Source organism: Lissotriton helveticus (genome assembly GCF_964261635.1).
Source record: "Lissotriton helveticus chromosome 1_1 unlocalized genomic scaffold, aLisHel1.1 SUPER_1_unloc_35, whole genome shotgun sequence".
Classification (NCBI taxonomy): Eukaryota; Metazoa; Chordata; class Amphibia; order Caudata; family Salamandridae; genus Lissotriton; species Lissotriton helveticus.
This window is the reverse complement of record NW_027611676.1, coordinates 22,469-1,152,118: the sequence shown is the minus strand read 5'-3', so window position 1 is coordinate 1,152,118 and position 1,129,650 is coordinate 22,469. Positions and strand designations below refer to the sequence as shown.

At 47.4% G+C, this 1,129,650-nt stretch overlaps 5 protein-coding genes, 2 long non-coding RNA genes and 1 pseudogene across 13 annotated transcripts; 5 read left to right on the top strand and 3 right to left on the bottom strand.

Moving 5' to 3' along the window:
* Positions 1-254,379: 254,379 nt before the first annotated feature.
* On the bottom strand, positions 254,380-347,733 carry LOC144805956 (uncharacterized). Its single transcript, XM_078672423.1, has 5 exons — positions 347,692-347,733; positions 345,937-346,006; positions 333,441-333,491; positions 331,501-331,619; positions 254,380-261,216 (listed from the first exon to the last, which is right to left on the bottom strand). Exon 5 carries the CDS (start codon positions 257,030-257,032, stop codon positions 255,998-256,000), a length of 1,035 nt encoding a protein of 344 aa, XP_078528549.1. The 5' UTR covers positions 257,033-261,216; positions 331,501-331,619; positions 333,441-333,491; positions 345,937-346,006; positions 347,692-347,733; the 3' UTR covers positions 254,380-255,997.
* Positions 347,734-348,388: 655 nt separating this feature from the next.
* On the top strand, positions 348,389-978,695 carry LOC144805953 (uncharacterized). Its single transcript, XM_078672414.1, has 9 exons — positions 348,389-348,428; positions 358,376-358,426; positions 359,581-359,699; positions 442,413-443,724; positions 443,803-444,409; positions 551,428-551,439; positions 599,124-599,938; positions 684,454-684,461; positions 976,881-978,695. The coding sequence occupies exons 4-9, from the start codon at positions 443,332-443,334 to the stop codon at positions 978,115-978,117; spliced, it is 3,072 nt and encodes a 1,023-aa protein (XP_078528540.1). The 5' UTR covers positions 348,389-348,428; positions 358,376-358,426; positions 359,581-359,699; positions 442,413-443,331; the 3' UTR covers positions 978,118-978,695.
* On the top strand, positions 461,999-462,064 carry LOC144805959 (U4 spliceosomal RNA; annotated as a pseudogene).
* LOC144805955 (uncharacterized) lies at positions 676,802-799,519 on the bottom strand. 3 transcript variants are annotated; one of them, XM_078672422.1, is made up of 3 exons: positions 799,126-799,519; positions 796,338-796,402; positions 676,802-680,648 (listed from the first exon to the last, which is right to left on the bottom strand). In XM_078672422.1, the coding sequence occupies exon 3, from the start codon at positions 679,728-679,730 to the stop codon at positions 678,324-678,326; it is 1,407 nt and encodes a 468-aa protein (XP_078528548.1). In that variant the 5' UTR covers positions 679,731-680,648; positions 796,338-796,402; positions 799,126-799,519; the 3' UTR covers positions 676,802-678,323. The 3 variants fall into 3 exon arrangements, with proteins under 3 accessions (XP_078528548.1, XP_078528545.1, XP_078528546.1); XM_078672419.1 differs by lacking the exons at positions 796,338-796,402; positions 799,126-799,519 and adding an exon at positions 738,802-738,915; XM_078672420.1 differs by lacking the exons at positions 796,338-796,402; positions 799,126-799,519 and adding an exon at positions 723,349-723,430.
* Positions 816,716-825,841, top strand: LOC144805958 (uncharacterized). Its single transcript, XR_013605641.1, has 2 exons — positions 816,716-816,825; positions 825,117-825,841. It is a non-coding gene; the product is annotated as an uncharacterized LOC144805958 (long non-coding RNA).
* Positions 825,979-831,896, top strand: LOC144805957 (uncharacterized). The gene has a single exon (XM_078672424.1). The coding sequence runs from the start codon at positions 826,367-826,369 to the stop codon at positions 827,222-827,224; it is 858 nt and encodes a 285-aa protein (XP_078528550.1). The 5' UTR covers positions 825,979-826,366; the 3' UTR covers positions 827,225-831,896.
* A 45,849-nt stretch (positions 978,696-1,024,544) lies between the features above and the next one.
* Positions 1,024,545-1,078,409, bottom strand: LOC144805954 (uncharacterized). 4 transcript variants are annotated; one of them, XM_078672417.1, is made up of 5 exons: positions 1,078,284-1,078,409; positions 1,061,099-1,061,148; positions 1,058,262-1,058,380; positions 1,038,796-1,038,952; positions 1,024,545-1,038,617 (listed from the first exon to the last, which is right to left on the bottom strand). In XM_078672417.1, exon 5 carries the CDS (start codon positions 1,028,763-1,028,765, stop codon positions 1,027,131-1,027,133), a length of 1,635 nt encoding a protein of 544 aa, XP_078528543.1. In that variant the 5' UTR covers positions 1,028,766-1,038,617; positions 1,038,796-1,038,952; positions 1,058,262-1,058,380; positions 1,061,099-1,061,148; positions 1,078,284-1,078,409; the 3' UTR covers positions 1,024,545-1,027,130. The 4 variants fall into 4 exon arrangements, with proteins under 4 accessions (XP_078528543.1, XP_078528541.1, XP_078528542.1 ...); XM_078672415.1 differs by having other exon boundaries at positions 1,024,545-1,038,952; XM_078672418.1 differs by having other exon boundaries at positions 1,033,314-1,038,952.
* A 169-nt stretch (positions 1,078,410-1,078,578) lies between these two features.
* LOC144805950 (uncharacterized) lies at positions 1,078,579-1,126,417 on the top strand. 2 transcript variants are annotated; one of them, XR_013605639.1, is made up of 4 exons: positions 1,078,579-1,078,812; positions 1,096,171-1,096,240; positions 1,109,683-1,109,752; positions 1,125,178-1,126,417. It is a non-coding gene; the product is annotated as an uncharacterized LOC144805950 (long non-coding RNA). The 2 variants fall into 2 exon arrangements; XR_013605638.1 differs by lacking the exon at positions 1,078,579-1,078,812 and adding an exon at positions 1,079,152-1,079,272.
* The last annotated feature ends 3,233 nt before the right edge of the window (positions 1,126,418-1,129,650 follow it).

Here is a 1,129,650-nt window from a genome sequence, read left to right as displayed (position 1 = left end):
TTGTTTTCACATGACTCTAGAGATACACTCTTATTCTGAGGGAGCATAGTTGTCATGTTATATGGTTGTCAGAAGCTAATCCCTTCTTGTCTAAGTCCGGAGAGTTAACTCTTTCCTGAACATTCGAGAAAGTTTCTAGTGACCTCTGAGCTAGCTGGCGAAACTAATTAAGTCTAATATAGTCAGTAGAGACCTAGTCGACCTCAGTCCTACGTCTACACTGCTGTTTATATGATTCCAATGCGCAGAGCCTATTGGGAATATAGGAACTACACTACATGGCGCCCAACGTTTGGTAAGGCGATAATCTAACGCAAGACACTAGAGTAACTCAGTCGTGCTTTTTCACACAGAACCCTTTTACCGTAAAAACTCCAAAAGACGTCTGGAGTGGGTAAAAGGTTCAAATCCGCCGGAACTTAGTAGGAAGAGATTCCTATCTATTAGTTTCTGGTTTAGTCAACGTTAAAGGATACACTGTTCCAAAATATTGTGCACCTAATCTTTGTTTCCTTGAAACTTGATCTGCAACAAAAGCTTTCTGTTAGTAAAAATGACGGTAAGTGAAGACGAAACAGAGAGAGCTAGACTAGCAGCTCAGCTCGTAGTGGATGACACAACTATCCAACAGAATGACCCGGATGCTATATTCATCCCGGTAAATGTAAGAAGAACTATAACTAAAAATCTTATAGAAAAAGGAGTATCACCTGAACTATGGTTCAGGTGACTAAAACTGCCTTCTTTACAGATAAAATCAGAGCAGCTGAAAACTCACCTAAGGAATTATTTAAAACAGTTAATTCACTTTTATCCTTAGGTAATAAAAATGTAGCAACTCCCAAAACAGATACTACGCTAACTCGGGTATCTGGATAAGATAAATTATTTGCAACTGCATTTGTGGTGAAATACCTTTGATGTGTCTTTGCAACTCGCAGTTAAGCAGGCGATGCTCCTTTCACTCATCCGCCAAATTACACATTGCAATGAATCGCTGACACCATATTGTATGTTGGAAAACCTTAAAAGACATTATTTATGGCTGCAAAATTCACACTCTTGAGCTTATGCTACTTTATTTGACTGTGGACAAGGTTTAAGCTAAGCTCAAACCATAATCATTTGTAATCAAATAGGCATCTGTAAAGCTGAGCTGTGAGTGGCATGTGGCCGAGGATATGTATTCTTACCCCTTAATTGTACATTTGAGCACAGAACATTCCTTGGAAAATTGTGATCAATTAAGGGCAATACCTCTGTGTGCTAAGAAAATGCATTAAGAATAACGGAATGTTAATTATCCTATTTAATACCTTCTCATTGTAGTTTTTTTTCCAGAAGAGAAGTCTGTTAATTCTACCAGATTTGTGACACCATTAGAAATAAGAAAATAATGTATCTTTACCAGATACGTTTATCAGTAAATTACGTTAAATTATTGGACATAAAATGTTGCATGTATAACTTCTAGGAGAGAAATGAAAATGTTGGGTTTCTTGGACATAATTTGAACTTTTTTAAAGATGAAATAAGCGCTATAATAGTTTTTTGTAAATGAACCCCAATGTGTATCTCTACAATAACATCTCTCTTAAATCAAAACTGCGCTTGTTTTAGGGAGAAAGCTAAATGATCTAGCAGATCAGTATTTTTATTAGGAAGCTTCAAGTTAAAGAGTGAAAACTCTTTTTTAGAGTTCCCTAAAATTTGTGATAGTTATTTCAATATGTTTGAAAAAAAGAATAGGTATATTTCATGACAATATTGAAATGGGAACGAAAATAACAGGAGCAAATATTTACATCATAGTACAAAAATATTGGAGACTAAGGGCCTGTCACCCAAAATATAAATTCCTTTTTGTTCTATGGCATTTATATTTTGGCGGAAGGGATATCCGTCACCAGTGTGATGGAGTAAACCATTCTCTCATACCTAAATCAGGCCCTAAATCTCAGAAATATAAAATATATTAAACCTCCATCAAAAATAATACATTTGGTAAAAGTGGTTCCTTTTGGGGTCAGCAGACTACTGTTTCTGTGATAGCTTTTAGATAAAGGAATCTTTCAATTTTTTAAATGCAGCCCATTTTCCTTTCACATTCACAAAGGTCCCCTTGGGGACTCCTTCCCGTTTGCTACTGGATTACCGACTCCTAATAATGTTTTGCTACCTACGTTTGGTCGTAAAACTTAATACATACCGCAAGGATGTATTAAAGTTTCAGAAGGGTATCCCCCTTCCAAATTCTAAATCCTTAAATGGGCTTAGTATATTTCAAAAAGGGTTTTACAATTGCAAACCATGGGATTTACCGAATCAGGCGTTCGTGAACGGTAAAACCCGATGTTTCTAAATTGTCTCCAAATTAAGGTTGCTAATACCATTAGTTGAGTTAGTAACCTGTACACCTACCTATGTAATATTAGTATTGCTTGAGATCAAATGAAAACCATCTCGCTTCACTCTGACACAATACTTATTTAAAGACAGAATTTCTGACATCAAGCTTTAATGTTTTGTTAAATATGTTTCTAAATGTTGTCACAAACAGAAAAGTAGCTAAAGCTGTCTCTGGGCCTTCAACATAAGATATGACGTAATCATAATTTTTAGATGCATTTTCTGAGTATCAGGAACAATGTGTGTTTCTTGGTTTTCTCAAAACCACTATAATAAACATATTTAACCCTTTTAGATGTTATCTGTTTGTTCTGGCGTCTGTTGCAGATAATAATCTAGATTTAGACCAAGGATCAATTCCACCCATGGTTTCTAAAAGCTGTTTATCATTGATCTCAATTACTATTATCAGAAATAAAACTGTAAATGAACTGATCTGAGAGATGGACCTTCAAGCATTATGCTCAGTTAATTTATGGAACAAAGTATGGAGTTAAAACCTGAATTGATTAGATACACAAACATGGCCTGACCACTGTATTTTACATCAATAGATTATTTATCAGCACATATTCTCTAACTACAATTGACTCATCTTCTAATTGATACTGGTCTTGTGATGGGTCTGCTGGAACTATTTCCATATGACATTTAAATTCCCAAAAGATAAGGACTTATGGTTTCAGGGCTGGTCAAACCTTAATGAATGTTACACCTAGAAATGCCCTGTTGTGCAGCATGATTTAGACGTGGTATGTTTTTCCTTTCGAAGGTAAAATTGTAAAAATATTTATTGTTGTTGCAACCTAAAACATTATCAGTAATCGGGAAAATAACAATAAGTGGTCCTGTGATGCTTGTTGGAAAGAGAAGTGTTTAACCACAAAGTGGATCGAATTCAAGTTTATAACTTAATTGCTAATGTAGAAAAAGATATGATTTTGAACTCTATGAGGCGGTTCTTTTCCAGAAAGTATTCATGTCCGTATCATAAGTCATAAGTCAAATAACGCTGATGAAGTCAAAAAGCCTCCTTGAACATTCAAATTGAATTTGAATTACAATATAAAATGATCATTGTTCACAATATGATTATCGTTCACAATATTTCTCTTAGTATTTTAATTTTTGTACTTATTTGTGTAAAAAAATTATTTGTATTTGTTTTTCTATATGTTGGAAGCATTACATTAATGAAATCTCTTTATCCCACCTTCTTTCTTTTCTTTCCTTTCTTCATGAACATTTCCATTGTTTAACTTTTTAGGTTACTCAACAAAAGGAGCACAGAGGGAAAAGGAAACCTGGTCGCCCTCCACTCAAAAAGTCAATTCAACACAAGTGACCAGGTCCTAAATAGGCCTTTATATTCTTTCAAAAAGTATACATATAATCAAATATGATCCTTTATTTTATCTCCCCGCACTTAAATGCTAGTAGGGGTAGAAAGCACACTCTTTATAGGCCAATTTAAAAGAATTCACCAGCATCCCATATTGACAGTCAAACAAAGAATAAACAATAGTGTTCTTACTGTGCCTAAAAAAAGTGTGAAGAGGCGAGATGACCCCTCACGGGCGCACCACCATCGGAATATCTGGTTGGTACTCACCAGAATTGCCCTGTTCTCATCATCGGCGGTCATCAAGCCTCAAAAGAAAGTGTCCAAACATAAATGTAATGTGAATGCAAGTGCAGTGAAGAAGGGAGAAAAGAGAAGAAAACCAAGAAAAATTGTCTTATAAAGTTAGGAATGCACATAACTGGTCACTTTATTCTTTAAACTTAGTGCAGCCTAACTGGTTAAAAGAAGTAGGGGAATAGGTTGCTAATCATACAGCCCAAACCCACAAACCAACATGTTTCATTGCCTTTTACCACTTGAGGCAATTTCATCAGGGCGTATATTTCCTTGCCACTGCATCATTGCTGGACACCACATTTACACAAGACTGTCAAAAAAAAGAATAAGGGGGGGGGGGCGTGGCCAAGATGGCGGCCTGAGCGGACGCGACACGAAGAGGCTCCTCGTCCCAAACCCCCAACACAATATAACTGCACATTATTTCACCCCCTAATTGCTCTACAAGTAGCCTACTTCAGGCGGAATACCTGTCGGGGCCCCTGGCGCGACCGCACACGCCGGTTCCCGAGGCGCGCATCCAGTGGAGCCGAAGGACGCTGCACCAGGCCGGGGGAGGAGATCGCAGCGACCCCGGCCAGTGGGGTGACGACGGCTGACGGAGCTCGTCACTGCGGATTGGCAGACGTCGCACCAAGATACAGCTGGCCCTCCACTCGCGATACCGGGGACGTGAGACACGGAGCGGAGATCGGGCCGGCGGCAGCCGGGCGGGTCGCCCGTGAGGTGAGAAGCGGTGCCAGGCGGCGAGACACGCCACCTGAGGCCCCGGCTTGGGCCTACTCGGCGGAGGAAGTCGCGGTCGCCGCTGGAATTGGGCGACTACCCGCACGGGGGTGCAGAGCAACCCGTAGGGGCTCCCAAGGCCTGGAGTTCAAGGGGTGTGCAGTTGACCCCCCAGAGTGAGGGCCTGTCTGGGGCCCAGCGGGAAAGGCCCCCCCGACACACAGTTGCCGCGGGCCACGACACGTGGCACGCCTCCCCCGGGGTGGCTGACTGGGGCTCTCCCCACGGAATGACCAGCATCGCACCGCATCACGGCTAACCCCATCTCGAGAGGAAGGTGTGGCGGGGGCCGGAGATCTGGCCAGCGGTTGCCGTGTGGAGAGCACATAGAGCCGGGAGCAGAGCCGGACGGAGAGACGCACTACCCGGGGCCCCGGCCTGGCGATCTCCAGCACGGAGGCGAGGAGTGAGCGGGGGGGCTCGCGAGGGCCTGGAAATTAGGACCCCTTGGTATACAGTTGCAGCGGGCCACGCCACGTGGCGCGTTTGTGGCACTGCGGCTGCTGGGCGGCCGTGGGCCCCCCGCGGGTCGGAAGAGAGTATCACCAGGGGGCGAGCGAGGGGAGCAGACGCCGGGGCCAAGAGTGAAGACTCGAGGGGCACTCATCAAGCCTTCGGCGATTAGTGGCAGCTCCCCAGATTCAGCACAGAGACGGAACATATCGGGCTCCAACCGTAGAGCGGGCCGCACCATTCCAGAAATACTGGCTAAAGGCGCAACTAAGAGGGAAAAGATCCCAAATAAACAGACGACTTCGCCTCCCCTTAAAGAGAAGGACCGAGACGAGGGGGAGGCCCCTGCAACTAAGTCGTTCATGGAGGCCCTATTCACTTCACTACGAGAGGACATTCAAACTCTCAAACAGGAAATGGCGGGAGGTTACAAGGAACTGCGCCGCGACATCGACGAGCTTGGAGAACGGGTGGCGGAGGTCGAGAACACCGGGCAAGCCAGAAGCGAAGAGGTGTAACTCCTACAGCAAGAAATTATCGGGCTGCATGACCAGCACACGGACCTGCAGGCACACACGGAGGATCTCGAAAACTGCTCGAGACGCAACAACATACGGGTCCGACATGTGCCTTCTAAAGCAGAGGGGGAGAATATCACGGCCTATCTGCAGAGTCTGTTCACAGACATACTAGGGGAGACTGGGGACTTTGAGATCCGCATCGACAGGGCCCACAGGGTGGGTCTTGCACGCCGAGCGCCGGCTCCCCCTCCAGATATCCTGGCCTTCCTGCCCGACTACCCACTCAAGGAGCGCATTTTGAAGGTGGCACGTCAAAAACGTCCCATTTGCTTCCAGGGCCACACAATCGAACTCTTTCAAGATTTATCGGCAATCACACTACAGAAGAGACGGACATTCAAAGTGGCCACCGCCTTTCTGCGCGACCACGGGATCCCGTACTCCTGGGGACACCCTTTCAGGCTCATTTTCAAATGGAAAGGGGCCCTCCATCAGCTTCGGTCCCTGCGAGACACCTGCAACCTGCTAGGCATCCCCCACGAAGAGGACACATCAGCGGCCGACTCTGACCTACGGTCATCCCAGCTGAAGCCCCCACTGACACTAAGAGATGGCTGGCAAAAGGTGAGACGTAGACGCTCACCCAAGATGGGTCTTAAGCTGGCCCCGAGACCGTGGCGCAGGAACACGCAGCGGCGATCGAGGAGGTCTCCAAGGACACGAACGCCGGATCCTGAATGGACACCAACAGGGGGTGTTATTTTACACAACCACAACGCCTTGTTGGGGGGCAGGACAGGGGGCCTCGGGCCGCCATTGCCAATTTTTCCCTTCACTCAAGACTTTACCACAGGCCTGGACTGGAGCTGCATAGGCCTGGGACAATGTTCACCAGTTGGGGACTCACAGTTGGGGATTGGGAGGGGGGAGGGGCGGGGGAGTACGGTACGGGGGTTGCATGTAGGGGTACACCAAGTTGGGGTTCAGGGGGCTGGGGGGTGTTCGGGGGGGCTCTGGTGGGTTCGGTTCAAACAGGCGGCAGGCACTGAGGCGCGGGGTAGCTATGGACCTCGTCACAGAAGGTCGGGATGCACATCCACTCATGGCTGATGAGACCATCCAGGTTCTTACCCTAAATGTTAAAGGGCTCAACAACACAATGAAGAGACGGGCAGTCCTTTCCTATTTAGAAAACTCCTGGGCGGCTATATGCCTTCTCCAAGAGACGCATTTGCTGGCCAAAGATTGGCATCGCATGAAGTCTAGGGCTTTCCCGACTCAATTCTACTCCTCCACCACAGAGAAAAAAGCGGGGGTGGCCCTTCTAATCGCCAGACACTTTAAAGGGCGGGTGGGTGATAAAATAACGGAAATCAAAGGCAGACTCTTGGCCTACACGGTCCTGGTTGGAAACATGTCAATCATAGTAGGGTCTATCTACGTTCCCAACACCAAACAGGAGGCCTTCCTTAAGGGGGCGCTGTCGGAGGTTCTGAGCACTGAGTCGAGGCACATTATTATTGGCGGGGACTTTAATCTGGTTATGGACAATGAGAGAGATAGGTCGGGCAGGAGGTTCGGAGACTCAGGGGTACTCTCCACTGAAGGGAAACGCTGGCTCACCACTAGGGGGTTCCTGGACACATGGAGGGAGATACACCAAACATCCCCGGGGTATACCTTTTACTCACACCTGCATCGCACATATGCCAGAATAGATCATTTTCTAGGCTCTACGGACTTGGCCCCCTTGGTTCGAGACATGGAGGTCGCCCCGCCGGCTCTCTCGGACCATGAAGCGGTGGTGCTTCACCTGGAGGTCCCGCATATACGGTCTACTAGGGGTAAATGGCGCCTTAGAGAGAACTTGCTTTCTCGCAAGGGGGTCACGCAGCAACTTTCACAAAGCATCAAGGAATATATACGCCAAAACGATACGAGTGAGGTGGCTATGCCGGCCGTCTGGGGGGCGCTTAAAGCGGTCGTTAGAGGGGAACACATAGCGATCTCGGCAGCGGACAATAGGGAACGGAAGGAACGCCGATGGGAGTTGGCGGAACAAGTGCTAGAGCTTGAAAGAGTTCACTGCCGGACGGGGGTCCCCAGAATCTGGCACAAGTTGAAGGCAGCCAGAGCGCAGCTTGCGAGCCTCGATTTAGATCGAGCAGAATACGCAGCATTGCGCCTCCGTCACACTTACTATGTGGGAGGGATAAGACCGGCCGCCTCCTGGCTAGTAAACTTAAAGCCAAAATTGTCCGCTCCAAGATCCCGGTCATCCGCGAGGGAGACGGCAGGGAGCTCTGCGAAGACGACCACATAGCGGAAGCGTTCCGGGCTTTCTATGCCAAGCTTTACACGGCTGATCCTGCCGTGGATGTCGAAGCAGGGACGGCCTACTTGGCTGAAGCAAATGTAACGGCCCTTAACGAGGCAAACACCCTGGCATTAGATGCCCCCATACGTCCAGACGAAGTGATTTCCGCAATAGCACATCTTAAACCGCTGAAGGCGCCGGGCCCGGACGGCTTTTCCGCGGGCTTTTATAGAACATTCTGCCCACTACTGGCCCCAATTCTAACAAAATTATTCAATTCCTTTCAGGGCCCGGGCTCGATCCCGCAGGAGATGCTTGAAGCAGTCATTATAGTCCTGCCGAAACCGGGCAAGGACGCGTCCCTCTGTGCGGCACACAGACCAATCTCGCTCCTCAACCTCGACGTAAAGCTCGTTACGGGCATTCTGGCCGCGAGACTGGGCCCCTGTCTTCCAGGTATAATTGAACCAGACCAGGCGGGCTTCATCCCTTCCCGTCAAAGTGCAGATAACACCAAGCGCCTGATGCATGTAATTGATAAAGCACATTTTAACGTCACTGACGCAGCCCTTTTATCCGTCGACGCTAAAAAAGCGTTCGACAGGGTGGACTGGACACATCTAGACAGGACGCTGGCGAGATTTGGCATGGGAGACAGATTCTGGGCCTGAGTGGCTAGCTGTTATGCGTCACCCCGGGCAACGATCAAGGTGAACGGGATAAGCTCCAAACAATTTGACATCCGGCGCGGCACGAGGCAGGGCTGCCCGCTCTCGCCGCTGCTGTTCACCCTCTATATTGAGCCATTCGCCCCACACATACGGGACAACCAAGCCCTCACAGGTATCAAATTTGGGGGAGAGGAGCAAACGATCAACCTCTACGCGGACGACATTCTTGTCGTTGTGGACAACCCTAGGGCGTCGATACCGGCATTTTTGGAGGAAATGGAGCGGTTCGGGAGGGTGTCGGGCTTTAAAATGAACGTCGGGAAGTCTGTGATTCTACCTCTGGGGAGCAACACCCGCCAGGCCCACAGAGGTTCGCTGACTATAGGGGGGTTGACTACACAAATGGCGCTGCCGTACCTGGGGATCGACCTGACGCCCACAACGGCCCAGACGCTCGAGCTCAATTACTCTAAACTCCTAACGAGCATTCAGGGGGATATCCAGCGATGGAGACAGATGCCGCTCTCTTGGCTTGGACGGGTGGCTGCAGTAAAAATGTCTCTACTACCGAAGGTCCTCTATCTCTTCCAGACCATCCCAGTCACCCCCCCTATCGGCATGATTAAAAAGCTGCAAGACACCATACCTTTAGAAAAAGAAGAAAGTACCCACACTTCCAATTGTTTAATCACAACTCACTTAGAATAAGAAATGAACCAACTTCATCATGTTCATCTCGGCAATTACTTATGCCTTTTATTCGTTTTTTTAGAAAAAAGCGATGTTTTTTAGAAAGAGAAAAAGGAGTTCTCCACAAACATAGCCACACGTTTTAGTGATCTGACTTATACAACAACATATGTGCACATTAGAGAAAAAGGAGTTCTCCACAAACATAGCCACACGTTTTAGTGATCTGACTTATACAACAACATATGTGCACATATGTTGTTGTATAAGTCAGATCACTAAAACGTGTGGCTATGTTTGTGGAGAACTCCTTTTTCTCTTTCTAAAAAACATCGCTTTTTTCTAAAAAAACTAATAAAAGGCATAAGTAATTGCCGAGATGAACATGATGAAGTTGGTTCATTTCTTGTTCTAAGTGAGTTGTGATGAAACAATTGGAAGTGTGGGTACTTTCTTCTTTTTCTAAAGATATATTGGGCCCAACCCCACTTCTGTCCACAGGGCCATACCCCCAAGTTTCCAAAGCAAGACACCATACAGCATTACATCTGGGCCGGTAAAAGCCCTCGGCTGAGGCGCGACCTAGTCATGCGCGTACCAGCGGAGGGAGGGCTCGGCGTGCCTGACATGCAGCGATACTTCCAGGCATCACAACTGCGATACCTCTTGCAATGGTCCCGGCCAACCTCCGAGAAACGCTGGTTATTCCAAGATACAGCCATGGCGGGCATGCCACTTGGGAGAGTCCCCTTTCTGGCGCGCCCAGACAGGCCGGCCTACATCAAAAAGTCACCCATCACTAGAACACTCCTCCAGGTGTGGGACACAGTGGCGGTCCCGAGGGGCCCACGACCTTTCCGTCGCCGATGACGCCCCTGCTAGATAACCCGGCGTTCCCTCTGGGGATGACCCCTGGCTCCTTCCCACAATGGCGTCAGACGGAGTGTGACTCAGCTGGGCAACTATTTGATTTACAGGGTTTCATGACTTTGGACATAATAAAGGAAAAGTATGTGATTGACAAGTTCAAGTTCAAAAATTTGTATAGCGCACTCTTAGTAGATTCCCGCGTTTGTAGGAGTATTTAAACGGCGGGTTTGTACCTCGGCGGTTCACAAAAGGTGAAGGTTACCGACACACGGAACGACGGCATTCTAATTAATCTCGGTAAGCATGTGTGCGTTCTTTGCGGCTACAGTATTGTATTCTTGAGCCTTTGGTTTATTCTTAACTTTTATTATTCATACTTTTCATTGTTTACCGTAGGCGCTATCGAGGTGATATCCGAAAGCATTTAATAGTGGAACCACGAGTGCACAGCAACTTTTTGTTTATGCACTTCTGACTGACGGAGGACGTTGCTGGGTCATTAGCTCCTCGTTCGTACCGTGTGTCCCTTGAGTGCCTCAAAATCTTAACAAATGTAAGTGAAAAGGTAGACACGTTCTCTCCTTTCTTTCTTTGAAAGCGTGATAAATTAGATATTCATAGCCATTTCCTGTATTTGTCGTTCCTTAGGTTTACTGTGTATACCATGCTCTATATCGGCGGCTAATTAGAGCACAGCGAGAGACTGTCCTACCTTACCTTTTGTTTAAGCAGCTATAAAGGTTGGTCGCTAACTCCGGGAATCATTTTTTTGAAATCTTTTAAGGCTCTAACGTAGGTGACTAGTAAATAGATATTCTCTACCTTTGTTTCTCGTGAACAGATTTTTGAGCCTGAGGGGTTTTTTAACTCATTTGGCGAGATAAGATGTTCCATTAACGTAGGAACCATTGATTAGAAGCCGATAAGGTTTGAGAGTTTCAAGGTACGTGATTATAGACCATTTAATAGTATTTGGTTGTTGTTGCTGCTCTCTCCTTTGATCTTTCCCAGGAGGTACCTATTTATCACTCTCCAATGGGTCCATTAGTCACTGAGTAGGAGTGAGGTTTATACCCGCTTTTGCCCATGTTGTTAATATGTGAGAATTATTTATCATGAGGGTTTACCCATAAATTAGCAGAAATATAAAATGAAAGGAGGCACTGCCTATACCAGATGTTTTACATTTCTTGAATGAAGGTTTATCTCAATGTGTCACATGATGTTTATCAATTGGCTGGGTAGAATGGTATGAAGTTTTTTTGTATATCTTGCCGTGATAAAACGTAATAAAATGTGATAAAATGTAATGAAATGATAATGAAATGTGATGTAATGGTTTTGTTATATAGTCTTATGTGTGGTTTGTTTATAATGTTTATTGGTATAATGTTTATTGGTGTATAGTTCGGAGGCATTACAATGAGGTCATTGTGAGATATGTTGTGCAAAAATATTTTTAACTGTAATTGATAGAGCTAAAACTCTTTTTATTCTTTTAAAAAAAAACTGGTTATTACCAACAATGCATTCTCAAAACTGATTTTTCTCGTTTTTAGAACATTTTGGGGAAGAAACTATGTACAAACCTGATGAAGGTGGTCTAACCATTTGATCCACCGAAACGCGTCGCATGATATAAGGAGGATTGTGTATTATAATGCTTAGAAAATAATTCTGACGTTTTCGCTGAATTGAATTTTCTGTTTATACCTCCTTTTTATGAAATAGGAATCTAATGTTTTCTTAATTTATGCTCTTCCCCGTTATTTTAATTGGTGTTTAATTATGCTTTAACTTTGCATTGTATAATAAATTGTTCAGGACATAATTTCGTTCTTGTCTTGCCTCATGAGTATAGTTTTATGTTAATGTTATTTGTTTTTATTATTTGTTGAACGTTGTGTCACTACAAAAGGTGTCCCAAAGGGATTTCTTGCTTGACCTAATAGTCAATTTGGTACCCCATCCCTTTGGTTGCGGGGTCCCTCTCTCTTTTATTAGACCTATATGGTACGGCCTCTTTTGGCTGGAGAGTTTGTCTCTTTATTCAAATATCATTAGTTGCAGATGGCACTGGATCAGATTAGGACCTTTGCGTTCAGCGAAGACCAGCTAAATCGCATAATCAATACCAAAAGTGGCAACAGAATTACTGTGGCCTCAGGGAAAGGAGAAAACTGGGGCAAACTGTTAAATCTTAAAAAGAAGCTTATTCGGACTGAAGTGCATGCAGATTTCCTAGTTGAATATGTGAAATCCTGCACCATCCCTATTGGCCTTCAGGTCCGTAATGAACCGGGCCTTTTTGTGGATAACAAGAAAGTCTTGGAAACATGGGCTCTGATTTCCAACCGCTGTAGCAGAGATTGGAAGTTGTTAATAATTGAAACTGCTCAACATCTGATCATTATACAAAAAGATGCTATTGACCAGTTGGAGATTGAACTAAAAAACTGAGGTGCCGGGTTTTTAGGAACCCAGTGGTGCCAGGGGATAACACCCACAGACCTCTGAGTTCTCCCTGTTCCGGACCACAGAAACACAGAGTCTTCTAGGTGAAGTCAGAGATCGAGTTTTATTGGCTGCAACCAAGTAACAAGCGTCCTAGAAGTACAACAGCACGGGTCGTAAGTTCTAAGGAGACTGTTCGTTTTTACAGAACCAGCCTTCTCTCTTTATACAAAAATAACAGCTGCAGGCAAGAATTCTTGAGTTTACAATACGGTCATATATATATTTCTACAATAAGGCAAAGAGCGAAGTCATGTCGGCCAACCCATATTTTAGATGTCCAGATCGTGATGGATGACCCAGCCCGGCCCCGAACTACCATCAGATATCGATGAAACCCCAATAAAATCGGGCACCTCCTCATCGTAAAACTGGCCATAAACAAGAAACATGGACAGGTGTATGTGTGTGGATGACATGGTTTGCACGTAGTGAATGGTTTATGGCATGTTGTGCCTTGATGCTGTCTTACTCGGCCACTGGGCGAGGGACTGCCCGAACAGGTTTGGCTGGAGGCAGTGGAGTCAGCTCGTCCAGGTCATGGGGAAGTCAGCTAAGGTGGACGTGTCCTTTCAGATCAAGCTTGGCCTTAATCAATTGGCTTATATGAGGGCAAGCCATAAGATGGATGCCGTTCACAAAATGGAGTCCGAGGGTTCGGAACGGAAACCACGATTTAAGGGTGTTAGCATCACTCAATCACGACGCAAATGCATAGGGATGATGCCCTAATCATTACCGGTCTGTCGATACCAAATTCGTCATGGTACGATGATATTTTGCGACACGAGTGTTGGACCTCGGCACCATATTATAGCAAGGTCCAGAATTTCAGAACCACAGACCCTCCTTTTGCCCTCATATTAGGCAATAACTCATGCTAATCTGAGTCCAAATCTGTATTCATGAAGTCATGGAGATGCTGCTGTAGCATCATTCTGTTACTCAATTCGTCCCTTGACACAGGCTTCCTAACACATGATGTAGCACAGAGGCCACATATTGCAGGAGCGCACTGCACAAACAGGCAGAACAGGAACAGAATGGCTAAGATCATCCCAACGAATATCAGTGTTTTCCATCCCCAGGCAGAGATCAGTTCCCAGAACCACCCTAGCAAGGACCAATCCCCTTTCTCCACGTGAAGGGAATCAGAGATTTTGTGTAGCTTGGAGATGGCCTGGTACACTGTTGGAGCATTATCAGGGATGAAAATGCAGCAACTGGATTGGATCACTCTACATACACCACCACGGTCTGCAAGTATGACATCTAGGGCAACCCGGTTCTGAAGGGTCATGAGTCGGTCCGACTGGAGCTCAGCTGTCAAGTTACTAAGGGCACCGGCTGTTTCGGTCACGGCGGATTCAACTACCCTCGTTAACTGGCGAATGTTCCTGCTGTTCACCATAGGCCCCCAAAACGGCAGAAAACCCTTTGCGAAGTCTCCAAACTCTTGACTCGCAGTGTCGTCTTGACTCACGACACCCCTAACTGTCCTTGTCCGATGGTAATCTGCCCCGGCCGTGTAGGTGGGTGGCAGCAGAAACGAGATATAACATGTGCCCGAGAAGTCAGGGGGCAACCATGTATATGCTTTGTCATGGCAGACGAAGTAGGTACCCTTAGCCGCTAAGAATGGAGGGGAAGTTCGCGATGCAAACACATATGTTTCCGTGCATACGCGCTTCCCCAACTGTGCATTGGGATCCCTGCCAATACCTTGCAGACATAGGTGACCTTGGTGGGGTACTATCCAAACCGGGGAGGATTTCTTTGTTTTCTGGCTCTCACTCAAGGAAATCCCATACTTAGTAATGTTCCATCTACTGTACGGGGTAAACTCATCCTTGGGAATCGTCCGATACGTGTCGATATCCCTGCTCATATTTCTTATTCCTGCCACTAGTGCCTTGTCGCTGGAATTGCTCCCTGTGGGACGCGGGGGATATGGTTCTATGGCAAACAGGAACATTGTCTGGAAAGCCCACAGAGAACCATAGTAACTGAATGGCAGGACAAAGTAAGGGATGCCCTTATCGGTTGTGTGCGGCATGAGTCCACATATCCAACAATTCGATGTGTTCATTATAGATTGGTGCTGGTGTAGGAGTTGGATGAATGAGTTATTTACAAATTCTAGTCTTCTGGCAGACTCTTGTTCTGGTAGGGGGTGAAAGGAGTGCGAGAAAACAGTAGGAGGAGGTGTGGGCTGAGTGTTATGTACAAAGGTAACTCGAAATGTGAATAAACTATAGCCAATCAAGAACATCATTATGCTACACAACATTAAAATACATATTATCAAGAATCTTTTTCTGGCCATCACAGTGCATATTTTCTTTTTAAAGTTCGTGGGTCTAGCAGGTCTCTCTACCCTAGGAAACTCCATCCTCTAGTTGCTGCCCGCGGTGGGAGATTGATTCTGCCAAGGAGTGCTTTCCGTTCAGCCCGGGGTAATTCCCTCAGACCGACCAGAACCGTTGACCTAAACGTCCCCAGCTGCACTCCCCAGACTATCAACCGCGACCCTAGCAGCAGAACCGGATGGTGGTTCGAAAATCAAAAATGAGCAAGTTCCCTGGGCGAGAGAGCTGTAAAATCAAAAATAGTTCTTGGGGGGAAAGGGAAAATCGCATTAATTTGCTTTTATTATTTCCTTTTTCTTGACCTCAGATTATATCGTTGTTTCCCAGGTACGGTGTGGTCTTCAAACAATGTTTCAGGTTCTGTTGTGTCCAACTGCATTGACGGTGGCACAAATCCTTGCAAAATACGATCACTCTCCTTATCGGTACCAGTTCCTTTTAATCGTGCATCGCTGAAGGGGCAAAGCGTGGTACAGACTCGGTCTCAGAGTCAGCAATTCCCTCCTGGACCCACCGGTCATATGGAAGAGGCAGAGGGACCCGTTTACAATGGGTCCCGTGGATCCAGTTCTTCTTTCCTTCCACCCGAACGGCTGATCTTGTGGAAAGAAGGACGAGGTACGGGCCGGTCCACCTGGGCTGTTCGTTGTTTGTGCGCTAAAAATTCCGCACCAGCTACTGGCCACTTCAAATGCGGTCAGTGCAAAGCATGTGATAGTTGCATACAGACAAAAGAATTCGTGCACAACTCGAAGAAAATCCGATTGAAGACTCTAACCAATTGCAACACATCAACTGTGATCTATGCGATTGTTTGCCCCTGTAATTTGATCTATATTGGGCAAACCCAACAGAAAATCAAACAGCGGGTCCTACAACATATGAGCCGCATTAGATGTGAAGTGTTGGGTGCACCACTAGTTGAACACTTTAGATCAGCTCAACACCCACCTGAGAGTCTCAACTGGACCGTGATTGAGAAAATCAATCTTGGTCCCAGGGGGGGAAATATTTCCAACATACTGAATGTCAGGGAATTAAAGTGGATGTTTTACTTTGATTCCATCCAATCAGGGTTGAACGAACATGATAGTTCATTCTCACAACTTGCCACCTTACTGTAATTAGCACCACTAAATTCTGTATCATGCTTAGTGACCCGTTAGCATAATCATCAATGGTGAGATTATTTACTGACCCTGTAATGTACGCATCCATTGTATTATGTTTCCTTTTTCTAACATATGACTCTAGTTCGATACACACACAGTGGGTAACCGCCTATACCGTCGTGTGACAGGTACGCGGTATGATGTTGAAGAATAGAATGACTCCTAATGACATAGTTGGGAGCACACTTATAGGTCTTTGACAACTGTTTACGCAACATGTCTTTTTATATTGATTATCAAATATTGACACTAACTGCCTTACCATCATGTGATAGGTACGCAGTATGGCAAACATCATAATACGTGACTGTTGATTTACCACCCGACTAGTTGCTCGCTAAATTTTTTTCACGTAAATATTGTGCAATGATAATATGATTATACTACCAATGTTATTTCCCAAGTATGACTCAATTGGTCATTATCGAGCGTACCGGGTAGTCACCTCTACTGTTTTATGTGCCCCTCTAATCACTACGGACTTTATTTAACTTACTCTCTATGGGACCAGACATTAATAATTTCTTTGATAATGTTGCTGCCCCTTAACAAACAATCTCAGTTTTTTAATTCGCCTTTAACGGGTCACATCGCAGTATTTTGTGTTTCCTGACGACAGCTTTCCGGTTACCTAGGTAACGGATCAACCCCGTGAGTCTGTTTTCCAGGTCTACCACACGTGACCTTGGTTGCCATGACTTCTAGAATACCAGGAAGTTCCTCGGCCGCCTCGAGGATTCCAGATTAAGACGCCGAGCATTTTGCCGACTGGTAAGCGCGCTGACCCAAATGTCCGTAACTTTGTGAGGCAAAATCCACCGCCTCAATACGATTAACGGTAATGACGCAGTTGTTTGTCTATTTACCCCATAGACACTTCACCTGATATATTCAGCGTTTCTTCACCATTTCGAGCGGACTTCATACCCACTCGGTAAGTCCCGCTTTCACCTAACTCTGCACTCGAGCCCTGGCTCCTAGCGGCCTGTATCTAAATGATGTTCCCTCTCTGATAGATTGTTCGAGCGGCCCCCGTCCAGCAAATGGATCTAATACGGGAATTCCGGATTTCACTTCATCAGTAGGTCCCTGATTATATCCTTACAATATGCTGGATTTGATCATTATTGTACTATTCTAATGGTTATTCATATGATTCCTTCTTAAGGTAATTGAACTCGTGTCACCGACCTTCATTGGGATTAATTTCATCCCCATACTGATGTACTCAGGTACGTCCTTTTTGTCTACCCTACCCACTTAAACCAGATCGAGATTTGTCCATTATATAATTAACTTACCCCTCCCCTTTTTAACAATAGGTTGGCTGCCCCTACCTTATTGCCCGTCCTGAAGAAGACCCACTCGCAAGGAATCCTATTTATCCTGCCTATTAGGGTCGAAACGTCGACGCCCGTCCCCCCGACAGCCCCGTTCAACCCACCATTCGTTTTCATGATGGACATGGGGGCATGTTTCTTTAAACTTTGTCATTAAGTAATTATTTGCTTTGTATATTGTTTAACATTTGTATTCCAATATTACTGGATAAATATCGTGTTTTTTATTGTCACAAAAGAACCCTCCTCACCTTACCTTCACTACATCACTTCCCCTCCTTCCCCCTGGGGCACCTGTACCATCACAATTGTATATATTTCCTGAATACTCAATAATGCTCGTTTTCCTATAATGTGAATAAAACATTATAGAGGTATTTTTGTTTATGAGATTTACTTGATTGTTTTTCTAATTAATTTGCTCTCCCTCACTGGGACCCCTCTATTCATAACCAAAAATTCCGCACCAGCACCCAGGTGCCGGGTTCAATGGAGTGACCTGGATCATCAGAGGCTGGCGGAGAGGAACTGTGAACCTGTTGGTGTAAAACACGCAATTTAGTTGTCAATTCGCACAAATAGTCAAGCAGTACAGGGTGCTCTATCTCACTTAGTTTCTTGGACCTTGGCACTCCCCATATGTTTGCTGGGCGCCCAAACACAATTTCGTGGGGGCTAAGTCCCAGTCTAGAATGGACAGTCGTTCTGGTAGATAGGAGTGCTAAAGGCAAGGCGTCAGGCCACTTAAGACCTGTGCTGGCTTGGATCTTGGCTAATTTCAACTTTAACGTGCCGTTGTAGCACTCTACTAATCCTGCCGATTGGGGGTGATTTGCAGCGTGGAACTTCTGGTGTATGCCTAGACATTCGCACACTCTCCTCATCACTCGTCCCATGAATTCACTTCCATTATCGCTCCAGACCATTCTAGGCATACCGAATCTAGGGAAGAATTCCTTGACAAGGGCTTTGGCAGTTGACAAGGCAGTGTTGTCTTTAAGGGGATACGCTTCCACCCACCTGGAGAAGGCGCAAACAACAACAAGCACGTATTTCAGATTGTTGCACCTTTCCATGTGGATGAAATCGAGCTGCAAAACCTCGAACGGATACGTTGGAGGCGCAAAATGACCAGCTGGAGTTGGGGTTCCCCTACCTGGATTGTATTTCAAACACACCATACAGTTCCTGACCAAATTCTCTGCACATTTTGGGATACCACTATTCTGCCATACTGGGGCCAACAACTTACATATTCCTTTCGCACTAATGTGAGCCATTCCATGGGCCATTGTCAACACTGCAAGCACATATGCATCGGGTAACAGCCATCGCTGATGTTCTGACAATTCGACCCAACAACCATTCGCATCCAATCTACCCTTGCTTTCTCTCCATTCATTCACCTCTTTTTCAGTGGCATCAGATTGTATGGATTTCACACTTTCAATAGTGTCCTCACACATACCCACATCGGCAATCCATCTCGCAGGACCTACAACGTACATTCGACTCATTGTGTTCCTTGCAGTTTCTTTCGCAACTTCATCTGCAAATGCATTCCCCCGACCAACATCATCTTGAATCTTTCTGTGTGCACTGCATTTCACAATCGCAACTTGTAGTGGCAGGGTCAGTGACTCGAGAAGCTCGTTCACTAGCTGACCATGTTGGATTCTTGCACCGTGTGACGTCAGGAACCCACGTTCACGCCACAATCTTCCAAAACTGTGAGCCACGCCGAAGGCGTATTGGCTATCAGTATACACATTCACTCGCTTTCCTTTTGCCAACACACACGCTCTTGTAAGTGCGATTAACTCTGCTGCTTGCGCAGAATTATGGGCAATGCGCGCTGTCTCTACAATCGTGTGCAATGTTGTCACCGCATATGCTCCAGTCGTATCACCATTTGGCAACTTGAAGCATGAACCATCCACCCATAAAGCATCATTACATTCAGGAAGGGGAGTGTCCACTAAGTCTACTCTCCCTTTTGTCTCTTCTTCTGTCCTAAAACAGCAATCATGCATTTTGACCTCATCTGTCTCTGTTGGAATGGGCAATAACGTGGCGGGGTTGAGTGTATCGCACCTTTTTATGTGAATGTGACTCGCTAATAGTGTCAGTTCATAGCTGGACAGTCGAGCACTAGTTAAGTGCTGTGTCTTCGTTCTGTTTAGTAAAATGTCTACTGCATGTGGGACCATAACGGTCAGAGTGTTATTCATCACTAACCCAGCAGACTGTCGAATACAGACAGCTGCTGCAGCAGTGGCCCTCAAGCAACTTGGTAATGCCTTAGCTACAGGATCTAGAGTCGCTGAGAAATACGCGCATGGGCGCTGTTTGTCCCCAAAGTATTGTGTCAGGACTGATAACGCGCAACCTTCCTTCTCGTGGACATATAATGTAAAAGGCTTACTGTAATCGGGATTGCCCAACACAGGAGCCGAACACAATGCGTCACGCAACTCGTGGAAACTTGTCTGACAATCTTCAGACCAAGGCATAGGATCGGGTGTGTCTTTACGGATTAGTGCCAGCAAAGGTTTAGCCAATAGTGAGAAATTCGGTATCCATTGTCTACAGTACGATGTAATGCCCAAGAAAGCACGCACTTCTCTTTGTGTCCTTGGGACACTCAATTCTGCAATTGCCTGTATTCTCTCTGGGGTCAGTCTCCTTCCCTCCTTCGATAAGATGTGACCTAAGTAGGTCACTTCTTGTCGACAAAATTGTAGTTTTGAAAGAGAGACTTTGTGCTTCATGTCACATAAATGACGCAACAACGACAATGTGGCTTCCTTGCAAATCTCTTCAGTATCTGCAGCGATCAGCAGATCGTCTACATACTGAATCAGAGTCGCACCATCATGTAGAACAATCGTGTCAAGTTGTGATTTCAGAGCTTGACTGAATATAGATGGACTTTCACAGTAGCCCTGAGGAGCGCGTTTGAAGCGGAAGCTTCGTCCTCCTAGATTGAAGCCAAAAATATCTCTGCTCTCCTCGGCAATCGGGATGCTGAAGAAAGCATTCTTCAAATCAATCACCGAAAACCAAGTGGCTGAAGCTGGAACCATTGTCAATAAGGCAGTAATGTCAGGGACAACTGGAAACTGTGGTACAACAATTTTATTCACCTCTCTAAGATCAATCACAAATCTGTACACAGGTGGCTACGAAGGATCAGCACGTTTTAAGACTGGCAAAATAGGACTGTTACAAATGTTGCCTGTTGTCTCTTCAATGACATCTTTCTCAATCAGATCGTAAATGATCGCTAACAACGCCTTTTCACATTCGCTAGAGATCTTGTATTGGGGAATACGTGGCAACCTGACATTGGCTCGCAACTTTATGACATATGGCGCTATCTCCAAAAGACCCACATCATTAGAACCAGTAGCCCAAAGTACATCTGGAAGACACGACAATTCAGTTGGAACACTCTCCTTTGACAAATACATTGGAGAAATAACTTTCCTACCTAGGGTAAGCTCTACTCCCGAAGGAGAACAGTACAAAGTTGCATATAATCTCTTTAACAAATCCAAACCTAACAAGTTTTTGCCACAACCTGTTGTAAGTATGAGGGGTGCTTCTAATTCACATGGGCCAACAGAAAGGGGCATAGGACTAGAAATCGGGTTCCTAACGGGGGCGCCGGAAAAACCTACTGAAACATTTATTTCGCCAGACAAAGGTGCGCCAGGAAGTTTTGAGTGCATAATCAAACTTTTTGTAGCACCAGTATCCAGCAGAAATTGCTCTGACACTCCTGATGTTATCACCTCGACATAAGGTCCATTCTGATCTTCTGGAACTGAAACAACTCCCTCTCTTTGTCCATGGCTGTCCTAGCAATAATTACCCTCATTTTCGTTTTCTGCGTAATAGTCATCAGCGTAGTACTGAGCTGACCTAGAAGACGCATTATTCTGTTGGTCAAAGCTATTCATAGAATTCTGAGGCGAAAAAGAAGTGGTATTCTGGGGGAAATTTCCACGGCCCCTACCTCTAGGAGCCTGTTGGACACATCTACCTCTTGAACCAGAGACGCCATTCAAATGTCGCGATAAAGCTGGACAATTATTCTTGAAGTGACCCTCTTCTTTGCAATATGCACATTGATTCGGACCATACGGTAGACGCTGATGAGAAAACTTGTTTCCTTGCGAGTTTCTCGAATACTGCTGTGATTGCTGATAATTGGGCTGACTAGGAGTGCGAGGCGGATAGGCTTGCTGGAGAAGGACCTTAGTTTTTAAATCTTTAGTCTTTTTGTCTGCCTTATCTAGCTCGTCTTTACGCCTATTTTCGTAGTACTGGGCTGTGGCTAAAATCTGCGCTGACGTGGAAACAGCCCAGGCACTCTCTGAATCTTTTAATTTATTACACAGTTCAGGGAGAAGATTATGTACGAATTTGTCTACGAACAATCTTTGGCCACCCTCGGTAGCCATATCCTGACCACTGTGGTCGACAAAAGTTTCTTCAAATCTTGTGAAAAAGTCAGACACATTCTCATCTTTCTTCTGCTTGCACGCAGACAACTTGTCCCAATTAACACGCAATTCAGGCATTAAGGTCTTCATGTACGTGATAATTCTACCAGGAAGTTCAGCTATTAGAGGCTCAGGTTTGGAACCACCAACTTGTCTAGGATCTGCAGCAGTAATATTCACCCATGTGTCACCCAATTCTTGATCATGGTCTGTATGACGAATTTTACTCCATAAAATCAGTGGAACAACATTCCCAAACAACATCTCTACATCTTCTAAATTCATTATACATGAGCTTGCAGTCTGTGATAACTCCTTATAATACCCTGCAGGATTTTTACGGGGATCAGGTAATGTCTGCTTGAGTGCTAAAACTTCAGATCTTTTCCAGGGGACATGTACCCATACACGCTGGAAATGTGGCAGAATTGGTGGATTTACATTCGCATCACCTTCCCTCCAAACTGGAGGAACCTCTCTCATGGGGTACTGTCGTGGCTTCTTCCTACCTAATATTTCATCCTCATACAGTGACCTAGAAACGTTTCCCTTACTCCTATAAGATAACAATAAATCTATTGCTCTTTCAACATCGGCACCTACAATCATGCCTTCATAGAATTTAAAACGCATACGGAATAATTCCTGCATCTTGCGTTTGGGATCATTCGTCTCCAAATCTTCGCAAAGATATACACACATCTCTTCGAATGCGTATCTCTGAGTGGGTGCATCCCATTGACGGAAAACTTCCATAACAGACTGAACATCATATCTTGCGGTATCAGTAACCCATTTGCGTGCCAACTCATTCAGCACTTCTCGTTCCTCATAATCAGGCAGTTGACTACGCAACTGTCTATGTCCTGTTTTAGGGGTCGTTTTAGGCGACCCAAAGAAAGGTGAGACCAGACCAGTGACAGTACTTGCCACTCTCTGTCGAACAGAAGGAGAAGCTTGCGGAGAGGCGGATGTGCCGGAAAAGACAGGATGATGAGAAGAGGAAGTCGAGGCCATAGCGGAAGAAGTCGAGGCAGTGGCAGAAGTAGTATCAGGATAAATAGTTGGAGCAGTAGGCAAAGTTGTAGAAGAAGTAGATGGAGTATGTAGCGAAGGCGGCGGCCCTTGAGAAGGCTGCGCCGGAGAAGTAGGAACCAGCTGAAGAGGAGCTGGTGCTTGTGCAAGAGCTGCATTCCGCGCGCCGGGGCGCGGTATAACAAAATGCTTCGGGGGTGCAGTAATACTCGATGTATATGGGGGTGGTGAATTCAATAAATGGGACATTAATGGATCTTTCTCGGATGTTCCCTTTGAATCTTGTCCTTCATGGGGCAACATCGGGTAGCGTTTATCAACTGCTAATTTCTTGCTTCTTATCATTTGTTCACTCTCTTGCTCTTCCTCATTATCCCTGTATGCAACGGCGGCTTGCACCATTGACATACCTCTTTTATTCTTCTTCGCTAATTTCATTTCTTTCTGTTTGGCTTCTTTGCGCCATAAGCGAAAAGAGTCAAACATCGCCGGCCGGGCTTTCTTCTTGAACAATTTGACCTTGAGGTTATCTAAAATTTCTGGGTCAAAGCTACCATATTGGGGCCATTTTAAAACACCATCTTTACGGGTGTACTTTATCCACACTTCATTATATGTGATAGGGCCTACTCCGTGCTTTATATATAACTCATATGTTGGAGTTCCAATCGGAGGAACCGGACACAAATCCTCTAATCGGGAGTCCCTACTAGAACCAAGACAAAACAAGTTTCCAAGTCTGCTAAGACCAGGCATCTTTGCTCACTGGTCTAGCTTCAAACTTCAAGGGATAATTGAATACGATATTTTCGTGAATACACGAATCCCTCGGTTTTGGCGCTTGCAAGTTCCAAACAAGGTGTATCTCAGGGATACCAAAACTAAGAACCAAACTAAGGACTGGGAGACGCTCCACTTATACTTAACTGAAGTATTGAAGATCGATGACGTCACTAGAAGACTCGTCTATCGTTTCGCTCTACCAAGGATCACTGGGTCCAAAACAGGGCGATAGTCAGGGCAGCAGTCCTTCGTAGCCGTCAGGACGCGGGGAACCTCGCAGCAAAGACCTTCGGAACCACGTCGACATACAGGGGTCGCTGAAGTGGCTGGCCGTCCTCCGGGATTTTCACATGAAGCTCCTCACGAACATCTGGCTTGGACCGATACCGCTTGATACCGCCCCGAGTTGGGCGCCAACTGAGGTGCCGGGTTTTTAGGAACCCGGTGGTGCCAGGGGATAACACCCACAGACCTCTGAGTTCTCCCTGTTCCGGACCACAGAAACACAGAGTCTTCTAGGTGAAGTCAGAGATCGAGTTTTATTGGCTGCAACCAAGTAACAAGCGTCCTAGAAGTACAACAGCACGGGTCGTAAGTTCTAAGGAGACTGTTCGTTTTTACAGAACCAGCCTTCTCTCTTTATACAAAAATAACAGCTGCAGGCAAGAATTCTTGAGTTTACAATACGGTCATATACATATTTCTACAATAAGGCAAAGAGCGAAGTCATGTCGGCCAACCCATATTTTAGATGTCCAGATCGTGATGGATGACCCAGCCCGGCCCTGAACTACCATCAGATATCGATGAAACCCCAATAAAATCGGGCACCTCCTCATCATAAAACTGGCCATAAACAAGAAACATGGACAGGTGTATGTGTGTGGATAACATGGTTTGCACATAGTGAATGGTTTATGGCATGTTGTGCCTTGATGCTATCTTACTCGGCCACTGGGCGAGGGACTGCCCGAACAGGTTTGGCTGGAGGCAGTGGAGTCAGCTCGGCCAGGTCATGGGGAAGTCAGCTAAGTTGGACGTGTCCTTTCAGATCAAGCTCGGCCTTAATCAATTGACTTATATGAGGGCAAGCCATAAGATGGATGGCGTTCACAAAATGGAGTCCGAGGGTTCGGAACGGAAACCACGATTTAAGGGTGTTAGCATCACTCAATCACGACGCAAATGCATAGGGATGATGCCCTAATCATTACCGGTCTGTCGATACCAAATTCGTCATGGTACGATGATATTTTGCGACACGAGTGTTGGACCTCGGTACCATATTATAGCAGGGTCCAGAATTTCAGAACCACAAAACTGCCCGGCCCTAGAAGAAGCAAAGAGAAAACTCGATGAAATTAATAAAGATGTCGAAGGATATAGTGACTATCTATTAAATAAAAAAACTAACAAACTAAAGAAGGACATTGAACACTACTCTGAAGAAAGAGTATATCCCTACCTGAATGAAAATTATTATCAGTTGAGAAATGAGGGTTCCTGGGATAGACCACAAAATAAACAAATCTACTCAAGGGGAGGTAATAAACAAGTCACCTTCTCTGAATCATCAGGGTCAAGTAGAGAAGATGAAGGTGGACAGACTAGTGAAAATCCTGGAAGAAACATACGTGACCAAGGACATTTTTTAGCGTCACGCCCGAGGAGGGCCCGGGGTTTCAATGGGAACCGAGGGAGGGGTCAATACAATCGTGGCCACCAACAGCAATACAACCGGGCACCTCCTCAGCAGGAATATATCAGCACCCGGAGCAAACGATATTGGCGTCCGGCAGATTACCAGTAATCAATCTATCCACCAAAGACTTGAGTGAGGTTGAATTGGGAATTCTTAGCAGAGGATTTAGCTTTGTTCCGTCCACTAATTTGGATAAATTTCAATTGGAGAAAGATATGCGCTCCTTTTTTAGGAAAATCAGACTACGCAGATTTTTTGAAAATAGAGAGAGTAGTGACCGGGAAAACATTTCAGGCTTGAAACCAAAATCTACCTTTACACCCACCTTGGGAATGGTGGGTAAAAATGTGGAGGCATTTGAACTGGCTGTAGAGAGCGGAATCCATAAATTGTTGGGTACCAAAAAGAAACCCTATAATTTTAATATTAGCAAAGAGGAAAGAATAGCTATTAATGACTTGAGCAATGATGTCTCACTAACAATAAAACCCGCTGACAAAGGCGGTGGTGTAGTTGTCTTTGACACCAAAGACTATGAGGATAGAATGTATGAATTACTGAATGTGAAAGAACATTACAAACGGGTGAATGCTACCTGCATTGCTCAAATAGCAAAAGACTGTCTAGATCTTCTCACTGAAGCCAGAGATGCAGGGTTCATTTGTGAGCAAGAATTCAAATTTCTCAATAACTTGTAACCAAAGACCCCTGCTATTTACGGCCTACCTAAGGTGCATAAACATAAGCTGAATCCACCGATGAGGCCGATTGTTAGCAGCATTGACTCTTTGTTGGAACCAGTCAGCAAATATGTGGATAATTTTTTAAGACCACTTGTATGCAACCTCAAGTCATATGTAAGAGACTCTGCACATATTATCTCACTGGTTGAAGGACTCCCGTTCTGTGAAGAGACTCAGTGTCTGGTCACCCTAGACATTGAGTCTCTTTATACGAACATTCCACAATCCGATACAGTGGAAGTTATTGATATGCTCCTGACTAATGCTGACCTGGGTGGTGCCAACAAAGAATTTATTGTGGACTGTGTAAGATTAATTCTTACGAATAATGTCTTTCTGTTTAAGACTGAGTACTTTAAACAACTCAAAAGGGACCAGCATGGGGGCCACCTGTGCCCCGAGTCTGGCCTGTCTATATGTGGGAGATTTTGAGGCAAAACACATATACAATGATGTGGCCCCTATCTTTGAAAATGTAGTGGGCTGGTACCGCTACATTGATGACATCTTTTTTATTTGGGAGGGAACAACTACACTCCTTGAAGAATTTCTGAGTTGGATCAACTTGGGAGACCCTAATCTAAGATTCACATCGTCCTACAACAACAAAAAAGTTGATTTTTTGGATATCTCGATTGGTAATGCGAATGGCGTTTTGGCGGTTGAATTATACACCAAACCTATGGCCAAAAATACTCTCCTTCATTATTCAAGCTTTCATCCTAGCTCACAGAAGGAGAGTATTCTGTTTAGCCAGTTTCTTCGATTACGGAGAAATTGTACTGATATTAATGATTTTTATAAACACGCTGAAACATTAAAAAACAAATTTAAAGATCGTGGATATCCAAGAAAACTGCTATCTCATTCACTTAAAAGGGCTAGATTCTATGACCGGGGGGCATTGATCCATACTACAAAGAAAGACAAGGGCCCTTTGAATAAAATTGTATTTGTCACCAAATTCTCTGGTTTCAGTAATCAGATAAAAAACGTGGTCAATAAGAATTGGCACATTTTGAATCATGACGAGGAAGTACCCCTTGAGAGACCCCTATATGCATTTAAGAAGAATAAAAACTTGCGTGACTTACTGGTTCACACTTATAGGGACAATGTTATTGATTCACAAAGAACATTGGACAACACCAAAGTAATTGGGAACTCGAGATGTGGTTCATGCAATATATGCCCCCAATGTGTAGTCGCTTCAGAGTTCACTACTAATGGAATGACTATGAAATGCAGAACGCATAACAACTGCAGAAGTAAAAACATTATCTATCTTCTCCAGTGCCCATGTGGTCTGTGCTATATTGGAGAGACAGGTAGAGAAGCACGTATTCGCTTCCAAGAGCAGCGATCAGCGATAAAAACCAAAAAAATTACAGCTCCCATTGTGACACATTTTTTAGAGAAGAACCATGGAGAGAGTGATTTTAGGTGGTTCATCCTGGAGAGGGTGAAAATTGGTAAGAGGGGTGGTAACAGCACCACTGTTCGTAAACAAAGGGAGCAATGGTATATCTCTTTTTTCAATACTGTCAGAAATGGTCTGAACTCAAGAGAGGAATGGGACAGAATTATTGGGGCCCTCTAGTTGCATTGTGGGCATTCTCGTTCCTTTTTTCCACCTGTTATATTCTGTGTGCTCGAAATGTATTTTGGGCAATATGATCACAATTGTTTCAGTAGCCAGCTGTATAATTATAGATTTTTTCGATGGAACTATTAGTAAATAAAGCCCTCTCTATGAGACTAGGGTAACATTTTTTCTAATAAAGTTCAAATGCAGTAATGTAACTCTGCATGCACGTATTTGGTATACTGGCCTGATGTCCAAGTTTAAAGACGGGCGGTGTCTGATGACGGATCGACTATTGTCAATCTTAGATATGGTAACGTGGCAGTTGCGTTATATAAATATTCGTTGGCTGCTCCCGAAGTGAGAGACATACAGTGTCTCATTTTCCATCATTAGATTCCAAAACTTATTGAGGTTTATTTTTACACCTCATTTGATATCTATTAGGATTAGGATCCTTATTTTGGATGGAGTAGTCATTAATATGCATGCGTGGCATTTACGGACGAGTAAGGGTGCGATCTACTACTATTATCGGCATTTGAATTTAGTTTAAGAAATAGTTTGTGCGTGGGTTCAAGCTTTACCAAATAATGAACTGGCAACTTACAACTATTTCGGCCATATTGGATGGAACCAAGGACCTACATAAACAAAGGTCTTGTGTAAAAGATGGTCCTTCTTTGCTGTTCATGCCTGTTGTAGTTCGGGTCATTGAACAGTTGACACAGCTGCTGTATCTTAGTAGATTCCCGCGTTTGTAGGGGTATTTAAACGGCGGGTTAGTACCTCGGCGGTTCACAAAAGGTGAAGGTTACCGACACACGGAACAACATCATTCTAATTAATCTCGGTAAGCATGTACGCGTTCTTTGCGGCTACAGTATTGTATTCTTGAGCCTTTGGTTTATTCTTAACTTTTATTATTCATACTTTTCATTGTTTACCGTAGGCGCTATCTAGGTGGTATCCGAAAGCATTTAATAGTGGAACCACGAGTGCACGGCAACTTTTTGTTTATGCACTTCTGACTGACGGAGGACGTTGCTGGGTCATTAGCTCCTTGTTCGTACCGTGTGTCCCTTGAGTGCCTCAAAATCTTAACAAATGTAAGTGAAAAGGTAGACACGTTCTCTCCTTTCTTTCTTTGAAAGCGTGATAAATTAGATATTCATAGGCATTTCCTGTATTTATCGTTCCTTAGGTTTACTGTGTATACCATGCTCTATATCGGCGGCTGATCAGAGCACAGCGAGAGACTGTCCTACCTTACCTTATGTTTAAGCAGCTATAAAGGTTGGTTGCTAACTCCGGGAATCATTTTTTTGAAATCTTTTAAGGCTCTAACGTAGGTGACTAGTAAATAGATATTCTCTACCTTTGTTTCTCGTAAACAGATTATTGAGCCTGAGAGGTTTTTGAACTCATTTGGCGAGATAAGATGTTCCATTAACGTAGGAACCATTCATTAGAAGCCGATAAGGTTTGAGAGTTTCAAGGTCATGATTATAGACCATTTAATAGTATTTGGTTATTGTTGCTGCTCTCTCATTTGATCTTTCCCAGGAGGTACCTATTTATCACTCTCCAATGGGTCCATTAGTCACTGAGTAGGAGTGAGGTTTATACCCGCTTTTGCCCATGTTGTTAATATGTGAGAATTATTTATCATGAGGGTTTACCCATAAATTAGCAGGAATATAAAATGAAAGGATGCACTGCTTATACCCGATGTTATACATTTCTTGAATGAAGGTTTATCTCAATGTGTCACATGATGTTTATCAATTGGCTGGGTAGAATGGTATGAAGTTTTTTTGTATATCTTGCCGTGATAAAACGTAATAAAATGTGATAAAATGTAATGAAATGATAATGAAATGTGATGTAATGGTTTTATTATATAGTCTTATGTGTGGTTTGTTTATAATGTTTATTGGTATAATGTTTATTGGTGTATAGTTCGGAGGCATTACAATGAGGTCATTGTGAGATATGTTGTGCAAAAATATTTTTTACTGTAATTGATAGAGATAAAACTCTTTTTATTCTTTTTAAAAAACACTGGTTATTACCAACAATGCATTCTCAAAACTGATTTTTTTCGTTTTTAGAACATTTTGGGGAAGAAACTATGTACAAACCTGATGAAGGTGGTCTAACCATTTGATCCACCGAAACGCGTTGCATGATATAAGGAGGATTGTGTATTATAATGCTTAGAAAATAATTCTGACGTTTTCGCTGAATTGAATTTTCTGTTTATACCTCGTTTTTATGAAATAGGAATCTAATGTTTCCTTAATTTATGCTCTTCCCCGTTATTTTAATTGGTGTTTAATTATGTTTTAACTTTGCATTGTATAATAAATTGTTCAGGACTTTTTCATAATTTCATTCTTGTCTTGCCTCATGAGTATAGTTTTATGTTAATGTTGTTTGTTTTTATTATTTGTTGATCGTTGTGTCACTACAAAAGGTGTCCCAAAGGGATTTCTTGCTTGACCTAATAGTCAATTTGGTACCCCATCCCTGTGGTTGCGGGGTCCCTCTCTCTTTTATTAGAGTAGCGCACTACTCACCCAGAGGGTCTCAAGGCGCTTGAGGGAGGGGGGATGCTTTACTTATCGAATATCCAAGTTTGTAGTTGTTTTCTGAAGGAGAGGTGGTTCTGTGTAAGGCGGAGACCCACACACCTACCAATATTTTCAGCTACGACACTGGCTTACACATAAAGACACTATTCCTCACGTGGGCCGCCTGCTTACGCCATAAGAGAAATGGCTCCTTACCAAATCCACAAACAAGCGGGCGATCACGGAACTGTACAAACTACTGACCCCCCCGCCCGTGTCTAGGTCAGCAGGTCAGAAATGATGGGAGCGCGAGCTGGGGCGCACGCTCTCCGACAGGGAATGGCAGGACATCTACTTTCGGGCGCACCACACACCCCGAAGCATGGCTAGCCGAGAATCGGCGGTCAAGGTAGCCTATTACTGGCACCTGATCCCGGAGCGGCTCCACCAAGGTAACCCTAGACGAGATTCCCGGTGCTGGAGGGGATGCGGGCACACAGGGACCATGCTTCACCTGCTATGGGAATACACAGAAGTACAGGAATACTGAGAGGTGGTGCTCCGAGACATAGACCAGTATTTTGAGACGGAGATCCACCGCTTCCCTGCCTACACAATCCTGGGCCTCCCTAACAAACTCACGTTCCCACTCAAATCCTTACGGGGGAGGCAGATGGGGCTGGCAATGGGGGCGGCGACACAACACATCCTCTCACTATGGGGCACCACACGGAAACCCACACATACGGGGTGGCTCTACCGGTTATGGTACATAATGGGGATGGAAAGGATTCAAGCCTCCCTCACACAAACATCTGACACCTTTAGGGAAACGTGGTTGCCATTGCTTTCTTTGCTAACCCAGGAATTTAATGAGCTTACTTGCCCAAAATAGCTAAAGGTCCTTAGACTAGCGGATGAGTTCCACAAGACTCCGGGAGATGAGCGAGACACAGTGTAAATCAGGTCCATTGAACAACTCTGCGGCCACTCCGCGGACTACACCAGAGAGGGGGGGGAGGTTTTGGGGGGGTTCTCGGGGGCCGGGGGCAGTTGGGGTTAGGGTGGGCTTTGAGGGGGGGTTGGGCGTAAGAGTTCCGATCTGCACCACCTTGACGGGTATTACCCGCACCAGCATCCATGGACACAGGACATCCGTCCCTAGAGACCAGAGCTCTATTGCGGGCGCCGGAGAGGGGATGGAATTGCGCCTACTACGTTGTGTTTGTCCAATAGTTACAATGCTCTGTCTTAACAAAATAAAAATAAATTTGATTAAAAAAAAAGAAGAAGAGAAAGACCGGCTTCATAATATGTTCATCTATCCATTTTGTCCCGTGAAGGGATACGGAGGACGGCTCACAGGAGGGGTCATTCCTCACTTTTATCTAACTAACCCATGCAGCCTGTAGGAGTCACCATGGCTCAGCAGGGGTAAATATGAACTGTTGTGTGTGTTTTGTGGTGTATACATAACATGTCTATAGACAAAATGGATAGACGAGCATATTATGAAGCCGGTCTTTCCCTTCATCTTTTTTAGACAGTCTTGTGTAAATGTGGTGTCCAGCATTGATGCGGTGGCAAGAGAATATACGCCCTGATGAAATTGCCTCAAATGGTAAAAGGCAATGAAACATGTTGGCTTGTGGGTTTGGGCTGTATGATTAGCAACCTATTCCCCTACTTCTTTTAACCAGTTAGGCTGCACTAAGTTTAAAGACTAAAGTGACCAGTTATGTGCATTCCTAACTTTATAAGACACTTTTTCTTGGTTTTCTTCTCTTTTCTCCCTTCTTCACTGCACTTGCATTCACATTACATTTATGTTTGGACACTTTCTTTTGAGGCTTTATGACCGCCGATGATGAGAACAGGGCAATTCTGGTGAGTACCAACCAGATATCCCGATGGTGGTGCGTCTGTGAGGGATAATCTCGCCGCTTCACACTTTTTTTAGGCACATTAAGAACACTATTGTTTATTCTTTGTCTGACTGTCAATATGGGATGCTGGTGAATTCTTTTAAATTGGCCTATAAAGAGTGTACTTTCTACCCCAACTAGCATTTAAGTGCGGGGAGATAAAATAAAGGATCATATTTGATTATATCCACAGCAGGATCCCTCACTCCACAGAGAAAGAAACCAGAGGGACACAACGGGGAGCCAAGGAGAAGTTTCTTTAATGCAGCGTGGTAGGCATGACGCGTTTTGTCATCACTGACTTTATCAAATGCCAAACGCCCGAGACTGACACCCGCCGGCATTCAAACGATCCATTTAACTCCCATTGGTGGGGGCCCAGCAGAGTCAACCAATAGCATGAACAACTCTTTGTAGACCCTCTGTACGGACTCCAACTCCCAGCATGCACCATCTCGGCATACAGGTAAGTGTTTCTGGCTGTTGACTCCGTGTAACTTGTAGTGAGTGCTGGCGATCTGTGACATGTTGAGTGTGGGTGCAGATTAAAATAACACGTGTCCTCGCAGCACTGAGACCTCTCCCGGGCCCCCTTTGACGTCTCACCGCATACATGAAGGTCCAGCCAAATCCGGAGACACAGCAACAGTGTGTTGGCCTCTACGTGCAGTCACAAACTGGTATTTCAGCAGTCTGAGCACTGTTCCTTTGTGCAGGGGCCAGGGCATTCCAATACCTTGGAGTCCAAAAAACGCTGTGAAACTTGTGCCCTATTAGCTCCGGCCACAAAACGAGACGGGTCCCCTTAGCGCGCTCCGGGCATTGCGCGCATAATATCCACAGCAGGATCCCTCACTCCACAGACAAAGAAACCAGAGGGACACAACGTATTTGATTATATGTATACTTTTTGAAAGAATATAAAGGCCTATTTAGGACCTGGTCACTTGTGTTGAATTAACTTTTTAGGTGGCCCGATATGAAGAATTTTGCTCCACATAACTATGCTGTGTTACAGCATGCTATGTTACAGTATGTTGAGTTTTATGTACCACTTTTGTCTATTATATGTATGCCAGCTCATGTTTAGTTATGCTTTATTAATTATATTATGTTTATTAGGTTTTATTATTCAATAAAATGTTTCAAACATAAAAAATTAGAAATGCTATGTGTTTACAACTGCACCATTTTATTGTACGGGTAATCTCAAACATGTTCCCAGGGGCCAAAAGGATAATGTTACTTGCCCAGTAAGCATCTGTTCTTGGCATGTAGAACTGTAGATTCACATGCTCTGTATGCTCCTGCCATCTAGAGTTGGGTCTGGATGTTTGCAAGTTGTTTTTCTTTAAAGAAGTCTTTCCAGTCACGAGGTAGGTGACTCCTCCTTTCGGTGATAGTGCTCATGGGCATCAACTCCATTGTTAGATTGTTTTCCAGCAGAGGGTGAGAATGGAGTTAGTAAAGGTAGAATAGAGATGTCCATGCATTTGTATGTAAGTAAGAAGAACTGCAACAGGTGTAGGTACCTGGGGAGGCGGGTGGGCGCATGTGAATCTACAGCTCTATATGCCAAGAACAGACGGTTTCTGGGTAAGTACCATTATCCGTTCGAGGCATGTGAGCTGTAGATCACATGCTTTGCATAGACTATACAGCAGTAACTCCCAAAGCGGTGGCTAACCTGTAGTTGTCGCCGTTGTTTGAAAAAGTGTTTTATTTACTGCCTGGCCTACATTAGCCTATTGCCTCGCTAACACATCTACAAAGTAAGGTTTGGTGAATGTGTGCGGTGTAGACCATGTTGCTGCCTTACAAATGTCAGCTAAGAGAATATTCCCTAAGAAGGCCATAGTCGCCCCTATTTTGCAGGTGGAATGCGCACTAGGCGGTATTGTCAAGGTTATTTTCGCTTTCACATAACATGTTTTGATACATTTGACAATCCATCGTGCAATGCCTGATTTAGATATAATATTGCCTGTGTGTGGTGGCAAAAAAACAACAAAGAGCTGTTTTGTCTTGCGAAAATCTTTTGTTCTTTCCACATAATAAAGAAGAGCTCTTCTAACATCTAATGTGTGTAGAACTCGTTCTGCTACAGAATCAGGTTGAGGAAAGAACACGGGTAACTCGACTGACAGATTGATGTGAAAAGCAGAAACCACTTTAGGTAGAAATTTGGAATTGGTTCATAGAACCACTTTGTCTTTATGAAGTTGAAAGTAAGGTTCTTGTGTAGTTAGCGCCTGGAGTTCACCAAATCTCCTTAACCACATGAATGCTGCAGCAATTCATCCTCTGTGCTGCAGATCCATTACTCCCATTGTTCATGACAAGCTCAGCTCGTCATGAGCACACAAGCAGTGTACTACATGACGAGCTGAGCTCATCATGAGCATGGAAGGGGTTAAAGAAATGATTGTGAAAAGCAACCTTCCCGGAGAGAAATTGTAATGGACACCTGTGCATTGGTTCAAAAGGTGGCCCCATCAGCCTCGTAAGGACTATGTTCAATTTCCATGTTGGTGCAGGTGGGACTCTTGGTGGTATTACTCTTTTTAATCCTACCATAAAGGCTTTAATAACTGGTACTCTGAATAGAGAAAAGTGTTGTCTATTTTGTAAGTATGCAGCTACTGCTGCTAAATGCAAGCAAATGGATGTGTAGGCTAGTCCAGATTGCTATAAGTGTAAGAGGCAACAGATGAAGTTTTGCCCTGAGGCATCAAGGGGATTGATATTGTTATTTGTACAATAGATAACAAATTGTTTCCATTTTGCTGCATAACATGCCCTAGTAGTAGGTCTCCTAGCCTCCTTTAGGATATTCATAAAGTTGGGTGGTAATTGTAAATAACCAAACTCCATGACCTCAGTAGCCAAATCGCTAGGTTGAGTTTGTTGGGATTTGGATGTCTGATTTCTCCATGGCTCTGAGTGAGGAGACTGGAGTTGAGATGCAGCTTTTGATGTGGAACTACTGAGAGCTCTGGCAGGGTGGTGAACCAAGGTTGACGTGCCCATGAGGGAGCTATGAGAATCAGTTTGAGGGATGTTTGTCTGAGCTTCCGAACTACCAGCGGAATGAGTGGGAGAGATGGAAAAGCGTAAGCAAATATCCCTGACCAGTTCATCCATATGGCATTGCCTTTGGAGAGCAGGTGTGGGAACCGGGAGGCAAAGCTTTGGCATTTAGTGTTTTAGAGCTGTGGCCAACAGGTCTATGTGTGGAAATCCCCATTCCTGAAAGTAGGAAAGGAGAACCTTAGGATGAAGTTCCCACTCGTGAATTTGCTGCCTCTGTCTGCAATCTGATTGTTCACTCCTGGAAGATATTCTGCTAGGAGATACATTTTTTGATGTATGGCCCATTTTGAAATTGCTTGTGCTAGGCGTGACAGTTGCAGATAGTGTCTTTCCCCCCCTGTTTTTGTATGTAATATATAGCTAGCATGTTTTCTCTGCATACTAGGACAGTTTTGCCTGTAAGGTGAGGTAGGAAGGCTTTGAGCACTTGAAATACTGCTAGTAGCTCCAGGTGATTGATATGGAGGCTCTTGTATTTTAGAGTCCACAACCCTTGGACTGTGTGAGTCTGTATGTAAGCACCCAAATCAGTGAGCAATGCGTCTGCTGTTAGCCCTGTCTGTGGAACAGGGTCGATAAAGGGCTGCCCTTTGGATACATTTTGTGGGTTCCACCACTGCAGAGAGCGATGGGTGCGACCATCAATCAACACTAGAACGGTCAACTGACCCTGCGACATTAATACTCTTGCTGGCAATGCCTGGTTGGGCTGACATTGAGCGAGAAGGAACTGAATGTTGTGAATCCTGGCTGTATTGGGAGAGGCTAGAGCTTTGTGAGCGTCTATTGTGGCCCCCAGATAAGTTTGCACATTGGAAGGCTGTAAGTGAGGCTTCAACGCATTTACTGTGAATCCTAGTTGGTGAAGTAAATGAATAGTGGTTTCAGTGTGTTGAAGACACCCTTGGTAATTGCTTGATTTGATGAGCCAGTCGTCCAGGTATGGGAAGACATGGATGTGTTCTCTCCTGAGATGTGCTGTGACTAGTGCAAGGCATTTGGTAAATACCCTGGGAGCAGGGGTGACTCCAAACAGTAGTACCTTGATTCTGAGGTATTTGCGATGAGCGGGGTGAATTGGAATGTGGAAATATGCGTCTTTGAAATCTAGGTTAGACAATAAAGCGCCCTCCTTTAGAAGAGGGAGCAATTGTTGCAGTATCACCATGTGTAAATGCTCTGAAAGTATGTAAAGGGTTAATTCTCTGAGGTCTAGAAAGGGTCTCAATGAGCCGTCTTTTTCGGGAATAGAAAATACAAGGAGTACGCCCTTTGGAGAGGAGAGACTGTACTTCTTGTTGAAGTGTAAATGTAAGTGTAATGTTCTGGCGACATTTTGTGAGAACCTGGTGGTATGTTTGGAGGAATGTTGGTAAGTTCCAGGCAATAACCATATTGGATAATTCCTAGCACCCATTTGTCCGTAGTGATAGATTGCCAAATGTGGAGGAATTGTAGAAGAAGTCCCCCAATAGGTGTAAAATGGTCGGGGGAAGGATGAGCAAGTCACTGTTTGTTGGGAGAGTGGGAATTACGCAGTACTGAACCCTTGCCTCGACCTTCGTTGTTGTTACCTCTATATCCTCCTCCAAAGAAACCTCTCGTAGAGGAAGATTAGTTGTTACCTTTGTAAGAGGTGGCAGTGTTGTCTGAAGACATGGTCTTAGACCCTCCTGGTAGAAAGAGCAATGAAAGGAGCCACGGTTAGAAGGAGACTGTAGAGCTCCGATAGATTTGGCTACCGCTGTATCTTTTTTCATCTTCTCCAAGGACTTATCTACTTCGGGGTCAAAGAGATGCTCCTTGTCAAAAGGATATTTAAAGTAGACTGCTGGACTTCAAGAAATCCTTAGCCAAACTTGCCTTCTAAGTAACACACTCATGTTACCCCCCAGCTGCTGTGTCTGCAGCATCTAAAGCGCATCTTATTGAGGAATTGGATATGAGATTTCCCTCCTGAACTAAATCTTGGGCCTTTGCTTAACATTCATCTGGGAGATGTTGCAGCAACTGCTCCATTTCAACCCAGTGTGCCCTGTCAAAACTGGCTAGCAGGGCCTGGGTGTTGGCAAAGCGCCAGTGGTTTGCTGCTTAAGCAGCAACTCTCTTACCAGAGGCATCTAATAGTTTTGACTCCTTAACTGGAGGGGGCGCATCCCCCGTGGTCTGTGAATTGGTCCTTTTACGGGCATTAGAGACTACCAAAGAGTCTAGTGGTAGCTGACCTTTAATAAAGACTGGATCTCAAGGAGCAACCTTATAATTTTCAATTCTGGGGGTTAGAATGCGGGCCCGCAGTGGATCTTTGAAAATGTTGTCCGCATGTCTCGTCATGCCTCTAAGAATAGGCAGAGTGTGGCTAGCCCTATGTGTGGTGGTGAGGGTTAGGAAATCTTCCTCTAGAGATTCCTTGTGTAACTGCACCCCATGATATTCTGCAACTCTAGTGAGCAGCGCTAGGTGTCCTACATTGTCATCAGGAGGAGAAGGCTTTGAGGGTAAATATCTTGGTGAATCTGTGTGATAGTCTCTCCAGGGATCTATCTGTAGAAGAGTCTCCCCCCCATTCTTATCATCATCCTGGAGAGTTTGTGGGTGTGATTAACAAATGACGTAAAGGTGGAGAAGTTGGTGTTGAAAGTGTGGGAAGGGAGTAGGGTTAGTATCCACATTCTTCTTCTTGAAAGCAATAAAGTAAGGTTCTTTCTTGTGACTCAGGTTTACGTTTATGAGGTGACTTAGTAAGAACACATCTTGTATCAGGATTTATGTATAGTTCATTTTGTTTTAGGTCCAATTTGGATGTTGGAACGTCGAAATCTGGACCCTGCTGCTTTGGAGGCACAGTTTTGGGTTTCGGTGCCGAAGATTTTGGTGCTGGGGTGGAATCTCCTTTTGACAGCAAAGGTTTCGGTGCCAAAGGAGGCTTTGTCTTAGGCATCAAGGATTTCAGCTCCAAGCGGATTTCGGCTTCGAGTCTGAATGCTTCGGCTCGGTGCCAGTCTTTGGCTGACTCAAACCCGAGCCAGAAGGTTTAGAGACGTGTTTTGTGCTGAGCCAGAGTGTAGGGCATCGGAAACATGTTGTTGGTGCTGACCGTGGCCTGAAGGCGGGGGTGGGACTGAAGCCTTTTGTTTTGGTTGACTTGGGTTTTGGGTTAAGGGGCTTTCGGTACTCACGGTACATTGACCTTGCGGCAAGTCTTCTTCCGCGTCTGAGTTTGATTCAGGGATTTTTTTTTTTTTACAGAGTTTTATATAGCTCGAACTTGACTCAAACCGAATCTGCCCCTTGTGAGTTGAATTCCCGTTCGAAATATTTGCCATAGATATCCGGCATGTAGTCTACGTTTTGAGTTTGCATCTCGTGACGTCAAGCCCGACTATCATGGATCGTTTTCTTCGATCAGAACTATTTACACACGTCACAGTTCTCTTCGTTGTGCTCCAGAGACAAGCACAAGTTGCAAACTTTGTGCAGATCAGTGCACGTATACTTAGTGCTGCACCAAGGGCACAATTTAAATGGGGTCCATTCCATCGACTGCGAAGTGGACCGAAGAGGGTAGGCTGGACGTCCTTTCTAAGACCTCTGATCGAAGTAGATGTTTTTCTTCGACTGACACGATACGTGGAGAAATGGAATACGTGTTTGAAAAAAGTACCGACGTGGGTAATGTGGATTGCGCATCGGGGGGAACCCGAAGCAACGGTTTTGAAGCGGAGTGCAGCAATAGACGTCCGAACCTGATGGCGAAAAAAAAAATCTAACAATGGAGTCGATGCTCATCCGCACTATCACCGAAAGGAGGAATCACCTACCTCGTGACTGGAAAGACTTCTTCGAAGAACAACTTGAAAACATCCAGACCCAACACTAGATGACAGGAGTATGCAAAGCATGTGATCCACAGCTCACATGCCTCAAACATATGGTCTGCTGGGTGACAGAGGGCCACATTGGCATCAGCAGGGATAGGGTCTAGCAGGGGATTTGGGGGGGATGTAAGGTTGTAAATAGGGGAAACAAAGCCTGTACATTGTATGGACTATGTCTCATGGGGTTATTGAGGGCATACCACACTGCCTTCTAAATTAATCCCCTAGTGTTTACAAGAGACATAGATTTGACAGTTCTGTCTTGTGATGTATTTTAGTTGCTATCCGTGTACTGGACCATGAAGCAAACCTTCTCTGCCTGCTATTGCTACGTTTGGTCAATCAAGTTTACACAGGAGGTAACTAGATTATGTAATTGGAATGAAATACACTCTTAGGCCTCACAATCTACTTATGCTTTTAATCTCTTATCTGTAAACATTTGAAGAGCTTAGAAACAGGGTCATTTAAAGTAGCAAATGCTTTTAGAAATCCTTGTGAAACTCCCCAACAAGGTGTGTTGGCAGCCACAATCCTCACTGTCATTTACTCCTGGCTTGACATCTTGGCCAAAATACCAAACAATGACTATCACAATGAGAAACAAGAAAACCTGTTATCAGTCCCGGCTTACCCACTTGAGCAAACAATGACCATCACAATGAGAAACAAGAAAACCTGGGATCAGTCCCGGCTTACCCACTCGACCACATGAGGTGATTCTGGCAAATTGTTTTATTTCTAAATTCCCCAAGGAGCCTGAGGGGTCCTATATAAGCCAGGTCAGCCCCCACTCACTGAAGTAAAACACAATAGAGACCTGGCCTCAATGCTAGAACAGATGCACGTGGACCTAATAGCTGTCAATAGCTGCCACAATATCGTGTCCTGCTTGAGCAGTGAATCCTACACTGTCTTTCTCTATAGGTCCCTGTTCTATGTATAAAAATGTTCCCAAACAGTGTAACCCAGTGCTTAGTATAATAGATACAATCCTTATAACGCAAGTGAGTGCCAATAAAGTGACAAACGTACAAAAATGTGAAGGGGTATAGGGTGCCTCACGGAAGTAACACCTTGGGAGTCCACTGGTTGGTTCTCACCAGTGGACTCAGGTTCTCATCATCAGCAGACCCGTACGCTAAAGGAAACAGTAAAGACAAATGAATAATGGTGATGGTGAAGTGCACATATGTTAAGTGTGCAGTGAAACCAGTCGTGAACTTACTGGTTATATGTACTAAAGTGTTGCTCTAAGTACTAAAAAACTGACCCCATAAAGTAGATCCTAGCATTTAGGCACCACTTTATCTTTTAAAAACGAGCTATAACCAACACTAGCTTATCACCTTTACACTATGCTGTGGGTTTGCTCACATTAAAAGGACACTCTGCTGCCTCTTTTCATCATAGAGAGCCAACATGTTTCATTGCCTATTGATTTGGAGGCAATATCTTCAGGGCACGGGTCAGTACCACCACTCTTCTTTCCTTTCACAAATGAATGTATTCCTAGGGAACAATTAAAAATACAGACAACACATAATTTAGCAACACAGAGGCACATCTCCCGCGGAACAGTTACTTCACTGAGCCATTAGCCTTTCGACCACGCCATCCCATAGTTACCGCTTAGGTGCTCAGTCTGAGCATACCGGTGACCTCCTTTTTAGGTCTCGCTATGCAGTGCGTAAGCACTGCTTAGAGGGACCTCTTGGAATCAGTCAGCACTTTACTTGAAACTCGTGCATGTTTTGCACAGCTTCCTATGAGTGCTCATGCATGCATGGCGATTCCCAAGCGGGAGCAGCGCCATCTGTTAGCAATTATCGGGCCTGCGCTGCTGGCTCCCGTAAAGGAAACGCTGTACAGGCACAAGTTTAACTTTCGCGGCCACAAGACCACGCTTGTCTTTCAGCGCTTCTCTTCTTTGTGCTTCGTGTATGTATGAGCTGCGCAAAGGTTGAAGAAGCGCTTGGTGAGTGAGAGGGGGACCCTCTAGCATAGCTGCCAAGGTTTCTGATAGCTATGTGTGACATTTTCATAATTTAAGTGTAATTATGAGTGACATTTCAACGACTATGAGTGACACTTTATCGCAAGCAAAATCAAGCCGCGAAGACCAGGGAAACATATATTAATCAGAAATTACACACATTTGAGCAACAAGAAACTCTAAGGGGATCTTAAAATTGCTGTAAAGCACCAGAAATAAAAAAAAAGTGGCCTTGAAACCTGATTGGACAGTAGTCACTGACATTCTGCATCAGGTAAGCATCAGGAGAGTGAGGCTGAAACACACATAGGTTACAGCCAGCTAGGGCAAGACTAAGGAATGTGCACGAGGAAGATTATGCAATACAGTTTCATTCGTGTAAATAGTAAGCTACAGCCCTAAAATACCAAAAGCAAAAAGTACTTGTAAAATGTAACTAGCACCGATGTCTGGAACGAAAGGAGAATAGCCATGGGTGTGGACTGTGGGGAGTTTTAAAACACAGACACTTCACAATATCACAAAAAAAAACGGAAGCCAACTGTCAACGTAATTCCGGATAAGGCAGTTGAGTTCAGTGGAAATGCACACAAACATAGACACCATGTTGGAACGCAAATGTTTTCAGTTCTGTTCTGTTAACATTAACCTAAATCAAATGTTGAGCGAAGCGCTTTCCATAATAGAATCAGCACTTCAATGAGATAAATGTGTTATTTGAAGTAGCGTTCGGGGTAAGGCAAAGCATGAATGCACATACTTAGAAAGCAATATACCGCTTCCTGGTCAAAATTACAAGTAAACAAAAGCACCCTATAGTAACGTGTTTAGTTTAATAGGTTTCCTTGATTTTTCTGAAACACGTAACAGGTACAACAGAACATGAGTATTTCCAGCAATCCTTGCATCTTTTAGCACTGCTGCTGAAAGTAACGGACAGTTAGAGCTGTTGTCTGGCCGAGGGTGAAGTGAAAACGTACGGCGGCTGACAGCAGCATGCGCCCCGGGGCATGTTGGGCAAGGCAGCCTCATGCTCTGGGAGGCAGCACACTTGGTCGCGGTCCACCGGCAGCCTCGAGCCTGCAGCCGTGCCCAGGGCAGAGCTTCACCAACACTACAAGCAGCTGATAACGCGCTGCCACTTGACTTACACAAAAAACACATATTGAAGGTAGCATTAGTTGCGCCTGCCGCTTACACAGAAAAACTAGTGCTGACCTGCACAGTCGTTCCTAAGCGCGCCATACTTGCCGGGGAGTGCACTCACTTTACCAGAGCCGCATTCCCCGGCAGCACTGCACATGTGCTGCCCTGCTGCAGGTGAGACGTTTCTGGTGAGATAAGATGAGGATTCGCCTGGGGAGATCATCGAGGTACGGAGGGAACCCAGTCCATTGCGTGCAAGTGTCCGTCCAGGAGAAAATGGGCGATTGGCAGTACGCTTTCACTCCTTCTAAGTGCTAATTATGTCTCGAACTTTCTCAGAGGCGGAAAGTCACCCTGCCTCGGGCCTCAGGACTGGGGCTCCGAGAGGCACTTATCTGTCAGCAGTACAGCATTCCACGGCGTGGGGAGGACTCCTGTCTCGATTTGAGTCCCCCGCCGTGGCTCACTACTTCCGTTCTTGCAGAGGCCGCCGCACCCCCCGAAGGCGGGGAGGCTCAGGGGCCGGCGCCATAACCCGCGTCGTGCCCCAAGTGGAAAACTGGTTCTGGGCGCTTTAAAGCGCCCAGAAGCCAAGGGGAGATTTGCGCTTCGCGCCACCTGCCAAAAAGACGGAGAGTGCCCAGTGGCACCAAAAGAGCGGCCAATGGGCAGGGAGCTCTATGTTTGAACCCCCAATCAGGGGGCTCCACCGGAGCGCCAAGGTGAGAGGATGGCGAATATAAGTCGCCGCTCGCCCAGGTAGCTCTCAACTTCGTCGAGGAGCAGGGAGAGCGGCGCACCTGACGAACTTCTGCAGACGAGGCGAAGCTCTGTCGGAGGGACCAGCTGACTACAGACCATCGCTGAACTGAAGGGACCATCGGTGTACTAGCGGGACTGGCGGACGACGGACCATCGCTGGACTTAAAGGAGCATAGGTGCGCCGGCAAGGCTCTCTGTGGCGGAGCAGGTATTCACCCAGACGCTCCCACGAATCCGGGACCGGCACTTGGCTAGGCCACCACAAGCCCGGTAGAGCCCGCGGCTTCTCGCTTCACCGTTTTCAGCGCGCATTGTGGTAATCTAGGTAAACAAAAATGTATAACATTAGAGTACAAAAAATGTACCAAAACCATCTAGACCAGCTTCCAAGACCGGTAGCTGACAAGAAGGCGGATGTCTGGAGCAGGCCCAGGGCGACCAGTACTCAGTGTTCGCGGAGGATTGGCGGTAAACGTAGGAGGGGAATACAGCAAGGTAAAACAGCTGTACCAGTGAGTTGGGTAACAATAAACAGCTGCGATTCAGTGCTAGGATCACTTGGGCGTAAGGGCACTTTACAAACAAGTAGGTTATGTCCTCGGCAGTGCCTGCTCTGGACTCCCCCCTCCCAAGAATAAGCAACAAGTTACGAGGAAGATGTTACTAAAGCAGTGCATTTGATTGGGGCGTGCTTACGAAATTTGCCCAATTTTCAGAAGCGAAATTTGGATAAGAGGGAAAAGTCTTATGGTGACCCTGTTATTGTTATATAGAGTTTTATTAAGCGCTCAGCTACTCGGACCGAGTGTCCCGGCGCTGTCAGACCCAACACAACACAACCATCACGGCTGAGAGGAGTTAATTGCAGAACAACCATGTCTTCAGCTCCTTCCTAAAAGACCAAAGGGTCACACATTTCCTAAGTGACAGTGGCAGTGCATTCCAGGCTCGGGGTGCAAGGTATCCAAAAGAGCGGCCCCCGATGCGAGCGCGCCTGACTGCCGGGATAGTGGCCAGTGAAAGGGACGCAGAGCGAAGTGTTCTGGATGGAATGTGAAATCCCAACTGCTTCCTTAGGTAACCTGCATCAGAGCCATGGAGTGCCTTAAATGCCAAGGTCAGCGTTTTGAACTTGATGCGTTTCCTTATCGGAAGCCAGTGGAGGGATTTCAGCAGGCCCGCAGCGTGAGACCTCCGACCCTATTAAGAATATAGGAAAACATTTGTAAAGTATCGCATATGAGTAGGACGCGCTTACGAACCCTAAGCTAACAATTTGCAAAGGCAAATCCTGATAAAAGGGGCGGAGTCACTGCGACTCTATTAAGAATATACGAAGTTTGTGAAAACATTGCATATCATTGGGGGCGAATACGAAGTTTAAGATAAAAAAGTCCAATACAAAATTTTGGAAGAAGGAAGGGTTAGCGGTATACCTGTTTAGCATACAAATGCAACTTTCCGTTAATATCACGTTCCAGGGGGACAACTTGGGTACTGGTTTTGCAAAGGTGCTTACCAGGAGAACAAGTGAAGGAGAGGATGGTATTTATGAATGTTAAGTGTATCACATATCCACACGTGGTATCTGACAATCGCCCAATTTTTGTTTGGATTTCATGTGTAACCCATGGCGAGAGAATACAGTGCCATAAGACTCCGAACAGGACGCAAGCATACCACTGCATGAAGGCAAGGGCGGAGCAGAGCACACCATGGGGTGCCTGTGGTAGATTGCCGTCAGACCTGACCTGACATCAGACTCCCTTGAGACACAGCTAGAGGCAGGTTTCCTAGCGCTCAAGTGGTTGACGAACAGAACAGGCATTACTGCGGGGGGGGTCAGTCACTTTGGGATGCCGCTCGGCAGGGTGAGCAGCAGGCAGGGCAACCTTGGGATGCCGCACGGCAGGGTGTCCGAAGTCCCCCCTACACAACACCCCCAGACGGCAGACAATGGATCCGGTGCGCAGCAGACCACCTTATTCGGCCAATTTTTCTTTCGGCAGGGAGTCGCCCACAGCTGATGGATAGTGGGTCATTCCTTCGTGCTGATTCACCCAGGACGCCCAGAATTGTATGGTCCAGACGGGGTCCATCTCTCCGGCATAGGGAGGAGAGTCTGTTGGGACAACTTGTGGGGCGCAATGGCTCTCACAGGTTGCAAAAAAACCCCCACAAAAAACGTCTTTTATGGTGGGGGGGGAGCCGCAGAAAGACGTTAGCCTCCCTGCGGCGTGGCGGAAATTGGTACAATGGTTGGCTAAGGAAACACACCGGCGGGCGGTGTGTAGGAGGAGGGCCACTCACTTTTGGATGCCACACAGCAGAGTGAGGTGGCCGCACCGAGGAGGGGAGTAGCAAGAGGAGACGGCACTCGCGGCCCAGACCCGGCCGGATGGCAGGGCGCAAAAGGTAGCGAGCCCGGGGCCTAACTCCAGAGAGAAAAGCTACCCTCCACTACACGCAGAAGGCGTGGGTGACCAACCAATGGTGATCCCGGAAATAACCAACAAAGAGGACCACCAAGGACTGACAAAAAAAAATGGTTTTTTGGGGTGCCATTTACGAACTGATGTGTAACACAAAAGTACCGGCCCAGAGTCGGCCCAAGATGTTTTCTATGTTTTCTGACATGTATGACTTATGACCAACATACGGCAGTTCACAAATGAGAAATGTATAACCAGCATGTGTGTAATACTAATAAAACTGCGGCCAACAACGACCACAACATGGACACGCATTGTTGGCTATCTTTACTGTAAGGAGGGTAGGCGGGCGGGGGTGTCAGAGACATGTTTCCACGGAATGGGCACGGTGCGAGGGTTAATCTGACCTCATACTCCGGAGGTGACGGCAAGTGCGGTATTTCACATCCGGATAATTAGCTCATCAGGGTGCCCCTGGTGAGTGCCTGGCTGCAGAGCAGTTATATCATCGTGTTCACAGGGCGGCCCGCCTCCTCTTAATTGGCAGCAACTGTGTCAAAGTACTTAATCCGCTTGGCGCGGCAGGAATAATTGCAGCGCCAGCCTGGAGCCACTTGTTACATTGTAAATGTAGCCGCCTAGCGCTGCCGCGCTCTCACTGACTCAGCCATTATTAACTATTTATGAACGAAGAGCCGTTCCTGGCACTGGCAGCACGTCTCTCACAGCAGGAGCAGTGCAGAGGCACTGCTGGTGGCGTGACCTGGCGAGTCTCGAATACGTGACAACACATTTCAGTGAGGTGATACGGAACACCGCACTGAAATGCGTGAGTGTCACACCCGATGCGTGATACTTGACAGGACTGCTCTAGCGCTCGGCCTGACCCACCCCACCCCGCTCTGTGGGAGAGCTGACAGGACCCCTAGGTGCACCATGGATGACCGCATCCTTCACCTCTCGCACCGCCGTCCGGTCACAGAAAGTTCAGCACTTTCCAGAGTCAGCCAACGCCGGGGCAGTAGCAGGGTCATTGGGTCCCTCCTGGGCAGAAACATGTCCCGCCGCCGGGGCAGCCACGTGCCCCACCTGGGGACATTTTGGGAGATCAGTTCCCCCGGGCCCGATCAAGCCACAGCCGGGCCGACTATGCCTGTTATCGTTTCAGGGGGGCCATGGGAGGTCCGAAGAGGAGAGCCGGCGGGCGCGGCAGTCTAGATCCGAGTTACTGATGATCGATAATTATAAGGCAGCGGTGCAGGTCATTCCGCCGTGACCGCAGGAGCACTGATATCAAAATGTCAGTTTTTATCATGCATAATTAATGAATACACCACAATAAAACATGGAACACCAGGGATTTATTGAAACCTGCGTACACACTGCAGGCAAAATGTTGCAGGGCATGATTGAGCCATTCCTTTTTCAGAAGCGGATGGCATGTGTTCGACGGCTGAAGTGACTGGCCTCTTTTTTGGAGACGGCGAAGTGTGTGCGTTTTTACACTTTAAACAGAACTTATTGACGGACGTAGGTAATTAAGTGGCGTTTACTAGGGGTTGAGAGCAAATAACAAACATCGCTGGGGTGCAATTAATGCCCTGTCATGGGTCGCCTCACTGTGTGTCCCGTGGACGGGCCTCGCTGCTTTTATTGCCCACTTCCTCTCGACGGCTCCTCAGGCCTGGAGCGGCCCTGTGGCAGTGCTGACGAGAGCTGTGGGGGCGGGGGCTCCATGTCCTTCAGGGGGCCCTGGATGGCGAGCACCGACAGCCTGCAACCAGCAGTGAACTGACGAGTTCCGCATGCGATATACAGGTGTAGTATGTACACGTGCGTGCACGTGGATCAGGGAGGATTGTACATACCATGAAGCAGTGTGGATGCCGTGGGCTGGCGCGTTCACACGACAATCGGCCCTCGAGCCAATGAGGGCTGGAGTTGTGATTGGTATCAGAACCCCTGTTACTGGGCCACAATACACAGTGTATGTATTGTTTATTTTACAGCTAGGCCCATGAAAGTCCTCCAGCCTACCCTATATACTGTCAACACTGTCAACAAGCTTCCCTAGCCCCCTACAGTATGGATGCGCCCCCCCTCTGCCCGAAGCTTGAAGCGGTAACAAGTTATGAAGATTTTAGGGGTGGAGTGATACTTAACGCCATAAGGGTGCCCTGCCGCAGGGTTTGCATTTTGGGAGGGTGCGGGAGTATCCTTCAGTGTCGTTTCACTGTAGCGCTTTAAATCACGGTGCGCCTGGTGAAGGGCTGAAAGATGCGCGGCTCTTTGTACTCCCAGCACTCCAATGGCAGGGGTTGGGGGAGGCACTCTCCAGTGGAATCAACAGACAACTGTACCCCCACATGGTTCCCTTTGACGCATGTGTGTCCTCCAGCGGGGGCGGACATGTAACACTTCAAAATGCAGATTATGTTCGTCCCTATCGCCCCTCCAGACCTCCTGACTCCCGGTTCAACCATCAGTCCTATTAAAAGGGGGCGCCCCAGGAGGGACGGGCTGCAACTCTCTCCTTGTGAAGAAAAACAAAGGGGCAGAACAATGGGGCCGTCCGTCCGAGGCATATGTCCAAAATAAACCCCCTCCCCCATTCACTTCACTAGAAAGGTCCAGCTTTCGTGTGTTTTTTTTAGGTCTCGACTATTATATCCCACAGGGATTAATAGGAGAGTATATAGTAGGCGAAACAAACTCTTGACCAAGCTTGGATTACATGCAGTTCATGTGAACTAGTTTTGTGAGACGCGCGTGCACATCAAACCCATCAGCCTCGCACCAAACACCATCTGGCTCGTATCCGACTTCAGAAGAATCCGCTCTCAAGCCTCTCCTGCCCCTGCCATCAGACTTCAAAGAAAAGCGCTCCAGCTCCCCCGCCCCCTCCCCCAGCAATGCAGACAATGTTTACATTTAACTTGTTGCCTTCCCTCCGCTGTCATACTCCTAGCTGTCCTCCAAATGGCGTGCTGTATTTCTAACACACACAGTTTAGTAACTAAAGCACTGCCAAGTAAAAACAATTCTGCTTCTCACAGGACTTACAAAGATTCAATTGCTCAGCGCCCAAACACGTAGTTTAGCGATGTTGCAATAGCATGCTGAAGTCTCCATGTCTGTTTCCGTAACATTAACTTAACTGAATCACAAGACGTGAGCAATTAAACTATGGACTTCCAGAGATCAATTTTTTTTTTGCTGGCAGTTTTATTTAGAGTGATCTCGACCTGAAGGTATCAGCTTGCTGTACATTGAGCACCTGTTGCATTACAGACGGACATATTCCTTTTTTTAGGCACGGGTAGATTAAGTGGTTTGCGCAAAATCACATGATGTTGAACGTCACTGCCCAGACTCGAACTGAAGCATTCATTGTGTATAAGGCCTGTTCTTTAAGTAAATTAGTGCTTGCCTCACTGACTTTGACATGACAGTCATGCTCCATTCCTTCTTGTATCCCTTTATCCACACACTCTGGTTTTGTCAAATAAATTGCCCTGTCCAATTCCTCATCTCCCTGGATGAAGGCTTCTTTCTTGTTTGTATTCTTTTTACCTGAGTTTTGGTGCTTTTTGTACCATGTGAGCACAACCATGCACATTCCGTGCGCGCGCTCCGCGTTCCGCCTCTGCTGCCACTTCAGCTCACCAGGCTGCACACCCCCTCGCTCGCCAATGTCCCTCCCACCCTTCCTTTGATCTTGCAGCGAGTTCTCTCAGTCTAATGGCCCTCGCCCTCCCCATCACAGAGCGTGCATCGCTTATCTGTTTTTATTGTGTGTTCCTTCTTTGATCTTTCCCCTTCCTTATTTTCCTCTCTTCCCTTTGCATTTCCCTTTTGTTTGTTTCCCATTCTCCTTTATCTCTAATTTCTCCTCCATTCCATATTTCATCTTTTCCGATTTTGCAGATAGTTTTTGGCAGATACTGGCCGGGTGCAAAACTCATGGTAAATTATCATCAGTTACCGAAGCGATATGCTTTGCTATGGTGTAAAAAAAGAGATGCATAGGCAGCCTCCAATTCATGATCATTTTTGGGTTTTTCATTGTTACCCAGACTTCAGATTAACCGCATGCGCGCTAGCGGGTTTTCCCGCTGCGCGCTGACATTTAAAAAACGAGCCTTACGTGACAAAGCCAGATCGTCATGCGCGCAGCGCAGGTAATGCCCATGACGAGCTGGCTTTGTCACCAGCATCGAAGGGGTTAAAGGCTTTCCTGTTGTTCTTGTTTACCATGTGCCACGACAAGATGACAACCTATTAGGCAGATTCACAAAAGTCTTAACAAAATATAGAGTTTGTTCTTTGAAACCATGGTCAATCTTTCTACTGATGTGTTCTGTGTGTTTTGTTGTATTTTTTACCTGATTTTCTGGTGCTTTTTCGCTAGCATGTCATCATATATTTGACTTCACGCTTCACAGTGACCCAAGTACTCTGAACTCATACGTTGCAAGTATCAATTTGTTGCTAGCAGACTCTTATACAAATACATTTGTCATGCTTTTATAAGTATAGTTTGTTTCACCGTTGTTTTATTTTTGACATGCCTGATCCCCCAGTTTCAGAATCCCAACCACAACAGGAGCTACTACAGCAAGTACCAGACTAACGGTGGCGCGTTTCTGCTCCTATCACTGGTTATTTCAGCAGGGTTACAGACATTAAATAAGATAGATAGATATTGGACTGCAGCCAGGCTGCACAGCTCTCCAGCCCCATTTCTAAAGTGCACCTGGGAGGCCTGCTTAATATTCAAGTCCAGATCCCTGTGCATGTTGAATAACGCAGTCTTGCTTTTCTAATTTCTGCCCTAGTTTGGTTATGTTTCATCGTGCACTAGAGTAGCAGAATGAAAATCTGGACAGGACCATAACCGGTACTAAGGACTACATTTGCACTTAGTACTTGGAAACTTGCTGACTCTGTTGAGGATCTGAAACTCTCGCCATCCCACAAAGCAAGCCAAGAACATCAAAGTGACCAGCCACTTTGAGTCCATTTGCCACCATCCACTTCACACGCGCCGCAGGTCATAAACAGGACCATCTGCTCGTGAATCGGGATGCACCGCCCCCCCCCCCCAGCGCTGCCTTTCCTCTGCCGGCTACTTTTCACCCTTTTCTTTTAGTGCTGACCTGCTGCCAAATGCTAATCCGGGTTAAAGGTTCGTGATTTAGATGCTGTGAAATGATGTTTAATCAGCTTTATTTACTTAAGTAACACACATTTTTCTCTACCCCCTTCCCCTCTCTGTACCTGCTCGCTCTCTCGCCTCTATTTCTCTCCCTCTCTCCTACTTCCTTGTGCCCTGTTTCCCCACCTTCTTGCTCGATTGGCCCCTCCTCTCTTCCTCTCTCATCCTCATTTTCTCTAAACGTCTCCACTCCTCCCTGTTTCTCTATCTTGTCACTCTGCTCTCTTTCTATCCATTCTCTCACTTTATTCATGCATTTGTTTCTCCTCTGTCCACACTGTCTTCCCTTATCTGTTATCTCTGCTCCTATTTCCTTTCTCGCTTCTCCCTTCCCTGCTTTCCCTCCCTCTACCTGCCCTTTTCTGTTGCAGAAGAGGACGCGTCGTCCTTCCAGGTGAGTTGCTGACCGATACCCAGAGTGTGTCTGCAGTGCCTGACCCCTGACCCGCTGTTCCTGGATGGAAGCTTCCGGTTCGGCGCCCGTATATGTTCCACGGTTCTGCTCTGATTTTACATGTGATAAGAGTTTCCCAGTTCACAAGCGCCCTGTGTCTGTGAAGGAGGGTGGTGCTACTGCTGGCACACACTACTGTCCCGTCTCGTCTCTGGCTCTCAGGGGCAGGTGCACTTTCCACAATAAAAGCTTCACTGTGACCTCACAAGCATTGTCCCCCATTCACCAAACTGCTGGTGGTGGCAGAGGTGATATTACGCACCCTTTGACCTTTTCTGAAATCAGTTGGACCCATCCTCCCACAGCTTCTCTCAATGCCACAGCATCACTCAATGCCACAGCATCACTCAACGCCACAGCATTACTCAGCACCACTCAACGCCACAGCACCACTCATCGCCACAGCATCCCTCAACGCCACAGCATTACTCAATGCCTCAGCATCACTCAACGCCACAGCATTACTCAACGCCACAGCATCACTCAGCTCCACAAAACGCCACAGCAGGCCACAGCATTACTCAGCACCACTGAAGGCCACAGCATCACTCTGTGCAACCATTCAACAACTGGTTCTAATATGTTCTCTCAATGTTTCAAGCTTTATTACAAATGTCACAAAAAGATGTTAATATTTCACTTCTGTTCTTAGATTTTCATCACAATAAAATACACTGAACATAATCTTCCCAAAAGTTATTTACAAAAGTTTAAGCTATTGCCATTATAAATTACAATAACTTTTATTTAAGTATTAATTATTAAAAAAAATAAAAGCCATTGTTATTTGTAATATTGATACATCTAAGTCATGTAAATACAACACATATTGCATTACAAATGCTATAGGTGTCACGTTTGCGAAAGTTAAAACTATTGGCATTGTAAATGACAAAGCTATTAATTTTGCTATTTTCAAAACCAACACATAAATAAAAAATGTGTAATTTACAAGACCAATAGCTCAAACTTTACTAATGCGAGACGTATTGCATTGCAAATGCTTGTTTTAAATATAACTTGTGATAGAAAAATATTTTTAAACCGATGTGTTATATCTATTTTGTGGCGCAATCCATAATGGCCTTGTTTAAGCAAAGGGATTTTTAGGGTAAGCAGTATTTGATGCTGTCTTTGGAAATCAATGTGCAGTTGTTTATTGCCACCATTGTAAAGCTGATGTTTTTGGGGAACACTGGGCTATTGATATAGTGTGCGATCAGTGTACATTGAGGCTGCTCTGTATGCATAGAGTACATTGATTGAGGCCACAACAGCTGGAAAGGCTTGGGATGAATGACTCAGTCCATCTAAGTTGTTCAAACGTAAGAGCGGGCGTGCTGGTGTTTTGTGCTAAGGCGGGTGCTGTGTGATTGTTTGCAGGCTTCTGATTACAGTCTTCAGCAGTTTGTAGAAAATGAATCTCTGGCTGTTTTGTGTCCGTTGAAAATGCCCTTTGTATAATGTGCTACAGGTGGTTTGATTGAAGTTTTTCTGAAGTTTCCACTTACTATGCTATGCAGCTGTATGCCACACCTGGCCGGGTGAAGCCCCTCCCCCCGAGTGCTTCCAATGGCTCTGCAGGGCAAGGTGTGGCCACAGCTTCTAGCTGGGTTACACCATTTTAGATGCTGACTTGTGGTGCTCGGGAACTAAAAGGGCTAAAAGAAAATCCAAAGTAAAGCCCTCTGCATTGAAAAGCTGCACTGATAAATGGACCTTACGCCGGGCAGGGCAGGGAGGCACTAATTCCCAAAGTAAAGGTCACTCAGGAGGTTTCTGGACCAGGGTCAGCGGACTCGATAATTCTCTCGCCTCGGTGCCCACTCTGATCAGCGTTCACACTCGGCAACTCTGGGCATTAGCTTGCCTCATCTTCACTAACGGCCCCACCAGACCGCCGGGGATGCCTGGTCTCACCCTGGAGATACCCATTAAGGGACCATCTCTCAGGGAAGCCAGGAAGGGTTTCGCAGCGGTCGAAGCGCCTTGGGACCCTCCGGGTAAGTAGTGCGCTATATAAATGCCTATACATACATACATACATACAAGGCTACTGTCATCTTAGCTGAGCTAGACTTACAACTCCAAGGTTCTTAACTAATGCGAAGGCGGTTGGTGGCAGTCAATTTCCTTGAGGCAACACGATAACAAGCATTGAAAATGCAATAGGTTTCGCCTTTTATTAAGTTAAAGCCATTTGCTTTTCTAATGGTATTGTATAGCAAAGCAAGTAGCTTTAAGTTAATTAAAGGCGAGACCTATTGCATTTTTAATGCTTGTTTGGTAGGCTGTAGGTTCCTAGATCCGTCCCCAAAGCTGTTCCGCGGTGCCAGGCAGCAGCAGAGGCCTCGATGGGCAGAGCACACAGCTCCTGGGCTTGGCTCCTTCACGCCTCACCCTTATCAGTTGACACAAGTATTTAAGACCTGGTAATGAAGGGCCTCTCTCTCCCCAAGAAAGGTTTAAAAAGCCAAACTGCGCAGCAATGACATAGGGCTCGCTGAGAGGCGTGATGGGGCTGCCTCTTAATTGTGGCCTTTGGGAACCCACTTCCTCCAACCCCTCAGAGCAGATAATCAGGTAGTCAGCCCTGCGAGAGTCAGGTATGAGGAGGGCGGTTCACCACTCGACAGCGTCACCAAGGCGCCGGAGAGCAGGTTCTCTAAGCACTAGTAGGCGCTGCAGGGCCGGTCCTAGAACTCCTGGGGCCCCTGGCGAAAGAGAAGATGTGAGGCCCCTCTAATTTGCATATATCTTCCAGTCGCAGCCGGCATGACTCGCGGGTGGAGGATCTCGCGGGAGTTCGGAAGGGGGGGGGGTGGAGAACAGGAAGCAGGCAGCCTCCCTCCCCTCCCCTAAGCCAATTATAATGCTGCAATGGCAGCGTTGTGATTGATCAGGACGCCGACCAGCCAGGCGCCTATGGGAGGCCATTTTCCCCATGTAGGCTGTATTGCAGCCTACATAGAGAAAGGCCAGAGTGCGCATGACTGGTTTGGCCGAACAGTCAGCGTCCTTAGCAGTTGGCAAGGGAATCCTCTCCTGCCCTAAAACAGACCCGCCCGCCCTCAACGAAACACTTCTGCTTTCTCGCAGTGCTAGAAGCAGAAACATAAAATGGTTGTTTTAGCATTTTGTGTTTCTGCTTTTGCGAGAAAGTAGTGGGGCATTGCTCCTCCGCCCTAGTGAAGGAGCCGCTCTTGGTAACATCACAAGAAGTGACATCATAGAAAGTGACATCCCAGGACTATTGATCTTATTTGGCATCCCTGAAGAGACCTAACGTGGATATCAGTAACATGGACAAAAAGATAAATATACAAATGAAATAAGTCCATATATTTTAAAACTGTTAAATGGATTACATTTGTCTCATTAGATGGAAAAGCTAGGTGCAGGTCTCACAAAAGATGTATATTATTGATCACCGGAGTTTCATGACATTTTTGTTGTTGCCGAAAATTCCTGGAGACCAGGAAGGAGGCAGCAAGTGCTTTTAGAAACATAATATATTTGCAAACATGGCCCAAAGTCAGCGCTCAATGCGATCTCACCGTTTGTACCGCCCTAGAGCCTCCCTGCTCAAGGGTCCTATGACCTCAATGACAGAGTCACTGTTGCTCTAGGGTGTGCTGCTTCGTAGGCCTGCCCAAAAGACTTGCAGTGGGCTTCAATAGGGATTGTGGTAGATAGGCCTTCAAGGTTAACCCACACTTGCCACTGCTAGGGTTCACCTGCTGGTACTAAGACACCAGGGCTTCTAAGGTCGTGCGGGTCCTTCCAAGGTCTAGCATGGAAATGTGCTCCCTCAGGGAGATTGGTCTGGTGGACTGGTTATGAAGGCTGAACCTGGCTCCCCAGTTCCAAATTCGGCAGCTCTGACCATAGTGCCACATCCTCTCTCCACTGAACACCATACTACCCCACTGAGAGAAACTCGCACTGCAACTACAACCCAATTATGCCCCGCTACTAACACCTAGAGGCGACTCATTTCAAATTACGCACTAGACAAGAGCAATATGCTGCCTAAAAAAAAGTGACAACATTCTGGAAAAAGCAAACACTCATAAGTAATGTAAGATTAATTAAAGCATGTGAAATGTAAGCAGGAACAACATGGTGACCTTAACGCTTTAGCACTTATTCAGAAATGAATGAGTGCTTTTGCATGAAAAGTTAAGGCCATGACTACAGGGCCGGAATGGACCTGCTTCAATGCCCATTTTATATATCCTTACAAAACAAAAGCAATATGGTTTAAAAAGACCACATTTGTGAATACAGAGCAGCGGTGTGCATTTTATTTTCCAGTCCGCCCATGAAGGAGGTATTGCAGTACATCCAGAAATGATGCACTTCCCCACCTGGGAAAAAACAATGCTGTTTAGAGAAAGGCAAGAAAACAAAAGTAGCGCTTCACTGGTAAACTCTGTGTAGTGGCACTAATGAGATTTGGGTGTGAATAAAATCAATCTGGCCCCTTCTCGACCCACTCTGTCTTGCTTTAGTTATTTTTTACAGTTTGAATTTTTTATTTCTCTCTTTTTCAAGGCTGCACTTTGGAAGTGAAAAATGTCACAAAAAAGATGACCTTTCCAGCAAAAAAGTTTTTCTTTTCTGGATTCATTTCACAGGGGAACAAATAAAGGAAAGGAAAAGAAAGAGGGAGTAGTGGCTACAAGGCGCTGGGAAGGGGGCCCCCACACCCTGACCTAGCAGATTTCTATAGTGCTTAGAGGCCCAGGGAAAGGGGGCCCCACACCTGGACCTTGCAGCTTGCTCTAGTGCTTCGAGGCCCAGGGAAAGGGGGCCCCCTCCCCTGGGCCTGAAGCAGTAACAAGGCCTTTCTTAAAACACTGCCCCAGCACCAGTTGATCTGGCTGCTCCCTCCTCCCCTCACCCACTGCTCCTAACCTGTGTCCGGCTGGTCCTGGAAACAAAGGGGCCTTCTGTCACCTAGCAACAAAATGCAGACAGGGAATGGCTGGTGCTTAAGAGAGGTGTTGCCTCGCCCCTGACACTCTGAGCGCTAATTGCTGGCCCTGCTGCTTTGACTTCCCCACTCGGTTTGTCCCTCCCCCCCACCCCTGCACCCCCAGGAATGCCACCACGCGGTCGTCACCAGACATCTCTGATGAGTATTGTAATGTGTGGGGAGGGGGCCCTGGTGGAGCAGGGGGGCCCCCTGCCTCTCACCTGAGCGCGAGGCCCTGGGCGGCTGCCCATACTGCCCATGCCTAGCGCCGGCCCTGAGGCGCTGCTGCACACCCCGTGTTTTGGTGAGTAAAGCAGCAAGCAGTGTCCGTGGCCAGCAGTTTTAGTGTTTGTGTAGTGTAAACATTCATCTCGAGATTCGATTGTTACGCTAACAAGCAGAAGCTTCACCATTTCATTCTGCTCTCCCACACAGAACAGCAGCCGGTCAGGCAACAGTAGCACGAGCTTCACACACACACACACACACACACTGGCAGGCACCCCCTGGTAGAAGCAGTGCTGCACATACATGTGCTTTCACAAGCATACAGAAACACACACACACACACACACATGACTGGCAGGCACCCTCTGGCAGAAGCAGTGCTGCACATACATGTGCTTTCACAAGCATACAGAAACACACACACACACACACATGACTGGCAGGCACCCTCTGGCAGAAGCAGTGCTGCACATACATGTGCTTTCACAAGCATACAGAAACACACACACACACATGACTGGCAGGCACCCTCTGGCAGAAGCAGTGCTGCACATACATGTGCTTTCACAAGCATACAGAAACACACACACACACACACATGACTGGCAGGCACCCTCTGGCAGAAGCAGTGCTGCACATACATGTGCTTTCACAAGCATACAGAAACACACACACACACACACTGGCAGGCACCCTCTGGCAGAAGCAGTGCTGCACATACATGTGCTTTCACAAGCATACAGAAACACACACACACATCAGTATCAGAAAAAGCTTCACTCGCTCTCTCGCTCACTTACATATGACATGTACAGTCAGGCAGCAACAGCACAAGCTTTACACACACATAGCAGGTACAGTACAGCAGCTCATGCTTCATACACACTACATGTACACACAATCACAATTACATATACACATTATAAAAGGTACATTTGTGCACGCAGGTCGGTCAGTTTAAGGAGGCAGTTGCTAGAACTTTTTTAATTTGTGACCCCATGTCTAATTGCATGGAAAATAATTGTGTATTAAAGTGCACTCTTTTTAAACATTTTCACAGAGGGGACAACCCCCAAATCCCCTTTTGTTGATCAGGCTTGCTTGCTTTGCTTGGTTCCGATATAACACTCAGCCCCAACGTTTACACCCCACTACTTTCAAAAGTCACAAGCCGCCACTGCAATGCACCCCATTATGTTTAGGAATATGTGGTTCGTACGGCCATCAGTGGCATAACTAATTAAAAACCTGATACTTTAGAAATCTCTTCCAATGATACGCATCCAAACACAGCCCGTGGATAGAAATCCAAAGGCCTTCAAAAAAGAATGACATTAATAAGAACGTATTTTGGTGCAATTGTAAAGCTAGAAAATGTTAGATAGATGCTGTTAAGATAACGTATGGTACAAATAGACAACCAGCATGCGAGCAATGCGCTTGGCTGACATTACAATGGCCAGGCCGGAAGCTGATTCTGATCCTTTGGATCACGCACATGCACGTTCTTTCCCGGCGTGTAGGGACCAGAAAGAGCACTCCTGGTGTGTCCAGCCTGCTGCAGAGGAGGAAGGAGCCCTGTCTGGTGGGCAGTTACCGCCATCTACAGACCCTCACAGACCCCTCTCTCAGACCCCAGACCTGCTGCTCCCTCCCAGACCCCAGATCTGTCCCGGCGCCCCCCCTCAGACCCCAGATCTGCCCCTGCTCCCCCTTCAGACTGCCCCCCTCAGACCCCAGATCTTGCCACCCCCCCCCCCCCCCCCCCCGGCTCCACAGGAGGAGGAGAGAGCCTGGACACGTCTGCACAGGTCTCTGCTCAGGTAGGAGATTGTCAGCACCTTCTGCTGTGTTTGTAGAAATAGACTGAATACTCCTGGAGGGAATCTCTGCAGGAGCCGGGCTGAGCTGGGCTCTTCTATCTGGGGCCCCTGGGGCTGAGCCGGGCTCTTCTATCCGGGGCACCTGGGGCTGAGCTGGGCTCTTCTATCCGGGGGCCCCTGGGGCTGAGCTGGGCTCTTCTATCCGGGGCACCTGGGCTGAGCTGAGCTCTTCCATCCGGGGGCCCCTGGGCTGAGCTTGGCTCTTCTATCCAAGGGCCCCTGGGGAGCTGAGCTGGGCTCTTCTATCTGGGGGCCCCTGGGCTGAGCTGGGCTCTTCTATCTGGGGGCCTGTGAGGCTGAGCTTGGCTCTTCTATCCTGGGCCCCTGGGACTGAGCTGGGCCCTTCTATACGGGGCCCCTGGGGCTGAGCTGGGCTCTTTTATCTGGGGGCCTGGGACTGAGCTGGGCTCTTCTATCTGGGGGCCCCTGGGCTGAGCTGGGCTCTTCTATCCGGGGCCCCTGTGGCTGAGCTGGGCTCTTCTATCCGGGGGCCCTGACGCTGAGCTGGGTTCTTCTATCCGGGGGCCCCCTGGGGCTGAGCTGGGCTCTTCTATCCGGGGCCCCTGGGCTGAGCTGGGTTCTTCTATCCGGGGCCCCTGGGCTGAGCTGGGCTCTTCTATCCAGGGCCCCTGGGGCTGAGCTGGGCTCTTCTATCCAGGGGCCCCTGGGGAGCTGAGCTGGGCTCTTCTATCCTGGGCCCCTGGGCTGAGCTGAGCTCTTCCTTCCGTCTGGGGGCCCCTTGGCTGAGCTTGGCTCTTCTATCCAGGGGCCCCTGGGGAGCTGAGCTTTGCTCTTCTATCCTGGGCCCCTGGGCTGAGCTGGGCTCTTCTATCCGGGGCCCTTGGGCTGAGCTGGGCTCTTCTATCCGGGGCCCCTGGGCTGAGCTGAGCTCTTCCATCCGGGGGCCCCTGGGCTGAGCTTGGCTCTTCTATCCAAGGGCCCCTGGGGAGCTGAGCTGGGCTCTTCTATCCGGGGGCCCCTGGGACTGAGCTGGGCTCTTCTATCCGGGGGCCCCTGGGCTCTGCTGGGCTCTTCTATCTGGGGGCCCTGGGGGCTGAGCTGGGCTCTTCTATCTGGGGGCCCTGGGGCTGAGATGGGCTCTTCTATCTGGGGGCCCTGGGGCTGAGCTGGGCTCTTCTATCTGGGGGCCGCTGGGGCTGTGCTGGGCTCTTCTATCTTGGGGCCCCTGGGGCTGAGCTGGGCTCTTCTATCTAGGGCCCCATCTTGCCTGTGCTTTACTGCACTTTTATAAGTGTGCCTTAGTACTCTAATGAGGTTAAGATCTCTAGGGGAAGCTGATAGGGAAGCTCTGAGTTCTCTGTTAGCCCTGGAGCAAATGTTATCAATCCACCTAGGGTCGGGTATAGGTGTAGCTGCGGGTCTGGAGATTAGCTCTTTAATACCTGCGCATAGTAAGATAAAAGCAGAGACTGCCTCTGGGTTAGGGTTAGCCAGTGTGAGACAAGTCTCACAGAGCGATGGATAGTTTTATACCATCTTTTGGAACACCTTTGTGCAGTCCATGCCCTTCCATTTAACTCTTAGGTTATCAAGTCAAGTCAAGTCAAGTCAGAGAATTTATATAGCGCACTACATACCCTGAGGGTCTCAAGGCGCTTAGGAAGGGGGGGAGGATTACTTGTCAAATATCCACGTTTTAAGTTGCTTTCTGAATGCTAGGTGGTTCTGGGTAAGGCGAAGGTAGGCGGGGAGTGAGTTCCACGTTTTAGCAGCCAGGTATGAGAAGGATCTGCCTCCCATGGTGGTCTTGTTGATGCGAGGTACAGTGGCGAGGGCTTGGCTGGAAGAACGTAGTTGGCGGGAGGGGGTGTAGAAGGACAGTCGTGAGTTGAGGCATTCTGGTCCGATGTCGTAGAGTGATTTGTGTGCGTGGGTTAGCAGTCGGAAAGTGATCCTCTTATTGACGGGTAGCCAGTGGAGGTCTTTAAGGTGACCAGAGATGTGTTCGTTGCACGGGATGTCTAATATGATCCTGGCTGAGGCGTTTTGGATTCGTTGGAGTTTCTTCTGGAGTTTAGCGGTAGTGCCTGCGTAGAGGGTGTTTCCGTAGTCCAGTCGGCTCGTGACCAGAGCATGGGTGACTGTTTTCCTTGTTTCGGTGGGGATCCAGCGAAATGTTTTTCTGAGCATGCGAAGAATGTTGAAGCAGGAAGAGGATACGGCGCTGACTTGTCTGTTCATTGAGAGTGAAGAATCCAGGATGACGCCTAGGTTCCGTGCGTGGTCTGTCGGGATGGGTGCTTTTCCGAGGGCTTCCGGCCACCAGGAGTCGTCCCATGCAGAGGGGGATGTACCTAAGATGAGGACTTCAGTTTTGTCTGAGTTCAGTTTCAGACGGCTTTGTTTCATCCATTCGGCAACTTCTTTCATTCCTTCGTGTAGGTTAGTTTTGGCGGTGCTGGGGTCATTGGTGAGAGAAAGGATTAGTTGAGTGTCATCCGCGTAAGAGATGATGTTGAGGTTGTGTTGGCGGGCGATGGCCGTGAGGGGGCTCATGTATACGTTGAAGAGGGTGGGGCTGAGTGAGGATCCTTGTGGTACGCCACAGATGACTTCAGTGGCCTCGGATTTGAATGGTGGAAGGCGGACTCTCTGGGTTCTTCCGGTGAGGAACGAGGTGATCCATTCAAGTGCTTTTCCTTGGATTCCGATGTTATTGAGGCGTTGTAAAAGAGTGCTGTGGCAGACTGTGTCGAATGCTGCAGAGAGGTCGAGGAGGATGAGGGCGACTGTGTCTCCATTGTCCAGTAGAGTTCGAATGTCGTCTGTTGCTGCGATGAGGGCGGTCTCAGTGCTGTGTTTTGCTCGGAAGCCAGATTGTGAGGAGTCGAGGGATTTGTTGGCTTCGAGGAAGGCGGCGAGCTGGTTGTTAACAGCTTTCTCGATGACCTTGGCCGGGAATGGAAGGAGCGAGATGGGGCGGTAGTTTTTGAGTTCGGTGGGGTCCGCTGTGGGTTTTTTCAGAAGGGCGGTGAGTTCAGCGTGTTTCCAGTCTTCCGGGAAGGTGGCGGAGTTGAAGGAGCAGTTGATGACGTCTCGGAGGTGCGGTGCTATGACGGAGTCTGCTTTGTTGAAGATGTGGTGAGGACATGGGTCTGTGGGGGATCCTGAGTGGATGGAATTCATTAGGCGGATGGTGTCCTCAGTGGAGATTGGGTTCCAGTCGTTAAGGGTGTTCACGGGGGGAGAATGTTCAGCAAATGGTAGGGTGGGTTGGTTTCCGGGTTGGTTGTCGAAGCTGTTGTGGATGTCTGCAATCTTGTTGTGGAAGAATGAGGCTAGGGAGTCGCAGAGGGCTTGAGAGGGGGTGATGTCGTTGGAGTTAGCCGAGGGATTGGAAAATTCCTTGACGATGTTGAAAAGTTCCTTGCTGTTGTGGGCGTTGTTGTCAAGTCGATCCTTGAATGCTGTTTTCTTGGCCTTTCGGATTAGTTGGTGGTGAGTGCGGGTGGCGTTTTTGAAGGCGTCCTTGGTGCTAGTGGTTGGGTCTTTTTTCCAGGCCTTTTCAAGGGAGCGGCATAGTTTCTTGGACTTCTTGAGATCGTCGTTGAACCATGAGGCCTTTTTGCTGCCAGGTTTGTTTTGACGTTTCTTCAGTGGTGCTAAGGTGTCGGCGGTGTTGGATAACCATAGGGTGAGGTTGGCGGCGGCTTCGTTTGCGTTAGAAGAGTGGGCTGGGGTGTTTAGAAGGAGCGATGCGGAGATTTGGTCCGTGGTGATTTTGTTCCAGTTTCTTTGCAGAGTTGGTTGGATGTGGTTGGTGGGTTTTGGTTTGTTGTAGGTGAAGTGAACGCAACTGTGGTCAGTCCAGAGGAGATCCGTAGTGTGGCTGAAGGAGACATGATTGCTGGAGGTGAAGATGGGGTCGAGTGTGTGACCTGCGATGTGGGTGGGGGAAGTGACCAGTTGTTTAAGTCCGAGGTTGGCGAGGTTGTCCAAGAGGGTGGTGGTGTTGCGGTCGTTGATCTTTTCAAGGTGAAAGTTGAGGTCTCCCAGAAGGATGTAGTCTTTGGAGGGGAGCGCGTGAGGAGTGATGAAGTCCGTGATGTCTTCACTGAATTTTGCGCGGGGTCCTGGTGGTCTGTAGAGGAGGGTGCCTCTGAGAGTGGTCTTGGGGTCGATGTGGATCTGGAAGTGAAGGTGTTCGGAGTTAGCGAGGTTGGCGTCAGAGCTGGTTGAGATGTGGATTGATTTCTTATGGACGATAGCGATTCCTCCTCCTGTGTGGTCGGTGCGGTCCTTGCGTGTGATCTTATAGTCTTCAGGGATGGCAATGGTGATGTCTGGGGCGGAGGAAGCGTTCATCCAAGTTTCTGTTAGGAAGGCGACGTCTGGAGAGATGGTGTCTAGTAGATTCCATAGGTCAATGGCGTGTCTGTGGACTGATCGAGTGTTGAGAAGGATGCACTGTAGGTGGTTGGGGTCAGGAATCTGCGTTGTGGTCGTAGCGGAGATGTTGTCGCTGCCGATGAATTTGCAGGAGTAGCAAGAGAAAGGTCCATGGGTGTGTCCAGGAGCGGCTTGGACGCAGTTGGGGGAGCGGCCGGGGTTAAGGGCTAGGAGGGTGGCGGCATCGTAGGTAATGCGGGGGGGCAGGGAGGGACGGGGGCCAGGGGGTATGGCGCTGGGCGCGGTCCAGGCGCGGACGGGCGTAGACGGGCTTACCTTTGGCGCACCTTCGGCGCGAATGGGGCGCGAACGCTGCGCGTGAACGCTGCGCGCATGAGCTTCTGTCATTAATGGATGGTGGAGGGGGAGGGGCGAGGGCGGCTCAGCTGGGAGGCGGGGCGGGCTCAGGGAGTACAACAACAACAACACCGGAGACAAAATGGAGGGGGGAGCAGAGCAGGGCGCCGGGGGATATCGCGCAAATAATGCTAATGCAGGCACAAATGTTCCAACCTAGCGATAATAAAACAAATACGCTTTCAGGTAAAATTGCAATGGTACAGTTACTTGCTATGCAGCGCTGATCACCAATACCGCGTTTCGGCAGACAGGCAGACCAGGGAGCGACCACTCGGGGCAGGAGCGACGAGGAGTCACAGCGCTACGAGGTCAGGGGGCGCTGAAATAGGTAGTGGGAGGGCGGCTCAGCTGGGAGGCGGGGCGGGCTCAGGGAGTACAACAACAACAACACCGGAGACAAAATGGAGGGGGGAGCAGAGCAGGGCGCCGGGGGGATATCGCGCAAATAATGCTAATGCAGGCACAAATGTTCCAACCTAGCGATAATAAAACAAATACGCTTTCAGGTAAAATTGCAATGGTACAGTTACTTGCTATGCAGCGCTGATCACCAATACCGCGTTTCGGCAGACAGGCAGACCAGGGAGCGACCACTCGGGGCAGGAGCGACGAGGAGGCGGGTGCATCCTAATTGGGGGCACGGTTCCTCCGCCCTTGTGGTGGACGGTACCTGCCCCAGACAGGATGGCGGACGGACTTTGTCCGTTCGCCATCCTAATCGACCCCTTAATATTTTAACAGGCCATTGTCCTCTTAAACCAGAAACTCTACACCTAATTTGGGCCACAATTTCAATCTTGTTCGGAGATGTAAAACCATATTAAATATAAGGAATTTCCCACAGACATAGGAAAACGCGCAAGCTTTCCTTAAAATGTTTGCTCTGACACATAAGCTATGCCACACACTTTATTTGATCTAGTGCATAAAACTGTGTGGTATTTTTCTCTGTTTGCTTTGCTATGAACCACGCTGTGCAAAACCTGATAAAGTTCTTAAAAATTGCACCACTGACCAATATTCTCTTTTATTCCATGAAATGCAATCTGTCACTTACAGTTGTCAACTTTCTGTAAATACTTTTAGTTCTCGATATCAGGTTTTGGGAGATGCTCATGTGAAGTGAAGCTATAAATACTTTTCTACAGCAGCAACCAAGTGTGAGGCCTGCACTTGAATGAGCGTATCCTGAAAACATCCACAGAGCTGCCAAGTTTTCAGATCACTATGTGAGACATTTTCATAATTTCAGTGTAATAATGAGTGACATTTCAATGATTATGAGTGACACTTTTTCGCAAGGAAAATCGAGCAATGAAACATATAGGGAACATAAATATCAGAAATGACACCCATTTGAGCAACGAGAAACTCAAAGAAGTCACTGAAGACACAACATTCATCTCATATTTTTTCATGCCTGTTTCATTCACTCTTTGTGGGTGGAACAAGTTAACCTACATGCATAACATTTGTGTCTGTTTCAAATGAGTGAGCTATAAATTAGGAAAACTATGCCTATGTCTCATTTGGTGTAAACTAATTGGAATTACGGCCTACGACTGTTAAAACATCTGCCTGCTGCGGTCAGAGAGAACTTCAGTACAGACTCAGGGCCCGATTCACAAAGGTAAACTGAGACGAAAGTCTAATTTTACGACTTTCGGTATTCACAAAGGGCATTTACGAGTAGTAAAGTTAGACTTTTTCTCAGTTTAACTTAAGTTTGCACTCAGTTAGACTTAAGACCAAAACTTAAATTAAACTGAGACAAAAGTCTAACTTTACTACACGCAAATGCCCTTTGTGAATACCAAAAGTTGCAAAGTTAGACTTTCGTCTCAGTTTACATTTGTAAATCGGGCCCTTAGTGCGGGCCACCCCCAGGCTGCCAGTTCACAAGTGCCTGGGCGAGTGTGTCTGCCCATCTGAGCGCTTCACAGGTGACGTGGCAGTGGTGCTTGTGCTGAGGCCCAGGCTCAGGGCTGCTGTAAGTCCACCTGCATGAGAGTCTACTGGCTGCAGACATGAAGTCGTCTGAGTTGTCACTCTGATATCTGGCGCTAGGATGCAGCAGACCGAATGCTCTCTTGACCTGACTATGGCAGGCTCGAGCACACCAGGAAAGATTACATTCACTGCTGTTGCCTGCTGCAGAGCTTGTGGGCCTTTGGGGAGGTGCTGGAATGTCTGCCTCACTGCAATTATGAGTAAGCGTGGCAAACCTTGCCAGAACATATCAACAGGCAAGGCGCAGCCTCATGGATCCACGTGTGCCTCGCGCTGTCTGCAGGTGATGGCAGTCATGTTATCAACAATTGAGGAGCAGCCACACTCGCCGATAAGACACGGTCTGACTCCGTACTAATATTGATTAAGGACTTTTTTTGCCTGCGCCAGACCCGAGTAAAATGACAACATAATGCAAGTGCCCCCCACCCCAGGATTGGGGCTGTAGGACATAAATAACCAATGTGGCAGGCACTATTGTGACGGAGCAAGCCACGGCCCGACTGGAAACTGAACCGGCCCTGGCAAACAGCTCAGCATTGGGCAAATCATTGCAATCTCACGTGACAGATCGGAGTATAGTGCCTGAATGTAGCTAAACCAGAACCCCTAAACGTGCGCTGCCAGCTTTGCTCAGTTTGACTTCTAATTATTTTAGCAGCGCTCCCGAACGTTACAGTTCAGAAAGCAATAAAAATGTGTGACTTTGCATTTCGGTACGGTGATGCGGACCACCACATTGAAATGCGTTGGTCTAACCCGTGATGCGAGGTAATTGGCAGGCCTGCTCCCCTCAACGCAGGCACCCTTGCGCTGCCTGCATTGGTGCTCAGCAGCTACATTTACCACAAGCACAAGAAGAAACGTAGGGCTGCACCGTATTCTTGTAAATACGGTGTAGCCCTGCATTTCCGAAGTGGAGAGCGCAGCGTTAAGCCAAGGAGGCCAACACCGTGCTCCACCACTTCCTTGTAAATATGCCCCTTAATGACAACAGCCTGACCCATTTTATCAAGAGGCAGAAAATCCTCTCATTTAAGAAGATGAACCGCCTTGAAGGGATTGGATGAGTCTGGTACTACATGCCAGCGGGATCCAGAAAACACTTACACACCAATCTACTCCTTTGGAACAGAGGGAGAGTGGGTTGTCCATCTTATTTCACAATTCCCTGAGGGTTTGCACACTGCGGACATGGAGGAACCCCCTGGGCAGATATATTTTTGCCAAGGTTCAGATTCTCAATGAGTCTTTGTGTGTGGGCTCTATCTATGCCCCGGCGGCTGACCAAACTCCTGCTCTCCTTTGGACAGCCAGGGTATTCATGGGGGGGTGCTGGAATATGGCACCTTGACAAGTCCAGAAACCATACGACCAGGCATCCCCCCCAAATCAGATCATTCTCTCTGACATTATTGATGATCATGCCTTGATGGATCCATGGTGATTGACGCACCTGAGGGACATGGACTATACCTTCACCTCCTGCATCCATTGTAAACATTTATGCCTTTATCCTCCAAACAGTACCTCTGATCATGATCCTGTGCTACTCCACCATGACCTTCGACGGTTGAAAACCCCTCAGGCCCGTTGGGGTATGCATATAGCATGGTATAAAGCCCCTGAAGACAAGCACAGATGGTGCCAATATCTGAGCCAGTACTTGGAGGAGAACGCTGGGTCCACGTCCTCTGCACAGGTGCTGTGAGCGGGCAGGATGGTCTTCAAGAGGTAATTCGATGAACGATTTGGATGCCTATAAGTGCCACTGTGAGGCATAACAGCATTGGTTGACTGACCTCTTGCTGTTTGGACATGAATGGTGCCTGGTGGGTGCTGATGGAGTGACTGTCTTGACACCTTTTTTGGTAACCCATGAGGCGGATTCTGTGACCTTCTTACTTGTTGCTGCCTTATTACTTTCCGCTCCTGTGGTGGGCGTAGTTGCTGTAGCTGTTGCTGCAAGAGTGGCTGTGACTGTGACTGTCGCTGTGGCTTCAGCCCTCACTTTGGGCCGCAGTTCTCTGTTTTTGGACCTTGACCCTGCTTGGTTCACTCCCTCTGGTGTGGTTCCTGTTGTGGTTTCTAGTTCTCCTGGCACTCCTGCCGAGCTGGTGCTATGTTCTTTAATTGGCGCCGGGGAACCCGCCTTTTCCTCCCCCTGTGTCGGGTGGAGTAGCGTTTTCTTTCCCCCTTTTTCTCCTCCTCTCGTCCTCTTTGACATCATTCTGGGATGTTTTCCTGCTACGGGACCGGGATAGAGATGAGCTGTTGGCTGTGTACTAATCAAACTATTTGCAGTTGCAGTTGATCTATGTTTGGGACTGAAAGCTTGATGGAGAACAGCAGGCCTGGAGTTTCCAGGAGTCGAGAGAGTGGGAGATTGAGGGCTGGGCTCTCCTGGGCACTTCACTCCACTGCCTGCCACTTGGGGGCCACACTCCCTCTCGCACTCTCCCGCTCACTCTCTTCCTCACCGGCTTGCCTGTTTGCTTTCGCCACATCTTGCTGTGTTTTATTTTTGTCAAAGTAAGCACTCCTCCTCTCTGTCTTCAGCTCGGTCTTTATCTCGTGCCCTGAATCGGGTGGGCTGTCCTGCACGATTCACTTATCTGACCCACGCAGGTAGTGCAGCCAGCCAACTTCCAACTCCTAACATAGTCATAAGTGCCGGCTCAAAGTTGCTTTTTCTGGCTTGGGGTTGCACTGTTGAGCCTCTTTGCCCTCTGCCTCTCTGCCCTGCTGCTGTGGGGCTATGGGGCTGTGCCTTTCAGCCTCTCTGCCGCTCTGCCACACGCCCCCGCAGCCCCCGACCGGCAGCTGTTCAATACATTGCGAGTGGAGCTGAACAAAGCTTGCTCCCTGCTCAGCCCCCTCTCGGTCCAAATAGAAGTGATTAGGGATGCTTTGCAGGCGATTTGCGGCTTGGAATGTGGGACTGGCGAGATCAGCCACGGGCCTCGGGCGGTGAACGGGAACTCCCGCGGAGGCCCGTTCAAGTGAAGTCCGTGGCACCTGGGGCTGAGGGGCTATGGGGGCTGGCGGTAAGGCCGGCAGCGGGAGGCAGCGGGAGGCGTCCTTGTTCCTCGCTCCTCGCTTAGTTTGTTGCGGGATCAAATCATCTAGAGTAAGTTTATTGACTTTTACCGTATCTGCCAGTTTCTTGTGGTCCGCTTGTAAGAGATTGAGGCTAGTAGAGAGTGACCCTATTTGCGTTTCAATCGCTGTACTTGAATTGATTTCTTTTAGTATTAAGTCTAGCTTATCAGTGTGTTGTTCAGCTCCTATGTGCGGTACCACAGCAGTATTGAAGCCATGCTCCTGATCTCCACTCATTGTAGTATGTGTGTCATCAGCTGTAGGGGGGTCGGCCTGTCTGACCCTGGTGCGACCCATGATGTAGAGGAGCGGCGACCCCACACAATAACTCCCTCCGGAACCACAAGCGGGGAAACCCGCCCTCGTTCCACTTACTGTAGCTTGGAGTCTGGCAGCAGCACTGACCATCCAAGCCTGACTGCACTGGAATGTATGCAGGCCAGGGGGTCACTATCCCAGCTATGTTCTAGGACACTGCATCAGGGAGGCATCAGATAACTTATGGACGCACACACAGGAGCCACACCAAGTCCCTGTAGATACATCCGTGTGTTGGAGACAGTCTTGCCGTATTGTGGAGGTGCGGTGGCGTGCGCTCGCAGGGCAACAGCGCAGTGAGACCTCATCGATACAAACTGGTGTACCCGGTCCCCAGTACTGTTTGCTGTTGGCCGCCTCGTCAGATCTTGAAGGGGATATTAGCAGCTAGTTGTTGCACAGTAGCGATGCAGGGACATTTACTCTTTGTATCACCATTGCGGGGGCGCCTGCAGTGTGTTTCCGACAGTCACCTCACCGCACCGAATCTCACGGCCACCAATGACACAGCCCTACTCTTTGACGCCACTGCAGCGTGACCCTCCAGCCACTATGTAGTGCCCCAGCGCAGCGGCAACACCTACATTTACCTTAATTTCGGGGTGTTGGTCTTCGGGGTAATCGAACGCCCTCCACGCAGGGTGAGTGTCCGGTACCCAGGCAATAAGTCCGCAAGGTATCACCGATAGGCCGCGAGTTTTGTGTTTCCGCAGCAGGAGCACAAGGCTATGGTGCAGTAGGATATCCCCAGCAGTAGTCTACCCTGGTCTACCTTGGGTGTGCTATATAGTCCAGTTAGCCTAGGCGAGGGTCTCTGCACAAGACCAGCAGCTCCCCAGTAGCCAATTGTGAATCGCCGCTCTCACTCGCTGCCGACTATCATTTTGTCTCTTTCTCGCCCAGCGGACGGTTTTATCGCCCTGCTGAGTTCTGGGTAGCGCATACAGAGGCAGTGTGGGTCATTCAATCCAGCCAGCGGTTAACTCAAACAGGTCAGGAGTCACTCCCTGTCTTCAAATCATTCCCATATTCCCAGCACCCACCAGCACTCCATTCAAGTTCACTCCGCCAGCTCGCTGCTTTCAAGAGCAGCGGCGCAGGAATGCCGGAAATCGGTGTCCTGAACCTCTGTGTCAGATCTGCCGGTGCCTCAGGTGTTCCGCCGCACCATGCATTGATTTGTGACTCCAACGGCCCGCAATCTTACAGGATTCCTGGCAAAGTGTTGGGGCTCGGCACGGAGCTCTTCAGCTCACGTCCTCCATGCTCGGCAGTTGGCCACACCCCGTGCTAATCCGCTATAATCTTCGACTGTTGCAAACCCCTCAGGTCCTTTGACGTATGTACATAGCATGGTATAAAGCCCCTGAAGACAACACATATGGTGCCAATATCTGAGCCAATACTTGGAGGAGAATGTTGGCTCCATCTCCTCTGCACAGGTGCTGTGAGAGGGCAGGATGGCCTTTGAGAGGTAATTCTATAGGTGCCACTGTGAAGCATAACAGTGTTGGTTGACTGACCTCACGCTTCACCTGGCTCAGACGTATAACGCATTGCTGACACCTGCTCTTCTCAAGGAGCTGCTTGGGGCCAAGTATGATCTGAACTCCGATTACACAGTGGAGGACCAGAGGGATACGCTCTGTGGACGATATAGTAAGGGACGTGGGTTGGCCCCCTTTGCTACTCTCATGCGTGATTATGGGCTGCCGCAATCGCGTCTCTGACAGTACGGACAGCTCATGCAGAGGGTGCGACACATGCTGGGTGCTCCCCCTTATGATCTTGAGACTGTCCCAATGTTGGATTATATCCTGATGTGGAAAGGATACAAGGACACTATGTATGTTACAGCTGCGGACAACCTTTTTTCAAGCACCACTGCCCACAATTTATGCTGTTTGTGGGAGCAGAGGCTGAGCCACTCACTCTCTGAGCAGGACGGACACGGCCTTTGGAAAGACCATGGAAATTTCCTCCAGGAGTAAATCAAAATATGTTTTCCACACTTATTGTCCATGCAACTCTCAATTGTTGCCACCAAAACAAAAGTTCAAATGATTGAAGACGTCATCTTCTTTTAATGACAATTTTCTCTCTGGTATTTTCTTCTTGGAGTACATTACATCATGTACATGAATTCATCTCAACATCATCTTCCTGTCAATCCCAATGCATTTCGGTATCGATATACCTTCATCAGGGGAATGCTAGAAATGAACATAAACGATAATCAAAACTCTGAATTTGGGTAGTTATGTAACCCACCTCGTGTTCATGCAAAACCTAGTGCAATTTTGTCATAACAAGTACCAACTTTAGAATCATGCGAGTGCGATAGTGTCTCTATAATCCTATCTGTGTGTAACCACCACCATGCCAACTACCATGTGTTGTTCTTCGACCACATGCTGGTCAATGACAAATTTTCATCCCTGTGGTGGTGAATCGGTAACTAGCCTCTCTGTTGGATATGTCGAGTTTCAAACGGTAAAAATAAAGTCTAGTCACTGCCTGCTGACAATATACCTGGTAGCCTTTTAAATCTCCGATTATAACGAGCCGCCTACCTTAGGAGTCTCTGTCTTGAAATGTCACTTTGCCTTGGTCTCTACGTAGATCCTGCAGCTTTCTTTCAGTTCTATGGGTGAAGAAACTGTGTTACTAGCTGTTCTAACACGCCCTGTTTGACAAAGGTGACATTTCAAGACAGAGACTCCTAAGGTAGGCGGCTCGTTATAATCGGAGATTTAAAAGGCTACCAGGTATATTGTCAGCAGGCAGTGACTAGACTTTATTTTTACAGTTTGAAACTCGACATATCCAACAGAGAGGCTAGTTACCGATTCACCACCACAGGTATGAAAATTTGTCATTGACCAGCATGTGGTCGTAGAACAACACATGGTAGTTGGCATGGTGGTGGTTACACACATATAGGATTATAGAGACACTATCGCACTCGCATGATTCTAGAGTTGGTACTTGTTATGACAAAATTGCACTAGGTTTTGCATGAACACGAGGTGGGTTTCATAACTCCCCAAATTCAGAATTTCTAGCATTCCCCTGATGAAGGTATTTCGATACCGAAATGCATTGGGATTGACAGGAAGACGATGTTGAGATTAATTCATGTACATGATGTAATGTACTCCAAGAAGAAAATACCAGAGAGAAAATTGTCATTAAAAAAAGATGACGTCTTCAATCATTTGAACTTTTGTTTTGGTGGCAACAATTGAGAGTTGCATGGACAATAAGTGTGGAAAACATATTTTGATTTACAAAGGTGTATATACACATTGAATAGAGTAAAAATTGTGTTATACTAGAGGCATCCTTCGGGGGCTTGTGAATAGTGCGCCGCTCCCAAACAGTCTCTGTTTGTTTATTTTGTGTTTAGTACTGACGTGAGCCAGTCAGTTTGAGCGGTAGCACCACGCAAACATTTGGATTAAAATGAAACAGTGGGTTTATTGTACATAAGATTTCAGGTGTGCAGAGGGTCAAAATCTTTTTCAATTTCCTCCAGGAGGTCAGGATAAAATTAAATTATTTCAAGTTCCTACATGACTGGCACTGGACGTTGGAGTGGATCTATAAAGCACATACAGCAGAGGATTCCAAGTGCTGGAAGTGCTGACGTTGTGGCGCAGTCGCCCGTGACATTTTGCATTTGTTGCGGACTGTACAGTACTTTGTGCTGCTACGGCTCCATTTGGGATACCTTGATGACCAACCTAGGGGTAGAACCCCAATTAATGGCCCGTCTGACCTTGCCTCACAAAATGTCAATATTTTAGGATTTAACACACCACTGTAAGAGTTTTCTGTCTACGGCCTTCGTAGTGGGAGTTGGCTTTTTGGGGGGAGACCATGGGGCCTGGCCCCGTGACTTATCTCTCCTGTTCCCACATCCCTTTCCCTCGTGTTCCCCCTCGTCCTATTTCCTTGATAATCTGCAGGATCTTCTTGGCCACATCACCTCTATCTGGACGGGTTATCTTATTTATTGTTTTTCCTGTTATCAATGTCTTCCCACAAATTCTAGTTTATACAGTATATTGGACTCTGCTGAATCGTTAAACTTTCCTACACGTTATATGCTCATTGTGTATGAAAAATCAATAGAGAATTGAGGTATTAAAAAAAGACACAGGGAGCGGTGTCACTAAACTTTTGACTTTGACAATACCAAAGGAAGAGACATTACTGAATTTGTAGATACGATCAGAACAAATGTAAAGTGATAAAATTAACAACCAAGTCTCACTAAAACAGCCATTCAATTTAACATTCTACTGAACTGTGTGCAGTACTCATGGTGAAATATGAGAAAGGTTTTGCCAACAAAATTTGGGACAGAGGGTCTGCTCTATGCCCAATAGTCATGTGTGAAGTTCTAGTCAATCCACATAGTCTTGAAGAATGGGCCAGGTTTGAGTGAGACTTCAGACCGACCTCCAAATGTGTTAGTGTCACTCGTGATGAGTGAGGTTTGAGGGCTCTGATGTATGCACGTCCAAACTAATGTTACTGTTGAGGCACTCAAGGCTGCTTGTATGACAATGCTACATAGAGTTGACACACTCACTAATCAACGGTGTATTGATGACGAGTGTACTGTGATATAGGGGCCTATGTGAAGGAGTACAATATTTTAGAGCAATGAAATGCCCCTCCGCTGTTCTTTAGACCAGTAATACCCACTCATTTTTATGAAACAATGCGAACTGCGTGAGAAATTTCTGGTTCATACTTGATATCACTATCTTAGGAATTAATTGTATCAATTGCTTTATTTTTTGTCAGTGAATTTTTGTTGAGAGCGGGAGGTGGTTACTATAAGCAAAACAACAAAGCCTGGAAGAGGCCGCTATCTTAATATTTTAGGAGACAGTTGTGCTCTTAAATAAGAAACTCAAAACCTAATTAGGGTCTAAATTTCAGTCTGGTTTGAGGATATAAAACTGTATCAAATATAAGGAATAAGCCACAGACGCAGGAAAATTAGAAATAAGCGGTTCCTTTAATTGTCGCTTTGCCACATGATCTATGACACATTCTATTTGATCCGGTGTTTAAAACTCCATGGTATTTTCTTCTGTTTACTTTCCTATGTGCCACACTGTGGATTTGGAAAACCTGCAAATAAATGATTATAAAAAATAAATAAGCTGCCCAGTTTAATTGCATAAATGACCGAAATACTCATATATTCATTGAAATCCAGATATATTCATTGAAATACAGACTGTCACTTCCAGTTATCACCTTTCTGTAAATACTTTTTAGTCCAGCCAAGTGTGAGGCCCTGTACTTGAACTGTCTGACCCTTAAAACATTTATGTCTGTAACATCTGAAATCCCAGGTCTTTACAGCTATAAGTGCTTGTTTGTGTGAAATGTATTCACTGCTGGAGCCTGGAGTCGGCGGTTCTGTCAGCGGCTACCAGAGGGCGCTTCTCGCCTGCTGATGAAACCCACTGAGCTGCTCATCTGATGAAAGTAAGAAGGGTTTCCTCTCCCGGGTCAGCGGTGGCAGAGACAGCACCAGCAGCGGTGCTGACATCACTTCCTCAATCTGCTCTGTATCCAGCCTGCTGCAGAGGAGGAAGGAGCCCTGTCTGGTGTGCAGTTACCTTCATCTTCAGATCCACACAGACCTCAGATCTGCGACCCACAGGAGGAGGAGAGAGCCTGGACAGGTTTCTGCTCAGGTAGGAGAGCTGCTAACTCACTTGCCTGCAATTTATGAATCCATGGATCAGATTCCCCACCCCCCTTGCCCCCTCCCCCCCCCATTCATGGTGACGTCAGGAGAGCTCAGCTCTTCCTGCTGATGAGCTTGAGTGAGGAGAGGAGGAGGTGAGGCCTGTCCAGGGGTGCAAAGGAGGTGAGGCCTGTCCAGGGGTGCAGAGGAGGAGAGGCCTGTCCAGGGGTGCAGAGGAGGTGAGGCCTGTCCAGGGGTGCAGAGGAGGGGAGGCCTGTCCAGGGGTGCAGAGGAGGTGAGGCCTGTCCAGGGGTGCAGAGGAGGGGAGGCCTGTCCAAGGGTGCAGAGGAGGTGAGGCCTGTCCAGGGGTGCAGAGGAGGTGAGGCCCGTCCAGGGGCAGAGGAGGTGAGGCCTGTCCAGGGGTGCAGAGGAGGTGAGGTCTGTCCAGGGATACAGAGGAGGAGAGGCTTGCCCAGGGGTGCAGAGGAGGAGAGCCCTGTCCAGGGGGCACAGAGGAGGTGAGGCCTGTCCAGGGGTGCAGAGGAGGAGAGCCCTGTCCAGGGGGCACAGAGGAGGTGAGGCCTGTCCAGAGGTGCAGAGGAGGTGAGGCCTGCCCAGAGGGGTGCTGAAGAGGCAAGGCCTGTTCAAGGGTGTACAGAGGAGGTGAGGCCTGTCCAGGGGTGCAGAGGAGGTGAGGCCTGTCCCGGAGTGCAGAGGAGGAGAGGCCTGTCCAGAAGTGCAGAGTAGTTGAAGCCTGTCCAGGGGTGCAGAGGAGGAGAGGTCTGTCCAGGGAGCAGAGGAGGTGAGGCCCGTCCAGCTGTGCAGAGGAGGAGAGGCCTGTCCAGGGGCAGAGGAGGAGAGGCCTGTCCAGGGAGCAGAGGAGGTGAGGAATTTCCAGGGGGCAGAGGAGGAGAGGCCTGTTCAGGGGACAGAGGAGGTGAGGCATGTCCAGGGGGCAGAGGAGGTGAGGCCTTTTCAGGGGGCAGAGGAGCAGAGGCCTGTCCTGGGGGGCAGAGGAGAGGAGGCCTGTCCAGGGACAGAGGCAGTGAGGCTTGTCCAGGGGGTGCAGAGAAGGTGAGGCCTGTCTAGGGGTGCAGAGGAGGGGAGGCCTGTCCAGGGGTGCAGAGGAGGTGAGGCCTGTCCAGGGGGCAGAGGAGGTGAAGCATGTCCAGGGATGCAGAGGAGGTGAGTGTGAGAAGTTAGCCTGGCATATGCTGTCCACTAGTTATAGTGGGAACCATGCACTAGTCCAAACAACCCTTATTGATGATAGATTAAAGAAAACCTTTATTGAAAACTGTCCTAGTGGTAGCTATGGAAAGCAGCCTTCAGGCTAAGTCTTGAAGGAATTTAATGTTAAAAGGAACAAGGGAACCCAAAAGTAGCAATCGGTCTGGGACCTTTGGGAGTGTATAATGTTTCTAAAGACAATGGTCCCAAACATTAGCAAAAATAGGAGAAACCAAATGAATATAGACCAAGATTGAAATCTATATTTGCTGTCCAGCCGGACAGATTTTAATAGCATAAATAGTTATATGTATCCAAGTTGTTAAGGAATTACCAAGCGGGACACAACCTGTGTCCAACTATCACATATGTGAAAACATATGACATACATATAAGTGAAAGGCAAGGGAGGGCAGTCTGTGAGTACTTCAAAATTACAACAGGCAATTAGTATAAAAATACCCTTTTTGTGATTTTTGCAATACAGTATATAAATCATCAAGTGTATACTGTCGACGACGTTTCGATCCCTATTTAATATGGGATCATCATCAGGACTTATAAATACATGCCTCGATGTTAAGCAAGAAGACAAGGTCGTCTAAGAGTACATGGCACAGAAGCTTTTTCATATAAAGACCACTAAAGCGTTACGAAGATAAGGAACACATCAAGAGCAGTCCCGCATTCCGGTCTGTGGCCGGTCGGGGTAACTGATGTTTAAGGAAAGTTTACCGTCTGCCCTCACGGAATGAGTATTGACTCGCCCGTCGTTGCAGACTCCCATTGCGGTGGACTTCTGTTGTACTGCCTGTACCATCAGTAGAAGCTAACGGCGCTTGCGGCTGTGTTCCCACACTGCACGCGTCCCCTGTGTCACTACCTTGGATGGTTCCGAAGGGGCCCAGTGATTCTACAGGCTATAGGCCTTGCGTCTAGTCAAGTTGTGGTTCTTATATCACTTTTTTAGAATATGGTTTGGTCCCTCCCTGGGGCCTATTGTGCTATTTACTGTAGTATTTGACGTGTAACTTGTGTACTTCGACTTCTAGCCTCATAAAGAGACTAGGGGGTGTGTTTTAGAATAAATACATATATTTTATATATATATACCTGGTGTGGTTCTCCTTTGATTTGGTCATTCATGAGATTATAGACTGGTAAAAAAAAGCTGCTTTACATTCCTTCAAGACTTAGCCTGAAGGCTGCTCTCCATAGCTATCATTAATATGGGTTGTTTGGACTGGTCCAAGGTGCCCATTATAACTAGTGGACAGCATATACCAGGCCAACTTCTCAATTTGCCCATGTGGGGGCAAACGAGATGAGGCATGTCCTGCAAGGGTTGGGGGTGCAGAGGAGATGAGGTCTGTCCTGAGGGGGTGCAGAGGAGGTGAGGCCTGTCCAGGGGTGCAGAGGAGGTGAGGCCTGTCCAGGTGTGCAGAGGAGGTGAGGCCTGTTCAGGGGGCAGAGGAGTAGAGGCCTGTCCAGGGGTGCAGAGGAGGTGACGCCTGTCCATGGGTGCATAGAAGGTGATGCTTTTCTGGTGGGGGGTTGCAGAAGAGGCCTGTTCTGTGGTGTGGTACCGTGCCGAGGAGGTGAGGCCTGTCAGGGAAGGGGGTTGCTGCAGGCAAGGCCTGTCCAAGGTAGTGCAGAGGAGGTGAGGCCTGTCCAGAGCTGGGGGGTGCAGAGGAAGTGAGGACTGTCTAGTGGGGTGCAGAGGAGGTTAGGAATGTCCAAGGGGTGCAAAGGAGGTGAGGTCTGTCCCAGGGTGCAGTGGAGGGGAGGCCTGTCCAGGGGGGTGCAGTGGAGGGGATGTCTGTCCAGGGGTGCAGAGGAGGTGAGGCCTGTCCAGGGGTGCAGATGAGGGGAGGACCGTCCATGGGATGTAGAGGAGGGTGAGGCCTGTTTGGAGGTAGGTGCAGAGGAGGCGAGACTTGTCGGGGGGGATGTAGAGGAAGCAAGGCCTGTCCAGGGTAGTCAGAGGTGGTGAATGAGGCCTGTCCAGGGGGGTCTAGAGGAGGTGAGGCCTGTCCTGTGTTTGGGTGGTTCAAAGGAGGTGGGGCCTCTCCAGGAGGGATGCAGTGGAGATGAGGCCTGTTCGTCCAGACAGGGTGGTTAAGAGCTGAGTTTAAGTTTGTTAATTGTTGTCCCAAGAGATTTGTGGAATGAGTGTAAGTTGCTTGTAAACTGGACAATTGAAGAGCCACGTAGTGAAGCGCCTCAAAATATTTTATTTTATAGTACAAGAGATTAATGCAGAGTTGCAGACAATATTGCAAAGATAAAGACCGGGTAAAAGAGGGCGCATATTTTAGCTTTGTATCCAGAGGTTAGTTCACATATCCAGCAAAATGTGAGGGGCTGCAGACTACCATTCCGGAAGAGATTTTGTTTTACGCAAAGTTCTGTAGTGAGAATTTTGTTACTAAGCAGACAAATAACAAAGAAAAAATAATGAGCGCTCAGACAAAAATGTTCCAAACGGATGACAAAAGTGGTTCTCATGGATTGTATTCTCGTTTTGATTCTGGGTTTGTTGCTGGTGTGAACTTGCATATGCACGGCGTTGGTGTGCAGAGTAATGATGTTCAGTATGTGCAAGGAGGAAATGTTGTTTCTCTGGGTCAGGGCCAGACCTGGAACCCAAACCAGGCCTGACAATTTTGACGGACCAGCCCCCGCCTCTTTTGTTGCTGGGGGTGATATAGCAGCACTACAGCAAAACCAGCCCCCAGTAACAAATACGTTTCCCAGCACTGAAGAATCAGCCCCCACTCTTCCAGCCCCCCGGGGAAACACCTGAAGCCCATTACGGCCAGTCCGGCTCTGCTCACGGTGTAGATTTTACTGACAGTGGCAATTTAAATACCTCAAACACTAATAGTGTGCATAATAAGACAAGCTCCTTGCGATGTTTGCAGGAACCTGGGAAATTGGAACATGAATCAGATGGCCAGAATGGGAAGTCACAGTCAATGGTCCCAGCCCAACTGGCCTCTGTGCCGAGCATGCAGATTCAAAGGCAAATATATTGGAACATGCCTTCAGTCCCGATGGTCCCACAGCCCAGTGCAAAATAGAACGCCAAATTCTCAACAAATTCAGTATTTCAACAAAATCCTTCAGTGATTAATAAGGATTTTCCACAACTTCCTCTTGCACTAGTAGTTTCTACTGGACTGAATCATACACAATGACTGTGCCTGAGATGGGAGAAGGGTTGCATGCTAGGTGCAGTCCTATAGGTCACCCAGAGCGGCCCTTTTGTAGAAGAAGTAAATGGGAATCCAGCATCTCTTTAATCAATACATGTGCCTCCCGTTCCACAGTCAGACTGACGGGAGCGCCCAACCCACCCCTCTTGGGAAAGGAGTCCAAGTTGTAGGCATTTCTAATAAATAACTAATAAGCTATCAGCAAATATTCCCGTACAAATTGGGCCATAAATGAATGGCCAGAAACTCACACTGGGATTAAGATCCAGTTATTATGTTAGGGACATACCTTGGAAAATGACTTGTGGCTGTTAGGTGAAGAGTCACAATTAATTATTAATTTTGTAAGTGTGGTTTATTAAATTACATTTTGTTGTGCCTGTTTTCATGAACATTTATTGATTGCTGTCATTTTTATCTCATCATGAACCATGTCAATAATGTGGTCTCTCTGTCTGAAAACTTATAAAATTTACTGTTTTGGGATATTTGCTGGAATTGTTTTATTTTACACTTTTCCTAAAGGCAGACTGCATGTGAGTCATCTTACTGATTTTGTACATTAGAACTTTTCCTTGATTTTTAATTAAGCAGATTCTATGTCAGTTTGCTATTTGATAATATAGAGAAAAAAACGTATTTCTTGGCACACATTTTTTGTGGTGGATTTATTTCTGATTCTGGCTTTTGATATACTTTAGAGGCTACCTTTATGAGATCCTCCTGCAAATATTATAATATTTTTTTCTCAGACTTAGTAACCATATTTATGTCTTCAGTAATTATTTGAAACCTTTAATATAGCTTTGAAGCTTGTTGTAGCTCCAAAGGCAAGGGCCGTTACCAAGGGAGCGGTCTTTTAATGGGCAGTATTTACTGCTATGGCTGACTATAAGGTCATTACACTGTTTGCCCCGTGAGGCCAGCATAAGTTAATTGATAAAACAACAGTGTCCCAGAGACCGAGGGAGGTTGAAACACCTCCGGTACTCCGAAATCTTTGTTTCACAGATTTTGCTGTGAATGTTCAACAGTTAACAGTAGCATGCAGGACCATGGTGGTTAATTGTTGAACATTCTCAGCAATAGCTGTTAAAGGAGGCTGAAGTCAGCCCTTGGCTCTCCCTGGGCTTGGCTAAACTGCTTTTCATCATTCAGGTGAGCCGAGGAGATGCAGGAGATAAGCAGAACCCCCCCTCCTTCCGAGACGCCTGTGACACTGCGAGCTATGGGAGGAGGAAGGGGGGGCGGCTCCTGTGTGCCATGCTGCAGGCTCTATCCTTTGCTTTCTCCTGCTCAAATCCATATATTTTTGAGAGGCAGAGGCTGTGTATTAGGACATTGTAATGTTGAGAGCAGCGGGCCTATATCAGGTTGTAAAGGCTGCTGCTGCTCCGTTGTCTTCAATGGATCTCAACATTTCAATGTTCAAATCTTTGTCTCGTGAAGGATTTATTCCAAATTCTAGCCCTTGGGTCACCATCCTATATGGCTCATAAGACACGGACCCTCCACATCATCCCTTTAGATAATTTATCGATAAAAAGCACCAACACATTGATGCTTTGTTGCTTCCATTGCTCAGCATTCAAATTCTGCATCAGCTTGAGCTTGAATTGCTGTTGTTCAGAGAGCATGGTTTGTATTAATCTAAGAGTCTGGTTGACTGATTTATGAAGTTTGGGCAGAATTATGTACAAGGACATTAACATACCTTTGCAAACCAGATTGCTTTAATTTGCAAGTTTCATGGTCTGTAAATGGAAAGATGGGGGTTATGAATAAGTGGACTGGGTTGTTAGGGTTATATTCACAGAGACCTTTTCCAGCAAGGGATCATGGTTCTTGGTGAACCAAAAAAGTATTTATCCATACCCATATTTGCTTCACAATGGCCTCTAGAGAAAAAGAGATTCTTTTGTTTTGTTATTTCATGTCTTTTTTTATAAAATGTGATGAAGTGTGATAGTCGTCTGATGCAAAACCATTTCTTTACTTCCTTTCAAGATATTCTGAGATGACCAGGCAGTGCAGCGTGGCTGCCTCCATTGGAGGAACAAAATATAATATAACTGTCAGGTAAGGATTCCTATAACTCTTAAGTTTCCCTTTCCCCTGTTTCTTCTTTCTCTATTCCCTTTCTTGATCTCTGTTTTATTTTTGTCTCTTTAGCTCCAACATTTGACTCCCTCTCTGCACTATTCGTGTTGTTATCAAACTTCTGATAATAATATGATGGAGCCTCATTCCTCCTGGAAATGTTGGGGGTGTAGTGCAGGTCCAGTTCCTTTTTAGGTCAGTTTTGCCCAGCAGTTCCTTAACTATTATCACATTTGTCTCCTCCTCTACACCACATGATACTATCCTCCCTCTGTCCGTTCTTTTGGCATCTTTTCTCTCTGGATCTGACTTCCATCTCTTTACGTCGTCCTAAACTATCCTTTTCTGTCTTATCTACTACAAGCAAAAGACACAGTATATGTGTGTGGACATACACGCACACAAGGCTTGCTTTAGGGTGGTGCAACTGGTGGAGCCGCACCTGGTGCTGACCTTGGGGGCACTGTGTTTAAAAGTAACTTATGGGTTCACACACATCTGCCTCAGAGTTTCCTGTGCTGGAACATGTGGTGAGAGTGGAAGATAGCCTTTTTTCTCTTTCTTCTGTTTTATGTTTTTCTTTTCTAGACCCTTTTTTTTTCCTTTACTGTTGTGCTGTTTTTGTCTCTTTTTCAGGTGTTGCAGTGCCTGGGTCCTGTCGGAGGAGTGTGATGAGTTCTGGGCCACAAAGTATGTCCTTATCATCCGCACAATTTGAAATAGTGAATTCCACTGAGCTAACTGGACACAGCGTCAGTCTACAGTGGAATTTAAAGCAGTGATTACAACAAGGCAAATTCCTTCGTTCAATAAAATGTCCTTTCCTAGATCACTGGAAACAGGAATAGATTAACAGTCTAGGTGGGCAGGGGAGTAAATAACATCTGATAATTCATTAAAAGTATTACAAATATATCATTGTGATGCCAGCCTTTGCCACAGAAATTGAAAATTGATAGTGTTGGCTGCTTCTGAGAATCTGTGTCGCAATATATGTGCAACTTGTGTTTCTTTCTTAAATATTAATTAAGTTTTCTCTCACATCCATGAGCTCCAGTAATCCGAAGCTCCCGATCTACAGTGTCCCGAGCTGTTTCACCACTATCAGAAAAAATGATACTCAACTGATTTCCTAGCTTGTTTTTGTCCATACTTTCTTTGTGCAAAGTATAAGGTCACAAATATATTTTCTTTGTGTTCATTTCAAATTTTTGACTCCATTTCTACAGGTGACTGAAGCATGAACAGAAAAAAGAAGGTTTAAATTTAGTGAAACAGAACGAAAAGGATTATTTCAAGGAAAGTTAAAACATTCTCGAGCTCTAGAGAAGAAACACATTCTATGTGCCAGGAATGGTGAGGATGTTGGTGCGGAAGAAACTGGTGAATGTGAAAGTTGTCAAATCCCTAAAGAAAAATGACCATAAATGTTTACCAAGTGTTAGTAACTGAAATTGAGGAGAACATTGGCCACAATTGATGCCCACGCAGTGCACTTGAGAAAACTCAGTGCTGTAAATTCTGTTTGATGGTTTATGAAAAATGCTTTGGAGACCCAAACCCTCCCCAACAAATCAGTATACGTGTTGTGATGTGACAGAACTTTCAAAAAGACTAATACCCTTGGTGTACAAGTGCAAGCTTTTATATCCTGGAGAGGAGAGGAGAGAAAAGGTTGTTTAAAAGAAACTCATTGTAAATACTCTGTCTCAGAAGTCGTTACAGCAAAGATGCTGGATTAACATTTCCAATGTAGGAAGATTTTCCCCTACCAGCTCTGTCTCTTGGGTTTGATCCGAGTGGTTTCAAAGGGTCCTGTAACCTCCAAAATGTATCATGTACTTGTCTTAGCCACTGAGCAAAAAAGCATAGACTGCTACAGAAAGTATAAAAGGGGCCAGTGTTACGCTATTGATAATTCATAAACCACCCTGGCATGCCCTAATCATCTGTCATTACTTGTATGAACAAACATACCTAACAGGCAAACACTAAAGCCTAAAGACCTTATCAGTACTTTTAAAACTCCTAAATCAAATGTGATAAACTAGAATCACTAAATGAGACTTATTAAACTTGAGAGAATTCACCCGGGCATAACTTGGAGAAAATGAATCCATGTGAGGCCTCTTAATCAATACAAGGGGCTCCTCAGTGAAAGTTAATAAGACAAGTTAGATCGGTGCCTTTAAAGGTAGGAAAATGATCTCCAGGTAAAAACTATCATTAGTTAAATACATATGTTAAGAAGAGCATCTGAAATGTATTTTAGAAGTTAATGCTGAGTTGTAACATAAACAAGTACACAATCAGAAATCAAATTTAGTCCTATGATGACAGGTATCCAGGAACAAACCCAACTTGGAGAAACAAACAACTCAAATAAGCGCAATGAATGTGAGAACAGATTTAGTCATGAATCCTACCTCACTAAACATGAGAAAACTAGCGCTGGACGAAAACCGTATCAGTGTCCTGAATGCCAGAAAGGCTTCAATCACAAATCCAGCCTTACTGTGCATGAAAGAAACCACACTGGGCATAAACCGTATCAGTGTTCTGAATGCCAAAAAGGTTTCAATCACAAATTCGGTTTAACTCTACATGAGAGAATCCATACTGGGCTCAAACAGTATCAGTGCTCTGAATGCCAGAAAAGCTTCAGTCAGAAAAACACTCTCACTTGCCATGAGAGAACTCACACTGGGCAAAAACCTTATCAGTGCTCTGAATGCTTTAAAAGCTTCAGTCATAAATCCAGCCTTACTGCACATGAAAGGACCCACACTGGACAAAAACCTTATCAGTGCTCTGAATGCTGTAAAAGCTTCAGTCAGAAATACAACCTTACTGTACATGAAACAACCCACACTGGGCATAAACGGTATCAGTGTTCTGAATGCCAAAAAGATTTCTATCACAAATCCGGTTTAACTCTACATGAGAGAATACATACCCGGCTCAAACAGTATCAGTGCTCTGAATGCCAGAAAAGCTTCAGTCAGAAAATAAATCTCATTACACATGAGAGAACTCACACTGGACAAAAACCTTATCAGTGCTCTGAATGCTGTAAAAGCTTCAGTCAGAAATCCAGCCTCACTGTACATGAAAGAACCCACACTGGGCATAAACCGTATCAGTGCTCTGAATGCCAGAAAAGCTTTGGATGTAAACAAACTCTCACCAGTCATGAAAGAACTCACACTGGGCTCAACCCGTATCAGTGCTCTGAATGCCACAAAAGCTTCAGATTGAAAAAGACTCTCATTCAACATGAGAGAACTCACACTGGGGAACAACCTTCTTAGCTCTCTGAATGCTGAAAAAGTTTCAGTCGGAAATCTGGTCTCACTCAACCTGCGAGAACTTACCCGGAAGAAACCTCGTCATTGTTCTAAATGCCACGGAAGTGCCTGCTGGTGATTCAGTTTCATTCAACAAGAGAGAACCCACAACGTGAAAGAAAATGACCCGTGCTCTCAATGTCCCAAAAACTTCAGTTGTAAATGTAACCTTTCTACATAAGCAAGACAATGTGGGAGAATAAAAGGTGCTCACTGTCAACTCTGAGGAGGAGCTTTCAGCATCACAAAACATTTATATGAAGCAGCCACAAAGACACCACTGTATTGACTGTCCAACAAACTGTCTATGGAGAAAAGCAAACAGTGTGGGATGGAAATGCTTGAATTAACCTCATTCTTTTGTAACTATTTGTGGCCTCATTCCATTCAGTGTGTTGTGTTCGCTGAGTGTTTATAAGCTGTGGCTATGACCCACAAAGTCCATTTGATCCTGAACTTTGAGGCCACACCCCCAAGGATCTGGAATGCGTGTAACCTCGAACTGTTTCCAGCCTTAATGAGCCTCCCCAGGGGCTGCAGCAGGAGTCCCTTTGTCATAGCTCTCTATGGAACCAACATGTGTTCATGTCTGTACCACGTAGGGCTGATCATTGAGAAAAACTAAAGGTGATGGATGGACTGGTAGTTAATCTCGGCACCATCCCGCCACATCATTCTCTAGTCTTTGTGTAAATACAGACGTGGCCAGCCATATGCAAACCATTCTTGACCCCATCCTAAATAGTCCTAATGACTTCTGTTCCATAAGGACACAGCCTCGTTGTTAGACGGACCGGGAGGGTCGGCCGAGGATAAGGGGAGAGGTCTCCGGGGAGAGCCGTCTCCGACGATCGTACAGACAAGTAACTTCCCCCCCCACAGACAGACACCACACAAGGGTAAAGTTCAACGATACTTTATAGGCAATTCTTTAAGTACGATGAATGGTACAAGGAGGTCTGGACTCAGGGGTCCCCTCGGTTCTGGTCTCTGGTTTGGGAAAAGGGTAGCGGGACAGTCTTGTTACCAAAAGATGGGAATAGCTCTCAATCCTCGAGCTCGGCGTTCTAGATGATCGGGCCGCGGCGGAGCCAGGCAGGTCCCGAGATGGACGAAGGAAGCGACGGTCCGCGGCGGAGCCAGCAGGTCCCGGTGAAGATGGTAGTTACAAACGGTCCGCGGCCACGCCAGCAGGTCCCGACGACGATGAAGGTTTACGAAGGTTACGAAGGTTGTGGCAGCGCCAGCAGGCAGGACGATGATGCGCAAGGCAGAGCTACGGCAGCGCCAGTAGTCCGTCAAGGATGAGTTCTTCTCTGCGTCTCTCGACTCCAGGATACAACTGCCTTCCTGCTCTGGAGCTGCCCCAGTTATAGGGCTGGTGCCCTTTGATGTCCGGACCCTCGCACTTGGAGGTCGGGAGGTCCGGGATGAGGGAGTCCAGACACCCAGCAGGGGGGTGGAGCCAGCGCCCGGGGAGGCGATGGGCGAGCGGCACCTGGCGGGGGAGAGCCATCGACGCCTCTTTCTCCCATTGACTTGCCAAGTAGCTCGCTCACCTCCTGGGTGGATGGTGGTGCCGGGATGTCTGAGGCCTGGCTAGGCCCAGGGTTGAGGTCGATCGGGGGCCAGGCGGCCTCGTGGTGGAGTGTCCAAGATGGCGCCCAGGCTGGGCGCGCGGGCCAGTAGTGGATCGGGCCCACGAGGTCGATGTGTTCAGGGGCCGGGGTCCCGGAGGGGACGGAAGACGAGCAGTGGTGGTGTGTGGCACTTGTGTGACCGGGCTCGGGCCTGGTCGGGCCGAGGGGGGAGCGGCCCTTCATGTGGCCTGTCCAACATGCGTCCCCCCCAGCTGAAGGCGGGGAGAGTCACCCATCCTCTTGGGGACTCTCCTCGTCGAGGCGGAAAAACCGGGACAGGCCATCCGCGTTGGCGTGATCCGGCCCAGGCCGGTGCTCCACAGTGAAGTCCATCCCTTGTAGGGAGATGGACCAACGTAGTAGTTTCGGGTTTTCCCCCCGCATCTGCATCAGCCACTGCAGGGGTCGATGGTCGGTCTGTACCCGAAAGTGCGTGCCAAAGAGGTAGGGCCGGAGCTTTTTGAGGGCCCATACCACAGCGAAGGCCTCCCTCTCTATGGTGCTCCAGCGTTGTTCTCGGGGTAGGAGTCGCCTGCTGATGAAGGCCACTGGCTGATCAAGGCCTTCGGTGTTCACTTGAGACAGGACTGCCCCAATGCCATGGTCGGAGGCATCCGTCTGGACGACGAACTCCCGGCTGTAGTCGGGGGCCTGGAGCACAGGGGCGGAGCACATGGCGGCCTTCAATTGTTCGAAGGCTGTTTGACAATCCGGGGTCCAGTTGACTTTCTTGGGTTGATTTTTGGACGTAAGTTCTGTGAGGGGCCCCACTATGGTACCATAGTCTTTCACGAACCTTCGGTAATAGCCTGTGAGGCCCAGGAAGGCGCGTACCTCGGTCTGGGTGATGGGGGGCTGCCAGGACTGGATGGCGGCAATCTTGAGCTGCAGAGGGGCCACCAGACCGCTTCCCACCTGGTGTCCGAGGTAGGTTACGGACCCCTGACCAATTTGGCATTTACTGGCCTTAATCGTGAGGCCAGCCCGCTGGAGGGCCTGTAGCACCGCTTGGAGGTGGTGGAGGTGCTCGGGCCAATGGTGGCTGTATACAGCGATGTCGTCTAGGTAGGCGGCGCTGAATCCTTCGAGCCCTGCCAGGACCTGGTTGACGAGCCGCTGAAATGTTGCTGGAGCATTCTTCATGCCAAAGGGCATGACCTTGAAATGGTAATGGCCATCAGGGGTGGAAAAGGCAGAACGTTCTTGGGCCCGGGGTGTGAGGCCGATCTGCCAGTAGCCCGCCGTCAGGTCGAAAATACTGAGGTAGCGGGCAGCTCCCATGCGGTCGATTAGTTCGTCTGCCCGGGGGATGGGATGTGCGTCTGTTCGGGTGACCGCATTCAAGCCCCGGTAGTCGACGCAGAACCGGAGTTCTGGTGTGGTGCCGGGAGCGGCTGCTTTGGGGACCAGGACTACAGGGCTGGCCCAGGGGCTGTCTGAGGGCTCGATGACCCCGAGCGTGAGCATTCTGGTCACTTCTTCCTGGATGCAGGCCCGTACCCGATCTGGCACGCGGTAGGCCCGGTGGCGGATAGGGGCGTTGTCCCCCGTGTCCACGTCGTGCACACACCAGGAAGTGACACCTGGGGTGAGGGAAAACAGGCTGGCGAACTGCAACAGAAGGTCTCGACACTCCTGGCGTTGCTCCCGGGTGAGGGCCTCCGAGAGTCGGACCCCATCCACGGAGCCGTCTTTCTCCCGAGTCCGTAGGAGGTCAGGAAGGGGCTCGGAGTCTTCTTCGGCCCCATTGTCTGTGGCCATCAGGAGGCTGAGTTCTGAACGCACAAAGTGGGGTTTCAGTCTATTAGCGTGGAGGACCCGGAGGGGGTTCCGGGCAGATTCCATGTCGATGAGATAGGTGGCAGGGCCCTTGCGCTCGACTACTTTGAAGGGCCCCGTCCATTTGTCTTGCAGGGCGCAGGGTTCGGTGGGGGACATCACCCATACCTGTTGCCCAGGTTCAAATTCGATGGAGGAGGCATTCCGGTCATACCACTTTTTCATGTCCTCTTGACTGGCCTCTAGGTTGGCTTTTGCCAGCTCTCGGAATCGGCGGGTCTGGTTTCGGAGGGTTAGGAGGTATCGAAAAACATCTGGGGGGTTCTTTAGGGGGGCATCTCCCAGCCTTCCTTGACTAGGCTGAGTGGCCCCCGTACTGGATGTCCATACAGCAGTTCGAACGGGCTGAAGCCGAGGGACTTCTGGGGGACCTCCCGATAGGCGAAGAGGAGGCACGGCAGCAGCACATCCCACTGGCGACGGAGGGGCTCTTCCAACCCCCCAATCATCCCTTTGAGCGTGCGGTTGAACCGCTCAACGAGTCCGTTTCCTTGAGGGTGATAGGGGGTCGTGAATCGGGAGGTAACCCCACATTGTTGCCAGAGGGACTTCATATATTTGGAAATAAAGTTCGTGCCTCTGTCGCTGACGACTTCTCGGGGGAAGCCCACACGGGAGAAGATTCCCATCAGAGCCCGGCCGACTACCGGGGCTGTCACAGTCCGCAGGGGAACAGCCTCGGGGTAGCGGGTGGCGTGGTCCACTAGCACCAGGATGAACCGATGGCCTTGTTTTGTACGCGGGTCCAGGGGCCCCACAATGTCTATTCCGACCCTCTCGAACGGGGTGGTGACCACGGGAAAAGGTTGCAGGGGGGCTTTTAGTTTGCGGCCGCTCTTTCCACTGGCTTGGCACGTGGGGCAAGATCGGCAATGCTGGTGTACATCGTCCCTCATTTTGGGCCAGAAGAAGTGGGTCACCAGGCGGCTGTAGGTTTTATCTTGACCCAGGTGTCCAGCCAGGGGGACATCGTGGGCCAGGTTTAGCAGAAAGTCTCTAAAACGGAGGGGCACCACTAGCACTCGGCTGGCCCCCAACTCCGCGATCCTTTGTTCACTGTATAGCAGGTCATTGTCCCAGTAGATCCAATGTTTTCCGGAGGTATCCCCTGCGCTTTGGGCGAGGGCTTGTTGGCGGAGTCCCTCGAGGGAGGGACAGGTCTTCTGTTCTTGGCGAAACTGTTCTTGCGTGGGCCCCCCCTCTTGAGGCCACTGGTCGAGGTTAGCGAGGTCTGGAGGTTGAGCTGGTTCTGGGGGGACGTCACGGTCGGTGGTTTCGGCTGGCGCGACCGGAGGCGGAGGTGCCGGCCATTCGGGTTCCTCGGGTCGGGGTTTGGCACGGGCGGCCATGGACCGGGTGGTGACGCATGCCCAGTCCGGGATGCCTAACATCCCCAGGTGTTCTCGTCGTTCTACGGCTGCCCACGGAGAGCTTTCCAGGTCATTCCCCAGGAGGCAGTCTACGGGGGCATCATCCCGGACCGTCACCTTCAACATGCCGGAGACCCCTCCCCATTCGAAAGGGACGCAGGCCATCCGACACAGACTCTCCGAGTTATCGGCTGAACGGACAGGGCAGAGAATGTTTGGTAGGAACTGTTCTGGGGCCACCAGGTGACAGCGGACGGCTGTCACACTGGCCCCGGTGTCACGGAGGGCTTCGGCCCGGCGTCCATTGATGCTCACCCATTGGCTGTACTTCTGGGTGTTAGCGGGTAGGGGGACCCGCGGGACCATGTCTTTCCCCCCTAAGCAGGCTAGAGCCATGGCGGCTGGCTCCCATTCTTGATGCTCTTGCTCATATTCTTCTTGTTCCTCGGAGATCTGTTCCTCCCCCAGAGCAGCAGCGGCTACTTGGCGGGGTCTTGGGCTCTGATACTGGGGGCAGTTTGGGTCGTTTGCATAGTGGCCGACTCGTTGGCATCGATGGCACGTAATATTGGCTCGATATCCCGGTCGCGCCGGGGTGCTGCCCCGGTTGGCCGGGGGGGTGGTGCTGCTAGCGGGGGCGACCGGAGCGTTGTCTCTTCCACGTCCTTGGCCTCCTCCTCCTCCTCGGGGACGGTGCTGACCGTTGTTGTTCCGGTTCTGTTCATAGGCCCCATTCCGGCCCACTCTGGTGATTTCCCACCGGTCAGCTTCGGCTGCGAGCTGCCGGGGATCGGTCAATTTGCTATCGAGGAGGTGCTGGCGGAGCTCAATGAAGCAATTGTTCGATAGATGCTCCCATACCATGAGGTTGAAGAGTTGTTCGTAAGTTGTGACCTTGCTTCCTTTGATCCAGCCCTCGAAGGCTCGGCTAAAATAGTTTACATAGTCCACCCAAGTTGTACCCGGGATGCGGGTGCAGTCTCGGAACCTCTGACGGTACATCTCGGGGGTGAGGCCATAGCGGGTGAGGAGTGCAGCTTTCATATGGTCATAGGAGGTCATCTGGTGGTCCGGGAGCTGTAGCAGGGCGTCGCGGCCCTCGTTGAGGAATCTCCCCCATAGACCGGCTCCCCAGTCGCTTCTATCGATCCGGTGGGCTGTCATAGCGATTTCGTAGGCCTTAAACCATTGCTGGATGTCGTCCTCTCGGAAGTACTCTCGAACGACATCCTTGGGGATGTGTACCTTTTTCTCTGTTGCCCCTGGGGTGTGGGGTTGCTCGGGCACCCCTACTTCCTTATTCTGCTTGCGTAGGTCGATCTCCGCTAATTTTCGCTCGTGTTCATATGCCAATTTCTTCTCCTCGAGCTCCCTTTGTCTCTGTTTTTCCTCTCTTTCTTCTCGGAGACGCAGGTGCTCTAAGTTTATTTTTTGTTCGGCCAACTTAAGTTCGACATCCATTTTGAGCCGGGCCATTTCCAGCTCGTGTAGTCGGGTTTTTTCTCGTTCCTGGATCTCGTCTTGCGAGAGACCCGTTCTTCGCTCTTCAGGGGCTGTGGTTTGTTTTTCTATTGCTGCGATGTTTTGATCGGGGGTTCCGGCAGCCCCGGTTTCTGCCCAAGACTCTAGGGCATGCTTGAAATCGTCCTTGGTACTTAGACCGGTGGTAGCGATACCTAGTTCGATGCAGAATTGTTTTAATTCACGATGGCTGTACTCGTCCAATTTCTCCATTTGAAATTTCTCGGTGGATCCGCTTTCTTTGTTTGACATCGTGATTTCGTCGTGGGGTGAGCTACTCTCTGTACGATAATGCGGTGATTCGGATCGCGCCGCTGGCCACCAATGTTAGACGGACCGGGAGGGTCGGCCGAGGATAAGGGGAGAGGTCTCCGGGGAGAGCCGTCTCCGACGATCGTACAGACAAGTAACTTCCCCCCCACAGACAGACACCACACAAGGGTAAAGTTCAACGATACTTTATAGGCAATTCTTTAAGTACGATGAATGGTACAAGGAGGTCTGGACTCAGGGGTCCCCTCGGTTCTGGTCTCTGGTTTGGGAAAAGGGTAGCGGGACAGTCTTGTTACCAAAAGATGGGAATAGCTCTCAATCCTCGAGCTCGGCGTTCTAGATGATCGGGCCGCGGCGGAGCCAGGCAGGTCCCGAGATGGACGAAGGAAGCGACGGTCCGCGGCGGAGCCAGCAGGTCCCGGTGAAGATGGTAGTTACAAACGGTCCGCGGCCACGCCAGCAGGTCCCGACGACGATGAAGGTTTACGAAGGTTACGAAGGTTGCGGCAGCGCCAGCAGGCAGGACGATGATGCGCAAGGCAGAGCTACGGCAGCGCCAGTAGTCCGTCAAGGATGAGTTCTTCTCTGCGTCTCTCGACTCCAGGATACAACTGCCTTCCTGCTCTGGAGCTGCCCCAGTTATAGGGCTGGTGCCCTTTGATGTCCGGACCCTCGCACTTGGGGGTCGGGAGGTCCGGGATGAGGGAGTCCAGACACCCAGCAGGGGGGTGGAGCCAGCGCCCGGGGAGGCGATGGGCGAGCGGCACCTGGCGGGGGAGAGCCATCGACGCCTCTTTCTCCCATTGACTTGCCAAGTAGCTCGCTCACCTCCTGGGTGGATGGTGGTGCCGGGATGTCTGAGGCCTGGCTAGGCCCAGGGTTGAGGTCGATCGGGGGCCAGGCGGCCTCGTGGTGGAGTGTCCAAGATGGCGCCCAGGCTGGGCGCGCGGGCCAGTAGTGGATCGGGCCCACGAGGTCGATGTGTTCAGGGGCCGGGGTCCCGGAGGGGACGGAAGACGAGCAGTGGTGGTGTGTGGCACTTGTGTGACCGGGCTCGGGCCTGGTCGGGCCGAGGGGGGAGCGGCCCTTCATGTGGCCTGTCCAACACTCGTATTACAAAGATCCACACAAGTGGCCTCTTTCCATCTTTTTGTTTCAAATGGAACCTGCTATCCCCTTAACCATGCCTCAGGCCTGCCACGTTCCATGCTTTTCAGAAAAGGGGGTGGTGATGAACAGAGTGTCTGAATTAAACAGACCACTCTTACCCAGTCCAAAGATCAGGGTTTGATCCATCACCGTTATTTATCTCACTGCCCCATCCCAGCTCAGAACCTGGCTATATGCAAATCAGTCTGTCCCTGGCCCAGTGCATCATGGGAACAGGGCAGACTAAACTACCAAGCCAATTCTTCACCAGAAAGGAGACAAGCTACCGGGGACCGGTTTCTGGCATTTCAGCCGTCTTCGGCCCGGCTTGCTTGAATCCTGATGGAGCAGTGAGAAAGGGACTCATGTCTGAGTATACCCTGCCACACCTATAGTGGCCAAAAACGATTCAGAAAAGGGGGTGGTGATGAACAGAGTGTCCGAATTAAACAGACCACTCTTACCCAGTCCAAAGATCAGGGTTTGATCCATCACCGTTATTTATCTCACTGCCCCATCCCAGCTCAGAACCTGGCTATATGCAAATCAGTCTGTCCCTGGCCCAGTGCATCATGGGAACAGGGCAGACTAAACTACCAAGCCAATTCTTCACCAGAAAGGAGACAAGCTACCGGGGACCGGTTTCTGGCATTTCAGCCGTCTTCGGCCCGGCTTGCTTGAATCCTGATGGAGCAGTGAGAAAGGGACTCATGTCTGAGTATACCCTGCCACACCTATAGTGGCCAAAAACGATTCAGAAAAGGGGGTGGTGATGAACAGAGTGTCTGAATTAAACAGACCACTCTTACCCAGTCCAAAGATCAGGGTTTGATCCATCACCGTTATTTATCTCACTGCCCCATCCCAGCTCAGAACCTGGCTATATGCAAATCAGTCTGTCCCTGGCCCAGTGCACGTTCCATGCTTTGGCTCTTATCATCAACCTTGAACCATCTCCATAACTTGGAAGCTCCGAAGACTTCGCAGCTGTTGTAACTGCTTGAAGTTTCACACATTTTGATGGCCGTGGATTCAGGTTCAACTTGATGACCTAACTCTACTCTGTGGGAATTTTGCACTTCAAGCCACTTCTGTGCAGCTCGTCACCTTCTGAGACTGATTCAGCCAAAAACCTTGCATCAAATTCCAGTGTTAATCATCACCAGAGTCTAAACTTATCTTTGTCCTCTCAAGCATAGCTACCAAAGTCAGCTACAGTTTTGTAGGTGACTTCCTGATTGATTCAGTGGAACTGCTTGTTTTTTATTCATTTACCTTTTTGTTTGGCTTTGACAGTTGTTTTTGCTAATTAATAATCCTTAAATCACAGCCCACCTTTAGATTTTGCTTCTGAATAATTATTAAATATTTTTTTTGATCTAAACTTGGTTTGAATCTTAAAGTTCCTTGTCTATTTTGAATAAACTGTATTGAAATGTGTGACTTCCACTGTTTTGCTTTAACTTCGAGCGCGCCTTAGGCCATACTGCTCAAGCCACGTTACCAAAAGTGAGCTAAGAACACTTTAGTAGAAGACACATTTACCTTTGCTGACCAAAGTTTTGGAAAAGAGAAGCAGGCTGACTCCAGAAAGCACACTCCCTAGCTGGAAAGGTTACTCTCTTAGGTGGCATCTGCACCACCTTTAGATGCAAAAATCAAAGATTGAGGGAAGCTGTTGGTATCTGTGCCCCCAGAATTTTAGACTGCCACCCTCTCTCAAACAGTTGATAGAGCTAAAGATGCACCCATCAGAGATTCATGTCTCAGCAACTAAGACTGCTTGCTCCTGTCATACACTACTCACACTGTTACCTGAATCACACTCCCTGTGCAATGTACGTACTTTTTTATAAACAAATTGTGTTGTGCATAGTGAACAGGCTTTCACTCCCCTTTATATGTAAATGAGATTCTGTGATCAGACACCCCAGGCCCCCATTTCTTCTAGTGCGGGTGATAATGTGAGAACTGTAACAAGATCACAAACAAGGGCTGTATTGAGAAATAATCGTCTTCTGAGTCACACAGTAGTTTGTAATTCTTTATTAGTCTTTTAAATGTACATCCCCCATCCCGTTCCAAGGTATAGTATGGACCACTCCCCAGATTAAGTCCATAAGAACAGAAACAGAGTCCAATTTTCTGAAGAAGCGCAGAGGCAGGTAAACGAGAGGGGTTGAGAAGCAGTATAAATGTATTAACAGCATTTTTGCAACTTCCACTCTACCCATGGGTTGATAGTTGCAGAGAGCCCCAAAGCAACAGGGAACTGCAAACCTTGGACATCACCTAAGTTGCCCTCTATACGTTCTTTGTTGGTGTGGTAAGTTCATCGCTTAATACCTAAAGATATCAGGGTGCCACCCCGGTGCTAATTGGGGCAGCACTTCCTGGTCTAAGTAGTGAGTTGGCGCATGGGATATAAGCTGGATTTTGTCCAATTTAGCCTTAGTCTAGAAGCCCTACCAAAATCGTCTAGAACATCCATCACCTGTGGTAGATATGAATGCACGCTCCTGAGGTACACAAATGCATCATCAGCATACAGTGATATGGCCTCTCAATTCGGCTCACTCGGTATACTGATTGCTGGGTCCTGTGAACGAAACAGGGCAGTGAACAGATCCATGGCTAGGGCAACAGTAATCGACAGCGGGCATCTTTGCTGCATTTGATGGAGCGAGATAGAAAACAAAATTTTGTTTAAACTCGCAAAGTCACATTTCCATAACATGAATAAAATTATTAATGATTTGTGATATGTCGTGCTAATACAACCTAGATTAAACTTTACACGTGGGGGGACTAACATGTGTGCTCATAAACGTGCATATTTGTTGCATCTTTTTGTTCGTGCAAAATAATAAAATAATTTATTGTTTTCGTTTTTTTGTCATTACTAACTGCTGCAAACTTAAATAAGCATGTGCTTGTTTTGCTTTTCCTTGTCTGTGTGATGTCATTTCTACTATTCTAGGTGCATATGGGTCTCATAGAAAAACGGAGACTGGTAAATATAAACGCTGCTTTATTTGTTTGCAATGGCTAGGTAACATTTTGATTAATCGGGTGGGTTAATTAATTAGTAAACCATGGGGTGGATACAGAATATACTTTATTTCTTACATTAATACTTTTCTTGTGTTTGTTTTATACTAGAAATCATAAGTTGCCTGCTTTTGAGGCCTAACTATTTGAGCCGCACAAAAAGAGCTAATTCATATTTCTGCAGAAAGTCACGAGACGCCCATTCTGAATTAAAACGTTTATTGAAGCTGCATTCACAAAGCAAAAACTGATGAGCTGACATCATTCTGTCGGACATGGCCAAGGTCGAAAGTGAACTTTTTGTCAGTCCTTAACTTGGCATCCGCGGAAGTTGCTCTGAAAAGCTATGGAAGCTGCGAGGATGACTTAAAACAAAGTTGCAATCGCAGGAAGCCTCTGGCTTCACGTGGAAGAGACAATGGTCTTTGTAAGACATGATTTTGTGGAACTTTTTAAGAATCGGGTGACATGTCACTTGTCACTCTCAGCCAATGGGACGTCGAGTATTTCTGAAAACTTTCCTTTGCTAGTTTAGTTAGCGTAGAAAGGTATAAAAAGTCATGCCCTTAGGGTTGGGCTGGCTGCTGCTTTCTGACTTTCCGATGAGGGTGATGTGCTGCTGGACTTTGCGTGGAGCACGTAAGAATCCTCAAAGATCTTTACTTTAATTTCTGTCTATTTAGCTCAGTTAGGGAATTAGGTTTTAGAAATGCTAAACTTTATATAATTCTTTGAAGTTAATTCAATTGCTTAAATTGTAATTTTCTTATTTCTTACCATCATGCTTGCTTTAATGCTGATAAAATTTCATTTATAAAACTTACAACTTATATACCATAATCTAGAAAATAAAATCTTACTTTTGACAAACAAGCTGGTCTTGGTTATTTAGAAGTATAGGTTACCTTTAGCTAGATCACGTCGCCTATGGTGGTCGTTTAAATGGTTGGGTTTTATTCTAATGACAATATTCTTTCTGCAAATGTATAAATATGTTTATAGTTTGTAAATAATGTGTATATAGATTTATTTGACCACCTGATTCAGTAGGCCCAAAAATATATCAGGTTCATAAATGGGTCCATGTATAGTTTAGAATTTTGTTTATAGGTTATGAAATTGGGTAGCGTAGTTTATGATATATTTTCTATAGCCCGCTGGATCAATTATCTGGTAGCAGAAATTGATGGTTGCTAAGGAGTAACCAAGGTAACATGTTGGTTGCTAAGGATTGCGTCATGGTATGCAAATAGGATTAATGTTTTAACACTTGTTAAGTTCGTTTTTCGTGCCTATCTGTAAGCTATACCGGTATAGATTGTGTGGCGAGAAATTAGTCACGCAAGCCATCTGTTCGTTTGTAGTGATATCGCCGAGTATCACAAGAGGTATCGCCGTGTACCATAGTGTTGTCGCCGAGCAGCACAGTTTTAGGGCTAGGTCTGAATCTTGTATAGTGAGGGTTTTCTAAGAAATTAAAGCAGCATGAGAATAGGGACAAAGCGCCTTCCATAAAACTCACTGTGATGAGAGTATTAGTTATATCCAAGCTTGAGTGAAGGGTAAAATTTAACGTCGGTGCATGATTATCTATAAACAGGTTAGAGTCCTGTACGGGTACATGTTTCATATCTATAAACAGGTGAGAGCCCTGTACGGATAACGTCGTTATTTTGCTAACGGTGCATGATTTCTATAAACAGGTGAGAGTCCTGTACGGATTTCGTGTGTGTTTGAAATTAGGGAATTTTCCGTGTAAAAGTGCGAGTTTGAATTGTATTTTATGTTCAAGTGGAACTCTTAGAACTTTCACTTCGCGGTGGGTTCAGAGCAAAGCGAGTTCATAATTATACTTGCTAGAAGGGTGGGGTAAGGTTACTCTACTAACAATTGAATATTATCCTTAGTGTGAATAGCGCCGTCTATTCCGAAGTGTGGATACTTGAATGTATGTAAACTATCCTAATTAGTGAAACGAACAGATGTTGTCTTTATAAGTGATTGTTAAGAATTAATTTACACCGAAAAGTGTTCTTAAAATGGCGCTGTGAAAAGATTTTGTGAAGGAGGGGTAAGCGCCAGGAGTGAGAAACGAGAAACCGCAGCTGCTGTGTACGTCACAGAGCCGCGCTGGGATTGGGTGACCTACGTCACAAGCTGTATTCTGATTGGCTCCTGAGTCTCTGACGGCCTGTGAGCTGATTGGTCCTTAGGAAAATCTCCAAAATTATTGGTCGAGCTGAAAAGTGACGCAGCTCAACTGCCATTGGCTTGTTAGTGTATTTCGCGCACGGATTGGTTGTTTTGCGGAACATCCCGGAAATATTTTACGAACGATTTTGTGAATTAAATTTTACTTTTGAAAATGAGTTATCATTTTAAACATGTTGAGAAAAAGACAACATTATTTCAGAAATTTAAGAATTTATTTTCACCTGACAAGAAAATCGAAACGCGAGGTGGTAAACTACTTCATAAGTATAAAACACCTGCAGCGTACATGGAAGGTGAATATGGATATCATACTGTCTTATGGTTCGACAGTTGGAAACGTTATACTAAAAACGATGGTGTTTTGACTTGGCCTGATGATGGTTCATTTAATGTAAGAGTTTTAAGAAACTTACGAGAGAAAATGAATGCTCTTGTTCCAAAACCGAGACCAACTCAATTTGAAGCTTTAGTTGAGTGGGAAGATGAGATGTATCAGTTACAAAGAGAAGCTAGTGGAATTAAAAGACCTTCTAAAAATCCATCATGGAAAAGAGAAACTCATGAAGATAGATTACGAATGTGGAGACAGGGAAACATGAGTGAAGGATTGTATTTAATTCATGAAATGGTAATGGGTTCTCCTACAGGAAAATCTATGGAAAGTGAATCTGAGGATGCAATTATGGAAGAAATATATACAACTGCTAAAAATAAACAGCCTAATCAGCCTTTGAGATCTCCTAGATCATGGTCTACTCCAGTGGTTTCTACTGAAACTTCACCGAGTGCACCTCCAATTAATGAAGCTCCTAAACTTTATCCAAATAATTGTGAAATCACTGAAACTCCTAGAAGACCAGAATTTGAGAATGCTCGAAATGAAGGTAGACATTTTTCAATGACTCCAAGAGCAAGGGAACCTCCAAAAGAATATACAAGAGAGACAAGAAATGTTGAGGATGATGATTATAATGAATACTTAAGGTCTAAAGAAGAATTAATCAAAAGAATGACAAAAGGCATGGAAGCTGTCACAGTTCCAGTAACAATAGGTCCTGTTCAGCCTGTATTTGATCAAAGAAATACAAACAAAACTGGATTAACTATTCCTTTAAATACAGAAATTCAAAAGCCTGCTGAAAAATTTTATTCAGATTTGACAGAATTAAACACTTCTAGATCGAGAATGCCTGATTTAACTTTCAATGAGGATTTATCTCCAAAAACACCAATGGGTGCTATGTCAGATGTAGGAAGTCCTGAAGTCAGGGTAACTACACCAAAGCTTGATGTGGCCAAATTAAAAGCAAATATAGAAGAATTAATAATTGGAACAATTGGCCCAGATAGTTTAAATTACTATCGGGATGATGAACTACTATTCATTTGCAAAAGTATTCAGTGGAAAACGAAAAATAAATATGATCAATTAGAGGATCTAGCTGCAGAACTTGAAATCGATGTGAGTAAACAAAAGAATTTTGCAAAACATTATAGATTAGATTTCTCAGAAAGCGACATTGAGAGTTTGAACTCAATGGGAAGAATAGTTCACATTAAAGATTTAATTGTCTATATCAAAAAGCTAGGAGAACTGAACAAATGGAGAGTGAAATGGACTAAAAGGAAGGAAGATGAAAGGTTAGAAAGAATGTCAAAACAATTTCCAATGAGAGAAGTTGCAGGTGGAGGATATGTTCATGTCCCATGGTCGAGACAGGACATTCTGTTATTCACAAATGACTTTCCAAAATTAAGAGAGAAACCTGTTGAGTGGTACAGGCAAGTCGATAGATTTATCAAAGTGTCAAAAGTTCTGTGGATTGATTTGGATGGATTTTTTGACATTGTTGTTCCATCTGATCTTTGGACAGAATGTAAAATATCTATTAGTTGGCCAAAAACAGAACCTGAGCGAATTAAAGAAACAGGTGCCCCAAATCCACTTGTAATGGATTTTTATGAGAAAGTAATTGTTTGGATGAAAAACAAAATTCCACCCAAAGAAGTTGATTGGGTTAAAATAGAAAGAACAGAGCAGGAAACAAAAGAATCAGTTCATTCTTTTTATGAAAGACTACTGTTAATCTTTAAACAATACAGTGGTTATGAAAAATTAGATGAGAAAGACATGAGTCATTTTATCTATAGATTTGTTTATGGACTAAAACCTGAAATTGGAGAAATGATCAGAACTAGTATTGTCGGATGGCAAGCACTATCTATTGATGATATTCTGAGAAAGGCAAAATATTGTAGCGATGAATTAGAAGTAAAACAGAAGAAGCTAAAAGAGAAAGCCATGTGGGCACAGGTAAAGGTGGCTGAGCAACAGATTGCCAGCATGGGAAATAAGAACACTAATTTTGTACAAACTGGAAATACGAACCAAATACAAGGAAAGTTTAAAGGTAATAATTTCCAAAAGAAATTTAGCCCAAAAATAGAAGAGCTGAAACAAAGATTACCTTGTTTTAATTGTGGCGAAATTGGACATTGGAGGGACGAGTGTCCTCATCCTCCTAGAAACTTAAAGAATCCCTTATTGAATCCACAGATGCAGAATGGTGTTAACGTGCAGCAACAGCTACAGATGCAACAGGGGTTAAATGAATTTAATATTCAGCGACAATTACAACAACAGCAACAACAACAGGTGAATAATCGACAGGACCAGTTGCCACAACCACCTTTTCCGAATTGTGGGGGAGTTCAAAAATATAATCCAAAAGTGGGATTTCAGGGATGTGAACAGGTAATAAAACCACAAAAACAGCAAAAGCAGCAAAGGGTTCAAATGCAAAATGCTTCACAACAATTTTTATTAACAGAAAGCCAAGACAGTGATTCTGATGATTATTGCTGACGGTGCCCGAGAGAGGAGGAAGAGTGTGTTGTTGGAGCCACTCTTGAGGTTGACCAGTCCGGTCCTTATGTAAACGGGAAAGTTAATGATGTAGACATCACTTTTCTAGTGGACACTGGTGCTACTCGTTCTACTGTTAGATCAGTGGAAATTGAAAACCTACCTCTCTCTGGGGATACCATCCAAGTTGTCGGAGTAAGTAATCAGCAAATTAAAACAGACTTAACTGATCCAGTACCAGTTGAAATTGGAAATTACAGAGACAAACACAGATTTGTGGTTTGTAATAGTAGTCCAGTTAATCTATTAGGTAGGGACATCCTATGTAAAATGAATTGCAGAATATATTGTTCTCCTGAAGGAGTTGAATTACAAACAATGGAAGAAGATGGTTTGTACAGAATGACAATGATGATGATGGAAGCAGAAGAAACAAAATTGTTTCCTGCATTTGAAGAAAAAGATTTACCTGAAGAGCTAAAAGAAACAGTGAAATCTGAAATATGGGATTTTACTGGGAATGAGATGGGTCTGATGAAAAACGTAGATCCTGTAAAAATTGCATTGAAACAGGGAATAGAATTTCCAAACACTCCACAATATAAAATGAAAACAGAGACAATTGAAGGTATTACACCTGTAATTGAAAAATTAATCAAGCAAGGTGTATTGAAAGAAATGAAGAGTAGCTCTTGTAATTCACCAATTATGGGAGTTAAAAAGGCTAACGGAACATTTAGGATCGTACAAGATTTGAGAAAGGTTAATCAAATTGTTATTCCATGTTGTCCTGTGGTTCCAAATCCAGCAGTAATTCTATTTCAGATTCCATATGATGCTGAATGGTACACAGTCATTGACCTTTGCAATGCATTCTTTACTGTTCCTCTACACCCAGACAGTTATGAAATCTTTGCTTTCAGATTCCAAGGTAAGACCCTTGGATGGACAAGAATCCCTCAGGGCTATACAGAAAGTCCTTCAATCTTTAACGAACTGTTAAAAAGATCACTAGAAGATTTAGACTTACCAGGTAGGTCTACGTTGGTGCAGTATATTGATGATTTGTTAATAGCTGCTAAGACAAGAGAAAATTGTGTAACAGACACAATAATTCTGTTAAATCGCCTTGCAGAAGAAGGACATAAAGTGTCCCCAGCAAAACTACAGTTTTGCAAACAGGAAGTGAAATATCTTGGTCACAGAATTGCAAAAGGAAAAAGACAAGTAACAATAGAGAGAATAAAAATGATTCAAGCAATGTTACCACCAAGAACACAAAGACAGGTCAGAATGTTCCTGGGAATGGTAGGTTACTGTCGACAATGGATAAGTGGATTTTCGGTAATTGCGAAACCACTACAAAGACTGACCAAATCAGATGTAAAAGATCCAATTATTCTCAATGATGTTGAGATGGAATCTTTTGAAAACTTGAAAAAGAGCTTATGCCAAGCTCCTGCTTTGGGTATGCCAAATTATGAGAAAGATTTTGAACTGTATTGCAGTGAGAGAGAAGGATGTGCATTATCTGTGTTAATTCAGAGACATGGAAACCTAAAGAAACCTATTGCATATTTCTCTGCAGTTCTTGATCCAATTGCAAAAGCATTACCAGGTTGTTTAAAAGCAGTTGCAGCTACAAGTATCAGTCTTGAACAAAGTGAAGGAATCATTATGGGATTTCCTGTAAAAGTTTTTGTGCCTCATTCAGTTGAAATATTACTGACAAGAGGTAAGACTCAACATTTAACAAGTAGCAGATTGACAAAGTATGAGAAAATCATACTAGGAGCAGATAATGTTTCGATTTCAAGATGTTTAAATCTGAATCCTTCTACATTACTGCCTGATTCTGAAATTGTTGATGACATCGAGACAGAACATGAATGTTTAGATGTCATGGAATTCTGCACAAAACCAAGAAAAGACATCAAAGACAGACCTTTGCCTGAATCGGATTTTGTCTACTTTGTAGATGGCTCATGCTTAAGATCCGAAGGTGGTGTCTTGAAAGCTTCATACTCAGTTTGTACAGTCGAAGATGTTGAAGAGGCATCATGTCTTGAAGGAGTTCGTTCAGCACAAGTGGCTGAATTGATTGCTTTAATTCGTGCATGTGAAATATCAAAAGATATAAGAGTTACCATCATTACTGATAGTCAGTATGGGTACGGAGTTGTGCATGATTATGGACAACTCTGGTCACAGAGAGGATACATGACATCAACAGGATCACCAATTAAAAATGCAGTTTTCATTAGAAGATTAATTGAAGCAATACAATTGCCAAAAGAAATTGCCATAGTCAAGTGTGCAGCACACACTAGAGGGACTGATTATATTTCCAAAGGAAATGCCTTCGCAGATGAAACAGCAAAGTACTGCGCAAGGAAAAATTATTCTTACAATCGGAATAGAAATACAGAAACTGATTCAAATTCATTAATGCTAACAACTATTGTAGAAACATGGAATGAGATTAGAGATTTACAAAACGAAGCAGATGATGAAGAAAAAGACCAGTGGTTAAGATCAGATTGTAGACAACGTGATGAAGATGGAGTGTGGGTTTACAAAGATGGGAGAGTAGTTTTACCAAATTGCATGATTTCTGACATGGCCAGATTATATCATGGTCCTGCACATTTAGGAAGAGATTCTATGGTCAGACTGTTTAAAGAAACATGGTTCAATACCAAATTTAGAACCATTGCAGAATCTTTTTGTCAAAGGTGTTTATCATGCCAACAAATGAATCCAAACAGAAAATCAGTGGTGGGGACAGGAATAATTGGTCGAGAGGGTGGTCCCTTTACCAGGTTACAAATAGATTTCATTGAAATGCCCTTACACAACTGTTTGAAATATGTACTTGTAATTGTATGCTTGTTCTCAAGGTGGGTAGAGGCTTTTCCTACAAGACATTGTGATTCAATTACAGTAGCAAAACTAATGCTCAGAGAAATCATCCCAAGGTACGGTTTTCCAGTCACTATTGAGAGTGATGGAGGAAGTCATTTTGATAACAAACTGTTGAAATTAATTTGCGAAGCTATGAGTATTGAGCAGAAAATACACTGTGCATACAGACCAGAGGCATCAGGTGTAGTTGAACAAATAAATGGAACTATCAAAAACAGAATTGGGAAAATGTGTCTAGAGACAGGAGTGAAGTGGACTGATGCTCTTCCACTTGTTTTGATGTCAATAAGAAGTACACCAGATAAAAAGACAGGTTTGAGTCCTCATGAAATTTTGATGGGAAGAGTTATGAGGCAAGCTTTTGTACCTGTAGGTAAACTGTTGAGCATAAATGACAGTGCAATTTTGGATTACTGTAAAAGGTTATCTGATATGGTAACTTCTGTATCTAATCAGGTGGGAACTGAAGCACAATCAAATGACAAAGTTTTGACACATGATCTGAGACCTGGAGACTGGGTCAGAACGAAAGTACATCGGAGGAGGAATTGTCTATCTCCTAGATGGCAGAAACCTAGGCAGGTAATCTTGATCACTACTAATGCTGTAAAGTGCAGAGGATTGAAGCGTTGGATTCATCCAAGTCATACTATTCCAATACCAACTCCTGAGAATTCTGATGTTGAAAGTGATACCACAGATGACTCTGATTCTGAAGCAGAAGACAGAACAGAAGGTGAAGTAATTCCAGATTCTGAAGATCGACAAGAAAGTCGACATCTGGAAACTGTGCCGGTGAATGGAAATCTGGCAAGAAAAGACTTAGAAATAATTGAAATAGATTCTGAAGGTGAAGAGAATCTGTTAAAAGGAAAGATAACTGAGGATTCGGTTGTCTATATTGAAGACAAAGAAGCTGAACCAAAAGAAGTTTCAGACCAGGAGAGTATCGAAAGGCAGAGAACAAGCTCTGAAGTAAGGAACAAAAATCCGAAATCTGGGAAGCTAAAGGTAATTGAGGAAGAGGAGGAGAACGAATTACCGAGTACCAGTGATGGAAGACAAAGTGAAGTTCCTGAAGGAGTGAAATTGCCATATAGAGAAGTTCCTGAGTCAATTGAAATTTCAGACTACGAAACTGAAGAAAGTGACGTGGAAGGTGGAAGTGAAAACGGAAAGAAAAGGACTTGGAAGTCAGAATCAAATAATTCTGAACCAAAGAAGAAGTACGTGAGAAAAGCAGACTACTGGCCTGGTGGAAGATTGAGAGTGAGATTGATTAAAAAGCCAATAGAACAAGTTGAAGAAATAAGTAGTCAAAAGAGTCCAGGAAAAGAAGTTGGAGTTGGAAGAAAAATAGAAGTGATATCAAGAAAAGGGAAGAGAATAATTAGACCAAACCAGAAATACAAGTCTCCTGAGTGGACTTACTTAGTAATTCCACCTGTTATAGACATATATGATAGTAGTGAAGAAGAAAACGAAATCCAAGAAATTAGTGACAATGATTGAAGTACAAAATTATTAAATTGGCATAAGGCTGAAGAAATCCTGTTAGTTGACACAAGGTCGAAGAAAAACTGTCTAGTAGAAGAAAAACTTATGTATGACATAAGGTCGAAGAAATCTTGTTTAGGGTTATAAAAAGAAAAATATTTTAAAAGGGGGGTGTATATAAATTTTAAAATTTATTTTTATTTTTATTTTTAATTTTATTTTTGAGGCTAAAACTAACCTAAAAATGCCTTACATTAAGGAGAGCACTTCAAAATGCTCTGTTTTTAAAAGATGCTGTAAGATGACTCTGGTGTGTCTGCTCATTTTAGTTCTGCTCTGGTTGATACTAGCTGTGATTATACCTTTAGAAATGAATAGAGAATTACACAAAGTTAACTTAACAAGCAAAGCTCTAGTTAGCCAAACTAAACATAGTGCATCTGCTAAAGTAATTGATCATCAACCTAACATTCATCAAGATAAATCAATAGGTGATTTTTCAAGCAATACATTCACAAAGCTTTTGAGTGAATATGTAAAGGTAATGGATGCAAAGGATTGTTATGTGTGCGTTAAGTTACCCGCTTCTGTTTCTGAGGGAGTAACATATAATATGCTTCCTCTCACTTATGCTGTAACATGTAGTGTATTAACTAGTTTATTTTATCAAACTGGTCGTTTAGAATATTACTATTCAAATTATGATGAGATTTTTGCTAATATCAAGATTGATAATGCTTTAAATAAGCATAAGAAAGCTAAACAATTGAGAGAATATTTCCTTGTTACTAATGAACTCACTTATGAGTATGCTTACAAGAATAATCTAACATGTAAATTAAGTGCTGAAGGTAAGAAATTTCTGAATATGGTTGAGGAGAGAAGAGCAATTTATAAGAGAAATGAATTAGTCAAGCAGACTAAGTCATCCTTCTGGCAAAAAGAGGATGAGAAACTAAATGGTAAAATGCTTGAAAATATTGCAATTCACATAGACAAACCTGTTAGTGGAAAGCTTTGCATTAGAAGAGATAACACACTTTTTGATAATTATTTTGTAGGTGCAAGCAACTGTGAAGATACTTATCAAATTATGGGAGGTTGGGGATTTAAAGGTGGAAAAGATCCTATCTTTCCTGGAATTTATTTTGTCTGTGGTGACAAAGCCTACTACAACCTTCCAGACCATTGGTATGGAACTTGTTATGTGGGAATTGTTTTTCCTAAAGTGTTTCATGTTGACAGAGATTCAGAAGGATTATTTAAAATCCATAATTATGTAAATAGAGCTAAAAGAGAAACTTTTACTGAAGTTCTGGGAGATATTTTTCAAGCTGTAATACCTTTTGTTGGTATAACCCTAAATGCAGGGAGAATCAGAAAATTGTCCACTATAGTTGATAGATTATCAACTGACACTGCTGATGGATTTCAATTAGTGAATGTTGAAGTTATTGCAATTAGATCCATGGTAATTCAAGACCGTCTTGCTTTAGACATACTCTTAGCAAAAGAGGGAGGAGTCTGTGGCATTTTACATGTCCAACATTGCTGTACATATATACCGGATGAAAGTAAAAATACTGAAATGTATATTAAGAATATTACACAAATGCATTCTGAAATAATTCCTTTAGAAGAAGAAGATTTTACTGGGAAACTTTCAAATAGGTTTCAAGCAATTAAAAACTGGTTTCATAATATCGGAAGTTCAATTCTTGGCAAGATTCTGGCACCTTTGATTATAATTATATTCATTTTTATTTTGACTAAAGTAGGTTGTTTGTTGCATAAAAGAAAGAAGCATTTGAGAGAAAAGAAAAGAATCTATAAACTCAGAAAAGAAGAGGAAAGGGAGATTGAGTTGCAGGAGTTACATAGAGAGCGTCATGTTAATTGTAAGGATTATGCTGAAACAGACTTTTAGGTTTACTAATACAATGAATTTGAATCGATTTCTTATAAATTTAATTTTACCAAAATTTTGAGTGCTGGTGTGGTGATTTGTTAATCACCAGATGAGGGAGTTGATGGAGCGAGATAGAAAACAAAATTTTGTTTAAACTCGCAAAGTCACATTTCCATAACATGAATAAAATTATTAATGATTTGTGATATGTCGTGCTAATACAACCTAGATTAAACTTTACACGTGGGGGGACTAACATGTGTGCTCATAAACGTGCATATTTGTTGCATCTTTTTGTTCGTGCAAAATAATAAAATAATTTATTGTTTTCGTTTTTTTGTCATTACTAACTGCTGCAAACTTAAATAAGCATGTGCTTGTTTTGCTTTTCCTTGTCTGTGTGATGTCATTTCTACTATTCTAGGTGCATATGGGTCTCATAGAAAAACGGAGACTGGTAAATATAAACGCTGCTTTATTTGTTTGCAATGGCTAGGTAACATTTTGATTAATCGGGTGGGTTAATTAATTAGTAAACCATGGGGTGGATACAGAATATACTTTATTTCTTACATTAATACTTTTCTTGTGTTTGTTTTATACTAGAAATCATAAGTTGCCTGCTTTTGAGGCCTAACTATTTGAGCCGCACAAAAAGAGCTAATTCATATTTCTGCAGAAAGTCACGAGACGCCCATTCTGAATTAAAACGTTTATTGAAGCTGCATTCACAAAGCAAAAACTGATGAGCTGACATCATTCTGTCGGACATGGCCAAGGTCGAAAGTGAACTTTTTGTCAGTCCTTAACTTGGCATCCGCGGAAGTTGCTCTGAAAAGCTATGGAAGCTGCGAGGATGACTTAAAACAAAGTTGCAATCGCAGGAAGCCTCTGGCTTCACGTGGAAGAGACAATGGTCTTTGTAAGACATGATTTTGTGGAACTTTTTAAGAATCGGGTGACATGTCACTTGTCACTCTCAGCCAATGGGACGTCGAGTATTTCTGAAAACTTTCCTTTGCTAGTTTAGTTAGCGTAGAAAGGTATAAAAAGTCATGCCCTTAGGGTTGGGCTGGCTGCTGCTTTCTGACTTTCCGATGAGGGTGATGTGCTGCTGGACTTTGCGTGGAGCACGTAAGAATCCTCAAAGATCTTTACTTTAATTTCTGTCTATTTAGCTCAGTTAGGGAATTAGGTTTTAGAAATGCTAAACTTTATATAATTCTTTGAAGTTAATTCAATTGCTTAAATTGTAATTTTCTTATTTCTTACCATCATGCTTGCTTTAATGCTGATAAAATTTCATTTATAAAACTTACAACTTATATACCATAATCTAGAAAATAAAATCTTACTTTTGACAAACAAGCTGGTCTTGGTTATTTAGAAGTATAGGTTACCTTTAGCTAGATCACGTCGCCTATGGTGGTCGTTTAAATGGTTGGGTTTTATTCTAATGACAATATTCTTTCTGCAAATGTATAAATATGTTTATAGTTTGTAAATAATGTGTATATAGATTTATTTGACCACCTGATTCAGTAGGCCCAAAAATATATCAGGTTCATAAATGGGTCCATGTATAGTTTAGAATTTTGTTTATAGGTTATGAAATTGGGTAGCGTAGTTTATGATATATTTTCTATAGCCCGCTGGATCACATTCTTCAAAAGAAACTGAAATCTCTGCCTGTCCGGATGCTGGCCAGGGGGGTTAGTGTAGAGAAGATTTATCCAGTGCAGTATTTCTGCACCTAGTTTCATGCACATCAGCACTTTCGTTAAGTAAAACTACACAAGGGTGGCGAAGGCCTTCTCTATATCTAGTGAGAGGGCTGTTTATGGAGGCAATTCTTGAAGATTCTTTTCTATCAGCTGTAGAGGCGTCATAGGTTTAGACACGTTTTTCTCCCAGGTACAAAACCATTCTGGCCTTGGTGCCAATGTAGAGAGACAGGGGAGCAACCTGTTTGCAAGGACCTTCCTGCAAATCTTGTGGTCTGTGTACAGTGGCCAGTAGGAGCGTAGCTCCAGGGGGTCCCTGTTGGGCTTAGGCAGGACCAATATCATAGCTTCTCTTAGAAGGCGGTTCTGACACTTTGGGCCGCCTGGATTTTTCGCTTTTTTAGCACCTATTTGTAGAGCTTTTACTGTGGGAGAGCCTCATGAGTTGGGACTCACCCACAGTGAACCTGTTTGCAAGGACCTTCCTGCAAATCTTGTGGTCGGTGTACAGTGGCCAGTAGGAGCGTAGCTCCAGGGGGTCCCTGTTGGGCTTAGGCAGGACCAATATCATAGCTACTGTTAGAAGGCGGTTCTGACACTTTGGGCCGCCCAGATTTTTCGCTTTTTTAGCACCTATTTGTAGAGCTTTTACTGTGGGAGAGCCTCATAAGTTGGGACTCACCCACAGTGAACTCATGATGAAAGAAACTGCATGTGGGTTTTACTGGTGTCTCCCTAGCTTGGCCAGGCCGCTGTGCAGCAGCGGGAGTAAGGGGCACCAGGCTGCTTACATGCAGACACAAGTGTACTTGCTTGTGCACACGTTTACGGGCTGCGCAGGGGAGACTCCTGGCGTGCGCAGCCCAGGAGCAGCTACAATGTGAATGGTGTGGCAGGACTTATGCAGAATTGGGTGGTGACATGGACTAGGCTTTATACTCTGGGAAGAAACATGCCAGGGAAAGTCAGTGTGTTTTACTGTTTTCACTTCATTACTCTGCTATGGGAATGTGGAGCCCATGGGCTAGTGACACTTTCCTAAGGCCTACAAATTCCAGACACGCACTAAAGTCCACTGTAACTTGTGTGAGAAGTATAGTATTCTGCAGAGTCCAAGTCATATTTGTACTGCTTCTGTGTCATCCAGAAATGTTATATTTCTCTGAGTCAGCTCATAACCAGGGCCTGGCTAGGGGCTAACTCTGCCAGACTGATTTAATGGCCTTCCTCTTCAAGCCGTGGCCTCAGAGGCCCAGTCCAGCAAAAGCATTCCAAGGGCGAGGGCCTCCACCCCAAGAAAAGAAGATGGGTGGAGCTACAGGTTCCTCCATCAATAGTTGACACCTGGTGCCAGGCACCAGGCCCCTCCGGAGGGAAGGCAGCCTGGGGGGAAGGGGCGCTCAGAGACCAAGTGGCAGGAGACAGCGGACAACGCCATTTTGAACAAACTCCGAGACCTGGGCAGGAAGGAGGGAGCAGGGGCAGAGAAGTGATGTGTTGCTGTGTGATAAGGCAAACAGAGACTTCCTGCCAGCCCCCTCCACAATTCTTTAAAAGTGTTTGCACAGGAAGAGAAGCTCTCTCTGGGGTGTGGTCTGCTGAGGCAGAGGGTGCTGTAGCCAGGCACAATGAGCAGTTGGAAGAAGGAACCCACTGACTGTCCCAGGATCCTGAACAGTGCCAGGAGAAGAGACCAGGACAAATGCGCAGAAGCAGATGCCTCTGCGCAGGGAGAAGAGAGGCCTAGGAGGAGAGCCAGGCAAAAGGCTGGCGCAGGGGGCCAGAGAAGACAGCTCCCTGTTGAATCCATCCTCTTGGAGACCAGCATGGTGAAGGAAAGTGCTCCCAGTGGCTGGGGTGAGCCACCAGGCGCAAGAAGGGGCCAAGATTACCAAGATCTCGCGAACAACGACACCAACTCCACCACCCTGATCGCCAACCTCTCCAACCTCTGACTCACACAGCTCGTCACAACGCCCACCCACTCCGCCGGCCACACGCTCAACCCCATCTTCACCACAAGCTCCCAAGTCACCTTCAGCCACACCACCGAACTCCACTGGACCGACCATCGCTGCATCCACTTCACCTTCAGGAAACCCACCATGCACCACCGCACTCAGCAGATCCCCTGTCGCCGAAGATCAGCTAAACACCACCCTCGTCCGAAACCCACCCGCCGACCCCACCGACACGGCCGCCCGCAACCTCAGGAGATGGATCGACTACTGCGCCAACACTCTCACCCGATCAAGAAACCCTCCAGCAGACGCACCAACAAGAAAGCCAGCTGGTTCTCCGCGGACCTCCAGGTCTCCAAGACAACCCTGCCAAAAACTAGAGAAGAAATGGCACAGCAAACAGACACCGGACAGCTACATGGCCCACAAGAACGCCATCCGCAGACACCATCACCTCATCAGATCCGCCAAAGGGCCTCTTTCAAGGACCGCCCGACAACAATGTGCACAACAGAAAAGAGCTCTTCAACATCATGAATGAACTCTCCAACCCCAGCTCCAATACCAATGACATCCCACCATCGCAAGACCTGTGCAACTCCCTTTCCACCTTCTTCCATCGCAAGATCACAGACATCCACGACAGCTTCAACAACCTGACTGCCCCGACAGCCGCCGACACCTCAGACCCCATGGCCACCACCCACATCGATTCCCTGCTCACTTGGACCAACATAAACAACGACAACACCATCAAAATCATGAACACCATCCACTCCAGCTCTCTGTCAGACCCATGCCCATACCACATCTTCAACAAAGCTAGCGCCACCATCGTACCCCATCTCCGCAAGGCCATTAACATCTCCTTCAAGACTGCGACTTTCCTGGAGAGCCTGGAAGCACGCCGAGATCAACGCCTTACTTAAGAAACCCAAGGCGGATCCGAGGGGGTCTCAAGAACTTCTGGCCCATCTCCCTGCTCCCGTTTCCAGCGAAGGTCATCGAGTAGACTGTCAACAGACAACTGACCCACTACCTCAAGGAGAACAACATCTTGGACCCATCCCAGTCCGGGTTCCGCAGCAACCACAGTACCGAAACGGCCCTCATCGCCGCCACCAATGACATCAGGGTCTTGCTGGGCAACCCTGAAACTGTGGCCCTCATCCTCCTGGACCTATCAGCCAACTTTGACACTGTCTGTCACCGCACCCTATGCACAAGCCTCCACAACGCAGGGATCCGAGACAAGGCTCTAGAATGGACCACCTCCTTCCTCTCCGGCAGAATCCAGAGCATCTGCCTTCCCCCTTTCCGTTCCCGTGCCTCTAACATCCTCTGTGGCGTACCCCAAGGATCATCCCTCAGCCCAACATTGTTCAACATCTACTTGTCACCGCTCGCCCACGTCGCCCAACTGCACGACCTCAACATCATCTCCTATGCCAACGACATCCAGCTGATCGTCTCCCTCACCAAGGACCCACTCACCGCCAAAACCAACCTCCCTGAAGGAATGAAGGCCGTCGCTGAGTGGATGAAGAACAGCCGTATGAACCTGAACTCGGACAAGACGGAGGTCCTCATCCTCGGATCCACCCCCTCCGCCTGGGACGACTGATGGTGGCCGACTGCACAGGGAGCAGCACCGTCACCCATGCACGCAACCTGGGGTTTATCCTCGACTCAACACTCTCCATGACCAAGCACGTCAACGGCGTCTCGGCCTCCTGCTTCAACACCCTCTGCATGCTCTACTAGATCTACAGGTGGATTCCCACCAAAACAAGAAGAAGGGTCACCCAGGCCCTCATCAGCAGCAGGCTGGACTACGGAAACGCCCTCTACACTGGAGCCTTGGCCAAACTCCTGAAACGACTACAACGCATATAAAACACCTCTGCACCCCTGATCCTCAACATCCCTCGCCACAGCCACATCACACCCCACCTGAGAGACCTGCACTGGCTTCCCGTCAACAAGAGGATCACCTTCAGGCTCCTCACCCATGCACTCAAGGCACTCCACAACACCAGACCGGCATACTTAAACAGACGACTCACCTTCTACACCCCGAACCGCCAGCTCCGCTCTGCCGACCTCACCCTCGCCACCATCTCCCGCATCTGAAGAGCGACCACCCGCGGTAGATCATTCTCTCACCTCGCCGCCAAGACCTGGAACACCCTCCCCATCCTCCTACAGCAGACCCAGGACCTACTAACCTTCAGGAGGCTACTCAAGACCTGGCTATTCGAGAAGTAGCAGCACCCCTCCCCCCCACCGCCTTTCGACCCTCATGGGTGAGTAGTGCACTCTACAAATGTTCTGATTGATTTATTGATTGACGATCGGACCCCTGGTTGCTGAGATATGCCCCCCAGAAGGTAGGCGACCTTTGACCTCTGCCATTAGTGATGACGAAGCGTGTGGGGCTACGCCGCCTGTCCAGAAGATGCCCCAGGGAGGGTCAGTTCCCGTGGGCTGCCCCCCAAAGAAGTGAAATCAGGGTGAGCCGTCGCACACCCCGTGAAGGTACCCCCACAGGGTGCCAGGTGCCCATCATGGCCCCCGCCAAATGTGAAGCCGGGAAGCGCTATTGCGCTCCCCCTGAAGATGTGTGAGGGGGAGGGGCACGGGATCCCAACTACGGATCCCATGTGTGGAGGATTAGGCGGGGGAGCACCGTCTCACAAAAATCAAAGTCGGGGAACGCCGTCGTACTTCCTATGAAAATGTGCCCAGGGGCCCGGGACCCCATCCCCGGACCCCGGAGAGAAGGAAGTGGTGCTCGCGGGGTGCCAGGAGCCCCCTGGCCCCCACAGAAGAGGCAAGTTGGGGAGCGCCGGCGCACTCCCCATAAAGCTGGTTTGGGGCCCTGAAGCAAAGCAGGGGGTGCCATTGCGCCCCCGTGAAGATGGCCCAGGGGCCCGGGACCCTATCCCCGAGCCCAGGAGAGAAGGAGGAGGCCGGGGAGGGGAGCCGCACTCCCCAAGGACTGACCAGGCCAGCGCGAGTCTTCGGGTCTGCCCGCCGGAGCGGGCATACCAGAAATGTGGTGCCGGCTCCCACGGCAGCACGTGAGGGTGCTGGCCATGTGGGGGGCGGTGGGGGCAGCCGGGGGTGGGCTCCCCGGGCTGCCCTCAAACATGAAAGCATGCAGGAGTCCTAGATGGAACCGGGACTCCGAACGGAGTAAGAGGTGTGCAAGCAGCCCGGGTGGGACCGGGCCCCCCAAAATGCGCAGAACGACCGGGAGTGGCTACCCGAGCAGTAACACTCACCTGGGGGTCTGGGTGGGACCGGACCCTCCAAACTAGCACGGAAGCGGCCAGAGGCCCATATCACGGCTCTCCCCGGAGCAGCTGGAGAGCCGCTACTATGATATTCAAGAGTGCCCATAATGCCTTGCAGGCCAGGACAAGCCTGCAAGGGCAAACCGCGTTTCCTCTACTTGTGGTGGCCCCAGAAAGACGGGGTCATTACCTGTGCGCAAAGGTGCAGGGGGAGCTGTTGGAGAAGCGCAGTTTCCCTCCAGGACGAAGAGACGTCCCACCCCAAGTCTCATGGGGATTAAGAAGAATAACCCCTCAAGGGCTCAGCAAGGAGTCATGTGAATCCCCATGGCTGGAACTTTTGTTCTTCAGCTGAGGGAGCTTTAGGGACTGCCTCAAGGAGTGAAATGCTGAGTGGGGGGATATTGGAGAAGGGCATCCTCTGGAGGTGAAGAGGTGTAATTGCACCTGTAGTACATTTACTAACGTTAGTTATTTCTTTCAGAGGGACCGCAGGTCACATGTATAATGTCAAGTACCTGTGTAAGGTGATGTCATAAGCAAAGTGGGGTTATGTTGCCAGGCATTCCTGTTAGGGTGTCTGGCTGTATATGCTTAAACCTGTGATTTCATCTGTGATGTCTTTAGGGGCTGTAATTGCAACACATTCTAACGTCCAACAAATGTGATGAGTACTGTCATTCTAAAGTGATGCTTAAACATGTGTTCTTGCTGCTATGCTTAGGTGAAGAACCCAGACTTTTAGCCCTTAAGATGTAGAGGTGCATACTTCATGGTCAGTTGGAAATGCTCGTCAGGGTTGAGTGTTTCACCAGGGCAGGTGTACCTATTTTAAATGCTTTTTGAGCTAACAGGGTGGGTCTCCGCTGGGATGATACCAGTGCGCAGGGCCCTCGCTCCAGGTTAAGTGCAACTAACTGCATTTGGGGGCAAGTTGATGTGTATACATGGGAGTGGTGGTACTATACCCCACCCCCTTGCGAGAGTAGACCCCACCCCCTTGCGAGAGGGGTGGAGATGTTACGCTATGTCACAAAGACATTTCAACAGCTTATGTATAATTGTAAATTGGTGCATAGTATTGAGTAGTGTGTGTGTTTAGTAAATGTTCTCTTAATTTTATAAAGCAAAGTACAGACTGGACAATCTATTATTGACTGTTATTTCTGCGCACTTGCCAATGGTGATTACTAGCCCACACCACCTCCCTTGAGTAAGCCTCAGACTGCTCTGCAACGCGACCCTCTGAGAGTCAGGCGCTACAATTGGGTGTTTGGTTCCCAGTGAAGGACAAATGTAGTCATGTTATTTGTGCAGGCCTCACAGATACTGCCTTGTTTTTCAACAGCCTTTCATAGGGATCCCAGCAATGTGCCCTCCTGTCGGGAGTGTTGGTACATTTGGAGTAGTTTTGGAGTGAGGGTTGCTCTGTAGGTGAAGTAAAAGTCTACCGGGAACCCGTCCATCCAAGGAGTTTTGTTGCGTGCGATCCAGTCAATCATGAAGCCAATTTCCTCAGTGGTCAGGGTTTCATCTGGTGTATGTCCCTCAAGGGGGTTAAGTCTGGGAATTAACAGTCTATTCAAATACTCATCTAATTGGGGAGCTCCCACTCCCTCCTCGGCCCGGTAGACAGATGTGCGGTACTACAGGAAAGCCTGGTCTATACCTGCTTGTACATTCAATATCTCTCCCACCGGGGATCTACTGTCATTTCTGGGGGTCTTTGGGGTCAACGACCTTAGTAGCTATGCTACTATCTGATAGTGTAGTGTTCCTAGTCTGACCGCCGCCTCTCTTTACTCCTTTCGGAGAGGGGTGATTGTGTTCTTGTTTCATGCAGCTACCCCAGATATATTTCTGCTGTTCGTATCTTTTGTTCAAGGGAGAGATTCTGGGTTTGCAAGACATGTTTTTCGCTGTGCTACATCTTGATGCACAGGCCTTATGTGACTTTCTTGGAAAACGTTTTGCACCGGGCATAGTGCCAAATATACAATTTGTAGTGCTTACACCATGAATCTAATTTTTTGTTTACATAACACAAACTTCATGTTTTTTATTAAGAAACTATATATCTTTTTATTTCATTATTACTTTTCAATTTTATATTATTTTATATGATGATTATTGCACATTTATTATCAAAGTTCTTTTACATTATAAAAACAACAAACAAACATATTCATTACAATCATTTCCGTGTCTCTATCTTTCCCTGTCTCTTTTAGAAAACCACAGTTCTTAGATGGTATGTAGTAGCCTAAGGAACTAGAAAACTTCTTTTATGGATGAAGATAGTGTAAAAAATTTGTGTTAGATTAAGGATCAACAAGGCCTTTCATGCTGTTATTTTGTATACATTTGAACAGACCAAATTGTTGGTTACTTTATCACCGAATATAAATCCAGTTAAGTCAAAATACTGATTTTTGAAGATGTTGAATTGCACCAACGCGTTTCGGCGACAGCCTTCCTCAGGGTATTCACACCAAAGTTTGGCTAAAAATAAAGGAAAAAGTTAACATTAGTACAATATATTTAATCAGACTAATGGTGTAAGACTAACTTATACACTATTGGCTCTAAATGGTCACAAAAAGACTCCTACTATATGATATAATTGGTTTTTTTAAGTTGGGGCAATTTATTTCAAAGCACTGTTGCTTATATATTCAGAATCAATAAAAACATTGTGTGGGCACAACCAGCAACAACTGTACATGGCAAATGAGGAAGATGTCTAAACTATAGTTTCTCAGTAATACCTGGCTTATTAATAACTTTCTGTATTTGACTATATTTATAATTCGATTCTCATATAGGAAACAATTGATGATCAGTACCGAAACGGCCCTCATCGCCGCCACCAATGACATCAGGGTCTTGCTGGGCAACCCTGAAACTGTGGCCCTCATCCTCCTGGACCTATCAGCCAACTTTGACACTGTCTGTCACCGCACCCTATGCACAAGCCTCCACAACGCAGGGATCCGAGACAAGGCTCTAGAATGGACCACCTCCTTCCTCTCCGGCAGAATCCAGAGCATCTGCCTTCCCCCTTTCCGTTCCCGTGCCTCTAACATCCTCTGTGGCGTACCCCAAGGATCATCCCTCAGCCCAACATTGTTCAACATCTACTTGTCACCGCTCGCCCACGTCGCCCAACTGCACGACCTCAACATCATCTCCTATGCCAACGACATCCAGCTGATCGTCTCCCTCACCAAGGACCCACTCACCGCCAAAACCAACCTCCCTGAAGGAATGAAGGCCGTCGCTGAGTGGATGAAGAACAGCCGTATGAACCTGAACTCGGACAAGACGGAGGTCCTCATCCTCGGATCCACCCCCTCCGCCTGGGACGACTGATGGTGGCCGACTGCACAGGGAGCAGCACCGTCACCCATGCACGCAACCTGGGGTTTATCCTCGACTCAACACTCTCCATGACCAAGCACGTCAACGGCGTCTCGGCCTCCTGCTTCAACACCCTCTGCATGCTCTACTAGATCTACAGGTGGATTCCCACCAAAACAAGAAGAAGGGTCACCCAGGCCCTCATCAGCAGCAGGCTGGACTACGGAAACGCCCTCTACACTGGAGCCTTGGCCAAACTCCTGAAACGACTACAACGCATATAAAACACCTCTGCACCCCTGATCCTCAACATCCCTCGCCACAGCCACATCACACCCCACCTGAGAGACCTGCACTGGCTTCCCGTCAACAAGAGGATCACCTTCAGGCTCCTCACCCATGCACTCAAGGCACTCCACAACACCAGACCGGCATACTTAAACAGACGACTCACCTTCTACACCCCGAACCGCCAGCTCCGCTCTGCCGACCTCACCCTCGCCACCATCTCCCGCATCTGAAGAGTGACCACCCGCGGTAGATCATTCTCTCACCTCGCCGCCAAGACCTGGAACACCCTCCCCATCCTCCTACAGCAGACCCAGGACCTACTAACCTTCAGGAGGCTACTCAAGACCTGGCTATTCGAGAAGTAGCAGCACCCCTCCCCCCCACCGCCTTTCGACCCTCATGGGTGAGTAGTGCACTCTACAAATGTTCTGATTGATTTATTGATTGACGATCGGACCCCTGGTTGCTGAGATATGCCCCCCAGAAGGTAGGCGACCTTTGACCTCTGCCATTAGTGATGACGAAGCGTGTGGGGCTACGCCGCCTGTCCAGAAGATGCCCCAGGGAGGGTCAGTTCCCGTGGGCTGCCCCCCAAAGAAGTGAAATCAGGGTGAGCCGTCGCACACCCCGTGAAGGTACCCCCACAGGGTGCCAGGTGCCCATCATGGCCCCCGCCAAATGTGAAGCCGGGAAGCGCTATTGCGCTCCCCCTGAAGATGTGTGAGGGGGAGGGGCACGGGATCCCAACTACGGATCCCATGTGTGGAGGATTAGGCGGGGGAGCACCGTCTCACAAAAATCAAAGTCGGGGAACGCCGTCGTACTTCCTATGAAAATGTGCCCAGGGGCCCGGGACCCCATCCCCGGACCCCGGAGAGAAGGAAGTGGTGCTCGCGGGGTGCCAGGAGCCCCCTGGCCCCCACAGAAGAGGCAAGTTGGGGAGCGCCGGCGCACTCCCCATAAAGCTGGTTTGGGGCCCTGAAGCAAAGCAGGGGGTGCCATTGCGCCCCCGTGAAGATGGCCCAGGGGCCCGGGACCCTATCCCCGAGCCCAGGAGAGAAGGAGGAGGCCGGGGAGGGGAGCCGCACTCCCCAAGGACTGACCAGGCCAGCGCGAGTCTTCGGGTCTGCCCGCCGGAGCGGGCATACCAGAAATGTGGTGCCGGCTCCCACGGCAGCACGTGAGGGTGCTGGCCATGTGGGGGGCGGTGGGGGCAGCCGGGGGTGGGCTCCCCGGGCTGCCCTCAAACATGAAAGCATGCAGGAGTCCTAGATGGAACCGGGACTCCGAACGGAGTAAGAGGTGTGCAAGCAGCCCGGGTGGGACCGGGCCCCCCAAAATGCGCAGAACGACCGGGAGTGGCTACCCGAGCAGTAACACTCACCTGGGGGTCTGGGTGGGACCGGACCCTCCAAACTAGCACGGAAGCGGCCAGAGGCCCATATCACGGCTCTCCCCGGAGCAGCTGGAGAGCCGCTACTATGATATTCAAGAGTGCCCATAATGCCTTGCAGGCCAGGACAAGCCTGCAAGGGCAAACCGCGTTTCCTCTACTTGTGGTGGCCCCAGAAAGACGGGGTCATTACCTGTGCGCAAAGGTGCAGGGGGAGCTGTTGGAGAAGCGCAGTTTCCCTCCAGGACGAAGAGACGTCCCACCCCAAGTCTCATGGGGATTAAGAAGAATAACCCCTCAAGGGCTCAGCAAGGAGTCATGTGAATCCCCATGGCTGGAACTTTTGTTCTTCAGCTGAGGGAGCTTTAGGGACTGCCTCAAGGAGTGAAATGCTGAGTGGGGGGATATTGGAGAAGGGCATCCTCTGGAGGTGAAGAGGTGTAATTGCACCTGTAGTACATTTACTAACGTTAGTTATTTCTTTCAGAGGGACCGCAGGTCACATGTATAATGTCAAGTACCTGTGTAAGGTGATGTCATAAGCAAAGTGGGGTTATGTTGCCAGGCATTCCTGTTAGGGTGTCTGGCTGTATATGCTTAAACCTGTGATTTCATCTGTGATGTCTTTAGGGGCTGTAATTGCAACACATTCTAACGTCCAACAAATGTGATGAGTACTGTCATTCTAAAGTGATGCTTAAACATGTGTTCTTGCTGCTATGCTTAGGTGAAGAACCCAGACTTTTAGCCCTTAAGATGTAGAGGTGCATACTTCATGGTCAGTTGGAAATGCTCGTCAGGGTTGAGTGTTTCACCAGGGCAGGTGTACCTATTTTAAATGCTTTTTGAGCTAACAGGGTGGGTCTCCGCTGGGATGATACCAGTGCGCAGGGCCCTCGCTCCAGGTTAAGTGCAACTAACTGCATTTGGGGGCAAGTTGATGTGTATACATGGGAGTGGTGGTACTATACCCCACCCCCTTGCGAGAGTAGACCCCACCCCCTTGCGAGAGGGGTGGAGATGTTACGCTATGTCACAAAGACATTTCAACAGCTTATGTATATTTGTAAATTGGTGCATAGTATTGAGTAGTGTGTGTGTTTAGTAAATGTTCTCTTAATTTTATAAAGCAAAGTACAGACTGGACAATCTATTATTGACTGTTATTTCTGCGCACTTGCCAATGGTGATTACTAGCCCACACCACCTCCCTTGAGTAAGCCTCAGACTGCTCTGCAACGCGACCCTCTGAGAGTCAGGCGCTACAATTGGGTGTTTGGTTCCCAGTGAAGGACAAATGTAGTCATGTTATTTGTGCAGGCCTCACAGATACTGCCTTGTTTTTCAACAGCCTTTCATAGGGATCCCAGCAATGTGCCCTCCTGTCGGGAGTGTTGGTACATTTGGAGTAGTTTTGGAGTGAGGGTTGCTCTGTAGGTGAAGTAAAAGTCTACCGGGAACCCGTCCATCCAAGGAGTTTTGTTGCGTGCGATCCAGTCAATCATGAAGCCAATTTCCTCAGTGGTCAGGGTTTCATCTGGTGTATGTCCCTCAAGGGGGTTAAGTCTGGGAATTAACAGTCTATTCAAATACTCATCTAATTGGGGAGCTCCCACTCCCTCCTCGGCCCGGTAGACAGATGTGCGGTACTACAGGAAAGCCTGGTCTATACCTGCTTGTACATTCAATATCTCTCCCACCGGGGATCTACTGTCATTTCTGGGGGTCTTTGGGGTCAACGACCTTAGTAGCTATGCTACTATCTGATAGTGTAGTGTTCCTAGTCTGACCGCCGCCTCTCTTTACTCCTTTCGGAGAGGGGTGATTGTGTTCTTGTTTCATGCAGCTACCCCAGATATATTTCTGCTGTTCGTATCTTTTGTTCAAGGGAGAGATTCTGGGTTTGCAAGACATGTTTTTCGCTGTGCTACATCTTGATGCACAGGCCTTATGTGACTTTCTTGGAAAACGTTTTGCACCGGGCATAGTGCCAAATATACAATTTGTAGTGCTTACACCATGAATCTAATTTTTTGTTTACATAACACAAACTTCATGTTTTTTATTAAGAAACTATATATCTTTTTATTTCATTATTACTTTTCAATTTTATATTATTTTATATGATGATTATTGCACATTTATTATCAAAGTTCTTTTACATTATAAAAACAACAAACAAACATATTCATTACAATCATTTCCGTGTCTCTATCTTTCCCTGTCTCTTTTAGAAAACCACAGTTCTTAGATGGTATGTAGTAGCCTAAGGAACTAGAAAACTTCTTTTATGGATGAAGATAGTGTAAAAAATTTGTGTTAGATTAAGGATCAACAAGGCCTTTCATGCTGTTATTTTGTATACATTTGAACAGACCAAATTGTTGGTTACTTTATCACCGAATATAAATCCAGTTAAGTCAAAATACTGATTTTTGAAGATGTTGAATTGCACCAACGCGTTTCGGCGACAGCCTTCCTCAGGGTATTCACACCAAAGTTTGGCTAAAAATAAAGGAAAAAGTTAACATTAGTACAATATATTTAATCAGACTAATGGTGTAAGACTAACTTATACACTATTGGCTCTAAATGGTCACAAAAAGACTCCTACTATATGATATAATTGGTTTTTTTAAGTTGGGGCAATTTATTTCAAAGCACTGTTGCTTATATATTCAGAATCAATAAAAACATTGTGTGGGCACAACCAGCAACAACTGTACATGGCAAATGAGGAAGATGTCTAAACTATAGTTTCTCAGTAATACCTGGCTTATTAATAACTTTCTGTATTTGACTATATTTATAATTCGATTCTCATATAGGAAACAATTGATGATTGTTATCAGACGGTGCTTAACAGCAAGAACCATTCTATGAGAATTAGCGATAAAGAAAAACTGAAGTTATACTAATGTTTAGATTCTATGGAGTAACTAGAGTATATTTACTTATTGCTTACCTCAGCTATTCTATGGCTCTATGTAGGTATATAAACTCTTCTTAGGTTGACGATAAATCGTTCACATATATTTCTCAGGTCTGAATAAGCTGAAAAAATTATGAACACATGCACCTTATTATATCTTTATATGCAAAAGAGTGATGACAAACCTAACCTATCATTTCTCCTCGAGCGGGGTTTGTTAGATGCATTAGTGTCTCGCTTACCAAGCTTGTCTTAGGAAAGTTCATAAGTCAATGCAATAATCAGCTGAGGTCCTATGGGTTTCTTAGAGGGTATAAAAATGTCGATCTGTAATCACTTCTTAAGATTCTGGTAGTTTTAGAGATAATTCTGTAAAAATAGATGTAATTACATTAGTTATAAAGATCAAAATTACAGTCCATTGATATCAGTTAACTATGTATCATAAGGTGCTACATTTATTCTTATTTGAAGATGCCTCTAAATAGCATATCGTTACCCTATGTATTTGTTCTTATTTTAGGATACAGGTTGAATACTGACCTTTTGATATTCTCGAAGTATCTTGCTTATTTTTACTTGCCCTTTTAGTCTTTGCAGTTATTTGGGCCTTTGGTGAGGGCAAATGAAGATGACATCCTGGGGCCCAAATAAATGAGAGCAGATGGAGGGAGGAAAAAAGAATGTTAATATAAGGATCAATGGTGCTTGTTTCTGATAGATTATATAAACAGGCTCTATTTTTCCCAAACTTAGTGTCTTTTAATACTCTTCAGTTTGCATGTGGAATATATTCATGAAGATATTTTGATTAAAAGATAGGAAACCAATCAAACTATATATATATATATATATATATATATATATATATATATATATATATATATATATATATATATATATATATATATATATATATATATATATATATATTTGTGACCCATCCATATTTATTATTAATATCTTGTCTGCCTAAAGAACTACTTGATGTCAAGGATTGTATGGCCTAGATCTAAACGGAGCAAGGGAACTTATAGTTTTATCTTTCCCACAAGAGTGGCCATTTCTTTAATTGGTCACATCTAGTCCAAACATGTAATTTATATTTATGTTTTACATGTTCCTGGATATATACATTAAGATTATCCTGTTATTATCTTGCCTATTAACAATAATACAGGCTGTCTAAAGATCTATCCATTGTAGCACATAAACTGGCCACAAGAGTCATAACCATTTCTTTAGTTGGTTACTTTTAGTCAAATCATGTGAGTTGTATTACTATTGTACAAGTTCCTATGTACATATATTTGTAGGTTAACCGGTTAATATCTTGCCCATTTACAATGCCGTTTGTCTTGAGATCTACCCATTATGGCACAAAAACTAACTTTTTTTGTTCTGAAGCACTTACCTTTTAAATGGACAAAAGACTTGCGGCGCTCTGTGGACCCTATACGAAACGCGGAACGTATTTTGCTCGGCTTTTAAAGCATGTTACTAATGATTACGCACGCCGCGTGAATGCAGATTACATAACCAAGTTCCTTCTTCCGCCAGAAACTCATGTTTCTGATGTTTAAGAGGCGGCCATCTTAAAACATGCAATTTGCATGTATATCCACTTTAATTGTTAAGCATTAAGTTGAAAGATGGAACACATGTATTAAACCTTCTATATGTTATGTTCACGTTTACAATTGTCCAACTTGTTAGGATTACGGACAACTCATGCTTTTTAATATGGACGGCTCTACCCGTACATTTTTTATGTTTATACGGCGGTCATCTTAGATTCAGTTATTTTTATTTTTATTTTTTATTTTTTTTTTGGTCCTCATTTGCCTTACCCCCTGCTTAGGAAATGCCAACCACCTTACGTGTCCCCGACCAAGAGAGGGAACCAAGAATGTGATACCCATCTCTGGAACTGGACTCCGAGATATTTTACTGGTGGCAGAGAAGTCCCAAGAAGAAGGGGATTTTAAGTTCTTACGCTGACTCCATCTAGGTATGTCTCAACCTGCAGGACCAAAAAACCGTATCGAGGCCAGACCCGGTCCAAGGAGTGTTGGTGGCATAATCATAGGACCCGGGGGAAAAAAAAAAAAAAAAAAAAAACCCCGGAACACTATCTCCACTGTATCAACAGATCCCAAAAGGCCAAATTACGGTTATTGCAAGCTCTAGCCATATCCACCTTTGATGTTTCATATAAAGACGTGAGCCAGTCCGAATATATTGGAGCAGTTTTTTCCACCCACCGTATGCAAATCTGCCTTCTAGCCAACAGAATGGCATAAAACAGAGCCCCTTCGGCTAGGCTGCTGATTAATGAGATTTTGACAGAACCCTTTAAGATTACTAGAGGTACGAGGCAGGGTTGTCCGCTCTCTCCCCTCCTTTTTAATTTATACATTGAGCCGTTTGCCCAGGCTTTGCGAGCAGACGATAATATACCATCATTCAAGTTTAAGGAGTGGGAGAGGCGGACGGCATTATATGCCGATGATATCTTAATCTTTACCTCGGATCCGGTGTTGTCCTTCCCTGCCGTGATTCAGAAGGCCGTAGAGTTCGGCAAGATCTCGGGCTACAATATCAATTCAAGTAAGACCGAGGTCATGGTGTGGAATATTCCGGACCCACGGTTAGGCATAAACATCACCACCTCTATGCGCTATCTCGGGATCCGAATCACCCAAGACATCGGAACCATTGCCCAAACTAACTTACATCTTAGATTCAGTTATACATGTGTAGACACTACTCACTTGAATATTGGTAAAGATAAGGTGCTTTACATGATTTTCAGCAACTACAATTGCTATATGATTCAAAGTTGTGTCGACTTCTATGTTTAAATAAGAGATCAATAAGGGTGACCCAAACTTGTAGTGAGGGTATATGCCGGTTATCGTGGTCAAAATGACATGCATATGAACACTAACTTGTGGACATATTCAAAGACATAAAAAAGATATCAATGTGTTATAGATTAACATACATTCTTTCGGAATTTTATCGATATTTATTTTTGCTTTCTGGGCTACTTATTATAGGCCAGCATGATGTAGCCCTAAATTACAATTATGTTTCAACTATTGGGGTATTCATGCATTTATTGTAAGTAATATGTATGCGGTATCTTAGTGTCTGAATCTTGGTATTTTACATCAAAGCGCCCTACTTCCCCCTGAATATAAAGAAACCCATTTACTAGGTATATTGATGGCTTGTATGATGGTACTCTTACTGCAATAATAATGACAATTAATTAGTCAAATCAATCTTTGATGTCTGTTGTGTCTAGTGTACTTAAATTAGGTTAAGTTGTTGTTAACACTCTAAAATCAAAAACATGCGTCTAGGTACATTGATGGCTTATGAGAATGCACTCTCACTGCAATACTATAATGCTACTATATTAATTTATTCTCTCCTTGAAATATGTCAGGCCTAATGTACTTTTGTTTAGGCTAATTACTATGTATACTTTAAACTCAAACAGCCCTAAATTCTAGGTAATCAATTATATAAACATTAGTGATTTGGAAGTAAATCTTGTGGTCAATCAATTTGGCGATTTGTACAGAATTACTTTTATTGGTGGAAAGAGCCATATTGACCAATCTGTATACTATTGATGATAAGAGTATATGTCAAACCTTTCTATTGGATCGCTTGATCCCATGGTATTTCTTGATTGAGACCATTCTGTACTGTATTAAGGATAAAAATCCGATAGACCTCTCTTACTTTTCGGATAGCCTCCATAGATATTCCTTCCTTGTGTAAAATTCGCTCTAGTATGAACCAGTGCATTTCTTCAGGTTTGTGATTTTTTTCTAGGTAATGGTTCACAATGGGTGCTGACGTTTTTTTTGTCCTTATGGCGGACCTATGTTCAGTTAGTCTTACATTGAGGGCCCTTCCTGTTTCCCTCACATAGCCTAAACCACATGGGCAAATTATTAAATAAACAACATTTGTTGTCTTGCAGTTGTTTAAGTCACTGGCTATTATTGTTTGGCCATTGAATTGTAAAGTAGACGACCTAATTGCTGCCTCACAGGACTTGCAGTTCGTGCATTTAAAATTGCCTGTCACTGGTTGCATGCCTGTGATACTCATTTGTTTAAACGTGCTTCCCAAGTTCATGCGCGAGTGTACTACATGGTCTTTGATGTTTTTATTGCGTTTATACGCAAACGTGGGCTTGACTAGTGTGTCTTTAGAAGGTGCATCTGCATTTAGAATCTGCCAGGTGGAATATACTGATTGTTTAATTCGTTCATTTAACATTGAATGACGCATATTGAAAATCAAAGCAGGGTCTTTTTTGATGTAATTTTGATGTAGAAGATGTTGTCGATCGTAAAATCAGGCCTTATGTGACACCCTTAAAGGTATCCCACTCTGTACAAGAAAGAACCCACACTGGATATAAACTGTATTAGTGTTCTGAATGCCAAAAAAGTTTCTATCACAAATCCGGTTTAACTCTACATCAGGGAATCTATACTGGACAAAAATCTCATCAGTGCTCTGAATGTCGGAAAAGCTTCAGTCATAAATCCAGGTTTACTGTACATGAACGGACCCACACGGGGGTCAAACCGTATCAGTGTTCTAAATGCCAGAAAAGCTTCAGTCAGAAACTAACTCTCACTAGACATGAGAGAATTCACACTAGGCAAAAACCTTATTAGCTCTATGAATTCTGGAAAAGTTTCAGCTTGAAATAATTTCATTCCTCGGTAACTATTTGTGGCCTCATTCCATTCAGTGTGTTTTCTTTCCCCTGAGTGTTTATAAGCAGTGGCTCCAACCCACAAAGTCCATTTGATCCTGAACTTGAGCCACGCCCCTAGGATCTAGATTCCAGGTAACTTCAAACTGTTTCCATCCTTAATGAGCCTCCCCAGGGGGCTGCAGCAGGAGTCCCTTTGTCATAGGTCTCTATGAGACCAACGTCTGTTCATGTCTGTGCCACGTAGAGTCGATCATTGAGAAAAACTAAAGGTGATGGATGGACTGGTAGTTGATCTCAGTAACATCCCACCACATCTTTCTCTAGTCTTTGAACCACTACAAACAAGGCCAACCATATGGAAACCATTTTTGGCTCCACCCTAGATATTCCTAATGACTTCTGTTACGAGGGGACACAGCCTCGTATTACAAATATCCACACGATTGACCTCTTTCCATGTACTTTTTGCTACAAATGGAACCTGCTTCTCATCTGCTGAGGACAGTTTCACCAGCTTTACAATCTCATCAGATACACCCAAGAGAGTCGCACAGACAAACTTGTGTTCTAAATTCGCTGACGCCTTCATACGGCCCTTAATACAAGGCACCAGTACATATCTGCAGGACATGAAAGCAGTCCTCTTTCTTCTCCAAGACTTACTTTTTGACCCCACAACCGATATCCTAATAGGCTTAGACGTGGAAAGCCTTTATAATAGTCTACCGCATATAGAACCATTTGAGATTCTTGAGGAAATACTATTCCAAGAACCATGGAAGTACTACACACCAAAACATGTAGTTCTCGAATGCTGCCGCTGGCTCTAACTGAGAATTACTTTAAGTTTGAAAATACACTGTTCCGCTAAAAACACTGTACCAGCATGGGCAGCACATTTGTGCCGAGTGCAGCAGGACTCTATGTCCTTCACCTAGAGAAACAAAAAATATTACACAACTCCAATCCACACATCAAACATCTCCAAGTATGGTAACACTACATCGATGATGTGCTATTGATCTGGAAAGGGAATGAGTCAGAAGCTACAGCCTTCATCAACTGGTTGAACCTCCAAGACCCATTCCTGAAATTTACCTTCACTATGAGTAGATCTCAACTGGTCTTCCTGGATTTGAATATCAAAGCCAACATTGGCACTCTAATAACCACCACCCATTTCAAACCTACAGCCAGAAACTGCCTCCTAATCTGCAACAGTTTTCACCCGAGACAACTGAAAGAGAATCTTCCCTTCGGACAATTCTTGCGATTGAGACGAAATTGCACTGAGAGGGAAGACTATAACACTCAAGCAAAAGACCTATCGGAAAAACTAATAGCAAGAAACTATCCGAAGCAACTAGTATCAAAAGTCCCAAAAAGATCCTCTAATAACCATAGAGAAGCGTAACTTGAACCCTGACAACCAACAGCACAAGAAAAAAGACTGATTTGCATAACTAATTTCAACATTTCATCAAACAAAGTGACCAAAATAGTCAAAAACATTAGTGCACACTCAACAGTGGAAATTTAGACATACCTAAGCCCATGTTTAGCCACAGAAAAGGAAAAAAATGGAGAAATTACTTTGTCCGCACATGCCCTAAAGATACAGATAAAATAGGTGGGCCGCAAGGGATACTACAACCATTACCTGGTGGACATTATCCTGGCAGTAATTGCAGCGTTTGCCATTTAACTACAGCCACCAAGAAAGTAGTATTGAATAACCGAATGACCTGGGAACTACGCAACTTCACCAATTGGAACACCACTGGTGTCGTATACCTGATCACCTGCACTTGCAACCTTCACTATGTCGGGATGACTACAAGAAAAGTTGGCACCCGATTAGTTAAACACCGTGGTACCATAAGGTGTCAGAGGGCAACCACAAAAATTACATCACACTACATAGAAACTAAACATGCACCAAATTATATGAAGTGGGTGGCTTTGGCACACATCAAAAACTGTGAGATTCTACAAAATAGACTTCATGAAAAAGAGCAACGCTGGGTTTTTTAAATTACGGTCCGACAGCCAAGGTCTAAATGATAATATCCCGTGGGGCCAATTTACAAAATGATAACCAAGATGGCTCAGCCTCCTCTAGAGCTCAATTAACTACTGAAACTACAACATAAGCAGCTTATATACTACTAATTGCTAGTTGTCATACATTTGTGCAATGCACATGGAAAACTATCACTACATAAATCTTCCTAATGATAAGAAACATCGACACTCAATACCTATTGGGTCATATAATCACAATATATCATGAGCACCTTAAACGCTCTTAGCCAATACCAGATGAGGGCCACATGAAACCGCAATACATGATGAGCACCTTAAACGCTCTTAGCCAATACCACATAAGGGCTTTGTAAATAGCTGTTGCGTCAGAAGTGATGACCATTTTTTACATACACTTCATTATTCATCGCCGTTATTATAAATACATTGCGTAATACAATCGCCCAAAACACAAGTTTCACTGTTTCCTGTGAATCCTGGTTCAGTCTCACTGTATGTGTCTTTTCGCATGAGTGTAATTCTTGTCATCTATCAAGCATGTTAGACTCAAATTACTATTGACTACACTAAGAAGGTGAGTCCATTAGCACATAACACAGCGGCCATTTTGTGAAGGTTAATGATGCAGTCCTCCTACCATGACTGAGCGGAAACACTTTCTTAAAATCCAGCCCCCGACAGAGACATACCAATGTGCGGTCTCGAGGGACAGAATACAGGTTCACTGACCGAGAGGAAGATTACCAAGTAAGTCACTTACTGTTGCAGGAAACAAATGAAAATCGAGTGGACTGCGATAGGTTTTCCCACAGCGCTACCGGTTACTCTTCTCACCCCACAAGGATCTCCTTTGAAAAACGGCAATTAACCACGTTTTTTTCTGTCTTTACAGAGTTCCAGTCGGAACCCTCTCACCCCTCTAAAGACCATGACGCACATTATTGTTTAGCAAATCAAAAGGGAGAGAGAGGACTGGATAAGCCAGTCCGGATCCCCTGGTTAATATGTAATTATCAATAAAGGACTAGCTTCGTTGTGTTTTTAGGGAGACTCAGTACGTACGTATGACGGCAAACCACTTGGTTTGGTTGTTAAGCCCTCACCCACTAACCTAGTTGGTGGCATGCTTCATCATCGGGCCCACCACAGTGACACCGAATGTGTCCCGGGTGTGCTTCGACTCCAGATTACTGAGGAGCTGGTATACTTCTCTGAGTGTGCTGTGAGGGGGGGGTGTAAGAAAGTGATTTAAAAGCTGTGCAGTGGGTCCCAGTTCCCGAGGGTAAATAGGTAACTTTAATATCTGGGCCCACGCTAGCGAATAAAAAGGCAGTCGGACGCAGTGGAGTGAGTTATGAGCTCCCACGTCCTATGTGGTCTACATGTTTCAGCCAGGCCTTTTATATTTACATCTGGCTTTCCTCAGGACAAATGAGTGTGTGGTGGGTGAAAAAACTATAAATTATATAAAGTGATATGTGTTGTTAAAAAGTGTCGCACACGCTAAGGTGCTATACGTGTATGGAGGGGGATTCCCTCCGCTTTACTGTACACATAACATAAAGACACAAACAGACGTACAGGGTAGAGCCAATAAGTATGGTATACTTAATAACACAACTTAGTGCCTGCAGTTTAAGGTGTGTGGACGACCTTTATCGGCAGGTGGAACATGACCATGAGAGTTGCATGGCGGTTGTGACTATAAGGCGGTTTAAAAACGGGGTGTAAGTGGTGGGCTAAACAGCGAGATAGACAGAGAGTGAGAAACAGGCAAGAAAATATCTTTTTCCTCACACTTGCTATTTGCTGTTAAAGCCTCCTGGGTCACCTGGCAGGGGGAGAGGACCCTAGGTATTGTAGAAGGCAACGATTAGAGCCGATCCTGTTAGGAGAAAAAGCTGCTGCTTACCTAGGCAGTCGCGGTGAGCGTGTCTCTATACTCACGAAATTGTCGGTCTGCGAGCTCCATGAACCTGTAGTCCTGCTGCGGTGTCCCGAGTGACTGAGTGGTTAATACGGTCGGGTATTTATAGCCCTTCGGAGTAGCAGCACCTGTGGAGGGGTGTGGAGCAGTGGGCGCGGCCAAATAGAATGCGCCTATTCGTTTAGTCTACTGCACATGTGTGCGTGGTCAGAGAAAGTACAGTGTCACATTGTGCGCGGTGTGTTTCTGAAAAGAGCATGCGCATTAGTGCTGGTAGCGCATTATGGTTTCGCAAGCTGTTTTCTAATTTACAGGTTTAAAATAAAGAATTAAAATATGAAGCCATAGCACTAATGGGAGGTACAGACTGGGATCAGGCCACGAGTCCAAACGGGGGAAGGGATTCAAGCGAAAGGAGATCAGTTTTTTTGTTGACTAGATAGTCAGTGAGTTCCATGGTATGGAATCGTTGAGTCCCGTTAAGTGAGTGGAAAGGCGGTAAATCCACCGTTGTTCCCTTGTGAGAAGGGTTTTCTCATCACAATTTTCGAATTGTTCAATCACAGTCCATGTGAAATCGTTAGGAGTGTAATTGTGGGTCAGAAAGTGTTCTGTCAGTTTACTTATGTTTTTGCCACATCGCATGGTGCTCCTGTGTTCGGTCATTCTAGTTCTTACTTTCCTGGTGGTCATGCCGATATATCTGAGGCCGCAACGGCATGTGATCAAATATACCAAGTTGGAGGAGTTACAATTTGTAAACTAACGTTGTGTCCAGGTCTTTCCATTTTCCAGATTCAGTGTCTTTGAGGGGGAGGTAAGATGGCAGACACTGCAATTGTTGCATGGTTGGTGTCCAGTGAGTTTAGGTTTAGGTAGACCCCATGCGTTAAGAATAGTATTGTCTGTGGGTCGAGGGTTTGTTCTTGGCCTTGTAGACACTAGCTGATCTTTCAAGTTTCACCTGATTAGAAGCAGTGTTATAAGTTGTTACACAAGTCATAGTGGGTGACTCAGAAGGAATTGCAGTAAGATCCAGGACTACAAATCACAGTCGAAAGCTCTGGTTCACAAGCTCGAGGAGCGCGGTTATCCAACCAGAATCATCTCCAAGACCTGCAAAAGGGCACGCAATCAGAACAGAGAGGCACTCCTTGACACCATTACAAAACCATCTGAGTCACCCACTATGACTTGTGTAACAACTTATAACACTGCTTCTAATCAGGTGTCCAACATAATCAGAAAAAACTGGAAGATTATCAATTCAGGATCGAGAAAGTGGGAGCTTCCACGTTTTGCCTACAAGAGAGCAAAAAACTTGAAAGATCAGCTAGTGTCTACAAGGCCAAGAACAAACCCTCGACCCACAGACAATACTATTCTTAACGCATGGGGTCTACCTAAACTCACTGGACACCAACCATGCAACAATTGCAGTGTCTGCCATCTTACCTCCCCCTCAAAGACACTGAATCTGGAAAATGGAAAGACCTGGACACAACGCCAGTTTACAAATTGTAACTCCTCCAACTTGGTATATTTGATCACATGCCGTTGCGGCCTCAGATATATCGGCATGACCACCAGGAAAGTAAGAACTAGAATGACCGAACACAGGAGCACCATGCGATGTGGCAAAAACATAAGTAAACTGACAGAACACTTTCTGACCCACAATCACACTCCTAACGATTTCACATGGACTGTGATTGAACAATTCGAAAATTGTGATGAGAAAACCCTTCTCACAAGGGAACAACGGTGGATTTACCGCCTTTCCACTCACTTAACGGGACTCAACGATTCCATACCATGGAACTCACTGACTATCTAGTCAACAAAAAAAACTGATCTCCTTTCGCTTGAATCCCTTCCCCCGTTTGGACTCGTGGCCTGATCCCAGTCTGTACCTCCCATTAGTGCTATGGCTTCATATTTTAATTCTTTATTTTAAACCTGTAAATTAGAAAACAGCTTGCGAAACCATAATGCGCTACCAGCACTAATGCGCATGCTCTTTTCAGAAACACACCGCGCACAATGTGACACTGTACTTTCTCTGACCACGCACACATGCGCAGTAGACTAAACGAATAGGCGCATTCTATTTGGCCGCGCCCACTGCTCCACACCCCTCCACAGGTGCTGCTACTCCGAAGGGCTATAAATACCCGACCGTGATAACTACTCAGTCACTTGGGACACCGCAGCAGGACTACAGGTTCATGGAGCTCGCAGACCGACAATTTCGTGAGTATAGAGACACGCTCACCGCGACTGCCTAGGTAAGCAGCAGCTTTTTCTCCTAACAGGATCGGCTCTAACCGTTGCCTTCTACAATACCTAGGGTCCTCTCCCCCTGCCAGGTGACCCAGGAGGCTTTAACAGCAAATAGCAAGTGTGAGGAAAAAGATATTTTCTTGCCTGTTTCTTACCCTCTGTCTATCTCGCTGTTTAGCCCACCAATTACACCCCCTTTTTAAACCGCCTTATAGTCACAACCGCCATGCAACTCTCATGGTCACGTTCCACCTGCCGATAAAGGTCGTCCACACACCTTAAACTGCCGGCACTATGTTGTGTTATTAAGTATACCATACTTATTGACTCTACCCTGTACGTCTGTTTGTGTCTTTATGTTATGTGTACAGTAAAGCGGAGGGAATCCCCCTCCATACACGTATAGCACCTTAGCGTGTGCGACACTTTTTAACAACACATATCACTTTATATAATTTATAGTTTTTTCACCACACACTCATTGGTCCTGAGGAAAGCCAGATGTAAATATAAAAGGCCTGGCTGAAACATGTAGACCACATAGGACGTGGGAGCTCATAATTCACTCCACTGCGTCCGACTGCCTTTTTATTCGCTAGCGTGGGCCCAGATATTAAAGTTACCTATTTACCCTCAGGAACTGGGACCCACTGCATAGCTTTTAAATCACTTTCTTACACACCCCCCTCACAGCACACTCAGAGAAGTATACCAGCTCCTCAGTAATCTGGAGTCGAAGCACACCCGGGACACATTCGGTGTCACTGTGGTGGGCCCGATGATGAAGCATGCCACCAACTAGGTTGGTGGGTGATGGCTTAACAACCAAACCAAGTGGTTTGCCGTCATACGTACATACTGAGTCTCCCTAAAAACACAACGAAGCTAGTCCTTTATTGATAATTGCACATTATTGTTTCACAGGAATGCTACATATCATTGTAGATATATTGCATTCCTGTGCTCTGAAATTGCTGCAGCGTGGCGCAGCCAAAGGGCTTACGGTGCCACGCTGCGGCACTTTCTGTAGATCTGCCCCTAGATGTTTTTGCATTTGACTCGTGAGGGACATCTAGTAACGACTAGTTGAACTGCAGCTCTTTGTAGAATTATTTTGATATTGGATACTATAATATTCACTGCCCACTGCTAATCTCATCCCATTATGCTTTGCAGGGCCTTTGGTTGGGATTGTATTTTTGCCAATAACTGTGCTTGGGGTGGTCCTAAGAGGATGGGACCACCACCAAATTGTTCACGAAGATGTGCTTTTTGTTTTCAATGCATCTGCTTGGTTCTCTCCCTAGGTTGGGGAGGATCCCAAAATCATCACCTCTCTCACTGCTTGCTCATTTATCATTTTCACTTTTGTGAAAGGACTATATGCATTTTAGCATATAAAGACAGATATATATATATATATATAACTTGCACTGTGCAAGATGCTGTTTGCAATTATTGCTCAGAGCAGACAAGCACACAGTGCTAACAGCTATGCACTACGTAGCTGAGCGTAGTTCAAAGTATACTTTGCGTAGCTACGTGTAGTGCTACTACGCAAACTACGGCCAGGGTTAATCCCAAGGTATTAGTCTGCACTGAGAAAGAGAGCAACAATTTGTATTCACCAGCTATGCTATGGGAAAGCATCGTGCCCAGCCTTCCGTGCCTGTTCTAATGATCAGGTCCTCTGTTTCACATAATAGCCCCCTAGGGCCAAGGGAGGGTGGTGCACCCTGTTGTGGTGGTGGCCGGGGACGACCTGCTCGACATGTATCCTAGGCCTGGATCCTGTGATCAAACAGAGTGCCTCTTGCCTGTGCCCTTCTCTTAGTGGGAATCTCCTGCTGGTCGTGCCTGACCAGTGTTATCTAGAGCAGCAGCCCTCCAGGCATGTCTCTGCGCTATCTCCCCCTCTATCTCTGCCCACCAGCCCGGGCCTCAGGTGCCCAGAGCAATCCATGGGAGACCACAGCTCCAGATGCATGCAGTCCACTGCTCTCTGTTGGGGTGGGTCATGGCACACAGGAGAGTCTCACAATAGTGGGGACACTCCGGTTGCACTTCCGCAGCATCAGTGTGGTCCCTGATGTGAGTCGGTGCCTTTTATGTGTGTAGGGAGCTGTCAGGATGATGTCAGATGGGCTCTCCTCAAGAAGCTTCTTCACTCCACGCCCTGCTCAGTCGCCATCTAAGCTAGATCAGAGCTCAGTCCTAAGGTCATGGAACGCAGAGGAGACTTGAAATATCCTTTTAATGCACAGCAAAGAGTATTTTCTAATTTATGACTCATTGGCTGGACAGATCAATGTGCTTTAGTATGGGTCGGAAAGCGTAGTCAAGTGATGCTTTCAAAGTTAAAACTCCAAGGATGAAAGTGTCACAGTCTTGCTTCACCCTCCCATGACTTGCAAGTGTTGAATTTCCAGCACCCTGGTGCACGGACTCAGTTCAGTGCACCAATACAAATTGGAAACCACATTGAACTGTCTTTATACACCACCCACTGAGCAGTGCTGTGCAGGACGTGTTTTCTGGTTGTTATCATTCCCACTAGGTGATTCAGGGACAAAGTGAAACTCTGAAACCTCTTTCATAAGTGAATAACACACTCAAAATTGCATTAAGAAGCAGGGTATATGCTTTAAAATATGAACTTATAAAGCCTAATTGTAGTCATAAAATATGAACGGTAACCACACAGAATGCCAAAATAAATGTAGTAGTGCAAGACATGGTCAGGGAAAATAACATGAACATTTCTAATATGGTAGGAAAGTTCTATCATCCTACCACCCTTGATCTACTTCCAAGCTCTATGCTAAAACGTAGCATAAGCAGTACATAGAAACCCTGTGAATCGAGTTTCTTGAGATTGTTCGCACGACGTACCTTCTCTCCGTGTTTAGCTATTCTCTATCACAGCTTTGCCCAGGTATGATATTAATCAATCAATCAATCAATCAATCCATCAATCAATCAATCAATCAATCAGTAATCTTATAAAGCATGACTACTCACAAGTCAGGGTCTCAAGCACTGAGTGTGTGTGGGGGGTCGGTCTGCAATTCAGTCGAAGAGCCAAGTCTTGAGGACATTCCTGATTTGCGGCAGCGATGGTGATTGCCTGATGAGCAGAGGCAGAGAGCTCCAGGTCTTCGCAGCGAGGTAGGAGAAGGATTTTACTTCAGCCGTGGTCTTGCGGATCCGTGGAATGGTTGCCAGGGCCACTTGGGCATAGCGTAGATGTCTAGAGAGAGCGTAGAAGGAGGAGCAGTGGTTGAGGTATGCAGGTCTGGTGTTGTGGAGGGCTTTGTAGGCATGCGTGAGAAGCTTGAAGGTGATTCTTTTATTGACAGGTAGCCAGTGAAGGACTCACAGGTGGCCGGTGATGTGGTTGCAGCATGGGATGTTCAGGATGAGTCTGGCGGCGGCGTTCTGGGAGGTTTGCAGTTTTTTGGGGAGTTTCTGGGTGGTACCGGCGAAGAATGTGTTGCCGTAATCTAGTCTGCTGCTGATGAGCTCATGAGTGAACATTTTCCTGGACTCAGTGGGGATCCACTTGAAGATCAAATGAAGGAGGAGGAGAGTGTGGAAGCAGGAGGATGAAACAGCGTTGATTTTGTGGTTCATTTAAAGCGAGGAGTCCAGGATGATGCTGGGGTTTTGTGCGTGGTCCGTGGGTGCGGGGGCATTCCGAGAGCTGCGGGCCACCAAGGTCCATCCCAGGTGAAGGGAGAGCGGCCCAGGATTAGGACTTCTGTCTTGTCTGAGTTACGTTTAAGGCAGCTGTCCTTCATCCAGGTGGCGACTGCATTCACCCCGTTGTGGAAGTTGCTCTTGGCGGCTGTGGGTTCATCTGTGAGGGAGAGAATCGGCTGGATGTCGTCGGCGTTGGAGACGATAGTGTCTGTGGCTTCTGACGATGGCTGCAAGCAGAGCCATGTAGATATTGAAGAGGTGGATCCCTGAGGCACTTCACAGCTGATCCCTGTTGGTTCTTCTGAGTCAAACGGCGGAAGTCTGACTCGTTCAGCCGGTAAGGAAGAAGGGGATCCATTCTAGGACTTTGGTGCTGATTCTGGTGTATTGGAGTCGTGCGCAGAGGTTGTGGTGGGAGATGGTGTCAAAGGCGGCCAAGAGGTTTAGGAGGATGAGGGCAGCAGTCTTGCCTTAGTTGAAGTGTATGGATGCCGTCTGTAGTGGTGAGGAGAGTGTTCTTGGTGCTGTGGTTGCTTCTGAAGCCTGATTGGGTGAGTTCCAGGATGTTGTTCATTTTGATAAACTCTGAGAGTTGGGCGTTGATGGCTTTCTCAATGACTTTGGCTGGGAAGGGGAGCAGAGAGTTAGTTATGTAGTTATTGAAGTCCGTTGGGTCAGCAGAGGTTTTCTTCAGCAGGGGGTTGAGCAGGAGGGTTGATCTCTGCATGTTTCCAGTCTTCAGGGAAGGTGGCAGACTCAAAGGAGCAGTTGATGGTGTGGCAGCGTTTGTGTGCGATGGAGGTGCAGTCTCTGTTGAAGATGTGGTGAGGGCAGGGATCTGAGGGGGCTCTGGAGTGGATGCTCTTCATGATCCTTAGGGTGTCTTCATAGGTGATGGTACTCCGGGTGGTCAAACTCTCTTGGGGGCTGGAACCATTGGGTGCACTGGTTGCGGGTGAGTCTTGGGCTTTGTAGGGTTTTGCATTGGAGGATTGCGCCTGTTGCTGCCTTGTTTATATGCCTGCATATATACACTGTTTTAGAGCTATACCTACTATTTACTATTTTGGTGCTTGTAATCACCTTCGCTCTGTGTTTGGCTATTCTCTATCACAGCTTTGCCTGGGTATGATAAACAGGGCAAGAATGAAGGCACTTTTCGGCACTACTTCTGGAGCCTGTCTCCGACTGATTGTCACTGCAAACTGAGGTGACTTCTGGCATGATCGCTCCATTGTGAAGCTCGTCCAGTATTGGGGGGGGCACATGGTGTGTCCATTCTGAGCCTCAACCCGTATAGGAGTAAGTAGCACAACAAGAGTATTGCCACCTTAAGAGGTAACAAGTTGTGTCTACTCTCACCCTCACCTCATAGTAGTGTATATGACACAACAGGGTATTGCCACCTTATGAGGGAGTGCAAGTTGTATCTAGTCTGATCCTCACCCGATACAGGAGTAAAGGGAGCCATATATAATATAACACCTTATGTTACGTTCCTGGAATAGGACCATGTAGCGAAGCTGCTCATTGCTTACATTGTCCACTTTTTTCACAATAACATTTCCGTCAAGAACTTTTCCAAATATTTGCATACAAGACAAAGTTGGATTAGCGTCTATGAAACAATTTTTTTTACACATCTATCTTTGCACTACATTATCCCGATGCCTCGTACATCATGTACAAGGCCTCTTTACTTATTATGTACAAATGTGATTCTATCTTCATCCACGGGGCGACAGAGCTATCTACATATTCATAACATTGTTAATCTACAACATACATAGCAAGGCTGATTTCTATTATAAATACTTAGCATCCCAATAGATTAGCAGGGAACGCACTTCATCTGACATCGAGGGTCCCTGCATGTTGAGACTTCATCTGCTCAGCAGCCTGACATCTCGTAAGGGGTTTCCAGATAATGAACAAGATGGGGTCCTTCACTCTCTCCCTCCAGGTAATGGGGTTGGATCGTTCCTTGGGAAGATTCTTGGCTCTACACCTACATGCACTCTAGGTACACTTAGAGTAGGGTTTTGCACAAGAGGATTGCACCTGATTACTGCCTTGTTTATATGCCTGCATATATACACTGTTTTAGCACCATGGTAGAGCTGTACCTACTATTTACTATTTTGGTGCTTGTAATCACTTCCAACTGATTTTGTAGCACATGTATTCCATACAAGAATAACGTTCGTTCAATAAATATATTGAAAACGTCCCACTGTGTATTCTGTATATTTCTCTGAGCACGAGTAAGCACGAGTAATTGAGTGAAATGTTCTGATCTGTTTCCACAATCCCTGAGGGGTCAGGGTTGTCACGTTCAGGGGTTGCCAGAAACTATTCACTCCCAGGTAAGGTTTGGGGGCTAATGGTGGCACTGTGAGCTAGCTGGTCTCTAGACCAACACATCGTGCGGGGATGCCTGGAATCAGTCTAGGCACCTCGCTCAAAATTCATGTTGTCCAAACAAATGTGCAGGTACTACGGATTAGTGGGAACTGCACGACATGGTACCACCAATGTTGGTTGGGCTCTTATTTAACAGTCTATCTGTGTAGTTTAGTTGTGCTTTTCTCGGTGAATACTACTCACCTCCAAACCGGAGGCATACATGGTGATAAGGAAAATCTGCCTCAGCTGAGCAGGTATACCCTATTTATTGATTGTAGCTTATTCAAGCTTGTAGGATAAAATGTTCCCACATTGTGCAAACACTATCTCCGTAAATTCCTCTCCATAAAATTCTACTCTCTTCACACAATGTCTGTAAATAGAGGAGGAATCCACTGACACAAAATACAATCTGAGAAACTGTGATAACATTAAAAAACCTGACAGGTATCAGGATACTGATACACAATCCTCTCGTTCCTTTCGGGAATCATCGGATAGAGGTTCGGAGAGAGGTGGACGGTCAGAGCGCAGATCAGAAGAGCATGTGAAGCCAAAAAGGGGAACGCAACACACAAAAGACTAAAAAATCTCCATTCAAAACGTAGAAGACTACTGATGACTCTGCTCCTAAATGGGGAGTGAGAAGTGACAATGCTGGACAGCGCAGCAGAAGTCGCAATAGGTCGCTGTAACCTGATGGATTTTCTGATGATAGTAACACTGAATGAGCATATCACGGTGGAAACGCCTGATACAAGGGTAAATATCCCACATCGTTTATACAAAATATAGCTCCAAATGGAGGGGGACATACCGAGGACGATCAAGGCTCTCTTTTGGGAGAACCCACTACAGGGCTATGACTTTCTTTTGTTTGAAAGGATTGGCCTCTTGAGTTCGTAATGGAATGCCCAGTGGGAGAAAAGGTTATTTTACCTGCCTTCTCCGACTTCGTTCCAGAATCAGTTAAACAGTCATACGTGCAGGAGTGGGCATTTTGGCTAGCTCCTGCATTTTACCACTTTTGTGTTTGGTGGGATGATGAGTCTCCTCATCACAAAATACCATTAAAATCTGGTCCTCAACTGCAGAGACAATACCCAATAAAACATGAAGCTAAAATCCAAGTTAGGGAAATCCTAGAACAACTTGAGTATCAGGGTGGATTGAAAATTAAACCTCCCTCATGAATAATCTTCCTTTGCTTTCCCTGCAGTATCGAAAGACTGTCGTCCAGGCGCTAGTTGGGTCTCGGTTAGACTATGCTAATGCGCTATATGCAGGACTGCCCAAGTATCTACTGGCTAGACTGCAAATTGTACAAAACTTGGCGGCTAGAGCCATATTTGGCCTGCCAAGGAGAGCCAGTGCCTCATTGCTTCTAAATAGGTTGCATTGGCTACCTATTTCTAGAAGAATTATGTTTAAAATCCTTACGCTGGCTTTCAAAGCCCTTCACGCTGTTGGTCCAAATTACATCAGAAAGCGTGTGGCTTTCTATGTGCCGCGGAGGATGTTGCGGTCAGCCGATTTGGCCAAAATGGATGTGCCGTCTATTAGACGTGTGCGGATGGGAGGACGGTCTTTCCAATATGTGGCGGCTCGCCGTTGGAATGAGCTCCCTCTCTCCCTTCGTAAAGCCAATAGCCTCCTAGCTTTCAGGAAGGAGCTTAAGACCACGCTCTTTTCTGTTTAATCCTGAGATCGTAGCGTTTTAGCAGCCTTTGTGTTTCTGGGTTTTCAGGCCTCTTTGTCAAAGCGCCGGCAAACCCTTTGGGGTAGCCGTGCGCTCTAAAAGAATGGCGTAACATAACATAATCCCTTGTTTCCCATAATGAAACTGGACAATTCATATTGTCTAGTCTATAGACATTTGAACACTTCCACACGCACATTTACAGTACAAAATGCACATAGTGCCATGCTAAGAATAACATTATGCGGAATAAATACAAAACAACCCTAGATATCTCAAATTTATTTTTCTGCCAGAATATAATACTTGAAAGCAGATATTTGACCACATTTTCAGTGCAAGTTTCACAGCATCAATTTTGTTGTTTACCTCAATTGTATAGGAACAACCCTGGGCTGTTTCAGCCAGGGTAATTGAGTTACTTCAAAATTTAGATGAGGAAGCATTGTCCTATGTACAGGATATTTATCTGACGGACGATGAGCTAATGGAACACTTGGCTAGAGTGAACCACATAACCCTTGAGTTCGCTCACCTGGGTTACAAATTTCATTTAAAAAGATCTAAAATTGCCCACCTCAATCTCTTGTTTCTGGGAAATGAGTTGTCAAGTGAAGCCAAAAGCCTGATAGCACATTTTTCTGAAAAATGTGCACTGCTTCAACCTCCAACAACTAAGAAAAATTACAATCCATTTTAGGATTTTTTTAAATTTGGGCAGAGCATACATTTTGGATTACGCAGAACGAGTAAAACCATTCTATGACCTAATTAGACCTGATTTTTCAATCAACCATTGTACATAGGACCATACAAACATTTTACGTTCCGTACAAGCTGATATGACAGCTTCCAAACATTTGCACACAAACACAACTAACCTGTTGATCCGCATAGTCGCTGGACCCACTGGGTACACATATATAACTTGCAATGAAGGTTATACCGTACAGATTGTATACAAATCACGTTTGTACACCAACGCTGAATTGCTTTTTGCACATTCTGAGGAAATCCTCACCGTGGTACAGACTGCTGCACTGGCTCAGGATAATTGTAATCGTTGACCCAGTACCGACCTTATAGGCCGTTACCAAAGCAAGCATTTAAGATGCCAAAGCATTAATCCTTGATGGATACAATGGCCTAACTCTCTCACTGCAACAGATGTAGATTACAGATTTAATTCTACATTACAAACACAAGCATTCCTGCAGAATGAACAATGATATCCTCTGCTGATTGAAAGAATGCATCTATATCGCTTTATATATATCATTTATACCAATGGCCCAGCCTTCCGTAGTTACACAATAGCAATATTCTGCGGCATGTGCAATCGTAAAGGGGCACATGCATGACGGAAAGTTGCGTCCTGAAAAAACACACACTCAGTCCCTAGGGGACTGTACAGCGCAGCTTTCAGAACTAAAAGCTCTGATTATGGCACTACAAACTACGGATCATGGACTCCCCACACTTATAGTGTGTGATTCATTCTACTGTGTCCAGTCCTATAATTAATAACTTCACTATTGGGGCCAGAATGGATTTTGAGATTCCAAAGGTTGTACTATCAAGCTCAAGCTGCTTTGGGAACAGGTCGCAATGCTGAAAGACGTCCTGCCACGGGCTAATTGTATTCATACATTGAGTCATCAATGTGTTTGGCTTTCACGTTGCAGGGAATTCCATGGCTGATGAAGCTGCTAAAGCAGCAGTTTGCACTACTGCCGTTGCTGAAATCACTGGTTCGAGTACGAGAATAGACAGAGACATCTTCGTGGCTGTCAATGCTGCTCGCAATGACACTTGCCGAAAGGCTTTCCACTCAAGTACTCCTATAAGTTAGATGCACCAAACATTCTGAATATTGAAATTCCAGGACTGGGGGATAGAGTAATACCAAACATTGCTCGTATATTGGGTTTAATACTAGCTGCTCACGAGGGTCTGGGGTCAGCACACACACGGGTCGCGGATACAGTTTGTTTACTGAAGTATCGCTATTGGTGGCCTAGTCTTACAAAAGGACTTCATCCTCAAAAGTGACATCTGCCAGCAGATGAAAGGCTCAACCATAGCAAGTCCACCACAAAAACCTCTATTGATATCAGACAAGCCTTTAGCGGTTGTTTGTTTGGATCACTGTGGCCCCTTATACTAGGATGGGGTTTACAAGTACATCTTTGTGGCAGTAGATCCATGATCGAGATTCCTGTAGGTTTGGCCACTGCTCTTGGCTGATGATTGAACTGTTATAAAGGATATGCGAGTCTTCATTGGGACATACACAATTGGCACACTAGATTCTGATCAGGGCCCAGTGTTTAGCTCACTGGCTTACAAAGAAGCCATGGGAAATATGGGTGTGGCCTTGCTGTACTCCTCCACCTACCATCCTGAGGGAAATTCTGTAGTTGAGAGGAAAAACTGTGACTTAAAGCAGTCCTTAACAGCAAGTGTATTAGGCTCAGGTGGTAGATGGCTCCATTACATATATGGTGTCTAGAGGGCACTCAATAACATGGCCATAAAATATCTAAGGGGTCGTACTTCTTACGAACTCCTGTTCGGTGTGAGAATGTGGGTACCAGACCGCGATAACATCAGCACCGCGGTAGTGGGAACACCAAATGACATCAATGAACGTTTGGCTGTTTTACAGGAACTCAATGAATTCCAGGGTGCACAAAGCAACATCAAGAAAAATGCACCGCCAATGGAGAAGTGAAGATTGTACCGGCAAGACCAGCCTGGATCCCAAAGACTAAAGACCTAATCAGAGAGAACATTTTGGACAAGAAAGAAATTGGGCCATCTTACAGAGCGCCTGTACCTGTCCTGGCTGTCGAAGGTACTAGAACTGTACTTCTTCGTCCACTTGCCATTGCAGGAACAAAAGGTTTGTCTCATTGATCTGACCAAACAACACTATGCGGCCGATTCTCAATAATAGGCTGCATGGGCTCCTGGGTAGCCAACACACTCCTCTCAATACCATTCAGGAAGTTCACATGGAAGCTTAAATAACTACAGAATATTCCCCTCTGCAAAGAGTAGCTGTACACAAAGATAACATAATACTTCTTCCAGTTGAAACAACTGAAAATGTACAGTCGACGTGTACTGAAATCTCAATTCCCAAAATTGACGACGTCTATGTGAATATGCCACAGATTGAGTCATCTCCCAATTCTACAAAACCTGCTGAGCTTCCAAAAATTGTCAGAGCGGCATATTGCTACTTCGTGCATTATGGCGAATTCTCGTCGGATTCTAATGAACCTGAACTGCTACCACTGCCTCTCCCTTTCAAGCTACGAGTATATACTCTCTATCTGTGGCTCAAAAAGACATACTTTGTTGTTCCATGGATACATCTCTGGATAACAATCAGTTCACTGTTTCTGGTCCTCTGGATTGGTTTGGTGACTGTCTTTTTCCTGCTCCTGAGCGGACACCATCTCCCAGAAAGCTCTGCAGTACAACTTGTGAACTTGGGGCCATATTTAGGAAGGCTATTACTGGTCGGTAACGGCCGAAATTAACGAATTTCGGCTGTTACCGACAGGTAATAGGGTTTTGTGATGTAGGGGCCGAAATTAAGGATTCAGTAATTTACTGAATCGGTAATTTAAGGAATCGGTAAATTACCGATTTATTAAATACCGATTCAGTAAATTACCAAATTCCCAATGTAGGGAGCACCTAAATGAGTGCTTATCCCATGTTAGGATTCGTTATTTACCACCAACTACAAGTTGGTGGTAAATAACAAAATAAAACAAAAAGCAATTTTATGCAAATTGCTTCAGTGTCATGTTGCAGACATACATGCCATTAAGGCATGTATGTCTGCAACATGTGCAGACATGCACAATTGAGGGGTGCAACAGGGTGTCAAAGTGACACCTTGCCACCCTTCAATGTTTTTCCCCTATTACCAAATCAGTATTTACCGATTCGGTAATTGACATTCATTCCTATGGGCCTCCAGACCCATAGGAATGAATGGCAATTACCAAATCGATAAATACCGATTCGGTAAATACCGAATCTTACAGATTCAGTCATTTTTACCGAATATTTGTCTACATCCCATTTACCTATTCTTAAATACCGAATCGGTAAAATTCGGTATTTAAGAATAGGTAAATTGGAATTACCTACACCTGGCCCATGGTTCTCAAACCACATGCATCATCACACTGTGAACTAAGAGACCTGCCCCTGGTGATGATTACAGCAGTTCCAGGAGGAATATTTTGGGACAGGGTATCATATGATGTATATGGTCCGAATGAGCTTTTTAAAATTCCATATTTGTTTAAAATTTCCTTAAATTAGATCATCACCTCTATTAATTTCTCTGATGACATTGACACTGTGCATAATTTGTTTGCAGATCTAGAGCAATAGCTGAATTTTCTAATGATGAATTGTATAATGGTACATCTAATTATGGAGACATGTTCTATTAACAACATTATGTTCACCATTTCTTACATAAAGCTAGTGTCCCATGCACTGTTTATAATTACACTCAATGGGAACATTGCCCAACACCGCCAAAGGGTAGTTCAAAAACGTTTGCACAAACGTTTGCTTATTTTTCTTGTTCTTTTAAAAAAAACATATTTTATTGAGTTTGTGAAAGTCAATACAGGGTTTCCATACGATGATAGACATATAAATCATATATAGAAGGGAAATCTTATGTATCGTATGATCACACACATAAAACAAAAACAACTGCTTCACACAGGTCATAACTCTGCACCTGTTGTAAATCAATCTAGGACCCTATTGTAATTTTCCCGATTCATGCCCTTATATAGGTATATAATATTCGATCCTTATATAGACATAGAAATCATTACCATATTTAGACTGAGCCTATGCAGACCAAATACGGCATGGCTACTTCCACTAAGTTCCAAGAATCAACAACGATTTCTTAGAAAAACCTGCCTTCAGCAACTCGGGACTTCCCCTTGCCTGTATGCTAATTTCTATAGGAAATCAAGGAGTTTTCTAGGAATTGAGTCCTTATATGACGTTGTTAAGTCCAATCACACGTCAAACTCGGCACCTTCATAGTATAAACATGCCCTGATTTGTCCAGACAAACACACGGTGGTTTGGAGCAGATCGACTTACTACTTACCTGAAGCCCAGCAATAGCGAGTGCCGAAGGAAGCCGACCCTCCAGCTGACGCACTGAGAGACTCTGCCTTTTCTCACGCCGAGAAATCCAGCTCCAGTGTTCCCGATTTACCCTTGCGGGTTGCTGAGAGATCGAGTTCCGAGAGAGAGATACAAGACCTCCTTCATTCTAAAACCAAGGTACGGAGCTGATTAAACCCGTAGAGAATTCTTGGATAGACTCTTGGCAGAGAATTACTGAACTTAAGCTACTCCTCACTTACTTCTTCCCTCGTACTAGACTTAGGTTAGGTACATCGGGGTAGGTGTATTTTAGAAGCACCAGTTGAGTACTTTTAGCCATCTTTTATCATTGTATGTATTTTATATGTTTTAAGGCAATTTATGGCTTAGAAACCATATAATGCTTTTACAGTTCTACTTTATAATACTGTTCGTATTATATACATTGTACTTCTTAACAAGTATTACGATTGTAGCAGTTAATTTCGTATGCTCGAGAGATAAGACTGTTCAATAAATACTTTTATTGAAAACGCCCGTCTTTTCATTTCTCAGCATTTCTGGTGAAACAAAGCATGCACGAATGACTGAGTAAAATAGCTATCTATTGTTTCTGCGACTCTAGAGATACGTTTCATTCTGGGGAAACAAAGTTGTCCTGTTATATGGTTGTCAGAAACGAATCCCTTCTTGTTTATTCGAGAATGTTTCTAGTGACCTCTGATCTAGCTGGCACTCACTATTAAGTTTAATAGATTCGGTAGAGACCTGGTTGACTTCAGTCCTACGTCTAAATCTACAGGATTTATTATTCCAATGCGCAGAGCCTATTGGGAATATAGAAACTACACTAGTCTAGTCTCATGCATTCTGTACTTGGTTACTCGCGTCTCTGATACAGGTGTGTGGTATTGGGATACACCCTCCATCTTTGTTGGAATGCTATAACTTCATTCATTAATTGGCGATCCTCTGTGTTGTGCGTCTCCAAGGGAATGTTTCTATATGTGGCCCACCGTTTCCATATGTTGGTGTGCTTCCTTGGGCATCCACGGGCTATGAATACAGGTGGTTCTAACTCCATAGCATAATATGCGCCTCCCTTCCTTGTCGATACATGAGGAGGGGTATTGCCTTTGGCAATATCCCATTTTGCAAGGGTCAGGCCCAAAATTATAAATGTCTTTTGTAATGATTACCCCGAATTTCGTCTGTGCAATTGAGGAGCGTGAGTTTGGGAGACGGGAATGTCCCAAGCTAATACTGCAGATAGGCTTTGAATCACCCCTCACAAAATCGATCGAGAGTGGGGCACGTTCAAACTGTGTGTAGGAAGGTGGCAATCTTAGAGTGACAGTGGAGCACTGAGGAGAGGCGATCAGTCCAGCCCGCCATAATCTATGTTGTGTGTAGTACACCCTATGCAGGTATTTAAATTGAATATAGCTTGGGCGGGTGGAGATTGCAGCTCCACATGGGGTTTGAAGTGCCTCGGTCCAGTCGTCGTCTAAAGGTCCTATATCCATGTCCTATGAGGCCCGTAGGATAACAAGGGTCGTGGGGCTGTTCGTCACTATTGTTGATAGATTTTGGAGATTTAATGGTCCCTAAGGTCCCCCATCAGGAGCTTGCCCTCTAGTGGACTGAACTCAGGTAAGACTGTCAGATCCTTAATGTAAGTTTGGAAGGCATGACATAACTGTAATGATTTGTAGAATTGAGAGTGGGGCATGGGGTACTCCCTTGGAGGTCATGAAAGAACCTTAGGGTGTGGCCCCTCATGACATCCCCAAGAGTTGATACTCCAATGCAATCCCAGCCACTGAACCCCTGTAGGTCGGCTACCTGAGGGAGTAGGCAGTTTCGCCACAGCGGGATCTCCCGCGTAAGCCGACCCCACCAACCCATGCTGTGCAACGTCTGTCGATAGAACATGATTACCAACTGTGTTATGGGGTGAGGCCCTTAGGGGCTGATCTGCTGTACAGGAGTGGGTATAGGGATGGTTTTCCCATATCCACCCTTCGATCTTATATGCAGGTTCATCCCTATGCCCATACCACCATTTGTTCAAGACCTTTAGTTGTGGTGCTGCATAGTAGGAGTTTACATATCCAGTGGCGATGCCGCGGCAGTACGTAGATTGCATACATGTGCGCAAGGCAACTCCAGCCGTGCTACCCCCCCACATAAATTGACCCAATGCTGCATTAATTTGCCGAAATAGGGTTATAGGAATCGGATAAGGATGAGATTGTAATTGATATAGTAATTCCGGCAAAGAGACCATCTTGAAGATGGCCGACCTTCCATAGAGTGAGAGGGGGAGTGAGGCCCATGTTTTCATCTCAGCTTTGACTTTGGTTGTAGTTACTCCAGATTTTCCCTCCAGGAAAGTGTTTGACTATCTGATTCAAATATTCCCAAGTATGTAAAGCCTTGTGTTACAAGCTTTAGACCATCGGCCCATCTCCCGCTCCCCAGAGACCCTCTGAGTGGCTATATTTGAGACTTAATAGAGTTCACGTGTAGTCCCGAAGTCTCTCCTAAGATGGCAATGACCTGGAGTATTCGGGCCCTGTCCGTTGGAGATTGGTCAAGAAGAATAGGATGTTGTCTACATATAAAGCTATAGGATCCGATAAGTCCGAAGTCCACTCAAACCCACAATAGAGTGCATCGCATCATACACAGGCTGCTAGTGGATCGATGGCAAGGGAAAATAATAGAGGTGAAAGGGGGCACCCTCTGACGGATGCCACGGTTGATAGGAAAATGGACTGATGTAGTTTCGGCCAACCGCACAGATACCGAAAGGTCTGTACATAACCATCTAATCAATGCAAAGAGACGGGGACCCATGTTTAAATGCCTGAATAAGATGAACATATAAGTCCAACTCACCAAATCGAATGCCTTGTCCATGTATACCAAGAGAGGGCAGCTGGTCTGTTTAGACGATCAATAGTAGCAATGGCATTATGGAGTCTACCGATGTTGTGTCGGGTCGATCTTTGACGCATGAATCCGGCCTGCTATGGATGGATCTATTCCGTGATGTGCGGGATCAGTATGTTTGCCAGTACTTTGGCTAAAAGCTGTGCTTCAATATTTAGCAAAGATATTGGCCTATAGGATGAATAGAGGTCTATTTTTCTTGTTTTGACACAACAGAGCCAGCCTCATATTATTATAGGGTTGCACCCACACAAGCGAAAAAAAATATGCTAACAAACACCAAGCTGATATACTCTGCCTCCGTTATTTCCCAACTGTCTGTTCAGGGTTTCGACTTTTGGAAGGACACCATAGACACAGAATCTGTCTGGGGGACAAAATATTGGCAGGTTCGTGGAACTGAGGCTTTATTCAGAGCATGCCTCATACCACATCAAATAATTTTCCTGAATAAAACAGTGCAACAAACTTCCTGTCTTGGGCTAGCCAAGATCAAGGATTCGAACAAACCTCGTATTCCTGTATTCTTACGTTTTGAGATGGCAGCACTTAACACACAACAGTGAGGATACACGAGACACCATGATACGTAATAGTTCTTTTAATTCATCAGATCCCAATAGGAAGTGGAGGTTGGTTTGGCCTGTGGACACAAACGGGTGTCAATCTAGAATCCTGGGTAACATCGAAGGATTTAGGATCAATTGGCCTGACCAGCGATATGTACACACAGAACAACCTGTGGTGGTGACATCATATAGTGTTGGGAAGTTGTGCCTTGATTGGCTAAAAACCTCAACACTCTCTCAGGTGAAGCAACACATGTTCTTTCTTTCTGATTACACAGATCTCAGGGATTCTTTCTTAGGTCCTCAGACCCCACATGAAAAGCGCTTCTTGTAACATCACAGAAGAAAAGAATTAGAAGAAGCTAAGCATTTCAGGAACAGTGAAAACAACAGGGAAAACTTGTAACATCTTATCACAATTTGTAGCCCAAACACCCTCACTGTGCTATCTCTACGCACTATGCGGGTTCTAGTAGAATCATTAAATAATCTATCTATTTCTCAAAGTTTTGTGGTGATGCCCGTACCTGGAACCAGTGGCAACTGGTGCATAGGGGCAAAAGGGGAGTTGCCCAACTAGACTCGGACGAGGATCTGGGAATGGAGACAAGAGAGAGACACCACCACTAGCAATGCAGCAGCCTCAAATGAAGTGTTCAAACAAATCAGATTCTATTTTGTGTGACTATTTTCCCAGGAAGGGAGGAGGTCACAGCCAGGTCAGAGACACCTCCTGCGCATGTGCTGGCCGGGGCGAGGAATAGTTTTTGCTCGCCCTCACATGCAAGAGGAGTGATGTCATCCTGAAGGGAGGGGCCAGAAAAAGCGGAAAATGGCTGTTTTCAAATGGGGCGCCTAAGCTGCGCCCCAGGCGACTTTAGAAGCGCGCCACAGTATTGAATGGCCACGGGCCGGGCCGGCGCCCCTCAAGACTGCGGCTGCCCGAGGCCACCCTGTGGCCATCAGGAGGGCGGGCCCTTAGTCCCAGAGGACTGCCCCCGCCCCTCCCCCCCCATACTTGGGTCTGCCACTCCTCCCCGGGCAGGTGGTGCCCGGTTGGAGCGTGGGCGGGCTAGTGACGCACGTCCGGGGCGGCAGGCAGGCGAGGGGTTTATATTTTCCCCTCGCAATTTTATCAGCCTCTTTGCCACTCCGGACGTCGCGCGTCGGCTCACGGGACACTCTTTTCTATCGAGTGCTGCAGTGCGTGCGTTGCCCGTCGCTGTCGGATCGCCGAATTGTAAGGTAGGTGTGCCTCTCTCTCGCCTCCCCCCGGCCCCGTCCCTGGTATGGATCCAGGTGGTACAGGGGCCCTGTGGTAGGAGACCACGGAGAGCAGTGGGTTGCAACAACCCAAAGCAGAGCACTCCCTTGCCTTTGCTTCACGCTATTCCCAGATCTCCTGATTAGACAATGGGAGGGAGCTGAGGGAGTGGGCTGTGGAAGAGCCCGCCGGCCGCCGCGCAGCTCTGAAACAGTACTGATCCCCATTGCAGTGCCCGAACAATCCTGGGGCTGAAGAACTACAGGAACCCACGTCCTTCGTGAACACTGTGGTCCAGTGTCTGAGGCTGAGCAATACCGACCTGCTGTCCAAGTACCAGGGGCTGGGGGAGACTACCAATCCCAGCTGGACCGCGCCGGGGACAAGCAGGGAACAACCCCGCCAGGAAAAGGCAGATGACCCAGCAGCTGGCCTCTGTCGGGGCCCTGTGGACTCTGGACTTTCAGTCAGTGGAGTTCAAGTCTGCATTCGAGGGCCATCAGCTGTTTGCAGAGCCTGCCCTGCGCACTCTGCCTCATGCATTAAGAGCCTGTGGCATTTGTTTTTACTGCACTAATTCTGCGGGGTTAACGTGCTCGCGCCTGTCTGTGGACAGAGATGCAGGTGAAGAGTCGGAAATGGAATGTACTGGGAGTCCATAAACCGAAGGTTAAGCCTGAGCCCATCTACTTTGTATTTGTTTCACTCCTTCCTTCAAACATTTTCAGGGGGAGAAGAACCCTCCCGAGCCCCACCCCCTCCCACACACAGGCACTCATCCCGGACCTCCACGCCCCACCATCTTCAAATGTCACCAGCCACACCTGCCTGGGACAACAAAGTTTGTTTGTCTGGAAATGCTTTCCAGGTGTTTCAAGGGCAAAGACTTTGGGGCACATGCATCATTGTAGGAATTTGCATTTCCTAAATTGCGAAAATTAAGGAATCGTAATTTAGGAATTGCAAAATCCTATGCATCAAGAAATCCTAAAATTTTTTAGGATTTCTTAATTTTCGGAATTTGCGATGCTTGCATTTTTTTTTTAGGACATCGCAATTTGTTGATTCATTGCAAGGGTGCAGAGGGGGGTCCAAAGGACCGCCCCCTGCACCCCTGAAATGTATTTTAAAGTGCATGTTTCACACACACATGTCCTAAGGACATGTGTCTGTAACATGACACTTTTCAAAATGCATTTTAGTGCTTTTTGAAACAATTTTGCAAATTAACACGAGGGTCAACCTCGTGTTAATTTGCACTCCCTATTTCAAAATTCGCATTTTTTAAAAAAAATGATGCATTGCATTTAAGGAATCGCACAAATGCGATTCCTTAAATGCATTCTCATTTTTAGGAAATGCAAAAAAAAACGATTTTTGAAAAAATGTTTCATGCATCCCAAAAACGTATTTAGGAAGCGCAAACGGACGAATTTACTGATTCGCACTGTTTGCACTTCCTAAATAGGTTGATGCATGTGCCCCTTTGTGTTTATTCAGAGGCAACCATTGCCCGGGTGCCATTCAGTACAGCCTGAGTGTCGGAGGAGTCTCGTCTCTTGTTTCTTCGTTTAAGGTGAAATCTGGTGCCAGGCCATCTGGATCTGCGACCCGCATGGGCCTCTGTAGGGGGGGGCAAGGAGGGGCACTTGCCCCCCTCCTTGCCCCCCCTGCGGACACCCATGCTTTTACGGACGTATTTTGTCAGTAATTCTGGGCCCTGCAGGGAGCAGAACTGTTCCCTGCCAGAGACCTCAGCTCCCTGATGGGGCGCCTTGCACGACTATCACATACAGAATGACAATGGCCAATTTGAGCTACTAAAGCATACATCCCACCCTGAACCAAGGAGGCAGCTCAGCGGGTTGGGTATGTGCTGCCGAGACCAGCGGACACAGAGCAGTGTTGTGTGTGCCATGATCGAGTTTTTCTCCCTAAGGCCATGAAATGGAACAGGCTCTGCCTCGAGTGCTAATTGGCATCACCACTGCTAGAGGTGGTACGGAAATAAACCCGCCCCCTTCAAACTTGTGATCAATGGCATTCTGGTTCGTGCAATCCTTTCCTTAATAAGCCATAGGTGAAAGTGCAGGCTGCATACTAAGGGGAAGTGGCAAACTAGGTCTGGACACCAAGACCTCCTTTTAACACTGGGTAGCCTGAGAGCAAGGGGTCTTCTGAATGAGGTTCGGGGGTTGGGGGGTTGGGGGGGGGTATCGATGCATTATCCTCCCAAGTCAAAAATTGAGGTTGCAGCATAGCCCGGATTTCAGATCTCACTAAAACGTACACAGTCTTGTGTCAATAACATATCTATCTGCCAGTATGCACCCTATCATGTCCGGCAGGACGTCCCGACCCTGTGTTACACTGCCTTATATCCCTCTGTACCCCACTCACCGCGCTCACTGCCTAAAATCCCTCTATACCCCACACCTCTCACTCACTGCCTTATATTCCTCTGGACCCCACACCTTGCGCTCACTGCCTTATATTCCTCTGTACCCCACACCTCGCGCTCACTGCCACAACACATCCCTCTGTACCCCACACCTCGTGCTCACTGCCACAACACATCTCTCTGTACCCCACACCTCGCGCTCACTACCACAACATATCCCTCTGTACCCCACACCTCGCGCTCACTGCCACAACATATCCCTCTGTACCCCACACCCCACGCTCACTGCCACAACATATCCCTCTGTACCCCACACCTCACGCTCACTGCCACAACATATCCCTCTGTACCCCACACCTCGCGCTCAATGCCACAACACATCCCTCTGTACCCCACACCTCGTGCTCACTGCCACAACATATCCCTCTGTACCCCACACCTCGTGCTCACTGCCACAACATATCCCTCTGTACCCCACACCTCATGCTCACTGCCACAACATATCCCTCTGTACCCCACACCTCACGCTCACTGCCACAACATATCCCTCTGTACCCCACACCTCACGCTCACTGCCACAACATATCCCTCTGTACCCCACACCTCGTGCTCACTGCCACAACATATCCCTCTGTACCCCACACCTCGTGCTCACTGCCACAACATATCCCTCTGTACCCCACACCTCACGCTCACTGCCACAACATATCCCTCTGTACCCCACACCTCGCGCTCACTGCCACAACATATCCCTCTGTACCCCACACCTCGCGCTCACTGCCACAACATATCCCTCTGTACCCCACACCTCGTGCTCACTGCCACAACATATCCCTCTGTACCCCACACCTCCTGCTCACTGCCACAACATATCCCTCTGTACCCCACACCTCGAGCTCACTGCCACAATATATCCCTCTGTACCCCACACCTCGCGCTCACTACCACAACATATCCCTCTGTACCCCACACCTCGTGCTCACTGCCACAACATATCCCTCTGTACCCCACAGCTCGCGCTCACTGCCACAACATATCCCTCTGTACCCCACACCTCGCGCTCAATGCCACAACATATCCCTCTGTACCCCACACCTCACGCTCACTGCCACAACATATCCCTCTGTACCCCACACCTCACGCTCACTGCCACAATATATCCCTCTGTACCCCACACCTCATGCTCACTGCCACAACATATCCCTCTGTACCCCACACCTCATGCTCACTGCCACAACATATCCCTCTGTACCCCACACCTCGCGCTCACTGCCACAACATATCCCTCTGTACCCCACACCTCGTGCTCACTGCCACATATCCCTCTGTATCACACTCACTGCCTCATCGCTCACTTTACCCTGCCATTCATCTTCTACCTGTTCTCTCCCCTTCCACTCGTTCTACCTCTGGTCACCCCCTTACTTCTTTTAGTACCTTACTCCTTTCTCAATACCTTTACTTCTTTTCCTCTTCAGTAACATCTCTCTGACACATCTCTGCACTTCCTTTGTATCAACGCACCCCTCTAATTCACCTGTCTACCTCAGTCGTTATTATTCCCTCTTCCTCAGCTGTCTCTACCTGTCTCTGACATACCTCTCCCTCTCTCTACCTGGCCCGCTCACATTCTACGACTGCGTTATTCTCCCCTCTCCATCTTTGATTTACCTCTCTCTGCTCCTGAATCTTTTTCTTCTACACCTCAATTCTTTGTGTAGCCTCCACCCCTCGCTACCCTTCTGTTTGCCTCACTACGATCTTTACCCAACCCACCTTTCAGTGCCTCTTTCCATTTCGCCTCCCTCCTTCACAGCACTCTCCTAGCATGCATCTGTTTCTCCCCTAACCACCATGCCTGCCTCTACCCCTACATACCTTTCTAACCAGCCTAACTTTCTACCTTCCTGTTATTCTGGTAGTGAACCTTTGATTTCACGCCTCCGGTTGTATTACCTACGCATTCAAATTGAGTAGGTCATTGCTGTGCTCCCAACTCGGCATCGAGTCCCAGTCCCCTAGCCGTTCAACATGCCCAGATATAACAACAAGCATTGGCACAGCCAATAGGTCTCGCCTTTGGGACCTGCTGCATAACTAAATACTTATGAGGTTCCAAAGGCGAGACCTATTGGCTATGCCAATGCTTGTTTGACAAGCTTCTGTCCCTCTTTCTGTGCTCAGGTCCTGCCTCGTTCTCTCATTTATTCCCCTCTTTTGACCCCACCCCATGCGTCATGCGTCTCCGGCTCTGTGTGAATGTGACTGCACCACACTGCTTGTAAAGGTTGTAAAGATGAAATACCTTTCTTACTGGACACCAATGAAGTGGTGTGATTCTCCCCTCGGCCGGCAGCCACGGAGCAACTGCCTCGAGTAGAATCCCGCACCGACAATATTCCGACATGACATGGGATGATGACCTAATGAAGCCCACGAACTCCGAGCACTACACATCCCCCTCCCGTCAACGACAGACCCAAAAACAAACGAAAATGATTTTGCATACAAAAGAAGAGAAAGATACATAGGAGAAAATAGAACAAGATCCTCAAATAAGCCAATACATTAGGCAAAGAAGAGAAAAGAGACAAAGTAAATTGCAACTGGGAATATGCATCCCATACAACACAAGCAATAAAGCCCCCACCCACTATGAACACCCAAAATCATGAACGCCATCAGACTGTTTCAGATACCGTGGGGGCCTGCGAGGCATGGAGGAGGGAGTTTCTCTGGCTCCATCATGAGAAACAGTGTCATCGTCATTGGGAGGATGAGCATCATCCCCCCTACATTCTCTGCAGTCACCCCTGGTATAGTCTCTCCTGCTGGCCAGCTCATCATCACTCATCAACATGAACCTATTCAAGACCCCATGCAGCCTGGAAGAGTCCACCCCCTTTCTGTCCACAGGTCTGCCTTTCTGGTATAAACATACAATGCCACTCTATGTTTTCCCACTGGTCACCATTGGTCAAGACCACACAACTATCAAATACTTGTTTGTATTTAAACAGGCCACAAAACTTAGACGACCTTTTGCAGAACCTGCCATGCATAATTTTGACCAAGTCCCAAACACACACACTCTAGCCACCGACAACGCTCTCCTCCCCATCAATCTTCTCATGACACGAGCCTGTTAGCCACGCAGGGTTTTACTTTGTGCCTGGCTTCCTCCCACCCATTTTCTTGAAAGTAGAAACACCAGTCACACCATGCTGTGTGGTGCAATGCGCCCAAACCATTTTATTCACCATTACTTTGACATCCTTCCCACTTTAAAGGCCATGGAAATGGTACCCTTGCCCAAACATTTGGCCCGCTCCACCATGCCATTGGCTTGGAGGTTGTTAAGTGCCGTGCAATGCTGGGTGATGCCACAATTATCCAGAAAATATTTAATTTCATGTGAAATGAGTTGAGTTCCATTATCAGTGAAAAGGAAACAAGCCAACCCCTCCTCCAGAAACACCTCCTTCAACACCTCCACTGTACTTCTGGTAGTCACATCCTGCATATATTTGGCCACCAACCATTTTGAGCGCACATCCACCAAAAACATGGTATTCTCCATTCTCTCATCCAACATTTGCATTGGCCCTATAAAATCTTAGTCCAGGGTGCATGATGGACCTAGATATGTCTTGTGCTGTAAGGACCAGTCTTAAGTTTTTTACACTTTACTTACACACTTCACAATTCACAACCCATGCCGTGATTTGATCATCTATACAGGGCCACCAAAAATTCTCCCTCGCCCTGTTTTTGGCATAGCTTGCCCTAAGTGGCCCTAAGTGGCCCTCAAGGGCTAACTTAATGATTATGCACCTCAAAATCTCAGGTGGTACAAACTTGTTGTTTCTCATAAGAACGTTTGTGTCTCTTAGGGTTAATTCATCCAGAATCTTAACGAATGGTCTCACTGAAGGACCAACTGTGCTCGCCATATGTTTTGCATGCGCCACCATTTGTTCAACACTCTTCAATAGCGCAACACGATCCATGCGCAAACGCCATTCATCTGCCGAGAATGAGCCACTGCTATAGTCTTCTACATCGCACAATGAGGCACAGCCCCTTCCTGATCCTAGGCAGACCCACTGTGACCATTTTCCCCAGGACACTCCAACGACATGGGGGAAAGGCTTGTGCGTTCTCCCGTCCTGGTGTGTGGGCAACATTGTACAGATACCCCTGAAGTCTGAAAGATAATCTAGCCAGCCTAGCTGAGCCCTTACCAGTACAACAAGAACTCAAAATGTTCACCAAGGGTGTGTGCGTATGCAAAAATTCAAACCCCATAAGAAGGTCTGAAAATGCTCAACAGACCAGGCAGCTGCTAGAGCCTTGCGTTCTATAACAGAATACTTACTTTCACATTCTGTCAACAAGCGCAAGGCAGAATCCTGCACCTGCCATTACACTGCCCCAAACCATGCACACTGACATCCACCATTAGAAATGTTTTAAGTTGAGCGTCAAAAGGTGCAAGAATTTCCGCATCACAAATATCCCTCCTTACAAGATCAAAGGCCCTTTGCTGAGCCTCACCCCACATGAAAGTATGCCTCTTCTGCAATAACAGTCTAAGTTCCTCTTGTTTGCAAAGTTGGGAACACACTTCGCATAGTATTCAATCAAGCCCACAAATGACAGTAAATGGTAATTAATGGCTACAAACTTGATAGCTTCCAACAAGTCAATTTTGGGTTGGAAGGATTTTTTGCTGTCCAAAGCTGCTCTTGTTTTTTTTTACTCTGGCATTGGACGATAAGTTGGTCCCTGATCAACTCGTCGGTCATTTGACTGAATTTACATTTTATAGAAAGTTCACGTAAGCCTGATACAAAGTCATCCAGTGACTTGTTCGTTTTTAATGTCTGGTATAAAACTTGTAACATGACATTACAATATTTGACTTCTTAGCAAACCTTTTTTCCTGATGCGGTTTGGCTTCCTCGTCAACCAAACCGGAGGAGGCATCGCCATCATCCACAAAAACACCATCCGCATCACAACCAACTTCGACGACACCTCCACTGCCGCCGAGCACCTCCACTTCCAGATACACACCGACCCTAAGACCACCCTCAGAGGTACCCTCATCTACAGACCCGCGGGACCACGCACACAATTCAGCGAAGCCATCGCAGACTTCATCAGCCCGCTTGCCCTCACCTCCTTAGACTAGATCCTCCTAGGGGACCTCAACTTCCACCTGGAAAACAACAATGACAACAACACCACCACCCTGCTGGACAACCTCGCCAACCTCGGACTCAAGCAACTGGTGAACACCCTTACCTACTACGCCGGCCACACGCTTGACACAGTCTTCTCCTCCAGCGACCACATCTCCTTCAGCCACTCCACCGAACTACACTGGACAGATCACAGCTGCGTCCACTTCAACTTCAGGAAAACCACGACTCACCACCACCTGCAACAGGCTCCCCGAAAATGCTGGAGTAAGATCACCGCCGACCAGCTCACCACCTCCCTGAGCCAGAACCCCCCACCAACACTACGGACACCAACGAAGCAGCCCGAAACCTCACACAGTGGCTCACCAACTGCGCCAATGCTCTTGCACCACTGAAGTTTCCTCCCAGCAGATCCGGCAGCAAGAAAGTCTTGTGGTTCACCAACGACCTCAAAAACTCCAAGAAATCCTGCCGTACCCTCGAGAAAACCTGGTGCCATGACCAGTCAACAGGAAACATGACAGCCCTCAAGAACGCCATCCGCTAACACCACCAGCTGATCCGCACCACCAAAAAGACAGCATTCAGAGAACGACTGGACAACAACACCCACAACAGCAAGGAACTCTTCAGCATCGTTAAAGAGCTCTCCAACCCCAGCGCCAGCAACAACGACATCACACCCTAGCAAGACCTCTGCGACTCACTCGCCTCGTTCTTCCACCACATCACCGACATACACAACAGCTTCGGCGCCCAGACCACGCACCCAACCACCGAACCAACACCTCCCACCACCACCCTCTGCACCTGGACCTCCGTCAACACTGAAGACACCACCCACGTGATGAACACCATCCACTACGGCTCCCCAGCCGACCCCTGCCCACACCGCATCTTTAACAAAGCCGATTCCATCATCGCACCCCAACTCCGGAACATCATCAGCAGCTCCTTCGCATCTGCCACCTTTCCGGAGATCTGGAAACATGCAGAGATCAGCGTCCTCCTGAAGAAACCCACCGCGGACCACACAGACCTCAAGAACTTCCGCCCCATCTCGCTTCTCCCTTTCCCCGCCAAAGTCATCGAGAAGACCGTCAACAAACAGCTAACCGCCTTCCTCGAGACTAACGGCTCCCTCGACCCATCGCAGTCCGGTTTCTGAGCAAACCACAGCACCGAGACCGCCCTCATCGCAGCCACCAACGACATCAGGTCCCTGCTCAACAACGGGGAAACTGCTGCCCTCATCCTCCTCGACCTATCAGCCCCATTCGACACAGTCTGCCACCGCACCCTAACATCCCGCCTCCACCACGACGGGCTCCAAGGAAAAGCTCTAGAACGGATCACCTCCTTCCTCTCCGACAGAACTAAGAGAGTCCGCCTCCCCCCCTTCCGCTCTGCGGCCACCAAGATCATCTGCGGCGTTCCTCAAGACTACTCACTCAGCCCCACCCTCTTCAACGTCTACATGAGCCCCTCATAGCCATCGCACGCCAACACAACCTAAACATTATCTCCTATGCTGACAACACCCAGTTGATCCTCTCCCTCACCAACGACTCCGCCACCGCCAGAGCCAGCCTCCAGGAAGGAATGAAAGACGTCGCGGAATAGATGAAGCTCAGCCGTCTGAAACTGAACTCTAACAAGATGGAAGTCCTCATCCTCGGAGCGTCCCCCTCCGCCTGGGATGACTCCTGGTGGCCCTCCGCACTGGGCACCGCCCTTAAGCCCACGGACCACGCGCGCAACCTGGGCTTCATCCTGGACTCCCCCCTCACGATGACCAAGCAAGTCAACGCCGTCTCGTCATCTTGTTACAACACCCTACGCATGCTCTGGAAGATCTTCCGGTGGATCCCCACCGTAACCAGAAAGACGGTCACCCAGGCCCTCGTCACCAGCCGTCTGGACTACGGGAACACCCTCTACGCTGGGACCACAGCCAAACTTCAGAAAAGACTCCAGTGCATACAGAACGCCTCTGCACGACTCATCCTGGATATCCCCCGCCACACCTCTGCCCACCTGAGAGACCTGCACTGGCTCCCCATGAGCAAGAGGATCATGTTCAGGCTCCTCACCCACGCACACAAGACATGGACCCCAAATACCTCAACAACCACCTCACGTTCTACACACCCGCCCGCCAGCTCTGCTCCGCCAGCCTCGCCCTCGCCACTGTCCCACGGATCCGCAGAACCACCACCGGAGGAAGATTCTTCTCCTACCTGGCGGCCAAGGCATGGAACTCCCTCCCCACCCACCTACGGCTGACCCAGGACCTTCGCTCCTTCAGGAAGCAACTCAAGACCTGGCTCTTCGAGCAGTAGCAGCACTCCCCCCACCCCCCCCCCCCTCCTCCCAGCGCCTTGAGACCCTTGCGGGTAAGTAGCGCGCTCTACAAATGTGCTTGATTGATTGATTGATCAACAGGCTGATTGCCACCGCCCTGCATCTGAAGTAAATATTTAAAAATATGGTGAGCCTCCTTGCCAATAGTACCTAACAACAACAATGCTTTCTTCCATTCAGGAGCGAATTCCAGTCCATGCAGTGCAGTGATATAATTATCAAACAGATCTATTTATTCCTCCCATTGAATGGAAGGATGACCTTGTTCTGCCAGAAAAGAGGGTGGAATCACGATTGAGGAATTTGCCATAATTAAAAGTCAGTGGAGCTCTGACTGGGTTAATATCTTGCTGGAATGTGCTCGCTGAGGTGCTCTCCTCTAATGAAACCACACAGTCTAATCAGAAGGAACACACTTTCAAAGGGCCTTTCCTCTAAATCATCACATGGACAGTGATTTTACAGCCGAGCATCTTGACAAATGCAGGCTCCACATGCTATGGGACCGGTTGTGGGATGAACTGAGACCTGGTACTCCGGGCAGACACCGAAAGTTAGTGTGCCTGTTACTCACTTCGGCCTGCCTTGGCCAATCTTGGCAGGAACTGCTGACACCCGACTCCTTTTACAGCGCAGCCTCCGCCAAGAATATCCTTCAGGTCCGTCTGTTACCCAGGACCATAGAAGGCTCCGCAGTCTGGTGTCGCAAACATAACATGGGGCTGGCGATCATCGCCAACATGTCAAAGTGACTGCCCCCAGGTACTTCATGCAAGCTGCAGCGAGCATGCGCAGGTAGGAGAGGAACTCTTTGGCCCAGCATCGCTGAGGCAGATTCCCATTTCATTCACATTCTTTTGTGCTGTGCATTTGTTTTATCTTCTCTGTGACTTATTTTAAACCTTTTGGGACTGTTTAATTTTACGGCGGTACCGTGCACTGATTGACCTGTTTCCTTCAATCAGAGGCATGCCTGGGAGGAGCCAGTTGTGCCCCCCAGGTAAATCATGCCCGCTGCAGCGCGGACGTGCCGCGGGTGCATCAAAGATAAGCCCGTCTGCGCCCATCCGTGCCTGGACATCGCCAGGAGCCAGGCAATATGCCTATTTGCCCGCCTCCATAGGTTAGTTTATCTGCGTGAGACCCTGCCTGCTGTGCAAAGGAGCCCCCCGGTGTAGGATCCATAGCGGATCTTGAACTGCTGGTTCCCTACATTGCAGCCAGTGCAAGTCCAGGATCAACTACTGCTCACGCCTCCTCTCACGCACAAAGGAGTTCAAAAGCAGCAGTCTAAACTTCCGTACTTTAGCCAAGCACCATGTAGAAGTATTTTACCTATGAGCCGAATAGTCTCTTGATATTTTATTCTTGAGCCTTGGCTCTCTCAAGCCTCTGCCGCTATCCTTACCCTGGCTATTCCTTCAGGTTATACCATGAGAAATGTGAATAGAGGAACGGGGAGAGTCAGGGGCATTGCAGTGATTTATAACACTATTTATACATGTAGTTTTACTCAGGAACCCCTTCCGGACTGAGAAAGCACTATTTTTAAATGTCTCTAACCAACAATTTCACGCTTTTAGGAGTACTTATTTACCATCCTCCAGGTCCGTCCAAGTCCTTTACAGAAGCAGTAGTTAATGCTACCACCACACTGGCGGATTAAACAGCTAATTTCACCATCATCGGAGATTTGAATCTCCACCTGGAGCCCCAAATCCACCCTGACATCCACAACTTCCTAGGTGACATGACAACGTGCCAACTATTACAGTTGGTTCCAAGGCCCACACACGACGCTGGCCATCTCCTTGACCCTGTTTTTTTTCAACATCCCATTCCTAGAGGATCCATCCCCATTACCCATGGCTTGGACCAACCGCACCCTCGTCCATTTCTCGATACACCTAGAAGATCATAATTGCCAGCCCTACTGCAACCCTCTCTACCAACGCCCATGGCGCAAATTAGTTCACACTACCCTCCGAGACACTCTTGGCACGCTAAACCAACATTGCCCGCTAACATTGAGACAGCCAATGACTGCTTCAGGGGGTGGGTCAATCAGGCACTAGACAAATGAATCCCGGCCAAATTGGCTTACCCCAAGAAAGCACGGACCAATGTCTGATTTGACAATTCACTCATAGCAACCAGGAAGAACTGTAAAGTTTTGGAACGCGCCTGGAGAAGTTTAGATGATTCCACTACAAAATGTCAATATAGATCTGCTATTGTTGCCCAGGGCCGGCTTTAGCGCTGGTGGCGCCCTGTGAGACAGTGTCTGTTGGCGCCCCCCCCAAGACCACCTCTGCCACGGATTCCCTCACTAGCACCCTTTAACAGTGCCTCTCAAGTCTCCAAAACCACTGTCTCTCAGATTAATTTAGTTTCATAGCGTCACTCATACCAGTGTAAGGTGTCAGAGCACTTTACACCACACACACATTGCACAGAGACAATCATATGTGTGTAAATCAGTGTATAGGAAATGTTACATCAGACTGGACTACAAGGTCTAATGTAGGAGTGACGTCATCGATACTGGTAGGCAATATAGTTTAAGTTCTTATTCAGGAAAAGCACAAATTCAGAATTTAAAAGGTAACATCATTGTTAGGGGTTCTCTTTCATAATAAGAATTGTTTCTACCCAAATGAACCCTTTTCACAAGATTAGGCTAATGAAAGACAGGGCACAAAAACATTTAGCGCTAACATATACCTTACAGTTTGCAAGCAGCACTAGGATGACAGTTAATAGCTCAATGTTCTACATTAGGATTTGGACTTATAAACTCCAAGTAACAAAAGGAGCTGTCTTACAGAAGCAGTAACCCACTGACCTATTAACACTATATGCACCTCCTTATCTGCATTGTACACGTTCTTAGCAGCAGGCATTTTAACCCTCTGCACTACCTTAGGATGAGTCAAAACTTCCACTAGACAAACCTCCGGTCCTTTTCCAGGAAGACGATTGATCACCAGACTTCTCTTGACGTTTGAATTGATGTCTGAAAGTTGCTGGAGGCCAGGAACGAGGCAGCGGGAGCTTTTTAAGTGTTTTTTTAAATGAAATGACACACCCACCCCAAGTCAACACCCAGTGCGGTCGCACCGATCGTACCGCCCTAGAACCGGCCCCGTTAAAGCCTACCATGCACTTGTCCAGAAGCCAAGTGCGACCTATTTTGCCAATAAAATCAATACCAGCAATGACCCCTCTAAAACAATTGTTTCTCTTTTAAAGGATATGGTGAAATCCCCTCTGCCCCTGAAAACACCATAATGTCCAATGCCCAATGTGAGGTACTGGCTACCTACTTCAGTACAGAGGTTGAAGGTATATCCGGCAGCTTTGGCCCTAAGAGTACAGCTCTGGACCCCCTGGAAGGTTCCCTAACAGGCTCTGAGACTCACTCCCTTCCAGCCTTCCCCTTGACTACCATCGAAGGCCAGGCCTTGCTTACTATCTCCAGGCGACCCTCTTAAACCGGACCTCTTCATTAAGGTCCAAGACTCCCTCGCACCCGCTGCCTGGAACTCATTCATCGATCCTTAACCTCGGCAGCTCCCACCAATCCTGGAAACATGCAAAAGTCACCCCCTATTGAAAAAGCTGTCTCTAGATGCCTCCAGACCAGAGAATTACCACCGATCTCTCTGCTCCCTTTTCTAGCCAAAATCACAGATTCACATTTGAATCCTGCTCCATATCAGATCCCTCTCAAAACGGCTTTAGGCCCCGTCATAGTTACAGAGCTCCTCAGAGCCTCCCTGGATGAGGGCAAAACTTCGGCACTGATTCTACTAGATCCCAGGGCTGCCTTCAATACAAACTCCCATAACATCCTGCTTTTTCGGCTGCAGGAGATCGGTAACTCTGATAAAGCCCTCGCCTGCTTACCATTGTTTCTGACTAACAGGACCTTTCAAGTCATTGCTTCCCCTTTCCTCTCCCATACTCATTCCCTACGCTGCGGCGTCCCCCAGGGTTCAGCATTGAGTCCCTCCCTGTTCAATGTTTACATCTGGCTGCAGGCCCTGCTGGCCAGAGCCCGTAATATCTCCCTGGTGTCATACCCGGATATCAAGCAGCTGGTACTTTCCTTTACCTATGACCCCAGTCAGGATGCCACCAAATTTCAGGAGGACCTGACCGCCATCTCTGCCTGGTGGAGGATAATTGTCTTCAACTGACCTCCACTGAATCTGAGATCCTCCTACTAGGTAGAGACTTCCATCTCGGGGGCAGCAATTGGTGGCCCCAGAAGCTCGGTACAACCCCTCTGACGAAAACGGTTGTAAAAAATCTAGGCTTCGGGGTCAATAGTTCCCTAACCTTTAAAGATCATGCCACGTCGGTTACAGGAACCTGTTTCAGCTTGCTGCGGGCCTCAAACCCATAATGGTTTTTTTCTTACCCCCACACTCACCAGCGGATTGTTCAAGCCACTGCCTTGGCTGGCTGGACTATTGCAATGGACTGCTCCTTTGCACCAAGTCTGTGACCCTTAATGCTGCAGCATGCCTGCTGTTTGCACTTCCTAAGCACTGCTTGGTTTCTGGTCTTCTGCGCTGACTTCACTGGCTGCCTGTAGAAAAGAGAATTCAATTTAAAGCGATTTGCCTCATAAGATTCTCTCAGGCTAGGGTCTAGCGATTTAAAGCAATCTATGCCTTCCCTACATCATGACACGTGATCTACGCTCGGCCGACCTCCATCTGGCAAGAGTTCCTTGGTTTCACAGAACCAGAGCCGGAGGTTGCTCATTCAAGGTGTTTGCGCCAGCCCTCTGGAATTCTTTGCCTCTTTCCATCAGAAGCATTCCCAACTTTCTGACCTACAGAAAGTCGGTGAAGACCTGGCTCTCGCTGACCATTAGTTTCCTCTCCCGACCTTCTTTCTCTGCTTCTAGCACTGGGACGCCCCTTTGCCGGGACAGCCATGCGCTCTACAAATTATATAACATAACATAACACTGTTTGTAAAGATGAAATACCTTTATTAACAGACACAAATAAAGTGGCATGATTCTCTCCTCGCCAGCCACGGTGCAACTGACTCGGGTAGATTTCCGCACCCTCAACATTCCAACATGACATAGGATGATGACCGAATCAAGCCCAAGAACTCTGAGAACTACCCTCTACCAATCATCCTTTTAACAGTCTCCATTCCTCGCTCTCTGTCATGCTTCTGCATCCCATTGCCAGCCAGTGCCAGACAGGCCTGTAAGGCAATCAGACCATGCCAGATGGACAGGTCTGACATGTCTGTATGAATGCTGTTTTTAGGTCTCGGCCTAATCCATTCCGCAAGGAATGAATAGGACGAGTCTATTGGGGTGAAACTAAGAGCTAAACTAAGCTCTCACGAGTGCATGTGTTCTCGTGACCGCGCTTTTATCCGAGCCGCCTGCCTCCAAGAACTTCACATCAAAGCCATCAGTTGCTTCCCCAGCGCACTTGGCCTCACTTCTCCTCCCCCTAATTAACATCCTTGTTTATGCGGCTCGTCAAGCACCGCCCTTTAACACACGGGCCTTTACTTTTGCTCGGCGATGTGCAACTCTGTCGGTTGCTTTCCATTCCCCAGTTTGCCACCACACTGTAGCAGGGCTCCGTATCTCTCCACTTTGGATGGGTGGACTTTCACAGCCATGTGCAACCTAACGTGCAATTCATGATATAATTCACAGTGCTGTATGTACATCAGAGTGCACTGCACACTCTTTATTTTACAACACTTAATTTCATGTACGTCACTAGTATTTCTGGGTATTCCCCCTCCCGCTTCACATTTGGAGCCCTTCCCCTACCCTCCAAGAACAAACGCAGCATTGCCCTCCCCCACCCCCTCCTTTTCCGTGTGCTTCGAGTGATGCAGAAAGAGGCACGGCCCCCCGCTCAGACCCATTGCTTTCACAGCACTCAGCCGCCTACTGAGATGAGCTTCTTGGCCTCTCTTGTTTGTATTAATGTTTGGTGGGTGCGTGCGTGTTTGTTTGAATAGTTAGTAATTAGGGTTGTGAATGGATGTGTGTGTGTGTGTGTGTACGCATGCATGAATGCATGGTTGTGAGTGTGTATGTGTGTCGGTTGCTTTACATTCCACAGTTTGCCACCACACTGTAGCAGGGCTCCGTATCTCTCCACTTTGGATGGGTGGACTTTAACAGCCCTGTGCAACCTAACGTGCAATTCATGATATAATTCACTGTGCTGTATGTACATCAGAGTGCACTGCACACTCTTTATTTTACAACACTTAATTTCATGTACGCCCCCCGCTCAGACCCGTTGCTTTCACAGCACTACTGAGATGAGCTTCTTGGCCTCTCTTGTTTGTATTAATGTTTGGTGGGTGCTTGCGTGTTTGTTTGAATAGTTAGTCATTCAAAATTTGCAAACATTCGTGACAAGAATTTTCAATTCTATTAAGGACAAGGAGGCGAGGATTATGCTTTCTCATTTCTTTAATGAAATGCTCAGCAGCCAATCAAAAAACAAAACTACAAATCCCATGAACACTTGGGAATGACCCCAGAGGAAACACTATATAAGGTCCATAAATCAGTCTTTCTTCCTCTTTCTTTGGGTAAGCAGTTCGACATCAAAAAACAATCCAAGGTAAAGCAACAGCACCAGCTCCAAGCAAGCCGCCGAAATCCACAGGATCTTGTAAACGAAGGTGGAAGTATCCGGGATCCGTGCGCAAGGAGACAGAGGAGACTCATGAGGTATATCAACCATATCACTTCTGGTCAGAACCTGAAACAGAGACAGAGCCGTAATATCCCAAAATCGAGAAAATAAGATATACAGGGGAGGGAAAAATCAGAAAATTCCACAACTGTAACAGTATGCAATTTTATACAGTACATGACTATACTAAAAAATTACAATCCGGGTGGGATAATCCTCGCCTCCTTGTCCTTAATAGAATTGAAAATTCTTGTCACGAATGTTTGCAAATTTTGAATTCTATGTCAGGACAGGAGGCTCCGATTATGCTTGTTTAAAGCTAGTCCACCACAACAGAGGCAACACTAACAATTGGTTTATAATAGAATTGCTTGAAAACAGAGTCCGAAGACCAGTCTGCAGCTTTCATGATGTCAAACAAAGTAACACCCATGGAAAAGGCTTTTGAGGCCATTGCCCCCCTAGCAGAATGCGCCCCAAACACAGAAACATCAATGCCTGCCTCGGACATGAGCCAGCGCACCCAGCGACAGGACGGAAAGGCTTTTGCAAAGCGATCAACAGTTGACCTTGCATATCAGCGTGCAAAGAAGCGGTACTCACCTCGTAATCCTTCAAACATTGTACAACACACAGATTGGGGTGATCCGGGAAGGAAGGATACGTTATGGATGAGGTGTTGGTTTTAGTCCTTCTAGAGAGAGTGAAAGTAACACCTTCGGGAGTGAAGGAGCGGCCCGCTAGGTCTAAAGCCCGAATATCCGAAACACGTTTGCAAGAAACTAAACACAGTAACATTGTTAGTTTTGCAGACAACTGTTTCCGGGACAAAAGAAGATTAGAAGGCCAGGCCTCCAAGTATCTCAGGACAATCGAAACATCCCACAAAGACACGTACTTCGGTGTGGGAGGTTTCGCAAGGCGAATTCCTTTCAACAGTTTGGAAATCAAATGATGTTCCCCAACGGGCTTACCATCAACGTGGACATGGCCCGCCGAAATGGCCGATCGAAAACCATTAACAGTCCGATATGCAAGACCGGACGTGGCCAAGGAAGTCAAGAAATTTATGACTAGACTGATATCCGCTGAAACGGGATCAACTTTCCGTTGAACACACCAATCACTCCAGCGTTTCCATGCTCCTCGATACCGCTTGTGGGTATTGGGAGACCAGGCGTTACTGATGAAGTTGGCAGCTTCGCTAGAAATGCCTGGGATCGACCAACGATCCCCGAAATTCGCCACGCTAGTAACTGGAGAGTGCCGGCTAGAATGAGGGGATGCGGATATCCGAGAGGATCCTGCAACAGATTCCGCTTCGGGGGAAGAAGGAGAGGAGGCGCGCAGCACATTTCCAAGAGAACCGGGAACCACGCCTGAGCTTTCCACAAGGGAGCAATCAGAATCAGCTCCGCCCGAAAGCGTTTGGTGTAAGCAAGGACTCTGGGAAGCATCATAAATGGGGGAAATGCATAGCAAAGAGTCGATGGCCACTGTTGGAGAAAAGCATCCGTGGCCAGAGCTGAGGGGTCCGGTCTCCAGCTGTAAAACTGGGGAAGCTGCGTATTGAGGCGAGATGCAAAAAGGTCCAGGTGACACTGGCCCCAATGACGAAGAATGGCGCGGAAGACTCGAGGGTGAAGTCTCCAGTCGCTGAAGTCCCGAAGATGACGGGAGTGCCAATCCGCAACCTGATTGTTGCGGCCCGGAAGATACTCTGCAATAACCGTGATCTTCCGGTGGAGGCAAAAATGCCAAAAATCCTTGGCAATCTCCGCTAAAATCTTGGACCGTGTCCCGCCCAGTTTGTTCACATAGCGGACTGCCGACACGTTGTCCATCCGAAGAAGAATGCAACAATTCGCATGTAGTGGGGAAAAACACCGAATCGCAAAGGAACCCGCCAGGAGTTCCAGGCAATTGATATGGAGAGATAATTCCTGGGGTGACCAACGACCCCCCGTCGAGATGGACCCGCAACGGGCTCCCCAGCCCCATTGACTGGCATCCGATTCGATCACCAGTTCCGGAGACGACCCGAACAGGGCTCGACCGTTCCAGGCCTCCATGTGGTCTAGCCACCATTGCATCTCCATCCGCACTTCCTCCGAAAGAGGAATTTGATCTGAATATCGGAGACCTTTCCAGAGATGCTGAATTTTCAAGCGTTGCATCGCCCGGTAATGTAAGGGACCCGGGAAGATCGCCTGAATGGAGGACGCTAGAAGACCCACTACACGTGCCAACGACCTCAACGACACAGTCCGTCTGGAAATAACAGACGTCAATTCTCTCCTGATGTAACGGAGTTTCTGGTTGGGTAAGAGTAGTTGGCAAGTCAACGAATCTATCCGAAAACCCAGAAAATCGATAGACTGAGCGGGAACTAAAACCGATTTGGGAACATTGACTAGAAAACCCAGAGACTGTAAGAGGGTGATGGACCACTCCAGATGCTGCAGAAGCTTGAGAGGACAATCTGCCATGAAAAGAATGTCGTCCAGGTAAATAATCAGTCTGACCCCCTTGGAACGAAGATGCTCTACAACTGGCCTCAGCAATTTCGTGAAGCACCATGGTGCTGACGAAAGGCCGAACGGGAGAACTTGATATTCGTACCATTGATCCAGCCATTGAAACTGGAGGAACCTGCGATGGGGACTGTAAATCGGGATGGACAAATAAGCATCTTTCAGGTCCAGACGGACCATCCAATCCCCTTCCCGAAGGAGATCCCGCAGAAGATGGATGCCCTCCATCTTGAAGTGCCTGTACACAACTCCGCTGTTGAAGTCTTTCAGGTTGAGAACCAGGCGAGATCCGCCTCCTTTTTTCTCGACCAGAAAGACTGAGCTGACAAAGCCCTGAGGATGGCGCACCGTTGGAACAATCGCCCCCTTGCTGAGGAGCACCTTTATTTCCTCCGACAGACAAGCCTGAGAGTGACTGGAAAAAAGCATAGGGGTCGGCAGACGGGTTTGATGTATTGGGTGATAGAACTCGATCTTGAACCCTTGAACGGTTTCCAGCACCCAAGCATCGCTGGAGATTAAGCGCCAATTGTTCAGAAAAAACTGTATTCTGCCCCCCAGCATCACATCGCATGCTTGAATTAGGCTCACCTGTAGCTCCGGAATCTTGATATTGGCCTTGGTGACCACCAGATCTTCCTTTGCCGTATTGGCCTTTTCCTTTCCGGGAAGGATAGAAGTTTGCGCGGGTGGAGTAACCGGAGTCGTACTGACCACCGCGCTGCTGTGAAGAACCCCTGTGGGACTGTTGCTGCGACTCGCGGCCGAACGACCGTCCCCGTCGTCCGGCCTTGCTGAAAACCGGACGCATGGCGCGGCGCAAGGATGCCTGCGCTTTATCAATCCCGCTGAAGGCGGATACAAATTTAGTCAATTCCTTGAGGAAGGGTTGACCGAAGAGAAGGCCCTGCGCCTCCGGACCGGCCTCTGATGTCGCTAATTCGGCCAACTTCGGATCCAGTTTGAGCAGAATGGATCGTCGCCTTTCAGCAGAAATGGCGCAGTTCACATTGTCAAACATGCAAACAGCTCTCTGAGCCCATTCAATGAGCTCATCTGGATTGACGGTCGCTGAAGCCTCCTTTGCCTTGAAGCCCAGATCCAGGATCTTTGAGAGGGGGCCCAACATGTCCATTAATTTATCTTGGCAAGACCGCCAAGAGCGGTCGAGGCCTTTCTTAGGGTCCTTGGAGTACTTCTTGAGGTAGGTCACCATCATGGGGTCCACCTCCGGAGTTTCAGCAATGTGGTCCGCAAGGTCAGGTCTCGGACACTCAGAGCGCAGTCGAGCTCTGACCGGCGCCTCAAAGGGATGGCGAACATGCGCCTCAAGATAAGCGGCCACTGCCGGAGCTGGCAACCAGGACGTGGAATTAGGGTGGATGATATCCTCCGGTTCAAAATTCAAAAGCAGGGGACGCTCAGGAGCGTCAACGAAACGCTCCTTGCGGAGACGCTTCTTAGGAGGCGAAGAGTCGTGATCGGAAGAGGCCTGAGCCTGGTCCGACTCTTCCACAGAATGTGACGCAGAAGTCTTGGGCTTGTCGGAAGACAAAGCCCTTGCCAGTCTTTGAAAGTCCGATTTGTGAGGGTTATGAGGAGATTTAGCGGCCTTTTGAGAAGGCGGCAACCACCCCTGCTGAACAGCATATTCATTTAAATGATGTTTAAGAGGGTTTATAGCTCTAACCAGTGCCTTGTTCACCGAAAGCTGAACACCCTTGTCCAGTTCTTCGACCAGGTTGTACTCCATAGAGTCATCCTCCTCTTCGTCATAATAGCAGTCATCATCTGCGTCGTAATAATCAGCCATTGCACCAAGGTACAAAATTTAATGCCCACTAGATGACTGACCAAATATTGAGTATCAGCGATACCAGTAAGGGGGAGTGATAACCCCAAAGCAGGCCAAGGAGAGGTCAGAGAAACCAAACTCAAGAAAAAACTTTTTTAGAATGTGGAGGGAGATAGCCTGCCAACAAAAAACCACTCTAGGCAGAGCCTATGCAACAATTATCAGCCAAAACACTTTCCTGTGCTCCGGCGTAGACGGGGTCGAAAGTTCAGGGCTGTGGGCGTGAGCGCTGGTGAGAAGCGTTCCTTCACTCGACCGGCGTGAGGCGAACAGCCAGAAACCGGAACAAAGCAACGCGCATGCGCGACGTCGCTGCCGCTGAAACACCGGCTCGAGAGCGCTCGCGCTCTCCCAAGAAGCCGACGACCCCTGCTCCCACTCCACCAAAGCAACCGGGCACAAGGAAGCGGCCAGGCGCAGGGAGGTGAACACACGCTCCCAGGAAGACACGTCGCTAACGGACGCAGAAAATATCGGCAACGAAGCCGAGCAAGAGTACACAAGCGACGCGCACAAAAGTACAAGCAGCGCAATATAAGGCAAGTGTACACAACCAAAGCAGAGCAATTACAAGTAAAGCAATGCAAGTAAGGTAAAAGTGACTTAACTGGCTGCGGAGCAGCAAAGAAAGAGGAAGAAAGACTGATTTATGGACCTTATATAGTGTTTCCTCTGGGGTCATTCCCAAGTGTTCATGGGATTTGTAGTTTTGTTTTTTGATTGGCTGCTGAGCATTTCATTAAAGAAATGAGAAAGCATAATCGGAGCCTCCTGTCCTGACATAGAATTAGGGTTGTGAATGGATGTGTGTGTGTGTACGCATTCATGAATGCATGGTTGTGAGTGTGTATGTGTATCCCATCAGCCCCTTCCCTGCTAAATTACCAGCCACCACAGCTGAACAATGTCAAACAACGTGATTTGTAATTATTAAAGATGGCTGCAGTAATAGTCTTAAAGAATTCTTGGACCAATCGCTAAATAACCTTTATCTTGAAAACCTCTGAGCATTGCCATCTTCATATAATGTCTTTAAAAATCTAGTGAACTCCGCAACGGCTAAAATCTCTTTCTTAAAGGACACAGAAGAGTTCGCCAAAAAAAAGTTCGCCAAAAAAAAGTCAAGCATGGGCGGTCATCAACAGCTGCTCCAAATTGTCACGGGGATCGTAACTAGCCTACACCTACCAGCACCAACTGAAACTTAAACTACTGCAGCGTCGCCTGGGCTGCCGCCATCCTTAGCGGAAAAACCAGGATGGAAATACACCGGGAATGGAGGGTGCCACTTATTCGGGGGAAGCAAAGAGAATCTTCTACACTTAACCTGCATTTGCTCCGAGTTGGCTATAGAGAGGAGGCGTCTCCTCAAGCCTTTATTTCAAAGCAAAGGAATCTGCACATGTAGGCATGCCATGATACTCTGTTGAGGCCCAGACGACCGCACATCATCCTGTCACTATATGAAATTCTTAAACAAATTTGAACAAAAACTGCCCAAGCAGGTAAATCACTGGATCATGGACCAGTGATTCTATCGATTAAATGAGTCCTTGCTACCTCCTCACTCTCGCTTAAATCATGGACGTTTTTGAAGCCTCGTGAACATATCCTTATTTTCCAAACTTTCATCCTGTTTGGTGTCTCCCGGGTCTCCGGGAAAGCTCTAATAAAAGCATGAAAGCCAGGCTGCTAGCAGGATTATCAGCCTAATTTCAATCTCCATGCTATCCTGGGCGTGGACTATTGGCCCCCAGGGCAAAGTGGCAGCTGGTTCCTATCAACAGTGTCATAACGTCTTTATCTGCTGAATCTTAGCCTCCCTCCCACAGGCTTCCCCAGCGTGCGCAGTGCGCGCTGGCCTCACTTCTCCTCCCCCTAATTGCGTTTTTTCACGGCCGTGACCTACATCAAAGGGTTTGTCTCCCCGCCCCCTGCTTCACGGACGCTTCTCAGGCCACCAGCCTGCCCAATATATATATTTTTTTAAGATAGCCTCCTCTGGGTCTCGTTTAAACTTGTTAATAAATTCAATTCTTCACTTTCACACTCACTACACGGTCTCTATGTTTTCCATTTTCTGTAGTGCGGTTAATTGTAATTGTGCTGCCACTCCAATCTCTTTTTCACACTCAAGACATACAATAGCGAGGCAACCCGGGAGTGCTGCGCATATCTGGTGGAGTGAGGGACCATCTGGCAGAGAATAAATGTGTTGATCTAAGCTGTCAAAAAACCACATCGTCGGACCAGTCTGGGGGACTTCCAATGACACAATCCCACAGCAAGGGCTTAATCTACCTCTATTCTCCCTGCAGTAGGTCTTGATCACTAGTGCACGAAAGCCAGTACTTCCCTTTCTGTAGCACCCAATACATGTTCCTGTAGTGGATTACGTCGTCAATTTAGTGTACGCGATTATTTTATCTCTTGGTTGAGGAAGCATCACGCCCCAGCCGGCTTTGCTTTGCATACTCGGCTATGACAGCCACGCTCATTAGCACGACTACTTCCTGTAGGTGACTAAATCCTGTTCACCTGATAAGCTCCGACCTCTGGCCCATCCGATGTCACCAATGACATAAATAAAATAATTGTCATTTACAAGACAAATAGCTCAAACTTTCCTAATGCGAGACCTATTGCATTGCAAATGCTTGTTTAGCTGTTTTTGTGGTCTGCTTGGCCGTTTTTACACTGTTGAATAAAACTAAATTGCCCGCAGCAATCTCCAATCCATGCAGTCTTCCATACCTTGCAAACCACTTATACAGTGTGTCTTTACGAATTCAAGACTGCCCAAATTTGGGGGTGTGGCTGAGCGGCAACTGAGATGGCGGCGCTCGAGCAGAGCTCTGCATCCCATCGGCTTAAAAACCCAAAGTAAATCCGTTAAAATATCCTGAACAACCCCAGGATTGTTGTACTCTGTGCTCTCCGAGACCCTGAGACACCCTGAGCAGGAAGCAGTTATCCGGCGGCTACTCGGTGTGCAAAATTGGCACAGAAACAATGCCGGCGGAGAGAGAGGCCCAGGAAGCGGGGACCTCGAGTGAGTCTGCGCTGCGGAAAGACCTAAGGAGTCGTCATACCAGGCATGACTGGGAGGCGCATGCGGCGTTCTCTGTGCAGCCACCCCTCAATAGAGACTGGTGGGGGTACGGGGGGTCCCCGGGGACCTCGGGGACAGAGAAGACTGTGACGTACAGATCAAGGAGGCCGCTGCTGGCTCATGCAGCGCCATTACTCTTCAAGCGTGGCCTACGCACTACGCTGCCTGATGTACCTCTCCTCCCCTCTATTCTCCTGAATTGCCTCCATATGACAGTAGAGAGGGTGCTGGCACTTCCTCTGAGGAAATAGGCGAGAGGCCTTATTTATCGTCCTTCCCCGAGGTCGGCACACTGTGATGGGTGCTTTTGCAGGCTGTATTGCTGGTGAAGTGCTATTGTTAAACTTGGCCCTCTTGGCAGGGTCATCCCTGAACTTTTTGCCTTCCTCAATATTCTCTCTGACCTGTTTTTGTTGGTTTAATGACTCTGGGCACTTTACCACTGCTGTCCAGTGCTAAAGTGCATATGATCTCCCAATGTAAAGTGTAACTGTGATTGATTTCCATGATTGGTTCATTGGATTTACTGTCAGTCCCCAGTAAAGTGCACCAGGGGTGCCAGGGCTTGTAAATGCCAATACTGCTAGTGGGCCTGCAGCGCTGGTTGCGCCACCCACAGAAGCAGCCCTTTAAAATGTGTCTAGGGTCTGCCATTGCAGAACCTGCGTGCAGTCTGGTACTGTCATGCTGGCTGGGCAAGTGCACACACTTGCCAGCCTCAAAACCTTCCCTTTGCTTCATATTAGTCATGCCTATGGTAGGCCCTAGGGCAGGGTGCATTGTAAGTGTAAGGTAGGACAAGCCCTGATGTGTGTGGCATGTCCTAATAGTGAATTACAGCCAAATTCGTTTTTCACTATGGTAAGGCTACCTGTTCTCTTAGACCAAGATGGGCTGTTGGACTTATTACACCCTATAATCCCAGCAGGCTCAGGGAACATGGTAGAGAGTCAAGTTTAGTATGCCTGAACTCAGAATAATAAAATACATCTTTTAGTAAATTTTATTTTAATATCCTGTGTTTGCAAATGCTACTTTTAGAAAGCTAGCCTTTGCTTGCCTAACCATTTCAGCCCACCTCTGCTAGGATGTGTATCTGAATGTCTGGGATATGTGAGTGACAGGGCTGGGGGATGACAGGTGATGAATGCCAGTATTACATCTTGGTGGGGGGTGGGAGTGCCCCTGGACTCTGAATAGGGCTGTGCTCTGCCACCGCAATGCTGGCTCCGCCCCCTGGGGAGCGACTGATGACTCAGCCGACACCTGGCCCAGGAAGGGCGAAGCACAGTCAACAATGTACTCCTGGCTGCCCCTGTCCACACAATGCCAGCTCCACCTCCTGTGGAGCGTCTGATGTGCCTGCCCCTCACACTGAAAGCAGAAGCCAGAGTACACCCCACAAAGTGCTCAGAGACTGAATGAAGTTATGCAAAGGCCCCCCTGGCCTGTAAGAAAAAAGAAAATGCTGTATAAAAGTAGGAGCCCTGCTCCTTGTAAATTAGAATCCTGTTTCCCACAACGAACCTCTGCCCAACTAGAAGGAGAAGAAGGCGCTGGAAGGACTGGCATGCTGATTGCCTTGCTGTGGAAGGAGAGGAAAAGACTTGAAAAGACTTTGCTGATTTGTGCTTTGAAACATTCTCCAAGGGCTTGTCTGAGCTTGCCCCCTGTTCTGAACCCCAGGACTAGTGGGTTCTTGGTGCCTTTGCTCGTCTTTGAACCTCGAGCCGTGTGTGCTCCCCGCCGGAGTAAGACTGCGCCCCTCATCGCCCCCTCCTAGGGCTGTGGCACTCGGGAGCTTGCCTGCCTTTTCACCCGTGAGAGCCTCGCTCCGTTCGGAGTCGCTCTCTGCCCCCGGGCTAGGCTGCCTGCTCCTCTGCCCCCCCCTGTCTTTAGGAGCGCGCTGAAGCGCTCTCACCCCTCCCGCCGGAATTCCTTTGGAGATCGTGATCTACACCGGAACCCGCAGCCCACACGGACCGTGCCCTACTGTCCCCGCTTCATTGTCCCAGAGTGTTTGCAGGCGCGCCACCCCCTTTGTGGAGACCCCCGTACCGTTGTACTGGGGGTCGAGGGCCGCGCCTGCCTGTGTGCCCGCATACGCTGACGTCAAAGATCCAACGTCACCCCTGAACTGAACGATTCGCACTGTCCGTGCACGACTCGTCCACACCCCGAAGGAAACAAAGCCGTCAGAAAGATCCACACCGGGATAGGGGCCCGCAACGTTTGATTTCCCCTTTTCGCACCATCCGCTTCCGCTTTGGCAACCTTTAGTAGACTGAGCGCTCCCACCCTGGTACGCCGGCCCTCCCAGTAACCCGCCTCCCTGCTGGAAGCGCACTGCAGGTGAGAGAGTGACCGGGGTACTGCTCAAGAGAGACCTGTGCGCCTCGTGCCCGAGTCTCACAGCGGTACGCTCCTCTTCTCTCCGGCTGAAGTGTACGCCGCATACGGTTGCTCACGCCGGATGCGTGAGCTGTGATAGAGTGTCCCCAGTTCACCCGCGCTGAATGCACGGAAGCGCTGCGAAGCGCTCAGCAGGCCAAAGACGGGCCATGAGCCCCTAAAGAGCAAAAAGGGAGCACTGTTGAGTGGAGTATCGCGTAGTAACAGTAACAGATACTAAGAAGAAACATGTGAATTGAACAAAACAAGAAACCCTTTTATTTTTGAACTGTGACTAAGAGAAGCTTGCCCAATTGCAATCTTGTGGCCATATAAAAATGTTATTGGTCTTGTGATAAGTCTGATCTGCAAATATATATATTTTTACATAAAAGGAACGTATTTTTATATATCTACAGCCTAGTGTCCATTTGTGGGGGGATTGGTGTATTTACTGTGTGTGTGACTACAAATGCTTAACCCAGAAACGCCTGAAGAATAGCCTTGGCTGCTCACGCCACGCACCTAGAGGGTGAGCAAGGGTAATTCTCAGGGGTCATCCTGCGCCCTGACTTAGAGGAGAGGGTTCCTGCTTGTCTCAAGTGAATACTTGCGCCAACCAGAGACCCCCCAATTCTAACAGCTATGCTGGACTCATGGACTTGTGGGGTGATGCTGTGCCAGGGGATGCCTGCCTGTGCCTGACTGGAGACCCTTGACCAGCACTGGATGTGGAGTTTGAGGGGAGCTTTTATTCGTGTTGTCTCCCACGCAGCAGTAATTTTTGGCCCTGGTGATTTTTTACCACCTTCTTTTGCCCTGCTGATGCCCCTCTTGGAGCCTGTTTACGGAGCGGGCCCACTCTACTGGTCCTATACCCCCTGGTATCACGGGGGCCCACAGTGCTTTTTGAACAACACATGTGGAAGAGGGGGAGCCATCCTCATAGGTGAAAAACAGCTGCAACCTACATACTAGTTGCGGCCTGACCCGAGGCAGCCCATGATGATCTTGCGTGAAGCCAGTAACAAAGACATCGCTATGGCGGCGGCCAAGGGATCATGGCAGTCGCATCAAACAAAGCTTGATACTTTCACGCTATCCACGGCGGAGTGCCTGGAGGACCAGAATGTGGAGCCAGGCGGATGGAGATTCCGCTACCCTCCAAGACATCATGGAAGCCATACAGGGAGGTCCGCACGGCCTTGAAATTTAAAATAGATTCCATTACTTCGGAGGCGACCCTAATGCACGCAGATCTATGGTCGTTGGGAGAAAGGATAAAAACTGCCAAAAACTCTGACGGACCTACAATCCTCCACAAAAGGTTTGGAGCGAGAAGTCAAGAAACTTCAAGTCGCAACGAGAGAGATGGAAGCCCAGCTGGAGGATCAAGAGGAGAGAACCAATGTCTGCATCCTGGTGGTGCTGGAATGGGTGGAGAGCCTGGCGGCGGACCTTTTTGTTGAAGATCTGATTCTGAACCACCTGCAGCCACGCTCGCTCTTTTGCTATTATTTCTGTGGAAAGGGCCCATAGGGTGCCAGGTGGTCCACCTCAACCCGGTGCTCACCGCACCCAAGCTAGAATTTTCAACTATAGGGACTTGACGTAATCCTGCAAGCTGCACGCTCCTCCCCCCCCTATGAAGTTTGAAAATTCTACAATTACTTTCTGCTTCGACTTTACAGTTATGGTCCAGAAACTGAGGAGATCCTTTTTGGAGGTTAAGAGAGCACTGAAAAGAACATTAAGTATGCAATGCTCTTGCCGGAAAAACTTAGAGTGACAATGGGAGGGGAGGTCTGGTTCTTCTCGTCTCCGGAGGACACCTGGGACTGGTTTGAACAGTGGCAGGCACGTGGTCCCTCGCAGCAGGATTTAAGGCGGATGGAGCGAGAGCAGGATGGTCTGCGTGAGGCACCTAATTCTGGTGAGGGCCCCCCCATGGAACCACTGTTGCGCTCATATGTCTGCTTTTATGGTGTCCTCCTTGTCGATTGTTATTTCCCAAGGCCGTGATGGGGTGCTGTTTGAGACCGTCTGCCACTCGGAGATGATACTGTCTTTTATCAAGTAACTTTGTTCTAAAAAAGGGTGGTGCGTTGTTGACTGTTGAGTACGTGTATATTCCGGCTTCTATTATGTTACAGCTTAATGTCTTTCACCACGAGACCCGGACCGCTTCTGGGAGTGGGGGTTTGCAAGTTATCCTCTATGGGAATTCTGGTCAGAACTGGGGCGGTATAAGACCTTAGGCTGGGGTATGCTTTCCACTCTGCTCATCTTGACATGGGCTCTGAATTAGGTGGCCAAAGAAGATTGCCGCAGGCTGATGTTAAAACCTGCGGTGCTCATGATGTGTCTTTAATGAATTGTCCAATGTGCACTCTTCACCGCTCTGGACTAGGCCTCTGTCCAGACTTCACCGGAAACAATATGAGCAACTACTAAGTAGTTTCTCCTTTTCATTAGTAGAATTCTAGTAATTCCACAGAGAGCGCCTTCTGAAGGAACTGTCATCTTTTCCTGCTGTTGTAACAATAATTGTGCACAGCAACGCACCATGAGTCACAATCAAACACTGATGACACAGTCGCTGAAATAATTAATGACTGCGATCTCCTGTTTAACTATATCCTGTTGCCCAAGCCAAAATGGCTGACACAGAAGATCAAATTCAATGACGTCAGTGAAGTTAAGAGCTTCATACACACCAGGGCTAGAGGATGGAGGTTTGCACATCCTGGATTGTTTATAGCGCCAAGCTTTTAAAAGAAAACAGCACAATGGTGCTCACCCCCAGCCATTCAAAATCAGCATTGATCTTCAGTCTGCACACACAGACTCCTCCTTAGGGGTGCTTGGCTCCTCTTGGAAATATACTCACACTCAGTAGATCCAAGTGAGTCTGTGACCCCTGAAGAGCCAGCACAGACCATGTCCTTCCAGGGATGGAAGATGGAATGCATGTGCTCAGCATTCCACTCCATGGCATGGGCCTGCAGCAAATGCTCTACCTCTGCCCCTCATTCAGCCCCTGCCACTCACAGGGACCCTGCTCCTTTGCTTCATTCCCTCCCTCCCACTGATTCTCTGTCCTGCTCTCACCACATCCCTGTTCCCACTCATTCACAATACTAAATATCTGAACTTAAATCCCCTTCAGTCCCTTGTACTTCATTCCTCATCCCTTCAGTCACTTCACCCATTACATGCATGTGCATGCCCCTGTATCTGCCGAGGCCATGCCCATACTTCCCTGCCCTGCATCACCCCATTCCATGGCACTCCCTATTTGCTCACCCCCTGTTTCCACCCTATCTCTTTTCCTATCAGTTCTTCTTCAGACCCTTTTGCTCCTGTTTTGCCCAGTTCCTTACACTTACTAAATGCGCCGCTCCTGCCTTGGTTAGTTGTAACTGAAACCCAGGCTAGTGAATCGTCTGGTCCCAGCCTGGTGGGCGCCATCCCCCCGGGTCTCACAAACTTAGACATGACAGGATAGGCAGATCAGGGTGCTGGTTGGCCGTTACTCACAAAACAAAGTATACATGTCTCATGGAACCTCTTTAGATTTCGAACCCTTGCAAAGCGTTATACTTCTCTAAAAAATATACACCAAGGGAAGAGGCGTGGCGCAACGGCCAGAGCAGCGGACTTCAGAACCCGAGGGCTCACGGTTCGATCCCCGGCTTCGGCGCAGCTCATCTCAGCACCATGTGACTCTGGGCAATAGCTCGCTTAATCTTCCCGACGGCCCCCAGCACCTTGACACCCCCGGGTAATCGTTTGCGCTTTACAAAACTGGACATTTACATTTTCCCTCCCAGCTCATTTGCTGGGGTCCTAGTTTAAGAATCTGCCTTCACATCAGAGTTTGCACATCTAACGAAACCTAGGAAAACATAATATCGTGCTCCTGGGTGAATTTAATTTCCATTTGGAAAAGGATATGTGCAATGACTCTCTTGCCGCTTGTCATTGGACTCTGCTTGGGACTCTGGTGTAAGCGTGAGGGGATTACAAGGCCCAGGAACCCCGCAACCTGTAACACCTGTGCCGGGCTGTCTGCCCGCCCACAAGCACTACTTAACTTCTCGCGGCCCCCGCTACGCAGGACGCGTACGGGGTGTGCGCTGGGCAAAGCCCGGGCCAAGGGCTGGCCCGTCTGAGCCAGTCCGAGACAGGCCGAGGCTGGGCTGGGCCATATCCCTTGGTTGTCACACTGAATTACTTATTTCGGATGGCTGTAGACACTGTGAGTAGCCGTTATGATTAGACTTGTCTAGATTAACTTAGTCTATTCATCAGTAGGCAAACACAGATATCAACCCAGGCTACGACAGAGTTCGATTGATTGCGTTACCAATTTTTGTTATTTTTAATGGTTTTAATCATTCAATAAGCTTTGATATGGTGGTAATGTCAATAGTATATTCATGCCCATTTTAAATTTTCTTTCTCCTTGCACTGTATTTTTTGCACTATTATTTGGAAACAAAGTATGATTCTTTGGCTGTTTTAAAGTACAGTTCAAAGTAATACCTATATCTTTACACATGGGTTCCTGAGTTCATCTTGCCGATATTAGCACTAGTAGTATTTTGCCACACATAACATGTCGAAACGTAAAGGAAATGAAATATAGCTGAACACACGGGTTCAACCATTGATTCGTACCTTGTGAAGGCGGTTAGCGTCATTAGTGTCGAAATAAATAGGGCAGAACGCCGACTTTCATTAGGATTAGGCAGCCTGCCGGACCCTGCAAGCTCGATAGATTCCCATGTGGAGCCAAACATTATTATTAATCAAGATATTACTCCTATTGTGGACTTTGTAAACCCAGACCCTAATCTGAATTCCTCGGAACTTAGAGAAGTCCAATGTTTGCCGTTAACTAATGAGGCACCTACACCAAGATAGAAAAGGAGTTGTAGGAAGCCACAGCCAAGACAGGGGACAACAAGAAAAGGTTCCAAAACGATACCCCCCGTTTGTACAGGGGAGCATCCCTCTAGTATTGTTGTAATACTTTATTCGATAAATATATATCATAAAAGTACAGACATAAAAAAATACATAGGACTATTTACCAAGCATTACTACAATTTCATTTAAAATCAACAGTGCAAACAATTTAAAAGAGAAATAGAAGGGGGTCTACACAGAATTAAAAATACATTCTTAGAGTGGATCTTGTCAGACATTGGATAGCAGCCTTGACCGAATAAACCAAGCGCTAGCCAAATACTTAGCGACCCCACAAACAATGTACATAGAGGTAGTATTGGTTAAAATGATGCGCAGAGCTGATCTATAATCCCTAACTCCCAACTCCCTACACACTGGTTTCAACCATTTTGCTCTAACCTGCTTGTAGGCGTTGCATGCAAACAAAAAATGGCCAAGGGATTCTTGCAGACATGAACAACCTGACAACCTGGGCAATTTAAATCTTGCACCCTCCTGATCTTCCACCCTTCCATACATTTTTTTGAGGGGGAGGGTACCATATCTTAGTTTCAGGAACAATGTTCTGTCTCGAGGAGTCTGGATGAAGTCCAGGAATGGTTCTAACTTCCTGGTGGGTTTATGTTCAAGAAAGTTGTTCGTCAAGGGTCCCCAGCTTGTGTTCCTGAAGTCCTTGGCCTCTACCCAATCCCAGTATACATTTTTAACAATTTGTTTAGTGGGAGGGGACTGTGAGGCCCAAGACTCAGCCAAACCTATAGACTCCGCCAGCTTCTTTAGATTATTAAGCCACTTTACTTTGTTGGATACATTTAAAATAATTAGCTCGTCCAACACTAAAGCATATTTTGCTAGTTCAGGGGTCCTTCTTAGGCGCACCCAGAATAGCAAAGGGTGAAGTTGAACTATTTCTGAAATTGATCTTTTACCCATGTCTAGGAATAGTGGTTTCAGAGGGGTCGAGGGAGGAAGCGAGACTAAGTCTCTCATAAACTTGTTCTCTGCGGTTGCTAATGCCTTGGTATTCTCGACACCCCATAGTTCAGAGCCATAAACTGCCGAGGCTAAAGCTTTCCCCTCGAAAACTACCAGGGCAGGGGCTACTGGTCTACTGATAGAGAGACACTGGTTCTTTAATATGGCTCCTGAGACCCTTTTAAGATTTAGGACCATTTTTGATATATGCGAGTCCCATCTCATGTTATTACAGAGCCTCACCCCAAGGTAGTCAAATTCGTCCACCACCTCTAGGGAGTTCCCATTCAAGGAGAGATGGGCTTTCCTAAGATTTCTCTTGGCGGATAATACCATCAGCTTCGTTTTCGTGGTGTTAACCATTAACCCACAGGCTTTACAGAAAACGCTGAAGCGTTCGAGCTATTTTTGGAGACCCTTGGGGGTCTTGGACATCAGGAGGGATCATCCGCAAAGAGGAGTGTGGGGGTTTTCTCCCCGGCAAGGACAGGGGCATCCGAAGGGTCCTCCCGCAAATGGTCCACCACCCCATTTATAAACAGGGAGAACAATGTCGGAGCCATCACACATCCCTGCCGCACCCCTCTATTTACTGGTACCCTCCCTGTCAATTGGCCCTGGCTCCCCCACCGAATTTTAGCATAATTATCTTCGTGGAGATTGATGACAAATTGCAACAAATAACTAGGGAAGCCCATGTCCAATAGGACCTCCCAGAGTTTGGCACGTGGGATAACATCAAATGCTGTTTTCAAGTCTATGAAAGCCAAGTACAGGCTACCCTTAATGATGGACACTGACTTCCAATAGACTGCACAAAACCGAAACACCTGATCCATCGCACCAACATTACGCCTAAACCCCGCCTGGAGGTGAGTCAAAATGCTATCATCTATTAGCCATGTCTCTATTCGATTAATAATGACCCTGCCAACTACCTTTTGAATGGTATCGATTAAACTTATTGGTCTGTTGTTGGCAGGGTCCTCTCTATCACCTTTCTTGTATATAGTGATAACCTCAGCGCCCTTCCAGGATTCTGGACAGGGTGGCCGTGCTGGATTAGGTTCATTAAACAGGCTATACGATCTGCCTATATTTTGGGGTCATGCAGTAATAGATCCCCGGCAGGCCATCTGGGCCGGCCGCCTTCCCTGGTAATATTTTTAAAATAGCTTCTTGGACTTCCCGCGGGGAGAATGGCTCTTCCTTGCTTCCTATCTCCATGCTAGGCTCGATCTGATTTTCCATAGCTGGTGATATTAATTGACTTCCCGCGGGGAGAATGGCTCTTCCTTGCTTCCTATCTCCATGCTAGGCTCGATCTGATTTTCCATAGCTGGTGATATTAATTGACTTCCCGCGGGGAGAATGGCTCTTCCTTGCTTCCTATCTCCATGCTAGGCTCGATCTGATTTTCCATAGCTGGTGATATTAATTGACTTCCCGCGGGGAGAATGGCTCTTCCTTGCTTCCTATCTCCATACTAGGCTCGGTCTGAGTTTCCATAGCTGGTGATATTAATTGACTTCCCGCGGGGAGAATGGCTCTTCCTTGCTTCCTATCTCCATGCTAGGCTCGATCTGATTTTCCATAGCTGGTGATATTAATTGACTTCCCGCGGGGAGAATGGCTCTTCCTTGCTTCCTATCTCCATGCTAGGCTCGATCTGATTTTCCATAGCTGGTGATATTAATTGACCTTGGACACTATCCTCGCAGTACAGTTTTAAGAAATGGGAATACCATTGGTGTTCATTTCTGTGATTTAAAATCGGCTCTGACCCCCTTCTATCAAGGGCATTAATCAATTTCCAGAACAAAATAGAGTTTTTCCCACAGGCTGCAGCCTTGAGCTGCTGCCAGTGCTCCTCCTACCAATCCTTCTTGGCTGAGGTTATGCTTCTGTGATACTCCTTTCTAGCTAATCTCACTGCTATGGGGTCCTTGCTTTTTATAGCTAGCGTAATGGCCTTCCTCTTTCCTCTACAATTTGCCGTATACCAGGGGTTACCTTTAAGGGGTTTTTGTTTGGACGTGGAGGTCCCCTGTGACCTCTTAAGGAAGCACTCTCCTATTTTGTCCGTTAGGTTCTTGTACAAGACTGGCACATTTGATACGGGAGGATTAGGTGCTGCTAAAGCAACGGCTGCAAGGCCACAAGTTTCAGCTAAAACTAACTCTTTGATACTATTAAGTTTCCCCTCATCACACCTAACCACATTCCATTTTAGCTTCCGATTACAATTGGAAGGAAAGACCTCTTTAGTAATCATCTCTATACCTCCACTCTTGGCAATCCCATTTACCCAGAGGATTTCGATACATAATGGGTTGTGATCACTGTCCGATGATTGCCTGACCTCTATGTCAATTAGACTGGCCCAAGATGGAATGTCCAGGAAAATATAATCAATTCGAGACGGGCATCCTATCCTATTGTAAGTCATTGCCCCGTCACGATCTGAGACAGTCCGCCCGTTAAGAGCCCGTAAATTATGTTCTAGGACCAGAGCTTTCAACTGGATGGCTCTGGCTGTCCATTTCTTAATAGGAGCAAGAGCTAAGTACTTTAGACCTAGTTGGAAGATCTGATAACCACACATCTTTTGGGTGAGATTAAGCCACCCTGCAAGCCTCTTGCATAGACACAAAAGAGTTCGAAAATGATACCCCCAGAAGGGTTTTTTAGGGAGATATGCAAAATGTCGTTTGGAGTGGGCTTTGTGGGTGATAACAACACAGTTCAGGTCCACCTTGACCCAAATATGCAGGCCACCTGAGGGGCGACCTTTGCCCACCGTAACAGCTGGAATAAAATAGGTGGAGTACCCATTTTTATATTGCGGGGTCAGGCACCAGGTTTCTTGGAACATACATATGTGAAATGTATTAATAAAGTCGTTCCAATCAGGGTTAGAAAGATTTTTATTTAGCCCAGCTATATTCCAGGACAGAATGTTGATGTAGGTATGAGCTACAGATAATTCCTTGATTATAGCTGGAGTACTAAGTTCCTTTTTTTCCTAGGCTAGGACTAATAATTCCCAAACTGGCTGTGTCATCCCTATCAATTTCAATTCTATCCCCTTGGGCAGCTACCACCTCCCTCTTTCCAATTTGCCTGAGTGACTTAAGAGTCAGTCGACTGTTTCCAATCCACTATAACGGTGGTAGCAGGGGATTATGGGATAATTGAGCTGTGGACCATGCCATTCCCCATTAAACTGGTTGCCACCTGGAATAAACCTCCCTGCTCTTCTACGTACTATGTTCCAACCTCCCTCATCGTCCCCACCCCAGTTGAGTGTATTCTGCACCCTCATAGCCTCGCACCTCATCCCCCCCTCACATGATTGGAGGCCCTCAACCAACTCCACCTATTGTCATGGTGTTCAGTAGGCATGTAAAATTATGACAGGGGTTTAGCCATAATCGTGGAGTTGTTATCACATGGGGGCCCAGAGCAAATGGGCTCCACCAGTCGCGGGTCCTCAAATGTGACCACAACACAGTCCCCCTTTAGGCTTTTCTTATTCTCACCCACCCACGGTGCTCTCTCCACCATTAGTATTTTGCTGTTAATATTAGGGGGAGGAGGAATATTTCTGTTTAACCAATGACACACTTTATTTTTGAGTGCCCAGAAGGATTCAAGTATTGCAGGGGCAAGCTCAAGGACACCTGTTAAAACTAACACATAGGGACAGGCGTCAGGAGGTAGGCTGATGTTCCAACGTATCTAAGATTCCTCGGGATGGGGAAAAGAGGTTTTGGAGACTAGAGTAATAGGACCAGCTACTTTCTGTGGTTTAATGTGCGCGTTAGTGGTTGGCTGCTTTGCTCAGACTTTATTACCCTTAGGAGTAGGAATTTTAGGGGGGCGGGTCTTAGGGGAAGGGATTATCCCTACAGATTGATTCTTGGTCGTGGGCGGGAGGCTACGAGCAGGAGCCGGTACATTAGGTACCCTTTGGACGTGGTTACTATTTAGGGAGCCTGGAGCTGCTGTTCTATACCCTGGAGTCTAGTCTCCGAGGGCGAAAGTAGAGACTTGATGAGATCAGATAAAGTACTTATGAGTGAGCTAGTCTTATCCTCTAGATCCTCTGAAGTTTCATCAAGACTACTATCATCAAGAATACTAACTAAACTGCTAATCGAGGCTGTGTCATCTGGAATACCCATTGGTAAAGGGTGGGATACATGCTGTGCCTCTTCTCTCCCTGTGTTGTCACCCAAATGGTTCTTCCCCTCCTCAGTACTACTACTGGTGCTAGCCATATCACTAGGGCATCCTACCGTATCTTGTTTGGCTGTATTGTCAACATTGATCTTGGTGGTTATTCGTTTAGATTTGGGAATTGCACCTTCCTATACCCCTTTGGGTATAGGTGTTATCATTGTGGACAACAGCTGGTAGGAATGCTAAATTATTATCCGAGGTGGTCGATATTGAAGAGGTCGAGGGGGGTGGGTCCAAGAGAACTGAATGGGTACTGGAAGTAGTGTGAATCACAGCATTGACCTGCGTAGGATAGGATTCAGGAATGCTTGAAGTTTTAATTGGGGTGCGCGCAGAGGCTATATTACCCAATGACGACCTTTTAGCTTGCGCGAGACCCTGAGACACCCTTCTCTCCATAAGTACTATTCCCTGGTCGATTAGGGACTTAGTACGGAGGATAAAATTATCCAGTGTACCTGTTAATTTTAAGGCACCCGCCGCAGCCTTGCTTCGGGTCTCACGAGTAGACATGGCCTTTACCAGAGAGTGACAGGCTAGCAGTAAGTTGCAAAATCAGATAACCAACAGAAAAGGGTACAGGTAAACAAGGCGCTCGACGTAACTTGGACCCGCAATAAGTATCAATTACCATAGATTAGGAGAAACTAAAAAGAAAGCCAGTATTATAGAATCAATAATAGGGCACAACAATAGGGAAATACTTGCTATACAGAAGTCTTTAGACTCAAGGTGAATCAAGGGTCCTTGCCCAGTCCAGTCTCTACAGGCCTCGGAGGGCCACAGAGGGCCCGCCCTTTGCCCGTGCTTAGCTCCGCGCTCAGTCCCGAGCGCGTACCGCGTGCGCGTAGCCCAGGGCGATTAAGTAGTAGAGGAGGTGGGGGCGGGAAGAGGACCAGCTGTGGCAGATTAACAACGCACTGCCCGCTGGTCCTCGCAGTCCCGCTGGGGTCCGGTGTAATTCTCCTCCTCCTCCCCACGATCAGCTGTAAGGTCTCTCTCTCACGAGCGGCTCCCGCGGAGCGGGGGCCGCGAGAAGCAGGCAAAATCCAGGAGTCGAAATCAGCAGGCTGAACACACCCGCAAGACGAGAGCAGCAACACCCCTCTGCTAAAACGGCAATTCCGATCTGGTCAGTTCCCACGGAGAGTTTATGGAGCCGGGAGGTGGGGGCGGGAAGAGGACCAGCTGTGGCAGATTAACAACGCACTGCCCGCTGGTCCTCGCAGTCCCGCTGGGGTCCGGTGTAATTCTCCTCCTCCTCCCCACAATCAGCTGTAAGGTCTCTCCCTCACGAGCGGCTCCCGCGGAGGGGGGGCCGCGAGAAGCAGGCAAAATCCAGGAGTCGAAATCAGCAGGCTGAACACACCCGCAAGACGAGAGCAGCAACACCCCTCTGCTAAAACGGCAATTCCGATCTGGTCAGTTCTCACGGAGAGTTTATGGAGCCGGGAGGTGGGGGCGGGCAAAATCCAGGGGTCGAAATCAGCAGGCTGAACACACCCGCAAGACGAGAGCAACAACACCCCTCTGCTAAAACGGCAATTCCGATCTGGTCAGTTCCCACAGCGAGTTTATGGAGCCGGGAGGTGGGGGCGGGAAGAGGACCAGCTGTGGCAGATTAACAAAGCACTGCCCGCTGGTCCTCGCAGTCCCGCTGGGGTCCGGTGTAATTCTCCTCCTCCTCCCCACGATCAGCTGTAAGGTCTCTCCCTCACGAGCGGCACCCGTGGAGCGGGGGCCACGAGAAGCAGGCAAAATCCAGGGGTCGAAATCAGCAGGCTGAACACACCCGCAAGATGAGAGCAGCAACACCCCTCTGCTAAAACGGCATTGTAAATTACTTGGGGGGCCCTCTGCGGAACTCCCTCTGTTTACCCTTGTCCCCCCCACTCTTCTGCTGGGGACCCTGCCCACACTTGGCGGAGTCTCAAACATGACCCTTGTGGACCTTGGTACTGACCCATCGGCCCGCCTCCTCAGCAAGCTTCCTAGGGTTAGTCAGCTTGCTATCAATCAGGTGCTCGCGCAGCTCTGGAAAACAATTATCAGACAAGTGCTCCCATGCAATCAAATCCAAGAGACCTTGAAAATCATTAACTTTGCTGTCCATCACCCAACCATCCAATGCTCTGCAAAAGAAAGTGACATACTCTACCCAGGTACTATTTTCTATCTTCTTGCACTCCCTAAACCTCTGCCTATAGAGTTCGGGGTCAAACCATACCTAGTCATGAGTGCCTCTTTCATGTGGCTATAGGAGTTATGGACTTCAGAAGGCAAGTCCAACAGTGTGTCCTGCCCCTCACTAAGGAACCTTCCCCACAACCCCGCTCCCCAATCTCTCTCAGGGACCCGGTGGGAAGACATGGCTACCTCATAGGCTCTGAACCACTGCCCAGTATCATCATTCTTTAAAAAACTCCTTTACCACATCTTTGGGGATGTACACTCTACCTTCCCCAGGTGCTGACTGTGTGCTGCTTCCAGAGGGAGTAATCTCCCGGCTCCTGGCTGTCAGATCCAATTCCCTCAAAACTTTGTCATGCTCCAATTGCAATCTCTTCTCCTCCAGAGCCATCTTCTTGCTTTCTAGCTCCCCCTCTGGAACCATTTTCTTGCGTTCTAGCTCCAGTTGCCCATTCAATTTGAGCTTTGCCATCTCCATTTCATGCATCCTGTTTTCTTTCTTGTCTGCCAACTCTTCTGGGGACAGACCTCAGGCAGAAACACTGATACCCACTGGGGAGGGTGCACCCCTCTTCTCAGGACCCAGTGGCCCACCAAGCTGCTGCTCTGCATCCTCGTAATCCACTAAATCACCAGGGGCATTCCTTGCCGCCGTCCAGGTCCTCAGCGCCTTGTGGTTGTGCTCCTTCCTGGTGATTCCAGTCAGGGGAATTTTAAACTCTTTACAGAAGCTCTTGAGCTGCTTGTTGGTGTAGCTTTCTAGTTTCTCTTCCTCCCAATCACAGCCAACAGATGCAACGGAGGCTGTCTCCTCCACGATGACTGAATCAGGCATGATTTAAAAAATGGAGATCTCTGGGAAAAATAATTATCAGAAGTACGTGGTTGTGTTATGGTCTGCACTCACTAAGTAGTGTTCACCAATCACTACATGAGTCACAAATGCGAATTCGGAATCCTTTCCGCTGACTACCAATGTTAGAATTGGGGGTCTCTGGTTGGCACAGGTAGGTAATTGTGACAAATAGGGACCCTCTCCTCTAGTCAGGGTAAGAGGGTACCACTCCTAAAATAACCCTTGCTCACCCCCTTGGTAGCGTGGCACGAGCAGCAAGGTTTTATCTCAGAGGCGTTGTAAGTTAAGCATTTGTGACCACATACAGTAACCCAGTGACAACACTACAAATGGACACCACACAAGGTTTATATAAAAAATAAGTATATTTTCTATAGAGTTACCACAAGACCAATAAACAACAAAAAGAATCCCCCATACTATTAGGTTTTATTAGATCTTGTTAAAAAGGCTTAAATCAAGGTTCTGTGTGAGTCGGTAGCCTGGTCAGGCTACAGCGTTGTTCAAAATAACACAGAGTCTAGCAAATTTATTTATTTATTTAAGACACTTATTAAGTGCACTGTCACCTTGCAGGCATCCTGGCGCTGACTAGTTCAGAAAGAAGCGGAAGTGGCCGAGGGGAGCGTGAGCTTTCAGGCAGTTACCCTGGGAATAACCAGGTTTTAATCCTTCTCCGGAACGGGAGAAGTTCCGTAATTTGCCTAATCTCGACCAGGAGCGTATTCCAGAGTTTGGCAGCTGCCACCTCAAAGGATCTGCCTCCGGCTCTGACTTTCCTGAATCTGGGTACCACTACCAGCTGGGCCGCAGAAGATCGAAGCTGCCTAGTTGGAATATACCAGGCAAATTTCGATTGTAAGGAGGCCGGGCCAGTTCCAAGGAGAGCCCTAAAGACTATGCATAGGGCCTTAAATAGTATCCTCTGTCTCACCGGCAACCAATGCAGTTTGCCCAGAGAGGAAGGCCCGTGTGATCTTCTCGGAAGCCCCAAGGCCAGCTTAGCAGCCGCTGATTGGACCCTTTGAAGCCTATCCAGCAGGAAACCAGGGGACCCTAGCAAAAGGGCATTACAATAGTCTAACCTGTTGAGGATAGTACACCTTACCACTTGGGCACGAGCATGAGTTGGTAAAAGAGGCAGGACTTTCCTCAAGGAGCGTAGGATGGCAAAACAGCAGGCAGTCGTCTTTTGTACCTGCGTCTCCATACTGAGCCTTTGATCTAACATGACCCCTAGGTTGCGGACTGATTCCACAGGCTGTACTTTGGTCCCTGTTTCCGGGGGCCAAAGTTGTCTGGAAACGGCCGGGAGATCTTAGTCCCAGCGCTGAAGAGCACCTCCGTCTTCCCCGCATTAAACTGGAGGGAGTTGTCATTTAGCCACCGAGACGTATCACGCAGACAGTTGTGGAGAACCTCCACAGTTGTTGAATCCTCTCCCTCCAAGGAGAGGATCATCTGCGTGTCGTCAGCATAGTTGACAGTCCTGATATTAAAGCTTTTAATGAGTGAAATCAGAGGTCTAAGATACAGATTAAAAAGTATTGGGCAAATTGCTGAGCCCTGAGGAACCCCATGCGATATCAGAGTGAAAGCTGACTGAAAAGGGGGCGTGGACACCGCCTGCTGCCTATCCTGCAATAATGATTGGAACCACAGCAGAGCAGTACCTCTCACCCCCGCCTCAAATAGCCGCTTCAGCAAGATCTTATGATTCACCGTATCAAAGGCGGCAGACATATCCAGCAGGATCAGGAACACTGCCTGCCTCCTGTCTGCACGCCTCTGAAGCTCGTCCATAGCGGTGATTAGGGCTGTTTCGGTTCCATGGGCAGGCTGGAAGCCAAATTGATCAACATCTAGTAATTTGTGACATTCCAGATGATTGGAAAGAGTGTTACTAACCAAACTCTCGACAATCTTGGCTGGGAAAGGTAGCAGGGAGATGGGTCTATAGTTTTTTGAACAATCCGGATCCAGAGAGGGCTTTTTCAGCAGAGGAGAAACGAACACCCGTTTCCATTGAGCTGGGACAGTACCAGTCACTAGAGATTGGTTACATATTAGGTGGAGTGAAGGAAATAGTTCTTCCTCATATTCCTTCCAAATTTTGTGAGGCGCAGGGTCTAGAGGAGACCCAGAGGAAATCCCTCTGGCTAGCTTCCTGAAAGCCTCGTACGTAAGAAGTGGGAACTCAAGTAAAAGTTCTTTCAGAGCCAAGGCTGGCACAGCCATCCGGTCCACTGGAGACCCAAGTCTTAATTCAGAGGGAGGAACAAATCCCGGAGAAACTTCCAAATCCCTAATGATGTGTTAAATTTTTTCCTTAAAAAATTCAGCAAGGTTCTCGCAGAGTTCTTGGGATGGGACAATAGCGTTCTTGGAACACTCAGGGTTAGTAACCCTATTCAATATATTAAAATTGCTCCTGGAATTGTTGGTGGAGTTACAAATCAAAGAGGAATAATATTCTGCCTTGGATTTCTTAATCAGGTTCTTATATTCTAGAACCTTGTTTTTCCACACCTCCTTAAAGGTTTCCTTATAGTCACGCCTCCACCTTCTCTCAGCTTTTTTGCATCCCTGCTTCAGGTTTTTCAAACAAGGGTTAAACCAGGGGGCAGAGTAATTACCCTTACAGCTACGTGTTTTATGAGGAGCATGAGCATCTAGGACAGCTGCAATTCCAGTGCATAGTGAGGCGTAATTTTCCTCTACTTGCTTTTCCCCATTAAAGAGCTGCTCCACATGGAACACCTCACCTAAGGAATGCAAACGTGCAAGAGCCCTCCAGTCTCTGCACCTAAATTCCCTAGTCGTCACAGGAGCCTTGTGATGGCCACCATTTATGCGTATAAAAAATTTAACAAGTGAATGATCTGTCCACTCCATAGGTAAGGTTTCCCCCATAACCACCAGGTCACGAGCCGCGAACACCAAATCTAAAAGGTGTCCTGCCTTGTGAGTTGCCCCCTTGACCAGCTGGGGAAGGCCGAAACTTTCGCAAGATTGGAGTATATTGCAAAGACCCGAGTCAAGGGAGCAATTGCGCCATAAATTGAAGCCACCAAGAATAATCAGCTTGTGATCCAAATCCAGCAGACCGCGTCTGTACTGGCCCACTCAAATGTTGCCAGACTCAGTCACAGTACCTTTTACTTGATGCGGCCGGCACGGACGTGCGAGCTGGTCCCGGTGTTCGTCGCGGTGCAGAAGAGAAAGCGTTGCAGAACGCATTGTCCCTCGATGGGGTGCAGGCAGCAGCCCGTTGACAGAGTCGATGGATCCAAGGTGTGCATTGCAGGGTAAGGCGGTGCTTTGTTGCGGTGCTTCCAGCTTGCGGTGCGGCGACCGAGCCGGAGTTCGGGAAGTGGTGTCGATCAGTCCGGACAGCGGTGTGAGTCGGGCGGTGCGTCGCGAATTGTGCGAGGCGGTGCCCAACTCCGGTGCGTTCACAGGACTCGAAGTCAGTGACTGCATCGGTCAGACCAGCACGAGTCGGTGTAGCGAGGCGTTGCACGTCGCGGTGTCCTTCCAGTCGTGTTGCAGGCCACGGCTCGGTGACGGCGTCGAGACGGGGTCGGTGAGGTCAGAGCTTGCGTTGTTCGACGCGTACGTTGATTGATGCGGTGCCTACAGGACACCGGGCCAGTTGTGAGAGTCAGTCACAGCTCCCTGACTCTGTAGCCACTGAAACAGCGTTTCCAGCAGCAATTCACAAAGGCTGGTGAAGTCCACTGGTCCTGGGACTTCGGTGAGGGGGCAAGCTCTCTTCCAGGCCCTTGGAGATCTTTTGCACAAGTTGAAAATAAAGTTCACATAGTTCTTTCTCCTCTCTTTGGCAGTCAGGCAACCACTGCAGGTCAATCCCCCAAGCAGCACTTCAGCTTGAGAATAGTCTCTCCTCAGTTTCTTCAGGTTCCTCTACTCAGCAGAGGTTTCGTCTTGTAAGTCCAGAAGGGATATAATTTCATGTGATCAAGGTCCCAATATTTATACCCCAAAATCCTTTAGTCTCTGAGGGGAGAGAAGTCTGTGCCTAGTCCAAACCAGTTCTGAAGCACTCTGTTTACCAGCCTTCTCCCTTCCTTTCACAGTGCAGGGGAGAAACATCAGGCGCCCCACAGGAGGTGGAGCCAGCATTGTGGAAGGGAATTACAGTCCTGGAGCACTTTGTTAACAGTCTTCCTTCTCTTCTTTCAGTGTGCAGGGCAGAGACATCAGACGCACCACAGGAGGTGGACACGGCATTGTAGAGGAAAGGCCCAGCCGTAGTCAGGTCCCAGGAGCAATTCCTCCCTCCCATCTAGATGAAGATCTCTCTATTCACCACTGGGCTGCCCCAGCCTGTCTCCTGGAATCCCCCAGCCCTGTCACTCACAAACCCAGACAAAGGAATACACAACCTAGCAGAGGCAGGCTCAAATGGTTAGGCAAACAAATACCTACTTTCTAAAAGTGGTATTTGCAAACACAGATTATTAAAATAAACTTCACTAAAGGATGTATTTTATATGGTGTAGGCATACCAAACTCGAATTTCTACCATGTTCTCTGAGTCTGCTAGGATTATAAACATGTAATAATCTAACAGCCCATTCTGGCCTATTGAGAACAGGTAGTCTTGCAATAGTGAAATACAGAAATGGCTGTAATTTACTAGTAGAACATGCCAGGTGATAATGGTTGTCTGATACCAGTGTTTTTTTTGTACAATATTTATTAACCAATTGATGCTTACATATTGGACAAACTCATCTTTAAAAAGCATTATATTTAATTTGTTCATTCATTTTTGTCTTTTTTAGTGGCCGTATTTATTTAGGTATTAATTTGTATTTGTCTAGAAAGATTGAATTTGATTCATATTTAACTGATCATGATTTGATATAGGAAAAAAAGTTTTTAACACACTGTTTTATCACTTTTTGTCAATTGTGTAGAAAAAAGAGAAAAATATATAAATATATATCATCAATTTAAAAAAAAGAAAAAATATATAAGATAAAATAAAGAAATATTTTTGACAACAAACATGTGTGGTGTATATTAAGCTAGTAATAGTGTTGTGATACAATTGTAGCACAAAATTAACAGTAGCACCGTAACCCAGTGCGTGTTCTCCTTTTCCCTCTCTGCTAGGATTATAAACATGTAATAACCTAGCAACCCATTCTGGCCTATGAAGAACAGGTAGCCTTGCAATAGTGAAAAACGAAAATGGCTGTAATTCACTATTAAGACATGCCACACACATCAGGGCTTGTTCTACCTTATACTTACAATGCACCCTGCCCTTGGGCCTACCATAGGGGTGACTGATATGAAGAAAAGGGAAGGTTTAAGGACTGGCAAGTGGTGTGCACTTGCCCAGTCAGCATGACAGTTCCAGACAGGTGAAGTAGTGTGGCTCACTGGTTAGAGGCGGCAGACCCGAGAGCAGAGGACGGCCGGGACCAGGGTTCGATTCCCGGCGCGGCAGGTTTCTGGACCAGGGTCAGCGGACTCGATAATTCTCTCGCCTCGGTGCCCACTCTGATCAGCGTTCACACTCGGCAACTCTGGGCATTAGCTTGCCTCATCTTCACTAACGGCCCCACCAGACCGCCGGGGATGCCTGGTCTCACCCTGGAGATACCCATTAAGGGACCATCTCTCAGGGAAGCCAGGAAGGGTTTCGCAGCGGTCGAAGCGCCTTGGGACCCTACGGGTAAGTAGTGCGCTATATAAATGCCTATACATTTACATTTACTGCACGCAGGCTCTGCAATGCCAGACCTTAGACACGTTTTACAAGGCTGCTTCTGTGGGTGACACAACCAGTGCTGCAAGCCCATTAGCGGCATTTGGATTTACACGCCCTAGGCATACTCAGTGCACTGTACTGGGGTCTGACAAGTAAACCAAATATCCAATCATGAAACCACTAATCAATACATCAATTTATAGTAGGGAGCACTCGCACTGTGGCACTGGACTGCAGTGGCACAGTGCCCAAAGCATCTAACACCAGCAAAAACACGAGGCAACAGTAAAAGAGAGGGGAGAGAAATTAGGGGAGAGGAGGTTAGGGTTCTCAAACTCGGACCTGTGGATCTGGGTTCGAGTCACGATAATGATGCCAAACTTCCTGTGATTCTGGGCAAATCACTTAATCTCCCTGTGCCTAACAAAAAATGAATGTGTGTCCTCATGTAACGAAACTGGTGCTATGTAAAGCGCTCTGATACCCGATCCAGTTCGGGTATAGTTCGCGCTATATAAAACTCTGTAAAATAAAATTACAAAAAGTAAATGGAAGGGAGACCCACGCCAATGGTGCCAGGTCTAACAGGCATTGACTTTGTCTCCCATAGGATACGGAAGTGGGTTGTGGCTCTACAGTTCTAACAGACTGTTTTCCAAGAATCGGGGGTGAGGAGTGTGAAATGACAGATGATGTTGAGGAGTTTGGAGGTGAAGAACTGGAGGAAGGAATTAATGTGTGTGTGATTAGTGAAGGGTTGATTTCCGAGAGAGAGTGGAGGGTACAACATCGATTTAGACTTGCGGATAGTCCTAACCATGGTCACAGGTGGTTGATGTGAGAAGAAGGACCGTGAAGAGGTCTTCGAAGGCTTTTGGCGAGTTAGGGAAGATCTGACGGTAGAGGATGGTCTCCTCATGTGTGGTAGTAAGTTGGTTGCACCCCTTGTACTAAGGGATAAGCTAGTAAAGACTGCTCACACCTCGCACATAGGCATTGCCATGACAAAGGAAAGGATCAAGTAAGCATATTGGTGGCCTGCCATGTATGTACATGTAGAGAGGTTGGTGCGTGAATGTGCTGAATGTGCTGGATGTGAGTGATTGAGTCTCTAGAAGAGTTATTTGAATACAAGGGTTTCCGAGTTATCACTCTTGTCAGACAATAGTGTTCAGTTCACAACCTTAGTCATGAAAGAGTTTCTGAGTTGCAGGGTGATCAAGCATAAGAAGGCTCCCTGTACCATCCACAAAGCAATGGTGTGGTGGAAAGGTTTGTCAAGTTTGTTATAGAGGCTCTGCAACAAGCTGTTGCCTGTGGTGAAAGTTGGGAGTTGGCCATGAGGAAGAAGGTTAGCGAGTATAGGTTCACTTCTTGTTTGTCTACTGGTGAAACTCCCTTTTGTTTATTTAAAGGAAGGGTCCCCAACATGGAGGTCACACCGTTGTGGGTAACGGCCAAAAGAACATTAGTAGATGAAAAGGTGGGTTTTACAACGGGGGTCTCTAGTTGGCAATGGCTTGCACCTTTGTCCAAATGGGGACCCTTGCTTCTATTCAGAGGAAGGGGGCTACCCTCCTAAAATAACCCCTGCTCAACCCTGTGGTAGCTTGGCACGAAATGAAATGAAATGAAATACCAGTATTTGTAAAGTTCACAGCTACCTTCGAAGTGGTGTACCGGCACTGGGGGTCCTCTGGAAGATTAAGTGAGCTATTGCCCAGAGTCACATGGTGCTTGCCTAACCTACCTCCGGCGCCTGGGATCGAACCGTGAACCCCGTAGACCGGAGTTAGGCACCCTGTGAGAAGTTGGCCTGATATATGATGTTTCCAATTCTGGAACCACCTTGTATCAGTCCAAACAATCCCTTATGGTGTCTGGTTGTAAGTCAACCTTGTTAGACAAGCTATCCTAGGGGTAGCATGGACTAAGCAGCCTAAAGGCTAAACTTAAGAGGTCGTGTTAAGCGAGCTGTTTTACCACATACAATCCTGTAATATCAAATGAAAGGACACCACACAAGTATATATTATAAAAATATATGTGTTTATTTCAAAAATAATCCCCAGTACTCTTTATGAGCAAAGGGGCACAAGCGTTAAATCAAAAGCACAGTATAACATACAAAGTTGCACAATTATGGATGAGGGCGGGTGGCCACTCAAACCATATATTAAGAAAGTGGTATAAGAGATACCAATAGAACAGTGGTTAGGCCTAGGGCAGAGGGAATCGCTGGGAGCAGTCTGGACTAGCAATGTTGAAGTCGGGAAAAGCCCGCGGGATTCGGGTGCAGCACGTGAAGTGCGGCTTGCACCAATGCAATGTCAATGGTGCGTAAAAGTTACACAGTTAGAGTTTAAAGATACTTCCGCTGAACCTAGAGGAACAAAACTTAAGACACAGACCCTAGAGGTGTGTACCAGTGTGTAAACACCGGCGTTGCAATGTTACCTCACCCATAGGAAGCGGGTGCATAGGGTCGAAGTGGCGTCGGGTTTTGACACGCATGCTCTTGGTGCTTGAAGCTGAAGATGCTGCAGGCGATGTGAAGGAGAAGTGTCCGGTGAATCCAAGGGTGGATCTGAAGTGGTGAAGACCTGAAAGCAGAGGGGACAATGTTCAAAGTCACTGACCAGTGACCACCCTGGAACCAGATTGGAACCAGGCAAAGTCGGGTGCAAACAGGTGATGAGGTGTTGCTTCACTCTGGAGCCACGTGGATAAGAAGAGGTCAAGGATGTCCAGGAGTCGATCACGAGCTGTCCCACAAAGGCTCTAGCTGATGGCGGTGTCGGCAACTCAATTGAAGCAAACAAGCCTTGGCAATGCAAGCCACGCAGAAAGTGAAAAGGGCTTATTACTCAGACCAGCAAGGTCAGAGCGGGTACTCCTTTCTACAGGAGCGAGGGCAGGTCTGGAGCAACTAGACCCGCAGTGTAAACTGTAGGTTTCGTCGCCAAGATGGCCGCTGATCACGTGGCAAGTGGCCGGGATGGCGAGTCAAGTGGCACAAAGCAAAAGGGCTCCACACAGATCATGGAGATGCTGGAGGGCTGATCTTTGATGCAAATGCTGCTCTGTTGTGGGGCTTCTCAAACCCCAAAGCACAGAGTCGAGGGTGCCTCGGGTGCTGCGCAGTCAGCGTCTCGGGGTCTTCCAAGATGTCCGGTCCCACGTCTCTCGGTGCCTCCACGGGTCCCTTCTTTTTGCAGGGACTGTGGATCGAGTAGTGAGAAGTCTGGGAGGCTGGGTCTTGTCAGGCTCTGCACTCGGGCTCCGGCAGGAGGCGGCGGCAAAGCAGACGTCGAGTTGCTGGATGGTGCCTGTGTTCACAGGGTGGCCCCTCCTAGGCCACAAGGGAGATGCTCTTCAGTCTTCTATTCATCAGAATGTCGAAGTCCAGTCGTCTTCTTAGTTTAAAGTTGATTCAGGATGATCTGAGTTGCATTGGCACTGCTCCCACTCTTATTCCAATCTTGGGGCTGGACATCCTGCTAGGTCCCCTCCTATGGGTGGGACCCAGGAAGGGGGTGGTTACACCCCTTTCCCTTTGTCCAGGTCGCACTGGAGCTGGGGCTATTGTGCCCCAGAACCAGTTTGACCGGATTATGCAAGGGGAAGCCTTGTGCTCCCCAGGCACTGTCTGGTTTCATGAAACCTCCCTGCTACAATCCACTATCTCCTGTCTGGGGTGGTGTGACACCTCCCTGTGACAGGAAAGCCTTTGTCCAGGCCTCCTCTGCTGAGTTTCGGTCAGCAGCAGGAGGTCAGACACGTGTCTGTGGCAGAAGCATCCATTTTGTGGATCTGAGGCTCTTTTAAAAATCAACCGCGTTTTAGCAAAAGTAACATGTCGTCCCCTCTAGAGGGGTGGAATGCTACCCCCGTCGCCAGGACTGGCGAGGGGGTAGTATTCCAATTCGTATGACACCTTACACGACATGTTTTGATAAAGCCAAACCAAAGTTGACATATAACTGTGAGGATTATAATGCACTTAATAGTATATGGTTTGGCATTATCCCGGAACAGCTAAGGGAATTGGTCCCGACAGCTGCAGACAGGCTCAGCTCATGCTAGAGCACCATCTCACATTAAACCACGCACTCTGCCTTCAGGATTGTTAAGGCCTGCCATAGGAGTGGCTCACAGGTTTATATGTGTCCAGATGGGTTTAGATATAGGCATACTATATCTAAACAAGGGGTGATTACACCACCTTGCCCCAGCTGAGTGATCAGCCAGTTGTGTCAATTTTAGATAGCCAGCCAGGGGTGGCAAAAGATATGCTGCAGCCCCTGGGAGGCCTTGGATGCACCTATGCCCTGGGCACCTATAGTGGTCTGTACAGGGGCTGATAAGGTGACCCAAGCCAATCTAGTTATGTACCTAGGGTGCATGGAATCCATTTTACAGAGAGAGCAGATAGCCTGGGGCCCAATTTAGCAGGGAACCAGGCCAACTAAGTCGAAAACCAGCTAAACACAAGGCAAAAAATCTGGGGTAACCATAGTCAGGTAGCCACCTTCCTACACACCCTGACCGCTGCACCACACCACTTCCACAGCAGGAAGGTTTATTTCAGAGGCAGTGTGTAAAGCATTTGTGAACACATACAGTAATACAGTGAAAACACTACAAATGGACATCACACAGGTTTTATAAAAACAAGTATTTTTTATATAGACTTAACACAAGACTCAAACGACAAAAATCCACAATACCCTAATCAGAAATAAGATAGTAGAAGTAGCTCAAAAATAAGTTATTCACTAAAACACAGTTTTTAGCAACAGATAACCCCAACTGAAGTTATCACATCGTTGAGGTCAAAGAAATCCCAAAGTACGGCATTGACCACGAGGTGCACGGCTTTGGGTGCAGACTCAAAACAGACCCACAAAGAACAGTACCATGGAAAAGTGAAAACAAAGACAGCTCGCGGCGTCGAGGAGATGCGCCGTCGTTGGCACTGTGCGGCATCAAAGAAGATGTTCCCCAGTTTATGGAGAGCCTGGACTTTCGTAAAATCCCACAGTTAGCACCATAAGAGCAGGCCACCCGTGCATTTGTCTTGAATGTGTCAGTGCTAGTTTTATTGGTCTCTCGCTGCTTGAGTTAGCAAAATGTAGAATTGTGGCATCATGTGTTTCCGACTTCGCCACATGAGCTTTCCAATATAAATGGTCTTTCATTCGTATGCCGAGGTAGTCATGTTTTAAGTCGCTTAGTTGGTTTACCATAAATCCTGAATGTCAACAATAACTTTGATTTAGGAATAATTATCATATATTTTTCTCTTTATTGATTATTAACTTCTGTACCTTACAGAATATCTCAAAGCCTTCCAAAAGTTGATGCATTGATTTTTCAGTACGCGCTAATATTACTGCATCATCTACAACCAGCGGGATCGGAATATTCTCCTTCTCCAATATCGGAACATGGAGACCAAGATTCATGAGAGAATTAGTTCCATTGATGTGAATGTTGAATAAAGTTGGGGCAAGTATGCAACCCTGCACAACGCCAATGTTTATTTCAAACTTCTCTGTGCATTCTCCTTTTACACTGAGTCTTACTCTGGAATGTTTTCCGCGGGACAGATCATTTCGGATACTCAAATAGTTGCTTGGGAACCTCCTTCCTCCAGAAGACTCCGAAGGACTGAGCGGTGACAGAATAGAATCCTGTTTTTAGGTCTCTGAAGACCAAGAAGAGCGGGGAGTTTCCAGGGACACAAACTTCATACAGATCATGTACAACCTCAGAGCCTGGTCGATTCTACTTTGGCCTTTTCAGGATCCAGCCTGAAGGTAAGAGAGAATATTGTTTTCCTCTTTCAGGTCTCGAATCGTGACTGTAAGAGTTTCCCAAAGAATTTCCCAATGTTGTCTAATTGGGAAAATAGCCGATAGTTGGAGGGGTCATCTCTCCCCCCTTTCTTGTGAATCACCACAGTTATGGAAGACTTCCATGATTCTGGAATCGCACCAAGAGTCATACGGTGTAAAATAACGCTGTTAAAGACCCTGAAGCACTGAACGTCTGAACTGGCCCTCCCTCTTCTCCTCTGAATCCATGCAATAACACCTCGCGAAGGTGTGGAGGGGGAAGCCCATGTCATTGCACAGTACATTTGAGCCACAGGAACACCCCTGACAAGTGCTGATGCAGAGTACTCTGCTCTGGGGGACTGAGCGCAGATTTCCTCAGTCAGTTCCTTTGTGATGCACAAGATGATGCAATGAGATAAGGTCCTCTTCTGGGTAGAGGTGCTCTTCTTGCAGCCTCTACAGTCCACACCTAGGGTCAATATAAAAATATACTTTCTTTTGGGGCTCTTACTGATATGATCTCACCTCCTTTGGGGGTAGAAGGTGCGAAGGGTGACAGATAGCCTCAGATGGAAAGAGGTCACCACCTTGGGATGGAGAGGCGATGTAGTTCTGAGGAATAATTCCTTCAAGAAGAATAATGTGAATGGCGGCCGCACGCTAAGTAACTCACTGATGTACCTCAACAAAGTGATACTATTAAGACAACAAACAACCAACAAGAAAAATGCCAATACTGATCCACGATTTAGATTATTTCAACCAAAGGTGCAAGAACCATAAAACAATACACCCGAAAGCTCATTAGTAGCTTTTGTTTCAATAGCACAAAATCTTTTCATTTGTTTACTCCAAAAGAGAAAACATGACTCAATGTGATGAACAGAAATACATTGTGGGTAAAATTCAACACAAAAACTAATAATAAATACACTTGCATTCACACACTTGCAAAACACATTCACTCAATACAACACCATACACATTCAACCTACTTGGTGCAAAAAAGGGTGGGACAAATACTCCACCTAGAAAGCACCTAACATGCCAAACAAAACTGTGGTTGACTTACAAGAAGATTTTTTCTATATATGTACCCTGTACAATATTTACACTAATATACAACCAATGGAATATTTACATTAATTGGGCACAACACAAACAAGCCTAATCTACAAAACCACTGTTTGGCAAAAATCGTGGTCTACGCGTTTCAAATCCCTTTATTCTTGGGATTCTCTTCAGGACCAGAAACCACTGCAAAACAATAAAGATATATATGACAGTTGCCTATTCATATCAAAAGAACGCTCGCATCTCATATATCACCTCAGTGCCTTCTTACCTATTCTGAAAAAGCCACATGGTCCGTTTTCAAAGGAGTAAAGGTGTCAAAAGTCTCTGTAGTGCAATAAGGAGGATACTGGGAGGAATGAGAAAGGGGGAGAGACGCACGTGTTTGTTATATCATGAATGGATCAGTCAACCACCTAAGAAAGATTCCAAGTGTTGTTTACACTTACTTGATAAATGCCCTCTCTAGCAGTTCATGACTGGCTTGACTCAATATTCAAATAATGGATGATGACGGCATCCTGTTCATGGACAGAAAACAAACCCACAGGCTTAACTCCCTTTGTAATTTCTGAAAAGCACACCCTTCTCCATCTTCCCAAATGCTAGACAATATTCACACGCCCCCAGTGCCAGCCGGCGCTTGGACAAATCTTGCTTCTTATAATCCTTTCTCAAGTGTAGCTTCAACAAAGTTTTGAGAGGTTCGTTCACTTATGGCTCTCCAGTCCCAAGCCATTAAACGCGACAATTCCGCCTACCGTGAATGAAGCAAAGTTCCCTTTCCCAACGATCGTGAAACTCGATTTCACCGGCGTTTAGACGCCAGCCAAGCCCTTGAGCGTAAATACGTCCAATCGTACCTGCCCTATCTGGGATTGTAGCACCTTGAGGTCAATACGTCCAATCGTACCTTCCCTATCTGGGATTGTAGCTCCTTGAGGTCAATACGTCCAATCGTACCTGCCCTATCTGGAATTGTAGCTCCTTGAGGTCAATACGTCCAATCGTACCTGCCCTATCTGGGATTGTAGCTCCTGAGGTCAATAAGTCCAATCGTACCTGCCCTCTCTGGGATTGTAGCTCCTTGAGGTCAATACGTCCAATCGTACCTGCCTTATCTGGGATTGTAGCTCCTTGAGGTCAATACGTCCAATCGTACCTGCCCTATCTGGGATTGTAGCTCCTTGAGGTCAATACGTCCAATCGTGCCTGCCCTATCTGGGATTGTAGCTCCTTGAGGTCAATACGTCCAATCGTACCTGCCCTATCTGGGATTGTAGTTCCTTGAGGTCACGGAGCAGACATGTAGGAGGAACCAGGAGGGACCCGTGTTGTAGATGGTCTCTTGACACTGAGTTGTGTGTTATTAATAAAAATTCAATAGATAAAAATCCACGGGACTTAACTGCTAGAGTCTGTTACCATGGAATCCAAAATATTGTAGTTCCTTAGGCATTCTGGGAGTGGAAGTCCATCCCAAAGTATAAACTCCCAATCTGCCATATCTGGATGTTTGCAATTCTTTGAGAACACGGAACAGACTCGAGGAATGAAGGCGGCCAGGTGCCGTGTTATAGCTAGTCTCATGGCATTGAACTATGTACTTGGACAGGTATATAATAAAAATGAACGGGTCTTTACTGCTCCAACTGTTTGCCCACTGGACAAAAAGTTGTATAATTAAATGAGCATTCTGGAAATGGAAGTCCTCTGGCCATATTGGTTGTCAAAGCATGGTGATGAAATATTAAACGTAGCACCCCGGGGGGGGGGGGGGGGGTTTAAAAAGCTGAACGATGACCTCCTTCATTGGAGCCATACACTTTATTGTTAGACACATAAAGACAACAAAGCTATGCCCAAAGTGATAGACCAGGAACTTGATGAAACAGCAGATAACAAGCAACAACTCTTCACTGTAGAGTGATTTCAGAAAAATACTAACTCGATGACTGTGTGGATGTCGCCGCTCTCGGGCCATTTACTAGAAATGTACAAATTTTAACATTTACTATTTTGACTTGGACAATTCTGAAAATACAGTTGAAAAGCAACGATGTAACAATCACACTTGATTCAATCTATTCACAGAATTTAGCAAAGAAGATCAGCAATAATCATGATATAAAGTGCGCAAGAAGTGAACAGCTGCTCATGTGAATAAAGAAGCGAGAGGTGCATCGAGACAAAGTGAAGACGCATGAATCGACTCCTCGAGTGACTTACAGGCGCTACAGACACTCCATTTTATTCTATGTTTTGTAAACTGTCTTAGTTCAGAATAGGTCTACAGCAAAGCATTGTTGTTTGCTGTATATCATCAAAATAATGGCAACAAAAAACAGTTTACAATATCAGTGACCAAAGCTGGTCCCTCTTCACTGCCGGTCTGAGTGGTCGCTCCCCAGTCTCACTGCCGAGACCTGGTATCGTTGTGCTGCCTTTGTAATTTTATTTGCCAGAAGCTTATTTGCCTTGTGCTGCCCTGCTCGCTGCTCCGCTTTACTTGCGCTGAACTTTCCACATTTACTTTTACTTTCATAGCGCGATAACCCCCGGCGCTGTTCTCTGCCCTCCCCTCCGCTGCCATTTTGGTTGTTGTTGTTGTGCTCGGTCAGCGTCCTCGTGAGCCCGCCCCGCCTCCCAGCTGAGCCGCTCTCGCCCCTCCTCCTTCCTACCATCCATATATGACAGAAGCCCATGCGCGCAGCGTCCACGCACAGCGTTCGCGCCCCAGTCGCGCCGAAGGTGCGCCAAAGGTAAGCCCGTCTACGCCCGTCCGCGCCTGGACTGCGCCCAGCGCCAGACCCCCTGGCCCTCGCAATGCCCAGCCCTCCCGCATTACTTATGACGCCTCCACCCTCCTAGCTCTTAACCCCGGACGACTCTCCAACTGCTCCCAAGCCGCCCCTGGACACACCCATGGACCCTTCTCCTGCAATTCTTGCAAGTTCGATGGCACCAAGACCAACTCCTCATCCTCGAACACCAAACAGAGCTCCGACACTAACCACCTTAAATGCTTCCTGCTCAACACCCGATCGGTCCACAGACACGCCATCGACCTCTGGAATCTACTAGACACCATCTCCCCGGACGTCGCCTTCCTTACAGAAACATGGATGAACGCCTCCTCAGCCCCAGACATCACCATTGCCATCCCAGAAGGTTACAAGATCATTCATAAGGACCGCGTCAAGCACACAGGAGGAGGCATTGCCATCGTCCATAAGAATTCCATCCGCATCTCTACCAGCTCAGACATCAACCTCGCTAGCGCCGAACACCTTCATTTCTAGATCCACACCGACCCCAAGACTACACTCAGAGGCACCCTCCTCTACCGACCTCCAGGATCCCGCGCTCAATTCAGTGACGACATCACCGACTTTATCACCCCTCACGCTCTCCCCTCCAAGGAATACATTCTACTTGGAGACCTCAACTTCCACCTGGATAAGAGCTTCAACTGCAACACCACCACCCTTCTGGACAATCTCGCCAACCTCGGACTCAAACAAATTGTTAATACCCCCACCCACATCGCAGGTCACACACTGGACCCCATCTTCACCTCCATCAAACATATCTCCTTCAGTCACACCACAACTCTACACTGGACGGACCACAGCTGCGTTCACTTCACCTACAATAAGTCCACAACTCACAACCTCCCTCAACCCACTCTACGAAGAAACTGGAACAAAATCACCATCGACCAGATCTCCTCATCGCTGCTTCAAAACCCCCTTGTCCACACCTCAAACCCCAACCAAGCAGCTATTAACTTCACCCAATGGCTATCCAACAGCGCCGACATCCTAGCACCGTTGAAAAAACGTCAAACCAAACTAGGCAGCAAAAACGCCTCCTGGTTCCACGATGATCTTAAAAAATCTAAGAAGCTCTGTCGCTCCCTCGAGAAAGCCTGGAAAAAAGACCCAAACACCAGCACCAGGGACGCATTCAAAAACGCCACCCGCACACACCACCAACTGATCCGGACAGCCAAGAAAGCCGCATTCAAAGACAGACTAGATAACAACGCCCACAACAGCAAGGAATTATTCAACATCGTCAAAGAATTTACCAACCCCTCCGCCAACTCCAACGACATCACTCCCTCGCAAACCCTTTGCGACTCCCTAGCTTCGTTCTTCCACGACAAAATCGCAGACATCCACAACAGCTTCGACAACCAACCTGGAGACCAACCCACCCAACCTTCTGCCGTACCCTCACCCCCCTTGAACATCCTCAATGACTGGAACCCTATCTCCACTGAGGACACCATTCGCCTGATGAATTCCATTCACTCAGGATCCCCAACAGACCCATGCCCTCACCACCTCTTCAACAAAGCAGACTCCATCATAGCGCCACACCTCCGAGACGTCATCAACTGCTCCCTCAACTCCGGCACCTTCCCGGAAAGCTGGAAACACGCCGAACTCAGAACCCTTCTGAAAAAACCCACAGCTGACCCCACCGAACTCAAAAACTACCGACCCATCTCGCTCCTACCATTCCCGGCCAAAGTTATCGAGAAAGCTGTCAACAACCAGCTCGCCGCCTTCCTCGAAACCAACAAATCCCTCAACACTTCACAGTCCGGCTTCCGAGCCAAACACAGCACGGAGACCGCCCTCATCGCCGCAACAGACGACATTCGAACTCTACTGGACAATGGAGACACAGTCGCCCTCATCCTCCTCGACCTCACTGCAGCCTTCGACACAGTCTGCCATAGCATCCTTCTACAGCGCCTCAGAAACATCGGAATCCAAGGAAAAGCACTGGAATGGATCACTTCGTTCCTCACCGGAAGAACCCAGAGAGTCCGCCTCCCACCATTCAAGTCAGAGGCCACTGAAGTCATCTGTGGCGTGCCACAAGGATCCTCACTCAGCCCCACCCTCTTCAACGTATACATGAGTCCCCTCGCGACCATCGCACGCCAACACAACCTCAACATCATCTCCTACGCAGATGACACCCAACTGATCCTCTCACTCACCAAAGACCCTAATACCGCCAAAACCAACCTTCATGAAGGAATGAAAGAAGTAGCTGAATGGATGAAGCATAGCCGTCTAAAACTTAACTCAGATAAAACAGAAGTCCTTATCTTAGGAACCTCCCCCTCCGCCTGGGATGACTCCTGGTGGCCAGAGGCTCTTGGAAAAGCACCCATCCCGACGGATCACGCACGGAACCTGGGCATCATTTTAGACTCCTCACTCTCGATGTCCAGGCAAGTCAACGCCGTCTCATCATCTTGCTTCAACATTCTTCGCACGCTCAAAAAAACATTTTGCTGGATCCCCACCGAAACCAGAAAAACGGTCACCCATGCACTGGTTACAAGCCGCCTGGACTACAGAAACACCCTATATGCCGGCACCACCGCAAAACTCCAGAAAAAACTCCAACGCATCCAGAACGCATCAGCCAGACTAATACTCGACATCCCACGTAAAGACCACATCTCCAGTCACCTGAAAAGACTCCACTGGCTCCCCGTCAATAAGAGGATCACTTTCCGCCTCCTTACCCACGCACACAAATCACTTTACGAACTCGGACCCGATTGCCTCAACACTCGACTTTCCTTCTACACCCCCCCGCCAGCTACGTTCCTCCTGCCAAGCCCTTGCTACCGTGCCTCGCATCAATAAAACCACCATGGGAGGTAGATCCTTCTCCTACCTGGCCGCTAAAACCTGGAACTCACTCCCCACTCACCTTCGTCTCACTCAGAACCATCCAGCATTCAGAAAGCAACTTAAAACTTGGATATTCGACAAGTAATCCCCCCACCCTTCCTCAAGCGCCTTGAGACCCTCTGGGTATGTAGCGCGCTATATAAATTCTTTTGACTTGACTTGACTTGACTTGACTTGACTTGTAATTGTGGAGGGGCTCAGAAATATTAGAACAAGTCTGTTAGAAATGGGATTTCTGGTTTGCTAGGGCTTGTGCCTAAGCCAGGCAGAAACCACCACTCTAGTCAGTATTTTGCTGGTTGTGTTCTACGTTTACTATTTGTGCTTTTTGATGGTTCTGGAAGTGGCCCAATTGGCCCTGTCATGTGTACATAATCACCTGTAAGCATTTCATAGTGCCAGTTGGCACAGTGTATATGATTTGATTACTATTCTAATGTGTTTTGGATAATACAAAGGCTATTTTAATATACATTTCCCTTGATGGTGCCCAGGCCAACTCACTCACGGCTTTCCATACCTGTATTGCAGAAATGACACTCTGGCTAAACCAGAACTCACTACAATTTAATAGTGATAAAACGGAAATAATGCAATGCGCAGTTGGCAGAATTACCAGAAGTCTACCCACCGATTTCTGGCCCTTGGACTCGGGGGAGTCATTAGCCCCAGTGAAATCAGTGAAGAATCTCGGAGTCAGCTTTAACGACTGTCTGAGCTTAGAGACCAATGTCAACAAGCAGATGAGTAGCTGCTTTGCTTTAATGAGAGGACTGCGAAAGCTGCTACCCCTCTTACCAGCGCAGGTCAGAACCACCATAGTTAGGAGCACCATTCTCAGCCGCCTGGATTACTGTAATGCTCTGCTTCTGGAATCCCCGGCCTATTTGATCTCCAGATTGCAAAGCATCCAGGCGGCAGCAGCGAAGCTGGCACTCTCCCGAGAGCGAAGATCCTCTACCACCCTCGCTCTAGCCGATCTTCACTGGCTACCTGTACATCAAAGGATCTGCTTTAAATCCCTCTGCATTGTCTTTAGGGCAGTACACGGAATGGGCCCCCGACCACTTCAAAAGAAATTCAAATGGTATATACCCACACGGTCCCTCCGTTCCTCATCTTCCAACCTGATAAGCATACCCAGGATCAGGAAAGCCACATATGGTGGCAGAGCTTTCAGCATAGCCGCAGCCCATCTGTGGAACAAATTGCCTATCGACATCAGGAAAACAGACGAACTGATGGCTTTCCGTAAAAAGGTGAAAACATGGCTCTTCCCCAAAGTTTAATCTCACCAGAACTTTATACTATCCCCCTCCTCTGATGCACAGTATTTTCAGCAATATGTACACAGCGCCAGGATGCCCGTAGGGTTGCAGAAGCGCTCTACAAATGCTATAAATAAATAAATAAATAAATATATAACCTTGTGTGGAGTTTCTTTTGTGGTGTGCCTAGTATGTTGTTGCTGTGAGTGTGTTGCGCAAACACTTTTCATATTGCCTCTGGGATAAGCCTGACTGCTCATGCCAAGCTACCAAGGGGGTGAGCAGGGGTTATCTGCTGTGTGTAACTCTCTTGCCCTGACAACAATGTTTGCTGTAGACTTATTCTGAACTAAGACAGTTTACAAACCATAGAACAAAATGGAGTGTCTATAGAGAATGGAAGGCCCTCGAGGAGTCAAGTCATATGTCTTCACTTTGTCTTGATGCACCGCTCGCTTTTTTAGGCGATTACTTGCAAAATACTGTACTCAGCATTATATCCTGCAACATAAACCACATTGTGCAATAAGCATCACATTCGGCGTAAAACACAATATGCACCAACCTCATAAGCATAAACACAGTATGCCCTAATCTCGGGGCATATCACTCTAAAAATTACCCCCAGGCCAACTGGCCTTTCACGGGGGCTCAATAGGCCCTTTGTCAAGAATGTTAGTGTTTAGCTGCAAAGGCAGAGAAATCAAAGTGTGCAATTGCGTTGGGGCGTGGCAGGAGTGTATCTCACTCCTGTCTCCAAAATGCCCCCAAAGAAATGATGGCTTGACTCCTCGCACTACTGGGCCTCCTGGGACCCCACTGGGATTTGGCAAAACAAATGTGCCCCAGGTTGCAGCTGCCGGCGCTCTCGCAGGGCAGCTGGGGAATTAAGCTTGGTACCACTGTGTCTTCTGAGCCCCTACTGGGACTCAGAAACAATTGTGCCCAAGAGGGAAATAAGCACTGGCACTCTCCATGCCTCATGAGCACCACTCTGGGACTCTGTAAAAATAAAAGTGCCCCCCTTGGTGCAGCTGCCCGCAACGGCGGTGCAGCTGTGGGAAATAGAGGCACAGGCACAACAGTGCCTTAGGAGCGACCACAGGTGGAGGGCACCGACAATGTGCCCCGACACACTCCCCCTCCGGACTCTCAACTCGGCCCCACTAACCGGGCTCTCTCTCGAACCGGGCTCTCTCTCGGGACTTCACTTGGTTTGGGGACGGGCACTAGCAGTGTGCTGGGATCGGCCCTACTCTCGGGGCCTCTTTTCCCAGTCTCCTCTCACTGGCGCAGGCTTGGAGGCTCCATCTCCGCTCGGGGCTCCTCTCCTCCTGCTGATGGGACCTCTAGCGATCGGCTCCAGAAGGCGGGGTGGGCTCTCGCCAGACTGACGCCACCACCGATGTCTCTGGAAGACACCGCCCTGACCAGGCAAGTTGCCTGGCTTCCAGGCCATGGCGGTTCTGGTCTTCTCTCGGCCAAGTGCAGGGTGGGCACCCGCTTCAGATAAAGCCATTGGGGGTGGTCACCCGCTCTTCCCTTGAAAACTGGGATGGGCTCCCGCAGTAAATAATAAAGGTAATTGCGAGGTGTGCCCCCGCTCTAATGGCACTGATGCAGGGTGGGCTCACAGTTTTTAAGCATAAATCAGCTGGGTAGGCTCCGGTAAACAGCATAAAGGTGGGGTGGGCTCCCGCCTCAAGACACACACAAACTCGGGGTGGGCTCCCACTCTCTTCCTGCAGGCAGCCCAGCACTGCCTGCAACCAAAGTTTCTCCTATCCTGGGAGAATGAAGGAGATGGCCACATCGCTCACAAGGCGCTTAAGCCCCCACAAAGATTTCCTCAAGGGACAAAGCAGTTCCCCCACAGGCCAGGACACAGGGCCCTCCAGCAGGGAGGCAGTCCCTTGTGGCGGTTCCACCTGGGGCCCAGCAGCAACAGGTCCCAAAGAAGCACAAAAAGCACAACTTTTCATGGGGTCACAGCCCCTATATTTATACTACACATCTCTTTGTCTGCAAAGCACAGGGCTTGGGGGGACCAGCAAGAACTGGTTCTGGAGCACTCTGTTTACAGTGCTCACACCCTTCTTTGGGAGATGGGGCCTCGGCCATCAGACACACCAACGGCGGGCCGAGCCAGCATTCACTAGGGCAGGCACAATCCTATTCATGGTCAGGGGACTACTCCAAATGCTGATGTCCTATTGAGCCCAACGCTGACTCACCCTGCCCCTCCTGGATCCACACACACCTCCCAGCCCCTGTCACTCAACTGACATGCAATTCATATCAGGAAGGCAGACACATAGCTCCTAGAAATGGCAACTTATAAAAGTGGCATTTCTAAAATAGTTATAATAAATCTGGCCACACCATTGCGTAGCATTTGTTATCCCTATTCCAAATATATCAAACTTGACCACGCTGCTCCTCTCATATCAGGAATTACCACTGAAACACTTATCAGGGAATCCCCAATGCATTCTTATGGGAGGGCAACCTCACAGTAGTGAGAAACAAAATGGCTGTTTGTCACTACCAGGGCATGTCACACACTTAAGGTACATGTCCTACCTTTTACCTATAATGCACCCTGCACATAGGGCTAGCTAGGGCCTACCTTTGGGGTGAATGACATGTAGTAAAAGGAATGTCACAGACATGGTACACATTATAGGTGCTACGTCACAGCAGCAGTAACACTGCATGCACAGGCCCTGCAACGGCAAAGGCCTGAGATAGGTTTGAAAGGCTACTTTGGTGGGTGGCGCAATCAGCGCTGCAAGCCCACCAGTAGCATTTAATTTACCAGCCCTGGGTATATGAGATACCACTTCACAAGGGACTGACAGGTAAATTAAATAGGTCACATAGGTGTAGACCAATGTTACCATATTTAACACAGAAAAAAAAAATATAGAATACTTTATTGTGCATGGTTATTTAAAACCTTTACAATATAAATCAAAAAGGATTCAGTAAAACATAAATCAAATTTTAGCATGTTAAAACAGATTCTGTCCTTAAGACAAGACACAAGATTCCATAGTGAGATAGCAGCAGCAGAATTAAAAGAAGCTTAACATCATGTTAGACAGCCTATTTATCCTAAAAACAGAAAAATAAAATAAAAAATAAAAAGTTAAGGAATAAATATTTAACACAGAAGGCACACGCACTTTACACTGGACAGCAGTGCTAAAGTGCCCAGAGTCCTAAAACCACCAACACCATGTCAGAAAAAGGCTAGGAGAAAGGCAAAAAGGTTAGGGATGACCCTGCAAAAAGGGCCAAGTCCAACAAAGACTATTACGCATGAGAAAGGGAATAGGTGCAAAGATATGTGCCAGTCCCTTCAAAAATCAGGATATGAATGGAGATTGTATGAGGCATCCTGGACAGGGCAGCAATGTATACTTCATCTAATGCTGAACTCATCAGGAGCAGCGACAGAGCACAATGGAAACCTTCTGAAAGGAGAGCCTTCGAAGTGTCCACTTAATGATCAACACTCCAGATGATGTTTTTATCTTCCAGAATAGGCTGACTAGGTGGAGGGGCAACAAGCTGAAAAAATTCCATCGATCACCTCCGTTAGCAGCTGGAAGGAGCTCTGATGACCCTCTCAATCTCTAGAAATTAAGGTGGAGGCTCTGCAAGGCGAGGTGCGGGTCCTGCCCCTCTCAACCTACAGACATGAAGGTGGAGGCTCTGCAGGGTGAGTTGTGGGTGCCGCTACTCTCAATCTCCAGACATGAAGGTGGAGGCTCTGCAGGGTGAGTTGTAGGTGCCGCTCCTCTCAATCTCCAGACATGAAGGTGGAGGCTCTGCAGGGTGAGTTGTAGGTGCCGCTCCTCTCAAACTCCAGACATGAAGGTGGAAGCTCTGCAGAGTGAGTTGTGGGCGCAGCTCCTCTCAATCTCCAGACATGAACGTGGAGGCTCTGCAGGGTGAGTTGTGGGTGCCGCTCCTCTCAAACTCCAGACATGAAGGTGGAGGCTCTGCAGGGTGAGTTGTGGGTGCCGCTCCTCTCAATCTCCAGACATGAAGGTGGAGGCTCTGCAGGGTGAGTTGTGGGTGCCGCTCCTCTCAAACTCCAGACATGAACGTGGAGGCTCTGCAGGGTGAGTTGTGGGTGCCGCTCCTCTCAAACTCCAGACATGAAGGTGGAGGCTCTGCAGGGTGAGTTGTGGGTGCCGCTCCTCTCATACTCCAGACATGAAGGTGGAGGCTCTGCAGAGTGAGTTGTCGGTGCTGCTCCTCTCAATCTCCAGACATGAATGTGGAGGCTCTGCAGGGTGAGTTGTGGGTGCTGCTCCTCTCAAACTCCAGACATGAAGGTGGAGGCTCTGCAGGGTGAGTTGTGGGTGCCGCTCCTGTCAATCTCCAGACATGAAGGTGGAGGCTCTGCAGGGTGAGTTGTGGGTGCCGCTCCTCTCAATCTCCAGACGTGAAGGTGGAGGCTCTGCAGGGTGAGTTGTGGGTGCCGCTCCTCTCAAACTCCAGACATGAAGGTGGAGGCTCTGCAGGGTGAGTTGTGGGTGCTGCTCCTCTCAATCTCCAGACGGGTGAGTTGTGGGTGCCGCTCCTCTCAAACTCCAGACATGAAGGTGGAGGCTCTGCAGGGTGAGTTGTGGGTGCTGCTCCTGTCAATCACCAGACATGAAGGTGGAGGCTCTGCAGGGTGAGTTGTGGGTGCCGCTCCTCTCAATCTCCAGACGTGAAGGTGGAGGCTCTGCAGGGTGAGTTGTGGGTGCCGCTCCTCTGAAACTCCAGACATGAAGGTGGAGGCTCTGCAGGGTGAGTTGTGGGTGCTGCTCCTCTCAATCTCCAGACGTGAAGGTGGAGGCTCTGCAGGGTGAGTTGTGGGTGCCGCTCCTCTCATACTCCAGACATGAAGGTGGAGGCTCTGCAGAGTGAGTTGTCGGTGCTGCTCCTCTCAATCTCCAGACATGAATGTGGAGGCTCTGCAGGGTGAGTTGTGGGTGCCGCTCCTCTCAAACTCCAGACATGAAGGTGGAGGCTCTGCAGGGTGAATTGTGGGTGCCGCTCATGTCAATCTCCAGACATGAAGGTGGAGGCTCTGCAGGGTGAGTTGTGGGTGCTGCTCCTCTCAATCTCCAGACATGAAGATGGAGGCTCTGCAGGGTGAGTTGTGGGTGCCGCTCCTCTCAATCTCCAGACATGAAGGTGGAGGCTCTGCAGAGTGAGTTGTGGGCGCAGCTCCTCCCAATCTCCAGACATGAACGTGGAGGCTCTGCAGGGTGAGTTGTGGGTGCCGCTCCTCTCAAACTCCAGACATGAAGGTGGAGGCTCTGCAGGGTGAGTTGTGGGTGCCGCTCCACTCAAACTCCAGACATGAAGGTGGAGGCTCTGCAGGGTGAGTTGTGGGTGCAGCTCCTCTCAAACTCCAGACATGAAGGTGGAGGCTCTGCAAGGCGAGGTGCGGGTCCTGCCCCTCTCAACCTACAGACATGAAGGTGAAGGCTCTGCAGGGTGAGTTGTGGGTGCCGCTACTCTCAATCTCCAGACATGAAGGTGGAGGCTCTGCTGGGTGAGTTGTGGATGACGCTCCTCTCAATCTCCAGACATGAAGGTGGAGGCTCTGCAGGGTGAGTTGTGGGTGCCGCTACTATCAAACTCCAGACATGAAGGTGGAGGCTCTGCAGGGTATGTTGTGGGTGCTGCTCCTCTCAATCTCCAGACATGAAGGTGTAGGCTTTGCAGAGTGAGTTGTGGGTGCAGCTCCTCTCAAACTCCAGACATGAACGTGGAGGCTCTGCAGGGTGAGTTGTGGGTGCCGCTCCTCTCAAACTCCAGACATGAAGGTGGAGGCTCTACAGGGTGAGTTGTGGGTGCCGCTCCTCTCAAACTCCAGATGTGAAGGTGGAGGCTCTGCAGGGTGAGTTGTGGGTGCAGCTCCTCTCAAACTCCAGACATGAAGGTGGAGGCTCTGCAGGGTGAGTTGTGGGTGCTCCTCTCAATCTTCAAACATGAAGGTGGAGGCTCTGCAGGGTGAGTTGTGGGTGCCGCTCCTCTCAAACTCCAGACATGAAGGTGGAAGCTCTGCAGGGTGAGTTGTGGGTGCTGCTCCTCTCAATCTCCAGACATGAAGGTGGAGGCTCTGCAGGGTGAGTTGTGGGTGCCGCTCCTCTCAATCTCCAGACATGAAGGTGGAGGCTCTGCAGGGTGAGTTGTGGGTGCCGCTCCTGTCAATCTCCAGACATGAAGGTGGAGGCTCTGCAGGGTGAGTTGTGGGTGCCGCTCCTCTCAATCTCCAGACATAAAGGTGGAGGCTCTGCAGGGTGAGTTGTGGGTGCTGCTCCTCTCAATCTCCAGACATGAAGGTGGAGGCTCTGCAGGGTGAGTTGTGGGTGCCGCTCCTCTCAATCTCCAGACATGAAGGTGGAGGCTCTGCAGAGTGAGTTGTGGGCGCAGCTCCTCTCAATCTCCAGACATGAACGTGGAGGCTCTGCAGGGTGAGTTGTTGGTGCCGCTCCTCTGAAGCTCCAGACATGAAGGTGGAGGCTCTGCAGGGTGAGTTGTGGGTGCCGCTCCACTCAAACTCCAGACATGAAGGTGGAGGCTCTGCAGGGTGAGTTGTGGGTGCAGCTCCTCTCAAACTCCAGACATGAAGGTGGAGGCTCTGCAGGGTGAATTGTGGGTACTGCTCCTCTCAATCGCCAGACATGAAGGTGGAGGCTCTGCAGGGTGAGTTGTGGGTGCCGCTCCTCTCAAACTCCAGACATGAAGGTGGAAGCTCTGCAGGGTGAGTTGTGGGTGCTGCTCCTCTCAATCTCCAGACATGAAGGTGGAGGCTCTGCAGGGTGAGTTGTGGGTGCCGCTCCTCTCAATCTCCAGACATGAAGGTGGAGGCTCTGCAGGGTGAGTTGTGGGTGCCGCTCCTCTCAATCTCCAGACATGAAGGTGGAGGCTCTGCAGGGTGAGTTGTGGGTGCCGCTCCTCTCAATCTCCAGACATGAAGGTGGAGGCTCTGCAGGGTGAGTTCTGGGTGTTGCTCCTCTCAATCTCCAGACATGAAGGTGGAGGCTCTGCAGGGTAAGGTGCGGGTCCTGCCCCGCTCAATCTCCAAATATGAAGGTGGAGGCTCTCGAGATTGAGATACATGTCCTACCTCATGAGAGCTCCAGAAATTAAGGTTGAGGCTCTAGAGGGTGAGGTGCGAGTCTTGCCCCTCTCAATCACCGGACAGAAAGGTGGAGGCTCAGCAGGGGGTGGAGTGGACGCCCCCCTCAATCTCCAGATGTTGGACTTGGCCCTTTTGGCAAACTTTTTGCCTTGTATGTGACCTAATATTAGTAGTCTTTGGCCTCTGCGCACTTTAGCACTGTGGCCCAGTGTAAAGTGCGCACTCTGAGTGCGTGTGGTGAGCTTGGCCTACCCTCCCATAGGAATGCATGGGGGATATGTGTGTCCATGGTAATTCCTGGTATGAGAACAGTGCAGGGGCGAGTTTGGTATGCGCGAACGCATGAGAATAAATGCTGTGCAATGGTGTGCGCAGATTTATTGTGACTGGTGGAGAAGTGCCACTTTTAGAAGTTGGCCTTTCTGTGTGCTGTGTGTCTCCCTGCCTGATGTGAATTGCATGTCTGGCTTGTGATTGACAGGGGCTGGATAGTGTGCTTGGCTCCAGGAGCCAGGATGGGTCTGCCCAGTGGTGAAAAGGGAGATCTGCATGTAGATGGGAGGGAGGAGTTGCACCTGGGACCTGAATAGGGCTGTGCCTTTCCTCCACAATGCTGGCTCTGAGCACCTAGCCCCCACCTGACACAGGAGGATGGAGCTGAGCACGACAAAGTACTCCAAACTCCCCCAAACCAGTTGCATCTGGTTTTCCCCCAGCCCTGTGTTGTATGACAAAGGGAAAAGTGGTATAAATGAAGGGGCTGTGACCCCATGAAAAGTGGTTGTGCTGTTCTAATTTGAGGGGGGCCTGCTGCTGGGCTCCAGGAGGAACCCCAACTAGGGACTGCCTCCCTGCTGGAGGGCCCTGTAAGCTTGCCTGCCTGGGCCCAGCCCTTGCCCCCTCCCTCTTAAAGAACTTTTCCCTGGACTTTGGAGGACTGTCAATCCTAGCACCTTGAAAGCGCTTCATGTTTGGTACAGAGCGCTTTTCTTGTCCCAGGAGCGTGTGGGCTCTGCAGCCCTGAGCTGCCTCCTCTACCGAGGGAATCCCGATGTAGGGATTCCCCCGCAAGTGCCGTTTATCCAGCAGGTGCCCACCCTGCATCTGTGCACTGTGAAATCTGAGTGGGAGCCTACCCCGCAACATTACCTTGGAAGCCGGTGCCCACCCAGCATATTTGCCGTTTTAAATACCCATAGCGGGTGCCCACCCCACCAGGGACTTTATGTGGAAATAACGGGAGCCTACCCCATACTGCGGCCAGAAGGAGCCACTGAACCCTGAGGGAGGCCGCGCTGCCCGCGGTGACCCGGAAGCTGAACTCTGCAATCCTTGACTGTGGGCGGGGCTTGGGAGCAGCCCGGAAGAGAAGAGCCAGTCAGAACACCAGCGGAGCTGTGCCGGTGTTCCTGGAAACCAGAAAACCCAGGTGGGAGCCTACCCCACACTGGGACGTGCTGCAGGGAAGGTATGGAGCCTCGGAAGCTCCACGGAGAAGCCACAGCCATCTGGAAGTAACACAGAGGGGGCACGAGGCACATTGTTGGTACCTGCCCCCGCTGCATGTCAGCCCCGCGCAAGCCGACACTAGGAAGAGAGGAGACCGGGAGGGAGTCCCAGATGAGTGGGACGTCCCCCCATGTCCGGTTCCTGTTCTCCTTGAACAGTCCTGCAGGACAGTGGACCGCTCCAATGTTGGGAGACATTTTTTGTGGCTTAAACTTGAGTCCCTGGAGTGGGGCTCACAGACACAGTTGTGCCCGTTCTCCCTATGCTTATTGAGCGGTCCCGCAGGGCAGCGGACTGCTCCAACGTTGTGGGGGCATTTTGTCCCTAAGAGTCCCCCGAGAGGGGCTCCCAGGCACGGTTGTGCCAATTCTGACTTAAGGCTCACAGCGGCGCCGCAGTTGCAGGCCACTGCAAAGTTGGAGCCAAAGTGCGGAGCCTTGCTGGTGCCCCTCAAGTACTGTGGGTGTCGGTGTCTTACTTTACTAAAGACAGTGTACGTGAAAAAAAACCTCTGTGACAATGAACACAATACTTTTATCAATTTGACAAATGTGGTAGATAGACATCACCTACATCACTCTACTTATGTGGCAATGATCAGCATGAAAAAATGTGCTCTCAATTGACAATTGATGGCATCCCTTTAGGGCACACATAAAGCGTGGGGTATTTACCTCCTTGTAAAGTTTAAAGAAACAATCTTTGCCGCTTGTATCAAGTTCAAGTGTGATTTTAATCCATTATGGGCATTAGATTAGGTTTATCCACATACTTAACGTGATGAGTACAGTTTTGAATTTTCATCATCTACGATTAAATCGTCAAACTCCTGTTTCCAACATCAACAATTAAATCCTTAGCTCCAATGCATTTCGGGCCGTTGCCCTTCTTCTGGGAGCATCTACAAAATGACATATAAAGCATGCATGTAATGTCTTCTTATTGATCAAAATAAAACAAAACAAAACTGTTCGCTGTATTGTCTTACTTGGTGGGGTGATCGTGATGTGTTGGTAAACATGTTATCTTTCAACGTGAAGGTAATCTTATAAAGGCCTGTGCACGAAAAAAGGTGTAAAAGCATGCTGTTAGTATATGTCGTGTTGAGGTTCAATCCGAAATAACTAATTAAACAAATGGTGTTGGATGGGCGGTTACGCATTGCATTATTGAGTTCAGAAAAGATTTGGTGCCTTGACGATTAGCGGGAAGAGTTTATACGCGCATAAAGCTTCCGTGATGTTCAGCGCGGTAACGGATATAGATTTACTTAGGATTTTGTTTTAAGTTTGACTTAAAATCCTAAACGTACTACTTTTGGTCTTGAGTCAAACTTAAAACAAAATCCTAACTTTACTACTACTAAATGTGTTCTGTGAATACCAAAAGAAGTAAGTTTAGGATTTTGTTTTGAGTTAGTTCTGTGAATCGGGCCCAGAGTGCTGTACAGGGAAGGCTTAAAAAACATATATAACACACAACAGCCCCTCTGTCACAATATCAGAAAAAGTCACTATCTGTACCACACAGCCATTGGCTCATTCACCGTATGTGTCCCTTTTTTTGTTTTTGACAGCCGCTTATTGATTTGTATATACATAAAATACCAAGTAAAGGAACTTAGTTGTTTTGACAGAAATTGTTTCTTCTCTTGGTGTGTTACATCATTATATGACTAAAAGCATATTATTTTCAAAGGATTAAGTACCGATCACACATCAGTTGATATCCCCGACAGAACCACTGTTTTTCTTTAAAAAGAAGGGAGGGGCAGTGACATTTTGCATGATGTACATACTATGTTTAGCCCTAGTTACTACTTAAGGGTGAACTTCAGTGATCTGCTTACAGTGCATAATATCCACAAACCTTATAAGATGTGCGTATCAGTGAAACTTCAGCAATTAAAATTTAGGCCAATGCACGTAATCCCAGAAACTTAATTTGCTGTGTGCATCAGCGGAACCATCAGCCCGACTACTGATGGCACATATTTATATAGGGAGGAGTCACTTTAGTCTGGTGCTCAATTACATGTGTAGATGTGAGTCTAGTGGTTCCTGATAACTGAAAGGCACATATTTGTTTACATACAATTTCATATATGTCTGATTTATTATTCCTATTACAGCGCCTTCTACCTTTAGAAGGACTATCCTAGACCAGTGTGTGGACAAAACACATGCCGACAAATCGAGGACAAAGGGATTGGGACATGGTCTAGGAACAACAAATCCTACATCAAATCGCACGATTAATTGATAGAGAGCAAAGAGCGATATACTGAGAAAAAGTAACCTGGGGAATTGCTGCAAATTAAAGTACATTAAAAAATAATAATAAAGAACCACATATTCACCGCTGTGTGACCTGGAAGCCGATTATTTCTCAATATAGCCTTTGTTTGTGATTACATTACAGTGATCACATTATCATCCGCGCTGGAAGAGATGGGAGCCTGGGGTGTTTAGTCATTGAAGCTCATTTACATCCAAACAGGGGTGACAGCCTGTTCACAACGCACAGCACAAGTTATGTACGTAAAACACTTGTACACATAACAGGGTAAAGTGATTCAGGTAACAGTGTGAGTTTTGTATGACAGGAGCAGGCAGTCTTAGTTTTTGAGACCTGATTGTCTGAAGGGTGCATCTTTAGCTCTTTTAACTGTTTGAGAGAGGGTGGCAGTCTCAAATTCTGGGGACACAGCTGCCAACAACACTCCTCATGGTTTTTACTTTTTGCATCTACAGTGGGTGCAGATTCCACCTAAGACCATAACCTTTTCAGCTCGGTGGTCTGCTTCCTGGAGTCCGCTTGCTTTGCTTCTCTCATACTTCTGTCAGCAAAGGTAAAAGTGTCATCTACTAAAGTGCCCTTAACTCACTTTTGGTAACGTGGCTTGAGTAGTACAGTCTAAGGCACACTCAAAGGTAAAGCAACACCGTGGAATTCACACATTTCAATACAGTGTAGTAAAAAGAGACAAGGAACTTTAAGATGAAAACCAAGGTTAGAAAAACAAGAATATTTAATAACTATTCAGAAGCAAAATCAAAAGGTCTCTGATTTAAGGATTAATAATTAGCAAAAACAACTGTCCTAAAGGAAATAACAGATACTGTTAGTCATGTACTCTAAACCAAACAAAAAGGTAAATGAATACAAAAAAATGCAGATCCACTGAATCAGTGTTTAAGGTGCACACAAAATAGTACCTGAACTCACTAGAAATGCTCGAGGGGGCAAAGGTAAGTTCAGTCTCCGGTGATGATTAACACTGGAATTTGATGTTAGGTTTTTCGCTGAATCACTCTCAGAAGGTGACAAGATGCACAGAAGTGACTTGTAGTGAAAAGTGCCCACAATGTAGTTAGGTGCCGCTCTACTCTCTGCGGACAGAGCTGCATCCCAATCTACTCTCTGCGGACAGAGCTGCGTACCACTCTACTCTATGTTTACAGAGCGGTATCCCATTCTACTCTCTGTTGACAGAGCTGCACTCCACTCTACTGTCTGTGGACAGAGCTGTGTCCCACTCTACTCTCTGCCGACGGAGCTGTGTCCCACTCTACTCTCTGCAGACCAAGCTGTGTAGCACTCTACTTTCTGCAGATAGAGCTGCATCCCACTCTACACTCTACAGACAGAGCTGCATCCCGCTCTACTCTCTGCGGACAGAGCTATGTCCCACTCTACTCTCTGCGGACGGAGCTGCATCCCACTATACTGTCTGTGAACAGAGCTGTGTACAACTCTACTCTCTGCGGATAGAGCAGCCACTCCTACTCTCTGCTGACAGAGTTGTGTCCCACTCTACTGTCTGTGGAGAGAGCTGTGTACCACTCTTCTCTCTGCAGAGAGAGCTGTGTCCCACTTTACTGTCTTCGGAGAGAGCTGTGTCCCACTCTACTCTCTTAGTACTGAGCTGTGTCCCACGGGAAGGAATATGCTACTTACCAGTATGCATCTGTTCTTGGCATGTAGAGCTGCAGAGTTGTACACTTAGCAATAGATCGCCACCTGGTGTTGGGCTCGGATGATTGCAGGTTGTTGTCTTCTTGGAAGAAGTCTTTGTAGTCACGAGATAGGTGACTCCTCACTTAGACAATACTGCTCATGGTCATCGACCCCATCCTCAGATTGTTTTTCGCCATGATGGGAAAGGATGGAGTTAGTAGAAGTAAAGAGAAAAGGATGTCCATGCGTGTGCATCTAAGTAAGATGAGTACTGGAACGGATACAAGTCCCGGGGAGGTGGGAGGACGTGTACAACTCTGCAGCTCTACATGCCAAGAACAGATGCATACTGGTAAGTAGCATATTCCGTTCGAGGCATATGAGCTGCAGATTGTACACTTAGCAACGATTGTGCAGCAGTGTCTCCCCTAGCGGTGGTCGCTTGTATCCGTTGCAGCATACTGTAATAGTGTTTTAAGGACAGTTTGGCCTACTGCAGCTTGCTGCTTGGCTTGCACATCAACACAATAGTGTTTAGTGAAGGTGTGTATTGTAGACCAGTTGCTGCCTTGCATATGTCCTCTAATGGTATGTTTCCTAAGAAAGCCAAAGAGGCTCCTAGTTTGCGAGTGGAGTGCGCTCTAGGAGGAACCGTTAGTGTACGTTTAGCTTTTTGATAGCATATTTGAATACACTTTACAATCCATCTGGAAATTCCTCCTTTAGAGATGGGATTGCCTTTGTGTGGGGGAGAGAAAGATACAAATAGTTGTTTTGTCTTTCTGATGGATTTAGTCCTGTCTGTGTAGTATAGTAGAGCTCTTCTAACATCTAAGGTGTGTAAAGCCCTAACTGCAACAGAGTCCGGTTTTCGAAAAAACACTGGTAACTCTACTGATTGGTTAAGGTGAAAAGGAGTAATAACTTTTGGCAGGAATTTTGGATTGGGTCTAAGAACCACTTTGTTAGGGTGTATTTGAAAAAATGGTTCTTCTATTGTGAATGCTTGTATTTCAGTAACTCTTCTGAGAGAGGTGATGGCAACAAGGAAGGCAGTTTTCCATGTTAGGAATTACAGTTCACACTTGTGTAAAGGCTCAAAAGGGGGGCCCATAAGTCTTGTAAGGCCCACGTTTAGGTTCCATACTGGTGCAGGTGGTAACCTAGGTGGGATTATTCGTTTTAATCCTTCCATAAATGCTTTTATTGCAGGTACTCTAAAGAGAGATAGATGCTGTCTATTTTGTAAATAGGTTGCAATTGCTGGTAGATGCAGGCGTATGGAAGAATAAGCCAAATTGGACCTTTGTAGGTGTAGAAGGTAGCAAGGAATATGCTACTTACCAGTATGCATCTGTTCTTGGCATGTAGGGCTGCTGACATTCATATCTGTGCATAGATCGCTGCCTAGTGTTGGGTCCGGATGATTGCACATTGTTGTCCTGGAAGAGTCTTCGAAGTATCACGAGAAAGGTGGCTCCTCCCTCGGACTACAGTGCGCATGGGCATCCTCTCCATCCCCAGATTGTTTTTCGCCATTGTGGCAGAGATGGAGTATAGTACAGTAAGAGATGTCCATGCAAAGAGTGAATGCTACAGCTGCGACAGGCACCGGGGATATGAATGTCAGCAGACCTACATGCCAAGAACAGATGCATACTGGTAAGTAGCATATTCCGTTCGAGGCATGTGGGCTGCTGAATTCATATCTGTGCATAGAATGTATAGCAGTATCTCCCCTGGCGGTGGTTGCCTGTGCCAGCTGCAGCAGTCTGAAAAAGAGTCTTGAGAACAGCCTGTCCTACAGCAGCTTGCTGTTTGGAATGTACATCTACACAATAGTATTTTGTAAATGTATGTGTGGTTGACCATGTGGCTGCTCTACAAATCTCGTGTAAAGGAATGTTTCCCATGAAAGCATGGATGCCCCTAGCTTGCGTGTGGAATGTGCCCTAGGGGGGACTGTTAAGGTGCATTTTGCTTTTAAATAACATATCTGGATGCACTTAACTATCCATCTGGCTATACCTGATTTTAAAATAGGGTTACCCTTGTGTTGTGGTGAGAAGGCAAAAAACAATTGTTTTGTTTTCCGAAATGTCTTAGTTCTGTCTATGTAATATAGCAGAGCTCTCTTGACATCTAGGGTATGCAAGGCCCTCTCGGCTACTGTCTGTGGGTTCTGAAAGAACACTGGCAGTTCTATAGTTTGATTTATATGGAAATGGGATACCATCCTTTGGCATGAATTTGGGGTTTGTTCTAAGAACTACTCTATTTGCATGTACTTGAATGAATGGCTCTTGAATAGTTAGGGCTTGCAGCTCACTAACTCTTCGAAGCGAAGTAATGGCAATGAGGAAAGCCACCTTCCAAGTAAGAAATTGTATTTCGCATGAGTGTAGTGGTTCAAAAGGTGGTCCCATTAGTCTGGTTAAAACAACGTTTAGATTCCAGACTGGTGAAGGTGGGTGCCTTGGAGGAATTACGCGTTTAAGTCCTTCCATAAACGCTTTAATTGCTGGCACCCTAAATAGTGGAAGGTGTTGCCTATTTTGCAAATATGCTGCTAACGCAGCTAGATGTATCCTGATGGATGAATAGGCTAAATTGCAACGTTGTAGGTGCAATAGGTAGCGAATGATGTTTTGAGTGGAAGCATCAAGTGGGTTAATGTCATTGTTATTACAGTAAATGACGAAACGTTTCCACTTTGCTGCATAACATGCTCTGGTAGTGGGTTTTCTTGCCTCTTTGATAATATTCATGCAATCGGGAGGCAAGTTAAGGTATCCAAACTCTAGGATTTCAGGAGCTAGATCGCCAGGTTCAGCTGTTGCGGATCTGGGTGTTGGATTTCTCCATGGTTCTGAGTGAGAAGACTGGGTGTGAGTCGCAGTCTTTGATGAGGCACCACTGACAGTTCTAGGAACGTTGTGTACCATGGTTGCCTCGGCCACGTGGGAGCAACTAGGATTAGCATCAGAGAATGTTGGCGCATTTTGCCTGCCACTAGCGGTATTAATGGAGCTGGGGGAAAAGCATACGCAAATTTGCCTGACCAGTTCATCCATATCGCATTGCCCTGTGACTGCGGATGTGGGAACCTGGCGGCGAAGTACTGGTATTTTGCGTTTTCGCTTGTGGCAAACAGGTCTATCTCCAGGTGTCCCCACTTCCGGAAGAATGGTTGGAGCACTTTGGGGTGAATTTCCCATTCGTGCATCTGTTGGCTGTGCCTGCTTAGCAGGTCGGCAACTTGATTGTCATTGCCTGGGAGGTGTTCTGCCATGAGAAAAATGTTTTTCTGAATGGCCCATTTCCACATTGCTTGAGCTAGGTGCGACAGCTGTGGTGAGTGTGTTCCTCGCTGTTTTTGAATGTAATACATAGCTGTCATGTTATCCGTCTGGATCAACACAGCTTTGTTGCATAAGTGTGTCATGAAAGCTTTTAGGGCTAGAAAGATGGCCATCAACTCCAGAAGGTTGATATGCGTTTTCTTTTGCTGTACAGTCCAGAGTCCCTGTACTGTGTAGTGTAGGACATGGGCTCCCCATCCTACTAGGGATGCGTCTGCAGTCAGGACTATTTGTGGGACAGGCTCTTGGAACAGTCGTCCTTTGCAAACGTTTTGTGGATTCCACCAATGCAGAGAGTTGTATGCCCGACTGGTCACCAACACTAGGTCCTTCAATTGCCCTTGAGCTTGGTTCCACTGCCTTGCTAGGCATTCTTGTAGCAGACGCATATGTAGTCTGGCATGAGGGACTATGAATATGCACGAGGCCATCATGCCTATTAGTTGCATAAACACTCGAGCTGGTAATGAGTGTTGGGGTCTGAACTTTTGTATCAACATTTGCATTCCCTCGACCCGTGTTGTGTTCGGATATGCTTTTGCTGCCAGTGTATCTATTGTTGCTCCCAGGTACTGTTGGACGTGGGAGGGTTGTAGATGTGATCTTGGGTAGTTTAGTGAGAATCCTAAACTGTGTAGGAGATGTTTGGTCTTTGACATGTGGTCGGCACATTGCTGGGCTGTTGGCGCGTGTGTTAGCCAGTCGTCCAGATAAGGGTACACATGGATGTGTTGCCTTCTGAGATGTGCTGCCACTGTAGCTAGACATTTGGTGAACACTCTTGGAGCTGTTGTCACCTCAAATGGTAGGACCTTGAACTGGTAGTGTTGTCCTTGAATGGTGAAATGCAAAAACTTTCTGTGAGTAGGGTGTATTGGTATATGAAAGTATGCATCTTTGAGGTACAAGGTCGCTAGGAAGTCTCCCTGGCGAAGCAATGGTAGGACTTGCTGGAGAGTGAGCATGTGGAAATGCTCCGACAAAATGTACAGGTTGAGGGGCCTGAGGTCCAATATTGGCCTGAGAGACCTGTCCTTTTTTGGAATAAGGAAGTATAGGGAGTATACTCCTGTTCCTTGATGGTGTAGTGGGACTGGTTTTATGGCCCCTTTTTGCAGCATACTGATGACCTCTTGCTGTAGTAGCGTTATATGTTCCTGTGACAGTGGACGGTGCACGGGTGGTATGTTGGTTGGTGTGGAGGTGAGTTCGAGGCAATAGCCATGTTGGATAATTTGCCTGACCCACTTGTCTGTAGTGATATTTAGCCAGACTGGCAGAAATTGTTGTATTCTTCCCCCGACTGGTGTTATGTGGTCTGGGGTAAGTGCCAAGAAGTCACTGCTTGGTGATAGTGGAGGATCTATTTGCATTGCCTCCACGACCTCTTCCTGTAGTATTGTTTCCTCGATATCCACCCCTGCTGGTGTTTTTGGTATATGTGGATTGTGTGTTACTTTTGTAGTTGGAGGATTGCTGTGATGTCCCTCGCGCTCCTCCTCTATAATTGGAGCGACGAAAGGAGCCCCGGTGTTCTTGGGACAGAAGAGCTCCCATAGACTTTGTAGTTTCTGCATCCTTTTTTATTTTGTCCAGAATTGAATCAACTGCTGGACCAAATAAAATGTCTGGGTTGATTTGCTGATTAAGAATTGTTGATTGGACTTCATTTTTAAAGCCTGATATGCAAAGCCATGCATGTCGCCTTAGCAGCACGCTTGTATTGATGGATCTGGCAGCTGTGTCTGCCGCGCCTAGGGCACATTTAATTGAGGCATTGGTGATGAGCTTTCCCTCTTGTATAAGTTCATCTGCCTGCTGTTTGTAGGGATCAGGTAAGTGTTGGAGAATTTCTTCCAAACTGTGGTAGTGCGCCCTATCACATCTGGCCAGCAAGGCCTGTGTATTGGCTATTCTCCCTGAGTTTGCTGCCTGAGCCGCCACTCTCTTGCCTGATGCCTCAAAGATTTTAGACTCCTTGTCTGGTGGAGCGGTTTCTCCAGTAGTCTGGGAGTTTGCACGCTTACATGCGTTGGAGACCACTAAGGAATCTATGGGTAGCTGCCCTTTGATGTATGTAGGATCTATAGGTGCAGCCCTATATTTTTTCTCAATTCTAGGGTTTATGACCCGTGCTCTAGCAGTGTCCTTAAAAATATCACTTGCATGTTTTAACACCCCTTTTAGCATTGGGAGTGTTTTAACGTGTCTCTCAGATGTTGTAAGAGTATCAAAGAGGAAGTCTTCCTCAATAGCATCAGAGTGCATATCTACATTGTGATAGGTTGCTGCTCTATCCAGTAGTGAATTAAATGCTACTGTATCCTCTGTGGGTGATGGCTTAGTGGGGTATACTGCAGGGTCTGTAATGGGCAGAGTCCCTTCAGTGTCTGGTTCTCCTCCTCCACCCCATGGCTGTGTGTTTGGCTCTGCAAGTGGGTTTTGTGGAAAACCAAACCCTACACCTGCGTCCTGATCTTCATCTGGGTTGTAGTCAGAGCGTGCAGGTGAGGTTGGGGCATAAGGAGTAGTAGGCATAACTGGACTGATAGGTTCAAAGAATATGGGAGAGGTAGCACAGTCTTCTTTTTCTTTAGGGGGATTCTGGAAAGGTCTTCAGTTGGCAGAGGTCTTTTCTTTTTGGTATAAACAGTCACTTTACCAGTCTTTGGGTCAATATAGAGTTTTGACTGGTCTTCTGTGGAGGGATCTGGGTGAATAAGCTCCTCTTCCACAGTCCTTGGTTTTGGTGCTGTAACCTTTGGTTTTTGTCTCTTTGGGTCGATGCTTTTTGTGGCTTCGACCGGTTTTGGTGGTTGGATCGGTTTAGGCTGTTTTTCGACAGGTTTTTTCGGTTGAACGTCTTTGGCTGGCTTCACCACCTGTTTCGGACCGAGCGGTTTTGTCGGTTCGACTGTGTCTTTAGATTTTATTGGAGCCTGCGGTTTTGGCTCAACACCTTTTTTCGGTTCGATTGGCTTCGGATCGACGATTTTCTTTCGTCCACCTTTGGTTTCGCTTTCGGTTCGACGGTAGCTTTGGGCATAGGCCTTGTGCTCTCGGCGGCTGTTTTTTTCCCCCTTGTCGATACCTGAGGCTGTTTTGCTCGATTCGATGTGCTTCTTGGGGGTCGATTCGACGTGCTTTTGTTTTTGTGTTGAATCGACGTGTTTTGGCTTCGAGGTTGACTCGACGGCCTTAGACTTCGAGCTCGACTCGACTGCTTTGGTCTTCGATGTCGACTCGGCGGTCTTTGGTTTCGAAGGTTGGACGCCTTTCGGCTTAGTTACCTTCGGTTCGACGTAATTCGGTCCGAAGACTGTATTGTCGACTAGTTTCGGTTTCGATGGAACCGATGTCGTATGTTGTGTCTCAGAGGGCTCTTTTGGTATGTTCTTAGCCGGGCGGTATAGCGGGCTGTAGAATGAGGATATTGATCTAGGCTAAGGCCTGCTGGCGATGGCTCGACCTGAGTCTCTGATAGAGGTGTAGTGTCTATATGGGGCGGTGTACTCACAGTTCACCCCTCGCCGTCATCGGAGTTGTCTTCAACTGCAACGATGTCCTGATCATATTCCTCGAGATTGACGATTAGTTCTCCCTCTTCGAGGTAATATTCGGAGTCGGGCTCCGAGTATTGTCTTTCGTCTTGATCTGAGTCTTCGGCGCTCGCTAGTTCTTCCTCATCGTCGAAGATGTTATCGGGCTCAGGCACCGATCGTTGCATTTCTTGCCTCGCCGCCCGTCGATTCTGAATAGTCTTTTTCAAACGGAACTGGGCACAGGCTAGGCAACTATCTTCATTGTGATCTGGAGATTGGCATTTATTGCACACTGGATGCTTGTCTGTGTGCAGGAACTTCGAGTTGCACTGCGGGCAGTACCTGAATGGACTTCGTTCCATCGACGGTCGGTCCAAGAGGTGTCGAGAAGGCCTCACGGCCCGATTCGACGACCGGAGTGCAACAAAGTTGTAAAAAGTGTATCGGCACTGAGCGCTGAACAATACCGGCGGATCCGAAGGCCTTTTGGCCTTTTCAAAAGTTTTTTTTAAAAATTTTTGAAAACCTTTATTGTGCATCAAGAAAAGAACAAATACGGGCCCACAACCATCAGGCCGGCCAAAAATACTCATAAAGCACCATTGCATACAATATGGCGACACAGTAATACGTCATTACAGTCAGCAAGTATTTAAGAGTTACACTGTAAAGCGCCGTGATACCATGCCCCAGGATCAATGAAGGTTAATTTTAAATTTTCCTTGCAACTATTAAGATTCAATTTGTACGTTTTCTTAATCATGAAAGAGAAATAAAAAGCTAAGAAGGCAGAGTCCGTGCAGGTGGAACATGACATTAGCTACAATTCGATGCGTAATCAAGAGAGAGAGGTAGGACCAGAAAGCTAGTCCATGTCCCCGGTTAATATATGATTAAATCAAAAAGAGACTAGCTCAAGTTACTTTTAGGGGAGGGGGAAGACTCTGATATGTTTTGTCACGGAGTGTGAACACCCAGCAGGTGTGTTCAAAAAGCCCTCACCCACCAACCTGGTTGGTGGCATGCTTCATCATCGGGCCCACCCAGTGGCACCTAGCGTGCCCCGGGTGTGCTTCAACGCCTGACTACAGCGGAGCTGGTATTTTACTGAGTGTGCGGTGAAGATAGTTAAGGAAGTGATGTTAAAACGGCTGAACGGTGGTCCCAGTACCCGAAGGTAAAATTAGACTTTAATACCTGGGCCTCCGTTAGCGGTTAAAAATAAGGCAAGGGGATGTAAGAGGCGAGTTACGACCTCTCACATCCAGTGGGTCAACATGTTTCAGCCAGTGCCTTATGACTAAACTGGCTTTCTTCAGGACCTAAAATAAGTGAGTGCAAATTACCTAATGGGGGTGTAGGGGAGACTATGTGTCTACACGCCCTAAAGTGTATCTACGTGTGAGAGGGGGATTCCCTTCTCAAGACCACCTGTACACATAACATGGAAGGACAAAACAAAACACACATGGAGAAGGTAGAGTCATTAGGATGTACAGTTTTACGCACATCTGATGCCGTCACTATAGCGGGTGCTGGTGGGCTATAGGCGGCTATGGTGTGATGGTATTGGTGGTACCATCACAGTGGGAATCGCACTGATAACTCGAAAGTGAGGTGTTTTAAGAGACGGAGTAAAACAGGGTGCATTAGTGAAAATGCGGCGCAAGGAGGGATTCTTACGCAAGTTATTTGCTCAGTCTGACCTCGAGGTTGGGAGGTGGCAAAGGCTTGACCCTGGGGGGACAAACATTTACCATACTGATTAGGGAGACCTGTTAGGAAAGAAAATAGCGCTTACCAGGAGTCGTGATGGTGGTTTCTCATACTCACAGTACTTCTGGGTTGAGCCTGCTCTGGACCTGTAGTGCCTCCTTCGCATACCGGTGGGGAATGAGTGTTTTCCCAGGTCTTAAGTAGTCTTGTTAATTGGTCTAATTAGGTGCACCTGTGATGGAGGGCAATGGTGAAAAGACTCACAGGCCTGAGTCATGCTGCCTGGAGTAAGTATGGGCGCCTTAGGTGCGCGCGCGCTTTAACGCCCTGTCGCGCTGGGAGGCATCGTTATGGGCCACTGGGGAACCACCCAGGCGCTCGCGTCTGTAGTTAGCGCATGCGCGATAGGTCCAAGTGCAAGCTCCTCAGGGGAACGCCCTGGAGGGTAGTGTTAGTTGTACGCGCATGCGCATTAGGACCGGGCTGGTCTGCGCATGTGCGGCGTATGCCGGATGATCTCCCGCGCATGCGCGGTGTATTATTCACTGGGCTCATTTTATTTCGTCCATTGAGTGGACCTGGGGTTTATAAATAATTTCGTTTCGTCCATTTCATGGATGTCGGGCATATAAAAACATGTAAACCAGTGTATTGTGAATAAATGGGGGACAATCTTTAGCAATTTTCAGGAGAAAGACTGCTTAGAGGACGTGGTCGTTTCAGTGATACTGCGCCCAAACATGTATAGTTTGATGTGGGTAGTGTGATCACTGGCGGGTCAAGGAATTCCACGGGATGGCATCATTCAATCCCTGGGTGGATGTGGAAAGGCGGTAGATCCACCGTTGTTCAGCCTGCAGTAGTTTTTGGTCATTGTCCATAGCGCCAGAGGTGATCTGCTCTATCACCGTCCATGATAGGTCATTTGGTGTGTGGCCTTCGGTGATGAAATGGTTGGTCATCTTGCTTATGTTCTTTTTGCATCTGATGGTACTGCGGTGTTCAGTTATGCGGGTTTTTATTTTCCGTGTGGTCATCCCAATGTATCGGAGTCCACATCTACATATAATTAAGTAGATGACATTGCGGGAGTTGCAGTTAGTGTGGCTACGTTGGGTCCACATCTTGTTAGGTTCCAGATCCAAGGTTTTGGTGTGGGAGGTAAGGTGGCACACGCTGCAGTCATTGCACGGATAGTGCCCGCTGACATTGGGGAGGCCCCATATGTTGCGAAGGTTGTTGGTGGCAGGTGGGGGTGGTGGTCTGGGACGGGTATTGACAAGGCGGTCTTTTAGATTGGAGTTTCGCTTGTATGCGAATCTTGGAAGGTCCCATTTCCTCTGTCCTGAAGTGATGATTTTCCAATGTTTTTTTATAATTTTTGACACCTCATTCGATGCTGTGTTATAGGTCGTAACGCAGGTGATGGGTGGGTTATCTTGGACTCTGGTGACAGTCTCGAGGAGGGCCTCCCGATTTTGGTTTCTTGCTCTTTTCTGTGTTTTGTTGATGATTGGTCTTGGATAGCCCCGTTGTGACAGCTTGTTGGTCAAGTCCATAGCCTGTTTTTTATAATCAGAGATGTTCGTGCAGTTCCTGCGTATACGCAAGAACTGTCCATAGGGCAGGTTCTCTCTGAGGGGGCGTGGGTGGAAACTGGTAAAGTCAAGTAATGAGTTCCTTGCTGTCGGTTTGTAGTACGTGGTAGTGGTCAGAGTGCCATCTTTGGCTCTGATATCCAGGTCTAGGAAGGGGAGATGGCTGTTGCTGGCCGTGCTGGTGAACTTGAGGTAGGGGTCCCTGTTGTTAAGCCATGTCATGAATTCGTCCAGGTCGGAGTGGGAACCTTGCCAGACCATCAGAATATCATCTATATACCTGCGCCAACTCAGGATGTGGTTAATGTAGGGGTTGGTGTCTGTAGTTATATGGCACTCTTCAAAGTGGTGGACGTATAGTCCCGCCACGCTTGGAGCGAAGACACTGCCCATCGATGTCCCGTTGGTCTGTAAGTAGAGAGTGCCGTCACCAGAGTCCAAGATAACCCACCCATCACCTGCGTTACGACCTATAACACAGCATCGAATGAGGTGTCAAAAATTATAAAAAAACATTGGAAAATCATCACTTCAGGACAGAGGAAATGGGACCTTCCAAGATTCGCATACAAGCGAAACTCCAATCTAAAAGACCGCCTTGTCAATACCCGTCCCAGACCACCACCCCCACCTGCCACCAACAACCTTCGCAACATATGGGGCCTCCCCAATGTCAGCGGGCACTATCCGTGCAATGACTGCAGCGTGTGCCACCTTACCTCCCACACCAAAACCTTGGATCTGGAACCTAACAAGATGTGGACCCAACGTAGCCACACTAACTGCAACTCCCGCAATGTCATCTACTTAATTATATGTAGATGTGGACTCCGATACATTGGGATGACCACACGGAAAATAAAAACCCGCATAACTGAACACCGCAGTACCATCAGATGCAAAAAGAACATAAGCAAGATGACCAACCATTTCATCACCGAAGGCCACACACCAAATGACCTATCATGGACGGTGATAGAGCAGATCACCTCTGGCGCTATGGACAATGACCAAAAACTACTGCAGGCTGAACAACGGTGGATCTACCGCCTTTCCACATCCACCCAGGGATTGAATGATGCCATCCCGTGGAATTCCTTGACCCGCCAGTGATCACACTACCCACATCAAACTATACATGTTTGGGCGCAGTATCACTGAAACGACCACGTCCTCTAAGCAGTCTTTCTCCTGAAAATTGCTAAAGATTGTCCCCCATTTATTCACAATACACTGGTTTACATGTTTTTATATGCCCGACATCCATGAAATGGACGAAACGAAATTATTTATAAACCCCAGGTCCACTCAATGGACGAAATAAAATGAGCCCAGTGAATAATACACCGCGCATGCGCGGGAGATCATCCGGCATACGCCGCACATGCGCAGACCAGCCCGGTCCTAATGCGCATGCGCGTACAACTAACACTACCCTCCAGGGCGTTCCCCTGAGGAGCTTGCACTTGGACCTATCGCGCATGCGCTAACTACAGACGCGAGCGCCTGGGTGGTTCCCCAGTGGCCCATAACGATGCCTCCCAGCGCGACAGGGCGTTAAAGCGCGCGCGCACCTAAGGCGCCCATACTTACTCCAGGCAGCATGACTCAGGCCTGTGAGTCTTTTCACCATTGCCCTCCATCACAGGTGCACCTAATTAGACCAATTAACAAGACTACTTAAGACCTGGGAAAACACTCATTCCCCACCGGTATGCGAAGGAGGCACTACAGGTCCAGAGCAGGCTCAACCCAGAAGTACTGTGAGTATGAGAAACCACCATCACGACTCCTGGTAAGCGCTATTTTCTTTCCTAACAGGTCTCCCTAATCAGTATGGTAAATGTTTGTCCCCCCAGGGTCAAGCCTTTGCCACCTCCCAACCTCGAGGTCAGACTGAGCAAATAACTTGCGTAAGAATCCCTCCTTGCGCCGCATTTTCACTAATGCACCCTGTTTTACTCCGTCTCTTAAAACACCTCACTTTCGAGTTATCAGTGCGATTCCCACTGTGATGGTACCACCAATACCATCACACCATAGCCGCCTATAGCCCACCAGCACCCGCTATAGTGACGGCATCAGATGTGCGTAAAACTGTACATCCTAATGACTCTACCTTCTCCATGTGTGTTTTGTTTTGTCCTTCCATGTTATGTGTACAGGTGGTCTTGAGAAGGGAATCCCCCTCTCACACGTAGATACACTTTAGGGCGTGTAGACACATAGTCTCCCCTACACCCCCATTAGGTAATTTGCACTCACTTATTTTAGGTCCTGAAGAAAGCCAGTTTAGTCATAAGGCACTGGCTGAAACATGTTGACCCACTGGATGTGAGAGGTCGTAACTCGCCTCTTACATCCCCTTGCCTTATTTTTAACCGCTAACGGAGGCCCAGGTATTAAAGTCTAATTTTACCTTCGGGTACTGGGACCACCGTTCAGCCGTTTTAACATCACTTCCTTAACTATCTTCACCGCACACTCAGTAAAATACCAGCTCCGCTGTAGTCAGGCGTTGAAGCACACCCGGGGCACGCTAGGTGCCACTGGGTGGGCCCGATGATGAAGCATGCCACCAACCAGGTTGGTGGGTGAGGGCTTTTTGAACACACCTGCTGGGTGTTCACACTCCGTGACAAAACATATCAGAGTCTTCCCCCTCCCCTAAAAGTAACTTGAGCTAGTCTCTTTTTGATTTAATCATATATTAACCGGGGACATGGACTAGCTTTCTGGTCCTACCTCTCTCTCTTGATTACGCATCATACGGCAGCGCGCAGCTGCGAGAGTCACCCCTACACCATGGCAGAAAACCATGGGTTGACATACCATGAAAGCGATGTGGCCGATATACTATCCGACCCATCGTTCCAAGCTGACTTTAACATCTCCAGCACCATCGCACAAACAACTGATTGGGACAGCCTTACGGAAAAGAAGCGCAACAGGATACGCACTATCCTTCACGGGACAATCTTGACACAATACCTCAGAACTAACACTGCACCAAGAGGACTCCTAGTAACCAATGCCCCCAGGATCTTCCTAGATGACGTTACCTTTAGGAAGGACTGGGCCCAGATCGCCTGGCACTGCACCAGGGACTGGATGATCCTTATCATCAAGACTGCAAAACGCCTTTCAGAAGCCTTTCTGATAGAAATCCAAGCAACAGAAAGTCACTTTAAAGCCACAATAACCGCCTACAAAAAGAAATTGGAGGACCAGAATAAAGACATAAACGAATATAAAGAATACTTGACTCAGGCAAAAATAAAGAAATTCGACAAGGATTTGAAGAAATTCAATTACGCCAAAGTCTACCCATACTCAGAGGATGACTATACCCCTCAGAACAAAAACACCAGTATGTCCAACACCTCCGGAGATGATAGCTCCGTGTCCAGCGATTCCAGCACTGGCTCGGCGAGACGTGGAGGACGCGGCAGACGTGGACAGCGTTGGCAGAACAACTGGCAAGGTGGTCAACCTGGACAATTCCACGGTTTCCCACCTAATTATGGCCCGATGCAAAACCCCTACTTTGGATTCCCGCCCATGTACCCTCCTGGACCAATGCCCTTATTTACAGGCCACCAGGGACAACACATTCCTTTTTTAGGACAGGGCAGAAGAACACGGGGCAGAAGAAGAACAAACCCACAACAACCACAAGTACACTGGGGCGGAGAGGAGAACCCAGTCAGCGCGAACACACGCCAGAAGGCGAAAGAGGGAACAGCGGGAACCAGCAAACAATGATTCCTCACAAACAACAAGACTCATTGGTTTTCAACTTGTCCAGTACACCCCTGACCCCCAAAGAACAGTCGGTACTTGAGAAGGGCTTATCATTTGTTCCGACAACAAGACTCGACAAGTTCAAATTACATGTGGAACTGGCGCAATTCTTCCGGAAACTGAAACTAAAGTCGTTTTTCGAGAAACCAATCCCAGAAATAGAACCAGCCCACGGCAATCCCAACATCACTGGTCTGCGACCAAAATCCACGTTTGTACCACCTCCCTCTGCCATTCCCCCCGAAATCGTGACGTTTGAACAGGCCGTGTACAACGATATTGAGAGATTAAAACCTACCAACCATTTCAACAACCTATCTTGGGAGGATAGGAGGACTCTACAACGGTTGCAAGACAACCCCCTGATCGTTATCAAACCGGCGGACAAAGGAGGAGGCATTGTCCTCCAAAACAAGCAGGACTATGACACTGAGTGCCGCAGATTACTAAGCGACAACAGGAACTATCGCCGGCTGGCACAAGACCCCACCGACGAACTGAGGACCACGATCCACGCACTGGTCAAAAGGGCAGCGGACGCTGAGCACATATCCAAACAGGAAGCAGATTACCTATGCCCACAGAACACCAGAACCCCATATTTCTATACTGTGCCTAAAGTTCACAAGGGGGTCACTCCCCCTCCTGGAAGACCCATAGTATCAGGGATCAACTCCCTATTGGAACCACTGTCACGCTACTGCGACTTTTTCCTAAACCCCCTGGTACAGGCGACCCCGACATACATCAAGGACACCAAGCATCTCTTACAAGTCCTCAACAACAAGGAATTCAACCCTACCACACAACTGCTGGTGGGTCTAGACGTGGAGAGCCTCTACACCAGCCTCCCACAAGATGCCACTCTCCAAGTACTCCATGACATCCTTATGGCTGCTAACTGGGAACACCACACGCCAAGAGCCTTTATACTGTCATGCGCAACCTTGGCACTCAAAGAAAACTTCTTTGAGTACGACGGCACTCTCTACTTACAGACCAACGGGACATCGATGGGCAGTGTCTTCGCTCCAAGCGTGGCGGGACTATACGTCCACCACTTTGAAGAGTGCCATATAACTACAGACACCAACCCCTACATTAACCACATCCTGAGTTGGCGCAGGTATATAGATGATATTCTGATGGTCTGGCAAGGTTCCCACTCCGACCTGGACGAATTCATGACATGGCTTAACAACAGGGACCCCTACCTCAAGTTCACCAGCACGGCCAGCAACAGCCATCTCCCCTTCCTAGACCTGGATATCAGAGCCAAAGATGGCACTCTGACCACTACCACGTACTACAAACCGACAGCAAGGAACTCATTACTTGACTTTACCAGTTTCCACCCACGCCCCCTCAGAGAGAACCTGCCCTATGGACAGTTCTTGCGTATACGCAGGAACTGCACGAACATCTCTGATTATAAAAAACAGGCTATGGACTTGACCAACAAGCTGTCACAACGGGGCTATCCAAGACCAATCATCAACAAAACACAGAAAAGAGCAAGAAACCAAAATCGGGAGGCCCTCCTCGAGACTGTCACCAGAGTCCAAGATAACCCACCCATCACCTGCGTTACGACCTATAACACAGCATCGAATGAGGTGTCAAAAATTATAAAAAAACATTGGAAAATCATCACTTCAGGACAGAGGAAATGGGACCTTCCAAGATTCGCATACAAGCGAAACTCCAATCTAAAAGACCGCCTTGTCAATACCCGTCCCAGACCACCACCCCCACCTGCCACCAACAACCTTCGCAACATATGGGGCCTCCCCAATGTCAGCGGGCACTATCCGTGCAATGACTGCAGCGTGTGCCACCTTACCTCCCACACCAAAACCTTGGATCTGGAACCTAACAAGATGTGGACCCAACGTAGCCACACTAACTGCAACTCCCGCAATGTCATCTACTTAATTATATGTAGATGTGGACTCCGATACATTGGGATGACCACACGGAAAATAAAAACCCGCATAACTGAACACCGCAGTACCATCAGATGCAAAAAGAACATAAGCAAGATGACCAACCATTTCATCACCGAAGGCCACACACCAAATGACCTATCATGGACGGTGATAGAGCAGATCACCTCTGGCGCTATGGACAATGACCAAAAACTACTGCAGGCTGAACAACGGTGGATCTACCGCCTTTCCACATCCACCCAGGGATTGAATGATGCCATCCCGTGGAATTCCTTGACCCGCCAGTGATCACACTACCCACATCAAACTATACATGTTTGGGCGCAGTATCACTGAAACGACCACGTCCTCTAAGCAGTCTTTCTCCTGAAAATTGCTAAAGATTGTCCCCCATTTATTCACAATACACTGGTTTACATGTTTTTATATGCCCGACATCCATGAAATGGACGAAACGAAATTATTTATAAACCCCAGGTCCACTCAATGGACGAAATAAAATGAGCCCAGTGAATAATACACCGCGCATGCGCGGGAGATCATCCGGCATACGCCGCACATGCGCAGACCAGCCCGGTCCTAATGCGCATGCGCGTACAACTAACACTACCCTCCAGGGCGTTCCCCTGAGGAGCTTGCACTTGGACCTATCGCGCATGCGCTAACTACAGACGCGAGCGCCTGGGTGGTTCCCCAGTGGCCCATAACGATGCCTCCCAGCGCGACAGGGCGTTAAAGCGCGCGCGCACCTAAGGCGCCCATACTTACTCCAGGCAGCATGACTCAGGCCTGTGAGTCTTTTCACCATTGCCCTCCATCACAGGTGCACCTAATTAGACCAATTAACAAGACTACTTAAGACCTGGGAAAACACTCATTCCCCACCGGTATGCGAAGGAGGCACTACAGGTCCAGAGCAGGCTCAACCCAGAAGTACTGTGAGTATGAGAAACCACCATCACGACTCCTGGTAAGCGCTATTTTCTTTCCTAACAGGTCTCCCTAATCAGTATGGTAAATGTTTGTCCCCCCAGGGTCAAGCCTTTGCCACCTCCCAACCTCGAGGTCAGACTGAGCAAATAACTTGCGTAAGAATCCCTCCTTGCGCCGCATTTTCACTAATGCACCCTGTTTTACTCCGTCTCTTAAAACACCTCACTTTCGAGTTATCAGTGCGATTCCCACTGTGATGGTACCACCAATACCATCACACCATAGCCGCCTATAGCCCACCAGCACCCGCTATAGTGACGGCATCAGATGTGCGTAAAACTGTACATCCTAATGACTCTACCTTCTCCATGTGTGTTTTGTTTTGTCCTTCCATGTTATGTGTACAGGTGGTCTTGAGAAGGGAATCCCCCTCTCACACGTAGATACACTTTAGGGCGTGTAGACACATAGTCTCCCCTACACCCCCATTAGGTAATTTGCACTCACTTATTTTAGGTCCTGAAGAAAGCCAGTTTAGTCATAAGGCACTGGCTGAAACATGTTGACCCACTGGATGTGAGAGGTCGTAACTCGCCTCTTACATCCCCTTGCCTTATTTTTAACCGCTAACGGAGGCCCAGGTATTAAAGTCTAATTTTACCTTCGGGTACTGGGACCACCGTTCAGCCGTTTTAACATCACTTCCTTAACTATCTTCACCGCACACTCAGTAAAATACCAGCTCCGCTGTAGTCAGGCGTTGAAGCACACCCGGGGCACGCTAGGTGCCACTGGGTGGGCCCGATGATGAAGCATGCCACCAACCAGGTTGGTGGGTGAGGGCTTTTTGAACACACCTGCTGGGTGTTCACACTCCGTGACAAAACATATCAGAGTCTTCCCCCTCCCCTAAAAGTAACTTGAGCTAGTCTCTTTTTGATTTAATCATATATTAACCGGGGACATGGACTAGCTTTCTGGTCCTACCTCTCTCTCTTGATTACGCATCATACGGCAGCGCGCAGCTGCGAGAGTCACCCCTACACCATGGCAGAAAACCATGGGTTGACATACCATGAAAGCGATGTGGCCGATATACTATCCGACCCATCGTTCCAAGCTGACTTTAACATCTCCAGCACCATCGCACAAACAACTGATTGGGACAGCCTTACGGAAAAGAAGCGCAACAGGATACGCACTATCCTTCACGGGACAATCTTGACACAATACCTCAGAACTAACACTGCACCAAGAGGACTCCTAGTAACCAATGCCCCCAGGATCTTCCTAGATGACGTTACCTTTAGGAAGGACTGGGCCCAGATCGCCTGGCACTGCACCAGGGACTGGATGATCCTTATCATCAAGACTGCAAAACGCCTTTCAGAAGCCTTTCTGATAGAAATCCAAGCAACAGAAAGTCACTTTAAAGCCACAATAACCGCCTACAAAAAGAAATTGGAGGACCAGAATAAAGACATAAACGAATATAAAGAATACTTGACTCAGGCAAAAATAAAGAAATTCGACAAGGATTTGAAGAAATTCAATTACGCCAAAGTCTACCCATACTCAGAGGATGACTATACCCCTCAGAACAAAAACACCAGTATGTCCAACACCTCCGGAGATGATAGCTCCGTGTCCAGCGATTCCAGCACTGGCTCGGCGAGACGTGGAGGACGCGGCAGACGTGGACAGCGTTGGCAGAACAACTGGCAAGGTGGTCAACCTGGACAATTCCACGGTTTCCCACCTAATTATGGCCCGATGCAAAACCCCTACTTTGGATTCCCGCCCATGTACCCTCCTGGACCAATGCCCTTATTTACAGGCCACCAGGGACAACACATTCCTTTTTTAGGACAGGGCAGAAGAACACGGGGCAGAAGAAGAACAAACCCACAACAACCACAAGTACACTGGGGCGGAGAGGAGAACCCAGTCAGCGCGAACACACGCCAGAAGGCGAAAGAGGGAACAGCGGGAACCAGCAAACAATGATTCCTCACAAACAACAAGACTCATTGGTTTTCAACTTGTCCAGTACACCCCTGACCCCCAAAGAACAGTCGGTACTTGAGAAGGGCTTATCATTTGTTCCGACAACAAGACTCGACAAGTTCAAATTACATGTGGAACTGGCGCAATTCTTCCGGAAACTGAAACTAAAGTCGTTTTTCGAGAAACCAATCCCAGAAATAGAACCAGCCCACGGCAATCCCAACATCACTGGTCTGCGACCAAAATCCACGTTTGTACCACCTCCCTCTGCCATTCCCCCCGAAATCGTGACGTTTGAACAGGCCGTGTACAACGATATTGAGAGATTAAAACCTACCAACCATTTCAACAACCTATCTTGGGAGGATAGGAGGACTCTACAACGGTTGCAAGACAACCCCCTGATCGTTATCAAACCGGCGGACAAAGGAGGAGGCATTGTCCTCCAAAACAAGCAGGACTATGACACTGAGTGCCGCAGATTACTAAGCGACAACAGGAACTATCGCCGGCTGGCACAAGACCCCACCGACGAACTGAGGACCACGATCCACGCACTGGTCAAAAGGGCAGCGGACGCTGAGCACATATCCAAACAGGAAGCAGATTACCTATGCCCACAGAACACCAGAACCCCATATTTCTATACTGTGCCTAAAGTTCACAAGGGGGTCACTCCCCCTCCTGGAAGACCCATAGTATCAGGGATCAACTCCCTATTGGAACCACTGTCACGCTACTGCGACTTTTTCCTAAACCCCCTGGTACAGGCGACCCCGACATACATCAAGGACACCAAGCATCTCTTACAAGTCCTCAACAACAAGGAATTCAACCCTACCACACAACTGCTGGTGGGTCTAGACGTGGAGAGCCTATACACCAGCCTCCCACAAGATGCCACTCTCCAAGTACTCCATGACATCCTTATGGCTGCTAACTGGGAACACCACACGCCAAGAGCCTTTATACTGTCATGCGCAACCTTGGCACTCAAAGAAAACTTCTTTGAGTACGACGGCACTCTCTACTTACAGACCAACGGGACATCGATGGGCAGTGTCTTCGCTCCAAGCGTGGCGGGACTATACGTCCACCACTTTGAAGAGTGCCATATAACTACAGACACCAACCCCTACATTAACCACATCCTGAGTTGGCGCAGGTATATAGATGATATTCTGATGGTCTGGCAAGGTTCCCACTCCGACCTGGACGAATTCATGACATGGCTTAACAACAGGGACCCCTACCTCAAGTTCACCAGCACGGCCAGCAACAGCCATCTCCCCTTCCTAGACCTGGATATCAGAGCCAAAGATGGCACTCTGACCACTACCACGTACTACAAACCGACAGCAAGGAACTCATTACTTGACTTTACCAGTTTCCACCCACGCCCCCTCAGAGAGAACCTGCCCTATGGACAGTTCTTGCGTATACGCAGGAACTGCACGAACATCTCTGATTATAAAAAACAGGCTATGGACTTGACCAACAAGCTGTCACAACGGGGCTATCCAAGACCAATCATCAACAAAACACAGAAAAGAGCAAGAAACCAAAATCGGGAGGCCCTCCTCGAGACTGTCACCAGAGTCCAAGATAACCCACCCATCACCTGCGTTACGACCTATAACACAGCATCGAATGAGGTGTCAAAAATTATAAAAAAACATTGGAAAATCATCACTTCAGGACAGAGGAAATGGGACCTTCCAAGATTCGCATACAAGCGAAACTCCAATCTAAAAGACCGCCTTGTCAATACCCGTCCCAGACCACCACCCCCACCTGCCACCAACAACCTTCGCAACATATGGGGCCTCCCCAATGTCAGCGGGCACTATCCGTGCAATGACTGCAGCGTGTGCCACCTTACCTCCCACACCAAAACCTTGGATCTGGAACCTAACAAGATGTGGACCCAACGTAGCCACACTAACTGCAACTCCCGCAATGTCATCTACTTAATTATATGTAGATGTGGACTCCGATACATTGGGATGACCACACGGAAAATAAAAACCCGCATAACTGAACACCGCAGTACCATCAGATGCAAAAAGAACATAAGCAAGATGACCAACCATTTCATCACCGAAGGCCACACACCAAATGACCTATCATGGACGGTGATAGAGCAGATCACCTCTGGCGCTATGGACAATGACCAAAAACTACTGCAGGCTGAACAACGGTGGATCTACCGCCTTTCCACATCCACCCAGGGATTGAATGATGCCATCCTGTGGAATTCCTTGACCCGCCAGTGATCACACTACCCACATCAAACTATACATGTTTGGGCGCAGTATCACTGAAACGACCACGTCCTCTAAGCAGTCTTTCTCCTGAAAATTGCTAAAGATTGTCCCCCATTTATTCACAATACACTGGTTTACATGTTTTTATATGCCCGACATCCATGAAATGGACGAAACGAAATTATTTATAAACCCCAGGTCCACTCAATGGACGAAATAAAATGAGCCCAGTGAATAATACACCGCGCATGCGCGGGAGATCATCCGGCATACGCCGCACATGCGCAGACCAGCCCGGTCCTAATGCGCATGCGCGTACAACTAACACTACCCTCCAGGGCGTTCCCCTGAGGAGCTTGCACTTGGACCTATCGCGCATGCGCTAACTACAGACGCGAGCGCCTGGGTGGTTCCCCAGTGGCCCATAACGATGCCTCCCAGCGCGACAGGGCGTTAAAGCGCGCGCGCACCTAAGGCGCCCATACTTACTCCAGGCAGCATGACTCAGGCCTGTGAGTCTTTTCACCATTGCCCTCCATCACAGGTGCACCTAATTAGACCAATTAACAAGACTACTTAAGACCTGGGAAAACACTCATTCCCCACCGGTATGCGAAGGAGGCACTACAGGTCCAGAGCAGGCTCAACCCAGAAGTACTGTGAGTATGAGAAACCACCATCACGACTCCTGGTAAGCGCTATTTTCTTTCCTAACAGGTCTCCCTAATCAGTATGGTAAATGTTTGTCCCCCCAGGGTCAAGCCTTTGCCACCTCCCAACCTCGAGGTCAGACTGAGCAAATAACTTGCGTAAGAATCCCTCCTTGCGCCGCATTTTCACTAATGCACCCTGTTTTACTCCGTCTCTTAAAACACCTCACTTTCGAGTTATCAGTGCGATTCCCACTGTGATGGTACCACCAATACCATCACACCATAGCCGCCTATAGCCCACCAGCACCCGCTATAGTGACGGCATCAGATGTGCGTAAAACTGTACATCCTAATGACTCTACCTTCTCCATGTGTGTTTTGTTTTGTCCTTCCATGTTATGTGTACAGGTGGTCTTGAGAAGGGAATCCCCCTCTCACACGTAGATACACTTTAGGGCGTGTAGACACATAGTCTCCCCTACACCCCCATTAGGTAATTTGCACTCACTTATTTTAGGTCCTGAAGAAAGCCAGTTTAGTCATAAGGCACTGGCTGAAACATGTTGACCCACTGGATGTGAGAGGTCGTAACTCGCCTCTTACATCCCCTTGCCTTATTTTTAACCGCTAACGGAGGCCCAGGTATTAAAGTCTAATTTTACCTTCGGGTACTGGGACCACCGTTCAGCCGTTTTAACATCACTTCCTTAACTATCTTCACCGCACACTCAGTAAAATACCAGCTCCGCTGTAGTCAGGCGTTGAAGCACACCCGGGGCACGCTAGGTGCCACTGGGTGGGCCCGATGATGAAGCATGCCACCAACCAGGTTGGTGGGTGAGGGCTTTTTGAACACACCTGCTGGGTGTTCACACTCCGTGACAAAACATATCAGAGTCTTCCCCCTCCCCTAAAAGTAACTTGAGCTAGTCTCTTTTTGATTTAATCATCATTAGCTACAATTCACCACGCAATCTGACAACCCAACAATCAAGTCCCCCCCCAGGCGGCATGGCAGCTAGAAATATATGCAACAAGGGTATCAGTCCTAACATCCCACCCAATGTCCACCGCCACCCATCCCCTAGTAGACCTAGACACGGACCAAGACAGAAGAAGAGGAAAAACAAAAGTGAAAGGAAAAAATAAGGCACCATAGAAACTGAAACTAGAAACTAAAATTCTAACCCCCCACCCTACACGCATGCAGAGGCTACGGCCTGCCCCCCCCCCCCAGCAGTGTGTCTGTCGCCCAATAAACCCGAAATATAGCAAGAAGAAAGGTAAGAAAAGAAAAGAAAAACAAAAGAGTACTATAATATCCAAAATATAGAGAGTGAGAAAAGAACATCCTAATCTCCAACTCTCAGAAAAGGCGGGAGGAGGTAAGTTCAACATACTCCCGGTCACCACCGGCCCCGTAAGCATCCCCCACCCCAATTACCATCAGCACGACAGAAGTAGCAAGCAGAACTGCAGGTGGGGAGAGTCATTTCTAAATGTGCGAGTAAATCAGACAAAAAGCAGTCCCAACCTAGTCCCCGCCCGTCAATGAGTCCATTCCACTAAAGAAATCACCTAGCCCTGGCCCGATCTTGGATGTCCCCACGTATCCACTCCCCGTGAGAAGCCACCACCGTCGGAGAAAAAGAGAAAGCCCGCCCCAGTGAGAACAAAGAGGCAAAATGGCCGCACTCGATAATGAAGAAATGTCCAGGGACAAAATGGACGTCGCCAGTCCCAAACAGAGCCGACACATAGAAGGAGCTGCATTTTCAATACAATAACACTCTGCAGTGCAGAAGGAGTCGATGTCTCCATTGAATAGGCACAGTCTAACAGGATAGTCAGATGTTGTAGCAGCAGCCCCGTGGACTCCGTGGGCGAGGTTGTGTGTTGCACCGGGGAGAGAGACATTGTAGCAGCGCCAGGGCGGTCAGATCGCAGCTCACACTCTGTATCATCGCGAAGTTGCTGTTTAGTCACACACTCCCGCGGCAACAATGTATCACTGACAGGGATCAGCGGAGGCTGATCGACATAGCGAGGAGAGAAAACGGGCAAAGTATAGCCCGATCCAGTCACAAACCCATCCAGTTTCTCCCCCAACAGTCTCGAGTTTGCACGCCACTCATCCCGCAGTTGAGTAAGAGCACGAAGCACAGAAGCGCGGGTAAATGTCTGTTGATCATTCATTACCTCCGTGTTACGAGGCGCAGTAGACAGGTCCGCTTCCCAATCGGGTACAAGCTGGGTACACCGGGCAGGAGCCGAGGCGCCGTCCGCCATAGCTGTTGGGGAGCCAGCCGTCTTGATCCTGCCTCCAGGGACAACAAAGGATTACCGGCGAGGTCAGCGCTATGGTGCGATAATCAACCCCTTCGGGACAGGACAAGTCCGCAATCGTGGACGGCTTATAGCGAGGAGTCCCACTCCGCTCGGCACAGGCGAGGCAAGGAAGGAGCCCCGGCAGCCGGGGCACCTCCGGCACTGGAGGAAACAAAGCGCGGCTCACCTTCAGAGTCCCACAGATGAGGCGGTAAAGTAGACTCCCAGCTGGCCAGCATTACCCTCCACACAAGCGCCCGGCGTAAACGACCACAGAGCCAACCGACCAACACAGGATGTCAGCGCCGTTCCAGATCGATCAGCCCCCGCAGCTGCAGCAGACACAGGCGGCGCGCTGTATCGCGGGTCCCGGGTCCAGGGCTAGGATAGGCGTCGGCGTGTATCTCGACGAAACCTCAGGTTAGCAGACAGGTAGGGACATCGGAGGAACACCAGTAGAGTCAGAAAACGTTTCCAAACATCCCGCTGGTACGCAATAGCAGGATAGTGGACAGGATGGCTGTGCGGGAAACAAAGGCTCCGGGAGCCGGGAGACTACACGTCCGTCTCCGCGGCCATCTTGGCTCCTCCTCCTCAAAAGTTTTTCTTGATTCCAAACTTGGAGAGTAGGAAAGTACATCCGAACCCAATGGCAGAGAAAAACAATCTGGGGATGGAGAGGATGCCCATGCGTACTGTAGTCCGAGGGAGGAGCCACCTATCTCGTGATACTTCGAAGACTCTTCCAGGACAACAATGTGCAATCATCCGGACCCAACACCAGGCGGCGATCTATGCACAGATATGAATTCAGCAGCCCATATGCCTCGAACATAATATTTTGGATGGAAACATCCAGTAGATCAATGTGATTGTGTTACAGTATATTGCAAATCTTTTCCACTTAGCAGCATAACATGCTCTGGTAGTGGGTCTTCTAGCTTCTTTCATTATGTTCATGCAGTCTGGTGGTAAGTTTAAGTAGCCAAACTCTAAGACCTCAGGAGCCAGATCGCCAAATTCAGTTGGTTTGGTTCTGGGTGGCTTATTTCTCCATGGTTCTGTGTTAACAGGGATGGCGTGAGCCGTAATTTCTGATGTGGAACCAGTGAGAGATCTAGTAGCGTGGTGAACCACGGCTGACGTGCCCATGTAGGGGCCACTAGTATTAGTTTGAGAGACTGTTGTCTGAGCTTGCGTACTACTAGTCGAATGAGTGGGAGAGGTGGAAAAGTGTACGCAAATCTGCCTGACCAGTTCATCCATATCGCATTTCCATCCGATTGTGGGTGTGGAAACCTGGCAGCGAAGGTTGGGCATTTTGCGTTTTCGTGGGTGGCAAACAGATCTATCTGTGGATGCCCCCACTTTTGGAAGAATGGTTGTAGAACTTGTGGGTGCAGCTCCCATTTGTGAATCTGTTGTGACTGATGACTCAACAGATCTGCTATCTGATTGTGAATTCCTGGAAGGTGTTCTACTGTCATGTGTATGTTTTGATGGATGGCCCATCTCCAAATGTTCAGTGCAAGCTGGGACAGTTGCAAAGTGTGTGTCCCCCCCTGTTTTTGTACATAATTCATGGCTGTCATATTGTCCATCCGGATTAGAACAGCTTTGTTTTGTACTTGTACTTGAAAAGTTTTGAGTGCTAGGAAAATTGCTAGCAACTCTAAATGGTTGATGTGGAACTGTTTCTGTTGGTTGTTCCATTGGCCTTGTGTGGTATAATGCAAGAGATGGGCTCCCCATCCTGTGAGGGATGCATCTGTTGTGAGCACTATTTGTGGGACAGGGTCTAGGAACGGCCGTCCCTTTGTCAAGTTTTTGGTGTTCCACCATTGCAGAGAGCGATATGTACGGCTGTCCACCACCACCAGGTCTGTGAGCTGACCTTGAGCCTGATTCCACTGTTGTGCTAGACATTCTTGTAGTGGGCGCATTTGCAGTTTTGTGTGAGGAACTATGAAGATGCAAGACGCCATCATGCCTATAAGTTTCATGAACACTCTGGCTTGAAGAGAGTGTTGGTATTAAAAAAGGCAGACTTAGTTCTGAATGCTTTGAATCCTGGCTTGACTGGGATACGCTAGAGCTACCGATGTGTCTAAGGTAGCTCCTAGATATTGATGAATGTGCAAAGGGTCTAGGTACGACTTGGTGTAGTTTATTGTAAACCCTAAGTCGTGTAATGTTTGAATCGTTTGTTTTGTGTGTTGTACACACTGGTTGAATGATCTTGCTTTATGAGCCAGTCGTCGAGGTAAGGGAAGACATGTATCTGTTGTCTTCTGAAATGTGCTGCTACTACTGCTAAGCACTTTGTAAACACTTGTGGTGCTGTTGTGACCCGAAATGGAAGGACTTTGAACTGATAGTGTTGTCCTTGTATAACAAATCTTAGATACTTCCTGTGCGCAGGATGTATAGGAACATGAAAATAGGCGTCCTTTAGGTCTAGTGTTAAAAGAAAATCTCCCTGTTCTACTAATAGGAGTACTTGTTGTAAAGTGATCATGTGAAAATGATCTGATTGTATGTAGTGGTTGAGGGGCCCGAGGTCGACAATTGGTCTCAGTGATCCCTTCCTTCTTGGGGATTAGAAAGTACAGGGAGTAGACTCCTGTTCTTTGTTCCTGTAAAGGGACCACTTTGAATAGCATCTTTTTCTAGAAGTGCTAGAACTTCCTGTTGAAGCAGTTATGTGTTCTGCGGACATTGGACGCTGCCTGGGTGGTATGTTTGGGGGGGTTGCTGTGAGTAATGTTTGAATCGTTTGTTTTGTGTGTTGTACACACTGGTTGAATGATCTTGCTTTATGAGCCAGTCGTCGAGGTAAGGGAAGACATGTATCTGTTGTCTTCTGAAATGTGCTGCTACTACTGCTAAGCACTTTGTAAACACTTGTGGTGCTGTTGTGACCCCAAATGGAAGGACTTTGAACTGATAGTGTTGTCCTTGTATAACAAATCTTAGATACTTCCTGTGCGCAGGATGTATAGGAACATGAAAATAGGCGTCCTTTAGGTCTCGTGTTGAAAGAAAATCTCCCTGTTCTACTAATAGGAGTACTTGTTGTAAAGTGATCATGTGAAAATGATCTGATTGTATGTAGTGGTTGAGGGGCCCGAGGTCGACAATTGGTCTCAGTGATCCCTTCCTTCTTGGGGATTAGAAAGTACAGGGAGTAGACTCCTGTTCTTTGTTCCTGTAAAGGGACCACTTTGAATAGCATCTTTTTCTAGAAGTGCTAGAACTTCCTGTTGAAGCAGTTATGTGTTCTGCGGACATTGGACGCTGCCTGGGTGGTATGTTTGGGGGGGTTGCTGTGAGTTCTGGGCAGTAGCCATGTTGGATAATCTGTCTTACCCACTTGTCTGTTGTGATGGAAATCCAGACAGGTAGGAACTGTGATAGTCTGACCCCACAGGAGTGGAATGCTGGAGGGGAGGCAGAGGGAAGTCACTGTTTGGGAGTGGGAGAGGAGCGGTTGTTGGTATTACCTCTACCTCTTCCCTTATTGTTGTTGCCTCTGTATCCTCCTCTAAAGTAGCGTTTATTACAGGAGGTTTGTGTGTGTGTCTTAAAAGATGATGTGGTATCTGTGCCGGTCTACTTGGAGCCTCCTCTATAAGAGGAGCGGCGAAAAGAACTTCTAGTCTGGGTGGATTGTAATGCACTCACAGACTTAGCAGTCTCTGTGTCTTTCTTCATCTTTTCTAGTATGTTGTCTACTTCCGGCCCGAACAACTGGTTCTGATTGAAGGGCTGGTTCAGGATGGTAGTTTGTACTTCTGGTTTGAAACCTGAAATGCGTAACCATGCATGACGTCTGAGATTAACACTAGTATTAACTGCTCTGGATGCTGTGTCAGCTACATCTAGTGCACATTTAATTGAGGCATTAGATATTAATTTGCCTTCTTGTAAGAGCTCTTCTGCCTGATCTTTGTATTGATCTGGTAGGTGTTCCATTAATTTTTCTAGTTGGTGGTAGTGAGCCCTGTTGTAGCGTGAGAGTAAGGCTTGTGTGTTTGCTATGCGCCATATGTTCGTTGCTTGCGCAGCAATCCGTTTCCCTGACGCATCAATAATTTTAGATTCTTTGTCAGGTGGGGGTGTGTCACCAGAAGTTTGGGAATTGGCTCTTTTACGTGCATTTGACACTACCAAAGAGTCTAGTGGCAGATGTCCCTTAATGTAGACTGGATAAGCTGGTGCTGGTTTATACTTTTTCTCTATGCTGGGATTTAGCACCCAACACCGTACTGGATCTTTAAAAATGTCTGGAGCATGTTTAATGACTCCTTTGATTATGGGTAATATTTGAGTAGACCTTTGTGACTGTTCAAAAGTGTCTAATAAGAAATCGTCCTCAATGGCATCAGAGTGCATTGAAACTCCATGGTAAAGGGCAGCTCTGTTTAATAGATGATTAAATCCAATACTATCCTCTGGAGGGGAAGGTTTTGTTGGGTAGTATTGAGGATCAGGGATGTCTGGTGCATTGTTTGGTGGAAAATTATATGCATCGTCATCTTTGGGATATTCTGGATTGACATCCTCATCTAAAGGGTATGTATGTGGCTCTGGTACGCCATTCCCCCCACCTAAATCATACTCCTCGTCAGTGTGGTATGATGATGCAGGAGATTGAACAGGAGTAGTTATAGGTTCAATATATGGAGTAATAGGAGAGGAAGAAGGTGAAGGAGAGGAAGGGTGCATTGGAGAAGTTGCACTATCCTTTTTGGCAGGAACCACAGGTGGAAGTGGTGTGTCTGCTGGTCTTTTTTTTATAAGGAATTGCTTCCACATGTCCAGTTTTTTGATTAATAAGGACTTTTTTCTGTCTAGGATCTGGTCTAAACAGATCTTCCTCTTCTATAATCTTCTTCGGCGTCGATTTTTTCGGTGCAGATAGGGGTTGCTTAGTGTGTTTTGCCTTAGGAGGAGTGATTGAGTACTGTGGAAATTTTTTCGGTGCCGAAGGTGGTTTAGGCTTGTCTGGAGTCTTTGGTACCGATATTGAAGATTTTGGCGTGGAGACAGGTTTTGTTGGGCCTGCAGTGCCGGAATATAGCTTCCCTTCCTTATTTTTGGAACCGGAGGTTTTCGGAGTCGAAGCTTTCGGGTCCGGTACGGTTCCTGGCTTCGGCACCGATGTGTCTTTTGGTTCGGGTGCCGAAGAGTGTTTGGGCACCGAAGGGCGTTTTGGCTTCGGTGTCGAAGAGTCCTTCGATGTCGAAGGATGTTTCGGTGCCAATGGAGGAGGTGGAATTGGCACATGTGGTTTTTTCGGTGCCGAGGCACCGGAAGGCGTAGTCTTTTTCCTCGGAGCCCAGCCCGAAGGCGGGGCGTCGGAGGGTAAATTTCAGTCTCGACTGGGCCCCATGGGCCGAGTGCTGACCGTTGCCTTTTGTTTGGGTAGTGTCTGTTGTGCAGGGGCAGAGGTACTCACAGGTTGTCGAGATGGAATCGAATCGTCCGAGTCCTCTGCTCCCGATATGATCTGAAGATCAGGCGAGTCTTCCTCGGCGGCGGGTGGAGCCTCGTACTCAGAGATATCTTCGAATGGGTTCTCGTCCTCGGAGACGTCTTCTTCGACGATCTGCTCCTCAAAGATGGCCTCGGGTGCTGGTGCTGATCTCCTCATCTCGTGTCGACGGGCCCTCTGATCCCGAATGGTCTTCTTCGATCGGAAGGAGGCACAGGCTGTGCAGGTCGACTCGTCGTGTTCTGGCGAGAGACAGAGGTTGCAAACCTTGTGATGGTCACTATGAGGGAATTTTGCTCGACATACCGGGCATCTTTTGAATGGAGTGCTGTCCATGAGGCGTAGGCCGTACGGCGCCGATAGGTCCAACGGCCCTCGTCGACGCACCGGGATGTAGCTGGTGATGTCGAAAAGTCTATTCGATGTCGAAAAAGTTGAACTAAAGTTTTACGCTTCGAAAATGCAGAAAAAGTGTTTTCTAGCCAGAGCGGAAAACTTTCATCCGAACCCAGTGGCGGAAAAAAACAATCTGAGGATGGAGTCGATGACCATGCGCAGTATTGTCCAAGGGAGGAGTCACCTATCTCGTGACTACAAAGACTTCTTCCAAGAAGACAACAACCTGCAATCATCTGAGCCCAACACCAGGTGGTGATCTATTGCTAATTGTACAATCTGCAGCTCATATGCCTCGAACACAATGTTTACTACGGAACAGACACAATGCATTACTTTACAACGTGGTCTTTACAACAACCATTTTGTTACCAGGCTTGCAACACCAGGGAATGTGTTGGATTTTAAATCTAATGCCTTCCCTGCTGTTGGGCAAACTGGAGTAGGAACAGTAATTAATACTATTCCTAAGTCCAGCGCGCCCCCCTAGAGCAATGACTTGTGTTTTAATGACACATGAGGTTAAAACTGGTCGTTGTAACAACCACGTTGTAAAGTACTGCTTTGTAAAGGCACGCATTGTAACATGCTATATTCGTGTCCCACTCTACTGTCAGTGGAGAGAGCTGGATACCACTCTACTCTCTGCGGAGAGAGCTGTGTACCACTCTGCTGTCAACGGACAGAGCTGTGCCCCACTCTGCTCTCTGCGGATAGAGTTCTGTCCATTCACCTCTGTGAAAAGTCCCTTTTACTGCAGCATATTGCATAATTATATGTTATTGCGTTCCTTCCATATTCTGTATGTTTCCTGTGTTAATAATCACACCCTAATACACAGGTTGTTGTCAGTGCTTAATTTGAGTCAGTGGTTACAGGTGAGGCACATCACACTAATTTTTGTTGGAACTAAACTTGTTTTCCTCATTATAGTCTGCTCCACATCAAAACGGTGAAAGACACACAGGAGATAGAAAGAAAAAAAAAACAAGAGAAAAACCCAGGAAATATGAGGTAGAAAGCAGAAACCTGCTAGAGTAGGATAAAGAGGCAAAGAGTGTCTGGTGGTGAATTAAAGAGGCATCAGGTGGAATCAAGACTACACTGCATTGGTATTCAGCGCCCGATACTCAGTAGTGTCGGCTGCACCCCTTTTACAAAGTAAGCACTGGTTCTTATTAACGAAAGCCAGGTGATTATCAAGCCTGCTTCTTATATAACCATGCCCTCTTTTTTCTCTCTGCTTTTCATTCAACCTTCTCCCACAGCGCTCCCTCGCGTTTCTCTCCCTTGCTACTTCCTCCTTGTGACGTGTCTCTTTTTTTCATTTTCTTTAATATATCCTGCACCTCGCTCTCTTCTTCTTTCTCTCATTTCAGTTTATAAATTACTCAAATTCACTATCGCTTTATCAGCACGGCACAAGTTGGGGGTCGACACAGTTTGATGGGGTCCCTCCACTATTATCTAGAAAAGGGACTCAGTTCCACCTAGCTCCTTAGCCTGCGACTGGGATTACTTACTTTGTGCCTCAGCACTGCAGACACAGGCCTCAGAGTGTTTGTAACTATCCATCCCACTAGCAGCGCCCCCTTTATTTATTTGTGTGAGTGGCGCAAGAGAGGGACAGAAACTTTACAAAATTAGCCATTCTATTGCTGTAAATGTGAAACACTTTGGGGCTTAGGGGCTAAATAAAGAATAATGTCAGGAAACAAACGCAAATTAAAAGCAAATTTTATTTATCTGCTGAAAACTGTTCAAAAATGTAATTTTCAAGTTCCCCATATCTGTTTAAAAATATTTACACTTTGAGTAATTTCTGAGTTTAGTTACAAACTGATAGTGGGAAAAAACATGATGTATAAAAACTGAATCCAAAAACTTCTTCTTACATTATTTTATGTTTATTGTTTTTAAAACAGGCCATCGACCTTTCATGTGAAAATTATTATAAGGGCCTGACATCACTTCTTGTGACGTCACTACATGTGACGTCCTTGTGATTTGCATATTATAATGGGCTCCTTTAGTATTTTCCTTACTTGTGCCCTGTTATTGGCATGACATTGGTCTATAGCTACTAAAAATAAATATTTAAATTCACAGGTGTTCAGCCCATTTCGCTGGTGATGTCATACATTGACATGTATTCGGCTGCTTCTTCTATTTTTAGGTAAATATAGATCACCTGCCGTTCCCCCTCCTTCCATTTCTCTTTCTTTTTCTCCCCCTTTCTTTGTCTCTCTCGCTCTCTTTATCTCTCCTCCTCTCCATCTCCCACACACTCCTGTTAGCTTTAGCTTCATGAATGTCACTGCCACTTCAGGCATTCATACGACAAATCCTTCAGCACATTTGAGAACAAGGGACAATCAGTGTGGAAGACGAGTTGCTGAGAGTGCAACGGATTGTCCTGGTACATATATGCTTTTGATGTGGGATTTCACTATTTCACCACATTCTTAAACCAGTGTCTGCTGCTTACAGTTGCTCAATTATGGTAAAAAGAAGAGTTTAGCAAGTCACAAAATGAATAGGGAGAGCCAAGTCGGGGAGGAGCCACGGGTCACACTTAGTTATAAGGTCCGAGCTGATCCATCAACAGTTTGTAAAAGATTCAGCAAATGTTACTTAAAAACAAGGTATATTTTTGTATTTATAAAGTTTTATATGCTCTTTTATATCTAAAAATAGGTTATTTCTTGAACACCTGTGTTTCGCTTTAGTTCATACATATACTGCAGTGGCATTTGTTAACAGTAATACATACATTTTACCAATGAAGCTTCCATCTCCAGAGCCCTGACATGTCCACTCTGGGTGGGTTGGGTTTATAGGTTTTATCACTAATCCCACAAGTTAGCTGAAAATACCAGTGTTAGTCCCAGTATTGCTCAGTGTTGCTTTTTACAGGAAGTGTGATCAGGTGCGATTTCATTTTTTTCTTTGTATCTCTTCTTCACCAAATAAAAATCAAGAATGTTTCTTTTCTTTTAATCCACATTGTGCTCGCCTCCAACTGTGTATCCTGGTGCATCATGATGCTTTGCTTTGTGTACGCAAGTGAGCAATCTCTGGAAACAAACACTTTTCTAACTTTGAAAATACTGTTATCTGTTTTTCTTCTTTACTGCTAGTCGGGTCTTCTATCAAAAGTCCTTCACACTTTCAGCGCCCTTCTATGTTTTCTCCCTGTGTGTTTGCTGATGACTTTGTAGCTCTGATAATCAATTAAAGTTCTTCCCACATTCATTGCACTTGAATGATTTTTCTCCTGTGTGAGTTCGTTGATGATACCTTAATGCTGAAGAGAAGCGAAAACTACTGTCACATTCACTACACTAATAGGGTTTTTTCCCCCGTGTGTGCTTGCTGATGACTCTGAAGTTGTAATAACCAACTAAAGCACTTTGCACATTCACTGCACTTGAATGGTTTTTCTCCTGTGTGAGTTCGCTGATGGCACCTTAATGCTGAAGAGCTGCGAAAACTACTGTCACATTCACTACAATGATAGGGTCTTTCCCCCGTGTGTGTACGCTGATGAATTTGTAGGGATGATAATTGACTATAGCTCTTCACACATTCACTGCATTTAAATGGCTTTTCCCCCGTGTGTGTTCGCTGATGGCTTTGAAGCACTGATAATCGACTAAATCTCTTTAAACATTCACTGCATTTAAATGGCTTTTCCCCCGTGTGTGTTCGCAGATGGCTTTGAAGCAATGATAATCGACTAAAGCTCTTCCCACATTCATTGCACTTGAATCGTTTTTCTCCTGTGTGAGTTTGCTGATGATTCCCTAATGCTGAAGAGTTACGAAAACTACTGTCACATTCACTACAATGATAGGGTTTGTCCCCCGTGTGGGTTCGCTGATGAATTTGTAGGGATGATAATTGACTATAGCTCTTCACACATTCACTGCATTTAAATGGCTTTTCTCCCGTGTGTGTTCGCTGATGTCTTCGAAGGCTTGATAACTCACTAAAGCACTTTGCACATTCAGTGCACTTGAATGGTTTTTCCCCTGTGTGTGTTCGCTGATGGCTTTGAAGCACTGATAATCGACTAAAGCTCTTTAAACATTCACTGCATTTAAATGGCTTTTCCCCTGTGTGTGTTCGTTGATGTCTTCGTAGGCTTGATAACTGACTAAAGCTCTTCACACATTCACTGCACTTGAATGGCTTTTCCCCTGTGTGTGTTCGCTGGTGTCTTTGTAGTTCTGATAAGTGTTGTACATGGACTTTGACTCTTTTCCCTAGCCTTGTAATTCCTTGATACTCACTTGATGTCACAGTATGTTTACCTGATGACATCATAGAATGTTGGGGGTTTTGCCTTGGCCTACAGACAGTTGGAGGCATGCTGAGTGACAGGGCGGTCACTCCTGGTGGGGTCTGTTAATTACCATCATAAGAACTGGACCTGTAACTACCTTGAATAAAGCAACATGAAATATATACCATGACTCTAGAACATCTTTTATGTACAACATTTTGGCGACTTCTGGACGAGATTTTTAAAGAATCTACAGCGTGCAAAAGAAAATTAAAGAACCTACAGCGTGCAAAAGAAAATTAAAGAACCAAAGATAATTAAGAAATAAATAAGGAATCTACAGGATACAGAAATCAATTCTTCATAAAGAAAAGGAACCTCGACTACAAAAGAAATCAACCTCACAACCATCAAGTAAGCCTCTGTTTTATTTCCAATTTAAACCTCTCATAGACAATTATCTTATTTATTATAACAATGGAAACACCTTGCCAGACCCCACCAGTGTCCGTCAATATCCGGACAGCCTGTTCCCTAAGGTGTCATTGTTAAAATACTGAGAGGAAAAGCATATTTATGGACTGCTGTTTGAGCTACTATTTGAATAACAGAGCATTACTGAAACCGAGTGACATTTCCCAACTCGAAATTCAATTTAAAATAATTACTGCAGTTGAACACTAAGTTAATAAACAGCCAGGTGTCTAAAAACATAAGACTGTTACTGAAATGCAAATAACATTCTAATGTGGAAGACTTGAGCTACTGCGTGTAAAAGAGATTGCCAGCGCACGTTTTTCACTTTAATTTATGTCATATATTTAGAGCGACCCTCGTTAATTTCCACTGCATCAAATGTGAAAGACATGAACTGATAAGCTTAAGAAAAGTTTACAGAACGATTATCCACTTTAAATGAAAACATGTGTTTCAAGGAGCGCACGTTATTTTACACTCCAAGGTCAACATGAAAGACATGAGCTGCTGAGTTTAAAAGAGTTTGACCGTACAATTAATGTTTTTCCACATTAATTGAAAATATATGTTTAAAGCAGCACACGTTATTTTACACTGCAAGTTCAACATGAAAAACATGAGCTAACCATTTAAAATAATACCCGAGTTATTCTACAACGACTAGTTTGTGAACTATGGAATTTAAGCTTGCCTTTCCTTACCGTTTTTCTTCAACCGTTTTTCTGCCTCTGCGCCGACCTGCTCTCCATCATGCCACTTTTGAAAGTGATGACGTGATGGATTCTCCTTGAGACTCGGCGAAGAAACAGCCTGCTCCAAAACATGATTGCGTGCGCATCCAGCCTCATCCCAGCATTCTGAAGAAGTCAGCCTGTCATCACGCAGGGAGAGACGTCACAACGCGACGTAAGCTTCTCCACAGAAGTCAATGCGGGCGTTTCTCTCGATAGTAACAGATCTACGGAGGCACTACGAAATTAAAATCACATGCTTCATATATTTAACGTTTCCTCGTGTGTGAGAAGCGAAATTTAACTGGATGTCTACATGAAAGACTAATATCACGGTGCCATCTACTGGAAGTTAGTGGAACTTTTATTTTCCTTCATTTTCGTTTTGAAGTGGTTTTATACACTTCGTCAAACCTAATTGAGACTATGGCTTCAAGGAGTAACCTGTTTTAACTGTGCTATTTTTTCACAATAGTCAAAGAGGAGACAATATTTATTTGAACTGATTAACACGATTTCACTCTTCAAGGCTTTTTCACCATAATTCAATTTTATATATCATCGTATCTGTACTCCATTGGCAGAGACTACGGTGACTACGTTTTTTATTTTAATTTATTCTTTTGTTCTTCATAAGGAGAGACTACGGTGACTACGTTTTTTTATTTTAATTTATTCTTTTGTTCTCTACATGCTATTTCTGTGATTAACTATTTAACATTAACATCATTTATGTTATCTCTATGCTTTGATATTTAGTCATGTAGAGTCAAATATTTTTCAAAAGTTTACATATTATTATAAGTTTCAGGTTATAATTTGACTTTATTCAGCATTGCTTTACGACTTGCATGTTATTTATAGTATTCATATTCATGCATTTTAAGTTAGTGCACATGATTTATTCACATGATACACAGATTTCTATGCAAGCCTTTATAGTGATAACACTTATGGTTATGATATATTCAATTTTCACGGGTTTAAGTATTTCTTGTAATCCCTGTTACATTCTAGTGCATGAAATTCACGGGTTAAGTATTTCTTGTAAACCCCGTTACGTTACAGTTGCATTCCTGGGTGAGCGTATCCCAGCAACTTGTTCTAGGGTGAGTGTATCCCTTGACATGATATTTATGAAGGGTAGGTGTATCCCTTTTTATACTTTAAGGGTGAGAACGTTCCCAATATGATGTGTATGTAAGATTATTACATCCTTTTCATACAAATTCTACACGTGTAATTCCTGCAGGTCGTTTACGTGTTACGGTATTTGCATTTAGTGTTGAGTAATTGATGAATGGGTTTATATCTTTTTACTGTTATTAAGTGTGACTTAATGTATTATTCAATTTCTTCTTGAACTTCCTAATTTTGTGTATTTTGGTGTTTAGACTCTTGCCGTTACTCTTCGTGCTGGTTCACTTGTGTTTTGGCAGACTCTTTCTCACTATACTTAAGGTGCCGGAGACGTCTGGTATTCTTTCTCTCTTGTGTAATTTTCATAACTTCCTGTATGTTTCTTGCTTTCGACCTTTATTAGGAAGAGGGTGGTGGTGTGCGTTGGTGTCTTCCTTGTTCTTCCGCTTCTCTTTCTTTCTTATAGCTTCTTACATGTTTGTATCTTCTTATTTGGCGCCATAGTTTAGTTGTAAATTTAACAAAGTTATTAGTATATATCATTTTGTTCTTTTCCCTAAAGAAAGGAGATATGTTGTACATGGACTTTGACTCTTTTCCCTAGCCTTGTAATTCCTTGATACTCACTTGATGTCACAGTATGTTTACCTGATGACATCATAGAATGTTGGGGGTTTTGCCTTGGCCTACAGACAGTTGGAGGCATGCTGAGTGACAGGGCGGTCACTCCTGGTGGGGTCTGTTAATTACCATCATAAGAACTGGACCTGTAACTACCTTGAATAAAGCAACATGAAATATATACCATGACTCTAGAACATCTTTTATGTACAACAATAAGTTACTAAAGTACTTTGCACATTCAGTGCACTTGAACGGGTTTTCCCCCATGTGTGTTCACAGATGACTTTGAAGCACTGACAATGCCCTAAAGCTCTTTACACATTCACTGCACTTGAATGGTTTTTCTCCTGTGTGTGTTCACTTTTGAATTTGGACGTTTGATAAGTGACTAAAGCTCTTTACACATTCACTGCACTTGAAAGGTTTTTGTCCTGTGTTCGTGTGCTGATGAAGCTTGAGTATTGATGACAAACTAAAGCTCTTGGTGCATGTGTATGAGTCTTCTTTCTTGGTTAGTGTTTGTGGGGCGGGGTATATATTTGTCTATATCGCTTGACTGTATTTCCTGATGGGCCAATATGGCTGATAAAGCACTTGTGTTTTTCTCACACACTTTATATGTGTGCGGTATTTTACACATTTGATTTCTGTTTTAACAATGAAATGCAATAGCCACCAAACATTTGCCACACTCCTAATACGTAGAAGGTGTCTTTGTAGGTGATTGTGCCTTTAGATTGGATTATGGCTATGCACGCTTGCGGGTAAAGATGTATCTTCCTTTTGGCCAGTGCAAATTGCGATAGTCTGTTGTATTGTAGATACAAGAACTCCTCTTTCCTTTACCCGTCAATTGTCTGGCTCCGCTCTGCTGTGCTTTTCTCTGGCTGTTGTGAGTTACCCAGAAAGAGCTTACAATTCACCTAGAGTACTAAATGATGGCTTGTCATTATATTAGAACACAGAGCTCTGCCGTAATCACATCATAATGATCCCACAATCAAAGCTGGTGTTGGACTCTTGTTTATACAGGAGGTTGTTGGTTATTGTTGTTGCCTTAATTTTGTAGTGGTCATTTCTTCGTCTCGTGGCATGGAGGTGCACAGCTCAGCCTCTTACAATCACTGAACTGCCCTTGATGTTTCATCCGGGATCTGTCTGTTTGTGTGGAGGTTCCTCTGTCGCTGACTGTACTGATGTTTTGCTGAATACTGTAGCTCATTATTTCTGCTATTATTGAAGACTTACAACATTATCTTCATTATAGATGGTCATTCCATACATTCAAGGATGGTTTTCTGTTGGGTGTAAAGATATTTAAAATTACTACCATCCAATGAGAGTGGAAGAAAAGAATAATAAGTGACACGTACTGCACAGAAGTGTAAATAAATCTACCATTATCATTCCATGTACCATTGTCCTACTGATGATGTTTCCACATGGATGTTTTGCCGTCTATCAAAGCAGCTTCTTCGTTGAAAATCTTACTCAACAGTTTGTTTTCCATCATACCTACTTACCTATTTACTGTTTCTGACCTTACAATATCTCTGGCAGACATGCTGTGCTGTCTGTTGCTACATAAATAGGAAGTAGATTCAAACTGCAGGAAGAGTGCAGTGTTCCTTGCAGTCAGAGGCAAGGCACGAGGACAATCTGGCGCAAACAATGCAATAGCACGAGGAGAATCTGATGCAAACAAAGCAATAACACAGGTCATGCACTAGAAGGATTTTATGCAAACAATGCAATGCAACAATTCCATACAATGGAGAAAGGAGTTGGCCTAATGGCTAGCGCGGTCGACCTCAAATCTGTGGAACCAGGTTCGCGTCTCAGCAAGGATGCGCAACATCCTGTGATTCTAGGCAAATCACTTAATCTCCCCGTGCCTAACAGAAATTAATGTGTCCTCATGTAATGCAACTGGTGCTCGTGTAAAGCGCTCTGATACCCGATACCTTTGGGTCAAGTTTGCGCTATATAAAACTCTGCTAAAAAAAAAATGCAATAACATAGGCCAGGGACTTGAAGAATCTGACGCAAACAATGCAATAAAATGGGCCAAGCACTAGAATAAACTGATGCAAAAAATGCAATAACACACGCCAGGCACTAGGAGAATCGTATGCAAACAATGCAAGAACACAGGCCAGGCACTAAGGAATCTGATGTAAACAATTCAATGACACAGCAGGCACTAGGAGAATATGATGACAACAATGCATGAACATAGGCAAGGCATTAGGAGAATCTGATGCAAACAATGCAAGAACACAGGTCAGGCACTAGGAGAATCTTATGCAAACAACGCAATAACATAGGCCAGGCACTAGGATTGATGTAAACAATGCAATAACACGGACCAGGCACTAGAAGGATCTGATGCAAAAAATTTAATAACACAGGCCAGGTACTAGGAAAATCTTATGCAAACAATGCAATAACACAGGCCAGGCACTAGGGTTGAAGCAAACAATGCAATAACACAGGCCAGGTACTAGGAGAATCTTATGCAAGCAATGCAATAACACAGGCCAGGCACTAGTGCTGATGCAAACAATGCAATAACACGGGCCAGGCACTAGGAAAACGTAACACAAACAATGCAATAACACAGGCCAGGCACTAGGAACACATGGCGCAAACAATGCAATAACACAGGCCATGCACTAGAATAGTCTGATGAAACAATGCAACAACACAGGCCAGGCACTAGGATTGAGGCAAACAATGCAATAACACAGGTAAGGCACTAGGACAGTCTGATGCAGACAATGCAATAACACAGGCCAGGCACAAGGAGAATCTGATGCACACAATGCAATAACACAGGCCAGGCACTAGGGTTGATGCAAACAATGCAATAACACAGGCCAGGCACTAGGGTTGGTGGAAACAATTCAATAACACAGGCCAGGCACTAGGATTGATGCAAACAATGCAATAACACAGGCCAGGCTCGTGGAGAATCTGATGCAAACAATGCAATAACACAGGCCAAGCACTAGGATTGATGCATGCAATGCAATAACACAGGCCAGGCACGTGGAGAATCTGATACAAACAATGCAATAACATAGGCCAGGCACGTGGAGAATCTAATGCAAGCAATGCAATAACACAGGCCAGGCACCAATAGGATTGCACCCAGTGGAGTTACTAACAGAAAGTGTTCCGTGTCCACCAGCAAGAAAACTTCTATTCTATCTGTAAGTTCTCTTGAGAGGTGAGCATGTAATAGCTGGCGAGATCCAGGGTACTGTGTGGACTAGAGGGTGGGAGGGCAAAGACTAGTTTTATATGGACTGAAGCATGGGTAAAATGAGCAATATTTTAGGGAAGTATCACCATATAGTAAATCATACAGAGTCTGTTTTTTTTGGCCCAGGTATGGGTTATTACGTACCAAGTGGTGTCAGAGAGATTATAATCTTCCCTATAAGTGGCATCTGCTTTACAAAGAATTTCAATACAAGGAGTGACTCTAAAAAGCAGCGGCAGGGCATGCAGTGAGAGGAGAGAATGCACATTGTCACTAACGTTATGGAACAGCACACAACTTTAGAGGCTACATAGATACAAGGGAGACACCTGAAATGGGCTCTGCACCTCACATGAATCCAGAACACGAAAGCGCCTTTACACAGAGACCAAACATCGTTGGTGGGTCCAAGGGGAGAAGGAGGGGCTCAGAACACAAACATAGAAGGAAGAGCTAGTAGGTGTTCAGGGACATGTTACTGGAAACTGACTACTCTAGTCAGTAGTTTCATGGACTGGTTGTGGGGACGATAGTCCCCAACAACAAGCAGCTTTTGCTCCACAGCTAAAAGAAAGGACTCAACCTTCTTACTATTCATTGAATCTTTATTTCGACATTTTTTCAGTCATAAAAGATTACAGTAAAAACAGTGTACATGAGCAAAAAACATAAAATTATCATTTGATAATAGCAGATTATCAAGCAAATTATGCAATCACTATGTAGATTCAACCCTGGGTACCGCTCTGATGAGGGAACATCTTATGGACCACATTGCTAAAAGGAACTTTTAGAGTGCAAACACTATATGAGGTGATGTGTCAGTCTTAAACACTCTCATTGCAACAGAGCATTTATCAAATCCCATATTCTTACATAGGGGTACCAGCCAATGCTTTTTGGCCTTTCTGTAAGCGGGGCAGAAGAAGAGCATGTGCAGTTCATCCTACTTGGTCGTGCCGCATCCAGGACAGGATTTGCTCGTGGAAGTCGACCACTTGCCTACAAATGCCCCTAGTGGCAGTGTTCCATGCCTCCATTGGATGTAAAGCTTCCTTGCTCCTACTGGATAGATAACATTCAAAAACTCCTCAAAGGCATAAGAGTGTTTGATTGTTAAAAAGGTTGTTATCAAAGAGCCAGCTTTGGAGTCATGCAGCCATATATTCTGTTTGTGATCCATGAAGGAATTCGCAAGCATTTTGCCTGAAACCCCCCTGCATGCCCATTCTGGATCATACCAGGGGTCCGATAGTCCCATTTTCCCTAGTTCGTTTTTCACGAATGCAAGCCAGGGGATTTTTGCTGCTCTACCATGACACAGCACATCCTTTAGTTCAAGCCTATAATTGGACAGTTCTGGGGTTATCCATAGCATGCGCCAAAACCTTAAAGGTTTCAGAGCTTGCTCATCCTGGATAAAACTCAGTCCTGAGGTTCCGTGACGATTTGAACCCGTGTTTTCAATATTGTCGGAAATACATAATTTTGGTATCAGTGAACCGCAAATGATCCATTTAGCATATCCTGGTGTTTTTGCTATGCTACGAGCAAGAGTACTCCTGTTACAAACACATTTCCGATCTACCCATGGCATCCATCTTAGATCATGGCAGCCATTTTGTATTTCTTGCCCTCACATAGACAATGGACACGCAATGACCTCTGATTTCTCCATTTCGATTAAGGACACGTAGGCTTAGCCGGAGATTCACCTCTCTAGTGACACGTGCACCTTAGAACAGAACACGCTGTGGCTGCATGACTCGACAAAGGCTGCCTCCTCTGCCCGAGGCCAGTCCTGCTATACTGGTTCTCGTGTTCGTTGGCCTGATCATGATTAGGTGGCCGAAGCCGGTAGCCTTGCCCATTTACGACCCACAAACATCTCTTATCCTGCTTTTCTATCTTCCGCACCTGGCTCCGCTCCTTTCTTTCTGAATCTTTATTAGGGGGAGGTAACGAAATTTACGATGAGGCGGTCCGGCTCTTGAATGTAATGTTGACAAGGGATTGTGATGGACTAGTGGGAACCCCTCTTCGTAATGTTTGACATCAGATATAATCGACGATTCTTGTGCAACGCCAAATATTTATTGTATAGGACACAAAGGTTTTGGGAATGTACCAACATGTGAAGAATTCGCCTGAAGGCCAATATTTCGTATATAAGGAGCAACCCTCTTTGTACAAATGGAACAGGCTCCTAGATTCTGCCCGTGTGTAGTTTCTGTGATTTCTGTGTCCCTGCAGTAATAAACCTTTGGTCTTTGACGCCACCATCGAGAAGCCCGTGTTTCTGTTTATTTGTGCACCGAGACAGGTAGAACTCCGGGGTCTTTGGGTGTTGTCCCCTGACACCTCTGGACAGAACCAAAAAGTCCAGAACTCCAATTGGCGCCCAACGTGGGGCGACGTCATTCGGTACCGGTCCAAAAGCCTGAAGAGTTCGAGAAGCTTCGTGTGAAGATTCCTGAGGGAGGCGCCCCACTTCATCGATCCCGGCATATCGCAAAAGTGGCCCGAAGTTCTCTTCCACGAGGGTTCCCGTTCAAGACGGCTGCAGTGGTCCGTTGCCTTGACCGTCGCCATGTCTTGGACCCGAGGTGCAGTCCTTAGTACGGCGAGACAAGACGGGTTTCTCCTTGGTGACGTCTTCAGTACCTCAGTTAAGTATTTAGTGGTTGCTAGTTGGTTACTTCGTGAGGGTTTTTTAAATCCTTTTGGTTCTTGGTTTGGTTTGGTTTCGTAAGATTATCACTAGTTGGTTCTGGTTACGATAATCTATTGGTTTAGTTTGGGTATCGATACATTAGTTCGCTTTTGGTAGGCCTAAGTTCTTGGTTCGAGTGCACATATCTGTTTGTGTTTTGTTCGTTCTGTGTTCCGGATTGCAAAATGGTAAGTCGGAAAAATTGTATGTTGTCGTGTTTTGGTTGCAACAGTGATTCACGATTGGAGGACTCATGTCTGGTTCCTCCGATTGGGACTCCTCTATATGATCTTTATTGTAAGTTTGGTGTGGGTCCTATATCTTATAATGAGGTGTGGGTCCGCTATACAGAAAAGGACGGTGTCCTTAGTTGGCCACTGCATGGTAGTTTTGAACCCGAAATCCTTGATAATTTAGAAGCGAAATTGTTTAAGAAGAAAGCCCGGCCGGCAATGTTTGATTCTTTCCGTTATTGGCGAAAAGAATCTAAACAGAGAGAAATTAAAAGGTTGAAGAAAGAACAGAAAGAGCAAGAGTTGACTTTAGAACAGGCTGCTAAGCAGCTGCAAGTCAACGAGTCTGAGAAGGCCATAGAGGTGGCTATTAGAGAGCGTAATTTAGCGATCGACAAGTGCTATCCTGCCTTGCCATCGAGTACAACTAAGATAGTAGAGGACCCCGAAAACGATCCTCTGTTGTATTACTTGTTATAGTCACCCCCACCGTATGCACAGGGTGCTACGGCTCCGCCTGCACCGAATGTTCAATTGCCGGTTGCTGGACAACCTGGTGTTCCTGCTCCTGTCCCTCAGAATCAAGCTCCTGTACCTCCTGTGGTTAATGTGAATGTTCCTTCGGCACCCCCTCTTCCTGGGTTGCCGGCTTCTTTGCCTATACCTGTATCGCTTACACCTACTGTTTCACAAGCTACCTTATCTGATACTCCTACTGTTCCTGGTCTATTTGTTCCTACTGCTACTGTGTTCTCTACATCTGCTAGTATTATGACTCCGCTTTCTGTTCGTCGAAGAATCACTGATTCTGTCACTAATATTCTGTCTCCCTTTTATAAAACTTTAATTAAAACTCCTGCCTCTGAGTCTGTACAGAGACGTAGTCAGCTTCCAAGTACTGAGGAACGGGGAATCTTAGATTCCACGGCTCTCAGATGGATTTCGAAGAGTAGGAGATATAGTACGAGAGATGTACTAGATACATTTATGCAGTGGAATGAACCAACGCAACGATATGCGTTTGACGAGATGTGCTCTCTTTTACGTGAGGAACTAGAAGAAGATGACTCTGAATCGAATTTAGAAGACTTAATTAAAGTTCAGAAAGAGTTTGCTGCAGGAATGATAGTAGGCCCAAATATAAAAGAAGCGATGGAACTGATTTTAAGTTATAGAAATGATCCATCTCTTCGCTCACCGAGAGATTTAGAAAGACAGAGTACGAAGCAGAATCGCCAATATCCAATGAGGGAGGTTCCTCCAATTTGGCGCGAAGCTGTACAAGCTGATGCAATAAATGGTGTTGTTGCCGCTCCGGCGCAATTCCAGAGAGTGTGGATACACATTCCGTGGAAGCGAGCCGAAGTGTTAGCAGTGAAGCAGGCCTTGCCAGATCCGCGTAAGAATCCTGCTGGGTACTATAAGGAGTTAGCACAGACAGTTGAGGCTTGTGTTATGAATCTAGCGGACATCGACATGTTATTTGGGAATGTAGTTCCGCAACCAATTTGGGCTAAGATACGTAAAGAGAATCATCCAGTTGCCCTAGGTGGTGATTGGGCAGCTATCATAGCGGCGGATGGTCAGCAAATAGGTGGTTCAAAACCCGAACCTCTAATTGCTAATCTTCCAGGTAGGATAATTGACTTAATGAAGACTCTGATGCCAGCACTGCGCGTTAACTGGGACAAGTTGTCCGCATGCAGGCAGAAGAAAGACGAAAGTGTCTCTGACTTTTTCACGAGGTTTGAAGAGACTTTTGTAGATCACAGTGGTCAGGATATGAGCACAGAAGGAGGACAGAGATTGTTCGTCGATAAATTTGTACACAATTTGCTACCAGAGCTCTGTAATAAATTGAAAGATTCCGAGAGTGCGTGGGCTGTCTCTACAACTGCGCAAATACTTGCAACTGCACAGTATTATGAAAATAGGGATAAAGAGGAGAAAGAGAAATCAGATAAGAAAACGAAAGACTTAAAGACTAAAGTTCTTTTGCAACAGGCATATCCGCCTCGCATGAATCAGACTAATACGCAGCAAGGGTCATATCAAAGGACAGATTATAGTTCACCGAGGCCGCAATATCAGTGGAACCAGTGTGCGTACTGTAAGAAAGAGGGTCATTATAAGAATGACTGTCCGATCTTAGCGCAAAATAATGCTGCAGCAGCTCAGAGAGGTCGTGGTGGTTCTATTCAAAATTCTAGAGGTCGAGGACGAGGTGCTATGCCTCCACAGACGAATGATCGTCCTTCTAATCACTTTGATCAGCGAAATGGACAGTCTGCCCAACAAAATAGATCTCAACAGTATCATGTTGAGGATTATTGTGAAGTGGATGAGGGATTTCAACAGACTGGGTACTAGGACAGCCGTGGACAAAGAGAGGGAGTAGTATCAGTTCCAGTGGATCAGAGTGGGCCTTATGTCGCAGTAGCAACATCAGGCGTAGTCGAACCGTTTCTGTTGGATACTGGTGCCGCAAAAAGTTCTATCATTCATGCGAAACTCCCTGGCGCACCTTTGTCCGGCTTAACAAATGTTTCTGTAGGTTTTTCAGGCGCCCCTGTTTACAATCCCGTATCTGGTCCTTTGTCTATTTCTGTTGGACCGTGTCAATTGAAAGCACCCCTGATTTTGACGACAGGTTGTAATGAAAATCTGCTTGGTTTAGACTTGTTAAGACGCCTATATGCGACATTGTACTGTTCTCCGTCAGGAGTTCAGCTTACATTGGGTAAAAGAATCACCTCTCCGATGTACTTGTCAATGGATGCACTCCCGCCAGAGCTGCGTTCACTCCCTGATACTCTTTGGGCGACTGGTCCTAACGATGTAGGCCTTTTGGAAATACCACCATATGTGGTAACTTTGAAAGCAAATGTCAAATTTCCACGAATTCCTCAATACAAGATTTCTAGTGAAGGTGAACGTGCACTTTTATTGATTGTACAAGATTTAATTAAGAAAGGTGTGGTTGAAGAAACTAGAGGAAATGTCTGTAACAGTCCTGTATTACCGATTTTGAACGTACTGATCCTTCAAAGCCTCCAGTTTATAGGTTTGTTATAGATCTCAGAGAGGTTAATAAGATTGTGGTTCCGCAGTTTCCTGTGGTTCCAGACATTACTGCCTTGTTAACGTTGATTCCTGCTACAGCCACATGGTTTTCAGTTATCGACTTGAAGAATGCCTTTTTAAGCATTCCGATAGCCGAAGAAAGCAGAGATATTTTCGGTTTCTGTCTAGGAGGTCGAAGTTTCAGGTTTAAACGCGCTCCACAAGGCTATTGTGAGAGTCCGTCCATTTACAGTCAGGCATTAAAAAGTCAGTTAGATTCCTTTGTACTTCCTCCTGGTTCTGCTTTAGTACAGTATGTAGATGATCTTCTGGTGGCTGCCGATGACAAGGAAACTTGCAAAGCAGCTACAATTTCGTTATTGCATCATTTATCTAATTTGAATCATAAGGTGTCACCTTCGAAAATGCAATACTGCTGCCAAGAAGTGACCTACCTAGGTCATCTCTTGTCAAAGGAGGGAAGGAAGTTGACCCCAGAGAGAATAAAAGCAATTACGCAGATGAGTGTTCCCCGCACACAGACAGAAGTGCGTGCCTTTTTAGGTATTACCTCGTACTGTAGGCAGTGGATCCCAAATTTTTCTCTTTTAGCAAAACCATTGGTAGCTTTGACTGGGAAAGGTGTTCCGAGTCCGGTGCCATGGTCTGCTGATTGTCAGGAGAGTTTTTCTGAGTTACGAAAAGCATTATGTTCAGCTCCTGTATTGGGTACACCCGATTACAGTAAGCCATTCACGCTCTATGTTCACGAAAGAGAAGGTTGCGCGTTGAGTGTTCTGACACAGAGATTTGGTGATAAACAACGCCCTTGTGCGTATTTTTCATCAACATTAGATCCGGTAGCTAGAGCATTACCTAGTTGTTTGAGAGCTACAGCGGCAGCTGCGGCTTCCATTCGACAATCTGCTGGTTTGGTGATGAACAACATGCTAGTGGTCATGGTTCCTCATGCTGTGGATACACTCATGAACCGAACTAAGACGCAACATCTTACCAGCGCTAGATTATCAGGTTATGAGCTGACATTGCTAGCTAGTCATATTCAAATCAAAAGATGCAATGTATTGAATCCAGCAACATTGTTGCCGACTAATCAAGAGTCGAGTGATTCCGAGCCCCATGATTGTTGTTTCAGAACCGAGGAAGAGACAAAAGGACGAATTGATTTAAAAGACACTCCGTTGTCAGATCCAGATGGCACGTTGTATGTTGATGGGTCATGTTTTAAATTGGAGAATGGTGATGTGACTGCTGCTTACACAGTAACGACTTTGAGGACGATTGTGGAGACTGCAAGAGTGAGTCAGAATTCTGCCCAAGCTGCAGAGTTAATCGCTCTAACAAGAGCGTGTGTTTTAGCTAAGGGAAGGAGAGTGAATGTGTTCACAGATAGTCAGTACGCGTTTGGTGTGGCCCATAGTTTTGGCCGTTTGTGGAAAGAAAGAGGTTTCATTACGTCCCATGGGACTAAGATTCAACATGGTCAGCTAGTTAACAACTTGTTGGAATCTCTAACCTTGCCGACTGAAGTTGCGATTGTGAAATGCAGTGCTCATAAAGCAATCACGGATGATGTTGGTTGGGGGAATGCTTTTGCTGATGAGACCGCTAAACAGACAGCTAGAGATATGATGAGTAGAATGTATGTTGCAACGTCTGCAAGATGGATTTCCGAGTCTGGAATGTGTGAAGACACAGTGGAAAGTGTGAAAGAAATTCAGAAAGAAGCGACTGAGGAGGAAAAGCTTGCATGGAAAGAGAGTACGGGTAAATTGGACTCGAACGGATGTTGGATTGATCTGTCGGAGCAACAGCGTTGGATGTTGCCTGATGCGTACGTGCTTGCAGTGGTGACGATGGCACATGGAACAGCACACATTAGTTCTAAAGGGATTTGTAAGATGTTAGCTCCAGTCTGGAAGAATGATGGGATTAGTAAGTGTGCTGAGATAGTGGTGAAAAATTGTATGGTATGCCTGATGCATAATCCTGGCAAGGGAGTCCCAACACCTGCTGGTCACTTCGCTCCTCCTTCCTGCCCCTTTGAAGTGATTCAGTTAGATTTCATACACATGGATCGTTGTAATAACCTAAAATACGTCCTGGTGGTAGTCTGTGCTTTTTCCAGATGGATCGAAGCATATCCACTGAAGGACAATACTGCCTTATCAACTGCTAAAATTTTTCTCAAGGAATATTTCCCTAGGTACGGAATGCCACGGATTGTATGGTCAGATAACGGAAGTGAGTTTGTAGGGAAAGTTATGCAGAGTGCGTGTGCCGGTTTAGGAATAAAGCAAAAATTCCACAGTGCAAACCATCCCCAGTCTGCTGGTTTAGTTGAGGGTTACAACGGCACCCTCAAACTAAAACTCGCTAAAATACAGGCATCCACGGGTTTATCCTGGCCAGATGCACTACCCTTGGCTTTATTATCAACGAGAGCGACTGTACATTCTAGAGTAGGGCTTAGTCCCTACGAGATAGTTTTCGGTCGTCCCGCTAACGTTTGGGGAGTGCCTAGGCCGAAGGAATTTTGTTCTCTGGAATATCCAATGTTGATTGATTACCTTTACGATTTGACTGCTAAATTTAGTCTTATTCACCAACAGGTTTTCGATGCATTGCCAAAGCCACCGGAGAGTCCAGGTCATCAGCGGAAACCAGGTGACCACGTTGTGGTGCGGAACTTCGCCAGGACGAAGAACCTTCAGCCCAGATTTACCGGCCCCTATCAAGTACTGCTAGCGACGAGAACTGCTGTTCGTGTGGCCGGACGCAAGCACTGGATACATACGACGCATGTCAAACGTGTGCCCCTGCCACTTCCTTATGACAACTGGGTTAAGAAGGGAATTGGTGCCTCTGAGTTCGAACAGACACCCAGGTTCATCCCTTTCAGCGATGCCGAATTGATAACTGACACATCGAACTCTGACTCTCCTCCTGAAACTACTCCTTTGAACTCTGAACATTTGTCCTCTGCATCAGAAGAAACTCTGCCATCTGCGAACTTGAACATTGCAACATCTACTAATGATACACTGTTTCCGGATCAGACAGTTCCTGCAAAACTAAGATACAATTTACGGTCTCGTAATATGGACAAATAAAGCAGGAAACTGCCTATTGTAATATTTGAATTTTGAACTATTGCCCTCAGCCAGGAAGTTTGCTATTGTTTTATTATTTTTAAATTGCCTTGCCGTCTGGGTAGCCGTAGGGTCGTGGCTGTGTGCCTAGTTGAATCTGCGGGGGTCAGACACAAGGTCGATCTTTCTGTTAGTTCTGGGAACTCCCAGGGCTGATAGAGGCATTTTCATCTACGTACACATCATCAGTGGTCGCGAGCGGATTGTAGAAGATGGAGCTTCCTGCGCTGCAACGAGAAAATGTGATCTATGTTCGCAGAAACAGACTTTACAGAATTCTCCACAGCAAATGTTTTCTGATGCAATGTGCTATTACATTTTTAATTGTTTTGATAACGTTGGTGGGTGGAATCGTCTTTGGTGTGAATTTGATTTTTATGCCAGTAACTACAGTACCTCCCCTTGATCCTGCTACTTCTACTGTTTCTTCTATGCACTCTTTTCACCCGTTTCCCGAACATGAGCAAGCTCGACGCTCAGAATTCATCAATAACACTTTCGTACAACTCCTGCACCAACACCAACTGGTAGTTAACACTACAGACTGCTGGGTGTGTGGCTTGATACCCCACACTATGGATAAAGGTATTCCCTATCTGGTGTTGCCTTTTAGCTATAATGGATCATTTCAGGCCCTTCAGACCATTTTTGCTTATGCCCTTGAAACCTATCCTCCGCGTCCACCACGTTCCACTAAATATAACTCTGCCAACAAAGCTTTAGTCCAGGGAATTATTGACATGATCAAGGATGTCAATAATACTCCATCTTACCCTAGAGATGAATTACGAGTATATTTGAGTTGGAATTCTTCAGAGTATCGCCTTAGTTTGGGAGAAAGCAAGCGTAAAAGCTCAACTCCAATCTGGGTCGTGCCTCACCGAGGTCAGGTCTGTTTGCAAGGAAATGGGAGAAATCCGAGAGCTCAGCTAGGGAGGAGTGAGTGCGTTGAGACTTGCGTGTTTCCGTCTAACTCTTCCCCTGCTTTTCTTACTGCTAGGGGTACCTACTTCATCTGTCAAGACAGAGCGTATACATGGTTGCCTGCTGACTTTTCAGGGTCATGTTATATTGCTCGATTGTTGCCTCCGACATACACTGCTTCATCTGATTATCACAAGACCAGAGTAGCAAGAGGTGTCTTCAGCAAGGAAGATACCGCTGGTCAGGAAGCCGGAGACTTCTTCAAAGGTTTCCTTCCGTTCTGGGGGCCTATGGCCAATAGTAGAAACATACGTCAGCTAACACGGGTAGTTGAATCTACTATTACCGAAACTGCTGGTGCCCTTAGCAACTTGACAGCTGAGCTTCAGGCGGATAGACTCATGACGTTGCAGAACCGTATGGTTCTAGACGTAATACTTGCAGATCGAGGTGGGGTATGCAGAATGATCCAATCGAGCTGCTGTGTTTTTATTCCCAATAATGCTCCAACTGTCTATGAGGCGATCTCTAAGCTACACAAGATTTCCGACTCTACACACGTAGACAAGGGAAACTGGTCCTTCATGGAGTGGTTTTGGACTCTGATATCAGCGTGGGGATGGAAGGTTCTGATGGTCATTGGTGTCATCTTAGTATTCCTGTTCTCGTGTTGCCTGATTATCCAGTGTGGTCCAGCTCTGTGTAGTCTTTGTGCTGCAACCTGTTTTAGAAAACCACCTGCGTTTGGAGAAAAGGCGCGAGAAAGGATGATGATACAACAGCATGTCACTGACCTGATGAGCATAGAACTAGATTCTGACATAGACTGAGTAATTGCCTATGTAAGGGCAAAAGGAGGGTCTGAGGTTCCGTGACGATTTGAACCCGTGTTTTCAATATTGTCGGCAATACATAATTTTGGTATCAGTGAACCGCAAATGATCCATTTAGCATATCCTGGTGTTTTCGCTATGCTACGAGCAAGAGTACTCCTGTTACAAACACATTTCCGATCTACCCATGGCATCCATCTTAGATCATGGCAGCCATTTTGTATTTCTTGCCCTCACATAGACAATGGACACGCAATGACCTCTGATTTCTCCATTTCCAGTACACGAAAGCGCCTTTACACAGAGACCAAACATCGTTGGTGGGTCCAAGGGGAGAAGGAGGGGCTCAGAACACAAACATAGAAGGAAGAGCTAGTAGGTGTTCAGGGACATGTTACTGGAAACTGACTACTCTAGTCAGTAGTTTCATGGACTGGTTGTGGGGACGATAGTCCCCAACAACAAGCAGCTTTTGCTCCACAGCTAAAAGAAAGGACTCAACCTTCTTACTATTCATTGAATCTTTATTTCGACATTTTTTCAGTCATAAAAGATTACAGTAAAAACAGTGTACATGAGCAAAAAACATAAAATTATCATTTGATAATAGCAGATTATCAAGCAAATTATGCAATCACTATGTAGATTCAACCCTGGGTACCGCTCTGATGAGGGAACATCTTATGGACCACATTGCTAAAAGGAACTTTTAGAGTGCAAACACTATATGAGGTGATGTGTCAGTCTTAAACACTCTCATTGCAACAGAGCATTTATCAAATCCCATATTCTTACATAGGGGTACCAGCCAATGCTTTTTGGCCTTTCTGTAAGCGGGGCAGAAGAAGAGCATGTGCAGTTCATCCTACTTGGTCGTGCCGCATCCAGGACAGGATTTGCTCGTGGAAGTCGACCACTTGCCTACAAATGCCCCTAGTGGCAGTGTTCCATGCCTCCATTGGATGTAAAGCTTCCTTGCTCCTACTGGATAGATAACATTCAAAAACTCCTCAAAGGCATAAGAGTGTTTGATTGTTAAAAAGGTTGTTATCAAAGAGCCAGCTTTGGAGTCATGCAGCCATATATTCTGTTCGTGATCCATGAAGGAATTCGCAAGCATTTTGCCTGAAACCCCCCTGCATGCCCGTTCTGGATCATACCAGAGGTCCGATAGTCCCATTTTCCCTAGTTCGTTTTTCACGAATGCAAGCCAGGGGATTTTTGCTGCTCTACCATGACACAGCACATCCTTTAGTTCAAGCCTATAATTGGACAGTTCTGGGGTTATCCATAGCATGCGCCAAAACCTTAAAGGTTTCAGAGCTTGCTCATCCTGGATAAAACTCAGTCCTGAGGTTCCGTGACGATTTGAACCCGTGTTTTCAATATTGTCGGAAATACATAATTTTGGTATCAGTGAACCGCAAATGATCCATTTAGCATATCCTGGTGTTTTTGCTATGCTACGAGCAAGAGTACTCCTGTTACAAACACATTTCCGATCTACCCATGGCATCCATCTTAGATCATGGCAGCCATTTTGTATTTCTTGCCCTCACATAGACAATGGACACGCAATGACCTCTGATTTCTCCATTTCGATTAAGGACACGTAGGCTTAGCCGGAGATTCACCTCTCTAGTGACACGTGCACCTTAGAACAGAACACGCTGTGGCTGCATGACTCGACAAAGGCTGCCTCCTCTGCCCGAGGCCAGTCCTGCTATACTGGTTCTCGTGTTCGTTGGCCTGATCATGATTAGGTGGCCGAAGCCGGTAGCCTTGCCCATTTACGACCCACAAACATCTCTTATCCTGCTTTTCTATCTTCCGCACCTGGCTCCGCTCCTTTCTTTCTGAATCTTTATTAGGGGGAGGTAACGAAATTTACGATGGGGCGGTCCGGCTCTTGAATGTAATGTTGACAAGGGATTGTGATGGACTAGTGGGAACCCCTCTTCGTAATGTTTGACATCAGATATTATCGACGATTCTTGTGCAACGCCAAATATTTATTGTATAGGACACAAAGGTTTTGGGAATGTACCAACATGTGAAGAATTCGCCTGAAGGCCAATATTTCGTATATAAGGAGCAACCCTCTTTGTACAAATGGAACAGGCTCCTAGATTCTGCTCGTGTGTAGTTTCTGTGACTTCTGTGTCCCTGCAGTAATAAACCTTTGGTCTTTGACGCCACCATCGAGAAGCCCGTGTTTCTGTTTATTTGTGCACCGAGACAGGTAGAACTCCGGGGTCTTTGGGTGTTGTCCCCTGACACCTCTGGACGGAACCAAAAAGTCCAGAACTCCAGTCCTAAGTCTAATCTCAGTGGGAGGAGAGGAGTGCTTTGTGGGAGTGCAAGTAACTGCCTCAAACTTATTCTCCACATTAACAATTCCCGGCCTACAGGAGTGCCCCCAAAGTTCTCTACCATAAAGGGCCAATGCCCTCGCCTTAACCTTGTAGATCTCCAAGGCGGGGCTCACTGGCTTGAATGTAGACATATTTGTCATTTTAAGGATGCCACCCACTAGTTGGGAAAGTTTGAGTTGAGATTTCACCTGTTGGAGACCCCAGGAAAGATTTTCATTGATCGTCACCCCCAGGTATTGAAAAGTCTGTACCCTCTCCAATCTAACCATGCCCAGGAGCGGAGTTGGGCGGGTGAGGGCCGGAGGACTGAAAATGATGAATTTAGTCTTATCGGTGTTGACTTCCAGTCCACGGCAACTGCAAAAGTGGATAAATCCATCCAGGACACGCTGTATCCCCATGGGGGACTTGGAAAGCAGGAGGGTGTCATTGGCAAACATTATCGCTGGCACCCTCCTGCCTGCCAATTTGGGTGCGTCGTTGTTGGGAACTGCATCCAAGAGCGATATGACACCATTCACATGAAGGCAGAACAGGGTTGGTACCAGGACGCACCCCTGCCCGACCCCCCTCGGAACTGGAAACCGGGACGACAACACCCCATCCCTCCCACATTTAACCTGTGCATAGTTTTGTGTATGCAGCCTCATCAGTACCACCAGTATTGCGTTTGGAACTCCCATGTCCAAGAGCACCACCCACAGTTTGCCCCTAGGTACTAGGTCGAACGCGGACCGGAGGTCCACGAAGACCATATAGAGGCTGCCACCCTCCAGTATGTCCGTCTTCCAGAATAGCATTATGAGGCGGAAAATCTGGTCCACATTAGATGTTTGTTTCCTAAATACGGCCTGATAGGGACTGAGGATATCATGCTCCTCAATCCACTCTTGTAAACGATCCAGAATTAGTCGGAAGAAGATTTTTTGAGGCACGTTTATGAGGCTAATGGGCCTGTAATTGGTTGGGAGCAGAGGAGAGCCCTTCTTAAAGATTGGGACAACCAAGTATCTGGTATCTCCATACCTCCCAAAATCGGGTTGAAAAGGGCACAGAGGTAAGGGGCCCACATCAACGGTTGATCCCTGAATAAGTCCCCGGGGAGCCTGTCTAGGCCAGGGGCCTTACCCATGGCCAAATTCCCTATGGCAGTAAAGTCTTCTTCGACTGAGAATTCATGCTCATCGCCTTCCCCCAGTCTAGATGTATGTACCAATGGACTTTCTAGATCTGCAACGACTGCGTATAGGGACTTAAAATGGAGCTCCCAAACCCCCGCCTCTATATTGGGTTCAATTGCGGATCTAGGCTCTTCTGACCCTGTACTGACTATAGCCCAGAATCTACGTGCATCTCTAGCATCTAATGAGGAGGAGAGATTAGACCATTTGTCCATATCCCACTCCTTCCTAGCATGGTTCATTATTTCTTTGTATTGTGATCTTAGGGAGCGAATAATTGTTTTATCTCTCCCATCTTTAAGGGCCCCGATAAGCACTGATTTTACCTTCCTACAAGAGGCGCTTACCACGTAGAAACAGGCACCCTACACCTCTTGTTGGAGCCCGGGGGAATAAGAAATTCTGTTAGGCAGGCTACTAGATCCTGGTGCACGCACTGCATGTTATCGTTAAAGTCTGGTACCACGGGATAAGAAATTAAAGAACCCACCTTCTCGAAGAAAGGTACAACTGCACTATATAGTTTAGGTAGTGCATCTCGTGATACGACCAGTCTATCCCACTTAACTCTGCGCCTGTTGTTGGTTATGGCCAACCCTTCTACCGCATCCAGGCCTGTTTCCTTTCTATTTGCCTTGGGCCATGGGCACTCTATCCTCAAGCTCAGTGCATTGTGATCACTGTCCACCCTAAACAATACCTCGAAGTCAACGACCTTCCGCCATAAACATGCCTCCACCATAATGTAGTCCAGTCTTGACTCATGGCCCCTTTTGTAGAGGGTACACTTGGACGGAATGTCAGATGGCATGCGACCGTTGCAAGCCCTGATAGAATTATTCAGAGTTAGGGTTGTGATCTGAATGGCCAGCGGGGACCAGGACGTGAGGACTGGCAAGGTGGAATTCCCCAGTGTTCATCCTCGCCCGTCAAGGGCTCCCTCATTTAGACCAAAAGTGGCTCATAGTGGCAATTCAGGTCCCCGGCCACCAAGTAGTGTATGTCCCTACCAAGGGAGCCAAGGAAGAATGATATCTCTTCAATGGTTTTAGACTCGCTTGCCACACTTGTTGGGCGTGAGTAGACGTTTACGATGGCATGTTTGTAGAGGTTTTGCCAGGACAGGAGAACACACTGAATATCATCGGAGTGGGTCAGGATAATCTCGCCCGAGCAGCCCAAGTGTAGGCCAACCCAAATGGTGAGACCCCCGATGGGCGTCCCTTGCCTCCACACCGTGCGGGAATATTATATGCTGCAAAACCCACTCTGTATTGGTCCTCCCTAGCCCAGGTTTCTTGGAATACACATATATCGCTGCCGTCCACAAAGGTGCCCCACTCTGGGCAGGCCAATTTTTGAGTTCCCTATGCTGGACCGTGTGCAATCCATTGTGATATTAACTCTCCCATTAAATTATCAACTCCGATGGTGGGAGGAGACAATATTGGTGAGTAATCATCGACCGCCCTATCCAAAACATGCATGTTACTACTCCTGGGGGTCCCTATTGGGGGATACTGGGCTCCTGGCAACTCACATACCTGGTCTCTCTCCACCAGAATCTGGCCATCCTCAACAACCACACAGTTAGTCTGGGCCTCATCCTGTATATCCTGGTTGACCCTAGTGAGTCAGTCGACCTGGTCCAGGCCACTAAACCTATTGTAGCATGAAATCTGATTCTGGACAAGTGGTTGGTGGCCATCCCAGTTCTTCCCTCCCCTCGCCGCTCGACGATGAGATACAAGGGTCCAACCCACATCTGGGTTTCTCAGTTGTTTACTAGGATAAAAATAGGAGAGAGGTCTGACTTCTATCTTTGTGCCTACACTAGCTGATTTCCAATTACATATATAGTCTATAATATGTGGGTCTCTGAAGTTGACCAATATACAATCGCCAGTTAGAGTGAGGGAGGGGTCTATACGCATTAAGCCAATGAATAACTTTATTTTTTGAGGTTGAAAATGAATCAACATTTGGCGTTCTAATTTCTGGCACCCCTGTGAGAATAATTAAATAGGGACTGACTTCAGGTGGCAAGTCCACTTGGGGGTTCATTTTGAATTCTCCTACTTATACCTGCATCCAAAGTGGCACGCCCATCGTAAGAAGTAGTGTCAATCTGTACTCCGCCTACACTACTGGACACTGTGTGCTTGTCAGCCCTAAACCCCCCACCCAATATATTTGGCAATGCATTTGCTCCCCCTGTGGGTTCAGTGGGATTAACGACAACCTGTTTTTCTCACAGAAGAGGCAAGATTTTCGTGCGTCGCAACCCCTCCCACTTCAATTGACACATTCCTGTTGGCCTGAACTAATGCATTGTTAACCAAACTATTTAGGGTGGCCACTGTTACTTGTTCAAAGTTAAATAGTTGGCTTTCAATACTGGCAAGTCTCTCTTCCAGTGGACGTAGTATGGCACTCAAATGTGCAGTAATTTTCGTGCATAGGCAGTCCTCCCATGTCGATAGTTCTTCCCTGGAAGGGCCTATGCCTGACAGTATTACCGTCTAAATTTCCCAACTGCATAGGTGAGTCGAGTACTACAGTTAAACTTTGCGTCCCAGCGTCTTTTGGGCTTGATGGAGTTACGTGTTTTCTGTGGCTTTTAACTGATCTAGCTCCAGTCTTTTTTACAATGGGCTGCTTTTTCTTAGGAATTGCACCTGTGTGGTTACCATGATACTGGCGGGTAATCGGTCTCTCCGGGGTTTTTCCCAGGGTGGATGTGTCCAATCGCACTGAAAAGTCCTGTTGGATCGTTTGGGTATGTGGGGGAGTTTGGACCGGATCCTGTCTAGGTGAATCAGTTTGGGCAATGGTTTAATCAATGACCATGTGTGCATTATCCATATTTTGATCCTTGGGGACCTCTGGTGTTCGAGCGTTCGCAAGGTGCCCCAAGGAGGATCTTTTGGCCATAGCAAGATCCTGCGACACCCTGCGTTCCAATTGCTTAATACCCTGGTCGATTGCTAGATTAATTCTTATTATAAAATCATCTAGTGTTCCTGTAAGTTTATTGTTAAGCCCTTTGCTTCTGGACTCCCGTCCAGCCATGTTACAAATGTGTGCTTCAGTTTAAATAGGAAAACGTCCCCTCCACAAAAGGTACTTACAGGTATCTGGCTGCAGTGGTTCCGGGGAAGTGCTCGAACGGGCTACAACGGGCCCGCCATTGGCCTGGGCTTCGCCCGGCGACCGCCCATGCGCGTCCTGTGGAATGGGTGTGTCTAAAAAGGCAGGGGAGGAAGTGGGAAGAGGCCCCAGCTGCGGCAGGTGACGAGCCGCTGAGCAAGCTGGTCCTCGCAGTCCCGCGTCGGATTAGGTGGCAGCAAGCTAAATCTGAGCCCCAATTCGGAAGCAGTCCCCCTTCTCCGTTGAAGTCCGTGAAATCCCAGGTAGGTTACAAGAACTGAAATTGCTCAAAGTCTCCGCCTGCGAGCGGCTCCCGCGAAGCGGGGGCCGCGAGGCGTTATATGCACCAGAAGGGAGGAGCGGGTAGAGGCCCCAGCTGCGGCAGGTGACGAGCCGCTGAGCAAGCTGGTCCTCGTAGTCCTGCGTCGGATTAAGTGGCAGCAAGCTAAATCTGAGCCCCAATTCGGCAGCAGTCCCCCTTCTCCGTTGAAGTCCGTGAAATCCCAGGTAGGTTACAAGAACTGAAACTGTCCAAAGTCTCCGCCTGCGAGCGGCACCCTTCTTTAATGAAAATATTGGTGGGAAGGCGCTTATAAATATGCTCAATACATCTAGCAAATGATGTAAAAAAACCTTTGCAAAACCCTTAACGAGGTGGGCAATTCACTGTTGGCGATGAACGTTTATTTTTTTAAGCCCAGCTGCTGTGTTTGCATGAAGGAGATAGAATATGTTACTTACCAGTATGCATCTGTTCTTGGCATGTAGGGCTGCTGACATTCATATCTGTGCATAGATTGCCGACTAGTGTTGGGTCCGGATAATTGCACATTGTTGTCGTGGAAGAGTCTTCGAAGTATCACGAGATAGGTGGCTCCTCCCCTGGACTACACCCTCTCCATCCCCAGATTGTTTTTCGCCATTGTGGCAGAGATGGAGTATAGTACAGTAAGAGATGTCCATGCAAAGAGTGAATGCTACCGCTGCGACAGGCACCGGGGAGGCGGGTGGGCTATATGAATGTCAGCAGCCCTACATGCCAAGAACAGATGCATACTGGTAAGTAGCATAGTCCGTTCGAGGCATGTGGGCTGCTGAATTCATATCTGTGCATAGAATGTATAGCAGTATCTCCCCTAGCGGTGGCTGCCTGTGTCAGCTGCAGCAGTCTGAAAAAGAGTCTTGAGAACAGCCTGTCCTACAGCAGCTTGCTGTTTGGAATTTTCATCTACACAATAGTGTTTGGTAAATGTATGTGTGGTTGACCATGTGGCTGCTCTACAGATTTCGTGTAAAGGAATGTTACTCAGGAAAGCCATGGATGCCCCTAGCTTGCGTGTGGAATGCGCCCTAGGGGGAACTGTTAAGGTGCGTTTTACTTTTAAATAACATATCTGAATGCACTTAACGATCCATCTGGCTATACCTGATTTTGAAATAGGGTTACCCTTGTGTTGCGGTGAGAAGGCAACAAACAATTGTTTTGTTTTCCGAAATGTCTTAGTTCTGTCTATGTAATATAGCAGAGCTCTCTTGACGGCATCTTGAATAGTTAGGGCTTGCAGCTCACTGACTCTTCGAAGCGAAGTAATGGCAATAAGGAAAGCCACCTTCCAAGTAAGAAATTGTATTTCGCATGAGTGTAGTGGCTCAAAAGGTGGTCCCATTAGTCTGGTTAAAACGATGTTTAGATTCCAGACTGGTGAAGGTGGGTGCGTTGTAGGAATGATTCCTTTAAGTCCTTCCATAAATGCTTTAATTGCTGGCACTCTAAACAGTGAAAGGTGTTGCCTGTTTTGGAGATAAGCTGCTAGCGCCGCTAAGTGTATCCTGATGGATAAGTATGCTAAATTGCAGCGTTGTAGGTGCAAGCGATAGCAAATGATGTTTTGTGTAGAAGCATCTAATGGGTTTATGTCATTGTTTCTGCAGTAAATGACGAAGTGTTTCCATTTTGCTGCATAACATTCCCTTGTAGTGGGTTTTCTTGCCTCTTTGGTAATATTCATACAGTCTGGAGGCAAGTTTAGGTATCCAAACTCTAGGATTTCAGGAGCCAGATCGCCAGGTTCATCTGTTGTGGATCTGGGTGTTGGATTTCTCCACGGCTCTGAGTTAGAAGACTGGGTGTGAGTTGCAGTCTTTGATGAGGCGCCACTGACAATTCTAGGAACGTTATGTACCATGGTTGCCTTGCCCATGTGGGAGCAACTAGGATTAGTGTCAGCGAATGTTGGCGCATTTTGCGTGCCACTAGCGGTATTAGTGGAGCTGGGGGAAAAGCGTACGCAAATCTGCCTGACCAGTTCATCCATATCGCATTGCCCTGCGACTGTGGATGTGGGAACCTGGCGGCAAAGGACTGGCATTTTGCGTTTTCGCTTATGGCAAATAGATCTATCTCCGGGTGTCCCCACTTCCGGAAGAATGGTTGGAGCACATTGGGGTGAATCTTCCATTCGTGCATCTGTTGACTGTGCCTGCTGAGCAGGTCGGCTATTTGATTGTCTTTGCCTGGGAGGTGTTCCGCCATGAGGAACATGTTCCTTTGAATGGCCCATTTCCACACACTTTGAGCTAGATGCGATAGCTGTGGGGAATGTGTTCCTCCCTGTTTCTGAATGTAATACATAGCCGTCATGTTGTCCGTCCGGATCAACACAGTCTTGTTGCATACGTGTTTTTTGAAGGCTTTTAGTGCTAGAAAGACCGCCATCAGCTCTAGTAGATTGATGTGCATCTTCTTTTGTTGTATTGTCCAAAGACCCTGGCTCTCTAATGCAGGACATGGGCTCCCCATCCTAGCAGGGATGCGTCCGCCGTCATTACGATTTGTGGGATAGGCTCCTGGAACAGTCGTCCTTTGCAAAGGTTTTGTGGATTCCACCAGAGCAGAGAGCTCTATGTCCGACTGGTCACCAACACTAGGCCTTTTAATTGTCCCTGAGACTGGTTCCACTGCCGTGCTAGGCACTCCTGTAGCGGACGCATGTGTAGTCTGGCATGAGGGACTATGAATATGTATGAGTCCATCATGCCTATTAGTTGCATAAACACTCGAGCTGGCAACGAGTGTTGTGGTTTGAACCTTTGGATTAACATTTGCATTCCGTTGATCTGTGCTGCATGTGGGTATGCCTTTGCTGCTAGTGTATCTATTGTTGCTCCCAGGTACTGTTGGACGTGGGAGGGTTGTAGGTGTGACTTTGGGTAGTTTGGCGAGAAGCCTAGACTGTGCAGGAGATGAATGGTCTTTGACATGTGGCTGGCACATTGCTGGGCCGATGGTGCGTGTATTAGCCAATCGTCCAGCTATGGGTACACATGAATGTGTTGTCTCCTGAGATGCGCCGACACTGTTGCTAGGCACTCCTGTATCGGACGCATGTAAAGTCTGGCATGAGGGACTATGAATATGCATGAGGCCATCATGCCTATTAGCTGCATAAACACTCGAGCTGGCAACGAGTGTTGTGGTTTGAACCTTTGGATTAATGTTTGCATTCCGTTGATCTGTGCTGCATTTGGGTATGCCTTTGCTGCTAGTGTATCTATTGTTGCTCCCAGGTACTGTTGGACGTGGGAGGGTTGTAGGTGTGACTTTGGGTAGTTTAGCGAGAAGCCTAGACTGTGCAGGAGATGAATGGTCTTTGACATGTGGCTGGCACATTGCTGGGCCGATGGCGCGTGTATTAGCCAATCATCCAGCTATGGGTACACATGAATGTGTTGTCTCCTGAGATGCGCCGACACTGTTACTAGGCACTCCTGTAGCGGACGCGTGTGTAGTCTGGCATGAGGGACTATGAATATGCATGAGGCCATCATGCCTATTAGCTGCATAAACACTCGAGCGGGCAACGAGTGTTGTGGTTTGAACCTTTGGATTAATGTTTGCATTCCGTTGATCTGTGCTGCATTTGGGTATGCCTTTGCTGCTAGTGTATCTATTGTTGCTCCCAGGTAGTGTTGGACGTGGGAGGGTTGTAGGTGTGACTTTGGTTAGTTTAGCGAGAAGCCTAGACTGTGCAGGAGATGAATCGTCTTTGACATGTGGCTGGCACATTGCTGGGCCGATGGTGCATGTATTAGCCAATCATCCAGCTATGGGTACACATGAATGTGTTGTCTCCTGAGATGCGCCGACACTGTTACTAGGCACTCCTGTAGCGGACGCGTGTGTAGTCTGGCATGAGGGACTATGAATATGCATGAGGCCATCATGCCTATTAGCTGCATAAACACTCGAGCTGGCAACGAGTGTTGTGGTTTGAACCTTTGGATTAATGTTTGCATTCTGTTGATCCGTGCTGTGTTTGGATATGCCTTTGCTGCTAGTGTATCTATTGTAGCTCCCAGGTACTGTTGTACATTGGAGGGTTGTAGGTGTGACTTTGGGTAGTTCAACGAGAAACCTAGACTGTGCAGGAGATGAATGGTCCTTGACATGTGGGTGGCACATTGCTGGGCCGATGGCGCCTGTATTAGCCAATCGTCCAGATATGGGTACACATGAATGTGTTGTCTCCTGAGATGTGCCGCCACTATTGCTAGGCATTTGGTGAACACCCGTGGAGCTGTTGTTACTCCGAATAGTAGGACTTTGAACTGGTAGTGCTGTCCTTGAATGGTAAACCTCAGATACTTTCTGTGAGTAGGGTGTATTGGTATATGAAAGTATGCGTCTTTGAGGTCTACAGTTGCTAGGAAGTCTACCTGGCGCAGCAGTGGTAAGACTTGTTGCAGAGTGAGCTTGTGAAAATGCTCTGATAAAATGTACAGGTTAAGGGGCCTGAGGTCCAATATTGGTCTGAGAGTGCCGTCCTTTTTTGGAATGAGGAAGTATAGTGAGTATACTCCTGTTCCTTGATGTTCGAGTGGGAATAGTTCTATGGCCCCCTTGTGCAGCATACTGATGACCTCTTGCTGCGGTAATGTTATATGTTCCTTTGACATTGGACGGTGCACGGGTGGTATGTTGGGTGGTGTTGAGGTGAGTTCTAGGCAATAGCCATGTTGGATAATTTGCCTGACCCACTTGTCTGTAGTGCTGTCTAACCACACTGGCAGGAACTGTTGTAGTCTTTGTAGTCTTGCCCCGACCGGTGGTATATGGTCTGGGGGTAGTGCCAAGAAGTCACTGTTTGGTGTTAGTGGAGGATCTATTGGCATTGCCTCCAAGACCTCTGCCCTTGTTATTATTTCCTCTGTATCCACCCCTGTTTGTATTTTTATTGTATGTGGATTGCGTATTACTTTTGTATGTGGAGGATTGCTGCAATGTGTTACCTGGCGCTCCTCCTCTATAGTTGGAGCGACAAAAGGAGCCTATGTGTTGTTGGGACTGAAGAGCTCCCATGGACTTTGCAGTTTCCGTGCCCTTTTTAATTTTGTCCAGAATTGTGTCAACTGCTGGACCAAACAAAAAATCTCTTAAATCCAGATATGCGAAGCCATGCGTGCCACCTAAGCAGTACGCTTGTGTTGATAGATCTGGCAGCTGTATCTGCCGTGTCTAGAGCACACTTAATGGAGGCATTGGTAATGAGCTTTCCCTCCTGTATAAGTTCATGCGCCTGCTCTTTGAAAGGCTCAGGTAAGTGTTGGAGAAGTCCTTCTAAACTGTCATAGTGCGCCCTGTCATATCTGGCCAGCAAGGCCTGAGTATTGGCTATTCTCCATGAGTTTGCTGCTTGAGCTGCCAGTCTCTTGCCTGATGCTTCTAAAATCTTAGACTCCTTGTCAGGAGGAGGAGCCTCTCCAGTAGTTTGTGAATTAGCACGCTTTCATGAGTTGGAGACCACCAATGAGTCTAAGGGCAGTTGTCCCCTGATGTAAGTAGGGTCTACTGGTGCAGCCCTGTACTTCTTCTCAATTCTAGGGTTGATGACACGTGCCCTAGCAGTGTCTTTGAATATGTCATTTGCGTGCTTTTGGACGCCCTTTAAAATGGGGAGTGTTTTGACACTTCTTTCTGATGTCGCTAGCGTATCAAACAGAAAGTTTTCTTCTATAGCATCTGAATGCATGTCTACATTATGGTAGAGTGCTGCTCTATCTATTAAAGAGTTAAAAGCCACTTGTCTTCTGTGGGTGATGGCTTAGCTGGGTATACAGTTGGGTCTGTAATGTGTAGAGCCCCCTCAGTGTATGCACCCCCCAATTACTGTGAATTGGGGTCTACATATAGGTTATGTGGATATCCAAAACCCACATCTGCGTCCTGATCTTCATCTGGGTTGTAGTCAGAGCGTGCAGGTGAGTATGGTGCATATGGAGTAGTAGGCATAGCTGGAGAGATAGGTTGGAAAAGAATAGGAGAGGTTGCACAGTCTCTCTTCTTTTTGAGTGGAATTCTAGAAAAGTCTTCAGCATGCACTGGTCTTTTCTTTTTTGTATAAACAGTCACTTTCCCAGTATATGGGTCAGTATATAGCTTGGACTGATCTTCTGTGGAGGGGTCTGGATGGATGATCTCCTCTTCCACAGCCTTGCGCCGTAGTTTTAGGTTTGACCTTTTTCGGTTCGATGCCTTTAATCTGTTCGACTGCTTTTGGTGCCTGGATCGGTTTTTGAGGCTTTCCGACAGGTTTTGTCGGTCCGACGTCTTTTACAGGTTGCGCCACTTTTTTCGGACCGATCGGTTTTGTCGGTTCGGCAACTTTTTTCGGCTGTAGCGGTGTCCTCGGAGCCTGCGGCTTTGGCTCGATGCCCTTCTTTGGATCGATGGGCTTTGGCTCGACCGCTTTCGGTTGGTCTACCTTAGGTTTCGCTTTCGGTTCGACGTCCGCTTTGGGCGTAGCCCTTTTGCCTTCGTCGACAGCCTTTTTTACTTTTTTGGCACTCGAACTCGATTTGGTCGATTCGACGGCCTTTGGCTTTGAAGGTTTATATGGAACGGTGCCTTCGGCTCGACGCCCTTTGGGTTTATCACCTTCGGTTCGACGACGTTTGGTCCGAAGACAGTTGTGTCGATGAGTTTCGGTTTCGATTGAACCGGCCTTGGATTACGTGTCTCAGAAGGCTCTTTTTGTATGTTCTTAGCCGGGCGGTATGGCGGGGCTATAGAAGGAATATGCTACTTACCAGTATGCATCTATTCTTGGCATGTAGGGCTGCTGACATTCATATCTGTGCATAGATCGCCGCCTAGTGTTGGGTCCGGATGATTGCACATTGTCCTGGAAGAGTCTTCGAAGTATCACAAGATAGGTGGCTCCTCTCTCGGACTACAGTGCGCATGGGCATCATCTCCATCCTCAGATTGTTTTTCGCCATTGTGGCAGAGATGGAGTATAGTACAGTAAGAGATGTCCATGCAAAGAGTGAATGCTACAGCTGCGACAGGCACTGGGGAGGCGGGTGGGCGATATGAATGTCAGCAGCCCTACATGCCAAGAACAGATGCATACTGGTAAGTAGCATATTCCGTTCGAGGCATGTGGGCTGCTGAATTCATATCTGTGCAAAGAATGTATAGCAGTATTTCCCCTAGCGGTGGCTACCTGTGTCAGCTACAGCAGTCTGAAAAAGAGTCTTGAGAACAGCCTGTCCTACAGCAGCTTGCTGTTTGGAATGTACATCTACACAATAGTGTTTGGTAAATGTATGTGTGGTTGACCATGTGGCTGCTCTACAAATCTCGTGTAAAGGAATGTTTCCCAGGAAAGCATGGATGCCCCTAGCTTGCGTGTAGAATGCGCCCTAGGGGGAACTGTTAAGGTGCGTTTTGCCTTTAAATTACATATCTGGATGCACTTAACGATCCATCTGGCTATACCTGATTTTGAAATAGGATTGCCTTTGTGTTGTGGTGAGAAAGCAACAAACAACTGTTTTGTCTTTCGAAATGCCTTAGTTCTATCTATAAGATATAGCAGAGCTCTCTTGACATCTAGAGTATGCAAGGAACTTTCAGCTACTGTTTGTGGGTTTTGAAAGAACACTGGCAGTTCTATGGTTCGAATTATATGGAGATGGGATACCACCTTTGGCATGAATTTAGGGTTTGTTCTGAGAACTACTCTATTTGCATGTATTTGAATGAATGGTTCTTGAATAGTTAGGGCTTGCAGCTCGCTAACTCTTCGAAGTGAAGTAATGGCAATGAGGAAAGCCACCTTCCAAGTAAGAAATTGTATTTCGCATGAGTGTAGTGGCTCAAAAGGTGGTCCCATAAGTCTGGTTAAAACAATGTTCAGATTCCAGACTGGTGAAGGTGGGTGTCTTGGAGGAATTACGCGTTTAAGTCCTTCCATAAACGCTTTAATTGCTGGCACCCTAAATAGTGAAAGGTGTTGCCTGTTTTGAAGATATGCTGCTAACGCAGCTAAATGTATCCTGATGGATGAGCAGGCTAAATTGCAACGTTTTAGGTGCAAGAGATAGCAAATGATGTCTTGAGTAGAAGCATCAAGTGGGTTTATATCGTTGTTACTACAGTAAATGACTAAACGTTTCCACTTAGCTGCATAACATGCTCTGGTAGTGGGTTTTCTTGCCTCATTGATAATATTCATGCAGTCTGGGGGCAAGTTTAGGTTTTCAGGAGCCAGATCGCCAGGTTCAGCTGTTGAGGGTCAGGGTGTTGGATTTCTCCATGGCTCTGAGTTAGAAGATTGGATGTGAGTCGCAGTCTTTGATGAGGTACCACCGACAGTTCTAGGAACGTTGTGTACCATGGTTGCCTCGCCCATGTGGGAGCAACTAGGATCAGCGTCAGCGAATGTTGGCGCATTTTGCGTGCCACTAGCGGTATTAATGGAGCTGGGGGAAAAGCGTACGCAAATTTGCCTGACCAGTTCATCCATACCGCATTGCCCTGCGACTGCGGATGTGGAAACCTGGCGGCAAAGTACTGGCATTTTGCGTTTTCGCTTGTTATGTTATGTTATGTTAGGTGGTGTTTTATATAGCGCTCACCTACTCCAGGGAGTGTCCCGGCGCTTCTGACCTAAGCCAAACACAGACAGGAAAAAAAGAGAGGGGGCAGGCACAACTGAACAAACAACGAGGATTTCAACTCCTTCATGGAGGTCAACAAGTTTGTGCTCTTTCTCAAAGACACAGGCACAGTGTTCCATAGTTGAGGCGCCAGACATCTAAACGACCGCCCTCCAATCCGCGCTCTCCTGATAATAGGGACCAAGACCAAAGCTAGTGATGCTGACCTGAGTGACCTAGGAGGCAGATAGAAGGCCAGCCGCCATTGGATGTATTTGGCACCCATAGCATGGAGAGCTTTGAAGGCCAGAGTAAGCGCCTTAAAAATGATTCGCTTACGGATGGGGAGCCAGTGAAGAGTCTTCAAAAATTCAGAGATTCTGGCTCTCCGATGGAGGCCAAAAACGGCTCTAGCAGCAGAGTTTTGGACTATCTGCAGGCGTTGGAGAAGATACTCCGGCAACCCAAAATACAGGACATTAGCATAATCAAGGCGAGACCCGATTAGAGCCTGCACTGTTATTTTCCTGTGTGCCTGCGAGAGTAGAGGGAGAAATTTTCGGAGCAATTTAAGAAGGCCGAAACATTTCCCAACTAGGCCAAGAATCTGGGGCTTCAACGAAAGAGTATTGTCAATTTGTACTCCGAGGTTCTTGGCCACCGCCGAAGCAACCGAAGGCGGAAACATATCCACGGGCCACCAAGAATGCCACACAGGATCGGACCGACATCCAAAAAAGAGCACTTCGGATTTGTCCGAGTTGCACTTAAGGCTGTTCTGCCGAAACCACTGAAATACAGCCCCTAAGCAACCTCTGATGCTCTCCTTGTCAAAGTCTGCCCCCTTCTCACACGTGAAAAGGAGCTGGGTGTCGTCGGCGTACGACACAATCTGGGCACCAAACTACTCCGCTAGTGCCGCCAGGTGGGCCATAAAGATGTTAAAAAGAGTTGGGCTCAAGATAGAGCCCTGAGGAACTCCTACCTTCAATGGCGGCACCACTGCAGAGAACGGAGGGGCCCAGACCGTTTGGCGCCGGCCCGCTAGAAAGGACTTGAATCAGCTGAACACCGTCCCCCGCAAACCAATCTCACTGAGTCTCGAAAGGAGACCGGCATGGGGGACGGTATCAAATGCCGCCGACAGGTCGAGCATGACCAGCATAGCCTTGCCCCCCGCATCCAATGCCTCCTTTATTGCCTCCGTTACTTCAAGCAACGCTGTCTCCGTGCTCATGTTGGTGCGAAAGCCGGATTGAGTGCAATGCAGAATGCTGTTGGTTTCAAGGAAGTTGGAGAGAGTAGAATGTACATATTTCTCCACAACTTTTGCAAGGGCTGGCAGAAGGGAGATTGGCCTATAATTGGAGTGTTCAGCCGGATCCAAATTGGGCTTCTTGAGAAGCGGGATGACCAGAGCCTGCTTCCAGGCAGGAGGGACCACTCCAGTGCTGAGAGAAAGATTAAGCACCGGGTTTATCAGGGGATTTAACACTTCCGCCATTCTACCTAAAAATTTGGCTGGACAAGGGTCTAGAGGGGAACCAGATTTATGTTTAGTGATCAGATTCAATGAAGTTACACAGGAAAGCGGCGGGAATTCTTAAATAGTAGAGGCCTCATCACTCAGGGAGGATAAAAATGGAGGGGTCATATCAGAAACTGCCACCACCCCAGACCGCGCAAAGGAATCCTGGATAGTCTTAATTTTATTGGTAACAAATTCCGCCAATGACATAACCCAGGATGCCGAATGAGCACACGGCGCTGAGCTCGACTTAGGAGAGGTAAATTCCTTCACTATTGAAAAAATTTCCTTATAGGTACTTGAGGCAGCCTCAATTCTTTTTGAGAAGTATGCTTTATTCTCTAACAATTTATCGCAGTGATATGCATTGATGGATACCCTATACGCCATTTTGGCAGCAATGTCATAATGGCGGCGCCATGCCCTTTCTTCCATCTTACATTGCCGTCGCTTCAAGGACAAAGCTTCGGTGAACCAAGGAGCCGAGACCCGACAAGCGGGTCTACGGGACGATGTAACAGGGGCAAATTCCTCCAGGGAGCCTTACAAAGGGCACGGATGGGATAAAAGAGCCTGAGCTAGCATCTCAGGGGTGATACGATGAAAAGCACGTGAGGCCTGAAGAGGACGATTGGACATGTTGTGCCAAGGTTTGTCCAAATGAAGGATTCGAAAATTGACCAAACAGTGGTCCGACCAAAGGACTGGTGTAGGGGTGGCAATATCAATCGGCAGTGTGGAAAAAACTTGGTCTAGCGTTTGGCCTTTGATGTGAGTGGGGGTGGACAAGTAAGGGGAAAGTCCCAAAGGGTGAGTAGTGTCAGAAATCTTAATGGCATCAGCATCAGTCCCGATGTCCATGTGGATATTAAAATCCCCCAATACCACGCAATGCTCAGATTTTAGGCAGAGAGCCGAAACCACACTATACAGTTCTTCGTGAAAGGCGCCGGTGGGACCCAGTGGCCTATAAACCAGGAACCCTGTGCAAGATTGATACGGGGATACTAGCGCATGCAGGCTACACAACGGACTCCAGGGGGCTGCGATTCTCATAAACAAAGCAGTGCCATTCACGGTTACACGCACCTGGCTAGACCCGCAGGGCACATATGTGGGGGTTCAGGGGATGTGGCACAGACGTAGATACACAATACTGTCAGTGTATGCCCCACCCAAGCTACAGCCACACACACTAAAGGCAGTCTCCACTATCTTGTTGGACACGGCTGACACCACGCAAGTAGTGGGGGGGATTTTAATGATGTGATGTGCACCATGCAAGATAGGTCGGGGTCACCGCACGCAGGGGGACACACAACAGCCTTGACACGGCTCATGACTACCATAGGCCTCACTGATGTGTGGAGATGGCTTCATCCTACACAAGAAGCATATTCATTTTACTCCGGGGCACACAAGGTTTTCTCCAGGTTAGACTATGTTTTCGTATCCCGACAGGAGATCGCGGCGGGGGACCTAGCGGAATACAAGGCGAGAGGGATCTCTGATCACTCCCCGCTATATGTCCACTTGGGGCAGGTGAAGGGAGTCAGGAGGGCGCAATGGGGATTAACGGCGTGGGACATTCAAACGCCGGAAATACTCGGGGGCGTGCGGGCGGACATCCGGGTCTACATGGCTGAAAATGAGGGTTCAGTGGACTCCGGAGCTACCCTCTGGGAGGCGATGAAACCAGTGCTCCGTGACCGCATCCAGAGTAGGCTGGGAGAGGCCAGGCGGGCACAACAGGGCAAGATAGTGAGTGAAGAGGCGAATGTCCTGACCTTGGAAACGGAGTACCTCCAGCAGAAAGAGGAGGTGCGCCTTAGAAGGCTGCTTGACACGCAGAGACACTATAGGGAATTGGCCACAGACGAGGCACGCACCCAGGCTCTAGCGACACTACACAGGCTATACGATGTAGGCGATAAGTCGGGTAAACTTTTAGCTTGGCTGACCAGGAAGGAGCGGGCGTCGCGGTGGGTGGATCAGGTCCAGTTAGCGGGGGACAAGAGGGTGACCACTGATGAGGGCATAGCGGAAGCCTTTGCGTCCTACTATAAGGACTTCTACAGGGCCAGGGACCTGGGCGACAGTGGGGACGCCCAACAATACCTGGGCCACATGGAGGTGCCTACCCTATCCACAGAAGCTAGTGTGGCCTTGGAGGCGGACTTAACCCTGGAGGAGTTGTCGGAGGCCATAGCGGCGCTGAAGCCAGGGAAGGCTCCGGGGCCGAATGGCTTCCCGGCGGAATTCTTTAAACGAACTGCGGACTTACTGCAGCAGCACATGAAGGCCCTATTTACAGAATCATACCGGGCGGGGAGTCTTCCTCCTGACCTAGACCTGGCCATCATTGTGCCAATTTACAAAGAGGGGAAACCTAGAGATGACTGCTCCTCCTACCGCCCAATCTCATTGCTAAATATAGAGACAAAAATTCTGGCCACAGTCCTGGCTCGTCGCATGCGACAGGTCATCACTGAGTTAGTGCATATGGACCAATCTGGCTTTCTTCCTGATAGGGCGACTAAACTAAACCTCCGTCGCACCCACAACTGGCTGCAAGAGGTCTCTAAGAGAAGTGAACCCCACTGGTTCCTCTCCCTGGATGCGGAGAAGGCATTTGACGCAGTCCACTGGCCTTTCCTGATGGAGACCCTCCGACGGTTTGGGTTTGGACCCAAGTACTTGAAATGGGTACAACTCCTCTACTCAGACCCGAGAGCGAGGGTGCAGGTTCATGGGAGGCTGTCCCGCGAGTTCCCTATCGGGCGGGGCACGCGACAGGGCTATCCACTGTCCCCCCTCCTATTCACCCTCACCATCGAGATTCTAGCGATCAGAATCAGGCAGAACCAGACAGTCAAAGGTTTTACATGGGGGGACTCAGTTGCCACACAGGAAAAAATATCCCTATATGCCGACGACGTACTATTGTTCGTGACAGACCCAGACACGACTATCCCAGCACTGTTCAGAGAGCTCGACGACTTTGGGGCGCGAGCAGGACACACAATAAATTGGCACAAATCAATCCTCTACGATCCACAAGGCAAGGAGAAGGGAGCCTGCCTGCCGGAGTCACTTATACACACTAAAGACGGATTCCAATACTTAGGAATTTTTATAACACTAGACAGGACACGCTCTTTCACTACCAACTTAGCCCGCATAATGCTGGAGGCCACGGCTGAGATGGACAGGTGGAGACAGCTCCCGCTCACCATACTGGGGCGTGCTGCACTATATAAAATGGTCATCCTCCCTAAGTTTCTATATGCACTCCAGAACGAGTACTATCCTTTGCCAAATAAGACCCTGGATACAATCCACGCTGACCTGCGCGCCTTCCTGTGGCTGGGGAAACAGCCGAGAGTGGCGCTCTCCACCCTACAGCGCCATCAGTACAGTGGGGGGATTTCGCTCCCCAACCTAGAGGCATACTACTGGGCGGAACATCTCGCCCCAATTAACGAATGGCTGCACACGGCAGCCGACCACCCTACCTATGCCCTGGAAAGGTCTAAATGGTCGAGTAAAACTATACTGCACTATCTTTATGGGGAAACGGTGGGACAGCAGTTCCTCCCTGCCACCAGGATTACGTTAACGGCTTGGTATAGGGCGTCCAAAAGAATGGGCTGGGAAAAAAGGCCCACTAGACAGACACCACTTTGGTGCTGCAAATGGTTGGGAGAGCTTCATAAACTGAAAGGCTTTAGAAGGTGGGACGACATTGGCATCTCCACAGTGGGGGACTTGATAGCAAGGGAAGACCTGAAAACATTCCAAGCACTCCAAGACGAATTTGGCCTGCTCAACACACAATATTACAAATACGCTCAACTGAAACACGCATGGAGGGCACAAAACATTACACTCTCGGACCTTCCAGAATATGCTCCATTAGAGGGTAGACTGCTGCAGGAACAGATAGGGAGGGGGGCGGTGTCCCTCACATATAAAACCTTGACCAACAACATGCTAGGGGATCTGCAGGGCCTACGAGTCAAATGGGAGGCAGATGTGGGTAACATGGAGGATCTAGACTGGGAGCTCGCCCTCATGCATCCACGGGAGGTGGCAATCAAGTCGAGACTCCGTCTCATTCAATTTAAGGTGCTGCACAGATCATACTTTGACAGGGTGAGACTCTTTAGAATGGGCAGAGTACCTGACACGACATGCCTTAGATGCCGCCAGCAGAGTGCTGATTTCTTCCACATAATCTGGGGATGTGCAGTCATCCAAGAATACTGGGAGGGTGTGTTCCTGGAACTAGGGGAGGTACTGGGGGCGGACCTTCCGCGAGACCCTAGATTAGCACTGTTGGGCACGACAACAGAAGTAGACCTACCCCGCCCCTTGATCATCTTTCTGGTATTAGCGCTAGTAGTGGCAAAACGAGATATCGCACGGCGCTGGGGGGCGTCTGAAAAACCAGACTTGGAGGAATGGAGGCGTGGACTGGATCTGTACATGGCGGCGGAGAGAGTGACCTACAAAGCCAGGGGATGCCCCAAAAAGTTTCGGAGGGTGTGGGCTAAGTGGAGGCAATACCACGGACTAGAATGAGACATTGTGAACTGGTAACGTGAGGCCTATGGAACCCTGGTCAGGATAGACTAGACGACGGGATTGCATGCTTGATAACTGTATACCTTACTGCCTAGTTCCTACGCTAGGGACTGACAGGAACACTTGAGCAGGGGGGAGTGGGGACCGGGAAGGGGGCGGTGTGAGGGAGAGGGTAGAGACCTGCTGTTTTACGGGACGTTTCTGGTTTATTGTTTTCTCTTTCTGTGGCTTGTTCAAAAGCAAGAGTTCTATTGAGGGGTATTATGTCCCACAACATCAGAAAAGTTGCGTGACTGACGGCTAGAGCGGAATGTTGACGCTCTACCATGTGCTGATCCTGTGCATGTGTGATCGTTCTGATGCGACAATAAAAAGAATTTATTGAAAAAAAAAAAGATTGATACGGGGATAGGGACAGAGAAAACCCTAAAGACTCGCACTCATAAATCTCATCGGTTTGGATAGTAAAGCAGGTAAAACGCTTGTCCACCTCCAATGCCACACCCCCACCTCTGCCATTTAACCTATCTTTCCTAAAGATAACGTAATTAGGGGAAATTGCAATGGCAATATCTGGATTCAAACAGTCCCCTAACCATGTTTCAGTGAGAAACAAACAGATCGGCTTTGCCTCGACCAACAGTTTGTATATATCAAGGGCGTGCTTGCTAAGGGATCTAGTATTAAGGATCAAACATAAGCTCTTTTTAGGAGAGACAGAAGGGGTAGAGGCCAAGGTGTTGCCCAGGAGCCAACCGCAACCGGGACAATGCCTCTTACCTCTGAACCGACCCAGAAAAACCATACGACAACAACCCGCCTTTCCCCTGAGAGAGATAAGGTCGGCAGCTGTGTAGGCCAACAAAATGCAAAAATCAATGGGAGTTAAGATTTATAGCCCAGCTTGGCCACACCCGGCCGCCTCCGAGACGCTGACGGGCGCAGCCGTGTAGGCCAACAAAATGCAAAAATCAATGGGAGTTAAGATTTATAGCCCAGCTTGGCCACACTCGGCTGCCTCCGAGACTCTGACGGGTGCAGATGGGCTTTCCTTAGGCGCTCCTTTGGGCGCTAAGGGGGCGCACCCGCAATGCGCGACCGCTGCGCGGAGAAGAGAGGCTCTAAATGTATGCCGTCTCCTTCGAGAGCAAGCGCACCACTAGTCCGCCGACCAGCGTGCCTGGCTCCCCCCAAAATGGCCGCTCCCCAAACACTCCTCCTACATGTACCATAAACCCCCACGGCGCCTAATAGGCTGATAGGGTGAGGGACAGCGATGAATTCTCCTGCGCGGCACCACACGTGCAAGCAGGCAGCAAAGGAGGACTGCGGAGGGTTAGGAGAGGAGAAGGCTAGAACGAGATGTTACCCTGCAACCGCCTCATGTAACGAAAAAGGAAATTAGATTAGGGCAAAGTACACAATAAAAACAGCAGTGCAGCTAAAAAGTGCTGCGCTAGCAATCAGAGCGCAACACGCATACTTTATATAAAAGGCAGTTGAGGAATGAGGCTCGTAATCAGCAGCGCTATTACCCACTCGCTCACACCAAGCGTTCGCCTTAGGCAAAGCGAAGTAGGGTCAAAGGTGGCAAACAGATCTATCTCCGGGTGTCCCCACTTTCGGAAGAATGGTTGGAGCACTTTGGGGTGAATTACCCATTCGTGCATCTGCTGGCTGTGCCTGCTGAGCAGGTCGGCTACTTGATTGTCGTTGCCGGGGAGGTGCTCTGCCATGAGAAACATGTTCCTCTGAGTGGCCCATTTCCACATTGTTTGAGCTAGGTGCGACAGCTGTGGTGAGTTTGTTCCTCCCTGTTTTTTAATGTAATACATAGTTGTCATGTTGTCCGTCCGGATCAAAACAGCTTTGTTGAGGGGCGTGGCTAGCAGCATGGCCGGGTGAGTCACACACTGCGCCAGCTCCGGCTAGCCGACTTCATCCGACTTCACTGACTACATTCACCGGCTTTTAAATGACCACATATTGGGCTAAATTCCTAGCGGAGCACGGCGGCTACCTCCGCCCTCAATCCTGTGCAGCGGGGACGCTGAAATCACCTCAAGACGGCACCCTGATCCGGAGCCGAAGCCGATTCCAAGATGGCGGCGGCCGCGTCGGATTGCCAATGGGTCCGGGGCTCTGGCCTGGGCGCCGCCTGTTGGCTGTGGAGGTGCGGTCCGGTGGCGCTGAACCTCCTTGGGGCCTGAAGCTGCCCCAGAGCTATCCTTTACCTCATCGGGACCTGCCCGGACTTTGCCGCAGCGAGGAGCCGGAGTGGTGAGTCGCCCGCTTGCCCCTCCCCCCCGAGCGGTGCTGAGGCCTGGGGAGAGGGGTGCCCCGGACGGTAGCGGGGGGACCCATTGCGACCCGCCCCAGTGCAGTCCCCGCTGCCCCGACGGCGTGAAGAGCCGCTCCGCTCTCCAGACACACAGAGCCGCGGCACGTCCCTGAAGAGAGGAGGCTGACCCTGCTGTGGCCCTGAGATTGGTGAGAGACAGCAGGTTTGGAGGCGTGCGGAGAGGGGTTCCTGTTCTGTGGCTGCACGTCCCGTTCCCTCTGCCCAGGGCCCATAATCTCCAGAGGGCAGGTCCAGGCAAGGTGAGTGCTTGGGAGCGGGCGTGTACTGCTAATGCATAGTTGAGGACGACGTGCCTCTGGGATGAGAGATAACCCACCAGACCCGACCTAGCCGGTCTCCCCGGCTCCACCGCTACCCCGGCTCACCGCGCACCGACACCAATAAATGCGGATTGACGCCCCCGTCCACTGGGTCCCCTCTCCTTGTGACTGTTGGCGCTCCTCCCCGGGTGCCCTACTGGGCCCCCACTCTGCAACCCCGGTGGAGGGAAGAAGTGGCCTGCGGACGCATACTCGCTCCTTGGACTCTACCCTCCCCCTCCCGTGACAGAGGAGTCAATCCGCCATGGGGAAGAAGGAGGCGGTCGCGAAGGCGCAGAAGCAAGGCCTCATAGACAAATTCACAGTGGCTCCTTCAAATGGTGGCAGAGACGCAACGGGATCGAACTCGGACACTGCTCTTCTAATGAATACGATCCAGGCCTCCAGAGCAGATATCCAGGCATCCAGAGCGGCCCTAGAGGTGAAGATCGGAGAGGTGGGGGTGGAGGTTAACCTACTGCGGCAGGACTTCCAAAACCTTACAGAGAGGGTCACCACGGCGGAGGCGCGGCTGGGGGAAGCTGAAGATGTCATACACGGCCTCCAGAAGGACGTTAAAGACTTACAGGCAGCCCACAAACAGCTCCTATGGAAGGTGGACGATGCAGAAAATAGGGCTAGGCGGAACAACCTCCGTTTTGTGGGTTTTAGAGAAGGAATTGAAGGCACTGATATGGCAGCATTTCTGCGCACGTGGCTGCTGGGGACCCTGCCTCAGGCGCGCTTCTCTAATTGCTTCATCATTGAAAGGGCGCACAGGTCGCTCCTGGCCAAGCCGCTGGCGGGGGGGCGACCCAGACCGATCATTGCGAGGTTCTTGAACTTTGCGGACAGAGACCTGATTCTTCGAGAAGCCAGGAAATTGGGAGAGATTCCATTTGAGAACTCAAAAATAATGATTTTGCCCGATTACAGCCAAGAGGTCCAGAAAGCCTGACGCTCCTTTGACACTGTAAAGGCTAAACACAGATAACTAAAGATACAATACATGCTCCTCTTCCCGGCGAAGTTACGGGGGTAATATATAAGGACAAAACATACTTTTTCGTCCATCCGGATGATGCATGGCAGTGGTTGGAGGAACGCCCGCCCCTCCGCAGGCGAGAGGGGAATGAGACGACCATGTCAAGGACAGACCCAGTGGTTGGGAACCTGTGGGAGCGAGTGCAGGTGCGAAGAAGACAAGGATCACGGGGAGTGAGGAGGACGCAATCGACACTGTATCCGTCGCAGAATGGGCCCCCAAGGACGAAGAGAGACTCGGGCTCCCCCCGGCTCGATGGCCCATCAGGATCTAGGTTCAGCGCTCTGGCTGTAGAGGAGCATATAGCGATGGAGAGCGAAACGGGTGGTGACATGTCCGGGGCTGAGGAAGGAGAGGATCAGTCGCTTCACCCGCTAGTAATGGCAATCCAGGAACTCGAGAATGGGCCGGCCACGGGTGGACCAGACCCGCCGGATGAGACTGTTCCCTGAGGCACTTGACTTGGCAGGAAGGTGGATGAACAAGATATCGGCTAGACCATATGGAAGCACGCAAGTGACTCACATGCACCCCTATCTCTTGGGTTTAACACTGTTTTTCCTTTTTGATTGTTTCTTATTGATTTATCTTCTTCCTATAGAGAACTGATATCCAACGTTGTGAACTTTGGACTACCTGGTCGCTTTGACCATTGTATGATTAACGAGTTGGGGTAGATCTACAGGGGAGGGAGATAATTGGGAGGACGACAGATCTTTTCCTGCCAATACCGCCTATCGCACTGGGTGGTAGAAGATGGGCATGTTTGGGGAGCAAGGTAGGGTGGGGGGAGAGAGGGAATGTTGGGGAATGTTGTTGCATCGAAGTAAACACAAAGAGGATGACACATGGGGGGAGGGTGAGGGCGTTGGGGGGGAGGAAGGCGGGGGTTTCGCACCACAAAAAATGCATACACTAGTCAGGCAGACACATACACAGAGCGCCGAACTCATCCGCAATCAGTCAGCGGGTTTCCGATATCACCTAGCACACTCTACCAGACGTCGGCTTGCAACCTGCGCCGACTCCCCCCGTGGGCTATTTGGGCCCTTAGTCACTCACCGCCAATATGATTGTGGAGAGCCCTGAAGGGGAAACTGGACATAGTGGGGGCATTAAGGTGTTGACGTGGAATGTAAACGGCCTGGGTTGCAGGATCAAGAGAGGTCTAGTCAATAATTATGTCAAACGGTCAGGGGCAGATGTGGTATTCCTTCAAGATACGCACCTGCTAGGCACTAAGTGCGCATTCCTGGCAAGGGGCCAGTATAAGGTTCTAGCACACGCAGTGTTTACATCGGGTTCAGGGGAGTGGCAATACTGATTAAAAAAAAAACCCCAATGAAAGTAGCACAGATCTGGAGTGACTGCCAGGGTACATATGTAGGAGTGAGAGGGACATGGGGCAGGAGAGAATACACTCTTATCTCGGCCTACGCTCCGCCTAAACTGCAGGCGGCAACTTTGCAGGGAGTGTCAGACATCATCCTCAACACCTCAGACACGACTCAAATCATTGGGGGAGATTTTAACGATGTAATGAATACGGCTACTGACAGGACGGGTGACCGTGACAGACCCCATATTACGACCCCGCTAGCCAAAGTTATAGTGACACTGGGCCTACTAGATGTGTGGCGATGGCTAAACCCAGACACGCAGGCATACTCCTTCTTCTCGGGGGCGCACATAGTCTACTCCGGCCTGGACTACATCTTTATGGCGAGACAGGCGCTGCAGGTTACAGACTCAGCAGAGTATTGTGCCCGAGGGATATCTGACCACTCACCCCTGGCGGTACAAATTGGTAGGTGAAAGAAGGAAGGCCCCGCAATTCTTAGACTCTCCGCTTGGGACTTGCAGGACCCGGACATTATAAAGGGGCTGAGAGCTGACGTGAAGGTATACCTAGCTGAAAACGTAGGGACCGTGGACCCCCGGGTGGTGCTATGCGAGGCGCTTAAAGTAGTGCTTAGGGATAGGGCTCAATGTAGACTGGCAGAGGCTAGGAAACAGAGACAGTCAGAGATCCAGACCTTGGAAGCCTTAATATTGCAACTAGAGACCGAACACTTACGCAAGAAGGACACGAGGACCCAGCGACACTTACGGATACACAGGCCCAGTACAGACAGCTGGTGACGAGGGAGGCTAAGACGCAGGCACTAGCCACTCTCCATCGCATTTACGATGTGGGAGATAAAACTGGCAAACTTTTGGCATGGCTTAGCAGGAAAGAGAGAGATGAACGCTGGGTGGACAGGTTACGTATGGGTCACGCCGATTGGATATCTACTGATGCCGGGATAGCTGACGCATTTGCTGACTACTACGAAACCCTATATAAGGCCCATGATGTGGGATCCAAACTGGACGCATTGCAATACATGTCAGACATCACACTTCCAACTCTCGAAGACACTGACCGGATAGACATTGAATCCGATATCACCGAGGAAGAAGTCAGGGTGGCGCTAACGAAACTTCGAGTGGGGAAAGCCCCGGGCCCCAATAGATTCCCGGCAGAGTTTTTCAAGAAGATGGCTGACCTCCTGACCAGACACCTACAGGGCATCTTCCGAGATGCGGAGAAGGAAGGACGGTTCCCGCTGGACCTCAGGCAGGCCACGATCGTCCCAATTCATAAACCAGGGAAACCGGCGGCGGACTGCGCATCTTATCGCCCCATCTCATTGTTGAACGTGGAAGCGAAGGTATATGCCACGATACTGGCTCTTCGTATGAGAAAGGTCCTCCCAGGATTGATCCATCAAGACCAGACGGGGTTTATCCCGGAAAGGGCGACGAGGTACAACCTCTGAAGAACACACAACTGGCTCCGGGAGGTGGAAGGCAGAATAGAGCCACATTGGTTCTCGTCATTAGACGCAGAAAAGGCATTTGATGCTGTCCATTGGCCTTTTTTGGAGGGAGTGCTGGAACGTATGGGCTTCGGACCCAAATAAAGGCGCAAAATTGGAATACTCTATGTAGACCCTGGTGCCCGAGTAAGAGTTAACGGAATGATGTCGAGGGCTTTTCCTATCCATCCGTCAGGGGTGTCCCCTATCGCCCCTGCTCTTTGCCTTGACTATCGAGGTGCTGGCTTGCGCTGTAAGACAAAATGAGAGGATTACAGGGTTCCGGGTGGGACCGGCAGATGCACAGGGCGAAAAGTTATCAATGTATGCGGATGATGTGCTGCTGTACGTCACGCAACCACAGACCACACTACCGCGCTATTTGATGAGCTGGCAAGGTATGGCGCTAAGTCAGGATATCAGATCAAATGGCACAAATCGACGCTCTATGACCCCCGAGGTCGGACGGACTGGCTCCAGCTACCACAGAGACTACAGACGACTGACGACGGATTCCAGTACCTAGGGATATTTCTCACAACAGACAGTGCCCTCTCTTATGACCGTATTGTTAACCGTGTCATACGTGACTTTAAGCTTGACGCCAATAGGTAGCAAACGCTCCCCCTGACAATACTTGGGCGGGCAGCTATGTTCCAAATGATCTCACTCCCAAAATTCCTCTATGCCTTCCAGAATGAATACTCCCTAGTCCCACCTGAGACCTTTCGGGATATTCAGGCAGAGCTCCGGTCCTACCTCTGGTTGGGAAAGCACCCTAGAGTGGCATTGGCAACATTGCAGTGGCACCAGTATGATGGCGGAATCTCCCTTCCTGACCTTGAGGCTTACCACTGGGCAGAACACCTCACCCCCATTAATGATTGGATACACGCGCCTGCCACACACCCCACATATGCTTTGGAAAGGTACACCATGGGTGCACATTCATGCCTACACTACATATATGGGGGAAGGGTCAGACCAGACTACTACCGCCTACGAAGATCTACTTACAAGACCATTCTTCGGAAGTTAAGGTTAGTATTGGACAAGGTTCAGTTCAGAACCCACAGTGCACCACTAGCGGCACAGGGGCGCCCGGGTGCAGGTGCAAGTTCAAGGTTGGAAATCCAATCCAAATTAAGAGGGAATGGGGCAATCGGACAGAGGCTGCTTACAGGTAAGTACCAGCGGCTTGGGGGAACTAGTCTCTGGGGGTTGAGGCCAACACTGGACATGGCCCGAGGCAGCACCATGACTACACCACACCACCAGCGGCACAGGGACACAGGGTGCAAGATGCCAACACAGCATCAAAGACAGGCCAAATTGGAAAAGGTCTGCAGGCTCAGGCCAGGAGGCCGGTCGAAGGAAACCAAAAGCTGTCATGGTAAGTTTTGATTCTCTGGAACATAGCAACACCCTTTGTCCTCTTCACAGAAGCCCAGGACTGATGGTTGCAAGAGTGCCTTTTGGTGTCAGAAAAGGCATACCAGAGCACGTCAAGGTTGAGGGGTCTCCTTGCAGAGGCTGCAGGTAACGTCGAGGAGTCCAGATGAGGTCAGCTCATGTTGGACTCTCGCTCTAGACTGACTGGGAGCGATCCTCTAGAATGGAGCTAATCTAACTAAGGGCTGAGCTCTGAATGCCACTCCTCCTTGACATGGTCCAATAAGATCCCATGGTCAACCCTGTCAAAGGCGGGCGAGAGATCCAACAGCACCAGGGCCTGAGCGCTCTCTCGCAGGGAGTCCAATACCGCCAGTATTACGGTCTCCATTGAGTGGGCAGGCCGAAAACCAGCTTAGTGTGAGTCGAGATAGTTGGATTGGACAGGCACTTCACCACATGAGCTTCCAGTACCTTTGCAGGTACGGGAGCAAAGAGATGGGCGGTAATTCAACAGGATCTGGGGGTCTGCCCCTGATTTCTTCAGAAGGGAAACAACAATTGCTTCTTTAAATGCCTTAGGGACACAACCCTGGACTAGGGACTCATTCAGAAGAGAGAGGGCTGGACCTGGGAGGGCGGTGAAGGCTTCTTTTAGGACGTGTGGTGGGCAGCAGTCCGTAGGGGATCCAGATTTTACTTTAGACAATAGGTCCTGGAACACCTGAGTACAGTAGTTCTCTGTAATCATCTCTTATGGTGCAGATCGGTAGAGCCCGGCTCTTCTTAGGTCATCCGGAACTGAAGTTCAGACACTGGGGATGCCACCTAAAAACTAGATTTAAGGGCGTTACAAGGGAGTGACAGGTGGTGTCCAATGGGCCCTTTGCCTGGGGTGTCTACGCCCTCTAACATGCCCACCTTCTGTGAGAGGAGGACACAGTCCTAGCCCTAACTGGATAAGTCCAATCATCTTCAAGATGGTGGGTACTGAAAAGTGTACTTGACCTAGCCTCCAGCACCCGAGGGGTGTAGTTGGCAGAGGGGGGCACATCTGCTCTTCTAACATGGGTTCCCGGCCTGTCCTGCTGCCAAAAAGGGGGTGAGGACAGGATGGAGGCCAGCTCCTTCGAACAGGAGAGGCTGGGGTTGCATTACAAAGGAGGCAAGGCCGCTGAAGCTTCCCACCACGGATGGCTCTTCCTGTGCAGGGGGAGACGTGAACACCTCCACCCAGGAAAGGCATTGTTCTAAACCTCAAAGTGGGCAGGCACTCTCCCCTGAGGTCAGAACACACTCTGGTGGTAACAGGCTGGCTCGGGCCAGTCAATGATCACACTAAGGATTGGTAGGTTTCAGGGGACCCCTCTAAGGGGCCCTCTGTATGCAATTTTCAATAAAATTGACACTGGAATCAGCACAAGTTTATTATGTTGAGATGCTTGGTGCCAAACATCACATATTTCAGTGAAGCCATCATGGAGCTGCGAACTCATAATGACGAGTGTCCAGCCTATGTACGTACTATGACTTCCCTGGTCACTTACAATATCCAGGAATCAACTAGGATATTGCAAGGGCATCAGGGGCATTTCATGCAGATATGCCCTCACAGGGGGGAGGGGATGTGGTGCAGCAGCCAGAGCTGACGACTCGGGAACTGGGGATCCGGGTTCAAGTTTCTGCTTCAGCGCAACATCCTGTGATTCTGGGCAAATCACTGTATCTCCTGGTGCCCATAGACAGCGTCTGTAAACCCTCACAGGTGATGAGCTGCAATATATAAATCTGCGAACTTTAACTCACTGCCTGAGATATGGGTAAGACATCCCTCTAGCAGTGTTCATGGGAATGGCACACAGGGATGTGTGCCAGGTCGGCTCTTCAGTTTTGTCAGTAGGTGACGGAGTCTGAATTTAATAATTGTCCCACTCAGTGAGGAGGTATCTATCACCCACTCCCCTTCTTCTCTGTTGTCGTCAGTTGTGTGCGCGTCCTCTGGTTGATGAGACATCGATGCCACCGGAGGGGGAGGCCTGATGATCGATGAAGGTAGAGGAAGAGGCTTCTGTGGGACAGATGCCGAGGGAGGAAATCGCGATAGTAGTCATCAAGCACATTGTAGCATGATGTGGAGGAAAGGGCAAGAGGCGGGTTTTAGTAACAGTGGGTTTTATTTGGCTGTACAGAAAGTCAGTACAAGTCTTTCTCCCGGGGAACCTTCGCGGGGATATACTCCTTATCGTGCTCCTCCTGGGGTACGGGCCGTCTTCTTCCCTTGTACGCCGTCGGGGACTCCGGTGGGAAGGAGGCGCTTCCAGCTCCGTGGTGACTCCAGGACAGCTGGCAGGAAGGAAAGAAAGAACAGGTATCAGGCTAATGTCCCGAGGACACAGTACTTCCAGGGAAAGGGAGTGCGGGAACAACACCAGTGTTACTTGTACAGGTTACGGTCACGGTGAGGGGAAGGAGGTGTAAGGGGAGGGGTAAGGGGATACTCGGGTCAGGGGACGGTTCTACCCCTCCTCTCCACCCAGCCCGCAATACGGCTCCGTACCTCTGTGAGCCACACACCTCCTGGCGTGCGGCTGGGCGGCTCGTGATGCCGATGGCCTCCTGGCTCCGGTGCCGAAAACGGGTCTCTCCTCTTCTATGCCGGGGATGTTTCAACGACTCTTCCGGTCTTCTCTGCTTCTCTCCCTTCTCCCTTCGTCTCCTCACTCAACTCCGTTCCAATCGCCTCTCCTGTCCAGCTCCTCCTACGCCTCCGGTGAACAAGCACACCTGCGTGCTGTCTGCTGCCATACTTGACGTTGGTGTAGGCTCCTCCCCTTCGTCTGGTAGGTGCCAGTTAAAGGGACCGCCATCCTCATAGTCCTTGTCCCGGGAACAGTCTGGCTCCGGTGTATACACCCAATCATTCGTCTGTGGAGACAAGAGGGGGGTCATATGATGAATCCCCACAAGGGGATGATGATCTCGTGGGCCGCAGGGGTGACGGCCTCTCCTCGCTACACACATGTTGCAAATTTGAGATGAGCGACATGGGTATCTGCACAGTTGGATTCTCAAGTGGTGCTTGAGTATTAGGCTCACGGTAATAATCATATCCTTGGTCATCATCAATATCTTGCCATTTGATGAGAAGCTCGGAAGGAGTACGAGCAGCACGGAACCGGTCATCCTCTTCCGAAACCTCCTCATTAGCCCCATAGTCAAAAAGCTCCACAGAAAGATTTGGAGATGGTTGAACTGGCAATAAATCCAATAAAGAGTTCCTACGTTGAAGTAGGGAAACATCCGTCGTTCCTGAAGGTGGCAAAAGTGTTGCTGAAGATTTCAATGGGACTAGAGACATCAAAGCTGAAGGTGGAACCAAGGATGCTGCTGCCGACTCAGCGGTCGACGATGAAGAACGTAGTTGAAGTTCCGTAAGGAAAGGCTTTTGTGCTGTCGACAAGGCAACCGTCGACAAAGCAGGTAGAGCCTTGAGAGCCATCGACCGTCTCGTCAGCGAGGAGGCATCCGTCAATGACTGACCGGAGATAGATCTCTTTTTTGTCAACGACGAAGTGAGGGAGGTGGCAGACGAGCGAGGATTCACCGACACCATGACAAACGTCGACGGTGAGGACGCTGACGACATAATCATTGTAGGTTGAGGAGCAGAGAAGGTGGAAGTCGTTGTTGTAGCAGTGGCGACGGAAGTCATCGTTGACAAGGAACCCATTTTTTTAGGCAAATTTGTCTCAGGAAGAGACTTAGACGCCTGAGACTTAGAGGCAGATCTCAGAGACGTAGAGGTAATAAGTAGTCCCTTAGAAGGAGCAGGAGCCCTTTTTAAGGAAGAAGTCTGACCTTCATGAGTAGAGGTGTGGTCTTTCTTGAGCATCTTAACCTTAGCAGATACCGTCTCCGCCTCACTAGCCCTCTTCTTAGAGATGACAGTCCTGAGAGAGGAATCACTCTCAACATCTGATAAGGGATTATCCTTGGTCTTGAGTTTCTGTAACCACAGAAGTAGACGTCCCTCTCTGTCTCATAAAGTCTTTTGAAGAAAAGTCCTGCAGATTTTACAATCTCTCACCTGATGTTCAGGGTGGAGGCAGTAGATACACTTTTTGTGGGGGTCTTCGGAATGACGCCGGAATTTTCCACAAGACTCACAGTGTCTGATGAGTGGCCTCTTTGTAGTAGACAAAGCAGTGGAGATATTCTGAAGAGTTTCTGAAGGGAAAAGGTAGTTGTACTGAGCAGAGCTCAGGGAGACTCCCTTCACACGACGTGCGGTAAAAAATCTGAGAGCCTGAGCCTCTGAGGAGAAGGTTCCAGAGGGTGCTGTCGCCTGATTGGCTGGAGTTTGGACCATATCTAATGACTTGGACAAGTTATTAAAGTGACAAGTTTTTTCCTATTAACGTCCATGTTGCAATACTTCCTATTGCTCTTTTAGCTATGCTTTCGCTATGCTATTGCTATATTGCTATTCTATGTACCGTGGGAATCACACTTCAACGACGGGGAATGATTCAAGCATGTGAATCCATGAAAGATACCCCATTACTGGGGAACAGCAGATTTCTCACTACTGAAGCTCTTACCCAAGTTGCTTTAGCCTTAGCCATCTCTCACATTGACTACACTAACTCTTTACTTTGGCATTCCGGCATATCAATCTAAAAGACTGCAACTAGTGCCAAACCAGGCTGCTAGATTAATCTATCGCCAGCCAAGAATGCAGTATGTCACCCCTCTTATGAAAAAGTTACATTGGCTTCTGGTAGTCGAAAGCAGTGCATTCAAGTTGGGATGCCTCCTCTTTAAAGCGCTTCATGGCAACTGCCCAGTGTCTGTATCTACTCGGGTACAAAGACATATCCACATTCAGGATCTTAGGTCTTCCCATTTGAATCCCCTAGCTACTCCGTCCTTTAAACGCTAGAAATTGGGGGGGGGGACTAAGATTTGCGGGCCTGGCCCCTCAAATTTTGAATTCTCTTCCTCAGGACATTAGATTGATGTTATCATATTCTCAATTTTGGAAACTCTTAAAGACATGGCTCTTTCGCCAGGCTTATGAATGAATCACTTAGCGGCAGGGCTCCCTTGTCCGCAGCGCCCTGAAACCTTGTGGTGTGCGCGCGCTTCATAAGTATTTTTAACATAACATAGCATTTACCATCGTCTAAATGGGACAACCTGGAAAGTCCATCTGCATTGGCAGATCCAGGTCTCTGTTTCACTTCAAAGTCTATTCCCTGTAGGGAGATGGACTACTTTAGCCATGAGGGATTTTCACCTTTCATTTGCATGAACCATCGGAGAGGCCTGTGGTCTGTTTGAACTAGGAAGTGAGAGCCACACAGGTTTGACCTAAACTTCTCAAGGGACTAAACCACAGCAAAGTCGGCCATCTAAATGGCAGTTCAATGCCGCTCCCTGGGGATTAGCCTTCTACTGATGAAAGCCAGAGTCTGATCTTGACCTTGGTCATGTTTTTGGGATAGCACTGCTCCTATACCATGATCAGAGGCATCAGTCTTTACAATGAATTGCTTGACATAATCTGCAGCTTTCAGAACAGCTGCAGAGCACATCGCTTCCTTCAGCGTGTCAAGAGCCTTTAGACAGCTCACAGTCAAGTTCACTATTTGTGGCATTCTTTTGGAAGTTTGTTCTGTGAGGGGTGCCACAATGGTGCCATAATCCCTCACAAACCTCCTATGGTCGAAGGGAAACCAAGGAAGGCCCTCACTTGAGGCTGAGTAGTTGGAGCCACCCAGTCCAGAATGGGCTAGATCGTTGGGTTGTAAGGGTTGAACCTGGTCTCCACTCACAAGGTGACCCAAGTATGCAACCTTTCCCTGCCCTATCTGGCACTTGAATGCCTTGATAACGAGGCCGGCACTTCTCAGAGCCTCCAGTACTTTCCTAAGGTGGGTCAGGTGATCCTGTCAGGTGGACCCAAAGACAGCAATATTGTGTAGATATGCTGCACTCAAGGATTCCAATTCAGCAAGGGCTTAGTTCACCAACCTGTGAAAAGTGGCAGATGCATTTTTCAAACCAAAGGGCATTACAGTGAACTGATAATACCCATCTGGGGTTGAAAATGCAGATATTTATTTTGCTCCTGGAGTCGTCAGTCCTATCTGCCAGTTTTCTGATGTGAGATCAAACATACTCAGATACTTGGCTGCTCCCAACCTGTCCTGTCAATAAGTTCATCTGCCCATGGAGTTTGGTATGCATCGCTTTTGATCACAGCATTCATGCCCCAATAGTCCACACAAAACCTCATTTCTTTCTTACCATCCTGGTTATGAGGCTTGGGGATTAAGACAACTGGGCAGGTCCAGGGGCTCTCAGAAGGCTTTTGAACTCCCAATTCCAGCATCATGCTTACTTCAGCTTTGATGCTCTCTTTCACATGTTCAGTCTGCCTGTATGTTTTATTCTCGACCGGTAGTCTTTCATCAGCATCTACATCATGGACACACCAGCTAGTCTGGCGAGAGGTCAAAAAGAAGAGCTCTGCAAAGTGGTTTAGGACTTGCCTGCAATCAGTCTCCTGATGAGCAGGTAGGGTGTCTGACAAGACCACACCTTCCACTGACCCATCTTTTGGATTGCTGTACAGGTCAGGGACAGGTTCGCTCTTTGCTTCCTGATCCTCATCTGTAACCATGAGCATGGTCACATCTGCCATGTCATAGTTGGGTGTAAGGCGGTTGACATGGACGACCCTCTTATGATTTCTGTCAGAGCCAGGGTCTACCAGGTAGGTGACCGCTCCTTTTCTTTCTAGGACAGGGTAGGGTCCACTCCACTTAACTTGCCCTAGGAGCCACAGGACCCAAAACCCACACCATCTGCCCTGGCTGGAACTCAACCATAGCAGCCTTTTGGCATTACCAGAGATTCTGCAGCTAGGCTGTCCTCAATGTTTTTGCTTGCTATTTCTATGTACTTATACATCCTGGGGCAAAAGCCAAGCACATAGTCCACTATATCTGCTAAGGTTCAACAAGAGGTTTCTCCAATCCCTCCTTCACATGGCACAGTGGTCCCGACAGGAAACCCAAACAGAAGCTAAAATAAGGAGGACCCCACTCCTATCTGTGGCCCTTCCCAATAGGCAAAAAGCAGGCATGGATGTAAGACATCCCATCTTCTTTTGAGTTTTTCAGGAAGTCCACCAATCATGCCCTTCATGGTCTTGTTAAATCTTTCAACAAGGCCATTACACATAGTAGAGTGGCTTTGGCCACACTGACCAGGACGTATGCAGCGGGGGGTTGGAGGTCCCACATTTCGACCCCTAATATTATGCCGTTCGATTGCAACATGCAGCTCAATCGCTCAACACAGGCCCTAGTTGGGAAATGCGGCTCTCGGCAGGAATGGTGGAAGCTGGTTGTCTTCCAGAGCTGTTAATGGAGGAATCAGGTACACCGAGAGATACTCCATATATTGTGCGACAAACGGCAAGAGTATGGCATTGGTTTGTAGTGAGAGTACTTAAACGCGCACCATTCCATAGGGAGCTCCCAATCTGGATATTAAAACCAATCAGCCAGATGGCACTCAGTATGTCCTTCCAGGCATGGAGGAAGGGGGCTGCGAGCAATAGGGTGAATTGTACCCAGATGAGACTTATCGCCTTAAACATGCCCGCAAAGAGTTTGGTCTAAGCCATTTTTACAACATGCGAGCTTGCCTGACGAAACTAAGCACACCTGGCCATGCTATTCGACAGCTCCGCCGCATACTCAAACACTTGAGATACTGCTAACCTATGGAGCGTGTAGACACCTAATTATGCATCTTTACAAAACAATGCGATCAGATACAGTAGGCACTACACACGGGCCCGAGAGTCCTGGAATTTAGACTTTGACATTCCAATGGAAGATCAAGACTGGCAGCGGGCCTGTGAACTAACATGCATAATTTCTAGTAATGCCCATTTTCGACTGATACATCATAATTTTCTGCGAAGAACCTACTTAACGCCACAAGAACTTAATCGAATGGTCGGGTCTTGCCCAGATATATGCCTGTGCTGCAACACTGTGGGGGCCGATTTCTTACATTAACCATGGTCCTGCGATGCAATACACTCCTTCTGGCAACTAGCTGTCGAAGAAATGGTGCATGCCACACAACTAAGTATTGAGCTGACACCCAAATGCTGCTTATTAGGCCTGTTTAGATGTCAGAAGGGCGCAAAATAACATACACATTTGGTCAGTTTCTATGGTACTGGCATGGCGTAGAATTGCAATCACATGGCTGCCCCCAGCATGCACCACCGATTGCGCTCTGGCATAGAGCTGGGCCTCTTCTACGGCGGCCGCTTCTGTTATGTTATGTTATGTTATGTTATGTTATGTTAGGGAGTATTTATATAGCGCCTATCACCGCCGGTCTCTAAGCGCTTACCAGAACAGAAACATAACACACTAATGCTCCTAGAACCTCAGTTGTTCCACCTCCTATAATGCCATGAAAGCCCTTCTGAAAAGATAAGTTTTTAATTTCTTTCTGAAGGGTAGAAGCTGCGATTCCTCTTTCAAGGTGGGCGGGAGCTCATTCCACAACTGTGGGAGAAGCACAGACAAGGCCCTACCCCCTTTGGTCTTTAATTTGAACCTAGGTTGAGTCAGGTTGGAGGTTGTTCCTGAGCGCAAAGATCTCCCAGGAATGTATCTCTTCAGACGCTGTTTAATGTACTCTGGGGCTTTCCCAAAAAGTGCCTTATGGGCCACACAGAGACATTTAAACTGGACTCGGAATTTCACTGGAAGCCAGTGCAGCTTCTGAAGAAGGGGGGATGCGTGCGAGTTTCTAGGCACAGAATGGATAAGCCTAGCTGCGCCGTTCTGTATTACCTGCAGCTTCCTCAACAGCTTGTGTGGTAAGCCCAGGTATAAGGCGTTGCCATAGTCGAGTCTCGAGATGACTGTGGCGGATACGATCGATTGCAGGGTGGAGGCAGATAAGATGGGAACTAGCTTGCGCAATTGCCTCAACACACCAATGCAAGAACCGACGACAGCAGAGACTTGGGGGGCCATTGAGAGGTCTGCATCAATCCTTAGCCCCAAGCTTTTTACTACGGTGCCAGGAGACGGGGTGGTTCCCAGCTCAGGGGGCCAATACAGGTCACTCCAGGGATCCTCTTTGTTGCTGACCACCAGCACCTCAGTTTTGTCAGCATTCACTTTCAGCAGATTGTTAGTCATCCAGTTGAATGTGAATGAGAGCAAGTTCCTCACTGATTCCTGGGCCTCAATGGTGTTGTCTAGCCGGACTAAGAGCTGTGTATCATCTGCGTAATTAAAAACCTCGCAGTTCATACTCATAAGCTCCTCCACTAGAGGTTGTAGATAGATATTGAAAAGCAGGGGGGATAAAGCCGACCCCTGAGGCACCCCCCAGGTCACTTCGCGGGTCTCAGACAGTTGGTGTCCTAGCTGCACTCTCTGGGTACGGCCTGACAGGAAGGATTCTAGCCACTTTAGCACCTGGCCTGTGATCCCCAACTTCGCGACGCGGTCCAGCAGAATAGTATGGCAGACCGTGTCGAAGGCCGCCGATAAGTCTAATAGAATCAGGGCACACGGCTGCTTGTTATCGGCCCTGACTCTCAGCTCATCGGCGACCGAGGCCATGACCAGTTCTGTGCTGTGTTGGGGCCGGAACCCAGCCTGCCTGGTGTGGAGAAGATGATATTCTTCCAGATGGCCGGCTAGGGTGCTGAGAACGTGCTTTTCTAAGATCTTACTAAGAAAAGGCAACTGCGAGATGGGCCTGTAATTATTTAAGGCCGTCGTGTCCGTTCCAGCTTTCTTTAAGAGTGGGGAGACCCTGGCTTCTTTCATCTGGGTAGGCAAGTAACCTGATTTAAGTGAGTTGTTCAATAAATTCAATACCTGAGGCTGAATGCCTGGCAGGGCCATTTTAAAAATTTTAGGGGGCATGGGTCTATATTGGAACCTGATTTAATTTGACCGGCCAGCTCCAATAGGCAATTGTCATCGATAGGGGGGAAGCTATTTAGGGTCATGGATGGTACCTGAGCCGTTTGACTGGGCGGCAAAGTTATAGTTGGCCGTGCTTTGATGTCTAAGATGATGTCCTGTACCTTCTGAAGGAAGAAAGTTTGAAAGGAGTCACAATCAGGTTGATCTTCCACCGGAATTTTCCCTTCTCGTTGTGTGAGTTCCCTAAGAATCATAAAGGTTTCTCGCTGAATATTGGTTGCCTCTCTTATTCTTCCCTCATAGAAGGCAGCCTTTTTTTCTAGAATGTCTGCCTTATATTTTGAAAGCAGAGTTTTGAAAGTTTCGGCCTCTGATTGATTATAATGAAGTCTCCACCTTCTCTCTGCCTTACGGAGGGCTTGTTTCTTCTGTTTCAAGGAGGCGTCAAACCATGGCGCTCCTTTCCCTTTAGGTCCGGTGCTCTCCATCTGCTCAGGGACAAGTTTGTCCAGTGTGGTGAGCAACCAGGTTTCTAACATCCTGACATCATTATCTAGGTCTATGCCATTCATATTAGGAGGGGTAGAAGAGAGCAGGGTCGTAATTAGAAGGTTGGCTTCCACCTTACTCCAGGATCGAATTTTTCTCCGGGCTTTATTGAAGACAGCCCTCACCGGATCACCTGGAATCCAGCATTTTATGAGAAAATGATCTGACCAAATACACGGACTGATCTCCGTTATTTCTATATTAGGCAGAGAGGACCAGACAAGGTCCAGTGTATGGCCTTTCACATGAGTTGGACCTATCACTAGCTGTTGCAAATTGAGCAACGAGAGATTGGCTTCAAATTCGGTCTCTGTAGTGGCTCTAGGTACCTTGTCCCAATGGTAATTGAAGTCACCTACCACCAGGAGGGACTTATATCTCGTGGCCAAGTCCGTTAATAGTTCAAAAAGGACATCATTGAAGTCAGGGGAATTCTGGGGCGGACGATAGACCACCAGTATTACTATACAAGACGATTTGAATGAGACTTTTATCCCTAGCAGCTCTGCACTGGCACAATTTTGTGCTACGATCTCTTTCACTACGAGGCATTTTTTATATAAAAAGGCTACGCCCCCCCCTTTGCAATCGTTTGGACGATTATACCAAAATGCGTCATAGTCTGGGGGAAGGGCAGCCAAAATGTCAGGCATAGAGGCAGAGCCTAGCCATGTCTCTGAAAGTGCAAGGATATCAATGTCCCCATCAAGCAGTAGGGAAAAGACTTCTAGATGGTGCTTTTGTAGAGAGCGCGTATTAAGTGTCGCTAATAGAAGGCCATGTGACTGCCGATCAGTCAGAGTGGGGGGGGACCTGGGGCTAATATCTGTGGTTTGCAGCAGGGCCTCAGCTTGCAGGAAGGCCAAAGTAACTCGTCTTGGTCAGATTCTTCCCCAAAGATATCCAGAGTTTGTTGAATGCTTTGACGCTGCCTCTCTCGTCATCGAGCCTGATGATCGGGTAGAGTCCTCTTGGACCGGAACGACTTACAAGCGTCGCAGTCTTCCTCCTTGTGCCCCGGTGAGAGGCACAAATTACAAACTTGATGTAGGTCGGCGCGAGGATACTTGGCGTGGCACCCAGGACAGAAACAGAATGGAGTCCGGTCCATTTGCAGATGGCTGGCCCTACGCAGCAAGGCCTGACTGTTGCCCACGAGGTTTTCTATCGAAAATGGAAAGTTTATCGATCGATTGGAAAAGAGGAAAACAGGGAAACGCGTACTGAAACAATACTGGTGAGGGTAGAGTGGACTGCGCACTGAGGGGAACCCGAAGAGCGGTTTCAGAGTGCAGTAATACATATCCGAACCCGTTTGGGGTAAAACAACAATCTGAGAATGGAGTCGATGCCCATGCGCACTATCACCGAAAGGAGGAGTCACCTTACCTCGTGGCTGGAAAGACTTCTTCAAAGAAAAACAACTTGCAAACATCCAGACCCAACACAAAATGGCAGGAGTATGCAAAGCAGGTGCATCTACAGGGTACATGCCTCGAACAGAGGCTTAATGGCCCCCAAATCCCTGCTGTGGTATCTTGTCATGTTGTGGCTGAGTGTGCCTTGTGATGTGGCAGGATATAGTGCTTGGTGTGATTTGGTCATTTTTGATAAGGTAGAGTGCTGAATGGTTAGGCAATTTTTGATTTTCTTTGTTTTTGGGATCGTGTGATATGGTGCGGTACCTACCGTATGATGTAAGCAAATAAATTACATTGCTATTATACGGTAAGGATGTGGGGGTGAGTGTATTTAGGGCAGAAGCCTTGCCGATTATATGCAGAATAACAGGTCCGGGAAGTCTCTGCTGACTAGGGCAGGTTAGCCGCTGCACAGGCCTAGGGCATTGATCCTTTTGAGGATAATATGTGAAGGGCCACTGGTGACTGGAGCTGGCTAGCAACAACGCTGGCCTCTGGTATTCAATACAGGCAGGGTAATAATGCATGTCAATATTGACTGGAACTGGTTGGCAGTAGAGTTAACCTCTGGTTTTGAATATTTGCAGGATTTAAGGTACAGGGGTCACCACTGACTGGGAGTGACCAGAGTTGGCTAGAAGCATTGACGACCTTTGGTATTGATTAAGTGCAGGATTATAGGTCACAGGTGGCACTGCTGAATACAGCTGGATAGCAGCGTTGATGGCTTCTTTAATACCGATAAGTGTTTACACATGAATGCCACAATGTGTAATAATATACTACATTACCAAATTACAATATTCGTATTTTAATTTGATGTGTTTGTTAGCCTTAATATGCCTGCAAAGTAACATGATTAACATGGGCGGTAAGAGTTGGTGGCAGCTACTCCCCGCTGGGCGCTGAGCACCGAATTCATTTGAACGCAGCCCGTGTTCAGAGGCTGGGAATTATTTTAATGCACTTTGCGCAGTGTACTTGAGCAGAAGCTCTAATTTTAAAAATTGCTAGAACTGTTGGTAGAATTTGTAGGATGTTTTTAATAGCACTCTGTTAAAAACGAGCACTCACTTGCACTCACCTGTGACCCTAATTGTGTCCCGTGAACTGTTTTCCGCCTAGTTCTAAGGCAACCGGCACTCTAGCCAATCGCGGTTGTCGAGGGCGGGACAGGGGCGGCACCTCACGGAGCGTCGAGCGGTTAGCGTTCTAGACCTCCGCTTCTTGAGGGTATTTAGGTTGCGAGGAGGCAGACGTTCCACGCGGTAAGAGTTGGTGGCAGCTACTCCCCGCTGGGCGCTGAGCACCGAATTCATTTGAACGCAGCCCGTGTTCAGAGGCTGGGAATTATTTTAATGCACTTTGCGCAGTGTACTTGAGCAGAAGCTCTAATTTTAAAAATTGCTAGAACTGTTGGTAGAATTTGTAGGATGTTTTTAATAGCACTCTGTTAAAAACGAGCACTCACTTGCACTCACCTGTGACCCTAATTGTGTCCCGTGAACTGTTTTCCGCCTAGTTCTAAGGCAACCGGCACTCTAGCCAATCGCGGTTGTCGAGGGCGGGACAGGGGCGGCACCTCACGGAGCGTCGAGCGGTTAGCGCTCTAGACCTCCGCTTCTTGAGGGTATTTAGGTTGCGAGGAGGCAGACGTTCCACGCGGTAAGAGTTGGTGGCAGCTACTCCCCGCTGGGCGCTGAGCACCGAATTCATTTGAACGCAGCCCGTGTTCAGAGGCTGGGAATTATTTTAATGCACTTTGCGCAGTGTACTTGAGCAGAAGCTCTAATTTTAAAAATTGCTAGAACTGTTGGTAGAATTTGTAGGATGTTTTTAATAGCACTCTGTTAAAAACGAGCACTCACTTGCACTCACCTGTGACCCTAATTGTGTCCCGTGAACTGTTTTCCGCCTAGTTCTAAGGCAACCGGCACTCTAGCCAATCGCGGTTGTCGAGGGCGGGACAGGGGCGGCACCTCACGGAGCGTCGAGCGGTTAGCGCTCTAGACCTCCGCTTCTTGAGGGTATTTAGGTTGCGAGGAGGCAGACGTTCCACGCGGTAAGAGTTGGTGGCAGCTACTCCCCGCTGGGCGCTGAGCACCGAATTCATTTGAACGCAGCCCGTGTTCAGAGGCTGGGAATTATTTTAATGCACTTTGCGCAGTGTACTTGAGCAGAAGCTCTAATTTTAAAAATTGCTAGAACTGTTGGTAGAATTTGTAGGATGTTTTTAATAGCACTCTGTTAAAAACGAGCACTCACTTGCACTCACCTGTGACCCTAATTGTGTCCCGTGAACTGTTTTCCGCCTAGTTCTAAGGCAACCGGCACTCTAGCCAATCGCGGTTGTCGAGGGCGGGACAGGGGCGGCACCTCACGGAGCGTCGAGCGGTTAGTGCTCTAGACCTCCGCTTCTTGAGGGTATTTAGCTACTCGTCAGCCCCAGCGCGCAGCGATGGCGCGCAGGGTAGGCGCCATCGACTGCGCCGAAGACGAGCCAAAGACCAGCCCGTCTGTGCCCGTCCGGGCCAGGTCGGGGCATGGGGCAGGAAACGCTGTCAGAGGTACGCTCTCGGCGGGCCAACTAAAGGCTCTGCGCCCTTGTACAAATAGTAAATGTTCTATTTTAATCCCTGTATTAGCGGGCTCCCAAAGCTGTCATCATTGTGCTTTTGCTTTATCTAATTTTCAGCCCTACCCAGATGTGACACACAAACGTAGGATACCTACTCCAACCGTGGCTCAAAACACTCGTTCCTTTACATTCTTTACTGTTAATTGCAGATCACTGCCTCAACATAAAGCAGACATTTATCATCTTTTAATAGAAGAAAAACCATGTGCGGTTTTCCTTACAGAGACATGGTTGCATGATGGTGCTGGTCCCGATGTAGCGGCCGCACTACCCTCTAATTATGCTATCGCTAGAGTTGATAGGGAAAGACAGGTTGGAGGGGGGATTGCTGTGATTTTTAATAGGGAATTCAATTGTGATTTCCAAGCGGTTAATATCCCAGGATGCGAAGCAGCATTTTTTAAAATTGCACTGAGCCCTAATTTTACCTTCTCTGGTTTTTTAATTTATCGCCCTCCTGGAGGCTGTAACGTCTGGGCTGCGAATTTGGCCAACGTCATTTCACCTTACTTTCTGAATGCCCAAAATCTGACCATACTGGGTGATTTAAATCTCCATTTGGAGGACACATCAAATAGCACGGTTGTCAACCTTCTGGAAGATTTGAATACTCTTAACATGACACTGCGGAATGAGGGTCCCACTCACCAAGCTGGCCATTTGCTGGACCCCATAATATCCAACTTACAGGAACTAAAATGGTTGAAAACCGACCCCATCTGTTGGTCGGATCACTTTTTAACCCTTCTTAGCATTACCCCTACTGACCCTAAGCCGTCACTTTCTGCTCGGCCCCCAATTCTTATGAGAAATTGGAAAAGGTTAGATCTGTCCGAATTGCAGAGTGCACTAAAGATTCACCCCCCCGTCTTGGGCACCGATATGGAAACGATTGCGCGTGAAGCCCATACTTGGCTGGAGAGAGCAGTCGACATCTGTTTGCCCGCTACTAAGTGCAGAGGCAATGTTCATCGCCCTCCAGCACCTTGGTACAATGATGAATTACAACTAGAAAAAAACAAGTGTAAGGTATTAGAGCGGAAGTGGCGTAAACATTACGATCCTTTAACAAAGGAAATTTATCGTAGTGCCAGAAACCTCTACCACAGAGCCTGCACTAGAGCTAAGGCTTGTTACATAACTGAGACTATCAACACAGCCGCAAACAAAGCACGGACTCTCTTTAACACTGTTAAGGAACTGGCTGGAGCAAATTCTATGGCTGCCGCACCTCCCCTGACCCCTCAAAAATGTCAAAATCTTGCCACGTATTTTGTGGAAAAGATAGAGAAGATTATGGCCAATATTAATCCTCTGATGAGGGACGATGGGGAAGTTCCGTCCCCACATTTGGCAAATCAAATAGGACCACGGCTTGACTCCTGGCCACTTATTTCCCTGGACATTCTGAAATCCTTAGTTGCGTCCATTAAATCAGGCTCTCCCTGTGATCCTCTCCCCATCAACATCCTGAGGCGGCTGGATGACCCAGCTCTGGGGATTATTGCTGATACATTAAATGCCTCCATCCATCTGGCAATTGTTCCAGCGGCTTGGAAGCATGCCATGGTCAGCCCTCTATTGAAAAAGCCGGCGGCTGATCCTGAGGTGCTGGCCAACTACCGCCCAATTTCCCTGTTACCTGCGTTCTCTAAGATCTTAGAGAAGCACATTCACGGTGTACTCTCAATGTACACGGAGAACAATAATCTACTCCATTTTACTCAGTCAGGTTTTAGGGCAGGCCATTCCACCGAGTCCGCCCTCTTGGGAGTCACCGAAAAGATTAGGGGACTTTTGGATGAGGGGCAAACGGTTGCTCTTGTCTTACTTGATCTTAGTGCGGCCTTCGACACCATCTCACACAACAGACTACTTGCTAGGCTGAGTGATGATGGTGTCGGAGGGAAAGCGCTTGATTGGATCGCGTCCTACTTGAGCAACCGGACGTTTCAGATCTCGTCCTCGCAAGCTCAGTCAGACACCTTTCTGTCTCCACATGGTGTGCCTCAGGGCTCAATCCTGAGCCCGTTGTTTTTTAATCTGTATCTCCGCCCACTCGCTGATCTAGCTGAGCGAGTTGGCCTAGAACTTATGTCTTACGCGGATGATTCGCAGATTATTTTTTCCCTTACCAACGCACAGCCTTCATCCCCCTCTGCGTTGAAAACAGGCCTTCAGGAAGTCTTCAGCTGGATGTCAACTAATCAGCTGAAGCTTAACGGGGAGAAGACGGAGATTCTTCTCCTAGGGAAAAAGAGAGATCTATGGCAGGATACCCATTGGCCGCCCTCCTTGGGTGCTTTTCCCTGCCCGGCCACTCAAGTCAGAAACTTAGGGGTATGCATTGATGACTCTTTATCAATGAAACAGCAGGTAAACAAAGTAGCTGGTACGTGCTTCACCATCCTGAAATGGTTACGGAAGATCATTTGGATGCTGCCTATGGATACCCAGAAGACCGTAGTCAATGCACTGATTACATCTAGGCTTGACTACGGTAACATCTTATACCTGGGCTCCAATTTAGCTGTGATCAGGCGGCTCCAATTGGTCCAAAATTCCGCCGCCAGGCTGCTTTGTAAGATCCCCAGGACAGCTAGGATATCAAAGCACCTAAAGGATCTTCACTGGCTTAGGGTTGAGAACCGGGTCCGGTTCAAAGCATTGACCTACATGTTTAGGATCAAGGCAGGGACTGCTCCAAAGTACCTGCAGAATCTGGTTAGGCCCTACGTTCCTGAACGAAACCTCCGTTCTTCAAATGGAGCCAACTTTGTGGTTCCTAGATTTAAACTGGCCCGTATGGGGGGAAAGTCTTTCTCCCATCTGGGACCAGTTCTTTGGAACTCTTTGCCTCTAGCCCTGCGTAAGGAGGTAAATCTCGCCAGTTTCAAGAAAGGTGTAAAAACCTGGCTTTTTGATAAATAATTGGAGGCTTCTAATGGGTTGTTTTCTGCGCTTTCGGTGTTTTTTCAGCTTTCACATCTGTTGCACCGGGAAACCCTTTGTGGGTATCTGTGCGCATTATAAGTGCAAAAAATAAATAATAATAAATAAATAAATGATTCTATTAGGGCCCAGAACCATTTAATTTAGTGATGTCCAACTGCACACTTTCCTACATCTTGTAGTAAATAGAATATTGAAACAAGCATTTACAATGCAATAGGTCTCGCAGCATTAAAGTTTGAGTTATTGGCATTGTGTATGACAATGCGTTGCATAACATTTTTAGCAAACTTTGAATTGGTGAGCAGTGAGAGTGTGTGCAAGAGTATGCTGTTGCTCACAGCTGTGATTATTCACACAGCTCTGATGATGCACCTCACGCACGGGGCTGACGCAGTAATTATTCACACAGCTCTGATGATGCACCTCAGGCACGGGCTCACAGCTGTTATTATTCACACAGCTCTGATGATGCACCTCACGCACGGGGCTGACACAGTAATTATTCACACAGCTCTGATGATGCACCTCAGGCACGGGCTCACAGCTGTTATTATTCACACAGCTCTGATGATGCACCTCAGCACGGGGCTGACGCAGTAATTATTCACACAGCTCTGATGATGCACCTCAGGCCGGGCTCACAGCTGTTATTATTCACACAGCTCTGATAATGCACCTCACACACTGGGCTGACGCAGTTATTATTCACACAGCTCTGATGATGCACCTCAGGCACGGGCTCACAGCTGTTATTATTCACACAGCTCTGATGATGCACCTCAGCACGGGGCTGACGCAGTTATTATTCACACAGCTCAGATGATGCACCTCAGCACGGGGCTGACGCAGTTATTATTCACACAGCTCTGATGATGCACCTCAGCACGGGGCTGCCGGCAGTTATTATTCATACAGCTCTGATGATGCACCTCAGGCACGGGACTCACAGCTGTTATTATTCACACAGCTCTGATGATGCACCTCAGCACGGGGCTGCCGGCAGTTATTATTCACACAGCTCTTATGATGCACCTCACGCACGGGGCTGACGCCTCATGAAAGTGCCTGTATTTCTGAGCCTCCCTTGAAACTTGAAAGAGAGGCAAATAAGTTCCCTAAATATTATAGGAGAGGATAAATTACTATTCTACCATTATTCCTTGTTTGCTTCAACAAAGTGTTTGTGGGAGAGGCGCTAGGGGGCGCACAGCGGAATGGATGGCTACCTTCTCAGCTCCGCCTGACAGCCATTAGCGCTACGGGATTTCGACAACTAAATGCCCATCAACTGATCTTTGGAACATGAAATATCAAATGGGAATGTGTTGAGGGCTCGGCGCGCTGCCTTTCCTCTGCCGAGCCTACCGACATCGCGAGTTTGCAGCGGACTGCCCCTGCCGGAGGCCGCCAGTCTCCTAAGATGGCGGCGACCTAACGGTTGCACGGACCACTGCTGTGTCGGGGAGCGTACGGTGAGAGTGCCTGCATGATCGGACTATGACGCCCCGATCGCACTGAACCCACAGCTATCAGCTCGGCACTACGCCTTTAATAAATGCAGAGGTCCGATCATAAACGCAACATAACGGCGAGCCTAGACGCTCTCCGAGATAGTCTTACAAGATGGCGGCGCCCTGACTGCCGATAACGCGGACGTGTAAACAAACACCGATGTTGATTCCGCAGTCTGAGACTAACACATGCAACATTGCTCTTTCTTGCTCCTGCACATGTGTCTGATGCTGCGCTTTTACTGATGACCAGCGCGACTTCCAGTGCCGCCGAGCCCACACTACAACGCAAGGTTCTGCAGAGTGGCGCAGCCTTAGCATGCAGTGTTCTCTGATGAAGGCTGGACGAGAGACGGTCTGCTGACCTGCCGCTGCTCTCCGACACACGGCGCCAAAGTTCACTACCATCGATTAGCCTCAATACTCCAAACCAGAGTTAGTGTGTCGCTGACAGGTTGGGAGTGGCGCATCACCGCACAACAACACGGGGACCACGCCACACCTGACCTACTACCACATGCAGTTCCCCTGCAGGCGCTACCACTGGGGTGAGTAGTGGCGGCACTTCAGCGTAGCAGATTGCCAGAGCTGCACAGAGTGGACACTTAGATCCATCATTCACTGTAACTGCACCAGCCGCGCCATCTTTCAGGACTTTGCCAGGTTGCGGTGAAGTACCATCCTTTGGCAAAATACTTACGGTAAAAAGTCACCAAATATCTGCAATACCAGTGCCAATACCGCACTTGCCAGATCTGTGTCAGACATCTTGGCAACAATGGTACGCCCGGACAGGCAACAGCAGAAACTAACTTTTGAAAACAAAAAAGCGCCCAAAAACGCAGACGAAATGGCGGCTGCTTCCACCGTCACTGAGCAACCACCGGGCAACAATATGGAAAAGATACTACTAGCGATCCAATCGAATTTGCAAGACATTAATGGAAAGTTGGACCACCTGACGTGTCGCATGGATAACATGGCGGCTAAGCTCGAGAAACATGGCGAAAGATTGGAAGAAGCCGAGACGTGCATTTCCGCAGTCGAGGACGAGTCCCACACTACCACAAGCAGATGTGCGGGCATGGAACGAGTACTGGATGTCATAAAGGCCAAGGCAGAGGAGTTAGAAGCGCGCTCCAGGCGCAATAACGTACGCATCGCGGGATTACCGGAAACAACAAATACTGGCCGCATGGAATTGTACGTAGAGCAATTGTGCAAAGAAATATTTGGAGCAGAGGCACTGTCGCCTATATTCGTCGTAGAACGAGCTCATCGCTCACTTGCACGTCCGCCAATAGGCGCCCCGCCACGACCCATAATCGCCAGGCTATTGAATTATCGTGACCGTGATACTCTACTGCGCCTGGCACGTGAAAAAGGCACGATCAATCATCAAGAAAACAACCTTGAGTTCTACCCGGACCACACTGTAGCCGTCCAGCAAGCGCGAAGGGAATTTTCGACGGTGAAGGGGAAACTTCGCGACCTACACATAACTTACTCCATGCTATACCCAGCCAGGCTCCGGGTGATGTGGGAGGGGAAGGCGGTCATACTGCCGAACCCAAAAGCAGCGCAAGAGTTCGTTAAAAAAGTGGGAAACGGCGCGCAGAGAAGAACAACAAGACTCTGAATAAACATGAGAAGTTGATCTAGCGATGTTATCGTCTTAACAGCGGTAAGGCCTTCCCTTCTTTTATATCTGTATCCTGCTCGGATTAGTTGCTGAAGCGTGACACTATCCCAGTTTGAGGACGCTCTGACTATCCGCACCATGACACACAGGTTGATGAACGTTTTTCTTTAACGGCAGAGTGTATAATTTTGTCACGTCGTCGCTTGTCAGCACCGGACAGAAGTGCGATATACCGAAGCAGAGACTCATTCCCGAACTTGATGTATGTCATTGGCATGCTTGTGCTGTATAGCCATAAACTATGTTATGGGAGCCGGTGAACACAATATGTCCCCACCATGTTCTACACAATTATACCTGTTCCTATATTGCTGGTATAAAACGAGTTCGTTCTGTAGCGAGCATGCAGCACATAATGCCACCGTTAGTTACGATACATCAGTCGTTACCTTAAAAAGTTACTAGTTGATCTCATAATCTGCTCGACCCTATGTGCCGCCTTTAAGTATATCTTCATTGACGCTTGATAATGCTAACTGCAGTCTGGGTAGCATGTTTCAGAGACAGTTCAACACGAGTATTGAGATAGTATGTGAATGTTGGTTATCCCTGCGAAACACGATCAGAGCTGTCCACATCCATTCAGTTGGATGGTGAGATGTGCCCCAGGCGGTCCTCCACAGGGTGATCCCCAAACTCGTTATGTTATTGAAAGTTGTTCTGATGGGTAATAGGCTTCGGCAAGATTGGGTTGCTGAAGTGGGTGGGAATGGGAGGGGGCAAGGGAATGTTCAAATTCAAAGGCCAAGTTCATTTAATTATGTGATCCAACTGCCAAATGTAACTGAAACTGTACTGATATCACATGTGACAGAATGCTGTGACAAGTCCTGTAGTTTTGTTCCTGACTGCTACACACTAGTGTTTTTATACATCTATCCTTTCCACAACACAAATGACATGCAAAACCGATAGATCTCATATAAACCTCCTCACATGGAATGTTAGAGGCTTCATGCAACCTAACAAGATTAGACAGGTGTTTGCCTACCTGAATAGGTGGGACCTAGACATAGTATTTCTACAAGAAATGCACATTGCTCCTGGCACACATCAAATGGTAGGCAGGCGCTGGGCGGAATCTACATACGCCGCCAACTACTCCTCTTATTCAAGAGGAGTGATGACGCTAATCCGTAAGGGCACGAATTTCACATCGCATCAGGTAACAGTGAACCCCACTGAGAGATACGTTATAGTGACGGGCATACTACGCGGCCAGAAAATAACGCTGTACAAAAGGGGGTGGTGATGGACGGAGCATCTGAACCAATCAAACACTCCCACCCAGTCAAAAGATCTGGGTTTAAAAATAACACTGGCTAAAGTTTACGGTCCCAATATGGACGCCCCAGAATTTTTTCAGGAAATATGGGAACACATGCACACATTGGTAGGCACACAGATCATATGGGGAGGTGACTGGAACGTAACACTAGAAGATAAGAAAGACCGCTCCTCAAATTCCGCTGAACCGCACAGAAAAGCTAGGTCTAAACTCACGCACATATTGACTGCTGTATCCCTGACAGATCTGTGGTGACATAAACATCCCGATGTACCGGGTGCGACACATATTAACGGCACGCACAACAGTTGGTCACGTATTGATTACTGGTTAGGCACAAACAACATTGCACTATGGCTATCTGACATGAGTGTTCTTCCCAGGACACTCTCGGACCACAACCCGGTCCTGTTGAAGCTCAGGATTCCGAATTACACACTAGCCCCTTTTCACTGGAGATTCAACTCGGGTGCACTAACAGAAGCAACCTATGCGGACACTATTCTTAAAGCGATCAGGGAATACTTTCAGATCAATGCATCAGGGACGGATGACCCATGCATTCTGTTGGAAGCATTCAAAGCCACGATCCGGGGAGTGTGCATGAGCACCACAATAGGTGTCTTGAGGGACATTAGACAGCAAATAAAGAAACGCGAAAAACGCATGCAGGATCTAGAGGCAGCCTTTGCACTCACTCAGGATGTTTCAATACTGGGCGACTTAAGACAAATACATACAGAATATCAAACCTTTGTAGAGGATGAGATAAAATACCGTAACAAACCTCACGTGGCCAGATCTTTTGGGGAGGGTGGCAGGCCAAAATATGCGAGGGTAAAAGCCAGACAGCCATCCTACGAGTTAAATCGGGAGATGGCACACTACATACACTGACGCATACAGCGCCTTATATAGATCGCAAGAGATGGCTACGACGGAAGAGACTTTTTCCTACCTAGATGATGTGGCGATCGCATGGTTGTCGGATGGACAGAGGGAAAACCTAGCCTCCCCTATTACGGTAGAGGAAGTCACCGATGTGATAAAAACCCTACCCAACGGTAAAGCACCCGGCCCAGAAAGATACACCAACAAATTTTATAAACAATATGTAGACGTTCTAGCCCCTTATCTAGTCGCAATGTATGGCGCAGCGTTTGAACAGGAAGAGCTACCCCCGACGCTTAGGGAAGTAGTGATAATAGCCCTCTTAAAACCCTCCAAGGACCCAGAAGCGTGCGACTCATATAGACCACTATCACTTATCAATGTAGATTCCAAAATCCTAGCAAAAATACTAGCGATAAGACTGAACCCATTAATGACAAATCTAGTGCTCCCCGATCAGGCAGGCTTTATCCCAACACGATACACATCACACAACACTAGGACCCTATTTGCCCTATCCCATTATCTCACACCCACAACGAAGGCTGTGGCGGTGATGTTGGACGCCTCTAAGGCGTTCAATTCTATAGAATGGCGATACTTAATTACTATACTGCATAGGATGGGCTTTCCCAAGCGCTTTGTACAGTGGGTCTCCTTGATCTAAACTAATAAACGTGCCAGAGTCAGAATCAATGGGTACGTCTCGCACGCTTTCAGCATTGAACGGGGTACCAGACAAGGATGCCCACTGTCGCCCCTGTTATTCGCTTTTGCCTTGGAACCACTAGCATGTTGGATCCGACAGAAGTACAAATCATCCGCACTACAGTTCCCATCACGACCTCTTCACATCTCCTCATATGCAGATGATATGTTATTGTATGTTAGGGACCCTGCTGAACACCTGAAACCATTGCTGAGAGAATATATTAAATTTGGAGGGCACTCTGGCCTCACCATAAACTGGTCTAAATCATCCATCATTCCTCTTACCGACTCGACTACCCCACATGACACTGACTATCCCTTAGAGTGGCAAACGGATCCTGTACGCTATCTGGGAGTCTGGTATCACAGGGACCCGGAAGTAGTGCTCCGGTCAAATTATGGATGCACGATCTCTAAATTAGAGGACAAAGTGAAGCGCTGGACGACGCAACTGCCATTGTCACTTGCGGATCGCATAGCGATAGTCAAAATGAACATCTTACCTAAATTTCTTTATCTCTTTAACAACATACCTATTCATCCTCCTGGGCCGTCTTCAATCGCATCAAATCATTGGTGCTACAGCTCATATGGGCAGGTAAACGGGCACGCATAGACCTCAGAACACTAACTCTCCCATATGACAGAGGGGGCTACGCAGTGCCAGACTTCCTATTATATTATCTATGCGCCCAGGCACAATACGCAGCCTATTGGTACCATAAGATACCGTACCTAACCCACGCTGCTGTAGAAGAAGGGGATGCGAGCCCTATCCCACTGTGGGCCATTTTAACATATGTAAGACAACAACTACATGCGCAGGACATAAACACGATGGACACCAAAGCGAAAGCAAGGCGCAAGTAAGGACAATTGGCAAATAAACTGCCGCTATACGCACCAGAAATGCCGCAGCACCATCATCAAGCGTTATCGGTCACAAGCGAAAATGTAGGAATGTCGCTACTGCGCAGTATAGGCATGGCAAGAATGGGGGACCTATTTCACGACGGGAAATTCAGGGACGTCCAGGATTTAGAATATATACAGAACAAGACACAACTATTTCACTTTACTTATTATAGGCTGAAGCGGGCCTTGAAGGAACTCTTTCCCACATTCCCCAACTAATCAGACTGTCTAAATACGCTACAACTCATAATCAAAACCCAAGATTTATCTCATTTAGTGTCAAGGATGTATGCTACGGCGCAAGCAGATATACCATTCACCACAGACAAGGCTAAGACACGATGGGACACGGCACTAACACATGTGCTTATAAGTGCATTAGAATGTATGATCTAGAAATGAAAACCGCTCTCAAAACGCCACACAGCTGGTGGGCTGCTTCACTAGACATCATACTCAGATTAACGACCTTGCAGCTGAGACCTATTGAATACTGTCCTATTAGACTCTGCTGTGATAATAAAAGGCTTTGTTTCCACCAAAATAAGTATATGGTTTGACAAAGCATTTATTGTGGTTGTTGTTTGAAAGTTGAGTTCTGAGATCTTGCCCCCGACCCCAACACCATCATCCAGACAAAACAGTTGACCACTGAAAGCTGCTACCCCAAGAGTCAATTGCAGAAAGGGTGTTTATGGACCAGTTTGGAGCCATAGCAGAACAAACCCCAGGACACAAGTTGCAAATGACCTCAACCACCAGAGTTGGGGCCCAGTAGCCTGTCTGCCCTGCAGCCCCCAAATGTACCCTACACACTGAACAACAGCTCCTAGTCCTTGACTCATCATCACCGTTAGGTACAAAGTAAAACCAGTATGAGAAGTCTGGCAACAAATACAAAAGCTGAAATTACCATGAACATGGTCTTGGCTTTACACTAATAACGAGTTAGGTTTTCCAACATCTGTTGGAGACGTGCTGCTGGGCATTCTCTTAAGAACTGTTTGGACACAGTTACACAAATCGGAAAAGGGAATTTGAGGGGGAAAAGATAATCCTCAGTTAACATTACAATTAGTAAAAATGCTAGTAAGAAAAGCAGAGCATTGGGCGAATCTTAAATGTAGACCTCCAAGGATGTCATAGCGAAAACAAATTATTCTTACAAGTCCAAAACAAAGTTAAAACAACACAAGCATTCAACTTGTGCGCACATTTAGCTGTAGCAAAAAAAAAACAAGCAAACTCACCGCCACAGCCCGGCTTCAACAGGAAGCCAGGCAACCTGTGTTGGGATGGGGGCGGGGCCGGACAAATACATGAAGCAGACAGGAGTCTACCCCGCTCGTGGAGAGCCCCGCGGCCCCCGCCTGTTGCCCAGAATGACCCGTTGGCTGCCGAGGGACACGCAAGAAGAACCTGGTGAGTGGGGTGTGAGGGGGATGTGTGCGCGCGTGTGTATGTGTGCGACGGCGGGGGTGGGAGGGGTTCTCTGTATGTATGTATGTGTGCGTGCGTGCATGGGCGCTCGTGTGTGTGTCTCTGTGTATGCGCATGCGTGTGTGGTGTGTGGTGTTGGAGCTTCCCAGGAGACAGCAGCTGGCCACAGCGAGCGCGTTTGCGTGCACCTGGCCTTCTCCGATCGCCTTCTCAGAGAGGAAATGTGCGCGGCCAGGTGCTGTCTCCTGGAAAGTAGAGTCGCTCACAGTAGGTCTCTGGCGAGCAGCGCTTTGCGCTGTAATCGCCACGAGACCTAAAACGGAAGTGTTATTGCCAGAAACAGTGAATTCTGCAGCTTGTGTATGTTTTATCTGCACCTCACGGGCTCCTCACATTCCTCTCGAGAGAAGATTCTGCCTCCTACTCATGAGTGTCGTTTCAGTAACTGTTTCTGTCACGTGTTCATATTTCTTGTATTAGGAGAAAAGTGTATAAAAATACTTTGTGTAGCATTAGCATTATATACTCCAACTTGCTTTAAGGTGGATGCTCTCGTCCATTGCAAAGACAATTGTCACTTGTTAGTTTACCTGGCCTTTTGCTATTTTTGCATTAAATGTATTATAGATGTGTTGGCCTCCCGGTGTGAGATGACAAGGAAAATGACAGTCCAGTATACACTTTCTTCATATAAATCAACTAACAGTATACTGTTCTGGAGGTTCGGTCCCACAGACATTATCTCTACCTGAACGCAGACACCCTAGGAAGCATGTGCTTTTCAAACCATTTGCCCTCTGATGGGCGTCCTCGCTATTGGATAAGTCAGTATGTCCTGAATTTTAGGAGGGTTACCGTATCTAGTGCACCCTGTTAGACAGCGCTCACCTGTGGTAGTAAGATGTTAATAGGCACCTTATCACCTATGCACGGTGCAGGGCTTTGAGCTACAGAGTTCCTCACGATGTGGAGAAGATTAGGTCACATTTACCCATTTTCCCATATTTGGTCCTGATGAAATGCCAATAGATTGCTCCATGAGTACACAAGGCATGAAAGTATAGACCCCAGCTTACAAGCAGGTCCATAGGTGATCAACACTTTCACACAGTGATAGGGGCCATTAGTTCCTCAATTTCTCTGCCACTGTTTTTAATCTCAACATGGACTAGGAAGATCACATTAACTATATTGTAGCAACTGGTCGATAGTTGATCTTATATTCAGACTTTCACCAATCTCACATCCTATGACACAACATCCTCTGTCCTACTATGCTCATCTGGCGTACTTAATAAAAGATCTTTGACAAAATGCCCTCTTGTGGTGCCCGCCAGGCATTGTAGCGCCGGCCTGGTGAGGAGTATAGCCCAATGATGAAGCATGTCACCTTCAGGTGAGTGAACGCAACTTGTCTTAAATGCACATGCTTCCTAGGGTGTCTGCGTTCAGTTACAGATAATGTCTCTGGGACTGAACCTCCGGAACAGTGTACTGTGGTTTGATTATGTTTTATTTTAACAAGTGTACATAGCAGATATTGGCGCTTGCTTGTTTCACAAAAATTATCGGATACCTGCTTCGGTGCGCACTTCTTACAGACGAGTATGGGGTTATCATGTTGCTGCTACAAGCTCCTTACCTGTGCGAGTTATCGGGAACGATGCAGGAGCAGACCCAAACCAGCCACACGTGGAGATCAATGACAAATACTGAAGAATTAACAGAGCTTCCAAGCTGGTGACCATTACTTAATTGACCCTGAAAATAAAAGACACGTTTTAGTATTCTGGTGACTCATGACCATAAAAAATAAAGATTATAAATTCAATATTGTGTCAAATACTTAAAAAATTGAACTGGATGTGCTGAATCGGATGTTGCCCCAGGTCATGCGTGACACCTTCCACCACTATTGCTTATGGGACTGGTAGTTTTGTTTTTCTCATTAAAAGGATGGGCTCTAAAGTCCCAGTGTTCTAAGGGATGCTGGTAAAAATCAGAGGCCTGACGGAGGGTGAAGCATGACATGGCTCTTCTTAGCAGTGAGAGGACTGGCAGTTCCCCAGCCCTTCCATTCTTTGACCTACAGAGGCTTTTCAGCCGTTCATATTTTTTTGCAACGACTAAGAAACTTTTATTGCAGCTTCTGTCAACTGAAGAGATAAAACGCCTGGGCGTGTTTCATTAACTACTGACAAACATGAACAATCAAGAACATGAGTTTCTGGAAAACTATCAAGCACCCAATCAGAATCAGCCACTCTTCACACCCAGGAATTGCATGTGGTATAAGAGGAACACTACATCGAATCAAAGCTCACTTCTCAGGGATGTACTGAACTGCCTGCCTCATGGCACACTTAGCCAGCTCTTCACCTCCTCCTCCTCAAACTGTTGACCAGCTATCAGGGCAAATGAGCCTGCAGCAAAGCATCGCTGACTTGATTCCACACCGGGACAGGCAAGGTGGTCAACTCCATACTCCTCCAAGTCAGCAAGCACTCTGGTCGAGCCAGTCCTAACCCCACATGAATGTTCCCCATCACAACTATTTTAATAGTACTAAGTTATGTTTCTGCCAAATGTACGAGTCAAAAAATTAAAGGCTTTACATGAAGTGCTGAAAGAGAAATCATTAAGTTTTTCAATATTTCTGAGTCTGCCACAGTACACAGGAGCATTATTTCTCTACAGCAGCAAATCATGTATGCGCCTTGTAGAAAGCACGTTTGAATGAAACATATAAGGCATTGCAGCCAAAGATCTGTGGCGCAACATCATAGCAGAGTACAAGATAACTTGTGTTATTATTCCAGCAGAAAGAAATGCCATTCCTAATGTGTACGTCATTTTAAAGACAGTGCCAGGAAAATGTATGGTCAGTGTTTTTCTTATGCCAGTTAAAAGACTATCTCCATTAATGTGTCAGGAAATAAAATACTATGAAAAATCCTACTCTATGGCAGGGTGCTTCATGCCAGTATATTGCAGGTTACTTCCAGCATAATCTGATTTATACATACATACTCCAGGGTTCTGCCAGCTATCGGGTCTGCACACAGCAGTCTGGAGCCACTCTGGAAGGAGGTAAGCTGTTCATTTCATCTTAAGCCCTTAGGTTACATTCACAACCTGAAAGACCCGGAGAACTTTATCCTCGCTCGAACTGCACCGAGCAGATAGACGTAGCCCATCATAGGCAGTGTTGTGTGCTGGGTGATGCCTGGTATCTTATTATCGTTGGCGGGAGGATGTAGCTCTGATAGGAGCTGCTACAAGAAGAGCAGAGAAACAGGGCCACAGATCGCCACAGAGCGACAACTGCCCAGAACTGAAGAAAGAACTCTGGAACAGCAAACCTCCTACACCCTGGAGATTTTCCAGGATAAGAAAATGATGGTAATGAAATGCAAACTGCAGCATTAAGGTCACACACTACAACATCATTCCCTTTAAACCAAAGGTAACAGCCTACAAGAAAAAACTAAACAAAAAGCAACAAAACTATAAAATGCATTTCCAAATGCTGCAAAAGAGAAACAGTTAATACAAATGAAAAATATTAAACTTTGTTGGTACCTTAGTAATGTGCTTACTTCTAAGCTTCACTCCATCTGCAGCAATAACGCTCTGAAAGGAGAAATTACTGCTGTGAGTCTCAGAGTCTTCAGTATTCCTGGTCTCAGTCACGAAGAATGTGGTGTCGGAAGATAACTTTCTCTTATTTCGCTTTATAGTTCCACCAGTCACGCCATTGCTTTTAGCAGACACGCTACTGTCGGCAGCATCACAACTTCAGGCAGATCAGCAATGCGGATCTCACCACTCACATTGGGTGAATATTCAACAAGTACGGTCTCGGCTTACCAAGCAGAACAAAAGAATCGAGTCTCATAACCATACCCAGAGCCACAGGTAGCTTGCCGCCACTTGAGTGCACCCAAACACCTCAGCACTTACGCACCAGTCCCAGGGGAGACCATCTGTGAAGTCTGTGTTAACTTGCACCACTCCTGGGTCAGCAGAAGCAGCATCATGGACAGCGTCTAACACCGCTACCACAAACATTCATGAACATCCAAATCCTGGTCCCCCAAACTACCCAAAAATGTCTTTCTGGATAGGCAGCCAGCCCTGTAGTTTCTGCCTCTGTGTACTAATTTGATGCCAAAGTTGTAATTTTAAAAACACTCTTAGCAACATTACAGAGCACTTTCTGACACTATTAGCATTAAGGTTTCAAAGCAAAGGGCTGTGTTCTGTGAACTTTAAAAGATGAATGGCCCCAGACCTCTTCTGGACAATAACAAGCATTTATTTGCAATGCAATGGGTCTCGCGATTGCGAGATTTAGAGCTATTGGCATTGTAAATGACAAGGCCTTTTATTTACGTTTTAAAAACAAAAACATAAATAAAAGCAATAGTCATTTACAATGCCAATAGCTCAACCTCGTGTAAATGCGAGACCCCTTGCATTGCAAATGCTTGTATGTTGTGAGCCCTGCTGGATGCTCCGCGTTTCATTCATGCAGGGGCAGGGTTCACTTCACACCTCACGCGAGTTCAAGCATCTGTAATTATCGTGCAGATGCGGTGATTAGGATAAGGGAAAGAGTTGCCAGCAAAGGAAAGCTGATCAAGGCCACAAACCCTGCCCTGCTCAGTCTGCCACAACTCAAAGGGATACGGGGGTCATATTTCCTCTTCAGCCCATGGCCACGCCTCTGACTTGAGCTGCACCATGGTTGCACACCCCGAGGGAGTGCGTTTCCCACCTGTAAGTGGTACAATGGCACATTTTCAAAAGGATGATGGCCTCCTGGGGGGGCCAGTCGTAGTTAGAAGGCTGCGAAGCCCTGGGCAGCTGCCCACGCCTAGCGCCGGCCCTGCCAGGGTTCCTGCACGGTGGATATCTTGCCCCTTCATCTCTTATGTTACCTCTCACGTGGACTCAACTGGCATTCAAAATACCCCTGGCCCTCATTCACGTGAGGGGTCTCGCCTGAGTATGACACCACCTTTAGACAGCTGGTCTCCCGCCTCCTAGCCAGGGCGCCCCCTAGAGCTGACCTACCCCTGCTGGCCACAGAGGCACATAATCCTCTGAACCTAGTGTCCCCTTGCAACTCTGTCCTCTTGAGCTGTGTACCTGCTGTGTTATAATTTGTAATTGCTGGCAGTCTTGCTGCATTGCTTGCCATCTTTTTGTCATCTTAGCCCTGATTTATGTTTTGCTTTGCCGCTCTTCCGTTCCTTGTATTCTTACTCTCTTATTGTACTTTGCATTTACCAAAATAAAACCCTTCATTTAAAAGAAGAGAAAAGACTATCAACTCGGGACAAACATAAGGGTATATTATATTTTCAAAGAGGTAGAAATGTTGAGTAATGCCGTCACACTGGAGAATGATCCAATGTGACATGAACAACGCGTTGCTATAGTGGCGGTCGGAGTGTGGCTGGATTGGAGGACACTGAAAGAAGAATAGAGAGTTTGAACAAGTGAGCGCACAGAATCACAGCGCTCCTCAGCAGAGTACACTGAATGTCTTCTTACACCCTATTCTCCCATGAGATATTCGATCAGCCTCGCAGAGATTGGGAGTTAATTTTAAACAAAGCGTTTTTTTTTTTGGTACAACCTAATTTCAGACACTTGTGTAGCTCAGAGCAAGTGAATGCACTTGGCAGACTCATTAGCAGAGGCTCAGAGTTGTAAGCGCCACCTGCAGTGTAGCATCCCGCCCCAAACCACGCCTACTATTAAAGTATGCAAATCTATAATAAATGGCGAAACTGCGCTGCAATTTTATCTGTGGAGCACCACTAAACAAGCATTGGCATAGCCAATAGGTCTCGCCTTTGGGAACTTATAAGTGTTTAGCCAGAGATATTGACTTTACCTATGTCTTTAAACTGGAGTCAAGCTATCCAGGCTGAAGAAAGCTGATAGCCAGAAACCGGTCCTTGGATGCTTGATTCCGGTCTAGGAAAGACATGGCTTGGTAGTTCGGGCTGGACTGTTCCCATGAGGTACAGGGTCAAGGCTGATTTGTATATGGCCATGCCTGACCTGGGGTGGTGTGGAGTGTATAAAAAACGATGGATTTAGGCCCAGATCTTTGTACTGGGGTGAATGTAAGACATTTTTCTACATTCTGTCCATCAACTGTGGTTTGTACAGAAGTTTGCAGCATGCTGAAAAGTTATAATAAAGAAGCATCAGAAGCATTTTTGTTACCTTAGATATGACCAAAAAAGCATTATGTACAGCTAAACAACCATATTATAAAAGTATTAAAAATAATGTCTTGAGTTTGTGTCGTCCTTTCAATGCTGGCAACTTGTATCTGCCTGTCCCAATGGTTACTTGCTGTGTTTTTATTTGTTATGGGGGCATAAATAACAGGAGGGTGAAGGTCAGTCAGTCAGTCAGTGCGAGTGAGTGAGAGAGTGAGTCAGTCAGTGAGAGTGAGAGAGTTATTCAGTCAGTGAGAGGGTGAGAGTCAGTAAGAGAGTCAGTCAGAGTCAGTAAGAGTGAATCAGTCAGTGAGAGTGAATGAGAGTGAGTCAGTGAGAGTGAGTGAAAGAGTGAATCAGTCAGTGAGAGTGAATGAGAGTGAGTCAGTCAGTGAGTGAAAGAGAGTGAGTCAGTCAGTGAGTGAAAGAGAGTGTGTCAGTAAAATAGTCAGTCAGTGAGAGTGAGTCTGTCTTTAAGCAAGAGTCAATCTTTATGCGAGAGTCAGTCTTTTAGTGAGTCAGTCTTGGGAACCATACACGGCTGTGCTCGGTCAGCTGGGAAGCGCTGGAAAGGAGGCAGATGGTGGCTGCGCGCGTGCACGCTCGCGTGAACGCAAGCGTTAGGACTCAAATATGCAAATGGCAGGTCAATACACATGTCCAGCGCTTACAAGGGCGTGAGCACACATCTTCCTCGGGGTTGGGGCAATGCATCAGTGAGGAAAGACCAGGTAGAATGTATTATTTTTCACAGTTCTCCCATTAGAATCTAAATAATGTTGATGAGTGTAAGCATCTTGTAGAGTTAAGCACTTAAAGGAAATAGGACCCAGAGCTGTGAACACTGTCACAACTAATGTGCTTGCACCATTTGCTTTGTGGAAACATCGAGCTATTTTATAAAACGACTTTCTGTAAGAAATAACACTAGAATCAGTTCCTATTGTAAACATTGTGTTACATTTAGCAGAAAAAATGAGAAGACAGAATGCACTCAACTGTACCTGGAACAAGAAGCCAGGTGCTTTGAAATTCCGTTTAACAGTATCCACTCTTAAAACACCCGCCTAGGGGCACCCTGAGTAACTAGAAACTTACACACCTGGTCCCAGACCCACCTGGACACCCAGTGGTCTGTAAATGGTGCCTGTGTGAAACAACCTAACTAGGAAATTGTAGCTTGCCGATCATCATCGGGGCCCTGTCAAGGTTGGAGAGACTGAAATGCTCTGTCACGTACTCTCGACGAACCATAACTATAAGCGGATGTTGGCAATGTCCAACCCGGTGGCCCATACTCCATGGTCTACACATGGCCACATTGTGGAGGGGTTTCTGTGCCATTGCGGCCTGGTAAAGGCACCAATCTCCATTTAGTGGAGCGTCTTAAGGAAATGTTTAGTCCATCATTGACTGCGTCTACTCAAAAAGGGGAAAATAAGAGCATAAGTATGGGTGAGTGCTTGCAATGTTCAACGCTCCGTCCATCATCCCCTTTGGTTTTGCTTTGTTTGCCCTAAGTTGGCAGGGTATGCCCAGACGTGGGTCCCTTGCTAGACATTGCTACCTGCGCCTGATAATAGTATTTATGAAAAGTACGCCCAATTTATGAGAAAAAAACCTTTAACATCACAAATTCCTTCAATGCAGCCTTTCTTCTCAGTCCACTTTACTTTCTCTCCAAACATGTCTCTCACGAATGTGGTCCCTCTTCTATCCTTTTCAGCCTCTCATTCCCTCACTCAAGTGGACCTTCATGGTCTTACTTTATCTCTTACTTTCTCTTTCTAGCTTCTCACTTTCTTTTTCCCGTATTATCTCACTGTTTTCTTTTAACTCTCTTCCTCTTTTTCAACACCCTTTTTTTCTTTCAATCTTGTTTTTTTCTCACTTTTTTTCTTGCTTTTACTTTTTATGTCTCACTGTCTGTTGTATTTTCGCTCTCTTGATCTTGTTCTCTTCTAGCTCTGCTGCTCTTTTTATCCCTCTGTTCTTCTCTCATCCTCATCTTTGTCTCCTTTTATCTCTCTCTTTATTTTTGCCTTATTTGCTCTTCTTCTCAACCATTATCTGCATCACCCTATTTCTTTCCTCTTTTTCACTCTGTTCTCTGATACCTTTGGGTTTCCTCTTGCTCTCCATTCTCATTTTTCTCTATCTCCACCCTACTTGCAGAGTGTGCACCTTTAAGCACTCTGAATAAGGGGGACATCATATCTGACAATCTCTGGCTGATATCCATCATCTCACAAATTCTAAATGCTAACCTTTGACTTTTTCACTCTATTCTATAATTCCCTTGATTTTGCAGTCACTTTCATGTTAATTTGTTTCTCTTTTGCTCGGGTTCTTACCCTATTTCATTCTCTCATGCTATTTCTCATCTAAATGGTACATTGACGGCTCCCTTCTCACTTTCACGCGGAATGAGACAGGGCGGCCCGTTGTCGCCTCTGTTGTTCATTTTAGCCACGGACCCACTAATACGGCACTTCCAAGAGAAACACCTTCATAGGTGTTTACACTTCACCACCGGCCCATTGTTAGTATCATTTTATGCAGATGACACGATTTTATATGTATGCAACCCCCAGACTAATTTGGATCCCCTGGGAGACCGACTTGGGTATTCCGATCACAGACAAACAGTGGGCTGCCTGCTGTGCAGTTACGAAAAATGTCTCCCTTAATAGCCGACACAAACTAATACACTTTAAGTTTCTTCGTAGGATATACATTACCCCCTCCAGACTCCACAGGATAGACCCTGCCAGACTGCACCATTGTGCAAGATGCAACGCTCCAAATGCAGACTTCGCCCACCTTGCCTGGACCTGTCCACGCAAACACTCATACTGGGTAGGAATACATAAGATAGTGAGTGGCTTGGTTAAGGTACCGATGACCCCCTTGCCCGAGATTGCTCTGTTGGGATATGTAAAGCAGTTCCCACCGGCAATTCGCAGGTTTGTTGCTATAAGCTTACTACTGGCCAAAAGGGAGGTATCCATTCATTGGGGTGGCAGAACAGCACCATCGATGAAGGGATGTCTGAAGAGCATGGCGTCCTGTTCCACAAACAGCGACCTATACGCAATAACGGTCCCCCCCACCTCCAGGCCCAAAGATATCTGGGGACCTTTCAGAACATACCTAGAGGCACAGCGACAAGACCCCCTACCCAGAAAGAACAGGGCATAGTCCCAACAGGGGTGGGTTAGACTGTCCCGAGATACATGTCAATAATCAACTACACCGGATGCTAAACTCCTTTTTTGATGTCGGTACAGTTGATGTATCCCTATGTCAGGTTTGTAAACACCGTTTATGTGAATTAGAGTCAAGAACGATTGTAACAGAAAATATGTTAGCAGCCGAGGGACTTGCTTTATGTAACATGTGATCACTCTGCGGCATTGATTGAACCCTTGACAGTGTGTATTATGTCTACCTGTACTTGCCAAAGGATTTTACTTGTCCTAGTGTACTTCTTTACTCACACCTAAACGCAAAATAAAGTTTAAAAAAAAATAAGGGGTAAGAGCTCACTGAAGCCTACCCTACGCCCACACAGGAGCAGCAATCATTAGTGAAGCAGGTGCAAGGAAGCTCACCAAGGCGCAATTTCTGTAATCAGATGTAGGATAGATATATAGCCAATCACCGCTGCATGCAAGACCGTCTGTCTATCAGATCGGATAGATGGCTTTGCATACCCGACGAGACTACATGCTAGGACTTATCAAAGGCAATAATCCTTTCATGATTTTATCTGACTGGATGCGATGGTGATTACCAGCTTATTGATATTGCATCTCTTAATAAGAATAAGCGACTTGGTGTTCTTCAATAAAACTATTTCAATATGGACCGAAGGAATTAAATCAATCATGAATGATACGGTGATTGCCTATATATCTATACTACATCTGATTACAGAAATAGCACCTTGGTGAGCTTCTATAAAAGACTATTCCAACCCTGATGAAGTCCATGTTGGACGAAACACGTTGGCTGGGCTGATGCATTGGAGTACAAATAAAGAATACATTGAAAAAAAGAAATCTCAAGACTCTGCGCTGTATTTTCTGATTTGGTGGAACTTATAATATTTTGTATAGTTTGCAAAGGAAATGAGGTTTAATTACATGCTTGAGCATAATTGATTTAGGAATCTAGTAATAACTGTATGCTCCTTTTCAGAATTTGACAATCCTAGTCAGTATAAGGCACAAGCAAACCCCATATTTAAACTGTGGTCAACCCCCTGGTAGCTTGGCACAGAGCAGTCAGGCTTAATTTAGAGGCAATGTGTAAATATTTGTGCAACACTTCAAACAGTAAAACAGCGTAAACAGCACACAAAATCAACACCAGGTTAGAAAAATAGAGCTCAATTTAATCAACAAATCGAAACCCAAAGACAAAAATCCAATCAGTATAACCGGAGATATGAATTTTTAAAGTATAAACTTCTATACAGCACCTAAAAACATAAAGCGTCAACCGAGGCAATCTGGTCATGCTGGACCAGGTTAAAGTAAAAAGTTCAAGCTAATCATGATGGAGCGCGAATTAGATAGAGCCCCAGATTAGTTCAGCTGAAGGTTTTACCCTCTCAAGTTTTGAGCCAAGAGCCCCGTTCGCATTGGAGAGGGTTGCAGGGAGTAAGGAGAGAGTTGATGGCGGTGGTGGACATGGCACAAAGAGCAGGCCAGGTGTCGCAGAAGGTCGGGCTGGAGCTTTACGTTGTTGGTCTTCCAGATCGATTGATGCTTTCCGTGCAAGGGGATAGGCGGCAGGGGCTTGTGCTGAAGTTCCGTGCGAGCAGTGGGATTCCGGTGCGAATGGGCTCATTTCCACTCATGAAGAGTTCAAAAGCTTGATTTAGGAGCCCACTGAACCAAAAGATGCTCATGTGGACACACTTGTGTCAAAAACTTATTTTATAGATGCGGTCAGCAAGTGGGTAAAGTCTGTGGTTGCGGTGGCTCAGGAGAAAGGTAAGAATGTGCAACTTGAGATTCGCGGACTACGGCGGCATTCAGAATCATGCCTGAAGCCTCCAAAAGCAGCGCGCCGGAGCCTGAGGAATTGCCAGTTCTGAGTTGCAAGCTGCAACAGTCTTTAGTCTACAGACCTGAGGACATGTGACTGGGAGCCCCAAGGCCACGACGAGCCTCCAACAGCCTGGTCGCAGGGCATTGGATTTATTTAGGCATTTTTTATAGCGCATACTTTACCCAGCGGAGTCAGAGCGCTTTACAATAGAGCGAAGTATATAGGATTAGATATTATGGTAACATATTTACAGAGTATAAATCCACCAAAAATTACACAATACAAACTAAAGTTGGAGCGATTAGGGTCCCAAAAAAACACATTCCAGAGTTGAAGCGTAAGGACAAACTAGTCTCCAGTGAGGAACACGAAACAGTCAATGCCTCCAGGCTGTGTAGGTGTATTGTTTTGACCCCGCCCCCCAGCCACTGACCACGCCCACGTGCCCCGCCCCCAATGCACAGACCCCCGCCCCCACTGCCACAGGCCCCGCCCCCACACACACCGCACACACAAGCCCCGCCCCCACATTCACTGCCCCCGCCCGAGTAGGAGCATTCACAACCACAGGCCCCGCCCCCACATTCACTGACCCCGCCCCCGGCAGAGGAGGAGCATCCACACCCACAGGCCCCGCCCCCACAGGCCCCGCCTTGACACCCACAGGCCCCGCCCCCTCTCAGGAATCATACGTTAATGCTCTTCCACCACTGCCTCGAGTCCTTGTCTCCCCTTACCTCTCTTGTGGTTTCGAGGGGGCAGTGTCGGCCTGGTGGAGGGGACACACCGAGGGCCCCAAGTGACAACAAAGCGCGCGCTGGACAAGGGCCGCCATGATGATTTGTAGCTGCGCATGCGCAGGACACTCAGTTTGTCACAAGTGCGCATGCGCAGGATGTCTGCTCGTTGTGGCCGCGCATGCGCTGAGAATAGCGGAGCCCATGAAACATAAAGAGTGTGTAATTGAGCAGCCCGCAGGGAAGCACGGCCTGGAGAGTCCAACCGAGAGGGGACGCAACTGGGAACGTCCACACTGTCTTCCATTCAGAAAAACTGAAAACCCCAGGACTTAACTAAGAGCGCGGGTTAAAGAGGCCGTGATGGGTTAACAACTGCGCATGCGCTGGTGACAGACACTGCGTCCCTCAGCGGAGCGCGAGCTAAGAAGGGCCTTAGATTAACAACTGCGCATGCGCTGAGGACAGACACCTTCAAGAGGGCCTTGTATTAACAGCTGCGCATGCGCTGAGGACAGACACTGCTCCCGGGCCTTGGATTACCATGAGCTCCTCACTGCCATGCCAGGGACACTGCAGCAGCAGCTCCAAGCAGCAGGTAGAGGGAGCACAGAGGGGTGAGACTCTGAGACACACATGCAAACAATCAATCAATAAAATCTGTATTCGATCTCTTAAGTACAGATCATAAAAGCACAATTTAAATCAGTGATCAACCACCAGCCCCAGTTCATAACAAGTTAAAATCCTAGAGCAAGTAGAATTATCTAAAAAGAACATCAGATAATTTTTACAGGACATTTTATCCCATAAAGTGCATCATGTGCCTCATAGACCGAATCCAGTTAGTTTACATCAAATTACTCATTTCTGCATATAATTATTAGTTAAAACCAACCTCGCGCCTTTCTACTTTTCATACAGGCCCACAAAAAGGTGGCTACCACAGACAAAGGGACCAGGCAGAGATTTAAAGAAGTAACGTGCCACCTGGCATTGTTTAAAATTGTGGCGCTTTAAAATCGAAAGGATAAATTCTTCTCTTCCTGTATTATAAAACACACAGAACAAGACTAGGTACAGGTCACATTGGGGGGAATGGTTGTGGGTGGGCACCGGCCTCCAGCAACAAAGCGCTCCCAGCGCTAGAGGTAAAATAAAGCGCTCCCAGCGCTATAACCAGAAAATAAAGCGCGTCCAGGCGCAAATAACGCGCTTCCAAGCGCTAGGAGGCAATTCCAGCGCTCCCAGCGCTAGAGGACAGCACAAGTCCAGAGAAAGTCCTTGGAATGCAGCAAGATGGGGGGGCAAGGCTGGGCCAGGGCCCAGCTCACTGGGCCCTCCAGGCAGGAAGGCAGTCCCAAGTGGCAGTTCCTCCTGGTCCCAGCAGCAGCAGCAGCCCCCCTCAGTAAGATCAGGAAAGAACAACTTGCAAGGGGACACAGACCCTTTTTATACTAATAAATCCTTTGTCTGTGTGCAGGGTGGGGGAAGAACCAGTCGCAGCTGGTCTGGGAGCACCCTTGATGTGCTCAGCCCCTCACTCCATTCACTAGGCAGGCTAGGGTCGTTAGACGCACCACAGGGGGCGGAGCCAGCATTGTGTGGGGAAAGCCCAGCCCTATTCAGGACCCAGGTGCACTCCTCCCCAGCCATCAGCACGCTAATCTCCACACTCACCACCGGGCAGACCCATCATGACTCATGGAGCCTGGCATCCCAGCCAGCTCCAGCCAATCACACGCCAACACCTTTACAGCACACACACAGCCATGTCTAGAAGTGGCACTTCCACACTAGACACATACACGCCGCATACATCATTTCGCAGCATTGAATCACACGAGTCCGCACATACCAGACTCGAGCCTGTACACCCCACGCATCAGGAACTACCAGGGACACATACATTCCCCATGCATTCCTATGGGAGGGCAGGCCAACCTTACTCCACGCACTCAGAGTGCGCACGCACTTTCCACTGGGACACAGTGAAAGTGCGCAGAACACAAAAATCACCATCACTAGGTCACCATTAAAAGCAAAAAGTTTAGGGGTGAACCTGCTAGAAGGGCCAAGTCCAACACTAACCATGAAGAAAATGCTAACCACCGAAGGGAAAGAATGGGACATGTTGTTGCCACTCGCCCTCTTTGTTATTTGAAGCCAGGTTCGGAGAAGCTCGGTTGTTCTCCCTTTGAACTTCTTTACGGGAGACAGCCACAAACCTTGCTAGAAATAACAAGAGAAGCGTGGGAACAAGAGAAACAAGAAGAGACACAACACCATCTAGAATACACCCAAAGCCTAAGAAACCGCATACAGAAATTGCGAGTTTTTGCTCACAAAAACCTAGAAAAAGCTCAAAGAAGCCAGCAGATGTCTTACAATAAAGGAAAGAGGTGACAACAGTTACAGGTCCATGACTGGGTGCTCCTACTCCTACCTTCCTCTATACGCCAAAAACGGGCAGAATGGAAGGGACCATATGTAGTTGTTGAAAGGATAGGCCTCACTACTTACCGGTTGCGCCTTTCCTCAACCAAAACCCAGATATACCACATAAATCTACTAAAGAAATGGTTGGGACCCCTCCCCAAAGACACCCATTACGTTTTGTCTGACTCAAAACCCATTCCTTCAACATTTAATAAATTGCCCATAAACGAACATCTAACAGAGGAACAAAAAGTGTCTCTTCAGACCCTCTTAGAGTCCTTCTCCTCCATCTTTTCCGACCTCCTGGGAAAATCAACAATACTCGAGCATGCCATTGTTACCCCACCAAATAAAGTAATAAAACAAAACCCCTACAGAATACCAGGCGTTAGGCGGGACCCAGTTCCTGACGAAATAGAGAGCATGTTACAACTAGGAGTCATAAAACCTTCCAGCAGTAACTGGTCTCCCCCAAACGTCCGAGCAGTCAATGCCATCTCGAAATTTCACTCATACCCGTCGATGAATCGAGAAATTAGGCTTAGCCCAATATATAACCACATTCGATCTTACAAAAGACTATTAGCAGGTACCACTTAAACAGGAAGACCAAGAAAAAAACGCCTTTAGCACCTCTAATGGGCTATACGAGTTTACTGCACTGCCTTTTGGGTTACACAGAGCACCAGCGACGTTCCAAAGACTTATGAACAAAGTTTGCTCCCAACATCAAGAGTACTCCTTAGCCTTCACAGACGATATCATAATATTTAGCCCTAACTTGGAACTACATCTCGTCCATTGTGGGAAGATATTCCAAGCACTTAGGACTGCAGGGCTCCACGTGAACTCCAAAAAGACCAGGATAAACTTCACCAAAGTCAAATATTTGGGCTATTTATTGGGAGATGGGGCTATCGCTCTGCAACAAGAGAAATTGAGAGCAGTCTTAGACACCCCCTTCCCTCCCACCAAAAAAGGCATTAGATCCTTTTTGGGCTTACAAGGCTACTACCGCTGGTTTAAACCCAATTATTCTGAAATAGCAGCACCACTAACCGACCTACTGAAGCAAGAGAAAAGGAACTAAGACTTGGTAAATCCTCCCCAAGCTGCCAGAAAGGCATTCCACGAGCTCAAGTGAGCCATAACCTAAGGCGGAGAAACCAGCAGGGAAGACCGGAAAAACGGAGAACACCGAACAGCCTTCCGAGAGAGAGAACTGGAGCCTTGGGGAGGTCACAGCTTGTTGGCGAGGAGGGAAAGTCGAAACAGAAGGAGACCAGACCTCACTGAAGGACGTGGAGTTACCACGCCATGGCCCCGGAGTGACGTGGCTCTTACATGTGAGTGGGCGTCTACGGGGCTTTTGGAAAGGGGCTGAGTCAGAGAGGGATGGGAGGGGAGGCCGAGGGGTGAAAGGGACTCAGGGAAAAGGAAATAAGTGAGACGGAAACAAAGACAAGAGCAGAAATCATTGGCTACTCTTTTTCTTTTGGTTACTCCAACCTCTACCCCCTTCCTTCACATTTATGCATAGCTATTATTTATCCCTCATATCCTCCCTTGACTAAACCATAAAGCAAAAACACTTACCTGAGCCTTTTCCTTCTGTCTGAGGGACGACGGCGGCTGAGGCTCACCTAAGGGACTGAAGTGGAAGACCCTGTGGGAAAGAAGAATACAAAAGAGACAATCAATCATTGTGATTTCCTGTAATAATAATAAAAAGTGCATACCAAGAAATTATTCAATGCAGTGTGCTCCTTCTTGACTGACTCTTCTACAACGGGGAGCTACATACTCTCCCTACAGGGAATGGGAGACAGACACACAGAGACCAACAGACACACACAGACAGACACACACACACAGACAGACACACAGACACACACACACACAGAGACCAACAGACACACACAAACAGACACACACAGACAGACACAGACACACACAGACACCAACAGACACAGACAGACAGACACACACACAGACAGACACAGACAGACACAGACAGACACACACAGACAGACACACACACACACACAGACAGACAGACACACACAGACAGACACACACACACAGACACACAGAGACCAACAGACACACACAGACACACACAGACACACACACAGACACACACACACACACACACAGACAGACACACAGAGACCAACAGACACACACACACACAGACACACACACACAGACAGACACACACAGACCAACAGACACACACACACACAGACACACACACAGACAGACACACACACACACACAGAGACCAACAGACACACACACAGACACACACACACAGACACACACAGAGACCAACAGACACACACACACAGACATACTGAGACCAACAGAGACACACACACACAGACACACAGAGACCAACAGACACACACACACACACAGACAGACACACACAGACACACACACACAGAGACCAACAGACACACAGACAGACACACACAGACACCAACAGACAGACACACACAGACACACACACACACAGACCAACAGACACACAGACAGACACACACAGACACACAGAGACCAACAGACACACAGACAGACACACACAGACACCAACAGACAGACACACACAGACACACACACACACAGACCAACAGACACACAGACAGACACACACAGACACACAGAGACCAACAGACACACAGACAGACACACACAGACACCAACAGACAGACACACACAGACACACACACACACAGACCAACAGACACACAGACAGACACACACAGACACCAACAGACAGACACACACAGACACACAGAGACCAACAGACACACAGAGACCAACAGACACACACACAGACACACAGACAGACACACACAGACACAGAGACCAACAGACACACAGACAGACACACACAGACACACACAGACACCAACAGACAGACACACACAGACACACACACACACAGACCAACAGACACACAGACAGACACACACAGACACCAACAGACAGACACACACAGACACACAGAGACCAACAGACACACAGAGACCAACAGACACACACACAGACACACAGACAGACACACACACACAGACACAGAGACCAACAGACACACACACACAGACACACGGGAAAGCATTGTAGGAAAACGCTACATACAGTTGTTCTATGCTCGCATATGTACATTGTTTTATAAAGATGGTGGAACTATTGAATGCACTTTCTTTTCTTAAGTCACACATGTATGAAGCAGTTCAGAGTCTGGAGAGCCCTGCAGAGCCCAGTGCCCTGAGTGTGGACTCTCAGTGTCCTGAAGATGCCCCCGCGCTCGTGCGTCACCCCGGGGTCAGAGGCCTCCCTCACCTCTGCTCGAGACCCGGGGGCACGGCTGCCTGTGGGGAGTGGGGTCCGGTGTGTTATTCCCCCTCCGAGTGACGCGCGCGCTCAACACAACAAAACATGGCGTCTCACTGCTGGGCACGCGCAGGACCGCGCGTCACAGCTGCGCATGTGCGGAGCGAAGACACGACGTCCTATCGCCGAGTTAGGACCTAGCACGGGGTACGGACTGTGAACCGCCCTGCACAGAGAACACTCAGCCGCACTACGCATGCGCAGAGGAAAGACATTCCGAGAGGAGCGGACCGAGGAGCTTTGCATTTACATACCTCTCACCCTATGCTGTGGCGCGAGGCGCCTCGTGCTCTGCGGCGGGAGGCAGTTATATCTCATTCATTGTGTCCCCGCGCGGACACTGGAATTCTTGTGCTTCTTTGAGTCCCACCTGTGCTGGCTCTGAGCTGTCGCCCTTTACTGCGCTCCGTGCTGTGAACTAAATGAAATCTTTCTTGCATCGACTTCTGGAGTTGGATTGTAGTAACATCGGCGTCTGTCCGCCGCGCATGCGCAGTTGTTAATCTAAGGCCCTCTTTATCCCTCGCTCGGTACGTCTGTACTCCGCGCATGCGCACATAATCCAATGCCTCTTAAGCCCGCGCTGTGGGAAGCTGTGTCTGTCCTTGGCTCATGCGCAGTTGTTTATCCAAGGCCCTCTGTTAACCCGACCCACAACAGAGAGCAGCACCCACATAAAGCCCCAGGTGAGGTCATTTATTTAATGCATTCTTATAAAGCGCGGACTTTACCCGAAGGTGTCACAGCACCGTACAATAGAACCAATAGAACCAGTGACGTTACATGAGAGAACTGTTACAGAATGCAACAAATAAAAATAGCAGCCATAGAATCAAAACAACGCAGGCAAAAGGCACACAATCCCAAGCACAGCAAGCACAGACTGTACAAGAACGTAGACATTGGGAGGACTCTGGTTGGGAAGACTTGCTAGCCGCAGCAAGGGCAGGAGATCAATTGTTGCAAACGGCAATAAGTCGAGCAAGCCAGCCCAGGACTACCATCTAGATCCTAAAACATGGTTCAGAAACTTTGCACATTTATATGCATGTCCGGGTTCCCCTTCAAGCGAGAACGTATGCATAATTAAAGAGCTGACAATGTCCAAGGAGTTTGAACCACTGTATTTTAGTATCTTAGATACTAAGTAGGCTATAGTCGCCATTAAGCCGTCCAAAGAGCCAGCCCCAGATATTATCCCGGGAGACCTCTTTAGACATGACCCAGAGGTATGGGCACTGTATATCAACTTACTGTGCAATGCAATTAGCAGAGGGAAGCCTATCCCTATATCATGGAAGGGCGCGGAGATCGTCCCTATATACAAAAAGGGCAGTAGGGACGATCCCGCTAATTATAGACCTATCAGCTTGATAGACATTACCCAAAAGGTCTATTCAAAGCAGATACTGAACAGGCTAAACAACTGGCTAGTTGACAACAACATATTATCCCCATGCCAGGCAGGGTTCAGAAAAAGAATCAGCACCATAGATCAGGTGTTTAGGCTGCTAACCATTTCCTGGAAGTATACTAAACTAAGATCCGGCAATTTGTATATGGCCTTTATTGACCTAAAGGCTGCTTTCGTTTCAATTCCAAGAGATCTGCTGTGGATAAATCTGCTAAATCAAGGGGTCCCAAAAACCATACTGGTGCAACTCATAAAATTACATGAAGATAATTTTGCAAAAGTGCGCTGAGGTATGGGCGGGGAGTTGACAGAGGAGATACCGGTGAGGAGAGGGTCCGCCAGGGCTGTGTCCTGGCGCCTACCCTGTTTCTCTTCTATGTTAATGATATGGTGGATTTCCTATTGGACACAAACCACGATTCCCCAAAGTTAGGTGGCTCTCATGTATGTGCTCTGACATTTGCGGATGATACCATCCTCCTCTCACAGACCCCAATGGGACTGCAAAATCTTCTGAATAAGTTGGTGGTGTACTGTAAACAAAAAGGATTGGAAATAAACCCATCAAAAACAAAATACATGTCCATCAGGCCACACAAAAGTTTTAAGAAAAAGATGTTGCTGAATGGCGTAGTGATAGAATGGGTTCACACTTTTGTTTACTTAGGGGTGACCCTAGATTCTAAGCTCTCATGGTGCCCGCATGTCGGAAAATCTGGGACCATTTTCATGCAAAATTCAGTGCCCATCTTGAAAAAGCTCAATGCTATTGGTACCAAGTCCATCACCCCAGCAATGGAGGTATACGAATCCCGGGCCTAAACCGCTTCTCTCTATGGCTCGGAGCTGTGGAGCGGAGAGCAAATATCCACCTTAACCGTGAGAGAAAACAGGGTTTTAAGAGCGATGGTCCCCCTCCCCCAAAATACACCGGTGATCCCCTACATGTACGATCTGGGGTTAAAACGCATCGAGCATAGGGCTGTGTGGATGACTTTGTCATATTGGTTTAGGTTATGGGCCACTGATGAACTCCATATCTACAGGCAGGCACTAAGTGAACTTATCGCACTAGATACCCATGTTGCTTTCCCATGGCTGGCTAATATACGTAGATGGCTTTTGACCTTGGGGCTTAGTGAGTTCCGGCACCACCCAGAAAGGTTGACCGCAGAATCAAAAAGGGAACTCAGAAGGGTGTATTGGAACTTCACTGTGCACAAAGTTTTACAAAATTGTGGAGTTGGCTCACTCACAAACAATATTCTGATGGTTAAACCAACACCCCGCTTTGAGGCATTTTTAGACCAAATCGAACCCCAATTGGCGAAAATATTGTACTTGAAATTCAGGTATGGGACCCTCCGTGTTAAGTCCTTTACAACCAAATGGGAAAATTGCCGAAATGGGGGGGAAGATAGTGAGTGTAAAATGTGCCAGCTGGGAATGCAGGAAAATATCGCACATGTTTTGTTCTTCTGCCCCACTTACCTGAGAGCTAGACAAAAATGGATTGTGCCGTTGGGCAGGAATATGGGTGTCAGGAGATATAATGATATGTTACGCATTTTAAAAACAGATAACACCCAGCTTACTGTATTTGGAGTTTCTAGATTTTTATTGGCTATCAACTATATAAAAATGAAGAAGGGTTTGAAATTTTAACTAGGATTCTGCAATAGAGGATAAAAGAACATTAATTGAGTATTGCAGGACTGAATCGCCGAAACGTTTTATTGTATATAGTATTTAATATTTTACAATGTATTTTGTTTGTAGTAGTTCTTATTATTTCCTTTTTTAATTGTTACTGAGATAAACATATAAGGGGCACAAGTACCTTTGGGAATACAACTATGATACATATGCACTGTACTTTACTATTTTAATTGTCTATTGCACCGAGAACCTAATGGCCATGTTATTTGCACTGATTCTACTAACTGCACCTTATCTTGGAATTGCGTATTTGCACAAATTTAATGATACCCAAAAATCTGCAATTTACTTTCTCAAGGATTATGGCATTGGACGGAAATGATGTATCTATAAATATTGCATTGTTTTTCTTTTATGATTCCACAAATCGAATAAAGATGTTTTGAATGAAATAGATAGCAATTTCCAATCCATAATGTAGCAAAATACAGTAAACCTAGGTAAAGTGCATATTGTGAATAGTACAATACAAATGACTTCATAGATTGCACATAGATTTCCGTGCACCCGTAGCTACTCTCAAAAAGGTGCCAATGCTCAAGATCAATTCAACATTGTCCAATTTAAATTTGCAGTCAAGAGCATCTGTTAAATTAATAGGTGACAATTTTTTAAAATACAGAATTAGCAACCATTGTGCATATTTCATATAGTATCTACTAAAGAATAAAAAGTGTAAAAGTGTTTGACCGCTGTGACCATCATATGGACATGGCAGGGAGTCACGTTTTGCGTTATAGCTATAGGGAAAACAAAGCAAATATCTTACTGTCCCAGCTCTTAGACGGAATAGGAGGCCTCTCTCCCATCGGGACATGGGTAGTGCAATATAACTTGGTAGACAATGCTCAGGGTACGCAATGGATATACATTTTGCAACAGTTTGTCTATTCAATTCCCTTTCTAGTCTTTCCGCGCTATAAAGTGCGTACAGTGCTGTCTTTAAAACTTTTTTGTCCATTGTTACAGCTGTGTTCGAATTGGCAAACAGTCTACCAAGGTTAACACTTTCCAGACTCATGACTACCCCAGGAAGCCATGGAATATCCATCCCTTTCTCACAGGGAAGACTATCATCTATTATGTCCCTTGTGAGAGAAGACTCGGGATTCTTCATTATGGATAGCCAAAATAGTGTGGGGCGGGCTCTTATGATGTCTTCAATATATTCTAATTTCAGTTCGCCTTCGCCTTGACATATGTACAGAGAGGTGGAGATTGGAGCGCCAAGAGTTTTCTACAAAATGTATTTTCCTCTGATTGGACGTAAGAGCATTTGGCAACACTCCATACCTCTGCCCCATAGGTAGCTATTGGTACACTCTGGATCTTAAAAATCTTTAAAAAGGCTGGAATTGTTCCCGATCTTTTAGGGCAGAGGAGACTGAGGATTGAGTTAAAATCCCTCGAGAACTTACTTTTACAATATGCCAAGTGTTCACACCAGGTGCAGTACGCAGCAAAGACCATTCCCAGATAAGGTAAAGTAGCAGTGCAAGTTCATTTTTGGTCACCCACAGAGATAAAATTTAAAGGACATTTCCTTGGCCCACAAGGCATTATAAAAGATTTCTTAAAATTTGTGCATAAATCTAAGCCGGACATAAAATCTGTGAAACCTCAAACTAAAGTGCGTAGTGCATTTGGTGTGCGACCAATTAAAACCGCCTCATCTGTGTATAAAAGGAATGGGAGAGGTTTGCCTTGAATTCTGGGAATATCATTAGTTAGTGTGATCAGTGATTTATGTAAATTGTTTATATATATGATAAATAGAAAAGGGGCCAGAACACACGTGTGACCACTCTGTCTACACTGATGTAAGTGGAAACCTCTCCCCCACCAACAATCCTGACCCACGCTTTCAGGTCCCTATGGAGATAGGCCAAAAAATGAACAAGGGCCTCATCCAGTCCATATTCTAAAAGGATGGACCATAGACGGGACCTATTGACAAAATCAAAAGCTGAGGACAGGTCCATAAAAGCTAAGTAAAGTGGCGAGTGCTGTGCAATAGTGTACTTCCCTATGATCAAATTAAGATTAGGACTTTGCTCATTTGTGCCAACTTTACCCCTGAAGCCTAGTTGGCATTGTTCTAAAATCTGATTGTCCTCTGTCCAGGTTAAAATGTTTGTATATAAAACTCTGCTAAAATTTTAAGGGTGTTATCTATGAGGGAGCTCGGTCTACAGCAACAAGGTTGTGTTCAATCGCCCTTTTTTAAAAAAAATAGGAACGATCGTGCTAGTACACCATGTCTTAGGCAGTGGGGCATTGGTTAGAATATTAAAAATATTTAACAACAGTGGGGCCAACAAATCTGGTTTATATTTAATAAGATCGATGGGCAACCCATCAGGGCCTGGAGTTGTATTGCCCGCACTCTGACGTATAGCTTCCTCAACCTCGTTTATTGATAATGAGACACCAGGTGGCACCCTTTTCATAAAAGGGTCGGATTCAAAAGAAGGCTCTTGGTAAATAGTGGAAAAGTGACTTTCCCAGGTAGCGCTCATTATGTTGCAGCTGATGGGAGTTAACGGTTGTCCCATTGATCTTAACTCTTTAATGGTAGTCCAAAATATATTCACATTATTTAAGCTGGCAGCATTAATGAGCGCATCCCAGTGCTCACCTAATAATTGTTCCTTCCTATTAGCAATAGCCTGCCTATATGTCAACCTTAAGGACTTGACCAAATCATTACACCTAGGGCTTTGAGATAGGGCCTTGCGGAGCTTCCTGTTGACAATTGAGCACTCCTGATTGAACCATCTAGGTTCGCGCAGTACTGTACAAATGGGGTTAGACAGCAAGGATTTAATGGCTGCACTGAATTCGGTAAAGGCGCTGATAGCCACTGGGTGTGGAACAGGGCCTCTAAACAGATGTTACTAAGATTCATGTTTCCCCTAACCATACAACTGAATCGGTCTGCGCTATTAATGCCTCGCCATACCAGCCTGCGGTTATCTGTGGATGGTGATAGATCTCCAGCACCACATTCTGTCTGAGGCGTTGGAACTGGAGACATCCGTAACATTATTTATATTGGGTTATGGTCCCCAAAGATTGTGGCCATAATTCCGGCTTTAAGCAAGCTTGCTTCTAAAGCGGGGGGTGGGGATAAAAAACATTATCAATTGTAGATGAGCAGCCCCTCCCTCTGAATGTCGGTTAATGGGGAGCATTATCTTTTGTAGTTGCATCAATTTCCATAACATTAATTAAGTTAAAGGTGTTCAAATGGTCCATTAGCTCTCTACCCCTAATGCATGTTTGTCTGCTGCTATGTGAATATTCGCTTGACCATGAGTAAGTTAGCTTAGCATTAAAATCGCCCCCCAGACAGATTCCTACTGACTTAAAAGAGTCTTTGGATTTTTCAATAGATGCATTAAAATTAATCACATTTATAAAATGCATATTTGGAACAGAATGAAAATAATTGTTATAAAAATAAATTATCCAAAAGGAAATTACCCTATTAAATAATATGCCTAGAAAATTATTGTTATCCGTATGTACAGTTTTTATGCATCTCCCTGTCTTAATATTGACCCAGATTAATAAAGTCCCCCCCCCTGCTTGGGGGTTGTTGCTAGGATATTATGGCATTCAAACCCCTCAATATGCAATTCTTGTGTGGCCCATGTTTCCTAACACAACAGGATATCTTGGTCTTTAATAAGTTGTACCCAATCTGTCTGGTGAAGTTTAGAGTACAACCTTGCAACAGTCCAGCTTAAGATACGGATGTCTGAACTTGCTGAGGCCTTCGTTTGCATAGGGGGGATAAGTGGGTTGTGGGAATAGTACACTCAGTTACTGGCAGGGCATGAGGTAACCTAATAGCAGGATCAGTATTTTCCCCAAAAGTTCATAGTCAGTCTTGTGTCTCTAATCCAGACAAGGTCTGGAACCTATTAGAGGTAGTAATTCAAGAGAAATTGTTGGTGAAAGGAGCATGACTTGGTTTGAGGAAATAACCAAGGGGTAGTGCGCATATGTTAGTGCTATTAGGTGTTATGAATTTGCAACCCCTTAGTAGGTGTCTCACCAAAGAAGGTCTGCGAAAGTTAATTAGAATACTGTCCCCTTCGATATTTTTTTGTAGATGCACTGACTCACCCAACTCTGCGTGCCATAATAATATCCTTTAATTCGGATACATGGAAGCTTCTATGCCTTGATAGCCAGTCCGCACATTTCATGCGTAGCTGGCTCCATGACTCATGCTGATCCCTCTTTAAAGTGGGTACCCCTGCCAGTACCAACACATAGGGCAAGCAGCGGGCGGCAGACTCAGGACATCCTGATTATCCATTCATACTTGGGGCGGCAGGAACATTAATGCACGAGGTACTAGACAACCTGTTCTGATTCGAGCCCCTGGGCCTGTTTAACCTATTAGCACCATCCCTGGTGGGGTTGGTATTTGAAATGGTTATTGGTATAGGGGGTTGGGGGGAGGACCCGTTTCTATCTATAGGCAATTGACGCAGCCCCTGGATTGATCGTATATCGGGTGAAGGGTGATTGCAGAAGCAGTATCTGCCAGTTTGCGACACAATTTCGGCATCTAAAATACTCATACCAACACCTACGCTATCGATGGCCCTGCTCCCATCAACCTCTTTGATTTCGGCCACCTTTTCCCCCACTGTCCCCTTAAAACGCTTGGCTACTAAAATTGCCACCCGCCTTCTTATCCAGGGTAGATGAAAAGAACTGCTGGGGAAAGAGTCGTGACCTCATTCTATGCCAATCTTTGGAGAGGAGCTGTGTCTCCTGGAGGAGGCACACATCTGCCTCCATGTTATCCCGGTAGGAAAGGATGGACCTCCTTTTATTGGGATTGTTGAGACCTCTCGCGTTGAGAGTGAGAATTTTCAGTGTGGGCTGGGAAATAGCGTGTCATAGTGAGTGCACCAGCTTTGGCCTGTATTTGGGTCCCTGTGATCCCTTTTCCCCCTGAGCCCCCAACGTCTGCCCGGCCTTCATTGCCCTTTGATCCTCTCTTCAACGTCTTTAACCTGCATACCAGTTCTCCACCCTCCCCTCCCTAACTCCAACTTAGAAACCCATTAACCTCAAATTGTCCAGGGCCCGCCTTTCGTGCGTGCGCGTCCTTGGAAGTCGGAATAGTTGGGAACGTGTGTTTCCTGTTCCCCATGTCTCTACACTCCCCGTGTCTCTACGCTCCCAGCAGATTTGTTCGCCGCCCACCCAGCCTTGCAAATGTCACTTATCTGTCCCTCAGTCGTTCACGGTGTCATCATAGGGGAATGTCTCTTTCGCCAATGTCTCCAGCACTGCCAGAATTTCTCGTGGCATGGTCTTGGGGTTCGGTCTCGTTGCTCGCTCTGTGCTACGCCTCCCGTAGACCTTATGCCATCTTTCTCGAGGAGTTTTGGTCTGTGGGCCCTCTGTCTCCTCCTGGATTGGATTCTCAATGCCCAGCACCTGGCAAGTGTCCTGCATGGATCTGAGCTGGAGGAGTATGCCCTGCCATATGAAAATCAGCCAGAAAGGGTGACCCAAAGAATACGGTATTCCTTGATTTCGAAGACGCAGAGTTGCCACTCGGAACTCTCTACACTTTTGAAGGGGTATAAGAGCCAGGTCATGGTGCAAAGCTATGGAGTGGTCCTGATATCTTAGTGGTTGCTTGTCCCTGGCAGCACGTAGCATACACTCATTTAGTTGAAAGTCTGAAATGTAAGCCAAAATATCCGGTGGGGCGCCCAGTATGCTCCTGAAGAGACCCTGCAGGTATTGTGTGATGTCTGGCCCTTCTTCTTTAGGTGGAACTCCCTTAACACGGATGTTGTTTTGCCGAGACCGATTCTCCAGGTCTTCTCTGTGTGTCTGGAGATCGATCTGTTGAGCCTTGAGCCGGACTATCTCTTGCTCTAGATGCTCCACCTCCTTTTCCTGGGCTTGCTCCTGATCCTCGATGGAGGCCATACGGTCCCCAACGGTATCGACGTCCCGCCTTATCAAAAGGCGGGACGTTGATGCCGTTTGGGAACGTGTGGCCTCCATCGGTTATCTCCTTCATCTCCCCGCTATTTCCCTTTTCAGCGTCTGCAAGTCGCCTTGTAATGCACCGAATAGAGACTCTAAAAAGGCGTTGGTAACTGGGGCTTCAGAGGTGTCCACATCTTGATTGATTTGTGTCGTTGGGGAGAGCCTCCCTTCTCCGCTGCTGTCATCGGGAGCTTGGTCAGCATCTTTTTTAGATTCTGATCCTTCTTGCTTCTCGCTGAGGACATGGCTGCTATATCTCTTACCACATCACCAGACCGGCATGCCTTGTCGTGGGGGTCCCAGCCCCAGTGGGTGGCAGTCACCGGGTTGTCCTCCCGCTGAGGTCCACTACGCTGTTGCTTGATGGTGAGGGCCCTAGGTGTCACTCCCTTTCAGTCTCGTCCGGGCCATGCTGTCTTCGACCGTCTGCTATTGCCCTGCTGGGCATCTGCTGCTTGTTCTCAATACTCTAAGCAATTTGCGCCCGAACCTGCTGTGAATCCCCCTGTAGGCCAGCAGCCCTATCTGAGCCTGGAGCACTAGATGTCTTCTAGTACCACTGCGGCTAATTCCTGCATTATGTGCTTGCAGGCCGTGGCCTCCGGTTTCCTCTGGCTTGGCAGTCAGCTCCAGAGAGACTAATCCATGCCCAGGCCTCTCACCCATTGGCACCTTGTGATTTTTACAGAGTTACAGTTTATATCTCATTCCCCTTATTGGATTTTGTCATTTTAGTGTCATGTTGTTCAATACACTTTACTTTATTTTTCTATTTGTTTTTTTGTTTTTTTTGTTTTGCATTTTGACTTTTACTTTTTTGGTTTCTGCATACATATTTTTCATATTACCTTAAGTTAAGCCTGCCTGTTCGGTGATTAGGTACCAGGGGGTTGATCCTAGGTTAATTGAATGGCTTTGAAAGTTCACTCTGACAACGGTTGTGATTGTTCCACATCTACCGCAAATAATAATTCAGTTTCTTACAGAAACTATCTAACATTATCTGCAAAACAGGCAGTTGATAACCTACCAGGGTTGAAGCACCATGTGGACAGATTGAAATATGGGATGAGTATTGTGTGGCAATAGAATCTCTAAAAAACCTCAGTTTGCAGACGAACCAAGAATTACGCTTGAATGTCATAACTTTTTAAAACAAGGTAGTCAGGAAAGTGTGGCGAATATATGGCAGCATTTTGACAGCCCCAAGCAAATTTGAGAACAGAGTTGATGTATGTTGCAGAGACGAGTTTGTTCACCCAATGTGAATTGTGATATCCGCTTTGCTGATCTGCCTGAAGTTATGATGCTGCTGACAGTAGCGTGTCTGCTAAAAGCGATGGCGTGACTGGTGGAACTATAAAGCCAAATAAGAGAAAGTTATCTTCCGACACCGCAGTCTTCGTGACTGAGACCAGTAACACTGAAGACTCTGAGACTCACAGCAGTAATTTCTCCTTTCAGACGGTTATTGCTGCAGATGGAGCGAAGCCAAGAAGTAAGCACATTACTAAGGTACCAACAAAGTTTAATATTATCAATTTGTATTAACTTTTTCTCTTTTACAGCATTTGGAAATCCATTTTCTAATTGTGTTGCTTTTTGGTTAGTTTTTTTATTGTAGGCTATTATCTTCGTTTTAAAGGGAAGGATCTTGTAGTGTGTGACCTTAATGCTGCAGTTTGCATTTCATTACCATCATTTGCTTACCCAGGAGAATCTCCAGGGTGGAGGAGGTTTGCTGTTCCAGAGTTCTTTCTTCAGCTTCTGGGCAGTTGTCGCTCTGTGGCGATCTGTGGCGATCTGTGGTCCTGTTTCTCTGCTTTCCTTGTAGTAGCTCTTATCAGAGATTCATCCATCCGCCAACGATAATAAGATGCCAGGCATCACCCAGCACACAACACAGACTATGATGTGCTACGTCTATCTGCTCGGCGCAGTTAAAGCGCGGATAAAGTTCTCCGGACCCATCAGGCTGTGAATGTAACCTAAGGGCTTAAGATGAAATGAAGAGCTTACCTCCTTCCTGAGTGGCTCCAGACTGCTGTGTGCAGACCCGATAGCTGGCAGCACCCTGGAGTATGTATGTATAAATCAGATTATGTTGGAAGTAACCTGCAATATATTGTGGCAGGCAGCACCCTGCCATAGAGTAGGATTTCCTGGGTGTGAAGGGCGGCTGATTCCGATTGGTTGCTTGATAGTTTTCCAGAAACTCATGTTCTTGATTGTTCATGTAGTTAATGAAACATGCCTAGGCGTTTTATCGCTTCAGTTGACAGAAGCTGCAATAAAAGTTTCTTTGTCGTTGCAAAAAAATATGAACGGCCGACGAGCCTCTGTCTGTCAAAGAATGGAAGGGCTGGGGAACTGTCAGTCATCTCACTGCTAAGCAGAGCAGTGTCATGCTTCATCCTCCGTCAGGCCTCTGATTTTGACCAACATCGCTTAGAACACTGGGACTTTAGAGCCCATCCTTTTAATGAGAAAAACAAAACTACAAGTCCCATAAGCAATAGTGGTGGAGGGTGTCACACATGACCTGGCGCAACATCCGATTCAGCATATCCAGTTTCATTTTATAAGTATTTGACACAATATTGAAATTTATAACCTTTGTTTTTATGGTCATGAGTCACCAGAATACTAAAAAGTGTCTTATTTTGAAGGTCAATTAAGTAATGGTCACCAGCTTGGAAGCTCTGTTAATTCTTCAGTATTTATCATTGATCTCCACATGTGGATGGTTTGGGTCTGCCTCCTGCATCGTTCCCGATAACTCACACAGGTAAGGAGCTTGTAGCAGCAACATGATAACCCTGTACTCGTCTGTAGGAAGTGCGCTCCGAGGCAGGTATCCGATCATTTTTGTGAAACAAGCAAGCGCCAATATCTGCTATGTACATTTGTTAAAATAAAACCGTCAAATCACAGTATACTGTTCCGGAGGTTCAGTCCCAGAGTCATTAGCTGTAACTGAACGCAGACACCCTAGGTAGCATGTGCTTTTAAGACAAGTTGCGTTCACTCACCTAAAGGTGACATGCTTCATCATTGGGCTATACTCCTCACCAGGCCGGCGCTACAATGCCTGGCGGACACCACAAGAGGCCACTTCGTCGGAGATCTTTTAATAAGTACTCCGGATGAGCATAGTATGACAGAGGATGTTGTGTCATAAGATGTGACATTGTTGAAAGTCTGAATATAGTTCATGTGATCATCCTAGTCCATGTTGAGATTAAAAACAGTGGCAGAGAAATTGAGGAACTAATGGCCCCTATCACTGTGTGAAAGTGTCGATCACCTGTGGACCTGCTGGTAAGCTGGGGTCTATACATCAGGTCAGCCTTTTTCATGCCATGTATAGTCATGGAGCAATCTGTTGGCATTTCATCGGGACCAAATATGCGAAAATGGGTAAATGTGACCTAATCTTCTCCACAGCGTGAGGAGCTCTGTAACTCAAAACCCTGCACTGTGCATAGGTGATAAGGTGCCTATTAACATCTTACTGCCACAGGTGAGCGCTGTCTAACAGGGTGCACTAGATACAGTAACCCTCCTAAAATTCAGGACATACTGACTTATCCAATAGCGAGGACGCCCCATCAGAGGGCAACTGGTTTGAAAAGCACATGCTTCCTAGGGTGTTCAGTTAGAGATAATGTCTGTAGGACTGAACCTCCAGAACAGTATACTGTGAGTTGATTTATATGAAGTATGTGTATACCGGACTGTCATTTTCCTCGTCATCTCTTATGATATGTAAAATAAAACACAACACACTGGGAGGCCAACAAATCTATCATACATGTAATGCAAAAATAGCAAAAGGCCAAGCAAACTAACAAGTGACAATTGTCTTTGCAATGGACGAGACCATCCACCCTAAAGCAAGTTGGAGTATGTAATGCTACAATGTATTTTTATACACTTTTCTCCTAATACAAGTCAATGAAACATGAACACGTGATAGAAGCAGTTACTGACACAACACTAATGAGTAGGAGGCAGGATCTTCTCTTGAGAGGAATGTGAGGAGTCCGTGAGGTGCAGATAAAAGATACACAGAGAAGCTGCAGAATTCACTGTTTCTGGAAATAACACTTCTGTTTGTCAATATTCAATTTACTACAAGATGCAGGAAAGTGTGCAGATGGACATCACTAAATAAAATGGTTCTGTGCCCTAATTGAATCATGTAACTTTGCAGGCATATTAAGGCGAACAGTCACAACAAATTAATATAAGAATATTGTAATTTGGTAATGTAATATATCAATGCACGTTGTGGCATTCATGTGTAACCAATTATCGGTGTTAAAGAAACCAGTACCCACGCACCGTGCCGGCCATATATTGGACCTAATTTTCTCCAACGTGTTGGATTCTACTACCCTTCCTCCCTTACCCCTGGTATGGACGGACCATTTTTTAATTCCCTTCTCTATCTCCCTTCCTTCCTATTCCCAGAAAACAGGCAAACGTTCCTACATACGTAGAAATTTGGATAAACTATCTGCTGACACCCTATGTTCTGCTCTTGCTGCTACCCGCCCCACACTGACATCGGAGGTGAATTTCGATGCAGTGCTGCTAAACCGCTGGATAGGCAACACAGTGGAATCCATCGCCCCTGCCAAAACTGCAACCTCTCGCAGAGAATCCTCTACCGCCCCTTGGTTTTCTGCAGAATTGATGGAGAAAAAAAGTAATTGTAAAAAGTTGGAGCGCCTTTGGAGGGCAAACTATTGTGAAGCAGCAAAAAACTGCTACAAAAAAGCCCTACGAGGTTTACACCAATCTATAAAAAGAGCCAAAAAATTATTCTTTGCAACCTCCATTCAACAAGCTGAGCAATCTAGTAAAGAAGTCTTTAAGATTGTTCAATCCTTTTTTAAACCAAGAGCGATTGACACTGAGATAACCCCATCAGAGAGACTTTGCGAAGACATCTCGGATTTTTTTGATAAAAAAATTATCCAGGTCTATGAGACCTTTTCAAACCCCACGCCCACTGTAATGGCGGACTTTGACATAAAAGATTCGCCCCCTCCTCCCTTAGCCCAATTCCATCACATCTCCCGTGATGAGGCCATGAGTGAGCTAAATAAATGCAAATCTGGAGGTCCAGACGCCCTTGCCCACCAAAACTCTGGAAAATGATGTTGTCAGCTATTGTTGCACCTCTCCTTCATATCTGGAACACATCCATTGAAACTGGCACGTTCCCTGACTGCTGGAAACATGCCACCCTCCTCCCTCTAAAAAAAAAGCCCAATGGTGCCCCTGACGACTTGACCAATCTGCGCCCCATTTGCCTGCTAGCAGCCCCCGGAAAAATGCTCGAGAAACTGATTCAACGCCAACTGAACAGTTTTATAGAGAAAAACGGAATCCTTCATGAAACACAGTCGGGTTTCAGGACTGGCTTCAGCACCGAGACGGCCCTTATTGAGTTCGCTGAGTCAATCAGATGGTCTTTAGACGCAGGGGCATCAGCTATGCTGGTGCTCCTGGATCTATCGGCCGCATTTGATTCAGTGGACCATGGAAGATTGATGTTAAGGTTAAGAGACACAGGTCTGGAGGATAAAGCACTGAACTGGCTTCAATCCTACTTAACAGATCGCTCCCAGAAAGTTGCATTGGGCACTTTTTCCTCCAAACCAAAACGTCTCTGGTGTGGTGTCCCCCAGGGGTCTGCACTCAGCCCGTTACTTTTTAATATCTACTTGGCCCCACTCTTTACCTTGATCACCAAATGGGGGGTCAAGGCAATCTCATATGCCGATGATACTCAATTGGTTTTTCCCTTTGATGAAGTATCTGAGGTTGCTTTCAGCAAAATTAAGGGCTGCCTTCAAGACATAGCCAACTGGATGAACACTAACAAACTTAAGCTGAATGCATCCAAAACGGAAGTGTTATTCTTTGGAAAAAATACGCTTTCTTCTCCAGACCTATGGTGGACCCCCGAAATGGGACCAGCTCCAGTCCCTGGAACCAATGCGAAGAACTTGGGAGTAAAATGGGACGTAAACCTCTCTTTCTCCTCTCATGTTCAGCAGGTCTCCACAGGTTGCCTTCACAAACTCAGGAACCTTCGCAAATTTCTGTCTCTCCTACCTGCTGAGTGCCGCAAAACGGTAGTCCACGCAACAGTTACCTCTAGACTGGACTACTCGAACGGCCTCTACCTTGGTCTTCCCAAGTATCTGGTGCAGCGCCTGCAGATCGTGCAGAATGCGGCTGCGAGACTCATAAAATCGATTCCTTTTAAACATCATGTCTCTCCGCACCTGCGCGAACTGCACTGGCTCCCAGTAGCGAGCAGAATTAAATTTAAAGTTCTTACCCTGGCGTTTAGAGCATTAAAAGGCACCTGTCCTAATTATTTAAAACTCAGACTCACCCGCTACCATCAGGATAGACATTTACGTTCCAACTCCTTGCTTCAGCTAACTATACCTAGAGTTAGGAAGGCCAGACTTGGGGGCAGATCCTTTTCTGCCGGTACGGCGAAACTTTGGAACGCCCTCCCTCTGGCCATTCAATCCACCTCGACAGAAGCAAGTTTTAAGAAACTCCTGAAGACCTGGCTTTTCATGCAAGAAACCTAAGCATTCGACCTAGTTTCTGTCTCAAGCTGTAAGCTCTCTACTAGCGCCGGGACACCTCCTTGTGAGGTAGCTGTTTGCGCTTTACAAGCATCAGTATTATTATTATTATTATATCCAGTTATGCTTTCTCAATTCCTTCTTCCTAGAGGCCACCACTGCTGCTATCCAGCTGTATTCAGCAGTGCCATGTGTGACCTATAATCCTGCACTAATCAATACCAACGGTTGTCAATGCTTCTAGCCAACTCTGGTCACTGGTGCCACTGGCACCCCTCGCACCCCCACCACCCTTGGGCCTGTTATTCTTTTAGCTAGCTCCAGTCAGTAGTGGCCCCTTGGGCCTGTATGTAAGCCTACTAGCCAGCTCCAGTCAGTAGTGGCCCCTTGGGCCTGTATGTAAGCCTACTAGCCAGCTCCTGTTAGTACTGCCCCCTGGGACCTGTTATCATTCTAGCCAGCTTGAGTCATTAGTAGCACCTTGGGACTAGTGATCATACTAACCAGCTTCAGTCAGTATTGACTTCCTGAGACCTATTATCCTGCTAAGTAACTCCAGTCAGTAGTGACCCCTGTACCTTACTACCGACACCGAAAACGTTTCATTTTTTTAAAAATGCATCCCGTTTTCCTTTAAGAAAAACGGGCTGCATTTAAAAAAAAGAAAGGGAAAAAAAATCTGCTTCATTAAAAAGCAGTCCCAGACATGGTGGTCTGCTGAGCCCAGCAGGCCACCATCCCTGGTAGGGCTGGCATTCCCAATGGGCTCACAAATTGTGGGAGGCTCATTAATACTAATGAGCCTCGCAATTTGCGACCCCGACCTAGTGTTGGTAGACAGCGGCAACCATCGCTCGCTGCAGTGGTGGAACCCTCAAAACTTAGCAAAAGGGCGGCCTTTCATAGACCCGATTCCACAGTAACCGGTTGGGGTGCCCATGTTCAACATTACAAAGTCCAGGGGCTGCGTTCAGACAAACACAAACGTCTCCACATCAACTACCTGGAACTTCTAGCAGTGTTCATAGCACTCAGCTTTTCTCACCCAACTTGTAGGCAAGACTCTTAGTTTGCACGGACAACATGACAGCAATGTACTACCTACAGAAATAGGGAGGGACTCACTCTCTCCAGCTGTCGCACCTTGCACAAAGCATTTGGGATTGGGCGATTCGCCAGAAAATCTATCTCCTAGCAGTACACCTCCCAGGAGTAGACCATCAGATTGCAGACCTGCTCAACAGACACAGGTAGCAAATACACAAGTGGGAACTTCATCCCCAAGTTCTTCTTCCCTACGTTCAAAACAGGTTTTCCACAGATAGATCTGTTTGCCACAGTGCACAACGCAAAATGCCCAAACTCTGCATCCAGGTTCCCACACCCAGCATCCGAAGGCAATGCCCTATGGATGATTTGGTCAGGGATATTTGCTTATGCTTTTCCGCCTCTCCTGCTAATTCCATTACTAGTTCGGAAGCTCAGACAAATGTCCCTCTCTGATCTTAATAGCCCCCACATGTTCTCGTCAACCGTGCTACTCTCATCCTTGGAACTCTCTGTGGTTCCACATCAAAAGCTACATCTCACACCTTGTCTCCTCACTCAGAGCCATTGAGAAATCAGACATCCAATTCACAGAGAACTCAACCTAGCGATTTGGCTCCTAAAGTCATAGAGTTTGGTTATTTACAACTACCACCACACTATATGAATATTTTCAAGGAAGCTAGAAAGCCTACTACAAATGGAAACTTTAGCATTGTCAGAGCCCATTCTCCATTCTTGAGTTGTGTCCTCAGAATCCTCGGCATCTTTCACCCTCAGGCTTGCTACCTTCTTTTTTTCAAATTTTTAATTTTTTACTTGGTAGAGCAGGTTCCTTGTCTTTGGACTTCACGTGCTCTTCTTTATGGTCTGAAAGGATCGAGAGGAACGTGTATCAGTATCTTGATATCTGTCAGGTTTTTTCAAATTATCTCTATTTCTAAGATTGTATCTTTTCTCAGAGCGCTCCCTTTGGGGAGATCTATCTACCCGTTCTGGAGATCTATTTCTCCTCTGGGGTGACCTTCCTCTGACTTTGAACTGTTTCTCCTTGGGGCTTGTATCTTTGTTACCTTCCCATTTCTTTTTAGGAGTATTTATATTAATTTTTATAAAGGGTTTCCCTGCATTATCAGGTAGTTGTGGTTTCAGTGGTTTACCACCTAGACTATCTCTACCTAATTCTTCATAGCATTTTTCCATTATTCTGGCAAGTTCAGAAGGCTGATCTTCGATAGGTGTTTCCCTTAATTTTTGGCGGATCGCCACAGATGCTGCTTCTCCCCGTACATTGGCTAATAGTATACCTGAGACCTGCTTAAAATCTTTCAGTAATTTCATACCTAGATTTAAAGCAGGTTCTGGACCGTATTAATTTTGAATCTGTCTTAGTACGTCTGTTATTACCGCAATAGACGGAACACCATGTGTTTTTGTATAGATTGAAGCAAAGACTGTACCCCAAGTGTCACAGTCCTCCACATGTGGTGCGATCCCCATTGGTAAACATATTGTCAGAATCCTGTGTTTATCATTAGGTGTACTATCTGGGAATACTGCCTCTATTTGAGTGATCTTTTGAGCCAACCAAAATGGAATCTGTTCTCGTTTGGCTGGTAATTTACCAATTACTGACTGTATAGTCTGTGGTGTTATTTTGTTTGTGTTCGCCTGATGAGGGGTGTATTGGGGAACTCTTACTGTCTGTTGGATTGTTAGAGTCCTCATGACATATTGGACTAATTGTCTGTGTATTTTAATCAGTTCTTTCAGCTGGGCCAAAAGTTCATCATGTCCCATTTTCTCCCTGTCAGGATGGGGTGTGTAACCGGCTAATATTGGCCAGGTTGCTCCTGGTCTGCCAAGTGGACCGAGCCTACTGATGTGATTACTGTGTTGTAGGGCGCCATTAAACCACAGCTCGTGCTGTTGGTAGGTTAGTGGAATTTCTATTTCCTCATAGGGAGTATATTCCTCTGGAGTTTCACCTGGTTCATAGTAGTGGAACTCATTTGTTATAGTATCTGCTGCTGGGAATTTTATCCATGAATAGAATACTTCTGTCTGTCGATACTCATGTGCCTCTATTACAAACACACCTGTACCACCTGTAGCTGGTAATCCGTTGTTTATTAGTTTTAAAGTTAGATTTCCTCTTATATTTACCGGAATGAGCCTCGCATTTTTGTTAGTTAATAAGGGATGAAGTAAGTGAGAAGTACCTTAAGTTGAATCGTTTTGCTAAAAGTTTAAAACCAAGAATTCTCTTAGAGTCTAATCAGCTCCGTACCTTGTTTAGAATGCGGGAGGGCTTGTATCTCTCTCTCTCAGAACTCGATCTCCCGGCAACCCGCAAGGGCGGCAGGGGAACACTGGAGCTGGATTTCTCGGCTGGAGAAAAGACAGCGTCTTTCTCAGTGCCTCGGACGGGAGGGTCGGCTTCCTTCAGGATTTTCAGACAGCAGGGCGTCGGGCGAGAAGTCAGTCAATCTGCTCCAAACCACCGTGTGTCTGACTAGGCAAACCTGGGCATATTTATACTAAAAAGTTGCCTGGTTTGACGTCAAGGGTGGACATATTAACGTCACTAGAAGCATGAAGTGCGTAACTCACTCCAAGGGTCGGGTACAAATCAATACTGGAGGCACGGGTAATTTCCCCCGGGACTTCAGTGGCGGATTCTGTTTCAGAGCCTGTTGTACTTTTCTAGGGGCTTAGTGGCAGAGGAAACGCCATGTTAGGATTGCGTTGATCCATATTTGGGCATGAATCAGGAAATTAATACTAGGGTCCTAGATACTTCACAACACCTGCTTCCGAGGACGCCAAGTCACCCAGCTTTGGATCCAACTTGATAAGCAGGGAGCGCCGACGCTCCGTGGACAGGGCGCAGTTGGCATTACCCAAAAAGGCTATCGCCCTCTGCGCCCAGTTAGACAAAACATCAAGTGAGATGACTGATCCTGTTGCCTTCGCCTCCTCCGCCATGTCTAAAAAGAATTTCATTGGCCCAATGGCGTCCAGGAGCTTATCCTTGCACGAACGCCAGGAACGGTCTATCTCCTTACGCGGATCCTTAATGTATTTTGCAAGGAAAGTCGTCATTTTAGCGTCCAACTCTGGAGTCAGTGCCACCTTCCCCTCCTACGTGGGGCGTGGACACTCCGCCCTAAGACGCCCGAGCTTCCTTTTCCAGAGGCTTGCGGAGGCCCCCGCCACAAACTTGGCCACCTTGTCCCCAGGAGCCTAGGCCGCCGACCGTGGATGTATGATTTCATCTGGGTCCAGCATGCCAGAGACTTGGCCAGAAAGGCTGTTTTCAGGCGTTCAAAGGCATCCTTGTCCACCCCCTGTGCCTCCCCTACGGAGCCTTCTCCACAAACCTTCTTGGGTGGTGGGGGATCCTCCCCCAGGGTGGGTAGGGGTGCAGGAGCCGGGGTGCCCCCGTAGGCCTGGGCCAATCTTGCGCATTCCGCCGCCAGCGAGGTCAAATCAATGCCAGAATACGGACCCCCAATGGGCGTCAATGCTGCAGAAAGGGTGACAAATACAGACCCCGCAGGGCGTAACGGTTTGGCGGCTTGGGGACAGGCTCCGGCAGACTCGTTACTCCCTCAGCGCGGCTCCTCTATGAAGACGCCGTGCTGTGGGAGCAACGAGACGCGCGAGTGCTCCCTGGTGGCCCCGCAGAGCACCGCAACTGGACTGCCGCGAAAGGAGTAGGAAGCACTCCCGCGGCCATACATCGAGGGAACCTGTGAAGGGAAGGTCAACCCCAAACATATAATGTATTCCGGAATCCCTTCATCGACGTTCCCTCCCCGCAATAAGAAAAGAACACAGTTAACACACAAATGCACAGAGAGCAAAAAAGGGTACTTAACTAGCTGCGCAGCAGCGAAGAAAGACGAAGTCTGCGTAAGGTGGTGGAGCTTTCTAGGAGTTGGAGACCGTGAGGAAGGACTACGTGGCAGGCTACCTCTTGGACTTATGGGATTTGATGTTCATGGACTGAGTTTTACTTTTTCTTATAAGAGCAAATGACGTTTTTTCTCTGTATGTTACAAGAAAAAATCTTTTTATTGCTTTTCTGGCTGCTGTGTTTATGATTTTGGATTAAAGCGGAGAAAGAAAAGCATAATCAGAGCCTCCGGTCCTGACATAGAATTAACTTGCAATGCAATCTAATCCTACATATACATAAATTAATAGTTTACTGCATGTCCTGGTAGAGCCTAACCGCAAGTCTGTGTTTGTGTTATACCAGGGTCTTCATCTTTTCGATAGTGAGAGCTACTTCTGATCGAGGAGAATCATCCTGATCTACAGCCGATATTACGTGGCTTAGCTAAGGGTAGATAAATGCCAAGCAGCTTAATTGCGCCCCTAGAGCGCTCAGTCCTGCTGCACTGAGGACATAGCATTTGTAGCACTGGGTTAGGAAAGGTTTACCTGTAGGGCCCCTAAGCCTTTGTAGCACTGTTAGGTTTACCTGTGGGACCCCAAGCATTTATAGTACTGGTAGGAACGGTGTATCTGTGGGGTCCCCAGGGACCTGTTATGTTCATTTTATTAACAAATCCCATCTGAGAGGTGAGTGTTTCACTGAGGGTTTTGCCCTCAAAGTCATGCAATACATGGGATGGCATTGTTCTCTCTGAGTGAGTGTGAAGACAGAAGACTTCTATTATCTGGTGAGTTGCCCTCCTGTTCATTGGCTCCTGTCCAGATGCTGGCCCTGCTTTAACAGTTCAAGATTAATGTTCAGTAGTGGCAGTCACAGTATAAGGACTGTGAGCAAGACCTGCTGTAGAGTTGTCGCTGTCCTAGGAAAAATGTCTCAATGTAGGAAAGGGCCTGTTTTGGACATGGTTAGCCTTCACTTTTTACCTGGAAAATGTAGTATTTACTGGACGTACACAGGGTCCCTGCCAACCAGGTCCCCTGAGCCCGATCTCCTTCCCTTAAGTGTACCTGTCGTTTCCACGGTTGTCACCCCATTACCTCACTTATAAGCCCCTAGTAAAAGATACCTCTGGTACCAAGGGCCTTGTTGTTTAAGAGGGTCTCTAAAGGCTGCAGCACAAATTATGCCTCCCTAAGGGACCCCTCACCACGCACATACATTCATACACACATACACACACATACATACATACATACATACACACACACACATACATACATACTGCCACTGCAGCTGTGTGTCTTGGTGCAGGCAAAACTGAAGAGTCGACATGCCACACATCCCTGTATGCGATGCCCATAGGGACTGTCTGAGATATAGGTGGGGGGAGACCAAAAGAAAGAGGCCAGAAAGCGACCCTAGGGAAATGGGGTAACCCGAAAAAGAAAGATTCTACTTCAGGGCCCCAAAAACCTGTTCAATGGAGTGGGCCCAGAGACTCTTGACAGCCAAAGGGTGGGTACCAGGGTAAGAACTGGGATCCTAAGATGGGCTTGGTGCCATGGCAGTAGGTCACTTGGGCACTTTCCTTGAGACTCTAGCTGTAAAAACAAAAACTATACCTCTGGCCCACCTGCAGTACCTGCAGCTGCCAATCTCCAGAAAGGATCTCAGGAGAGCAATGGCCATGCCAATGAGCTCTCTTAGCCGACTCAAGTAGGGATGTGGCCTTAGCCACCTTAGCTGCCTGGCCCACTAACATGCACATGGGGTTAGGGTGGAGGTCTTGAGAGACACTGGTGCCAGCATCACCATGGTGACTGAGCAGATAGTTTCCTTAGAACAGTATCTGCCTGGGAGGACCTTTCCAGTCATCAATGCTGAAAATGTGACAAAACCCATCCCGCAGGCGAGGGTGTCTGTTGATTTAGGAGGAGTTGCTGGCAACGAAGAGGTAGCAGTCTCTTCATCCATACTAGTTGATTGTTTTCTTGGCAATGATTTGGAACCCTTAGCCTGGGCTGAGGCAGAACTGAGGATCCATGCAGAAATGCTTGGAACCTCTCACTGGGTGTGTGTGGGAAAACCATAGCACAGAGCAGAGCCCGGGTGTAAAAGAGGTGCTGAAGTCTGGAATAATGGCCCAGTCCTCCAAGAGAAAAGGCAGGAAAACTGGAGAACCAGTTTCCAGTCAGACACCAGACCGTTCTCCTCAGGAGGAAGAAGGTTCAGCCTCAGAGACAACTGAGCCTCAGGAGCTGACGTTTTACCAGGATGAGCTTTTGGCCCTGGGGCGACCCTCTAGGGAAGATCTGTGCCAGGGACAGAAAACCTGTCCCAGTCTTGAAAACCTGTGACGGCAAGCTGCAGCACAGGAAGGAGGTGATGGCAGTGGTGTCCACAGGACATATTGGGAGGAGGAAATCCTTTACACTGAGGGCAAAGACCCCAAACCTGGTGCCACTATGAGAGTGGTAGAGCCTCGGGCGTTTGGGGGAGTTCCTGCGCCTCCATTTGTGCATTATCAGCAGCCACATATACAACTTATTCTGTCCAGACTATTTAAGATTATCAAAGAACGGACTGTTCTTCTCTGCTTTCCATGATAGAACTTCGGGTCAGAGTTGTATATGACGTATTGTTTGGCGTCTGTGCAGCCACATCTTCTTTAAGATCAGTGAAAGCAGCCACGAAGCATATCTGGATGAGAGTCTTGAAGGTAAGTAACTCTCAGAAGCTCCTGTTAAGCTATCTTCCCTTCAGTGGGGCAAACTTGTTTGTATCTTTCCTAGAGGACCTGGTTGTGGCATCCCCGTAGCTGGACACCTTGACCAGACCAGAACTAAAGGCCAGGGATGCACCTGAAGGTGAAGGAGATTTGTAACTCCTGTCCCATCTGTCAAGCCAGTGGCACGACAGGTGGGAACCCAAAGGCCCTCTTAATCCCGCTTCCAGTTGTAGGCGTTCTCTTTGAAAAGGCAATGGTTGACATTGTTGGTCCCCTTGACCCCCTACAGCATCAGGGAACAGTTCCGTTGGTAGTAGATCATGCCAAAGGTATTCCGAGGCTATTCCCCTCTGGACTACCACTGCCTCTGCAGTGGCTAGGGCCCTCATTAGCATCTTTACCAGGGTGGGCTTCCCTAAGGAGGTGGTGTCATACAGAGGTACTGTGAGAAGTTGGCCTGGGCTTTGCAGGGACTGTGGATCGGGCTGTTAGAAGGCAGGCAGGCTTGATCTCGTCGATCTCAGTCGCTCGAGTTCCGGCGGGAACTGCAACTAAGTAGACGTCGAGGGCTGGATGGTGCCTGCTGCTGCAGGGTGGTCACTCCTTGACCACAAGGGAGATTCTTCGGGCTTCCACGTTGAGATGGAGGGCGAAGGGTCCAGAATTTCGTTTCAAATGTTTCTTCCAGGAAATCTGATGTGCATTGGCACTGCTCCCACTCTTATTCGAATCTGGGGGGCGTGATTACCTGCTAGGTCCCCTCCTATGGGTGGGACCCAGGAAGTGGGTGGATACACCCCCTTCCTTTGATCCAGGCCGCCCTGGCACGAGGGCTGGAGTGCCCCAGAACCGGTTTGGCCGGATTATGCAAGGGGCAGCCTTGTGCGCCCCAAGCAGTGTCTGGTTTCTTTCAAACCTCCCTGCTACAATACACTATCTCCTGTCTGGAGGGCGGTGACACCCTCCTGTGACAGGAAACCCTTTGTCCAGGACCCATTTGGTCGAGTTTCAGTCAACTGCAGGGGTCCAGACATTTGTCTGTGGCAGAGGCATCCATTTTGTGGATCTTAAGGTCTTTGGAGAAATCAACCGCATTAAAGTAAAGTAACATGTCTTACCCCTCTAGAGGGGTGGAATGCCATCCCCGTCGCCAGAACTGGCGAGGGGATGGTATTCCAAATCGTATGACACCTTACACGACATGTTTTGATAAAGCCAAACCAAAGTTGCTAAATAACCGCGAGGATTATAAGGCACTTAATAGTATATGGTATGGCATTATCCTGAAACAGCTTAGGGATTTGTTCCCGACGGCTGCAGACAGGCTCAGCTCATGCTAGAGCTCCATCTCACATAAAACCACGCACTCAGCCTCCAGGATTGATGAGGCCTGACTATAGGAGTGGCTCACAGGTTTACATGTGTCCAGATATAGGTTTAGATATAGATATACTATACCTAAGCAAGGGGTGTTTACACCACCTTACCCCAGCTGAGTGAACAGCCAGTTGTGTCAATTTAAGAACCAGCCAGGGGTGGCAAAAGATATGCTGCAGCCCCTGGTAGGCCTTGGTGGCCCCTATGCCCTGTGCACCTATAGTGCATTATACAGGGGCTGACAAGGAGTCCATTTCCAATTGTGGTATGTACCTAGGGTACATGGAATCCATTTTACAGAGAGAGCAGATGGCCTGGGGCCCTGATTAGCAGGGAACCAGGTCAACTAAGTCAAAAAACCAGCTAAACACAGGCAAAAAATCTGGGGTAACCATAGTCAGGTAGCCACCTTCCTACATAACCCCCCCCCCCCCAAACGAAAGGAGATAAGGCTATCCTTGGCCAGGTAAGCCTATATTGCCTGAGTGGCCATATAAGGAAGTACCTGCACTAGCATGGGTACCCCCTGTCTCATGGTCCACTAAGCAGTCCCTCACCCTTTGGGTATTAGAGGGTCTCCACCATAGGGAATCACTACCTTGGGTGTGTTTATGCAAAGTTAAAGGCTGGTTTGGATATGGAGTATTGAAGCGAGGCTCTACTAATTTAGGGCTTAGCTTCCTCCAATTATCTTCCACCATGTGTGCCTTTCTCTCTTTAACTGAGTTGCACTGTGCTCTCAGGGTCAACCTCTGGCTACCTAAAGCTGGAGGCTGGGTCCCTCTGTTTGGCTTGCTGGAGGGACAGTTCAGGTTTGGGCCCCTTGGGTCCCAGGTTTGGCTGTGCCCAACAGAATCCATCTGTGGGAGGTCCCTAACTGTCTTTAAGGGGGCTCCCTCAGGAGTTTTTAAAGTTTTCACCTTACTAGGGCTACTAGTTTTGGTGCACCTAATCTTTTGATGGGGGTGCTTTATTTGACAGGGGGCCCTCTGGGTCTCACTGTCCTTCTTGTCCTCTGCAGCCCTGGGCTGGCTAAGGCAAGGTAGAGAGGGGCAGGTTACCTGCACCAGACTGGGTCCCACCTGAGAAGGGTCCACTGATATCAGAGGTTCTGTCAGGCTAGGCCCAACCACCTCTGGGGCAGCTCCTTCATCAGGGGTAAGATCAGTTCCCTGAGGAGGCTGATCCTGTCCTAAAGTCTGGTGAGGGGGAGATTTCTCTTCCTCCTCCATGCTCTCAGTTTGTGTGGAGTTATCCATCATTTCAGGTTTCACAACACACATGTCAGTTTGAGTTTGGGCTGAGGCCATCACAGCCCCACCAACCTTTTCAGGAGGAGACTCAGTTTGGGTTTCTGCTGTTATCATAACAGCTTTGCTATTCTGTTCAGGAAGAGCTTTTACTAAAGATGGGGCAGAGAGTTTCTCAGCCCTACCAACCTTTTCAGGAAGGACATCTTGGATTGGGGCTGTAGCCAGTACAGCCTCACTAACCTTTCCATGGGAATTCACCATTCTAGAATGGGTTTCCTGTTCAACCTCAGCCCAGGCTGAGATTTCTAAATCATTACCCAGTAGACAGTCCACAGGCAAGTTTGGTGACACTGCCACTCTCTTTGGGCCAGTGACACCTCCCCAGCTGAGACTTACTACTGCCATGGGATGATTTGTTTGGATGCCATCAATGTTTATTACCTGGTATGTGGCACCAGGTAAAAGTTGCTTAGAGGGGACTATGCCATCAGCCACCATGGTGATGCTAGCCCCTGTGTCTCTAAAAGCTTCAACTTTCAAACCATTGATGATGGGTTCTTGTCTATACTTGCTCAAAGTATTTGGGCAAGCAGAGAAGTTGGCAAACCCCATGCCAGTCTCATAAACAAGATCATTGGGTGATGGGGACCTGGATAGGCCAGGGTCCACCTGAGCTCCAACAGTAAACCCACCCAGATTCCTGGGTGTGCTTCCACTTCCTGGGGGATTACTGCTGACAGTAACAGGAGGTGTGGAAGCTGGCTTGGGAGGTATATTTTCTTTATTGTTATTCTTGGGACAACAGTTGTCTGTTTTGTAATGCCCAACCTGTTTACAGGGATAACAATAAGGCTTTTTCTCAGTTGAAGAAGTGTCTTGGGACCCACCCCCATCCTTGGAGTTTTGGGGCCCTGGGGAAGTCTTTTCTTTACTTTTATCCCCCCCCCCTTATCTTGAGGCTTGGTAGACTCCTTCTTCTGGTTACTGTCCTGATTCTTAGGCCTAATCCTGGTTCTGACCCATTTGTCTGCCTTCTTTCCCAATTCTTCGGGAGAGGTCAGATCAGAGTCTACCAGGTGCTGGTGTAAGAGCTGGTTCTGACAATTACTTAGGATCTGCTCCCTCATAATCAAATTATACAATCCTGTAAAGTCATGTACTTTGCTGCCATGTAGCCAACCCTCCAGAGCCTTAGTTGCACAATCAACAAAATCAGTCCAGTCCTGAGTCTGTGTCTTCTGGGTGTCTCTGAACTTCAACCTGTACTGTTCAGTGGTTAAGCCAAACCCATCTATCAGAACACTCTTCAGGACTTTGTAATTGTTTGCATCCTCATGTCTAACAGTGAGAAGCTTATCTCTCCCTTTCTCTGAAAAGGAGTACCATAAGATTGCTGCCCACTGTTCCTCAGGAACCTGCTGTACCATGCAGGCTCTCTCAAGAGCAGTTATCCACTTGTGGATGTCATCCCCTTCCTTGTAGGGGGGCACAATCTTTGTCAGGTTTCTACTATCATAGGACCTGGGTTTCTCTTTAGGAATATTGCTGCCACCAGTGGCATCTAAGCCACACAAATTCTGCTCTCTTGCCAAGGCAAGTTTAGCTTGAGCTAAGGTAAGTCTAGCTTGACTCAGGGCTACCTCCTCTCTCTCTATCTGGAGTTTGACAGCCCTCATTCTAGCCCTATGCTCAGCTTTCTGAGAAGCAGTCATGCCTCTCTCTGATTCTCTGGAGGCACTAGAAATATGAGAGTCCCCTGAGGGAGATCTCACTCTTCTGTTGCCTGGGAGAATCACATGTTGGGTTCTGGGGAGGTGCTGGCCCTCTCCATTCCCCAGTAGGTCCAAGTTGGCCTGGCTAAGCCTGCCAACTGGAACCTGGCTACCCTGATCCTGTACTTCTAAGTCCTCAACATCTGAGTCCTCATCTAAGTCATCATCATCCTCCTCTTCAGGGGGATCAGTTACATGGGGGTTCCCTCCATTTCCTGTGTCTAGGGAAGCTTGCTTCGCCTTTTCTAAGTCATCCTGTTCTAGGATTTCTACCAGGATTAGGCAGGTGGGGCTTCTGCCCCTTTTTAACCCTCTTGCTTTGCACAAGGCAATCAAGTCTCTGCGGGTTAACTTGTCATATCCAAAAGTTGCCTGGGTAAGGTCAACTGTCACAGGAGTAGACCCTGAGGCTTTTCCTGTGTCAGACATGGTTACTAGTGAGGTGTAAGTGGTGCACTTACCTACACTAAGTGTTTTCCTACTGTACCTTGCTAGTGAGTTGTAGTCAGGGTGTGCTAATCCCTTTAATCTACAACTACTAAGTTCAGTAGAACTTAATATGCTAAGCTTTTGATTTATATGTACCTAGAGGTACTTGATGTGATCTTTCAATTTGATATAAAGATTGAAATGGTAAAACAACAGCAAGCTCAAATCCGCACCGCTGCTCACCAATGTGAGAAGTTGGCCTGGTAGGGGATGTTTCAAATTCTGGAACCACCTACTACCTGACCAAACAATCCCTTATGGTGTCTGGTTGTAAGTCAACCTTATTAGACAAGCTATCCTAGGGGTAGCATGGACTAAGCAGCCTAAAGGCTTAACTTAAGAGGTCGTGTTAAGAGAGCTGTTTTACCACATACAATCCTGTAATACCAAATGAAAGGACACCACACAAGTATAAATTATAAAAATATATGTGTTTATTACTAAAAACAATCCCCAGTATTCTTTATGAATAAAGGGGCACAACGTTAAATCAAAAGCACTGTTTAAACATACAAAGTTGCACAATTATGGATGAGGGCAGGGGGCCACTCAAACCATATACTAAACAAGTGGTATAAGAGATGCCACTCGAGCAGTGGTTAGGCCTAGGGCCTAGGGAATCGCTGGGAGCAGTCAGGACAAGCAATGCTGAAGTCGGGAATGGCCCTCGGGATTCGGGAGATGTGCGGAAAGCGCACGCACGCACCAATGTTAACCAATGGTGCGTAAAAGTTGTAGAGTTAAAGTTAAAGGACACTTCCACTGAACCTAGAGGAACAAAACTTAACACACAGACCCTAGAGGTGTGCACCAGTGTGGGAACACCGGCGGAGCAAAGTTACCTCACCCACAGGAAGTGGGTGCACAGGGTCGAAGTGGCGTCGGGTTCTGACTCGCAGGCTCTTGGTGCTTGAAGCTGAAAGGGCTGCAGGCGGGTTAAAGATGAAGTGTCCGGTGGAGTCCAAGGGTGGACTCAAGTTGTAGAGTACCTGAAAGCAGAGGGGACAGAGTCTGGGTCACTCAGCAGTGACCAGGGTGGAACCAGGACGGAACCAGGCAATGTCGGGCGCAATCAGGTGGTCGTCGAGGAGCTTCTCTCCGCTGTCACGTGGGCTCTGGGGCATCTGCGATGTCCAGGAGCAGGTCACGATCTGTCCCACGCAGGCTCTCACCGTCGGTGCAGTCGGCTTCAAGTTTGGAGCAAACAAGCCTTGGCAAGAGCAATCCACGCGGGATCGGAAGATTGCTTCTCACTCGGACCAGGAAGGTCAGAGTCGGGGCTCCTTTTCAGGGGAGCTGGTGTGGATCTGGAGCAACCAGATTCACGAGTCTTCTTAGTTAGTTCGTCGGCACAGGGACCACTAGCCAGCTGGCAAGTGACCGGGCCAACGCGTTGAGCCAAATAGAGCCAAAGGGCCCCACGCAGCACTCGTCGAGTGTGGAGGGCTGAACTTCGGCTCAGGAGCAGCTCAGGGTGGGGGCTTCTCAAACCCCGGTGCACAGCTTCGAGGATCACTCGTGGGCTGCACGGTCAGTGTCTCGTGGTCAATTCAAGATGGCGTGCCCCACGCTTCCGGTCGCCTCCACGGGTCTCAGCTTTGCAGGGACTGTGGATCGGGCTGTTAGAAGGCAGGCAGGCTTGATCTCGTCGATCTCAGTCGCTCGAGTTCCGGCGGGAACTGCAACTAAGTAGACGTCGAGGGCTGGATGGTGCCTGCTGCTCCAGGGTGGTCACTCCTTGACCACAAGGGAGATTCTTCGGGCTTCCACGTTGAGATGGAGGGCGAAGGGTCCAGAATTTCGTTTCAAATGTTTCTTCCAGGAAATCTGATGTGCATTGGCACTGCTCCCACTCTTATTCGAATCTGGGGGGCGTGATTACCTGCTAGGTCCCCTCCTATGGGTGGGACCCAGGAAGTGGGTGGATACACCCCCTTCCTTTGATCCAGGCTGCCCTGGCACGAGGGCTGGAGTGCCCCAGAACCGGTTTGGCCGGATTATGCAAGGGGCAGCCTTGTGCGCCCCAAGCAGTGTCTGGTTTCTTTCAAACCTCCCTGCTACAATACACTATCTCCTGTCTGGAGGGCGGTGACACCCTCCTGTGACAGGAAACCCTTTGTCCAGGACCCATTTGGTCGAGTTTCAGTCAACTGCAGGGGTCCAGACATTTGTCTGTGGCAGAGGCATCCATTTTGTGGATCTTAAGGTCTTTGGAGAAATCAACCGCATTAAAGTAAAGTAACATGTCTTACCCCTCTAGAGGGGTGGAATGCCATCCCCGTCGCCAGAACTGGCGAGGGGATGGTATTCCAAATCGTATGACACCTTACACGACATGTTTTGATAAAGCCAAACCAAAGTTGCTAAATAACCGCGAGGATTATAAGGCACTTAATAGTATATGGTATGGCATTATCCTGAAACAGCTTAGGGATTTGTTCCCGACGGCTGCAGACAGGCTCAGCTCATGCTAGAGCTCCATCTCACATAAAACCACGCACTCAGCCTCCAGGATTGATGAGGCCTGACTATAGGAGTGGCTCACAGGTTTACATGTGTCCAGATATAGGTTTAGATATAGATATACTATACCTAAGCAAGGGGTGTTTACACCACCTTACCCCAACTGAGTGAACAGCCAGTTGTGTCAATTTAAGAACCAGCCAGGGGTGGCAAAAGATATGCTGCAGCCCCTGGTAGGCCTTGGTGGCCCCTATGCCCTGTGCACCTACAGTGCATTATACAGGGGCTGACAAGGAGTCCATTTCCAATTGTGGTATGTACCTAGGGTACATGGAATCCATTTTACAGAGAGAGCAGATGGCCTGGGGCCCTGATTAGCAGGGAACCAGGTCAACTAAGTCAAAAAAACAGCTAAACACAGGCAAAAAATCTGGGGTAACCATAGTCAGGTAGCCACCTTCCTACAGGTACCAACTTCATGACTGGCTACTTGAAACACATGTCGAAGGAGTGTGGCGTGAGTTACCGGTTCACTACCCTCTACCACCCACAATGTAATGGCTTTGTTTTTTTTTTTTAGAACTGTGTTTTAAATTGTTTTTTTTTTCAAAGTAACTTTTTGTTGATTTCAAAGACAGAGGAAAAAACAATCAAACATAGCGACAAAGCAGTAATTCCCACAAGGGGGGACTCCGGGAACGCCCACCCAACAGAGCACAGTAATGCGAAAGGGCCAAGCTGCCCAGGGACTACAAAGCCAGTGTTCAGTCGCTAGGATGGCATACATCAGAACACCATCGGGTGCAGCAATCAATAGTCCAAGCTACCATCCAGGTAGGCCTCAGCTCCGGAGTCCTCCATAGTCCGTTCCAAGCACTGGAAGTCGCGTAAACCAGTAAAGACAACAGACCCCAACCCAAACCCCCCCCCCCACCACCCCCCCGTGGCGGCGACTCATCCCACATTCATACCTGACACATACATCCCTACATTCAGATCTGAAACAGGTGAAGTGCACGCAGTGCTGGCGGACATACTGCTGACGGAAGACCTCGGGAGAGAAACCTGACTAATGGACCCCAGGTAAATATGAAATTCTTAAAGTTGCCCAGAAATATATCGGACATCCTCTCCAGACTCAGTAATCGCCACAGCCTCGCATGCCACAGTGAGGTCGCCGGGGCCGTCGGCTTCTTCCACGCCGCCAGTGTCATCTTAGCCGCACCCAAGCACAGCCAGACAATCCGTTTGTCAGGTCTAGTCTGGTGCGCCAGCATCGGATCCCGAAGCCCCAACAGGACAAAGTCCATGGATTCCGGGATCGGGTATCCAACCACCTCTTTAATGTGCGCCAATATCTCTGACCAGAAAGGCTTGATAGTCGGGCAATCCCACCATATATGGCGGAAATCTCCTAGGAAGCCACATCCCCTCCAGCACCTGTCAGAGGTCGATGGAAAAATGCGGTGCAGCTTGGACGGGTAGAGGTACCAGTCATACATAACTTTCAAATGAGCCTCCCGAAGTCCAATCGAATGGTTATGGGCCTTAACATCTCTCCACAACCCTTCCCACTCGGTTCTTGAGATGTCCCGCCCCAGACAAGTCTCCCAGTGCTCCATATATCGAGGTCTTGGGAATATCACTGTGTCAAGTAGTAGTTTATATATGAATGAGATCGTCCCCTTCATACCGGAAGTACGGTTGATAAACGCCTCGAAGGGCGTCAGTTGTCTCGTGGCCGCATCTCGCACCTCCGGAGCAGTAGCCCAGTGCAGGAGTTGAACATGATGAAACCGTTCAGCGGGAGGGACCCCGTAGTCCCTCATGCAGTTGTGAAAGGAAAGGGGGTTCGACCCATGGAACAGGTGAGTAAGCGCTCTACAGCCCCCCTCACTCCACAACGTGAACGGCCCATCGCGCTCTGCCGGCGGAAAGGACGGATTCCTATGGATAGGGGTAAACGGGGACGGAAAGGTGGTCCAACGATCATCCCCAGTGACCGTGTCCCATACCTTCAGGACAGTACTAGTAGGAGTGCATATATAGGCATTCTTGGGTCGGTCCGCCTTAGGTTTCCAGGCCAGATCCCAGATGGATCTCCCAGCCACACTACGCTCCATATGTAGCCAGTGCTTCTCCGAAAGGAGTTGCGACCATTCCACCAACACCCTCAACTGCGCTGCCTTATAGTATAATTGCATGTCGGCTCTATGCTGAGTGCGAAGAGGAGCGGGGAAAGTGGGCACCCCTGCCGCGTACCGCGGGAATGGGGGAAGCAAGCCGACCGATGTCCGTTAACCAGTACCCTAGATACTGGTCGATCATAATTAGCCCGAACCATTCGAACAAAGTGGGGGGAGAATCCAAAGGCTTCCAGCGTTAAGTTCAGAAACCCCCAATCAACACGGTCAAATGCCTTTTCCGCATCTAGACCCACTAATACTGCAGGTAAGCGAAATCGGTCGGCCTTCTCGATCAGATGCGCTACCCGACGTAAATTGTCATGGGTTTGCCTCCCTTTGATGAATCCAGACTGGTCCGGATGGATAATGGCCGGCATAAGATCCTGGAGCCGTCTAGCAAGAATCGAGGAATACAGTTTGGCGTCCAGGTTAAGGAGTGCTATCGGACGGTAGGAGGTGCAGTGGGTGGGGTCCTTCCCTGGCTTGGGGAGAATGGTGACTAAGGCCTCTGCCATCGATCCCGAGGTCCGCCCCTCCGTCGCCATGGAGTTGAAGAGAGTAACTAAAAAATCACAGAGTTCACCCGCGAATGTCTTGTAAAACGTGGCCGTGTACCCGTCAGGACCAGGGGCCTTGTGGAGTTTAAGAGCTTTTATAGCATCCATCACTTCTTCCCCCGAGATAGGGGCCGAGAGAAGTTCATTCCACTCCCCGGAGACTTGGGGAATAGGGAGGCTAGCTAGAAAGGCGGATTGAGCTGCCCGATCCAGGTCCTCCCCACCATACAGAGCCGCATAGAAACGGCTAAAGATAGCAGCCTTGTCCCCGTCCTTGTGCTGGTCCCGTCCCGCCTCATCTTTAATCCCCCCTACATATTCCCGCTCCCGTTTATCTCGAAGCTGCCTCGCCAGGTGCCTCCCCACCTTGTTCCCCATGGAATAGGAAGTCCTCCGCAGCCGCAGTAGCGTAAATTCCGCTCTGTTATTATAGTGGGCCCGGAGCTTCCCCCGGACCGCCGTCAAAGGCCGCAGGGTCGTTCGAGATGGATTGGCTTTATGGGCCTGTTCCAGCGCCTCCAATTCAGACTCAAGAGACTCACGTTCCTTCCTCCTCCGCTTATTGAGATTTGCATTGAGACTAAGGCAGGTACCCCGCAGTGAGGCCTTACAGGCATCCCAAGTGGTATACACCGAGGTGTCCGAAGGCGGGTTGAGTTCCAGGAAATCCCGAATGGCCCCCCTCATCTCCTTACAGGCAACCTCATCACGTGTCAATGCTTCGGGGAAGTACCATTTCTTCCATCCGTCCCCCCCCATCGACCACCGCAACCCAAGCACAACCAAGCTGTGATCCGACACTGAGAGTGGGAAGATGCTGGATACCTGGAGGTCCCCCCTTAATGCTTGACTTACGAAGATGTGATCAATTCGTGAATAGGACAAATGCACATGGGAAAAATAGGTGTAATCCCTAGACTGGGGATAAAGGAAACGCCAACCATCAACCAATCCTAGGTCCCCCACCCGCCGCTGCGTCTCAGCGGTAAAGACCCCCGCCCCGGACCTCTGTGCGCCTGAGCTATCCAGGACATTATCCCAGACCATGTTGAAGTCTCCCATCAGGAACAGCTGGCCCTCCACGAACCCCCCCACCCTCTCCAACAGTGTCTGCAAAAAGCCATTCTGGGAAGCATTAGGCCCATACACCACTACAAATGTGCACATACGTCCATACAACACCCCCTTCACCATCAGCCACCTCCCTTCCTTATCTCCACACACTCCCTCAGGTTGGAAGTGGAGGGACGCTCGAAACATCAGGGCCACCCCCCTATGTTTAGTGGTAGCAGATGCCCTGTATATAAGTGGAAAGAGCCGATGGCGAAGCCTGTGCTCGTCCCTCCTGGCTAAGTGAGTTTCTTGAAGACCAACCACATCCAGGTGGTGGTCTATTAGGTACTTCCACACCTTCTGCCGCTTCTGCGGGGAGTTGAGTCCCTTCAAGCAACACCCTTGTGCCATGTCCCCGACCTTGGAGGGAGATTCCATCACACCTCTCCACCCCGCCACCGACTCCCTGCCCGTACCCAACCACCCAGCATAACCCTCTCCCCCCCGCCAGCCCGTCCCCCATTGCGAAATGCAAGCCAAATATGACTCCCAAAATCTGAAAACCAAGAATGAGCTGTAGAACACACGTCCCCCCCCATGCAGCAATCCACACATACCACACACAGCCGCCACCACTGACCCCCCAACCCCCCCATGTCCCACCCCCCCCAACGTTCCCCCCCGTCCCCACACTCCCCCCCTCCCCCCAAAAACAAGAAACAACAGAATGCAACTCAAGGCACTGAACCTGAACCTCGCAGTCAGCAGTTCCAGCAGGTCATGGTTCGGAAGTCCCCCACTGGACTGGAATCGGGGCAGGGGTGTCAACCTGGTGACCCCCAGGTCCAAGGTCCGGGGTGTCTTCTCCAAAAGTACCATCATACCCCGGGGACCTCAGGCCCAGAGCCCCTCCGACGCCATTCAATGAGGTCGGGGTCACGCTGCTCCAGAACTCGCCTGGGAATCCGCCATGGTGGCGGAGGCCACTGAAGCCACAGCAGCTCCTCTCTCCTGTTCACTAGCCGTAGGATCTGGTCTTCGCCGCTCCGGGGATGGGCCCACCCTGTGTCAGGATGAAGAGCGACGCCGCCTCCGGGATGGCGAGCCGCGTGCCTCCTGCGAAGGTTCCGTGTCCTCGATGCCCAGGAGAACTATCGCCGCCTGAAGGGAATTGATCTGCCTCAGCCTAGTCTCCCAGCGAAATATAATCCGGAAGGGATGGCCCCACGAGTAGGAGACCCCGCGCTCGCGGAGGAAGGCGGTCACAGGACGGAAATCCCTCCGCTTCTGCAATGTCGTCGCTGCCAGATCCTGATACAACTGCGGGCGGTGTCCTCTAAACTGCAGGGAAGAGATGGTTCTGGCTTTTCTCAATATCCTCTCCTTCAGCTGAAAATCATGCACACAAACGAGGATATCCGGAGGCGGACCCCCCCCTCGTCTGGGCAACCCCACTCTGTGCACTCTGTCCATCTGAATGTCTCGCACCTCTTCGTCCTCCAGAATCTGCAGAAACAGGGCCAGGACGTATCCCCGCAGGTCCCCCGCCTCACCGTCCCCCGGCACCGCTTTGATGCGAATGTTATTCCTCCTAGAACGGTTCTCCAAATCCTCCGCGTGGGTTTGTAGATCCAAGTTCTGCTCAGTTAGGCGGATAACGTCCTGTTGAAGCTGGTGCACGTCCTCCGCCATACTTAGGTCGTGGTCCTCCAACGTCGCCACCCTTTCACCAATCCCATCCACGTCCCTCCTCACCTCTCGTAGATCAGATGTTAACTGCGTGCGGAGTTCAGCGATGTCATCTTTAATGGAGGCAAAGAGCTCCACCATGAACGCTTTAGTGGCGGGCGCTTCGTCATCCGAATGCCTCGAGGATCCACTGGCACCTGGCGAGGCCGGCTGCTGCGACGATTTGGAGGCGCCATCCTTCAACACCTTTCTACGCTGCGAAGAGGTCATGGCGGCCGTGCTCGAGCCCTAGAAGCACCTCACCCCGGTCCACGGCTCCGAAGGATCCCCGCCGGGAGGCAACCCACCAGGGACGGCGGCTCCAGGAAGAAGCAGGGTCGGACCGCCGAGCTCCACGAAGAAGTCTCCTTCAAAAAAGGCCGTGTGTAGCGCAGCCAACCCAGCCTCCGTGCCTCCCCCGAGCCAATCCGCCGCCACACAGACGTCAATGTCCGGATCCAGAGAGGCAGGGCAGCCCACAAAGGCCCTCGGGGGGCGCAGGCCAATACGGCAGCAACTCTAGGGCATGCCCGCCCCCAGGACAGGCCAGCACAGGCCGTGGCCCACTCCACCGCCACTGCAGGGTCCGCTCTCTGCCCTACCTTTCCGGCTGCAGGGTCCGCTCTCTGCCCTACCTTTCCGGCTCTCTCTGCGACCGGCAGCTCGGGAACTGAGCCCCCACCGGCTCCCAGTCAATATGGCCCCTCTTGGCCCGGTCCGCACGTGCTCCGGTATTCCCAGCAGTCTCGGCCGGCCCGGTCTCCCTCAGTCAGATGCCCCAGTCGGCACCCCTCGCCGGCCGGCCGTCCGTCCTCTAGACCGAACCCGGCTCCAAACCTTCAGGGCTTCCGCTGCCAAGGCTCGGCCCAGCTCCCTTCCGATTGATTCCGGGGGCTCCCAGGTGCCCCTGACCAGTGCTGCTAATAGCTCCACCTGAGCCCTCCCGTCAGCGCCGACGTGGCCCGTCCTCCGCCTCCGCTGGGCGCAGCGCACGGGCCCGGGCACCCGCGAAATCCTCCGGGACCGGCCGTCTCGGTCCGGCCGTCTCGGTCCGGCTCCGCAGCTACGCAAGTCCGCGGCTGCACAGGCCGCAATCCGGCTCCTCTGAGACGGCCGCCACAGACCTCGGAACTCTCCGCTGATGGCACCGGAGCACTCCGCAAGATATCTGCGGTCTCTGCCGTCGCTGAACCTCCGGGCAGCGCCCCCGGGACCCCGCTATCCGTTGCTTTGCTGATCAGGCGTCGGAGAGGCTCGAAGAAGCGTCCTACTCCGACGCCATCTTGGCCACGCCCCTGTGTTTTAATTTTAACAACATGCAACCTGGCAGTCAGAGTATACAGAGACATATAATACCAATATATTCTACGTAAGTAGGTTAATCAAGAAGCAGTCAATAATTACACATGCATTAATCTCCTTGCTCCTCCCCATTGTCGTAGTGTTTTGCCTCGTCAGTTTCAGAGCCAGAGTCTGTGTCTGTTGTCACTCAGGAAGCAGGAGCTAGGAATTATCTGTATGAGCACGGCAAGTGTTTAGTGTATCCTCAAATATGTCATCCTTTCTACTAAGGCGCATATGTGTCTCCTCAGCTAGGGCCCAGTCGAGCACATCTCTATGCCAGAGCGCAATCGTTGGGGCATGCTGGGACAGCCATGTGATTGCATTTTTACGTCATGCCAGTACCATAGGCGACTGACCAAATTTATAGGTTATCTTGCGCCCTTCTGGCATCTAATGAGGCTTAATAATAAGCATTTCGGTGTCGGATCAATACTTAGTTGTGTGGCATGCACCATTTCTTCGACAGCTTGTTGCCAGAAGGAGTGTATTGCATCGCAGGGCCATCGTTAATGTAAGAAATCAGCCCCCACAGTGTTGCAGCGCAGGCATATATCTGGGCAAGACACGACCATTCGATAAAGGTCTTGTGGTGGTCTTGTGGCGTTAAGTAGGTTCTTCACAGAAATTTATAATGTATCATTCGAAAATGGGCATTACTAGAAACCATGTTTGTTAGTTCACAGGACCGCTGCCAGTCTTGATCTTCCTTTGGAATGTCAAAGTCTAAATTCCAGGCCTCTTGAGTCCGTGTGTAGTGTGAAGTGTCTACTGTACAGTTTAAAATGCAGCCCTTTGGGGGTGCGAGGGGTCGTGGCTCCTCCTCTCCCTTTCGGGGATGTTACAACCAATATCAGCAGTACCGTCCCTATCCGGGCCAACCGCGTTACTCCTCCTCCCTGCAACAGCAGTCGTTTCGACAGCTGCAGGCTGCCTCTTACAAGCAGTACAGAGGGAAATCCTCCTGCTGAGGTAGAGATTCCTCAAAAAAGCGCTGCCAACTGCCAACTGTCAACTGTCAACCGCTCTTCCCATCAATCCGACCAAAGTTGGAGGGCGGATCTCCCATTTCTTCTCCAATTGGTCTGTAATAACTACAGATCGATGGGTTTTGGACATAGTGTCCAGAGACTACAATCTGGAATTTGTGAAATTCCATCAAAAATCTCCCCCCAGAGGTCCTACTCCTGCCCGTCTGATGGAACTCATATGCCAAATCCATCTCATGTTAAGGAAAGGAACGATCAAAGTGTACCGAATCTTCAAGGGGATGCAGGCTTCTATTCAAGATTCTTCCAAATCAAGGAACAATCGGGGGAGTGGCGCCCCATTCTAGACCTTCGTTCCCTCAAAAAGTTCCTCAAGAAGCAAACTTTCCGGATGTTGTCTCTCCTAGAAGTGCTTCAATTAATGCGTCAAGGGGATTACAAGCCAACACTGGACCTTCAAGATGCCTATTTTCATGTCCCTATCCTACCCAGACACAGAAACTTCCTGCGCTTTAGAGTAGCTGGCAGAGATTTCCAATTCCAAGTCCTTCCATCTGGCCTTCGCTCTGCACCTGAATGTTCACTAAAGTCTTGGCACCGGTGGCAGCATATCTTGGTCAAGCTGATGTCCAAATATTTCGCTACCTCGACGACTGCCTTATAAAGGCCTAGTCGTTCGCAGTCGCAAGCAGACACACTCAGTCATGCCTGTCTCTGTGTCTTTCCATCACTCTGGAGAAGTCTCAGTTCACCCCCTCTCAAGTGAGGACCTTCTTGGGGGCCATCATAGACACACAGCAAACAAGGGCTTTTGTCTCCAATGAAAGACAACATCAGATTTCCAAACTGGCAACTCTCCTGTGCACATAAAAGTATGTTTTTGTTCGACAGTTCAAATCGCTTCTGGGGATGCTGTCTTCCGGTATTCCCCTAATTCCCAACTGTCGCCTCAAAATAGAACTCCGACTGGAGAACTCGACAACCAATTGCAACAAGTCTCAGGGTCCTTCGACAATGTCATCAACATCACGTCTCAGATATGAAGAGCATTGCTATGGTGGACTTGCATACCAAACATCTCTGCAGTTCGTTTGTAGTGGACACTTCAAGTTTCATCCTCACGACAGATGCCTCCCTCGAATGGTGGGAAAGTCATCTTCAAGCCCTCACAGTCAAGGGGAAATGGGACAACCACCTATGAACTTGGCACATAAACCTTTTGGAGTTACTAGCAATATTTCCGGCTCTGAAGTCCTTTTGCACCCTCATTCAAGGAGCTTCAGTGTTGATCCGAATGGACAACACAACAACCTGACCCCAGGCCACCCCCCATGCCGCACGGCTCCTCCGCTGTGACCGCGTCTTTGACCCTGGCGCCGCAGGTTCGCCCCTGACCTCGGTGTCCCCCTGCTGCTACCTTCTTCTTTCTGCTGCTGCCCTCACTTGTGAATTGTGCTTTTTTTTCAGGACTTCTGCATTTTTCTGTATTTTTCGTAGTTGCTGTTGTATCCCTGCACTCTGTGTGTGCCCCCCCGCTCCCCGCTTCCCGCCGCAGCTCCCCCGCGGCCCGCCCCTTTTCTTTTATACCCCCTGCTCATTGGCCGCCCCGCTCCCAGCTGCTCCTCCCTCCCACTTCGTCTCATTTGGAGGCCGCAAGGCGGCCGCGCGCAGAAGGCATGCCAAAGGCAAGCCCGTCTGCGCCTGGACCACGCCCACCGCCAGGACCCCTGGCCCTCAATGATGCCTGCCCACCCGACGGACTTACGACGCCGCCACCATCCACACACTCAACGCCGGCCGGAACCCCGCCTGCTACGGAGCCATCCCGAAACGCACCCACGGACCCTTCACCTGCCAAGCCTGCAAATTCACCTGCCTCCAAACTTGAACAGCACCGGCCAAGTCAGCTACCAGCAACAATCACCTCAAGTGCATCCTGCTCAACACCCGCTCCGTCCACAGGCACACAGTCGAACTCTGGAACTCTGGAACCTCCTGGACACATCACCAGACGTTGCCTTCCTCACAGAAACCTGGATGAACGCCTTCTCAGCCCCCGACATCGCCATAGCCATCCCGGATGGCTACAAAATCACCCGGAGGGACCGCGTCAACCAAACCAGAGGAGGCATCGCCATCGTCCACAGAAACACCATCCAAATCACGACCAACTCCGACGACACCCTCACTGCCGCCGAGCACCTTCACTTCCAGATACACACCGACCCCAAGACCACCCTCAGGGGCACTCTCATCTACAGACCCCCGGGACCACGCACACAATTCAGCGAAGCCATCGCAGACTTCGTCAGCCCGCACGCCCTAACCTCCTCAGACTACATCCTCCTAGGGAACCTCAACTTCCACCTGGAGAACAACAATGATAGCAACACCGCCGCCCTGCTGGACAACCTCACCAACCTCGGACTCAAGCAACTGGTGAACACCCCAACCCACTACGCCGGCCACACGCTTGACCCCATCTTCTCCTCCAGCAAGCACATCTCCTTCAGCCATTCCACCGGACTACTCTGGACAGATCACAGCTGCGTCCACTTCAACTTCAGGAGAACCACGACCCACCACCACCCGCAATAGGTTCCTCGCAGAAGCTGGCGTAAGATCACCACTGACCAGCTCACCACCTCCCTCAGCCAGAACTCTCCCACCAACACGACGGACCCCAACGAAGCAGCCCGCAACCTCGCACAGTGGCTTACCAACTGCGCCGATGAACTCGCACTATTGAAGAACCCACCCAGCAGACCCGGCAGCAAGAAAGCCTTGTGGTTTACCAACGACCTCAAAAACTCCAAGAAAACCTTCCGCACCCTCGAGATAGCCTGGCGCCACAACCAGACAACAGAAAACATGACAGCCCTCAAGTACGCCACCCGCAAACACCACTAGCTGATCCGCACCACCAAAAGGACAACATTCAAAGAACGACTGGACAACAACACCCACAACAGCAAGGAACTCTTCAGCATCGTTAAAGAGCTATCCAACCCCAGCACCTGCAACAACAACATTAAACCATCGCAAGACCTCTGCGACTCACTCGCCTCGTTCTTTCACCGCAAGATCGCCGACATACAAAACAGCTTCGGCGCACAGACCAGGCACCCTACCACCGAACCATCGCCCCCCGCCACCACCACCCTATGCACCTGGACCTCGGTTAGCACCGAAGATACCACCCGAACGATTAACACCATCCACTCCGGCTCCCCAACCGACCCCTGGCCACACCACATCTTCAAGAAAGCCGACTCCATCTTCGCACCCCAACTCCGGGACATCATCAACAGCTCCTTCGCATCCGCCACCTTCCCGGAGAGCTGGAAACATGCCGAGCTCAGCGCCCTCCTGAAGAAACCCACCGCGGACCCCACGGACCTCAAGAACTTTCGCCCCATCTCGCTCCTCCCGTTTCCGGCCAAAGTCATCGAGAAGATCGTCAACAAACAACTCTCCGCCTTCCTCGAGACAAACGGATCATTCGACCTCTCGCAGTCCGGTTTCCGAGCAAACCACAGCACCGAGACCGCCCTAATCGCAGCTACCGATGACATCAGGTCCTTGCTCGACAATAGGGAAACAGCTGCCCTCATCCTCCTGGACCTCTCAGCAGCCTTCGACACTGTGTGCCACCGCACCCTAATACAGCGCCTCAGCAACACCGGAATCCAAGGAAAGGCCTTGGAGTGGATCATCTCGTTCCTCGCCGGAAAAACCCAGAGAGTCCGCCTCCCCCCGTTCCGATCCGCGTCCACCGAAGTCATCTGCGGCGTACCGCAAGGATCCTCGCTCAGCCCCACCCTCTTCAACGTCTACATGAGCCCCCTCGCAGCCATCGCACATCAACACAACCTAAACATCATCTACGCTGACGACACCCAGCTGATCCTCTCCCTCACCAACGACCCCGCCACCGCCAAAGCCAGCCTCCAGGAAGGAATGAAAGACGTCGCGGAATGGATGGAGCTCAGCCGTCTGAAACTGAACTCAGACAAGACGGAAGTCTTCATCCTGGGACCATCCCCCTCTGCCTGGGACGATTCCTGTTGGCCCCCTGCCCTGGGCACCGCCCCTAAGCCAAAGGACCATGCACGCAATCTGGGCTTCTTCTTGGACTCCTCCCTCAAGATGACCAAGCAAGTCAACGCCGTCTCGTCATCCTGTTGCAACACCCTGCGCATGCTTCGAAAAATCTTCCGGTGTATCCCCACCGAAACCAGGAGGACGGTCACCCAGGCCCTCGTCACCAGCCGACTGGACTACGGGAACACCCTCTACGCTGGAACCACAGCCAAACTCCAGAAAAGACTCCAGCGCATACAGAACGCCTCTGCACGACTCATCCTGGACATCCCCCGTCACAGCCACATCTCTCCCCATCTGAAAGACCTGCACTGGCTCCCCGTCAACAAGAGGATCACATTTAGACTCCTCACCCACGCACACAAGGCTCTTGTTGGAAGGGGGAGTCTCTGGTTGGCGCAGTGCAACACTGGCGACAAGCAGCGACCCTCTCTTCCTCGTCAGGGCTAAGGGTTACCTTCAAGAACAACCTCTGCTTACCCTCTAGGTAGTGTGGCGCAAGCAGTCTAGGCTAATCTCTGGGGCACATAGGGTTAAACATTTGCAATATCATACCATCACCACCAACCCACCACACAATGACACCAAACTGTATTTTGTAAAAATATATTCTCTTTATATATCGTTAAAAGCAGGCTTGTAAATACAGTCTTGGATTACTTTGAAAATGCAGGTTCCAGTTATTCTTGGTAAAAAGTCACAGTTCTTAAGCAAATGCACTCTTTTGGGCCTTCTGCCCAGGTTTGGAAAGGTTCAGTGCTTTACAGCGCCTCAATGCGCTTTCCGCTGCCTCCGCTCGCTTCCTCGGAGAAAATCGGGCCCGGCCTGCCAAAGCTCATGCTTCCCGCGTGAGCCGCGAAAGGCACGACCGGGTCCGCTCTGGAAATGAGTCACCCTTCGGGGCTCGACTCGAGGAGAGGGGGCCGCGGGCCACAGGGAGCGTCAGGCGGGGCCTCGGGGGCCAGGAGCAGTGCAAGCCTCTGTCTCAGGGGCGGCTCGCGCTGTGAGGCAGACAGCAGCTGCGAGGCTCCCGGGGCGCCTGAGGTCACACAGCGCGGTGCGAGCTCAGCTGGCAGGACGCTCGCACCGCGAGGGGCAAAGACACAGTACCTTAAGATTCTTGTGGAGCGGACGGCTGGAAGGGGGGGCCTGTCTTCGGGCAAAGTTTCTTCTGTAGCACAAACAGGATCTAATTTACAAGGAGCAGGGCTCCTACTTTTATACCCAGATTCTTTTGTTCTAGCAGGCCAGGGGGGCCTCTGCATAACTGCTCCAGTCTCTGAGCACTTGTTGTGGGTACTTCTGGCTTCTGCATGCAGTGTGAGGGCAGGCACATCAGCCGCTCCCCAGGGGGGCGGAGCCGGCATTGTGAGGACAGGGGCAGCCTGAGCATTTTGTTGACAAGCTTCGGTCCTTCCTGGGCCAGGTGCAGGCTGAGCCATCAGTCGCTCCCCAGGAGGGCGGAGCCAGCATTGTGGAGGCAGAGCACAGCCTGATGCATCATTCAGGGGAAACTCCCACCACCCACTAAGGTGTCATCCTGCTATTCACTACCTGTCAACTCCCAGCCCTGTCACTCACACACACCAGACAGTCAGATCCACATCCAAGCAGAGGCGGGCTGAAATGGTTAGGCCAGCAAATGCTAACTTTCTAAAAGTAGCATTTGCAAACCCAGGATATTAAAATAAACTTTACTAAAAGAAGTATTTTATTATTCTGAGTTCAGGCATACTAAACATTAATTTCTACCATGTTCCCTGAGCCTGCTGGGATTATAGAGTGTAATAATTCCAGCAGCCCATCTGGCCTAGAGGGGAACTGGTAGCCTTACAATAGTGAAAAACGAATTTGGCAGTAATTCACTATTAGAACATGCCACACACACCAGAGCATGTCCTACCTTACACTTACAATGCACCCTGCCCTCAGGCCTACCATAGGGGTGACTAATATGAAGTTAAGGGAAGGTTTAGGGGCTGGCAAGTGTGTGCACTTGCCCAGCCAGCATGACAGTACCAGACTGCACGCAGGTTCTGCAGTGGCAGACCCTAGACACATTTTAAGGCTGCTTCTGTGGGTGGCGCAACCAGCGCTGCAGGCCCACTAGCAGTATTGGCATTCACAAGCCCTGGCACTCCTGGTGCACTTTACTGGGGACTAACAGTAAATCCAATGAACCAATCATGGACATCAATCATATGTACACTTTACAGTAGGGAGAGCATATGCACTTTGGCACTGGTCAGCAGTGGCAAAGTGCCCAGAGTCATTAAACCAACAAAAACAGGTCAGAGAGAGTATTGGAGGAAGGCAAAAAGTTTAGGGATGACCCTGCCAAGAGGCCCAGGTCCAACACAACCCCCTTCCAGCCAAAACGCAGGGTAGACCAATCACCACTGTGATGGGCTTCACTGCTTAGGGCGATAGAACATGGACCTGGCCCGCAACAGCAGGGGCACACTCCAGTTCTATGCCAATCTGAACCTATTTCAAATCCTCTGTCCATACTCTCAGGGTCCACCCAGCTAATCCATGGGGCACCCTTCTCTTCCTCTGTGGACACCACCTGTGCAGCCTCTAACCTTAACTTGCTCACAGGTGTGTCCCAACAGACAGACATCAAATCACAGTGGCCACTGACAGTAGTCAGGGCTGAGACCCAGGCCTCATGCCTCTCAGGGCTCTCAAACCTCTGTGGCCTCAGAGAGCGGGGGGCGGTAGCCCCAGGTGCTTGGCACCCTTTGTCCACTCTCCCTCCTGTCAGGTCAGGTATGACATCCTGGCACTGACCCACCAGCCCCAGGCCTGTACCTGGCGGCTGGACCAAAGACTGGGGTGGGCTCTCCCACACCCGGTCCTCCACCTCGGGGCTCTGTACCCTCCTACCTGGAGTGTTACCCCCTTCCAGAATTGTCAGGGCACCTGTGGCAGGTGACCTGCACAATTCGCCCACCAGTTCAGGGGTGCTATCCTGCAACTGGGGCACCAGGTCAGGGGGGACACCCTGCACCTGGCCCTTAAACCTAGGGTCTAAACCCTCAAACTGTACCGGGGTCAGAGGCAAGGACTCCCTCCCTCTGCACCCCCTTCCAGAGTACTGCCCACTCCCAACTGGAGTGGTACCCCTAGAAGAGACATGGGTCAGGACACTGATTACAGTGGTCCCACCCTCCAGGTCAGACAACACCTGAACCTGGCTCTCCAACTCAGGGACCCAACCCTGCAGTTGAACACTTGCCTGGCGCACCAGGACTTTCCGGGGGGCACGCCTGCCCCCCCTGAGGGTGGCACATAGCTCATGTGCCGTGCGACAGTCTGCCTGGCGCAGATCTCCCAACCCCTGTCCCTCTGACAGTGTGGGAAGATCCCCCAGGACAGAAGTGGTGTCCCCCTGGTCATTCACTGGGGACGCAGCCCTGCTGGCTGGCCCCTGACCCACTGCTTCTTCCACTGGGGACTCTTTCCCCATCTCGCCCCTCTTTCTGGACTTCTGTACCCTCCCAACTGGAGCGGTACTGCCAGACACCAGAACTACTGGAGCCCTGTTTACAGAGCCTCCACGTTCTCTAGCCACTGGGGGATCCCCCTCAGCGGGTGACTCATCCGGACAGCCTAGGCTCCCCACCTGGTGTTCCCTCAGAGAACCATCCAGGCTCTGAGACTGAGGTTGGGCACTACCGGGACAAAACCTATTCTCACTCCTTCCCCTTAAGGACAGGACGTGAGGCCCTACACCCCTCTCACTACTACAGGACCTAGCTGGGCTACTCTGCGCCACTTCCACCACTCTGGGCTGGAAGATACCTGAGCCACTCCCCACAGGATCACACCCCAATGCCTCTCCAGAACCTCTGGAATCCACCACAAGGTCTGCCTCCAACGTGAGCTCCCTGGGGTCAGAGAACTCACTCTCAAACAGGTGTTGGCATAGCTCTGGAAAACTGGGACTTAAAGTATGCTCTTCCACAATTGGATTACACAGCCCCCTAGCAGGGTTAACCAAACCATCCTTCACCTCTCCATCCAGTGCCTCACACACATACTCCACACCATTCTTCTGAGACTGGCCAGACAGTAGCGAACTGTCTCTGTCACACAACCCACACTCTTCTGGGCGGTCCTTACACTCACCCACCAGGACCTCAACCATGGGGGAATCCCTCCCACCACTAGGACCATGAACTCCTACGCCAGCAACCCTATTCCCTTCAGGGACGCTGCGCACTACTGGAGCTACCTCATGCCCTTGAACCTCCTGGTGTATGTTAACCCCTTCCAAGTCAGGTGCCATACCTCTAGGTGCGCGCGCTATGCTGTCAGCACTAGATACCTTAATGTTGCTGCCACCATCTGAGCTGGACTCCACCTCCAACTCAGCAAAGCTCAATCTCTGAGCTACACACATTTCTTGTTGCTGGGCTGACGCCCTCCTGGCCTCACGCCCCTCGAGCTCCAAGTCAAGTTTCCTCATTCTTAAGTCATGCGCAAGCTCCATTTTCATTTCTTCCAGGGCTAACTTCCTAGATTCTAACTCCAGTTGGCAATTCAATTTCAGCTCCGCCAACTTCATTTCATGTATTCTGGCCTCCTTCCTGTCCGTCAACTCCTCTGGCGACAGGGCTCTACCAAAATCCATGATGCTTCCTGCTGATCCAGGCATGACTTCACAACAAATGGGGATTCTCTCAGTAAAACATAAAAAAAAAGTCTGTGGCTTAGTTACTGGACTGTCATCACTGTGCAATGGTCAATAGTAAATGTATGAACACTGCAAATGTAAATTTGCGATCCTCACCGCTGCGTCCAATGTTGGAAGGGGGAGTCTCTGGTTGGCGCAGTGCAACACTGGCGACAAGCAGCGACCCTCTCTTCCTCGTCAGGGCTAAGGGTTACCTTCAAGAACAACCTCTGCTTACCCTCTAGGTAGTGTGGCGCAAGCAGTCTAGGCTAATCTCTGGGGCACATAGGGTTAAACATTTGCAATATCATACCATCACCACCAACCCACCACACAATGACACCAAACTGTATTTTGTAAAAATATATTCTCTTTATATATCGTTAAAAGCAGGCTTGTAAATACAGTCTTGGATTACTTTGAAAATGCAGGTTCCAGTTATTCTTGGTAAAAAGTCACAGTTCTTAAGCAAATGCACTCTTTTGGGCCTTCTGCCCAGGTTTGGAAAGGTTCAGTGCTTTACAGCGCCTCAATGCGCTTTCCGCTGTCTCCGCTCGCTTCCTCGGAGAAAATCGGGCCCGGCCTGCCAAAGCTCACGCTTCCCGCGTGAGCCGCGAAAGGCACGACCGGGTCCGCTCTGGAAATGAGTCACCCTTCGGGGCTCGACTCGAGGAGAGGGGGCCGCGGGCCACAGGGAGCGTCAGGCGGGGCCTCGGGGGCCAGGAGCAGTGCGAGCCTCTGTCTCAGGGGCGGCTCGCGCTGTGAGGCAGACAGCAGCTGCGAGGCTCCCGGGGCGCCCGAGGTCACACAGCGCGGTGCGAGCTCAGCTGGCAGGACGCTCGCACCGCGAGGGGCAAAGACACAGTACCTTAAGATTCTTGTGGAGCGGACGGCTGGAAGGGGGGGCCTGTCCCACGTCGCGTTGCTTCTCTGCGGTCGATGCGCGCTGCGGCTCTCAGCCGGGCAGGTCACGGGTCACCCGGGGCGGCAGTGCTTGGTGGCGGCAGGGTCCTTCCTTTGGAGTTTGCTCCGACCCTGAAGGCGGCGGCTGTGTGGTGGCGGCAAGTGGCAGTACGGTCCCCAAGTGCGGGACGTACCCAGCCAAAGTGCCGGTTGCAGCTGTGCGCTCACAGCTGAGCTGTCGGGCAGGATGCCGACCAGAGGGGGGTTATCACAGGGCGGCAGTCCGTCTTTGCAGAGGGGTTGACGGCGCGAGGCGCAGTCAACTCGGGCGCTTGGACCGGACGCGTCCTCCTTCACGTTGCTCTCGGGGCTCCCAGGCAGAGGCAGTCACGGTGCTCGGGCCAGCGGCGGCTGGGCCTCACGTTGCTCTTGCTGTCGCTTTGGGCCCCTGTCACGGTGCTTGGGGGGATATCGATGCCCTGGATCACGGGGAGCGTGGCAGGGATGCACAACGCTCCCAGACTCCTCAGTCAGCGCTGCAGCGATAAGCAGCACACACAATAGCTTTCTTCAGGGGGATAGCGCCCACTGTTCCTGGGGCGCTGGTCAGGGGGCAAGTTCACAGGCAAGCCCTTGGAGATCTTTCAGCAGAGTTTGGCACAAAGTTCAATAAAGCAAAAGTCTCTTGTAGTCTTTTCTTTCCTCTCCTTCTGAAGCAAGGCACCAGACACAGGCCAGAGACAGCACTCCTCCTTGAAGTCTTCTTCCAGGTCCTTCTCTTCGGGCAGAGTTTCTTCTGTAGCACAAACAGGATCTAATTTACAAGGAGCAGGGCTCCTACTTTTATACCCAGATTCTTTTGTTCTAGCAGGCCAGGGGGGCCTCTGCATAACTGCTCCAGTCTCTGAGCACTTGTTGTGGGTACTTCTGGCTTCTGCATGCAGTGTGAGGGCAGGCACATCAGCCGCTCCCCAGGGGGGCGGAGCCGGCATTGTGAGGACAGGGGCAGCCTGAGCACTTTGTTGACAAGCTTCGGTCCTTCCTGGGCCAGGTGCAGGCTGAGTCATCAGTCGCTCCCCAGGAGGGCGGAGCCAGCATTGTGGAGGCAGAGCACAGCCTGATGCATCATTCAGGGGAAACTCCCACCACCCACTAAGGTGTCATCCTGCTATTCACTACCTGTCAACTCCCAGCCCTGTCACTCACACACACCAGACAGTCAGATCCACATCCAAGCAGAGGCGGGCTGAAATGGTTAGGCCAGCAAATGCTAACTTTCTAAAAGTAGCATTTGCAAACCCAGGATATTAAAATAAACTTTACTAAAAGAAGTATTTTATTATTCTGAGTTCAGGCATACTAAACATTAATTTCTACCATGTTCCCTGAGCCTGCTGGGATTATAGAGTGTAATAATTCCAGCAGCCCATCTGGCCTAGAGGGGAACTGGTAGCCTTACAATAGTGAAAAACGAATTTGGCAGTAATTCACTATTAGAACATGCCACACACACCAGAGCATGTCCTACCTTACACTTACAATGCACCCTGCCCTCAGGCCTACCATAGGGGTGACTAATATGAAGTTAAGGGAAGGTTTAGGGGCTGGCAAGTGTGTGCACTTGCCCAGCCAGCATGACAGTACCAGACTGCACGCAGGTTCTGCAGTGGCAGACCCTAGACACATTTTAAGGCTGCTTCTGTGGGTGGCGCAACCAGCGCTGCAGGCCCACTAGCAGTATTGGCATTCACAAGCCCTGGCACTCCTGGTGCACTTTACTGGGGACTAACAGTAAATCCAATGAACCAATCATGGACATCAATCATATGTACACTTTACAGTAGGGAGAGCATATGCACTTTGGCACTGGTCAGCAGTGGCAAAGTGCCCAGAGTCATTAAACCAACAAAAACAGGTCAGAGAGAGTATTGGAGGAAGGCAAAAAGTTTAGGGATGACCCTGCCAAGAGGCCCAGGTCCAACACAACCCCCTTCCAGCCAAAACGCAGGGTAGACCAATCACCACTGTGATGGGCTTCACTGCTTAGGGCGATAGAACATGGACCTGGCCCGCAACAGCAGGGGCACACTCCAGTTCTATGCCAATCTGAACCTATTTCAAATCCTCTGTCCATACTCTCAGGGTCCACCCAGCTAATCCATGGGGCACCCTTCTCTTCCTCTGTGGACACCACCTGTGCAGCCTCTAACCTTAACTTGCTCACAGGTGTGTCCCAACAGACAGACATCAAATCACAGTGGCCACTGACAGTAGTCAGGGCTGAGACCCAGGCCTCATGCCTCTCAGGGCTCTCAAACCTCTGTGGCCTCAGAGAGCGGGGGGCGGTAGCCCCAGGTGCTTGGCACCCTTTGTCCACTCTCCCTCCTGTCAGGTCAGGTATGACATCCTGGCACTGACCCACCAGCCCCAGGCCTGTACCTGGCGGCTGGACCAAAGACTGGGGTGGGCTCTCCCACACCCGGTCCTCCACCTCGGGGCTCTGTACCCTCCTACCTGGAGTGTTACCCCCTTCCAGAATTGTCAGGGCACCTGTGGCAGGTGACCTGCACAATTCGCCCACCAGTTCAGGGGTGCTATCCTGCAACTGGGGCACCAGGTCAGGGGGGACACCCTGCACCTGGCCCTTAAACCTAGGGTCTAAACCCTCAAACTGTACCGGGGTCAGAGGCAAGGACTCCCTCCCTGTGCACCCCCTTCCAGAGTACTGCCCACTCCCAACTGGAGTGGTACCCCTAGAAGAGACATGGGTCAGGACACTGATTACAGTGGTCCCACCCTCCAGGTCAGACAACACCTGAACCTGGCTCTCCAACTCAGGGACCCAAACCTGCAGTTGAACACTTGCCTGGCGCACCAGGACTTTCCGGGGGGCACGCCTGCCCCCCCTGAGGGTGGCACATAGCTCATGTGCCGTGCGACAGTCTGCCTGGCGCAGATCTCCCAACCCCTGTCCCTCTGACAGTGTGGGAAGATCCCCCAGGACAGAAGTGGTGTCCCCCTGGTCATTCACTGGGGACGCAGCCCTGCTGGCTGGCCCCTGACCCACTGGTTCTTCCACTGGGGACTCTTTCCCCCTCTCGCCCCTCTTTCTGGACTTCTGTACCCTCCCAACTGGAGCGGTACTGCCAGACACCAGAACTACTGGAGCCCTGTTTACAGAGCCTCCACGTTCTCTAGCCACTGGGGGATCCCCCTCAGCGGGTGACTCATCCGGACAGCCTAGGCTCCCCACCTGGTGTTCCCTCAGAGAACCATCCAGGCTCTGAGACTGAGGTTGGGCACTACCGGGACAAAACCTATTCTCACTCCTTCCCCTTAAGGACAGGACGTGAGGCCCTACACCCCTCTCACTACTACAGGACCTAGCTGGGCTACTCTGCGCCACTTCCACCACTCTGGGCTGGAAGATACCTGAGCCACTCCCCACAGGATCACACCCCAATGCCTCTCCAGAACCTCTGGAATCCACCACAAGGTCTGCCTCCAACGTGAGCTCCCTGGGGTCAGAGAACTCACTCTCAAACAGGTGTTGGCATAGCTCTGGAAAACTGGGACTTAAAGTATGCTCTTCCACAATTGGATTACACAGCCCCCTAGCAGGGTTAACCAAACCATCCTTCACCTCTCCATCCAGTGCCTCACACACATACTCCACACCATTCTTCTGAGACTGGCCAGACAGTAGCGAACTGTCTCTGTCACACAACCCACACTCTTCTGGGCGGTCCTTACACTCACCCACCAGGACCTCAACCATGGGGGAATCCCTCCCACCACTAGGACCATGAACTCCTACGCCAGCAACCCTATTCCCTTCAGGGACGCTGCGCACTACTGGAGCTACCTCATGCCCTTGAACCTCCTGGTGTATGTTAACCCCTTCCAAGTCAGGTGCCATACCTCTAGGTGCGCGCGCTATGCTGTCAGCACTAGATACCATAATGTTGCTGCCACCATCTGAGCTGGACTCCACCTCCAACTCAGCAAAGCTCAATCTCTGAGCTACACACATTTCTTGTTGCTGGGCTGACGCCCTCCTGGCCTCACGCCCCTCGAGCTCCAAGTCAAGTTTCCTCATTCTTAAGTCATGCGCAAGCTCCATTTTCATTTCTTCCAGGGCTAACTTCCTAGATTCTAACTCCAGTTGGCAATTCAATTTCAGCTCCGCCAACTTCATTTCATGTATTCTGGCCTCCTTCCTGTCCGTCAACTCCTCTGGCGACAGGGCTCTACCAAAATCCATGATGCTTCCTGCTGATCCAGGCATGACTTCACAACAAATGGGGATTCTCTCAGTAAAACATAAAAAAAAAGTCTGTGGCTTAGTTACTGGACTGTCATCACTGTGCAATGGTCAATAGTAAATGTATGAACACTGCAAATGTAAATTTGCGATCCTCACCGCTGCGTCCAATGTTGGAAGGGGGAGTCTCTGGTTGGCGCAGTGCAACACTGGCGACAAGCAGCGACCCTCTCTTCCTCGTCAGGGCTAAGGGTTACCTTCAAGAACAACCTCTGCTTACCCTCTAGGTAGTGTGGCGCAAGCAGTCTAGGCTAATCTCTGGGGCACATAGGGTTAAACATTTGCAATATCATACCATCACCACCAACCCACCACACAATGACACCAAACTGTATTTTGTAAAAATATATTCTCTTTATATATCGTTAAAAGCAGGCTTGTAAATACAGTCTTGGATTACTTTGAAAATGCAGGTTCCAGTTATTCTTGGTAAAAAGTCACAGTTCTTAAGCAAATGCACTCTTTTGGGCCTTTTGGAAAGGTTCAGTGCTTTACAGCGCCTCAATGCGCTTTCCGCTGTCTCCGCTCGCTTCCTCGGAGAAAATCGGGCCCGGCCTGCCAAAGCTCACGCTTCCCGCGTGAGCCGCGAAAGGCACGACCGGGTCCGCTCTGGAAATGAGTCACCCTTCGGGGCTCGACTCGGGGAGAGGGGGCCGCGGGCCACAGGGAGCGTCAGGCGGGGCCTCGGGGGCCAGGAGCAGTGCGAGCCTCTGTCTCAGGGGCGGCTCGCGCTGTGAGGCAGACAGCAGCTGCGAGGCTCCCGGGGCGCCCGAGGTCACACAGCGCGGTGCGAGCTCAGCTGGCAGGACGCTCGCACCGCGAGGGGCAAAGACACAGTACCTTAAGATTCTTGTGGAGCGGACGGCTGGAAGGGGGGGCCTGTCCCACGTCGCGTTGCTTCTCTGGGGTCGATGCGCGCTGCGGCTCTCAGCCGGGCAGGTCACGGGTCACCCGGGGCGGCAGTGCTTGGTGGCGGCAGGGTCCTTCCTTTGGAGTTTGCTCCGACCCTGAAGGCGGCGGCTGTGTGGTGGCGGCAAGTGGCAGTACGGTCCCCAAGTGCGGGACGTACCCAGCCAAAGTGCCGGTTGCAGCTGTGCGCTCACAGCTGAGCTGTCGGGCAGGATGCCGACCAGAGGGGGGTTATCACAGGGCGGCAGTCCGTCTTTGCAGAGGGGTTGACGGCGCGAGGCGCAGTCAACTCGGGCGCTTGGACCGGACGCGTCCTCCTTCACGTTGCTCTCGGGGCTCCCAGGCAGAGGCAGTCACGGTGCTCGGGCCAGCGGCGGCTGGGCCTCACGTTGCTCTTGCTGTCGCTTTGGGCCCCTGTCACGGTGCTTGGGGGGATATCGATGCCCTGGATCACGGGGAGCGTGGCAGGGATGCACAACGCTCCCAGACTCCTCAGTCAGCGCTGCAGCGATAAGCAGCACACACAATAGCTTTCTTCAGGGTGTGGAAAAGTAAATTTTGCCATGTTCTGTGTCCCTACGTGTCATCCATCATATGTTATGTGTGCATGATTAAATATGCATATGTATTCCCCATGTCCGATTAATGACGCAATTATAGTTGTGTCCACCTCTAGTATGCCAGTTTCCAGTCCTCGTGAATACTACGAATATCAGGCCTATGTAAAGTTATGTTGCCACGTTTCTCAGTGTGCACGTTATTCTATTATAAAGTCCCCGTTTCTAGGCCTCAAAAGGGCCCGGACACCAGATTCAGCTCCTGTCTCCTGAAGCCTCGTTGAGGAGCGATACAGCCCCCACCTGTATCCTCGACCCTTCACTTACTTCCTGCCTCGCAGTGCCCGGTGCAGCTTGGCTCTGCCTCTGAGTCTGCCAAGACTATGTTATGATTCCAGCTATCAGTTTAGTCCTCCTTCTCTGCATTCCCAAGCTACTGAACTGCATCAATAGTTTCCGTCATTGTCTAGCCTATTCGGCCCCATGTTAAGAGAAATACTGTATTTAATGGTCATTTAATATTCTTCATCACGCACTACATGTAGAATAAATGCATGCTCTAGCCTTAGAGTCTGTTAGCTTTTCCCCTCATGACTTCTAGTTTATATCAACATGTTCCCTAAACATTAGATACCAGATAGGGTTTAGGTACATGTCGCTCCGACCCTCCAGACTTTAGTCTCTGCTCCTAGCACAGAGTTCATAGCCCCCAGCTTTTCCTAGTAACACGTCATCGCCAGTTTGCGCGCACCATCAGGTTAGAGGTCCCGGCTCCTCAGGTAGCCCCCTCCATGGTTTCCGCCCATTCATGACATATTCTGTTACATTTGCATCACATGTCTATGTGCACACCCAGTTACACCCTCTTTAGCCCTTATCTTTCGCGACTGCTACGCGTCACACCTTCTGCTCCACCCACTGCTACGCCTACTGCAATGTAATGCTATGTGTTTGCGTTATGTATATATGCTCATGTATTGTTATTAAAAGTCAGCGCGCTCATCCCAGATCCAGCCCCAGCAGCTGCTGGGCCCTGCCATCCTATTCCTATGCAGGTTGTCCTGTTCCTGTCCTTATGCTGTATTAAACCTGCAAAAACTCCTACTACCTCGAATCTTGACTCTTATTTATTGAGCTATCTGTTATGATATATGTCTAGTCAAAAATAGGGTATTATTTATTTATTTACCACATAATGGCGCCCGAATAGGGACTTGCCCTTTCCCCACGCGTCGGTGAAGCCACGCCGACCCCCTGACCCTCTGCAGTCGTGACGGAACTCTTCTGCGCAGTGGCAGATATTTCTGCTCAAGTATCCCTCAGGCCCACGGAGGAGACGGAGGAGGCGGTCCAGCATCCAGACGAGACGGTGGAGGAACGCGGCGAGTCCCGACCAGAGCCCAAGCCAAGAGTACAAGGTCCGAGGTATCCGGAGGTCCACCCGTAACTGAAGTCCGAAGTCCGAAGTTCGTCGTCCGTCGTCGTAGCAGTCCAGTCCAGTCTGAGGCCTTCCGTTCTTGCTGCCCGGTGAGTACCGTTACTGGGGTGGTATCTAGACAGGGTCAATTTAATTGACTCTGGTCTGTGGGTTGGTGGTACACAGTCCCACAAACGAAGTTTCCACTTCGGTGGATGCGGGTCCTGACGTGTCTCTTTACGAGACCGGTAAGTTTCGTACTGTTTCAGCAGTGCATCTAGTTTCTGTTCTAGTCAGTTTCTGTTCTCGAGAAAATTTACGTGTTCTGTTCTCAGTATTTCCAGGTAGTATTCTGTTCGAACTGTTATTTTAAATGTTTTTCATGTATTTTAATGTCGTGGTATGAATGGGGTATAAGTATCGTGTTCATTGTGTATTATATTGTGTCTAGATTACAGTTCAGTCATGCCCATATTTTCCAAGTTACGTCAGTTGAAAACTAGAAAGGGTCTGCTGGAAGCAGCAGTTCCCGTCCCGCCCAGGGACAGTCCAGGTCACTTTATGTATCAGAAACATGGCATAAGTGCCATATTGTATCTAGATTTATGGGTAGAGTATACCAAACAGTTAGAAGAAAAGTATAGATGGCCCGTATCGGGTACATGGGATGCCGAATGCATCATGCGAGTAGAAGAGGCATTATGGAAAAAGAAAGCCAGACAATCACAGAAAGATGCCATCGAGCTATGGCGCAAAGAAGCTCATAAAAGAACCGAAAAAGAAATCAGAAAGTCAGAACTAAGTAGAGAATCCCAAGAACGAGCCCAAGAAAGGGAATTAATCGAGATAGGTGAACGAGTTAGAACTGAGCAATCAGACAGACAGAGGAATGCCCTTATTAAGGGTATGTACCCTCTTCTTGCCGAGGGCTTGCCAAAAGCGACCCCGGAGGCATCCAGTAATTTCCCGCCACCATTAGTTCCGACCAAGCTACGTCACAAACAGACCGCAGCTGATATTTTCATTTCGTCCTATCTGGACGACACAGTCCCCGAATATGCAAATCCTGTTCGCGCTCCGCCAGTCCCTGTAAATCAGGCACATCCTGCTTCTCCAGACACCGGGGCACCCCATGCAGTACCTGCTACGGTACCCCCGGTCCAGCCAGCATTTCAATTTCCCGCTCCGCCACGAAGAATATCAGTCGACGATTCTAGTCTAGGGGCCGCAGGAGGAGGTCCTCCTCAAACCCCGCCGCCACTCAAGCGTTTATCAGCACTCGAATTACATGCTCAAGCATCACAGCGTACTCCTAAAAGTAATAAGTCTGTTGCAGAGATCAGGCAAACCCTTGGCGAATGTGTCTATGACCCAGTTCCAGGCGAGTTTAATATGGTTTTATATTCCGTACGCGTAAGGAGAGTGACCGAGTATCTAGTCACCCTGCCGAATATGAAAGAAGATCTAGATAGAATATATCGTTTCATCCGTACAGGGGATGATCCAGAAAGTATTAGTGATGCCATGTCTCAAAGGAAAGCCGAGATTCAGCGCATGATATTAAAGTTCTTAATTAACTGTCTAATAAGAGAACAAGATTACCCGTCTAAAGATCCGGCCGAAATGAAAACCCTGACAAAGTGGAGTGATAATATAGCCGAGGGTAAGCACAATACCATTAGTGCCATGGAGAGTATGTACAAGAAAATCCGTAGAGAGATAATAAAGATACACGAACAGCGTAAAGCAGCACAAGTAAGCGAGAAAGAAAGTACCTCTGATCCTGAAGAAGAAGACGATGAGAATACCGCCAGAATAGCGTATGTAGGAAAACCTAGATTTCCAGATCGCCATTTACGTCTAGAACACAAGCCAATTTCCCATCATTCAGCACCAGAACAAGGTTCCCTAGAACAAGTATTCCAAGCTACCGATCACATTCTGAAATCACGAATCGGTTACAGTGAGTTAAGTACCATGCATGAACAAGAACTAGTTCGGTCAGCAGTCCGATGGATTACTGATTCTACCACTTTTCCAGACGAAATAGTGGCACAAATGTTTCTGAAATTGCCCCCAGCCGAGCAGCGACTGGTGGGTATGTATATGATCCAGCACCTCATTACTCTGTATGAGGGTCAGCACTCTGATCCAGGTCCGTTACACGATATCCTGAACGAGTTACTCCAGTATAGATGGAGAGGTCTAGGTACCGATTTAATTAGTGTCATTCTAGAACAGCGCCATAAATATAGAACGTTTTTGAACCCGCATTTTGTTCATGTCTCACCCCCAGAAAGTAAACCATTTTACATGGAAAGACAGAACCCGTTACGAGAAGTGCATCCAGTTAAGACAGAGGACGGTGAAATGCAACGAGTGTTTGTTTACACCCCGATTACAAAGATGGAACTCCTCGAAATGAAGAAATTAATTCCCTGTCATGACAAAGATCCAGCAGGGTTCCATAGAGAATTAAAAGACATGCTCCGTATGGGAGAATACACTTACCCAGATATCATTAAAATGTTAAAGGTCCTGTTGCCCGCAGGGGTGTATGAAAAGCTAAAGGAAAAAGAATGGGAGGTGGGAGAGAAAAAGATAGATTGGACAGTTTTAGAAGCTGAAGATAAGTCACGTGTACCAGGTACCGGTCTAGGAGATAAATGTAAAGAATTGCCAGAATTATTGATTCAAGTTTTACCTAGATTATTGACAACTAGAAAAGAAGACTGGGATGCAATCTCAGCCTGTAAACAGAAGCAAGAGGAAGATATTAGTGATTTTTATTCTAGGTTTGAAAAGTGCTTTAGCATCAATAGTGGTCTCAAGACAAGTAGTGAGTCGTACCCTCACCTTTTCGTTACTAAATTAGTCGAGAATTCAAGTCCACCAATTAAAAACCGAGTTCTGAAAGTCGAAAGTACCTGGCAAGCTAATACTCCGTCCCAGATGCTCCAGATGCTCCAGTACCACCAGAATAGAATCAGGGAAGAGCAAGAACACGAGAGAAAACGTATGAAAGACACGAAAATGAAAGTGCTAGTTGCACAATCTGTTCCTCACGACAGTCAGAAGAGGGGTCCGAATCAAGCCAGTCATCCTGCAGCTCCCGTTAAAGGGAACTGCAATTATTGTAAACAGCCAGGTCATTTTATAAACGAGTGTGCAGTTCTGAAACACAACATAGCTACTGGTAAGACTAAAGAAAGACCACGTCCGCCTAGACAAGAACAAGTTTCACAGACTCCTCAGTCACAGAATGCACCACAGACAGTTACAGCACCGCAGCCTATCGCTGCAACACAGCATGTTACATCGCAGATGTACCAGTATGCACAGTCTGAGTATCCAGAGTACCAGCAGTATTCATGAAACAGCCTAGAGAGGGAGGTAGGCTTGCCTCTCATCGAGATACCTGTAGATCAAGAAGGTCCCTATGTTCACAGTCAAGTATTAGGGAAAGACAGAAAGTTTTTGATTGATACAGGGGCAAGTAGGACCACAATTAGTCACGCCGAAGTTCCAGGGGCTCCGCTCTCAGGCTCAAGAAATGTTTCCCTTGGATTTTCAGGAAAACCTATCGTAAATGAGATTTCAAAGCCAGTTACTCTAGAAGTAGGTCCATTGTCCCGCACTACTGATCTGTTACTTACTAAGTCATGTCCAGAAAACCTATTAGGCATTAAAACACTGAAAGAGTTAGGTGCAGTCATATGTTGTTCCCCCGAGGGAATACGATTGTTCCTACGTGACTTTAAGGGTCACTATGTATTACGAGATTTTGATTCAAGACTGTCTAATGTTCCACAGCATTTATGGGCGCAAGGTCCAACTGATGTAGGTTACATGCAAATCACACCCCATCGTGTGACTCTCAAACCAGGTGTAGTGTTACCACGAATCAGGCAGTATAGATTGCCACCCGAGGCTGTAGCAGCCTTATCCAAAATTATTGACGAGCTCATCGCTCAAGGAGTAGTTGTAGAAACTGACTCCAATGTATGTAACTCTCCGATCATTCCAGTCATGAAACGTACTGATCCAAATGCACCCCCAGTATATCGATTAGTGATCGACCTACGAGAGCTTAACAAATGTATTATTCCTCAGTACCCAGTTGTCCCAGACATCTCTTCCCTATTGACAGCCATTGATTCCGAAGCCACGTTCTTCACTGTCATAGACCTCAAGAACGCATTTTTCAGTGTTCCTATTCATCCAGACAGCCAGTTCCTTTTCGGATTCTGTTTAAATGGAAGGAGCTATATGTTCACACGAGCTCCTCAAGGTTTCACAGAAAGTCCTAGTATTTATAGTCAAGCACTTAAGAGACAACTAGACAACATTCACATGCCAACTGACACTACCCTGCTCCAGTATGTCGATGATCTATTGATCACAGCCCGTTCTGAACGTGCTTGCGAGCGGGCATCCCTTACAGTCTTGTATTTCCTAGCCGAGATGGGGCACAAGGTGTCCCCTTCGAAGCTTCAATTCTGTGTCCAGCAAGTGGTTTACTTAGGACACTTGCTGTCCAAGAGGGGTAGGCAGTTGACACCCGATCGCATCCAGTTGATAGCGAGTCTTCCTCAGCCCAGGACCCAGAAGGAGGTACGTGCCTTTATTGGCCTTACTTCTTACTGCAGACAATGGATTCCTCAGTATGCATTTCTAGCTAAGCCACTGATACAGTTAACGACACAGGAGGCAGCCGCATCGACTGTCCTCCCTTGGACATCTGAACATACACTTAGTTTCAACGAGTTAAAGAAAGCTTTATGCCAAGCTCCAGTTCTAGCTACACCGAACTACAGTAAGCCTTTTACACTTTTCGTTACTGAACGTGAAGGTACAGCATTATCTGTTCTCACACAAGATCAAGCAGGACAAAACAAGCCCTGTGCTTATTTTTCGAGCACATTAGATCCAGTCGCCCAGGCTCTGCCTGCGTGCCTTAAGTCAGTTGCAGCCACAGCACTAGCTATCAGACAAAGTGATTCCATAGTCTTAGGACACTCCTTGACAGTACAAGTCCCACACTCCGTGGAAGTTCTTCTGAACAGAACACAAACACAGCACTTGACAATTGCACGTTTAACAGGTTATGAATTGACACTGTTCCAGCCACACATAGAAATCAGACGCTGCAACATTTTGAACCCTGCTACACTGTTACCATCAGTTAATTCAAATTCTGCCGCACACAATTGTGTGGAAGTAGTCAACATTACGACAAAGCCAAGACAAGACCTGACAGACATTCCGTTATTAGATCCCGACCTGACACTTTATGTGGATGGGTCATGTATGAGAACTAGTACAGGAGATTTAGTTGCCGCGTATGCAGTGACTACTGACACTGAAGTTATTGAGACACACCGCATTGACACTCTGTCCGCTCAAGCAGCAGAGCTAGTTGCTCTGACACAAGCTTGTATACACGCCAAGGAAAAGAAAGTTAATATTTACACAGATTCACGCTACGCATTTGGAGTCGTACACGACTTTGGAGTGCTCTGGCAGGAGAGAGGTTTCATGACTTCTCATGGAACCAAAATTCAGCATGGTTTCCTTATCCAAGCTCTGTTAGATGCAATACATTTACCGACATCCATTGCTATTATGAAATGCAAAGCACATACGAAAGTTACTGACATTATTTCCCAAGGTAACGATCTAGCAGATCGCACAGCCAAGCTTACAGCCCAGACTCCAGACATTCCAGTTAACATGACACATACTCCAGATCCGACTACATGCATGACAGTTAAGGACCCCACCCAGGATGTCATAGATATCCAGTTACATGCTACTCCCGATGAAATCAAGAAATGGTCCGAACAAGGAGGGGTCCAGACAGATCAAGGATGGTTAACAAAGGGTAGAGCCACATGGTTTCTCCCCGACTCTATGGTTCAAGTCATTATTAATACCGCACATAGTCCAGCACATTTAGGGGAAAAAGCTATGTTAGACAGTATCCAGAACATTTGGTTCAACAAGCATTTACGAGCTGCAGCTAAGCAGAAAGTCCGTACCTGTATGATATGTTGTCAGTTTAATCCAGGTAAAAGTGTCCCGGTGGAACAAGGGGGATTCCAGCCTCCTGACCACCCTTTTGAGGTCCTCCAGATGGATTATATTCAGATGGAGCGATGTCGAGGTTTCAAGTATGTTCTTGTAGTTGTATGCGCTTTGTCCAGATGGACAGAAGCATATCCAGTCCCAGATTACACAGCCGCGACCACTGCCAAGCAGTTGGTTCGTGAGTTTTTCCCTCGATATGGACTCCCTAGAGTCGTATATTCTGATAACGGTCAGCCATTCTCATCTGAACTCATGAAGCATGTTTCCCTGTTGTTAGGGTACCAGTGGAAGTTCCATTGTGTACGCCATCCTGAAGCAGCCGGTCTGGTCGAGAGACATAATCAGACTCTGAAAATCCGAGTCGCCAAAGTCTGTCAAGAGAAAGGTGTGGACTGGCTAGTAGCTCTGCCAGTTGCTTTGTTTTACATGCGCATAGTCGCACATTCCAGATCAGGTCTGTCCCCGTATGAGGTCGTATTCGACCGCCCCCCAAATATGTGGGGTACTCCTAGACCCCGAAGTATTACCGATGTTTCAAGTAATATGCTGACAGATTACCTAGCTTCCTTGATGTCTGCCCTCAACTCATGTCGTTCACAGGTTGCCGCCGCATTTCCAGACAATACCGAGGTGGCCCCGCATGAAATCGTTCCAGGTTCAATGGTCCTCGTACGTAACTTCGACAGATCAAGTCCGCTGGAGCCACGTTGGAAGGAGCCCCGTCAGGTCCTCCTCACCACCCGTACAGCCGTGAAATTGGAAGGACGCCGCGGCTGGGTACACCTTTCGCACGTCAAGAAATTCTACGGATTAAAGCCGGTCTCCAAGAACATTTCCCAGGATTTAAAAACTTGTCAAAACATTGTTCCTAAGGACTGTCCCGCAAATGACATTGGCACAACCCCTCCCCTGTTAGAGAAAACTCTGCAGCAGGAGTATAAGCAAAAGCTACGGTCTAGTAAAATAAGTCAGTCAGTTTGATTGTCTAAGTCCTCCCCTAGGTGAAACGGTTAGACTGTTTCTGACATGTATAAAATAGAACCCCATAGTGAGAGAGTTAGTCAAAACTCAATCCGATGTATCGTTTTTCTATGTTTCATATTGTTTTCCAGCCTTATGATTTCCTGCACCAGTTATGCATTTTTCCTATGTTTCCCAGTTTCACATGTAAATAAGTCTGCTAATGCTACAGTAGAGCACACGTTTAGTGATCTGCCCCCTCATGAACTGTCCTACCGCCTCGCTATGCGTAATAACTCCTTTATCCGCATGTTACATTACTCACACCAGACCAGCAATGCCACTAATTGTTGGGTATGTGGTCGACTCCCCCCTTTCCAGACGTCAAAGGGAGTTCTGCCACTTTTTCCTTATCCATTTTCACATAATGGTTCGTGTGGAGCATGGTCCACGTTAACGTCATCCTCAACAGATATGTCTTTTCTTAACAGCACATGTTTCCCAGACAAGCATGGTCCCCCCCACAGAACAGGTTTAGATCTAGAAAATGAAGTGTATAATTTAGGTAATTATTCTTCGAATTTCATGGTCTTGAATGTTCAGTCTGATACTACTCCAGTCTTAACTGCTATTTCAGTACTACCAGTCAAAGGTGAATTATGTGTCCGAAATAATGGTTCCATACATGTAGGACATAGTGATTGTACTACTATTGTCAAGTATAGTGACAGTGGGAAATCTATTTTCAAAGCTTCACGTCATTCTTATTTTGTTTGTGGTCAAACTGCATATGTTCGTCTGCCCCTCGATTGGGAGGGAACCTGTTACATTGCCTTCCTACTGCCACCTGTTTTTCTAGCCCCACCTGACTACCATAGGAATTCCTACCTAGTACATACTAGACACAAGAGAAATCTCCCGATTGTCGACTATACTGAAACTGCTGCAGAGCAATTCATTGATATTGATAAAGGTGTTTTCCCTTATTTAGGTACAGTTGTAAATAGTAAGCTAATCCGTAGGTTAACAAGAACCCTTGAAGCTGTAGTAGATGAGACTGCCTCCGCTCTAGGTAACTTAACCGAAGAGCAATCTGCTATGAGATTTGTCGTTTTGCAAAATCGTCTCGTCCTTGACGTCATACTGGCCGATAGGGGCGGGGCCTGTAGAGTCATCGGATCTAGTTGCTGCATTTTCATTCCAAATAACGCGCCGTCTGTTTATTCAGCTATAACCAGACTCCATAAAATTGCCCATCTGTTACACCAAGATCCAGGCACCTGGACATGGTCCGGTTGGTTCTGGAATATAATTTCTGCATGGGGATGGAAAGTCTTGTCCTTTCTAGGTATTGCAGTAGCGATCATATTCAGCTGCTGCCTCTGTATACAATGTGGCCCTGCGATTTGCGGCATGTGTGCTACCTCTTGTATTCCTAGTCCCAAGCCCCGTTCTAAATCTCGTTCCAGGATAATTCGAGACGAGCAAATGATACTGTATGAAATGATAGACGGTATTATGAAAATTGATGTTTCCTGATGGAAACGTAGTGACAAGGAGGGAATGTGGAAAAGTAAATTTTGCCATGTTCTGTGTCCCTACGTGTCATCCATCATATGTTATGTGTGCATGATTAAATATGCATATGTATTCCCCATGTCCGATTAATGACGCAATTATAGTTGTGTCCACCTCTAGTATGCCAGTTTCCAGTCCTCGTGAATACTACGAATATCAGGCCTATGTAAAGTTATGTTGCCACGTTTCTCAGTGTGCACGTTATTCTATTATAAAGTCCCCGTTTCTAGGCCTCAAAAGGGCCCGGACACCAGATTCAGCTCCTGTCTCCTGAAGCCTCGTTGAGGAGCGATACAGCCCCCACCTGTATCCTCGACCCTTCACTTACTTCCTGCCTCGCAGTGCCCGGTGCAGCTTGGCTCTGCCTCTGAGTCTGCCAAGACTATGTTATGATTCCAGCTATCAGTTTAGTCCTCCTTCTCTGCATTCCCAAGCTACTGAACTGCATCAATAGTTTCCGTCATTGTCTAGCCTATTCGGCCCCATGTTAAGAGAAATACTGTATTTAATGGTCATTTAATATTCTTCATCACGCACTACATGTAGAATAAATGCATGCTCTAGCCTTAGAGTCTGTTAGCTTTTCCCCTCATGACTTCTAGTTTATATCAACATGTTCCCTAAACATTAGATACCAGATAGGGTTTAGGTACATGTCGCTCCGACCCTCCAGACTTTAGTCTCTGCTCCTAGCACAGAGTTCATAGCCCCCAGCTTTTCCTAGTAACACGTCATCGCCAGTTTGCGCGCACCATCAGGTTAGAGGTCCCGGCTCCTCAGGTAGCCCCCTCCATGGTTTCCGCCCATTCATGACATATTCTGTTACATTTGCATCACATGTCTATGTGCACACCCAGTTACACCCTCTTTAGCCCTTATCCTTCGCGACTGCTACGCGTCACACCTTCTGCTCCACCCACTGCTACGCCTACTGCAATGTAATGCTATGTGTTTGCGTTATGTATATATGCTCATGTATTGTTATTAAAAGTCAGCGCGCTCATCCCAGATCCAGCCCCAGCAGCTGCTGGGCCCTGCCATCCTATTCCTATGCAGGTTGTCCTGTTCCTGTCCTTATGCTGTATTAAACCTGCAAAAACTCCTACTACCTCGAATCTTGACTCTTATTTATTGAGCTATCTGTTATGATATATGTCTAGTCAAAAATAGGGTATTATTTATTTATTTACCACAAGGGGGATAGCGCCCACTGTTCCTGGGGCGCTGGTCAGGGGGCAAGTTCACAGGCAAGCCCTTGGAGATCTTTCAGCAGAGTTTGGCACAAAGTTCAATAAAGCAAAAGTCTCTTGTAGTCTTTTCTTTCCTCTCCTTCTGAAGCAAGGCACCAGACACAGGCCAGAGACAGCACTCCTCCTTGAAGTCTTCTTCCAGGTCCTTCTCTTCGGGCAGAGTTTCTTCTGTAGCACAAACAGGATCTAATTTACAAGGAGCAGGGCTCCTACTTTTATACCCAGATTCTTTTGTTCTAGCAGGCCAGGGGGGCCTCTGCATAACTGCTCCAGTCTCTGAGCACTTGTTGTGGGTACTTCTGGCTTCTGCATGCAGTGTGAGGGCAGGCACATCAGCCGCTCCCCAGGGGGGCGGAGCCGGCATTGTGAGGACAGGGGCAGCCTGAGCACTTTGTTGACAAGCTTCGGTCCTTCCTGGGCCAGGTGCAGGCTGAGTCATCAGTCGCTCCCCAGGAGGGCGGAGCCAGCATTGTGGAGGCAGAGCACAGCCTGATGCATCATTCAGGGGAAACTCCCACCACCCACTAAGGTGTCATCCTGCTATTCACTACCTGTCAACTCCCAGCCCTGTCACTCACACACACCAGACAGTCAGATCCACATCCAAGCAGAGGCGGGCTGAAATGGTTAGGCCAGCAAATGCTAACTTTCTAAAAGTAGCATTTGCAAACCCAGGATATTAAAATAAACTTTACTAAAAGAAGTATTTTATTATTCTGAGTTCAGGCATACTAAACATAAATTTTTACCATGTTCCCTGAGCCTGCTGGGATTATAGAGTGTAATAATTCCAGCAGCCCATCTGGCCTAGAGGGAACTGGTAGCCTTACAATAGTGAAAAACGAATTTGGCAGTAATTCACTATTAGAACATGCCACACACATCAGGGCATGGTCTACCTTATACTTACAATGCACCCTGCCCTCAGGCCTACCATAGGGGTGACTAATATGAAGTTAAGGGAAGGTTTAGGGGCTGGCAAGTGTGTGCATTTGCCCAGCCAGCATGACAGTACCAGACTGCACGCAGGTTCTGCAGTGGCAGACCCTAGACACATTTTAAGGCTGCTTCTGTGGGTGGCGCAACCAGCGCTGCAGGCCCACTAGCAGTATTGGCATTCACAAGCCCTGGCAACTAGTGCCTGGCTTGTGTTATTGCATTGTTTGCATAAGATTCTTCTGGTGCCTGGCCTATGTTATTGCATTGTTTCCCTCAGATTCTCCTAGCGCCTGGCCTTTGTTATTGCATTGTTTGTGTCAGATTCTCCTCGTGCTTGGCCTGCGTTATTGCATTGTTTGCATCAGATTCTCCTAGTGCCTGGCTTGTGTTATTGCATTACATGCATCAGGTTTTTCTGGTGCCTGGCCTGTGTTATTTCATTGTTTGCATCAGATTCTCCTAGTGCCTGGCTTGTGTTATTGCATTGTTTGCATCAGATTCTTCTAGTGCCTGGCTTGTGTTATTGCATTGCATGCATCAGATTCTTCTGGTGCCTGGCCTGTGTTATTGCATTGTTGCATCAGATTCTCCTAGTGCCTGGCCTGTGTTATTGCATTGTTTGCATTAGATTCTTCTGGTGCCTGGCCTGTGTTACTGCATTGTTTGCATCATTCCTAGTGCTTGGCCTGTGTTATTGCATTGTTTGCATCAGATTCTTCTGGTGCCTGGCCTGTGTTATTGCATTGTTTGCATCAGATTCTTCTGGTGCCTGGACTGTGTTATTGCATTGTTTGCATCAGATTCTCGTAGTGCCTGGCCTGTGTTATGGCATTGTTTGTGTCAGATTCCTCAGTACCTGGTCTCTGTTTTTGCATTGTTCGCATGAAATTCTCCCAGTGCTTGGCCTGTGTTATTGCATTGTTTGCATCAGATTCTTCTATGACACGGCCTGTCTTATTGCATTTGTAGGACCTAGTACCAATGGCGTGGGTCTCCCATCCACTTTTTGATGGATTGCCCCCTCTGTTTTTGATGTTTGCTGGTTTAGACGCTTTGGGCACCTCGCCACTGCCAATCAGTGCCGCAGTGCAAGTACTCATTGGATTAAAATGGTGTTTAATTCGAGATTCCATGATTGCCGTATTTGATTTACTGTCAGGCCTGTCAGGCCTTAGTATTGTTCACAGGGGTGCCCAGGGCTTGTAAATCAAATGCTGCTGGTGGGCTTGCAGCACCAATTGTGCCACTCGCCGGAGCAGCTCGTAAAGTATGACTTGGGCCTGCCACCGCAGAGCGCCGTATGCAGCCTGGGGCTGCTGTGTGACTCAATAAGTGCAACCACTTGCCGGTCTGTGAACCTTCCCTTTACTGCCTGTTGGTCACCCCTACAGAAGGCCCTGCGGGCAGGTTGTGTTGTATGTGGGAGGCTGATCATGCCCTGGAGTGTGAGGCATGACCTGGTACTGAATCAACCCAGAGCGCATTTTTCACTATTGTAAGGCAGCCTGTTCCCCCTTAGGCCAGAATGAGCAGTTTGGTTATAGCATCCTATAATCCTACCTGACTCAGGGAACCAGGTAGAGAGTCGAGTTTATTATGCCTGAACTCAGAATGATAAGATGCTTCTTTTAGTAAAGTTTGTTTTACCATTCTGTGTTTGGAAATACCACTTTTCGAAAGACAGTATTTTCTTGCCTGACCATCCAGCCTGCTTCTGCTAGCGTGTGTATTGTGTGTCTGAGTTTGCGAATGACAGGGCTGGAGGGACTCCAGGAGGTTGGGCGTGACGGCACTAGGCTGATAGTCCTGAGAGTGATGGGAGGAGTAGGCACCTGGGTCTGCATAGAGATTTTCGACTTATCTCACAAGACAGCAGACGCCACGCCGATGCGGTTATCACCACGCTCAGCTTCCCACAGATATCCAAATTGCATTTTTATGCTTTTATCGGCTCGATAACATATGAGGCCTCCACTGCCTCATATCAGATTCGTTTTATTCCACGAGGCAGTAGACGCCACACCGCTACAGCAATTACAACGCTAAGCTGCCCACAGGTATCCAACCTGGGTTTTTATGGTTTTATCATCTGATTTTTCATCAATATATGAAGCACTACATATGCCATATCAGCAACTGAGGATTTCTGAAGCCCCGGCCTTCTTAATCAACAGCTATCCACTGACCTTATTCACCTGCACAGTACAGTGCCTGCCGTTTGGGAACGCAAGATCACTTCCACCAAGCCATCGAGTTTTCGTCAACTTTTTACTTTATTCGCCGCAACTCATGCTGTCATGACTTTTCGGCTGGATTTATACCTCCCTTGTTTTTTCTTTCAACATCCTAAAGCACCTTTATATGCTACAAGATGGTAGCGTCCTGAGGAAGACACTTTCCATGTGTTGAAACACGTAGACGAAAACCATCTTCCATTCAGATCATTGGAAATATCTGTATACACAACAATTTATATATATCGAATTTCTAACGAAAGAATTTTTTACTGTTATTGTTTAGTTATCCTCATGACATCTTTTATCAATTTTATTAAACCAAATCCGTAAATGCTAATTTTGTGCCTGATTATCTCTTACTAAAAAAATGTTTTTGCTACTTGAACCGCGCCAGTATTTTGTTTTGCCTGGGTGTGTTATTTTCTCATAAAATCTGCATAGAGCTGGGCCATCTCCCACAACATCGGCTCCACTCCCTGTAGTGAGTCTGAAGACACTGGCCTACCCCGACAAAGGAAGAAAACACACACTGGTAGAATGCACCAAAAACTGGGTTTGACCAGGCAAATACCCTCTGCCTTCAGAGAACAACGGATTTATAGGTATAAATACTGGGGCCCAGACCCCAGATCTTTGGAATCACTCTGGAACGAACAAGACGTCCCTCTGCCGAGGAAGATCACCTGGAGACAGGAGGAGTTGTACTGCCCCTCTGCCAGAGCGCTGTAGTGGGTTGGCCTGTGGTGGTGTCTCTCGTGCCAAGGAGAGGTAGAAAGGACCAAGGAAGATACTTTCATCATCCTGCCGATTATTCCCCGAGGGCTAGAGTTGTGCTAGTCTCCTGTTTGAAGGCGCAGGTGTTTGAAGGCGCAGGGCTACCAACAGCTTCACCTCTTCTGTTTGAGCAAAGCTGGAAGTGCTGTTTCAGCCACTACAGAGGAACTCTGCAACTCAAGCCAGCTAACTTCGCCACCATCTGCCACGAGACCGTGAGTGCTGCTCTGACTCGCACCGTAGACCAACACCTGCCGCTGGGCTGCAACCGGCTCCGAGATCGCCATCATCGACCAGAGTGAGCAAGCACTCACTGACTCAATGACATCAGCAATGACCTGTTGCGCCAGCGCTGCCGTATCGCCACCTCCTCTCCCATAAGGACCGAAGCCACCTCCTGCCTGCATCCCCAGCTGGGGTACCGCCACATCGCTTTCCCCCAAAGCAAGGAACCGACGCAACCAACATGCCACACAACCTCACAGCTCCCTGACGCTGAGAACAGCCTTTGTTTGTTTTCTTAATGGTACTGTCCCTTGAGAGTCTAGTTGTGACTCTGGGCCCGACGCTGTGCTCCTCGCAGGCAGACTGTCCCCTGAGAACTCTTTTGTGCGTTGAAACGATAACTTCCGTTGGGATTATCTGTTGCCAGAGACACTTGAAACTAAGAACCTATTTTTGAGTAAACGCTTAACACACTGCATCTGAGATATGCCTGTCTGCTCATGCCAAGCTACCAACCGGGTGAGCAGGGGTTATCTACAGCATGTAACTCCCTTGCCCTGATGTAGACAAAGGGTCCCTACTTGACAAAGGTCCATACTGTTGCCAATTAGAGACTCCGGGTTCTAACAGCATTGTTTGCATCACAGTCTCCAAGTGCCTGACCCTTGTTATTGCACTGACCCCCCAGCCCCCGGACCCTGCCCCCAGTTCAGGGACTCCATCGCCGACTTCATCAGCACGCACCCCCTGACCTCCACCGACTACATCCTCCTTGGAGACCTGAACTTTCACCTTGAGAACAACAACGACAACAATTACACAACCCTGATCAATTACCTCACCAACCTCTGACTGAGACATCTCATCACAAAGCCCACCCACTCCGCCGGCAACACGGTCGAGCCCGTCTTCTCCTCAAGACCGCACGTCTCCGTCAGCCACACCACCGAACACCTCTGGACCGACCAAAGCTGCATCCACTTCACCTTCCAGAAACCCACCACACACCACCGTACCCAACAGATCCCCCACCGCCGCTGGAGCAAAATCACCGAAGACCAACTACATGCAAACCTCACTCTCAGCCCACCCACCAAACCCTCCAACACCAATGCCGCTGCACACAACCTCAGACGCTGGATCGAGGACTGTGCCAACACCCTCGCCCGCTGAAGTAACCTCCCCACAGAGAAACCAGCAAGAGGGCCAGCTGGTTCACTCCAGAACTCCTAGCCTCCAAGCAAGCCTGCCGGAAACTAAAGAAGAAATGGCACAGTGAACAAACTCCAGACAGCCACTCAGCACACAAGGAAGCCGTCGGCAACCACCACCACCTCATCAGGGCTGCCAAGAAGACATCCTTCAAAGACCGCCTCAACAACAATGCACACAACAGCAAGGAGCTCTTCAATATCCTGAAGGAACTCTCCAACCCCAGCTCCAACACCAACGACATCCCGCTGTCGCAAGCCCTGTGCGAATCCCTCGCCACCTCCTTCCACCGCAAGATAGCAGACATCCACGACAGCTTCAACACCCAGACAGCCCCAACAGACACTCCGCACACCATCGAACACGTCCCCTTGCTAGCCTGGACCAGCGTGAGCGTCGATGACACCATCATGACCATGAGCACAGTCCACTCCGGCTCTCCGTCAGACCGAGTCCCGTACCACGTCTTCAACAAAGCAAGCAGCTCCATCGCACCTCACCTGAGCAACGTCATCAATCTCTCCCTCGAGACCGCGACCATCCCAGAGAGCTGCAAACACGCCGAGATCAACACCCTACTCAAAAAACCCAAGGCAGACCCAAGAGACCTCAAGAACGTCCGGCCCATCTCTGTGCTCCCCTTCCCGGCCAAGGTCTTTGAGAAAATCATTTACAGACAGCTAACCCGATACCTCGAAGGAACAGAATCCTGGACCCTTCCCAGTCAGGGTTCCGCAGCAACCACAGCACCAAGACCGCCCTCTTCGCCGCCACCGAAGACATCAGGACCCTGCTAAACAACGGGAAGATCGCGGCACTCATCCTCATATACCTCTCCGCCGCCTTTGACTGCGTCTGCCACCGCACACTACATGCACGCCTCCACACCGCAGGGATTCGAGACAAGGTTCTGGTATGGACCACCTCCTTCCTCTCCAGCAGAACCCAGAGCATCCGCCTCCCCACATTCTGTTCCAAAGCCTCCGAGATCATCTGCGGCGTACCCCAGGGATCCTCCCTCAGCCCGTCACTGTTCAACATTTACATGACCCCGCTCGCACACATTGACCGACAGTACGACCTCAACATAATCTCCTACGCCGACAACACTCAACTGATCCTCTCCCTCACCAAGGACCCCATCACCGCCAAAGCCAACCTCCATGAAGGAATGAAGGCCGTGGCAGACTGGATGAAGAACAGCCATCTAAAGCTGAACTCGGAAAAGACAGAGGTCCTCATCCTCGGCTCCAACCTGTCAGCCTGCGACGAGTCCTGGTGGCCAACGGTACTGGGATCACCCCAGACCCACACCGACCACACACGCAACCTGGGAATCATCCTCGACTCAATGCTCTCAATGACCAAGCAAGTCAACGCCGTCTCCTCCTCCTGCTTCAACACCCTCCGCATGCTCCGCAAGATCTACAGATGGATCCCGACAGATACAAGAAAGACAATCACCCAGGCCCTCGTCAGCAGCAGACTTGACTACGGAAACACCCTCTACGCGGGCACCCCAACCAAGCTCATCAATCGACTAGAACGTATCCAAAACGCCTGCCACAACTGATCCTCGATGTACCATGACACGGCCACATCACCCCCCACCTGAGAAACCTGCACTGGTTCCCTGGCAACGAGAGGATATCCTTCAAGCTTCTCATCCACGCACACACGGCACTCAACAAGACCGGCCCAGCCCACCTCAACAGACAGCTCTTCTTCTACACTCCCAAACACCAGCAACGCTCCGCTGACCTCTCATTCGCCACCGTCCCGCGCATCCGAAGAACAACCACCAGAGGGAGATCCTTCTCCCACCTCGCCGCCAAGACATGGAACACCCTCCCACTGAACCTACGACAGACCCAAGACCTGCTGATCTTCAGGAGGATACTGAAGACCTGGCTGTTCGATCAGTAACGGCCCCTCCCCCCCCAGCGCCTTGAGCCCCTCCCGGGTATCTAATGTGCTTAACAAATGTCTGATTGATTGATTGCATTGTTTGCATCAGATTCTCCTACTGCATGACCTGTGTTACTGCATGGTATACATCAGATTCTCCTAGTGCCTGGCCTGTATTATTGCATTGTTTGCTTCACATTCTCCTAGTGCCTGGCCTGTGTTATTGCATTGTTTGCATCAATCCTAGTGCCTGGCCTGTGCTTTAGATTCTCCTTGTGTGTGACCTGTATTATTGCATTATTTGCATCAGATTCTCCTAGTACCTGGTCTGTGTTGTTGCACTGTGTGCTCTGCATTGGTTATGTTATTATTCTAGAAGTTGCAGCTTTTCTAACAAAGTACCTTTAGTCCCAATAAAGTGTATCTTAGTGCACGCTTCCTGCAGCAGTAATCCATTAACTATTTACGTAGATAAAGGCAGCACAACATTTCTTCCAGAGATTTCTTTAGGTCAGAAATAGTAAACAGCTAGGTAGGTATGATGTAAAACAAACTGGTGAGTGAAGTTTTAAATGAAGGACAGCAACACGTCCATGTTGAAACAACAGAAGTAAGACAATGGTACATGTTATGAAAAAATGGTTGATTAATATACAGTTCTGTGCGGTGTGTCATTATTTGTTCTTGTCTTCCAGTCTATTGTGATTTTACGAACTAACTTTGCGCGTGGAGCTTCCACGAATCTCAGAGACAGGCAGTTCCAAAGATGGTAACAGAGAATGTTGAAAGATTGGATTCTGGATGCTGGTAGATGGTTTTAAAGATTGGAGTCTGGATTGGGCTACCAAGTGCTGGTGGATCGATTGGTAGCTCCCGGAGAGTGTTTAGTTGGTCTGTGTGTTGGCACAGCTGTCCAGGAGGCCTAAGACAATGTCAGCAATTTACAAAGGGCTTGCTGAGGACTAAGACCGCCCAGCTTCATGCAATATGGACTTGAAGGTGTGTGTTTGGGCAAGATTAATTGGATTCTGATAGCAAAATGTATGACCTTGTACAAAGAGCATTGATGTGACCAAGGATCACCATCTTCTGTTACAACAGATAGAAAAGATCAATGTACCTCGAGGTTCTTGAAAAGCTCTCTGCACTGTGCTGGTACAGTGGGTATGTTCACTAGTTGCCATTTTCAAGGGGATGTTTAGTAAGAGTAGTTGAATTCATCCTTGGAATTGTATTTCTAGCTTCAGCTCTTGGAGTCTTGCAGTATGTGGTGGATGCGGTAGAACTGTCTCAATTTTCCACGGAGCTTAGAAAATCCAGATTGTCCTTCATCTCACAGCTTGACACCTGTGACTTGACCAGTAGAATTGCAATAAAGAAGTTGACCTAGACCAGTTGTACCGCACCCGACCTTTGAACTGATCATTGAGGAAAGAAGCCCCTGCCTGGAAGGAAGATCTGCACAAGGCACCGCTGACAGAAGACCCAGCTGGCGGTGGCCTCAAAGCAGTGAGTGAACCACAAACCACACGATCCTTCAAGCCCAGCTGGCCACAGTAAGCAAAGCAACAGGAAGCTTGATCCGGGGCCCTGGAGCTGTAGTAACACGTTACCAGCAGAGCGTATCTTTGCCACAGTGGTCAGGGGCCTGGGGGACCAAAAATTGACTGATAGGATTATAACAGGCAGACAAAGTCCAAGCTAACAGAACATCACATCAGCGGAATAAGTATGTTGTCAAGTCGTTCCTGAAGCCACTATGACTTTACTGAGGGAAGGGTTGAGTCGAGGAACAAAAAGAAGAATTTCAGTTTGTGATACCTGCACTCACTGAAGGTCCTCCACCCTCATCCAGCCCTCTGGAAGCGAGGGCAGTAGGTAATGCCTCAGGTCACTGAAGGTCCTCCACCCTCATCCAACCCTCTGTAAGCGAGGGCAATATGTAATGCCTCAGTTCACTGAAGGTTTCCACCCCTATCTAGCCCTCTGGAAGTGAGGAATGTGATTTAGGACCCAGGCGATGGGTCTTAGAAGTCATGTAGGAGTAGTGTGCGGGCACTAACACGTCAGGCCAGGAGGTTGGACCACCTTTGTACTTTGTAAGACGTCTGATGAATGAGACAGAGGAGTTTGAAGCTGACCTGTTTTTCATCAACGGTGATGGATTAAACCCAGATCTTTTGACTGGGTGTGAATGTTTGATTGATTCAGATGCTCCGTCCATCACCACCCCCTTTTGTACCGCTGTTTTTCATCAAGGCGGCAGTGAAAGCACATGATGATAGTTCTGCACTCTAACTCTATCATTTTCAGCATATTCAGATCAGCATATTGTGAAAGTGTAGCTGTCTTCCCCGTGCAGCCTTCCACAAGTTGAGGTAGATAGTCCAGCCAAAAGAGAAAAATAAGCTCTTACCCCCTCAACTCTGTTAGGAGAGGTTAGTAGTTTTGTTGAATCATTCCAGTAATCCTGTTGTAAAACTCAAGAAGACCAAACGTTTTTGAATTTGAGGAAGAAATCAGACATCGCGGGCAAATGAACTTCCAATGTTTTTAACCTATTCAGGCTCAGCTTGTGTGGGACAAAGCTCTGGCTTTCCTGTGAGAGTCCTCTAGCTATGAGAAGAACTTCAGTTTGAACTCTATTCATATTTATACATTTAGTAGTCATCAGGAAGTAAATGGCTGTCAAGCACACCCTCAGACCGCTGATGGAATTGTCAGAATCCCTGTCCAGCCTAAGGATCAGCTGTTTGTCACCATCAAAGGATAATACTTTCAGACCAAAGGAGTGGACTAACCTCTCAGTGGTGCCACATCCGGATTACGGAGAAAGGGTGAGATATCACATCCATTGGGTTCCTCCATAAACTATTGCCACCATTGCTGAGCAGACGAGCAGAAGAACAACAGTGTTGGAACGCCCACGCTGAAGAAGCAGAACGATTGTAGAGCTGCCCTTGGTGCCTCCCACCGAAGGACATTCAAAACGAGAAGTAATTGTTCAACAGTGTCTAAAGTGGCCATCGGCTCTAGAAGGTTTAGGCCGGCCTGAAGGTTATCATCTTGGCTCATTTGAAGCTCCTCCCGGAAGGGTAACAGAACTGTTCCTGTGCAGGGGCCGGGCTGGAATCCTGGGTGTTACCCAAACAAGAGCATAGTCCACTAGACTTTTATGACATGATTTAGAGTTTGGGTACTCCTTTGCAAACACAAAAGAATAAACTGCCTGGATGGCCGACCTTAAGGGTTTCAAGCTTCCTCTGACAGCCAATAGAGTAGGGATCGTCAAAGGAGGGGCATTACACTGCCCACTTTATTTAGGGTGGGTGATGTACTGTCCTTTTTAGGTCTCGCCTAGCGATGCAGCGCATTTGTTGCTCACTTGGCAAGATCTATTGTCGTCGAGGTACAGGAGATATGCATGCGCCCGGACAGGACATGTGCACGCGTATGGTGTGTCGGCATGGCGCGCCTACGTCAGCTGCTTCCATTTACCAGCTTGTGAACGGGCAGCATTCCATTTGTCGCTGCTTGTTGTAGTGTGGCGTGGTTAGGATTATAGCTCCTTCCCCACGCCGCTGCTCGTAGCTTCCAGTTTACAGCTGAAGCTACATGTTGGTATCCTGCCCTCCTGCCCACTAATGCTGGTACACAGGACATTTGCAGAACAAACAAAACCGATGCAGTTTTTTAAAAACTGATTTAGGACTGACTTAGATGCGAGGCAGCGCCTTAAAAGGGAAGAACACGGTGCAGTTAAAAACTGGTACAAAACTAATCTAATAGTGAAAGTAACACCATATTATGTGCCTACTGAGGACGCAGTAAGTGTATTGGGTGCAGATGTTTGTCTTCTTTTGATTACTTCCCCTGCCCCTGGGAGAGGACTTGCTCTCATGTTCCCTGTCTCGAACCTAGGATTTCCTTTGCTAAAAGAAGTGTTGTGCAGGACAGAAGGTCATAATACCAGTAAAACTTAAAACAATAAAAGCATATATAACAAGAAACCCAAACGACGCAATGTTGAACACGGAGTAAACTGTGCAACACAGATGTGTGTGTGGTACACAGTGTGTGTTTAGTGCTGCAGAACAGGCACCTCACCCCCAGGTAGAAGCAGGTACACAGAAGGATGCAGACAGGCAGTCACCAGCCAGCAGTGTTCTGAACAGGAATGCCCGCTTTATCACCCTTGCCCTCCCGGTATTCTATAATAGATTAGTAGAGTGCATACATATATTCATTTGTTTAATTTTATTGTGTACATTTGAGTATATATACATGCATATACCATCTGTAGGTATGTTTAACATGTGGTGGTTAATTATGATATATGACTTGTGTGTGCCACACCTCTCATTCACTTTTTCACATTCTTTCGTAGTAGCGGCCACGCCTTCCTTTTCTGCACACCGCTTCATATTGAAGTTAGCGGCCATGTTTTTTTTTTATCCTGCCGGGCTCGCCACAAAGAGCTTTTCTCACCTACCTCCCGGTCACAAACGCTATCTTACAGGAAGAACAGCGGTCGGTAAAGACAAAGTAACTGGCACAGGATCATCTGATAACATATTATAATATATTCACTTTGGACTTGTTCCTTATCTTACATGTGCTTAATAGTTAAATACCTTTTGATTCTATTTTCATTTAACATTTACTTTTTATTTTACCTTAAATAAGCTCAAGTTTACATGTATTATTTTTTAAAACACATAATCAAACCAAACCTCACATTTTATAGTTAGGTAAAATACTTTGCTATTTGCAATGCGCATAGCTCTAACTCTTGAAAATGCGAGACCTATTGCATTGCAAATGCTTGTTTTTGTTAGTCACCTCCAGGTAAAACCTGGTAGCGATGGACAGAAAAGAAAATAATGATCCATACTTCCCGTGAAAAAGCTCCCAGTGTGTTTTTCTGAAACAACATTTGGTGGATTGACATCAAAATTGAATGTGGGCGTCCACCACATTTTTATGCTCTGAAAAGAACCCCTGTCAATGTACAAAGGTGACGACTGAGTCAACAGTTTTCTACAAATTTAAATTTGAAGTTTCAACTGGACTAGTCAGGCCTTTTGTTCGGTGGTGAACCAAATACCAAAACTGCCTCAGCACTAAAAGAAGCGTAAGTGCTACTGGAAGCTTTCAAGACACTGGTAGCAAAGGCCCTTTGAAGTGGACTCCGTAGACGGCATTGACTCAGTTTAGGTCCATGTCCCATTGAGTACCATGACGCTATGAGACCAATTGGGGTCTTAATTAGTCTAATCTGCACTATCTCTTGATGTGATACTAAACCCTAGGCCTTGATAAACTGGACATAGAGTGAAATAGCATTTACAATGCACCATTTATCATGCATGCCTTTTCCACGCATGCCTTTACAACAAAATGCCAAGTATATATATCCGATGTGTGTGTATATATCACCTACAGGCGGTTGCCAATAGGTAGTAGAAGCAATTCTCTCTCAGCACACAAGTTTGCAAGATTTATTGGGAACCCTATCAGCGTGCAGCACGGAGACCTCAGCAAAGCTTACTGAGGGCCCAATTGGTATGACAGTGCAGAGATATTTTATAGATACAAGCCCTAGAGGATGGGCATCACAAAATACACTCACTGAGAAAAAGCGAAACAGGATACGCACTATTTTGCATGGCGTTATCCTCGCACAATACCTGAGGACCAACACAGCGCCTAAAGGCTTACTGGTCACCAACGCTCCCAGAATATTCCTTGATGATGTCACCTTTAGGAAAGACTGGGCTCAGATAGCCTGGCACTGCACCAGGGACTGGCTCATCTTGATAATAAAAACTGCCAAACGCCTTTCAGACGCAGTTATAATAGAGATCCAGGCAACTGAGACCCACTTCAAAACCACTCTGACAGGATACAAAAAGAAATTGGAAGATCAAAATCGGGAGATGAACGATTACAAAGAATACCTAACCCAAACCAAGATAAAGAAATTCGAGAAGGATCTAAAAAACTTCAGCTATCTAAAAACTTATCCCTATGCTGACGACACGTATACTGCACCCACAAGAGGCCAGAACACGGACAGCTCAGGAGATACTAGTTCCATTTCCAGTGGCTCCAGTAATGGATCCCACAAAGCCAGAGGGAGAGGCCGTGGAGGGAAACAACAAGCACAACCTTGGCAAGGCCCCCCGCAATTCCAGAACTTCGGCCCTCCTCCATTTGGCCCAATGCCTCCTTATTATGGATATCCACCTTTATATCCGCCTGGCCAGGTACCATACTACCAGAACAACCCAAATCAACGATATCCTTTTTTAGGCCAAGGCCGCAGACCCCGTGGCAAGAGAAGGAATCCACCACAGCAAGTGCAGTGGGCGCCTCAACCAGCACAGTGGTCCACAGAAGAGGATCCGGTCAGTGCCAACACGAGGAACAAAGCCAAAGAGCAAGCGGGCCCCAGCAAATAGCTGAACCAACCAATACCGGCACCCTGGTATTCAACCTCTCCGACGTACCCCTCACCAATGAAGAAACCAATGTCCTGAACAAAGGACTGTCATTTGTCCCGACCATCAGACTAGATACTTTCAAACTCCATGTCGAACTGGCCGAGTTTTTTAGAAAACTCAAGCTAAAAGCGTTTTTCGAAAACAAGGAGAAACCTCTTGACTCAGAAACCACTAATGAGACTGGGTTGAAACTCAAATCCAACTTCACTCCACCACCTGCCACCGTGCCAGTGGAGATCAGTACCTTCGAGTTGGCAGTATACTCAGAAGTCGAGAAATTGCAACCCCAAAACCATTTCAACAATCTGTCTTTTCAAGATAGGGAGATCATCAAAAAACTCCAAAATGACCCTACCCGCATCATCAAACCAGCAGATAAAGGTGGAGGGATAGTCATCATGAACAAAATCGACTACGACACCGAATGCCGCAGACTATTAAGCGACACTCGTAACTATAGAAAATTACTGAGAGACCCATCCAAAGATCTACAAAAAAAGATCACAGAACTAGTACAGGAGGCTTCTGACGCAGAATACATCTCAAAGCAAGAAGCTGAGTATCTCAACACACGTGATGCAAAAGTACCCTACTTTTACATCATGCCCAAGGTGCATAAAGGGGTCACCCCACCACCGGGCAGACCCATAGTGTCAGGGATAAAGTCCCTCCTAGAACCGTTATCACGGTTCTGCGATCACTACCTCAACCCATTGGTTCAGAAAACTCCATCCTACGTCAAAGACACGAAGCACCTCCTTAACATCATCAAGGATGTCAGTTTCGATAGAGACAAACACCTCCTGGTGGGATTGGACGTGGAGAGCCTATATACGAGCCTCCCTCAGGATGCCACACTGAAGGTACTCCATGATGTCTTGATGGAGATTGACTGGCAACATCGTACACCCCGTCACTTCATCTTGGATTGCGCCACGCTGGCATTAAAAGAGAACTATTTCCAATACGAAGATACATTCTTCTTACAAACGAATGGTACCTCGATGGGCAGTGTCTTTGCGCCGAGCGTGGCGGGGCTATATGTCCACCACTTTGAGCAGACAAATATCGAAGCCCCCACGAACCCCTACTCAGCAAATATAACAATTTGGCGTCGATATATTGACGATATCCTCATTGTCTGGGAAGGCAATGAGGAGACATTGAAAGATTTTCTCACCTGGATCAATAGCCTTGATCCCTTTCTAAAGTTCACCTGCACTAGCAGTTCTACTGAACTGGCGTTTCTGGACCTCAACATAAAAGCTGATCAGGGGGGTCTGACCACAACGACTCATTACAAACCGACTTCCAGGAACTCGTTGTTGCGCTTTGATAGTTTCCACCCCAGACCTTTGAGAGAGAACCTGCCATTTGGACAGTTCCTGCGCATTCGCCGGAACTGCAGCAACCTCCATGACTTCAAACACCAGTCCAAAGCCTTGGTCCACAAGTTGGGAGACCGTGGCTACCCATCCAGAATCATCACAAAATCCTGTAAACGAGCACGCAACCAAAACAGGGAGGCCCTTCTTGAGACCGTGGTCAGACCACCAGAAACACCCATCATGACGTGTGTCACCACCTATAACACCGCCTCCAATCAGGTCTCCAGCATAATTCGCAAAAATTGGAAGATCATCAATTCAGGCGCGAGGAACTGGGACCTCCCCCGCTTTGCTTACAAAAGAGCACAAAATCTGAAGGATCAGCTGGTAACCACGAGACCCAGAAAAACACAGCAAACCGGCCATACAATTTTAAACACTTGGGGCCTACCAGAACTAACAGGCCACCAACCATGTTACAACTGTAGCGTCTGCCACCTGACTACCCCTTCCAAAACATTGTCGTTGGAAGATGGTAAAACCTGGACACAACGACAATTCACGAACTGTAATTCATCTAACCTAGTATACCTAATCACCTGTCGCTGTGGCTTGAGATACATAGGCATGACGACCAGGAAGGTTAGAACCAGGATGACTGAACACAGGAGCACCATGCGCTGTGGTAAAAACATCAGCAAACTGACCCAGCACTTCATCGTGCAAAATCACACCCCGAATGATTTCACCTGGACGGTCATCGAACAATTCGCACTTTCAGCTTGTGATGAGAAGACTCTGCTCACCAAAGAGCAACGCTGGATTTATCGCCTTTCTACCCATATAGAGGGGCTCAATGATTCCATCCCGTGGAATGCTCTGGCGAGATAAACACTCCTATGTAAAGTATTGGTCAGTATCCCTGTCTGCGCTCAGACTCGTGATCTGTCCCTACTCTGTAATTGCCTTCTTTGCCTATATACCTTGCAATCGCTGTTGTTGCTTTTTAAACCTTAAAAGACCCACACGGGCTTCTTTTCCTTTTTTTGCCCCAGTTGCGCACGCACTCGCGCGCACATGCCACTACCAATGCTAACCTAGTCCTGGTACCATGGCGCATGCGCGAATGGATAGCGCTCGCACACACCTCTACCACGCATGCGCTGGAAACCTCACATCGCGCATGCGCAACGCGCAGACCGCTAGCTCCCAGCGCCCGCGCTCTAAAAAGGAAACGCGACCGCGCCCTCTCCCCTCTCCAGGTGATAACAATCAAACCGGCTATTTAAGCCCATACCTGACTCTGGCAAAGCTCATTCGGGACACTGGAGCAGGACGATAGGTCGCAGGAACCGCTGATCGGAAATACCGTGAGTAAGCTTGATCTCTGCACAACGCTCTGGGTAAGCAACAATTTCTCTCCACAGGTACTATCCTAACTGTAATCCTCTACAAACATTTAGGATCTTCTTTCCCTCCCTGCCAAGTGACCCATGAGGCTTTAACAGCAAGTAGCAAGTGTGAGGAATTATGTACCATACTTACCTGTACCTCACGCTATGCCTGTTTCGCTGTGTAGCCCACCACTGCCACTGCGTTTAATATTTAACCGCCATAGTTCACCTTAGCCATGGCACACTCATGGCATTGTTACTTGCCGCTCTAGGTCGCTCACGCACACCAGAAGCCGGCTATTTGTTGTGTTTTGGTTAATACCATTCTCAATGACTCTTTTTGTATGTCTGTACTGTCTTTGTGTTTTATGTACAGTAAAGAAGAGGGAATCCCCCTCTTACACGTACGGCACCTTAGCGAGTGCAACACTTTTTTACCACACACTTTCACTTAATATAGTTTATTTTCACCCACACATACTCATTTGGTCCTGAGGAAAGCCAGTTTTAATCAAAAGGCCTGGCTGAAACATGTAGACCACAAGGACGTAGGAGCCCCTAATATACTCCACATCGTCCACAGCCTTTTTATCTTGCTAACAGGGGCCCAGGTATTAAATTTACCTCTTACCCTCGGGAACTGGGACCACCTGTATAGCTTTTAAAACCTTTCATCTTCATTCTCACCAACACTGCACACTCAGTAAGAATACCAGCTCCTCAGTAATCTGGAGTCGCAGCACACCCGGGACACATTCGGTGTCACTGTGGTGGGCCCGATGATGAAGCATGACACCAACTAGGTTGGTGTGTGAGGGCTTCATGACCAAACCTAAGGGTTTGCCTACAGATATACCTTCTGAGTTTCCTCTAACACAACATAGCTAGTCCTATATTGATATCTCTACATATAACCAGGGGACCCGGACTGGCTTACCTAGTCCTCTCTCTCCCTTTTGATTTGCTGATCACAAAATACATAACACAGATCAGATTATGTCCTGCTGGACCAATCAGTGAAGGCTAATACTGGTGTGATACCTTCTAATGACCGAAATACGTCTACGATCTAGTGTTGCTGCCCACGTGTCATCGGCAAAAGCGGATTTGGGATATTTCCATAGAGGTGAAATATGTGTTTCTGATATATGTGGGAATGGCACGGGCGTGACCGGTCAGGTCACGTTGACACAGATAGGAAATGTGCTGTTTCTGCAATAGCTAGCTGGAAGCTGGCACGCGTATTTATCGGAAAGCCTTGCATTGCTTTGCACGTTGCAGCTAGCTGACACAGAAAATGAAACGCGTGACCATTTTGTGCATTCTTGCTGGTGTCAATTTTAAGTAGATTAAAGAAAGCTACAGGCCTTAAAGCAAAAGGCATTTGGTATCATAAAATATCAGCTACATCATTGCCACATCTGATACCAAATCACATGCTAATCAGAAATCAGCTTTGTTCATCATCTCTTGTCCCTCATGCTGATGGGTGTGGTGGTATGTAATACCATCCCTGGATATGCAGCGGGCACAGGAGTTGGAAATGACTGTACAACAGGCCGGGCAGATTTTGACCAGGAGGCATAGTGTCAAAAGGACTGCTACCACTATTATAATGGCCTGTAGTATCCAAGAACCCCAGTCTGCAAACCAGTTCATCATGTCTTCCCACAGGCCCCCTGTGTGTATACCATGAGCCTCATCTCTAATTTCCTTGATCTTATCTATTGCTATATTTATATTCCCACTGTTATCTATGAATATGCAGCACTGAGAAGGTAATTGATGAATGATGTTGCAGACTCCGCCTTCTTTGGCCAGAATGATGTCTAGAGTAATCCTATTCTGGATTATTACAGTCCTCATGGAGGTGAGTTCTTCTGTTATATTCCCTAAGGCGCCAGTGGTAGAGTCCGCTAGATCCTCAATCATTCTGGATAACTGGTGTATCCTTACTGAGGTATAGGCACCGCCTACCACTGGGATCATCGCCCCAAAACCTGTTAATATGTTGTCTACCCATGCTGCCGTTCTCTCTGCCCTAACCAGCGCCAACACTTGCTTTTCTGCTGGAACTAACTTGGTGAAGTGGGTCATCTGCGGAATGATGGATGCTCGGTAGCAACTTGCATACCATCCTGGAGGCAGATAGAAGTATGCCCATGGGCTACAGACAAAGAAAAGGCCCCTGTAACCTACCAGACCTGGAGATGACTTGTCACGGCTCCTGACTCGTGTCAGTCTCATGGTGTGGTTACAGCTGCTGGTGCCCATATATATCTGTTGAACTGTCTTTGCTGGTTGTATACCTTTTATCCTGTTTATCCTGTCTTCACAGTCGAACAATCCCTGATGACCCTGAGCCAGTCGGCTGCATATTTGTGCAAGGGACCCTTTTAGGTATGAGAGGAGAGTCTGTTGCTTGCTTGCTATCGCTAGGAGGGGCCAGTACTTCAAATACAGTCACACCTACCGACACCTACACAGACATGCTGTGTTGGCTTAGTAGCATGTCGCGCATTAAGACACAGCCTACATACTTGGATACTGGCTGTACGTGGTACTTTAAACTATGTGTGGCATCTGTGGGCAGATGTGTGCAAACATAGCAATCAGATATATTTAAAATTGTTACATATGGCTTTAGCATTTCAATGTATTGATTTCCTTCATATGTTTCCCACAATCCTCCTTGATCCCCTTTATTCACATCCACCCCCATTTCAGCATTCTTTGTGGTCATAGTCAGTCATATTCAGTTCATAATCCTTTGGGGATTTCGTTGGTTCATTTCCCACTCTTCCATTAAGATGCGGTATCTCAAGATCTGCAGAATAGACTATAATCATCGTTGTCACTAGTATTGCTGGTGCCGGTAATAATATTGCAAGGACCACTGCTTTCCAGTTACATGTGTGTGGTTCAGTGGATGGCATGGCTCCAGAACAAACCTGTCCCTTCCCTATGCTTTTTAATCTTCTTGTGAAGGAGCCCTAAGTTTATTCAATGGTCCACTCGGGCTGGTGAATAGGCCCTAATTTTGTTCTTCTTCCTCTTGGCGCTATGCTAACTAACCCTTAGAGCCAGGTATTTTACCCACTGTTTTCCTGTTCTATTCAATGTCTCGGATAGGTCTAGGACCAATGTTCTCTATTGCAAAAATGGCACAATGGGGAATGTTCCAGGTCTTGGATAAGGCTAGAACCAGTGTCCTCCATAGCAAAAATGGCAGAAAGTTGAAAGTCAAAACGTACATTTGTTAATTCTTGCTCAGGTACTTGTGCCAAACGCGTTGGAGAGGAAATGTCATGAAAAATCAGTCTTATTAGTTCACTGAGCAACAGGGGATCTGGCATAAGTAATGTCAGTGTGGCAAAGAGTTACTGCCGGCCAGGAATCCTGCTGAAACTTGCCGTCACCAGCCAGGGAATGTCTGAGACCTGGGCCAGACCCTCCAGGACAAGAAAAAAATTGTACGTGAGAAAAGGCAGCGGACAGTAGGCAGCAATGACAAAGGTGAACACACGCCCGTGGCGCAGAATCGAAGAAAAGTCAATATTACAGAAAGCGAGATAAATGGCTAAACAGTATTGACTTCCTGGGCCTTGTGATGGCAGAAGCAAAAATAGACCATGAGAACCAATAACAGGAGAACGAAGAACGTGACCATAAAAGGGACCATGAAAGACATGGAGTCGGGAAAACAAGCAGTGTAAATATCCCCAGGACATAAACACACTGGCCCAGACATAGGAAGCCAAGAACAAGAGGCAGAAACAACACAAGCGTGCTGAGAGGGAAAAGAGCAGAATCACCCCAAAGACAACAGAGAGGCAACAACGAGAGCATCCACCGGTATCGACGCTCCAGCAACCAGAGAGATCGGAGAGAGATAAATAAACAGAACGTTATCACCTCAAATCCCCTCTCTCAGAGGGTGCAGAAGAGGCCAAGCACCAGTGTCCGTCAATGGAGCCAGTCAGTTGTGATGGGACCGCATTCTTCACCAAATGTTGAAGCTGAAATAATAAAGGATAATAAAATGACACAGAAATAATTCTCTCTCAGCACACACGTTTGCAAGATTTATTTGGAACCCAATCAGAATGCAAAATAAACATGCAGCACGGAGACCTCAGCAAAGCTTACTGAGTGCCCAATTGGTATGACAGTGCAGAGACATTTTATAGATACAAGCCCTCGAGGATGGGCATCACAAAATACGTAACACCGATCAGACTAGGTCCTGCTGGACCAATCAGTGAAGGCTAATTCTGGTGTGATACCTTCTAAGGACCGAAATACGTCTATGATCTGGTGTTGCTGCCCTCGTGTCATCGGCACGTGTCATCAACAAAAGCAGATTTGGGGTATTTCCATAGAGGTGAAATATCTGTTTCTGGTATATGTGGGCATGGCACGGACGTGACCGGTCAGGTCACGTTGACACAGATAGGAAATGTGCTGTTTCTGCAATAGCTGGCTGGAAGCTGGCACACGTATTTCTCGGAAAGCCTTGTGTTGCTTGCACGTTGCAGCTGGCTGACACAGAATATAGAACGTGTGACCTTTTATGCATTCTTGCTGGTGTCAATTTTAAGTAGATTAAAGAAAGCTACAGGCCTTAAAGCAAAAGGCTTTTGGTAACATAAAATATCAGCTACATCAGTTTTAGTTAGGATGTAGTTTACATAGGAAGAGCGTTTTTTCATTTGCCAATAACTTTGGTGTCATTTGACGAATACTCGTGAAATTTCTAAAAGTAGTTTGCAACTCACTTTAGCTGCTGTCTTTTTTCGGGGTGATCTGTCTTAGAAAAAAGGGGGGTCCCAAAACGCTTTTTCCCCATGTTAATTTCCATAGGAAATGTTGGCATGTCTACAGCCCTGACCTGCTTAACAGAATGACACCAGATTTGTCAGGAAAATGGATGTTGATTCTGGGAAGTGCCTTTTTGTGATTTCTTTAAATCTGTACAGTAGTTGCAGAGTTATTTACAGAAATACCTTGGGACACGGAGCACCCGCAACCCCTCCCAATCTCATACCTTGATCCGATTGGCTACCAACACTTCAAACGAGGAAGTGTTGGAAGCCGTCTTGTGACTCTGTTTGAATCAACTCACAGAAAAAACCATTAAAAAAAGAAAAGGGGGTTGGGTAGAAACACCCTGACCCCACTGGGTCTCTTCGGGGGAGTCCCACAAAGACCTCGCATGGCCAAAAAAAGCATTAAAAAAATAATTTCGGCAGGATTCGATGCCTGCCAACTTTTTTGTTGTTAAACCTAGCGTGGTCTCCTGTGTTGGCCCCAAGTGGGCCAGGTCCTGAGGGCATTTCTAAAAATAATAGAGTGAGGCGAACACAGGTCCCCCCCATGAAGCTGAATATTGCCCTAGGGGCCATCACCTACCCGGGGCTTCTTTAAAAATGAAAGTGGGAGAGGCTCGCACAGCAGGGCTCGAAAAATCTGAAAAGTTGTACTAGTCCTGCAGATCTAGTACCTTGGAAAATCCCCTCGACCTAACTTTAACCTACTTGACCTCCCTCTCTGAAAACAGAGCAAAAGTGACAAGATAACAAGATTTAAAGTCATCTTTATTGCTCATTCCCTTTGTCAGCAATAAAAATGCCTTTAAATCATGTTATCTTGGCACTTTTGCTCCGTTTTCAAAGACAGAGTACAAAAGTTAGTTTGTCTTCCTACTCGCCAGAAAGGGAGAGTGGGACCTAAAAATAGCTTGTCCTAATCAATTCTCCCTCGCAAATGCGAGCAGGCGAGTGAATTTGTCGAGCCCTGTACAGCCTCTTCCACTGCCCAGGAATCACCACCTCCCCGGTGCTTATTTAATTATAATTGGGGGGGCTCTTTGACTCCCCACGTGCCCGGTGTCCGCCACCTCCCTGGGGCTTTCTCTTTACACAAAGCATGGGTTGCGCGGACCCCCCTTCCTCCACCCTGTGGGCTGCCACCTTCTCAGGGCTTTAATTTTAAATAATGCGGGGGCACAAAAAACCCCTGCGACCCCGGGGAATGCCAACTCCCTCGGCCTTTTGTCAATTTGGAAGGGGGGGCCTGCATGATCTTCCCGGAGACACAGGGACCACCTCTCCATTGATGTGTGGGGGCCACACAGACCCCCCTGCACCCCTAGGGACTGCCACCTCTTTTTTGTTAAATGTATTGCGGGGGTCACATGGCCCCTCCGCAGCCCTGGGGAAAATATGAAGACCCTTCAGCCAATAATGGCCCTGGGCACCCCTAGGGCAGACCCCTGCTATTTCCCTGGCCACCCGTGGGACATAGCTGTTTGTTGTGGCTTGGCGGGAGCTATACCGCTCCGGCCAAGCCACAGAAAACTGTGTTCCAGTTCTAGCAAGCGAGAGCAGAAAAAAATGCTCTTGCTTGCCGAAAGCGGCGCATTCTGGGGCAAGATTCTAGAGTTTAGTGAATATTATTGTATTAGCTCTCAGCTGAGCCGGAGAGCCTACCCCTGAGGAGGGTTTTGCTATTGGATACTATAATAATCACTGCACTCTAGAATTTCGTCCCATAATGCTTTGCAGGGCCTTTGGTTGGGATTGTATTTTTGCCCATACCTGTGCTTGGGGTGGTCCTAGGAGGATGGGACCACCACCAAATCATGTCAGCATTGTGTGCTGTTTGTGTTCAAGGATTCTTCTTGGTCCTTTCCCTAGGTTAGGAAGGACCCCAGAATCATCACGTCTCTCACTGCTTGCTGTATTTTTATTTTCACTTTTGTTAGATGATTATATGCATTTTAGCATGTGATAATGTTACTTGTCGTTTTCCCAAGGGTATGTGAGGATTCTGTTTTCTTAATTGTGGTGAGATGGAATGGAGTTGCGGAGCAGAATTCACAGAGTTTTTGATCAATTCCACAGAATTCGGTATAGTGGTACTTATCTGTGTGTTCATATTTTGTGTGTGTGTTTGTTATGTTATGTTATGTTAATTTCGATTTATATAGCGCCAAATCACCGACAGGTCTCTTAGCGCTTGCTTTGGGAACCCGTCCTGGCTTTCCCTGCGAGATAACCCCTACTGGGCATCCCCAAGGTGAAGACCAGGCATCCCATCGCACTGGGGCCTTAGTGGAGATTAAGCAAGCTATTGCCCAGAGTTGCAGAGTGTGAACCCATGATTCGAGTAGGCACTGAGGCGAGAATTATCGAGTCCGTGGATATTTTGAGCTCAAGACCCTGCCGCATCGGGAATTGAACCCTGGTCCCGGGTCCGACCTCTGCATCAGGGTCTGCCTCCTCTAACCAGTGAGCCACACTTCTCCACCTTTGTATGTGTATTTCTTTGTAGGTACACCCTTTTCTGCCGTAGAAGAATGAAAGCCTCTTTTAATGAGGTATTCCACAAGCCTGCCTTACAATTTAAAAAACATATTAAATGACATGAGCACACCCGCAATTTTCTATGTAATGACATTTATCCCAAACACGGATTGTTTTTCCTCCATTCCTACTTTCAAACTAGAGGCGTAGCTTCCATTTGCGCAGCAGGCGCAGTGGCACCAGGGCCCACTGAACTCCTAATTATTGCTGTATTTCACAGTTTCACATGGGTCAAAGAGGGAATGTCTTTCTTGGACTAGAGCCCCTGACACACTGGCTACTGCTGTAACCTAGCCTTGCTGGAGAACAAATGTTATTTGCGAGAGGGATGCTGTATGAAAGAGTGACGACTCGTTGGATATTGTTCTATTCGTGAAATACATCTGCTTTAGAGTTGGAAATGATTATCAGCCCGTCAGTGGCGGGAAGTTCCATCGGGGAGCATGGCAGTGCCTAACAGGGCTGAATGTGAACACAGCTAAGTACGGGAAGCTGCCCAGCGCATTACCTTTGCTTGTGTTCTAGGCCTTGTCATAAAGTTTGGCCAACTTAATTAGATATGGTGATCTCCTGTATGTGCTGCAAGCAAGTACACCATCCCACCGAGATATTAAGGTGTTAAGAGCCCTGTTCGTTGGGGAACGTTACTTGCGAACCACAGAGAATTGAAGGTGGAGCAGCCATAAAGACAAGCCCCAGGACAGTCTGGAGGTCAGCCAGCGTGTAAGCCTCATTACGTATAATCTCTTTAGTTCAAATGGGGCTGGTAAAAGCAGATATCTGCCCCACCATAAATATGAAATCTGGAAATATAGAGAATCTTTTTACTTTAACACTGAAAACTGCCAACATTTCTGTGTGACAATGTGGGCGAAATGAGGAATTAGAAGGGGAATTGGAGCAGTATATCACTAAACGTGTAATAGGTGATTAGGTGGAGACCGTAAATGTGTAGTGTTCATGTGATGTTTGTTTTAATAACACTGTGGTTGTGGTACACTGGGTTGCTCGGTTGAAGGCGTGAGCCGAAATGCGTAGGCATCATGTGTTGGGTTTTGCTGCATTATAGAATGAATAAAACAGTAGTGAGCACTTGGACAATGATTTGTCGTCTTCGTGGCACACCGAGTGAGAGTACGGCTGATCGTCCTTTGGATAAAGTCATTTTGAGGTGGTTTATGGCAGGGCCATTGTTGTAAATCATTATGCGTGGTCAAGGCATATGCATGGTAAAGACTTGCGTGGTAAAGGTGTTACGTGGTTAAGGCATATGCATGGTAAAGACTTGCGTGGTAAAGGTGTTACGTGGTAAAGGCATACGTGGTAAAGGCATTTGTTGGAATGTATGACATTATAATTAGTCTAATCCTGCACTATCTCTTGACTTGAAACTAGACCCTGAGCCTTGATAAACTGGACACAGAGAGCCCAAAAAAAGTGTAAAAGCACGTGTATTGGGAAGGTCATGCCACATTGTCATCACATGCCATTTTCCCAGTGCCTTGTACCATTTCCCCAGTTTTTCTCGCATAAATGGTGCAATGTACCGTATAGCACTACTCGCCACCACTTTTAGAGGGTGATCCATTTCTCTGCCTACCCTGGATGGAGAGTTACTGCAGCATTTTGTTGAAGTGAAACTCTAAGTGTCAGAAAGAGTCAGATTGGCGTCTGTGAATTTTCACTTACTCACAAGTTAGGGTTCATTCACAAACTGACGAGGAGAAGCATGCGTGCGCTGCATTTACTAGTGTGTGATTCTACACATGCAAAACATGTACACCTGGTGGCGATCATCTGACTAGTTTTGTTTTCAAACATTGTTGAAAGAGCTGCTTAGTCCTAAAAGCTCCAACTCTTTGAGCATAAATAAGATAAGCTGCAAAACAACTCATCTGGGGACACAGACAAGCCCACTGACACCAAGATAGAAACAGTAAAGATGGTTATTCACAGGCCCTGGAAAACCCCCTAGTCCTGCTCATCATACAGACCCATCTCCCTCCTAAACGCTCATGCTTAACTATTCACAGGCATTCTGGCACACATCTTAGGCCATTCATAATGGCCTTATGACTGCGAGTCACAGCAGTGGTGAGATAATACTGTGCCGTTGATGCAATGCATTCTTTCCAACACTGAGAAGACACTGGACACAATGTCTGCCAAGGGCCCGATTTATATTCAGGTGGATGGTTTATTCTGTCATAAATGAGGCAGGTGTCCTGTCTACCCTATTAAAAATGCATTATATTCTGTGGCAATTGTAATAAAGCGATCATGATCTGTCATGTTTGAGGCAATAACCTGTCGGATAAACTCTAAATCAGGCCCCTTGTCTGCAGCAAGTGTTGTAAAAGGAGCAGGAGCCAGCGTTATAGGAAGAGGGTCTAGAAGCAGACATAGTCCCAGAGTCACTGAAGCACCTACCTGGTCACTTCCTCTGTTTATACCTCATTAGCACCTTCCTGTGCACCTGCTCTGTTTGTACCTCATAGGTACCTATATGTGCACCTCATCTGTTTATACCTCATAAGCACCTATATGTGTACCTCATCTGTTTATACCTCACTAGCACCCACCTGTGCACTCTCTCTGTTTATAGCTAATAGGCCCCTTCCTGTGCACCTCCTCAGTTAGTACCTCCCAGGTGAGCTTCTTAAATGAAGCTTGTGATCAGTGTACTGACAACCACGGCCTCTTCACTATCAGGCCATTATCTCCATCTGCTGTGTGCATGCTTCAAGCGTGCCCCCCTGCCACAGCTAACAAGGAACCCTGAAGAGTGAGTACACAGACCGAGGGGAGTAGGGGAGCTGAAGGACATGGAATGAGGTAAACCTGGATAAAAGAAATATGGGAATGGAGGAATGTGACTTCACCTGTGAACAATCGACATCCCCTTTCGCTCTACCAAAGCCCTGTTGAGTTTCAAAGTAGCATCCTGGCCTTCAGACAGACCACAATAAGTCAAATATCATGGAAAACAGGAACATGGAAAGCAATTATTAATATGCACACATCTGTTGGATGCTTGATATTTCAGATAATTTATTGGTTGTGATGGATTCTATATAAGGATTAAATGACTGATATCGTTGAATAATAAATGTCATGATTTAATGTTTGTTTGCCATATCTGTGTGCGCAATATAAAGACGGGCCATTAGAATTAACCCCTCATTCTGTTTCACAGAAAGCTCTGGAAGGAGCTGCTGATTGAAATACAACAGGATCTTAACTTTATCTACTTTAGGAAGAACTAAAGACTAATTTTTTAAGTTGTCTTTCAGGGCAGAATCAGTCAATAGTTCAAGGGAGATGGATATATATTACGCTGATAGAAAATCCACCTCAACTCGGGATAATGCTCCAGTCTTCCAGGTTAGAAGGATCCAGAAATGCTTGAGCCCGGAGGGCTGTAAAATGTGTTGAAGGTGACGTAGGGCTTTATTACGAGTGTGGCGGTCTTCCAATGGGACTACCACAGCGGAGGTACCAGGCAGACTGCCAAGCCCATTGAGAGCCCGCCGCCGGATTATGACCTAATCCATGGTGGGTGGGCGGTGCAGCAGCGGTCTCGCGGCGGCTGTATTAGGCTCATTTGAGAGCCTTAACAGCATACCACCACCTTAAAAGTGCCTGCAGTACGTTCCTGTACCATGTCATGCATGCCACACTGTGCAGGAACAAGGGTGCCATTCCATGGGATGGCACAGCATGTGCCCCCTGCATGCAACCCCAGGAGCAGAATCGGCCAGGGCCCTGTGAGGGCCCCCTTACCTGCATGTCCTTTATCCTTTTCATGGTAGAGTCCCCGCCATGAAAAGGGCGGTGGATATGCAGACTGTAATATGCTCGGCGATGACGGCATCGGCACTGCCAACATATTCAGGGTGTTTGCAGACCGCCTCCACAGCGGGATCCTTGATCCTGGTGGGGGGGGGGGCGGTCTCACCACCACACTCATAATACGGCGGTCAGTCCGCCTGGATGGTGGCAGTTTGACCGCAACCGTGAGTACGGCGATCATGAGGGCAGTCGCACTCATAGAAAGACTCTTAATAAGCTGCAAGGTAAAGGCGGGAGTTGGCATTTGAACTGATCCAGTGTGAACAGGAAAGCATTGTGGAAAAAGGTGTCTGGAGTTACCTTTGTCATATATACTTCCTAAAGAGCTACCTTTGTCATGTATACTTCCTGAAGAGTTACCTTTGCTATACACTTCCTGAAGAGTTACCTTTGTTATTCACTTCCTGAAGAGTTACCTTGGTTAAATACTTCCTGAAGAGTTACCTTTGTTGTACACTTCCTGAAGAGTTACCTTGTTTAAATAATTCCTGAAGAGTTACCTTTGTTATACACTTCCTGAAGAGTTACCTTTGTTGTACACTTCCTGAAGAGTTACCTTGGTTAAATAATTCCTGAAGAGTTACCTTTGTCATGTATACTTCCTGAAGAGTTACCTTTGCTATACACTTCCTGAAGAGTTACCTTTGTTATACACTTCCTGAAGAGTTACCTTGGTTAAATAATTCCTGAAGAGTTACCTTTGTTATACACTTCCTGAAGAGTTACCTTGGTTAAATAATTCCTGAAGAGTTACCTTTGTCATGTATACTTCCTGAAGAGTTACCTTTGCTATACACTTCCTGAAGAGTTACCTTTGTTATTCACTTCCTGAAGAGTTACCTTGGTTAAATACTTCCTGAAGAGTTACCTTTGTTGTACACTTCCTGAAGAGTTACCTTGGTTAAATAATTCCTGAAGAGTTACCTTTGTTATACACTTCCTGAAGAGTTACCTTTGTTGTACACTTCCTGAAGAGTTACCTTGGTTAAATAATTCCTGAAGAGTTACCTTTGTCATGTATACTTCCTGAAGAGTTACCTTTGCTATACACTTCCTGAAGAGTTACCTTTGTTATACACTTCCTGAAGAGCTACCTAAGGTAGATACTTCCTGAAACTGAATTAACGGCAGCGCTTCCTGATTCCTCTCTTTTTCCACAATCTGTTCTGTTTAAATGCAATCTTGTCCATGTATATCTGCCTAAAACTCTACCTGTAGCACGAGTGCTCTGTGGCTGCCCTTTCTTTAGTAAGTTACTCAGTGAATAATGGTAAATCACTATCTTTTCAGAAGTAAATACAATGTGACATGTTCAACCACAGTTTTAATGAAATATCCATGTATGGTAAAATGTTCCTCACTAAATTTCAAATATGGTAGAGAAGAGATGTCTTATCCAGCTGGTTAAATATTGTGTATTCACATTCTATTACATTTGCATTTAGTAATATTACATTTCTTTACATCCAACAGAGAATAAGCCTTAAATGCAAGGATTGATTATGAATAATGAAGATAACACATCAAACCTGCAAAAATTATCAAAAATAAGGAGCTCCAAAAACATCAGTGCAATCAGAGGCAGAGGACAGATCCAGGAAGACGAAGTCAAAGGCAATTCAGTGAGTGTCCGAGTCTGAGATCTGCACCTCGACACCCCAAGACGAAGAAATGACCACAACAAAACCAAGACAACAAAACTGACAAACCACCTGCTGTATAAACAAGCGTCCAACACCAGCTTTGATCATGAGGCCGGTATGAGAGTTGGAGGAAGGTCTTGTGTCTATTTGGGATCCATAGCTTGGAACAAACTCCCTCCTCAGCTTTGAGCTGTTAGTATCATGATAATGTTTAAAAAAGGTTGAAATCTTGGCTTTTTGTCCATGTTTGAAACAAACTGATTTACTTTCTTTTCTGACCTGTGCTTTGCCGCGGGACACTCTTTGGAGTAGCTGTACACATTACGAGTCGCTTCACCATCATGATATGGCTAGAGCAGTGCTTCGCTATCTAAATTGGCAACAGACCACCATTCAGTGCTCTAGGTGTATTGTTAACTCTTTCTAGCCAAACCTCAGGCACCAGGGAAAAGCACAACGAAGTGGAGCCTAACCACTGAAGGCTAAAGGAAAGCGGAGTTCTCCTCTCTGAAGTACAGAGTATTGTCCCAATTTGCACCTACCGGAAGGAAGATTAGGCTTTACCCGCAAGCATGCAAAGCCATTATCCAATCTAAAGATGCAATCACCCTCAAGGAAGCCTTACTGATATTATGAATGTGGCAGGTATTTAGTGAGTCTTGTATTTTTATTTTTAAATCGGAAATCACGCGTCCAAAATATAACACGCATACAGGGAATGTGAAAATAACGCAAGTAGTTTATGAACTATGCTGACCCTTCAGGAAACACGGTCAGGAGAAAAATCGTGCAATTCCACTGAATATGTCAAGAACTTTAGCCAATTAGAAACCATAAAAGAGCATCAGCAAATACACACAGGGGAAAAACCATACCATTGCAATGAATGTGTGCAGAGCTTCAGTTGGTTATCACTCCTCCAAAGACATCAAAGAATACACACAGGGGAAAAACCATACCATTGCACTGAATGTGTAAAGAGCTTCAGTCATCTATCAGACCTCCATAGACATCAGAAAATACACACAGGGGAAAAACCATACCATTGCAAGAAATGTGTGAAGAGTTTCAGTCAATTATCAAACCTCCATAGACATCAGAAAATACACACAGGGGAAAAACCATATCATTGCAAGAAATGTGTGAAGAGTTTCAGTATGTTAGCAGAACTCCAAACACATCAGAGAATACACACAGGGGAAAAACCATACCATTGCAAGGGATGTGTGAAGAGTTTCAGTACGCTAGCAAAACTCCAAACACATCAGCGAACACACAGAGGGGAAAAACCATACCATTGCAGTGAATGTGTGAAGAGCTTCAGTCAAATTACATGTCTCCGCACACATCAGAGAATACACACAGGGGAAAAACCATACCAGTGCAGTGAATGTGTAAAGAGCTTCAGTCAATTATCAAACCTCCAGATACATCAGCGAATACACACTGGGGAAAAACCATACCATTGCAGTGAATGTGTGAAGAGCTTCATTCAATTATCAAGCCTCCATACACATCAGCGCACACACACGGGAGAAAAACCATACCATTGTAAGGAATGTGTAAAGAGCTTCAGTCAATTATCAAGCCTCCATACACATCAGCGCACACACACGGGAGAAAAACCATACCATTGTAAGGAATGTGTAAAGAGCTTCAATCAAATTTCACAGCTCCACAGACATCAGAGAATACACACAGGGGGAAAACTATACCATTGCAGTGAATGTGTGAAGAGTTTCAGTACGTTAGCAGAACTCCAATCACATCAGCGAACACACACAGGGGAAAAACCATACCAGTGCGGTGAATGTGTAAAGAGCTTCAGTCTGTTAACAGGCCTCCGGAGACATCAGCGAATACACACTGGGGAAAAACCATACCATTGCAGTGAATGTGTGCAGAGCTTCAGTCGGTTAGCACATCTCCAAACACATCAGCGAACACACACAGGGGAAAAACCATACCATTGCAGTGAATGTGTAAAGAGCTTCAGTCAGTTAACAAGCCTCCGGAGACATCAGCGAACACACACAGGGGAAAAACCATACAATTGCAGTGAATGTGGAAGTAGTTTTACTTACTCTTCAGCATTAAGAAATCATCAGCGAGCTCACAAAGGGGAAACAAATCGTTTAAATGCCATGAATGCTTGAAAAGCTGAAGTCCATTATCAATCCTAAACAGGCATCAGCGAACACACGCAGAAGAAAAGCCTTCAAGTGCAATAAATGTGTGAACAAATGTAGTCAATTGTCAAGCCTATGTAGACATCAGCTTGCACTCACTCTGTAAATACCGTACGACTGTAGTGAGTGTAGAAGTACCTTTAGTGCATCTTCCGCACTAAGGATTCATCAGTTAATGCTCACAGAGAAAAATCCATTCAGGTGCAGCGAATGTGTGAATATCTTCTGTCAGTTATTAAACCTACGGATACATCAACTAACATACACAGAGTAAAAAAGAGCATTGCAATGAATGTCAGAAGTGATTTTGTCAATTGCAAACACACCTGGGGTAAACCTTACAATTGCTCTAAAAGTGTGACGAGCTTTTGTCAATTTCTGATCCTACATAGCCTCAGCGTAAACACACCTTCATTTAACTCACTTAGAAATAATCCCAGAGATGCAGTGAATTCAAAAAGAACTTAAGAACATTAACAATAATATTGACTCATCTGAGGACATAGACAGGGGCAGAACAGTGCAGTTATTGTGAGATGAAGGAATTACAGGAACAAGTATATAATTATGTTAGGTATTCAAATACCAGATGAATGAAGACTCGACTAGAAGAAATGAAGAAAACCAAAGATTTGTAGAATATTGAAAGTGTCTGTTCCCAGTGATTGTTCACTTCGGTACACATAGAAAAAACAACGTGATATAACAGGAAATCCACTGGGAGACTAGCACAATGAGGAATAAAAGAAAAGAAACCCTGGTAGTTTTTATTTGGCAATGAAGAGTTACAAAGAAAAACATCCAAGTGTTCCAGTTCATGCCACCTATGAAAGTGTAGGGATGAATATGATGTAGTGTAGTTCCTATTATCCCAATAGGCTCTGCGCATTGGAATAATACCTTCAATAGTATAGGCCTAGACCAGACGTTAACTAGGTCTACTACTGTCGATATTAGACTTAAAGTTTTGGGTTTGCCAGCTAGCTCAGAGTTCACTAGAAACTTTCTCGAATAGGCAAGGAGGAGTTGAACCTCCCTGGATAGACAAGAAGGGATTTAGTTTCTGACAACCATAGCACATGACAACTTTGCTCTCCCCTAATCAAGAGTGTATCTCTAGAGTCGTGTGAACAAAAGGCAATTTATTTTACTCAGTCAGTACGTGCATTCTTAGTCTCACCAGATTGTAGAGAAAAGGAAGAGACGGGCGTGTTCAATAAAAGATGTTATTTATTGATCAGTCTCTTTTCTCATACAAGAGAAATGGATCGATATTATTGCAATACTTATGGTTAAGTAAAGTGCATACATTAAAAGCAGAAGTATAAAATAATACTGTAAAAACATTGATATGGTTTCTGAGCCATATGAAGGTTTAAAATGAATAAAATGAATACATACACATATACATTTGACTAATCGTACTCAACTGGTGTTTCTAACTACGCCTACCCCGTGTACCTGACCTAAGCCTAATACGTGGGCGGGAATAGAAAGTTACAGTTTAAGTTAAGTTTGTTTTGCCAAGTGACTGACTAAAGAATTCTCTGCAAGGGGTTATTCAGTTCTGTACCTGGAATCTAGGATGAATGAGGGATGGTATCTCTCGTCTCTGGTCTCGATATTCCAGGCTGCCTGCGAGGGCTACCCGGAAGCGCCAGAGCTCAATCAATCAATCAATCAAGACATTTCTAGAGCGCACTACTCACCCGTAGGGTCTCAAGGAGCTGGATTTCTCGGCAGGAGAAAAGGCAGCTTCTCGTTCTCAGCGCGTCAGGAAGGCGGGGCTGCGCCAGCGGGGTCTGCTCTGCTCTGGGCTTCGGCAAGTCTGGCTGCTCCGATCTCGTCACCACCGCGTGTGTTTGCATAGGGCAATATCGGTAATATTTATACCTTTAAGGTGCCGAGATTGACGTAAGGATGGACATAGATACGTCAATAAGGATGTCATACGACCTGGTCGTTAGCACATTCTTTTGCTGAAGTTCTCGGTGAAATCAAAACAATGGCCGCAGGGTTTTTCCCAGGTCTGTCATAGGTTTGATTTGTTTTGAGAACTCCGTATGCCTTATCAGGGGCTGGAGGAATATCGCTTGTCTAATTAGATGGCAAGCGTTATGACCTAATCAGAAAACACGTTCCTGTGCCGTAGTGTGGCTTTATCAGATAACGGTTCCTGCATCATGGGGGTTTTCTGCCTCATGGGATGGCTGCTAGTTAACTTGTTAACCAGAATAGGGTCAGGAATAGGGGGATCGATACAGAACCTATAGGAATACATCACAATGATTCTGCCTGCACATATTGCTATATTAGCATAAGTGAGTTAGTTGTGAAAACGCCATTTTGCTGCTTTTGCACATGACACAACATCTCTGTTTTTATAAAGACAAACTGCTTGCTTTTCCTTCACATGAGAACGGTCTGTTTTTCATATCTCTAGACTCACACTGCGACCTCAAGTCTACACAAAGTGTTCAAGGTTAAAATAACAATGTATGCTGTTGATGCAGGTTGATCGGCCCACGCTCTAGACACAACACAAACACAGCTGCTCATTTCTAAAACTCAGGTGCTTTTAATATTGCACTGCATGCATGAGTCTAGCACTTGGAAAAAACCTTTCAATCGACAAAGAGCTGTGCTGATCTGGGATGTGATTCACTTCACCTGACTTTGGAGGTATGGGTTTCCCGGTTTTAACCTAGAGATCTTCTATTATTATAATACCTAGCTCCTATCAAGGGGAGGGTGGTACACAAGGCGCTATAGACCATTATAATATGATTTCTCCCTTTGTATTTTATGGAATTGTAACAATGTTGATTGTATTGATTTTATGCATCTTTTTACTTATGTTAGCAAAGATACTGCATCTTAGAGCACGTAGTTGAAATAAACATTTTAAACTATACAGTGTCTCTGATTGCTCACGTTGTGGACATTTATGAGAATAAAAACAAAAGAGTGTTCTTGATTCCCACTATTCCTGAGAGGTCCCAAAGTCGCTTGTTCATTGGTAGCTTCACTTTAGTACGGAGAATGAATGAGACACTGTTGCTAGTCGGATAGGGGTTCTGGGCACTGAGGTGCATTTTTGGTACACCACAATACACTGAAGTCCTGGTTTCCTGCGCATAGTTCTGTGCATGAGCTGAATTCCCGTAACATGGCACCCAAAGTCTTGATTAGTGCTCGTATCTGTCCCCAATACCCTCAACACCTTTTCCGGTTAACAGGCATGACGGATTAACCTACCTATACGAATGTGTTATAGGTTAATTCAAGCATAAGATTTATAAAAAGGTACACATTTTGAATTACTACCCTTTGTTGTACTGCAATTTATATAAATTGTTTTTCTTCTCTATGTCCTCATGGGTGATATTGACATAGCTCAGCATAGTTGGGCAGCGCTCCGGCGTCATCAGACGCAGTTTGGAGTACCAGACGATGATATGTCTGTAATATTTGTAGTGAGTGCTGATTCGGCGTTCCCCTTTGAGCTTTTCTACTATTGGGTCACGTTTCCTGCAATAAATGTGGATGAGGATACGTTTCATACATACACTCACACTGCGATTCCTGTGAACTATACTCCATATAGGACACAAGAGATTCCAATTTCGGCATGGCAGCATCGTGTTTGGTTTAATGGCACCCTGCCCCACACAGTAACTCCGGTTCGGTTAGGTCCCTTGTCAATTCCTGGGGCCACTTGGCCAGTCTTAGCCGGGTTCACACCATATCCACGTTATCTCAATGCCCCGATTGATGACTTGTGTCAACTTTATACCTCTTTTGTTGGGGTACATAGGGCTTTAGTTCAATATGTTTCTTGCAGCGGAACAAGTTGGACCGGCCGGGATGTAGATTGGTCCAGTCATGGTTAGTACGGTTAATTTAGTAATGGGCAAGCACCCTCAAACTAAGTACGATATGCCTTATTGGCTTGCCGAGAAATTTGACCCACTGGAAGCAGTGTTTCCTAATAACACTCCTGTGGAAAAACACAGGATTCTCTCAATTAGTTTGCAGAAAGACCTATTGCCAGAGGTAATAGATTGTGAGATTTGGGGTAAAGTATTTGCAGCAGAATATGCGAAGTGTTTCTGCACGCCGTCTATAAATGTCTTGCCCTCTGTGATCAAGCATGTTCCGGATGAGCACAGTGCGGAGGCGGCTGTCGAGTTGAGAATGAGGCTCGTTGGAGTGTTTGACGTAGTTGCTGATCTCATCTTTTGTAATGTAAAGGGAGATGCGGTTAACTTTCAGGTGTCGAATGCTTTGCGCCTTGTCCAAGACGTTGACAAACCCGAGCGTTACCTTGAATTATTGCGGAGGCTTATAAGACCATTGGCCGCAATAGTTTGGGTGTTAAGCCTTTTGCTAAAACCGCAACTCAACCGCAGACTCAGATAGCAAAGTCTACTAAAGAGGATCATCCAAATTTTCCAAAACAGAATTGGAAGAATAAAATCAGGGGAAGCAGCAATAGAAACAGGGGTCGCGTCCGGCGTCGCCGATACCAGCGTCTACTGAGCGCATTTATGATTTGTGCAACCACGCAAGAATTAGGGCTCCTGATAGATTACAGGTTCCTCAGCAACGTTCTCCTTGTTCTTCACAGGAAACATCGCGCACAAGCTGGTGGAGGAGAACACGGCAGGGGTCAAGGTGCCCCACAAGGACGTGAGCAGCCCCGCCCGTCTGATGGTAAAGGCAAGCAGGAAGACTTGCCACGTTAACGCCCTCATTTTCAGAAAAAGAAAGTTGCTGCGTTAACCGTAAGGTATGCCACGGATAGTGAGAACACAGGTTTGGATCCTGACATGGGCATTAACGCTGCTCGACAGCGCAGCGGAGGTTACAATAGTGCGGCAAGCACTGCGTCCATATCTGAAGGCGACAGCAACTGACACTTTTATCACAATGGAAACTGCTGCCAGTAGGGTGGCTCCCCCTGACAGACTATATGATATAGTTCTTTTAATAGAAGGTGACATCCAACGTGTAATAAAAGGGATTTTTTGGGAACATCTGACCTCTACATCTGACATTCTGTTAGGTTAGTTGAGTCAGACTGGGCCCTGCTTTTCATTTTTGCCGCTCCAAGAGGGGAGGAGGTCACCCTCCCCAGCTTTCCGCACACCGTGCCCAAGGAGCAGTCCGCAGAACTTTGCAGAAGAGTGTGCTCTGGTGCTTGCACCTGTGTTGTACCATACTCAAGTCGGTGGGATAAAATTTCTCCCAGACACGAGATTCCATTGCGGTTTATGCCACAGCCACCACCCCGCTATCTCATGCGGCGATTGGCTAAAGCCCCCGTTGCGGAAATCCTTGAACAATTAGAATATCAAGGTGTGATTGAGACATGTGTGTCACCCATAAATAATCCTCATTTCACTGTTACCAAACCTGATGGGTCGTACTGCCTGGTTTTGGATTATCTTTGTGAAACAAAGGAGTTAGGTCAATGTAGAGTATGGGGTAGACTGGGTCATAATAAACTAGAAAACACAAGAATATGTCTACACCCAATTAATTTCCAAAAACTTATTTCAGATCATAGGAGAAACACAAATGTATTGAGTTTGACCCAGTATTTTCATTTATACCTGTCTATTTTGAAAAAAAAATCATTCTTCTTTTGAACGTTTCGCAAAAAAGGAGAAAACTGTACATCCAACACATTTAAATTCCAACGTCTAACTATTTACAAACAAAATATTTACAATTCATATACACAATTATCATACATTCCACAAAAAATTCACTATACAAACACAAACAATTGAAATTTTCAATGAAGTTAATCTGAATTCATATAGAATGAAGAGACAAAGTCAAAAGGAAGGAGCACGTCCTAAAATAAGGATGACTTTTACAACCAGCCAGAGCTAGTTCAAACACTTAGTGATATTGATTGCTCCCTCAGATGTGCTGACGCGTTTCTAGTCCGAGGAAACCAGTTCCCAGATAGTCATCAGGGCTTTGTCACTTTTCTGTGTAAAATGCAGAAAAACAATAAAGTTTTAATTATCTAGCTTGAAGCCTCTATTCTTTCTGGTATTGCACTAAACTATCTATAATATGTACCTGTTGGTCTCTGATGTCTTACTCATTCCGACTACAAATGTCGCTTTATTTACAAATTGCATCAAAACACGTATTAGGAACGGCCCCTTCAGTTGCTAGAAACTACGTGTCCCATAACCCCCAGCCTAATAAAAAAAGAGTTTGAAGTGCAGACGTTTCCAAGATGGCCACCGGTCAAGCGCAATAGAGAGAGCACCCGTCCTGCTCACACATTGACAAAGGTACGTTATATAGCAAACTGGTGGGTACACAAGATTATGGGTCCAATATTGTTACAATTTCTTTTATCAGAACCTGCTTTTGAAAACCGAAGCACAGGCGAACCACTTGCCGCTATTAAGACTCTGACCCTGAAACAAAGGTAGGAATGAGTAAGATTGTATCTTCTTCCTCCTCCCCGCTTCGTGTACATAAATGAGTGGAGAAACTCTGACTTTTTCCTTCTATCACAGGCAGTCAACATAAAATGTCCTGTTTCACAGCTTGAGCCACTTCCTTGAATACAAAGATTCATAAAAAGGTTTTCCCTGAGCCTGACGATACCGTGAGAGGCCAGGACATCAGAGACACACAGGTACATATTTTAGATCATTTAGTACAATACCAGAAAGAATAGAGGCTTCAAGCTAGATAATTAAAACTTTATTGTTTTTCTGCATTTTACACAGAAAAGTGACAAAGCCCTGATGACAGTCTGGGAAGTGTTTACCTTGGACTAGAAACATGTCGGCACATCTGAGGGAGCAATCAATATCACTAAGCGTTTGAACTAGCTCTGGCTGGTTGTAAAAGTCATCCTTATTTTAGGACGTGCTCCTTCCTTTTGACTTTGTCTCTTCATTCTTTATGAATTCAGATTAACTTTTTTGAAAATTTCAATTGTTTGTGTTTGTATAGTGAATTTTTTGTGGAATGTATGGTAATTGTGTATATGAATTGTAAATATTTTGTTTGTAAATAGTTAGATGTTGCAATTTAAATGTATTGAATGTTCAGTGTTTTCCTTTTTTGCGAAACTTTCAAAAGAAGAATGACTTTTTTCCCCGAAATAGACAGGTATAAATAAAAATACCGGGTCAAACTCAATAAGTTTTTGTTTCTCCTATGATCTGAAATAGGTTTTTGGAAATTAATTGGGTGTAGACATATTCTTGTGTTTTCTGGTTTTGGATTATCGACATTTAAATTCACATTGTCGTACATGTGCGGTACAGAACACCCACAGTTCAGCTCAGCTCTCATTAACAGTCTGATGCGAAAAAGATTTAAGGTCACACGAGATATTTCAAATGGCATTTTTAGTCATAACCTGTCCTCCGTTAGTAGTCAATGGACAGCGTTCACTTGTGGCGGCAAACAAAAACAATTTAAAAGATTGGCCATGGGCTATAAAAACAGCCCAGGTGTCTTTGCTGCACGTGTCGTCTCTTTCTTAGATGGCATTGATCCTGATGCGTACTCGTACATTGATGATATTTATCTAATGGACGACGAATTATGGCCACATCTTTGACCGCATTATAGTTATGTTTGCGGACTTCGGTTATACATTTATCTTTGCAAAGTCAAACATTGCGGAGTTCACAGTGTTGTTCCTGGGCTCAACAATGAAGGTAGAGGTCTTGCACCTCACTTCCTGGAGAAATGCGCATGTTTATGGTCTCCTACAACTCTGAAAAAACTACAATCCTTGCTGGGATTTTTGAATTTCGGGCGTACTTATATTCCCTATTATGCCCAGCGTATCAAACCTCTTTATGCTTTGATACAACCAACTTTTACCAAGTCATGCTGGCTGCCTGAACGTTCAGCTATTCTGCAATTCTTGAATCTAAGTACTTATTGACTCATGATGACCACACTAACCTGGTAATAAGAATTGTGCCTGGTGCCGTGGGTTTCATGTACTTGACGTTTAATGAAAGAGACACAGTGCCTATCGCTTACAAGTCACACTTGTACACTTCGGCTGAAAAGCGATTTTCTTCTGTCGAGAAAGTCTTGACAGCTGTACATATGGCAATTCTAAAAGAGAGAGCGCAGTCACAAGGAAAACACATGTTTGTTGTTACACCTTACACTGCATTTGAAGCAGTGATGAAAGCCAGTGTGCCAAATTCTAAAGTTTTATATCCTAATCGGATACAATGGGCAACTTCGTTGACATCTCCGGATGTCACATTTATCTTTGACCCCTCATTGCAAACTCAGGAGTTCTTACAGTATGAGTTTGTTCATACTGCTCCTCTGTTCATGCGCACGCTTGAGAATTAGCATTGTATCTATAACACTGACGGTTCGGCGCAACCGGCGATAGGATCTAAGCATTCTTATTCAGTGGTCTGCCCAATCGTGGCTGGTACCATGGTGAATGGAGAATTCAAGTCCGATGTCGTGCACACGCAGATATTAGGTGACTGTACCGCCCAGTTGGCAGAGCTACGTGCTCTAGTGCTTGGGTTAGTGAGAATGAGGGGTAAAAGGTCTGAGTCCCTTACTAGCCGTTTATTGAGCAATGGTCCCTCTTTTTTGTCAAGCTTACCCTCGGCATGGGGAAACCCCTAACCCCCTATTATAGCAAAGTTTGAGAAAGGTGTGTCAGGGCAAGCTTTGTTTTTTATAGTCTATTATGGAAAAATTCCAATCGCACGAGACGACTCGTACCAGCATTACACCAAAATCAGGGAATCTCTATTTATCCACAGAAAAGAACGACCAGATATACTTCTTCAACCTGATTCGTAAAGCCCTGAGGAAGCCCCAGGCCGGATGGCCATGTAAGGGGTGAAACAAGTGTTGGCTGTTCTCCTACGTACTATCACGAATATAGTAACACCTTTATTAAAACCAAAAAATTAACCATCGTGTGATTGGAATTTTTCCATAATAGACTATAAAAAACAAAGCTTGCCCTGTCACACCTTTCTCAAACTAAGCTCTAGTGTTTGCATTGAAGTTTGCTGACCCTCGTGTGACTACTTTAATTGGGAGTGACTCTTATTACTGTGTTCAGTCCTTCAATGAAAATGTATTCTTTTGGACTCAGAATGACTATCGTGATTCCAAAGGTGGCACAATTAAGCACAAGATACTATGGGTTTGAGTCGCAGAAATAAAGAACGTCTGCCTCTCGTAAATGTAATTCATACCCTTGGTCACCAGCATGTAGGAGTACACGCTGTTGGCAACAGTCTTGCTGGTGAAGCAGCAAAGACCGCAGTCGCAACATATGTAGTAGCAGCAGTTACAAGGTCCAACAGTAAGAATGATGATGACATCTTGGCAGCTATAGCTGCTACAGAGATCGGTGATATTTACCCTAAGGGTTTCCCTTCTAAATACTTTTATCATTTAAGTCCTGATAAAGTTCCCTATGTGAGAATTAACAACGTTGGTGACAGGCTGATTTCCGACTCGGACCGCAGGCTACCCTTGATAACAGTCGCTCACTAAGGCATAGCCTCGGTTCATGCTGACGTTTCAGCGTATGTCTCGATCTTACAGCAGCGTTACTGGCGGCGTGGATTGTGTAAATAAACTTGTGAATATGTCTTGTTATGTATGTCAGCAGATTAAACCTTCAACTGCTGCACGGCCGCCACAAACTCAGCTGTACATATCTAATAGACCACTTGGTTGTGTTTATTTAGATCACTGCTGACCTTTTTCTGCTGATACTGCGTATAAATATATCTTAGTTGCAGTGGATTCATGCACACGTTTTCTCTGCGTTTGGCCACAAAGGAGTGCTGATGCTCGAACTGTCATCACAGATTTGCATGTCTTTGTGGGAATTTTTGTATGTGGCACCTTCCATTCTGATCAGGTCCAGCGTTCACCTCTAAGGTGTACAAGAAAGCCATGGGGTCTTTGGGGGTGCAGGTAAAAATGTTGTCTCCATACCAGCCTGAGGGCAATTCTGTTGTGGAGTGAATGAACCGTGACTTAAAGCGATCTTTGACAGCTAGGGTTTTAGGTACTACGTGCACTAAATAAGCTTCCTAGAAGATCTCTGGGTGGGCAGACCCCTTACGAAATGCTCTTTGGCATAAAAATGTTTGTCCTGGACCTTGATGGTCTAGACATGGCGGCGACAGCCGTACCCTATGACTTAGATAATCATTCTGCTGTGTTACAGAACCTACAAGAGACTCGAGACAGTCTTGCAAAGGAACACTTGCCCTCCACATATGGAGCTGAAGCTGCTCTACAGATTCCGGTAGATTCCTGTAGTTAGCTGGCTACCCCGAGTCAGTGACCTGGTCTGTGAGAAGGTGGAGAACAAGAAGGAGTTCAGCCGCTCGTATCATGCACCCATTCCAGTGCTTGGCATGCAGGGCACAAGAACAGTCATTTTACCACCACTTCCGATTCGCAAGGGAAACAGGTACGACTCCATTGACAATGTCAAACTACAACGAGCGGCCGATTCTTCTTAGTATGACTCCTGCTGTCTCTTGTCCAGTACTGCTGAGAAATTCTGTTTTGGCCTCTGCTGACACCAACATCCCTGACCTTGCTATAGAGATGCCCACAGTCACTAATCCATTATTAAATTCGCCAGCTGGCGATCCACATGAAGTTACTGAGTATACATATCCCACGGATGTGTCATTGCCTGATGTGTAAACAAGTCTAGCTGACCAGTCACATTTTTCCTTTGACTCTGACTCTATAACATCGAGTGTACCATTGAAGTTTTCTATTTTTGTTACTTGGTTTAAAATAAATTTTTGGGTTCCCCCTTGGACTTACATCTGGTTGGTTCTCATCTCCATTTTTTTGTTCATGTCGATTGGATTTGTGATGGTATTTTTTCGTCTGGTAAATGGACACTATATAACTGAACGATCAAAAATCTGATTCATTGATGGAACTTTGGCCCCACACTCCTCATCACACATCATGAAAAGAGACCAGACTTTTGTCAACATCACAGCCTAGCCCGTGCTAGATGTTATTGTATGAGATGCTGTAAAATTTCAAACTCATGGACCCACAGAGGTGATTAATGTTCCTAATGTACTTTGTGTTTCAATGGGAGATGTTGTGAAACAAAACATACAATCTGATGATTGGGATGTCCAAGCCATTGAATCTCTCTTTTCTGATTTGAAATATTATGCTACCTTTCATGCTGAGGATTTATATTTAGATTCAGCAAACTACGCTGACTTGTTCTGTTACCAACACTATGGCTATCACTTTCTGCATAATGCTAATACATTTAGAAATGTGGTTAATTACACCCAATGGGAGGGGCGTGGCCGAGAGCCGAGCATGGCGGACGCTTGCTGAATTAGCTCCGTCCTCTGCCCGGTAATACAAGCTTAATATCCTGCTACCCTGATGGCCCCGACGACCCGCCCGGGTCTGCATGAGACGGAGGTGTCGGTGGGCAGCCTGGTCGGGGTCCAGCACCCGGCACAACAACTTACAAGGCGCCGAAGCACCCGAGGCGGAAGAGGCCTGCTACCAGCCCAGAAGCCGCGGCCTCGAGTGAACTGTGGGGCCGCAGAGTGAGCGACCTGCCGGAAACACTGAGCGGACGATAGGCGGAGCTGTCGGGACATCGGCGGCAGAGGTGGGGTGGTGACACTGCTTTTACCCCGGACCCTGTCAGGACACTTGGAGTGCACTCCCTGCGCAATCAGCCGGAGAGACACTTGCAGAGCGCGGAGCCGCCCTGCCGGGCAGAGCCTGGTGGAGACGGGGAGGCGACGGCCTTGACTGCTGTGCGACGGATTGGGAAGTGCCTAGTCGGAGACGGCGAGCGGAGGAGCATCGGAGCATAGCGGAGGCCACGACTTCTGGGACCCGCTCTTTTCACAGCTCCCCGACGGCTCACGGCGGTTCAGGAGGTGAGGACTGCGGGCCGATGCGGGGGTGCGCACTTACGCCGGTGAACCATGATGGCGGACTAGAGGAGCTGCCGGGGCAAGCAGAACAGGACGTTCCTAGACGCACATAAGGGGCAGGTCTGCCATAGAGGATAAGACACTACGACGTTGGAGGAGGGCCCGGTTCTTGCGGAGGTGAGGGGCGGAGAGGCGGCCGTGCTGTTCACTGCCTGGAGACCGGCTTGGAGACATAGCGTCTGGGAGAACACCCCCCCGCCACCTGGTTGATACTAGCGGTACCGGAGGCCGAGCGGCTGCGACCGCTGACATACATTGGGACTGGTGGAGTAGAGGAGGCTTTCATCGCACCTGCGGAGCACTGCAGGGTCTGTGGGAGGAGAGGACACGCCACCACGGGATCTCCCGGGGAGCCGGACGGAGGGACATTGGCTTTCCTGCTTGTGAGGGGTGGACCCCATTGAAGTGCAGTGGTCACACACGATTACGTGCATTGAGGTGCCGGTGGGGAGGCGTGTGGCCGGCCGATTTTGCCCCGGACGGCGCCAGGACAAGGGATCAGTACTTGTGTGCCACTCTCGCCTGGCCGCGGTGCGATCAACCACCACTGGGACGCAGGCCAGGCCTATTGTTATAGGCTTAATACCACCGTAGGCGCGCCACGTGAGCGACTTGTCGATACCACACCACTCCGCCAGCACACGGAACACTGGCGGTAGAAGAGTCGGGAACGGCGCAGGTGGGACGCCTGAGGCACGACCTGCTGTCCGCTGGAACGCTGCCCCCCGGGGGCGCACACGCCGCCATCCAGTTGCTGAGAAACATGGTCAGGAACAGGGCCAAGATGCCTGAGAGGGGCGCTGATCTAACGCAACAGTCTACTGGCTCAGAAGATCCACTGGCCTCGTCTAATGTAGAGATGGTGCCTCCAACGGGCCAGACATCGCAGGAGGCCAAACTGGACCTTATCCTGTCAGAGATACGGGCTTCCAGGGAAGCGATGGAAACGCGCATGGACCAAATGGCGACTGGCATGTCCCTACTACGCGCTGATCACAACAAGCTGGCGGAGAGGGTCACGGAACATAAACTGGCCCTGGACGATCTGATCCCGCAACAGACGGAGCATTCCACGAAAATGGAAAACATGGAGAAGCAGCTGAAACTAATATGGGCGAGGATGGACGATGCGGAAGGGCGGGCGCGCCGCAACAATGTGCGAATACTAGGAATTCCGGAGCGGAGTGAGGGGAGGAACCCGACGCAGTTCGTAGAGGATTGGTTGAGGAACCTTGCAGGGCCGCAGGTGCTTACGCCCCTATACAGCGTGGAGAGGGCGCATAGGATACCAGGTAAACCGCCAAGGCCGGGTGCGGCACCTCGTCCTTTAATAGCTCGCCTGCTCAACTACAAGGATAGGGATATAGTCCTGCGAGTGGCAAGAGAGAAGGCGCCTATACGCTTTGAGGACAAGACTATCTCGATTTACCCAGACTTCACCCCCAGGTGCAAAGGGCCAGGTCTACGTTCCTGCATGTGAAGAGACGCTTGCGGGACAAGAACCTGAAATATGCCTTACTGTTCCCAGCCCGCCTGAAAATAATTCACAACAACAAATCACTTTTCTTTGACACGGCTGAGGAGGCGGCGGAGTGGATGGAGGTGACGCTGACGCCGCCCAGCTCGCAAGACCCTCTTGCGGAGGGACAGCTGAGGGACGACCCGCCGCGCGGGAGGGAGGAGAGGCCTGAAGAGGGTGCAGCACACGAGGAGGTGGAGATAACGAGCGGACCAGACGGCCTGACGGGACTGAGGGGGACACAGGAGAGGGCTCGGCTGACGGAGGCCGCACTGGCTGCACACAACGTGGGCGACGCGGTGGTCCTAGATAGCGCCTCTGATGCCAGGACGGAGGTATCTGGTTCTGCGGACAGCCTGCAACTTTTTCCGAAAATAACTGCACAAGAGGCGAATGAACTTTAACGGGACTTCGGAAGACACCGCTTGGTAATGTATAGCCTGCATGAAAGACCTTGGGCGGGCTAACCGGGGTCGGGGGTACGGACACTCGCTGGGGCACGCCGTAAGGACTCCGGCGAGGCCCAGGCGAGGGAGAGCGGGACCACACCCCCAGGCGCAGCAATGGTACTGTTTGCTTGTCACCCCAGTTGGGTGCTAGTGTTTGGACCTCATAGTTCTTTGAATGGGGACCTTGATGTTTTGGGGTTGTTAGTAACTGGGGCACACACGGCAGCAATTACTGGGAAGTTGGTAACATGGTTGGATACACTGAACCTAATTGTCGCAAACGGCCATGGGGTCACTTAGCGAATACAAAATGTGCACCTGGAATGTGAGAGGTATGAGCTCAATCCATAAAAGGTATAGGGTGCTTGCGCAACTGAATAGGAGACGTATTGCAGTGGCATACTTACAGGAAACACATCTGAATAGGGATGAAGGTGCGAAACTGCTCAAGAAGTGGAAGGGGCAACTATTTGCTACTACTTATTCTGTGTTCTCCCGGGGAGCGGCGATATGGATTAGGAACTCAGTCCCCTTCAAGGTGATGGAGGAGAGGTTAGACCCTGAGGGCCGGTATGTGCTTGTCAGGGGATTGTTGGATGGCTCCCCTGTTGTGCTTGGCTGTGTGTATGCACCGAATGTGGGACAGGGGGGTTTCTTGACCTCGCTTAACAGAGTGATAGCTGACTGGTCGGAGAATGTGTGGATTATTGGAGGGGACTTTAATGCAGTCCTGGACATATCGCTGGACAGGTCCCACCCGCCACTGCAGGCTACTGAAAGCAGGCGACAGGCGGAAGCGCTTTCTCAGTGGGCGGCGGGTTGGGGGCTAGCAGATATTTGGAGATGCATGCATTTGACGGACAGAGAGTATACCTTCTTTCCCCCCCCCCCATGGCCTACACACGAGAATAGACCACATGTTTTGCAACATGACATTACTGGGGGAGATGGTAGGCTCAGAACACATGGGTAAGACCTTCTCGGACCACAATCCAGTCGAGGTCACGCTGAGATGGGGCAAGATACCCACGCCGATACCGACGTGGCGTATGTCCCCGGACCTGCTCGAGGACACCGTTTTTAAAGCTACCATGGCGGAACACATCGCACAACATTTACACATAAATGATGGCTCGGCTAGTACACGCCAAATAGAGTGGGATGCCTTCAAGGTGTATATAAGAGGGGAGGCATTGAACACACGAACAGGTATGAGGCGTATGGTCATGGAGAAGCTTAGTGATGTGGAGGGCCGACTGGCCATGCTGGAGAGGGAGGCTGCGGGCACGAACTTGCCTTTTACGCCATTGCAGGAGGCACACATTCAACACGCCGAGCTGTTGGAGGAACTGCGTGTCCTGGATTACAGGGAATATACATGTAGACAACATGCCCACGCAGACAAATCCGGACCTCTATTGGCCCGGATATTGCGAGATGCCCCGGACCCTACTCCTGTGTTGGAGGTTATGGATCAATCTGGGAGGCTGGTGGCGACACAGTTCGGTGTAAACGTTGCCTTTCGTGAATACTATGAGTCGTTGTACGGCCCACATCGAAGTATGTCTGATGAGGCATTTGAAGAGTTCATGTCGGGAATCGAGCTGCCGCGCCTAGGTAGGACCCAGAGTGACGACTTGGCACGACCTATATCGGTCGCGGAAATACGACAGGCAATAAAAGCACTCCCAAGGAACAAGACCCCGGGAACCGATGGCCTCCCGGCTGAGTTTTATGGGGCGTATGTAGATTTGCTGGCCCCGCGACTACACGAGGTGTTCAACGAAGCGAAGAAAGCGGGTGGGTTACCGCAGTCTACGCTGCAGGCCCTGATTGTTTCATTGCCTAAGCCGGGTAGGGACAGTTTACGTTTAGCTAACTATAGACCGTTGTCCTTGTTGAACACCGATCACAAGGTACTGAGCAAGGTGTTGGCGACAAGACTGGCGCAATATGTCCCGGGCCTGATCCACCCGGACCAATGTGGTTTCGTGCCTGGCAGAAGCACGGCGATGAACCTGCGGAGGCTTAGCCAACTCATGCTTCACGAGCATTCACCCGTGACAACTGAGGGCTGTATATCGTTGGACCTGCGGCAGGCATTTGATTCCCTTCGTTGGGATTATATGTTTGCGGCGTTGGAACGGTTCGGGGTCCCGGCTGACTTCATTGCTTGGATCCGATTACTATACACCCGCCCCACTGCTAGGGTCCGCACGAACAGATGTATCTCACCTCAATTGGCAATAGCGAGGGGCACGAGGCAAGGTTGCCCACTATCCCCGCTGTTGTTTATTATGGCACTGGAACCGCTCCTGTGTAAACTCCGGCTTCAAGCACGGTACAGAGGTATCAAGAGGGGAGGTGTAACACATGTGGTGTCGGCATACGCCAATGACATCATCCTTTACTTGAGGGACTTAAAGGGGGGACTGGATCCCATCCCCGAGCTTTTTGAAGACTTTAGTGCACTCTCGGGCCTTACGATCAGCGAGTCTAAATCCCATGGATACTGTTTTGCTGCTCTGGAGGCAAGTGATCCCTTGTTTTTCCCACCTCACAGCTTCCAAATGGCGGAGACTACTTTCCGCTATCTGGGGATACAGATTTACAGAGGGGCGACAAATATGCTTGAGGGCAATCTGGGTCGGGCTGTGGACCGCACTACCATTGTCAGTGGCGGGCAGGGTGGCCGTCTCTAAGATGGTAGTCCTCCCGAGGCTCCTTTACTACTTTACGAACTTGCCCTTTATGGTCCCAGCTGCGGTATTTCGAACCTTGAATACCATACTAACGGAGCTGGTCTGGGGACGGGGCACACGCCGCATAAGTTTGGCGAAGCTACAGCTACCCACGGCGGCTGGAGGGATGGGAGTTCCTGACTTACTGGCGTATTACTATGCGTGCCAATTACAGTAGCTGGCTATTGGCTAGCGGGACGCAACCTGCACGAAATAGGCATGTCTGAAGAAGACAGGAGAAGGGGTGCCGTCCACACACTGTTGCTGCCCAACGCGGCGATCTGTGGGCAAGCTCCTCCCTTACTCAAGATGGCCATCTCCTGCTGGAGGAGAGCTGTGCGATACACGTCCCCCACCTCCTCCTACGCTCCCACAATACCATTACTGGGGATCCCATTGGGGACGGGAATTTTGTCTACACGGGCGCTCACCACATGGACGGATGCCGGGGTGTCGCAAGTGGGCGATTTTTTCAATGATGGACACATGATGACATTCGATAGCTTTGCGCAGTGGCAGTATCATAGCCAATGAGGTCTAACCGAGGCGCGATTATTGCTTATTGATGATGACATTCAATGACTTTTGCACAGCACACCACACGCCTGGGGGAATGTTCTTACTCCACGGAGGGGTGCGCGGCTACATCACACGGAATTGGGCACCGGCAGGCGACGAACCACTTGTCAACCCATTACACACGATGCTATACCTGATGGGTTCAGGGAGCCATTTAACGAAATGGATTGCGAGTGGTATTCGTGCGGGGAGGGCGATTTCGCTGCAGCCGCTGCGTGAAGTGTGGGGGAGGGATGCAGGCCGAGCGTTTCAAGATAAGGAATGGGAGCATGTTCTTAAATTCCCCAAGAGAGTCTCGAGAAACCCGAATTTAAATTTATACAACTTATGATCTTACACCGCGCGTACCTCACGCCTCACCGCCTGCATTTAATGTTTCCCACCGCGCCAGATTCCTGCCCTCGGTGTGGACTGGCGGATGCAAGGTTAATACACATGCTATGGGATTGCCCGAAATTGGGATATTTTTGGGCTACAATACACACTGCACTACACAGAGTGTCCCCCACCAGACAGTACAACACTATATCCTTTAGCTTGCTGGGACTAGGGACCGCTGAACGTAAAAGAAGTGTGGTCACGAGGTTCATTGACCTCGCACTACTAATGGCCAAGCGTGCTATTACCATGAGGTGGAAATCGAGCAGGCCACCTGACCCAGACGTATGGAAAGCAGAAGTAGTGAGGTGGGGTAAGGCTGAGGGTATGGCATTACAGACCGAAGAGCGCAAAGGCTTGAGAAGGGTTCCTATATCTCTTGAGTGGAATGCTGTGATGATATCCTTTGAAACGGCTGAAGTGGACTCTACCACCGGGAGTGCGTCTGTGGATGACTGAAATGGGTAGAATGCCATGGGAATAACGCTTCCTTGGACTCACGTGCGCTTCTGTATGGCAAGGGACAGTAGCTCATACACAGACACAGGTGCACGAAAGAAGAAAAGAGTAGACATTTGGCCATGGCTGCGTTGTGGCTTATGGGACACAGAGGGCATTGCGACAAACCTTTGGAGAAACTAAGAGACGGATTCGGATTGTACCACCATGGATAGTTGACACAATATGCTTACTTTGATGTGCCTGGGGAGGGATGCTGGGTGGGGGGAGTTGGGCGGGAAAAGTTGGGGTTGGGTGGAAATTTGAAAAGAAGAAAAGGTGATTGGAGCTAATACAGTATACCTGGAATGTGTGCCTTCTTGAGCTGAACTGTACTGTGATGTTTTTGCAATGATATCCTGCAAATAAAAAGAATTTTAAAAAAAAATGACACCCAATGGGAACATTGTCCTATTCCCATAAAAGGCAGCTCAAATACCCTTTTGAATAAATTCACATATTTTACTGACTTTGATCGGTCTAACCCGAGCTCATTTTATTTTAAATTAAATTACAAATCGAATTAGAAAGTGAGACTTACTCAATCAAAAGGGATGGCTAAGAGGTTTACTTAAAAGGGGAGGAGTGCACTTCCACACCTGATCATTCACTCGTATGCAAGAATGCTTAATTGCACGACACGTATAATGTGGAGGCTCCGAATTTAGCTTGCATTATGAATGGAATTCCTGTGCCAGCTATCGTACCAACATTCACACTAATAGCTAACGGTAGCTATTTGCTTTTAAATAATGAAGCTTGCTGCGGGATGTTGGCTGGAATTCCGTACATTGTCACTGTTTCACAGCGAGTAGGGAGGCTTGATATCTCGATTTGGCCTTTCATTCCGCCCCTGAAAGCAGAGTTCAACAAGTTGATCAGAATAAGAGCTTTATTGTCTCAAAAAGAAGTCGCTCTCACTTCTTCTCATGAAACATTTGTTCTTCATGTTACTAAAACGCGTACAGAAGTACACTTGCTTTTAAATATGGATCTCCCACTTCATTTTGGTGCTTTAATCCACACTATCTTTAATGCCTCAACCACTACAGGCCTGGCCCACTTTTTTAAAACTGTTAGCTCCAGCCTTGTGACCTCATTCCAAACTATATTTGGTGTGATACCGGCATTTTTTCATACTATTTTTTCCAGCGTCTTTGGCGGCTTCCCTCTAATTCTCACCTTGGCTGACAGTGTGCTGCTATTGATTTGCTTGCTCCAAAATGGCTGCACTGTCTGTGTCAAGAGACAGCCGACCCAAGCTCACGCAGCTTCATAATCGAAAGCTTGAACACTATGGAGTACTGCCATTGGGCATATTGGGCGTGGTATATGGATTATCATTTCGCTTTTCATACTTTACTTGTGCTGAAAATGCCAGAATGCTGGCTTTGCGCTGCCTTTGTCTTGGTCAGCTTCGTACAGCCCTGTGCCGTGAATGCTTCAGCACTGGCAGCAGGCTCCTGCTCACCTCTCCCATCCTACACTGGCACCACCAGCCTCTATGTCCTGTGAAGAGGTGGTGACTAAGAATAGTACAAAACAAATAAGCACATTTTCCAAAATGCTTTATTATCACTAAAATCAAATTTAATGTTGCCAGGTAGCACCCAAACAAACTGTTTTCTTGTGGAAAATGGCTTTGTTTAGCTTATATAACACTGTTATTTATCGCTGAAACATCAAGTTACCGTTTGATGAGATTAGGAACAGGAATGACTGCCTTGCACGGAGGAAACATCTGGACCATAACAATAAACTAAATAAGTAGAAACGGGTGCCCTGCTGAAACATGAAGCGCTGGGCCCGTGTGGAGAAAAGTAATACGGTGTGGATATAAAAGCAGTAGTCCCCAAAGGAGCATATATACAACTACAGCGTAACCAAACTGTAGTTGGCCGGTCCTCCTGAGAGAAAACCGCAAGTGATGTTACAGGAGTGCCAACCAATCAGAAGCCATCAAAGAAGAATGATGGAGGAGTAAACCAATGGCAAGAAGCCAGGTGGGATCACACTCCTTGTAAAGATTACAGCAGGTCTTGCAGACAGTGCATGTGCTGATGCTCAACCTATAAAATATTTAAGGGACAGAGTGGGCACACCCAAAAGGAACTCCCCTATACAGGCTGGCCACAACATGGACACCATGCCGTGGCAGCCGTTACAGGACTCTTGGACATGGAGCCAATTGAAATGAAAAGATGATAACAGTTCCTTATGACAAAACTATGGCACACCTGAAGCCATCTTGATTGAATCAAACTGATAAACCTAAAAATATTTCATTTAAAAAGGAACAAAAAGAGGCAGTCCATTTTGTAATAGACATTATGGTTAGTGCCGTAGAAAGCAAAATTAGAAAACCTTTTAAATGAGTTCTCAAATATCTTCTTCTATTTCATTAAAACGTTTTGGCATGCAGACTGAAACATGCACTTTCAACGCCAGCAGCAGATTGCCAGTTAACTCCCTGGTGATCAGCAGCTGTACCACAGTGTTCTAATGAGCAACTAGAGTACTAACTTTCTGAAATTATTCCAAAAGTGTGGCACAGCTGAAATTCACCTTGATGGAATTGAAGTGGAAAACTGAAAGTACTTTCTACTGAGGATACCTCAGTAAGTTATACATTTGCTAGCTAAAGAAAAGCAAAGTTTCGATTCTATTAAGGACAAAGAGGCAACAAATATTCATATTTTTAATCACTTTATTAATCCAGCAGCATTCAAAGAACATCTTAATGAAAAACAGCATTTACTACATTTTCCATTAACCATAAGCGAATCCAAGAAATGCATCGAGCTGCGCAGAGGAAGCAGGGAATCCTAGGAGCAGCATTGAGCAGCGCAGAGGGAGTGGGAAATCCAAGGACTGTAATCAAGCAGCGCAGAGGGGTGAAGGAATTTACCCGTTTAGCACCTCAAGCCTTGAACACAAAATGAAGAGTCGGTCAGACATTAGAGAATACAAACCAATAACTGTTTATTCAAAGTACACTCAGAGCGGAGCCTGGTCTGCCCAGTCGCTAGGAGTGCTGCAGAAGGACTGACATCATCCAGCATAAAGATACATTATGTACATTTCAGAACCAATGAAGGCACGCCCATCATTGAATTTTCCAAGCAGATGTAGCTAAACAGTGAAATACAAGAAGTAAGTTTCAATTCTGAGAGCGGGCACACATTATCTGCTATTCAAGGTCGTTCTGCCCGTCCCTGCCACTAGACAAGTGGGAGAAGGCCTCTATATGGTGTGAAAGGTATGCGCTAATAAGAGCAGCTCCTCATCCATGCACACAAAGCCCTCCACGACACCGGCCCTGCGCACCTCAACAGACGACTCAGCTTCTACACCCCCACCCGCAAGCACCGCTCTGCCGACCTCGCCCACGCCACGGTCTCCCGCATCTGAAGAATGACAGCGGAGGCAGATCCTTCTCCCACCTCGCAGCCAAGACCTGGAACACCCTCCCCACCAACCTCCGGCAGACCCAAGACCCACTGGCCTTCAGAAGACTACTCAAGACGTGGTTATTTAATCAGTAGCAACTCCCCCCCCCCCAGCGCCTTGAGACCCTCACGGGTATGAAGTGCGCTTCACAAGTGTCCTGATTGATTGATTGATTAGTGAAGCAAAACTCAACCCTGGAGCAATGCAACTCAGAAAAGGACATTTCTCAGAAATAGCAAAGAATTAGTTTCAATCATGATTCTTCAAAATGGTGCCCAAGTAGAAAATGGCCACAAATGCTAACTTACATATAATAATACATAAACAAAATCATTTCTATTGTAACAGGGGGTTGGGTATCCAAGGAGGGGCATGGAGTAGTGCAGAGGGAGTAGGGAATCCAAAGAGCTGCTCGAGTAGAAAATCCAAGGAGTGGCATCGAGCAGGGCAGAGGGTGTAGGGGATCCAAGGAGCTGCATCGAGCAGCGCAGAGGGAGTAGGAATTCCATTAGTTATTGTTGGAGTGCACCTCGCTTGCAGCACTCCACACTGTTCACACTTTACTATTGCACGTTGTACCAAATTCTGTCTCATGGCTGGTGGCTTTGACTGTGCCTTGCCATACAACAATAATAGTAATGAACAATAAGAAAATAAAATTCCCACTGTGCAACTTTAGTTAGATATTATAGCTCTCCTGCGTCTCAACGATATCTTCATGTATACTGCAACAAATAGACAAAAGATAGTGATTAAAATCAAATATGTATCTACATATTTCAAATAAAAAAGATGTCCACCTAATAACTATTTCAATCCTTCTGTCAGTAATGATTAACCAAGATGTACCGCTAGTTCTTCATCAAGGTTAAGGCCTGTCGGATGAAGGGTGTTGTACCTGATAATCAATTTTGATTCTAATCTTCTTAGTTCTAATATTCTGTTGCCGCCCCATCCTCGAATTGGAACACTATCAAGCACACTGGATTTCAGCAGGTTACAAATCTGGTTAGGGAAGTTTTTCAAATGTCTGGCAATGGGGTATTGTTGATCTTCATTGTGAATAGCTTGCATATGTTCTAATACTCTTTTTTGGCCTCATGGACAGTACTCCTGATATAGAATTAATTGCACGGACATTTGAGAGCATATATTGCAAATTCTGTATTGCAAGTAAAATGTTTTAGGATTTTGTGTGCTGCTAGTTTTTCGGATAGTTTAATGGTCTTGCAATTATCACTAAACTTATATGCCTTGCATTTTCTACAACTGAAAAATCCTTTGATGTCAGTCTTATCCCTTTCCAGATTAAGTAAACAGTGACTCAACATGTCTTTTAGGAATCTCACTTTTTTTAAAGTGATGGCTGGCTTGTCTCCAACAGGTTTTACTAAATCTGGGTCTGTTTTTAAAACTTCCCAGTATTTTCTTAAACTATGTTTCACCTGCCAGGCGTGGTTGTTAAAAGATGGAATGAATCTATTTTGCTTGTCCTTATCCTCATCTGTCTTTTTCTTTGGTACTAGCAATTCATTATGTTTGAGTTTTTCAACCTTCTTACTGGCTTGTCTAATGGTTTTCTTAGCATACCCTCTCTCAGCAAATCTTTGCATCATATGCACCTTTTCTTTCTGAAATCCCTAGTCAGTGCTACAGTTTTTTTTCGAATGTAATAGCTCTCCGTAAGGGATGCTTTGGATTAGAAAGATAGGGTGGCAGCTGTCCGTGTGCAGTAGACTATTGCCTGCTGTTTCTTTTCCTACCTCCTCCAATTTCAGAACTAGAAATTTTGTTGATGTTGCTACTAAATGATAGGTTTAGGGACTTATCATTGAGTATGTTGACAAATTCGTAAGCTTGATTCTGGGTACCCTTCCAGATAAAAAAGATGTCATCTATGTATCTGACCCAGAGGACGACGTGGTCTTCAAAGTGTCTGATGTTACTGACAACTTGCTTCTCCCATCAGCCCAGGTACAACCCAGCAAAGCTGAGGGCAAAGCAAGTTCCCATCACCGTTCCCTGGGTTTGTCTGTACAGTATTTTATTGAAAATGAAGAAATTGTTTATTAGTCAAATGTGTATCATATCTAAAATCATCTCAGTATGCAGCAGATATGAGAACGATCTTCCCTCAAGGAAGTATCGACAAGGCTCGGGCTGAGCAAATTGGAAAAGATGGTATACAATATAGATGTATCTAAACCTTGGTCCTGAACAAGGTGGAGATGTAAATTGAAGATGTCCGTCAAAACGTGGATTGACGTTTTTTAAATTGTCCATTGTTGCCTGACTTCACAGGACAAATGTAAACAATGTATAATGTCTTGTACTCAAAGAAGAGTTTTTGTCTTTTTGTGTGAGATTTAATTTTGAAGCTCCTTTTTGAGTGCTGTGATAGATATTTATGTACACAGATGTACAACCTTAATTGAAAATGTGGATTGTTTTGAGATTGATTAAAGAAAAACCTTTTTGCAGTCTCAGAGGTGACAAGTGTGGTATTGATTATTTACACATCGTGCAATATGATTGTACTAATGTGGAACAGAAACAGCATTCATGTTCATTCGTACCTATATATAAGGTGTTGAGTTTTTGTGTATTTTTTGAGTATTCATTGGCACTCTGTTACCTAACCTTTCTCACTCCCTCTTTGGTTAACTTCAAGCAAACCCTTGGACTGTCCTCTGTCACACTTAGTAAAGAGTCTGTCCTCCTTGGGTCTCCGAAGTCATGCCCTGAGTGCAGTTTGTCTTGTCCCTGACATACTTCATGTAGAGCCCGGCCTCTTCTTTCTACACCGGTCTCAGAGCCTGGCATCTCTCATGTGCCACTGGGCGTGTGCAGTCCGTCTTGTCCCTTACATACTTCATGTAGAGCCCGGCCTCTTCTTTCTACACCGGTCTCAGAGCCTGGCATCTCTCATGTGCAACTGGGCGTGTGCAGCCGCTGTCACATGTAGAGCCCGGCCTCTTCTTTCCACACAGGGCTCAGAGCCTGGCATCTCTCATGTGCCACTGGGCGTGTGCAGCCGCTGTCACATTTGGAGCCCGGCCTCTTCTTTCCACACAGGGCTCAGAGCCTGGCATCTCTCATGTGCCACTGGGCGTATGCAGCCGCTGTCACATTTGGAGCCCGGCCTCTTCTTTCCCCACAGGGCTCAGGGCCTGGCATGTCTCATGTGCCACTGGGCGTGTGCAGCCGCTGTCACATTTGGAGCCCGGCCTCTTCTTTCCACACAGGGCTCAGGGCCTGGCATCTCTCATGTGCCACTGGGCGTATGCAGCCGCTGTCACATTTGGAGCCCGGCCTCTTCTTTCCACACAGGGCTCAGGGCCTGGCATCTCTCATGTGCCACTGGGCGTATGCAGCCGCTGTCACATTTGGAGCCCGGCCTCTTCTTTCCACACAGGGCTCAGGGCCTGGCATCTCTCATGTGCCACTGGGTGTGTGCAGCCGCTGTCACATTTGGAGCCCGGCCTCTTCTTTCCACACAGGGCTCAGAGCCTGGCATCTCTCATGTGCCACTGGGCGTATGCAGCCGCTGTCACATTTGAAGCCCGGCCTCTTCTTTCCACACAGGGCTCGGAGCCTGGCGTCTCTCATGTGCCACTGGGCATGTGCAGCAGCTGTCACATTTGGAGCCCGGCCTCTTCTTTCCACACAGGGCTCGGAGCCTGGCATCTCTCATGTGCCACTGGGCGTGTGCAGTCTGTCTCGTCCCTGACATACTTCATGTAGAGCCCGCCTCTTCTTTCCACACAGGGCTCAGAGCCTGGCATCTCTCATGTGCCACCGGGCGTGTGCAGTTTGTCTTGTCCCAGACATGCTTCATGTAGAGCCTGGCCTCTTCTTTCCACACAGGGCTCGGAGCCTGGCATCTCTCATGTGCCACTGGGTGTGTGCAGCAGCTGTCGCATTTGGTGCAGGGCCTGTTCTCTCTCACAGGGCTCAGAGCCTGGCATCTCTCATGTGCCACTGGGTGTGTGCAGCAGCTGTCGCATTTGGTGCAGGGCCTGTTCTCTCTCACAGGCTTGTTTATGAGAGCCCTGCGTCACTTTTGCACCACGTAACGGGGTACATGCATGACGCAGTGCTCTCAATCGACTTAAGAAGCCACACAAAGCCTCCCTGCGTAGTTTTAAGTGACCTCAGAAATCATGAGTAACGCAATGCAGTGCAGATCACTATGCCGCCTTAATCTGTGCCCGAGAGGCTTTTTTTGGTTGTTGCGGTGGGTTTTCCCACGTAACACGCACAGAATTTGACGCTGCCCCAGATTAACAAAATCATGTAAACCTGGGGAGCTGCCAAGTGTGTACGCCTCCTAAGGTGAGGCGTACTGAAAAGACATTCTGCAGGAGACATACAAAGAGAAAAACACCTCTTAGCATTGTTTGTGTTCAGGAAAGTGCCCCTGCACAAAAACAACCTTGCGTGCAGCGGAGGTACCCATGCGTTGGGGCTGGGCTGCCAAAACGGCGCCAGTGCAGGAAGAAAAGACATGAATGCACCGTATTGCCTTGCTGCACTGCCCTATGCCAAAATCCCATAAATGAGCCCCTGGTTGTCGGACCTGTCACACTGAGTTCAAATCCTCACTTCTCTGGGTTCCCTGTCACACTTAATGACGTCTCCTGGCTTCCACTTCTGTTTGCGTTGATCTGTTTCCATAACCATGCTTGTCCCTCATTAACAAGGACTGTATTCCACTCACAGCAGTAACCTCCCTGGAATTCTTACACGTGCAATCCTGAGTGGCTACGTATCTTGAATTACTAGCCCCGCAAAATCTTGACCCACTAATTACGGGTCTGAAAACCCCAGACGTGAGTCCCGTGCTCTCCATGCCACTGGAATCAAGCTATCCTGGCTGAAGAGGGGTGAAACCCGAAACCGGTTCTAGGATGCCTGTTTCCAGTCTAGGGAGGATCTGGCTTGGCAGTTCGCGCTGGACTGTTCCCATTGGGTGAAGGGTCAAGACTGATTTGCATATGGCTGGGTCCAAACTGGAATGGCATGGTGACCAAAAAAACAGAGGATTTAGGACCCAGATCTCTGTACTGGGGTGAATGTATGACATTGTTCTGCATTCTGCCCATCAATAGTTCTTTTTGCAGGTACAGCTGGAGCAGAGGAAGCGGAGCTGGAGTACACAGAGCAGGGACCCCCAATATTGGGTTTGAGCCCCACCACTATTCAGGAGGGTCGTGGCCTCCTCCCGCAGGTTAAACAAACATAGAAAAGAGTCAGCTAGGGTTGAGCTTAGGAGAAGCCACCTGAAAAAGTTTATGAGCAATGGGTGGAGGGTTCAAGGTGCAATAAAGAAGCAAATGAGGGGAAACATAGCGAAATATAAAGTATGTTCTTGTAAAGGACCGATCTGGGAGCATGAATAATTCTTAGCTATCCTGCGAGATCGACGAATGGAGACAACACTACTGCGACATTTACGCCCGCCATTTAGAGCACCCGAAAGGACCCTAATGATCCAGACAATCTACTTTCCCAATACCCTATAATATGCCCCGATGAAGCCCCAGGCTGGATGGCCGTGTAAGGGGTGAACGACGTGTTGGCTGTCAGTTTTGTTCTCTAACTCACTCTCACGGATAGAGTGACAACACTCATGGCATCAGCCGAGAAGAATTTAAGAGAGCTTCTTCGAATGGTGCACTTGCCTTTGTTAAGTGTCCGCTTGGCACCTTGCAAAGCTTGGCAGACTTTAAGAAGGGGGCAGCATCAAGATCTTGAGAGGTGAAAAGAACTGCTACATAGTACCAGAACACAGCTTTTACCTGTCTGCAGCAAGGCACACATGTCTGCACTAAGCCCCTGCGTAGGTCCTCCTCCTGCAGGCAGTGATGGGAGTACAACTGAATACACCTGGTATGCTGATCTCCTGTCAAGTGCCATACTGGCTGCAGCACACTCCCTCTAACACCTCACAACATGCACATGCCACTTAACGCACCCTTACATCTCTAGACGCATGGGTGCGCAAAGCTCATGGCATGAGAAGGACATTCTTGCATCTCTGAATCAGATGACAAGAGGTAAAATTAATCACTCGCAGTAAAGGAAGCCAATGGCTGGAGTGGGCTGACCCACTGCCCGATGCTGAAGCAAAATGTGAATGACACAACAACAGACCAATGGATGAAACCCCTTGAATAGTATAAGGAAGGCAGCTTTTTGTATGGTCACCCCCAGGATTTTTTGACCGATGGTTTTTAGACTCTAAGAGAGAACTGAGGCCTGCTAGCCAGACCTCCGCGTCAGTGCCGTGACCTCAAAACTTGTACGTTACATTGGCTTTACCCACTTGGTGTCGGCTACCTTACCTATCAGTCCCTTGTATGTGGTACACTGGTAACAGGGCATGTAAGTTAGAAGGTCACCCCAAGTACTGCAGCACTGGTTGCACCACCCTGGGTGTGATAAATGTCAAAGGAGTCTCCCAGCTACTCACTGCAGACTGGAAGAGCAGTTTCAAACTGCTTGCCCGATGTTCCCATTTAAAGCCATGGCAAAGTCAAGTGTGCCCTTGAAACATGCGTAAGTTACCCCTATAGCAGGTCTATCGAGCCCTAAGGCAGGGCGCAGCATATTTTACATGTTCTTCAAGGAAAAATCTGCAACTGTTGTTTTTATTGTGGAAAGACTTGGCCGCCCCATTGGCGAGTACAGGGTTACATGCTGACACCTCAGCTGTGCTAAATCCTGAATGGTGTAACCAAAGTTGATACAACAAAGTATCAAACAACTCTTGCATTAAGCCCCACTTGATTCTGAAGCTTAAATAAATGTAATAATTTACAGTGTACAACAAGTCTAAAGTTGCCACTTTGTAACCTTCTGTCTGCTATGCCTTTAGCAGTTAGCTTGCGTCTGAGACAGTTTTCTGCCCTCCCGGGGAGCCATGTTAACGACCTCCAAGAAAGGAGACAATAGGGTCCTGCACTGGAGAGAGGTGTTACCTCCCTCCTACAGGAAGCCATGCGGGATTTGACCCAAAATGTGACCTTCAAAGCTGAAGCTGCCTTTGAAGAGCAAAGGGGAACACTTGGCAGAGGGCCAGCTCGATTGTTTAGGCAGAATAGCTGACACCCGGAAGGAGAGGGGAAAACGGTTGTAATTTTTCAGGACATGTAGCCCCCTCATTAGCCACTCCTCTGGGTTTGGGGCTAGAGAGCTTTGGAGACTGAGAGAGGGGGTTCTGCTATCTTTGGAGCATGCGGAATCCTGGGATGCCCACATGCCACACTTCCCAATAAGTGGTTATCAGGAAAGAGGGTACCTGGTAGCCCAATGGCTACAAGCTGCACCATACCCTGAGGGCACTTTTCTGTACATAAATAGAGCCCACCTGGCACCCAGATCTCATCTGGACTGAAGGAAGGACCGAAGAAGGACTGCCGTGCTGCACCGTGGAAACGACAAAGAGAGACTGCACTAAAATGGGGTGCACATACTGAACCTGGTGGCAGGCGAAGGAAAGGGACTGTACCTGCTGTTTCCAGAGGCCAGCCAAAACCAAGAGACTCCAAGGGGCAGGTAGCTGTCCTCCTGTTCACAGAGCAGGGCTACAGCAACTGAGAAGCCTGCTAGGGGAATCCATATTTAAGGGTCTTTGGACCCGAAGTAAAAGGAGCAAGGAAAACAGCCTTAGATCTGTCCTCAAGATATGATTTAAGCCAGGACAGAGCTTTCCCTTGAGTTCTAATCTTCAACAGCTGTAGGCTAGAATACGAGACTGTGTCAAACGCTGATGACAAATCCAATTCTACAACCGTAGCCGATGCACCCTGAACCAGATTAGACTTGATAATTTCAGAGATCTCCAGTAAGGCCAACTCTGTACTGTACCCTGTACACTGCGTTTCATGGAAAAGGGAGTTTGATTCCATAAAAAGGGAAAGCTGTCTATTAGCCACCTTTTCCAGCATTTTGGCTACTGTGGGAAGAATTGAAATAGGTCTGAATTTGCTAAGAGTTTTGGGGTCAGCATTAGTTTTGTTAACAGTGGTACCTGGAGGGACTGTTTTCACCCCTTCAGAACAAACAGCAGACTTCTGTGAGGCGTTCAGCAGTTTGTTCAAAATGTGGTTAACAAACAGCAAAGCTGATTTCAGGATTTCAGGGAGGATTTCAGGGAGGCAACTGTCTCGGGGCAAGCCAAACTTGCAGATGGAAGAACATATAGGTCTAGATTTTTCATATATTACTTAATCAGGTTGTCACCCTATTTAGGGACTCACATTTCTGACAGAAGAGTGACACAGGGCCCGATTCACAGAACGAACTTAATTCTGGGAGTTTTTAAGGACCAGTTAAAGGTGAATTGCTAAATTACCTTTCTTGCTGATTATGGACCACACATGTGTCCTAACCACATCTGTTAGATTGATCCAAATCTTTTAAGAGAGGAAAGCGCTTTAATCCTGTGGGCTCGATTCACAGAACTAACTTAAGACAAAATCCTAAACTTACTACTTTTGGTATTCACAGAACGTACTTACTACTTTTGGTGGGATAGAGCCATGTCTTCAACTTCTTCCTGAGCTGCAGCAAGTTCTCCATCTGCCTGAGTTCAGTTGGGAGTTTATTCCAGGCCAGTGCCGCTGCAATACTAAAGGCCCTTCCTCCTGATTTAGCTCTTTTAAATCTAGACACTCTTACCAGCTTAGCTGATGAGGAGCGGAAGATGCGCTAGGCAGCGTACTTTAAAACGGCTGCTTAGAAACATGTTGTGTTTGGTGTCAAACACCTTGGAATCCTACCTCCCGCGGGAAGGCATGATTCCTCCCTTCTAGAGGGACTTATGTGAAACACCGGTACACCCGATACCCGCTTTTTCGACCTGGGCATCACAAAATAGATGATGCCAGGCACAGACACAAGTCTGACCTCCTGCTGCTGAGCCAAGCCTGACAATAGGTTTCCTGTCACGGGCGGTGTGACCACCTCCCAGAGAGACCTTAGTGTATTGGGGCTGAGTGGATGCACTCTTAGAGTGCCAGAAAGTCTGCACTGGGGGCACATTTGGTGTCCCTGTGCATAGTCCAGCTCAAACCGGTTGCAGGAGCCATTTGCTCCTGCACTGGTGTGAAACTGGACAAAGGACATGGGTGTAGCCACCCCTCTGTCCTTACCCTCCCCTAGGAGGGTCCCTAGAGTTAGTTCAATGCCTTCCCTGGGTATAAAGTGGGAAACCTGACTACAGGACTTTGGATTTTACCTGGACTAAACTCTGCAAGCAGAAACCAAGTATTTCAATGGTCTACACTTCGCTGGAAGATAGAAGAAACTCCCTTGGAGTAAAGGAGTTACCCCCCTGCATCAGCAGGCACCTAAAAGCATCTGACTGGTTTGCATCTCCCGAGCTCCTGAGCACTCCGCAGATTTCTGCAACACAGGAGGTGGGTTCCCGAGCATCTCTGAGGTCGATCTGCTCTCAAAAACAAATGAAACAAGGCCCAAAATCCATTATATAGTACAATTAGCATAAAAGCCAATGTACCATGTCAAAAGTCTTCTATACATATAGCAAAAGTAGGGCAGTTGGGCTGTGGAAATCGTGCATATGTGAGAGTATAATGTGGAGGTTCCGGAGACAATTATGAGCGCTCTTATTAGGCTTAAAGCCATTTTGATCATCATGCAGTAGTGTTCGGACGACATTATGTAATCTCAAGGCTATTACGTTTGTACAGGCTTTAGTTTCGATATTATTAATTACTGAAATTGAATTATAGAAGGCACCGAGTTGTGGGCACTTATGCGGCTTCAGAGTAACTGAAATAACCGCCCCTCACAAGAAGCCAGAAAGCATGCAATTCACAAAGACTCTTTGAAACATCAACTTTAAATGCAGAATAACCAGAAAGGCACATTTCTTGAAAAATTTAATAGTACACCCCTTGGGACCTGGGTCCTCCCTTGACAGTGCCCACACTGAAAGATCTCTTATGATGGGATTTTGAAGTTTAGCAGGAGGGGGATGTTAAAAAAATATAATATTTCGAAGTAATGGGTGAATGCCTCTGTAAAATCTGTACTTGACCCTCAGTGGATACAATCAAAGGGACAATTCTTGACATATGGCCTTTGTTTGAAAGCCAGTACAAACATTCCCAGCCTGGTCACCCACTTCATACTATGTGAATATAACTAACCTGTCCATCCAGTAATATTAATCTTCTGCTTTAGTGTGGTTCTCGGATGTTAAAGGAGTTGAACTGCTTTGGTATGGTTTGGATTCACCTCCCTCTTTTCTACCTGAATAATTTGGTCTTCTAGGTCAGTATTCTCCCTCTTCGAATTTTCGAGCTTACGCGTAAACTGAGCCATGGTATTTACTCTAGTCACTACCTTGAATGCTTCCCAAGCTGTAACTGCTGCGGAGACTGAACCCGCAATAATGTAAAAATAATCTATGATCTTATCCCGCAGATGTTTCACAAGAGTATCATCTAACATTCAAACACCATTTACCCTGCAACTCCCATTGTCAATGTCAGGAGGTTTATAGGACCGGTGAATGATCGGAGAACCCACTGGAGAGAATGACATGTTTACCTTTGTCGTCTACATGAACTATCTGTACTGAAAATGGGAAGGACCTACAGAGGCAAATGGAGAATGGCGACCCCTGTGGACTACTGAGTAAATCCTGGATGATTGACATGGGTGTATACATCCTACCCAAGAATCAATAAAAAAAGAAGGTTTCCCTTTTCCTGGTTGTAGGTGATAGGTCAGACTGTTGTGGGCAGTCCTACTATCAAGATTTAATTTATGATACAGCTGGGAGTATGATCAGGTATGAGGCACCCCACACAGTAACACATTTACACATATGAACTAGTGAATTTAAGTGATATAATTTCACAAAATTGTAGGACGAATATCAAGGTTACAGAGTTAACTAAGTGGTAAAACAAGAGGTAAAGTGATCAAATACTAGAGGTTCTGTTGATTAAAATTATTACATTTATTGTATTTGTTATAGCAGAAAATGATATTTTACATTCATTAACATTTTGTTAAAAAGCACATTATCACATACATTTTATTAAAAACATCATAAACAATTAATTTTTTTTAAACAAAAGAAGCACAGTCCTACCCAAGAACACACACTTTGTACCTAGTAAATGAGTCTCTTGAAGTAGCAGGATATCAGGGGTGTGTTCTAAACTAAAATCCGTCCCCCTAACACCCCCACCCTATATTTCCATCCTAAAAGCATCAGTCTCCCCAAATCATATGTAATAATCACATGTGAAACTCAATGGCAAAAAGTGAAAATAGAAACAAGCAAGCAAAAGGATTGATGCACTTGGAATGAAGAGTCCCTTTTCTTTTCTCTTTCAGGGGCTTTGTATTGTGCAGAAAAGCTCAACATGAAGTCAGTCCTTTCATAATGGTCTCTGTTGCCACATGCGTGTTATTCCCCCTGAACCCCTGGGTATGGTGAAGACGGTCTGCAGCAGGAGCAACTTCTACCCCCAATGACTTAAGGTGTGCTAGATTCTTTGATGCCTCCTCAGTTTTCATAGTGTTCTTTGCGGGATGAAGATATTTCATCAGGCGCCCTTTCAATCCCCCGGATGTGTCCGCTGAAAACATTTCAAAGGAAATATCTTGACCCAGCACCGTGGAGCAGAGGTCATATCCTTCACGCCCATTTGTAACACTAAGAGCATCTGTGAAAGAGCCTCGTTTGACATGGTTATCCCCTGTTTTTTGCTGCTTGGTTATGATGTGGTTTCAATTGTAGTGCACAGGGTCTCCTGTGCCAGTGCTTTTTCCCAAAACATATCCACAATTGGTATGTCTGCCCCCTGTAAGTCCCTAGTAAATGGTACCCTGGGTACCCAGGGCCTGGGAGCTGAAGAGGGTCCCCTCGTACCCTCCTCCGTGGGACCATGCCACTGCCCTTGCAGCTTGCCATGCCCCAGTGAGAGCGAAAACAACAAGGTTGACAGGGCACTCTACCTGGGTGCCGTGCCAGACAACACTGCCTGAAGGTATAGGTAAGTCACTGCTCTAGTAGATCTCACAGCCCTAAGGCAGGGTGACCTATACCACGGGTGAGGACATATCTGCATGAGCAGATACGCCCCTACAATATTAGGGTCCATTCTGTAATATTGTAAGTGCCAGTGAAGCCAAACAGGGTACATGGGCTGGAAACTCGACAGCTCGATTTCCACAGCACCATGATTGCTTCCCTGAACACAGGGGTGTTTGGTACCAAACTACTCCTTTCAATATATCCACACCAATGCCACTGTGAAATTTATTATACCATGTACTCAGAGGGCACCTCAGAGGTGCCCCCTGAAAACCTACCATTCCTGGTGTGGTTTCTGACCGGCTGTAGGCATTTAGCCACCACCAGACATGTTTCTGGACGCCTGGGTGGAGAGCCCCTTCTCTCTTGGACCAGAAACAATGCACATCCTGGGGCAACGTGTCACACCTCCTCCCCCAGGATGGGCCGGTGCTCAAAGGGGAAGCTTCAAAGGACTGCCGCCTTTGTAATATGCATCCTGTGCCTCTGCTGCTAACAGAAGATGGCAGCCTCCGGTTTACACCCCCACTTCATATGGGAAAACTGGTGGAAAACTTAGGAGAATAAGGGATGTGCCCACCTCTGCCAATCCACCCCTCAGGTGGGGGAGGCAAGGTGAAGCACATCTTTCAGTTCTCACCATCTTGAAGATGGGTAGACCCGCCTATCAGGGCTAGGTCTGTGCACACTCCCACAGGAGGGTGGCATAATAGATGGTGTAGTCAACCCAGGTAAGGTGCCAATTGGCCCTACCTGGTATTCCCCTAAAATTCCCCTAAATTTGTTATTTAGGTGGCTCTACCAGTCCTGGAAATTGGATCTGCGATGACTTAAGAAGAAAGAAGAGGTCCCTGCAGAGAAGACTGAATACGATGACTGCCTTGGCCCCATCCCTACTAGCCTGTCTCCAGCTTCTGCGAACCTGCAACCTGTCTTGCAGCAAGTGACATCTGAAAACCCTGGGAGGACTGCTGCCTTTGAAAAAGACTCCAATCTCCCGTGGAGAGTGGACCTGTCCAGAAGAAAACAACTCCAAGGGCTCCGGATCCAGCTGGAACCGCGATCCCTGCACCCGACGCCCACGGCCCGAGTCTGAGTGGCCCACCTGCCCAGTGAAGTCTCCCCAGTCATTCAGACCTCGAATCCAGTGTTCGCTGACCGCTCCCTCCTGACCTCCATGACGATGCCTCTAGACTGAATCCAGAGGCTCTGCCTGACTGTGACTGGCTCAGGTAAGAAGACTTGGAAGTTGAAAGGCACCCCTGCACCCAGAGCCCCTGGGCCTTGTTGAGCTGAACCAATTGTGCCCCTACCACACCCTGCCTCTCTACTTACCCCTCCTGTAGTTGGTCTCCCTCTTGCAACCTCCAGTGAGATGCCTGCAGCCTTTTTGTCAAAAGCTCCAAACTCCATTCAAAAGCATTGGGCACCCAACGCTGATGTAGCATCCAGCTGCCCCTCTGCCCCTGGTGGTGTATGCTTGGTGCTGCTTGGGGCCCCCCTGTGCTTGTGCTAACCCCCAAAGCTGAGCCTCTGCAACTGATCCACTTACCTGCAAGCAGTGTGGCTCCAGGCACCCCCAGTCTCTATTGAAAAGCATTGGGCCGAACTCTGACTCTGACCTCTGCACTCGGCCGCCCCTGTGCTGCTAGTGGTGCAGTTGTGGTACTCACCTAACCCGTGCTCCTTGCTGACCTCTGCACTCAGCCGCCCCTGTGCTGCTCGTGGTGCAGTTTTGGTACTCACCTAACCCGTGCTCCTTGCTGACCTTTGGGCCTGAATACTGGATTTGTAAGTGTGGAACTTACCTGTTAAACTGCATTATTGTTTTCACCAGAGGGAACATTGAACCGCTTCAAACATATTCTAAATGCCAACTTTTAAAAGCGAAAGTATTTTTATTTAAAAATGTACTTACCTTTTTGCAAAGATCTTGGTCTTAAAATAAAATACAAACAATGTATATTTTTCCAAAAGTGGCGTGGATCTCCTTATCGAGCCGTGTGTCCATTATTGGTCAATGTTGTGCAATAAATGTCTTCCACTCCTCTGTGTGAGGCCTAAGGCTGCTCGCCCGCACTCCCACTAATAGAGCACCTTGGGTTTTACACCAAACAAGTGCCCATTGCACACAACCAGAGAGTAAATATTATTCAATATCTCTAAAACATATCAAACATGAGCAGGAAGTAAGCAAATAATTGTAAAATAAGCTGTCAGAGAAAACATAGTATTAAAGACAATCTTCTTTAATTTCTTGTGTATCCAGACTACACGTGTTTCCTCGCATAGCAATGCGACTCATCAGGGCTGGGGAAGATACAAAATAGAACATAGTGGCGCATTTGTGTTTTCGTAGTTGAATTCACAGCGTATTAATCAAATAACGTGACTTGGTAATAGTGAGAACAACCAATTTTCAGCGTACAGAGTGAAGCATTGTGTATTCATACAAATTAGTTCGATTTAAGACGTGACACAAGTGTCTAGTTCTATCAGTATTATTCCGCTGACCATTAGAGAAGATTGAGAACCGTGGAAACCAACGTATGTCGTCCTACAAGTGAGATTGTGAGTATTGTGATTTCAAGAATTCGAGTGAGCGAGGGACGTATTGCAATGTGGAAATTAAAAAGCCAAAGATAGTGATGGTGTCGAGACTGTTTGTTCTAAGATGAACAGATGTGATAGTACGAAGTGGTCTTGAGAAACCAGTCTGGTTAATAGCCACTGTATCTTTGTGACAAATATTTATGTAAGTGACTCTTCACTCCATGCTGCTAATTTCGAGTGATAGCTAGTGCGTGATTTAAAAAAAAATATTTCAATCATACCTGTAACCTTCGAGTGAGTGAAAGGAAGGTCTAAAATAGAAATAGAAAAGAAAAGGACAAAGAACAGGAAAACAAGATGTAAAGTGCTATAACAACGGTAAGGTGAGTAAACGAGCATCGTATGTCTATGTGAAAGACAGCGGGCTATAAAAAATAGATATAAAGAGAGAGAGGCTCACCGCTTAGCCGGTGATATTTCCAACCCGGCCGGGCTCAGGACCAAGGAAGTGTAGATAAACTTTGATTCTGGTGTGTAGCTAAATGATACAAGGGGAGGGGTAAGAGGGGTAGTTAGCGTCTGAAAAAAGAGCTGTGAGAATAGAGTGGAGTGTCGAAACCTACTAAAAAGCCAGCTCACCACGTAGCAAAAAGCCTGGATAGGTAGTTGCAGATCTGATCCGGACTGTGGGTATGACCGGATAATGTTGTTGAAAGCTGGCTTGGGAAGGAGCTCAGATAAAGCTGAGGGTATAAAGGGAAGACAAGGAAACAAAGGCATCAGAGAGAGGTAGGCTTGGAGGAAATCCAGAGAGCTGTGTGAAAACAAAATGTCAGGCACCAGTTACCCGGCATGCCTGACACAGTGTAAGGGAAGGGTTTACCTCGTGCTAAGAATGTAAAGCCAGAGGGATCCGCCGGAGGTCAGTGTGAGGGTGGGTAGAGCGGGTATGCTCTCATCAGAGATTTGTTCCTGAAAAGGATTTCAAAAGAGCATTTCTGTTCATGCTAAGCAGGTGTCGTCAAATACAACAATCACCATAAAGATCGGGGCGTAATGGATCTAATGCCCGTACGAGCTCTTACCAGCTGTTTAGCGTAGAGAAGCGTAGGAGTAGAACCGCTTCCGAGTAAGGCGAGATCCCGTGTTCCTGGAAGGACACGTGATCTCAACCCGGAAACATATTTCAGGAGTATGTGACCGTGGACCCGTATGTAAAGGGCTCGAAGGTGAAACCCTCTAGCACGGGTGCGTTCCAGGGCAGAACCCATGGTTGCAAGAGCCCGCCTACTGTGTCGTCAAAGCAAAGAACAGCTAGAGAGTACGAAATAACCCATGTGCATAATTGGAAAGCCCGTAAGCGGCATTGTGAGTGGATGCTCATAAAAGGAATCTAATTATGTGGAAAGAAAGTGAAAGTATATATGAGTAATAAAAGTGGGCTAGAAGAGAGGGAAATAAAGGGAGAAGAGAGGTGAGTGATATGGGTATTGCCAAATAAGGAACGGAACGTGAGATAAGAAGACGAGGTGCTTGCTGTGTACCATATCCAATGGTATAATTGTGTAGTGGCATGCCGAGAAACCCATGCAATCGAAATTGTTAAATATACTCATATGACTGGTACATATTATTTAGTGCCTTTTACATAGTAGGTAAAAAGAAATCGCTTCTGTAATTGAAGCTAGCCACAGAGTATAGCAACATTAACAATAATTGAATAAAATGCATCAAAGAGATATACATGCCTAATTCAATGTATCTACAGATTAAACAGCGAAGTATAACACAACGTTGAAGAATAATGAAAATGAAATAAGTGACCATTCAGAATACGGAATGGCGAAATTAATGGATAAACACTAATTAGTGTTTGTGTGTCATGCATGGATCATGAGATATGCTCTGCTTAATGATTATGGTATTGGGCAGAGCTGACGACATACCTCTTTACCTTATCTTAATTACATAAGTAGAGATATATTTTTGACCATTGGTGTGACAGTTGTGTCAATGCAGTCAGTTAATACTAGTTTAAAACGTAGGTCGGATACAACCATTACAAAAACATATGTGTCATATATGTAAACATTGTCAGCATGAAAAGATAAAAGGGAAATGGGGCAAAACATGTGCCTGGTAGTTGACAACGATACTAGATGAAGGTTAAGGCACTGGCAGAACATTGTAAAACCAAAACAATTCACATATTCAGATGGATGGCTTATTACAAGTGAATGGGTATCAGAATATTCTATTGAATACGATCTAGTCTCCTAGAAAGTATTGTAACTCCTGATCAAAATTGAGACCGTGTTCTACTGTACGAAGACGTAGAATCCATGTGGCTTCTAAACGTCTCAACCTGAGTTCCCCGCACACAGTAGAAGTGCGAGCAAAGTAACATATGGAGTACTAGGACCCTCTCCCGTCTCCCAGTGATAAGATTCAGCAAGGTGTGAGGGAGACTTCAGCACAACCTCTAAATGTGTGAGTGTCACTCATGATGAGTGAGACTTGAAGGCTCTGATGTGTGCATGTCGCATCTGATGTCACTGCCCAGGCAACAAATGCAACTTGCCTGACGGTGCTACGAAGCTCTCCTTCAACCGCACATTGATGGTGCGTGGACGAGGAGTGACTCATGCTAGGAGAGAGGGTTACCACCTGACCAGTCTTTTATAGGAATGGCATGGTCAGTATTTTCTTGTCCCGTCCAGTACAAAGCTAGGAAGATTACTTAAAGCTGGCATTTTTCCTCTAATCAGTGCAAACTTATAATATCAAATATAAGCAGAAATCACTTTAAAATGTGTTCTAGTGCTGCCTTAACGAATCCTGACTGAGAGTTGAAGTAAATAAAGACAACAAAGCCATGTTAAAAATGAATACAAACACTTTTATTCAAAGTCTTATTGAAGAATAATATCCGGGCCGTTGCAAAATCTTAAAACATGACCAAAAGGCAGGTGGTACCTCTAATAAGAGCCTGTATGAAGGAGTCTGGCATTTGTTAGTGCTGGAATACCATCTCATCCTCAGACCCGGCACCGGTCACTCACTGCCATGACACCATCCACTGAGGGAGAAATCTGTGAGAGTCAAACCCGATTGTTCTGTCTCATGAATGTATTGAGACTGCAATCTACTTTATTTTGTTTTATAAGTGAAACTTTGGGGGGAGTGAGTGGGTAAAAAATGCAGAGAAATGCAAAACTTAATTTGGGGCAAATCGTTGGAAATTTGTTTGAATACACACAGCCCTATCAAATATAAAGAATTACTCACAGAAACAGGAAAAATAGACAAACAGAAAAACGTTGACTAGTTTAATTCTAGCAGTTTTCTTACATTTTTATGTATTTAATGAAATTCAGGCTGTCATTTCCAATTCACTTTTGAAGACTGGAGGCGGCGGTTCCGTCAGGGGCCACCAGAGGGCGCACATCGCCTGCTGATGAAACCCACTGAGCCCCACATTGGATGAAAGGGAGAAGGGTTTCCTTTTCCGGGTCAGCGGCGGCAGAGACAGCACCAGCAGCTGCGGTGACATCACTTCCGGCCTCTCCTGGTGTTTGCAGCCTGCAGCAGAGGAGGAAGGAGCCCTGTCTGTCTGTGCAGTTACCTTCATCTACAGAGCCCCCTCAGACCCCAGATTTACCACCCCCAGACCCCAGACCTGCCGCCCCCTTCCCCCCAGCCCCCCTGGAGGAGGAGAGAGCCTGGATTTGTCTGCACAGGTCTCTGCTCAGGTAGGAGATTGTCAGCACATTCTGCTGTGTTTGTAGAAATAGACTGAATATCCTGGAGGGAATCTCTGCAGGAGCCGGGCTGAGCTGGGCTCTTCTATCCGGGGGCCCCTAGGGCTGAGCTGGGCTCTTCTATCCGGGGGCCCCTGGGGCTGAGCTGGACTGTGAGGCGCCTTGATGCCCATTATGCTGAGTTTAGCGCGTAATAAATCCATTTTCATTCATTCATTCATTCATTCATTCATTCATTCATTCTATCCGGGGGCCCTGGGGCTGAGTTGGGGCCTTCTATATGGGGCCCCTGGGGCTGAGCTGGTCTCTTCTATCTGGGGCCCCTGTGGCTGAGCTGGGCTCTTCTATCCGGGGGTCCTGGGGCTGAGTTGGGCTCTTCTATCCGGGGGCCCTGAGGCTGATGTAAGAAACTCTTACTGGGCTCTTCTATCCAGGGGTCCTGGGGCTGAGCTGGGCCCTTCTATCTGGGGCCCCTGGGGCTGAGCTGGGCTCTTCTATCTGGGGCCCCTGTGGCTGAGCTGGGCTCTTCTATCGGGGGTCCTGGGGCTGAGTTGGGCTCTTCTATCCGGGGGCCCTGAGGCTGATGTAAGAAACTCTTACTGGGCTCTTCTATCCAGGGGCCCCTGGGGCTGAGCTGGGCTCTTCTATCCGGGGGCCCTGGGGCTGAGCTGGGCCCTTCTAGGGGAGCCCCTGGGGCTGAGCTGGGCTCTTCTATCTGGGACCCCTGGGGCTGAGCTGGGCTCTTCTATCCGGGGGCCCTGGGGCTGAGCTGGGCTCTTCTATCTAGGGGCCTCTGGGGCTGAACTGGGCTCTTCTATCTGGGGGCCCCTGGGGCTGAGCTGGGCTCTTCTATCTGGAGCCCCTGGGGCTGAGTTGGGCTTTTGTATCCGGAGGCCCTGGAGCTGAGCTGGGTTCTTCTATGCAGAGGCCTGTGCGGCTGAGCTGGGCTCTTCTATCCAATGGTCCTGTGGCTGAGCTGGGCTCTTCTATCCGGGGCCCCTGGGGCTGAGCTGGGCTCTTCTATCCAGGGGCCCCTGGGGCTGAGCTGGGCTCTTCTATCTGGGGCCCCTGAGGCTGAGCTAGGCTCTTCTATCCGGGGGCCCTGGGGCTGAGCTTGGCTCTTCTATCCGTGGGCCCTGGGGCTGAGCTGGGCTCTTCTATCCGGGGCCCCTGGGGCTGAGCTGGGCTCTTCTATCCAGGGGCCCCTGGGGCTGAGCTGGGCTCTTCTATCTGGGGCCCCTGAGGCTGAGCTAGGCTCTTCTATCCGGGGGCCCTGGGGCTGAGCTTGGCTCTTCTATCCGTGGGCCCTGGGGCTGAGCTGTGCTCTTCTATCCGGGGCCCCCGGGGCTGAGCTGGGCTCTTCTATCTGGGGGCCCTTTGGGGCTGAGCTGGGCTCTTCTATCTGGGGGCCCTAGGGGCTGAGCTGGGCTCTTCTATCCGGTGGCCCCTGGGCTGAGCTGGGCTCCTCTATCCATGGGATCCTGGGGCTAAGCTGGGCTCTTCTGTCCGGGGGCCCTAGGGGCTGAGCTTAAAACTTAATTTGGTGCAGAGTCAGAAAGTTGTTTGAATATAGACAGTCCTACCAAATATAAACAATTACCCACAGAAACAGGAAAAATAGAAAACATTGCCTGGACTTGTCTGCACAGGTCTCTGCTCAGAAAGGAGATTGTCAGCACCTTCTGCTGTGTTTGTAGAAATAGACTGAATAATCCTGGAGGGAATCTCTGCAGGAGCCGGGCTGAGCTGGGCTCTTCTATCCGGGGGCCCTTGGGGCTGAGATGGGCTCTTCTATCCGTGGGCCCCGGGGGCTGAGCTGGGCTCTTCTATCCAGGGACCCCTGGGGCTGAGCTGGGCACTTCTATCCAGGGGCCCCTGGGGCTGAGCTGGACTCTTCTATCCGGAGCCCCTGGAGCTGAGCTGGGCTCTTCTATCCAGGGGGCCCTGGGGCTGAGCTGTGCTCTTCTATCCGGGGTCCCCTGGGGCTGAGCTGGACTCTTCTATCCGGGTTCCCCTGGGGCTGAGCTGGACTCTTCTATCCGGGGGCCCTGGGGCTGAGCTGGGGCCTTCTATCTGGGGCCCCTGGGGCTGAGCTGGTCTCTTCTATCTGGGGCCCCTGTGGCTGAGCTGGGCTCTTCTATCCGGGGGTCCTGGGGCTGAGTTGGGCTCTTCTATCCGGGGGCTTCTGGGGGGCTGGGCTCTTCTATCCGAGGCCCCTGGGGCTGTGCTATGCTCTTCTATCCGGGGGGGCCTGGGGCTGAGCTGGGCTCTTCTATCCGGGGCCCCTGGGGCTGAGCTAGGCTCCTCTATCCAGGGGCCCCTGGGGCTGAGCTGGGCCCCTCTATCCAGTGGCCCCTGGGGCTGAGCTGTGCTCTTCTATCCGGGGCCCCTGGGGTGAAGCATGGCTCCTCTATCCAGGGGCCCCTGGGGCTGAGCTGGGCTCATCTATCTGGGGGCCCCTGGAGCTGAGCTGGGCTCCTCTATTCAGGGGCCTCTGAGGCTGAGCTGTGCTCTTCTATCCGGGGCCCCTGGGGCTGAACTGGGCTCTTCTATCCGGGGGCCCTTTGGGGCTGAGCTGGGCTCTTCTATCCGGGGGCCCTAGGGGCTGAGCTGGGCTCTTCTATCGGGGGCCTCTGGGCCTGATCTGGGCTCTTCTATCTGGGGGCCCCTGGGGCGGAGCTGGGCTCCTCTATCCAGGGGCCCCTGGGGCTGAGCTGGGCTCTTCTATCCGGGGGCCCCTAGAGCTGAGCTGGGCTCTTCTATCTTGGGGCCCCTGGGGCGGAGCTGGGCTCTTCTATCCACGGGCCCCAGGGGGGGCTGAGCTGGGCTCTTCTATCAGGGGCACTGGACCTGAGCTGGGCTCTTCTATCCAGGGGCTCCTGGGACTGAGCTGGGCCCTTCTATCCAGGGGGCCCTAGGGCTGAGCTGGACTCTTCTATCCGAGGCCCTGGGGCTGAGCTGGGCTCTTTTATCCGGGGGCCCCTGGGGCTGAGCTGGGCTCTTCTATCTGGTGGCCCCCGGGGATGAGCTGGGCCCTTCTATCCAGGGGCCCCAGGGGCGGAGCTGTGCCCTTCTATCCGGGGGCAACTGGGGCTGAGCTGGGCTCTCCTATCCGGGGCCTCTGGGGAGCTGAGCTGGGCTCTTCTATCTGGGGCCCATGGGGCTGAGCTGGGCTCTTCTATCCGGGGCCCCTGGGGCTGAGCTGGGCTTTTCTATCCGGGGGGCCTCTGGGGGGCTGAGCTAGGCTCTTCTATCCGGGGCCCCTGGGGCTGAGCTAGGCTCTTCTAACCGGGGGCCTCTGGGGGCTGAGCTGGGCTCTTCTATCCGGGGCCTCTGGGGAGCTGAGCTGGGCTCTTCTATCTGGGGCCCATGGGGCTGAGCTGGGCTCTTCTATCCGGGGCCCCTGGGGCTGAGCTGGGCTTTTCTATCCGGGGGGCCTCTGGGGGGCTGAGCTAGGCTCTTCTATCCGGGGCCCCTGGGGCTGAGCTGGGCTCTTCTAACCGGGGGCCTCTGGGGGCTGAGCTGGGCTCTACTATCCGGGGCCCCTAGGGCTGAGCTGGGCTCTTCTATCCGGGGTCCCTGGGGCTGAGTTTGGCTCTTCTATCTGTGGCCCCTAGGGCTGAGCTGGGCTCTTCTATCCGGGGGCCCTGGGGGGCTTTCCTTCTGGCCCTGGGGGTGTTTGTGGGAATCATGTGTGTTAAAGAGGGGATCTGTGCACTGCATCTTATTGCACTATTAGAGGTCTGTGCGCTGCATCTTAATGCACTGTTAGGAATCTGTGCACTGTGGTCCATCTTGCTGCACTGTGGGAAATCTGTGCACAGCACTGCATCTTGCTGCACTGTGAGGGATCTGTGCACTGTGGTGCATCTTGCTGCACTGTGAGGGATCTGTGCACCGTGGTGCATCTTGCTGCAATGTGAGGGATCTGTGCACTGTGGTGCATTCTTACTGCACTGTGAGGGATCTGTGCACTGTGGTGCATCTTACTGCACTGTGATGAATCTGTCCACTGTGGTGCATCTTGCTGCACTGTGAAGGATCTGTGCACTGTGGTGCATCTTGCTGCACTGTGAGGGATCTGTGCACTGTTGTGCATCTTGCTGCACTGTGAGGGATCTGTGCACTGTGGTGCATTCTTACTGCACTGTGAGGGATCTGTGCACTGTGGTGCATCTTACTGCACTGTGAGGAATCTGTGCACTGTGGTGCATCTTGCTGCACTGTGAGGGATCTGTGCACTGTGGCGCATCTTGCTGCACTGTGAGGGATCTGTGCACTGTGGTGCATCTTGCTGAACTGTGAGGGATCTGTGCACTGCGGTGCATTCTTACTGCACTGTGAGGGATCTGTGCACTGTGGCGCATCTTGCTGCACTGTGAGGGATCTATGCACTGTGGTGCATCTTACTGCATTGTGAGGGATCTGTGCACTGTGGTGCATCTTGCTGCTCTGTGAGGGATCTATGCACTGTGGTGCATCTTACTGCATTGTGAGGGATCTATGCACTGTGGAGCATCTTACTGCATTGTGAGGGATCTGTGCACTGTGGTGCATCTTGCTGCATTGTGAGGGATCTGTGCACTGTGGTGCATCTTACTGCATTGTGAGGAATCTGTGGACTGTTCACTCATTGTCATGACACCATCCACTGAGGGAGAAATGTGTGACAGTCAAACCTGATTGTTCTGTCTTATGAAGTTATTGAGACTGTAATCTACTTGTTTGTTTATTTTATAAGTGAACCTTTGAAGGGAGTGGGCGGGTAAACAAAGGAGACAAATGTAAAACCTAATTTGGTGCGGAGTCGGAAAGTTGTTTGAATACACACAGTCCTACCAAATATAAAAAATTACCCTCAGAAACAGGAAAAATAGAAAACATTGTCCAGTTTAATTCTAGCAGTTTCTTATATATAATTAATGAAATTCAGGCTATTTCCAATACACTCCTAAAGACTGGAGGCGGCGGTTCCGTCAGCGGCCAACAGAGGGCGCTCCTCGCCTGTTGATGAAACCCACTGAGCTGCACATTGGATGAAAGGGATAAGGGTTTCCTCTTCCGGGTCAGCGGCGGCAGAGACAGCACCAGCAGCTGCGGTGACATCACTTCCGGCCTCTCCTGGTGTTTGCAGCCTGCAGCAGAGGAGGAAAGAACCATTGTCTCTCTGTGCAGTTACCTCCATCTGCAGACCCCCCTCAGACCCCAGATCTGCACCTCCCACCCCCAGACCCCAGGGGGAGGAGAGAGCCTTGACATGTCTAAACAAGTCTCTGCTCAGGTAGGAGATTGTCAGCACGGTCTGCTGTGTTTGTAGAAATAGACTGAATAACCCTGGAGGGAATCTCTGCAGGAGCTGGGCTGAGCTGGGCTCTTCTATCCAGGGCCCCTGGGGCTGAGCTGGGCCCTTCTAGGGGAGCCCCTGTGGCTGAGCAGGGCTCTTCTATCCGGGGGCCCCTGGGGCTGAGCTGGGTGCTTCTATCCGGGGCCCCTGGGGGCTGAGCTGGGCTCTTCTATCTGGGCTGACCTGGGGCCTTCTATCCGGTGGCCTCTGGGGCTGAGCTGGGCTCTTCTATCCAGGGGCCCCTGGGGCCGAGCTTTGCTCTTCCATCTGGGGCCCCTGGGGCTGAGCTGGGCTCTTCTATCCAGGGGCCCCTGGGGCTGAGATAGGTTCTTCTATCCCGGGGCTCCTGGGGGGCTGAGCTGGGCTCTTCACTATGGGTCCTTGGGGCTGAGCTTGGCTCTTCCATCTGGGGCCCCTGGGGCTGAGCTGGGCTCTTCTATCTGGGGGCCTCTGCGGCTGAGCTGGGCTCTTCTATCCAGAGGCCCCTGGGACTGAGCTGGGCTCTTCTATCCGGGGCCCCTGGGCTGAGATGGGCTCTTCTATCCAGTGCTCCTGGTGCTGAGCTGGGCTCTTCTATCCGGGTGCCCCTGGGGCTGAGCTGGGCTCTTCTATCCGGGGGCCCCTGGGGCTGAGCAGGGCTCTTCTATCCGGGGCCCCTGGGCTGAGCTGGGCTCTTCTATCCGGGGCTACAGGACTGAGCTGGGCTCTTCTATCCGGGGGCCGCTGTGGCTGAGCTGGGCTCTTCTATCCCGGGGCCCCTGGGGCTGAGCTGGGCGCTTCTATCTGGGGGCCCCTGGTGCTGAGCTGGGCTCTTCCGTCCGGGGGCCCCTGGGGCTGAGCTGGGCTCTTTTATCCTGGGGCCCCTGGGGCTGAGCTGGCTCTTCTATCCAGGGCCCCTGGGGCTGAGCTGGGCTCTTCTATCTGGGGGCCATGGGGCTGAACTGGGCTCTTCTATCCGGGGCCCCTGTGGCTGACTGGGCTATTCTATCTTGGGCCTCTGGGGCTGAGCTGTGCTCTTTTATCCGGGGCCCCTGGGGCACAGCTGGGCTCTTCTATCCGGGGGCTGAGTGGGGCTCCTCTATGCGGGCCCCTGGGGCTGAGCTGAGCTCTTCTATCCGGGGCCCCTGTGGCTGAGCTGGGCTCTACTATCCGGGGCCCCTGTGGCTGAGCTGGGCTCTTCTATCCGGGGGCCTCTGGGGCTGAGCTGGGCTCTTCTATCCGGGGCCCCCTGGGGCTGAGCTGGGCTCTTCTATCCGGGAGCCTCTGGGGCTGAGCTGGGCTCTTCAATCCAGGGCCCCTGGGGCTGAGCTGGGCTCTTCTATATGGGGCCCCTGGGGCTGAGCTGGGCTCATCTATCTGGGGGACCCTGGGGCTGAGCTGGGTGCTTCTATCTGGGGCCCCTGGGGGCTGAGCTAGGCTCTTCTATCTAGGGGCCCCTGGGGGGCTGAGCTGGGCTCTTCACTATGGGCCCCTGGGGCTGAGCTGGGCTCTTCTGTCTAGGGACCCCTGGGTCTGAGCTGGGCTCTTCTATCCAGGGGCCCCTGGGGCTGAGCTGGGCTCTTCTATCCTGGGCCACTGGGGCTGAGCTGAGGTCTTCTATCCGGGGGCCTCTGAGGCTGAGTGGGCTCTTCTATCCGGGGCCCCTGGGGCTGAGCTGGGCGCTTCTATCCGCGGCCCCTGGGGCTGAGATGTGCTTTTCCATCTGGGGCCCAGGGGCTGAGCTGGGCTCTTCTATCTGGGGGCCCTGGGGCTGAGCTGGGTTATTCTTTCCGGGGCACTGGGGCTGAGCTGGGATCTTCTATCCGGGGGCCCCTGGGGCTGAGCTCGGCTCTTCTATCTGGGGCCCCTGGGACTGAGATGGGCGCTTCTATCCGGGGCCCCTGGGGCTGAGCTGGGCGCTTCTATCCGGAGCCCCTGGGACTGAGCTGGGCTCCTCTATCCGTGGCCCTGGGGCTGAGCTTGGCGCTTCTATTTGAGGCCCCTGGGACTGAGCTGGGCTCTTCCATCCGTGGCCCTGGGGCTGAGCTTTGCTCTTCTATCCGGGGCCCCTGGGGCTGAGCTGGGTTCTTCTATCCGGGGGCCTCTGGGGCTGAGCTTGGCTCTTCTATCAGGGGCCCCTGGGGCTGAGCTGCGCTCATCTATCCGTGGGGCCCTGGGGCTGAGCTGTGTTCTTCTATCCAGGGCCCCTGGGGGCTGAGCTGGGCTCCTCTATCTGGGGGCCCCTGGGGCTGAGCTGGGTTCTTCTATTTGGGGGCCATGGGGCTGAGCTGGGTTCTTCCATCTGGGGCCTCTGGGGCTGAGCTGGGCTCTTTTATCCGGGGCCCCTGGGGCACAGCTCGGCTCTTCTATCCGGGGGCTGAGCGGGGCTCTTCTACCTGGGCCCCTGAGTCTGAGCTGGGCTCTTCTATCCGGGGCCCCTGGGGCTGAGCTGGGCTCTTCTATCCGGGGACTCCTGGGGCTAAGCTGGGCTCTTCTATCCGGGGGTTCCTGGGGCTGAGCTGGGCTCTTCTATCTGGGGGGCCTAGAGGGCTGAGCTAGGCTCTTCTATCCAGGGGCCTCCAGGGGGCCGGGCTGAGCTGGGCTCTTCTATCCGGGGGCCCCTGGGGCTGAGCTGGGCTCTTCTAATCGGGGGCCTCTGGGGCTGAGCTAGGCTCTTCTATCCGGGGGCCTCTGGGGCTGAGCTGGGCTCTTCTATCCGGGGCCCCCTGGGGCTGAGCTGGGCTCTTCTATCCGGGAGCCTCTGGGGCTGAGCTGGGCTCTTCAATCCAGGGCCCCTGGGGCTGAGCTGGGCTCTTCTATCTGGGGCCCCTGGGGCTGAGCTGGGCTCATCTATCTGGGGGACCCTGGGGCTGAGCTGGGCTCTTCTATCTGGGGCCCCTGGGACTGAGATGGGCGCTTCTATCCGGGGCCCCTGGGGCTGAGATGGGCTCTTCCATCCGGGGCCCTGTGGCTGAGCTGGGCGCTTCTATCCGGAGCCCCTGGGACTGAGCTGGGCTCTTCACTATGGGTCCCTGGGGCTGAGCTTGGCTCTTCCATCTGGGGCCCCTGGGGCTGAGCTGGGCTTTTCTATCTGGGGGCCTCTGGGGCTGAGCTGGGGTCTTCTATCCAGGGGCCCCTGGGGCTGAGCTGGGCTCTTCTATCCGGGGCTCCTGGGCTGAGCTAGGGCCTTCTATCCGGCGTCCCCTGGGGCTGAGCTGGGCTCTTCTATCTGGGAGCCCCAGGGGCTGAGTTTGGCTCTTCTATCCGGGGGCCCCTGGGACTGAGCTGGGCTCTTCTATCCAGGGGCCCCTGGGGCTGAGATGGGCTCTTCTATCCCGGGACTCCTGGGGGGCTGAGCTGGGCTCTTCTATCCAGGGGCCCCTGGGGCTGAGATGGGCTCTTCTATCCCGGGACTCCTGGGGGACTGAGCTGGGCTCTTCACTATGGCCCCTGGGGCTGAGCTTGGCTCTTCCATCTGGGGCCCCTGGGGCTGAGCTGGGCTCTTCTATCTGGGGGCCTCTGGGGCTGAGCTGGGCTCTTCTATCCAGGGGCCCCTGGGGCTGAGCTGGGCTCTTCTATCCAGGGCTCCTGGTGCTGAGCTGGGCTCTCCTATCCGGGTGCTCCTGGGGCTGAGCTGGACTCTTCTATCTGGGGTCCCTGGGCCTGAGCTGGGCTCTTCTATCAGGGGGTCCCTGGGGCAGAGCTGGCTCCTCTATCTGGGGCCCCTGGGGCTGAGCTGGGCTCTTCTATCCGGGGCCACAGGACTGAGCTGGGCTCTTCTATCCGGGGGCCCCTGGGGCTGAGATGGGCTCTTCTATCCGGGGGCCCCTGTTGCTGAGCAGGGCTCTTCTATCCAGGGGCCCCTGGGGCTGAGCTGGGCTCTTCTATCTGGGGGCCTCTGGGGGGCTGAGCTAGGCTCTTCTATCCGGGGCCCCTGGGGCTGAGCTGGTCTCTACTAACCGGGGGCCTCTGGGGGCTGAGCTGGGCTCTTCTATCCGGGGCCCCTGGGGCTGAGCTGGGCTCTTCTATCTGTGGCCCCTAGGGCTAAGCTGGGCTCTTCTATCCGGGGGCCCCTGGGGCTGAGCTGGGCTCTTCTATCCGGGGGCCCTGGGGGGCTTTCCTTCTGGCCCTGGGGTGTTTGTGAGAATCATGTGAGAATTCTGTCACCCTTGATGTTCAATGCATATCTGCAGCCCCTCATCTCATCATTGAATCAGATGGACTGCAGTATATACAACTACGCTGATGACACTCAGATCATCATTCAAATTGGTAACACTCCAACAGCAGATCAAAAACTGCAAAACATCTTAAAATTTACCGTCAATTGGATGACGGCAAATTCTTTAAAAATTAATCCTGATAAGACTGAGGTGCTTGCAATTACGACATCATCCAGCCCTTGGAGTGACCTCCTATGGCCCACTGAATTAGGAAACCCCCCAGTACCGGCAGAAACAGTTAAAAGCCTAGGCATAGTTGTAGATGCCAACCTCACCATGTCAGCCCAGGTCTCAGCTGTAGTGGGCACTTGCGTGGGCCTAATGAGACAACTGCGCAAACTGTCGCCCATCCTGACGGCGGACACTCTCAGGAGAGCAGTATCAGCATTAATCCTGGCACGGCTGGACTACGGCAATGTCATGTATGTCGGTACTCCAAAAAAACTAATGAACAGACTTCAGATTGTCATGAATGACGCGGCCAGACTCATTTTTAACAAACCTAGAAGGACCCATGCCACCCCCCTTCTTCGCAAACTTCATTGGCTGCCAATGAATCAACGGGCCACGTTTAAGGGCCTATGCATCATGCATAAAGCCTTATATGGGCAAGCCCCTAAATACATTAAGGAACGTCGTGTCCCGTATGCCCCTAGCAGAAACTTACGATCAGCAGAGGCCGCACGACTGATCTGCCCACGGTTCAAACTGTCCTCTTTAGGAGGACGCACATTCTCCTACACAATTCCCAGTGCATGGAATAAACTGCCTGAGAACCTGCGCAAAGAAACAAGTCTGTTGTCCTTCAGAAAAAAGCTAAAAACCGTGCTGTGGAGTTCTGGACTTTTTGGTTCCGTCCAGAGGTGTCAGGGAAAACACCCGAAGACCCCGGAGTTCAACCTGTCTCGGTGCACAAACAAACAGAAACACGGGCTTCTCGATGGTGGCATCAAAGACCAAAGGTTTATTACTGCAGGGACACAGAAGTCACAGAAACTGCACACGGGCAGTGTCTAGGAGCCTGTTCCATTTGTACAAAGAGGGTTGTTCCTTATATACTAAATATTCTGCTCGGGGCAAATTCTTTACATGTTACCACAGTTCTAAACATTCGTGTCTTAAACAATAAATATTTGGCGTTGCACAGGAATCGTCAACAGTATCTGATGTCAAAACATTACGAATGAGGGGTTCCCACTAGTCCATCATAATCCCATGTCAATTCTTCATTCAAGACCCGGACCGCCTCATCGTAAATTTCGTTACCTCCCCCTAATAAAGGCCCAGAAGGAAAGGAGCAGAGCCAGGTGTGGAAGATAGAAAAACAGGATAAGAGATGTTTGTGGGTCGTAAATGGGCACGGTTACCAGCTTCGGCCGCCTAATCATGATCAGGCCAACGGACACAAGAACCAGTATAGCAGGACTGGCCTCAGGCTGGGGAGGCAGCTCTTGCCGAGTCATGCTGCCACAGCGTTGCTGGCCTAAGGTGCACGTGTCACTCGCAAGGTGAATCGCCGGTTAAAGCCTACGTGTCCTTAAATGAAAAGAGGTCATTGCGTGTCCATTGACTATGTGAGGGCAAGGAATACAAAATGGCTTCCGTGTCTAAGATGGATGCCATGGGTAGAACAGAAATGTGTTTGTAACAGGAGTGCTCTTGCTCGTAGCATAGCGAAAACACCAGGATATACTAAATGGATCATTTGCGGTTCACTGATACCAAAATTATGTATTTACGACAATGTTACAAACACGAGTAAAATCGTCACGGAACCTCAGACCCTCCTTTAGCCCTTACATAGGCAATTACTCAGTCTATATCAGAGTCAGAGTCTAATTCTATGCTCATTAGGTCAGTGACATGTTGTTGTATCATCATCCTGTCTCGTGCCTTTTCTCCTAATGCAGGTGGTTTTCTGAAACAGGTTGCAACACAGAGACTACACAGAGCGGGACCACATTGGATAATAAGACAGCACGAGAACAGAAATACTAGGATGACACCAATGACCATCAGAACCTTCCATCCCCACGCTGATACCAGAGTCCAAAACCACTCCATGAAGGACCAGTTTCCCTTATCTACGTGTATAGAGTCGGAAATCTTGTGTAGCTTAGAGATCGCTTCATAGACTGTTGGAGCATTATTTGGAATAAAGACACAGCAGCTCGATTGGATCATTCTGCATACCCCACCTCGATCTGCAAGTATTACGTCTAGAACCATACGGTTCTGCAACGTCATGAGACGATCCGCCTGAAGCTCAGCTGTTAAGTTACTAAGGGCACCAGCAGTTTCTGTAATAGTAGATTCAACTACCCGTGTTAGTTGACGTAGATTTCTACTATTGGCCATAGGCCCCCAAAACGGAAGGAAACCTTTGAAAAAGTCTCCAGCTTCTTGACCAGCGGTATCTTCCTTGCTGAAGACACCTCTTGCTACTCTGGTCTTGTGATAATCTGAAGAAGCAGTGTATGTCGGAGGTAACAATCGAGCAATATAACATGAACCTGAAAAGTCAGCAGGCAGCCATGTATATGCTCTGTCCTGACAGATGAAGTAGGTACCCCTAGCAGTCAGGAAGGCAGGGGAGGAGTTAGACGGAAATACGTAAGTCTCAACGCACTCACTCCTCCCTAGCTGAGCTCTCAGATTTCTTCCATTTCCTTGCAAACAGACCTGACCTCGGTGAGGCACGACCCAAACTGAAGTGGAGCTTTTACGCTTGCTTTCTCCCAAACTAAGGCGATACTCTGTAGAGTTCCAACTCAAATACACCCGTAATTCATCTCTAGGGTAAGATGGAGTATTATTGACGTCTTTAATCATGTCAATAATTCCCTGGACTAAAGCTTTGTTGGCTGAGTTGTATTTAGTGGACCGTGGTGGACGCGGAGGATAGGTCTCAAGGGCATATGAAAAAATGGTCTGAAAGGCCTGAAATGATCCATTGTAGCTAAAAGGCAAGACTAGATAGGGAATGCCTTTATCCATAGTGTGAGGTATCAAGCCACACACCCAGCAGTCTGTAGTATTAACTACCAGTTGGTGTTGATGCAAGAGCTGTACAAATGTATTGTTAATAAATTCTGAGCGTCGAGCTTGTTCGTGTTCAGGAAATGAGTGAAAAGAATGCATAGAAGAAACCGTAGAAGTAGTAGGATCAAGGGGAGGTACTGTAGTTACTGGCATAAAAATCAAATGTACACCAAAGACGATTCCACCCACCAACGTTATCAAAACAATTAAAAATGTAACTGCACATTGCATTAGAAAGCATTTGCTGTGAAGTATCCTGTACAGTCTATTTCTGCGAACATAAATTACATTTTCTCGTTGCAGCTCAGGAAGCTCCATCTTCTACGACCGTTCGCGACCACTGATGATGTGTACGTAGATGAAAATGCCTCTATCAGCCCTGGGAGTTCCCAGAACTAACAGAAAGATCGACCTTGTGTCTGACCCCCGCAGATTCAACTAGGCACACAGCCACGACCCTACGGCTACCCAGACGGCAAGGCAATTTTTAAAACAAAAAGAAACAATACAAAGTTTTAGCAAACTTCCTGGTTGGAGGCAATGTATAGGAAATTCAAATCTGAAAATAGGCAGTTTCCTGCTTTATTTGTCCATATTGCGAGAACGTAAGTTGTATCTCAGTTTTGCAGGAGCTGTCTGGTCTGGAAACAATGTATTTTCAGCCGACGTTGTAATGTTCACGTTTTCAGATGACAAATGTTCTTTTGGTGCAGATGGCAAATGTTCGTTGGGTGTGGATGACAAATGTTCAGGGTTCAAAAGAGCAGTTTCAAGAGGAGAGTCAGAATTTGGTGAATCAGTGATCAGTTCTGCATCGCTGAAAGGTATGAACCTGGGGACTTGTTCCGTTTCAGAGGCACCGATTCCTTTCTTTACCCAGTTGTCGTAAGGAAGTGGCAAAGGCACACGTTTGACATGTGTCGTATGGATCCAGTTCTTCCTTCCGGCCACACGAATAGCAGTTCTCGTTGCTAGTAGGACTTGGAAAGGGCCAATGAATCTGGGCTGAAGATTTTTCGTTCTTGCAAAATTTCTAATGACCACCTGATCACCCGGTTTCAGCTGATGGCCTGGACTCTCCGGTGGCTTTGGCAATGCATCGAAAACCTGTTGGTGAATAAGACTCAATTTAGCAGTCAAGTCGAAAAGGTAATCAATTAACATTGGGTATTCCAGCTGCTTGAATTCTTTTGGTCTAGGTACCCCCCAAACATTTGCAGGACGACCAAAAACTATTTCATAAGGACTAAGCCCTACTCTAGAATGTACAGTTGCTCTTGTTGATAGCAAAGCCAAAGGCAATGCGTCTGGCCAGGACAAACCCGTGGATGCTTGTATCTTAGCAAGTTTCAGTTTAAGGGTGCCATTGTAACCCTCGACTAAACCCGCGGGATGGTTCGCACTATGAAACTTCTGTCTAATCCCTAGACCGGCACACACACTCTGCATAACTTTCCCTACGAACTCACTTCCGTTATCTGACCATACAATCCGTGGCATTCCGTATCTGGGGAAGTATTCTTTAAGAAGAATTTTGGCAGTGGATAAGGCAGTATTGTCCTTTAGCGGGTATGCTTCGATCCATCTGGAGAAAGCACAAACTACCACTAGGACGTACTTTAGATTATTACAACGATCCATGTGAATGAAGTCTAGCTGGATCACTTCAAAGGGGCAGGAAGGAGGAGCGAAGTGACCTGCAGGTGTGGGGATTCCCTTGCCAGGATTATGCACCAAGCATACCATACAATTTCTCACCACTCACTCTGCACACTTACTAATCCCATCATTCTTCCAGACCGGAGCCAACATCTTACAAATCCCTTTTGAACTGATGTGTGCTGTTCCATGTGCCATCGTTACTACTGCAAGCACATACGCATCAGGCAACATCCAATGCTGTTGTTCCGACAAGTCAATCCAACACCCACTCGAGTCCAATTTACCCGTGCTCTCTCTCCATGCAAGTTTTTCCTCCTCAGTCGCCTCTTTCTGAATTTCCTTCACGCTTTCCACTGTGTCCTCACACATTCCAGACTCAGAAATCCATCTTGCAGACGTTGCAACATACATTCTACTCATCATATTTCTAGCTGTCTGTTTTGCAGTCTCATCGGCAAAAGCATTCCCACGACCAACATCATCCGTGATTGCTTTATGAGCACTGCATTTCACAATCGCAACTTCAGTCGGCAAGGTTAGAGATTCCAACAAGTCATTAACTAGCTGACCATGTTGAATCTTAGTCCCATGGGACGTAATGAAACCTCTCTCTTTCCACAAACGGCCAAAACTATGGGCCACGCCGAACGCGTACTGACTATCTGTGAACACATTCACTCTCTTTCCCTTAGCTAAGACGCACGCTCTTGTTAGCGCGATCAATTCTGCAGCCTGGGCAGAATTCTGACTCACTCTTGCAGTCTCCACAATCGTACTCAAGGTCGTTACTGCATAAGCAGCAGTCACATCACCATTCTCCAATTTGAAGCAAGACCCATCAACATACAGCGTGCCATCTGGATCTGACAACGGAGTGTCTTTTAGATCAATTCGTCCTTTTGTTTCTTCCTCAGTTTTGAAATAACAGTCGTGTGGTTCGGAATCACTCGACTCTTGGCTAGTCGGCAACAATGTTGCTGGATTCAATACATTGCATCTTTTGATCTGAATATGACTAGCTAACAGTGTCAGTTCATAACCTGATAATCTAGCACTGGTAAGGTGTTGCGTCTTGGTTCGGTTCATGAGTGTATCCACCGCATGAGGAACCATAACCACTAGCATATTGTTCATTACTAAACCAGCAGATTGTCGAATGGAAGCTGCAGCTGCGGCTGTAGCTCTCAAGCAACTAGGCAACGCTCTAGCTACTGGATCTAATGTTGATGAAAAATACGCACAAGGGCGTTGTTTATCACCAAATTTCTGCGTCAAAACACTCAATGCACAACCTTCTCTCTCGTGGACATAGAGCGTGAATGGCTTACTGTAGTCGGGTGTACCCAATACAGGTGCTGAACACAGTGCATTTCGTAACTCAGAAAAACTCTGCTGACATTCAGCAGACCATGGTACCGGGCTCGGAACACCTTTCCCAGTCAAGGCTACCAATGGTTTTGCCAAAAGAGAAAAATTTGGGATCCATTGCCTACAATATGAGGTAATACCTAACAAGGCACGTACTTCTCTCTGCGTGCTAGGAACATTCATCTGTGTAATTGCTTTTATTCTTTCTGGGGTCAACTTCCTTCCCTCCTTTGACAAGAGATGACCTAGGTAGGTCACTTCTTGGCAGCAGTATTGCATTTTTGAAGGTGACACCTTGTGATTCAAATTTGACAAATGATGCAATAAAGAAATCGTAGCTGTTTTGCAAGTTTCCTTGTCATCACCAGCCACTAGAAGATCATCAACATATTGTATTAAAGCAGAACCAGGAGGAAGTACGAAGGAATCTAACTGGCTTTTTAATGCTTGACTGTAAATGGATGGGCTTTCACAATAGCCTTGTGGAGCGCGTTTAAACCTGAAGCTTCGTCCTCCTAGAGAGAAACCGAAGATATCTCTGCTTTCTTCGGCTATCGGAATGCTGAAAAAGGCATTTTTCAAATCGACAACCGAAAACCATGCTGCTGTGGCAGGAATCAACGTTAACAATGCAGTAATGTCTGGAACCACAGGAAACTGTGGAATCACAATTTTATTAACCTCTCTGAGATCAATTACAAACCTATATACTGGAGGTTTTGTAGGGTCAGTTCGTTTCAAAATAGGCAGTACAGGACTATTACAGACATTACCTCTAGTTTCTTCTATAACGTCTTTCTCAATCAGATCATGCACTATCAGTAGGAGCGCACGCTCACCTTCACTAGAGATTCTGTATTGTGGAATTCGTGGAAGTTTGACATTTGCTTTCAAAGTTACTACATAGGGTGGAATTTCCAATAGACCTACATCATTAGGACCAGTCGCCCAAAGAGTATCAGGGAGTGAACGCAGCTCTGGTGGGAGCGCATCCATCGACAAGTACATCGGAGAGATTATTCTTTTACCCAACGTAAGCTGTACTCCTGCTGGAGAACAGTACAATGTCGCGTACAGGCGTTTTAACAAGTCTAAACCAAGCAGATTTTCATTACAACCTGTCGTCAAAATCAGGGGTGCTTTCAATTGACAGGGTCCAACAGAAATAGACAAAGGACCAGAAACAGGGTTATGAACAGGGGCGCCCGAAAAACCTACTGAAACGTTTGTTGAGCCAGACAAAGGTGCGCCAGGGAGTTTCGCATGTATGATAGAACTTTTTGCTGCACCAGTATCCAACAGAAACGGTTCGACTATACCTGATGTTGCTACTGCGACATAAGGCCCACTCTGATCTACTGGAACTGATACTACTCCCTCTCTTTGTCCATGGCTGTCCTAGTACTCACTTTGCTGAACTTCCTCACTAGCTTCATAATAGTCTTCAACATGATATTGTGGAGACCTATTCTGTTGGGCAGATTGTCCATTTCGCTGGTCGAAATAATTAGAAGGGCGATCACTCGTCTGCGGAGGCATTGCACCTCGTCCTCGACCTCTAGAGTTTTGCATGGAACTACCACGACCTCTCTGAGCTGCCGCAGCATTATTTTGTGCCTGAACTGGACACTCATTTTTGTAATGACCTTCCACTTTGCAATAAGCACATTGATTCCATTGGTATTGTGGCCTTTGAAAATTATAATCCGTTCTTTGATATGACCCTTGCTGCATATTAGTCTGATTCGTGCGAGGCGGATAAGCTTGCTGTAAAAGTACTTTAGTTTTTTAAATCTTTCGTCTTTTTATCTGATTTTTCCTTCTCTTCTTTATCCCTATTTTCATAGTACTGGGCAGTCGCAAGTATTTGCGCAGTCGTAGAGACAGCCCACGCACTTTCAGAATTCTTTAATTTACCACTAAGTTCTGGCAACAGATTGTGCACAAATTTATCAACAAATAATCTCTGGCCTCCTTCTGTGCTCATATCCTGACCACTATGATCCACGAAAGTCTCCTCGAATCTTGTGAAAAAGTCGGAGACGCTTTCGTCTTTCTTCTGTTTGCACGCGGACAATTTGTCCCAGTTAACGCGTAATGCTGGCATCAAAGTTTTCATTAAATCGATTATCCTACCAGGCAAATTAGCAATTAAGGGTTCTGGTTTGGAACCACCTATTTGTTGACCATCTGCTGCAATTATAGCCGCCCAGTCACCACCTAGGGCAACTGGATGGTTCTCTTTACGAATTTTAGCCCAAATTGGTTGCGGTACTACATTACCAAATAGCAGATCTATGTCAGCAAGATTCAATACACAAGCGTCAACTGTTTGAGCCAACTCTTTGTAGTACCCTGCAGGATTTTTACGCGGATCTGGCAAGGCCTGTTTCACTGCTAATACTTCAGCTCGCTTCCATGGAATATGTATCCATACTCTCTGGAATTGGGCCGGAGCGGCTGCAATACCAAGGTTTGCATTAGCTTGCACAGCTTCACGCCAAATTGGTGGAACCTCTCTCATTGGGTATTGACGATTTTGTTTCGTACTGCGTTTCTCTAACTCTCTCGGTGAACGAAGGGATGAGTCGGTCCTATAACTTAGAACCAGTTCCATCGCTTCTTTTATATTTTGACCGACTATCATACCTGCAGCAAACTCTTTCTGAACATTAATTAATTTTCCTAGATTTGATTCAGGGTCATCCTCTTCCAATTCCTCACGTAGAAGGAAACACATTTCATCGAACACATATCGTTGTGTCGGTTCATTCCATTGCATAAATGTATCTAATACATCTTGTACATTATATCTTCCAACTTTCGAAACCCATCTAAGAGCAGTGGAATCTAATATTCCTCTTTCTTCAGTACTGGGAAGCTGACTACGCCTCTGTACAGAGTCAGAGGTAGGAGTCTTAATCAGAGTTTTATAGAAGGGAGATAGAATATTGGAGACAGAATCAGTGATTCTCCGACGAACAGAAAGCGGAGTCATAATATTAGCAGAAGCAGTAAATAGAGTAGCAGTTGGAACAGATAGATTAGGAACAGTAGGAGTAGCAGGAAAAATAGCTTGTGAACTAGCAGGTGTGAGCGACACAGGCATAGGTAAAGAAGCCGGCAACCCTAGAAGAGGGGTTGTCGAAGGAACATTAATATTGACCACAGGAGGTACAGGAACTTGATTCAGGGGAGCGGGAACAGGGACACCGGGTTGTCCAGCAACCGGTAATTGAACATTCGGTATAGGTGGAGCCGTAGCACCCTGTGCATACGGTGGGGGTGATCGTAACAAGTAAGACAACAGGGGATCCTTTTCAGGGTCCTCTACTATCTTAGCCGTACTCGATGGTAAAGCAGGATAGCACTTGTCTATCGCTAAATTACGCTCTCTATTGGCCACCTCCATCGCTTTCTCAGACTCGTTGAGTTGCAGCTGCCTAGCAGACTGTTCTAAAGTCAACTCTTGCTCTTTCTGTTCTATCTTCAACTTTTTAATTTCTCTCTGTTTAGATTCTTTTCGCCAATAACGGAAAGAATCAAACATTGCCGGCCGGGCTTTCTTCTTAAACAACCTTCTTTCTAGATTATCGAGAACTTCAGGTTCAAAACTACCATGTAGTGGCCAACTAAGGACACCATCTTTCTCTGTGAAGCGGATCCATACCTCGTTATAAGAGATAGGGCCCACACCAAATTTGCAATATAGATCATAAAGGGGAGTTCCAATCGGAGGAACCGAACACGAGTCCTCCAACTGGGAATCACTGTTGCAACTAAAACAAGACAACATACAATTTTTCCGACTTACCATTTTATAATCCGGAACACAAAACAAACAAGACACAAACAGAAAAGATGCGCACTCGAACCAAGAACTTAGGCCTACCAGAACTGACAAATGTATCGATACCTGAACTGAACAGAATGATTATCGTAACCAGAATAACCAGTGATAATCTTACAGAACTGAACTGAACTGAGAACTAAAAGGATTATCCAAACAGGAGCAACCCTCACAAAATACTTAACTGAGGTACTGAAGACGTCACCAAGGAGAAACCCGTCACGTCTCGCCGTACTAAGGACTGCACCTCGGGTCCAAGACAGGGCGACGGTCAAGGCAACGGACCACTGCAGCCGTCTGAACGGGAACCCTCGCGGAAGAGAACGTCGGGGCCACTTTTGCGATATGCCGGGATCGATGAAGTGGGGCGCCTCCCTCTGAAATCTTCACACGGAGCTCCTCGAACTCTTCAGGCTTTTGGACCGGTACCGAATGACGTCGCCCCACGTTGGGCGCCAATTGGAGTTCTGGACTTTTTGGTTCCGTCCAGAGGTGTCAGGGAAAACACCCGAAGACCCCGGAGTTCAACCTGTCTCGGTGCACAAACAAACAGAAACACGGGCTTCTCGATGGTGGCATCAAAGACCAAAGGTTTATTACTGCAGGGACACAGAAGTCACAGAAACTGCACACGGGCAGTGTCTAGGAGCCTGTTCCATTTGTACAAAGAGGGTTGTTCCTTATATACTAAATATTCTGCTCGGGGCAAATTCTTTACATGTTACCACAGTTCTAAACATTCGTGTCTTAAACAATAAATATTTGGCGTTGCACAGGAATCGTCAACAGTATCTGATGTCAAAACATTACGAATGAGGGGTTCCCACTAGTCCATCATAATCCCATGTCAATTCTTCATTCAAGACCCGGACCGCCTCATCGTAAATTTCGTTACCTCCCCCTAATAAAGGCCCAGAAGGAAAGGAGCAGAGCCAGGTGTGGAAGATAGAAAGACAGGATAAGAGATGTTTGTGGGTCGTAAATGGGCACGGTTACCAGCTTCGGCCGCCTAATCATGATCAGGCCAACGGACACAAGAACCAGTATAGCAGGACTGGCCTCAGGCTGGGGAGGCAGCTCTTGCCGAGTCATGCTGCCACAGCGTTGCTGGCCTAAGGTGCACGTGTCACTCGCAAGGTGAATCGCCGGTTAAAGCCTACGTGTCCTTAAATGAAAAGAGGTCATTGCGTGTCCATTGACTATGTGAGGGCAAGGAATACAAAATGGCTTCCGTGTCTAAGATGGATGCCATGGGTAGAACAGAAATGTGTTTGTAACAGGAGTGCTCTTGCTCGTAGCATAGCGAAAACACCAGGATATACTAAATGGATCATTTGCGGTTCACTGATACCAAAATTATGTATTTACGACAATGTTACAAACACGAGTAAAATCGTCACGGAACCTCAGCTGTTCCAGGAGGCATGGGGTACCATCTAGCTTGCTCCCCTAACAACTTTGTGTCCACTCTCCGCTAAGCGCTTAGAGACCCCTGGGTGATAAGGCGCTCTACAAATCAAAAATACAAATACAAATACAATTGCAAAGAGGGGATCTGTGCACTGCATCTTATTGCACTATTAGAGGTCTGTGCGCTGCATCTTAATGCACTGTTAGGAATATGTGCACTGCGGTGCATTCTTACTGCACTTTGAGGGATCTGTGCACTGTGGTGCATCTTGCTGCACTGTGGGAAATCTGTGCACTGCACTGCATCTTGCTGCACTGTGAGGGATCTGTGCACTGTGGTGCATCTTGCTGCACTGTGAGGGATCTGTGCACTGTGGTGCATCTTGCTGGACTGTGAGGGATCTGTGCACTGTGGTGCATCTTGCTGCACGGTGAGGGATCTGTGCACTGTGGTGCATCTTACTGCATTGTGAGGAATCTGTGGACTGTTCACTCATTGTCATGACACCATCCACTGAGGGAGAAATCAGTGACAGTCAAATCTGATTGTTCTGTCTTATGAAGTTATTGAGACTGTAATCTACTTGTTTGTTTATTTTATAAGTGAACCTTTGAAGGGAGTGGGCGGCTAAACAAAGGAGACAAATGTAAAACCTAATTTGGTGCGGAGTCGGAAAGTTGTTTGAATACACACAGTCCTACCAAATATAAAAAATTACCCTCAGAAACAGGAAAAATAGAAAACATTGTCCAGTTTAATTCTAGCAGTTTCTTACATATAATTAATGAAATTCAGGCTATTTCCAATTCACTCCTAAAGACTGGAGGCGGCGGTTCCGTCAGCGGCCAACAGAGGGCGCTCCTCGCCTGTTGATGAAACCCACTGAGCTGCACATTGGATGAAAGGGATAAGGGTTTCCTCTTCCGGGTCAGCGGCGGCAGAGACAGCACCAGCAGCTGCGGTGACATCACTTCCGGCCTCTCCTGGTGTTTGCAGCCTGCAGCAGAGGAGGAAGGAACCATTGTCTCTTTGTGCAGTTACCTCCATCTGCAGACCCCCCTCAGACCCCAGATCTGCACCTCCCACCCCCAGACCCCAGGGGGAGGAGAGAGCCTGGACATGTCTACACAAGTCTCTGCTCAGGTAGGAGATTGTCAGCACCGTCTGCTGTGTTTGTAGAAATAGACTGAATAACCCTGGAGGGAATCTCTGCAGGAGCCGGGCTGAGCTGGGCTCTTCTATCCAGGGCCCCTGGGGCTGAGCTGGGCCCTTCTAGGGGAGCCCTTGTGGCTGAGCTGGGCTCTTCTATCCGGGGCCCCTGGGGCTGAGCTGGGTGCTTCTATCCGGGGCCCCTGGGGGCTGAGCTGGGCTCTTCTATCTGGGCTGACCTGGGGCCTTCTATCCGGGGGCCTCTGGGGCTGAGCTGGGCTCTTCTATCCAGGGGCCCCTGGGGCTGAGCTGGGCTCTTCTATCCAGGGGCCCCTGGGGCTGAGATGGGCTCTTCTATCCCGGGGCTCCTGGGGGGCTGAGTTGGGCTCTTCACTATGGGCCCTTGGGGCTGAGCTTGGCTCTTCCATCTGGGGCCCCTGGGGCTGAGCTGGGCTCTTCTATCTGGGGGCCTCTGCGGCTGAGCTGGGCTCTTCTATCCAGAGGCCCCTGGGACTGGGCTGGGCTCTTCTATCAGGGGGTCCATGGGGCTGAGCTTGCTCTTCTATCTGGGGCCCCTGGGGATGAGCTGGGCTCTTCTATCCGGGGCTACAGGACTGAGCTGGGCTCTTCTATCCGGGGGCCCCTGTGGCTGAGCTGGGCTCTTCTATCCCGGGGCCCCTGGGGCTGAGCTGGGCGCTTCTATCTGGGGGCCCCTGGTGCTGAGCTGGGCTTTTCCGTCCGGGGGCCCCTGGGGCTGAGCTGGGCTCTTTTATCCAGGGGCAACTGGGGCTGAGCTGGCTCTTTAATCCAGGGCCCCTGGGGCTGAGCTGGGCTCTTCTATCTGGGGGCCATGGGGCTGAACTGGGCTCTTCTATCCGGGGCCCCTGTGGCTGAGCTGGGCTCTTCTATCTTGGGCCTCTGGGGCTGAGCTGTGCTCTTTTATCCGGGGCCCCTGGGGCACAGCTGGGCTGTTCTATCCGGGGGCTGAGTGGGGCTCCTCTATGCGGGCCCCTAGGGCTGAGCTGGGCTCTTCTATCCGGGGCCCCTGTGGCTGAGCTGGGCTCTTCTATCCTGGGCCCCTGGGGCTGAGCGGGTCTCTTCTATCCGGGGAGTCTTGGGGCTAAGCTAGGCTCTTCTATCCAGGGCCGCTGGGGCTGAGCTGTGTTCTTCTATCTGGGGGCCATGGGGCTGAGCTGGGTTCTTCCATCTGGGGCCTCTGGGGCTGAGCTGGGCTCTTTTATCCGGGGCCCCGGGGCACAGCTCGGCTCTTCTATCCGGGGGCTGAGCGGGGCTCTTCTATCTGGGCCCCTGGGGCTGAGCTGGGCTCTTCTATCCGGGGCCCCTGGGGCTGATCTGGGCTCTTCTATCCGGGGACTCCTGGGGCTAAGCTGGGCTCTTCTATCCGGGGGCCCCTGGGGCTGAGCTGGGCTCTTCTATCTGGGGACCCTAGAGGGCTGAGCTTGGCTCTTCTATCCAGGGGCCTCCAGGGGGCCGGGCTGAGATGGGCTCTTCTATCCGGGGCCCCCTGGGGCTGAGCTGGGCTCTTCTAATCGGGGGCCTCTGGGGCTGAGCTGGGCTCTTCTATCCGGGGGCCTCTGGGGCTGAGCTGGGCTCTTCTATCCGGGGCCCCTGGGGCTGAGCTGGGCTCTTCTATCCGGGAGCCTCTGGGGCTGAGCTGGGCTCTTCAATCCAGGGCCCCTGGGGCTGAGCTGGGCTCTTCTATCTGGGGCCCCTGGGGCTGAGCTGGGCTCATCTATCTGGGGGACCCTGGGGCTGAGCTGGGTGCTTCTATCTGGGGCCCCTGGGGGCTGAGCTAGGCTCTTCTATCTAGGGGCCCCTGGGGGCTGAGCTCGGCTCTTCACTATGGGCCCCTGGGGCTGAGCTGGGCTCTTCTATCTGGGGACCCCTGGGGCTGAGCTGGGCTCTTCTATCCAGGGGCACCTGGGGCTGAGCTGGGCTCTTCTATCCTGGGCCACTGGGGCTGAGCTGAGCTCTTCTATCCGGGGCCTCTGAGGCTGAGTGGGCTCTTCTATCCGGGGCCCCTGAGGCTGAGCTGGGCGCTTCTATCCGCGGCCCCTGGGGCTGAGATGGGCTTTTCCATCCGGGGCCCAGGGGCTGAGCTGGGCTCTTCTATCCGGGGGCCCTGGGGCTGAGCTGGGCTCTTCTATCTGGGGGCCCTGGGGCTGAGCTGGGTTATTCTTTCCGGGGCACTGGGGCTGAGCTGGGATCTTCTATCCGGGGGCCCCTGGGGCTGAGCTGTGTTCTTTTATCTGGGGGCCATGGGGCTGAGCTGGGTTCTTTCATCTGGGGCCTCTGGGGCTGATCTGGGCTCTTTTACCCGGGGCCCCTGGGGCACAGCTAGGCTCTTCTATCCGGGGGCTGAGCGGGGCTCTTCTATCTGGGCCCCTGGGGCTGAGCTGGGCTCTTCTATCCGGGGCCCCTGGGGCTGAGCTGGGCTCTTCTATCTGGGGACTCCTGGGGCTAAGCTGGGCTCTTCTATCCGGGGGCCCCTGGGGCTGAGCTGAGCTCTTCTATCTGGGGGCCCTAGAGGGCTGAGCTAGGCTCTTCTATCCAGGGGCCTCCAGGGAGCCGGCCTGACCTGGGCTCTTCTATCCGGGGGCCCTGGGGCTGAGCTGAGCTCTTCTATCCGGGGGCCCCCGGGGCTGAGCTGGGCTCTTCTATTGGGGCTCCTGGGGCCGAACTGGGCTCTTCTATCCAGGGCCCCTGGGGCTGAGCTGGGCCCTTCTATCTGGGGCCCCTGGGGCTAAGCTGGGCTCTTCTATCCGGGGGCCTCGGGGGCTGAGCTGAGCTCTTCTATCCGGGGCCCCTTTGGCTGAGCTATACTCTTCTATCCGGGGCCCCTGGGGCTGAGCTGTGCTCTTCTATCCAGGGGCCCTAGGGGCTGAGCTGGGCTCTTCTATCCGCGGGCCTCTGGGGGGGCTGAGCTCTTCTATCTGGGGCCCCTGGGGCTGTGCTATACTCTTCTATCCGGGGGCACTTGGGTCCGAGCTGGGCTCTTCTATCCGGGGACCCTGGAGCTGAGCTGGGCTCTTCTATCTGGGGGCCCTGGTACTGAGCTGGGCTCTTCTATCTGGGGGCCTCTGGGGCTGAGCTGTGCTCTTCTATCCGGGGGCCCCTTGGGCTGAGCTATTCTATTCTATCCGGGGGCCCCTGGGGAGAGCTGCGCTCTTATATCCGGGGCCCCTTGTGCTGAGCTAGTCTATTCTATCTGGGGGCCCTGGAGCTGAGCTGGGCCCTTCTATCCGGGGGCCTCAGGGGCTGAGCAGGGCTTTTCTATATGGGGCCTCTGGGGCTGAGCGGGGCTCTTTTATCTGGGTGACATTGGGGCTGAGCTGGGCTCTTCTATCCGCGGGCCCCTAGGGCTGAGCTGGGCTCCTATATCTGGAGGCCCTGGTGCTGAGCTGGGCTCTTCTATCCAGGGGCATCTGGGGCTGAGCTGGGCTCTTCTATCCGGGGGCCCCTGGGGCTGAGCTGGGCTCTTTTTTCTGGGGCCCCTGGGGCTAAGCTGGGCTTTTCTATCGGGGGCCCTGGGGCTGAGCTGGGCTCTTCTATCCGGGTGCGCTTGGGGCTGAACTGGGCTCTTCTCTCCTGTGGCCCCTGGGGCTGAGCTGGGCTCTTCTTTCCGGGGCCCTGAGGCTGAGCTGGGATTTTCTATCCGGGCCCCTGGGGCTGAGCTGGGCGCTTCTATCCGGGGCCCCTGGGGCTGAGCTGGGCTCTTCTATCCTGGGCCACTGGGGCTGAGCTGAGGTCTTCTATCCGGGGGCCTCTGAGGCTGAGTGGGCTCTTCTATCCGGGGCCCCTGGGGCTGAGCTGGGCGCTTCTATCCGCGGCCCCTGGGGCTGAGATGTGCTTTTCCATCCGGGGCCCAGGGGCTGAGCTGGGCTCTTCTATCTGGGGGCCCTGGGGCTGAGCTGGGTTATTCTTTCCGGGGCACTGGGGCTGAGCTGGGATCTTCTATCCGGGGGCCCCTGGGGCTGAGCTGGGCTCTTCTATCTGGGGCCCCTGGGACTGAGATGGGCGCTTCTATCCGGGGCCCCTGGGGCTGAGCTGGGCTCTTCCATCCGGGGCCCTGTGGCTGAGCTGGGCGCTTCTATCCGGAGCCCCTGGGACTGAGCTGGGCTCCTCTATCCGTGGCCCTGGGGCTGAGCTTGGCGCTTCTATTTGAGGCCCCTGGGACTGAGCTGGGCTCTTCCATCCGTGGCCCTGGGGCTGAGCTTTGCTCTTCTATCCGGGGCCCCTGGGGCTGAGCTGGGTTCTTCTATCCGGGGGCCTCTGGGGCTGAGCTTGGCTCTTCTATCAGGGGCCCCTGGGGCTGAGCTGCGCTCATCTATCCATGGGGCCCTGGGGCTGAGCTGTGTTCTTCTATCCAGGGCCCCTGGGGGCTGAGCTGGGCTCTTCTATCTGGGGGCCCCTGGGGCTGAGCTGGGTTCTTCTATCTGGGGGCCATGGGGCTGAGCTGGGTTCTTCCATCTGGGGCCTCTGGGGCTGAGCTGGGCTCTTTTATCCGGGGCCCCTGGGGCACAGCTCGGCTCTTCTATCCGGGGGCTGAGCGGGGCTCTTCTACCTGGGCCCCTGAGTCTGAGCTGGGCTCTTCTATCCGGGGCCCCTGGGGCTGAGCTGGGCTCTTCTATCCGGGGACTCCTGGGGCTAAGCTGGGCTCTTCTATCCGGGGGTTCCTGGGGCTGAGCTGGGCTCTTCTATCTGGGGGCCCTAGAGGGCTGAGCTAGGCTCTTCTATCCAGGGGCCTCCAGGGGGCCGGGCTGAGCTGGGCTCTTCTATCCGGGGGCCCCTGGGGCTGAGCTGGGCTCTTCTAATCGGGGGCCTCTGGGGCTGAGCTAGGCTCTTCTATCCGGGGGCCTCTGGGGCTGAGCTGGGCTCTTCTATCCGGGGCCCCCTGGGGCTGAGCTGGGCTCTTCTATCCGGGAGCCTCTGGGGCTGAGCTGGGCTCTTCAATCCAGGGCCCCTGGGGCTGAGCTGGGCTCTTCTATCTGGGGCCCCTGGGGCTGAGCTGGGCTCATCTATCTGGGGGACCCTGGGGCTGAGCTGGGCTCTTCTATCTGGGGCCCCTGGGACTGAGATGGGCGCTTCTATCCGGGGCCCCTGGGGCTGAGATGGGCTCTTCCATCCGGGGCCCTGTGGCTGAGCTGGGCGCTTCTATCCGGAGCCCCTGGGACTGAGCTGGGCTCTTCCATCCGTGGCCCTGGGGCTGAGCTGTGCGCTTCTATTTGAGGCCCCTGGGACTGAGCTGGGCTCTTCCATCCGTGGCCCTGGGGCTGAGCTTTGCTCTTCTATCCGGGGCCCCTGGGGCTGAGCTGGGTTCTTCTATCCGGGGCCACTGGGGCTGAGCTGGGTTCTTCTATCCGGGGGCCTCTGGGGCTGAGCTGGGCTCTTCTATCAGGGGCCCCTGGGGCTGAGCTGCGCTCATCTACCCGGGGGCCCATGGGGCTGAGCTGTGTTCTTCTATCTGGGAGCCCCAGGGGCTGAGTTTGGCTCTTCTATCCGGGGGCCCCTGGGGCTGAGCTGGGCTCTTCTATCCAGGGGCCCCTGGGGCTGAGATGGGCTCTTCTATCCCGGGACTCCTGGGGGGCTGAGCTGGGCTCTTCTATCCAGGGGCCCCTGGGGCTGAGATGGGCTCTTCTATCCCGGGACTCCTGGGGGACTGAGCTGGGCTCTTCACTATGGGCCCCTGGGGCTGAGCTTGGCTCTTCCATCTGGGGCCCCTGGGGCTGAGCTGGGCTCTTCTATCTGGGGGCCTCTGGGGCTGAGCTGGTGTCTTCTATCCAGGGGCCCCTGGGGCTGAGCTGGGCTCTTCTATCCGGGGCTCCTGGGCTGAGCTAGGGCCTTCTATCCGGCGTCCCCTGGGGCTGAGCTGGGCTCTTCTATCTGGGAGCCCCAGGGGCTGAGTTTGGCTCTTCTATCCGGGGGCCCCTGGGACTGAGCTGGGCTCTTCTATCCAGGGGCCCCTGGGGCTGAGATGGGCTCTTCTATCCCGGGACTCCTGGGGGGCTGAGCTGGGCTCTTCTATCCAGGGGCCCCTGGGGCTGAGATGGGCTCTTCTATCCCGGGACTCCTGGGGGACTGAGCAGGGCTCTTCACTATGGGCCCCTGGGGCTGAGCTTGGCTCTTCCATCTGGGGCCCCTGGGGCTGAGCTGGGCTCTTCTATCTGGGGGCCTCTGGGGCTGAGCTGGGCTCTTCTATCCAGGGGCGCCCTGGGGCTGAGCTGGGCTCTTCTATCCGGGGCTCCTGGTGCTGAGCTGGGCTCTCCTATCCGGGTGCTCCTGGGGCTGAGCTGGACTCTTCTATCTGGGGTCCCTGGGCCTGAGCTGGGCTCTTCTATCAGGGGGTCCCTGGGGCAGAGCTGGCTCCTCTATCTGGGGCCCCTGGGGCTGAGCTGGGCTCTTCTATCCGGGGCCACAGGACTGAGCTGGGCTCTTCTATCCGGGGGCCCCTGGGGCTGAGATGGGCTCTTCTATCCGGGGGCCCCTGTGGCTGAGCAGGGCTCTTCTATCCAGGGGCCCCTGGGGCTGAGCTGGGCTCTTCTATCTGGGGGCCTCTGGGGGGCTGAGCTAGGCTCTTCTATCCGGGGCCCCTGGGGCTGAGCTGGGCTCTTCTAACCGGGGGCCTCTGGGGGCTGAGCTGGGCTCTTCTATCCGGGGCCCCTGGGGCTGAGCTGGGCTCTTCTATCTGTGGCCCCTAGGGCTAAGCTGGGCTCTTCTATCCGGGGGCCCCTGGGGCTGAGCTGGGCTCTTCTATCCGGGGGCCCTGGGGGGCTTTCCTTCTGGCCCTGGGGTGTTTGTGAGAATCATGTGAGAATTCTGTCACCCTTGATGTTCAATGCATATCTGCAGCCCCTCATCTCATCATTGAATTAGATGGGCTGCAGTATATACAACTACGCTGATGACACTCAGATCATCATTCAAATTGGTAACACTCCAACAGCAGATCAAAAACTGCAAAACATCTTAAAATTTACCGTCAATTGGATGACGGCAAATTCTTTAAAAATTAATCCTGATAAGACTGAGGTGCTTGCAATTACGACATCATCCAGCCCTTGGAGTGACCTCCTATGGCCCACTGAATTAGGAAATTAGGAAACCCCCCAGTACCGGCAGAAACAGTTAAAAGCCTAGGCATAGTTGTAGATGCCAACCTCACCATGTCAGCCCAGGTCTCAGCTGTAGTGGGCACTTGCGTGGGCCTAATGAGACAACTGCGCAAACTGTCGCCCATCCTGACGGCGGACACTCTCAGGAGAGCAGTATCAGCATTAATCCTGGCACGGCTGGACTACGGCAATGTCATGTATGTCGGTACTCCAAAAAAACTAATGAACAGACTTCAGATTGTCATGAATGACGCGGCCAGACTCATTTTTAACAAACCTAGAAGGACCCATGCCACCCCCCTTCTTCGCAAACTTCATTGGCTGCCAATGAATCAACGGGCCACGTTTAAGGGCCTATGCATCATGCATAAAGCCTTATATGGGCAAGCCCCTAAATACATTAAGGAACGTCGTGTCCCGTATGCCCCTAGCAGAAACTTACGATCAGCAGAGGCCGCACGACTGATCTGCCCACGGTTCAAACTGTCCTCTTTAGGAGGACGCACATTCTCCTACACAATTCCCAGTGCATGGAATAAACTGCCTGAGAACCTGCGCAAAGAAACAAGTCTGTTGTCCTTCAGAAAAAAGCTAAGAACCGTGCTGTTCCAGGAGGCATGGGGTACCATCTAGCTTGCTCCCCTAACAACTTTGTGTCCACTCTCCGCTAAGCGCTTAGAGACCCCTGGGTGATAAGGCGCTCTACAAATCAAAAATACAAATACAAATACAATTGCAAAGAGGGGATCTGTGCACTGCATCTTATTGCACTATTAGAGGTCTGTGCGCTGCATCTTAATGCACTGTTAGGAATATGTGCACTGCGGTGCATTCTTACTGCACTTTGAGGGATCTGTGCACTGTGGTGCATCTTGCTGCACTGTGAGGGATCTGTGCACTGTGGCGCATCTTGCTGCACTGTGAGGGATCTGTGCACTGTGGTGCATCTTGCTGCACTGTGGGAAATCTGTGCACTGCACTGCATCTTGCTGCACTGTGAGGGATCTGTGCACTGTGGTGCATCTTGCTGCACTGTGAGGGATCTGTGCACTGTGGTGCATCTTGCTGGACTGTGAGGGATCTGTGCACTGTGGTGCATCTTGCTGCACGGTGAGGGATCTGTGCACTGTGGTGCATCTTACTGCATTGTGAGGAATCTGTGGACTGTTCACTCATTGTCATGACACCATCCACTGAGGGAGAAATCAGTGACAGTCAAATCTGATTGTTCTGTCTTATGAAGTTATTGAGACTGTAATCTACTTGTTTGTTTATTTTATAAGTGAACCTTTGAAGGGAGTGGGCGGCTAAACAAAGGAGACAAATGTAAAACCTAATTTGGTGCGGAGTCGGAAAGTTGTTTGAATACACACAGTCCTACCAAATATAAAAAATTACCCTCAGAAACAGGAAAAATAGAAAACATTGTCCAGTTTAATTCTAGCAGTTTCTTACATATAATTAATGAAATTCAGGCTATTTCCAATTCACTCCTAAAGACTGGAGGCGGCGGTTCCGTCAGCGGCCAACAGAGGGCGCTCCTTGCCTGTTGATGAAACCCACTGAGCTGCACATTGGATGAAAGGGATAAGGGTTTCCTCTTCCGGGTCAGCGGCGGCAGAGACAGCACCAGCAGCTGCGTTGACATCACTTCCGGCCTCTCCTGGTGTTTGCAGCCTGCAGCAGAGGAGGAAGGAACCATTGTCTCTTTGTGCAGTGACCTCCATCTGCAGACCCCCCTCAGACCCCAGATCTGCACCTCCCACCCCCAGACCCCAGGGGGAGGAGAGAGCCTGGACATGTCTACACAAGTCTCTGCTCAGGTAGGAGATTGTCAGCACCGTCTGCTGTGTTTGTAGAAATAGACTGAATAACCCTGGAGGGAATCTCTGCAGGAGCCGGGCTGAGCTGGGCTCTTCTATCCAGGGCCCCTGGGGCTGAGCTGGGCCCTTCTAGGGGAGCCCCTGTGGCTGAGCTGGGCTCTTCTATCCGGGGGCCCCTGGGGCTGAGCTGGGTGCTTCTATCCGGGGCCCCTGGGGGCTGAGCTGGGCTCTTCTATCTGGGCTGACCTGGGGCCTTCTATCCGGGGGCCTCTGGGGCTGAGCTGGGCTCTTCTATCCAGGGGCCCCTGGGGCCGAGCTTTGCTCTTCCATCTGGGGCCCCTGGGGCTGAGCTGGGCTCTTCTATCCAGGGGCTCCTGGGGCTGAGATGGGCTCTTCTATCCCGGGGCTCCTGGGGGGCTGAGTTGGGCTCTTCACTATGGGCCCTTGGGGCTGAGCTTGGCTCTTCCATCTGGGGCCCCTGGGGCTGAGCTGGGCTCTTCTATCTGGGGGCCTCTGCGGCTGAGCTGGGCTCTTCTATCCAGAGGCCCCTGGGACTGAGCTGGGCTCTTCTATCAGGGGGTCCATGGGGCTGAGCTGGCTCTTCTATCTGGGGCCCCTGGGGATGAGCTGGGCTCTTCTATCCGGGGCTACAGGACTGAGCTGGGCTCTTCTATCCGGGGGCCCCTGTGGCTGAGCTGGGCTCTTCTATCCCGGGGCCCCTGGGGCTGAGCTGGGCGCTTCTATCTGGGGGCCCCTGGTGCTGAGCTGGGCTTTTCCGTCCGGGGGCCCCTGGGGCTGAGCTGGGCTCTTTTATCCGGGGGGCCCTGGGGCTGAGCTGGCTCTTCTATCCAGGGCCCCTGGGGCTGAGCTGGGCTCTTCTATCTGGGGGCCATGGGGCTGAACTGGGCTCTTCTATCCGGGGCCCCTGTGGCTGAGCTGGGCTCTTCTATCTTGGGCCTCTGGGGCTGAGCTGTGCTCTTTTATCCGGGGCCCCTGGGGCACAGCTGGGCTGTTCTATCCGGGGGCTGAGTGGGGCTCCTCTATGCGGGCCCCTAGGGCTGAGCTGGGCTCTTCTATCCGGGGCCCCTGTGGCTGAGCTGGGCTCTTCTATCCTGGGCCCCTGGGGCTGAGCGGGTCTCTTCTATCCGGGGAGTCTTGGGGCTAAGCTAGGCTCTTCTATCCAGGGCCGCTGGGGCTGAGCTGTGTTCTTCGATCTGGGGGCCATGGGGCTGAGCTGGGTTCTTCCATCTGGGGCCTCTGGGGCTGAGCTGGGCTCTTTTATCCGGGGCCCCGGGGCACAGCTCGGCTCTTCTATCCGGGGGCTGAGCGGGGCTCTTCTATCTGGGCCCCTGGGGCTGAGCTGGGCTCTTCTATCCGGGGCCCCTGGGGCTGAGCTGGGCTCTTCTATCCGGGGACTCCTGGGGCTAAGCTGGGCTCTTCTATCCGGGGGCCCCTGGGGCTGAGCTGGGCTCTTCTATCTGGGGACCCTAGAGGGCTGAGCATGGCTCTTCTATCCAGGGGCCTCCAGGGGGCCGGGCTGAGATGGGCTCCTCTATCCGGGGCCCCCTGGGGCTGAGCTGGGCTCTTCTAATCGGGGGCCTCTGGGGCTGAGCTGGGCTCTTCTATCCGGGGGCCTCTGGGGCTGAGCTGGGCTCTTCTATCCGGGGCCCCTGGGGCTGAGCTGGGCTCTTCTATCCGGGAGCCTCTGGGGCTGAGCTGGGCTCTTCAATCCAGGGCCCCTGGGGCTGAGCTGGGCTCTTCTATCTGGGGCCCCTGGGGCTGAGCTGGGCTCATCTATCTGGGGGACCCTGGGGCTGAGCTGGGTGCTTCTATCTGGGGCCCCTGGGGGCTGAGCTAGGCTCTTCTATCTAGGGGCCCCTGGGGGCTGAGCTGGGCTCTTCACTATGGGCCCCTGGGGCTGAGCTGGGCTCTTCTATCTGGGGACCCCTGGGGCTGAGCTGGGCTCTTCTATCCAGGGGCACCTGGGGCTGAGCTGGGCTCTTCTATCCTGGGCCACTGGGGCTGAGCTGAGCTCTTCTATCCGGGGCCTCTGAGGCTGAGTGGGCTCTTCTATCCGGGGCCCCTGGGGCTGAGCTGGGCGCTTCTATCCGCGGCCCCTGGGGCTGAGATGGGCTTTTCCATCCGGGGCCCAGGGGCTGAGCTGGGCTCTTCTATTCGGGGGGCCCTGGGGCTGAGCTGGGCTCTTCTATCTGGGGGCCCTGGGGCTGAGCTGGGTTATTCTTTCCGGGGCACTGGGGCTGAGCTGGGATCTTCTATCCGGGGGCCCCTGGGGCTGAGCTGGGCTCTTCTATCTGGGGCCCCTGGGACTGAGATGGGCGCTTCTATCCGGGGCCCCTGGGGCTGAGCTGGGCTCTTCCATCCGGGACCCTGTTGCTGAGCTGGGCGCTTCTATCCGGAGCCCCTGGGACTGAGCTGGGCTCTTCCATCCGTGGCCCTGGGACTGAGCTGGGCTCTTCCATCCGTGGCCCTGGGGCTGAGCTTTTCTCTTCTATCCGGGGCCCCTGCTGCTGAGCTGGGTTCTTCTATCCGGGGGCCTCTGGGGCTGAGTTGGGCTCTTCTATCAGGGGCCCCTGGGGCTGAGCTGCGCTCATCTGTCCGGGGGCCCCTGGGGCTGAGCTGTGTTCTTCTATCCAGGGCCCCTGGGGGCTGAGCTGGGCTCTTCTATCTGGGGGCCCTGGGGCTGAGCTGTGTTCTTTTATCTGGGGGCCATGGGGCTGAGCTGGGTTCTTTCATCTGGGGCCTCTGGGGCTGAGCTGGGCTCTTTTACCCGGGGCCCCTGGGGCACAGCTCGGCTCTTCTATCCGGGGGCTGAGCAGGGCTCTTCTATCTGGGCCCCTGGGGCTGAGCTGGGCTCTTCTATCCGGGGCCCCTGGGGCTGAGCTGGGCTCTTCTATCCGGGGACTCCTGGGGCTAAGCTGGGCTCTTCTATCCGGGGGCCCCTGGGGCTGAGCTGGGCTCTTCTATCTGGGGGCCCTAGAGTGCTGAGCTAGGCTCTTCTATCCAGGGGCCTCCAGGGGGCCGGGCTGAGCTGGGCTCTTCTATCCGGGGGCCCTGGGGCTGAGCTGAGCTCTTCTATCCGGGGGCCCCTGGGGCTGAGCTGGGCTCTTCTATTGGGGCTCCTGGGGCCGAACTGGGCTCTTCTATCCAGGGCCCCTGGGGCTGAGCTGGGCCCTTCTATCCGGGGCCCCTGGGGCTGAGCTGGGCCCTTCTATCTGGGGCCCCTGGGGCTAAGCTGGGCTCTTCTATCCGGGGGCCTCGGGGGCTGAGCTGAGCTCTTCTATCCGGGGCCCCTTTGGCTGAGCTATACTCTTCTATCCGGGGCCCCTGGGGCTGAGCTGTGCTCTTCTATCCAGGGGCCCTAGGGGCTGAGCTGGGCTCTTCTATCCGCGGGCCTCTGGGGGGGCTGAGCTCTTCTATCTGGGGCCCCTGGGGCTGTGCTATACTCTTCTATCCGGGGGCACTTGGGTCCGAGCTGGGCTCTTCTATCCGGGGACCCTGGAGCTGAGCTGGGCTCTTCTATCTGGGGGCCCTGGTACTGAGCTGGGCTCTTCTATCTGGGGGCCTCTGGGGCTGAGCTGTGCTCTTCTATCCGGGGGCCCCTTGGGCTGAGCTATTCTATTCTATCCGGGGGCCCCTGGGGAGAGCTGCGCTCTTATATCCGTGGCCCCTTGTGCTGAGCTAGTCTATTCTATCTGGGGGCCCTGGAGCTGAGTTGGGCCCTTCTATCCGGGGGCCTCAGGGGCTGAGCAGGGCTTTTCTATATGGGGCCTCTGGGGCTGAGCGGGGCTCTTTTATCTGGGTGACATTGGGGCTGAGCTGGGCTCTTCTATCCGCGGGCCCCTAGGGCTGAGCTGGGCTCCTATATCTGGGGGCCCTGGTGCTGAGCTGGGCTCTTCTATCCAGGGGCATCTGGGGCTGAGCTGGGCTCTTCTATCCGGGGGCCCCTGGGGCTGAGCTGGGCTCTTTTTTCTGGGGCCCCTGGGGCTAAGCTGGGCTTTTCTATCGGGGGCCCTGGGGCTGAGCTGGGCTCTTCTATCCGGGTGCGCTTGGGGCTGAACTGGGCTCTTCTCTCCTGTGGCTCCTGGGGCTGAGCTGGGCTCTCCTTTCCGGGGCCCTGGGGCTGAGCTGGGATTTTCTATCCGGGGCCCCTGGGGCTGAGCTGGGCGCTTCTATCCGGGGCCCCTGGGGCTGAGCTGGGCTCTTCCATCCGGGGCCCTGGGGCTGAGCTGGGCTCTGCTATCCGGGGGCCCCCGGGGCTTCGCTGGGCTCTTCTATACGGAGCCCCTGGGGTTGAGCTGGGCTCTTCTATCCGGAGCCCCTGGGGTTGAGCTGGGCTCTTCTATCCAGGGGCCCCTGGGGCTGAGCTGGGCTCTTCTATCTGGGGGCCTCTGGGGTTGGTTTGGGCTCTTTTATCTGGGGCCCCTTGGGCTGAGCTGGGCTCTTCTATCCGTGGGCCCCTGGGGGTGAGCTGGGCTCTTCTATCCGGGGCCCTTGGGGCTGAGCTGGGCTCTTCTATCCGGGGGCCCTGAGGCTGAGCTGGGCTCTTCTATCCGGGGGCCCCTGTGGCTGAGCTGGGCTCTTCTATCCCGGGGCCCCTGGGGCTGAGCTGGGCGCTTCTATCTGGGGGCCCCTGGTGCTGAGCTGGGCTTTTCCGTCCGGGGGCCCCTGGGGCTGAGCTGGGCTCTTTTATCCGGGGGGCCCTGGGGCTGAGCTGGCTCTTCTATCCAGGGCCCCTGGGGCTGAGCTGGGCTCTTCTATCTGGGGGCCATGGGGCTGAACTGGGCTCTTCTATCCGGGGCCCCTGTGGCTGAGCTGGGCTCTTCTATCTTGGGCCTCTGGGGCTGAGCTGTGCTCTTTTATCCGGGGCCCCTGGGGCACAGCTGGGCTGTTCTATCCGGGGGCTGAGTGGGGCTCCTCTATGCGGGCCCCTAGGGCTGAGCTGGGCTCTTCTATCCGGGGCCCCTGTGGCTGAGCTGGGCTCTTCTATCCTGGGCCCCTGGGGCTGAGCGGGTCTCTTCTATCCGGGGAGTCTTGGGGCTAAGCTAGGCTCTTCTATCCAGGGCCGCTGGGGCTGAGCTGTGTTCTTCGATCTGGGGGCCATGGGGCTGAGCTGGGTTCTTCCATCTGGGGCCTCTGGGGCTGAGCTGGGCTCTTTTATCCGGGGCCCCGGGGCACAGCTCGGCTCTTCTATCCGGGGGCTGAGCGGGGCTCTTCTATCTGGGCCCCTGGGGCTGAGCTGGGCTCTTCTATCCGGGGCCCCTGGGGCTGAGCTGGGCTCTTCTATCCGGGGACTCCTGGGGCTAAGCTGGGCTCTTCTATCCGGGGGCCCCTGGGGCTGAGCTGGGCTCTTCTATCTGGGGACCCTAGAGGGCTGAGCTTGGCTCTTCTATCCAGGGGCCTCCAGGGGGCCGGGCTGAGATGGGCTCCTCTATCCGGGGCCCCCTGGGGCTGAGCTGGGCTCTTCTAATCGGGGGCCTCTGGGGCTGAGCTGGGCTCTTCTATCCGGGGGCCTCTGGGGCTGAGCTGGGCTCTTCTATCCGGGGCCCCTGGGGCTGAGCTGGGCTCTTCTATCCGGGAGCCTCTGGGGCTGAGCTGGGCTCTTCAATCCAGGGCCCCTGGGGCTGAGCTGGGCTCTTCTATCTGGGGCCCCTGGGGCTGAGCTGGGCTCATCTATCTGGGGGACCCTGGGGCTGAGCTGGGTGCTTCTATCTGGGGCCCCTGGGGGCTGAGCTAGGCTCTTCTATCTAGGGGCCCCTGGGGGCTGAGCTGGGCTCTTCACTATGGGCCCCTGGGGCTGAGCTGGGCTCTTCTATCTGGGGACCCCTGGGGCTGAGCTGGGCTCTTCTATCCAGGGGCACCTGGGGCTGAGCTGGGCTCTTCTATCCTGGGCCACTGGGGCTGAGCTGAGCTCTTCTATCCGGGGCCTCTGAGGCTGAGTGGGCTCTTCTATCCGGGGCCCCTGGGGCTGAGCTGGGCGCTTCTATCCGCGGCCCCTGGGGCTGAGATGGGCTTTTCCATCCGGGGCCCAGGGGCTGAGCTGGGCTCTTCTATTCGGGGGGCCCTGGGGCTGAGCTGGGCTCTTCTATCTGGGGGCCCTGGGGCTGAGCTGGGTTATTCTTTCCGGGGCACTGGGGCTGAGCTGGGATCTTCTATCCGGGGGCCCCTGGGGCTGAGCTGGGCTCTTCTATCTGGGGCCCCTGGGACTGAGATGGGCGCTTCTATCCGGGGCCCCTGGGGCTGAGCTGGGCTCTTCCATCCGGGACCCTGTTGCTGAGCTGGGCGCTTCTATCCGGAGCCCCTGGGACTGAGCTGGGCTCTTCCATCCGTGGCCCTGGGGCTGAGCTGGGCGCTTCTATTTGAGGCCCCTGGGACTGAGCTGGGCTCTTCCATCCGTGGCCCTGGGGCTGAGCTTTTCTCTTCTATCCGGGGCCCCTGCTGCTGAGCTGGGTTCTTCTATCCGGGGGCCTCTGGGGCTGAGTTGGGCTCTTCTATCAGGGGCCCCTGGGGCTGAGCTGCGCTCATCTGTCCGGGGGCCCCTGGGGCTGAGCTGTGTTCTTCTATCCAGGGCCCCTGGGGGCTGAGCTGGGCTCTTCTATCTGGGGGCCCTGGGGCTGAGCTGTGTTCTTTTATCTGGGGGCCATGGGGCTGAGCTGGGTTCTTTCATCTGGGGCCTCTGGGGCTGAGCTGGGCTCTTTTACCCGGGGCCCCTGGGGCACAGCTCGGCTCTTCTATCCGGGGGCTGAGCAGGGCTCTTCTATCTGGGCCCCTGGGGCTGAGCTGGGCTCTTCTATCCGGGGCCCCTGGGGCTGAGCTGGGCTCTTCTATCCGGGGACTCCTGGGGCTAAGCTGGGCTCTTCTATCCGGGGGCCCCTGGGGCTGAGCTGGGCTCTTCTATCTGGGGGCCCTAGAGTGCTGAGCTAGGCTCTTCTATCCAGGGGCCTCCAGGGGGCCGGGCTGAGCTGGGCTCTTCTATCCGGGGGCCCTGGGGCTGAGCTGAGCTCTTCTATCCGGGGGCCCCTGGGGCTGAGCTGGGCTCTTCTATTGGGGCTCCTGGGGCCGAACTGGGCTCTTCTATCCAGGGCCCCTGGGGCTGAGCTGGGCCCTTCTATCCGGGGCCCCTGGGGCTGAGCTGGGCCCTTCTATCTGGGGCCCCTGGGGCTAAGCTGGGCTCTTCTATCCGGGGGCCTCGGGGGCTGAGCTGAGCTCTTCTATCCGGGGCCCCTTTGGCTGAGCTATACTCTTCTATCCGGGGCCCCTGGGGCTGAGCTGTGCTCTTCTATCCAGGGGCCCTAGGGGCTGAGCTGGGCTCTTCTATCCGCGGGCCTCTGGGGGGGCTGAGCTCTTCTATCTGGGGCCCCTGGGGCTGTGCTATACTCTTCTATCCGGGGGCACTTGGGTCCGAGCTGGGCTCTTCTATCCGGGGACCCTGGAGCTGAGCTGGGCTCTTCTATCTGGGGGCCCTGGTACTGAGCTGGGCTCTTCTATCTGGGGGCCTCTGGGGCTGAGCTGTGCTCTTCTATCCGGGGGCCCCTTGGGCTGAGCTATTCTATTCTATCCGGGGGCCCCTGGGGAGAGCTGCGCTCTTATATCCGTGGCCCCTTGTGCTGAGCTAGTCTATTCTATCTGGGGGCCCTGGAGCTGAGCTGGGCCCTTCTATCCGGGGGCCTCAGGGGCTGAGCAGGGCTTTTCTATATGGGGCCTCTGGGGCTGAGCGGGGCTCTTTTATCTGGGTGACATTGGGGCTGAGCTGGGCTCTTCTATCCGCGGGCCCCTAGGGCTGAGCTGGGCTCCTATATCTGGGGGCCCTGGTGCTGAGCTGGGCTCTTCTATCCAGGGGCATCTGGGGCTGAGCTGGGCTCTTCTATCCGGGGGCCCCTGGGGCTGAGCTGGGCTCTTTTTTCTGGGGCCCCTGGGGCTAAGCTGGGCTTTTCTATCGGGGGCCCTGGGGCTGAGCTGGGCTCTTCTATCCGGGTGCGCTTGGGGCTGAACTGGGCTCTTCTCTCCTGTGGCTCCTGGGGCTGAGCTGGGCTCTCCTTTCCGGGGCCCTGGGGCTGAGCTGGGATTTTCTATCCGGGGCCCCTGGGGCTGAGCTGGGCGCTTCTATCCGGGGCCCCTGCGGCTGAGCTGGGCTCTTCCATCCGGGGCCCTGGGGCTGAGCTGGGCTCTGCTATCCGGGGGCCCCCGGGGCTTTGCTGGGCTCTTCTATACGGAGCCCCTGGGGTTGAGCTGGGCTCTTCTATCCGGAGCCCCTGGGGTTGAGCTGGGCTCTTCTATCCAGGGGCCCCTGGGGCTGAGCTGGGCTCTTCTATCTGGGGGCCTCTGGGGTTGGTTTGGGCTCTTTTATCTGGGGCCCCTTGGGCTGAGCTGGGCTCTTCTATCCGTGGGCCCCTGGGGGTGAGCTGGGCTCTTCTATCCGGGGCCCTTGGGGCTGAGCTGGGCTCTTCTATCCGGGGGCCCTGAGGCTGAGCTGGGCTCTTCTATCCGGGGCCCTTGGGACTAAGCTGGGCTCTTCTGTGCTCGCTGCACTGCATCTGACGGCACTATGAGTAATCTCTGCACAACATCCCTCTGCACAATGGAAATCACTGCATGCTGCACTGCATTTTACTGCATGAGGAAAATGTGCTACTGCACTGCATGTTTAGAACACTGTGAAGAATCTTTGCACTCTACACTGCATCTTACTGTAATGTGAGAAATCTGTCCACACAGCCCTGCATCATACAGCACTGTGTGAAATCTGTGCACGCTGCACTGTATATACTGCCCTATGAGCAGTCTGTACATGCTGCACTGCACCTTACTGCACTATGAATAATCTATGCACACTGCCTTGTTTCTTACTGTACTGTGAGGATTATATGCGCACTGCCCTGCATCCTACTACACTGTGAGAAATATGTGCCCACTGCATCTTACTACTATAAGAAATCTGTGCACACGTCACTGCATCTTACAGCACTATGAGGAAATTGTGCACACTGTACTGCATCTTACAGCACTACGAGAGTCTGTGCCACTGCACTGTGAGACATCTGTGCACACTGCACTGCATTGTACTGCAATGAGTAATCTATGCACACTGCACTTCAGTTTAGTGTTCTATGAGAAATCTGTGCACACTGTGCTGCGTCTTATTCCACTCTGAGAAGTCTGTTCACACTGCACTGTAACGTAGTACACTCTGAGAAACCTGTGAACGCTTCACCGCCTCTTACTGCACTATGAGGAATCCGTGCACACCACAGTGCACCTTACAGCACTATGAGGAATTTGGAGTACTGCAATGCTATTTACTGCACTGTGAGAAATCTGTGCACACTGCACTGCATCTGATTGCATTATGAGGAGTCTGTGCAGTGCACTGCATCTTATTGCACTATGACCAGTCTATGTCAGTGCACTGCACTGTATCTAACTCCACTGTGTGAAATCTGTGCACACTGCACTGCACCTTGCTGCACTATAAGGAATCGGTGTCACTGCACTTCGTCTTACCCCACTACGAGAAATCACTGAATGGGGTGGACTGAGCTGGGTTCTTCTACCTGGGGACCTCTGGGAGGGTGAAGGGGCTTTCCTTCAGGCACTTGTGACTTTTGTGGTCCTTATGTGTGTTTAAGGGTGAATTTATACACAATGCACTGCATCTTACTGCACTATGAGAAACCTGTCACACTGAACTGCATCTTACTGCACTATGAGAAACCTGTCACACTGCACTGCATCATTCTGCACTATGAGAAATCTGTGCACACTGCCCTTCATCTTACTGTACTATAAGAAACCTGTCACACTGCACTTCATCTTACTGCACTATGAGAAACCTGTCACACTGCACTGCATCTTACTGCACTATGAGAAACCTGTCACACTGCACTTCATCTTACTGCACTATGAGAAACCTGTCACACTGCACTGCATCATACTCCACTATGAGAAATCTGTGCACACTGCCCTTCATCTTACTGTACTATAAGACACCTGTCACACTGCACTGCATCTTACAGCACTATAAGAAACCTGTCACACTGCACTGCATCTTACTGCACTATGAGAAACCTGTCACACTGCAATGAATCAAACTCCACAATGAGAAATCTGTGCACACTGCACTGCATCTTACTGCACTATGAGAAACCTGTCACACTGCACTGCATCTTACTGCACTATAAGAAACCTGTCACACTGCACTGCATCTTACTGCACTATGAGAAACCTGTCACACTGCCCTGTATCGTACTGCACTGTGTGGAATCAGTGCATGCTGCACGGCTATTTGCACTATGAGCGATCTGTGCACACTGCACTGCATCGTACTGCACTGTGTGGAATCAGTGCATGCAGCACGGCTATTTGCACTATGAGCGATCTGTGCACACTGCACTGCATCGTACTGCACTGTGTGGAATCAGTGCATGCAGCACGGCTATTTGCACTATGAGCGATCTGTGCATGCGGCCATGCATTGTACTGCACTATGAGTAGTCTGTGCCCCCTGCACTGTGAGAAATCGGTGCACATTGCTCTGCTTTTTACTGCACTTTGAAGAAGAGGATGTCTGTGAAAACGGCACCGCTTTTTGCTACTTTGTGCGATATTTGTGCTCAGCTTACTAATAATCTCTGAGAACCGAGAAAATCTGTATATTGCATTGCTTTTCCTTGCTCTATGAGGGCTGTTGACAGGAAAGCTAATGTGCACACCCTGCACTGCTTTTTATTACACTGTGAGGGGAATTTAAAATAAAAGAGGACATCTGTGCAGAGTCCTCTGCCTTTGACTATTCTGTGCAGGGTGTTTAGAGCCCATCTGCGGTCTGCAAATAGAATCCCTTTTTACTACAGTCCGAGGGGCGATTAAAAAAGAGAAAATCTAGGCGCGCTGCACCGCTCTTTACTCTTCAGTGAGAAAAATCTTTCCATACTGCACTTCCTTCTGCTACACTTAGGGGCACACAGTGCAGCCCAGCAAGCCACCTATCTGCGCTGCGTGATAGGGAAAGGGCAGGAATGTGCTGTATCTATCTGAGTGAGTGGATTTGTGAGTGGCTCTTTGGATGAGTCACTAGTTGTGTGAGTGCTGGTATGGGTCTGTGACTGGGTATGTGAGGGGTTATGTGGTGTTGGGATTGGGTGTATGAGAGGTTCTATGTGGTAGGAGTGGGTGTGTGTCTGTCTGTATGTATATGCGGGTGGTTGTATTGGTGAGTGAGTGGGTGCATGAGTGGCTGTATGGGTGACTTAGTGGGTGTGTAAGTGGCTGTCTGAGTGAGTGGATTTGTGAGTGGCTCTTTGGATGAGTCACTGGTTGTGTGAGTGCTGGTATGGGTCTGTGAATGGTTATGTGAGGGGTTATGTGGGGTTGGGATTGGGTGTATGAGAGGTTCTATGGGATAGGAGTGGGTGTGTGTCTGTCTATATGTATATGCGGGTGGTTGTATTGGTGAGTGAGTGGGTGCATGAGTGGCTGTATGGGTGACTTAGTGGGTATGTAAGTGGCTGTGTGAGTGAGTGGATTTGTGAGTGGCTCTTTGGATGAGTCACTGGTTGTGTGAGTGCTGGTATGGGTCTGTGAATGGTTATGTGAGGGGTTATGTGGGGTTGGGATTGGGTGTATGAGAGGTTCTATGGGATAGGAGTGGGTGTGTGTCTGTCTATATGTATATGCGGGTGGTTGTATTGGTGAGTGAGTGGGTGCATGAGTGGCTGTATGGGTGACTTAGTGGGTATGTAAGTGGCTGTGTGAGTGAGTGGATTTGTGAGTGGCTCTTTGGACGAGTCACTGGTTGTGTGAGTACTGGTATGGGTCTGTGAATGGGTATGTGAGGGGTTATGTGGGGTTGGGATTGGGTGTATGAGAGGGTCTATGTGGTAGGAGTGGGTGTGTGTCTGTCTGTTTGTATATGCGGGTGGTTGTATTGGTGAGTGAGTGGGTGCATGAGTGGCTGTATGGGTGACTTAGTGGGTGTGTAAGTGGCTGTGTGAGTGAGTGGATTTGTGAGTGGCTCTTTGGATGAGTCATTGGTTGTGTGATTGCTGGTATGGGTCTGTGAATGGGTATGTGAGGGGTTATGTGGGGTTGGGATTGGGTGTATGAGAGGTTCTATGGGGTAGGAGTGGGTGTGTGAGTGGTTCTGTGTATGTTGTCATTAGTGATGGCACTGACCATGTCATGAGTGATGCAATATGTGAGGTCATAAGCAGTGCATTGCAGAGGCATAAGTTATAGTTAGCTCAGGTAACTGTTCCAGCTGAATTTCTATGTTTTGACCCAGTGAAATCTGACCTAATTCTAACGTCCCTGTAACCTGTAGTTTTTTCAGTGAATATATATATGTATACTCCACATGTATTCTGCGTTGCCTGTCACTCCTGAGAAAGCAGCCGCACCAATGCAGTAGTATTTTATCACTGGTATTTATTTGTTAAACGAAACTGGCGCGTTTCGATCTAACAAACTTTTTCACATAACCCGTTTTTCTCTATGTTCTTTGCATTTATACAATGTGCAAAAATGCGTTCAAGTAAACATAAACAAAATACTTCACATTCTGTCATTCCTCCTCAACTCTTTGTCAACAAAAAATTTATCAATGACGAACAAAAGCTGTTAATTAGTAAACTAAGTTTTACCAATAATATTGACTTTAGCCACCATATATTAGGTATAGTACAGTTTCTATGACAGTTGTTCAGCTATGTTTGGCTTATTTCTGAATTATATTTTTATTTTGATAAACAATTTCTTGTTATAGTCTAGTGCACTAATTCAAAACTGACAAACAAATGCTGCTGTGCTTAAGGGCATAGTACCCAAATGAAACTACATCTTACTTCCACCTCAGTGAAAAAAAAAAGGTGTTGCCACATCGGGGTCGCCTTCTATAGTCTCCTTAACGCTACCAGCAGATGTGCATGGAAGCTTCCAAATATTTATAAGTGAGAAAAAGAACAATTTAGTACACCAGCGTAACATAAGTACAACCTAAGTACAGTCTTCTTTGTGTTGCATCTTGGAAAACCATTGTAAGAGGAGAAAATAATATCGATGATGAATGTGATATGTCTACAGAAAGAAATATATACATTTGTGACAATTTATATCATGAAAAGAAACGAAAAATGAGTTACACATAGGAGCTTCTAATTTAAAAGTGTGTGTAAAGCTCTTCGCCCTGGTTCATACCATGTGGAGTGAGACTTCCTGCTTCTAATATGTACCTAGATTCCATTCTGCGAAATGCAGTAGTTCTGTTGCCACCCCTAGGGTGTTTCACAACAGTATCAATGCCTAACAATCTGGCTTTGGTCCAGTCTCCATTACGGTGTTCCATGAAGTGTTGTGCTGTAGCTCATGTCTGCATTTGTGATGGCATGCCAATGTTCGAGTATACGCTTTTGTATGGGAAAGGTAGTCAACCCTATATTTCATCTGTCACATGGACAGATGATTACATATAGTACATAGTTTGTTTAGCATGTGATTGGTTTAGTGATACAGTGTTTCTTCCTAATCCTGTCTAGGGTAATCTCATAGACGCTAGTGCTGAATTTGCACGCCTTGCAGTTACCGCATTTTCTGAAACCTCGACTCTGTTGCATCCAAGTTTGTCTGTTACTTGTGAGATGTGTGTGTATTAACATGTCTTTTATGGAAAGATTTCTCTTAAAAGTGATGTTGGGTGTATTTGCCTATCTCCGTTCTCAAAGTGGTATCATGTGTTAGTATTGCCCATCTACTCTTTAAGATCTTGCATAAGTTGTTTGTTTGACATGTAAACTTGGTGATAACTCGTATCAGTTCTTTGTCAGGTTCCCTTGAAATGTCTGGTTTTCCTTGTAAAAGTTCATCTCTCGATATTTCATCAGCCCTTATGCTAGATTTTATTAGGCTTTTCATAGGATACTTTCTGGCACTTAAGCGATCTAGCATGTCCTGTTTGGTTCTCCTATAGCCTTCTTTGGTGCTACTGTTTCTTTTGGCTCTGAGAAACTAGCTATAGGGGATACTCGAGCACTAGCTTGGTGGATGATAGATCCGCAAGGAGCATCGAGTTGCCAGCAGTGTTCTTCCTGTAGAGATCAGTCTGTAATTCATGGTGAATTGATTGATGTTGTTTTATTGAAGACGTCATCAATATAACTGAGCCACACACTGATTTGACCAATGAATCTATTCTGATCTCGATTCCATAGGACGTGCTCCTCCCACCAGCCCACCAAAAGATTGGAATAGCTGGGGGCGAAGCATGTCCCCCTTGCTGTTCCTTGTATTTGCTTATACAATGTATTTTCAAAGAGGAAAATGTTCTTCTTTAGACAAGTTTTGATCATTTCCATGATCATCTGTTTGTGTTGTAGTACTGTTAGTCCTGTCCTCCTTGGCGTGGGCCTTCTTACCTCCTGGGCCCCGACCGTCCCCTGTGCGCGGCCACCCCCAGCATAGCCCTGTCCTCTGTCCTCCCTACATCCCTCCCTGATCCAAGAAGAATCGTAGCCACCCCGACATAGCACCCCCAGTTCCCCCTAGTAGCAGGAAGCCTGGTGCCCAGGCCCAACGATAGAAACCGGGGTCCTCCCCCATATGGTCCCAACCTCGGAGAACCCCCCTTCGCCCCCCTGCCCAGCTGTGGGTAGCGATCCTTTTCCCAGTGGAATGGGGCAGAGGAGTTTCGTTCGCACCTCCTGACCGAAACGGCCCACTCCCTGCCGGGCAGATGTACAGGCAGCTATTCAGGGATTGCAAGAAGCTACCTGGTACCACCTGGGTAGAATATGTCAACTTTTACAGTAGAGCCTTGGAAGGGTGGATCAAGGGCAGCAAGGTCACCATGTTTGAAGAGTTATTTGATCTGATAGCCTGGGAACACCTATCATTAAACTGCTTTGTGGAACGGCGGCAGCATCTCCTGGACAGCAAGCTTACTAACCCCAGAAGGCTCGCCGTGGAGGCAGACCGCTGGGTGAACACCCGGGTCCCCAGGGGCCCAGTAGGTGACTATGCAAGAAATGAGAAGGGCCCCCGACAGCGAGGGGGGGGGCCAAGGTAGGCCGCGGGAGTTCCCTCCAGGGCCCCAACGTAGCCCCCAAGGAAACCAGCAGCCAGGATCACCGTCTCCCCCTGTAACAAGCCCTGGGGTCCCCCAGGCAGACCGGGGTAAAGGAACGCCACCTCTTGTTACAAATGGCAACAACCAGGCCACTATGCCAGTGACGTCCAGTGTCCCCTCTACAAAAAGCCCACCATCTCTGGCAACCCCCCCGTCACCTGACCGCAGTCACCCTCGAGGAGGAGTTAGAAGCTCCCGAGGAGTGGGAACCCGTAGCGATGTCCCTGGTTTCCCTAGGGGATGGAAAAATGGTCCCCGGAACCCCGCTATCACCCAACACTACGAAGTACGCGCAGTGGGTGACCGTCAACGGACACCGGGTAGAGTCCCTCCGCGACACCGGTGCCAGAGTCACGGCTGTCCGCTGTCACTTGGTATCAAAAGAGCAGATTGTCCCTCGCGTCCTCTGTCCCATCATTGCGGCCGACAATTCTGAGAGCCTCTGCAAAATGGCCCAAATTCCCTTTGAATGGGGGGAGTATCTGGCACCCTGCAGGTAGCGGTCCGACCCACCATGCCAGTCGATTGTTTACTAGGCAACAACCTGGAGACTTCTCCGTGGACACAGGTGGAACGAAAGGCTCATCTGAGAATGATGGGCCTACCAGAGTGGGTGTGCCCCACCACTCGGGCCATGGCCACACGGATGAGTGCTCCAGAGGAAGTGGGACCAGAAAGAGGGGCCCAGAGCCCCGCCTTAGAGGGAGGAGAAAGGGAGTGCGGACAACCTGACCCCTCCAGTTCCGACACCCAAGGGGAATCCAACCCTGAAGAAGAAGAAGCCCGGGGCCCTACCGGAGAGCAGATTGCAGAGCTGGGGGACCTCCCTGGATTGGCCAAGTGGCGACAAGAGGGGGGACCTTCCCGGGAAGAGTTCTGCTGAGAACTGACCACCTGCCCCACCCTTCTAGGCGTGTGGCAGCAGGCCGTGGCACAGGCGGCCGGCAACCAGTCCGGGTCCCACTGGATCTACTGGGAGAATGGTCTCTTCTACAGCGAGCCTAAGTCTGCTGAGCTAGTGTCAGCCCGGAGGCTGGTGGTACCCCTATGCTTCAGAGACTTCCTGCTGGGCCTGGCTCACGACGTGCCTCTAGCCGGACACTTGGGACAAGATAAGACATACCACCGACTGGTCACCCATTTCTATTGGCCCAAGATGCGCCAAATCGTAGCGACCCACTGCCAGTCCTGCCAGACCTGCCAGGCCAGTGGGAAGAGTGGAGGAAGGCGCAAAGCCCCTCTCCAGCCCTTCCCGGTGTTCAGTACCCCCTTTGAGCGGGTGGGAATCGATATTGTGGGACCTCTGGACCCCGGACCGCCATGGGACACAGATTCATCCTAGTCCTGGTGGACCATGCCACCAGGTACCCCGAGGCCATCCCCCTCTGAACAGTGATGGCCCCCGTGGTGGGGCGGGCCCTGATGGAAATATTCTCGCGGGTGGGATTCCCCCGGGAGGTGGTGAGTGACAGGGGGACCAACTTAATTTCAAAATACATGAAGTCCCTGTGGCAGGAGTCTGGGGTGACTTACAAATTCACCACCCCGTACCACCCCCAAGGCAATGGTCTGGTTGAGAGGTTCAACCGGACCCTCAAGGGAATGATCATGGGCCTGGAGGAGCCCCTGAGGCGTAAGTGGGACGTCCTCCTACCCTGCCTCATGTTTGCGTACCGGGAGTCCCCCAGAAGTCCCTGGGGTTCAGCCCTTTTGAACTACTGTAGGAGAGTAGGGTCTGCTATCCTATGGTCACCCCAAATTTTTGCTTTTTGCTTCACTGGTTTTCGACTACTGAGGCTGTGGGCCTGCTAATCAGACCCCCAGCCCGCTGTTCTCTCACTAAATTAATGACACATGTGCTATAGGCACATACCAATTGGAAATGGACTCCTTGTCAGCCCCTGTAGAATGCACTATAGGTGCACAGGGCATAGGAGCCACTAAGGCCTACCAGGGGCTGCAGCATATCTTTTGCCACCCCTGGCTGGTTCTTAAATTGACACAACTGGCTGATCACTCAGCTGGGGTAAGGTGGTGTACACACCCCTTGCTTAGATATAGTATACCTATGTCTAAACCTATATCTGGACACATGTAAACCTGTGAGCCACTCCTATAGTCAGGCCTCACCAATCCTGGAGGCTGGGTGCATGGTTTTATGTGAGATGGAGCTCTAGCATGAGCTGAGCCTGTCTGCAGCCGTCGGGAACAAATCCCTAAGCTGTTTCAGGAAAATGCCATACCATATACTATTAAGTGCCTTATAATCCTCGCGGTTATTTAGCAACTTTGGTTTGGCTTTATCAAAACATGTCGTGTAAGGTGTCATACGCTTTGGAATACCATCCCCTCGCCAGTTCTGGCGACGGGGATGGCATTCCACCCCTCTAGAGGGGTAAGACATGTTCCTTTACTAAATGCGGTTAATTTCTCCAAAGACCTTAAGATCCACAAAATGGATGCCTCTGCCACAGACAAATGTCTGGACCCCTGCAGTTGACCGAAACTCGACCAAATGGGTCCTGGACAAAGGGTTTCCTGTCACAGGAGGGTGTCACCGCCCTCCAGACAGGAGATAGTGTATTGTAGCAGGGAGGTTTGAAAGAAACCAGACACTGCTTGGGGCGCACAAGGCTGCCCCTTGCATAATCCGGCCAAACCGGTTCTGGGGCACTCCAGCCCTCGTGCCAGGGCGGCCTGGATCAAAGGAAGGGGGTGTATCCACCCACTTCCTGGGTCCCACCCATAGGAGGGGACCTAGCAGGTAATCACGCCCCCCAGATTCGAATAAGAGTGGGAGCAGTGCCAAGGCACATCAGATTTCCTGGAAGAAACATTTGAAACACAATTCTGGACCCTTCGCCCTCCATCTCATCGTGGAAGCCCGAAGAATCTCCCTTGTGGTCAAGGAGTGACCACCCTGCAGCAGCAGGCACCATCCAGCCCTCGACGTCTACTTAGTTGCAGTTCCCGCCGGAACTCGAGCGACTGAGATCGACAAGATCAAGCTTGCCTGCCTTCCAACAGCCCGATCCACAGTCCCTGCAGAGCTGAGACCCGTGGAGGCGACCGGAAGCGTGGGGCACGCCATCTTGAATTGACCACGAGACGCTGACCGTGCAGCCCACGAGTGACCCTCGAAGCTGTGCACCGGGGTTTGAGAAGCCCCCACCCTGAGCTGCTCCTGAGCCGAAGTTCAGCCCTCCACACTCGACGAGTGCTGCGTGGGGCCCTTTGGCTCTATTTGGCTCAATGCGTTGGCCCGGTCACTTGCCAGCTGGCTAGTGGTCCCTGTGCCGACGAACTACCTAAGAAGACTCGTGAATCTGGTTGCTCCAGATCCACACCAGCTCCCCTGAAAAGGAGCCCCGACTCTGACCTTCCTGGTCCGAGTGAGAAGCAATCTTCCGATCCCGCGTGGATTGCTCTTACCAAGGCTTGTTTGCTCCAAACTTGAAGCCGACTGCACCGACGGTGAAAGCCTGCGTGGGACAGATCGTGACCTGCTCCTGGACGTCGCAGATGCCCCAGAGCCCACGTGACAGCGGAGAGAAGCTCCTCGACGACCACCTGATTGCGCCCGACATTGCCTGGTTCCGTCCTGGTTCCACCCTGGTCACTGCTGAGTGACCCAGACTCTGTCCCCTCTGCTTTCAGGTACTCTACAACTTGAGTCCACCCTTGGACTCCACCGGACACTTCATCTTCAACCTGCCTGCAGCCCTTTCAGCTCCAAGCACCAAGAGCCTGCGTGTCAAAACCCGACGCCACTTCGACCCTGTGCACCCACTTCCTGTGGGTGAGGTAACTTTGCTCCGCCGGTGTTCCCACACTGGTGCACACCTCTAGGGTCTGTGTGTTAAGTTTTGTTCCTCTAGGTTCAGCGGAAGTGTCCTTAAACTTTAACTCTACGACTTTTACGCACCATTGGTTAACATTGGTGCATGCGTGCGCTTTCCGCACATCTCCCGAATCCCGAGGGCCATTCCCGACTTCAGCATTGCTTGTCCTGACTGCTCCCAGCGATTCCCTAGGCCCTAGGCCTAACCACTGTTCGAGTGGCCTCTCTTATACCACTTGTTTAGTATATGGTTTGAGTGGCCACACGCCCTCATCCATAATTGTGCAACTTGTATGTTTAAACAGTGCTTTTGATTTAACGCTTGTGCCCCTTTATTCATAAAGAATACTGGGGATTGTTTTTAGTAATAAACACATATATTTTTATAATATATACTTGTGTGGTGTCCTTTCATTTGGTATTACAGGATTGTATGTGGTAAAACAGCTCGCTTAACACGACCTCTTAAGTTAAGCCTTTAGGCTGCTTAGTCCATGCTACCCCTAGGATAGCTTGTCTAATAAGGTTGACTTACAACCAGACACCATAAGGGATTGTTTGGTCAGGTAGTAGGTGGTTCCAGAATTGGAAACATCCCCTACCAGGCCAACTTCTCACATTGGTGAGCAGCGGTGCGGATTTGAGCTTGCTGTTGTTTTACCATTGCAATCTTTGTATCAAATTGAAAGATCACATCAAGTACCTCTAGGTACATATAAAATCAAAAGCTTAGCATATTAAGTTCTACTGAACTTAGTAGTTGTAGGTTAAAGGGATTAGCACACCCTGACTACAACTCACTAGCAAGGTACAGTAGGAAAACACTTAGTGTAGGTAAGTGCACCACTTACACCTCACTAGTAACCATGTCTGACACAGGAAAAGCCTCAGGGTCTACTCCTGTGACAGTTGACCCTACCCAGGCAACTTTTGGATATGACAAACTAACCCGCAGAGACTTGATTGCCTTGTGCAAAGCAAGAGGGTTAAAAAGGGGCAGAAGCCCCACCTGCCTAATCCTGGTAGAAATCCTAGAACAGGATGACTTAGAGAAGGCAAAAGCAGCTTCCCTAGACACAGGAAATGGAGGGAACCCCCCTGTAGTTGATCCCCCTGAAGAGGAGGATGATGATGACTTGGATGAGGACTCAGATGTTGAGGACTTAGAAGTACAGGATCAGGGTAGCCAGGTTCCAGTTGGTAGGCTTAGCCAGGCCAACTTGGACCTACTGGGGAATGGAGAGGGCCAGCACCTCCCCAGAACCCAACATGTGATTCTCCCAGGCAACAGAAGAGTGAGATCTCCCTCAGGGGACTCTCATATTTCTAGTGCCTCCAGAGAATCAGAGAGAGGCATGAGTGCTTCTCAGAAAGCTGAGCATAGGGCTAGAATGAGGGCTGTCAGACTCCAGATAGAGAGAGAGGAGGTAGCCCTGAGTCAAGCTAAACTTACCTTAGCTCAAGCTAAACTTGCCTTGGCAAGAGAGCAGAAATTAAGTGGCTTAGATGTCACTGGTGGCAGCAATTTTCCAAGAGAAAAAGACAGGGCCTATGACAATAGAAACCTGACCAAAATTGTGCCCCCCTTTAAAGAAGGGGATGACATCCACAAATGGATGACTGCTCTTGAGAGAGCCTGCATGGTACAGCAGGTTCCTGAGAATCAGTGGGCTGCAATTTTGTGGTACTCCTTTTCTGAGAAAGGGAGAGACAGGCTCCTCACAGTTAGACCTGAGGATGCCAAAAACTACTCTGTTTTGAAGAGTGCTCTTATTGAAGGGTATGGCCTAACCACTGAGCAATACAGGTTGTTGTTCAGAGACACCCAGAAAGCACAGACTCAAGACTGGACTGATTTCGTTGAGTGTGCCACTAAGGCTTTGGAGGGTTGGTTGCAGGGAAGTAAAGTTTCAGACTATACAGGATTGTACAATCTTATGATGAGAGAACAGATCCTTAATAACTGTACAAACCAGCTGTTGCATCAATACCTTATTGACTCTGATCTGACCTCTCCCCAAGAATTGGGAAAGAAGGCAGACAAATGGGTCAGAACAAGGATTAAGCAGAAACCCCAGAACCAAGGTGGTGACCAGAAGAAAACAGACCAGAAGGGTGGTAATCAGAATCAGAAAGATAAAGAAAAAGACCAGAAGTCTTCAGGCCCCCAAACTAATAGTAAGGAGGGTGGTTCCCAAAATGGTAACAAGAAGAAGAAGAACAAAGGTCCAAAGACACCTTGGTGTAATACCTGCAAATCAGTTTCACACTGGGGCAGTGAGTGCACCAAGGCAAATCCAGTTCCCACCACTACAGCTCCTAAAGCAACTGCAACCCCAAGTACAGTAAGCAGTGGTGGAACACAGTCCAAGGGTGTAGCTGGGTTGACCCTGGGTATTGAAGTAGGATCTGGCCTAGTCAGAGTCCCTATACAGGCAGTTCTCCTGTATGATGTGGACATTGAGTTGCCCACTGCAGTAAGCCCCACTAACCTGGGCAAATACAGGCAGACTCCCTTAATTAATGAGAAACTGGCTCAAGCATACAGGGACACATGTGCCAGTGTCACCATGGTGACACCTGACTTTGTGGACCCTGGACAGATTGTACTAGGAGAGAGCTACCTAGTAACCAACGCCAGCAACTCCACTACCTCCCATAGTGTGGCAGTTGTGAACTTCTCCTGGGGAGGGGTTGATGGCCTAAAGAAAGTTGTGGTGAGTGCAGACCTACCAGTAGACTGTCTGTTAGGCAATGACCTTGAAAGCTCAGCATGGTCAGAAGTGGAGTACAGGACTCATGCAGAAATGCTAGGGATTTCAGAGCATGTCCTTGCCATGACAAGGGCTCAGGCTAAGAAGTGCCTTCCTGAACCAGTGGTGGATCTTGAAACAATAGACCAGCCACAACCCAAGAGAAGGAGCAAGAGAGGAAAGGCCCAGCCTTCCACCTTGCCCCAGGTTGAGGATCAAGTTTCAGAGGAAACTGATTCTGCAGTCCAAGAGGAGACTGTCTCAGAGGAGCTTGAACCTGACCAGGTTGAGTTTCTGGGGACAGGGGGACCCTCAAGGGCAGACCTGAGGCAGGCTCAATTAGATTGCCCTTCCCTTGAACCCCTCAGACAGCAGGCTGCTGCTGAGGCTGCTGGGGATGCCAAAGGTACCCATACTGTGTATTGGGATGAGGGACTCCTTTACTCAGAGGCTAGAGACCCCAAGCCTGGCATGACCAGGAGGTTGGTCATACCTCTGCAGTTTAGGGGGTTCCTTCTTACCTTGGCCCATGATATTCCCCTTGCAGGACACTTAGGCCAGAACAAGACGTGGGACAGGCTTGTTCCACACTTTCACTGGCCTCACATGTCAGAGGATGTCAAGGAGTTTTGTCGCTCCTGTGTCACTTGCCAAGCCAGTGGTAAGTCAGGTGGCACAACAAAGGCCCCCCTTATACCACTACCTGTGGTGGGGGTCCCCTTTGAGAGAGTTGGAATTGATATTGTGGGTCCAATGGACCCCCAAACAGCATCTGGGAACAGATTCATACTGGTGGTAGTGGATCATGCCACCAGGTATCCAGAGGCTATTCCCCTAAGGACCACCACAGCACCTGTGGTGGCAAAAGCCCTCATTGCAGTTTTCTCAAGAGTGGGCTTTCCTAAGGAGGTACTATCAGATAGAGGGACGAATTTTATGTCCAGCTATCTGAAAGCAATGTGGAAGGAATGTGGAGTAAACTATAAGTTTACCACCCCATATCATCCACAATGCAATGGGCTTGTGGAGAGATTTAACAAGACCCTTAAAGGCATGATAAAAGGATTACCAGAGAAGCTCAGGCGGAAATGGGACATTCTTTTACCCTGCCTGCTCTTTGCTTACAGAGAGGTCCCACAGAAGGGGGTTGGCTACAGCCCTTTTGAACTTTTGTTTGGCCACCCTGTGAGAGGTCCATTGTGTTTGGTGAAGGAAGGATGGGAGTTACCTCTCAAAAAGCCCAAACTAGACATAGTGGACTATGTACTTGGTCTCCGCTCCAGGATGGCTGAGTACATGGAAAGAGCATCCAAAAACCTGGAGGCCAGCCAAGAATTACAGAAAGCTTGGCATGACCAAAAGACTGTGCTGGTAGAGTTCCAACCAGGACAGAAGGTATGGGTACTGGAGCCAGTAGCTCCAGCAGCACTCCAAGACAAATGGAGTGGACCCTATCCTATTATTGAGAAGAAGGGGGAAGTCACCTACTTGGTAGACTTTGGAACACCCAGGAGCCCTCACAGGGTAATCCATGTGAATCGCTTGAAAGCATTTGTGGACAGGGAGGACATGAGCTTGCTCATGGCCACAGATGGGGAACAGGAGGAAGAGAGTGACCCTCTCCCAGACCTGCTTTCTCAGAACCCTGATGATGGTTCAGTTGATGGAGTAGCCTTGGCAGGCAGCCTCACTGAACAGCAACAGAGGGACTGCAGACAAGTTTTGCAGGCTCACAGGCAAATGTTTTCACTCACACCCAGCCAGACTGACTGGTGTACCCATGTTGTGGACACTGGTGACAGTCTGCCTGTCAAGAATAAGATCTACAGGCAACCTGATCATGTCAGGGATTGCATCAAGGCTGAGGTGCAAAAGATGTTGGAGCTTGGAGTGATTGAGCCATCAGAGAGCCCATGGGCCAGCCCAGTAGTCCTGGTGCCAAAACCTCATACCCAAGATGGAAAGAGAGAAATTAGGTTTTGCGTGGATTACAGGGGTCTCAATGCTGTCACTAGGACAGATGCTCACCCCATTCCAAGAGCAGATGAGCTCATTGACAGATTGGCTTCTGCCAAGTTTCTGAGCACATTTGATCTGACAGCTGGCTACTGGCAAATCAGACTAGCTGAGGAGTCAAAAGCCAAAACAGCATTCTCTACCCCTAGTGGACATTATCAGTTTGTGGTAATGCCCTTTGGTTTGAAGAATGCACCTGCCACTTTCCAAAGGTTGGTGAACCAAATCCTTACTGGGTTGGATGACTTTTGTGCAGCTTATCTAGATGATATTGCTGTCTTTAGCTCCACCTGGGAGGATCACCTGATCCACCTGAAGAAAGTTTTGGAGGCCCTGCAAAAGGCAGGCCTAACTATCAAGGCCACAAAGTGCCAGATAGGGCAGAGTAAGGTTGTATACCTGGGCCACCTAGTAGGTGGAGGCCAGGTTCAGCCACTGGAAAGCAAAATCCAGGCCATACAGGACTGGGCTCCTCCAGTTACCCAGACACAAGTCAGAGCCTTCTTGGGCCTGACTGGGTATTACAGAAAGTTTGTGAAAAACTATGGGTCTATAGTGACACCATTAAATGACTTGACATCCAAGAAGATGCCAAAAAAGGTTCAGTGGACAGTTAGCTGTCAGAAGGCATTTGAAGACCTGAAGAAGGCCATGTGCTCTGCACCTATCCTAAAGAGTCCTGACTACTCCAAACAGTTCATTGTTCAGACAGATGCTTCTGAGTTGGGGGTGGGAGCTGTGCTCTCACAACTTAATCAAGATGGTCAAGACCAGCCTATTGCTTTCATTAGCAGGAGGCTGACTCCCAGAGAGAAACGTTGGTCAGCCATTGAGAGGGAGGCCTTTGCTGTGGTTTGGGCATTAAAGAAGTTGAGGTCCTACTTGTTTGGAACTCACTTCCTGGTGCAGACAGACCATAAGCCCCTCTTATGGCTTAATCAGATGAAGGGTGAAAATCCCAAACTGCTCAGGTGGTCCATTTCCCTACAGGGGATGGACTTTACAGTGGAGCACCGCCCAGGGACTGACCATGGTAATGCAGATGGTCTCTCCAGGTACTTCCACTTAGAACATGAAGACTTATCTGGTCAAGGTTAGTTTAATGTCCCTGCGTTTGGGGGGGGGGGTTGTGTAGGAGAGTAGGGTCTGCTATCCTATGGTCACCCCAAATTTTTGCTTTTTGCTTCACTGGTTTTCGACTACTGAGGCTGTGGGCCTGCTAATCAGACCCCCAGCCTGCTGTTCTCTCACTAAATTAATGACACATGTGCTATAGGCACATACCAATTGGAAATGGACTCCTTGTCAGCCCCTGTAGAATGCACTATAGGTGCACAGGGCATAGGAGCCACTAAGGCCTACCAGGGGCTGCAGCATATCTTTTGCCACCCCTGGCTGGTTCTTAAATTGACACAACTGGCTGATCACTCAGCTGGGGTAAGGTGGTGTACACACCCCTTGCTTAGATATAGTATACCTATGTCTAAACCTATATCTGGACACATGTAAACCTGTGAGCCACTCCTATAGTCAGGCCTCACCAATCCTGGAGGCTGGGTGCATGGTTTTATGTGAGATGGAGCTCTAGCATGAGCTGAGCCTGTCTGCAGCCGTCGGGAACAAATCCCTAAGCTGTTTCAGGATAATGCCATACCATATACTATTAAGTGCCTTATAATCCTCGCGGTTATTTAGCAACTTTGGTTTGGCTTTATCAAAACATGTCGTGTAAGGTGTCATACGATTTGGAATACCATCCCCTCGCCAGTTCTGGCGACGGGGATGGCATTCCACCCCTCTAGAGGGGTAAGACATGTTCCTTTACTAAATGCGGTTAATTTCTCCAAAGACCTTAAGATCCACAAAATGGATGCCTCTGCCACAGACAAATGTCTGGACCCCTGCAGTTGACCGAAACTCGACCAAATGGGTCCTGGACAAAGGGTTTCCTGTCACAGGAGGGTGTCACCGCCCTCCAGACAGGAGATAGTGTATTGTAGCAGGGAGGTTTGAAAGAAACCAGACACTGCTTGGGGCGCACAAGGCTGCCCCTTGCATAATCCGGCCAAACCGGTTCTGGGGCACTCCAGCCCTCGTGCCAGGGCGGCCTGGATCAAAGGAAGGGGGTGTATCCACCCACTTCCTGGGTCCCACCCATAGGAGGGGACCTAGCAGGTAATCACGCCCCCCAGATTCGAATAAGAGTGGGAGCAGTGCCAAGGCACATCAGATTTCCTGGAAGAAACATTTGAAACGCAATTCTGGACCCTTCGCCCTCCATCTCATCGTGGAAGCCCGAAGAATCTCCCTTGTGGTCAAGGAGTTACCACCCTGCAGCAGCAGGCACCATCCAGCCCTCGACGTCTACTTAGTTGCAGTTCCCGCCGGAACTCGAGCGACTGAGATCGACGAGATCAAGCTTGCCTGCCTTCCAATAGCCCGATCCACAGTCCCTGCAGAGCTGAGACCCGTGGAGGCGACCGGAAGCGTGGGGCACGCCATCTTGAATTGACCACGAGACGCTGACCGTGCAGCCCACGAGAGACCCTCGAAGCTGTGCACCGGGGTTTGAGAAGCCCCCACCCTGAGCTGCTCCTGAGCCGAAGTTCAGCCCTCCACACTCGACGAGTGCTGCGTGGGGCCCTTTGGCTCTATTTGGCTCAACGCGTTGGCCCGGTCACTTGCCAGCTGGCTAGTGGTCCCTGTGCCGACGAACTACCTAAGAAGACTCGTGAATCTGGTTGCTCCAGATCCACACCAGCTCCCCTGAAAAGGAGCCCCGACTCTGACCTTCCTGGTCCGAGTGAGAAGCAATCTTCCGATCCCGCGTGGATTGCTCTTACCAAGGCTTGTTTGCTCCAAACTTGAAGCCGACTGCACCGACGGTGAGAGCCTTCGTGGGACAGATCGTGACCTGCTCCTGGACGTCGCAGATGCCCCAGAGCCCACGTGACAGCGGAGAGAAGCTCCTCGACGACCACCTGATTGCGCCCGACATTGCCTGGTTCAGTCCTGGTTCCACCCTGGTCACTGCTGAGTGACCCAGACTCTGTCCCCTCTGCTTTCAGGTACTCTACAACTTGAGTCCACCCTTGGACTCCACCGGACACTTCATCTTCAACCTGCCTGCAGCCCTTTCAGCTCCAAGCACCAAGAGCCTGCGTGTCAAAACCCGACGCCACTTCGACCCTGTGCACCCACTTCCTGTGGGTGAGGTAACTTTGCTCCGCCAGTGTTCCCACACTGGTGCACACCTCTAGGGTCTGTGTGTTAAGTTTTGTTCCTCTAGGTTCAGCGGAAGTGTCCTTAAACTTTAACTCTACGACTTTTACGCACCATTGGTTAACATTGGTGCATGCGTGCGCTTTCCGCACATCTCCCGAATCCCGAGGGCCATTCCCGACTTCAGCATTGCTTGTCCTGACTGCTCCCAGCGATTCCCTAGGCCCTAGGCCTAACCACTGTTCGAGTGGCCTCTCTTATACCACTTGTTTAGTATATGGTTTGAGTGGCCACCCGCCCTCATCCATAATTGTGCAACTTGTATGTTTAAACAGTGCTTTTGATTTAACGCTTGTGCCCCTTTATTCATAAAGAATACTGGGGATTGTTTTTAGTAATAAACACATATATTTTTATAATATATACTTGTGTGGTGTCCTTTCATTTGGTATTACAGGATTGTATGTGGTAAAACAGCTCGCTTAACACGACCTCTTAAGTTAAGCCTTTAGGCTGCTTAGTCCATGCTACCCCTAGGATAGCTTGTCTAATAAGGTTGACTTACAACCAGACACCATAAGGGATTGTTTGGTCAGGTAGTAGGTGGTTCCAGAATTGGAAACATCCCCTACCAGGCCAACTTCTCACAACTACTCTATGGTCACCCCGTCCGAGGACCGCTAAGCCTAGTCAAGGAGGGCTAGGAGACAGCCCTCCCAAACCCTCCCCAGGATGTATTCCGATACATCCTGGCCCTAAGGAACCAGACTCGGAAATTCAGAGAACTCACAGAGAACAACCTCGAGACTAACCAGGAAGCAATGAAACGCTGGTATGACCAGAATGCCACTCTGGTAGAGTTTCAGCCTGGTCAGCAGGTGTGGGTGATGGCCCCGGTGGAACCTTGCACCCTCCAGGACAAATGGACCGGTCCCTTCAAATTAGTGGAGCGCAAGAGCCAGGTCACCTACCTGGTAGATGTACAGTCCCCAAGGAACCCTTTGAAGGTCCTCCACGTGACCCGCCTCAAACCTCACTTAGAGCGATCTGAGGTGAGCATGCTCCTAGCCACCGATGATGGGGCGGAGGAGGAGACCAAGCCCCTGCCAGATCTCCTATGTGCTAAGGACAAGGTTGGCTCTGTGGAGGGAGTGATTCTCTCCCCGTCCCTGACCCCGGAACAGCACAAAGACTGTCGCCAGCTATTGAGACAGTTCTCGGACCTGTTTTCCCTGGTCCCCAGTGTCACAGATTGGTGTGTCCACGATGTAGACACTGGGGACAGCACCCCTGTACGGCACAAAGCCTACCGTGTCCCAGACCGAATCCGGTCCTGCATTAAGGAGGAGCTCTCCAAAATGCTTACCCTGGGGATAGTGGAATCCTCTGACAGCTCGTGGGCCAGCCCCATGGTCCTAGTCCTGAAAGCGGCCGCCCCAGGTACCACGCCCGAACTAAGGTTCTGCGTGAATTACCATGGACTCAATGCCGTCACGAGAACGGATGCACACCCCATTCCCCGGGCAGACGAACTCATTGACCGTCTGGGAGCGGCACATTACCTCAGTACTTTCGACCTGACCTCAGGATACTGGCAAATTGCCCTCACCGAAGGAGTAAAAGAGAGATCCGCCTTCTCCACCCCCGATGGGCACTACCAATTCCGGGTGATGCCATTCGGAATGAAGAACGCCCTGGCCACCTTCCAGGGACTGGTCCACCGGGTACTGGCGGGGCTGGAGGAATTCAGCGCTGCATACCTGGATGATATTGCAGTGTTCCGCACAGACTGGGGAGAACACTTGCGACACCTCTGGGAGGTGTTGTCGGCCCTGCGCCGGGCCGGTCTCACCATCAAGGCCAGTAAGTGCCAGATTGGGCAAGGGTCAGTGGTCTACCTCGGGCACCAGGTAGGGAGCGGCCAGGTGGCGCCACTCCAACCGAAAATCAACGCCATCCTAGCTTGGGAACCCCCCACGGCCTCACCGGCTACTACCGGAGATTCAACAAGGGGTATGGCAGCATAGTGGGGCCCCTGACAGAATTGACCTCTAAGAGACAGCCTAAGAAGGTGCAATGGACCCCCACCTGTCAGAAGGCTTTTGATGCCTTGAAGACAGCCATGTGCACCGCCCCAGTACTCCAGGCCCCTGACTACTCCCGGGAGTTTGTTGTCCAGACCGACCCCTCCGAGCTTAGCATAGGGGTAGTTCTGTCCCAGCTAAATGAAAAGGGCCAAGACCAGCCAGTCACCTTCATCAGTAGGAGATTACTACCCAGGGAGCAAAGGTGGAGCACCATCAAGCGGGAGGCCTTTGTGGTGGTTTGGGCCTTGAAGAAACTGAGGCCCTACCTGTTCGGAACTCACTTCCGGGTCCAAACCGACCACCGGCCCCTCAGGTGGCTAATGCAGATGAGATGAGAGAATCCCAAACTGTTTCGGTGGGCCATTTCCCTCCAAGGGATGGACTTCACCGTCGAACACCATCCGGGTACTGACCACGCCAATGCGGATGGTCTATCCTGGTTTTTCCACATCAGTGAGGAAAACTCCCAAGGGGATGAGTAGTTCTCCCTGCCTTTCAGCTGGGGGGGATGTGTGTTAGACCTGTCCTCCTTGGCGTGGGCCTTCTTACCTCCCGGGCCCCGGCCGTCCCCTGTGCACGGCCACCCCCAGCGTAGCCCTGTCCTCTGTCCTCCCTACATCCCCCCCTGATCCCAGAAGAAACGTAGCCATCCCGACATAGCACCCCCAGTTCCCCCCAGTAGCAGGAAGCCTAGTGCCCAGGCCCAACGATAGAAACCGGGGTCCGCCAGCACCCTCCCCCACAGGGTCCCAGCCTCAGAGAAACCTGAACCCCCCATTGCCCCCCTGTACAGCTCCTTTTCCCAGTGGAATGGGGCAGAGGAGTTTCGTTCGCACCTCCTGCCCGATACGGCCACGCTCCCTGCCGGGCGGCGGAAAAGCCCCACCTCCAAACTTCAAAGGAGACGAGTGCCAGAGGGCCGGAGGCACCAACAATCAGCCCCAGGCCCGAGGAGCCATCTGGGAGGGCTAGAACTTGAAAGGAAAAAGGAGAGATATAACGGTGGCCACCTCGGGAGTGGAGTTAGTAGAATCTTGAAACAAGAGGGCCCTGATGACGTGGTCGCCGCCCATCCTGGAGAAGAAGAACGTCACGCTCCCACCAAAGACCCTCTGAACCCTGCTGACTAGATCGAGGCTCCCCTGACCCCATGAGGACGCTTCGTTGCACCCGACTCGAGCCCTGCAGACTTTGTCGTGGCTCGAGCCTTGTACCTGGCCTACATCAGTCCGTCCCGTACCTGCAAGCGCTTGAGAACCTGTGCGCTCCAGAGTACGCACCACAGCTACATCTGTCCGCCCCGTACCTGGAAGTGCTTGAGGACCTGTGCGCACCTGAGTACGCACCGCAGCTACATCTGTCCATCCCGTACCTGGAAGCCCTTCGCGCTCCAAAGTACGAGCGGCACTGGCCTGGCACCGCCAGGAGGGGCGACCCGACCTACGGCACTCAGAAGTATGAGTCGTACCCGGAGCCTAGGGTGTGTGGAACATCAAGTGAACGAATCGTGGTTGAGGGTACGAGTTGTCCACAGACCCGCCGCTCTAGACCCCATCGGTATCACGCGACTCGAGGATTGTGAGTCGTACGCCCGATACCTCTAAATTTTAGCCCTCCGTATCCCGCGGCTCGAGGATTGAGAGCTGTACACCGGATACGTGGCCGCCACCACCCGTGCCAGGAGCGCAGAATCCCACAGCCCTCCCGAGCCGACCGGACTAGAGACTAACCCGGTGAGACTGTGAGTACCTCGAGAATTCCCCCAAAGTCTCCTGCATATCCCCTCCATGAGTCCGGGCCATTCAAGAAGCAAAGCTGGCCCCTAGCCCAAGTGTACATAATCCCTGATCTGATGAGAAGCCATATATAAAGAACTTGTTTTGCCTATAACCCATTTGTGTGGTGTCCCTTTGTAGTGTGGTGGTGTCTCCGTGTACATGAACATAAATGCCTAACCCTCCCCTCTGGAGGGTCTGACTCTAGTGCTCGGTAATGTTCCTGGATGAGAGGGGTCCCGGGGTGGTCAGGAGTACTTACCTCTGTCCCCCAGAGACCTCCCCCCTCTAACAAGTACCTTAGCATCTCTCATTCCGAGAAAGTATTTACAGGCATTCATTCCATCTTGATGCCTAATACTAGTGTACAGACTTTCCACGTCTAAGCACTCTAGCCAACATTCCTTGTCCCAACCCAGATTATTGGATTTTTGGATGAAGTCTTGCAGATCTCTAAAGTAGGAATCCAAATTCTGTGCATATGGTGCCGGAAAACGATCAACATATATTGAGGTATTCTCAAAAATATTATTTTTTGAGGAAACAATGGGACGACCTGGTGGGTTTAGTGCAACCTTATGCACCTTTGGTAACAGGTAGTGTGTGGGGATGGTAGGTGTTTCATTTTTAGGAACTGTAGTTCATCCCAACTGAGTAGTTGGTGTTCATGCCACTCCAGTAGTCTTTCCTTATGGTGTGAAATTAAATGTTGTAAATATTCCCTGTTGGACTTGGCCCTTCTGGTAGATTCACCCCTAAACTTTTTGCTTTTAATTGTGACTTGTTGTTAGTGATTTTTGGTTTCTGTGCACTTTACCACTGTATCCCAGTGTAAAGTGCGTGCGTGTTGTGAGGTTGGCCTGCCCTCCCATAGGAACGCATGGGAAATGTATGTGTCCCTGGTAGTTCCTGATGCATGGGGAGTGAATGGGTGAGTTTGGTATGTGCGAACTCATGAGATTGAATGCTGTGCGATGATGTGTGTGGCGTTATTGTGCCTAGTGTGGAAGTGCCACTTCAAAAAGTTGGCCTGTCTGTGTACAAAAGGTAAATTAGCTGTCTGGCTAGTGATTGGTTGAGACTGGCTGGTGTGCCTGGCTCCATGAGTCAGAATGGGTCTGCCCCGGTGGTGAATGGGAGATCTGCATGTTAATGTGAGGGAGGGGTGCACCTGGGACCTTAATAGGGCTGGGCTTTCCCCACACAATGCTGGCTCCGCCCCTGTGGTGCGACTGATGACCCTAACCTGGCCAGTGAATGAGAAGAGGGGCTGAGCACATCAGAGTGCTCCAAAACCAGCTGTGACTGGTTTTCCCCACACCCTGCAGACACAGACAAAGGAAGTAGGTGTAAAAAATGGGCTGTGACCCCATGAATGTTGCTCTCTTGTTCTTGACCTGAAGAGGGTGGCCTGCTGCTGCTGCTGCTGGGCGCCAGGAGGACCACCACTGGGGACTGCCTCCCTGCCTGGAGGGCCCTGTGAGCTGGCCCCTGGGCTCAGCCTTTGCCCCCTGCCTTTCCAAAGACTTTGCCCTGGACTTTGGGGATTCCTGCCTGCCAGCCCTAGGGAGCGCTGGCCTCCCCCCCTCTAAAAACAGTGCATTGCACCGCTGGAGCGGCGATCCCTTTTCTCGAGGGAATCGCCGGCGTGGGGATCCCCCTTTGTGCTTATCATTGGCGCGGGAGCCTATCCACCCCGCCAGGGACCTTGTGCCAGGGTGTATTCTTACATTTGCGGCCTAGCGGGTGCTCACCCCGCTTTATATTTAAATTAAAAAGGGAGCCTACCCCTAATCAGCCCCGCATCACCGCTGCAGCCCGGACAACAGAAAATCAACGCTGCGGCCCCCGGAAGTCAGGCAGCCCTTGCTGAGACGAGGGCGGTGCCCGGCCAAGGAGCAGGAAGTCCTGCCGTAGGAGGAGACAGGAAGCAGGGTTCCCGCATCGGCGGTGTGAGCCCTGCGTGTGTCTCCCACCAGAGAGCCCCGCAGCCCCCGGCAGAGAGGAGCACCGGCCGCCAGAGCAGCGAGGCTCCCTGAGTGAAAGGAGAGCCCCGCAGCCCAAGAGGAGCCTCGCCCTACCCTGCGCAGACCGGAGGAGTGCTGCAGAAGACCTCCAGTGAGTGAAGCGGGACTCCGACGTTGGGGGCACAATATTGTAGCAGTCCCAGAGCGGGATACCAACGGGGGCATTTGCTGATTCAAGCCCTGAGAGGTTCCCGGGCACCAGTGCATTCAGAGCCCACGAGGGGCCCCATGGGCCATTATTGATAGAGGGGGTGTCGGGGCACATTGCCGGTGCCCGCCCCCTCCTGCTAAGTGCTGCCTTCGTTTTGGGCCATAATTGTTTGTCGAGTCCCCCGAGCGGGACTCCAACAACTTGGGGGCATTATTGTTTGAGCTCGAGAGGCTCCACCAGTTTGGGGGCATTTCGGGAGGTAGAGCGGCCCCGGCTGGCAGCGGGCCGCTCCCCCCACAGTGGGCAGCATTTTCTCTCGAGCCCACAAGGCTCCCACGTTGCTTTGGCCCTATTGTGTTTATTTAGAACCCAGAGGAGGTCTGTACATCAACTGTTGTTTTGCATTTGTCACCCGGAGTGGGCTGGGTATGCTCAGACGTGAGTCCCATGCTCTCCACACCACTGGGGTCAAGCTATCCTGGCTGAAGACGGCTGATAGCCAGAAACCGGTCCTAGGATGCTTGATTCCGGTCCAGGAAAGACATGGCTTGGCAGTTCGGGCTGGACTGTTCCCATGAGGCACAGCGTCAAGGCTGATTTGTATATGGTCATGTCCGAACCGGGGTGGTGTGGAGTGCAAAAAAACGATGGATTTGGGCCCAGATCTCTGTACTGGGGTGAATGTATGACATTGTTCTGCATTCTGTCCATCAACTGTTGTTTTACATTTGCCCCCCCCCCACAGTGGGCAGCATTTTCTCTCGAGCCCACGAGGCTCCCACGTAGTTTTGGCCCTATTTTGTTTATTTAGAACCCAGAGGAGGTCTCCAGCTGCCCAGCACTTATTGGGCAGCTGCTTCATTTAGGCCCCCCAAGGAACCCTTGCGCCATCTTCTTTGGCTGCCTGAGCAGTCTTCCCTGACATTGTGGACACCGGGCATTTCAGCCTCTGAGAGGCCAGTTGGCCTGGGGGATAGTTCTGGTGTTGTGCCCTTGCATGGGGTACCTGATTCTGGCCCTATGTGATCTTTGCGCAATTTGTGATTACCTGCCTACTGTGTAATGCCTTCTTACCTACACCTCTGAATGTGTTTTCATGCATCATGTGCCAAGCTTCTTGCCTATACCCCTAAATGTATTTTTATGCTTAGGTGGTTGTTTTTCCTAGTATAGTTATGCTAGTGAGTTCATGGTTCTCTGCATGATATTTGCCTAAGGTGCTTAGGATCGCGTAGGTGGTACTTACCTTTTACCAGTGATTACTGTTTGTGTGCTACATTTACTATTTGATGGTACAGTTATGATATGTTCTATGTGCTAAGCGCTCCTCCTACAAGTATTCTATTTCTACAAAGTGCTAGTTCTACCAAGTGCTTATTCCTGACATTGGTTCATGTGGCCCTGTCCCATGTATATAATCCCCTGTAAATTCTGCCCGTGCATCTGGCACATTGTAAACGGTGTGTTTATTATCTAATGTGTTTGGTATAATACAAAGGCTATATTTATATATAACCTTGTGTGGAGTTTCCTTTGTGGTGGACCTTGGGTGTTTTTGCTGAGTGCGTGCGCAAATACTTAACCTACATTGCCTCCGGGATTAGCCTTACTGCTCGTGTCATGTTACCTAGAGGATGAGCAGGGGTTATCCTTGGCGTGTAACTTCCTTGCCCTGACTAGAGTGGTGGTTTCTGCCTGGCTTTGGCGCAAGCCTTAGCCAACCGGAAATCCCATTTCTAACATTCCCTGTCACTTCTAACGTAACAGGTGCTATTGCTCACCTGTCTGAGTCCCTCCTTTACGTAGTTCTCTCTACAAATTATCACTATGTTGCCCCCCTTGTCGGAGGGTTTAGTGATTATTGTCTTATCTTTCTATAACTCAGTTAATGTGTTCCATTGTCTCTTGTTCAAGTTACTCTGTTTCAATTGTTCTCTACTTAGTTTCAACATTTCTTCTGTAACTGTGTCCGAGAATACGTCAATATTGTATTTGGGTAATTGGGGTATGGATCTAGATGGCATTTTAAAATTCGTCATTTCCCCCTGTCGATACCAAGGATGTTGTTAATATTAGTGGGATCTACAGAGTCATTGGAATTACTAGATATGATTGTGGTCTCTTCCATTCCTTCTAAACTGTGTAGTGTTTGTAATATCTCAAGGTCTCTTATTGTAAGGGCAGTCTGGAGAGAAGTGGTTGTTGTTGTCACATCAATTGTTTTCCTGTTTGGACGGAATTCATGTATTTTGTATAATTTCAACTTCCTAACAAACTTAAATAAATTGATCCTTAATTGTGCATAATTTACTTGTGATGTAGGACAAAAGGATAATCCAAGTTTAAAAGTCCAAATGTCCTCATGTGTGAATTGTGTTTTAGAGAGGTTTAATACCGTTACTTTCTTCGATTGTACTGCCATTACTTGTTTTTTCCTTGCTGGCCCCGTATTCCCATGCGGCTGTTTGTTTGTTTTCCTTCGTAGCCCGCTTCTCTGGCTCTCACTTTTGTGCCCCTTCCTCTGCCTCTTTGTTTTGACTGAAATGAGTGTTCGTTTTCTTTTTGGAGCATCCGAAGTTCCTCGGAAAAATAAATCTTTAGTGCCATCTTGTTTCTCAGGTCTTCCAACGATCCGAGATCAGAGCTCTGGTCCGTGCCTGATTCTGATACTTTTGCAGCGTGAATCTTTGCCATTGTGGGGATTATAACGTTTCTCAGGCCTCTCGTTATTCTGTTTACATCCAGGTAATTTTGAAGTGATGTGGCTTCCCACCATTGACTGATTTCCCTTTTCCTCATTTTTTCCAGTGTAATTCCTCGTTATTTCAAAGTGCCGGTTGGGCCATCGGCATCACTTACATCGGCACGCCGTCTCGTTTCACAGCTGACTTAGATTGAAAGATTCTATGAGCCGATGCTTCGCGTTTCTTTAACGCAGTATACGCCATGTGTATTGCATAAACTGCGTGGCGTAGGTGTAAATACCTAACGCACCTTAGTCACTGCAGGTTAGATCCCTTTTATGTGTCGCCGGACCCCCCGTGTGCGAGACAATGCGCGCAATGTATGTATATATAAAACACTAGCCGTCACCAGTAGGTAGTTATAGTTAGGACCTAGGTTCCGTAGAATTTTTTTTTGTTTTGCCAATAACTTTGGCTCCATTTGACGAGTCTACAAAATTTTCAAAGCTAGTTTACTATTCAATTCAGCTGCTGTCTGGAAAGCTTTGGGGGTAATTCATCAGTAGAGGCCGAGAAAAAGGGTGGTCCCAAAATGCCTTTTCCCCATGCAATTTCCCATAGGGTTTTAGACATGACTACAGCCTGGACGGCTGAACAACATTACACCAAATTTGACAGCAAGCTAGAGCTTGTTCCAGAAAGTTCTCATTTTGTAATTTGGTGCAAATCCATTGATTAGTCTTTAAATAATTAAAAAGAAAAAGATTTGAATAGCTTTATTTCGATATATTTGTCATATCATAAAAGCATTGCAATACAAAAACAGGTAAAAATATAATACAATTTAACAATTCATCCCTCTGAACACTTTATACAATGTACAGTAGTATATAGTCCTCGGTAAAATGATATAGGAAGGAATTCATAGCATAAGATGGTTAAAACGAGTTGGATCAATGCGGATAGCCTTACTAGAGAAGCAATTTCCTCACAGATCTTATCCTCCATACCCAACCCAGAAATTTTGCCAGGCAGCATGCGAACAGAGGACGAGCATCCGATTTTAGGATGTGTAGGGCCTCCTAGTATGATCGAGTGCCTAGACTCATGCAAAGTGGTTTCAGCCATCTACGTCGAGCTGCTACATAAGCTGGGCACTCAAACATTAGATGGGCAATGGACTCATCCCTGTTAACACAAAAAGGACAAGACGGTATGGTTTGCCGAGGTGGTTTCCAGCTTGCTGTCCACTGCCCTAAAGGCAGAACTCCCACCCTAAATTTAAAATACAATGACCTATCCATCGGGTTGGAGATCAAGTCCAGATAAGGTTCTCTACAGGGGAGGTCCTTAGTGAGCAGGAACTCAACAGCAGATCTGCATAGTTTAGAATTACTCACTCTCTCATTTGCCACCCAAGACCAGTATATTTTCTTTAGCATCTGTTTGGGTGGGGCTGTTCTATTAGCCCAAGCGTCTCCAAGGCCCAGTTCACAAAGAAGCCGCTTTACTTCCGTGAGCCAACCAACCTTGTGCCAGCCCGGGGTTAAGAGGAGTTCACTCAGGGCTTCTGCATAACTTGACAGTTCTGGTACATTCCATATTCGAGCCCACAATAGAAGGGGACGTAGCTTTGCTTGCTCGGATATAGGACGTGTACCTGCATCTAATAAAAGAGGGAGCGTGGGAGTGCTGTGTGGTAGCCTCATTAGCTCTTTATGAAATTTATTCTCAAGATGGGTCAAGGTATCAACTTTCTGCGTACCCCACAGTTCTGCCCCATACAGCGCCGCACTCACCACCTTTGCCCTATAGATATCTAGTATCACCCCAATGGGTTTAAGAGGTGAGGCACGATGTTCTTTTAGCAATGCCCCTGTAACCCTCTTATGAGTCAGAAGGATTTTTTGATGGTGAGCCTTCCAACTCATAGAGTCACAGAGTCGGATGCCTAGGTAGTCAAATTCCCTTACCCTTTCAAGTGGGACTGTGTCTAGGGTTGGGGGATTGACTGTCTTCCTAGGGGGGTTTAAGACCAGGAATTTGGTTTTGCTTATGTTGATGGCTAAGCCCCTAGAATCACAAAAGTCCTTGAACCTAGAAAGCAACGTTTGGAGGCCTACCGGGGTTTTTGAAATCAGGAGGGTATCATCTCCAAATAGGAGAGTAGGTATTTTCCTGCCCGCCAGGGAGGGTGCGTCTGTTGGGTGTTTAAGAAGGTGCTCCACCACTCCGTTAAGGTAAAGTGAAAACAGAGTGGGGGCTAACACACACCCCTGGCGGACACCCCTATCTACAGAGATGCGAGATGTTTTTTGGCCCTGTTCGCCCCATCTGATTTGTGCAAAGTTGCTTTCGTGAAACTTAATAAGTAAAGCCAGCAAATACGGGGGGATACCCAAACCCTCTAAGACATCCCACAATTGGTCACGTGGGACCAGGTCAAAGGCAGTCCGTAAGTCTATAAATGCGAGACTGCCTTTGCCCAGTACGACCACTTTCCAATAGAGCATTAAAAAGTGGAATGTCTGTTCGATAGTGCCAGTTCCTGATCTAAAACCGGCCTGGAAGTCAGACAGAACCTGATTTTCTTCGGCCCAATGCAAAATCCTTCCTAAGACTACTTTGCCTGCTACCTTCTGGGTGGAATCGAGCAGGCTAATAGGCCGGTAGTTAGCAGGGTCGTCCCTACAGCCTTTCTTAAAAATCGGGACGACCTCCGCACCCTTCCAGGAGTCCGGGAGGCATCCACCCATCATGGCCTCGTTCAGAAGTAAGGCAATGAGTATGCTCCACACCTCTATATTGACCCGCAACAAATCACCCGGGACGCCATCTGGGCCTGCAGCCTTGTTGGCAACGAGGCACCTAATTGCCCCTTCAACTTCTTTAGCAGCAAAGGGGTGGTCATTGTTTGTGTTAGCGACCGACACTCTATGCATGAAACCCCTGTTCTGTCCTAGTACCCCTGGTGGAATGGAGTAGAGCTTGGAAAAATGTGCAAACCAAGCCTCCCCTGTGATATTGCAAGTCAGTTGTGTGTCGACGGGCCTATCCCTGCCTCTGAGCAAATCCCAGAAACCCTTTGTGTCCTTTTTGGTGCTAGCGTCCATTAGGTCTCTCCAAAAATTGGTTTCATGTGCTTCCCTTGCCACAGCTTGGATTTTTTTGTAACTTTTCCTAGCAAGTCTGATTTGAACTGGACCTTTAATTTCTACAGCTAGGATAAGTTCACTTTTGGCAACACGACAAGCAGAGGAGTACCATTTATCTCTACCCTTGGTTGCAGTTCTCCTAGAAGCCCTTGACCTACCCTGTGGGACTATGAACAAGTCACTCAAGGCTGAGACAGTTTCTGTGAAAGCCGTAAGGACATCATGGTTAGTAAAATCCGATGTGTCTAGACGGTGCTTCACACTTGTCATTATGATCCTAGCTTGTGCCATTCTCCCCTCGTCCGCAGCAACTTTAGCCCATTTTAGTCGCCTACCGCAGTTTGAGGGAACAACTTCGTGGGAAGATTTCCAGATGGATAAAAACGAAGTTGGATTCCCATCTTGCCACGGGAGGGTAAGGGTTAGGGCCAAGGGATTGTGGTCGCTGTCGGATGTCGGTAGGACTTCCATGTCACAGAAGTACGGCCATAGGTTATGGTTCAGCAGTATATAATCAATTCTAGAGGTGTGTCCCACCCTGTTATAGGTGTGCACTCCCTAGAATCTGACTTCGATCGACCATTGGTGGCTCTAAGATCGTATTCTAGACTGAGTGAGTTGAGATCTATGGCACTCTGGGTCCATTTTTTAATCGGATCCAGAGCGAGCAGAGGAATACCTTAGTATCGTCTTCCCAGGTGTCCAGGATGTCCTCGCTGGCTAACGGTTCAAAACAACAGTTGAGGTCTCCAGCCAGTACAACGAGGGAGTCAATTTTGCAGGCTCTAAGCTCCTCTTCTACTCCGGTTGAGGATAGCAATGAGTTCCCCCCCCTGCCCCCCTTAAGTAGAGGTTAAGCACTTCTAACTTCCTACCCCCAGGACACTGTATTGTGAGTCTCAAAAGGTCAGGAGATTGGGTGTTTATGTGCCTTATGGTTAATCCCAGTGCAATACTGACCCAAATAAGAAGGCCACCCGATGGGCGGCCTTTGCTGCCCTGTGGTTTGGATGCTGGCACAGAGTAGGTTGTATACCCTACCCTGTGAAGGGGCTCCAAGCACCAGGTTTCTTGCAGGAGACAGATCCCGAAGGGGTCAATGAAGGAGTTCCAATCTGGGCTGTCAACATTTCGTGCAAGCCCTGCCACATTCCAACTTAAGATCTTCAGCTGGGGATTTCCTATGGAGCTCTGGCAGGTCGAAGGGGCAAGAGCAGAGGGGTCAATGTTAGAGCCGGCAGGCAGGGACAGCTGGAGGGGAATTGTAAGAATCGTCGGTAATGCAACTGTCTCATGCACAATTGCATTGTCACCATAGGTATTGGAAGTGTGCAGCGCTCCCTGTACTGTCAGGGCCTGTGCCCTTGGTTGGACGAGAGGGGCAGAGCTAGTCCCAGCAGGGGTAGTCAACAAGGGAAGAGAACCAAATTCCCCATGGGGTGAGGAAATCGTTGGAGGTAATGCAAGATCAGGGGGCTTGAGCAGTCAATCTACGTCTTCGAGACAGTTGTACCTGTTCGAGGTTGTTATCCCGAACCAGCTTCTAGTTGGAATTTGCTCTTTAGTATGATACCCCCTCCCGGGCTGGTGGTGAACCATAGACCAGTTGCCCCCGTATGTGTCTGCATCTCGAGGTGGGTAAAAGAAAGTCAAAGGCCTCGGTGCAATGGATGAGCCCTCACCCTCAGCAGCCCATGAACAGATATAATTGGCCGTGTGTGGATCTTCAAACGTCACAACTATGCAATCGCCAGGTATAGATTTCCGTGAAGGACCCACCCAGGGAACTCTACGCACCATTTTGACTCTACTTGTCCGGCCATTTGGAATCGGTCTATGCATATTGAGCCAGTGCATGACCTTGTTCTTTAAAGACCAATGATTTTCATGATGGCCGTTCCCAGCCTCCGGCACACCCGTCAATACCACCGCATAGTCATTGGCCTCTGGAGGGAGATCAATGTACCCCCCTCGAAAATTACTCTTGTTGTGTGAGCCCTGAGTGGGCTGGTAGGTAGTGTTGTTTTGTGAGCCCTGAGTGGGACGGTGGGTAGTATTGCTAGCATTCTGCCTCGCAGGAACAGCCACATTAGTACGTGTGTGGGTTTGTGGGGTGGGTACCTTTGGATTATGCGCCCTGGTCAGGGGTACAGGGTTTTTATGATCGACTCCCTTGGTACGAGGTTTGGGGATCGGCTGTGTTATGCCTAGTGCTGTAGGGTGAGGAATTATAATCTGCGGGGCTGTAGGGGAAGGGATTGGAGTCTGTGGAGCTATATTATTCTCTAGGAGACCTTGGTTTTCAGGACCTCACAAGCCAAGAGTGGCCAAGGCTATAATACTCTTTTCCATCTCTAATAGATGGTTCTCAATGCGAGAGAGTCTTAAATCCAGGGGAGATAGGAGTTTTTTTAGGGTTTCCCAAACTACTCCAATAAACTCCCCTTCCCTCCCTTCCTGATCCTTTGAATAGGGGTCAGCTTCCTCTTTAATTATGTTGTCTTTAGTGGCTACAGGGGCTGTGCCATCGCTATCTGTACCCCGAGAAACCTGTAACGGGGTATCATGCCCTCCTATACCGCTATTCACAGGGATGTTAACAACATTGAATAGGTGTGCCCCAACAAGTTTAGCCTTCTTGCGTGAGTAAGCCGACCTTGGGGTACGTTTCCTTTTGTACAAATTGCCCTTAGTACTATTGCATGTGCTATAGCATGTGGACACATCGGAAATATCTGGGGAATGGGGAATGGTGGTAAGTTGATGGTCAGGGATAACCACGGGTAGGGACGGACTTACGGACAGAGGTAAGGGACACAGGGGTAATGGTGAGATAGGCAGAACCGGAGTGTCATGGACATCCGCCAGCGTTGTTACACAGCGTTGATTGTCCAGACGCTTCGGAGTAATGGCAGATGCTATGTGACCCAGGGAGGATTTTTTAGAATTAGCAAATTCTAGCGACAATTTCCTAGCAGCTGCCAAGTCTAAGGAAACTCGAGTTTGTAGTTTGGTAATCTCTTTGTCTATGGCAATGTTTGTGCGTGTAATAAAGTCATCCATGGGACCATTATGTACCAACCCCCCCTTAGCAGCCCTGCTGCGGCTAGCTCGTGTGCACATGTGTAGAAATATAGACAACCAGCAATAACAGTGGGTTGGAACAATATGGACTGAGCTAATGGGAGAGCTAGGGCGAAAGAGAAGGGGCCCAGACCAGACCACTAAGACCTCGAACGGCCTCAAACGGCCCGCTCTTTGCCCAGTCTTCGCCCCGGTCGCTCCCGCGCGCTACCGCGCAGCGATTGCTCCACCCTCTTAAATAAACAGGAAATGTCAGGGGGCGTGGCCGGCAGGGAGATATTCCCGCTGGATAGCGGGAAAGGTGCAGCTTTAACCAAAGTCCAGTGTCAGGGGGCGTGGCCGGCAGGGAGAGCGTCCACAGGTGGAACACGCAGGGACTCCTGGGCAATGGAGTCCCTGCTAGACTGCTCGCAGCCCTGCCGGTGCACTAGGGGTACGAAGATGACCTGTCTGCTTCCCAATGCCCCACGGAGGCTGCAGACGCAGCGGGACCCGCGCAGCGGGTCCGGCAAGCTGTAGGTTTCTCCAGCGACGACGAGCAGCAAGGGTAAGGATGCCTCCAACCAGGTTCCCTTTAAACAAAGATTCCCGCTGGATAGCGGGAAAGGTGCAGCTTTAACCAAAGTCCAGTGTCAGTGGGCGTGGCTGGCAGGGAGAGCGTCCACAGGTGGAACACGCAGGGACTCCTGGGCAATGGAGTCCCTGCTAGACTGCTCGCAGCCCTGCCGGTGCACTAGGGGTACGAAGATGACCTGTCCGCCTCCCAATGCCCCACGGAGGCTGCAGACGCAGCGGGACCCGCGCAGCGGGTCCGGCAAGCTGTAGGTTTCTCCAGCGACGACGAGCAGCAAGGGTAAGGATGCCTCCAACCAGGTTCCCTTTAAACAAAGATTTAGCAGCATGACCATCTCGCAGAAGCACCTTGCAGCGCTCTCCTCCATGCACAGCCGCGCTTCAGCCATGCTTCAGCCCCTGGGCCCCCTCTACATGCTGAGCTGCATGGGAGTCCCCAGGTAATTGTTGCACTTTGCATCTGGGTCTGCACGTGCTTATGGCAGAGCATAAACAGGGCACTGGGGCTGGCACTCTCAATTACCATGTGCTTACTGGGAAGTACTTGTTTGTGGTGCATGTGATCAGAGGTGAAAGGTGCTTGCTGCTTTTAGGGCTTGCAGTGACCTCTCTGCTCTGTTAGATCCGCTGTCCGAGTGCAAAGTAAATCCCTGCGTGGACAGGGTCAGTGAACTGACAGGAGCGCAGTGTACGCTTTCTAGCAACCGAACTGACAACGTGGGCCAGACAGCCGTGTATGCACATCCCACAAACACAGAGGTTAGCATCCCACACCTAATCTTTGTGCTGAGACACACAGGAACAAATTGAAGTACTGAGCAGTACATGTTTCCTAGGCACCTAGGATCTAGGTAGTCACACACGGTTGGCTGTGACACTTCTGCTATAACCAGCAGTAGCTACATAATCATGCATGCATTACTAAACCATGTATTCGCTCAATATTTGTTTGATTATTTGTTATAAAAGTCAAGCTCATTTCATTTACTGTACCCATGTGCACACTGCAGTACCTTGCATGCTCACTGTACTTTGCTGTAGTACACACTGCTGAGCAATACATGGTTCCTTGAGTGCAATTTAGCGCCGTGGCGAGCCATGCATCCCTAAACACCACTATAGTAACCCCTCTGCTGAGCATTGCATGCTTCCAGTCAGACGCTCACGGCTGAACTTGCATACTTCTACGCACTGTAATGGGGCAATCACTGCTGAGCCAAACATGCTTCGTATATTGGGTAGTTGTGCACACTGGTGAACCACGCGTGTTTCATCTTCATTTCAGTTGTGCCCACACTGATGAGCCGTGAATAATTTCTATATGTCACAATTGTGCACGCCCTCTGCTGCGCCTTTCTTAACCTGGCATGTTTATGATACTGTGCAGTTGTGCACACTGCTGAGCTGTGCCCTCAATGCATCCTATAGCCAACCGTGCAGCAATCTCTCTTGCCTGGCAAGCTTCATTTAAGGTGCAGTTGTGCATAGTGTTAGATCTTAAATGCTTAGTGTGAAAATAATTTTTGTATACTGCTGAGCCATGCTTTCTTTTTACACAGTACAATTGTACGCACACTTTAGTACCATACATGCTTTATATAGTGTGCTGTGCAGCGGGGTATAAACAGTTACGCCTCGCATGCTTCCTGTGTGGTGCAGTTCTGCACACTATTAACTCCTACTTGGTTTGCTGTACAGTGCAGTTGTGCACTACAATACAGTACAATTGTGCACTCTGTTGCGCCATCCTGCTTTCAACCCATGTGCTAGTCACACACACACACACACACCACACCCCCACATATATCTTGTATGGATCCAGTACAGCGCAGTTGTGCACAAGACTGTTAAACTATGCTTGCTATGTTTGTATCTTCTATAGCGCAGTTGTGCGCACACAGACGAGCCGTGCACGTCCTTTGCCCAGCATACGTGTGTGCATGCACGGCCAGAAATCGCCTCTTATTCTTCCTACATAGAGTATATTTGTGATGCTAGAGTCCTCTTGCCTGCATGCGTCGCAACAGTGTGATAGTGGACACTGCTGAGCCATGCATTCTTCAGATTTATTTCTGCTCTGATTGCTGAGTCTTGCATGCCTCTTAAGGGTTTTTTCAGACAGACTGCTGAGCCATGCATTGTTCAGATATATGTGTGCTCTGATTGCTGAGTCATGCATGCCTCTTAAGGGTTGTTGCAGACAGACTGCTGAGCCATGCATTCTTCAGATATATTGGTGCTCTGATTGCTGAGTCATGCATGCCTCTTAAGGGTTTTTGCAGACAGACTGCTGAGCCATGCATTCTTCAGATATATTGGTGCTCTGATTGCTGAGTCATGAATGCCTCTTAAGGGTTTTTGCAGACAGACTGCTGAGCCATGCATCCTTCAGATATATTTGTGCTCTGATTGCTGAGTCATGCTTGCCTCTTCAGGGTTTTTGCAGACAGACTGTTGAGCCATGCATTCTTCAGTCCCTGCAAGATACTGTATAGCTCAAGCATTATCCAGTGCTTTCACACAACGGGTGCAATCCGGGCCAAGTGTGGCAGCGGCGCGTGTACTGATTTGACAAAGACATTCATCCACTCACAATGGGTCTACAATCACCTCTTAGCTAGGATGGTGCTTGCATTGCTTTTGTTGCAGTTTATCCACGGGTACTGATCACAACGGGGCATCAGACTGAGCATGGTTTGTTGTGTGCTCCTGGAAGCCTTCAGTGGTTTCCAGGAGGAGAGGCTAACATTGACTGGTTTCACTTGGAAATTCTTCTAAGTGTGGAGTTTTGCAACTTTAAAATATTCACCTAAAATCATCCGAACAACAAATTCCGATTTACTCACCTGTTATCAGGCGATAACCCAGTGCTGCATCTTTTAGCCCAGCACTGACCCTGAAAAGTAATTCTAACCATACTTACCAGTAACTTGTATTTCCTTCCATAGGAATCCATTGTCTGGTTTTCACCAGAAAAGTTTCAAAGTGTCTATTTTCACAAACTAAAAATATTCCTCAAAAATCGCCTGTATGACAAACGCATTCTTTCAACTGTTTACACGAGATGCACCAGTGCTGGATCCAGGATCCACCACTGAGTAAGAAAAAGTAAGGATAACACTACTTACCTGCTAAGTGAATTTCCTTCCAAAGGGTAACATTGAGGGGTTTTACTTGGAAATTTTTCTAAGTGTGGAGTTTTGGAACTTTAAAATATTCTTATAAAATCAGCAGAACTACGAATTCTGATTTACTCACCTGTTGTTAGGAGAGAACTCAGTGCTGCATCTTTTAGCCCAGCACTGACCCTGAAAAGTAATTCTAACCATATTTACCAGTAACTTGTATTTCCTTCCATAAGAATCCATTGTCTGGTTTTCACCAGAAAGTTTCTAATGTCTATTTTCACAAACTAAAAATATTCCTTAAAAATCGCCTGCATGACTTAAACGCATTCTTTCAACTTTTTACAGGAGATGCAGCAGTGCTGGATCCAGGATCCACCACTGAGTAAGAAAAAGTGACTATAGCACTACTTACCTGCTAAAGGAATTTCCTGCTATAGGATAACATTGGTGATTCTATGTGAAAATATTTGTGTCAACTTTTAAAATACAATAATATTCCTTAAAAATCACTACTGTAACTAAAACACTTTTACTCAACTGTTTACAGGAGATGTCCAAGGACTGAATCTAGGATCCAGTCCAGTGGTTAGAAAAGTAATCCATAAAGTAACTAATTGCATTTAACTAGAAATTCACATTGAGGTCAATGTCGCATTGTGTTTGAAATTGTGTTGCCCATTGCAACAACTGTAACGACTGTACTTAAAAGTCTATTGCCTATTTGCAAAGTATTTAAACTAAAGTAATTCATTCTAAGAAAGTATATTTTGTAATGTAATGTAAAATGTAATTATAATGCTTTTAAAAAAAATAAAATATCTAAAAATAAATTGTTTAAAAAATGTAAATCAGTATAAAAAAAATATAACAATTAATAAATTTAAAAATTGTCATTTACAAAACCTTCAACATTCACTGAAAAAGCCATAGGTTTCAGGCCTGATATAGTTAGGAATTAGCATTTAAAAAAACTTACAAATTCACTGATAAACCATAAGTTTTAGGGGTGTTATAGTTAGCTGGATATTTCACTCATACAAAACCATTAAAATTCCTCCGATATAGTTAGTTGTACTCACTATATCTTGTGCGCCCGCTATCCACTGCTGATGATGTCACATATTACATCATTGATTACATGGTCAGTGACATGGTCTGCTTCTAATGCTGGTGATTATTATTTAATTACTTTTGGGTTGATATTATCACCTGTGGTGGTAGTTTGCTATTATTTTTCATTTCTTCTTCACAACTGGTGTCTTTCCATTTCTAGTTTTTTCCTTTAACCACTTGGATGCTAATGACAAGGGTAACTCGTCATGGAGTGCCCATTCATTTCAATGGAAATTACATTGAAGTGGTTCAAGAAGCTTAGCATCCAAGTGTTAAAGAAGCCTACCCCTCTGAATGTGATTATTTATTGTATCTTCCTGTTTGAACAGTTATTGAAAACGCTCAAGTCACTGTTTGTCCTGATGATGACCGCATAGTCACCCAGCAGTTGAAACGCTGTCGACGCATTCTGTGGCCATAAGTTGTGAAGATTAAGTTGAGAATAAAGGCGCACTCCTCGAGTAGTTTGTTGTAAATAGTTCAAGTAATAAAACTAATAATTTTTACTGGTTGGGGTGCTGCATTACAAATAACTGTTGGCTAACACTATTGCTAATGAATCTAAATGATGCAGAGGTAATCTGCAAGTAATGTGCACTGTTCCCTTGGAAAGAAGCTACTTTCCACAATGTTTTGAAAAACTAAAGATCTTTGCAGATTTAGAACATTTATTTCTGTTCAGGAAAACATGATTAAATCATAAGTATGTACATAATACTCAAGATATAAACATACGTACAATAATTTTCAACATTTATACATATATCTCATTTGTCACTATTTCATTGCATAGCATATCACATCATTATGCTAGTGAACCTATTTACAGAAAATCATGTGTTCGAAGATCGTTTTTTCTTGCTGATGATGTTTATATGGCCGATGTCCTGGCCGATACCCAATGCATTTCGGGAACTAGTCCCTTCATCAGGGGCGATATCCTGTAGAGATGAATATGAATAATAATGAAGTGTTGCATGGGTTAAGTGGTTTAGACTAGAGATACAGTCTGGGGTGCCCTTAAAGGTTACCGATGAAAAAGCCTTATTTACCCAGTATTACGTGGTGATGCGCAGATACTGCTTGAGATTTATTGTGTCAATACATATGATGCCGTACACACATACTCGACGTGTCAGGTGATAATTTAGAATCCGTGTGACTATACTCTCGAGACTGTTGTGATACTACTCGACTTGATTGCATGCATGTGCTGAGAACAATGACTGTATGTGACGAAACATGCTGAATTAAGGTGAAAACGTGCTGATGTTTACTTAATAATAAAGGTACCTCTGAGGAAACTTTAATAATGGCTCGATGTTTGCCGCTCTATTAAAATCCATAAACGATTCAAATATACCTATGGGTAAACATAAATAAATAACTGAGCTGGAAGTCACATGTAGCTCCATACAATATAGCAGCGAGATTTTGTTGAGATGTATATCTCCTTAGTTGTGTATGCTATGTGAACTCATCTCTGTTGCGCGGGCCTATTACCTATACTGTGACTGTTAAATCTGTGCTGGTAATAACATACCTGTTCGAAATATGATGAAAAAGATAACTCAAAGAGGTTGAGGGTCTGTTCTCAGAGTTTCTTTCTGAAAATCAAGATAATGTATCGCTGTTACGATGCATGCTCAATATATATATCTAAAAATATCCAATCTCATGCAACTGAATGTAACGTTAAACATCTCTCCTTACCTAAAGTGGTGTTTTCCGGAGTTTAAAAATCGCTCGACTTCGTGACGACCTGCTACTGCAGCGTGAGAAACAATAAAGCGCGGAGGGATACCATACATGATGTAAAGAAAAAAGTGCCGATGTCGTACTGGCCAATGTGCACGATATTGTGTCCCAGAGTCATCATTTAGATTCATAAGTTGTGAAGGACACATTATATTTGTTTCTGTTGTTCTGTTGTTTGTTAGCCACGTGTTTGGTATATGAGTTGGTTGCTTTTGTTTTGCCAACACTTTTCTTTGAGCGTTTGTTTTATCTGAAGTTTGTTTTATCTGAATTTTGTATGTCCAATAAATCAAAAGTATTTTCTGAAATTAGTTTGGGAATATAGGCTTCTTTCTACTCATTTTCTTTATGATTCTTTTTTTTCGTGTGAATCTGTATTTGTCATTTAATTTTTGTACCTGAACCTTCTGTTCGGTATTGCTATCAATTTTCCCTGGTTGAGGGTTGTTGGACCGCCTCTGTTGTTGGTAATGATTGGGTAGTTTGGGACTTTGTTTTTTATTGCACGGAGATGTTGTAGAATCCGTAATTTTAATTTATTAATGGTACTCCCTATGTAGTACTTTCCACAAGGACATGTCAACCTGTAGATCACAAATGTTGATTTACACGTGATGTGATCCTTAATTTTCTTAGTTCTCCCATTCTGTAATTTGTATTCTGTGATGTTAGAACCCTGTTCGCAAGCTTTACACTTGGAGCATTTCCAAAAACTGGGTGTCGTCAGCCATGTTGTCTTTTTTTATGGTTGGATTTCCAGGTGACTCTGAGTTAGGATATCGCGTAGAGATGCTGTTTTTCTATATGTCATACTTGGAAAAGATGTTAGGGTTTCCTTCAGAGTTTCATCCAGTAACAGAATCTACCAGTTCTTCCTTATCACCTTCTTCAGCTCCTTACTTTGGTTGTTGAAATCCATGATCAAACGTGTTGAACCCTCTGTTTCTGTTGTGTTCTCATGTGTCGTCCTGGCTGCATCCGCTGCAGGGATTAAGAGGTCCCATCGTTGTTTCAGATTCATCCTAGATTTTGCCGTTAGGATTACTTCCAAAGGATATCCTCTTTTCAGAAATCGACTACTCATCCCCTCGATTTCCAGTTTCAAGTCCTCCATCTCTGAACAATTTCTTTTAGCTCAAAGCATCTGACCGTAAGGTATACTCCATTTCAGTTTCACTGGATGGCCACTGTTAGCATGAAGAATGCTATTACAGGATATTGGTTTCCGGTGCATTTTAGTGCACAGTCTCTTGTTTTTAATGAAGACCTCCACATCTAGAAAAATTATACTGGACTCGCTTATAGATGATGTGAAATGGAGGTTGTAATCATTTTTTTCCAGAGAGTCGATGAAATTATGTAAGTCTTCGCGACTTCCGTCCCATATGACGAATAAATCGTCGATGAATCGACACCATGTTTTTATTTTCGAGTGATTTTTGTTTTCTTCCTCCAAGACTTTGGTTTCCCAGAGCGCCATCATTAAGTTTGCATAAGTTAGGGCGAAAGATGTTCCCATCACCGTGCCTTGTTTTTGTAAATACAGGCTACCAAGGAAGAGGAAAATATTATGTTCAAGACAGTAGGTCAACATGTCGATTAGCATGGCTGAGTGTTCAAGGTGACTGATCGATCTTTTTCCAGAAATGTCTTGATGGCTCTTATTCCGTCTTCATGACGTATCGAGGTGTAGAGTGATGTTACGTCTATTGTGGTCATCAACTATCCCGGGTTCCACTCAATTTTAGATATTTTGTTTAGAAAGTCCATGGTATCTCTCAGATACGAAGGGAGCATTGTTACGTAATTCATGAGGAAGATGTCAATGAATCTTGAGGTTGTTTCCAAAAGCGATCCTATGGAACTCACTATCGGTCTACCAGGTGGTCTCTCAATTGATTTATGAACTTTCGGCAGAAAGTAGATAATAGCTATGATCGGATTTTCTGTTTTCAAGTAGCAATATTCATCAAAATCAATTAGGCCTCTTTCTTTCCACCCCAGCAAGTGTGTATGGTATTCATTCATCCATTCTTCCATCGGGTTGTTGGCCAATAGCTCATAATGATCTTGATTCTCCGACTGTCGCTTTGCCTCATTTATATAATCGGAAACATTTTGGACCACAATGTTTCCTCCTTTATCCGAGGATTTGATTATTATTTTAGGATTGTTTTTGAGTTCTGTGATTTCCTGATATTATTTTGGCGAGAGGTTACACTTTTTTTATTGTTGTTATTATTCCAATCCATGTTCTTATTAGCGATGGATCTGCTTGACATCTTGGTAACTTCTTCTACCATTATTTAATGGAATAGGTCAATTTTATTCCCGGGTGGCATCTGTGGACAGAACCTGGACTGTTTTCTTAGTCCACTTTCACCTCCTATGTTTGTTGTCAGTCCAATAGTGTTACAGAAGTCAATATTTGATGTGAACGAATCTTGACTTGTCTCTATGTTTGATGATTCATCCTCTCTCAAAGATGTTAATGCTCTGAGTGCTGGTAGATCTTTTTGGGCAATTAAGGATGGATTTGTTTCTTGTGATTGACAGGCATTAGGTTGAGGTTTCTTCTCTGCAAAGTATTTTTTAAGTTGTAGAGATCAATCCGTACATTGAGGATATCCTGATCCTTGTTGGGGCAGTAGGATAGTCCTCGATTCAATAGTTTTTATCTTGATTTATTCCGCTTTTTTAAGGATTATTTTTGCTTTCCTTTTCCTCTCTTTCGTTTTGCTCCTTCTTCTGGTTTTGGTTGTCCTCTCCTGCATGTTTTGATTCTGCCTCTTCCTCTTTGTTGCGTTATCATTTGCGCCAATTGTATTTCTGAGCAAAAATCCAGTGGAGTTGTTACTGTGTCCTCATCAGCTGAGCTGATTTCTGAACTGTCTATTGTATCGGTATTTACTGTTCCAGCGCACTTGTCCATCACAACTCTACTTCTTAGAGTGTCGTACTTGCGGGCAAACGTGTATATGCACCAGTTTGCATAATCCATCCGGTCCCTCGTGAATTTGTTTGCTTTTCGTTTCTCTACCTCCGTCTCAGGTTTGTTTAATTTTTTATCCATAATTTCAATTAATTCCTTCTTTTCTTCAAATACTGGGATTTTCGCTAACTCTTGTTCCAGTGATTGGATTATGCTCGTAATTTTCTCCAATTTCCTCTCAGCGTGTATGATTAATGTCCTCATGAGTTTAAATGAACACTCATTGGCGTCCTGTTGCCATAATTTTATCAAATCCGGGGCTAGATCGTTCAATGTGAGCATGATTAGTATCCGTAGCCCTCTAGGGACTCTTTTAAACCCTATATATTTTTCTAATGTTGTTTTTTCCCACCATTTGTTAATTTCCAAGATCCGGTTTTGTTGTAATTCTCTTAGGACATTTACTATTGTTCTGTTATCTTTTTCTTTTCCTTTTCCTCCTGCTGTTCCTCTTGTATTTGTGCTAGTTGAGGGAGTTGTTTTATCATCATTGAGTAGTTCACTCGCCCTTAGTTGGCAATTCCTGGTTTTATCTATGTAAATGAGGGTATAGTTTTCACAGTTTCTTGTCTGTAACTGCTTTGGTGTTTTATTTGTTTTATTTCAGTATTCTGTCGTCTGCTCCCAGATTAGTTCAGAATCCCATTGACCTGCTGCTCCTCCTACTCCCCACCTTCGAGGAATCACGATATACCATATTGTTTCTTTAATGCTCAATCCCTCTCATTTAGCTTCTTCCGGGTTTCTTCCAGAGACAGTTTTTGCCAGTAATTTAGGAGTCAAGAACGCAATGTGTTGTCTCGTATCATTCGTCTTTTGGAAAGCGTCTTATTTTCTTTGCCCCTTTTGCGATGACACAATGCTCGGCTACTCTTCCTGGCAGTTTGTGATCGAGTAGGCAGCCGCGGGCCCCTGCTGCTCATACGCCGCTTCCGCCACGCTACTGAGTTGCACAGACACCACCCACCACCCGCCTCGCTCACTCACCGCCGGGTCTTTGCCGTTCAGACTCCAGGCATCCATTTTCTCTAGTTTGTTTCGATGCGTTTAAACACGGCAGATGATAGAGGCGTCGATCATCTTGTTCCGATTCTTCAAATGACTGGAATTGTTCCCAGATGTACTCGCCTCCTTCGTGAGTGCCTGTGATGTCCGTCCCAGTCCACGCACCATAGATTCCTTTGATACCTCCCGCCACTTTACTTTTCCCAGCAGAAGTCACGACACGACAGCAGGTAGGTTATCTAAATTATTTTATTTTTAAAGCACCATGTGCAAAAACGTGCAAGAATAGGACGGCCTATGCGTTTCGGCTACAATTAGCCTTCAACTGGACCATAGAGTCCCAGGCGTCTAGTAAATTTATAAAAAGTGATCAGTGGTAGTACCCTTCTTTGTGTTCATTAAACACTAGACATTTACATTACATTTACAAACTATGGCTCAATACAATCGCCATTTTGGTTTTCTTCCATTCCTGTAAAGTACTCTTAAAGTGCTGCGTGCGAGATGATGATATCATTTCCTCATTCATGGCAGTAAGTTATTCTGTCACAACAATTATTTACAATCTATAAATAATGCATTCTACAAGGCCTTATAGAGTTGTCTCTAATAATAATGTCATAAATGATGTATATATACACACACATATATTACCTACTGGCGGTCGCCAGTAGGTATATATAGTTAGGATTTTTTGTCTATGGGATTTTTGAAAATTCTATGTCTAATAACTTTGGCGTTTGTGGACGGAATTGGCTGAAATTTTCAGGAAAATGGCACATTTTGTTTCTGAGCAGCCCCTGAAAATTGGGGGGGGGGGTTCGTCCAGGGGGGGTCGAGAAAAAAGGGGGGTCCCAAAACGTGTTTTTAACATTGAGTTTTCCATAGGGCGGTTGGCCTCACTTTTAGCCCGAACGGCTGAATGGATTTGCACGAAACTTGGCAAAATTGTAGGGACTGGTAGCCCGATGTGCCTTTTGTAGGTCTCAATATATGTGCTCCAGTGGATTTTGAGAAATTAACGTTTAAAAAAAGATATATATCTGTAACAGCGGACCGGGCAGCGCTCCAGTTCGCGTACTTTTCGCGCAACGGAGCTTTGTGAAGCGAAGCTGATTGGTTCTCCGGCGTCTGTAAACATTCCAAACAGTCCGTAGCGGCCGCCATCTTGTCTCTCGGTAGGATCGAGAGACAAGAGGAGGCCAAAGCGAAGGGGCAAATGACCATAAGGGGGCATAGTAGATTCTCGCTGACCCCCTAGGTTTGATGTGGAGGTTTTAAAAGGGTCCCGCGGGGCAAAAAAAAAAAAATAATAATAATAATCGAACGGCTGAATGGATTTGCACGAAACTTGGCAAAATTGTAGGGACTGGTAGCCCGATGTGCCTTTGCTAGGTCTCAATATATGTGCTCCAGTGGATTTTGAGAAATTAACGTTCAAAAAAAGATATATATCTGTAACAGCGCTCCGCTTCGCGTACTTTTCGCGTTACGGACTTTTTCGAAGCTGATTGGTTCTTCGGCGTCTGTAAACATTCCAAACAGTCCGTAGCGGCCGCCATCTTGTCTCTCGGTAGGATCGAGAGACAAGAGGAGGCCAAAGCGAAGGGGCAAATGACCATAAGGGGGCATAGTAGATCGTCTCTGACCCCCTAGGTTTGATGTGGAGGCTTTAAAAGGGTCTCACAGGGCAAAAAAAAAATATATCGTTTTTTTAGTTTTTTTGCGTGGAGTGCGCCCGGTTCGCGAACCGGGAAGCGTTCTGGGGAGCGTACTTTCTTGAAAATTGGTGAAAAAAGTTAGAGTAAAATAATAATTGTGAGTGATCAGATGTAGGGTAGCTCTGAGAAGAGCTTTTGGGTTTATGGTACATTTAGGTACTTATAAGTAGGTACCAATGCACAGTCTTAAATTCAGAGTGAAAATTCTGAGAAGTGAACTCCATCTCGTCTGTAGATATCTTGCATGTAGTAACGCAAGTTATTGTTGTACAGGGAGCCCATTCCATGGTCCCTCATGTAAGCTGAAACAGATTTGTTTACATGCTTCCTCGATTTCTCAATTTGTGGACAAAATTGGTTCGACCACCTCCATTTTTGTCTTTGGCATATATTTGAATATACCAAGGCAGTCTGAGGAAAAAGTGCCATCAATTGCTCAAAGGTGTCCTTTAAAAGCATTTCCAGACCTACCCCAGTGAAAGTGCCCAAATCATTACCTCCACAGTGCACAATTAACAGGTCAGGTTTTGGCAAATGCATAAAGGTTTTCACCAATGGTATCAATTGGTGACATTTTAATCCTCTGTGGCCAAACCACTTAATTTCCACATCTTGTAAATTGAGGTTAGGTAAATTCCTGTTTTCAGCGTACCTCTGAGCCCAATAGATGTAACTATGTCCAACAATCCAGACAGAAAACATGGCGAGAGAAGGTTCTCCTGCAGTCAGATGAAGTGTGGCAATGAAATGGCAGTTGAAAAAATGAGAGTGTAAAATGAAAAAAACTGAGGAGTTTCTGTGTTAATGAAGCAGTAAGAGTGATTGGTGGGTTTTGATTGCTGAAAACAGAAAGTTAGGGTGCATGGATGAGTTCGTTGAAAGATGTATTTTGAGTGGCGAAGAAAAAATCATTAAATGAAAGATTGCACTGGATATGCAGGTGCACTGAGAGTTCAGAGTTCAATTGCAACATTGTTGTGTGAACTTGGAAACACCAGAGGTCTTGCAAGAGGTGGTTGCTATGCAGAAAAAGCAGAGAGGGGGCAGAGGGGGGAAGGGTTTTGATTTGAAAAAAAGTGAGGGAAGAGTTTTGATTGGGTGACATGAGAGATATGTGTGAGGAATTACAGCATTTCTGTGCTTTTGATAGCTGCAGACTCTGGAGTGCATACCTTTTGCTCTGCTGAAGACAAATTGGTGTGTTTCTGAGACTGTTTTAAAACTCAAAGTATTTGCTAAGGTGAGAAAAGATTTCTTTAATTTAGATAGAAAATAGTGTGCTTTAAGGAGAAAATTATGAAGAAAGTTGTGTTTTTCAAATGTTGCTTTGTCTCAAGTGTTTTACAAATAGATTTTGTTTCTTTGAGAAATAATAATTGGAGAAAATGTGAAGTATTAGTACTGACAGGGTTTTTATGTGCATAGGAGCTGTGGAGTGTTTTCAAATTATGACTTGTAAATCGTTTTTGAGAAAAAAGCAATGGTTTTAATATTGATGACAAGGACATAATGGTGTCTGCTTGTTTATAAGGTAATTGAGAGTCTCTGATGTTATTTTTCCCATTTCAATGTAAGAAGTTTGTCTGTGGAGCAAATTGCTTGTAAATATGCTGCCACCTGTGCATGGCAAATTTAGATTTTGAATGTTTGCGTTATATAGGCATGTTAAAGGTGACTGAAACATGCTGCAAAGGCAATCAAAAAACGCTTTTATGTGTCTTAAGGACATTTTAAGTCATTTCCCCATGTGTAGTGTTTTCAAATTATGAGTTGAAAATCGTTTTTGAGGTAAAGGAATGTTTTCAAAATTTATGTGCGCCATATGCCCCCACATTTCTTTTTCAGGGGTGCAGGAGGGTGTTCTTGAGACACTCCTGCACCCTCGGAAAAATTCGTAATTTGCGATGAGGTAATTGCTAATCGCAAATTGCACCTTCATTCCTATGGGCCTCCTGCTGCATGGAAATGAATGGGTAATTTGTAATTATCAAATAGCTCATCGCAAACTAGGAATGGTAAAGAATCGCTATTTATTCCTTAAAGTTCGCTATTTAGGAAATGCAAAAAACTTTGATGATACATATGGCGGTTCATCTCTAACAAGATAAGAAGCATAGGGATAGATTTATGATGACTGGCGCATCACCAGGGATGTGTTAGTCATTCTGTGCCGCTGTTCCGTCACCTATGGTGTGCTGCATTTACAATGCGGCGCATCATGGGGCAAAAACAGCACAGATGCGTGACGTATCTGTGCCGTAAAGGTGGCGCATTGCTGGAGTTGTATCGCAAGTGTGATGAAGCTCCAGCAAGGCTCAGGGGTGCCCCTGTCGCAGGGTTTCTGTTCTCACACAGAACTGTGGACAGAGGATTGGAACCTCGGCGAATTAGGGTTCCCCAAAACTCACCTTAGTAATCAAAAACCCCTTAGCAAGCTAGGTACAGTGTCACATTGGATATAACAAACTCTCAATGTTTAGACAATCCAGAATATGAACTTATAGTACCTCAGGATACGTGGAACTCATGAACAGTCGGTCGTTATATATTTCTTAGAAACCAGAACATGGAGTTAAGAAGAACACATGTGTATTTGAAATGTTTATTTACTAATGCCGTCTTGTCAGGCGTAGTATCTTAGATAATACAAGTACACATATTATCAGTAGCAAAATTACCAGCATAGTTACTAGTACATAAAAAGCGAATGGTGACAGTATGTTAACATGCTGTAAATGAATAAGAGTTAGCAACACTTATAAGCAGCCGCGGGCCGTGGAGGGAGTTACGGTGGGGCAGGGAGGCGGGGAGGGGGAGGGGCAGGGTGGAGAGGGCTCCACCCTGCCCCTCCCCCTCCCCGCCTCCCTGCCCCACCGTAACTCCCTCCACGGCCCGCGGCTGCTTATATCTCACCCTCCCTAATACACATATTATATTATTTGCTAAGAAGGTCTCTTTGTGTTGGTTTAGGGCGTGCCCATACTTTAGTGTCTTAGATTTGAAGGAATCACATCAGCATACACCAGCTCTCTCTTCATGTGAACCGCATCAAGTGTTGTGTATGTGTGTTCGGCAAAGCAATATAAAACCCGCCTCATGCCCAGAATTGGCAGAAGCTGCACTTATGTTATGAGTATGAAGTCGTGGAGATCAGACCTCATAACAATTCTGTTTCGTGTTGTTCTTGAAACTTCAGCACTCGTTGTACAGATATAGTTTAACAAGTAAAGCAGATAGTAGAGCAATAACATATTATTCTCATGTAAATCACGATGAACTATTAGGTTGAAAGCTAAAGCAACAACTAAGTGTCGTGTGCAGAAGTTGCAAAAAAGGAAAAATGGCGTTTAAACCGGTAATGAGCCCATGCTAACTTAACACGGTGTAAAGATATCCAGGATCTACATGACACCTCCCCATGATCCGGAAACGAACTGAATAAGATAATAGAAGTGCAATCTCATGAGAGCAGATTGCAACTTTATATGTGGACGGTCCGCAAGGTAAAACATTAAAAACTAGGAAAATTTTATGCTAAAGAAAAATAAAACAGCCAACTACTTTATCGAGGCTTAAGTCAATAGGCAAGCTAAATAATAAAAACTTGACAAATAAGTCAATGAATTGTCAATGAAATGCTAGTACTCAGCATATCAAACATGAAAAAGGTCTATGACATAACTGTGTATGCAAAATAAGCTGCAACAGCCTCTAATAGGAAGTCACCGTCTTCATCCGAAAAGAGTTCAGCCATCCAATTTAAAAGCGGAAAAGAACATACGTGCTCTCCCAGCACCGGATCCTCTATCACCATCAGAGGACAGCTCGGTGGGTTTTCGAGAAAGCTCTGTTCCAAGAAAGACTGTGTTGCCGCCAGTAAATTCCAGGGACCAATTAGTCCATGCATCAATGCCACAGCCATAATCCTTTCGCCAGGACAAACCAACTCGTGAGTAATGATAGGACTCATCAGCTGATTAAAGTCGACGTCAGGAGAAACCGGTCCGCAGAGACACAAATCAATGGCCCAATCGAAATCACAGGTCAGGCAGTGAAATACAGGCTGGACACAGGTGAAGTAGGAGAATCGAAAAGGTAATCCATATGCCGTGCTTAATATCGCCAACGGCATTGTGCCATAATATTCAAGCATGCGATTGCGGAACAGCGTCAGCAGCTGCAGGGCGGGAGCTTGCACAGGAGGGACATCCATATTTAAAAATGTAAAAAAGCACAAGAGCGTCCGCTGGTAATGCAAGTAAAAATGGGAATCCACCAAGCACAGTGGAAAAAATAGAATGAAAGAAAGCAGGGATGACTCCAAAGATTTTCTCAAATGAAGTCACGAGACCACTGGTAACAACTTTAAAAAAGTGCGCCAGGCCCTTTGTGGAGGACACGTTAGAGATAGTCCGAACCATCTTGCTGAAATGGAAAGGCGAATCTGTATTGAAAAGGGTCTGCACCTCTGTACGGGTGTTCGCTATGTGAAGCACGAAAGTTTCACGGGCCGAACTCAAGGCCACCTCTCTCTGAGACAAAAGAGCTCTTATTCTTGCCATGCCGTTGAAATGTGCTCCCAAGGTTGGTATTTGTGGCCAGATTGAAAACTCCCTATGTTCATGTGTGGGAGGAAATAGAACATTTCTGCAGCAAATAACCCGTTCACTTACTGTTACGATAAAAGGAATACTTTTAATTAACCCAGAACAATCTTCATTATTGAGCATCAAATAACTACCATTTTCCAACAACTTGAACGTGGGGATGATAGCAGGAACTGGCGTGCCTTGCAACACGCAAGCCATATTTGGTCGGTGTTTGTTGCATGAACCGTGTAACTGTATGTGCCTACACATTAGTGAATGATCTGGCGTCTCAGTGCATTCCTCTCCATTCAGATAAACTTCTTGATCATCTTTGAAAATCTGTATGTGTATGGAAGCGACCAGACCTCATGAAGAAAACCACTACCTAAAGGTTAATAACGACCTATTGGTATATATTTCATACAATTTGAAAACTTATATAAAGCAAAAGGCAGCGTTATTAAACCGTGGATAAGGCACGTTGCCAAAGCAGTCAAGCTTTTGGATTTATACTGGAAATGTTAAAGGAAGAATTACGGAGTAGGGCCTGTAAATCTTTAATGGACAACCGAGTAAAATTACTCCAACCATTATATTCCTGTAACTCCGGGATAGTAGGGGTGTTTAATTTTTTAGAAGTAGCCAATCCAAAGCATTTGGTCTGGGAAATTGTTTCATTCACAAACAACATATGATTTGGGATGAGACATGCACGGTGCAAAGCCTCAGTGCCTTGTACCTGCCAGGTTCGTGAACCCCAAACTGATGTAGATCCTGGATATCTTTACTCTGTGTTAAGTTAGCATGGGCTCATTACTGGTTTAAACGCCATTTTTCCTTTTTTGCAACTTCTACACACGACACTTAGTTGTTGCTTTAGCTTTCAGCCTACCTGCGTCAAGATCTATGCCTGCTTCAAGCAGGCGCAGGGTTTTGATGTAGCTTTGTCCTATCTGATTGTAAATGCGGCACACCGTGGGTGGCAGAGCAGCGGTGCACGTTAACTGGTGCATCCCTGGGGATGTGCTAGTTAATATAAATCTGCCCCTTTACATTTAATTATGTGCAGGGGACACAGAGTCGGTGAGGTTTATCCAAGGTTAAGAAGAGATGAGTCCTGTTCAGTGAAAAATTGGAGATAGGCTTCACCTCCTCTGCTCCTCAGCATCGTTGGACATGGTTAAATAATAGCTGCAAAATGTTACTCTTGTTAAACAATTTTACTATTATAATCTCTGAGATTTGTCTCTTACTGTGCAACATCTCATTGTTGTTATCTTTCTTTAAAGATAAAGGCAACATCAACATGAACGATAATCAGCAATCAGTTGATTTCGACCTCATCATTGAACTCGTAATAGAAACATCAGTGGATGTTGATCCCTTGGATGATTTCAATCCTGAGGATGAAGAAGAACGTGATGAGGATGCAGATTTGTCAGAATTGTATGACATAGGATGGGAAGCTGACTTGCTTGAGCCTATGGAACTATAAACATTTATTTTATAAATTTATAATAAATAAAAAGTAAATATGTAAACTGTTTAATTTAAAAATAAAGACACCTTCAAAAACAGGTTATGTGTAGTGTCTTCAATAAAATATTAAAATATGGTCATAAAATTAGATCAGATTCATATATAAAACAGGACAGGTAAAATGAATATAAATTCCATTTCTTTTCTGCTATTTCTGTATTCTAAATTTGCCATGTACAAAAAATTCTTCTATGTAAAAATGTTAAGTAGTGTGTTAAGTTTTTGATGACTGTTATTAATTTACTGTTGGGTAATAGTGGTTAATAACATTTTTTATTATATTTTACCACAGATTCAACTGCAGACTATTTCAAGATTTTAGGATGCCAAGCAAAGAAAGAGTGAGAAAGGCTGCAAAACGTCAAAGACAGCAGGTGAATGAAAAAAAGAAGCAGTCCTCTAACAAAAAGATTTGTCAAGTCACCAAGAAAGCACCGGGTAAGAGTACAAAAACATTCATAAGAAATATTTCTAGTAAAAAAAATATTACTACAGAAAATGTTTCAGTCCAGAAAAGGAGAAGCAATTCAAACGGTAAGGAAAGGCCAATGAGAAATGTTACTGCTAGAGTAAGAGATAACTCTATGCATGAAAGTAGAAGGAAACAACAGTTTAGGGACATTCGTAAACGAATGTTCCGCAACAGGATAATTGGCAATTTGTTAAAAAATATTAAGAAAGGTCAACAGAAAGTGGTTTTTTATAAGAGAAAAAAAATAGTTGAGAAAGTTATTGATCAGGCATTTGAAATTAAACGTAAGTTATTTATTTTGACAATCAATAGAATTAGGAAGCTAAACAAGGTAATTTATGATTTCAAAAGAAATAGTAGATGGAAGAGAATAGTTAATCGTAGTAATTTTTGTGAAGTTTTTTCTGGAGAATGGATGCATAGTTCAAGCTCTGAGGCATTTTTTAATGAGGAGAGTTATTTCCAGGATAATGATTTGGTGCATGCAGTTGACACCAGTGGTCGAGCTTATGAAGTGAAAGATGGTTGTCCAGTTGAAAAAGAAAAACTTGTGACAACAGAGATAGAAGAGGTGTTAGGTAATGAGGTTTTAGGGAGACGTCCTAAGGGTCCTGTGTACACCTGGAAGTGTAGTAGTATTTGCAGTGTACAACAGGATTCCATCAATTTGCTTTGTGATTTTATACGGTCATTTAATAAGAAAAGTTTGAAGCAGAAAATGAAGTTGTTGCAAGAATTAGATCCTTGCAGAGTGAGAGAAGTGATAGGTTTGCATGGTCATTCACTGGCTTGTCTTTCCAGGAGAGTATGCCAGAGTGTTTTTCATCATTTCAGGATGCTAGCAGTGCGTCATAATAAAGTGAGGAAATTAGTTAGAATGTTGTATTATGCTAAGAGTCCAGCAATTATGCTTAAACAATTATGCGCTGCTCTTTTGCATGGTTCTGAAATAGATGTGAAGAATATATGTGAAGAATTTGAGTTTTGTTACTTTGGAAGTAAAGAGGAGAATGTTGAAATTGACCAAGAAGAAGAGAGTAATGTGGAAGATAGTGTACAGGTTTCCAGTACAGATAATTTCCAGAGGGAAATTGCGACGTTTGAGGTGAAATCAAGTGAGAGGCCAAATTTCACTTGTGTGTGTTGTCGACGCACTTATTATAAGAATCAGACTAAGTTAGTGGATTTATATGGAAAAAGTGAAAGGGAAAATAATAGTGAATGGAAGGATTTTACAACATACCTGATGGTAGAAAATTGTTTTGATTTGAGATTGGATCAACGTGTGTGTACTTATTGTTGTAACAAATTAAATCAAAACCAGATGCCTGCTAGAGCAGTTCATAATAATCTGGAATTGGTTGAGATTCCTTCTGAATTGAAGGATTTAAATACTTATGAATCTATTTTGATTCAAAGTATCCATCCCTTTCAGGCTATTGTAGGAATGGAGCCAAAGACAGGGAAATTGCCTCCATCAGATTTACAGAGAGGATTAAAGGGAAGAGTTGTTTATTTGCCTCTAGATTTGAAGAAAAACATTAACACAATTGGAGTAGAAAAAGTGGAAGAGGAACCTCTTGTTATCTTAGTTAATGGGGTTCCGACAAAGAATAAGAAAATATGGCAAGATTTAGTAGATGTTAGGAAAGTCAAAAGGGCAACATTGTATTTGAAAAAATATAATAAATACTATAAAAATTTATATGTTGCAGAAGAGGAAGTAAGTGAGGAAGAGGATAGCGATTTGTGTGCTGGTCAAATTGAGAAAGTAGAACCCTGTACTAGTGAAGAAATATATGAACATTATAGTGTTCATCCTTTGCATTCCAAGGAAGTCATGGGGAATGCTATTGAGTTGTTTCAAATGAAACAAGCGAAAGGGAGTCCCATTAGTGTTTGGGAGGAAAGTTTGGAAGCTCGGTGTTTCCCACAGCTTTTTCCAACAGGTCAGGGAGGAAGATATGATGAGCGACCTCATCAAATTCCTGCTTCTGAATACCGGACTTTGCGATTGTATGCAGGAGATCCTAGGTTTCGACAATGCATTCCTTATTTGTTTCATCTCCTGTTTGAAAGCGATCTGTCTGGACTGTCATATGCAGTGAACCACATCTTGAAAAGTGGTATACACATGCAAAACATCTCGGCAAGTGACTTTATGGATAAAGTCAATGTCCAAGACAGTATTTTGGATTCTCACCTCATTAATCTCATGGCGTGTCAGCGTGGTACTAATGAGTACTGGTACCGTCGTCATGGTGATTTAAAATGTATGCTGAGGAACTTAGGAACTCCCACATGGTTCCTCACTTTGAGCTGTGCTGAGTATGGCTGGGAAGACTTACTTGAATTTCTACGAGAGGCAAATGCTAACGTAGAAAACATCGAATTCAAGACACCCGGAGAACTGTGCTCTTTGGATCCAGTCAATGTATGTAGGTACTTCAATCATAGATTTGAAGGTATGATGTCTTTCATCATGAATAAGAAGAATCCACCTCTTGGAGAGGTGTTGGATTTCTTCTGGAGGAAGGAGTACCAAGCAAGAGGTGCTCCTCATATACATATGTTGCTGTGGATCAAGGATGCACCTAAATTTGGAACGGATGCAGAAGACTCAGTGATGAGTTTCATAGAACAGTATTCTATGTGTGCTGTTCCAAACGCAAAGGAGAAAAAAACCCTAAGAGAAAAAGTTCTACGTTTCCAAAGCCATCGATGTGGAAAGTACTGTCGTCGTAAATTCCGGAACAAAGACAAGTTCTACACCAAATGTCGTTTCGGCTTTCCACGACCGGTGATTTCTAAAGGAAGAGTGAACAGTTTGATGTCTTCGCTGCGACATAATGTGATGAAGAAATCACCTAAAAACACATACAATTTGAAGAGGAACGAAGAGTCTAAGTACATCAACGACTACAACCCGGTGATTTTGTCCATGTGGAATGCTAACATGGATATACAGTTTGTGGCTGATAACTGTATGGCTGTGGCTCGGTATGTGACATCTTACATCACCAAAAAAGAGAAGACAGAATTGAAGGATATGTGGGAGGACATTTCCCATGAAAAGAGCCTCAGCAAGAAGTTGTACAGTTTCAGTCTGAAGATGTTGTCGCATCGAGAAATCGGAGCTTACGAATGTTCTGACCGGTTGTCTTCAGCAAGTCTCTATGCCAAGTCCAGGAGTATCGTTTGGGCGAGTGTTGGTCTTGCTGCAACGCGTAATCGAGTTCTGAAACCTGTGCGGGAAATTGAGTATTTGGCGGAAAAGGAGCCAAACAGTACCGACATTTTGAAGAGCAACATGTTGGATACATATTATCCAAATCGAAGCAGTCACCTCGAGAATGTTTGTCTGTATGAGGTTCTGCAAAATTACATATTCAAGAGGAACATCAAAGAAGATACTGAGAAAGGAGTGTATGCTGTAATAGGAAGTGAGGGATGTCTGGTCAAGCAAAGAAAAAACCACTTGATAAACCATCGAAAATTGAGTGGCGAATCTCCTGAAAAAAAGGAGTTTTTCTATTTAGCACTTTTGCAACTTTTTAAGCCTTGGCGTGCAGAAGAGGAACTGCTTGGAGATTTCCTTTGTTACGAAGACTCATTCAATGCTGCCAAGGAGACCATAGAATGTCCTGCTTTTCCCAAATATGTAGAAATGTTGAATGTGGAAATTGAGCAGGAAGCAACGATTGCAGCCGAGATTGCCAGAGACAGTTCTCAGGACAGTCAGAGTTCTGCTTCATTGAGTCAGGATCCACTAGGAGGACCTCTTATCGAAAATGAAGCTGCCACTGCTATGAATGAAGTGGAAAGAGCCATGGCACATGCTCAGGAGGATGCGGTTAACTTAGAAGAGTTGGAAAGACAACTCAACGTTGAGCAGAGGAAAATATATGACGAGATTACCATGCAAATTGATCATGGATTAAGTCATGACAAGAAAGAGTGCTCATGTACGTCGTTGAAGCCTGTCCGACTGTACGTGAGTGGAGAAGCGGGAACTGGAAAAAGTTTCCTTATTAAAGCAATTTCATGTTATTTGCAGGAAAGGACAGAGTCATCGCTGTCTTGTGTTGTCACTGCTCCAACTGGACTGGCAGCACATAACATTAAAGGGATTACTTTACATCGTTTACTGATGCTGCCAGTGGAGCATGACAACAAATTAGAATATCACAAGCTATCTGGAGATGCTTGTTTTGAAGTTTCAAGAGTCTTGAGGAAAATGAAACTTCTTATCATTGACGAAGTAAGCATGGTTTCCAATGTCATGCTTGCCTTTGTGCATTTGAGAATGCAAGAAGTTCTCAAAACAGAGTATGATGTGTTATTTGGTGGCAAACACATCATTGTTTTCGGAGATCTTCTGCAGCTGACACCAGTGAAAGGGCAACCTGTGTTCAAAATGCTCACGCATGAAGATACCAGGAAGTGCTTAGGGAGTATTGGCAACGTCAATATATGGTTAAACTTCAATTATGCTGAACTGCATGAAAATATGCGTCAGGCAAAGGATGAAGTTTACAAGACTCTTCTACAAGATGTTAGAATTGGAAAAGTGACCGAGCATGGGAAAGAAGCTTTACATGCACGATTACTGACAAATTTATATCCAGACGAAGATGTTGTGCCTGAGAATATTTTTCAGAAAGTTACTGAGAAAAAATCTGTAATATGTTTGATGCCAACTCTTGCAGAATGTGCCAAATTCAACAACAAAATGTTGCATTTAGAAAAGCAAGAGATTGTGAAACTGGAAGCTATTGACAGAGTAGAGCATATGGGATCAACAATTATTTTGTCTGAGAATCTGAAAACAAAATTGGATTCATTAGAGAAGAGTATATCTAAAACTGCGGGTTTTGAAAAGACTCTGAATGTGTGCTTGAACTGCCGTATAATTTTAAGAAGGAATTTACATGTTGAAAGAGGTCTGGTAAATGGATCAATGGGTAATGTTGTTGATTTTGTGAAATACAGAAATAGAGATGGAATTGAATTTTTAAAAATTAAATTTGATGGCATTGAGGAAGTACAGCTAATTGCTCGTTGTTCTGCTAGATTTTTGCTTGTGAAAGACTTATATGTTCGTCGTAAGCAGTTTCCTGTTTGCTTGGCATATGCGGTGACAATCCATAAATCGCAAGGTTTAAGTGTAGACTGTGCATTGGTGAATATTGGCAGTTCTGTGTTCAAGGAGGGTATGGCATATGTGGCATTGTCACGAGTTAGAACTTTATCGGGATTGTACTTGATTGAGTGTGATGTCACAAACATTTGTGCGGATCTAGATTGTGTTAAGGAATACAATAGGTTAAGAAGAGAGTATACGCCACATTTGCCTCAGTATCCTTTGTTTGAGAAACGTGTGGTAGGCCGGAAACGAAGAAATGTGACCAATACTGGAGAAGTTGTAGCAAAAAGACGAAAAGTTGATAAACCTGAAATTATAAGCAGAAACAAAAAGGATTCTGTTGAAGATGTTGTTGGTTTTCAATTTGAAAACAGTTCTGGTGTCAACTGCTATGCTAATGTAGTGGTTAATGTTTTGTTTTCTCTAGAAAATGTAAAAGAAGAGATTGTGGTCAATTCTGATCAAAGATTTTGCAGTTTGTTAAATTCTGTGTTAGAGAAATGTAGCACTGATAGAACAAACATAGAAAGTGTGTCTGAAATTCGAAATCTGTTAGACAGATGTTCAGGCCAAACACAATTCTCTCAAAATAGTCAGCAAGATTGTCAGGAGTTTTTAATGTATATGCTTGATGTATTGCATGATGAAGGTGTAGATGTAGATCACCTGTTTGGGCTTTCTTATCAATGGCAGCATGACTGCGAGAACTGTAGGGTATCAAGTACTACTAGTGTAGACTCAGAAAGATTTATATATTTAACTTTGCCAGACAGTAAATCAGTCTCTTTTAATAAGCTAGTAAAAGCAGCTGATCACAACATGGAGTGTAGCCAATGTAAATCTGAAATGATGTCCACATTATTTATACGAACATATGGCCAGTATGTAATTTTAATGTTCCAACGATGTAGGCCTGATGGAACAAAATTGACAACTTTAATTAAAAATGTTGTGGCTTCACAGTTGTCAATATCAGGAAGGACTTTTGTAACTGTAGCAATTATATATCATGATGGTCCTTCAATAACATCAGGACATTATACAGCTTATTTAAAGTGTAGAAATGGCTGGTCATTCTGCAATGATTCTGTTTTAATTTTCAAAAACAAAATTGCCGTATGACCTTAAAAACTCTTACCTGGTGTTTTTAAAACCAAAATTTTAGGGAAAGAATCTCGGGATGTGCTCTGAGGAATTTCAAGAAGTTCTAATGGCTCCTACACGATTTGGCCTTGAGGATAAGTGTAGTTCAGAGACATAACTTCTAACCATAAGACTGGACATCATGGAGAAATAAGTGCACTTTGAATGAGTTCAGAAAAACTATTTCTTTTTATAAGCTAATTGAAGCAGCCAATCAAAACATAGAGTAGAGGGAATGTACGTCTGCAATGCTGTCTACTGTTTTACATTGCTTTGTGATTAAAAGTGATGTAGACAATTAAATAATTGTAGTAGTCATAGAGGTAGTGTAAGTCTGCTTCATAGTAAGCAGTATCAGTGTCATAGGAAATGTAGAACATGACTGAGGAAGAAGGGGAAGATATTACTAGTCCAGGATTGTGAAAATGATCTTCAACATTTTAATTCTGAAAGTTGCGGAAATGCCAAATGACGGGATTGGCTTACAAGAAATCCAAGAGTTATAAATGGCTCTGACAAGATTTGGCCTTGTGGAAACTTGTGGTAGAGAGCAAGAAGTCATTTATTGTATGTAACATGTTTTTCAAAATGATGGAGGTTTTCTTTCAGAAAGTGGCGGGCTGAAAGTAATAACAGCACAACAGAGTGTAAGCTGTTCATAGGACATCCTTTGACGTCATGGGAAGTAAGTTAACTTTAAGGAGTTCTGAATTCTGATTTGTTATGTTGTATGGGTTTTTTAAACACAATCATTTTGATTGTGTTTTTTTTCCCCCGCTGTTATATGATGAATACCTTCAAGTCACTGTTTTTAGTGAAATTTGATACATTCTGAGAACAGCAAAAATAAACCATTTAACATGTATAATTAATTCTGTACTGTTTCCATTTATGATGTACATTTAGAACTGTGTAGGAGGCATGGAGAAGGAGAGGCTTCTGTAAGTGTCAAAGTTCTTGCATACAGTGCTCATATTCTACGTAGTCTTTTATATTTCATTACTTTAACTGTTTCTGACTGATCTTAAATTTTTTTTTTAAAAAGAACAGTAAGTATAAGGGAAGGAAACAGACAGTTATGTTAAAATAAACACAGCTATAGGGAATAAACTAGGGATACTGTTACCCGCAATCCTCTGCTGATGATGTCACTGAGCATGTCATGAATGATGTAATATGTGACATCATCAGCAGTGGATTACGGGTAATAGTATCTCTAGTTTACTCCCCTATAGCTGTCTTTCTTTTAACATAACTGTCTGTTTCCTTCCCTTATACTTACTGTTCTTTTTAAAAAAAAAAAAAATTTTGGTTCGCTTCCGGTTCGCGTACCGGGGAGCGAACTGGGAAGCGAACTAAGAGAAATAGAGGTTGGCACAGTTCCAAATATTGTACCAATTTTTTAATAACGGGGAGGTAGTTCTGAAAAGAACTTTTTTTTTATTGTATTTGTTGTTTTATATTTTTTTTATTATTTTTCTGAACATTTTTTTACTTTTTTTGAATTTTTCTGAACAGTTTTATATATTTTTTGTTTTTTTTTCGGAGGGGGCAACGAAAACGATTCATTGTAAAGGGCTCAACAGGAGCAACAAAACAAAAAAAATAATTTATTATTTGGGGCGTTTCGTACAAACTTGCATATGATAGTCAATAGCTCTGTTGATCAGAGTGATGCTACTTTCTCCGTAGCAAATGAATCCACTGCAATGTACGCAGACTTGTTTTACTTCACGAAATCTCGTTTGTATATTTGGCACCATCTCCCTGCCCTCTGGTCCCGTTACTTCCGGTACAACAGATCTTCTGGCCATAATAGGGAGATTATCTAGGTCGTTACGAAACTGTGCAGCACTGTAGTTGTTAGGATGCCACCTAGTCATATGGCGATGCATTGTGTAGTTTCCGAAACTGTATTTTTTGTCGGTCCCTCTGGACAGTCTATCTTGACATATAAGGCAAGTTATGTATCTTGCATTTACTTTTTTCTGACCTTTGGGAATTTAAAAAAAATGCCAAATGAAGTTTTCTTTCTGGTGAGACGTCCTGGGCTCCTCAGGCAAAAAGTGCCTCTCTTCGTGCTCGTCGTCCTGTTCCTCTTCTTTCTCTTCTTGCTGAATTATAACTTCAGCAGGTGGTCCACGCTTCCTTGGATGTGGTGGAGGTGGTGGGGAAGCACCAGCTGAAGCTACTAAAGAAGCCATTGCTCACTGGTAACAAAGGGTCTTTCTCTCACAATGATGAAAGTCAGAGTGAGGAAAGAAGGAGGGATTTTTTTATTTTTTTTATTTTTATTGGGCAAGACATTTATTGCACATTGTCATAAAAAGATAATACAATCAATATCGCCTACAACCTTAAAAGGCCGGCTATGTATAGTACGCAGGATCAACTCAGAGATTTAGTCATACACAGCCCATCAGCCGACAACCATAGGTCCGGCGGCGCTTGCTCGGTATCGATGTAGTCTCGGTTTCCATAGACAATGCATCCGCATAGTATATACGCCAGATCAGTCTCACATTTTCAGTATTTTTTAACCAAAGCCTCCATAACCTAGGGAGGATGATGCCAACAACAAAGAAATAACCCCTTACAAAACTCAAAGCACTGTGTCACTACATTCTCCCTCCCTCATCGCTCCGCCCATAGTATCCCAGAGTGGCAAACATCTCGTGGCAGTTGTGCGCTCAGCACGCGTCATTGACAGTGGCCACGGACACCAGGTACTGTTGAAATGGTTCCCAGAAGTCTCTGGGGCGGGACCCCATAGGCAACTCTTCCTCATACGTGACCAAAGTGTCTCTACAATAGGCCAAGTCCTCCAGCCAATTTTTTATTGTAGGTTTCCGCTTACTGTTCCAATGTAAGGATATTCTCCTCTTTGCCATCAGTAGTGCAATCACACAAAGTTTACGTCGTCTCGCCCTCAATTGTGGCACTAACCCTAGGAGACATACCTTAGCTGTACACGGCAATTGTGCCCCCAGTATAGTGTTAAGCGTCCGCACCACCCGATCCCAGTATTGTGCCACCGCATCGCAGTGCCACGCCAAGTGAATGAAATCTGCATGCCCCTGTCCGCACCTAGCGCAGTTGGAGTTGTCTCTCAGACCGTACCTGTGTAGCCTTGCAGGCGTGTGATACATGTGGTGCAAATATTTGTAGTGAATCAGTCTAAGATTCCCGTTAGGTGTCAGCATCCCCGTTAGAATGCAGGTGGCCTCCCATTCCTCCTCCGTGAGGTCATCCCCCAGTGCTGCGTTCCATTTCTCCCTGGCTCTGGTAGTGTTACCCCCATTACTAGCTTGCGCACTGCGGTATAGTCGGGACACCAAGTGTGATGCTGAGGGGGTGTTGAGCACAAGTGTCAGTGGTGCGAGCGCCTGTGGTTCCACCGGGAAAGTCACAAAATGCTCCTTCATCGCCCTCTGTAATCGGTAATAGTTGAAACTGAATAGCAGTGTCGGATTTTGAATGTATGTCAGTTGGTCCAGTGGCACAAACATCCCGTCTGTATATAAATCCCCTAGGGTGTCTATGCCAGCACGATTAAGGAGGTCCATCCCCACCTGCTCCTGTGTGACAGATAGTGCCGGATGGTGTGCTAATGGGAGTGATGGTGCGTAGATTGGTGTGCAGTGCGCCATCCTACTCAGTGTCCTCCATGCTTCTATTGTGGTGTTTACTGGGTTGATGTCATGATCGTGCAACCTGGGACGTTTGTGTGTTAATATACTTGTTAGTGGGATGGGGTCAGCGTCTCCGCGTTCCACTGCCACGTGCGTTAAAAAAGGAATCTCATGGAACCAATAGTGCGCGAATTGCGCCTGGGCGCACTGGTAGTATAGGTAAATATCTGGCACCCTGAAGCCCCCTTTAGCGTACGGGAGAGTTAGAGTTTGCAGGTCCAATCTGGCCTGCTTCCCCGCCCATATTAAGGAGAGCATGAGGGATTTGATGTTGCGAAACACCTCGGCCGGTGGCTTAATAGGGATATTATTGAAGAGATATAAGAATTTGGGCAGGAGCACCATTTTCACAATGGCAAGTCTGTCTGCCAGTGAGAGCGGCAGTCCAATCCATCTTTGGACCTTATCTGCTAGCGCGGAGACAGTCCTCCCGTAGTTGGTGCGAATGACCAACTCCGGGTCTCTGTGGAACCAAACGCCTAAATATTTCGTCGGTTCCTCCTGCCATTCCAGGGGGTAGTCCAGCGCAGTGGGCCGGGTTCCGTCCGTCAGCGGGAGTATGAGGGATTTGCCCCAATTGATGTGAAGGCCCGAATATTGGCCAAATTTAATGTATTCCCTGAGCAGTGGGTTTAGATTCGTCTCGGGGTTTTTTACGTACAGGACCATGTCATCGGCATATAAGGCTATGTGTATGGGTCGCGTAGGCAACTGGATAGCAGAATAGTGGTGGTGTTGTCGTATCTTACAAGCCAAGGGTTCCAGTATAATGGCGAACAGCATTGGCGATAGAGGACACCCTTGTCTAGTGCCTCGCTCGATGGGTATAGGGGACGACAGATGCTTGTTTACCCGTATGCGGGCCGACAGGCCCGAGTATAGCATTGTGATCCATCCGATGAATAACGGGGGGAACCCCATCCGGATCAGGACTGCGTGGAGGAACGGCCAGTCAATCGTGTCGAATGCCTTAGCCGCATCCAACAAGACAGCAACCGCTTTGATGTCCGGGGCCAAATAGTGTGCCAGTGCAAATAGAGTACGAGTGTTGTGCGTGGTCGATCGGTCCGGAATGAAACCAGCCTGGTCAGGTCTAATTAACATCGGCATTAGGGGCTTCAGTCGGTCTGCTAGAATGCTAGCCAATATCTTGGTGTCTATGTTTATCAAGGAGAGGGGGCGGTAAGAGTCGCAGTATTCTTCGTCTTTGCCCGGTTTCAGCAGAGCGATGATCAGCGCCTCTCTCATGGACGGTGGCAGTGTTTGGGCCTCATGCGCGGACTCGTATAGATTCATCAGGTGGGGTGCTAGCGTGTCTGCATATGTTTTATAGAATTCTATGACGAAGCCGTCTGGGCCCGGCGCTTTGCCATTGGGGAGTCGTTTGATAGTGTCTATGATTTCTCGTGTCGTGAGAGGCCTAGCTAAATACTCCCTGTGGCCGTCAGCCAGCCAGGCGATTTCAACGTCCGCCATGTATTCCAATAGTTCCTCCCGAGACAATTGAGCTCTGGCCTCATACAGTGTCCCGTAGGTGTCTCTGAATTCTCCCATAATGGTCGGCATGTCATGTGCACGAGTACCCTGTTTGGTATGTATAGTCGCTATATGCTGTGGCGCCCTCCCCGAGCAGATCTTTTCCGCTAGGGCCCTGCCCGGTCTGCCTCCCTCCCCATATCTCCTAGCCGTCGTTCTCTTGAATATGTACTTAAGTTCGTCATCAGCAAATGTGTTGTATTCCAATAGTAGTGTCTGAATGTCACTTAGCAGTGCCGTGTCTCCAGTGTTTGTGTACCTCTGTTCTAGGTCTTGAAGCATCTCCTCCCTTCTTTTTAGTTGGTGACGAATATCTTTTAATATGCCAGCGGACGTGCTAATGCACACGCCCCGTATAGTCGCTTTAAATGCTTCCCACAAGAGGCACGGGTCCTCCGTGGTGGGGGCATTCAATTCAAAGTAGTCTGTGATCGCTTTTTGGACTGTGTCAACATACAGCGGGTCGCGCAGGGCCTGTGCGTTAAAGCGCCAGGTGTAGGGAGGTGGGGCATAGTGTGGGATCCTTAACCTCAAAAGCACAGGGCCGTGATCCGATAGTGTTCTCGGGAGATGTGTTATCTGCTCCACCCATGCAAGGACGTCCTGAGTAGCCAGCCAAAAATCTAATCTGGACCAGCTTCTATTTGCAGCGTTTATGTGCGTGGCAACCTGTTCCCCCGGGTGTAGTAGCCGCCACAGGTCGCTTACATGCAAATTAGACATAGCGTCTAGCAGCATTCCCCTCGCCTTGGTATGGTGCTCAGGTGTGTGTGTCGCTCTGTCGAGCCCATCTCTGAGTGTCACGTTAAAGTCCCCCCCCCCAAATGACATTGTCCGCTTGTATATCCGCCACAGTGTGCCATAACCGTTCAAAAAAACCCGCATCATCCACATTCGGACCATACACATTCACAAGGGCTAGTTTCTGGTGTCTCGTCTCGCCTGCCACTATAACATATCGCCCTCCAGCGTCAGTGTACGTGTCTGTAATTTTGAAGTGTGTGCCTTTCTTGATCAAGATACTGACGCCTCGGGAGTACGTCGAGTAACATGCGCCTGTGGCGGATTCCGCCCATTTTGAGCCCAGCCTGGATGTGGAATTGGGTGCCATGTGTGTTTCTTGGAGAAATGCCACATCTACCTGAAGTCTGTCAAAGTATGCAAACATCTGCCGTTTCTTTTTCGGATTTCCCAGCCCCCTGACATTCCATGTGATGAAATTTAGTGTGTCAGAGCGTGCCATTAGCACGTGGTCAGGTAAAATTGTGTGTCGTGTGATGTATGCGGCCACCTGTGGAACAGCTCATTTTCATCATACATAATACAGGCAATAAAAGAGGTCTCAATGCTTCTCAGACACAGTGCAAACATATTAACTCTACCCAGCTTCCCCATCCCCCCACCTCCCACTTTAGCGCCCAAACTTTGCCAAAGCCATCCCCCCCCAAATTTCAGAACTGTGAATAAACTTGTTGTGGGGAACACCCTCCTGGGGGTGCCGCCTGAAGCACACATCTCCACCCACATAGTGGATGTGGACGAGCGCGATGTCAAGATAATATTAGCGTCAATAATCACCCCCTAGGCCCCTCATCCCGCCCCCAATCCCCCGCAAGAGCAACCTGAGCAGCGTCATTCCCTCCATGTCCCTCCGAGGTTTCAATACCCATGCAGGCAGTGTCCCACACCTTCGTAGTTAGTGTCTCAGGGTATCACAGTGGTATAGCGGTCAGTACAGCCAGCCGGCCGCATGTCTTTGATCAGGTAAGACCCATAGTACTTGGCCGGGTTCTGCAACAACACTCCCCAGGTGTACTCACTGCGCTATTGCCGATGGCGTCTTCCTTCCATAACTCGTCAGCATCGACAACATCAGCCCCGTGGGTCTCAACAAGCGGCTGCACGTTGTCAAAAATGTCCGTCGCCCGCTGCCAGTGTCGAGAAAGTACTCCAATGACGCGGACATGTCAGCCATTTTGTCATCAGTCGTTGTCGCTCATTCTGGCCGCAGTCTCCTGAGTCTTCCGGCGTTTGGTGAGGTTCTTGACATAATCCTGCGCCGCCTGAACCGTCGTGAGAATTACCGGCTTGCCATCCGTTAGGATTTTAAGTTTTGCTGGGTACATCATCGCGTATCCAATGTCCAGCTCCCGAAGTTTCTTCTTCACTGGAGCAAATTCCTTCCTTGCCTGCTGCACCGCCATGGTGTGGTCTGGGTAGAATTCCAGTGAATTACCCTGGTGGGTAATGGCGCCTTTTTCTCTCGCCATACGTAGTACGGCGTCCCTGTCCCTGTAGTTGAGCATACGGGCGATGATTATCCGAGGCGTAGCCCCCGGTTTTGGAGTGGGGGCCAGGGAACGATGTGCCCGTTCGACCAGGAAGACGGCAGAGAAGCTTTCAGCCCCGAAGATATCCTTCAGCATGTTCTCAACGTACGTCTCCATTCTGCCCGTGTTGGTGGATTCCGGCAGGCCCGAGATGCGTACGTTGTTGCGGCGAGACCTCGCTTCTTGGTCCTCCACCTTCGCCTTCAGGGTGTCCAGGGTCTTTGCAATGGCGCCGTGCGTTTTCGCTATGTCTCTGGAGTGGTCCTCCACCGAGGAGATCCTCTGCTCCGCCTCCACTAGCCTCTCGTCGTGGTTTTCCAGCTTGTTAGATAACGAGTCCACCCTCGCCATGACGCTGTCCATTTTGTTATTCATATCGTGCAAGCTCTGTTGGATAGCCCTTAGTACTGCCTCCATGCCGGCGCCGTCCCCTAGAACCTGGTCTCCGTCAGTGTCCTGAGCAGCTCCCGTTTTCGCCGTTTGCTTTTTCGCCTCGAAAGGCAGTTTCGTCTGCTGTCTGTCGGGCTTCCCCATGTAGCCCGCGGGTGCGGCTGGGCTAGCGACTATCGGGCTCGTTGGGGCTGCTGGTTTGGTCGTCGTCCGTGTCCGTCGCACTTTCGCTCCAGCCGTCCCCTGTGCTGGGGATCTATTCATTTGAATGGCCACGTAGTCACATATTGGCCCAGGGTAGCGTCCGGCGTTTCGCAGGCGTGTCTCTTGATGGTGAATACGCTTAGGGGACTGCGTTGCACTTCTTGTAGCACCCTGTCCGAGTGAGGCGGACCCGTGAGTGAGGGCAGGTCTGGTTCGCGCCTTCTGGAGCGGCGCGCAGCAGTGTCAGGAAGCCTCGCGCCACCTCACCTCTGCCTGCGAGCTCCCAGTTGCCTATCACCCCCGCTCACCTCTTCAGCCGCGCTGTGTAGCCTTCCCGTATCTGTTCACTCGCCGGCGCAGGAGAACAGGGAGCCGGCAATGTCTGGGGCAGAGTCATCAGTCCTGCGCTTCACCGCCGCCGCCATTTTGGCCGCCGTGGAACGCACAGCGCCTGTTCAAAGATCCGTTCATGATATAGGTATTTCATATCGGAATGCCGCCGGTTCCCGATTCTTACTGTCTGTGCGCCGGGATGGGGAGAGTCCTGTGGTCATGTGAGGGCGGCAGCGTTCAGTTTCAGCTGCGGTCGGCACATCCGCGCGCCGCCATCTTGTCCAGCCTTCCAGCGCCGGGAGGTTTTTCGCAGTTTCCTTCGGCGTGCTGCATAATTGCTGGCCAGCGTCAACGCATTGCAGAGTCGGATCTTTCAGCCGTCCTTTCCGGTGTTTTGTACGGGAATCAGGGTGGATTCGGGGCCAAGGGGTCCGTGGAAACGCGCCCGTCCGGCGGAGCTGACTTAGCAGTCAGCCATTCCGCAGTGCGCCCTCTAGCGCCCCCCAAGAAGGAGGGATTTTTGTCATTTGGGAAAAACAATAGTTCTCAACCAATGAAAAGTGTTCATTTTATATTATATGACCTAGTGTTACATCATTAGGAAACCAAAAGTGAAATGAACCAATGAAAAGTGTTATTACCAAGTCACATGACCTGCTGTGTTTACGTTACGCGCTTTGCAGGGCCTCCCGGTTTTCTTCCAGAAACCTGTGCTTTGCGACTCGGTAAGCGTACCAGTTCGCTAACGTAGCACGTCATATGACGTATCACGCGACAACGCGAAACGTCATGCGGACGGGAGGCGTGACGATGTTGTTTTCTAATGCGGCAGTTGCGGTAAAGAAACGTTTACCGGCTCGTGGTCTATTTCGCGGCATCAAGGTCAGCTAACGGGAAGCTTCCCGATTCGCGAAGCGGGAACGAAGAAAAAAAAATATTTTAAAAAAAAGTTATTAATAAACATATAAAATATATTTTGGGATTTAAAGAAGAATACATTTTACAGCTACAGATATTAGCTGTTAAAAAACCAATGAAATTCACTGAAAAAACCATAGGTTATAGACCATATATAGTTAGGAATTAGCATTTACAAAACCTTGAAAATTCACTGAAAAAACCATAGGTTAGAGACCATATATAGTTAGCTGGACATTTTATTGACATAAAACCAATGAAATTCCATATATAGTTAGTTGCACTAACTATATATCGCGCACCCGCAATCCACTGCTGATGATGTCACATATTACATCATTCATGACATGGTCAGTGACATCACTGATGACATCACTGATGACATCTCAAATGACATCACTGATGGTCTTCTATATGTTATCTGCGCGTGCTCTTGCATACCTGCTTTGATATCCTTGTCTGTCATGAGGGCACTCCAGTATTTGTTAATAGCTCCCCTGACTTGTTTAGCTTGGGGATTGTAATCTGTGATAAATCTGACTCCATCCTCAGCTTTATTATTCACTTCTGTGGTTACAAGATTTTTATCTTTCTCCATTACCTTGCGGACAGCTTCACCAATACATTTTTTGCTGTACCCCCTGACTTTAAATCTTTCACACATTATGGTTTTTTCTTTTTCAAAGTCCTCTATTTTGGAGCAGTTCCTCTTTGCTCTCAAAAGTTCACCAAAGGGGATGGAGTTAATCAGGTTTTTAGGGTGGCAGCTTTGTGCGTGCAGAAGGCTGTTTCCAGCCGTCTCCTTTCGATATAGAGTGGTTACTAGCCTTTCATTCTCTTTTGTGACCCTTAGATCCAAGAAGTCTACCGTTACCTCATTTATATGGCAAGTGAAGGAGAGATTGTAGTCATTTACATTTAAAATGTCCACAAACTCTTCTGCCTCTTTTGCTGTTCCTTTCCAGACGATAAATATATATATATATATATGTCTCTCTCTCACATTTATATATATATATCTCTCTCTCTATGGAGTGGTCCTTAGAGAGAGATGGTCCTTGAAACCTCGAAAATAGGTTTCTGAGGTGAGGGTGTCTGTGCAATCACGAACACGGCTTCAATGCATCACTCCCCCACGGGATGGAAGGAGGGGCGAACTGCCTTTACCAGCATCCCTCACTGCTTTCACCGACAGCGGCAGCCACCAGGGGGCATCTACCCCTTCTAATTACCGGCGACACCCACAGAGGGATTTTGAAATGACACGCAAGGAATCAGATGCTGCACGCCTTCCGCCCAGCAGATGCAACCGGCCCCCTTGAGAAAGGTCTACGGATGAGACCGAAATGCATTGGGACAACATAGGCTGGTTACTGCACATGGAATAAAAGCTTCCAGAACTCACCCCCAGTGTGCGACTCATTTTCTTTCCCTGGAAAGAGCCCTGTGCGATATCAAGCGGCGGGTCCAGCCGCAGAGGACGCACCGCCACTAAGGAGCTTCCCACACCTGCCCACCGAGGACCAAAAACTTCTGACTGCGCAAGCAATTCCCGGGCAGGGGAAGCCGCCAGGACCGGACTCTGGAATGGTCCTTGAAACCTCGAAAATAGGTTTCTGAGGTGAGGGTGTCTGTGCAATCACGAACACGGCTTCAATGCATCACTCCCCCACGGGATGGAAGGAGGGGCGAACTACCTTTACCAGCATCCCTCACTGCTTTCACCAACAGCGGCGCCCACCAGGGGGCATCTACCCCTTCTAATTACCGGCGACGCCCACAGAGGGATTTTGAAATGACATGCAAGGAATCAGATGCTGCACGCCTTCCGCCCAGCAGATGCAACCGGCCCCCTTGAGAAAGGTCTACGGATGAGACCGAAATGCATTGGGACAACATAGGATGGTTACTGCACATGGAATAAAAGCTTTCAGAACTCACCCCCAGTGTGCGACTCATTTTCTTTCCCTGGAAAGAGCCCTGTGCGATATCAAGCGGCGGGTCCCGCCGCAGAGGACGCACCGCCACTAAGGAGCTTCCCACACCTGCCCACCGAGGACCAAAAACTTCTGACTGCGCAAGCAATTCCCGGGCAGGGGAAGCCGCCAGGGACCGGACTCTGGAATGGTCCTTGAAACCTCGAAAATAGGTTTCTGAGGTGAGGGTGTCTGTGCAATCACGAACACAGCTTCAATGCATCACTCCCCCACGGGATGGAAGGAGGGGCGAACTACCTTTACCAGCATCCCTCACTGCTTTCACCGATAGCCGCGCCCACCAGGGGGCATCTACCCCTTCTAATTACCGGCGACACCCACAGAGGGATTTTGAAATGACACGCAAGGAATCAGATGCTGCACGCCTTCCGCCCAGCAGATGCAACCGGCCCCCTTAAGAAAGGTCTACGGATGAGACCGAAATGCATTGGGAAAACATAGACTGGTTACTGCACATGGAATAGAAGCTTCCAGAACTCACGACTCATTTTCTTTCCCTGGAAAGAGCCCTGTGCGATATATATATATATATATATATATATATATATATATATATATATATATAGAGAGAGAGAGAGAGAGAGAGAGAGAGAGAGAGAGAGAGAGAGAGAGAGACAGAGACAGAGAGAGAGAGAGAAAGAGAGAGATATTTTCACTGAAAAAAAAAACATAGTTTACAGAGACGTTATAGATAGGAAATAGCATCAAAAACCTTAGGAATACACCAAAAAAAAACAAAGGTTACCGAGACGTTTACTTAGGTTCAGATTTTACATACTGAAAACCGTAGAAACTGAGCAGTTATAGTTACCTGGTCTAACTATAACTTACACTCCCCACAATGCACCGCTTATAAAGCGGGCAGAGAAACACATGAAAAAATTGTTCCTGCCCGTAGAGTGCAGGATTTTAAGCTGCTCTCTACGGGTAGGAACAATACTGGCTCCCGCTGGCGTCGTGGGGTCTCTGGGGGCCCTCAACATTGATCATGTGGGTGCCCTGGATGGGCTCTAGGGCACCCACCCTTTACTGGCAGGGCCATTTTTGTAAATCCTTCATTATGCATGGTGAAGGCATATGCATGGAAAAGGAGGTACGTGGTAAAGGCATACGTGGTAAAGGCATATGTGTGTAAGGCATTGCAGGGTAAAGGCATACGTGTTAAAGGCATTTGTTGGTATCTATGACATTATGATTAGTCTAATCCTGCACTATCTCTTGACTTGAAACTAAACCCTGGGCCTTGATAAACTGTTTAGTGGGAATGTCATGCCACATTGTCATCACATGCCATTTTCCCAGTGCATTGTACCATTTCCCCAGTTTTCCCCCGATAAATGGTGCTATGAACCGTATAGCACTACTCGCCACCACGTGTAGAGGGTGATCCATTTCTCTTCCTACCCTGCAAAGAGAGTTACTCCAGCATTTTGTTGAAGTGAAACTCTAACTGTTTCCAGTGTCAGAAATAGTCAGATTGGGGTCTGTGAATGCTCACTTGCTCACAAACTGACAAGGTGAATCATGCATGCGGTACAGCTACTAGTGTGTGATTCTACACATGCAAAACATGTACACCTGGCAGCTATCATCTGACTAGTTTTGTTTTCAAACATTGTTGAAAGCGCTGAGGACACAGACAAGACCACTGACACCAAGAGAGAAACAGTAATAACAGTTATTCACAGACCCTGGCAAAACCCCTAGTCCTGCTCATCATGAGACCAATCTCCTTCCCAAACATTCTTGCTAAACTATTCACAGGTATTCTGGCACACAACATAGTCTGTTCATAATGGCCTTATGACTGCAAGCCACAGCAGTGGTGAGTTAATATTGTGCTGTTAATAAAATCGATAATTTCCAACACTGAGAAGACACTGGATGTAGGAAGGTGGATATCTGACTATATGGTTACCCCAACTTTTTGCCTTGTGTTTTGCTGGTTTTTTACTTAGTTGGCCTGGGATCCTGCTATTCAGGGCCCCAGGCTATCTGCTCTCCCTATAAAATGGACTCCATGTACTTTAGGTGCATACCAGATTGGGTATTGGGTCACTTCTGTGAGCCCCTGTGTAGTGTACCATAGGTACCCAGGGCATAGGTGCATCCAAGGCCTACCATGGGCTGAAGCATGTATTATGCCACCCCTAGCTGACCATCCAAACTAACGCCACAGGTTAATCACTCAGATTGAGTAAGGTGGTGTAATCGCCCCTTACTTAGATATAGTATACCTATATCTACCTTTATATATAGACACATATGCACCTATAAGTCACTCCAATGTTAGGCCTCGACAATCCTCAAGGTAGAGTGCTTGGTTTTATATGAGAGGGTGCCCTAGCATGAGCTGAGCCCCTCTGCAGCTTTCAGAACCATGTCCTTATATCTGTTCTATGATATAGTCATACCATATACTCTTAAGTGCATTATAATCCTCGTGGTTAAATGCTAACTTTGGTGTGGCTTTATCAAAACATGTGGTGTAAGGTGTCAAAAACTTTGGAATACTACCCCCTCCCACCAATTCCGGCGGGGGGGTAGCATTCCACCCTTCTAGCGGGAAAAGACATGTATGTTACTGCTTTACCCGGTTAGAGTTAAACAGAGCTTCAGCATCACAAAATGGATGCTGCTGCCACAGACACGAGTCTGACCTCCTGCTGCTGGATGAAACTCCAGCAAGGGAGGCCTGGACAATGGGTTTCCTGTTGAAGGAGGTGCTAGGACCTCCCCAGACAGCCTGTAGTGTATTGGGGCAGTGTGGGTTGAAGGGAACAATGCTTTTCCAGACACTGCCTGGGGCACACAAGATGCTCCATGCATAGCCCGGTTCGAACCAGTTGCTGGGGCACTCCAGTCCCGCTCTGGCGCGATACTGGACAAAGGGTAAGGAGTGTAACCACCCCCTTCCCAGGTGCACCCATAGGAGGGACCTAGTAGGTCCTCCAGCCCATAGTATAAAGCTCTTAGTATAAAGATAGGTGCTGTGTCCCCAGGACTTTAGATTATCCTGGAACGAAACTCTGAAATGAAACTCTTGGACCTTCGACATTCTATACCGATTAGAAGACTGAAGACATCTCCCTTGTGGTCAAGGAGTGACCACCCTGTGTAAACAGGGACCCCTGTCTTTAGTAACAAGCAAGGTAAAGGCGGCAGTTGGCATTTGAGCTGATCCAGTGTGAACAGGAAAGCATTGTGGAAAAAGATGTCCGGTGTTACCTTTGTCATATATACTTCCTGAAGAGTTACCTTTGTTATACACTTTCTGAAGAGTCACCTTTGTTATACACTTTCTGAAGAGCCACCTTTGGTAGATACTTCCTGAAACTAAATTAACGGCAGTGCTTCCTGATTCCTCTCTTTTTCCACAATCTGTTCTGTTTAAATGAAATCTTGTCCATGTGTATCTACCCAAAACTGTACCTGTAGCACAAGTGCTCTGTGGCTTCCCTTTCTTTAGTAAGTTACTCTGTGATTAATGGTAAATCACTACCTTTTCAGAAGTAAATAAGATGTGACATGTTCAACCGCAGTTTTAATGAAATATCCATGTATGCTAAAATGTTCCTTACTAAATTTCAAATATGGTAGAGAAGAGAAGTCTTCTACAGCTGGTTAAATATTGTGTATTCACATTCTATTACATTTGCATTTAGTAATATTGCATTTCTTTACATCCAACAGAAAATAAGCCTTAAAAGCACGGATTGATTATGAATAATGAAGATAACACATCAAACCTGCAAAAATTATCAAAAATAAGGAGCTCCAAAAACATCAGTGCAATCAGAGGCAGAGGACAGATCCAGGAAGAAACAGTCAAAGGCAATTCAGTGAGTGTACGAGTCTGAGCTCTGCACCTCGACACCGCAAGACGAAGAAATGGCCTCAACAAAACCAAGACAACAACACTGACAAACTACCTGCTGTATAAACAAGCGTCCAACACCAGCTTTGATCATGAGGCCGGTATGAGAGTTGGAGGAAGGTCTCGTGTCTATTTGGGATCCATAGCTTGGAACAAACTCCCTCTTCAGCTTTGAGCTGTTAGCAACATGATAATGTTTAAAAAAGGTTGAAACTTGGCTTTTTGTCCATGTTTGAAACAAACTGATTTACTATCTTTTCTGACCTGTGCTTGGCCCCCGCACACTCTTTGGAGTAGCTGTACACATTACGAGTCGCTTCACCATCATGATGTGGCTAGAGCAGTGCTTCGCTATCTAAACTGGCAACAGACCACCATTCAGTGCTCTAGGTGTATTGCAAACTCTTTCTAGCCAAACCGCAGGCACCAGGGAAAAGCACAACGAAGTGGAGCCTAACAACTGAAGGCTAAAGGAAAGCGGAGTTCTGCTCTCTGAAGTACAGAGTATTGTCCCAATTTGCACCTACCGGAAGGAAGATTAAGCTTTACCCGCAAGCAAGCGAAGCCATTATCCAATCTAAAGATGCAATCACCCACAAGGAAGCCTTACTGATATTATGAATGTGGCAGGTATTTAGTGACTCTTTTATTTTATTGTTAAATCGGAAATGAAGCGTCCAAAATAGCGCAAGTGGTTTATTAACTATGCTGACCCTTCAGGAAACACGGTCAGGAGAAAAATCATGCAATTCCACTGAATATGTCAAGAACTTTAGCCAATTAGAAACCATAAAAGAGCATCAGCGAATACAAACAGGGGAAAAACCATACCATTCCAATGAATGTGTAAAGAGCTTCAGTCAAATTGCAAACCTCCACAGACATCAGAGAATACACACAGGGGAAAACCATACCATTGCAGTGAATGTGTGAAGAGTTTCAGTACGTTAGCAGAACTCCAAACACATCAGCGAACACACACATCGGAAAAACCATACCATTGCAGTGAATGTGTGAAGAGCTTCAGTCGAAATACAAACCTCCACAGACATCAGAGAATACACACAGGGGAAAAACCATACCATTGCAAGGAATGTGTAAAGAGCTTCAGTCAATTATCACACCTCCGCAGACATCAGAGAATACACACAGGGGAAACACCATACCATTGCAGTGAATGTGTGAAGAGCTTCAGTCGAAATACAGACCTCCACAGACATCAGAGAATACACACAGGGGAAAAACCATACCATTGCAATGAATGTGTGAAGAGTTTCAGTACGTTAGCACATCTCCAAACACATCAGCGAACACACACAGGGGAAAAACCATACCATTGCAATGAATGTGGGAAAAGCTTCAGTCAAATTTCAAACCTCCACACACATCAGAAAATACACACAGGGGAAAAACCATACCATTGCAGTGAATGTGTGAAGAGTTTCAGTACGTTATTAGGACTCCAAACACATCAGCGAACACACACAGGGGAAAAACCATACCATTGCAAGGAATGTGTAAAGAGCTTCAGTCAAATTTCAAACCTCCACAAACATCAGAGAATACACACAGGGGAAAAACCATACCATTGCAAGGAATGTTTGAAGAGCTTCAGTCAGTTAGCACATCTCCAAACACATCAGCGAACACACACAGGGGAAAAACCATACCATTGCAATGAATGTGGGAAAAGCTTCAGTCACATTTCAAACCTCCACACACATCAGAAAATACACACAGGGGAAAAACCATACCATTGCAGTGAATGTGTGAAGAGTTTCAGTATGTTAGTAGAACTCCAAACACATCAGCGAACACACACAGGGGAAACACCATACAGTTGCAAGGAATGTGTGCAGAGCTTCCGTCGAATTTCAAACCTCCATAGACATCAGAGAATACACACAGGGGAAAAACCATACCATTGCAGCGAATGTGTGAAGAGCTTCTGTCAGTTACAAGAACTCCAAACACATCAGAGAATACACACAGGGGAAAAACCATACCATTGCAGTGAATGTGTGAAGAGCTTCAGTCAGTTAACAGACCTCCAGAGACATCAGCGAATACACACTGGGGAAAAACCATACAATTGCAGTGAATGTGGGAGTAGTTTTAGGTTACAATCAAACCTCCACACACATCAGAGAACACACACAGGGGAAAAACCCTACCATTGCAATGAATGTGGCAGTAGTTTTACTTACTCTTCAGCATTAAGAAATCATCAGCGAGCTCACGAAGGGGAAACAAATCTTTTAAATGCCATGAATGCTTGAAAAGCTGTAGTCCATTATCAATCCTAAACAGGCATCAGCGAACACACGCAGAAGAAAATCCTTCAAGTGCAATGAATGTTTGAAGAAATTTAGTCAATTGTCAAGCCTATATAGACATCAGCTTACACACACTCTGTAAATACCGTACAACTGTAGTGAGTGTAGAAGTACCTTTAGGAAATCTTCCGCATTAAGGATTCATCAGTTAATGCACACAGAGAAAAAACCTTTCAGGTGCAGTGAATGTGTGAATATCTTCTGTCAGTTACTAAACCCACGAATACATCACCTAACACACACAGAGTAAAAATGAGCATTACAATGAATGTCAGAAGTGATTTTGTCAATTGCAAACACACCTGGGGTAAACCTTACAATTGCACTAAAAGTGTGACAAGCTTTTGTCAATTTCTGATCCTACATAGCCTCAGCGAACACACACCTTCATTTAACTCCCTTAGAAATAATCCCAGATATGCAGTGAATTCAGAAGGAAATTAAGAACATTAACAATAATATTGACTCATCTGAGGACATAGACAGGAGAAGAACAGTGCAGTTATTGTGAGATGAAGGAATTACAGGAACAAGTATATAATTATGTGGGTTATTCAAATACCAGATGAATGAAGACTCGACTAGAAGATATGAAGAAAACCAAAGATTTGTAGAATATTGAAAGTGTCTGTTCCCAGTGATTGTTCACTTCAGTACACATAGAAAAAACAACATGATATAACAGGAAATCCACTGGTAGACTAGCACAATGTGGAATAAAAGAAAGAAACACTGGTGCTTTTTATTTGGCGATGAAGAGTTACAAAGAAAAACATCCAAGTGTTCCTGTTCATGCTACCTGTAAAAGTGTAGGGATGAATACGATTCTGCCTGCACACATTGCTATATTAGCATAAGTGAGTTAGTTGCGAAAACACCAGTTTGCTGCTTTTGCACATGACACTACATGTCTCTGTTTTATAAAGACAAACTGCTTGCTTTTCCATCACATGAGAACGATCTGTTTTTCATATCTCTAGACTCACACTGCGACCTTAAGTCTGCACAAAGTGTTCACGGTTAAAATAACAATGTATGCTGTTGATGCAGGTTGATCGGCCCATGCTCTAGACACAACACGAACACAGCTGCTCATTTCTGAAACTCAGGTGCTTTTAATATTGTACTGCATGCATGAGAGTAGCACTTGGAAAAAACCTTTCAATCGAGAAATAGCTGTGCTGATTTGGGATGTGATTCACTTCACCTGACTTTGGAGGTATGGGGTTCCCTGTTTTAACCTAGAGATCTTGTATTATTATAATACCTAGCTCATAGCAAGGGGAGGGTGGTACACAAGGCACTATAGACCTGGTTCCACTATCATTATTATCATACATCCCTTTGTATTTTATGGAATTGTAACAAAGTTGATTGCATTGATTTTATGCATCTTTTTACTTATGTTAGCAAAGATACTGCATCTTAGAGCACGTAGTTGAAATAAACATTTTAGACTATACTGTGTCTCTGATTGCTCACGTTGTGGACATTTATGAGAATAAAAACAAAAGAGTGTTCTTGATTCCCACTATTCCTGAGAGGTCCCAAAGACGCTTGTTCATTGGTAGCTTCGCTATAGTACAGAGAATGAATGAGACACTGTTGCTAGTCGGATAGGGGTTCTGGGCACTGAGGTGGATTTTTGGTACACCACAATACACTGAGGTCCTGGTTTCCTGCGCATAGTTCTGTGCATGAACAGAATTCCCACAACATGGCGCCCAAAGTCTTGATTAGTGCTTGTATCTGTCCACAATACCCTCAACACCTTTTCCTGTTAATAGGCGTGACAGATTAACCTACCTATACGAATGTGTTATAGGTTAATTCAAGCATGAGATTTATAAAAAAAGGTTAACATTTTGAATTACTACCCTTTTTTGTTGTACTGCAATTTATATAAATTGTTTTTCTTCTCTATGTCCTCATGGGTGATATAGACATAGCTCAGCATAGTTGGGCAGTGCTCCGGCGTCATCTGACGCAGTTTGGAGTACCAGACGATGGTATGTCTGTTATCTTTGTGGTGAGTGCTGATTCGGCGTTCCCCTTTGAGCTTTTCTACTCTTGGGTCACGTTTCCTGCAATAAATGCGGATGAGGATACGTTTCATACATACACTCACACTGCGATTCCTGTGAACTATACTCCATATAGGACACAAGAGATTCCAATTTTGGCATGGCAGCATCGTGTTTGGTTTAATGGCACCCTCCCCCACACCGTAACTCCGGTTCGGTTAGGTCCCTTGTCAATTCCTGGGGTCACTTGGCCAGTCTTACCTGGGTTCACACCATATCCACGTTATCTCAATGCCCCGATTGACAACTTGTGTCAACTTTATATCTCTTTTGTTGGGGTACATAGGGCTTTAGTTCAATATGTTTCTTGCAGCGGAACAAGTTTTCTTTAAAAATGCCGACTCAGTAAGCGGCACAATGCACGTGAATTTAAAAGCTACACGCGGTAAAGTCTTGTTATAATTTTAGGAGCCGTGCCATAAAGACAAGCTATCCCAGTTACACCTTTAAAGAAAAGAATCAAGTATGTACAGCCCACCTCATGTAGGAAGCCGTCTGTTTGGACTTAGATGTGTTGCTCAGGTCGGATACAAATGTATCGATATTTTCTCTTGACACAGGGAGCGTGTGCCCCTGCCTGGCTTGGTGATTGATGGTATAAGGATATAGTAATTTAATCCAGTACCCACGCATTGACAAAAGTACGTTATACGTTATATAGCAAACTGGTGGCAACAAACGACGTTGGTGTTGGGTACACAAGATTATGGGTCCAATATTGTTACAATTTCTTTTATCAGAACCTGCTTTTGAAAACAGAAGCACAGGCGAACCACTTGCCGCTATTAAGACTCTGACCCTGGAACAGAGGTAGGAATGAGTAAGATTGTATCTTCTTCCTCCTCCCCGCTTCGTGTACATAAATGAGTGGAGAAAGTCAGACTTTTCCTTCTATCATAGGCAGTCAACATAAAATGTCCTGTTTCACAGCTTGAGCCACTTCCTTGAATACAAAGATTCATAAAAAAGTTGGCTGGTTGTAAAAGTCATCCTTATTTTAGGACATGCTCCTTCCTTTTGACTTTGTCTCTTCATTCTTTACGAATTCAGATTAACTTTTTTGAAAATTTCAATTGTTTGTGTTTGTATTGTGAATTTTTTGTGGAATGTATGATAATTGTTTTGGAATTTAAATGTATTGAATGTACAGTTTTTTCCTTTTTTGCGAAACTTTCAAAAGAAGAATGAATTTGTTTTTTGAAATAGACAGGTATAAATAAAAATACCGGGTCAAACTCAATAAGATTGTGTTTCTCCTATGATCTGAAATAAGTTTTTGGAAATTAATTGTTTGTAGACATATTCTTGTGTTTTCTGGTTTTTGATTATCAATATTTAAATTCACATTGTCGTACATGTGCAGTACAGAACACCCACAGTTCAGCTCTCGTTAACAGTCTGATGCGAAAAAGATTTAAGATCAAACGAGACATTTCAAATGGCTTTTTTTAGTCATAAGCTGTCCTCCGTTAGTAGTCAATGGACAGCGTTCACTTGTGGCGGCAAACAAAAACAATTTAAAAGATTGGCCATGGGCTATAAAAACAGCCCAGGTGTCTTTGCCACACGTGCCGTCTCTTTCTTAGATGGCATTGATCCTGATGCGTACTCGTACATTGATGATATTTATCTAATGGACGACGAATTATGGCCGCATCTGTGTCGCATTGAGCGCATCATAGTTATGTTTGCGGACTTCGGTTATAAATTTATCTTTGCAAAGTCAGACATTGCGGAGTTCACAGTGTTGTTCCTGGGCTCAACAATGAAGGTAGAGGTCTTGCGTCTCACTTCCTGGAGAAATGCCCATGTTTATGGTCTCCTACAACTCTGAAAAAATTACAATCCTTGCTGGGATTTTTGAATTTCGGGTGTACTTATATTCCCGATTATGCCCAGCGTATCAAACCTCTATATGCTTTGATACAACCAACTTTTACCAAGTCATGCTGGCAGCCTGAACATTCAGCTATTCTGCAATTTTTGCAGTCTGATCTTCGTGAATCTAAGTACTTATTGGCTCATGATAACCACACTAACCTGGTAATAAGAATTTTGCCTGTTGCCGTGGGTTTCACGTACTTGACGTTTAATGAAGGAGACACAGTGCCTATCGCTTACAAGTCACACTTGTACACTTCGGCTGAAAAGCAATTTTCTTCTGTCGAGAAAGTCTTGACAGCTGTACAGATGGCGATTCTAAAAGAGAGAGCGCAGTCACAAGGAAAACACATGTTGGTTGTTACACCTTATCCTGCATTTGAAGCAGTGATGAAAGCCAGTGTACCAAATTCTAAAGTTTATATCCTAATTGGATACAATGAGCAACTTTGTTGACATCTCCGGATGTCACATTTATCTTTGACCCCTCATTGCAAACTCAGGAGTTCTTACAGTATGAGTTTGTTCAGCCTTCTCCTCTGTCCATGCGCACGCTTGAGGATTACCATTGTATCCTTAACACTGACTGTTCGGCGCAACCGGCGATAGAATCTAAGCATTCTTATTCAGTGGCCTACGCAATCGTGGCTGGTACCATGGTGAATGGAGAATTCAAGTCCGATGTCATGCACACGCAGACATTAGGTGACTGTACCGCCTAGTTGGCAGAGTTACGGGCTCTAGTGCTTGGGTTAGTGAGAATGAGGGGTAAAAGGTCCCAATCCCTTACTAGCCGTTTATTGAGCAATGGTCCCTCTTTTTTGTCAAGCTTGCCCTCGGCATGCGGAAACCCCTAACCCCCTATTATAGAAAAGTTTGAGAAAGGTGCGTCAGGGCAAGCTTTGTTTTTTATAGTCTATTATGGAAAAATTCCAATCGCACGAGACTACTCGTACCGGCATTACACCAAAATCAGGGAATCCCTATTTATCCACAGAAAAGAACGACCAGATATACTTCTTCAACCTGATTTGTAACGCCCTGAGGAAGTCCCAGGCCGGATGGCCATGTAAGGGTAGAAACAAGTGTTGGCTGTTCTCCTACGTACTATCACGAATATAGTAACACCTTAATTAAAACAAAAAAATGAACCATCGTGTGATTGGAATTTTTCCATATTAGACTATTAAAAACAAAGCTTGCCCTGACACACCTTTCTCAAACTGTGCTCTAGTGTTTGCATTGAAGTTTGATGACCCTCGTGTGACTACTTTAATTGTGAGTGACTCTTATTACTGTGTTCAGTCCTTCAATAAAAATGTATTCTTTTGGACTCAGAATGACTATCGTGATTCCAGAGGTGGCACAATTAAGCACAAGATGCTATGGGTTTGAGTCGCAGAAATAAAGAACGTCTGCCTCTTGTAAATGTAATTCATACTCTTGGTCACCAGCGTGTAGGAGTACACGCTGTTGGCAACAGTCTTGCTGATGAAGCAGCAAAGATCGCAGTAGCAACATATGTAGTAGCAGCAGTTACAAGATCCAACAGTAAGAATGATGATGACATCTTGGCAGCTATAGCTGCTACAGAGATCGGTGATAATTACCCTAAGGGTTTCCCTTCTAAATACTCTTATCATTTAAGTCCTGATAAAGTTCCCTATGTGAGAATTAACAACGTTGGTGACAGGCTGATTCCTGATGCGGACCGCAGGTTACCCTTGATAACAATCGCTCACGAAGGCATAGCCTCGGCTCATGCTGACGTTTCAGCGTATGTCTCTATCTTACAGCAGCGTTAGTGGTGGCGTGGATTGTATATATAAACTTGTGAATATGTCCTTTCTTGTTATGTATGTCAGCAGATTAAACCTTCAACTGCTGCACGGCCGCCACAAACTCAGTTGTACATATCTAATAGACCACTTGGTTGTGTTTTTTTAATCACTGCTGACCTTTTTCTGCTGATACTGCATATAAGTATATCTTAGTTGCAGTGGATTCATGCACACGTTTTCTCTGCATTTGGCCACAAAGGAGTGCTGATGCTCGAACTGTCATCCGAGATTTGCATGTCTTTGTGGGAATTTTTGCATGTGGCACCTTCCATTCTGATCAGGTCCAGCGTTCACCGCTAAGGTGTATAAGGAAGCCATGGGGTCTTTGGGGGTGCAGGTGACATTTTTGTCTCCATACCGGCTTGAGAGCAATTCTGTTGTGGAGCGAATGAACCGTGACTTAAAGCAATCTTTGACAGCTAGGGTTTTAGGTACTACGTGCACTAAATAATCTTCCTAGAAGATCTCTGGGTGGGCAGACCCCGTACGAAATGCTTTTTGGCATAAAAATGTTTGTCCCGGACCTTGATGGTCTAAACATGGTCGGCGACAGCCGTATTCTTTGCCGTAGATAATCATTCTGCTGTGTTACAGAATCTACAAGAGACTCGAGACAGTCTTGCAAAGGAACACTTGCCCTCCACATATGGAGCTGAAGCTGCTCTACAGATTCCAGTAAATTCCGGTAGTTAGCTGGCTACCCCAAGTCGGTGACCTGGTCTGTGAGAAGGTGGAGAACAAGAAGGAGTTCAGCCCCTCGTATCATGCACCCATTCCAGTGCTTGGCATGCAGGGCACAAGAACAGTCATTTTACCACCACTTCCTGGTCGCAAGGGAAACAGGTACGACTCCATTGACAATGTCAAACTACAACGAGTGGTCGGTTCTTCCTAGTATGACTCCTGCTGTCTCTTGTCCAGCACTGCTGAGAAATTCTGTTTTGGCCTCTGCTGACACCAACATCCCTGACCTTGCTATAGAGATGTCCGCAGTCACTAATCCATTATTAAATTTGCCAGCTGGCGATCCACATGAAGATACTGAGTATACATATCCCACAGATTTGTCATTGCCTAGTGTGTAAACAAGTCTAGCTGACCAGTCACATTTTTCCTTTGACTCTGACTCTATAACATCGAGTGTACCATTGAGGTTTTCTATTTTTGTTACTTGGTTTAAAAGAAATTTTTTGGTTCCACCTTGGACCTACATCTGGTTGGTTCTCATCTCCATTTTTTTGTTCATGTCTATTGGATTTGTGATGGTATTTTTCCATCTGGTAAATGGACACTATATAACTGAACGATCAAAAATTTGATTAATTGATGGAACTTTGGCATCACACATCATGAAAAGAGACCAAACTTTTGTCAACATCACAGCGTAGCCCGTGCTAGATGTTATTGTATGAGATGCTGTAAAATGTCAGATTCATGGACCCACAGAAGTGGTTAATGTTCCTAATGTACTTCGTGTTTCAATGGGAGATGTTGTGAAACAAAACATACGTTCTGATGATTGGGATGTCCAAGCCATTGAAGCTCTCTTTTCTGATTTGAAATATTATGCTGCCTTTGATGCTGAGGATTTATATTTGGACTCCACAAACTACGCCAGAATTGTGGAAAGCGCACAGTATTTGTTGTAAAACAACACCGCTATGATAGAAAGTCAATGTAGTTGAAAGAAAACTGCCCACAGGGGGCAGAACGTAATTTATTGGTGCTGCAATTATTTGTGTTGCTCCTAGTGCTTGGGATCCCACTTTTGGAAATATCCCTGTTAGCACCCACTGTTTCGAGGAACTCAACGCACATAAGTAACTGGATTGTAACCAGCAATCTTTACTGTTTCTTCTTACCTGACTGGCGGATGGTTGGAGCCTGCTGAATGTCCTGTGGTCACCTGGGAAGCTGTGCTGGCCATCGGAGGAGTCCGAGTCGGATGGTTGGAGCCTGCTGAAAGTCCTGCGGTCACCTGGGAAGCTGTGCTGGCCATCGGTGGAGTCCAAATCGTCTGGAGTCATCCCCACCTTCACCGGACTGCTGAAGACAGGGTTTGCACTGGGTCTGCACTTGGAGTGCTGGCGTCGATGCCCAGGTGAAGCGTCCGGAGTGGTGTGCTGGGGGCGGACTGGGCAGAGCCTCATGGAGCGGTCCTGGGGTGCTCGAGGCAGGCTGGGCACCCGACCCGAACCCCTGGGTGTGTCATCGCACTGCCTTGACAAAGGCTCTTGCTCCCGACGACGGCACTTTCACCTTCGTCCTGGCCCCCCGGCTGCCCGCTGCCCGCATTGGCGATCCCGGTCTTTGCTTCGCGGATCTGCCCGCTGCCCGTATTACCAATCTTGGTCTTCGCCTCGTGGCTCTGACTTCCCGAGGCCCCCTTGCTGTTCCCGGGACCTTCGGGAGCAGACCCACAGACTGTGCCCGACGATGCGCACAACGATCCCGGTGCTCTCTGCTTTCCGTAGTTCTGGGATCATCGAGAGCTGCATTGAATCTTGAAAAAAAAAAAATACCGATGACACCGATGATTGCAATGAAATGCCGATGACACCAGCGTACTTGCTACACAGGAATGCAACAAGGTATTGTCGCTGCTTCGTTTTGATTTTGATTTTTGTCCATTTACCCCTCTGAGAACTATGGCCCAAAATGGCCGGGGCCATAAACGACAGCAATAAATCGCCTCCATTACTACCAGACGCGCACAAGGCTGAACAACAACTCTGCATGGCACTGGGATCACCAAAATAGATATAGGACTTGTCCTCCCCACTTAGCAAGCTAGAAACTGGACTATCTCGATCTGCCCTGGATTAGAAAGCGAAACTGGTCTACTCCCCTGGTCTCAAAGCCTAAAAACAAACAGAGGACTACAATACTATTCTCTATCTCCCCAACCTTTCGGCAATCTTAGACTAATCATTCCTCATTACTTAACCATGCCTAAGGAGTCGGCCATTTTAGACTAGTCATAATCTCTATTCCTTCATGCCCACTATTTAGCTTAACCACCCACACCTTACACGTACTTACTATAGCTCTGTATCTACACCTACCCACACAACCTCCTTCACCTACCTACACCTCTACTCTCAACATGGAACCCACGGGCAAGCACACATATAAAATTAATTACCCCCGAGCTCCCCCAAAAAAACGCCAAACATTTTAAACACAACTTCTTGAAGTCCCACCCTGAAACCCCCTTTGTGGACACTTACTTCTCACTAAACAATGGAGCCAGGAGCACCGATATTATCTTCTACACTATACGTAGAGCACAATGGAGAAAAACGTTCCTCACCTTATTCACTATCTCCGCCACTAGGAAATCCGCTCATGGCCTAACACTTTCCAACGCACCATCCCAACTCTTCCCAGCGAGAGCAACCATCACTATCTACAACAACGGTATTATCTTAATTCAATCCACAGACAGGAACCCTGACCTATTCGACAACTTGTTCCCCACTTTCAAAGAATATATCTCCAACCCTCCGACTCCAATCCATCTGACCTCCAAGCCTAGCACCCTTGACTCCACAGCGCCTCCTACCACTAATCGCCTATCCTCTCCCACCATCCCTCCTTCTAATCTAGCACAGCATCAGAACGACACACCCCTCCTCCCTCCCCCCAGTATTCTAGTCATTCACCCACCTGTTACAGGAACCTCACACCCCTCAAACCCAGGCGTAGATCACTCCTCTTCCTACATCCACCCCACCCTCACTCTCCCCGCCCTCCACCATAACCCTCCCCTCCCACTACCAACTGGACTTTCAGAACACTCCACCTCCTTTAACTCCATTCCCCCTCCCCTCAACAGGACCATTTCCCATCCTATCTCCCCCCATTCTCAGACCCCACTACCACACCTGCACCCCCGCCACCCCTAGCCTACACTCATCCGCCAACTTCCCACCCCCTCCTACCACTAACCCCCGCCCCAATAACACCAACCCCCTCACTATTCCAACCCCACCCCTCCCCCCCAACTTTCCTACCCCTCCTACCACCAACGCCCTCACTTATACCACCAACCTCCACCCTAATCCAACCACACCCCTCCCCCAACTTCCCTCCCCCTCCGACCACCAACCCCCTCACTAATACCACCAACCCCTGCACTAGCACCACCACCCCCCCACACCAGTACCCTTGACACTTACTCACCCCATCCCCAACACCTTTCCTAATCCCACGCTGGACAAGATTATGTCCACCCTCCTCCAAATCAAAGAGGATCTTCACACCTTCAAAGAGTTACTCTTTATACACCCCAGACACCCCCTACCCACCACTACTTCCTCTCCTAACAAGTCCCCCACCCATCCTACTCACCCTCTCACACAAAACTCCCCACACTGGACCTCAATCCCCGCTCGCAATCCCACCAACCGCTCTCGACGTACCATCAATACACTTTCGGAATACGACATATGCACCCTCCTCCGCTCATATGACCCAGTTCCCCAAAACCACATAGCCACCACACACCTTTCCATCCCCACAATTCACTCAAACCCCCTTAGGCCCTCCACACACAACAACAGAGGCTCCCTCCCTAATAACCTTAAAAAAGTTCCCCTCACTCTAGAACCCTTTACCTCCCTTATCACCCATTGGCTCAAGTGCACACTACTCAACTGCAGATCGGCCCCTAGACACTCCTCCGACATCGCTGATCTCATCAAAACACTGGACCTTGACCTGACCATTCTCACTGAAACCTGGTTAACAGAATCTTCTACACCAATCATTGACATTCTAGTTCCACCCAACTATCACATCATTAGACTTGACAGGACCGGCAAGACAGGTGGTGGAATCGCATGCATTTATAGGAGCAACCTCTCAGTTACTAGAGTCACTTCCCCCTCTCTTACCTCTTGTGAATACATCTGCCTCGATGTCATCAGTGAGGGCAAACCTGTATGCTCTCTACACATCATTTACCATCCACCTGTGGACAACCTCATCTTCACCCAACAACTCATGGACACGATCACAACCAATTCCGGACGGCAAAACACTAAAATTTTCCTTGGTGATTTCAATCTCCATTGGAACGATCACAATGACGCGCTGGTAAATAGTCTCAAAAACTTCCTCAACGCTCTTGACCTCACCCAAATCTGCAATAGCCCCACCCATGACAAAGGCTCTATCCTCGACCTTATCCTCTCCAAAGAGGACTCTACCCAACTTGGATCAATCCAACCCTGTGACTGGTCAGACCACCACATTATCACATTCTTAATCAATGAAAAAGTTAAATTTAACCGGGTTCAATCCACCAAATCCAAGGTCTGGAAAAGAGACCTGAAGAAACTCAACCCCAACTCTTTACCTTCCCCCAGCTGCAATCTTCTCCTTCCCCCTCCCGGCGCCTCAGACGTTCAAGCTCTGACCGACCACTACCTCAACTCTATGACCTCAATAATCAATGAGGCTGCCCCCTTGCAACGGAAGAGAGTCTCCACTTAGAACTCTAACCCATGGTACGATGGTAGACTCAACGAAGATAGACGTGCCATGCGACTGGCAGAGCGCACCTGGAGAACAGCCCCTTCGGCATTGCACCTTAAAGCCCTTAAGAAAAAGAGAAACGCCTACTTTAGGAAAATCAAATGCTCAAAATCAGATTTCTTTAGCCTCCAGCTCGACCAAGCAAAAAAACGGCCAAGAAAACTGTTTGAGCTAATCAAAACACAATCCAAGGAACAACCCCAACAATCACATTGCACAATGGGCGATATACCATCCTGTGAAGACTTCTCTGCTTTCTTTAATCTAAAGACTGATAACATCAGGAGCGATCTCCTCAATGACGTAAGCCTTTACTCTAGCCCCCACAGCATAACACCCACTGAATCAAAAAACAATGCCACATGGTTGTCCTTTGACACCTACTCAGAAGAAACAATTGGCAAACTGCTCAGTACATTGAAACCTTCTAATCACCTCACAGACCCCCTTCCTGCTAACGCTGTAAAGGACTTCATCCCATTGCTCCTCCCACTTTGGGCCAAAATTATTAACAGTTCCCTTCAACAAGGACTCATCCCCGACTCCCTCAAAGTGGGACAAGTCACCCCTATACTCAAGAAACCAACAGCTGACCCTACTGACCTAAACAATTACCGTCCTATTTCCAATATCCCCACCCGGGCAAACTGTTGGAAAAATGCGTACAACTCTAATTGACAAAACACATTGATCAGTTTGACCTCCTCAACCCTCATCAATCAGGCTTCCGAGCAGGACACAGTACGGAAACAGCTATGACACACATAATTGATGACGCCCTCCAAATTCTAGATAAGAACGATACCTGCCTCCTCATCCTACTTGATCTCTCTTCAGCATTTGACACTGTCAAACACGAGAACTTACTCGAGCTGTTAAATGTCAGAATGGGTCTATCAGGGACTGTACTCAAGTGGTTTACTTCCTTTCTGCATAACCGGTCTCAGAAATTCAAGAGCAACAACTTGATGTCCCCACCTGTGCCTGTAACATTAGGCGTTCCACAAGGATCTTCCCTATCCCCAACATTGTTCAACCTAGTCATGGAGCCACTCACCACTTTGTTTCAAGCATCTAATGTACACTTTCACATGTACGCTGACGACACCCAACTCTATCTCAAATTACAATCCCCCGAAGACATCAAACTTCTGAACTCAACGCTCAGAAACACCCAATCATGGCTAGCCGCAAATCACCTCAAACTCAATGCTCTGAAAACTGAGTTCCTTCTGATCTCACCTCCCGCGAAAATCTCCACCACTCAAACATGGCTTAAGCACCTAACTGCACTCAATGTCCAACCTACCATTGTGGACTCCGCGATATCCTTAGGCATAACCCTTGACGCCAATCTCAATATGCAACATCATATCAGCAAGGCAACTAAGGGAGCTAATCTCCAAATCAATACTTTGAGGAAACTTAAACCCTTCCTCCCAGCTAAGGACTTCCAAACTGCAGTACAAGCCCTAGTCATTCCTCGGATAGACTACAGAAGCGTCGCCCTCTGCGGACTCCCCCATCAATAACCGCACCCCTAAGAGCCTCTTTGAACGCTGCTGCGAGACTTATCACTGGATCAAAAAAACGCTTGCATATTTCCCCTGACTTAAAATCCCTGACTGGCTGCCTTTTGAAGCCAGAATCCATCTGAAAATCGCCTGAATGACACACATGGCTGTACTGATATGATTAGTTAAGCCTATGCACACCCTATTTAATTTGTTCCACAACTCTCTTGACACAGTTTTTACTTGAGCAGCGTGCTGTTTGGTGAATGGGCAGCCAGCCCGGCAATATGAGCAACAGCTAGTGGAGAACCACTGGTATACCAAACGCACAGCAATATTTAAACGTATTACACACGAAATCACTAGAATTAAAAAATGCTAATCACATTTATCATCAAAGAAACAATCTTGAAACCAAAAAGTTGTGCGATGTATTCATTGTAATTTTCATGAACAAAATACTGAATTTGGGTATCATAAACAACATTCAATCAATTTCAGTGTATTACAAACGAAAGATTCAATACTGTATATTGACTGTACAATTGATTATTTTGAAAACTTGATAAACAACACATTATAATAAAGCCCAATGCATTTCGGGAAGTTCTCCCTTCTTCAGGGGCGCTGGTAAGAAAAAGAAAAACATATTCAAAGTTTTAATACTAATCCATCATATACTGTTGACTCTATACTCAATTTGATTAAGATGCTTCTTTCAACAATGGCCAAGTGTACATTTTAACCAGAATGTAAGGTGCCTCATTCCTTAGCTGGGAGGAAGGGTTTAAGTTTCCTCAAAGTATTGATTTGGAAATTATCTCCATTAGTTGCCTTGCTGATATGATGTTGCATATTGAGATTGGCGTCAAAGGTTATGCCTAAGGATATAACGGAGTCCACGATGGTAGGTTGGACATTGAGTGCAGTTTGGTGCTTAAGCCATGTTTGAGTGGTGGAGATTTTCGCGGGAGGTGAGATCAGAAGGAACTCAGTTTTCAGAGCATTGAGTTTGAGGTGATTTTCGGCTAGCCATGATTGGGTGTTTCTGAGCATTGAGTTCAGAAGTTTGATGTCTTCGGGGGATTGTAATTTGAGATAGAGTTGGGTGTCGTCAGCGTACATGTGAAAGTGTACATTAGATGCTTGTAACAAAGTGGTGAGTGGCTCCATGACTAGGTTGAACAATGTTGGGGATAGGGAAGATCCTTGTGGAACGCCTACTGTTACAGGCACAGGTGGGGACATCAAGTTGTTGCTCTTGAATTTCTGAGACTGGTTATGCAGAAAGGAAGTAAACCACTTGAGTACTGTCCCTGATAGACCCATTCTGATATTTAACAGCTCGAGTAAGTTCTTGTGTTTGACAGTGTCAAATGCTGAAGAGAGATCAAGTAGGATGAGGAGGCAGGTATCGTTCTGATCTAGGATTTGGAGGGCGTCATCAATTACGTGTGTCATAGCTTTTTCCGTACTGTGTCCTGCTCGGAAGCCTGATTGATGAGGGTTGAGGAGGTCAAACTGATCAATGTGTTTTGTCAATTGTAGTTGTACGCATTTTTCCAACAGTTTGGCCAGGGTGGGGATATTGGAAATAGGACTGTAATTGTTTAGGTCAGTAGGGTCAGCTGTTGGTTTCTTGAGTATAGGCGTGACTTGTTCCACTTAGAGGGAGTCGGGATGAGTCCTTGTTGAAGGGAACTGTTAATAATTTTGGCCCAAAGTGGGAGAAGCAATGGGATGAAGTCCTTTACAGCGTTAGCAGGAAGGGGGTCTGTGAGGTGATTAGAAGGTTTCAATGTACTGAGCAGTTTGCCAATTGTTTCTTCTGAGTAGGTGTGAAAGGAAGACCATGTGGCATTGTTTTTTGGTTCAGTGGGTGTTATGCTGTGGGGGCTAAAGTAAAGGCTTACGTCATTGAGGAGATCGCTCCTGATGTTATCAGTCTTTAGATTAAAGAAAGCAGAGAAGTCTTCACAGGATGGTATGCTGGGGGAAGGTAAAGAGTTGGGGTTGAGTTTCTTCAGGTTCCTTTTCTAGACCTTGGATTTGGTGTATTGAACCGGGTTAAATTTAACTTTTTCATTGATGAAGAATGTGATAATGTGGTGATCTGACCAGTCACAGGGTTGGATTGATCCAAGTTGGGTAGAGTCCTCTTTGGAGATGATAAGGTCGAGGATAGAGCCTTTGTCATGGGTGGGGCTATTGCAGATTTGGGTGAGGTCAAGAGCGTTGAGGACGTTTTTGAGACTATTTACCAGCGCGTCATTGTGATCGTTCCAATGGAGATTGAAATGTCCAAGGAAAATTTTAGTGTTTTGCCGTCCGGAATTGGTTGTGATCGTGTCCATGAGCTGTTGGGTGAAGATGAGGTTGTCCCCAGGTGGATGGTAAATGATGTGTAGAGAGCATACAGGTTTGCCCTCGCTGATGACATCGAGGCAGATGTATTCACAGGAGGTAAGAGAGGGGGAAGTGACTCTAGTAACTGAGAGGTTGCTCCTATAAATGCATGCGATTCCACCACCTGTCTTGCCGGTCCTGTCAAGTCTAATGATGTGATAGTTGGGGGAACTAGAATGTCAATGATTGGTTTAGAAGATTCTGTTAACCAGGTTTCAATGAGAATGGTCAGGTTAAGGTCCAGTGTTTTGATGAGATCAGCGATGTCGGAGGAGTGCCTAGGGGCCGATCTGCAGTTGAGCAGTGTGCACTTGAGCCAAGGGGTGATAAGGGAGGTAGAATTTTCTAGAATGAGGGGAACCTTTTTAAGGTTATAAGGGAGGGAGCCTCTGTTGTTGTGTGTGGAGGGCCTAAGGGGGTTTGAGTGAATCGTGGGGATGGAAAGGTGTGTGGTGGCTATGTGGTTTTGGGGAACTGGGTCATATGAGCGGAGGAGGGTGCATATGTCGTATTCCGAAAGTGTATTGATGGTACGTCGAGAGCGGTTGGTGGGATTGCGAGCGGGGATTGAGGTCCAGTGTGGGGAGGAGTTTTGTGTGAGAGGGTGAGTAGGATGGGTGGGGGACTTGTTAGGAGAGGAAGTAGTGGTGGGTAGGGGGTGTGTGGGGTGTATAAAGAGTAACTCTTTGAAGGTGTGAAGATCCTCTTTGATTTGGAGGAGGGTGGACATAATCTTGTCCAGCGTGGGATTAGGAAAGGTGTTGGGAATGGGCACTGAGGGTGAGTAAGTGTCAAGGGTACTGGAGTGGGGGGAGGGGTGTGGTGGTGTTAGGGCAGGGGTTGGTGGTATTAGTGAGAGGGTTGGTGGTCGAGGGGGAGGGAAGTTGGGGAGGGGTGTGGTTGGAATAGTGAGGGGGTTGGTGTTATTGGGTTGGGGGTTAGTGGTAGGAGGGGGTGGGAAGTTGGGGGATGAGTGTAGGCTAGGGGTGGCGGGGGTGCAGGTGTGGTAGTGGGGTCTGAGAATGGGGGGAGATGGGATGGGAAATGGTCCTGTTGTGGGGAGGGGGAGTGGAGTTAAAGGAGGTGGGGTGTTCTGAGAGTCCAGTTGGTAGTGGGAGGGGAGGGTTATGGTGGAGGGGGGGAGAGTGAGGGTGGGGTGGATGTAGGAAGAGGAGTGATCTACGCCTCGGATTGAGGGGTGTGAGGTTACTGTAACAGGTGGGTGAATGACTAGAATACTGGGGGAGGGAGGAGGGGTGTGTCGTTCTGATGCTGTGCTAGGTTAGAAGGAGGGAAGGTAGGGGAGGATAGGAGATTAGTGGTAAGCACTGTGGAGTCAAGGGTCCTAGGCTTGGAGGTCAGATGGATTGGAGTCGGAGGGTTGGAGATATATTCTTTGAAAGTGGGGAACAAGTTGTCGAATAGGTCAGGGTTCCTGTCTGTAAATTGAATTAAGATAATACCGTTGTTGTAGAAAGTGATGGTTGCTCTCGCTGGGAAGAGTTGGGATGGTGTGGTGGAAAGTGTTAGGCCATGAGCGGATTTCCTAGTGGCGGAGATAGTGAGTAAGGTGAGGAACGTTTTTCTACATTGTGCTCTACGTATGGTGTAGAAGATAATATCGGTGCTCTTGGCTCCATTGTTTAGTGAGAAGTAAGTGTCCACAAAGGGGGTTTCAGGGTGGGACTTTGTAGGAACTGGGGTCGCTAGTCCCCGGGAGTAGCCTGGCACGAGCAGGTAGGCACCCGAAAGCTTATGTGTTAAGTGACTACACAGCACACACCCACTGAGACAATAAAAGGCACGCAATGACTGACGCCACTCCAGTGAGTTTGATTACAAATCAAATAACTTTTATATAAGATTAAGGTTCAGGAGTGGAAAATCACAGTATCATTTGGTCATTAAAGCATTCCATAGGAGGGGAGAAAAGTGAGCAGTTCAATAATCAATAAAACCTGTTCCAATAACATCTCAGTAGATAATTAGCATTTCAGTAGTTAAAGATGAACATTTCTTGGAAGGATTCAGCATCTCATTAAACAGGAGCAAAACATCTCATTAGTTATGGAGACATCACCATGTCATCAAGTAAGTAACCTGTTCAGGGGGTAACACCGTTAACCTTTCACCCAACAAGGGTGAACTTTACTTAAACTCCTTGGCAGGATTAAAACATATCCTTCAGCAGGAATCAGCAGTGCCTTCAAGGATAAAACATTTCATTAAATGTCGAGCATTTCATTAGCCCGCAGTAAGCAGTACCTTAGATGACTGTAGACCTGGAGTCAACAACTTCCTTTGCAGGCCTAAACACTTTAGGGAGAATCAGGCAACCTCTCCTTAGGTACAGCCCAAACATTTCCTAATCAGGAGTAAATAGGTCATTAGAAAGTAAAACATGTCCTCAATCAGAGGGAACACCCCATAAGGTAAACACGACAATTTCATCATCAATGCAGCATCTCTTAATAATCAGTTGCCTGCAGGAGTAAAGGGGTGTGATTCTTTAATCACCACAGCATATCGCAATAACCCTGTCAGGAATGAAAATAGCGTTTCTCTACATAACAGTAAGCATGTCAGTAGGTAGCTGTAGGCTCCCTTTAGTATCTCATTAACCTGGAATAAACCATGCCCAAGGTGAGAAGGAGCATTTCGTTAGGTAGCATTAACACTTCCACTAGGCAAGAATACCAATTCATCACGCCCGAATAATCATGGCATTAGGTCATTTGAGGCAAGTATGAATAAACATTCCCCTCAAGCAGGGATTCACCCTTCCATTGAATATGTATATACGCTTTGCGCCTAAGAACCCGTAAGGCAATGGTACATGAGCAGGAATTCTCAGATTGGAACACTAGTGCCCTACTCTTTAGAGATAAGGCCACATCTCCTTACATCAATAGAAACATTTATTTTAATAGTAATGGCCCCTTAAACGCTTCATCAAGGATCAAGCCACCTTTAGCGAAAACAGTACCAGACCCTTATGCAGGGCTAAATATTTTACCAGGCAAGCATAGGCATTTAATGTTGCAAGAATGAGTTTATAGGACGGGGCTTGCACAAATACAAACCTTTCAGTAGGGAAGGGCCAGCATTCCATTACTCAGCACCAAAGATTTCATAGGCCCCAATGAGCCCTGCATCAGGCTGAAGATGGGCATTTCATTAAACATTTAAACTTGGCTCATGCATCTGAAAGTTTTCCTTAGCAGACGCAAAACACTTCCCTATGTTGGAGTAACACCTTCCATCAAAGGTAAACCATTTCATTGGCCCTAAACAACTCCTCTTGTGGAGCTAATGGGGGCCACTGGGGCCCAGTCACTAAATGATGAACTTGGGGGTTTCTGACCAAGTCAATAAGGGCTACTGCCCAGTTCCGAGGGCCTTCTGTGAATAATCTGGGCCAACGGGGCCCAACAACAGTGTTCCCCAGGGGAGGGGCGAACTTGGGGCCTTCTGTGGCCTTCCGCCCTCCTCCCCGGAGTTTACCTTTTCTCTTCGGCCTTTCCAGGCCCAAGCGGCGTTTAGCGGCTCAATGCGAAGGCTCTCACTCTGTATAGAGCCCTCCGGCAGGGTAGGGGCACACAGTTCACCTTCGGCCCGTCCGGGGCTTGCAGGGCCAGATGGTGGGGGCTCGGACTCCCTCGGAGCCCTCCCGGGCCTCGCGCTGTCTCCGGGGCCCGGGAGCCAATCAGGAACGGCCTCTGGCAGGGCGCGCCCGCAGCCGCCAATGGCAGTGCGGCCTGTGGGGGCATGACAATCGAGGGCCAATGAGCGCGCGGCGGGGGGCGGAGTCCCCGTTGACGCCCCGTCACGTGACGCTTGTCTGAGGCTTCGGGGCCTAGCGCGGCCTGTTTCTACAATCGCGGCGGCCTCTCCCAACCTCCGGGGCCGCCGCGGGAACTCCTCACCCTGGGTCGGCTGTGGCGGTGATGGGGCAGTCCTCGGGCCCAGCGCGGCCCTCCTCAGATTCCGGTGGCCCTCTCAACACAGCGGCGGCGATCACGACCCTCAGCCATGCAGCGACGGCCCTCTCCTGGCACCAGGGGCTGCCGGGGGACAACTCACAGCTCTCCCAAGGGCGTAGCAGGTGAGCGCTGGAAGGGGCAACACAGCGCTCCTCAAAGGGGCCTAGCGCCAGGGGTCTCACGGCGCTGGGCCCAGTCAGCAGGGCGCGAATGGTAGCGCTTCTCTGGGGGCGATTACCACAGCGCTTTATCGGCAGTCTCCAGCGCTACTCAAGGGGCAATGACAGCAGGAGCGTCTCGGGAGTATAGCGCTTCAGGAACACCACAGTGCTTGGGTGAAACACGATGTGGGGGCACACCCAGCAGTTCAGGGGGCTAGCGCTATGCAAAGATAGAGCTTAGCAGACACTTCAGTGAGGGCACTTTCCTCAGGACAGCAATTCAGCCCATTCAGTCAGGGGAAGTTAGGCAGGACAGCGCAGGCCAATACCTGGTTGACTCCCCAGCAGTCCTGTGGTAATTTGAAGGTCTTCTTTTTCTTGGCGCTTGATGTTTTTTTTCGTCCTTGTAAATATCAGTTCCTTGTTTCCTGTTACTTGAAGGGGGGGGGGGTTGAGTTGGGGGGCTGCAGGCAGGCTTCCTCTGCAGATCACTGTAGATGGTCCCTGGGGTTCCCTACCGCCGGGCCAGATCAGGGGGCTAGTCTAGGACACCTCACCCAGCTTAAGAGGCAGCACCTAAATCCTGTCACTCCCAGTAGCATAGGTTCCCAACTAGGCCCTACCACCTAAAACTCCTGCGTGGGTTTCCCAGGTCAGTGATGCCCCAACTGACTGGAAAGTATTCCCTCCCTTGCTTATATAGGCCCAGGTCAGGTGACCACCCTCTAAGGCGGCAAAACTAAGCTCCGCCCCTATTCTAGAAGGTGCCAGGAGCTTCCCTACTCTAACTGTGGGCAGGCAAGGCAGGCTGGAATGGCAACATTGTTTGGGGTCCCTGCCAGCTCCTGGCAACTAGAATGCGCCTTTACAAGACCACGCTGCAGTAACAGGGGCCTATGGCAGCCATGTTGAGGGTAGAGCACCTGTACCTAACATTGATTTTAATAATACACAGGGCATTATAACCTCACAGGGCCTATGCAAGTACATTACAAAGGGGGACTTCCAGAATTCGGGGAAGCAAAAAGCAAAACATTTTAGTGAAAAGGGCCAAGTCCAACAGACTTCAAGTGTTTAAAACGTTTGGCGTTTTTTTGGGGGAGCTCGGTGGGGTAATTATTTTATATGTGTGCTTGCCCGTGGGTTCCATGTTGAGAGTAGAGGTGTAGGTAGGTGAAGGAGGTTGTGTGGGTAGGTGTAGATACAGAGCTATAGTAAGTGCGTGTAAGGTGTGGGTGGTTAAGCTAAATAGTGGGCATGAAGGAATAGAGATTATGACTAGTCTAAAATGGCCGACTCCTTAGGCATGGTTAAGTAATGAGGAATGATTAGTCTAAGATGGCCGAAAAGTTGGGGAGATAGAGAATAGTATTGTAGTCCTCTGTTTGTTTTTATGCTTTGAGACCAGGGGAGTAGACCAGTTTCGCTTTCTAATCCGGGGCAGATCGAGATAGTCCAGTTTCTAGCTTGCTAAGTGGGGAGGACAAGTCCTATATCTATTTTGGTGATCCCAGTGCCATGCAGAGTTGTTGTTCAGCCTTGTGCGCGTCTGGTAGTAATGGAGGCGATTTATTGCTGTAGTTTATGGCCCCGGCCATTTTGGGCCATAGTTCTCAGAGGGGTAATTGGACAAAAATCTAAATCAAAATGAAGCAGAGACAATACCTTGTTGCATTCCTGTGTAGCAAGTACGCTGGTGTCATCGGCATTTCATTGCAATCATCGGTGTCATCGATATATTTTTTTTTTTTTGAAGCTTCAATGCAGCTCTCGATGATCCCAGAAGTACGGTAAGCAGAGAGCACCGGGATCGTTGTGTGCATCATCGGGCACAGTCTGTGGGTCTTCTCCCGAAGGTCCCGGGAAGAGCAAGGGGGCCTCGGGAAGTCTGAGCCGCGAGGCGAAGGCCAAGATCGCCAATGCGGGCAGCCGGGGGGCCAGGACGGAGGTGAAAGTGCCGTCGTCGGGAGCAAGAGCCTTTGTTCAGGCAGTGCGATGACACACCCAGGGGTTCGGGTCGGGTGCCCAGCCTGCCTCGATAAGAGTTGCCGCGAGCGCCCCAGGAACGCTCCGTGAGACTCTGCCCAGTCCGATCCCAGCGCACCACTCCGGACGCTTCACCTGGGCATCGACGCCAGCACTCCAAGTGCAGACCCGGTCTTCAGCAGTCCGGTAAAGGTGGGGATGACTCCAAACGATTCGGACTCCACCGATGGCCAGCACAGCTTCCCAGGTGATGGCAGGACTTTCAGCAGGCTCCAACCATCCGCCTCGGACTCCACCGATGGCCAGCAGCAGTCCGGTGAAGGTGGGGATGACTCCAGACGACTCGTTCTCCTCCGATGGCCAGCATAGCTTCCCAGGTGACCGCAGGACTTTCAGCAGGCTCTAACCATCCGCCAGTCAGGTTAGAAGAAACAGTAAAGATTGCTGGTTACAATCCAGTTACTTATGTGTGTTGAGTTCCTAGAAACAGTGGGTGCTAACAGGGATATTTCCAAAAGTGGGATCCCAAACACTAGGAGCAACACAAATAATTGCAGCACCAATACATTATGTTCTGCCCCCTGTGGGCAGTTCTCTTTCAACAACATTGATTTTCTATCATAGCGGTGTTGTTTTAAAACAAATACTGTGCGCTTTCCACAATTCCGGCGTAGTTTGTGGAGTCTAAATATATATCCTCAGCATCAAAGGCAGCATAATATTTCAAATCAGAAAAGAGAGCTTCAATGGCTTGGACATCCCAATCATCAGAACGTATGTTTTGTTTCACAACATCTCCCATTGAAACACGAAGTACATTAGGAACATTAACCACCTTTGTGGGTCCATGAATTTGAAATTTTACAGCATCTCATACAATAACATCTAGCACGGGCTACGCTGTGATGTTGACAAAAGTTTGGTCTCTTTTCATGATGTGTGATGAACAAAAAAATGGAGATGAGAACCAACCAGATGTAAGTCCAAGGGGGAACGAAAAAAATTCTTTTAAACCAAGTATCAAAAGTAGAAAACCTCAATGGTACACTCAATGCTATAGAGTCAGAGTCAAAGGAAAAATGTGACTGGTCAGCTAGACTTGTTTACACACTAGGCAATGACAAATCTGTGGGATATGTATACTCAGTATCTTCATGTGGATCGCCAGCTGGCGAATTTAATAATGGATTAGTGACTGTGGACATCTCTATAGCAAGGTCAGGGATGTTGGTGTCAGCAAAGGCCAAAACAGAATTTTTCAGCAGTGCTGGACAAGAGACAGCAGGTACATATTTTAGATCGTTTAGTGCAATACCAGAAAGAATAGAGGCAGCAAGCTAGATAATTAAAACTTTATTGTTTTTCTGCATTTTACACAGAAAAGTGACAAAGCCCTGATGACTGTCTGGGAACTGGTTTCCTCGGACTAGAAACGCGTCAGCACATCTGAGGGAGCAATCAATATCACTAAGCGTTTGAACTAGCTCTGGCTGGTTGTAAAAGTCATCCTTATTTTAGGACGTGCTCCTTCCTTTTGACTTTGTCTCTTCATTCTTTATGAATTCAGATTAACTTCATTTAAAATTTCAATTGTTTGTGTTTGTATAGTGAATTTTTTGTGGAATGTATGATAATTGTGTATATGAATTGTAAATATTTTGTTTGTAAATAGTTAGATGTTGGAATTTAAATGTGTTGAATGTACAGCTTTCTCCTTTTTTGCGAAACTTTCAAAAGATGATTTTTTTTTCAAAATAGACAGGTATAAATAAAAATACCGGGTCAAACGCAATACGTTTGTGTTTCTCCTATGATCTGAAATAAGTTTTTGGAAATTAATTGGGTGTAGACATATTCTTGTGTTTTCTAGTTTATTACGATCCAGTCTACCCCATACTCTACATGGACCTAACTCCTTTGTTTCACAAAGATAATCCAAAACCAGGCAGTACGACCCATCAGGTTTGGTAACAGTGAAATGAGGATTATTTATGGGTGACACACATGTCTCAATCACACCTTGATATTCTAATTGTTCAAGGATTTCCGCAACGGGGGCTTTAGCCAATTGCCGCATGGGATAGCGGGGTGGTGGCTGTGGCATAAACCGCAATGGAATCTCGTGTCTGGGAGAAAGTTTATCCCACCCGACTTGAGTAAGGTACAACGCAGGTGCAAGCACCAGAGCACACTCTTCTGCAAAGTTCTGCGGACTGCTCCTTGAGCACGGTGTGCGGAAAGCTGGGGAGGGTGACCTCCTCCCCTCTTGGAGCAGCCAAAATGAAAAGCAGGAGCCAGTCTGACTCAGCTAACAGAATGTCATATATAGAGGTCAGATGTTCCCAAAAAATCCCTTTTATTACACGTTGGATGTCACCTTCTATTAAAAGAACTATATCATATAGTCTGTCAGGGGGAGCCACCCAACTGTCAGCAGTTTCCATTGTGATAAAAGTGTCAGTTGCTGTCGCCTTCAGATATGGACGCAGTGCTTGCCGCACTATTGTAACCTCTGCTGTGCTGTCGAGCAGCGTTAATGCCCATGTCAGGATCCGAAGCGGTGTTCTCACTATCCGTGGCATACCTTACGGTTAACACAGCAACTTTCTTTTTCTGAAAATGAGGGTGTTAACGTGGCAAGTCTTCCTGCTTGCCTTTAGCATCAGACGGGCGGGCTGCTCACGTCCTTGTGGGGCACCTTGACCCCTGCCGTGTTTTCCTCCACCAGCTTGTGCGCGATGTTTCCTGTGAAGAACGAGGAGAACGTTGCTCAGGAACCTGAAATCTATCAGAGACCTAATTTTTGCGTGGTTGTACAAATCATATATGCGCTCAGTAGACGCTGGTATCGGCGATGCCGGACGCGACCCCTGTTTCTATTGCTGCTTCCCCTGATTTTTATTCTTCCAATTCTGTTTTGGAAAATTTGGATGGTCGTCTTTAGTAGACTTTGCTATCTGAGTCTGCGGTTGAGTTGCCGTTTTAGCAAAAGGCTTAACACCCAAACTATTGCGGCCAATGGTCTTATAAGCCTCCGCAATAATTCACGGTAACGCTCGGGGTTTGTCGACGTCTTGGACAAGGCGCAAAGCATTCGACACCTGAAAGTTAACCGCATCTCCCTTTACATTACAAAAGATGAGATCAGCAACTACGTCAAACACTCCAACGAGCCTCATTCTCAACTCGACAGCCGCCTCCGCACTGTGCTCATCCAGAACATGCTTGATCACAGAGGGCAAGACATTTATAAACGGCGTGCAGAAACACTTCGCATATTCTGCTGCAAATACTTTACCCCAAATCTCACAATCTGTTACCTCTGACAATAAGTCTTTCTGCAAACTAATTGTGAGACTCCTGTGTTTTTCCACAGGAGTGGTATTAGGAAACACTGCTTCCAGTGGGTCAAATTTCTCGGCAAGCCAATAAGGCATATCGTACTTAGTTTGAGGGTGCGTGCCCATTACCGAATTAACCGAACTAACCATGACTGGACTAATCTACATCCCGGCCGGTCCAACTTGTTCCGCTTCAAGAAACATATTGAACTAAAGCCCTATGTACCCCAACAAAAGAGGTATAAAGTTGACACAAGTCGTCAATCGGGGCATTGAGATAACGTGGATATGGAGTGAACCCGGCTAAGACTGGCCCCAGGAATTGACAAGGGACCTAACCGAACCGGAGTTACTGTGTGGGGGAGGGTGCCATTAAACCAAACACGATGCTGCCATGCCGAAATTGGAATCTCTTGTGTCCTATATGCAGTATAGTTCACAGGAATCGCAGTGTGAGTATATGTATGAAACGTATCCTCATCTGCATTTATTGCAGGAAACGTGACCCAATAGTAGAAAAGCTCAAAGGGGAACTCCGAATCAGCACAACCAAGATGGATCGCACACCGCTAGCCTCTCCTCCGGGTCGCCCCTTAGCACTCTCGTACATGAAGTGCATGTAGATGGACGAGTAAAAAGTAGTTCACCACAGTTGGTGCGAGTAGTTACTCGTTATCCCCAAGATCTCTGGACCCGAGACATGGCCCGGGTTTCGGTACAGTTTCCCTCATCAGCAGAGCAGTGTTTGGGGTGGATGAGAAGGCCGCCAAGTAACCGTCACAGGCCCTAATGCCTCTCCGGCGCACAGGTGCGTCTCCAAGAGCTCGTCAGCTCAAGGCTCACGGGAGCCGTTTAAGTACAACCAAGATGGATCGCACACCGCTAGCCTCTCCTCCGGGTCGCCCCTTAGCACTCTGGTTCATGTAGTGCATGTAGATGGACGAGTAAAATGTAGTTCACCACAGTTGGTGCGAGTAGTTACTCGTTATCCCCAAGTTCTCTGGACCCGAGACATGGCCCGGGTTTCGGGACAGTTTCCCTCGTCAGCAGAGCAGTGTTTGGGGTGGATGAGAAGGCCGCCAAGTAACCGTCACAGGCCATGATGCCTCTCCGGCGCGCAGGTGCGTCTCCAAGAGCTCGTCAGCTCAAGGCTCACGGGAGCCGTTTAAGTACAACCAAGATGGATCGCACACCGCTAGCCTCCCGAAACCCGAGACATGTCCATTGATGACTAAACACAATATGGCTCCCTTGAGCTTTGGGAAGACGGGCTCTTGGACGACGCACCTGCGTGCCGGTTCTGGCATCGAGGCTTTTGACTGTTGTGTGGCGGCCTTCTCTTCCACCCCTAACTATCTTTCTCTACTGCTGAGGGAAGTTATCCCGAAACCCGAGATATGTCTCGGGCGATATCCTAAAACCCGGGACATGTATCGGGTCTAGAGATTCATCAGTCCAACAAGTACCGACTTGCACCCACATGGGTGATCCACTAAAGAACTACAAGTACCAGAGTCCCGAGGGGCGATCCGGAGGAGGGGCTAGCGGTGTGCGCTCCATTGATGACTAAACACAATATGGCTCCCTTGAGCTTTGGGCCGACGGGCTCTTGGACGACGCACCTGCGTGCCGGTTCTGGCATCGAGGCCTTTGACTGTTGTGTGGCGGCCTTCTCTTCCACCCCTAACTATCTTTCTCTACTGATGAGGGAAGTTATCCTGAAACCCGAGACATGTCTCGGGCGATATCCTAAAACCCGGGACATGTATCGGGTCTAGAGATTCATCAGTCCAACAAGTACCGACTTGCACCCACATGGGTGATCCACTAAAGAACTACAAGTACCAGAGTCCCGAGGGGTGATCCGGAGGAGGGGCTAGCGGTGTGTTCTCCATTGATGACTAAACACAATATGGCTCCCTTGATCTTTGGGCCGACGGGCTCTTGGACGACGCACCTGCGTGCCGGTTCTGGCATCGAGGCCTTTGACAGTTGTGTGGCGGCCTTCTCTTCCACCCCTAACTATCTTTCTCTACTGATCAGGGAAGTTATCCCGAAACCCGAGACATGTCTCGGGCGATATCCTAAAACCCGGGACATGTATCGGGTCTAGAGATTCATCAGTCCAACAAGTACCGACTTGCACCCACATGGGTGATCCACTAAAGAACTACAAGTACCAGAGTCCTGAAGGGCGATCCGGAGGAGGGGCTAGCAGTGTGCGCTCCATTGATGACTAAACACAATATGGCTCCCTTGAGCTTTGGGCCGATGGGCTCTTGGACGACGCACCTGCGTGCCGGTTCTGGCATTGAGGCCTTTGACTGTTGTGTGGCGGCCTTCTCTTCCACCCCTAACCATCTTTCTCTACTGATGAGGGAAGTTATCCCGAAACCCGAGACATGTCTCGGGCGATATCCTAAAACCCGGGACATGTATCGGGTCTAGAGATTCATCAGTCCAACAAGTACCGACTTGCACCCACATGGGTGATCCACTAAAGAACTACAAGTACCAGAGTCCCAAGGGGCGATCCGGAGGAGGGGCTAGAGGTGTGCGCTCCATTGATGACTAAACACAATATGGCTCCCTTGAGCTTTGGGCCGACGGGCTCTTGGACGACGCACCTGCGTGCCGGTTCTGGCATCGAGGCCTTTGACTGTTGTGTGGCGGCCTTCTCTTCCACCCCTAACTATCTTTCTCTACTGATGAGTGAAGTTATCCCGAAACTCTAGACATGTCTCGGGCGATATCCTAAAACCCGGGACATGTATCGGGTCTAGAGATTCATCAGTCCAACAAGTACCGACTTGCACCCACATGGGTGATCCACTAAAGAACTACAAGTACCAGAGTCCCGAGGGGCGATCCGGAGGAGGGGCTAGCCGTGTGCGCTCCATTGATGACTAAACACAATATGGCTCCCTTGAGCTTTGGGCCGACGGGCTCTTGGACGACGCACCTGCGTGCCGGTTCTGGCATCGAGGCCTTTGACTGTTGTGTGGCGGCCTTCTCTTCCACCCCTAACTATATTTCTCTACTGATGAGGGAAGTTATCCCGAAACCCGAGACATGTCTCGGGCGATATCCTAAAACCCGGGACATGTATCGGGTCTAGAGATTCAGCAGTCCAACAAGTACCGACTTGCACCCACATGGGTGATCCACTAAAGAACTACAAGTACCAGAGTCCCGAGGGGCGATCCGGAGGAGGGGCTAGCGGTGTGCGCTCCATTGATGACTAAACACAATATGGCTCCCTTGAGCTTTGGGCCGACGGGCTCTTGGACGACGGACCTGCGTGCCGGTTCTGGCATCGAGGCCTTTGACTGTTGTGTGGCGGCCTTCTCTTCCACCCCTAACTATATTTCTCTACTGATGAGGGAAGTTATCCCGAAACCCGAGACATGTCTCGGGCGATATCCTAAAACCCGGGACATGTATCGGGTCTAGAGATTCATCAGTCCAACAAGTACCGACTTGCACCCACATGGGTGATCCACTAAAGAACTACAAGTACCAGAGTCCCGAGGGGCGATCCGGAGGAGGGGCTAGCGGTGTGCGCTCCATTGATGACTAAACACAATATGGCTCCCTTGAGCTTTGGGCCGACGGGCTCTTGGACGACGCACCTGCGTGCCAGTTCTGGCATCGAGGCCTTTGACTGTTGTGTGGCGGCCTTCTCTTCCACCCCTAACTATCTTTCTCTACTGCTGAGGGAAGTTATCCCGAAACCCGAGATATGTCTCAGGCGATATCCTAAAACCCGGGACATGTATCGGGTCTAGAGATTCATCAGTCCAACAAGTACCGACTTGCACCCACATGGGTGATCCACTAAAGAACTACAAGTACCAGAGTCCCGAGGGGCGATCAGGAGGAGGGGCTAGCGGTGTGCGCTCCATTGATGACTAAACACAATTTGGCTCCCTTGAGCTTTGGGCCGATGGGCTCTTGGACGACGCACCTGCGTGCCGGTTCTGGCATCGAGGCCTTTGACTGTTGTGTGGCGGCCTTCTCTTCCACCCCTAACTATCTTTCTCTACTGATGAGGGAAGTTATCCCGAAACCCGAGACATGTCTCGGGCGATATCCTAAAACCCGGGACATGTATCGGGTCTAGAGATTCATCAGTCCAACAAGTACCGACTTGCACCCACATGGGTGATCCACTAAAGAACTACAAGTACCAGAGTCCCGAGGGGCGACCCGGAGGAGGGGCTAGCGGTGTGCGCTCCATTGATGACTAAACACAATATGGCTCCCTTGAGCTTTGGGCCGACGGGCTCTTGGACGACGCACCTGCGTGCCGGTTCTGACATCGAGGCCTTTGACTGTTGTGTGGCGGCCTTCTCTTCCACCCCTAACTATCTTTCTCTACTGATCAGGGAAGTTATCCCGAAACCCGAGACATGTCTCGGGCGATATCCTAAAACCCGGGACATGTATCGGGTCTAGAGATTCATCAGTCCAACAAGTACCGACTTGCACCCACATGGGTGATCCACTAAAGAACTACAAGTACCAGAGTCCTGAAGGGCGATCCGGAGGAGGGGCTAGCAGTGTGCGCTCCATTGATGACTAAACACAATATGGCTCCCTTGAGCTTTGGGCCGACGGGCTCTTGGACGACGCACCTGCGTGCCGGTTCTGGCATCGAGGCCTTTGACTGTTGTGTGGCGGCCTTCTCTTCCACCCCTAACTATCTTTCTCTACTGATGAGTGAAGTTATCCCGAAACTCGAGACATGTCTCGGGCGATATCCTAAAACCCGGGACATGTATCGGGTCTAGAGATTCATCAGTCCAACAAGTACCGACTTGCACCCACATGGGTGATCCACTAAAGAACTACAAGTACCAGAGTCCCGAGGGGCGATCCGGAGGAGGGGCTAGCCGTGTGCGCTCCATTGATGACTAAACACAATATGGCTCCCTTGAGCTTTGGGCCGACGGGCTCTTGGACGACGCACCTGCGTGCCGGTTCTGGCATCGAGGCCTTTGACTGTTGTGTGGCGGCCTTCTCTTCCACCCCTAACTATCTTTCTCTACTGATGAGGGAAGTTATCCCGAAACCTGAGACATGTCTCGGGCGATATCCTAAAACCCGGGACATGTATCGGGTCTAGAGATTCATCAGTCCAACAAGTACTGACTTGCACCCACATGGATGATCCACTAAAGAACTACAAGTACCAGAGTCCCGAGGGGCGATCCGGAGGAGGGGCTAGCGGTGTGCGCTCCATTGATGACTAAACACAATATGGCTCCCTTGAGCTTTGGGCCGACGGGCTCTTGGACGACGCACCTGCGTGCCAGTTCTGGCATCGAGGCCTTTGACTGTTGTGTGGCGGCCTTCTCTTCCACCCCTAACTATATTTCTCTACTGATGAGGGAAGTTATCCCGAAACCCGAGACATGTCTCGGGCGATATCCTAAAACCCGGGACATGTATCGGGTCTAGAGATTCATCAGTCCAACAAGTACCGACTTGCACCCACATGGGTGATCCACTAAAGAACTACAAGTACCAGAGTCCCGAGGGGCGATCCAGAGGAGGGGCTAGCGGTGTGCGCTCCATTGATGACTAAACACAATATGGCTCCCTTGAGCTTTGGGCCGACGGGCTCTTGGACGACGCACCTGCGTGCCGGTTCTGGCATCGAGGCCTTTGACTGTTGTGTGGCGGCCTTCTCTTCCACCCCTAACTATCTTTCTCTACTGAGGAGGGAAGTTATCCCGAAACCCGAGACATGTCTCGGGCGATATCCTAAAACCCGGGACATGTATCGGGTCTAGAGATTCATCAGTCCAACAAGTACCGACTTGCACCCACATGGATGATCCACTAAAGAACTACAAGTACCAGAGTCCCGTGGGGCGATCCGGAGGAGGGGCTAGCGGTGTGCGCTCCATTGATGACTAAACACAATATGGCTCCCTTGAGCTTTGGGCCGACGGGCTCTTGGACGACGCACCTGCGTGCCGGTTCTGGCATCGAGGCCTTTGACTGTTGTGTGGCGGCCTTCTCTTCCACCCCTAACTATATTTCTCTACTGATGAGGGAAGTTATCCCGAAACCCGAGACATGTCTCGGGCGATATCCTAAAACCCGGGACATGTATCGGGTCTAGAGATTCATCAGTCCAACAAGTACCGACTTGCACCCACATGGGTGATCCACTAAAGAACTGCAAGTACCAGAGTCCCGAGGGGCGATCCGGAGGAGGGGCTAGCGGTGTGCGCTCCATTGATGACTAAACACAATATGGCTCCCTTGAGCTTTGGGCCGACGGGCTCTTGGACGACGCACCTGCGTGCCGGTTCTGGCATCGAGGCCTTTGACTGTTGTGTGGCGGCCTTCTCTTCCACCCCTAACTATCTTTCTCTACTGATGAGGGATGTTATCCCGAAACCCGAGACATGTCTCGGGCGATATCCTAAAACCCGGGACATGTATCGGGTCTAGAGATTCATCAGTCCAACAAGTACCGACTTGCACCCACATGGGTGATCCACTAAAGAACTACAAGTACCAGAGTCCCGAGGGGCGATCCGGAGGAGGGGCTAGCGGTGTGCGCTCCATTGATGACTAAACACAATATGGCTCCCTTGAGCTTTGGGCCGACGGGCTCTTGGACGACGCACCTGCGTGCCGGTTCTGGCATCGAGGCCTTTGACTGTTGTGTGGCGGCCTTCTCTTCCACCTCTAACTATCTTTCTCTACTGATGAGGGAAGTTATCCCGAAACCCGAGACATGTCTCGGGCGATATCCTAAAACCCGGGACATGTATCGGGTCTAGAGATTCATCAGTCCAACAAGTACCGACTTGCACCCACATGGGTGATCCACTAAAGAACTACAAGTACCAGAGTCCCGAGGGGCGATCCGGAGGAGGGGCTAGCGGTGTGCGCTCCATTGATGACTAAACACAATATGGCTCCCTTGAGCTTTGGGCCGACGGGCTCTTGGACGACGCACCTGCGTGCCAGTTCTGGCATCGAGGCCTTTGACTGTTGTGTGGCAGCCTTCTCTTCCACCCCTAACTATATTTCTCTACTGATGAGGGAAGTTATCCCGAAACCCGAGACATGTCTCGGGCGATATCCTAAAACCCGGGACATGTATCGGGTCTAGAGATTCATCAGTCCAACAAGTACCGACTTGCACCCACATGGGTGATCCACTAAAGAACTACAAGTACCAGAGTCCCGAGGGGCGATCCGGAGGAGGGGCTAGCGGTGTGCGCTCCATTGATGACTAAACACAATATGGCTCCCTTGAGCTTTGGGCCGACGGGCTCTTGGACGACGCACCTGCGTGCCGGTTCTGGCATCGAGGCCTTTGACTGTTGTGTGGCGGCCTTCTCTTCCACCCCTAACTATCTTTCTCTACTGATGAGGGAAGTTATCCCGAAACCCGAGACATGTCTCGGGCGATATCCTAAAACCCGGGACATGTATCGGGTCTAGAGATTCATCAGTCCAACAAGTACCGACTTGCACCCACATGGGTGATCCACTAAAGAACTACAAGTACCAGAGTCCCGAGGGGCGACCCGGAGGAGGGGCTAGCGGTGTGCGCTCCATTGATGACTAAACACAATATGGCTCCCTTGAGCTTTGGGCCGACGGGCTCTTGGACGACGCACCTGCGTGCCGGTTCTGGCATCGAGGCCTTTGACTGTTGTGTGGCGGCCTTCTCTTCCACCCCTAACTATCTTTCTCTACTGATCAGGGAAGTTATCCCAAAACCCGAGACATGTCTCGGGCGATATCCTAAAACCCGGGACATGTATCGGGTCTAGAGATTCATCAGTCCAACAAGTACCGACTTGCACCCACGTGGGTGATCCACTAAAGAACTACAAGTACCAGAGTCCTGAAGGGCGATCCGGAGGAGGGGCTAGCAGTGTGCGCTCCATTGATGACTAAACACAATATGGCTCCCTTGAGCTTTGGGCCAACGGGCTCTTGGACGACGCACCTGCGTGCCGGTTCTGGCATCGAGGCCTTTGACTGTTGTGTGGCGGCCTTCTCTTCCACCCCTAACCATCTTTCTCTACTGATGAGGGAAGTTATCCCGAAACCCGAGACATGTCTCGGGCGATATCCCAAAACCCGGGACATGTATCGGGTCTAGAGATTCATCAGTCCAACAAGTACCGACTTGCACCCACATGGGTGATCCACTAAAGAACTACAAGTACCAGAGTCCCAAGGGGCAATCCGGAGGAGGGGCTAGCGGTGTGCGCTCCATTGATGACTAAACACAATATGGCTCCCTTGAGCTTTGGGCCGACGGGCTCTTGGACGGCGCACCTGCGTGCGGGTTCTGGCATCGAGGCCTTTGACTGTTGTGTGGCGGCCTTCTCTTCCACCGCTAACTATCTTTCTCTACTGATGAGTGAAGTTATCCCGAAACTCGAGACATGTCTCGGGCGATATCCTAAAACCCGGGACATGTATCGGGTCTAGAGATTCATCAGTCCAACAAGTACCGACTTGCACCCACATGGGTGATCCACTAAAGAACTACAAGTACCAGAGTCCCGAGGGGCGATCCGGAGGAGGGGCTAGCCGTGTGCGCTCCATTGATGACTAAACACAATATGGCTCCCTTGAGCTTTGGGCCGACGGGCTCTTGGACGACGCACCTGCGTGCCGGTTCTGGCATCGAGGCCTTTGACTGTTGTGTGGCGTCCTTCTCTTCCACCCCTAACTATCTTTCTCTACTGATGAGGGAAGTTATCCCGAAACCTGAGACATGTCTCGGGCGATATCCTAAAACCCGGGACATGTATCGGGTCTAGAGATTCATCAGTCCAACAAGTACTGACTTGCACCCACATGGGTGATCCACTAAAGAACTACAAGTACCAGAGTCCCGAGGGGCAATCCGGAGGAGGGGCTAGCGGTGTGCGCTCCATTGATGACTAAACACAATATGGCTCCCTTGAGCTTTGGGCCGACGGGCTCTTGGACGACGCACCTGCGTGCCGGTTCTGGCATCGAGGCCTTTGACTGTTGTGTGGCGGCCTTCTCTTCCACCCCTAACTATCTTTCTCTACTGATGAGGGAAGTTATCCCGAAACCCGAGACATGTCTCGGGCGATATCCTAAAACCCGGGACATGTATCGGGTCTAGAGATTCATCAGTCCAACAAGTACCGACTTGCACCCACATGGGTGATCCACTAAAGAACTACAAGTACCAGAGTCCCGAGGGGCGATCCGGAGGAGGGGCTAGCGGTGTGCGCTCCATTGATGACTAAACACAATATGGCTCTCTTGAGCTTTGGGCCGACGGGCTCTTGGACGACGCACCTGCGTGCCAGTTCTGGCATCGAGGCCTTTGACTGTTGTGTGGCGGCCTTCTCTTCCACCCCTAACTATATTTCTCTACTGATGAGGGAAGTTATCCCGAAACCCGAGACATGTCTCGGGCGATATCCTAAAACCCGGGACATGTATCGGGTCTAGAGATTCATCAGTCCAACAAGTACCGACTTGCACCCACATGGGTGATCCACTAAAGAACTACAAGTACCAGAGTCCCGAGGGGCGATCCAGAGGAGGGGCTAGCGGTGTGCGCTCCATTGATGACTAAACACAATATGGCTCCCTTGAGCTTTGGGCTGACGGGCTCTTGGACGACGCACATGCGTGCCGGTTCTGGCATCGAGGCCTTTGACTGTTGTGTGGCGGCCTTCTCTTCCACCCCTAACTATCTTTCTCTACTGAGGAGGGAAGTTATCCCGAAACCCGAGACATGTCTCGGGCGATATCCTAAAACCCGGGACATGTATCGGGTCTAGTGATTCATCAGTCCAACAAGTACCGACTTGCACCCACATGGGTGATCCACTAAAGAACTACAAGTACCAGAGTCCCGAGGGGCGATCCGGAGGAGGGGCTAGCGGTGTGCGCTCCATTGATGACTAAACACAATATGGCTCCCTTGAGCTTTGGGCCGACGGGCTCTTGGACGACGCACCTGCGTGCCGGTTCTGGCATCGAGGCCTTTGACTGTTGTGTGGCGGCCTTCTCTTCCACCCCTAACTATCTTTCTCTACTGATGAGGGAAGTTATCCCGAAACCCGAGACATGTCTCGGGCGATATCCTAAAACCCGGGACATGTATCGGGTCTAGAGATTCATCAGTCCAACAAGTACCGACTTGCACCCACATGGGTGATCCACTAAAGAACTACAAGTACCAGAGTCCCGAGGGGCGATCCGGAGGAGGGGATAGCGGTGTGCGCTCCATTGATGACTAAACACAATATGGCTCCCTTGAGCTTTGGGCCGACGGGCTCTTGGACGACGCACCTGCGTGCCGGTTCTGGCATCGAGGCCTTTGACTGTTGTGTGGCGGCCTTCTCTTCCACCCCTAACTATCCTTCTCTACTGATGAGGGAAGTTATCCTGAAACCCGAGACATGTCTCGGGCGATATCCTAAAACCCGGGACATGTATCGGGTCTAGAGATTCATCAGTCCAACAAGTACCGACTTGCACCCACATGGGTGATCCACTAAAGAACTACAAGTACCAGAGTCCCGAGGGGTGATCCGGAGGAGGGGCTAGCGGTGTGCGCTCCATTGATGACTAAACACAATATGGCTCCCTTGAGCTTTGGGCCGATGGGCTCTTGGACGACGCACCTGCGTGCCGGTTCTGGCATCGAGGCCTTTGACTGTTGTGTGGCGGCCTTCTCTTCCACCCCTAACTATCTTTCTCTACTGATGAGGGAAGTTATCCCGAAACCTGAGACATGTCTCGGGCGATATCCTAAAACCCGGGACATGTATCGGGTCTAGAGATTCATCAGTCCAACAAGTACTGACTTGCACCCACATGGGTGATCCACTAAAGAACTACAAGTACCAGAGTCCCGAGGGGCGATCCGGAGGAGGGGCTAGCGGTGTGCGCTCCATTGATGACTAAACACAATATGGCTCCCTTGAGCTTTGGGCCGACGGGCTCTTGGACGACGCACCTGCGTGCCGGTTCTGGCATCGAGGCCTTTGACTGTTGTGTGGCGGCCTTCTCTTCCACCCCTAACTATCTTTCTCTACTGATGAGGGAAGTTATCCCGAAACCCGAGACATGTCTCGGGCGATATCCTAAAACCCGGGACATGTATCGGGTCTAGAGATTCATCAGTCCAACAAGTACCGACTTGCACCCACATGGGTGATCCACTAAAGAACTACAAGTACCAGAGTCCCGAGGGGCGATCCGGAGGAGGGGCTAGCGGTGTGCGCTCCATTGATGACTAAACACAATATGGCTCTCTTGAGCTTTGGGCCGACGGGCTCTTGGACGACGCACCTGCGTGCCAGTTCTGGCATCGAGGCCTTTGACTGTTGTGTGGCGGCCTTCTCTTCCACCCCTAACTATATTTCTCTACTGATGAGGGAAGTTATCCCGAAACCCGAGACATGTCTCGGGCGATATCCTAAAACCCGGGACATGTATCGGGTCTAGAGATTCATCAGTCCAACAAGTACCGACTTGCACCCACATGGGTGATCCACTAAAGAACTACAAGTACCAGAGTCCCGAGGGGCGATCCAGAGGAGGGGCTAGCGGTGTGCGCTCCATTGATGACTAAACACAATATGGCTCCCTTGAGCTTTGGGCCGACGGGCTCTTGGACGACGCACCTGCGTGCCGGTTCTGGCATCGAGGCCTTTGACTGTTGTGTGGCGGCCTTCTCTTCCACCCCTAACTATCTTTCTCTACTGAGGAGGGAAGTTATCCCGAAACCCGAGACATGTCTCGGGCGATATCCTAAAACCCGGGACAGGTATCGGGTCTAGTGATTCATCAGTCCAACAAGTACCGACTTGCACCCACATGGGTGATCCACTAAAGAACTACAAGTACCAGAGTCCCGAGGGGCGATCCGGAGGAGGGGCTAGCGGTGTGCGCTCCATTGATGACTAAACACAATATGGCTCCCTTGATCTTTGGGCCGACGGGCTCTTGGACGACGCACCTGCGTGCCGGTTCTGGCATCGAGGCCTTTGACTGTTGTGTGGCGGCCTTCTCTTCCACCCCTAACTATCTTTCTCTACTGATGAGGGAAGTTATCCCGAAACCCGAGACATGTCTCGGGCGATATCCTAAAACCCGGGACATGTATCGGGTCTAGAGATTCATCAGTCCAACAAGTACCGACTTGCACCCACATGGGTGATCCACTAAAGAACTACAAGTACCAGAGTCCCGAGGGGCGATCCGGAGGAGGGGATAGCGGTGTGCGCTCCATTGATGACTAAACACAATATGGCTCCCTTGAGCTTTGGGCCGACGGGCTCTTGGACGACGCACCTGCGTGCCGGTTCTGGCATCGAGGCCTTTGACTGTTGTGTGGCGGCCTTCTCTTCCACCCCTAACTATCTTTCTCTACTGATGAGGGAAGTTATCCCGAAACCCGAGACATGTCTCGGGCGATATCCTAAAACCCGGGACATGTATCGGGTCTAGAGATTCATCAGTCCAACAAGTACCGACTTGCACCCACATGGGTGATCCACTAAAGAACTACAAGTACCAGAGTCCCGAGGGGTGATCCGGAGGAGGGGCTAGCGGTGTGCGCTCCATTGATGACTAAACACAATATGGCTCCCTTGAGCTTTGGGCCGACGGGCTCTTGGACGACGCACCTGCGTGCCAGTTCTGGCATCGAGGCCTTTGACTGTTGTGTGGCGGTCTTCTCTTCCACCCCTAACTATCTTTCTCTACTGATGAGGGAAGTTATCCCGAAACCCGAGACATGTCTCGGGCGATATCCTAAAACCCGGGACATGTATCGGGTCTAGAGATTCATCAGTCCAACAAGTACCGACTTGCACCCACATGGGTGATCCACTAAAGAACTACAAGTACCAGAGTCCCGAGGGGCGATCCGGAGGAGGGGATAGCGGTGTGCGCTCCATTGATGACTAAACACAATATGGCTCCCTTGAGCTTTGGGCCGACGGGCTCTTGGACGACGCACCTGCGTGCCGGTTCTGGCATCGAGGCCTTTGACTGTTGTGTGGCGGCCTTCTCTTCCACCCCTAACTATCTTTCTCTATTGATGAGGGAAGTTATCCCGAAACCCGAGACATGTCTCGGGCGATATCCTAAAACCCGGGACATGTATCGGGTCTAGAGATTCATCAGTCCAACAAGTACCGACTTGCACCCACATGGGTGATCCACTAAAGAACTACAAGTACCAGAGTCCCGAGGGGTGATCCGGAGGAGGGGCTAGCGGTGTGCGCTCCATTGATGACTAAACACAATATGGCTCCCTTGAGCTTTGGGCCGACGGGCTCTTGGACGACGCACCTGCGTGCCAGTTCTGGCATCGAGGCCTTTGACTGTTGTGTGGCGGCCTTCTCTTCCACCCCTAACTATATTTCTCTACTGATGAGGGAAGTTATCCCGAAACCCGAGACATGTCTCGGGCGATATCCTAAAACCCGGGACATGTATTGGGTCTAGAGATTCATCAGTCCAACAAATACAGACTTGCACCCACATGGGTGATCCACTAAAGAACTACAAGTACCAGAGTCCCGAGGGGCGATCCGGAGGAGGGGCTAGCGGTGTGCGCTCCATTGATGACTAAACACAATATGGCTCCCTTGAGCTTTGGGCCGACGGGCTCTTGGACGACACACCTGCGTGCCGGTTCTGGCATCGAGGCCTTTGACTGTTGTGTGGCGGCCTTCTCTTCCACCCCTAACTATCTTTCTCTACTGATGAGGGAAGTTATCCCGAAACCCGAGACATGTCTCGGGCGATATCCTAAAACCCGGGACATGTATCGGGTCTAGAGATTCATCAGTCCAACAAGTACCGACTTGCACCCACATGGGTGATCCACTAAAGAACTACAAGTACCAGAGTCCCGAGGGGCGATCCGGAGGAGGGGCTAGCGGTGTGCGCTCCATTGATGACTAAACACAATATGGCTCCCTTGAGCTTTGGGCCGACGGGCTCTTGGACGACGCACCTGCGTGCCGGTTCTGGCATCGAGGCCTTTGACTGTTGTGTGGCGGCCTTCTCTTCCACCCCTAACTATCTTTCTCTACTGATGAGGGAAGTTATCCCAAAACCCGAGACATGTCTCGGGCGATATCCTAAAACCCGGGACATGTATCGGGTCTAGAGATTCATCAGTCCAACAAGTACCGACTTGCACCCACATGGGTGATCCACTAAAGAACTACAAGTACCAGAGTCCCGAGGGGCGATCCGGAGGAGGGGCTAGTGGTGTGCGCTCCATTGATGACTAAACACAATATGGCTCCCTTGAGCTTTGGGCCGACGGGCTCTTGGACGACACACCTGCGTGCCGGTTCTGGCATCGAGGCCTTTGACTGTTGTGTGGCGGTCTTCTCTTCCACCCCTAACTATCTTTCTCTACTGATGAGGGAAGTTATCCCGAAACCCGAGACATGTCTCGGGCGATATCCTAAAACCCGGGACATGTATCGGGTCTAGAGATTCATCAGTCCAACAAGTACCGACTTGCACCCACATGGGTGATCCACTAAAGAACTACAAGTACCAGAGTCCCGAGGGGCGATCCGGAGGAGGGGCTAGCGGTGTGCGCTCCATTGATGACTAAACACAATATGGCTCCCTTGAGCTTTGGGCCGACGGGCTCTTGGACGACGCACCTGCGTGCCAGTTCTGGCATCGAGGCCTTTGACTGTTGTGTGGCGGCCTTCTCTTCCACCCCTAACTATCTTTCTCTACTGCTGAGGGAAGTTATCCCGAAACCCGAGATATGTCTCAGGCGATATCCTAAAACCCGGGACATGTATCGGGTCTAGAGATTCATCAGTCCAACAAGTACCGACTTGCACCCACATGGGTGATCCACTAAAGAACTACAAGTACCAGAGTCCCGAGGGGCGATCCGGAGGAGGGGCTAGCGGTGTGCGCTCCATTGATGACTAAACACAATATGGCTCCCTTGAGCTTTGGGCCGACGGGCTCTTGGACGACGCACCTGCGTGCCGGTTCTGGCATCGAGGCCTTTGACTGTTGTGTGGCGGCCTTCTCTTCCACCCCTAACTATCTTTCTCTACTGATGAGGGAAGTTATCCCGAAACCCGAGACATGTCTCGGGCGATATCCTAAAACCCGGGACATGTATCGGGTCTAGAGATTCATCAGTCCAACAAGTACCGACTTGCACCCACATGGGTGATCCACTAAAGAACTACAAGTACCAGAGTCCCGAGGGGCGATCCGGAGGAGGGGCTAGCGGTGTGCGCTCCATTGATGACTAAACACAATATGGCTCCCTTGAGCTTTGGGCCGACGGGCTCTTGGACGACGCACCTGTGTGCCGGTTCTGGCATCGAGGCCTTTGACTGTTGTGTGGCGGCCTTCTTTTCCACCCCTAACTATCTTTCTCTACTGATCAGGGAAGTTATCCCGAAACCCGAGACATGTCTCGGGCGATATCCTAAAACCCGGGACATGTATCGGGTCTAGAGATTCATCAGTCCAACAAGTACCGACTTGCACCCACATGGGTGATCCACTAAAGAACTACAAGTACCAGAGTCCTGAAGGGCGATGCGGAGGAGGGGCTAGCAGTGTGCTCTCCATTGATGACTAAACACAATATGGCTCCCTTGAGCTTTGGGCCGACGGGCTCTTGGACGACGCACCTGCGTGCCGGTTCTGGCATCGAGGCCTTTGACTGTTGTGTGGCGGCCTTCTCTTCCACCCCTAACCATCTTTCTCTACTGATGAGGGAAGTTATCCCGAAACCCGAGACATGTCTCGGGCGATATCCTAAATCCCGGGACATGTATCGGGTCTAGAGATTCATCAGTCCAACAAGTACCGACTTGCACCCACATGGGTGATCCACTAAAGAACTACAAGTACCAGAGTCCCAAGGGGCGATCCGGAGGAGGGGCTAGCGGTGTGCGCTCCATTGATGACTAAACACAATATGGCTCCCTTGAGCTTTGGGCCGACGGGCTCTTGGACGACGCACCTGCGTGCCGGTTCTGGCATCGAGGCCTTTGACTGTTGTGTGGCGGCCTTCTCTTCCACCCCTAACTATCTTTCTCTACTGATGAGTGAAGTTATCCCGAAACTCGAGACATGTCTCGGGCGATATCCTAAAACCCAGGACATGTATCGGGTCTAGAGATTCATCAGTCCAACAAGTACCGACTTGCACCCACATGGGTGATCCACTAAAGAACTACAAGTACCAGAGTCCCGAGGGGCGATCCGGAGGAGGGGCTAGCCGTGTGCGCTCCATTGATGACTAAACACAATATGGCTCCCTTGAGCTTTGGGCCGACGGGCTCTTGGACGACGCACCTGCGTGCCGGTTCTGGCATCGAGGCCTTTGACTGTTGTGTGGCGGCCTTCTCTTCCACCCCTAACTATCTTTCTCTACTGATGAGGGAAGTTATCCCGAAACCCAAGACATGTCTCGGGCGATATCCTAAAACCCGGGACATGTATCGGGTCTAGAGATTCATCAGTCCAACAAGTACCGACTTGCACCCACATGGGTGATCCACTAAAGAACTACAAGTACCAGAGTCCCGAGGGGCGATCCGGAGGAGGGGCTAGCGGTGTGCGCTCCATTGATGACTAAACACAATATGGCTCCCTTGAGCTTTGGGCCGACGGGCTCTTGGACGACGCACCTGCGTGCCGGTTATGGCATCGAGGCCTTTGACTGTTGTGTGGCGGCCTTCTCTTCCACCCCTAACTATCTTTCTCTACTGATGAGGGAAGTTATCCCGAAACCTGAGACATATCTCTGGCGATATCCTAAAACCCGGGACATGTATCGGGTCTAGAGATTCATCAGTCCAACAAGTACTGACTTGCACCCACATGGGTGATCCACTAAAGAACTACAAGTACCAGAGTCCCGAGGGGCGATCCGGAGGAGGGGCTAGCGGTGTGCGCTCCATTGATGACTAAAGACAATATGGCTCCCTTGAGCTTTGGGCCGACGGGCTCTTGGACGACGCACCTGCGTGCCGGTTCTGGCATCGAGGCCTTTGACTGTTGTGTGGCGGCCTTCTCTTCCACCCCTAACTATCTTTCTTTACTGATGAGGGAAGTTATCCCGAAACCCGAGACATGTCTCGGGCGATATCCTAAAACCCGGGACATGTATCGGGTCTAGAGATTAATCAGTCCAACAAGTACCGACTTGCACCCACATGGGTGATCCACTAAAGAACTACAAGTACCAGAGTCCCGAGGGGCGATCCGGAGGAGGGGCTAGCGGTGTGCGCTCCCTTGATGACTAAACACAATATGGCTCCCTTGAGCTTTGGGCCGACGGGCTCTTGGACGACGCACCTGCGTGCCAGTTCTGGCATCGAGGCCTTTGACTGTTGTGTGGCGGCCTTCTCTTCCACCCCTAACTATATTTCTCTACTGATGAGGGATGTTATCCCGAAACCCGAGACATGTCTCGGGCGATATCCTAAAACCCGGGACATGTATCGGGTCTAGAGATTCATCAGTCCAACAAGTACCGACTTGCACCCACATGGGTTATCCACTAAAGAACTACAAGTACCAGAGTCCCGAGGGGCGATCTGGAGGAGGGGCTAGCGGTGTGCGCTCCATTGATGACTAAACACAATATGGCTCCCTTGAGCTTTGGGCCGACGGGCTCTTGGACGACGCACCTGCGTGCCAGTTCTGGCATCGAGGCCTTTGACTGTTGTGTGGCGGCCTTCTCTTCCACCCCTAACTATATTTCTCTACTGATGAGGGAAGTTATCCCGAAACCCGAGACATGTCTCGGGCGATATCCTAAAACCCGGGACATGTATCGGGTCTAGAGATTCATCAGTCCAACAAGTACCGACTTGCACCCACATGGGTGATCCACTAAAGAACTACAAGTACCAGAGTCCCGAGGGGCGATCCGGAGGAGGGGCTAGCGGTGTGCGCTCCATTGATGACTAAACACAATATGGCTCCCTTGAGCTTTGGGCCGACGGGCTCTTGGACGACGCACCTGCGTGCCGGTTCTGGCATCGAGGCCTTTGACTGTTGTGTGGCGGCCTTCTCTTCCACCCCTAACTATCTTTCTCTACTGATGAGGGAAGTTATCCCGAAACCTGAGACATGTCTCGGGCGATATCCTAAAACCCGGGACATGTATCAGGTCTAGAGATTCATCAGTCCAACAAGTACTGACTTGCACCCACATGGGTGATCCACTAAAGAACTACAAGTACCAGAGTCCCGAGGGGCGATCCGGAGGAGGGGCTAGCAGTGTGCGCTCCATTGATGACTAAACACAATATGGCTCCCTTAAGCTTTGGGCCGACAGGCTCTTGGACGACGCACCTGCGTGCCGGTTCTGGCATCGAGGCCTTTGACTGTTGTGTGGCGGCCTTCTCTTCCACCCCTAACTATCTTTCTCTACTGATGAGGGAAGTTATCCCGAAACCCGAGACATGTTTTGGGTGATATCCTAAAACCCGGGACATGTATCGGGTCTAGAGATTCATCAGTCCAACAAGTACCGACTTGCACCCACATGGGTGATCCACTAAAGAACTACAAGTACCAGAGTCCCGAGGGGCGATCCGGAGGAGGGGCTAGCGGTGTGTGCTCCATTGATGACTAAACACAATAAGGCTCCCTTGAGCTTTGGGCCGACGGGCTCTTGGACGACGCACCTGCGTGCCGGTTCTGGCATCGAGGCCTTTGACTGTTGTGTGGCGGCCTTCTCTTCCACCCCTAACTATCTTTCTCTACTGATGAGGGAAGTTATCCCGAAACCCGAGACATGTCTCGATCGATATCCTAAAACCCGGGACATGTATCGGGTCTAGAGATTCATCAGTCCAACAAGTACCGACTTGCACCCACATGGGTGATCCACTAAAGAACTACAAGTACCAGAGTCCCGAGGGGCGATCCGGAGGAGGGGCTAGCGGTGTGCGCTCCATTGATGAATAAACACAATATGGCTCCACTGAGCTTTGGGCCGACGGGCTCTTGGACGACGCACCTGCGTGCCAGTTCTGGCATCGAGGCCTTTGACTGTTGTGTGGCGGCCTTCTCTTCCACCCCTAACTATATTTCTCTACTGATGAGGGAAGTTATCCCGAAACCCGAGACATGTCTCGGGCGATATCCTAAAACCCGGGACATGTATCGGGTCTAGAGATTCATCAGTCCAACAAGTACCGACTTGCACCCACATGGGTGATCCACTAAAGAACTACAAGTACCAGAGTCCCGAGGGGCGATCCGGAGGAGGGGCTAGCGGTGTGCGCTCCATTGATGACTAAACACAATATGGCTCCCTTGAGCTTTGGGCCGACGGGCTCTTGGACGACGCACCTGCGTGCCGGTTCTGGCATCGAGGCCTTTGACTGTTGTGTGGCGGCCTTCTCTTCCACCCCTCACTATCTTTCTCTACTGATGAGGGAAGTTATCCCGAAACCCGAGACATGTCTCGGGCGATATCCTAAAACCCGGGACATGTATCGGGTCTAGAGATTCATCAGTCCAACAAGTACCGACTTGCACCCACATGGGTGATCCACTAAAGAACTACAAGTACCAGAGTCCCGAGGGGCGATCCGGAGGAGGGGCTAGCGGTGTGCGCTCCATTGTTGACTAAACACAATATGGCTCCCTTGAGCTTTGGGCCGACGGGCTCTTGGACGACGCACCTGCGTGCCGGTTCTGGCATCGAGGCCTTTGACTGTTGTGTGTCGGCCTTCTCTTCCACCCCTAACTATCTTTCTCTACTGATGAGGGAAGTTATCCCGAAACCCGAGACATGTCTCGGGCGATATCCTAAAACCCGGGACATGTATCGGGTCTAGAGATTCATCAGTCCAACAAGTACCGACTTGCACCCACATGGGTGATCCACTAAAGAACTACAAGTACCAGAGTCCCGAGGGGCGATCCGGAGGAGGGGCCAGCGGTGTGCGCTCCATTGATGACTACACACAATATGGCTCCTTTGAGCTTTGGGCCGACGGGCTCTTGGACGACGCACCTGCGTGCCGGTTCTGGCATCGAGGCCTTTGACTGTTGTGTGGCGGCCTTCTCTTCCACCCCTAACTATCTTTCTCTACTGATGAGGGAAGTTATCCCGAAACCCGAGACATGTCTCGGGCGATATCCTAAAACCCGGGACATGTATCGGGTCTAGAGATTCATCAGTCCAACAAGTACCGACTTGCACCCACATGGGTGATCCACTAAAGAACTACAAGTACCAGAGTCCCGAGGGGCGATCCGGAGGAGGGGCTAGCGGTGTGCGCTCCATTGATGACTAAACACAATATGGCTCCCTTGAGCTTTGGGCCGACGGGCTCTTGGACGACGCACCTGCGTGCCGGTTCTGGCATCGAGGCCTTTGACTGTTGTGTGGCGGCCTTCTCTTCCACCCCTAACTATCTTTCTCTACTGATGAGGGAAGTTATCCCGAAACCCGAGACATGTCTCGGGCGATATCCTAAAACCCGGGACATGTATCGGGTCTAGAGATTCATCAGTCCAACAAGTACCGACTTGCACCCACATGGGTGATCCACTAAAGAACTACAAGTACCAGAGTCCCGAGGGGCGATCCGGAGGAGGGGCTAGCGGTGTGCGCTCCATTGATGACTAAACACAATATGGCTCTCTTGAGCTTTGGGCCGACGGGCTCTTGGACGACGCACCTGCGTGCCAGTTCTGGCATCGAGGCCTTTGACTGTTGTGTGGCGGCCTTCTCTTCCACCCCTAACTATATTTCTCTACTGATGAGGGAAGTTATCCCGAAACCCGAGACATGTCTCGGGCGATATCCTAAAACCCGGGACATGTATCGGGTCTAGAGATTCATCAGTCCAACAAGTACCGACTTGCACCCACATGGGTGATCCACTAAAGAACTACAAGTACCAGAGTCCCGAGGGGCGATCCAGAGGAGGGGCTAGCGGTGTGCGCTCCATTGATGACTAAACACAATATGGCTCCCTTGAGCTTTGGGCCGACGGGCTCTTGGACGACGCACCTGCGTGCCGGTTCTGGCATCGAGGCCTTTGACTGTTGTGTGGCGGCCTTCTCTTCCACCCCTAACTATCTTTCTCTACTGAGGAGGGAAGTTATCCCGAAACCCGAGACATGTCTCGGGCGATATCCTAAAACCCGGGACAGGTATCGGGTCTAGTGATTCATCAGTCCAACAAGTACCGACTTGCACCCACATGGGTGATCCACTAAAGAACTACAAGTACCAGAGTCCCGAGGGGCGATCCGGAGGAGGGGCTAGCGGTGTGCGCTCCATTGATGACTAAACACAATATGGCTCCCTTGAGCTTTGGGCCGACGGGCTCTTGGACGACGCACCTGCGTGCCGGTTCTGGCATCGAGGCCTTTGACTGTTGTGTGGCGGCCTTCTCTTCCACCCCTAACTATCTTTCTCTACTGATGAGGGAAGTTATCCCGAAACCCGAGACATGTCTCGGGCGATATCCTAAAACCCGGGACATGTATCGGGTCTAGAGATTCATCAGTCCAAAAAGTACCGACTTGCACCCACATGGGTGATCCACTAAAGAACTACAAGTACCAGAGTCCCGAGGGGCGATCCGGAGGAGGGGATAGCGGTGTGCGCTCCATTGATGACTAAACACAATATGGCTCCCTTGAGCTTTGGGCCGACGGGCTCTTGGACGACGCACCTGCGTGCCGGTTCTGGCATCGAGGCCTTTGACTGTTGTGTGGCGGCCTTCTCTTCCACCCCTAACTATCTTTCTCTACTGATGAGGGAAGTTATCCCGAAACCCGAGACATGTCTCGGGCGATATCCTAAAACCCGGGACATGTATCGGGTCTAGAGATTCATCAGTCCAACAAGTACCGACTTGCACCCACATGGGTGATCCACTAAAGAACTACAAGTACCAGAGTCCCGAGGGGTGATCCGGAGGAGGGGCTAGCGGTGTGCGCTCCATTGATGACTAAACACAATATGGCTCCCTTGAGCTTTGGGCCGACGGGCTCTTGGACGACGCACCTGCGTGCCAGTTCTGGCATCGAGGCCTTTGACTGTTGTGTGGCGGTCTTCTCTTCCACCCCTAACTATCTTTCTCTACTGATGAGGGAAGTTATCCCGAAACCCGAGACATGTCTCGGGCGATATCCTAAAACCCGGGACATGTATCGGGTCTAGAGATTCATCAGTCCAACAAGTACCGACTTGCACCCACATGGGTGATCCACTAAAGAACTACAAGTACCAGAGTCCCGAGGGGCGATCCGGAGGAGGGGATAGCGGTGTGCGCTCCATTGATGACTAAACACAATATGGCTCCCTTGAGCTATGGGCCGACGGGCTCTTGGACGACGCACCTGCGTGCCGGTTCTGGCATCGAGGCCTTTGACTGTTGTGTGGCGGCCTTCTCTTCCACCCCTAACTATCTTTCTCTATTGATGAGGGAAGTTATCCCGAAACCCGAGACATGTCTCGGGCGATATCCTAAAACCCGGGACATGTATCGGGTCTAGAGATTCATCAGTCCAACAAGTACCGACTTGCACCCACATGGGTGATCCACTAAAGAACTACAAGTACCAGAGTCCCGAGGGGTGATCCGGAGGAGGGGCTAGCGGTGTGCGCTCCATTGATGACTAAACACAATATGGCTCCCTTGAGCTTTGGGCCGACGGGCTCTTGGACGACGCACCTGCGTGCCAGTTCTGGCATCGAGGCCTTTGACTGTTGTGTGGCGGCCTTCTCTTCCACCCCTAACTATATTTCTCTACTGATGAGGGAAGTTATCCCGAAACCCGAGACATGTCTCGGGCGATATCCTAAAACCCGGGACATGTATTGGGTCTAGAGATTCATCAGTCCAACAAGTACAGACTTGCACCCACATGGGTGATCCACTAAAGAACTACAAGTACCAGAGTCCCGAGGGGCGATCCGGAGGAGGGGCTAGCGGTGTGCGCTCCATTGATGACTAAACACAATATGGCTCCCTTGAGCTTTGGGCCGACGGGCTCTTGGACGACACACCTGCGTGCCGGTTCTGGCATCGAGGCCTTTGACTGTTGTGTGGCGGCCTTCTCTTCCACCCCTAACTATCTTTCTCTACTGATGAGGGAAGTTATCCCGAAACCCGAGACATGTCTCGGGCGATATCCTAAAACCCGGGACATGTATCGGGTCTAGAGATTCATCAGTCCAACAAGTACCGACTTGCACCCACATGGGTGATCCACTAAAGAACTACAAGTACCAGAGTCCCGAGGGGCGATCCGGAGGAGGGGCTAGCGGTGTGCGCTCCATTGATGACTAAACACAATATGGCTCCCTTGAGCTTTGGGCCGACGGGCTCTTGGACGACGCACCTGCGTGCCGGTTCTGGCATCGAGGCCTTTGACTGTTGTGTGGCGGCCTTCTCTTCCACCCCTAACTATCTTTCTCTACTGATGAGGGAAGTTATCCCAAAACCCGAGACATGTCTCAGGCGATATCCTAAAACCCGGGACATGTATCGGGTCTAGAGATTCATCAGTCCAACAAGTACCGACTTGCACCCACATGGGTGATCCACTAAAGAACTACAAGTACCAGAGTCCCGAGGGGCGATCCGGAGGAGGGGCTAGTGGTGTGCGCTCCATTGATGACTAAACACAATATGGCTCCCTTGAGCTTTGGGCCGACGGGCTCTTGGACGACACACCTGCGTGGCGGTTCTGGCATCGAGGCCTTTGACTGTTGTGTGGCGGTCTTCTCTTCCACCCCTAACTATCTTTCTCTACTGATGAGGGAAGTTATCCCAAAACCCGAGACATGTCTCGGGCGATATCCTAAAACCCGGGACATATATCGGGTCTAGAGATTCATCAGTCCAACAAGTACCGACTTGCACCCACATGGGTGATCCACTAAAGAACTACAAGTACCAGAGTCCCGAGGGGCGATCCGGAGGAGGGGCTAGCGGTGTGCGCTCCATTGATGACTAAACACAATATGGCTCCCTTGAGCTTTGGGCCGACGGGCTCTTGGACGACGCACCTGCGTGCCAGTTCTGGCATCGAGGCCTTTGACTGTTGTGTGGCGGCCTTCTCTTCCACCCCTAACTATCTTTCTCTACTGCTGAGGGAAGTTATCCCGAAACCCGAGATATGTCTCAGGCGATATCCTAAAACCCGGGACATGTATCGGGTCTAGAGATTCATCAGTCCAACAAGTACCGACTTGCACCCACATGGGTGATCCACTAAAGAACTACAAGTACCAGAGTCCCGAGGGGCGATCCGGAGGAGGGGCTAGCGGTGTGCGCTCCATTGATGACTAAACACAATATGGCTCCCTTGAGCTTTGGGCCGACGGGCTCTTGGACGACGCACCTGCGTGCCGGTTCTGGCATCGAGGCCTTTGACTGTTGTGTGGCGGCCTTCTCTTCCACCCCTAACTATCTTTCTCTACTGATGAGGGAAGTTATCCCGAAACCCGAGACATGTCTCGGGCGATATCCTAAAACCCGGGACATGTATCGGGTCTAGAGATTCATCAGTCCAACAAGTACCGACTTGCACCCACATGGGTGATCCACTAAAGAACTACAAGTACCAGAGTCCCGAGGGGCGATCCGGAGGAGGGGCTAGCGGTGTGCGCTCCATTGATGACTAAACACAATATGGCTCCCTTGAGCTTTGGGCCGACGGGCTCTTGGACGACGCACCTGTGTGCCGGTTCTGGCATCGAGGCCTTTGACTGTTGTGTGGCGGCCTTCTTTTCCACCCCTAACTATCTTTCTCTACTGATCAGGGAAGTTATCCCGAAACCCGAGACATGTCTCGGGCGATATCCTAAAACCCGGGACATGTATCGGGTCTAGAGATTCATCAGTCCAACAAGTACCGACTTGCACCCACATGGGTGATCCACTAAAGAACTACAAGTACCAGAGTCCTGAAGGGCGATGCGGAGGAGGGGCTAGCAGTGTGCTCTCCATTGATGACTAAACACAATATGGCTCCCTTGAGCTTTGGGCCGACGGGCTCTTGGACGACGCACCTGCGTGCCGGTTCTGGCATCGAGGCCTTTGACTGTTGTGTGGCGGCCTTCTCTTCCACCCCTAACCATCTTTCTCTACTGATGAGGGAAGTTATCCCGAAACCCGAGACATGTCTCGGGCGATATCCTAAATCCCGGGACATGTATCGGGTCTAGAGATTCATCAGTCCAACAAGTACCGACTTGCACCCACATGGGTGATCCACTAAAGAACTACAAGTACCAGAGTCCCAAGGGGCGATCCGGAGGAGGGGCTAGCGGTGTGCGCTCCATTGATGACTAAACACAATATGGCTCCCTTCAGCTTTGGGCCGACGGGCTCTTGGACGACGCACCTGCGTGCCGGTTCTGGCATCGAGGCCTTTGACTGTTGTGTGGCGGCCTTCTCTTCCACCCCTAACTATCTTTCTCTACTGATGAGTGAAGTTATCCCGAAACTCGAGACATGTCTCGGGCGATATCCTAAAACCCAGGACATGTATCGGGTCTAGAGATTCATCAGTCCAACAAGTACCGACTTGCACCCACATGGGTGATCCACTAAAGAACTACAAGTACCAGAGTCCCGAGGGGCGATCCGGAGGAGGGGCTAGCCGTGTGCGCTCCATTGATGACTAAACACAATATGGCTCCCTTGAGCTTTGGGCCGACGGGCTCTTGGACGACGCACCTGCGTGCCGGTTCTGGCATCGAGGCCTTTGACTGTTGTGTGGCGGCCTTCTCTTCCACCCCTAACTATCTTTCTCTACTGATGAGGGAAGTTATCCCGAAACCCAAGACATGTCTCGGGCGATATCCTAAAACCCGGGACATGTATCGGGTCTAGAGATTCATCAGTCCAACAAGTACCGACTTGCACCCACATGGGTGATCCACTAAAGAACTACAAGTACCAGAGTCCCGAGGGGCGATCCGGAGGAGGGGCTAGCGGTGTGCGCTCCATTGATGACTAAACACAATATGGCTCCCTTGAGCTTTGGGCCGACGGGCTCTTGGACGACGCACCTGCGTGCCGGTTATGGCATCGAGGCCTTTGACTGTTGTGTGGCGGCCTTCTCTTCCACCCCTAACTATCTTTCTCTACTGATGAGGGAAGTTATCCCGAAACCTGAGACATGTCTCTGGCGATATCCTAAAACCCGGGACATGTATCGGGTCTAGAGATTCATCAGTCCAACAAGTACTGACTTGCACCCACATGGGTGATCCACTAAAGAACTACAAGTACCAGAGTCCCGAGGGGCGATCCGGAGGAGGGGCTAGCGGTGTGCGCTCCATTGATGACTAAACACAATATGGCTCCCTTGAGCTTTGGGCCGACGGGCTCTTGGACGACGCACCTGCGTGCCGGTTCTGGCATCGAGGCCTTTGACTGTTGTGTGGCGGCCTTCTCTTCCACCCCTAACTATCTTTCTCTACTGATGAGGGAAGTTATCCCAAAACCCGAGACATGTCTCAGGCGATATCCTAAAACCCGGGACATGTATCGGGTCTAGAGATTCATCAGTCCAACAAGTACCGACTTGCACCCACATGGGTGATCCACTAAAGAACTACAAGTACCAGAGTCCCGAGGGGCGATCCGGAGGAGGGGCTAGTGGTGTGCGCTCCATTGATGACTAAACACAATATGGCTCCCTTGAGCTTTGGGCCGACGGGCTCTTGGACGACACACCTGCGTGCCGGTTCTGGCATCGAGGCCTTTGACTGTTGTGTGGCGGTCTTCTCTTCCACCCCTAACTATCTTTCTCTACTGATGAGGGAAGTTATCCCGAAACCCGAGACATGTCTCGGGCGATATCCTAAAACCCGGGACATGTATCGGGTCTAGAGATTCATCAGTCCAACAAGTACCGACTTGCACCCACATGGGTGATCCACTAAAGAACTACAAGTACCAGAGTCCCGAGGGGCGATCCGGAGGAGGGGCTAGCGGTGTGCGCTCCATTGATGACTAAACACAATATGGCTCCCTTGAGCTTTGGGCCGACGGGCTCTTGGACGACGCACCTGCGTGCCGGTTCTGGCATCGAGGCCTTTGACTGTTGTGTGGCGGCCTTCTCTTCCACCCCTAACTATCTTTCTCTACTGATGAGGGAAGTTATCCCAAAACCCGAGACATGTCTCAGGCGATATCCTAAAACCCGGGACATGTATCGGGTCTAGAGATTCATCAGTCCAACAAGTACCGACTTGCACCCACATGGGTGATCCACTAAAGAACTACAAGTACCAGAGTCCCGAGGGGCGATCCGGAGGAGGGGCTAGTGGTGTGCGCTCCATTGATGACTAAACACAATATGGCTCCCTTGAGCTTTGGGCCGACGGGCTCTTGGACGACACACCTGCGTGGCGGTTCTGGCATCGAGGCCTTTGACTGTTGTGTGGCGGTCTTCTCTTCCACCCCTAACTATCTTTCTCTACTGATAAGGGAAGTTATCCCAAAACCCGAGACATGTCTCGGGCGATATCCTAAAACCCGGGACATATATCGGGTCTAGAGATTCATCAGTCCAACAAGTACCGACTTGCACCCACATGGGTGATCCACTAAAGAACTACAAGTACCAGAGTCCCGAGGGGCGATCCGGAGGAGGGGCTAGCGGTGTGCGCTCCATTGATGACTAAACACAATATGGCTCCCTTGAGCTTTGGGCCGACGGGCTCTTGGACGACGCACCTGCGTGCCAGTTCTGGCATCGAGGCCTTTGACTGTTGTGTGGCGGCCTTCTCTTCCACCCCTAACTATCTTTCTCTACTGCTGAGGGAAGTTATCCCGAAACCCGAGATATGTCTCAGGCGATATCCTAAAACCCGGGACATGTATCGGGTCTAGAGATTCATCAGTCCAACAAGTACCGACTTGCACCCACATGGGTGATCCACTAAAGAACTACAAGTACCAGAGTCCCGAGGGGCGATCCGGAGGAGGGGCTAGCGGTGTGCGCTCCATTGATGACTAAACACAATATGGCTCCCTTGAGCTTTGGGCCGACGGGCTCTTGGACGACGCACCTGCGTGCCGGTTCTGGCATCGAGGCCTTTGACTGTTGTGTGGCGGCCTTCTCTTCCACCCCTAACTATCTTTCTCTACTGATGAGGGAAGTTATCCCGAAACCCGAGACATGTCTCGGGCGATATCCTAAAACCCGGGACATGTATCGGGTCTAGAGATTCATCAGTCCAACAAGTACCGACTTGCACCCACATGGGTGATCCACTAAAGAACTACAAGTACCAGAGTCCCGAGGGGCGATCCGGAGGAGGGGCTAGCGGTGTGCGCTCCATTGATGACTAAACACAATATGGCTCCCTTGAGCTTTGGGCCGACGGGCTCTTGGACGACGCACCTGTGTGCCGGTTCTGGCATCGAGGCCTTTGACTGTTGTGTGGCGGCCTTCTTTTCCACCCCTAACTATCTTTCTCTACTGATCAGGGAAGTTATCCCGAAACCCGAGACATGTCTCGGGCGATATCCTAAAACCCGGGACATGTATCGGGTCTAGAGATTCATCAGTCCAACAAGTACCGACTTGCACCCACATGGGTGATCCACTAAAGAACTACAAGTACCAGAGTCCTGAAGGGCGATGCGGAGGAGGGGCTAGCAGTGTGCTCTCCATTGATGACTAAACACAATATGGCTCCCTTGAGCTTTGGGCCGACGGGCTCTTGGACGACGCACCTGCGTGCCGGTTCTGGCATCGAGGCCTTTGACTGTTGTGTGGCGGCCTTCTCTTCCACCCCTAACCATCTTTCTCTACTGATGAGGGAAGTTATCCCGAAACCCGAGACATGTCTCGGGCGATATCCTAAATCCCGGGACATGTATCGGGTCTAGAGATTCATCAGTCCAACAAGTACCGACTTGCACCCACATGGGTGATCCACTAAAGAACTACAAGTACCAGAGTCCCAAGGGGCGATCCGGAGGAGGGGCTAGCGGTGTGCGCTCCATTGATGACTAAACACAATATGGCTCCCTTCAGCTTTGGGCCGACGGGCTCTTGGACGACGCACCTGCGTGCCGGTTCTGGCATCGAGGCCTTTGACTGTTGTGTGGCGGCCTTCTCTTCCACCCCTAACTATCTTTCTCTACTGATGAGTGAAGTTATCCCGAAACTCGAGACATGTCTCGGGCGATATCCTAAAACCCAGGACATGTATCGGGTCTAGAGATTCATCAGTCCAACAAGTACCGACTTGCACCCACATGGGTGATCCACTAAAGAACTACAAGTACCAGAGTCCCGAGGGGCGATCCGGAGGAGGGGCTAGCCGTGTGCGCTCCATTGATGACTAAACACAATATGGCTCCCTTGAGCTTTGGGCCGACGGGCTCTTGGACGACGCACCTGCGTGCCGGTTCTGGCATCGAGGCCTTTGACTGTTGTGTGGCGGCCTTCTCTTCCACCCCTAACTATCTTTCTCTACTGATGAGGGAAGTTATCCCGAAACCCAAGACATGTCTCGGGCGATATCCTAAAACCCGGGACATGTATCGGGTCTAGAGATTCATCAGTCCAACAAGTACCGACTTGCACCCACATGGGTGATCCACTAAAGAACTACAAGTACCAGAGTCCCGAGGGGCGATCCGGAGGAGGGGCTAGCGGTGTGCGCTCCATTGATGACTAAACACAATATGGCTCCCTTGAGCTTTGGGCCGACGGGCTCTTGGACGACGCACCTGCGTGCCGGTTATGGCATCGAGGCCTTTGACTGTTGTGTGGCGGCCTTCTCTTCCACCCCTAACTATCTTTCTCTACTGATGAGGGAAGTTATCCCGAAACCTGAGACATGTCTCTGGCGATATCCTAAAACCCGGGACATGTATCGGGTCTAGAGATTCATCAGTCCAACAAGTACTGACTTGCACCCACATGGGTGATCCACTAAAGAACTACAAGTACCAGAGTCCCGAGGGGCGATCCGGAGGAGGGGCTAGCGGTGTGCGCTCCATTGATGACTAAACACAATATGGCTCCCTTGAGCTTTGGGCCGACGGGCTCTTGGACGACGCACCTGCGTGCCGGTTCTGGCATCGAGGCCTTTGACTGTTGTGTGGCGGCCTTCTCTTCCACCCCTAACTATCTTTCTCTACTGATGAGGGAAGTTATCCCAAAACCCGAGACATGTCTCAGGCGATATCCTAAAACCCGGGACATGTATCGGGTCTAGAGATTCATCAGTCCAACAAGTACCGACTTGCACCCACATGGGTGATCCACTAAAGAACTACAAGTACCAGAGTCCCGAGGGGCGATCCGGAGGAGGGGCTAGTGGTGTGCGCTCCATTGATGACTAAACACAATATGGCTCCCTTGAGCTTTGGGCCGACGGGCTCTTGGACGACACACCTGCGTGCCGGTTCTGGCATCGAGGCCTTTGACTGTTGTGTGGCGGTCTTCTCTTCCACCCCTAACTATCTTTCTCTACTGATGAGGGAAGTTATCCCGAAACCCGAGACATGTCTCGGGCGATATCCTAAAACCCGGGACATGTATCGGGTCTAGAGATTCATCAGTCCAACAAGTACCGACTTGCACCCACATGGGTGATCCACTAAAGAACTACAAGTACCAGAGTCCCGAGGGGCGATCCGGAGGAGGGGCTAGCGGTGTGCGCTCCATTGATGACTAAACACAATATGGCTCCCTTGAGCTTTGGGCCGACGGGCTCTTGGACGACGCACCTGCGTGCCAGTTCTGGCATCGAGGCCTTTGACTGTTGTGTGGCGGCCTTCTCTTCCACCCCTAACTATCTTTCTCTACTGCTGAGGGAAGTTATCCCAAAACCCGAGATATGTCTCAGGCGATATCCTAAAACCCGGGACATGTATCGGGTCTAGAGATTCATCAGTCCAACAAGTACCGACTTGCACCCACATGGGTGATCCACTAAAGAACTACAAGTACCAGAGTCCCGAGGGGCGATCCGGAGGAGGGGCTAGCGGTGTGCGCTCCATTGATGACTAAACACAATATGGCTCCCTTGAGCTTTGGGCCGACGGGCTCTTGGACGACGCACCTGCGTGCCGGTTCTGGCATCGAGGCCTTTGACTGTTGTGTGGCGGCCTTCTCTTCCACCCCTAACTATCTTTCTCTACTGATGAGGGAAGTTATCCCGAAACCCGAGACATGTCTCGGGCGATATCCTAAAACCCGGGACATGTATCGGGTCTAGAGATTCATCAGTCCAACAAGTACCGACTTGCACCCACATGGGTGATCCACTAAAGAACTACAAGTACCAGAGTCCCGAGGGGCGATCCGGAGGAGGGGCTAGCGGTGTGCGCTCCATTGATGACTAAACACAATATGGCTCCCTTGAGCTTTGGGCCGACGGGCTCTTGGACGACGCACCTGTGTGCCGGTTCTGGCATCGAGGCCTTTGACTGTTGTGTGGCGGCCTTCTTTTCCACCCCTAACTATCTTTCTCTACTGATCAGGGAAGTTATCCCGAAACCCGAGACATGTCTCGGGCGATATCCTAAAACCCGGGACATGTATCGGGTCTAGAGATTCATCAGTCCAACAAGTACCGACTTGCACCCACATGGGTGATCCACTAAAGAACTACAAGTACCAGAGTCCTGAAGGGCGATGCGGAGGAGGGGCTAGCAGTGTGCTCTCCATTGATGACTAAACACAATATGGCTCCCTTGAGCTTTGGGCCGACGGGCTCTTGGACGACGCACCTGCGTGCCGGTTCTGGCATCGAGGCCTTTGACTGTTGTGTGGCGGCCTTCTCTTCCACCCCTAACCATCTTTCTCTACTGATGAGGGAAGTTATCCCGAAACCCGAGACATGTCTCGGGCGATATCCTAAATCCCGGGACATGTATCGGGTCTAGAGATTCATCAGTCCAACAAGTACCGACTTGCACCCACATGGGTGATCCACTAAAGAACTACAAGTACCAGAGTCCCAAGGGGCGATCCGGAGGAGGGGCTAGCGGTGTGCGCTCCATTGATGACTAAACACAATATGGCTCCCTTGAGCTTTGGGCCGACGGGCTCTTGGACGACGCACCTGCGTGCCGGTTCTGGCATCGAGGCCTTTGACTGTTGTGTGGCGGCCTTCTCTTCCACCCCTAACTATCTTTCTCTACTGATGAGTGAAGTTATCCCGAAACTCGAGACATGTCTCGGGCGATATCCTAAAACCCAGGACATGTATCGGGTCTAGAGATTCATCAGTCCAACAAGTACCGACTTGCACCCACATGGGTGATCCACTAAAGAACTACAAGTACCAGAGTCCCGAGGGGCGATCCGGAGGAGGGGCTAGCCGTGTGCGCTCCATTGATGACTAAACACAATATGGCTCCCTTGAGCTTTGGGCCGACGGGCTCTTGGACGACGCACCTGCGTGCCGGTTCTGGCATCGAGGCCTTTGACTGTTGTGTGGCGGCCTTCTCTTCCACCCCTAACTATCTTTCTCTACTGATGAGTGAAGTTATCCCGAAACCCAAGACATGTCTCGGGCGATATCCTAAAACCCGGGACATGTATCGGGTCTAGAGATTCATCAGTCCAACAAGTACCGACTTGCACCCACATGGGTGATCCACTAAAGAACTACAAGTACCAGAGTCCCGAGGGGCGATCCGGAGGAGGGGCTAGCGGTGTGCGCTCCATTGATGACTAAACACAATATGGCTCCCTTGAGCTTTGGGCCGACGGGCTCTTGGACGACGCACCTGCGTGCCGGTTATGGCATCGAGGCCTTTGACTGTTGTGCGGCGGCCTTCTCTTCCACCCCTAACTATCTTTCTCTACTGATGAGGGAAGTTATCCCGAAACCTGAGACATGTCTCTGGCGATATCCTAAAACCCGGGACATGTATCGGGTCTAGAGATTCATCAGTCCAACAAGTACTGACTTGCACCCACAATGGTGATCCACTAAAGAACTACAAGTACCAGAGTCCCGAGGGGCGATCCGGAGGAGGGGCTAGCGGTGTGCGCTCCATTGATGACTAAAGACAATATGGCTCCCTTGAGCTTTGGGCCGACGGGCTCTTGGACGACGCACCTGCGTGCCGGTTCTGGCATCGAGGCCTTTGACTGTTGTGTGGCGGCCTTCTCTTCCACCCCTAACTATCTTTCTTTACTGATGAGGGAAGTTATCCCGAAACCCGAGACATGTCTCGGGCGATATCCTAAAACCCGGGACATGTATCGGGTCTAGAGATTAATCAGTCCAACAAGTACCGACTTGCACCCACATGGGTGATCCACTAAAGAACTACAAGTACCAGAGTCCCGAGGGGCGATCCGGAGGAGGGGCTAGCGGTGTGCGCTCCCTTGATGACTAAACACAATATGGCTCCCTTGAGCTTTGGGCCGACGGGCTCTTGGACGACGCACCTGCGTGCCAGTTCTGGCATCGAGGCCTTTGACTGTTGTGTGGCGGCCTTCTCTTCCACCCCTAACTATATTTCTCTACTGATGAGGGATGTTATCCCGAAACCCGAGACATGTCTCGGGCGATATCCTAAAACCCGGGACATGTATCGGGTCTAGAGATTCATCAGTCCAACAAGTACCGACTTGCACCCACATGGGTTATCCACTAAAGAACTACAAGTACCAGAGTCCCGAGGGGCGATCTGGAGGAGGGGCTAGCGGTGTGCGCTCCATTGATGACTAAACACAATATGGCTCCCTTGAGCTTTGGGCCGACGGGCTCTTGGACGACGCACCTGCGTGCCAGTTCTGGCATCGAGGCCTTTGACTGTTGTGTGGCGGCCTTCTCTTCCACCCCTAACTATATTTCTCTACTGATGAGGGAAGTTATCCCGAAACCCGAGACATGTCTCGGGCGATATCCTAAAACCCGGGACATGTATCGGGTCTAGAGATTCATCAGTCCAACAAGTACCGACTTGCACCCACATGGGTGATCCACTAAAGAACTACAAGTACCAGAGTCCCGAGGGGCGATCCGGAGGAGGGGCTAGCGGTGTGCGCTCCATTGATGACTAAACACAATATGGCTCCCTTGAGCTTTGGGCCGACGGGCTCTTGGACGACGCACCTGCGTGCCGGTTCTGGCATCGAGGCCTTTGACTGTTGTGTGGCGGCCTTCTCTTCCACCCCTAACTATCTTTCTCTACTGATGAGGGAAGTTATCCCGAAACCTGAGACATGTCTCGGGCGATATCCTAAAACCCGGACATGTATCAGGTCTAGAGATTCATCAGTCCAACAAGTACTGACTTGCACCCACATGGGTGATCCACTAAAGAACTACAAGTACCAGAGTCCCGAGGGGCGATCCGGAGGAGGGGCTAGCAGTGTGCGCTCCATTGATGACTAAACACAATATGGCTCCCTTAAGCTTTGGGCCGACAGGCTCTTGGACGACGCACCTGCGTGCCGGTTCTGGCATCGAGGCCTTTGACTGTTGTGTGGCGGCCTTCTCTTCCACCCCTAACTATCTTTCTCTACTGATGAGGGAAGTTATCCCGAAACCCGAGACATGTTTTGGGTGATATCCTAAAACCCGGGACATGTATCGGGTCTAGAGATTCATCAGTCCAACAAGTACCGACTTGCACCCACATGGGTGATCCACTAAAGAACTACAAGTACCAGAGTCCCGAGGGGCGATCCGGAGGAGGGGCTAGCGGTGTGCGCTCCATTGATGACTAAACACAATATGGCTCCCTTGAGCTTTGGGCCGACGGGCTCTTGGACGACGCACCTGCGTGCCGGTTCTGGCATCGAGGCCTTTGACTGTTGTGTGGCGGCCTTCTCTTCCACCCCTAACTATCTTTCTCTACTGATGAGGGAAGTTATCCCGAAACCCGAGACATGTCTCGATCGATATCCTAAAACCCGGGACATGTATCGGGTCTAGAGATTCATCAGTCCAACAAGTACCGACTTGCACCCACATGGGTGATCCACTAAAGAACTACAAGTACCAGAGTCCCGAGGGGCGATCCGGAGGAGGGGCTAGCGGTGTGCGCTCCATTGATGAATAAACACAATATGGCTCCACTGAGCTTTGGGCCGACGGGCTCTTGGACGACGCACCTGCGTGCCAGTTCTGGCATCGAGGCCTTTGACTGTTGTGTGGCGGCCTTCTCTTCCACCCCTAACTATATTTCTCTACTGATGAGGGAAGTTATCCCGAAACCCGAGACATGTCTCGGGCGATATCCTAAAACCCGGGACATGTATCGGGTCTAGAGATTCATCAGTCCAACAAGTACCGACTTGCACCCACATGGGTGATCCACTAAAGAACTACAAGTACCAGAGTCCCGAGGGGCGATCCGGAGGAGGGGCTAGCGGTGTGCGCTCCATTGATGACTAAACACAATATGGCTCCCTTGAGCTTTGGGCCGACGGGCTCTTGGACGACGCACCTGCGTGCCGGTTCTGGCATCGAGGCCTTTGACTGTTGTGTGGCGGCCTTCTCTTCCACCCCACACTATCTTTCTCTACTGATGAGGGAAGTTATCCCAAAACCCGAGACATGTCTCGGGCGATATCCTAAAACCCGGGACATGTATCGGGTCTAGAGATTCATCAGTCCAACTGTGGTAAATAAATAAATAATACCCTATTTTTGACTAGACATATATCATAACAGATAGCTCAATAAATAAGAGTCAAGATTCGAGGTAGTGGGAGTTTTGCAGGTTTATTACAGCATAAGGACAGGAACAGGACAACCTGAATAGGAATAGGATGACAGGGCCCAGCAGCTGCTGGGGCTGGGTTTGGGATGAGCGCGCTAACTTTTAATAACAATACACGAGCATATATACATAGCGCAAACACATAGCATTACATTGCAGTAGGCGTAGCAGTGGGTGGAGCAGAAGGCGTGACGCGTAGCAGTCGCGAAAGATAAGGGTAAAAAGAAGGTGTAACTCAGACATGTGATGCAAACGTAACAGAATATGTCATGAATGGGGCGGAAACCATGGAGGGGGCTACCTAAGGAGCCGGGACCTCTAACCTGGTGGTGCGCGCAAACTGGCAATGACGTGTTACGAGGAGAAGCTGGGGGCTATGAACTCTGTGCTAGGAGCAGAGACTAAAGTCTGGAGGGTCGGAGCGACATGTACCTAAACCCTATTTAGTATCTGATGTTTAGGGAACATGTTGATATAAACTAGAAGTCATGAGGGGAAAAGCTAACTGACTCTAAGACTAGAGCATGCATTTATTCTACATGTAGTGCGTGATGAAGAATATTAAATGACCATTAAATACAGTATTTCTCTTAACATGGAGCCGCATAGGCTAGACAATGACGGAAACTATTGATGCAGTTCAGTAGCTTAGGAATGCAGAGAAGGAGGACTGAACTGATAACTGGAATCATAACATATTCTTGGCAGACTCAGTGGCAGAGCTGCACCGGGGACTGCGAGGCAGGAAGTAAGTGAAAGGTCGAGGATACAGGTGGGGGCTGTATCGCTCCTCAGCGAGGCTCAGGAGACAGGAGCTGAATCTGATGTCCGGGCCCTGTTGAGGCCTGGAAACGGGGACTTTATAATGAAATAACGTGCACACTGAGAAACGTGGCAACGTAGCTTTACATAGGTCTGATATTCGTAGTATTCACGGGGACTGGGAAATGACATACCAGAGGTGGACACAACTATAATTGCGTCATTAATCGGACATGGGGAATGCATATGCATATTGATCATGCACACATAACATATGATGGATGACACGTAGAGACACAGAACATGGCAAAATTTACTTTTCCACATTCCCTCCTTGTCACTACGTTTCCATCAGGAAACATCAATATTCATGATACCATCTATCATTTCATACAGTACCATTTGTTCATCTCGAATTGTCTTGGAACGAGATTTAGAACGGGGCTTGGGACTAGGAATACAAGAGGTAGCACACATGCCGCAAATCGCAGGGCCACATTGTATACAGAGGCAGCAGCTGAATATGATCGCTGCTGCGATACCTAGAAAGGACAGGACTTTCCATCCCCATGCAGAAATTATATTCCAGAACCAACCGGACCATGTCCAGGTGCCTGGATCCTGGTGTAATAGATGGGCAATTTTATGAAGTCTGGTTATAGCTGAATAAACAGACGGCGCGTTATTTGGAATGAAAATGCAACAACTGGATCCGATGACTCTACAGGCCCCGCCCCTATCGGCCAGTATGACGTCAAGGACGAGACGATTCTGGAGCACAACAATTCTCATAAAGGATTGCTCTTCGGTTAAGTTACCTAGAGCGGAGGCAGTCTCATCTACTACAGCTTCAAGGGTTCTTGTTAACCTACGGATTAGCTTACTATTTACAACTGTACCTAAATAAGGGAACACACCTTTATCAATATCAATGAATTGCTCTGCAGCAGTTTCAGTATAATCGACAATCGGGAGGTTTCTCTTGTGTCTAGTATGTACTAGGAAGGAATTCCTATGGTAGTCAGGTGGGGCTAGGAAAACAGGTGGCAGTAGGAAGGCAATGTAACAGGTTCCCTCCCAATCGAGGGGCAGATGAACATATGCGGTTTGACCACAAACAAAATAAGAATGACGTGAAGCTTTAAAAATAGATTTCCCACTGTCACTATACTTGATAATAGTAATACAATCACTATGTCCTACGTGTACAGAACCATGATTACGAACACATAATTCGCCTTTGACTGGTAATACTGAAATAGCAGGTGAGTCTGGAGTAGTATCAGACTGAACATTCAGGACCATGAAATTCGACGAATAGTTACCTAAATTGTACACTTCATTTTCTAGATCTATACCTGTTCTGTGGGGGGAACCTTGCTTGTCTGGGAAACATGTACTGTTAAGAAAAGACATATCTGTTGAGGATGACGTTAACGTGGACCATGCTCCACACGAACCATTATGTGAAAAAGGATAAGGAAAGAGTGGCAGAACTCCCTTCGACGTCTGGAAAGGGGGGAGTCGACCACACACCCAACAATTAGTGGCATTGCTGGTTTGATGTGAATAATGCAACATGCGGATAAATGAGTTATTACGCATAGCGAGGCGGTAGGACAGCTCGTGAGGGGGCAGATCACTAAACGTGTGCTCTACTGTAACATTAGAAGGCTTATTTACATGGGGAACTGGAAAACACAGGAAAAATGCGTAACTAGTGCAGGAAATCATTATGCTGAGAAATAATATGAAACTTAGAAAAACGATACATCGGTTTGAGTTTTGACTAACTCTCTCACTATGGGGGTCTATTTTATACATGTCAGAAACAGTCTAACCGTTTCACCTAGGGGAGGACTTAGACAATCAAACTGACTGACTTATTTTACTAGACCGGAGTTTTTGCTTATACTCCTGCTGCGGAGTTTTCTCTAACAGGGGAGGGGTTGTGTCAATGTCATTTGCGGGACAGTCCTTAGGAACAATGTTTTGACAAGTCTTGATATCCTGGGAAATGTTCTTGGAGACCGGTTTCAATCCGTAGAATTTCTTGACGTGCGAAAGGTGCACCCAGCCGCGGCGTCCTTCCAATTTCACAGCTGTACGGGTGGTGAGGAGGACCTGACGGGGCTCTTTCCAACGAGGCTCCAGCGGACTTGATCTGTCAAAGTTCCGGACGAGCACCATCGAACCTGGAACGATCTCATGCGGTGCCACCTCGGTATTGTCTGGAAATGCGGCGGCAACCTGTGAACGACATGAGTTGAGGGCAGACATCAAGGAAGCTAGGTAATCTGTCAGCATATTACATGAAACATCAGTAATACTTCGGGGTCTAGGAGTACCCCACATGTTAGGGGGGCGGCCGAATACGACCTCATACGGGGACAGACCTGATCTGGAATGTGCGACCATGCGCATATAAAACAAAGCAACTGGCAGAGCTACTAGCCAGTCCACACCCTTCTCTTTACATACTTTGGCGATTCGGATTTTCAGGGTCTGATTATGTCTCTCAACGAGACCGGCTGCTTCAGGATGGCGTACACAATGGAACTTCCACTGGTACCCTAGCAAAAGGGAAACGTGCTTCATCAACTCAGATGAGAATGGCTGACCGTTATCAGAATATACGACTCTAGGGAGTCCATATCGAGGGAAGAACTCACGAACCAACTGCTTGGCAGTGGTCGCGGCTGTGTAATCTGGGACTGGATATGCTTCTGTCCACCTGGACAAAGCGCATACAACTACAAGGACATACTTGAAACCTCGACATCGCTCCATCTGAATATAATCCATCTGGAGGACTTCAAAAGGGTGGTCAGGGGGCTGGAAACCACCTTGTTCCACCGGGACACTTTTACCTGGATTAAACTGACAACATATCATACAGGTACGGACTTTCTGCTTAGCTGCAGCTCGTAAATGCTTGTTGAACCAAATGTTCTGAATACTGTCTAACATTGCTTTTTCTCCTAAGTGTGCTGGACTATGTGCGGTATTAATAATGACTTGAACCATAGAGTCGGGGAGAAACCATGCGGTTCTACCCTTCGTTAACCATCCTTGATCTGTCTGGACCCCTCCTTGTTCAGACCATTTCTTGATTTCATCGGGAGTAGCATGTAACTGGATATCTATGACATCTTGGGTAGGGTCCTTAACTGTCATACATGTAGTCAGATCTGGAGTGTGTGTCATGTTAACTGGAATGTCTAGAGTCTGTGCTGTAAGCTTGGCTGTGCGATCTGCTAGATCATTACCTTGGGAAATAATGTCAGTGACTTTCGTATGTGCTTTGCATTTCATAATAGCGATAGATGTCGGTAAGTGTATGGCATCTAACAGAGCTTGAATAAGGAGACCATGCTGAATCTTGGTTCCATGAGAAGTCATGAAACCTCTCTCCTGCCAGAGCACTCCAAAGTCGTGAACGACTCCAAATGCGTAACGTGAATCTGTGTAAACATTAACTTTCAGGTTCTTGGCGTGTATACAGGCTTGTGTCAGAGCAACTAGCTCTGCTGCTTGAGCGGACAGAGTATCAATACGGTGTGTTTCAATAACTTCGGTGTCAGTAGTCACTGCATACGCGGCTACTAGTTCGCCTGTACTAGTCCTCATACATGAACCATCCACATAAAGTGTCAGGTCAGGATCTGGTAACGGAATGTCTGTCAGGTCTTGTCTTGGCTTTGTCGTAATGTTAACTACTTCCACACAGTCGTGTGCGGCAGGATTTGAACTAACTGATGGTAACAGTGTAGCAGGATTCAGGATGTTGCAGCGTCTAATTTCTATGTGTGGCTGAAACAGTGTCAATTCATAACCTGTTAAACGTGCAATTGTCAAGTGCTGTGTTTGTGTTCGATTTAAAAGAACTTCCACGGAGTGTGGGACTTGTACTGTCAAGGAGTGTCCTAGAACTATGGAATCACTTTGTCTGATAGCTAGTGCTGTGGCTGCAACTGACTTGAGGCACGCAGGCAGAGCCTGGGCGACTGGATCTAGTGTGCTAGAAAAATAAGCACAAGGCTTGTATTGTCCTGCTTGGTCTTGTGTGAGAACAGATAATGCTGTACCTTCACGTTCAGTAACGAAAAGTGTAAAAGGCTTACTGTAGTTCGGTGTCGCTAGAACTGGAGCTTGACATAAAGCTTTCTTTAACTCGTTGAAACTAAGTGTATGTTCAGATGTCCAAAGGAGGACAGTCGATACGGCTGCCTCCTGTGTCGTTAACTGTATCAGTGGCTTGGCTAGAAATGCATACTGAGGAATCCATTGTCTGCAATAAGAAGTAAGGCCAATAAAGGCACGTACCTCCTTCTGGGTTCTGGGCTGAGGAAGACTCGCTATTAACTGGATACGGTCTGGTGTCAACTGCCTACCCCTCTTGGACAGTAAGTGTCCTAAGTAGACCACTTGCTGGACACAGAATTGAAGCTTCGAAGGGGACACCTTGTGCCCCATCTCGGCTAGGAAATACAGAACCGTCAGTGACGCTCGCTCGCAGTCACGTTCAGAACGAGCTGTGATCAGTAGATCATCGACATACTGGAGCAGGGCAGTGTCAGTTGGCATATGAATGTTGTCAAGTTGTCTCTTAAGTGCTTGACTGTAGATACTAGGACTTTCTGTGAAACCTTGAGGAGCGCGTGTGAACATATAGCTCCTTCCATTTAAACAAAATCCGAAAAGGAACTGGCTGTCTGGATGAATGGGAACACTAAAAAATGCGTTCTTGAGGTCTATGACAGTGAAGAACGTGGCTTCGGAATCAATGGCCGTTAATAGGGAAGAGATGTCTGGGACAACTGGGTACTGCGGAATAATACATTTATTAAGCTCTCGTAAGTCAACCACTAATCGATATACTGGGGGTGCATTTGGATCAGTACGTTTCATGACTGGAATGATCGGAGAGTTACATACATTGGAGTCAGTTTCTACAACTACTCCTTGAGCCATGAGCTCGTCAATAATTTTGGATAAGGCTGCTACAGCCTCAGGTGGCAATCTATACTGTCTGATTCGTGGTAACACTACACCTGGCTTGAGAGTCACACGATAGGGTGTGATTTGCATGTAACCTACATCAGTTGGACCTTGCGCCCATAAATGCTGCGGAACTTTGGACAGTCTGGAATCAAAATCTCGTAATACATAGTGACCCTTAAAGTCACGTAGGAACAGACGTATTCCCTCTGGGGAACAGCATATAACTGCACCTAACTCTTTCAGTGTTTTAATGCCTAATAGATTTTCTGGACATGACTTAGTAAGTAGCAGATCAGTAGTGCGGGACAATGGACCTACTTCTAGAGTGACTGGCTTTGAAATCTCATTAACGATAGGCTTTCCTGAAAATCCAAGGGAAACATTTCTTGAGCCTGAGAGCGGAGCCCCTGGAACTTCGGCATGACTAATTGTGGTCCTACTTGCCCCTGTATCAATCAAAAACTTTCTGTCTTTCCCTAATACTTGACTGTGAACATAGGGACCTTCTTGATCTACAGGTATCTCGATGAGAGGCAAGCCAACCTCCCTCTCTAGGCTGTTTCATGAATATGGCTGGTACTCTGGATACTCAGACTGTGCATACTGGTACATCTGCTGTGTGACATGCTGTGTTGCAGCGATAGGCTGCGGTGCGGTAACTGTCTGTGGTGCAGTCTGTGACGGAGGAGTCTGTGAAACTTGTTCCTGTCTAGGCGGACGTGGTCTTTCTTTAGTCTTACCAGTAGCTATGTTATGTTTCAGAACTGCACACTCATTTATAAAATGACCTGGCTGTTTACAATAATTGCAATTCCCTTTAACGGGAGCTGCAGGATGACTAACTTGATTCGGACCCCTCTTCTGACTGTCTTGGGGAACAGATTGTGCAACTAGCACTTTCATTTTCGTGTCTTTCATACCTTTTCTCTCGTGTTCTTGCTCTTCCCTGATTCTATTCTGGTGATACTGGAGCATCTGGAGCATCTGGGACGGAGTATTTGCTTGCCAGGTGCTTTCGACTTTCAAAACTCGGTTTTTAACTTGTGGGCTTGAATTCTCGACTAATTTAGTAACGAAAAGGTGAGGGTATGACTCACTACTTGTCTTGAGGCCACTGTTGATACCAAAGCACTTTTCAAACCTAGAATAAAAATCACTAATATCTTCATCTTGTTTCTGTTTACAGGCTGAGATTGCATCCCAGTCTTCTTTTCTAGTTGTTAATAATCTGGGTAAAACTTGAATTAATAATTCTGGTAATTCTTTACATTTATCTCCGAGACCAGTACCTGGTACACGTATCTTATCTTCTGCTTCTAGGACTGCCCAATCGATCTTTTTCTCTCCCACCTCCCATTCTTTTTCTTTAAGCTTTTCATACACCCCTGCGGGCAACAGGACCTTTAGCATTTTAATGATATCTGGGTATGTGTATTCTCCCATACGGAGCATGTCTTTTAATTCTCTATGGAACCCTGCTGGATCTTTGTCATGACATGGAATTAATTTCTTCATTTCGAGGAGTTCCATCTTTGTGATCGGAGTGTATACAAACACTCGCTGCATTTCGCCACCCGCTCCTCTGACTGGGTGGACTTCTCGTAACGGATTCTGTCTGTCTATGTAAAAGGGTTTACTTTCTGGGGGTGGGACATGGACAAAATGCGGGTTCAAGAATGTTCTATATTTGTGGCGCTGTTCTATAATGACACTAATTAAATCGGTACCTAGACCTCTCCATCTGTACTGGAGTAACTCGTTCAGGATATCATGTAACGGGCCTGGATCAGAATGTTGACCCTCATACAGAGTAATGAGGTGCTGAATCATATACATACCCACCAGTCGCTGCTCGGCTGGGGGCATTTTCAGAAACATTTGTGCCACTATTTCGTCTGGAAAAGTGGTAGAATCAGTAATCCATCTGACTGCTGATCGGACTAGTTCCTGTTCATGCATAGTACTTAACTCACTATAACCGATTCGTGATTTCAGAATGTGATCGGTAGCTTGAAATACTTGTTCTAGGGAACCTTGTTCTGGTGCTGGATGATGGAAAATAGACTTGTGTTCTAGGCGTAAATGGCGATCTGGAAATCTAGGTTTTCCTACATACGCTATTCTGGCGGTATTCTCATCGTCTTCCTCTTCAGGATCAGAGGTACTTTCTTTCTCGCTTACTTGTGCTGCTTTACGCTGTTCGTGTATCTTTATTATCTCTCTACGAATTTTCTTGTACATACTTTCCATGGCACCAATGGTATTGTGCTTTCCTTCGGCTATATTATCACTCCACTTTGTTAGAGTTTTCATTTCTTCCGGGTCTTTAGACGGGTAATCCTGTTCTCTTATTAGACAGTTAATTAAGAACTTTAATATCATACGCTGAATCTCGGCTTTCCTTTGAGACATGGCATCACTAATACTTTGTGGGTCATCCCCTGTACGGATGAAACGATATATCCGGTCTAGATCTTCTTTCATATTCGGCAGGGTGACTAGATACTCGGTCACTCTCCTTACGCGTACGGAATATAAAACCATATTAAACTCGCCTGGAACTGGGTCATAGACACATTCGCCAAGGGTTTGCCTGATCTCTGCAACAGACTTATTACTTTTAGGAGTACGCTGTGATGCTTGAGCATGTAATTCGAGTGCTGATAAACGCTTGTATGGCGGCGGAGTTTGAGGAAGACCTCCTCCTGCGGCCCCTAAACTAGAATCATCAACTGATGCTTTTCGTCCTGGCAGGGTGGGTAATTGTAACGTGGGCTGGACTTGTATGGCGGGCTGACCCGGGGGGGCTGTTAAGGGCACCCCGGTATCTGGGGGAGCAGGAATTACCTGGTTTACAGGGACGAGCGGAGTGCGGACAGGATTTGCATATTCTGGGACTGTGTCGTCCAAATAGGACGAGATGAAAATATCAGCTGCGGTCGGTTTGTGACGTAGTTTGGTCGGAACTAGTGGTGGCGGGAAATTACTGGATGCCTCCGGGGTCGCTTTTGGCAAGCCCTCAGCAAGAAGAGGATACATACCCTTAATGAGGGCATTCCTCTGTCTGTCTGATTGCTCAGTTCTAACTCGTTCACCTATCTCGATTAATTCTCTATCTTGGGCTCGTTCTTGGGATTCTCTACTTAATTCTGATTTTCTGATTTCTTTTTCGGTTCTTTTATGAGCTTCTTTGCGCCATAACTCGATGGCGTCTTTCTGTGATTGTCTGGCTTTCTTTTTCCATAATGCCTCTTCTACTCGCATGATGCATTCGGCATCCCATGTACCCGATACGGGCCATCTATACTTTTCTTCTAACTGTTTGGTATACTCTACCCATAAATCTAGATACAATATGGCACTTATGCCATGCTTCTGATACATAAAATGACCTGGACTGTCCCTGGGCGGGACGGGAACTGCTGCTTCCAGCAGACCCTTTCTAGTTTTTAACTGACGTAACTTGGAAAATATGGGCATGACTGAACTGTAATCTAGACACAATACAATACACAATAAACACGATACTTATTTCCCATTCATACCACGACATTAAAATACATGAAAAACATTTAAAATAACAGTTCGAACAGAATACTACCTGGAAATACTTGAAATTTCTCGAGAACAGAACTGACTAGAACAGAAACTAGATGCACTGCTGAAACAGTACGAAACTTACCGGTCTCTTAAAGAGACACGTCAGGACCCGCATCCACCGAAGTGGACACTTCGTTTGTGGGACTGTGTACCACCAACCCACAGACCAGAGTCAATTAAATTGACCCTGTCTAGATACCACCCCAGTAACGGTACTCACCGGGCAGCAAGAACGGAAGGCCTCGGACTGGACTGGACTGCTACGACGACGGACGACGAACTTCGGACTTCGGACTTCAGTTACGGGTGGACCTCCGGATACCTCGGACCTTGGACTCTTGGCTTGGGCTCTGGTCGGGACTCGCCGCGTTCCTCCACCGTCTCGTCTGGATGCTGGACCGCCTCCTCCGTCTCCTCCGTGGGCCTGAGGGATACTTGAGCAGAAATATCTGCCACTGCGCAGAAGAGTTCCGTCACGACTGCAGAGGGTCAGGGGGTCGGCGTGGCTTCACCGACGCGTGGGGAAAGGGCAAGTCCCTATTCGGGCGCCATTATGTGGTAAATAAATAAATAATACCCTATTTTTGACTAGACATATATCATAACAGATAGCTCAATAAATAAGAGTCAAGATTCGAGGTAGTGGGAGTTTTGCAGGTTTATTACAGCATAAGGACAGGAACAGGACAACCTGAATAGGAATAGGATGACAGGGCCCAGCAGCTGCTGGGGCTGGGTTTGGGATGAGCGCGCTAACTTTTAATAACAATACACGAGCATATATACATAGCGCAAACACATAGCATTACATTGCAGTAGGCGTAGCAGTGGGTGGAGCAGAAGGCGTGACGCGTAGCAGTCGCGAAAGATAAGGGTAAAAAGAAGGTGTAACTCAGACATGTGATGCAAACGTAACAGAATATGTCATGAATGGGGCGGAAACCATGGAGGGGGCTACCTAAGGAGCCGGGACCTCTAACCTGGTGGTGCGCGCAAACTGGCAATGACGTGTTACGAGGAGAAGCTGGGGGCTATGAACTCTGTGCTAGGAGCAGAGACTAAAGTCTGGAGGGTCGGAGTGACATGTACCTAAACCCTATTTAGTATCTGATGTTTAGGGAACATGTTGATATAAACTAGAAGTCATGAGGGGAAAAGCTAACTGACTCTAAGACTAGAGCATGCATTTATTCTACATGTAGTGCGTGATGAAGAATATTAAATGACCATTAAATACAGTATTTCTCTTAACATGGAGCCGCATAGGCTAGACAATGACGGAAACTATTGATGCAGTTCAGTAGCTTAGGAATGCAGAGAAGGAGGACTGAACTGATAACTGGAATCATAACATATTCTTGGCAGACTCAGTGGCAGAGCTGCACCGGGGACTGCGAGGCAGGAAGTAAGTGAAAGGTCGAGGATACAGGTGGGGGCTGTATCGCTCCTCAGCGAGGCTCAGGAGACAGGAGCTGAATCTGATGTCCGGGCCCTGTTGAGGCCTGGAAACGGGGACTTTATAATGAAATAACGTGCACACTGAGAAACGTGGCAACGTAGCTTTACATAGGTCTGATATTCGTAGTATTCACGGGGACTGGGAAATGACATACCAGAGGTGGACACAACTATAATTGCGTCATTAATCGGACATGGGGAATGCATATGCATATTGATCATGCACACATAACATATGATGGATGACACGTAGAGACACAGAACATGGCAAAATTTACTTTTCCACACAACAAGTACCGACTTGCTCCCACATGGGTGATCCACTAAAGAACTACAAGTACCAGAGTCCCGAGGGGCGATCCGGAGGAGGGGCTAGCGGTGTGCGCTCCATTGTTGACTAAACACAATATGGCTCCCTTGAGCTTTGGGCCGACGGGCTCTTGGACGACGCACCTGCGTGCCGGTTCTGGCATCGAGGCCTTTGACTGTTGTGTGTCGGCCTTCTCTTCCACCCCTAACTATCTTTCTCTACTGATGAGGGAAGTTATCCCGAAACCCGAGACATGTCTCGGGCGATATCCTAAAACCCGGGACATGTATCGGGTCTAGAGATTCATCAGTCCAACAAGTACCGACTTGCACCCACATGGGTGATCCACTAAAGAACTACAAGTACCAGAGTCCCGAGGGGCGATCCGGAGGAGGGGCCAGCGGTGTGCGCTCCATTGATGACTACACACAATATGGCTCCTTTGAGCTTTGGGCCGACGGGCTCTTGGACGACGCACCTGCGTGCCGGTTCTGGCATCGAGGCCTTTGACTGTTGTGTGGCGGCCTTCTCTTCCACCCCTAACTATCTTTCTCTACTGATGAGGGAAGTTATCCCGAAACCCGAGACATGTCTCGGGCGATATCCTAAAACCCGGGACATGTATCGGGTCTAGAGATTCATCAGTCCAACAAGTACCGACTTGCACCCACATGGGTGATCCACTAAAGAACTACAAGTACCAGAGTCCCGAGGGGCGATCCGGAGGAGGGGCTAGCGGTGTGCGCTCCATTGATGACTAAACACAATATGGCTCCCTTGAGCTTTGGGCCGACGGGCTCTTGGACGACGCACCTGCGTGCCGGTTCTGGCATCGAGGCCTTTGACTGTTGTGTGGCGGCCTTCTCTTCCACCCCTAACAATCTTTCTCTACTGATGAGGGAAGTTATCCCGAAACCCGAGACATGTCTCGGGCGATATCCTAAAACCCGGGACATGTATCGGGTCTAGAGATTCATCAGTCCAACAAGTACCGACTTGCACCCACATGGGTGATCCACTAAAGAACTACAAGTACCAGAGTCCCGAGGGGCGATCCGGAGGAGGGGCTAGTGGTGTGCGCTCCATTGATGACTAAACACAATATGGCTCCCTTGAGCTTTGGGCCGACGGGCTCTTGGACGACGCACCTGCGTGCCGGTTCTGGCATCGAGGCCTTTGACTGTTGTGTGGCGGCCTTCTCTTCCACCCCTAACTATCTTTCTCTACTGATGAGGGAAGTTATCCCGAAACCCAAGACATGTCTCGGGCGATATCCTAAAACCCGGGACATGTATCGGGTCTAGAGATTCATCAGTCCAACAAGTACCGACTTGCACCCACATGGGTGATCCACTAAAGAACTACAAGTACCAGAGTCCCGAGGGGTGATCCGGAGGAGGGGCTAGCGGTGTGCGCTCCATTGATGACTAAACACAATATGGCTCCCTTGAGCTTTGTGCCGACAGGCTCTTGGACGACGCACCTGCGTGCCGGTTCTGGCATCGAGGCCTTTGACTGTTGTGTGGCGGCCTTCTCTTCCACCCCTAACTATCTTTCTCTACTGATGAGGGAAGTTATCCCGAAACCCGAGACATGTCTCGGGCGATATCCTAAAACCCGGGACATGTATCGGGTCTAGAGATTCATCAGTCCAACAAGTACCGACTTGCACCCACATGGGTGATCCACTAAAGAACTACAAGTACCAGAGTCCCAAGGGGCGATCCGGAGGAGGGGCTAGCGGTGTGCGCTCCATTGATGACTAAATACAATATGGCTCCCTTGAGCTTTGGGCCGACGGGCTCTTGGACGACGCACCTGCGTGCCGGTTCTGGCATCGAGGCCTTTGACTGTTGTGTGGCGGCCTTCTCTTCCACCCCTAACTATCTTTCTCTAATGATGAGGGAAGTTATCCCGAAACCCGAGACATGTCTCGGGCGATATCCTAAAACCCGGGACATGTATCGGGTCTAGAGATTCATCAGTCCAACAAGTACCGACTTGCACCCACATGGGTGATCCACTAAAGAACTACAAGTACCAGAGTCCCGAGGGGCGATACGGAGGAGGGGCTAGCGGTGTGCGCTCCATTGATGACTAAACACAATATGGCTCCCTTGAGCTTTGGGCCGACGGGCTCTTGGACGACGCACCTGCGTGCCGGTTCTGGCATCGAGGCCTTTGACTGTTGTGTGGCGGCCTTCTCTTCCACCCCTAACTATCTTTCTCTACTGATGAGGGAAGTTATCCCGAAACCCGAGACATGTCTCGGGCGATATCCTAAAACCCGGGACATGTATCGGGTCTAGAGATTCATCAGTCCAACAAGTACCGACTTGCACCCACATGGGTGATCCACTAAAGAACTACAAGTACCATAGTCCCGAGGGGCGATCCGGAGGAGGGGCTAGCGGTGTGCGCTGCATTGATGACTAAACACAATATGGCTCCCTTGAGCTTTGGGCCGACGGGCTCTTGGACGACGCACCTGTGTGCCGGTTCTGGCATTGAGGCCTTTGACTGTTGTGTGGCGGCCTTCTCTTCCACCCCTAACTATCTTTCTCTACTGATGAGGGAAGTTATCCCGAAACCCGAGACATGTCTCGGGCGATATCCTAAAACCCGGGACATGTATCGGGTCTAGAGATTCATCAGTCCAACAAGTACCGACTTGCACCCACATGGGTGATCCACTAAAGAACTACAAGTACCAGAGTCCCGATGGGCGATCCGGAGGAGGGGCTAGTGGTGTGCGCTCTATTGATGACTAAACACAATATGGCTCCCTTGAGCTTTGGGCCGACGGGCTCTTGGACGACGCACCTGCGTGCCGGTTCTGGCATCGAGGCCTTTGACTGTTGTGTGGCGGCCTTCTCTTCCACCCCTAACTATCTTTCTCTACTGATGAGGGAAGTTATCCCGAAACCCGAGACATGTCTCGGGCGGTATCCTAAAACCCGGGACATGTATCGGGTCTAGAGATTCATCAGTCCAACAAGTACCGTCTTGCACCCACATGGGTGATCCACTAAAGAACTACAAGTACCAGAGTCCCGAGGGGCGATCCGGAGGAGGGGCTAGCGGTGTGCGCTCCATTGATGACTAAACACAATATGGCTCCCTTGAGCTTTGGGCCGACGGGCTCTTGGACGACGCACCTGCGTGCCGGTTCTGGCATCGAGGCCTTTGACTGTTGTGTGGCGGCCTTCTCTTCCACCCCTAACTATCTTTCTCTACTGATGAGGGAAGTTATCCCGAAACCCGAGACATGTCTCGGGCGATATCCTAAAACCCGGGACATGTATCGGGTCTAGAGATTCATCAGTCCAACAAGTACCGACTTGCACCCACATGGGTGATCCACTAAAGAACTACAAGTACCAGAGTCCCAAGGGGCGATCCGGAGGAGGGGCTAGCGGTGTGCGCTCCATTGATGACTAAATACAATATGGCTCCCTTGAGCTTTGGGCCGACGGGCTCTTGGACGACGCACCTGCGTGCCGGTTCTGGCATCGAGGCCTTTGACTGTTGTGTGGCGGCCTTCTCTTCCACCCCTAACTATCTTTCTCTAATGATGAGGGAAGTTATCCCGAAACCTGAGACATGTCTCGGGCGATATCCTAAAACCCGGGACATGTATCGGGTCTAGAGATTCATCAGTCCAACAAGTACCGACTTGCACCCACATGGGTGATCCACTAAAGAACTACAAGTACCAGAGTCCCGAGGGGCGATACGGAGGAGGGGCTAGCGGTGTGCGCTCCATTGATGACTAAACACAATATGGCTCCCTTGAGCTTTGGGCCGACGGGCTCTTGGACGACGCACCTGCGTGCCGGTTCTGGCATCGAGGCCTTTTACTGTTGTGTGGCGGCCTTCTCTTCCACCCCTAACTATCTTTCTTTACTGATGAGGGAAGTTATCCCGAAACCCGAGACATGTCTCGGGCGATATCCTAAAACCCGGGACATGTATCGGGTCTAGAGATTCATCAGTCCAACAAGTACCGACTTGCACCCACATGGGTGATCCACTAAAGAACTACAAGTACCAGAGTCCCGAGGGGCGATCCGGAGGAGGGGCTAGCGGTGTGCGCTCCATTGATGACTAAACTCCGAATCAGCACTCACCACAAAGATTACAGGCATTCCATCGTCTGGTACTCCAAACTGCGTCTGATGACGCCGGAGCGCTGCCCAACTATGCTGAGCTATGTCAATATCACCCATGAGGACATAGAGAAGAAAAACAATTTATATAAATTGCAGTACAACAAAGGGTAGTAATTCAAAATGTGAACCTTTTCATAAATCTCATGCTTGAATTAACCTATAACACATTCGTATAGGTAGGTTAATCCGTCACGCCTGTTAACCGGAAAAGGTGTTGAGGGTATTGGGGACAGATACGAGCACTAATCAAGACTTTGGGCACCATGTTACGGGAATTCAGCTCATGCACAGAACTATGCGCAGGAAACCAGGACCTCAGTGAATTGTGGTGTACCAAAAATCCACCTCAGTGCCCAGAACCCCTATCCGACTAGCAACAGTGTCTCATTCATTCTCCGTACTAAAGCGAAGCTACCAATGAACAAGCGACTTTGGGACCTCTCAGGAATAGTGGGAATCAAGAACACTCTTTTGTTTTTATTCTCATAAATGTCCACAACGTGAGCAATCAGAGACACTGTATAGTTTAAATGTTTATTTCAACTACGTGCTCTAAGATGCAGTATCTTTGCTAACATAAGTAATAAGATGCATAAAATCAATACAATCAACATTGTTACAATTCCATAAAATACAAAGGGAGAAATCATATTATAATGAGAGTGGAACCAGGTCTATAGCGCCTTGTGTACCACCCTCCCCTTGATAGGAGCTAGGTATTATAATAATAGAAGATCTCTAGGTGAAAACCAGGAACCCCATACCTCCAAAGTCAGGTGAAGTGAATCACATCCCAGATCAGCACAGCTCTTTGTCGATTGAAAGGTTTTTTCCAAGTGCTAGACTCATGCATGCAGTTCAATATTAAAAGCACCTGAGTTTCAGAAATGAGCAGCTGTGTTTGTGTTGTGTCTAGAGCGTGGGCCGATCAACCTGCATCGACAGCATACATTGTTATTTTAACCTTGAACACTTTGTGCAGACTTGAGATCGCAGTATGAGTCTAGAGATATGAAAAACAGACCGTTCTCATGTGAAGGAAAAGCAAGCAGTTTGTCTTTATAAAAACAGAGACATGTAGTGTCATGTGCAAAAGCAGCAAAATTGTTTTTTTGCAACTAACTCACTTATGCTAATATAGCAATGTGTGCAGGCAGAATCGTATTTATCCCTAAACTTCTGCAGGTAGCATGAACAGGAACACTTGGATGTTTTTCTTTGTAACTCTTCATCGCCAAATAAAAACCACCAGTGTTTCTTTTCTTTTATTCCACATTGAGCTAGTCTCCCAGTGGATTTCCTGTTATATCACGTTGTTTTTTCTATGTGTGCCGAAGTGAACAATCACTGGGAACAGACACTTTTAATATTCTACAAATCATTGGTTTTCTTCTTTTCTTCTAGTCGAGTCTTCATTCATCTGGTATTTGAATATCCCACATAATTATATACTTGTTCCTGTAATTCCTTCATCTCACATTAACTGCACTGTTCTGCTCCTGTATATGTCCTCAGATGAGTCAATATTATTGTTAATGTTCTTAAGTTCTTTTTGAATTCACTGCATCTCTAGGATTAATTCTAAGTGAGTTAAATGAAGGTGTGTGTTCGCTGAGGCTATGTAGGATCAGAAATTGACAAAATCTTGGCACACTTTTAGTGCAATTGTAAGGTTTACCCCAGGTGTGTTCGCAATTGACAAAATCACTTCTAACATTCATTGCAATGCTCATTTTTACTCTGTGTGTGTTAGTTGATGTATCCGTAGGTTTAATAACTGACTGAAGATATTCACACATTCACTGCACCTGAAAGGATTTTTCTCTGTGTGCATTAACTGATGAATCCGTAATGCGAAAGATTTCCTAAAGGTACTTCTACACTCACTACAGTTGTATGGTATTTACAGAGTGAGTGCAAGCTGATGTCTGCATAGGCTTGATAATTGACTACATTTCTTCAGACATTCATTGCACTTGAAGGCTTTTCTTCTGCGTGTGTTCGCTGATGCCTGTTTAGGATTGATAATGGACTACAGCTTTTCAAACATTCATGGCATTTAAAAGATTTGTTTCCCCTTTGTGAGCTCGCTGATGATTTCTTAATGCTGAAGAGTAAGTAAAACTACTTCCACATTCATTGCAATGGTAGGGTTTTTCCCCTGTGTGTGTTCTCTGATGTCTGTGGAGGCTTGATTGTACCCTAAAACTACTTCCACATTCACTGCAATTGTATGGTTTTTCCCCAGTGTGTATTCGCTGATGTCTGCGGAGGTTTGTTAACTGACTGAAGCTCTTAACACATTCACTGCACTGGTATGGTTTTTCCCCTGTGTGTGTTCGCTGATGTGTTTGGAGTTCTGCTAACGTACTGAAACTCTTCACACATTCATTGCAATGGTAGGGTTTTTCCCCTGTGTGTGTTCTCTGATGTGTGTGGAGGCTTGATTGTACCCTAAAACTACTTCCACATTCACTGCAATTGTATGGTTTTTCCCCAGTGTGTATTCGCTGATGTCTCCGGAGGTCTGTTAACTGACTAAAGCTCTTTACACATTCACTGCACTGGTATAGTTTTTCCCCTGTGTGTGTTTTCTGATGTGTGTGGAGGTGTGATAGTACCCTAAAACTACTTCCACATTCACTGCAATTGTATGGTTTTTCCCCAGTGTGTATTCGCTGATGTCTCTGGAGGCCTGTTAACTGACTGAAGCTCTTTACACATTCCTTGCAATGATATGGTTTTTCCGCTGTGTGTATTCGCTGATGTCTGCGGAGGTTTGTTAACTGACTGAAGCTCTTAACACATTCACTGCACTGGTATGGTTTTTCCCCTGTGTGTGTTCGCTGATGTGTTTGGAGTTCTGCTAACGTACTGAAACTCTTCACACATTCATTGCAATGGTAGGGTTTTTCCCCTGTGTGTGTTCTCTGATGTGTGTGGAGGCTTGATTGTACCCTAAAACTACTTCCACATTCACTGCAATTGTATGGTTTTTCCCCAGTGTGTATTCGCTGATGTCTCCGGAGGTCTGTTAACTGACTAAAGCTCTTTACACATTCACTGCACTGGTATAGTTTTTCCCCTGTGTGTGTTTTCTGATGTGTGTGGAGGTGTGATAGTACCCTAAAACTACTTCCACATTCACTGCACTGGTATGGTTTTTCCCCTGTGTGTATTCTCTGATGTGTGTGGAGGTTTGCAATTTGATTGAAGCTCTTTACACATTCCTTGCAATGATATGGTTTTTCCGCTGTGTGTATTCGCTGATGTGTTTGGAGATGTGATAACCGACTGAAGCTCTTCACACATTCAGTGCAATGGTATGGTTTTTCCCCTGTTTGTATTTGCTGATGCTCTTTTATGGTTTCTAATTGGCTAAAGTTCTTGACATATTCAGTGGAATTGCACGATTTTTCTCCTGACCGTGTTTCCTGAAGGGTCAGCATAGTTAATAAACTACTTGCGTTATTTTCACATTCCCTGTATGTGTGTTATATTTTGGACGTGTGATTTCCGATTTAACAATAAAATACAAGACTCACTAAATACCTGCCACATTCATAATATCAGTAAGGCTTCCTTGTGGGTGATTGCATCTTTAGATTGGATAATGGCTTTGCCTGCTTGCGGGTAAAGCTTAATCTTCCTTCCGGTAGGTGCAAATTGGGACAATACTCTGTACTTCAGAGAGCAGATCTCCGCTTTCCTTTAGCCTTCAGTTGTTAGGCTCCACTTCATTGTGCTTTTCCCTGGTGCCTGCGGTTTGGCTAGAAAGTGTTTGCAATACACCTAGAGCACTGAATGCTGGTCTGTTGCCAGTTTAGATAGCGAAGCACTGCTCTAGCCATATCATGATGGTGAAGCGACTCGTAATGTGTACAGCTACTCCAAAGAGTGTCCCGGGGCAAAGCACAGGTCAGAAAAGAAAGCAAATCTGTTTGTTTTCAACATGGACAAAAAGCCATGTTTTCAACCTTTTTTAAACATTTTCATGTTGCTAACAGCTGAAAGCTGAAGAGGGAGTTTGTTCCAAGCTATGGACCCCAAATAGACATGAGACCTTCCTCCAACTCTCATACCGGCCTCATGATCAAAGCTGGTGTTGGACGCTTGTTTATACAGCAGGTGGTTTGTCAGTTTTGTTGCCTTAATTTTGTTGAGGTCATTTCTTCGTCTTGGGGTATCAAGGTGCAGATCTCAGACTCGGACACTCACTGAATTGCCTTTGACTGCTTCTTCCTGGATCTGTCCTCTGCCTCTGATTGCACTGATGTTTTTGGAGCTCCTTATTTTTGATAATTTTTGCAGGTTTGATGTGTTATCTTCATTATTCATAATCAATCCGTGCATTTAAGGCTTATTCTCTGTTGGATGTAAAGAAATGCAATATTACTAAATGCAAATGTAATAGAATGTGAATACACACTATTTAACCAGCTGTAGAAGACATCTCTTCTCTACCATATTTGAAATTTAGTAAGGAACATTTTACCATACATGGATATTTTATTAAAACTGTGGTTGAACATGTCACATCTTATTTACTTCTGAAAAGGCAGTGATTTACCATTATTCACAGAGTAACTTACTAAAGAAAGGGCAGCCACAGAGCACTTGTGCTACAGGTACAGTTTTGGGTAGATACACATGGAGAAGATTTCATTTAAACAGAACAGATTGTGGAAAAAGAGAGGAATCAGGAAGAGCTGCCGTTAATTTAGTTTCAGGAAGTATCTACCAAAGGTAGCTCTTCAGGAAGTGTATAACAAAGGTAACTCTTCAGGAAGTATTTACCCAAGGTAACTCTTCAGGAAGTATTTCACCAAGGTAACTCTTCAGGAAGTGTATAACAAAGGTAACTCTTCAGGAAGTATTTAACCAAGGTAACTCTTCAGGAAGTGTACAACAAAGGTAACTCTTCAGGAAGTATTCAACCAAGGAAACTCTTCAGGAAGTGTACAACAAAGGTAACTCTTCAGGAAGTATTTAACCAAGGTAACTCTTCAGGAAGTGTATAACAAAGGTAACTCTTCAGGAAGTATTTAACCAAGGTAACTCTTCAGGAAGTGTACAACAAAGGTAACTCTTCAGGAAGTATTCGACCAAGGAAACTCTTCAGGAAGTACACATGAAAAAGGTAATTCTTTAGGAAGTATAGATGACAAAGGTAACTCCAGACACCTTCTTCCACAATTCTTCATGTTCACACTGGATCAGCTCAAATGCCAACTCCCGCCTTTACCTTGCAGCTCATTAAGGGCCTTACTACGAGTGCGGCGGCCCTCATGATCGCCATACTCACATGGCGGTCCAACTGCCACCATCCTGGCGGTCTGACCGCCGTATTATGAGTGTGGTGGTGAGACCTCCACAAGACCACCACCCCCCCAGGATCAAGGATCCCGCTGTGGAGGCGGTCTGCAAACACCCTGAATATGTTGGCAGTGCCAATGCCGACATCGCCGAGCATATTACGGTCTGCATATCCACCGTCCTTTTCATGGTGGGGATCCCACCATGAAAAGGATAAAGGACATGCAGGTAAGGGGGCCGTAACAGGGCCCGGCCGATTCTGCTCCTGGGGTTGCATGCGGGGGGCACGTGTTGTGCCACCCCATGGAATTGAACCTTGTTCCTGCACAGTGTGGCATGCATGACATGGTAAAGGAACGTGCTGCAGGCACTCTTAAGGTGGTGGTATGATGTTTAGGCTCTCTAATGAGCCTAATACAGCCGCCGCGAGACCGCTGCTGCACCGCCCACCCACCCTGGATTTAGGTCATAATCCGGCGGCGGGCTCTCAATGGGCTTGGGAGTCTGCCTGGTACCTTCGCACTGGTAGTCTCATTGGAAGACCGCCACACTCGTAATAAAGCCCTAAGTCACCTTCAACACATTTTACAGCGCTCCTAGTTCAAGCATTTCTAGATCCTTCTAACCTGGAAGACTGGAGCATTATCCTGAGTTGAGGTGGATTTTCTATCAGCGTAATATATATCCATCTCCCTTGAACTATTGACGGATTCTGCCCTGAAAGACAACTTAAAAAGTGAGTCTTTAGTTCTTCCTAAAGTAGGTAAAGTTAAGATCCTGTTGTATTTCAATCAGCAGATCCTTCCAGGGTTTTCTGTAAAACAGAATGAGGGGCTGACTGCAATGGCCCGTCTTTATATTGCGCACACAGATATGGCAAACAAACATTAAATCATGACATTTATTATTCAACGATATCATTCATTTATTCCTTATAGAGGATCCATCACGACCAATAATTTAACTGAAATATCCCTACATCCAACAGATGTGAGCATATTAATAAATGTTTTAGTTTTTCAACATTTACAAGATATTTGGCTTATTGTGGTCAGTCTGAAGGCCACGATGCTAGTTTGTGACTCAACAGGGCTTTGGTAGAGCGGGAGGAGGTTTCTGTTGTCCACAGGTGAAGTCTCATTTCTCCCATCCTATATTTCTTTTATCCAGGTTTAACTCATTTCATGTCCTTCAGCTCCCGACTCCCCTCTGAGATTGTGCAGGAATAGACTAATTATAATGTCATACATTCCAACAAATGCCTTTACCACGCAAGTCTTTACCATGTATATGCCTTGACCACGTAACATCTTTCTTTCTTTCTCTCTCTCTCTTTCTTTCTCTCTCTCTCTCTCTATATATATATATATATATATATATATATTCGCCTTTTACACATTTTGTGATATCTTACTCTAATTCCTCATTTCTCTCACATTTTCACACAGAAATGTTGGCAGTTTTCAGCGTTAAAGTGAATAGATTCTCTGTGTTTCTGGATTTCATATTTCCCATAAAAACCAAAGAGGCTTCTTGTACTGAGGGCATGAGGGTACACGGGGGATAACCTCCAGACTGTCCTGCGGCTTGTCTTTATGGCTGCTCCCCCTTCGAGTCTCTATGGTTCGCAAGTAACCTTACCCAAGGAACAGGGCTCTTAACACCTTAATATGGTGTACTTGCAGCACATACAGGAGATCACCATATCTACCTAAATTTACCAAAAGTTATGAAAAGGCCTTGAATACAGGCACCTGTAATGCACCGAGCAGCCTCCTGTACATAGCTGTGTTCACATTCAGTCCTGTTAGGCACTGCCATGCTCCCCGATGGAACTTCCCACCACTGACGGGGCTGATAATCATTTCCAACTCTAAAGCAGGTGTATTTCACAAGTAGAACAATATCCAACGAGTCTTTACTCTTCCATACAGCATCCCTCTCGCAAATAAACATTTCTCCTCCAGCAAGGCTAGGTGACAGTAGGAGCCAGTGTGTCAGGGGCTCTAGTCCAAGAAAGAAATGCCCTTTTTGGTCCCTGTTTAAACTGTGAACTACAGCAATCATTAGAGTTCAGTGGGCCCTGGTGACACTGCACCTGCTGCACTAATGGAAGCTATGCCTCTAGTTTACGCGTTGTGTTTGAAAGTAGGAGTGGAAGATAGCCAATTTGTATTGAGATAAAAATAATCATTTATAAGTACTGTTTTTACACTGAAAATCTTATCCTAATAATTGATTGTGAATACATAGAAAATTAAGTGTGCTAATGTAATTTAATGTTTGTTTTAATGTATAGGGCAGGCATGGGGAACACCTCATTAAAAGAGGCTATCTATCTTCTAAGGAAGAGGTTAAGCACATTTGATAAAGACAGAAAAGAGTGCTCCCACAAAGAAATACACATACAAAGAGATGCATAGACCCACAAACACACACCAAACATGAACATACAGACACCTAACTACCCACAATGGTGCACACAAACACATAAATACAAATAGAAAAAACAAACACCCACAAACAGATATTCAAATAGACGCACACAAACATGCACACATAAACAAACACACAGGCTAAAAGAGACTCACATGTAAACCAGCACACACCTCATTGACACTGAAGTAAATAGGTAATAATGAGGCACTGGCAGGCAGGAGCGTAGCTTGGGCAATAAGATTGGAGGGGGTGAGCTGTAGATGTTCCATGAATGGAGCTGACATATAATGTTAAAATACATTATATGACAAGCAGAGCGCATGCAAGGGGCAATGAAAAGGAGACAGATGCGGAGTTAGAGAAAACACGTTATTTTGTAATACGACCAACATTGTTGAAGACTTTCAAAACAGAAAGGGAAAAGTGTGTGTGTGCGTCTGTGTCGGCGTGTAGATAAAAATTCCTGTTGAAATGCGACAGACATCTCACCATACCCGACTGAAAGCACCTGTGCCCAACTATTTAGCTGAAAATACATTTACTAGTGAGATGTAACGCCCCAAATACCACCCCCGGAAGCTGCGCCCCTGCTGGAATGGCAGAGAATGACACCGGTTAGGGAAATTAAGTAGAATTTCAAGTACTAGGGTCTCTACAGATGGGGGCCTAACTTGGCCTGGTGCTTTAGGGGGGCCGTTCCCACTAAATCTGCAGCCCGATTTTTCTTGGCCAGGGATTAGGGATGGCGACGCAATTACTTACGACACCCAGTGGCTCGGTAACAGGAAGGAAGCTCTAATACCAGCTATTATTAGCCCACTGCAGACAAGATGACTATGTTCCAAAAGGGGCTACTGCCCACTAAATTAGTATTCAAGGATCATAGACATGATCACATCCGTCCACAACAGCCCCTCAGAGATCACTGAACAGTGCAGGGGGGTGAAACTTTTAAATGTGTATTTAAAGGAAATGGGTAAAACTCAGTGGAGATCGCAATAGACTGTCACAAAGACAGGAACTCCTAAATCTCCATTTTAAACGAAATTTTAAATAATTGATGTATAGATATATGTTGTAGCCCAACCGTGTAAAAATTCTACTAATGATTTTACATGTTTATATAAGTATGCAGTAGTCCTATTATAAATGTCATTGGTTTAATGGTTTTTGTTTTTAAAAGACTGATCACTTAAATAAACAAATCTATACAGAAAGACAGAGTACAGAGGTCGCCGTCACCTGCCATGGTTCCTCCTGAAGCCCTCGTGGTCCGTATTCAATGGGCGGGAAGCGCAGTGAGGGTGACAAGACGGAAACGAGGAACAGCAGTACAGATACGAGAGAGCAGAAAAAACCAGGAAGAAGAAGTGCGAGGGAAGGAAGAAAAAGGGCGCCTGGAGAAGGAGAGATCCTTACATTTCCCTCCCGGCACGTAAGCAAGTGGCCGGGGCACTGATCTCATCCCGGTTAGACTACTGGAATGCGCTCCACTTGGCTATCAACAAGACTGTAAGAGCCAAACTGCAGCTGGTCCAAAATGCGGCGGCAAGATTGATTTTTGGTATTCCTAAATCTCAATCAGTTTTGGCAGAGATTCTGAAGCTCAATTGGCTACCTGTGACAAACCTATTACCTTCAAACTTTATGCATCGTTCACAAGGCACTGCATAACATGGGGCATGGAGATATTAAAGACATGTTTCAATGATATATTCCCTCCAGACAGCTTCAATCCTCAAGTCAAAATCTTGTAATTGTTCCTAAATACCAAAAGGCAAGTTGGGGAGTCCAGAGCCTTTTCCGTGGCCGTATTGAAGCTATGGAACTCCCTTCTCCGTTCCATCTCCAGTCTTCAGGCTCACACCCCATTTCGTAAGGCCTTAACCCGTTCGTTGCGTGAGTCGGCCAACGGCTGTCGCGAGCACTACCTCCATAGTGCTGTGCACGTCCGTTGGCCGACACAGCCCAGCCAGCGCACTGAAACATCCGCACTGTAGCGTATTCTACGGCGTGCTAAAGGGGTTAAAAACCGGACTTTTTATTCTGTCATGGATGCTTCGGCCTTGAGACCATGGAATTTCTATTTCCGTCTTCTTTTCCTTCTTTAGGGATAATTGCTGTCAGCGCCTTGACACCTTTGGGCATTTGTTTGCGCTCTATAAATCCTTTTCATTTCCTATAACGTTAGAGAGACGTCAAGAGGAACAAGAAAAGGTAGAAGTGAAGGGGGTGAACGAGGAACACCAGGAGAATGCCGGGCATAAACAATAGCTTGTTTTCTGTTCCCATTATCTTTTCTTCCTGCCCTTCAATAGGGCAAGAAGAAAAGAAAATGGGACCAGAAATGGGGGCAGTGACAAAAATGCCAGTCTTATTAGCTGCAATAAAGAACTTAAAAAGCATTGTGTGTTCAGAATGGGAGGATATGTAAACTGAGCTCTCTTTGTGTTGTTGTTGCAGTAATTAAAGTCATTTCAGTAGTTGTTATTATTATTGTTAATGTATAATTATTATTGCGTACACTAGGTCTCTAAGAAAGAATCAAAGCGCTAAGCTGTTCTCTCCTCCTGGAAACCACTGAAGACTTCCAGGAGCACACAACAAACCATGCTCAGTCTCATGTCCCGTTGTGAGCAGCACTCTTGGATAAACTGCAACAAATGCAATGCAAGCACCATCCTAGCTAAGAGGCGATTGTAGCACCGTTGTGAGTGGATGAATGTCTTTGTCAAATCAGTACACGCGCCGCCGCCACCCTTAGCCCACATTGCACCCGTTGTGTGAAAGCACTGGATAATGCTTGCGTGATACAGTATCTTGCAGGGACTAAAGAATGCATGGCTCAGCAGTCTGCCTGCAAAAACCCTAAAGAGGCATGCATGACTCAGCAATCAGAGCACAAGTATATCTGAAGGATGCATGGCTCAGCAGTCTGTCTGCAAAAACCCTTAAGAGGCATGCAAGACTCAGCAATCAGAGCACAAATAGATCTGAAGAATGCATTGCTCATCGGTATGTCTGCAAAAACCCTTAAGAGGCATGCATGACTCAGCAATCAGAGCACAAATAGATCTGAAGAATGCATTGCTCATCGGTATGTCTGCAAAAACCCTTAAGAGGCATGCATGACCCTGCAATCAGAGCGCAAATAGATATGAAGAATGCATGGCTCAGCAGTATGTCTGAAAAAACCCTAAAATGGCATGCATGACTGCAATCAGAGCACAAATAAATCTGAAGAATGCATGGCTCAGCAGTATGTCTGCAAAAACCCTAAAGGGGCATGCATGACTGCAATCAGAGCACAAATAAATCTGAAGAATGCATGGCTCAGCAGTATGTCTGCAAAAACCCTTAAGAGGCATGCATGACTCAACAATCAGAACACAAATATATCTGAAGGATGGATGGCTCAGATGTCTGTCTGCAAAAACCCTTAGGAGGCATGCATGACTCAGCAATCAGACCACAAATATATCTGAAGGATGGATGGCTCAGAAGTCTGTCTGCAAAAACCCTTAAGAGGCATGCATGACTCAGCAATCAGAGCACAAATATATCTGAAGGATGCATGGCTCAGCAGTCTGTCTGCAAAAACCCTTAAGAGGCATGCATGACTCAGCAATCAGAACACAAATATATCCGAACAATGCGTGGCTCAGCAGCCTGTCTGCAAAAACCCTTAAGAGGCATGCATGACTCTGAAATCAGAGCACAAATATATCTGAAGAATGCATGGCTCAGCAGTATGTCTGCAAAAACCCTTAAGAGGCATGCATGACCCTGCAATCAGAGCACAAATATATCTGAAGAAAGCATGGCTCGGCAGTCTGTTTGCAAAAACCCTAAAGAGGCATGCATGACTCAGCAATCAGAGCACAAATGTATCTGAACAATGCATGGCTCAGCAGTCTGTCTGCAAAAAATCCTTAAAAGGCATGCATGACTCTGCAATCAGAGCACAAATATATTTGAAGAATGCATGGCTCAGCAGTCTGTTTGCAAAAACCCTTAAGAGGCATTCATGACTCAGCACTCAGAGTACAAATAGATCTGAAGAATGCCTTGCTCAGCAGTATGTCTGCAAAAACCCTTAAGAGGCATGCATGACTCAGCAATCAGAGCACAAATAGATCTGAAGAATGCATGGCTCAGCAGTCTGTCTGCAAAAATCCTTAAGAGGCAAGCATGACCCTGCAATAAGAGCACAAATAGATCTGAAGAATGCATGGGTCAGCAGTATGTCTGCAAAAACCCTAAAGAGGCATGCATGACTACAATCAGAGCACAAATACATCTGAAGAATGCATGGCTCAACAGCCTGTCTGCAAAAATCCTTAAGAGGCATGCATGATTCAGCAATCAGAGCACAAATATATCTGAAGGATGCATGGCTCAGCAGTCTGTCTGCAAAAACCCTTAAGAGGCATGCATGACTCAGCAATCAGAACACAAATATATCTGAAGGATGGATGGCTCAGCAGACTGTCTGCAACAACCCTTAAGAGGTGGGGGGGGCGGAGCTTGCCAGCAGCTAAGATGGCCGCTTAAACCCAAAGCTCCGCCGTGCACCGCTAACTATCCTGCATTATCCTCCCACAGAGCAACTATCTAGGTCTCACACTCCCTCCCTGCAGAGGTTCGACTCCCCGGGACACGAACGCGGAGCGGCGAAGATCTGCACGCTGACGGGCCGCAAGCCGGGGTCCCTAACGAAACACATTCCCAAGTGATGTGAACAGACGTGCGGCTATGTGGAGTGCAGTCGCCTCGGAGGCCCGAGGGGGAAACACACTGGAGCACGGATTGGGACCTTCTCGGCAGAGGCAGAAGGTGAGAAGCTGGCACCGCTACTCCATGAGGGAATATTACTCCTCCAACCGCGCCCTTGAGGCCCCGTGAGGCAGAAGATGCGACACGCTGCTGGAGGATGCCATTTGCGGCAGGGGGGCTCAGCGCAGTGGTGGTACTGGTACCGGCGTGGTTGGGGGCCGGGTACCTGGAGTGAGGACACGATTAGAGGCCCACAGGAGGGAAGACACGGGGGTGCTGGAAGCACCCCACCCCGGAGGCGTTAGCGGCTGCGGTGCCTGAAAGACATTGGTGGAGGCGGCGACGGACGGGCGGCTTTGAGGGTCTGAAGTTAAGCCCATACATCCCTACGAAAGAAAAAAAAAAGAAAGAAAAGACTAAGATTCCGGACCCAACCACTAGACCGCGGAATAATGCACAGCATAGTGAATCCAGAAAGATTCACGCTGCAAAAGTATCAGAATCAGGCACGGACCAGAGCTCTGAACTCGGATCGTTGGAAGACCTGAGAAACAAGATGGCACCAAAGATTTATTTCTCCGAGGAACTTCGGATGCTCCAAAAAGAAAACAAACACTCATTTCAGTCGAAACAAAGAGGCAGAGGAAGGGGCACAAAAGTGAAAGCCAGAGAAGCAGTGTTGGAAATGGGATCCCTGGCTGGCCAGGGCTTTCGCCAAAGTCAGTCAGAGACCACCACTCCCAAGTCAGGGCAAGGGAGTTACACGCCAAGATAACCCCTGCTCACCTTCTAGGTAACGTGGCGCGAGCAGCAAGGCTAAACTTGGAGGCGATGTAAGTTAAGTATTTGCGCACGCACCCCAGCAACAACACCCAGGACCCACCACAAAGGAAACTCCACACAAGGTTATATAAAAATAGCCTTTGTATTACACCAAAACACATTAGATAAAACACACACTTTACAATGTGCCAGAGGCACGGGCAGAATTTACAGGGGATATGTACAAGACAGGGCCACCTGGACCACTGTCAGGAATCAGAAGTAACACTTTTCAGAAATAGCACTTAGAATGTAAATCACTGTAGCACAAAATATAAAAATAGAGCACACAACCAGTAACTACTGGTAACCAGGACCTCACTAGCACCACCTGCACTAGAAGAAAAACAACCACCTAAGTATCACAATACCTGTAGGGGTGTAAGCACATAACACATGATGCAATGCATAACATTCATTCAGAGGTGTAAGGAGGGAAAACACATGATGCATCAACAATACATTCAGAGGTGCAGAAAATGAACAATTGCGCCAAACTCACATTAGTCACCACCTGTGACTGTCCCTAGGCCAACTGGCCTTGTTGGGGCTAGGACGCCCTGTGTCCTACTGTCAGGGTCCTAAACGTGGCAGTTGCCCACAAAGTGCTGGGCAACTGTGTAGCAATTGATGGGGCCAACACGATGGGGGAGCCTCACAGGCTCTGCAGAAATAAATGTCCCCCTGAGCCCCTCTGGGCTCTAGCAAATGTCTGGCCCCTTTGAGCCTCGCTGGGCTCTTTGCGCAACCAAATTCCCCCTCTGAGCCTCTCTGGGCTCTGGAAATAACAGTGGGGGCTGTGAGCCTCTCCTGGGCTTTGCAGCGTAACTTGAACTGCCCCCTAAGCCCCTCCGGGCTCTAAAGCAACAATGGCCGCCGTTGTAGTCTCCCTCCTGGGGACTCGAAGCACAATTCGGGCACCTGGAGCCTCTCTGGGCTCTGCATAAACAAGGTGCCCCCTGAGCCTTTCAGGCTCGACAACAACTGGGGCCGCGTGGGGGAGAAAGGAGACTGCTCTTGAGCCTCTCGGGGCTCTGGACTCGTGGTGGGGGTAGGCGGAGTCCCTCTCGGGGGACTCGGTATCACTTGAGGCCTCATGGGCCTCTCAGCACCACAAGACTCGCTCTGGAGGGGAGGGGCAGGCACCGGCAATGTGCCCCGACTGCCCCCTCCCCTTTGCAGGCGGTCTCGCGCAGTCTCCTCTGCCCGGCGGCTCTTCATGGGAGCTCCCGCTCCTCGGGGGCTCCCTTCCCACACTTCTCCCCCTCTCCCCGGGCTCTCCCTCGCTCTTGGGAGCCCCGGGGGGAAGACCAGGCGCCGGCTCTCTCTCTCTCTCGCTCTGCAGCTGCAGGGCGGGACTTCCGGTTCGTGGGTTGGGGCCGCGCTCTGATTGGCCGACGGGCCTAGCACTTCCGGGTCGTCGCTGGCAGCGCGGCGGCCCATTTTAGGCAGGCAGGCGGGGAATGAAGATACCGAGGGGTGGACTCCCTCACGTAAAAGCTCGCAATTAACGGCAAGGTCCCTGGCAGGATGGGCACCTGCCAGGGGGCAAATTAATTACAAATAAGCGAGGTGGGCACTCGCTAGGGCAGGCAAAGCGCTCCCATGCACTAAAAGGAATTTAAAGCGCTCCCTGCGCAAACATGGCAAATAAAGCGCTTTTAAGCGCTAGGAGCAGAGCAAAAGCGCTCTCAGCGCTAAGAGGGAAAAGCCAAGTGCTCCTAGCTCTATACATCAGGACAGGATCCAGCAAAGTCCTTGTAGGCAGGCAGGGGGGGCAAGGCTGGGCCCAGAGCCAGCTCACTGGGTCTCCAGGCAGGGAGACACTCCAAGTGGCGGTCCTCTGGCCCAACAACAGCAGCAGCCCCCTCAGGATCCTGGAAGAGAACAACTTCTGTGGGGACACAGCCCCATTTTTATACACCATTTCCTTTGTCTGTAGGTGCAGGGTGGGGGCAGAACCAGTCGCAGCTGGTCTGTGAGCACTGTTGATGGGCTGAACCACCCTCTCTATTCATTGGCACGGCTAGGGTCATCAGTCACACCACAGGGGGGCGGAGCCAGCATTGTCAGGGGAAAATCCAGCCTCATTCAGGACACAGGTACACTCCTCCCCAGCCATGAGCATGCTAATCTCCCACTCACCACCGGGCAGACCCATCCAGACTTCCTGGAGCCTGGCATGCCAGCCAGCTCCAGCCAATCACCCGCCAGCACCCTCACAGCACACGTACAGCCATGTCTAGGAATGTCACTTCCCCACTAGACACATACTAGCCGCACATACCGTTGCGCAGCATTCACTCCCACAAGTTCACACATACCAAATTCGAGCCTGTACACCCCACGCATCAGGAACTACCAGGGACACATACATTCCCCATGCATTCCTATGGGCGGGCAGGCCTAGCTCAGCACATGCACTCAAAGTGCGCACGCACTTTCCACTGGGACACAGTGAAAGTGCGCAGGACTCAAAAATCACCATCACCAATTCACCATTTAAAAGCAACAATTCTAGGGGTGAACCTGCCCTAAGGGCCACGTCCAACAAGCAGGCAACGAAGGAAAACAAACAAACAGTGGCATGGGAATACGGGGCCAGCATGGAAAGAACAAGTAATGGCAGTACAATCAAAGAAAGTAACGGTAATAAACCTCTCTAAAACACAATTCACACATGAGGACATTTGGACTTTTAAACTTGGATTATCCTTTTGTCCTACATCACAAGTAATATTACGCACAATTAAGGATCTATTTATTTAAGTTTGTTTGGAAGATGAAATTGTACAAAATGCATGCATTCCGTCCAAACAGGGAAACAATTGATGTGACAACAACAACCACTTCTCTCCAGACTGCCCTTACAATAAGAGACCTTGAGATATTACAAACACTACACAGTTTAGAAAGAATGGAAGAGACCGCAATCATATCTCGTAATTCCAATGATTCTCTAGACCCCACTAATATTAACAAAATCCTTGGTATCGACAGGGGAAATGACAAATTTTAGAATGCCATCTAGATCTATACCCCAATTACCCAAATACAATATTGACGTATACTCAGACACAGTTACAGAGGAAATTTTGAAACTAAGTAGAGAACAATTGAAACAGAGTAACTTGAACTAGAGACAATGAAACACATTAACTGAGTTACAGAAAGATCAGACAATAATCATTAAACCCTCCGACAAGGGGGGCAACATAGTGATAATTTGTAGAGAGAACTATGTAAAGGAGGGACTCAGACAGGTGAGCAATAGCACCTGTTACGTTAGAAGTGACAGGGAATGTTAGAAATGGGATTACCGGTTGGCTAAGGCTTGCGCCAAAGCCAGACAGAAACTACCACTCTAATCAGGGCAAGGAAGTTACACGCCAAGGATAACCCTTGCTCACCCTCTAGGTAACGTGACACGAGCAGTAAGGCTAATCCCGGAGGCAATGTAGGTTAAGTATTTGGGAACGCACCCAGCAACACCCAAGGCCCACCACAAAGGAAACTCCACACAAGGTTATATATAACAATAGCCTTTGTATTATACCAAACACATTAGATAAAAAACACACCATTTACAATGTGACAGAGGGACGGGCAGAATTTACAGGGGACTATATACATGGGACAGGGCCACATGAACCACTGTCAGGAATAAGCACTTGGTAGAACTAGCACTTTGTAGAAATAGAATACTTGTAGGAGTAGCGCTTAGCACATAGAACATATCATAACTGTAGCATCAAATAGTAAATGTAGCACACAACCAATAATCACTGGTAAAAGGTAAGTACCACCTACGCGATCCTAAACACCTTAGGCAAATATCACGCAGGGAACCATGAACTCATTAGCATAACTATACTAGGAAAAACAACCACATAAGCATAAAAATACATTTGGGGTATAGGCAAGAAGCTTGGCACATGATGCATGAAAACATATTCAGAGGTGTGGGTAAGAAGGCATTACACAGTAGGCAGGTAATCACAAATTGCGCAAAGATCACATAGGGCCAGAAACAGGTACCCCATGCAAGGGCACAACACCAAAGCTGTCTCCCAGGCCAACTGGCCTCTCAGGGGCTGAAACGCCCGGTGTCCACAATGTCAGGGAAGGCTGCGCAGGCAGCCAAAGAAGATGGCGCAACGGTTCCTGGGGGGGCCTAAACGAAGCAGCTGCCCACTAAGTGCTGGGCAGCTGGAGACCTCCTCTGGGCTCTAAATAAACAAAATAGGGCCAAAACAACGTGGGAGCCTCCTGGGCTCGAGAGAAAATGGGATGCGGAGCGGTGCCAGCCGGGTCAGCTCTACCTCCCGAAATGCCCCCAAACTGCTGGAGCCTCTCGGGCTCAAACAATAATGCCCCCAAGATGTTGGAGTCCCGCTCGGGGGACTCGACAAACAATTATGGCCTAAAACAAAGGCAGCACTTAGCAGGAGGGGGCGGGCACCGGCAATGTGCCCAGACGCCACCTCTATCAATAATGGCCCCCGGGGCCCTTCGTGGGCTCTGAATGCACTGGTGCCCGGGAACCTCTCAGTGCTTGAATCAGCAAATGCCCCCGTTGGTGTTCCGCTCTGGGACTGCTACAATAATGTGCCCCCAATGTCGGAGTCCCGCTTCACTCACCGGAGGTCTTCAGCAGCACTCCAAGGGTCTGCGCAGGGTAGGGCGAGGCTCCTCTTGGGCTGCAGAGCTCTCCTTTCACTCGGGGAGCCTCACTGCTCTGGCGGCCGGTGCTCCTCTCTGCCGGGGACTCTCTAGTGGGAGACACATGCAGGGCTCACACCGCCGGTGCGGGAGCCCTGCTTCCTGTCTCCTCCTACGGCCGGACTTCCTGCTCCTTGGCCGGGCCCCGTCCTCGTTTCAACAAGGGCTGCCTGACTTCCGGGGGCCGCACAGTGATTTTCTGTTGTCCCGGGTTGCGGCGGTGATGCGGGGCTGATGAGGGGTAGGCTCCCTTTTTAATTTAAATGTAAAGCGGGGTGAGCACCCGCTAGGCCGCAAATGTAAGAATACACCCTGGCACAAAGTCCCTGGCGGGGTGGGCACCGGCTAGGGACATAAACCGGCAAAATTGTGGGGTAGGCTCCCATGCCGATGATAAGCACAAAGGGGGATCCCCATGTCGGGGATTCCCTCGAGAAAAGGGATCGCCGCTCCGGCGGTGCAATGCACTGTTTTTAAAGGGGGGGAGGCCAGCGCTCCCTAGGGCTGGCAGGCAGGAATCCCCAAAGTCCAGGGCAAAGTCTTTGGAAAGGCAGGGGGCAAAGGCTGGGCCCATGGGCCAGCTCACAGGTCCCTCCAGGCAGGGAGGCAGTCCCTAGTGGTGGTCCTCCTGGCGCCCAGCAGCAGCAGGCCCCCCTCTTCAGGTCAAGAACAAGAGAGCAACATTCATGGGGACACAGCCCCTTTTTATACACCTAATTCCTCTGTCTGTGTCTGCTGGGTAGGGGGGAAAACCAGTTGCAGCTGGTGGTTTTGGAGCACTCTGATGTGCTCAGCCCCTCTTCTCATTCACTGGCCAGGTTAGGGTCATCAGTCGCACCACAGGGGGTGGAGCCAGCATTGTGTGGGGAAAGCCCAGCCCTATTCATGTCCCAGGTGTACCCCTCCCTCAAATTAACATGCAGCTCTCCCATTCACCACCGGGGCAGACCCATCCTGACTCATGGAGCCAGGCACACCAGCCAGTCTCAGCCAATCACAAGCCAGACAGCCAATTTACCTTTTGTGCACAGACAGGCCAACTTCTGGAAGTGGCACTTCCACACTAGGCACAATAACACCGCACACATCATCGCACATCATTCAATCTCACGAGTTTGCACATACCAAATTCGCCCCTGCACTCCCCACGCATCAGGAACTACCAGGGACACATACATTCCCCATGCATTCCTATGGGAGGGCAGGCCAACCTCACAACACGCACGCACTTTACACTGGGACACAGTGGTAAAGTGCGCCGAAGCCAAAAATCACTAACACCAAGTCACAATTAAAAGCAAAAAGTTTAGGGATGAACCTACCAAAAGGGCCAAGTCCAACAGGGAATATTTACAAAATGTAATTACACTCCTCTCTATCGCAGGGAATGGTTCCCCCTAGTTGGAAGAAAGCTGTGGTTAAGGCCCTATCAAAAAAACCTAACCTCGACCCCCTAAATTTGACCAACTTTAGGCCGATTTCTCTTCTGCCAAGTATCAACAAGGTGGCAGAATAATTCATCAATGGCCAGTTGTCCAACTATCTCGAATCCAGTGAACTGCTCAAACCCTCACAGACAGGTTTTCGTCCGGGCCAGGGCACGGAGACTGCGATGGTGGCAGTAGTTGAAGAGGCCAGGAAGATCATCGATGCAGGAGGATCAGTGGCAGTGATCCTCCTGGATCTAAGTGCGGCCTTCGACACCGTTAACCACCGTACGTTGGTCCAACGGCTCAGGGATCTCTGTATTTCAGGACTTGCCCTGTCCTGGCTAAGATCCTTCCTTCACAGCCGCTCTTTCCAGGTGGCGGAGGGCAACTACATCTCTAAAGTGACCCCAATACACTGCGGAGTCCCGCAGGGCTCTTCCCGGAGCCCTACGCTCTTCAACGTGTACATGTCTCCTCTCGAAAAAATTGTCACCACTTATGGAATCAAACTACTGACATATGCTGATGACACCCAGCTTGTAGTATCACTAAGCCATCAGGACAATCCTACCATCGATTTGCATTCCTGCCTTGGAGATATAGCCCGCTGGATGGACAGGTCCCACCTAAAACTGAACAGTGATAAGACGGAGATACTGGTGATGGGCAACCACTCCCATTTCCATCCAGAGACCTTGTGGCCTCCCTGTATGGGTCCGTCCCCAACTCCTAAATCTGAGATCAAAAGCCTTGGGATCTGGTTGGACCAGGAGCTTACTCTGAAACCCAAGCAAGGAAAACGGCCAGAGCCAGATCTCCTCCGCACCGCTCGTAAAATCTTACCGCTGCTTCCCTTTCAGTCTAGGAAGCTCCTAGTCCAGGGCCTAAAATTGTCCAGATTGGACTAAGGAAACGCCCTCTACCTCGGCGCACGTAAGAAAGTGACAGCCAAACTCAAGGTAGTGCAAAATACGGCTGCCCGGATCCTCACAGACACCAACAATCGTTGTTCGGCCAAACCGGCCCTTAGAGCACTTCAGTGGCTGCCAGTACTTGAAAGAGTACACTTCAAGGCCCTCTGTCTAACCCACAAAATACTGTAGGGTAAGGCCCCACCTATCCTCAAAGATCTCATCGTCCCCTATACTACCAACAGAACCCTCCGATCCACGAACCTCCATCTGACCTTGACGCCCAGGATCAAGAGGGCTCAATCTCGTATAACTCTTCCAAATTGTGGAATTCACTTCCACTGGACATGCGTACTCAACCCAATCTTCTTCCTTTCCGTAAACTTCTAAAGACCTGGCTGTACCCGCAACTTTCTCCCATCTGCTCTCGCTTGCTTCTATCATTAGCGCTGGGACGTTCACGGGCAGCCATGCGCTTTAGAAATCTTTAAAAATAAACATAAACATAAACACCATAAGAAAAGACTACTGGAGTGGTATGAATACCAACTACTCAGTTGGGATAAACTACAGTTCCTAACAATGAAACACCTACCATCCCCACACACTACCTGTTACCAAATGTGCATAGGGATGCACTAAACCCACCAGGTCGTCCCATTGTTTCCTCAAAAAATAGTATTTTTGAGAATACCTCAATATATGTTGATCGTTTTCTGGCGCCATATGCACAGAATTTGGATTCCTACTCTAGAGATATGCAAGACTTCATCCAAAAATCCAATAATCTGTGTTGGGACAAGGAATGTTGGCTAGTGTGCTTAGACGTGGAAAGTCTGTACACTAGTATTAGGCATCAAGATGGAATAAATGCCTGTAAATACTTTCTCGGAATGAGAGATGCTAAGGACAGAGGTAAGTACTCCTGACCACCCCGGGACCCCTCTCCTCCAGGAACATTACCAAGTACTAGAGTCAGACCCTCCAGAGGGGAGAGTTAAGCATTTATGTTCAGGTACACGGAGACACCACCACACTACAAAGTGACACCACACTAATGGGTTATAGGCAAAACAAGTTCTTTATATATGGCTTCTCATCAGATCAGGGATTATGTACACTTGGGCTTCTTGAATGGCCGGGACTTATGGAGGGGATATGGGGGAGACTTTAGGGCAATTCTAGAGGTACTCACTGTCTCCCTGGGTTAGTCTCTAGTCCGGTCGGCTCGGGAGGGCTGTGGGATTCAGCGCTCCTGGCACGGGTGGTGGAGGCCAGGTATCCGGCGTACGGCTCTCAATCCTCGAGCCGCGGGATATGGAGGGCTGCAATGTAGAGGTATCAGGCGTACAACTCACAATCCTTGAGTCGCGTGATACCGATGGGGTCTCAAGTGGCGGGTTTGTGGACAACTCGTACCCTCAACCACGATTTATCCACTTGATGTTCCACACACCCTGGGCTCCGGGTACGACTCACACTTCTGAGCGCCGTAGGTCAGGTCGCCCCTCCTGGCGGTGACAGGCCAGTGCCACTCGTACTTTGGAGCCCGTAGGGCTCTTGTGTTGGGACTCCTGTGTGGGGCACACCCTGAAGCACCACTGGTCTCCAAGCGCTCCCCGGGACGTGGTGTTCAGCTGTCGATACGGTGCGTACTCTGGAGCGCACAGGTTCTCACGCGCTTCCAGGTACAGGATGGACAGATGTAGCTGTGGTGCGTACTCTGGAGCGCACAGGTCCTCAGCACTTCCAAGTACGGGACGGACAGATATAGCTGCAGTGCGTACTCTGGAGCGCACAGGTCCTCAAGCGCTTCCAGGTACGGGGCGGACAGATGTAGCTGCGGTGCGTACTCTGGAGCGCACAGGTTCTCAAGCGCTTCCAGGTACAGGATGGACAGATATAGCTGCGGTGCTTACTCAGGAGCGCACAGGTAATCAAGCACTTCCAGGTATGGGACAGACAGATGTAGCTGCGGTACGTACTCTGGAGTGCACAGATTCTCAAGTGCTTCCAGGTACGGGACGGACAGATGTAGGCCAGGTACAAGGCTCGAGCCACGACAATGTCAGAAGGGCTCGAGTCGGGGGCAATGAAGCGTCCTCACGGGGTAAGGGGAGCCGCGATCTAGTCAGCAGGGCTCAGAGTGTCTTTGGTGGGAGCGTGACGTTCTTCTTCTCCAGGATGGGCCGCGGCCACGTCAGAAGGGCCCTCTTGTTCCAAGATTCAACTAACTCCACTTCCGAGGTGGCCCCCGTTATATCTCCCCTTTTTCCTTCAAGTTATAGCCCTGCCAGATGGCTCCTCGGGCCTGGGGCTGATTGTTGGTGCCTCCGGCCATCTGGCACTCATCTCCTTTGAAGTCTGGAGGTGGGGCTTTTCCGCTACCTGGCAGGTAGCAGGGCCGTTTCGGGCAGGAGGTACGAACGAAACTCCTCCGCCCGATTCCACTGGGAAAAGGATACCTACCCACAGCTGGGCAGGGGGGCAAAGGGGGGTTCAGGTTTCTGTGAGGTTGGGACCCTATGGGGGAGGGTGCTGGCGGACCCCGGTTTCTTTCATTGTGTGGTAAATAAATAAATAATACCCTATTTTTGAATGCATAAATGAATAACAGATAGCTCAATAAATAAGAGTCAAAATTCGAGGTAGTAGGAGTTCTTGCAGGTTTAATACAGCATAAGGACAGGAACAGGACAACCTGCACAGGAATAGGATGGCAGCGCTGGCAGCGCTGCCGGGGTCAGGATCGGGGCAAAAGGCAAGGAAGACGTAGCTTTTTAATAACAGTACATGAGCATATATACATAGCGCAAACACATAGCATTACATTGCAATAGGCGTAACAGTGGGTGGAGCAATAGGCGTGACGCGTCGCAGTCGCGAAAGATAAGGGTGAAAGTAGGTGTAACTGGGTGTAACAGGGCGTATACATGGACATGTGATGCAAACGTAACAGAATATGTCATGAATGGGCGGAAACATTGGAGGGGGCTACCTAAGGAGCCGGGACCTCTAACCTGATGGTGCGCGCAAACTAGCAATGACGTGTTACTAGGAGAAACTGGGGGCTATGAACTCTGTGCTAGGAGCAGAGACTGAAGTCTGGAGAGTCAGGGCGACATGTACCCAAGCAGTATCTAGTATCTGATGTTTAGGGAACATGTTGATATAAACTAGAAGTCAGGAGGGGAAAGGCTAACGGACTCTAAGACTGAAGCATGCATTATTCTACATGTAGTGCGTGATGAAGAATACGAAATGACCATTAAATACAGTATTTCTCTTACATGAAGCCGTATAGGCTAGACAATGACGGAATCTATTGATGCAGTTCAGTAGCTTAGGAATGCAGAGGAGGAGGACTGAACTGATAACTGGAACTATAACGTACTCTTGGCAGACTCAGAGGCAGAGCCAAGCTGAACCGGGCACTGCAAGGCAGGAAGTAAGTGAAGGGTCGAGGATACAGGTGGGGGCCGTGTCGCTCCTCAGCGAGGGTTCAGGAGACAGGAGCTGAATCTGATGTCCGGGCCCTTTTGAGGCCTAGAAACGGGGACTTTATAATGAAATAACGTGCACACTGGGAAACGTGGCAACGTAGCTTTACATAGGCCTGATATTCGTAGTATTCACGAAGACTGGAAACTGACATACTAGAGGTGGACACAACTATAATTGCGTCTTTAATCAAACATAGGGAATACATATGCATATCAATCATGCACACATAACATATGATGGAGGAGGCGTAGGGACACAGAACATGGCAGAATTTTACTTTTCCACATTCCCTCCTTGTCACTACGTTTCCATCAGGAAACATCAATATTCATGATACCATCTATTATTTCATACAGTATCATTTGGTCGTCTCGAATTATCTTGGAACGGGATTTAGAACGGGGCTTGGGACTAGGGATACAAGAGGTAGCACAAATGCCGCAAATCGCAGGGCCACATTGTATACAGAGGCAGCAGCTGAATATGATCGCTACTGTAATACCTAGAAAGGACAAGACTTTCCATCCCCAGGCGGAAATTATATTCCAGAACCAACCGGACCATGTCCAGGTGCCTGGATCCTGGTGTAACAGATGGGCAATTTTATGAAGTCTGGTTATAGCTGAATAAACAGACGGCGCGTTATTTGGAATGAAAATGCAGCAACTAGATCCGATGACTCTACAGGCCCCGCCCCTATCGGCCAGTATGACGTCAAGGACGAGACGATTCTGTAAAACGACAAATCTCATAGCAGATTGCTCTTCGGTTAAGTTACCTAGAGCAGAGGCAGTCTCATTTACTACAGCTTCAAGGGTTCTTGTTAACCTACGGATCAGTTTACTATTCTGGATAGGTCCTATAAAGAAGAAGAAACCTCTATTGAAATCTGTATACTGTTCTAGAGCAGTTTCAGTATAATCGACAATTGGGGACTCCCTTCTATGTCTAATGTGTACTAGATGTGTGTTTCTGTGATAATCAGATGGGGCTAGAAAAACAGGTGGCAGTAGGAAGGCAATGTAACAGGTTCCCTCCCAATCGAGGGGCAGATGAACATATGCAGTTTGACCACAAATAAAATAAGAATGACGTGAAGCTTTGAAAATAGATTTCCCACTGTCACTATACTTGACAATAGTAGTACAATCACTATGTCCTACATGTACAGAACCATAATTTCGGACACATAATTCACCTTTGACTGGTAATACTGAAATAGCAGGTAAGTCTGGAGTGGTATCAGACTGAACATTCAGGACCATGAAATTCGACGAATAGTTACCTAAATTATACACTTCATTTTCTAGATCTAAACCTGTTCGGTGAGGGAGACCTTGCTTGTCTGGGAAACATGTACTGTTAAGAAAAGACATATCTGTTGAGGATGACGTCAACGTGGACCATGCTCCACACGAACCATTATGTGAAAAAGAATAAGGAAAGAGTGGCAGAACTCCCTTCGGTGTCTGAAAAGGGGGGAGTCGACCACACACCCAACAATTAGTGGCATTGCTGGTCTGGTGTGAATAATGTAACATGCGGATAAAAGTATTATTTCGCATAGCGAGGCGGTAAGAGAGTTCATGAGGAGGCAGATCACTAAACGTGTGCTCTACTGTAGCATTAGCAGACATATTTACATGAGGAACTGGAAGATACAGGTAGAATGCATAACTGGTGCAGGAAATCATAAGGCTGAGAAATAATATGAAACTTAGAAAAACGATACATCGGATCGAGTTTTGACTGACTCTCTCACTATGGGGGTCTATTTTATACATGTCAGAAACAGTCTAACCGTTTCACCTAGGGGAGGAGTTAGACAATCAAACTGACTGACTTATTTTACTAGACCGGAGTTTTAGCTTGTACTCCTGTTGCGGAGTTTTCTCTAACAGGGGAGGGGTTGTAGCAATGTCTTTTGCGGGACAGTCCTTGAGAACAACATTGTGGCAATCCTTCAAATCCTGGGAAATGTCCTTTGAGACGGGTTTCAGTCCATTAAACAGTTTGACATGAGAAAGGTGCACCCAGCCTTTGCGACCTTCCAACTTCACGGCTGTACGGGTGGTGAGGAGGACTTGTCGGGGCTCCTTCCAGCGGGGCTCCAGCGGACTTGATCTGTCAAAATTCCTGACCATCACCATGGATCCTGGAACGATTTCATGCGGTGCCACCTCGGTATTGTCTGGAAATGCGGCGGCAACCTGTGAACGACATGAGTTGAGGGCAGACATCAAGGAAGCTAGGTAATCTGTCAGCATATTACTTGAAACATCGGTAATACTTCGGGGTCTAGGAGTACCCCACATATTTGGGGGGCGGCCGAATACGACCTCATACGGGGACAGACCTGATCTGGAATGTGCGACCATGCGCATATAAAACAAAGCAACTGGCAGAGCTACCAGCCAGTCCACACCTTTTTCTTTACATACTTTAGCGATACGAATTTTCAGAGTCTGATTATGTCTCTCTACGAGACCGGCTGCTTCTGGATGGCGTACACAATGGAACTTCCACTGGTACCCTAACAACAGGGAAACATGCTTCATCAACTCAGATGAGAATGGCTGGCCGTTATCAGAATATACGACTCTAGGGAGTCCATAACGAGGAAAGAACTCACGAACCAGCTGCTTGGCAGTGGTCGCGGCTGTGTAATCTGGGACTGGATATGCCTCTGTCCACCTGGACAAAGCGCATACAACTACAAGGACATACTTGAAACCTCGACATCGCTCCATCTGAATATAATCCATCTGGAGGACTTCAAAAGGGTGGTCAGGGGGCTGGAATCCACCTTGTTCCACCGGGACACTTTTACCTGGATTAAACTGACAACATATCATACAGGTACGGACTTTCTGCTTGGCTGCAGCTCGTAAATGCTTGTTGAACCATATGTTCTGGATACTGTCTAACATTGCTTTTTCACCTAAATGTGCAGGACTATGTGCGGTATTAATAATGACTTGAACCATAGAGTCGGGGAGAAACCATGTGGCTCTACCCTTCGTTAACCATCCTTGATCTGTCTGGACCCCTCCTTGTTCGGACCACTTCTTGATTTCTTCGGGGGTAGCATGTAACTGGATATCTATGACATCTTGTGTAGGGTCCTTAACTGTCATACATGTAGTCGGATCTGGAGTGTGTGTCATGTTAACTGGAATGTCTGGAGTCTGAGCTGTAAGCTTGGCTGTGCGATCTGCTAGATCGTTACCCTGAGAAATAATGTCAGTGACTTTCGTATGTGCCTTGCACTTCATGATGGCGATGGATGTCGGTAAATGTATTGCATCTAACAGAGCTTGAATAAGGAGACCATGCTGAATCTTGGTTCCATGAGAAGTCATGAAACCTCTCTCCTGCCAGAGCACTCCGAAGTCGTGGACGACTCCAAATGCGTAGCGTGAATCTGTGTCAATATTAACTTTCAGGTTCTTGGCGTGTACGCAGGCTTGTGTCAGAGCAACTAGCTCTGCTGCTTGAGCGGACAGAGTGTCAATGCGGTGTGTCTCTATAACTTCAGTGTCAGTAGTCACTGCATACGCGGCGACTAGATCTCCTGTACTTGTTCTCATGCATGAACCATCCACATAAAGTGTCAGGTCGGGATCTGGTAATGGAATATCTGTCAGATCTTGTCTTGGTTTAGTCGTAATGTTAACTACTTCCACACAGTCGTGTGCGGCAGAATTTGAATTAACTGATGGTAACAGTGTAGCAGGGTTCAGGATGTTGCAGCGTCTGATTTCTATGTGTGGCTGGAATAGTGTCAGTTCATAACCTGTTAAACGTGCAATTGTCAAGTGCTGAGTTTGTGTTCGGTTTAAAAGAACTTCCACGGAGTGTGGAACTTGTACTGTCAGGAAGTGTCCTAAGACTATGGAATCACTTTGTCTGATAGCTAGTGCTGTGGCTGCAACTGACTTGAGGCACGCAGGCAGAGCCTGGGCTACAGGATCTAATGTGCTCGAAAAATAAGCACATGGCTTGTATTGTCCTGCTTGATCTTGTGTAAGAACAGATAATGCTGTACCTTCGCGTTCAGTAACGAAAAGTGTAAAAGGCTTACTGTAGTTCGGTGTAGCTAGAACTGGAGCTTGGCATAGGGCTTTCTTTAACTCATTGAAACTAAGTGTATGTTCAGATGTCCAAGGGAGGACAGTCGATACGGCTGCCTCCTGTGTCGTTAACTGTATCAGTGGTTTAGCTAGAAATGCATACTGAGGAATCCATTGTCTGCAATAAGAAGTAAGGCCAATAAAAGCACGTACCTCCTTCTGGGTCTTGGGCTGAGGAAGACTCGCTATTAACTGGATACGGTCAGGTGTCAACTGCCTACCCCTCTTGGACAGTAAGTGTCCTAAGTATACCACTTGCTGGACACAGAACTGAAGCTTAGAAGGGGACACCTTGTGCCCCATCTCGGCTAGGAAATACAAGACTGTAAGGGATGCTTGCTCGCAAGCACGTTCAGAACGGGCTGTGATCAGTAGATCATCGACATACTGAAGCAGGGCAGTGTCAGTTGGCATGTGAATGTTGTCTAGTTGTCTCTTAAGTGCCTGACTGTAAATACTAGGACTTTCTGTGAAACCTTGAGGAGCTCGTGTGAACATATAGCTCCTTCCATTTAAACAAAATCCGAAAAGAAACTGGCTGTCTGGATGAATGGGAACACTAAAAAATGCATTCTTAAGGTCGATTACAGTAAAGAACGTGGCTTCGGAGTCAATGGCTGTTAATAGGGACGAGATATCTGGGACAACTGGATACTGAGGAATGATACATTTATTAAGCTCTCGTAGGTCAATCACTAATCGATATACTGGGGGTGCATTTGGATCAGTACGTTTCATGACTGGAATGATCGGAGAATTACACACATTGGAGTCAGTTTCTACAACTACTCCTTGAGCCATGAGCTCGTCAATAATTTTGGATAAGGCTGCTACAGCCTCAGGTGGCAATCTGTACTGTCTGATTCGTGGTAACACTACACCTGGCTTGAGAGTCACACGATAGGGTGTGATTTGCATATAACCAACATCAGTTGGACCTTGCGCCCATAAATGCTGCGGAACATTAGACAATCTTGGATCAAAATCTCGTAATACATAGTGACCCTTAAAGTCACGTAGGAACAATCGTATTCCCTCTGGGGAACAGCATATAACTGCACCTAACTCTTTCAGTGTTTTAATGCCTAATAGATTTTCTGGACATGACTTAGTAAGTAACAGATCTGTAGTTCGGGACAATGGACCTACTTCTAGAGAAACTGGCTTTGAGATCTCATTTACGATAGGCTTTCCTGAAAATCCAAGGGAAACATTTCTTGAGCCTGAGAGCGGAGCCCCTGGAACTTCGGCGTGACTAATTGTGGTCCTACTTGCCCCTGTATCAATCAGAAACTTTCTGTCTTTCCCTAATACTTGACTGTGAACATAGGGACCTTCTTGATCTACAGGTATCTCGATGAGAGGCAAGCCTACCTCCCTCTCTAGGCTGTTTCATGAATACTGCTGATACTCTGGATACTCAGCCTGTGCATACTGGTACATCTGCGATGTAACATGCTGGGTTGCAGCGATAGGCTGCGGTGCTGTAACTGTCTGAGGTGCATTCTGTGGCTGAGGAGTCTGTGAAACTTGTTCTTGTCTAGGTGGACGTGGTCTTTCTTTAGTCTTACCGGTAGCTATGTTGTGTTTCAGAACTGCACACTCGTTTATAAAATGACCTGGTTGTTTACAATAATTGCAATTCCCTTTAACGGGAGCTGCAGGATGACTGACTTGATTCGGACCCCTCTTCTGACTGTCTTGAGGAACAGATTGTGCAACTAGTACTTTCATTTTCGTGTCTTTCATACGTTTTCTCTCATGTTCTTGTTCTTCCCTGATCCTATTCTGGTGGTATTGGAGCATCTGCAACATCTGGGACGGGGTATTAGCTTGCCAGGTACTTTCGACTTTCAGAACTCGGTTTTTAATTGGTGGACTTGAATTCTCGACTAATTTAGTAACAAAAAGGTGAGGGTATGACTCACTACTCGTCTTGAGACCACTGTTGATGCTAAAACATTTTTCAAATCTAGAATAAAAATCACTAATATCTTCATCGTGTTTCTGTTTACAGGCTGAGATTGCATCCCAGTCTTCCTTTTTCGTTGTTAATAATCTAGGTAAAACTTGAATCAATAATTCAGGTAATTCTTTACATTTATCTCCGAGACCGGTACCTGGTACTCGTATCTTATCTTCAGCTTCTAGGACTGCCCAATCGATCTTTTTCTCTCCCACCTCCCAGTCTTTTTCCTTGAGCTTTTCATACACCCCTGCGGGCAACAGATCTTTTAACATTTTAATTATATCTGGATACGTGTATTCTCCCATACGGAGCATGTCTTTTAATTCTCTATGGAACCCTGCTGGATCTTTATCATGACAGGGAATTAATTTCTTCATCTCTAGAAGTTCCATCTTTGTGATCGGAGTGTATACAAACACTCGCTGCATTTCGCCACCCGTTCCTCTAACTGGGTGGACTTCTCGTAACGGATTCTGTCTGTCTATGTAAAATGGTTTACTTTCTGGGGGTGAGACATGAACAAAATGTGGGTTCAGAAATGTTCTATATTTGTGACGCTGTTCTAGAATGACACTAATTAAATCGGTACCGAGACCTCTCCATTTGTACTGGAGTAACTCGTTCAGGATATCATGTAACGGACCGGGATCAGAGTGCTGACCCTCATACAGAGTAATGAGGTGCTGAATCATATACATACCCACCAGTCGCTGCTCGGCTGGGGGCAATTTCAGAAACATTTGTGCCACTATTTCGTCTGGAAAAGTGGTAGAATCAGTAGTCCATCGGACTGCTGATCGGGCTAGTTCCTGTTCATGCATAGTGCTTAACTCACTATAACCGATTCGTGATTTCAGAATGTGATCGGTAGCTTGAAATACTTGTTCTAGAGAACCTTGATCTGGTATTGGATGATGGAAAGTAGACTTGGGTTCTAGACGTAAATGGCGATCTGGAAATCTAGGTTTTCCTACATACGCTATTCTGGCGGAATTCTCGTCGTCTATCTCTTCAGTATCAGAATTACTTTCTTTCTCGCTTACTTGTGCTGCTTTACGTTGTTCGTGTATCTTTATTATTTCTCTACGGATTTTCTTGTACATACTCTCCATAGCACCGATAGTCTTATGCTTACCCTCGGCTATACTATTACTCCACTTCATCAGGGCTTTCATTTCGGCCTTATTATTGGACGGGTAATCTTGTTCTCTTATTAGACAATTGATCAGGAACTTTAATATCATGAGCTGGGTCTCAGCTTTCCTGTGGGACATGACGTCACTAATACTTTCTGGATCTTCCCCTGTACGGATGAAACGATATATTCTGTCTAGATCTTCCTTCATATCTGGTAGAGTGACTAGATACTCGGCCACATTTCTTACGCGTAATGAATATAAAACCATATCATCTTCGCCTGGGACTGGGTCATAACAGCATTCGGCAAGGGATTTTCTTATTTCTGCAACAGACAGTCTGGGCGTACGTTGCGACGCTTGCATATGTAATGCGGCTGCATCTAAACGCTTATGTGGCGGCGGGGTTCGAGGAGGACCTCCTCCTGCGGCCCCTAGACTAGAATCATCAACTGATGCTTTTCGTCCTGGCAGGGTGGGAAATTGTAATGCGGGCTGGACCTGCATGGCGGGCTGAACCGGGGGGACTGCAAAGGGTACCCCGGTGTCTGGAGGAGCAGGAATTACCTGATTTACAGGGACTGGCGGAGCAGGAACAGGATTTGCATATTCCGGGACTGTGTCGTCCAAATAGGACGAAATAAAAATATCAGCTGCGGTCGGTTTGTGACGTAGCTTGGTCGGAACTAATGGTGGCGGAAAATTACTGGATGCCTCCGGGGTCGCTTTTGGCAAGCCCTCGGCAAGAAGAGGATACATACCCTTAATGAGGGCATTCCTCTGTCTGTCTGATTGCTCAGTTCTAACTCGTTCACCTATCTCGATTAATTCTTTTTCTTGTGCTCGTTCTGAAGATTCTCTACTTAATTCTGACTTTCTGATTTCTTTTTCGGTTCTTTTATGAGCTTCTTTACGCCATAGCTCGATGGCATCCTTCTGTGATTGTCTGGCTTTCTTTTTCCATAATGCCTCTTCTACTCTCATGATGCACTCGGCATCCCACGTACCTGATACAGGCCATCTATACTTTTCTTCTAGCTCCTTGGTATACTCTACCCATAAATCTAGATATAATATGGCGCTTATGCCATGCTTCTGATGCATAAAGTGACCTGGACTGTCCCTAGGCGGGACAGGAACTGCTGCTTCCAGCAGACCTTTTCTGGTTTTTAACTGACGTAATTTCGAAAAGAGCGGCATGACTGAACTATAATCTGGACACAGTACAATACACAATAAACACGAGAATCACTTCTCACTCATACCACAACATCAAGATACATAAAGAACATTATAAATAACAGTTCGAACAGGATACCACCTGGAATACGGACTACAGGAAAACAGAATGCATGAATTTTTCTCGAGAACTGAACTGACTAGAACAGAAACTAGATGCACTGCTGAAACAGTACGAAACTTACCGGTCTCATAAAGAGACACGTCAGGACCCGTATCCACCGAAATGGACACTTCGTTTGTGTGTCTGGGTACCACCAACCCACGGACCAGAGTCAATTAGATTGACCCTGTCTAGATACTACCCCAGTAATGGTACTCACCGGGCAGCAAGAACGGAAAGCCTCGGACTGGACTGGACTGCTTCGACGACGACGGACTTCGGACTTCAGTTACGGGTGGACCTCCGGATACCTCGGACCTTGGACTCTCGGCTTGGGCTCTGGTCGGGACTCGCCGCGTTCCTCCACCGTCTCGTTTGGATGCTGGACCGCCTCCTCCGTCTCCTCCGTGGGCCTGAGGGATACTTGAAGCAGAAATATCTGCCGGTGCGCAGAAGAGTTCCGTCACGACTGCAGAGGGTCAGGGGGTCAGCGTGGCTTCACCGACGCGTGGGGAAAGGGCAGGTCCCTATTCGGGCGCCATTATGTGGTAAATAAATAAATAATACCCTATTTTTGAATGCATAAATGAATAACAGATAGCTCAATAAATAAGAGTCAAAATTCGAGGTAGTAGGAGTTCTTGCAGGTTTAATACAGCATAAGGACAGGAACAGGACAACCTGCACAGGAATAGGATGGCAGCGCTGGCAGCGCTGCCGGGGTCAGGATCGGGGCAAAAGGCAAGGAAGACGTAGCTTTTTAATAACAGTACATGAGCATATATACATAGCGCAAACACATAGCATTACATTGCAATAGGCGTAACAGTGGGTGGAGCAATAGGCGTGACGCGTCGCAGTCGCGAAAGATAAGGGTGAAAGTAGGTGTAACTGGGTGTAACAGGGCGTATACATGGACATGTGATGCAAACGTAACAGAATATGTCATGAATGGGCGGAAACATTGGAGGGGGCTACCTAAGGAGCCGGGACCTCTAACCTGATGGTGCGCGCAAACTAGCAATGACGTGTTACTAGGAGAAACTGGGGGCTATGAACTCTGTGCTAGGAGCAGAGACTGAAGTCTGGAGAGTCAGGGCGACATGTACCCAAGCAGTATCTAGTATCTGATGTTTAGGGAACATGTTGATATAAACTAGAAGTCAGGAGGGGAAAGGCTAACGGACTCTAAGACTGAAGCATGCATTATTCTACATGTAGTGCGTGATGAAGAATACGAAATGACCATTAAATACAGTATTTCTCTTACATGAAGCCGTATAGGCTAGACAATGACGGAATCTATTGATGCAGTTCAGTAGCTTAGGAATGCAGAGGAGGAGGACTGAACTGATAACTGGAACTATAACGTACTCTTGGCAGACTCAGAGGCAGAGCCAAGCTGAACCGGGCACTGCAAGGCAGGAAGTAAGTGAAGGGTCGAGGATACAGGTGGGGGCCGTGTCGCTCCTCAGCGAGGGTTCAGGAGACAGGAGCTGAATCTGATGTCCGGGCCCTTTTGAGGCCTAGAAACGGGGACTTTATAATGAAATAACGTGCACACTGGGAAACGTGGCAACGTAGCTTTACATAGGCCTGATATTCGTAGTATTCACGAAGACTGGAAACTGACATACTAGAGGTGGACACAACTATAATTGCGTCTTTAATCAAACATAGGGAATACATATGCATATCAATCATGCACACATAACATATGATGGAGGAGGCGTAGGGACACAGAACATGGCAGAATTTTACTTTTCCACATTTGGACCTGAGCACTAGGCTTCCTGCTACTGGGGGCAACTGGGGGTGCTATGTCGAGGTGGCTACGATTCTTCTGGGATCAGGGGGGGATGTAGGGAGGACAGAGGACAGGGCTACGCTGGGGGTGGCCACGCACATGGGACTGTCGGGGCCCAGGAGGTAAGAAGGCCCACGCCAAGGAGGACAGGTCTAACAGTACTACAACACAAACAGATGATCATGGAAATGATCGAAACTTGTCTAAAAGAGAACATTTTCCTCTTTGAAAATACATTGTATAAGCAAATACAAGGAACAGCCATGGGGACATGCTTCGCCCCCAGCTATTCCAATCTTTTGGTGTGCTGGTGGGAGGAGCATGTCCTATGGAATCAAGATCAGAATAGATTCATTGGTCAAATCAGTGTGTGGCTCAGGTATATTGATGACGTCTTCCTCGTTTGGGAGAGGAGCGAGGAAGACCTTAAAATCTTTTCACCTGTCATCAATAACAACAACATCAATCAATTCACCATGAACTACAGCCAGGAAACAGTGGATTTCCTTGATATATGAAAGTTTCACTCAAAAATGGCACACTCCAGACTGATCTCTACAGGAAGAACACTGCTGGCAACTCGATCCTCCTTTCGGATCTATCATCCACCAAGCTACTGCTGGAGTATCCCCTATAGCAAGTTTCTCAGAGCCAAAAGAAACAGTAGCACCAATGAAGGCTGTAGGAGAACCAAACAGGACAAGCTAGATCGCTTTAGGGACAGAAAGTATCCTATGAAAAGCCTTATAAAAGCTAGCATAAGGGCTGATGAAAAATTGAGAGATGAACTTTTACAAGGAAAACCAGACATATCAAGGGAACCTGACAAAGAACTGATACGATTTATCACAAAGTTTACAAGTCAGACAAACAACTTATGCAAGATCTTAAAGAGTAGATGGGCAATACTAACACATGATACCACCTTGAGAACGAAGATAGGCAAATACATCCAACATCACTTTTAAGAGAAATCTTTCCATAAAAGACATGTTGGTACACAGCCATCTCACAAGTAACAGACAAACTTGGATGCAACAGAGTCGAGGTTTCAGAAAATGCGGTAACTGCAAGCCGTGCAAATTCAGCACTAGCGTCTATGAGATTACCCTAGACAGGATTAGGAAGAAACACTGTATCACTAAACCAATATCATGCGAAACAGACTATATGTAGTATATGTAATCATCTGCCCATGTGACAGATGAAATATAGGGTTGACTACCTTTCCCATACAAAAGCGTATACTCGAACATTGGCATGCCATCACAAATGCAGACATGAACTACAGCACAACACTTCAGGGAACACCGTGATGGAGACTGGACCAAAGCCAGATTGTTTGGCATTGATACAGTTGTGAAACACCCTAGGGGTGGCAACAGAACTACTGCATTAAGCAGAATGGAATCTAAGTACATATTAGATGCAGGAAGTCTCGCTCCACATGGTATGAACCAGAACGAAGAACTTTACACACACTTGTAAATTAGAAGGTCCTATGTGTAACTCATTTTTCTTTTCTTTTGATGATATTTCTAATTGTCACAAATTTATATATTTCTTTCTGTAGACATATCACATTCATTATCGATATTATTTTCTGCTCTTATAATGGTTTTCCAAGATGCAACACAAAGAAGACTGTACTTAGGTTGTACTTATGTTACGCTGGTATACTAAATTGCTCTTTTTCTCACTTATAAATATTTGGAAGCTTCCATGCACATCTGCTGGTAGCGTTAAGGAGACTATAGAAGGCGACCCCGATGTGGCAACACCTTTTTTTATTCACTGAGGTGGAAGTACGATTTAGTTTCATTTGGGTACTATACCCTTAAACACAGCAGCATTTGTTTGTCAGTTTTGAATTAGTGCACTAGACTCTAACAAGAATTTGTTTATAAAAATAAAAATATAATTCAGAAATAAGCCAAACATAGCTGAACAACTGTCATAGAAACTGTACTATACCTAATATATGGTGGCTAAAGTCAATATTATTGGTAAAACTTAGTTTACTAAATAACTGCTTTTGTTCGTCATTGATACATTTTTTGTTGACTAAGAGGTGAGGAAGAATGACAGAATGTGAAGTATTTTGTTTATGTTTACTTGAACGCGTTTTTGCACGTTGTATAAATGCAATGAACATAGAGAAAAACGGGTTATGTGAAAAAGTTTGTCAGATCGAAATGCACCAGTTTCGTTTAACAAATAAATACCAGTGATAAAATACTACTGCATTGGTGTGGCTGTTTTCTCAGGAGTGACAGGCAAGGCAGAATACATGTGGAGCATACATGTGTATATTCACTGAAAAAACTACAGGTTACAGGGACGTTAGAGTTAGGTTCAGATTTCACTGGGTCAAAACATAGAAATTCAGCTGGTATAGTTACCTGAGATAACTATAACTTATGCCTCTGCAATGCACTGCTTATGACCTCACATATTGCATCACTCATGACATGGTCAGTGCCATCACTAATGACAACATCCACAGAACCCCTCACACATCCACTCCTACTCCATAGAACCTATTATAAACCCAAACCCAACCCCATCTAACCCCTCACATACCCATTCACAGACCCATACCAGCAATCACACAACCAATGACTCATCCAAAGAGCCACTAACAAATCCACTCACTCAGATAGATACAGCATATTCCTGCCCTTTCACTATCACGCAGTGCAGCTAGATGGCTTTCTGAGCTGCGCTGGGTGCCCCTAAGTGTAGTTAAAGGACGTGCAGTATGGACAGTTTTTTTTCAGTGAAGAGTAAAGAGCAGTGCAGCGTGTCCAGATTTTCTCTTTTTTAAACGCCCCTCGGACTGTAGTAAAAAGTGATTCCGTTTGCAGACCACAGATGGGCTCTAAACACCCTGTACAGAATAGTCAAAGGCAGAGCAGTCCGCACAGATGTCCTCTTTTATTTTAAATCTCCCTCACAGTGTAATAAAAAGCAGTGGAGTGTGTGCACATCAGCTTTCCTGTCAACAGCCCTCATAGAGCAAGGAAAAGCAATGCAATATACAGATTTTCTCGGTTCTCAGAGATTATTAGTAAGCTGAGCACAAATATCGCACAAAGTAGCAAAAAGCGGTGCCGTTTTCACAGACATCTTCCTCAAAGTGCAGTAAAAAGCAGAGCAATGTGCACCGATTTCTCACAGTGCAGGGGGCACAGACTACTCATAGTGCAGTACAATGTATGGCAGTGTGCACAGATCGCTCATAGTGCAAATAGCCGTGCAGCATGCACTGATTCCACACAGTGCAGTACGATGCAGGGCAGTGTGCACAGATTTCTCATAGTGCAGTAAGATGCAGTGGAGTGTGACAGGTTTCATAGAGTGCAGTAAGATGCAGGGCAGTGTGCACTGATTCCACACAGTGCAGTACGATGCAGGGCAGTGTGCACAGATTTCTCATAGTGCAGTAAGATGCAGTGCAGTGTGACAGGTTTCTCATAGTGCAGTAAGATGCATTGCAGTGTGACAGATTTCTCATAGTGGACTATGATGCAGTGCAGTGTGACAGGTTTCTCATAGTGGAGTATGATGCAGTGCAGTGTGACAGGTTTCTCATAGTGCCGTAAGATGCAGTGCAGTGTGACAGATTTCTCATAGAGCAGTAAGATGCAGTGCAGTGTGACAGGTTTCTCATAGTGCAGTAAGATGAAGTGCAGTGTGACAGGTTTCCTATAGTGCAGTAAGATGCAGGGCAGTGTGCACAGATTTCTCATAGTGGAGTATGATGCAGTGCAGTGTGAGAGGTTTCTCATAGTGCAGTAAGATGCAGTGCAGTGTGACAGGTTTCTTATAGTGCAGTAAGATGCAGGGCAGTGTGCACATATTTCTCATAGTGGAGTATGATGCAGTGCAGTGTGACAGGTTTCTCATAGTGCAGTAAGATGCAGTGCAGTGTGACAGGTTTCTTATAGTGCAGTAAGATGCAGGGCACTGTGCACAGATTTCTCATAGTGGAGTATGATGTAGTGCAGTGTGACAGGTTTCTCATAGTGCAGTAAGATGCAGTGCAGTGTGACAGGTTTCTTATAGTGCAGTAAGATGCAGGGCAGTGTGCACAGATTTCTCATAGTGGAGTATGCTGCAGTGCAGTGTGACAGGTTTCTCATAGTGCAGTAAGATGCAGTGCAGTGTGACAGGTTTCTTATAGTGCAGTACAATGCATGGCAGTATGCACAGATCGCTCATAGTGCAAATAGCTGTGCAGCATGCACTGATTCCACACAGTGCCGTACGATGCAGGGCAGGGTGCACTGATTTCTCATAGTGGAGTATGATGCAGTGCAGTGTGACAGGTTTCTCATAGTGCAGTAAGATGCAGTGCAGTGTGACAGATTTCACATAAAGCAGTAAGATGCAGTGCAGTGTGACAGGTTTCTCATAGTGCAGTAAGATGCAGTGCAGTGTGACAGGTTTCTTATAGTGCAGTAAGATGCAGGGCAGTGTGCACAGATTTCTCATAGTGGAGTATGATGCAGTGCAGTGTGACAGGTTTCTTATAGTGCAGTAAGATGCAGTGCAGTGTGACAGGTTTCTTATATTGCAGTAAGATGCAGGGCAGTGTGCACAGATTTCTCATAGTGGAGTATGATGCAGTGCAGTGTGACAGGTTTCTCATAGTGCAGTAAGATGCAGTGCAGTGTGACAGGTTTCTTATAGTGCAGTAAGATGCAGGGAAGTGTGCACAGATTTCTCATAGTGGAGTATGATGCAGTGCAGTGTGACAGGTTTCTCATAGTGCAGTAAGATGCAGTGCAGTGTGACAGGTTTCTTATAGTGCAGTAAGATGCAGGGCAGTGTGCACAGATTTCTCATAGTGGAGTATGATGCAGTGCAGTGTGCCAGGTTTCTCATAGTGTAGTAAGATGCAGTGCAGTGTGACAGGTTTCTTATAGTGCAGTACGATTTAGGGCAGTGTGTACAGATTTCTCATAGTGGAGTATGATGCAGTGCAGTGTGACAGGTTTCTCATAGTGCAGTAAGATGCAGTGCAGTGTAACAGGTTTCTTATAGTGCAGTAAGATGCAGGGCAGTGTGCACAGATTTCTCATAGTGGTGTATGATGCAGTGCAGTGTGACAGGTTTCTCATAGTGCAGTAAGATGCAGTGCAGTGTGACAGGTTTCTCATAGTGCAGTAATATGCAGTGCAGTGTGACAGGTTTCTAATAGTGCAGTAAGATGAAGTGCAGTGTGCATAAATTCACCCTTAAACACACATAATGACCACAAAGTCCCCAGGGCCGGAAGGAAAGCCCCTTCACCCTCCCAGAGGTCCCCAGATAGAAGAAGCCAGCTCAGTCCACCCCCTTCAGTGATTTCTCATAGTGGGGTAAGACGAAGTGCAGTGACACCGATTCCTTATAGTGCAGCAAGGTGCAGTGCAGTGTGCACAGATTTCACACAGTGCAGTTAGATACAGTGCAGTGCACTGACATAGACTTGACATAGTGCAATAAGATGCAGTGCACTGCACAGACTCCTCATAATGCAGTCGGATGCAGTGCAGTGAGCACAGATTTCTCACAGTGCAGTAAATAGCATTGCAGTACTCCGAATTCCTCATAGTGCTGTAAGGTGCACTGGGGTGTGCACAGATTCCTCATAGTGCAGTAAGAGGCGGTGAAGCGTTCACAGGTTTCTCCGAGTGTACTACATTACAGTGCAGTGTGAACAGATTTCTCAGAGTGGAATAAGACGCAGCACAGTGTGCACAGATTTCTCATAGAACACTAAACTGCAGTGCAGTGTGCATAGATTACTCATTGCAGTACAATGCAGTGCAGTGTGCACAGATTTCTCACAGTGCAGTGGCACAGACTTCTCATAGTGCTGTAAGATGCAGTACAATGTGCACAGATTTCTCATAGTGGAGTATGATGCAGTGCAGTGTGACAGGTTTCTCATAGTGCAGTAAGATGCAGTGCAGTGTGACAGGTTTCTTATAGTGAAGTAAGATGCAGGGCAGTGTGCACAGATTTCTCATAGTGGAGTATGATGCAGTGCAGTGTGACAGGTTTCTTATATTGCAGTAAGATGCAGGGCAGTGTGCACAGATTTCTCATATTGGAGTTTGATGCAGTGCAGTGTGACAGGTTTCTGGTAGTGCAGTAAGATGCAGTGTAGTGTGACAGGTTTCTTATAGTGAAGTAAGATGCAGGGCAGTCTGTACATATTTCTCATAGTGCAGTAAGATGCAGTGCAGTGTGACAGGTTTCTTATAGTGAAGTAAGATGCAGGGCAGTCTGTACATATTTCTCATAGTGGAGTATGATGCAGTGCAGTGTGACAGGTTTCTCATAGTGCAGTAAGATGCAGTGCAGTGTGACAGGTTTCTTATAGTGCAGTAAGATGCAGGGCAGTGTGCACAGATTTCTCATAGTGGAGTGTGATGCAGTGCAGTGTGACAGGTTTCTCATAGTGCAGTAAGATGCAGTGCAGTGTGACAGGTTTCTTATAGTGCAGTAAGATGCAGGACAGTGTGCACATATTTCTCATAGTGGAGTATCATGCAGTGCAGTGTGACAGGTTTCTCATAGTGCAGTATGATGCAGTGCAGTGTGACAGGTTTCTCATAGTGCAGTAAGATGCAGTGCGGTGTGCATAAATTCACCCTTCAACACACGTAATGACCACAAACGTCCCCAGGGCCAGAAGGAAAGCCCCTTCACCCTCTTAGAGGTCCCCTGGTAGAAGAGGCCAGCTCAGTCCACCCCCTTCAGTAATTTCTCATAGTGGGGTAAGACGAAGTGCAGTGACACCGATTCCTTATAGTGCAGCAAGGTGCAGTGCAGTGTGCACAGATTTCACACAGTGCAGTTAGATACAGTGCAGTGTTGTAAACGAATCTAGGACCCTAGTGTAATTTTCCCGATTCATGCCCTTATATAGGTATACTTTACCCTATCCTTATATAGGCATAGAAATCATGACCATATTTGGCCTAAGCCTTACAGCCCAAATACGGCAAGGCTACTTCCACTAAGTTCCGAGAAATCACAAGGATTTCTTGGAAAAACCCGCCTTCAGGAGCTAGGAACATCCCCCTGCTTGAATATTAAGTTATCCAAGAAATCCTGGAGTTTTCTAGGAATTGAACCTTTGAATGACGTTATTAAGTCCAATAATGCGTCAAACTCGGCACCTTCATGGTATAAATATGCCTACATTTGCCCAAACTAACACACGGTGGTTTTGGAACAGATCGACTAACTACTTGCCCGACGCCCTGCAGCAGCAAGTGCGGAAAGAAGCCGACCCTGCAGCAGACGCACTGAGAGCAGTTGTTCCTTCTCTTGCCGAGAAATCCAGCTCCAGTGTTTCCAGCTTACCCTTGCGGGTATCTGGGAGATCGAGTCCTGAGAGAGAGATACAAGACCTCATTCATTCTAAACCAAGGTTCAGAGCTGATTAGACCATTAGAGAATTCTTGATTAGACTCTTGCAGATTCCAGGCAAAGAATACTAAACTTAAAATTACTCCTAAAAACGTATTTCTTCCCTCGTGCTAGGCTTAGGTCAGGTACACCGGGGTAGGCGTATTTTAGAAGCACCAGTTGAGTACTTTTAGCCATTCTTTTATCACTGTATGTATTTTATATATTTTAGGCAACTTATGGCTTAAGAAACCATATTATGCTTTTACAGTACTACTTTATAATACTGTTCGTATTATATGCCCTGTACTTTATAACCAGCATTACTATTGTAGCAGTGCATTTCTCATACTTGAGATAGAAGACTGTTCAATAAATACCTTTTATTGAAAACGCCTGTCTCTCTAATTTCTCAGCAACTCTGGTGAAACGAAGCATGCACGATTGACTGAGTAAAATAGTTATCTACTAATTGTGCAATAAGATGCAGTGCACTGCACAGACTCCTCATAATGCAGTCGGATGCAGTGCAGTGAGCACAGATTTCTCACAGTGCAGTAAATAGCATTGCAGTACTCCGAATTCCTCATAGTGCTGTAAGGTGCACTGGGGTGTGCACAGATTCCTCATAGTGCAGTAAGAGGCGGTGAAGCGTTCACAGGTTTCTCCGAGTGCACTACATTACAGTGCAGTGTGAACAGATTTCTCAGAGTGGAATAAGACGCAGCACAGTGTGCACAGATTTCTCATAGAACACTAAACTGCAGTGCAGTGTGCATAGATTACTCATTGCAGTACAATGCAGTGCAGTGTGCACAGATTTCTCACAGTGCAGTGGCACAGACTTCTCATAGTGCTGTAAGATGCAGTACAATGTGCACAGATTTCTCATAGTGGAGTATGATGCAGTGCAGTGTGACAGGTTTCTCATAGTGCAGTAAGATGCAGTGCAGTGTGACAGGTTTCTTATAGTGAAGTAAGATGCAGGGCAGTGTGCACAGATTTCTCATAGTGGAGTATGATGCAGTGCAGTGTGACAGGTTTCTTATATTGCAGTAAGATGCAGGGCAGTGTGCACAGATTTCTCATATTGGAGTTTGATGCAGTGCAGTGTGACAGGTTTCTGGTAGTGCAGTAAGATGCAGTGTAGTGTGACAGGTTTCTTATAGTGAAGTAAGATGCAGGGCAGTCTGTACATATTTCTCATAGTGGAGTATGATGCAGTGCAGTGTGACAGGTTTCTCATAGTGCAGTAAGATGCAGGGCAGTCTGTACATATTTCTCATAGTGCAGTAAGATGCAGTGCAGTGTGACAGGTTTCTTATAGTGAAGTAAGATGCAGGGCAGTCTGTACATATTTCTCATAGTGGAGTATGATGCAGTGCAGTGTGACAGGTTTCTCATAGCGCAGTAAGATGCAGTGCAGTGTGACAGGTTTCTTATAGTGCAGTAAGATGCAGGGCAGTGTGCACAGATTTCTCATAGTGGAGTGTGATGCAGTGCAGTGTGACAGGTTTCTCATAGTGCAGTAAGATGCAGTGCAGTGTGACAGGTTTCTTATAGTGCAGTAAGATGCAGGACAGTGTGCACATATTTCTCATAGTGGAGTATCATGCAGTGCAGTGTGACAGGTTTCTCATAGTGCAGTATGATGCAGTGCAGTGTGACAGGTTTCTCATAGTGCAGTAAGATGCAGTGCGGTGTGCATAAATTCACCCTTCAACACACGTAATGACCACAAACGTCCCCAGGGCCAGAAGGAAAGCCCCTTCACCCTCTTAGAGGTCCCCTGGTAGAAGAGGCCAGCTCAGTCCACCCCCTTCAGTAATTTCTCATAGTGGGGTAAGACGAAGTGCAGTGACACCGATTCCTTATAGTGCAGCAAGGTGCAGTGCAGTGTGCACAGATTTCACACAGTGCAGTTAGATACAGTGCAGTGTTGTAAACGAATCTAGGACCCTAGTGTAATTTTCCCGATTCATGCCCTTATATAGGTATACTTTACCCTATCCTTATATAGGCATAGAAATCATGACCATATTTGGCCTAAGCCTTACAGCCCAAATACGGCAAGGCTACTTCCACTAAGTTCCGAGAAATCACAAGGATTTCTTGGAAAAACCCGCCTTCAGGAGCTAGGAACATCCCCCTGCTTGAATATTAAGTTATCCAAGAAATCCTGGAGTTTTCTAGGAATTGAACCTTTGAATGACGTTATTAAGTCCAATAATGCGTCAAACTCGGCACCTTCATGGTATAAATATGCCTACATTTGCCCAAACTAACACACGGTGGTTTTGGAACAGATCGACTAACTACTTGCCCGACGCCCTGCAGCAGCAAGTGCGGAAAGAAGCCGACCCTGCAGCAGACGCACTGAGAGCAGTTGTTCCTTCTCTTGCCGAAAAATCCAGCTCCAGTGTTTCCAGCTTACCCTTGCGGGTATCTGGGAGATCGAGTCCTGAGAGAGAGATACAAGACCTCATTCATTCTAAACCAAGGTTCAGAGCTGATTAGACCATTAGAGAATTCTTGATTAGACTCTTGCAGATTCCAGGCAAAGAATACTAAACTTAAAATTACTCCTAAAAACGTATTTCTTCCCTCGTGCTAGGCTTAGGTCAGGTACACCGGGGTAGGCGTATTTTAGAAGCACCAGTTGAGTACTTTTAGCCATTCTTTTATCACTGTATGTATTTTATATATTTTAGGCAACTTATGGCTTAAGAAACCATATTATGCTTTTACAGTACTACTTTATAATACTGTTCGTATTATATGCCCTGTACTTTATAACCAGCATTACTATTGTAGCAGTGCATTTCTCATACTTGAGATAGAAGACTGTTCAATAAATACCTTTTATTGAAAACGCCTGTCTCTCTAATTTCTCAGCAACTCTGGTGAAACGAAGCATGCACGATTGACTGAGTAAAATAGTTATCTACTAATTCCGCACTCTGAAGATTGATTTCTTATTCTTGGGAAACAAAGTTGTCATGTTATATGGTTGTCAGAGACTAATCCCTTCTTGTACTTTCAAGAAACTTTCTAGTGACCTCTGAGCTAGCTGGCACACACTATTAAGTTTAATATATTCGGCAGAGACCTAGTAGACCTCAGTCCTCAGTCTACGCTGCCGTATATATTATTCCAATGCGCAGAGCCTATTGGGAATATAGGAACTACACTACAGCAGTGCACTGACATAGACTTGTCATAGTGCAATAAGATGCAGTGCACTGCACAGACTCCTCATAATGCAGTCAGATGCAGTGCAGTGTGCACAGATTTCTCAGAGTGGAATAAGACGCAGCACAGTGTGCACAGATTTCTCATAGAACACTAAACTGCAGTGCAGTGTGCATAGATTACTCATTGCAGCACAATGCAGTGCAGTGTGCACAGATTTCTCACAGTGCAGTGGCACAGACTTCTCATAGTGCTGTAAAATGCAGTACAGTGTGCACAATTTCCTCATAGTGCTGTAATAATTTCCCACTCTCCCACAGATTCATTCTCAGCGCAGGGACACGCCGGAGAGCGTAACTAAGCGCTTGATACAATTCCTAAATAAATAAAATAAAATAAATAAGATGCAGTGACGTGTGCACAGATTTCTTATAGTAGTAAGATGCAGTGTGCACATATTTCTCACAGTGTAGTAAGATGCAGTGCATTGCGCATAGAATCCACACAGTACAGTAAGAAACAATGCATAGATTATTCATAGTGCAGTAAGATGCAGTGCAGCATGTACAGACTGCTCATAGTGCAGTATATACACTGCAGCGTGCAGAGATTTCTCACAGTGTTGTATGATGCAGGGCGGCGTGGACAGATTTCTCACATTACAGTAAGATGCAGTGTAGAGTGCAAAGATTCTTCACAGTGTTGTAAAGATGCAGTGCAGCAGCACATATTCCTCATGCAGTAAAATGCAGTGCAAAAAAACACACAAATGCCTAGACCACTCTTTTTTTGAAAAGACAAAAACAATTACTGAAGGTTCAGAATACTCTTTATTGAATTCTGACCTGATAGTTATACTGTACATATATTTACAATACTATACAAACCAATTCATAAACAAAACAAGTCACAATATATCTACACAAACTCAAAAAAACATCATCTCAACAAAAAACACATTAAATTGATGTGTACTTGATCTCAATAAATGAGAGACAAAATCAAAAGGAGGATACACACAAAATGAGAGAGGCTGTATTGAAGAATTGGCACTTGTTGGAAGGTCTAGATTGTCCCTTTCCGAAACCAATATTTGCTTACAAGAAAAACCAGAGCATAGGGCAACAACTTATCAGGGCTGATATCACAGTGCCAAAACCCAAAAATGACTTGCTAACTCAGTGGAACATGAAACCCATCGAGGGCCATCATAAATGTGGTAATTGTGTGGCCTGTCCCAATACCATCCCAATCCCAATTGGTTTGTATAGTATTGTAAATATATGTACAGTTTGTCCTATTTTTGCTAATTAATATATATGTGAAAAAAACTTTGAAAGTAAAAAAATAAGTCAAAGGTATAAAATATAACTACCAGGTCAGAATTCAATATAGAGTATTCTGAACCTTCAGTAATTGGTTTTGTCTTTTCAAAAAAAGAGTGGTCTAGGCATTTGTGTGTTTTTTTTGCAATTATAAATGGTCCAGCCTTGTCCACGTCCAAAAAGGACCTAACTCCTTTGGGTTACAAAGTAAAATGCAGTGCAGAATGCAGTGATTTCCATTGTGCAGAGGGATGTCGTGCAGAGATTACTTATAGTGCAGTCAGTTGCAGTGTAGTGCGTACAGATTCCTCACAGTGCAGTAAGATGCAGTGCAGAGACCTCTCATAGTGCAGTAGTATGCAGAGCAGCATGCACAGATTCCTCACAGTGCAGTAAGATGCAGTGCAGAGATCTCTCATAGTGCAGTAGTATGCAGGGCAGCATGCACAGATCCCTCACAGTGCAGTAAGATTCGGCGCACAGACCTCTAATAGTGCCGTCAGATGCAGTGCAGCGTGCACAGATTATTCATAGTGCAGTAGGATGCAGTGCACAGATCCCCTCTTCAACATAAATGATGCCCACAAACACCCCCAGGGCAGGAAGGAAAGCCCCCCAGGGCCCCCGGTTAGAATAGCCCAGCTCAGCCCCAGAGACCCTGGATAGAAGGGCCCAGCTCAACCCCAGGAGCCTCTGGATAGAAGAGCCCAGCTCCACCCCAGGGGCCCCTGATAGAAGAGCCCAGCTCCACCCCAGGGGCCCCTGATAGATTCCCTCCAGGATCATTCAGTCTATTTCTACAGACACAGCAGAAGGTGCTGACAATCTCCTACCTGAGCAGAGACCTGTGCAGACATGTCCAGGCTCTCTCCTCCTCCTAGGGCTGGGGGAGGGTGGGAAGATCTGGGGTCTGGGGGTGGTAAATCTGGGGTTTGAGGGGGGTCTGCAGATGAAGGTAGCTGCACAGACAGACAGGGCTCCTTCCTCCTCTGCTCCAGGCTGCAAACACCAGGAGAGGCCGGAAGTGATGTCACCGCAGCTGCTGGTGCTGTCTCTGCCGCCGCTGACCCGGAAGAGGAAACCCTTCTCCCTTTCAGCCAATGTGCAGCTTAGTGGGTTTCATCAGCAGGCGAGGAGCGCCCTCTGGTGGCCGCAGACGGAACCGCCGCCTCCAGTCTTTAGGAGTGAATTGGAAATAGCCTGAATTTCATTCATTATATGTAAGAAACTGCTAGAATTAAACTGGACAATGTTTTCTGTTTTTCATGTTTCTGTGGGTAATTTTTTATATTTGGTAGGACTGTGTGTATTCAAACAACTTTCCGACTCGGCACCAAATTAAGTTTTACATTTGTCTCCTTTGTTTACCCGCTCACTCCCTTCAAAGGTTCACTTATAAAATAAACAAACAAGTAGATTACAGTCTCAATAACTTCATAAGACAGAACAATCAGATTTGACTGTCACAGATTTCTCCCTCAGTGGATGGTGTCATGACAATGAGTTAACAGTGCACAGATCCCTCACAGTGCAGCAAGATGCACCACAGTGCACAGATCCCTCACAGTGCAGTAAGATGCAGTGCACAGATCCCCTCTTTAACACACATGATGCCCACAAACATACCCAGGACCCGAAGGAAAGCCCCCCAGGGCCCCCGGATAAAAGAGCTCAGCTCAGCCACAGGGCCCCCAGATAGAAGAGCTCAGCTCAGCCCCAGGGGACCCCGGATAGAAGAGCCCAGCTCAGCCCCAGGGGCCCCCAGATAGAAGAGCTCAGCTCAGCCCCGGAGGACCCCGGATAGAAGAGCCCAGCTCAGCCACAGGGGCCCCCGGATAGAAGAGCCCAGCTCAGCCTCACAGGCCCCCAGATAGAAGAGCCCAGCTCAGCCCCAGGGGACCCCGGATAGAAGAGCCCAGCTCAGTCACAGGGGCCCCGGATAGAAGAGCCCAGCTCAGCCCCAGGGGCCCCCGGATAGAAGAGCCCAGCTCAGCCCCAAGGGCCCCTGGATAGAGGAGAACAGCTCATCCCCAGGGGCCCCTGGATAGAAGAGCCCAGCTCAGCCCCAGGGGCCGCCGGATAGAAGGGCCCAGCTCAGCCCCAGGGGCCCCCGGATAGAAGGGCCCAGCTCAGCCCCAGGGGCCCCCGGATAGAAAGGTCCCAGCTCATACCCAGGAGCCCCCAGATAGAAGAGCCCAGCTCAGCCCCAGGGCCTTGGATAGAAGAGCCCAGCTCAGCCCCAGGGGCCCCTGGATAGAAGAGCCCAGATCAGCCCCAGGGGCCCCTGGATAGAAGAGCCCAGCTCAGCCCCAGGGGCCCCCGGATGGAAGGGCCCAGCTCAGCCCCAGGGGCCCCCGGATAGAAGGGCCCAGCTCAGCCCCAGGGGCCCCCGGATAGAAAGGTCCCAGCTCATACCCAGGAGCCCCCAGATAGAAGAGCCCAGCTCAGCCCCAGGGCCTTGGATAGAAGAGCCCAGCTCAGCCCCAGGGGCCCCTGGATAGAAGAGCCCAGCTCAGCCCCAGGGGCCCCTGGATAGAAGAGCCCAGCTCAGCCCCAGGGGCCCCCAGATAGAAGAGCCTGGCTCAGCCCCATGGGCCTCCGGATAGAAGAGCCCAGCTCAGCCCCAGGGACCTGGATAGAAGAGCCCAGCTCAGCCCCAGGGGTCCCGGATAGAAGAGCCCAGCTCAGCCCCAGGGGCCCCCGGATAGAAGAGCCCAGCTCAACCCCAGGGCCCCTGGATAGAAGAGCCCAGCTCAGCCCCAGGGGCCCCGGATAGAAGAGCCCAGCTCAGCCCCAAGGGCCCCCGGATAGAAGAGCCCAGCTCTGCCCCAGGGACCACTAGATAGAAGAGCCCAGCTCAGCCCCAGAGGCCCCCAGATAGAAGAGCCTGGCTCAGCCCCAGAGACCCTGGATAGAAGGGCCCAGCTCAGCCCCATGGGCCTCCGGATAGAAGAGCCCAGCTCACCCCAAGGGCCCCTGGATAGAGGAGCCCAGCTCCGCCCCAGTGGCCCCCAAATAAAAGAGCCCAGCTCAGCCCCAGAGACCCTGGATAGAAGGGCCCAGCTCAACCCCAGGAGCCTCTGGATAGAAGAGCCCAGCTCCACTCCAGGGGCCCCTGATAGAAGAGCCCAGCTCCACCCCAGGGGCCCCTGATAGATTCCCTCCAGGATCATTCAGTCTATTTCTACAGACACAGCAGAAGGTGCTGACAATCTCCTACCTGAGCAGAGACCTGTGCAGACATGTCCAGGCTCTCTCCTCCTCCTAGGGCTGGGGGAGGGTGGGAAGGTCTGGGGTCTGGGGGTGGTAAATCTGGGGTTTGAGGGGGGTCTGAAGATGGAGGTAGCTGCCCCCAGACAGGGCTCCTTCCTCCTCTGCAGCACACGAGGAGAGATAGGAAATGATGTCACCGCCCCTGCTTGTGCTATCTCTGCCGCCGCTGACCCGGAGGAGGAAACTCTTCTCCCTTTCATCCAATGTGCAGCTCAGTGGTTTCATCAGCAGGCGAGGAGCGCCCTCTGGTGGCCACTGATGGAACCGCCGACTCCAGTCTGCAGGATTGAATTAGAAATGACAGCCTGAATTTCATTAAATAGATGAAAATGTGTATGCAACTCACTGCTAGAATAAAACTAGACAACGTTTTTCTAATTTCCCTGTTTCTGTGGGTAATTCTTTATATTTGTTAGGGCTGTGTATACTCAAGCAGCATTTCAACGGTTTGCCCTGAATTAAGTTTTGCATTTGTCTTCATTGTTTACCACCTCACTCCCTTCAAAGTTTCACTTATAAAATAAAGAAAGATTAAGTAGATTACAGTCTCAATTACTTCATTAGACAGAACCATCAGGTCTGACTCTCACAGATTTCTCCCTCAGTGGATGGTGTCATGGCAGTGAGTGAACGGTGCCGTGTCTGAGGATGAGAGGGTATTCCATCACTAACAAATGCCAGACTCCTTCATACAGGCTCTTATTAGAGTTACCACCTCTTGGTCATGTTTTAAGATTTTGCAAAGGCCCGGATATTATTCTTCAATAGGACTTTGTGTAAAATTGTTTGTATTATTTATTAACATGGCTTTGCTGTCTTTCTTTACTTTAACTATCAGTCATGATGCATTAAGGCAGTTCTAGAACACATTGAACAAGTGATTTTTACTTATATTTGATATTTTAAGTTTGCACTGATTGAAAAAAACAAAACCAGCGTTAGGTTATTTTCCTACTTTTTGTACTGGCCGGAACATTAAAATACTGGCCATGCCTATAATATACCAGCCAGGTGGTACCCCTCTCTCCCAGCATAAGTCACTCCTCGACCACGCACCATCAATGTGCGGGTGCAGGAGGTCTTCGTAGCACTGTCAGGCAAGTTGCATTTGTTGCTTCCGCAGTGACATCAGATCCGACAGGCACACATCAGAGCATTCAAGTCTCACTCATCATGAGTGACACTCACACATTTAGAGGTTGTGCTGAAGTCTCACTCACACCTTGCTGAATCTTATCACTGGGAGACGGGAGAGAGTCCTAGTACTCCATATGTGACTTTGCTCGCACTTCCACTGTGTGCGGAGTACCGCTTACAACTAAAGAGGGAGACACTATTCAGTTCATAGAGTTCAGCAAACCCACTGTCAGACATTTTGATATCACTACATTTTCAATATTTCACCTTGACGTCTGCACAGATTATACTTTCTGTGTAATGTTAATTTGGATGTCTGTATTAATGGTTTGGATGTTACCTGTGTACTCATCAATCCTATAATTTCACTAATGTCTCTTCCTCTGACATTATCAAAGTCTAATGTTATGTGACATCACTTCATGTGAGGTCATCAGTAGGATAGTTTATTTCGGCTCCTAAGAATCTAAAAGATTCGAGCTCTGTGAAGTACATACATGAGCGCTCATTTGGAGTAAGGGCAGGCACACAAAGCCCATAGGGCTCAAAGGGCTTCAGCCTCCCCCTCTCCCCCCCCCCCCCTTGTCGGGGTTGGCAGCCCAGGCTGAGACAGCGTCCCTTTCCTTCATTTTTTAAATTTGCAGAGGCTGCTTCTTTTAAGGGGAATTTCATTGTGCTGGGGGGACTTATGTTTAATTTACATTTTTCTGCACTTTGCGCACTCCCAGAGTCCCGGTCTCTGGCCCGGACTTCCGGGTCTGGTGAGCAGCGGTTAGCGCTCTAGTGGGCAGGCCACACTATTTAACCACCATGTTATGGCGTGCGCGCAGCGGACGTGCGCAGCAGGCACGCCGCTGGCGTGCCGAAGCAATGCCAAATGCGAGCCTGTCTACGCCCGTCCGCGCTCTGGCCGGGCGCAGGGCCCAAACCCCTGGACGCAGTAAGGCAGAGGGCATTTTGTATTCAAGTAGGGACTTACGTAATCTTAACCCTGCTATTGGGAACCTGCATTGCCCCAGGTTGGCCCTAGACAAGGATAAGATCAACACTATGACTTCCCAATGTATGTGCTGTCAGACACAGCTTCCCACTATTCTTAATGAGCCTACTTATAAATATAAGACCACCCAGGTAACTTTAAAAACTGCTCTACCTAGGAACCGGGGCACACTGAACTGTATTATGCTCAATGCTAGATCCCTTGTGAAGCACAGCGTGGAATGCGCACTTTTATTGGGGAAGCTCGAGATTAAATTGGCATTTATTACGGAAACTTGGACCGACAACAGCTCTGGCCCTGACCTGGTAAAAGCTGCACCGCCGGGCTTTCATTGTTACACCTTGGATTGGTCCATTAAGAAGGGGGGCGGTCTTGCTATAATCTACCACAATTCACTCTCCCCCAAATTTGTACCAGCAACTAGCTTGGCCTGTGAGGCCCTAGCTTTGATATCTATTCTGAGTTCCACAGACCATTTAAGGGGATACTGGTATACCGGCATCCGGGCTCCAAAGGCAGTTTTTTGTAGTCCCTTGTTTGCCGCCACAAGTGAACGCTGTCCATTGACTACTAACAGAGGACAGATTATGACTAAAAAAGCCATTCGATATGTCTAGTTTGGTCTTAAATCTTTTTCGCACCAGACTGTCAACGAGAGCTGAACTGTGGGTGCTCTGTACCGCACATGTACGACAATGTGAATTTAAATGTCAATAATCCAAAACCAGGCAGTACGACCCATCAGGTTTGGTAACAGTGAAACGAGGATTATTCATGGGTGACACACATGTCTCAATCAAACCTTCATATTCTAATTGTTCAAGGATTTCCGCAACAGGAGCTTTAGCCTCTCGCCGCATGGGATATTGGGGTTGTGGCTGTGGCATAGACCGCAATGGAATCTCATGTCTGGGAGAAAGTTTATCCCACCCGACTTGACTAAGGTACAACACAGGTGCAAGCACCAGAGCCCACTCTTCTGCAAAGTTCTGTGGACTGCTCCTCGGGCACGGTGTGCAGAAAACTAGGGAGGGTTATCTCATCCCCTCTTGGAGCGGCTAAAACGAAAAGCAGGGCCCAGTCTGCCTCAGTTAATAGAATGTCATATGTAGAGGTCAGATGTTCCCAAAAAATCCCTTTTATTACACGTTGGATGTCACCTTCTATTAAAAGAACTATATCATATAGTCTGTCAGGGGGAGCCACGTAGTGTCAGTAGTTTCCACTGTGACAACGACACCAACTCCGCAACCCTGATCGACAACCTCGCCAACCTTGGCCTCAGACAACTTGTCACCACACCCACCCACGCAGCCGGCCACACGCCAGACCCTGTCTTCTCCACAGGCACCCACGTCGACTTCGACCACACCACCGAACTCCACTGGACCGACCACCGCTGCATCCATTTCACCTTCAAGAAACCAACCACGCACACCGCACCCAACAGCTGCCTCGCCGCTGCTGGAGCAAAGTCACCTATGACCAACTGATCACCACTCTCGCCCAGAACCCACCCACCGACCCCACCAACCCACACAGCGAAGCCTGCAACCTCTGACAGTGGATCGACGACTGCGCCAACTTCCTCGCCCTGCTCATGAAACCCTCCTACAGCCACACCACCAAGAGAGCCACCTGGTTCACCGACAAGCTCCATACCTCCAAACGCACATGCCGGAAACTGGAGAAGATATGGCTCCATGAACGCACACCGGACAACTACGCAGCCCACAAGGACGCCACCCGCAGACATCACCACCTCATCAGATTAGCCAAGAGATCCTCCTTCAAAGACCGCTTGGATAACAACGCACACGACAGCAAGGAGCTCTTAAGCATCGCAAAGGAACTCTCCAACCCCAGCGCCAACGCCAACGACATCCCGCCCTCACAAGAACTGTGCGACTAACTAGCCATCTTCTTCCACCACTAGATCGCTGACATCCACGACAGCTTCAACACCACAACCACCCCGACTACGCCAGACTCCACCTCCCCTGTGAGCACTACTAGTGCCAACCGCCTGACCTCCTGGTCCAACGTCAACGACATCGAGACAAGCAAGGCCATGAACTCCATCCACTCAGGATCTCCGTCAGACCCGTGCCCACACCACGTATTCAACAAAGCAGACGCAGCCATCACACCCCAACTACTGAAGGTCATCAACATCTCCTTCGAAACAGCGACATTCCCGGAAAGCTGGAAGCACGCCGAAATCAACGCCCTCCTCAAGAAGCCCAAGGCGGACCCCAAGGACCTCAAGAACTTCCAGGCCATCTCCCTGCTCCCGTTCCTGGCATAGGTCATCGAGAAAATCGTCAACATGCAACTGACCCGCCAACTGGAAGACAACAACATCTTGGACCTGTCCCAGTCCGGATTCAGACGAAACCACCGCACGAGACAGCCCTCATCGCCGCCACAGACGACATCAGGCACCAACTAGACAATGGCGAAACATCAGCCCTCATCCTCCTGGACCTGTCAGCTGCCTTCGACACGGTCTGCCATCGGACTCTAAAGACACGCCTCCTAGAAGCCGGAATCCAAGAAAAGGCCCTTGACTGGACCACGTCCTTCCTCTCTGGCAGAACCCAGAGCGTCCGAGTCCCACCCTTCCAATCTGAAGCCACCGACATCATCTGTAGCGTCCCCCAGGGCTCATCTCTCAGCCAGATACTGTTCAATGTCTACATGGCCCCCCTCACACAAGTGGCCCGCCATCACAACCTCAACATCATCACCTACGCCACAACGACACCCAGCTCATCCTCTCTCTCACCAAGGACGCACACACCGCCAAAACCAACCTCCACGAGGGAATGACGGCCGTCGCCGACTGGATGAGGTGCAGCCGTCTGAAGCTGAACTCGGACAAGATGGAGGTTCTCATCCTCGGACCCACCCCCTTAGCCTGGGATGACTCCTGGTGGTCGACCACACTGGGAACAGCAACAACACCCACTGACCATGCACGCAACCTAGGATTCATCCTCGACTCCAACCTCTCCATGTCAAAGCAGGTCAACGCTGTCTCCTCCTCCTGCTACAACACCCTCTGCATGCTCCGCAGGATCTACAAGTGGATCCCGACCAAAACAAGAAGAACGGTGACACAGACCCTCATCAGCACAAGACTGGACTACGGCATCGCACTCTGCGCAGGAATCCCAGCCAAACACCTACGACGACTACAACGCATCCAAAATGCCTCCGCCTGACTGATCGTCAACGTCCCCGCCGCAGTCACATCACCCCCCACCTGAGAGACGTACACTGGCTCCCCGTCGACAACAGGATCACCTTCAAGCTCCTCACCCACGCACACAAAGCACTCCACAACGCCGGACCAGCCTACTTGAACAGCAGACTCAGCTTCCACACCCCAACCCACTAGCTCCGCTCCGCCAGCTTCGCTCTCGCCGCTGTCCCCCGCATCCAACGTATGACCTACGGCAGCAGATCCTTCTCCTACCTCGCCACCAAGACCTGGAACACCCTCCCTACCCACATAGGGCAGACCCAAGACCTACTCGCCTTCAGAAGACTCTTCAAACCTGGCTCTTCGAGCAGTAGCAGCACCCCCCTCACCATAGCGCCTTGAGACCCTCTGTCAAGCGTTCACACACGAGGTTCCTGTTGTTTCCTTCTTGGAGATGCACGCTCCCAACCCCCCTATGAACTAATCAGTCAGCAAGGAGTTAAGCACTTGCACAACTACGTAATCCACAAGGGAAAGGGGAAGTGGATAGAGAAACAAGACAAACACCACTGGATCTCTTCCTGAGATGGCAGCTCGGTTTCTCTTTGAAGTGTTCAAGACTTCAGGTTCATTCGTACCTTCACAAAATAACAACGATCCTTCAAGTCTCAAAATAACACTTTGCTTTTCTTTTGAAATAATGCTAAAATTACTATTACATACCTATATCTGTGAAGCCCTTTCTAACACTCCTATAATTGTCAGGTTTCAATACTTCTGGGTTAATGCCTTAACCCCTTCGATGCTGGTGACGGAACCGTTCCGTCATCAGTCACGGCTGAGCTGTGCTGATGACGGAACGGTTCCGTCACGACCGCGCCCTGTTCTGGAATGTCCAGCACAGGGCGCGGCTACGGCGCCGCGGTCAAGGTGTTAAAGATCAATACGCAAATAAAATGAATAATCAAAACAATGCACCAAGATATCAGCAATCATTGGTTAATGGTTAGTGTTTGATTTAGTATTAAATTTCACACCAAACGTGGCCTACCTGACGAGTGTGTGCTGCTTTCCTTAAAAGGGATTCTGAGAATAAAAGACAAAAAAAGAAACAACAACAATATCCTCCTTTTAGGAAGTTTAACCTCTGTCCTGCATACGAATTCTCCTATGTCAAATTATACATTGAATACAAGTGACTTAAAGAATCTTCAAAACACTGTTTAGTTTTTTTTTTATAAAACAGTTATTGTCTCTGCTGAAATGTCAATAACGATTTTCTATATTGATTTGTCAATCAACTATGTTCATAATAAATTAAAATTGAAAATAAACTTGCTTTAAATATATGCCAAGTTCCAAAAATCTGTTTTACAATCAAGAAAATGATTTTCCAGCTCACGAGTCTTTTACAAATAAGAAGCTTGTCTTTACCAATGCTTGTCTTTTGATCCCGAGTTGCTTGGTAACCAGATCTCTTACTTGTTTACACAGGAAATCAGATCGACGAGAGAAGGCTCAATCGGAACTGAAGATCGAGGGAACTGAAGCCTCCGGTGCCTTTCGGAGATCGGAGGACGACGAAGGAATCACAAAAGGGGAAGGTAAGTTTTTAAAGGAAAAACGGGAACTGAGGTTTTCTAAGGGAATCGGGAACAGAAGCAAGCGGGAGGAATTCCAGATGGGAGGGAAGCGGAACCAAAAGAAAGGGACTGAATCAGACGGGTCTCAGATGCCAAACAGGAACACTCACGGTGATGCTGTTGCACGAAGCGAAGCAACACTGTGAGCGAGGGCAGGGTATTTATAGTCTTTGCTTGGGTGTTCCTTCACCTGCTCACGTGTATTCAGGAAACCGTTCAAAACGTGAGAGTGAAAAGGCTCTTGTATTCAGTTCTACACGTGCATAAAACTTGAACAGTAACAATCATTGCTAGCTGCAAGAAAATGTACCAACAAACATTGCTAGCTACAAATGAATCACTAGCAGTACTTGCCACACAATAAACAGTACTTGTCACACAATACGAGAACATGCATAATTAAAGGGATTAACTTGCAATGGCATAAGAACCCATGACACCCACACGGGTAAGTAGCGCGCTTTACAAGTACTCTGATTGATTGATTGATAAAAGGATCAGTTGCTGTCGCCTTCAGATATGGCCGCAGTGCTTGCCGCACTATTGTAACCTCCGCTGCGCTGTCGGGCAGCGTTAATGTCCATGTCAGGTTACGAAGCTATGTTCTCACTAGCCGTGGCATACCTTATGGTTAACGCAGCAACTTTCTTTTTCTGAAAATGAAGGCGTTAACGTGGCAAGTCGTCCTGCTTGCCTTTACCATCAGAGGGGCGGGGCCGCTCACGTCCTTCTGGGGCACCCCGACCCCTGCCGTGTTCTCCACCACCGGCTTGTGTGCCCGATGTTTCCTCTGAAGAACGACGAGAATGTTGCTCAGGTACCTGAAATCTATCAGGAGACCTAATTCTTGCGTGGTTGCACAAATCATAAGTGCGCTTAGTAGACACTGGTATCGGCGAGGCCGGACGCGACCCCTGTTTCTATTGCTGCTTCCTCTGTTTTTTATTCTTCCAATTCTGTTTTGGAAAATTTGGACGGTCGTCTTTAGTAGACTTTGCCATCTGAGTCTGCGGTTGAGTTGCCGTTTTAGCAAAAGGCTTAACACCCAAACTATTGCGACCAATGGTCTTATAAGCCTCCGCAATAATTCTCGGTAATGTTCGGGGTTTGACGACGTCTGGGACAAGGCGCAAAGCATTCAACACCTGAAAGTTAACCGCATCTCCCTTTACATTACAAAAGATGAGATCAGCAACTACATCAAACACTCCAAAGAGCCTCATTCTCAACTCGACAGCCGCCTCCGGACTGTGCTCATCCTGAACACGCTTGATCACAGAGGGCAAGACAGTCATAGACAGCATGCCGAAACACTTTGCATATACTGCTGCAAATACTTTACCCCAATTCTCACAATCTGTTACCTCTGGCAATAAGTCTTTCTGCAAGCTAATTGTGAGAATCCTGTGTTTTTCCACAGGAGTGGTATTAGGAAACATTGCTTCCAGTCAAATTTCTCAGCAAGCCAATAAGGCATTCCGTACTTAGTTTGGGGGTGCTTTCCCATTACCGAATTAACCGAATTAACCATGACGGGACTAATTGGCATCCCGGCCGGTCCAACTTGTTGCGCTGCAAGAAACATAATGAACTAAAGCCCTATGTACCCCAACAAAAGAGGTATAAAGTTGACACAAGTCGTCAATCGGGGCATTGAGATAACGTGGATATGGTGTGAACCCGGCTAAGACTGGCAAAGTGGCCCCAGGAATTGACAAGGGTCCTAACCGAACCGGAGTTATGAGGTGGGGGAGGGTGCCATTAAACCAAACACGATGCTGCCATGCCGAAATTGGAATCTCTTGTGTCCTATATGGAGTATAGTTCATAGGAATCACAGTGTGAGTGTATGTTTGGAACGTATCCTCATCCGCATTTATTGCAGGAAACGTGACCCAAGAGTAGAAAAGCACTCACCACAAAGATAACAGACATACCATCGTCTGGTACTCCAAACTGCGTCAGATGACGCCGGAGCGCTGCCTGACTATGCTGAGCTATATCAATATCACACATAAGGATATAGAGAAGAAAAACTATTTATATAAATTGCAGCACAAAAAGGGTAGTTATTCAAAACGTGAACCTTTTTTCTCAAATCTCAAGCTTGAATTCACCTATAACACATTCGTATAGGTAGGTTAATCCGTCACGCCTGTTAACCGGAAACAGTGGTGAGGGTATTGTGGACAGATACAAGCACTAATCAAGACGTTGGGCGCCATGTTGCGGGGATTTTGCTCATGCACAGAACTATGCGCAGGAAACCAGGACCTCAGTGTATTGTATGTATGTATGTATTTGCATACTTATATAGCGCTATGCTGTCACCCGGAGGGTATCCTGGCGCTTTGACACAACAAGCCGAACCACCGATGCAGAGCTCCGACTGCTCTTGGGAACAGATGGGTTTTGAGCCTATTTTTAAAAGCTGGGAATTCAACCTGACTCCTTAGCAAGAGCGGGAGAGAATTCCAAAGTCTGGCGGCCACAAAGCTAAACGACCGCCCACCCATCCTTATCCTCTGAACTCTGGGGACCGTCAGCAAACAGGCAGAGGAGGAGCGTAGGCTCCGAGAGGTGGAATACCAAGAGAATAAGTTCTGCAGCAAAACTGGGCCCTGTCCATGTAAAGCTCTAAAAACCAGGCAGGATGCTTTAAAAAGGATACGCTGATGAACAGGCAGCCAGTGCAAATCCTGAAGTGCCGTGGTGGAAGAGGCAGCGCGCGGTCGAGAAAGTGCCAGCTTAGCTGCCATATTTTGGACCCGCTGCAGTTTGCCCACCAGCGTACTAGGCACCTCCAGGAACAGTGCGTTGCAGTAATCCAGTCTGCTTAGGATCAGGCCCCGCACTACCTCTGGCCTAGCCTGCGCTGGGAGCAGTGGTAGTACTTTCCGCAACATCCGAAGCAGCATCATGCAGGTGGCTACGGTTTTGTTGACGAAGATGTCCAGTTGTAGGTTGGGGCCAAACATGACCCCCAGATTTCGTGCAGACTCTGCTGCAGTCACAGCCCCAGAGAAGGAAGGGGGCCAGAAATCATCCGGTAGTGCAGGCGGGACACGGTCATTGGAGCAGTACAGCACCTCCGTCTTAGATCCATTAAACTGGAGGGAGTTGGAGCGCAGCCAGTTCGATGTGGCAGTCATACAGCGGTGGAATGTCTCTAAAGAGACAGCGTCTTTGCCCTCCAAAGAAAAGACCAATTGGGTATCGTCGGCCGAAAGATTTTATCAATATGATCAGAGGGCAGAGGAACAGATTGAATAATATGGGGCTGATGGCCGAGCCCTGCGGTACCCCCTGCCCAACTTTCCGCACATCCAACTTAAAAGGTGGCAAAGCCACCACCTGCTGTCTGTTGTTAAGGTATGAGACTAACCAGTCCCTGGCCAGCCCCATAACCCCGATCTCCTCCAGTCTCTCAATGAGGGTGGAGTGGCTGACCGTGTCGAATGCAGCCGACATGTCGAGCAACACTAAAAAGGCTGCTCGACCTGTGTCGACCTGCGAACGAAGATTATCGAACACGGCCACCAACGCAGATTCCGTCCCATGCGCTGGCCTGAACCCAAACTGGGCCACATCCAACCTGGTGTTATCCTCTAGGAAACTGGATAGAGAGCGGGTAACCAACTTCTCCAAGATCTTAACCAGAAAAGGGAGCAGGGAGATGGGCTGCACTGTTCTGCTCCTGTCTATGTCCTCAGATGAGTCAATATTATTGTTAATGTTCTTAATTTCTTTCTGAATTCATTGCATCTCTAGGATTATTTCTAAGTGAGTTAAATGAAGGTGTTTGTACGCTGAGGCTATGTAGGATCAGAAATTGACAAAAGCTTGTCACACTTTTAGTGCAATTGTAAGGTTTACCCCAGGTGTGTTCGCAATTGACAAAATCACTTCTGACATTTATTGCAATGCTCTTTTTTACTCTGTGTGTGTTAGTTGATGTATCCGTAGGTTTAATAACTGACAGAAGATATTCACACATTCGCTGCACCTGAAAGGATTTTTCTCGGTGTGCATTTACTGATGAATCCTTAATGCGGAAGATGCACTAAAGGTACTTCTACACTCACTACAGTTGTACGGTATTTACAGAGTGTGTGCAAGCTGATGTCTACATAGGCTTGATAATTGACTACATTTCTTCACACATTCACTGCGCTTGAATGGCTTTTCTTCTGCGTGTGTTCGCTGATGCTTGCTTAGGATTTAAAAGATTCTTTTCCCCTTTGTGAGCTCGCTGATGATTTCTTAATGTTGAAGAGTAAGTAAAACTACTTCCACATTCACTGCAATGGTAAGGTTTTTCCCCAGTGTGTATTCGCTGATGTCTCCGGAGGCTGGTTAACCGACTGAAGCTCTTCACACATTCACTGCACTGGTATTGTTTTTCCCCTGTGTGGATTCTCTGATGTGTGCGGAGATATGTAATGTGACTGAAGCTCTTCACACATTCACTGCACTGGTATGGTTTTTCCCCTGTGTGTATTCTCTGATGTGTGTGGAGGTGTGTCATTTGACTGAAGCTCTTCACACATTCACTGCACTGGTATGGTTTTTCCCCTGTGTGTATTCTCTGATGTATGCGGAGATATGTAATGTGACTGAAGCTCTTCACACATTCACTACACTGGTATGGTTTTTCCCCTGTGTGTGTTCTCTGATGTGTTTGGAGGTCTGCTAACCGACGGAAGCTCTTCACACATTCACTGCACTGGTATGGTTTTTCCCCTGTGTGTATTCTCTGATGTGTGTGGAGGTCTGTATTTCGACTGAAGCTCTTCACACATTCACTGCACTGGTATGGTTTTTCCCCTGTGTGTATTCGCTGATGTGTTTGGAGATGTGCTAACAGACTGAAGCTCTGCACACATTCCTTGCAATGGTAGGATTTTTCCCCTGTGTGGACTCTCTGATGTGTGTGGAGGTTTGATATATGACTAAAGCTCTTTAAACATTCATTGCAATGGTATGGTTTTTCCCCTGTGTGTATTCGCTGATGTCTTTGGAGATGTGATAACTGACTGAAGCTCTTTACACATTCATTGCAATGGTATGGTTTTTCCCCTGTGTGTGTTCGCTGATGTCTTCGGAGGTCTGTTAACTGACTGAAACTCTTCACACATTCAGTGCAATGGTATGGTTTTTCCCATGTTTGTATTCGCTGATGCTCTTTTATGGTTTCTAATTGGCTAACGTTCTTGACATATTCAGTGCAATTGCACGATTTTTCTCCTGACCGTGTTTCCTGAAGGGTCAGCATAGTTAATAAACCACTTGCGTTATTTTCACATTCCCTGTATGTGTGTGATATTTCCAATTTAACAATAAAATACAAGACTCACTAAATACCTGCCACATTCATAATATCAGTAAGACTTCCTTGTGGGTGATTGCATCTTTAGATTGGATAAGGGCTTTGCATGCTTGCGGGTAAAGCTTAATATTCCTTCCGGTAGGTGCAAATTGGGACAATACTCTGTACTTCAGAGAGCAGAACTCCGCTTTCCTTTAGCCTTCAGTTGTTAGGCTCCACTTCATTGTGCTTTTCCCTGGTGCCTGCGGTTTGGCTAGAAAGTGTTTGCAATACACCTAGAGCACTGAATGCTGGTCTGACGCCAGTTTAGATAGCGAAGCACTGCTCTAGCAATATCATGATGGTGAAGCGACTCGTAATGTGTACAGCTACTCCAAAGAGTGTCCCGGGGCAAAGCACAGGTCAGAAAAGAAAGTAAATCAGTTTGTTTCAAACATGGACAAAAGGTTTTCAACCTTTTTTAAACATTTTCATGTTGCTAACAGCTCAAAGTTGAGGAGGGAGTTTGTTCCAAACTATGGATCCCAAATAGACACGAGACCTTCCTCCAACTCTCATACCGGCCTCATGATCAAAGCTGGTGTTGGACGCTTGTTTATGCAGCAGGTGGTTTGTCAGTGTTGTTGTCTTGGTTTTGTTGAGGTCATTTCTTCGTCTTGGGGTGTCGAGGTGCAGATCTCAGACTCGGACACTCACTGAATTGCCTTTGACTGCTTCTTCCTGGATCTGTCCTCTGCCTCTGATTGCACTGATGTTTTAGGAGCTCGTTATTTTTGATACTTTTTGCAGGTTTGATGTGTTATCTTCATTATTCATAATCAATCCGTGCACTTAAGGCTTATTCTCTGTTGGATGTAAAGAAATGCAATATTACTAAATGCAAATGTAATAGAATGTGAATACACAATATTTAACCAGCTGTAGAAGACATCTCTTCTCTAGCATATTTGAAATTTAGAGAGGAACATTTTAGCATACATGGATATTTCATTAAAACTGTGGTTGAACATGTCACATCTTATTTACTTCTGAAAAGGCAGTGATTTACCATTATTCACAGAGTAACTTACTAAAGAAAGGGCAGCCACAGAGCACCCGTGCTACAGGTAGAGTTTTAGGTAGATGTACATGGACAAGATTTCATTTAAACAGAACAGATTGTGGATAAAGAGAGGAATCAGGAAGCGATGCCGTTAATTTAGTTTCAGGAAGTATCTACCAAAGGTGGCTCTTCAGGAAGTGTATAACAAAGGTAACGCTTCAGGAAGTGTATAACAAAGGTAACTCTTCAGGAAGTATACATGACAAAGGTAACTCTTTAGAAAATATATATGACAAAGGTAACTCCAGACACCTTTTTCACAATGCTTTCCTGTTCACACTGGATCAGCTCAAATGCCAACTCCCGCTTTTACCTTGCAGCTCATTAAGGGCCTTACTACGAGTGCGACGACCCTCATGATCGCCGTACGCATGGTGGCGATCCAACTGCCACCATCCTGGCGGTCTGACCGCCGTATTATGAGTGTGGTGGTGGGATTGCCATGAGTCCGCCACCCCGCCAGGATCAAGGATCCCGCTGTCTGCAAACACCCTGAATATGTTGGCAGTGCCGATGCCGACATCGCCGAGCATATTACGGTCAGCATATCCACCGTCCTTTTCATGGCGGGGACCCCACCATGAAAAGGATAAAGGACATGCAGGTAAGGGGGCCCTAACAGGGCCCAGGCCGATTCTGCTCCTTGAGTTGCATGCGGGGGGCACATGTTGCGCCACCCCATGGAAGTGCACCCTTGTTCCTGCACAGTGTGGCATGCATGACATGGTGCAGGAACGAGCTGCAGGCACTCTTAAGGTGGTGGTATGCTGTTTAGGCTCTCTAATGAGCCTAATATAGCTGCCACAAGACCACTGCTACACCGCCCAACCACCCTGGATTTAGGTCATAATCCGGCGGCGGGCTCTCAATGGGCTTGGCAGTCTGCCTGGTACCTCCGCTGTGGTAGTCTCATTGGAAGACCGCCACACTCGTAATAAAGCCCTAAGTCACCTTCAACACATTTTACAGCCCTTCTGGCCCAACCATTTCTGGATCCTTCTAACCTAGAAGACTGGAGCATTATCCTGAGTTGAGGTGGATTTTCTATCAGCGTAATATATATCCATCTCCCTCGAACTATTGACTGATTCTGCCCTGAAAGACAGCTTAAAAAGTATGTCTTTAGTTCTTCCTAAAGTAGGTAATGTTAGGATCCTGTTGTATTTCAATCAGCAGCTCCTTCCAGGGTTTATTATAAAGGCCCGTCTATAAAATTGCGCACACAGATATGGCAAACAAACATTAAATCATGTCATTTATTATTCAACGATATCAGTCATTTATTCCTTATAGAGAATCCATCACAACCAATAATTTAACTGAAATATAACCCAATCCAACAGATGTGTGCATATTAATAATTGTTTTTGTTTTTCAACATTTTCAAGATATTTGACTTATTAGAACATTGTAATGCTGGGAGCTCCATTGAAAACAATGGAGTGCTCCGGGCTTATAATGGCTGGTGTAAGCCTGGAGCTCCTACATTCCAATGTTTCTTTGTTCACAGCTCTGTCTGTGAACAAAGGCTTCAGGGACTCTGAGGGGATTCTAATCCCCTCGCGCTCCCATAAGGCTTTGTTCTTTTTTGTTAAAACATTCTGTCCTCTAGAGGCAGAATGTTCTAATAGCCTTATAGCCCTTCGTAGCTGGGCTATACTGGCTATTAAAGTCCCTCTCCCTTGTTAAAAGCCCTCGCCTTCGGCTCGATGCCTTTAACGCTGGAGAGGGCCTTTAATAGGTGGTATAGCCCTCTACGGCAGGCTATAAGGCTATATTATTATCTGTTAGTAGGCCAGGATGCTACTTTGTGCCTCAACAGGGCTTTAGTAGAGCTGGAGGAGGTGTCTGCTGTCCACAGGTGAAGTCTCATTTCTCCCATCCTATATTTCTTTTATCCAGGTTTACCTCATTCCATGTCCTTCAGCTCCCGACTCCCCTCTGTTTACTCACTCTACAGAGGTTATTGTTGGGTGAGGCAAGGGACACACTTGAAGCATGCACACAGCAGACGTCAGATAATAGTCATAGCCTGATAGTCAAGAAGCCATGGTTGGTAGTATGATGATCACAAGCTTCGTTTCAGAAGCTCTTCTGGGAGGTACAAACAGAGGAGGCGCACAGGTAGGTGCTTATGAGGTATAAAGAGAGGAGGTGCACAGGTAGGTGCTTATGAGGTATAAACAGAGGAGGTGCATAGGTAGGTGCTTATGAGATACACACAGAAGAGGGGCACAGGTAGGTGCTTATGAGGCAAAGACAGAGCAGGATCACAGGAGGGTGCTTGTGGAGTATAAACAGAGGAGGTGCACAGGTAGGTGCTTAGGAAGTACAGACAGAGGAGGTGCATGGGTCGGTGCCCATGAGGTATAAACAGAGGTGCACGGGTAGATGCTCATGAGGTATAAACAGGAGATGCAGTGGTAGGTGTCTATGAGGTATAAACAGAGGAGGTGCACAGGTAGGTGCTTATGAGGTACAAACAGAGGAGGTGCACAGGTAGGTGCTTATGGGGTATAAACATGTGAGGTGCACAGGTAGGTGCTTATGAGGTACAAACAAAAGAGGTGCACAGGTAGGTGCTTACGAGGTATTAACAGAGGAGGTGCACAGGTGGGTGCTCATAAGGTATAAACAGAGGAGGTGCACAGGTAGATGCTCATGAGGTATAAACAGGAGATGCAGTGGTAGGTGCCTATGAGGTATAAACAGAGGAGGTGCACAGGTTGGGGCTTATGATGTACAGAGGAGACCCACAGGTAGGTGGGTGCACCCCTCTGCATCTGCTTCCATCTGTACTAGGCGGTGTATTGGTACCCACTGGATCAGTGCTTAATTTGTAAAATATGAAGTGCAGGTGCTCAAAAATTTGTCGGAGGCCACACCTACTTTTCTCTGGCTCCACCCACTTCCTCCACTGGCTCCACCCACTTACTATATTAGCTCCACCCACATCTGCAACTGGCACTGCTAAAAGTCAGATGTAATACCTGATCCGAATTTCCGCAAGGGAGCCTTTCTCATAGTAAGGTTTTGATAGGAGCCTACAGTGAAGTCAGTGTGCCTGTGTATGGCCGGCGGAGGCTAGTACCAGGCAGCCGCCGGGCAGCGCTTCTCGTTCATGCTACTTCCACACGGTGGGTGACGTGACCTGCTGCGACCGCCACCACCACACTGTACATTATGCCTTCGCAAAATGTTACTTCCATTTCCGCACACCCAATATAAACGCAACTTTTCAACTCTAGGTCACATCAGATGAAACAAAATCTTAAAGACAACTAAATTGCAGGCTGCCTAACAGTGTCAGTGGGCACTCTGTGCAGAAAGTTGTTGCTGTGGGATTGTGGGGCTGGTCCTTTAAGTAGGAAGCACGACTGTTTGTGCTACTTCAGCTGTACTCGGATGCATGCTGAGTAAGGGGTCAGGCTATAATGTGTTGAGCATGGGACTCTGCAAAACTCCTCGCCGGTGCGGGCACTACAGGCTGACAAAAAGCCCTCCTCCTGAAAGATCCCATGAAAGAACACCTGAGGCTGGGAGAGAGCACCCCTGGATTGTTGGTACACTTGGAGCTGGAGTAATCCACTTCCTCTGAACAGAGAAAGTGAGCATACCTGATGGATCCATTGCCCAGTGCCCTGGATCTCTATCACTCTTTCTTTGGGACCACCTCAAAGCAATCAATGATTAATTGCTTGAGAGTTAGCATGATGGGAATGACAGGCATATGCTTATACCAGCCAAGTGAAACTACAAGTCTCAGCATGCGTCATTATTGAATGAAAGATTTCATGGTTTGAAATTCTCACCAGTGAAATGCAGCAGTTGGCTTATGTCAGAGTGTGGTCATAGTGATATAAGAAGTAAACACACTAGCTGGAGTGTTATATTGTTTTTTTGTCTGTCCAGTCACGTGCTGCTCACTATAGACTAGTAGGTGTCACTAGTAGCTCCTCCAGTCTTATTTAATTTACTTCTAGTGAGTCATGATTATAAGCCTTGTAAACTGGGCACTAAGTTAGTGCCCCTACATTTCCGGTACTTTGCAGCAGTTTAAAGAAATTCTTAAAGAGTCTCATTGCTCAAATAGGTGTAATTTCTGATATTTATGGGTTTCCGTCCTCTTCATGCTTGATTTTGCTCGTGAGAACATGTCACTCATAGTTGAAAAATTTCACTTCTAATTACACTGAAATCATGAAAATGTCACACATAAGTAACCTGAAACCTTGGCAGCTATTACTTCGCTTCATTTCATTCTAAAATAAACAACACACAATCTGTTCTTTTCAGTTACGAGAGAGAAGTTATTTCTTTCTTATGACCTTATTCAAGATATCCAGGGACGGGTTGATTCCAGGCAGTCAGTCACATGAAGCAACCCAGAGAAATGCAACTGCACTACAGGCAGGCATCTTGTCCAAACAACCCCCCCCCCATCAGATTAAATCCGCTGTGTTCTTCTTACAGAAGTTTGTTCAGGGTCTGTCTTTACTGTTTTGTCTGAACAGTCTGATCTCTGATGGATTCCGAGATACCAGAGGCACGCACCCAGACGCACATTTGCATTTGTTGGTTTGGCATGTGGGCCACGGCACCGCCACCCACGGGTGGCATAATTATTCATGACCATGCATGGTGATGACTGGTGGCATGGCAGCGGCTACCTAACTAGTAGTTACTTTAATTAACGTAACTTCTTCCATACTACTGCTGTTTAACTAATGTGTTGTTTTTTTACAGTGCACTGCTGTGAGAAGTTGGCCTGGTAGGGGATGTTTCCAATTCTGGAACCACCTGCTACCTGACCAAACAATCCCCTTATGGTGTCTGGTTGTAAGTCAACCTTATTAGACAAGCTATCCTAGTGGTAGCATGGACTAAGCAGCCTAAAGGCTTAACTTAAGAGGTCGTGTTAAGCGAGCTGTTTTACCACATACAATCCTGTAATACCAAATGAAAGGACACCACACAAGTATATATTATAAAAATATATGTGTTTATTACTAAAAACAATCCCCAGTATTCTTTATGAATAAAGGGGCACAAGCGTTAAATCAAAAGCACTGTTTAAACATACAAAGTTGCACAATTATGGATGAGGGCAGGGGGCCACTCAAACCATATACTAAACAAGTGGTATAAGAAAGGCCACTCGAGCAGTGGTTAGGCCTAGGGCCTAGGGAATCGCTGGGAGCAGTCAGGACAAGCAATGCTGAAGTCGGGAATGGCCCTCGGGATTCGGGAGATGTGCGGAAAGCGCACGCATGCACCAATGTTAACCAATGGTGCGTAAAAGTCAAATAGTTAAAGTTTAAGGACACTTCCGCTGAACCTAGAGGAACAAAACTTAACACACAGACCCTAGAGGTGTGCACCAGTGTGGGAACACCGGCGGAGCAAAGTTACCTCACCCACAGGAAGTGGGTGCACAGGGTCGAAGTGGCGTCGGGTTTTGACACGCAGGCTCTTGGTGCTTGAAGCTGAAAGGGCTGCAGGCAGGGTGAAGACGAAGTGTCCGGTGGAGTCCAAGGGTGGACTCAAGTTGTAGAGTACCTGAAAGCAGAGGGGACAGAGTCTGGGTCACTCAGCAGTGACCAGGGTGGAACCAGGACGGAACCAGGCAATGTCGGGCGCAATCAGGTGGTCGTCGAGGCGCTTCTCTTCGCTGTCACGTGGGCTCTGGGGCATCTGCGACGTCCAGGAGCAGGTCACGATCTGTCCCACGCAGGCTCTCACCGTCGGTGCAGTCGGCTTCCGGTTTGGAGCAAACAAGCCTTGGTAAGAGCAATCCACGCGGGATTGGAAGATGGCGTCTCACTCGGACCAGGAAGGTCAGAGTCGGGGCTCCCTTTCAGGGGAGCTGGTGTGGATCTGGAGCAACCAGAATCACGAGTCTTTCTTTGTAGTTCGTCGGCACAGGGACCACAAGCCAGCTGGCAAGTGACCGGGCCAACGCGTTGAGCCAAATCGTGCCAAAGGGCCCCACGCAGCACTCGTCGAGTGTGGAGGGCTGAACTTCGGCTCAGGAGTAGCTCAGGGTGGGGGCTTCTCAAACCCCGGTGTACAGCTTCGAGGGTCACTCGTGGGCTGCACGGTCAGCGTCTCGTGGTCACTTCAAGATGGCGTGCCCCACGCTTCCGGTCGCCTCCACGGGTCTCAGCTTTGCAGGGACTGTGGATCGGGCTGTTAGAAGCTGGGCAGGCTTGATCTCGTCGATCTCAGTCGCTCGAGTTCCGGCGGGAACTGCAACTAAGTAGACGTCGAGGGCTGGATGGTGCCTGCTGCTGCAGGGTGGTCACTCCTTGACCACAAGGGAGATTCTTCGGGCTTCCACGTTGAGATGGAGGGCGAAGGGTCCAGAATATCGTTTCAAAATGTTTCTTCCAGGAAATCTGATGTGCATTGGCACTGCTCCCACTCTTATTCGAATCTGGTGGGCGTGATTACCTGCTAGGTCCCCTCCTATGGGTGGGACCCAGGAAGTGGGTGGATACACCCCCTTCCTTTGATCCAGGCCGCCCTGGCACGAGGGCTGGAGTGCCCCAGAACCGGTTTGGCCGGATTATGCAAGGGGCAGCCTTGTGCGCCCCAGGCAGTGTCTGGTTTCTTTCAAACCTCCCTGCTACAATACACTATCTCCTGTCTGGAGGGCGGTGACACCCTCCTGTGACAGGAAACCCTTTGTCCAGGACCCCCTTGACTGGGTTTCGGTCAGCTCCAGGGGTCCAGACATTTGTCTGTGGCAGAGGCATCCATTTTGGGGATCTTAAGGCCTTTGGAGAAATCAACCGCATTAAAGTGAAGTAACATGTCTTACCCCTCTAGAGGGGTGGAATGCCATCCCCGTCGCCAGAACTGGCGAGGGGATGGTATTCCAAAGCGTATGACACCTTACACGACATGTTTTGATAAAGCCAAACCAGAGTTGCTAAATAACCGCGAGGATTATAAGGCACTTAATAGTATATGGTATGGCATTATCCTGAAACAGCTTAGGGATTTGTTCCCGACGGCTGCAGACAGGCTCAGCTCATGCTAGAGCTCCATCTCACATAAAAACCATGCACCCAGCCTCCAGGATTGGTGAGGCCTGTCTATAGGAGTGGCTCACAGGTTTACATGTGTCCAGATATAGGTTTAGACATAGGTATACTATATCTAAGCAAGGGGTGTGTACACCACCTTACCCCAGCTGAGTGATCAGCCAGTTGTGTCAATTTAAGAACCAGCCAGGGGTGGCAAAAGATATGCTGCAGCCCCTGGTAGGCCTTAGTGGCTCCTGTGCCCTGTGCACCTATAGTGCATTCTACAGGGGCTGACAAGGAGTCCATTTCCAATTGGTATGTACCTAGGGTACATGGAATCCATTTTACAGAGAGAGCAGATGGCCTGGGGCCCTGATTAGCAGGGAACCAGGTCAACTAAGTCAAAAAACCAGCTAAACACAGGCAAAAAATCTGGGGTAACCATAGTCAGGTAGCCACCTTCCTACATAACCCCCCCCCAAACGAAAGGAGATAAGGCTATCCTTGGCCAGGTAAGCCTATATTGCCTGAGTGGCCATATAAGGAAGTACCTGCACTAGCATGGGTACCCCCTGTCTCATGGTCCACTAAGCAGTCCCTCACCCCTTGGGTATTAGAGGGTCTCCACCATAGGGAATCACTACCTTGGGTGTGTTTATGCCAAGTTGAAGGCTGGTTTGGATATGGAGTATTGAAGTTAGGCTCTACTAAGTTAGGGCTTGGCTTCCTCCAATTATCTTCCACCAGGTGTGCCTTTCTTTCTTTAACTGAGTTGCACTGTGCTCTCAGGGTCAGCCTCTGGCTACCTAAAGCTGGAGGCTGGGTCCCTCTGTTTGGCTTGCTGGAGGGACAGTTCAGGTTTGGGCCCCTTGGGTCCCAGGTTTGGCTGTGCCCAACAGAATCCATCTGTGGGAGGTCCCTAACTGTTTTTAAGGGGGCTCCCTCAGGAGTTTTTAAAGTTTTCACCTTACTAGGGCTACTAGTTTTGGTGCACCTAATCTTTTGATGGGGGTGCTTTATTCGACAGGGGGCCCTCTGGGTCTCACTGTCCTTCTTGTCCTCTGCAGCCCTGGGCTGGCTAAGGCAAGGTAGAGAGGGGCAGGTTACCTGCTCCAGACTGGGTCCCACCTGAGAAGGTTCCACTGACATCAGAGGTTCTGTCAGGCTAGGCCCAACCACCTCTGGGGCAGTTCCTTCATCAGGGGTAAGATCAGTTCCCTGAGGAGGCTGATCCTGTCTTAAAGTCTGGTGAGGGGGAGATTTCTCTTCCTCCTCCATGCTCTCAGTTTGTGTGGAGTTATCCATCATTTCAGGTTTCACAACACACGTGTCAGTTTGAGTTTGGGCTGTGGCCATCACAGCCCCACCAACCTTTTCAGGAGGAGACTCAGTTTGGGTTTCTGCTGTTATCATAACAGCTTTGCTATTCTGTTCAGGAAGAGCTTTTGCTAAAGATGGGGCAGAGAGTTTCTCAGCCCTACCAACCTTTTCAGGAAGGACATCTTGAATTGGGGCTGTAGCCATTACAGCCCCACTAACCTTTCCATTGGAATTCACCATTCTAGAATGGGTTTCCTGTTCAACCTCAGCCCAGGCTGAGATCTCCAAATCATTACCAAGTAGGCAGTCTACAGGCAAGTTTGGTGACACTGCCACTCTCTTTGGGCCAATGACACCTCCCCAGCTGAGACTTACTACTGCCATGGGATGATTTGTTTGGATTCCATCAATGTTTGTAACCTGGTATGTGGCACCAGGTAAAAGTTGCTTAGAGGGGACTAGGCCATCAGCCACCATGGTGATGCTAGCCCCTGTGTCTCTAAAAGCCTCAACTTTCAAACCATTGATGATGGGTTCTTGTCTATACTTGCTCAAAGTATTTGGGCAAGCAGAGAAGTTGGCAAACCCCATGCCAACCTCATAAACAAGATCATTGGGTGATGGGGACCTGGATAGGCCAGGGTCCACCTGATTTCCAAAAGTAAACCCACCCAGATTCCTGGGTGTGCTTCCACTTCCTGGGGGATTACTGCTGACAGTAACAGGAGGTGTTGAAGCTGGCTTTGGAGGTATATTTTCTTTATTGTTATTCTTGGGACAACAGCTGTCTGTTTTGTAATGCCCCACCTGTTTACAGGGATAACAATAGGGTTTTTTCTCAGTTGAAGAAGTGTCTTGGGACCCACCCCCATCCTTGGAGTTTTGGGGCCCTGGGGAAGTCTTTTCTTTACTTTTATCCCCACCCTTATCTTGAGGCTTGGTAGACTCCTTCTTCTGGTTACTGTCCTGATTCTTAGGCCTAATCCTGGTTCTGACCCATTTGTCTGCCTTCTTTCCCAATTCTTGGGGAGAGGTCAGATCAGAGTCTACCAGGTGCTGGTGTAAGAGCTGGTTCTGACAATTACTTAGGATCTGCTCCCTCATAATCAAATTATACAATCCTGTAAAGTCATGTACTTTGCTGCCATGTAGCCAACCCTCCAGAGCCTTAGTAGCACAATCTACAAAATCAGTCCAGTCCTGAGTCTGTGTCTTCTGGGTGTCTCTGAACTTGAACCTGTACTGTTCAGTGGTTAAGCCAAACCCATCTATCAGAACACTCTTCAGGACTTTGTAATTGTTTGCATCCTCATGTCTGACAGTGAGGAGCTTGTCCCTCCCTTTCTCTGAAAAGGAGTACCATAAGATTGCTGCCCACTGTTCCTCAGGAACCTGCTGTACCATGCAGGCTCTCTCAAGAGCAGTCATCCATTTGTGGATGTCATCCCCTTCTTTGAAGGGGGGCACAATCTTTGTCAGGTTTCTACTATCATAGGACCTGGGTTTCTCTTTAGGAATATTGCTGCCACCAGTGGCACCTAAGCCACACAATTTTTGCTCTCTTGCCAAGGCAAGTCTAGCTTGAGCCAAGGCTACCTCCTCCCTCTCTATCTGGAGTTTGACAGCCCTCATTCTGGCCCTATGTTCTAGCTTTTGAGAAGCACCCATGCTTCTCTGTGATTCTCTGGAGGCACTAGAAATATGAGAGTCCCCTGAGGGGGATCTCACTCTTCTGTTGCCTGGGAGAATAACATGTTGGGTTCTGGGGAGGTGCTGGCCCTCTCCATTCCCCAGTAGGTCCAAGTTGGCCTGGCTAAGCCTACCAACTGGAACCTGGCTACCCTGATCCTGTACTTCTAAGTCCTCAACCTCTGAGTCCTCATCCAAGTCATCATCATCCTCCTCTTCAGGGGGATCAACTGCAGGGGGGTTCCCTCCAGTTCCTGTATCTAGGGAAGCTGCTTTTGCCTTCTCTAAGTCATCCTGTTCTAGGAGTTCTATCAGGATTAGGCAGGTGGGGCTTCTGCCCCTTTTTAACCCTCTTGCTTTGCACAAGACAATCAAGTCTCTGCGGGTTAGTTTGTCATATCCAGAAGTTGCCTGGGTAGGGTCAACTGTCACAGGACTAGACCCTGAGGCCTTTCCTGTGTCGGACATGGTTACTAGTGAGGTGTAAGTGGTGCACTTACCTACACTAAGTGTTTTCCTACTGGACCTTGCTAGTGAGTTGTAGTCAGGGGTGTGCTACTCCCTTCAACCTACAACTACTAAGTTCAGTAGAACTTAATATGCTAAGCTTTTGATTTTATATGTACCTAGAGGTACTTGATGTGATCTTTCAATTTGATATAAAGATTGCAATGGTAAAACAACAGCAAGCTCAAATCCGCACCGCTGCTCACCAATGTGAGAAGTTGGCCTGGTAGGGGATGTTTCCAATTCTGGAACCACCTGCTACCTGACCAAACAATCCCCTTATGGTGTCTGGTTGTAAGTCAACCTTATTAGACAAGCTATCCTAGTGGTAGCATGGACTAAGCAGCCTAAAGGCTTAACTTAAGAGGTCGTGTTAAGCGAGCTGTTTTACCACATACAATCCTGTAATACCAAATGAAAGGACACCACACAAGTATATATTATAAAAATATATGTGTTTATTACTAAAAACAATCCCCAGTATTCTTTATGAATAAAGGGGCACAAGCGTTAAATCAAAAGCACTGTTTAAACATACAAAGTTGCACAATTATGGATGAGGGCAGGGGGCCACTCAAACCATATACTAAACAAGTGGTATAAGAAAGGCCACTCGAGCAGTGGTTAGGCCTAGGGCCTAGGGAATCGCTGGGAGCAGTCAGGACAAGCAATGCTGAAGTCGGGAATGGCCCTCGGGATTCGGGAGATGTGCGGAAAGCGCACGCATGCACCAATGTTAACCAATGGTGCGTAAAAGTCAAATAGTTAAAGTTTAAGGACACTTCCGCTGAACCTAGAGGAACAAAACTTAACACACAGACCCTAGAGGTGTGCACCAGTGTGGGAACACCGGCGGAGCAAAGTTACCTCACCCACAGGAAGTGGGTGCACAGGGTCGAAGTGGCGTCGGGTTTTGACACGCAGGCTCTTGGTGCTTGAAGCTGAAAGGGCTGCAGGCAGGGTGAAGACGAAGTGTCCGGTGGAGTCCAAGGGTGGACTCAAGTTGTAGAGTACCTGAAAGCAGAGGGGACAGAGTCTGGGTCACTCAGCAGTGACCAGGGTGGAACCAGGACGGAACCAGGCAATGTCGGGCGCAATCAGGTGGTCGTCGAGGCGCTTCTCTTCGCTGTCACGTGGGCTCTGGGGCATCTGCGACGTCCAGGAGCAGGTCACGATCTGTCCCACGCAGGCTCTCACCGTCGGTGCAGTCGGCTTCCGGTTTGGAGCAAACAAGCCTTGGTAAGAGCAATCCACGCGGGATTGGAAGATGGCGTCTCACTCGGACCAGGAAGGTCAGAGTCGGGGCTCCCTTTCAGGGGAGCTGGTGTGGATCTGGAGCAACCAGAATCACGAGTCTTTCTTTGTAGTTCGTCGGCACAGGGACCACAAGCCAGCTGGCAAGTGACCGGGCCAACGCGTTGAGCCAAATCGTGCCAAAGGGCCCCACGCAGCACTCGTCGAGTGTGGAGGGCTGAACTTCGGCTCAGGAGTAGCTCAGGGTGGGGGCTTCTCAAACCCCGGTGTACAGCTTCGAGGGTCACTCGTGGGCTGCACGGTCAGCGTCTCGTGGTCACTTCAAGATGGCGTGCCCCACGCTTCCGGTCGCCTCCACGGGTCTCAGCTTTGCAGGGACTGTGGATCGGGCTGTTAGAAGCTGGGCAGGCTTGATCTCGTCGATCTCAGTCGCTCGAGTTCCGGCGGGAACTGCAACTAAGTAGACGTCGAGGGCTGGATGGTGCCTGCTGCTGCAGGGTGGTCACTCCTTGACCACAAGGGAGATTCTTCGGGCTTCCACGTTGAGATGGAGGGCGAAGGGTCCAGAATATCGTTTCAAAATGTTTCTTCCAGGAAATCTGATGTGCATTGGCACTGCTCCCACTCTTATTCGAATCTGGTGGGCGTGATTACCTGCTAGGTCCCCTCCTATGGGTGGGACCCAGGAAGTGGGTGGATACACCCCCTTCCTTTGATCCAGGCCGCCCTGGCACGAGGGCTGGAGTGCCCCAGAACCGGTTTGGCCGGATTATGCAAGGGGCAGCCTTGTGCGCCCCAGGCAGTGTCTGGTTTCTTTCAAACCTCCCTGCTACAATACACTATCTCCTGTCTGGAGGGCGGTGACACCCTCCTGTGACAGGAAACCCTTTGTCCAGGACCCCCTTGACTGGGTTTCGGTCAGCTCCAGGGGTCCAGACATTTGTCTGTGGCAGAGGCATCCATTTTGGGGATCTTAAGGCCTTTGGAGAAATCAACCGCATTAAAGTGAAGTAACATGTCTTACCCCTCTAGAGGGGTGGAATGCCATCCCCGTCGCCAGAACTGGCGAGGGGATGGTATTCCAAAGCGTATGACACCTTACACGACATGTTTTGATAAAGCCAAACCAGAGTTGCTAAATAACCGCGAGGATTATAAGGCACTTAATAGTATATGGTATGGCATTATCCTGAAACAGCTTAGGGATTTGTTCCCGACGGCTGCAGACAGGCTCAGCTCATGCTAGAGCTCCATCTCACATAAAAACCATGCACCCAGCCTCCAGGATTGGTGAGGCCTGTCTATAGGAGTGGCTCACAGGTTTACATGTGTCCAGATATAGGTTTAGACATAGGTATACTATATCTAAGCAAGGGGTGTGTACACCACCTTACCCCAGCTGAGTGATCAGCCAGTTGTGTCAATTTAAGAACCAGCCAGGGGTGGCAAAAGATATGCTGCAGCCCCTGGTAGGCCTTAGTGGCTCCTGTGCCCTGTGCACCTATAGTGCATTCTACAGGGGCTGACAAGGAGTCCATTTCCAATTGGTATGTACCTAGGGTACATGGAATCCATTTTACAGAGAGAGCAGATGGCCTGGGGCCCTGATTAGCAGGGAACCAGGTCAACTAAGTCAAAAAACCAGCTAAACACAGGCAAAAAATCTGGGGTAACCATAGTCAGGTAGCCACCTTCCTACAACTGCCAGCCACTGCCTTAGGCTGCTGCGTGCGCAGCACAGCTTTTAAGTTAACTGATTGGGCCTGCCCTGCTAGCCAGGGCCTTCCTCGCCCTCACCTGGTGCTGTTACTGGTGGTGGCTAGACAGTATAAACGAGTACTCAGTGTCCGTCTCACTGGCAGCGGCTGGCACGCACTTACTCCTCAATGCCAAACAAATGAAATAATGGAATCCAACACCGTCCGGACTGCTTGCCATCTGCTTCTGAGACTTTCACTTAGTGTGAAGAACAGACAGTTCGGTTCTTGAACGACTAAACACCGGCCGCGCTTAACCACCCACGCTTACTCTGTGTGTGGTGGGGTGCGGGTGTGCTGGGGCATGGCATGGCAATGCAGCAAATGTGCACACAATAAATATGAAAAAATGTATGCAAACTGACTGCTGCCGCGCACAGCACCAGCCCCGCAGATTTGAATGTAGAACCAAAATCCGGGCCGGCAACGTCAAAGGGCCCGGCCGCCACAGCCAAGCCGTCTACATATCAGTCCAATGTTGTGACTGTGAGAGATAAGATTAATTAATACATCAATGATTCATGACTGTTCATTAACCTATTGGCCAGGCCTGGCTCACACAGCAGGTGCGCCCGCTACACACACTTCGCTGGGACTGGGAGTGACTGTGGAACCCGGGTCCCGTCCCGGACCAGTAAATTGAGTGCCTTAGGCCGCTACTGAGCAGCTTTATTATCTGATTAGGCATGCAGTGCCAGGCCCCGTCTTACCTGGTGCTGTTGCCAGTACTGGCTACTGCCTACTCCTCAAGGGCAAGGTCCAAGTCCGCTACCTGCCCTTAGTGGAACGGCCGCGAATCAGAATGACTCGGGCGTGGCAATGCAGCGAATGCGCGCGCAACGGATCTGCGCATGCTGCCTGCTGCCGCGCACAGCCCCAACCCCCAGAGAAGAGCAAAATCTCAACTCAGTGTCCCGCCCACTAGGCCAGCAATACTTAATTAAGGGGCGCGCCGCGGCCGCTGGTCCGCCAGTGCCACTGCAAGATCAACAGTGTTTTAGAATGGAATGGATTGAGAAAAAGTTCTTCTGCAGAGTCAAACACTTGGTTCAACACATAACTGTAACACGCTGTGCCACTGCCCAGTCCACTAGCGGCGTAGTGAGGGAAATTACATTTAAATCAATTGCCATGCAGCAATGAGGGTAGTAGACCCGGCCCTGATAATTAAGTGCCGGTGCTAAGCACCGGCAAGCACCGGCACAAATTAAGCACTGCACTGGATCCTATTCCTGCGGCCTCACATAGACACTTGCTGCGTGGTGTCACCACATTGAGCCTTTAGTTGAGGGGAGCAGAGCCTCAGGAAACACAACACCTGGAGGCCGTCTGCCCCGAGGGGGAGATCCAGGTGAGGGTTCACGAATCAGTTCATAAGAAGACAAAAGCATCCTATGAAACACTCTCGGGTGTTCCATCTAGAGACTGAAGGGTTCATTTGCTATTGGTCCTCTCTCTCCAACTCAGATCCCTTTTCAGTGACTCGGGGTCTATATCTGCTTCTAGGCCCTCTTCCTATAATGCTGGTTCTCGCTCCTTCTACAACACTTGTTGCAGACATGGGGCCTGATTTAGAGGTTATCAGACATGACAGATCCTGATCGCTTTATTACAATTGCAACAGGATAGAATGCACTTTTAATAGGGTGGACGGGACACCTGCCACATTTATGATGGAATAAACCATCCGCCTAAATATAAATCGGGCCCTTGGCGGACATGGTGTCCAGTGTCCTCTCAGTGTTGGAAAGCATCCATTTTATTAATGGCACAGTATTATCTCACCACTGCTGTGACTTGCAGTCATAAGGCCATTATGAATGGTTTAAGTTCTGTGCCAGAATGCCTGTGAATAGTTAAGCAAGAATGTTTAGGAGGGAGATGGGTCTGTATGATGAGCAGGACTAGGGGGTTTTCCAGGGCCTGTGAATAACCATCATTACTGTTTCTCTCTTGGTGCCAGTGGGCTTGTCTGTGTCACCTGAAGAGTTGTTTACAGCTTATATTATTTATGCACAAAGAGTTGGAGTTCTGAGGACTCACAGCTCTTTCAACAATTTTTTAAAACAAAACTAGTCAGATGATCGCTGCCAGGTGTACATGTTTTGCACGTGCAGAATCACACACTAGTAAATGCAGTGCACACATGCTTCACCTCGTCAGTTTGTAAAAGACTGCTTACTTGTGAGTAAGTAAGCATTCACAGACTCCAATGTGACACTTTCTGACACTTAGCGAGTTTCACTTCAATAAAATGCTAGAGTAACTCTCCGTATAGAGTAGGAAGAGAACTGGACCACCCTCTAAACGTGGTGGCGAGTAGTGCTATACGGTACGTTGCACCATTTATGCAAGCAAAACTGGGGAAATGGTACAATACACTGGGAAAATGCAATGTGATGAAAATGTGACAGGAAATTCCCACTACATGTGATATTGCACATTTTTGGGGGGCCATCTGTGTCCTCCTGTTTATATAGGCCCAGGGGTTAGTTTCAAGTCAAGAGATAGTGCAGGATTAGACTAATTATAATGTCATACATTCCAACAAATGCCTTTACCACATATGCCTTTACCACGTAACAACTCTACCACGCAAGTCTTTACCATACATATGCCTTGACCACGCTTAACGAAAGATTTACAAAAATGGCCCTGCCGGTAAAGGGTGGGTGCCCTTGAGCCCAGCCAAGGCACCCACATCATCATCGTTGGGGGCAGGGGGGGGGGCTCCCAAAGCCCCCGTGATGCCAGCTGGAGACAGCATTGTTCCTACCCATAGGGAGCAGCTTACAATCCTGCGCTCTACGGGCAGGAGCATTTTTTTCATGTGTTTCTCTGCCCACTTCATAAGCTGTGCATTGTGGGGAGTGTAAGTTATAGTTAGCCCACGTAACTATAACTGCTCAGTGTCTACGGTTTTGTGTGTGTAAAATCTGAACCTAAGTAAACGTCCCTTTAACCTTTGTTTTTTTCCATGTTTTTCTAAGGTTTTTGATGCTGTTTCCTACCTATAACGTCCCTGTAAACTTTGTTTTTTTTCAGTGAAAATATCTCTTTCTATATATATATATATATCCTATCCGTGCTCTGCCATAAGCACATGCAGACCCGGATGCAAAGTGCAACAATTACCTGGGGGCTCCCATGCAGCTCAGCATGTAGAGGGGGTCCAGGGGCTGAAGCGGGGCTGTCGGCTGACCATGGAGGAGAGCGCTGCAAGGTGCTGCCGCAAGACAGTCATGCTGCTGAATCTTTTTCTTTTTAATTACTTGAAAACTAATCAATGGATTTGCACCAAATTATAAAAAGAGATCTTTCTGGACCAAGCTCTAGCTTGCTGCCAAATTTGGGGTAATTCTGTTCAGCGGTCCAGCCTGTAGTCATGTCTCAAACCCCTATGGGAAATTGCATGGGGAAAAGGCATTTTGGGACAACCCTTTCTCTCGACCTCTACTGATGAATGACCCTAAAGGTTTCCAGACAGTAGCCGAATTGGATGGTTAACTAGCTTTAAAACTTATGTAGATTCGTCAAATGGAGCCAAAGTTATTAGCAAAGCAAAAAAGGTCCAAACTATAACTACCTACTGGTGACAGCTAGTGTATATATATATATATATATATATATATATATATATATATATATATATTCACTGAAAAAACCATAGGTGTGACACCAGTTATAGTTAGCTGGAAATTTTACTCGCATAAAACCAATGAAATTCCCACGTTATAGTTAGCTGGACTCACTATAACTTGCGCGTGCAATGCACTGCTGATGACATCACATATTACATCACTCATGACATGGTCAGTGACATCACTCATGACATCACTGATGACACCATCCAGTGAATGTGTGTCTTTCTGAAAAATAAATGTGTTATTTATGTATATGTAAAAGTTGATGGAAGAATAAATGTTTAAATAAGTGTCTAAATGGATGGGTTTTTTTTTTAATTGATTGGTTAACTGGCTTATTCAGTGTATCTTAGTGAATACATATATTTGTGAGTAATGTTTAAATATTTAAATATATGCATTAGTGTTTCACTTTGTGTATAAGTGGCTGCATGGGTTGGTGAGTAGCTACATGTGTATGTATATGGGTTATTAGATGGTTTTTTTAGTATCAGTATGAGTGTTTATATGGTTTGGTGGGGGTATTACTTAGCACATAGATGCATGAGTGACTGACTCTCTTTTTATGTGTTTTGAAGACAGCATATGTGCAGGACTGTATGGGTGGATGAGTGTGTATATGTGTGTGTTAGTGAGTGAATGACTGTCTCACTAGTGTCTTTATCAGTAACTACATATGATTTAATCTAATATATGTGAATATTGATGTATATAAGTGAGTATATGTGAGAGTGAGGGATTGTAAGAGTTCCTGTTTAAATAAGTATGTGTTTCTATAAGTGATTGTTTAAGAGAGTAAGTATGTGTAAGTTTCCTTAGAAGTAAGGTGGTAGTGTGTGTATAGCTGTATATGCAAATAAATGGATGTTCAATAGTTTATTTGCATGTGTGAGTATGTGTGAAAGTATCTTTTGGATGACTGTCGGTGTGTAACAGGATGTATAGGTGTATCACTACATATGATGAGTGAGTATATGTATGAGTGACTATATAGAACTGTTGGTCAATGAGTGGATGTGTATATAGATGGTGGAATTATTGAATTGGTTGTTGTAACTGGTATGGGTATCTCCATTTTTTTGAAAATGCTAGTTTCTATTTTTGAATATGTGTTTCCAGGGTTACATTACAGTGAAAGGAGGCCTGTCACTCTGTCACAAGGATGGTGTCATCAGTGATGTCATGAGTGATGTCATTGACCATGTCATGAGTGATGTAATATGTGACGTCATCAGCAGTGCATTGCACGCGCAAGTTATAGTGAGTCCAACTAACTATAACGTGGGAATTTCATTGGTTTTATGCGAGTAAAATTTCCAGCTAACTATAACTGGTGTCAAACCTATGGTTTTTTCAGTGAATTTAATAGGTTTTTTAGATGCTAATTCCTAACTATAACTGGTGTGAAACCTATGGTTTTTTCAGTGAATTTCATAGGTTTTTTAAATGCTAATTCCTAACTATAACTGATGTGAAACCTATGTTTTTTTCAGTGAATTTCATAGGTTTTGTAAATGCTAATTCCTAACCATATATAAGGCCTCAAACCTAAGTTTTTTTCAGTGAATTTCATATGTTTTTAATAGCTAATATCTATAGCTATGATATATAATATTTTTTATAATAAATCCTATATTGTATATTTATATAAAACTCTTTTTTAATGTAAATTTTCCCTTGCAAAATTTTTTTTTGCCTTGGTGCGCTGCCGGGGCGCGTACCGATGCGCTCACCGGTAAGCGCAGCGTTACGCGTCCCGCTGCGCGTACCGGTGAGCTTCCCGTTAGCGATATTGCCGCGAACGAAAACAACATCGTGCCGTATTGCGTAGCCGTGTGATGCGTCTTATGACGCACGGCGTAAGCGCACCCGGAAGCGCCCGAGCGCATACGATCGCGCAACGTAAGCGCCGCCGAGCGCGCCCCCCCGAAGCGCCCAGGGGCGCGCCCCCCCCGGAGCGCACCGGGGCGCGTAGCGTAAGCGCGTCGGGTCATGTGACCTGGAAATTATTTATTTTTTTTTTTTATTTTTTTTTTTTTTTTTAGGTAGTAATGCAATTCTCGAGAGGGGGAAGATGGCGGCCGAGTGAGACGCCCGGTCGGAGAGCTCCTCACGAGAGACCTGGAGGGTAAAATGTGAGCTACAGAGATATCAGCACAGAAAACAATGACGGCGCTTAGCAGAAATTATTAAATCGCTCCTAAAAGCAAACTTTAAACATTAGCGCATATGAAGCCGACTTAGCGGGAGTTACCGAACGCAAGGAAGGCATTTCTTTGAAATCTGCTACTGACCCACGAGCAAACAGAGGAAGTTAGTTAAGAGTAAAGGGATGGTCGGTTACCTGATCTATGGAAACCCGGGGTTGAGGACGGAGCCCGGTGAGAGTGCTGGCCTGCCGGAGAGTCTGACGAGAGACGAGTCAGACTGTATTGTGAACCTCACCGGTATCTGGGCAGAGGCTGGGAAAGCGAAAGCAGCTCACAGGAAGGTGTTTGGGAGGCTTGGCTTCCTGTTCCGAGGAATCAGCGGCAGCGGCAGAAACAGCAGGGAAGGTGAGCTGAAAGGGATTTCGTGCTGCTCTGTGACTCAGGGCAGAGTCTCTCGGGAGGTGTGGGCTAATAGAGACACTGGGACTCAAAGTGATAATGTGAGCAAAGAAGGAGTGGAAAGAAACGCGAATATAGCGTGCACAGTGAAAACAGTGAAAACAGCGGTATTAAACAGGAACACAAATGTAGACTGCCTAAAAAAAAAAAAGCCTCACATGAATAAGAAAGTACAGGAGGAGGAGGGTAATTTTAATATAACTGGGTTGAGTAGCGAAAAAGGCACAGACAATGAGACAGACACTTATGTAAAGTGTGTAGGCTCAAAAAAAATAGACAGTGTGAAAGGTACTGAGGAAAGGAAAAGTGCAGTAGCTGTGGTCTCAAATTATAGCCTTAGGAAGAGGAATTTCCTCAAACAAGAGCAATACCCTAAAAATATTACCCCCAGAGAGGTAAAGAGAAGGAAGGTAAAAAAAACATCTCTACAACCCTCCAAAAGACTCCTAAAACTACCTGAGAACAAAGGTGACAAAGGTGACATAAGTCAAAAAATAAAGATCACACCCTCTTTAAGAACTTTTTTTAAAGTCCAGGTACAGAAAACAAAAGATGATATAAAACGACCTGTACTATTACCTGGAAAAATTGAATTAAGTCCACAAAAAAAGAAAGAAGAAAATCACCTTTCACAAAAGGAGTCTCACAACATCCCACAAATCAAAAATCCAAATCTCCTTTTAAAATCAGTAACTAAAGCTGGGTCAGAAAGCAAAATAATTGACAAAGCTAGACCTCACCTTGATTTTCAAGAAATGGCCGAAGGAGGCGTAGCAATAGTCAAAGCTACCACACTTACAGCACAAGAGACAGAAGAAATTGAAGAAACGGAAGAGGCAGATACTGCAGATACTGCAGGAAAGATCCAAACCATTATTAATGCAGCCACAGAAAAAAACAAAGAGAAAGAAAATGTGGGAGAGCAACAAGTAAACGAGAAGGAAGGACCGACAGGTCCCAAAAGTCCCATGAGTCAAACCAACGATTTTCTTGAAAAAATATGGGTCGAGATGAGAGACAAATTCGCCATATCTGAGGCGAAACAAGATAAGATTCAAGAGGTTTGTGAAAAGCTGGATTGTAAATTGAACGCCCTAGGAGAGAGAGTCACTGCAATAGAAGGAGAAGTGGGAAAATTGAACAGCAGAGTGGAAAGTAACAGAAAAGAAATATACACGCTGAGACAAGAGGGAAAATCTATAAGCGAAAAAATGGAATCCCTTGAAAATCAGGCAAGGAAAAATAACATAAGAATTTTGAATGTTCCTGAAAATAAAGAGGGCAGTGACATTAAAAAATTCATTGTGGAGTTACTAGTGGAACATTTCCCGTGGTGTGAAGCTGAGACGCTAGGAGAAGACATACAAAGAGTCCATAGAGATCCCTACGGAAAGCCCAAAGACAGGAAAACACCCAGGAAAATTCTTATAAACTTCAAGACATATACACTAAAAGAAAGAATCTTGGGTGAAGCCTTGAAAAAGGGAAATTACAATAAAGACTCATGGTTTTTCAGAATTAGATCTGATATGTCCAAAGCGTCTCAAGACAGACAATGGGAACTGGGGAAATTCATGCCGGAGTTACAAGCTCTAGGAGCTACAGTACAGATGAAATTCCCACCCTCTTCAAGAATTATGTGGCGCAATAAAATGAGGAACATTAGAGATCCTGAAGAGGTGAAAAATCTGCTCTGTTTAATGAAGGATACTGTACAAGGGGAAAAATCCTCGATTTGAAAATAAAGAGGACTTCTAATGTATACAATGGCAGAATAAGTGGGAAAAAAAAAAATGACAAAGAGAGCGAAAAGTGCTGATTTCCGCAATACATACTCCAGGTCCAAAGAAGAGGAGTGAAAAGGGGATAAGATGAAATCCCCAAGGAAGGAAGAAGAAGGAGGCTTCCCCAGGGAGGGTAAGAACAAAAAAAAAACACAAAACAAAAAATGGGTGGGGAGCAAAACCGGGGAAAAAAACCCCAAAAATAAATCCTCGATATTGAAAAGAAAAATGGAAAATGAAAAAAAAAAAAAAAGCGAAATAATAAACAAGTACCACGCTACCGAAACTGGCCAGGAAAACAAACAAAAAAAAACAACAAAAAAAACTATAAGAGAGAATGGGAGACACCGGTAGAATCATAAAAATTCTATGTTGGAATGTTAATGGTATGAGAACTAAAAGCAGAAGGAATAAAATCTTGGAATATCTTAAAACATCTGAAAGCGAGATTATTATTCTTCAGGAAACACACCTATTGAAAGAAGAATGGGACCAGATAATGAAAAACATAGGATGGGTGGATGCATATATCAGCACGAACCAAAGCTGCAACATTAAAGGCGTAATAATCATTCTAAAGAAATCCTTAAAGGCAAGCATAGAATCCTCAGAAGTTGACAGGAAAGGGAGATGGGCACTAGCAAAAGTAAAACTAGGGAACACGGCATACACAATAGCAGGATACTATGGCCCTAACCTTGATGACCCAGAACCCTTACAGAATCTATATACACAATTACTAACAGCTAACACTCCAGTAATTTTAGGAGGTGATTTTAATCTTATCTTAGATCCTAAAATTGACAGGTCTCCCCCAGGAAGAAATTCCAATTTTCCTAATTTACCTAAAATGAGGGAGTGGATCGGCATATATAAGAGAGATTTAGAATTAATCGATATATGGAGAGAAAAAGGGGATAAGGGCCAACCTTTCACATTGCACAACAAGAGATTGGGACACAGGTCTAGAATAGACTTCTTCTTGGTTGATAGAAGCTTACTGACAAACGTAACAAGCTTAATTCATATTCCAGCCCATCTATCGGACCACTCAGCTGTACAGCTAACATTACAAGTCAAGACAATTCATACACACAAAAGATTCACGGTGGAAAGAGCCATGCTCTCAGATCAAGCAATAGTACAAGCACTCCGGGAAGAAACAGAAGCCTTTTTTGAAAATAACAAAATAGGAACATCTAAACAAATAATATGGGATACGTATAAGGCAGTAATTAGGGGTAAGCTACTCAGTCTAGGAGCATATAGATCTAAGAAACTAAAACAAGAATTACTAGATATCGAAAAAGGTATAGACGCCCTAGATACTCAAATACTAACAGAAAGGGATCCGGTTACGAAAGAAAATCTGCAAAATGATAGGCAAAAACTGAAAGATTGTTTAAGTGATATTCTGGAAGAAAGAATAAAAATTAAATGGGAAGCAAGCAAGTTGGCTAAGCATGAATTCGGAGAAGGATGTGGGAAATGGCTCGCGTGGAAGCTAAAGACCGACTTAGTAAGAAACAAAATAAAAATCATAGGAAATCAAGATCAATCAAATTTGACCACAGAAGAAGATGAAATTAGAAAAGAATTTGAGTCCTTCTTCTCGGAGTTATACGCTGAAGATATAGATCCATCTGAGGAACAGATAGAAGAATACCTAAAAGACATGTCATTGTTAAAACTATCTGAGGTGGAGAAAAATGAGCTTAACAAGGAAATCACTCCTACTGAGGTCGAAAATATAATAAAAGCATTAAAAAAAGGGAAAGCCGCAGGCCCTGATGCACTACCAAGCGAATTATACCAGGCTCTATCAGACACGCTAGTCCCACAAATAACTGAATTAGTAAATTTGATACTTAAACAAAAAGGAAAGTTGCCAGATACCTGGAATGATGCAATAATAACAATCATTTTAAAGTCAGGAAAGGATCCAAAAAAATGTGAATCATATCGGCCGATATCCCTGCTTAATGCAGACTATAACATTTTTACTAAAATTTTGTCAACAAGACTAGGAAAGCTTATACCCCAACTTATACACTCAGATCAAAAAGGTTTCACAAAGGGAAGACAATTGCATGAACTGACACATGAACTCATAAGTACAATAGACATAGCCACGTCAAAAAATATTCCTCTCACAATATTAACTGTCGATGCTGCTAAGGCATTCGATAGAGTGAACTGGGCTTTCTTAAACAAAATAATGATTAAAAACAATCTAGGGGAATCCTTTCTTTATGCGATAGGAGAAATCTATAAAAACCCTAGATCAAGAGTCTTGATTAATGGCAACCTTACGAACAATATAAAAATTGGCAGAGGCACGAGACAAGGGTGTCCTCTCTCCCCGCTGATTTTTAACTTATATATAGAGCCCCTAGCAAACAAACTCAGAAACTGTAAAGATATATTTCCCTTTAAATATCAGAGATGGGAGAAAAAACTATCACTTTACGCAGATGACCTGATACTATTCACAGAGGAATATGAGAGATCCAAACCAGCTATAGAAAAAATCATCTCTCAATTCGGTCAAGTTTCAGGATACTCAGTAAATCATAAGAAAACAGAAATAATGACATGGAATACTCATTTTCATAGTCTAAACACAAAAAAAGAGATAAGATACTTGGGCATCTTGATAAATCAGAATATAGATAAAATACCACAAAACAATCTAAACAGAGTAGCCCGAGATGTAAGGAAACTACTCAAAGTATGGTCCAGCCTGCCGCTGAGTTTTATAGGGAAGTCCAACATCATAAAAATGAATATACTTCCAAAATTTACTTTTCTGTTTAATAACATTCCACTACAATTCAAAAAAGCTGAACTGAAAAAACTACAGGGAGAGATTGCAAGCTTTATATGGGCCTCCAAGGGAACCAGAATATCATGGAGGAAGCTAAGGAGAAAGAAAGAGAAAGGAGGTATCGCAAGTCCAGACTTGACAGAATACTGTAGGGCTTTCCAATTTAAAAATATAAGGAACCTTTTAGGAATACACCAATACTATCCGGAATATTTGCGAGCGACCACAGAAGCAGAGGACCACTATCTCTTCAAATTTGGACATCCAAAATACTTTAAAAAAGTTAAATTAAAGGTTCTCAAGGAAGCAGCAAAACTTTGGATACAGTTGAGAACGATTTTAAAAATTCCCTACTACAGCGCAATGGCTCCGATATGGAACTCTCCCGGAGCCCCGGACTGTCTAAAAGATGCTATGGCCACCCCTCTAAAACAAAACAATATTAACTATTGGGGTCAACTACTAAATGGGTCAACATTGATATCCTGGGAAGAAATAAATAAAATCACTAACGGAACAATGTCAAAATTTAAGTTTTATCAACTGAATAGTTGGGCAAAAACAATACCATCGCAGGATAAGGATAGTAAAAACTTGGAAAAAGAAATGACAAAAATCCTACCCATAAACAAGGAAGTAGCAAAATGGTACTGGACTTTAATAATGGAAGCGGAAGAAAGCTATCAAATAGCAGAACAAACGTGGGGGAAAGATCTAGACACAGAAGAACTAGCAAGCCTATGGGATGACTCAATAGAGAAATGTTGGTCAACACTAAAATCTGTGAGACTGAAGAGAAACCACTTGTACACCTTGCACAGAGCCTACTGGACTCCGAAAAAACTTTCAAAATTTAAGAATGCAGGAATTAAAAAATGCCCCAAGTGTGGGGAAGAAAGGGCAGATGATATTCATATGTTCTGGAGATGCCCATCCCTGAGAACATTCTGGGAAGAGGTTGGTAAGACGTTAAGGTTGATATTCCGAAAACATCTAAAAGTAAGTGAAATTCTTATTCTTTTTGGGATTGATAACACAACTGAACAAGTAAAGCTAACAGTAATGGAAACAAAACTACTTTTTGTGTTAATGGTGATAGCAAGGAGGGAAATATGTATCAAGTGGATTGGGCCAACACCCCCATCACATGGGGAATGGATGAACTCCGCTATAAAGATAAACAAATTAGACAGACGGGGTAATTGCAGTAAGAGGTTTAATTATTGGGAAATTATGGAGAAACACCTAAATCCATAAAGAAGGTTAGAGCACACTATCCTATGATTAAAGCGAAAGTACAGTCTGGAATATGAGTATGATACTCATAGAGTAGCCAAGGTGGCTAGCTCCCTCTCCCACTGACTACAGACTTGTGAATATGTATTGGCAAGGGGTCTCCTCTGATTAAACACGGAAAAGGAAAACTCTCATGACATGGGGGAAATGGGCAGTGACGGTACAAAAACTGTCAGAGGTAGAAACCAAATTTTCCATACACATAGAATTTTCGCAATATGAGGATAAAAAAAAAAAAAAAAAAAAAAAACTCTTTTTTAATGTACATTTTCCCTTGCAAAATTTTTTTTTGCCTTGGTGCGCTGCCGGGGCGCGTACCGATGCGCTCACCGGTAAGCGCAGCGTTACGCGTCCCGCTGCGCGTACCGGTGAGCTTCCCGTTAGCGATATTGCCGCGAACGAAAACAACATCGTGCCGTATTGCGTAGCCGTGTGATGCGTCTTATGACGCACGGCGTAAGCGCACCCGGAAGCGCCCGAGCGCATACGATCGCGCAACGTAAGCGCCGCCGAGCGCGCCCCCCCGAAGCGCCCAGGGGCGCGCCCCCCCCCGGAGCGCACCGGGGCGCGTAGCGTAAGCGCGTCGGGTCATGTGACCTGAAAATAACACTTTTCAGTGGTTCAGATCAGTTTTTGTTTCCAAATGATGAAAGCCCGGATCATGTGACTTGAAAATAACACTTTTCATTGGTTCAGAACAGTTTTGTTTTCCAAATGATGAAAGCCCCCACCTTTTTTCCTCATTCTCACTTTGTTCTTTGAGTGAGGAAGACCTGCTTTTTGCTTACAGATATGGCTACAGTACTATCAGCAGCTGGAGCATCTGCCCCACCACCACCACCACCACCACCACAAGGACCACCAGAACATCACATTGGTGGTCAAGAAGAGGAGGAGGAGGAGGAAGAGGAGGAAGAGAGAAGGCAGTTCCTGCCTGAAGACACAACCCCATACAAACCTAGGGAGCACTTCATATGGGAGTTTTATAAAATCCCAAGGGGTTCCAAAAAAGTAAAAGCTGCAAAGGTGACTTGTCTCATCTGTGGTGCTGTGCTATCCAGGGGGAACCCTGCAAAAAAATATTCCTTTGGGAATCATACAATGATTCGGCACATGCAGCGTTTGCACCCAAATAACTATTCTGCAGCAGAGGTGAGAGAACTCTGCAGAAACCTACCCCAATCATCTTCCCGAACCTCAACAACCAAAGAACCCACTCCATCGGGTCCAGAGGCAAGTCAGATGATTCCAAATATACAAACAAAGTTTGGGGGATACAAAATTGCTTGTATATATTGTAACAAAACAATTAATTATGGTGAGCAAAGCATTACCCTCAATGTTGCTGGTGATAACCACAAATGCCCCAAGAAACCTTAATTTTTCCTGATTTTTTTTTGCTTCAGTTGAGCCGTTTTCAATTCCTTGTTTTTTGTTTCTCCCCATAAAAAACACAAAAAAAATAAAACTGTTCAGAAAAGCCAAAAAAAGTAAAAAATGTTAAAAAAAACAAAAAAAATATAAAACAACAAAAAGAATAAAAAAAACTGTTCTTTTTAGAACTACCTCTAATTTATTAAAAAAAACATTTTAAAAAAACTCTGTCATTCTTTTTTCTCCACGGTACGCGTAACGGTACGCTCCGGCACGCACCAAAAAAAAAGGAAAAAAAAGAATAAAGGAGTGAGCATGAGGGAAAGGGACAGAGAGAGTGATGTTAAGAGAAAGAGAGCTAGAGGGAGCAACACAAAGGGACTGTGTATTAGATAGTAAAACAGTGAGGGAGGATTAGAAAAGAGCAGTGACTCTAAGTAAAGAGGGGTGAAAGAGGGTGGATAAAAGTGAATAAGGGTAAGACATGGGGAGTGACAGAGAGAAAGGAGAGAGAGAGTAAAGGAAGGAGTGACTGAAAGGGATTAAGTGAAGCAGCAAAGAAAGGTAAGTGAAGGAGTGTGTGTGAGTTGTAGGGAGTGAGCATGACGAAAGAGTATTGACAGAATGAGGGGACAGAGACAGCGACGGTAAGAGAGACAGACTGAGGGAACGGAAGTGAGGAACTGTGAGGACAGACGGACTGAGAGAAGGAGTGACAGGAGTGAAGTAAATGATTAAGGGAAAGGGAATGAGTGAGGGAGCAAAGGAAGGGAACAGAGGGTAAGGGAAGTAAAGCAGGGGGACTGAAAGAAGTTGAATGTGGAAGGGGAGTTAGGGAAAGGGGAGTAAACATGGAGGATAAGAATAAGTGAGGGAAGCAGAGTAAGGAAAAAGGAGTGAGGTAGGGTGAGAGAATAATAGTGAGGTTAAAGCAAAGGGTGATGACAAACTTAATTTTTTTTGTCACACTTACCATATAATTAATGTAACTTTAATTACATTTTTTACTTCACTTTGTATCTATGAAAGAGAGAAGAAAAAATAAGTTATAATTAGTAAAATATATATGTTAAAATAAAAGATACAAATGAAGAGGTTAAAAATCATAACAGTGTATTAAGAAATAAAGTACGAGTAAAAGACACAGAAAGGGAAATAAAGTAATGTAGGACAAAAAGACGGTAAAAGAAATAGAAGGAGAGCAAATTACTAAGAGTAAGGCATATAGATTCACTGACAGAGAGGAAGATAAGAAGAGAGAAATGAACTGAAGGTAAGAAATATACTAAAAGAATGTGAGTTAGCAAAACTAAATCAGGAAACTGAACTGAAGTAAAAAGACAATGACTGAGAAGGAAAGGAGTCTAATTAAGGATGCATTTAGAAGAATGAGGAATGGAAGATAACTGAGAGTAAGTGAAGGAGAGTCATAGAGTGAAGGGATGAAGGGAGAGAGGATAATATAGAAGGATTGAGGGAAAAGGAGTGAGGAAGTTAGTACACCGAGAGACTAAGGGAAGGACTGAGTGAAGTGGAATACAATAAGTGAGGAAAGGAAAATGAGTAAGGGAGTAAAAGAAGGAAAGAGAGGGTAAGAGGAGTAAAGCAATGGAACAGAGAGAATGTGATTCGGTGATGAAAGTAAAGAGAAGGACACTGAATAATAGGAAATGAGAAGTAGTAATGGAACCGGAGTAAAAAAAAAAGGAGATGAAGAACTATGAGAGAGGAGCAGTGAATTTGTATTAAGAGAAATGATAGAAGCTAGATAAACATAAGTGAGCATAACACAAGGAGAGTCAGGGACTGAGGACATAGAGGTAGTGAAGGAAAAAGAAAGAGAAGAGGACAAAAGAAAAGAGCATAGAAAGATAAGTCAGGGAGAGTGGGTGAGTTATAGTGAGACTACGACAAAAGAGCTGAATGAGTAAAGAGGAATTACTAAAACAGGAAAGAAGGAAAACACGGAAAAGGGAAATAAAACAGAGAGACTGAAAGTTGAAAACTGATGCAAGGGAGAGAGGGGATGCACACAGTTGAAATGGGAATACGGGGTTGTGAAAGAAGTGGAGTAAAGGAACAGGGGTGAAACAGAGTGAGAGAAAGACATTATAAGTGAGTAAAAAGACCTGAAAGAGGATGCAAAAAGGAAAGTGAGTGTGAGACAATGGGAATACAATTTAAATTACACAATACAAACTATAGAATAACTTGTACAACATGTTACATAATATATTGAATTTCACTTAAAACAGTGAGTTCAAACTACTCATCATATGACAGCGGGAAAAAAAACATAATCAAAAAGATGGTGGTTTTTAAAAAACCCATATAAACTTAAAAATCACAAATGTACACTAATCTTTGATTCACTTACTTTTCCTTTAGGCCAAATAGTACATCATGAAGGTCCTTTTCGTTGGAAAGTACTCTGCTGTTCACTAAAAAATCAATTTCATCGACTTTCTAGAAGAAAAGCTCCAAGAACATCTGAAATATGTTTCAATATTTTCATATACTCCTTTTTTTCAGTCATGACTCTTTGCTCATTCCTTCACTTTTCCTTAAGGCCAAATAGTGTCAGATGTATCAGTATATTTTCAAATTACTTAAAACAAACTCTGAAATTACCGTTTTCCCGACGTTCTGAAAGAAAGGCTTATACAACATTTTCACAATATTTAAATATTCATAATTCCATCTCTGGCTCACTCATGTTCAACATTTCGTATGATACTAATATCACTTACCATGAGATCCACTTACAGTACCTATATGACAACTCAATTTTTTATATTATCTTGATCAATTTTACTCAGAATATAATTTTAAACAATAAACTAACTTTTATTAACTGCTCCCGTCTTCATAGGCCAATTACCTTTACTTAAATTTTGGTTCTAAAAACACTAGGTATGAGTTTTTTAAGTCAAAAGGCAAACGTTGTTTGAAAGTCAAATGAGTATCATTACACAACTTCCACCCTTTTTGACATTTGAAATAGCATGTGTAATGCCCTGATCTTGTCGATGGACCGTCATGATAAATAATAGCAACAGTTGCAAAGGTTCTTCCTGAAATTGATAACTGAGAAGCCACAAAATTTTTAATAGAATTTGTCAATTTCGTTCCATCAGGTCTACATCGTTGGAACATTAAAATGACATAGTGACCATAACTTTGTAGAAATAATGTGGACAGCATTGCAGACTTACATTGGGTACATACCATATTGTGATCAGCTGCTTTAACTAGATTATTGAAAGACACCGATTTGCAGTCTGGTAAAGTCAAAAATATAAATCTTTCAGTGTCTATTCTAGTACTACTTGATAAACTACAATTGTCACAGTCATGCTGCCATTGATAATAAAGGCCAAATAGATTTTCTACATCTACACCTTCATCTTCTAATACACCAAACATATACATAAAAAATTCGTGACAATCCTGCTGAATATTCTGTGAAAATTGATTTTGACCAAAACATATTTCTAAAAGATTTCGAATTTCTGAAACACTTTCTATTTTGCTCTATCACTGTTACATTTCTCAAACACAGACTTCAATAAACAGCAGAATGTTTGATCTCGATTTTCAACAATCTGTTCTTGTAGATTTTGAAGACAAAAAACAATATTAACCACTACATTAGCATAGCAGTCGACACCAGAACTGTTTTCAAATTGAAATCCAACAACATCTTCAACAGAATCCTTTTTCTTTCTGCTTACAATTACAGTTTCATCTACTTCTTGTCTTTTTGCTAGTACCTCACTGCAATTATTCTCATTTCTTCTTTTTCGGCCTACCACACATTTTTCAAACAGAGGATATTGAGGCAAATGTGGAGCATACTCTCTTCTTAACCTATTGTATTCTTTAACACAATCTAGATCTGCACAAATCTTTGTCTCATCACACTCAACCAAGTACAATCCAGATAAAGTTCTGACTCGTGATAATGCCACATATGCCATACCCTTTTTAAACACAGAACTTCCAATGTTCACCAAAGCACTATCTACACTTAAACCTTGAGATTTATTAATTGTCACCGCATATGCCAAACAAACAGGAAACTGTTTTCGACGAACATATAAGTCTTTTACAAGCAAAAATCTAGCAGAACAACGACTGATTTGTTGTACTTCCTCAATGCCATCAAATTTAATTTTTAAAAATTCAATTCCATCTCTGTAATTCACAAAATCAACAACATGACCCATTGCTCCATTTACCAGACCTCTTTCAACATTTAAATTCCTTCTCATAATGATACGACAATTTAAACACACATTCAGAGTCTTTTCAAAACCAGCAGTTTTAGATATACTCTTCTCTAATTAATCCAATTTTGATTTCAAATTTTCAGACAAAATAATTGTTGCTCCCATATGCTCTATTTTATCTATAGCTTCCAGTTTCACAATCTCTTCATTTTCTAACTTTAACATTTTGTTGTTGAACATGGAACATTCTTTCACAGTTGGCATCAAACATATCCCAGATATGTTGTCAGTAATTTTCTTAAAAATATCCTCTGGAAGAATGTTTTCATCTGGATACAAGTTTGAAATTAATCATGCATGTAAAGCTTCCTTCCCATGCTCACTTAGTTTTCTGATTCTTACATCTTGCAGAATATTTTTATAATCTTCATCCTTTGCCTGTCGCATATTTTGAAGCAGTTCTGCATATTTGAAGTTTAACCATATATTAACGTTTCCAATGCTTCCTAGGCACTTCCTGGTATCTTCATGCGTGAGCATTTTAAACACAGGTTGTCCTTTCACTGGAGTCAACTGCAGTAGATCTCTTAAAACAATAATTTATTTTGCTCCAAATAACACATCATAGTCTGTCCTAAGAATTTCTTGCATTCTCAAATGCACAAAAGCAAGCATTAGATTTGAGACCATGCTTACTTCATCAATGATAAGAAGTTTCATTTTCTTCAGGATTCTCGAAACTTCAGAACACGCATCTCCAGATAACTTGTGGTATTGCAATTTATTATCATGCTCAACTGGCAGCATCAGTAAACGATGTAAAGTAATCCCTTTAATGTTATGTGCTGCCAGCCCAGTTGGAGCGGTTACAACACAAGACAGCGGTGATTCAGTCCTTTTCTGCAAATAAGTTACAATTGCTTTAATCAGAAAACTTTTTCCAGTTCCCGCTTCTCCACTCATGTACAGTTGGACAGGCTTAAATGATGTACATGAGCACTCTTTTTTCTCATGACTGAATCCATGTTCAATCTGTTCTGTGACTTCGTCATATATCTGTTTCAGCTCAATGTTTAGTTGTTTCACCAAATCTTCTAGGTTAATTACATCCTCTTCAGCTTGTTCCATAGCTCTTTCCACCTCATCCATGGCAGTGGCAGCCTCATTTTGAATAATTGGTCCTCCTAGTGGATCCTGACTCAATGAAGTAGAACTCTGACTGTTTTGAGAACTGTCTCTAGCAATCTCTGCAGCAATTGTTGCTTCTTGCTCTATTTCTTCGTTCAACATTTGCAGATAATTTGGAAAAACAGGACATTCTATGGTATCCTTGGTTGCATTAAAAGAATCTTCGTAATAGAGAAAATCTCCAAGTAGTTCCTCTTCTGTTCGCCATGGTTTAAAGAGTTGCAAAGAGCCAAATAGTAAAATTCCCTTTTGTCTGGATTTTCGCAACTCAATTTTCGATGATTAACCAAATGACCTTTTCTCTGTTTCACTAGACATCCTTCACATCCAATGACAGCATATATTCCATTATTGATATCTTCTCTGATGTTTCTCTTATAAATATAGCTTTGCAGAACTTCATAGAGACAAGCGTTCTCAAGGTGAGGACTTCTATTTGGATAGTATGTATCCAACATGTTTGTCTTCAAAATATCTGTACTTTCTGGTTCTTTCTCCGCCAAATACTCTATTTCTTGTACAGATTTCAAAACTCGGTTTCGTGTTGCAGCAAGACCTAGACTCACCCAAATGATGGTTCTAGATTTGGCATATAGACTTGCTGATGACAATCGATCAGAACATTCAAATGCTCCAATTTCTCGATGTGACAACATCTTCAGACTGTAACTGTATAATTTCTTGCTTAGACTCTTTTCATGTGAAATATCCTCCCACATTTCCTTCAGTTCTGTCTTTTCTTTTTTTGTGATGTAAGACGTCACATATCGAGCCACAGCAATAGAGTTGTCAGCAACGAATTGAATATCCATGTTAGCATTCCACATGGACAAAATCACTGGGTTGTTGTCGTTGATGTACTTGGATTCTTCGTTTCTTTTTAAATTGTATGTATTTTTTGGTGATTTCCTCGTCACAGTATGTCACAGAGAAGACATCAAATTATTTACTCTTCCTTTAGAAATCACTGGTCGTGGAAAGCCGAAACGACATTTTGTGTAGAACTTTTCCTTGTTTTTGAATTTTCAACGACAATACTTCCCACAACGATGGGATTGAAAGCGTAAAACTTGTTGCCTTAAACTGTTTTCCTCGGTAGTTTTCGGAACAGCACATGTTGAATACTCTTCAATGAAACTCATCACTGTTTCATCCGAATCTGTTCCAAATTTGGGTGCATCTTTAATCCACAACAACATATGTATGTGAGAAGCACCTCTCGCTTGATACTCCTTTCTCCAAAAGAAATCCAAAACCTCTCCAAGGGGAGGATTTTTTTTGTTGGTAATAAAAGACATCATAGCTTCAAATCTATGATTAAAATATCTGCATACATTCACTGGATCCAAAGAACACAGTTCTCCAGGTGTTTTGAATTCTATATTTTGTATATTTGCATTTGCCTCGCGTATAAATTGAAGTCGTCCCATGCATACTCGGCACAGCTAAGAGTGAGGAACCATGTAGGAGTTCCTAAGTTTCTTGGCATACATTTCAGTTCCCCATGACGACGGTACCAATATTCGTTTGTACCACGCTGACATGCCATGAGATTGATTAGATGAGATTCCAAAATATTATCTTGCAGATTCACTTTCTCCATAAAGTCCCTCGCCGAAACATTTTGCAGATGTGCTCCACTTTTCAGTATATGATTTACTGCATAAGAAAGCCCAGACAAGTCACTTTCATACAGTAGATGAAACAAATATGGAATGCATTGACGAAACCTTGGATCTTCAGCATATAATCTTAACCTCTTCCATGCTCATGACAAGGTCAGCTCGTCATGCAGTACACTGGAGCTGTGCTTATGACGAGCTGACCTTGTCATGAACAATGGGTTTTCAATATGCTCAGCACCCAGCGGGAAATGCCTTAGCATTGGAGGTGTTAAAGTCCGGTATTCAGATGCAGGAATTTGAAGTGGTCGATCGTCATATCGTCCACCTCGACCTGTTGGAAATAGCTGTGGAAAAGAACGAGCCTCCAAACTTTCTTCCCATACACTAATGGGACTTCCTTTTGCTGCTTTCATTTGAAACAATTCAATTGCATTCCCCATTACTTCTTTGGAATGCAAAGGATGAACAGTATAATGTTCATATATTTCTTCATTTCCAGATACATCAACCTTTTCAATTTGGCCGGCTGAACAATCACTGTCTTCTTCTGCAGCTATTTCCTCTGCTCCAACACATACATGTTTGTAGTACTCATTGTTTTTGACTAAATACAACGTTGCCTTTTTGACTTTCCTAACATCCACTAAATCTTGCCAAATGTTCTTACTCTTTGTCGGAACCCCATTAACTAGAATAACTAAAGGTTCCTCTTCCACTTTTTCTACACCAATCGTATAAATATTTTTCTTGAAATCTAGAGGCAAATAAACAACTCTTCCCTTTAATCCTCTCTGTAAATCTGAAGGAGGCAATTTCCCTATCTTAGGCTCCATGCGAACAATAGCCTGAAAAGGATGGACACATTGAATCAAAATAGATTCATATGTATTTAAATCCATCAATTCAGCAGGAATGTCTACCAACTCAAGATTATTATGAACAGCTCTAGCAGGCATTCTGTTTTCATTTAATTTATTATAACAATATTTACAAATACGCTGATCAGAACTCAAATCAAAAGAATTCTCCACCCACAAATAAGTTGCAAAATTCTTCCATTCACTATTATTTTCCATTTCACTTTTTGCATATAAATCAACTAACCTAGTCTGAATCTTATAATGAGTCCGTCGACAACAAACACAAGGAAAATTAGGCCTTTCACTTGATTTCACCTTAAACTTGGAAATTTCCTGGTCAAATTTTTCTGTACTTGAAATCTGTACATTGTCTTCCACATTACCTTGAATTGCTGTGTCAATTTCTACACTGTCCTCTTTTTCACAAAAATAACAAATCTCAATTTCTTCACAAATCTTCTTCACATCTAATTCAGTTCCATGCAAAAGAGCACTATTTAACTGTTTAAGCTTAAGTGCTGGACTTTTTGCATAATACAACCTTCTCACTAATTTCCTCATTTTGTTATGATGCACTGCTAACATCCTAAAATGATGAAAAACACTCCGACATACTTTTCTTGAAAGACAAGCCAGTGAATGTCCATGCAAACCTGTGTTTTCTCTCACTCTACAAGGATCTAAGTCTTGCAACATCTTCATTTTCTGTTTTAGACTTTTCTTACTATATTCTTACTATATGTACGTAAGAAATTATGAAGCACATCGATTGAATCCTGTCGCTCACTACAAATACTACTACACTTCCAAGGGTACACTGGACCCATAGTACGTCTCCCTAAAACTTCATCAACTAACACCTCTTCTGCATCTCTAGACACAAGTTTCTCTTTTTCAATCGGACAACCATCTTTCACCTCATATGCTCGACCACTGGTGTCAACTGCATGCACCAAATCATTCTCCTGGAAGTAACTCTCCTCCTTAAAAAATGGCTCACAACTTGAACTATGGATCCATTCTCCAGAAAAAACTTTACAAAAGTTAGTTCGATTAATTACTCTTTTGCATCTACTGTTTGATTTGAAAACATCAACTGTCTTGTTAAGTGTCCTAATTCTATTAATTACTAAAATAAATAATTCTTTCTTAACTTCAAAAGCTTGATCAACAATCTTCTCTACATTTTTCTTTTTCTTGTAAAAAGCAGCTCTCTGTTTACCTTTCTTAACGTTTTTTAACAAATTTAAAACTACTCTATTGCGAAACATTCGTTTACGAATGTCCCTAAATTGATTTTGCCTTCTATTCCTATACATATTGTCTCCTGCTGCAGTAGTAACATTTTTGGGGGGCCTCTCCTTCCTCTTCAAATTTGCTAATCTACATATATTCCGAAAAAAAGACTTAGTTGTCTTACCAGGAGCTTTTTTCGCGTTTTTTGAAGTATTTGTTGTAGGAGACTGCTTTAATTCCGTTGCTGTTTTTGTTTTTTTCCGCTTAGCATCTTTCCTTCTTCTCCGCCTTGAGGGCATATTTCCTTACTATTGAAATCTTGATTTCAATCTGTGGTAAACAAAAAAAACAAAAAACACATTATAGACCACTATTACCAAACAACAAAGCAGTGACAATAAGTAAACAATATAAACCCTATAATGCTTATACATGTGACCTTATCTCTGTTTTTTAAATGTTATTCTAAAAAAATATTTCGGGCACATGAATTGGTTTTCCATTATTGACAAGGATTAGATAGTATCTGCATGATTAAAAAATATATTAGCACATTTCACAATCCTATCACCTGTGTTTCCTCAGATTAGTAAGCAGATTGTAAACATGAGGTAAGGTCTGTCCTGGGGAGCATAGGTGGTGAGGTCGGTGTCTAAGAGTGCACTGGACTGCACTTCATGAAGCCTATCCCCCACTGCACTCTTAGACACAGCCCTCACCTCCTTTCCACCCCTGGACAGACCTCTCTTCCACTACACTCTTCAACACAGGCATCACCTCCTATGCACCCCTGGACAATCCTCACCTCATCTGCAACCCTGAATAAACCTAAACTCATCTGCACCATTAGACAGGCCTCAGTTCATCTACACCCCTGGACACGCCTCATCTCATCTGCACCCTGTTACCATCAATTATACTCAATGTATTGAGGCCTGTCCAAGGGGCACAGATTAGATAATGCTTGTCTAAGGGTCAGAGGAGGTAAGTCCTCTCCATTATACTCATGGACACAGGCCTCAACTCCTTTGCACCCCTGGACATGCCTCACCTCATCTGCACAATCCACTTCCTAATTTGAGGAAACACAGGTAACATACATTTCCTCTCTCTTGCAAACATTCCTACCAAGCACTACCAAAAAAATGACACAAACCAACAGCAAAGAAGCTCAGTGTTCTTCCTAATCTGAGGTAACACAGGTGACATGATTGTGAAAGGTTCAAATATTTTTATGTAATCATGCACACACTATTTATTCCTTCTCAAAAATGTAAAAGCCATTGATTTGCCCCAAAATCGTTTGTTTAATAACATTTTAGAAACCGAGCACAGGTCCTATGCACAAGCATTCAATTTCACTACTGAAACCTCACTATTTCACAAAATACAAATCCTCTATCTTGCAAATGTAGATACCAAGCATTATCAAAAAACATGACAGAGACCAACAAGAAAGAATTTCAATCTGCTTCCTAATCTGAGGTAACACAGGTGACATCATTGTGAAAGGTTCAAAAATATTTATTTAATCATGCAAACACTATTTATTCCTTCTCAAAAATATAAAAACCATTGATTTACCCCAAAATCGTTTTTTTAAATAACATTTTAGAAACAGAGCGCAGGTCCTATGTACAAGCATTCAACTTCACTACTGAAACCCATTGATTTGCCCTAAAATCGTTTTTTAAATAACATTTTAGAAACAGAGCGCAGGTCCTATGTACAAGCATTCAATTTCACTACTGAGACCCATTGATTTGCCCTAAAATCGTTTTTTAAATAACATTTTAGAAACAGAGCGCAGGTCCTATGTACAAGCATTCAATTTCACTACTGAAACCTCACTATTTCACAAAATACAAATCCTCTATCTTGCAAATATTGATACCAAGCATTATGTAAAAACATGACACAAACCAACAGCAAAGAAACTCAATGTGCTTCCTAATCTGACACAAAGGTGACATGATTGTGAAAGGTTCAAATATTTTTATTTAATCATGCACACACTATTCCTTCTCAAAAATGTAAAACCCATTGATTTGCCCTAAAATCGTTTTTTAAATAACATTTTAGAAACAGAGCGCAGGTCCTATGTACAAGCATTCCATTTCAGTACTGAAAACTCACTATTTTACAAAATACATTTCCTCTCTCTCGCAAACATTCCTACCAAGCATTACCAAATAAATGACACAAACCAACAGCAAAGAAGCTCAGTCTGCTTCCTAATCTGAGATAACGCAGGTGACATGATTGTGAAAGGTTCATATATTTTTATGTAATCATGCACACACTATTTATTCCTTCTCAAGAATGTAAAAGCCATTGATTTGCCCCAAAATCGTTTTTTGAATAACATTTTAGAAACAGAGCGCAGGTCCTATGTACAAGCATTCCATTTCAGTACTGAAAACTCACTATTTTACAAAATACATTTCCTCTCTATTGCAAATATTGATACCATGCATTTTCAAAAAGCATCACACAAACCAACAGCAAAGAAGCTCAATGTGCTTCTTAATCTGAACTCTATCTATATTGAATGAATCATAACTCACCTTTACAAATGCTTTGGGAGATTGAGAACAGTGTCAGATACACACACCAATATTTCTTTAGCAGAGCAAAAGGTATGTACTCCAGGCACTGCAACCATTAATGGCACAGAAAACCTCTAATTCTACACACAAATCCCGCATGTTAACCAATTAAAACTCTTCCCTCTCTATTTTCAAACCAACACCCTCCCCCCCCAACCCTTTCTACCTGTTACCATAGCAACTCCCTCCTCACTGAGCTCTCAGGGTTAAAAGTTTATTCTACAATGTTGCAAATTAACTCAGCAAGGATGTTTGACCTCTCAATACACCAGCTTATCAGGTGCAATCTTTCTTTTAATTACTTTTTCTTAACCATTCAAATTACTTCTTTCACAGAACAGAACATGCACCCTAACTTTCAGTTTTCAACTATCTGAATCCACCAATCATTGCTTGTGATTCAACAGCACTGAAACTCCACAGTTTTTTTTGCAAACTCCTACTGTTCCAACTGCCATTTCATTCCTACACTTCATCTGACTGCACCAGAACCTCCTCTCACCATGTACTCTGTCTGGATTATTGGACATAGCTATATTCACTGGGCTCAAAGGTATGCAGCTATCAGAAATTTTCACAACCTTGATTTACCAAATGTGCACATAAAGTGGATTGGCCAAAGAGGATTGAGATGTCATCAATTGATTGGTGAAAACCTTTTACCATCTGCCACACCCTGACCTCATAATTCTGCACAGTGGTGGAAATGACCTAGGCACTTTGACTGGGGTAGGTCTGGAGATGCTTTTAAAGGACACCTGGTATATTACAATATATGCCAAAGACAGAAATGGAAGTGGTCCAACCAATTTTGTCCACAATTTGAGAAAGCACGGAAACATGTGAATAAATCTGTTTCTGCTTACATGAGAGACTATGGAATGGGTTCAATATACAACAATAACTTGCGTTACAACATGCAAGATATCTACAGAGGAGATGGTGTGCACTTCTCAGATGAGGGGAATAGAATATTCCTCCTGAATTTAAGACTGTGCATTGGAACCTACTTGTAGGTACCTAAATCAGCCCCAGAACCCAAAAGCTCTTTTCAGGGCTTCCCTACATCTGATCACTCAATTTTTTTTTTTTTACTCCTACTTTTTTCACTGTTTTTCACCAAAGTACACTCCCCAGTACGCTCCCCGGTGCGCGTACCCGGCGCCCCTCCCGCGAAAAATAATATCTTTTTTTGGCCTATATGGGCCTCCTAAGCCCCCCTCAGAAAACCTAGGGGGTCAGGGGGTGCCTACCGTGCCCCCTTATACCCATTCCCAACGTTGTTTGTCCTCCATCTTGTGTCTCAAACACAAGATGGAGGACTCCCGTTGCGCTGCCGGTACGCGTACCGGGGCGCGCACCGGGAAGCGCTCCCAAAATTTTTTAAAAGGTACTTTACATAAAAACCACTGGAGACACTTTCACCAAATATAGAATAGGACCTACTACATACCAGTCCCTACCATTTTCCCAAATTTGGTGGAATTCCATTGAGCCATTTGAGCTGTAGCACTGTCTAAATATCCTGAGGTAAATTACATGACAAAAACACATATGAAGTGTTAGAATTTACAACCAATTAAAATGTTACTTTCATTTTCTACTTTTTTTTCCCTGACATTTGATTGGTTATGTACATGAATATAAATGAAACATGAGAGGGAAAAACAACTACCTGAGGTACATCTTTAAAGAATTTTCTCCATTTATCTTCATCACCTTTTAATAAGGTATGTTGTTAATTTGTAAGGGGCACATTAAGTTAATTTGTAAAACCTTTTTCTGATAGTTATTTACTGTCCCTCTGTTATAGTTATAGATTGAGATAGGCTTCTCTGTTATAGTTATAGATTGAGTTATGCTTCTCTGGTATAATTATGAAATTACTTAGGTTTCTTCACAAACACGTTATTGATATTTCTACTTCCTGCCTGATACCATACACTGCCCAAAGATAACTTCACTGTTAAAAACTCAGAAGTACCTGTCTAAACTTAAACCCAACACTGCCCTAACTCTACTGATATATTTATTTTTAATGCAATTTACAGCAAGAAAATGGAAGGAGAAGCAAATAAAATTAATATTTCTTTCGAAATTCTTCAGGAGAACAATCCTGAGGAAGACTTTGACTTAATGGATCAGTCTCTGGACGAAGAGTCAGTTAATTGTGTGGAAGAAATGGAATCATGGACTGAAAATGAGGACATTCCTGACGATATAATGTTGGAAGTTCTTTTAAATTTTGAAAAATCACAGCAATACATTTTTATTCAATAATTAAAAATTGTTCGAGACATTATTCATTTTTATATGTAATTCATGAAATAGTACCAAAATGATTATAATATAAAGTGAGACTTATAGTATACTGTGCAACTTTTTGGTGTTACATAGTACTTTTGCTCATAGTTACTTCCTTTCTCCCACTATATTATCTCCAATGTGTATTTGACATCTCTTTTTCATCTTCTGCCTCCATGTTGTTTCTGCTTTCCTGACAGACTATGGTATGGATTCCATATACCACAATAACTTTTGTAACAACATGCAAATTATCTACAGAGAAGACGGTGTACAATGAATTTAAGACTCTATATTGGTACCTACATGCTGGTACTTAAATCACCCACACAACACAACAACTCTATTCAAAGCTACCCTACCTCTAAGCACTTTCAATTATTATTTTACTGTTTCACTGGGTTTTCCCCTTGGTACGCTCCCCGGTGCATGTACCGGGCGCTCCCCCCGCGAAATAAATATATATATATATATATATATATATATATATATATATATATATATATATATATATATAGCGAGAGAGAGAGAGAGAGAGAAAGTGAGAGAGTAAGAAAGTGGAGAAGGAATTGAAGGAAACTAGTACTGGTGTGCTTTTCTGTTACATCGATTTCCACTCATGCTTGAAGAGAGAGGGAGTAAGAAAGGCATAAAACGGAGTACGGCAGAAAGGAAGAAGTAGAGTGGAAGAGCCAGATGGTCAGGCAGTCTCTTCTCTGTTCCATTCCCCTTTTCCCTGGCTGTGTTCACATGGCTACTAGTACACTCTTCAGTTGGTGGCTGTGGGAAAACCAGTGGTGGACTTTGGAAAATCTCATAGTTCTGCTCCGAATTTGGAAAATCTCATAGTTCTGCTCCTGGGAGTGTTGGCACTGTGAGTAACCACGACCCTTAACAGAGTGAAGTGCCCACGTCAATACTCACCTGAGCAGAATGGCTACAAGGTTCAATTAAAAAAAATTATGAAATATTCTTAAGGAGATTCAACAAGAGTTGATAGGAGTCAGGGAGAAAAATATGGTAATGAAATTTTAAATGAAGGCCCACATTTCTTAACTCAGTGCTCATTGTACTTCATGTGTTGACCCACTGTCTTCCCAGATGCACAATCGTGTAGAGCTTCCATCTTGTCGTATCTCAATGGAGACGCAGCTTCGTGGTCAATGCCCCTGGTCACCCAAGACTCCCCAATTTTATATAACTTCGAGGAATTCAAGAAAGTGTTTTTGTGAATTTTTGATAGTCGGATAATGAATTACTGGAGTTGAGGCAAGGGAATCGAGAGTGTGTCACTTACCTGGCCCAATTTAACAAACTTGTTGTAGAAACTGAATGGCTGGAGGCCGAAAGGGCAGCCTTGTTCTATTGGGGTTTGAAAGATGACTTAAAGGATGCTGTGTCACAGATCCCAAATCGCCCTACAGAAGTTTCAGCTTTGATTGATCTCGTTTTTGAGATAGACTATCGACAAACGGAAAGAAGGGGTGAAAGACAATGCAAATTTCGGCCCAGTGTACCACGCTTTGACCGGGTCAGCACAGAGGTTGTTAAATCTGGTGATAAAGAACATGGAGTCGAACCTATGCAAATTGGAAATATTAGAGGCCCCCTTTCCAAAGAAGAGAAAGCAAAGCATTGACAGAATAATCTATGGCTTTATTGTGGTATCAGTGAACATTTTGTAAAGAAATGTCCCAAGAAGCCAAAAACCTTCAAGAAGGAAAACTCTCTGCACCACTAGTAGAAGGAGCTGGGCTGGTGGTTGCTAACAAGGATACAACTCTAATTTCTCATCAGGTGGCCAATATTCTACAATCTTCCGCTCCACACCTTATTCTGACGAGGACCCCAAGATTTCAAGACAGAGTTCTTTCAGGAGTGGCCGTGATGCTGGACTCCAGTGCAACGTGGAACTTTTGTGACCTCAAATATGCCTCGAAAATTGGTCTGAGGCATTACCTAAAGAGAGAAGTGAGGCAGTTAGGGCTGTTGAGGGTACAAATGTATCTTCCGGCCCAATAACCAGTCACACAGAAGGTGTGGAACTTGTCTCTGTTGAAGGTCAGAAGGAAGAGATTCAATTTAACTTGATCGATGCTCCGCAGTTTGGAATCATCCTGGGTTTGCCTTGGTTAACTGAACACAACCAAGTTATTGGTTGGAGAATTGCTTCGGAGAAAAGCAGAAAGAGCAAGATTGAAATCTAGCAGCTTTATTATGCAAGCAAAAGATGATTCTGTTTGAGGTGCAAACTGAGTCTTCCGTTAGAATAGCAATAGTTTGCTGAAGTTTTCAGTGAATTGGAATCAAAGAAGTTGCCCCCACATCATTGGTATGACTGCAAAATTTGATTTGGAACCTGGATCTAACCTTCCTTGTAGCCGAATGCATGCGCTTACTGAAGCTGAAAACCGTCATCCTAAGAAACACTTAGAAAACGGGTTCATACGACCTTCACAGTCCCCCGTTTCTTCACCGTTATTTTTCATTCCAAAATGTGACGGAGATATGAGAATGTGTATAGATTATCGTGCCTTGAACAAGATTACAAGAATCGTTAGCCTCTTCCCCTGATTTCACTTCTTCTAGATCAGGGGTACTCAAAGTATGGCCCGCGGGCCAGTAGTGGCCCGGCAAGCCTTCAGTGGCGGCCCGCGGAGCTTGAGACACATCGCACCTGTGTTTTTTTTTTTTAACTTCATCAAACACCTTGGGGAGCAGCAGTGCGTAATCAGAGAGCCTGCTCTGTGGGGGCCCCGGGCGATTCCAGCCACAGTCGAGAGTGGAGCTGCAGGGCCGCTAAGAGGTGAACAAAGCCTCATTAACAAACACATGGTCGTTTAAAGACCTGTGAAGTACTGAGGTGCCCGGGAGGCTGTGCCAGCCAGGCTGACACACAGGGGAGAGGGGGTGGGAGGGGGGAGGACAGCAGGAACTGAGAGCCGGGTGAGGTGGGAGGGCAGAGCAGGGAGTGAGAGCCCGGGTGAGGGAGGTGGAGGGCAGAGCAGGGAGTGAGAGTCCGGGTGAGGGAGGTGGAGGGCAGAGCAGGGAGTGAGAGCCCGGGTGAGGGAGGTGGAGGGCAGAGCAGGGAGTGAGAGCCCGGGTGAGGGAGGTGGAGGGCAGCAGGGAGTGAGAGCCCGGGTGAGGGAGGTGGAGGGCAGAGCAGGGAGTGAGAGCCCTGTGAGGTGGGAGGGCAGAGCAGGGAGTGAGAGCCCGGGTGAGGGAGGGAGACAGACAAAGGGAGGGAGACAGACAAAGGGAGGGAGACAGAGGGAGGGAGACAGACAGAGGGAGACAGACAGAGGGAGGGAGACAGAAAAACAGAGTGAGACAGAAAGACAGAGTGAGACAGACAGAGAGAGGGAGGGAGGGAGACAGAGGGAGATGGACAGTGGGACACAGATAGAGGGAGACAGATGGAGGGAGACGGAGAGAGGGAAGGAAACAGAGGGAGGGAGACAGAGAGAGAAAGAGAGGTAAGACAGCGAGAGACGGAGGGAGAGAGACAGAGGGAGACAGAGAGAGAGGGAAGGAGGGAGCGAGAGAGAGATAGAAGGAGAGAGACAGAGAGAGGGAGCGAAAGAGAGATGTGTGTGTATGCTGGTCTGTTGGCTCAGTGAATGAACGAGTCAGCTGCAGGGGCCTGTGTTCAACTTCATGGTTACAGTTTCACAGTTTTTTTCTCTCTAGCCCCTTAATAATAATAATAATAATCCACATTTGTAAAGCGCACAATCACCCGTTAGGGTCTCTAGGCGCTGGGGGCCGTCGGGAAGATTAAGCAAGCTATTGCCCAGAGTCACATGGTGCTGCGCTAACCTGCCGCCGGCGCTGGGGATCGAACCGTGATCCCCAGATTCCAGCATCAGTCGCCCTGGCCGCGGCGCCACACCTCTCCCTTCCCCCTCCCCCACTGACTACGCCTCCACCGGTGTGGCCCTCGGCCACAAACCACACTGTAAATTTGGCCCCCGAGAGAAAGTTTGTGAGTACCCATGTTCTAGATCATGGGTACTCACAAACTTTCTCTCGGGGGCCGAATTTACAGTGTGGTTTGTGGCCGAGGGCCGCACCGGTGGGGGCGGGGTCATTAGGGGGGCGGGGTCATTGGGGGCGGGGCTAAAAAATGGTCCCATTTCAAAACATTACTAGACAATGCTGTATTTCCAAAGCAGATGTAACTACATGCAGCACATGTTTATAATATTTCATTTATTAGCAGACAAGGGCAATCTTAAGTGGGATTGAATGGCAATTTGCAACAACCGGACATTCAGCACATGCCCAGTGCAGCACAGGCTTCAGAGCCCCAAAAATAGATATGTTAAACACAAACACTATGAACTTATTTTACATTTCATGTCACCAATTAGTTTTCTGTATTCCGGTACCAAGGTGGAAACGGCAAGCCTTAAGAGCTGCTCCAGATGTATGTCTGTAAGTTTATTTCTAAGTTTGCTCTTCAATAGTCCCATTGTGGAAAATGAACATTCGCAAGCATAGGTTGACCCAAACATACAAAGTACCTTCTGGGCCACTGTAACAAGAAGAGGAAACTGGTCAGGGGGCACAATTTTCCAGAATTCTTCTGGTGGTTGCCCCAAAAAAGATGCTTCAAGGGCTGAATTGTGCTGCATGTCAATGAGCTCTAGTTCTGCTTGAGCCCTTTCCATTCCAATAAGGGCAACAACATCAAGATTCCGTGCACTCACCATCCAGGGGTTTTCAACCAGCCTGAACAGAGGGGTGAGGGCTCTGAATTGCGAAAATCGTCGTTTGATCTCCCCAGAAATTTCCTCAAGACATGCACCAGGGTCAAGGTTTGCCAGAATTTCTTGTGCCTCTGGAAACCTCTGCATTACAGCCAACAGTTTGGGAAAGTGGGTGAAGTCACTATCATCCAGTTGTTCTTTGAATAGCACAAGCTTGCTTTCAAAAGCATAAATACCATTCATGAGGGAGCACACAAGCTGTTGTTTACCTTACAAGGTCAAATTGAGAGTATTAAAATGTGTGAAAAGATCTGTAAGAAAATGGAGCATAACAAGCCATTTCACATTTGTTAGTTCTGGGAATGATTGGCCTCTACTGTTCACAAAGAGTACAATTTCAGGAAGCAATGCGATGAACCGCTCCAGAACCTTCCCTTTGCTTAGCCAACGCACGTCAGTGTGCATCAAGATGTCGGTTTCTTCAGCTTCAGATTCCTGCAGCATTGCTTTAAAAAGTCTATGGTTCAGAGCTTTGGCACGGATAAAATTAACAATTTTCACTGCACCTTTTAGGACATTATTCAGTTCTCCATGCTTTAATTTTGCGCACAACACTTCCTGGTGAATAATGCAGTGGTAGTCTATCACAGTCTGTCCTATGAGCTTCTTTTTAAGCATAGATACGAAGCCTCTATCATGGCCTACCATAGCAGGAGCCCCATCCGTTGTTATGCTGACAAGAGTGTTCAGTGGTATGTCATTTGTGTTAAAGTAGTTGCACATACTGTTCAGTACATCTTCTCCTCTTGTGTGCCCGTGCAGTGGTAGCAGGCAGAGGAGCTCTTCTTTGGGATGAAGCGATTGGTCCAGATACCTCACCCAAACTAATAACTGGGCCACATCGCCTATGTCTGTGGACTCATCCAAGGCAATGCTGAAGAACGGTGACTCTCTGACTGCTTGGATCACCTGCTCCTTGACGTTTTGTCCCATTGCCTCTATTCTGCGTGCACATGTTGAATCTGATAGCTGCAATGCACCAATTTCCTTTAAAATGCTGGCTTTATTTGTGTAGCTGTCAAATAAAATTTCTGCTGCTGAAAGGAAACATTGCTTCATCAGCTCTGCATCTGTGAAAGGTTTTTTATGTTTGGCAAGCAAGTAGCATATTTTGAAAGACGCTTCTGTAACAGCCTCAGATTCTTTCATATGGCAAAGGAAGATCTTCTGCTGGGAAAGAAGTGCTTGCTTTAATGATGCCACTTTTGCAGAACGCAGTTTTGAGTTCAGTGGGAAGTTTGCAGTGAATCCAGAGTGCCGCGTTCTGTAGTGCCGTTCAAGGTTATATCGCTTAAGAACATTTACTTTCTCTTTGCAAAGCAAACAGGTGGCTTTTTCTTTTGGGCATTCCACAAACAGGTACTCTTCTTCCCACGCTTCCCGGAAGGTTCTGTGTTCACTCTGTATTGACCTGGGTCGTTTGCAAGCCTTAGAAACTGGACTGTAGGCCATTACGGAGCTCTCCAGCTAGTTTGTTACTATGCAATCAGTAACAAAGACCAGGAATCTGATTTTCCACCTGACGTCACCCCACGACCGATGCGCCCCACGACCGACACTGCGTCACGACCGCTGGACCGACACCGCGTCACGACCGCTGGACCGACACCACTTCTCGCAACAGATCTGTGAGCAACACCAAAGGAATGTTTTGTTTAAACATACAAAGTAATGGATAAGCCTGCAAGTGACATACAGGAAGCTTTCCATAAGGCAGTGGTCTATGCAGGAAATGTGTCACCCAATAGGGATTTTAAATAAATGGTATGCATAGACACACGTACATACCAGCGCACGTTCACCCTTAGGTATCTTAGCGCTGAATAAAAGAAGTTTATTGCTACCCAGCTAATTTTATCGACCTCAGATGGATGAAAGGCAGGACCTGCCGGAATTTGAATCTGTGACCATGAGCTAGAACACAGGCCCCTGCAGTGGACGCATTAGCCCACTGAGCCACCAGACCCCGGGTGCACACAGTACAAGGATACAGAGTAGAAACATGGGGGAGGAGCTAATTAGGACAGCGCTGTTTGGTGTGGAGTAACTGTCGAACTAAAGGAACCTGAAAGGCTCAGATAGCATGGTCAAGCCTGTAGAGAGGGGATGGGTGAGACACATAATACATCATCTGCTGCTTAATGTGAATTATGGGAAATAATAATAATACAGAGTTAGACCTCTTGTCTTTGAAATCACTGACCGGTATTCGATAAGAAACCTTAGTGTGTGTGTGTATATATATATATATATATATAAATAAATAAGTGTGTGAGAGAGAGAGAGGTGTGAGGGAGGGATTTGGAGAGAGGAGAGAGGGGGGAGAGAGGGAGGGATATGGAGCGAGGAGAGAGGGGGGAGAGAGAGGGATATGGAGCGAGGAGAGAGGGGGAGAGAGAGGTGTGAGAGGGAGGGAGGGACATGGAGAGAGGGGGAGAGACAGAGGGTTGGGGGGAAAGACAGAGGGTTGGGAGGAAAGGGAGGAACGAGGGAGAGGGGGGAGAGGGAGGGATGAGATGTTAAAGAACAAGCTGCAACTGGTCACCAAACACAGCCTGACTTTGAACTCTGTCTGTGAAGGATAGCATTTTTATAACCAATTTGTGTTGACACGATGGAACACATTACAACAAATGTACTGCCAGGCATTAATGCAATCGGAATTTCATGCAAGCACGAATACAACGGGACCGTGTGGAAAACAGAGCAACACACCCCCCTCCTGTGCAGGAGGCCTGTGTCCAGGTGGCAGTGTCAAAAAACCGCCAGCTGTAGCCAAAAGAACCCAACTCCCACCTATTTGCAGCAGTTCTACTTGAGCATCAGGTTTATTATATTGGTTATTCAGTGTGGAAAGGGTGGCCTCAGAAGCACAGTTATACTGCAATTGGAAATGGATTCTTCATTCACCCCACACCCCTACCACATACTCCCACTACCACTCCTCCACTGCTCACCCCAGTACTCACTTTAATACTATTCCGGTTATAGACATCAGCTAGCTTTAGGTCAGACATTAACTCAAGAAACAACTGGTAAAAGTTAAATCTTTCTATTTCTTTCCAGAAAGGACAAGGAAGAGTTTGAACTCATACATTTTATATGAATAAAAAAAAAAAAAAGGACAAAAGACTCAAACACATTCGTTTCAACATTGAAAATTTCAAGGCACCTAGAAGAAGAAGGAGGCCAGAGGGCTTCGGCGATGCAATTTGGTTTCTGTAAACCTTTATTTGTTTGCTTATTTATTTTAATGTGGAAACTCCCCCTTTATGTGAAGTATTGAAGAAGGGGCAAGTGGTAGGCCAAACAAACCTGCTTGCAGAAATACACAAATGAGGAAGCGGCTCAGAGGTGTCAAAATGTGGTGCAAGAAGGACCAAAGTTTTTGCAAATGTCTATATCAGCTGCGTACCTTTGTTCGAGGGAAGAGAACAATGCACAATGTTTACCCAACTAACTGAATACAGTGTGTTAGAAATAAACGGTTTCGTTTTTTTCCTGGAAATAAGAACATTTGCTAATATCATTTAACGGCCATTCTTATCTCTCACTGGGAATTTATTCGGCCAAATCGTCAAATATTTCGAGAAGACATTTTTTGGGGAATAGGTCCACAAACCTTGCATGGCTACTTCTGCTTGACTTGCACATACATTATGTTTATAGTACCTTCATCCTATTCTTTACTTTCTGTGCCTGCCCTAACTGACCATATATAAAACGACAATCTGAGGCTGTTTTTCGGCCCCTGCTTACCGCTCAGCACCGTTTCATTGAAGCAGAGTACCGGTGATAACCCTGGATCGCCTCTATTTTCCTCGGTAGCACAGGTGGATACAAGGGGTCCGAGGAGGGAAACACGGAATATGTGGGGTCAGAAGCATGGCAGGCGGCAAGACTCAGGACAGTACCTGCAGGTTAGGAAAACAAATTGTGAGCATGGAGGTGTCTGTTTTGAGGCATGAGCCAGGCCCTCGCGACCTCTGTAGAAAGACCTTGCACACAGGCGAGGGCTGGCTCATGCCTCAAAACAGACGCCTCCATGCTCACAATTTGTTTTCCTAACGCCGCTAATGATAGTGGGTGTGGGTGGGGAGGTTGACCTACGAATGGAAACACAGAACATGCGGGGTCAGAAGCATGGTGGGCGGCAAGACTCGGAGCACATACCTGCAGGACTGAATATCCTCCGGCGTAGAAGGCTGCTGCAAAGAATCTCCGGGGCTGAAAGGTGAAGCGGCAAAGATTCTCCTCGGCTGCGGGCAGAAAAGTGAAGCGGCAAAGATTCTCCTCGGCTACGGCCAGAAAAGTGAAGCGGCAAAGATTCTCCTCGGCTGCGGGCAGAAAAGTGAAGCGGCAAAGATTCTCCTCGGCTCCGGGCAGAAAAGTGAAGCGGCAAAGATTCTCCTCGGCTCCGGGCAGAAAAGTGAAGCGGCAAAGATTCTCCTCGGCTGCGGGCAGAAAAGTGAAGCGGTAAAGATTCTCCGGTGCTGCGAGCTTGAAGGACGTCGTCACCATGGATACAGGAAGCTCCCCAAAGTCAGCTGTAAAGCGCAAGTTACAGCTGACTTTTAAAGGCCCTGTGCTTCGCGCCGACCGGATGCCGCATGTGACGTCACAGAGGCAGGCCAATTAGAGTCAAGCAGTAAGCGGAGAAGATGGCCGCAGTCGCAAACGTAGTGAATAGGTATTGTATACGTATTCACTACGTATGTACCTGCGGCCATCTTCGCGGTTTACTAACTTCCTGGTAAAAACGTTTGTATAATGGAAACAAGGTCCGCGGGCCGCCAAGGAAGCCCAGGCGGGCCGCCACTGGCCCGCGGGCCGTACTTTGAGTACCCCTGTTCTAGATCAACTAAAAGATGAAAAAATCTTCAGGAAGTTAGATTTACATGGGGAGTGCCATTTAATTTGAGTGAGAAGAGGAGAGGAATGGAAAACAGCATTCAGAACAAAGTATGGATTATATGAGTACCAAGTGATGCCCTACAGTTTGAGCAACGCTCCTGCAGCCTTCCAGTACTTCATTAATGATGTCCTGAAGGAGTTCATTGATTAATGCACGATTGTTTACATTGACAACATTTTGATTTATTCCTCATCAGAAGAAGATCAGCAACAGGTCAAAAGAGTCTTGAATTGCCTGAAGGAAAGCAAGCTTTACATAAAACTTGAAAAATGCGCTTTTGGTGTGATACCTGTGGATTTCTTGGGATTTGTAATTGCTCCAGAAGGTCTTACCATGGATGTTAAAAACATTGAGGCGGTCTTAAATGGGCCTCCTCCAACCTCTGTGAAAGAAATACAGAGCTTCATCGGGTTTGCAAATTTCTATCGCAGATTCATTCAAGATTTTTCCATGAAGGTACCACCAATTACTAACTTGCTACGGAAAGGAGTACCTTTTTAATCGTCTGCTGAGGCAGAAGATGCTTTCCAGTTCTTGAAGAAGAGTTTTACCACTGCACCAATTCTGCTGCATGCGCATCCTATTCAACCGTTTTACCTGGAGACTGATGCTTCTAAACAGGCCAACGGAGAGGTACTTTCAGAGAGACACAAAGAGACCGAACAGTTGCATCCGGTGGCATATTACTCTAGAAAATTGCAACCAGTGGAAATAACGTATACTATTTCAGATTAAGAACTCCTCGCTATCAAAGATGCGTTCCAAGAATGGCGACATTACCTTGTCAGAGCAAAACATGTGGTGACGGTAATCACCGATCACCGGAATCTTCAGTTTCTGAAGTCTGCCAGAACGCTCACACCATGCCAACTTAGGTGGTCCCTGTATTTCGCCAATTATGACTTTGTAATAACTTATCGGCCAGGAAGAAATAATGGAAAGGTAGATGCCATGTCTCGCATTGACACGGATGGAAGAAAGAGTCCCATTAGTGATGAAAAGAGAATTCCTGAAACTAAGATCGTTGGAGCCACTAGTGAGAAAATTCTTGTAGACAAGGTCAAAGAAGCCTTACCTTCTGAAGGAATACGCAGCTGGGCAGAGAAGGATTCAACTCAAGAAATTGTCGATGGATTACCGTTTCATTCCAAGGCCTTGTACTTACCAATCAATCAAAGAACTTCAACAACAAGCATTGATTGACTGTCATGACAGTCCATTGGCTGGTCACCCTGGAATCCATTGAACGGAGGAGTTGTTAAGGAGACAGTTTTGGTGGCCTGGGTTGTCCAAAGATGTTCTAGTTTATGTGGAAGGCTGTGAGATTTGTCCAATGGGGAAGACAAATAAGCTGGCTTCTCGGGGTTTATTGAGACCTTTGCCTACCCCTCCATTTTCCTGGCACACTGTGACTATGGATTTGATTGTTAAATTGCCTTCTAGTCAGGGATTCAGTTCAGTATTACTCATGGAAGACTCGTTCTCAAAAATGGCGCATTTTGTTGCCCTGAAAGAGAAGTCATCTGCAAAACATATAGCCACACAATTCAATTAACGTGTTGGAAGATACATGGTATTCCAAAGGTTTTGATCACAGATCGTGGATCTCAATTTCTATCCCATTTTTGGAAGCTTTACACAAGGGGTTTGGGAATTGAGACACGTTACCCAACGAGTTTTCATCCACAAACAGATGGTCAAACTGAAAGGGCCAATCAAGAGTTAGAAAAGTATCTCAGACTGTTTCTTCTGGATCAAGAGGGAGAGTGGCTTGATCTTCTTTGGACTGCAGAGTTTGCACATAATAATGCTAAGAATGCCTCTACTGGTTTTCCCCCTTTCTACTTGAATTTTGGAAGGCATCCGAATTCTGAGGTTTCCTCTCAAGAAGTGTCGGTGCCTGCAGCACAAAACTTTGTACAGCATCTTAGCAAGGTACACGAGTCTGCCACCAAGAACTTTATGAAAGCTAAGGAACGCTACAAGCAAAGTGCAGATGAAAAAGAAGACCTGAACCAGATTTAAGTACAGGGGACAGGGTATGGTTAAGCACAAGAAACCTAAAGCTTAAAGGAAATAGAAAGTTTCAACCCCGATTTATAGGTCCATTTCCTGTGGAGCAAGTAGTGAATCCAGTGACTTTCAAACTAAAACTACCACCACAGCTAAAAATACACCCAGTGTTTCATGTTTCTCTTCTTAAAAAGGTTTCACCCCCAGTGCTTAATTTGTCCCGGTGCTTTCCGGTGCTGAGCACCGGCACTTATTTATGAGGGCCGGATCTACACACGTCTCTACGTCATATGACATTGAGCCTATGCTTACCTCACTTAGTTACTGACTCCGTTCAGACAGTGTTAATTTATTCTGCCGAGTGATGAATCCCGGTAAAGAGTGTTGCGGCTGCAGTCAGAGCTAAGATTCATATGATCTGAATCAACGCAGACTTGTCCTGACTCCTATCATAAATATTTACTGCCAATATACATATCGCATGCGCATTGTGAATCTGCCTCTGCCCTCACTTCAGTGTTGCCGGGAGGATAGGAGGACACTGATTGGCCTAGATTTGGTTTGACGGGGAGGCAGCAGCGTGAGCAGGCAGCGTGCGCAGATTTCTTTTTAGGATGCCACGCCCCAGCACACGAGTCAACAGTTGAACACGTTGAGGGCATGCAGCAGCACCAGCACCTGCAGACCAGGCCTATCAGTTAATAAAAAAGGAAGTGCGCCGGCCACCCACCACCAGTAACTGTAAGTAATGAGTAGCCATGCGTGGCGTTGTGGCGGTTACGTGGCAGCGTGCCAAAATCTGAAGATTCCATGATGCCCAGGGCCCTGGCCTACTGTACACATTACATCACGATAGGGCCGCCGGGGTTAAGTGAAAGGCCCTGCCCGTGAAGTATCGTCTCATAAACACTTGGCGCTCTGTTTGCAAATATATCAGCTAGAATGTAGTTGTGGAGCATTAAAGCTAGAATGTCGGCGGTGGGCTCTGGGTGTCCGTCTCAGGAAGACACATAAGGGGTGGGGGCTCTCACTCTGGGAGTGTGAGCAGTGATTTTATAGCAGGGCCCAGGGGGCGATGAATCAAGCAATATGGCTATTTGTGGCCCCAGACCACAATGGTCTCTTCTGAGCCAGTTCCGATTACAGCCGCTTCGAGCGCTGAGCAGAGGCCTAATGGAGCAGGGGGGCTCCGGCCTTGGGTACTTCTAATCTGCCCGACAGAGTTTGTCGGAATTAAATGGCTGGCAGGGCCGGGGCGGGCTGGCAGCAAGACAGTGGGTAGAAGGGGTTGGGCAGGCAGAGGTCTGTTTTTTAGAGAGGAAGTGGCGATGAAGCAAGGATGTCATGTCCCCTCGTGTAAGAAGGTAAAATTGCCCCTCCCCTCATTTGATAGTTAAAACCAGTCTTAATTGGATTTTAATGTGCCACTCGCTCCCATAGACCCGTGGCACTGTTGTACGTTTGATAGGCAAGCCCTTGGGTGGGGAGAAAATTACCAACTGTAGTGACGAGTGTGCATTCACACCAGGGATGCCTACATGCACTAATTAAGTCAGTGAAAGACAACAAATAGGAGATTATGTTTCCAGGTGGGTGTCAGTCCAGAGCAGTGAAGCAGGAGCCCGCTAAATTATTACTCTTAATTGACAATGATTAAAAAAATACACGTTCTAGAATACAATGATTTAATTCTAGTGATTCTTCAGTGGCGCGCGCAACACACTGCCTGACATTTCGTTCCAGAACGATTTTATTTTAATCGTGGTTAAATACTTAAATGTAAACGGGAGTGCACACCTGTAATTAGCGTAGGGTCGGACTCGAAGAGGTGTTCTAAGTGCGTGCAAGAATAATAAGAACGTTTGGTGGTGTGTGAGCAGTACAGCTCCAAATTATCACTGCACAGTGCACACACTCTATACGTATTGCACTCGGGAGAGAGAGATTAGAATGAGCTTTGGTGGTGACCGGAGGAATACTGCGAGAGTGCGAGCATGGAAAAACGAAAGTATTTAGTGGTGTATTAATCAAACACCACCAAATGGTTATGTTTTTCTCGGACGCACTCATCTTGGAAGAGGTGTCAGTTCACACAGGAAGACACATATAGCCTGAGGCCTGCCCTGAGTTAATTACTATTGTAAAGTAAACTCCCATGTGAGTGTTTTTCCCTGAACATTGGGGGATCTTTATTTGTTTCGCTTCCTTGGGTCCGCCAGCATGGTGTTGCAACCCTTTGGCTGATGGGCCTCCACGTTTGCCAATGGGCCTAGTAGTAGTTGGTGAAAATAAAATCATTGTGATTGACAGATGAATGCAGGGAAGGAGATAGAAGACAAGGGAGTCAATGACAGGCTAGAGAGAGAAAAGAGACCCTTGGTGTACTGATGCTTGAGTAGCACTTATGCCTAAAAATCAAGTGTTCCTAAGTACTGACAGGGAACTTGGGGAAAAGAGGACATGAACTGAAAGCAGTAAGTACAATATAGGAAGAGGGAAGAGGCAGGATACTCTCATGTTGGTTGCTTGTCTAGCACTTATGCTAAAGCATGGGCTGTTTCAAGGCGCTGAAGTAAAGCCTAAGTGGAAAAGAGAGCCCATGAGAGCGAAAGCAGGAATAAAGTACAAAGAGTATTTAATTTACACACAAAATGTATACTTTTGGGCAGACAAGGCTGACTTGCAGTGGGTTAGTAGAAAACGCTGTTTGTTGAAGGCAGCATCTTAATTTATCATTCCTAGCTACCAATATATGATCGATTATTGAAAATGTCAGTAAATTTCAGTGCATTTAATATGCAATCTCAGTCTAGAGAATGACAGAGAGGACAACAGAATTATGCCCCAACTGCATAAAAAGTATACATTTTGCTCAGGTTCATTCTAGGCTTGGCAACGTGTTCCTCTGTAAATTCCCTAACACTATGGCAATAATTTCTTAATATTTTTGTTTATTTTACATTTTCCTATAGCGCTGCTTTTTATAGAGCCATTGAACTTTCTACCACACCATTTCACTGTAATCTTTTACTTTATTAAGGACTGGCACTGGCCACCATGTAGAGTCAATATGAACAAGGGTTTATGTGTATATGGCTTGTGACTGAAAAGGGCTAGAGAGCACAGAAACAGAGAACTAATTAAGGCAGGTGCGACAAACTTTGAACCTCTTACTTTCAATGGTTCTGGTCAAGATACAAATACGAAGTATGTGCCAAAGGGAGATTTTACTGTTTGTTAACTATAGAAATTGCCCCTGAAGTGCCCCTGAGATCTACATTTTTCCACATTGTCAGACGTTTTCATGTCTTCTGGAACATAACTTTCTGCCACTGCCGCTGGTAAGAGAGAGGATAGCTCTCTCTCCTACGAATACTTTGTTCCAGCTCCACTGGCTTGGGTGCCTTTGTGTGACATTTCCATGCTTCCTGGTCTGAGTACGACATTTCCTTGCTACCTGGGATTCCAACTGACTTATAGCAGTGCCATTTGAGGATTTGGGTGGAACCAATAGAGTAAGTGGGTGGAGCCAGCGGAGGACGTGGATGGAGCCATGGGAAAGTAGGTGTGGCCTCTGACAAACATTTGAGCACCTGCACTTCATATTTTACAAATTAAGCACTGTTCACCCCATTTGAAAGAATTGAGTTACAGAGAACCTATTTTAGTGAAAGGACGAGAAGAATTTTAAGTTAAAAGAATCCTAGTTTCAAAGTCCATTCGAGGGAAAATCTTCTATCTTGTAGACTGGAAGGGTTTTGGCCCAGAGGATAGGTCGTGTGTGGAACAATTAGATGTTCATGCTCCCCGATTAACCAACATTTTTCACTTGCAGAATCCTCACAAACCTCAGCCCGGAGGCTTAACCTTGCAAAGGGGTACTGTCAAGGTGCAGGAAAAAGAAATCAAAGCTCTTCTTTATCCCGCAGTATCTGCCATTAAATGGGCATTGCAAAGATTACCCGCTCGCAAATGGTCGCGAGTGATTATACTGCGGAACTGGGTATTCTCCCCTGTACTACCAACAGGGAGGACCGCGGTAGAAGTTGTCAGTCTAGTCCTGCGCTCCTGGACACGGGTGCAAGGTCTAGACAAGCTGTGAAGAGCGCCAGTTGATTTTAGAACCACGCACTTCACCAACTTATTTTCAGAGATTAGTCACGTTCTTTCTGTAGGCTTGTTAGATAGAAAAAGTGAAGCTTTGTGCCAGGCGTAGGCTAGAGAGAAATACCAATTTAAAGTAAACAGGAAAAAAAATATATAAAGAGAAGAATTAATACTTACCCATTGAATACTTCAGTTCCTGATCTCTTCGTCGCTTGGTTGACGGTGGAAGCTCCAGAAGGTTCCTAAGGGAGAAGTAAGAAGAATTCAGAAGATAAAAAAGTAAGGCCGAGAGTGAACGAACAAATGAGTGAAAAAGAATAAATGAACTCACAAGAGTTAAAGGGTGCTAAAAAGTTGTTTATAATGCAGTTTACCAAAGAATAGAATACTTATATTGTAGAATAGAAGAGGAGCTAAAGCCATAGGCACTTGGGGAAGGAAATAGAGAGAGAGTAAGAAAGTGGCGAAGGAAATTAGTAATGGTGTGCTTTTCTGTTACAGCGATTTCCACTCATGCTTAAAGATAGAGAGGGAATAAGAAAAGCATAAAACGGAGTACGGCAGAAAGGAAGAAGTAGAGTGGAAGAGCCAGAAGGTCAGATAGTCTCTTCTCTGTCCCATTCCCCTTTCCCCCGGCTGGGTTCGCTTACTACTCCACCTACATCCATTGCCTTGCTTTTACTACTGCCAGAGGCCCAAACATTAAAGATAATCCTTTTGGATAATGGGAACACTGGACAGTTTTTAAACTTCACTTTCACATCAGTATCACTGCACACTCAGTAAATATACCTGCTCTGCTGTAATACAGACCTTGTAGCACAGCAGGGACACACTTGGTGTCACCAGGTGGGCCCGATTAAGAAGCATGCCACCAACTAGGTTGGTGGATGGGGGCTTCATAAAAAGAAAGAAGCCTTTTCCTTTTATCACTAACAACATACAGTTTTGAGTCTCATATCACGTCTTGACAGACTAGTTCTCATTGATTTAACATGCCTTTGTCATGAGCCATATGGGGCTCAATGGTAACTCCGGATATTTTTCAAAAACTCGGATTACAAGCTCTTACAATAAAATACATTGCCTGGAAAGGAGCATCTCTGGGCGGTGAGAGAAGCGGCTGAGGCGGTCCACACTCCTCATACACAGAGGACACGCTAGGCCTCAACTCCGATCCCTACCGAGCAGGTTTTATCCCAGCAGGGGACAGGTCTCCACTTCTCTGCATCTCCCTGGATAGCCCTCAACCACTCTGCATCCCCCTAGACAGGCTTCACCTCCTCTGCACCCCTCCCGGATCGGGCTCACCTCCTCTGCACCCCCAGCCCAGGCACCACCTCCTCTGCAACCCCTGTGCACGCCTGACCTCCTCTGCACCCCAGGACAGGCCTTGCTTCCTCTGCACCCCTCAAGACGGGCCTCAACTCCTCTGCACCCTGAGGCAGGCCGTACCTCCTCTGCACCCCCTGCACAGGCCTCACCTCCTCTGCAATCCCAGCCCAGGAACCTGCTCCTCTTCATCCCTGGACAGGCCTCACCTACTCTTAACCCCCTAGACAGGATATGCCTCACCTCCTCTTAACCCTGGAAATCTCACCAGCACTGCACCTCCTGTGCAAGCATGACATCCTATGCACCACTGGACAGGCCTCGCCTCCTCTGCTACCCCTGGAAAGCATTCTCCTCTGCACCCCTCAGGACAGGTCTCCCCTCCTCTGTACCCCTGGACAGGCCTTGCCTCTTCTTCATCCCCCTGGACAGGCCTCAACCACTCTGCATCCCCCTGGGGAGGCTTCACCTCCTCTGCACCACTCCCAGATATGCCTCACCTCCTCTGCACCCCAGCCCAGGACAGGCACCACTGGACAGGCCTCACCTCCTCTGTACCCCCGGACAGGCATCACCTGCTGGTAACCCCCTGGTCTGGACATGCCTCACCTCCTCTGAACCCTGGACAGGCCTCACCTGCTCTGTACCCCCATGGACAAGACATGCCTCACCTCCTCTGCACCCCCTGGATAGGTCTCGCCTCCTCTGCTCCCCCTGAACAGGCATCTCCTCTGCACCCCTCACGACCCGCCTCACCTCCTCTTCTCCCCCTGGACAGGTCTCACCTGTTCTCCTCCCCATTGACAGGACTCACCTCCTTCGCAACCACTCCACCCCTGAAAAGGACACGCTTCACCTCCCTTTGGACAAGCCTCAAATCCTCTCTACCCCCCCCCCCCGACAAGCCTCACCTCCTCTGCACCCCTGAGAAAATCAACTCCCCAGCACACGTATTTAAGTAAGATGTGGTTTCCCTCTAAGTTAAAAAAAGTACAGTAAATGAGTCACAGAATATACACAATTATTTCTTTCTTTTGTCTTGTTCGCGTTTTATTCTGGTGTTCTCGGCCACAATCAACATTTGTTTTGTTGCTACAGGGTGTGATCTCGCGACTTTCTCAAGGCAGTGTAAAAAATTAAGGTACTGAACCATGGTCTAAATAGAAGTCACATCCTTCTCAGTCATTGGTATTGTTTTTTGTAAAATTAAATACGGCCACAGTGCATATAAACTAAGGGGGTTAGGTATACAAACAATAGTAACCTAACCTTGTTGAGAAGATACATGTAAAGAAAGCATTCTAAGATACAGTATACGATGGCGAGAGCGAATCCAGATAAAACTCCAATGGCAAAATGACCTCCTTATAGCCCTGGTGCACAAAGTCCTTCGTACTTTCAAGTGTGAAAACCCGTGTCTGTGGTTTGGTCCGAGTGATGGCGATCATGTCTTGTGCTCTAGTCTGGGGGTCATAAGTCCCAAACCTTAGAGCCCCAAGTGTATCAAGCATGAAGGTGAGAAATAAACACCTCTACCGTCCCAGTATAACTTTCTGTAAATAAAGAAGGGGTATTTTTAAACGTCTGAAAATCCATCTCTGTGAAGTTCCAGCGTGATTTCAAAGAAACCTACTTTCAATGTGGTGTTAATTCCGGCCCACACAGGGTTCCGTTAAGTATCAACGATGAGTCCAAAGGATGGGTCCTCTGATTCATGTGTTCTTGTTTTCTTCCAAGAATCAGGCAATATCTGTGAATCAAATGCTCTGGTCATGTTCTAGTGTGCTGAGCGTCAGAATAAACCACATTCCTGATAGTGCTCTTAATCCCCAAGTTAGCTATCAAAGCACTGCTTCAAAGCGCTCTGTTATCAGGGGATCCCCTCTCAGCCGAGACCCGGCTCTATTGGGAACTCCTTCTCTCGGTTGCTTCAATACGAGGCACAGTAACAGCTCCATAAAGTGTGAGGTGAACCAGGGTTCAATGTAAAGCCGTGTTTACCCGAGCCCGGCCACACACGGTTGAACTCTATCAAGGCCTCACTCTTGATGCAAACGCTGACAGTCACACGCGCCTTCTGTGTATAAGGAAGGGTCCTTGGGTCTATGGTCAGCCTGGATCTCACCTCGAGACCCACAGGGAGCCGTTCATTCTGGTATAAACATTCATCCAAACATTCATCCTCAAGTCTCCCTCGTGCTCCCTCCGGGTCCTTGGAGCGCGATGACCCGGAAGCTATCAAAGGACATGAAGCCTTTGATCTCGGTCTCACCTTTCAACCGTCGCAGAGTCCAGCAGAGGATCAAAACATCAGCAGAGGAGCCGCTTTATCCAAACCCGCAACCGAGCTCGGTGCGCGGGATCCAGATCTGTGCGGCATCAGCAGAGGAACCGGCCGTCGTTTTGGGTGACTTCCGGTATCCCGACATAGCAATAAACGAAGGACTACGGTCGTGGAAGGGGCGACATCTTGGAATGGGGAATCTGTCAAATGCTCGTGTTCTGTGCACGTCACAGTTGCTCATGTGCAGGGCGAAGACACTACTTCCTATCGCCGATTTAGGACCTTGCACGGGGTACAGACTGAACTGCCCTGAACAGATGACGCTCCGTCTCACTGCGCCTGCGCAGAGGAAAGACACTGCCCCCTCCCCATAGACGAGCCGAACCGAGGAGCTTTGCACTTAAATACACCTCCGCGGGTGCTGTGGCAGCTGTTGTCTCTCATTCATTGTGTCCCCGCGCGGACCTGTGCTGGCGCTGAGCTGTCGCCCTTTACTGTGCTGTGAACGAAAGAAAGAAATCTTTCTTATATAATGTCTGTCCTCTGCGCATGCGCAGTTGTTCATCCATCAGGCCCTCTTTAACACGCGTTCCCCGGCGGGAGGCTGTATCTGTCCTCAGCGCATGCGCAGTTAATCCAATGTCTCTTTCATCTGCACTGTGGGAAGCGGTGTCTATCACCAGCGCATGCGCAGTTGTCCATGAACAGACCCCTTTTAACCCCGCGCTCATGGTTCAGTCCTGGCCTCTGGCTCAGCAGAGAGCACAGCACCCAAACCACCCCAGGTGAGGCCCGACCCACAGCAGGGCCCTCAGCACCCAAACCACCCCAGGTGAAGTCAGACCTCAGCAGGGAGCACAGCACCCAAACCACCCCAGGTGAGGCCAGACCCACAGCAGGGCCCTCAGCACCCAAACCACCCCAGGTGAGGCCATGAGATACAAAGACTGTCTGCTGCTGGGAGGGACTCCAGCCTGCTGTCCGGGATTCATTTGTTGTTGTTGTTGTTGATTATTTTGTCTCAACAATGCTCATTGGCCCTCACTGCTGGAGTTGGGTCGCTCTTTTCAAGGCCTCAGCAAACGGGGACATTTGTTTCACCTGAAAAGTCTGTGTGATGAGAAGATCGACTTGAATCCCGTTTGTGGCTTTCACCAGAGTGAAGGGGGGCAGCCCCGTCAATCGAAAGTGAAAGAACACACTCCCAGGCAGCACCGACTGCGCCTCATTGTACCTGGGCTGGGCCTGCACAGCATCAACTGATGAGGCTAAAACTCCCCCAAATATGTCTCAACCTCACTAGGGCCTCAGTAACCGGCAGCAGTCAGCCAATGCCCATCAGGTAAACATAAATAACAACAAGGGGTGCCAGTGCTGATAAACATAACTCAGGACTGTGATTAATCCTCCACAAACAGAAGGTCAAATTCCAGAAAGGGCTTGCTTATTAATCGCAATTTTATTTTTGAAAAATCATTTTTATAAAATTCATATTGACAATTGAGGAAAGAACAATAAGAAAAAATCAAGTAGATAACGGACACAAAAGATACCAATAATTTAAAACGATCCACCATTTACAACTACAATCATATCACATTCGCCTCACATTCGACACATGCAAACTTTACTCAGACATACCAAATGTTCATTATCTACAAAGAACAGAAACAGAACTGGAGCTGCCTTATTTAAACAAAACTTTCGGGGTACTTGGTTGAAAAAATAGTACAAAACCAGGAGATTATACAATTTCAAATAATGATTACAAATAAATATAAATCAATAATACACTAAAATGACAACAAATCAGTGGATGGATGTGCTCCTAGACACAAGGGCAGACCAGTAGAAGGATGGGCCTACGCGTTTCGAATCCCCTTTAATTCCTTGGAGATTCTCGTCAGGGCCTCAGGCAACACCAAGGTTGCTGTATGGAACGATTTTAAAATCACACTTCAGCCCGTTACAATCACACAGGGCAGAGGAAAGGGTGGCATGCGCGAGGGACTAGTGCTCGTCGCGACGCTGTTCGGTTAGACTGCCCCGAGGAACAACTTGTACTTCTGCACACGAGACTCGTGCCTGCTTGTGCTGACGCTGCCACCCTTTCCTCTGCCCTGTGTGATTGTAACGGGCTGAAGTGTGATTTTAAAATCGTTCCATACAGGACCCGAAGCCGGCGCTGCTATTCGAACAAGACACGCCTACTTGAAAAAATCCTCCGGCCCCTTGGTCCTTCCGGCTGTGGCTTATTCCACCTCTGAGTGCATTTGTGAGCCCCTCTTCTTGCCGCTCGGGCACGTCGATCGTTTATGATTGATTCTGTCTTCATGCAATATCCCCCTGCTGCCGACCACCACTAGTTTTCGCCAAAGCAACCTTGGTGTTGCCTGAGGCCCTGACGAGAATCTCCGAGGAATTAAAGGGGATTCGAAACGCGTAGGCCCATCCTTCTACTGGTCTGCCCTTGTGTCTAGGAACACATCCATCCACTGATTTGTTGTCATTTGTTGTGTATTATTGATTTATATTTATTTGTAATCATTATTTGAAATTGTATAATCTCCTGGTTTTGTACTATTTTTTCAACCAAGTACCCCGAAAGTTTTGTTTAAATAAGGCAGCTCCAGTTCTGTTTCTGTTCTTTATAGATAATGAACATTTGGTATGTCTGAGTAAAGTTTGCATGTGTCGAATGTGAGGCGAATGTGATATGATTGTAGTTGTAAATGGTGGATCGCTTTAAGTGATTGGTATCTTTTGTGTCCGTTCTCTACTTGATTTTTTCTTATTGTTCTTTCCTCAATTGTAAATATGAATTTTATAAAAATGATTTTTCAAAAATAAAATTGCGATTAATAAGCAAGCCCTTTCTGGAATTTGACCTTCTGTTTGTGGAGGATTAATCACAGTCCTAAGTTATGTTTATCAGCACTGGCACCCCTTGTTGTTATTTATGTTATAGGCTCAGCCTTGCTGATTAGAGCCAGCCCCATTTTGTTCTTACATCAGGTAAACAAGCATTGGCATCGCCAGTAGCTCTCGCCTTTGGGACCTTATAAGCGTTTAGTTATCCAGCACAATATCCTTGGTGCAACAACATCAACTGTTGCATGGCTAAACACGTATAACATCCCAAAGGCGCGACCTATTGGCTATGCCAATGCTTGTTTTCATTGGTTCCTGTTTGAGCCTTTTAGAGATGCAAGCTTCTGTTTCGTCCTCCTGTCTAACTACTCCCGCATTTTATTTATCTAGGTCATGGATACTCACAAACATTTTCTCGGGGGCCGCAAAGTTTGGTCTGTGGTGTGACCGAGAGCCGCCCTGATGCCAGAGGGGTGTAAAGTCTGGGATGGGGAAACAAAGCATGTATATCTAGTGGCTGCCTTTAAGAATGAAGGTGTTCCTAAAGTTAAAGGCCTTGTTACTTCATTTTCCTAACTGCAATTAACCTTTAAATAAGTGTTTGCTGTATACGTACGTTTCTTTTTCATGTTAGTTCTGAGTCGAGTAAACGGCAGCCCAGTGCTGCTGCTGCCCGGGGGTCCGCATGTAAAGACCTGAAGGGCCTTATGCGGCCCCCGGGCCGTACTTTGAGTATCACTGATCTAGATCCTCCCGGCGACCACCCCAGCTACATGTGTATTTCCATGTTCTTCAAAAAGGGATCGCAGTTGAGCAGACAGGCTTGTCAAGTCTTCAAGGAAGTGTGAGTGTGACGAGGCTGGTGTATTTATTCACCACTTAACTAATCAGTCTCCTGTCCCTCCGTCCTTACGAAAGCCACAATTTGTGACACATTTGCTATTTTAAGGATTGTAATAACATCACTTTTGTATATTTAAGTCCATACAGATACTGAACACAGCTAACCGCAAGTACAAAAATGAAAAGTACAGGGGGCACGAGCCCTAAACAAAACAAAAAATAGGTTTCAAAGGGGCAGGGTTTGTTAATTAGCATAGGCAGTGTGCAGTAATGTCACAGAGAGGGACATTGCAAATCTATAATGCCTCTCTTTAATGGTAATGAACCGGCATTCACGTAATATAAGCACGCACATGAGCAGCGTATACCCTCATGTACATGAATAAAGAAGTCTTAAATGTATTTTGGTACAACAATGTGGGAGAGTTTTAATGAAACGTGGGGGAACATGTTAACATTGACTTTCATTGGGCAGAGCAAGTTTCCAGTGGGAGAAAGCTAAAATATTTTAATGCATGATATAGAATGAATATAGTGCTCTCTGAATCTGACTTGCATATCTATGTACTTTTTCTACTGCATTGCACAGATATTCTATGCAGTAGTCTATTATTATTTTCCTTTTGCATGATAGCTGTGCATTACAGTTAGCTTATAGATGCCACTTCTTCAGCTATTCACTAATGGTGAGCATTTTTATTTTGGTGCCCGTAAATATTCTCTATCTCAGTGCGACCCTGATAGTTGGCACCCTACTAGCGATTCATTTGATGTTTACTAAATACCAGGCAGTTGGGGTAAACCTGCTACTTGCTACCAAATGGGTGTTTGGACACACAACAAACTGGAACAAGCATTTGCAATGCAATTGGTCTCACATTTTCGCAAGTTTGAGCTATTGGCATTGTATACGACAATGCCTTTTATTTATGTTTGGGTTTCAAAACATAAATAAAATGCTTTGTCATTTACAATCCCAATAGCTTAAACTCGTGTAAATGTGCTACCTGTTGCATTGCAAATGCTTGTTATCTTCAGTCTCATGGTCTTTTTAGTGACATTAGAAAACTTAAATTTGAAGCTTTTGTGTGGGCCCTTATGGCCTAGTTCGCTGTACACACAACCATACATTTCTAATTCGTTGTCAACAAAGTTTGAATTTGAATGATTCTGCCTAGGTTTAACCAAAAGCTGTCAGTCACTGAAACATTTTGCATAGTGTATTTTCCTGTCAACAAATAAACATGTGTGTGGCATAAATGCCTTAGTGGCCGCTTACTTCCTTGAAGTACTATTTTCCTTACAGTAAAGTCCCCATTTTAATTATATTCAAATGGCATTAGATTTATGGAATTCCCACTTCCCACCCCACAACAGAAGCAATCCTGGCGGCCGTGCTCTCAGGGCTTCTACGTGCTTGGTTTCTTCACCTCCAGCTGTAATATTACTGTAGCACCAAGGCCGCAGGCCACGGCTCTCATTCAGTCCATTTTTTTTCATAAATGTATTGTTTGGGTGAGGGGTTAAGTTCCTCTTAATTTCCAACAGGAAGAGGACGTTTCTGCAGATGCGCCACTGAAAAATCTTTTAACGTTATTCATTGCATAGGAAATTAAGGTGATGGACATGGTGGTGGTGGATGCGGTGGTGGTGGACATGGTGGTGGTGGTGGATGTGGTGGTGGACATAGTGGTGGTGGTAGACTTGGTGGTGGTGGTAGACTTGGTGGTGGTGGACGTGGTGGTGGTGGATATGCTGGTAGTGGGCGTGGTGGTGGACATTGTGGTGGACATGGTGGTGGTGGACGTGGTGGTGATTGACGAGCTGGTGATGGACGCGGTGGTGTTGGACACAGTGGTGGAGGACGCGGTGGTGGGCGTAGTGGCGGTGGCGTGGTGGTGGATGTGGGGGTGGACGTGGTGGTGGAACTGGTGGTGGACATGGTGGATGTGGTGGTGATGGTCGTGGTGGTGGTAGACGTGGTGGTGGCCTCGTGGTGAACGTGGTGGTGGTGGTGGACATGGTGGTGGTGGACGTGGTGGTGGTGGATGTGGTGGTGGTGGATGTGGTGGTGGTGGATGTGGTTGTTGTGGACGTGGTGGTGGATGTGGTGGTGGTGGATGTTATGGTGGTGGACGTGATGGTGGTGGACGTGGTAATGTTAGTGGTTGTGGTGGACGTGGTGGTGGATGTGGTGGACATGGTGGTGGTGGACATGGTGGTGGTGGACGTGGTGGTGGTAGATGTGTTGGTGGTGGTGGACGCGGTGGTGGTGGACATAGTGGTGATGGACGTGGTGGTGGTGGTGGACGTGGTGGTGGTGGTGGACGTGGTGGTGGTGGACGTGATGGTGGTGGACATGGTGGTGGACGTGGTAGTGGTGGACGTGGTAGTGGTGGATGTGGTGGTAGTGGATGTGATGAAGGACGTGGTGGTGGTGGATGTGGTGGTGGTGGTAGTGGTGGTGGACGTGGTGGTGGTGGTGGTGGTGGGAGGTGGTGCTGGTTGACGTAGTGGTGGAGGTGGGTGTCATGGTGGTGGTGGTGGTGGACATGGTGGTGGTGAACGTGGTGGATGTGGTGGTGGTGCACAAGGTGGTGGTGGAAATGGTGGTGGTGGATGTGGTGATGGACGTGGTGGTGGATGCGGTGGTTGTGGACATGGTGGTGGTGGTGAACGGGGTGGTGGATGGGGTGTTGGTGGATGTGGTGGTGGTGGACATGGTGGTTGACGTGGTGATGGTAGTGGACGTGGTGGTGGTGGACATGGGGATGGTGGTGGACATGGTGGTGGTGGTGGACATGGTGGTGGTGGACGTGTTAGTGGTGGACGTGGTGATGGTGGTGGACGTGGTGGACATGGTGGTGGTGGTGGGTGTGGTGGTGGTGGACATGGTGGTGGTGGTGGAGGTGGTGGTGGTGGACGTGGTGGTGGTGGACATGGTGGGGGTGGACGATGTGGACGTGGTGGTGATGGATGTGGTGGTGGATGCGGTGGTGGATGTGGGGGTGGACGTGGTGGTGGACGTAGATGTGGTGGTGGTGGATGTGGTGGTGGCCGTGGTGGTGGTGATGGACATGGTGGTGGTGGACATGGCGGTATTGGTGGATGTGGTGGACATTGTGGTGGTGGATGTAGTGGTGGTGGATGTGGTGGTGGTGGACTTGGTGGTGGTGGTGGACAAAAGAGCCTCGTATACCACACATATAATAATACAGAACAGAGCACCCTTTCGAGTGGATGACAGTGTAGGCCACATAACTTTCAAGTCAGTAACACCCCCATGCATGCACTCATCCTGCACACACTTTCCTTAAAGCGACTTTCTAGCTGGTGACCCGCATGCATGCACTCACCCTGCAAACACTTTCCTTAAAGCGACTTCCTAGCTGGTGACCCCCATGCATACCTTCACCCTGCACAAACTTTTGTTGCAATAACTTCCTAGCCAGTGACCCCCCATGCACAAACTTACCTTGCACACACTTTCCTTGCGGTGACTTCCTAGCTGGTATTCACCATGCACGCACTCACCCTGCACGCACTCTCCCACACACTTTTGTAGCAGTGACTTCCTAATCGGCTGTGGTCACTTCCTAACTGGTGACCCCCATACACGCACTCCCCCCTGCACACACTTTGTTGTAGTGACTTTCTGCAAGAAGCCTCTCTATGCACAATCTCACTGACACACTCCCTCTGATATAACGTCTGCACACATTTCTCTGAAGACACGCGCCTTGCACGCACTTTCCATGAGGGGTGTCACAGCGATATATATACCGCCAGCGCGTTTTCAGGGCATCGGTGACGTATCATGCACTGCTGGCAGACAGTTGTTCTCAGAGACTACCTGCACTCACAGTCCCCTCACAATCACGCTTCACACACCTTCAACGAGCAGTCCTTCATCGCTGCACACAGCCCTCCAGCAGACAGTCATTACACACACTGGTTCACCCTCTCCTTGCTTCCTCACCACCTGCACGGATGCAACCTTCACTCGGTGATTCCATACACTCACTATCACCCGTGCACACATCCACTCTCCCCACAGTGACTTCTTGCAGTGTGCGCCCTATTCACTCCTCAACCACACGCGTACACACACACAGTCCCGGTAGACAGGGACTTCCCCTCCCATACAAACTCACTCCTTTCAAGATCTCACTGTGACAGCTCACTACCAGACGCGCACCTCTGATCACTCCCCGAGTTACACCTTCAACCAGTGACGCGCTGATCGGCCTCCCTCCGTGGGGCATCCAATCTCACACAAGAGGGCGCCCGTTTACACACTTATCACACTATCTGCTCCATCCTTTTGTTGTTGTTAGCCACTGCCATGGCACTCCTCACTGTGGTAGTGCCCCCAGCCTCCCCTCTTCAATGCCCTCGATGAAGTCTGCAGCGATCCCCTCTCGTGCACAGCTCCCAGGTACACGTCATTGTCCTTCTCCCACCAGCAATGTCCCCTCTCCCCCCTTGCAGGGCATCCCTTGCCTTCTGCAGCCCCCGTCCCCGTCCCCTGTGTTACCCTTCTAACCCCCGAATTACTGCTTGTCTACTACAGTGCCCTTTCGCTCCCTCTTCAGCAAATCTGTTACCCCCACCAGGCCCTCTCTCGCTCAAGCAGTGCAGCTTTCACACCACCTGGAGTTCTTTCTCACCTCTAGCAGAGCCCCTCTCACCCTTAGTAGCGCCACTCTCATCCCCAGCAGCACCCCTCACAGCGTCCTCTCACCACCCCACAGCGTCCCTCACATCCTCGCAGCGCCCATCAAACCCTCGCAGCACCCATCCCACCCTCGCACCGCCCATCACACCCTCGCAGCACCCACTACACCCTTGCAGCGCCGCTCTCACCCTTAGTAGCGCCACTCTCATCCCCAGCAGCACCCCTCACAGCGTCCTCTCACCACCCCACAGCGCCTCTCACATCCTCGCAGCACCCATCACACCCGCAGCGCCCATCACACCCTCGCAGCACCCACTACACCCTTGCAGCGCCGCTCTCACACCAGCTACAGTTCTCTCATCTCTCGCAGCATCCTCTCACCCTTAGCAGCCCCACTCAAGCTTTGAAGCCATCGCTGTTGCATATTTATTTATCTTATGCAACTGACAAAGCCAATAGTCCTGGCTTGTAGTAGATGTAATGTTACTTGTTATAAATGGATGGAATGGCGAAGCAGCAAAATACCAGTGGGGCGACACACTATGCCGAGCATGTATTTTCAGTTTGGGTTTTTAAGCCACGCCCTTCATTACATCGACCACGTCCCTCTGGGAGCCATCACAAGGTTTTTCATTCCACTTAAAGCCCTTTCTCCGGTATAGTGACTTCCTGCTGAACTGGGAGTACAAGTTCACTCAGACTTGGCAGTCCGCTACTGAGAGACTAATCCATTCCCGGGCCCCTCATCCATTGGCACCGTGTGATTCTTACAGCGTTACAGTTCATATCTCATTCCCCTTATTGGATTTTGTCATTTTAGTGTCATTTGGTTCAATACATTTTACTTTTTTTATTGTATATTTTTTTTTTTTTATTGTTTTGCATTTTGACTTTGACTTTTTTGGTTTCTGCATAAATATTTGACATATTACCTTAAGTTAAGCCTGCCTGTTCCGTGCTAAGGTACCAGAGGGTTGATCCTAGGTTAATTGAATGGCTTTGAAAGTTCATTCTGACAACGGTTGTGATTGTTCCTCATCTACCGTAAATAATAATTCAGTTTCTTACAGAAACTATCTGAAATTATCTGCAAAACAGGCAGGAGACAACCTACCAGGCTTGAAGCACCCTGTGGACAAACTGGAATATGGGAATAGTATTGTGTGGCAATAGAATCTCTAAAAAAATTCAGCTTGGAGATGAACCAAGAATCACTCTTGAATGTCACAACTGTTTAAAACAAGGTAGTCAGGAAAGTGTTGCGAATATATTGCAGCTCTTTGCATTTTGGCAGCCCCAAGCAAATTTAAGAACAGAGTGGATGTATGTAGCAGAGGCGAGTCTGTTCACCCAATGTGAGTGGTGAGATCCGCTTTGCTGGTCTGCCTGAAGTTATGATGCTGCTGACAGTGGCCTGTCTGCTAATAGCGATGGCTATGAAGCCAAATAAGAGAAAGTTATCTTCCGACACCACAGTCTTCGTGACTGAGACCAGTAATACTGAAGACTCTGAGACTCGCAGCAGTAATTTCTCCTTTCAGAGCGTTATTGCTGCAGATGGAGTGAAGCCCAGAAGTAAGCACATTACTAAGGTACCAACAAAGTTTAATATTGTTCATTTGTATTAACAGTTTCTCTTTTGCAGCTTTTGGAAATGCATATTCTAGTTTTGTTGCTTTTTGGTTAGTTTTTTATTGTAGGCTGTTATCTTCGGTCTAAAGGGAAAGATGTTGTAGTGTGTGACTGTGGCGTGGGATCAAGAAGAGACCTAAGACCAGTTCGGGGTAGGTAAGGTTTTATTTTGGAAAACGTCTTTTTATGTCAGGTTGTCAAGGTGTCTCTCTGAAAAGCTCTGGGGTCCGTGATGGCGTCTGGTTATGGTCTTGTTTCCAGATGGTTAAGAAGCAGACTTCAGGGGATTTTCCGTTTTCCTAACTCCTCGTTGGACTCCGCCAGGGAAAAGAAAAAGGTACAGGTCGTCAGGATATGTACTCTATCTGGACTCTCCCACAGGGAACCGGGCAAGTGCAGGGGACACCCGTGCTAAGGTGCTAAACACTTTATTAAATGTGCGAGGGTGCAGAGGCGTGATTACTGGTGAGACGGGGTATATTTACACGGTGAGGACAAAGAAAGGTTGGGCATATATTGTGGCACACACGCGGCTACGGTTTACAAGAACCCCGTCTTCCACGGATTCGGTGGCCTCTTGGCTTACTCCTGTCGTCCTCGAGTTCGCCTCCAAAAGCTCTGTTCTCTGCTCCTCCGGGCCGCTCTCCCACTCTCGATCCTCGGTCGGTGACCTCACACGCCAGGACATCTTATTCCGCGTTTTTACCCACTAGGAATCCCGCGTCGTCATCAGGGGCCGGAGCTGCGTACTCGTGTGTCTTCCAGTTAAAGGGGCCGTCATCCAATTCGTCGGCTAGTTCCCAGGAACAGTCTTCTCCCCTGTTCCAGCTATGCTGATAATGAGGCAGAGAGCGGGAGGACTCCAGTTCACTACGCCACCACTCAACATTATCCGGTTATTTATCTCCCGTCCCCTGCCCAGTGTTACGTTCCTCCCCCCCTGGTTTCTGCCGATTGGGAAGAATGAATTGTCTGGATAGGAAATCAGCGTTTCCATTCTCAGTGCCCTTTCGATGTTGTATTGAAAAAGAAAAAGGTTGTAGAAAAAGGAACCACCTGAGTACTCTAGGGTTATGGGCTTTGGTCCTATTCATCCATTGTAGCAGGGCGTGATCTGTATAAAGTACAAAAGGCTTGCCTTCTAGGTAGTACTTTAATTTCTCCACCGCCCACCTTATCGCCAGGCATTCTCTTTCGATCGTGGGATATTTGCACTCCCTAGGATGTAGTTTCCGGCTAATGTAGAGGATCGGATGTTCTAATCCGTCCTCTCCTATTTGGGACAATACAGCTCCTAAGCCCATGTCCGAAGCATCCATGGCTAAAGAGAAAGGTTTACTGAAGTTGGAAGGTATCAAAATTGGGCTTGTAGTGATGGCCACTGTAAGGGTCTTAAAGGCTTGTTTAGCCTCCTCCGAAGTATTTAGAATGGAAGAGGGTTTAATATCCTTTCTTAAAAGGTCTGTGAGCGGAGCTGCTGTCACCGCAAAGTTGTCTATAAATCTCCTGTAATAGCCTATAAGGCCTAGAAAGGCTCGTATCTCTCTCTTTGTTTTGGGGAAGGTAGTATACATGATGGCTTTTACTTTTTCCTCTTGAGGGGCTATAACACCTTCCCCCAACATATACCCCAGGTATTTAACCTTGGAGTATGCCGCTCTAGATTTTTTTGAGGTAATGTGTAACCCTGCCTTGTGTAGGGCTTCCAGAATAGCTGTTAAGTGTGTTAAGTGGTCTGACCAGGTATTGCTGAAAATTACAATGTCGTCAAGATAGACGGAACAGAAGGAGGAAAAGGGGTGTAGGATGGTATTCATCAACCTCTGGAAGGTCGCAGGCGCCCCATGGAGCCCAACGGGCAAGACATTGAACTCATATAGGCCCTCCTCTGTTGCAAAGGCAGTCTTTCGTTTATTTTCTTCCCTAAGGAGTACCTGCCAGTACCCCTTAGTGAAGTCTAGCATGGTAATAAACTTGGCTTCGCCTATCCTTTCTATTAAATCATCTACCCGGGGAATGGGATAGGCATCAGAGGAGGAGATGTTATTTAAAGCTCTAATGTCCATACAGAACCGTGTCGTCCCGTCCGGTTTAGGAATCATTACAATAGGGGACGACCAGTTACTTCTAGATGGACGATAACCCCCAACTTGAGCATGTCCTGTACTTCCCTTTTTATATCCTGTCGTCATGCTGCCGGCACCCTGTAGGGTTTTTGTTTAACACATTTCTCTGGTTCTGTTTCTATTTTGTGCTCTATCAAAAGTGTTCATCCTGGCAGGTCCGAAAACATTGGAGAGAAGGGATGTAAGGTGTTTTGGAGCTCAGTTTTCTAGGCGTATTTAAGTTCTTCATTAACAGGCAGTTGTTCTAAGGTGCTCTGCTCTGACCCAGTAGGGATTCCGAATTGAGCTACCTTGAGTATCGGACCGATCCATTTTTTTAATAGATTGATGTGAAAGGTCTGCCTCCTGGAAGGGGAGATCTGGACCCTGTAAGTGGTTCTCCCTATGGTGTCTACTATGGGATAGGGACCCAGCCATTGACTCCTGAATTTATTAGTGGAGGAGGGTAACAACACTAAAACCCAGTCTCCCTTTTCTAGGGTTCTCCATTTCTTGCCTTTGTCATAATATTTCTTTTGCCTGTTCTGGCTATTTTCTAAGGAAGAGTATGCCAAATCTCTCAGTTTGCTGAGCTAGGACTACAGCTGTTGAGTATACTCTAGTAGGGTTTTCTGTTCGTGGTGTTTCTCTTGTTCCCAAGTGTCCTTCGTTATTTCGAAGAGGGACTGAGGTTGTCAGCCGTACAGCAGTTCAAAGGCTGAGCAACCTAAACTACTTTGTACCTGGGCCCTCAGTACATATAGTGCTAACGGTAGGACTTGGTCCCAGTCTTTGTGTTCAATGGAGAGCATTTTTTTTAGGGTTGTTTTCAAGGTCCTGTTGTACCTTTCTACCAACACATCTGTTTGGGGGTGGTAGGCTGAGGTTTTTATGTGAGACAAATCTAGCAATTTACAGACTTCCTTCATCAGTCTGGAGACGAACGGGGTCCCCTGGTCTGTTAAGATTTCCTTTGGAAATCCCACCCTCGAGAATAATTCTATCAATTTCTCGGCTATGTTCTTAGCATTGGGGATTCTTAAGGGAAAGGCCTCCGGAAACCTAGTTGTGTAGTCCACTAGGACCAGGGCATAGGAATGTCATTTTGCAGTGAGCTGTTGAGGTAGCACTAGTTTCTTTTGGATCACGGACTGCCTGCATCCTGAATCCAACAGCGCCCTTATTTGTCGTTGATTGACCGTTACCCTTACATAGATGGTCCCATCTCAGCGGTGTACATCACGGCCTTAGGTATGTACCCCACCTCCATTGGTTCTTCAGGGGCCTTTCTTCTGGGACACAGTCTAGCGATATGGCCCCATTCGCCGCACTCAAAGCACTGGGGGCCTTTGAAAACTGGTTCCTTTCTTATGGGTTTCACTTTTGGCTGCTCTGGGCTGACTTTGAACTTCCTCTCGGGTTTTGGTACTGCGGACATCTTGGTAGTTTTTTCTTGGTCCCAAGCGAGAGACCTAGGCTGCGCTCTGGAACAATTGGTGGCCATCTCTACGGCTTGTTGGGCAGTAAGGCCAGAATGTTGCTTAAGCCAACGTTGGCTTCCGTATGGTAACGCTTCCAGAAACTGTTCCAAGTATATACTAGTCATTATCTCATCTTTGGACCGGCTCTCGGGTTTCAGCCACTTATTGGCTGCCATTTTTAACCGGAGATATAGAGTCTTGGGGTTTTTCACCAGGAATTCCTTTTTCTTTCATGAACCGTACACGATAGGCCTCTGAATCTAATCCTAAGTGGTCCAGGATTATTTCTTTGATCTTTTGATATGGCGTATTCCCTGTGGCATTGGCCACCTGGTATGCAGCCTGAGCTTCCCCGGTTAACAATGGGGCCAGAAAGAAGGGCCATTTTTCTTCGGCCCAACCACAGGCCCGGGCTGCTCTTTTAAAGTTAGTCAGAAAGGCATCTGGATCCTCCCCTGCGTTGTATTTTTGTAATGATACTCCAGAGGGATGCGTCGGGGGGCTCTTCGTTCCCCACCAGGGAAAGCACTGGGTTGTTGGACCGCCTTATTTAAGCCTTCGATTTGGGCCGTAATGGTGTTCTTGAAAACTTCCCTGTCTGCTTGAGCCGACGTCATTTGTCTTTCTACCGCCCATTCTAACTTTTCTTGTCCCTTTATAAGGTGTTGTATGATTTGGTCCATCTTCTGTTGCGGGATGGAAGGGGGATATCCCACTTCTGACACCAGTTGTGGCGTGGGATCAAGAAGAGACCTAAGACCAGTTCGGGGTAGGTAAGGTTTTATTTTGGAAAACGTCTTTTTATGTCGGGTTGTCAAGGTGTCTCTCTGAAAAGCTCTGGGGTCCATGATGGCGTCTGGTTATGGTCTTGTTTCCAGATGGTTAAGAAGCAGACTTCAGGGGATTTTCCGTTCTTCCTAACTCCTAGTTGGATTCCGCCAGGGAAAAGAAACAGGTACAGATCGTCAGGATATGCATCCTATCTGGACTGTCCCACAGGGAACCGGGCAAGTGCAGGAGACACCCGTGCTAAGGTGCTAAACACTTTATTAAACGTGCGAGGGTGCAGAGGCGTGATTACTGGTGAGGAGGGGTATATATACACGGTGAGGACAAAGAACGGTTAGGCAGATATTCTGGCACACACGCGGCTACGGTTTACAAGAACCCCGTCTTCCTACCCAGCCCGCCAAACGCTGCCGTACCTGTTGTAGCCACACTCCTCCCTCGGGAGTGTGGCACGGCGATTCACGGATCCAGTGGCCTCCTGGCACACTTCTGTCGGCCTCGGGTTCGCCTGCAAAAGCTCTGTTCTCTGCTCCTCCGGGCCGCTCTCCCACTCTCGATCATCGGTCGGTGACGTCACACGCCAGGACATCTTCTTACGCGTTTTTACCCCTTAGGAATCCCGCGCCGTCATCAGGGGGCGGAGCTGCGTACTCGTGTGTCTTCCAGTTAAAAGGCCGTCATCCAATTCGTCGGCTAGTTCCCAGGAACAGGCTTCTCCCCTGTTCCAGTCATGCTGATAATGAGGCAGAGAGGGGGAGGACGTCAGTTCAATACGCCACCACTCAACATTATCCGGTTCTTTTCCTCCCGTCCCCTGCCCAGTGTTACAGTGACCTTAATGCTGCAATTTGCATTTCATTACCATCATTTGCTTACTCTGGGAATCTCCAGGGTGTAGGAGGTTTGCTGTTCTAGAGTTCTTTCTTCAGCTTCTGGGCAGTTATCACTCTGTGGCGATCTGTGGTCCTGTTTCTCTGCTCCTCTTGTAGTAGCTCTTATCAGAGCTTCATCCATCCACCAACGATAATAAGATGCCAGGCATCACCCAGCACACAACACAGACTATGTTGGGCTACGTCGGCGCAGTTAGAGCGAGGATAAAGTTCTCCGGACCCATCAGGCTGTGAATGTAACCTAAGGGCTTAAGATTAAATGAAGAGCTTACCTCCTTCCTGAGTGGCTCTAGACTGCTGTGTGCAGACCCGGTAGCTGGCAGCACCCTGGAGTATGTATGTATAAATCAGATTATGTTGGAAGTAACCTGCAATATAGTGGCAGGCAGCACCCTGCCATAGAGTAGGGTTTCTCATAGTGTTTTAATTACTGACACATTAATGGAGATTTGACACATTAATGGAGATTGTCTTTTAACAGGCAGAAGAACAACACTGACCGTACATTTTTCTGGGTTTGTCTTTAAAATGACGTACACATTAGGAATGGCATTTCGTTCTGCTGGAATAATAACACAAGTTATCTTGCACTCTATGTTGTTGCATGAATTGTAGGCTGCAATAAATTCCATGTTTCATTCGAACAAGCTTTCTACAGGGCACATGCATGATTTGCTGCTGTAGAGAAATAATGCTCCTGTGTACTGTGGCAGACTCAGAAATATTGAAAAACTTCATGATTTCTCTTTCAGTACTTCCTAGTAAAATCTTTCACTTTTTGACTCCTACATTTAGCAGAAACATAACTTAGTACCATTAAAATAGTTGTGATGGGGAACATCCATGTGGGGTTAGGACTGACTCGACCAGAGAGCATGCTGACTTGGAGGAGTATGGAGTTGACCACATTGCCTGGTCCGGTGTGGAACCAAGCCAGCGATGCTTTACTGCAGGCTCATTTGCCCTGATAGCTGGTCAACAGTTTGAGGAGGAGGAGGTGAAGAGCTGGCTAAGTGTGCCATGAGGCTGGCAGTAAAGTACATCCATGAGAAGTGAGCTTTGAGTCATGTAATGTTCCTCTTATACGACGTGCAATTCACCCTCTCCAAAGCCTCAAGAATTCCTGGGTGTGAAGTGCGGCTGATTCTGATTGGGTGCTTGATAGTTTTCCAGAAACTCATGTTCTTGATTGTTCATGTTTGTCAGTAGTTAATTAAACACGCCCAGGGGTTTTATCTCTTCAGTTGACACAAGCTGCAATAAAAGTTTCTTTCTCGTTGCAAACAAATATGAACGGCTGATGAGCCTCTGTCTGTCAAAGAATGGAAGGGCTGGGGAACTGTCATTCATCTCACTGCTAAACAGAGCAGTGTCATGCTTCACCCTCACTCAGGCCTCTGATTTTGACCAACATCGCTTAGAACACTGGGACTTTAGAACCCATCCTTTTAATGAGAAAAACAAAACTACAAGTCCCATAAGCAATAGTGGTGGAAGGTGTCACGCATGACCTGGGGCAACATCCGATTCAGCACATCCAGTTCCATTTTTTAAGTATTTGACATAATATGGAATTTATAACCTTTGTTTTTATGGTCATGAGTCACCAGAATACTAAAAACGTCTTTTATTTTCAGGATCAATTAAGTAACGGTCACCAGCTTGGAAGCTCTGTTCATTCTTCAGTATTTGTCATTGATCTCCACGTGTGGCTGGTTTGGTTCTGCCCCCTGCATCGTTCCCGATAACTCGCTCAGGTAAGGAGCTTGTAGCAGCAACATGATAACCCCATACTCGTCTGTAAGAAGTGCGCTCTGAGGCAGGTATCCGATCATTTTTGTGAAACAAGCAAGCGCCAATATCTGCGATGTACATTTGTTAAAATAAAACACAATCAAATCACAGTATACTGTTCCGGAGGTTCAGTCCCAGAGTCATTATCTGTAACTGAATGCAGACACCCTAGGAAGCAGGTGCTTTTAAGACAAGTTGCGTTCACTCACCTGATGGTGACATGCTTCATTATTGGGCTATACTCCTTACCATGCCGGTGCTACAATGCCTGGCGGGCACCACCAGAGGGCACTTTGTCGGAGATCTTTTATTAAGTATGCCGGATGAGCATAGTAGGACAGAGGATGTTGTGTCATATAATGTGAGATTGGTGAAAGCCTGAATATAAGATCAACTATCGACCAGTTGCCGCAATATAGTTAATGTGATCATACTGGTCCATGTTGATATTAAAAACAGTGGCAGAGAAATTGAGGAACTAATGGCCCCTATCACTGTGTGAAAGTGTCGATCACCTATGGACCTGCTGGTAAGCTGGGGTCTATACTTCAGGTCAACCTTTTTTATGCCTTGTGTAGTCATGTAGCAATCTGTTGGCATTTCATCAGGACCAATTATGGGAAAATGGGTAAACGTGACCTAATCTTCTCCACAGCGTGAGGAGCTCTGTAACTCAAAGCCCTGCACCGTGCATAGGTGATAAGGTGCCTATTAACATCTTACTGCCACAGGTGAGCGCTGTCTAACAGGGTGCACTAGATACGGTAACCCTCCTAAAATTCAGGACATACTGACTTATCCAATAGCGAGGACGCCGCATCAGAGGGCAACTGGTTTGAAAAGCACATGCTTCCTAGGGTTCCTGCGTTCAGTTAGAGATAATGTCTGTAGGACTGAACCTCCAGAACAGTAATACTGTGAGTTGATTTATATGAAGAATGTGTATACTGGACTGTCATTTTCCTCAGCATCTCTTGTGCTATGTAAAATAAAACACAACACACTGGGAGGCCAACACATCTATCATACATTTAATGCAAAAATAGCAAAAGGCCAAGCAAACTAACAAGTGACAATTCTCTTTGCAATGGACGAGAGCATCCACCCTAAAGCAAGTTGGAGTATATAATGCTAATGCTACACAATGTATTTTCATACACTTTTCTCCTAATACAAGTCAATGAAACATGAACACGTGATAGAAACAGTTACTGAAACGACACTAATGAGTAGGAGGCAGGATCTTCTCTCGAGAGGAATGTGAGGAGTCCGTAAGGTGCAGATAAAAGATACACACACAAGCTGCAGAATTCACTGTTTCTGGAAATAACACTTCTGTTTGTCAATATTCAATTTACTACAAGATGCAGGAAAGTGTGCAGATGGACATCACTAAATGAAATGGTTCTGGGCCCTAATAGAATCATATAACTTTGCAGGCATATTAAGGCGAACAGACACATCAAATCAATATAAGAATATTGTAATTTGGTAATGTAATATATCAATGCACGTTAGTGCATTCATGTGTAAACAATTATCGGCATTAAAGAAACCAGTATATCCAGTTATGCTTACTCAATTCCTTCTTCCTAGAGGCCACCACTGCTGCAAATCCTGCAAATATTGAAATCCAGAGGTTACCTCTACTGCCAACCAGTTCTAGTCAATATTGACATGTATTGTTACCCTGCTTGTAATGAATACCAGAGGCTAGCGTTGTTGCTAGCCAGCTCCAGTCACCAGTTTCCCGTGACATATTATCCTCAATAGGATTAATGCCCAAGTCCTGTGCAGCTGCTAACCTGCCCTAGTCAGTAGTGACCTCCCAGACCTGTTATTCTGCATATAATCAGCAAGACTTCGGCCCTAATAACACTCACCCCACATCCTTATGGTATATTAGCAATGTAATTTATTTACATCATACGGTAGGTACCGCACTATATCACACGATCCCAAAAACAAAGAAATTCAAAATTTGCCTAACCGTTCAGCACGCCACTTTGTCAAAAATGACGAAATCACACCAAGCACTATAGCCTGCCACATCACATGGCACACTCAGCCACAACATGACAAGATACCACAGCAGGGATTTGGGGCCATTATTTCTCTGTTCGAGGCATGTATGCTGTAGATGCACATGCTTTGCATAATCCTGCCATCTTGTGTTGGGTCCGGATGTTTGCAAGTTGTTTCATTATTACCCCTAGATTTATATTCCGGCATAAAAATTACCTGCACCACTTAACAAATCTCTATTTGTTTCATCCCCTCTGATACTCTCCCTCTTTGCTCTATTTGTTTCCAATTGTGATGGCTTATTTTCCACCTGTTTATTACTTTTCTTCACTTGCAGCATTTCAAAGGACTGAATTTTCCCATTCTCTATCATTTTTATACTATCAGCTTGATTGTTTAGGCATTTATTTTTCATAACTGCTTGTACCTCCGATAGATCCTTATTAACCCCTTCGACGCTCATGACGAGCTGGGCTCGTCATGGCGTAGCCTCCTCGCACGCTCATGACGAGCCCAGCTCGTCACGTAAAGTGCGATTTTAAAAAACCCAGCGTACGGGCGGAATTCCGCCCGCACGCATGCGGTTAAATAGAGGGTAGAAGGGTTTTGTTGGAGACATTTGTTTACCCTCACCTTCACAATATGATATTTGGTCATGATTGTTTCCAGTGTTCAATCTCACTATATCTGATGCATTTGTATTTTTTTATACTTTTAGAAGCTTTATTTCTTGCTTTCCGTATTTTTTTCCTCTGTCTTTTTGATAGATGAACGTCCGGAGCTGCGTCTGTCATTGTTGATTGTGTCGAGCATAGGTTTATCACTTCTTGATCTTTTGTTTTGTGGTAAATAAATAATTTATTACCGGATCTATTTTTCAGAATAATCAATAAACAGGTAGCTCAATAAATAAGAGTCAAGATTCGAGGTAGCTGGAGTTTACAGGCTTTAATCAGGCATAAAGGACAGCCTGTACGGGAATAGGATGGCAGCTGCCGGGGGCAGGATCTGGGAGTAAAACGCTAACTTTTAATATGGGTGCACAATATATATACTTAAACAAAATACATTACATTCAATACAGTAGGCGTAGCAGTAGGCGTGGTTTCGTAGCAGTCGCGAAAGATAAGGGCAAAATGATGTAACAAGAAGGCGTGTACAGGGCGTATACATAGACATGTGATGAAAACGTAACAGAATATGTCATAAACGGGGCGGAAACATGGAGGGGGCTACCTGAGCAGCTGGGACCTCTAACCTAGTGGTGCGCACAAACTGGCAATGACGTGTTACCAGGAAGAACTGGGGCTATGACTTCTGCGCTAGAAGAGGAGACTAAAGTCTGGAGTGTCAGAGCGACATGTACCCAGGCATATCTAGTATCTGGTGTTTAGAGTACATGTTGATAGAATCCAAAAGTTATCAGGGTAAAGGCGAACAGACACTAAGACTGGTGCATGCATTATTCTACATGTAGTGCGTGTGCGAGGAATATTCTATGAATATTAATACAGTATTTCTCTTACATGGAGACATAAAGGCTAGACCGTGACGGAAACTATTGATGCGATTCAGTAGCTTAGGAATGCAGAGAAGGAGGGCTGGACTGATAACTAGAAGCATAACATACTCTTGGCAGACTGGGAGGCAGAGGTAGGCCGGGCCGGGCACTGCGTGGCAAGAAAGTAAGCGAAGGGTCAGGGATGCAGGTGGGGGCTGTATCGCTCCTCGGAGAGGGTTCAGGAGACAGGAGCTGAATCTGAGTCCGGGCCCTTTTGAGGCCTAGAAACGGGGACAATTCAATGAATTAACGTGCACACTGTAAAATGTGACAACGTAGGCCAATACTCGTTGCTTTCACGAGAACTGGAAACTGGCATACTAGAGATGGACACAACTGTAATTGCGTCTTTAATCGATCAGAGGGGAATACATATGCATATTAATCATGCACATATAACATAGGATGGGGAACACGTAGGCACATACAATATGGCAAAATTTACTTTTCCACAGTTTTATCATCTATTTTTTCTTTAACAACAACAGTATTGTCTTTACATTTTATTGTATCTTTAGAGGGGCAGTCGGTCTTGATGGGTTGAATTCCCACATTAGGAAAATTCCCTTTTACATCGTCAATTATTGTTTTAAAAATATCCGGAATGGTAGCTAGTTTGTTAATTAGTTGGGCACAACTACACTCTGCATACGTAGATATTGGCTGAGATTGTGCCCTTACTATTAGATTATTTTGTGTTGTTATCTTCTGCTCAATTCCGGCAACAGAGGATGACGCAGCACTCAAGAGATCTATTTGGACCTCCTTTTTGTTGGACTGCTATGTTAAAGCTTCCAGAGTTAATTGCGAGGTTTTGAAGAATTAATCCCAAATTGCTCCCGCGTTCCCACTTCCTGGTACCTGAGTACCTGGCCTATGGTGTTGCCCATTTATGAATGATAGGTCCTTATACTTCTCTTTTTGTGGTCCTTGAAAATCAGGTCCTCGTCACAAGAATTAATGAATTGTGGACTACTATTCAAAACTTCTTTTTGATACGGAGTACTCCAACGCTGCAGAGTTTCTGGGTTGCTGTTGTATTCGTCCTTATTAATTTGAGATCTGTTATTTTGATTACATTTCGGCTGGTCCTGTTTTTGAACTGAATTTGTTTTAGACGGAGTAAGATCCGATTTCAGTGGGGTATTGGCTTCCCTTATGATTTTCACCCCACCATTTAGTTCATTTGGAGCTTCTTGCCCTGGTTGATTTATTTGTCCCAAATTAGATGGTTCCCCTATACCGTTAGCTTGTCTGATTTTTACTTGCAATTCTATTGGCTCTGGCTGCCTAGTTGGTAGTAAGTGCTGAGTATCTTCCATTGTTAGATTTGTGCATTTTACGTCCTCTTGTTGTGAACGACCAGTAAGTGGAATAGTTAACATCTCTAGGTCCGTTATTTGACCCTAATGGTTGACTTGGTCCTTAGTTGAATTTGACATTCGTTCGACTTCAGCTTCAGACTCAGGGTGGCCTGGTTCACTTACTCCTTGCTTAGGGGCTATAACATTTGTTCCACTCAGTGGTTTAATTGGAGTTTGAAGATCACATGGGTTAGTTAGCAATGTTAGCATAGCACCAGTTGGATCTTTCATAAAATCAAACTTTGACGGCGACTTTCCCAGTTTCCCAAATGTATGGACCTTTGATGATTTAAAGGACTATATGCCACCTGCCTATTTTATTTTAAACGTATCTAGTATTAGTGTTTGTTGTATTTTTCTTTTTCTTTTGATAGGAGGGAAAGGTGGCCGCTCCTTTCCTGACCTCATAATACACCCTCTAAGGTGAAGAAGTCTTGCTTCTTTCAGAGAATCAAACGGGCCAGTGACAAGACCAAAGAGTGCTTTGATAGGACAAAAACACCTCCAAACACCTCCAAGGGAAAACACCCCCAAAGCACACCTCAGTACAGAATCCGCCGGTGCTGCTGGTTACTTATTTAATTAACTAATTCATTAATCGATTGATTAATATCCGGGCTCCGGGTAGGGCTGTAGTCTAGGCATGCAGAGTAATTCAGGGGCCGAGGGGTGCATCAATAGGGTCAAAGTCTATTGTCACTTTCCCCTTTGCATACTTTCTCAGATTTTGTTTTACAGACTCGTTACAGACTCCAATGGCTCAGCGACTTAACCTTAACTACTCGCCACATGCCACACCCCTCTTGCCACTTGTCACTCACCACTCACTGTTCATTGCTTGTTCGTTGCTATTCATCGCTGTCAAGAGTACAAGGGAGAATGCTGGCAATCGTTCAGGAGCAAGAGCTGAATCCAGAGCCAGTCCCAGTACAGACGGCAGATGTTTGCACTTCCCTCCACTCCTCGGCTCAGCTCTGCTCTGCTCAATGATTGGTGTATACGTAAAATCAGGCGGCAGTTCCCTGAGTTCTGAGGGATGATTGAAGCGTGCGATGTCGGACCATAGATGCGTCCATTCCTCATCGGAAATAGGACAGTGAATTAAGTCTTCCCACATATACATATTCCGGGGGCGTGGGGAAAGCACTGTTTTAAGGAGGAAGCTATAGATAAATGAGATCACCCCTTTCATGTTAGCAGTCTTGGTGAGAAAGGCCTCAAATTTTGTGAGAGGTCGAGTAGCAGCCTCCCGTATCTGAGGTGTGAGGGCGCAGTGCATCTATTGGATATACTGATATCTTTCCATGTTCTTTGATTCAAAGTCCCTTTGACATTGATCAAAAGTAAGGGGATCAAAATTGTGGAACAAATGTATTGGAGCTAAGCAGCCTCCCCTTCTCCAGGCATCAAAGGGTCCCTCATATTGGGCCGGGGGGAAAGATGGATTGAAATGGATTGGAGTGAATGGGGATGGAAAAGGAGTCCACCTGTCGTCGCCCAAAATTAAGTCCCATACTTTAAGAGTGGTGCATGTGGGGCAGCTAAGGTCACCCTGGCAGCCGCCTTGAAGAGAAGGGTTCCTCCAGCTATTTCCCTATGGCACTCTCATCTTTGGAGACTGCTTAGCCTGGCTGATATTTTCAGGGATAATTGTAAGAATTTTGAATTTAAATGGGGCCCCCTTGCCTCCTTCCTCTCCCGGGGCCTTCCGTCTGCAGTGTGTCCCTCCACCATCAGTGCCCTCAATCTCTTCCAGTTTTGATCACAATTCCTGTATTGACCAACCTCTCATTAGTATGAATACGCCGCCACCACGGGTGGGGTGGGAGGTGTTTTTTTTTCTTTGTCCCTGGTTAGATTCATAATTACTTATCTAATGTTAGGATGAGTTTGTCCACGCTTTTTGGCTATTTCACATACAACACCTCGGTGGAGCAACCTGGAGAAATTACCGTTACAGAAGGCAGTTGAGTTTTCTTTAGACCTATCTGCTGGCTTAGCAAAGTTGCATGACCTTCTTTTTTTTCTTTTTTATCTCTCTGTCTCAGCTCCGGGGCACTTAGAAGCTGTATCTTTCATTTGGCGTATCTAATAAGAGGAGGAGCTGGTTTATATTGATCAATGCACTTTGTCCACCTGTTATAATTCTGTTGAGGCTTTATGATCCCCTGCGTGGGACCAAGTGATAATGTCATTTTTGCCTGTGGACTGTGGAAAAAAAAATATTAAACACATTTTTGACAAAAATCAGGCATTATCTGCCCCTCTGTGCTCCTCGGTGCCCTACAGCAGCCGCCGCACGAGCAGCGCCAGCAGCGCCTTAGCACCGCGGTGCCGGCAGCGGCTGTTCCTGACCCCAAAGCAGATCCGTAGAACTTAAAGCGCCCGTATAACAGGACGAGGGTGCAGCAGGAGAAACCTTTGGGAGTGGGAACCGGTCACAAAACAAACCCGGGCAGGAGTCTCAAGCTCCGCTCCGCTTGCTCGTCAACGCCTCCTCGGCTCGGACCCTTGGCTCTAACCGATATGCTCTGCACTCAACGCCGAATCACAGGCCGACTACGACTGTGAACACCAACAGAGGGAAGAATTGTGTGTTTCACCCAGTTAGTAAAAAAAAACAGCATAAGTCTTGGCTGCTTCTGCTGCACCCAGAGTCTTATGCGACTTTTCAGTCTAATTTTTCTGTCTGGAAAAAGATTGTGTCCTGGTTTTCTGCACCCAGTAAAACCAGGTGCAGAAAAACCTAATAACTGATAATCAGGTGGAATAAAATGAACACATGAAAGTACGCCTTAATTTCATTGCCCTTGATTCACACTCTCGACCATAGTTGAGGGATTGGTCTAGGCATAGTCCTCGCAGCACACAATAGATTTGCGTGAGGCAGAGGCCAAAATTCAAAAGTCAGGATACCAGATACAAGTAGGTGGTAACTCAGGACAGGGGAAAACGCCTGTGGTCCGTGGAGGAGTCATTCCCTTCCCAGAAATCTGCATTACAAATTAATTAATAGTATATGTTTTTTTAATATCTGTTTGGTGCCAGTCCATATGACTTTAATATCTGCCTTTGGGATTCTATGTTACAACTCCATAGGGTACATGTATCCTTTGTGAGCTTAATAAAATGTTGAAAATTCTACAAATCCCCACTCTTCCATCCAAGTACTCTCATGCTACCATTCTACACTCTGCTCTGTCTGAAAAATAGCTCAACATTTTCAAAATTCTGCATTGATTTGGCTTGTAAATTATATTTTTGGAAATGTACATGTATTAACTATTTAATTTTAATACTATAGGTGATTGAAATTACGGACGAAGAAAGCAAGATTTAGCACTACGCAACTGAATGTCAGTGGCATAAGGATTATTTTGAAAAACTGAAGGACATCCAGCATTCTACGTTTAAACAATTTCCAAAAATCTAAGTGTGGCAAGGAAAGTACTATACCTGTAAGTGAAGTCTTTAATTGTGCATTTCATTAACCCAGAGCAAAGCCATATCTGTGCACACAGCATCAGAAATAATGTAGAAAGACCGCTTCAGCATCCTCATCTGAAATATTATCAGAAAGACAAATTGCCTCAGCATGACAGAATAACGTTCATCTAAAGCATCATGTAATTTTAGAGAGGAAGCACACACTACATAAAAGAAAGTTACAACTAAAGGTTTCTTCTGGATACCATCAAAGAAAAGACGCTGAAAGAAGACTCCGAAGCTGACACGTTAACAACCAAAAGATTGGAAAATCACCTTTGTTCAACAACCGTTTTTAACCAGTTACGCAAGTTTGAGACTATCTGTCTCTGGATATAAAACACCTTCACCCACTCTGCTCTTTCTTGCGAAAACCTTAAAAAATCACCACTTTATTGTGTTAATGACCATCTCAGATTGTTTCCTTTTTATTGTGTACTGTTCTGTAATTCTATGTAAATCGCCTCAACATTATCTGTTGTGCAGGAGTCATATGTAAAACTGTTAAATATAAAAATGGATTAAAGGAGCACTGTTGCGCTATATCTAATGTAAATAAATCCTCATCCTCAGAACTACAAACCTTAAACTTACCCCAAACATAGAAAGGGTAGAAGGAACTGATGTTCTGCGACTAATGATCCACAATAGTACTCTGCACGTTCAAACGCCCTCAGTTACTGCCATTACACCAGTGCAAAAAGGTACTTATCAGTTTAATCATTAAATATCAGACTAACACCTTATTACTGCATTGCTAAGAACCTATACAAATAGATTTGAGAAAAACTTCAGTCACAAATTAAGTTGCTGCCGGAGAGGCTATTACCTAAAGACTATTATCTGTTAGAAAGATTTCAACAGGTGTTACAGGACTGCTTCCCGACATTTTTTGCTCAATTCAAGTGTTGAGAAGATTACACACAATTTCTTTTAGAGATAAGTGCTGAACATTATCTAAACAAGCCCGACTCTAAAATTGAGGGCAAAATAACCGAAGTTAGGGAAAAAAGTTACCTGTGCCCAAAAAGATACAGCCATAAATCATATCTCACAGAATTTGACAGAATGCACACAGGGGAAAACCACTCTCAGTGCAAAGTATGCCAAAAAAGTTTCAGGCGTAAATCTTATCTCACTGAGCATATGAGAATCCACACTGGGGAAAAACCTTTTCAGTGCTCTGAATGCCAGAAATGTTTCAGTGACAAAAAAAGACTCACTAAACATACAAGGACCCACACTTGGGTAAAACGTTATCAGTGCACTGAATGCGACACATGTTTCAGTGAAAAAAGCAGTCTCACTCAGCATATAAGAACCCACACTGGGGAAAAACCTTATCAGTGCTCTGAATGCCACAAATGTTTCCGTCAAAAAAGCAATCTCACTGAGCATATAAAAATCCACACTGGGGAAAAACCTTATCAGTGCTCTGAATGCCTGATATGTGTCAGGCAAAAAAGGGATCTCACTCAGCATATAAGAATCCACACTGGGGAAAAACCTTATCAGTGCTCTGAATGCCACAAATGTTTCAGTCAAAAAAGCCATCTCACTGTGCATATAAGAATCCACACTGGGGAAAAACCTTATCAGTGCTCCGAATGCCAGATATGTTTCAGTGTAAAAAGCAGTCTCACTAAGCATATAAAAATCCACACTGGGGAAAAACCTTATCAGTGCTCTGAATGCCAGATATGTTTCATTCAAAAAAGCAGTCTCACTCAGCATATAAAAATCCACACTGGGGAAAAACCTTATCAGTGCTCCGAATGCCACATATGTTTCAGTGTAAAAAGCCGTCTCACTCAGCATATAAGAACCCACACTGGGGAAAAACCTTATCAGTGCTCCGAATGCCAAAAATGTTTCAGCCAAAAATCTCATCTCACTGAACATGTGAGAATCCACACTGGTGAATAAAATTATCAGTGCTCTAAATGTCAGAAAAGATTCAGAGGTAGAGATGGTTACTAGCGCCATAAGAAAACACACCATCAAAATAATTCAGTTCTCCGAATGCCAGAAAATCATCAATTATAAACTCAATCTCACTCTACATGAGCAGTCGCACACAGGGGAAAAACATTACCAATTTCTGTGAATGCCAGAAATTCCTATTTGATAGGCACAGCCTCACTAACTATAAGCGACTCCATACTGATGAAACACCTTATTAGTGTTCTGAATGCCAGAAAAGCTGCAGAGAAAAACGCTATTTCACCATGAGAAACTCCACACTAGAGAAAATCCTTATGCCATAAAAGGTTGAATCTGAAAGACAGTGTTATGCTTCATGAGAGATCCCACTCTGGGGAAAAACCTTATGAGTGCTCGAAATGCAAGCAAAGTCTTTAATACAATGTCATTTCACATGAGAGAATTCACACTGGACTAAAGCCATATACAGGAGGGGAAAGCCAGAAACATTATACTCAGAAAAGAGATCTCACTAAACATGAGAAATGCATCCACACCAGGTGAAAAGTAAGGTGTATCTTGAGTTTGCAGAAAAGCTTCTAACAACCTGACTTTACATGAGAGAGCACATATTGTAGTTGCAATAGAATTCATCAAGAAACTCTTGCAGGATAACTTAGGCTGCCCGCATGCAACATCCAAAGAAATTTCAGGCCTGGAAATATTTTTAATTGCAACAGAATCCACAATTTGAGTATCTGAAAGTTACAAAACTCTCAAGGTCTCTACTATACACAGAGAAGTGTTAGTGCTTGCAAAAATCAACTAATTGCCCAAAAATCACAATAATAATGTCTTAAATTTTACTCCACCCAAAAGGTTTCTACTCACCCTTGTTTCTTAACATATGACTGATATCTATTTATTAATAATAAGATTAAGCCTATGCGGAGTTCCTCAGTGAGGAACTCCGCAAAGTGACAAAAAAACTCTTGGGTCTACGCGGAGTTCCGCAAGCAGCGGAGTGCATAAGGGTCATGCCGTTTATGGTGATTTCATCCCATGTTGGAGGATCATTTGGCCCTTCTCTTCCACAAAGTTATGGATCTCTTTGCCAAGGGAGCTATCAAACGCGTCCCTGTGCCAGAATTAGGTCGGGGTTGCTACTCCCACTACTTCTTGGTACCGAAGAAGGACAAAGGCCTGCATCCTATCTTAGTCCTCAGGGACATCAACCGCTTCCTCCGAAAGGAGAAGTTCAAGATGTTAACCTTGGCTCAGGTCTTGTCTGCCTTCGACCCTGGAGATTTGATGGTAGCGTTGGACTTGCAGGCCACTTGCTTTCACATCCCCGTCTTGCCTGCCCACCGGCATTACCTGCGGTTTACGGTAGGCCACACGCATTTACAGTTTACCACGCTACCCTTTGGCCTTACCAGCCCCCCCGGGTGTTCACGAAAGTGATGGCGGTGGTCGCAGCTCATCTGCGCAGATCAGGGGTTCCAGTCTTCCCCTATCTTAACGACTGGCTGTTGAAGGCGAGCTCGCCAAGGCTGTCGTCTCCCACCTCCAGACTACGACGGACTTCCTGCATTTGCTGGGGTTCACAGTTAACGTGCTGAAGTCGCACCTGATTCCCTCCTATAAGCTCCTTTTCATCGGAGCGGTTCTGGACACAGCACAGTTTTGGGTCTATCCTCCCTAGCAGCAAGTCCAGGATATTCGGGCTATGATCACATTTGATTGGATTCTCCACTCCTGATCCTGCTCTGGAAGGAAGTCCTTAGTCATATTAAGGAGGTATTGGGCTTCCCCCTGCCTGAGTCCACAGCCAGGGGGAAGCCCAGTACCTCAAACCTGATAACCTAAATGCACTCACTCACAGCGATTGGACTATAGCACTTCACATGCTTGGGGCGGCTAAACAACTTATAGCACTATACTGGAAAAAAGCGGAGACTCCCCCAATTGCCGCTTGGTTTGTGCGCTAGTGGTATGTCATAACTATGGAACTTTTTACAGCGCGACTGCAATCACGAGACACCCGCTTCACAGCTGTTTGGCGACCCTTAGTTTAATACCTCTATAAAATAGAACATGCACGTTATTTACCCTCAAAAGTTAAAAAGCGCTGTGACTCTTTGAGGATGATATACTTCCGCCAGATCCTAACAGGCTTCTCACATAATTAGAACAGTAGTGCCCGTCAACCCCTTCAACAAGCATTAAGACCTTCATTCGCCACACCTGACACCATCACACACCTATTCCCGTCCGTCCACCCAACCGCCTACTTTGCTGTATACCTCTCCTTTCTATCTCTTTTTTCGACCCTTTTCTGTCCATCTACCGCTATCCACTTTATATGGGGTTCTAGCCTGTGTTCTCAATGTTATTGGTTTTAAACAGGTCCTGAGACTTCCCACAACACGCTAATATTGTTATATGTACTAGATCACGCGGCCGGCCTAACATGGGTTGTAGGCGACATGCTGTGTTCCAATTAGTTTATTATTGCCTTTTTCTATGCTGGGAAACTCTTGAAACCAACGCGGCCGGCCCTCAATGGGTTGTGGGCTTAACGCTGTGCACATCTGGACCTATGTTCTACTCCTGATTTAGAAAATAAAACAGATTAAAAAAAAGATATTTCAATATGTTTGACAAAAAGAATAGGTACATTTCATGACAATATTGAAATGGGAAATAACAGGAACAAATATTTACACCACATTTCAAAAATATTAGAGACTACATTTCAGCAATATAGAAAATACTGAGGTTCTTGCATTAATAATCCATTTGGTAAAAGTGATTGCTTGTGGAGTCAGCTCACTCCTGTGTCTGTTATTGTGTTTAAATAAAGGCATTTTTAATGCACCCCATTTTACTTTCAGATTCAGAAACTCCCCCTCGGGTTACTACCTCCTGTTACTGTTTTGCAGTCCACATATGGTTTCAAAGCTTAATACATACCTTAAGGATGTATTACATATTCAAAAGGGACACTATTAACATTCCCCTTTCAAATTCTGAATTGTTAAATGGGCTTAGTACATTTCAAAAAGGGGTTTAGCATTTGCAAACTCTGTGAATTACCCAACCAGTGGATTTTTGAACAATAAAACCCTTGGTACATGAGACAATTTTTCTCAATTCCCTCCAAATTAAGTTTGCTAATAATGTTAGTTGAATGATAACCTGTGCACGTACCTATTTAGTGTAAGTGTTGCTTCAGATCAAATAAAAACCATTACACATAACTCTTACACAATACTTAAAGACTTTCTGACATCCAGCTTTAATGTTTTGTTAAATATATTCGCAAATGTTGTCACTTAAACAGGAAAGCACCTAAGCGGTCTATGGACATACATAGGATGTAATCATAATCTTTAGATACATTTTCTGAGTTTTAGGTCCAATGTGTGTCTTCTGGGTTTACTCTAAACCAATATAACAAACATATTCACTCCTTTTAAATTTGATCTGTTTGAACTGGTTTCTATTCCAGACAATAATCTAGATTTAGACCAAGGATCAATTCCACCCATGGCTTTTAAAATCTATATATCATTGATCTTTTAGTGTTATCGCAAATACAACTGTAATAGAACTGATCTGAGAGATGGACCTTCAAGTATTATGCTCAGTCAATTTATTGAACAAACTATGGAGTTAAAATCTGAATAGATTCGATTCACAAGCATTGCCTGACCACTGTATTTTACATCAATAGATTAATTATCAGCACATTTTCTCTAAGTACAATTCAGTCATCTTCTATTTTTCGCGGAACTCTTGCTGGTCTGTTAGAACTCTTTCAAAAATATGACATTTAAATGTCCAAACAATCAGGAATTCTAGTTTCAAGCATGGTCAAACCTTAATGAATGCTATACCTAAAGATGCCCTTCTGTTCCTACATTTTATTTTGCACCATGATTCAGAAATAGCATGTTTTTGCTTTCAGAGGTAAAATTCTAAACATATTTATTGTTGTTGACATCAGAAACATTATCACTAATTGGGAAGATAACCACAAGTGGTCCTGTGATGCTTGCTGGAATGGGAAGTGTTTATTAAAAAGGTGGATTGAATTCAAGTTTATGTGACAATTTTACCAAAGTGTATGGTTTTTGTATATATTTAAAGTTGTTGATCTCCAAGAATTGAATTGAAATTCAAGTTTATCATTTTAATCCTAATGTTGGAAAAGATGTGATTTGAACCCCATGAGGCGGTTCCTTTCCAGAAAGCATTCAGGTTGTAATCATGAGTCAAATAATGCTGAGGAGGTTAAAACATTCAAATTAAATTCAAATTACACATGAAATGTTCATTGTTCAATATATTTCTCTTAGTATTTTAATGTGAGGACTTTATTGCTTAAGGAAAATAATTAGTTTTTTTTTCTATATGTAGGAAGCATTACATTAATGAAATCACTGTATCCCACCTTCTTTCTTTTCTTTCCTGTTCTTTATGAACGTTTCTATTGTTAAACTTTAAAGATTGCCCGAAATTAAGAATTGTGCTCTACATAACTTTGCTGTGTTACAGTATGTTGATTTTTATGTACAAATTTTGTCTCTTATGTGTATGGCAACTGATGTTTTGTTTTGTTTTAATAATCAGCTTATGTTTATTAGGTTTCATTATTCAATAAAATGTTTCAAACACAACAAATGGTAGTTGATATGTATTTACAACTGCAGCATTTTTATTGTATGGGCAGTTTCAAAGGGGCCAAAAATATGGTCTGTGGGATGATGGAGGACCACATTGGCATCATCAGGGGGAGGTTTGGGCAGGTGATTAGGGGTATATGTAAGGTTGGAAGTAGGGGGAACAAAGCATGTACATTGTGTGGACCGTGACTCCTGGAGTTATTGTGAGAGATACCATGCTACCTTGTAAATGAATTCCCTAGTGATTATTATCAACAAACTTTATTCGATTTTATAAAAGAAAACCATAAAAGTCATACATAAAATGATAAAACATCTTCCAAGTTACACATTGACAAATTTAACATGTCCAAATTAATCAGAACACAAGATAAAAATTCATGAATTACAGTACAGAAGTTAATCGCAGCTTGACCTAAGTCTAACAGCGACCCGTGAAAAGTTAAGCGTTTGCAAAACAGTGTCATTAGAGAGGAGTTGTAAAAAGATAAGAGCAAGTCTCACCCTCCTAAAACCCGCTTTTTTGAGAATGAGAATAATAAATACCTTTCTAGGGACAGCAGAAAAACTACAAAACATTAAAAAGTGCATCATGTCCTGAGGAGACTCACCATTGCAGCCACAGGGCATGAGGCACAGGCGTCTGTGGAAGCCGCGAGGGTGTGCCAAGAGGTAATGGAAGAGGTTGCGCTGAAACTGGGTCAATAGAAAACGATCATGGATGCTTTTAAGCCCTAGAAGATAAGGTTCGGTGGTTAGTACAGTTTTTACCACAATGTACTTACGCACACTAGCCTTACACAGCTCATAGTTCCCTCTCTATCACAGGAGCTCATTCTTAAAAAACACTCTTTCACCAGAGAAAAGTCCCTCTTACATGCGCTCAGGGTTAGCAAATAGTTCCCACCTACCCTGGAGAGGCCAACTCTTATATACTTGAGCCATCGGATGCTTGAGACATGGTCAAGTGAAAGGCATTCCCGTAGGATATCTTTGCTAAGTGTATTTTCTTAATTAGCCCAAATATTAAGCCACAAAGGCAGGGGACGGAAAGCCAGGACATCTGAGAGGAAAGGCATCCCCAACTCTTTGTGCATGACATAAAACGAGGTGCTTTGTGGGACAGAAAGGGCCCGTTGCAGGAAAGAGTTTTCAGGACTTTGCACTGCCCCTACCCCAATGTGACCCCATATCTCACTCCCATAACTAACCTTTGAGATATATTTGGCTTCATATATTTTCAAAAGAGCCACTATTGGCTTCCCTCCCACTCTGCTGGCAAAGTTAAAAACAGCTGCAAAAGCTTTCACTATATCCCTTTTCTTCCAAATAAACAAAGGGCACCAACTCAAGGAATCGTCAAACACAACTCCCAAATAGGAGAAAACATTGGTCTTCGGTATTAACGAAAGTCCGAATTTAAAAGTGAACTGCTTAGCTTCACGAGGTCCCACCTGCATAATGAACGACTTGGAATGATTAAACGAAAGGTTCAAGTCCTTCATAAAAAGGGCAAATAAATTCAGAAGAAGTTGTAGGCCCCTAGCTGTCCTCGCCGAAGGACTGCGTCGTCTTTGTATAGGAGGACTGGCAGGCTACGCTTGCCTACCTGGGGACAATCCGCATTTGTGGCCAAAAGGGCCTTCTCTAAGGAATTAATATATAGGTTAAAAAGAAAGGGTGCTAAAATGCACACCTGACACACCCCTTTCTTGATGTCAAGCTGACTGGACACTTTCAGATCCTTTGAATAGCGGACAACCGCGGTTGAATCACGGTGAAGATCCCTCAGAAATAAAATGATGTTATTGATGTTACTGTCAATGCCAATGGAGGACATCAGCTGCCACAGCTTGGACCTATTGACCCAGTGGAATGCTGAGGACAGGTCCATGAAGGCTAGGTATATGGGGCTGGAACAAGCCACAGTGTATTTGTTCAGAACCATGTACAGGTTTAAACACTGTTCCACAGTGGAACGACCTGGGCGAAAGCCGTATTGAATATCGGATAAAAACCCAAGATACAAGTGTGTCAAGTACCATGCGGCCCGCCACCTCCACCACAGAGTCCAGAAGAGAAATGGGCCTGTACTGATCTCCCTTTTTAAATACCGGGACTATAATCGATAGTCCCAAGAATCTGGGCGTCCAACCCGGACTGCAGCATTGATAACAGCTGTGAGGATTGGCACCCAGGTTTCTACGTGGGCGATGTAGAGATATGGCGGGATCCCATCTGGCATGGTGGCCTTGTTTTTAGACAGACCCAGACTCTTGCGTGGTGAAAATAAGTTCCGACTTGCCTTCCACCCTTACCTGCCCCTCAGTTGGCGGGGTATCCGACTGGAAGATACCCTCAAAATGACGTACTGAATTGTCCTCAGTGATATGGACATCCAGTAAATTTGCATTATTTCCAGATAGAAATTGGCTATTAATAATGCCCCAGAACTTTGAGCTATTTCGCAGTGTACTAGCCTCCACTAAATCGATCCAGGCCTCCATCTTCAGGGCCAACTCGCGAGTTGCTAGAGCAGCCTTACATGCTCTTTGTAGGCCTCGGGGCTTAACACCCAAGGCCTGTCTCAGGTTCCTGGAAGCCTGGGCGCACGCGGAACTATCTTGGACCTGGTTGCTTACACCTCCACCCGAGGCCAGTAGTAACTTCCTTATGGCAGTAGGCATGGATCCAAATGCTCCCATTATGTCCTGAAGAATTTGTCTCATCATCGAGACAGGTTGCAAAGTTGCTGCGACACTGAGTTAAACGGGACTCGTGGAGTAGCTCTGGGACAATACACCCCCACTTTACGCTCCTTCCCGCTTCCACCACTTTAAGGGGGGACACCAGCCCACCTTGGCATGTCAGAGTGTTCGGGTCTAGCCTGTTAAGACACAAATGGGGTTGTGGTCACTACATTCACTCGCCTGCACAGAAAAATCTGTAACCAGAGAATAAGGGGGGTAGATACAAAGGTGAATTCAATAAAGGTCTCACACCCTATTCCAATAAAGGTGGGAGTAATGTCTGTTTTCCCCGAAGGCAACTTATTAATTACAGATGTTAGATCAAATTCAAGCATGATGGAGTTAAGCTCAATACCCTGGGTAGTATGTTCAATGTGTAAGCCTGCTTGTCGTGCACAGCCCATAGCTTCCGCTCCTCCTTGCCTGATGTTCCCACAGATATGAGTGTTAAAGTCCCCTGTTAAACAAATGTAGTGATAACTCTGACCTTTCAAGATGCTATCCTGATGTACAGACCCCAGCAAAGTTATATTGCCCTCATCCAGGTGTGTTACTCCCGCATTGTAAAAGTTTACCAGAAGTAGCTCGCTCTTTCCACTGGATAACAACATCACATGTAAATTGGGAGAGACGTTTAGTGAGGTAGCGCAGATGCAAAGGTGATAAGCCTCCCCTTGGCTATCCCTGTCCTGGATGGGGTAGCTGGAATGAAGAGGGTTTTATACCCATCCAGGTGATAATTATTGTCTACAGCCCAAGTTTCCTGGAGGCATATCACATCAAAACTCTTAACAAGGGCCAACCATTCGGTGCTCTCAATCTCGCTCTCCAGTCCCACGATATTCCAAGAAAGAAATGTACACCTTCTGTGGTAAATAAATAATTAATTTCCGGTACTATTTTTGAATACATTAATAATAACAGATAGCTCAATAAATAAGAGGCAGGATCCGGGGTATCTGAGTCTAACAGGCTTTAATCAGGCACAAGGGAAGGGACGGGATCTGAACAGCCTGAAATAGGATGGCATAGAAGGCAACTGCAACGTCTCATTAACAGTACAAGGTATATATAGTAAAACATCACAATTACATTACATACAGTAGGCGTAACAAGTGACAAGCATAAGATAAGAACACATGGGCGTGAAAAGAAGGCGTGCACAGGGCGTGCACGTAGACATGTGATGAGAACGTCACAGAAGTGTCATGAAGTGGGTGGATACATGGAGGGGGCTACCTGAGCAGCTGGAACCTTTAACCTAGTGGTGCGCGCAAACGGACAATGACGTGTTACCGGGGAGAACTGGGGGCTATGACTTCTGCACTAGGAGAGGAGACTAAAGTCTGCGGTGTCAGGACGACATGTACCTATAGCATATCTGGTATCTGGTGTTTGGAGTACATGTTGATAGAATCTAAAAGTTATCAGGGCAAAGGCTACTTGACACTAAGGCTGGTGCATGCATATATTCTACATGTATTGCGTGTGCTATGAATCTTCCATGAATATTAATACAGTAATTCACTTGCATGGAGACAGAAAGACTAGACTATAGCTGAAGCTGTTTATGCGGTTCGCTAGCTTAGGAATGTGAAGACGGAGAGCTGAACTGATAACTAGAGGCATAACATATTCTTGGCAGACAGGCAGGCAGAGCCAGGCCGGGCACCGCGCTGTGCGGCAGGAAGTAAGTGAAGGGTCAGGGATGCAGGTGGGGCTGCATCGCTCCTCGGAGTGGGTTCAGGAGACTGGAGCTTGAATCTGGTGTCCGGGCCCTTTTGAGGCCTAGAAACGGGGACAATTCAATGAATTAACGTGCACAATGTAAAACGTGGCAACATAGGCCTAATACTCGTTGCTTTCACGAGAACTGGAAACTGGCATACTAGAGTTGGACACAACTATAATTGCGTCTTTAATCGATCATAGGGGGATATATGCATATCGATCATGCACATATAACATAGGATGGGGAACACGTAGGCACACATGACAAGGCAAAATTCAATTTTCCTCATTCCCTCCTTGTGCCCTACGTTTCCATCAGGAAACATCAATATTCATGATACCATCTATCTGTTCATATAGCATCATTTGCTCGTCTCGAATTATCTTGGAACGGGACTTAGGACTAGGAATACAAGAGGTAGCACACAAGCCGCAAATCGCAGGGCCACATTGTAAACAGAGACAGCAACTGAATATAATCATTACTGCTATACCCAGGAATGACAATACTTTCCATCCCCAGGCAGATATTATACTCCAGAGCCAACCGGACCATGTCCAAGTGCCTGGATTCTGGTGTAACTGATGGGCAATTTTATGAAGTCTGGTTATAGCTGAATAAACAGACGGTGCGTTATTAGGAATGAAAATGCAGCAACTAGATCCGATGACTCTACAAGCTCCTCCCCTATCGGCCAGTATGACGTCAAGGACGAGACGATTTTGGAGCACCACAAATCTCATAGCAGATTGTTCTTCAGTTAAGTTACCTAGAGCGGAAGTAGTCTCATTCACTACTGCTTCAAGGGTTCTAGTTAGCCTACGTATTAACTTACTATTCTGGACAGGACCTATGAAGAAGAAGAAACCTTTATTGAAATCTTGATATTGTTCTAAGGCAGTTTCAGTTTGATCGACAATTGGGGACTCAGTCTCCCTTCTATGTCTAACGTGTACTAGATGTGTGTTTCTGTGATAATCGGATGGGGCTAGGAAAACTGGTGGCAGTAGGAAGGCAATGTAACATGTTCCATCCCAATCGAGGGGCAGACGAACATATGCGGTCTGGCCACACACAAAATAAGAATGACGTGAAGCTTTGAAAATAGATTTCCCACTGTCACTATACTCGACCACAGTGGTACAATCACTATGACCTACATGTGCGGAACCATTCTTTCTGACACATAATTCGCATTTCACGGGTAAAACTGAAATAGCAGGCAAATCTGGAGTAGTCTCGGACTGAACATTCAAAACCATGAAATTCGAGGAATAATTACCTAGATCATATACTTCATTTTCTAGATCTAACCCTGTTCTATGGGAAAGACCTTCCTTGTCTGGGAAACATGTTCTATTCAGAAGGGACATATCATTTGAGGATGACGTTAACGTGGACCATGCTCCACACGAACCATTATGTGAAAATGGATAGGGAAAGAGTGGCAGAACTCCCTTCGGTGTCTGGAAAGGGGGGAGTCGACTACACACCCAACAATTAGTGGCATTGCTGGTCTGATGTGAATAGTGTAATATTCGAATAAACGTATTATTGCGCATGGCAAGACGATAGGATAACTCGTGAGGAGGCAGGTCACTAAAGGTGTGCTCTACTGTAACATTAGAAAACATATGTACATGTAAATTAATAGGAAAACATAAATGTAAGGCATAACTTATGCAGGTAACCATAAGACTCAGAAATGTCATAAATAATAGAGTAATAATGCATCTACTTCGAAGATTCTTACAATAACGTATTCTCTTAGAGTTTTGACTAACTCTCTCACTGTGTGGGTCTATCTCATACATGTCAGGAACCTGTCTAACCGGTTCACCCGAGAGGGACTTAGACAATTAAACTGGCTGACTTACTAGACCTCAGTTTTTCTTTATACTCCTGCTGTGGAGTTTTCTCTAACAGGGGAACTTTAGATTCAGTGTCTGGGCAGTCCTTGAAAACGGGGCAGACTTTGAAAAAAGTTTTTGGCCGAAGTCCATGGAATCGCTTCACATGACTGGAGTGCAACCACCCCTTGCGCCCCTCGACCTTGATGGCCGTCCTTGTTGTTAGCAATACGAGTTTTGGTTCCTTCCAGCGGGGCTCCAGCGGACTTGAACGATCAAAATTCCTCACGAGGACTAGGTCGCCTGGTATGACCTCGTGCGGTTTCACTTGAGTGTTGTCTGGAAAAGCAGCGGCAACCTGTGAACGACAAGAGAGTAGTGCAGACATCAAGGAAGCCAGGTAATCTGTCAGCATATTACTGTCAACATCTCTAATTGTACGTGGTCTAGGTGTACCCCACATGTTTGGGGGACGACCGAACACTACCTCATAAGGGGACAGACCTGAACGGGAGTGGGCGACCATTCTCATATAGAAAAGGGCGACTGGCAGTGCTACTATCCAATCTACGCCTTTCTCTGCGCATACTTTGGCAATGCGGATTTTCAGAGTCTGATTATGTCTCTCTACAAGACTGGCTGCTTCGGGATGTCGTACACAATGGAACTTCCATTGGTACCCTAACAGAAGGGATACTTGTTTCATGAGCTCGGATGAGAATGGCTGGCCGTTATCTGAATACACGACCCTAGGCAATCCATAACAGGGGAAAAACTCACGAACCAACTGCCTGGCAGTGGTCGCGGCAGTGTAATCTGGAACTGGATATGCTTCTGTCCACCTGGACAAAACGCATACAACTACGAGGACATACTTGAAACCCCGACATCGCTCCATCTGAATATAATCCATCTGGAGGACTTCAAAAGGGTGGTCAGGAGGATGGAATCCACCTTATAATACCGGGACACCTTTACCTGGATTGAACTGACAACAGATCATGCAGGTACGCACTTTCTGCTTGGCTGCTGCTCGTAAATGCTTGTTAAACCAAAGGTTCTGAATACTGTCTAACATGGCTTTTTCTCCTAAATGTGCTGGACTATGTGCGGTGTTAATAATGACTTGAACCATAGAGTCGGGGAGAAACCATGTGGCTTTTCCCTTCGTCAACCATCCTTGATCTGTCTGGACCCCTCCTTGTTCGGACCATTTCTTGATTTCATCGGGAGTAGCATGTGACTGTATATCTAGTACGTCTTGTATAGGGTCCTTAACTGTCATACAAGTCGTCTGATCTGGAATGTCTGTCTGTGTCGGGTTAACTGGAATCTCTGGAGTCTGAGCTGTGAGCTTGGCTGTTCGATCTGCTAGATCGTTACCCTGGGAAATGATGTCAGTGACTTTCGTATGTGCCTTGCACTTCATGATAGCGATAGCTGTCGGTAAATGTATTGCATCTAACAGAGCTTGAATGAGGGGGCCATGCTGAATCTTGGTTCCATGAGAAGTCATGAAACCTCTCTCTTGCCAGAGCACTCCAAAGTCGTGTACGACTCCAAATGCATAACGTGAATCTGTGTATATGTTAACCTTCAGGTTCTTAGCTCGTATGCAGGCTTGAGTCAGAGCTACGAGCTCTGCTGCTTGAGCAGACAGGGTGTCAATACGGTGTGTTTCTATAACTTCAGTGTCAGTAGTCACTGCATACGCGGCTACTAGTTCTCCTGTACTTGTTCTCATACATGAACCATCCACATAAAGTGTCAGGTCGGGATCAGGTAATGCAATGTCTGTCAAGTCTTGTCTTGGCTTTGTCATGGTGTTAACAACTTCCACACAGTCATGTGTGGCCGGATTTGAAGTAACTGAGGGTAACAATGTAGCGAGATTTAAAATATTGCAGCGTCTGATTTCTATGTGTGGCTGAAACAGTGTCAGTTCATAACCTGTTAAACGTGCAATAGTCAAGTGCTGTGTCTGTGTTCGGTTTAAAAGTACTTCCACGGAGTGTGGAACTTGTACTGTCAGGGAGTGTCCTAACACTATGGAATCACTTTGTCTGATAGCTAGAGCTGTGGCTGCAACTGACTTGAGGCACGCAGGCAGAGCCTGGGCCACTGGATCTAATGTGCTAGAGAAATAAGCACAGGGCTTGTATTGTCCTGCTTGATCTTGTGTGAGAACAGATAATGCAGCACCATCACGTTCAGTGACAAAAAGTGTAAAAGGCTTACTGTAGTTCGGCGTTGCTAGAACAGGTGCTTGGCATAAAGCTTTCTTTAACTCATTGAAAACAAGTGTGTGTTCTTGGGTCCAAGGGAGGACAGTCGATACGGCTGCCTCCTGTGTCGTTAACTGTATCAGTGGCTTGGCTAGATATGCGTACTGAGGAATCCATTGTCTGCAGTAAGAAGTGAGGCCGATAAAAGCTCGTACCTCCTTCTGAGTCTTGGGCTGTGGAAGATGTGCTATTAACTGGATACGGTCAGGTGTCAACTGCCTACCCCTCTTGGACAGTAAGTGTCCAAGGTAGACCACTTGCTGGACACAGAATTGCAATTTAGAAGGGGACACCTTGTGCCCCATCTCGGCCAGGAAATACAAAACTGTAAGTGACGCACGTTCGCAGTCACGTTCAGAACGGGCTGTGATCAATAGATCATCGACATACTGGAGCAGAGCAGTGTCAGTTGGCATGTGAATATTGTCTAGTTGTCTTTTAAGTGCTTGACTATAAATGCTAGGGCTTTCTGTGAAACCTTGAGGAGCTCGTGTGAATTTATAGCTCCTTCCATTTAAACAGAATCCGAAAAGAAACTGGCTGTCTGGATGAATGGGGACACTAAAGAATGCGTTCTTGAGATCGATAACAGTAAAGAACGTAGCTTCAGAATCAATGGCTGTCAATAGGGAAGAAATATCTGGAACCACTGGGTACTGGGGTATGATACATTTATTAAGTTCTCGAAGGTCAATCACTAATCGATAAACTGGAGGTGCATTTGGATCAGTACGTTTTAGAATCGGAATGATAGGAGAATTACATACATAGGAGTCAGTTTCTACAACTACTCCTTGAGCAATGAGCTCGTCAATAATTTTCGATAAGGCTGCTACAGCCTCAGGTGGCAATTTGTACTGTCGGATTCGTGGTAATACAACACCTTTCTTCAGAGTGACACGATGGGGTGTGATGTGCATACAACCTACATCAGTTGGACCTTGCGCCCATAAATGCTGTGGTACATTCAATAATCGTGGATCAAAATCACGTAATACATAATGACCTTTAAAGTCTCTTAAAAACAATCGCACCCCCTCTGGGGAACAGCATATAACTGCTCCTAATTCTTTCAGGGTCTTAATGCCTAGTAAGTTTTCTGGACATGATTTCGTTAGTAACAAGTCTGTAGTTCGGGATAATGGACCAATTTCTAGAGTAACTGGTCTCGATATTTCATTAACAATAGGCTTTCCTGAAAATCCAAGGGAAACATTTCTAGAGCCTGAGAGTGGAGCCCCTGGAACCTCGTCATGACTGATGGTAGTCCTACTTGCCCCTGTATCAATCAGAAACTTTCTGTCTTTCCCTAATACTTGACTGTGTACATAGGGACCCTCTTGATCTACAGGAATCTCGATGAGAGGCAAGCCAACCTCCCTCTCTAGGCTGTTTCATGAATACGGCTGATAATCTGAATACTCTGACTGTGCGTACTGGTACATCTGCTGTGTAACGTGTTGTGTTGCAGCTATAGGCTGCGGTACTGTAACTGTCTGTGGTGCATTCTGCGGCTGGGAAGTCTGTGAAACTTGTTCTTGTCTAGGCGGACGTGGTCTCTCTTTCGTTTTACCAGTAGCTATGTTGTGTTTCAGAACTGCACATTCATTTATATAATGACCTGGCTGTTTACAGTAATTGCATGTCCCCTTAACGGGAGCTGCAGGATGACTAGTTTGATTCGGACCCCTCTTCTGACTGTCTTGCGGAACAGATTGTGCAACTAGTACTTTCATTTTCGTGTCTTTCATACGTCTCCTTTCATGTTCCTGCTCCTCCCTAATTCTGTTCTGGTGGTACTGTAGCATCTGGAGCATTTGTGACGGAGTATTAGCTTGCCAGGTACTTTCGACTTTCAGTACTCGATTTTTAACTTGTGGACTTGAATTCTCAACTAGTTTGGTAACAAAAAGATGTGGATACGATTCACTACTTGTTTTCAGACCACTATTAATAATGAAACATTTCTCAAATCTAGAATAAAAATCACTAGTATCTTCGTCTTGTTTCTGTTTACAGGCTGAGATGGCATCCCAGTCTTCCTTTTTCGTGGCTAGTAATCTTGGCAAGACTTGTATTAACAATTCGGGCAATGCTTTAGCTTTATCCCCAAGACCGGTACCTGGAACTCGTGTGTTATCTTCAGTTTCTAATGCGGTCCAATCTATCTTTTTCTCTCCCACCTCCCATTCTTTTTCTTTGAGTTTTTCATATATGCCCGCAGGCAACAGGACCTTTAACATTTTAATGATATCGGGATACGTGTATTCTCCCATACGGAGCATGTCCTTTAATTCACGGTGGAACCCTGCTGGATCTTTATCGTGACAGGGTATTAACTTTTTCATTTCAAGAAGTTCTATTTTCGTGATAGGGGTGTAAACAAATACTCGTTCTAGATCACCCCCCTCTCCCTTAACTGGATGTACTTCTCGTAACGGATTCTGTCTGTCTATGTAGAATGATTTTCTTTCTGGGGGTGGAACGGGAACAAAATGTGGATCCAGGAACGTTCTGTATTTGTGGCGCTGTTCTAATATGACACTAATTAAATCGGTACCTAGACCTTTCCATCTGTTCAGGAGTAACTCGTTCAGAACATCATGCAAAGGACCTGGATCAGAATGCTGATCCTCATACAGTGTAATGAGGTGCTGGATCATATACGTACCCACCAGACGCTGCTCGGCTGGGGGCAGTTTCAGAAACGTTTGGGCCACTATTTCATCTGGAAACGTGGTAGAATCACTAGTCCATCGGACTGCTGATCGGGCTAGTTCTTGTTCATGCATTGTACTAAGCTCGCTATAACCTATTCGTGATTTCAGAATTTGATCGGTGGCCTGGAATACTTGTTCAAGAGAACACTGTTCTGGTACTGGAGGAGGAAAAACTTTCTTGTAATCTAGGCGTGAATGTCTGTCGGAAAATCTAGTTCTACCTACATACGCTATTCTGGAGGGATTCTCGCTGTCTACCTCTTCACTAGAAGAGTCATTCTCTTTCTCGGTTCCTCTTTTTGCTTCCTCTTTCTGGTGTATACTTATAATTTCCTTACGAATTTTCTTGTACATACTTTCTACACTACCTTGTGTCTTGTGTTTTCCCTCGGCTATATTGTCACTCCACCTGGTCAGGCCTTTCATCTCGTCTTTGTCTTTATCAGGATAATCTTGCTCTCTTATTAAACAGTTAATCAAGAACTGTAAAATCATATGTTGAATCTCGGCTTTCCTGTGTGCCATAGCTTCGTGAATACTTCCTGGATTCTCCCCTGTACGGTCAAAACGATATATTCTGTCTAGATGTTCCTTCATGTCGGGCAGGGTGACCAAAAAGTTGGCAACCCGTCTTAAACGTACTGAATATAATACCATGTGATCTTCGCCTGGAACTGGATCATATATACATTCAGTAAGAAGTCGCTTGAGGTCTGTGTATGTAGCCACTTTTGGCGTACGCTGTAACGCTGCTTCTCGCGGCGTCAGTCGTCTTACATGAGGCGGGGTGATAGGAGCACCTCCCCCCGCTGCTCCTGAACTAGAATCGTCAGTTAATACTGTACGTGCTGGTAAAGTAACTGGCAAACCGGGTACATTTAATGTGGGCTGGTCCGGGGGTACTGGCACATTAACTTGGTCCCCGGGACCAGTGGCTGGAGGAACAGGAATTACATTATTTACAGGATGCTGAGGGTGAGCGGGCGGAATACGATTTGCATATGCTGGGACTGTGTCGTCCAAGTAGGACGAAAGAAAAATTTCAGCTGCGGTCGGTTTATGACGTAACTTAATCGGGACCAATGGTGGCGGTGAATTACAGGGTGCTTCCGGGGTTGCCTTCGGCAAGCCCTCGGCAAGAAGAGGATACATACCTTTAATAAGGGCATTTCTCTGTCTGTCTGACTGTTCTGCTCTAACTCGTTCACCTTCTTCGATTAATTCCCTTTCTTGGGCTTTCTCTGAGGATTCCCTACTTAATTCTGTTTTTCTGAATTCTTTTTCGGTTCTTCTATGAGATTCTTTGCGCCATAACTCGATGGCATCTTTCTGGGATTGTCTGGCTTTCTTTTTCCATAATGCTTCTTCTACTCGCATGATGCACTCGGCATCCCATGTACCTGATACAGGTCATCTATATTTCTCTTCAAGATCCTTCGTGTAATCCACCCATAAGTCTAGATATAATATGGCATCTAAGCCATGCTTGTGATACATGAAATGTCCAGGACTGTCCCTAGGAGGGACAGGAACTGCTTCTTCGAGTAACCCTTTTCTGGTTTTTATCTGACGTAACTTCGAAAACAGAGGCATGTCTAAGTTATACTTGCGAACACAATACACAATAATCACAGTAATGGAATGGCAAACAAATCACTCATACCACGACATAGAAATACATTAATAACAGTTCGAACAGAATACTACCTGATACACTGAAAACATAACACTTGAATTTCTCGAGAACGGACTTACTAGAATTACTGGATGCACTGCTAAAACAGTACAGAACATACCGGTCTCGTAAAGAGACACGTCATACCGTATCCACCTAGGTGAATACTTCGGACTGGATCTGTGTACCCAAACCCATCGGACCAGGAACAGACTAATGAACCTGTCTAGATACTTCCCCCGCAACGGTACTCACCGGGAAGCAGAAACTGAAGGCCTCGGACTGGACTGGACTGCTACGACGTCTGGTTACTACGCATGCGCTTCGAACTTCGGACTTCAGAAACAGGTGGGCCTCCGGATACCTCGGACCTTGCTCTCTCGCCTTGGGCTCTGGTCGGGACGAACCGCATTCCTCACCGCCTCGTCTGGATGCCGGACCGCAGTCTCCGTCTCCTCCGTGGGCCTGAGGGAGACTTGAAGCAGAAATATCTGCACGTGCACGGTAGAGTTCCGTCACGGCTGTAGAAGGGTCAGGGGGCCTGCGTTACATCGCCGGCGCGTGGGGAAGGGGCTCGTCCCTATTCGGGCGCCATTTATGTGGTAAATAAATAATTAATTACCGGTACTATTTTTGAATACATTAATAATAACAGATAGCTCAATAAATAAGAGGCAGGATCCGGGGTATCTGAGTCTAACAGGCTTTAATCAGGCACAAGGGAAGGGACGGGATCTGAACAGCCTGAAATAGGATGGCATAGAAGGCAACTGCAACGTCTCATTAACAGTACAAGGTATATATAGTAAAACATCACAATTACATTACATACAGTAGGCGTAACAAGTGACAAGCGTAAGATAAGAACACATGGGCGTGAAAAGAAGACGTGCACAGGGCGTGCACGTAGACATGTGATGAGAACGTCACAGAAGTGTCATAAATGGGTGGATACATAGAGGGGGCTAACTGAGCAGCTGGAACCTTTAACCTAGTGGTGCGCGCAAACGGACAATGACGTGTTACCGGGGAGAACTGGGGGCTATGACTTCTGCACTAGGAGAGGAGACTAAAGTCTGCGGTGTCAGGACGACATGTACCTATAGCATATCTGGTATCTGGTGTTTGGAGAACATGTTGATAGAATCTAAAAGTTATCAGGGCAAAGGCTACTTGACACTAAGGCTGGTGCATGCATATATTCTACATGTATTGCGTGTGCTATGAATCTTCCATGAATATTAATACAGTAATTCACTTGCATGGAGACAGAAAGACTAGACTATAGCTGAAGCTGTTTATGCGGTTCGCTAGCTTAGGAATGTGAAGACGGAGAGCTGAACTGATAACTAGAGGCATAACATATTCTTGGCAGACAGGCAGGCAGAGCCAGGCCAGGCACCGCGCTGTGCGGCAGGAAGTAAGTGAAGGGTCAGGGATGCAGGTGGGGCTGCATCGCTCCTCGGAGTGGGTTCAGGAGACTGGAGCTTGAATCTGGTGTCCGGGCCCTTTTGAGGCCTAGAAACGGGGACAATTCAATGAATTAACGTGCACAATGTAAAACGTGGCAACATAGGCCTAATACTCGTTGCTTTCACGAGAACTGGAAACTGGCATACTAGAGTTGGACACAACTATAATTGCGTCTTTAATCGATCATAGGGGGATATATGCATATCGATCATGCACATATAACATAGGATGGGGAACACGTAGGCACACATGACAAGGCAAAATTCAATTTTCCTCACTTCCATTCACACTCGATACCTGTTCTGGGGCGATACATTACACTGGGATGCGGGTGCCACAGGGTCCGAGAGACCCAGACATCGTCAATCGCAATCTTCCAATGAGTTCAGAGGAAAAAAAAATGTAAAATGATACTTGTATAGCGCACTACTCACCCGCAAGGGTCTCAAGGCGCTTGTACGAATACTGCTGTGGAACCCATCCTGGCTTTCCCTGTGAGGTGTCCACTCCTGGGCACCCCCAAGGTGGAGGCCAGGTATCCTTAGTGTTATGGGGGCCGTTGTGGAGATTAAGCAAGCTATTGCCCCGAGTTACAGAGTGGGACTCCAAGATTGGAATAGGCACCGAGACGAGAATTATCAGGTCCGTGGAATTTCTGAGCTCAAGACCCGCCGAGGCGGGGAATTGAACCCTGGTTCCGGGCTAGACCTCTGCATCAGGGTCTGCCGCTCTAACCATTGCGCCACACTTTTCCAGGTAAATAGGTAAACCTAATTGCTGTGTTTACCCCTATCATCCCCTCTGCACAACCCCTATGGCCCACCTCTTGTAGCCGCTCGTTCTGGGACCGTAGTTGGTAATAATTGAGTCTGTAGAAGTATCTCAGCTGGAGTGTCGAGATTGCTGAGTTCCAACACCTGTAGTTAGACTGGGCAACCATGCTTAAGATTCGGTTTACCATGACTGGATTGTTAAAATTGATGATAAGGCAGTCCCCCAGCCAGGATTTCTTGGCGCTACCAACCCACTGTGTCCGGCACACCATGAGAATTTGGTTTTCCACCCTAAGCCCAGGGGCAATGTTGGAATTGAGCCAGTGCACCACCTTATTGTTCAGCTGGCAAAAGTCTTCCTTGCTCCCGGGGTTGAGGCATGGTACTCACACCACAACAAGCGGAGTGGACTCAGGTAGGAGATGAACAGAGCCCAAACTAGGACAATAGTTATTCTAGTCCCCGGGGGCATGGCTTCCAGCCCTTCCCACCTATCATCAGAACTGTACAATCCGCCCCCTTTGACACCCTGAGATTGCAGAGACTGAAAAGATACTGAGTTCAGGGTGACCCCCTCCCCCCTTCGGTTGGCTGGACGGTCTTTAGGGTCAGTCCTGGGCATAATAGGTGGCATTGTATCTCCTACCATGTGACTAGGCTGCTTCGTGATAGACACTGCTCTGTCTCCTGCCCCGTGCCACTACCACTGGGACTGGAAATGGTGGTTGAGATCATAGGCCTTGTAGGAGGGATCCTTGTGGAGAGAAGGGCATGGTACCCTTGCAAGGAGGCGATCAGTGCAGACAGGTTGCTTTCCAGTGCAGAAAGTTGTAGTAGGATGGGGTCCTATTTAGTTCCAAGTGCTGACAGCAAGGCCGCTTTGAGCATGTCTAATGAAATATCATCCAGGTTAGGCACTACCGGGTGGACTGCTGAAGATGACTGTGATCCAATTTTCTTTCTGCGTTTACAAGGGCCCTCAACTGAGGGGCGCTTCCTTTTAGCGCCTCCTGGGCCCAACCCATTGCCAGGGGTCATGTCAGGGGCTGACCTAAAAATTGGCGACTGGGCACCGACCCGCGTGACAACAACTGGTGTAAGGAGGGTTAATACCCACAGCCTGGTTTTGAGGCATATCTTGAGGTATGTTCACCAAGCCTACTTGAGGGGACTGAGGCTGAGAATGGGAACCGGCATATGGAGCAACAGAAGAAACCACTAGGGAAGGGTGGGAAGGTGAGCGAGATAATCGTCTAATAGCCAATTCCATCTCCTTGTCCAGAACCCCAGCAGCCAGCTGCAAAAAAACATCATATGTATGACTTTTATGGTTTTTTTGTTTTATAAAACCGGATACATTTTTTTGAATCCCCTAATGTTTAGAAGAAACATAGATTAGACATTAATGGATCTTAAAGTAAGCCTTTTCTGTCTGCTATTGCTGCATTTGGTGAGCCAAGTTTACACAGGCTGTAACTTGATTGGTATGAAATATATTCTTAGGCATCACTATCGCCTTTGAGTGTTTGGAAACGGGCTCTGTTAAAGTACAGAGTGCTTTAAAAAATCCTTGTGAACCCCGCAACAAGGTGTTTAGTTCACAGAGTTGGGCAGCCACAAACCTCACCCATTTATTCCTGGCTTGACCTCTTTGCCAAAATATTGTGGTTCAGAACTCTCTATTAAAGGTCTCGGCAGCTTGCACTCAGTGGCATTTCCTTGATAAGAGCAGTCCCGGTCTCACCATCACAGACAGTGACATCCACTAAAAAACAAGATGGCATCTAATAAAACCAGGAGATTTGTTTCTCAGCCTCCCCTTGTGACAAATTGTGTTCTCAAGATCTATTGCTTTGTTTTTAACAGTTACAGGAATAACTTAAATCAAACTAAACATTTGAAGTAAGTTTGTGATTGAAAAACAGGACTATAACATTGGGTAGTCTGAGATGCATACTTCGTATCATCCCACTTGTACCATACAGGAAGCAGCAGCTAAACCGCCACCCAACTGATTGGCCATCTTACACGAGGCCTTTGAACACTGTACAAACGTGCATGTACACGCTGCAGCTGCATCCCGCTTATGTTGTCGGTCTTCTCTGCCGTTTTCGTTAACCAGAAGCGCGGAGAGAAGCCACAATGATTTTTTCCGTTCTTCAGAAATCGCACATGGAGTTTTGAAACTTCTAATGAATATATGAATCTTTTAATTATACTTTAAGTTATTAGACTCTAAGGGCCATATGTAGGTAAATAGTATTTACCGATTCTAAAATACCGAATTTTACCGATTCTGTATTTTAAAATCGGTAAATGTAGGTAAATATTCGGTAATAATTACTGAATCGTTAAGATTCAGTATTTACCGAATCGGTATTTACAGATTCGGTAATTGCCATTCATTCCTATGGGCCTGGAGGCCCATAGGAATGAATGTCAATTACCGAATCGGTAAATACCGATTCGGTAAAATAGGGAAACATTCAAGGGTGGCAGGGTGTCACATTGACACCCTCTTGCACCCCTGAATAGTGCTTGTGTGCACATGTGGCACACATACATGCCCTAAGGGCATGTATGTCTGCCACATGGCACTGGTGTAAATGCACAGATTTGCATTTACAGAGGTATTCGTTATTTACCACCAACTAATAGTTGGTGGTAAATAACGAATCCTTAAAGCACTGAAGCACTCTTCAAAGTGCTTCCTACATATCATTTACTGATTCGGTAAATACCTAATCGGTAAATGATGATTCGGTAAATACTGAATCGGTAAATACCGATTCTGTATTTACAGAATCTCCCCTACATGTCAAATGGCTTAAAACTGGTCGGTAAACCTGAAATTTACCGAATTTTGGGTTTACCGACCGGTAATGGGCCACCTACATCTGGCCCTATGTTCCCTGACTGATTGTAACAAAATGTACATTTTAGCAAGATCAAGTGTATACTGTCCTTATAGAATCCCTTTGGGATCGTAAAGAAGTGCCACACTCGGCGCAACTCCCGACAAATTCGTTTTCCTACTGCCCTGCACTGAAAAACTAGGAAAGATTGCATCAAAGATGGCATGATGAACTTTGGCACTATATCTTGTATAGCGATCCTAATTTAATTAATTTTCCCAATTAGGTTACCTTGCCCCGTGGACAAAACATTGATCTACACTTTTCATCTCATCCCGGCTGGGAAGTGAGTCTTAACATGCCTTCTACATTTGACTAGCCTCCAGATTTAGATAACATTAGGCTAACAAGGGCTTTCATTCCTATTCAAGGGCTGTATTAGGTCTCGCCTAGGTAGCGCTTGTGCTATCCCTTTGAGACATGCTGTATTCAGGATATGGGAGTGTAGCTCCTCCCACTTTCTGCCCATCTTTTTGATTGTCTCCTGTTACTGTCAATTGTAAATGGTGGCTTTTCATTGGTCAATAGAATTCACCCAGTATATGGAACACACTCCCTAGAGACCTCCGATGCCACTGCTCCTTCTCCTGCTTCAAAGGGAACATGAAACTCCTCCTCAACAAATACCTTACCACACATGCCAACTGAACTAGGCTCCAATAGCTCATTCTCTCCATTACGTGACGGTTTGGGATAGTTAGTTATTTGATTGTTTCAATGATAAAGTATGTCATTCACTTCTATAATTTATGCTGTTCTAATTAGTCCGCTCACTGTAAACACACCTTTTTTTGACTTATTCTCTTTATCTATATTCATCCTTGCTCGTTAATCTAAGTGTATAGCATCCTACACAGAACTACGTTATTTTATTTCTCATTTTATGCATCCTATGTAAAGCTGCAATATGCTATTTCTTTTCATTTAAAGCGCTCTGATACCTTTTCGTCTAGCTTACTCTATATAAAATTTATAAATAATAGAATCAGTACTCCCTTAGAGCCACCTTTTCTCATGTTGTAACCTCCCATTGTGACTGCCCCCTTACATGTGTTGCTGCGCTGTATGTTGTATTTACAATCTGGAGCACTATTTCCCTAAAAGACTTTCCCCAACCTGTTGTTGTAGGCACGACACGCTCACCCGCAATGTAATTACTTTTTTTTTGCAATGCAGCATGCTCTGCTTGGACTTTAATAATGGCGGCCTCTCGACTTTTCTTTTGTTGTGCGTGTCTCACCCAACTTTATTTTTGAAACATTGTACGATTTGTTTCTCCCAGCGCGGCATGATGCTAATGGAGCCCATGTGTCTTCTTTTCAAAATGTGCGGCTCTACTGACTTGCCCCTCACATGAAACTTGATACTTTATCAAAAAACAAATATATATATAAAAAAAAAAAAAAACTATGGCAATGAAAAACAACGTGAGAGAGCTGTGAGTGCCCTTAATTGTGGAACGGACCTGGGAGTGAGGACCGTGTGTTTTTGAATATTCACGCACTTCACCGTGCGGTAAGGAGGCACCCGAGGCAAAGAGGAGTGACGGGTGGTGAAACGGAGAAACAGAATATATATATATATATATATTCACTGAAAAAACCATAGGTTATAGACCATATATAGTTAGGAATTAGCATTTAGAAAACCTTATTTTACTCACACAAAACCATTGAAATTCCATATATAGTTAGTTGCACTAACTATATATCGCGCACCCGCAATCCACTGCTGATGATGTCACATATTACATCATTCATGACATGGTCAGTGACATCACTGATGACATCTCAAATGACATCACTGATGACATCATCTAGTGTCTGTGTGTTTTTGTAAAGTTTAAATACGTTTTACATATTGAAGAATGACTGGATGTATGGAAGACTGAGTGTGTGTGTGGCTGGCTGGGAGGTGTGTGACTCTGTGCATATCAATGTGTACTTGTATCAGTGATTGTATAAGAGAGTAAGTATGTGTTAGTATATGTGTGAAAAGTATGGTGTTCTGTGTTTAACTATAGATGAGGAAATCGAAGTGTGATTGATTCTTCACAGGACTGACTAGGTGTATGAGTGCATATGATAGTGTTGTAATAATGAGTGACTGTATGTATGAGCGATTGTATGGGTGAATGAGTGAATGTGTGTGTAGACGTACGAATCAGTGAGTGCGTATGTAGTAACTGGTATTGGTGTGTCATGATGTCATCAGTGATGTCATTTGAGATGTCATCAGTGATGTCATTTCAGATGTCATTAGTGATGTCATCAGTGATGTCACTGAAGTATGGTGTTCTGTGTTTAACTGTATAGATGAGGAAATGGAAGTGTGATTGATTCTTTACAGGACTGACTTGGTGTGTGAGTAACTCCATGGATGAGTGGCAGTGTGTGACTGTCTGCATAGGTGTATGAGTGCATATGATAGTGTTGTAATAATGAGTGACTGTATGTATGAGTGATTGTATGGGTGAATGAGTGAATGTGTGTGTAGACGTAGGAATCAGTGAGTGCGTATGTAGTAACTGGTATTGGTGTGTCATGATGTCATCAGTGACGTCATTTGAGATGTCATCAGTGATGTCATCAGTGATGTCATTTGAGATGTCATCAGTGATGTCACTGACCATGTCATGAATGATGTAATATGTGACATCATCAGCAGTGGATTGCGGGTGCGCGATATATAGTTAGTGCAACTAACTATATATGGAATTTCAATGGTTTTGTGTGAGTAAAATAAGGTTTTCTAAATGCTAATTCCTAACTATATATGGTCTATAACCTATGGTTTTTTCAGTGAATTTTCAAGGTTTTGTAAATGCTAATTCCTAACTATATATGGTCTATAACCTATGGTTTTTTCAGTGAATTTCATTGGTTTTTTAACAGCTAATATCTGTAGCTGTAAAATGTATTCTTCTTTAAATCCAAAAATATATTTTATATGTTTATTAATAATTTTTTTTTTTTATATATTTTTTTCTTCGTTCCCGCTTCGCGAATCGGGAAGCTTCCCGTTAGCTGACCTTGATGCCGCGAAATAGACCGCGAGCCGGTAAACGTTTCTTTACCGCAACTGCCGCGTTAGAAAACAACATCGTGACGCCTCCCGTCCGCATGACGTTTCGCGTTGTCGCGTGATACGTCATATGACGTGCTACGTTAGCGAACTGGTACGCTTACCGAGTCGCAAAGCACAGGTTTCTGGAAGCAAACCGGGAGGCCCTGCAAAGCGCGTAACGTAAACACAGCAGGTCATGTGACTTGGTAATAACACTTTTCATTGGTTCATTTCACTTTTGGTTTCCTAATGATGTAAGACTAGGTCATATAATCTAAAATGAAGACTTTTCATTGGTTGAGAACTATTGTTTTTCCCAAATGATGAAAATCCCTCCTTCTTTCCTCACTCTGACTTTCATCATTGTGAGAGAAAGACCCTTTGTTACCAGTGAGCAATGGCTTCTTTAGTAGCTTCAGCTGGTGCTTCCCCACCACCTCCACCACATCCAAGGAAGAGTGGACCACCTGCTGAAGTTATAATTCAGCAAGAAGAGGAAGAAGAGGAACAGGACGAAGAGCACGAAGAGCACGAAGAGAGGCACTTTTTGCCTGAGGAGCCCAGGACGTCTCACCGGAAAGAAAACTTCATTTGGCAATTTTTTAAAATTCCCAAAGGTCAGAAAAAAGGAAATGCAAGATACGTAACTTGCCTTATATGTCAAGATAGACTGTCCAGAGGGACCGACAAAAAATACAGTTTCGGAAACTACACAATGCATCGCCATATGACTAGGTGGCATCCTAACAACTACAGTGCTGCACAGTTTCGTAACGACCTAGATAATCTCCCTATTATGGCCAGGAGATCTGTTGTACCGGAAGTAATGGGACCAGAGGGCAGGGAGATGGTGCCAAATATACAAACGAGATTTTGTGAAGTAAAACAAGTCTGCGTACATTGCAATGGATTCATTTGCTACGGAGAAAGTAGCATCACTCTGATCAACAGAGCTATTGACTATCATATGCAAGTTTGTACGAAACGCCCCAAATAATAAATTCTTTTTTTTTTTGTGTTGCTCCTGTTGAGCCCTTTACAATGAATCGTTTTCGTTGCCCCCTCCGAAAAAAAACCCCAAAAAATATAAAACTGTTCAGAAAAATTCAAAAAAAGTAAAAAAATGTTTAGAAAAATAATAAAAAAAATATAAAACAACAAAAACAATTAAAAAAAAAGTTCCTGTCAGAACTACCTCCCCGTTATTAAAAAATTGGTACAATATTTGGAACTGTGCCAACCTCTATTTCTCTTAGTTCGCTTCCCAGTTCGCTCGCCGGTACGCGAACCGGAAGCGAACCAAAAATTTTTAAAAAAAAAAAAGAACAGTAAGTATAAGGGAAGGAAACAGACAGTTATGTTAAAAGAAAGACAGCTATAGGGGAGTAAACTAGAGATACTATTACCCGTAATCCACTGCTGATGATGTCACATATTACATCATTCATGACATGCTCAGTGACATCATCAGCAGAGGATTGCGGGTAACAGTATCCCTAGTTTATTCCCTATAGCTGTCTTTCTTTTAACATAACTGTCTGTTTCCTTCCCTTATACTTACTGTTCTTTTAAAAAAAAATTTTTTAGATCAGTCAGAAACAGTGAAAGTAATGAAATATAAAAGACTACGTAGAATATGAGCACTGTATGCAACAACTTTGACACTTACAGAAGCCTCACCTTCTCCATGCCTCCTACACAGTTCTACATGTACATCATAAATGCAAACAGAACAGAATTAATTATACATGTTAAATGGTTTATTTTTGCTGTTCTCAGAATGTATCAAATTTCACTAAAACAGTGACTTGAAGGTATTCATCATATAACAGCGGGGGAAAAAAACACAATCAAAATGATTGTGTTTAAAAAACCCATACAACATAACAAATCAGAATTCAGAACTCCTTAAAGTTAACTTACTTTCCATGACGGCCAAGGATGTCCTATGAACAGCTTACACTCTGTTGTGCTGTTATTACTTTCAACCCGCCACTTTCTGAAAGAAAACCTCCATCGTTTTCAAAAACATGTTACATACAATAAATGACTTCTCGCTCTCTACCACACGTTTCCACAAGGCCAAATCGTGTCTGAGCCATTTATAACTCTTAGAATTCTTTTAAGCCAATCCCGTCATGTTGTATTTCCGCAACTTTCACAATTAAAATGTTGAAGATCATTTTCACAATCCTGGACTAGTAATATCTTCCCCTTCTTGCTCAATCATGTTCTACATTTCCTATCACACTGATACTGCTTACTATGAAGCAGACTTACACTACCTTTATGACTAGTACAATTATTTAATTCTCTACATCACTTTTAATCACAAAGCAATGTAAAACAGTAGACAGCATTGCAGACTTCCATTCCCTCTACTCCATGTTTTGATTGGCTGCTTCAATTAGCTTATAAAAAGAAACAGTTTTTCTGAACTCATTCAAAGTGCACGTATTTCTCCATGACGTCCAGTGTTATGGTAAGAAGTTATGTCTCTGTACTACACTTATCCTCAAGGCCAAATCGTGTAGGAGCCATTAGAACTTCTTGAAATTCCTCAGAGCACATCCCGAGATTCTTTCCCTAAAATTTTGGTTTTAAAAACACCAGATAAGAGTTTTTAAGGTCATACGGCAATTTTTTTTTGAAAATTAAAACAGAATCATTGCAGAATGACCAGCCATTTCTACACTTTAAATAAGCTGTATAATGTCCTGATGTTATTGAAGGACCATCATGATATATAATTGCTACAGTTACAAAAGTCCTTACTGATATTGACAACTGTGAAGCCACAAAATTTTTTATTAAAGTTGTCAATTTTGTTCCATCAGGCCTACATCGTTGGAACATTAAAATGACATACTGGCCATATGTTCGTATAAATAATGTGGACATCATTTCAGATTTACATTGGCTACACTCCATGTTGTGATCAGCTGCTTTTACTAGCTTATTAAAAGAGACTGATTTACTGTCTGGCAAAGTTAAATATATAAATCTTTCTGAGTCTACACTAGTAGTACTTGATACCCTACAGTTCTCGCAGTCATGCTGCCATTGATAAGAAAGCCCAAACAGGTGATCTACATCTACACCTTCATCATGCAATACATCAAGCATATACATTAAAAACTCCTGACAATCTTGCTGACTATTTTGAGAGAATTGTGTTTGGCCTGAACATCTGTCTAACAGATTTCGAATTTCAGACACACTTTCTATGTTTGTTCTATCAGTGCTACATTTCTCTAACACAGAATTTAACAAACTGCAAAATCTTTGATCAGAATTGACCACAATCTCTTCTTTTACATTTTCTAGAGAAAACAAAACATTAACCACTACATTAGCATAGCAGTTGACACCAGAACTGTTTTCAAATTGAAAACCAACAACATCTTCAACAGAATCCTTTTTGTTTCTGCTTATAATTTCAGGTTCATCGACTTTTCGTCTTTTTGCTACAACCTCCCCAGTATTGGTCACATTTCTTTGTTTCCGGCCTACCACACGTTTCTCAAACAAAGGATACTGAGGCAAATGTGGCGCATACTCTCTTCTTAACCTATTGTATTCCTTAACACAATCTAGATCCGCACAAATGTTTGTGACATCACACTCAATCAAGTACAATCCCGATAAAGTTCTAACTCGTGACAATGCCACATATGCCATACCCTCCTTGAACACAGAACTGCCAATATTCACCAATGCACAGTCTACCCTTAAACCTTGCGATTTATGGATTGTCACTGCATATGCCAAGCAAACATGAAACTGCTTACGACGAACATATAAGTCTTTTACAAGCAAAAATCTAGCAGAACAACGACCAATTAGCTGTACTTCCTCAATGCCATCAAATTTAATTTTTAAAAAATTCAATTCCATCTCTATTTCTGTATTTCACAAAATCAACAACATTACCCATTGATCCATTTACCAGACCTCTTTCAACATGTAAATTCCTTCTTAAAATTATACGGCAGTTCAAGCACACATTCAGAGTCTTTTCAAAACCCGCAGTTTTAGATATACTCTTCTCTAATGAATCCAATTTTGTTTTCAGATTCTCAGACAAAATAATTGTTGATCCCATATGCTCTACTCTGTCAATAGCTTCCAGTTTCACAATCTCTTGCTTTTCTAAATGCAACATTTTGTTGTTGAATTTGGCACATTCTGCAAGAGTTGGCATCAAACATATTCCAGATTTTTTCTCAGTAATTTTCTGAAAAATATTCTCAGGCACAACATCTTCGTCTGGATATAAATTTGTCAGTAATCGTGCATGTAAAGCTTCTTTCCCATGCTCGGTCACTTTTCCAATTCTAACATCTTGTAGAATAGTCTTGTAAACGTCATCCTTTGCCTGACGCATATTTTCATGCAGTTCAGCATAATTGAAGTTTAACCATATATTGACGTTGCCAATGCTCCCTAAGCGCTTCCTGGTATCTTCATGCGTGAGCATTTTGAACACAGGTTGCCCTTTCACTGGTGTCAGCTGCAGAAGATCTCCGAAAACAATGATGTGTTTGCCACCAAATAACACATCATACTCTGTTTTGAGAACTTCTTGCATTCTCAAATGCACAAAGGCAAGCATGACATTGGAAACCATGCTTACTTCATCAATGATAAGAAGTTTCATTTTCCTCAAGACTCTTGAAACTTCAAAACAAGCATCTCCAGATAGCTTGTGATATTCTAATTTGTTGTCATGCTCCACTGGCAGCATCAGTAAACGATGTAAAGTAATCCCTTTAATGTTATGTGCTGCCAGTCCAGTTGGAGCGGTGACAACACAAGACAGCGATGACTCTGTCCTTTCCTGCAAATAACATGAAATTGCTTTAATAAGGAAACTTTTTCCAGTTCCCGCTTCTCCACTCACGTACAGTCGGACAGGCTTCAACAACGTACATGAGCACTCTTTCTTGTCATGACTTAATCCATGATCAATTTGCATGGTAAGTTCGTCATATATTTTCCTCTGCTCAACGTTGAGTTGTCTTTCCAACTCTTCTAAGTTAACCGCATCCTCCTGAGCATGTGCCATGGCTCTTTCCACTTCATTCATAGCAGTGGCAGCTTCATTTTCGATAAGAGGTCCTCCTAGTGGATCCTGACTCAATGAAGCAGAACTCTGACTGTCCTGAGAACTGTCTCTGGCAATCTCGGCTGCAATCGTTGCTTCCTGCTCAATTTCCACATTCAACATTTCTACATATTTGGGAAAAGCAGGACATTCTATGGTCTCCTTGGCAGCATTGAATGAGTCTTCGTAACAAAGGAAATCTCCAAGCAGCTCCTCTTCTGCACGCCAAGGCTTAAAAATTTGCAAAAGTGCTAAATAGAAAAACTCCTTTTTTTCAGGAGATTCGCCACTCAATTTTCGATGGTTTATCAAGTGGCATTTTCTTTGCTTGACCAGACATCCCTCACTTCCTATTACAGCATACACTCCTTTCTCAGTATCTTCTTTGATGTTCCTCTTGAATATGTAATTTTGCAGAACCTCATACAGACAAACATTCTCGAGGTGACTGCTTCGATTTGGATAATATGTATCCAACATGTTGCTCTTCAAAATGTCGGTACTGTTTGGCTCCTTTTCCGCCAAATACTCAATTTCCCGCACAGGTTTGAGAACTCGATTACGCGTTGCAGCAAGACCAACACTCGCCCAAACGATACTCCTGGACTTGGCATAGAGACTTGCTGAAGACAACCGGTCAGAACATTCGTAAGCTCCGATTTCTCGATGCGACAACATCTTCAGACTCAAACTGTACAACTTCTTGCTGAGGCTCTTTTCATGGGAAATGTCCTCCCACATATCCTTCAATTCTGTCTTCTCTTTTTTGGTGATGTAAGATGTCACATACCGAGCCACAGCCATACAGTTATCAGCCACAAACTGTATATCCATGTTAGCATTCCACATGGACAAAATCACCGGGTTGTAGTCGTTGATGTACTTAGACTCTTCGTTCCTCTTCAAATTGTATGTGTTTTTAGGTGATTTCTTCATCACATTATGTCGCAGCGAAGACATCAAACTGTTCACTCTTCCTTTAGAAATCACCGGTCGTGGAAAGCCGAAACGACATTTGGTGTAGAACTTGTCTTTGTTCCGGAATTTACGACGACAGTACTTTCCACATCGATGGCTTTGGAAACGTAGAACTTTTTCTCTTAGGCTTTTTTTCTCCTTTGCGTTTGGAACAGCACACGTAGAATACTGTTCTATGAAACTCATCACTGAGTCTTCTGCATCCGTTCCAAATTTAGGTGCATCCTTGATCCACAGCAACATATGTATATGAGGAGCACCTCTTGCTTGGTACTCCTTCCTCCAGAAGAAATCCAACACCTCTCCAAGAGGTGGATTCTTCTTATTCATGATGAAAGACATCATACCTTCAAATCTATGATTGAAGTACCTACATACATTGACTGGATCCAAAGAGCACAGTTCTCCGGGTGTCTTGAATTCGATGTTTTCTACGTTAGCATTTGCCTCTCGTAGAAATTCAAGTAAGTCTTCCCAGCCATACTCAGCACAGCTCAAAGTGAGGAACCATGTGGGAGTTCCTAAGTTCCTCAGCATACATTTTAAATCACCATGACGACGGTACCAGTACTCATTAGTACCACGCTGACACGCCATGAGATTAATCAGGTGAGAATCCAAAATACTGTCTTGGACATTGACTTTATCCATAAAGTCACTTGCCGAGATGTTTTGCATGTGTATACCACTTTTCAAGATGTGGTTCACTGCATATGACAGTCCAGACAGATCGCTTTCAAACAGGAGATGAAACAAATAAGGAATGCATTGTCGAAACCTAAGATCTCCTGCATACAATCGCAAAGTCCGGTATTCAGAAGCAGGAATTTGATGAGGTCGCTCATCATATCTTCCTCCCTGACCTGTTGGAAAAAGCTGTGGGAAACACCGAGCTTCCAAACTTTCCTCCCAAACACTAATGGGACTCCCTTTCGCTTGTTTCATTTGAAACAACTCAATAGCATTCCCCATGACTTCCTTGGAATGCAAAGGATGAACACTATAATGTTCATATATTTCTTCACTAGTACAGGGTTCTACTTTCTCAATTTGACCAGCACACAAATCGCTATCCTCTTCCTCACTTACTTCCTCTTCTGCAACATATACATTTTTATAGTATTTATTATATTTTTTCAAATACAATGTTGCCCTTTTGACTTTCCTAACATCTACTAAATCTTGCCATATTTTCTTATTCTTTGTCGGAACCCCATTAACTAAGATAACAAGAGGTTCCTCTTCCACTTTTTCTACTCCAATTGTGTTAATGTTTTTCTTCAAATCTAGAGGCAAATAAACAACTCTTCCCTTTAATCCTCTCTGTAAATTTGATGGAGGCAATTTCCCTGTCTTTGGCTCCATTCTTACAATAGCCTGAAAGGGATGGATACTTTGAATCAAAATAGATTCATAAGTATTTAAATTCTTCAATTCAGAAGGAATCTCAACCAATTCCAGATTATTATGAACTGCTCTAGCAGGCATCTGGTTTTGATTTAATTTGTTACAACAATAAGTACACACACGTTGAGCCAATCCAAAATCAAAACAATTTTCTACCATCAAGTATGTTGTAAAATCCTTCCATTCACTATTATTTTCCCTTTCACTTTTTCCATATAAATCCACTAACTTAGTCTGATTCTTATAATAAGTGTGTCGACAACACACACAAGTGAAATTTGGCCTCTCACTTGATTTCACCTCAAACGTCGCAATTTCCCTCTGGAAATTATCTGTACTGGAAACCTGTACACTATCTTCCACATTACTCTCTTCTTCTTGGTCAATTTCAACATTCTCCTCTTTACTTCCAAAGTAACAAAACTCAATTTCTTCACATATATTCTTCACATCTATTTCAGAACCATGCAAAAGAGCAGCGCATAATTGTTTAAGCATAATTGCTGGACTCTTAGCATAATACAACATTCTAACTAATTTCCTCACTTTATTATGATGCACTGCTAGCATCCTGAAATGATGAAAAACACTCTGGCATACTCTCCTGGAAAGACAAGCCAGTGAATGACCATGCAAACCTATCACTTCTCTCACTCTGCAAGGATCTAATTCTTGCAACAACTTCATTTTCTGCTTCAAACTTTTCTTATTAAATGACCGTATAAAATCACAAAGCAAATTGATGGAATCCTGTCATACACTGCAAATACTACTACACTTCCAGGTGTACACAGGACCCTTAGGACGTCTCCCTAAAACCTCATTACCTAACACCTCTTCTATCTCTGTTGTCACAAGTTTTTCTTTTTCAACTGGACAACCATCTTTCACTTCATAAGCTCGCCCACTGGTGTCAACTGCATGCACCAAATCATTATCCTGGAAATAACTCTCCTCATTAAAAAATGCCTCAGAGCTTGAACTATGCATCCATTCTCCAGAAAAAACTTCACAAAAATTACTACGATTAACTATTCTCTTCCATCTACTATTTCTTTTGAAATCATAAATTGCCTTGTTTAGCTTCCTAATTCTATTGATTGTCAAAATAAATAACTTACGTTTAATTTCAAATGCCTGATCAATAACTTTCTCAACTATTTTTTTTCTCTTATAAAAAACCACTTTCTGTTGACCTTTCTTAATATTTTTTAACAAATTGCCAATTATCCTGTTGCGGAACATTCGTTTACGAATGTCCCTAAACTGTTGTTTCCTTCTACTTTCATGCATAGAGTTATCTCTTACTCTAGCAGTAACATTTCTCATTGGCCTTTCCTTACCGTTTGAATTGCTTCTCCTTTTCTGGACTGAAACATTTTCTGTAGTAATATTTTTTTTACTAGAGATATTTCTTATGAATGTTTTTCTACTCTTACCCGGTACTTTCTTGGTGACTTGACAAATCTTTTTGTTAGAGGACTGCTGCTTTTTTTCATTCACCTGCTGTCTTTGACGTTTTGCAGCCTTTCTCACTCTTTCTTTGCTTGGCATCCTGAAATCTTGAAATAATCTGCAGTTGAATCTGTGGTAAAATATAATAAAAAATGTTATTAACCACTATTACTCAACAGTAAATTAATAACAGTCATCAAAAACTTACCACACTACTTAACATTTTTACATAGAAGAATTTTTTGTACATGGCAAATTTAGAATACAGAAATAGCAGAAAAGAAATGGAATTTATATTCATTTTACCTGTGCTGTTTTATATATGAATCTGATCTAATTTTATGACCATATTTTAATATTTTATTGAAGACACTACACATAACCTGTTTTTGAAGGTGTCTTTATTTTTAAATTAAACGGTTTACATATTTACTTTTTATTTATTATAAATTTATAAAATAAATATTTATAGTTCCATAGGCTCAAGCACGTCAGCTTCCCATCCTATGTCATATAATTCTGACAAATCTGCATCCTCATCACGTTCTTCTTCATCCTCAGGATTGAAATCATCCAAGGGATCAACATCCACTGATGTTTCAATTACGAGTTCAATGATGAGGTTGATTGTCGCTCATGTTGATGTTGTCTTTATCTTTAAAGAAAGATAACAACAATGAAATGTTGCAGAGTAAGAGACAAATCTCAGAGATTATAATAGTAAAATTGTTTAACAACAGTAACATTTTGCAGCTATTATTTAACTATGTCCAACGATGCTGAGGAGGCAGCCGCGGGCCGTGGAGGGAGTTACGGTGGAGCAGGGAGTCGGGTAGGTTGGAGGGGCAGGGTGGAGGAACCTAAAAACTGGCATATAAATAATTGCAGGTAAGTACACAATTTAATTATTCAAACGAATTTCGTAGCGCGCACAGCATCGCAAAATGCGATGCTGTGCGCGCTACGAATTTCGTTTAAATAATTAAATTGTGTACTTACCTGCAATTATCCATATCCCAGTTTTTAGGTCCCTCCACCCTGCCCCTCCCCCTCCCCGCCTCCCTGCCCCACCGTAACTCCCTCCACGGCCCGCGGCTGTGAGGAGGTGAAGCCTATCTCCAATTTTTCACTGAACAGGACTCATCTCTTTTTAACCTTGGATAAACCTCACCGACTCTGTGTCCCCTGCACATAATTAAATGTAAAGGGGCAGATTTATATTAACTAGCACATCCCCAGAGATGCACCAGTTAACGTGCACCGCTACTCTGCCACCCACGGTGTGCCGCATTTACAATCAGATAGGACAAAGCTGCATCAAAACCCTGCGCCTGCTTGAAGCAGGCATAGATCTTGACGCAGGTAGGCTGAAAGCTAAAGCAACAACTAAGTGTCGTGTGCAGAAGTTGCAAAAAAGGAAAAATGGCGTTTAAACCAGTAATGAGCCCATGCTAACTTAACACAGTGTAAAGATATCCAGGATCTACATCAGTTTGGGGTTCACGAACCTGGCAGGTACAAGGCACTGAGGCTTTGCACCGTGAATATCTCATCCCAAATCATATGTTGTTTGTGAATGAAACAATTTCCCAGACCAAATGCTTTGGATTGGCTACTTCTAAAAAATTAAACACCCCTACTATCCCGGAGTTAGAGGAATATGATGGTTGGAGTAATTTTACTCGGTTGTCCATTAAAGATTTACAGGCCCTACTCCATAATTCTTCCTTTAACATTTCCAGTATAAATCCAAAAGGTTGGCTGCTTTGGCAACGTGCCTTATCCACGGTTTAATAACGCTGCCTTTTGCTTTATATAAGTTTTCAAATTGTATGAAATATATACCAATAGGTCGTTATGAACCTTTAGGTAGTGGTTTTCTTCATGAGGTCTGGTCGCTTCCATACACATACAGATGTTTCAAAGATGATCAAGAAGTTTATCTGAATGGAGAGGAATGCACTGAGACGCCAGATCATTCACTAATGTGTAGGCACATACAGTTACACGGTTCATGCAACAAACACCGACCAAATATGGCTTGCGTGTTGCAAGGCACGCCAGTTCCTGCTATCATCCCCACGTTCAAGTTGTTGGAAAATGGTAGTTATTTGATGCTCAATAATGAAGATTGTTCCGGGTTATTTGCTGCAGAAATGTTCTATTTCCTCCCACACATGAACATAGGGAGTTTTCAATCTGGCCACAAATACCAACCTTGGGAGCAGATTTCAACGGCATGGCAAGAATAAGAGCTCTTTTGTCTCAGAGAGAGGTGGCCTTGAGTTCGGCCCGTGAAACTTTCGTGCTTCACATAGCGAACACCCGTACAGAGGTGCAGACCCTTTTAAATACAGATTCGCCTTTCCATTTCAGCAAGATGGTTCGGACTATCTCTAACGCGTCCTCCACAAAGGGCCTGGCGCACTTTTTTAAAGTTGTTACCAGTGGTCTCGTGACTTCATTTGAGAAAATCTTTGTAGTCATCCCTGCTTTCTTTCATTCTATTTTTTCCACTGTGCTTGGTGGATTCCCATTTTTACTTGCATTACCAGCGGACGCTCATGTGCTTTTTTACATTTTTAAATATGGATGTCCCTCCTGTGCAAGCTCCCGCCCTGCAGCTGCTGACGCTGTTCCGCAATCGCATGCTTGAATATTATGGCACAATGCCGTTGGCGATATTAAGCATGGCATATGGATTATCTTTTCGATTCTCCTACTTCACCTGTGTCCAGCCTGTATTTCACTGCCTGACCTGTGATTTCGATTGGGCCATTGATTTGTGTCTCTGCGGACCGGTTTCTCCTGATGTCGACTTTAATCAGCTGATGACTCCTATCATTACTCACGAGTTGGTTTGTCCTGGCGAAAGGATTATGGCTGTGGCATTGATGCATGGACTAATTGGTCCCTGGAATTTACTGGCGGCAACACAGTCTTTCTTGGAACAGAGCTTTCTTGAAAACCCACCGAGCTGTCCTCTGATGGTGATAGAGGATCCGGTGCTGGGAGAGCACGTGTGTTCTTTTCCGCTTTTAAATTGGATGGCTGAACTCTTTTCGGATGAAGACGGTGACTTCCTATTGGAGGCTGTTGCAGCTTATTTTGCATACACAGTTATGTCATAGACCTTTTTCATGTTTGATATGCTGAGTACTAGCATTTCATTGACAATTCATTGACTTATTTGTCAAGTTTTTATTATTTAGCTTGCCTATTGGCTTAAGCCTCGATAAAGTAGTTGGCTGTTTTATTTTTCTTTAGCATTAAATTTTCCTAGTTTTTAATGTTTTACCTTGCGGACCGTCCACATATAAAGTTGCAATCTGCTCTCATGAGATGGCACTTCTATTATCTTATTCAGTTCGTTTACGGATCATGGGGAGGTGTCATCTAGATCCTGGATATCTTTACACCGTGTTAAGTTAGCATGGGCTCATTACCGGTTTAAACGCCATTTTTCCTTTTTTGCAACTTCTGCACACGACACTTAGTTGTTGCTTTAGCTTTCAACCTAGTAGTTCATCGTGGTTTACATGAGAATAATATGTTATTGCTCTACTATCTGCTTTGCTTGTTAAACTATATCTGTACAGCGACTGCTGAAGTTTCAAGAACAACACGATACAGAATTGTTATGAGGTCTGATCTCCACGACATGAGGCGGATTTTATATTGCTTTGCCGAACACACATACACAACACTTGATGCGGTTCACATGAAGAGAGAGCTGGTGTATGCTGATGTGATTCCTTCAAATCTAAGACACTAAAGTATGGGCACGCCCTAAACCAACACAAAGAGACCTTCTTAGCAAATAATATAATATGTGTATTAGGGAGGGTGAGATATAAGCAGCCGCGGGCCGTGGAGGGAGTTACGGTGGGGCAGGTAGGCGGGGAGGGGGAGGGACAGGGTGGAGCCCTCTCCACCCTGCCCCTCCCCCTCCCCGCCTCCCTGCCCCACCGTAACTCCCTCCACGGCCCGCGGCTGCTTATAAGTGTTGCTAACTCTTATTCATTTACAGCATGTTAACATACTGTCACCATTCGCTTTTTATGTACTACTAACTATGCTGGTAATTTTGCTACTGATAATATGTGTACTTGTATAATCTAAGATACTACGCCTGAGAAGACGGCATTAGTAAATAAACATTTCAAATACACATGTGTTCTTCTTAACTCCATGTTCTGGTTTCTAAGAACTATATAACGACCGAGTGTTCATGAGTTCCACGTATCCTGAGGTACTATAAGTTCATATTCTGGATTGTCTAAACATTGAGAGTTTGTTATATCCAATGTGACACTGTACCTAGCTTGCTAAGCGGTTTTTGATTACTAAGGTGAATTTTGGGGCACCCTAATTCGCCGAGGTTCCAATCCTCTGTGCACAGTTCTCTGTGAGAACAGAAACCCTGCGACAGGGGCACCCCTGAGCCTTGCTGGAGCTTCATCACACTTGCGATACAACTCCAGCAATGCGCCACCTTTACGGCACAGATACGTCACGCATCTGTGCTGTTTTTGCCCCATGATGCGCCGCATTGTAAATGCAGCACACCATAGGTGGCGGAACAGCGGCACAGGATGACTAACACATCCCTGGTGATGCGCCAGTCATCATAAATCTATCCCTATGCTTCTTATCTTGTTAGAGATGAACCGCCATATGTATCATCAAAGTTTTTTGCATTTCCTAAATAGCGAACTTTAAGGAATAAATAGCGATTCTTTACCATTCCTAGTTTGCGATGAGCTATTTGCTAATTACAAATTACCCATTCATTTCCATGGAGCAGGAGGCCCATACGAATGAAGGTGCAATTTGCGATTAGCAATTACCTCATCGCAAATTACGAATTTTTCCGAGGGTGCAGGGGTGTCTCAAGAACACCCTGCTGCACCCCTGAAAAAGAAATTTAGGGACATATGGCGCACATAAATTTTGAAAACATTCCTTTACCTCAAAAACGATTTTCAACTCATAATTTGAAAACACTGCCCACGGGGAAATGACTTAAAATGTCCTCAAGACACATGAAAGTCTTTTTTTAAAGCCTTTGCAACTTTTTTTGGTCACTTTTAACATGACTATGTAACTCAAACAGTCAAAATCTAAATTTACCATGCACAGGTGGGAGCATATTTACAAGGAATTTGCTCCACGGGGAAAGGTCTTTTAATTTAATATTGGAAAAATAACATCAGAGACACTGAAATGCCTTATAAAGAAGCATACACCATTATGTCCTTGTCATAAATTTTAAAAGCCTTCATTTTCCCCTAAAACGATTTTCAAGTCATAATTTAAAAACACTCCACATGGGGAAATGACTTAAAATGTCCTTAAGACACATGAATGCGTTTTTTGATTGCCTTTGCAGCATGTTTCGGTCACCTTTAACATGCCTATGTAACGCAAACATTCAAAATCTAAATTTCCCTTCCACAGATGGGAGCATATTTACAAGCAATTTGCTCCACAGAGAAACTTCTTACATTGAAATGGGAAAAATAACATCAGAGACTCTCAATTGCCTTATAAAGAAGCATACACCATTATGTCCTTGTCATAAATATTAACACCATTGCTTTTCCTCAAAAACGATTAACAAGTCATAATTTGAAAACACTCCACAGCTCCTATGCACATAAAAACCCTGTCAGTACTAATACTTCACATTTTCTCCAATTACAATTTCTCAAAGAAACAAAATCTATTTGTAAAACACTTCAGACAAACCAACATTTGAAAAACACAACTTTCTTCATAATTTTCTCCTTAAAGCACACTATTTTCTATCTAAATTAAAGAAATCTTTTCTCACCGTAGCAAATACTTTGAGTTTCAAAACAGTCTCAGAAACACACCAATTTCTCTTCAGCAGAGCAAAAGGTATGCACTCCAGAGTCTGCAGCTATCAAAAGCACAGAAATTCTGTAATTCTTCACACATATCTCTCATGTCACCCAATCAAAACTCTTCCCTCACTTTTTTTCAAATCAAAACCCTTCCCCCCTCTGCCCCCTCTCTGCTTTTTCTGCATAGCAACCACCTCTTGCAAGACCTCTGGTGTTTCCAAGTTCACACAACAATGTTGCAATTGAACTCTGAACTCTCAGTGCTCCTGCATATCCAGTGCATACTTTCATTTAATGATTTTTTCTTCGCCACTCAAAATACATCTTTCAACGAACTCATCCATGCACCCTAACTTTCTGTTTTCAGCAATCAAAATCCACCAATCACTCTTACTGCTTCATTAACACAGAAACTCCTCAGTTTTTTTCATTTTACACTCTCATTTTTTCAACTGCCATTTCATTGCCACACTTCATCTGACTGCAGGAGAACCTTCTCTCGCCATGTTTTCTGTCTGGATTGTTGGACATAGTTACATCTATTGGGCTCAGAGGTACGCTGAAAACAGGAATTTACCTAACCTCAATTTACAAGATGTGGAAATTAAGTGGTTTGGTCACAGAGGATTAAAATGTCACCAATTGATACCACTGGTGAAAACCTTTATGCATTTGCCAAAACCTGACCTGTTAATTGTGCACTGTGGAGGTAATGATTTGGGCACTTTGACTGGGGTAGGTCTGGAAATGCTTTTAAAGGACACCTTTGAGCAATTGATGGCACTTTTTCCTCAGACTGCCTTGGTATATTCAAATATATGCCAAAGACAAAAATGGAGGTGGTCGAACCAATTTTGTCCACAAATTGAGAAATCGAGGAAGCATGTAAACAAATCTGTTTCAGCTTACATGAGAGACCATGGAATGGGCTCCCTGTACAACAATAACTTGCGTTACTACATGCAAGATATCTACAGAGGAGATGGAGTTCACTTCTCAGATGAGGGCAACAGAATTTTCACTCTGAATTTAAGACTGTGCATTGGTACCTACTTATAAGTACCTAAATGTACCATAAACCCAAAAGCTCTTCTCAGAGCTACCCTACATCTGATCACTCACAATTATTATTTTAGTCTAACTTTTTTCACTAATTTTCAAGAAAGTACGCTCCCCAGAACGCTTCCCGGTTCGCGAACCGGGCGCACTCCACGGTAAAAAACTAAAAGACGATATTTTTTTTTTTTGCCCTGCGAGACCCTTTTAAAGCCTCCACATCAAACCTAGGGGGTCAGGGAGGATCTACTATGCCCCCTTATGGTCATTTGCCCCTTCGCTTTGGCCTCCTCTTGTCTCTCGATCCTACCGAGAGACAAGATGGCGGCCGCTACGGACTGTTTGGAATGTTTACAGACGCCGAAGAACCAATCAGCTTCACAAAGCTCCGTAACGCGAAAAGTACGCTAAGCGGAGCGCTGTTACAGATATATATCTTTTTTTGAACGTTAATTTCTCAAAATCCACTGGAGCACATATATTGAGACCTAGCAAAGGCACATCGGGCTACCAGTCCCTACAATTTTGCCATGTTTCGTGCAAATCCATTCAGCCGTTCGATTATTATTATTATTTTTTTTTTTTGCCCCGCGGGGCCCTTTTAAAACCTCCACATCAAACCTAGGGGGTCAGCGAGAATCTACTATGCCCCCTTATGGTCATTTGCCCCTTCGCTTTGGCCTCCTCTTGTCTCTCGATCCTACCGAGAGACAAGATGGCGGCCGCTACGGACTGTTTGGAATGTTTACAGACGCCGGAGAACCAATCAGCTTCGCTTCACAAAGCTCCGTTGCGCGTAAAGTACGCGAACTGGAGCGCTGCCCGGTCCGCTGTTACAGATATATATCTTTTTTTAAACGTTAATTTCTCAAAATCCACTGGAGCACATATATTGAGACCTACAAAAGGCACATCGGGCTACCAGTCCCTACAATTTTGCCAAGTTTCGTGCAAATCCATTCAGCCGTTCGGGCTAAAAGTGAGGCCAACCGCCCTATGGAAAACTCAATGTTAAAAACACGTTTTGGGACCCCCCTTTTTTCTCGACTCCCCCTGGACGAACCCCCCCCCCCAATTTTCAGGGGCTGCTCAGAAACAAAATGTGCCATTTTCCTGAAAATTTCAGCCAATTCCGTCCACAAACGCCAAAGTTATTAGACATAGAATTTTCAAAAATCCCATAGAGAAAAAATCCTAACTATATATACCTACTGGCGACCGCCAGTAGGTAATATATATATATATATATATATATATATATATATATATATTTTTTTTTTTTTTTTTCCACGTTTTGCACAATTTTGCGGCTTGGCGCTGCTTACAGCCGTGCGGTGTCCCGCGGGTGAGCAACCCGCTCTATATTCTCCACACTTTCCTGGTGAAAAGCAACAGATCGCACCACAGCAAACTTCTTGGTAAATCTGTGGTAAATAAATAAATAATACCTCTATTTTTGAATGAATATATGAATAACAGATAGCTCAATAAATAAGAGTCAAGATTCGAGGTAGTAGGAGTTTGCAGGTTTAATACAGCATAAAGGACAGGAACAGGACAACCTGCACGGACAAGATCTGGGATGGCTAGCTAGCACAACTTTAATAACAGTGCACAAGTATATATACTAAAACAATTGCATTACAGTGAATTACAGTAGGCGGAGCAGTGGGTGTGGTCAATAGCAGTCGCGAAAGATAAGGGTGAAAGTGGGTGTAACAAGAGGCGTATACATAGACATGTGATGTAAACGTAACAGAGTATGTCATAAATGGGGCGGAAACATGGAGGGGGCTACCTAAGGAGCCGGGACCTCTAACCTAATGGTGCGCGCAAACTGACAATGACGTGTTACTAGGAGAAGCTGGGGGCTATGAACTCTGTGCTAGGAGTAGAGACTGAAGTCTGGAGAGTCAGGGCGACATGTACCTAAACCCTATCTAGTATCTAATGTTTAGAGAACATGTTGATATAAACTAAAAGTCAGGAGGGGAAAGGCTAACAGACTCTAAGACTGGTGCATGCATTATTCTACATGTAGTGCGTTGAAGAATATTAAATGACCATTAATACAGTATTTCTCTTACATGGAGACGTAAAGGCTAGACAATGACGGAAATTATTGATGCGATTCAGTAGCTTAGGAATGCAGAGAAGGAGGGCTGGACTGATAACTAGAATCATAACATACTCTTGGCAGACTCGTAGGCAGAGCCAGGCCGAGCCGGGCACTGCAAGGCAGGAAGTAAGTGAAGGGTCGAGGATACAGGTGGGGGCTGTATCGCTCCTCAGCGAGGGTTCAGGAGACAGGAGCTGAATCTGGTGTCCGGGCCCTTTTGAGGCCTAGAAACGGGGACTTTTCAATGAAATAACGTGCACACTGAGAAACGTGGCAACGTAACTTTACATAGGCCTAATACTCGTAGCTTTCACGAGAACTGGAAACTGGCATACTTGAGATGGACACAACTGTAATTGCGTCTTTAATCAAACATGGGGAATACATATGCATATTAATCATGCACACATAACATAAGATGGGGGACACGTAGGGACACAGAACATGGCAAAATTTACTTTTCCACATTCCCTCCTTGTCACTACGTTTCCATCAGGAAACATCAATATTCATGATACCCTCTATCATTTCATACAGTATCATTTGCTCGTCTCGAATTTTCTTGGAACTGGATTTAGAACGGGACTTGGGACTAGGAATACAGGATGTAGCACAAATGCCGCAAATCGCAGGGCCACATTGTAAACAGAGGCAGCAACTGAATATGATCGCTACTGCAATACCCAGAAATGACAATACTTTCCATCCCCAGGCGGAAATTATATTCCAGAACCAACCGGACCATGTCCAGGTGCCTGGATTTTGGTGTAACATATGGGCAATTTTATGAAGTCTGGTTATAGCTGAATAAACAGACGGCGCGTTATTAGGAATGAAAATGCAGCAACTAGATCCGATGACTCTACATGCCCCGCCCCTATCGGCCAGTATGACGTCAAGGACGAGACGATTCTGGAGCACGACAATTGTTCTTCGGTTAAGTTACCTAGAGCAGAGGTAGTCTCAATCACTACTGCTTCAAGTGTTCTGGTTAATCTACGTATCAGTTTACTATTCACGACAGTACCTAAGTAGGGGAAGATACCTTTATTGATATCTATGTATTGTTCTAGAGCAGTTTCAGTATAATCGACAATCGGGAGGTCTCTCTTGTGTCTCGTATGTACTAGGTGGGAATTCCTATGATAGTCAGGTGGGGCTAGGAAAACTGGTGGCAGTAGGAAGGCAATGTAACAGATTCCCTCCCAATCGAGGGGCAGACGAACATATGCGGTCTGACCACAAACAAAATAAGAATGACGTGAAGCTTTGAAAATAGATTTCCTACTGTCACTATACTTGACAATAGTAGTACAATCACTATGGCCTACATGTACGGAACCATTATTTCGGACACATAATTCACCTTTTACTGGTAATACTGACATAGCAGGTAAGTCTGGAGTAGAATCAGACTGAACATTCAGGACCATAAAATTCGAAGAATAATTACCCAAGTTATAAACTTCATTTTCTAGGTCTAACCCTGTTCTGTGGGGAAGACCTTGCTTGTCTGGAAAACATGTACTGTTAAGAAAAGACATATCTGTTGAGGATGACGTTAACGTGGACCATGCTCCACACGAACCATTATGTGAAAATGGATAAGGAAAGAGTGGCAGAACTCCCTTCAGTGTCTGGAAAGGGGGGAGTCGACCACACACCCAACAATTAGTGGCATTGCTGGTCTGGTGTGAATAATGTAACATGCGGATAAAGGAATTATTACGCATAGCAAGACGATATGAGAATTCATGAGGAGGTAGATCACTAAACGTGTGCTCTACTGTAACATTAGCAGACTTATTTACATGAGAAACTGGAAAACACAAGTAAAATGCATAACCTGTGCAGGAAATCATAATGCTAAAATATAGCAGAAAACATAAAATAATAGTGCAACTTTTAGAGTTCTCACTGACTCTCTCTCTGTGGGGGTCTATTATATACATGTCAGAAACCGGTCTAACCGTTTCACCTAGGGGAGGACTTAGACAATCAAACTGGCTGACTTATTTTACTAGACCTTAATTTTTTCTTATACTCCTGCTGCGGAGTTTTCTCTAACGGGGAGGAATCTGTATCATTGTCTTTTGCGGGACAGTCCTTAAGAATAGTACTTTGACAGTCTTTCAAATCCTCGGAAATGTTCTTGGGAACAGGTTTTAGTCCAAAAAACTGTTTCACATGAGACAGGTGGACCCAGCCCTTCCTGCCTTCCAACTTGACGGCAGTACGGGTGGCCAGGAGGACCTGTTTGGGTTCCTTCCAGCGGGGCTCCAGCGGACTTGAACGATCAAAGTTCCTCACAAGAACCATTAATCCGGGAACGATTTCATGCGGTGCCACCTCGGTATTGTCTGGAAATGCGGCGGCAACCTGTGAACGACAAGAGTGTAGGGCAGACATCAAGGAAGCTAGGTAATCTGTCAGCATATTACTTGAAACATCGGTAATACTTCGGGGTCTAGGTGTACCCCACATATTAGGGGGGCGGCCGAATACGACCTCATACGGGGACCGACCTGATCTGGAATGTGCGACCATGCGCATATAAAACAAAGCGACTGGCAGAGCTACTAGCCAGTCCACACCTTTCTCTTTACATACTTTTGCAATTCGAATTTTCAGGGTCTGATTATGTCTCTCTACGAGACCGGCTGCTTCAGGATGGCGTACACAATGAAACTTCCACTGGTACCCTAACAAAAGGGAGATGTGTTTCATAAGCTCAGATGAGAATGGCTGGCCGTTATCAGAATATACGACCCTTGGGAGTCCATAACGGGGGAAGAATTCACGAACCAACTGCTTGGCAGTGGTCGTGGCTGTGTAATCTGGGACTGGATATGCCTCTGTCCATCTGGACAAAGCGCATACAACTACAAGGACATACTTGAAACCTCGACATCGCTCCATCTGAATATAATCCATTTGGAGGACTTCAAAAGGGTGGTCAGGGGGCTGGAATCCACCTTGTTCCACCGGGACACTTTTACCTGGGTTAAACTGGCAACATATCATACAGGTACGGACCTTCTGCTTGGCTGCAGCTCGTAAATGCTTGTTGAACCAAATGTTCTGGATACTATCTAACATAGCTTTTTCTCCTAGATGTGCTTGACTATGTGCGGTATTGATAATGACTTGAACCATAGAGTCGGGGAGAAACCATGTGGCTTTTCCCTTCGTCACCCATCCCTGATCTGTCTGGACCCCTCCTTGTTCGGACCATTTCTTGATTTCATCAGGAGTAGCATGTAACTGAATATCTATGACATCTTGAGTGGGGTCCTTAACTGTCATACAGGTAGTCAGATCTGGAGTATGTGTCTGTGTCGGATTAACTGAAATGTCTGGAGTCTGTGCTGTAAGCTTGGCTGTGCGATCTGCTAGATCATTACCTTGAGAAATAGTGTCTGTAACTTTCGTATGTGCTTTGCACTTCATGATAGCAATAGATGTCGGTAAGTGTATGGCATCTAACAGAGCTTGAATAAGGAGACCATGCTGAATCTTGGTTCCATGAGAAGTCATGAAACCTCTCTCCTGCCAGAGCACTCCAAAGTCGTGTACGACTCCAAATGCGTAACGTGAATCTGTGTAAATATTAACTTTCAGGTTCTTGGCGTGTATGCAGGCTTGGGTCAGAGCAACTAGCTCTGCTGCTTGAGCGGACAGGGTGTCAATACGATGTGTCTCTATAACTTCAGTGTCAGTAGTCACTGCATACGCGGCTACTAGTTCTCCTGTACTTGTTCTCATACATGAACCATCCACATAAAGTGTCAGGTCGGGATCTGGTAATGGAATATCTGTAAGATCTTGTCTTGGCTTAGTCATAGTATTAACAACTTCCACACAGTCGTGTGTGGCATGATTTGAAGTAACTGATGGTAACAGTGTAGCAGGATTTAGAATGTTGCAGCGTCTGATTTCTATGTGTGGCTGGAACAGTGTCAATTCATAACCTGTTAAACGTGCAATTGTCAAGTGCTGAGTCTGTGTTCGGTTTAAAAGAACTTCCACGGAGTGTGGAACTTGTACTGTCAAGGAATGTCCTAATACTATGGAATCACTTTGTCTGATAGCAAGTGCTGTGGCTGCAACTGACTTGAGGCACGCAGGCAGAGCCTGGGCTACAGGATCTAATGTGCTCGAAAAATAAGCACAGGGCTTGTATTGTCCTGCTTGATCTTGTGTAAGAACAGATAATGCTGTACCTTCGCGTTCAGTGACGAAAAGTGTAAAAGGCTTACTGTAGTTTGGTGTAGCGAGAACTGGAGCTTGGCATAAAGCTTTCTTTAACTCATTGAAACTAAGTGTATGTTCAGATGTCCAAGGGAGGACAGTCGATACGGCTGCCTCCTGTGTCGTTAACTGTATCAGTGGCTTGGCTAGAAATGCATACTGAGGAATCCATTGTCTGCAGTAAGAAGTGAGGCCAATAAAAGCACGTACCTCCTTCTGGGTCTTGGGCTGAGGAAGACTCGCTATTAACTGGATACGGTCAGGTGTCAACTGCCTACCCCTCTTGGACAGTAAGTGGCCTAAATAGATCACTTGCTGGACACAGAATTGAAGCTTCGAAGGGGACACCTTGTGCCCCATCTCGGCAAGGAAATACAAGACTGTAAGGGATGCTCGCTCGCAAGCACGTTCAGAACGGGCTGTGATCAGTAGATCATCGACATACTGGAGCAGGGCAGTGTCAGTTGGCATGTGAATGTTGTCTAGTTGTCTCTTAAGTGCTTGACTGTAAATACTAGGACTTTCTGTGAAACCTTGAGGAGCTCGTGTGAACATATAGCTCCTTCCATTTAAACAAAATCCGAAAAGAAACTGGCTGTCTGGATGAATGGGGACACTGAAAAACGCGTTCTTGAGGTCTATGACTGTAAAAAATGAGGCTTCAGAATCAATGGCTGTCAATAGGGAAGAGATATCTGGGACAACTGGGTACTGGGGAATAATACATTTGTTGAGTTCTCGAAGGTCAATCACTAATCGATATACTGGGGGTGCATTTGGATCAGTACGTTTCATGACTGGAATGATCGGAGAATTACATACATTGGAGTCAGTTTCTACAACTACTCCTTGAGCGATGAGCTCGTCAATAATTTTGGATAAGGCTGCTACAGCCTCAGGTGGCAATCTGTACTGTCTGATTCGTGGTAACACTACACCTGGTTTGAGAGTCACACGATGGGGTGTGATTTGCATATAACCTACATCAGTTGGACCTTGTGCCCATAGATGCTGCGGAACATTAGACAATCTCGGGTCAAAATCTCGTAATACATAGTGACCCTTGAAGTCACGTAAGAACAATCGTATTCCCTCTGGGGAGCAGCAAATAACTGCACCTAATTCTTTCAGTGTTTTAATGCCTAACAAATTTTCTGGGCATGACTTCGTAAGTAACAGATCAGTAGTGAGGGACAATGGACCTACTTCTAAAGTAACTGGCTTAGATATCTCGTTTACAATAGGCTTTCCTGAAAATCCAAGGAAAACATTTCTAGAGCCTGAGAGCGGAGCCCCTGGAACTTCGGCGTGACTGATGGTCGTCCTACTTGCCCCTGTATCAATCAGAAACTTTCTGTCTTTCCCTAGTACTTGACTATGAACATAGGGACCTTCTTGATCTACAGGTATCTCGATGAGAGGCAAGCCTACCTCCCTCTCTAGGCTGTTTCATGAGTACGGCTGATACTCTGGATACTCGGACTGTGCATACTGGTACATCTGCTGTGTAACATGCTGTGTTGCAGCAATAGGCTGCGGTGCTGGAACTGTCTGTTGTGCATTCTGTGGCTGAGAAGTCTGTGAAACTTGTTCTTGTCTAGACGGACGTGGTCTTTCTTTAGTCTTACCGGTGGCTATGTTGTGTTTCAGAACTGCACACTCGTTTATATAGTGACCTGGCTGTTTACAATAATTGCAGGTCCCTTTAACGGGAACTGCAGGATGACTGGCTTGATTCGGACCCCTCTTCTGACTGTCTTGAGGAACAGATTGTGCAACTAGTACTTTCATTTTCGTGTCTTTCATACGTTTTCTTTCATGATCTTGCTCTTCTCTGATTCTATTCTGGTGATATTGAAGCATCTGTAACATCTGGGACGGGGTATTAGCTTGCCAGGTACTTTCGACTTTCAAAACTCGGTTCTTAACTTGTGGACTTGAATTCTCGACTAATTTAGTAACAAAGAGATGAGGGTATGACTCGCTACTTGTCTTGAGGCCACTGTTTATAATAAAGCATTTCTCGAATCTAGAATAAAAATCACTAGTGTCTTCGTCTTGTTTCTGTTTACAGGCTGAGATTGCATCCCAGTCTTCCTTTTTAGTGGCTAATAATCTTGGCAAAACTTGTATCAATAATTCAGGTAATTCTTTATATTTCTCTCCTAGACCGGTACCTGGTACTCGTATCTTGTCTTCAGCTTCTAGAACTGCCCAATCGATCTTTTTCTCTCCCACCTCCCATTCTTTTTCCTTGAGTTTTTCATATACCCCTGCGGGCAACAGGACTTTTAACATTTTAATTATATCTGGATACGTGTATTCTCCCATACGGAGCATGTCTTTTAATTCTCGGTGGAACCCTGCTGGATCTTTGTCATGACAGGGAATTAATTTCTTCATCTCTAAGAGTTCCATCTTTGTAATCGGAGTGTAAACAAACACTCGTTGCATTTCACCATCTGCTGTCCTGACTGGGTGTACTTCTCGTAACGGATTCTGTCTATCTATGTAAAAGGGTTTACTTTCTGGGGGTGAGACATGAACAAAATGCGGGTTCAAGAACGTTCTATATTTGTGACGCTGTTCTAGGATGACACTAATTAAATCGGTACCTAGACCTTTCCATCTATACTGGAGTAACTCGTTCAGGACATCGTGTAACGGACCTGGATCAGAATGTTGACCCTCATACAGAGTAATGAGGTGCTGGATCATATACATACCCACCAGTCGTTGCTCGGCTGGAGGCAGTTTCAGAAACATTTGTGCCACTATTTCGTCTGGAAAAGTGGTAGAATCAGTAATCCATCGGACTGCTGATCGGGCTAGTTCTTGTTCATGCATAGTACTTAACTCACTGTAACCGATTCGTGATTTCAGAATGTGATCGGTAGCTTGAAATACTTGTTCTAGAGAACCTTGCTCTGGTGCTGGATGAGGAACAGTTTTCTTGTAATCTAGACGTGAATGTCGGTCGGAAAGTCTAGTTCTACCTACATACGCTATTCTAGTGGGATTCTCGTCGTCTACCTCTTCAGTAGAAGAGTCATTTTCTTTCTCGTTTACTAGTGCTTCTTTGCGTTTCTCGTGTAACCTTATTATTTCTTTACGAATTTTCTTGTACATACTCTCTATACTACTGATGGTTCTGTGCTTACCCTCGGCTATGTTATCACTCCACCTTGTCAGGATTCTCATTTCGGCCGGATCTTTAGTCGGGGAATCTTGTTCTCTTATTAGACAATTAATCAGAAACTTTAATAACATGAGCTGGATCTCAGCTTTCCTTTGAGACATGGCTTCGCCAATACTTTCTGGATCATCCCCTGTACGGATGAAACGATATATTCTGTCTAGATCTCCTTTCATATCCGGTAGGGTGTCCAAATACCCGGTCACCCGTCTTACACGGATGGAATATATAACTGTACTATCATCACCTGCGACTGGATCATAGCGGCATTCAGTAAGAGCTCGTCGGATATCGCAACGGACTTATATTTGGGCGTGCGCTGTAACGCACATTCATGTAACTCGGCCAACGTTCTACGTTGGTGTGGTGGCGGGGTACCAGGAGGACCTCCTCCTGCGGCCCCTAAACTAGAATCGTCGACTGATACTCTTCGTGCTGGCAGAGTGGGAAATTGTAATGTAGGCTGGACCGGGGGTACCGTAGCAGGTACTCCGGTGACTGGAGGAGCAGGATTTACATTATTTACAGGAGCCGGCGGAACAGGATTTGCATATTCTGGGACTGTGTCGTCCAAATAGGACGAAATAAAAATATCAGCTGCGGTCGGTTTGTGACGTAGCTTGATCGGAACTAATGGTGGCGGAAAATTACTGGATGCCTCCGGGGTTGCTCTTGGCAAGCCCTCGGCAAGAAGAGGGTACATACCCTTAATAAGGGCATTCCTCTGTCTGTCTGACTGTTCGGTTTTAACTCGTTCACCTATCTCGATTAATTCCCTTTCTTGGGCTCGTTCTAAGGATTCTCTACTTAATTCTGACTTTCTGATTTCTTTTTCGGTTCTTCTATGAGATTCTTTACGCCATAACTCGATGGCATCTTTCTGTGACTGTCTGGCTTTCTTTTTCCATAATGCTTCTTCTACTCGCATGATGCACTCGGCATCCCATGTACCCGATACGGGCCATCTATACTTTTCTTCTAATTCCTTGGTGTACTCCACCCATAAATCTAGATATAATATGGCACTTATGCCATGCTTCTGATACATAAAATGACCTGGACTGTCCCTCGGCGGGACAGGAACTGCTGCTTCTAGCAGACATTTTCTGGTTTTTAACTGACGTAATTTCGAGAATAAAGGCATGACTGAACTGTAATCTAGACACAATACAATACACAATGAACACGATAACTACACCACTTTCATACCACGACATTAAAAATACATGAAGAACATTTAAAATAACAGTTCAAACAGAATACTACCTGGAATACTGAAAACAGAATACATGAATCTTCTCGAGAACAGAACTGACTAGAACAGAAACTAGATGCACTGCTAAAACAGTACGAAACTTACCGGTCTCATAAAGAGACACGTCAGGACCCGTCTCCACCGAAGTGGACACTTCGTGTTGGGTCTGTGTACCACCAAAACCCACGGACCAGAGTCAATTAGATTGACCCTGTCTAGATACTACCCCAGCAACGGTACTCACCGGGCAGCAAGAACGGAAGGCCTCGGACTGGACTGGACTGCTTCGACGCCGGACGGACGAACTTCGGACTTCAGTTACGGGTGGGCCTCCGGATACCTCGGATCTTGGACTCTCGGCTTGGGCTCTGGTCGGGACTCGCCGCGTTCCTCCACCGCCTCGTCTGGATGCTGGACCGCCACCTCCGTCTCCTCCGTGGGCCTGAGGGATACTTGAAGCAGAAATATCTGCACGTGCACGGTATGGTTCCGTCACGGCTGCAGAGGGTCAGGGGGCCGGCGTGGCTTCACCGGCGCGTGGGGAAAGGGCAAGTCCCTATTCGGGCGCCATTATGTGGTAAATAAATAAATAATACCTCTATTTTTGAATGAATATATGAATAACAGATAGCTCAATAAATAAGAGTCAAGATTCGAGGTAGTAGGAGTTTGCAGGTTTAATACAGCATAAAGGACAGGAACAGGACAACCTGCACGGACAAGATCTGGGATGGCTAGCTAGCACAACTTTAATAACAGTGCACAAGTATATATACTAAAACAATTGCATTACAGTGAATTACAGTAGGCGGAGCAGTGGGTGTGGTCAATAGCAGTCGCGAAAGATAAGGGTGAAAGTGGGTGTAACAAGAGGCGTATACATAGACATGTGATGTAAACGTAACAGAGTATGTCATAAATGGGGCGGAAACATGGAGGGGGCTACCTAAGGAGCCGGGACCTCTAACCTAATGGTGCGCGCAAACTGACAATGACGTGTTACTAGGAGAAGCTGGGGGCTATGAACTCTGTGCTAGGAGTAGAGACTGAAGTCTGGAGAGTCAGGGCGACATGTACCTAAACCCTATCTAGTATCTAATGTTTAGAGAACATGTTGATATAAACTAAAAGTCAGGAGGGGAAAGGCTAACAGACTCTAAGACTGGTGCATGCATTATTCTACATGTAGTGCGTTGAAGAATATTAAATGACCATTAATACAGTATTTCTCTTACATGGAGACGTAAAGGCTAGACAATGACGGAAATTATTGATGCGATTCAGTAGCTTAGGAATGCAGAGAAGGAGGGCTGGACTGATAACTAGAATCATAACATACTCTTGGCAGACTCGTAGGCAGAGCCAGGCCGAGCCGGGCACTGCGAGGCAGGAAGTAAGTGAAGGGTCGAGGATACAGGTGGGGGCTGTATCGCTCCTCAGCGAGGGTTCAGGAGACAGGAGCTGAATCTGGTGTCCGGGCCCTTTTGAGGCCTAGAAACGGGGACTTTTCAATGAAATAACGTGCACACTGAGAAACGTGGCAACGTAACTTTACATAGGCCTAATACTCGTAGCTTTCACGAGAACTGGAAACTGGCATACTAGAGATGGACACAACTGTAATTGCGTCTTTAATCAAACATGGGGAATACATATGCATATTAATCATGCACACATAACATAAGATGGGGGACACGTAGGGACACAGAACATGGCAAAATTTACTTTTCCACAAATCTCCGATTTTTTTAGGTTTTTCCGTAACAAACAAACACCAACGCGTTTCGTTCTAACCTAGAACTTGATCACGGTGCCGCCCCCAAAGTACTTCCTGTATTTAAATCAATCATTACTTCATGTTAGTCACATGATTTAGTTCCTGGGGCATTGTGGTTTATATAGTTTATCTTGTTCTGTTTACAATTCATTACTACAATTTTGAACTAATACGTCTGTAGCTGAGGGACGTGTTTTGTCACCACTTCTAGAGCCTCTGTATCTCCAATCTTACTATTGCTGGGAGACCCGAAATGTTTTACAGCCCCCCACCCCCTACTAAATGTGGCTCTAGTTGCGCCGCTGGCTGCAGGGCTTGTGATTTTCTCCTGCCCCTCCCCTCCCATCACTGTAAATGAGGTGTGAAAGGCAGGAAGGAAATGCACCAAGCAGAGGTCACATTTCCAGGCTACCTTCACAGACTGGTGAATAACAATTAGAGCAGTCCCTCCGATCTGCTGAAGGACCTGCGTCCCCTAGACTGGTAGCGGGAGGGGGAGGGTTTAAAGACACCATGCCTCCTGCCATACTCTCGCATCACTGTAGTTCAACAAGAGCACTAGGATGAACCCAAACTGCATCTCCCAGAAAGCATTTGGCAACTATTCTTAACATGTAGTTTCTTTATAGGGCAAACCTGGCCCACAGGTATAAGACAGCTTTACAAAAGAACCAGACTATGTCACTTTTTTGTCACAAGGAGATTAAATGATTTGCCCAGAATCACATGATGTTGGGTCAAGGCCGAGATTTGAACGTACTTTCCGATGGTCCAATGCCATCATTTTTCGTCTTTAGACCAAACTTCTCCTTCCCTAGGCAAACAGCAGCTTAAAGATTTTTTTGTTTTGCAGCAACCTAAAATTGCTCCCTTTTCAAGGCTGTTCCGTCGCACTGACAACTATAAAAACCTTTTTGCAATATACAAAAATTGGTACAGCGGCATAATGATGGCTTTCTTTCAAGACTAAGGACTATTAAATCTCACCTCGACGCTCTCCCTTCTCGCATACGCAGATATCAGACCCGCCAAGTAGAGCTAAATTGCAAATGCCCTATAGATCAATTGTTTCTCAGCGATTTCCATAGTGACTGCCTTTGTGGTTTTGATATTCTAATAGCGAGACCCGCAACACAAATAATTTTTCTTCGGAATCAGTTTGTCTCTCAATCTTTGAAACAGTTTGATAGAAAACACCATTTATTTATGTTTGCTCATGGGCATGTCTGCATTCAGGTTTGTTTGGGGAAAACATTGTTATTTGATGAACACAATTGCCATGCTGCATAGAGAATTGGCACACCAGCATAATGGCGCTTTATTATTTGAAATTATCCTTCATACATTCAATAGGCGAGACAGGGTTCCATGAGAATAGACAGAGAGAAGGGACTAAACTCCGGGGAGAGGCAGCAGGTTTCGTTACATGGCGGGAGCTGCCTCGCGAGCCTTTTGGGCGCCGTTAGAACCTCGAGTCTGTCAGGAAGACAGACATCTCAAGGACTGAAGCGATGTCTCACCCACTGTAGCTTTTATGTACTATCCACATGACTGCCACCTGACACTACTGGCTGTCTCACAGTACTACGCTGCACTGGGTCTGGCCACACTACCATCTCATAGGCACCTGTACAATTCCAGTAACTGAACTCTCCAGAGGAGCCCCTGGCTTCCTGGTTCCCTCTGAAGTACCCAAATGTCTATAGTGGACCTGGTTACACTGCCTACCTGACTGCCCAGTCCATGCAATAGGTACCCCGACCACTTTGTATCTGTTTTAATTTTATTTTTGTCTCGGATTTGGAGCCCCTTTTAAGTTGGCATCACAGCCTGCACTAACTAAATGAAGGGACCGCTGCTGCTGAGAGCAGGGATCCCTTAGCCTGCTGGTACTCTAGGTCTGTAGCATTGTGGGCATCACAGGCTGTAGCGGTTACAATTAGTAACTGGTAGCGAGGCCTGGCACAGCACGATAGCCTGATGCCAGCGATGCAACAGTCCCATTTATTCATGTATGAGCCACTTTCACGTGCACTTCCTTCCTATCTTGGCACCAACATAAAAGTGGCCCCATTATCGAACCATAAACCTTACAAGCATAGGTATAGCCAAAAGGTCTCGCCTTTGGGACCTTATAAGTGTTTATCCATGCAACAGTTGATGTTGTTGCACCAAGGATATTGTGCTGCATAACTAAATACTTATAAGTTCCCAAAGGCGAGACCTATTGGCTATGCCAATGCTTGTTATTTGTTTTCTAGTGCAATATATACTATATTGTACTAGAAAACTAATAAAATTGTCAATTTAAATAAATGTGGAAAAATACTAGCTGTAGCGTCGTCTTTTGCTTGTGGCAAAAATAAATGTGGATAAATACAGAAAAAATGGCAAAAAAATAAATACCATAAAACCGGGAGCCCTAACTATGATATAGGGGCCTATGTGAGGGAGTAGAATATTTTCGAGTAGTGAAATGCCCCTCCCCTGTTCCTCAGACCAGTAACACCCACTCATCTTTATGATACAATGCAAACTGTGTGAGAAATTTCTGGTTCATACTTGAAATCCTTATCTTAGGAATTAGTTGTTTCAAAGATAAATTGCTTTATTTTTTGTCAGTGAATCTTTTTTGAGAGAGGATGGTGGTTACTGTAAACAAAACAACAAAGCCTGGAAGAGACCGCTATCTTAATATTTTAGGAGACAGTTGTGCTCTTAAACCAGAAACTCAAAACCTAATTAGAACCTACAATTCAGTCTTGTTCGAGGATATAAAACCGTATCAAATATAAGGAATAAGCCACAGACACAGGAAAATTAGAAATTAGCTGTTCCATCAATTGTCGCTTTGACACATGACCTTTGCCACATTGTACTTGATCTGGTGTTTAAACCTCCATGGTATTTACCATTGTTTACTTTGCTATCTAGCACGTTGTGGATTTGCAAAACTGCAAATAAATTATTTAAAAGAATAAATAAGCTGTCCAGTTTAATTGCAAAACTGACCGAAATACTCATATATTCATTAAAATACCGATATATTCATTGAAATACAGATATATTCATTGAAATTCAGATATATGTATAGATACATCCACCTAGGGGACCGCTACTTCCACCTGGAAAACAACAATGACAACAACAGCACTACCCTGCTGGACAACCTTGCCAACCTCGGACTCAAGCAACTGGTAAACACCCCCACCCACTACGCCGGCCACACGCTTGACCCAGTCTTTTCCTCCAGCAACCACATCTCCTTCAGCCTCTCCACTACACTGGACAGACCACAGCTGCGTCCACTTCAACTTCAGGAGAACCACGACCCACCACCAACCGCAACAGGTCCCCCGAAGATGCTGGAGCAAAATCACCACCGACCAGCTCACCACCTCACTGAGCCAGAACCCTCCCACCAACACTACGGACCCCAACAAAGCAGCCCGCAACCTCACTCAGTGGCTCACCAACTGCGCCGATGCCCTTGCACCACTGAAGAATCCTTCCAGCAGACCCGGCAGTAAGAAAGCCTTGTGGTTCACCAATGACCTCAAAAGCTCCAATAAATCCTGCCGTACCTTCGAGAAAGCCTGGCCCCACAACCAGTAAATAGACAACATGACAGCCCTCAAGAACGCCATCCGCAAACACCACCAGCTGATCCGCACCACCAAAAAGACAGCATTCAGAGAACGACTGGATAACAACACCCACAACAGCAAGGAACTCTTCAACATCGTCAAAGAGCTCTCCAACCCCAGCGCCAGCAACAACGACATAACGCCCTCGCAAGACCTCTGCAACTCACTCGCCTCGTTCTTCCACAACAAGATCGCAGGCATACACAACAGCTTCGGTGCCCAGACCACGCACCCAACCACAGAACCTACACCCCCCCACCACTACCCGTCAGCAGTGAAGACACCACCCACGTGATGAACACCATCCACTCCGGTTCCCCAGCCGACCCTTGTCCACACCACATCTTTAACAAAGCCGACTCCATCATCGCACCCCAACTCCAGACCATCATTAACAACTCCTTCGAATCTGCCACCTTTCCAGAGAGCTGGAAGCATGTGAAGATCAGCGCCCTCCTGAAGAAACCCACCGTGGACCCCACGGACCTCAAGAACTTCCGCCCCATCTCGCTCCCCCCTTTCCCCGCTAAAGTCATCGAGAAGACCGTCAACAATCAGCTAACCGCCTTCCTCGAGACAAACGGCTCCCTCGACCCATCACAGTCCGGTTTCTGAGCAAACCACAGCACCGAGACCGCCCTCATCGCAGCCACCGACGACATCAGATCCGTGCTCGATAACAGGGAAACTACTGCCCTCATCCTCCTCGACCTTTCGGCCGCATTCGACACAGTCTGCCACCGCACCCTAACAACCCGCCTCCACCACGCCGGGATCCAAGGAAAAGCTCTGGAATGGATCAACTCCTTCCTCTCCAACAGAACTCAGAGAGTCCGCTTCCCCCCCTTCCGCTCAGCGGCCACCATGATCACACGCAGCGTTCCTCAAGGCTCCTCGCTCAGCCCCACCCTCTTCAACATCTACATGAGCTTCCTCGCAGCCATCGCACGCCAACACAACCTAAACATCATATCCTACGCTGACGACACCCAGCTGATCCTTTCCGTCACCAACGACCCCGCCACCGCCAGAGCCAGCCTCCAGAAGGGAATGAAAGGCATCGCTGAATGTATGAAGCTCGGCCGTCTGAAACTGAACTCAGACAAAACGGAAGTCCTCATCCTCGGACCATCCCCCTCCGCCTGGTAGGACTCCTGGTGGCCTCCTGCACTGGGCACCGCCCCCAAGCCCACGGACCACGCTCGCAACCTGGGTTTCATCCTGGACTCCTGCCTCACGATGACCAAGCAAGTCAACGCCGTCTCGTCCTCATGCTTCAACACCCTGGGCATGCTCCGAAAGATCTTCCGGTGGATCCCCACCGAAACCAGAAAGACGGTCACCCAGTCCCTCGTCACCAGCCGACTGGACTGCGGGAATGCCCTCTATGCCGGAACCACTGCCAAACTTCAGAAAAGACTCCAGCGCATACAGAATGCTTCTGCACGACTCATCCTGGGCATCCCCCGACATAACCACATCTCTGCCCACCTGGGAGACCTGCACTGGCTCCCCATCAGCAAGAGGATCACATTCAGGCTCCTCATCCACGCACACAAGGCTCTTCACGACATGGGCCCCGAATACCTCATCAACCGCCTCACGTTCTACGCACCAACCCACCAGCTCCGATCCGCCAGCCTCGCCCTGCCCACCATCCCACAGATTCGCAAAACCACCACCGGAGGAAGATCTTTCTCCTACCTGGTGGCCAAGACGTGGAGCTCCCTCCCCACCCACCTACGGCTGACCAAGGACCATCTCTCCTTCAGGAAGCAATTCAAGACCTGGCTCTTCGAGCAGTAGCAGCACCCCCCCCTTTTCCCCCAGCGCCTTGAGACCCTAGCGGGTGAGTAGCGCGCTCTATAAATGTTGTTGATTGATTGATTGATTGATTGAAATACAGACTGGCACTTCCAGTTGTCACCTTTCTGTAAACACTCTCAAGTCCTTTACGTCAGTGTTTGGAAGATGCTCATCTGAAGTGAAGCTATAAATACTTTTCCACAGCAGCTGCCAAATGTGAGGCCCTGTACTTGAACTGTCTGACCCGTAAAAACATTCATGTCGTGACATCTGAAATCCCAGGTCTTTACAGGTATAAGTGCTTGTTTGTGTCAAATGTATTCACTGCTGGAGCCTGGAGGAAGTGGTTCCGTCAGCGGCCACCAGAGGGCGCTCCTCGCCTGCCGATGAAACCCACTGAGCTGCACTTTGTATGAAAGGGAGACGGGTTTCCTCTTCCGGGTCAGCAGCGGCAGCGACAGCATCAGCAGCGGTGGTGACATCACTTCCGGCCTCTCCTCGTGAGTGCAGCCTGCTGCAGAGGAGGAAGGAGCCCTGTGTGGTGGGCAGTTACCTCTATCTTCAGACCCTCACAGACCCCAGATCTGCCCCTTCCCCCCCTCAGACTCCAGATCTGCGACCCCCAGGAGGAGGAGAGAGTTTGGACAAGTTTCTGCTCAGGTAGGAGAGCTGCAAACTCACTTGCCTGCAATTTATGAATCCATCCCCCCGGCATTCATGGTGACGTCAGGAGAGCTCAGCTCTTCCTGCTGATGAGCCTGAGTGAGGAGAGGAGGAGGTGAGGCCTGTCCAGGGGGTTGGAGAGGAGGTCAGGCCTGTCCAGGAGAACAGTGTCTCTCTTCGGGCCCTGTGCATAGCACCCCGAGGCTCAGGGCGGAGTCAGAGGCGCTGTATGGGGGGGAATGAACTCTGAGCTCCTCTGTCCTTAATATGAATCCTTCACTGAGAGCTCCTTTGAGAAGCATCGAGAGGCCTGTCCCGGAGTGCAGAGGAGGAGAGGCCTGTCCAGGGGTGTAAAGGAGGAGAGGCCTGTCCAGGGAGCAGAGGAAGAGAGGCCCGTCCAGGGGTGCAGAGGAGGAGAGGCCCGTCCAGCGGTGCAGAGGAGGAGAGGCCTGTCCCGGGGTGCAGAGGAGGAGAGGCCTGTCCAGGTGACAGAGGAGGTGAGGCCTGTCCAGGGGGCAGAGGAGGAGATGCCTGTCCAGGGGTCAGAGGAGGAGAGGCCTGTCCAGGGGGCAGAGGAGATAAGGCCTGTCCAGGAGTGCAGAGGAGGAGAGGCCTGTACAGGGAGCAGAGGAAGAGAGGCCTGTCCAGGGGTGCAGAGGAAGAGAGGCCTGTCCAGGTGACAGAGGAGGCGAGGCATGTCCAGGGGGCAGAGGAGGTGAGGCCTTTTCAGGGGCAGAGGAGGTGAGGCCTGTCCAGGGGGGCAGAGGAGGTGAGGCCTGTCCAGGGGGCAGAAGAGAGGAGGCCTGTCCAGGGGCAGAGGAGGTGAGGCTTGTCCAGGGGGTGAAGAGGAGGTGAGGCCTGTCCAGGGGTGCAGAGGAGGGGAGGCCTGTCCAGGGGTGCAGAGGAGGTGAGGCCTGTCCAGGGGGCAGTGGAGGTGAAGCATGTCCAGGGGTGCAGAGGAGGTGAGTGTGACAAGTTGGCCTGGCATATGCTGTCCACTGGTTATAGTGGGAACTATGCACCAGTCCAAACAACCCTTATTGATGATAGATTAAAGAAAACCTTTATTGAAAGCTGTCCTAGTGGTAGCTATGGAAAGCAGCCTTCAGGCTAAGTCTTGAAGGAATATAAAGCAGCTTGTTTTACCAGTCTATAATCTCTTGAATGACCAAATGAGAACTACACCAGGTATATATATATAAAATACATGTATTTATTCTAAAACACATATGTATAGTGTACTTCCCCACGGACCTCTATCCCAGCATAATACTTCCCAGACCTGGCTTGCACCGCCAGTGCCTCAATTGCCAATGCAAACAGAAGCAGAGATAGCAGGCGGCCCCGTCGCGTCCCTCGTCCCATTGAACAGGGCACTGTTACCGTGCCCCCTGTCAAAACCCGGGCCGTCGCTGAATCATACAAGATTCGGGTCCACCTCACAAACATTCGCCCAATCCCACTTTGCGCATTACCTGAAAAAGTAATGGCCATTCCAGGCTATCAAATGCCTTCTCTATATCCACCGATAAAATCAAGGCCTTCATTGTCGGCTCCTGGCAGTCTTCCAGGATTCACAATAAGCGCCTGACATTGATAGCCGTGCTGCGTTTAGGGATAAACCCCGATTCATCCCGGTGCACTAATTGCGTCATGTTCGGGAGTAGGCGTGTCGCCAGGATCCTACTCAGGATTTTGTAGTCGGTCGCCAACATTTTTTTTTTATTTTTTTTATTCCTCATATACCAATAGTGGGTATTCTAGATGGGGAACCTCCTCCTCTCCTTTTAAACTCAACGTCATGATGTTCCAGCGTCGAGAATTTGGTCCCAAATGAGAGAGGAGAAGGGAAACCCCTCTAGGCTTAGCTGTTTGCTTTATCCACTCCAAACCTTTTAAACTGGGAAGCCCTTGGTTAGGTTGGAGACAAAGCACCAACAGTACCCAGGTGAAATCATCGGAATACTCTCATCTGTTCCGCCAGGCCACAAGGGCAGCCCAGATCTTGGCTAGAGCTATCACAAGCTATATCAGACTCACTAGTGTATATAATATATATCAGGCAATCAAGGAATGTAGGGGCATTTTCTGGCTTCCAGGCCTTGCATATTTCCCGCCTAGCTAAGATCATTACGTAAAAATGAATTTGGTCCTCATATCATTGAGATGATACTCTACATCTAAGCCAAAAAGAATCATCCTCGGTGTAATCACAAGATGTATGCCCAAAACTTCTACTATAAATTCTTCAATTTTAGACCAAAAGGGTATAAGTCTTGGGCACTCTACAAACATGTGCAAATCATCGGCGGCGGGAGATTTGCACCGTGGACAACAATATTTAAGGCTTGTGATCTTTACCAGTTTTTTCGGAGACAAATAATCTCTATACAGAGTGAATAGGTGGTTCCGTTTTAGGGGAGCGGACTTCACTACTGTATTTAGCATACTAAAGGAATCCCCCCCATAGGACCGATAAGGTATTGCATTGCAGACCTTCTGCTCCCCCCACACAGCTTATTGAGTTCTAGTTCTGTAACTTTATCTTTCTCAATTAAGGCCTCATACCAAAAGGAGATCTCTGTTTTTCCATCTCCCTTTCTATTTACCAAATCAAACTTAGGGTTAGATGTAAAATCCCATGATGTGGTAGCCCACCAGCCAGATAGCTGGTAGTATTTAAACCTGGTAAGAGTTCCATCTGTCAGCCTGGAAAGGGAATCCCACCCCAATAGCTGTGAGTTATCAAGTAAATCCTGCTACTGCATAATACCAGCTGCTTTGAGGGGAAGCGAGAGTTGGTCCTTGAGACATTCTATGGTCGCTAACATTGAAAGTGGACGGTAGGCCTTCGCATCCGCTGCTTCCCTACCCGGCTTCAGGAGGGAAATGATAATCGCCTCCCTAGTGGTCCCAGGCAGCCTCCTCACTGCGAGTGCCTCCTTATAGACTACTTGCAGTCGCAGGAACAGAGAGTCCAAGTATTTGGAATAAAATTCAATAAGCAGGCCATCCACCCCAGGTGTCTTATTGCGGGCCATATGCCTGATCGCGCATCTGATCTCGCCCACCGTGATCTCACCACCCCGCGAATCTCACTGCTCAAACTCGGCATCGCAAGCCCTTCAAGATAATTCCCTCTGCATACACGGCCAGCTGAGTGCGGTATAAATCGGCATGATACTCTAGGAACCACCCATTAATCCCTACCTGCGTGTGCATCAACTCCCCTGAGGCCGCCCTCAAGCCTAAGATCGGTTCACCCCTTGGTAGTGGGTTGGCCGCCCACGCCAGTAGAGCGCCCGATTTGTCCCACTCTGCGTGTATCCATGTCCTAATTTCTTGTAATCGAATGAGCGTAACCTCTTCATCTGCACCGCAACACCTTCTTCGGCTTTCTCGCACCTCAGTGCCTGCCCCGGGTCTCCCCGGTTTGTCCCTCTCCGCTCCCCTCAGTCTGCCTTCCGCTGATTCCAGGTCTGCCAGTAACGTTTTCCTTACCCCTGCCACCTTGTTAATGCAAACGCCCCTATCCACAACCTTAAATGCATCCCATTCTATTACCGCCGATGTCGCCGTCCCCTCGTTCTCCTCAAAATATCGGGCAATGCCCACCACCAACTCTTCACTAAAGACTGGATCTTCCAGCGCCTCCGGGAGGAGCTGCCAGGTCTGTATAAGTGATCTCTATATGCTCCATTGTATCCAAACTAACAACGGATTATGGTCAATGATTGTTCTCGCTAAGTACTCACTATCTGTCACCTTAACATGGACGCCAGGGGTGCACAATATGGCGTCCAGTCGCACATGCATGTCATGGATGCTAGAGTAATAAGAGTATTTTAGAGGAACAGTGGTCCTTAGATAGGAAGTGCCAAAGAGACAAGACCATATAGACCTTAATAGGTCCTATAGATGCAATTGGTCAGTAATAGTTTACATAAGGAACAACACAACACAATGTAAAAAAGGAACGCAATCCTGCATCCAATGTAGGAGAAAGCAAAACAAAACGCATACAACACGAAGGGTTTCAGGCAACAAAAGAGCAATGGCTGCTTGGAATAATCATAGATTCAAGCAAGCTAGCCAAAACAGTGACCACATTCTTCATATAAATTGCTAAACAATGGTACTGTTTTTGAAAATGTCGCCGACGTTTCGATCCCTATCTCTTAACAAACAAGGATCATCATCAGGACTAAAGAAATTATTGCCTGGTATTTTTACACAATGCCTTGTAAAAGCGGAGATGCCATCCATAGGGTGAAGGATGAAAATCCTGCCGTGATGGATATACTGGGGTAGTCAATAAGGCATTTAGAGTGGAGGAAAGGCTGTAACGGCTTTACTTTGGGATTCGAATCATGTATTGGGCCGTGGTATTGGCAAAGTTGGAGCGATCGCGAGGAGTTCACGCATCAGCTGCTACGATGAGCGTGGCACATTGACGCCTCTCAGCCATTGAGCGATAAGGATTTTGCCCATCGTAGCAGCTGACGCATGAACTCCTCGCGATCGCTCCAACTATGGCAATAGTGCAGGATCAATAATGAAGGTCATGGAGCTGCAGCTGTGGGATAGCCAGGTTGCGTACCTCACTTGAGAATAGTTCAGGATCAATAATGAAGGCCACGGAGCTGCAGCCATGTGATTGCCAGGCCGAGCACAAGGTGTCTGTTCAGCAGATACAAATGAATAATGAAAAGTCTCCGACCCACATGCTGTTTGATAGCCAGGTTGAGCACGCGGCTTCACTCCAGGAGCGTGAAGAATCATTTATAAATGTCAATGAGCCGCATGTTGTGTGATATTCAGGTTGAGCACAACAGTACGGACTCATTAACAAAAGTCACAGAGCCTCACACTGTTTGATAGCCAGGCAAAATCACCATTTTACATTCTTGGACAACAATTCCTAGATGGCTAATGGAGACAAATTTTGAAATGATTGTTCTACAAAAGAAATGAAAAACAAAAAGATTGATTGCACAAAAATAATATATAGCTAGAACCAATCACGATGCTATAAAATGTACACAATAATTACTAGCTTTTACATGTTAAAAAGAAATGCATGTTTTTTGATATGTAATAGAATTAAAAAAAATGATTTGGATTTTGGCATTTGACTGCTGATTGTAAAGAAATGAGATTGCTCCCCTAAACTCAAGATAATTTGTGCTGTCAGCAGGGAGTCTGATAGAAGAGGTAATAGCAGGGGGTTCTGTCTCGACAGTGTGACTGCTGTCAGCAAGGAATCTGGCAGAGGTGGCATTAGAAGGGGGTCCCGTCTCGACAGTGTAACTGCTGTCAGCAGGGAGTCTGGCACAATGAAGAGACAACGCTTGAAATGAATGTCTAGAGTCTTCCTCATCGGGAGTTGTGAGGGGCTCGATGTGACAAAGTCAAATCTTCAAGGGGAGGTCACAGAGACTCAAAGACAATGGATTTCAATGTCAAGCCTGTTTATCACCACTTAATCATCCACACTGATTGTAATAAGTGATTGGATCAGGCCCTCTCCTACCAAATTGTATTAGTATTGTTTTTATCTATGATTTTCTACTGTACCATTCTGCACAGTGATGTTAACTACGATCCCATTGCACTTGTTATTATCTTATATGATTAGTTGATGTTTGTCCTTCCGTATATATCCTTGTATGTCTTTATATGATTTACTGTATGTAATTTCGTCTGGAAAAAAACAATAAAAACTTGTTTGAAATCATAAACCACTAGGACAGTGGCTGATGTCAAACTCTTGAAGGAGGAAGAGTCACGTTCCCTAAACCGCTGCAGTTGGAGCTGACCCTAGGAAACCACCCAAACTTCAGACAACTTGGCCTCCACTGGTTCTTTTGGTCGGGCACCGCCAGAACCTCCTTTAGGCTTACTTCAGGAAGTAGTGGGTTTGAAACTCTGTAACTTGGATTACAGTCCGTCTTTGCGTAAGTAGCCATAAAGTTGTAGGGTGCTTCATAGGGTTAGCATTATATTTGGAATAGGAATGTCCCCTGCATTTTTTCGGAGTTTTATTAAGCTTGCACTCGAACCAAAGGTATTGGGGTTCATAGTGCTTTATATGAGCCCCAGTTGCTTTACAGATGGACACATTCATTTGTGTTAGGCACGTGGATATTGAATGATTTGCCCAGAATCACAGGATGTCTCACGTGACGGATCTGAGTGCCATGCATGAAAGTATAGAACTGGGAATTTTCAAGATTATTACGTCTCCAACAGATAGCTGGAACGGTGCACTAATATACAGACCCCCCGGAACTAAGACCAATTTCACGGACCAGATAGATCTTATTGCTATACATGTGCTCTCTTCAAATACATTTCTTTTGTTGGGGGATTTTAATTTTCATGGTGAAAATCATACGAACCCTGAGGTTAATAAACTCCTCTCTACTCTTGACATGATTGAACTCACCCAAAGAGTTACAGGCCCAACTCATCCAGCTGGCCACTCGCTAGACCTAATCTTTTCTAATATTGATCATCTAACCTGTAACCTCCCAGACTCTCTCACTTGGACCGATCATTCAATGATTAGGTTCTCTATCCAACAGCCATGCCCTAAGAGCTCAGACTTAAGTGCAGGGAAAAAACAAGTGGCGCAAGACCTTGGCGAAATCTTTATGTAGAAGCCTTAAATGAGGATTTTCACCTGGAAGCACCAAAGAAGGATAAGGAGGCTCCTATGACGTTGGAAGAATTTAATACCGCCTTTGTGACAGTTTTGGATTCTCCCCAATGTCCACCATCAGCCCCCTGGTGCACTTCGGAGCTAAAGATTGAAAAATCCAAATGCAAGAGATTGGAGAGACTTTGGCGAGTTAGTAAAGACCCACAAAACAAACTACGGTTTAAACAATTCTTGTCTAGCTGTAATCTGAATTTAAAATCAGCCAGACGTCTATTTATTATTAACCAAATTGAACGTGCCACTAACGTCCCAAAGGCCCTTTTTAATATAGTAAAAGACTTCGTATCTCTTCATGTCTGTAGACAATTGCCTATGGAAACCCAAGATTTTTGTAATTCGTTAGCAATTTATTTTCAAGAAAAGATAATTAATATTTATGCTAACTTTTCATCGATCACCTCTCAAGACCTTGAAGCCTCTACTAGAACAGAGGGCTTAGAAAAAATGGCAGCTAGCACCTTAGATTGTTTCGAGTTAACCACGCTTGAGGAAGTTTCCAATGCTCTCTGCTTCTCAAAATCTGGCTCACCCCAAGATCTTTGTCCTCCAAAGACAGTGGCCCTATTAGCCAATCGGTGCGTGCCAGCAATTCTAAATATCAATAATTATTCAATACAATCAGGTACCATTCCAATAACATGGAAGGAAGCATTCGTACGTCCAATATTGAAGAAACAAACTGCGGATCCCCGAGAACTCAGCAACTACCACCCTATTTCTTTGGTACCCTTATTGGGCAAGCTGCTGGAAAGTATAATTAACAAGCAACTAAGTCTATGCCTGGAGTCCAACGAAATTCTGGATCAATCACAATCCGGGTTTCAACCTGGCTTCAGTACAGAGACTGCCATGCTCGCTGTAACTGACTCACTCAGACAGAAAATAGACATTGGAGGATCGGTAGTACTAATCCTTCTAGATCTCTCCGCTGCTTTTGATACCATCTCACATTTAGTGCTCGCGGAGAGACTAGCTTCCAGTGGCATTCAAGGGGCAGCCTTGAAGTGGTTGCAGAACTTTGTCAGACAGAACACAAACTATCATGCTAGGGCCATATCTGTTAGAAAAAATTGTAGAACAGCTAGGTTTTGAGATAATTTCATAGTCTGATGATACTCAGCTTATATTTACTATTGGCCCAAAGATAGAAGCAGAGAAATTGCGGTTCTCCAGCAGAATGCTTGTAATCTCTAGCTGGATGACACAGAACTGCCTCCAGTTGAATCTTGGAAAATCCGAGGTCATGCTAACGGGGAAAGCCTCAGCTAGCTGGTCTGAAGAATGGTGGCCCTCACAATTGGGACCAGCTCCTGTTCCTAAACAATGTGTTAAAAATCTAGGCCTAAAATTAGATCAGTCATTAACCATGAAAGACCACATTGCTGCCACTACTAGCTCCTTCTACTATAGTATGTGATTTCACAAGATGCCGAGCGAGGAGAGTTACAGGTTGCCCGTACTGCAGGGACCTGAGGATCTAGGCGGAAGGATTGGTTCCGCATTTTCGTCATTTCTCTAATATACGGATAGAATCGGAGCAATGTCAATGTACGAGATGAGTAATTGAACCTTGGGAGACAAGCCGGAGAAATATTTTAAGCCGACTGTTTGATTTAATCAGCGGATTTACATGGTGAAAAATCGGATATTGAAAAAAGTTTTTAAAGTATGAAAGGGACTCTTACCCTGGGAAAGACAACCTACTTCTTGCAACAGCGAGGGACAGTAATCTGGAGCTTACAGGATACATAAGCCCTGAGGAAGTCGTGGGTACACACCCAATGACGACGAAATGCGTTGGCATAAGGGAGTGGAAGACTTTGATCAAGTGAAAAGGAATATAGACACAAGACAAGCACAATAATTTGGAGATCAATCTGTATATTCTTTTGTATTGTCAATTTATATGTTATTTGGCTTGTGCTTCGGGAAACTGTTAAAATTGCATTCAATCTTCTGATTGATTTAATAGGAGGGATTGGGTGTACACTCTCCTTTTCTGAAGGCACAGCGATACATAGCAAATGTCAGGATACTGTGGGTTCATAACAAATTGTGTGTAAATTGTACATGAGCGCCCAGAATCTCTTTAGACACCCAATTTTCAGTTTCTACCATTCCAATAACATGGAAGGAAGCATTCGTACGTCCAATATTGAAGAAACAGACTGCGGATCCCCAAGAACTCAGCAACTACCACCCTATTTCTTTACTACCCTTATTGGGCAAGATGCTGGAAAGTATAATTAACAAGCAACTAAGTCTATGCCTGGAGTCCAACGAAATTCTGGATCAATCACAATCCGGGTTTCAACCGGGCTTCAGTACCGAGACTGTAACTGACTCGCTCAGACAGAAAATAGACATTGGAGGATACTGACCCTTCTTGATCTCTCCGTGGCTTTTGATACCATCTCACATTTAGTGCTCGCGGAGAGACTAGCTTCCTGTGACATTCAAGGGACAGCCTTGAAGTGGTTGCAAAACTTTGTCAGACAGAACGCAAACTATCGTGCTAGGGCCATATCTGTTGGAAAAAATTGTAGAACAGCTAGGTTTTGAGATCATTTCATATGCTGATGATACTCAGCTTATATTTACTATTGGCCCAAAGATAGAAGCAGAGAAATTGCGGTTCTCCAGCGGAATGCTTGTAATCTCTAGCTGGATGACACAAAACTGCCTCAGGTTGAATCCTGGCAAAACCGAGGTCATGCTAACGGGGAAAGCCTTAGCTAGCTGGTCTGATGAATGGTGGCCCTCACAATTGGGACCAGCTCCTGTTCCTAAAACATGTGTAAAAATCTAGGCCTAAAATTAGATCAGTCATTAACCATGAAAGACCACATTGCTGTCACTACTAGCTCCTGCTACTATAGTACGCGTTTACTCTGCAAAATTCTTCCCTACTTGCCCACTAATCACCGCAGAACCTTAGTTCAAGCCATGGTCATCAGCCAATTAGACTATGGTAATACTCTGTTGGCGGAAGTGGGAGAGACCCTGCTTACTAAATTACAAGTGATTCAGAACACGGCGGCCAGAATGTTACTGAACCGCCCTGCTGGCTCCCCTTCTGCTCCCTTGCTGAGAGAGCTGCTTTGGTTACCTGTAAGGAAGAGATCCTTTTTCAAAATCTGTTGTCTCACTTACAATGCGCTGAATGGCAGAGGCCCTTAATATCTACAAAAGAAACTCACCTTGCATACACCGAACAGAAATCTTAGATCCAGTACTCTAGGCCTTCTACAGGTTCCTCGTATACGTTTGAGTCAGACTGGTGGAAAAGCTTTTTCGCATCTGGCCCCAAGATACTTGAATAAACTACTGCTGTCCCTAAACAAAATGTTCATATACTGCACCTTTAGGAAACAACTAAAAGCATTCCTGTTCTAACTCTGTTCTGACTTTCAGTCCTCGGGCCAAATTTCTAGGCGAGCGCTGAGATGCCCCCGGGTGAGTCATGCGCTATAGAAATGAACTTAACATAACGACATACATAACATGCCTGAATGTAGCTAAACCAGAACCCCTGAATGTGCGCTGCCAGCTTTGCTCACTTTGACTTCTAATTATTATAGCAGCGCTCCAGCACTTGACAGCTCAGGAAGCCATAAAAATGTGTGACTTTGCATTTCAATACGGTGATGAGGACCACCACATTGAAACGTGTTACTCTAACCCCTGATGCGTGGTACTTGTCAGGCCTGTTCCCCTCAACGCAGGCCCCCTTGCACTATGATGCAAGACTGTCTGCATTGGCGCTAGGCAGCTAAATTCAGCACCAGCACAGGGAGAAATGCAGGGCTGCACCGTATTCTTGTAAATACGGTGTAGCCCTGCATTTCAGAAGTGGAGAGCGTAGCGTTAAGCCAAGGAGGCCAACGCCGTGCTCCACCATTTCCTTGTAAATATGTCCCTTAATGTCAACAGCCTGACATATTTTATCAAGAGACAGAAAATCCTTTCATTTCAGTAGATGCACCGCCTTGATGTAGCATTGCTCCAGGACACACACCTGTCACCTATTGAACATGATACATTCAGAAGGGATTGGATGAGTACGGTACTACATGCCAGCCGGATCCAGACTACCCTTACACAGCCATCTACTCCTTTGGAACAGGGGGAGAGTGGGTTGGACATCTGTTTTCACAAATCCCTGGGGGTTTGCACACTGCAGACATGGCGGGACCCCCCGGCTGATATATATTTGCCAAGGTTCAGATTCTCAATGTATCTTTGTGTGTGGGCTCTATCTATGCCCCGGCGGCTGACCAAACTCCTTCTCTCCTTTGGAAGAGGCAGGGTATTAATGAGGGATGTGCTGGAATATGGCACCTTGACAAGTCCAGAAACCATACGACCAGGCAGCCCCGAGACCGGTTCATCCTCTCTGACATTATTGATGATCATGCCTTGATGGATCCAGGGTGATTGACGCACCCGAGGGACGTGGACTATACTTTCACCTCCTACGTCCATTGTAAACGTTTACGCCTTGATCCTCCCAAACAGTACCTCTGATCATGATATTCTGCTACTCGACCATAAACTTTGATTGTTGAAAACCCCTCAGGCCCGTTGGCGTATGTACACAGCATAGTATAAAGCCCCTGAAAACAAACACAGACGGTTACAATATCTGAGCCAGTACTTGGAGGAGAACGCTGGGTCCATCTCCTCTGCACAGGTGCTGTGGGAGGACAGGAAGGCCGATGAACGATTTGGCTGCCTATAAGTGCCACTGTGAGGCATAACAGTGTTGGTTGACTGACCTTGAGTTTCACCTGGCTCAGACGTATAACGCATTGCTGACCCCTGCTCTTCTCAAGGAGCTGCTTGGGGCCAAGTATGATCTGAACTCCCATTACACAGTGGAGGGCCAGAGAGAAACGATCTGTTGACGATATAGTAGGGGACGGTGAGTTGGCCCCCTTTGCTACACTCATGCGTGATTGTGGGCTGCCACAATCGCATCACTGACAGTATCGACAGCCTATGCATAGCCTGCGACACATGCTGGGTGCTCCCCCTTATGATCTTAAGACTGTCCCAATGTTGAGTTATAATCTGATGCGGAAAGGATTCAAGGACACTATGGGCCCGATTCTGATGCGGTGTGGAAAGCTTCCAGACCAAATGGGTTTGGGAATGGTTTCCAACCAAATCTGATCGGGAGAGTCCAACCAGCCGAGTATGATGCGTTGGGATGCTTCCAGATATGATTTGGTTGGACTCCAATTGACGTCAATGGGATCCTATGTTCCTAACCTCATCTTAATCGGGCCCGAGGTGGGAATGCTTTACTAATCGGTTCTAATAGGGCCCTCAATTGGTAAGACACGTTCCCGATCCAATTTGGACATAGCAAATGCCATTAGGAGGCCTTCATAACCACATCAGAATCAGGCCCTGAGGTGGGATTGTATGTTACAGCTGTGGACAGCCTTTTGTAAAGCACTGCCGCCTACAATCTATGCTGTTTGCTGGAGCAGAGGTTGGGCCTCTCACTCTCTGAGCAGGACTTCCATGACCTTTGGAAAGATCATGGCAGTATACCTCAGGAGGTCAGGTTGAAATCAGTTATTTCAAGTTGCTACCCCACTGGCACTGGACGCCGGAATGGATCTATAAAGCACATATGGCAGACGATTCCAAGTGCTGGAGGTGCTGATGGTGTAGCGCACTCGCCTGTGACATTTTGCATTTCCTGTGGACTGTACAGTACTTTGTGCTACTGCGGCTCAGTTTGGGATACCTTGATGACCAACCAAGGAGTGGCACCGCAATTCATGGCCCGTCAGACCTTGCTTTACAAAATGTCAATATTCCAGGATTTAACACCCCATAGTAAGAGTAAGCTGGCTACGGCCTTCGTAGTGGGAGTTGGTTTTTTGGGGGGGTGCCATGGGTCCTGGCACCCTGACTTTTCTCTCCTGTTTCCATGTCCCTTCCCCTCCTGTTCCCCCTCGTCCTCCTTCCCTGATCTTCTGCGGGAACTTCTAGGACACATCACCTCTATCTGGAGATGTTATTTTATTTATCATTTTTCCTGTTATCAATGTCGTCTCACCAGTTCTAGTTTACACAGTATCTTGGACTCTGCTGAATTGATAAACTTCAATCCCTGTTATATGCTCATTGTGTATAAAAAGTCAATAACAAAATTAGATATTTAAAAAAGACACAGGGAGTGGTGTCACTTAACATTTGACTTTGACAATTCCGAAGGAAAATACATTACTGAATTTATAGGCATGATCAGAACAAATGTAAAGTGATAAAATTAACAATCAAGTGTCACTAAAATTGACATTCAATTTAACATTCCACTGAACTGTGTGCAATACTCATGGTGAAATATAAGAAAAGTTTTGCCACCAAAATGTGGGACAGAGGGTCAGCTCTGTGCCGAATAGTCACGTGTGAAGTTCTAGTTAATCCCCATATTTTGGAAGAATGAGCCAAGTTTGAGTGACACTTCAGACCGACCTCCAAATGTGTGAGTGTCACTCGTGATGAGTGAGGTTTGAGGGCTCTGATTTATGCACGTCCGAACTAATGTTGCTGTCGAGGCATTCAAGACTGCTTGCATGACAATGCTGCAAAGAGTTGACGCACTCACTAATCAATGGTGTATTGATGACGAGTGTACTGTGACATAGGGGCCTATGTGAAGGAGTAGAATATTTTCGAGTAATTAAATGCCCCTCCCCTGTTCCTCAGACCAGTAATACCCACTCATTTTTATGATACAATGCAAACTGTGTGAGAATTTTCTGGTTCATACTTGATATCTCTATCTTAGGAATTAGTTGTTTCAAGGATAAATTGCTTTATTGTTTGTCAGTGAATCTTTGTTGAGAGAGGATGGTGGTTACTGTAAACAAAACAACAAAGCCTGGAAGAGGCCGCTATCTTAATATTTTAGGAGACAGTGTGCTCTTAAACCAGAAACTCAAAACCTAATTAGAACCTACAATTCAGTCTTGTTCGAGGATATAAAACTGTACCAAATATAAGGAATACGCCTCAGACATAGGAAAATTAGAAATAAGCTGTTTCTTCAATTGTCGCTTTGACGCATGACCTATGCCTCATTGTAGGAGAGTAGGGTCTGCAATCCTATGATCACCCAGATTTTTGCTTTTTGCTGCACTGGTTTACGACTTTCCCTGGCTGTGGGCCTGCTAATCAGACCCACAGCCTAGCTGTTCTCTCTATCCAAATTGTACTCAGGTACTGAATTGGCACTGGGCCCTCTCCAAGTCCCTGTACCCAGGGCTGAGGTGCACCCAGAAGTCTCCCAGGGGCTGAAGCATGTATTGTGCCACCCCTGGGCTGGCTAACTAAACTGACACAACTGGCTGCACGACAGCTGGGGCAAGGTGGTGTACTCACCCCTTGCTTTAGATATAGTATACCTATATCTAACCCCAAAATGGACACACAGATCTCCTATCAGTCACTCCTATGGCAGGCCTTAACAATCCTGAAGGCAGAGTGCTTGGAATCGTGTGAGATGGTGCCCTGGCATGAGCTGAGCCTGTCTGCGGCTTTCGGGATCTATCCCTTAGCCGTTTCCATGATATCGCATACCATATACTCTTAAGTGCATTATAATCCTCGCGGTTATATGCCAACTCTGGTATCGCTTTATCAAAACATGTCGAGTAAGGTGTCATACGAATTGGAATACTAACCCCTCGCCAATTCTGGCGACGGGGTTAGCATTCCACCCTTCTAGAGGGACACGACATGTATGTAACCTGTAACCCCGGTTAAAGTCCAACAGAGCCTTAGCTCCACAAAATGGATGCTGCCACCGAGACACAAGTCTGCCCTCCTGCTGCTGGGAGTCCTCCCAGAGCAGGAGGCAAGGACAAAGGGTTTCCTGCCAGGGGCGGTGCTAGCACCGTCCCAGACAGGATTTTGTGTATTCTAGGTAGGCAGGGCTTCAGAGGAAGGTGACTGCAAGTGGCACCCCGGTGCTCACTGTGCATAGGCCGGCTTGAACCAGTTCCAGGGGCACACCAGACCCTGGGCTGGAGAAAGCCCGCCAAAGGAGAGGGGTGTAACCACCCCCCTCCTGGTCCCACCCATAGGGCAGGACTTAGTCGCGTGCCAGCCCCCTTTTCCCAGATAAAGGTAGGAGCAGGCCCCCTTCCAAATTAGATCATCTTTGGAATCAAGACATGACTTTCTACGAAAGGACATCAAGATTTCTTCTTCAAGATTCTCCCTTGTGACTAAGGAGTAGTCACCCTGCATCCGCAGGCACCACCTTAAGAACACTGCGGTCTGCTGCAAGTCCTTCCTCTGGAATCTGACTGCCCAGCTCGACGAGAACCGGCTTCCCTGGCACCTCCGACCTCTACCCACCTCTACAGCAAAGCTGAGAACCGTGGGTGCGACGAGACCTCGAGGGACCGGCCATCTTCAAGACTGCACGACTTCTTTCCAGCACGACCGCCGAGGGATCCTCTGGTGAGTGCTTTGGGGTTCGAGAAGCCCCGACCCTGAGCAGCCCCAGCACTGAAGTTCAGCCTCCCAGCATCTCCACGATCTGCGTGGGGCCCTTCTGCTTGCAACTGCTCACCGCGTTGTTTGGCTACTAGCCCGCTGGCTTGTGGCCTTCTTAACGACGCCCGACGACATCACTGCTGCTGGTCTGGTTGCTCCAGACTGGCCCTTGCTCCCTTCCAGAAGAGGAGCACCCCGGACCCTCCTGGTCCACTCCAGACGCCATTTTAGGTCCACCGCGTGGGCTTGAATTTGCCAAGACTTGTTGCCCCAATCCTGGGTCCAGCAACGTCGACAGCATCATCCATCGTGGGACAGCTCGTACCTCCATCCTGGTCGCCGACAACGCCTCCTGGTCCGTGAGACTGCAGAGCACAGCGTCGCCCACTCACCTAGTCGAGGTGACTACCATCCGGTGCCCTCCTGGTGCCCCCTGACTACTGGCTAGTAGTCACGAACTTGGTCCCCTCTGCTTTCAGGTGTCATCCATCTTCGATCCAGGCTTGGATCACTCGAACAATCTTCACTGGTCGCCTGCCAGCAACTCCTTTCCTTCAGGCTCCTGGTTCGTCAACGAAGAATCCCGACGTCTTTTCAGACCTATGCAGCTGCAGCCCCTGGGCTAGGTAACTTCGGCATTTCGGTGCCCCAGCATAGCCTCACTATCCAAGGGTCCAGATCCACTTTTGTTTTTGACCTACCTAGTCGGGTTCGCCCGAGAACACTAACTTTGTGAACACTAGCTTCCATAGGCTTTTTCCCGCCTTACGCGTGAGAGTTCCCACTCTGCACGTGGTGTCCCTAGGCCTCCTGCTCCTAACCTGAGTGTTCAGTATTGTAGGCCTAGCGTTCCTAAAGCCTCTGAGAATCGTTACTTACCTGCTAGTAATTCGCATTCAACTTTTAGAGTATATGGTTTTTCGTGCCCCTCAGGCATTTGTGTAAATTGTGCGACTTGAAGTATTTTTATAAGAGTTTTGTTGTGTGCTTAGCTCCCTGTCTCATAAAGAGCCAGGGTAGTCTTGTTATAAATAAATACACTGTTTATTTTCATAACAACTTGTGTGGTGTCCTTTCACTGGGTGTTCAAGGGGTAATGTGATGGTAAAACAGCTGGCTTAACACGCCCTCTAGAGTCTTAGCCTTAGACTGCTCGTATCCATGCTACTAGGATAGCTGGTCTATAAGGTTGACTTACAACCAATCATCAATAAGGGTTGTTTGGACTGATATATAGTGATCACTAGAATAGTGAGCACTGCACATCAGGCCAACTTCTCACATTGGTGGCAGCGGTGGGATTTGAGCTTGCTGTTGTTTTACCACACATATCCTAAGAATATCTTGTGAAAGATCACATAAGTACTAAAGGTACATATAACTTAGCTTAGAATACTCTGAGTTCTACTGAACCAGCTGTTGTAGCTCCTAGGACCTAGCACACCCTAAACTACAACTCTAGCAAGGGATCAGTAGGTAAACATAGTGTAGGTAAGTGCACCACTTACACCTCACTAGAAAAAGCATGTCTACCCATGGAGAATCTACTGAGACTCCCCTTGTGGATGTTGACCCTCCACAGGTCAAATCAAGATATGCAGCTCTCAGTTTTCAGGAGATGAGACAAGTGTGTACCTCCAGAAAACTGAAACAGGGGTCTAACCCCACCATTCCCTTTTTAATAGGTCTCTTAGAGACTTATGATGCAAGAAAGATTTCTCAGCTAGATGGGAATATGCCAGCCTTAGAGGGTACCTCTGGGGATCCAGACCTCCCCAACACTGCCAATGCAGTTGAGGAGGAGGATCAAGAGGAACTCTCTGGGGATGAGGTAGACAAAGGTCTTGAGGTAGTCAGAAGGCTAACTAGGGCCAACTTAGACTTGCTTGGGCTAGGATCTGGGGGACCCCAGTACTGACCCTGAGTAGGCCTAACCTTGGAGTTAGGAGAGATAGATCTCTTTCTAGGGACTCCAATAGATCTCTGCACTCTAATGCCTCTTCTCAGAGGAGAAGGAACTCTCCCCAGAGGAGATTGACTTCCCCCCAGAGAATAGAGCATGAAGCTAGGATGAGACAGGCTACTCTGAGGATTGAAAGGGAAGAACTTGCCCTGGCCAAAGAAAAGCTTGCCTTTGCTAGAGAGCAGCAGATGAGTGGGTTAGCTCCCACTGGTGGCAGCAATCTCCCAAGAGATAGAGAGAAGGGTTTAGATACTAAACACCTGACTAAGATAGTGCCCCCCTTTAAACAAGGGGATGACATCCAGAAATGGATGGCTGCTTTGGAGAGGGCCTGCACTGTGCAGTGCATTCCCCAGAGTCAGTGGGCAGCTATACTGTGGCTCTCCTTTGATGGTAAAGGTAGAGATAAGCTCCTCACTACAAGAGTGGAGGATGCTAATGATTACCAGGTCCTGAAAAATACACTGGTTGATGGGTTTGGTTTAACGACTGAGCAGTACAGGTTGCTGTTCAGAGACACCCAGAAAACTCAGTCTCAGGACTGGTCTGACTTTGTGGATTGTGCCACTAAGGCTTTGGAGGGCTGGTTGCTGGGTAGCAAGGTTACTGATTACAAAGGGTTGTACAATCTCATGATGAGAGAACAAATTTTAAATAATTGTCAGAACCAGTTGTTGCACCAGCACCTTGTTGATTCAGATCTGACCTCTCCCCAAGAATTAGGAAAGAAGGCAGACAAATGGGTCAGAACAAGGATCAAGCAGAACCAGAACCAGAACCAGGGTGGTCAGAAGAAAGCAGACCAGAAGGGTAATGCTAAGAGTGAACAAAATGACCAGAAGTCTTCACCAGGTCCCCAACAAACCAAAGAGAGTGGGGGTCAGGCTTCCCAGAAGAAGAAGACTCAAGAAGGCCAGTCAAAGAGGTGGTGCCAGTACTGTAAAAGTAAGTCTCACTGGTTTAGTGAGTGCACCAAAAGAGGAGGACAAACTCCTGCCACTACAGCCCCTAAGGCAACTGCACCCCCTAGTACAGTCAGTAGTGGTAGTGTACCTCCCAAGGCATTAGTTGGGTTAACCTTGGGAACTGAGGGGTCTGACAACTTAGTTGGCACACTCACTCAGGCTGTCCTTGTCTGTACAGGGGATATGGATATATCCCCTGATATAAGTCCCAATACTTTGGGCAAATACAGGCAGACACCTTTGATTAATGGCAAGATGGCTCAGGCCTATAGGGACACTTGTGCCAGTGTCACCATGGTGACACCTAACTTTGTGGACCCTGGACAGATCATGCCAGGTACAGATTTCCTGGTGACCAATGCCAGCAACGTCACTACCAGTCATAGTATGTATAGGCATTTATGTATAGGCATTTATATAGCGCACTACTTACCCGTAGGGTCCCAAGGCGCTTCGACCGCTGCGAAACCCTTCCTGGCTTCCCTGAGAGATGGTCCCTTAATGGGTATCTCCAGGGTGAGACCAGGCATCGCCGGCGGTCTGGTGGGGCCGTTAGTGAAGATGAGGCAAGCTAATGCCCAGAGTTGCCGAGTGTGAACGCTGATCAGAGTGGGCACCGAGGCGAGAGAATTATCGAGTCCGCTGACCCTGGTCCAGAAACCTGCCGCGCCGGGAATCGAACCCTGGTCCCGGGCCGTCCTCTGCTCTCGGGTCTGCCGCCTCTAACCAGTGAGCCACACTACTTCATAGTATGGCGATTGTGGCTTTCTCCTGGGGTGGAGTGAAGGGACAAAAGAAAGTTGTAGTCAGTTCAGACCTCCCAGTTGATTGTTTGTTGGGCAATGATTTGGAGTCATCACAATGGTCAGAAGTGGAGCAGAGGACTCACATGGAAATGTGAGGCTTGCCAGCACATGTGCTTGCTGTGACTAGGTCACAGGCCAGAAGATGCCCCACTGAACAGGTGCTGGATCCTGAAAGTATGGACCAGACACCTTCCAAGAACAAGAGCAGTAGGGTTAAGGCTTTGCCTTCCCCCTTGCCCCAGGTTGAGGATCAAGTCTCTGAGGAGGCTGATCTGAGAGAGCTGAGGGAAACTGAGCCTAAAGAGCTTGAACTTGATCAAGTTGAGTTTCTGGGCTCAGGGGGACCCTCCAGAGCAGACCTGGGGAAGGCACAGTTAGACTGCCCTTCCCTTGAACCCCTCAGACAGCAGGCTGATGCTGAGGCTGCAGGGAATGCCACAGGTGCCCACAGGGTATACTGGGAAGATGGACTCCTGTACTCTGAGTCAAGAGACCCCAAGCCTGGTGCAACCAGGAGGCTGGTCATCCCCTTGTCTCTGAGAGGTTTCCTTCTCACCTTGGCCCATGAGATTCCCCTTGCAGGTCATTTAGGTCAGACAAAGACGTGGGACAGGCTTGTCTCACACTTTCACTGGCCCCACATGAATGAGAATACCAAGGAGTTTTGTCGCTCCTGTGTCACTTGCCAAGCCAGTGGTAAGTCAGGTGGCACAACAAAGGCCCCCCTCATACCACTACCTGTGGTGGGGGTCCCCTTTGAAAGAGTGGGGATTGACATTGTTGGTCCAATGGAACCCCAGACAGCATCAGGGCACAAGTTTATACTGGTGGTGGTGGATCATGCCACCAGGTATCCTGAAGCTATTCCACTTAGGACCACTACAGCACCTGTAGTGGCAAGGGCCCTAGTTGGAGTGTTCTCCAGAGTGGGCTTCCCTAAGGAGGTTGTTTCTGACAGAGGTACAAACTTCATGTCAGGATATCTGACTGCAATGTGGAAGGAGTGTGGTGTGAACTACAAGTTCACCACACCCTATCACCCACAATGCAATGGGCTTGTTGAGAGATTCAACAGGACCCTCAAAGGGATGATTCATGGGCTACCTGAAACTCTTAGGAGAAGATGGGAAGTCCTGATCCCCTGCCTCTTGTTTGCTTACAGAGAGGTCCCACAGAAGGGGGTTGGCTACAGCCCTTTTGAGCTTCTGTATGGGCATCCTGTAAGAGGACCCCTGTGTTTGGTGAAGGAAGGATGGGAGAGACCTCTCAAAAAGCCTGCAACCAACATAGTGGTCTATGTACTTGGTCTCCGCTCCAGGATGGCTGAGTATATGGAAAAGGCATCTAAAAACCTTGAGGCCAGCCAAGAACTCCAAAAAGCTTGGCATGACCAAAAGGCTGTTCTGACTGTGTACCAGCCAGGACAGGAGGTGTGGGTGCTGGAGCCAGTGGCCCCAGCAGCTCAGAAAAACAAATGGTCTGGGCCCCACACCATCATTGAGCAAAAGGGAGAGCTTACCTACTTGGTGGACCTTGGAACTCCCAGGAGCCCTCTCAGAGTGCTCCATGTGAACAGGCTCAAGGCATATGTTGACAGGAAGGACATGAGCTTGCTCATGGCCACAGATGAGGGACAGGAGGAAGAGAGTGACCCTCTCCCAGACCTGCTCACTCAGAATCCTGATGATGGATCAGTAGATGGTGTTGTCTTTTGTGGCAGCCTCACTGAGCATCAGCAACAGGATTGCAGGCAAGTTCTGCAATCCTTCAGACATATGTTCTCTCTGACACCCAGCCAAACTGATTGTTGTACCCATGATGTTGACACTGGAGACAGTCTGCCTGTCAAGAGTAAAATCTACAGACAGCCTGATCATGTTAGAGACTGCATCAAAACAGAAGTGCAGAAAATGTTGGAGCTGGGAGTCATTGAGCCCTCAGATAGCCCTTGGGCTAGCCCAGTAGTTCTAGTGCCAAAGCCTCACACCCAGTGTGGTAAGAGAGAGATGAGGTTTTGCGTAGACTACAGAGGCCTCAATGCAGTCACTAAGACTGATGCCCACCCAATACCAAGAGCAGATGAACTTATAGATAAATTGGCTTCTGCCAAATTCTTAAGTACATTTGATTTGACAGCTGGGTATTGGCAAATCAGGTTAGCTGAGGAGGCCAAACCCAAGACAGCATTTTCTACCCCTGGTGGGCATTATCAATTTGTGGTAATGCCCTTTGGTTTGAAAAATGCACCTGCCACCTTCCAAAGGTTGGTGAATCAAGTCCTCACTGGGCTGGATGACTTCTGTGCAGCATATCTTGACGATATTGCTGTCTTTAGCTCCACCTGGGAGGATCACCTGGTCCACCTGAGGAAAGTGTTAGAGGCTCTGCAAAAGGCAGGCCTCACTATCAAGGCCACTAAGTGCCAGATAGGGCAGACACAGGTTGTATACCTGGGCCACCTTGTAGGTGGAGGCCAGGTTCAGCCACTGGAGAGTAAGATACAGGCCATCAAGGACTGGACTCCTCCAATCACCCAGACTCAGGTTCGAGCTTTCTTGGGCCTGACTGGGTACTATAGGAAGTTTGTCAGAAATTATGGGTCCATAGTGACCCCTTTTAATGACCTGACAAGCAAAAAGATGCCAAAGAAAGTTCAGTGGACAGCAAGCTGTCAGAAAGCATTCAATGACCTAAAGCAGGCCATGTGCACAGCACCTATCCTAAAGAGTCCAGATTACTCCAAGCCATTCATTGTCCAAACAGATGCTTCTGAGTTGGGTGTGGGAGCTGAGGTAACGGGTTTTTAGGAACCCGCTGGTGTCAGGGGATAACACCCGAATACCTCTGAGTTCTCCCTTGTTCCGGACCACAGAAACACAGAGTCTTCTAGTCGCAGTCAAAGATCAAGTTTTATTGGTAGCTACCAAGTAACACGTGTCCCAGAAGTACACCACACGGAGAGTAGGTTCTAGGGAGACTGTTCGTTTTTACAGAACCAGCCGTCTCCTTATATACAAAATATATAGCTGCAAGCAAGAATTCCTAAGTTTATGATATGGCTATACACATATTTCTACAATAATACAAAGAGCGAAGTCATGTAAGCAAGCCTATACTTTAGATGTCCAGTTTGTTGATAGATTACCCAGTTAGGCCTGGAACTCCCATCAGATATCGATGAAACTCAATAAAGAAAGGTACAACCCAGTCATAAAACTGGCCATAAACAAAGAACGTGGACAGGTGCATGTTTGCAGAAAGCATGGTCTGTATGTAGTGAATGGTTTGTGGAATGTTATGTATTGATGCTATCGTATTCGGCCACTGGGCGAGGAGCTGCCTAAACAGGTTTGGCCGAAGACAGTGGAGTCAGTTGGGACAGGTCAGGGGGAAGTCACGAAAGGTGGACGTGTCTATTTGGATCAAGCTCGACCTTTAATTGACTTATCATGAGGGCAAGATGCAAGATGGATGCCGTTCACAAAATGGAGTTTAAGGGATGGGACGGAAACTGTGATTTGGGGGTGTTGGCAACCCTCGATTGTAACGCAAATACATAGGACTGATGTCCTAATCATTATCGGTTCATAGACACCAAGATCGTCTTGGTACGTTGAGATTTTGTGACACGGGTATTGAACCTCGATATCGGGAAAACAACAGGGTCCGGATTTTGAGAACCACAGACCCTCCTTTTGCCCTCATATAAGGCAATAACTCATGCTAGTCTGAGTCCAAGTCGGTATGAAGAAATTCGTGGAGATGTTGCTGTAGCATCATTCTGTTACTCAGCTCGTCCTGCGACACAGGCTTCCGTACACACGAAGTAGCACAGAGGCCACATAGTGCAGGAGCACACTGTATACACAAGCAAAACATGAACAGAAGTGCCAAGATCATCCCAATGAAGATCAAGGTTTTCCATCCCCAGGCAGTGATCAGCTCCCAGAACCACCCCAGCAGGGACCAATCCCCTTTCCCAACGTGAAGGGAACCAGATATTTCGTGTAATTTGGAGATGGCCTGGTATACCGTCGGTGCGTTATCAGGGATGAAAATGCAACAACTGGATTGGATGACTCTACACACACCACCATGATCGGCGAGTATGATGTCTAAGGCAATTCGGTTCTGAAGGGTCATAAGTCGATCCGACTGAAGCTCTGTTGTCAAATTGCCAAGGGCTCCGGCCGTCGTAGTCACGGCGGATTCAACTATCCTCGCTAACTGTCGAATATTTCTGCTGTTCGCCATGGGCCCCCAAAATGGCAGAAAACCCTTTGCGAAGTCAGCAAATTCCTGACCCGCGGTGTCGTCTTTACTCACGACACCTCTAGCTGTCCTTGTCCGATGGTAATCTGCTCGGGCCGTATAGGTGGGAGGCAGCAGAAATGAAATAAAACATGTACCTGAGAAATCAGGGGGTAACCACGTGTAGGCTTGGTCGTGGCAAACGAAATACGTGCCTTTGGCTGCCAAAAGTATAGGGGAAGTTCGGGAAGCAAATACATATGTTTCCGTGCAAACGCTCTTTCCCAACTGTGCTGTGGGGTTCCTACCAATACCCTGTAAGCATAAGTGACCTCGGTGGGGCACTATCCAAACTGGGCGGGATTTCCTTGCTGCCTGGCTCTTGATCAGGTAAACCCCATGTTTAGTCACATTCCAACGGGTGTAGGGACTCAGTTCATCTTTGGGCATTGTCAGATATGTGTCGATATCCCTACTCATATTTCTTATCCCTGCAATCAGTGCCTTGTTACTGGAATCGCTCGCAGCGGAACTGGTCGGGTATGGTTCTAGGGCAAATAAGAACATGGTCTGGAAAGCCCACAGAGAACCATAGTAACTGAATGGCAAAATGAAGTATGGGATCCCCTTATCGGTTGTGTGTGGCATAAGTCCGCATATCCAACAGTTTGACGTGTTCATTATGGACTGGTGTTGGTGTAGAAGCTGAATGAAAGAGTTGTTTGCAAATTCGAGTCTTCGGGCAGACTCGTGTTCAGGTAGAGGGTGAAAGTAGTGTGGAGAAATGGTGGGAGGAGGTGGTGTCTGGGTGTCATTCGAGAAGGTAACTTTAAATACGAATAGAGTATAACCGGTAAAATACACAAGTATGCTACATAACATCAAAACACATAGTATCAGGAATCTCCTTCTGGACAGTATCGTGCCTAACTGTTTTCCGAAGTTCGTGAGTCTGACAGGTCTCTCTACCCTTGGAAACTCCATCCTCTAGTTGCTGCCCGCGGTGGTTGATTGATTCTCCCAGGGAGCGCGCTCTGCTCAGTCCGGGGTAACTCCCGTGGACCAATCAGAACCGTGGACCTAGAACTTCCCAGTTGCACTCCCCAAACTTCAACCGCGACCCTAGCAGCAGAACCGGATGGCGGTTCAAAAAATCAAAAATGAGCTACTTCCCTTGGGACGAGAGAGCTGAAAATCCAAAAAGATAGTTCTTAGGGGAAAAAGGGAAATTACATTAGATCAAGTTTTTATTAGTCCTCTTTTTTCTTTAGACCGTAGGTCGTATCGTCGTTTCCCAGGTGCGGTGTGATCTTCAAACAACGTCTCAGGTTCAGTAATGTCCAATTGCATAGACGGTGACACAAGTCCTTGCAAAATGTGATCACTCTCCTTTTTGGTACTAGTTTCTTTCAAACGGGCATTGCTGAAAGGGATGAAGCGAGGTACGGATTCTGTCTCAGAGTCGGCAAGTCCTTTGTTGACCCACCGGTCGTATGGAAGGGGTAGAGGGACTCGTTTGCAGTGGGTCCCATGTACCCAGTTCTTCTTGCCTTCAACCCGAACAGCAGATCTCGTTGAAAGCAACACCAGGTATGGTCCGGTCCACCTCGGCTGTCTGTTGTTGGTGCGCTGGAAATTCCGCACCAAAACCCACGAGCCGGGTTCGATGAGGTGACCTGGATCGTCAGAGGCTGGTGGAGAGGAACTGTGAACCTGTTGGTGTAAAATACGCAATTTAGTTGTCAATTCGCACAAATAGTCAAGCAGTACGGGGTGTTCTATCTCGCTTAGTTTCTTGGGTCTTGGCACGCCCCAGACGTTGGCTGGGCGGCCAAACAAAATCTCATGGGGGCTAAGTCCTAATCTGGAGTGGACAGTCATTCTGGTTGACAAAAGTGCTAGAGGCAGGGCGTCAGGCCATTTAAGACCTGTACTGGCTTGGATCTTGGCTAGTTTGAGTTTTAGAGTGCCATTGTAGCACTCTACTAATCCAGCTGATTGGGGGTGGTTTGCAGCGTGGAATTTCTGGTTGATGCCTAAACACTCACACACTCTCTTCATCACGCATCCTACGAATTCACTTCCGTTATCACTCCAGACAATTCTAGGCATACCGAACCTCGGGAAGAACTCTTTGACAAGTGCTTTGGCAGTTGATAAAGCGGTATTGTCCTTAAGGGGGTACGCTTCCACCCACCTTGAAAAGGTGCAAACAACAACGAGCACGTACTTTAGATTGTTGCACCTCTCCATGTGGATGAAGTCGAGCTGCAAAACCTCGAACGGATACGTTGGAGGCGCAAAATGACCAGCTGGAGTTGGGGTTCCCCTACCGGGATTGTACTTCAAACACACCATACACTTTTTGACCATATTCTTTGCACATTTTGGGATATTGCTATTCTGCCATACTGGGGCCAATACATATTCCTCTAGAACTGATGTGTGCCATTCCGTGAGCCATCGTTACTACTGCAAGTACGTATGCATTAGGTAATAGCCATCGCTGGTGTTCCGATAGTTCGACCCAACAACCATTCGCATCCAATCTACCTGTGCTTTCTCTCCATTCATTCATCTCGTTCTCAGTGGCCTCGGCTTGTATCGATTTTACGCTTTCAATGGTGTCCTCACACATTCCTACATCAGCAATCCATCTGGCGGGACCCATAACATACATCCGACTCATTGTGTTCCTTGCAGTTTCTTTCGCAACCTCATCTGCAAATGCATTCCCACGGCCAACATCATCCTGAATCTTTTTGTGTGCACTGCATTTTATAATGGCGACTTGTAGGGGTAAGGTGAGTGACTCAAGGAGCTCATTGACTAGCTGGCCATGTTGTATCTTTGCACCATGGGACGTAAGGAACCCACGTTCACGCCACAATCTCCCAAAACTGTGAGCCACACCAAAGGCATATTGGCTGTCAGTGTACACATTCACTCGCTTTCCTTTCGCCAACACACATGCTCTAGTAAGCGCAATCAACTCTGCAGCTTGCGCAGAATTGTGGGAAACGCGTGCAGTCTCTACAATGGTGTGTAATGTCGTTACGGCATATGCTGTAGTCGTATCACCATTCGGAAACTTGAAACATGAACCATCAACCCATAAAGTATCATTGCATTCGGGAAGGGGAGTGTCCTGTAAGTCCTGTAAGTCTACTCTCCCTTTTGTCTCTTCTTCTGTCCTGAAACAGCAGTCATGTTTGTCAATCTTGTCTGTCTCTGTCGGGATGGGTAATAACGTAGCAGGGTTGAGTGTATCACACCTCTTTATGTGGATGTGACTTGCTAACAGGGTAAGTTCGTAACTGGATAGTCGAGCGCTAGTAAGATGTTGTGTCTTTGTCCTATTTAGCAAAATGTCTACTGCATGCGGAACCATAACGATCAGAGTGTTATTCATGACTAATCCAGCAGACTGTCGAATGCAGACAGCTGCTGCGGCGGTTGCTCTCAGACAACTTGGCAGTGCCTTAGCCACAGGATCCAGAGTTGCCGAAAAATACGCGCATGGGCGCTGTTTGTCCCCAAAGAGTTGCGTTAAGACTGATAATGCACAACCTTCTTTTTCGTGGACATACAATGCAAAAGGCTTACTGTAGTTGGGGTTTCCCAACACAGGAGCCGAACACAATGCATCACGCAACTCGTGGAAACTCGTCTGACAATCTTCAGACCAAGGCATAGGATTAGGCGTGTCTTTGCGGAGTAGTGCCAGCAAGGGCTTGGCTAGTAGTGAGAAATTCGGTATCCATTGTCTACAGTACGATGTAATGCCCAAAAAGGCTCGAACTTCTCTCTGTGTCCTTGGGGCACTTAGTTCTGTAATTGCCTGTATTCTTTCTGGTGTCAGTCTCCTTCCCTCCTTCGACAAGATGTGACCTAGGTAGGTTACTTCTTGTCGGCAAAATTGTAGCTTTGAAAGGGAGACTTTGTGCTTCATGTCACATAAGTGACGCAATAATAACAACGTGGCTTGTTTGCAAATCTCCTCAGTGTCTGCGGCGATCAGTAGATCGTCTACGTACTGGATCAAAGTTGACCCATCTGGCAGCACAATTGTGTCTAGTTGTGTTTTCAGAGCCTGACTGAATATTGATGGGCTTTCGCAGTAGCCTTGAGGAGCGCATTTGAAGCGGAAGCTTCGTCCTCCTAAATTGAAGCCGAAAAGGTCTCTACTCTCTTCGGCGATCGGGATGCTGAAGAAAGCGTTCTTCAGGTCAATCACCGAGAACCAGGCTGCTGACGCTGGAACCATTGTCAATAAAGCAGTAATGTCGGGGACGACTGGAAACTGCGGGATAACTACCTTATTTACTTCTCGGAGGTCAATAACAAACCTATACACAGGGGGCTGTGAAGGATCAGTACGTTTTAAGACCGGTAAAACTGGACTGTTACAAACGTTCCCTGTTGTTTCTTCGATAACATCTTTATCGATCAAATCATAAATGATCGTTAATAATGCCTTCTCGCATTCGTTAGATATTTTGTATTGGGGAATACGTGGCAATCCGACGTTGGCTTTCAAAGTTATGACATACGGTGCTATCTCCAAACGACCTACGTCATTGGAACCATTAGCCCACAGTATGTCCGGAAGTGATGACAATTCGGTTGGAATATCTTCTTTTGATAAATACATTGGAGAAATGACTTCTTTCCCCAAGGTAAGTTGTACTCCCGAGGGAGAACAGTACAAAGTCGGATACAACCTCTTTAGCAAATCCAATCGTAACAAATTTTCACCGCAACCTGTTGTAAGAATGAGGGGTGCTTCTAATTCACAGGGGCCAACAGAAAGGAATACAGGACTAGAGATCGGGTTTCTAACAGGGGCGCCAGAGAAGCCTACTGAGACATTTATTTCGCCAGACAAAGGTGCGCCAGGAAGTTTTGAGTGCATAATAGAACTTTTTGTAGCACCAGTATCCAGCAGAAATGGCTCTGACACTCCTGAGGTAATTACCTCGACATAAGGTCCATCCTGGTCTACTGGAACTGAAACAACTCCCTCTCTTTGTCCATGGCTGTCCTAGCAATCATTACCCTCATTGTCGTGTTCGGTGTAGTAGTCGTCAGCATAGTACTGAGCTGACTTGGACGATGAATTATTCTGTTGATCAAAGCTATTCATGGATTTCTGAGGCGGAAAAGAAGTTATATTCTGAGTGAAATTTCCACGGCCTCTACCTCTAGGGGCATGCTGAACACCTCTTCCCCTTACACCTTGAGCACCGTTTAAACGTCGCGCAAGAGCCGGACAATTACCCTAAAATGACCTTCTTCTTTGCAATACGCACATTGATTCGGGCCATATGTAGGACGCTGATGGGAAAGCTCGTTTCCTTGCGCGTCTCTAGAATACTGCGGATTCTGTTGATAATTGGGCTGGCTAACCATACGGGGCGGATAGGCCTGTTGGAGAAGAACTTTAGTTTTTAAATCTTTCGTCTTTTTGTCTGCTTTGTCTAGCTCGTTTTTACGCCTATTTTCATAGTACTGGGCTGTTGCTAAAATCTGCGCTGACGTAGAGACAGCCCAAGCACTCTCTGAATCTTTTAGTTTAGCACACAATTCAGGAAGCAAATTGTGTACAAACTTGTCTACAAACAATCTTTGGCCACCCTCGGTAGCCATATCCTGACCACTATGGTCAGTGAAAGTTTCCTCAAATCTCGTGAAAAAGTCAGACACATTCTCGTCTTTCTTCTGCTTGCACGCGGATAGCTTGTCCCAGTTTACGCGTACTTCAGGCATAATGGTCTTCATGTACGCAATAATTCTACCAGGAAGTTCAGCTATTAACGGCTCAGGCTTGAAACCACCGACTTGTCTAGCATCTGTAGTCGCAATGTTCGCCCACGAGTCACCTAATTCTTGGTCATGATCTGTATGACGTATCTTACTCCATAAAGGATGTGGAACAACGTTCCCAAACAACATGTCTATATCCGCTAAATTCATTATACATGAGCTTGCAGTTTGGGACAACTCCTTATAATACCCAGTCGGGTTTTTACGGGGATCGGGTAGTGTCTGTTTGAGTGCTAAAACTTCGGATCTTTTCCAGGGGACATGTACCCATACACGCTGGAAATGAGGCAGAACCGGTGGAACTGCAGTCGCGTCACCTTCCCTCCAGACCGGAGGAACCTCTCTCATCGGGTACTGTCTCGCCCTTTTCCTGCTAGATGTACCACTGTCAGACGATGACCCAGAATTACCACCCGTACTTCGATGTGATAATAATATCTCAACTGCTTTTTCAACGTCGGGACCAACTATCATACCCTCCCCGAATTTAAATCGCACACTACACAACTCTTGCTGGTTGCTCTGCTGGCCATTATCTTCCAAATCCTCACACAGAAAAACACACATCTGCTCAAAGACGTATCTTTGCGTTGGTTCATCCCATTGACGGAAAACATTCAAGACAGACTCTACATCATATCTTGCTGTGTCAATAGCCCAGTTCCGTGCTAGCTTATTCAAGTATTCTCTTTCCTGATAATCGGGCATTTGGCTTCGTGATTGTCTTCGTTCCGTGTTAGGGGTCGTTTTAGGCGACCGAAAAAGTGGTGAAGGAAGGTTAGTAACAATGCTGGCCATTTTATGCCAGACGGAAGGTGAAAGTGGAGGAATAACTGGTGGTAGAACAGAGTCACGCAAAGTAGAAACAGAAATGCTCGTAGAACGAGTATCAGAGAGACTAGAAGGTGCGCTAGGCGAAATTTTAGAAGGAACAGTAGGAGAAATAGATGTGATCGGTGAGCCTTGAGGAGGCTGTACCAGAGAAACAGGAGCCAGCTGAAGAACAGCTGGTGGGTGCTGTAAAGGAGCCTGTATAACAGCTACCAGAGGTGCAACTAAAGATTGCGGAGGTGCTGTGGCAGTTTGTGCATAGGGTGGTGGCGAATTTAATAAGTGGGACATTAATGGATCTTTCTCGGATCCTTTCTCTTGACCCTGTCCCTTATTTGGTAACATCGGGTAACATTTATCTACTGCTAGTTTCTTGCTCCTAAGCATTTGTTCGCTTTCCTGCTCTTCCTCGTTATCTCTGTATGCAACGGCAGCTTGTACCATTGACATACCTCTTTTATTCTTTTTTGCTAATCTTATTTCTTTCTGTTTGGCTTCTTTGCGCCATAGGCGGAAAGAGTCAAACATCGCCGGTCGGGCTTTCTTCTTGAACAGTTTGACCTCTAGGTTATCTAAAACTTCTGAGTAGAAACTACCATATTGGGGCCATTTTAAAACACCATCCTCGCGGGTGTATTTTATCCATACTTCGTTATATGTTATAGGACCTACGCCGTGCCTTACATAGAGCTCATACGTTGGAGTTCCAATTGGAGGAACCGGACAAGAATCTTCCAATTGGGAGTCCTTACTACAACCAAGACAAAACAAGTTTCCAAGTCTGCTAAAACTAGGCATCTTCGCTCACTAGTCTAGCTTCAAACTTCAAAGGATTATCTATTACGATATTTCTCGCGAATACACGAGTCCTTCGGCTTTGGGGCTTGCAAGTACCAAATCAAGTCGTATCTCAAGGATACCAAAAACTAAGGACAAACTAAGGACTGGGAGACGCTCCACTTATACTTAACTGAAGTATTTGAAGATCTGTGACGTCGCTAGAAGACTCGTCTATCGTTTCGCTCTACCAAGGATCACTGGGTCCAAAACAAGGCGATAGTCAGGGCAGCAGTCCTTCGTAGCCGTCGGGACGCGGGGAACCTCGCAGCAAAGACCTTCGGAACCACGTCGACATACAGGGGTCGCTGAAGTGGCTGGCCGTCCTCCGGAATTTTCACACGAAGCTCCTCACGAACATCTGGCTTGGACCGTCACCGCTTGATATCGCCCCGAGTTGGGCGCCAACTGAGGTAACGGGTTTTTAGGAACCCGCTGGTGTCAGGGGATAACACCCGAAGACCTCTGAGTTCTCCCTTGTTCCGGACCACAGAAACACGGAGTCTTCTAGTCGCAGTCAAAGATCAAGTTTTATTGGTAGCTACCAAGTAACACGTGTCCCAGAAGTACACCACACGGAGAGTAGGTTCTAGGGAGACTGTTCGTTTTTACAGAACCAGCCGTCTCCTTATATACAAAATATATAGCTGCAAGCAAGAATTCCTAAGTTTATGATATGGCTATACACATATTTCTACAATAATACAAAGAGCGAAGTCATGTAAGCAAGCCTATACTTTAGATGTCCAGTTTGTTGATAAATTACCCAGTTAGGCCTGGAACTCCCATCAGATATCGATGAAACTCAATAAAGAAAGGTACAACCCAGTCATAAAACTGGCCATCAACAAAGAACGTGGACAGGTGCATGTTTGCAGAAAGCATGGTCTGTATGTAGTGAATGGTTTGTGGAATGTTATGTATTGATGCTATCGTATTCGGCCACTGGGCGAGGAGCTGCCTAAACAGGTTTGGCCGAAGACAGTGGAGTCAGTTGGGACAGGTCAGGGGGAAGTCACGAAAGGTGGACGTGTCTATTTGGATCAAGCTCGACCTTTAATTGACTTATCATGAGGGCAAGATGCAAGATGGATGCCGTTCACAAAATGGAGTTTAAGGGATGGGACGGAAACTGTGATTTGGGGGTGTTGGCAACCCTCGATTGTAACGCAAATACATAGGACTGATGTCCTAATCATTATCGGTTCATAGACACCAAGATCGTCTTGGTACGTTGAGATTTTGTGACACGGGTATTGAACCTCGATATCGGGAAAACAACAGGGTCCGGATTTTGAGAACCACAGAGCTGTTCTGTCTCAGCTGAATTTTGATGGTAATGATCAGCCTATTGCTTTCATTAGTAGGAGGCTGACCCCCAGAGAGAAAAATTGGTCAGCTATTGAGAGGGAGGCCTTTGCTGTGGTTTGGGCCCTGAAGAAGCTGAGGGCCTACTTGTTTGGCACTCACTTCACCATTCAGACCGACCATAAGCCCCTCTTGTGGCTAAATCAGATGAAGGGTGAAAACCCCAAACTGCTTAGGTGGTCCATTTCCCTACAGGGGATGGATGTTACAGTGGAGCATAGACCTGGTACTGATCACAGCAATGCTGATGGGCTCTCCAGGTATTTCCACTTAGAGCAAGAAGACTCACCTGGTCAAGGTTAGTTTATTGTCCCAAAGTTTTGGGGGTGTCAAGTAGGAGAGTAGGGTCTGCAATCCTATGATCACCCAGATTTTTACTTTTTGCTGCACTGGTTTACAACTTTCCCTGGCTGTGGGCCTGCTAATCAGACCCACAGCCTAGCTGTTCTCTCTATCCAAATTGTACTCAGGTACTGAATTGGCACTGGGCCCTCTCCAAGTCCCTGTACCCAGGGCTGAGGTGCACCCAGAAGTCTCCCAGGGGCTGAAGCATGTATTGTGCCACCCCTGGGCTGGCTAACTAAACTGACACAACTGGCTGCACGACAGCTGGGGCAAGGTGGTGTACTCACCCCTTGCTTTAGATATAGTATACCTATATCTAACCCCAAAATGGACACACAGATCTCCTATCAGTCACTCCTATGGCAGGCCTTAACAATCCTGAAGGCAGAGTGCTTGGAATCGTGTGAGATGGTGCCCTGGCATGAGCTGAGCCTGTCTGCGGCTTTCAGGATCTATCCCTTAGCCGTTTCCATGATATCGCATACCATATACTCTTAAGTGCATTATAATCCTCGCGGTTATATGCCAACTCTGGTATCGCTTTATCAAAACATGTCGAGTAAGGTGTCATACGAATTGGAATACTAACCCCTCACCAATTCTGGCGACGGGGTTAGCATTCCACCCTTCTAGAGGGACACGACATGTATGTAACCTGTAACCCCGGTTAAAGTCCAACAGAGCCTTAGCTCCACAAAATGGATGCTGCCACCGAGACACAAGTCTGCCCTCCTGCTGCTGGGAGTCCTCCCAGAGCAGGAGGCAAGGACAAAGGGTTTCCTGCCAGGGGCGGTGCTAGCACCGTCCCAGACAGGATTTTGTGTATCCTAGGTAGGCAGGGCTTCAGAGGAAGGTGACTGCAAGTGGCACCCCGGTGCTCACTGTGCATAGGCCGGCTTGAACCAGTTCCAGGGGCACACCAGACCCTGGGCTGGAGAAAGCCCGCCAAAGGAGAGGGGTGTAACCACCCCCCTCCTGGTCCCACCCATAGGGCAGGACTTAGTCGCGTGCCAGCCCCCTTTTCCCAGATAAAGGTAGGAGCAGGCCCCCTTCCAAATTAGATCATCTTTGGAATCAAGACACGACTTTCTACGAAAGGACATCAAGATTTCTTCTTCAAGATTCTCCCTTGTGACTAAGGAGTAGTCACCCTGCATCCGCAGGCACCACCTTAAGAACACTGCGGTCTGCTGCAAGTCCTTCCTCCGGAATCTGACTGCCCAGCTCGACGAGAACTGGCTTCCCTGGCACCTCCGACCTCTACCCACCTCTACAGCAAAGCTGAGAACTGTGGGTGCGACGAGACCTCGAGGGACTGGCCATCTTCAAGACTGCACGACTTCTTTCCAGCACGACCGCCGAGGGATCCTCTGGTGAGTGCTTTGGGGTCCGAGAAGCCCCGACCCTGAGCAGCCCCAGCACCGAAGTTCAGCCTCCCAGCATCTCCACGATCTGCGTGGGGCCCTTCTGCTTGCGACTGCTCACCGCGTTGTTTGGCTACTAGCCCGCTGGCTTGTGGCCTTCTTAACGACGCCCGACGACATCACTGCTGCTGGTCTGGTTGCTCCAGACTGGCCCTTGCTCCCTTCCAGAAGAGGAGCACCCCGGACCCTCCTGGTCCACTCCAGACGCCATTTTAGGTCCACCGCGTGGGCTTGAATTTGCCAAGACTTGTTGCCCCAATCCTGGGTCCAGCGACGTCGACAGCATCATCCATCGTGGGACAGCTCGTACCTCCATCCTGGTCGCCGACAACGCCTCCTGGTCCGTGAGACTTGAGGTACTGGGTTTTTAGGAACCGGTACCGAACCGGTAACCCAGCGGTGCCAGGGGATCAACACACCAAAGACCTCGGGTTCTCCTGAGTCAGACCCACAGAAACTTCAGAGTCTTCCAGGTGAAGTCAAAGATTAGTTTATTGGCTGCAACCAAGGTGACAGGGTCCTAGAAGTATGATACAAGTATATTCAGGAGACTGCACACTTTCACAAAGTTAGGCTTCTCTTCTTATACACAACATTTACCCTTTGGCGAAACATTCCTTGGGTGCGCGGTATTTCGTTTATGGTTACTGATTACAAAAAGAAAGCAGAGTCATGATGACATGTACATATTTCACGTCGTGCTGCCCATAACAAATCATCCGGCAAGGCCCAACATTTCATCAGATATCGCTGGACCCCTAATAAAAATGGTCACCTCCCCACCATAAAATAAGTGAGGAGAAAGGAGTGAAGAAAGATGTGAGCGAGATATGGCAGGTGTGCGTGCTGAAATGGCTTTATGGCCGGTTGGGCCTAGATACTATCTTGCTTGGCCACTGGGAGGGAACTGACCTAACGAGCTTGGCCTGGGGCAATGGTTCTAACTTGTACTGGGGTCAGCAAGAAGTCGATTAAGGAGTACGTGTCCTTGTGGAATCAAATTCGACTGGATTAAGGCCTATGTAGAGGGCAACATGCAACTAAGGGTTCAGAAGGTAAATGACGATTTCGAGGTGAAATTGTCACTCGAATATACTGAAAATACATGTGCTTGATGTACTCGTCATTTCCGGTCTTTTGATACCAAATTCGTCCTATTTCGACGAAGTTTTTATTCTCGAGTCCGGTACTATTACGGATCCATATTTTTCAGAACCACAGACCCTCCTTTTGCCCTTACATAGGCAATTAATCTATCCTCATGTTAATCTGAGTCCAGATCTATATTCCTAAAGTCATTGAGGTGTTGCTGCAACATCATTCTAGTGCTGAGTTCGTGTCTTGACACAGGCTTCCTTACACATGATGTAGCACAGAGGCCACATATTGCAGGAGCACACTGTATGCATAGACAGAACAGGAAAAGAATGGCTAAGACCATCCCAATGACCATCAGAATTTTCCATCCCCAGGCAGATATCAGCCCCCAGAACCATCCCATTAATGACCAATCTCCTTTATCCACATGAACAGATTCGGAAATCTTGTGTAGTTTGGAGATGGCCCTGTACACTGTTGGAGCATTATCTGGAATAAAAATGCAACAACTGGACTGGATCAATTTGCATACTCCACCCCGGTCCGCAAGTATTACATCCAAAGCGACCCGGTTCTGAAGGGTCATCAGTCGATCCGACTGGAGCTCAGCAGTCAGGTTACTAAGGGCACCGGCAGTCTCAATCACGGTGGATTCAACTACCCTTGTCAATTGCCTTATGTTTCTGCTGTTAACCATGGCTCCCCAGAACGGCAGAATACCCATTGCGAGGTCACCAAATTCTTGACCCGCAGTGTCTTCTTTACTCAAAACACCTCTAACTACCCTTGTCCGATGTTAATCCGCCGCTGCTGTGTAGGTGGGGGGTAACAGGAATGAAACAAAACATGAGCCCGAGAAGTCAGGGGGCAACCATGTATAGGCTCTATCGTGGCAGATGAAATAAGTACCCTTTGCGGCTAAAAAGGCAGGGGAAGTCTGAGATCCAAAAACATACGTTTCTGTGCAGACACTCTTCCCTAGCTGAGCTCTGGGATTCCTACCAATACCTTGCAGACACAGGTCACCTTGATGGGGTACGATCCAGATAGGGGACGATCTCTTGGCTTGCTGTTTCTCACTTAATGTAGTGCCATATCCGGTCACATTCCAACCTACATATGCAAGTATCTCATCATCCGGGGTATCTTCGTAAGAAGTCACTTCCTTGATCATGTCAACTATACCTTTCACTAGGGCGCTAGTCTTGAGGTTGTCTTTTACAGAACGTAGGGGTTGGATTTCTCGTGCATATATGAACATTGGCCTATATGCCCATACTGACCCATTGCGACTAAATGGCAGGACCAAATAGGGGATACCTCTATCCGTGGTGTGGGGCATGAGACCACACACCCAACAGTTGGTTGTGTTCATTACAAGTTGGTGTTGGTGTAATAGCTGAACTAAGGAGTTATTAATGAACTCTAATCTCCTATTTGATTCGTGGTCAGGCAAAGAGTGGAAAGAATGAGAGGAAACAGTAGGGGGAGGTATGGGTGATGTAGTAGGCGTGAATGTCGTATGAGAAGAGAATAAAACATAGCTTATCAAAAACACCATTACGCTAAATAAAAAAATACACATCATTATAAAAATTTTCTTTCTCATTGTTTTCAAAAGCCTCTGCTTAAAGTTCATTTGTCTGGCAGTTCTCTCCACATCAGGAAACTCCATCCTTTCTAAGGTGCTGCCCGCGGCGGTAGGTTGTTTCTGCTAAAGGATGCTTCCGTCAGTCTAGGGTGGCTCCCTTCGACCAACTGGAACCAGCAACCTATTGTTGTCAGCTGCACCCAAAAGTCTTTAGTCAACCGCGACCCTAGCAGCGGAACCCGGATGGCGGTTCGAAAAAAACAAAAATAAGCAAGTTACCTAGATGGGAGAATCTGCATTTTCAAAATAGCATTTTGGAAGGAAAAAACTTATTATTTTATTAGTCCACAGGTTTTTCTCTCGGATCAAAAAATAGATCACTTTTACTTTAGTCTGTTTTTCTCGGTCGCAAATTATAGCGTCTTTTCCCGGGTGCTGTCTGGTCCGGAAATAGTAGCTCAGGTTCCACAGAGTTCAATTGTTCTGATGGCGGCGTAGTTTCTTGAAAAATGTTCTTACTGTCACAATCGCGTTTAGCTTCTTTTACGCGTTCATCAGTTGTGCGCTTTGAGTCAGTGCCTCCTGTCCGGACCCATTGGTCATGTGGCAGAGGGAAAGGTATTTTCTTACAGTGGATCCCGTGGACCCAATTGGCCTTCCCCTCCACTTTAACAGTCGACCTTGTAGACAGGAGGACGAGGTGAGGTCCGGTCCATCTGGGCTGGTCGTTTCTTGTCCTCTGGAAATTCTTGACCAGAACCCAGGAGCCAGGGTCAATGGAGTGACCCGGTGTCTCGGAAACCGGAGGCAAGGTGTTGTGGACCTGTTGATATAAAACACGCAATTTAGCCGTCAATTCATACAGATAGTCGAGCAAAATGGGGTGTTGCAGCTCGCTAAACTTCGTGGGCCTAGGCACTCCCCATATGTTGGCTGGCCGACCAAAGACTATTTCATAGGGGCTGAGTTTCATTCGCGAATGCACAGTCATTCTGGTGGATAGGAGTGCTAAGGGTAGAGCGTCGGGCCATTTAAGACCCGTGCTCGCTTGGATTTTGGCCAATTTAAGTTTAAGCGTGCCATTGTAACATTCCACTAATCCAGCTGATTGGGGGTGATTTGCAGCGTGGAACTTCTGACTAATGCCTAGCCCTTCACACACTCGTTTCATCACACAACCCACAAATTCACTTCCGTTGTCCGACCAGACCATTCTAGGCATTCCGAACCTGGGGAAGAACTCTTTCACAAGGGTTTTCGCTGTGGACAAGGCAGTATTGTCCCTTAGGGGATAGGCTTCTACCCACCTTGAGAAGGCGCAAACAACTACGAGCACATATTTTAAGTTGTTGCACCTCTCCATGTGTATGAAATCTAGCTGCAAAACCTCGAACGGATACGTAGGAGGTGCGAAATGACCAGCTGGAGTTGGGGTTCCCCTACCAGGATTGTGTTTCAGACATACCATGCAATTCTTGACAACATTCTCTGCACACTTGGGAATCCCTGAATTCTTCCACACTGGGGCCAACAAGTCGCAAATCCCTTTTGCACTGATATGGGCCATCCCATGAGCCATTGTAACCACTGCAGGCACATATGCATCGGGTAACATCCATCTTTGTTGCTCTGTCGATTCAATCCAACAACCATTTGCATCCATTCTCCCTGTACTTTCTTTCCACATGCTTAACTCTTTCTCCGTGGCCTCAGCTTGGATGGACTTCACACTTTCTATCGTGTCCTCACATATTCCAACATCACCAGTCCATCTTTCTGGGCTCGCAACATACATTCGGCTCATCGCATTCTTTGCCGTTTCCTTAGCAGTTTCATCAGCAAATGCATTTCCACGACCAACATCATCGATCACTTTCTTGTGTGCACTACATTTTACAACTGCTACTTTCAGGGGCAACGTCAGTGATTCAAGAAGCTCATTCACCAACTGACCGTGCTGAATCTTAGCTCCATGCGAAGTCAGGAACCCACGTTCTCTCCACAATCGACCAAAACTATGAGCCACTCCAAAAGCATACTGACTGTCGGTATAGACAGTCACTTTCATTCCTTTTGATAACACACATGCTCTCGTTAACGCCACGAGTTCGGCGGCTTGAGCCGAACCATGTGGTATTCGCGCAGTTTCAACGATTGTGTGCAGAGTTGTGACAGCATATGCTGTAGTCACATTACCATTTGGGAGTTTAAAGCATGACCCATCCACCCATAATGTACCATCACATTCGGCGAGAGGAGTATCGGATAGATCAACTCTCCCTTTGGTCTCCTCCTCCGTTCTGAGGAAACAATCGTGCTGTTCTGAAGCATCCGATTCCTCAGCAATTGGTAACAATGCGGCTATGTTCAGAGTACTGCATCTTTTGATGTGCACATGGCTCGCTAGTAGCGTCAATTCATAACTGGACAGTCGAGCACTAGTCAAGTGCTGTGTCTTAGTCCTATTTAACAATGTATCTACTGTATGCGGGACCATCACGATTAGTGTATTATTCATTACTAGGCCTGCAGACTGTCGAATAGAAACAGCTGCTGCTGCTGTGGCCCTTAGACAACTTGGCAATGCTCGTGCTACCGGATCCAAAGTTGACGAAAAATAGGCGCATGGCCGTTGTCTATCTCCGTATAACTGAGTCAGCACAGACAATGCACAACCCTCCTTCTCGTGGACATATAATGTGAAAGGTTTACTGTAGTTGGGGTTACCTAACACAGGGGCCGAACATAATGCTGTGCGTAATTCGAGAACACTTTTCTGACACTCATCGGACCAAGGAATGGGATTGGGTGTATTTGTACACGTTAGTGCCAATAAGGGTTTGGCTAATAACGAAAAATTTGGGATCCACTGTCTACAGTACGATGTAATGCCCAAGAAAGCGCGTACTTCTCTCTGCGTTCTTGGCACATTTAATTTTGCTATTGCCTGAATTCTTTCTGGGGTCAGTTTCCTTCCCTCCTTCGATAAGAGATGACCTAAGTAGGTCACTTCTTGTCGGCAATATTGGAGCTTGGAAAGTGACACCTTGTGATGTAGATCACATAGATGACGCAGTAGTGCCAATGTGGCCATTTTACATATTTTCTCAGTATCCGCGGCTATGAGCAAATCGTCCACGTACTGTACGAGAGTGGAACCTTTGGGCAAAACCATCGCGTCGAGCTGGCTTTTCAGAGCTTGACTGTATATTGAGGGGCTTTCACAGTAGCCTTGAGGAGCGCGTTTAAAGCGGAAACTGCGACCACCTAAACTAAAGGAAAAAATATCCCTGCTTTCCTCAGCAATCGGGATACTGAAGAAAGCATTCTTCAGGTCAATCACCGAAAACCAGGATGCGGATGCTGGAATCATAGTCAATAATGTTGTAATGTCGGGGACAACTGGGAATTGTGGCACCACTATCTTATTTACTTCCCTAAGATCAATCACAAATCTATACACAGGTGGCTGAGAAGGGTCAGTTCGTTTTAAAACAGGCAGAACAGGACTATTGCAAACATTTCCTCGTGTTTCCTCAATTACGTCTTTCTCAATTAACTCGTAAACAATCGCTAGCAAAGCTTTTTCGCCCTCATTGGATATTCTGTATTGGGGAATTCGTGGCATTTTGACATTCGACTTCAATGTTACAACATATGGTGGAATTTCTAAAAGACCTACATCATTCGGACCAGTAGCCCAAAGAATATCCGGAAGAAGTGTCAATTCTGTTGGAAGCGTATTTCTCGACAAATATATGGGAGAAACCACTTTCTTACCTAAAGTCAGTTGTACTCCTGAAGGAGAACAGTACAAAGTCGCATACAATCTTTTTAGCAAATCTAATCCTAGCAAATTTTCACCACAACCTGTTGTCAAAATAAGGGGTGCTTCGAATTCACAAGGACCAACAGAAAGAGATAAAGGGTCAGAAATCGGATTTCTAACCGGGGCGCCAGAAAAACCTACGGAAACATTCATTTCGCCAGACAAAGGTGCGCCAGGGAGTTTGGAGTGCATAATAGAACTCTTTGTAGCACCAGTATCCAACAGAAAAGGTTCTGACACACCCGATGTAATCACCTCAACGTAAGGTCCACTCTGATCTACTGGAACTGAAACAACTCCCTCTCTTCGTCTAAGGCTGTCCTAGCAATCGTTATTCTCCCACTGCTCATTTTCTGTGTAATACTCATCGACGTAGTATTGAGCTGTCCTGTCAGATACGTTATTTTGCTGGTCAAACCTGTTCATAGAGTTTTGTGGTGGAAGGGGACGTGTGTCCTGAGGGGTCTTTCCACGCCCTCTACCTCTGGGCGCTTGCTGACTACCACGACCTCGTACACCAGAAAACTCATTTGTACGTTGCGGCAGGGCAGGACAGTCATATTTGTAATGACCTTCTTGTTTGCAGTATAAACACTGGTTGGGACCTACGCGGTTTTGATTGTAATCGAATCTCTGCAAGTTTCTCTGAGGCTGCTGAAAAGTGTTCCGGTAGTGATTTGGACCATTATTATTTTTATTACCACCACCACGTGGCGGATAGGCTTGCTGTAGCAAAACCTTCGTTTTGAGTTCTCTAGTTTTCTTCTCTACTTTATCTTTCTCATCCTTGTCTCTATTCTCATAGTACTGTGCGGTAGCTAATATCTGGGCTGAAGATGAGACTGCCCAAGAGCTTTCTGAATCTTTCAATTTTCTACACAAGTCTGGGAGCAGATTGTGCACAAATTTATCGACGAACAATCTCTGACCACCTTCTGTGGTCATATCTTGACCGCTGTGATCAATGAATGTTTCTTCAAATCTGGTGAAGAAATCTGACACAGTTTCTTCTTTCTTTTGCTTGCATGCAGATAACTTATCCCAATTTACACGTATCGCAGGCATTATTGTCTTCATGTAATCTACTATTCTACCAGGTAGTTCCGCTATCAGGGGCTCAGGCTTGGCACCACCAACTTGTCGTGCGTCTGCAACAGTAATATTAGCCCACGTGTCACCTAATTCCTGGTCATGATCTTCATGACGAATTTTTCCCCATAAAGGCTGTGGAACAACGTTCCCGAATAACATATCGATATCGGCTAAATTCATAATACATGATCCAGCAGTTTGCGACAATTCTTTATAGTAGCCTGCAGGATTTTTACGCGGATCTGGTAGTGTTTGTTTGAGTGCTAAAACTTCGGCTCGCTTCCATGGAACATGTACCCATACTCGGTGAAAGTGGGGCAGGACAGGTGGGACAGCTGTCGCGTCACCCTCTCTCCACTGTGGGGGAACTTCTCTCATAGGGTATTGTCGTGCCTTTTTCCTACTAGATGCACTAGATTCTGATGGTGACCCAGAACTACTTCCCTTACTTCGATGTGATAATAGCATTTCAACTGCTTCTTCCACATCGGGACCTACAATCATACCCAGACTAAACTTAAACCTTATACGACACATCTCTTGTGGGAGGCAATCCTGATCATTGTCTTCTAAATCTTCGCAAAGAAAAACACACATCTGTTCGAACACATATCTCTGTGTCGCTGTTTCCCATTGATGGAAAACTTCCATGACAGACTGTAAATCATATTTTGCAGTGTCCATGACCCATTTCCGAGCTAAATTATTCAGGGAATCTCTCTCTTGATAATCGGGCAGTTGACTTCGCAACTGTCTTCTTCCTATGTTAGGGGTCGTGGCAGGCGACCCGAAAAGTGGTAAAAGAAGATTAGTAACAGTACTGGCCATTTTCTGCCGAAGGGAAGGTGAAACGGAAGAACAAACAGATGAAAGAACGGGGTGAGGTAAAGCGGATGCAGAGATGGCAGAAGAGGTATGAGGAATAATAGATGTGGTACTAGGCAAAATCATAGAAGGGGCATTTGTAGAAAGTACAGTAGGCAAGATCGTAGAAAACACAGGAGAAACAGAAGTGGTCGGTGGGCCTGGAGGAGGCTGCACCGAAGAAGTAGGAGCCAGCTGAAGAACAGCTGGTGGGTGCTGTGGAAAAGCCAGAGGCGCAGCTTGTGCAACTAAAGGTTGCGGGGGTGCTGTAGCATTCTGCGCATAGGGCGGTGGCGAAGTTAACAATTGCGACATTAACTGGTCTTTTTCACGCTCTTTTGCTTTCCCTTGCTGAAGAGACGGCAAAACTGGATAGCACTTATCTATTGCCATTTTACGTTGCCTGTGCAGTTGTTCATTTATCTGCTCTTCCTCATTATCTTTAAACTGCACGGCAGCTTGCATTACTGAAAGTCCCTCTTCTCTCTTATTTTTCTTAGCTAATTTAATTTCTTTTTGTTTGGCTTCCTTGCGCCATATGCGGAAAGAGTCAAACATCGCCGGCCGGGCTTTCTTTTTGAATAGTTTAACTTCAAGGTTGTCTAAGATTTCAGAATCAAAGCTACCATATTGGGGCCATTTTAGAACACCATCTTTCCTAGTGTATTTAATCCATACCTCGTTGTAAACGATGGGGCCTACCCCATGTTTAGCGTACAGCTCGTAAGTCGGAGTTCCAACTGGAGGAACCGGACATGAGTCCTCCAATCGGGAGTCCCTATTATTACTACCAAGACAAAACAAATTCCCGAGTCTAAGACTAGGCATCCTTTCTCTCTAGTCTAGTTCCAAAACTTCAAAGGAGTTATCGATTACGATATTGCTCGTGAAAACACGAGTCCTTCGGTTATGGTACTTGCAAGAACCAATAAAAACCTTTATGTATCTCTAAGATATCACAAAGTAAGTCCAACTAAGGACTAGGAGACGCTCCACTTATACTTAACTGAAAATTATCGATGGCTTCACCAGAAGACTCGTCTCAGCGTTTCGCTCTACCGAAAATGTCAAGGGTCCAACATCAGTGCGATAGCCAGGGCAGCAGTCCTTGTAGCCGTCGGGAAGCGGGGAACCTCGCAGTAAAGACCTTCGGACCACGTCGACATGCAGGGGTCGATGAGGTGGTGGGCCCTCCTCCGGAATTTTCACACGAAGCTCCTCACGATCTTCAGGCTGATTGGTACCACTGGAATCGCTCCAACGCTGGGCGCCAAATGAGGTACTGGGTTTTTAGGAACCGGTACCGAACCGGTAACCCAGCGGTGCCAGGGGATCAACACACCAAAGACCTCGGGTTCTCCTGAGTCAGACCCACAGAAACTTCAGAGTCTTCCAGGTGAAGTCAAAGATTAGTTTATTGGCTGCAACCAAGGTGACAGGGTCCTAGAAGTACGATACAAGTATATTCAGGAGACTGCACACTTTCACAAAGTTAGGCTTCTCTTCTTATACACAACATTTACCCTTTGGCGAAACATTCCTTGGGTGCGCGGTATTTCGTTTATGGTTACTGATTACAAAAAGAAAGCAGAGTCATGATGACATGTACATATTTCACGTCGTGCTGCCCATAACAAATCATCCGGCAAGGCCCAACATTTCATCAGATATCGCTGGACCCCTAATAAAAATGGTCACCTCCCCACCATAAAATAAGTGAGGAGAAAGGAGTGAAGAAAGATGTGAGCGAGATATGGCAGGTGTGCGTGCTGAAATGGCTTTATGGCCGGTTGGGCCTAGATACTATCTTGCTTGGCCACTGGGAGGGAACTGACCTAACGAGCTTGGCCTGGGGCAATGGTTCTAACTTGTACTGGGGTCAGCAAGAAGTCGATTAAGGAGTACGTGTCCTTGTGGAATCAAATTCGACTGGATTAAGGCCTATGTAGAGGGCAACATGCAACTAAGGGTTCAGAAGGTAAATGACGATTTCGAGGTGAAATTGTCACTCGAATATACTGAAAATACATGTGCTTGATGTACTCGTCATTTCCGGTCTTTTGATACCAAATTCGTCCTATTTCGACGAAGTTTTTATTCTCGAGTCCGGTACTATTACGGATCCATATTTTTCAGAACCACAGACTGCAGAGCACAGCGTCGCCCACTCACCTAGTCGAGGTCACTACCATCCGGTGCCAATTCTGGCGACGGGGTTAGCATTCCACCCTTCTAGAGGGACACGACATGTATGTAACCTGTAACCCCGGTTAAAGTCCAACAGAGCCTTAGCTCCACAAAATGGATGCTGCCACCGAGACACAAGTCTGCCCTCCTGCTGCTGGGAGTCCTCCCAGAGCAGGAGGCAAGGACAAAGGGTTTCCTGCCAGGGGCGGTGCTAGCACCGTCCCAGACAGGATTTTGTGTATTCTAGGTAGGCAGGGCTTCAGAGGAAGGTGACTGCAAGTGGCACCCCGGTGCTCACTGTGCATAGGCCGGCTTGAACCAGTTCCAGGGGCACACCAGACCCTGGGCTGGAGAAAGCCCGCTAAAGGAGAGGGGTGTAACCACCCCCCTCCTGGTCCCACCCATAGGGCAGGACTTAGTCGCGTGCCAGTCCCCTTTTCCCAGATAAAGGTAGGAGCAGGCCCCCTTCCAAATTAGATCATCTTTGGAATCAAGACATGACTTTCTACGAAAGGACATCAAGATTTCTTCTTCAAGATTCTCCCTTGTGACTAAGGAGTAGTCACCCTGCATCCGCAGGCACCACCTTAAGAACACTGCGGTCTGCTGCAAGTCCTTCCTCCGGAATCTGACTGCCCAGCTCGACGAGAACCGGCTTCCCTGGCACCTCCGACCTCTATCCACCTCTACAGCAAAGCTGAGAACCGTGGGTGCGACGAGACCTCGAGGGACCGGCCATCTTCAAGACTGCACGACTTCTTTCCAGCACGACCGCCGAGGGATCCTCTGGTGAGTGCTTTGGGGTTCGAGAAGCCCCGACCCTGAGCAGCCCCAGCACTGAAGTTCAGCCTCCCAGCATCTCCACGATCTGCGTGGGGCCCTTCTGCTTGCAACTGCTCACCGCGTTGTTTGGCTACTAGCCCGCTGGCTTGTGGCCTTCTTAACGACGCCCGACGACATCACTGCTGCTGGTCTGGTTGCTCCAGACTGGCCCTTGCTCCCTTCCAGAAGAGGAGCACCCCGGACCCTCCTGGTCCACTCCAGACGCCATTTTAGGTCCACCGCGTGGGCTTGAATTTGCCAAGACTTGTTGCCCCAATCCTGGGTCCAGCGACGTCGACAGCATCATCCATCGTGGGACAGCTCGTACCTCCATCCTGGTCGCCGACAACGCCTCCTGGTCCGTGAGACTGCAGAGCACAGCGTCGCCCACTCACCTAGTCGAGGTGACTACCATCCGGTGCCCTCCTGGTGCCCCCTGACTACTGGCTAGTAGTCACGAACTTGGTCCCCTCTGCTTTCAGGTGTCATCCATCTTCGATCCAGGCTTGGATCACTCGAACAATCTTCACTGGTCGCCTGCCAGCAACTCCTTTCCTTCAGGCTCCTGGTTCGTCAACGAAGAATCCCGACGTCTTTTCAGACCTATGCAGCTGCAGCCCCTGGGCTAGGTAACTTCGGCATTTCGGTGCCCCAGCATAGCCTCACTATCCAAGGGTCCAGATCCACTTTCGTTTTTGACCTACCTAGTCGGGTTCGCCCGAGAACACTAGCTTTGTGAACACTAGCTTCCATAGGCTTTTTCCCGCCTTACGCGTGAGAGTTCCCACTCTGCACGTGGTGTCCCTAGGCCTCCTGCTCCTAACCTGAGTGTTCAGTATTGTAGGCCTAGCGTTCCTAAAGCCTCTGAGAATCGTTACTTACCTGCTAGTAATTCGCATTCCACTCCGCCGAGATGCCGCCTCTGGGGGTCGGGGTTCCACAGGGCTCTGTGTTGAGCCCATCGTTGTTTAACATCTTTATGTCCCCTTTGGCGGCGGCTGTGGAGGCTTACGGGGCCCAGATCGTGTCCTACGCCGATGATACGCAACTCCTCTTCACATGTGGCAAAGATCAGCCATTTGATGGAGAGGGTATTCGGGCCTGCTTGGCCATGGTATTCAATTGGTTCCAGCACAACAACCTGAAGGCCAACTCCAGTAAATCGGAGGTTCTATTTTTTGGATGTGCCACTGACCCTGAGTGGCGGCAATGGTGGCCGGCTGAAATGAGCCCTCCGGCACAGTCATCCTTGGTTGCCAAAAATCTCGGGGTTAAACTTGACAATAAGTTGTCATTGAGAGCCCATGTACTTGGTCTGGTGGGTACCTGCTTCGGTATTCTGAAGATGCTCCGCAAGTTTCTTCCATTGCTCTCTGCGGAGCATAGGCGGATTACCGTGCAGGCGCTCATTGGGTCCAGGCTGGATTATGCCAATGCCCTCTTCCTTGGCCTTCCAGACTACCTGGTCCAGCGTTTACAGTTGGCGCAAAATTCTGCTGCCCGTGCGATTTTTGGCCTGCATAGGCGATCGCGAGCTTCGGGGATGCTACAGAAGCTCCATTGGCTGCCTATCCGTAAGCGGATTATGTTTAAATCCCTTACGTTGATGCACAAGGCACTGTTTGGCTCCGGGGCCGGGTATTTACGGCGCAGGCTGATCTTTTACCGCCCTGCTCGCTCACTGCGTTCTGAATCTCTCTTTACCGCCATGGTTCCTCGCGTGCGGAAGGCCCGCACTGGGGGCCGCTCCTTCGGCTTTAAGGCACCTCAGTTGTGGAATTCCCTACCACTGGCACTACGCAGTATTCGTAATCTGCTTCAATTTAGGAAGAGCCTGAAGACATGGCTTTTTAATGTCTAGTTGCTCTTTGGGTGGGTCTTTCTTTTCTGTATCTTGTTTCGTGTTATGTTATTACACTCTGAGTTGTTTGTGGAAAGCGCCGGGACACTCTGTCGGAGTAGCCGTGCGCTATATAAATTCATTTTAACATAACATAACATAACTTTTAGAGTATATGGTTTTTCGTGCCCCTCGGGCATTTGTGTAAATTGTGCGACTTGAAGTATTTTTATAAGAGTTTTGTTGTGTGCTTAGCTCCCTGTCTCATAAAGAGCCAGGGTAGTCTTGTTATAAATAACTACACTGTTTATTTTCATAACAACTTGTGTGGTGTCCTTTCACTGGGTGTTCAAGGGGTAATGTGATGGTAAAACAGCTGGCTTAACACACCCTCTAGAGTCTTAGCCTTAGACTGCTCGTATCCATGCTACTAGGATAGCTGGTCTATAAGGTTGACTTACAACCAATCATCAATAAGGGTTGTTTGGACTGATATATAGTGATCACTAGAATAGTGATCACTGCACATCAGGCCAACTTCTCACACTCATTGTCACTGATCTGGTGCCTTAAACTTCATGGTATTTACCTCTGTTTACTTTGCTATCTAGCACGTTGTGGATTTGAACAATTGCAAATAAATTATTTAAAAGAATAAATAAGTTGTCCAGTTTAATTGCAAAACTGACTGAAATATCCATATATTCTTTGAAATACAGATATATTCATTGAAATACAGATATAGTCATTGAAATACAGACTGCCACTTCCAGTTGTCATCTTTCTTTCAATACTCTCAAGTCCTTTACATTAGTGGTTGGAAGATGCTCATCTGAAGTGAAGCTATAAAAACTTTTTTTCAGCAGCAACCAAGTGTGAGGCCCTGTACTTGAACTGCCTGACCCTTAAAAACATTCACATCTGTGACATCTGAAATCCCAGGTCTTTACAGGCATAAGTGCTTCTTTGTGTGAAATGTATTCACTCCTAGAGCCTGGAGGCAGCTGTTCCGTCAGCGGCCACCAGAGGGCGCTCTTCCCCTGCTGATGAAACCCACTGAGCTGCACATTGTATGAAAGAGAGAAGGGTTTCCTCTTCCGGGTCAGCGGCGGCAGAGACAACACCAGCAGCGGTGCTGACATCATTTCCGGTTTCTCCTGGCGTGTCCGGCCTGCTGCAGAGGAGGAAGGAGCCCTGTCTGTCTGTGCAGTTACCTCCATCTACAGACCCCCCCTCAGACCCCAGATTTGCCCCCACCCCCTGGCCCCCCAGGAGGAGGAGAGAGCCTGGACAGGTTTCTGCTCAGGTAGGAGAGCTGCTAACTCACTTGGCTGCAATTTATTAATCCCCCCCTCCTCGCCTGGCATTCATGGTGAGGCCTGTCCATGGGTGCAGAGGAGGTGAGGCCTGTCCAGAGGGTGCAGAGAAGGAGAGGCCAGTCCAGGGGTGCAGAGGAGGTGAGGCCTGTCCAGGGGTGCAGAGGAGGTGAGGCCGGTCCAGGGGTGCAGAGGAGGAGAGGCCTGTCCAGGGGCAGAGTAGGTGAGGCCTGTCCATGGGTGCAGAGGAGGTGAGGCTTGTCCAGGGGGTGCAGAGGAGGTGAGGCCTGTCCATGGGTGTAGAGGAGGTGAGGCCTGACCAGGGGCAGAGCAGGTGAAGGAGGTGGAGGTGTTCCTAGTCAACTTCTAAGTGTCCTGAAACTTTAAATTTCCAACTGCGACTTTCCCCATAGAAGCTAACGGCGCTTGCGGCTGTGTTCCCACACTGCACGTGTCCCCCGTGGGTCCCCTGTGTCACTACCTTGGGTGGTTCCGAAGGGGCCCAGTGATTCTACAGGCTCTAGGTCTTGTGTCGAGGCAAGTTGTGGTTCTTATATCACTATTTTAGAATATGGTTTGGTCCCCCCCCCTCCCCCCGGGGCCTATTGTGCTATTTACTGTGAGTATTTGACTTGTAACTTGTGTACTTCGACTTCTAGCCTCATAAAGAGACTAGGGGGTGTGTTTTAGAATACATACATATATTTTATATATATACCTGGTGTGGTTCTCCTTTCATTTGGTCATTCATGAGATTATAGACTGGTAAAAAAAGCTGCTTTACATTCCTTCAAGACTTAGCCTGAAGGCTGCTCTCCAAAGCTATCATCAATAAGGGTTGTTTGGACTGGTACAAGGTGCCCATTATAACTAGTGGACAGCAAATACCAGGCCAACTTCTCACATTGTCCATGTGGGGGCAGAGGAGATGAGGCATGTCCTGAAGGGTTGGGGGTGCAGAGGAGGTGAGGCTTGTCCAGGGGTGCAGAGGAGGTGAGGCCTGTCCAGGGGTGCAGAGGAGATGAGGTCTGTCCTGAGGGGGTGCAGAGGAGGTGAGGCCTGTCCAGGGGTGCAGAGGAGGTGAGGCCTGTCCAGGGGTGCAGAGGAGGTGAGGCCTGTCCATGGGTGCAGAGGAGGTGATGCTTTTCTAGTGGGGGTTTGCAGAAGAGGCCTTTTCTGTGGTGTGGTGCCGTGCAGAGGAGGTGAGCCCTGTCAGGGAAGGGGGTGCTGCAGGCGAGGCCTGTCCAAGGTAGTGCAGAGGAGGTGAGGCCTGTCCAGAGCTGGGGGGTGCAGAATAGGTGAGGCCTGTCCAGGGGGGAGCAGAGGAAGTGAGGCCTGTCTAGTGGGGTGCAGAGGAGGTTAGGAATGTCCAAGGGGTGCAAAGGAGGAGAGGTCTGTCCAGGGGTGCAGAGGAGGTGGGGCCTGTCCAGGGAGCTGCATTGTAGGTGAGGCCTGTCCAGGGGAGTGCAGTGGAGGGGAGGTATGTCCAGGGCTGCAGAGGAGGCGAGGCCTGTCCAGGGGTGCAGCCTAGGTGAGACCTGTCCGGGTGGTACAGAAAAGGTGAGACCTGTGGAGAGGGGGTGAGGGGCAAAGGATGTGAGACCTGTGGAGAGGGGGGAGGGGCAGGGGAGGTGAGACCTGTCCTGTTGGGGGGAGGTTAGAAGAGGTGAAACCTGCCCAGGGGGAGGCACAAAGAAGGTGAGGCCTGTCCAGCAGGTGCAGAGGAGGGGAGGACTGTCCATGGTATGTAGAGGGGGTGAGGCCTGTTTGGAGGTAGGTGCAGAGGAGGCGATACCTGTCGGGGGATGCAGAGGAAGCAAGGCCTGTCCAGGGGGCTCAGAGGAGGTGAGTGAGGCCTGTCCAGGGGGGAGAGGAGGTGAGGTCTGTCCAGGGGGTGCAGAGGAGGAGAGGCCTGTCCAGGGGCAGAGGAGGTGAGGTCTGTCCAGGGGGTGCAGAGGAGGAGAGGCCTGTCCAGGGGCAGAGTAGGTGAGGCCTGTCCATGGGTGCAGAGGAGGTGAGGCTTGTCCAGGGGGTGCAGAGGAGGTGAGGCCTGTCCATGGGTGCAGAGGAGGTGAGGCCTGTCCATGGGTGCAGAGGAGGTGAGGCCTGTCCAGGGGGCAGAGGAGGTGAGGTCTGTCCAGGGGGTGCAGAGGAGGAGAGGCCTGTCCAGGGGCAGAGTAGGTGAGGCCTGTCCATGGGTGCAGAGGAGGTGAGGCTTGTCCGGGGGGTGCAGAGGAGGTGAGGCCTGTCCATGGGTGTAGAGGAGGTGAGGCCTGACCAGGGGCAGAGCAGGTGAAGGAGGTGGAGGTGTTCCTAGTCAACTTCTAAGTGTCCTGAAACTTTAAATTTCCAACTGCGACTCTCCCCATAGAAACTAACGGCGCTTGCGGCTGTGTTCCCACACTGCACGTGTCCCCCGTGGGTCCCCTGTGTCACTACCTTGGGTGGTTCCGAAGGGGCCCAGTGATTCTACAGGCTCTAGGTCTTGTGTCGAGGCAAGTTGTGGTTCTTATATCACTATTTTAGAATATGGTTTGGTCCCCCCCCCTCCCCCCGGGGCCTATTGTGCTATTTACTGTGAGTATTTGACTTGTAACTTGTGTACTTCGACTTCTAGCCTCATAAAGAGACTAGGGGGTGTGTTTTAGAATACATACATATATTTTATATATATACCTGGTGTGGTTCTCCTTTCATTTGGTCATTCATGAGATTATAGACTGGTAAAAAAAGCTGCTTTACATTCCTTCAAGACTTAGCCTGAAGGCTGCTCTCCAAAGCTATCATCAATAAGGGTTGTTTGGACTGGTACAAGGTGCCCATTATAACTAGTGGACAGCAAATACCAGGCCAACTTCTCACATTGTCCATGTGGGGGCAGAGGAGATGAGGCATGTCCTGAGGGGGTGCAGAGGAGATGAGGTCTGTCCTGAGGGGGTGCAGAGGCGGTGAGGCCTGTCCAGGGGTGCAGAGGAGGTGAGGCCTGTCCAGGGGTGCAGAGGAGGTGAGGCCTGTCCATGGGTGCAGAGGAGGTGATGCTTTTCTAGTGGGGGGTTGCAGAAGAGGCCTTTTCTGTGGTGTGGTGCCGTGCAGAGGAGGTGAGCCCTGTCAGGGAAGGGGGTGCTGTAGGCGAGGCCTGTCCATGGTAGTGCAGAGGAGGTGAGGCCTGTCCAGAGCTGGGGGGTGCAGAATAGGTGAGGCCTGTCCAGGGGGGAGCAGAGGAAGTGAGGCCTGTCTAGTGGGGTGCAGAGGAGGTTAGGAATGTCCAAGGGGTGCAAAGGAGGAGAGGTCTGTCCAGGGGTGCAGAGGAGGTGGGGCCTGTCCAGGGAGCTGCATTGTAGGTGAGGCCTGTCCAGGGGAGTGCAGTGGAGGGGAGGTATGTCCAGGGGTGCAGAGGAGGCGAGGCCTGTCCAGGGGTGCAGCCTAGGTGAGACCTGTCCGGGTGGTACAGAAAAGGTGAGACCTGTGGAGAGGGGGTGAGGGGCAAAGGATGTGAGACCTGTGGAGAGGGGGGATGGGCAGGGGAGGTGAGACCTGTCCTGTTGGGGGGAGGTTAGAAGAGGTGAAACCTGTCCAGGGGGAGGCACAAAGAAGGTGAGGCCTGTCCAGCAGGTGCAGAGGAGGGGAGGACTGTCCATGGTATGTAGAGGGGGTGAGGCCTGTTTGGAGGTAGGTGCAGAGGAGGCGATACCTGTCGGGGGATGCAGAGGAAGCAAGGCCTGTCCAGGGGGCTCAGAGGAGGTGAGTGAGGCCTGTCCAGGGGCAGAGGAGGTGAGGTCTGTCCAGGGGGTGCAGAGGAGGAGAGGCCTGTCCAGGGGCAGAGTACGTGAGGCCTGCCCATGGGTGCAGAGGAGGTGAGGCTTGTCCAGGGGGTGCAGAGGAGGTGAGGCCTGTCCATGGGTGCAGAGGAGGTGAGGCCTGTCCATGGGTGCAGAGGAGGTGAGGCCTGTCCAGGGGGCAGAGGAGGTGAGGTCTGTCCAGGGGGTGCAGAGGAGGAGAGGCCTGTCCAGGGGCAGAGTAGGTGAGGCCTGTCCATGGGTGCAGAGGAGGTGAGGCTTGTCCAGGGGGTGCAGAGGAGGTGAGGCCTGTCCATGGGTGCAGAGGAGGTGAGGCCTGTCCATGGGTGCAGAGGAGGTGAGGCCTGTCCAGGGGGCAGAGGAGGTGAGGTCTGTCCAGGGGGTGCAGAGGAGGAGAGGCCTGTCCAGGGGCAGAGTAGGTGAGGCCTGTCCATGGGTGCAGAGGAGGTGAGGCTTGTCCAGGGGGTGCAGAGGAGGTGAGGCCTGTCCAGGGGAGTGCAGTGGAGGGGAGGTATGTCCAGGGGTGCAGAGGAGGCGAGGCCTGTCCAGGGGTGCAGCCTAGGTGAGACCTGTCCGGGTGGTACAGAAAAGGTGAGACCTGTGGAGAGGGGGTGAGGGGCAAAGGATGTGAGACCTGTGGAGAGGGGGGATGGGCAGGGGAGGTGAGACCTGTCCTGTTGGGGGGAGGTTAGAAGAGGTGAAACCTGTCCAGGGGGAGGCACAAAGAAGGTGAGGCCTGTCCAGCAGGTGCAGAGGAGGGGAGGACTGTCCATGGTATGTAGAGGGGGTGAGGCCTGTTTGGAGGTAGGTGCAGAGGAGGCGATACCTGTCGGGGGATGCAGAGGAAGCAAGGCCTGTCCAGGGGGCTCAGAGGAGGTGAGTGAGGCCTGTCCAGGGGGGAGAGGAGGTGAGGTCTGTCCAGGGGGTGCAGAGGAGGAGAGGCCTGTCCAGGGGCAGAGGAGGTGAGGTCTGTCCAGGGGGTGCAGAGGAGGAGAGGCCTGTCCAGGGGCAGAGTACGTGAGGCCTGCCCATGGGTGCAGAGGAGGTGAGGCTTGTCCAGGGGGTGCAGAGGAGGTGAGGCCTGTCCATGGGTGCAGAGGAGGTGAGGCCTGTCCATGGGTGCAGAGGAGGTGAGGCCTGTCCAGGGGGCAGAGGAGGTGAGGTCTGTCCAGGGGGTGCAGAGGAGGAGAGGCCTGTCCAGGGGCAGAGTAGGTGAGGCCTGTCCATGGGTGCAGAGGAGGTGAGGCTTGTCCAGGGGGTGCAGAGGAGGTGAGGCCTGTCCATGGGTGCAGAGGAGGTGAGGCCTGTCCATGGGTGCAGAGGAGGTGAGGCCTGTCCAGGGGGCAGAGGAGGTGAGGTCTGTCCAGGGGGTGCAGAGGAGGAGAGGCCTGTCCAGGGGCAGAGTAGGTGAGGCCTGTCCATGGGTGCAGAGGAGGTGAGGCTTGTCCAGGGGGTGCAGAGGAGGTGAGGCCTGTCCATGGGTGTAGAGGAGGTGAGGCCTGACCAGGGGCAGAGCAGGTGAAGGAGGTGGAGGTGTTCCTAGGCAACTTCTAAGTGTCCTGAAACTTTAAATTTCCAACTGCGACTTTGCCCATAGAAGCTAACGGCGCTTGCGGCTGTGTTCCCACACTGCACGTGTCCCCCGTGGGATCCCTGTGTCACTACCTTGGGTGGTTCCCAAGGGGCCCAGTGATTCTACAGGCTCTAGGTCTTGTGTCGAGGCAAGTTGTGGTTCTTATATCACTATTTTAGAATATGGTTTGGTCCCCCCCCTCCCGCCGGGGCCTATTGTGCTATTTACTGTGAGTATTTGACTTGTAACTTGTGTACTTCGACTTCTAGCCTCATAAAGAGACTAGGGGGTGTGTTTTAGAATACATACATATATTTTATATATATACCTGGTGTGGTTCTCCTTTCATTTGGTCATTCATGAGATTATAGACTGGTAAAAAAAGCTGCTTTACATTCCTTCAAGACTTAGCCTGAAGGCTGCTCTCCAAAGCTATCATCAATAAGGGTTGTTTGGACTGGTACAAGGTGCCCATTATAACTAGTGGACAGCAAATACCAGGCCAACTTCTCACATTGTCCATGTGGGGGCAGAGGAGATGAGGCATGTCCTGAAGGGGTGCAGAGGAGATGAGGTCTGTCCTGAGGGGGTGCAGAGGAGGTGAGGCCTGTCCAGGGGTGCAGAGGAGGTGAGGCCTGTCCAGGGGTGCAGAGGAGGTGAGGCCTGTCCATGGGTGCAGAGGAGGTGATGCTTTTCTGGTGGGGGGTTGCAGAAGAGGCCTTTTCTGTGGTGTGGTGCCGTGCAGAGGAGGTGAGCCCTGTCAGGGAAGGGGGTGCTGCAGGCGAGGCCTGTCCAAGGTAGTGCAGAGGAGGTGAGGCCTGTCCAGAGCTGGGGGGTGCAGAATAGGTGAGGCCTGTCCAGGGGGGAGCAGAGGAAGTGAGGCCTGTCTAGTGGGGTGCAGAGGAGGTTAGGAATGTCCAAGGGATGCAAAGAAGGAGAGGTCTGTCCAGGGGTGCAGAGGAGGTGGGGCCTGTCCAGGGAGCTGCATTGTAGGTGAGGCCTGTCCAGGGGAGTGCAGTGGAGGGGAGGTACGTCCAGGGCTGCAGAGGAGGCGAGGCCTGTCCAGGGGTGCAGCCTAGGGGAGACCTGTCCGGGTGGTACAGAAAAGGTGAGACCTGTGGAGAGGGGGTGATGGGCAAAGGATGTGAGACCTGTGGAGAGGGGGGAGGGGCAGGGGAGGTGAGACCTGTCCTGTTGGGGGGAGGTTAGAAGAGGTGAAACCTGTCCAGGGGGAGGCACAAAGAAGGTGAGGCCTGTCCAGCAGGTGCAGAGGAGGGGAGGACTGTCCATGGTATGTAGAGGGGGTGAGGCCTGTTTGGAGGTAGGTGCAGAGGAGGCGATACCTGTCGGGGGATGCAGAGGAAGCAAGGCCTGTCCAGGGGGCTCAGAGGAGGTGAGTGAGGCCTGTCCAGGGGGGAGAGGAGGTGAGGTCTGTCCAGGGGGTGCAGAGGAGGTGAGGTCTGTCCAGGGGGTGCAGAGGAGGAGAGGCCTGTCCAGGGGAAGAGTAGGTGAGGCCTGTCCATGGGTGCAGAGGAGGTGAGGCTTGTCCAGGGGGTGCAGAGGAGGTGAGGCCTGTCCATGGGTGCAGAGGAGGTGAGGCCTGTCCATGGGTGCAGAGAAGGTGAGGCCTGTCCAGGGGGCAGAGGAGGTGAGGTCTGTCCAGGGGGTGCAGAGGAGGAGAGGCCTGTCCAGGGGCAGAGTAGGTGAGGCCTGTCCATGGGTGCAGAGGAGGTGAAGCTTGTCCAGGGGGTGCAGAGGAGGTGAGGCCTGTCCATGGGTGTAGAGGAGGTGAGGCCTGACCAGGGGCAGAGCAGGTGAAGGAGGTGGAGGTGTTCCTAGTCAACTTCTAAGTGTCCTGAAACTTTAAATTTCCAACTGCGACTTTCCCCATAGAAACTAACGGCGCTTGCGGCTGTGTTCCCACACTGCACGTGTCCCCCGTGGGTCCCCTGTGCCACTACCTTGGGTGGTTCCGAAGGGGCCCAGTGATTCTACAGGCTCTAGGTCTTGTGTCGAGGCAAGTTGTGGTTCTTATATCACTATTTTAGAATATGGTTTGGTCCCGTCCCCCCCCCCTCCCCCCGGGGCCTATTGTGCTATTTACTGTGAGTATTTGACTTGTAACTTGTGTACTTCGACTTCTAGCCTCATAAAGAGACTAGGGGGTGTGTTTTAGAATACATACATATATTTTATATATATACCTGGTGTGGTTCTCCTTTCATTTGGTCATTCATGAGATTATAGACTGGTAAAAAAAGCTGCTTTACATTCCTTCAAGACTTAGCCTGAAGGCTGCTCTCCAAAGCTATCATCAATAAGGGTTGTTTGGACTGGTACAAGGTGCCCATTATAACTAGTGGACAGCAAATACCAGGCCAACTTCTCACATTGTCCATGTGGGGGCAGAGGAGATGAGGCATGTCCTGAAGGGTTGGGGGTGCAGAGGAGATGAGGTCTGTCCTGAGGGGGTGCAGAGGAGGTGAGGCCTGTCCAGGGGTGCAGAGGAGGTGAGGCCTGTCCATGGGTGCAGAGGAGGTGATGCTTTTCTAGTGGGGGGTTGCAGAAGAGGCCTTTTCTGTGGTGTGGTGCCGTGCAGAGGAGGTGAGCCCTGTCAGGGAAGGGGGTGCTGCAGGCGAGGCCTGTCCAAGGTAGTGCAGAGGAGGTGAGGCCTGTCCAGAGCTGGGGGGTGCAGAATAGGTGAGGCCTGTCCAGGGGGGAGCAGAGGAAGTGAGGCCTGTCTAGTGGGGTGCAGAGGAGGTTAGGAATGTCCAAGGGGTGCAAAGGAGGAGAGGTCTGTCCAGGGGTGCAGAGGAGGTGGGGCCTGTCCAGGGAGCTGCATTGTAGGTGAGGCCTGTCCAGGGGAGTGCAGTGGAGGGGAGGTATGTCCAGGGCTGCAGAGGAGGCGAGGCCTGTCCAGGGGTGCAGCCTAGGTGAGACCTGTCCGGGTGGTACAGAAAAGGTGAGACCTGTGGAGAGGGGGTGAGGGGCAAAGGATGTGAGACCTGTGGAGAGGGGGGAGGGGCAGGGGAGGTGAGACCTGTCCTGTTGGGGGGAGGTTAGAAGAGGTGAAACCTGTCCAGGGGGAGGCACAAAGAAGGCGAGGCCTGTCCCGCAGGTGCAGAGGAGGGGAGGACTGTCCATGGTATGTAGAGGGGGTGAGGCCTGTTTGGAGGTAGGTGCAGAGGCGGCGATACCTGTCGGGGGATGCAGAGGAAGCAAGGCCTGTCCAGGGGGCTCAGAGGAGGTGAGTGAGGCCTGTCCAGGGGGGTGTAGAGGAGGTGAGGCCTGTCCAGGGGAGCAGAGGGGGAGAGGCCTGTTCAGGAGGGTGTAGAGGAGGTGAGACCTGTCCTGTGTTTGGGTGGTTCAAAGGAGATGGGGCCCTCTCCAGGAGGGATGCAGTGGAGATGGGGCCTGTTCGTCCAGGCGGGGTGGTCGAGAGCTGAGTTTAAGTTTGTTAATTGTTGTCCCAAGAGATTTGTGGAATGAGTGTAAGTTGCTTGTAAACTGGCCAATTGAAGAGCCACAGAGTGAAGTGCCTCAAAATATTTTATTATATAGTACAAGAGATTAATGCAGAGCTACAGACAATATTGCAAAGGCAAAGACCGGGTAAAAGAGGTCGCATCTTTTAGCGTTGCATCCAGAGGTTAGTTCACATATCCAGCAAAATGTGAGGGGCTGCAGACTAACATTCCGGAAGAGATAGTGTTTTACGCAAAGTTCTGTAGTGAGAATTTTGTTACTAAACAGAAAAATATCCAAGAAAAAATAATGAGCCCTCAGACAAAAATGTTCTAAACGGGTGACGAAAGTGGTTCTCACGGATTGTATTCTCATTTTGATTCTGGGTTTGTTGCTGGTGTGAATTTGGATATGCACGGCGTTGGTGTGCAGAGTAATGATGTTCAGTATGTGCAAGGAGGAAAGGTTGTTTCTCTGGGTCAGGGCCGGACTGGGAACCCAAACCAGGCACGACAATTTTCATGGCCCAGTTCCCTGCCTCTTTTGTTGCTGGGGGCGATATAGCAGCACCAGAGCAAAACCAGCCCCCAGTAACAAATACGTTTCCCAGCACTGAAGAATCAGCCCCCACTCTTCCAGCCCCCCGGGGAAGCACCGGAAGCCCGTTACGGCCAGTCCGCCCTACTCAGGGTGTAGGTTTTATTGACAGTGGCAATTTAAATACCTCAAACACAAATAGTGTGCAGAATAAGACACGCTCCTTGCAATGTTTGCTGGAACCTGGGAACTGGAACATGAATCAGATGGCACAGAATGGGATGTCACAGTCAATGGTCCCAGCCCAACTGGCCTCTGTGCCGAGCATGCAGAATCAAAGGCAGATATATTGGAACATGCCTTCAGTCCCGATGGCCCCACAGCCCAGTGCAGAATAGAACGACAAATTCTCAACAATTTCCGTATTTCAACAAAATCCTTCAGTGATTAATAAGGATTTTCCACAACTTCCTCCTGCACTAGGAGTTTCTACTGGACTGAATCAGACTCAATGACGGTGCCTGAGACGGGAGAAGGATTGCATGCTTGGTGCCGTCCTAGAGGTCACCCAGAGTGGCTCTTTTGTAGAAGAAGTAAATGGGAATCCGGCATCTCTTTTAATCAATAAATGTGCCTCCCGTTCCACAGTCAGACTGACGGGAGCTCATAACTCTCCCCTCTTGGGAAAGGAGTCCAAGTTATAGGCATTTCTAATAAACAACTAATAAGCTGTCAGCAAATGTTCCCGTACAAATTGGGTCAATGATGAATGGCCACAAACTTAAACTGTGATTAAGATCCAGTTATTATGTTAGGGAATCACCTTGTAAAATGACTTGTGGCTTTTTGGGGAAGAGTCACAATTCATTATTCATTTTGTAGGTGTGGTTTATTAAATTACATTTTGGTGTGCCATGTTTTCATGACTATTCATTGATTGTTGTCATTTTTACCTCATCGTGAACCATGTCAATAATGTGTTCTCTCTGTCTAAAAACTTAAGAACTTTTCCTTGATTCCTAACTGAGCAGATTCTATATCAGTTTTCTATTTGATATTATAAAAAAATGTTTTCTTATATCTTAGCACACATTTGTTGTGTGTGGGTTGTCTATTGACTTTATAGCTAGAGTTATTTCTGAGTCTGGCTTTTCATATACTTTAGAGGTTCCCTTTATGTGATTCTCCTGCAAATATTATGATAATTATTTCTCTGACTGAGCAACCATGTTTATGCCTTCAGTAATTATTTGAAACCTTTAATATAGCTTTGAAGCTTGTTGTAGCTCCAAAGGCAAGAGCCTTTACCAAGGGAGTGGTCCTTTAATGGGCAGTATTGCCTGCTACGGCTGTGTTGGACCTGCGATGGTCAAGCCCAGCACAAAGGGGGTAGCTTGGCTCAAGTGACAAGGCAAGTGAAGGCTGTAGTGTTAAGCCGGCTCTGACCCAATAATAACTCCTTGTACATCCACACCAAAAAGAAGGACACCACACCACTGCTGTAGAAAAATACGATTCCTTTATATAAAAGTTCTTGGTTGTAAATAGGGTTGACTGGGAAAGCACATACACATTTCTTTTGGTCATACAGTTCTGGTAATAAATAGTATTAATAAATAGAATAACTTCAGGAATGAGTATCACAATAAATATCACAATAAATATCAGAATAAATATTGGTTCATTTAAATAAACAACCACATTTTTCTTCTGGTATCGCTGCCACCAATTAAATACTTTAGAATCATTACATCTGCAATACGTTTCAAATGGGAAAGATAACTCTTACAGTTTATGCTGTTTTCAATGACCAGGTATACGGCTTCTCTGAGCACAAAATAAGGTTTGGGACTCTTTAATAATCACTCAAGGCGTATGCGCGTATATCTAGAAGGCAAGGAAACACAGTAAATACATCATTTGCACTTGGCGGTCACCGGGATAGGATCTCTGCTTTGCCGGTGAAGTCTATGCACGCCTACGGGCTTTAGCACCACTTGAGCACAGGCGGCACCAGTTCAAAGTCATTAGACTGACGAACGGGCTGCCGGAGAGGTCACACAACCTTCGCGCACAGTCAAATAAATGCCGGTTCACAGTTCCTTCACAACGCTGCATGCACTATGAGGAAACGGGCCCACCTCAAATCGGCTGCAATTCAAGATACGATTCAGTCGGGCACAGCACTCCTCTCGTTAGCAACGGGGCTCTCAGGGGCTCCACGGACCTCCCTCCGACTTCCGCATTCAGGGTGGTTCCCGCCCACAGCTACAGCTCCCGGGTCACTGGGGAGTGGCAGAGACGCTAGTCCCGCCCAACGAAGGCCGGCCTTTCCCCGCCCCGGCGCACCACCTCACCTTCAATCTGCGCAGGAAGCGCTCTACGCTGGTGGGGCTCGGAGACGTCCGAGCTCCCCTCTAGAGGCACCTGTCGCGAAGGGGGCACAGCTGACGATCGCGGTCGCGGCGAACTTGCTCTCGCTTTGCGACTCGATAAATCGATCACAGTTCACCACCGGGGGGACGGGGAGGCACACGAATCTGGCCACAGTCTTTGGGGGCAATGAGGTACTCGCTGGGCAGGCGCTGTAGGCGCTAGATCACTTCTCACGTAGCTGACTGGAACGCCAGTCAGACACAACGCCAGCAACCCTTTGCTGCTCTACTGCCTGCGCTACCAGCCACCTCAGGGGTCAACAGGGCAGGTGTCAATCTGGTGTCAAGTCTGGAATCTCTTCTCTAGTCTGAACTAATCTCCATCCACATCTCAAATCTCCTATGGCCGCCAGGGACTGGGCCTTATATAGCCAGTGCCCTGGGGTACTGGCACGAGCCAGAAGGTTCTAGAACCTTCTCTGGCTGTGACAATGACATGGCACACTTGAGGGGTATTTAGGACACTCACAGCCACCGTACTGGGGTTCTAGAGCAGCCATTTTGTGTATCTGAGGAAAACAAAGGAATTCCTGTCAGAAATGCGCGCCAAACAAAGGGCGCCAAAACCTCAAGAGGCCAGGGTTCATGAAGGCTCCAATGGGAGTCACTTCACATGAGGAAAAAGGGTGTCCACCATTTTAGGTTCATTTACACAGGTTGACAACCCCAGCTTGTAATGCCACAGGATTGGGCCAGGCGCCTTGTAAATAGGTGCCACAAACCTTGTGAGCAACTGGGCGTCAAGGAACATCTAACCCCATGAAACAACACATAAAAAGTCCTGGTAGACGAATAAAAAGCGACAAATTTTGGGAGGTACAGGGGAACAAAAGAAATCATAGTGGTGAGGGGACTCTCAGAAGCAGACGGGTCTAACACGCGTCCCCCCAGCTGAAAGTGGGGAGAGCTACCCAACCCCTTGGGAGTCCTCAACACTAAGGCGGAAATACCTGGAGAGACCGTCTGCATTGGCGTGGTCAACTCCGGGCCGGTGTTCCACCCGAAAGTCCATTCCCTGTAGGGAGATAGACCACCTCAACAGTTTGGGATTTTCCCCCTTCATTTGCATGAGTCAACGAAGGGGTCGGTGGTCTGTCTGAACAAGGAAGTGTGAACCAAACAAATATGGTCACAGCTTCTTCAGTGCCCAGACCACCGCAAAGGCTTCCCGCTCGATGGTACTCCACCTCTGTTCCCGGGGAAGCAGTCTTCGTGACAGAAAGACCACGGGCTGATCCAGACCCTCTTCATTGAGTTGCGATAGCACCGCCCCAATGCCAATGTCGGATGCATCTGTCTGGACAATGAACTCTTTTGAAAAATCTGGAGCCTTCAGGACTGGAGCTTTACACAATGCTTGTTTCAGAGTGTCGAAGGCTCGCTGGCAAGCCTCCGTCCAAATGACTCTCCTGGGTTGCTTTTTGGCCGTGAGTTCTGTAAGGGGTGCCACGATAGTGCCATACCCCTTCACGAATCGTCTGCAGTAACCTGTGAGGCCCAGGAAGGCTCGGACCTCAGTCTGGGTATTGGGGGGTTTCCAGGCCATGATTGCCTCAATCTTCGCCTGAAGGGGCTGCACCGTTCCCCGGCCCACCAAGTGTCCTAAGTACACTACCGAACCCTGTCCAATCTGACATTTGCTGGCCTTGATCGTCAAGCCAGCCCGTTCCAGGGCCTGGAGAACGGCTTGCAAGTGCTGCAAGTGATCCTCCCAGCTGCTACTGAAGACAGCTATGTCATCCAAGTAAGCAGCAGAGAATGACTCCATCCCGGTGAGGATCGTGTTCACCAGCCGCTGAAAAGTGGCAGGAGCGTTCTTGAGCCCAAAGGGCATGACGCAAAACTGGTAGTGTCCATCAGGTGTGGAGAAGGCTGACCTTTCCTTGGCTCCATTAGACATGGGAATCTGCCAGTACCCTGCAGTGAGGTCAATGGTACTGAGATATTGGGCAGCTCCCAACCGGTCAATCAATTCATCCGCCCGAGGGATCGGATGAGCATCCGTTTTGGTTACCGAATTTAGTCCTCGGTAGTCCACACAAAATCTCAATTCTGGTGTGGTACCAGGTGGGGCAGCTTTAGGAACTAACACCACCGGGCTAGACCAAGGGCTACTTGAAGGTTCGATGACTCCTAGCTCCAGCATCTTAGCTACTTCGCTTTGGATACTGGCCTTCACCTTGTCAGACAGCCGGTAAGACTTTGACTTCACAGGTGGGCTGTCCCCTGTGTCCACGTCATGGGTACACAAGTGGGTCTTACCCGGGACAAGGGAGAACAGAGGAGCGAATGACTCCAAGACCTGGCGACATTCCTCCTGCTGCTCAGGAGTCAGGGTTGGCGAGAGTTTCACTCCCTCCACTGACCCATCCTTTTCTTGAGACGCAAAAAGGTCGGGGAGAGGCTCTGTGTCCTCTTCCTCCGATCCGTCAGTCACCATAACCAACATGACTTCGGGTCTCTCGTAGTGGGGCTTGAGGCGATTGGCATGTAACACCCGATGCGGATGCCGAGGGGTCTTTACGTCCACCAGATAGGCAGACTTGCCCTTCTTCTCCAATACCTCGTAGGGGCCTGTCCAACGGTCCTGGAGGGCACTCAGCTCTCCAGGCTCCATCACCCACACCTTCTGACCAGGCTCCAACTCCACTGGGTGAGCGTTGTGGTCATACCACGCTTTCATAACTGCCTGACTGGCTTCCAAGTTGTCAGAAGCTTGCTTCCACAACTTAGCCATTTGGCTTCGGAAGGCCAGCATGTAGCTCACCACATCCTGGGGAACTTTCCGGGGAGACTTTTCCCAGGAGTCCCTCACCAGGCTGAGAGGTCCACTTACAGGGTGCCCGTACAAAAGCTCAAAGGGGCTGAAGCCCACTCCCTTTTGCGGCACTTCCCTGTAGGAAAAGAGCAAACAGGGTAGGAGGACGTCCCATTTCCTCCGCAGGCTTTCGGGTAGACTTCTGATCATACCCTTCAAGGTTTGGTTGAACCTTTCCACAAGACCATTGGTCTGTGGGTGATAAGGAGTGGTGAACCTGTAAGTCACTCCACACTCCTTCCACATGGCCCGCATATATGCTGACAGGAAGTTGGTCCCCCTGTCAGACACAACTTCCTTGGGGAATCCCACTCGGGTAAAGATCCCCATCAGGGCCTTTGCCACTACTGGTGCAGTAATGGTTCTCAGAGGAATTGCCTCTGGATACCTTGTGGCGTGATCCACCAGGACCAGGATAAACCTGTGGCCGGATGATGTAGGTGGATCTAGGGGCCCAGCAATGTCGATGCCCACCCTTTCAAAGGGGGTGCCAACGACGGGAAGTGGTTCCAGGGGAGCCTTCAGCTTCGTCCCTGTTTTCCCACTGACTTGGCATGACACGCACGACCGACAGCATGTGTCGGACGCCACCCTCATTCGAGGCCAATAAAAGTGCAGGACAAGCCGGGCAAAGGTCTTGTCCTGACCCAAGTGTCCTGCCAAGGGAATCTCATGAGCCAACTCTAATAGGAAGGCTCGGTAACACTGTGGGACTACCATGGCCCGTGACAATCCGTGCACTGGCGCCCTGGGTTCACTGTAGAGCAGACCATCCTCCCAGTAAACACGATAGTTCCCAGTCTCGTTACCTGCTGCCTGGGCTTCAGCCTGTTGCCTCAGACCCTCGAGGGTGGGACATCCCCTTTGTCCCTTACTCAGTTCCTCCCTGGATGGTCCTCCTTCCACTCGCCACTCAGCGGGGATAGGCAAGTCCTCCAACGGAACCATGTCCTCCTCCGCGGACTCCGGGTCCACCTCCACAGATGGCCTATCCGTCTCACAGGGCATGGACATCGAGGCAGGCTCCTCCTGTCCTCGAAATGTTCCCTCATCAGCAGCTGGGTGGGCCATTGTTCCAGGCTCCAACCCACGCGACTTCTCTTCCCGAGCAGCCGCAGACCTGGTACTCACACAGGCCCAATCAGGTGTACCCAGCATCTCAGTATGAGTCCGGTATTCCACCTCCTTCCAAGCATTGTGCTCCATATCATTGCCCAGCAGACAATCGACTGGCACGGCTGGGCTTACGGCATCTCGAAGTGAACCTGCAACCCCTCCCCACTCAAAGGGAACCTCGGCCACAGGATAGTGGCCCATTCTGCCGTCAGCCATCGCGGCTGGATGAAGTACGCCTGGAATCACCTGCTCTGTGGACACCAGATGACTCCTTACCATAGTCATACTGGCTCCTGTATCTCTCAGAGCTTCCCCTCTATGGCCATTGATGGTGACCCATTGCCCATACTTGGTAGTATTTGAGGGCACCTGGATCTTTGGAACCACCTCCCAATCACCCAGGGACACTAAGGTGACACCCGCCCACTCCCCCCCCCTTAACTAAGGGCATCTCCTCCCCGAGCGCTACACTAGCGACTCCCGGGGCCTTTCCTCCAGTGGGAGGGGGTGGTCTCTTTGGGCATTTCACGTCTCCCTTATAATGTCCAATACCACCGCACTCATAGCAATGGATAACCCTTGGCTGCTGACTCTGGCCAGGATTAGGGTTCTTCTGCGGGTTAGCCTTAGAAGTGGAGAAGAAACTTTTCCCCTTAAAGGTATTTTGGGGGCCTTTGGAGAACTCCTGCTTCTTGTTATCTCCCCCCTCTTTCTTCTGGGGAGCGCCCTGTCCAGACTTCTGAGAATCTCCTCCCGTCCTCTTCGTGGACACTCGGGTACTTGCCCAAATGTCCGCCTCCTCAGCAAGCTTACGGGGGCAAGTAAGTTTGCTGTCTACCAGGTGTTGCCTCAGCTCGGGAAGACATTTCTCGAGTAGATGTTCCTTGACGAACCTACAACGCCGCCGAACTCATCGCACTCAACACCGGCCGCATCCCGGGATGTCACAGAGCCGCCCCGAAGCACACCCACGGACCTTTCAGCTGCCATGCCTGCAAGTTCACCTGCATCCGGACTCACCCTGCACCAGCACTCGCCAAGCCGAACATCAGCAGCAACCACCTCAAGTGCATCCTGCTCAACACCCGCTCCGTCCACAGACACGCCGTAGAACTCTGGAACCTCCTCGACACCACCGCCCCTGACGTTGCCTTCCTCACCGAGACCTGGATGAACGCCTCCTCAGCCCTAGACATCGCCATCGCCATCCCGGAGGGCTACAAGATCATCCGGAGGGACCGCACCGCCAACCTGACGGGAGGAGGCATTGCCATCATCCACAGAGACACCATCCGCATCACGACCAACACCGACGACACCCTAACGACCGCTGAACACCTGCACTTCCAGATCCACACCAACCCGAAGACCACCCTCAGAGGCACCCTGATCTACCGACCCCCGGGTCCACGCACACGATTCAGCGAGGACATCGCCGACTTCGTCAGCCCGCATGCCCTCCCCTCCGCCGACTACATCCTCCTGGGGGACCTCAACTTCCACCTGGAGAACAACAGCGACCGCAACACCATCAGCCTGCTCGACAACCTCGCCAACCTCGGACTCAAGCAACTGGTGACCACCCCCACCCACCTCGCCGGACACACACTCGACGCCGTCTTCTCATCCAGCAAAGACGTCACCTTCAGCCACGCAACAGGACTCCACTGGACGGACCACAGCTGCGTCCACTTCAGCTTCAAAAGAACGACGATCCACCACCACCAGCAACAGGTTGCCCAAAGAAGCTGGAACAAGATCACAGCCGACCAGCTCACCGCTTGCCTGAGCCAGCATCCCCCCGCCAGCTCAGCGAACCCCAGCCAGGCCGCCGACAACCTCACGAAGTGGATCAACAACGGCGCGGACGAACTCGCCCCTCTGAGAACCCCGCCCAGCAGACCCTGCAGCAGAAAAACACCATGGTTCACCGACGAACTCAAGAGCTCCAAGAAGAACTGCCGAGCCCTCGAGAAAGTCTGGAGAAGGGAACCAACGACGGACAACATGACCACCCTCAAGCTCGCCACCCGGAAACACCACCAACTGATCCGCGCCACCAAGAAAAATACATACAAGGACCGGCTGGACAACAACGCACACAACTGCAAGGAACTCTTCAACATCGTGAAAGAGCTCTCCAACCCCAACGCCGGAAACAATGACATCACCCCGTCGCAAGACCTCTGCAACTCCCTCGCGTCCTACTTCCACAACAAGATCGCGGACATACACAACAGCTTCAGCAACCAACCAACGCAAGCCACAACCGCAACAACGCCACCCACCACCACCCTCCGCACCTGGACTCCGATCAGCACCGAAGACACCATCCGCACAATGAACTCCATCCATTCCGGATCTCCGACTGACCCCTGCCCTCACCACGTCTTCAACAAGGCCGACGCTGTCATCGCACCCCACCTGCGGGACATCATCAACACCTCCTTCGACACCGCCACCTTCCCTGAGAGCTGGAAGCACGCCGAACTCAGCGCTCTTCTCAAGAAACCCACAGCAGACCCCACCGACCTCAAGAACTACCGTCCCATCTCGCTCCTCCCGTTCCCGGCCAAAGTCATCGAGAAGACCGTCAACAAACAGCTGGCCGCCTTCCTCGAGACGAATGGATCCCTCGACCCCTCACAGTCTGGCTTCCGAGCGAACCACAGCACCGAGACCGCCCTCATCGCTGCCACCGATGACATACGAACTATGATGGACAACGGAGAAACAGCGGCCCTCATCCTCCTGGACCTCTCCGCGGCTTTCGACACTGTCTGCCACCGCACCCTAGTACAGCGCCTCGGCAACATCGGAATCCAGGACAAGGCACTGGAATGGATCACCTCCTTCCTCGACGGAAGAACACAGAGAGTCCGCCTACCACCGTACAAGTCAGAGGCCACCAAAGTCATCTGCGGCGTCCCTCAAGGATCCTCACTGAGCCCCACCCTCTTCAACGTCTACATGAGCCCCCTCGCGGCCATCGCACGCCAACACAACCTCAACATAATCTCCTACGCCGACGACACCCAGCTGATCCTCTCCCTGACCAACGACCCCGCCACCGCCAGAGCCAACCTGCACGAAGGGATGAGAGAGGTAGCCGAATGGATGACGACCAGCCGCCTGAAACTGAACTCGGACAAGACGGAGGTCCTCATCCTGGGCTCCTCGCCCTCCGCCTGGGACGACTCCTGGTGGCCCCCCGCCCTGGGCACCGCACCCAAACCGACGGACCACGCACGCAACCTGGGCTTCATCCTGGACTCCTCCCTCTCCATGACCAGACAAGTAAACGCCGTCTCCTCGTCTTGCTTCAACATCCTGCGCATGCTACGTAAGATCTTCCGGTGGATCCCCACAGAGACGAGGAAGACGGTCACCCAGGCCCTCGTCACCAGCCGACTGGACTACGGCAACGCCCTCTACGCCGGAACCACCGCCAAGCTCCAGAAGAGACTCCAGCGGATCCAGAACGCCTCGGCCAGACTCATCCTCGACATCCCCAGACGCAGCCACATCTCCGGACACCTGAGAGATCTGCACTGGCTCCCGGTCAACAAGAGAATCACCTTCCGTCTCCTCACCCACGCGCACAAAGCCCTACACGACCAAGGCCTGAGCTACCTCAACAACCGGATCAACTTCTACACTCCCAAGCGCCTCCTCAGATCAACCAGCCACGCCCTCGCCGCCGTCCCCCGCATCCGAAGAGCGACAACAGGAGGAAGGTCCTTCTCCTACCTGGCCGCCAAGACCTGGAACTCACTCCCAACCGACCTGCGCCTGACCCAAGACCACCTCTCCTTCAGGAAGAAGCTCAAGACCTGGCTGTTCGAGCAGTAATGGCACCCCCCCCCCCCCCCAACCCAGCGCCTTGAGACCCTACGGGTGAGTAGTGTGCTCTATAAATGACCTGATTGATTGATTGATTGATTGAGTATTAGGTCGTACAACCCTCGATAGTCCTCCACCTCATTACCTTGGACCCACCCATCCAGGGCTTTCTTGGCAAAATCCAGGAAGTCAACCCAATTCTGTGAGCTCAGCTTGTGGCTGCCCCTAAACCTTTGCCGGTATTTCTCGGGGGTCAACCCAAACTTCCTGATGAGCGCCACCTTCATGGCGGGGTAATTAACCTGTTCCTCCCGGTCTAGGGCCAATAGGGCATCCCTACCTGTCGGAGGCATGTACCGGTATAATCCACCACCCCAATGCTTCTCATGGATCCCATGGGCTCTTAAGGAGACCTCATAGGCTGCCAGCCACTTGGCTATGTCGTCTCCAGCGGTATAACTGGCGACTACGTCCTTGGGTAAATGGGGCCTGGGCTCCCTGGCAAATTCCTTTGACTCGACACCCTTCGGAGTGATGTTAGGGGCCTGGAACTCGAGTTCTCGTAGCTTGAACTCGTGTTCCATCCTTTTCCTTTCCATCTCCAGCTTGGACTCATGTTCCAACCTCCTCCCCTCCCTCCGTTCTTCCAACTCCATTTTTGCTATTTCCCACCTTAACAGTCTTTCCTCTCTCCTGTCAGCTAACTCGGTTTCTGACAACCCTCTCGATGACACACTGCTGCCCTCCCGTGAGGTTGCCTTGGGGCTGATTGACATCTCACCCACCCCCGGGGGACATTCCGCAGTCCTATCAATGACAGTACCTCTGTCCGATTCCTCCTCCTCCACCGTTCCCTCCGTGTGTGCTTCCACCCATGCTCGCAGACTTGTACGGAGCTCCTCTCTTTTGGCCCCTCGCCTGACAAACACTCCCCTCTCCTGACAGAAATCCTTGAGCTGTGCCACAGTATAGGTCTCCAGCTCTGACATTTCGAATTCTATCTTGTCAGTGAAAAGTGTGGACCACCACCCCGAAGTAGGTGACCAGGATAAGAACTTTGAGGGTCACTTCCACCCACCTCCAGGAAAGAATTTGGAAAAAGCAAAACGTTGAATTTGAGGGCCGCTAGGAGAAAACTCCGGGTGTGTACCTGTGGTGCACACTGAATTATTATGGGGTTCAAAACAAGCACGGCTCGCAATCCCACCGCTGAGCACCAATTTTATGTTGGACCTGCGATGGGCAAGCCCAGCACAAAGGGGGTAGCTTGGCTCAAGTGACAAGGCAAGTGAAGGCTGTAGTGTTAAGCCGGCTCTGACCCAATAATAACTCCTTGTACATCCACACCAAAAAGAAGGACACCACACCACTGCTGTAGAAAAATACGATTCCTTTATATAAAAGTTCTTGGTTGTAAATAGGGTTGACTGGGAAAGCACATACACATTTCTTTTGGTCATACAGTTCTGGTAATAAATAGTATTAATAAATAGAATAACTTCAGGAATGAGTATTACAATAAATATCACAATAAATATCAGAATAAATATTGGTTCATTTAAATAAACAACCACATTTTTCTTCTGGTATCGCTGCCACCAATTAAATACTTTAGAATCATTACATCTGCAATACGTTTCAAATGGGAAAGATAACTCTTACAGTTTATGCTGTTTTCAATGACCAGGTATACGGCTTCTCTGAGCACAAAATAAGGTTTGGGACTCTTTAATAATCACTCAAGGCGTATGCGCGTATATCTAGAAGGCAAGGAAACACAGTAAATACATCATTTGCACTTGGCGGTCACCGGGATAGGATCTCTGCTTTGCCGGTGAAGTCTATGCGCGCCTACGGGCTTTAGCACCACTTGAGCACAGGCGGCACCAGTTCAAAGTCATTAGGCTGACGAACGGGCTGCCGGAGAGGTCACACAACCTTCGCGCACAGTCAAATAAATGCCGGTTCACAGTTCCTTCACAACGCTGCATTCACTATGAGGAAACGGGCCCACCTCACATCGGCTGCAATTCAAGATACGATTCAGTCGGGCACAGCACTCCTCTCGTTAGCGACGGGGCTCTCAGGGGCTCCACGGACCTCCCTCCGACTTCCGCATTCAGGGTGGTTCCCGCCCACAGCTACAGCTCCCGGGTCACTGGGGAGTGGCAGAGACGCTAGTCCCGCCCAACGAAGGCCGGCCTTTCCCCGCCCCGGCGCACCACCTCACCTTCAATCTGCGCAGGAAGCGCTCTACGCTGGTGGGGCTCGGAGACGTCCGAGCTCCCCTCTAGAGGCACCTGTCGCGAAGGGGGCACAGCTGACGATCGCGGTCGCGGAAAACTTGCTCTTGCCTCGCGACTTGATAAATCGATCACAGTTCACCACCGGGGGGACGGGAAGGCACACGAATCTGGCCACAGTCTTTGGGGGCAATGAGGTACTCGCTGGGCAGGCGCTGTAGGCGCTAGATCACTTCTCACGTAGCTGACTGGAACGCCAGTCAGACACAACGCCAGCAACCCTTTGCTGCTCTACTGCCTGCGCTACCAGCCACCTCAGGGGTCAACAGGGCAGGTGTCAATCTGGTGTCAAGTCTGGAATCTCTTCTCTAGTCTGAACTAATCTCCATCCACATCTCAAATCTCCTATGGCCGCCAGGGACTGGGCCTTATATAGCCAGTGCCCTGGGGTACTGGCACGAGCCAGAAGGTTCTAGAACCTTCTCTGGCTGTGACAATGACATGGCACTCTTGAGGGGTATTTAGGACACTCACAGCCACCGTACTGGGGTTCTAGAGCAGCCATTTTGTGTATCTGAGGAAAACAAAGGAATTCCTGTCAGAAATGCGCGCCAAACAAAGGGCGCCAAAACCTCAAGAGGCCAGGGTTCATGAAGGCTCCAATGGGAGTCACTTCACATGAGGAAAAAGGGTGTCCACCATTTTAGGTTCATTTACACAGGTTGATAACCCCAGCTTGTAATGCCACAGGTTTGGGCCAGGCGCCTTGTAAATAGGTGCCACAAATCTTGTGAGCAACTGGGCGTCAAGGAACATCTAACCCCATGAAACAACACATAAAAAGTCCTGGTAGACGAATTAAAAGCGACAAATTTTGGGAGGCACAGGGGAACAAAAGAAATCATAGTGGTGAGGGGACTCTCAGAAGCAGACGGGTCTAACAGGCTGACTATAAGGTCTTTACATTGTTTGCCACATGAGGGCAGAATGTGTTAATCAATAAAACAACGGTGTCTCAGGGACCGAGGGGGTTGAAACACCTCCGATACTCTGAAACCTTTGTTTCAAAGCTGTTGCTGTGAATGTTGAACAGTTAACAGCCGCATGCGAGACCACAGCGGTTAATTGTGGAACATTCACAGCAATAGCTGTTAAAGGAGGCTGAAGTCAGACTCTGGTCCTCCCTGGGCTCGGTTGTTTTGTAAATCCAGGACGGTTATTTGTAAAATGTGATGAAGTGTGATTGTCGTCTGATGCCAAATTATTTCTTTATTTCCTTTTAAGGTATTCTGGGATAACAGGCAGTGCAGCGTGGCTGCCACCTTTGGGGGAACAAATAAAATAATTGTCAGGTAAGGATTCCTATAACTCTATGTTTCCTTTTCCCCTGTTTCTTCTTTCTCTATTCCCTTTCTTGATCTCTGTTTTTTTTGTCTCTTTACTTCAACTTTTGACTCTCTCTGTGCAGTATTCTTTTTGTTATCAAACTTCTGATAATAATATGATGGAGCCACATTCCACTCTTGGAACATATTGGGGGGTGCAGTGCAGGCCCAGTTCCTTTCTAGGTCAGCTTTGCCCAGCAGTTCCTTAACTGTTATCACATTTGTCTCCTCCTCTACACCACGTGATGATGGTTCACCCTGATTAGAGGTGCCTCGCTGTTGCGCTGCTACTGCGTTTAGAAAGTGACTGTGATTTAAAAATGTTATTGAATCATTGTGTGCGTTCTAATGGGGGGAATGTTTTAAAAACTATTATAATTGCTTACTTGTGTCGGATTACTGCATTCTTTCCAGGCACTCTTCTGTTTTTTTCTTTATTTCGGGCGGGGGAGGAGGGGAGGGGGAGGGAGGCGGGGTTGTGGTGGTCTTTTGCTCCTTCCTCGGTCCACCACGGCTCACCAATTGTGTGGAGGGAAGTGAGTGTTTCACTCGTGCTTCTCTACACCACTTCCTGTCCCAGATCGATGGGCAGCGCTCTAGTTGTTCCTGACCGGCCCAGCTATTTAATCTGCATACCGGGCAGGACACGCAGCGGATAGTGGTTCACCCTGATTAGAGGTGCCACGCTGTTGCGCTGCTACTGCGTTTAGAAAGTGACTGAACGCCAGATCTCTGATTAAACATAGGGCAGAATTTAATGATTTTGTCTCCCTCCCGTAGGCCTGATTGGGTATTTATTGCTGAAACCTGGGCTAGAGAGTGTTCAGGACCTGACCTGGTGGAGGAAATCCCCTCAGGGTATGCTCTGTCCAGACTTGATAGGGAAGGAAGGATGGGGGGGGTTTGGGAGTACTTTATAAAGACACCTTCTCGTGCTTCACAGAGGCCCTTACCACTCCCTCAGATCCCTATCAGGCCCTATTTTTCTCCTTGAAGATCCTACCCACTGATAGTTTTGTACCCGGAACCAGAGGAATGTTTAATCAGGACTTCAGCAATCGGATTGAGCCTTATTTGGCTAGATCCAATGTCACTCTTTTGGGTGCTTTTAACTTCCATTTGGAAAAAACACTGTGCTATGGAAACTATGCACTCCTGTGGCCTTCCTCAGCTGGTGAGGAGCCCCTCTCATACCGCAGGACACATTCTGGACGGGATCTTCTCTAACGATCCTAGGATAGAGGTGAATGATCCCATTAAACCGTAGCCACATAAATAAGGAGGGTCTTCGAATTAAGCTTAGCAATTATTGCTGTCTCCTCCACCTGGATGTTAACTGAATCTATAATGATTTTTCCAACTGGCTCTTGGCGGCTCTGGACTCTCTTGCCCCTCTTAAGGAGCATTATGTGGACAGAAAACGCCCTTCGGCGCCCTGGTTCACCGAAAGGTTGAGAAACCTTAGGCAGGTATGCCGACAGCAGGAAAGAATATGGTGCTGTGAGCTTATCCCAGCCGAAAGGGACCTGCATAAACTCAGATTGAAGGAATACAGGCTAGATATTAATGAGGAAAAGGTTATCTACTATTCCAAGATGACGGAATCCATCAAATCCCACAGGGAACTCTTCACTGTGATTAATTCCCTCCTAGCCCCCTCGGCCTCTGACAACACCGAGGTCTCCCAGGAGCTATGTGATAAAAAGGCATGCTTTTATACTAACAAAATCAAGGACGTATATTCCTCCCTGGAGATATCTAAGGTCGGAGGGTCAAAGGCCGATCGTCCTTCGGATTCTCTGATAGCTCCTCTAAAGGATTGCTGCTTGAGCGCCTTTCCCCATATACTTTAAGAAGACACGGAGCAGATGTTAAGGTAAATTAGATCTTTCTCCCCTATGGAGCCCTGTCCCCTGAAAATCCTGAAACTAGGAATGGAGACTATTGTTCCTCCTTTGACGTAGTTCTCAATGCCGTTATTACTTCTGGCCAGTATCCCACCCCCTGGAAAATGGCCGCGGTTAAACCTCTCTTAAAGAAGACCTCTCAGGATCCGGAAGAGCTAAAGAACTACCGGCCTATTTCTCTGTTGCCCGTCCCAGCTAAAATCTTGGAGAAACACCTGAAGCTCTATCATAGCACCTATCTGGAGGATCATCAGCTGCTCGATGGCTCGCAACATGGGTTCAGAAGTGAGCACAGTACCGAGACGGCGTTAACCATTGTTTTTAACAACATTCGACAACAGGTCGACGCAGGTTACACCACCTTACTGACCCTTCTGGACCTAACGGCAGCCTTCGATACCTTCTCTCCCTTTAGATTGGCTGGGAGGCTCCGGGAAATAGGAATTGAGTGCTCCACCCTTAATTTGCTTACATCTTTCCTTAAGGAACAGGCTCAAAGAGTTACGATGGGTCAATTCCTTTCTGCTCCTAAACGGCTGTTCTGCGGAGTTCCCCAGGGATCCTCATTGAGTCCCACCCTTTTATCCTTTATGTAGCCCCGCTTGCCAGGGTTGTAAGACCTTCTGACCTAGAAGTGTTATCCTATGCTGATGACACTCAAATCATGATTACCATCCCTGAGAGTGTTGAAGCTTCAGCAGCAAATTGTAAAAGCTGCATGCAGGCGGTAGCTGCATGGATGACAGAGAACTATCTAAGACTCAATGGGGATAAAACTGAGAATTAAATTTTCGGAGACAATCAGGAGATTTGGTTGAGGGCCTGGTGGCCAGATATGCTTGGATCTTGCCCTCGCCCTGGCGTCAGTGCCAAAAATCCAGGCATCATAGTTGAAACCTCCCTCTCCTTGGGCCCCCAAATAAATAGAAGTCTCCACCTGCTTCGGAATGATAAGAACTCTCAGAAAGATACGTCAATTTCTCTCCCCTCCGCGTGGAAACAGGCAGTGGTGGCCCTTGTGTTGTCCAGATTGGATTACTGCTATGCCCTTTATGTAGGGATAAATAAGGGTCTCCTACACCGACTCCAACTTGTGCAGAATGCTACTGCCGGGCTGATGATGGGCCTTCCTAAATTCCTCTCTGTTGCGGCTACCATCAAGAGCCTTCATTGGCTTCCTTTGGGTCGGAGAATTGAGTTTAAAGCCCTGTGTTTGGTGCACAAGGCCTTTTACAATATGGGATCAGAAGGCATTAAAAACTGTTTCGGGGGCGTGGCTTCGCGGGCGAAGATGGTGGACGAAGATGGTGGACGCCTTCTAGAGCTCCCACCAGCCCGACATCCATCCGTCGATTTATCCTGGCTCCCAGACCCGATCTGCAGCTCACACCCGGGGTGATTGTAACGGACAGCGGGGGTGTCATCCGGTGCATAGTGTGGCGCTCCCGGGCCCCCCGAAGCGGTGATAGCGACAGAAGCGGCCTGCGAGTGCAGCCTGGGCCTCAATTTTGGCACCTCCCGGACGGGAGTTCTTCGCGCGGGCCGGCCGCGCCAACGTATACTCCTGGCCCGATGACCCGGATCAGCGGGGGAGCTGTGGGTGATACATCGGACCTGTCCCTTGCTGAGTCTGTGAAGGCCCGTGCAGCGGGGACCTCTGAAGAGAGCTGCGGCCTACACGGGGACCAGGAGACCGGGACCTCGAGTTTGGAGGCTCCCGGCTACGAGTGGTGGTGTCCGGTGGTGGCCTGGGCGGGGAAGTGGAGGGACCAGTGGTGCTGTGACGCCTGGGGCGCGACCCTGCCCAATGAGCCTGGCATAGCGCTGCGGCGCTTCCTTGGACCACGGGCCGGGGGACGGCCTGAAGTTCCGGCGGGTGTACCACCCGAGCCCTGGGAGGCCCTGCTGCAGTGCTGGTGGTGACGACGAGAGGGAAGTGAGTGATCCCTGGGGCTCCGACTGTGCGTGTGGACGAAGGGGAAGGGGGGCCGTGGCCCGCGGCTGCAGCGCCCGAGGGCTACCCAGTGCGATTGGACTGTGCAGTGAAGGGGCCCCCTGTAGTCCAGGGCTGGCAGCAGATCGCTGAGTGGCCTGGAGTGGAGCCACGAGGCCCCCCTGTCGAGCAGCGTCCAGATCAGGGGTCCTACAGCGAAGGGACAGGGTCCGGCAAGACCACGCTGTGCACCTTAGACGGGAGGGCGGAACTGTATAAGGACCCGGGGTGCCCCTCAGCAAAAGAAGACGACAGTGTGGGGGAGTTGTGAACCCGGGGGCAGGAGAGACTGCGCTGCGGCAACTTACTAACGATTTGAAGACAACAGCCTCCCGGTGCGCCTCAGAAATGACCAGGGGCAGAGGGGGCAGCGGGCCCGCCAAACAGCGGCCCAATGATAAATTCACCGGGCCGAGTGGGGGGCCCGGAGCATCTGGAGGCGGTCAGGGGACGGGGCCGGACAATGCAGCGCTCATGGCAGCGATTACTCAATCCAGGGACATGCTGGACGCCAAAATCGGAGCGGTTGGGGCAGATGTGACCCTGCTGCGTCAGGACCTGCACAACGCGGTGACACGTATCACAGAGGCAGAATCCAGAATCTCGGTTGTGGAGGACAACGTGGGGGCCCTAAAGCAGAAAATGGCGGCGATGGAAAACATCCAAAAAGGCCTGGCGCTCCGAGTGGAGGATGCCGAAGGGCAGGCGCGCAGGAATAATAACCTTCGCTTTGTGGGCTTTCCCGAAGGATGTGAGAAAGAGATATGGAACGCTTCTTGTCCCAGTGGCTGGAGAGCTGGCTCCCTCCGGATGTTCTATCACGCTGTTTCGTGATAGAGCGCGCACATAGAGCCCCGACTCAGAAGCCTCCTGTGGGGGAGCGGCCCAGGCCGGTGATAGCTAAAATTCTGAACTTCCATGATAGAGACACTATTCTACGAGAGGCGAGGGCAAAGGACTCTCTTCTATTTGAGAATCAGAAGATCATGATCTTTCCGGACTTTACCAGAATAGTGCAACAACAACGACATTCATTTTTAGCTGCCAAGGCGAAATTGCGAGGTCTGAAGATCCAATACTCCTTACTTTATCCGGCCCGCCTACGGGTAGTGTTTCAGTCGCGGACCCACTTCTTTGATACCCCGGAGGCAGTCTTTGAATGGACGAATGAGACAGTGAGGGTCAGGCCGCATGCCCAGCCGGGCCTGAACCCGGGTCAGTCGAGGGGCCCATCGCAGGAGCGGGATGACCAGAGTGTCCGGGGCAAGAGGAACAGGAGATCTAGATCGCGGAAGCGCTCCTCTTCTCGCAGTGGAAAACAGGACGGCGCGCCTACTGACTCTGCCCACTCCGGACAGGATCATTGAGGGACTTCAGGGGGGCGAGTTTGTCTGTGGATATTACAGGCTCCCGCTGGGAGGAGTTGCATAGCTGTGCCTTGCTGAGCTGACAATTGAACACTGAGCATATGGCCGCCACTGGCTTTATATACTTGTGATTGTGTGAGGCGGCGGGGTGGGGTTCGGGGTGCTTTTATGCAGGGGCTACTTGCCTCCTACACGTGTGGGAGTTGGCAGGGGGGTTCTTTTGGTTGAGTGGGTAGTTGGGATCCATTGGTATGGTTGGCCTTGGGTGCTCTGTTTTGGGCCCGAGGTTGCCCATGCCGCGACAGATACTTCAGAGTTCTATGAGGTATAGGGGTGGGTGGCAGGGGAAGGGGGATAGGGAGTTGAGGGGAAGGTTCTGGGGGGGAGTGGGTGGGGGGGTTAGGGGTGGTTGGTGGGGGGTGCTTGTGATTTCTAATGCCTTGCTACTGACTGTGCTGTGCGCCAGGGCCTGGTGCTGGGTGCTTTTGTGTTGTGTTCCATTGGATCATGGCTGATACATCAATTCCGGGGCTCCCCAGGGAGTCCATGCGCATACTGAGTTGGAATGTTAGAGGGATGCTGGATAAAATCAAGAGGGGGGCGATTTTGAGGTGGGGAAGAGGGAAGCAGCAGATGTCTTACTGCTACAAGAGACGCACATGATGGGGACGAAAGTGATTAGCATGCAGAGATTTGGTTACCAACAGGTTTTCCATGCTGGGTTTTCCAGGGGCTCCAGGGGGGACGCCATCTTGGTCCATCGCAGGTTGGCTTACATTCATGAGCGACAGTGGATAGAGCCGCAGGGCCGGTACGTTTTTGTAAAAGGAATGGTGGGTACCGAATCCGTTGTGTTTGGGAGTATATATGCCCCTCCCCCTTTACAGTGGTCCCTGGCTGAGAGGTTGTTTGCGGTGTGGGCGGAAATCCCGGAGTCCCTAGCAGTGCTGGGAGGAGATTGGAATGATGTGCTGGATGTGCACATGGATCGTCGGAGACCACGGGAGATGCTGACTGCTGCTGCCCCTACCCGGCTGAGTGCGACGGTGGAAGGGTTGGGCTGGGTGGATGTTTGGCGACACATGCATGCTAAGGCCCGAGAGTATACCTATGTTTCTGCTGTGCATGGTTCCTTCTCACGGCTGGACTATGTTTTTGTGCCCTGTGCGTTTCTGAGTAGAGTGCGGGAGGCGGGTATCCTGCCTAGGGGGTTGTCTGACCATTCCCCGGTGGCCGTGGAGGTTGAATTGCATAGGAAGAGACAACCGTTCCGATGGAGGATGTCTTAGTGGCACCTTCAGCAAGCTGAACATGTACAGCACATGCGAGGTGCGATTGCCCATTATTGGCAGGAAAACCTTGTGGTGAACATGGATGTGACGGTGGTCTGGGAAGCCATGAAGCCCACTTTGAGGGGAATTGACATAGCGTGGTGCGCGGCGGCCCGTCGCCGACGTCGGGAGGCCATAGTTGCTGCAGCGGCGCGGGTGGAAATTCTGGAGCGGCGGTGTCAGAGAGAGGGAGATGATGTGGTGGTGCGGCTGCTCCTGCAGGCGCAACAGTCCTATGCGTCCGTGTTGATTGATGAGGCCCGGCAGGCGTGGCTGGCCACGCGGAGTAGAGTATATCAGTGGGGAGACAAGTCCTGTACTATGCTCCATAGGTTATGTCAACGTACCCTGCAGCTACTTACCCTACCTGGACTCACGGATGGGGATGGTGTCGCTATAACGGACCCAGTTGAACTGGCAGCGAGTTTTGCCCGATATTATGCGGGGCAATATGCGCCGCAGGATTGCCTTCCGGCTGACGCGGTCGATACATTTATTGCCGACCTGCCCCCGAGGGCAGTCTTCGTTGAGACGAGAGCAGCGTTAGACCTTCCTCTTACCGCGGAGGAGCTGGGGACGCGCTGGGGCAGCTCAACACAGGGAAGGCACCCGGGCCGAGCGGCTTCCCGTGTGAATTCTATAAGAAATTCCATCTTCGATTGGGGTCCCATTACAGGACTGCACTGGAGGCAGCGCGGGAGCTAGGTCGGCTGCCAGCTGACTGGCGCCACGCTGAGGTGGTGGTTTTTCAGAAGCCGGGTAGGCCCTCTGACCGACATGACTCGTATCGCCCTATATCTTTGCTGAATATCGAAGCTAAACTGCTGGCTAAGGCGTTGGCGAACCGCCTTCTCCCCTATGTAGCTGATCTGGTCCACCCGGATCAGGCTGGTTTTATGCCGCGTAGGGCGACGCGGCACAATATTAGACGGGCGCAGACGGCTGTGGACGCAATGGGGGCCACCAGGGAGCGGGCAGCCCTACTGTTGGCGGATATAGATAGGGCGTTTGATTCTGTGAGTTGGACCTATTTATTTGCGCTCCTGCCTCATCTTAATCTAGGCCCGGTGTTTATCTCGTACATCAAACTGCTATATACTGATATTACGGCATCCGTGCATGTCTCGGGAGCGGTGTCAGAGAGGTTTCCAATCGGTCGGGGGACCCGTCAGGGGTGCCCGCTGTCCCCGTACTTATTTGCACTAGCCATGGAGCCCCTGGCCTCTTGGGTACGCATCGACGCGCAGCTACGGGGCTTCGTGTGGGATGGGGGACTCACTGACAGGATCGCACTCTATGTGGACGACGTCCTCTTCTTCCTCCCGGATTTAAATAGATCGGGCCCGAGTATTGGAAATCATGCGCATATTTGGCAAGGTGTCGGGCCTCTGTCTTAACCCGCGCAAGTCCACCCTATGGGTGCTGGGTGACGGGGCAGGTGCGGGCTCTTGGGCGTTGACCTTGCAGGTGGCGGCCGGGGGCATGATGTATCTTCGAGTGTTCCTGTCCGAGTCCGCGGCGATCTCATGGGAGCGCAACGTGATACCGGTGTGGGAGAAGGTCCAGACGGATATTAAAACATGGTCCCGGATGCCTCTTACCATATATGGTAGGTCTGCGATCTTTAAAATGGTCGCACTTCCGCGCCTTTTATATCAGCTGCAGAACCATCCGCACCAGATCGCATCTCAGTGGTTCCGGCAGGTCAATTCTGTCCTAGGCCGCTTCTTGTGGGATGGGGGTGCAGCTAGGGTGGCGCTGCGTACCTGCTTCCTATCCACGTATTGTGGTGGTCTTGCTACGTCGGACTTACTGTCATATTATCAGGCCTCCCATTTGTTAGTACTGAATGAATGGTGGTACGGGGATGGAGGAGACCCGGCATACGCTCTAGAGCGCTCGCTGATGGGGGACAATACGCTGCACACAATCCTATACTCGGCCAGACTGCCGAGGCGGCTGCCATGTGCCACACAAGTGGTTTTTGCGATTTGGCGACAAGCACTGCGTCGCATGGGCTGGTGGGGTAGATTGACAGCGGAGACCCCGTTGTGGAATAACGGGTGGCTCCCCGCACTGGTCTCCCTAGCGGGGTTTGGCGGATGGGATTCTATTGGGATCTCTTCGCTTGGAAATGTTATGACCGGTGTAATTCTCAAGTCATTCCAGGAGCTTAGGAACGAATTCCATATGCCCAAGACCCAATTTTTCAGGTATCTGCAGTTTCGTCACGCGCTTGCGCCTAGTCTAGTTGGTTTGGAGTCGCTGCTGGAATTCAGCCCAGTGGAAGTGAAAGTTTTCATGGGAGACCTCGGGGATAAGAAGGTGTCCCGTATCTACCAAACACTGGTCACTCACTGTTCCTCTTCCCTACTTCCATTGAAGGAAACCTGGGAAAAGGATGTTGGACCCCTGGATGAGGATGATTGGAGGGAGGCCTTGGAGTCCCCGCGTGGGACCGCTATCGCGGTACGACTCCGATTAATCCAATTTAAATATTTGCATAGGGCTTACTATACACGGGAGCGGCTGTGGAAGGCGGGCCTGATTGTGTCCCCGGAGTGCCTGCGATGTGGAGCTGAGAGGGGTACTCTGTTGCATACTGTATGATCTTGTGCTGGCCTGACTAGGTTCTGGAATGGTGTATGGAGCTGCCTGTCAGAGGTACTGGGATGGGATCTCCCCCGCACTCATCGTTTGGGCCTTCTCCATGTACTGGAGGGCGTGGGAGGGAATATCTACAAACGTCACCTTTTGTTACTGGGTCTGGTTGTGGCCAAGCGGGACTTGGCACGAGCATGGAAGAATGAGCGAGCCCCCCCCACTGCACGCATGGAAGGCTGGACTAGACTATTTTATGGGGCTAGAGCGCCCAGTGTTTGAGGCCCCCGAAAACACTACAAAATCTGGAAAAGGTGGGCCGACTACAGGGATTTAACTCTGGAGCCTCCAGCAGAACCTGACGATGGTCCGGATCTAGACGATGGACTTCAGGCCTAGGGAGGCGCATGGTCAACACCCTCACCCACTACGCCGGCCACACGCTTGATCCCGTCTTCTCTTCCAGCAAGTACATCACCTTCAGCCACGCCACCGGACTCCACTGGACCGACCACAGCTGCGTCCACTTCAGCTTCAAAAGATCCACGACCCACCACCACCCGCAACAGGTATCTCACAGGAATTGGAGCAAGATCACCGCAGACCAGCTCACCACCTCCCTCAGCCAGAGCCCACCCGCCAACACAACGGACCCCAACGAAGCAGCCCGCAACTTCACACAGTGGCTGACCGCCTGCGCCGACGACCTCGCGCCTCTAAAGAACCCTCCCAGCAGACCCAGAAGCAAGAAGGCATCCTGGTTCACCGACGACCTCAAGAACTCCAAGAAGCCCTGCCGCACCCTCGAGAAAGCCTGGCTCCTCGACCGGACCACCGACAACATGACCGCCCTCAAACACGCTACCCGCAAGCACCACCAGCTCATCTGCACCACCAAGAAGAAATCCCTGAAGGAACGACTGGACATCAACGCCCACGATAACAAAGAGCTCTTCACTATCGTCAAGGAGTTCTCCAACCCCAGCACCGGCATCAACGACATCACTCCGTCACAAGACATCTGCGACTCCCTCGCCTCGTTCTTCCACCGCAAGATCGCCGACATCCACAACAGCTTCGGCGCCCTACCCACGCACCCAACCGTCGAACCAACGCCCCCCCACCGCCACCCTTTGCACCTGGACCACGGTGACCACCGAAGACACAGCCTGCACGATGAACACCATCCACTCCGGATCACCGACCGACCCCTGCCCACACCACGTCTTCAACAAGGCCGACTCCACCATTGCACCCCAACTCCGGAACATCATCAATGCCTCCTTCAACACCGCCACCTTCCCGGAGAGCTGGAAGCACGCCGAGATCAGCGCCCTCCTGAAGAAACCTACAGCGGACCCCACCGATCTCAAAAACTTCCGCCCCATCTCGCTCCTCCCTTTTCCTGCTAAAGTCATCGAGAAGATCGTCAACAGACAGCTGACCGCTTTCCTTGAGACGAACGGATCCCTGGACCCCTCGCAGTCCGGCTTCAGAGCCAACCACAGCACCGAGACCGCCCTCATCGCAGCCACCGACGACATCCGGACCCTGCTCGACAAGGGGGAAACAGTGGCCCTCATCCTCCTGGACCTCTCCTCTGCGTTCAACACGGTCTGCCACCGCACCCTAGTCCAGCGCCTCAGCAACATCGGTATCCAAGAGAAGGCACTGGAGTGGATCATCTCGTTCCTCGCCGGAAGAACACAAAGAGTCCGCCTCCCCCCATTTCGCTCCGAGGCCACCGAAGTCATCTGCGGCGTCCCGCAAGGATCTTCACTCAGCCCCACCCTCTTCAACATCTACATGAAACCTCTCGCAGCCATCGCACGCCAGCACAACCTCAACATCATCTCTTACGCCGACGACACCCAGCTGATCCTCTCCCTCACCAGAGACCCCGACACCGCCAGAACCTGCCTACACGAAGGGATGAAAGACGTCGCCGAGTGGATGAAGGACAGCCGCCTGAAACTGAACTCGGACAAGACAGAAGTCCTCATCCTGGGATCTTCGCCCTCCGCCTGGGACGACTCCTGGTGGCCCCCAGCCCTGGGCACCGCACCCAAGCCAACCGACCATGCTCGCAACCTGGGCTTCATCCTGGACCCCTCCCTCTCGATGACCAGACAAGTCAACGCCGTCTCCTCATCGTGCTTCAACACCCTGCGTATGCTTCGCAAGATCTTCCGCTGGATCCCGACCGAGACCAGGAAGACTGTCACCCAGGCACTTGTCACCAGCTGACTGGACTACGGAAACGCCCTCTACGCCCGAACCACAACCAAGCAACAGAAAAGACTCCAGCGCATCCAGAACGCCTCTGCCCGACTCATCCTGGATGTCCCCCGACGCAGCCACATCTCCAGCCACCTGAGGAACCTGCACTGGCTCCCCGTCGACAAGAGGATCACGTTCCGGCTCCTCACCCACGCACACAAGTCTCTCCACGACCTGGGCCCCAAGTACCTCAACGACCGCCTGACCTTCTACACGTCCACCCGCCAGCTACGGTCCACCAGCCTCGCCCTCGCAGCCGTACCACGCATCCGAAGAGCCGCCGCCGGAGGAAGATCCTTCTCTTACCTGGCTGCCAAGACTTGGAACTCCCTCCCCATCCACCTTCGGCTGACCCAGGACCATCTCGCCTTCAGGAAACAACTCAAGACCTGGCTGTTTGAGCAGTAGTATACCCCTCCCCCCAAGCGCCTTGAGACCCTCCCGGGTGAGTAGTGCGCTATACAAATGGCATGATTGATTGATTGATTGATGGTGCCTGGCATGATATAAACAGTTACTGGAGGCTTACTGTGATCACGTGCACTGGGTTAGGGAGGGATAAGGGGTGGGTAGAGGGGTTGTTGGGTGGCTGTGGGAGGTGGGGGGAGATAGATGGGGGGGTTGTTCTTTTTATTGATTGGGTTTACAAGATACTGAGACATGTGTTGATATTTGGCAGTGATCTCCTGACTGTGGAGAGCTGTGTATATGCCTTGACCTGATCAATCAATAAAATTTCTTGTGAGAAAAAAAAAAACAGTTTCGGAGATATGTCCCTGGTAAGCCGTTAAGATCTTCCAGCAAGAATTCGGTGCGATCCCATTGGATGTGCGGGGTGACATGCGTCTAACGTGATTGTTATTGAATTGCTAAACGGAGTCTCTACTCTTTCCCATCGGCCTGGTGGGACATCAACAATTAGCAAGCTCAGAGGTGAGGGATATTAGGCTTTAAACCTCAGCCTTAAGTTGACGAAGCTCCTGAGAGATCTTCATGGGTTTGGCGTCATTAGTAATGTGGGAACAGGAGGTCGCGTTGGGGCCAGGAGGCCAGGCGAGACTGCTCCGGTTTATGGTGTTAGGGAGAAGCTGAGTTGGGAGAACCAAGGGAGGGGGGAATAGAGATGGAGTCATGATTGAGGAGTGGGGGTGTGGGACTCATAAACTGATTGATGAGTACATAGGTGGCATGTTGTTGGTCATGTTAGGGGGTCCGAGACAGCAAGTGTCAGGGTTTGGTCCAGAAAGGGTGTCACAGATGCATCAGTGCTGACAGCGGGGGCACAGCACTCTCACCCATTCTTTTTAATCTACTCATGGAGCCCCTGGCAAACGCATTGAACTCGACGAACACTCTATATCACCTATATGTGGACAACACCCAGCTGTATAGGAAAATCTCCTCACCAGAAGACTTTATCCCCCTCAACACTATTCCACAGTATACTCAAAGTTGGCTCACTGGCAACCACCTCTTGCTTAACACCCAAAAAACTGAATTCCTCCTCATTTCCCCACCCAATCACACACCCAAGATAGACTTATGGTTGAAACATCTAACTTCCTTTGACTGTGGTCCGCACATCATTGACTCCGCGAAATCCCTGGGAGTCACCATAGACAAACACCTGAACATGCAGACACAAATCACCAATGCCATCAAGTGAGCTAATCACCACATGAGTATACTAAGGAAACTTAAACCCTTCCTCCCACAGACCGACTTAAAAATGGCAGTACAAGCCCTAGTGCTACCAAGATTAGACTATGGAAGCACCACTCTATGCGGTCTCCCCAAATACTGGCCGGCCCGCTGAGGGCATCGCTTAATGCTGCGGCCAAACTGGTATCAGGAACTAAAAGAAATAACTACATCTCCCCGACCTTGAAAGTTCTGAACTGTCTGCCCTACGAGGCAAGAATACACCTAAAGATCGCTTGCATGACCCATAAAGCCCTGCATAGTAATACCCCCAGTTACTTAGCTCTAAAGCTAGAGCAATCGGGAGGATGCAGACAACTGCGAAGTGTGAGTTCACTACTACTGCAACCACAATCCTTCCATAAAAAGAGAACTGGTTGCAGAGCATTCTCAGGAATTGCACCGAAGATTTCGAACTCCCTACTTCCAGTGGTACGTGGAATCTCCTCCTTTACCTCCTTCAAAAAAGAACTAAAAATGCATCTAATGAACTAATTCACATCCTAAAACTTTAATTTTGTTGTGACCTCTAGTCACCTGTGCGATCCATATATTATTGCCTACATCTTTTGTATTGAAAGCGAATACCGAATGTATGTTTACTACTTCAACCACCTAATGTTCAATAACTGTGTATTGTGAAGCGTTCTGATTCCCACGTGTATCATTCGTTCTTGACTACTAGTCACCTATGCTATCCATATACTACTATCTATCTCTTTTGTACTGAATGGCGAATATCGGATGTATGTTTACTACCTCAACCATCTAATGTTTAATAACTGTATATTGTAAAGCGTTCTGATACCCTTGTGGGTCATGTTAGCGCTTTATAAAACTTTATCTATATATATATATATAAAAACAAATGTATTTCTGTCTGTCTATTTGTCCTTTATGCATTACTACATCATTCATATGATCGCCATGAAACTTTGGGAAGTTGTTGAGTGCACTCCCGCGAAGGTTTCTGGCATAATTTATTTTTAACTATCGGCTCCCCAGGGCCCTCATAATCTTGCGAATACTGAAATTGTCAGCGAATTTGCGAGCATCGTCGACCGTTATGCCCCCAAACGGAAATTGATTGGTTGATCTACATCTGAAGCACGAAAGAAAAAGGCATTACAAGCTTCAGAAACAGACGAGCACGGGAAGGAAGATTAGAAGCTGTTCAAATACAAACTGCTCAAACCCGTACTTCTCAAACGAACGAGCAACGAGAATCAAGATTGGAAGCCGATTGAGTACGCACTGCTCAAGCCTGTTCTTCTCAAACAAATGAGCAACGAGAATCAAGATTGGAAACAGATCGATTACGCACTGCTCAAGCCCGCTTGAATGTAACAGGAGAGCAACAAGAATCAAGATTGGAAACCGATCAATTACGCACTGCTCAAGCCCGCTCGAATGAAACAGGAGAGCAACAAGAATCAAGATTGGAAGCCGATCGAGTACGCACTTCCCAAGCCACACTTTAAAATGTTGTCCATATTAAAATCAATAAGTTTCAATAAAAAATGACACAATGTCAATTGAATGTTATCATAAAGAGTTTCCTTGAATTTCCTTTCTTTTGAGACCGCAGCAACGCACGACGGGTAAGCTAGTAAATAAAAAAAAATGTTCAGAGATAAGTGGCAGAGATGAGGTGAAGGTGTTAGTATCGAGTCAGTGTATTTCAGTGGTCGCTGCTCTAGGGGTGTGATGAGGGCCCAGGCTATTATGACGAAAAATGTTGGTTGAAACAAGCTGCAAGGGTAATGGTAAATGAATGCTGTTGGGTAACCTGATGAAGGTGGATAGGGAGGAGGGGAAAGGGGTGAAGCAATACAATTAGTGGGGAGAGGGGAGGATACACAATGAGGTACCCATGGGATGACTAAAGGGATAGGATGAGCTTGGGCCAGGAAGGAAACTTACTTCATCACAGAGAGTTTGATGAGTGAGGAAATGTTTCATCATGTAATTCTAGGCTGCGTTCAGATGCTTGGATGAGGATAATCTCATTATTATAAAGGGAGATGGTTGCCTCAGCTCGGCGAACAATAGAGGGAGTTACAGAGAGTCTGAGACCTTGGGGAGTTTTCGTGGATTCAGTGATCCGGAGCAGAGAGCAAAGGGCCTTGCTTCATTGAGCTGGTCTTTTACTGTAGAAGATAAGGTCACTTATGGTAGCTCCTTTATTCGTGCAGACATAGGGGGTATAAAAAGGGTTTCTGGGAGAAATTTGAGAAGCCTGTGTTTTAAGTTCTTGAATACACTTTTAGATAGTTTAGGGGTATATGATAGTGTAGGAATTTCAGCCGTCTGGAACAAGTTTGGAGTCTGGTGATCTTGGAGAAAGGGAATCCATGGCTAAGGTTTCCAAATATCCCGAGTGGAAAGAGGGGAAGGACCGGAGTACTACATGCTCACGTGGGGGGAAGCTTAGGGGAGTTGAGGAGAAGGGGGTATGGTCAGATGAAAGAAGGAAGGAAGGGATGGAGCAAATCATGGGGTGGCTGGAGGAAAGTTCCTTGACTCCGTTCTTCAAAGACAGCCCATTAAACATTATCATGACAGAAGATGCCAAGAGAGAAGAAGGTACTCCTTCTATTTGGGCTCCTCAGCGTTATATGCATGCGATTACTAGGTGGTAAACAGCAAATCCTGAAGAGAGGGTACAGCTGCAAATATAAAAAAGGGAAGTTGAAATACATTAGGTCAAACTTGATTATGCAATTAGGAAGATGGACTTGGAAATTAGATAGACCGAGCCAGTCTGGAAATCTAAGCAGAATTAGTAAACAACATCATTCTAAGATGGGCCGCCACTGTGGAAATACTTAGAAGCTATAGAACATGATAGTCCTTCTTATATGTCCATAAGAAGGACATGCTAAGTCCTATGTCAATATCTAGATTCCTAGAGTCTTAAAGGCGCTGTCATTTTAGATTGGGCAGGGACATTATATGGGGAGAGGGTCGATACATGATGCAGGGCCTACAAGGCTCAGATAGAGCCCCTTTACGCCACAAGGGGCCCAAACACAATCAGTGCATAAAAGGCCTCCGTAATCAAGCCTTGAGACAACAGCGAATGGAATCCTCCTGAAAAAAGAGTTAGTAGTTAGTAGTGAATGAAACCAGGCACCTCCGTGAAAAATAAGATTTGATGTATGGCACAACATCCTGATGTCCTCCGTGCTGTCTTGAGTCTTCCTGATCCATCTCTTACTCCAAGAGCTGTTCTTGTTTTAACAAAACCTTGACCATATGTATCTACCTAAAGCTGTAACTATATATAACCATATCGTATGCGTGCTATGCGAGCGCCCTTTTTTGTTTGTTAAGTCACTCTATGAACACCTTTGCTGAAATAAGTAAGATGTGGCGTATTCAAAGGAACTTTTATGCAAAGATCTCTGTACGGTTAAATGTGTCTTAAATATGTCTTGATAAGTTTCAACAATAGTAATAAATTAGATGCTTTTACAATCAACTGAAAATTGAATATGCACATTCTGGTATTTTCCATTTAAGTAATTTAAATCTCTTTACATCCGACAGAAAACTATCCTTGACTGCACAAAATGTTTAAGAATAACGAAGATAATACTGTAAATCTGCAAAAGTAAAGTCAGAAACATTGAGTTCCAGTATTCAGGAAAACATAAGCCGAACCTGAACATAAACTGACAAATCTTTGAAGTACCGTCCAGGGCAATTCGGTGGTTCTACGATTCTCAGCTGTGCACCTCCGTGCCTCAAGATGAAGAAATGACCTCTAGAAAATTAAGGCAAAACTAATCAAACACTTCTTGTGTAAACATGTCTAATACCAGCTCTGATCATGATGTGGTTACAGCAGTACTCTGCTTCCTAAAGTGATATCAGACCACCATTCAGTGCTACAGGTGTATTGTAAACTCCTTCAGGCCATTCCACAGCAACCAGCGAAAAGCACAGTTAACTGAAAGTTAGAGAAAGGGGGGTTCTGCTATATAAACACAGAGTATCTTTACCAAGACTAAAACTGCATCAGAGAACACACACAGGGGAAAAGCCATACAAATGTAATGAATGTCTGAAGAGCTTTAAACAATTATCAGGCCTCTAAAAGCAGCAGCGAACGCACACAGGGGAAAAACCATATAATTGCAGTGAAGGTGGAAGTAGTTTTACGGAATCATCTAAACTCATGAGTCATCAGCGAACACCCACTGGAGAAAAACCATTCAAGTGCAATGAATGTGGGAAGAGGTTTATATATTTATCACACCTAAAACAGCATCAGAGAACACACACAGGGGAAAACCCATATCCTTGCAGTGAATGTCTGAAGAGCTTTAGTCTATTATCATACCTAAAACGGCATCAGAGAATACACACTGGAGAAAAACCATATCCTTGCAGTGAATGTCTGAAGAGCTTTAGTCTATTATCATACCTAAAACGGCATCAGAGAACACACACTGGAGAAAAACCATATCCTTGCAGTGAATGTCTGAAGAGCTTTAGTCGATTATCACTCCTAAAACAGCATCAGAGAACACACACAGGAGAAAAACCATATCATTGCAGTGAATGTGGAAGTAGTTTTAGTTCCTCTTCAGTATTAATGTATCATCAACAAACACACACAGGGGAAAAAATATATCCTTGCAGTGAATGTCTGAAGAGCTTTGCTAAATTATCGCACCTAAAGGAGCATCAGAAAACACACACTGGGGAAAAACCGTTCCAGTGCAATGAATGTGGGAAGAGATTTTGTCGCTTATCAGTTCTACATAGACATCAGCGAACACACACTGGAGAAAAACCATACCATTGCAGTGAATGTGGGAAGAGCTTTAGTCAATTATCATACCTAAAACTCCATCAGAGAACACACACAGGGGAAAAACCATATCATTGCAGTGAATGTGGAAGTAGTTTTAGTGACTCATCAACATTAAAGGTTCATCAACGAACACACACTGGAGAAAAAGCATACCATTGCAGTGAATGTGGAAGGAGTTGTAGATCCTCTTCAGGATTCAAGTATCATCAACAAACACACACAGGGGAAAAATCATATCATTGCAGTGAATGTCTGAAGAATTTTCATACATTATCGCACCTAAAGCGGCATCAGAAAACACACACTGGGGAAAAACCATTCAAGTGCAATGAATGTGGGAAGAGATTTTGTGATTTATCACATCTAAAACTGCATCTCCGAACACACACTGGGGAAAAACCATATACTTGCAGTGAATGTGGAAGTAGTTTTAGTGTATCTTCAACATTAAGGAATCATCAGCGAACACACACTGGAGAAAAACCATACTATTGCAGTGAATGTGGGAAGAGATTTTGCCTCTTATCATACCTAAAACAACATCAGAAAACACACACTGGGGAAAAACCATTCCAGTGCAATGTATGTGGGAAGAGATTTTGTGATTTATCAAACCGAAGATGGCATCAGCGAGCACACACTGGGAAAAAACTGTAGTGCGGCCCCTAGGGTCACGCTATTCTTTTCATTTTTGCACACAACACTCTGTATCTTCTGTGCAAGACGCCTTTGTGCCCACATGAGCTCATATTGTTATAGTTTGCTCACAGCGTGCAAGGTTGAAAATCAAGCCACTGTGCTTTCCAGTTCTGGTCAGTTTGTACTACCTAGACATAACATTAGGCACTTCTTGGCACGATTGAGAAAGACTTGCATTATACTAACATGCAGCCCTTCCTCAAGACAGACGGAAGATTTCCTTCTACGAACAAGAGCCTTGCTGAGCCTATGATGTAACCTTACTCCTACGTTCAATGGTGAGGGGTTCCCCAGAATTGTCCCAGAGATCTTCTTTTCTATAATATACATAATTCTACCAGGGGAGGGTGATCTAGGCATTATAGCCGTATTATCCACTGGTCTTTCAGAATTATCTCCCCCTTCTTGTTTTATGGTATTGTAACTTTGATCATTGTTTTTATCTTATGTATTATTCTGCTGGTGCTAGCTCGTTTACTGCATTATAGAACAACGCAGAGAGTTTGTTAGTTGAAAAATAAACATTTTAAACTTTACATAGACTCTGCATTATTTTGTGTGGACAAGCAAGGGTGAGTGAGCAAATGGGTATCGATTGCTACCGCGACTCTGAGAGGTCGGGAGTTCCGTGTTCTGGGTTTGTCTAAGCATTAGGTATCTTCGGAAGGTCTGGGGAGCTAATGAGACACTATAGCTAGTTGGTCTAGGGATTGTTGGTTCTTAGGTGCAAGTGCAGTACAACCAATCTTGCACTACCGGGCTATTTTCTTGTGCATAGTTCTGTATGTGCAGAATCTCTACAACAAAACCAATTCAAGTGCAGTGAATGTAGAAGTAGTTTTAGTTCCTCTTAAGGATTAATGTATCTTCAACAAACACACACAGGGAAAAAACCATTCCAGCGCAATGTATATAGCTTTTGTGATTCTTCAACATTAAGGATTCATCAGCGAAGTCACACAGGAGAAAAGCTATATCATAGCAGGGAACAAGAAAAAAGCTTTTTATCAATCTTCAAACCTAAAAACAATCAGCGAGCACTCCACCATCAATGAACGTGTCTATTCTGTGCTATTGTTTATTTCCCTACAGCTAGGAAAAATATGAAATATCAGGAAACCCATTGGGAGACTAGAACAAAGTGGACTAAAAGTAAAAAAACATTGTTTGTTTTCGTTCTGTGAGAGTTTTAACTAAAGAAATCCAAGCACACCTGACCATGCTGCCTGTAAAATCAACACCATGAACAATGCTTGGACTAACAAGGGTATTTTCAGCTAATTCTAGAGATTAGTACTAAAACATATAAACCAAACACACTCAAAACAATTTAACAAGCACAAAATGAAGATTCTTCAGAGCTGGCTGTGGGTTTGGTCATTTTATGCATCATTAATGGTTCTGTGACAGTGTCCAGAGAACTGTGTAGAAAAGCAGAAGTGAAAGCAGGAGAATGTGAGCTGCAGCTCTCTGGTTAACCCTTGCAGTGCATGACATTTACCTCTGAAGCAGGAGAATGTGAGCTCCAGCTCTCTGGGTTAACCCTCGCAGTGCTGACATTTACCTCTGAAGCAGGAGAATGTGAGCTGCAGCTCTCCGGGTTAACCCTTGCAGTGCATGACATTTACAGCTCTATGGGTTAACCCTCGCAGTGCTGACATTTACCTCTGAAGCAGGAGAATGTGAGCTGCAGCTCTCTGGGTTAACCCTCGCAGTGCATGACATTTACCTCTGAAGCAGTAGAATGTGAGCTGCAGTTCTGTGGGTTAACCCTTGCAGTGCATGACATTTACCTCTGAAGCAGGAGAATGTGAGCTGCAGCTCTCTGGGTTAACCCTCGCAGTGCTGACATTTACCTCTGAAGCAGGAGAATGTGAGCTGCAGCTCTCTGGGTTAACCCTCGCAGTGCTGACATTTACCTCTGAAGCAGGAGAATGTGAGCTGCAGCTCTCTGGGTTAACCCTCGCAGTGCATGACATTTACCTCTGAAGCAGGAGAATGTGAGCTGCAGCTCTCTGGGTTAACCCTCGCAGTGCATGACATTTACCTCTGAAGCAGGAGAATGTGAGCTGCAGCTCTCCGGGTTAACCCTCGCAGTGTATGACATTTACCTCTGAAGCAGGAGAATGTGAGCTGCAGCTTTCTGGGTTAACCCTCGCAGTGCTGACATTTACCTCTGAAGCAGGAGAATGTGAGCTGCAGCTCTCTGGGTTAACCCTCGCAGTGCATGACATTTACCTCTGAAGCAGGAGAATGTGAGCTGCAGCTCTCCGGGTTAACCCTCGCAGTGTAGGCTGGTAGGGAGAGCGTTCCAGGTCTTGGCGGCGAGGTAGGAGAAGGATCTGCCGCCAGTGGTGGTTTTTCAGATACGAGGAACTGTGGCGAGAAGCTGAGTCGGTCGTTGAGGTATGCTGGTCCGGTGTTGTGTAGTGCTTTGTGTGCGTGGATGAGGAGTTTGAAGGTGATCCTCTTGTTGACGGGGAGCCAGTGTAGGCCTCTTAGGTGGGGTGTGATGTGGCTGCGTCGGGGGATGTCTAGGATCAGTCGTGCCGAGGCATTCTGGATTCGTTGTAGTCGTCTCAGGATCTTGGTTGTTGTTACTGAGTAGAGGGCGTTCCCGTAGTCGAGTCTAGTGGTGATGAGGGCCTGGGTGACGGTTTTTCTCGTGTCGGGAGGGATCCATTTGAAGACCCTGCGAGCATTCGGAGGGTGTTGAAGCAGAACGCGGAGATGGCGTTGACTTGCTTGGTCATGGAGAGGGCGGAGTCGAGGATGAATCCCCAGTTGCATGCGTGGTCGGTGGGTTCAGGGGCTGTGCCTAGAGATGTGGGCCACCAGGAGTCGTCCCAGGCTGATGGGGTGGGTCTGAGGATGAGGACCTCCGTCTTGTCTGAATTCAGTTTCAGTCTACTGTCCTTCATCCAGTCGCCGACGCCCTTCATTCTTCTGTGGAGGTTGGCTTTGGTCGTGCGGGTGTCTTTGGTGAGGGATATGGAGACGATGTTGAGGTTATGTTGTCGTGCGGCGTGGGCGAGCGGTGCCATGTAGATATTGAACAGCCTCGGGCTGAGGGAGGATCCCTGTGGGACGCCGCATATGATCTCTGTGGTTTTTGAGCTGAAGGGTGGGAGGCGGACGCTCTGGGTTCTGCCGGAGAGAAAGGATGTGGTCCAGGCCAGGGCCTTTTCTTGGATTCCGGCGTCATGGAGGCGTGCTGATAGGGTGCGGTGGAAGACCCTGTCGAAGGCTGCTGATAGGTCCAGGAGGATGAGGGCGGCTGTTTCTCATTTGTCCATCAGGATCCTGATGTCGTCGGTTGCGGCGATGAGGGCGGTCTCGGTGCTGTGGTTGCTGTGGGAACCTGATTGGGAGGGGTCCAGGATGTCGTTGTCTTCGAAGTAGCGGGTTAGCTGTTTGTTGACAATCTTCTCCGTCACTTTTGCCAGGAATGGGAGCAGGGAGATCGGCCGGAAGTTCTTGAGGTCCTTGGGGTCCGCCTTGGGTTTCTTTAGTAAGTCGTTGATCTCGGCGTCCTTCCAGCTTTCCGGGAAGGTTGCTGTATTGAAGGAGATGTTGATTGTTTTCCGGAGGTGGGGTGTGATGGTTGTGCTGGCTTTGTTGAAAACGTGGTGAGGGCAAGGGTCGGATGGGGATCCGAAGTGGATGGAGTTCTTGGTTTTGATGGTGTCTTCATCACTGATGTTGGACCAGGCGGTCAGGCGATTGGTGCAGGTGGAGGTCACAGGGGTGGTGGTCTCGGTGGTGGGTGCAGGGGTGTCGGAGTTGAAGCTGTGGTGGATGTCGGTGATCTTGCGGTGAAAGAAGATGGCCAGGGAGTCGCACAGGTGTTGTGATGGTGGAATGTCGTTGGTGTTGGAGCTGGGGTTGGAGAGTTCATTCACGATGCTGAAGAGCTCTTTGGAGTTGTGTACGTTGTTGTCTAGGCGGTCCTCTTGGCGGTCCTCTTGACGGTCCTGATGAGTTGGTGGTGCCTGCGGGTAGCGTTCTTGTGGGCTGTGTGGCTGTCTGGTGTTCGGTCGCGGAGCCATTCCGTCTCCAGCTTCCGACAGGTGCGCTTGGAGGTCCGGAGGTCTTCGGTGAACCAGGTGGCTTTCTTGTTGGTGTGGTTGGTTGTGGAGATCTTGAGAGGGGCGAGGGTGTTGGCGCAGTTGTTGATCTACTGTTTGAGGTTGGTGGCAGCGGTGTCGGGGTCAATGGGGTCCGCGGGTGGTCTCAGGGCGAGGGTGGTGGTCAGTTGGTCCTTGGTGACCTTTCCCCAGCAGCGGTGTGTCAACTGTTGGGTGTGGTGGTGTTTGGTGTGTTTTCTGAAGGTGAAGTGGACGCATCTGTGGTCGGTCCAGAGGGGTTCGGTGGTGTGGTTGAAGGAGACATGGGAGCTTGCGGAGAAGATGGGGTCCAGTGTGTGTCCAGAGGCGTGGGTGGGGTCGTCACGAGCTGTTGGAGTCTGAGGTTGGCGAGATTGTCGATCAGGGCGGTGGAGTTGGCGTCGTTGTTGTTCTCGAGGTGGAAGTTCAGGTCCCCGAGGAGGATGTAGTCCGCGGAGGCGAGGGCGTGGGTGCTGACGAGGTCGGCAATGGTGTCGCTGAACTGTGGTCGTGGTACGGGTGGTTTGTAGATGAGTGTTCCTCTGAGGTTCGTGTTAGGGTCGGTGTCGATCTGGAAGTGCATGTGCTCGGCAGTGGTGAGGGTGTCGTCGGTGTTGGTTGAGACTCTGAGAGTGTCCTTGTGGATGATGGCGATCCCCCCTCCAACTCCGTTGGTACGGCCTCTGCAGGAGATCTTGTTGCCCTGTGGGATGGGTATGGCGATGTCTGGTGCTGAGGTGGCGTTCAGCCAGGTCTCTGTCAGGAAGGCGATCTCAGGGGCGGTAGAGTCCAGGACGTCCCAGAGTTCGATGGCGTGCTTGCAAACGGAGTGGGTGTTGAGGAGGATGCAGCAGAGGTGGTAGGGTTCTCTGGTTGGTGGTTTGGCGGGCTGGATGCTGGAGAGTCTGCAGCTCTGGCAGGTGAATGGCCCTTGGGTGTGCTTCGGGTTGGCCTGGTGGAAGGGGTTGTGTTGTCCGGTGTTGAGTGCGTGGAGGGTGCTGGAGTCGTACTGCAGTCTGGCTTTGCAGGGGGTGCGGGGTCCAGGGGGTTCTGGCGCTGGGTGCGGTCCAGGCATGGACGGGCGCAGACGGGCTTGCCTTTGGTGCACCAGCGGCACGCCCACTGCGCGCTTCCGCTGCGCTTCTGCGCGGTGTCCTCCATAAGAGGCGAAGTGGGAGGGAGGAGCAGCCGGGAGGCGGGAGCAGGGTGGCCAATGGGGTGAGAGGACGGGACACAGAAGGCAGAAGGGGCGGGCCGCAGGGGAGCAGCGGCGGGAAGAGAGGAGAGGGGGGCACGGCGGGCTAGGGGCGCGAGGAAAGAGAGTCAAAAAAAGAAGAACAGAAAACAGATGCCAAAACGAGAATACAAATTAGCAGCACATTACAATTAGCAGCACAGTTCAGTAGGAAAATACAATAACCAGTCACCAGACCGCAGGGGCACACCAGCGGCGAACCCCCGGCAGCGGCAGCAGATGGGCATCACCGGCGCACAAGAGGAGCCATGTGGGGCGGGGTGACCTGACCTGAGAACAGGGTCAAGGTCGCCCCTTTTAGGCCTCTGGGGTACCTATGCCCTTGGTACATAGTGTACTTGTTAAGCGGGCAGGAAAGTGCGACACACTGTGGTATGGATGCTAAGGTCTATATTTAGTTTTACACAGTTTTAAATGGGGAATATCACTCTCTTTTGACGTCGTCTTCAGGGGATACTTCTCCTCCTTGGTGTCAGTCAGCGTGGGCCGCTCACGGCAGGGAAGATGGAGCCAGGGGGAAAGAAAACAGATGCACAATTTAGTACTCAGCTCCATAAGCGGAACAGAGGGAGGAGTGTGAGTGGGGTTGTCACCCGGTCCTGAGGCAGGTACAAGTGAGGGAGGGTACCATCACCGGAGCAGAGCAGGGGTTGGCGGAGATTGATTAACCGTAAGGCAGGCTTCTCGGTAGGAAACCCAGTACCTTCCGAGGACGCTAAATCCACCCTCTTCCCTACACCCAGTAAGCGCAGACGCACCTGTTCCAGCCATGTTCCTCCTGGAGCGTGGTGGGGCGAATCAGGGGAACGTTAGCCTACTGGCTTCCCGCCGTCTGTAGTTCTGCTGGGCTTCGAGGGTCCCAATTCTCTCTACTGCTTTCGCCTTCTTCCTGGATGCTCTCTTCCTCTTTCAGATCATCGACTTCCCTTGTATTGGCTGAGGAATCTATTTCTGGTGACGCTCGGTGCCTCCACCCCCAGAAGGTGGAGCAGGGATCTGCCGCCTCATTGGAATTAAAGGGCCAGGGGTACTGTGTAGCTGTACTTCTTGGTTCACCCAGGAAGCGGTCCGATTCCAGCGGCTGTGAAGAAGAGAGAGGGGCGTCTTCGTAAGGTAAGGCCAATTGGAGGGATTCAGGGTCCGGACTCTGACAGTACCATATACTAGGGACTCATAAGGGTACCCCAGCATCCAATCTGGAGTATACCTAAAGTACATGGAATCAATTTAGAGTGAAAGCAGATAGGTTGGGGTCCTACTTAGCCGATTCCCAGCCAAACTAAGTAAAAAACCATCAAAACACCAGGAAAAAAGTGGGGGCAACCATGTAGTCAGATTCTACTCTCCTACAGTTGGTACCCACTCATGGGCTCTGGAGGAATCAGCCAAGGACTTCTGGCATTACTGCCTCCAATGACATATCTCGGTGATGTAGGAATACCTCCCAGGAGCAATGTAAATGGTGGCAGACTGTAACTCCAGATACCTCAGGGACGCCGGCGACTGAAGGCTCTGCCCGAGAGTATTTCAGACTCTCTTTTCACTTTGGGGTCCTTGCCAGGTGGACCTCTTTGCCTCCAGATGGGACACCCAACTTGTGCGATATGTCAGCTGGAAACCGGACCCGGAGGTGGTGGATGCCTTACTGCAAGGCTGGATGCCCGTTGACGTTCGGGATAGCAACAGAGTGTCATCCGCGAACATCAGAGCGGACACCCGACCAGTGGCTAACCAGGGAGCGTCATTGTCCTCAACACCATTTAAGGCATCCACCAAGCCATTTATGTAGAGGCTAAATAGTGTTGGGGCCAGGACGCACCCCTGACGAACACCCCTAGATACAGGGAAGCGGGCCGAAAGGTCTCCATTCCTACCACACCTAACCTGAGCGTAATTCCCTGCATGGAATCTAATCAAGACGTCGAGTAGATACGACGGGAGGCCCAATTCTTCCAATACCTTCCACAATCTTTCCCTGGGCACAAAGTCGAATGCGGCCCGCAGGTCCACAAAAACAAGGTAGATGCTGCAACCCTCTACTCTTGCAGTTTTCCAGAATAGGACCTGGAGCCTCAAAATGTTTTTATTTTTTTTTACATTTTTTTTTTAAAGACCTTTATTGCATTATTCCACAATACACAGCTTCCAGCCTACAACCCGTCGGGCCGGCCGCACAGTACTTAATTTATGCATTGCTTTCTAGAGTACACAGCCCATAGCCGTCAACCCGGGGGTACGGCGGCGTCATAAAGTGCATGTGGTCCAGAGTCCGAATGAGGATAACGAAGGTCTGGTTTTTCTTTTTAAAGCCATAAACCTAGAGCATGTTTCCAAAACGTTTCGTAAATGAAGGCTAACAATCAGAACAAATCCCCCCCCCTAACACGGTCACCAAGTTAAGCACAGTAAAGTCCACCGCTGTACCGATGATGCAGCAACAGCACCCCACGCACAAGTACCTAGAACCACAGAGTCGTTGGGGTCCTTATATCTCCTCTGAGCTGGTTTGCGTGGTGGGTGGAGGCTCGCAAATGCCTCCCCTGAAGTCGTTCCACTTGGTCCACACTTCCACCCACTTCCGGGGCACCCTCTCGCTACATACACGGTCTTTTCCTGCAGCATACACCAGTCCATGTCACTGTGCCAGTCTACCAGTTTTGGTGGATTAGGGCTCCCCATAGTCTAGCAATGTTTCTTTTTGCTACCATTTGTCCGAGCGTTATCCAAAGTCTCCCTCTCGGTGGCAGGTCCGTAGGCTCCCAGATATTGAGGAGACACCTCTTGGCCTCTAGACGAATCTCCACCTCCCATACCTCCTGCATACACTGCACCACCCTTCTCCAGTACCGTTGTACCTTCCGGCAGCCCCATAGTATATGGAAGAAGGTACCCGTGCCACCACAACCCCTCTTGCAGAGTCCAGTTTCATCCCTCCCCATCAAGTGTAACCTTGTACATGAGATATATATTCTATGTAGTATCTTAAGTTGGATTAGTCGCAATCGGGCTGATATCGCGACCTCACGCAGTGAGGCCAAAGCATACAGCCATTCTTCTTCGTCAATCTCCAACCCATCTGCGACCCATTTCTCTCTCAGGGGAAGGAGCATGTCGGGGGGGTGATTGATTAGTTTTTTGTATGTAAGAGATATGGCGTGTTCTGTCATGTGTCCATCAAGTAGTCTGTCTTCGAGCGGGGAGGTTTGTGGTAGTTTTGTCTCTGGTGGGATATTAGCCTGTAGGGAGGGAGCCTCAAAATTTGGTCCAGGGTCGAGATGCCAGATCTAAATCCGGCCTGGAGAGTGGTCAATATTTCATGTTCCTCCATCCATCCCTGTATCCTGTCCAATATGATCCTACCCATTAGTTTTTGAGTTGTATCTATAAAGCTAATGGGACTATAATTAGATGGGGTTAGCGGGCAACCCTTCTTTTAGATGGGGACGATCTCCGCTCCCAACCAGGTTTCCGGTAGATCTGACCCCCTAAGAACCGTATTGAACAGGATTACAAGGTAGGGTGCCCAGATTTTAGGCTGGGAACGAAACAGGTCACCTGGCAATCTATCAAGGCCTGGGGCTTTGTTTGGGAGAAGTCTTTCAATGGCAGATTCCACTTCCTTAAGGGAAATACCCTCTCCGATTTCAGTAGGTGTCGCCTCCCGATTATCCAGGTGGTCCAGCCGTGATTCTGCGCCCAAGACCCCCAGTGGACAAGACTCATATGAGAGGTCAGGGGCCGGGGATGACAGGAGGGCCGTGGCCCCATCTAACATCTGATCCAGACCAAATGTCGTGTGATCATCACACTCAGAACTTGTGTAAAGCTCTCCAAAATGTGCCTCCCACACTGAGGGAGCAATGTTCGGGGAAATGGCCTCACCTCCTCCTCTTGCACCTGAGTTAACTATGGCCCAAAACAACTTGGCATCCTTTAAAAGGAGCGCAGAGCTCAGCTCTTCCCACCTTGTTTCCTCCCACTCTCTTTTACCCCTAATGATTGACTTTTTGTAAAGCAGTCTAGCTGACCTAATTTTTACACTATCTTTGGTTTTAACTGCTATAAGGAGATCCCTTTTTGCCTTCTTGCAGGTATCGTCAAACCAGGGGTGTGACTTATCCCCACGCCATTTATTTCCACTCAATGGATAAAACACGTCCCCAAGTGCCACAGCTAGCTGCCTATGTATTTCAACGGCTTGTTGGTTTAAAGCCGAGTCGCTCATCTCGATGATTCGAGGAACAGCGATCTGGTATATTTTAGTAAGCCTGCTAGGGGAATCCAGGAAATAGGGCCATTTAACCCTTCGCCTGTTATTCGTTAGCATAAGGGGTATGGCCACGGTATTGGGGTTAGGTTCGGGATTTGTTAATCCAAAGGACCCAGGTTTGAGGGTCAGGACTAAGGCATTATGATCGCTATCTTGCCTCGGTAAGACCCTAAATTCTTTCAAGCTGACCCAGTGTTTTGTTTCCATCATAATATAGTCAATGGTAGAGTTTTGGTCTGTCCTATTGAATGTAGCTGCTCCTGGACGGTACGGATCCAACCTCCCATTGCAGGCCCGCAAAGATGTTGCAAGGGAGAAAGACTTAATTTGGAGGACCAACGGGGTCCATGCCCTGACCGGGAGGATCTTGGGGTCGGGAATGTGCCAGAACGAATCTTCTTCATCCTGTTCACACACCTCAGGGCTACCCAAAGGCTCGAATTGACAATTGAAATCACCGCCGAGGATTATCACAATTGAGGAATCTAATGCCTGAATAAAAAAATGTCCAGTGCTTTGATTGTGCTCGATTCCTGCCCATTCTTAACTGGCCTCAAATAAATGTTGATTATGGTTACTTTAGGCTTATTCTGAGGTGATAGTAGCACACATTGGACGTCTGGGGAATTTGTTTGTATTTGAGTGGCATGGGTGCCTATCCATATCGATAGACCCCCCGACGGACGGCCTCTGCCCCTAGATGCCGCCAGGATATCGAAAGTTGCATAGCCGGGACTCACACTCCCCTCAAGTGCCCAAGCCTCCTACATCATGCAGATATCATGTGCTGACATAAAGGAGACCCATTCTGTTGTGACCAGTTTATTTTTTAACCCGGCTATATTCCAAGAGAGGATTTTTAGACATCCTTCCACTACCTCAGCGGTTCCTTGTAGTTCCCCTAGTCCATTTGCAGGGGGGCTATCGCTTATGGGGGCCATTGGCCGGGTGTTTTCATCCCTTTTTTCCAGGCTGGATACGTCCCCTGTTTCTTTACTGGCTACTTCTCGGTTGAGTAACCGGGCCCCCTGTTGGTACTCCAAATCCCCCGTGTCTCCACCACCCTCCCTCATCACAGTATAAGGTATTGTGCCTTCTCCTAGGGAGGTAGTAGGGTCGCATTCCTTCATTAGAATTCCTTTGATAGACTCTCCATTTACCAGTTGTAGTGGTGGATTACCATTCAACAGGAGTCAATCCACTTCCTCCAACACTCTATACCTATTCCTGTGTGAAATAATACTGTAAGAGCATTGTATGGTTTGTAAGCCATATAAAATAACATACATAAATAACAAAGACTAAAAGTTCTCAACTGGTGCTTCTAAAATACGCCTACCCCGGTGTACCAAACCTAAGTCTAGTACGAGGGAAGAAGTAAGTATGGTTTAGCATAGGTTTAGTTTTTCTTTGCCAAGAATCTATCCAAGATTTCTCTTAGGGTCTAATCAGCTCAGTACCTTGGTTTTTAGAATGAAGGAGGCCTGGTATCTCTGTCTCGGGACTCGATTTCCCAACAAACCGCAAGGGGCGCTTGGAAACACTGGAGCTGGATTCTCGCCGAGAGAAAGACAGTCTCCGATCAGTGCGTCAGCTGGAGGGTCGACGTCCTTCTGCGCTTGCTATAGCGAGCTGCGTCGGGCAAGTAGATAGTCAAACTGCTCCAAACCACTGTGTCTTGCTAGAGCAAGTGAAGGCATAATTTTACCTTGAAGGTGCCTTGTTTGACGAAAAGTCGGACATGAAAACATCATCGAAGTAGCCCAAGGGAATGGTATTTATTTGAAAACTCCATGAGTTCTTGGACAAATGAATATTCAGGCAAGGGGAGGTTCCCTAGCAGCTTAAGCTGATTTTTCAAGAAATCCTTGAGGCTTTTTGGAACTGGTGGAAGTAGCCATGCCTGTATTTGGACTGCATGGGCTAAGTCTAAATATGGGTTTGATTTCTATGCCTATATAAGGGCAATGTGAATTGTACCTATATAAGGGCATGAATCGGGAAAATTCGATGCAGGTCCTAAAACGCTACGCAACAAACCTGGATGCTATTTCGTTAGACATGCTCAAAGCAGCCTTGCTGTCAGCACTTGGAACTAAATTGGACCCCATCCTACTCTGACTTTTTGCACTGGAAAGCAACCTGTCTGCACTGATAGCTGCTTGCAAATGGACCGTGCCCTTCTCTCCACAAGTATCCCTCCTACAAGGCCTACGATCTCGACCACCATTTCCCATCCCAGTAGTAATGGCACAGGAGCAGGAGACAGAGCAGTGTCTATCACGAAGCAGTCTAGTCACATGGTAGGAGATACAACGCCACCTATTATGTCCAGGACTGACCCTCAGCACCGTCCAGCCAACCGGAGTGGGGCGGGGGGCACCCTGAACCCAGTATCTTTTCAATCTCTGCAATCTCAGGGTTTCAAAGTGGGCGTATTGTACAGTTTCGATGATAGGTGGGAGGGGCTGGAAGCCATGCCCCCGGGGACTAGAATAACTATTATCCTTGTTTGGCCTCTGTTCATCACCTACAGGAGTCCACTAGGCTTGTTGTGGTGTTAGCTAGAGTAGCATGCCTCAACCCCGGAACCAAGGAAGACTTTTACCAGCTGAACAATAAGATGGTGCACTGGCTCAATTAAAACAGTGCCCCTGGGCTTAGAGTGGAAGAACCAAATTCTCATGGTGCGCCAGACACAGTGGGTTGGTAGCGCCAAGAAATCCTGGCTAGGGGACTGCATTATCATAAATTTTAACAATCTAGTCATGGTAAACCGACTCTTAAGCATGGTTGCCCAGTCTAACTACAGGTGCTGGAACTCAGCAATCTTGACACTCCCGCTGGGATACTTCTACAGACCCAATTATTACCAACTACGGTCCCAGCGCAAGCGGCTCCAAGAGGTAGGCCATAGGGGTCGTGCAGAGGGGACTATAGGGGTAAGCACAGCAAATAGGTTTACTAATATGATCTCATAGGAAGATTGCGATTCACGATGTGTGGGTCCCTCGGACCCTGTGGCACCCGCATCCCAGGGAAATGTATCACCAAAAGAACATGTATCGAGTGTGAATGGAGGGTGTACATTTCTTTCCTGGAATATCGCGGGCTGGAGCGTAAGATCGCGAACACCGAATGGTTGGCCCTTGTTAAGAGTTTTGATGTGAAATGCCTCCAGGAAACTTGGGCTGTAGACAGTAAACATCACCTGGATGGCTATAAAACCCTTTTCGTTCCAGCTACCCCATCCAGGTCGGGGAGGGCCAAGAGGGGGCTTATCACCTTTGTTTCTCTAGCTGTCCTTGGCATCTCCGCTACCTGTAGGAAGGAAAAGGCTACTTACCAGTATGCATCTGTTCTTGGCATGTAGAGCTGCAGAGATTCACACTCTGTGCATAGATCGCCATCTGGTTTTGGGCTCGGATGCTTGCACCTTGTTGTTGTCTTGGAAGAAGTCTTTTGTAGTCACAAGATAGGTGACTCCTCCCTTGGACGATAGTGCGCATGGGCATCGACTTCATCCTCTGATTGTTTTTCGCCATGAAGGGAGATGATGGATTTAGTAAGAAACAGAGATGTCCATGAGAATGTATCTAAGTAAGATAACACTGGAACAGATACAGGTTCCGGTGAGGTGGGTGGGCGTGTGAATCTCTGCAGCTATACAGGCCAAGAATAGATGCATACAGGGAAGTAGCATTTTCCGTTCGAGACATATGAGCTGCAGAATTCACACTCTGTGCATAGACTTTACAGCAGTGCCTCCCCTAGTGTTGGTCGCTTGTACATATTGCAGTGGTTTGAAAAAGTATTTTAAGAATAGCCTGGCCTACAGAAGCTTGCTGCTTTGCCTGCACATCTACACAATAGTGTTTGGTGAAGGTGTGTGTAGTAGGCCATGTTGCTGCCTTACAAGTGTCTTCTAGGGGAATGTTTGCTAAAGAATGCCATGGAAGCCCCTAGTTTGCGTGTTGAGTGCGCTCTAGGGGGAATTGTTAACATGCGTTTTGCTTTCTGATAGCATATTTGAATGCATGTTACTATCCACCATGACAATTCCAGCTTTGGAAATTGGGTTGCCTTTATGAGGTGGTGAGAAAGCCACAAACAGTTGTTTTGTTTTCCTAAAGACTTTAGTCCTGTCTATGTCATAAAGTAAAGCTCTTTTGAAATCAAGCGTATGAAGACCTCTTTCAGCTACAGAATCAGGGTTTTGGAAAAATACTGGTAACTCTACTGATTGATTGAGATGGAATGGAGAAATCACCTTTGGAAGAAATTTTGGGTTTGTTTTAAGAACCACTTTGTTAGGATGTATTTGTAAAAATGATTCTTGTATGGCCTGAATCTCACTAACTCTCCTGAGAGAGGTGATTGCGACAAGTAAAGCTACTTTCCATGTAAGGAATCGTAATTCGCATTTGTGTAAAGGCTCAAACGGGGGACCCATGAGCCTAGTGAGAACAATGTTTAGGTTCCACACTGGAGATGGTGGCAGTCTGGGTGGAATTATTCTTTTAAGGCCTTCCATGAAGGCTTTGATAGAAGGTACCCTAAACAATGACAAATGTTGCCTGTTTTGTAAGTAGGCTGCAAGAGCAGCTAGATGTAATCTGATTGATGAGTATGCAAGATTTCATCTTTCTAGATGTAGTAAATAGCAAATAATGTTCTGAATTGAAGCATGTAATGGGTCAATTTTGTTGTTATTGCAGAAAATGACAAATCTTTGTACAGTCCGTGGGAGGTTCAGGTAACCGAACTCTAAGATTTCAGGAGCCAGATTGCTAGATTCAGTTGTGCTGGATCTGGGTGCCTTATCTTTTCATGGTTCTGCGTCAGCAGTTTTGGGGAGAGACTTAGTTTTTGGTGTGGAACTATTGAGAGTTCCAGGAGTGTTATGAACCATGGTTGCCGTGCCCATGTGGGAGCAACCAGGATCATCTTGAGAGACTGCTGTTTGAGCTTGCGTACTAGTGGGTTGAGTGGGAGAGGCAGAAAAACTTACGCAAATCTGCCTGACCAGTTCATCCATATTGCATTGCCGTTCGTCAATGGGTGTGGGAACCTGGCGGCGAAGGTGTGGCATTTTGCGCTTGCGTGTGTGGCAAACAGATCTATGTCTGGTTGGCTCCACATTTGGAAGAAAGGTTGAAGAACTTGTGGGCGCATCAGAAGTCTTGCGTGACGTACGATGAAAATGCAAGAGGCATCACGCCTAGTGGCTGTATAAACACTTCTGCTTAGAGTAAGGGCTGAGGCTGAAACTGGGTGTTGAGTGTTTGCATGCTGGCTATCCTGGCTGGATTGGAGTATGCTAGAGCTTTGCAAGTGTCTATTGTAGCTCCTAGATACTGATGTACGTAGGAGGGTTGAAGGTGTGACTTGGTGTAGTTTAGTGTAATCCCTAAATCGTGTAATAGCTGGATCACTTGATAAGTGTGATGAACACAATGGCTGTATGACTTGGCTTTTATGAGCCAGTTCGTCCAGGTATGGAAGTACGTGGATTTTCTTCCTTCTTAAGTGCACTGCTACTACTGCAAGGCACTTTCTGAACACCCTGGGTGCTGTGGTCATCACAAATGGATGGACCTTGAACGGATAATGCTGGCTGTCTACTGTGAATCTTAGGTATTTCCTGTGAGCCATGTGAATAGGAATGTGGAAGTAGAAGTCCTTGAGATCAAGGGTGGCAAGGAAGTTGCCTCTTTGAAGCAGTGGAAGGACCTTGAGATCATGTGAAAATGATCTGATTGAACGTAGAAATTGAGAGGTCTGAGGTCCAGTATTGGTCTTAGAGTCCCGTCTTTTTTGGGGATTAGGAAATACAGGGAGTAAACCCCTGTTCCTTGATGTTGTATGGGAACTGGTTCTATTGCGTGCTTTTGAAGCAGTGAAAGAACTTCTTGTTTGAGGAGTGTTAGATGTTTCCCGGACATTGGACGCTGTTTGGGTGGTAAGTTGAGGGGAGTAGCAGAAAGTTCCAGGCAGTAACCATACTGGATAATATGTCTTACCCACTTGTCCATAGTGATGGAATTCCAGACAGGTAGGAACTGTGATCGTCTCCCTCCGACCGGAGTGGAATGGTCTGGAGGGAAGTCACTGCTTACTAGCGGGGGAGGTGCGAGTATTGTTGTTACCTTGACCTCTCCCTTTGTTGTTACTTTCCCTGTATCCACCTCTAAAATATCCCCTACTGGGAGATGTTTGTGTGGTGTTTTTGTATGAAGAGGAAGCAGTGTCTGTACCAATGTTCTTGGATTATCCTCTGTAGAAGGAGCGGTGAAAGGAACCACATGTGGATGGAGACTGTAATGCTCCCATGGACTTAGCAGTCTTCGTGTCCTTTTTAATTTTTTCCAGAGTGGTGTCTACAGCCGGTCCAAAAAGTTGTTGCTGATTGAACACCTGGTTGCACATTTCTGGCTTCAAACAGGAGGTACAAACAACTATCCTCAACCAAGCATGTTGTCTGAGTAACATGCTAGTGCTAAATGCCCTAAAGGCGGTCTCTGCTGCATCAAGGGCACACTTGATTGATGCATTGGGTATTAATTTACCCTCTTGGATGAGATCATTGGCCTTGGTCTTGTATTGATCTGGTAAATGTTGCAATAGGGTTTTTTAGTTGGTCATAGTGAGCCCTATCATACCTAGCAAGTAATGCTTGTGTGTTGGCTATCCGCCAGTGATTAGCTGCTTGAGCAGCAACTCGTTTGCCGGAAGCATCTAATAATTTATACTTCTTGTCCGGAGGTGGTGCCTCACCAGAGGTCTGAGAATTAGCCCGTTTTCTAGCGTTAGCTACCACCAGGGAATCTTAAGGGAGTTGACTTTTGATATAGGCGGGATCATTGAGAAGTTTATATATTTTGTCAATTCTCAGATTGAGAATTCTAGCCCTAACAGGGTCTTTAAATATGTCAGGGGCATGTTTAATGACACCTTTTAATATAGGCAGGGTTTGTACATTCTTTAGTGACTGCTCTAAAGTGTCTCAATGCATTGAAACACCATGGTATGTAGCTGCCCTATTTACCAACTGACTAAAACCAATATTGTCATCTGGGGGAGATGGCTTTGTTGGGTATGCCTGGGGATCAAGGAGGTCTGGAGGGTCGACGGGTTGTCATAATCGTCCCAGTCGTCCTGTGGTACGTCTGTGTTGGTATCAGGGTCTGTAAACGGGTCATTATTGCCTCCCCCATCCCCTAAATCATCATCGACCTGTGGTAATCGTGAGTTTGGTGGAAGTATAGGAGAGTGTGGAGGAGAGATAGGATGGTAGGAGGAACAGGAGAAGAGGGTTGTATATGTTTAGTAGCACAGTTTTTTTTCTTAACAGGCACTGCAGGAATGCCTTGTATATCCAGTTTCCTCTTCTTGTGTGGAACAGTAGACACATGTCCGGTTTTAGGGTCTATGTGGAGTGTTTTTTTATTTGGATCGATAGGATCCGGTAGAAAAAGTTCTTCCTCTTCGGTAGATGCTTTCGGCGACGATCCTTTCGGGTCCAAGCGAGGTTTGGATTTCTGCTCCGGAGCCTTGGAAGATGTTTTTGGATCCTTCGGCTTCGATGTGGAGGCGGAAATCTTTTTCGGTTCCGAATGTGTTTGGATCAGATGACTTTTCTTTCGGCGCCGGGGTGGTCGATGCTGATTTCTTTCTGGGAGTAGGCTGTGCTACAGACTTCGGTGCTGATGGAGCCTGTGGGACACTTACATGCGGCTTGCTCGGTCACAAGCTGCCTGAAGGCGTGTCCTTGGTCTTTGGAACCGAGCCCGGGGGCGGGCTTCTGAACATTGTTTTCGGTCACGGCTGGGGCCAACAGGCGAAGTCTTGACCAGGGCCTTCTTTTTTGCGGTTGGGGTTGCGGCAGTGGTACTCACTCGTTGATCTGGAGGGATGGGGTGGTCTGAGTCTGAGTCGTCTGCTTCGGACACGATTTCCAGTTCCTCAGAATCTTCCTCCGGGATATCGCGCTTTCATCAAAGATGTCCACCGGTACCAAAGCTGCTTGCTGCGCCATGATGTGTCGTCGGGCGCGGCGATCACGGATGGTATTTTTGGATCAAAAGGAGGCGCAGTCCTGGCAATTATTCTCGTTGTGCTCTGTCGAGAGACCCAGATTACAGACCTTGCGGTGGTCACTGTGTGGAGTCCTTTCCATGAGCCGTAGGCCTGAATGGCGTCGCTAGGCCCAGCGGCCCGGAATGGGATATTTGAGGAGCGCGTCAAAGGTCACGCGATGGAGAAACAATACCGTCTAATTTTATGATGGTTTGCGCGTCGAAAAGGTTTGGAGATATGTTGCCGAACCGGAGCGCAGAAGTTACATCCGAACACGATGGCGGAAAAAAACAATCTGAGGATGGAGTCGATGCCCATGCACACTATCGTCCAAGGGAGGGGTCACCTATCTCGTGACTACAAAAGACTTCTTCAAAGACAACAAGGTGCAAGCATCCAAACCCAACACCAGATGGCGATCTATGCACAGAGTGTGAATTCTGCAGCTCATATGCCTCGAACAGAGGGTTTCAGTTGCAGTAACTTGGTGCAGAACAAAGTGAAGAGTCGACATGCACACATCCTTGTGTGCCATGCCCACAAGCCACTGCCCGGGCATACATCAGCACCCCTCTAGCTGGGTGCCCTATGCCAGTGGTGAGTGTACAGGTGCATGAGCCCTATATCCCTACAGTGCCCAAGTCTATTCCTGGGCATCGTAAGTGCAGTGCTGCCATTAAGAATATATGGTGCTGGGAGCTTGTCATTACGAACTCCACAGCACCATAATGGCTACACTGAAGACTGGGAAGTTTGATATCAAACTTCTCAGCACATTAAACCCACACTGATGCCAGTGTGGTATTTAATGTAAAATGTACAACAGAGGGCATCTTAGAGATGCCCCCTGAAACTCAACCAACTCCTAGGGACCTGACTGAGTGGCTGCTTAGGCTGCCATCACCAGACATGTTTCTGGACGCCTGGGTCGAGAGCTTGCTGCTCTCGGGGGCCTGAAAAAATGTACATCCTGGGAAGAGGTGCCAAGCCTCCTCCCCAGGATAGGCAGGGTTCGCGAAGGGGAAGCTTCAAAGGCATGCCACCTTTGTCAGACTGTCCAGACCATTTGCCGCTTTCAGCAATGGGTCCCCACTGGTTCTACCCCCCCACTTTGGGCGGGAGAACTGGCGGGAAAAACAAGTGCGGAAGAGAGGTGTGCCCACCTCTGCCAACTCCACCCCTAAGGTGGGGGAGGCGAGGTGAAGCACAACCACCTTGAGGATGGGGGACCCAGCCAACCAGGGACAGGCTCCTGCCCCCCTCCCACTGAATTGTGACAGAATTGGGGGTGTACCCACCCCAGGGAAGGGACCCATTGGTCCCTGCCCTTTACCTACCTGTAACACCCCTAAATTTAGCATTTATTGACAGCCTGAACCTTCCTTCCTCAGATCCAGCAACAAGAAAAGAAGATAAGAAGGACGAGAAGCCGTGCAGAGCTAAGAGGACGACGCCCACTGACTTGGCCCCAGCCAAACAGGCCTTTCTCCCCTTGAACCTGCTCCTGCCAAACCCCGGCCTTTCCAGCAGCCAGCACCCTCACAAACCCCAGAGGACCCGCCTGCCTTCACTTTCAAGACTGTTTCTCCTGTGCCAGCCAGAAACCGAGAATCCATCCCACTCCACACCCGCCGAACCAGACCCGAGCTCTAGTGGAAAAACACCACAAGAAGGTCCCCCTGGCGATCCTGACCCGAGATCCGGTGACCCATGACTTGCCTCAAGCCTCCAGAAGGCGTCTGTAGCCTCAAACCAGAGGACCCCCTTACCGTGACCGGAGCGGGTAAGAAAATCCAGTGTCCAAAGGCAACCCTACATCCGACGCCCCACGGCCTTGTGTGCCCAACCCAGCGGTGCCTAACCAACCTTCAAGATCCCAACTTACCACTAGAAGTGGTGGTCGCTCCTGGAAGATCCTCGTCCTCAAGCCTGCAGTGTTTCTTTGTCCCGGAGAATCTCCATTGAAATCAACAGGGCACCCGACCTCAAAACAGCCCCTGCGCCCGGCCGCCCTAGTGCCGCTGAGGGTGCACCTTTGGTCCCCAACTTGCCCTGAGCTAAACACTAGGAGCTTTGCTCCCACAATCCTGTGGCCTGCTTGCCAGCCACCACATAACTAAGCCCCCCTATCCTCCATAGGATAACATTGGGCCTCAACACTCTGCACCCGGCCGTCCTAGTGCCGCTGAGGGTGCAACAACAGTGCATCACTGACCCTGGGAGACCCCTGAGTCTAACTCCAGAACCTTAACACCCAGATCAATTACTTACCTGAGAACCGTTAACCTGTTTTCCCTCCATAGGATAACATGGACACTTTTTCTCAAAAATGTTTCGAAGTGTGGAGTTTTGAAATCTAAAAATATTTTTTTAAATTGCACAAATAACCAAAACGTGTTTACTTACCTGTTTCAAGGGAATGTCCCAGTGCTTAATCTAGGTATCCAAAGCAATACAAAAGGGCAGAGCGTTTGAGCAAACCAAATACTCACCCCCAGTCAACTGACCTGGGTGTAATCAATCACCATTCTTTAGCTCACTCCGTTACCCCAGTTCAGACATGGCCATATGCAAATCAGTCTGACCCTGTGCCTCATAGGAACAGTTAAGCCCGAACTGCCAAGCTAGGTCTTCCCTGGACCGGAAACAAGTATCCTGGGACCGGTTTCGGGTTCATAACCCTCATCAGCTAGGCTATCTTGAATCAAGTGGCAAAGTGAGCAAGGGACTCACACCTGAGCACACCCTGCCAACTTAGGGCGAACAAAGCGATACAAAAGGGGATGATAGAAGGAATCTAGGTATCCAGCACTGAGTTAGAAAAGTAACATGAAAAGTTTATTGTAGAAGCCCATTCATTTCAATGCACTGCTCCAAAAAGTTTCCAAGTGTGGAGTTTTGAAAACTGAAAATATTCTTTAAAAATCATGCGAATAACCAAAACTTAATTACTTAGCTGTTTCTAGGAAATGTACCAGTGCTGAATCTAGGTATCCAGCACTGAGTTAGAAAAGAAAAGCAAAAAGTTACTTACCTGCAATTTAGTGAAAAAGCCTATTCATATCAATGTACTGTATTTGCTAAGTGTTGCATACTACTTCTCCCCTGTAAATCAAACAAAGTACAATTTCTACTGCATACTTGAACTGTGTTCATACAAGTAAATGATTACCGCAAAGTATTTTTATGCTTACCTGTGCCAGGCTTGCTTGGTTCTAGAAATAAAACAACAGTATATTTTTTATACGAAAACAATTGGCCTAGAGTTCAGTTCTTAAGTGTGTGAATTCATTTGCTGACTGAGTGTGTACATCAATTGCTTAACACTGTCCTCTTATACTGCATGTGTAGGGACATCATGCAAGGAGGAGTGGAAGCTATGGGCTGTGAACGACAAGCAGGCTTACACATGGAACATACTCCCAAGGGTGTTGAGCTTAACTTCATCTTGCTTGAATTTGATCTAACATCTGTAATAAATAAGCTGCCTCCGGGGAAAACAGACATTACTCCCACCTTTATTGGGAGAGGGTGTGAGACCGTTATTGATTTCACCTTTGTATCTACCCCCCTTTTACTCTCTGGTTACCGATTTTTCTGTGCAGGCGAGTGAATGCAGTGACCACAACGCCATTTGTGTCTCAACTGGCTGGACCCGAACACTCGGACATTCCAAGGTGGGCGGGGGGCTGGTGTCCCCCTTAAAGAGGTGGAAGCGGGAAGGAGCGTAAAGTGCGGGTGTATTGTCCACGAGCTACTCCACGAGTCCCTTTTAACTCGGTGTCGCAGCGAGTTTGCCACCTGTCTCGACGATGAGGCAAGTGCTCCGGACATCATGGGTGTATTTGGATCCATGTCTACTGTCATAAGGAACTTTCTACGGGGGCCTGTTAGCAACCAGGTCCACAATGGTTTGACTCGGGGTGCTCCCAGGCTTCCAGGAACCTGAGACAGGCCTTGGGTGTTAAGCCCCGAGACTGGGTGGCGGTCAAAGGACTACGAAGAGCATATAAGGCGAGTCTGTCCTGAAGGAGGAGGCCTGGATCAATTTAGTGGAGGCTAGTACACTGCGTAATAGCTCAAAGTTCTGGGGCATTATTAACAGCCCATTTCTATCTGGAAATAATGCTAATTTACTGGATGCCCAAATCACAGAGGACGATTGGGTACATAATTTCAAGGGTATCTTCCAGTCAGATACCCCTCCAATTGAGGGGCAGGACAGGGTGGAAGGCAAGTCGGAACTTATTTTCACCACGCAAGAGGTGAGTGCCGGTATTCTGGGTCTATCTAAAAACAAGGCCCCCGCGCCAGATGGGATCCCACCAGATCTCTACATCGCCCACTTAAAAACTTGGGTGTCTGTCCTCACAGCTGTCATCAATACTGCAGTCCAGATTGGCCGCACAAATTCTTGGGCTTTATTGATTATAGTCCCGGCATTTATAAAGGGATAACGGGACAGTACCTATTGTTATAGGCCCATTTCTCAGCTGGACTCTGTGGTGAAGGTGGTGGGCCGCATGGTACTTGACACACTTGTATCATGGGTTGAACAAAACAACTTTTTATCCGATATCCAAAACGACATTCGCCCAGGTCGTTCCACTGTGGAACAGTGTTTTAAGCCAGTACATGGTTCTGAACAAACACACTGTGGCTCGTTCCAGCCCCATATACCTAGCCTTCATGGACCTGTCCTCAGCTTTCCACTGGGTCAATAGGTCCAAGCTGTGGCAGTTGATGTCCTCCATTTGCATCAACAGTAACATCATTTCATTTCTGAGGGATCTTCACCGTGATAATAATCACTAGGGGATTCATTTACAGGGTAGCATGGTATCCCTCACAATAACTCCAGGAGTCACAGTCCACACAATGTACATACGTTGTTTCCCCCTAATTCCAACTTAACATGTATCCCCAATCACCTGCCCAAACCTCTCCCTGCTGATGCCAATGTAGTCCTCCGTCATCCCACAGACCATATTTTTGGACCCTTTGAAACTGACCCATACTATAAAAATGCTGCAGTTGTAAATACATATCAACTACGGTCCCAGCGTGAGTGGCTCCAAGAGGTGGGCCATAGGGGTCGTGCAGAGGGGATTATAGTGGTAAGCACAGCAAATAGGTTTACTCTTCTGAGCTCATAGGAAGATTGCGATTGACGATGTGTGGGTCCCTCGGACCCTGTGGCACCCGCATCCCAGGGAAATGTATCGCCCCCGGAACAGGTATCGAGTGTGAATGGAGAGTGTAAATTTCTTTCTTGGAATATCGTGGGGCTGGAGAGTAAGATTGGGAACACCGAATGGTTGCCCTTGTTAAGAGTTTTGATGCGATATGCCTCCAGGAAACGGGCTGTAGACATTAATTAGCACCTGGATGGCTATAAAACCCTCTTTGTTCCAGCTACCCATCCAGGTCAGGGAGAGCCAAGAGGAGGCTTATCACCTTTGTTTCTCTAGCTGTCCTTGGCATCTCCGCTCCCTGTAGGTAGGAAAATGCTACTTACCAGTGTGCATCTGTTCTTGGCATGTAGAGCTGCAGAGATTCACACTCTGTGCATAGATCGCCATCTGGTGTGGGGCTCGGATGCTTGCACCTTGTTGTTGTCTTGGAAGAAGTCTTTTTAGTCACAAGATAGGTGACTTCTCCTTTGGACGATAGTGCGCCTGGGCATCAACTCCATCCTCAGATTGTTTTTCGCCATGAAGGGAAATGATGGAGTTTGTAAGAAACAGAGATGTCCATGAGAATGTATCTATGATAACACTGGAACAGATACAGGTTCCGAGGAGGTGGTGGGGCGTGTGACTCTCTGCAGCTATACATGCCAAGAACAGATGCATACTGGTAAGTAGCATTTTCCGTTCGAGGCATATGAGTCGCAGAATTCACACTCAGTGCATAGACTGTACAGCCGTGTTTTCCCTAGCGGGGGTTGCCTGTATTTGTTGCAGTGGTTTGAAAAAGTGTTTGCCTGCACATCTACACAATAGTGTTTGGTGAAGGTGTATGTAGTAGAACATGTTGCTGCCTTACAAATATCTTCTAGGGGAATGTTCCGTGAGAATGCCATGGAAGCCCCTAGTTGGCGTGTTGAGTGCGCTCTAGAGGGAATTGTTAACATGCATTTTCTTTCTGATAGCATATTTGAATGCATTTTACTATCCACCTGGCAATTCCAGCATTGAAAATTGGGTTGCCTTTATGAGGTGGTGAGAAAGCCACAAACAGTTGTTTTGTTTTCCTAAAGGGTTTAGTCCTGTCTATGTAATAAAGTAAAGCTCTTTTGACATCAAGCGTGTGAAGACCTCTTTCCGCTACAGAATCAGGGTTTTGAAGAAATACTGGTAACTCTATTGATTGATTAAGATGGAATGGGGAAATCACCTTTGGAAGAAATGTTGGGGGTTATTCTAAGAACCACTTTGTTGCGATGTATTTGTAAAAATGGTTCTTGTACAGTTAAAGCCGGAATCTCACTTACTCTCCTGAGAGAGGTGATTGCGACAAGCAAAGCTACTTTCCATGTAAGGAATTGTAATTCGCATTTGTGTGAATGTTCAAACGGGGGACCCATGAGCCTAGTAAGAACAATGTTTAGGTTCCACACTGGAGATGGTGGCAGTCTGGTTGGAATTATTCTTTTAAGGCCTTCCATGAAGGCTTTGATAACAGGTACCCGAAACAATGACAAATGTTGCCTGTTTTGTAAGTAGGCTGCAAGACCAGGTAGATGTAATCTGATTGATGAGTATGTAAGATTTCATCTTTGTAGATGTAGTAAATAGCAAATAATGTTCTGAATTGAAGCATCTAATGGGTCAATTTTGTTGTGATTGCAGTTAATGACAAATGTTTTCCATTTAGCTGCATTGCAAGCTCTAGTAGTGGGGTGTTTAGCTTCTTTAATAATATTCATACAGTCCGGTGGCGAACTCTAAGATTTCAGGAGCCAGATTGCTATATTCAGTTGTGCTGGATCTGGGTGCCTTATCTCTCCATGGTTCTGCGTCAGCAGTTTTGGGGACAGATGTAGTTTTTGGTGTGGAACTATTGAGAGTTTGAGGAGTGTTGTGAACCATGGTTGCTGTGCCCATGTGGGAGCAACCAGGATCATCTTGAGAGTCTAATGTTTGAGCTTGCGTACTACTAGTGGGATGAGTGGGAGTGGCGGAAAAGGATACGCAAATCTCCCTTACCAGTTCATCCATATTGCATTGCCCTTGGACAATGGGAACCTGGCAGCGAAGGTGTGGCATTTTGCGTTTGAGTGTGTGGCGAACAGATCTATGTCTGGTTGGCCCCACATTTGGAAGAAAGGTTGAAGGACTTGTGGATGAAGTTCCCATTCGTGTATTTGTTGAGTCTGATGACTTAACAGATCCGCTATCTGATTGTTTACTCCTGGAAGATGTTCGGCGAGGGGATATATGTTTTGTGTAATGGCCCACCTCCATATACTTTGCGCTAGGTGAGACAGCTGCAAAGAATGTGTTCCTCCTTGCTTTTGTATGTAGTACATTGCTGTCATACTGTCCATCGTCCAGGCAGCCTTGTTGAGAAGATGTACTTGGACCTAGAAATATTGCCAATGGTTCTAGGTGATTGATGTGGAGCGCTTTTTGTTGAGTGGTCCACTTGCCCTGAATTGTGTGATTTAGGAGATGGGCTCCCCAGCCGGTGAGTGATGCGTCTGTTGTTAGCACTATTTGTGAAACTGGCTCCAGGAACGGCCGTCCTTCGGAAAGGTTTTGTGTGTTCCACCACTGCAGAGAGCGATGTGTTTGGCTGTCTACCAACATCAGATCTGTAAGATGTCCCTGAGCCTGATTCCACTGACATGCCAAACATGCCTGTAAAGGGTGCATCTGAAGCCTTGCGTGAGGTACGATGAAAATGCAAGAGGCCATCATCCCGATTAGCTGCATAAACACTTGTGCTTAGAGAGAGTGTTGAGGCTGAAACTTGGTGATGAGGGTTTGCATGCTGGCTATCCTGGCTGGATTGGGGTATGCTAGAGCTTTGCAAGTGTCTATTGTAGCTCCTGGATACTGATGTACGTAGGAGGGTTGAAGGTGTGACTTGGTGTAGTTTAGTGTGATCCCTAAGTCGTGTAATAGCTGCATCATGTGATAAGTGTGATGTACACACTGAGGTATGACTTGGCTTTTAAGAGCCAGTCGTCCAGGTATGGAAATACGTGGATTTGCTGCCTTCTTAAGTGCGCTGCTACTACTGCAAGGCACTTTGTGAACACCCTGAGTGCTGTGGTCACCCCAAATGGATGGATCTTGAACTGATAATGCTGGCCGTCCACTGTGAATCTTACGTATTTCCTGTGAGCAGGGTGAATGGGAATTTGGAAGTAGGAGTCCTTGAGATCTAGTGTGGCAAGGAAGTCGCCTCTTTGAAGCAGTGGAAGGAACTGCCGAAGAGTGATCATGTGAAAATGCTCTAATTGAACGTAGAAATTGAGAGGTCTGAGGTCCAGTATTGGTCTTAGTGTCCCGTCTTTTTTGGGGATTGGGAAGTACAGGCAGTAAACCCCTGTTCCTTGATGTTGTATGGGAACTTGTTCTATTGCGTGCTTTTGAAGCAGTGAAAGAACTTCTTGTTTGAGGAGTGTTAGATGTATCCCGGACATTGGACGCTGTTTGGGTGGTAGGTTGCGGGGGAGTAGCAGAAAGTTCCAGCCAGTAACCATACTGGATAATATGTCTTACCAACTTGTCCATAGTGATGGAATTCCAGACAGGTAGGAACTGTGATAGTCTCCCTCCGACCGGAGTGGAATGGGCTGGAGGTAAGTCACTGCTTACTAGCGGGGGAGGTGCGAGTGCTGTTGTTACCTCAACCTCTCCCTTTGTTGTTACTTTCCCTGTATCCACCTCTGAAATATCTCCTACTGGGAGATGTTTGTGTGGTGTTTTTGTATGAAGAGGAAGTAGTGTCTGTACCAATGTTCTTGGATGCTCCTCTGTAGAAGGAGCGGCGAAAGGAACCAAGTGTGGATGGAGACTGTAATGCTCCCATCAATTTAGCAATCTCTGTGTCCTTTTTAATTTTTTGGTGTCTACAGCCAGTACAAAAAGTTGTTGCTGATTGAACACCTGGTTGAGGATAGTTGTTTGTACCTGCTGTTTGAAAACAGAAATGTGCAACCAAGCATGTTGTCTGAGTAACACGCTAGTGTTAATGGCTCTAGAGGCGGTGTCTGCTGCATCAAGGGCACACTTGATTGATGCATTGGTTATTAATTTACCCTCTTGGATGAGAACATTGGCCTTGGTCTTGTATTGATCTGGTAAATGTTGCAATAGGGTTTCTAGTTGGTCATAGTGAGCCCTATCATACCTCGCAAGTAATGCTTTTGTGCTGGCTATCCACCAGTGATTAGCTGCTTGAGCAGCAACTCGTTTGCTAGAAGCATCTAATAATTTATACTTCTTGCTGGAGGTGGTGCCTCACCAGAGGTCTGAGAATTAGCTTGTTTTCTAGCGTTAGCTACCACCAGGGAATCTTAAGGGAGTTGACTTTTGATGTAGGTGGGATCATTGAGAGGAGGTTTAAATTTTTTGTCAATTCTCAGATTGAGAATTCTAGCCCTAACAGGGTCTTTAAATATGTCAGGGGCATGTTTAATGACACCTTTTAACATTGGCAGGGTTTGTGCAGTCTTTAGTGACTGCTCAAAAGTGTCTGAATGCATTGAAACACCATGGTATGTAGCTGCCCTATTTACCAACTGACTAAAGCCAATACTGTCAGCTGGGGGAGATGGCTTTGTTGGGTATGCCTGGGGATCAGGGAGGTCTGGAGGGTCGAACGGGTCATCATAATCGTACCAGTCGTCCGGTGGTACGTCTGTGTTGGTATCAGGGTCGGTAAAAGAGTCATTGTTGCCTCCCCCAGCCCCTAAATCATCATCGACCTGTGGTAATGGTGAGTTTGGTGGAAATATAGGAGAGTGTGGAGGAGAGATAGGATTGGTAGGAAGAACAGGAGAAGAGGGTTGTATAGGTTTAGTAGCACAGTTTTTTTTCTTAACAGGCACTGCAGGAATGCCTCGTGCATCCAGTTTCCTCTTCTTGTGTGGAACAGTAGACACATGTCCGGTTTTAGGGTCTATGTGGAGTGTTTTTTATTCGGATCGATAGGATCCGGTCAAAAAAGTTCTTCCTCTTTGGTAGACGCTTTTGGTGCCCATCTTTTCGGGTCGAAGCAAGGTTTGGATTTCTGCTCCAGAGCTTTGGAAGGTGTATTTGGATCCTTCGGCTTCGATGTGGAGGCGGAAATCTTTGTCAGTTCCGAATGTGTTGGTTTCGGATCCGATGCCTTTTCTTTCGGCGCCGGGGTGGTCGATGCTGATTTCTTTCTGGGAGTAGGCTGCGCTACCGACTTCGGTGCCGATGGCGCCTGTGGGACACCAACATGCGGCTTGCTCGGTTACGAGCTGCCTGAAGGCTTGTCCATTGTCTTTGGAGCTGAGCCCAGGGGCGGGGCTTCTGAACATTGTTTTCAGTCACGGCTAGGGCCAACAGGCAAAGTCTTGACCAGGGCCTTCTTTTTTTCAGGTGGGGTTGGGGTTGCGGCAGTGGTCCTCTCTCATTGATCTGGAGGGATGGGGTGGCCTGAGTCGGAGTCGTATGCTTCAGACAAGATGTCCAGTTCCTCAGAATCTTCCTCCGAGACATCGGGGCCTTCATCAAAGATGTCCACGGTACCGGAGCTGCTTGCTGCGCCATGATGTGTCGTCAGGCCCGGCGATCATGGGTGGTCTTTTTGGATCGAAAGGAGGCACAGGACTGGCAATTATTCTCATCGTGCTCTGTCGAGAGACCCAGATTACAGACCTTGTAGTGGTCACCTTGTGGGAATTTAGCTCCACACACAAGAGTCCTTTCCATGAGACGTAGGCCCGAATGGCGTCGATAGGCCCAACGGCCCATGTAGACGACAGGAATGGGATATTTGAGGAGCTTGTCAAAGATCACGCGATCGAGAAACAAGACCGTCGAGTTTTATGATGGTTGGCGCATCAAAAAGGTTTGGACATATGGTGCGAACCGGAGCGCAGAAGTTACATAAGAACCCGATGGCAGAAAAAAAAAACGGAGGATGGAGTTGATGCCCATGTGCACTATCGTCCAAGGGAGAAATCACCTATCTTGTGACTACAAAAGACTTCTTCCAAGACAACAACAAGGTGCAAGCATCCAAACCGAACAGCAGATGGCGATCTATGCAAAGAGTGTGAATTCTGCAGCTCCTATGCCTCGAACAGTGGGTTTCTGTTGCAGTAACCCCCCACTTTTTGCCAGACTACTGATGCACTTTTGGTGTGCCTTGGGTCCCTGCCAATCAGGTTCCCTGGGCCTGTGTTCTTTCCCCAAAACTAACCCAATTGACATCTCCGGCCACATGTCAGCCCCTGGTAATTGGTACCACAGGTACCCAGGGCACTGTGACCAGAGAAGGCCTCTAAGGGCTGCAGAACTTATTGTGCCACCCTTAGAGGCCCTGTACCCTGACACTCACACACTGCCTTTGCAGGCTACGTGTCTTGGTGCAGAACAAAGTGAAGACTCGACATGGCACATGTGTGCCATGCCCACAAACAACTGCCCTAGCATACATCAGTCAACCCTCTAGCTGGGTGCCTTTTGCCAGTGGTAAGGGTACAGGTGCATGAGCCTACAGTGCCAAAGTCTATTCCTGGGCACTGTAAGTGCAGTGCTGCCATTAAGAATATATGGTGCTGGGAGCTTGTCATTACGAACTCCACAGCACCATAATGGCTACACTGAAGACTGGGAAGTTTGGTATCAAACTTCTCAGCACATTAAACCCACACTGATGCCAGTGTGGGATTTAATGTAAAATGCATAACAGAGGGCATCTTAGAGATGCCCCCTGAAACCTGACCAACTCCTAGTGACCTGACTGCGTGGCTGCTTAGGCTGCCACCACCAGACATGTTTCTTGCTGCTCTCGGGGCCTGAAACACATGCACATCCTGGGAAGAGGTGCCAAGCCTCCTCCACCAGGATGGGCAACTCCACCCCTAAGGTGGGGGAGGCGAGGAGAAGCACAACTTTGAGTCCCTGCCATCTTGAGGATGGGGGGACCCAGCCAAACAGGGACAGGCTCCTGCCCCCCTCCCACTGGAGAGTGGCAGAATAAGGGGTGTACCCACCCCAGGGAAGGGACCCATTGGTCCCTGCCCTTTACATACCTTTAACGCCCATAAATTTAGTATTCAGGGGCAGCCTGAACCTTCATTCCTCAGATCCAGCAACAACAAGAAAAGAAGAGAAGAAGGACGAGAAGCTGCGCAGAGCTAACAAGAGGACGCCACCCACTGACTTGGCCCCAGCCCTACAGGCCTGTCTCCCATCGAATCCGTTCCTGGGAAACCCCGGCGTGTCCAGCAGCCAGCAACCTCACTAACCCCGGAGGACATGCCTGCCTTCACTTTCAAGACTGATTCTCCTTTGAACACCGGACGTGTTTAAACTGCAGCTTCTGGTGCCTGCCAGAAACCGAGAATCCAGCCCACTCCGCCCCACCGAACCCGGGCAGAGCTAGAGTGGAAAAACACCACGAGGTGGTCTCCCCGGCGGTCCTGACCCGGGATCCGGTGACCCCTGACCTTTCTCAAGCCTCCAGATGACGCCTGCAGCCTCAATCGAGCGGATCCCCCCTACCGTGACCAGACTGGGTAAGAAAATCCGACGTCAAAAGGCACCCCTATACCCGACGCCCCACGGCCTTGTGTGCCCTATCCAGCGGTGCCTACCCAACCCTCAACATCCCAACTTACCCCTCAAAGTGGTGGTCGCTCCTGGAAGATCCTTGTCCACAAGCCTGCAGTTTTTCTTTGTCCCGGTGAATCTCCATTGAAATCAACAGGGCACGCAACCTCAAAACAGCCCCCTGCGCCCGGCCGCCCTAGTGCCGCTGAGGGTGCACCTTTGATCCCCCAACTCCCTGAGCAAAACCATAGGAGCTTTGCTCCCACAATCCTGTGGCCTGCTTGCCAGCTGCCGCCAACTAGAGCCCCCTTATCCTCCATAGTATAACATTGGTTCTCAACACTCTAGTCGTCCTAGTGGCGCTGAGTGTCCAACAATCGTGCATCACTGACCCTGGTGGACCCCTGAGGCTATCCCCAGAACCTTAACTCCCACAGTTGATTAGTTACCTGAGAATCGTTAACCTGTTTTCCCTCCATAGGATAACATGGACACCTTTTCTCCAAAATGTTTCTAAGTGAGGAGTTTTGAAACATAAAAATATTTTTTTAAATTGCACAAATAGCCAAAACGTGTTTACTTACATGTTTTTAGGGAATGTCCCAGTGCAGAAAAGTAACGTGAAAAGTAACTTACCTGCAATTTATTGTAGAAGCCCATTCATTTCAATGTACTGCTCCAAAAAGTTTCCAAGTGTGACGTTTTGAAAACTGAAAATATTCTTTAGAACTCATGCGAATAACCAAAACTTAATTACTTACCTTTTTCTAGGAAATGTATCAGTGCTGAATCTAGGTATCCAGCACTGAGTTAGAAAAGTAACGTAAAAAGTAACTTACCTGCAATTTACTGAAAAAGCCTATTCATTTCAATGTACTGTATTTGCTAAGTGTTGCATACTACTGCTCCCCTGTAAATCAAACAAAGTACAATTTATACTGCCTACTTGAACTGTGTTCATACAAGTAAATTATTACTGCAAAGTATTTTCATGCTTACCTGCGCCAGGCTTGCTTAGTTCTAGAAATAAAACAATAGTATATTTATTTATACAAAAACAATTGGCCTAGAGTTCAGTTCTTGAGTGTGTGAATTCATTTGCTGACTGAGTGGGTACATCAAATGCATAACACTGTCCTCTGAAACTGCCTTACTGCTCGACCAAGCTACCACTTTAGAGAGTAAGGTTCTATCTAACTTTAACCTCTGCCTACCTCTGGAGACCCTTGGACTCTATACACACTGTACCTCACTTTGGTGCAGTATACAGAGCCAGTTTTTTATAATACTTCACTATATGTCTCTCCCAATTTGCATGTGATGTTGTTGTCCAGTGGAAAGAGCAAGTTACTTCTGGTAAACTTTTGCAACGCGGGAGTTACACACCCGAATGAAGGCAATATAACTCTGCTGGGGTCTGTACTTCAGGATAGCATCTTGAAGGGTCAGAGTTATCACTAAATTTTTCTAACAGGGGATTTTAACACTCATGTGTGTGGGGACATCAGGCAAGGAGGAGTGGAAGCTATGGGCTGTGCACGACAAGCAGGCTTACACATGGAACATACTCCCAAGAGTATTGAGCTTAACTCCATCTTGCTTGAATTTGATCTAACATCAGTAATGAATAAGCTGCCTGTGGTAAATAAATAATTAATTACCGGTACTATTTTTCTATGCATTAACTGAAAACAGATAGCTCAATAAATAAGAGGCAGGATCCGTGATATCTGAGTCAGAATGGCTTTAATCGGATGGCTCGAGCCTAAAGACCATGAAGTGGCATGCAATGGAATGGAATGGCATCTGCAACGTCTCATTAACATTACATAGTATATATAGTAAAACAGTACAATTACATTGCATACAGTAGGCGTAACAAGTGACAAACGTAAGATAAGAACATATGGGCGTACAAAGAAGGCGTGCACAGGGCGTGCACGTAGACATGTGATGAAAACGTCACAGAAGTGTCATAAATGGGTGGATACATGGAGGGGGCTACCTGGGCAGCTGGAACCTTTAACCTACTGGTGCGCGCAAACGGGCCATGACGTGTAACTGGGGAGAGCTGGGGGCTCTGACTTCTGCACTAGAAGAGGAGACTAAAGTCTGGGATGTCAGGACGACATGTACCTATAGCATATCTGGTATCTGGTGTTTTGAGTACATGTTGATTGAATCTAAACGTCATCAGGGTAAAGGCTACTTGACACTAAGGCTGGTGCATGCATATATTCTACATGTATTGCGTGTGCTATGAATCTTCTATGGATATTAATTCAGTAACTCTCTTTCATGGAGACAGGAAGACTAGACTATAGCTGGAGATGTTTATGCGGTTCGTTAGCTTAGGAATGTGAAGCCGGGGAGCTGAACTGATAACTAGAGGCATAACATATTCTTGGCAGACAGGCAGGCAGGCCAGGCCGGGCACCGCGCTGCTTGGCAGAAAGTAAGCGAAGGGTCAGGGATGCGGGAGGGGCTGCATCGCTCCTCGGAGTGGTTTCAGGAGACTGAAGCTTGGATCTGGTGTCCGGGCCCTTTGAGGCCTAGAAACGGGGACAACTCGATGAATTAACGTGCACAATGTAAAACGTTGGCAACATAGGCCTAATACTCGATGCTTTCACGAGGACTGGAAACTGACATACTAACGTTGGACACAACTATAATTGCGTCTTTATTCGTCAAGGGGGAACATATGCATATCGATCATGCACATATAACATATTATGGGGAACACGTAGGGACACATGACAAGGCAAAATTCAATTTTCCTCATTCCCTCCTTGTGCCCTACGTTTCCTTCAGGAAACATCAATATTCATGATACGATCTATCTGTTCATAGAGCATCATCTGCTCGTCTCGAATCTACTTGGAACGGGACTTAGGACTAGGAATACAAGAGGTAGCGCACAAGCCGCAAATCGCAGGGCCACATTGTACACATAGACAACAACTGAATATGATCATTACTACTATTCCTAGGAATGACAATACTTTCCATCCCCATGCAGATATTATACTCCAGAGCCAACCGGACCATGTCCAGGTGCCTGGATTCTGGTGTAACTGATGGGCTATTTTATGAAGTCTGGTTATAGCTGAATAAACAGACGGTGCGTTATTAGGAATGAAAATGCAGCAACTAGATCCGATGACTCTACAAGCTCCGCCCCTATCGGCCAGTATGACGTCAAGGACGAGGCGATTTTGAAGGACAACAAATCTCATAGCAGATTGTTCCTCGGTTAAGTTACCTAGAGCGGAAGTAGTCTCATTCACTACTGCTTCAAGGGTTCTAGTTAGCCTACGTATTAGCTTACTATTCTGGACAGGACCTATGAAGAAAAAGAAACCTTTATTGAAGTCTTGATACTGTTCTAAGGCAGTTTCAGTTTGATCGACAATTGGGGACTCAGTCTCCCTTCTATGTCTAACGTGTACTAGATGTGTATTTCTGTGATAATCGGATGGGGCTAGAAAAACTGGTGGCAGTAGGAAGGCAATGTAACATGTTCCATCCCAATCGAGGGGCAGACGTACATATGCGGTCTGACCACACACAAAGTATGAATGACGTGAGGCTTTGAAATTAGATTTCCCACTGTCACTATACTCGACCACAGTAGTACAATCACTATGTCCTAGATGTACTGAACCATTCTTTCTGACACATAATTCGCCTTTCACTGGTAAAACTGTAATAGCAGGCAAATCTGGAGTAGTCTCAGACTGAACATTCAAAACCATGAAATTCGAGGAATAATTACCTAGATCATAAACTTCATTTTCTAGATCTAACCCTGTTCTATGGGACAGACCTTCCTTGTCTGGGAAACATGTTCTATTCAAAAGGGACTTATCGTCTGAGGATGACGTTATCGTAAACCATGCTCCACACGAACCATTGTGTGAAAACGGATAAGGAAAGAGTGGCAGAACTCCCTTCGGCGTCTGGAAAGGGGGAAGTCGACCACACACCCAACAATTAGTGGCATTGCTAGTCTGGTGTGAATAGTGTAACATTCGGATAAAAGTATTGTTGCGCATGGCAAGTCTGTAGGATAACTCGTGAGGAGGCAGTTCACTAAAGGTGTGCTCTACTGTATTATTAGAAAACAAATGTACATGTGAATCAATAGGAGGAAAATATACATGTAAAACATAACTTATGCATGTAACCGTAAGACTCAGAAATAACATAAACAGTAACGTGATTACGCATCGACTGCGCAAATTTTTACAATAACGTATTTTCTTGGAGTTTCGACTAACTCTCTCACTATGGGGGTCTATCTCATACATGTCAGGAACCTGTCTAACCGCTTCACCCGAGAGGGACTTAAACAATTAAACTGTCTGACTTGCTAGACCTGAGCTTCAGTTTATACTCCTGCTGCGGAGTTTTCTCTAACAGGGGAAGTTTAGAGTCAGTATCTGGGCAGTCCTTGAGAACGGGGCAGTCCTTGAAAAAAGTCTTTGGACGGAGTCCATGAAAACGTTTAACGTGACTGGAGTGGAGCCAGCCCTTGCGGCCCTCCACTTTGACTGCTGTCCTTGTGGTCATCAAAACGAGCTTCGGCTCCTTCCAGCGGGGCTCCAGCGGGCTTGAACGATCAAAATTCCGGATCAACACCAAATCACCTGGAACGACCTCATGCGGTTTCACTTGCGTGTTGTCTGGAAAGGCAGCCGCAACCTGTGAACGACAAGAGAGTAGTGCAGACATCAAGGAAGCCAGGTAATCTGTCAGCATATTACTGTCAACATCAGTTATTGTACGTGGCATTGGTGTACCCCACATGTTCGGGGGACGACCGAAAACAACCTCGAAAGGTGACAGACCTGAACGGGAGTGAGCGACCATTCTCATATAAAAAAGGGCGACTGGCAGAGCTACCATCCAATCTACGCCTTTTTCTGCGCAAACCTTTCCAATGCGGATTTTCAGAGTCTGATTATGTCTCTCGACGAGGCCAGCTGCCTCGGGGTGTCGTACACAATGGAACTTCCACTGGTACCCTAACAGAAGAGATACTTGTTTCATGAGTTCGGATGAGTATGGCTGGCCGTTGTCTGAATACACGACCCTGGGCAAACCATAGCGGGGAAAAAACTCACGAACCAACTGCCTGGCAGTGGTCGCGGCAGTGTAATCTGGGACTGGATATGCTTCCGTCCATCTGGACAAAGCGCAAACTACTACGAGGACATACTTGAAACCTCGACATCGTTCCATCTGAATATAATCCATCTGGAGGACTTCAAAAGGGTGGTCAGGAGGATGGAATCCACCTTGTTCCACCGGAACACCTTTACCTGGATTGAACTGACAACATATCATGCAGGTACGTACTTTCTGTTTGGCTGCTGCTCATAAATGCTTGTTAAACCAAATATTCTGGATGCTGTCTAACATGGCTTTCTCTCCTAAATGTGCTGGGCTATGTGCGGTGTTAATAATGACTTGAACCATAGAGTCGGGGAGAAACCATGTGGCTTTTCCCTTCGTCAACCATCCCTGATCTGTCTGGACCCCTCCTTGTTCAGACCATTTCTTGATTTCGTCTGGGGTAGCATGTGTCTGTATGTCTAGTACATCTCGTGTAGGGTCCTTAACTGTCATACAAGTAGTCTGTTCTGGAATATCTGTCTTTGTCATGTTAACTAGAATGTCTGGAGTCTGAGCTGTAAGCTTGGCTGTTCGATCTGCTAGATCGTTACCTTGAGAAATGGTGTCAGTGGCTTTCGTATGTGCTTTGCACTTCATAATGGCAATGGCTTTCGGTAAATGTATGGCGTCTAACAGAGCTTGAATGAGGGGGCCATGCTGAATCTTGGCTCCATGAGAGGTCATGAAACCTCTTTCTTGCCAGAGTACTCCAAAGTCGTGTACGACTCCGAATGCATAACGTGAATCTGTGTATATATTTACTTTCAGGTTCTTAGCTCGTATGCAGGCTTGGGTCAGAGCGACGAGCTCTGCTGCTTGAGCAGACAGGGTGTCAATACGATGTGTTTCTATGACTTCAGTTTCAGTAGTCACTGCATACGCGGCTACTAATTCTCCTGTACTTGTTCTCATACATGAACCATCCACATAAAGTGTCAGGTCAGGATCAGGTAATGCAATGTCAGTCAAGTCTTGTCTTGGCTTTGTCATGATGTTAATAACTTCCACGCAGTCATGTGTGGCAGGATTCGATGTAATCGAGGGTAACAGTGTAGCAGGATTTAAAATATTGCAGCGTCTGATTTCTATGTGTGGCTGAAACAGTGTCAGTTCATAACCTGTCAATCGTGCAATTGTCAAGTGCTGAGTCTGTGTTCGGTTTAAAAGAACTTCCACGGAGTGTGGAACCTGTACTGTCAGGGAGTGTCCTAATACTATGGAATCACTTTGTCTGATAGCTAGAGCTGTGGCTGCAACTGACTTGAGGCACGCAGGCAAAGCCTGGGCTACTGGATCTAATGTGCTAGAGAAATAGGCACAAGGCTTGTGTTGTCCTGCTTGGTCTTGTGTGAGGACAGACAATGCTGTACCATCACGTTCAGTAACAAAAAGTGTAAAAGGCTTACTGTAGTTTGGTGTCGCTAACACAGGTGCATTACATAAAGCTTTCTTTAACTCATTGAAAACAAGTGTATGTTCCTGGGTCCAAGGGAGGACAGTCGATGTCGCTGCCTCCTGTGTCGTTAACTGTATCAGTGGTTTGGCTAGATATGCATACTGAGGAATCCATTGTCTGCAATAAGAAGTGAGGCCGATAAAAGCTCGTACCTCCTTCTGTGTCTTGGGCTGTGGAAGATGTGCTATTAACTGGATGCGGTCAGGTGTCAACTGTCTACCCCTCTTGGACAGTAAGTGTCCAAGGTATACCACTTGCTGGACACAGAATTGCAGTTTCGAAGGGGACACCTTGTGCCCCATCTCGGCCAGAAAATACAAGACTGTCAGTGACGCACGTTCGCAGTCACGTTCTGTACGGGCTGTGATCAATAGGTCATCGACATACTGGAGCAGGGCAGTGTCAGTTGGCATGTGAATACTGTCTAGTTGTCTTTTAAGTGCTTGACTGTAAATACTAGGACTTTCTGTGAAACCTTGAGGAGCTCGTGTGAATTTATAGCTTCTTCCATTTAAACAGAATCCGAAAAGAAACTGGCTGTCTGGATGAATGGGGACACTAAAGAATGCATTCTTGAGATCAATAACTGTAAAGAACGTAGCTTCAGAATCAATGGCAGTCAACAGGGATGAGATATCTGGAACCACAGGGTACTGGGGTATGATACATTTATTAAGTTCTCGGAGGTCAATCACTAATCGATAAACTGGAGGTGCATTTGGATCAGTACGTTTAATAATCGGAATGATAGGAGAATTACATACATTGGAGTCAGTTTCTACAACCACTCCTTGAGCAATGAGCTCGTCAACAATTTTTGATAAGGCTGCTACAGCCTCAGGTGGCAATTTGTACTGTCTGATTCGTGGTAATACAACACCTTGTTTCAGAGTGACACGATAGGGCGTAATGTGCATACAACCTACATCAGTTGAACCTTGCGCCCATAAATGCTGTGGTACATTCCGTAATCTTGGATCAAAATCACGTAACACATAATGACCTTTAAAATCACGTAAAAACAATCTCACTCCTTCTGGGGAACAGCATATTACCGCTCCTAATTCTTTCAATGTTTTAATACCTAGTAAATTTTGAGGACAGGATTTCGTAAGTAACAAGTCTGTAGTTCGGGACAATGGACCAACTTCTAGGGAAACTGGTTTCGATATTTCATTAACAATAGGCTTTCCTGAAAATCCCAGGGAAACGTTTCTTGAGCCTGAGAGTGGAGCCCCTGAAACCTCGTCATGACTGATGGTAGTCCTACTTGCCCCTGTATCAATCAGAAACTTTCTGTCTTTCCCTAATACTTGACTGTGTACATAGGGACCCTCTTGATCTACAGGAACCTCGATGAGAGGCAAGCCAACCTCCCTCTCTAGGCTGTTTCATGAATACTGCTGATATTCTGGATAATCTGACTGTGCGTACTGGTACATCTGTTGTGTAACGTGTTGTGTGGCAGCTATAGGCTGCGGTACTATAACTGTCTGTTGTGCGTTCTGCGGTGGCTGAGAATTCTGCGGAACCTGTTCTTGTCTAGGAGGACGTGGTCTCTCTTTCGTCTTACCTGTAGCTATGTTGTGTTTCAGAACTGCACATTCGTTTATATAATGACCTGGCTGTTTACAGTAATTGCAGGTCCCTTTAACAGGAGCTGCAGAATGACTAGTCTGGTTCGTACCCCTCTTCTGACTATCTGGTTGAACAGACTGTGCAACTAGTACTTTCATTTTCGTGTCTTTCATACGTCTCCTTTCGTGTTTTTGCTCTTCCCTGATTCTGTTCTGGTGGTATTGTAGCATCTGGAGCATTTGAGATGGGGTATTAGCTTGCCAAGTACTCTCGACTTTCAATACTCTATTCTTAACTTGCGGTAAAGAATTCTCAACTAGCTTGGTAACAAAAAGATGTGGATACGACTCACTACTTGTTTTCAGACCGCTATTAATAATGAAACATTTCTCAAATCTGGAATAAAAGTCACTAGTGTCTTCGTCTTGTTTCTGTTTACAGGCTGAGATGGCATCCCAATCTTCCTTTTTCGTGGCTAGTAATCTTGGCAAGACTTGTATTAACAGTTCGGGCAACTCTTTGGCTTTATCCCCAAGACCAGTACCTGGGACTCGTGCATTATCTTCGGTCTCTAACGCGGTCCAATCTATCTTTTTCTCTCCCACCTCCCATTCCTTTTCTTTAAGTTTTTCATATATGCCCGCAGGCAACAGGACCTTTAACATTTTAATGATATCAGGATACGTGTATTCTCCCATACGGAGCATGTCCTTTAATTCTCGATGGAACCCTGCTGGATCTTTATCGTGACAGGGTATTAACTTTTTCATTTCTAGAAGTTCTATTTTCGTGATAGGGGTGTAAACAAATACTCGTTCAAGATTACCCCCCTCTCCCTTAACTGGATGCACTTCTCGTAACGGATTCTGTCTATCTATGTAGAACGGAGGTGAAACAGGAACAAAATGCGGAGTCAAGAACGTTCTGTATTTGTGGCGTTGTTCTAAAATGACACTAATTAAATCGGTACCTAGGCCTTTCCATCTGTTTAGTAGTAACTCGTTCAATACATTATATAAGGGACCTGGATCAGAATGCTGACTCTCGTACAGTGTGATAAGGTGCTGGATCATGTACATACCCACCAGTCGCTGCTCGCCTGGGGGCAGTTTCAGAAACATTTGGGCCACTACTTTGTCTGGAAACGTGGCAGAATCACTAACCCATCGGACTGCTGATCGGGCTAGTTCTTGTTCATGCATGGTACTAAGTTCATGGTAACCTATTCGTAATTTCAGAACTTTATCGGTAGCCTGGAATACTTGTTCAAGAGAACACTGTTCTGGTACGGGAGGAGGAAAAGCTTTCTTGTAATCTAGGCGTGTGTGTCTATCGGAAAGTCTCGTTCTACCTACATACGCTATTCTAGTGGGAATCTCGCTGTCTACTTCTTCGTCTGCAGAGTCATTCTCTTTGTCTGCTACTATTCTTGCTTTCTCTCTCTCGTGTATACCTATAATTTCTTTCCGGAGCTTTCTGTACATGGTTTCTATACTATTTTGTGACTTGTGTTTTCCGTCTGCTATATTGTCACTCCATTTTGTCAGGACTTTCATCTCTTCTGGACTTTTATCAGGACGATCCTGTTCTCTTATTAAACAATTTATTAGAAATTGCAAAATCATGCCTTGAATCTCGACTTTCCTGTGTGCCATAGCTTCGTGAATACTTTCTGGGTTCTCCCCTGTTCGGATAAAATGATATATTCTGTCTAAATGTTCTTTCATATCTGATATGGTGATCAAGAAGTTTGCAACTCGTCGTAAACGTACGGAGTATAATATCATGTGATCTTCGCCTGGCACTGGATCATATCTACAATCAGTAAGGTACTTCTTGAGGGCTTCATACGTAGCCACTTTTGGCGTACGCTGTAATGCTGCATCTCTCAGCGTCAGGCGCTTTGTTTGAGGCGGGGTGGTAGGAGCACCTCCCCCTGCCCCTCCTGAACTGGAATCGTCAATTAATACTGGATGTGCGGCTGCTGGTAACGTAACTGGTACAGTAGGGATACGTAATGTGGGTTGATCCGGGGGGACTGGCGCATGGACAGGACCAACGACTGGAGGCACAGGAATTACATTATCAACAGGGGGCTGGACTTGAACTTGGACTGGCGGGGTAGGATCTGTATTAGCATATTCTGGGACAGTGTCGTCTAAATAGGAAGAAAGAAAAATTTCGGCTGCAGTCGGTTTATGACGCAGCTTAGTCGGGACCAATGGTGGCGGTAAATTACAGAGTGTTTCCGGGGTCGCCTTCGGCAAACCCTCGGCGAGAAGAGGATACATACCTTTAATAAGGGCATTTCTCTGTCTGTCTGACTGTTCTGCTCTAACTCGTTCACCTTCTTCTAGTAGTTCCCTTTCTTGGGCTTTTCCTGAGGATTCCCTACTTAATTCTGCTTTTCTGAATTCTTTCTCGGTTCTTTTATGAGATTCTTTACGCCACAACTCTATGGCATCTTTCTGAGACTGTCTGGCTTTCTTTTTCCATAATGCTTCTTCTACTCTCATGATGCACTCGGCATCCCATGTTCCTGAAACAGGCCATCTATATTTCTCTTCGAGATGCTTGGTGTAATCAACCCATAAATCTAGATACAGTATGGCATCTAAGCCATGCTTGTGATACATGAAATGTCCAGGACTGTCCCTGGGAGGGACAGGAACTGATTCTTCGAGTAACCCTTTTCTGGTTTTTATCTGACGTAATTTCGAAAACAGCGGCATATTTGAACCGTACTTGAACTTGAACACAATACACAATGAACACAGTAATGAATAGCAAAACAATCATTCATACCGCGACATCAAGAACACATTAATAACAGTTCGAACAGAATACTACCTGATACATTGAAAAACACAATACTTGAATTTCTCGAGAACGGACTTACTAGAATTACTGGATGCACTGCTAAAACAGTACAGAACATACCGGTCTCCTAAAGAGACACGTCATACCGTATCCACCTAGGTGAACACGTCGGACCGGATCTGTGTACCCAGACCCGTCGGACCGGGCACAAATTAATGAACACCCGTCTAGATACCCCCAGCAACGGTACTCACCGGGAAGCAAAACTGAAGGCCTCGGACTGGACTGGACTGCTACGACATCTGGTTACTGCTACGCACTACGCATGCGCTTCGGGCTTCGGGCTTCGGTTACAGGTGGGCCTCCGGATACCTCGGACCTTGCTCTCTCGGCTTGGGCTCTGGTCGGATTGACCCGCCTTCCTCACCGCCTCATCTGGATGCCGGACCGCAGTCTCCGTCTCCTCCGTGGGCCTGAGGGAGACTTGAGCAGAAATATCTGCAGGTGCGCAGTAGAGGTCCGTCACGGCTGTAGAAGGGTCAGGGGGCCTGCGTTACATCGCCAGCGCGTGGGGAAGGGGCTCGTCCCTGTTCGGGCGCCATTTTATGTGGTAAATAAATAATTAATTACCGGTACTATTTTTCTATGCATTAACTGAAAACAGATAGCTCAATAAATAAGAGGCAGGATCCGTGATATCTGAGTCAGAATGGCTTTAATCGGATGGCTCGAGCCTAAAGACCATGAAGTGGCATGCAATGGAATGGAATGGCATCTGCAACGTCTCATTAACATTACATAGTATATATAGTAAAACAGTACAATTACATTGCATACAGTAGGCGTAACAAGTGACAAACGTAAGATAAGAACATATGGGCGTACAAAGAAGGCGTGCACAGGGCGTGCACGTAGACATGTGATGAAAACGTCACAGAAGTGTCATAAATGGGTGGATACATGGAGGGGGCTACCTGGGCAGCTGGAACCTTTAACCTACTGGTGCGCGCAAACGGGCCATGACGTGTAACTGGGGAGAGCTGGGGACTCTGACTTCTGCACTAGAAGAGGAGACTAAAGTCTGGGATGTCAGGACGACATGTACCTATAGCATATCTGGTATCTGGTGTTTGGAGTACATGCTGATTGAATCTAAACGTCATCAGGGTAAAGGCTACTTGACACTAAGGCTGGTGCATGCATATATTCTACATGTATTGCGTGTGCTATGAATCTTCTATGGATATTAATTCAGTAACTCTCTTTCATGGAGACAGGAAGACTAGACTATAGCTGGAGATGTTTATGCGGTTCGTTAGCTTAGGAATGTGAAGCCGGGGAGCTGAACTGATAACTAGAGGCATAACATATTCTTGGCAGACAGGCAGGCAGGCCAGGCCGGGCACCGCGCTGCTTGGCAGAAAGTAAGCGAAGGGTCAGGGATGCGGGAGGGGCTGCATCGCTCCTCGGAGTGGTTTCAGGAGACTGGAGCTTGGATCTGGTGTCCGGGCCCTTTGAGGCCTAGAAACGGGGACAACTCGATGAATTAACGTGCACAATGTAAAACGTTGGCAACATAGGCCTAATACTCGTTGCTTTCACGAGGACTGGAAACTGACATACTAACGTTGGACACAACTATAATTGCGTCTTTATTCGTCAAGGGGGAACATATGCATATCGATCATGCACATATAACATATTATGGGGAACACGTAGGGACACATGACAAGGCAAAATTCAATTTTCCTCATGCCTCCGGGGAAAAAAATACATTACTCCCACTTTATTGGAAGAGGGTGTGAGACCTTTATTGAATTCACCTTTGTATCTATCCCCCTTTTACTCTCTGGTTACCGATTTGTCTGTGCAGGTGAGTGAATGTAGTGACCACAACCCCATTTGTGTCTTAACAGACTAGACCCGAACACTCGGACATACCAAGGTGGGCTGGGGAGCTGGTGTCCCCCTTAAAGCGGTGGAAGCGGGAAGGAGCGTAAAGTAGGGGTGTATTGTCCCAGAGCTACTCCACGAGTCCCTTTTAACTCGATGTCCTAGCGAGTTTGCAACTTGTCTTGATGATGAGGCAAGTGCTCCGGACATCATGGGTGCATTTGGATCCATGTCTACTGTCAGAAGGAAGTTACTACGGCCCCGGGTGGGGCCTGTAAGCAACCAGGTCCAAGATGGTTTGATTCGGCATGCTCCCAGGCTTCCAGGAACCTGAGACAGGCCTTGGGTGTTAAAGCGCAGAGACCGGTTGGAGGTCAAAAGCCTATGAAGAGCATATAAGGCTGCTCTAGCAACTCGCAAGTCTGCCCTGAAGGAGGAGGCCTGGATCGATTTAGTGAAGGCTAGTACACTGTGTAATAGCTCAAAGTTCTGGGGCATTATTAACAGCCCATTTTTATCTGCAAATAATGCTAATTTACTGGATGCCCAAATCACAGAGGATGATTGGATACATCATTTCGAGGGTATCTTCCAGTCGGATACCCCTCCAATTGAGGGGCAGGAAAGGGTGGAAGGCAAGTCGGAACTTATTTTCACCATGCAAGAGGTGAGAGCCGGTATTCTGGGTCTATCTAAAAACAAGGACCCCGCGCCAGATAGGATCCCGCCAGATCTCTACATCGCCCACTTAAAAACCTGGGTGCCTGTCCTCACAGCGGTCATCAATACTGCAGTCCAGATTGGCCGCACGAATTCTTGGGCTTTATCGATTATAGTCCCGGCATTTAAAAAGGGATAATGGGACAGTACCTATTGTTATAGGCCCATTTCTCTGCTGGACTCTGTGGTGAAGGTGGTGGGCCGCATGGTACTTGACACACTTGTATCATGGGTTGATGAAAACAACTTTTTATCCGATATCCAAAACGGCTTTCAACCAGGTCGTTCCGCTGTGGAACAGTGTTTAAACCTGTACATGATCCTGAACAAATACACTGTGGCTCGTTCCAGACTCATATACCTAGCCTTCATGGACCTGTCCTCAGCATTCCACTGGGTCAATAGGTCCAATCTGTGGCAGTTGATGTCCTCCATTGGCATTGACAGTAACATCATTTTATTTCTGAGGGATCTTCACTGTGATTCAACCGCGGTTGTCCGCTATTCAAAGGACCTGAACGTGTCCTCTCAGCTTGACATCAAGAGAGGGGTGCATCAGGGGTGCATTTTAGCAACTTTTCTTTCTAACCTATATATTAATTCCTTAGAGAAGGCCCTTTTGGCGACAAATGCGGATTGTCCCCAGGTAGGCAAGCGTAGACTGCCAGTCCTCCTATACGTGGACGGCGCAGTCCTCTTGGCGAGGACAGCTAGGGGCCTACAACAGCTTCTGAATTCTTTTGCCATTTTTATGGAGGACTTGGACCTGTTGTTTCATCATGCCAAGTCGTTCATTATGCAAGTGGGACCTCGTAAAGCTAAGCAGTTTACTTTTAAACTCTGACTATCATCAATACCGAAGACCAATGTTTTCTCCTATGTGGGAGTTGTGTTTGACGATTCCTTGAGTTGATACCCTTTGCTTACTTTGAAGAAAGGGGATCTAGTGAAAGCTTTTGCAGCTGTTTTTAACTTTGCCAGCAGAGTGGGAGGGAAGCCAATAGGGGCTCTTTTGAAGACATATGAAGACTAATATATCTCAAAGGTTAGTTATGGGAGTGAGATTTTGGGCCACATTGGGGTAGGGGCAGTGCAAAGTGCTGAACACTCTTTCCTGCGAAGGGCCCTTTCTGTCCCACGAAGCACCCCATTTTATGTTGTGCAGGAAGAGTTGGGGATGCCTTTCCTCTCAGATGTACTGGCATTCCGTCCCGTGGCTTTGTGGCTTAATATTTGGGCTAAACAAGAAAATACACTTAGCAAACACATCCTACAGGAATGCCTTTCACTTGACCGTGTCTCAAGCATCCGATGGCTCCAGTATATAAGAGTTGGCCTCTCCAGGGTAGGTAGGAACTATTCGATAACCCAGAGAGCATATGTAAGAGGGACCTTTCTCTGGTCAAAGAGTGTTTTTTAAGAATGAGCCGCTGTGATAGCGAGGGAAATAAGATGTGTAAGCCTAGTGTGTGTAAGTACAACATGTTAAAAACTGTACAAACTACCGAACCTTATCGTCTAGAGCTTAAAAGCATCCATGATCGTTTTCTATTGACTCGGTTTTGGCTCAACCTCTCCCATTACCTCATGGCACATCCTTGCGGCTTCCACAGAGGCCAGTGCCTCATGCCCTGTGGCTGCAACGGTGAGTCTCCTCAGGACATGATGCACTTTACAATGTTTTGTAGTTTTTATTCTGTCACTAGAAAGTTATTTATTATTCCCATTCTCAAGACAGCAGGTTTTAGGAGGGTGAGACCAGCTCTTATCTTTTTACAACTCCTCTCTAATGACACTGTTTTGCATACGCTTAACTTTTTACGGTTCGCTGCTAGACTCAGGTCAAGCTGCGATTAACTAATGTATTGTAATTCATGAATTTTTATCTTGTGTTTTGATTAACTTGGACATATTATATATGTCAATCTGTAACTTGGAAGATGCTTTATCATTTTATGTATGACTTTTATTGTTTTCATTTTATAAAACCGAATAGAGTTTGTTGATAATAATCACTAGGGGATTCATTAAGAGGGTAGCATGGTATCCCTCACAATAACTCCAGGAGTCACAGTCCACACAATGTACATGTTTGGTTCCCCTTACTTCCAACCTTACATGTACCCCCGATCACCTGCCCAAACCTCTCCCTGATGATGCCAATGTGGTCCACCGTCATCCCGCAGACCATATTTTTTGGCCCCTTTGAAACTGCCCATACAATAAAACTGCTGCAGTTGTAAATACATATCAACTACCATTTGTTGTGTTTGAAACATTTTATTGAATAATAAAACCTAATAAACATGAGCTGATTATTAAAGCAAAACAGAACATCAGTTGCCATACACATAAGAGACAAAAGTAGTACATAAAAATCAACAAACTGTATCACAGCAAAGTTATGTAGACACAATTCCTAATTTCGGGCAATCTTTAAAGTTCAACAATAGAAACGTTCATAAAGAACAGGAAAGGAAACAAAGAAGGTGGGATACAGTGGTTTCATTAATGTAATGCTTCCTCCATATAGGAAAACAAATACTAATTATTTTGCTTAAGCAATAAATTCCTCACATTAAAATACTAAGAAATATATTGAACAATGAACATTTCATATGTAATTAGAATTCAATTTGAATATTTTAACCTCCTCGGCATTATTTGACTCATGATTACAACCTGAATGCTTTCTGGAAAGGAACCGCCTCATGGGGTTAAAAATCACATCTTTTCCAACAATAGAATTCAAATGATAAACCTGAATTTCAATTCAATTTATTGATTTAGGCCATTTTGGAGATCAACAATTTGAAATATATACAAAATCCATACACTTTTGTAAAATTGTCTCCTAAACTTGAATTCCATCCACTTTTTGATTAAACACTTCCCATTCCAGCAAGCATCACAAGACCACTTGTTGTTATCTTCCCAATTAGTGATAATTTTTCAGCTGGCAACAACAATAAATATGTTTAGAATGTTACCTCCGAAAGCAAAAACATGCCATTTCTGAATCATGGTGCACAATAAAATGTAGGAACAGAAGGACATCTTTTGGTGTTGCATTCATTAGGGTTTGACCAGGCTTGAAACTAGAATTCCTGATTTTTTGGACATTTCAATGTCATATTTTTGAAAAACCCAGCACAAGGTCCGCGAAAAATAGATGATGACTGAATTGTACTTAGAAAAAATGTGCTGATAAGTGAATGAATGAATGAATGAATAAAATATTTAATAGAGCGCACTGCGGCCAAGCGGCTTCCTGGCGCTGGGGACCTGATCAGAACTCAGCAGAGGAGACCCAGGGAGACTAGGAAGGGAATGCCAGGGAGAAAAGGAAAGTTTTGAGGGCTTTGCGGAAATGGGTATAGATGGGGATGGAACGGATGGAGAGAGGAAGACTGTTCCAGAACTGGGGGGCCAGGACTGAAAACCGGGTGCCCCCCGTTCTGGATTTACGGAAACGAGGGATATGAAGAAGAGAGAGAAAGGAAGAACGGAGAGTACGACTAGGGGCATGAGAGGAGACAAGGGAAGTGATGAACAAGGGAGCAGAGCGGGAGTGAGCTCGAAAAGCTAAGCAAGCCAATTTGAAAAAGGATCTGAAACGGACAGGAAGCCAGTGAAGGGACTTGAGGGCCGGGGTGATGTGAGAAGATTTAGGAAGGGAAAGGATGAGGCGAGCAGCTTGGTTTTGGACGGCCTGTAAACGACGGGATTCGTAGGCAGGTATGCCCACGTACAGGCCATTACCATAGTCAAGGCGGGAGGTAACAAGGGCCATGACTATGGTTTTGAGTGCATCGGTGGAAAAGAAACGTGAGATTTTCCGAATTAAACGAAGAGACAGGAAACAGGAGGACACGACGGAGCTGATCTGACTGTGCATGGATAAGTCATGACTGACTTTAATACCAAGAGTGCGAACAGAGGAGACGGGCACAGGGGGGGGGGCAAAAGAAAGGGGCCAGTGTGCAGGAGACCAAGGGTTGGAGGGACCACCAGTGAGGACAAGTTCCGTCTTGTCTGGATTGAGCATCAAGTGATTGGCGCTCATCCAGTCAGAAATAAAAACTAAAGTGGAACAAAGCTTGGGGAGAGAATCAGGGGTAGGAGAAAGATCGAAAACGAGCTGGAGGTCATCTGCGTAGTTGTACACAGAGACCCCCAGCTCAAGAAGAGAGGTGATGAGGGGATGGATATAAAGATTGAAAAGAAGGGGGGACAGAGAGGAGCCTTGGGGAACACCACAAGTGACTGAGCGGGAAGGGGCAGAGAAACCGGGGAGATGAACTGCCTGGGACCTATCCCGAAGGAAGGATGCAAGCCAGGAGAAGGCCGCGCCCCGGATGCCCGCTGCGCTGGCACGGTCGAGAAGAATGGAGTGGTCAACCGTGTCAAACGCAGCGGACAGATCGAGAAGGACCAGAGCTTGGGGGAGGTTAGAATCGGCCTTTCCCTTGAGCTCATCCAGAACTGCGAGGACCACCATCTCCGTGGAGTGGCCCGGGCGAAATCCCGCCTGATGGGATGCAAGTAGGCCGTTCTCCTCTATGTAAGTGGAGAGGCAGAAGGTGACATAGGCTTCAAGGATCTTACCGAGGTAGGGAAGAAGAGAAATGGGACGGAATTTAGAGGGGAGGGAGGGATCCAGACCGTTTTTTTTTTAGAATAGGGAGGACTATAGCGGATTTAAAGAGAGAAAGGACAGAACCAAGAGCCAAAGAGGAGTTAAGAAGAGCAAGAGGGGGGGCAGGACAGTTGGTGAAAAGAGTTTTAAGAATGCGTGCTGGTGCGCAGTCCGCTGGAGAGCCAGACTTGACCTTGATCAAAAGTTTTAGAAATAGATCAGTGGAGATGGGGGGAAACGAACGAGGGAGGAAGAGGGAGGGGGGGAGGGACGGGTGGGACAGGGTTGAGGCGCAGTAGGGATGTTAGCCTTAATCCTCACTATCTTGTCGATAAAAAAGTCATTAAGTGAGGAACAGAGGGACTGTGAGGGGACCAAGCTAGGAGTGGAGCGATCAGAGGTGGCAAGGTTGTGAACCAAAGAAAAAAATTTGCGAGATTTGTTGGCCGAGAGAGCTACTCTCTCAGTGAAATATGCGGTTTTGGCCACTAGGATCGCTTTTTTATATTCAATGAGGCGTGATTTGTATTTGGCACGCAGAGAGGGACAGTAGTTCCGTCTCCAATGGCGTTCCGACCGCCTGAGGTCGAGTTTGAGTGTTGTAAGCTCTGGAGAGAACCATTTGTGCGCGTCATAAGGGCGGACCGCCTTGATCTTTCTGAGCGGGGCGACTAGATCGCACGAGGAAGAAAGCCATGTGCCAATGGCGTTGACCTGGGATTCAAGGGGAAGATTGGTAAGGTGAGGAGCAGAGGAAACCAAACTGAGCGAAAGGGAGTCAAGGTCGGTCCGGTTCCAATTGCGGGCTAGAGTGTTTTTCGGAAGGGGGGGCTTGTCGACCGCTCCCAGGTGGATAGAGAAAGAGATGATAAAATGATCCGACCAGACACATGGGGATATGGAAGGAAAGGAAACAATAGGGCGTGAGGACCAGATTTGATCCAGGGTATGACCCTGGACGTGGGTGGGGACTGATACATAGGGTGTGAGGTTTAAGCATTGGAGAGTGACAGAGAAATCTTTCAAGGGAAGGTCTTCCCTAGGGTCGCCCGGCCAATAATTAAAGTCGCCGAGCAGAAGGACGGAGGAGTTGTTGACAACAAGAGTGGCCAAAAGGTCCTGAAGGGAAGCTACAAAGGAAGGCATGGATTGAGGGGGACGGTACACAAGGACAACAGTGAGGGGAGCAGAAAGGTTGAGAGAACGGGCCACCAGGTAGTCCACGTTAAGTATGGAGGGGTGATTAAGAAGTTGAAATTTGAGGGTCGACCTAATGATCATCGTCACACCTCCCCCGACCTTGCCGTCCGGACGATCAGCTCGGAGGGCATAATAGGTATCGGGAAGAATGGCTAGAAGGTCGGGGAGAGAATCAGTGGTGAACCAAGTTTCGGTCAGAAAAAGGAAATCAGGAGAATCAGTAGTCAAAAGGTTGAAAAGTGCCGTCTGATGTTTGACAGCAGAGCGGGTGTTAAGCAAATACGCGGAAGCTACCGTAGGGGCAGGGGCAAGAGAGGGACAGGGGACATGAAGAGGGTCGACAGAGGGAGTAGTGGGACTGGGAAAGACCGGGGTAGGGTAAGGAGGGGGATGGACAAGAATACCAAATGTATTAAGATGCCGCAGAAGTGAGGGTGAAGGTGAGGAGACAGCAGTAATAGCTGTGAGTTGGGCTGGGGTATACACCAAAGAGGGGGCAGAGTGCATGGCCCCTAGTCCCGGCCCGTCGCGGACGGGCGCAGATGGGCTTAACTTAGGCGCAACTTCGGCGCGCCTTCGTCGCGCCCGCTGCACTCGTCCGCTGCGCGGCCGGGACTGAGTGACCATTAAGTAGGGACACATGGGGAGGAGAATGAGGGGGCGTGGCGATGGGGGAGGGGCCAAAGAACTGCAGCGCCGAGCCCAGACCCGCTCAAGATGGTGGAGCCGCCCGTCCCACTCCAAGAGTCAGGCAGGGAGGGGGCGATCAGCGGAGGCAGTCTGGGTCGCGTGCAGGACAGGGGGCAGCCAGGAAGGATCAGAGCACTAGGTCCGGAGCGCTGGAAGAACTGTGCAGGTAGGTGGGTTTAAAATTTTACAAGTCAAGTCTTTAAAAACACTGTTGCTCCCGGAGACGCCTCGGGAGATCTGAAGATGATGCAGGATAGGCGCGCGAACAGCTGACCGCCTAAAGTACTTTGTCGAGGGGGGAGGGGCCAAAGAACTGCAGCGCCGAGCCCAGACCCGCCCAAGATGGTGGAGCCGCCCGTCCCACTCCAAGAGTCAGGCAGGGAGGGGGCGATCAGCGGAGGCGGTCTGGGTCGCGTGCAGGACAGGGGGCAGCCAGGAAGGATCAGAGCGCTAGGTCCGGAGCGCTGGAAGAACTGTGCAGGTAGGTGGGTTTAAAACTATTGATGTAAAATACATTGGTCAGGCAATGCTTGTGGATCTAATCTATTCAGATTTTAACTCCATAGTTTATTCAATAAATTGACTGAGCATAATACTTGAAGGTCCATCTCTCAGATCAGTTCTATTACAGTTTTAGTTGCGATAACACTAATAGAGATCATTGATAAATAGATTTTAAAAGCCATGGGTGGAATTGATCCTTGGTCTAAATCTAGATTATTGTCCGCAATGGAAACCAGTACAAACAGATCAAATCTAAAATCATTGAATATGTTTATTATAGTGGTTTAGAGTAAACCCAGAAGACACACATTGTTCCTGAAACTCAGAAAATGTATCTAAAGATTATGATTACATCCAATTTTATGTCCAGAGACTGCATTAGCTGCTTTCCTGTTTAAGTGACAACATTTGCAAATATATTTTACAAAACATTAACGGTGGATGTCAGAAATTCTGTCTATAAGCATTGTGTAAGAGTTATATGTGATGGTTTTTATTTGATCTGAAGCAACACTAACACTAAATAGGTACATGCACCGGTTATCATTCAACTAACAATATTAGCAAACTTAATTTGGAGGGAATTGAGAAGAATTGCCCCATGTTTTATTGTTAAGAAAATCTACTGGTTCAGTAATTCACTGAGTTTGCAAATGCTAAACCCCTTTTTGAAATGTACTAAGCCCATTTAACAATTCAGAATTTGGAAGGGGAATGTTAATAGTTTCCCTTCTGAATATTTAACACATCGTTAGGGTATGTATTGAGCTTTGAAACCATGTGTGGGCTGAAAAACAGTAACAGGAGGTAGTAACCCAAGGGGACATTTGTGAATCTGAAAGTAAAATGGGGTGCATTAAAAATGCCTTTATTTAAAAGCAATCACAGACAAAGTAGTGTGCTGACTCCACAAGCAACCACTTTTTACCAAATGGATTATTAGTACATGAACCTCAGTATTTCCTATATTGTTGAAATTTCGTACCTAATATTTTTGTAATGTGTAAATATTTGTTCCTGTTAGTTCAGAATTTCAATATTGTCATGAAATGTACCTATTCTTTTTGTCAAACATATTGAAATATCTTTATCCCAATTTTGGGGCATTCTAAAAAGTGTTTTCACTCTCTAACTTGAAGCTTCCTAAGAAAAATACTGACGCCAGTTCCTGGTTTCTCCTAGATCATTTAGCTTTCTCACTAAAACAAGCGCAATATATTAATTTGAGAGAGGTGATTATTGTAGTCATACGCACTGGGGTTAGTTTAGAAAAGACCAATTCCTTAATCTTTCGAAATAATACTTGGAAAAGTTTATGTTCAATAATTTCAGATAACTTACTGATAAAGATATCAGATAAAGATCCACAAATTTCTTATACCTTGTGGTATCAAAAATATGCTAGAATTAACATTCTAGTTATATTTGCGATGATCAACTTTCTGTTATTTTAACACATTTTGTCAGTGCACAGAGTATTTTCTCTACATAGATCACATTTCATGCAATGGTCTGTGCTTGAACGTACAATGAAGGGGTAAAAGTGCATTTCTACCACAATCAAGAAACCCTTGGGTCTCTGAGGATTACTGTTGCAAATGAAGACCTAGCTAAGATGAAATATCCCTTTAAAAGGACGATTTCCCTCACCCACCATAGTTGGCATGCTTCCTTATTGGGAATCTCCTTGCACCATGAAACAACCCCCTCACTGAGAGGGAGGAGTTCAGGCATGTTTTGTTATAGAGAAAGGTATACTAAATACCACAATAATGAGCTCAGGGTAGTGGGGGCAGCAGAGTGAAAGTTAAAACTTGCTAAAGGGTATGTGGTTTCCATTATTTGTACACCCCTGGGCCAGGATTAAAAATAGGACACTGTGGGAGAAATATATATGCACTGTTAGAGTCAATAAGAGGTCAACATGTTCAACATGTTCAGCCATTTAACCCTCCAAAGAGGTGTTTGCAGCATTCTTCAGGACTTAATCAAAAGTTCTGCCGCTCAATGTACTCAATCAATAACAAGCATTGTCATAGCTAATAGGTCTCGCCTTTGGGACCTTATAAGTGTTTAGCCATGCATATTCAGTAAAAATGTGAAATAATTACTATAAAAAAAAGAAGACTATAAACTAACTAAGCTAGACGTGACTTTATAACTGGTTAATCAAACGTTTCTGGAGGTTTAGTATATATAAACAACTCCTTTTTTCTATGATGTGTCATATAAAGCTGATGCTTTAAATTTTGGTAAGAGTACACAACGTCAAAAAATTCAATACTGCTTTTATATTAATATAGCTTTGAAAGCTTTAAGTGAAAGACAATTCTAAGTGGCATTTGGTTATGAGTAGGCGCTAATGACTATTTCCGGATGAAATGTAATTAGCATTTTTTGTATAAGATGTGTTAAAGGTATGGGTAGGGAAAATGGCTATTTTGGCCAAAGGCTGCCCTTTCTATATGCATGCTAGTTTTAATTTGTCACAGTTCGAACAGAGGCCTGAGGGGCCCACAGAACAATGATTATTGCTGTTTTATGCAGTCCAAATAAACGGCAGAGGTCACATTTCCTTTCTTGCCTCGGGCCCAGGACACACTGGCTAGGCCACTGGTTAAGGATGCAGTGGGGAAGAAGTGGCGAGACAGGTTGATTATCTAAACAGCTCGACGATGACTTCATGCCTGGGTATTAAAGTATTCATTACAATTAAAGACTTAAGCAGGAATAGATATCATAATATAGGAAGGCCTATGTACAAATGCAGCTCGATTAGCGGCTGCCTTTTAACTTCTCACTTATCACCTCTCCTAATTTACAGTTTTATATTAGATGCAGACATAAATTGTGACCTATGAATATGTTTATCTATCTTTAGGTTCAAATGACCCATCTTTTCCATATGCAAGTATCAGACAGGTCGGAAACGCCTAATGGCTTTAAACTTGATAAAGCCACATTAATCACTGGTCTTGAAATACAAATGGCAGCAATAGGCACGCAGAGGTGTATTCTACGTAATCTCATTATGTTCAGGGTACGGGAGAGTATTTAGGGCATAAAGCACTTTGACAAAAACATTTCTGCCACCATAGAAATTCAATCTTCCTTGTCCTACCCTAGTATACAAGTAGTACCACATTCTTTGTATACCTGAATTAAATAGGCACACAAAATAGTACCGTATTTAAAGGCCCAGTTCAGAATTACATGGAAGGTGCACTGTCCCAGACTACACAACTGTGCAGTTTTCAGTGGGTGCTATCATCCCACACAGGGGCGAGCACACCAGATTATGCTGGAAAAAACATGTGGTGCCCCAACGTAGGCGCAGTTGTAAACCACCAGTCTGCTTACATAGTAAAGCGTCTGGCAGCTATTAAGTGAGGTGGCACGTTTCCCCTGCAGGTGGTTGGGGTCTGTCACCATCCTGTCAGGTGGGGGGTATACAATCAATGCGCCTCTTGACTGCTTGTTTGCCTTTTTGCCCGTGTCAATAATACAGTGCAGTCCTTGGAGGAGGAGTCAATTTGTATTCATGAAAGACACTTGTGTTTCTCAGATGTGTAATCCCCAGATGATGCCTGAACTGTTCCCCAATGGGCTATTTGTACATCGTATTGAATTGTATGGTCTAATGAGGACTGTTAATAATAATAAAAAATATTTAGTGAGTGTTTATTGCCCTCTATGTCACTCTACTTCTAAGCACCTAATACAGCTGGTACAGTGCTTACTGTCATCTGATCACTTACATTATGCTTATTATGCTTAATATAAATAGTGCACAATTTTGGCGTTTGTGTCTGCCTACAACGTGGACCTGATACAAATAGCAGTACCTACAAGGTGGATGGTACAATTCAACAAGAGTCTAAGATACTCCAGCACAGATGACTTTGCATCAACATTACGGGGCATCAGTCTTGATGGCAAGCCAACTTAAAACTTATCAGTATTGTATACATTATTATCAGAGACTATACTTGCCTCTTGGATACAACTTTACAACGGAATTTTATTAATTTTTGTACAGTTGTGTGTATACAATAAAACAACCTCCCCACCATAATTGATCTGGCTATTCATCTTGTTGGGATCTGGAGTAGCATGCTACTCGCCTAAAAGCACTTCAACACTTCATCAGGGGTAGCAAGCGCTATATAAATGCAAAACCTTCCCTCTTCTATCCCCCCACAATCTTTTTTAACCCAACTAACAGACCAACATGTCCAGCTCTCATATACATTTTATATTTCCCTATACTAATTCACCACTAATCATTTTTGGATCCTAGAGTAGTGTGCTACTCGTCGAAAAAGCGCTTCAAAGTTCGTATGGGGTAGTAAGTGTTATGTAAATCTAAATACATTACAATTACAGTTTACATCGGGCTGCACTAACACGAGGATAGAAGTAGAGTGGGGATTAGAGTTTATCTGCCCAGAACAAAGCATACTACAGAAAGTGTGGGAACAGTCTATATGTTGTGCACCTGGCAGAGAAAAACACAGCAGAGGTGGGAAGAAGGTAGGTCATCTGATGGTCAGACCTATGTGGAAAGAGGCAATCACTTTGGGCAGAAAAGAGGGCTTACACGGAGGACTACTTTGTTCGGATGGACAGCAAGAAAGGCAGGTCTGGAAGATAAGCCTGAAGCTCACTCATCCTGCAAGCAGAGGTGATGGCAAGCAAAAAACTAGTCTTCTAAGGAGGCAAAGAGGATAATTATGTAGGCGCTCAAAGGAGCACACATAAGATAAGTGAGGTCAACTCCCACTAGGGCATTACGAAAGGAGAAGGAGGAAAGAGATGAGTAATGCACTTCAGAAATCTGTTAACAATAGGATCGAAGGCCATGCTCAAGAGCTCGGGGTACCAGACTTGGAACTGATCGCGTTTGATCTTCTTCAGCAATCTTGGCAGAAGTGGTACAGGAGGCCGCAACTCCACTCACAACGAAAAGGGTCGCCGAGCGAGAGCTGCTTTGGAAACTTTAACACGCAGAACTGCTGACATTGAGCGTTCTCTTCGGTGGCGAATAGATCAAATCAAGGCTCTCCCCACTACTGAAAGAGACCTAGCATGACCTTCGAGTGAAGATGCCATTTGTGATCCATCATGCACCAGCGGCGGAGTTTGACCGCCCTGGCGTTCAGGGAACATGCCAGGTGTTGAACCACCAGAGATATGCCCTGATGTTCCAGCCATGTCCAAAGGCGAAGAGCCTCTTGAAATACGGTCCACAACCCCACCCTGCCCTGTTTGTTGCAGTATCACATGGCGGTGGTGTTGTCCATGAACACCTGCACCACTCTTCGTTTGACAGAAAGAAGGAATGCCTTCAGTGCAAGACAAATCGCCCGGAGCTCCAGAGGGTTGATGTGGTGCCTGGACTCCGCCAGAGACCAGAGGTCTTTGATCTCCACCATTCCCATATGGCTGCCCCAACCCAGGAGTGACGCATCCGTCACTACTGTGAACTCAGGTTGGGGGAGGGAGAAGGATCTGCTGTTGACCCAATCCTGGTTCGTAAACCACCATTGCAACTGACTTGCAGTCCCCTCCGAAATCTGAACGTCATCGGAAAGATTCCCCTGGTGCTGCTCCCACTGGAACTTCAGGTCCCACTGCAGAGCACGTATATGCCATCTGGCATGATGCAGCAGCAGGATGCAGGAGGCACGAACACCGGGATGGAGGCTGAAACATCGGTATCATAGCCCCAATATCCTGGACTTGCTGCTAGGGAGGATAGACCCAAAACTGTGCTGTGTCCAGAACCGATCCGATGAAAAGGAGCTTATCGGATGGAATCAGGTGCGACTTCAGCACGTTAACTGAGAACCCCAGCAAATGCAGGAAGCCCGTCGTAGTCTGGAGGTGGGGGCCTTCAACAGCCAGTCGTCAAGATAGGGGAAGACTGGAACCCCCTGATCTGCGCAGATGAGCTGCGACCACCGCCATCACTTTCGTGAACACCCGGGGGAGGGGGGGCTGGTAAGGTCAAAGGGGAGCGTGGTAAACTGAAAATGCATGTGGCCTACCGTGAACCGTAGGTAATGCCGGTGGGCAGGCAAGACGGGGATGTGAATGTAAGTGTCCTGCAAGTCCAACGCTACCATCAAATCTCCAGGTTCGAAGGCAGACAAGACCTGAGCCAAGGTTAACAACTTGAACTTCTCCTTTCGGAGAAAGCGGTTGATGTCCCTGAGGACTAAGCTAGGATGCAGGCCTTTGTCCTTCTTGGGTACCAAGAAGTAGTGGGAGTAGCAACCCCGACCTACTTCTGGCACAAGGACGCGTTTGACAAAGAGATCCATAGCTTCCTGGAAGAGAAGGGCCAAATGATCCTCCGACATGGGATGAAATCACCACAAACTGCATGACCCTTACGCACTCCGCTGCTTGCGGAACTCCGCGTTGACCGCCAGAGTTTTTTAGTCACTTTGCGGAGTTCCTCACTGAGGAACTCCGCATAGGCTGAATCTTATCATGAAAAAATAGATATCAGTCATATGTTAAGAAACAAGGGTGTGTAGAAACCTTTTGGGTGGAGTAAAATTTAAGACATTATTATTGTGATTTTTTGGGCAATTAGTTGATTTTTGCAAGCACTAACACTTCTCTGTGTAAAGTAAAGACCTTGAGAGTTTTGTAACTTTCAGATACTCAAATTGTGGATTCTGTTGCAATTAAAAATATTTCCAGGCCTGAAATTTCTTTGGAGGTTGCATGCGGGCAGCCTAAGTTATCCTGCAAGAGTTTCTTGATGAATTCTATTGCAACTACAATATGTGCTCTCTCATGTAAAGTCAGGTTGTGAGAAGCTTTTCTGCAACTCAAGCTACGCCTTACTTTTCACCTGGTGTGGATGTATTTCTCATATTTAGTGATATCTCCTTTCTGAGTATAACGGTTCTGGCTTTCCCCTCCTGTATATGGCTTTAGTCCAGTGTGAATTCCCTCATGTGAAATGACATTGTATTCAAGACTAAACCTTATCTGACATTTGAGCATTTTTAAATATTTTTTATTTATATTTTTTTACATTCAGAACACACATAAGGCTTTTTTCCCCCGTGTGAGTTCGCTCATGTCAAGTGAGAAGTAATTTGTACCCAAAACTTTGCTTGCATTTCGAGCACTCATAAGGTTTTTCCCAGAGTGGGATCTCTCATGAAGCATAACACTGTCTTTCAGATTCAACCTTTTTTGGCATAAGGATTTTCTCTAGTGTGGAGTTTCTCGTGGTGAGATAGCGTTTTTTTCTGCAGCTTTTCTGCCATTCAGAGCACTCATCAGTATGGAGTCGCTTATGGTTAGTGAGGCTGTGCCTATCAAATAGGAATTTCTGGCATTCACAGAAATTGGTAATGTTTTCCCCCTGTGTGCGTCTGCTCATGTAGAGTGAGATTGAGTTTAAAATGTATGCTTTTCTGGCATTCGGAGAACTGATTATTTTGATGGTGTGTTTTCTTGTGGCACTTGTAACCATCTCTACCTCTGAATCTTTTCTGACATTTAGAGCACTGATCATTTTATTCACCAGTGTGGATTCTCATATGTTCAGTGAGATGAGATTTTTGTCTGAAACATTTTTGGCATTCGGAGCACTGATAAGGTTTTTCCCCAGTGTGGGTTCTTATATGCTTAGTGAGACGGCTTTTTACACTAAAACATACCTGGCATTCGGAGCACTGATAAGGTTTTTCCCCAGTGTGGATTCTTATATGCTCAGTGAGACTGCTTTTTTGACTGAAACATATCTGGCATTCAGGGCACTGATAAGGTTTTACCCCAGTGTGGATTCTTATATGCTGAGTGAGATGGCTTATTTGACTGAAACATATCTGGCATTCAGGGCACTGATAAGGTTTTTCCCCAGTGTGGATTCTTATATGCTGAGTGAGATGGCTTTTTTCACTGAAACATTTGTCGCATTCAGTGCACCGATAACGTTTTACCCAAGTGTGGGTCCGTGTATGTTTAGTGAGTCTCATTTTGTCACTGAAACATCTCTGGCATTCAGAGCACTGATAAGGTTTTTCCCCAGTGTGGAATCTCACATGTGCAGTTAGAAGTGATTTAAGTTTGAAATGTTTTGGGCATTCAGAGCACTGGTAAGGTTTTTCCCCAGAGTGGATTCTCATATGTTCAGTGAGATGAGATTTTTGGTTGAAATTTTTTGGGCATTCAGAGCACTGATAACGTTTTTCCCCAGAGTGGGTTAATTCATGTCGATATAGACTCAGTTTGATACTAAACCTTTTCTGACATTCAGAGCACTGATAAGGTTTTTCCCCAGTGTGGATTCTCATATGCTCAGTGAGATAAGATTTACGGCTGAAACTTTTTTGGCATACTTTGCACTGAGAGTGGTTTTCCCCTGTGTGCATTCTGTCAAATTCGGTGAGATAAGATTTATGGCTGTATCTTGGTAACTTTTTTCCCTAACTTCGGTTATTTTGCCTCGATTTTAGAGTCGGGCTTGTTTAGATAATGTTCAGCACTTATCTCTAAAAGAAATTGTGTGTAATCTTCTCAACACTTGAATTGAGCAAAAAATGTCGTGAAGCAGTCCTGTAACACCTGTTGAAATTTTTCTAACAGATAATAGTCTTTAAGTAATAGCCTCTCCGGCATCAACTTAATTTGTGACTGAAGTTTTTCTCAAATCTATTTGTATAGGTTCTTAGCAATGCAGTAATAAGGTGTTAGTCTGATATTTAATGATTAAACTGATAAGTACCTTTTTGCACTGGTATAATGGCAGTAACTGAGGGCGTTAGAGCGTGCAGAGTACTATTGTGGATGATTAGTCGCAGAACATCAGTTCCTTCTATCCTTTCTATGTTTGGGGTAAGGTTAAGGTTTGTAGTTCTGAGGATGAGTATTTATTTACATTAGATATAGCGCAACGGTGCTCCTTTAATCCATTTTTATATTTAACAGTTTTACATATCATTCCTGCACAACAGATAATGTTGAGGCGATTTACATAGAATTACAGAACAGTACACAATAAAAAGGAAACAATCTGAGATGGTCATTAACACAATAAAGTGGTGAATTCTTAAGGTTTTCGCCAGAGTGAGCAGAGTGGGTCGAGGTCCCGAGGCAGATAGTCTCAAACTTGCGTAACTGGTTAAAAACGGTTGTTGAACAAAGGTGTTTTTCCAATCTTTTGGTTGTTAACGTGTCAGCTTCGGAGTCTTCTTTCAGCGTCTTTTCTTTGATGGTATCCAGAAGAAACCTTTTATTGTAACTTTCTTTTATGCAGTGTGTGCTTCCTCTCTAGAATTACAAGATGCTTTAGATGAACGTTATTCTGTCATGCTGAGGCAATTTGTCTTTCTGATAATATTTCAGATAAGGATGCTGAAGCGGTCTTTCTACATTATTTCTGATGCTGTGTTCACAGATATGACTTTGCTCTGGGTTAATGAAATGCAAAATTAGAGACTTCACTTACAGGTATAGTACTTTCCTCGCCACACTTAGATTTTTGGAAATTGTTTAAACGTAGAATGCTGGATGTCCTTCAGTTTTTCAAAATAATCCTTCTCATGCCACTGACATTCAGTTGCTTAGTTCTAAATCTTGCTTTCTTCGTCCGTAATTTCAATCACCTATAGTATTAAAATTAAATAGTTAATACATGTACATTTCCAAAAATATAATTTACAAGCCAAATCAATGCAGAATTTTGAAAATGTTGAGCTGTTTTTCAGACAGTGCAGAGTGTAGAATGGTAGCATGAGAGTACTTGGATGTTGGAGTGAGGTTTTGTAGAATTTTCAACATTTTATTAAGCTCACAAAGGATACATGTACCCTATGGAGTTGCAACATAGAATCCCAAAGGCAGATATGAAAGTCATATGGACTGGCACCAAACAGATATTAAAAACATATACACTATTAATTAATTTGTAATGCAGATTTCTGGGAAGGGAATGACTCCTCCACGGGCAACAGGCGTTTTCCCCTGCCCTGAGTTACCACCTACTTGTATCTGGTTTCCTGACTTTTGAGTTTTGGCCCCTGCCTCAAGCAAATCTATTGGGCGTTGTGAGGATTATGCCTAGACCTATCCCTCAACTATGGTCCAGAGTGTGAATCAAGGGCAATGAAATTAAGGCGTACTTTCATGTGTTCATTTTATTCCACCTGATCATTAGTTGTTAGGTTTTTCTGCACCTGGATTTACTGGGTGCAGAAAACCAGGACACAATCTTTTTCCAGACAGAAACCTTAGACTGAAAAGACGCATAAGACTCTGGGTGCAGCAGAAGCAGCCAAGACATATGCTGTTTTTTTTTCACTAACTGGGGGAAACACACAATTCTTCCCTCTGTTGGTGTTCACAGTTGTTGTCGGCCTGTGATTCGGTGTTGAGTGCAGAGCGTATCGATTAGAGCCGAGGAGGATTTGACGAGCAAGCGGATCGGAGTCTGGGGCGACTGCCAGGGTTTGTTTTGTGACCGGTTCCCGCTTCACCCGTGTCTTGTTATACGGGCGCTTTAAGTTCTACGGATCTGCGATGGAGGCAGGAACGGCCGCTGCCAGCACCGTGGTGCTAAGGCGCTGCTAGTGCTGCTCGTGCGGCGGCTGCTGCAGAGCACAGAGGAGCCTTGGCCTGCCACCTGATATATGTCAAAAATGTGTTGATTATTTGTTTTTTTTCCACAGTCCACAGGCAAAAATTACATCATCACTTGGTCCCATGCAGGGGATCAGAAAGCCTCAACAGAATTATAACAGGTGGACAAAGTGCATTGATCAATGTAAATCAGCTCCTCCTCTTATTAGATAAGCCAAATGAAAGATACAGCTTCTAAGTGCCCCGGAGCTTAGAGAGAGAGATAAAAAAGAAAAAAAAAAGAAGATGATGCAACTTTGCTAAGCCAGCAGATAGGTCTAAAGAAAACTCAACGGCCTTCTGTAACGGTAATTTCTCCAGGTTGCTCCACCAAGGTGTTGTATGCGGAATAGCCAAAAAGCGTGGACAAACTCATCCTAATTTGGGATAAGTAATTATGAATCTAACAAGGAACAAAGAAAAAAAACTAATAAAAAACCACTTCCCGGCGTGGCTACCGGCCGAGAAAGATAGCCGCGTTCTAGCATAGCTCTGTGACTGCAGGGCACCTTCCCCGACAATCCGCACAATAATCCTGACTTCAGCAGGCGCTGCTACGGCTGTATAAAAACGGGAGATCTTCTGGTTCCCGGTGAAGCAATCCGCTACTCCAGACACCTAAAACTCAAGCGGCTACGAGACAGTGCAACCAGGGCCTAACAGCACTACGGAAGCCGGGGACTAAAGTTTCACGGCGGCCCGGCATACAGATGACCCGACAAGAACTGCTCCTAGACACAGAATAAAGGCGGCGAAAACCAAAACGGACGCGGCTGCGCGCACAGGACATCCTCGGACTACAAGGTACTGGTGACTGCTGGAGGAGGCAGAGAGGGGGCTCTGAGTGAAAACCCGACGTTACCGGGCAGGGACTGTGGACTGGGGACGCCGCAGTACGGCGGCACATCAATAAATGGGGGAAATGTCTGACCACATTTGCCTGTCGTATTGGCCTAGAATAGCAAGAGAATTAGCCGCCCGGAAAGTAGTTGCCGCCATGGTGGAAAACTTCTTTCCAATGGAATCAAGGTGTCTGCCATCTTGATCAGGAGGAGCAGATAATGGAGACGAGGGATTCCTGGCACGACGTTGTGCTGCCTGGGAGATAACCAAATCTGGCTTTGGTTGACCAATAAGACAGACTGGGAATCATCCGGGGCCTTGTACTTCATATCCAGGCGTAGCAGGACTGCAGGAATGGAAGCAGGGTTTTCATGACCTTCAAACCGTCCTGCCAGATTAAGTCAATGATCGGGATAGCCCAAACCTGTTTCCGTGGCTGATCTTTGGAATCATACAAGAAACAGTCGTATTCCTTGGTGACTCTAGGAAGTTGGAATCTCTTGGACTCCCTGTCCATTAACATGAAACCCACCTATGTCAGCTGACGGAGAGTCAACAGGAATTGGAGTGGTAGGTGACTGAGTCTGAATTTGATAATTGTCCCACTCAGTAAGGAGGGCTCTATCATCCAACTCCCCATTTTATCTGTCATCATCAGTGGTGTGTGCGTCCTCCGGGTGATGAGACATTGATGCCACCGGAGAAACCGGAGGTGGCGGCTCGATGATCAATGAAGGCAGAGGAAGATGCGTCTGTAGGACAGATCAGGCCGACTCCGAGGGAGGAAATCAGCGGGAGTAGTCATCAAGCATATGTTGCAAATTAGAGATGAGAGACATGGGCATCTGCACTGTTGGATTCTCAAGTGGTGGTTGAGTATTAGGCTCAAGGTAATAATCATATCCTTGGTCATCATCAATATCTTGGCATTTGATAAGAAGCTCCAAAGGAGTACGAGCAGCACGGAACCTGTCATCCTCTTCCGAATCCTCCTTATCAACCCCATAGTCAAAAAGCTCCACAGGAAGATTTGGAGATGGTTGAATTGGCAATAGATCCAAAGAAGAATTCCTACGTTGAAGTAGGGAAACATCCGTCGTTCCTGAAGGCGGCAAAAGTGTTGCTGAAGAGTTCAAGGGGATTAGAGACATCAAAGCTGAAGGTGGAACCAAGGATGCCGCTGACAACTCAGCGGTCGACGACGAAGTAACGTAAGGGAAGGCTTCTGTGCTGTCATTGAGGCAACCGTCGACGAGGCATCTGTTGACGAAGCAGGTAGAGCCTTGAGAGCCATCGACCGTCTCGTCGGCGAGGAGGCATCCGTCGGCGACTTACTGGAGACATACCTCTTTTTCGTCGACAACGAAGTGAGGGAGGTGGCAGACGGGCGAGGCTTCACTGACACCATGACAAACATCAACTGAGAGGACGCCGACAGCATAATCATTGTAGGTTGAGGAGAAGAGAAGGTAGAAGTCGTTGTCGTAGCAGTGGCAACGGAAGTCTTCATCGACGACGAGAGACCCATTTTTTTTAGGCAAATGTGTCTCAGGAAGAGACTTAGATGCCTGAGTTCTCTTCCAGGGGTTATCTTCTAGGGGTATCCTGATCAAAGTCATAAGCAATGAATATTCCCGCCCACGTGCGGGGACCCTGGAAATAATATAAAAATATATATGTAAATCCCATATAACTAGCTCCTCATATATGTATGCACATATATCATTTTTTCTCACACCAATGCAGCCCCAAAACTGAGGCTAAACAATGTAATTACTCATACATGTACTGAATTAGCAAGGAAATAAAAAACACATTAGGTCAAATGGCCCTTGAACTCTGTGGTTTAATGAGCAAAATACTCATAAATCATGAAAATTGCTAATAAATAGACATTGTTAGCCCATAGGCTGCATTGTAAAGCAAAAGCATAGAAAATTAAACCATTTTCAACAAATAAAACTGGCACCGTGCCTTTAAGGCAGCCATGACCCCTGGCTTCCCATCATGCCTCAGGGGTGACAGTGAGGTCAGTTGTTCTTTGCATAACCCTGAAGACAGGGCTCAACAATGAATTAGAAACACATAGTCATATCTCATTTGCCTGGGGAGGCGGCTGGGTTGCTTATGACTTTGATGAGGATACCCCTGGAAGAGAACTAGGATTACAGGGAAGTAACTTATCCTTCTCTTCCAGGGGATCCTCATCAATAGTCATAAGCACTGACTAGAATAGCAAGCCCAACCAACCACCAGCAGGCAAATGAGAAGAAACATGACCCAACCAAAACAATTGTAACAGCCAAGCTAGCTGTTAAACAGATTCCGCAAGGCCTACTTGGGTACCTGCTCTAGCGTCTGAATCTAGACAATAATGCCTGGTAAATGTATGGACGGACCTTCAGGTGGAGAAGTGTGGCTCAATGGTTAGAGCAGGCAGACCTCGATGCAGAGCTCTGGCCAGGGACCAGGGTTCGATTCCTGCCACGGCGGGTCTCGGGCTCATTAATTCCCCTGACCGGATATTCTCGCCTCAGTGCCTATTCTGATCATGGGTCCCAGGCTGCAACTCTGGGCAATAGCTTGCTTAGTCTCCACAACGGCCCCCACAACGCAAGGGATGCCTGGTCTGCAACATGGGGGTGCCCAGGAGTGGACACTTCACAGGGAAAGCTAGGAAGGGTTCCCTTGCGGTATTCGTACAAGCGCCGGGAAACCCACAGCGGGTAGCTGTGCACTATACAAGCACAAAAACATTTACATTTACATATACATTTCAGGTCGCTGCCTTACAAATCTCAGACATAGGCAAATTATTAAGAAAAGCCGCAGTAGCCGCTTTCCCTCTGGTAGAATGCGCCTTGGGAGAAAAACACCCAGGGTCTTCTCCGCCAACTGATAAGCCAGCTTAATACAAGAAACTATCCACCTTGAGATAGAACGTTTCGAGGCTGCATAACCTGGTCTGATCGACCCATAGTTGACAAATAACTAATCAGACTTACGTATAGTTTTGGACTTATCAAGGTCAAATTTCAGAACTCTTTTCAGGTCCAAAGAATGCAATGCCCTCTCAGCTGGTGTGGAGGGATTGGGAAAAAAGGTGGGTAGAGAGATGGTCTGGTTTACATGAAAATTTTACACCACCTTAGGTAGAAAAGAAGGATGTGTTCTCAACACTACCCTATTCAGACAGAGCACTGTGTAAGGCTCTTTGGCACAGAGACCTTGAATTTCGCTCACCCTGCGAGCCGACGTGATTGCTACCAAAAAAGCAGCCTTCCACAAAATATGCTGCAAAGTTGCTTTATAAATGGGTTCAAAAGGTGGACCCAACAATTTTGATAGCACCAGGTTCACCTCCCTGGGGGGTGACGGAGGTTGCACTGGGGGATAAACCTTTTCGAACTCCTGCAGAAAATCCTTCACAGCTTGCAACTGGAAGAAAAGAAGGTTGGGAAGGTGATCGCCTATAAGCTGTTATCGCAGCCAAATGCACTTTAATAGAATTAAACTTCAACCCAGCTTTAGCCAGATACAATAAGTCGTTCTGCATACACCACATATAGAAGCGCTTCCACTTGCATGCATAAGAATGTCTTGTGGAAGGACGCCGTGCCTCTTTTAATATGGACATGCAGTCTTGCAGAAGTCCTAGGTGGCCGTATTGTATGACCTCAGGAGCCATGCTGCCAAGCTCAGTGACGGAAGGTTGGGATGATGAATCCTCCCTTTCATCTTGGATAGCAGGTCGGGCCTGCATGGCAGCTTCCTTTGCGGGCTCACTGACAGATGGAGAAAGTCCGTGTACCACCATTGTCTCGGCCAATCGGGGCGATGAGGCTCATCGCTGTGTACGAGTTCGTCAGCTTGCTCCCCACCTTCGGGATCAGCGGAAGGAGTGGAAAGACGTACACAAATTCACCTGATCAGTTTATCAAAAGGGCATTCCCTTTCGACCCTGGGCGGTAGAATCTTGAGGTGAAGTCTCGGCATTTGGTGTTTTCGTCGTCCGCGAAGCGATCTATGGTGGGACGACCCCAAGACTGGAAGATGTCTTCGACAACCTTGTCGTTAAGAACCCAGTCTTCTCTGTCTTCGAAATGCCGGCTTAGAGCGTTCGCCGTCACATTCTGTTCTCCTGGGAGGTGGACTGCTGTGATTGATAGATTGCGAGCCAGGAGCCAATGCCAAATGTTTTGGGCCTCCAGCTAAAGAGCCCGTGAGCGTGTACCTCCCTGCTTGTTCAGGTAGTACATTGTGATTGTGGGGTCCGTCTGTACTAACACGGACGAGTCCTGAATCGAGGGAAGGAACGCTTTGAGGGCGAAGTGGACTGCCCTCAACTCCAGCATGTTGATGTGGTAAGTACGCTCTTTGAGGGACCACAGACCTTGCATTTGGAGATGACCCATGTGTGCTCCCCATCCTTGCAAAGATGCATCTGTGATTAACGTCTGGGCAGGAGGAGTTTGATGGAACAGAATTCCGACCTGCATATTTTTCTTCTTTGCCCACCAAGGAATGGATGCCCGTGCTGCGTCTGACAGTGTGATTTTGTCATCCCAGCATGCTGACTGTTGGTCCCACTTGTCCTCCAGATCCTGCTGAAGAGGACGTATTCGTAGTCTGGCATTCGGGACCAGGAAAATGCAGGATGCCATCGACCCTAGCAGGGAGGCAATCCTTCGCACCTTTAGGTCCTTGCTGCGAAGCACCAGTTGACACTTCTGAACTATGGAACACTGTCTCTTCTCCGAAGGAAACACTTTTCCTACCTCGGAGTCTAGCAGAGCTCCTAGGAAATGTATCTTCTGAGTAGGCTGTGAGATTGGCTTGTTGAAGTTCACATGCAGAGCCAACCGGTGGCAGAGGTCGATGCAGCTCAGAAATTGATTTCTTACACTGTCTGGGGAAGGACCTTTCAACGGCCAGTCATCCAGGTATGGGTACACGAAGACATCCCTGCGGCGTAGAGCGGCCTCTACCACTGCGACACACTTCGTGAACACTCGAGGTGCTGACTTCAACCCGAACGGGATGACTTTGAACTGGAAGTGAGAGGTCCCCAACCGGAACCGAAGCAATCTTCTGTGATTGTGAGCGATCGGCACATGAAAATATGCATCTTGTAGGTCCAGCGAACACATCCAATCTCCTCTCGTGAGATGCGGATATATTTGATGAAGCGCCAACATGCAAAACCTCTCTTTCTTGACATACAGATTGAGTGTTCTCAAGTCTAGAATGGGTCTGTATTCTGCTTTCTGGCCCTTTTTCCTGACTAGAAAATATCAAGAATACACTCCTTTCCCCCTTTAAGAGATTGGCACCCTCTCGATGGCCGACTTTTCGAGAAGGATAGCCACTTCTTTTTTCAGAAGTTTCAGCTGATGACTTGATGTTGGCATTGGAGGAACGGGTGTAGGCCGTTGTTGGAAATTAAGACAGTATCCATTCTGAAGTGTAGCTAACACCCAGCGATCTTTTGCAATGGTATGCCACTCTTCCATATGATGCGCGATGCTTCCCCTCACTGGAGTGGTTAACGGCGCTGGGGGAAGGAAGGACTAATGGCTTGGATTGGGCTTTGTTGGAATTGTTGCCCTGGCGCTGATTTCCACCACCTCTGGAATTACGCCTGCCTCTATATTGAGACTTCTGCTGCCCCTGTTGGTCCTGACCCTTCTGCCACTGAGGGGTTTGAACCCTCTGCTTGGAAGAGACTTTACTGTAGGGACGAAACCTCCTCTGAAACTCTTTTTTCTTTTCAATCCCCACAGCTTTAAGAGGGTCTAATTATGCTTTTATCCGCTGCATCTCTTCATCGGTACCTGCCCCAAACAACGATGTTCCTGAAAAAGGCAAGTTCAAGATCCGGGATTGAGCTTCTGGTTTCAATGCAGTAAGACGTAGCCAGGAAGACTTTCTTGCACACACTCCGAGGGCATAGCCATGCGCTGAGAGGGTCGCACCTTCCGCTGCAGCGCTGATGATTTGGTTGGAGACTTGGCTGCCCTCCAAGAGAATCTCCTCAAAGTCCTTTCGTCCTCTTGCGGAAGTTTCTCGATGAACCGCTGCAGAGAATCCCACAGGGACCTATCATAGCGGCCGAAAAGCGCTATCGCATTGGATACTTTCAGGAGTGAGGCTGAGGTGTTGCAGACTCTTCTTCCACATGAATCCTGCGACTTGCTCTCCCCTAACATTAGGTACTGTGGAGGAGGAAGCTACAGCATGAGATTTTTTCACCACTGCGATGATGACCGAGTCTGGTGGCCGAACGCCTCTGAGGAAGAGTGGATCCTCCTCTGGCAAGCGATATTTCTTGAGAATCCTCACTGGAGCGGCCTTTATTGTCGCTGGCGTGAGGAACACCACCATAACCGGTTCTATAATCCCCGGAACCAAGGGTAGCAGAGGTTTGGGCGCAGACCTATGATGCAAAGTCTCAAAAATAACTGAGGTTTTGGTCTGGTGCGTTGTCATGGGAACACACAGCTTAAGAGCCCCTCTGCCCAAGATGTCTTGAAAGGTAAAGATGTCATCCACGGGATATATTCTGGATGGAGGACTGTCCGTCAAGGTCTGAGAATAATCCCTATGAGATCGAGTAGGGGAAGAGGAAGAAGTGGGAGATCTGCGTTCCCTTCTTCTGCTCCTAGACCTGGACCTCCGTCTGCTGGAGCACAACGGGGTGCGCGATTGTTCTCTGGGCCTGGACACTGGTTTGTCTCGAGCTGCTGCCAGCCTGGCTGCTGTTTCCTTGTCTGGCGCCCTGTGATGGAGAGGCCTGTACCATCTTGGTGACAACCTGATGGAGGGCGAATTCTGAGTATCTCTCCTCACAGGCAAACTTGTTGGTGGGGGTGATCTCCTCTGTCCATGCAGCGAACCATCAGGAGAATGCCTGGACCTCTCACTGTTGGAGGAATATATCACTACATCTGGAGATCTATTCCGGTGAGAAGAGTGAGAGCCTGAAGAAGATGATGAAAGGCTCACTGGAGGCAAATTCTCTCTGGAAAGGCTTCTAGACCGGGATCTTGAGCGACTCCGTGATGCCTCATCCGCTGGACCCGTCTTCCTTTTAGCAGGAAGACTCCTGCTCCCAGGAGAATGCTCAGTAGACCTAGAGTGTCTCCCTGAGGTCGTCTCTCCCTCTGCCGCCAACGCCGACTGTGGAGATCTCTGCTGCGACGGCTGTCTGTGACCTGGCGATGGAGATGGTAAACTTGACATCGTAGCTTTCTGGGTCGACGTGGACCTGGGCAGGACCGGCCTCGACACCGATGATGGAAGCTGCTCCGAGGCTAGTTGAACCTCTCCTTGCGGAGATCTATGGCTCGACGTCGAACACCTCTGGGATTCAGATGGAGAGACTTGCCTCGACGTCAGACTTCGGTGTTGAGAAGTCGAAGACATACGACTCGACGTCGAGAGTCGATGCTTTGACGACGACGGAGGATGCTGCGACGTCGAGCGCCGGTGGTGCGGCATCGACGGAGACTGCCTCGAAGTCGAGTGCCGGTGATGATCCGTCGACCAAGTGTGTCTCGACGTTGAGCGTCGGTGGTGAGGTGACGACGGAGTGTGTCTCGACATTGAGCGCCGGTGGTGAGGTGACGACGGAGTGTGTCTCGATGTCAAGCACCGGTGGTGAGACGCCAGAGTGTGCCTCGACGTCGAACACTTATGACTAGGCGTCAACGGAGAAAGCTTCGCCGTCGAAGGCCTATGATGCTGCGTCGACGGTTGACGTCAGCGGAGGTACCTTGGATCTCGACGCTGAAGTCTTCATCATTGAAGGAAGATGACTCGTCTTCGACGTCGTCTTCGTCGCCGCTGGAAGCTTCGACACTGATCCTGACGCCGAAAGTGAACAAGTCGGGACTTCTCTCGACGTCGATTGCGTCCTTCATTTTTTCCGTCTCTCAGGAGGCCTACCTCTTTCAGAGAGGCCATAGATCCTTATCCTCTCTCTATCCTTGAGGGTTCTCCTAGAAAGATTCTTGCAGTGTTCACAAGGGTCTGCAGAGTGTGTCTCACAGAGACAGAGGATACACACAGGTCCTGGCCTTCTTCTTCCCACAGGAAGGGCAGGTGTCAAGAATAGAAGGCATTTTGACAAAAATATTCTTTTTTTGAAAGTCAAAAAAGGCAGCACAAACACTCTAAGCTTAAAAGACGTCAAGTGAAAGTAAAAATTGAGGAAAATCCCTAGTATTTTTTGACAGAAAGTCAAAAAAGGGAGGAGCTGTTAAACCAGGGTCCTGACTGAAGGAGCTGGAAAGAACAACTGTCCTAACTGTCACCCCTGAGGCACGATGGGAAGCCAGGGGTCATAGCTGCCTTAACGGCACGGTGCCAGTTTTATTTGTTGAAAATGGTTTCATTTTCTATGCTTTTGCTTTAACAATGCAGCCTATGGGCTAACAATGTCTATTTATTAGCAATTTTCATGATTTATGAGTATTTTGCTACTTAAAACACAGAGTTCAAGGGCCATTTGACCTAATATGTTTTTTATTTGCTTGATAATTTAGTACATGTATGAGTAATTACATTGTTTAACCTCAGTTTTGGGGCTGCATTGGTGTGAGAAAAAATTATATATGTGCATACATATATGTCGAGCTAGTTATATGTGATTTACATATATATTTTTATAATATTTCCGGGGTCCCCGCATGTGGGCGGGAATATTCAGTGCTTATGACTATTGATGAGGATCCCCTGGAAGAGAACTTGGGTTGTATGGGTTGAACCTGGCCTCTACTCACAAGGTGACCCAAGTATGCAACCTTTCCCTGCCCTATCTTGCACTTGCATGCCTTGATAACGAGGCCTGCACCTCTCAGAGCCTCCAGTACTTTCCTAAGGTGGATCAGGTGATCCTGCCAGGTAGAGCTAAAAACAGCAATATTGTGTAGATATGCTGCACTCAAGGATTCCAATTCAGCAAGGGCTTAGTTCACCAACCTTTGAAAAGTGGCAGGTGCATTTTTCAAACCAAAGGGCATTACAGTGAACTGATAATACCCATCTAGGGTTGAAAATGCAGATATTTATTTTGCTCCTGGAGTCAGACCTATATGCCAGTACTCTGAAGTGAGATCAAACGTACTCAAATACTTGGCTGCTCCCAACCTGTCAATAAGTTAATCTGCCCATGGAATTTGGTATGCATTGCTTTTGGTCACAGCATTCACGCCCCAATAGTCCACACAAAACCTCATTTCTTTCTTACCATCCTGGTTATGAGGCTTGGGGATTAAGACAACTCGGCAGGTCCAGGGGCTCTCAGAAGGCTTTAGAACTCCCAATTCCAGCATCATGCTTACTTCAGCTTTGATGCTCTCATTCACATGTTCAGTCTGCCTGTATATTTTATTCTCGACAGGTAGGCTTTCATCAGCGTCTACATCATGGGTACATCAGCGAGTCTGGCGGGAGGTCAAAAAGAAGAGCCCAGCAAACTGATTTAGGACTTGTCTGCAATCAGTCTCCTGATGGGCTGGTAGGGTGTCTGACAAGACTGCACCTTCCACTGACCCATCTTTTGGATTGCTGTACAGGTCAGGGACAGGTTCACTCTTTGCTTCCTGATCCTCATCTGTAACCACGAGCATGGTCACATCTGCCATGTCATAGTAGGGTGTGAGTCGGTTGACATGAATGACACTATCGGGGTTCCTGTCAGAGCCAGGGTCTACCAGGTAGGTGACCGCCCCTTTTCGTTCTAGGGTAGGGTAGGGTCCACTCCACTTACCTTGCAGAGTCCTAGGAGCCACAGCCCCAAAACCCACAGCATCTGCCCTGGCTGGAACTCAACCATAGCAGCCTTTTAGCATGTCCAGAGCTTCTGGAGCTCTAGGCTGTCCTCAATGTTTTTGCTTGCTTTTTCCACGTACTCATACATCCTGGAGCAAAAGCCAAGCACAGAGTCCACTATATCTGCTAAGGTTCAACAAGAGGTTTCTCCAATCCCTCCTTCACAAGGCACAGTAGTCCCGACAGGAAACCCAAACAGAAGCTAAAATAAGGAGGATCCCACTCCCTTCTAAGGCCCTTCCCAATAGGCAAAAAGCAGGATTAGAAGTAAGACATCCAATCTTATTTTGAGTTTTTCAGGAAGTCCACCAATCATGCCCTTAATGGTCTTGTTAAATCTTTCAACAAGGCCATTACACATAGCAGAGTGGCTTTGGCCACACTGACCAGGACTTATGCAGTGGGGGATTGGAGGTCCCACATTTCGACCCCTAATATTATGCCGTTCAATTGCAACACGCAGCTCGATCGCTCCCTAGTTGGGAAATGTGGCTCTTGGCGGGAATGGTGGACGCAGGTTGTCTTCCAGAGCTGTTAATAGAGGAATCAGGTACACCGAGAGATACTCCATATATTGTGCGACAGGCGGCCAGAGTATGGCAATGGTTTGTAGTGAGAGTACTTAAGCGCGCACCATTCCATAGGGAGCTCCCAATCTGGATATTAAAACCAATCAGGCAGATAGCACTCAGTATGTCCTTCTAGGCATGGAGGGAGGGAGATGCGAGCAATAGGGTGAATTGTACCCAGATGAGACTTATCGCCTTAAACATGCCCGCAAAGAGTTTTGTCTAAGCCAGGGGCAATTTTTACAACATGTGATGCTTGGCATTCGTAACTAAGCACACCTGGCCATGCTTTGCGACCGCTCCGCTGCATACTCAAACCCTGGAGACACTGCTAACCTATGGTGCGTGTAGACACCTAATTATGCATCTTTACAGTACAATGCGATCAGATACAGTAGGCACTACACACGGGTCCGAGAGGCCTGGAATTTAGACTTTGACATTCCAATGGAAGATCAAGACTGGTAGCGGGCCTGTGAACTGACACGCATGGTTTCCAGTAATGCACATTTTCGACTGATACATTATAATTTTCTGCAAAGAACCTACTTAACGTCACAAGGCCTTCATCGAATGGTCGGGTCTTGCCCAGATATATGCTTGCGCTGCAACACTGTGGGGGCTGATTTCTTACATTAACCATGGTCCTGCGATGCAATACACTCCTTCTGGCAACTAGATGTAAAAGAAATGGTGCATGTCACACAACTAAGTATTGAGCTGACACCCAAATGCTGTTTATTAGGCCACTTTAGTTGTCAGAAAGGGTGCATGATAACCTACACATTTGGTCAGTCGCCTATGGTACTGGCATGACATAAAATTGCAATCACATGGCTGCCCCAGCATGCCCCAACGATTGCGCTCTGGCACAGAGATGGGCCTCTTCTTCTACGGCAGACGCTTCTATCTCGTCTTGGTCAGATTCTTCCCCCGAAAGTATGTCCCGAAGGCACATCTTGGGACTCCAGATAGATTTCGAGCTCGGAATCGGACTCTGGAATCGAGAAAGCCTCTTCTTCTACGGAGGACGCTTCTATCTCTTCTTGGTCAGATTCTTCTGCAAAGATATCCAAGAGTGTGTTAAATACTTTGACGCTTCCTCTCTCGTCATCGTGTCTGATGATCGGGTAGAGTCCTCTTGGACCGAAACGACTTACAAGCTTCGCAGTCTTCCTCCTTGTGCTCTGGAGAGAGGCATAAGTTACAAACTTGATGTAGGTCATGCGAGGGTACTTGGCGTGGCACCCAGGACAGAAATGGAATGGAGTCCGTTCCATTTGCAGATGGCTGGCCGTATGTAGCAAGGCCCAACGATTGCCCACAAGGTTTTCTATCCAAAATGGAGAGTTTGTCGATCGATTTGAAACGCAGAGAACAGGGAAACGCGTACCTAATCAATATCGTTGAGGGTAGAGTGGACTGCGCACTGAGAGGAACCAGAGTAGCGGTTTCGGAGCGCAGCAATACACATACAAACCAGTTTGGGGTAAAAAACAACAATGGAGTCAATGCCCATGCCCACTATAACCGAAAGGAGGAGTCACCTTAGCTCGTGACTGGAAAGACTTCTTCGAAGAAAAACAACTTGCAAACATCCGGACCCAACACAAGATGGCACCAAATCAACGCAGTCTCCTCAACCTGCTTCTACACCCTCCGCATGATCTATAGATGGATCCCTACAGACACACGGAAAACCGTCACCCACGCCCTCATCAGCAGCAGACTCGACTACGGAAACGACCTCTACGCCGGAGCCCCGTCCAAGCTCATCAGCAGACTTCAAAGAATACAGAACGCCTCGGCACGCCTAGTCCTCGACGTTCCCCGCCGAGACCACATCACCCCACACCTGAGAGACTTGCACTGGCTCCCTGTCAACAAAAGAATTACCTTCAAACTCCTGACCCTCGCACACAAAGCACTCCACAACACCGGACCAGAATACCTCAACAGACGACTGTCATTCTACACACCCAACAGAGAACTCTCACTGGCCACCGTCCCACGCATCCACAGAACCACCTCCGGGGGAAGATCCTTCTCCCACCTAGCCACCAAGACATGGAACGCCCTCCCTCTACCCCTACACCAGACAGAAGACCCACAGACCTTCAGGAGTCTACTCAAGACCTGGCTCTTCGACCGCTAGCTGCAGCCAACCTCCCCCAGCGCCTTGAGACCCTCGCGGGTGTGTAGTGCGCTCTAGAAATTTTCTGATGATTGATTGAAGATGGCAGGAGTATGCAAAGCATGTGCATCTACAGCACACATGCCTCGAACAGAGGATTAATGGCCCCAAATCTCTGTTTTGGTATCTGGTCATGTTGTTGCTGAGTGTGCCATGTGATGTGACAGGCTATAGTGCTTGGTGTGATTTGGTCATTTTTGACAAGGTGGAGTGCTGAATGGTTAGGCAATTTTTGATTTTATTTGTTTTTGGGATCATGTGTTATAGTGCGGTACCTACCGTATGATGTAAATAAATGACATTGCTTATATACCATAAGGATGTGGGGTGAGTGTTACTAGGGCCGAAGCCTTGCTGATTATATGCAGAATAACAGGTCTGGGAGGTCACTACTGACTAGAGCAGGTTAGCAGCTGCACAGGCCTTGGGCATTGATCCTATTGAGGATAATATGTGACGGGCCACTAGTGACTGGAGCTGGCTAGCAACAACGCTAGCCTCTGGTATTCATTACAGGCAGGGTAACAATGCATGTCAATATTGACTGGACCTGGTTGGCAGTAGAGTTAACCTCTGGTTTTGAATATTTGCAGGATCTAAGGAACAGGGGTCACTACTGACTGGAGTTACCTAGCTAGATAATAGCTCTCAGGGGGGCAATACTGACTGAAGTTGGTTAGTATGATCACTAGTCCCAAGGTGCTACTAATGACTCAAGTTGGCTAGAATGATATCAGGTCCCAGGGGCCAGTACTAACAGGAGCTGGCTGGTAGGCTTACATACAGGTCCAAGGGGCCACTACTTACTGGAGCTGGCTAGAAGAATAACAGGCCCAAGGGTGGTGGGGTGCGAGTGGCACCAGTGACCGGAGTTGGCTAGAAGCATTGACGACCTTTGGTATTGATTAAATGCAGGATTCCAGGTCACAGGAGGCACTGCTGAATACAGCTGGATAGCAGCAGTGGTGGCCTCTAGGAAGAATGAATTGAGAAAGCATAACCGGATATACTGGTTTCTTTAATACCGATAATTGGTTACACATGAATGCCACAACGTGCATTGATATATTACATTATCAAATTACAATATTCTTGTATTAATTTGATGTGACTGTTCGCCTTAATATGCCTGCAAAGTTACATGATTCTATTAGGGCTCAGAACCATTTTATTTAGTGATGTCCATCTGCACACTTTCCTGCATCTTGTAGTAAATTGAATATGTACGGCTATGGGAAATTCGGCCGCTCCTTGCTACGCTAACATCTACATGAAAGTATTTGAAGAGTCACATATACTGAGCCAAAGCAACTGGATACAACATGGCAAACTGTACCTACGGTACATTGATGACGTCTTTTTATTATGGGAAGGTTCCACTGAAACTCTGGTCAACTTTCTGGAATCATGGAACAATGTCAATCAACGTATTCAGTTTACCTGGGAGTACAGTGATAAATGTGTCCACTACTTGGATGTGGAAATACATCGAGACCCTAATGACTGGTCAACAACCATATATCGAAAACCCACGGACAGGAACTCCATACTACATTACAGTAGTTTTCATCGACTTAGCCTCAGGAACAACCTACCCTTTGCTCAGCTTTTAAGAGTAAAACGTATAGTTTCCAAAGATCACGAATGTAAACAGGCCCTTAAAAACACCCTGGAGAGACTTAAAGCACGTGGGTACCCCACACCCATCTTGGATCTAGCCATGGAGAGAACTGATAAATGTGTGAGATCTCAACTACTAAAACCCAAACCAAAAAAAACCACTGATCGCATGGTTGTAGTTTCAAAACACTCAAAGTTGTCGAATCAGTTTCAACACATCATTCGGAAACACTGGCCCATACTTACAATGGAACCTGATTTCAACGGTATATGTAACCAATCTCCAATGTTTGCATTCACCAGAGGCCGTAATGTCAAAGAACTATTGAATAAACCCATGTCTATCACCACCCCTTTGGTTTATAATGGCTTGAAACCTTGTTATAATTGCAGTAATTGTGGGAACTGCATCCCTGGCAACAGAACTACTCACCCCATGAAAGGACATGTCATAAAACTGAAAGTGAACGCTACATGCAACACCAGCAATGTCATCTATATGTTGAAGTGCCCTTGTGGCAAGTGTTATATTGGGCACACGGAGAGAAAAATCCGTGCACGCATTTTGGAACATAAAAGCAATATACGGACATTCAACTCGAAATCCAGTGTGGCTACTCACTTTATGGAACAGAGACACAGTGTTGCCCAATTGAAATTTCAAGTACTCGAACAAGTCAAGATAACCATGAACAACAAGAACACGTTGTTAAAAAGAGAAAACTTTTGGATCCGCTTGATGTCCACCATGGCACCGCATGGTCTTAATGACCGGATGGAATTTTTGTGCTATCTGTAACTTACTTATGTACTCTAATTTGGTTCATGAACTTGTGTTTCAGCACATGTAGGTTTTGTTACCTTAATGTCACAACGTTTCTCATATTGCATGTTATTTTGACTTTCTTTGGCTTTATTCACCGTTCCAATATGGCCCCCACCTTGGCTATCACCCTTCCTTAGGCTACACCTGAGTTGTAGTCCCTCGTTCATTTCCGGTTTAATCGCGGGTCACCTCTGGGTTTTGTTTGCGCTCACATCGGCTTTCCTGACAGTTCACCGACTTGACGGCTCTTGGCGGAGCTTGTTCAACGTTTGCATGAAGTAAGTACCTGAGTTGGGACATATTAGGCGGCATGTTATTTTGGTTTATTTCGATTTCAGAGCACGGTGTTTTTAACATTCACTGACCCTGAGTTTCCATCACGCACTTTGGTTCTTCTCCGACTTTTTACCGCAGCGGGTTACACGAGGTTTTGTTACAACCGTTTCTACTCACCGGGTGATATAACAGTGTCGATAGTCTGAAGCCATGACTGCTTGCACCGTTACTAAGCATTATTCTTATTATCTTTATTCACTTGGACACACTACCTTTTTGATGTATAAGTTCGTGTTGCATGATATTTCACGTTTTTTCACAGTGTGCACGACGCATGTAATTGAGTATAACTCATTTTTACACCAAACTGAATCGTTTTTATTTGGATTGTTTTCATAGAGTATTCCCCTGAAGAAGGGCTTGGCCCGAAATGCATCGGGATACGTGATTATGTGTTTGGAACATACTTACTGTTGGAATGATATTCGTTTGGATTACTACCTTGATTCTCACTTTCAAAATCATGAATAAAATGTGAAAGCTGATGAATACCTCACATTGAATCAACACTCTTAAATTTTTGTTTAAAAAGAACTAGACCTTTTTGGTCTCTACCGTTGTGCGCAGAGGTGCTCTCTCAACTGAGTGAGCTTTGTATGAGTACCTTGGTTTTCACACTGCCGGCGCAGACAGTGTTTCCTCTGCTGCACACTCATTGTCTAAAAGACACTACCCTGATCACCCTCAGCTGTGCGAGCTCCTGTTCAATTTAGTAAATTGAATATGGACAAACAGAAGTGTTATTTCCAGAAACAGTGACTTCTGCAGCTTGTCTGTGTATCTTTGATCTGCACCTCATGGACTCCTCACATTCCTCTCGAGAGAAGATCCTACCTCCTACTCATTAGTGTTTTTTTCAGTAGCTGCTTCTATCACGTGTTCATGTTTCATTGACTTGTATTAGGAGAAAAGTGTATAAAAATACATGGGGAGCATTAGCATTATATACTCCAACTTGCTTTAGGGTGGATGCTCTCGTCCATTGCAAAGACAATTGTCACTTGTTAGTTTGCTTGGCCTTTTGCTATTTTTGCATTAAATGTATGATAGATTTGTTGGCCTCCCGGAGTGTTGTGTTTTATTTTACATAGCACAAGAGATGCTGAGGAAAATGACAGTCCAGTATACACATTCTTCATATAAATCAACTCTCAGTATACTGTTCTGGAGGTTCAGTCCCACAGACATTATCTCTAACTGAACGCAGGAACCCTAGGAAGCATGTGCTTTTCAAACCAGTTGCCCTCTGATGCGGCGTCCTCGTTATTGGATAAGTCAGTATGTCCTGAATTTTAGGAGGGTTACCGTATCTAGTGCACCCTGTTAGACAGCGCTCACCTGTGGCAGTAAGATGTTAATAGACACCTTATCACCTATGCACGGTGCAGGGCTTTGAGTTACAGAGCTCCTCACCCTGTGGAGAAGATTAGGTCACATTTACCCATTTTCCCATATTTGGTCCTGATGAAATGCCAACAGATTGCTCCATGACTACACAAGGCATGAAAAACGTTGACCTGAAGTATAGACCCCAGCTTACCAGCAGGTCCATAGGTATTCTAAACTTTCACACAGTGATAGGGGCCATTAGTTCCTCAATTTCTCTGCCACTGCTTTTAATCTCAACATGGACGAGGAAGATCACATTAACTATATTGTGGCAACTGGTCGATAGTTGATCTTATATTCAGGCTTTCACCAATCTCACATCTTATGACACAACATCCTCTGTCCTACTATGCTCATCCGGCATACTTAATAAAAGATCTCCGACAAAGTGCCCTCTGGTGGTGCCCACCAGGCATTGTAGCGCCGCATGTCACCATCAGGTGAGTGAACGCAACTTGTCTTAAAAGCACCTGCTTCCTAGGGTGTCTGCATTCAGTTACAGATAATGACTCTGGGACTGAACCTCCGGAACAGTATTCTGTGATTTGTTTGTGTTTTATTTTAACAAATGTACATAGCAGATATTGGCGCTTGCTTGTTTCACAAAAATTATTGGATACCTGCCTCAGAGTGCACTTCTTACAGACGAGTATAAGGTTATCATGTTGCTGCTACAAGCTCCTTACCTGTGCGAGTTATCGGGAACGATGCAGGGGCAGACCCAAACCAGCCACACGTGGAGATCAATGACAAATACTGAAGAATTAACAGAGCTTCCAAGCTGGTGACCATTACTTAATTGACCCTGAAAATAAAAGAAGTTTTTAGTATTCTGGTGACTCATGACCATAAAAACAAAGGTTATAAATTCAATATTATGTCAAATACTTAAAAAATGGAACTGGATGTGCTGAATCGATGTTGCCCCAGGTCATGCGTGACACCTTACACCACTATTGCTTATGGGACTTGTAGTTTTGTTTTTCTCATTAAAAGGATGGGTTCTAAAGTCCCAGTGTTCTAAGCGATGTTAGTTAAAATCAGAGGTCTGAGTGAGGGTGAAGCAGGACACTGCTCTGCTTAGCAGTGAGATGAATGACAATTCCTCAGCCATTCCATTTTTTGACAGACAGAGGCTCGTTGGCCGTTCGTATTTTCTTGCAACGAGAAAGAAACCTGTTTTGCAGCTTGTGTCAACTGAAGAGATAAAACGCTTGGGTGTGTTTCATTAACTACTGACAAACATGAACAATCAAGAACATGAGTTTATGGAAAACTATCAAGCACCCAATCAGAATCAGCCGCCCTTCACACCCGGGAATTCTTGAGGCTTTGGAGAGAATGAATTGCACGGGGTATAAGAGGAACACTACATCGACTCAAAGCTCACTTCTCAGGGATGTACTGAAATGCCAGCCTCATGGCACACTTAGCCAGCTCTTCACCTCCTCCTCCTCAAACGGTTGACCAGCTATCAGGGCAAATGAGCCTGCAGCAAAGCCTCGCTGGCTTGGTTCCACACCGGACCAGGCAATACTCCTCCAAGTCAGCAAGCACTTTGTCGAGCCAGTCCTAACCCCACATGAATGTTCCCCTTCACAACTATTTTAATGGTACTAAGTTATGTTTCTGCTAAATGTAGGAGTCAAAAAGTGAAAGATTTTAGTAGGAAGTACTGAAAGATAAATCATGAAGTTTTTCAATATTTCTGAGTCTGCCACAGTACACAGGAGCATTATTTCTCTACAGCAGCAAATCATGTATGTGCCCTGTAGAAAGCTTGTTGGAATGAAACATGGAATTTATTGCAGCCTACAATTCATGCAACAACATAGAGTGCAAGATAACTTGTGTTATTATTCCAGCAGAACGAAATGCCATTCCTAATGTGTACGTCATTTTAAAGACAAACCCAGAAAAATGTGTGGTCAGTGTTGTTCTTCTGTCTGTTAAAAGACAATCTCCATTAATGTGTTAGGATATAAAATACTATGAGAAATCCTACTCTATGGCAGGGTGCTGCCTGCCACTATATTGCAGGTTACTTCAAACATAATCTGATTTATACATACATACTCCAGGGTGCTGCCAGCTATCGGGTCTGCACACAGCAGTCTGGAGCCACTCAGGAAGGATATAAGCTCTTCATTTCATCTTAAGCCCTTATGTTACATGCACAGCCTGATGGGTCCGGAGAACTTTATCCTCGCTCTAACTGCACCGAGAAGATAGACGTAGCCCAACATAGTCTGTGTTGTGTGCTGGGTGATGCCTGGCATCTTATTATTCGTTGGCGGATGGATGAAGCTCTGATAAGAGCTACTACAAGAAGAGCAGAGAAACAGGACCACAGATCGCCACAGAGTGATAACTGCCCAGAAGCTGAAGAAATAACTGAAACAGCAAACCTCCTACACCCTGGAGATTCTCCAGAGTAAGCAAATGATAGTAATGAAATGCAAACTGCAGCATTAAGGTCACTGTAACACTGGGCAGGGGACGGGAGGAAAAGAACCGGATAATGTTGAGTGGTGGCGTAGTGAACTAACGTCCTCCCCCTCTCTGCCTCATTATCAGCATGACTCGAACAGGGGAGAAGCCTGTTCCTGGGAACTAGCCGACGAATTGGATGACGCCCCCTTTAACTGGAAGACACACAAGTACGCAGCTCCTTCCCCTGATGACGACGCGGGATTCCTAGTGGGTAAAAACACAGAAGAAGTTGTCGTGGCATGTGACGTCACCGACCGAGGATCGAGAGTGGGAGAGCGGCCCGGAGGAGCAGAGAACGGAGCTTTTGAAGGCGAACCCGAGGACGACAGGAGTAAGCCAGGAGGCCACTGGATCCGTGAATCGCCGTGCCACACTCCCGAGGGAGGAGTGTGGCTACAACAGGTACGGCAGCGTTTTGCAGGCTGGGTAGGAAGACGGGGTTCTTCTAAACGGTAGCCGCGTGTGTGCCAGAATATCTGCCCAACCTTTCTTTGTCCTCACCGTGTAAATATACCCCTCCTCACCAGTAATCAAGCCTCTGCACCCTCACACGTTTAATAAAGTGTTTAGCACCTTAGCACGGGTGTCTCCTGCACTTGCCCGGTTCCCTGTGGGAGAGTCCAGATAGAGTACATATCCTGACGATCTGTACCTGTTTCTTTTCCCTGGCGGAGTCCAACGAGGAGTTAGGAAGAACGGAACATCCCCTGAAGTCTGCTTCTTAACCATCTGGAAACAAGACCATAACCAGACACCATCACGGACCCCAGAGCTTTTCAGAGAGACACCCTGACAACCCGCCATAAAAAAACATTTTCCAAAATAAAACCTTACCTACCCCGAACTGGTGTTAGGTCTCTTCTTGATCCCACGCCACAGTCACACACTACAACATCTTTCCCTTTAAACCGAAGATAACAGCCTACAATAAAAAACTAACCAAAAAGCAACAAAACTAGAAAATGCATTTCCAAAAGCTGCAAAAGAGAAGCTGTTAATATAAATGAACAATATTAAACGTTGTTGGTACCTTAGTAATGTGCTTGCTTCTGGCTTCACTCCATCTGCAGCAATAACGCTCTGAAAGGAGAAATTACTGCTGTGAGTCTCAGAGTCTTCAGTATTACTGGTCTCAGTCACGAAGACTGTGGTGTCGGAAGATAACTTTCTCTTATTTGGCTTCATAGATCCACCAGTCATGCCATCGCTATTAGCAGACAGGCCACTGTCAGCAGCATCATAACTTCAGGCAGACCAGCAAAGCGGATCTCACCACTCACATTGGGTGAACAGACTCATCTCTGCTACATACATCCACTCTGTTCTCAAATTTGCTTGGGGCTGCCAAAATGCAAAGAGCTGCAATATATTCGCCAAACTTTCCTGACTACCTTGTTTTAAAAAGTTGTGACATTCAAGCGTGATTCTTGGTTCATCTCCAAGCTGAATTTTTTAGAGGTTCTATTGCCACACAATACTATTCCCATATTCCAGTTTGTCCACAGGGTGGTTCAAGCCTGGTAGGTTATCACCTGTCTGTTTTGCAGATAATTTCAGATAGTTTCTGTAAGAAACTGAATTAATATTTACGGTAGATGAGGAACAATCACAACCGTTGTCAGAATGAAAGCCATTCAATTAACCTAGGATCAACCCCTGATACCTAAGCACGGAACAGGCAGGCTTAACTTAAGGTAATATGTCAAATATTTATGCAGAAACCAAAAAAGTAAAAATCAAAATGCAAAACAATAAAAAACCCAAACCAAAATAGAAAAAAAAGTAAAATGTATTGAACTAAATGACACTAAAATGACAAAATCCAATAAGGGGAATGAGATATGAACTGTAACGCTGTAAGAATCACAAGGTGCCAATGGATGAGGGGCCCGGGCATGGATTAGTCTCTCTGGAGCTGACTGCAAAGTCTGAGTGAACTTGTTCTCCCTGTTCAGCAGGAAGTCACTATACCGGAGGAAGGGCTTTAAGTGGAATGAAAAACCTTGTGATGACTCCCAGAGGGACGTGGTCGACGTAATGAAGGGCGTGGCTTAAAAACCCAAACTGAAAATCCATGCTCTGCATAGTGTGTCACCCCACTGGTATTTTGCTGCTTCGCCATTCCATCCATATACAACAAGTAACATTACATCTACTACAAGCCAGGACTATTGGCTTTGTCAATGGTTATTAGTTGCGTAAGATAAATACGCAATAGCGATGGCTTCAAAGCTTGAGGGGGGCTGCTAAGGGTGAGAGTGGGCTGCGAGAGGTGAGAGAACTGTAGCTGGTGTGAGAGCAGCGCTGCAAGGGTGTAATGGGTGACCGTCCTGACTCGTTCAGAAGCGGTCGCTCCCACACACTCCCTGGCCACTTGAGTATCTTAGCGATATATTGCTCACTGCTGCATTGCTTTTCATAGCTTTTGTGCCTGATTATCATAGCAGCGCTGTACTCGCATTGCCTTAAAAGCTGTTGTGCTTGGAGGAGCTACGCTAGCAACCAAGATGGCCGCATAAGCTCCCGGCTCCGTCGACCTCCGTCGCTGGCGGACATATCCTGAACTTAATCCTGACCTCCCGCCAGACTCCAGTGTGTCTGAATCGTCTCTGAGTCCAGGAGCGCAATCCCGGAGTCTTTATCACCTTTTTTGACGAAGTTACACCGTCTGCCATTTTCGGGCCTCCTCCAGTCTGTGAGCCGGGGCCTCGAGTACTGACCCAGCCGGGTTTCAGTTGAACAACATCAGCCGCGGATACCTGGCAGGGTCCGGTCTCATTGGAGTGACACGAATTCTCGATCCTGGTGGTGGTCTCGAGTCCCTGCGTATACTGGCCAGACGGCGACGAGACGTGGATGCCGCAGTGAGTGGGGGTCCGGTTCCTGGGACCCTGCTGCAGCCCTCGGGGTCCGCGGGGGGGCCCCCGCTCTCGGCAGCGGGGTAAAGAGCGCACAGTCTGAAAGTCGCCAGTCGCCTTCGCCCACCTCACTCCAGTTGGTTTCCCCGGAGTAGCCGGCCTCTGGGGTTGATGACCTGCTTTGTCATCGATTAAGCGGAGATGGATCGGACGACGTGTGGACCAACACTGGGGACCGTAATGGCCGCCATCGGGGCTCTTCACTGGCAAATGGAGGCTGCTCTCCACAACCTAACCGTACGCATCGAGACTATTTGTTCGAGACCGGACCCTAGCCCAGAGTCAGACCCGCAACATATGGTGACCCCCGCGAAGTTTGATTTTATCCGGGAGGAGAACCCCGAGCATCGTTCTAATCTGACGCCTATTGTATCTACGCAACTACAGCGACCCGCGACTGGAGCCCCTGACCAGCCAGCGAGCTCGACAAAGTCATCGCCCTCACAGGACTTATTTCTTTCTTCGTTTCTGGAGACCTCCATCGATATTCTTTGGATTGACTTTCGTATTCCTGATAGACTTCGAGACTTGACTCTTCTGACACTTTCATGCTATATTGATCTTCTCCCCTTTCTACAACGTTTTGACTCTTTTGCTATTGTGTTGGTCCTATCGGAGAGGGTTTGTGTGATGGATCGTAGAGGCCAGGGTTGAACTTGACTGCTTTAATTCTGTACAGAGACTTCCTTTGACACTGCTGGGTGGTATCGGTGGGAGTGAGGGCCATATGGGATTCTGCTTTTCTGGCTTTGGTGTACTGACTGTGTTCGACAATGGGATTTGCTGCCTCTGTGATATCTGGGGCTGGGCGGGATGGTCTTTTCTCTCTTGGTGATTTCCCTATCAGTTTGCTTATAAGCCTGCTTTACCTCTCTTAGTACCATGGTGGGGAACATCTGCTCGCGGTGGGGGGGAGGGGAGTCCGGGAGCCCGCATTATGTCGTAATATATTCCTCCTCCGTCTTTTCCCTTCCTTGGGGTGTAGTTTAGGGGGGGACAGGCACACTGCTAGTGGGGTTAGGTCGTAGCCATCTGCAGGGGTGCAGGGTGTGGGGTTGTGGGGGGGGGTTTATTTTTCCTTTCTTTTGTTCTATGACCTATCTTTTTCCCTTTTCCCTTCTCCACAAGAGATGTGGCATATTCTCCTGAGCCTGTTGTTATGCATATTCGGGTGTCGAGTGTCTATTTTTATATCCTGTATCCTTGGTGGGCAGGTTCTGATAATGTTTGCTTATGATTATTTGTCTTGTATTGTTTTGACCCAGCTCCGGCTGGTATTGATACTTTCCAGATGCCTACAATTGTATTGTATTTCTTCATTTCATCTGCCCGTTCGCCACTGTAATATGTTATACCAACGATACCCGAAATGTACATTTCTACTCTTGTGTTATAATTAATAAAAATATATATAAAAAAAAAAAAAAGCTGTTGTGCTTGACTTTGTGCCTGATTATCATCGTAACGCTGTGCTCGCATTACCTTTAAAAACTGTTGTGCCTGACTATTATCATAGCGCGGTGCTCGCATTGCCTTAAAAGTTGTTGTGCTTGACTAATACCATAGCGCTGTGCTCGCACTGCCTTTATAAATTGTTGTGCCTGACTATCATCGTAGCGCTCTGTTGCCCATTACAACCATTGCATTGCTCGCATTAATTGGTAAATTAATTAGTTACTGATTGTGCCAGTGCCACTGCCCATAGCTATACTCCTCATTGTGCCCCAATCTCGTCCTCTTTTGCTTTTGTTTTCTGCTGCCATTTTGTTGTTGTTGTGCCTCCTAGCCCGTCTCTCCCCCCCCGCTCCCGCCTCCCAGCTGCTCCTCCCTCCCTCTGGTAGTTCAGGATCGTCCCGTCTGCTGAAGCGCTGTGACCGTCCTGACTCGTTCAGAAGCGGTCGCTCCCACACGCTCCCTGGCCACTTGAGTATCTTAGCGATATATTGCTCACTGCTGCATTGCTTTTCATAGCTTTTGTGCCCGATTATCATATTAGCGCTGTACTCGCATTGCCTTAAAAGCTGTTGTGCTTGACTTTTTGCCTGATTATCATCGTAACGCTGTGCTCGCATTACCTTTAAAAACTGTTGTGCCTGACTATTATCATAGCGCGGTGCTCGCATTGCCTTAAAAGTTGTTGTGCTTGACTAATATCATAGCGCTGTGCTCGCACTGCCTTTATAAATTGTTGTGCCTGACTATCATCGTAGCGCTCTATTGCCCATTACTACCATTACATTGCTCGCATTAATTGGTAAATTAATTAGTGACTGATTGTGCCAGTGCCACTGCCCATAGCTATACTCCTCATTGTGCCCCAATCTCGTCCTGTTTCGCTTTTGTTTTCTGCTGCCATTTTGTTGTTGTTGTGCCTCCTAGCCCGTCTCTCCCCCCCCCGCTCCCGCCTCCCAGCTGCTCCTCCCTCCCTCTGGTAGTTCAGGATCGTCCCGTCTGCTGAAGCGCTGTGACCGTCCTGACTCGTTCAGAAGCGGTCGCTCCCACACGCTCCCTGGCCACTTGAGTATCTTAGCGATATATTGCTCACTGCTGCATTGCTTTTCATAGCTTTTGTGCCTGATTATCATATTAGCGCTGTACTCGCATTGCCTTAAAAGCTGTTGTGCTTGACTTTTTGCCTGATTATCATCGTAACGCTGTGCTCGCATTACCTTTTAAAACTGTTGTGCCTGACTATTATCATAGCGCGGTGCTCGCATTGCCTTAAAAGTTGTTGTGCTTGACTAATATCATAGCGCTGTGCTCGCACTGCCTTTATAAATTGTTGTGCCTGACTATCATCGTAGCGCTCTATTGCCGATTACTACCATTACATTGCTCGCATTAATTGGTAAATTAATTAGTGACTGATTGTGCCAGTGCCACTGCCCATAGCTATACTCCTCATTGTGCCCCAATCTCGTCCTGTTTCGCTTTTGTTTTCTGCTGCCATTTTGTTGTTGTTGTGCCTCCTAGCCCGTCTCTCCACCCCGCTCCCGCCTCCCAGCGGCTCCTCCCTCGCTCCGCCCCCCTTCACTATCCACTTATGACAGATGCACTTTCGCGCAGCGTTCACGCGCAGCGGACACGCCCTATGCGCGCTGAAGGTGCGCCAAAGGTAAGCCCGTCTATGCCCGTCCGCGCCTGGACCACGCCCAGCGCCAAACCCCCTGGCCCTCGCAAAATACACTCCACCCGCATTACGTACGACACCGCTACCCTCTCAGCACTTAACCCTGGCCGACTCCCAAACTGCTACCAAGCCGCCCCAGGACACACCCATGGACCCTTCACCTGCCACTCCTACAAGTTCGACAACACCAGAACCCACACCAAATCCACAAACTCCAAACAGAGCTCCGACACTAACCACCTGAAGTGCATCCTGCTCAACACCCGCTCGGTCCACAGACACGCCATTGAACTTTGGAACCTACTAGACACCACATCGCCAGACGTCGCCTTTCTTACAGAAACCTGGATGAACGCCTCATCAACGCCCGACATCGCCATAGCCATCCCGGACGGCTACAAGATCATCCGAAAGGACCGCATCAATCAAACAGGAGGAGGCATCGCCATCTTCCATAAGAACACCATCCGCATCACGACCAGCTCCGACGATACCCTCGCAGCCGCCGAACACCTTCACTTCCAGATCCACACCGACCCCAAGACCACACTCAGAGGCACCCTCATCTACAGACCACCAGGACCCCGCAAACAATTCAGCAAAGACATCACTGACTTCATCAGCCCACACGCCCTCCCCTCCGAGGACTACATTCTACTGGGAGACCTCAACTTCCACCTGGAAAAGAACAACAACAGCAACACCACCACCCTTCTGGACAACCTCGCCAATCTCGGACTCAAACAACTTGTTGACACCCCCACCCACTATGCCGGGCACACGCTCGACCCAATCTTCACCTCCAGCAAGCACATCTCCTTCAATCACACCACAACTCTCCATTGGACTGACCACAGCTGCGTTCACTTCAACTACAAAAATACTACGACCCACTTCAACTACAAAAAGACTACGACCCACAACCACCCACAACCAATTCCCCGCTGAAACTGGAACAAAATTACCACCGACCAGCTCATCACATCGCTTCACCAAAACCCTCCTGCCAAATCATCGGACCCAAACCAAGCAGCCACCAACCTCACACAATGGATCACCCACAGCACTGACGAATTAGCACCCTTGAAAAACCATCAAATCAAGCAAGGCAGCAAAAAAGCCCCCTGGTTCAATGATGACCTTAAGAAATCCAAGAAGATATGTCGCACCCTCGAGAAAGCCTGGCGAAAATACCCAACCACTGACAACCTGGCCACCTTCAAGAACGCCACCCGCAAACACCACCAACTGATCCGATCCACCAAGAAATCAGCATTCAAGGATCGACTCGACAACAACGCCCGCAACAGCAAAGAACTATTCAACATCGTCAAAGAGTTAACCAACCGCACCGCCGGCACCAACGACATAACTCCCTCCCAAGACCTCTGCGACTCTCTAGCCTCGTTCTTCCACAACAAAATCGCTGACATACATAACAGCTTTGGAGACCAGTCCACCCCACCCACCTCCGAACTAAAACCCCCCTCCAACAACCTTTGCGCCTGGAAACCAATCACCACTGAAGGCACCATCCGCCTGATGAACTCCATCCACTCAGGATCGCCAACTGACCCATGTCCCCACCACATTTTCAACAAAGCAGACTCCATTATCGCACCCCATCTCCGAGACGTCATCAACTGCTCCCTCAACTCCGCTACCTTCCCGGAAATCTGGAAACATGCCGAACTCAGCGCCCTCCTGAAGAAACCCACAGCAGAACCCACTGAACTTAAGAACTACCGCCCCATTTCGCTCCTCCCATTCCCTGCCAAAGTCATCGTGAAAGCCGTCAACAGTCAGCTCGCCGCCTTCCTTGAATCCAACAAATCCCTCGACCCTTCACAGTCAGCCTTTCGAGCCAAACACAGCACCGAGACCGCCCTCATCGCAGCAACAGACGACATTCGAACTCTACTGGACAACGGAGAAATAGCTGCCCTCATCCTACTTGACCTCTCCGCAGCCTTCGACACAGTCTGTCATAGCACCCTTATACAACACCTCAGCAACGTCGGAATACAAGGAAAAGCATTGGACTGGATCATCTCGTTCCTAGCCGGAAGAACCCAGAGAGTCCGCCTCCACCCTTTTAGATCAGAGGCCACCGAAGTCATCTGATGCGTACCACAAGGATCATCACTCAGTCCCACTCTCTTCAACGTATACATGAGTCCCCTCGCAACCATCGCGCACCAACACAACCTCAACATCATCTCCTACGCAGACGACACCCAACTGATCCTTTCCCTCACCAAAGACCCAAACACCGCCAAAACCAACCTACACGAAGGGATGAAAGAAGTAGCCGAGTGGATGAAGAACAGCCGTTTAAAACTGCTCATCTTAGGATCATCCCCCTCCGCCTGGGATGACTCATGGTGGCCACCGGCTCTGGGAAACGCACCCATACCAACGGACCACGCACGCAACCTGGGCTTCATCCTGGACTCCTCCCTCTCGATGACCAGACAAATCAACGCCGTCTCATCATCATGCTTCAACATCCTACGTATGCTCAAAAAAATCTTCCGTTGGATCCCCACCGAAACAAGAAAGACGGTCACCCATGCACTGGTCACAAGCCGACTGGACTACGGAAACACCCTTTACGCCGGAACCACAGCCAAACTACAGAAAAAACTCCAACGCATCCAAAACGCCTCAGCCAGACTCATCCTAGACATCCCCCGCCAAGCTCACATCTCCGGGCACCTGAGAGACCTTCACTGGCTCCCCGTCAACAAGAGAATAACGTTCTGTCTCCTCACCCACGCACACAAAGCCCTCTACGAACTAGGATCCGAATACCTCAACACGCGCCTGTCGTTTTACACCCCCACCCGCCAAATGCGTTCGACCAATCAAGCCCTCGCCGCAATTCCACGCATCCAAAGATCCACCATGGGGGGGAAGATCCTTCTCCTACTTAGCGGCCAAGACCTGGAATTCTCTCCCCACCTACCTCCGCCTTACACAGAACCACCTCTCCTTCAGAAAACAACTAAAAACTTGGATATTCGATAAGTAAAGTACCCCCCCTCCCTCAAGCGCCTTGAGACCCTCTGGGTGAGTAGTGCGCTATACAAATTTTAAACTTGAACTTATGGGTGCTGCGAGGGTGTGATGGGCGCTGCGAGGGTGTGATGGGCGCTGCAAGGGTGTGATGGGCGCTGCGAGGATATGAGAGGCGCTGCGAGGATATGAGAGGCGCTGTGGGGTGGTGAGAGGACGCTGTGAGTGGTGCTGCTGGGGATGAGAGTGGCGCTACTAAGGGTGAAAGGGGCTCTGCTAGAGGTGAGAAAGAACTCCAGGTGGTATGAAAGCTGCACTGCTTGAGCGAGAGAGGGCCTGGTGGGGGTAACAGATGGGCTGGGCGCGTGTCTTCAGAGAAATGTGTGCACCGGGAACCATTGGGCAGACGTTATATCAGAGGGAGTGTGTCAGTGAAATTGTGCATAGAGAGGCTTCTTGCAGAAAGTCACTACAACAAAGTGTGTGCAGGGGGAGTTCGTGTATGGGGGTCACCAGCTAGGAAGTCACCACAGCCGATTAGGAAGTCACTGCAAGAAAAGTGTGTGCAAAGGGGGTCACCAGCTAGGTAGCCACTAGCCACTGCAGGGAGAGTGCGTGCAGGGTGAGTGAGTGCATGGTGAATACCAGCTAGGAAGTCACCGCAAGGAAAGTGTGTGCAAGGTAAGTGCGTGCATGGGGGTCACTGGCTAGGAAGTTATTGCGACAAAAGTGTGTGCAGGGTGAAGGCATGCATGGGGGTCACCAGCTAGGAAGTCGCTTTAAGGAAAGTGTGTGCTGAATGAGTGCATGTATGGGGGGATTACTAGCTTGAAAGTTATGTGGCCTACACTGTCATCCACTCGAAAGGGTGTTCTGTTCTGTATTATTATATGTGTGGTATACGAGGCTCCGAGTAGGATTGCATGCCATGAGTCAGCAGGGGGCAGTTATTCCGCAGCTGTTTACTCCTGCCGCTCATGAGTATTCTAAGGTATGGGTAATCCACACGCACAGGGGTGTAATCACTCAGAAAAACACAGCAGGCCGTACACGATGAATACCACTTTAATTTGACAAGTCCCAAAGACAGCTCTGTGATCAACAACAGAGAATGGTGCATGTGTGCGTGCTTACGTGCGTGTGTGGGGATTGCCCTAGAGTAAAATGTCAAAGTCTTTGTTCCCTCACAGATTTTCTGTAATTTTCGCCAAACTGCGCTTAAGTGGACAATACTGCGTCCATCACCACCATGTCCACCACATTCACCACCACCACATCCACCACCTCCACCACAATCACTACGTCCACAACCCCCACCATGTCCATCACCACCACATCCATCACCACGTCCACCCCCACCATGTCTACCACCACCACGTCCACCACCACCACCCTCCACCTCCACCACCACCATGTCCACCACCACCACACCCACCACCACTACCACCACCACCACGTCCACCATCACCATGTCTAACACGTCCACCACCATCACCATGTCCACCATCACCATGTCCACCAACACCACGTCCACCATGTCCACCACCAATACCACCACATCCACCACCACATCCACCACCACCATGTCCACCACATCCACCACAACCACCACGTCACCACCACCACGTCCACCACCACTACGTCCACCACCATCATGTCCACCACCACTACGTCCACCACTATGTCCACCACCACCAAGTCCACCACCACACCCACCTCCACCAGCACCACGTCCGCCATCACCACACCCACCACCACCACGTCCACCACCACTACCACCACCATCACATCCACCACCACCATCACCACATCTACCACCACCATGTCCACCACCACGTCCATCACCACCACGTCCATCACCACTATGTCCAAAACCACCATGTCCACGTCCACCACCACACCCACCACCACCACGTCCACCACCACATCCACCACCACTACGTCTACCACCATGTTCATCACCACCACGTCCACCACCACCACATCCACCTCCACCACGTTCACCACCACCACATCCACCACCACTACGTCCACCACCACTACGTCCACCACCACCATGTCCACCACATCTACCACCACCACCACGGCCACCACCACTACATCCATGTCCTCAACCACCACATCCACCACTACCATGTCCACCACCAACACCACCACATCCACCACCACCATGTCCAACACCACGTCCACCACCACCACGTCCACCACCACTATGTCCACCACCATCATGTCCACCACCATGTCCACCACCACCACCACCACGTCCACCACCACACCAACTTCCACCACCACCACATCCACCATCACCACACCCACCACCACCACATCAACCACCACATCCATCACCATCACATCCATGTCCTCCACCACCACATCCACCACTACCATGTCCACCACCACATCCACCACCGAAACCACCACCACATCCACCACTACGTCCACCACCATGTCCTCCACCACCACCACCACCACGTCCACCACCACACCAACTTCCACCACCACCACATCCACCATCACCACACCCACCACCACCACATCAACCACCACATCCATCACCATCACATCCATGTCCTCCACCACCACATCCACCACTACCATGTCCACCACCAACACCACCACATCCACCACCGAAACCACCACCACATCCACCACTACGTCCACCACCATGTCCACCACCACCACGTCCGCCACCACACCAACCTCCATCACCACCACGTCCACCATCACCATACCCACCACCACCACGTCCAGCACCACTACCACCACCACCACATCCACCACCACCACATCCATCACCACCACGTCCATCACCACCATGTCCAAAACCACCATGTCCAAAACCACCATGTCCATGTCCACCACCACCACACCCACCACCACCACGTCCACCACCACCACATCCACCACCACTACGTCCACCACCACCACATCCACCACCACCACATCCACCACCACCACATCCACCACCACCATGTCTACCACGTACACCACATCTACCACCATCACCACGTCCACCACCACCACATCCATGTCCTCCACCACCACATCCACCTCTACCACGTCCACCACCACCACCACATCCACCACCACATCCACCACCACCTCCACCACCACCTCCACCACGTCCACCACCACCACCTCCACCACCATCATGTCCACCACCACTACGTCCACCACCACGTCCACCACCACACCCACCTCCACCATCACCACACCTACCACCACCACATCCCCACCACCATCACCACGTCCACCACCACCATGTCCACCACCACCACGTCCATCACCACCATGTCCACCACCACCACGTCCATCACCACCACATCCACCACCAAAATGTCCGCCACCACCTCGTACACCACCACCTCGTACACCATCTTCTCGTGTAAGAGAGGAGGAGATTTTGACGGGGAGAGTATCCGGGATTGCCTTGGGGCTGTTTTCCAATGGTTCCAACTGAACAGCCTCAAGTGCAATTCCGATAAGTCCGAGGTACTCTTCTTTGGGTGTGATACAGAGCCAGACTGGCAGGCTTGGTGGCCCATTAATATGTTCCCTCCGTCTTGTTCTTCCAAAATTGCTAAGAACTTGGGGGTCAAGATGGATAAGGGGCTAACTCTGAAATCCCAGATCCTCGGGGTGTCGGGCTCCTGCTTTGGCCTCCTCAGGATGCTGCGGAGGTTCCTTCCCCTGTTGTCTGAGGAGCACAGGAAGCTGACGGTGCAGGCTCTAATCGGGTCCAGGTTAGATTACGCGAACATTCTTTACCTGGGCCTGCCAGAGTATCTGCTGCAGCGGCTCCAAGTGGTGCAGAACGCTGCCGCGAGAGCTATCTTTGGTTTAAATAGACGGGCCAGTGCAGCGGGTCTGTTGAAGACCTTGCACTGGCTTCCAATCCGGAAACGGATTGCCTTTAACCCCTTCGACGCTCATGACGAGCTGGGCTCGTCATGAGGTAGCCTCCTCGCACGCTCATGACGAGCCCAGCTCGTCATGTAAAGTGCGGTTTTAAAAAACTCAGCACAGGAGCAGAATTCCGCTAGCGCGCATGCGGTTAAGGCTTTGACTCTGGCCTATAAGGCCCTCCATGCGGTGGGAGCAAAGTATCTCCAAAAGAGACTGGCCTTTTATCATCCGACTCGCTCTTTGAGGTCGGAATCCCTGCTCCTGGCGGCTGTCCCGCGAGTGAAGAGAGCTCGCCTGGGAGGCCGCTCTTTTGGACTACTAGCGCCACAGTTGTGGAACTCTCTGCCGTTCACTCTGCGGGGAGCCACCAGCCTACTTGCCTTTAGAAAAGGCCTTAAAACCTGGCTGTTTACCCAGTAGCCCGCTTTTTGTGTGCCCGCTCGGCCTTCTGTCCTTTTTCCTTTTTAACTGTGTTATGTTATTATGATGCAGCCCTCCTTACTAAAAGCGCCGGAACACTCTTTTTGAGTAGCCGTGCGCTATACAAAAGATAAAATAACATAACATAACATAACATAACACCACCACGTTCACCACCACCATGTCCACCACCACCAGCACGACACCCACTTCCACCACCACCAAGTCCACCAGCACCACACCCACCACCACCACGTCCACCACCACTACCACCACCACATCCACCACCACGTCCACCACCATCACTACCACCACCTCCACTACCACCAGCACGTCCACCACTACCACATCCACCACCACAACGTCCACTACTACCACATCCACCACCACCACGTCCACCACCATCACGTCCACCACTACCACGTCCACCACCACCATGTCCACCACCACCACCACGTCCACCATCACTACGTCCACCACCACCACCACTCCACCACCACCACATCTGCCACCACCACCATGTCCACCACATCCACCACCAAGTCCACCACAATGTCCACCACCATAACATCCACCACCACCACATCCACCACCACGTCCACAACCACCACATCCACCACCACGTCCACAACTACCACCACCTCATCCACCACCACCACCACCACCACCACGTCCACAACCACCACCTCCACCACCACCTCCACCACCACCACCATGTCCACCACCACCACCACGTTCACAACGAGGCCACCACCAAGTCTACCACCACCACGTCCACCACCAACACATCCACCACCATGTCCACCACCACGTCCACCATCACGTCCACAACCACATCTACCACCACCGCGTCCACCACCACTGTGTCCAACACCACCGCGTCCATCACCACCTCGTCAATTACCACCACGTCCACCACCACCACGTCTACCACCACCATGTCCACCACAATATCCACCACCACCCCCACCACCAGCATATCCACCACCACCAAGTCTACCACCACCACCATGTCCACCACCACCACCACCACGTCCACCACCACCACCAAGTCCACCACCACCGCATCCACCACCACCATGTCCACCACCTTAATTTCCTATGCAATGAATAACGTTAACAGATTTTTCAGTGGCGCATCTGCAGAAAAGTCCTCTTCGTGTTGGAAATTAAGAGAAACTTAACCCCTCACCCAAACAATACATTTACGAATAAAAATGGACTGAATGAGAACCGTGGCCTGCGGCCTTGGTGCTACAGTAATATTACACCTGGCGGCCAAGAAACCAAGCGCGTAGGAGCCCTGAGAGCACGGCCGCCGCGCCGCAGATGCACGCAACGCGGCGGCCATCTGTGGGTTCTGCCCCGGTAGCTCGCGTGGTTTAATGTAACAGGCCATTGGCTTTGAATAGATCCCACGGGCTTCCCTGGGGCGGGATACACTTACAGGGGCAGATTTAATCTTCCATGAAAAATCTGTGGGATGCCAGTGGAGCATGGGACAAAGAGGCGCGAGTGGGTTATAGCCGCTGCCAAAAGGACCACTGGACATAACTTCTCCAAACAGTATATGTCCATCTTCACCATTGACCTAGTAATGCACACCAGAACCTCAAGGACAACTGTGGCAATCAAACCACACACACAGGTATCTAGGTAATCCATAGAATTGCTTCTGTTGTGGGGTGGGAAGGGGGAATTCCATAAATCTAATGCCATTTGAATTAATTAAATTGGGGACTTTACTATAAGGACAATAGTACTTCAAGGAAGAAAGCGGCCACTGAGGCATTTATGCCACACACATGTTTATTTGTTGACAGGAAAATACACTATGCAAAATGTTTCAGTAACTGACAGCTGTTGGTTAAACCTGGGCAGAATCATTCAAATTCAAACTTTGTTGACAACGAATTAGAAATGTATGGTTGTGTGTACAGCACCCTAGGCCATAAGGGCCCACACAAAAGCTTCAAATTTAAGTTTTCTAATGTTACTAAAAAGACCATGAGACTGAAGATAACAAGCATTTGCAATGCAACAGGTAGCGCATTTACACGAGTTTAAGCTATTAGGATTGTAAATGACAAAACATTTTATATATGTTTTGAAACCCAAAACATAAATAAAAGGCATTGTCATTTACAATGCCAATAGCTCAAACTTGCGTAAATGTGAGACCAATTGCATTGCAAATGCTTGTTCCAGTTTGTTGTGTGTCCAAACACCCATTTGGTAGCAAGTAGTAGGTATACCCCAACTGCCTGGTTTTTAGTAAACATCAAATGAATCGCTAGTGGGCTGCCAACTATCAGGTTCGCACTGAGATAGAGAATAGTTACGGGCACCAAAATAAAAATGCTCACCATTAGTGAATAGCTGAAGAAGTGGCATCTATAAGCTAACTGTAATGCACAGCTATCATGCAAAAGGAAATTAATAATAGACTACTGCATAGAATATCTGTGCAATGCAGTAAAAAAAAGTACATAGATATGCAAGTCAGATTCAGAGAGGACTATATTCATTCTGTGCATAAACAAAAGGAATCCTACCAGGAGAGAAGTGTGGCCCATATAGGGTATGGGAGCACTCAGTGTTTGGTAAAATACCCCTCACACACCAAAAGGCCCCTTGGTGTCATGCTTCATCATCGGGGTCTTCGCACCCCTCTAACGGAATGCGGCGTGCTGCGACCTACGACTACGCGGGAGCACTGGTAAATGACTATGTGTGGTGTGTGTGGTGCAAGTGATAGGGATGATAATGTGAGTGGTGGTAGGTAGTGAAGAGTTAAAAAGTACCTGGCTCGTAGGTGAATTTTTTTTTTATTCAAGACCTCGGGCTGGCACTGTTAAAAGAAGTGAAGTGCGAGGTAAAGTCTGTCGTGATTATGAACAGTACCTCATGTGTGCGTCGACATGTTTCGGAGCTTGCGCTCCTTCTTCAGGACGGGAGCACAACTTCCCCACCTTACTCACGTATTACTAGTTCGTAACTCAAAAATATTGGTTAGTTAACAAAAAGTGACAAATTATTTTAAGTGATAAAAAGGCTACAATGTGCCTACAGCGGATTTTTGGCTCAGGATACATGCAGTTGCATGACTTAATAGATAAAAGTTGCTTGCTTCATGAGCTCATACAAGCGTCTGGGGGTTGATTGCTATTTTGTGCAATAAGCTGGGGACGAATTATCCACTGTCTGACCCCACACGTAAAAGTTAATGTTAACATGTTCCCCCACGTTTCATTAAAACTCCCCCACATTGTTGTACCAAAATACATTTAAGCTTTCTTTATTCATGTACATGAGGGTATACGCTGCTCATGTGTGTGCTTATATTACGTGAATCACGGTTCATTACCATTACAGAGAGGCATAATAGATTTGCTATGTCCCTCTCTGTGACATTACTGCACACTGCCTATTCTAATTTGCAAACCCTGCCCCTCTAAAACCTATTTTTTGTTTTGTTTAGGGCTCGTGCCCCCTGTGCTTTTCATGTTTGTACTTGCGGTTTGCTGTTTTCAGTATCTGTATGGACTTAAATATACAAAAGTGATGTTATTACAATCCTTAAAATAGCAAATGTGTCACAAATTGTGGCTTTCGTAAGGACGGAGGGACAGGAGACTGATTAGTTAAGTGGTGAATAAATACACCAGCCTCGTCACACTCACACTTCCTTGAAGACTTGACAAGCCTGTCTGCTCAACTGCGACCCCTTTTTGAAGAACATGGAAATACACATGTAGCTGGGGTGGTCGCCGGGAGGATCTAGATCAGTGATACCCAAAGTACGGCCCAGGGGCCGCATAAAGCCCTTCAGGTCTTTACTTGCAGACCCCTGGGCAGCAGCAGCACTGGCCAGCAGCAGCACTGGCCTGCTGTTTACTCGAGTCAGAACTAACATGAACAAGAAACGTACATATACAGCAAACACTTATTTTAAAGGTTAATTGCAGTTAGGAAAAGGAGGTAACTAGGCCTTTATCTTTAGGAACACCTTCATTCTTAAAGGCAGCCACTAGATATACATGCTTTGTTTCCCTACCCCGACTTTACACCCCCCGCTGGCATCAGGGCGGCCCTCGGTCACACCATAGACCAAACTTTGTGGCCCCCGAGAAAATGTTTGTGAGTACCCATGACCTAGATCAAGAAAAGGCGGAAGTAGTTAGACACGAGGACGGAACAGAAGCTTGCATCTCTAAAAGCCACAAACAGGAACCAATGAAAATAAGCATTGGCATAGCCAATAGGTTGCGCCTTTGGGACCTTATAAGTGTTTAGCCGTGCAACAGTTGATGTTGTTGCACCAAGGATATTGTGCTGGATAACAAAACACTTATAAGGTCCCAGAGGCGAGACCTTCTGGCGATGCCAATGCTTGTTTACCTGATGGGCATCGGCTGACCGCAGCCTGGTTACTGAGGCCCTAGTGAGGTGGAGACATATTTGGGGGAGTTTTAGCCTCATCAGATGATGCTGTGCAGGCCCAGGTGCAATGAGGCGCAGTCGGTGCTGCCTGGGAGTGTGTTCTTTCACTTTCGATTGACGGGGCTGCCCCCCTTCACTCTGGGGAGAGCCACAAACGGGATTCAAGTCGATCTTCTCATTACACAGACTTTTCAGGTGAAACAAATGTCACCGTTTGCTGAGGCCTTGAAAAGAGATCCAACTCCAGCAGTGAGGGCCAATGAGCATTGATACAAAATAATCATGTCTAAGGATCGATGCAACAACAACAACAAATGAACCCCGGAGAGCAGGCTCGAGACCCTCCAGCACCAGACACTCTTTGTACCTTATGGCCTCACCTGGGGTTCAATGTGGTGCTCTGGTCCCTCCTGGGGTCGGGCCTCACCTGGGCTCCCTGCTGTGGGTCGTGTTAAGCTTTGTCTTTGTGTAACGCCCGGCCTGAACTATGAGCGCGGGGAGACGAGGCTGTTCGTTGACAACTGCGCATGCGCTGGGGACAGACACTGCAAAGAGGCCATGGATTAACTGCGCATGCGCTGGAGATAGACACTGCTTTCCATAGCGTGGATTAAAGAGGCCTTGGATTAACTGCGCGTGCGCCGAGGACAGACGCCGCTGTTAGGGCACTCCAACTCCAGAAGTCGTTGCAAGAGAGATTCACAGCACGGAGCGCAGCACAGGCCCCGACAGCACGGAGCGCAGGGAAGGGCCACACCTCTGAGCCAGCACCGGTGGGACGGGGTCCTCGCAGGGACACAAAGAAGCCCAACAATGACGGTGTCCGCGCGGGGACACAACGAGTGAGAAGCAACAGCTGCCTTCCGCCGAGGGGCACGAGGCGCCTCGCGCCACAGCACAGGGTGAGAGGTATGTCAGGGCAGAGCTTCTCTTTGGAACGGGCGTGTCTTTGCTCTGCGCATGCGCACTGAGGCTGGGCGTCCTCTATCTACGGCAGGTCATAGGCTGCGCTCCGTGCAAGGTCCTCACTCGGCGATGGGAAGTAGGGTCTTCGCCCCGCACGTGCGCAGCTGTAACGCGCGGTTCTGCGCGTGCGCAGCCGTGAGACGCCATGTTTTGTTCTCGCGCGCGATGGTGGCTCGTGCAGCGGCGTGAGCGCGCGCGTCACTCTTGGGGGAATAACACACCGGGCCCCACTCCTCACAGGCGGCCGGTGCCCCCGGGGAGCCCCCGCAGCCCCCACTGGCCGGAGCACGAGCAGAGGGGAGGGAGGCCTCTGACCCCGCAGGTCCACACGTTTAATGAAGAGCAGGAGGGACATGGTATCAGAGGGGTTCTGTTTTATGAGACAGAATATCTGGTGTTTAGGGTACAAAGCTGCTCGATTTTGCTTTTATATTTATTTATTTATTTATACCTAATAGTCAACCTTGTTGTGAAACTCTCAGGGTATTTTATCTCGATCGCTAAGAAGTAATGACTGTTAGAAAGAACAAAGATACCTAGTTCTAGAATGATCCAGGGGTCTGGAAAGAGAGATGGACACTTGTACACTTTATGTTTAATTCTCTCTCTTCTGCATTTTCTATATAAAGAGAAAAGCTCGGCCTTTCCTGTTCACATAGATCACTAGAGGTGACAAGATATATTTGCCACAAAAAGCCCCTGAGCCTAGCGCGAGGGATCCTAATGTTGAAGGCCTTGGTGAATGTGGAAACTACACGCACAAGCGATAGACAAGAAGATAACTATGGAGATAACCACACAGGACTCAACTTTCTTAATATTTGTATCTAAGAGTCCATACACATTACCTGTATACGTTTGACTCTCGGTCCTTTTATCAATCTATTCTCCGAAATATATATTGACCGAAAAGCATGGTGTACTCAATATTGATATCTAGGAGCCTATACTCTTTACCTGGGTCCGCTTAAAAATCAGTCGGAGATGCTTCTACCTGTATACGCTTGACAGTCAGTCCACAGGTGATGACCTTTTATCGATATATTCTCTGTCTGCAGTACACTGCACATTACAAAGATAAATCAAGGGTTGATCGAAAAGCATGGTGTACTCAACATTGATATCTCGGATCCTATACTCTTTACCTGTGTGCGCTTAAAAATCAGTCCCTTATCGGAGATGCTTCTACCTGTACACACTTGACAGTCAGTCCACAGGTGATGACCTTTTATCGATATATTCTCTGTCTGCAGTACACTGCACATTACAAAGATAAATCAAGGGTTGATCGAAAAGCATGGTGTACTCAACATTGATATCTATGAGCCTATACTCTTTACCTGTGTGCGCTTAAAAATCAGTCCCTTATCGGAGATGCTTCTACCTGTATACGCTTGACAGTCAGTCCACAGGTGATGACCTTTTATCGATATATTCTCTGTCTGCAGTACACTGCACATTACAAAGATAAATCAAGGGTTGATCGAAAAGCATGGTGTACTCAACATTGATATCTCGGATCCTATACTCTTTACCTGTGTGCGCTTAAAAATCAGTCCCTTATCGGAGATGCTTCTACCTGTACACACTTGACAGTCAGTCCACAGGTGATGACCTTTTATCGATATATTCTCTGTCTGCAGTACACTGCACATTACAAAGATAAATCAAGGGTTGATCGAAAAGCATGGTGTACTCAACATTGATATCTAGGAGCCTATACTCTTTACCTGTGTGCGCTTAAAAATCAGTCCCTTATCGGAGATGCTTCTACCTGTACACACTTGACAGTCAGTCCACAGGTGATGACCTTTTATCGATATATTCTCTGTCTGCAGTACACTGCACATTACAAAAATAAATCAAGGGGTATCTATGTCGTTGACCAAAAAGCATGGTGTACTCAATATTGATATGTCTGAGCCTATACTCATTACCTGTGTCCGCTTAAAAATCAGTCCCTTATCAAGAGATGCTTCTACAGTAGATGGATGGCTGTTGTCCCTTGTGATGATAGCATGGACCACTACTATGTAAACAAAATGCGAGACAACTCTTTAAGTATCCTCAGCATCCAATCTATTGATACAATGTGACGCACTGATCTGTGACTACCCAAAGATGTCACACTGTAGTCGATGGTAATAAACTATGTGTTTGTGTTTCTTAGTTTGGCCTGAGTATATCATACAGCCATTACCAATACCGAGAAAACAATCGAAGTGTCCCTATCAACGCTGAACTAGAGGGAAAAAGGAACTTGAACATCCCTTGTAACCGAGAACTTCTTTATCTATATGTTATTTTGCGGCTGAATTAGATTCAACCCTCGGTCAAATATCGCTTAGAGGACATACTAGACATTAGTATAGGCAATTGTTAATGCCCGAAATGCTACGGTTTGGCCCAAGTGGCCAAGGGACCAACGTGGGTGAGAAAAGACTATACAGTGTTTGCCAAACACAAAAGTTGCCGGCTGCCAACCTAGATATATTTATATGGTCGTTTAAATATGGTATCTACGGACGTTAAGGGCAAGGGTATGACAACACCCTCCCTACCGACAGAGTAGAAGGGGCCCTTGGGTCCCAGCCCTGAAAGTGGCACCGTAGCAAATGCATGCATGTGGGATGGTGTCTGATGCGTTAAATGTATGCATGTGGGATGGTGTCTGCTGTGTCAAATGTATGCATGTGGGATGGTGTCTGCTGCGTTAAATGTATGCATGTGGGATGGTGTCTGCTGTGTTAAATGTATGCATGTGGGATGGTGTCTGCTGTGTTAAATGTATGCATGTGGGATGGTGTCTGCTGTGCTAAATGTATGCATGTGGGATGGTGTCTGCTGTGTCAAATGTATGCATGTGGGATGGTGTCTGCTGTGTTAAATTTATGCCTGTGGGGTGGTGTCTGCTGTGTCAAATGTATGCCTGTGGGATGGTGTCTGCTGTGCTAAATGTATGCATGTGGGATGGTGTCTGCTGTGTCAAATGTATGCATGTGGGATGGTGTCTGCTGTGTTAAATTTATGCCTGTGGGGTGGTGTCTGCTGTGTCAAATGTATGCATGTGGTATGGCGTCTGCTGTGTTAAATGTATGCATGTGGGATGGTGTCTGCTGTGTCAAATGTATGCATGTGGGATGGTGTCTGCTGTGTCAAATGTATGCATGTGAGATGGTGTCTGCTGTGTTAAATGTATGCCTGTGGGGTGGTGTCTGCTGTGTCAAATGTATCTATGTGGGATGGTGTCTGCTGTGCCAAATGTATGCATGTGGGGTGGTGTCTGCTGTGTCAAATGTATGCATGTGGGATGGTGTCTGCTGTGTCAAATGTATGCATGTGAGATGGTGTCTGCTGTGCCAAATGTATGCATGTGGGGTGGTGTCTGCTGTGTCAAATGTATGCATGTGGGATGGTGTCTGCTGTGTTAAATGTATGCATTGGGATGGTGTCTGCTGTGTCAAATGTATGCATGTGAGATGGTGTCTGCTGTGTTAAATGTATGCCTGTGGGGTGGTGTCTGCTGTGTCAAATGTATGCATGTGGGATGGTGTCTGCTGTGCCAAATGTATGCATGTGGGGTGGTGTCTGCTGTGTCAAATGTATGCATTGGGATGGTGTCTGCTGGGTTAAATGTATGCATTGGGATGGTGTCTGCTGTGTCAAATGTATGCATGTGGGATGGTGTCTGCTGTGTTAAATGTATGCATGTGGGATGGTGTCTGCTGTGTCAAATGTATACATGTGGGATGGTGTCTGCTGTGTTAAATGTATGCATGTGGGATGGTGTCTGCTGTGTCAAATGTATGCATTTGGGATGGTGTCTGCTGTGCCAAATGTATGCATGTGGGGTGGTGTCTGCTGTGTCAAATGTATGCATGTGGGGTGGTGTCTGCTGTGTCAAATGTATGCATGTGGGATGGTGTCTGCTGTGTCAAATGTATGCATGTGGGATGGTGTCTGCTCTGTCAAATGTATGCATGTGAGATGGTGTCTGCTGTGTTAAATGTATGCCTGTGGGGTGGTGTCTGCTGTGTCAAATGTATGCATGTGGGGTGGTGTCTGCTGTGTCAAATGTATGCATGTGGGATGGTGTCTGCTGTGTCAAATGTATGCATTTGGGATGGTGTCTGCTGTGCCAAATGTATGCATGTGGGGTGGTGTCTGCTGTGTCAAATGTATGCATGTGGGATGGTGTCTGCTGTGTCAAATGTATGCATGTGGGATGGTGTCTGCTGTGTCAAATGTATGCATGTGGGATGGTGTCTGCTCTGTCAAATGTATGCATGTGAGATGGTGTCTGCTGTGTTAAATGTATGCCTGTGGGGTGGTGTCTGCTGTGTCAAATGTATGCATGTGGGATGGTGTCTGCTGTGTCAAATGTATGCATGTGGGATGGTGTCTGCTGTGTTAAATGTATGCCTGTGGGATGGTGTCTGCTGTGTTAAATATATGCCTGTGGGGTGGTGTCTGCTGTGTCAAATGTATGCATGTGAGATGGTGTCTGCTGTGTCAAATGTATGCATGTGGGAGGGTGTCTGCTGTGTCAAATGTATGCATGTGAGATGGTGTCTGCTGTGTCAAATGTATGCATGTGAGATGGTGTCTGCTGTGTCAAATGTATGCATGTGGGATGGTGTCTGCTGTGTCAAATGTATGCATGTGGGATGGTGTCTGCTGTGTCAAATGTATGCCTGTGGGGTGGTGTCTGCTGTGTCAAATGTATGCATGTGAGATGGTGTCTGCTGTGTCAAATGTATGCATGTGGGATGGTGTCTGCTGTGTTAAATGTATGCATGTGAGATGGTGTCTGCTGTGTCAAATGTATGCATGCGGGATGGTGTCTGCTGTGTCAAATGTATGCATGTGGGATGGTGTCTGCTGTGTCAAATGTATGCATGTGGGATGGTGTCTGCTGTGTCAAATGTATGCATGTGAGATGGTGTCTGCTGTGTCAAATGTATGCATGTGGGATGGTGTCTGCTGTGCTAAATGTATGCATGTGGGATGGTGTCTGCTGTGTCAAATGTATGCATGTGGGATGGTGTCTGCTGTGTTAAATTTATGCCTGTGGGGTGGTGTCTGCTGTGTTAAATGTATGCCTGTGGGGTGGTGTCTGCTGTGTTAAATGTATGCCTGTGGGGTGGTGTCTGCTGTGTCAAATGTATGCATGTGGGATGGTGTCTGCTGTGCCAAATGTATGCATGTGGGGTGGTGTCTGCTGTGTCAAATGTGTGCATGTGGGATGGTGTCTGCTGTATCAAATGTATGCCTGTGGGGTGGTGTCTGCTGTGTTAAATGTATGCCTGTGGGGTGGTGTCTGCTGTGTCAAATGTATGCATGTGGGATGGTGTCTGCTGTGCCAAATGTATGCATGTGGGGTGGTGTCTGCTGTGTCAAATGTGTGCATGTGGGATGGTGTCTGCTGTATCAAATGTATGCATGTGAGATGGTGTCTGCTGTGTCAAATGTATGCATGTCGGATGGTGTCTGCTGTGTTAAATGTATGCATGTGGGATGGTGTCTGCTGTGTTAAATGTATGCATGTGAGATGGTGTCTGCTGTGTCAAATGTATGCATGTCGGATGGTGTTTGCTGTGTTAAATGTATGCATGTGAGATGGTGTCTGCTGTGTTAAATGTATGCATGTGGGATGGAGTCTGCTGTGTCAAATGTATGCATGTGGGATGGAGTCTGCTGCGTCAAATGTATGCATGTGGGATGGTGTCTGCTGTGTCAAATGTATGCATGTCGGATGGTGTCTGCTGTGTTAAATGTATGCACGTGGGATGGTCTCTGCTGTGTCAAATGTATGCATGTGGGATGGTGTCCGCTGTGTTAAATGTATGCATGTGGGATGGTGTCTGCTGTGTTAAATGTATGCATGTGAGATGGTGTCTGCTGTGTTAAATGTATGCATGTGGGATGGTGTCTGCTGTGCCAAATGTATGCATGTGGGGTGGTGTCTGCTGTGTCAAATGTATGCATGTGGGATGGTGTCTGCTGTGTTAAATGTATGCATGTGGGATGGAGTCTGCTGTTTCAAATGTATGCATGTGGGATGGTGTCTGCTGTGTGAAATGTATGCATGTGGGATGGTGTCTGCTGTGTCAAATGTATGCATGTGGGATGGTGTCTGCTGTGTCAAATGTATGCATGTGGGATGGTGTCTGCTGTGTCAAATGTATGCATGTGGGGTGGTGTCTGCTGTGTCAAATGTATGCATGTGGGATGGTGTCTGCTGTGTTAAATGTATGCATGTGGGATGGTGTCTGCTGTGTCAAATGTATGCATGTGGGATGGTGTCTGCTGCGTTAAATGTATGCATGTGGGATGGTGTCTGCTGTGTCAAATGTATGCATGTGGGACAGTGTCTGCTGGGTCAAATGTATGCATGTGGGATGGTGTCTGCTGTGTTAAATGTATGCATATGGGATGGCGTCTGCTGTGTCAAATGTATGCATGTGGGATGGTGTCTGCTGTGTTAAATGTATGCATGTGGGATGGTGTCTGCTGGGTTAAATGTATGCAGGTGAGATGGTGTCTGCTGTGTTAAATGTATGCATGTGGGATGGCGTCTGCTGTGTCAAATGTATGCATGTGGGATGGTGTCTGCTGTGTTAAATGTATGCATGTGGGATGGTGTCTGCTGTGTTAAATTTATGCATGTGGGACGGTGTCCGCTGTGTTAAATGTATGCATGTGGGATGGCGTCTGCTGTGTCAAATGTATGCATGTGGGATGGTGTCTGCTCTGTCAAATGTATGCATGTGAGATGGTGTCTGCTGTGTTAAATTTATGCCTGTGGGGTGGTGTCTGCTGTGTCAAATGTATGCATGTGGGATGGTGTCTGCTGTGTTAAATTTTTGCCTGTGGGGTGGTGTCCGCTGTGTCAAATGTATGCATGTGGGATGGTGTCTGCTGTGTTAAATGTATGCATGTGGGACAGTGTCTGCTGGGTCAAATGTATGCATGTGGGATGGTGTCTGCTGTGTCAAATGTATGCATTTGGGATGGTGTCTGCTGTGTCAAATGTATGCATTTGGGATGGTGTCTGCTGTGTTAAATGTTCAGCGTGTTCTTTAGTCAGTCCTCGAACAGAAATGAAAAACAAAGTTAGTTTGTCATTCAGTTTGGCCGGTCTCGGAGAGGCCTGATTTATGGTATAATCTCCAAATTGCACTTGCTATGCTATGAACTTTGTTTTTAGGCTACCATGCTGTCATGAATGTTCAAATCAATTAGATCTTCTGAGCAGCTGCAGTGCCTGCTTGCCTTACGTTACTGAGAACTGCAGTCACGCAGTCTGTCTCTGGGTAGTGCCCTTCCATTTCTGGTGCTTTGTAGTAGTTTTAAGATCTTTTTACAGGTTCCCATTACTCAATTGAGTGTAATTTCTGATTTTTATAAGTTTTCCTCATGATTTTGCTCATGATAAAGTGTCACTCATACATGTTGAAATGTCACTCATAATTACAATGAAATTTTGAAAATGTCACACATTGCAACCTGAAACCTTGGCAGCAATGTGTGTGATAGCTGTATTGGATGAACATGGACTTTGAGACTGTCCCCCGGGATATAAACGTTCTTCTGGGGTTACCTCTTTGCCCAGGGATGTGGGGATGGTTCTGTAAGCCTTGGTAGAGCTGGAGACCAGGTCACTTAGAAGCGGGTGATAGTACACATGGAGTGAAGCAAGAACCCATGGACATAGAATGTGTACACATGGAGTGAAGCAAGAACCCATGGACATAGAATGTGTACACATGGAGTGAAGCAAGAACCCATGGACATAGAATGTGTACACATTGAGTGAAGCAAGAGCCCATGGACATAGAATGTGTAGACATGGAGTGAAGCAAGAACCCATGGACATAGAATGTGTATACATGGAGTGAAGCAAGAACCCATGGACATAGAATGTGTACACATGGAGTGAAGCAAGAACCTATGGACATAGAATGTGTACACATGGAGTGAAGCAAGAACCTATGGACATAGACTGTGTAGACATGGAGTGAAGCAAGAACCCATGGACATAGAATGTGTATACATGGAGTGAAGCAAGAACCCATGGACATAGAATGTGTACACATGGAGTGAAGCAAGAACCTATGGACGTAGGAGACATGGAGTGAAGCAAGAACCCATGGACATAGAATGTGTACACATGGAGTGAAGCAAGAACCCATGGACATAGAATGTGTACACATGGAGTGAAGCAAGAACCCATGGACATAGAATGTGTACACATGGAGTGAAGCAAGAACCCATGGACATAGAATGTGTACACATGGAGTGAAGCAAGAACCCATGGACATAGAATGTGTACACATGGAGTGAAGGAAGAACCCAGGGACATAGAATGTGTACACATGGAGTGCAGCAAGAACCCATGGACATAGAATGTGTACACATTGAGTGAAGCGAGTGAAGCAAGAGCCCATGGACATAGAATGTGTACACATTGATACACATGGAGTGAAGCAAGAACCCATGTACATAGAATGTGTACACATGGAGTGAAGCAAGAACCCATGGACATAGAATGTGTACACATGGAGTGAAGCAAGAACCCATGGACATAGAATGTGTACACATGGAGTGAAGCAAGAACTCATGGACATAGAATGTGTACACATTGAGTGAAGCAAGAGCCCATGGACATAGAATGTGTACACATGGAGTGAAGCAAGAACCCATGTACATAGAATGTGTACACATGGAGTGAAGCAAGAACCCATGGACATAGAATGTGTACACATGGAGTGAAGCAAGAACCCATGGACATAGAATGTGTTCACATTGATACACATGGAGTGAAGCAAGAACCCATGGACATAGAATGTGTACACATGGAGTGAAGCAAGAACCCATGGACATAGAATGTGTTCACATTGATACACATGGAGTGAAGCAAGAACCCATGTACATAGAATGTGTACACATGGAGTGAAGCAAGAGCCCATGGACATAGAATGTGTACACATGGAGTGAAGCAAGAGCCCATGGACATAGAATGTGTATACATGGAGTGAAGCAAGAACCCATGTACATAGAATGTGTACACATGGAGTGAAGCAAGAACCCATGTACATAGAATGTGTACACATGGAGTGAAGCAAGAACCCATGGACATAGAATGTGTACACATTGAGTGAAGCAAGAGCCCATGGACATAGAATGAGTACACATGGAGTGAAGCAAGAACCCATGTACATAGAATGTGTACACATGGAGTGAAGCAAGAACCCATGGACATAGAATGTGTACACATGGAGTGAAGCAAGAACCCATGGACATAGAATGTGTACACATTGAGTGAAGCAAGAACCCATGGACATAGAATTTGTAGCTCTGGCCAGTTGCGCTTAACTCCAAATAACAACAACAACCTGTGGCTGCTTCAGGGAGACTGAGGAGGCAAAGGTTTGATTCAAAGCAGAGAGCGCTCGAGACACACGCACGAGACAACAGAGGCCGCAAGAAGCCTCTGGGCAGGAGGGTTATTAATAATAGGATTGCAGCATTTGTGGCCGTGAGCTCAGCCTGGTGGCAGAAAGGATGCTCTGCAGCCACAGTGTGCGTCACAAGGTTACAAGTCGATGGGTTTAAAGCAGAGATTCAGGGCAAGCATTCATTTCATTTGATGTAAGCACCGTGAAGAATGATGCTTTGTGTTTATTAGCAGGTAAACATACGCACTTTCTACAGAGGAATAGTATTTGTATCTGTTCACACGCTTCTTTCATAGTGTCATACGCAGGGCTTTAAGTGGGCCGGGTCTCTATTACAGTCTCATCATTTCAGAAATGATGCTTTGTGTTTATTAGCAGGTAAACATGCGTACTTTCTACAGAGGAATAGTATTTGTATCTGTTCGCAGGCTTCTGTCATAGTGTCATACGCAGGGCTTTAAGTGGGACGGGTATCTAGCAGGACCACCCTTCACTATGTATGTCAATTCAAAGAGACTCCTTATAGTTCTTTCACAGTCTCATCGTTTCAGAAATGATGCTTTGTGTTTATTAGCAGGTAAACATGCGCACTTTCACCAGAGGAATAGTATTTGTATCTGTTCACAGGCTTCTTTCATATTGTCATACGCAGGGCTTTAAGTGGGACGGGTATCTAGCAGGACCACCCTTCACTATGTATGTCAATTCAAAGAGACTCCTTATAGTTCTTTCACAGTCTCATCATTTCAAAAATGATGCTTGGTGTTTATTAGCAGGTAAACATGCGTACTTTCTACAGAGGAATAGTGTTTGTATCTGTTCACAGGCTTCTTTCATATTGTCATACGCAGGGCTTTAAGTGGGACGGGTCTCTCTCTAGCAGGACCACCCTTCACTATGTATGTCAATTCAAAGAGACTCCTTATAGTTCTTTCACAGTCTCATCGTTTCAGAAATGATGCTTTGTGTTTCTTAGCAGGTAAACATGCGTACTTTCACCAGAGGAATAGTATTTGTATCTGTTCACAGGCTTCTTTCATAGTGTCACCCGCAGGGCTTTAAGTGGGACGGATCTCTATCTAGCAGGACCACCCTTCACTCTTTATGTCAATTCAAAGAGACTCCTTATAGTTCTTTCACAGTCTCTGCATTTCAGAAATGATGCTGTGTGTTTATTAGCAGGTAAACATACGTACTTTCTACAGAGGAATAGTATTTGTATCTGTTCACAGGCTTCTTTCATATTGTCATACACGGGGCTTTAAGTGGGACGGGACTCTATCTAGCAGGACCACCCTTCACTCTTTATGTCAATTCAAAGAGACTCCTTATAGTTCTTTCACAGTCTCTGCATTTCAGAAATGATGATTTGTGTTTATTAGCAGGTAAACATGCGCACTTTCACCAGAGGAATAGTATTTGTGTCTGTTCACAGGCTTCTTTCATATTGTCATACGCGGGGCTTTAAGTGGGACGGGTCTCTCTCTAGCAGGACCACCCTTCACTATGTATCAATTCAAAGAGACTCCTTATAGTTCTTTCACAGTCTCATCATTTCAGAAGTGATGCTTTGTGTTTATTAGCAGGTAAACATGCGTACTTTCTACAGAGGAATAGTATTTGTATCTGTTCACAGGCTTCTTTCATATTGTCCTACGCAGGGCTTTAAGTGGGACGGGTATCTAGCAGGACCACCCTTCACTATGTATGTCAATTCAAAGAGACTCCTTATAGTTCTTTCACAGTCTCTGCATTTCAGAAATGATGCTTTGTGTTTATTAGCAGGTAAACATGCGCACTTTCACCAGAGGAATAGTATTTGTATCAGTTCACAGGCTTCTTTCATATTGTCCTACGCGGGGCTTTAAGTGGGACGGGACTCTATCTAGCAGGACCACCCTTCACTATGTATGTCAATTCAAAGAGACTCCTTATAGTTCTTTCACAGTCTCTGCATTTCAGAAATGATGCTTTGTGTTTATTAGCAGGTAAACATGCGCACTTTCACCAGAGGAATAGTATTTGTATCAGTTCACAGGCTTCTTTCATATTGTCCTACGTGGGGCTTTAAGTGGGACGGGTCTCTCTCTAGCAGGACCACCCTTCACTCTTTGTGTCAATTCAAAGAGACTCCTGATAGTTCTTTCACAGTCTCATCATTTCAGAAATGATGCTTTGTGTTTATTAGCAGGTAAACATGCGTACTTTCTACAGAGGAATAGTATTTGTATCTGTGCACAGGCTTCTTTCATATTGTCCTACGTGGGGCTTTAAGTGGGACGGGTTTCTATCTAGCCGGACCACCCTTCACTATGTATGTCAATTCAAAGAGACTCCTTATAGTCCTTTCACAGTCTCATCATTTCAGAAATGATGCTTTGTGTTTATTAGCAGGTAAACATGCGTACTTTCTACGGAGGAATAGTATTTGTATCTGTTCACAGGCTTCTTTCATATTGTCACACTCGGGCTTTAAGTGGGACGGGTTTCTATCTAGCCGGACCACCCTTCACTCTTTGTGTCAATTCAAAGAGACTCCTTATAATTCTTTCACAGTCTCTGCATTTCAGAAATGATGCTTTGTGTTTATTAGCAGGTAAACATGCGCACTTTCACCAGAGGAATAGTATTTGTATCAGTTCACAGGCTTCTTTCATATTGTCCTACGCGGGGCTTTAAGTGGGACGGGACTCTATCTAGCAGGACCACCCTTCACTATGTATGTCAATTCAAAGAGACTCCTTATAATTCTTTCACAGTCTCTGCATTTCAGAAATGATGCTTTGTGTTTATTAGCAGGTAAACATGCGCACTTTCACCAGAGGAATAGTATTTGTATCAGTTCACAGGCTTCTTTCATATTGTCCTGCGCAGGGCTTTAAGTAGGACGGGTCTCTCTCTAGCAGGACCACCCTTCACTCTTTGTGTCAATTCAAAGAGACTCCTGATAGTTCTTTCACAGTCTCATCATTTCAGAAATGATGCTTTGTGTTTATTAGCAGGTAAACATGCGTACTTTCTACAGAGGAATAGTATTTGTATCTGTCCACAGGCTTCTTTCATATTGTCATAGGCGGGGCTTTAAGTGGGACGGATCTCTATCTAGCAGGACCCCCTTTCACTATGTATGTCAATTCAAAGAGACTCCTTATAGTTCTTTCACAGTCTCATCATTTCAGAAATGATGCTTTGTGTTTATTAGCAGGTAAACATGCGCACTTTCACCAGAGGAATAGTATTTGTATCTGTCCACAGGCTTCTTTCATATTGTCATAGGCGGGGCTTTAAGTGGGACGGATCTCTATCTAGCAGGACCACCCTTCACTATGTATGTCAATTCAAAGAGACTCCTTATAGTTCTTTCACAGTCTCATCATTTCAGAAATGATGCTTTGTGTTTATTAGCAGGTAAACATGCGTACTTTCTACAGAGGAATAGTATTTGTGTCTGTTCACAGGCTTCTTTCATATTGTCCTACGCGGGGCTTTAAGTGGGACGGGTTTCTATCTAGCCGGACCACCCTTCACTATGTATGTCAATTCAAAGAGACTCCTTATAATTCTTTCACAGTCTCTGCATTTCAGAAATGATGCTTTGTGTTTATTAGCAGGTAAACATGCGCACTTTCACCAGAGGAATAGTATTTGTATCAGTTCACAGGCTTCTTTCATATTGTCCTACGCGGGGCTTTAAGTGGGACGGGACTCTATCTAGCAGGACCACCCTTCACTATGTATGTCAATTCAAAGAGACTCCTTATAATTCTTTCACAGTCTCTGCATTTCAGAAATGATGCTTTGTGTTTATTAGCAGGTAAACATACGCACTTTCACCAGAGGAATAGTATTTGTATCAGTTCACAGGCTTCTTTCATATTGTCCTACGCAGGGCTTTAAGTGGGACGGGTCTCTCTCTAGCAGGACCACCCTTCACTCTTTGTGTCAATTCAAAGAGACTCCTGATAGTTCTTTCACAGTCTCATCATTTCAGAAATGATGCTTTGTGTTTATTAGCAGGTAAACATGCGTACTTTCACCAGAGGAATAGTATTTGTATCAGTTCACAGGCTTCTTTCATATTGTCCTACGCGGGGCTTTAAGTGGGACGGATCTCTATCTAGCAGGACCCCCCTTCACTATGTCAATTCAAAGAGACTCCTTATAGTTCTTTCACAGTCTCATCATTTCAGAAATGATGCTTTGTGTTTATTAGCAGGTAAACATGCGTACTTTCTACAGAGGAATAGTATTTGTATCTGTTCACAGGCTTCTTTCATAGTGTCACCCGCAGGGCTTTAAGTGGGACGGATCTCTATCTAGCAGGACCACCCTTCACTCTGTATGTCAATTCAAAGAGACTCCTGATAGTTCTTTCACAGTCTCATCATTTCAGAAATGATGCTTTGTGTTTATTAGCAGGTAAACATGCGTACTTTCACCAGAGGAATAGTATTTGTATCAGTTCACAGGCTTCTTTCATATTGTCCTACGCGGGGCTTTAAGTGGGACGGGTTTCTATCTAGCCGGACCACCCTTCACTATGTATGTCAATTCAAAGAGACTCCTTATAATTCTTTCACAGTGTCTGCATTTCGGATATGATGCTTTGTGTTTATTAGCAGGTAAACATGCGCACTTTCACCAGAGGAATAGTATTTGTATCAGTTCACAGGCTTCTTTCATATTGTCCTACGCGGGGCTTTAAGTGGGACGGGACTCTATCTAGCAGGACCACCCTTCACTATGTATGTCAATTCAAAGAGACTCCTTATAATTCTTTCACAGTCTCTGCATTTCAGAAATGATGCTTTGTGTTTATTAGCAGGTAAACATGCGCACTTTCGACAGAGGAATAGTATTTGTGTCTGTTCACAGGCTTCTTTCATATTGTCATACGGGGGGCTTTAAGTGGGACGAGTCTCTATCTAGCAGTACCACCCTTCACTATGTATGTCAATTCAAAGACACTCCTTATAGTTCTTTCACAGTCTCATCATTTCAGAAGTGATGCTTTGTGTTTATTAGCAGGTAAACATGCGTACTTTCTACAGAGGAATAGTATTTGTGTCTGTTCACAAGGTTCTTTCATATTGTCATACGCAGGGCTTTAAGTGGGACGGATCTCTCTAGCAGGAGCACCCTTCACTATGTATGTCAATTCAAAGAGACTCCTTATAGTTCTTTCACAGTCTCATCATTTCAGAAGTGAATCATTTTAAATATTCTAAACAACGAAGCCATGGTCGTTGCTTTTTTATCTGATGCATCTAGGGTGACTCACCAGCATGGGTGCATATTCAGAACACTGAGGGTAAACATTCAGGGCAGGGGCTGCAGTGGTTTCCAGACTCTGAACTGTTTCATACATTTGTGACTTAAGAAAAGAAAGTGCATTCAAATCGGATCCGTACAGTCCCCGCAGCGCCATAGTGCACTCTGAATGATCTGGGAAAGTGAAGCCTGCCAGAAATGAATGACGTCACACAAGACATACAGACACTTAGCAGTTTCACATTCTTCTGCTCGTGTTCTCTTCTTTGTAACTTACACCGCTGATAACTAGTCTTCTTCCCTGCATAGAACTGCACACGTTACCTTTCATTATTTGCCTTTCTCAAACAAGTCATAACGCTTTTTCAAAGTTCCTTTAAATTATATTGCAGAACAGCTCACCAAGTTAAAACTTTTTTTTTTTAATTACTAATCGGATAGGAGTAACCTAATGCATTTACCAATGCTTGTTTACATTGTACTACAGTTAATTAGATATTCAACATACATTAACAAGCATTGGCATAGCCAATAGGTCTCGCCTTTGGGATCTTAATGTTGTTGCACCAAGGATATTGTGCTGCATAACTAAATGCCTATAAGGTCCCAAAAGTGAGACCTATTGGCTATGCCAAGGCTTGTTTTGCATTTGTCACCTCGTGTGGGCCAGGTATGCCCAGATGTGGGTCCCACACTATCCATGCCACTGGAGTCCAGCTGTCCTGGCTGATGAGGGCTGAAAGCCCGAAACCGTTCCTAGGATGCTTGTTTCCAGTTCAGGGAGGGCCTGGCCTGGCAGTTCGGGCTGGACTGTTCCCATTGGGTGCAGGGTCAAGATTGATTTGCATATGGCTGGGTACAAACTGGAATAATACAATTAAAAATGTCAGTATGTTTTTAGGTCTCGCTGAGTCAGCGCGTATGCGCTGCTCGGAGATACTTTAGTAAGTGAGTTTTGAAAATGGTACAGGCTGGCTACAGCCTTGAGTTCACGCGAGCGTGCACACGCTGCAGCCGCCATCTGTCTCCTCAGTCATGGGTCATGGGTCATGGGTCATTAAGTAGCTTGTTCCTTTCTTTCATGGCTCAGTAAGCCTTACAGCATGCTCCTCCACCCCTCCCACGCAGCCCTCCTCCTCTGTTCGAACCCCCTTCGCTGCCTAGCCTTTCGTCACAACCAACACATAAACATTCAACACACACACCCTCATACCCACACACAGCCACACAAACACACAACCACACACAATCACACCCACAACCACACACACCCAACCACACACAACCACACACACACTCACACACAACCACACACACTACCTCACACAACCATACCCACACACAACCACACCCAGTGGTGCTGCAGAGTGGTGGTTTAGATTGGTGCTGTAAAGGAGTACTGTAGAGTGGTGCTGCAGAGTGGTGCTGCAGAGTGCTGCTGTACAATGGTGCTGCAGAGTGCTGCTGTACAGTGGTGCTGCAGAGTGCTGTTGCACAGTGGGTAAGGAGCTTGAAGGTGATCCTCTTGTTGACTGGGAGCTAGTGCAGGTTTCTCAGGTGGGCGGTGATGTGGCTGTTGCGAGTTAGTCCGATGATGAGGCGTGCAGAGGCGTTTTGTAGGCAATGGAGTCTCTTCTGGAGTGTGGCCGTGGTTCCTGCGTAGAGGGCGTTGCCGTAGTCCAGCTTGCTGCTGACGATTGCTTGGGTGACCGTCCTTCTGATTTTGGTGGGGATCCATCTGTAGATCTTTCAGAGCATGCGGAGGGTGTTGAAGCAGGAAGAGGAAACAGCATTACCTTGCTGGGCCATAGAGAGCGTGGAGTCCACAATGAACCCCAGGTTGCATGTGATGTTGGTGGGTATCAGGGCAGCTCCCAGCATAGCCGGCCACCAGGAGTCGTCCCATGCGCAGCGGGTGGATCTGAGGATGAGGACCTCCCGTCTTGTCCGAGTTCAGTTTCAGCCGGCTAGTCTTCATCTAGTCTGCAACAGCCTTCATTCCCTTTTGGAGGTTGGATTTGGTGGTGGCCAGGTCATTGGTGAGGGAGTGGATCCGCTGGGTATCGTCGGTGTACAAGATGATGTTCAGGTGGTGTGCTCGGATGATGTTGGCGAGCGGTGCCATGTAGATATTGAAAAGGGTAGGGCTGAGGGATGATACTTGGGGTACACCGCAGGTGATCGTGGTGGCTTTGGATCGGAAAGGGGGAGGGGGACTCTCTGGGTTCTACCGGTGAGGAAAGAGGTGATGGAAGTAATTAGCAGTATAAGCACATTGAACAAAATAAATAGTTCCACCATCTTTCTAAAACAATGTACATATGCCAGCATATAAAAACTGTATCAGGCGTTTTCCTACGATGCTTTCCTGTGTGTGTGTGTGTGTGTGTGTGTGTGTGGTTGTCTCTTACTCCCATTCCCTGGAGGGAGAGTTTGTAGCTCCCCATTGTAGAAGAGTCGGCTGAGAAGGCGCTCACTGCATTGAATAATTTCTTGGTATGCACTTTTTATTAGTATTGCAGGAAATCACAATGATTGATTGTCTCTTTTGTATTCTTCTTTCCCACAGGGTCTTCCACTTCAGTCCCTTAGGTGAGCCTAGGCCGCTGTCATCCCTTGGACAGAAGGAAAAGGCTCAGGTAAGTGTTTTTGCTTCATGGTTTAGTCAAGGGAGGATGTGAGGAATAAATAATAGCTATGCATAAATGTGAAGGGAGGGGCTAGAGGTTGGAGTAACCAAAAGAAAAAGAGTAGTCGATGATTTCTGCTTTTGTCTTTCTTTTCCGTCTCACTTATTTCCTTTACCCTGGGTCCCTTTCACCCCTCTGCCTCTCCGCCCGTCGCTCTCTGACTCAGCCCCTTTCCAAAAGCCCCGTAGACGCCCATGCACCTGGAAGAGCAAAGTCCCTCCGGGGCCGTGGCGTGGTGACGAGTTCAAATTTCGAGATGGCATTGATTGATCGGAAGTCTATAGAAAAACGGATGGAACCATCCGGTTTCAGAACTATGACATTGGGGGAGGACCAGTTACTGCTGGAAGGTTTTATGACTCCTAGTTGTAACATGCTCTCTATTGCGGCAGGAACCGCGTCCCGCCTAGCGCATGGTATTCTGTAGGGGCGTTGTTTTATTACTTCATTTGGTGGGGTAACAATGGCATGCTCGACGATTGTTGTTTTTTCCGGGAGGTCGGAAAAGATGGAGGAGAAGGACTCTAAGAGGGTCTGAAGAGACTCTTTTTGTTCCTCTGTTAGATGTTCGTTTATGAGCAATTGAGTCAATATTGAAGGAATGGGTTTTTAGTCAGACAAAACGTAATAAGTGTCTTTGGGGAGGGGTCCCAACAATTTCTTTAGTAGATTTATGTGGTATATCTGGGTTTTGGTTGAGGAAAGGCGTAACCGGTAAGTAGTGAGGCCTATCCTTTCAACAACTACATATGGTCCCTTCAATTCTGCCCTTTTTTGGCGTATAGAGGAAGGTAGGAGTAGGAACACCTAGTCATGGACTTGTAACTGCTGTCACCTCTTTCCTTTATTGCAAGACATCTGCTAGCTTCTTTGAGCTTTTTCTAGGTTGTCATGAGCAAAATCTCGCCGTTTCTGTATGCGGTTTCTTAGGCTTTGGGTGTATTCTAGAGGGTGTTGTGTGTCTTCTTGTTTCTCTTGTTCCCAGTGGCAACAACATGTCCCATTCTTTACCTTCGGTGGTTAGCATTTTCTTCATGGTTAGATTGAAGGTGGCATTATATCGCTTGCACAGACCCTCTGTCTGAGGGCAATAAGCCGATGTTCTTATTTGGGTAATTTTCAAGGTTTTATAGACTTGTTTCATTAAACAAGAAACAAAGGGGGTACCCTGGTCTGTCAAAATCTCTGTGGGAAATGCTACCCTCAAACAGTTCTAGTAACTTTTCACTGATGTTTTTTTCGTGCTTGGTGTTCGTAGGGGAAATGCTTCTGGGTATCGAGTTGCGTAATCCACAATAACCAGTATATAGATATATAATTTTTTCGATTTTGGGAGAGGACCCAGTAAATCCATACTTATCCTCTCAAAGGGGTTATCAATGATTGGTAGAGGATGTAAGGGGTTTTTTGGGGTCCTTCTTCTGACATATTTCACACTCCCTGCAGTATTTATGTACATTGGCGAATATCCCTGGCCAATAAAAAATATCTCAACACAGTCTGGGTTGTTGTTTCAGGCACACTGTGACCTGCTAGAATGTGTGACTGGGCAAAAAATAATATTTGATAGCGAAATCTCTTGAGAACCACTAACTGTGGGGGATCGTGTTGTTTTCCTATCCTGTATATTAAATTGTTTTTGAGGATGAATGAGGGGATTGAGGACGGTATCACTGGGTTCTGCGCTTGTTGCCAGGCATTCTGGCAGGTGGGGTCTTTGAATTGAGCATACTGAAATGACCAGAGCAGCGTACAAGGGGGTGTAGGAGTCTCCCTCAGTGTGCATTTGAGCAACAAGATGAATTCTCGATAGTCTGTGTCCAAACTGAGTTGTTCGGGTAGGTTGTCCAATACTCCTACCCTGACCAGTAGAGTACTGTTATTGGGTAACTTGATGGGAATTTCGGGTATTGGATAGGTTCTGATGTCTCCATGAACGGAGCAGATGAGTGTATTTTTCTCCATGCCAGTGCTTAATTTGTGCCGGTGCTTTCAGGTGCTAAGCACCTATTTCACAGGGCCGGGTCTATAAGAATTGAGAGCCATGGGTATGCTCCAAAGCCTGAGGAGTGTTGCAGGTGCTGACTTTTTCATGGTGAAGCTTCGTTCATTGTTTGAGGCTCGATCGGAGTCGGTCAGCTACAGAGCAAGTAATGAAGCGGTGAGGGGGGCTGTGGTTGGAGGCTGCTTCAAGACTCTTCAGGGACAGGGCAGGCCTCAATGCAGATGGAACAGGCACAAATCGACTTCCGGGGCACTCCTGGCAGTGTGAGACCTGGTTGCTTCTCCCCATCCAATCCCCCGGGTCTGGCCACGAAGGAATCCTCTGGAAAAGAGAAGGAACAGTTGAGTTTGATGAGAGGACATGGAGGAAGTGGCAGAGGGAACAGTTGGGAATCCCCTAACAACTTCTGGCAGCACTGGGTAAAATGTCAGATCAGTTGGAGGTGAGAGATTTAAGACAAGTACCAGAAATGGATACACCCTAAAAACTAAAAAAAAATTGATGATCAGTCTTCTTTGTAAAATAGGGTCCATGTTAAATACATTTTCAGTTTTTCCCAAGGTGACACATTGAAACTTCTTTTCTAACAAAAGTGCAGATTCCTGCTGGGGCTTATTTAGGGTAGAAATATAAACAACTGTGATTAGCAGAAAGTCAAATGCCATATTTTGTGTACGCATTAGGAAAAAATGTTGCATAGAGGCAGGGACGGAAAGAGTGCTTGGGAGCTAGGGGGGTGTGTTTTCTTGAGCAAAAGGGATAAAATAAGTCCTCTTGCCAGATCTTAACTAATAATGAAGTTGTCTCTTCCAAGAGCCTGGTGTTCCCTCAAAAGATCTGTTTCTGAATTTTATAAAAGGAAAAAGGCGCACACAGACCAGTCCAAGCCCAGCGTTTCTAACCGCCACCCCCAGCTAGTCATTCCAGTCGTTCTCCGAAGGGGCAGTTTGCCCTTAGGCACAATGTGCTGCGTGCTCTGTCAGAGATGGTGCTCGGCGCTGGCAAATGTTGTGTGCAGAGGACTCCAGTCTACCTTTCACTATCGCTTATACTCTGTGCACACGGGGGCGCTGCAGGACCCGGGCTTCACAGGACAGTGCCATGAGTGCACGGCCAGTCATTCATGCTGCAATGACGAGCATTATTAACACACCACCATGGCCACCACAGGAATGTGCATCCCACAGAGAGAAGTGTTAAACTCTGGAACAAGCTCCACACAGGCACAGCCCACCCTCTCAATCACACTCTTACCTCCTAGGTCCAGCGACTCCTCAGCGAGGAGCTCGTACAGAGCTATGATTCTGTTGTGGTGACACGGAGGGATGAGAGTATTTATTTAGGATTTTACTTGCAGGGGCTGATCTTAGGACTACTTTCTTGGTTTCGAATTAACCAGGAACGTTGTTTCCATTGATGCAGCAGGTGCAGTAGCACTGAGGCTCATTCAGTTGGCCTACTGCTATTGTTTACAATCCAAACAGCAGCTAGGAGTGGGGTGTGGGTAGGGGCATTTTCTGCTTTACACTAGGCCCCATGACACACTGGCTACGCTATTGGAACAAAATGTTCTAAAATCAAATCTTGGCTTCCCATTCCAAAAAGATAGTACCCTGATCAAGCTACTCAACCTCTGTGTCCCACTTCTGTTTGCCATGGTCAGGAGTCATACACTTTGCTCTCCTGCTGTACCATTTTGCACCGACATTTGCACTTCTGCCTGATATGCAAAAACAGCTATTTACTGAATGATGTGTGAAAATTGAAGTTTGCAATGGTTAACAGGTTCAAAAGATATTGATTACACTGTGGGCAATCTATAGACATGGTAGAGGAAAACTCTATAGCATCAGTACCAAACTGCGTAATTTGGACACAAGAACAGAAGAATGACCAATCATGGCAATAGAAAAAAAGTTAATCTCACAGACGTTGATTTTTTTGAAACCTTATCAGCTATGTTCCTTTAAAAAATACACAATGCGGGGGCAAGATGGCCGCTGAGGGGTTGAGCTGAGCAGTCGCATCACTTTCCTCTCCTGCCCAGAATGACTCTACAGGTTAGGGCGTCGGGCTCCCCCTGAAGTTTTATGGTGGCAAGATGGAGTGAAAAGAATGAGAGAGCATTGCCAACTCAGATTGCAGCTCCGATTTAGAAGTGCAGCAGTAAACTGGGTGAAAGCGTGCATCTGTAACCTGGTGAGTGCGATTAAAGCACTAAAAAGCGGAAAGGATCTAGCTATCGTGATGCCTCCCAGACCCCCGCCGCGACAGGATAAGCCCAGAGAGGTGGCAGACAGGGAAATGAAAGGAGCGGGGAAGGCCGAGACACCGACGGGGAAGGACCTCGGGGCAATCTGTAAGGTACCTGCTATTCCTACTATGCCGCCGAAAAGGAAAACAGAAGTCCGCGGTAAGGCTGTGGTGCTCCCAAAGAAGATACCGGAGAATCACACAGCTTTGAGAAAGATAAATGCGACTACAGTGGAACAAACCTCAAAAGAAGACAGAGCGTGTAAAAATAAACCCAAAGACAGCGGGATGCGCCAGCCTACCCTAACAGAGGTTTTCTCCATGACAGCTCCTGAACAGCCGGGCGGTTCGCTGGAGGCGCAGATACCGGGGGAGAGCGTCCGCGAGGACGCAGCGGAGGAGATCGACGCCGCTGGGAGCCCGGTTGCCATGCAACTAATCCAGAGCGCTGAGGCGGCAGCTGCGGGTCGGGCAGCTAGCTTGGCCGATGAGAGCAAAGTAACAGAAGCAGCAATGGAGGATGCTGCTGGAGCGCTTAGACAGCCAAACCTGTCAATGGCAACGACAAATGATTCCACAGTGAAGCGGATGGCGGAGTCTGTAGGTATGACGCTGGTAAAAATGACAAGGGAAATAGACACGGGGGGTCCCTGGGAAGCGCCGATATGTTGGGGGCCTTGATGCTGGTAGAGGCAGAGATGAAAGAAGGGAATAAAACAGCCCAACAACAGAGAATCAAATCCTGGGGTAGCGTGGAAGCCATGGCAGATGATAATGAACAGGGGGAGAGCAATAAGAATAAGCAACTAACAGAAAAGGTAGAAAGGGGCTCCATAGAAGGCGAGGACTTTTACTCAGTAAACGAGGACACAGAATCGATAATCTCCTCTGAGAGCCAAGAAGAGGAAGTTGAGGATGAGGCAACAGACTCTGGTTCCAGTACTACGGGTAAAGCGTCTACACAAAGAAAAAAACTCTCTAAAATAAGGAGGCGCACCTCAGAGTCCCCCCCCCCCCATCAAGACAGTCAATTATTGTGGGATTATTCAGCTACATCCCAGGTCTACCAGGACAGCGGTAGTGGTAGTGGAGGAGGTGGGGGCCCTACTCTGGACACTGGACCCCAGCAAAACTCTCTCAAAGCATTATTTGATACCTTAAAGGAGATGCAAGCAGAGGCAAAAACTGAGAGTCGGAGAGCGAGACAAGACTCAAAAAAAATCCAGGGCTCACTGAGAAAAAAATAAGGAAGTAGAGGTGAGAGTCACCGAAGTAGAAGAACGCATGGGCAGACTGGAGGACAATGTGGGGAATTGGCAGGCCTTCAAGACTGAACAAGAGAAACTGACAGAAGACATGAGCTGGAAGATGGAAGACTTTGAAAACAGGCAGAGGCGAAATAATGTTAGACTCTTGGGTGTGGCAGAGGGGGCGGAAGGGCAGGATGTCAGGCAATTTGTAGTTAATCTGTTGAAAGGAGCCTTTCCAGAGTCCCAGTGGCAGTGGGACAGGGAAGTACAGAGGGCACACAGGTTCCCTTTTACAATAAGGAAGCCACGAGGTATGGGAGGTACAGGAGGTGAGACTCAGGGGAATTTACCCAGGGCAATCTTGGTAAATATAGGGAACTTTTTACTGAGAGAGGAGATAATTGGCAAGGCAAGACCGGATAGTAGAAGAACTTTTGAAGGTGTTACTTTTTTTGCCAGGCCTGACTTCTGCCACGTCACCATAGAGAGGAGGTGGAGGCTTAGACAGATGATTGCCCCATTTCAGGCCCTAGGCTGTGAAGCGTATCTCCTCTTTCCCGCAAGGCTTAAGGTGATCGTAAGGGGGAAGGCCCAGATGTTCTCTTCAGAGATCAAAGCTCAGCAGTTTTTAGAAGAGACAAAGAAACAGAAAGGCGGATAACATGAGGAGGTATAGACTCTTGCTATATAGAGCTCACTCCACAAACTTTTTGAATATAAGCACAAGAAGGGGAGGGTAAACGACACATCAAAGAGAAAAGCAGGAGAGGGATGCGAACAGCACAACTCAAGGCGGGCACGCATAGGTCGGCTGACCTATTTGCCTGTAAAGGGGAAGGGAGGGTTCAGGGGAGGGGGGGCGCTGGGATGGAAGGGGGTGGTTGGGGGCGGGGCAGGGTGGGAGATGGGGGGAGAAAAAGGACATTTTGGATTGTTTTTGTTTTGGTAACTCACACTTGTGGAGAAAATGTGATAAAAGTCATACAACATGAAAATAGCAATGCAGCAGAATCAGAATGTATACAGTACAAGAGGGAGATTGCATGGAGTCAGCAAAAGTGGAATTTTCTTAAACACTTTGTAGGTTTTTTGAAAGGACAAGGGGTGCTTCGAGATGACGTGTAGAATTGCCACGATAAATGTTTGCGGGCTGAATGAAATAAATAAAAGGCAAAGAGTAGCAGCATTCCTTAAAACATTGCGCTTGGATTTAGTATGCCTACAGGAGACTCACATAGAGGGTGTTAAAGGCTACTTACTGGAACAATTGGGTTTTTCACTACTAGCGAACTCTAAGCAAGGGACTAAGACCAGAGGAGTGGCGGTTTTAGGGAGAAAGAGGGATGTAACAGTGCGAAGAAAGAAAGAAGATCAGTGGGGGAGATGGGCTATACTGGAAGTAGTTTTTAAAGGGGATACCTTCACGTTGGTCACAATCTATGGGTCTACAGAGGATGACCCAGATGTTTTTCAGTATTTGGATGTTGAGTTAGCTCAATGGCCCGAGCCCATTGTTTGCTGCGGGGATCTCAATATACATGATCTTAGTAGCTCATTTGTACAACCTGGGGGACAATATATAGGGAAGAAAAAAAGGGTCTATAGAGCACTTTCAGATATGGTGTTTCATAACTTCCTGGAGGACCCCTGGATAAGGTGGCACCCATACTTAGACGGTAGTACATTCTACTCAGCCCCACACAAGGTGCTGGTTTGTTTGGACTACTTTCTAATCTCTAAGAACTTGATCACTGATTCAAAAATTGAGAAACATCCACGACTAGTCTCAGACCATAGTCCACTGGTAGTAACACTTATGCTAGGCCAGAGTCTAAAAAGAGAGGTTTCATGGACCTTTGAACGGGCATTATTACAAGGCCAGGCATATCGGGATTATATGAACACATGGATAAAGGACTTTTGGGACATAAATAGAGGGACAGCACCCTCGGGAGTTGTTTGGGACTCATTTAAAGCAGGGGTAAGGGGGGAGACACTGAGCTTCGTGTTATTTAATAAAAAAAAGAGAAACTAAGAGCTGAGGAAACTCGACAAAATCTTTTAAAACTTGAAGCAGACTTAGCAGCTGCTATAGTGCAGAACTCCCCACTCGACCAGTTACTGCTCAGGATTGCTGTAACAAGAGCAGAAGCCTTGGAAGGAATGGCTAAAAAGGTGGTATCTGACTCAAAGGGAGAAGGCATACGAGTTTAGCGAAAGGGTGGGGCACATCCTAGCGGCACGGAGTAGACAAAGGGCAGCAAACTCGGATGTCAAGCAAATCGTTGACCCACAGGGTAATTCATTTACAGAGGCTGGGCAGGTAAGGGAAGTTTTCAGACAGTTTTACGCCGATCTTTACTCCTCTGACAACATAGGAGGTGAGGAAGAGATAGAGAGATATCTGAGGAGTGTCTCTCCCCCTGAAATTGAGACACAGGATAAAGAGGAATTAGAAGCCACATTCCAATTGGAAGAATTTTTCATGGCCCTTGGGAGTCTACCCTCCGGGAAGGCAGCGGACCCGGACCTAATCCCACTGGAATTCTTTAAAGTATTTCAGACGGTATTAGCAGCTGACATGTTTAATATTATGATACTGGCCCAGAAGGGGGAGTCAATACCTGACTCGTGGGGGGCTGCAGACATCATAGTGATAGCCAAAAAGGGTAAACCTGCAACGGCCCCAGGTTCATATAGACCCATCACTTTAATGAATGCTGATGTAAAGGTGTTTTCTAAAATACTGGCTAAAAGATTGTCAAGGGTTATTGAGAGATTGGTTAGTCCCTTCCAGCATGGGTTTATCCCAGGAAAGGGTACAACGCAACATGTCAGGCAAGTAATCACTATGTTCGATGCAGCAGGTACTTCAGGAGACCCTATGGCAGCACTATTCCTAGATGCTGAAAAAGCATTCGATAGGGTCTCCTGGAGCTATCTATGGGCTATCATGAAATGGAGTGGCATAGGGGATGGGTTTATAAAGGCTATACAAACTCTTTATAAGGATCCAAAAGCTATGATCAGGGTTGACAGAGGGCACTCAGACTGGGTTAAAATTAGTAGGGGGACCCGACAGGGATGACCCTCCTCCCCCTTATTATTTGCGCTATATCTGGATCCTTTTCTCCGACGATTAGAACAGAATCCAAAGATACCGGCAATGCGGATGAAAGGTGGATCGATAAAATCTCTGGCGTATGCAGATGATGTGGCCATTATGACACCCAACCCGGTAGGGGCTATTAGGGAGGTGGAGCTGGAAGCCAGAAAGTTTGGTTGGATATCGGGGTATAGTTTAAACGCCGTAAAAACGCAAATTGTAAAGAATAGGTATGTAGATTGCAATGATGAGAGGGTGGTTGATTCTGCAGTATATTTGGGAATTGCGATCTCTGCGAATCTAGGAAATATAATCAAGAACAACATGGATCCCTTAATGGCTCAGGTAAAAGTAGACTTGGACAGATTAAACAATCTACATTTGTCACTAGTCGGATGTACTAATATAATTAAGATGTTGATACTCCCTAAGTTTCTTTTTCTTTTTAGGTCTATCCCATTAATGTTTGAAACAAATTGGTTTAATGCACTAGAGGCATTGATGAATAGATTTATATGGGCACAAGGGAAGACACGTAGGGCGTATAGGTTTATTTCCCTCCCGAGAGAGAAGGGAGGGTGGGGAGCACCAGATTTTAGACTGTATTACATGGCTGTAGCCTTACAATATATGCAGGGTTTAATTGGAGGGGCAAATCTTGATAGAAGGGTATCTAGCTTCTCTACAGAGGTATATGCAACAATACTTGGGGCAGAAGCGGGAAATTATTTGTTAAATAGCGTTGATCTTGGATATTTTAAAAGGACAACATTTAAAACAATAGCTGCTGCAGTGAATATTTGGAGTGCCTTTTTGAAAAAATATAAATTAGGTAGATACAACAGATATGTTATGTTGTATAAAAACAAATCGTTTCCCCCAGAGGTATTCTCAGATATAGTAATGGCAGACTGGGAGTCAAGGGGGATCACACAGATCGGTGATGTTATTAATTCTGATGGAATGATGCAGTTTAGTGATATGAGATATAAATACGGCTTAAGCAATAGGGCATTTTTTAAATATCTTCAAATTAGGAGTTTTTTAGGTAACAAGCAGGGGGGAGCATCTGGCTTCAGCAGAAATGATATCTTAGAGAAAATAAAGACGTCAGGGGATTGTACAATACGATCCTTTTATGCTATCCTTGTAAAAAGTAAGAATGATGATATGGAAAAACACAGTAATAAGTGGATTGTGAAACTGGGTGGCGACCAGGGTTGGTTTCAGGAATCTCTGGAACTGGGACGAACAATTTTGTGCTCATCCCCTTTGCAATCGCAACACTATAAAACCCTTTTCTCTCTATATTTTACGCCAGCAAGGATTGCAAAGTGGGGTGGTACTGCGGGTATTTGTTGTCCTAGATGTAACTCCCTAGTGGCAGATAGTGTCCATATATTCGCCACTTGCCCTCAACTGCATACATTAGTGAGGGATATAGAGATGTTTTTACATAGATCACTAGGAATACAAATTGTGCTCACCCCATCTTGGATACTTTTAGGGGTTGGTGCATATGGGGAGGAAACACCACGGAATTTTTTGTTTGTAGCTATGGCAGTGTACAGGATAACTATAGCCAGGGCATGGCTTGATAAGAATCCCCCGGGAATGCAATCTTGGCTAGCCAATTTATTATCAGTATATAATTTGGAAAAGAATATTTATGCCCGGAAGGGCAAGAGGAAAAAGGACTTGGGTTTAAAAATATGGGATCCAGTAAACAAGTGGAAAGTAAGAATGAGTAATTACTAAATACGTGGTGTTGTTTTTATTAAAACCGATAAAAGGTTAATATTTTCTTTTGATTATGTATTGTATGTATGTATAATTTGAGTAAGTACTGTATACAGACATGTTGAATTGTATAAGTAAAAGTGTGTATAATTTGGAAAATAAAATGTAATAAAAAAATAAATAAAAAAAATACACAATGCATTTGCAAAAGAAAGTGAAAAGGACGGAGTACAGTTTGTGCGTATTAGGCAAAACCTAAGTTGACATTCTGGCCATTTCAATAAATAAACACTTAGGCGTGACTTCACACCTGGCTTGACACACAAAATCATAATCACTAGCTTTTTGTAATCACTAAGACCGCAACTCAGCACTTAAAAAAAAATATCTTTAAGAAACTGAGTATAGAAGTTAATAAGAATGGTGCCAAAACTGAGGTGCTCGTGGTGGGGGGCGACCCGTCTGTGTGGTCATCGGCGTGGTGGCCGGCATGCCTAGACAACACTCTTGTACCCTGTCAGCAGGCTAAAAATCTTGGGGTAATGTTTGACTCAGACCTTTCATTCACTCCCCAGATTGGTCGTGTGGTTGGGACGTGTGTTGGCGTTCTCAAAAACCTGCGGAAGACTCTGGATTTGCTTCCGGTTGGTGCAAGACGAACGCTGGTGCACGCACTGGTGACTTAACGGCTAGACTATGCCAACCTTCTCTATCTGGGGACCACGGTTAAAGTTCTGAGTCGCCTGCAGGTGTTACAGAATGCCGCAGCACGGCTGGTACTGAGGCTCCCTAAAAGAGCAGCCTCCAAAGCCGCCTTGAAGGCTCTCCACTGGCTTCCTGTCAGGGAGAGGATTGCTTTTAAGGCGCTATGCATATGTCATCGCATTATTGGGGGCAAGGCACCCGCCCCCTTGCTGGGCCTCATCACACCGTACAAACCTAGTTGGGTACTTCGATCCACCGGTGTTGGCTTACTAGCTGTTCCCAAAATTAAGAAAGCGCGAATGGGAGGCAGATCTTTTAGACATCTTGCAGCTAAGAGCTGGAACAGGCTCCCTATGGAACTGCGTCTGGAACCTTCGGAGGCTAAGTTCCGGAGAGCTCTTAAAACCCATTTATTTTGTTCTACACTAGATTAATGGCTTACTGTCCTGTTCACTTGTCTCTCACCACAGCGCGGGGACACGCCGGTGCGCGTAACCAGGCGCTTTAGAAATCTCCATAATAATAATAATAATAATAATAATAATAATATTTCATCAATAAAAGCATAGGTGCAATATCTTGGCTTTAATATTTGCTAATTGTTAGCGTGTTTCAAGAAAGGTACACAACAGGTTTTGTGTTTACATCCTGGCAGCCACGCCAGCCTCCATCACCGCTGAAGAGTCCTTGGCGGTAGGTTGGCGGTCACTTATCCATCAAACAATCTTCCCACACAACTCAACCTTCGGTTATACACAGAACCAGGCGCACTGCAGCCTCGTTCGCATATAATAATATTATGTTATATTGATTTGCATAGTGTATTAATCACTCAAGAGGGTATCCAGGCGCTTGGACAGGTGTGTAGGTGTGAGGCCCCCCAAGGTGCTTATGTTAAGAGCCAGGGTTTCAGCTTCTTGCGGAACTCAAGAGGTGAGGAGGCGGCTCTGATGTGTTGAGGCTTATGGGTGTGGGTGGAGCTAATACATGAAGTGGGTGGGGCCACTGAGGAAAGGGCGGGGCAGGGGGGGGTGGCCTCCTAAAAAAATGTGAGTACCTGCACCTAATATTTTACAAATTAAGCACTGCTCCGGGCAGATCTGAAAGTCTTTCACCAGTGTGCTCTGTACGACGGACTGCCTACAACCCGAATCCAGTAAGGCTGTCACATTTTTTCCATTGAGTGTAAGACTTACGTAGAAGCCAGAACCCATTTCTTCTGTATATACGATGGTTTTGGGTATACAACTGACATCCATCGGTTCTTCCGTTGACTTTTTTGGCGGACAGGTCCTGGCTAGATACCCACACTCCCCACACTCGTAGCATTTGGGTCCCTGGAACGGAGCGTCATCCCCTCTAGAGGGTTTGCCTTTCAGAGGCTCCTAGGGTGGCCTGACGGTTTTCTTCTCATTTTGCATGCATCCTGTGGCATACCGTGAGGACCTATCAGGTTCAAAAGCTAGTGTCTTTGGTTGGGCCCGAGCAAAGGACATTGCCATCTCCACAGCTTGATCCACAGAGAGATGTGGCTGTTGACATAGCCACCTCTAGGTGGGTGTTGGTAAGGCATCAAGAAACTGCTCCAGATAAATGACCACCAATATGTGTTCCTTGCTGTTCTCTTGGGGTCTTAACCATTTATCCGCAGTCGCCTTTAACTTTAAAAATATTGTCTTTGGGGTATCTCCAGGGTTACCTCGTTCCTTTCTGAATCTTGACCGATATGCTTAGGAATCCATTCCCAAATGGTCCAATATGACAGTCTTAATGTCCTTTTAAGGAGTGTTTCCTGTGAGGTTAGCCACTTGGTACCCAGCCTGGGCCTCCCCTGTCAATAGCGGTGCTAAAAAGAAAGCCCACTTCCCTTCCGGCCATCCACAGCTTGGGCAGCCCTTTCGAAATTCGTAAGGAAGGCATCCGGGTCCTCTCCCGGTTGATATTTCTAGAGGGATATGTTGGGGTGCCCTGCATGTACCCCTTGGTGGCTCTGTTGACTGATGGTTTAGGGTGTTTGACCGTCAGCAACCTTATGTATGCATTGAACCTGCTGGGTGAGCGAAGCCGTGAACATTTCCCTGTCGGCTTGGGCCGTCGCCATCTGTCTCTCAATGGCCCATTCCAATTTTTCTTGACCACAAATTAGTTGTTGTATTAGGCTTTCCATTTTATCGGACTAATGGAATTATGCCCACATTCTACACCAAGTATTTAAAAGAGTCGGTCAAGAAGGAGCTGTCTGCATTGAATAATTTCTTGGTATGCACTTTTTATTAGTATTACAGGAAATCACAATGATTGATTGTCTCTTTTTTATACTTCTTTTCCACAGGGTCTTTCACTTCAGTCCCTTAGGTGAGCCTCGGCCGCCGTCGTCCCTCGGACAGAAGGAAAAGACTCAGGTAAGTGTTTTTGCTTCATGATTTAGACAAGGGAGGATGTGAGGGATAAATAATATCTATGCATTCATGTGAAGGGAGGGGGTAGAGGTTGGAGTAACAAAAAATAAAAAGAGTAGCCAATGATTTCTGCTCTTGCCTTTCTTTTCCGTCTCACTTATTTCCTTTTCCCTGGGTCCCTTTCACCCCTCCACCTCACCTCCCGTCCCTCTCTGACTCAGCCCCTTTCCAAAACCCCTTCAGATGCCATGTAGCTGTAAGTGCCACGTCCCTCCGGGCCCGTGGCGTAGTGACTATGCGTCCTTCATTGATGTCTGGTCTCCTTCTTCGGCTTTTCCTCCTCCGCCGGGTTCTGGTGTTCTGTTTGCGGACAAGCTGTGACCTCCCCTGGGCTCCGGTTCTCTCTCTCGGAAGGCTGTTAGGTCTTCTCCGTCTGGTTTCTCCACCTCGCGCTCCCTTGCTGCGTGTAGCTGGACCAACTACTGACCAACCTGACGTGCTCTCCGTCCCGCCTTCTTGAATCGTGTATCGTGTGACGTCTGTCCTCATTACCGGCTTAAAGGGGCCTCCTGCCGATTCCCCTCTCTCCACTTGTGAATATAGGAGGGGAGAAATATATGAAGAGATGGCATGGCACTCCTTATCCTCTAGCCCATTGTGTACTACAGGGGCTTCCTGACACCCGTCTTGCTCACAGGTTGGACATCCCTCCTCGCAGAGTGATTGGCTAGCAGCTGAGTTGAGGTTTTAGCAGGGAGTGACCATGCAATGATAGCAAGTGCTCCTCTGCCCCAACCCAGAAATGCTTGTTTATTTATAGCAAAAAGCATTCTTGTTTCCAGGCTGAGACCTTAGTCAGGCCGCCCTTGTTCATGATCTATTGATAGATGCTTCGCCTCATGGACGAATAACAAACCGTCCCATCTGCACAATGTATGTTCAGACCTTATGAGTTGGTCAAGGTGTAGTGATAGTGTTCTTACGAAGTGGAATTCGTAAGCAAAGTAGTTTCATTGAAACTAATCCTTCACTTTCACAGATGCAAATGCTTCAAAAGTCATCATGTGAAAGAAAAGCCAACTTTCGTCGAACGTGTCCATGTTAAAACTGCAGCGTTTCTCCCTGGGCCTAACTGAGCCATGTGACAAACCGTCACAAGTAAGATTTTGATAAGGGATAATACAATAGCAGTTTTGAAGCAGTGAATAGATATTAGTTAAGCTGGAGAGATTTAGTAGTGCGGTTCAGCCGCGAAATGTATCCAAAAAGGTGTTTAACATTCATGCCCATGAAGAGGTCAGATTGTGTGGAAGATGGATTGGCTGATTTTAAAATTGAAATGGGTTCTATGCAGGCTAGGTGAAAAAAAAAAGAATTAAAGTGAGAGTGTTTAGCAAAGAGATTAAAGAGAGGCAGTAAGTGAAGTAGCAGGGTGTTCCCAAAAGTGGTGATCTTAGAGAAAAGTATGACGTAAGGTCAGTGGTAGAAAGTGTGGAGTGTATGATATCCCTACAAGCTCAGCAAATTTGGGATAGGGTGATTCAACATCAGATCACTTTAACAGCAGTCCAAGTTCCGGGAGTGTCCAACCTTCTAGCGGACTCCCTGAGCAGGTCGGTCTCATCAAACCACGAGTGGGAACTTCATCAGCCGACGCTGGACCGCATCTTTCAGCTTTGCAGACGCCCCAATCTGGATTTATTTGCGACCAACCTGAAGCGCAAATGCACATTCTATGCAAGTTGGCTTCCCCACCCAGAATCGTGCGGGAATGCATTTTTTATGAACTGGTCAAAAATGTATACTTACGCTTTTCCACCGACTCCTTTTGTCCCAAGGGTACTTTGGAAAATGCAAAAGAACCCTGCCGCATTAGTCTCATAGCCCCCAGATGGCCTCGCCAGTTCTGGTTTACAGAGCTCCTCCTCCTGTCGGAGTGCAATCCAATTTGGCTGCGCCCAATTTCGAATTTTCTTACTATGAACCACGGCCTGATCTGCCATCTGGATCCAACTTCTCTGCGATTGGCAGCCTGGTGCCTGAACACTATGAGTTTGCCGATTGGATTATTCCTCCGACTGCAGGGTGGTCATCACTAACTCTAGAGCACCCTCCACTATCAAAACCTACAAACTCAAGTGGAAACGGTTGTCTTTGGTGCAAAGCTTCAAATGTTCACCCTGTTCACTCTATGCCAGAGCAGCTTCTGCCTTTTTTCTTACAATGAGCAAAATCTGGCCTCGCTCACTCTACCCTGAAGTTTTTCAGGCCGCAATCTACAGATTCCGGCAGGATGGCTCCAATTCTCTTTATTCTTCAAGAATTATTCAACAATTTTTCAAAGGCTTATTTCGGATGTTCCCCCCAATTTGACGCCCGCCTTCAGATGCTCCTCCTTGGCATCTGAACATTGTGTTGGCACAACTCATGAAGTCCCCATTTGAGCCCATTCGTAGGGCTGATCTTAAATTCATCTCCCTTTCCCCGACAACAAGGTCTATCTATTCTGGATGCCTTGGAGGCTCTCCTTTCTTCCTTTCCCCCCACGCACCATAAAATCATGGGGCAGACTTCAACTGCCACTTTGAGCCTCTCTCTGGGATTCCCCCAGTTACTTCTAAGGAGGATGAGTTGTGGCACATCCCTGAAAGCTCCACGTATCCAGTAAACCGTCTGACGCCGTTGGCACTTGCCATTAATAATTTGCTCATAGCTTTTTCCCTAAGGCCCAGATATACCAGGCGCACGCACTTATAACCGACTGGGGAAAAGCACGACAATAGATTATATTTTGACCAACGTGGAATTCTGGGCCCAATTAAAATTGTTCGCTGTATTGCCAAGAATCGACAGCGACCACAACTTACTGTCACCTGAGTTACTCAGTCACCTGGGGAACCTGACTACCCAGGATGCACCTGGGACTTCCACCAATCGGCATCTACTCTTATCAGGGGGAGGCAGGCGGGTCAGGTGGGAGAGGGTGGCTCAGGCACCGGATAAGTTGGCAGAAATCTACAACAACGTAGCAGGGGCCTTAGTTGAGGTCAGTGACCTGAGGAATGGGAATTCTGGGCTTTCGTATCTCCCGGCCATCCAGTCCATCCATAATGAGCTCTTCACCTCCTTGGCTGACCTCTTTACAGCTCCCGAGCCCGGTAGGGGGAGACCCTATAAGAGTGAGAATTGGTACAACAAAAAATGTAGGGAGGCAAAAGCAACCCTCATAAAGGAGGTGAAATTGGGAACCCAGTTGTCGATTAGAAATGCACGTCAAATTTATACTAGCATGACCCAAGCCACCAAAGCGGAGTGGTAAGTCGACAGATGGGAGAAAACTAAAGCAGCCCTAGACGCCCACGACTTTAGGGCTTTTTGGAACCTGGTTCGGGGAGGGCCGGCCACGGGGACGCATGCAGTTGTTTCCAACCTGTGTGAAGAGGTTTGGCTTGCACATTTCAAGCCCCTCTATTCCCTCGACCCTGAGCGTCCCCTAGTGGAATCATCGGAAGTAGATAGTCTGTCTGACCCAACCTGCGTTGAGGGAGGTGCCTCAGACCGCTATCCCTGCACGATCTTGAAAGTCAAGGCGGCCATAAGGAGTTTGATTCCGGGTAAGGCACCTGGCCTTGATAGGATCCCTGGGGACCTTTATCGGTCTGAACAAGGGGTGTGGGCACCTTATATCTGTACCTTCTTCAATGCCATCATGCAGGATTTGGTTATCCCCTCGAGCTGGTTGGGAGCTGTAGTCATACCCATCCATAAGAAGGCTTCTCCCCTGGACCGGGCCAACTACCGCCCCATAAGCCTGATTGACGTCCTCCAGAAACTCTTCGCCCGAGTCCTCCTAACCAGGTTGCAGTGTTGGATGGACGACAACCACATCCTAACCTCCCTGCAGGCGGGGTTTCGGGCAGGGGTTTCTACAACCGACCAGCTGTTCAGGCTACAACTTGTGTACTGGAGGACGGTCACTTTGGGAGCGGGTAGCCTGTATTTAATATTCGTGGACCTCCGATCCGCATTTGACCTGGTCCAGAGGGACATGGGAGTGCCGGCCTATCTGTGTGACCTCTTCAAACGGATGCACAAGGGCACGTAAGCTAGGGTGAGGTACGGGAGGGAAGGCGCTCTTTCAACCTCATTTCCGGTGGAACGCGGAGTAAGGCAGGGGTGCGTCCTAGCACCCACGCTATTCTCCCTATTCCTCAACGGTTTGATCGCCTTTCTCTTGGGAGCAAAAAATCTAGACTCACCAATACTAGCGGGACGGAAAATACCGGCACTAATGTTCGCAGATGATACCCTTCTATTGTCGAAATCATCGGGGGCATTCAGCGCACATTGGAGGCCTTTGCCAGGTTCTGCAAGGAGAGGAACCTGGAAATCAATTTCACCAAAACCAAGTACATGGTATTTAATCTGAAACGCCCCAATTGACTTCATCCGCATTTGGATGGCCTGGCTCTGGATCGTGTGTCGATCTTTGAGTACCTGGGGGTCACCTTAACTGATAGGATGGATTGGGGGCCGCAGATTGCTAAAGTCAACCTGAGGCTTGCCCAATCAACGGGTGGCATTTTAAAAGTTTTTAATGAATCTCCTCTTAAACAGGTGGGACCCCCCGTTGAAGTATACAGAGCTCAGGCGAGAGGGGGCGCACTTTATGGTGCGGACTTGTGGGGACACCTAAGTGCGGTGCCCCTCTCCATTACTGAGAACAGTTTTATGAGGCGTATCCTGAGGTTACCCCTCATACCTCTAAAGTTGGACCTGGGTTTGGTTCGTATACAGGACGTCGCCTTGAATCGTCCACTGTTAGTCTGGAGACGACTCTGGGCCACCCCTGAATTGGAGAGCTATAGGGAGGACCTATGGGACCTGTTAGCTAGTAGGGGCGCGGGGAAAATATCCTGGCTAAGGCACATTCGGTGCCTCTCCAAGGCGTTAGGTAGGGAGGACTTATGGTCCTCTCCTGAGGTGACCTGTGCCGCTTTACCCAGAAAAAGTCTGCAAAAAAATGGGGAGGCCCCCCTTTTGATACTGCAACTTGATACAGCACTTATGGGACTTGTTATAGCATTTTCGAGATTTTTATTCTTGTACTGTATGGCGATTCTATGATGCTTTTTAACGTTTTTACAACCATGTATAAATAGCACTGTATGTAATATGCCTTTTTATGGTTTCTAACCGAAATAAAAGTGTTTGACTGACAAATTTGTCTCCTGGAAGACATTGCTGCTTTTAGCTCTTACTTCGAGTCAGCGAGATACAAGCTTTTACTATCAAACCACCTTTTCTTCAATTCACCAAATACCCTGTGGTGCTCCGCACTAATCCGGCCTTTATTCCTAAAATTCCATCTGATTTACACCTGAATGAGCCTGTCATCTTAAAGACTTTTCTTCCTAATCCACAGTCGCCAGCGGAAAAGACTTAACATTCTCTAGATGAGATGGTTGAAATTATATTTGCAAAGAACGACCAGTATCCAGAAAACTGATCAGCTCTTTATAGTCGAAGTAGGATGCGTAAAGAACCTCCAGTTGCTAAACAGACTATTGCATGTTGGATATCTAGTGCAATTTCCTTTTGCCATCAGCAAGCAGGCAAGACACTTCATGTAACGATTAAAGCGCACTCTACTAGAGCAGTCTCCTCTTCTACTGCTCTAGTGCTCTGCTCTGCTTCATCAGATTTGCAGAGCTGCGACCAAGCACTACTGTCTGGAAGCTGCCAACAATGCTGACACAGCTGTGGGGCAAGCGGTGCTACGTAATCTTTTTAAGTAAGGTGAGCCTCTGTTTTTTACCTCCTCCTGCACACATTGCATATATGTATATATTTCTGCTTTTGCAGATGTGCCCATGTTACTGCTATACTGTAATATACATATATGTATTCTCTCGTACTCTGTTTACGATTTACTTATGGTTTACCATGCACAGTTCTCGAATTACTGCTATCTACTCTGATTCAAGCATGTGACTCTATGCAAGATACCCCAATACTGGAGAAGAACATAAGTTACTTACCTGAAAACTCTGCTTCTCCAGTATTGATATCTTTCATAGATTCACATGCGACCCACCCACCTCCCCTCAGAGGCTCCCCTCTTCTCCTTGGCTCTTATGCTACACTTGTGCTTGAAAATCTGAGAGCCTGAGCCTCTGAGGAGAAGGTTCCAGAAGGTACTGTGGCCTGATTGGCTGGAGTCTGGACCATATCTAATGACTTGGACAAGTTATTAAAGTGACAAGTTTTTTCCTATTAACTTCTATGTTACAATACTTCCTATTGCTCTTTCAGCTATGCATTCCGCTATGCTATTGCTATATTGCTATTCTATGTACCGTGAGACTCACACTTCGACGACTGGGAATGATTCAAGCATGTGAATCTATCAAAGATACCAATGCTGGAGAACCACATTTTACAGGTAAGTAACTTATGTTCATCTACCTGATCTGGCAATAATACCTGGGTCTAGACCCCAGACTGGTCGCCCTACACTCTCTAGGAAAGCTAAGAATTTGGGAGTCATGGTGGATAACAAACTCACCATGGGGGACCAGTGTGTGTTGTAACTTTATTGTTTAAGTTAATTAAAACCATTACAAAAAATACATTAAAACAATCTCCACAAGTAGAATTAAAAGAGAAAATGTAAAAGCAAGAAATTTTAGTTAAAAAGTAACATTACTAAAATCAATAAACGTGAGTGGCAAATTGTTCATAGCATCTGGTCACACCCGAAATTTCCTCTTTAGCCGATTGCCTGGCATGGTAGTTTCCGTTCTGCTAGTATCAGAAATTTCACCAGCTTCCCATTTAGCGGTGGAAGACCAGGATCAAAACAAGCAAGGACTGCTTGTCTGCGTGAGCGGATACTTAGTTCGTTAAAGGCTGTTTTTAACAGGGCTGCTCTCTCCTCGTTCAGCCTCGAGCAAGTGCATAGCAAATGTTCTAAGTCTTCGACTCCTATTCCGCACAGCCGGCATCTAGTCCCATAGTTCGTTCTCAGCCACGGTGGTAGATATGGAATGGCAGGTAGGATCCCCAACCTATGTTTTAAAAAGGCTTCTTTTGTTTTCCAGCCATATCCCAGACCAAAATATGCTTGGAGCCCCGGTGTTTTGTATGTCCACAGAGTCATCCAGGCATGACGCCGGTGAGAAAAGGTGGCTTTGTCCTCCACATGAGAATCTCACCATTGGGGACCAAGTGAATCAGGTAACTTCAGCAAAAAAATCAAGTTCTTCCTATCGGCAGACAACCTAAAGACGGTTGTCACTGCACTCCTTATGTCCCGTCTGGACTATTGCAACAGCCTCTATCTTAATGTTCAGAAACAACATATGAACAAGTTGCAACTGGGGCAACTGGGCCAGAACGCGGCAGCAAGAATGCTGACGGGAACTCGTAGGTTTGCTTCGGTCAAAGGAGAACTTAAGAAACTGCTTTGGCTCCCAGTTCCACTTAGATCACGCTTTAAGGCACTTTGTGTCGTCTTTAAGGCGGTTAATGGGATTGGTCCGGAGTTTCTTAAAACCAAACTTACCTGGTATGTTCCTGCGTTCCTCCGGATCCAAATTAGTCCAAACATCCACCTTTAAGAAAACTAACTGGGGAGGCAGAAGTTTTCTCCACTGTGCCTCCAAAGCATGGAATGAACTTCCGTTCCATCTCAGAAATGCGCCAAACCTTTTTTCTTTTCGCAAGGGTTTGAAAACATGATTCTTCTCCCACTAAACAGCTGATACACCCCAGGTCACCAGTACTCAGCGCCAGGACACCCTAGGGTAGCAGTGCGCTTTACAAGTACAAATAACATAACATAACATAGACACACACACACTCTCTCACTCACACACATTCTCACACATACCCACTGTACCTCACATAAGAAACATATATTTAACTTCTAAATGACACCTTCAACTAGGACCATTAGTAAACAGGTTCATGCAGAATTCAAAAGATCTTCTTGTAAGGATATCTGTGCAGTCATCCCCATGACAGGAAAGAAGAAATGCCGCTTGAATGAATAAAATGCTTTAGGATGCTAAGCATTCTTAAATTAAGAAATGAATGAAAGCTAAGCCAGGAATAGAGAGAAACAGAAAAAGAAATAAGAAAGAGGACAAAAAAAGTAAAATCTATCTATATAAATAAAAATGTAACTGTTCGTTTGTTCAAAATCTCAAATCTCCGAAAGTTCTCCACCGATTGCTCTGAAATTTTGACACAATGTTGGATTCTAAAACATGTGTGCTTTTATATACATAATGTTGGATTCGAATATGCACGTGTCGAATATGTGCGTGTTTTTAAGGATTTTAGGATGCTAAGCATTCTTAAATTAAGAAATGAATGAAAGCTAAGCCAGGAATAGAGAGAAACAGAAAAAGAAATAAGAAAGAGGACAAAAAAAGTAAAATCTATCTATATAAATAAAAATGTAAAGTGTTCGTTTGTTCAAAATCTTAAATCTCCAAAAGTTCTTCACTGATTGCTTTAAAATTTTGACACAATGTTGGATTTGAATACGCGCATGTTGTTATATACACAACGTTGGATTCGGAAACGCGCGTGTCGCATACGCACGTGTTTTTAATCGAAAGCCCGAACAGACTATTGATTTGGTTGATGCGCAACAACTACAAGGTACGCATAGAGACAATAGTCTACATGTATTAGGATGGACAGTTGGTGTCAGGATGGCAGACCGTGAAGTGGGTGGAGGAAGGGGGGAGGAGTTGGTTCAGTTTGCAACATAATTTAAAAGAACACGATGCAACCGCGACCTGCGGTTCTATTACATGTTATATATTAAGGATGCGTCCAAAAGCTACCATCTGTACTGATTGTTTCTGTTATATTAACTGATGTGATGTGATTTAAATATGTATCAAATTGATATCGGTAAAAACTGGATAACAAGCAGCAAAAACAAAAAAACATGAGTACTTACTATGATCCATGTACTACAAACTGTGGTTTTCAATACAGTTTGTTTAAAAAAAAAAGCTCAGGGCCAATCTTTAGAATTGTGCGGTTTAGATCTGGACACGGATTGCTTCTCACAGGCACAATTATATGTTGCGTGTTCTAGATTCAGCAAACCAGAGAATCTCTACATCTGCACAGACAATGGAACAACAAAAATATTGTATACCCACAAGCATTGTGAAATTAAACATATTAGAAACATGTGCTTACTCTTTTCTTTCTTTTCCCTTTAACCAGACTGAGCCACAGCAACACGAGGCCGGGTACAGCTAGTAAAGATAATAAAAACAAGAGAAATAGAAAGTACAAAAGAAAGAAATGAGGCTCCCATATATTATATTCAGTGGTGCAGTGGTGCTTGTAATACGGCGGCCAGGATATCCGTCACGTTTGTGTCTGACTAACCCTGCCAGCGAACTCTAAATCAGGCTCTTGACACTTTGCAATGTTGCTTCTGTTAACTGTGCACCATTACTTCTTCAGAAGTCACGGGCAAGAGACACCTGGCAGCCTGTAACATACTTTTTATAATTACAAGGGTGTGATAACACTGCATAAACCACAAGGGCATATTAAATCGCAGGGTTCAAATAAACCCACACACACACCGTAAGATTAAACTGTACTAAACACACAAGCCTCAAAAAATCTGCAAAAAAGGAAATGCAGAACACCTTGTACTCCCTATATAAGGATGAGCGGGAGACGGTAAAGGTCAGGAAAACAACTGTGCGCAACTACATGGCTATTGAACGGTACAGTTATCCGCTTCATATGTATTTGTCTTTACCAATGAGCCGTTGGAAGACAAGCTTACTGTTCCGTTTAAGAGCTGGTACAGTTTGATTCTCACTTTGCTTCCCACTTGGCCACAGCCTAAATTCGAATTTTAACTTGTGTTCTTGTGATGGGAGGAGTGAGCAAACTATTATGCACTTTATATTTTTCTGCAAATACTATATCAAATATTTTAAACAGTTTTTATGTCCCTATTTTAATAAAAGAAGACCAATTACTTTGGAGGTAGCATATCGATTAATAGTAGAATTAGATGATGTTGAACTTATATTTCGCACTAGCACTTTCTTAAAAAACGCAATAAGGGCGCGGAGATCCATGATGGACCCTTGATACTGCTTAACATAAACTGTGATGTGTTCCTTTTTTAACAATTACATATACTGATATGATGTACAGTTTTGCACAAGTCACTTTCTGAAACCTGTATATTTTATTTTAGTCCTTTGCATTCATTATTGGGATGTATTGTCTTGTGTGTTTTTATTGGTACTGTCGTATCCGAATAAAGTTGAACTGACTGACTGACTGACTGACAAGCCTCAATAACAGGTAGCTAATACAAAGACTGATGGACATAATGAAGCAGAACTAGAGATACATGCATAGCACAGACAAGATAAAGGTCTTGATTATGAGTTTGGTGAGCAGGGTACTCCTTCACAAGCGTGGTGGAGTATCCTGTCCAACAAACGGATGGTCTGCCTGACCTAATGCAAGTCAGCTGGATTGTCATGTGTCCAGCCTTACTTGAGTGGCATCTGTGTAATACATCAAACGGCCCTTCCTCTCTAGATCAGGCTGTCTGACGTATTTTTCTCTTATTCGGGACCACCAGGGAATACCTGGCAGTCGTGATGAGAATTTGTTTTTAAATGAATCCCACTTCCTGGGAGAAAATTAATCAGGGAGAAAGTTCCAAGGGTGTGAGGGTGATTAGTTATTGTTTTTTAAAAAGCAACTCCAGCTTTGGAAGCTTGTTTTTTGAAAAACACAAAAGTTGGTGAATGGCCGCCTGAAACATCCCCAAGGGATCTAAAGAATTGTAGATCAACTTCCAATAGATGGTTGAGATTGCTTTTTCAGTCAGGGGATTAGTTAGCAGCTGGTCCTCCAGTGGGGATGCATCAGGCAACTTCCCCCTTCCCAGATGTGACCTTGCAGAGCGTGACTCACCTGCAAATGTCAGAACCGTCTTTAGTCACCTAATATACCTTTGTTGTAGGATTGTGAAGGACACAAGCGCCTGTCCCCTCCACACATCGCCTGGCCGTTCTAAGCAAATCAATCCCCATTTTTTGAAGCCCTGCATTACTCCCGCTGCACTTAAGAGAACACCATCATACAGTGGAGTAATTTCAGTCAGCTTACCTTCTCAGCCTAAACACTTGGTAGCCTCTTTCCACACCCGTACCACTGTTTAGGTATGAGTAGGTAGGGCGCACTCATACTTTCTTCGATACAGCACCGGGGTGGGGTAACCTCTCTTGCCCATGGCCAAACTATCTACCCGGTAAGCAGGATCCTCACGGGCCCACAAAAACCCAGTTGTTGACTGCCACCAGCTGCGTGGCCCAGTAATACTTGCGAATGCTCCGGACCACCAGTCCTCCTTAAACTCCCCTCTGCACCTTATTGAGCTTGATAGCCACCATCCCACAACAGGAGCCGAAGTTCTCAGTCTTCCTTTTGAAAGAAAATGTCTTGTGGGATGTTAAAGGACGGTTTTTGCACGATGTACAGGAGACCCTGGAGGGTCATCACTTTAAATAGGGCCACTCGTCCAAGTAAGGAGAGCGGGAGCGCCCGCAAGTGTAGGGCATCCTAGCGAAGCCGGTCTAATTTCGGGAGTATGTTCCTGCCTGTGGCTCTCTTGTAATAAACACGCCCAAATATTTAAAGCCATGTAGTTCCACCCGAACTGTGCACCTAGAGTCCAGCCGCAGGGTCCCTGCCACCAGCAGGAATATTAAGGACTTCTTCCAATTGATCTTATATCCGTAATAATCTCCAAATATGTGAAAAATGTGTAGGATTTGTTCACTCGAAAAGGCTGATTACGTGTCCTACAGCAAAACATCAGCGTAGAGGGAGATTCTCTCATCCCAGTCCTGATCAACTGGAATACCCCATATGAGAGGTCCTGGCGAACCTACGCACGTGTGAAGAGCATAGGAGACAAGGAACATCCCTGTTGGACGGCAAATACTCGGGTGACTGTGTTATTGACGTGCATGCACTCTAGAGGGGCTGCATTCAAGAGCTTGACAGCAGTGCCACTGGTTCAGCAAAGGAATCCCCTGTTGCGTGTGGTACTCCATTAAGGTGTCAGAGATTTAAGCGCGTTCCCTGGTGTGGCATGAAGCTACTGTCCGCAGGCAGATCGCCGGGGCCTATTCAAAGACCTTAGTCTCAAAATTAAGCAGGGAGATAAGTCGATAACACCCACACTCAGTTGCTGGTTCGTCCTTTTTGGGATGACCGCCACCTCAGACGTTCTTTGGTCCTCTGGGAGGCACCCTTATTTTCAGGCAGTCTGAAACATACTCTGGAGGTACTCCCTGATTTTATCCATCATGCCTTTATATAATTCTAACGGGAGCCTTGTTGTCAGTGTCCTCAAGGATCCAGTTCCATCCTTTGTCTTGTCTCTAACCATGAAAGCAACTCATTGGCTTTATCACCGACATCATAGAGACAATGCTGGGTAGCCAGCGCATGAGTGCACGCTATTTTCCATTAGTGCTCTTAATGTGTGTTGCTTCAGTTGATGGTGTAATGGGAGAGAAACTGATTCCCCACTTGCCAGGCGTGCCTCCAGGAAAGCATATTCCCTGTCCTGAGCCTCGCACTTCAATTTACGTTCCTTTGGCATTCTCCCAATCAAGGCTTGTGTGTGGCCTCGAATCACTGCCTTGAATTCATCCTATAGCACACAAGCTGATTCAACAGGCCGCCCGTTCTCCTTAAAATAGAAGTCTGCTCCATCTCTCATACGAGCTTTGAACGTCTTGTCTTAAAAATATCACGGATCAACCCTTGGGGGTAGCATGAATTCCACAACCGGACCATCGAGTTGCACCTCCACCAGCGAATGGTCTGAGATTCCCCATGCTATGTGCATAGCAGCTCTAAAATCAACTTTATGGACAGTCTGCGTGAAAGGATGGTGCAGGCATGTCAGACTACCATGTGCTGCAGACAGGTGCGTCCGGTTCTGATACCCTCTTCCCCTCTAGGGGCATTTAGGAGTATCATGAATATAGTATAGGGTCAGTTCTGTCACTCCAGTCACCCCAATGCGTGTATGCTCTGTCGTAAGCGTCTTACCCTTTCACAGGATGAGTCAGTCTTGTCTGGGTCTCTTTCCTGTTTCCCGACACTTGAATGGCACGCCATAACACTCGAGAGAGCAGTGACCCACCAGCAGGCTTTTGTGGAGCGCTTTTGTCCTGGATGTAAGGCTGCATACAGTAGGGCACCCACTCTGTCTTTTCTTTGCCTTTGCCTGAAGATCAGCAGTCCCAAGGTAGCAGCCACACCTGGCCTGTCGGGAAGTGCAGCCCCTCTGGAGGCCCGACCGTCAGCAATTGACCCCACACTGTGGCCGGCTGGACCACAGGCGTAAGCTCAGACAGGGTGTTCGACACTGGAGTAGTTGTAGTCCCTCATGGGCCTCTGACACAGAGTAGTCAGACATTCAGCAGCTAAAAGCCCAACGCATGCTCTCCAGGAAGCCAGTAGATTCAGACCCTGTTGTGTTAGGAATTTGGCAAATGCAACCTTGAACGGGCTGTTGGCAGCACACAATCATCCAACTGGTCCTCGACAATCTCGTTGTTGTAGAGTTTTATTTTCTGCCTTGAACTGTTGGGAGAGTCTTGGCGGGGGAGGAGGGGGCTACTCATACTAGCTGGTCCTGCTGGATGGCTTTCCGGCCCGCCCTACAGATAACGAGGATGTGTCGGACCTTGCTTCTTCCAGGACAGCCTTGTCCTCCTGCTGGATAGTCAAACTCCCTTCCCTTTCTTACCAGACAGGCAGGCTTCTAGGCAGACTTCTAGGCTCTTCAGGACAGGTACACAGCTTCTCCATTAAGTAATTCAGCCTGCAGGTGATGTCCCTTCAACTTAGATAGACTGTCAGCCTGACACCATCCTTGGTGGCACAGCAGGCACCTAAGTACTTTGTAGAGCACTTTATTCCTTGGTAACAGAGGACTTTGAACTAGGGTATAAAAAAGGGATAGATGGTCCCACTTGTATACACAACTGGCAGGCAGGAGATGCAGTTTACTCTGTTGCACTCTCACATTGCTTTTATGCTATGCACACCAACACCCTAAACACGCACTTGATGTTAGTGCAAAGTCTGTGCACAGGCAAAGAAATGGCGCATTACATGGGTGTGTCAGCAGGACGCCACTTCACTGACCATGATGCAAAGATCACATCAGGCTATTGATCCTTACAGCAGGGTGCATTGCCACCACCGCTCTAGCTGTTAAACCCATGACAGTCCTCTGCCTTAAATGAGGGCACACTTGGTGTGACCCTCCAGGTCACAGGACCGGTCCAAGACCTCTCATAGTCCCTTGTTAGAAGTTGCATAGTACTGGGGTGGCAGAAAAATCTCGTGTAATTGTTTTTTTTTTAACTTTGTGATATATTTACCCCAGTAACGTGCAGTCACAAGTTTGATGCCATGGACAGGGGAGTTGCCACGAGGAACAGATTCTTCTGCTTGCTTGTCAATCCACCTGCCATTCACTATTTCATAGTGTGTTTCTGCTTTTATTTACCACTAGTTTTAAGCAGGTGGTAGATAAATGCATGTGGTTGGTTGAGGGGGGGCGATGGGTGAAGCAGGGGAGGGAAGGGTAAAGAAATGTCTAACAAAGGGAAGAATTTTGTGTTTCCCCCAGTTAGTAAAAAAACAGCATAAGTCTTGGCTGCTTCTGCTGCACCCAGAGTCTTGTGCGTCTTTTCAGTCTAATTTTCCTGTCTGGAAAAAAATGGTGTCCTGTTTTTCTGCACCCGGTACATCCAGGTGCAGAAAAACCTAACAACTGATAATCAGGTGAAATAAAATGAGCACATGAAAGTACGCCTTAACTTAATTGCCCTTGATTCATACTCTGGACCATAGTCGAGGGATAGGTCTAGGCATAGTCCTTGCAACTCACAATAGATTTGCTTGAGGCAGAGGCCAAAACTCAAAAGTCAGGATGCCAGATACAAGTAGGTGGTAACTCAGGGCAGAGGAAAAATGCCTGTTGTCCATGGAGGGGAAATTCCCGTCCCAGAAATCTACTTTAAAACTTAATTAATAGTATCCTTTTTTAAATATCTGTTTGGTGCCAGTGCATATTACTTTAATTTCTGCCTTTGGGATTCTATCTTACAAGTCCATAGGGTACATGTATCCTTTTGAGCTTAATAAATTCTACAAATCCTCACTCATCCAAGTACTCTCAGGCTACCATTCTACACTCTGCTCTGTCTGAAGAACAGCTCAACATTTTCAAAATTCTGCAATTCTGCATTGATATGGCTTGTAAATTATTTTTGGGGAAATCTACATGTATTAACTATTTAATTTTAATACTATAGGTGATTGAAATTACGCAGGAAGAAAGCAAGATTTAGCACCAGGCAACTGAATGTTAGTGCCATAAGAAGGATTATTTTGAAAAACTGAAGGACATCCAGCATTCTAAGTTTAAACAATTTCCAAAAGGTGTGGCGAGGAAGTGGGAGCTGAGGAAAGTACTATACCTGTAAGTGAAGTCTCTAATTTTGCATTTCATTAACCCGGAGCAAAGCCATATCTGTGCACACAGCATCAGATATAAACCCAGAAAGACCAATCACAGCATCCTCTTCTGAAAATATTATCAGAAAGACAAATTGCCTCAGCATGACAGAATAACGTTCATCTAAAGCATCATGTTATTTCAGAGAGGAAGCACACACTGCATAAAAAAAAGATACAACAAAAGGTTTCTTCTGCAAACCATCTAAGAAAAGACTCTGAAAGAAGACTCCGAAGCTGACACGTTAACAACCAAAAGATTGGAAAATCGCCTTTGTTCAACAACCGTTTTTAACCAGTTACACAAGTTTGAGACTATCTGCCTCGGGATATAAGACCTCGACCCACTCTGCTCACTCTGGCGAAAACCTTAAAAATCCACCACTTTATTGTTTTCATGACCATCTCACATTGTTTCCTTTTTAATGTGTACTGTTCTGTAATTCTATGTAAATCGCCTCAACATTATCTGTTGTGCAGGAGTGATATGTAAAAACTGATTAGCAGCTAATGTAAATAAATCCTCGTCTTCAGAACTACACCTTCCACCAAACATAGAAAGGGTAAAATTAACTGATGTTCTGCGACTGGTGAGACACAATAGTACTGTGCATGTTCTAATGTTCTCAGTTACTGCCATTACGTCAGTGCAAAAAGGTACTTCTCAGTTTAATCATTAAATATCAGACTAACACCTTATCACTGCATTGCTAAGAACCTATACAAATAGATTCGAGAAAAACTTCAGTCACAAAATAAGTTGCTGCCGTAGAGGCTATAACCAAAAGACTATTATCGGCTAGACACATTTCGACAGGTGTTAGAGGGCTGCATCCAGACATATTTTGCTCAATTCAAGTGTTAACAAGATTACACACAATTTCTTCTAGAGATAAATACTGAACATTATCTAAACAAGCACGACTCTAAAATCGGGTTCACTCGTACCTTGGCATATAAGCAAGAGAAAACTAAATGTAGAGATATTAACTCTAGGAATACACCTTATAAAAACACGTGCTGTGAGAACAAATTCTGTGTTCAAACCCGCCTCAATCAAAGCAAAATAACCCAAGGTGGGGAAATAAGTTACCTGTACCAAAAAAGATTCAGCCACCAATCTCATCTCACTGCATTTGAGAGAATGCACACTGGGAAAAACATCTCTCAGTGCTCTGAATGCCAAAAAAGTTTCAGCAGTAAATATTATCTCACTAAGCATATAAGAATCCACACTGGGGAAAAACCTTATCAGTGCTCTGAATGCCAAAAATGTTTCAGGATTAAATCTAGTCTCACTGCACATGTGAGAATCCACACTGGGGAAAAGCATCAGTGCTCTGAATGCCCAAAAAGGTTCAGCTGGAAATCTGAACTCACTGCACATGTGAGAATCCACACTGGGGAAAAACCTCTCTCAGTGCTCAGTGGGCCCAAAAAGTTTCAGCAGTAAATCTTATCTCACTGAGCATATGAGAATCCACACTGGGAAAAACCTCTCTCAGTGCTCAGTGTGCCTAAAAAGTTTCAGCAGTAAATCTTATCTCACTAAGCATATGAGAATCCACACTGGGAAAAACCTCTCTCAGTGCTCAGTGTGCCCAAAAAGTTTCAGCAGTAAATCTTATCTCACTGAGCATATGAGAATCCACACTGGGGAAAAACCTTATCAGTGCTCTGAATGTCCGAAATTTTTCTGTCACAAAGGAGAACTCACTAAACATACTAGGACCCACACTGGGGAAAAACCTTATCAGTGCATTAATGCAACAAATGTTTCAGTAATAAAATCCGTCTCACTCATCATATAAGAACCCACACTGGGGAAAAACCTTATCAGTGCTCTGAATGCCAGAAATGTTTCATCGACAAAAGAAGACTCACTAAACATACTTGGACCCACACTGGGGAAAAACCTTATCAGTGCATTGAATGCAACAAATGTTTCAGTGATAAACGCCATCTCACTCATCATATAAGAACCCACACTGGGGAAAAACCTTATCAGTGCTCTGAATGCCAGAAATGTTTCAGTGAAAAAAGACGTCTCATTCAGCATATAAGAACCCACACTGGGGAAAATCCTTATCAGTGCTCCGAATGCCTAAAATGTTTCAGCCTAAAATCTAGTCTCACTACACATGTGAAAATCCACACTGGGGAAAAACATTATCAGTACTCTAAATGTCAGAAAAGATTCAGAGGTAGAGATGGTTACATGCACCATAGAAAACTCACCATCAAAAATGATTCAGTGCTCCAAATGCCAGAAAAGCATCAATTTTAAACGCAATCTCACAGTACATGAGCAGACGCACACAGGGAAAAAACATTACCAATGCTGTGAATGCCAGAAATTCCTATTTAATAGGCACAGCCTCACTAACCATAAGCGACTCCATACTGATGAAAAACCTTATGAGTGCTCTGAATGCCAGAAAAGCTGCAGAGAAAAACACAATCTCACCATGAGAAACTCCACACTGGAGAGAATCCTTATGCCATAAAAGCTTGAATCTGAAAGACAGTGTTATGCTTCATGAGAGATCCCACTCTGGGGGAAAAACCTTATGAGTGCTCGAAATGCAAGCAAAGTTTTGGTTACATATTACTTCTCACTTGTCATGAGCGAACTCACACGTGGGAAAAAAGCCTTATGTGTGTTCTGAATGTCAGATAAGGTTTAGTCTTGAATACAATGTCATTTCACAAGCGAGAAAAGCCTTATACAGGAGGGGAAAGCCATAAACGTTATACTCAGAATGGAGATTTCACTAAACATGAGAAATGCATCCACATGAGGTGAAAAGTGAGGCGTATCTTGAGTTGCAGAAAAGCTTCTAACAACCTTACTTTACATGAGAGAGCACATGTAGTTGCAATAGGAATCATCAAGAAACTCTAGCAGGATAACTTAGGCTGCCCGCATGCAACCTCCAAAGAAATTTCAGGTCTTGAAAATGTTTTAATTGCAACAGAATCCACAATTGAAGTATCTGAAAGTTACACAACTCTCAAGGTCTTTACTTCACACAGAGAAGTGTTAGTACTTGCAAAAATCAACTAATTACCAAAAAATTCACAATATTAATGCCTTAAATTTTCTCCACTCAAAAGGTTTCTACTCACCCTTGTTTCTTAACATATGACTGAAATCTATATTTTCATGATAAGATTAAACCTAGGCGGTGTTCCTCAATGAAGAACTCCGCGAAGTGTAAAAAAAAACTCCGCCGCTCTACGTGGAGTTCTACGAACAGCATAGTGTGTTAGGGTCAAGCCGTTCATGGTGATTTTGATCTCCGATTGTTTGTCATGCCCTGTAAAATTAATCATGAATGGCATCATGTGCAGCGCAAGAGGGTGCAGCTGCTTTACTCGAGCGGCAGCTTTGTCAATGCGAAGGAAGGTTTCTCAACGCGAGTGCTAGTGACCTGCCGCGACCTTTCGCGTTGAGAAATCCGACAACGAATCTCGCCAGGAAGTTGATTTTGCTCGCCAACTAGACCTTGGCGAGCGCGAGCAAGGAAAATCTCATCAGGAGGTGGATTTTCCTCGCTCCAGTACATGACGTTGAAGAGCGCGAGTGTGAATAAAAACCTTGCTACGCTCCACGGTGCAGAGTTTTTAGGAACTCCGCGAGCTCCGCGGAGTACGCGAAACTCTGCAAGCGGAATTCACCACCCGGAATTAGATAATATAAAACAGCAGGAAAACATAACAAACCAGTTACTTGCCATCGGTAACGCTCTTTCTGGTGGATACTCCTTTACCTATTTATTTATTTATTTTTGTATTTATAGAGCGCCTGATTCAATTCCCGAAGGGATATCTCTGCACTTGTGCTTCTACTGGTAGGCTTTGTGGTTTGTTAGTTATGGCTGTGGTATGCGGGGGCTGTGCCTATGGTATGGTGTAAAGGTAGGTTTTTAGGTTTTTTCTGGAGGATTCAGGGCTGGTGATTTGTCTCAGCCCTGGTGGTAGGGAGTTCCATAAGGCAGGGCCTTTATAGGAGAGGGACCGTCCTCCCTGTCTGGCTTTTCTGAACTTTGGAACCCGGAGTAAGTGATGGCTGCTGGAGCGCAGCGTGCGTCCGGGAATGTATGGAATGAATTTTTCCTTTAAATATCTGGGACCGTAACCGAGCAGAGTTTTATGTATAGTGACACATATCTTGAATTTTATACGTTGCTTTACTGGTAGCCAATGAAGTTGGTGAAGAAGGGGGCGGGAGGGAGTTCGGGGGGGGCATTGAGGACCAGCCTTGCTGC

Coding starts and splice junctions, on each gene's coding strand:
- LOC144805954 (XM_078672415.1), bottom strand. CDS start 1,028,765: ATGTGTCCCTACTTAATGGTCACTCAGTCCCGGCCGCGCAGCGGACGA.
- LOC144805956 (XM_078672423.1), bottom strand. CDS start 257,032: ATGCCTCCAACTGTCTGTAGGCCAAGGCAAAACCCCCAACATTCTATG.
- LOC144805953 (XM_078672414.1), top strand. CDS start 443,332: ATGCTGACCCTTCAGGAAACACGGTCAGGAGAAAAATCGTGCAATTCC. Junction 443,725..443,802: donor CATATCATTGCAAGAAATGT/GTGAAGAGTTTC, acceptor TACCATTGCAAG/GGATGTGTGAAGAGTTTCAG.
- LOC144805955 (XM_078672422.1), bottom strand. CDS start 679,730: ATGCTGACCCTTCAGGAAACACGGTCAGGAGAAAAATCGTGCAATTCC.
- LOC144805957 (XM_078672424.1), top strand. CDS start 826,367: ATGCACACAGGGGAAAACCACTCTCAGTGCAAAGTATGCCAAAAAAGT.